General features: G+C 40.4%; 4 protein-coding genes across 6 annotated transcripts; 2 read left to right on the top strand and 2 right to left on the bottom strand.

Annotated features, from left to right (window-relative positions):
* The first annotated feature begins 40,723 nt into the window (after window positions 1-40,723).
* Window positions 40,724-96,333, top strand: LOC136878712 (aspartate aminotransferase, cytoplasmic). Its single transcript, XM_067152154.2, has 8 exons — window positions 40,724-41,104; window positions 45,241-45,422; window positions 45,567-45,675; window positions 62,989-63,206; window positions 74,807-74,957; window positions 82,393-82,558; window positions 89,878-90,020; window positions 96,134-96,333. The coding sequence occupies exons 1-8, from the start codon at window positions 40,993-40,995 to the stop codon at window positions 96,274-96,276; spliced, it is 1,224 nt and encodes a 407-aa protein (XP_067008255.2). The 5' UTR covers window positions 40,724-40,992; the 3' UTR covers window positions 96,277-96,333.
* Window positions 96,334-102,505: 6,172 nt separating this feature from the next.
* LOC136879369 (armadillo-like helical domain containing protein 1) lies at window positions 102,506-202,477 on the bottom strand. Its single transcript, XM_067153185.2, has 11 exons — window positions 202,382-202,477; window positions 177,932-178,093; window positions 170,374-170,582; window positions 161,644-161,810; window positions 149,374-149,471; window positions 145,981-146,157; window positions 121,586-121,670; window positions 119,556-119,638; window positions 111,615-111,694; window positions 104,431-104,602; window positions 102,506-102,841 (listed from the first exon to the last, which is right to left on the bottom strand). Exons 1-11 carry the CDS (start codon window positions 202,475-202,477, stop codon window positions 102,506-102,508), a joined length of 1,665 nt encoding a protein of 554 aa, XP_067009286.2.
* Window positions 202,478-225,310: 22,833 nt separating this feature from the next.
* On the top strand, window positions 225,311-241,202 carry LOC136878993 (facilitated trehalose transporter Tret1). The gene is made up of 2 exons (XM_067152663.2): window positions 225,311-225,386; window positions 239,413-241,202. The coding sequence occupies exons 1-2, from the start codon at window positions 225,332-225,334 to the stop codon at window positions 240,804-240,806; spliced, it is 1,449 nt and encodes a 482-aa protein (XP_067008764.2). The 5' UTR covers window positions 225,311-225,331; the 3' UTR covers window positions 240,807-241,202.
* A 45,866-nt stretch (window positions 241,203-287,068) lies between these two features.
* On the bottom strand, window positions 287,069-1,033,525 carry LOC136878711 (protein spitz). Of its 3 annotated transcripts, XM_067152153.2 has the most exons (9): window positions 1,032,928-1,033,525; window positions 826,409-826,506; window positions 557,275-557,340; window positions 364,228-364,350; window positions 310,337-310,508; window positions 299,844-299,905; window positions 297,780-297,912; window positions 297,570-297,669; window positions 287,069-289,656 (listed from the first exon to the last, which is right to left on the bottom strand). In XM_067152153.2, the coding sequence occupies exons 4-9, from the start codon at window positions 364,283-364,285 to the stop codon at window positions 289,585-289,587; spliced, it is 597 nt and encodes a 198-aa protein (XP_067008254.1). In that variant the 5' UTR covers window positions 364,286-364,350; window positions 557,275-557,340; window positions 826,409-826,506; window positions 1,032,928-1,033,525; the 3' UTR covers window positions 287,069-289,584. The 3 variants fall into 3 exon arrangements, with proteins under 3 accessions (XP_067008254.1, XP_067008253.1, XP_067008252.1); XM_067152152.2 differs by lacking the exon at window positions 557,275-557,340 and having other exon boundaries at window positions 1,032,928-1,033,524; XM_067152151.2 differs by lacking the exons at window positions 557,275-557,340; window positions 826,409-826,506; window positions 1,032,928-1,033,525 and adding an exon at window positions 399,037-399,308.
* Window positions 1,033,526-1,076,154: the final 42,629 nt, after the last annotated feature.

Here is a 1,076,154-nt window from a genome sequence, read left to right as displayed (position 1 = left end):
AGGATATGGAAAGAAGGAAGATAAAACTTGTGGTTCACATCCTGAGACATAATGACTTCCTAGTAAACGTCTTTGAAGGAAAAATACTAGGAATGAAAGGAAGAGGAAGACCAAGGAAGACCAGAAGTGCCAACCTATGGAGTGGGTTATCAGTAATCAATTCCTGCCCGTCAGAACTTCCCGAGTCATTTCCAAAGCATGCTCCTCCATTCTCGATATTGACACCCTGCTTTACCATTCCCGACAGCAATCTATTCTAAAATATATCATAGAATACAATAAAGTGTACACATCACCTGTTAGTTCAGTGATAAAAAAACATTTTTTGTAGTTTGTTTCGCACCTAGCAGCTCCTTTTCAGTGTAATATTTCTTGAAACATCCTTCCTCCTGTGTTGACATTTACGTCTTGTGAACCATACGCGATTCCAGTGCGTGCTTTAATATAAGCCTGCATTCTATCTGTTTTTTTTTTTTCTATCAACACTGAAAACTGTTTCTGAGGAAGAATTATTGTCAGGTATAATTAATACTGCAAATACAACATTACTTAAGGTTTTATAGTGGGAAAGAGTAGGGTAGAGCTCCTTCATTCACAATGAATTTCACAACACTTATGCGTAGCAAAATGAAGCGACGATCGAATAAGTATCATTACCAACTCATAAGTATTGAAACTGGGAGGGTTGTGGAGTAATGCTCGAAAGCACTGAAGTTATTTCCTTCTCTACTTTGTTTGTCAAAATATAGTTTTTCGTGATGATATCGCTTTTCCATAATAATTTCCTCTTTGACCGTAATACCGCAATCGTAGAGTGAAATCCGTAATAATTACGGACAATCCGTAATAGTTGGCACCTATGGAAGACATATTTCGAGGATGTGAGAAACTTGATGGGATGTACAAGCTACAGGGAAGTGAAGAGAACAGCACGATTGAGAGGAGAATGGTTGCAGCAACAAGGCTTAGCCTTTAGTGTATGCTATTTGCTTTACATCGCATGACACGGATAGCTCATATGGCGGTGATGGGATAGGAAAGGAAATAGGAAGAAATCTGAAAACTATAGAGGTATAGCCCTATTATCACATGGCTAAAAATAATGGAGAATGTCATAGACAAAAGACTGAGGGATATAACAGAAACACAGAGGAAGAACAATATGGCTTTAGACCGAATAGGTCAACAATAGACTTGATATTTACAGTGCGAACGGTAATGGAAACACACTTGGAAAGGAACAAGAAAAATCATCTTCATATTTTTGGATTTGGAAAAAGCTTATGATACAATTAAGAGAAAAGGAATGTACCAAAATCATTAATTAACAAAATAAAGATGTATCATGAGAGTAAAAGCAGTGTACAAGTGGGGAGTGGTGACTCTGAAACATTTTATACAAAAAAAGGTCTCAAGCAAGGAAGTGCACTGTCACCATTATTGTTTATTATATTGACGGATTAAATCATAAGACATGTAAAACAGAGTATCAGTACTGATGAAGTGAAGGCTTTGGTATTTGCAGATGATGTGGTGATTTGGGGAATGGGAGAAAAGGAAGTACAAAGGAGACTGGACATTTGGAATGAAAATCTGAAGGAGTTTGGAACGGTAATTAGAAAAAAAAAAATGTAGTCATGCACTGTGGGAAAGAGAAAAAGAGAAGCCAAGTGAACATAGACGGAGAACGGTTAGAAAATGTAGAACAGTTTACATATCTGGGTAGCATTATTAATGGAAGTAATGAAATTAATAACAGACTAAGTAAAGGTACAACATTTTATCATCAAGTCAGAGAGCTCTTATGGGATGACAAAGTACCCAAGAGAACGAAATTAACATTATATAAATAGTATTTCATACCAATTGAAACATACGGACTAGAAACGCTGGTAACTAATAAGAGACAAGATAGTAAGATCCATTTAAAGATAAAAATTTCATTGTTCCGTATTGAAATTATTGATGTTAAAAATTAAATAATTGAAAAGGAGGTTCAACCTATTCAATACTTAAAAGAAAGAAATGCAGTAATCACATTCCTATTTAAATGGGACCGGTTTCGACCTTAGTCCAGGTCATCATCAGCCGTAAAAACACGTACAATGTTTATGAATATTGGAGGTCAGTTTCACACTCTGATAGGCACAAAGACACGACACCACATTCTGTCATGCACAAAGTCACAACACTATCAACTAATATACGAAGATCAAAAATAACTTGAAGTCGTAGACGAATCTCCTGGTGATCAGCGCGGCACATTCAAGGTCATGCGCTGCGGTCGAACGCCAAAGTAGAGTGGAGAATGTTTTGAAGGTCCAGAATTTGTCACGGTTGCGTCGTATATTTTTATATACGTACTTAACTTCCCGCAACCGTGACAAATTCTGGACCTTCAAAACATTCTCCACTCTACTTTGGCGTTCGACCGCAGCGCATGACCTTGAATGTGCCGCGCTGATCACCAGGAGATTTGTCTGCGACTTCAAGTTATTTTTGATCTTCGTATATTAGTTGATAGTGTTGTGACTTTGTGCATGACAGAATGTGGTGTCATGTCTTTGTGCCTATCAGAGTGTGAAACTGACCTCCAATATTCATAAACATTGTACATGTTTTTACGGCTGATGATGACCTGGACTAAGGTCGAAACCGGTCCCATTTAAATAGGAATGCGATTACTGCATTTCTTTCTTTTAAGTATTGAATAGGTTGAACCTCCTTTTCAATTATTTAATTTTTAACATAGTAAGATCCAAGCAGTAGAAATGAAATTTTTAAGAACATTGGTTAAAAAGACACAAAGAGAGAGAATTCAAAATATTAAAATCAGAGAAGAGCTAAATATAGAACCGTTAGTACAGAAAATACAGAAAGCAAGACTGAGATGGGTCGGACATGTAAAAAGAATGGGAAAGGAACGGGTAGCAAGAAGGGAATTGGAAAAGAAGTTAAGGGAAAAAGACCAGTTGGAAGACCGAGAAGAAGGTGGATGGATCAGATTTGGAAGGACATTAGAGAAGCTGGATTGGATGTGACGGAAGTAATGGAGCAGAAAAAGTGGAAGGACAGAAAGGAGTGGAGGAGGCTCGTTAACCACACCCGGGCGACTCGAGTGGGACATTGATGATGATTATGATTATGATGATGATGACGACCAGTGATAAGTAGTAAGATTATATTGTTACATTGACAGTCGTGTAAAACCATCGGCCACCAGGCGCACAGGGTGCAGAATAGCGGGCTGAGGAAAGAGTGAGAAGGAAAATGGAGTAATGTCAGTGGTGCTACAACTACATATTAGCAGCGTCTTTAAAACATAAAATAAAAAGAACTGTATACTTAAATTCTTTAATAGTATGTAAGGAATGCATTACGGAGGAGACTGGGATACTGTTCACACAAAATCACTCTAAATAAATAATTAATCGTGTTGGATAAAGAAATAGATGAATGATATTGGCAATAGTTAAGTTTGTGCATTGAATTACATCTTATATAAAAGTTTGTATTAATAAAATTGTTGTTATTTGACCAATCGGTCCATAGACTGGTTTGATGCAGCTGTCCATGCCACCTTATCCTGTGCTAACTTTTCATTTCAACATAACTATTGCATCCTACATCTGCTCTAATCTGCTTGTCATATTCATACCTTGGTCTACCCCTACTGTTCTTACCGCCTACACTTCCTTCAAAAGCCAAATGAACAAGTCCTGGATGTCTTAAGATGTGTCCTATCATTTTATCTCTTCTTCTTGTCAAATTTTGCTAAATTGATCTCCTCTCACCAATTTGAATCAGTATCTCTTCATTCGTGATTCAATCTATCCATCTCACCTTCAGCATTATTCTGTAACACCACGTTTCAAAAGCTTCTATTCTCTTTCTTTCTGAGCTAGTTATCGTCCATGTATCACTTCCATACAATGCCACGCTCCACACGAAAGTCTTCTAAAACAACTTTTTAATTCCTATATCAATGTTTGAAGTGAGCAAATTTTTTTTTCTGAAGAAAGCTCTTCCTTGCTTGTGCTAGTCTGCATTTTATGTCCTCCTTACTTCTGCCATCGTTAGTTTACTACCCAAGTAACAATATTCATCTACTTCCATTTCCTAATCTAATATTCCCTGCATCACCTGCCTTCGTTCGACTGCACTCCATTACTTTTGTTTTGGACTTATATATTTTCATCTTGTACTCCTTACCCAAGACTTCGTCCATACCATTCAGCAGCTTCTCGAGATCTTCTGCAGTCTCAGATAAAATAACAATATCATCGGCAAATCTCAAGGTTTCGATTTCTTCTCCTTGGATTGTGATTCCGTTTCCAAATTCCTCTTTGATTTATTTTACTGCCTGTTCTATGTAAACATTGAAAAGGAGGGGGGGGGGGGGGGGGGGGGGCAACTGCAGCCTTGCATCACTCCTTTCTGGATTGCTGCTTCTTTTTCAAAGCCCTTGATTCTTATCACTGCAGACTGATTTGTATACAGATTGTAGATAATTCTTCATTCTCGGTATCTATCCAACCACCTTCAGAATCTTAAATAGCTTTGTCCAATCAACAGTATCGAATGCCTTTTCTAGATCAACGAATGCCAGGCACGTAGGCTTGTCCTTCTTGAATCGATCCTCTAAGATCAGACGTAAAGCCAGGATTGCTTCATGTGTTCCTACATTTCTTCTGAAGCAAATTGATCTTCTCCCAACTCAGCTTCTACTTGTTTTTCCATTCTTCTGTAAATAATAGGTGTTAACATTTTGCAGGCATGAGATACGAAACTAATGGTGCAGTAGGTTTCACACCTGTCAGCACTGGCTTTCTTGGGAATAAGCATAACAACATTCTGCTGAAAATCGGATGGGACTTCTCCTTAAGTTTTAAAATTATTAAATTTTCTTCAGATTGAAATAGGTATTTAATTTTGGGGATGCTCAAGTCGACCTAGTTCATTTTGGGTTTTGTCAGAAGTTAAAGCCAGATGGCTTTTGTGGCACCGCATGATTTGTCAGGCAAAAAATTCCGAACTAGAATCCATCGGAATTTGAAAGTTAGAAAGCCAATGAGGGTATCACTGTGCTAATCAAACTAATTACTGAAAAGTGAAGAAATAATAGTGCTTTCTTGACAAATAATATATTTAATATTTGGACTGAGCACAATTTAAGTTAGTAGGGACAAAGGTACAGTAAGTCAAAATGCTCTCGAAACAGAATGCCATTTGATAGTTGAAATTTGTTTGTTTGTTTGTTTGTTTGTTTGTTTGTTTGTTTGTTTGTTTGTTTGTTTGTTTGTTTGTTTGTTTGTTTGTTTGTTTGTTTGTTTGTTTGTTTGTTTGTTTGTACAGAAAGAGATTATGCAAAGCTGATGAGAAAGGAAAGTGAAGAGCTGATAACACACTCAAAAGAAATGAACAGAAGATGGAAGGATTATTTTGATAAGTTGCTAAATGTGAGAAATTGAGCAGAGGAGACTGTAGTAATACAGTGTGATGACTTAACAGTAGAAGATGATATAACAATTTTACAGATGGAATTAGCAATCCATAAAATAAAAATGAGTAAAGCACCAGGGATGGATGGAATTAGTGTGGAAATGATAAAGGCAAATTGTGAAATTACCTATGGTAATAGAAACGTGTACCAGTAGAGAAAGGGAATAATAATATCAGTCTTTATGAAGGGGGACAAAAAAGTGTGTGTGATAACTATAGAGGAATCACACTCTTTATCAAAGAGGCAAAAAAACTGGAAAGGATATTAGATAAGAGAATAAGAAGAAAGGTACAAGGATGGTTGCAAGAGGAACAGTATGGCTTTACAAGTGGAAGATCTACAGTGGACCCAATCTTCAGCATGTGATAATTAATGGAAAGGACCTGGTTGTGGCCCTCATAGATCTAACAAAGACATACGATAGTGTTCCCAGGGAGAAGGTTTGGGAAACCTTGATCAAAAAGAGACTGGGTACACAAACTGTATAAATTGGGCAAGTAATGTACGCGTACAACTGCGTGAGTAGTGTACAGACTCTGGTCAGAAAGACGGAATGGTTTAGAAATGAAACTGGACAAGACAGGGGAGTGTGGTGGCACCTCTTATTTTTCATGGTTATGGATGAAATTGTAAAGGAGAAAAAGGAAGCATATAGGAAAATGGAGACTAAGTTATTACTATTTGCAGACGACACGGTGATCTAGAGAACAGCAAAAAGTACAAGAACAACTTTTGTACTGAAGAAAAAAATTGAATGAACAATATGGTATGGAAGTCAGTGCAGAGAAAAGCAAGACCATGGTGATATCAAGAATAGAAGGACAAGGGAAAAGCACCGTGGAAACTGGTGGTCAAAGTCTTGAAATTGTGGACAGTTCCAATTCATAGGGAGTGAATTGATACAGAATACAAGGCTGGATATGAAGACTACCAGAAGGGTGCACCAGAGTGTAACAAACCTTGTCTGGAATAAGGACGTACCAAGGAAGTGTAAAGAGAATGTATGAAACTTATTATGCACCCATACTGACCTAAGCGGCTGAGACCTGGACAATGACAAATAGGGATCAGAGTAGAATTCAAACCAGTGAAATGAAATACCTTAAGGACTATAGGAAAGACAAGGAAAGACAGAATGAGAAACAAGGATGTTAGAAAGGAAGTTGGAATAGAAAACCTAAATGAAAGAATTGACAGGAATAAACTAAGATAGTTTGGACACGTATAAACAGGATGGATGAGGAAAAAATACCAAAACAGACGATGGAGACAAAATTCTAGGGAAGGAGAGCAAGAGGGAGACCTACAACAAGATAGATCGATTCAATAAAGAGGAGTGCAAGGAGAAGAAGAAGCCTGGACTGGAACAAAATTATGGAAGAAGAATGGTGGAAATACAGAGGAGGGTGAAGAAGTGCCATAAATGCCCCGACCCAGCAGGAGCTGGGTAAGGGGAGAGGAGGAGGAGGAGGGTTATTTATTTAATGATATGTTGCTAGTGATTCTGTTTCAAAGTGACATGAGCACGCACTTCATGTAACGGAAATGAGGATGATTTGCTTGACACCTATTTATGCATGTAAGTTTTGTTTTTTTTAATTTACTTTTTTATTTATTTCATTTTTAACTCCCAACATACTATACCTTTAGCCTCAAAGCTGCCTCTGTATCATAATCATTGTAAAGCAGTATGTTCTGCTTCATTCCAAAACTTTCACGAACACCAAGGTGATAGAAGAGAGAACTCTGCTGGAGCTGGATAGAGATGTCCACCATTGCCACATCAGCATTGTAGAAGGTGTCTAGGACATTCGTTTCACCAAAATCCAACTTCTCAAACTGGAAAGAAACAGATATGATACAAGAGATTTTCAAAAAAGGAGCACTTCAGATGAGTAAGACACAACTGTAAAAAGAGGGCAATGTAACGAAGTTATCTTGAATTTCAGAAACTCTAAATAATTTTGCCACAGCATCATAAACAAACATCAAGTCTACTAGTCAACATCCTTTCCAATCCTATTTTAAACACAAGTTAACTGCAACAATTTTAAGTGTTTATATGGTTGTGTTTATACAAACAGTGAATTATTCAAAGGTGAAATGAATGTTTTAATAAATAATTTGCGATGCTCACCTAAAGAAGACAATATTGAAGGAAGCACGAAGTACTGACTGCCAGAATTTAATATTTAACTCTCTTAACCCATTCACCATATGTAAAAGGCCACTCAGTTTACTATGAAACCAAATTTAAATCTCACACTCAGCAAGCTTAAAGCTCTGCCCTGTACTACAACACACATTAAAAAAAAAAAAAAAATTATCACAGATCATCACATAATAAGAATATTTTATGCTGTTCTACTGGAAACTATTTCCTAATGTACCGTAATATTTTTTTGTGTGTGTGCATGAGTGCAATAACTGAAAAAGTATTACCTAGAGAACGATCCTGATACTCATTCTGAAGCATTTCACAAACTTCACAGTTTCTAGTGAATGGATGAATAAGCAAATGAAAAGTGTGTTTTCCCTACCAATAATAACAACAACAACAACAATAATAATAATAATAATAATAATAATAATAATAATAATAATAATAATAATAATAATAATAATAATAATAATAATAATAATAATAATAAGTAATGGAGGCCAAAGGGGTAGTATGTGGTCCTGTGGGTTCACTTCTTCCTGCTGGAAGTGTATTAATAAAGCACAGGAAATGCCATTTATTCCTACCAAGTCCAATACAAGCATGTCCATGCCGTGGCCCCTGGGCAACGGGTACACTGCGTGTACAAGACTAAGTCATGTAAGGGCAAAAAAGCGCTTCAAAATGGGGACCCACCAGCTAAGGGAGACAACCCCAAAAGAAAACATCGGCCCTCCAGGATTGCTGAGAGTTGGCGTTGGGCTGACAACCCAACCTGTAAAAAACTCTCGTTACGAAATCTGAAGAAGAAATAGCCGCCTGACCTTTTTACGACGACCTCGCAAACATGTAAACGACTTGAGAATTGGTTCGTGGAATGTTTTAACTCTTTACTAAGCTGGAAACCTAAGAAAGTTGCTCGTTCAGCTGGATGAGTATCAACTAGATATTACTGCTATTCAAGAAGTGAGATGGATTGGTGAAGGAGTGATACAGAGAAAAAATCACATCGTATTCTATAGCTGCCACATGAAGGATCACATGTTTGGTACTGGTTTTATTGTCAATAAACAGATAAAACACCTTATCATGGATTTTCGGGCAAAATCGCATAGATTGTGCAGACTTAGAATTACAGGGAACTTCTTCAATTACAGTCTTATCTGTGCACATGCTCCTACTGAAGAGAAGAGTGACGAAGATAAAGATTCCTTTACGATGAATTGGATGAATTTATAATGAGTACCCAAGAGCAGACTGTAAAATAATCTTTGGGGATTTGAATGCGAAGATAGGAAAGAAATACGAATACAGACCTTGTATTGGAAAAGATAGCTTGCATGATATTTCTAATGATAATGGAATCAGGCTTATACATTTTGCAACCTCGAGAAATATGGTAGTGGGAAGTACAACTTTTAATCACAAGGACATACATAAAATGACATGGAAGTCTCCAGATGGAAGTACTTTTAACCAAACTGACCACCTTCTAATAGATGCAAGACACTTCTCTAATTTGATGGACGTTAGAAGTTATAGGGGGGGCCAATATTAACTCTGACCACTACCTTGTGGTAGCAGCTATTAGAAGCCAAATATCTAATGCAAGAAAGGTACATGGATCCAATAATGATGGGACATTTGATTCATTTTACTGAATCGATTCATTTGATTCCGTTCACGTTACTGAATTGATACAGTGATCCGATTCACGGCACATTAGAGTCACCGCTCCTACTGCATCTATGTAGTATATACTGGTAAAACAGCACCACCAGCATTCAGTGCTCGCTGCTGCCATCTGGTCTTCATACTATGAACTCCTTTCCTAGAAAAAAGTGCTAGTCCCTCTAATATATTCAATGTTTCCGGCGATGCAGGATGGGAAAGGTCTGGGATTAGGAAGGTAGCAGCCATGGACTTAATTAAGGTACAGTCCCAGGATTTCCTGGTGTGAAAATGGGGAAACTACGGAAAACCATCTTAACAGCTACCGACGGTTGACCCCGAATGTCAGCGCATAGCTACGCGATACTAACCATACATTCAACTAAGTCATTTTTTAAAATATGTATTTTTCTATCAGCAGAGGATTTTTTAAACCGTCATATTTTGTATAGGCTTCCCGAGATGTACAGTAGCCCACTGGTTTTCTGATTCAACATATGTTGGTTAAATTATTGCATCAGTCAGCTCACTTACTGTCCACGTATGATTGAAGTCTTGTGCAACGATGTGACATAAAAACTGAGAGAATACTGAGCCGTTCTTCCCAATATAAAACAGGTACTTTTGAGTTGTCATGAGCATGACTCATAGTCATAGGGCAGGCTAGAGTCGAGTTAATTAATTGTAAAATGTCAATTAAGTTTTAATACTAAGATTCATTAAACTAATAAATAGTATAACCTAACAGCCTAGCTACTTACTAACTACTTTAGAATTATGTTTTGACTACCGTTTTAACACTGCAAATCAATCCATCTATTATTTAAACCTCCCTGTAAGAAGAGGACAGTGAATGCAAGTGGGCATTATTTTTAAATGAGCTGAGTTCGAGAGTTCATTACAGCGTACGATTCTTTCAGTGTACCATGGCTCTGTATGTATTGCTTCAGAGGAAGTTCGGCTCCACGGCAGCGTCCAGTGTGCCGATAAGGAGCTGTGTGTACCTTGTGTCTCACTGAGCCGTGCTTGCTCCCACGATTCTTTTGGTGTGCCATGATTCACTGTCTCGCTGTAGCGGAAGCTCGGCTCCCCGCCAACGTCCAGTGTCCCGCTAGTAAGCCGTGAGCTTGCCGCTCCTGTGAATCGATTCACTCGGACACTTGAATGAATCGATACACTGCTTCGAATCATGCATTCAGTAGCCAACACTAGGATCCAATGCAAGACAGTTCAACAGTGCTCGGCTGAAGGAGCCCGAAACTGCTCTCAGATATGTTAGCTTGCTTAATGAGGTCCTGACCGATTTGCCTAATAGTGAGAGTATTGATGAAATCTGGAAGAATCTTAAAGATGCACTATTAAAATCTGCAAATGAAGTTTTAGGAAGGGAAGAGAAAGTCGGGTACAACAATTGGTTTGATGAAGAGTGTGCATGAGCAACAACCTTAAAAAATGAAGCATACAAGAGAATGCAACAGAGGAACCACACGCGAAAAGCAGAACTTCCAGAAGACAAGGGAAGAGATTGCACAAGAAGAAAAATAGACAGTATGAGAGGAAAGAATTAGAAGAAATGGAATTGTTGAAAGGGATGAATGATATGAGAGCTTTCTATCAGAAGTTAAATAAAAGTCATAAGCATTTCCAGCCTAGAACAAGTTTGTGTAGAGATAAAGATGGTATAATACTGGGCAGTGAGGAAGCAATACTAGAAAGATGGGCCCAATATTTTGATGAACTGTTGAATGAAAATCCAGGTGATAACCAAGTAACCTTACCTCCTGTAAATACAAGAAAATCAGACACAGAAGTACCGATACCTACTATTGAGGAAGTTGAGCTTGGCATTAAGAAGTTAAAGAATAACAAAGCCCCGGGAATGGATTTAATAAAATCAGAGCTTGTGAAAAATGCTGGAAAAGAACTTGTTAAACATTTTCACAAACTAGTGGCCAAGATATGGGTAGCTGAAACAATCCCTGATGAATGAAACGTAGGTATCATCTGCCCCATACATAAGAAAGGTGATTTATTATTTATTTATTTTTTTTTGCTAGGGGCTTTATGTCGCACCGACACAGATAGGTCTTATGGCGACGATGGGATAGGAAAGGCCTAGGAGTTGGAAGGAAGCGGCCGTGGCCTTAATTAAGGTACAGCCCCAGCATTTGCCTGGTGTGAAAATGGGAAACCACGGAAAACCATCTTCAGGGCTGCCGATAGTGGGATTCGAACCTACTATCTCCCGGATGCAAGCTCACAGCCGCGCGCCTCTACGCGCACGGCCAACTCGCCCGGTAAAGGTGATATCATGATGTGTTCTAACTATAGAGGTATCTGCTTATTATCCATTGCTTATAAAATATTTTCCAATATTCTCTTTAGCAGACTGGTGCCTTACGTGGAAAATGCGGTTGGTGACAATCAATGCGGATTTCGCCAAGGAAGATCTACTATTGATCAGATCTTCACAATTTGCCAGATACTTGAAAAATGTAAAGAATTTGGAATTGATACGCACCATTTCTTCATTGACTTCAGATCAGCCTATGACAGCATTGATAGAAGTAATCTCTACGTAGCAATGGAAGAGTTTGAGATCCCTAAGAAATTAATCGCCCTTGTGAAAGCTACCATGGAAAATACTCGGAATAAAATTAAGATCCAGAATATGTTATCAAGTGCTGTAACAAACAAGAACGGAGTTTTGAATTTTTGAGAATGAATGAAGGAAAAAACTAAGTACATGCCCGTAACCAAGAAAGACTACCCTAGTGTGTCTACATTCATAGAAAATAGGTTGTGTAAGTTTGATGTTGTGCGTAGCTTTAACTACCTTGGATCAGAAGTTAATTCCAAGAACAATGTTAGTTCTGAAATCCAAAAATGTATACTGTCTGCTAACAAGAGCTATCATGGCCTCAGAAAACATCTGAAGTCTAAGCTCCTGTTCAGGAAAACTAAAGTCCTGATGTATAAAGTTTTAGTAAAGCCTGTATTAACATATGGTGCTGAGACCCGGACACACTCAAAATCTGATGAAAGACAGCTCGGTATATTTGAAAGAAGGATTTTGAGGCAAATTTTTGGGCCAGTGGAAGAAAATGGTGTCCGGAGAAGAAGATATAATCATGAATTGTATAATTTATATAACGAACCACACATTGTCAACTGTATAAAGACCAGAAGGTTGGAGTGGGCAGGACATGTGCTGCTGCTAATGACAGAATGATAAAGAAGATATTTAATGCAATGCCAGAAGGAATCAGGAAAGTTGGCAGACCAAAGTTAAGGTGGGAAGAAGGGGTGAGAGAGGATATAAATCAATCAAGAATTGGAAGAACTCTACACTTAACGGGAAAGAATGGGGAAAACTTCTTCAGAAGGCCAAGGCCCACAAAGGGCTGTCGTCCCAGTGATGATGACGATGATGATGATGATTAATAACTAATATCATCATCATCATCAAGCACACACTCTCCATTATCACTTTTACTTACTTCTAATCCACCACCTAAAACACTTTCCAGCAGAGTCTACTCTTCCAAGCCATTGCAAACTGGAAGGTATGCAAACTAAGGCAACCATCTTCATCTTCATCATCATCATCATCATCATCATCATCATCATCATCACCATCATCATTGTTGTTGACTATTTCCAGTTGCCCGGGTGTGGCGTACGAGCCCCCTCGTGTCCATGAATCACTGTCTCTCATAACCTTCTCCCAATCTTGTCCTCTCACCTCAATATCTTTCTTTACTAGATTGGTCCATTTTTCTCTGGGTCTTCCCACTGGTCTTTTTCCTTTTACTTCTCTTTCATACTCCTTTCTTTAGTCCTCTTTCCACTCATCCTCTTCACCTTGCCAAACCACTTCAGTCTTGCCTTCTGAACTTTTGGTAGTAGTAGAGTCTCCTATCCCCACCTCCTCTCCGAGTTTTTTTGTTCTTGATTTTGTCCTTCCTAGTCTTCTGTAACAAGGTGCATAAGAACTTCATTTCTGCAGCCTGGAGTTTTGAGTCGTCTTAGCTTGTTAACATGGTAGTTTCCAGGCTATATGTGAGGATGGATGTATAATAGGATTTATATAATGTCATTTTAATCTTTCAATGGAACTTGTTTATCCCACAGCAGTTGTCTTACTTCATGGTAAAATTAAGTTGCTTTGCCAGTTCAATTGTGCACCTCCTCTTTTGCAAGGTTGTCATTTGATACTATACCACCCACTTCAGAACACTGTCCAGTTTGGTGTAATTTAGTCTGATTTGCAGTTTGTCAATCTCCCTTCTGAATCTTCATCACCACAGTCATACCCTTGTTGATATTTAAATCGTGTCTCAAATTCTCAACTCCATTCTTGTAGCCTTTCCTCCACATCTTCGGTTTCACCTCGGATCACCGCGTTGCCTGCAAAGATGAAAGCATAAGTCCTGCTACTCTTTCCTTTCTAGAGCCTTTATTATGGCATCCATCATGGTAATAAATAGGACGGGTGACAAAGCACTGCCTTGCTAAACTCCTCTCTTCATCTCAAACCATTTGGACAGACAGCTACCCATTTTACACAACGTCTGGTTTACAATCGTTCTTCTTCCAATAAAGGTTCTACAATTCCTCTTTATCTACTCTCTCTATGATTTTTTACAGAAGTTTTAGACCATGAGAGAGCAGCGTAATTCCACAGTACTTATTTCCGACCACTCACCTTCTTGAAAAGAGGTACGATTATATCCTTTTTCCAGTCTTCTCGGATAATGATTACCTGCTGTACTGGTATCAATCAATCAATCAATCAATCAATCAATCAATCAATCAATCAATCAATCAATCAATCAATCACTACTGATCTGCATTTAGGGCAGTCGCCGATGTGGCAGATTCCCTATCTGTTGTTTTCCGAGCCTTCTCTTAAATGATTGCAAAGAAATTCAAAATTTACTGAACATCTCCCTTGGTAAATTATTCCAATCCCTAACTCCCCTTCCTATAAACAAATATTTGCCCCAGTTTGTCCTCTTAAATTTCAACTTTATCTTCATATTGCAATCTTTCCTACTTGTACAAACACCACTCAAACTTCATCTAATAATGTAATTCCAGGCCATCTCTCCACTGGCAGCTCGGAACACCACTTACAATAAATAAGCTTCATTTCCCGTATCAAATCTTATTTGCATTAAATCAATAAAAGTAAACTTCCACCTGTTTAATATTATATTTGGTTTATACAAATTCATTATTTGTAGAATATGTTCCATTCCTCCTCCTCCCAACACAGTCAATGGTAAGCCCCTGCACAATATACAGGGTGTCCCCAAAGAACACCAACAAGGCTTAGTATGATGTGTGGGATAGCAGTCTGATCGGTTTTCAAGGAGGAGCCCCTGTCCGGAAATGCACAGTTTGGGCACTGGAGAGCATTGAAGTCTGAGAACGGTTGTGACAATTTCTTCAGATTTGGTGTCTTAATACGGAAGGTATGCAACCCTTTAGCCATCTGTGAAATGCGGATGGACGACTTCAGCCTAATAACATCACTGCGCATGCGCTACACTCCTTCACACAGTCGTTCATGCGCACCCTACTGCATTACTTGTGTACTGTAGTCTGCCAGAGCAGTATCATTAACAGCAGTGCGACATGTACCAGTACACAGCTGCAGAAATTACCAACATGGTTGCTGCATACGGCAAAGCTGCTGCAAGACTGTATGCGGAACTTTTCCAAACAGACGTACCCCACCATTCCACGTTTGTGGCCATCGAGAGAGGAATAAGAGAAGCCGGGCACTTCCACGTACGTAGTATGAAGAGTATGGTGTATGACACTCCTGAAACGTCAGCAGAGGACCTTATTGCTCGAGTCCATGAAGCCAAGGAAATTCTTCAAAGACAACTGCACATATTGGGTCATGTACATGAGGCTCAGCTCCGCAAATGTAGGCTCTACAATGATGTAGGAGATACACAGTTCAAACCCGTTTGTAATGAACTCGATGTGCTACTTATGTTGGGTTTATTGTTAACATGTGGAACGCACACCCATCTCACACTTTGAAGCGCTACAGCGTCCAAGCCATGTGTTTCTGAATATGGGTTCCATCCTGAAAACTGGATCAATTTGCCTTCCCGCACAACATACTACGCATTGTTGGTGTTTTTTGGGACACCCTGTATAACCCTTTCCTCACCTTGGCAGCCACCTCTTGACAAATAGTAAGAAACACTGAAACACAGTACCAGCTCAGATACACGAGTGCAGCATTTGATACTCTCCTTGCCAGGTCTTAAACAACAATGACGGGGGAGACAACGTTGCTCAACATCCATAGGTTTAACCTTAACCCCTCAGCGCCGACCTCTATACGTGGTATAGACCCCCTTTTCTTCCGTAGCCGCCGACCTCTATACGTGGTATAGACCCATACATGGTTTCGCATTTACGGCTGTAGCGCGAAGAGTTTTGGTGTTATGGATATGCAAATTGTTTTGTTTCCAAGAAGACATTTTCGGGTTTATCAGTGTTCTAAATAAGTATTGAAAATCGTTAAAGTGTAGCTGCTTTTGCAAGGATAAGTATATGTCAATTATGTCTGAGCACCAATCCCTGCTTTTTTAATAGTCCGTTTGCTTCATTCTTTCCCACAGAATAAAATAAAGAAATGATGATCTGAGAAGTTTGTCTTTTCGTGTGATGTTCTTTGCTCTAATTTTGTATTAAGAGTGCGGTTTATTTATTATATTTGTCTTTATTTCTCAGCTTGTAGTCTTTTCGTAACTCTCTACGTGTACTCTGTATAGGCATCAGTTAGTGCTGCTTTCTGTCATACGACACGAGAAGCAGTTGTGCATGGTATATATCTCGTTTGAAAGACGATGTATCGACCTTTTAATCTGAAATATGTATCGAGTTGTTTTGATTCGTCATAAATGTTATTCCCCTCATTCAGTTTCGTCCTGCCGCTTTCGGTCCCGCTGCAGCTTCATCAGCTTGTGTGACGCACCGCGCTCAATGGCTAGCTCCTGCTGAGTGTAGCATGCTTGAAATATTGTATAATTCAAATGAAAGTTTAGTCGGAAGTAGTAGTGGCAGTATTAGCAGTAGTGATAATGAAATAGATGATGTAGCAGTGGTAAATGATGAGAGTGACGATGAGGAGGAACCAGTACTTGGAAATTTCGTGTAGGAGGCTATAGATACGCATACAGGTCAAAGGGAAGCTTTCAACAGTGAATTATGATTCCTAGATTCTCCAATAATATTTAGACAAGTCACAGGGACAAACATTGAGCAGTTATATTATCAGTTTCAGCTGATGGAAGGTTTGTTTACGTAGTACAAAATACGCTTCTCGGGCGGGAAACGAAATATTCCAGGCCGGCGCGCATCAGATAATACAGTTCCAATGTTGCAGGAAATAGGTTTTATCAGGAAATTAGCACCCAAGAGTGAGAAATCCAAACCTCAGAGACGTTGTATCGCGTGTTCAAAACACGGTGAAAAGAAGACATCGGTGTACTGCTGCCAGGAGTGTGCCCTGGGTCTCTGTCTCGAAGAGTGCTTCGAACTCTATCACACGGAACTAAATTACTACGGAAATGTGAAACAATTATGTAATTATCTTCATGTACATAGTTCTACCATAAGGAATTCCAAATTTCGTGAATATCGGGCCACACTTATACTAGTAGTAACGCTTTAAGTGAATCAATGTATTTCAGTCGCGCGTAGTTGAAATCTCATCCGGCCGCGGGATAGGAAGCTATTTAAGCGGCTGCGACGCTGAGGGGTTAAAGTACCCTACACGTGTCCTCTGGGTGGTGCTAATAGAGCAATAACAACAATGCCATTGTACTGCCCTGCTGGGCCTCATGGCTATGACAATTGAAAAATCAACTTAAATAATAACAAAAACAGTCCTTCTGAGGACTCGCATTTCCATACCCAAATCTTCAGCTCTCGGTTAACAATCTGACAATCGGCTAACTAAACATTGACGGCATCAGTAACGCAAAAAGTGAATACTTATCCAAAATCCTTTTAAATCACTCCGTGGATGTAGTTTTGCTTCAGGAAACTCAAACAGAAGATGACCTTCAACTGAAATGTACGGGTAAAATTCCAGGAGAACCAATTAGTAACAGCAGTAAATCATCCTAAATATGGCATTGCCACTTTGGTCAGGAAAGATATAGTGAACTACGATGTACTTGAAAATGTTGTGAATCAAACTTTCTCCTACTCATCTACATAGTCTTACCATAAATGCTGTCCCAAACGTTTCAGTAAATTGACACAAAATGGTTAGAGAAATGTTAATATCCTAATAACAAGTGTTACATAGATGCATTATGAACCATAACCACAAATAATTATTCAAAATGGCCACCATTTGCACACACAGGCCTTAAGTCTTTGTGGCCACTCATCAATGGCATTACGCAACACATCAACTGGAAATTCTGCAACTGCCTTCCGAAGAGACTGCTTTAAGCTTTCAATATTGGAATGTCTTTTCTTGCAAGCCATCTCCTGAAGCTTGGACCACAATTTGTAGTCCAAAGGGTCTAAATCTGGACTTGCAGACGGCCAATCTGAAGTGGAAATGAAATCAGGAACATTTGCCTCCAACCACTGCTGGGCTGCACGTGCCTTGTGCGCTGGGGCTGAGTCCTGCTGGAAGCTCCAATTCCGTCCATGGAAGAGGGTGTTGAGATTCTTGACCAGTCCCTCAAGCACTGTCTCCTGGTACACTTTAGCTGAAGTTATGACTCCCTTTTCACAGAAACGGAGCTCCGTTGTGCCCTCGAAGCTCACACCCCACCACACCATAACTGATGAGGGATGATGAACCCTCTGGATCCTTGGAGCCTTTTCACCAGCTTCTCTAGAGGAATGGGCATATACCCTGTCGTTTTGGGCGTTGAAATTCTCCTCAACACTGAAAATCTTTTCATCCGTAAATGGGATTCGACGATAACCATTAGCCGCGTAACATTTAAGTGAGCGCTTTGATTTTAGGAGCCTCTGGCGCTTCAGTTCATTTGTCAGGAGATGTCCTTTGCGTCGTTTGAAAGCATGGAGTCCCAGGTCAATGCTTATCGTGCGAGACAGACATTTTTGATATCTCTAACTCACGAGCCATCACCGACTGTCTCCTTACTGGATTTCGTCGCACACGAGCCGCCACTACTTTGATGAGTTCTGGTGTTCGCACTGTGCGTGGTCTTCCATGCCGCGGGCGATCTCTCACAGTTCCAACCTCAACAAATCGATTTATAGTGTGGTAAACAAATTTCTTACTAATTTTCAGCTTCTGGAGGGTTTTGAAAATCTCCCCTGGTGATTGCCCTACCTTGTGTAACGCTATCATGGCCACACGATTCTCATACTCCCCCTATTCTATCTTGAAAACTTCAAACTGACAACTGTACACTTCTGCAGCTCAACCAACAATGATTCACGCCTCACGATACCGGTTTTGTAGCTGCTCCCTCGTTCGGGCGGAAGTACAGTAACCCTGAAAAGTTGGGACAGTATTTATGGTAAGACTGGGTATACAACTACAGAATGTTGTGATAACCCATGTATATAAGCCACCTAGTCAATTGGCCAGATCCCATAGTGCTGGTACCCACAGAAAATAATCATTGGAGACTTCAACAGCCACCACAATTTATGGGTATATGACGAGTGTGATGAGAATGGTGACAGACTGCTTGAATGGATGGACAAGGGAGACCTTAAGCTAGTCTACGATGCTAAGGACATAGGGACATTCCACTCTGGCATTTGGAATAAAGGCTATTCACCCGATTTCTGTTTTGTTTCTTCCAATCTCATGACAACTTCCCCAGTACACAGGCAGGTACTGAAAAATTTCCCTCGAAGTCAACATAGACCCATAATTTACAAAATTGGCCTGCAGATACCTGTTATTAGGTCTATACCTAAACCTTGCTGGAACTTTCAAAAAGCTGATTGGAATGCGTATGCATTGTACACAAGAGGCCAATATTAGATGGATAGCTCCAACACGACGTTTATTGGACTAATAAAATCTGCCACACAAAAGAACCATTCCTCGAGGCTATCGATAGGATTACATTCCAGGTTGAATGAGGAAACCAATCGCTTGTCCGCTGAATGTGAGGAAGAATGTAGTCAAGAGAAAGCAATCAAACTCCAGAAACCCCTAGATAATGCTAGAAGTGGGTAACAACTTCACACACTCCAACAGAAAAGCATGGTCTCTCATCGCAAGCTCAATCCATCTTCCACACCATCAAGAAATCACTCCTCAATTAATGTGGAAACCATAGCTAATCACCTCGCCTCAACATCACGGGTTTCAGGGGATAAGAAATTCACTAAGCAAGTTAAATCGGTAACTAAGACAGAAAACAAGGCACTCAGCCAAATGACAGTATTCGAGTCCATTTTCTTTTGAAGAGGTACGAAAAAGTTTGGACACATTCAGAAATTGAAAGTTGCAAGACTTGATAGCATATACCCAGAATTTATAAAGAACTGTGGTCCAGCAACCAAACATTGGCTTGCTTCTTTCCTCAGTGATTTTCTGCAATCAGGCGGCTTGCCTCCTCTATTCAAGACAGCTAAAATGATTGCTGTCTTGAAACCAGGCAAAGATCCCAAATCACCTCAAAGCTATAGACACACAGCTCTACTAAGTGTTACATATAAGCTTCTAACACGACTGATCTTCAATAGAATAGCTCCTGCAACTGAACATCTGATTCCACTTGAGCAAGCTGGTTTCCGGTATGGTCGAGACTGCGGTGAACAGGTTCTCGCTTTGACTTCCTTCCTCGAAACAGGATTCAAGAGGAAATGAAAAACCTATCTGTGTTCCTTGATCTCACCGCTGCTTATGACACTGTCTGGAAAGAAGGCCTTCTCTTGAAACACATCAGGGCTATACGATGTCTCAAAATTTTCACCCTGATAAAAAATATGCACATTAATAGATTTTTCCAAATTCATACAGAACATGCCCATAGCAGATTCCATAAACTTAATAATGGCTTGTCTCCCACTTTCTTCAACTTATACATCCATGATCTCCCAGAAACCATATCTTGCAAGTTCATCTACGTGGATGATACCAACCTCACCATACAAAGAACAGACTTCAAGGAGGTGGAAGACATTCAATGTTCTCCCTAGGACCTAGCCTTGCCGTTTTTATAGGCTGCCCGGCTAATATAACCTATATAGGTGCTAGTTACATAATATTCATACATAATAGAGTTATTTGGTGTTTCAAATTAACATTTAAATACTGTCAAACTGTTAGTTTAAATGATAAATCATTATTGTCAACATAATTGCATCAATTACATCGGAGATTAAATGTTTAGCTTGACCACCATACAGAGTTGTGCGCGAGCGGGTCTGGATTAGCGTAGAATCACATGCGAGCCCTCTATTCCGCATGACGTCACAAACCTGTATGGCAGTCCACATTTCCACAGCAACCGAGTGGTAAGCCTAAACCCGCTGTTACATGATTTGAAAGGAGTAGTAGAATACTAGAAGTTCAATGTTAATGTTTACCTGTCTGATGTTATTGTTAATGCTCTGAGGGGAATAAACTGAATTTTTTTCATATTGAAATTTTACGTAGTATTCCCCACCCGTCTACTCATTCCTGCCACCCGGCTGACTAAACTTCTGGGGAGAACACTGACATTCTATCCCAAGACCTTGACAAGATGGATGATTATTTCAAAAAATTGCGCCTGAAACCTAGTCCACCAAAGACAAAGGTAGCTACGTTCCACCTAAATACAGTAGAAGTCCACTATAGCGAGTACGTCATATAACGAGAACCCCGTTATAACGGCAACTTTTGTCCGTCCCTTCAAAATTCCTATATTAAACTGTGTATTATCCTTCGGTTACAGCGAGGGCCCAATCACAGACGCATCCGTTATTACGAGCGATTTTGCGCGCTCGATTTTTTCCGTTGCCGATATTTATGCACGCAATCATTATACTGCATGCAATCGATCATCTTCGGTACCGTATCGTTTTCTCGCTATGCCCACCAGCGAGCTCTCTCGTCGACATTCGAAGGCAATGTCGGAGTCTATTAGTAATACCCGTCGACTGCTCTCCCGCAAGGAAAATGAAAGAAGAGAACATGTTTTCGTAATAAATGTGTAAATAACGTGTCCAATAACCGTTGTTAACTCGTTAAAGATGAATGCTGAATAAACGATCGCTTAATTTTAATGTTAAATATCGCAATTAAGTAAGAATGAGATAGGCCTATACCTCAAGATATGGCAGAGTGCGTCGTTGATTACGACGTTAGTTTATATTTTCTCGCGTCCTTTAAATTTATAGCGAGGTTATAGTTTCTCTACTGGCGCCTGAAGTATGTTTTCATCATACATACAGTACAGGTGAGTTAGGATAGGTGACGCTATTTGAATAACAAAACTGAAATGTTTGCCACAAAATGTGATCGATCATCTTCGGTACGGTATAATTTTCACTCTATGTGCATTTGCCAGCTCTCTCGTCAATATTTTAAGGCGATATTGGAGTCAATTAGTAACACCCGTCGACTGCTGTTCTCTAAAGAAAATTCGAAATGAAAGAGGATAACACATTTTCGTAATAAATGCGTAAATAACGCGGCCGATAGCAGTTGTTAACTCGTTAAAAATTAAGGCTGAAGTAAACAATCTCTTAATTTTAATGGTATACCGTATACTGAAATTAAGTACGAATGTGATACACCACAAGATAAAGCAGAGTACATCACTGATTTTTTTTTTTTACATCGCGCCGACACAGATAAGTCTTACGGCGACGATGGGATAGGAAAGGCCTATGAATTGGAAGCGGCCGTGGCCTTAATTAAGGTTCAGCCCCGGCATTTGCCTGGTGTGAAAATGGGAAACCATGGAATAACAACAATTGTGAAATATACTGCATCATTTTTTTTTTTACCTCAAGATCAGCAAGAGTGCTCAAGAACCTCTACATGAACTTCTATTTTTAATTCAAGGAAAGTGTCATAAGTGTTACAATTGTGTTAACTTCTTGCCATTTTTGTGTAGGCTGATGATGACATGGACAGATGTCGAAACCGGTCCCTTAATAAATTAAATTTGTTGCTACATTGATTCGTGCAACAGTGTTATTGTACTGAAAAGGTGGAACATCTTTCTCTTTATAGCATTGTAGTTAAATTTCGGAAAGCTATTCCCATGTCAATTTTTAGCGAGAAGGTTATCATTTCTCCAAATCCAAGACGACTTTTTTTCTCAGAATCTCATGTGAAAAATCAAGCAAGGGTCGCTTTGCATTCGCGGCCTGATAGTAATGAACACCACTGCACACAAAACTCGTTGACAATAAACGACCGCCTCTTTATCATACATCGCTAGCCGCGGCGACCGGTTGTAGAGTGCCTTTGTGTAACGAAATAGTGAAGAGAATGACATTCTATAATCCTCTACCAAAAAAAAACAAAAAAAAGGTTCTCAAAACTGCAGAATGGTATCAAAACATGAGAGATTTTGAATTCTTAGAAAGGCCACGGCTACTCAGTAGCAGAGTTATAACGCGTCTGCTGTACCTGGTGCTTAGTAAAATTTAGTTTTATAGACAGCAGAATATTTTCGTGATGAATCGTCGTATTGTAAAGATACGTGGAACAGGTATTACCGGCAAATTTTCAACGGGTTCTCGTCGATGTTATGATGCTAATTTTAAGTTAATGGCTGTTAAACACTCGGAAATGTATAATAATTGTGCAGCCGCAAGAAAATACGGCATAGGCCTAATTAAAGCCAATATTTGGTGTTGCCGTGAAGACAAAGATAGCTAAAAAATGCGTACTGCACAAAAAATGCATTCAGTGGCCCGCAACAAGGACGCTTCAAAGAAGTCGAAGATGAAATTGTGAAGTATGTGCACAAAAATCCAAGGGCAGAATTGCCATACCACAGTTAAGACTATTTGTACATCGCTAGCCGCTGAAGTTGACCGAATCCGGCAAGCAAGACGTGCGTGTAGCGCCTGAGTGAAAGTAACAGTTTCATAGTAAGCAAGAACATTTTCCTGATGGATCATCGTATTGTAGAGACGCGTGGAATGTGTATTGCCGGCAAACTTTCAACGAGTTCCCTTTGATATTGTGCAAATTTTAAGTTAATGGTCATTAAACCCGCTGATATAAAGTATAATTGTACGGCCGCAAAAAAATACGGCATAACTAAAGCCAATGCTCGGCGTCTACAAATAGTCTAAAATGCATACTGTATCAGAAAGACATTCATATGATTTTACAAAGCACTTTTTAAGCCTGATTAAAAATTTTTGAAGGAAAAAGTGGGGGTCGTCTTGGATTTGGAGAAATGCAAGGATATATATTTTTCAGAATGAAATTAAACACACGCTTTCACGTAGTATCGGATTTCGAAAAACACACAAGTAAGCCGTAGTGTGGATATTATCTGCGAAAACGCAAGTTTTGTACAAACTGATTGCTATTTCATACTGATTTTAATGTGTATGGGGGTTTTCCCGACTTTTACAAAAATCGGATATAATGACAATCCGATACAGCGAGTAAATTTTTCGCCATTATGAATTCTCGCTATAACGGACTTCTACTGTAAAAGGATAGCAAATTATCAACCTACAATCAGGTTCAGAAACCACAAACTACATTGTAATACCAACCCAAAATACCTGGGTGTAACTTTAGACAGGTCCTTAACCTATTGACACCATCTTGAGAAGATGGCTGCTAAGCTTAAAAGCCGTAACAACTTGCTGGGTAGACGAGCTGGTACTTCATGGGGCGCATATGTGTGAACAGTACGAACAAGTGCTCTAGCATTAATATATTCACCACTTGAATAGTGCTCCTCTGTATGGCTCAACAGCTCCCACATTAGTCTGGCTGATGTCCAACTGCACCACACAATGAGAATTATATCTGGTACATTGCGCTCCACTCCTATTCAATGGTTACCATTACTGAGCAACATTCAGCCTCCTGACATCAGATGGCAAAGCGCCCTTGATAGACTGTGGACCAGGATACTGAAGAACAGTTACGTCCCAATACAGCAGGGTACAGATGAAAATGCCATAACGAGATTGAAATCATGGAAATCTGCCTGGAAGACGGCAAAGGAATTAGTTAATTCACATTTTAAACCTGATGAAACATGGAAACATGAAAGGTCTCAAATCACACCCTCACAGCATTGTCAACATCAGGGATCCAACTACAAAGTTGCCTGGGTTCAACCTTCCTCGCTCCACCTGGACCACACTTAACAGGATGCGCTCTGGAGTCAGAAGAAGTGCTTCTGCTCTGCATCAGTGGGGCTGGAAAGACTCTCCAGCTTGTGACTGTGGTGCTGAAGTACAAACCATCATGCACATTCTGAAGGACTGCCTTCTGCGAGCTTTTAGCTGGTTCCATCGAGGACATACATCATGTGACCATTGAGGCACTCTCTTGATTCGAAGAGCTGGATATTCATCTATAAGAGGCTGAAAGCCCTCCACAGTAACCCTTTTAATGTGGACTTTGCATATACAGTATAAATTTTTAAGGTGAATATAGAGTCAATTGTATATCTTTTTTGCGTATGTCAAGAACTTGTACATAGAGTTGATTGTCAACTGTAGCATCATATGCTAAGTAATAATAGAAAACAACAATGATGTCAGTGTCCAGACTAAACTGTATGTTTACAATGTCATTATGGATGCAAAATTTGACTACTTACAGAAGACACATAAAATGTCAAAAAGATACCACTAATGCTGTCTTACAGTATATTAATACTTAAGAGTAAAAATAAAAAGGCAGGACTGTTGAACCAAGTCATATCTTTGGAAGAGGCAAATACCAGGGTCCCTGAGGCAATCAAACATCAAATTTGATGGGTCTGACATGTCGATAACAGACACCTTCTAAAGCAAGTAACGTACTCCTAATTAAAAGATGGACAACACAATCAGAGAGAACAGCAAAAGCAATACCAAGACATTCATAAATCTAATATGAAGAAGTGCCATGCTGGCATCATTTTAATGTAATATTTAAAATTTGCCTTAGTTGGTGCATTTAAATGTTGTATACAGATACGCCTTATGTTTTACAAACCTCAAGCTGGGCTATTTTCTCGTGTATCATACCCTAACTATTGTCACCTTCTCTGTTTTGATTTCATTGTTTTAACTTTTGACAATTTAGCTTTCAACATTAATCCTTGTATTTGCTGTCATGGGTTTTATATTTCAACTAGTCATAGTTTAACATTTGTTTTGTAGGTGCTATCATGTGTTATATATTGCTATTCGATAAGTTGCATTTTGCTCAATTGATTTGTTGGCTGATGATGACGCGCAATGAGCATCGAAACTAGTATCAAACTTCTCTAGACGTTATATGATATATACTCACATCAATAAACATGCATGGTATTGAAAAGGTGGACCTTTAACATTTTCATTTTACTGTAATAGTGGAGTCACACAAAGAACCCTACCACCAGATAGGTCAAAAGCTGATGAAGAAGTAGATTAAAGACAATATAATGTGTATGTTAAAATTACCCACCTGAATATGGTGTGTGATGGCATTGACGAGGGAGCATGCCTGTCGCACTTCATCGAGAGCTCGTTTGCGATGAGCCAGGTGCTCAGGTTGCTGTAAGTCAATCACACACACAACATCCATGCGAGGTCTCTGCAAGTGCTGATGTGAAGTCACTGTTGTATGACCGGACGTATCACTGTGGCTTCCAATGCTCTCGCACACACTGCGGCATTCAGCTGTTTCACAATAACACAAATGAGCAATGTTAAACATGTTAAGAGAAGAATTCAAAATAATATTTTGACATATGTGAACATATTATATTTCAACAATACAATAGTTAGAGAAGGAAAATTAAGAGTCTAATATTCAAGCCTGCTGTTTTTTTTTTTTTTTCTAATAGTGCAATAGAGTTATATTCTGAGGTAAATTTCCTGTTTATGTGATAGTAGATTTAAAACACAAATTGTAGGCTGATTTACCTACCCTATTCAGCTAACACGAATTAGATCATTGTTCTATAGTTAGGCCCACAAGAGTTGAAATCTGACATTTAGTGCCACGGCGAGAAAAAGTTGACTAATGCTGCTTGAAAATCGTCTGTTGCTATGGCAACGATAACAGATCCTACATTTAAGGATGCTATCGCCACGTAGGCCGGCTTGCTCTCAGTCACTTTTGCGATATTATTCGGAGTAGTACTGTGTTAGCTGTGTTAGTTGTTGCTGCTTTATGTAATAATTTAAGACGTGTTTGTTTCCTGAATATTATTTTCGTAGTTAGTTTATTTTTTTGTAAGTTAGTCAGTGGCTAGTTGTACAGCTCTATTCTCTATTTAACATGTGCATTTGTTGAAGTTATTGTCAGTTTAGTGAATATGAAATCTCACATTATTCGGCAACGATATGTTCTGTCTTAAATGCCGGAATTATTAGCACAAGCTTCGGAACGGGTCAAGGTTTATTGACTTGCATTAGGCCAACATAGTTGATTAAATGTTCAGTCAGTATGAAAGGGTGATATACCGCAGAGTGAGGTAACTATGACAACGCAGTGTACTTCGTAGTTACTGCTTTCGTCGCTCAAATGTCAGACTTCAACTCTCGTGAACCCAACTATAGTCAGTCATTTACCATCAATTATTATTATTATTATTATTTATTATCGTTCAGGCCATCTATGGACCACGTTTTACAGTCTTTACGTTATTTTTCACCAGTCCTGACTTCACATTCTGCCAGTACTTCTTCATCCTTGCACTGACTTCTTTCTTCTGTTCTTCTGTGTAGGTTCTCTTCTTCTTCTTCTTCACAAGTTCTTCCCCAGTCTCCTGGAAACCCTTGAACTCCTTCACTTTTTGTCTAAATTTGTTTCTGTCCAGTACGTCCTCTTTTTCTACTCCTATCCTGGCCAGGTCGGTCCTTACTTCCCGAAACCATTTCGGTTCCGTCTTCCTTATTATTATTATTATTATTATTATTATAACAACAACAACCTAAGACTGTACACACAAATCTTAGGTACACAAATGTTTTAATTGATGTTCTTTCTATTTTGACCATTGGTGTCATTGATATACTAACAGCTGAAGGTGATCCATAACAGGATCGAAACTGGTACCGGTACTGTGATTGTAATGTATTTTTAGGTGTAAACAGATATACTTGATATTGTAATAGTATTGATTAGGTGGAGACTTCAATCCTATAATTGTGAACTCTAGTAATCATCAATACGGACATGAAACTAATAACTTATGATTATAATACTTGAAGTCAATGAAAAAGTGTTAGCCTCTAACTCAAAAACTAATATTCCTGAACCATGCATTTAGATTCATAATTACAAGTTGGATAAACATTGGAAAAATTTCCTTTGATCCTGAAGTAAGGTACACCTGCATAAAGAAAATCTGGCCCATTCCCAAATGCCACAGTAGTGTTTTCTCTTCCATAAGATTTTCCATATTTACCTAATGAACACTTGAACCCACTCAGTCCTTACTGCTTTCCTCTCTGGCTGTCATGAAGTACTGTAAAGCTGGAGCAACAACAAAAAATGAACCAATGAACGATGTTATGCCCTGGTGTCAAGTGAATAGAGGAGGGGTCAAAAGTAGTCTCTTTAATTAAATTTGCAATGACTGGATTAAATACACAAAGAATAATTGTTATTCCCACTAAATACTTTAACAGTTTTTAGAGATGCTGAGGTGTCGGAATATTGTCCTGCAGTTCTTTTACATACCCGTAAATCTACCGACACGAGGCTGACAAATATGAGCCCCTTTAAATATCACCAGACTAAGTCAGAAAAGAACCTGCCAACTTAGGCTCAGAAGTCCAGTGCCTCAACCATCTGAGTCACTCAGCCCAGCAATACAGAGAGATGAACTAGCCCAACGTAATATGATTTGAGACTCGACCTTGTAGATGGAGGGGTGTGAAGTGTTCATCCACTGGGAGGAAGTAAGAACTTGCTACAGGTATGCAAGAGGGGGAAGGAGATGGCAGATCTGTTAAGACACTGCATTACCTTCAATGGACCACATTTTCTGCACACAGGTGTACACACCAGCATTTCATAAAGTAAAGAGAGAAAAATCCATGGGGCTGATGACCTAGATGTTAGGCCCCTTTAAACAACAAGCATCAATCATCAGCATCATCAGAAAAATCCATCTCTAGGCCTACTTTCTTACTATAAGATGGGTGAAATATATACAAGCATATAGCTTCCTGTCTTTTATGTATAGTACATTTGTACAATCTTCAGTTCATTTCCCATATAGGCCTATGCATTAAAACCTGTCTGAATAGAAATTATTAAGAACAAATTCTTGTTTACATTTTACAGAGGTTTGTCATATCATCCCAAATTGATGGACTTTTATATATAACTGTGTTGCTACTTCATTTTTTAAGTATAAACATACATGTATAACTTCTCAGGAACTTAACGGCCCTTTGTGAACTCTTGAGATATTATTCACAGATATTTAAAAATCCCACCTAAAAATAATCCTACTACCACATACCCTTAAATAATAATAATCAATGAAAAATGTAACTGCACAAACCTGGTGCATCCGGATCAGTAGTTGTGATGGGCATACTGAAGCCTTAACACATATTATAACCAAGCGTCATACTAAAATAGCTCTTCAGATCCAATCCAAGCACCTTAAAAATAGTAGAAAGACAGTTTTACTAAAAGGATCATAGTATCTTCGCAACAAATAGTGAAGATACAAGCTATTTGCAACTACAACCTCCAAAGACAGAATATACCTCTGTATACCATACTGGGAGATTAAGATACATGTAAGTTAGTTAACATTCTCACTAACACAGCTGCAACTCAAATGCCCGGTGAAAAATTTACGATATTCATAGAGGAACATCACATCTCTGTCGGTCCTGATTTTTGTGTAAAATTGTGTGTCTGGAGCTTATAATTACAAAATTTAGGCTACAGCAACATAATAAAGCAAGCTTTCTACCTAGCTTGGTAACCAGTCTCTCAAAGTTCCCATATATACAGCTTTAGACCTAAATGGTTCTTTAACACTACACAATTTCAATCAAAACAAAAAAATAAGGGGTTTTTCTCTGAAAAAATGTGTGTCCTATAGTCATAGACCTCTAGGCTAGGGTTAAAAATTCTAGCACATCATGTTTAAATACAACAGTAGGCTTATGTATATTAAGGTATGTTTCCCTATCGTCATAGTAATGTTAGAAACAAGTGGACCACTATTTTTAAAAACATACTGCCAATGCACTACAGTGTCATTTAGAGGTTACTGACTGGACAAGAGTTGACAACAGTTAAAAGTAATTCGAGTTATTTGCCAAACAATCTCAAAATTGTGTTTATCCTTACCAATCCGATAAACACACCAAGTAAATATTTAAGAAGAAATTTGTAACCGATATCATGTTATTAACAGATCTTCATTCAAGGCCACAGACGATCTGTTACATTATTGTCTATTTACGACACAACCCCAACCTTTCCACTGAATTCCACATATCTTACCATAGACTATCAAAAAATTGTAACTAACGACTGCTGTAAGAATTAATGCTACTTCGAACGACAGATCCACGACAAGACATCCTTGTACAAATCTCAGAACACCTGTAAACATACGTCCATGTTTTTAACTACAATTTCATCTGAAGGATTACCAACTGACACTCAAGAACTCATTAAATAATTAAAATAATCTGTGAAACATCTTTCAAAATGAGGAGTCAAAATAATAAGAAAAATGTTTTAGCCGGGCAGATTATTAAAAATTAGGATGAAAAGAATTATACAAGTTCTAATCCATGCAATGCAATTTAATACTATTTACGTTTATTTTTAATGTAAGCCTACATCAACTGGATCAAAGAAAATACGAAAAGAAATAAATTATAATACCGTAATATTATAGCTGTAGCTATTGGAATATTAAAATTTAATAGAAAGACAGTATCCAATCGTGCGCAATGATCATGCCCCTTAATGTTACTTCTCTTATCTTTCTAAGTAATAAGAGAACTTGAGGCAGAGGTATTCCGAGTGAAATGTTATGGCATGCGAATATTTTGTTAACAAAATTTCCCAGCCATAGAAAGAGGCCATAGCCGTTTCATCCCCAAAATATTTACGGAATACTGTGGGCAATGTACACGAGAAATAACTTATGGTTTGATGTATATACAGACAGCAAAAGTGTCGGAGAATGGAAAAGCGAGACTGCTGAAACATATTGCACCGAGCTCGATAAGTGCGGCAACTATCCAGTATTCGGGAGACAATGGGTTCGAACCCCACTGTCAGCAGCCCTGAATATGGTCTCACCGACACACGTAGGTCTTATGGTGACGATGAGACAGGAAAATGCTAGGAGTGGGAAAGAATGATCCCGTCGCGTAATGAAAAATACCTGTAAAAACGAAGTAGTTAAACAGATTACCCCAAAATAAGCAGATTCACTAAACAAAAAGGACATTAGGTTTTTTAAATAATCCACCCGAACCATGGACAATGGTCTAGAAAGAAGGACATGTCCAGATAAAAAAGGACGCCTTGTCACCCTAGTAAGACCACAACTAGAGTATGGTTCCAACGAATGGGACCCTCGCCAGGATTACTTGATTCAAGAACTGGGAAAAATCCAAAGAAAATCAGCTCGGATTATTCCGAGTGATTCCCGACAAAAGAGTGGCGTTACGAAAATGTTGCCAAGTTTGGTCTAAGAAGACTTGTGGAGAAAGGAGGCGAGCTGCTCAATTAAGCGGTAGGCTATGTCCCGAGCTGTCAGCGGACTTTTTAAAAGTAGAAAAGATCACAATATGAAGATAAAGTTGGAGCTCAAGAGAACAAATTTGGGCAAATATTCGTGAGTAAGAAGAGGAGTTAGGAATTCTAATAATTTGATAAATTTCCAAATTCTTTGAAATTATTTAAGAAAAGACTAGGTAAACAACTGATAGGAATATGTTACCTCCACGACTGCCCTGAATATATTATTATTATTATTATTATTATTATTATTATTGTTGTTGTTGTTGTTATTTATTTATTTATTTATTTATTTATTTATTTATTTATTTATTTATTTATTTATTTATTTATTTATTTATTTATTTATTTGAAACAAACCCATTACGCATAATTTTTCATATCATTCTTGTACAAAAATTACTAATAATTAACTAAATAGAAATTAGACTTAAAAATATGTCACAGCAGGTAGGCACCGTAATATTTCCATCAGACGTTCGTATTTTGCATAAAACGCCAACATATTTAACAAATTTTAGTTAGCCCATTTGGCCTAAAATCTGAGGTCTAAATAATGCAATATTTGATTTGTACACTTATTACTAGTTGTATTCATCGTTGGTAGTTTCATTTCTGTACAATTGCAGGAGACGGAAGTACAGTGCTTCCTGTGAAACAACATTATTTGTGCTCCGTCTCTGAGAAGCAACATACAGATTTCTGGAGAGAATCTGCCGAACTGGTGGAACTGGCTCTGCAGCAAACTACTTGAAGCGGACCCTCCTCTAAAGTCCACACTAGTGGTAGAGAGGATCTGACCTTGCGACTTGTTAATAGTCATCCATTAGGAAGTAGACGCTGAGCGGGAATCGGAAGCACGTCAACTAGAATGGATTAACAGGCATGTTGGAGATGCGAGCAATGAAAACTGATCCTCCTTCACCTCTGCCTTCAGGCGGTAACGGCGTTTAATGTACGGTGTATAAACGGCAGTAGAAGAGACCGGAGGTGGTGGTGATTATTTTTTTAAGATATGCCGTTGCTGCTATTGGCTGTTAGGTACTCAGTTTTATGATACGAGGGACGACGGACGAATGAACACTGACCTCTCACAAAGCCGTCTCTTGTAGTTCGTGATTCGCAAATCAATAAATGCCCATGTATGTTTTAAGATAAAGTACAACTAGACAACTATATTCTTTCAAATAAAATCTGAGAGAAAATTGGAAGAGACCCGACCAGTAGCGGCCGGCCCAGAAGGACTCCCGGACGGTGTCCTCCCTAGAGAATTCAAAGTTTCTTTTATTTTCTCTCCAGATTTGAAGTCAAATACTGGACTCCAAAAATGCTAAGAAATTACATTAAATTCTCAGCAATAAGGAAGTCTGTTCGGCAATATCAAACTTTGGAGACTGATTTTCAGAGCGCAATTCACTGGTAAATGTTTTCAGGTTGAAGATAAGGCACGGAATCGCGAGCTTTTGTCCGAGGATATAGTCTTTGTGAGGAGGTTGAGATGTAAGGAAGAAGCGCGACTCTTTAAAAAAATTTAAAATTAGGATATCAACAGAGGGAAGATAAGGTAAGATTTCTGGGGATATACTAAAGACAATGGGTTGGGATATAGTACCATATCTGAAGTACTTATTTGATTTTTGTTTGGTTGAAGGAGCTATACCAAATGAAGGGAGAGTTGCTATAGTAGCCCTTGTATATAAAGGAAAGGGTGATAGATAAAAAGCTGAAAATTACAGGCCAGTAAGTTTGACATACGTTGCATGTAAGCTTTGGGAAGGCATTCTTTCTGATTACATTAGACATGTTTGCGAAATTAATAACTGGTTCGATAGAAGGCAATTCGGTTTTAGGAAAGGTTATTCCACTGAAGCTCAACTTGTAGGATTCCAGCAAGATATAGCAGATATTTTGGATTCTGGAGGTGAAATGGACTGTATCGCGATTGACCTGTCTAAAGCATTTGATAGGGTGGATCATGGGAGACTACTGGAAAAATGAGTGCAATTGGACTATTCTGAATGGGTTGCTATATTTCTAGAAAATAGATCTCAGAGAATTAGAGTAGGCGAAGCTTTATCTGACCCTTTAATAATTAAGAGGGGAATTCCTCAAGGCAGTATTATTTGACCTTCATGTTTTCTTATATATATATATAAATAAATGATATGAATAAAGGAGTGGAATCAGAGGTAAGACTGTTTGCGGATGATGTTATTCTCGATAGAGTAATAAACAAGTTACAAGATTATGAGCAACTGCAAAATGACCTCGATAATGTGAGATGGACAGTAGGCAATGGTATGATGATAAACGGGGTTAAAAGTCAAGTTGTGAGTTTCACAAATAGGAAAAGTCCTCTCATTTTTAATTACTGCGTTGATGGGGTGAAAGTTCCCTTTGGGGATCATTGTAAATACCTAGGTATTAATATAAGGAAAGATCTTCATTGGGGTAATCACATAAATGGGATTGTAAATAAAGGATACAGATCTCTGCACATGGTTATGAGGGTGTTTAGGGGTTGTAGTAAGGATGTAAAGGAGAGGGCTTATTAGTCTTTGGTAAGACCCCAACTAGAGTATGGTTCCAGTGTATGGGACCCTCACCAGGATTACTTGATTCAAGAACTGGAAACAAATAAAAGAAAAGCAGCTCGATTTGTTCCGTTGACTACGCTATAATACAAGGCCTTGAAATGCACTCGTAGAAACGGGTTGCTTCCTAGTTCACCATTCAGCCGCCAGGATCGCGTTCTTGCCCCCTTGTGTTCGCATGGCCATATGTCAATAAGTAAACTATATCCTAAATTAAAAGAACGGAATGTTTTTGCGAGTACTGACAGTACTTTATTTATAGAGCGGTGCTGCAATATATGCCATTGACGTTTCAAAACTTTCCTTTTAGGGGCTTCTTAAGTTTCAGAACTTTCTCTCTTCTACTTGAGTGGCTCAAAGCAATGTTGTCTAACAGAGGTCTCAGAAATTTTCACACTAGCAAAAGAGGTGGTTTGTTGCCTTTACACTTTCCACACTTAATTTCGCTGTTGAACATGTCTTTCGAAAAAATATACGTACACCGTTAAGTAACTCTCTTCGGGGCAAGTACTGCGTAGCGGAGGTGACAAATTCCGTCGTTCAGTGCAGAAGTGCCACAGACGATGATTTTCGGTATCTGAGGGCTCCCGATCTTGAAAACGAATAAGACACAATGTTGGACTTCGAGTAGCTGGAGAAGAGATATGTTCTATACAGCCTTTATAGTCTGTTCGTTCTTTTGCCACACGAACCATAATGTCATTTTATTCCGCTTGGCGTCTTAGGTAGCTGAAGAAGAGTTCGATGTCACAACTCGTTAGGTTCCTCGTCAATTCATAATGCAAATGTATACTTAGGAGGTATTTTACGCAGGCCACAGTGGATTGGGTAGTCAAGTTCTATGCCTGATACATTTCTCTCATTAATCTTTTTTACTTTCTCTGAATGCATTTGAAGTTTCATAATATATGACAGGAAATCATTAATTAACCAACTGAGGAGTTCATCTTCAGTACTAAAATATGCTTTTTTTTTTTTTTTTGCTGGTGGCTTTACGTCGCACCGACACAGGTAGGTATTATGGCGACGATGAGATAGGAAAGGCCTAGGAGTTGGAAGGAAGCGGCCGTGGCCTTAATTAAGGTACAGCCCCAGCATTTGCCTGGCGTCAAAATGGGGAAACCACGGAAAACTATCTTCAGGGCTGCCGGCAGTGGGATTCGAACCCACTATCTCCCGGATGCAAGTTCACAGCCGCGCGCCCCTAACCGTACGACCAACTCGCCCGGTTAAAAGATGCTCGTTTGTTCTCGTTCCTGGAATATGTCCCATGTGAGGTGATGCAGACGTCATGCGCATCGAACAATTTCATAAAATGCTCCATAAAACGAATGGCTTATTTTAAACTGTATGTAATGCTCTCGGGACAAACCACCTCCACACTTTTCAAACCAGAGATTGTTTCAGGGAAAAATACAATACCGTATTTTTAGCTCTTGCTACATTTATTTTCGCCAAATTTGTTGGGCAAATTATTCTCCTCGTTGGTTTTCTTATTTAAGATTTCTGAGTTTGAAAATGCCTCTCAAATGATCGCCGGTCACGGTAGCATTGTTTACAAAGAAAGTCAAGTGACAAATTTTGGGATCGCCCGATTCTTATGACATAACTCGGATCAAAACTTAGGAACAGAGGCCTACTTCGGTCAGCCTGAATTCGTATCTCATGCGTACTTCCTCTGCATAATGATTCGAACATTGAACATTCACTGGAAACTTGTAAAACGAAATTCCACTACCTTCAATTTCTCGTGAATAAACCATGAATGGAACTGCGAAAGCTTAACGTCAGACGAATACAGAATACATTCACAACCAACTCAGTTAATGAACACGTTTAAAGGCGCGAACCTGGTAGACAGGGGGCAAGAAAGCGATCCTAGCGGCCCGGTATTGAACTTCAGTGTAACCACTTCCATAGCGTTTTACTGGCTCTTTTTCCAGGCCTTGTATTATAACGTAGGCAACGATTTGTTCTGGGTGATTTCCGACAAAAGAGTAGCGTTACAAAAATGTTGCAAAGTTTGGGTTGGGAAGAACTTGGGAGAAAGGAGACGAGCTGCTCGGCTGAGTGGTATGTTCCGAGCTGTCAGCGGAGAAATGGCATGGGAGGACATCAGTACCCCGTCAGATAGCTCCTCAATTCTAATTACGTAGGCTGAGTGGACCTCGAACCAGCCCTCAGGTTCAGGTCGGGAATCGAACCCGGGGCCTCCGGGTAAGAGGCAGGCACGCTACCCCTACACCACGGGGCCGGCTATTAGTTATCCATGGGTGAGAGAATATTGTTTTCAAGTTATATTTGTTATCCCACTTGCGTCAAAATTTATGTAATTATATAATTGTTGCGGGCCAGACGCCACTTGCTACTCACCGGATAAGTTTGCATTCTAACCTTTTAGTGCTTTAAAATCCGACCATCGGCAGTTCACGTCTTACCACGACCGACGACCGATCAATATTTCCACATCGGAGGAGGTCGCGCTTCAATGAATAAATCCGTTATAATTGCTCTTACGGTAAAATGTGAGAGATATGGAAGTTTGGAAAATAATGTTTCTACGGTAGACATGTACAGCTTTCAGAGAGAACTATTAATTTTGGAGATGTTTGTATGTTTGCGAATGTTCCTTTAGAGAGGATGGTTACCCACCTGTACTTCACTTCAAGCACAGATTAGTGTAAAATCAAGCTATCCTTGAATTGAGTTTCGTTTTCCTGCGTTGTCTTAACAAACAAACAAACAAACAAACAAACAAACAAACAAACAAACAAACAAAGGGGTAAAAATTGAACCGGACCTGTATTTGAGATTTGTATACGGTACCTAACCCGGGGTGAAAACGAAGTATAAGGCAAAATATGAAGTTTATAAGCAAAATATTATTTTATAATAGATGTGTTAGGGAGCCTCCGTGGTTCAAGCCTGGTGTGAAAATGGGAAACCATGGAAACCCATCTTCAGTGCTGCCGACAGTGGTGTTCGAACCCACTATCTCCCGAATACTGGATACTGGCCGCACTTAAGCGACTGCAACTATCGAGCTCGGTGTGAGGAAATTGAACAAGGTCACATCCGGGGTGGGGGTGGGGGTGGGGGTGGGGAGAAGTTACAAGAGTTCACACCCTCCTCCACCCCTCCCTTCGAAATACAGACCAACTTGACATATTTAAGCAGCATATGCGGGTTTTTGAACATTCAATCCATTAAACCAAGATGATAATGAAATCAAGAATTTGCAAATTAAAGCGACTGAATTTAATCTACCGGTAATTAAAAACTGTGCTGTTTTATGCCACTCCTTTTTTACAGTTTGTTTTACATCGTACCGACTAAGACAGGTTTTACCGCGACGATGCAATAGGACAGTACTAGGTGACGGTGGTGGTGATTATTGTTTTAAGAGGAAATACAACTGGGCAACCATCCTCTATTAACACTAATCAGAGGGGGCGACATTTCGAAAAATGAAGGTATTGGCCAAAGAAAGACCAGGGCCACAAAGGACGTGAACATGAAAGACTACCTATGCCTCGCGAACTTAATACCGTCGGGGTCGGAAAAGAACAAGAACTGACCAAGAGGGGTCAGACAAGATGGATAAGTGAGGAACCTGACACAAGTAAGTGGAAGTATTGCAGTACTCAGCAAAAGGTTTCGCGGTTGACAATCCACGTTCCCAAGTTGAGAGAACCTTTGGTCCGTTTCAGTCACCTCTTACGACAGAAAGGGTATACCATGGACGTTATTCTACCGTGGACAGAGTGCTGGTATTTCAGTACCGTTTACTTCTACATCCTTGCAGGAAGACGCTGCTGTCATAGGAGCAATATAGTTTTCTTTTTATTGGTAAATCTGCTAAAATGTAATGCAATATTTCAGGTTTAGTGTTCTCTTTTGTTGCTTGGAATCGAACTCGTGATCATGGGTCGGACACCACCACATATCTCCCGAGGAAGCTAAATTAACCAGTGAACAATGGGCACGACCGCTGTAAAATTCAACACTTTTATTTTTCAATAATAATAATAATAATAATAATAATAATAATAATAATAATAATAATAATAATAATGCATGGCATCTGTATAGGCTTGATGGTGTCCTAATGAGGATAAAATGAATGGCGCAGTCGCCATAAACACCCAGTCCCCAGGCTGCTAAACTTTGGGCTACCATCTCCACTGATCAGGGGTTGAGCTTTGGCAGTAGCAGAGGCCAGGCCAGGGCAGTATGTTGTGAAGCAGCCTCGACAACACAGCAGGCTTTTCCGTAACTATTGACTGCAGCTCAAAACGCTGAAGGCTTGACGTTTACTAAACCAACCATCGAAAAGGGGTAATCTACATGGTAGCTCACGTCTTGATCCCAGCAGACGCCAGTGGTTTTTGGCGTCTGGATACTCATATCATTCACTGAAATGAAATGGCGTATGGCGTAAGGCTGTTAGTGCCGGGAGTGTCCGAGGACATGTTCATCTCGCCAGGTGCAGGTCTTTTGATTTGACTCCCGTAGGCGACCTGCGCGTCGTGATGAGGATGAAATGATGATGAAGAACGACACATATACCCAGCCCCCGTGCTAGAGAAATTAACCAATAATGGTTAACATTCCCGAGCCTGCCGGGAATCGAACCCAGGACTCCTGTGACCAAAGGCCAGCACTCTAACCATTTAGCCATGGAGCCGCTGATTCACTGATGTACCTACGGTGTTTGTTCAGAATATCTCATTCTTACCATATCAGTTTTCATCCCCAAGATCTTCATTTTCATTTTCACGGTAGGTATTCTTCAGTCTGAGGCTTTGTTTTATTTGAATCTTAACTCATCTTGCCGCTCGTGGCTGGACAATTATTGAACAGACCAAAGATGGATAAGCTTGCGGCTATGAGCAACCGACAATCTGGTGCCGCAAGTCACGCGCGCTTGTGTTGTCACCAACTGAAAACGCGCAACCTGCAGCATGTTATCCGGCCGCATGCGGCGTGATTGCCTTTAGATTTCCTGTTTTACCGACCAGTCTTTCTCCGGTAAAATTTTAAACCGAGATAATAACCGTTATTCGATATAATGTTTTTATTGAATACAAAATAATGTAATTGTTATCTCGGTTTCCTTAGCGTTAAACCAAGATAAAAGCTTTTACTCGCGTTGGTGAATACGGACCTCAGTGTAAAACCGCCTAAAGATATGTACTACGCAGCGTTCTTAAGCGCGATATCATAGATATTGAATAGATTTTACTCGGTCAATATAACTTACACCACAGGTTAATTGTTCGCATGTGATTCACGTTCAAGCTCCAGTGTGACGCTTATAGTTTGACCTTGAAGTGGGTACACAACATTTTTAAATATGCCCACTGTAGATTGAGATAAGATAGGCCTTCGTAACTTCTGTCTTGGTAGCACTTCGGTTCTTCCATAGGGCAACAAACGCAACTAACATCAGCAGACTGTGGCCTGTGAATGGAAACTGATGTGGCATTTGCCTGGAAGTGAAAATGGGAAACCACAGAAAACCATTCTAAGGACAGCCCACGGTGAGGTTCGAACCCACTCATCTCCGGAATGCAGAACTTGGCTCCACAGCCGTAGCTCGGTATTCTTGTCTAATCTGGTATCCAAGCCAACCAAATTCTCTTCCTCATTCTGATGACTTCAAATAATTTTTCCCAACTTTCTCCAACACCTCATCTCTTTCTCTGTCTACCCAGTTTATTTTTACCATACTTCCCCAATGGTCCGTTATCGCGACGTGGTGGTGAGGTTTGCGTGTCTCGGTGATACCGAAGAATTTTTAAAAATATTGTGAAGTTCTAAAACAGGGGACTACAGGAGAAAATAATTATTTTTTCTCTTGCGAATTCTTGTTTCACAAACAATAACCTCTCATAGACTAACTGCGTTGGTATATGTACCGACGGCGTGCCTGCATTTACTGGGACTACAAAGGGATTCAGAGCAAGAGTGACTGCTTTTAATTCTTCTGTGTCATTGACTTACTAAGACTTTTGCTTTCAAATGTTGAAAATAGGTATTGTAATTGAACGAATACGAAAGGAAACACAGATGTGAGTTTGTACACAGCTGCTTAGTGACGTTTCTGAAGTGAAATGGCCTGTTTTTCTTTTTTTCGTCCCCAGGTTAAACTAATTATATTTCCAAGTTGCAATAGTTGTGTCATCTTTACATAATTATAATACAGAATCATTTTCCACAAAGCTATTAACATTTCATATGCTTTAAGAATATTATTTAGTTTTATTGTAAGAGAATTTTCTGAATTTGTTCTTCTCTTCGGCGAGTGCTTTATTTTATTTTAAGATCACACATAAAAGTTCATTATTTAAGTTGCACTACATACATTTATTATCAATTTATTATTACCGGGCCAGTTGGCCGTGCGGTTAGGGGCGCGCAGCTGTGAGTTGCATCCGGGAGATAGTGGATTCGAAACCCCACTGTCGGCAGCCCTGAATATGGTCTTCCGCGGTTTCCCACTTTCACACCAGGCAAATGCTGGGGCTGTACCTTAATTAAGGCCACGACCGCTTCCTTCCCACTCCTAGGCCTTTCCTATCCCATCGTCGCTGTAAGACCTATCTGTGTCAGTGCGACCTAAAACAAACTTGTAAAAAAAATTAAAATGTTTTAACTAGCATCACTTGTTGACACAGGCCACTTATTATTATTATTATTATTATTATTATTATTATTATTATTAACTGAAGTTCTTGTGAGCCGGATATTCGTGCAATGTAATGAGTAGTGAGAGAGAGAGAGGGAGGGGAGAAAGGAAGACTGAACGAGGATGCGACATAAGATGTTTGTTGGGGACTACGTTAGACTGACGTTATCAACGAAAGCCCATGTGTCAGTGGACCCACCTTTACGTCAGGCGTACTGAGCCGTATCCGCGTTAATGTATTCTAACTAGAATGAGCGAGCAGTAGGTACCGGTGTCTGTGAGAGAGCACACCGTATGATGATGTGTGGTATTTCGTGAGACAAGGCCTTTCATGACATTTTATCAGTGACAGTCTGCAGACGGAAAAGATCTTCAGAAATTTGTGAGATTGTGCATTCTTTGAGACAAAGAGCTCCGTGAAATGATACAACGTAAATTCTGAAACTACGGACAGAGACCTCGACGAAGATGGAGTCTGTGTTTTCCTCTGCAGAGATAGCACGGCCTTTCGAGATGTTTTCTGTGAGGCACGAATACGATGAAGATGAAGATCCACGTAAAATCTATTTAGTTGTGGGAGGTAAGTTAGTTAAGACCGACTCACACTATAACACGTGTCTTACAGAGGCGTATTTAGATCTAGAAAGACTAGGCAGCTACCTTGGGAGGTGGATTTGAAGGGGTGATCACTGTTTATTTTTATTTAAAAATTTTTATTCACAGTTCTTAATAAGTTAACTTACAGCGAAATGGATACCGGTATGAATAACATTGGTAACAAGAGGACAGGTTTTGTTTTAGTAAGAACGTCACGTCGTCACAATGCGTTCATTAGCACTTTCTTCAGTGTAATGCCTTTGTATGTGATAACTAGAGCCCGGATTTCCATGCACTATCAAATCTCAAAATATGCATGCATTCATGCACTATCAAATGAAGGAACATGTACAATAAACTGATGATGATGATTGTTGTTTTAAGGGGCCTAACATCGAAGGTCATCGGCCCCCACAATAAACTGGAAAATATGCACTATCAACATTTAGTTAAAGATTGTTATAATTTCACTTGTTTTTGAAACATTGTACAAGAATACAACAAGTAATTTCTCCACATTTTCTTCATTTAAGTTCATTCGTTTATTTGACAAAACATTCCTGAACACAGAAAATGATCTATGTCACAAGAAGTGAAATGTTCATACTTAAATAAAGATATTTAGGGCGAAGTATATCTGAAGTTATCTCTTTTAAAACAAAATACTTAGAATTTCCTTTCCTCACTCCATTTAGACACGAGGTCTCTTCGTAGATTTTTAACGGGTGACATGACACCAACGCTTCACAGCACAGTCCGACACTAAATTACAATTTGAAGCGTATAAGCGTGCTACTTTCCAACTACCTTCTTTTTTCAATTATTTTGGCCTCAGACGTGTGAACAGTGAGAGTTCGGTGTTCGGGGTAGGAAATCCCAAGAAAAGAAAACAGGATTCAGTGCAAAACCAAGGTTTGTAAGCTGCTATTTCAGTAACGCGGTGACACAGTAGTGTGATTCAAGTTTTGAGTTCTTCGCCTGACACAGACGAAAATGTCTTAAGAAGAAGTAGACTGACTGAAGAACTGATTCGTCATCGCCAAAACTACTGGACATAAAGAAATGCAATTTTGAGGATACATTTATATTACTATGTAGGTGCTCACTAAGGGAGGATTTTCGGATATTCCATCGCTAAGGGGGTGAAAAGTGGGGGTGAGTTTTTAAAATGGGTGTATCTATATCTCAAGAACATAACAGTTTAAAGACGTGAAAATTGGTATCTGAAATCTCCTTAAAAAATAAGGAAACACATACTATTTGTTTTCGAAAAATTCTCTTACGGGTGGTGAAAAAAGGTGAAAAATGGGTTGAATACCTTTTTTTTTTTTTTTGCTAGTTGTTTTACGTCGCACCGACACAGATAGGTCTTACGGCGACGACGGGGCAGGAAAGGGCTAGGAGTTGGAAGAAAGCGGCCGTGGCCTTAATTAAGGTACATTTGCCTGGTGTGAAAATGGGAAACCCTTGAAAACCATTTTCAGGGCTGCCGACAGTGGGGTTCGAACCCACTATCTCCCGAATACTGGATACTGACCGCACTTAAGCTACTGCAGCTATCGAGCTCGGTTTGAATACCTTTTATGAGGATACTTAAATATAAAAAAAAAAAAAAAAAAACTGAATACATCACTGTCATGAAAATTGGTATTTGGAATATCCTTTAAAAATAAAGAAACACGTACCGTAATTTTATTTGTATTTTGGAAAGTCCACTTAAGAGGGGGTAAACAGGAATGAAAAAAGGGGGTGAATTTTTAAAATGAGTATATCTACAATATATCTCAGAAAATATTATGTTACAGACGTGAACATTGGTATTTAGAATCTCCTGTAAAAGTAGAGTAATATGCATAATTTGTTTTCTGAAAATCTACTTAAGGGGAAGTGTTAAAGGGGGTGAATTTTTAAAATGGGCATATCTACAGTATATCTAAAAAACTTAACATATTACAGACATGAAAATTTGTATTTTTAATCTTTTAAAAATAAAACTAACATGTATTTTTTTGTTTTCAGAAAAAACAATTAAGGTGGGTAAAAATAACTGTAAAATGGGGTTGAATTATTTTTATTAGGATACAGGTATCTCCAAAACTGAAGATATCACAGACATGAAAAATTAGTGTTTGGAATCTCCTTTAAAAATTATGAAACACATAATTTTTTCAGAAAATTCACTTAAGGGGGTTGTAAAAACGACTGAAAAAGGGGTTGAATTCTTTTTATGAGGATACTTATATCTCCAAAACTGAAGATGTTACAAACATGAAAATTTGTATTTGGAATCTTCTTTAAAAAATGAAATACATTTTTTGTTTTTGGAAAATCCACTTATAAGGGGTGGGTTGGGTGAAAAGAAGTGAAGAAAGTGAGGATAGGCTACTTATATATCAAATACTGAAGATGTTACAGACGTGAAAATTGTTATTTGGAATCTCCTGTGAAACACACACAAATTTGTTTCCTGAAAATGGAAAGTGTTAACGTTAGTGAATTTTTAAAATGAGCATATCTACAGTATATCTCAAAAACTTAAAACATTACAGATGTGAAAACTTGTATTTTAAATATCTTTTAAAAATAAAGTAACACATACATTTTTTGTTTCGGAAAAACGTTTAAGGGGTGGGGGTTGTAAAAATGACTGAAAAAGGGATTGAATTATCTTTATGAGGATACTTATATCCCAAAAACTGAAAATATTACAGACATGAAAATTTGTATTTGGAATCTCCTTTAAAAATAAAGGCACGCGTATTTTGTGGCATGGGAGGGAGGGGGAGGGGGTGGCAGTGTAAAAGGACTTGAATTCTTTTTATGTGGATACAAATAAGAAGTGGACTTAAAACAATAGGCCCCTAGGGGAATTTTGAGTGGCGGTGAGGAATGATAACAAAAATATGCATTTATATGAAACCGTTCGAATTATGAAGTTAAAATTTCAAATGATATCCTAGGTGTTAAATAACAGAAGGTTTGAAACAAATTTAACCATTCAGAGAGTTAAATGGGGGTTAAGACCCGAAAACAAATATATTCATTCCTTCCTCCGAAACAGTGTAACGCATGAAGACAAAATTACAAATAGCGGTATATATTTTAAATCGTAGGTGTGAAATTGGAAATATTTTTTTAACGTTCCACCCCTAACATGTTAAATGAGGTTAGCTCATCCCTTCAAAATCGCTTGACATACAAAGTTGTAATTTTACAAGAAGGGTGTTCTTTTATGTCCTAGGTGTAAAATATCGTATACTTCAACATACTTCTCCCCTAAGGGGTTTAGATGGTGGTTGACTCTCAAAAACACAATATCCATTCTTCAAAAACTGTTTCAGACAAAAATTTAATTTTTTTATGAAGGGTGGTCTTCTATATCCTAGTTGTTAATAAATATTTAAAAACATTCACCCCTTAAAAAGTATTCATTCCTCCAGCAGTGTTTGATGTACAAAATCAAAATTTCACAGGTTGGTCACTTTTACATCCTAGAAGTTAAATAAGATAGGGTTTAAAACATTCAGATTCTTCCATATGGGGTTAAATGAGTGTTAGATAAGAAAATAAAGAATCATTCCCCCAAAACCGTTTGGCATACAAACTGAGGGCGTATTTTACTTTGAATAATAACATTCAGTTTAAAACCGTACCGATGCACGGGTATCTTGCTAGTGATATCATATGGCCATAACACCACTGCATTCCTTGATACCAAATATGGAAAAATCAAACGTTGCATTCATTTTAAGTATCTTAGAGAGATTTCCTTTATTGCATAATAGAAAGAGGCCCTGAAATATCAGGCTAAACACATGGAAACAGATTTTCACCTCTGCAAACCCACTCATCAGTCCAGATCGATCTCACGGCAGACAGAACTCGAGAATTAGGAGAAACATTATGTGATCGTGTGATGATTAAGAGAGGGGTTGGAAGTTTTAAGAGTAATCTGCAGATGATTGAGCTGAGCAATAGTCATTTGGTAGTCCAAGGCCCCTGAGGACTGTTGTGCCATGGGGTTTTGTTTGATTTAGTTTAGAAGTTTTAAGACGAACATATGGATCTTAAAAACTTGCCCTTTATTTATTAAGTTGTAATTGATGTTATTGGTTGCAGCCTATAGGACAGAAGAGGGAGAACCATGGGTTCTTCCAGTAGTGCAGAAGACAGAGTTGGAGATGGCTTCTGACAAGTCCCTGAACCATGAATACCTCATGTATCTAGGAGATGACTCATTTCGCCAAGCTGCCACTCGCCTACTGTTAGGAGACAAAAATCCTGCCATTCTTGAAGGACGGGTAAGAGCAACTAGTGCAATATGTCCAAAAAAACATTATTATTATTATTATTATTATTATTATTATTATTATTATTATTATTATTATTATTATTATTATTATTATTATTATTATTATTATTATTTCTTGTTTGATATCCAACAGGCTATTGGAATTCAGAGTATAAGTGGTACAGGTGCCATTCGAGTGGGTGCTGAGTTCCTACGCAGGGTGCTTAAGTTCAAAACTGTCTACATCTGCAACCCCACTTGGGGTAAGTTCCTCTGCTTTGTTTAATGGATGTGAAATTAAGAAGACATTAGAAATTAGTACTTTCTATTACACAGTATGGAGCAAAAATTTACAACTGGAAACTGAAGGAAGTAATGTACAAAGCATGTTACATAACTATTAAGATATATGTGGCTAAGATCTGGTTGGTGACAGAACTCAAATGCAGGAGGCAGAAATAATATTTATAAGAAATATGTTACAGAAGGTGCCATACCCATAGCCCAAGTCCATTTACACTGGTTTATTGTGATGCTAAAACAAGCACTATCTGTCAGCTGAATGTAGACCGACTCTTCATGCCTGCCAGGTTTGTAGTGCTAGCAGTTGAAGATAAGTGAGTGAGGTTGTGTACATGCTTTCAAAATGGACACAAACAAGAGGATAGCTGTGGTTTTAGCATTTCCTGTTCCGGTCAGTTTGTTAACTTGTACTAGTTAAAAAAATATATAATAAAAAATAATAAAAATAAGCAACTTCAGGAAAGAAAGTGGATATCTTCAAGGAAGGATGGATAGGGACACATTTAATTTGTTACTGAGTTTGGTAGGCACTGAGACAGTGAAAGAAGATATAGGATTAAGGAAATATATTCTACCCGATTAAAAAAAAATTCTGCTACCTTGCAATATTTGGCAACAGTCGAGGTAGTATTTGGGAGAATTTCAGTTAAATATTGGTAAACTCTCTTCAAAGCATCACTCCTCTTTATTCTATTATTGTAGTCCCTCCTCCTAATATCATACAAGCTCCGACACTGCTCGTATAGTCCAATCACCTTCATCATTTGTCGCACTGTTTGGCTCTCGTTGCTGGTTCACATGTAACAGTAATGTAGCACAGAAATAGATGGCAATTTAAGTCTGCAGATGTAGAAGAGATACAAATGAAGTTTATATTGCACATGCTCTGGTACAAAAAGCTGCATCACGAAAAGCTAGTTATAATCATTATAAAATATGAAAGACATTACTTTATAAAACAGTGCTGATGGTTGTATTATTATTAAAATTTAACAGTTGTACCAGCACACAATTTTTTCTTAGAACCAATTTTCAGACTTTAAGGTCTATCACCAGTGATAAAAACTATTTAAAACATGTTAGTGCACGTAAGTGTGTTGTTGAGATAAAATAGAGCGAAGATGAAATTAACAGTAAAATAAATATGAGAAACAAATGACAGAGACTGTAAGAACCTAATGATAGACCTTCAAAATTTGTGGTATGATGTAACATACTATTAGTAAGGCTGGCTGGACATGTCATCTAAGCTTTTGAAAGGTTCAACTTCAAGCAGAAGCATGCTAGTAACGCGTGATGTTACGTTATTTCAAGGTTAAAAGCAGTATGTCCAGTGGTTTCATTCAAAATCTTATTAGGTTATTTTCGCTGCACCATAAATATTTCAATACATTTCATGGGCAGTGGCAAAGCGTGCTAGTATCCACTGTTACCACCGGTAACAGTTTGAAAATATAAAAATCTAGTACTCTTTACCGTTAATATTTAATATATTTGTTTCTTCGCCGGGACATGCCAAGAGAACTCTATTGCAGTAGATAGCCACCGTCAAAGCGGAGAGAGATTGTTACCAACTCCAGGCAGTAGATACACATTGAATCTCTTCTAACAGCTAGGCGAGTATGACTGCGCCAAGCAAAGCCCTTCTCCCCTGACACTGAGATGTACCGCTGTATGTTCTCTTGTCATGTTACCACAATGAAAAGTGGTAACGGATACTTAAAATGTTGGTGTTGAGCATTCTGTCCGTTCTTTCTGCAGTGCTCAAAAGTGCACTATTATAATTTATGTTAATTATTGTTTTTGACATAATACAATGTGACTTTTCTTGTTAAAGTGTGAATTTATATATAATTTGTCTTAAGTAAAAATAGCATATAGTACTGCACAACTTATTAAACGTTAAAATGAGTTCCGTCACTTCCACCTCGAGAATAAGCGTGTTGGTGGGTTCAGAATGCTCATGTATAATGGTAAGTTTAATGAACACGCCAATTTCCTTAGGAAACTTTGAAGATAAAGGAAAACATAAGTGAAAAGTTAGACACACGCTTTCTCTTAAAAATTTAATCAAGGAATTAAAAAGAGGAGTATGATATTTTCATGACTCGTGGTACAGAGATCTGCATTGGTTATTTGGTTTCTGTATGCAAAAATGAATAAACTGTATTGTTGGCCATGTGTACCACTTTCCTCAGGAATGAATGCTTGGAAAAACAACGGTATGGAGAATTTATATAGTTTCAGAGTTTTAAAGAGACGTCATGAGGTGTCTCAAGCACACATCAACACTGTTGCCGATATGATTCAGTTCGGAAGGTCCAGAATAGAGTACAGCTTACAGAAAGAAGGTGTGAGTGACAATCTATATACTGTATATAAAATAAGAGTTTTGTCTGTACATTGCTCAGAATTTGAAAAGAATGGTATTTCTGCATCAGTCATGTCCACAGTAACAAGGAACTGCACTTTTCACTTTTCCGTAATTTCTGCCTGACTGTCTGTCAGTCTGTATGTATGTATGTATGTATGTATGTATGTATGTATGTATGTATGTATGTATGTATGTATGTATGTATGTATGTACACGCATCACTAGAAAACGGCTAAAGAGAATTTAATAAAAATTGGTATGCAAAGTCGAGAAATAAGTTGCTACAATCTAAGTCATAAATAATTTTATTCACACTGATAGAAATGGTAGTTTAGGGGAAGGCCTAAAATTTAATTTTCAAAGGCGTCTAAAATTTAATTTTTAAATACCTATTTTTTGGCCCTATCGAAAAGTACTACATAACAAAAGTTACAGAGAATACAATTTCTGATCATTTATGTTTTATTCAGTCTTACCACACCAACTATGATGAGTGGTATTTCAGAGTCGGAAGAAAACTATATGTGAAGGCCTACAATATTGAAAGCGCATAATATTGAGCAACAATAACATTACATTGACCATTCTTTGTTGTGATGTTATTTGTCTTTTATGCTGCCTCGGAACTCCGATAGATGGGATTACTGCTGTGTACCGAGTATAATAGCCTGACTGAATATTGGCGAGAAATAGCCGGGGAGTTAGAAAACTTTCTTCTTTAGCATGCTATTCCTCTGGTTCATACATTTTCTGATACAGCTGGTACGTAACACACTGGTTCTTCATAGTATTCCAGTTATTCGATCTCTACTCTGACGCGCTGTTTTGAATGAGCAGTGTGCATACTTAAGACAGAGGCTGATTTCATAGTAGTAGTAGTAGTAGTAGTAGTAGTAGTAGTAGTAGTAGTAGTATGGCCTGGTCTAGGATAACAATTTAGACCTATTCCAAATTATAGCACAACAATTCACTAAATAACTCAAAATTCAACCCTGAAAAGAGCCGTTCCTTAAGAAAAGCTTCTTCCTCTTCACTTTTATTAAATTCCACATTCATTTTATTCCAAATTATCAGTGAAGAGGGGATTTCTCCTCTGGCGTGGAGGAAAAATTTGCCTCCGAGTCAGATAGACTTTTCCACTGCCAGTGTAGTGAATTTATATTTTCTGACTCATAGGGTACTCCTAGGAAACAGATTAGTAAGAAGGCATATTTTTTGCCCTGGGAGTCTACACTATTCGACCCTCTCCCCGCTGAAAAAACACGAAAAGTGTTCACGAATCACGGCTGTCTGCAGCTTGGCCATTCCAGCTCTGGAACTTTGGACTGTTAGATCGGCAGTGTAGTACTGTTCGTTAAAAGTGAGAAAATGTGTGGTGTTTCATTTGATCGAGTATTCCATATGAAAGTATTGCTTTTCATCGTGCCATTCCTACTGACGTCATTGTAGTATATGATGTAGATGTTGATTCCCATAGGGAACCTAAAATATTTGTCCTGAATGAGTAAATTTATAATACCAATATAATGGTCCGTTATTGGACATTATAAATTTTCCAGTTAACTCATTCTTGGTTGCCTGCGTTTCACCCTCGTGTGCTAAGTTAGGCTCGTCAGTTGGGACTTAGCACACCACCCAAGACGCAAGGCTAGTGCATACCGTGCAGGCCACTGCATAAGCTATTTGAAGCCACCAGCAGTGGGTGGTGTGCTAAGTCCCAACTCACGAGCCTAACTTAGCACACGAGGGCGAAACGCAGGCAACCAAGAATGAGTTAACTGGAAAATTTATAATGTCCAATAACGGACCATTATATTGGTATTATAAATTTACTCATTCAGGACAAATATTTTAGGTTCCCTATGGGAATCAACATCTACATCATTTGATGGCCAGGCAGGCATCTATTTTTGGAAATGAGACATAGCTGTCATAGTGCATCGGCACTGCTGGTGGCTTCAAATAGCTTATGCAGTGGCCTCCACGGTCACTACGCATGTCCACACATTTTTTCGACTGGGTGGCACTCTTCTCGGCTCTTTCTCAGTCGGCCCAAGAATAATCAAATGGGCAGACGCCTCGTTGGCTGTCGCCTTCCCTCACCATGATGTCTTCTTCTTTTCTCATTAAAAATGTGGACACTGCTCATACTCCTTCTGACATTCGCCAGTTTCTTGCTGCAGATGGCGTCGGTGTTCGACTGGTCCTTCGCCTCCAAGATGCTTCGTCCGGCCAGCCTTCCCCAGATGTTGTGGTTTTTCTTCATACTTCGAGTGAAGCGTCGCACCTTCTCTCCGTCGGTTTCCTTTTCTTATTTACTTCCACCCACCAACTTGCCCCTACTCCTCCACATATTTTACAACAATTGGCCTCTGACCCTGCTTTCCCTCTAAAAGTCATTCCCTCAGCTATTACTCCGGTCACTACCGTCGCCATAACCACCACTCCCACCACCACCGTCACCACTTCTATCCATTGCTCCCCTTCCTCCTCTATCTCTTCTCTTACATTTAGTCATTTCTCCTCTATCATGTCTACATCCGCTCCTTCCACATCTACGACTGTCACCTATCCCCCACTGCCCCCTGTTAACCTCCTGGATGATGTCGTCAGCTCCGCCCGTCTCCGAAGGCCGCGCAGCCTCTACCCCACCAGCTCATCACCAGTTCTCAACACCAAGCTGTGTCAACCATGGGATAGACCCTGCTGTACCCGAAGAAGATATCCTGCACGAACTGCACCAGATGGGCGTTCCCGTCCGTCGGGTGTTTCGGATCTTCAGCAACGATGGCCCGACCTTCATGGTCCGCCTTCGCCTTGCCTCACTTGTTGACGTAGACCATCTTACCACCCACGGCGTCCGTTTTCGAGGGCGAACCCATCGTGTGGAGCACTCTCGCTCCCCGCCGCGGCCTGAGCGATCCTCCCGTCTTCCACCCTCCCCTCCTCCTCCACCCCCTCCGCCACCCACCCCACCGTCGCCATATGTCACCTCTCCCGCCTTCCAACCAAATTTCTTCCATTCGCCGATTCCCACCTTCGACCTTCTCCGCTTACTTGCTACCTCTATCACGAACATTACCACTACCCTCTATTACCTTCTTCTTCAACACTACCCGACCCCTTCCTCACCCTTCCTACCGACCTCTAACTTTGTTCACACTTAATCTCTGTATTTTGCTTATGTAATTCTCTGTATCACTTTTCCGAAATGCGCGCCCGAGATACATTCCGTCATTGTAAATAAAGCGCTCTCCTTCTCCCTCTGGTATTGGTGGGGGTTTGCTTTTGCGGGGTGCTCTGCGGGCCTCCCCTGGGCCCCGCCTTGTTGTGACCGTGCCCTTATGCCCACTTCATGTACTCTTTTATGTATGTACGATACATACCTTCTGTGTGTTTTTGTTCTCTATTTCTATTTCCTACTCGCTGGCCAAAGAGCTGCTAGTTCAGCTGATGGCCCGCCTACCACTCCGTGGCAGGAATGAAATCACCTCCTGACGACGATGACGCCGCCTCCACGGTATGCACTAGCCTTGCGTCTTGGGTGGTGTGCTAAGTCCCAACTGACGAGCTTAACTTAGCATACGAGGGCGAAACGCAGGCAACCAAGAATGAGTTAACTGGAAAATTTATAATGTCCAATAACGGACCATTATATTGGTATTATTGTAATATATGTTCATTTCAGTTGGGAAAACCACTAAGACAGTCTTTCTGAGGATATAAAAAGGCAGATGGAGAGTGAGTGTCTACCATTATAATGGAAACTCCCCAACCTGATTGTGACTGATGGTATGCAAGCGGGTCCACCATTATAGTAAAAACTTCCTAACTCAGTCTTCATATGAGTAAAGATGTTTGGTGACTTCCCATCGCGTTTCTAGGGTAATGGTATGAGCTACGTAATTTAATAAAATATTGCTCACAACATGTACACTAGAATTCCGTATACAATCTAGAATTCTGTAGCGAAACACGGGTACATTGGCCAGTATTTAAATATGTCCGTTGGTAAAGACGGGCATCCAGTGCTTGGGATACCTGTGGCACCCACAGTTAAAGAGTTTTTCCCTTATAGTCCGTAAGCTTTAAGGTTTGAATTTTTCAATGCATTTTTCTTTGTAGAATATACTTTTCTTCTTAATCCTGGGGATTTTTTCTCTGCTACTCCAATATCATTTTCAATGAGTTTTCGGAATCACATGAACTTGTTATAGATGAGTGTAATGCTGATGTAGGCAAGTGATTGATTACAATATCTGAACAAAATTATAGTTTATTGTGGAAAACTGAATTCTTGAAGGGAGATGTTCTCTTATGCGATCCTTACAAATGATGATTACCGGTAATATCAGTGACTCATTGCATTGGGGATTACCTAGGACTGCTATCAGTGACAGCTGTGAAGTGGCCATGTCTATTGTGTGTGTCAATCTGCTTACTTGTGGTAGCTTATGTAAGTCGTGGCTGGACAAAAGTTAGACAACATTGACACAATTACATCGACCACTGATTAGAGATTGGTAAAACTAAAATAAGTCTACGTAAGGCCAGTTAGTTATTCTTTTATCGTGTAGGCATAAAATAACTGGCTTTCTACAAAGTTCCTTAAAATTAATTTCGAATGTAGATTACCTCGGTTTGCGCTTTCGTCTCCTCGTATTGTGATAGTACATATATCACACCCCCGAATTATATGTAGAAGGTAGAGATATTATTGTCAGTATTCAATTTATTATTATTATTATTATTATTATTATTATTATTATTATTATTATTATTATTATTATTATTATTATTATTATTATTATTATTATCGGTATTTCATTTGCATGTTTTGTCATTTATATTTATAAGCTGGAAGATATCCACATATGTTGGTATGAGTAATTTGTTTTGCATGAGTGGGAAAACATTGCTTTAATAACTCTGGTAATTTGAATGAGTCATATGGCTGCCCCAGTGTTTGTTGTGATGTACTTGTGTCGGGAAATTCATGAGTCATGTATATATCCCAGCCTGATGAGATGAGCTTGTTGTTGTATTAGGAAAGTTGGTGACTCATGGAATATACCCCAGAGTTTGTTATTGTCATGGGAGGAAGAAGTAGTTCAGGGCTTGGTCTTGACTTGAGATCACTCATGATTGGCTGGCAAGCACCAATCCAGACGTATCATCTGAGAGGAGGGGGATGTTGATGGCTATAAAGGTGGATCATACAGCGGCAACCGAGAAGATGGTAAGGGACATTGTAAGGGTGATTGTAGAGGGGATTGTAAAGGAACGAGAAGGAAGATAACTACAAGCAGTAACACTGTATGAAGGAACGACAACTGACACACTGTACAAGTAGGAAGTGGTGCTGATACACGGTACTGGAGTGACACGGCTGCAATGGACTGGACTTCAAACGTTCGTGGAGCGTAGTCTTGTTATGTTCGTGGAAAGTGGCTGATTGTGGAGAGTGCTTGCGCATTAAGTATTGTAGCACTTGTGGTGGCCTAGCATTATATGTTGGTGAAAGCTATCTCAGACTTTCCATAATTTATGTTGAGGTTCGACAGACGTGTGTATATATCTTTACAAGTGTTAAAATATGTGAACACAGTAGTACAAGGTACAGTATCTGTGTGATGTGATAACTGCCGATTATGAGAATCAGTAAGTCGAATTGATAAAGAGACAGTGAAGGATTTATCTACATACATGTACATTGTTCATCGGACCATCTACAAATGATAGCTTAGTTCTCACGTTTGTTTTCCCACGGTTTTCATTATTGTTGTTGTTATAAATATGGAGTCTTCCAGCAATATTTTATGTGTGTATTATATGTATAATATTGTATGTTGATGAGGTGCTCATGCACGGAATTTGTTCAGAATATAGTTAGCTATTTTATAATCAGTGTTATTGATGAACCTAGGTGCAGTTCCTACCTAATTAGTCATTTTCAGGAGGTTAGGTAAGGCCTGGAGCAGATGTACCAGTACGCAGCATTATGTACACGTCCTGGGATATAAAGTTTATCATGCTCTTATCTAAATTCGAGGGATCCATTATGGTGAACTCTGGCGCCTATACTACGGACATTTCGGTTAATTATGCTTATTAATTTTATTAAGTTTTTGAGTAATTTTATTTATATATTTTTATTTATGATTTTATTTATATTTATTAGTATTCATCAAAAGGAAGTTACAATTGGCTTCCCAACGTGTGGCTGAATGATTGGTACATCTGTTAGGCTTATAAGCGTAGGTGCACTTGTCAGGTGTGTTTGGAATTCTGCAAACTATGTCAGTGAAGTGTTTTATATGTATGTTGGAGTATGAAGAAATGTTGTAGCGAGTCCAGTATTATAAAATTGAGAAGTAGAGCGGTTGTTAAAGTTGTGGGTACTATGAATCAGGATAAGAGAAATCAAAAGAATTCCACCACATCGAGTTTATCTAATTTAAGTGAGAATAGCGAAATGGCTGATAGTAGGAAAGATCAATCGGTAACGATAAGTGAGGAACCGAGTAACCCGTCTCAAACTCAGAATGTAGGGGATCAAGGGGTGACCTTAACTCTTAGTATGCTTCAATCACTATTTAATCAGTTCAGTAAAGAGTTGAAGGGTGAATTTAACAGTAAGAGTGATGTATTGTCCAGTAAAATCGATAATAATAATGTTGAATTGTCCAGTAAAATTGATAATAATAATGTTGAATTGTCGAGTGAAATCGATAATCAGAGTGTTGAATTAAATTCAGTGAGTGTTGAACTGTCCAGTAAGATTGATAGTCAGAGTAAAGAGTTGAAGAGTGAATTGAGTTTTTTAAGTAATGAAATATACAGTATTAATAGTGAATTAAATTCAGTTAGTACGGAATTGTCCAGTAAGATTGAGAATTAAAGTAAGGAGTTAAATTTAGTGAGTGTTGAATTGTCTAGTAAAATTGATAGTTTAAGTAGTGCTGTGAATGGTAGAATAGATGAATTGAACCAGAAGTTTGACCATCAAAGCAGGGAAATTCAGGAAATCAATAATAAGGTTGAATCTCAACGCTTGGAATTGACTGAGAAAATCGAATGCCGATTTAATGTTGTTAGGAAGGAATTTGTTGAAAACAGCAAGGAAGGTGATAAGAGAATAAAAATAGTAGAAGATAAAGTCGAAGAAATAGATAGAATTAAAACCAACCAGAATGTTTTAGCGAAGCGAATAGATGAAAAGACTGAGAAATTGGAGAAAGACCTCAAGTCAGTAGAAGGAAATGCCAGAATGGTAGTTGAAGAAGGAATTAAAGCATGTCATGTAAAGTTAAGGCAGGAGATCAGTCAAATCCAAGTAGGTAGCAGCATATGTAATAGGTACGTATCTTGTACGAAGGACTCTGAATTACCCAAGTTTAATGGTCGGCAGTTTAATCCGATGGAATTCTTGAAAACTGTGGAGAAACGGTTTTCTAAGAATCTTGACGATGGTTTGATTGAGTGGAGTATGGTTGATGAGCTGTTGGATGTTGCATTTGTTGGAGAAGCGAGATCTTGGTTTCAAGTTTATAGACAGGGTATTTCGAGTTTGGAGGAATTTAGGGAGAAATTTAGTTCTAAATTTTGGAGTGATGCTATTCAGGGAAGGGAAAGAGATCGCATGCTATTTGGCAAATATAGACCTCAGGAAGGTGTGTCTATGACGGAATATTTCTTGGCGCATGTTCTGATCAGCCAGAATATTGAAGGTCTAGCATCGGGGAGAGATACAGTTCGCCAGATGTTGAGGCATTTTCCTGAGAAGGTCGGATTAGCTGCATGTATGCAGAATATTGTTACGATTAAGGAATTAGAGCAGCTGTTAGAGAGGTTTGATGCTTTGGAAAGGCAGGGGAGGACTAGGCAAAGTGAAGGTAGAAATTACGGGGATAATGGGAGACAAGGTAATCAGCTAGGGGGAGATAGGAATAATCAGAATTTCAGTCATTCTAGGCAAGGGAATCAGGGTGGTAATTCCGGAAGGGGAAACAGACAGTCTAATCAGGGAGTTAATCACCAGGAATATTTTGGCAGAAGACCTAATCAAGGGGAATGAGAAAGTAGGGGGCGTACGGTTCAAAGACCGCCAGATCAAGTGCCAAGACATGATAATAGTGAACAGTCCACGTCAAGTAATTTAAACCGGAATCGGACTTCTTAGTTGGGTCAGATAGGCAGTCCCATACCGAAATTCCTATTCACACGATGAAACAGGTAAGTTACGATTTAGACGTGAAAGAGGAATTATTGTGTTTTGTGTTCAGGGAGATTTTGAGAATAGGGGGCGTGATGAAAGTAAGAAAAATGTGTCGGATGACTTACTTTGTGCTAGTGGTGATGGTAATAGCGGTGCTGCGATCGATAATCTTGTAGAAGTTTCTGAAATTGAAAGTGAAGTTTTTTGTGAAGTTGATGAAGGTTGTTTAGTAAGTGAAGAGTGTTCACGGAGTATACATCATGAGGATGTTTTTGTTGATTTAAGTGTACGTTAGGAGAGTAAAGTTAGGTCCATTATGTGTGAAAATGGTGACTTTAAGATTAATGAAATTTCTGATAAGAGAGTCGAAAGTAGCAGTGTTGTTGGCATGAAGGTGGTGCAAGTAGTAGCTGATATGGAAGGTGGTGAAGATGGATTAATTGTTGGGTCATTAAGTGGTAATGATAGCAACATTATAGTGAATTATGGTAAGAATTACAATAATAGAGTGAGCGTGTGTGAGAATGGAAGTGTGCGTAAGATGAAAGAAAGTCCATTCAAGCGAGTGTGTAATGTTTTATTTAATTCTGAGACTTGTGTGAATGATTTGAATGACGTGCTGTGTGATAGCGATGTGGAATGTGTGAAAAAGTATGTGATCTGTTTGCTTGCATTAATTATGGTTTTGTGGAAGAGTAAACGTAGTGAAATTCCCGCGCATTTCAGAAAGAGGGATTTCCTTTTTATGAATGTTCCGAATGAAAGTTTGTATAATTCTTGTGGGACTGCATGGGATGAATGTTTGTGTGTGAGATAGAGTGTATTCTAGACGTAGTTAGTTTTATTGCGGTACGCATTCCTCGCTTATCGATGCCAATGTTAAGTTTATGTATAGTTTTTTTCATTATATCAGGGTCCGTATACTGTGGACAGTAGAATAGGCAAGTGTGCTTATAGGCTCCTAACCACTGACAAAAAGGTCCTTGGGACATTTAATATCTATAGCCTTCGCAGATATAAGAGATAGGATCTGCACCTTGGATGTATATATTATCAATTATGAGTTATGTGTACAGTAGCAAGAAGGGATTGTGTTCAATGGTATATGAAACTATCAGAGTTTTGTGTATATAGCCATATTATTATTATTGTTTGGACAAATTGTATTTCGTGTGTGCGAATACAATGCAGTAGACGCAATGTATATATCATTATTACAGTAAATTGTGTGTTCAGTTATGCCATTATAAGGTTATGTATGAAGTTCTGTTTTATGGTGAATCATAATATGTGATATCATCGATTCACCAAGGGGGCGTTATGTGACAGTACATATATCAAACCCCCGAATTATATGTAGAAGGTAGAGATATTATTGTCAGTATTCAATTTATTATTATTATTATTATTATTATTATTATTATTATTATTATTATTATTATTATTATTATTATTATTATCGGTATTTCATTTATATTTATAAGCTGGAAGATATCCACATATGTAGGTATGAGTAATTTGTTTTGCATGAGTGGGAAAACATTGCTTTAATAACTCTGGTAATTTGAATGAGTCATATGGCTGCCCCAGTGTTTGTTGTGATGTACTTGTGTCGGGAAATTCATGAGTCATGTATATATCCCAGCCTGATGAGATGAGCTTGTTGTTGTATTAGGAAAGTTGGTGACTCATGGAATATACCCCAGAGTTTGTTATTGTCTTGGGAGGAAGAAGTAGTTCAGGGCTTGGTCTTGACTTGAGATCACTCATGATTGGCTGGCAAGCACCAATCCAGACGTATCATCTGAGAGGAGGGGGATGTTGATGTCTATAAAGGTGGATCATACGGCGGCAACCGAGAAGATGGTAAGGGACATTGTAAGGGTGATTGTAGAGAGGATTGTAAAGGAACGAGAAGGAAGATAACTACAAGCAGTAACACTGTATGAAGGAACGACAACTGACACACTGTACAAGTAGGAAGTGGTGCTGATACACGGTACTGGAGTGACACGGCTGCAATGGACTGGACTTCAAACGTTCGTGGAGCGTAGTCTTGTTATGTTCGTGGAAAGTGGCTGATTGTGGAGAGTGCTTGCGCATTAAGTATTGTAGCACTTGTGGCGGCCTAGCATTATATGTTGGTGAAAGCTATCTCAGACTTTCCATAATTTATGTTGAGGATCGACAGACGTGTGTATATATCTTTACAAGTGTTAAAATATGTGAACACAGTAGTACAAGGTACAGTATCTGTGTGATGTGATAACTGCCGATTATGAGAATCGGTAAGTCGAATTGATAAAGAGACAGTGAAGGGTATTTATCTACATACATGTACATTGTTCATCGGACCATCTACAAATGATAGCTTAGTTCTCACGCTTGTTTTCCCACGGTTTTCATTATTGTTGTTGTTGTAAATATGGAGTCTTCCAGCAATATTTTATGTGTGTATTATATGTATAATGTTGTATGTTGATGAGGTGCTCATGCACGGAATTTGTTCAGAATATAGTTAGCTATTTTAGAATCTGTGTTATTGATGAACCTAGGTGCAGTTCCTACCTAATTAGTCGTTTTCAGGAGGTTAGGTAAGGCCTGCAGCAGATGTACCAGTACGCAGCATTATGTACACGCCCTGGGATATAAAGTTTATCATGCTCTTATCTAAATTCGAGGGATCCATTATGGTGAACTCTGGCGCCCATACTACGGACATTTCGGTTAATTATGCTTATTAATTTTATTAAGTTTTTGAGTAATTTTATTTATATATTTTTATTCATGATTTTATTTATCAGTAGTCATCAACTTATTACAGTATACTCTAAAATAGGAGTGTGGTAACACTTTTCAATACGTCACACATCGCCACTGTTCATGGGTATTGAATTCCAAACTGTATTTACCTTCAAAAATTAACTTCATGTCTTTTAATTAAATGGCTATTATTACTAAGTGAGACTAAACAAACTTTTAAAATAACTGCTCTGAAGCAAAGTTTGAATATCACATTCATGTTTCATTATTTTGAAGATAATTAATTCAAAATATTTGTTCAAATAGGAGAATGGAAATTCCTTAACCCCTGCACCGTCACAAGTTAATTCCGGTTCCATTAAGATGTACAATATTATAGGTTTACTTAAGTATTTTCGATTTTTGTGGAAGATTTCTTGGTTCCTCACTTGATCTCTTACGGTTTTCTTCCTTTTCCCCTGTTTAACTGTGTGTGTTTTCCGTTCGCTAATCTTTTAAACCCCTCGTAGTTTATTAATTGGGCTAGAGTTCCATGCTCCTGCGAAGCCTCCTCTTATTAAGAAAGTTCAATGAAACTCGTTAATAGAGTGGCTTTCCCTAGGTTTAATGCGTTAGTTTTAATTTAATTTTAGTAGTCTAACAAACGGGGCCCGTTTAAACCTTCTGTGAACAATTTAAGTTTTAATTCGAATCATTTTCTGTTATTATAGTAATGTTATCAAGGTGTACTGTTTCTGGTAATGATTTAGTGTCTTTAATTAGTACAACCTTCTGTTTTTAAGTTAATGATTTGCATCAGTATCATTTTCTGAAAAGGACTACGTTTTTCAGTTTCATCCGTGTATTTTCTATTATTCACTAATTGTTTTGAACTACTTAAAATACTTTTATTCCCTCAGATAGGACGATGTTCTTTTGGTTTCATGTTAAGTTTTCATTCTTTAATTAAAAGTTTATTTCATTGAAACCAGTGTCTCCTTTATTATCTGTGTGGTTCAGCGCCGAAACAAGGAATTTTCGATCCACGGACCTCTGGGTTATGGGCCCAGCACGCTTCCATTCTCGACAACGTAGTACATGATCGTCTAAATTTCAATATGTTACCAAAACAAGGTGCAAGTAAACAAACAAGTGCGCACTATCTTGGTGTGATGCCTTGCGAGTACAAGGGCTGTAAAGTTGCCAAACTCTCAATGTGATGTACGGTATGTTGGTTATTAAAATGTAACAATTACAATTTTATTTAAGGTAAATTATGAGTAAAAATTACATTTTGTGCAAAGTTATGATTACAAGGAAAAATCACTAAAAAGTAATCATTACAATTAATTCAATTACTTTTACTCAATTAATTCCCAAGTCTGGTAAAAACACATAGAATGCAAAAGATCGAAGACTATATTTTAAAAAAAATTGTAACATAAATGTTTTCAATATAGAAGAGAAAATTGGACATTTCCTGTGTCTGCCACTGTATAACCTAACGTACACCACAACTGCTGGTAGCAGGTAGGACCCCTCTTCGGAGGCAGCTCAACCCAGGTAGAGGCGCCCCTGCCTTCATGAGTCCCAGAGCACACTGACTCGGTGTGTAAGATCAGGTAAGGGTCCCAGCTCAGGGTTACGAGTGAAGACCTCAACAGTATCTATGACGGAGAAGGTGAACTTCAGTACAGTGGAGATGGCGGAAGAGGCAGCCCTGAATTCGGGGATAAATAAGAATATAATCTAAAGGGGCCAATGGTTTCAGGCAGATGAGGCTCTTTAGGAGGGCTGATGGTCCCTCAGTAGAGGAAATGCTACTCAAATACTATTACTCAACGATGAAATAGATGTTGATTCCCATAGGGAACCTGAAATAATGTCCAATAACAGCCCATTTATATTGGTATTACTCAATGGTTTACATGGTGGAGAAGACAGGCTTCAGTACAGTGAATGAAGCAGAAGAGAAAATGCCTGACAGACTGGCTATGAAGGCACAGCTCGTTTTTTCTCGAGTCAGCGGCAGTCCATTGCAGTTTCAATGTTTGACACTACGTCTCACACATATGTGCCATGGTGAATGATTCCGAAATCATAGTGTGTGGGCCACTTCCTGGCAAGCTGTGATCCACCTTAAACAAATCCATGTCAGTGGCACTTTCTTCAGCTGTCACTTTTCACTCCAAGTCCAATAGTGATGGGATAAGGTCAGTGGAGGCATTATTTAAAATTCAAAGATAAGCTAAAGCATACTGTGAAAGAGCTGGAATTAACACTCATTGCTGGGATATGCTTGCTGAGAATTGTACACTGTGGCACCACACTGTTTATACCTCAGTTACGGTGTTTGAAGAGGAATGACAACAACGTGAAGAGGATAAACGACAAGCACGGAAGCTGGGACATGTTTCGCTTAACTGTCGTAAGCATCATCAGCTGAAATAAATCTTAGCCTTAAGTTAGGTCAGGGCCCCGAACCTAGTGTCCTTAAAATATATGGTACCCTAAGATTCAACATTTACATTATAGAAAATCAAATAGGCTTAAACAAGTGTGAAAACATATAAGAATGTTCATCATGGCTAAGAGAAAAACACACAATCGTGTTGACAGAGGTTAAAAACATAAAGTACAATACAGAGCTGGTAGTGAAATAATTAAAATCATATAGAATATCATTGCTACCAGTCAGTCAATAAGAATGTTCATACATAAAACTAGTGTTCATCATGGCTAAGAGGAAAACATACAATCGTGTTGACAGAGGTTAAAAACATGATGATGAACATTCTTATATGTTTTCACACTCGTTTAAGCCTACTTGATTTTCTATAATGTAAATGTTGAATCTTAGGGTACCATATATTTTATGGACACTAGGTTCGGGGCCCTGGCCTAATTTTAGACAAAGATTTATTTCGGCTGATGATGCTTACGACAGTTAAGCGAAACATGTCCCAACTTACAACACCAGTTGTAATGTTTATATCGTAAATATAACAAAAGATAAGTATTGGAAAGGTGGTGTAAATTATTATTCTTATTTTAATGTTCATAATCTGATGTCCAATATGGTTTACAAAGAAATGAATTACTTGTAAAGCACGGAAGTTGCATCAAGCTCAGCCCCCACAGACTAGGTCTTTTGTGAAGTGCATTCTTCAAATTGGAAGAAAACTTTGAGAACTTACACAAGACGTGTGATATGATCATAATGAGTGTTTAACATTCAACTCTTTACTTGTCTTGCACCAAATATCAACAACACACACTTGCTTCATAAATTTTATCTATCTATAATTCATGTCTTGCCTTAACTTTAATGATTTTGATTGATGATGGTCTCTAGCAAGCCCGAAACTAGTTTCGTCAAATATATGTAACTATTTTTAGGTTACAATAAATACTATCGAATAGGTGGAAATCTTTTAGCTTTTGTTTTATGTTATTAAGTTCTGTTTAGCTATTTTCCTGTAATGTCATGGTAGAGAACAATTGAACTGAACCTATTTTCGACTATTGGATATCTCATGCATGAAGTACTGTACTGCATGAGGCAAAATTTGAAATCTACAGACAAAATTACAGTTGTATTGAAATAGACAAGGAATAAAGTAAATTGAAGGTCTCACAGTTTGAAGAATGGAAGTACAGGGAAAATATAGGGAAGAGCCAGATATGTGAAAATCAAAGACTCCTTAGTCTTTGCGAACCTAATTAATATAATCAGGATCAGGGAGACCAGAAAGAAAAGATGAAAGTAAGGAGCCTTGCACAAGTAGGACAATATAGTACTCCAAACAATAAAGTATGCTGTTTTGCTGTGAGTGAAGAAGTCTTAGTGTTTTTAAACCTGAAAAAAGTTTTAGTATTTTACTACTTAATTCTATGCTTCTAAAATAAACTATGCATTTCACTTTGTTGTTCTTGTAGATAACCACCATCGTATCTTTAATCTGACTGGATACTCCAGCATTCGAGAATACCGATACTGGGATGCTGCCAAGAAAGGTCTAGACCTGGCAGGTTTACTTGATGATCTACAACAAGCCCCACCACGTTCCGTGGTTATGCTGCATGCCTGCGCTCATAATCCTACAGGCTGCGACCCAACTCGTGAACAATGGGCCAAGATAGCTGATGTCATGGAGGTGAGTTCACTTATTCATCTCACAAAATCTTTCATCAGAGGATGTAGGAGGTTGTTCCTTCAAAAACACAAATGTTCACATTGTTATTCACAACTCTTATGTTGGATTTATTTATAAGTATACATCATCCATCCGACTTCTTTATAAACTATTAAGCCTTTCAGTTTTCAATCTGTAAGCCTCTGTGAATTAATTATGCACCTCTACAATCCTCTTGTTCAGTTCTATACCTGTGTCCAACCCTTGTCCTGTTTCTCTACAGGGCAGGTATGAAGTGAGAAGAATCTTTGTAGCAAGTTTTTACAACTGGATGCCCTTCCTGATGTCAACTACATCAGAGGAGTAAATGAAACGAAATGAATGACGTGACTTTAGTAGAGGGAAGGGAGAGCACATAGCCTGCTCCTGTCAAATAGAACGAAATGGTCTGCTCAAGGCTTAACATCCCGATCCAAAGGATGGATCACCATCAACAGCGTCTATGCCCTCACTCCATTTAAACACTGCGGAGAGGTTTGGAATTGAATCCAGGCTTTTGGCACGCAGTCTAGTGATTAGAAATGTATACCACCAACTGTCCTACCCTGTGGTCCAACATTCTGATAGTGACTTTTTTTTTTTTTGAACAACGGCACTCAAACCAGCTAACCATGGTGTCAGACCACAGAGCCTTGATACCTTAATGAAAATGGCCACCAGGAAGGCCTGTTCAGTTCTATACCTGTTGTCTTCAAATCATTTTTTTTTTTTAATTTAAATTTGCTTTACGTCGTACAGACGCAGATAGGTCTTATGACGAGAATGGGATAGGAAAGGACTAGGAGTGGGAAGGAAGCAGTCATGGCCTTAATTAAGGTACAGCCGCAGCATTTTGCATGGAGTGAAAATGGGAAACCATGGAAAAACATGAAAACCATTTTCAGGGCTGCCAACAGCAGGGTTTGAACCCACTATCTCCTGAATACAAGCTCACAGCTGTGTGAACCTAACCAGACAGCCAACTCGCTCAGTGAATTAAACCCAGTGTCATCTTGGTCTCAATCAATCAATCAATCAATCAATCAATCAATCAATCAATCAATCAATCAATCAATCAATCAATCAATCAATCAATCAATCAATCAATCCTTCTAATTCTCCTACCTTCCATGGCCACGTCCATTATTTTCTTCCATAATTTATCCTCCTCCATTTGTCTCACTTGACCCCACCACTGAAGCTGATATCTACACACAACTTCACTCCTTACTTGGTCTTTATTTCCTCATTACAAGTACCCTCCTGCCACTGTTGCTTCCTCCTTGTAACTGATAACATTTTTGCCAATTTGATGTCTGTTACATTCAACTTATGAATAAGATATCTTGTGTTACTCAACGTTCAGTCTCATCCAGCAAAGTTAGTCTGAAAGTATACTGATCAAAAAGGACAAGTTTGGTTCATCTTTTGATTTGACTCCCGTAGGCAACCTGCGTGTTGTGATGAGGATGAAATGATGATGAAGACAACACCTACACCCAGCCTCCAAGCCAGCGAAATTAACCAATTATGGTTAAAATTCCCGACGCTGCTGGGAATCAAATTCGGGACCCCTGTGACCAAAGGCCAGCATGCTAACCTTTTAGCCATGGAGCTTACAGAGTACCGAGCTCATAGCATTAGTCTTGTTACATTTTGACTCAATTTCATTTGGTATACTACATTCTTGGGAGAATAAATATCCTAAGAATTTGAAATGATACACCTGTTCTAACTTTGCATTCAGTCCTGTTCACTTTCTTCCCCACTGACATCCCTTTAGTCTGGAAATGTTCATTTCCACACCATGCTCGCTGTACCTCTTTTAAAGCTACAAGATATTACTGTAGACTGAAGGTTTTCAGCACAGTCTGCCGTTAGGACCAGGTCATTAGCATAAACCAAATTGCTTACCACATTTCCACCAAACTGAATCACTCCCTGCCATTTTATAAACTTTCAGTAAATGATCCATGTAAACTATGTACAATAAGATGAGTGAAAAAGGACAGCCTTCGCAAACTTCTTACTACTATAAAAGTCCATACGCTCAATCAATCGATCGATCAATCAATCAATCAATCAATCGATCAATCAATCAATCAATCAATCAATCAATCAATCAATCAATCAATCAGTCAATCACTGATCCGCATTTAGGGCTCCCAGGTTATAACGCACTACTTTCCCTCTCAATTGTTTACTTAGTTTTTCCTTAAATAACTTCAAAGAACTTGGAAATTTATCAAACTTTTCCGATGAGGTATTTTATCTTTAAATATAATATTAGGAACCTTCTCAGAATAATTTTTGAAAAAATAATACTTTTTGAAAATTAAAACTCTTAATATTGCATGCATAAGAAAACTGAAAACACAAATGAGAAATAAGAAAATGTAAACTATATTACATGGTTACAGTATACTGTAGGCCTCAGCAGGGTCGGAAAATTTCAACTATCATGCCAGAATTGATAAAAATCTCCACAATATCTTCGCTAGACAACATGCTGGCAGTCATTTTACTCATGGAGCTTTGCCTGACAGTGACCAATTGGCACATGTGGTTATGGGTGACACAAATAGTTTACAATAGGTGGTGCAAACTAACATCATTTTTTGTAAGTATATGAAACACTATGCCTCATGAATGAGAAACCTCCCATAATCAAAACAGTTAAATGTAAAAATGAACAGCACTCCAGCTTCGTATGCACAAGAGTGTTAGCTGACCCGAGCGGTGTTTGGTCAAAGAGGAGAAAGAGTTAATTGATACAGGATCAGATAATGCTTCATCTACTCTAATTCTCTAAGTTCTATTTTCTAAAAATTCAACCACTCTTTTGTCTAGTCCAATAGATCTCATTTTCGACCGCAGTCTACCATGATCTACACTATCAAAATACTTGGATAATTCAATAGCGATGGAGTCCATTTGACCTCCTGAACCTAAAATATCTGCTATATCTTGTTGGAATCCTACAAGTTGAGCTTCACTGGAATAAAATTTCCTAAACCCAAATTACCTATCAAACCAGCTAGTAATTTTACAAACATGTCTATAATAATCAGAAAGAATATTTTCCCATATATTAACAAACAACACATGTTGAGTTGACTGGCCTGTAATTATCTTCTTTATGTTTATCACCCTTTCATTTGTACACTGGGGCTACTAAAAAATCTTCCCATTCATTTGGCATATAACCTTCATACAAATAGAAATCAAATAAATATTTTAGATACAACACTATATCCCAATCTATTGCCTTAGTATATCCCCAGAAATCAAATCAAACGCAGCTGCTTTTCTGGCTTTCAAATTTTGTATCTTCTTGTAAATATGGTTATTATCATAGGTAAATCTTAGCACCTCACCAGTATTAGTCACCTCCTCTACTTGGACATCATCCTTAAATTCAACTAAGTTCACCAGATAAAAAATTAGTCACCATTGGAGAAATCATTACAAGCATAATTTAATACCGTGTAATTCCGTCTCTGGACTAGATAACACCTGGATTCAGTTAGTGAGTCCACAAGGTTGTGCAGGTATGTCACATCCAGGTTAAGCCACTCGCTGAGAATTTGATCGCGCAATTGTACCAAATGGCAGGGATGCTGCTGTCGGTGTTTTACCCAGTGTTCCAACATGTCCCACACATTTTCAATGGGATTAAAGTCAGATGATTTTGCAGGCCATTTGAGATTTAATAGGGTAGGGGTGTGTTCATAAAACCAATCACTTATCGTCCCCCAGAAGTCATGATATGTCAAATCAATTTTTATTTTTAATGATTGGTTTTATGTGTTAGCCATACAGAACAAGCTGCAGATGTGAGACTTTGTCAGAGGGTAGACATTATATAAATAATAAAATCGAGACCAAAACTTCAGAACTGCAGATTTCCTAGTTTGTCACTTTCGCTAGTTTGTCATAGTGGGAACGATATGTGTCCATCCTGATGAACTTTGCTGTTGTCATCTTGAAAAATCGGGGTATCAGTAGCATGCTCACCATGCAGATGTAGACACCTGATCATGCAGAATGTTTAAATAAACATGCTGGTTCATGTTAGGGCTCAACTCAGTGAGTGGGCCCAATCCATGATATGAAAAACATCACAGACCCACCTCTGGCTTGAACCTCACTTTGCACACATCCAGGATGAAATGCTTCATTTGGCCTTCGGTCCACTCGACGATGTGTGTCATTGGAATATAGGAAAAAATATGATTCGTCAGACCACATTACATTTTGCCAGCTAACTACTCTCCTTGTTTGATGATTTCTAGCCCATTGAAGACTCAGTCAGGATCCTTTTCCGACCACAATCATAACGTTGTGCTTTATGTGCCTGTGAGAGGAATGGCCTTTTGCGAGATGACCGACTCCAAATATTCATTGCATGCAGTTCCCGTTGCAATGTTCTCACACTAACAGATAGGGATGGACCTTCGTTCACTGGCTGCAGCAATTCCTGTCGGGTTTGGAAGCAATTCTAATTCACAAGCCGTGAAACGTGTCTCTGGTCCCTCTCAGTCAGGATCTTATTCTGACCACAATTCTAACGCCGTGTTTCGTGGCCACGTGTAGTACACCACTGCTGGTAGACCTGTTAACAGTCCACTGTGAAACTCCAAAATATCCAGCAACTTCACGCACCGTATGGGCACGGCCAAACACGATTGCCCCTTTTTGCTACCGTCGCATCCTTATGTCTACCCATGTTGACGTACACTGCCCGTTTGAAACATCGATGCCTCACTGATCGCTACTGCCTTATGTGCACGTAGCGGCAGTGTGCATGCGGTTGAGCATGGGACTCATTTGCTGCGTCTTCTGTACAGGTTTAATGATCCATCTCTGCATGCACACATACTGTGGATCAAATAATTCTGCCTTCTGTAAGTCCTCACATATACAATCCCCTTCTTCATTAATGATCCCTGGAATGTCCGCCTGGAGCCAGTTTCAGCCTTAAATTACCTATAGATACCTTTCCATTCATATGACTGCCAATTATATTTGCTAACCTTAGCTGACATTTTTTTTTTTGCTAAATTCAATTTACTAATAAGTTCTTTAATTCCACAACCAATCCTAACTCTATTTCTTGCTAACCTCCACCTCCTTCTTAATATCTTCATTTCTCTGTCATAATATACATATTCATTTTCATACTCCTCAAAAATCAGTCTCTGGTAAGACAACAATTAGAGTATGTTTCCAGTGTATGGACTCTCACCAGGATTACTTCATACAAAAAGTGGAAAAAATCCAAAGAAACACAGTTTGATTTGTTTTGGGTGATTTCTGACAAAAGAGTAATTTTATCAAAATGTTGTAAAGTTTGAGCTGGGAAGGCTTGGGAGGAAGGAGACGAGCTGCTCAACTAAATGGTATGTTCCGAGCTATCAGTGGAGAGATGGCGTTGAATGACATTAGTAGACAAATAAGTTTGAGTAGTGTTTTTAAAAGTAGGAAAGACCACAATATAAAGTTGAAGTTCAAGAGGACAAACTGAGGCAGATATTCATCTATACGAAGAGGAGTTTAGGGATTGGAGTAATTTACCAAGTGAGGTGTTTGATAAATTACCAAATTTTAAAAAATTATTTAAGAAAATATTATTTAAACAATTGATAGGAAATCTGCCACCTGAACAACTGCCCTAAATGCAGATGAGTGGTGATTGATTGATTGATTGATTGATTGATTGATTGATTGATTGATTGTTTTAAACCCATCTCATAACACTGTATCTATTTATATTTACCATTTTCCACTGATCATAATTACTTTTTAAAAACTCCCCCATGCCTCTCATATCAACCATATGGTATTGACCAATAGTCCTACTTTAATATCTTTGTTTCTATTGCATTTATTTTTAACTATGATAAAAGCAGTTAAATGATCACTTTTACATCTATCATTTCAGTTTCCCTCTAGAATTCATCTGGTTTTAGCAGCACCACATCCAGAATACTTTCCCCTCTAGTTGGTTCCAGACCGGCCCTGCGTCTTACCTGGAGGCCCCGGGTTCGATTCCCGGCCAGGTCAGGGATTTTTACCTGCATCTGAGGGCTAGTTCGAGGTCCACTCAGTCTACGTGATTACAATTGAGAAGCTATCTGACAGTGAGATGGCGGCCCCGGTCTAGAAAGCCAAGAATAACGGCCGAGAGGATACGTTGTGCTGACCACACGACACCTCATAATCTGCAGGCCTTTGGGCTGAGCAGCGGTCGTCTGGTAGGCCATGCCCCTTTGGGGCTGTTGCGCCTTTTTTTTTTTTCTAGTTGGTTCCATCACTTTCTGATTCAGCTGTCCTTGCCAGGTTAACTAATTTACCATTTGTTGGTCATGTTTTCCATCATTTGCCCCAGTTAACATTTGGTCAATTGAGATCAGCCACTACAATCATGGTCTTTTCTGTGTCATTCCCCACGTAACTGATTATCTTATCAAATAATTCTGCATCATTGTCATCCCTTCGTGGTCTGTGCATCTCAAAAATTTAGTTGCCTATTATCCTTAGAGATGTGCCTTACTCATAGAAAACCATGTTTCTCATCCTTAACTTTTTCGTAGATTAAAAATTTTTCTTTTACCAGTATGAATATTTCCCCAGTTACCATTCCCATCCTGTCTCTTTGTTAAACACTCCAGTTCTGTGAGATAATTTCTGCATCCATATCACTGCTCAGCCATGATTCAACACCTATTACAATGTCTAGTAATAATAATAATAATAATAATAATAATAATCGTATGGCCTCAGCTACCGTATGCAGACATTTTGATTTGACGCCATCTGGCTGTCTGCTCGTCAATTTCGACGTTCCGTTTTACTCTAGGTCCGCTAGATGGCAGACAGAGTAAACCGGTTCTCTCTTGGGCGTCTATGGCTGAGATTTAATTAATTTTGTCGGGTAAATACCAAATGTATCACCAGAGATCTTTTACATGCCGACATCGTACGACATGGAGTGTCGAATGGACTTTTTTCCGCCCTTCAAAAATCCGACTACCTCTGCCGGGTTTGAACCCGCTATCTTGGGATTCGGAGACCGACACTCTACCACGGATCGATTTGCTCATGACTGAGCATTGTGACCTCATACATATTGTGTCAATTAGTAAATATGGTAAATATATGTGACTTGTCGTGCAGAAAGGGATTCAAAGTCAGCAATGGAAATTTTACAGCAGAGCTGAACAAAAGTGTCTCTGGTGTAAAAATTGCATTTCTATATTTTGACTTCTTGAGCTACCTATGGGTCTTCTTAACAAACTAAGCTAAGCAGTTCTTCACTGCTTGATGTCATAAAAACTTTGTACAATTGGAAAGAAAATGAGTGAAAGCTATAATTGCATTTTTCTCAAAATACAGTTTTCTTAACAGCAACAGTCAGTAATTAATATCTTCTGGAGTATTACACCTAGAAGCATAATTTTTTTTTTAATGTGCAGAATCTTATGCCAATTTTTGAAATTTAAAAAATCTCAGAAATGAAAAATCTGACTTTAGGTCCCTTTTAGCACTATGGGCCACATATAGAGATGGTCTTAACCGATATTTAGAATATCGGTGACAGGCGTATCTGTGACACAAAAATATCTGTGACTTTTATCTGTGACTCAGTCACAGGAAGCACGAGCATATGATTATCGTCATGGGTCACAGTTAGAGATGAGCTTAAATGATATTTCAGAATATCGGTGACTGGTGTACCTTTGGTACAAAAATATCTGACTTGTCTGTGATTCAGTCACAGGAAGCACGAGCATATTTATGATTATCATCACGGTCACTCTTTTGTCGCGGGCGGCCTGTATTGAAATACTTCTAGTTGATATGATGACAAAGTCGGGTTGTATTTTCGGAAGATTCGTGACATTAGAAGTGGGAAAAATAATATTCACATGTATAATTTGAAGTTTTAATAATGCATAGGGAAAGCTTGTTAACATGATGCGCAATAAATTAACAAGCGGAATGTGATTACCCGTGTTGTGTCTCCGGGATACCAATTATTTACGGTACTTCATGTCAGTTTAAAAATAAAAATACTAAAAATAATACATTTATGAACTTAATACTGTACAAAGATTCCTCCCATACAGGGCTATTTAGCAAAGTTGTCCACCTCAAATAACTCATGAACGGTTAAAGATATTGACATTTTGTTTTCTCTTTCAATAATGGTACCAAAGGGCTAATAATTGAATTAAAGTAAGTACTGTGCCATGACGATAATATTTTCTGGGATCATGGTACTAACTTTTTTTTTCTTAACGGTACCACACTATTTTGTACACATAGCCTTAAATCTACAAACATTACAAATTCAGCACCGTGATTATTTTGAAACACGGACAGGCACTTCTCAAAAAAAATTATGTATTCAAACATGCCTCATTTGCCAGCTGAGGACTAATCTGTTCGATTCGTGCTACATATAAAACATGAGCTAGCTATTGACAAATAGAGTTGCCACACAGGTATTCTCTCTACTGTGCTCATAAATACACTATGATAAAATGTGTGATTTAACACCTTTAATATCGCCGTACACCACACCCGGTAAACTGGAGTTGCAAGTAATCAGCTTCATTTTATTTGTCAACAGTACATGTTTCATTCCTACTTAACAGCTGAGGATGTTCCTAAGTAGGAACGAAACATGTACTGTTGACAAATAAAATTTGCCAAAAGGCAAATAAAATAAAGTATCAAAATGGTGGAAGAATTTTAATATTGTAAATCTCAGTGAAACTGGAGTTGGGAAATGATGATGATGATGATGATGATGATGATGATGATGATGATGATGATGATGATGAATATCGCTGTAGGTAGCTGGTAAATGAAAAACGGATATAGACCTCGAATTACAGCGGATAATATAGCCCAGTGAGCAAGATCCAAGTAGACAACTTAAACAATATTTTGTCACAGATATTTCCGTGACAGCGTATCTGATACATCAGTGACAGAAAAATATTGGTGACAAAGTAACAGGCTGTGGTTTATCGACCATCTCTAGTCACATATATCTATTAAATTAATTCTATTCCTTTCTTTATATTACTTCTGCAGTTTAACACTAACAACTTTATGTCATCTTTACTAGACTTCTCATCACTGCTCCCTAGTCCCCCTGTTTCCCTGTATGTACTTCCCAATAATTCTTCTAAACAAACCCCCTAACTTATACATTCCATAGCATTTCAAGTGAAGGCCATCTGAGTGTAGATTCCTATCTTCTCTCAAACCATTAGGATCTATAAATTTCACACCTAATTTCTCTCATACCCCTTCCATAACCTCATATGAATCCCTCTACACTCTCCAGGGGGTATCCCTCCTACACATTATCCCACTGATAACAATCTGAATTTTCTTAAACTTCTTCTGCACTGTCATAACCACATTTTTGGATGTACTGTGCTTTAGTGTTTATTTTTGATATTTTACCAATAATGGTTTTAATGAAATGGCTGAGGATGACCTCACAATCAAGGTCGAAACGAGCCCCCAATGAATGTTCTATGAAAACATAATTACATCATTCTTATATGTGTATTAAATAGGTAGACCTGCTCATACCCCATTAATTGCCAAAATGATCAATGTGAAATTTATTACTTAAAATGATGCTGTCATAATTAGACGTGGCTTGGCATGTGTTTGGTCAGCAGTGACTGTTTGCCTTGCTTGTCCATTGTGCATAGCAGATGACTGATACACTGCATGTGCATGTTTGCTTTTTCAGGACTGTTTACAACATGCCATGTTTAGGTATTGTGCAAAGTTCTTCTCAAACTGCGTTCAATGTAGAACAGTCTAAAAGAACTATGTTAGCATCCCCAACATTCTTCTAAGCTTGGTTTGCTCTACTACCAACAGACATTTGTATATGCTGAGCAAGCATAAAGCAGTCCTGAAGCAGCAAGTTCTCTGCAGTATATAATGTGCACCATTATACACTTAAGAAAATTGAAATTTCAACACCATGAAGGCATTGGTCGTTTGTGTTGATTTTCAAGATATGGAGCGATGCCATGTAGGTATGTAAACGATCAAAGTTTCAGTCCCATTGGATTGTTGCTACAGGTCTCCCCATGTGATTGCTCGTGGAGGAATCAACTCCAGTATACGGACTCTGGTGTAGCGTAGTTGACTTGCAGTCTGTGCAGTGAAGTGTTCCCCGTCAAACATGCCTCGACAACAGAGAAGAGCATGCTATCTACAACTGCTGCCGTTTGAGAGGGCGCGAATAATTGGGCTGTGTGAGGCTGGATTATCGCAAAGCACTGTCGCTGCACGTGTTGGCCGACAGGCATCTACGGTACAACGTGTATGGCAGCTGTGGTCAGATGAAGGTACCCACACTCGTAGACCTGGCACAGGCCCACCACGACGGAGAACTGTGAGGAGGATCGCCGCATCATTTGGATGGCCCGGATGGAACCCCATGCAACAGCAGCGCAAATTCGAGCAGCTGTGGCACCCCACGTTACACAACAAACAATTGGTAATCACCTGCATGCAGCTGGCTTACAAGCGCGTGTCCCTGTAGAAGGTGTTCCATTGACCCCACAACTGTGACGTGTAATGCTGGCCTGGTGTCGAGAAAGATCAACGTGGGTCAACAAATGGCATAGAGTCATCTTTAGTGATGAATCGCGCTTCTGTCTTGCCCGCAGTGATCGCCGGAATCGTGTGCGCCGACGTACCGGGGAGAGGGGCCGCCCAGATCTTATTGTCAAGAGGCACACAGAGCCAGCACCAAGCATTATGGCCTGGGGAGCTATTGGCTTTAATGTGAAATCACAATTAGTGCTTGTTGAGGGCACTATGACTGCTCGACAGTACATTGATAGGGTACTCAATCCAGTGGTTGTCCCTATGATGGCGAACATTGCTAATGGGATGTTTCAGCAGGACAATGCCCGCGTTCACACTGCACGCATCTCCAGAGAAGCTCTCCATGACATCACAACCTTAGAATGGCCCATCAGATCCCCGGACCTCAGTCCTATTGAGCATGTGAGGGACATGATGGGTCGACAACTGGCATAAGTCCTCAGCCATCCACAACTCTGGAACAACTGACCCATGCAGTGCAGCAAGCATGGGCCACAATTCCTCAGAAAGCGATCCAGGGCCTTATTGACTCCATGCCTCGACGAATTCATCAATGTATTCCAGCTCATGGTGGGCACATCCTGTATTGATTGTTGTCGAAACTTGCAGTCAGAGGGACCTGAAAATGTAATCATCGAATCACAACCAAACACTCGTCCTGCATGTTTAATTGCAGCAATGTAGCACCACTCCTTCTGGGTGTTGCAATTTCCATTTTCTTCAGTGTATCACACCTCATAAACAGAGTTTTTAACAGCAGTATCCTCTAATTAACATACTATTACAGAAACGTCACCATCTCTGATCAAAATTTTTGTCAGCAACTGTTGTTGCCAATTTGTTATACACAATATGATGAGTGATTATTTCAAATTACAAGAGAGATGTGAAAAATAGTGTTCAGTATGTGCTTCTGGTTTTAGGAAAGGAAGTTGTTCCCATTCTTTGATGCAGCCTACCATGGTTTTGCTACTGGGGATCTAGAGAATGATGCCTGGACTGTGAGGTATTTTGTAGAGAGAGGCTTTGAGCTCTTCTGTGCGCAGTCATTTGCCAAGAATTTTGGGCTATATAGTAAGTATATGAAGCAGGCTTTAAGTCATATAAAGGGAGATAGGAACAAGAAAAGGAACACATAATAGGATAAACACAATGACAGTTCAGCATAGGAGGAGGGAGTAACAGAAAAAAAAGATGAGAAACATAGAAGGACAAGCATAATCTCCACATTTTCATACACTGCCATAATTTGGTCTGGGTAAACTGGCTTTAGTTTTTACATAGTCATAGGCAGGTATTATTGAATTATTTGAAACAAGCAAGATACCCGTGCTTTGCTACGGCTTTAAAATGAAAATTATTATTCAAAGTTTTTCATTTTGGAGAGTCCACTGTCAGCTAAGCCTGGAAAAAATGCCCTCAGTTCGTATGTCAAAACGTTTTTGGGGGAATGATTATTTATTTTCTGATCTAACACTCATTTGAACCCCTTATGGAATAATTTGAATGTTTAAAACCCTATCTTATTTAAAATCTGGAATGTAAAAGCAACCACCAACCTGTGAAATTTTTATTTTGTACATCGAATAGTAATGGAGGAATGAATGCTTCTTAAGGGGTGAATGTTTTTAAATATTTATTAACATCTAGAGTATAGAAGACCAACCTTCATAAAAAAAAAAATGTTACTGCCTGAAAGGGTTTCGGAAGAATGGATATTGTGTTGTTGAGGGTCAACCACCATCTAAAGCCCTTAGGGGAGAAATATTTTGAAGTATATGATATTTTACACCTAGGACATAAAAGAACAACCTGCTCGTAAAATTACAACTTTGTACGTCAAATAGTTTTGGAGGGATGAATAATTTTGTTTACGGAGCTAACACCGTTTAACACTTTAGGGCTGGAACATTAAAAAAACACTTCCTATTTCACACCTAGGATTTGGAATTGGAATTTTGTCTTCGTATGTTAAACCATTTTGGAGGAAGGAATGAATATATTTGTGTTCAGATCTTAACCCCCATATAACTCTCCGAGTGGTTAAATTTGTTTCAAACCTTATGTTATTTTACGCCTAGGATGTCATTTGAAATTGTAACTTCATAATTCAAACTGTTTCATATAAATGCATATTTTTGTCATCATTCCTCACCCCCCAGACAAAACCCCTTAGGGGTGTATTGTTTTAAGCCCACTTCTTAATTGTATCCTCATAAAAATAATTCAACTCATTTTACACCCCCTAAGTTGATTGACTCGCCTGCCACAAAATAAGTGTGTCTTTATTTTTAAAGGAGATTCCAAATACTAATTTTCTCTTCCATTTCATCCTTCGTTTTCGAGATGTAAGTATCCTCAAACAAAGAATTCAACTCATTTTTCAATTCATTTATCTCCGCCCTTAATTGGATTTTCCAAAAACAAAAAATACGTGTTTCCTTGTTTTAAAAGGAGATTCCAAATACCAATTTTCACATCTGCAATATCTTCATTTCTGGAGAAACCATCATCCTAATAAAAATAATTCAACCCATTTCCAGTCATTTTAGACCCCACTTAAGTGTTTTTCTGAAAACAAAAATATGTGCTCCTTTATTTTTAAAAGAGATTAAAAATAACAATTTTCATGTCTGTATTATGTGGCAAGTTATTTTTATATACTGTAGATATGTTCATTTTAAAAATTCACCCCCTTTGACACTTCCCCTTAAGTGGAATTTCCGAAAACAAAAGAATATGTGTTTCTTTATGTTTAAAGAAGATTCCAAATACAAACTTTAATGTCTGTAACAACTCCAGTTTTTGAGATATTAGTATCCTCATAAAAAGAGTTCAATTCACTTTTCAGTCCTTTTTACAACACTCTAAACCCTTTCAGACCTTAAAGAAAAAGGGCAGTGTGAATTTATGTTTGTACGTCAAAAACTGACTAAAATGCTCTTAAATACATATATTTTTAGTTTATTCTACAAAATAAAAGTTAACATCTGAGAAAAAGCACCGACACAATTGTGCGTGTCAAGACTTAATTCACTACTTACAAAAATGAAAAATTACCTCATTGCATGTGAATATACATATGTACATGATCAAATGTTGTATTTTACAGTGGGGGATAATTTAAAACAATTAAATCTTCCTTCAAACACAAGTAAATATTACATTTTCTACACTGAGGATGAGTTTTGCTTTTACTGCCCTTTTGGCAGCAGCACCTTGTCGTCGGATCTGAAAGAAAACTGGAGGTGTGAATTTTTGTTTGTACATCAAAAACTTACTAAAATGCTCTCAAATACATGTTTTTACAGTTTATTTTACAAAATGAGAATATACACATGTACATGATCAAATTTACTATTTTTTTGTGTGGAACAATGTATTTTAAACAATTAAAATCTTATACATTACATTTCTCATGTAGAGTACGAGTTCTGCTTGCACAGTCCTTTTGGTGGCAGCACCCAGCACTCCTGCATGCATTGCCTCTAGGGAAACTTAGCCTGCACACTTGTGTGTATCAACATTCAAAGCCTCATGGTATTAAGTACGATGTTGTAAGTTCACAATTTACATTTGCTAAACAATTTACACACTTCATTGATTATATTCTGATATTCAGTAGAGCTTCTAGATTAATATGAATGCAATAAATAAATACTTATTTTAGGTATTACTGCTTCCCGCCATCTTACCGATGAACCGTACTTTTAAATTCTTCTTCCTGCCCCCTGGTGGTCAAGCGCTAAATAAAAACAACTGAAGTACATGCTACATGTCCTGCACAAGCATTACAGTCCAGCCTAGCCCCAAGAAAACGTCAAATAAGCTCAGACATAAATAAAATATGAACCCGCACAATTGTGCGTACCGTAAAACGGGGTAACTTTGGCAACTTTTTGGTACTTAAAAAAAATAAAATGTGAAATATTCCCTCTAATTTTCTGAAAAATATAATATAAATTCTGCCATGTTTGTTCTTCATTATCGAAAGAGTGGCCGGAGTTACCCCATGTTTTGGGGTAACTTCGGCCGCCATAAAAATAACTCTTCAAAGTAGTGTTACTTCGGCCACCGTGAATGTTTTTTAAAAAACTGCAAAACGCCCAGTATCAACAATCACAAACATATTAAAATGATTTAAGGTGAAACAGATGTATAGTGATCATTTTCACTGTTTCCACAAAGAAGAAACTATTTTATTTAGCCTAAGCGTACAAGCATTGTATGATATTACAAATTACATGTTGCATTGCATAAATTTTTGTAATGGTACAAAAGATAATAAATAAAAGGTAGGGAAATCATAAAGCCCAATTGTATGGACAGGAAAGGCGGTCGGAAAAGAAGCAATTATGCAGACTGTTCTCATAATACACTGTCTTCTAAATTAGAAAACATCTGGGCCATCAATCAAGTTCTTAAATGTGTATCATCCATGTAAACTGATATTCGTCTATTTATCATTGAAAATGGAAACTGTCTTTCCCCTCCCTGTCAGGATAAACTTCCCCGTTTATTGTTATTGTGCCTTTATTAATCTCTTCTAAAGCATTCTTGAAGTAAACAGGATTGTAATTACAATATCGGCAGCCGCGTAATGTTTTCCTGTACGTTCTTGGCATGGCCGAAGTTATCCCGGAAGAGGATAACTTTTATCACAAAAATATTCCCTGAAAAACCTATTTGAATAAAATGCATCAAATTGTGTTGATTAGTTACCAGACGAACTTACATTTTGACCCCATAAACCACTGGAATGAAGAATCGAATGTTGGGGCTAGAGAACAGTTTGTTTTCTGCTGTTACCAGACAAGACAATAGTCGGGGCTGCAAAAAAATCGATTGACTCAACAGTGAGCCTGCCAATGTTATTTGGACTACCGAGTGTTGATAAAGCATTCTATTGTACGTGCATTTTAGTAGTTGCAAGTGATTCATCTTTATCAGTATAGGAGGCAAGAGAAAATAAGTGTTGCTATTCGTCAGTGGCCGAAGTTACCCCACTTTATGGTACACGGTCTGAAAGGGCTATGTGAATTTTCCGAAAATAAAAACTACGTGTTTCTTTATTTTTAATGGAGGTTCCAAATACCAATTTTCACGTCTGTAATATCTTCAGTTTTGGAGATACCAGCATCCTAATAAAAATAATTCTACCCTTTTTCAGTCATTTTAATCCCCACCACCACCTTAAGTGCTTTTTCCAAAAAAGTATATGTGTTACTTTACTTTGAAAGATTAAAAACACAAATTTTCACTTCTGTAATATATCAAGTTTTTGAGATATACTACATATTGCTCATTTGAAAAATTCACCCCCTTTAACACTTCCCATTAAGTGGATTTTCAGAAAACAAATTATGTGTGTTCCTTTACTTTTGCAGGAGATTTCAAATACCAATTTTCACATCTGTAACATGTTACATTTTTGAGATATATCATACAAACACGCATTTTAAAAATTCACCCCATTTATGCCTCCTGTTTACCCCCTCTTAAGAAGATTTTCCAACAACAAAAAATACGTGTTTCTTTATTTTTAAAGATGATTTCAAAACCAATTTTCAGACTGTAACATCTTCATATTTTGAGATATAAGTATCCTCATAAAAGGTACTCAACCCCTTTTTCACCTTTTTTTCACACCCCTTAAGAGGATTTTCCAAAAACAAAAAAATACGTGTTTCCTTATTTTTAAAGAAGATTCCAAATACCAATTTTCACATCTTTAAACTGTTAAGTTTTTCAGATACAGACACACTCATTTTAATAATTCACCCCCCATTTCACCCCTTTAGTGATAGAATATCCAAAAATCCTCCCTTAGTGAGCACTTACATTGTCATATAAACGTATCCACAAAATTTCATTTCTTTATGTTCAGTAGTTCTGGCTCGGCGATGATGAATTAGTCAGTCAGTCAGGACATGTTATTTTATATAGAGAGATTTGATTGATATTTTTGTCTAGCAACATTTCATTATATTATTATTATTTGCTGCCATTTTCATCATTATTATCAACAGTGGCCCATCCTAATGGCGCAGGGATGGCTCATGGCAGTTGTTTACAAATCTAATAAACTCTGTTATACAACCGGGTCAGCAAGTCAAGCAAGTGACTGAGGAGTGTTGGTCTCTCTTGCAGCCTGTCTCTCAACCTCTTATTATCAAATTCCTCCTCTCTTCAAGGAAGCAGATATATGAGACTTGAACATTAAAAAAAACCTTCCATTCTCAAATGCTGAGTTTTATGCTACTTTGCCAAGATAAATAAACCTGCTTTTCCTCAATGAGCAGATCAAAATTTAGTGGCAAATCTACATAACTCACATTTGTATGAAACTGCAACCATTCCAGTCTCAACTTGACTGCACTACCGCATCATCTAACTTCAGGGTTACCTGAGCACATGGCACCAAGAGATAATGCATAACAGTAGTAGTAGTAACAATAATGGTTCTTTAACATGTTGTTGGACATTATGCTAGATTGTATTTGTTTGTTTATTTTTACATTATATTTATATAGCAAAAAAAAAAAAAAAAAAAAAAAACCAAGTCACCTCCGTTCAGGCCATGAAGCCCTTGGAGGAGTGGAAGGTAAAGGGTTCCACCCTTGTTAACCTCGGCACGTGATGGGGTAGAGTGGTTAACTCTATGCCCGGCCGTCTTTGTCCCCAGGAATTAACCTGGTACTCATTTTTGGTGTAGGCTGAGTGAACCTCAGGGCCATATGCACCTCCGGAAGTGGAAATTTCGTTCCTTAAATTTTACGACTTCCTGACGGGGATTCGAACCCACGTCCTTCCGGGCGAACCGAGCACGCCTTTACTGCCTCGACCAGGCAGCCCCTTTATATTTATATAGTTCTTCTTTTTGTGAAGGGGTCTCCTAGAACCATGCGGAATCAACATCTGTTGGCTTACAATTTAGTCCAGTATTCTTTCATACGCAGTGAGTGGGGGTGTTTCCGTTGATCTGACCCTGTATGTCGTGCGATCCTTCTCTTTTCTTCTTTGAACCCTCGTGTTTGTGTAATGTTTCTGACTGCATCTTGGTCCTGCAGATTTGTTGATCCAAATTTTTTAAGGGCCTTTTCTATTTGCTAGTACCAGTTTGGTCAAGTAGTCTTGCTTTTCAGTGGATTTTGTTTAATAATATGATGGGGATGGTGGAACAATAGAAGAAAATGGAGAGGAATCATATTTGCCCCTACCTGGTTGTACCTGAAAAATGGGAATTGATGATTATGAGTCTGTTTGGGTCCATTTTTTCTAGGTGAATGACGAATTGAATTATTCATATGCACATTGTATCTTTGATTTTGGGGATTTATTTGTAGATTTATGCATTGGATTTAGGGTAACATATTCCATTTTTAGTTCTTCATCCTAGAATTTTTCTTATGAGTTTTGGTTCTGTAACTTCTAATTGCTTCTTCAGTGTTTTGTGTTGGAGATTATTTTTTGTTTCAGTTGACTCAGTCACAAAATCTCCTCCAATAATACACCATTGCTACTTTTCTCAAGTAGATGGACTCTTTCCTAAGTAAACCCAAATCTTCTTCATCTTTCTCGGACTCTGATGAGCTCATTTCTGTTTCCCAGTTTCATTAGGATGGCAGGTCTTGACAGATCTTTAGGCTTGATGTGGTAAGTGTAGGATAACAAGAAAGCCAAATAATGGACAGGAAAAGGGAAGAGACATAAAATAAAGATGAATATGTATGTATGTCCAAGCATTGTTCTATTCCTCTATGAGATAAGGCATGAATTGAGATGAATCTTCGTAGTGAGTTTTTACGACGAGATGCTTTTCCTCACTTCATCCTCACCAGAGGATTTTAATGTGATGAAATGAATTGACGTGATATATGATAGTACGAAGGGAGAGGGTGAAACTCAGTGCTGGTTAATAGCCTACTCCTGTCAAATAGCATCAAGTGGTCTGCTCAAGGCTTAACATTCCCATCCAAAAGATGAATCACCATCAACAGTGTTATATGCCCTCACTCCATATGAACACTGCAGAGAGGTTTGGTATGGAATCCAGGCTTTTGGCACATAATCTAGTGGTTAGAAATTCGATAGCTCCACCTTGCCTACCCTGCTGGCCAATGTTCTGATAGTGAAAATCTTTTTTGTCCAACGGGACTTAAACTGGCTAACCATGATGTCAGACCATATAGATTTGATGCCCTAATGATCATGGCCACTGGGCAGGCTTTTTAAAGATGAATATATATATATATATTTGCTAGTGGTTTCACACTATAGTTGATTTTCTCTCTTGTCATAGAATACATTCTGTGCTCAAACCTTCCTATATGTATATCTATGGCAGTTATTAATTTTGTAAGGCTTAATGTTTCAGCATAGTCAATGTAGCGCACTACATAACAGTAAGAACTAGGTGATATCACTTCAGATACTTTCAGTAAGAGTAAGTGTTAGAAATGATATCACTTGATTAGCATAGCAATAACTACTTCTTTCATATGTGCAGATGAACGCATCGGTAACTTAACAATAGTCCTGAACGATCCAAGTGTGATCACTAATTTGGAGAATCACATGATGATACTGATACGTGGTCTGTACTGCAGCCCACCTAACCATGGGATGAGAATCGTGGAGCGCATCCTCAATAATCCACAACTCTTCCAGGAATGGTGAGAGCTTATTCATTCACATGTTGTATAGTGCACATGTAATATATTTTAGCCTAATATGAGGTGTTGCAAATACCAAAGGTGAACTCAACAAATACATATTTTGAGGGAGAAAAACATTTGAAATTTTCTAATACAGACAATGAACAAAAAAAGCCTCTAATGGAGCTGTGTTAAGGTTATAGCTCCAAGTTTTGGCATAAAATACATACAGCATGGTACTGTTGAAATAAATTATCTAGTCAGTACAGGTTTGAAGTTTTACTGTTGACATTTTTGAGCAAGTTAGGTTATATGAGTGTATAAGCAAAATTTTTTTTTTCATATGTTATAGGCTAGGTTGTGTACATAGTTTTAATCATGTATATTTAGTTTATGCATTATACAGTGCATCCAAAAAAGTATTTGTCTATTCTAAGCGATAACAAATATAACAAAACATAAAACTGCATTTTTTCACTAGATCATAAAGTATTCATCCATACTGTACACAACAACAGAAATTAATACTTGGTAGGGTTTCCCTTTGCAGCAATGTGTGGTTGCAGTCTTCACAGCATAAAGTGGACCAAGGATAGTGGAGGATGGAATTTTGTCCCATTCGTCTTGCAGAGCTTGTTTCAAGTCATTCTTGTTAGAAATTCGCTGTTTCCTGACGTTATCTTCCAGCACTTTCCACAGTTGTACTATTGGATTCATATCGGGGCTCTGAGGGGGTGTATTGAGTTGTTTTGGGGTGTTATATAATAGACACAGCTTAGTATTTAGAGCTGTGTGCTTCAGATCGTTGTCCTGTTGGAAGATGTAAGTGCCTTGCAGACCCAATTTTTCAGCACTAGTGTTGTTCAAATTTTCCTTTAAAATATTTATATACATCTTGTGATCCATTGTTCCATCTATGACATGTAATTGTCCTACACCTGCTGCTCTCATGCACCCCAGCACCATGAGGGAACCCCCCACTGTGTTTCACTTTGGGCACAAGAGGCTGCATCAAAATATTTTTCTTCCACCAAACCATTCACCTGCCGTCTGACCCAAATATGTTGAATTTTCTTTTGTCCAAAAATATTACTTTATTCCTGAAGTCCTCGTCCTTAAATATATGTTCTTTGGTGAAAGCATGCCATTTCTTGCAATTCGTTGCATTCACCCAACATTTCTTATGAGCTACCCGGCCATTATACCCATTTTGCATGCAGGTATTCCTTACTATGAAACCTATTACGTATTAATCCTGACCTATGGTTGCAAAACGCTGGCCCCGTAGTGTTGGGGTGGTGTGCCTGCCTCTTACCCAGTGGCCCCGGGTTCGATTCCCGGCCAGGTCAGGGATTTTTACCTGGACCTGAGGGCTGGTTTGAGGTCCACTCAGCCTACATGATTAGAATTGAGGAGCTATCTGACAGTGAGATAGCGGCCCCGGTCTAGAAAGCCAAGAATAACGGCCGAGAGGATTCGTCATGCTGACCACACGACACCTCGTAATCTGCAGGCCTTCGGGCTGAGCAACGGTCGCTTGGTAGGCCAAGGTCCTTCAAGGGCTGTAGTGCCATGGGGTTTGGTTTTATGGTTGCAAAACATGGACCATGAAAAATAAAGATGTTAGTAGAATCCAGGCAGCGGAAATGAGATTTGTCCGTAGCATGATCAGTAAAACACAGAAGGACAGAGTACGTAATGAGGAAATCCGCAAGCAGGCTCAAGTTTTAAGAATGCAGGACAGAATAACAGTGCAGCGACTGAGATAGTATGGACATATGCAACGCATGGGAGATAGATTACCGAAACAAATGTATGATCTAAAACTTGAAGTCAAAAGACCAAGAGGGCGACAAGACTCAGGTACAAGGACATAGTGAAGATTGACATTGAACAGCGAGGACATACTCTGGAAAGCATTGAAGAAGGAGAGATGTTCAGAGACCAGAACTGGTGGAGAAGCCTTGTTCGCCGACCCATCGCTTAAGAAGGAACGACTTGGGATATGTATGTATGTATGTATGTATGTATGTATGAACACATACCTTTGTGCCTCTCCTCTCCAGCTCACCAGTCAACTTCGGTGCACTAAGTCTTGAATTTTTCTTAATTTCTCGCATCATAAATCTTTTGCCTTGATCGGTCAGCGTCCGACAACGACCACTCTGCAGCTTGTTTTGGAATGTTTTTTTTGTGCAGAAGCGATCCACCACTGACTGAACCGTTGATCGAGGTCTCGAGGTCTGCCCACTAGCTTTGCAATCGCATAGGACGATTTGCACTGATTATGCAAGCACAGGATGAGTTTCCTCTCCATTGTGTTCGTCTCTTTACCTTTCCGGCCCATTGTAAAACCTACATGTCTCCAGAGCCATTCACAACAACAACATGTTTGAGTGAGTTGCAGAAGGGTAACACCAGCGCGTGCATGAATCACGAGTGACATTTCACCCCGATCTCGCGTTTTATCCGAGCGTAGATGAATACTTTATGAACTAGCTAATAACGGAGCTTTTATGTTTTGCTATCCTTGTTATTGCTTTGAATATATTTTTTTGGTTTCGATTTTGTATAATAATGATGTACTGACCTATGCGCCATCCAAGTACATTTGTTGTTTGTTTATTTTTGGCTTTTCACTGTCTATAGACAGGTTTCATTCACAAAACAGCAAGTAGACGAATACGTTTTGGACTGACTGTAAGTTAGGCAATGTTTATTATGCATAAAAAAAACTTTTACGTGTTCTAAGTTGTTCAGAAAACTTCTAGTTGTGTATGTGTTAACACAGGAGAAGTCTAAAATGAGGTTATATGATGCTTGTCACTTGTAAATAATCTTTCGTGGGTTCCAAGTTGCTCAGCAAATTTCCAGTTGTAGCTACGTGTATTTACTTAAGCGAACTGTGGAACCTTGATGTACCAAGGACATCTATACAGTATTCTAGGTGTTTCTAGATATCCTTAGACAATATGCTGTAATGACAAACTTGTTTGAAGATAATTCTAGAACAGGAACTTGCCAAGGATTTCTGGATGTAATTGTGGAACCTTCCAGGTATCTTGATTAATACTATGTTGTAAGAAAGCAGAATTATCCAGAATCCTAGCCAGAATATATATAAAGAGTGTTGAAGTTCAGTCAGTAGTAGTTGTTATTATTCATATCAGTTTGAGTTGTAAGAGTTAGTTGGAGTTACAGTATTGTTACGTAGCGAGTAGTCATAGTATAGATAGTATAGATGATAGGATGGTCATAGTATAGTCGTAGATCAGCTATATTGTGGTCTCGTATGTAATGAGTTCAATTCAGTTAGTCAGTTGTAGTTGTAAGAGTTGTAGCAAGTTAAGTTGTTATGTTATATAGCAATTTGTAATAGTTAAGTTTTATCAATACCGCTCAATTATGGTGTACATATTTCTACATGTTATCATACTGTATTTGTGTTATATATACATACAGGAGTGGTTTTATTTTGCATGTTATTTAATAAATTATTTTTATTTTTAAACTTTCATGTTTTTGTAATGCTATTCTATGTCAGAAAGGACTTGCAAGTGTTATGTGTTCTTTTGATATAAAATTATTTATTCAGAAAACATACAAATGAATAATTTTCTATTTTCTGTTTAACATTTTTCAATACCGCATTGTCAAGGACTGATTATCTCTAATGACCAAATTAGGAAGCTACACACGGGTTGTCTCTGACCAAATCTGCTTCTACAGTATTACAAAAATTCAGATTACAGTAAAACATCCATTAACAAAAATAAAGAGGCAGTTTACGGTTTTGGATAATGACAATTTTGGATAAAAAAATGAATGAGGACTTTTGGTGTCAGAAGATAGAAAATGATTTATACAAAAATTTACTTTCAAATAATTGTTTTGGTTGACTGTATTTAAATTATAATACTGTACTACAGAATTAAGATGAAGAAGCAAAATCAGCATGTACACTAGAGGAAATACCAGACGAATGGAGGGAATCCACGATAAAAGTCATCTACAAAGGTAAAAGCGAAAGCAATGACCCAAACTCATACTGTGGTATTGCCCAGGAGAATAACATTTTCAAAGTCTTTACAAACCTAATCCTCAAGAGACTCACTCCGGCACTAGATCCAATGATCCCTGAACAGCAATTCAGGTTCAGGAAAGGAAGGTCCACCTTGCATGCCGTAAGCAATCTATTTAACGACATAGAGGAAGCACTCAGACATCCCAAAGTAATATTTCACACAGTATTCATAGACTTCACACAGGCCTTCGACTTATTGACCAGATCAAGGCTTGTTCAGAAACTAGAACATACGTTAATGGAGAACCACGGATTCACACAGGTAATAAGGAACATTTTGGCCTACAACAAAGTGGAAGTATGCTACGGAATATCAACCTCAAAAGAAATAATCCAGACAAATGGAGTTCTGCAAGGGGACCCAATGAGTCCCACTCTATTTAACATCATGACAGCAGATGTCACAATGATTCTAGAGGAAACAACTTCAGTTTCTCTGTATGTATACGCAGATGATATGGTCCTGGGTTCCCCAAACAGGTAAGAGCTACAGAAAGTACTAAACCACCTTCACAATTGGGCAGTTGATAACTGTCTCAGCATAAACCAGAGAAAGACAGTGTACATGGCTTTCTAAAAAGGGGGAAATCTAGCTGCGGAAAACAAAATGACCTTTGGCAAAGAAGAACTCACGTCGGTCAATACCTACAAATACCTCGGCATCACCCTGCTAACAATGTGCCACTATTTCAGACACCACATAAAGGAACAAGCAACAGCTGCCATCAGAGGAATATATGATCTGAAGAACATAACCAAACTCTCACTACGAACAGCAATGACACTCTTCCACGCCAAAATAACTCCCACTATCTCATACGGCCTAGAGCTAATATGGGAAAGGCTAACTACAATAGATCTCACCATGACATAAAAAGGGAAAGCATGATTCCTTAAGAGAGCACTGGGCGTGGCAAGAATGTCACCGTCCAGACTAATCTATGAATTAGCAAGGGAACCTTTCTATATCGAATACCTCTGATTCAAATCACATCTGCCATCTACCCTGCAAATGGAGAAGGTACTTGAGCAGAACAATCTGAAGCAACAGGACATACCACTGGATTTGTATGCAACAGAAGCAATGGCCGATAGACGATGGACACAGGAAAATCAGGAACTAAGGAACATAGTCACAAGACTCGCTGTACACGGCTTCCATCACAAAATTTGCAAAAACATAAAATATCATGAACCGAACAAAGAATGTATATGTTCTCTGTGTGAGAAGCCATGCGACAAATACCACATAACACTGTGTACTAACAGGTAAAAGGGCATAGTTGACTATAACAAAGACTAAACCGCCTCAAGCATCGGTAAATCGCAGTATGTTGTGTGACAATATTTCATGCTTGCTTTGTAATCTTGTAACCTATTGTTGTAACCCATTATATGGCCAATTGGCTGTAATCAATTCTTAATAAAAGTAGGCAACTATGAGAATTTCATAAAGGAATCAATGTACACAAATTATAATTCTCAAGTACAGTACTACTGATACTACTTTTTTCTTTTTTTCTTCTCAAAAACTGAACTTTACATTTTCTTGTGGCAATATCTTGCCATCAGATTATTAGAAGTATATCTGAAGGTCTGGTTTTAGTACTTTATTCAACAAGGTGTAAAGTTACCTGCAAAAATATAAAACATTTTTGTATAAAAATCCTAAATACAGCAAGAGGCAAAATACTTACCTCTATCACATTAAATCCATCAGCGGTGGCAGAGTTGTTCTCTACTAAGTTGTTTTCATGGCTATAACACCATATCCACTGAAATCTAGTTCAGGATCTTTGGCATTTAATCATTCACTAATCTCACTTTGTTCAGTATTTTCACAACTTGGATTTTTTCAATAATGTTCTCTCCTTCTTCAACCTTGCCACCAAACACAATTACATCAAAGATTTTGTTACAGTGTTTTTCTAGGGAAGAGCACTTTAGTGATTGATATCAACCACAGTATTTTTTAAACCAAATATCCCATACAATTGGATCCGAACAATAGACTTACAGAGTTCTGCAGCGTTTTCCCATTAAGTGCATTCTTATTTTATATTTTGGCCAATTTTACTGTGTATCTTTAAACGTTGGATTTATTGTTAACTTATCTTCAATGTCCCTCATGTAGGGACAAGAATGTACTGTAAATCTAAATGACTTTATAAATATATACTTTTCTCAATATTGATTGTATTGAAACGGTGGGCTCCTCTTCTAATTAACATCAATATTATTGTCAATATAGACCAAAAATTACATTTATTTCTTATCATAGGTACATCCCCTCAGTGACTCATCTTCATTGTCCTTGCTCTTTTCTCAATTTTGGAACAGAAAAAAGTTTTTCTCCAAAATCTGGACAAATATACTTTTAAAGAAGCAACCACCCACAACTTGCCGATACAGTTTGGGTTACATAGCTGTGAGGTTGCATTCAGGAGAGGATGAGTTCGAGCACCACTGCCAGCAGCCCTGAAGATGGTTTCACATTTTCACACCAGGCAAATGCTAGGCTGTACCTTAATTATGGTCACTGTCACTTTCTTCCCAATTCTAGCCCTTTCTTATCCCATCATTACCATAAGACCTGTCTGTGTTGGTGTGATGTGAAATAAATAGAAAAGAAGCAAAGGGCCATTTTGGTTAAATGCTGCTTTGATTAATAGGGTTTTGGTAAATGGAATTTTATTCTATGTCACTTATTCATAGTCAGTTATGTAGCCCTCCCTGCTGTCATTCTCTTCTTTTGTTCTTATTCCTGTGTTACCTGAGTATGGATGTCGACGATAACCCAAAACTTGCTCCATGGTAAAGGGAATACAACAATAACTAGTACATTTTCTTTAGTTTTGCAGGAGGTGTGGCGATTGAACAGTCATGGAAAAATGCAGCTTATTTTCTTTTGCAAGAGAGAAGTTTTAAGGGTCATAATTATTAGCCTTTCCTTAAAAGTCTGGTGTTTTATTTCAAAATTGTGATCATTAGGTGCACAGCTTAAGTAGCCGAAGAGGAATGGGTGGATGCACTTAGAAACACACACAGAACTCTTTTGAGTTTGTCTTTTGTATTCGCAGCCACATCGCTCAAAATCTTTACTGGTTTTCTTCAATGCTTGTTATAAAAAAAAAAGTGTGAATTCAAAAAATTTTACTCACATTATTGTTTGTTAAGGAAGAAGGCAAATTTTTCCCATGCTGAGTTTGCCTTTCATCTTCTCATATGCATTGTGACTTTTGTGTTGACTTAGGCAGGAGAACATTCGCACTATGGCAAATAGAGTCCTGACCGTGAGGAAAGCCCTCAGAGAACGCTTGGAAAAACTCAGTACTCCAGGATCATGGGAACATATCACCCAGCAGATCGGCATGTTTTCTTTCACCGGTCTTACTCGTAAGTCTCTTAGAGAGTCTAAGATCTTGATTTCTATTTTAAAAAATTTAACTAATGATTTTTATATACAGTACCTAGAGTACATAATTATGAAATTAATGTGAACTATTATTTATATAAAAAAAGTCCTAGGGCAGTGAATGTTAGATGTATTTCTCCAAATGAACCAACTAGAGTGATAACAGTTATTACAGCTGGATGCAGTTTTTGGAAGGCAGATTGTCCAATGAGGATTTGTGGTGTCTCCTGTGTATGAGAAACTGCATGTTAGTAAGATGGAGGATAGTGTTGTGTACAGTATGGGCGTTGCAAAAATTTTGGGAACAGTACAAACACTCAGTCCCCATGCAGAGGGATTTAACTGTTTATGATCAAATTACACGATCCAGCCAGTGATCAAATCCAGGACACTGAGATCCAAAAGCCAAGTCACTGAACACTCAGCCTTGGAGCTGATCACTAGAGTGATTAGGACCTGTGATATGAACAGAAAAGAGTTATCTAAGACACTTGACAACAGAGGGTAAAAGAAGTAGCAGACGCATCATGATCATTATAAGCAATGTAAAACCAAGCTTATAGATTTATGTGAATATTGGTGTTGTGATCATTACCATGGGGAGACTAATTATACCTGGTGTTGAAGGTACTGTAAAAATTGAAGAGTAAGACCTTAAAATTGTGGAAAGCTTCAAGGACTTAGGAAGCGAACTAATGCAGGATGCACAACTGGAAATGGAGATCAGTAAAAGGACACAGCAGAGAAATGTATTTTATCAGAGTATTAGGAACTTGGTCTGTAAAAATGAAGTACCGAGGAAGCATAAAGAAGTGATGTAAAAGATGTTGTTCCTGGACAGTGACAAAAAGACAAGAAAGTAAAATCCAGGACAGTGAAATGAGATTTTAAAAGTGTGATAGGAAAGATAAGAAAGGACACAGTAAGAAGTAGGGATGGCAGAAAGGAAATCGGAGAGGAAAAGATTTCCAGCACAATGGAGAGAGAGAGAGAACTGAGGTAGTTTGGACATGTTAAAACAATGGAAGAGGGAAGGATACCAAAGTGAATGACAGAGGCTAAGATAACAGGAAGAAGAAACGTATACCCAGACTAACATGTTTGGACTGGATCAAGAAGAACTACAGTAAATGCTTCATACAGACCAAAGTGGTTTTGAACTAGAGATGCACAAAGTGTGAACTCCAGAAAATAAAGTTGAAAACGAGTGCCAGCTCAAGCCATCAGTTTAAAAGCAACCACCCATTCGTGCACTATTCAGCCATTAATAAACTTGAATGTCAAATTAGTAGATAAACTTTGTATTATTCTTAAAGGGCCAGCAGGTAATTTCTCAAAGACACTAAAGGCAGGCATTAGTGAATTCATTAATGATCTTGGTAATGTGTACACAGCAGCTAGCAGCAGTGATAAAATGACATGTGAACTGTGGTATTCCTTTCTTTTTAACTGCTGTTGGCCTTCATGTGAACCAAGAAAAATGGAGAGTTGCTTTACTAGCCTCTGTATATAAAGGAAAGGGTGATAGACATAAAGCTGAAAATTACAGGCCAGTCAGTTTGACATGCATTGCATGTAGGGTTTGAAAAATAATTCTTCCTGATTATATTAGACATGTTTGTGAAATTAATAACTGGTTTGATAGAACGCAGTTCAGGTTTAGGAAAGGTTATTTCTTCAAGCTCAGCTTGTAGGACTCCAGCAAGATAAAGCAGATATCTTGGATTCAGGAGGTCAAACGGACTGTATCGTGATTGATTTGTCTAAGGCATTTGATAGGGTAGACCATGGGAGACTACTGGCAAAAAATGAGTGCAATAGGACTAGACAAAAGAGTGACTGAATGGATGGCTATATTTCTAGAAAATAGATCTCAGGGAATTAGAGTAGGTGAAGCTTTATCTGACCCTGTAATAATTAAGAGGGGAATTCCTCAAGGCAGTATTATTTGACCTTTATGTTTTCTTATATATATCTATATATTTGATATGAGTAAAGAAGTGGAATCAGAGATAAGGCTTTTTGCAGATGATGTTATTCTGTAAAGAGTAATAAATGAGTTACAAGATTGTGATCAACTGCAAAATGACCTTGATAATGTTGTGAGATGGACAGTACACAATGGTATGACGATAAATGGGGTTAAAAGTAAGGTTGTGAGTTTCACAAATAGGAAAAGTCCTCTCAGTTTTAATTACTGCATTGATGGGGTGAAAGTTCCTTATGGGAATCATTGCAAGTACGTTGGTGTTAATATAGGGAAAGATCTTCATTGGGGTAATCACATGAATGGGATTGTAAATAAAGGGTACAAATCTGCGCACATGGTTATGAGGGTGTTTGGCGATTGTAGTAAGGATGTAAAGGAGAGGCATATAAGACTCTGGTAAGACCCCAAATAGAGTATGGTTCCAGTGTATGGGACCCTCACCAGGATTACTTGATTCGAGAACTGGGAAAAAATCCGAAGAAAAGCAGCTCGATTTGTTCTGGGTGATCTCTGACAAAAGAGTAGCGTTACAAAAATGTTGCAAAGTTTGGGCCGGGAAGACTTGGGAGAAAGGAGATGAGCTACTCGACTAAGTGGTATGTGATATAGATGTTGATTCCCATAGGGAACCTGAAATATTTGTCCCAAATGAGTAAATTTATAATACCAATATAAATGGTCCGTTATTAGACATTATACATTTTCCAGCTAACTCATTTCTGGTTGCCAGCGTTTCGCCTCAATGTGCTAAGTTGGGCTCATCAGTTTGTAAATAGCACACCTACCAAGACGCATGGATAGTGCATGCATACATACATACATACGTACATACATACATACATACATACATACATACATACATACATACATACATACAGAAAATATGGAAAAGTAAGAAATGCATTTCCTTGTTACTGTGGACATGACGGATACAGAAATACTATTCTTTTCAAATTCTGAGCAATGTACAGTAGAACTCCCTTTATCCAAAATAAAGGGGACGCGCTTTTTTCGGATGATATGTCTATATATATAAAATAAGCGTTTTGTCTGTACAATGTTCAGAATTTTAAAAGAATGGTATTTCTGTATTGGTCATGCTCACAGTAACAAGGAAATACACTTTTTTTTACGTTTATGTAATGTCTGTCTGTCTGTCTGTCTGTCTGTCTGTACACTCATCATGAGAAAACGGCTGAAAAGAATTTAATGAAAATCAATATGTAAAGTTGGTGGATGAGCCACTACAATCTAAGTTATAAATAATGGTAGTTTAGGGGAAGGCCTAAAATCTAATTCTCAAATCTTTATTATTATTAATGGTCCTATAGATAAATACTACATAACTAAAGTTAAATAGAATTAAATTTCTGATCATTTATGTCTTATACATTTTTACTGTATCTGCTATTTAACAGAGATATTAATGAATTTGTGTTTTTGTTGCTTAAGTCCATATCAACAACGAGCCACGAGAAAATGGGTTGACAGAATTTAATGAAAATCGTTATATAGAGCCGGGGAATAAGAAACTACAGTGTAAGCTTTTAAAAAAAAATTTCACTCTGGATGAAATGGTAGTTTAGAGGAAGGCGCCTAAAATTTGGTCCTATCAAAAATTACTACATAACCAAAGTTATAGAGAATACAATTTCCTATCATTTATGTTTTATTCAGTTTTACCGTTCTGACTATGATAAGACCAGTATTTCAGAGTCGGAAGAAAACCAAATGTGAAGGCCTACAATATTGAAAGTGCACATAACAATGATCAACAATAGCAATACATTGACCACTGTTTTTTGTGATGTTCTTTGTCTCTTATGCTGCCGTTCAACTCCGATAGATGGGATTACTACTGCGTACCGAGTATAACAGCCTGACTGAATACTGGCGGAAAATAGCTGGGGAGTTAGAAAACTTTCTTCTTTAACATACCATTCACTGGTTCATACATTTTCTGATACTGCTGGTACGTAACACACTGGTTCATCATAGTATTCCAGCTATTCGATCCCTACTCTGACGCGCTGCTTTGAATGAGCAGTGTGCACACTTAAGGCAGAGGATCACTTAGCAGTAGTAGGAGTAGCAGTAAGACCTCGTCTAAAATTACAATTTAGGCCTATTTTAAATTATAGCACTACTGTTCACTAAACAACTCAAAATTCAACCCTGTTTCTTAAGAAAATCTTTTTCCTCTTCACTTTTATTAAATTCTACATTCATTTTATTCCAAATTAGCAGTGAAGGGGGGATTTTTCCTCTGGCTTGAAGGAAAAATTTGCCTCCAAGTCAGATAGATTATTCCGCCGCCAGTGTAGTGAATTGAGATTTTCCGACTCATCGGATACTCCTAGGAAAGAGATTAGTAAAAGGGCGTAGTTTTTGCCCTGGTACTCTCCACTATTCGACACACCCCTCCCCCCTCCGCCCGTCACCCACCCGCCGAAAAAAGACGAAGAGTGTTCACGGATCACTGCTGTCTGTGGCTTAGTCATTCCAGCTCTGAAACTTTGGACAGTTAGATTGGCAGCGTAGTATTCTTTGTTAAAAGTGAGAAAATGTGTGGGTTTTAATTTGATCAAGTGTTTCATATGAAAGCATTGCTTTTAATCGCGCCATTCCTACTGAAGTCATTGTAACGACCTATGTTTATTTCAAATGGGAAAACCACTTCGATAGTCTTTCTGAGGATGTAAAAAGGCAGGTGGTGAGTGTCTACCATTACAATGAAAACTCCCCAACCTGATTGTGACTGATGGCAGGTGAGCGGGCCTACCATTACAATGAAAATTCCCTAACCCAGTCTTCATATGAAAAAGGACGTTTGGTGAATTCACCATTGTGTTTCTAGTGTAACATTAAGAGCTATGTAATTTAACACAATCTTGCTCACAATGTGTACACAACCCAACCTAGAATTCTGTATACAACGTAAAATTCCATAGCGAAGCATGGGTACATAAGCTAGTACGAAGATAATAATGGGAATTCAAGAGGACAAATTGGGGCAAATGTTCATTTATAGGAAGTGGACTTAGAGATTGGAATAACTTAGCAAGGGAGATGTTCAATAAATTTCCAATTTCTTTGAAATTGTTTAAGAAAAGGTTGGGAAAACAACAGATAGGGAATCTGCCACCTGGGCAACTGTCCTAAATGCAGATCTGGTCAGTCGGTCGGTCAGTTGGTTGGAGAATCTTCTTCTTGTCAATTCATGGATTGGTTATAGAAATAGTTATTCTTTATTACAAGAAACAGAACATATGGGTTGTACAATGGACATGGCAATAATTTCACACAAAAAATGACAAGCAAACATCAACCTTTGGATGTGTTTTTCTTTAATCCTTATAAGAATTACTGTTGTATAACTTCTGATTCTCTTTTATATGATGACAAATTTAAATGCACTTTATACAACTGAATGACAGTTATAAAATTACACAGGTACATTTACCATCAATTTAAGTCTCTAAGATATGTAAATATGGTGAAGTATGCTTTCTACAAGTCAAGCTATTCGATTAATTTACCTGATTGGTTTGAAAACCCTGTTTCTTTCACATTCAGTGTGGAAGGAATATGTTATTGTGAACAAGATGACTGTGGCAAAACTTATTTCATTTGTTGTGCATAGTGTAAATGAAGATATTTTGATTATTTTCTAAGTGTACCAAACTGTGATTTTGCAAAATGTGATATTTACATTGCATGTAAGCAATTCCATCTTGTAGAGTACTTTCTTGATGAATTCATACCAAACATTTCACTGTTTACAAAATTACATTCTTGTACTTATCTATGGTAAATGCATAAATATATCATGAAAAAAATTCTTGCTATAATTTTTAAAATGATTTACTGCTTATTTCTTATGACTTTATTATTGCTTTCATACAAAACTCAACATAGATAACATGATTATGTTAAATATTCACATATTTGACACTTCCAAGGCAAGATATTCTTCCCTCCCTTCTTTGAAACTATTCGCTGAAAGCTCTCATCTCATTGTCTGGGAGTTTGATTATAAGAATTTCTTTCTTATAATAATTTTTAAAAAATTACCGCTTCTCATATCTGTGGGATTCTCTTCAGCTCATCAGGTGGAGTTCATGGTGAAAGAACGTCACATCTACATGCTGAAAAATGGACGAATCAATATGTGCGCCCTTAACTCTAGAAACCTGGACTATGTCGCACAGGCCATGCATGATGCTATTGTGCAGTGCCCTACCTGACTAAGTGGTGTATAGTGGTATTGTATTATCTCTGTAAATAAATTTGTTTTAACTGCATATGATGAAAAATATACTTTTTTTTACCTAAAATTCTTTCCATGTAACATTAAGATATCAGACACCACTGGTTCAATTAATGTATCTTTTTGTATGTATGTTGTTTGTTCAAGGATCATGTGAAAACGGTAGGGTATACATTTATAAAACTAGGGATATTATTACTTTACAACTGTGTTACCTTAGATGCTGTGCTAACGGACATTGCAATATTGAAAGGAGGAAGGCAGGAGGGGTGGGATAAAAGGGGTGGGGGTAAAATAATTTATTGCTGAAATTTTGAAAATGGTCATCAGTTTTGCTTAGAAATGTTTTAAATAAAATTTATTTCAAATTTAATTTTGAACTTTTAGCCCTCTATACGTGAATAATCCCTTCATATTTTTTTAAAAAATTAGGCTGCGAAAAGTTGGGGTGCAGGTATTGTTTACATTAAGGTAGGTACAGTGCTCCTGACATACAGAAATGTGGAAGCTAGTATTATTTCACCCACTCTGTTGGCAAATATGTTCCCTACATGGCATCATTTTAATTAGTATAATGTAGAACATTAAACAGAGATTGGGAGGACAGGCAACAAAAGCCATGTTGTTTGCAGATGATCAAGTGATATGGGGTGAGGATGAAATGAAAGTGTAAAAACAAGTAGATGTATGGAATCAAGAGATAGAAAAATTTGGGATGAAAGTAAGCACAGAAAAAAGTAAAACAATAGTGATGACAAGGGGAAGGAAGGAAGGAAGGAAGGAAGGAAGGAAGGAAGGAAGGAAGGAAGGAAGGAAGGAAGGAAGAGGAAAGATAAAACTAAATGATAAAATTCGGGAAGTGGTTAAAAGTTTCAAGTACTTGGGAAATGTGATCACAGAAAATGGAAAGATAACCGAGGAAATTGGGAAAAGAATACAACAAGCAAACAGCTTCTACCAGAGTGTAAGGGGTATTTTGTGGAACCAAGATGTCCCAAAGAAATGTAAGAAAGTATTAGTATATAGATCATGGGAGACTACTGGCAAAAATGAGTGCAATTGGACTTGACAAAGGAGTGACTGAATGGGTGGCTCTGTTTCTAGAAAATAGAACTCAGAGAATTAGAGTAGGTGAAGCTTCATCTATCCCTGTAATAATTAAGAGGTGAATTCCTCAAGGCAGTATTATTGGACCTTTTTGTTTTCTTGTATATATCAATGATATGTGTAAAGAAGTGGAACCAGAGATAAGGCTTTTTGCAGATGATGTTATTCTGTACAGAGTAATAAATGTTACAAGATTGTGAGCAACTGCAAAATGACCTCGATAATGTTGTGAGATGGACAGTAGGCAATGGCATGATGATAAACGGGGATAAAAGTCAGGTTGTGAGTTTCACAAATAGGAAAAGTCCTCTCAGTTTTAATTACTGCGTTGATGGGGTGAAAGTTCCCTTTGGGGATCATTGTAAATACCTAGGTGTTAATATAAGGAAAGATCTTCATTGGGGTAAACACATACATATCATTGTAAATAAAGGGTACAGATCTCTGCACATGGTTATGAGGGTATTTAGGGGTTGTAGTAAGGATGTAAAGGAGAGAGCATATTTGTCTCTGGTGAGACCCCAACTAGAGTATGGTTCTAGTGTATGGGACCCTCACCAGGAATACTTGATTCAGGAACTGGAAACAATCCAAAGGAAAGCAGCTCGATTTGTTCTGGGCGATTTCTGACAAAAGAGTAACGTTACAAAAATGTTGCAAAGTTTGGGCTGGGAAGACTTGGGAGAAAGGAGACGAGCTGCTCAACTAAGTGTTATGTAATACCAATATAAATGGTCCGTTATGGGACATTATAAATTTTCCAGCTAACTCATTCCTGGTTGTCAGCGTTTCGCCCCCGTGTGCTAGGCTGGGCTCATCAGTTGGTACCTAGCACACCTACCAAGAGGCTGGCTAGTACACACCGTGGAGGTAGTGGTAGTGGGACAGGGTCTCTCACAGTGCATTGGCACTGGCGGTGGCTACAATTAGCCTATGCAGTGGCCTCCACGGTATGCACTAGCCAGCGTCTTGGTAGGTGTGCTAGGTACCAACTGATGAGCCCAGCCTAGCACATGGGGGCGAAACGCTGACAACCAGGATTGAGTTAGCTGGAAAATTTATAATGTCCAATAACGGACCATTTATATTGGTATTATAAATTTACTCATTCGGAAAAAATATTTCAGATTCCCTATTGGAATCAACATCTGTAACATAAGTGGTATGTTCTGAGCTGTCAGTGGAGAGATGGCGTGGGAGGGCATCAGTAAATGATAAGTTTGAGTGGTGTCTTTAAAAGTACAAAAGATCACAATATGAAGATAAAGTTGGAATTCAAGAGGATGAATTGGGGCAAATATCCATTTATGGGAATGGGAGTTAGGGATTGGAATAACTTACCAAGGGAGATGTTCAATAAATTTCCAATTTCTTTGCAATCATTTAAGAAAAGGCTAGGAAAACAACAGCTAGGGAATCTGCCTCCTGGGCGACTGCCCTAAATGCAGATCAGGATTGATTGATTGATTGATTGATTGATTGATTGAAGCTAGCCCCCCACTCCAATAATTGATAATGGGCCCCTTGTTTCCTGATAAGGAAAGTTACAAGTTTATTTCATAGTACAGGGTTGTATATTATTACAATGAACAACAATGATGCAACGACGATGATGATGACAATAATAATAACAATAACAACATAATTTAGTTTTCAAATACAAAAGAATTAAAATATGGTATGAAAAACATATGCACGCATGCACAAAATGTATATTCCAATTATAGTAACCAAACTATGCTGACTGTCACAATATTAAGAAATAATCTTGTTTCTAGGACCAAATAATTTACTACTATTTACAACTCGACCATTCATTGTAAGCCTACTTAGCTACACTGACTGCCAAGAGTTATAAACGGGCTCGAAACTTCAGTATTTAGAGTTTAGATTAGAAGGATGTCTGTTATCACATCTTCTATGACTACTGGATTCTCAGAACTGGCTAATTACTTCAAAAGCCTTGTTGATTGTTGTGAGTGGCAGCAAGGGATGGTTATTATTGGAACAGGTTGGGAAACCCACATTCTTTCAGAAATAACTATCATACTCCTATTGACAAAAGAAGCTCTGCACTACGAGGGCCAAGTTTGGAATAACGCTCTGTAATACAAATAATACTATGCTGTGTGCTGTAGCTTTATCAATATGTAAAATCACTCTTCAGCTACTGAATTAAGAAACAGTCATGCGTCTCTCACAAGCCATGGGCACCCCACCGCCCCGCGGGGTCCTTTTCGCCACCACTGGATGACAGGCCAGTGTGGATAGAGCAAACAAGGACAAACTCAATGAAAACACAAAACGACAAGACCATTCTCTATATCTTCGTTCACTGCCATCTTCAAATACATGGGCTCTCTCATCATCAATCCTAGTTTTTCTATATGGTTCTTCTAGCCTCCAACGAGCTTGCTTCTACTTCCCAGCTTCATCCGGAGGGTGGACATCAACACTCACTGGATAAGAAGAAAGCTGGATAAGGACAGGAAAAATGAAGAGACTGAAAGTTAAACGTGAATACAGATGGTAAAAACCAGGAACACAGGACAAACATTGAAGGAGAGAAGAATCTCAATGGATCAACATAATAGAAGGGAACAAACAAGTGACAAATGAAGTTATATAGAGGGAGGCAGAAACATAGAAATTCATTCTAGTGTGTGTTCCTTTTCATTTTTTAATAATTTGCTTTATGTTGTACTGACAGAGATACATCTTATGGCAACGATGGGATGTGAAAGGGCTATTAAGAGTGGGAAGGAAGCAACCATGGACTTAATTAAGGTACAGCTCCAGAATTTTCCTGGTGTGAAAATGGGAAACCACAAAAAACCATTGTCAGGGCTGCCGACAGTGGGGTTTGAACCCACTATCTCCTGAATGCAAGCTGTGCTCCTTTTCATGTTCTTATCTTCCTATACAGAGGTGGACCCAAAAATAACCGGACGTAATTCACTGTGCATGTTGCTCTTCTACTTCAGGCTTCTTCCCCTAGGTGGATGTTAAGTAACCCCTCCTGAGTCAGTATGCCATGCGGCATGGCTTAAAACAGCTCTAGCGAGTCCCAGTGGGAGTTTGCGTGCAATATGTTTTTCAACCTCATAGATTTTTGTGATTTTGTGAAATGGCTGATATTTCAGAGCAGCGTGCGGTGTTGAAATTTTGTTTTCTACTCAGTGAAAGTGCGTTGGACGTGGTTGAAATGTTGTCTACAGTTTATAAAGAATATGCCTCGAAAAGAACTCAGGTGGTATTTGGGATTCAAATGTGGCAACATGTCAATCAAAGACATTCAATGCCTAGGCCAACCTTCAATGTCCAGAACTGATGAAAACGTGGCAAAAATTTGTGTATGAGGATAAAAGGTGTACTATTAATGAACTTGCTGAACTATCTGGTCTTTCATGGTGCTCAGTGCAATGCATTGAAGCTGAAGATTTGCAAATGATTGAATCACGGTGAAATTCATGCCCCACTTGTTGACTCCTGATACAAAGGTCACTGCTTGCCGTGACTTGTTGAACCACTAGGAAGTGGATAAGACCTTTTTTGACAAAATCATCACCGGGGATGAATTGTGGTATTATGGGTATGACCCCGAGACAAAGCAATAGTTGTCGCAGTGGGCGGCACCCAACTCTCTTTGCCGAAAAAAGGTCCAGCAAGTCAAATCGGCTGTGAAGAAAATTGTAATCTGTTTTTTTGATTTTGCGGCGTTGTTCACTCAGAATATGTCACTGAGCATCAAACGATGAACCAAGTCTTCTACCCGAGTGTTTTGAAGCGGTTGCACAAGAGTCTTCATTTGAAACATCCTGATTTGTGGCAGAGTGGGGACTGGTTCTTCAACCATGACAATGCTCCAGTTCACACAGCCATTTCTGTGCATGACTTTTTTGGTGAAAATCTGCATGACACTACTTCCTGACCCACCGTGGTGGTAGTGGTGGTGGTGGTGGTGATTTTTGTTTTAAGACGAAGTACAACTAGGTAATCATCCTATCTGAACAAATTAAGTGGAAAAGAAATTTTAAATAAAACAAAATAATTTATTCAAGGAAGGAATTTTGAAACGAAGTGAAAAATAAAACCAAAAAAAATATTGAATTAGGTAAAAAAATCACTAATGAATCAAAAGGGAACTGTGTTCCCTGAGTAAAGACCACTTGCAATTTACATACCCTTGATTAATTCACTGTCGCACACAAAGTAAATGACGAAATCAGCTGTAGTCGCGTCATTGGATAATGTGCATTCGAATGTTCCCTGGAGGTTGAGGCTCCATCTTAGGCCAGAGAGATTGGCGCACTCTGTGAGGATGTGGGCCACAGTGAAGTCGGCAACTCAAGAACACGCGGGGCGGGGGGGCGGTCTTCCCTCTTTAGTAGATAAGAGTGCGTAGAACGTCCATTACCTATCCTCGCTCACCAGATCTCACACCTTGTGATTTTTTTTTTTTTTTCCTGGATGAAAAGGAAACTGACAGGGAAATGTTTTGCAGATGTTCCGGAGTTGAAAGGAGAACCAAAGGCAGTGCTGCAAGGCATCCGAAAGGATGAGTATGAAAGGTGTTTCACGTACTGGAAAAAACATTTGAACAAATGTATTAGTGTTAATGGAGAGTACTTTGAAGGTGACTAATGTTTGTAACTTGAAAAAATAAATTCTGTACTTTTTAAAAATGGTGTCCGGTTAATGTTGGGTCCTCCATACACGACTTAATTTGCAAGAGAAAATGGTTGCCAGCACATGATTTGTTACTTGTTCTTTTCCCTTCTATTACTTACAGTATATAGTTTAAACATAAAACTGTGACCAGTACTCTTGCACATGAAACATATTTCTTTTCATATTCATATTTTCAGGAGAATATAACATTCTGCACTTAGTCATTCATACACATTTAAATATTTCTACTGTTTAGAACACTTGAAGTCTCCATGAATTGTCCCATTTAATGATCAGTTTATCTCTTGTTTATGTTAAAGATATTTTTTTTTCCTGTCACTTGAAGATAGAAGTTTCCACTACCTCTCACAAATCATTATAAGTATTATTACCATCTGCTAGAAATGATGGAAAGTTAAACATTCCTTTCAAATCTCAGATACACTTTTGGATTCATCCAGGTCCAAAGACAAATATTCAAAATCTTCTAAATCTTCAGGAAGATCCACTGCATCCTGATCTTCTAAATCTTCAGGAAGATCCACTGCATCCTGTTCATCCGATGATAAAACAAAGCTCTCATCCAGATTTTGAGATGGTTCCAGTGCTTGTTGCAAGTCTCCAGGTGGCTCCGCAATTTCTTCTATCTTCGTTATCTTCTTACTATGTTTATTTGTAAACATCTTGTCTCCAGATTCATCTACACGACTTGTAATTCCTGACGAAGTTTGTGAGTCATAGATATTATCTCCATTGCAAGCGTCCTGCTGAAAGAATTCAAGAAGCTTAGTGACCCTAATATAGTCCAAATGAAATGCTGTAAAGTTAAAGACAAGCTCAACATGGGATTAAAATTTTCTTATATCATTTTTTAATTCTGAGCTATGGAGAATAGCAATGTGAGTTAATTTCATTGAATTAACACTTATTTCCTTTTCATAATAAGTTTTGGAAAAAAAAAAAAAAAAAAACAAGTAAAGATTTTGAACAATGTGGCTGCAAGTACAAAAGTCAAACTCAACAGCTTTCCTTCTTGTGAAAATCTTAACAGCAAATGTTCCCCTTTACAATACCATAATCGTCTTTATTAATAAGACTACATTAAACTATACTGGTGATACCCATGTTTTGTCCCTCTTTTGGGACATCTTCAGTCACACATAAAATCATTGAAAAATATGGTAAGGACACAATAAAATCAGTGGATAAAAGATCTATGAATCTTGTGATGCGGCATATTGGCTTCTTGTCAATCTTGTCACAAGATTCATAGATCTTTTATCCACTGATTTTATTGTGTCCTTACCATATTTTCAATGATTTTATGTGTGACTGAAGATGTTCCAAAAGAGGGACGAAACATGTATCACCAATAAAGTTTAATGTACTCTTAATAATAAAGACGATTATGGTATTGTAAAGGTGGAACAGTTGTTGTTAAGATTTTCACAAGTTAATACTTTTTGACAATACAGGCCCAAATATGAAATTTATCATATGCAATGCTTTCCTTCTTGTTAAAATAAGCTTTCCAAGTGCTCCCACCACCTCCCGTTTAGATGCTCAAGCCAATATGTGTCAACAAATATAATTTGGTATTAAAAGCACCATTTAAATTTTTTTAAAGCAAAGGCCAAAAATCACAACTCTGAAAAATTGTGTCTTGCAAATGAAAGTAATCTGCAAAAACTGTACAACGGTCCAGTTGCTATAAGAACTACAAAACTAAAGGATTTACATGGCTTATTGTCTTAAGCCACTTCATTGTGGAGTAAGATTTTGGTCGATATCATAATCAACCATGAACAAGATCAAGAGAATGACAACATGACTCACTATGAATAAGTAAAGTAAACTTGTGACCTCGTCCTGAGGTGGTGCAGCTTTTTACAGGCACACCTTCAATGTAGGTGAGCTGCATGACCATTTTAAGCACATACCAGCTACCTTGCCACTCATAAATTTCTGGCAGTAACGAGAATCGGACCCAGGCCCCGGAGGATGGCAGCTAGTACTGCTAACCCTTATGCTATGGAGGTGGACCATGAATAAACAATATAATAGAGAAAAACTGCATTGTAGCTCCTTACTTTGTTCATTAAACATATGCAGGTCTTGATTTTTTTTTTAATGCGGTATAGAGGAAATAGAAAATAATATCAGTTGTATGTTCTCTAAACAAATATTCTTTACCCAAAAGTACATGATATTTGTAAGATATTTTTTGTTGAGTTTGCCCAAATGAAATCATTTCAAATGGTGTTTTTCCTCAAAAAAACTACTTTGTTGAGTTCAACATTTGCATTTGCAATGCTTCATATGTAATCAGAGGAAAACACTTTAAACCACTCACTTTGTCTGATGCTTTAACCAAAATAGCTGACCTCACCGTCCGTATTTTACTGAGGACCTGAGTTGAGAGTTGCTTTGTATCAGGTGATGAGGTGTCAGAGATATTCATTACAAGGGCGTTCTCAAGACCGGAGGACAAGAAGTGCTGCAGTGTGGAAGTGTCTAATAGATTTCTGGAAATAACAATTTCAATCAGATAAGAGTTCCTCTTTCAGAATTACACTGGTATATATATTGTATATATGTAAACAAAATTTACCATGCAAGCACATGTGGATAGAGTACACATATAAGAAAGATGCAGGTCTAAAATTTTTGGCTGCAGACTTCATTATTGGAGGATAGAATAAGAATGGTGGTGATTGTTGACAAGTTGACTCTGTTGTGAGGTAAAGGGAGGAGAGAGATAGGCAAGATAAGAAAAAGTAGAAAAAAGGAACAGTTATCTAATATCAAGGGTGGGTGCTTTCCTGGACCTGAGCACCAGTTGATGTCCAATTTCGGAATCTCTAAGGTCGAGAGAGAGAGAGGGAAGTTGGGGGTAAATGCGTGAGGACTTCAACTGTGAAACACTCATCAAACATTGTTTGATGGTGCATGGTGTGAATGAGGACAGGAAGATCCATGCTATTGGTTTTGAAAGTTTGGCTAGTGTGTTGGTAGTTACGCCAATGTAGAAAGCTGACCAGAGTCTGCATTGAAGCTGGTAGATGCTGCTGAAGCACAACAACCCAATATTTCCTCTCTCCTAAAAATTGCACAGGGGCCGATGACCTCGATGTTAGGCCCCTTTAAACAACAAGCATCATCATCATCATCAAAAATTGCACAACATACACAGAAAGGTATTTTTCTGACAATGGAATAGGACAGGGCTAGGTCTGAGAAAGAAGCAACCATGGCCTTTAAGGTACAGCCTCATCATTTTGTCTGGTTTGAAAATGGGAATCCACAGAAAACCACCTTCAGGGCTGTCGACAGTGAGATCTGAACTCTCCATCTCCTGACCCAAATCATATAGCCAACTCACTAGGCCGTAAAAAATTAATAAATATGTAATTATATGGTATATGTCTGTTGGCTTCTCTTTTGCTATTAGTGGCAGCAAGGTAATTCTGAGCCAGGGAAGAGGCATTATACTTTAGATTTATTACTTAGACATAAAAGTTCTTGATGCTTCATGAAAAGGACATTATACTGAACAGCCCCAACCATTAAAAAATATCAAGGATAAGAACATCAGAAAAGTGAGATAAGGAAAACAATGAAAACACAATGACCTGCCATTGTACTTATTCTTTGTTTGTGTTCCTATCCTATTCTTCCATTTCTTGTCTTTCATGTTTATTCATTCTCTTAGTTATTCCATTTCATACACATATATAGCCCCATAAACTTATATGAAGTTTGGATGATTACTGTACCTGTATGGTTCTGGTGTCTTTACTAATAAGAGTGTATGTGTGTTGATGCAAGTGTGTATGGACTAGTATAACTTGGAAACAATTCTCTAAAATATTGAGCTCGATTAGTAGGTATTATTATTATTATTATTATTATTATTATTATCGTCATCATCATCATCATCATCATCATCTATGTAATTATGTATGACAGGTTGTCAGTACAGACATTTTTGGTATGAATCATAGTCGTATCATTTTATTATTTGTGTGTTGTATGATCTGTCTTGTGTAACAGAACATGTGAAGCTATGTTACGGTAAGTCTGCTGTATGTTAATTCATATGATTTTATTTAATGTAAGAACAGATAATTAATAGTATATAACTTTTTATTACCTGTAAATATGATGTATAAATCTGATGTAATGTTGTGCAACACAGCGTAAGATTCTAGAACAACGCACCTTTGTCACTCGAGTTTTATAGAATGTTTTATTAATTTGTGTATACGTTACTGGAGACTCAAGAAGATACGAGAAAGCATGATGTGCCAAGCCTGGCCATGTAAGATATTAATGGACGGTCTTGAGTTGTTGAGTCGAGTTGTTAGTGAGAGATGTTAGTCGAGTTAAGTATGTGAACTCAGGTTCTGGTTTTGCCGGTGAAGTGGTTATGTTGTGTTGGTACCAAATGTTCCGTAGTTGGTTGACATGCTAATGTGGCAGTCTATTGAGTTCAACATGGAGGTTCATTTGATGTGCAACTATTCATATGTATATAATTTGTAAATAGAACAGTGTACACTATTGACAGCATCTGGTGTGTGCATCTTTGTGAATATGACAGCGTGTATATACAGTATATATACATATACCAGGTGGCTCTTGAACGCCGTACTTTCTAATTATAAATGTCCCGTATGCACAAATGATGAATGGAATGTCTACCAACTGATTTTCACAGGGGAACTATTGCCAGCGGGCAGGTTACGTCAGAATATGAAAACATAAGAAACGGAGCTTGTTACTCAGCGATACTGGTCTAATGCACCCCTTGCATTAGTAAACATCGTTTTCGACCGCATAGTTCTAGGCTGGTGTATGGTACAGCCGCACTATATTTGCTGTCTGCAGATCAGCAGCAACAAATACATAGACATTATTTTAATCTGGACAATCTGGTCAGAATTCAACAGAAGCTCCAAACATACGTATGCCTTCTACACACGTACTTCACCGAACAGCATTAGTTTTTGTTTCATACAAGCAACTCTTCCATCAAGTAGAATGTCTACACGTGTATAAATTAATAAGTTATTAGATTTCCTTTTCTGCATCTTTGGCGTGTCTACAAACAGTAGCGCCGATTAGGGTGTGGGGCGAGGAGGGGCAGTCGCCCCCCCACCACTTTGTGGAGCAAACATTACATTTTTATTCCACTTTAGCCAGCTGGAACTAGGAATTATTTTTAAAAAGCTGTTTTTACAAACCTTGTTATCTTATCTGCTAATTCCTTCGTTTATTTTCTTTAATTATTAACATAATTATTGATGGAATTACGTACAAAATGCTGTTCGTCGCGGCTAACCAATTTGTATAGCACTACAGCAAGTAGTGGAGACTTTGCATACACTGTGAGGAAGGGTAGTAGGGGTACATATTTTTCTTGCCGAGGTCGTGGCCACTGAATTATAATTCACCCACTTGCCGCGTGCATTCATCAGTCTGGCAGTCTCTTTAGTGTCTGTTAGATTCTTAGTGAGCATTCAAATACTAAATGCTTTTTAATTGCATAATCATGCCGTATTTCTATTTAATTATACCGGGCGAGGTGGCCGTGGGGTTACGGGCGCACAGCTCTGAGCTTACACTCGTTTCGAATCCCACCGTCAGCAGCCCTGAAGATGGTTTTCCGTGGTTTCCCATTTTCACACCAGGCAAGTGTAGCCCTTTCCTGTCTCATTGTCACCATAAATCCTATCTATGTCGGCGCGACGTAAAGCCAATTGTAAAACAAAAATATTCAGTAGTAATCGTATTTCAACGGGAGCTAATACCAATGTTCCTAAATTATTTCTTTGTGTTATGTTATTTATTAAGTAAATGTCCTGCTCCATGGCTAAATGGTTAGCGTACTGGCCTTTGGTCACAGGGGTCTCGGGTTCGATTCCCGGCAGGGTCGGGAATTTTAACCATCATTGGTTAATTTCCCTGGTACGGGGGCTGGGTGTATGTGTTGTCTTCATCATCATTTCATACTCATCACGACGCGCAGATTGCCTACGGGCGTCAAATCAAAAGACCTGTACCTGGCGAGCCGAACCCGTCCTGGGATCTTCCGGCATTAAAAGCCATACGCCATTTCATTTCATTTATTAAGTAAATGCCCTGTAGTATGTTTTTGAGACCTCATGAAAATTTTATTATACAGCATTGAATCAAATTCTAAAAAAAACTATTATTATGAATAATCCACAGGGCAGATTAATTATATTTAGATATAAAATAACATATTACAAACAAAATAATTTAGTCCAATGAAAGTAAAGTTGGTATTCCCTCACGCTGAAATTACAATTACAATCAAATATATCTTTTTTTTTTACAATTGGCTTTACGTCGCACCGACACAGATAGAACTCATGGGAAGGAAGCGGCAGTGGCCTTAATTAAGGTACAGCCTGAGCATTTGCCTGATATGAAAATGGGAAACCACGGAAAACCATCTTCAGGGCTGTCGACAGTGGGATTCGAAACCACTATCTCCCGAGTGCAAGCTCACAGCTGCACGCCCGTAACCCCATGGCCAGCTCGCCCGGTACAATTACATAGATGTACGGCATGATTATGTAATTATAAATAATTTAGTATTTGAATACACACTAAGAAACTAACAGACAATAAAGAGACTGCCAGACTGACGAATGCGCGCGGCAAGCGGGTGAATTATAACTCAGTGGCCACAACCTCAGCAAAAAAATATGTACCCCTACTACCCTTCCTCGCAGCACATGCAAAGTTTCCACTACTTGCCATAGTGCTATACAATAAAGGAAAGATTTAGCATATAAGATAACAAGGCTTGTACAGATAGCTTTTTAAACATAATTCCTAGTTCCAGCTGGCTAAAGTGGAATAGAATGTAATATTTACTCTACAGAGTGGTGGTTGGAGTGACTGTCCCTCCTCACCCCACTCCCTAACCGCCGCTACTGTTTGTAGACACGCCAAAGATGCAGTAAATTAAATCTAATAACTTATTAATTTATACACGTGTAGACATTCAACTCGATAAAAGAGTTGATTGTATGGAACAAAAACTAATACTGTTTGGCAAAATATGTGTGCAGAAGGCGTACATCTGTTTGGAAGTTCTGTTGCACTCTGACCAGGTTGTCCAGCTTAAAATAATGTCTGTGTATTCACCGCTGCTGATCACACTAGCCATTGCTGATATGCAAACAGCAAATACAGTGCAGCTGTACCATACACCAGCCTAGCACTATGCGGTCAAAAACGATGTTTACTAATGCAAGGGGTGCATTAGACCGGTATCGCTGAGTAACATGCTGCAAGCGACACTCCGTTTCTTATCTCTTCATATTCTGAAGTAACCTGCCCACTGGCAGTAGTTCCCCTGTGAAAATCAGTTGGTAGACATCCCATTCATCATTTGTGCATGCGGAACATTTATAAGTAGAAAGTACGGCGTTCGAGAGCCTCCTGGTATATATAATAAAAGCTGAAGCCCGCCTGGTGGCTATGATCATTGGTCTGATGGTCTGACACTGTGGTTAGCTAGTTCGAGTCCCGTTGGTCAAAAACGTTTCACCATCAGAATGTTGGCCGGCAGGGTAGGAGAGGCGGTGGTATACAATTTCAAACGACTAGATTGCACACCTAAAGCCTGGATTCAATTCTAAACCTCACCACAGAGTTCATATGGAGTGAGGGCATATGACGTTGTTGATGGCAATTTGTGATTCGTCCATCGGATTGGGACGTAAAGCTTTGATCAGATCCCTTAGTGTTATTTGACAGGAGCAGGCTACATGCTGACACCAGGTTTCATCCTCTCCCTACCTCATTGGTTTATTACAATCATCTCACATCCAGACATGCAAGTTGCTCATGAGCATCAAATACAAAGACCAGCACCAAGCGACCCGAACATGTCCTCGGATACTCCCGGTATGAAAAGGCATAGGATAAATAAATAAATAAATAAATAAATAAATAAATAAATATAAACAGGGTATTGATTATTAGGGCAAGGCCCAAAGAACAAGACCACAACAATGAGTACCAACACAATGGATTGGTGTGGTGAATAGTCCCACACAGTCACCACTATAGATGTCCGACTCGTTGGCTGAATGGTTAGCGTACTGGCCTTCGGTTCAGAGGTTCCCGGGTTCGATTCCCGGCCGGGTCGGGGATTTTAACCTTAATTGGTTAATTCCAACGGCACGGGGGCTGGGTGTATTTGTTGTCTTCATCATCATTTCATCCTCATCATGACGCACAGGTCGCCTACGGGCGTCAAATAGAAAGACCTGCATCTGGCGAGCTGAACCCGCCCTGGGATATCCCGGCACTAAAAGCCATACGACAAAAAAAACCCACTATAGATAGAGAAGAATGGTGGAGTAATGTCCATCAGCTAGCTGGCTGAGTTATGATAGCCACGACACCTCATGTGATGTACAATATAACTATTTATAATAGTTTATTTAAATCCGCCTTGATCAATACACTCATTAAATGAAAGAAACATTATTTATTAAACCATACATGTTTCGGGAAATCTCAACCATTCCCTTCAAATAGATTGAGCATGACAAGTATAACAACCTGAAACACTAGCAACCCATAATTTATCATTACCACTATAATAAAGCATAGAGCACTCTATAATATTGTAAAAACTTTGCACAGAAACAAATATAATGATAGTCACAACCAATTAAATCTCCAGTTTAAGTTCCATTAACTACTTTTAAGGTTGTCCCTCAGGAGTTCATTTACATGCCAGTAAATTTACTGACACGAGGCTGACATATTTGAGCACCTTCTAATACCACCGAACTGAGCCAGGATCAAATCTGCCAAATTGGGGTCAGAAGGCAAGTGCCTCACTTGTTTCCCTGGCCTGTTCTTGAATGTTTTCAAAAAACTTGGAAATTTATCAAAATTCATCATAACGATTGAAACAGAGGTTACTGCAAAAGTAATAAATATCAAACAGAGTCCCAATGCGATAGCAAAATGTATGCCAGTTACTGTACAAAATAGTTATAAAAATTTATACTTATAATAATTTACACGCACTAATTACATGCTAAAACTTGTCAGTCTGCTCACTGTCCGTCTCGCACTCTACTCATAGCTTTTGATCTGCTTATTCAACTGAAGCATTATGGCATGCAAGGGCACACCAAATAAATATACTTCATTTTGTCATGTAAACATGCTTCTTCTGCCGATTTGTGGCAAGATGATCATTGTCACTTGATTCAGCATATTTTGTTTGATTCAAATACCAAGTTTCACTGCAGTGATGATGGTTGTTTTATGGGGAAGTACAACTAGGTCCTTAAAAAGTTATTTTAGTGTGTAATTAGTGTGTGTAAATTATTAGATAAATCAATTTTTATTTTGTACAATAACTGGCATACATTTTCCTATCACATTGGTACTCTGCTTGATATTTATTATTTTATAGTAGTCAGGGTTCCCTTCTATGAATCAAAGAAGTTCTTTTTGCAGTATAATACTCACTCAATTGCAAGTAGAGCATCACATTGGCGCAGATGTTCCTGGGAACTATTAAGAGTAGTCACATTTGTTTCTGGAACACACTATGAATATAATATTATTATTATTATTATTATTATTATTATTATTATTATTATTATTATTATTATCTTGATAGGATATTCAAAGACAGAATACAGGTTGAATTATTAATAAACAAAGAGGAAGAAGAAGAATATTTATTTTTTTTTTAAATGTTTTTGCAAGTGGCTTTACATCACACCGACACAGATAGGTCTTATGGCGACGATGGGACAGGAAAGGCCTAGGAATTGGAAGGAAGCGGCCGTGGCCTTAAATAAGGTACAGCCCTTGCTGGTGTGAAAATGGGAAACCATGGAAAACCATCTTCAGGGCTGCCGACAGTGGGAATCGAACCCACTATCTCCCGGATGCAAGCTCACAGCTGCGCGCCCCTAACCGCACGGCCAATTCACCCGGTAGAAGAAGAAGAAGAATACATATCTGGTAATTAAAGGTATTGGCGAAGAAGAGAAAGGGCTGCAAAGGGGATAGAAATTAAGGACACCCTAGGCCTCACTAATCGAACATGGTCAGAGTCAGAATAGTACAAGAGCTGGATGAGGAAGGTCAGATAGGAAAGATGAACTTATTTACTTATTTATAATATATATGCCTGTAAAAGAGTTGTACTCCAATTACAACAAGCAATACATAGTTGATATTATAATAATACAATTCAGAAAAAAGTAATACAAAAATAAAGAATAGATTTAAAGAAATTGGCATACACAGACCAGGATGAGATTTTACTTTAGATTTACAAATTTTGAGTAATACATCTACAAGTTATACAGAATATATGTACAAATATGTACAGGCATGGAGGTTTAAATATGTAAGGTGCATAATTAATTCCTTAATGATTACATACTGTTGAAATTCATTTTGATGTCTCTCAATGAGTTTGCATAGTTAATTCTATTTTCTTTTTAAACTATGTTGCTTTTGTAATGAACTTTTATTTCTATTTTCTGACATTCTTTAGTAGGGACATTTTGAACTCTCATAGGAACGTTGAGAAAATCTAAATTGTCGTTCTTAACTAGCGTATTAAAAGCAGAACGCATTCTTACTAACAGGGAATTTTTGTGACTTAATATATTAGACAAGGGATTATAAAAGTATCACCAATGCCCATTCTGAATACCACTCTAGAGCAACCTTGTCATTTTCTACAGTCTGATCACCCAAGACTCTTCAAAAACTTCATGTACGAAAATTGTTCAATTACCCATGACTGCTTTTTTTACACAGATGGATCTCGCATACCAAGCACAGATGAATAGGACAAAGTTGGATACGCCTTCATTGTTCATGAAAACGATTCTGAGGTGTTCTCATCCCATGACAAACTCTCTTCCACATGTTCTATTTTCCAGGCTGAACTGTGGGCTATCAAATTTACGATCGAATGGTGCAAATCTAACAATAAGAAATCTCGGTTATTAAGTGATTCGCAAGCTGCATTGAATGAGATAAATAATAAATATAATCTGAATCCAATAGCTGTAGCTATTAGAACCACAGCTCAACAAAGTCCACACATCTGTTTTGACTGGATTCACGGTCATTGTGGAATATCTGGAAACGAGAAAGCTGATCTTCTGGCAAAAACAGTGGCTACATATAATTTGGAAATTTCTTATGACAAAACGTAAACTAGCTATGCTAGAAAAATCATAAAGAAGCACGAATCCATCAAAGGAACAACATTTGGACTTCTTCCACTAGAGGCCAAGTCACCAGAGAAATATTCTTCCCTGAGGTTTTCAACTGCCTGCAAAGTAACGTGTTGGTGCCAAGCTTTGAAATTATTAAATTTTTGACTGGTCATGGCAAATTTGCTTATTATTTTCATCGATTTGGAATCAATCGTCCTGATGGCTACGTGTGTGTTTGTGGATCCTCACAAACAGTGGACCACCTACTTTTTGAATGTGCTGCATTTGAAAGAAGAAGGCATGACTTGAACTCTCATTTGAGTCATTGCAACATTGCATTATCAAAACCCCTGTATCATTTGTTTAAGAAGCCATGCTGTTACAAATATTTTATAAACTTCATCCACTTCATTTTCCGTTGATTAGATACATGAATTCATTTTCATTGTAAAACTGAATATTTTTAAAAAACTGTAACCCTAGTATACTATGTAAAATAGGGTTCCAAACTGCTTTGGATATTCAATAATAATAATATAAAAGTATTTTTAGCTATAATAATAATAATAAGAAGGTGCGCTCAGTTGAGCATCTTAGTCCTTACTGTAATCTGTAATCGACTTCATTCTTTTCGTGCACTTTAGTATGTGGTATGTGTTACAATTTTTGCCGCACAGCACACACACGCAATCTACGTCTGGTTTGTGAAATCGCTTGTTAATACACAGCTTGTAGTGAAAGCCGTGTACTGAAAGTCTGGCTATCACATGTCTTTGCTTCTGGTTTTCTCTGGTCCAAGACTTTTCCACCATAGCAGGTGAACTGTAGAATTCCAGCTGTATTTCTTCCCTCTTCTTATTTCGGTTCCTTAGTAGCTCTTGATATGGTCCTGTTGATGGTAGGTGGTGTTGGGTCCTAATGTCCTCTTTGAAGTAGGTTTCTCCCATCATCTCGTATAGAAGTCGTGAGTGGGATGTCTTCCCTACTCCCATTGCTCTTTTCATGTATATCGCCTTCAACTTTTCAATTTTGGTTAATTCACCTATTTTTAACTTTTCCCAGATGATCCGTATTTGATTGTTGAATGTCAGTTTGGATTTAGGAAAGGCAGGAGTACATTACAAGCAATTTCCTACGTATTGGAGCAAGTAGAAGACTCCCTTAGACACCCCGGCGGGAAGTATTATGCTGTATTTGTAGACTACAGGAAAGCCGTTTATGATTTTATACAGAAAAAATTGTTGATATATTTCTTGATGAGTGTGTTTGATATATTCTTGAATTGTTCTAATAATTGACAATAAGAAATTCTCAGCTTATACGCTGACTGACGGTGTATTTTGTAGTATATAAATTTTAAGAATTTCCTTTGAACTTTCTCAGTTTAATTTATATATGATTTATAACATGGCAACCAAATGACAGAAGCATATTCTAATTTCAACCTCACAAAAAAATTACAGAGAACACAGAAAGTATTAATGTTATTTAGTTCCTTTCCATTTTGGATAACAAATCCTAATAGCTTAAATGCCACATTTACTATAATTTCAATATGTAGCCTAAATGATAGATTGATTATAACTCATTGTTACTCCTAAATCATTTACCGAGTCAACTCGTTTCAGTTTCTGTCCATTCATTAAGTAATCATATTGAAATGTATAATGTAGCATAGATTAGGTCATCACGAAGCATCTGTTGATATTAAATTTGATTTTGCTGATGACACTCCAACTGTAAATATTCTCAGTGTCCCTGTTCAAAGAAATATAGTCATTATTTTGTGATATCTCTTTGTACAATGTAACAAAATCAGCAAATAAGAGAAATTTGGAATCTATAACTACATGTAGTAAATCATTTAAAATAGAACCTATCACAAAGGAGACAATTTCTTTAAATAACCAATACAATACCGGCAGCATTGTAAATTTATTGAAGATAGATAGTGGTCTTTCATTGTGCTGTTTATTGCTGCTCTTCAAATTCAAATATTCTGCTGTTAGCATACGGTTGAGTAAATCAGTTGATTCATATAATTCAACATTAGTAGTTCAAGTCTCCAGCTTAGCCCATTTATGCCCAAGAATTTTTTTATCGAATTTTATGGTTTTGACTGCTGGAATCAGTTTATTTATGCCCAAAAACACCCCAAAAATTGTTTTTAAAATGTTTGTTGTTGTTGTTGTTTAAAAATTATAGCATGGGTCGTAAACGACCCACTGGGCATGGACCCCAGAGGCATGTCTCCAACATGGGCTTTGGCTATTTTCATGTTTGGGATCATCATGGCATATTTTTAATGATAAAAGAAGAACAACTGGTGTATTTTATGACTCATTATTATTGAAAAATGAAAATGACATGTCTACTACAGAGGTAAGTATTATAAAGCACATAGAAAATGCTAATAAGATGTCGCTCTTCACTAAATGCCATAAGAAGGAATATTTCCTAAAAATGTAAAGAGTATAAAAATTTAACATTAATATTTAACACTGAGAATATAAAATAGACTATGAGTCGAGTTTCCTAGTCAGTCTTACACATTTCTTTGAATACTCAGTACTGAAATGGCACAACAGGCTTTGGCATCATTATTATAAAACATTTTGTCTTGAATAAAAAAAATTGAATCAGTCAAAATTACTAAAACTACGAAGCTAAAAATACGTTCTCATTTACACAGTGCACTTTACTTCTTGTGGAATTCTCCAAAACAATAATGGTGCAAGGCAACACCACATCTTTGGCATGCTCGGACAGTTTTACTTTTGCTGACGCGACAACGTCGCCGGGCTGATTGTCCACCAGAAGATGACTACCGTGGCTTTCCTACATGGCTTCAGTCACTGGTGCACTCATGTTAACATTGCGAGGAGAGGTTTCATACTTTTCTAACAAGCTGGTCACAACGAATTGTTGGAACGCCAGGGCGTCAAGCTTTATGCCGTGAGATCTCGAAAAAATCCAAACATTGCTCATCACAATGTCTAGAAGCCAGAGCATAATTGGCATATATCATTTTTTGCCTCTTATGCTGCTGCGGAGAGTAGATTCATTGTTGTCTGTTTGATCTACTCCTCCATGTTCTTGTTGTACTTAGAAACAAAATGTGGTTGTGGTACATTCACAGGTTTTTTTCTGCGCGAATGAGTACCGTCCAGCTTCTTCAACAGGTTCTACGCCATGCTCGTTTGACATGATGTTCACAGCGTTGTTGTCTTTCCATGTCACAGCCACTATTTGGTCTTCTTTGTCAACTGCGCTTTCAAAGTATTCCCTTTCTTTTTTATTCATCCTCTTCTTATCTGGCAATGGGCAGCCCTCCATACGGTTAGCCCGAACCGTGCCAGTGCATCGCATTCCTCGCTTTTTTTAACTCTGACAACAACTTTGGGCAAGTAAAAAGTTTATCGCAGTAAAAAGAGAAGCATACACTGGGGTAAAACTTAGATAAAACAACGCTTTCGCCTAAGCCAACATCTTTAGAGAGTTTTTTGTTAGCTTTTGCACCTTGATAAATAGTCTTGTGCTTTATTCCCCAGTTGTGACTCACTCATTTTGTCTGGATTGCAGCAGTCATCTTCGTCGCCCAAATCGGCGTCTGATATAGGACCCGTATTATCCGGTTGAGTGATGAAAACATCCACTAATGTTCCAGGAATATGCTGGCAGTCAATACCTCAAGCTCGGACAGAATTTCAGCATTAGTTAAGTTTTTTTTGCCTAAAAAGACGAAATAAATATTTTGAAAACTGTAAATTGCTAATTAGTTAATGAATAAACGACTTAAATGTGCTCCGAATGGTTGATATTGTTTCAAAAACACTAATTTTAGAACATTTTCTGCCAATCTCTTGTGTTGTAACCATCTAAATGCAAAAATACGCTAAGGTACTATTGTTCTGTGGTTTGTGCCCAGCGGGTCGTTTGCGACCCACACTACGTTATTCGTGGTATATTGTAAGAACCAATTGACATATTGAAATAGTAAAGGCATCTAAAGATGCGTCAGATATCCCCGAACAACACACTGAACACTACATTTTAAAACTCTTAACCACTCTACTTATCAATAATGGCGAGAGCGCAATGCAGGTTCCACCATGACTCAACTAGCCGCCGCGCAGCATCTGTGTTGTGGCGGGAAAGCTGCTCCAACCAAGACACGACAGTGCGGGTAATATTACTACACACAGTGAATGTGCTACCAACGCGAAACAACAACAAATACGCTCGTCAGAAATTTTTCTTTTGGGTGGGTCGCAAACGACCCACTGGGCATAAATGGGTTAGTTATGAGGAAAGTTATTGAATCTCTGTTTTAGACATCTTTCCTTGTACTTTTGATATTTCAGCAATTAAGGGCAGTTTTAAGTTCTGTTAACATGTAGGTAGAAAAATAATAATAATCTATCTAATATTTAGTTTTAACTTCAGTTCTATTGTTTCAGTTAACCTGAATTAGGGTATGCCTAAGTCCAATTTAGAATTACAGTGTAGTTATTTTATTTAGATAGTATTTTGCTTGCTACATTGGTGTGTAATCCACGGAAAGTGATCATTTCTTCCACCAACGAGAAACAAAACAGTGTATTATGATGTTGATTCATAAAGACGTCTTAACAACTATGATCACCCAGCAGCCTAGAATATATACAGTGTTCTCATTTCACGACGAAACTTCAGATGATTCTTTCGCTGGCCAACTTCCAGCTCTCTCAACTGCGACATGTGCATGATTATCATGTTAGGGTGCATAATTCCACGTCAAATAAAAAATTGAAGTGCAATTACCTTAAATTTACACATCATAAGCAGAGCCTGAATCTGAATGTATAAGTTTAGCCAGTGACAATAATGGCCAGTGTGACATTGTCTGAGTGACTGTTGAAAATGTTGTTATTGAAAAGAAAAATTCTGTAACTTAAGGATGATGTTTGAAAGACTGGTTAAATTTTGATGAAAATTGTTTGGTGCATTTTATATGAACAGATTTCTAAAGTTGGAGTTTGTCGAGACAGGCTTGAAAAACGGAACTTGTTTTATTCAAGCCATATTAAAAAATGTTGGTTAACGCTGAAAAGAGTATTAATCTACATCGATCAATGCATAATGAAATAAACAAAATTTTATTAAGATTGCATAATGAGTTTGGTTTCTGTGAGGCATTAAACTTGAGTACCGTATCCAAAGTTTTGAAATTGATAGTACCGAATTTACTCGCCTATAACATCCCCTCAACTATAGCCTGTACCCCCTTTATTTTTGACTGCTACTGGGGAGAAAAGTAGTTGGGAAAAAATATTGGAAAAAATGCACAATTCTTTCAAGTGTGTAAGTAACAAATGCAGTTAAAGGTAAAATCCATGCTTCCAACATCTGTGCATTGGACTTGGCCTCAGGATTGGCAACTATCTCCCCGTACCCTAGGTACGCGTCCCATGTGGCTGTGCGTAGTGTGTAATTAGGAAGTGTCCAGTGCACAAGCAGGAATTAAAATGAGTATGAGAACAGGTTTTATGGCATCCTTTCAATTGAATGTGTTAGAATATGCTGCAGAAAGTGAAACAAGAGTGGCAAGTCGTAAATACGAAGTGCAGCTGTATATGATTCGTTATTGTGTACCCAGAGAGACAAATTATTGGGAGCAAAAAAAAAAACCATGTAATTCCTCTCATAGTGTGAAGAAATTAAAATACCTACTTAAATATGGACATAAAAATTCTGGAGGAGGTTAGAGAAGCAAGAGACCATGGCAACACTGTAAATCACGAAATGATGCAGTTTTAAGTGTGTGAAGGATTTTAAAGCAAGTAGAGGTTGGTCAGAATGGTGGCATATGATGTTGTTGATAGTGATTCGTCCGTCGGATGGAGACATAAAGCTTTACGCAGACCCCGTGGTGCTATTCAACAGGAGTAGCCTATGTGTCGGCACCGGGTTTCACCCTCTCCCTTCCTATTATCTTATATCACATCATTCATTTCATGTCATTAAATCCTCTGATGAGATTGACGTCAGGTAGGACATCCAGTCATAAAAACTTGTTACGAAGATTCATTTCACTTCACACCCAACCCCGTAGAGAAACAATATCACATGAAATGTTCACCTACAGTATTATACCCTCTCCGATTTTCGAAGTAGTAAATTAGGAAAAATGTGGGTGTTATAGGCTAGTAAATACAGTAAGTCATGAATAAACACTCACTCTTCTAGAAGCCAGCAGTATGAGGCTCTTTGACAGCCTCTCACCATGGTGTGATTTTATCACAAGCTTCATCAGTTGGAGACCTGATGTGGAAAATAAAACACAACTTTTGTGAGGGAGATATTGGGAAGACAGTAAGTACAAACAAGTTATTAGTTAATAAAATTCAACAAAAAATAACCATGAAACATCAAAAGAAAGAGTTCAAACAAAGACATAAACTCTTCTCATATGTTATAGACTAAATAGGGTAAATAATCTTAAATAAAATGGAGAGCAGCATCTTACCATATAAGCATGCAAGGACATAGTTCACATAAAAGAAAGGTGAGTACATTGAACCCTTGTCCTGTTTCTGTACAGGTCGGGTATGAGGTGAGATGAATCTACGCAATGGGACTTTACTACCGGGTGCCCTTGCTGACATCAATTTTAACCTCTTAACACTCATGCTTCTTTATGCCCTCTTTGGTTGGTGGCTACATATGTGGACACTTAGTCCACAAATATTTGACCATCTTTTACTTTCTGAATCTGGATGAATAGAGTTAAACATTTAGCCACACAATACCGGAACAACTGTGATAATAAGCAGTCGAAACATACTGGTCTGATCAAAATTACACCTATACAAACTGCACTAACACAAAATCTTGCAGGCTAGGGAGAAAAATTAAGTTGAGAGTACAGAGAAAAAAGCGGTGGCTACATATTTAGCAGCTAATCTATAAGGGGTTAAAGAAATAGAACCAAACATTTCAGCTGCAGCCTTCAATGCTGCTCTCCATTTGTTTCCTATATATATTTGTTTCCTATATATACTTTCTTACCTAAGCATAAATATTAAAGAAAGTTAACATTTAACCCTTTCACTCCGGCGTAACGAGTACGATGGCATGACCCTCTGGACGTGAGCAGCGAGTGGCTCACCGAGCCCGCTGTACGGGATACTTGTCTTGCTCCGCTCTCGAGTCCGCATACGGATCGTGACGTGAGGAGAGAACAGGAAGAGGTTAAATGTATTTTATTTTTAATGCAGAACTCCACCTGCAGCCACCTTCTGAGAAATGTATCTGTTAGTCTCCTCACACTTGTGTTAAAAAACAGCCAAAAGATACTTAACTTCTTAGTCCGGAATTAGCTGCATCGAAATTATGTTTCTTCAAATTCAGGTTCTTCTTTTTCCAATTTAGTTTTCCGCTCAGTGGTTTAGGCACCTGGTCTTCATCCTCATTATCTTCAACTTCATTCAAATCGTCAAAGTAGGCCAACCTTCTAGACGACGAAGTGGTAACTGAAGTAGAAAACGTGCCTGAAGTAGAACGTATGATTGAAATCTTTCCGTCACCAGAATCAGATTATAAATCACTATCATCGCCATCTTCTTCAAAGTCACTACCCAATATGAGGGCAAGAGCTTCCTCTGCAGTAAAACTATATATTTAAAAGCGAGTCAAAGCTAAATCGAGAAGCACGAGCACGTCAGCACGGCGGAGCAACTACGCACAAAGTGAGTAGCATACTGGACACATTGCTTTCATCTTTGAACTGGTTACTCCTGTCATCTGGTGATCATAGCCATAAGTAAAGACTCCCAAGTCAGCCAAGAGAGACCTCCAAAGCCAAACTTCCCCAGCAGTCTATCATAGCAAAATGGAGAACAGCCGAAAGACACGCTACTTCTACAGCAGTCGACTGTCTACGAGGCACAGCTCCAGCATGATTGCTACAGCAGTCCACCGGGTGTGCGGCACAGATCCCTCCTGACTGCTAGAGCAGTCGACCGGAGTGAAAGGGTTAATCAGCTTGTCAGTACTATCCATTACATATTAATTATGCATACATATTTTACCCTGTCTAAATGGCTTCTTCAGTGCATTGGATTACGTATGTTGGAGATAAAGCTGGATGATATTTTAAAAACCACACAAATTTTTTAAATTAGAATTCAAGAAACATGGTTACATAAGATCAGCCATTCACTATAGAGCAAAGCACACTTATTTTACTAGTACTAAAATAAACTTCACCTTTTGCAAGTAGCCACATGTCATCACATCCCAGTAGTCCAAGAAGAGGATCAATAGCAGCATTGCACATCGTCATAGTATGAGGCTATACAACAAATTAACAATTAAACAACAAAGTTGTCAGACAGAAAAGGCTTTCCAAGGCAAGGGTGAGATAGACAGACGCATACTGTTACATGCCTGCCCTTTTAATTTTCCCCGTGAGTGTGGGCAGTAGAATACATACACCGTTATGCCTGCCTGTCCTAAGAGGTGACAAAAAAGGCTCTTAACTTGGGAGCATGGGTTGGTGACCACGGGGTGCTTAGCTCAGTCGTGACTTTGCTTTCACTTACTTGATGTAGGCTTCTCACTTTCATATATCCTATCCAACTTCCCTTGGTCAATTCTTTGTTCTTTTCTGACCTCGATGGTATTAAGAGTATTAGAGGCCTAGGGAATCTTTCATTTCCACATCCTTCGTGGCCCTCGTCTTTCTTTCACCGATGCCTTCATTTTTCAAATTGTCGGATCTCTTCTATTTTTTCCCTCCGATTCGTGTTAATACAGGATAGTTGCCCAGTTGTACTTCCTCTTAAAACAACAATCACCACAACTACCACTTCTTTACGGTTAACGACCTTTCACAGTATCCTTCCATGATATTATATTCAGCCATGTCGTCTTCTTCCTCGGATAAGAAATAAATTGCCTTTTCAATACAGTATATTAAGTGAATAATATTACATTAATCTTGGGACTAGTTTCAGTTTCTCTAAAAGTACTGGAGAGTTTAGGAAATGCCATTATGGTCTTAAACTCGATGAAAGGAAATTCCTGATATTCGCCTCCCCGTGGTAGAGAGGGGGCAACATTTGAATATACATTTTTGCCATATTCAAGCGGCTAACGAATACAGGGACCGAATGTCTCCCGGAATAAGGAGATCACCATTACTAAGTGCCAACAGCCTCCTGAGAGGGCGGATGAGCGGGTAATGGTACAGGGCACTAGAGGTGAAGGCGGATGAGCCACTTTAGTGCTGGTCAACAGCATAGGATGGAGAAAGCAACGGGAAACTACTCCATTAATGATCTATGTATTAAGATTTCCCAAGTATCGGCGGTATGATGGAAGGCTCTGTAGTAAATTATTTCGGAATAGTCCTCCATTCGGATCTCCAGGTGAGGACAACTGAAGAGATGAAGTGAAGGAAATACAGTGGAGGAGAGAAAAGAATAGCAACATAGAATATGCAATCAATGATGGAAGTGTGGAAAGTTGGAAGATTTGAAACATGAAATGAAAAGAACGAAGATTGACATTTTAGGAGTGTCAGAAGTAAGGTAGCCAGATGCAGGAGACTTTTGGAGTGGCGATATTAGAATAATTCATTTAGGAACATCATCTGACAAACCAGCTCAAGCAGGAGAAGAAATAGTCCTAAATAAAGAAATGGGCTTAAGAGTGAAAAGATATGTCCGATTCAGTGAAAGATTAATACTGGTTAGACTAGAAACAGAACCAAGAGATACAATAATAGTACAAGTTTACATGCCAACAACTTGTCACGACCATCAGAAAATAGAACACATGTATGAAGAAATAGAAAAGACTATTGGTAGAGTAAAAGGTGAGGAAAACCTTAATATAGTAGGAAAATAGGGACTGGGGACGAGGAATGGAAGAGGAGAAAGACTATTAGAATTTTGTACTTGTAATCACCAATACATGGTTTAAACACCATAAAAGAAAAGGTACACTTGGAAAGCAGCAGGTGATATCAATAGATATAAAATTGATTATATAATAGTTAAAAAGAAATTTATGGACCAAGTAAAAGATATCAGAAGCTATCCGGGTGCTGATGTGGAAACAGACCATAATTGCATTATGATGAAGAGCAGGCTGAAATTTAAAAGAATACAGAAAATAAATACCAAATCTTGGCAAATAAGTAAATTGAAAGATGATAATATTGCTGTGGCATACCAGCAGGAAACTGATGAGATAACTAAAGCAGAAATAGAGAATACTATAGAAGATTCATGGACTCCAATTAAAAAAGATTTGATGGGGGCAGCTGATAAAATTTTGGGGAAAACAGAAATACCACCTAGGAATGAATGGATCACTAAAGAAATTTTAGATATGATAGATAAGAGATGGATACTCAAGAGCTCAATAAGATCGGAAGACAAAAAAGAAAGGAAAGCAAGAATAGCAAGAGAAAATTATTACAAGGGTATATGCTCAATGATAGAAGAAAAACTACTAAAGGACATGTAGATACTTCGTATCAGATGGTAAATATTTTCTTTGGAAAGAGGTGTAACAAAAGTAATGCCATAAGTAATGCAGAGGGAGTAATTCTTGATGATCATAGCGAGATTGCAAAGAGGTGAAAAAATTACATTGAAAGCCTATACGAGGATGTAAATCTACAAGAAAATGAAGTTCTTGAGGAAGAAGATGATTTAGGCTTCAACGTACTGAGAGAGGAATCTGAATTAGCTCTACGAAAATTGAAAGACAATAAGGCGCCAGGCATTGATAATCTCAAAGCTGAACTGAAAGCGGACCTCGTATGAAGGAGAGATCGCTTAAATTTGTATAAAACATCTACATGGAAGGAAAAGTATCTGCTGACTTTGAGAAAAGTGTCAAGATCCCTATACCAAAGAAAATGGCAGCAAAACAATGCGAACAATATCGCATTATCAGTTTAGTCGTTCATGCATCAAAAATTGTCACCAACATAATATTAAGAAGAACTGAAAAGCAAACTGAAGTGTATCTGACTGAAGACCAATTTGGGTTTGTTAAAGGTAAGGGTACAAGAGAAGCTATACGGGCATTGCCAAAAGCTTGAAAAAAGATTAGAAAAAGACAAAATAACTTATTTATGCTTATGGATATTGAAAAGGCTTTTGATAATGTACATTGGATAAAATTGTTTGAAATTCTTAGAAACACAGGAGTCCCGTACTGAGACAGAAGAATAATTTGGAATTTGTACAAAAATGAAATTGCAGTAATTAAAATTGGAAATGAACAAGAGGAAGCAAAGATAGGGAAAGGAGTTAGACAAGGTTGTGCTTTGTCCCCCATACTTTTTAATGCCTACATCCAGGATGCATTGAATAAGGTTCGAGAGGATTTGAAAATAGGAATAAGGATACAGGCTGAATAAATAAATATGATTAGATTTTGCAGATGACATTGCCATAGATGCAGACAGTAAAAACATATCAAACAAATAATAGTAAAAATGGAGGAAATCATAGGTAATGAATACTTGAAAATAAGTAAGACAAAGATGAAAGTTACGGTCTGCGATATAAAAAGCAGACTCAAGTATGAAAATACGGGTGGGTAACAAAACACTGGAAAAAGTTAAGATCATGTAATAACTAAAATATATGTATTTCTTATAATTGCACTTCAATACAGAACAAAATGAAATTTATAATTTATAATTTTTCCTTGGAACTGCCCGACCACACCGCACAAATTTTTTCATTGAGCTCAAATAATTGTTCCGCTTTGTCCTTGAAGATCTTGAATCCTGTGGTAACCTTTTCTCTTGTCGGTTTTCTGCATTTAGTTTTGGTTCCAAATCACTGCCAACACATTTGGATAATCAGCACAATTATGTTTGTACACTTTTCAACTAAGTAGTTTCTACCGTGTTTACGTGGAAACAGCCCTGTCATAGTAGCGAGATGTTAAAAGAAATGCTTTAAGTTACCTTTACACAATTAATCCTCTTTATTTATCAGTGGGATGCACTGAACCCTATTTTTTCATTTACATTTCATATTATTCCTTATAATGTTTTAAATCAAGTTTAAAAAACTGCAAACAGCTAAGTCAAGCAACAGTCCGGCTCTCTCCAGTGAGCTGGGTTTCCTTGCAGGTATGAAAGAGAGCTACTCTAGCTGAATTCAATTTGCTGAGTTAACACACATGCAATTTAAACTCATTAGAAACTATTTAAAATAGAATTCTGGTTAAAACTACCTTGTCAATACTATTTCTGTTAACGAACCCTACTTATTCATCGTACATGTTTCAAGAACAATAAACATTCTCTTCATCAGCGATCATGCAAACATATTTCAACTGCCAAAGTCAAACTTAAAACAGAAATTTTATCCAATTATGTCAATGAATAAAATCAATGTAACAATTTTCATTTCTTCAGCCTAAATTTAAAGAACTATTGCCGGTATATCACAATTTATAATATCAATGAATAAATGGTTATCAATGGTATAATAGAAAATTACTATCATATAAAACAGTCAACTCCAAAAATACTCAACCGATCATGGTTGATCTGCTACATCATGATATAAAAACAGCTGAACTAAGATAACATCAACAACTGACTTGCATTTCTGTACATCTACTCAACTTAACCCTCACTCTTCATTTATAGTAACTAGGATTCTGAACAATTCTGCTTTTCTTACAACACAGTATTACTACAAGACACCTGGAAGATTCTATAACAACATTGGGAAGTCCTTCATAAGTACCTGTTCTAGAACTGTCTTGAAACAAGTCTGCACTATGGAACAAAACCTACGATATCTAGAATATTATAGAACATGCCCCTTGGTATATGAAGATTACAGAGTTCACTAACATTAACATACACATAACTGGATGTTTTCCTGAGCAACATAGGAAACACAAACAGTTATTCACAGTGATAAACATGATGTCACGTTAACCTAACTTTCCTTGAGTAATATGCCTATGACCAGAAGTCTCCTGAATGACTGAACACATCAAGAATTATGGAAAAGATAGTTTAACCAATAATACATGAGCTAATTACAACATGGTCACCAACCCACGTTTGAAAGTTGACAACCCATGGGGGTTCAGTGGACTCTTGCAACAGGCAGGACATACCTTGGATGTATTCTACTAACCCCATCCACAGGTGTCCTATTTTGTCTGCTAAAATCTAACCGTTAACCCACACCTCTGAGGAAATGGAGTTATTCTGGAATTTAATTGATAGGGAAAACCAGAGATCCCTGAGTAAACCTGTTTTTCCTCTCTTCTAGACTTCACGGTCAGAAAATACGGGTAGTACAAGCAGGCCATGTAACACTGGAAAACAGATGGTTCCAGTTCAGTAACAACTTACATAATGTCAACCTATGAGTGAACACAATAATAAAGTCAACAGTGTACAGATACATTTGAACTGCATCAGGGAATGAAAATATTACAACAAAAAGACCTCCACAGCTCAAAAACTGTTTTAAGAAACAGCACCTCATATTTTTAATTTTCATCATGCTTTTTAAGGAAAGACCTAACAAGCACTTCATACTGTGCGTCAAATGTTTTTAGTTTATTATATATATTTTACTGAGGATGACCCAATGCTGGGTCAAAACATGTCTATCTGAAATTTCATCTTAATTGGATGTAATATTAAGTATTGACTAGGAGGATAATTAACACAATTTTGTACAATTTTTTTAAAAAATCTCCTCTGTTCAGCATGAATTTCTCATGCAATGACAGGTACTTAAATGACTCACATCAAACTGTCAGAACCATAAACAAATTTTGCATATTCAGAAAGAAAAAAATACTATAACCATCATCTTTGTGTTTTATAATTTACGTGGGGTCTGCCTTCTTGCAATGTTTTCTCCACTTCAATAGATTCATAGTGTCCCAGGGGCTGAGTTTGGTGAGCTGCATGTCATCTCTCACCCGTCCAGCCAGCGTGTCTGAAGTCACTCTTGAGGTCGGCGACCCTCCACATTTAGTTGAAGGGCAATCTTTGCAACTGGGGTTTCATTGCTAGGGAGTACACGCCCATACCATCACAGGTGTGATTCATGCATTTTCTCTGCGATTGAGCAATCTTGAATTTCTTCCACACAGCACCATTCCTGATATGGTCTAGTCGATCCAAGCCACTGGCCCACCGCAGCATCTTCATTTCCATTGCATGAAGTGCCTGTTCATGCTTCTATGTTGTACAGCAGCATTAAGCTCCATAAAGGGTTAGCGGTTTGTGTGGTAGACTTTAGATTTTAGAAGCAATGGAATTTTCTTATTGTACAGGACTCCAGTAACTTTGCGTTACTTCATCCATGTGGCACTGACTCTTGTCTTGACATTGGGAATCGTACTGCAGTCCAAAGTGGTGCATGACCCTAGGTATTTGATTCGGGTCACTTTATTAAGCTGAACCCCACACACAGTGATCGTGCCATCAGTTTGGTCACGGCATTCCAGGAACTCAGTCTTCTTCAGATTTAATTTCATCCCAAATTCTCTGAGACGCATCTTTCACTCTTGTGTTTGCTGTTAGAGGCCCTTATGTGTCTCGTTAGCTAGTATAACATTGTCAGCATATAATAATGTCCATTGGTGCCTCATCTGGATGCAATTTGTGATGGCATTCATGCAGAGTATGGGGAGCAATGGAGAAAAGGTCAATCCGTGAGACACACCAACATTGATTTGAAAGGTATCGGATATTCCTGCTACACACCGTACTGAACTTGTGGACTTTTGGTACAGAAGTTTCACCCATTCGACATAGGCTTCAAGTACATTGTGCAGTTTCATGGTCAGCCAAATGAGATCATGTGGTACCCTGTCGAACACCTTTCCCAAATCAAGAACGGCCAAGTAAACTGTCTTCGTTTACTCATAGTGTCTTTCTATCAACAGGCAAAGTGCATGGATGTTGTCTGCTGTTCCATTGCTTTTAACCAAGCCACACTGGTTAGATGAGACAGTGATGATGTTTTATATTCTCTCATAGAGAACATGTTAAAAAAAAATATAGTATGGCAGAAGAGGCCTATATTTGGAGCAATCATGTATGTCTTCTTTTCCTTTGCATGTTGGAATTGTGATACTGGTCTGCCAGACCTCAGGTACTGTGTCCTCCCTAATAATCTTGTTGAAGAAGTCAGGATACTACAAAAGACACACATAAGAAGCAATTTTTTTTTTTTTTTTTTGCTTTATGTCACACCAACACAATAGGTCTTATGGCAATGATGGGATGGGAAAGGCCTAGGAATGGGAAGGAAGTGGCCATGGCCTTAATTAAAGTACACACCAAGCTCGATAGCTGCAGTCGTTTAAGTGCGGCCAGTATCCAGTATTCGGGAGATAGTAGGTTTGAACCCCACTGTCGGCAGCCCTGAAGATGGTTTTCCGTGGTTTCCCATTTTCACACCAGGCAAATGCTGGGGCTGTACCTTAATTAAGGCCACAGCCGCTTCCTTCTCAGTCCTAGCCCTTTCCTGTCCCAACACCGCCATAAGACATATCTGTGTCAGTGCGATGTAAAGCCAATAGCAAAAAACAATTAAGGTACAGCCCAAGCATTTGCCTGGTATGAAAATGAGAAATCACGGAAAACTATCTTCAGGGCTGCCGACAGTGGGATTCGAACCCACTATCTCCCGGATGCAAGCTCACAGCTGCGCGCTCCTAACCACACGGCCAACTCACCCGGTAACAAGCATAATTTCTATAAAAAAGATATACAGCAATCAATAAAGACAAGGTCTTTTGCTTCAAATAATTGTTAATGTGATTCAAATGTTGAAGTGCATATCACAATAATTTACAAGCGTGAATAAATTTTATATATACAGAATGACCCAAAATTCCGTTAACATTAGACAAGGCAATACTTCACGGAATATTGGAGGTAGAGAGGTAATAATTGACACACATGATTGGCATGACATGGGGTTTTATTGACATCAAAATAAAATACACATAATGACCAACAGATGGTGCTGGACAGCAACATGTCAGGTACAATTGGCCATACATTCTTGACATGACATGTGGTTTTATTGACACCAACAACAAGTGCACAAACAGGTCGACAGATGGCGCAGGACAGCAACACATCAGTGAAGCCGCATGAGACCTGTGCACAGTATAAAAGGAGCTAGGCATAAAATCATAAGGATAATTTAATAAAACCACCTATTCAATACTTTCCACGTTTAACGTGGCTTGAATCTACATGGATTTATGTAGACTTATCAGGTACATGTTTCACTCATTATTTTGGGTACCTTCAGCCTGTATACAACCTTTAGGTCAAGGTTCGTGACCTTATTTAACCATATGTAGTATAATATATGAACGTTAATAATCTCTTAAGACTAACATGCCAGGATAATAATTTTTAAAATGTGAACAATACATAAATGTGAGTAACTTAAATGAATGGTGTTTTAACACAATTAAAACTTGTCAGTCCTATTCTGTCTAACTTAATATATGTCCCAAAACTAAAATGGATCTTCTTCCTCTAACGTAAGTCTTGGGTAAAGAGGATATTCAAACGGGGGCTCATTTGATCCACCTATATCATTTTCATGTTCTTGACGTAAATAATGTTGTTGAAATGTGTTGTCAACCACAAGTGGAGATTTATAACTGATTGTCATATGTAGACTGGTCAAGATTGTTGTGAATGAAAATATAAGTTAACGGTGTTTTTACACAGTTAAAACTTGTCAGGCCTATTCTATCTAACTTAAAAATATGTCCAAAACTAAAATGGATCTAGTTTCATTCACAATAACAGTCTTGACCAGTCTACATATAACAATCGATTTTAAATCTCCACACATTTCAACATTGGGTACGTCAAGAACATGAAAATGATACAGTATATGTGGGTCAAATAAGCCCCCGTATGACTATCCTCTTTACCCAAGACTTATGTTAGAGGAAGAAGATCCATTTTTAGTTTTGGACATATTTTTAAGTTAGATAGAATAGGACTGACAAGTTTTAATTGTGTTAAAATACCATTAATTTAGGTTACTCACATTTATGTATTGTTCACATTTTAAAAATTATTATCCTAGCATGTTAGTCTTAAAGACACTTTCTCTCAAGGCATTATAAACTTTGTCAATATATTAATTTTTTCATCTAAACAGTGTTATTATGTGGCTGAAGATGTTACAAAAATACAAAACATGTACCACTATTAACTAATAAGTTGCCTGGTGGATGGACAATGGAGATTATTGCCTAATGCAGTGGTTTATAGGGAAAGTGAATCTATAATAGATACGATGAGAAAAAGAAGAATTGCCTTTTTCTGTCATCTTTCTAGATTAAATGATAATAGGATAATAAAACAACTATTTAATTACTTTTGGAAAAGTAAAACAAAAAATAATTGGTATAAAGAAGTTCAGAATGATTTAGAAGAGCTGAATATTACAATGAAGCAAATTGAAAATAGAGAAGAAAAAAGGATTCTCAAGAACAAACAAATAAGATTGTCATTAAAAACTGTACAACACAAACAATATGTCATACCTGATGAAGAAAGGGCAGCCAGGTCAGCCAGAATGAAGAGGTTTTGAGAAAGGAAGAAGATGATCCAAGCTAAATCTTCAGTTAATTCTTTTAACGTAAATGTATTTGGATTTGATTTAAGTGCTCCAATGTGAGCGTAAACTATGTAAATAAATAAATAAATAAATAAATAAATAAATAAATAAATAAATAAATAAATAAATAAATAAATAAATAAATAAATAAATAAAAAGTTGCCTTAAGCAACTAATCTATCGACAAGGTGGATAATAAAAAATATTTAGTTTTGAATCTGTAAAAGTGCGATACGGACCATGAAGTTATTTTATGTATTGTTTAGCATGTGTTATATAGTACATGGTCTTTGCTAAACCTTGATTGTTATGCTAATTATTGCTTGTATATCGTATGAAACACCATCTTTACAGAAAAACAATATATATACAAATCTCCACCTTATCAATACAAATTTATTTTACATTAAGCAAGTAAATATAGTCAAATATTCAAGACTAGTTTCGACCCCTAGGGGGTCATCCTCAGTTGACATGCAATAAAAATTGTATTGTTCATAAAAACATCACGTATAGTGGTAAAAGTTTGGACTAATTTAGACTGATCATTAATGTTGGTATGTCTAATGCATGACTAGTGTGCATCGTTCATGAAGACACATATCACCTTACTGCTACTACCATCCAATTTCTAGGTTATATAATATGGAACACACATATGTTTGTGTAACTCAACAGTGGCAAGTTCAACTATGTACACAATTGGCTATTGATTAGTCACATGAAAGTACAGAACACTGGCTTGAACATATCTGATTGAGGTATCAATGCAACACCTTACTTGTATACATCCTAGAAGCTAAATTCAGTTTGTAAGGCCCATTACTTCTGATTGAAACTTAGTATGAAGTTAAAATTTGAATAAAAATATTTGCTAATGCAGACATTAAAATGTTGTTAAAATGGGCATATAGTCAAAAACAGTGGTATGTATGCCACACATGTCTAGTTAAAAATACATTACATTGATGTTGTTTATGTGCGGTACAACATGTACACTGATTAGGAATAAATGAGGTTTGTATATATAGTGTTCCAACAAAATGGATCCATAAAAATATTATATGTAAAGAGAATTGGTATTATAATGATCCGCTGCAGATCAGGTAATGCTGTTTATTTGTCTGGAGATATTATTGGCAGCTACAGATGTTGGAGTTATTAGAAAAGTTAATGGAGCATGTTTTCTTCCGTAGTCGCGATGTTTATAGTTGGTGGCATTAGTCAAATATGTTGAAAGTTATGCGTCTTGGTGCACGTTGATTTGTCCTGGGAGCTTATATGTTGTAAAAAACAAGGTGGAGTGTCTGGAAATAGAAATAATAGTGTGATAATGTTGTGGATAGAAAGTGTAATAGTGAATCGTATGTCGTTTTACTTACGTAAAATGTTGGAACCGTGCGTTCTTTGTAGCTGCCTGTTGGGTTGTTGTTGTTGTCAGAGAGGTTATGGGCTCTATTATTTCACCCAGCCACTACACTTATTATCGTGATATTACACTTATAATGTGAAATCACACGCAATTAGTCCACAACGAAGGTCACACGCAATGAATTTCACTACGAAGGTCTCAAGAACAGTTGAGCATCAGGTCTATGTGCACATCTTACGTAACGCGAAACAGAACAAAGGAAGTGCGTAGAAGCAAAAAAAAAAAAAAAAAAAAAAAAAAAAAAAAAAAAAAAAAAAAAAAAAAAAAAAACAGTGGAAGCAGGAGTATGTAACGGTGCAAACAAGAAACAGACAGTAATTTACAAATGAATATGAGAGTCATCCAAATATTGATTGATAGCATGTATTAGAGCAGGAGACATATCGGTAAGCAAGCAGGAGACATTGGTGGGGAGAGCTTTCTGAAGACTGAGAAGACGAGAAATAAAAGCCGGACGAAAAGAATCATACACAGGGCATTGGAATAATAAATGATTTACATCAGCACTCAGAGTACCACATAAACAGGAGGAGTGGGGGGAGAGGTTAAAACGATGTTTATACAGAGGAGTAAGAGCATGGTTAAAGCGAAGACGAATAATGTTGGTAATGTGACGGCGAGAATAGTTACCCTTCAAATACCAAGGATAGGGAGGAATACAAGGCTGAATATTGTAATAATAGCGACCTTTATAAGAAGCTGATCTGGTCCAATCTTCTTGCCACTGACTATAAGCATAATGTTTAAGAATTGGATAAAAATCGGGTAGAGGAACTGCAAGTTTAAGTAGGGATTTGCCATCACGAACAGCTCGCTTAGCGAATAAATCTGCCTGTTCATTCCCATAGATACCTACATGACTAGGGACCCAGACAAAAGTGAGAACCACCCCAGATTGATGCAAAGTATAAATGAGACTTTTAACATGATACAAATACCAGTTAAAAGAAAGATGAGATGACTTGAGCGACTGAACCGCACTGAGGGAATCCGTATAAATAGCTGCGTGAGGTATAGAATGATGCTTAATATACATGAGAGCTTGACGAATAGCAAAAATTTCCGCAGTGTAGATAGAAAAGTCACTGGGTAAACGATAGAGTTCAGCAACATTGGTATTGACAATATAGAACGCTGCTCCAACGCCAGAAGAGTTTTTTGAGCCGTCTGTATATATGTGGACGCCAGAATCACTTGGAGCAAAACGTAGCTTCTTAAAAGGAGGGCCAGTCAACGAAGAACCAGGAAGAGAAGAGGAAAAAGAAGATGTAGGGGAGATAATGATAGAAGGAACAAAAAATAAACAATCAAAATTTACTGAATAAACGGGGGAAGAAGCAGTGCGTAAGATAGTGTTTTTATAGGAAAGAAGAAATTGATATGCATATAACAAAGCAGGCATCTTACGACGGCGGGCCTGTGAAAGAAGAGAATATTCATCTAATAACTGCAATTTAGGAAGCAATGGGTGTTGAGCCAGAGCAAATCTTTTAAGTAAATATTTAGATGTGATCATTTTACGGCGAATGGGAAGAGGGAGTTCACCGGTCTCGACAAGGAGAGCATTAGTAGGGGTAGACAACAATGCTCCAACACAAGTTCTCAGGGCTTTAAATTGTAAAGTATTTAAGTGGTTAAGAACAGAATCCGACGCAGTATCTATAACATGCGCACAGTAGTCGAGTCTAGAGCGAATAGTAGCGGAATATAACAACTGAGCTGTGCCAGGGTCAGCACCCCATGATCGTCTAGTAACCACTTGGAGAATTTTAATATACATATCAGAAGAATGACGTAACTGAGTAATATGATGTTTCCAAGATAATGAGCGGTCTAGCATAACACCAAGGTATTTATGGGAGGAACAAAAAGGAATGACATGTGAATCGAAAACAAGTGGCTCAGAGTTAAACCTACGCTTAGAGGTAAAAAACATTGCACAGCATTTGGAGGTAGAAAGTTGAAGACCATGGAAAGTAAGCCATGTAATGACTTGCTCCATTAGCTGATATATATGGTGACGACACACATCGACATTACTATGAGAGTAATAAAGAACTATATCATCAGCATAAAAGAGAATGCGAGCTTTTTTGGGTAACCAATTGTTCAAGATTACTCATATACAGGGCGAAAAGCAGACCACTTAAAATGTCTCCCTGAGGAACACCGACAGATGACAGACGACAAGGAAGAGAAGAATAAGCAGATTTAAGTAAAAGTTTCCGATACGTAAACAAATTACTCAAGATGTGGAGAAAATGAGCAGGAAAACCTTTCTGTGCAAGATTAGTCCAGAGAAGATGAAGTGGTATGGAGTCAAAAGCTCCTCGTATGTCCAAAAAAATAGCAATAAGACAATCCTTACGAATTTGCGCTAATAAAATATCGATAAGTAAAATGTTAATAGCATCTTGAGCACAACGACCTTTAAAGTAGGCGAATTGATATTTGGGAACCAAATTATAATATTCAAGAGACCACAGGATTCGTTGAAGGAGAATTTTTAAAAACGTCTTGCGGATACACGAACCAAGGACAATCCCTCGAAAGCCGTTAGCGTCAGTTTGAAGGTGACCAGGTTTGGGGATAGGTACTAAAAAAAAATCATTCCAAGAAGTAGGGACAGAAGTAGTGAGAAGTATATTATTATAGAGAGCTAATAAAGCTTGTTTAGCACGTAGAGGGAGAATCCGAAGCATATCATATGATATATAATCAGGGCCCGGAGACGAACTCTTTGCATTACACAAGGTGGCCTCAAGTTCAGAAAGGTGTATAGGTTGGAGTAATACAGAAAAGCGGGAAGAGCATGGAGACAGGGGGATAGTAAAGTCAGGCACGACATAATCAGGAGTGAGGGAGTTGAGAAAAATAGATAGAATCTGAGGAGGGGTGACAGAGGGTGGAATGTATTGAGAAGCTCGGGTAAGGGAACGAATTGCACTCCATAAGTGAGAAGACGAAGTATGAGCGTTTAGGGAGGAAATAAAAGATCGCCATGCAGCACGGCGTTTAGAAAGAAAAACTCGTCGAGTATGAGCAATATGTTGTTTAAGACGGAAATAATGGTGGGGGGCTAATGTTTTCCTATATATCCGGAATAAACGGCGTCGTTTAAGAACCAGATTATGGCACTCCGAGTCCCACCATCGTAAAAAGGAAGAGGGGCGAGCAGAGTGGGAAGAAATAGGTTGATAGGGATGATAAAGGTCGAGATAATCTTGTATAAATTGAAAGAGAGTAGAAAAGGACAAAATATTATCCGAAATAAGCTCAATACGATGGGTAACATAAGAAATAAAAGATACTCTATCAAAGTGACGGAAGGAGCGAACATTACTGAGACATGTAGGAGCAGAAGAAGAACTAGGAAACCTACCAAGACCATACGTAAGAATAATAGGGAAATGGTCGCTAGAATGTGTATCAGTAAGACGGTGCCAAGTTACAATCGAAGCCATTGCAGGACGACATAATGATAAATCCACAGCGCTGGGAGGAGAGCCAGGGGGAGTGAGGCGCGTGGGAGAACCATCGTTTAAAATGACAAAGTCATGCAATTGGGAGGCGGTGAGGAAATAAGAACCCAGAGAAGTATCACTACTGCTTCCCCACATAGAATGATGAAGATTGAAGTCCCCTAAGAGGAGAAGCTCGTTATGAGAAGAAAATTGCTGCAAGAAGCGACACCATTGAATGTGAGAAATAGAAAGATCTGGAGGGCAATAAAGGTTAATAATGGAACAGCGATTATATGAGATACCAATAACAAATGTATGGGGTAGACAATACGAGATATGAAGACGTTGATAGGATAAACTATGGTGAATAAATAAAGCAACACCACCGTAACCAACACCATCACAGCGTTCAACATTAAAGCCATTTAAATAAAACTCAGAGGAGGGGGAAAACCAAGTCTCCTGTAATGCTATAATGAATGGGGAAATTTCATTTATCAAAAATTGTAACTCATACCGTTTAGAAGAAATACTCCTAGCATTCCACTGCAGGATACGTAGCATCTAAAGAGAACATAGTGTGCACACAGTCACGAAGCTTATAAAGTGTATGTGCGACATGCGGCTGGTCCCCTAATAATTGAATAAGTTGTAGAAATAGTTGATGAATACCACTTTGGAGATACGCCTTTTGGCGTAGTACAGGGGAACTAGATGATTGAGAAGGAGCTGAAGGTAAACACTGAGAATTACGGGACGTAGACGGAATCGGGGACGGGGAGGATGAAGATGAAGTGGATGGAAGGACCGAGGTATGTGAAGACTCTGGAGGGGGTCGGATGAGATTAAGATACCCAGACTTATCGAAACCAGGTGTTGGAATGGGACGGGGCTCTGTCATAACCACCTGAGTAAATTTACGTTTCCTCGGGGTTTCCACAGGTGAAGTGGAACTAGTAGAAGGAAGAGGTGGAAAAAGATGGGTATTATTGGACATGTCAAATTGGGTCGAGGGTATTCTAGCAGACGCCTCGGAAAAGGATAGATTTTCGGTACACATAAGCTTTTTAAGGGCAGTTTGCTGTTGATGAGTAGGGCAGTTTGATGAGCCAGTATAATGTTCCTGATGACAGTGAACACAGCGGCGAATATTTTCCTGACACTCTGATGTAAGGTGATGTAACGCGCAATGTCCACATCGGGGTGACTTAGCCTGGCAGTTTTTAATCGTGTGTCCATATCGCTGACATTTTGAACAGATAATCGGGGAAAATATGAAAGGGGAAACCTCTAAATGCACTTGAAACAAAGAGACATATTGAGGAAGAGTCTGAGAACGAAAAACAATCTTAACTGTGCCAGTAGGAACATAGTTCACTCCACTGGGCTCCACAACCTTGCGGTTAAGCCGCTTGACCGATTTGACCCGAACATCAGATTTGAGGTATTTAAGAATGTCAGCATCGGAAACATCCTTTTCCACACCGCGTATAAGTCCAACACGAAAGATATTAGAACTGGGAATATATGCTTTCAAGGAGTGAGTTGCAAGTATTGAATGACGTAGAAAGGAATTAGCTTGGATCGCGGAACTAAATTCCACCAATAATCTATTGCGTCCTTTGGGCGTTATACCTTTCACAAAAATATCATGATCGTAAAACAAGCGCCCAAGCGCCATGGGATGTAGCCCACCAATATTTTTCGACTTAGTTGATTCAACAAATACAATAAATGGGCCAAAATGAGCCTGTTGATAAACCTCCAACTCTTCAGGAGGTGGGGGAGGTGGAGGAGGCGGCTGAGCGGCATTAGACTGTTGAGGTTGTAAAGGCTGCTGTAATGAAGTCGTATTTGAAGTGAGATTAATCAAATCGGTTTGCATCGGCACAGTTTCTTCACGACCAACATTGGCATTAGATGAGGGATCCGGTGCCTCATCTCCTCCACTATCAGTATCCATCACCAAAGCGTACACAGACACACACTCGCCAAACGGTCACACACTACTTGTCACCGCAGGCAAACACCAGACTGCAACCAAAGAACGATCCGCACCGTACGAGACACACGAACGGACTGCTGCCTGTTGGGATCTGATACGTGTAGCTCTGAGATTGTAGTTAGCGGCGGTAGAGGGGAGGTTTGGGGGGATGGGTGGAGTGTTAGTGATGGGAGTGGGGTTGGAGGGGAGAGGGTTTTGGGGCGGTTGATTTGAACATATCGATTTTTGTTTACTTATTCTTTTGATATAGAAATCTTTTAATAAGGGAATTACTGCATGGAAAAGAATGTTGTTTCTGTCTATACTTTCATTTAGGTTGGAGTTTGGATTCACGTATTTGTCTAAATTTATGTAAAATTCTTCTATTATACTGAGCAAGGGACTTTTTGGATTCATGTTAAGGATTTGCATGTCGTTCTTAATGTCCGTGAAATTATGTTTTTGATCGTCAATATGTTGACCCATAGCTGAGAAATGTCTGTGTTTGACGGCGTTTACATGTTCATTATATCGTATTAAAAAACTTCTACCGGTAAGTCCTATATAGCTGGCTCGGCAGTCGTTGCATTTTAGGCGATAGACTCCTGAGTGATTGTATTTATTTATGTTATTAACTGATTTGGAATTGTATAGTATGTTGGTGTTATTGCGTGCCGTTTTATATGCTATTTTTAGGCCTTGTTTTTTGAAGATATTTGTTATGGGATGTATATGGTTATTGTTGTAGGTAAACAGTGCATATTCTTTTTTATTTTTGGTGATTCTGGTTAGCTTGGTTTTAGGTTGGTTTTTGACTTTATTGATGATCCGGTTTATCATTTCTCTTTTATATCCGTTTTGTTTTGCTATTTCATGGATTGTGTTTAGTTCTTTATTTAGATTTTCCTTTGAAAGTGGAATGTTGTAAGCTCTATGAATCATACTATAGTATGCAGCTCTTTTATGAGCATGTGGGTGGGTGGAGTCTATCTTTATTGTATTTGATGTGTGGGTAGGTTTTCTATATATATTGTATGTTATTTTGTTGGAACACTATATATACAAACCTCATTTATTCCTAATCAGTGTACATGTTGTACCGCACATAAACAACATCAATGTAATGTATTTTTAACTAGACATGTGTGGCATACATACCACTGTTTTTGACTATATGCCCATTTTAACAACATTTTAATGTCTGCATTAGCAAATATTTTTATTCAAATTTTAACTTCATACTAAGTTTCAATCAGAAGTAATGGGCCTTACAAACTGAATTTAGCTTCTAGGATGTATACAAGTAAGGTGTTGCATTGATACCTCAATCAGATATGTTCAAGCCAGTGTTCTGTACTTTCATGTGACTAATCAATAGCCAATTGTGTACATAGTTGAACTTGCCACTGTTGAGTTACACAAACATATGTGTGTTCCATATTATATAACCTAGAAATTGGATGGTAGTAGCAGTAAGGTGATATGTGTCTTCATGAACGATGCACACTAGTCATGCATTAGACATACCAACATTAATGATCAGTCTAAATTAGTCCAAACTTTTACCACTATACGTGATGTTTTTATGAACAATACAATTTTTATTGCATGTCAACTGAGGATGACCCCCTAGGGGTCGAAACTAGTCTTGAATATTTGACTATATTTACTTGCTTAATGTAAAATAAATTTGTATTGATAAGGTGGAGATTTGTATATATATTGTTTTTCTGTAAAGTAATATCCATCAATACGGAAATGAAACTTATAAATAACAGTAGAAAAGCCAACCAGGCAAGAAAAATGGCACACAGATACCAAAATCTGAAGATTAAGATCACAAATATTGTCAAAAACATCACTTTCTTAAAACAATGCCTACTTAATAATCTAACTCCTAAATTTCTTAGGAAATATAATAATAAACATAGAAGCACATATCAAACCCAAAATACCCAAAACAAAACCAATCGAATATGGCTTAAAGAAGAAATTAAATTCATGTATAGGAAAAAACAACACCTCAACATACAAATGTATGAAGCACACCTTAAAGCCTCACATGAGCTACCACACACATACTGGAGCAACTTCCAACAAATAACTAACGAAAAGATAGAAAACATAGCCATACAGAAGCAGAATACCTTAAACAAGAAACTTAACGCACTCAAGGCATCACTAAACCAAACCAACCATACACAGTATAGACAACATATTACTGTTTCTACAGATAACAACCAACATATTTTCCATCCCCCACTCCAAAACCTAACTAACACAACATTCAATGAAAAAGAAACAACTATACTGAGCAAAGGACCAAAACATAACTGGAAAAACAATTCAGTATTTGAAAACATAGCCACTATTATTACTGAAACAGAAGATGCTCTAAACAAAATACCCCAAGAAAAACAAAATGAAATCAGATATGAAATTAAAAAAACACTACCACAATATGTTGATAAGATCACTCAAAAACCTCAGAATCAAGATATCACAAACCAAACACAAATTAAGGTAATCAAAAATAAAATCCAGCAAAATAACCTAATAGTAACAAAGGCAGATAAAGGAAACACTACAGTTATTATGGATAAAGAGGAATATATAACAAAAACAAAAACCTGCTTTCAAGATGAAACTTTTCAAATCAAGACTAAAGATCCTACTAACAGTATCCAGAAAAACTTAAAAATTCTCCTAAAAAACACCAATTTTCTTTTGAACGAACAGGAAACTGCAAAATTAACCACCATGAATCCAGGGATACCTACAGCTAAAGCTTATCCTAAGATCCATAAAAACAATATTCCTATGAGACCCATAATAAATTATAGACCAAGCCCTATTTATAAATTATCCAAATACATACAAAAATTCCTTAAAAAACATTACGTTTTTCAAGCAAACAAAACCATAAAAAACTCAATAGATTTCTGCAACATTACTAAGAATATAAAAATAGAACACTTCTACAAGCTAGCAACATATGATATAACAAACATGTATCCCAATATACCCACACAAAAAACTATCACTATCATAGAATCCAACCTTTATAACCACAGTAAGCTAAGCAAATTGGAAATAGATGAATTTATTAAACTTTTACAATTCGCTATCAATAACAATTATTTCAAGTTCCATGACACTATCTATCAACAAAAAGGATTACCCATGGGATCACCAATATCAGGCATAATAGCTGATATATATATGGATTACTTAGAACACCAAGAAATTAAAAAAATAGAAAATATCATCTATTGGTGCAGGTTTGTCGATGATGCATTTATAATCATGGACAATAGACATACTAATGAAAACATAATCCTAGAACAACTAAATAGAATAGATCCCCACATTAAATTTACCATGGACACTGAACACAACAATACTATTAACTACTTAGATATATCCATAACCAGACATAACAACCACCTAACATACAATATATATAGAAAACCTACCCACACATCAAGTACAATAAAGATAGACTCCACCCACCCACATGCTCATAAAAGAGCTGCATACTATAGTATGATTCATAAAGCTTACAACATTCCACTTTCAAAGGAAAATCTAAATAAAGAACTAAACACAATCCATGAAATAGCAAAACAAAACGGATATAAAAGAGAAATGATAAACCGGATCATCAATAAAGTCAAAAACCAACCTAAAACCAAGCTAACCAGAATCACCAAAAATAAAAAAGAATATGCACTGTTTACCTACAACAATAACCATATACATCCCATAACAAATATCTTCAAAAAACAAGGCCTAAAAATAGCATATAAAACGGCACGCAATAACACCAACATACTATACAATTCCAAATCAGTTAATAACATAAATAAATACAATCACTCAGGAGTCTATCGCCTAAAATGCAACGACTGCCGAGCCAGCTATATAGGACTTACCGGTAGAAGTTTTTTAATACGATATAATGAACATGTAAACGCCGTCAAACACAGACATTTCTCAGCTATGGGTCAACATATTGACGATCAAAAACATAATTTCACGGACATTAAGAACGACATGCAAATCCTTAACATGAATCCAAAAAGTCCCTTGCTCAGTATAATAGAAGAATTTTACATAAATTTAGACAAATACGTGAATCCAAACTCCAACCTAAATGAAAGTATAGACAGAAACAACATTCTTTTCCATGCAGTAATTCCCTTATTAAAAGATTTCTATATCAAAAGAATAAGTAAACAAAAATCGATATGTTCAAATCAACCGCCCCAAAACCCTCTCCCCTCCAACCCCACTCCCATCACTAACACTCCACCCATCCCCCCAAACCTCCCCTCTACCGCCGCTAACTACAATCAAATACTTTAATACACCAATACCGGACAGCTGTGTCTCAACAGCATTGAGTGAACTGCGAACAGCGACGGTGGTGACATCTAGCGTGTTGGTGTGAACTGCATACTTGTCTGTGCTACAGCTGAGAGGAATGCACCACACTCATTGGAAATATTTTTGTTAAAATAATTGAATAATCACAATAATTAAGAATGAAATTATAAAATATGAAATTTCTCCTTCATAAACCTCCAAACGAGCATTATGTTAGCCGTGTCTTAAAAATTATAAAGCAGAATCTGTTTGAGGATCCATCTAGCCTCTGGGGAAATACTTAATAACTACACTCTCCTCTTCTTTCTGACTTTTACTCAATTACCTAGCGCAGGATTTTGTATGGACTTAGCCTAGTTTTCCGGCCGGATGCCTTTCATAACAGCAATCATATGTGGAGGGATATATACCGTACTCAGTAGTGTTTTTGTGGTTGTTTTTTGCATGATGTGTTGTATATACTTGAAGATGCGTATGAATACGAACTCGAACCCGTCGCCCTCGATCTACAGGGATTAACAGACGCGATTAAAATCTCCGACTTAGCCGGGAATCGTACCAGGGCCCTCCGGACCGAAGGTCAGTACGCTGACCATTCCGTGGAGGTACAACTGGCCAGCCATCCTCTATTAACACTAATCAGAAGGGAAATGGGCCGGCCCCGTGGTGTAGGGGTAGCGTGCCTGCCTCTAACCCGGAGGCCCCGGGTTCGATTCCCGGCCAGGTCAGGGATTTTTACCTGGACCTGAGGGCTGGTTCGAGGTCCACTCAGCCTACGTTATTAGAACTGAGGAGCTATCTGACGGTGAGATAGCGGCCCCGGTCTAGAAAGCCAAGAATAATGGCCGAGAGGATTCGTCGTGCTGACCACACGACACCTCGTAATCTGCAGGCCTTCGGGCTGAGCAACGGTCGCTTGGTAGGCCAAGGCCCTTCAAGGGCTGTAGTGCCAAGGGGTTTGGTTTTAGAAGGGAAATGGAAGAAGTCCAACACTCCAAAGAATGAAGGTATAATAAATGGGGGGGGGGGGTGTCACGAAGAGCTAACCAATCAGCCAAAGAGCCAACGGGGGCAGATAACCTAACAACATCCACGATTTATTAAGATTTTGGGAAATTAAGAAACAGTAGTTTGGTCCATTATGTTGACTTCTTTTTTTCTTCTTCTTATTCGGTACGGCCGATCTTCCCGAACTCTACAGAGCAACTCAACCTCACGCTTTTGCCGTTCTTTGAATTTTCTGTTTTACCTCTGAAGACAAAAATACATAATATATAACACATATTGGGGTTACGTGAGTGAACTACGATGTTCCTGACAAGGATGAAGGGTCCAGAATTTCCTAAAGCCTCTTTCACAACTTAATGCATGAAGAATTACCATACACACGTTTTAAATTAATTGGACTGGTGCTCAAGCCTATGCCAATGCCTATGCCAATAATGCACTGAAATATTTTTCTTACGCCGGGCTGAGTGGCTCAGACGGTTGATGCGATGGCCTTCTGATCCAATTTGGCAGGTTCGATCCTGGCTCAGTCTGGTGGTATTTGAAGGTGCACAAATACGTCAGCCTCGTGTAGGTAGATTTACTGGCATGTAAAAGAATTCCTGCGGGATTATATTCCGGCACCTCGGCGTCTCCGAAAACCGTAAAAGTACTTAGTGGGACATAAAGAAAATTATTATTATTTTCTTACAGTAACAGAAAAGGTGACTGGATTCGAAACTCATGGCTTTGAATTTTCAATTTCAAGACTACCACGATAACCATTACGCTACAGACCCACAAGTTTTCGATTGTGAAATTTATGGCATTGTTTAACAATATGGACCCTCAAGCTTGAGTATACTACAGTTCCATATTTGTTAATATTATTGGTTTTAAATCCTACTAACATTTCAGTAGGGTATTTGATTGCATTTCTTAATATAAGGGGCATAGAATGTAACCTCAACACAGATGCGAGGTCATTACTTTTTGTAATACTTGCGGTTCTTATCATTTCCCACGCCCATTATCTTGCTAGGTAATTTGTTCAGCGTATAACACTTTTCTTGGAATATAACTGCAATGTAAGATTATTTAGTGACACACACTGATACATTATAAACAACACGGCAGTGCGCCAAGAATCATGCAAATGGCAATATGTTTTTGAAGAGCTGGTCACACCAAGCCATGTAGGTAGCAGCACTATCGGCTTTCTCGCTGAAAACAGCAAGCTGTCCGGTATTATCATATTAAAGTATTTGCTACAATCTCAGAGCTACACGTATCAGATCCCAACAGGCAGCTACAAAGAACGCACGGTTCCAACATTTTACGTAAGTAAAACGACATACGATTCACTATTACACTTTCTATCCACAACATTATCACACTATTATTTCTATTTCCAGACACTCCACCTTGTTTTTTACAACATATAAGCTCCCAGGACAAATCAACGTGCACCAAGACGCATAACTTTCAACATATTTGACTAATGCCACCAACTATAAACATCGCGACTACGGAAGAAAACATGCTCCATTAACTTTTCTAATAACTCCAACATCTGTAGCTGCCAATAATATCTCCAGACAAATAAACAGCATTACCTGATCTGCAGCGGATCATTATAATACCAATTCTCTTTACATATAATATTTTTATGGATCCATTTTGTTGGAACACTATATATACAAACCTCATTTATTCCTAATCAGTGTACATGTTGTACCGCACATAAACAACATCAATGTAATGTATTTTTAACTAGACATGTGTGGCATACATACCACTGTTTTTGACTATATGCCCATTTTAACAACATTTTAATGTCTGCATTAGCAAATATTTTTATTCAAATTTTAACTTCATACTAAGTTTCAATCAGAAGTAATGGGCCTTACAAACTGAATTTAGCTTCTAGGATGTATACAAGTAAGGTGTTGCATTGATACCTCAATCAGATATGTTCAAGCCAGTGTTCTGTACTTTCATGTGACTAATCAATAGCCAATTGTGTACATAGTTGAACTTGCCACTGTTGAGTTACACAAACATATGTGTGTTCCATATTATATAACCTAGAAATTGGATGGTAGTAGCAGTAAGGTGATATGTGTCTTCATGAACGATGCACACTAGTCATGCATTAGACATACCAACATTAATGATCAGTCTAAATTAGTCCAAACTTTTACCACTATACGTGATGTTTTTATGAACAATACAATTTTTATTGCATGTCAACTGAGGATGACCCCCTAGGGGTCGAAACTAGTCTTGAATATTTGACTATATTTACTTGCTTAATGTAAAATAAATTTGTATTGATAAGGTGGAGATTTGTATATATATTGTTTTTCTGTAAAGTAATATCCATCAATACGGAAATGAAACTTATAAATAACAGTGAAACACCATCTGTCGGTCATTTTTTGTACTTCATTTGGGTGTCAATAAAACCCCATGTCATGCCAATCATGTTTATCAATTGTTATCTCTGTACCTCCAATATTCCGTGAAGTATTGCCTTGTCAAATGTTAACGGACTTTTGGAACATCCTGTATTTACAGCGAATAGAAGGAGAGCAGCAGCTTACTAGACAAACATGTATAGATGGAGCACACATAAAAAGAAAACACAAAACTCCTTCATTTTTTGTCTGCAACCTTCGGAAATGGAGAATGAATAGTTACAGTAAATATATCTCACTCACCAGAATCTTGATCAGCACCTGACAAGCGACAAGTTGTGCCTGAGGGTTGATACTTGTCAGGAGAACAAGAAGAGCCTGAATTATTTGCATCTTGTATTCAGGATTGCCACAGGATATGGTGATGAGAAGTTTCTGGGCTTTGTCCATCACAACTTGGTTATATTTTTTAGATTGTACCTGTATAAAACATACATCCTTCTGTAAAACAGGCAATCTATGTCTTGTGCTTCACTTCTGCATTAGCATGGGTGACAAGGACATGCTAATAGCTCTTATTTTATAACTGCATTGTAATTTACAAGTAGTACAGAAATCTTTTCATTCTCATATGTGTTAATGTGTTGGACAATAGATGCTATTTTTAAGGACACTTTCTCTCAACGCATTATAAACTTTGTCAATGCATTAAATTTTTTCATCTAAACAGTGTTATTATGTGGCTGAAGATGTTACAAAAATATGAAACATGTACCCTATTAATTAATTAATAAGTTGCCTTAAATTGTCTTTGAACTTTCCTATTCATAATTTTTGGACTACAGTAATTTATGGGACGTATTTCAGTGTTTTTGTATTTTGTATTGAATTACTGTATATTGTCCTTTTTTTTAGGGTTTTAAAGCTGAAATCTGTCGCTATTACTACATGCATTAGTTGTTTACTTACCTACTTATGGTTGCCACAGACAGTTAAATATTTATTAATAAATGGAATCCATTGCTAACATTCATCCTATTGAAATGTATCTCATATGATTGCATTGTGTGGTTAGCAGGTGTGCAGCCACTACCAAGCACAGTAATTTGTGGAGCTATCTAAAAATAATGAGATTTTGATTCACCTAACCTAGTAAATATAGAGATGTGTTATATACAGTATCTTCCAAATGTTCAGTACTGATATGTACCTTTATTTGACTCATAACATAAGTTTTAGCCATTTTTGAGTGATGCATTTATATATTATATTAGTGTCAAGGAAAGCTAAACTCAGACACTATAACACAGTGATCAAATACGAGTGTCTGTTCGCAAGTGAATGCCTCAGAATGATAGGAAAGGCTGGACTGAGAGAAGCAGAGAAGTATGAGCGCAAGATCCTTCGCAAAATAATGGGTCCTAAGATAATAGATGGACAGTATAGAGTACAAGGAAGAGAAGCTGTACAGGGATAATGAACGGCTGCTGGAGTCAATTAGAAAACGACGACTGAAGTTCTACGGACATCTGTTCAGGATGGATGAAACTCGACTAACGAAGCAGATTTTTAATGTGTTTGACAACAGACCTAACGTCTCGGATAAATGATTCAAGGAAGTAAGGAGGGACCTCAGGAGCGTGGGACTGAATCAGGAGGACATCTCTAACCGATCAAAATACAGATCAGCTATCAACAACTTTAAGGGCTTCCACGATGAGCAAAAGCAGAACAACGGCTGGACAGAAGAGATAAGACAGGCGGCCAGAGAAAGACTGCAACTTTTTGTGCTGCAAAAAAGGCTTCTAGAAATGCCTTATAGTTACTTGATGTGGTTTCTGATGGTCCTAAACGATGATAATAATAATAATAATTATACTTTTTGGAGATCTTGTTTCCAAGTCCGACCAAAGGAGGAGGGTTGGGCATAGGATTAGTACCTCTACCCCGTAAAAACTTATTCAGCTATAGAAACAGCAAGAGGAAGCCAAACATTCAATTGAGGCAGTGGTGGTGGTGGTGGTGGTGGTTATTGTTTTAAGAGGAAGTCATTCTCAATTAACACTAATGAGAGGGAAAGATGGAAGGGATCCAACACTGTGAAAAATGAAAGAATTGGCCAAAGAAAGACAAGGGCCATGAAGGGCATGAAAAATGAACGACTCCAAAAGTAATACCATCAGGGTCAGAAAAGAAAAGAGTTAACCAAGGGAAGTCCGACAGGATAGATAAAAGTGAGGAGTTTGGTATAAGTAAGTGGAAGTGATTCCAGGACTCGGCTAAGGGCCTCTTTTAGTTGCCTCTTATGACAGGCAGGGGATACTGTGGGTCTTATTCTACCAACCGCACCCATAGGGGACATATTTCATTGATCTTAAGGTAACCAGCATATTGATAATTGATAGTGTTTGACCCACTCCACATGCAGAGTCTGACGTTGAGCCCCAAAATCATCACATGAATTGGAACGTGGAATGTTCAAACCCTGGCTCAATTTGGTATATTGGTGCAAGTACTACATGAATTCAACAACTAACCCTCTGGATATTCTACACCTAATAAAAATTAGATGGATTGGGTGAGATAAGACTGGTTAGTGATGGGAAAGTCACTGTACACACTAGACACAAAAGTCAGCATATTCGTGGTGTTGGATTGATCCTGAAAAAGGAAGTGACAAATACGCTGATTGGATGGAAGCCCGTTAATGATTGTATCATCCCCACCCACTTCCGATTATTATAATTTTCAAAACTTACCATTGTTCAGGTCTACACATCAACAGAGGAAGCTGAAAAAGCTGGAGAGATAATTTCTATGATCAGCTTCAGGAGACCTTCAACAAAATCCCCATGTATGATATTATTAAATTATTTATTGGGGGCCTCAACGCCCAGATCAATGGACATAGGCATGGCTTCAAACATGTCATCGGACCGTATGGTTCGGCAGTGCAAACAAACGATGCAAACACCTGACCTTATTCTGTGGCATGAGCAGTTTATGCATTGGCAACACCTACTTTGCGCATAACCTCATTCACTGTATAGACAAGAAAAGTGTTCCACCGATCAATACTTATTTATTGTAAATGGATTTTACACTAGTACCGGTTTCGGCCTTTCATGGCCATGGCCATCCATTTACAATAAATATTGATCGGTGGAACACTTTTCTTGTCTATACATTGAATCCAATCAATACAGAAAATGAAACTTATAAATAATAATAACCTCATTCACAACGCAACATGGTGCTTGACCAACAGTTCAATGAGTAATGAAATGGATTATGTATGTGCGAGTAAGCATTGGTGTTCTACATCGCCAGATGTTTGTATCTACTGAGGAACAGATGTTCACTCAGACCATTATCTAGTAATGAATGAATGAATGAATAAGTAAATGAATTAATAGTCATTATATATTTTGGGATTTTGCTATATGAAAGAGAGAAACTTAACAGAACAGTCCCAGTCAACTTCGTACGAAGCTGAGCAAAGTTTCCCAGCAGTTATCTTTCCCAAAAAATCACAAGGTATGTCAATTGTTCTGGGCAAGGACAGCATAAATATAATTTTAAATTTTTTTTTTACATTTTTTATTCAAGGACAAAGATAATTTTTTAAGCTAAGGCAATCGTTAGTTCGCTTCTGTTGTGAATAACTAACAAGATTACCTACGTCAAGTTCCTCACCTGACACGTGGATGTTTTCTCTTCCTCAGAAGCTATGTGTGAATCCTTCTTTTCACCATACCCATAATGAGCGATGAACTCACACAACACCTTCACACCTGTAAACAGTCTTATTTCAGTTGATAGTGGTAAAACTTAAGGATTTGTTTCAAAAGTTTACTGGGAGTATTAGGAGCATTGAATGGTTTGAATGAAGTGATATGCCTCAGAGTCATAAACTTCAGGCTGATTCTGAGTTGGTACAGACTTTTGAATGTAAAGGACCTATATATCAGAGAACATTTCCAAGGATGGTCACTTCTCTAAGTTGTCTTTCCCATGCAGCATAGTGTGTCCAAAGATGTGTAAAAAAAATGTCTTCACCTTTTGAAGATAATCTGATTTTGAGGAAAAGATGTTTAACAATGGAAATCATTGGTGTGAAATGCTGTCCAAGGCATGAGTAACATTCTTTTCCAGCACCACATTTCAAAACTAATTTTCTTCAGGACTGTAACATGTTTCCAAATCTTGGCTCCATAGAGGAAACCTGTAAATATCAGACTTCATATAGCTCTCTTTAGTGATAATGAGATAGAATAATGCTTCCACAAACAGAACAAATTCATTATTACTTTTTTACTACAGTAGTATTTAAAATACAGAGCTAATTTCTTGCAGATGTCTTCTTTCTTTTATCTTATTTTCCCTGATCATTTACAGTACTGTATGTGCCCACAGTGAGGGTTGGTTCTTCTGATCTGAAGAGAGTATTCCCTTCACTTCTGATTGTAGGCAGCTGGGATGTTCTTCCCCCTCAAAGAGGTTTCAGGTGTTCATCACTGTATTGCTCTTGTTTCTAAAACAGCAAGAGCTTTCTGTACTGGATGATCTTCATCACACTGTTTCACATGGCTGTACCAGTGGAGTGGAGTTGTCTCTCCTTCAGCTTCTCACTGATAGCGGTGATATTGAAGGATACCTGCTACTGCTTAACACTGAGTAACACCTGCAAACCACTGTAGCATTCACATCTGTGAGGCATGCATTTTCTGATTGTGCTCCTCCTGTCTTGCCCAGCATTCAGACCCACACAGGACCATCTTGTTATCAATGAATTAAGAATCTACCATAGATTACAAAAGTTATCTGATGGTTTTGATAGGTGCTGTCAATAGTCTGTCAATATTGTTATACATTGAAATGGAAAATGAATCTAAAGGAATGTTCTGACTAAATGGTAAAGCTAAATTACTGTGACTCAAAATATTTGACACCTATATCAATATGGAATTATGTAGATCAGTAAAGTTGATCAAATATATCACAAAATATATCAAAAAAGCAGTGATCAAGTTATATTTAGCTTACAATCTGGAAATGAAGTGGAACAATTTTAGTCAGGTTGTTACATTTGTAGTTCAAAGACAGTTTGCCGTCTTTCTTCTTTTGACATACATGAGTGGGCACCTACCGTACTATTACTCTCACTTGACAATTCATTTAGAAAAGGGACAGAGTGTTTTCTTCACAGAAAATAACGCCAACAACAGTGTAAACAATGCACGTGACACCACATTGACTGCCTTTTTCAAGTTATGTGAAGATGAAGAAACTCTGACATATGACAAGGTCCCTGGGATTTATACTTGGAATCAGTCTACTAAAACTATAGACGAAGGCAATTCAGGAGTAAAACAAACAAATGCTCTTGGGAGGGTATATGTGGTTCACCCGAATAATAGCAAATACTTTCTCCTAAGGATGTTGGTCCACATAGTCAAAAGGTCTGACATCTTTTGCAAGCCTAATAACTCTCCAAGGAATAAGTTACGATAACTTTCAAGGAGCGTGCAAAGCGATGGGTCTGTTAGAAGATGATTCCCTATGGGAAAACATGTTATCTGAAGCTGGTGTTTCTAATACACCCCAATCACTGAGACATTTACTTGCCATTTTGATAACATTTTTCTACATTATGGACCCCCTTAGTCTTTGGAAAAATCATCGTGATAGTATGGCTGAAGAATGTTATACCGCAAGAGACACAAATGTTCTTCAGATGAGATTAATTATGATGACGATATTTTCAACAAAGCTTTGCTGGAGTTAAATAAAGTGGTAGAATGTACTTGTAGAAGAAACACCAAAGACTTTGGATTGTCTCTGTTAAACAATACAAGCCTGGATGTCAACAGAGACTATTTACGAGAGACGTCTTATGATAACTCCCGTCTGTTATAAACATTTGACAATAAGATTCGTGTAAACTTGGACTCAAAAACGGTTTACAATGCAGTATTGACCTCAGTTAACAATAAAAAAGTCAAAATTTTCTTCCTTGATGCCCCTGGAGGTACAGGCAAAACATTTTAATTAATTTACTGCTCGCCAAAATAAGGTCAGAGAAAAAAATTGCTCTCGCTATGGTTTCGTCCAGCATTGCATCTATGCTTTTGGAAGGTGGTCGCACTGCACACGCTACTTTAAAGATCTCACTTATGATTTGTCCTCACAATGCATCCAGTGCTCATAACATACCAAACGAAAGCAACACAACTACTGTAAATTAATATGGGATTACAAGTTGACTGTTTGGAATGAAGCTTCCATGTCACACAAAAGCTTTGTAGAGGTGATAGATAGAACACTGCAAGACTTACAAAATAACAACAAATTAATGGGTGGTTGCAGTGTGTTATCTTCTGAAGATTTTCACCAGTTGTAACAAGAGGGACAAGAGTTGATGAAGTCAACGCATCACTAAAGATGTCTTACCTTCGGCTAAATGTAACCAAACTGAAACTAAAAGCCAATATGAAGGTTTTCTCATCTGGACAAAATGGGAGGGCCTTTGCTGTTGTTTTACTTCAAATAGGTAATGGTGAATTACCAGCCAGAAATGGAAAAGTTGATTTCAGTGACCTATGTGCAGGACCCAGATATTTTTAAAATGCATATGTGCATATGCAAATGCATATTTTGAACGTTAGTGCATATAAAATTATATTCTTATGTGTGATCGATTATGTAAGATTTCTGAATGAAATGAAAAATCTAATGAACTCTGTATGTTTTACACCCCTTGGCAACACCAGAAGCCTTCCCCTGATCTAGGAAAGGGTTTTCAGTGTTGCAATATAAGCAGGTAGATGGATTATGACCCGTTGCATGACAGCTATTTCCTTCTGACATTCCTTTCTCCTTACAGTAGCCTCCCAGGGTTTGCTTAAACAAGTGTGTTCGATTTGTTAACTTGCTGGTCGTCTATTGCAGTCTTTTACCAGATTAAACTGCAAAAATGCCTAAAGATATAGCTCTAGGTTTTTCTTAATTAAAGAGTGGATATCAGGCAATAGTGACTATACATGTGACGGTGATGTAGTATACTGTCAAGTATGCAATAAGAATGTAAAATATGATTAAAAATTTCAAAATGACCGGGCGAGTTGGCCGTGCGCGTAGAGGCACGCAGCTGTGAGCTTGCATCCGGGAGATAGTAGGTTCGAGCCCCACTATCGGCAGCCCTGAAGATGGTTTTCCGTGGTTTCCCATTTTCACACCAGGCAAATGCTGGGGCTGTACCTTAATTAAGGCCACGGCCGCTTCCTTCCAACTCCTAGGCCTTTCCTATCCCATCATCGCCATAAGACCTATCTGTGTCGGTGTGACGTAAAGCCCCTAGCAAAAAAAAAAAAAAAAGTTTCAAAATGAACAGCAATCGAAAACAGCTTCACATCTCAGATCAAAAGAGCAGAGTAAGAATATGCAACAGCTACTTTTAACCGACGTGAAAACATAGTGTGAAGTTAGTACATTTTCTGCTGATATTTGTAAGGCTTTGTATGCAGCAACACTCAGCAGGAGCACAATTACTCATTCAATTATAGTGAATTGCATTGTATATATCTATATACACGTACTTAACTTCCCGCAACCGAGGCAAATACTGGATCTTCAGGATATTCTCCATTCTACTTTGGCGTTCGAGACCACAGCGCATGACCTTGAGTATACTGCGCTGATCATCGGGAGCTGGCAGTTTGCCTCTATAAATCTATTCGTCTTCGACTTCAACATATTTATGGATCTTCATATGTTGTTTGATAGTGTTGTGACTTTGTACCTGACGGTGTGTAAAAACTGACCCATTTGACCGTTCTCCACTGTTCATAAACATTGTGAGAGTTTACCTATCACTGCGTGTGCCGTACTACCATTCATAATATTACGTACTGTTTTCTTTTAAGTGACTCACAGTTTCTACCCCCATCATCATTTTATATTTCATCTTATACCGATCCAGAGTTCACTCAATCTTTTTCTTTTTCATATGCATTGTTTTTCATGTTTTTATGTTTTGAATGGCTGACGATGACCTGGACTAGGGTCGAAACTTGTCCCATTTCTAATTACTATTAAATAAGAATGTAAACACTACATTTCTTTCTCTTATGTATTGAATAGGTTGAACCTCTTTTTCAATTATTCAATTTTAACACTGCATAAACTGAATAATCCACATCTACGCTCGTTTCTTGAAAAGTATTGTGCTAATCAAAGAATACCAGATGAATCTACCCTTAGGAAGAACTATTTACTTTCACTGCACTCTTCTGTCATTGATTCGATGCGATCTGACATAGGAGGGAACTGTGTCTGGATATTGGTAGAGGAAACCAATTCGTGTGGTCGAAATATTGCGAACTTCATAGTGGGTAAGTTATGTCCGGAAGAACCTGGCAAACCTCATTTAATTTTGTGCAAAATGCTAGAAAAACCAACCACGTTACAGTTGCTAGATTTGTTAACAATTCCCTGCGACTTCTGTGCCTAGTGAATCGGAGAGGGATTGTTACAAAGTGCACCTTTTAGTCACAGCTTCGTATATGTTGAAAGCTGGTCAATCTCTTCGAGTATTTTTTCAAATCTCATCCATGTCACTTGTTTGGCCCATGAATTCCATTGTATTGCAGAAGAGATATGTACCATCTTTCCATCTGTCAACAAAGTAATTTCAAGTGGAAAAACAAATTGTTCCTAAAAGCACCAGCTCGTGTGCAGTTGTAAAAATACCCATCTACCTCAGGTTTCTCTTCCACTGAAACCTGTTCTCACAAGATGGGGAACTTGGTTATCCACAGTATCGTTCTACCTGGAGAACTTTAATCAAGTGAAAGATGTCCTTAAAAGTTTTGACGGTAGTCATACTGCGCATGTCCGTGAAGCAAAAGGCGCATTTCAATCATATATATAATGTATATAATGATATCAGTTTCATCCATGTACATTATTCATCACTTTTGAAGGCGATTAAGGGCTTAGAAACTCATAGTGCACTCCTGCATGAATCCCTTCAGTTAATTCAAAACACCATTAGTTCTTTAAATGGTGTCCCTGGTGAACTGGAGAAAAAGTTAAAAGGAAACTGAGTGCAGTGTTGGACTCTAAACCAGGACTGAAGAAGGTTCAATCCATAAGCAACTACATAAGTGGAATCAGGCAATCTTTGCCAGAAGAATGTTCCGAGCACTCAGTGACAGTGTATAAGTATTGCCCAGTTACATCCGTCGATGAAGAACGATCATTTTCAGTGCATAAATTCATTCTATCCACCATCATTTTGCAAGGAATGAAACATGTTTGTCAATTTAAGACTGAGTTAAAATGAAATAATACGTTTGGTAATTGTATTTTGTTTTATTTTTAGTGCATATTTTCAACATTTTAGTGCATATGTGCATGCATATTTTGGAGATTTTAGTGCATATGAATCTGGGCACTACCTATGTGTTTTGTCCCCAAATCTACAGGACTTGATAGGAGAGGTTTATCTATATCTTTCAAATATTTCTATCATAATGCAGAGTTTGTTTGAGGTGAGAGCTAAACTGTCTCCAACTAACGAGCAAGTCAATAAAGTAAATGACATGATAATGTCTAGGTTTGATCCACCATCTAAAATTTACCATTCAGTTCATACTGTCCTGGATATAGAACAAGCGGTACATTATCCAACTGAATTTTTAAATTCTTTGACTCCCCTGGAAGTCTTCCCCATAAACTGGTTTTATAGGTAGGTTCCCCTATTATATTACTTCACAACCTAAACATACCAAAATTGTGTAATGGCACAAGATTGCTAATAAAAGTGTTAAAATTATTTCTACTTGAGTGCACGATCCTCACTGGGTGTGAAGCCAGTGAAACTGTTTTAATCTCTTGAATACCAATGATACTCACCATCCTACCATTTCAGTTTAAAAGGCTTCAATTCCCAGTAAAAGGATGAGCATTAATAAAGCGCACGGTCAAACTCTACTTTACTTTACAAATTTAACAAATCCAGACCTGCTTTACAAAGGTGAAAAATGAGAGTATCCTCCTAATTCAATACAATAAATATTCCGTCATTAGACGGAGTAAACAAATTCAAACATGTTTCGGCTTGTTTGAGCCATCTTCAGTGAAAAATGAGGGGAGTTTGAAATAATTTACATAATATAAGTTGAAAAAATGCTAAAAAACATAATGAAGGAGCAAATGAAAAACAAACAAAAGAGAGCCTAGACGGAAACAAAATTAGCACAAATATACAATATTTACATCAATATGCAGAGCAAAAAACAACTCACTGCAACAAAATTCAGTGAAAAGGTGTTAATTTAAAATAATAATTGAAACTAAAAACTGTGTTAACCTAAGAAAACAAAGGAATGAAAAAACAAATGATGCAGATGGAACCAACAATAGACCAACAATAGACTCGATCATGCGAACGAGACCGTTACTTTGCTCAATCGCTTAATGGGAGTAGTAGACCAAGTCCTAATCCCTCAGCAATGTGGCTTCCGCCCAGGAAAGAGTTGCACAGCACAGGTTTTACATCTAACCCAGCATATCGAGGACGGGTTTGAAATGAAGAAGATTACTGGTGTGGCTTTTGTGGACCTCTCAGCTGCCTACGATACAGTAAATCACAGGATATTATTACACAAACTTTATAGAATGATTACAGACATCAAGGTAACCAAGATGATAGCTACTCTCCTGGAAAATCGTTGCTTTTTTGTCGAATTCCAAGGACGCCGAAGCAGATGGAGGAATCAAAGGAATGGACTACCTCAAGGCAGTGTACTGGCTCCTATTCTTTTCAACATCTACACTAACGACCAGCCATTACCAGAAAATACTAAAAGCTTTATATATGCCGATGACCTTGCACTTACTACTCAAACTGATACCTTTGATGAAGCAGAGATCTCTTTAACTGCTGCTTTAGAAGAGCTAGGTACCTATTATGAGAAAAACCAACTCAAACCAAATCCAGCTAAGACTCAAATCTGTGCATTCCATCTGCGGCATGCGCAGGCCTCTCAGAAACTCAAAGTACTATGGAAGGGGAACTTACTGGAACACTGCTTTACACCAAAGTACCTGGGAGTTATGTTGGATCGCACATTAACATATAAGAAAGATTGCCAAAACCTGAAACAAAAGATAGCTGCCAGAAACAACATTCTACGAAAGTTATCAGGAACAAGTTGGGGAACACAACCACAAACAATTAGAACATCAGCTCTAGCTCTATGCTATTCTGCAGGAGAATATGCCTCCCCGGTTTGGTACAGGTCAGCTCATACGAAGCAGGTCGACATCGCTTTAAACGAAAGCTGCAGGATCATCACTGGATGTTTGAAACCTACACCCATTGAGAAGGTCCAACTTTTAGCTGGTATTGCTCCTGGTGAGATTCGTAGGGAGGTAGCAGCTAACAAAGAACGGCTCCAGGCATCTTCTTCAGAAGCACATCCTCTCTATGGATACCAACCAGCCACACAGAGGCTAAAATCTAGGAAAAGTTTTCTCCGCACATCAGTTAACCTTGAGGGGAAAGCAGAGAATGCTAGAGTCACAATGTGGAAAGAAAGAATCCACCACCTTTCCAACTGGATAGAGCCAAAGGAAAGTCTTCCATGTGGACACCAGGAGAAGTGGACAGTATGGAAAGCCCTTAACAGACTCCGTACAGAAGTCGGCAGAACCAAAGTAAACTTGCGGAAGTGGGGCTTCTCAAGTGATTCATCACTTTGTGATTGCGGAGAGCAGCAGACGATCTAACATCTATGTCAGTGTGTTTTATGTCCTTCAATGTGTACTATGAAAGACTTGATTGCAGCCTCCCCCAACGCTATTGACGTCGCCCAATACTGGGCAAGCATCATCTAGCTCTCGAATATTGTTGCTCTATCTGTGATTGTATAATAGACTTGTATATTTGTATAGTAGGAATGTAGATATCTTGTTGCTTTTTGTTAAATATCTATAAGTAAAGTTGATACTTCTGACACGAATAAAGAAAGACTTTGAGAAGGCCAGGCCATTTGAGAGGACAACCACCTGCTAAACACCGTAAGTTTAAGCTTTCTTCACAGCCATTCTACACTTTTTACTTATCACCCCACGTTTCTCACACAACCTCATTTTTCCATTACAGATTAGAACTTCATTGACAGTTTCCACTAGAACACTTACAGTTTACTATGCATCTGTCTTTTACGTAACACAGCTTCTCAATTTTATATCGCGGCCCTTCCGACCCTTTATAATAAGGCAAGACACCAGCCAACATGATGAAACAATAATCAAGAAAGGGACCGCTAGATTGAGAAAATATTGAGAATGCTGCTGTTTCTAAAGCTTTAAATTTCATTGGCATTTTTTCCTTGTCACAGGCTTTTCGCCTGCACGTCATATCAGGCTTGGTTTCTAAAAAATGTTTGCTCCCGCTCCCCTCCTGACCAATTTAATGTGATGGGTTTCTACAAGGATGATTTTCGACAGTGATTTCAACCTGTTTTGTTATTGTTAATAAACAATATTTTGTATACTATGAGGTCCACAACCTCACCTTGTGCTACTATTGTTCATTTCCATCTGCATAACTTGTTTTTTCATTCCTTTGTTTTCTTAGGTTAACAGTTTTTAGTTTCTATTATTATTTTAAATTAACACCTTTTCACTGAATTTTGTCGCAGTGAGTTGTTTTTTGCTCCGCATATTGATGTAAATATTGTATATTTGTGCTAATTTTGTTTCTGTCTAGGCTCTCTTTTGTTTGTTTTTTCATTTGCTCCTTCATTACGTTTTTTTGCATTTTTTCAACTTATTTTATGTAAATTATTTCAAACTCCCCTCATTTTTCACTGAAGATGGCTCAAACGAGCCGAAACATGTTTGAATTTGTTTACTCCGTCTAATGACGGAATATTTATTGTATTGAATTAGGAGGATACTCTCATTTTTCACCTTTGTAAAGTGAAAACCGTCAATACGGAATGATTCTAATATCTTGTAATGTAAATCTAGACCTGAGCGTTGACTGTTTCTCTCATGATCAATTGGTCCCGTCACGTGTTACTTCCAAAGAAAATTTGTTTGTATTGGCCCCAGATGGACAGTCATGTAACATAGTACATATGGAGATATTTAATATGTAAGGCCAAGGGTGGGTCAGCTAGTATAAGATATATTCTATACATAAAGAGGCTCAGAAATCTGTGTCAGTATGCTCATAGCAATATATTTTTAAAATATCTTGTTAGAGGCTAGGTGATTATATAAGGTCCCAAACTCACTAATGATCCACATTTCTCTAGAAGAATAGGTTTCTTATGTATTTTACCCTGAATGTTGATATGTTCAAATCTGAATGTTTATTGCATTGGCATACTCTCATGGCTCCCAGCCATGAGATGGCATGCAGGACACAATGATACTTGATGGTGTTTTGCTATAATATGTTACATACATTTGAAAGTGGAAGAATTGCTCTTTCTAGCAAGAAAGGCTGTGTTCAATTATCTTGACTAGTTCACGTTCTATTCGACACTGAGTGTTAATCAATGTCATGGCTGTCTCCATACAAGGCCAGTAGTAGTAATCAATTCCATAGAAGGCAGTTAGCAAGCGGTGTTATTCCTGAAATTATGTTGAGAAGCGAGGGTGAAAATAAGTCAGAAATGACCAATTGTGAAGAATTGTTTAGTGAGTGTGACAGTGATACATCTGAAGAAAGCAACATGAATCAGAAAACTCTGATAATTGTGCAGCCAGGTTTGAGTAAAAAGATGTACAAATGAACGGTGAAAATGGCGGGGAGGAGGCGGCAAACTACAAAATATTTCATTTTCTGAGACTAGTGGTATAGCTTCAACATTACCCAGGCAACTCAGTGAGGAGTGATCCATGAAAGCTCCTTATTTAACCAATATGAGTGCAATAAATGTTTCATATCTTTGCACATCCCTAACTGCTTCAGAATTTTCCACTCCACAAAACCTCCAGAAATGCCCGAAAGTTTCCAAAGGTAAGATTTATGATTCCTTTTATAAATGAAAGTTTACTTAAGAATCTGCAAATAGCTGTAACTAATAAATTAAGGTTTGCATGAGATACCAACAAAGCACTTGAAGACAAAAATGGTGACATCAGAGAGGTCCTGAGGAACCATTTCATCCACCTGTTGAATGGATTAGAGGAGAAAACATAGAGCCAGATGTTAAATTCTGCTTAGGAAAGCCCCTATATGAACTGGACAGAAACAGAAGCAGCATTGAGAACTATTCCTAACAGAAAATCACCAGAAGTTGATGAAGGGAATGCAAACATGATCAGAGCAGCAGGAGTACAGGGTCTGCAATGGCTACACACAGTGCAAAGTACCTGCAGACTGGAACAACAGTGTTATCATTCCTCTGTTCAATCATCATCATCCTAAACCATCTCCAGTTTCCAGGGTGTGGTGTATGAGCCTCCTCCATCTCATCCTGTTCTTGTACCATTCTTCCTCCACCAACTTGTCCCAATCATGACCTCTCAGCAGTACATCGCTCTTAATTAAATCTATCCATTTCCTTCGTGGCCTTCCCACGGTTTGTCTTCCTTCCACCTTTCTGTCAAATTCCTTCCTTGCAGTTCTGTTTACTGGCATCCTTTCCATGTGACCAAACCACTTCAGTCTTGATATCTGAATCTCATTGAGGGGAGAATCAAGAAAGGCAAAAAGAACACCGTCTAAAGGGGATAACTCTCCCATCACATGGGCTGAAAATTCTGGAAAAGATCAAAGAGCGGAGGCATCGAACCATCATAGAACTACAGGTAGAAGTAAAGCGGTAAGGTTTCAGAAGTATGTAACAGGTCTACTATAAAACTTATATTCAGTACCAGAATGCTGATGGAAAAATATTGGGAGCAAGTAAAGAACTTGATCATGGTATTCATGCATATTGAAAAGGCATATGACAATGCTGCAAGAGAGAAGATCTGGCAGTGCTTGTGAAAGAGGAAGGTGCCTGAAGAACTTGTTAAAAAAAAAAAAGTCCGGACGGTGTGCAAGAACTGTTCCAACTGCGTGTGAGGTGGAGACGGACACTAATCAGGATTTATGACCAAGAGCGGAGAGTCCAGCAGGGCAGTTCACTGTCCCCACTACTGTTTATCAAAGTTACGAGTGTGGACAGTTTCACCCACCTTGGCAGTGGAGATTGCAAAGATGTTAAGATTGCAAAGAAAGCAAAATTAGCAATGTTCAATGGCTACTTCGTAATGATCTTCACCCAAGATATCAAAAAATGCACCCACAAAAAGAAACTCATCAAAACTACAGGCATCAAGGATGAATTTCCTTAGGTCCACTATTCAGAAAACGAGAATGGACAAGTTAAAAAATGAGGAAGCAAGGCAGGAAGGAAGCTGGAATGATGACATCCCTACCAGACAGAGTCGGCACATCCAAACTGCAGTGGTTCGGACACATGATGAGAATGGAGCCAACGAGAAAAGCCGAGTGCACTTGGAAAGACATATAGATGGAAAATACGTAGTTGTAAGACCTAGAACCTGCTGGATGGATATAGTCGAGACTGATGTTGCAGATAGGGGAAGGACACTGGATGATGTCATGAAGAATAGAATATTTATGAAGAAAGGAGAGTGGAAGAGGCTTATCAACAGTGTCCAAGAAACTGGAACTTTAAAGCGATGATGAAGATGACAATGAGAACCTATGAATAGCTGTGACTCACATAAATGAAATATTAATTTTGGGTATGCGAAGGGCTAGAAAACTGGTATGCCAATGTGTAAAGTCAAGAAGTAATATACCTTGGGAGCAATGGTCACTTGTGTAGATATTTTACAGTTAGTGCAGTATAATTGTATCTAGGATGAAATTGTAAACAGGATTTTAACACTGCTAACAAAAATATGTTTGATAACTAGACAAACCATGAGTCTGGCATATTTCTTCTTTGTACTGTCGGCCTCTGAAGGCAATTTTTGCCAGCAGTTCCATGGCATTGATCTTGTCTTGATTACTGAATGCAGGACACCTGATGATATCCAGAAGAACCATGAGCAGTCCTCCATGGACAATCTCGCTTGCGAACCGACAACTGCAGACAGGATAGGATTAGACTGTTTCAGTTATGGACACATACAATTTTTATGCTTCATCTATCAGCACTATCCTAAACCATGTATGAAAGAGAGACATCTGTATATAATATCACAACAGATTATTGAGAAGTATTTTTAAATTAATTTTTGAAGATTTTTAATAATGTGCTTAAAACAAAACAGCTTTCACCAAACTATGACATCAATTTTTCAACCAACAGCAAGTACTGGAAAGGAGCAACAAATGTCAAATCAAGTCATACAATATTTTACAGACTATAAGACACTTAAATTTTTCAGTAACTTTTTTGTATTAAACCTTCATCATTAGTTTACCAAGTCAGAGCAAAAATAAAAATGAGTTCATAAAACCAAACTGACCTTTAAAATCTCAGCAGATCATCCAAACTTTTTTTGTCCTATCTGCCACTTTGATTTTTTTTTCCTCCTCTTCATATATATATATATATATATATATATATATATATGTGACATACAGCATATATATGACATCCATATATGCCATATATATATATGTGACAGTGAAGACCATCATACATATACAGTATATATGAGGGTCTTCACTGCCATCAAGGGCATAACTTTTGCCACACTTCGTGAGAGATTAAACAATAATGTCATCACTCAGTCTAGACCATGACTGTTTTACCTACTGACACACCCTTTGACGTGATTCTGAGTTGGCTTTTACCCACCATCCATTTGCTCTAGTCCTCTACCTTCATAGGGTTTATTTATTGAGATATCAAGAGGTTGAAATTGCAAAGTAAGTCCTCCCAGAATAACAGAAAACTCTGTATTTTCCTGCCTTAACTTCTCTTTCACAGAATCTTTCAAACAACTACTAAACTGATCTAGTGCAAGCAATGAACTCTTTTTCAATAAAGCATTTTTCCTTCTCTCCCACACTCAGTCAATCCATAATTTCATGCCGTCCTCATCCATCCAGCCCTCGTCATGTATGTGAACATCTGGTGGTATCAGGGATTCTGGCATAGTCTTGCGCTTGAATTGAGCTTTGAAATAAGTTTAGCACCATTGATGCAACATGAAAAGACAACAGTGTAGTGATTTTTTTGTGACCACTTATCTTAGAGTTTTAACACCTTCCGTAGCAACAGTTCTGCTAATCTGCAAGTCAAATGTCAAAGGAGTTTCTTTTATATTTGCAATTTGTCCTAGTTCCATGCTGGTTTTCTTTCAATGTTGAATAACAAAGTGATGGAAAGATAAGATTTTTCTCTTCATACTCATCTAGCATTTTCTGTGATGTTTTGGTTTACATGCTAAACCCATAACAGTTCATATACCTAGTATTTTAGTAATTTTCATGGTGCCTGGGGAATTGCATGTTTGTAATTACATAAGAATCAGTTAAATCCAATGTAAATGGTACCAAATTTCCAGGGCATCAAAATAGGTCCCTTTTCAAGACTGGCAGAAAAATTGTAATTTGAATTCAAACACTAGAATTTTAAAAATAAAATCAGTTTTGAGTATAAGGCACACCAGAAATTAGGTCACTTTTTTAAGAAAGAAGTGTCTTGTTGTCCGTATAATGTATGCAAATAGTATCATGAAAAGGAGCATACAGTAGGATTAGCATAACAACAGGTTAGTGTGAGAAGAGCTTTCCTTTGAATGTTGAAGCAGAAAGTGTGGGATACAAAGAAAAACATGAAAAAAAGGGAAGAGACATAAGATCAAGATGGATACCAGTGGTTAAAGACTAGGAACACAGGAGTGAAGTACTGTGGGCAAAGTTTCAGTATATACTGTGGAATATCAGTACCATGAGTCACTGTTAGCGGTGCAAACATCTAGGAGCAATTTCACTGTCATTTGTTTCTTTCTCGTGGACTACATGATCATGCGGTGCACAAGGCTGCCAACTTGTGAACTTAGGAACTACGGAGAAGAGGAATGCATAAGCCCCAGGTTAGGGCCAAAAGCTAAATGACCTTCATTCTTGCCATGTGGACTGTATGCGCCGTGGCTATAGAAAAAATCCTCTTGAAGGGAGTGTGGCCCCAAAGGGGCTGCAGTTCTCATGACAGAGACTGAGAAATGCTAGTGCCTGCTTGAGTAATGGAGAATGGCACATGCTACATATCATTAGATTATAAAAGAAAATGTATTTCTGGGGGCTGGCAGGTCGTGAACACATCTCTCTTCTACAAGGTATTCCACATAAGATTTGCATCATTTCAACTCCATTAGAATTCTATAGAACTTTCGTAGTACATAGAGAATTTCTACTGATACTTCGAGATGGCCCCTCAATGAGTGTTGATGCCTGCGCTCCTGATAAAGATGGGAAGCAGAAACAAACATGTGGGAGGAGCGAGAAGAACTGGAATTGATGAGGAGAGAGCCAATCCACTTGAAGGCAGCAGTGTGTGAACATGTGGAGAATATCCTTGTCTTTCTGTGTTTTCATATTTGTTCAAGTTTCCTGTGTGCGTTGCTCCATCTCAGGAACTAGGGAGAAGAGGAATGCATAAGCCCCAGGTTAGGGCCAAAAGCTAAATGACCTTCATTCTTGCCATGTGGACTGTATGCGCCGTGGCTATAGAAAAAATCCTCTTGAAGGGAGTGTGGCACCAAAGGGGCTGCAGTTCTCATGACAGAGACTGAGAAATGCTAGTGTCTATCCTATTTTGAGTTTCTGTTCCTGTCTCTCTATATATGATTTTGTTTGATATTTGTTTGTTCCTTTCTGTCTGTTACTTGCAATTCCCTGTTTTGTTCCTGTCATCCTACCAACACTGTATGTTCTCACACATCCCTATGTCATTGTTACCATACGGAATGAAGCTGTAACATGGTAGCTCTTGCTCACTTTTCCTGAGGGAGAGTGACCTCTCTATAACTCTCTATGACTGAGCTTCATCTCAAAAAGGACGTGTTGACAAAGCCATTCAAAACTCATCATCTCAACTTCTCCATCTCACGTTCCCACACTGTTTCCCTAGGGCCATTTCAGTTCAAAAGTTTCAACCACTTACATGTCTGGTTAGATCACCATCAAGAAATACCTCCTGTTCTGATGTAAACTTCCTTCTACACAAAATGCCTGGTCTTTCACAGAAATCCTTCTCATCATTTAGGGCCAATCTTTATCATCAGAAGATCCTATCTGAGAATGTAAGTCACTAATATGATTGCTAAGAGTAAGTTTCTCACCAACTGATCTTCAAGATTACATATTTATGAACTATATGTATCTCACAGTCCCATGAAACCTATGCACCCTAGTCCGGCTCCATGGCGAAATTGTTAGCGTGCTGGGCTTTGGTCACAGGGGTCCTGGGTTTGATTCCCGGCAGGGTCAGGAATTTTAACCTTAATTGGTTAATTTCGCTGGCACGGGAACTGGGTTTATGTGTCGTCTTCATCATCATTTCATCCTCATCACGAAGCGCAGGTCTCCTAAGGGCGTTAAATCAAAAGACCTGCATCTGGCAAGCCGAACTTGTACTCGGACACTCCCGGCACTAAAAGCCATACGCCATTTCATTTCATTTATGCACCCTAAATTTGGAGAATTTCACTTTTAAGAAAGAAAATATTGTAACATCAAATAAATAAAAAGCATCTGATTTTCATAATTAATTTTAAAGACAAACAAAATGCACAGAATCTATATACAGGCTACTAGTTGTGCTATCTTTTGCTGATGAGTTAGTTTTTGTATAACTGCGGAGTAGTGCCATCTAGAGGTGATGAGTGGGAGCAAAAAAGACAAAACACACCTCAACTAACAATACTGGTTAGTGTAATGTTATTGTTGATCAGTTTTATCGACCTAAGGCTTTCAAATTTTGTTTTCTTCCGCCTCAGCAGGATTAAGGTATTACAAGTAATAAATTTCATCTTGATCCACGGTGGAGTTATTATATATAACAAATTCCAACTTGTACATTTGTGAAGTTCTATCTTTCCACTGCTTTAAAATCTTATGGTTTTCTTAGATTACAATAATATTAATTTTTTAAAAATAAATACAGATACAACACTAGGAGGAAAGCAGTACCGAGCGCAGTAGGAGGCCCGGCGTGAGTCAGCCGTGAGGGGAGTCAGATGATTCGGACGTAACCACAACACAAAGAGTTGCTTTTTATCTTGAACACAATTAGGCCTAGTCTACTTCATCTGGCAAGAAGATTCCCCTTTCCATCACATCAAGGTTGAATGCTATAAGAACTTCCATAGCTACATACCACTGTTTTAATTATTTATTAAGAAATGTTAAAATCCCTTATTTTAGGATAGTTTTTAAGTGGCTTTTCACAAACACATCTTTTACTTTCAGAGGTGCCAAACAGTGACAACAAAGAGAAAACATTGACTCTTTAGACATTTAAACCTTTCATGTAGTTAAGGACAAGTTGTTTTTAATATTGTACTTTACCTATGTTACTTGTGTTTTTATGTTTATTTCAAGTATCATTCAAGATCAGGGTTGAAGATGTTTTTCATGGAAAACAAAACATGTACCAACAAAAAAACTTTTTAAATTAATATTATTGTAATCTAAGAAAATTGTAAGATTTTAAAGTGGTGGAAAGGTGGAACTTCCCAAACGCACAAGCTGGAATTTGTTAAATATAAGGATTAGGGTATCCAAAGTCAAGATAGTCTTTAATTTCCCTTTTCCTTCACAATTCCTTTTTCTCTTTTTCTTCAAGTAATCATTCCTTCTGGTTTTCCTTCTCAATTCCATGGTTATCTTCATTATCTTCCTGACAAATATGGGCAGATAACCACATGGTTTAGGACTTTATAAAAACAATCACAACAACCACCTCCACCATCACCATGGTGATTCAACAATATTTCTATGTCATCGATGATGGAATTTGCAATAAAAATTTTAATTCATGAACATCTCTGTTACCATAGCCTGTACAGTGTTATGGTTCCGATGCACTTCCCCTTGCCAACCTCAGCTAAGGAGCTAATGAAGATGAAACAAATGAGGTTAAATTAAACTGGATAAGGAGGTAGAAGGAATTGGCTATGGTCTATGAATAGCAACAGTGTCAGCATTTGCCTGGAAGTGGAAATAGGAAACCACTGAAAACCATTCTTAGTACAACCAACGGTGGGATTCGAACCCACTCATCCCCTGAATGCAGAGCTTGGCTCCATAGCTGTAGCGTGTTAACACGTACAGGCACTCCGCCGGGTCCTGTCCAGTAAAATGTATGAATGATTGAAAATTGTAGTTTCTATAAATTTATGTACAGCACTTATATAGAAATAACATTTCTGGAGATATCTGGAAGTTTTTAAAAGATACAATAAACACAAATACTCTATTATTATTCCTTGTATGACAAAAACAAAAGTAACATAAAATATTGAAATTATACATTCTGCTGCACTTTTACTATGCAAACTGTCCGGCTCCATGGCTAAATGGTCAGCATGCTGGCCTTTGGTCCAGGGAGGCCAGGTCTGATTCCCAGCCAGGTCTGTGATTTTAATCTTAATTGGTTCATTCTGATGGCTTGGGGTGGGTGTGTGTATCATCTTCATGATAGGTAGGGCCCCATCCCCATAGATACTCAGGTCGCCTATCAACTTGAAAGACCTGCATCAGGCCTCGTCGGAGGCCATATGCCATTAATAAATTAAACTGTGCAAAGTTTACATTAATGGAGAACATGTCCTGTTTTGGACCCCTTAATATTGCTATGCCTTAACACGTCACATTTCACCAGGTTTTTTAAAGCATGGTTTCTAAATAGCAGTGTGTAAGTTTACACAGTAACTAACAGCATGTTTTAGGCACTAATTGTCATTATCGCAAAAAACCAAACCCCACAGCACTTAACGCCCTTGAAAGAGCTTTGGCCTGCCCAGCGACCGCTGCTCAGCCTGAAGGCCTGCAGATTACGAGGGAGCGTGTGGTCAGCGCAACGCATCCTCTCGGCCGTTATTCTGGGCTTTCGAGACCGGTCATGCCTAGTGCAGATCCCAGCTACCCTTTAACTTAAATACAGTATTGAGTTTTGAGCAATTCTGTCCAGCCGTTTTCCCATGATATCATAACAGACAGAGAGCCAAGTAAAAACAGAACTACCAGGCGAGTTGGCGGTGCGGTTAGGGCCGCATAGCTGAGAGCTTACATTCAGGAAATGGTGGGTACGAAGCCCTGAAAATGGTTTTCCATTTTCACACCAGGCAAATGTTTGGGCTGTACCTTAATTAAGGACATAGCCACTTCCTTCCCAATCCTAGCCTTTTCCCATTCTTTGATCACCAGAAACCTTCAATGTGTTAGTGTGACATTAAACCCCTAGCAAAACAAAGAAAAAAAATAGGACATTAACATCAAAACTTTTTTACCACTCTGAATGATGGTGGTGATTACTGTTTTAAGAGGAAGTACAACTAGCCAACCATCCTCTATATAACTCCAATCAGAGAGAAAAATGGAAGGGATCTGACAATTCGAAACATGAAGGTATCTGCCAAAGGAAGACAAGGGCCACAAAGGGCATTAAAAATGAAAGACTCCCTAGGCCTCGAGTGCACTAATACCATCAGCATCGGAAAAGAACAAGAGCTGACCAAGGGAGGTTGAATAGGATAAATGAAAGTGAGAAGCCAGGCATAAGTAAGTGGAAGCAATGCAAGGGCTCCGTGGTCACCAGCCCATGCTCCAAAGTTCAGAGCACCTAGGCTCCTTTTTAGTCACCTCTTACGGCAGGCAGGGAATACCATAGGTGTTATTCTACTGCCCCCACCCACTGAGGGTGGCCACTCCCTGCTCAGGATGGGTAAGCTGAAAAATCTAACAGACACTCTGAAACAACAACAGATATTGCTCACTGCAGTACAGAAGACTCAACATCATCATCTTGAGCCAGCTCCAGTTTCCTGGTTGCATAGAATGAATGCTCTCCATTTACTTCTCTCCATGTAGATGTCTCTTCCATAACCTGCTGCAAATTCAGATCGTTTCTAATCTGATCGATCCATCTCTTCATTGGCCAACCTCTTGATTTTTTGCTTTCGAGTTCCTTTTCAAACCACAGTCTAGTATTTTCTGCGGGTTCATTCTTTAGACACAACCAAACCATTTCAGCCTGGCTTCAACACAGACCGCACTAAGGGATTTTTTCACTTGGACAAGATGGCGTATCTAGTCGTTTCTTATTTTGTCCCTCCATGTTTTCTGAATTATACTTAAGAACTTCATTTCCACTGCTTGTAGTTTGCTGTTATTTCTGTTGGTTTTTTGGATGCAGGTTTCTAGACTGTATGTGGTAACTGGTACAAAGAAGCTCCTGTAGAGTATTCATTTTGATCTTAATGGAACTTGCTTATCCCAAAGAAGCTTTCTCATAAGAGGATAGACCTGCGCTCCATTCTGTACTCTACTAGTAATTTCTGCAGATGGTCAACTATCAATCAATACTGATCTGCATTTAGGGCAGTCGCCCAGGTGGCAGATTCCCTATCTGTTGTTTTTCTAGCCTTTTCTTAAATGATTTCAATGACATTGTATTGAACATCTCCCTTGGTAAGTTATTCCAGTCCCTAACTCCCCTTCCTATAAATGAATATTTGCCCCAATTTGTCCTCTTGTATTCCAACTTTATCTTCATATTGTGATCTTTCCTAATTTTAAAGACGCCACTCAAACTTATTCGCCTACTAATGTCATTCCACGCCATTTCTCCGCTGACAGCTCGGAGCATACCACTCATTCGAGCAGCTCGTCTCCTTTCTCCCAGTTTTTCCCAGCCCAAACTTTGCAACATTTTTGTAACGCTACTCTTTTGTCGGAAATCACCCACAACAAATCGAGCTGCTTTTCTTTAGATTTTTTCCAGTTCTTGAATCAAGTAATCCTGGTGAGGGTCCCATACACTAGAACCATACTCTAGTTGGGGTCTTACCAGAGACTTATAAGCCCTCTCCTTTCCATCCTTACTACAACCCCTAAATACCCTCATAACCATGTGCAGAGATCTGTATCCTTCATTTACAATCCCATTTATGTGATTACTAATAAACTGTTGTGACTGCACTGCCAAGAAAACAGAACTGATGTACTTGTTCCAACTTTAATCCATCTAGAATGATGTTAGTACAAATGTTCTGTCAACTAACAGACAACACTGCCATTTTGGATTTGCTCATCTTGAGACCAAATTGCGTGAATATAGCATTCCAGTCATTCAGCTTCTGTTGTACTTCAGCCTCACTATCACCCCATATCACCACATCGTCTGCTTTTAAACTCAGAGTTGTTGTTGTATCTCTTATCTCTTTTTGTTATTTCATCCATTACAGTGATGAATAAAAGTGGCGACTAGCTATACAGGAAAAAAAATAAAGGTGTGAACAAAAACAACTGATGGACACACTTTATTCCCTGTTGGCCTATAAAAGGCTTATGGACAAACTGCGTGACTCAGTTTTGTACAGAAGAGTATAAAATAATGAACAAAGAGTTTCCTTCCGATTGCCTCTTATTGTTCTACTCAAATCTATGAATAACTCCATTAAGATACTTACCCATCTACATTCTCAATAAAGAGACTAAGAACTTTAATAAGGAGTGTCACATGACGGCTATGTAAGTAGCTGACTTGCAGCCAAACCAAAAAGCGGGCAAGAAAAAGGCTTGCTCCATAGCCCAGCTTTCTGTCGAGATTTACTGATGGTTGGCCTTCAAACTCCGACAAGAAAGTGACCAAAAACTGTGCACGCTCCATGGAAGTACCCTGCAGTCAACAAAGAAATTAAAAGACTCAAAGAAATACGCATGATATGTTGTGTAGGCCTAACTGAAACAAATTATTTTCAATAATTATTAGTAAAGCACTGAAAGTTCTGCATTCCATCTCTTGATGGAATCGGTAATAACTGCATTAAATCAAATTTACATCAAATTAAATAAAATTATAGAAAACAGAAGGTGTGAGTGTGGAGAATTTTCTTAGACTACATAGTAATAGGGAGTGGTGTCCACAGGGTAGTGATTTGGAGCCTCTGTTGTTCTTATAGTGCATATACAAATGATATAAGAAAATACCTAGAATCACATATGCAATTCTTTACAGATAGTGCTACAATTTAGAAGAATGGTGAGTGGTGATTATTGTTTTAATAGGAAGTACAACTGGGCAACTATCCTCTATAAAACACTAATCAGAGAGAAAAAATGGAAGGGATCCAATCGAATAATTAAGGTATCGGCCAAAGAAAGGCAAGGGCCAGGAAGGGCGTGAAAACAAAAGACTCCTTAGGCCTTGAGTGCTCTAATACCATCGCAGTCGGAAAAGAACAAGAATTGACCGAGGGAGGTCGGATAGGATAGATGAAAGTGAGGAGCCTAACACAACTAAGTGTAAGCAATGCCAGGACTCAGCGAAGGGTCCTGTGGTCATCAACTCATGCTCCCAAGTTCAGAGCTCCTGGGGGAATTTAGAAGGAGTTTTGAGTCCTAATGGTTTGGTAGGAGATAGGGATCTGCGTTCAGATGGTCTTTGCTTCAACCGCAGTGGTACGCATAAGTTAGGTTTGTTCAGAAGGGTTATAGCGAGGTACATTCAGGGAAACAAGGTGGGCAAGAGAGCAGTGATAAGAGTACAGGGAGCTGGAAGTCAAGAAAGGATGACATAACAATGTTATTGTTAAAATGTAGAAGACCTGTAAAGAAAGGAATAAAATTAAGTAATTTAAGAGATATAAATAATGTAGTGGCAACGTAGACCAAATAGGATGTGGGAGCAGTCAGGTAGCGCTGTTGTCAATGAGTAGTGCACAACTGACTTGCATCCAGTGAGGAGTGTTGTTGCTTTGTGGCACTGAAATGAAGAGTGTCGATTTCACCACTCTAAAGCATGTTTACAAAAAGTGATCAGCATTCATGGATTAAAATCAAGATTGACCATGGCAAAAATGCATCAGAATGTTATCGAGGTTTACATGAAGCCTGTGGCGAGAATGCATTGCTGTATTGGACAGTTGCACGATGGGTCAAGGCATACTATAATCTATCAGCTTCATTGTCTGTATTGATAGTTTGAGCACACAAGTATAAAGAATGAGAGTTTTCCACCTAATCAATACTTTATTATATAAAGTGTCTAAAATATTTCAATCACATTAAAACACAGTACCGGTTTCGACCTGTTAATTAGGTCATCATAAGCAGGTTCATCACTAGCTGATGATGACTTAATTAACAGGTCGAAACCAGTACTGTGTTTTAATGTGATTGAAATATTTCAGACACTTTATATAATAAAGTATTAATTAGGTGGAAAACTCTCATTCTTTATACTTGTGGGTCAAGGCGTTTTGTGCAGGTCGGAATGAGACTGTGGATTTTCACCGCACGGGTCGTCCGTCCATTCCTCAACACCAGATTGACATCATGTGTGGTCTAATTTCCGTAAATAATTAACGGACTATCCAGGAATTATCCATAGAGGTTGGTTTCAGTCATCGAACGGTGTGGCACATACTGACAAAATGTCTTAACACGGGGAAAATTGCATCCCATTGGGTTCCACGTCAACTCACTGACGTAAAGAAATGGCACCGATATGCACTGGCTGGCATTCACCTGAACAGATACCGCAAAAAAGGAGATGCATTTCATTGTTGCCATTGATGACACGTGGGGATGAGCCTTCAAGCCTGAATTAAAGCGTCAGTCGAATGAATGGCGTCACCCAGGTTCGCCACATCCACATAAATTTCGACATGACCCAGTCGGATGAAGCATGTTCTGACTGTGGCATATGACTATGAGGGTGTTATTTGTATGTATGCTGTGCCTGAGGGGCAAACCATCAACAGTGACTACTATTGGCAATTAGAAATAGGAAAGGTTTTTCATCTATCAATACTTATTTATTGCACTTATTATGCTACAGGACCAGTTTCGACCCCTTACATAGGGTCATCTTCAGCTGAACCATACATTCACATCTATGTCATGAAGCTATGATTAAGATTACATTGTCTAGGGAATGCCATATGACAATAAACACTTGGTCACATCCAAATGGAGCATGTCGAAACGGGATCTGGCGTGTATGTCACTATGTGCGACAATGCAATTGTATGTCTAAAATGATATGTTTTAGGTCTTAAAATTAATTTATAAAACACATCTCTACTTAAAACTAACATATATATATATATGTATATATATATATATATATATAAGATGAATACAGTATATATAGGAACACTTCATGCACATGAACGTTCGTGTCTTGCGTGTTGTTCAATTCATCGGTTGACTTCTGTGTTCAAGTCTTATTTACATAGTTGTACACTTGGTTGCTATTCTTGAAGTTTAAATGATATGATTTGCTTGTAAAATTGTCACATTGTATGAATAAAAGATTTTATCTTCATGTATATACAAAGAATAAAACACTTTCCAATTTTAAAAAAGGTGCCAGACGTATGGATAGAATTAGGCTAAAATATGTTCAGCTCTGCTGTGTGTTGAATCTTGTTGCTTTATGTTAAAATCGAATCATGTTGTCCTGTGGCGTCCATAAAATTTGGGTGACATTGGGTTCAAAGTAGACAATGTAATCTTAATCATAGCTTCATGACATAGATGTGAATGTATGGTTCAGCTGAAGATGACCCTATGTAAGGGGTCGAAACCAGTCCTGTAGAATAATAAGTGCAATAAATAAGCATTGATAGGTGGAAATTCTTTCCTATTTCTAATTGTGTAATTCGTCAATACGAAAATGAAGATTATAGATTATGATACTATTGGCAAAACGCCCACATTTACGGCAAGGCGATCGTCCTATTGTGTTGCATGACAACACACGTCATGTCACAAACAATGCCAAGCTCTTATTGCTTCGATGACATTGGGAGGTCTTGGAACACCCTCTAAACCTATCAGACATGAGTCCTTGTGATTTCGACCTGTTTCTGAAGTTGAAGGAACCCCTCCGAGGCCACCAATTTCCTGACGTGGCATCTGTACTTCGCGCTGTAGGGCGCTCCATTGCTATCATCAACAGAGAACGCCTTGCCAAGGGTCCCCTGCACCTTTCTGACATTTGGAAAAAGGTAATATACTTTGCGAGTGACTACAGTGAAGGAATGTAATGCAACTGTACTGTTTGGTTAATTAAATATTGCATTCTATCAATATTGACACTACTTTATTTACAGCCCTCGTATATTTACCAGATACTGTAATAGGAATTGAATCACAGCTGAGAAGTGATATTATGGATGCAGACATTTTTTCACAGAACTGGAGTGTTTATCGCAGGGACAAGATAGGAAGTGAAGTATTCATACTGGTGAAAGAAGAATTGGTAAGCTAGAAAAAAAGTTGAGGATGAGAAAAATGAAATTCTAGGTGTAAGGCTCATCTCTAAAGATAATAGGCAACTTAATGTTTTTGGGGTGTACAGACCTGGAAAGGGTGGTGCTGACGCTGATGCAGAATTATTTGATAAGGTAATAAGCTACAGTATGTGGAAAAGGAATGTGACTGTAGTGGGTTATCTCAATTTACCAATTGGTAACTGAGAAAGTAATGCGAATGACAGAAAGCACAACCAACAAAAGGTAAGTAAGTTAATCTGGGAAGGATAGCTGCATTAGAAAGGGATGGAACCAACTAAAGTGAAGGGTATTCTGGATGTGGCACTGGTAAAACCAGATGAGCTCTATACAGAAACTGAAATGACAGATGTTGTAACTGATCATGAAGCTGTTTTTTGTCATAGTTAAAAATAAACATGCAAGAAAGAAAGGTTTTAAAAGTAGGATTATTAGGCATGACCAGAGCCTCAGTCCTTCCCATCTCATTAAATCACCTCCCTTCCTGGTCTCCCTTATCTTCCCTGATGCCTGCTGTACCTATTTCCTCCTCCCTCTTCCTAACTCCTACTCTAAGTTTCCCTTTCTTACCTCTCCTCTTACCTTCCTCCTCTTCTGAAACACTTCCCTGTTCCTCATGTTTCCCCTGCTGTTCTACCTGGAGTGACTCATACTGATTCCTCTCCTCACCAAAACTAGACCAATTGGCCCTCAATTTCCTTTCCATTAAAACATTAGCCCACCTGCATTCCACAACTTCTCCCCTTCCTTTCTCTCCTTCCTGTCTACCAACTGTAACCTGTATACTGTTGGAGGGAGACCTACTTTCATTCCTGTCCTTCGTTACAATCCTAATAATCTTTCTCAAACTTTCTGTCTTCCCTCATATTCTTTAATGCCCACTCACACCCACAGTCTCTGCACCTGCATTTCTCAGCCATTCTTTAATCTTCTTCAAAGAAATATGAGATATTTTGAAAAAAATCAACAAAAATAACATATCCTATGAGTTTAGAAAACTCAGATGAAAGTAGTTCTGTATACTAGACTTTAACCTACTATGCTCTAACAGAAATGAAAACTTGCCGTTAAGTTAAATGCTGAAATATCAATAGGATTACACACAAATAAACTGAGCAAGATACTTTCTCATAAAAGAACTACACTACATTATTCTAAACTGCACCTAGGCAAATCATAATTACAACAGGTTAACTGAAACAATAGAGCTGAAGTTAAAACTAAATACTTGATAGACAGACTTTTTATTCTATTGTATACTAACAGAAATTAAAACTGCCCTTAATTGCTGAAATATCGAAAGTACAAAGGAAGATGTCTAGAACAGTGATTCAACAACTTCTCTTGTAATTATACCGGACGCTGAAACTACAAACATTGAAATACAGTATACAAATCAGCTGATTTACTTGACCATATGCCAAAAACAGAAATTTTGAATATGAAGAACAGCAATAATCACCAACAATGTAAAGACTATCTTGTCAGTGAAATACTGGTACCGTATATTATTTCTGAAAACTTCTGCAGCACACACACATCTCCAAACAAAGAGCAAGCAAGCATCATAGGCACAAGAAGTGAACAGAATCCTTATGTATAAGAGGTCATATTATCAAGAATCTCTGTAAAATGAAATTGAAAAACTATTTTTTTCATATTGTTGCAAAGATTGAGGCAGGATGCACTATCTCACTACTGGAATCCATGCACTTGTGTCAGTCCTTTGGGACTCACACAAAGCATGAAAGAAATAGCTGATTATTAATCCTCTACTCGAAAGACCTCTCTAAATAACACTTTGAGTAAGATCGGTCTCAGAGACCGGGCTTATTTAACTACTGACACCACGTAAAATCCAGGTATGTTTAGTTGATGAATATATATTATAAACCATGAAAGCACATTTTACAATCAATTCGTACACTCTAAGGGTATTAACAAGTTTGCAAACTTCAAGCTTAACATTACTGGAAAAGTACAGTGTTATTTTACAAATTATTTTTATAGTGATATTATCCTTTCACTCTTACACAATTAGCACTGTAACTGACAACAGTTACCTAGGTCATATGAACAAGATTGGCAGATTTTGAAAGAACATTCCAAACATATTGCTTTTGCACATCTAATGCACTTGTACACCATTTTCCTCTTCTTCTGGTATGGACACGTGCTGCAAGTCTTCTCAAGTCTGTCAGTTATAGTGCCTTCTGCAATAGGCAGGTCATCTTCGAGGTTAAGGACTTCTCAAATACTGTTCCTCAATTTAAGTGGGAAGTTTGGTATGGAAACTCGTTCGGCAAGATGATATTTCACCATTTCCATCCCAAGTTCATGAACAAAGTCAAACCTCTTCACAATTTTGTTCCCTGAATAGCACAAGTATAGAATATAGCTATTGACCATAGCTATATTGAACAAAGAAAAGAATACTGCCATGGGCCATCGCCGGGTTCTTCTGTTAGATGAATAATTTGCGCACTTCATGTCAAGTGTATCCACACCAGATTTAGTTGCATTGTAGTAACTGTTGATTTCTTGCATTCCATTTTCATCTTCACGTCTGCTGTGATGCATTGATGAAATAAAGATTACAGCTCTATTCTTCTTTGGAACAATAGACAACAATGTGAAGTCCTTAGTAAATCCATACATAGCAGAATTAACCTTTCTTGAAGGTGATGGCTGGAATTCCTTAGGAATCTCTCTTTTGTTTTTCCTCACAGTCCCCGATTTTTTAAAACGTTTGCCAATTCCACAGATGAAAACCAATTGTCTCCTGTTATATTGTGATTGCTTTTCTGCACAACCTTTGTAACTCTCAAGACGGACTGCGTTGGCTTTCCTAATTTACGTTCATCACCTGTAAGACCTATCCCATCAGAATCTTTACCTGTATAAATATAGGATTATACAGGTACGAACACTTAGCATCTGTTAAGCACACTACCTTTATTCCATATTTTCCTGGTTTCTTTGGCATGTATACTTTAAATGGACATCTACCTCTGAATGGTATAAGCATCTCGTCGACGGAAACATTTTCTCCCAGGACGAACAACTTTTGGCAGTTGCCCAAAAATTTCTCGAAGAATGTAGAGATTGGAGCCGTGTGATCTGTCTTCCTCCTGCTTTCTCTGTTTCTAGAGTCGTCGAAACGCAGAGCGAGTAGAAGGATCTCAAACCTCTTCACTGACATTGTACACCGAAAAATTGGACGTCCTGATGGTCCAGTAGAAAACAATGAGTGCATATTCTCGCGGCCTGACTTGAAAATGGGAAAAAAATGCCAGTAATCCAAGAAGAGCTTTAATTTCAACAGAATTGGTGTCCCTGTAATTAGAAAGATTTGATGGATTTTGAATTTTACCCCGTACATTTGATAGTTTTAGGTTTGTCCATAGAAAAATTTCATTAATCATATAATCATCCAAAAGAAGGTTGCAGATATCTGTAGGAGCTGCTTTATTACCCAAGGCTTTAGCAGAGGCAGTAAGACCAGGCAGACCTCGAATAATATTGTGTGCAGGTGTTTTTGTAGATTGGGTGTGAGGCTGGCTGTATCAAACAAATTTATTTTTACCTAGATATACATCATTGGTTGTAGCAGTGTCAGGTGAAGCGGTTGTGGTTGTTATATTTTCACCTTCACGGCTGGCTTCGTCAGGGTTCAGCATTTCTTCTTCTAATACCTCGGTGTCCAAATCAGATGTTACACTCTCACCTGTATTGCTGATGATGAAATCTGGATCTTGGTCAGAATCATCAATCTCCAAATCTTCCACCTCATCGTTATCGTCTTCCAACCATTCTCCCAATCTTGCGCGAAAATCAACATCAGTTGGCCTAGTTGCCATTGCAACACGGCGAGAGACATTTTCCATGTCTGTGGAATATAATAAGTACAATTACCTAAGAGAAAGCTCCCTCAAATAGAACTTACAGCTATGTTGTATTTGATAAATACTACGTTATACGACATACCGGTCTGTAAGACTGACAAGTTTAACACGGAACAATGATACACTTGACAAATAACCCCGATAACAATGCACTAAACAGTTTTGAGACAACAAACATGCCGTAGCTTATTGAACAAAAGGTCAAAGAACACATAGCTCGAAGGACAATATAAAACATTTACCATTGTTGTCAATATCGTAGAAATAAAATTATCTAGTGGCCTGATAGACCGATCTTTCGGGTTGAGGGTTAACTAACCAATAAAAAATCACATCACAGTGTCTTAATCCAGTACATTCAAAGTTAGTCTAGTATCACAAGTGAGACCATAGAAATCCTGACACTACTGAGAACTATGTAACATCCAATCTTCTTCTTGGCTTTTATCCCAATTTCTTGGGGTTGGTACTGCATGAGGATTCAGCTCAGTTTTATGCCCAGGTTCCCTTCGTGACTACAACTCTATGTGGAGGGATATACAGGATGTATCTTAATTATACCGACAAAAGAATCCAGGATTCTCTTTGTGTTATACAAGGAACGATGGCGCAATCGGATTGGCGGAGAAAATTTTTATTTTCGAGAAAATGAGGTTACTTTGTGACTTCTGGGTGCCCGATTCACATTGATGAACTCACTGTATTTGATACACTGGAGTGCAAATTGCTGCGAACAAGTTTCTCGTTTGTTTAGCGGAGTCACTTCCCAGCCTCTGTTGGCAGTATACAGTTTGTTCTGTCTATATTGGCTACTACGTTTGCGGCATAAAATTGGTGAGAATGGCGTCTGGCACCCTAACCGCCGGCAACCTCATCGTTCAACCTGCTGGTAGCTATGATTCTTAAGGCAACAAGTCTATATGGTCTGTCAACACGGATAGCCGGTTTGAGTCCCACTATCGGAAAAATATATATATCACCATCAGAATGTTGACCGGCAGGATAGGGGAGTGGTGGTATATAATTTATAATCACTAGACTGTGTGCCAAAAGCCTGGATACAATTTCAAACCTCTCTGCAATGTTTATATAGAGTGAGTGCACTTGACGCTGTTGACGGTGATTCAACCATCAGATGGGAACATTAAGCTTTGAGCAGACCCCTTGGTGTTATTCAATAGGAGTAGGCTATGTGCTGACACTGAGTTTCACCCTCTCCCTACATCATCATCATCATCATCATAATCTCACAACCAGACATGCAGATCGCTTACATTGTGTTATTTTATCCCGTATTTTGTGTTGACAATTCACTTTTTTTTTTTACCAAGTGTTGAGTTGTGGTATATTACTTTTTTAGTTTAACAGCTGAAGATGACCTAATAATGGGTTGAAGCATGTACTGATATTTTAACTATTTTTGACAAGTATTTAGTAGGTGGACCTTTCAATAAATTCTGTTAACAGAATTGAAATTTTACATATGGTTATTACTAGCGTACAAGAATATTTGGTTTTATTTAATTATACAATTGGCTTTCTGTCACACTGACGCATATAGGTCTTATGGCGTCATTGGGACAGGCAAGAGCTATGAGTGAGAAGAAAGTGGTCATGGCCTTGATTAACATGTGAAAATGGGAAACGGAAAACCATCTTCACGACTGCCGAACATACTATCTCTCGAATGCAAGCTCACAGCCACTCACCCCTAACCACACACCCAACTCGCTTGGTAGGTTTTATTTAAGATCTTGATACTATGTCAACATCATCTCCATATGCTAATATTTGCACTGATTTATGGAAAAAACATCCCCTTATTCAACATATTTGCTTCCCTTATCACTGTCTCCAAAACAATATTAAATGGAAGACATGCCAGCATGTCTCCATGTTGCACATCCTTTCCAATATGCAATGGCTCTGAGAGCATTTGTTTCTTTATTTTTAAAGGAGAATTCAAATACTAATTTTCATGTCTGTAACATCTTTAGTTTTTTTTTAGATATAAGTATCCTCAGAAAAAGAATTCAACCCCTTTATCACTTCTCTTCACCACCCTTAAGTGGATTTTCCAAAAAACAAAAGATATATCTTTATTTTTAAAGGAGATTCCAAATAACAATTTTATGTCTGTAAACTGTTAAGTTTTTGAGATATAGATATACTCATTAAACAGTTCACCACCTTAGCAATGGAATATCCTCCCTGAGTGAGCCACCTACACTGTAATATAAATATATCCCCCAAAATTTCATTTCTTTATGTCCAGTAGTTTTGGCTCAGCAATGATGAATCAGTTAGTAAGGGAAGACATGTTATTTTATATATATAACGTATATAGATTTGTCCCAAAGTGAAAATTTGATTAATTGTTCACTTCCCTGGGAGAAATTCCCTTCAACAGCTGTGGCATTTTCTCCTTTTCCCAAACAGCAATAACTAATTTTAAGAGGGCTTGTTCTAATTGTTTCAGCATTTCAGTTGGAATTTTATCCATTCCAGGTGCCTTACTGTTCAATTTCTTCAGGGAAGTTCATGCATCTCATTTAATTTGCTCTCCTGTTGCTCTACAATTAAGGAGACTGTGATATTCTGGGGATGAGAAATGTCTGCACAATTTTTCATAAATCTCTTTAGCTTCACTTCTAATTTCCCCAGCTTCATTCTTGATCAGGCTACTTCTACCACAAAATGACTTTTGAGCATCATTTACTTCTCTAAGAAATATCCTTGCTTCATTTTGACTCTTTAATATCTGCATTTGTTTAACATTTATTTTCATCCACTCTCTTTTTCCTCCTACTGATGGATCCTTCTTTCAATTCTCCCCTTTTCTTTATAGGCTTTTTTTGTAATTCTTGTACAATTTCACTGTAACATTCGTCTATAATCCTCATTATTTTCTTCTGCAGCTGCCTTACAACCAGGGTCAAAACCTAGAGATCTTTCTCTTCTGTTTTCTCTTACAGTACCAGTACTTCATTAGATACAGCTTCAACTGCTGTTTGGATCATAGTCCATGCATCTTCATGTTGTTGCATCCATCACCCTCTTCATGGTTCTCTGTTAAACTTTCTAACTTCTGGTAATTCAACAGCAGGTGTGTTTTATCTCTGACTTTTTACCTCATTCCCTTCGGAAACATTGGAAATTCTTGCCATGATTCGAGCCCATACAAATAATGGTCTTAATCTATGTTGGAGCCCCTGAGGTTTCTCACATTGAGGAAATCAGATTTATGCATACCATCTGCCAGAATATGATCAGTTTGGCACATGGTGTTCCCATCCAGTGATTTCCAGGTCCCTTTGCAAATTTATTTTTGGTGCTGAAATAAGGTGAATCGCATGACCCTGTTTCAAGATGTTGTGAACAGGATAAGTCATATTCCATTTTCATTACTAATGATATGTTTGTTGTAGAATCCAATTGTTGGTCGAAATATTTTTTCATTTCCCATTTGATCATTCAGATCAACAGATGGGTATTAATTTAATGTCATGACGAGGACAGTTATGATGTATGGTACATACACTTTCTAAAGCGCCAAAATATGGTTCCTTTACTTTTGATTCCTTCAGCAGGGAATGAGCGTTATACTTGGTGACAAAACATGATGACATTACCTCGCACCACTTCTCTCCAGTGGCAGCCCAGTGTCTATTAGCGTCTTATAGGATTTACTATGTCTACCGTAGCAGGAGTTAACAAATCGTCTACTGTACTCGACACAAAGAAAGGGTAAAGACTGAACAAAGTGGTTTGGCAATCTCTCCACACCAAACAAGGATCACTTAGAACTCGTTAACTCAACAGTCCAAAAAAACAGTGTCAGAAAGGTTCTGATAGCTAAGGTACACCTTTGACAACAACTAACAAAACTTGGCAATGTCTTCCACAACAAAATATGCTGTTAATAGGGTGTATGGTTACCCCTAACAGCCACATATGCTTCGCAGCGACGTGGCATGCTCTCTATCAGATGGTTCAAGAGCTCTTGTGGCAGTCGATCCCATTCCTCCGCAAGGGCAATGCAAAGGTATTGGAGGTTCCTTGGTGGAGGCTGACGGGTTGCAATTCACCTTCCCAATGCATCCCAGGCATGTTCTATAAGATTCAGATCCACAGACCCCACTGGCCAGTCCATGCGATGAATGTCTTCCCCAGCCAGAAATTCATCCTCCAGAGCAGTGCGGTGCGGTCAAGCATTATCGTCCATTAAGAGGAAGTCTGGACCAACCGCACCTCTGAAGAGTCGAACATGTGATCTCAGTACCTCATCCCTGTATCTCCGAACGTTAACAGTGTTCCTCGGACCACTCATGAAGATGTGCAGGTCCGTACGGCCATTCAACATGATGCCGCTCCACACCATGATGCCACCACCACCATACTGGTTCCGTTCCACAATGTTTCTGTGGTTGTATTGGCTATCCGGTTCTCTCTAGATTAATGTGCGACGGGAATCGTTCTGCAAACTGAAGCGGAATTCATCTGTGAATAGCACATGCCTACATTCATTTATAGTCCAGTTTCCATGTTGACGGCTCCAGAGTAAACGGGCCCATCTCACCGGTTTACCCGCTCACTCTGTGCTGGAGTGAGCGGGACACACACCGCTGGACGTCGGGCAAACAGCCCTGCTGTTCTGAGCCTCTGGTATACAGTTTGCCGGGAAACGGCAACCCCTGAGACGGCTGCAAGCTCCACCAACAATTGTCTTGCAGCTGCACTCCAGATATCGGTCCTGCTGTGGGGTGGTTACCCTTGGTCGACCTGGTACTGGCCTACGACTAATATCTCCTGTATCTCGAAACCGTCTCCAAAGCCTGGAAATTATACTTTGTGGCACATTCAAGGAGTTTGGTCTGTGTATAGCCTGATTCATGGCAGCTGAGTATTCTACCCTGCAAAACGGGGTCCAAATGGAGTCGTTGTGCCATTATGTTGTCACGTTCACCATGAGGCTACACTCCGCACACTATAATAGGGCAAACACGACTGAGGGAATATGGGGTGCAGGCACTGGCTATGTTGAACTTGCGGTTACACCGCTAGTCAAAGCAGGGAACACTCCTTTCCTATATAGAGCGAATACGTAAGGTTGGCAGGTGCATATGCAGTGCGATTTGCGGTCTGTTTCCTGTTGCCCTGCTTACTTGTAACTTATGCTTAACTTTTGGACACTAGTGTACAATGAATCGGTAGTGGTTTGGTACCCTTCCTGCATGTTTGGAATCATAGAAAAATGATGTTATATGATACCTGATGTAGCATAGAGGAGAGATTCTTCCTTTATGCTTGCGAGGGACCCACCAACCTGCCCTGAGAAGTATTCTTACTTATATAGAGAAATTAAAAGGCTGACAGTGTAAATCTGCAAAATGTGGCCATTATCTGTTTGCTATTAGCTGTGATGAAGGTAATGTTTATACTGTCTCCGATACAACTTGCATCACGTATGGCCACAAGGCTTCCACATCCTGGGGGGGAAAAAAAAAATATATATATATATATATATGAAGTTTTAAACTGTCGGCCTAAACACCTTTACTTTTGGTGCACATGCCTGTCCAGACCAGTGGTTTTGTCATGCGAGTAGGTCTTGTCCAGGGGGTACTAGAGGCCTATATTCCAAACCTGGGGTATCATGCCCCCCAGAACCCTTTTGCTTTCCATGCAAATGTTCTCTGTCCAGTCCAATGGTCTTTTTCTGCACAGCAAGAAATTAATAGAAATGTAGTCTACTCTCAAACACTGACACTGAGACATGTCTCTAATGCACCAATGTTGACAAGTCTTGCATAGTGCATTGTGACATCATTCAGGCCACACTATGTTGGAATTGTAACCTATATTTTGCAAGAAGGGTACCAAAACTTTGCCTAATGAATTTTGTACTCTCTCTCGTTTTTTGATGATGATGATGATTGTTTGAAAAGGAAGTACAATTGGGCAACCAGAAGGAAAATGGAAGAAGTCCAAGACTTTGTTGAACAAAGGTAGGGCCTACCGATATCGGCAGAAGAAAGAAAAGAGCTATGAAGGGTGTAAAAATGAACGATTCCCTAGGCCTCGCAACCTAGTGCTGTTGGGGCTAGAAACGAACAAGAAATGACCAAGGATGGTCAGATAGGAAAGATGGTGAGGAGCCTGACAAGTGGAAGCTATGCCAGACTAAGCTACAGGAACCGTGGTATCCAACTCATGCTTCTAATTTGAGAGCCTCTGGTCCCCTTTTAGTCACCTCTTATAACAGGCAGGGGATAAGGATGTATTCTACTGCCCCCATCCACAAAGTGTATGGTTAGGTTAGTAAAATCAAAATGCTTGTGCGTAATATTATGTAAACGGAGGTGAAAACTGGCACGTTATTTGTTTTTCCGTTGCCTCCTCAGTGAACAGTCCAGATAGCCCACTTAGCCTACTGATCATCCATCTCAGGAGAAAGGAATATCTTTGTATTACGAAACCTATGTTTCAATAATAATAATAATAATAATAATGTTATTTGCTTTACACTCCACTAACTACTCTTTTACAGTTTTCGGAGACGCCGAGGTGCCGGAATTTTGTCCCGCAGGAGTTATTTTACGTGCCAGTAAATCTACCGACACGAGGCTGACGTATTTGAGCAACTTCAAATACCACCGGACTGAGCCAAAATCGAACCTGCCACGCTGGGGTCAGAAGGCCAGCGCCTCAACCGTCTGAACCACTCAGCCCGGCAAACCTATGTTTCGTTGAGATCCAAGTACTACGGACGAACAAGTAATAACGCTCAGTAAAATACAAAATCGTCTAGGCCTACACAGGTTAATAATAATAATAATTAGAAGAAGATACCCGCATGGTACCGTACACATTTTCGTTAAACTCAAGGTGTCTATTAATACTTACACGGTCCCATGTATCCAGTCGTTGTCGTATTTTTTTCGCCGACTGTGAGCTATCATCAGCATTCATCCTCGAACTTATATTACTAGTCTGGTACTTCAAATATATAATTTCTTTCCATAAGAAAAATTGCACTTCTCAATCCGATTTTTTCATTGCATTAAGCGGTGGCTAATCTACATGACTCGTGTTTGGTTATATCTCGAATTATTGCCGTCACTGTATTTCTTACGCATTTATATCTCTTATCTAAAACAAGTCAACCTAATAATTAGGTAGGTGTAAACACCGCTGTACATTGCAGAGGACATTGCTTTTTAAAAAAATCATATGGTTAAAAGACATGCCCGCGAAATCTCTCGATCTTTAGAAGGCTGTGAATACGTCTTCCTCGTCATTTCTCGCACACGTATTGCCTTCGTTCTCGATCCCTTGGAATTAATTCCATATCTCTGTAAGTTTGTTTGATATGTTTTGTCCTCAAAGTCCCATACAGAAAGAAGCTCTAGAAATAAACAGCCAAAGCCATCTCCCTACAGGTCATGAAGGTCCTTGGAGGAAAGTGGTAAGTACAATATTAAATACGGTACTGTAGGTAAGTGGGAGTCGTTTATTCAGCATTAAGCAGTTACCGTACGGTACAATAGCGTTCGGCCACAAGTTAAAAAAACACAATTTCACTACAATAACACTGCCTTCGTGATGTATATAGGCCTTTTAAGGCTCGGATAAAGAGGCGAACAATTTCCTCCGTCCGACCAGCGCAATGCAAGCTCATGATAAGTGTGTCTTGTAGTTCAGATATATTCACATGTTGCATCAATATAACAGGTTACCGGTATCTATCAGGGGCGGTGCGTGGTATTGTTGCAGGGTTGCACAACTCCCAATAATTTTGCACTCCATTTGACGTCTTTTCTTCTAATGTTTTAGCTTAAGAAAAGTAACAGGTATTCGAAAACATGTTAAAATCAACCGTCTTCAGTCGTTCGCTGTACTAATGCTTCGTAACGGACCAACAAACGCTGCTGGCTTCGAATCAAACTCAGGGGGTTTGCTTTTCCTACAGCAACTCCCTAGCGGACAGCGCGGCGCAATGTACCTCGGCAGGAACGAGCCTAAGCCTGCTTGGTCTTTCATCGACGTCTCACAAGTGGACTTCACAACTCATCGCAGAAGACACTCCTGCTATTTTTGATCGGCCGGGTGGCTACACATCTTTACTATCCCCTCGCATCGAGCCAACAAGCATATAGCATATAGGTCGACTCCTCGTTGGATGTCAGCCTCCCTGCAATCAACCACCATGACGACCACCACCATCACCACTACCTTTGCGACCCCTGCTCACACCTTTTCCTCCCTTTCCATCACAACTATTACGTCGTCCCATTCATCGCCGCTTCTATCCACCTCTCTCCCTGCGCTACCTCCTGTTGATCCACCTCGACAATTACGTATTCCCCCCCCCCCCCTCGCTACTTCACCCTCCCTTCTACGCTGTCTACATCTGCCTTGCCAACCACTACGTCACCACCATCACTGTCCGTCGTACCAGCAGCAGCCGCTCATCAACTTCCATCACCGTCAGACACATCAGCCACAAACGAAGTCTTCAGTTGCGTCGTCCGCGGCGTAAGCCCACTCATCCCGGCAACCGACATTCAAGAACAACTTCGCCTTCAAGCCATACCCGTCAAGAGGGCGTTCCGTATTTACAACTCCACCGGTCCGGCGTACTTAATCAGACTTCAGCTTCACAGCGCAGCACCCGTCGCCCACCTGATCTCCAACGGAGCACTTCTCTACGGCCGTCATCATCCCGTCGAACCCTCTCGCTCACCTCCCCGCCCTAGATATCATCAGTCCACATCTCATCGCCATACCCGGCCTGATCATCCTCCCTTTCAGCGCTCTAACAATGTCCGTCCACCTCCTTCTTCTGCTAATATCTCCATCCCACCACCACCGACCCTTCAACATCTCCGACACCTCATAACCGTCCTCTATCACATCGTTTCAACACTTCACCACCTTACACTTCCACACAACTTCCTTCTCGACACGCCTGTATAAATTCCATCCGTAGCCATCTCCCCCAGCCAAGACGCCCCAACATAACATCTTCCTTACTCTTCACTTCGTCTTTCCCCTCTTCTTCGTCCTACACATCTCCTGCTTCTCTCACTCCGCCCGGCCAGAGAGAAGGCGTAACCATGAGGTAGCATGCTCGCCAGTATCGGTCTCAGGGAGTTGCACGAGACTAGCAAGTCCCCTACCGAGAAACAGTTCCAAATGTCCCCGTTAGATTGCGCCACTCTGCGGAGATTACTTCATTCCTGCTTTCTCTCCTCTCGCAAAGGTAATGCATTTCCATTTTTAAATTTACAAATTTATTTACGTTGCAACGACGCAGATAGGTCTTACAGTGACGATGGGATAAGAAAGGGCTAGGAGATGGAATGAAGCGACAGTGTCTTTATTAAGGCACAGCCACAGCATTTGCCTGGTGTGGAAATGGGAAACTGCGGAAAACCATCTTCAGGGCTTCCGACGGTGGTGTTCGAACCCACTATATCCCGAATGCAAGCTCACAGGTACGCGACCTTCACCGCACGGCCAACTTGCCGGGTAATTTCTTTTCCACGCCATACCAGACCACCCACAATATTACCAGTATCTTGCTTCAATGAAAAACAGGACGGCAAATTTTCAGTTCAAGTGAGGCAAAAGTAACTGTGCCAGGCTGAGTGGCTCAGACGATTGTGGCGCTGGCCTTTGACCCCCAACGTGGCAGGTTCGATCCTGGCTCAGTCCGATGGTATTTGAAGGTGCTCAAATATGTCAGCCACGTGTCAGTAGATTCCGGAACCTCGGCGTCTCCAAAAACCGTAAAAAGTCGTTAGTAGGACGTAAAGCCAATAACATTATTATTAAAAGTACGGTAACTGTAGTTATAGTGTGTACTTAGCCTCTTATTTCCTGGGTTGTGATTGCCAGATATAGGCCTATTACAGTTTTAGTAGGAATGAAGGTCATTACTTAACTATAACGATAATAACGGTAATAGAGTTTCTTGTTATTTCTGTTAAGCTGTCCGACTCGTTGGCTGAATGGTCAGCGTACTGGCCTTCGGTTCAAAGAGTCCCGGGTTCGATTCCCGGCTGGGTCGGGGATTTTAACCTTCATTGGTTAATTCCAATGGCCCGGGGCTGGGTGTTTGTGCTGTCCCCAACATCCCTGCAACTCACATAACACATAACACTATCCTACACCACAATAACACGCAGTTACCTCCACATGGCAGACGCCGCCCACCCTCATCGGAGGGTCTGCCTTACAAGGGCTGCACTCGGGTAGAAATAGCCACATGAAATTATTATTATTATTATTTATTATTCTGTTAACCTATAAAAATGTGACACTGAAAATATTGGTGCAGCACCCAGTTTCAGATACCACCAGCCGCCACTGTTATCTATATAATTGTTTTTACGTCTCACTAAATACTTTTTCGGTTTATGAAGACACCGAGAGGTGTAGGAATTTTGTCCCACAGAAGATCTTTTACATGCCAGTAAATCTACCGACACGAGGCTAACGTATTTGAGCACCTTCAAATACCACCGGACTGAGCCAAGGATCGGAACTGCTTGTTGGGCTCAGAACAGTAGCGGCGATTAGGAGGTGGCGAGGTGGGCGCAGTCACACCCCCCCCCCCCCACACACACACACACACAAACACTTTGTAGAGAAAAATTCACTTTTTAATCCATTTCAGCCGCCTGAAACTGGGGATTACTAAAAAAAAAAAAAAGCAATTTGTGCAAACTGTGTTGTCTTTTCAACTAATTCTTTCCTTTAATTTATTTCATTATTAAGTGGCAGCGCGCCGGCCTATCACCGCTGAGTTCCGTGGTTCAATTCCCGGTCACTCCATGTGAGATTTGTAGTGGACAAAGCGGAGGCGGGACAGGCGGGACAGGTTTTTCTCCGGGTACTCCGTTTCCCCTGTCATCTTTCATTCCAGCAACATTCTCCAATATCATTTCATCTTTCATTCATTAATCATTGCCCCAGAGGAGTGCGACAGGCTCCGACAGCCGGCACAGTTCCTATCCTCGCCGCTAGATGGGGCTTCATTCATTTCATTCCTGACCCGGTCGAATGACTGGAAACAGGCTGTGGATTTTCATTAAGAAAAAAACTTAGCGCAAAAATGCACAAAATGATATTCGTCGCGGCTAACCGAATTGAATAGCGCCACAGCAAGTAGTAGAGACCCGCGGAGCAACGTATAGCATTTTTTTGCGTCGAAGGGTAGCAGGGGTATATTTTTGCCAAGATCACCTGCTTACCGCGCGCATTCGTCAGTCTAGCAGTCTCACTCAATGTGTCTGATCAGTTCTGCCTAGTTTCTGTTACTTAGTTTGTAGTCAAATACTAAATTACTTTTGAATTGTATAATCACGCCGTATTTCTATTTAATTATAATACATGTGCAATTATTTTTCCTTTTGAAATTCGCTCAGAGAATACCAAAACTTATCATTTTATAGCAATTTCTTTCAATTTTGATGTCTACCCTTTGTCTCTACCCACTCCCCCACCCCGCTATATCAATAGGACCCGAGGACTTTTTGTTGTCTATAAATTTTTGTGTCCCCCACCACCAACTTCTAATTCCCAATCGCGGCTAATGAGTACCGTACACATAGGCCTACTAAATAAAACTTATGTAGGGTAAAATTATTTATTATCGTGATATGTGGTATTATCGTGATATTTTATTTGAACTTCTATCACGGTAATACTAAGCGGAGCAGAGGGTTGTTTATAAGGAGAATAGTTTCCTTGTTCTGTGGCCCTGCAGTGAGCGTAATAGCGCCGGCCAAGAAGCCACAAACACAACGACAGAGAAAGTCCAACTGTGAATTGGTGAAAGAAACTAGGGAAGTACTATGTTAAATGTGTTGAAGAGTGTAAATTGTGTTGTATATTCTGTGTACATGGTAGGTAAACGATAATCGCATTATATATACTAGAAAGAAGGCTCGATTTGCCTGTGTGCTTTGATGTTATTCTCCGGACCACCTTTTGAGCAGACTAAAGCGGAAGTGAGTGTATTGACCAGGGGATGGTGCGGGCGACAGGGGTAGCGCCTACGGTGTTGTCACAAGGTAGGTGAGGGGGCAAGGGGGGGGGGGGGGGTGCGCTACTCGGAGCGAGTTTTGGCAATGATGCAGTCAATGCGGAGCTGCCATACTTAATCACTCGGTGGATGTCCTTAACACTTGGGTACAGTTCCAATCATAGTCTGTTTAAAACAGCAGTGAGAGAATTTTATCAGTGTGCTTCGCTTTTACAAAAACAGTGTATGTGCGTATTGTGTGCTAATTCATAATTATTGTTATGCCTTGTACGTTTGTAGGTTTCTTCTTACTCGTTATTGGATATTATTGTGCAATGGATCCGAACAAAAATTCACCAGACTGTTATCAGTTGAAGAAGAAACGCAAGATTTTTACGTCCGGCAAGAGAAATATGATTCTGTCTGTTTATAAGCATTTCCGATTGAATAGTATTGACGGCGGAATTAGTTTACCTCGTGTGCTGAACCCGGCTCTGATTCCTACTTGGGTGTGCAGCCACTCGATAGTGACACAGATTAATTACTGCGGCACAAGGTAAGCTAACGCTGAAATCTCCTGAATAATAATTGTACCGGGTGGTACACCACCATGACGCTAATTAAAACCTTGCGCCAGTTGAAACTCCCCTACTGGAGGAAGTCTGAACTTTATCTAATGTGTTAATTTTCAAGTTTCTCAGAAGATGTCCCTACTTGTAAATTTTGAAGTTTCTGAACTGTGTCGTTTTCGAGGTATTTTTGTTTTGCCTGTAGTAAGAAGTGTGAACATTCTCTTCTAGAGGACACTACTGAAGAACTACAATGGTGCACCCTAGTGCGAAGTGAAAGAACTGCTTTTTTTGGAGTAATATTGATTTCAAAAGTTTGTTTCTTGTTAAATTTCTTTCTGTTATTGTTTAAGTTGGCTGTATAACCCTTTCTTTCCCCTTGTTTTGAATTTAGCCAATCACGAATTTCTTTAATTAATTTATGACCAATCAGGTGTATCTTCTCCAAATTGGATATGTTGCTTAACCCCAGCCAATAAAATTCTTGTGGGAGGGTGTTCTCATTCCTCAAACGCCTCGAACTTTCCGCGAGAGTATATAAACTGCTGATTTTCGGGTCTCCGGGCCACTCCAGTAACATCTTTCAGTGTGTATAGTACGTAGCAGGGGGCGGGAAGCGCCTCTTTCTTCGGGCAGCAGTTCATCCACAAGGTAATGGCCGTTTAATAACTTCTTTTCTTGCTAGCTCAGCAGTTTAACTCTCGGGGCAGGTCCGAAGCCTTTTACCATGTAACTTTCCCTTAAAATGTAAAGACACTCGGTATCTATTCTATCTGTTTAACTATAAATTGGGATAGAGAGTGCTTAACCCTCTCGAGCTCCCACTAATATTGCATTGAGGTGAACTTATTTTCTCAACCGTTTCGTCCTTAACGTAATGTAAATTGTCTTCTCATATAAGTCACCTCTTTAGTATGGGATTAGCCCTTGCAGTAACGGCCTAGTGCCAAGTAGGTTTTATATAAAGTGTATTAGGAGTGCAGATCGCCTCCTCTCAAGTTGGTATTTTAGAGGCCATGTAATTAACCTTTCCTCACTTAATAGACCTCAGTAGGTTGGGTATTTTTACCCCTGTGTTTATGTCCTTAGAGGACAACTTGAAGGTGGAGTTTGGTGTGGCCTTTTATAGGCTTGAAACGTTGAGAGCGGTTTGCTCTTTTGAAATTTGGTTCTGCGTGCCTCGAGGAGGCTTTACTGTGTAATTTGGAGCAAGTGCTCCTGGGCATGAATGGGGATTTCTGCCCCTCTGTTGAAACTTGTTTTGGGGTAAAGCCGGGCTAATTGCTCAAGAATTGTGAGTTCGGGGCTCGAAGCCCAAATCCTGTAAATACTGTAATTGTACTTTTGTTGCCTTGCTACTCTGTACCTGGCATGCTTGTTATTTCTTGATTTTGAAAAGAAAATATAACCTTGTTAAATTTTATCTTAACTTTAATTTTGTATTTTGAGGCCCGTTCACCCCCGCACCTTCTTTCACCTCTGCTGTTCCACAGATACCTCGGAACAAGTGGTAGCAGAGCGTGATTGAATGGGTCTCAATTTAGCCCCTTTTGACGGCTAAACATTGCCTTATTGTCGAACTCTAACAATTTTCTCAGTTGCTGCAATTTTTTGATTTTTCCGTTTGTTTTCAAAATTGCTTTGTCATCATGCCCGGCCCTCGCGATGTTCTCCATCTTAACTATTTGCGCAAGGAGGAGTTGATCTATGAATTGACTATTAGAAATGTGCAATCTGGAGGCACGGTTGCGGTAGATACGAATAAGCTTAGAGAGTCCCTTGATTTGCCCATTTCCATCCCCACTTTGGGAGAGAAAGAAATTGACGACTCTCTTTCCACGATCACTGACAATACTACTGAGCTAGCATCTGTAGTTAGTTTTTTTGAAGAAAATGATCCTTCTCCTAATCAAATTAAACGTGTGCAAGCCAGGTTATTTCATTTTTGGAATAGAGTTAACGATCTGTTGTCTCTGAAGTTGAATGACGTTCAGAGGAAGGAAGCTAGTATGGTTCTTGAAAATCTTTCGGAATTGTCCAGTAAGGTTACCCAATTGTTAACTGGGGAAGTTCCTCCCAAAACTGATCAACCCACCACGGTGAATGTAGGTAGCGAGGAAGAGCCTCCTAAGGGAGACGCCAATAGGAAAACCGTTGGAGCTCAAACAACCTCTGCCCCATTGGACAACGAATCTGAACGCCGTACCTCGTTGAATAATGTACGTTCTGAATTAACATCTTTGCCACTTAAACCTTTACCTACTATGTCACCTGGGTTCAGCAGCTTGCCTCATCCATTAGCAATGTTGCTCAGAGGTATCTCTAAGTTTTCTGTTAACACTACCAGTGAAGCTATTTCTTTCTTAAGGTTTTTAGTTGAATTTCAGGATCATGCCCTTGTTTTTTCTCTTTCTCCATGTCAGATTTTGCAAATCATCTATCCCTATGCAATTGGTATTCTCTCAGACAAAATAGTAAGAGCCATTGCCGAGCAATCATCTATTGAGGACTTCCACGCCCACTTGCTAACTAACTTCATCCCGGCTAGGGCAAGGTCCTCCCTTATTCAGAAGTACTATTATCGTGTACAGCGCTTGGATGAAAACTTGGCAGGTTTCATCCAAGATATTAAGTTCTATACTAGGGTGTTTGCTCTTCACTTCCCTGAGGATCAGATTGTACAAGCTATTGTGGAAGGTATCTCACCATCCTATAGGTCATATTTGTGTTTCGCGGCGTGCCCGCAAACCTTCTCTGAACTTGAAGCATTGGCCGTCTCAGCGGAAGGAGTTAGATACGCCGATTCCTTGCGTGTCGCGAAAGAACCCCCTCCTTCTTTTGGTAATCCTCGGCCTCCACCTCGCCGACCAGTCACACCTCGTAAATGTTATGCTTGCGGGTCGCCTGACCATCTCCGGAACAAGTGCCCATTGATCAAATCTAGTAGGGCAAATAATGGAGCTGGCTCATCACAAGGCTGTTTTAAATGTGGGGCTTTCTCACATATCGCCAAGAATTGCCCAAATTCAAATAGCACCCCCTCCTGCTCAACTTCTAGTGCAACTTCCACTAATGTCAATAATAATAAGTGACTAGCGGCTTCGGCTGAGTCGTCTAATTCTGCTTCCCAAGGCTCAGCCCCTGGTAAACAGGTCGAAAATTCAGGGAAAATTCAGTCTTTCAAATTCATCTTTTGAATGCCCCAAAGAATGTCTTAGGATTGCGGCGGATGCCCCCGCACCTGTGCCTTTTCTCAAAATTGAGATAAAATAGTGAGCCTATAACAGCTCTATTAGATTCTGGCAGTGTTTGTTCTATTATTTCGGCTGAATGGTATTCAAAATTGAAATCTGTTTGTAAGCTTCCTGACTATTGTTCGTCTTCGGTCCAATATGTTTCGGCTAATTCATCTCCATTAGAAATTCTAGGTTCTTTAAATGTCAAAATTCGTATTTTTAAATTTACTTGGAAAATTAAATTGTTTGTAGCCAAGCACTTGTCTTGCCCCATTATATTGGGAGCTGACTTCATTTCTCACACCGGTCTAGTGCTCGACCTTCAGAGTAAGTCGTGCACATTCAAATGTGCTTCCAATTGTAAAATCCCCTTGTTAAAGTGTAATTCTGTATCATGTTCCTCTATTTCGCCTACCCAGGATGAGATGTTGTTAGACCTTAGACATCTACCTGAGGAGCAGGCTGATAGTATTCGTAAGTTGTGTCAGTCGTTTCCAGAGGTGTTCTCGGATACTCTTGGTGTTACTGACCTGATCGAAAACAAAATTGAGGTCACGGACTCGATTCCTGTCCGTTTTCCACCATATAGGCTGTCTCCACCTAAAATGAAGGCTCTGAAGGAAATCATTGATCAAATGTTGAAGGATGGTATTATTCGGCCCTCTAAGTTAGCGTATTCATCACCTATTTTTTTAGTCCCGAAACCCCAAGGGGGCTTCAGGCCTGTCATTGATTATAGGGCTCTCAATCGGAAGATAGTGTTACAATCTGTGCCCCTTCCTGACCTCCATTCTTGTTTTTCATGGTTTCGTAAGGCCAAGTTCTTCACCATCTTGGATTTGAATCAGGCTTATAATCAAATTCCCCTAGCCGAAGAGTCTAAACACCTTACAGCGTTTGCCACGGATTGGAATTTGTATGAATACAACCGCGTGCCTTTCGGGCTCCCCACGGGAGCAGCTGTACTCACTAGACTGCTAGATAGGGTCTTCTCCGACATCAAATTTGAGTACTTGTATCACTATCTTGGTGATGTCGTCGTATTTTCAGAGACTTTTGAAGAACATCTAGATCATCTGCGAGAAGTTCTCAATCGCCTTCGTAAGGCTGGGTTAACTGTTAAGTTGTCCAAGGTTGCATTCGCTAAGCCCTCCATGTCATTCCTAGGGCATATTGTGTCACCTGATGGTGTTGCAGTCGATCATTCTAGAACACAGGCCATCCGTGATTTTAAACCTCCCAAGGACATCAAAGATATCGCCAGGTTCATTGGTATGGTGAATGTCTTCAGGAAGTTTATTCCTAACTTCGCTAATAGAGCGGCGCCCTTAAACCTTCTTCGTAGGAAAGGCATCAAATTCGAGTGGGGACCTTCTCAACAAGCCGCTTTTGAAGATCTTAAATTAGCTCTCTGTAATGCCCCTGTCCTCGCTATGCCTGATTTCTCGAAGAAATTCATCGTCCAAACCGACGCGTCGTCGTCGGCGGTAGCTGCAGTCCTTCTCCAAGAGACTGAACTAGGGAGGCGACCCATCGCCTATGCATCTAGGACTCTATCGACTCAAGAAGCCAAGTATTCCATCTATGAGCTCGAAGGTTTGGCAGTCTTATTTGCCTTAGAAAAGTTCCATCTCTATCTGGAACATGTAAAATTCGACGTGGAGACAGATAATCAAGCCTTAAGCTGGGTGATAGGTAGGCCGCGTCGTACTGGTCTTATAGCCCGTTGGGCCATCCGTATTTCTGCCTTCCAATTCGATGTCAGGCATATCAGAGGTACCGAAAATGTCGTTGCAGACGGACTCAGCCGTATGTTTTCCAACGACGTCGAGACACATGAACCGGTCGATAGTTCATCACCTCCCGAGTCCATACTATCTGAGGTTAATGCCATCTTAACAGATGCTCCCATGCTCTTTAGGGATATCGAGAAATACCAACGTGAAGATCCGACGCTGGCTCCGATAATGGAAACCCTTTCTTCTGGGGAACATGTCGTCCCTTATGTACTGAGGAATGGTGTTTTATGTTGCCCATCGAGGCATGATAAGATGATGAAAGTTGTCGTTCCAGCTGTTCTTGTACCTATGATCTTTAAGTACTATCATGAGACCCCATTAGGGGGGCATCTAGGCATCTTTAAAACTCGTGAAAAGATTCGTGAAAGGTTCATCTGGAAAGGTATGGACGGTGAAATCCGTGAACTAGTAAAAGCTTGTAAATCCTGCTTGATTAGTAAACCAACCATGTCCACCAAGGTAGGCCTGTTGTCTTCTCATCAAGCGTCGCGCCCTATGGAACGCCTGTATATTGATTATGTAGGACCCTTCCCCCAGTCAAAGGGAAATGCCAACAAGTTCATCTTTGTGTGTGTAGATGGTTTTACTAGATTTTCCTGGTTATTTCCGACTAAGCTGGCTACCGCTCAGTCCACCATTACTTGTCTAAATTCTATCTTTGCTTCTTTTGGTCCGTGTCAATATATTGAGTCTGATAATGCTAAGGCTTTCACATCTAATTTATTTCGTAAATTCTGCTTTGACCTGTCCATCTCTCATGTGACAACATCTGCTTATTACCCTCAACCATCTCTGGCTGAACGGGTTAATCGTAATCTCAGGTCCGCGCTTATTTCCTATCATCATGAAGATCATTCTAGGTGGGACACGTCCCTGCATTGGTTAGCCTTTGCTTTGAACTCGGCGGTTCATGAATCTCATAAGTTTACGCCAGCTTCGCTGATGTTCAAATTTGTTCCCAACACGCCGCTCTCTAACCTCTGGTCTCTGAGTGACATTCTACCTGAGACAATAGACCCAGATAACATTAAAGATCTTTGGAAGAAGGCTAAAGCCAATCTTAAAGTGTCTCATGAAAAGGTTAGGGAAAGATATGATCGTGGACGGAGACCCACCCATTTGAAGGTAGGTGACCAGGTGATGGTCAAGAATTTTGTTCCCGCGGGCAAGCTTGCCCCCAAATTTCATGGGCCGTGTATCATTCTCGATTTCCTTACTCCCGTTACCTTATTGTTAAGCAATCCAGCCACCGAGAGGATATTTAGGGTTCACCTGTCACAGGTGAAACCGGTGTAATTTCTGTGTTAACTTGCTTCATATAATTTTGAAAGAAATAGGAAGGTTATATATTTTTTGAGGGGTTTCACTTTTAAGGCCTTCTGCCCTTGGAATCTGTTTCCTTTGTGTGTAATTATTTTTTGTAAACCTCCCCCGATCAGTTAAACTACCATCCTGTCCTTACCATGGCCATTACCACGCTCCCGTCTCCTGCTAACATAACACACAGTGGCTTATATATGCCATGAATATCTTCACGCCGCTGGCCCCTCAACCTCTCCACAAAGCCTGTGCCCTCAAAAAATGATGATGGTCCAACAAAATTCTGCCGCCGAGCTTTAATGTTTCAGTGCCCCCGCAGCAGCGCGGCGCCGTACCGCTCCTGAGGCAGGGTAAGGGCCCGCCCTTCTCCAGTGAGGCCAACCTGTGTACGGCGAGCCGGAGTCCTCCTCCCGGCCAAGGCTGATGTGCGGCGCACAACCTGTAACTGGCCCGCGACCTGCATGTTCGCCGCGGGCGCGGCGTGCTTCAACTCCACTACTCCTCTCGTAGTGCGGGCGAGCGGTATCTCAGGGTACTTGAGGGGTCCGAGCGGCCTCCTCTGAACTCAAGCAGCGGCGGCTGGTCTGGCCGTCAAACTTATCAACGTTTAAAGTACATATCCAGCTATATGGACATTCCAGTTCAACAATTACTACCTTTTTTTGGATTTTACTGCAATATCTGGTGGACTTAGAAAACATTTCCTCAACTTTAAAAACTAAAAGTTTCCTTCTGAATTCAACTTCTACAAACATAAAGACATTACATCAATAGTAATCAAAGAATTATGAAACTGGATCCAATCAGTTTAAGAAAATTTGTTGGTAAATACTTCTGCAATTAACTTCCATATCAACATCATAGCTTGGACCTTATGTTGAAATAAAAGTTTATGTTCTTCGGTGTTACCCCCTTGGAGGGACTTTGGGGGAGGGGAGGTCTGTACCGGGTGGTACACCACCATGCCGCTAATTCAAACCTTGCGCCAGTTGAAACTCCCCCTACTGGAGGAAGTCTGAACTTTATCTAATGTGTTAATTTTCAAGTTTCTCAGAAGATGTCCCTACTTTTAATTTTGAAGTTTCTGAACTGTGTCGTTTTCGAGGTATTTTTGTTTTGCCTGTAGTACGAAGTGTGAACATTCTCTTCTAGAGGACACTAATGAAGAACTACAATGGTGCACCCTAGTGCGAAGTGAAAGAACTGTTTTTTGGAGTAATTTTGATTTCAAAAGTTTGTTTCTTGTTAAATTTCTTTCTGTTATTGTTTAAGTTGGCTGTATAACCCTTTCTTTCCCCTTGTTTTGAATTTAGCCAATCACGAATTTCTTTAATTAATTTATGACCAATCAGGTGTATCTTCTCCAAATTGGATATGTTGCTTAACCCCAGCCAATAAAATTCTTGTGGGAGGGTGTTCTCACTCCTGCAACGCCTCGAACTTTCCGCGAGAGTATATAAACTGCTGATTTTCGGGTCTCCGGGCCACTCCAGTAACATCTTTCAGTGTGTATAGTACGTAGCAGGGGGCGGGAAGCGCCTCTTTCTTCGGGCAGCAGTTCATCCACAAGGTAATGGCCGTTTAATAACTTCTTTTCTTGCTAGCTCAGCAGTTTAACTCTCGGGGCAGGTCCGAAGCCTTTTACCATGTAACTTTCCCTTAAAATGTAAAGACACTCGGTATCTATTCTATCTGTTTAACTATAAATTGGGATAGAGAGTGCTTAACCCCTCGAGCTCCCACTCATACTGCATTGAGGTGAACTTAATTTTCTCAACCGTTTCGTCCTTAACGTAATGTAAATTGTCTTCTCATATAAGTCACCTCTTTAGTATGGGATTAGCCCTTGCAGTAACGGCCTAGTGCCAAGTAGGTTTTATATAAAGTGTATTAGGAGTGCAGATCGCCTTCTCTCAAGTTGGTATTTTAGAGGCCATGTAATTAACCTTTCCTCACTTAATAGGCCTCAGTAGGTTGGGTATTTTTACCCCTGTGTTTATGTCCTTAGAGGACAACTTGAAGGTGGAGTTTGGTGTGGCCTTTTATAGGCTTGAAACGTTGAGAGCGGTTTGCTCTTTTGAAATTTGGTTCTGCGTGCCTCGAGGAGGCTTTACTGTGTAATTTGGAGCAAGTGCTCCTGGGCATGAATGGGGATTTCTGCCCCTCTGTTGAAACTTGTTTTGGGGTAAAGCCGGGCTAATTGCTCAAGAATTGTGAGTTCGGGGCTCGAAGCCCAAATCCTGTAAATACTGTAATTGTACTTTTGTTGCCTTGCTACTCTGTACCTGGCATGCTTGTTATTTCTTGATTTTGGAAAGAAAATATAACCTTGTTAAATTTTATCTTAACTTTAATTTTGTATTTTGAGGCCCGTTCACTCCCGCACCTTCTTTCACCTCTGCTGTTCCACAGATACGTCGGAATAATAATAATAATAATAATAATAATAATAATAATAATAATATTTTTACAAAAATATATTTGCATTAATTAATTTATTTATTTATTGAAATTGTGCTGGACAAAGCGGAGGTGGGACAAGTTTTCGCCTGGATCCCCAACTTCATCTGTCAGTTTCAAGTTAATTCCAGTACGAGTACATAATCCTCACTTCTCTCGCTTATTCATAAATCGCCCGTGAGTAGCAGCTCATTTCAATCAGGAATCAGGCCATATATTTAGACAATAATAGTGAATAATAAATAATAAAATATTATATGTATACATATTGATAATAATAGTAATAATTTAATGAATGCAATGCTTACTGTTTATGTCAAAAAGAATTCGTTCGCAATGCTTTAAGCGTGAAATTGTGGTTAGTACATTAAAACTGTGAAAGCCCCCGTGGCTCAGGTGGCAGCGCGTCGGCCTTTCAAAACTGGGTTCCGTGGTTCAAATCCCGCCCACTCCATGTGAGATTTGTGCTGGACAAAGCGGAGGCGGGGCAGGTTTTTCTCCGGGTACTCCGGTTTTCCCTGTCATCTTTCATTCCAGCATCACTCTTCAGTATCATTTAATTTCATCTGTCAGTCATTAATCATTGCCCCGGAGGAGTGAGACAGGCTTCGGCAGCCGGCTCAGTTCCTATCCTCGCCGCAAGATAGGGCTTCATTTATTCCATCCCTGACCCGGTCATTGGCTGGAAAACTGATTGTAGGTTTTCACATTTAAAATGTAATTCAGTAAATTAATTGTTTAAAGATGTAAGCCGTTAAAAAAACTGTATGGGATTCTAGCACGCATACGTTAATGTATTAATTATTTTAAATTCATTCGAGGTTCAATCCGTGAGCTGTGCTGTATTATAGTGGTGGAGTACCACTTTGAATCGCGCGCCGGCTCATTTGGCAACCACGGCGAGTGTGACGAGACAATGACGTCACATCCACTTTAGTCTGCTCAAAAGGTGGTCCGGAGAATAGTTACCAGCAATGGAGGAAGCTTGGGAAACTTACCAATTCGGCCTTCTTTCTTACAGATCTCGAGTTGGTGGGCCTGGGAGAATGGGAGTACAAAAATTGCGGCGCGGCAGCTATACTTGTAATCAGCTTTTTAAGTGCTGTTAGAAAGGTTGTTAGTGAGAAATGGAAATTATATAAGGCTTCTAAAGAGTTTGGCGTACCATGCAGCACCCTGAAAGACCACGTGAGTCGTCATAATGACGAAGAATGTCATGAGGTACCAAAACTCGGAAGGCCTTTTGTTCTATCAAAAGACGTTGAAATGAAGCTGGTCAAACATGTCATAGAAATGCAGGAGTTGGGTTTCGGATTGAATGTCACCACCATTAAGCGACTAGCATTTCAGTTGGCAGAAATATCTACGAAAGTGTCCCCGTTAAATGAGGAAAACGGAAAAGCAGAATGGATTCGGTGTGGGTTTTGTTCAGACTGGTTTCACAAAAATTGTGCTGAAGTGGGTGAATCTCCGCAATTAATGTGCAGAAAATGTGACAATGTTGTGACGTCCGATGATGACAATTAAACATCTATAAATAGGTCCTGCATGTTATTAAACTATTTTTCGTACTGTCTAGTTTACATATGTTAATGTTATAAAATGTTTTCTTTTGCTTATTGAGTTGTATGTAGGTATATATGAAGTTTAAATCTATCACGGTATTACCGACACCATATCACGGTATTACCACACATATCACGGTATTGGTCTATAGGTGTAAGTGATTGTATTTTTATTTTTTTGGCCATTGATGTTATTCTTGCTCTGTTTTCATTATGGTTATATACGTGTATACATTCACGGAATCTTTTTTGTTAATTTTGCATTATTGTTGACTTTATTTCCAGAATAAACGATGATTTATTGAAATTTATCACGGTTTTACCTACCTTTACCCTAAAAACAAAAATAAATTATTATTATTATTATTATTATTATTATTATTATTATTATTATTATTATTATTATTATTATTAGAAAGGGCACCCAAATGGGCATTAGGATTTACAATATTCACTTATCGACATGATTATCTTGTTGCAAGTCTTGATGTGATACCTGTCACACTGTTTGCCACATAAAACGCATATACAGTTAGCATCTGGATTATGAAAAGACTTCACTGTGCATATCAAAGAGGATAGGTGCATATCTTGTGGTGAAAACCATGAATGGGAAGTCGTGTTATGATATGTCTTCGATCTTGATTTTCTTTGGTCCAGTTTCTCACCAACATGGCATCTGAGGTATAAAAGTCGGGGTCGATTTTTCTTTTCTTCCCTTCTGCGTAGTTCATTGTAAGCTCCAGTAGATGGCAGATGGAGTCTCATTCTGAGGTCCTGAATGTAAAAAGTCTCTTTGGCCATTTCATATACTAGACGTGATGGAGCCGATTTTCCAACTCGTAAAGTACATTTAAGAAAGCGTGCTTTTACTTTCTCTATCCTTTCTAGCTCTGAGTTTGAGATGGTCCCAAATTAGTTCCAATCCGTAAGACAAGACAGGTGATATTACTGTGTGGAATAACATTATCGCCGTGGATAAAGATGGTGCTGCGATATCTTTTATCTTGAAGATGGTCCTTATCGCTGCCGCAGTTCTTTCTTCTTTGTTGGTAACTAAAGGACAGAGCTGTGGTCTGAAGAGTTATTCCTAAGTACTTAAATTTGCTGACTACTGTTACATCGTTGTTACAGAGGGTAAGAGTGTCTTTTGTAGAAAGTCTCCCTCCTTTCCTGAAGGTCATTTGCACCGTCTTCTGAAGATTGATCGTGAGGTGATTTTCGTTAACCCACTTTTCTAACTCTAATAAGGAGGCTTGTCAGCTGTCTTTGTTTGATGACCCTTGTACCATGTCATCTGCGTAGAAGATGACTGTCGTGTCGGGTGAAGATTTTACTATATTCGTAATGTCGGCAGTGATGATGTTGAACAGTAAAGGACTCATCGGGTCACTCTACAGTACTCCATTCGTTTGTCTGATCGGGTCCGAAGTGTCGACTCCATTTCAATCTCTATGTAGTTCACTATCAAGATGTTATTTAGCAACTTAAAAGGGGGATGAGCATCGCTGATCATGTTTTTGATCTTGGTTAGGAGAATTTCTCGATTTATAGAGTCAAAAGCCTTCGTGAAATCCACCAAAACTGCATAGTATTTTTCTTTGGGTAATCTTAATGCTTCTTTTATTTCCTGTAGCAGGTATTTTACAGCGTGGATTGTGCTTCTTCGGGACATAAATCCGAATTGGCATTCCGGAATTGTTACAGAATCTTGCAATTTCTTTGTAAGGATCTTCATAAATATTTTGAGGATGTTGTTCTCCAATGCAATGCCTCTATAAGAATTGGGATCATTTTTCTGTCCTTTACCCTTGTATGGGATTTTCACTGATGATCTTCTCCATTCCTCAGATATAGTTCCAGATCTTAGACAGGCATTGAATAAGTTCGTCCAGAAAGGCAGTAACATTTCTTGAGTTTCTTTGAGATGTTCTGTATGAATACCATCTGGGCCTGGAGCTCTCTTGACTTTCGACTGATACACAGTTTCTCTGACTTCATCGGGTGTAACCTGGATTATTTCTCCATCTTGAGTCGTGTTGATTGCAGGGAACGCCTGGGTTTTGTTTTCCAGATTCAGGACGACTTTCAAGTGTTCTTCCCATTTATCCATAGGGATTTCTTGAGGTCTTGATACGATATTTTTTCGAAGGACTATAAATGGGCCATGTTTTGCAGCTGTAGATAATTTCTTTGCTTCGGCTTCCAAATATTTAGATCTCTTGGAATATAGAAGTTGTTTGTACTCTCTTCTGCCTTGTGCATAGAGATGAAGGTGATTGTCTGAGCCAACAGTACGGGCATTCTGTAGCTGTTCTAGAGTTTTCTTTCGTTTGAGGTAACACTCTTCGTCGAACCAGGGTTGAGCTGTTCGTTTTCTGTTTGGTAGTGATGCCTTATGTAGTTGGTCAGTTACAATTTATAGTGCTTCATCTATATGTCCTTCAGTTGCAAGCTGCCTTAAGAATGTCTTCATGGTTGATCATTCTTGTATCTATTCTTCTGGAATACTTTATCTTGTTGTTGGTTGATGGTGAGGTTTGTTGTGGGCAATGGAGAATTATATCTGTTGCGATTGGTATATGTTTTCTTATCGGAGCTGCACCTGTGGTCCACAGTCCTCCTTGATTTTTTATGGCGATTCTATCCCCTTTATAGAAAACGAGATCAATAGTGTTTGATCCATTGTAGGCAATGTAGGTCTTTTCTTCTCTCTTATTTATTAGATTATAACCTTCTTCTGTTAGCATTTCGAGCACCAGCTCGGAATTTCGAAGCGGTTTATCAACACGACAGTTTAGATCGCCTGCTATGATAATGTTGGTGTTGTTTGTTTTTGATATAGCTGTGGAAAGTTTCTCTATGACGTCCCCTGACGAACTTTCAGGACTGATATAAACGCCAATTATGTTGATGTCAGTTGTTTTTACTATTACCATATTGTCCTCTTTGTATATTTCTTTTAATTTACCTATCGTAGGTTTCAGAAAGCATGAAACTCCCCTTTCTGGTCTGCCTTCAGTTGGTTTTGCGAGGGCATGGATTCCATAAAAGTCTGGGATGTCTACTGATTGAAGTAGGAAGGTCTCTGTAATTATCAGTGCATCTGCTTGATTTATCGATTCTTGTGGTATCCGTCTGCCTGCAAACGAAAGTTTCCTTGGAATTAGAGCTAGGAATTTTAGGTGTTGCAACAACATTCTTTTTCGCTAACCCAAATTAGCTTGTCGTGCAAAGGAAACATAAAATGAATGCCCGTAACTGTGTTTTAGTTGCACATTTTTGCACCTTTTCTTAATGTCAGAAATATTTTCCCCACTTGTTTAACAAGTTACCTCATTTGGTTCCTTTGCCTCTTTTTATTCCTAAAGAAATTGAAGAAGAAAAACCGAACATTTCATCTGTAAAGCTTGGTTCTATGTAGTTCCTCGTTTCGTCACTAGAATCGTAGACTCCCTCTACTGTGCTAATCCTCAACTGCGCTAATCGGGAGCTAAGTACGAACCTGGTGATTGTTGAACTATATTAGCTTGCACCCTTCATCAGCTGCTTATCTGCCGGCATCGGTAGTATTACGTAGGTGACGGTTCACTGTCTGTGATGTCTGTCATTGTCCTATTACCAAATATGTTAGTATTAGGCACGTTATTTGCCATTACTCTAGTATCAGTATCAAGTGTACTAAAAGAGAGAATGCGTGATAGTGCTAAACAGTTTAATGCAGAAGGTATTCAGAGCGACGGATCGCTTCTGAGGTGTAATTTTCGTGGTATATCAATAACAATTATTGATACAAGAAACAACGTGATCATGTTATACGGCATATAGCTAGGGAAAAACATGTGAAGAATAAGCAAGCTATATGAAATTTCTTAAATGGCTGTTGTGATGAATGTAAAAGAACTACTGGATGGTATTGCAAAGCAGATACTAGAACAGAGCTTAGCCAAAAACCCTCATGTTGAGGATTTTACAACAAACAGGGATTTAATATCAACTACAAACAAAATATGCAGCACTGACGTTGAACATTCCTTTTCTATGTATAAGTATTTACTTAGTGACCGGAGATGCAACCTCACTGAAAATAACATTGAAATGTTAAATGTTATCTGTTTTGACAGTTTTCTGGACGTGTAATTTTAACAACACTGTGTTCTGGGACTTGTTTTAGGCAGATTTTTAATACATGATAACATGAGGGAATTTGATGTCCTTTTATATGATGTAAAATTGGTTTTGATGGTGTTTGTATTACATTTAAAATTTCCACCTCTTTTTTGCACCTTTTCTGCACCTTTTAAACCAACATTCTGCACCTAAAATTCCTAGTTCTATTCGTAACCTATTCCCCGCCCCACCACGATACCTGTTGTTTTTCCGCTCAGCTCGCTTGCATACGATCGTCCGGCCAAGACCGAAAACGAACCCACTGTACAGCACCCTAGATAGTGTACAGCACAGGTTTTCGATATGCGACCCGCACATCAATCCTAGATCTAGATTTACACCTCTCCAAAAATCGTAAATGTAGTTAGTGGGACGTAAAAAACATTATTAGATTTACACCTATTAATTTAACATGTTTTATATTTCCAGTAGGATTATTTTAGGCTGTCAATATGCGGGAGAGGGTGGGCTTGCCCGACTGGCCTCTGTCCCCAAAAATTGACATGGTATTCATTTCTAGTGTAATCTGAGTGAATCAGAGGGTCATATCCCTTTCTGAAAGCGGAAGTCTTGTTTCTAATATTTCCGACTTCCTGACGTGAAATCTAGCCCACGTTCTTCCAGGTAAACCGAGCATGCCTTTGATGCCTCGGCTAGGCAGCCCTCAGAAATAAATAAATAAATAAATAAATAAATAAATAAATAAATAAATAAATAAATAAATAAATAAATAAATAAATAAATAAAATATATGATTTAGAAGAGTTGAGTATTGCAATGCAACAAACTGCAAATAAAGAAGAGAAAAGGATTCTGAAGAACAAACATATAAGACTCAAACTACAAACTTTGCAACGAAAACAATATGCATATCCGATAAAGAAAGGGAAATCAGGTCGGAAAGAATGAAGGGGTTTTGGTCGAGGAAGAAGGTAATGAAAGCTAAATTTCCAGTTAATTCTTTGAAGGCTTAGATGTATATGGTTTGATTTAAGTGCTCTAATGTGGGCATAAAATATGTAAATAAATAAATGAAAGCGTCATGTTTCACGTCCTTAGTTCCAAAGGAAATGTCACAGCCAATAGGCATAATTTTCCTTTTCGAGATAAAGCTGTACAATGTGCTCTCCTTCTTATCAGCTCAAGCCCATAGCACACAATCGTATTTATTTACACAAGTTTTCAACTACCGTGCATAATCAGTCTGACGTAATGTCTTCACACGAAAAATGAACAGATGAGTACATTTAAAGTAAAGCAAAGATATTCTGCCAAGATTTGAAGTCAAACTCAGGACAATTTGATTCTTCGAGATGTATAACCTGGCGTAAGATTTCGATGAGCTGTTGTTGGCTGAAGTTCTGTTATTGTTTTCTTAATGGTCGGGGGCTTTGTCGCAGCTATGGCCGCAGAACTTCTGGGTTTAGAATACGTCGTGCTGTTATGGGTGTTAGAAAGTAAATACTCCGAATTTAGGTTCAGGAAGATTATTTTACTCGGCTCTTCCTTTGTGAATGTGGTTAAATCACATTATTTCCAATCTTCGTTGATTGTCTCCGAACTTATCTACGTCCACAGGCTAGATGTGAGCCTATACGGGCTCGGTTGCGGCTTACGGCGCATGATGGGGCAAAATATCCGTTTTGCGGAAAAATTCTCGACAACAGTGTACCGTAGATCCATAACTTACTATAGTACGTTCCCTTGTATTTTTTATGCTGAATCGAATGAATCCGTCCCCGGAAAGCTATGACCAACTGCACTCAAGACATCACGATATATTATATAAATAAAGCGTTACGTTTAACTGTGTGATCCTGTGATGCATATAACGGATGATTCTAGTCAGGAATCGAATATCTCAAAAGTCAGAATTTTAGAAATGTCCTCGTCTTCTTCCTCTTTCCTACCGGTTAGTCTCGCATTGGTGCAGGGTTCGCTTTTAAACATGCCATCCTCCACTTCCTACGGTCAAGGGCGTCGTCAGCTTCAGTGATGCCTGAAAGACGCATGATCCCGGTGAAAAATTAATGGGGCTTATGGTTCCAATCTGTAGCTAGCTTCAGGTAGTTCCCGTCCTAATTTTTAGATGGCCCTGGAGATCTTTCACAACGTGTAGATAGTTATAGACAGGTTCTGTAGATGGCAGGCAAGTAGACATGAAATGAGCGATATTAATAATTAAAGGCAGTTTGCCTCGAAGTGAAGTATTTCAAATATAACCTCAATCAGTGGGCCCTTCTGACAAGAATTAGTCGTATTGCTGGGTTACATTGAACCTGACTTTACCCAATCCATTAACCTTGTTTGAACTCATATAGATTTTAAGCAATAGTTACCATGATGCTACAGTATTTGTGTTGTTTGAATTCCAAGTGCCCGTGTGATTGTGCTGTAAATATTTGTTCCTTGTGCTTGTTTATTAGAAACATATCTTCGCCAGTCCTCCTGAAATGCTCTATTTCCTGTTTGAGTACAACACAGAGGCTGGAAGCTGAATGTATTAATGTATTTAGAAAAGACCATTCTGCAAGGCAAAATTGAAGGCACCAGACCAAGAGGTAGAACGAAGGAATTTCACCTAATGACACTTGTTTACCAAGTGCTCTCGACGAACACTCCTACTTACCTCTCTTCTAATTTTCGTTTCCTTTCCTCATTCCATGAAATTAGTACCCGTTCTGGTTCCCTACTTGAAATTCCACTAAGTCGAACGAATTCCTACAATCATTCTTTTTTAGTTACTGCATCGAGACTCTGGAATACACTCCCAATGGACATTCGGCACCTTACTTTAAATTCAATCTGCCTGCCGAAAGTTTTTCCTGAGAACATAGAAAAGTTGGGTCCATCGGACATAGGCTTTTGGAATATTATGAAATCGGAGGGCTTTCCAAATAAGCGTATGTGGGATCCGCTCAAAAGCTTCTCTAAGTCCAAAAAGGCTAGGTGTAGAGGTTTGTTTTTCTCTTTATGTTTTTCCACCAGGAGACGGGCTATACCGTTATGAATAGCGTCAGTTGTACTGATCCCTTTGGCAAAGCCGCACTGGTTTCTAGAAATTTGTACGATGTTACGTAGGCGACGATCAAGAATACGTTCAAATATATTCATCGTCTGACATCATAAACATATTGGTCGGTAGATGAAGCATTCACCAACATCACCTCTGCCTTTCCAGATAGGAACTGTAGTGCTGGTCAACCAAATTGCAGGTAGGCTACCATCATGGAGAATTCTGTTAAACAGCTTCATTGAGCTCAACGCTGTCCAAGGTGCTTTGTTATTTTTCATGTTTTGCATAGCCCATAGGAATTTAGACTTTGTTTAATAGAATAAGAAAATAGAACATATTTATTATGTAAAGAAAGCCCAAGGTGCTAAATCTGAGCAGTAATAAGGAATAAAAATATAGAAATGAGTGCCAAAAAACATTTTATTTTGTTTTCTTTTTAATTATGAACACAACAGATGTATATTCATACACACGATTCATTTGATGAAAGGAAAAGTGAAAGTGTGAAAGATAATGTTCATTCTATTAACACAGGTTTCAAATGTAAAATATTTTCTCCTTCTGTTTATGTGTTTCTTTAAATTATTCACAGAAGGAATTGAAATTAAAATTAAGTAAACTAAATTAATAGTTCCATGGCTTCATTTCTTAGAGCTAGACGTTTCTTCTTTGGTTCGGATCATAGGAACGCAGCTAGCCAGCTTGGTGGTGGTGATGATTAGGCCTACTGTTTTAAGAGGAAGTACAACTAGGCAGCCATCCTCTATATAACACTAATCAGAGAGGAAAAATGGAAGGGATCCGACACTTCAAAAAATGAAGGTATCTGCCAAAGAAAGACAAGGGCCACGAAGGGCAGGAAAATGAAAAACTCCCTAGGCCTCGAATGCTCTAATACCGTCGGGGTCGGAAAAGAACAAGAGCTAACCAAGAGAAGTGGGATAGAAATTATGGATGTGAGAAGCCTGGTACAAGTAAGTGGAAGCAATGGCAGGGCTCAGCTAAGGTCTCCGCGGTCGCCAACCCACACCCTCAAGTTAAGAGCCCTTGGGTTCTCTTTTAGTCACTTCTTACGACAGGCAGGGGATACCATGGGTGCTATTCTACTGCCTCAGCCCACAGGGGGTAGCTAGCCAGCTTAAAACGGAACCGTGCCTACTTTTTGTGGCATATTACGATGAAAATTGCAGGGAAAATATGTATTACTACAGTGCAAGCTGCATGGCACAACAACTTTTTTTTCTAGAGGCTTTACGTCGCACGGGCACAGATAGGTCTTATGGCGACGATGGGATAGGAAAGGGCTAGGAGATGGAAGGAAGCGGCCATGGCCTTAATTAAGGTACAGCCTCAGCATTTGCCTGGTGCGAAAATGAGAAACCACGGAAAAACATCTTCAGGGCTGCCGACAGTGGGATTCGAACCCACTATCTCCCGAATGCAAGCTCACAGACGCGCGCCTATAACCGCAAGGCCAACTCGCCCGGTGACACAACAGCACCGAAGAGCCATGGCCTACTAAACGACCACTGCTCAGCCCGAAAGCCTGCATATTACGAGACGACGTGTGGTCGGCACGACGATTCCTCTCGACCGGTGATCGTAGGCAGCTTGTGAGAAAAGGCAATGCGAAATATTTGAACTTATAACTGAGTTATTTTTCTCACTTTAAACCTAAGTTTTTGTTTGTTATCGTGTGCGCTATAGTATTATGAAAATAATACTCTTTTAGGGATTGAAACATGACTTTCAAAAGAACGCAGGACCGCTGCTAATTCTTGGCTTTCAAGACCTGGGCCGCTATCTCACCGTCAGATAGTTTCTCAATTGTAATCACGTAGGCTGAATGTATAGGTTTTTAAAGGCAGAAACAGCTTCCAAGAAGGACATTCCAGGAATCATTAATGAACAAGGGGAGTGTATATGCGAAGATCTTCAAAAGGCAGTAGTATTCAGTCAGCAGTATGTAAAGATTATTGGTTCCAAAGATAATGTCCAGACAGAGGAGGAGACTAATGCTAAAGAAGTATTACAATTTACATATGACAACAATGACATTTACAATAAGATACAAAAGTTAAAAACTAGATAAGCGGCTGGAAGGGGATATACTAAAGACTATGGGTTGGGATATAGTACCATATCTGAAGTACTTATTTGATTATTGTTTGGTTGAAGGAGCTATACCAAATGAAGGGAGAGTTGCTATAGTAGCCCCTGTGTATAAAGGAAAGGGTGATAGGCATAAAGCTGAAAATTACAGGCCAGTAAGTTTGACATGTGTTGCACGTAAACTTTGGGAAGGCATTCTTTCTGATTATATTAGACATGTTTGCGAAATTAATAACTGGTTCGATAGAAGGCAGTTCGGTTTTAGGAAAGGTTATTCCACTGAAGCTCAACTTGTAGGATTCCAACAAGATACAGCAGATATCGTGGATTCAGGAGGTGAAATGGACTGTGTCGCGATTGACCTGTCCAAAGCATTTGATAGGGTGGATCATGGGAGACTACTGATAAAAATGAGTGCAATTGGACTAAACAAAAGAGTGACTGAATGGGTTGCTATATTTCTAGAAAATAGATCTCAGAGAAGCTTTATCTGACCCAGTAATAATTAAGAGGGGAATTCCTCAAGGCAGTATTTTTGGACCTTTATGTTTTCTTATATACCATAAATGATATGAGTAAAGAAGTGGAATCATAGGTAAGGCTTTTTGCGGATGATGTTATTCTGTACAGAGTAATAAATAAGTTACAAGATTGTGAACAACTGCAACATGACCTCGATAATGTTGTGAGATGGACAGCAACCGTATGATGATAAACGGGGTTAAAAGTCAGGTTGTGAGTTTCACAAATAGGAAAAGTCCTCTCAGTTTTAATTACTGCGGAGATGTCCGGCTCCATGGCTAAATGGATAACGTGCTGACCTTTGGTCACAGGGGTCCCGGGTTCGAATTCCGGCAGGGTCGGGAATTTTAACCATAATTGGTTAAATTCGCTGGCACGGGGACTGGGTGTATGTGTCGTCTTCATCATCATTTCATCCTCATCACGACACGCAGGTCGCCTACGGGAGTCAAATAGAAAGACCTTAATCTGGCGAGCCGAACTTGTCCTCGGACACTCCCGGCACTAAAAGCCATACGCCATTTCATTTCACTGCGTTGATGGGGTGAAAGTATCTAGGTGTTAATGTAAGGAAAGATCTTCATTGAGGTAATCACCTAAATGGGATTGTAAATAAAGGGTACAGATCTCTGCACATGGTTATGAGTGTGTTGAGGGGTCGTAGTAAGGATGTAAAGGAGAGGGCATATAAGTCTCTGGTAAGACCCCAACTAGAGTATTGTTCCAGAATATGGGACCCCTCACCAGGATTACTTGATTCAAGAACTGGAAAAAATCCAAAGAAAAGCAGCTCGATTTATTCTGGGTGATTTTCGACAAAAGAATAGCGTTACAAAAATGTTGCAAAGTCTGGACTGTGAAGAACTGAGAGAAAGAAGACGAGCTGCTCGATTAAGGGGTATGTTTGGAGCTGTCAGCGGAGAGATGGCGTGGGAGGACATCAGTAGACGAGTAAGTTTGAGTGGCGTCTTTAAAAGTAGAAAAGATCACAATATGAAAATAAAGTTGGAATTCAAGAGGACAAATTGGGGCAAATATTCTTTTATAGGAAGGGGAGTTAGGGATTGGAATAAGTTACCAAGGGAGGTGTTCAATATATTTCCAATTTCTTTGAAATCATTTAAGGAAATGCTAGGAAAACAACAGATAGGGAATCTGCCACCTGGGCGACTGCCCTAATTGCAGATCAGTATTGATTGATTGATTGATTGATTGATTGATTGATTGATTGATTGATTGATTGATTGACCTAGAACCAGCCCTCAGATCCAGATATTCTTGACTGGACGCGACGCGCCTATTCTTGGCAACATTGTTTGGTGGTGTTCTTTTATTTTCTGTAGTTCAGCCAAATACAGTAGAGATCACAGTCTAATATACACAGTCGCGAAGCTCCTTATTGATATAACGGCATCGCTCGAAGCGGCCAGCAAGCTCTAACTGTCTGGAACAATTCTCTACCCAACAGCTGATTACACCTTCCCACGTAAATTATAAACTGTTACCACCTCAACAACTGTATTATTCGTAAATGTTAAGAAAACACATTGATACACAAGACTACTTATTGCTAGAGTGTGGTAATGATATCGAAGAAAGACAACAGTAGTTTATTTTCGAAGGAATAACTGACCACACCACTGTAGTTAAAGTCTTAGCCATTTTTTAAATCCTATTATTGAACTTAATTTGGTAATTTCACATAAATCATCAAAATAGTATTAAACTAAAAACACAATTCAAATAATATTCAAAGACTAGCTGATGTACCCGTGCTTCGCTACGGGATTCTCAGAAAGACTGACTTTGTGATTTTACTAACTGAAATCAACATAGGTCATTACAAAAACGTAAGTATGAATGTAGCGATTAAAAGCAATGCTATCATATAAAATACTCGATCAAATGGAAAGACGCACGTTTTATCACTTTTAACGAACAGTGCTGCGGTTAGATTGCGGTCCAAAGTTCCAGAGCTGGGATGACCAGGTCGCAGATTGCCATGAACACTCATCTGTCATTATTCCGCTAAATATGCACACTGTTCATTCCAATCAGTACTTCAGAGTAGGGATTGAATAGCCCGAATGCTATGATGATCCAGTGTGTTACGTACCAGTAGTATCAGAAAATTTATAAACCAGGGGAATGGCATGCTAAAGAAAAAAGTTATCTAACTCACCAGCTACTTCCCATCAATATTCAGGCAGGCTGTTACACTCTGTTCGACTGGGTGAGTTGACCGTGTGGTTAGCGGTGCGCAGCTGTGAGTTTGCATCCGAGAGATAGTGGATTCGAACCCCATTGTCGGCAGCGCTGAAGATGGTATTCTGTGGTTTCCCATTTTCACACCAGTCAAATGTTGGGCCTGTACCTTAATTAAGGCTTGAGTCACTCCTAGCTCTTTCCTATCCCATCGTCGCCATAAAACCTATCTATGTCGGTGCGACGGAAATCAAATAAAAAATACTCTGTACGCAGCAGTAATCCTATCTACCGGAGATGAGGGGCAACAGAAGACACAAAGCACATTACGACAAACAATGGTCAATGTAATGTTATTGTTGATCAGTATTATGAGCTTTCTATATTGTAGGCCTACACATTTAGTTTTCTTTCGACTCTGTGATTTATAAAATATTTTATACCGTAAACTGTAGTTTCTTATTCTCCGACTTTACATACCGATTTTCATTAAATACTGTTTACCCATTTTCTCGTTACTCGGCTCTGATATGGACTTAGTAACAAAAATTCAAATTCATGAATATCTTGGTGATCATAGCCAGTACGGTAACAATGTATAAGACATGAATAATAGGAAATTTAATACTATATAACCTTAGTTATCTAGCATTCATCGACTACACTTCTAATAAGAAATATTTGAGAATTACATTTTAGGCCTTCCCTAAACTACCATCTCACTCAGCGTGAATAAAATAATTTACAGCATAGACTACAGCGACTTATTTCCTGACTTTGCATACCGATTTTCATCAAGACAGGACTACTAACAACAACAATATTTGAGAATTAAATTTTTCTCAGCGTGAATACAATTATTGATAGCCTAGATTGTATCAATTTATTCTCCAACTTTGCATACCCATTTTCTTTAAAATACGACCACTAATAACATAAATAGTTGAGAATTCAATTTTAGGCCTTCCCCTAAACTACCATTTCTCTCAGCGTGAGTAAAATGATTTATAGCCTAGATTGTAGCGGCTTATCCTCCGACTTCACATACCGATTTTCAATAGACCACTAATAACATAAATAGTTGAGAATTCAATTTTAGGCTTTCCCCTAAACTACCATTTCACTCAGCGTGAGTAAAATGATTTATAGCCTAGATTGTAGAGGCTCATCCCCCGACTTCACATACCGATTTTCATTAAATTCTCTTCAACCGTTTTCTCGTGATGCGTGTACATACATACATACATACAGACAGACAGACAGACAGACAGACAGACAGACAGACAGACAGACAGACAGAAATTACGGAAAAGTAAAAAGTGCATTTTCTTGTTACTATGGACATGACCGATACAGAAATACCATTATTTTCAAATTCTGAGCAATGTACAGACAAAACTCTTGTTTTATATATATAGATAAGCGCAACCTAAACGACTTAATTTTTAAGTACTTTGAGTGTTTTGTTCTATGGCAGTGAAATCATTCATTGCAAAATTTCACAATGTATGTACCTTTACAGCATGAATGTAGATAATCAGGTATTTACATTAGGGAATTAACAGCACACCACATCCAAGCTCGTGAGCATTTTCCTTAAACATACAGGAGATTCCTAACAACAGCCCTTGTTCTCTCTATTCTCCTCGACTTCCTACAAGATAATTTCTGCTCCTCTGAAAATCGAGCAAGTAGCCGCGCTGTTACGGTTACGCTTACGCTTACATTCCGGAGGTAGTGGGTTCGAACCCCACTGTCGGCAGCCCTGGTTTCCCATTGTCACACCAGGCTTTACCTTAATTAAGGCCACGGTCGCTTCCTTCCCACTCCAAACCCTTTCCTATCCCACCGTTGTCAAAAGACCTATCTGTGTTGGTGCGACATATAACTGTGTGTTGTGCTCCTTTGACATGGATTGATCACCCCGTATCAATAACTTTCGTTTTGAAGAAATGTGCGGAGGTTTATTTGGAAGGGAACTGCATTCCGTAATAATTTATTCTTCTCTGCTTGCATAAACTGGCTGTCTTCAAAATGATTCGAACATAACTTTGTGTTATTGTACAAATAGTTCACACATTTTTCTTCAATAAATCAGCCCTCCTACTATTTACAAGCAATTTGTTTTCTTTCTTTCTTTCTTTCTGTCTTAATTCGTTTACCCTCCCGGGTTGGATTTTCCCTCAGATTCAGCGAGGGATCCTACCTCCACCACTTCAAGGGCAGTATCCTGAAGCGTGAGACTTTGGACCGGGGATAAAACTGGGCAGGAGGACCAGTACCTCACCCAGGCGAACTCATCTGCTATGCTGAAAAGGAGTCTTACGGGGGATGGGAAGATTGGAAGGGATAGACAAGGAAGAGAGAAGGAAGCAGCCGTGGTCTTAAGTTAGGTACCATCCCTGCATTTGCCTGGAGAGGTGGGAAACCACGGAAAACCACTTCGAGGATAGCTGAGGTGGAAATCGAACCTTCTTCTATTCAGTTGAGCTCCCCGACCTCCCGAGGCTGAGTGGACCTCGTTCCAGCCCTCGTACCACTTTTTCAAATTTCGTGGTAGAGCCGAGAATCAAATCGGGATCTCTGGGGGTGGCAGCTAATCACACTAACCACTACACCACAGAGCCGGACAAGCAATTTTCTACACATTGAAAATTAAAACACAGCTACGTGTTAGATGTTACGATTGCGTTAAAACGTTATTCAGTTGAATCATTGGATGGATTTCCCTTTGAGCTATATTCCTGAATCATTGATAAACGAAATACCCACTTATCTGAAGTTACTTTGCTGAATCTTCACAATATTGCTCTATTGTCCGAAAATGTAAACAGTAGTTCAGGCTACCGAGCTCGATAGCTGCAGTCGCTTAAGTGCGGCCATTAGCCAGTATTCGGGAGATAGTAGGTTCGAACCCCACTGTCGGCAGCCCTGAAAATGGTTTTCCGTGGTTTCCCATTTTTACACCAGGCAAATGCTGGGGCTGTATCTTAATTAAGGCCACGGCCATTTCCCTCCCACTTCTAGGCGTTTCCTATCCCATCGTCGCCATTAAGACCTATCTGTGTCGGTACAACGTAAAGCAAATTAAAAAAACTAATTGACAAATGATTGTGAACAAACTAATAGTAAGCTAATCATGAATAGCAAAAAACAATAACTGCGCGTGTTGAATCACGGCCGAGGTTGAATGAAATAAAACACTTGACCTATACTGACAATACAGAACAAATAAGCACACACAATGAAAAAATAGTGTAACACACAATAGTGTTGTGTGTGAGTAGCAGGAATGTTGCAGAGAGTACAAACACCCCGAGCCAGGGGGAAATAACAATTTAGGGTTAAAATCTCCCGGGGCCCTCTGAATCGAGTTTGGTGGGATTACAGACTCTGTGGTCATCTGTAGGCAAGGACTCCGACACGGGTACGGAACGAATCGAACCGCTGCTGGAAGACGACTTATGAGACTATGTAGGCCTACAATGAATGTACTGTGTAATGAGACATTTCTGTCTCTTCTTATTATTTATTGAGATTTTTATTCGCAACAGAATTTCAGTTACATGGCTCACTGCGGTTTGTTTCTATTAATGTAATATTGTAGGTTTGATCTCGATGTGGGCAAGTGTCGCTTTTACGAAGTTAGTTCGTTTTCATTTTGTATAAAATATAATACCGATAACCAGTTCGCAACTCAATGAGAATCACTACTGCAATGATAAGAAAGTAACCGAACCTATGACGGGGAACAGAATAATTCAGTGCAGGGAGTCACAAACCACAATTAAAAACATCCAACATAACCAGTTAGTAACTATCGTACCGGTATATATTATTCGTAAATAGCATCGTCGAGTGAATGCTATTCTTTTCTCACTCGGTACCCGGGCTGTACTTCAGATAACGAACTTAAAAGTGGTTAAGCGAGACATTTCTAACCAATCAGAGAATCTTCTCAGCGGCGAGGTCTTGGGCTTTGTTTACATCGGCAGGAGATAACACCGAACAGACCATAACAATACTACTGCGACTAAGATCTAAGCTAACACAGAATGGAAGAAGAAGAAGAAGAAGAAGAAGAAGAAGAAGAAGAAGAAGAAAACAAATAGAATAATGTACCGTAATGTACTCAAATGAAAAGATAAGGGTCGCTATGAGAAAACAACCAGATCTTGACGTATAGCCTACTACAACACCTACGGTACCGTACTCTACGTTCGCTCCCTGAAGCCGAGTTTGGCCTGTTAATTTCTCTGAGAATCAGTCATTCCAAAGGCGTTTCATTGTTGTTATTTGATCTTTTTACCAATCTGACGCAATACAAACGCATCTTAGCCGTAATGCACTCGACAGTCCAGAACACTTCTTAAATCGCGGTAGCTGAACGATTCGGAATTATGTGGTCAATTAGCCTGGTGTTATAATTAGCAAAGCAAAGTCACCTCCGTACAGGCCATGAAGGTCCTTGGAGGAGTGGAAGGTAAAGGCTTCCACCATTGTTAACCTCGGCACGTGATGGGGTAGAGTGGTTAGCTCTACGCCCGGCCGCCTTTGCCTCCAGGAATTAACCTGGTACTCATTTTTGGTGCAGGCTGAGTGAACCTCAGGGCCATATGCACCTCCGGAAGTGGAAATCTCGTTTCTTAAATTTTACGACTTCCTGACGGGGATTCGAACTCACGTCCTTCCGGGCGAACCGAGCACGCCTTTACCGCTTTGTGTTATAATTACCGTAACTTATTATTATTATTATTATTATTATTATCTAGGTCTTATTATTATTATTATTATTATTATTATTATTATTATTATTATTATTATCTAGGTCTAATTGTATTTAGCTCAAATGTTTTGCAGATTCCGGTCTAGAAAGCCAAGAATTACGGCCGAGAGAATTCGTCGTGCTGACCACACGACACCTCGTAATCTGCAGGCCTTCGGCCTGAGCAGCGGTCGCTTGGTAGGCTAAGGCCCTTCGAAGGCTGTAGTGCCATGGGGTTTGGTTTGTATTGCAGATTTGCAAGGCGAAGCTAAAAATAACGGAACATTTTCACAAAGACATAGATTACCTATATTAAATAAACAAAACAACATTGTGAGTGGTTCATGAGTATTTACAATATTATATAGGTACTGGTATTGTGTGGATAATCTTAACAGGCTACACAACAAAATATGCACAGAATGTATAAATAAGTAATTAAACAGCCAATAATGAACATTTCCCAAAAGAACAGTAAATATGTAATAATAATAATAATAATGCTATTTGTTTTACGTCCCACTAACTACTCTTTTACGGTTTTCGGAGACGCCGAGGTGCCGGAATTTAGTCCCGCAGGAGTTCTTTTACGTGCCAGTAAATCTACCGACACGAGGCTGACGTATTTGAGCACCTTCAAATACCACCGGACTGAGCCAGGATCGAACCTGCCAAGTTGGGGTCAGAAGGCCAGCGCCTTAACCGTCTGAGCCACTCAGCCCGGCCCAGTAAATATGAGGTAGACCATACATATGATTTAAAACAATTGTTGAACCAATACAAATAATACAGTAAATCATATAAATATAATATACGATATGGAGATATTTTGACATCAATCTATTTAATAAAATAAAATGTCTGGCTGCAGGGCTGAATGGTCAACATCTTAACCTCGGGGGCCCCGAGTTCGATTCCTGGTCGGATTGAGGCACTTAAATCATAAACAATTAATTTCCTTGGTTCACGGACAGAACTGGGTGTTTTGCTGTAGCCAACATTCCTGCAACTCATACCACACACAATGCTATCCTCCACGCCAACATGCTATACACGGCACATGCTGCCCACTTACACGGGGGGGGGGGGGGGGGGAGGTTGCATTACAAGGGTTGCGCGAGGCTAATCTTATAGGTAAATTTGAAATACAATGAAATGAAATGAAATGAAATCGTCAAAAGTGTTTCTCAAAAAATGAATAGTGGTATGCTTTTGGAGAAAGAAAGTGAAGTGTTATGGCACATTATTTTAAATTGTTGTCATAGAGCTTTTGCAGTTTGTTACCTGAAACCTGATATTTTTTGGTCGTTTAGAGAGACAGACCTATCTGACAAACCATTTTTAACATTATGCAGTACTTGTTATCTGCCAGCATCCTAAGTCGATCCCTTATAGTTCTTAATTAGCTACTGTTTTCTTCATTTGCCTTTTTTTCTAGTGAAATAATTTTCTTTTCTTTCTGTAAGCAATTCCTGTATTCTTCAATTGGTCTCTTTGGACGTTAACACAAATTTCTTCACTTTTGTTAAAGATAGAACCTTCCACATCAGGTATATCCTTGACTGCTGTAGAGGAGTCTAATGTAGCAACTTCCACAGTTTAGGGTGTAATTTTAAGGGAGCCCCTCTTCTACAAAATACATTTTTTAAATAGTACTATCTAAATAGGTACCTACTTCAATGTATTTATCACATTAAATGCCTAAGAGGAAGAGAAACTAACCTTTGATTTTGTCTGTAGATACTTGATGAAAGCAGTAAAGAATTAAAGCAGTGCTTTTGAGCTCTCGTGTTGGCAAAATCTCTCAAGAATACCATAGACTGCAAAATAAGGCCGTTTTATAGTGTGTCAATCCATATGTCACTGACTGGTATGATTATGAAGCTCAGACTAGCATACTTGTGCTATGTCAGACTCCTTGGGAAAAGCAATGCTTGGAATGATCAGCAGAACATGAAGACCTGGCCGCCAGAGGACGTGTTGGATAGATATCATTAAATCAGACACCACCCTCACCGTGGGACAACTAAGGAACAAGACAACTTGAGAGCTCTGATTATTAAAATTGCCGAAGGTCAGACGCAACTGAATGGATAATATCATCATCATCATCATCATCATCATCCATTAGAGGAGAGAAGCTTCATTCACCGAGCTCGATAGCTGCAATCGCTTAAGTGCGGCCAGTATCCAGTAATCGGGAGATAGTGGGTTCGAGCCCCGCTGTCGGCAGCCCTGAAGATGGTTTTCCGTGGTTTCCCATTTTCACACCAGGCAAATGCCGGGGCTGTACCTTAATTAAGGCCACGGCTGCTTCCTTCCATTTCCTAGACCTTTCCTATCCCATTGTCGCCATAAGACATATCTGTGTCGGTGCGACGTTAAAAAAAAAAAAAAAAAAAAGTTCATTCAGGTAGAAGGCAGAAGACAGTGAAGTAAAATGTGGAGCAAAGAAAACTGACATCTAGGACCATTCAGAAAGTAGACCCTATGGTTATGTTAATCGATGTTGAGGGAGACAGAGAGGTTGGAGTGTTCACTGATGTTATCAAAGGTGCTCAATCCTGATTTCTGATCTAGTGTTTACAGTGCACGCTGTCTTCCGGTATGGGCTACAACAACTTTGTTACTTTCCTTGACCTGTCTCAGTCTCATCCTAGCCTTCGACAATATGAAAGTGACTGAGGTATGAGCGATGCTAGTAATACCATTCCTTATGCATCCAGTCCCTGTTATGAAAGGTGTGAAACTGTCGATCATGAGGTCATTTGGTATATTTGAGTGGGCCTGGCAAACTGATATGTAATAGCAATTCTGATCCAGTGAGGAAAACAACGGGAAATTACATCACTCCTCATTTCCCTAGCATGCCTCTTCAGTGACACCTGGGGCCATCTATGAGGAACACTCAACATGCAAGCAGAGCTATTTGTCAGAAGAGTGGAATAAGAAGAAAACCAGATGAACACAGGAGAAGGGAAGAGACTAAGCAACCGTTGTTGGCGCCTGAAGGCCTTTAGACTAGGAGGTGTCATGTGGTCAGCACGACAAATCTTTTCGGCCGTTGTTCTGGGTATTCGTGGAAAGGAACCCAGCAGGGCAATATAAATCATGGAAACAGCGAGTTTCTAGGCCTTCGAAAGTGACGAATCATGCACATGGACGAAACTGATATATTTATATACAGTTTCAGATTCAAATGCGCATTTTGCTTCACGAACACACGCAGTATGACTATTATCAATACTACACACCTTTCACTTGATTATAAGTTCTCCTGCTAGAACGATATTGCGGATAACCAAGTTCCCCATCTTGTTAGAACAGGTTCCGGCGGAACAGAAACCTGATCCGATGAGTTTTGTGCAACTGTACATGAGCTGGTACTTTTAAGAACAGATTTTTCCACTTGAAAATACTTTGTTGACAGATGGAAAGAGAGTAACGGTACGTATCTTTTCTGCAATACCATGCCATCCATGGGCCAAACATATGACATTAATGCGATTTGGAAAAAATACTCGAAGAGACTGACGAGCTTTCGTCATATACGAAGCTGGATCTGTGACTAAAAGGCGCACTTTGTAACAATCACTCTCCGATTCACTAGGCCACAGAAGTCGCAGGGAATCGTTAACAAATCTTGCAACTGTAGCGTGGTTGGATTTTTCTAGCACTTTGCACGAAAGTAAATGAGATTTGCTGGATTCTTCTGGGCATAATTTACCCACTAATAAGTTCGCAATATATCGACCACACGAATCGGTTGTTTCGTCTACCGATATCCAGACACAGTTCTCTCCCATATCACATCGTATCGAATCCACGACAGAAGCGTGCATTGAAAGTAAATAGTTCTTCCTAAGGGTGGATTCATCTGGTGTCCTTTGATTGGCATAATACTTTTCAAGAAACGAACGTATATGTGGGTTATTCAACCTTCATACAAAAGTTTTACAAATATCAGCGGAAATGCGGAAAATGTACTAACTTCACGCTGTGTTTCCACGTGGTTAAAAGTAGCATTGCGTATTCTTAATCTTATTCTTTTGATCTGAGATGTGAAGTTGTTTTCGAATGTTGTTCAGTTTGACATTTTTTAATCGAATTTTATACTCTTGTCGCACACTTGGCAGTACCGGTACACTACATCACCCTCACTTGCCTGATATCCAAAGTTTAATTAAAAAAGACCTAGAGCTCTCATCTTTAGGCATTTTTACATTTTAATTTTGTAAAAACACTGCAATAGACGAAGAGCAAGTTAACAGATGAACGCACTTGTTTAAGCAAACCTTGGAAGGCTACCGTGAGGAGGAAGGAATGTCAGAAAGAAGAAATAGCTGTTGTGAAAAGGATCATTACCATGGGCGCCCGCAGGATCTTTTCCAGGGGGAGGGGGGACATTAACAATTTTCTTGAATATAAAAACCAATATAACGTCAGCAACATTAAATTGTTTACAGAAATTTCTGCTTATAACAGTTCATAGATGACTGTCAGTAAGTTCAGTTTATGAAATAATCTGGTATGATATTAAACAATTGAACATCAACCATTTTAGAATTCCAGGGAGGGGCAAGCGCCCCCCCCCTTGCCCCCCCCTTGCGGGCGCCCATGATCATTACCCATATATCTGCTTGTATTACGACACTGAAAGCATTTTCCTTCATCAGGGAAGGCTTCTCGTGCTGCCAAGGGATGTACAACATATATAGTTCATTAGATTTTCATTTCGTTCAGAAAACTTAGATAATCGATCACACATAAGAGAAAAAAATCTGTATATGTACTAACGTTCAAAAAATGCATTTGCGTATATGCATATGCATTTTTAAATAATCCGGGCCCTAACTATGATGAACCAGTGTGTTACGTACCAGCAATATCAGAAAATATATGAACCAGAGGAATGGCATGCTAAAGAAGAAAGTTTCCTAACTCCCCAACTATTTCCCGCCAGTCAGCCTGTTATACTCGGTACGCAGCAGTAATCCCATCTATCGGAGTCGAGTGTCAGCATAAGAGAGAAAGAATATCACAACAAACAATGGTCAATGTAATGTTATTGTTGATCAATGTTAATGCGCTTTCGATATTGTAGACCTTCACATTTAGTTTTCTTCCGAGTCTGAAATACCACTCTTATCATAGTCGGTACGCTAAAACTAAATAAAACATAAATGATCGGAAATTGCATTCTCTATAACTTTTGCTACGTAGCACTTTGCGATAGGACCAATAGGCTAACATGGGTATTTAAAAATTACATTTTAGGCGCATTCCCCTAAACTACAATTTCATCCAGGGTGAATAAAATTGTTTATAGCTGAGACTGTAGTTTATTATTTCCCGACTCTATATAATGATTTTCATTAAATTCTGTTAACCCATTTCTTCGTGGTTCGGCGTTGATATGGACTTGGCAACAAAAATACAAATTTATGAATACGTGTGTTATCATAGCCGGTGCGGTAAAAATGTATAAGATCGGAAATTTAATTCTATATAAATTTAGTAATGTAGTCCGTCTTATTGCCTAAATGGTCAGCGTACTGGCCTTCGGTTCAGAGGGTCCCGGGTTCGATTCCCGGCTGGGTCGGGGATTTTAATCGTTTCTGATTAATTCTTCTGGCAGGGGGACTGGGTGTTTGTGTCTGTCCCAACACTCTCCTCTTCACATTCACACAACACACTACACTACCTACCACCCCAGAAAACATGCAATAGTGATTTTGGTGTCAGGAAGGGCATCGGCTGTAAAACAGGGCCGAATCCACATGTGAGACGCAGTTCCCACAGTTGTGGGAAAAGCGGTAGGAAAAGCAGAAGAAGATAACTTTAGTCATGTAGTATTTATTGATAGGACCACTAATAATATAAATATTCAAAAATTAAATTTTAGGACTTTCACTAAAATACTATTTCACTCAACGTGAATAAAATGATTTATAGTGGATCACTCCTGACTTCACATAGGTACCCATTTTCATTAAATTCTCTTCAGCCGTTTTCTTGTGATGCATAGACAGACAGACAGACAGACAGACAGACAGACAGACAGACAGACAGACAGACAGACAGACAGACAGACATTACGGAAAAGTAAAAAGTGCATTTCCTTGTTAATATGGACATAACGAATACAGAAATGCCATTCTTTTCAAATTCTGAGCAATGTACAGATAAAACTCATATATATATATATATATATATATATATATAGATGAGGTATCTCTACTGACATGCGCAAACACTGCTGCTCAGCTGTCGATGCGTGGATGAAACTCGACTACAGACCAGGTAACAATGACATCGGCTACCTGCTCCAGTTCGCCTACAGTACAGTAGCTATTTTCAGCAGTTAATTGTAACACTAAATAAATCATCCCCTGGCACTATTGGCCCTGAGGAGCCTTCTGCCTACCAAGCGACCGTTGTTCAGCCTAAAAATCTACAGGTTACGAGGTGTCACATTGTCAGCACGGCGAATCCCTTTATTCTTGTCATTCGAGACTGGGGCCGCTACCTCATAACAGACAGCTCCTTACTTGTAATCACATAGGCTGAGTGGATCTCGAACTAGCCCTCATATGCAGGTAAGAATCCCTGACCTGGCTGGGAATCTACACGTTGGGCCCAGCTAAATATAACACTATCATTCATTTTTAGGCAAAATAATCATTTCCTTAATTTAGGATAACATGTTAATTGATCATTCACCAAAGTTTCATTGAAATATGTTTGATTAAAACCCAACAGTTCCTTTGTAAATTAAGATGTATGGTGCTCCACTTCTTTCTTAACTTTCCTCTCTTTCCTCCATCAATTAATAACACAGTCCTCTTGGTTTTATTCTTCTTCTTCTCCTTCATCTTTTTGGTCTTAATCCTTATTTATTGGGGTTGACATTTGATATTGAATTGGGATAGTTTTACAACCGTATGCCCTTCCTGATGCCAAATCTATCTGTAAGGAGGGATGTATTTGCTACCGTACTGCATGTTTTTTAGGTAATTAGTAATGCAGTGTGTTGTGTGAATGTGAAGGGAAGTGTACTGAGATGGACACGAACACCCAGTCCTCCAAACTAAATACTCAGTTAAAATCCTTGGCCCAGCTGGGAATCAAACCCAAGGTCCTCTGAACCAAAGACCAGAATGCTCACCATTGAGTCAAGGAGCCAAACTTAAGACAACAAATACCATCCTCACTATGTAGTGCAAAAGTAACTGTGTGACAGAGGGTCTGATCACTTACAACTTCTCCCCATTAGTATTTACAATGCATGCAAATATTGCAGTAGACATCTCATAAGCTCACATGAGCTGGAAGTCACATGGATGTTTCTTGAAGGTCATCAGAACAATTACAGCCAGAGCTTAACAAGACTTACATCCTCCTAAAATACAACAGTAGTGTAGGAAGCAGGTTAGTGAGTCACATATCATGGAGCAGGCCACAAGGAGGAGTGACATCAGGCAGTATGTTGCAGCCATCGCTGGTACGATACAATTGTGCCTTCATTATACTTCGTCAGCATATTACAGAATAATGTCAGACCACATTTATGACAGTTGTCTCAATTTCATAGGAAGGGAAATAACACAGGCTGTAATAAAATAAAACTTCAGGAATGAATTCCTGATAGTGAGAGAGGGAGAAAATATTATAACAACATGGGTCTGGAAATGCATAATTACTGAGTTATCACACTTCATTCGTAGTGCATTCCAACACATCTTACTGTTCAATTACATTTTTTAAGATGTTATGAATGATGTAGCACTAAATACATCTTTAACACCCACTGGAATACTCCGCTGACATGCCATATGAAATGTCTGGAATTCAAGCCTCTGTTCATCTTCACATCGAGTTCTCAATATGCTCAAAAAAGCCTGGTGTAGTATACACTATCTGACAGGCAGCCACAATTCAAGCAAAAAAAGTTGCTATACCATTCACATCTGTTAAATTTACCAAATACTTCAAATACCCACACAAGAAGAATTCCAGTAGGTTCAAACTAGGAGAGTGTGGGGGCCAAGCAATTAGTCCACCTCTACATATCCAGTGCTCATACTAAAATGCAGTAATGTACCTGTAGGACCTACAGTGTAGGTGCAAAGACTGAAATGTGTGGGAGCTCTGTCATGCATGGAACTTCAAACCAACCTATCAGATATGCTTACTTATAACTGGGACTACAAAAATCATTTGCAAGTGTTAAAGAATTATTCATGTGAATATTAATTTGTCCACAATACGGTTACAAATGTAAAAAAATGTAAGAAGTGTCTCGGATTGAATTCAAGATATTAAGACTCATGGGAGTGCACTACCATTAATACAAATGGTAACTCAGATATTATGAATTTTCAGACCCATTTTGTTATAGTATTACGTTTTCTTTCTATACGAGGCAGCCATTCGTGACATTTTGGCTAGGGGTTTCGTTACACCCTGTCTCACTTACTACATGCTAGCCTGTTCTCACAGGTGACCATTGCTCCTAAGATGATGCTTCTGCTGGCAAGTCCTTTGGTACAAGGGTACCTTGTCTGTTCTTCCCCTGTGAATGAGGGCAGAGAATACACCCACAGTTCACTTGCCTGTCGTAAGAGTTGATTAAAAAGGGCTCTCCTCTTAGGAGCATGGATTGTAAACCATAAAAATAATGTGTTTGGGTCATCAGTCCATAGATTGATTTGATGCAACTCTCCATATCACCCTATCCTGTACTAACTTTTTCATTTCTACCTAACTACTGCATCCCACTTCTACTCTAACATGTTTCTGATATTCATGCCTTGGTCTACCTCTACACTTCCCTTACGAATTTACTGAATAAGTCCTGGGTGTCACAGTACGTGTCTTATCAGTCTATCGCTTCTTCTGGTGAAATCTTTCTCCTCTCACCAACTCGATTCAATATATCTTCATTCATGATCTGATCTACCCATCTCACCTTCAGTATTCTTCTGCAATACCATATTTCAATAATAATAATAATAATAATAATAATAATAATAATAATAATAATAATAATAATATGGCCTCAGCTACCATGTGCAGACATTATAATATGGTGCCATTTGGCTGTCTGCTCATCAATTTTGATGTTCTGTTTTACTCCAGGCCTACCAGATGGCAGATATATCGAATCTCTCTTGGGTGTGTCGGGCTGAGTAATGAATTTTGTCAGGTAAAAACACTAAATGTGTCACCATAGATCTTTGACTTGCTGACATCTTACATATACCCATGGCAACTGGAATGACATGGGCCAATTATAAATTTCCTTGATCAATAACATTAAATCATATTAAATACTGCAAATACAACAAATTACCGTATCTAAATGGATCATAATTCACAAAAATGTACAGGTAAAAATATGGAAAAAAATAAACACTTGAGCAAGAATAATTCTTTGAAGCATCAAAAAGAAGCTCTCTAAATAAAAGACATAAATCCAATTTTAGTGTACTAAAATTTTGCACTAAATCCCACATAAATTATATCATATTATTGCTCTTATAAGCCTAATCAACATTTACACCAGAAATTGTTACACAGTAGTTTTAAAAAATGTAAGAAATACTTTTTAACAATCTCACAGAAAATAAATATGTAATAATTATGTGATTAATATGAAAGTTCGTATGTCTGTGGATCTACTATAATATGTAGTATGTATGTTTATTTTTAAATATGAGGGTTGGAGCATAAGCATACAGCAGATGTTGTACTATGGTACATTTTTTTGGCATTGCAAACCCGGCGAATGGCTAATTTTATATATCCACACTGTTCTTGCCTCGTCACATCCAATCTTCCTTGGAGACTGAGTCACTATATTTTTCACATGAATGCGGGATCTACCAGACAAATGGAAATGTGTAGATGGGAGTGGGGAGTGTAAGGAGATTTACCAGGTGTAGGATATAAAGCGAGGAAGTCCTTGTACTCCATTCTCAAAGAGTACAGTTACCTTTATCGTAAACCCTCACAGTAGTCCTCTAGATTGTGATGCAGGAGATGTTGGATACCAGTCCTCTCACCACATGTGAATTTTGCAGTCTCATGTTTCAAAGCGTTGGCATGGCCTCACGTGTTCCAAATATTCTCCTATGCTGTGGTTCTTTCACTTTGGGGATGAGATCAAAATCGCACGGAGGCAGGTCCACTGAGTATGGCGGGCGTTCCAGTATTTCCCACCCGCAGTGCTGAAGTTACCACCGTACAGCGTCTGCTGCATGCGGTCTGGCGTTGTCATGGAAAAGACGACATTGTTTTGACTTGTAAGTCAAGTAGTGTCCATCGTCTGCCCATGTACATGCACTGGATAATTACTGCACGTGACACATCAGTCTGGACACCAACAGTTCTCTCCAACTGTTGTAGATGGCTGCTTGTTCCACATCCATGCTGAAATGCTGCTGTCCATCTCGCTGTAATTCAGTATGGAAGAGTAGTATTCCCCACAGATTCCAAAAGTTCTCTATGACATTCGTTGGCATTGCAAACCTGGCAAATGGATAATTTTATACACCCACACGGTTCTTGTCTTGTCACATCCATTCTGCACAGAGGCTGACTCACTACTTCACTCCCATCACCCTGTATGTGATACCTGTCCAACGCCCTGCCATCTCGTGCAGTATCCATGTGTTAAGAGTGTTAAGCTTTCCATGACAAATGACCATTGTACGGTAGCACAACGTAAATGTGAAAGAAAAAATAATTGCCATGACTTATGCTCCAACCCTTGTAAATATTAATTAACTAACAAAAATAAATAGATAATAAATATTTGATGGTAACTTCACTGGTAACTCCAGTCCACATCATAACATCAGGTGGGTGTTGAACTTCTTCATAGTAATGAGGTTTATGTCTGGCCCAGATATAAACATTATGACAGTGGCAACTGAGATACACCACACATTCATCTGTTGTTATGATATTACAACAAGCAGCTAAGGTGGGAAAAATATCAAGTAATATTTTGCATGCATCACATCACACATCCATATTCCTGTCACTTAATTTATGCCAGTGGGCCAATATGCACGGTAACCTTGCTTTTTTCAATGAACGACACATCAAGGTTCTTGGAATATGATCACATCCTTGTTGATTTATTCAGGGAATGTACCAATGATTCATTCATATGGTCACCAAGGTCATTATAGATATATTTTTGAGGTCTTCCACTACATTTTCATCCAATACAGAACCAATTAAGAACGTCTTCCTCTCCAGTTTCTGCAAATGAGCTTCAGTTGGAGCTGCTTTATTAAAGTAATGTTTTCACTGATTTCTTCATAATTTTTTTAAAAATTCTTTTACATGAAATCTCTGAGTAAGATCTGTAGAAATCAATTTGTAGAGATTGTCAATGTATGTTTACTCACAGTGTAGCATACACAGTATAATTAATAGTTGTGTGGACTGAGGTTTTCTTAGTGCCATGTTACAAGATTTTCATGTACATGTACTGTACATTCTCTATCAAAACAGTTGCTGTTGAGCTGTTGGAAACATTGCCAAATGTTGTTGGTAGAAAGATCCTGTATGGCTTCCCTTGTGATAGACAATGGTTATTATCATTTTAAGAGGAAGTACAACTGGGCAACCATTAACACTAATAAAAGAGGTCACACCTGTAGAAGAATGAAGATATCTGGAAGGAAAAATAAAGGTGTGGAATTGCAGTGGCAAAGCTACTAGTTAATGAATAGGTAGGCAGGAAATCTTAATTTAAAGTTTCTTATAGAGTAGTTTCAAAGACGAGTTTTCTTGTTTGCAAAATGGTCAATCACACGGTCCTTCAGTAGTTGATCACTCATCAATTCCTTCAGAAGCTTTTTCTCTATAGAAATCATACTAAGACTGCCGAGTCTTTTACTGTTCATTACATTACTCAAGTATGTTTTTATCCTCTTCAGAGTGTGAGCAGGAAATGTTAATATTAAATGAATCACTTTTGACAATTCCACACAGACTGATTCGCGTTCATTAAGGACAATATAACATAAAAGTTTATGAGGTGGCAAATGTTTTTCTATATTGGATTAAATGTTAATCAATTGGTTTTCCAATCTTTCTCGATTAGAAAAAGAGGTTAATGTTCATAAGACTGTTCAGTTTAATAGCAGGGAAGTTCTCTTTGTAAACTATGAAGTGAGTTGGATCCACCAACTCAACAAACTGCATTCTTTCAAAATCGTCAAACCGTATTTACATTTGCATGATTAATGTGTCAAGAAATTCATATGTTAAAATTTTGAGAGTTTGGAATATCCTGTCATCTACATTTATCTCACTATTTATTTTGCGACATGGTTTAAGCGGTTCTTTAATACCAATTTAAATTCTGAGTTTCTGTTAGTTGTATAAGACAAGACTGACTTCATCTGGTTGAAACTCATGTTGAAATAATTAGTGAACTAGGCCCCTTTGGGAACTTAATGAGTCTTCTGAACTCTTTAAAATGTAAACCATCCTCATCTTAGACTTATGAAGAGAAGTGTGAAGCCAAAAACAAAAGATGTATGCCTAATTTAGATATTAAGTATTTTGACAGTAAAGTAGCAAGAAAATTTCAATTTTCTTGGTATACATGATATTCGTGGTTAACAGCCTAATCCAAAAGCAAGAAGCTTGTTTTTTGTACATGTGTTTTGTTTGGTGGTGAAAAGAAATGGACTTTAAATGGGGTAATTGTTGCAAAAACATTCTTAGAAAAGCATCAAAATTCAAATAAACATATTCAGAATGAAGAGACATTCCGTTTACTGGATGCGGGAGGATAGAACATTCATATATGAAGGTGCAAGAATTCAAGCCATTAAACATAACAAAGTCGTGAAACAAAATCGGCTTGTTGTTGAGAGACTTGTTGACATTGTGTGTTTCTTCAGAAACATGGAAATGTTCCATGTCTGAACTGTAACAAATAATGCCAATAATACATTGCCTACTAATTCAAAAGAATAGCATATAATTAACAATACGGTACTTAATTGTCACCTTCGTGCTGGGAATTTCTACACACTCAAAATAATAGCAGAGGGGGCATGCCTCACTGAGGCCTAGACCTTGTGGAGAGAGGAGCGCGGGCAGTAACCTAACGTCTCTCCACTGCCCTGCTCCCAATCCACATGCTCATGGAATGCAAACAAAACATAAACTCCTGAGTGAGTCAAGTTATGTCCTGCCTCCCTGTCAGAACAAGTAGTCTGCTGTCAACATCTAGCAGACGATCACCGAAGCATATCATCCGCTGTCATCATGTAGCACATATCAAATAGAGGTTATTGTAGTTTTAGCACAATAATGACAACAGATAAATTTGTTGCTATATTTATATTTACTTATATTTCTTAGGGTAGGCATTATGGAAAAATACTCCAGGATACAGGTTTGTAAAGGAACTGATAAAAGGACCAAACAAGAAACATACTAAAGAACTGTTGAAACTCAGCAGAGGAAATACAAGATGGGTAGTAGGACTGTTGACAGGACACTGCCATCTGAAAAAAGAATTGGAGTAATAAGTGACAACATATGTAGAAAATGCAATGAAGCAGAGGAATCAGCTGAACACATACTTTTCGAATGTGAGGTACTGGGTAGAATCAAACTCTCCACTCTAGGACTACCAGGTGAAGAGAGAAAAAATCCAAGAAGACCCAATAAGAACAACCTGTAGTTTTGTGAAGGGAGCAGGTATATCTAGGTGGGAATGAAGGAAAAACATGGTAGCAAAAGATCTTAGAGGTCAACGCTAATTAGGAATTAATATTTAGAGGCCCCAAGAAAAAGAAGAAGAAGAAGAAGAATGAGGAGGAGGAGGTAGGCATTGCCTCAAATGACTCCAAGTAGTTTCGCCACCGTGGAATTGAAAGACAGCCTAGGTCTTATGAACCTGGTAGCATTGGGGGAATAGAACAAGAATTGACTGAGGGGGGTCAGATAGTTATTGTTAGGGCTCAGAAGTTCATGCATTGGCATGTTTTTATTTAGGGGTTTAAAATGTATGCTTGTACATTATGTGCATGAATTATGGAATTTTCAGTCATTTGAACATGCTTTTATGGTGCATATAATTGCATACTTTCGTGATTTTGATAAATGCATCATATTTTAATATTTTAGCACCTACATGGAGTACTTTAATCAGTTTAATGGTCTTTTACAGTTTGTTTGTTTTTTGCTAGGGGCTTTACGTCGCACCGACACAGATAGGTCTTATGGCGACGATGGGATAGGAAAGGCCTAGGAGTTGGAAGGAAGGGGCCATGGCCTTAATTAAGGTACAGTCCCAGCATTTGCCTGGTGTGAAAATGGGAAACCACGGAAAAACATCTTCAGGGCTGCCGATAGTGGGATTCGAACCTACTATCTCCCGGATGCAAGCTTACAACCGCGCGCCTCTATGCGCATTTTACAGTATTAATCAGCTTTTTTCATCTGGTTGATGTTGGCAGTAAGGTTGCACATTATGATGCAACTTGTCATGTGGTGAGGAGTTATGATGTCATGCAGTGAATCCCATTTCATCATCTATCCTCACGTTGTGTGCTTAGCTGTCGACTGGCTATCCATTGAGTCGTGTAATGGTGTTGTGAACTGGTTGTGACCAAAATATGTTTCGCGTATAAAGTGTCCGTTAAAAAGTTCTTTAAATGCCAAACATAAGAGCAACCTCGAGTTGTAGATTAAGGAGTTTTCAGGTGACTTAATATCTACCAATAGTAGGGTACTGTTCTGTGGAGCGTGTGAGAAAACTACAGGGAGTGAGAAAAGATTTCAAATAGTTCAACACATAAACACAGCAAAAAATAAGGAGGATTTAACTGGCAAACTTGCAAATAAAGAGCCTGTTCAAAAACAACTATTAGAGTGTTTAAGAAGTAGGATTAGTGAATTTTCTTATGTCCTGTGCCAAGCATTTTTAGCTGCTGATATTCCCTTGTATAAAATTAATAACCCCACGTTAAAACATTTTCTTGCCAAATACACTCGACAACATGTGCCTGAAGCAAGTACATTGCGTACTTTGTTGACGTTGACTTGACGTTGTTACAATAACGTATTTTCAAATTTACAAATTGAATTAACGTATCAGTTTGTGTGGTTGTCTATTGATGAAACCATTGATTCTGAGGACCGATTTATTGCTAATGTAATTGTGGGCACCTTAAATAAGGCACAAAAGACGATACCTTATCTCGGTAATGTGTGTGAATTGCCGGCCACTAACAATATAACTGTAATGCAGTGTGTGATGGACACATTGAAATTATTATGGCCATCCGGAATCAAATGCAACCGGCTACTTTTATTTGTTACTGATGCAGGTACTTATATGGTAAAATCAGGATGAACACTGACAGGAATTTTTCCTAACTTAATTCATATAACTTGTTTGTCACATGCTCTTAATCACATTACTGAGACAATATGCAATTCTTTCCCATTGGTAGATTGATTTGTGGCCTGTTCAAAGAAAATTTTCGTTAAATCTCCTTCAAGAGTCATTTAGATCAACAGCACCCAATATCCCACTTCCTCCTGCGCCAGTGTTAACACGATGGGGAACATGCAGCTTTGTATTATGTTCAGCACATAGAAGTATTCAAAGAGGTTGTTAATTCATTGGACTCGAATGAAGCTGCATCAATACAAACAGTGCAAAATATTCTGTCAGGCATTGAGTTAGAAGAGAATCTTGTTTTTATAAATACCCATTTTTCTTCTTTTCCAACCGCCATAACGTCACTGGAACCTGTAGGATCTCCCTTAAAAGAAATACTTACTCTTTTCGAAAAAATGATATCCAATATAAATTCTGTTCCTGGTAGTATAGGACAAAAAGTGAAAGAAAAAATAAATTATGTACCTTCAAAAAATCCTGGTTATAAATAGTTGTGTGATATTCGAGACATTTTCGAAGGGAAACCGTCTGTCACACCAAGAGACTTGCCTCTGTCTGTGGAGCAGTTTATCATCATTTGAATATGCCCCAATAACATCTTGTGATGTGGAAAGAAGATTTTTACATTACTAAAGTGTTTTGCGAAACAATAGACAATGTTTTCAGTTGAAAATTTGTGTAAAGTGATGGTTGTGAACTGCAATTCATCACTCAGCATAGACAGTGGGACCATTTCTGCCTCAACCTCCAAGCAATAAATGTAAGTTTATTATTATCAATACTAACCTGACTTGTCTACTGCTACTTTTTCATTTTAATAGTACATATTTATTGGCATATTTTTAAGTTTTTAAGAGCACATTTGCATGCCTACTTCTTGGTTTTTTAGGGCATGAACTTCTGAGCCTTAGTTATTGTACTGTATTTCATCCAACTGACCATACAATGATGATGATAGCAAACACTCGTAATCGAGTAGGTTTGTCTTCCAGACAGGATGCCTCTTCATCTATGCGTTCAGACGTCACTATACAGTCCAATGCGGGAGTTACACAATTTTCCACAGAGATGACAGGTAGTCCCAGGTGGAGCAGTCATGTTGTTTCTATTTCTCCTCAGCACTTCTCTTTCTTTCCTACGTTGCCTCTTGCCATTCGCTGTACGTCGGCGGTTTTCTCCTAAAGATAGTGTGTCATGATGGACTAGTGATCTTCAGAATGAATGGTTAAGGCCTAAGTTCTCCCAGTTATCAACATCAATGTTACATCTCTTCAAGTTAGCCTTGATTACATCTTTAAATTGCTTCCTCTGACCACCTACACAGCATTTACCTACTGATAGCTCAGAGTAAAACACTTGTTTGGAAATGCGATTATTGGGCATGAAAACTACATGCCCTGTCCATCGTAGCTGGAGTCTTAAAACCATCAATTCTATACTGGTGGCGTGTGCCTGTTCAAGAACGCTGATATTTGTGCGCCTGTCTTCCTAAGTTATTTGCAGTATTCTCCTCAAGCAATGCTGATGATATTGTTCCAGCTTCTTAAGGTGTTGACTGTAGCATGTCCAGGATTCAGATCCGTAGAGTAAGGTTGGAACTACAACAGAATTGTACACGAGAATCTTTGTTGCAATATTGACATCATGATTGTCAAAAACTCGAGATCTTAACTTAGCAAAGGATGCTCCTGCACGGTTTATTCCATGTTGGATTTCTGAATCTATATTTGCGCTCGATGAGAGGGTGCTGCCAAGGTATGGGAAGGTGTTTACAACTTGAAGGCTCACTCCATCAATTTGACCTTCCCCAGGGGCTTGTTGGTATAGGATCTGTCTTTTTCTGGTATTCAGTTTGAGTCTGATCTTGTTGTACACAGCAGTTGAAGCATTCAGAATTATCACAAGCTCTTCTTGTATCTGAGCTACAACAGCATTATCATCAGCATACTGTAACTCAACTAATGCTGCAGAGAATGTTTGAGTTCCTATCTTTAAACAGCTCAAATTAAAAAGTTTACCATCCATCCTGTAAGTTATATATATTCCTGGAGGGAGATTATCTCTGACAAGTTTTATGACAGTTGCAACATACAAGGAAAACAAAGTGGGGGCTATCACACAGCCTTGTTTAACACTGGTATTGATATGGAATGGCTCTCCAATAGAGCCGTTGCCAATGACAGCTGCCATCATATCAGAGTAGAGCAATTTCAAGATGGCAATAAATTTTTGCGGAAAACCATATAGAGCTAAAATTTTCCACAAAGCTTCTTGGTTCACAGAGTCAAATGCCTTATCAATCAGTCAATACTGAACTGCATTTAGGGCAGTCACCCAGGTGGCAGATTCCCTATCTGTTGCTTTCCTAGCCTTTTCCTAAATGATTTCAAAGAAATTGGAAATTTATTGAACATCTCCCTTGGTAAGTTATCCAATCCCTAACTCCCCTTCCTATAAATGAATATTTGCCCCAGTTTGTCCTCTTGAATTCCAACTTTATCTTCATATTGTGATCTTTCCTACTTTTATAAACGCCATTCAAACTTATTCGTCTACTAATGTCATTCCACGCCATCTCTCCGCTGACAGCTCCAAATATACCACTTAGTCGAGCAGCTCTTCTTCTTTCTCTCAATTCTTCCCAACCCAAACATTGCAACATTTTTGTAACGCTACTCTTTTGTCGGAAATCACTCAGAACAAATCGAGCTGCTTTTCTTTGGATTTTTTCCAGTTCTTGAATCAGGTAATCCTGGTGAGGGTCCCATACACTGGAACCATACTCTAGTTGGGGTCTTACCAGAGACTTATATGCCCTCTCCTTTACATCCTTACTACAATCCCTAAACACCCTCATAACCATGTGCAGAGATCGGTACCCTTTATTTACAATCCCATTTAGGTGATTACCCCAATGAAGATCTTTCCTTATATTAACACCTAGATACTTACAATGATCCCCAAAAGGAACTTTCACCCCATCAATGCAATAATTAAAACTGAGAGGACTTTTCTTATTTGTGAAACTCACAACCTGACTTTTAACCCCGTTTATCAACATACCATTGCCTGCTGTCCATCTCACAACATTATCGAGGTCACGTTGCAGTTGCTCACAATCTTGTAACTTATTTTTCACTCTATAGAGAATAACGTCATCCGCAAAAAGCCTTACCTCCGACTCCACTCCTTTACTCATATCATTTATATATATATAAGGAAACATAAAGGTCCGATAACACTGCCCTGAGGAACTCCCCTCTCAACTATTACAGGGTCAGACAAAACTTCACCTACTCTAACTCTCTGAGATCTATTTTCTAGAAATATAGCAACCCATTCAGTCACTCTTTTGTCTAGTCCAATTGCACTCATTTTTGCCAGTAGTCTCCCATGATCCACCCTATCAAATGCTTTAGTAAGATCAATAAAGGAAATATAAAGAGGTCTATTTTGTTCTCTACATTTTTCCTGAAGTTGACGAGCTGTGAGTATCATATCTGTGGTTCCTCTAGAAGGCCTGAAGCCACACTGACTCTCTGGAAGTATTTTCTCCACCAAGGGTACAATACGATTTGCCAAGATTTGAGCAATAAGCTTTCCCAGGCACGGCAGTAAGAATATTCCCCGATAGTTATTGCAGGTTGTTCGATTCCCTTTCTTAAATACGGGAACTACCAGACTGTCTCTGAAATCAGGAGACATTTCTTCAGTGCTCCAAATCTGGACAATCAGTTCATGTATGTGTCTTATGACTTCCTCACCTTCTTCTTTGAGAGCTTCCACTGGTATACCATCAGGACCAGGGGCTTTGTGGCGCTTTGCTTGATTGACAGCATGTTAAACTTCATCTAGTGTTGGCAGGGAGCCAAGTTCTTCATTGATCGGAGCTTGTTTTAATATATCATACACAGGGGCGGTTATTCCATGGAATGAAGGGAATGAGTCATTCCCTTAAAAATTATAGAAAAATATATATTTAAGCATGTTATTGCAGCCAGTATTTATTTTAAGTTTTGTGTCATTTTATATAACATATAATTAACTTTATTTTAACGTGACAGTGACGCATGGACAGTTGAGAGTTGCAAACATACGTCTGTCTCCATGAGCTACGCAAGGATGTGCTATCAAAGCCGTTCGTCAGGCAAGTGGCGTACCAGACTCGACCTTGGCTTCACTCTGGTCCCTTCATAATTATTTGCTTGGGTTCGGGAAGCTCCGAGGGGCGAGCTAAGGGAATGCAACTGACTATTCATTCTGTTCGAGAGTATTTGTATGTGATAAAACTTGTGAGAAAAAGGTTTAATTGTGCTTGTGTTTTCAACTGAAGAAAAATATTGTAACGTGAGTTGTACCAATTAATATACTTTGTGTTATTTGTGAAAATTACACCAAATTTACGTGCATGCATATAAATTAAAGGAACTACTGGGATTCTGCCGGCTTAGAAGGGACTGCATTGACTGTGCTCATTCCCCGCTTTGACTCACTGAAGCATGGCAACTGACGGTGCGAGTGAGGAGAGCGGAGGGAATGTGTGGATGAGTTTATGTTTTGGTGGAGTTCTGTTTGCACTCATAATACAAGGAGTGCAAACAGAACAACAAGTAGTTCTCAAGAGGCTAGGAGTAACACTAGACAATTCTGTCTGTCTGTTAGGTCATTAGCCAAGAAAAGCCCATTCTGGAACATACAAGAACATTTTAAATCCTATATCACATTAGAAAGTGTTTCATCAACAAGTTTGTTCATGAACAATATTCAACATATATAATTAACTTTATTTATATATCAATATTCTCGTATCGACAATATAAAATTAATCCCAATACATTTGTATAAATGTTACTCCAGCAACAACGAGAACAAGTTAAATGTCCATAACACAGACAATTATCAACTGCAGAAAATTGTCAATATAGTTAACGAAGTTTTAACGACAATCATACAAGTTAAGCAACATTGAATCAATACAATTAGCCAGATCTCAATTTTTTTTAAAAATAATTTTAAAGGATGTTCACCAGATGAGTTTCGTCAATAAAATGTTAGACTTATAGATTTTAGACAAATATGTTTTAACTTAAAGACATAATTTTATTGTTATATGACTTGTAAAACATTACAAGATTTGTCAATCAGGTTTATAGGCATAATCTTAATCCAAAAGAATTGTTTCATGATCTTATATAACCTTAAGTAAATAATAATTGGCTGATGATGCTCATGAAAAAGGAGCGAAACATGTACCATATCAAAATCTTAATAAATATGTAAGTTTATATTATGTTTTTATTGTATTGAATAGGTGGTATTAACAAAATTATAGGAATTTGTATGTCACTATCAATTCAAAAAATCTTTTAGATGTTTGGAAAAAAGATAGAGTGGGTATAGTACCGTGTATTTCATTTAATAATGGGTGTGAAGTGATTCAGAAGTTTATTGCACTATTCTATTATAAACAAATGATAATGATAATAATAATAATAATAATAATAATAATAATAATAATAATAATAATAATAATAATAATAATAATAATAATAATACAGTATCATCATACAGGTAACAATAACATCAGTGATAATCAGCTTAACTGCAGTAAAATTCACCATGGTGGGGAAACCCTACAAACGCGTCTAACGACGTCCTAGTTTACGCGAGATCACCCGCAAGAAAATGAAATGGTAATTTTTATATGTTTTTCTCTATTATACTGTAATTAATTGAAAAAATATAGCAGGAACAATTTAAAACAATAACATCATGACACTTATCTAGAAAATATAAGGCAAGTATAGCTCCTAAAAGTAGACAAAATAAACAATTTATGCAAGATAAGGGAATCCCTGCCATTCGTGTGATTGCATTCTAATTTTTGAGCATGTAAGGAAGTGTTAAAACAAACCAACAAAAACAATATGAAGGTGAGATTTGATCTGTGGAACATGAGCTTGTGAAGCAGATAGTTTGCTCATTGTGCTGCATAATAATTATTATATAATAAATAATTTTAAAATAATTATATTATTATGCACAATAATATATATGTGTTATATGTGTGTGTCCACAGCTAACTTGTTGTCATTCATCTTTGGAATATTCATGGGTTGGACAGCCATGATGCTACCAGATCTTCTATCCTCGGATACTCCTCTTCAGGGCGGTCCAATCACCAAGGAGGATGTCTCGTGGCTAGCTTCCATCATGTGCCTTTCCTCCATACCTGCAGCACCACTTTTCAGCTGTATCTCGGAGAAGTTTGGACGTAAGCCTGTGGGGTATATGGTAGGACTCTTCTACCTTGTGACCGGTCTCATGGTGGCTCTCTCAGACACAGTGGAAATACTGTATGTGTCAAGAGTTATTCTAGGATGTGCCACATCTGGTACCTTCGTTTTCACTCCCCTGTACGTTAGCGAGATTGCTGAAGATAGAACACGAGGTCCACTGGGCACCATTCTTGCTACCATGGTCAATATTGGTACACTCTACGCTTTCGTCATCGGAGCCACGCTTCGTTACTACACAGTAGCGTGGCTCTGTGTTTTGCCTTCGATTATATTCTTACTCGTTCTTTTCTGGATCCCAGAGACCCCTGGCCACTTGCTACGACAGAATCGACACCAGGAAGCCAAGCAGGCACTACAGTGGCTTCGAGGAAAACGTGCTGATATTATACCAGAACTGGAAACGACAAAGAATATAATGAAGAAAATGGAATCATCAAAAGCTGCATCATTTAAGGACCTGGTGACTTCCAAAGGAGCATTTCGGGCGTTCTACATAATCCTCGCTCTTGCCACAAATCAGCAACTATGCGGTTTAACAGCCGTCACAAGTTATACTGTCCTCATATTCCAAGAGTCTGGCAGTAACTTGTCTCCAGACACATCAACAATTGTGGTTGGTCTAATGAGTCTTGTAGGCTCTGTCCTGGCTTCCATACTCTGCAGTCACTTTCGACGAAAGACACTATTACTGTTTGGCAATGTTTTTCTTGCTGTAAGTTTAGTGGCACTGGGTTTTTACTTTTATTTCAAACACTTAGGGCAAGATGTTTCTAGCATTGGTTGGGTTCCAGTCACCAGTTTGTCGGTGTATGTCTTAGTTTTCAACTTAAGTTTTAGCTCCTTACCATTAGTTATTACATCAGAAATATTCTCACCACATCTGCTGGGCAAGGCCCTCTCGATCAACGGGCCTTACACCGCTCTGTTAGCATTTCTAGTGGGAAAATTCTTTATTAATCTGTCTAGTGCTGTTGGGACACATGGGTCATTCTGGATATATGCAGTGTTTTGTGTGCTAGGATCAATATTTATCATTGTAGTTTTACCTGAGACAAAAGACTGTCCGCTGCAGACAACACTTGATAAACTGAGTGGTACAAAAAGTAAATTCTCTGCAGAAGCAGAAAGACTGACTTATGAGGCTGTTAGATCAAGTAAAAACTCTAGTGTGTAATATTAGTGCAACAATTACATTGTTTCCTTTATGGCAAATGAGTAGTTGGTTGTTGTAGTAATGCAGCTGGAATGTTCCAGGTTTCATAGATTGCTACAGATTACTGGTTAGCATACCAAAACCTGTGACTGCAGATCAAAGAATATGGATTTCAGTTTTTGTCATCTTAACTGTAATGGGTCGTATACCTTTAACTTGATGAAAAAACGTGAAAAATTCTGTAAGTGAAAAATAGGGACATCTTTTACAGCATTGGAAAAATAAGCAGGTGATCAATTTACTTCAGTTATGATTAACTTATTTGTTACTGAACTCCCAGTCCTAGACTAACTCTAAATGTACAGTTAAGAAAGGTAATAAGAGTGAAATATATACTACCTAAATATAGGCAACAGATTGAGAGCAACTACTTCTAAGGTAAGAAAATATTGATCGAATACACATAAACAGAAGGAAACATCACACGAGAGAGAATATTACTTTGATAGAGAATGGAGAATGAACCATTTTAATGCATTAAGTACAACACGTTAAACGGGGCGTGATATAGATGTTGATTCGCACAGGGAACCTGAAATATTTGTCCTGAATGAGTAAATTTATAATACCAATATAGTTGGTATTATAAAGGTATTATAAAGGGGGCATGATTAAAGCAATATTTCAACTTCTGGCTTTTCACCCATACATCAGAGATACAAATCCTGTGAAAATCACAATCTATCAGGCCTAACATTTTCAAAAAAATGAAAAAGCAGCTAGGGTGGGTTGAATGACCCAAGAGATGACTAGTAGAAGCTGAGGAAAGTTCGATTAATCACTTCAAACAAAAATTTGTTTGTTTTTTTACACAAATTTCCATGAAATAATTTTATCAGATAACTCCGCTAGCTGCTTCTGTGGATCAGTCTGGCAGAAGTAGTTGGATTTTTGTAGGAGAGGGAAAGTCTATTTGACATTTTATGTCTTATGTTATTGGGTTGTAAAAGATCTTTGGCGACACACTTGCTGCTTACTCACCCAGCAGAGTTGACATTTCTCAGTCGTCTGGTAGAGTAAAACAGCCTAAATGATGTCAAATTAAAATGCCTGCACTCAGTAGCCAAGGTTTTATTATTATTATTATTATTATTATTATTATTATTATTATTATTATTATTATTCCCAAGGCGTATCTTGTCAATTATTGTTGTACGAAGCTGTACTTATCAAGCCAATGAATGGCAAGACTTTTGCAGATGTTGTGAAGGATATCTGTAGCAAGGTGAAGCCGGAAGACAGTGGCACTGGTATTAGAATGGTCAGGAAAACTATATCTGGAGCGGTTCTTCTTGAATTGAATAAGGCCACGGAAAAGGAGAATAGATAAAATTTTAATAAATCACTTAGAGGTGCTCTTGGACATGACGGCGAAGTAAAAGATTTGACGCCTAGAACGACATTGGAAATTCGAGATATGGACAGTTCCACCACTAATACCGAAGTAGAGGAGGCTGTAAGACGAGGCTTAGAAAATCCTAATCAAGAACTGAAGGTGTCGATTTCAAACCCGAACAGCAGGGGGCAAAAACTCGCCACTGTGGAGACAGAAGATAGTGAGGCACAAAACTGTTAGAAATAGGCAAAATTAAAGTAGGGTGGCTATATTGCAGAGTAAGAAGGTGGGCGGTAGTTCCTCAGTGCTTTAGATGTTTGTCATATGGGCATCAAGCACAAAACTGCAAAGGAGTGGACAGAAGTAAACTCTGCTTTAAGTGCAGGGAGGCTGGTCACAAGGCAGTAGGATGCAAAATTAATCCACGATGCATAATTTGCACAGATATGGACATTGAAGAGTCAAAACGACATCATGCTCTTGGCTCAGGCAAGTGTATCGTGTTTTGCGAAGCACTAGAAAAGGCCAAAAAGCAGTGGTGAATGGTACAGATACTCGAAGTTACTGATCTGGTATCGGCACTTGGTTCTGTAAGCGATGTCTTCACGATTTAGATGCTTAGAAGTTATGCAGGGAGAACTGACACCAGAAGGCATCGTGTCAGTAATGCTGTGAAGTCAAGAGTCTTGGGATCAGGTGGCAGTCTACATAGAAAATACAGTATTCTGCATCAGAAGAAGAAGGATCTGGATGATTACGACAGACAGTAAAGCAGAAGAAGGAAGATGAAGCACAAGATGCATTAAGCGCAACATCCATCCTGAAGTAATGCGAAAGCGGTTTCCGGGGTGCAGATAAATGTCGTGGGAAAAGGGAGTGTGGTTTTTAGTGGGTAAGAATCTCCACACACTTGTTGAGTGCGGACCCTCACAAGCGTCTTATGAAAGATTTTCCACACTCCCTCGCAAAAAAATATTATTATTATCATTATTATTATTATTATTATTATTATTATTATTATATTATTATTATTATTATTATTATTATTATTATTATTATTCCCAAGGAGTATCTTGTCAAAGAGCTGTACTTCAGAACAGGCTTTGTGTTGCCCATGTGGCCTTTGGCCGACTATCACACAGTCTTCAGGAATATAAACCTTACAATTCGCACAAAACTAATGGTGTACCAGGCTGTAGTCACCTCTACACTTCCCTATGGCTGTGAAACGTGGACCTTATACCGCTGTGACATCAAAAAGCTGGAGCGCTTTCACCAGCAAAAACTATGCTCCATCATGAACATCAAGTGGGAAAACTACGTATCTAATGTTGAAGTTCTCGAGAAAGCATGTGCTAAGAGTGTAGAAGCATTGGTTGTTGGCCATCGCCTTAGATGGGTAGGACATGTACGCAGTACGAACAACACCAGACTACCACGCCAGATCCTCTATAGTGAACTCAGCTCCGGTTCAAGACCACGGGGTGGCTCCCTGAGACGTTTAAAAGATTAACTGAAACAAACATTAAAGATGGCAGAAATAAATCCACAAACCTGGGAAACACTTGCCAAGCAAAATGTCTGTGCCTCAGTTCAATACTTCAAACAAGAACGCCGCAGACATGAAGATATTAAGCGACAGGAACGCAAACTTCGCCAAACCCAGCAAAGATCTCCCCCGTCCCTCAGCTGCGCAATGTGTGGACGTATGTTCTACGCGAGAATTGGCCTGTACAGTCACCGAAAGTTTAAACACAAACTGCTATGAATTGAAGTGAGCTATTAGCCAGGAAATCTGTAAACTCGGAAACGAGTAACTGCTGCCGACAATTATTATTATTATTAATCATAAAGCCTGGCTCCATGGCTGAGTAGTCAGCATCTGGCATTTGGTCCTCAGGCAGCCGGATTGAGGGATTTTAAATATATATATCTATTGAACGAATCAACGATTTTCCGCAATTACGGGTCACCACAATGGACCTACATACATACATACATACATACATACATACATACTGTACGCGCAATTTTTAGTGATAGATTTTTGTACTCGGTGAGGAGTAAGAAGGAATCACTTCCGGTTCCGGTAAATACTGCCAACTGAATGGAAATGAAATCTGAATTGAATCGATAATATGATCGATCGATATGAATTTTCTAAACCTTTATTATCTTAACGCCAACAACTGTGTCACACACACAATATATAATACTATATAATATTTCCCGATGCGAATCTTGTTCCTAGCATGAATTCTATAGTTTGGCTTTGCTGTGTAAACAATAACAGTACGAGTACTTAAAGTGTACGCCAGATGTCGCACAGCGATGATAAGCGATTCTTAGTTTGTGTTTCAAAAGTTGCCAATACGAATCTCGAAGATAACCGAAGTCGATCGATTCAGCACTAGGGTGTAAATCTATCGCTAAAAAGTGTGCAGATAGTACATACATACATACATACATACATACATACATACATACATACATACATACATACATACATACATACATACATACATATATACATACATACATACATCAGTGTATCAGTATAAAGAATGTTTTATCATTTAGAAATATAGCAGTATTATGGATTTCTTTAAATTATGGAGGTCCGAACAAATGAGATCTTAATTCCCTTGTGCTGTCGCCAACTTACAACTAATACAACATACACATAATCATCCTCCCATACACAGCAGCTGTCACCCATGCTCGTCTGTCTTACCAGGCTATCAAAAGCCACGCAAAATCTATCTATATAATCCTCAGAATCAACAAAGAACAGTATTAAATTGTCTGTATCAGTCGTGTATACTCTTAAGAAGAATATGCAATTTTTAATTTTCCATCATATCTGTTTTTGTCTCTGTTTGTCTCTGTATGTATGTATGTATGTATGTATGTATGTATGTATGTGTGTGTGTGTGTGTGTGTGTGTGTGTGTGTGTGTGTGTATGTATGTATGTATGTATGTACGGTACGTATGTATTATCTGCGCACCTTTTCTGGATAGATTTACACCCTAGTGCTGAACTGGTCGATCTCGGCAATCTTCGAGATTCGTACTGGCAACCTTTGAAACACAAACTGTGAATCGCTTATGCATCGCTGTCCGACATCTGGCGTACACTTTACGTACTAGTACTGTTGTTTTTACACAGCAAAGCCGAACTATAGAATTCACTCTAGGAATAAGATTCGCATCGAGAAATGTTATATAATGATATAATGTGTGTGTGACACAGTTGTTGGCTTAAGATAATAAAGGTTTGGCAAAATGCATATCGATCAATCATATTACCGATTCAATTCAGATTTCATTTCCATTCAGTTGGCAGTACTACTGGAACCGGAATTGCTCCCTCCTTACTCCTCAAACCCATACACAAATCTATCGATGAAAAGTGCGCAGATAATATGTATGTATGTATGTATGTATGTATGTATGTATGTATGTATGTATGTATGTATGTATGTATGTATGTATGTATGTATGTATGTATGTATGTATGTTCACACATCACAAGAAAATGGCTGAACAAAATTTAATGAAAAATCAATACCGGTATTAAAGTTGGAGAATAAAGCTCTATGATTTAGACTATAAATAATTTTATTCACGCTTAGTTAAATGGTAGTTTAGGGGAAGGAGGACTTCCTTTACATTGGATGCCCTAATAACACAGAGTCTCTTCTGTTGCCACTAATCTCCGATAGATGGCATTACTGCTGCATACCACATAGCTAAGTACCTAATAGAATTCTTCCCGCTTTTAAATAATCCAATTTCCTCTGCCGGGTTTGAACCTGCGATCTTGGGACACACACTACTTGTCAGCTGCACTTAGTGGCTCAGATGTGGAGTGCTGATTTTTTAAGCTCACGTTGGAAGGTTTGAACGTTACTGTGTCCAGTAGTACCTGAAGGTGCTAAAATATACTGATGTGATAAGCAACTGAATTAGAGATAGCTCCCATTTTAGCAAAATGGCACTGTAATTGGCCCGATGAATGTAATAGTACACCATGACATACGGCTGTGATGTTGTGAGATATCACACTCACCATGCGAGTAACAATTATCTCCAATTCAATAGTTCATCACTGCATGTCAAGTTTTTGTTGATAGATTTAGAGGCATTATACAAGGGCTCCTGTATAATAAAATTAGATGATTTTTGCTTCTTCAAAACCCATAAAAGTGTTTAGTGGAACACAAAAACAATACATTAATGTAAGTGTTGATGTAAGTTGTAAACCAGCAGTATCACACAATGAGTGCAGGACACTGGAAATAGTTTATGCCAAGGAAAGTTATCAAACACTTTCTCATAATAGAAGATCTCATCTTGGTTTTAAGGAAGGAAATAAACAGGAAGCACATATGGCATTAAAAAGACAAAAAACATAATCATTAGCTTTTTCAAATCTTTATTACACCTGCAATTTCAGTCATATCCTGTTCATGGCTAAATGGTCAGTGAGCTGGCTTAGGTCACAGGGGTCCCGGGTTTGATTCTGGGCAGAGTCAGAAATTTTAACCATAATTGGTTAATTCCGCTGGCACGGGGGCTGGGTGTATATGTTGTCTTCATCATCATTTCATCCTCATCATGGCGCGCAGGTCGCCAACGGGCGTCAATTCTAAAGACCTGCACCTGGCAAGCCGAAGTCCTCAAACACTTCCGGCACTAAAAGCCATTTCAAACAATATGACTGTTCACAAAATGTGTTTGAAAATTATTTTTTAATTGTATATAATTTGTATTTGTACCAAATTATTCACATTGATAGTCCTCCTAGGGGCCTTGACCATCAAGGTGTCGAGTCTTTGTGGCCTGACACTGATTAGCTGGTTCGAGTCTCGCTGGTGGAAAATTTCACTGCCAGAATGTTGGCCAGCCAGGTAGGAGAGGCGGTGGTGTGGAATTTCTCATCACTAGATTGCTTGCCAAGACTCTGATTTCAGTGAGTGAGGACATATGATGTATATGAAATTAATTTAATTATGGTCTGTATTGATGATTTATCAAATAAAACTGTCAAATGAAATGTATAGACTTGTTATGTGTCATTCTGTTATCTTAGCCCCTATGGCCCCAGGGGCTCTAAACTTTGGAGCGAGGGTTGGCGACCACGGGGCCCTTAGCTGAGTCCTGGTATTGCTTCCACTTACTTGTGCCAGGCTCCTCACTTTCATCTATCCTATTGGACCTGTCTTGGTCAACTCTTGTTCTTTTCCTACCCCAACACTATTAGGTTTGCGAGGGCTAGTGAGTCTTTCATTTTCACGCCCTTCGTGGCCCTTTTCTTCCTTTGGCCGATATCTTCATTTTTCGAAGTGTCGGATCCCTTCCATTTTTCCTTCTGATTAGTGTTATATAGAGGATGGTTGCCTAGTTGCACTTCCTCTTAAAACAATAATCACCACCACCACTCTTAGCCCCTATAATGTTTACATCATATATCAAGACTATGTTAGTTAGAACTTTGTTATACATCTCTCACATTATGTTTCTGGAAGAAGGTTAAGCTACAGGAAAAGAAATCATAAAAACCATATATCATATCATAAATTCCAATTACTTTGCAATCATTTAAGAAAAGACTAGGAAAACAACAGATAGGGAATCTGCCACCTGGGTGACTGCCTTTAATGCAGATCAGGTTGGTTGGTTGGTTGGTTGGTTGGTTGGTTGGTTGGTTGGTTGGTTGGTTGGTTGGTTGGTTGAAGAATATATTTTCAATGTGTTAGTGTGTTCCCATAAATGTGTAATAACCAACGTCATCTATCAAGAGCATAGTTCTCTTACAAGAACAAGTAAGTGATTCACATGTGCAACTGATATAAGTTTAAACAGACTCATATTTAAACAGACTCATATATGATCACAGCATGTTTTATGAACGAGTCAAGACATACAAATATCATTGGTGATTGCAAATTACATATACACTCAATTCTTGATTAACTGGGACAATGGAGGGTTAAGGCTTTCCGGAAAAGTAGAATCACAGTTAACCTGCAAAAAGTTAAAAATAGAACAAGCATACTGAAAGTACATTAAAATGATAATAAATTACACTACTGTATTGTTTTTTGTATTAACTTACCCAATACATTGCAGTAAAAGTAGCACTTAGCACAATTAATAAATGGAAAAATAAACAGCATTTTTTGTTGAAACTAATAAGGCAAAGAAAAATTTTCAGACTATTTAACTTTACTGCTTCTGATAATAATCAGTCATGGTTTTCTGCTCTTGTACCGAGAGACACTTTTCATTCATTTTGCTTCTCAAGTTTCTCGAGGCAAGTTTTTGGTGATGAGAGAATCTTTTTGAAAGAGCGAGCTTTTTTTTTTCTTTCCAATGATAAGTAAAGGTAATTTATGAGTGCCCGTTGCGTTCGCGGAAGTCATAATCATCATCCTTTCTTTAGATGCTTTATAGCCTGGTGCACAACGCTCCTGTTTGGCATTTCCAATACAGGTCAGACTCATCCACATTGTAAATTTGTTCTGGGACCAAACCCTCATCCGGAACAAATTATCAAATCTGAATTGAATAGTTGAGCAGCTTCCGTATTTCCACTTAATAACTCTCTGTTTAAAGCATGTAAACCATCCAAGATGATGCACCCAAATCACCATTCATCCCAAGAGCTTCGAAGAAAAACTTCGCTTTAGCCATACAGATCGATCCCAATACTGGAGTCCCTTGAGCTCACTACTGTGAAAACCACTCCAACACGCATTGATCAAGCTCCTCAAGCATAGATTTTTTCATAATTTTTTGGTTTGCCATACCATCGGACGAACAAGCAAATGATAGAAGTTTGTTTTTGTTGTGTAATATCCTGCATGGTAGAATCACCAACGTTAGATTGGACACACACCAGTTTAACGGTAGAACCTCGTTCTATATTTTGTACAATATCCAACTTCTGTTGAATCGTCAAAATGATATGCTTTTGTTTGGTTGCAATTGTTTACGAACTGAAGTGCACTGAACAAAAACAAGACAATGACTGAGAGTGGGGCGGTGTGGAGTAGAGCAGGTGCTCTGCCGGTGAAACACCAGCTAAAAATAATTTCAAGGTCGTACCACCCCTGCTGCTATTACGACTCGGGAATACTATCCCGACCCTTTATAATTCTGTATTACTGTAACTCCTAACACTTGTGCTTTTTTAGTTTTCTTGATATCGCGGTTAAGCCGCAACAATGGTTGATCCGATTACAGTAAATCGAGAGTTCAGTTTAATGCCTTTTCCATGTGTGATGATGACCCAATAGAAGGTTATTATAATCTATTAACTTGTCCGACTCGTTGGCTGAACGGTTAGCGTACTGGCCTTCGGTTCCGAGGGTCCCGGGTTCGATTCCCGGCCGGGTTGGGGATTTTAACCTCAATTGGTTAATTCCTATGGCACGGGGGCTGGGTGTATGTGTTGTCTTCATCATCATTTCATCCTCATCATGACGCGCAGGTCGCCTACGGGTGTCAATTAGAAAGGCCTGCATCTGGCGAGCCGAACCCGTCCTGGGATATCCCGGCACTAAAAGCCATATGACATTTCATTTCATCCATTAACTTCATTGTCCGTATTGATGGTTAAAGTATTGAGTACTTTGTTGTTGATGTTATTTGAGTCATCAGTCCATAGACTGGTTTGATGCAGCCCTCCATGCCACCCTATCCCATGCTAACCTTTTCATTTCTACATAACTACTGCATCCTACATCTGCTCTAATATGTTTGCCATATTCATACCTTGGTCTACCCCTACTGTTCATACCACCTACACTTCCTTCAAAAACCAACTGCACAAGTCCTGGGTGTCTTAAGATGTGTCCTATCATTCTATCTCTTCTTCTTGTCAAATTTAGCCAAATCGATTTTCTCTCACCAATTCAATTCAGTATCTCTTCATTCGTGATTCAATCTATCCATCTCACCTTCAGCATTCTTCTGTAACACTACATTTCAAAAGCTTCTATTCTCTTTCTTTCTGTTTCACTTCCATACAATACCACGCTCCACACGAAAGTCTTCAAAAACATCTTTCTAATTCCTATATCAATGTTTGAATTGAGCAAATTTCTTTTCTTAAGAATGCTCTTCCTTGCTTGTGCTAGTCTGCATTTTATGTCCTCCTTACTTCTGCCATCGTTAGTTATTTTACTACCCAAGTAACAATATTCATCTACTTCCTTTAAGACTTTCCTGCATCACCTGCCTTCGTTCGACTGCACCACCATTACTTTTGTTTTGGACTTATTTTCATCTTGTACTCCTTACCCAAGACTTTGTCCATACCATTCAGCAGCTTCGAGATCTTCTGCAGTCTCAGATAAAATAACAATATCATCGGCAAATCTCAAGGTTTTGATTTCCTCTCCTTGGATTGTGATTCCCTTTCCAAGTTCCTCTTTGATTTCCTTTACTGCTTGTTCTATATAAACATTGAAAAGAAGGGGGGACAAACTGCAGCCTTGCCTCACTCCTTTCTGAATTGCTGCTTCTTTTTCAAAGCCCTCGATTCTTATCACTGCAGACTGATTTTTATACAGATTGTAGATAATTATTCGTTCTTGGTATCTGATCCCAATCACGTTCAGAATCGTAAATAGCTTGGTCCAATCAATATTTTCGAATGCCTTTTCTAGATCTACAAAAGTTATGTACATGGGCTTGCCCTTCTTAATTCGATCCTCTAAGATCAGACATAAAGTCAGGATTGCTTCACGTGTTCCTACATTTCTTCTGAAGCCAAATTGATCTTCTCCCAACTCAGCTTCAACTTGTTTTTCCATTCTTCTGTAAATAATACGTGTTAAAATTTTGCAGACATGAGATACTAAACTAATGGTGCGGTAGTTTTCACACCTGTCAGCACCGGCTTTCTTGGGAATAGGTATAACAACATTCTGATGAAAATCGGATGGGACTTCTCCTGTCTCGTACATCTTACACACTAAATGGAATAACCTTGCCATGCTGCTTTCTCCTAAAGCAGTCAGTAATTCAGAAGGAATGTCATCAATTCCAGGTGCCTTGTTCCTATTTAGGTCTCTCACAGCTCTGTCAAACTCTGACCTCAAAATCGGGTCTCCAATTTCATCAGCATCAACACCCTCTTCTTGTTCCAGAACCAAATTATCTACATCTTTACCTTGATACAACTGTTGGATATGTTCTTGCCATCTTTCTGCTTTGTCTTCTTTCCCTAGAAGTGGCTTTCCATCTGAGCTCTTAATATTCATACACTAGATTTCCTTTCTCCAAAGGTTTCCTTGATTTTCCTGTATGCAGCATCTACCTTTCCCAGGACCATACAGCCTTCAACATCCTTGCACTTCTCCTTCAGCCATTCTTCCTTAGCTTCCTTGCACTTTCTATCCACTTGATTCTTTAATCCCCTGTATTCTTTTCTGCCCTCTTCATTTCTAGCATTCTTGTATTTTCGTCGTTCATCAATCAGGTCTAGTATCTCTTGAGTTATCCACTGATTCTTAGTCGATTTTTTCTTCCTTCCTAACATCTCTTCAGCAGCCCTACTGATTTAATTTTTAATGACTATCCACTCTTCCTCTATTGTGTTTCCTTCAGCCTTTTCATTTAGCCCTTGTGCCAAATGTTCCTTGAAACAATCCCTCACTCTCTTTTCTTTCAACTTGTCTACATCCCATCTTTTTGCATTCTTTCCTTTCTTCAATTTCTTCAACTTCAGATGGCATTTCATGACCAACAAGTTGTGGTCAGAGTCCACGTCTGCTCCTGGGAAAGTTTTGCAATCCAACACCTGGTTTCTGAATCTCTGCCTAATCATAATGAAGTCTATTTGATACCTTCCAGTGTCTCCAGGTCTCGTCCACGTATACAGCCATCGTTTGTGGTGTTTGAACCAAGTATTGACGAGGACTAAATTATGGTCAGTGCAGAATTCAACCAGCCGACTTCCTCTTTCGTTCCTTTGTCCCAATCCAAATTCTCCTACTGTGCTACCTTCTCTTCCTTGGCCTACCACTGCGTTCCAGTCTCCCATCACAATTAGATTCTCATCACCTTTGACATATTGTATTAAATCGTCTATCCCTTCATATATTCTTTCGATTTCCTCATCATCCGCTGAACTAGTAGGCATATAGACCTGCACTATTTTGGTGGGCATTGGTTTGGTGTCTATCTTGACGACAATAATTCTTTCACTATGCTGGTCATAGTAGCTTACCCGCTGCCCTATTTTCTCATTAATTATTAAACCAACTCCTGCATTTCCCCTGTTTGATTTCGTGTTGATAATTCGGTAGTCGGGTGACCAAAAATCCTGTTCTTCCTGCCAACGTACTTCACTTATACCAACTACATCTAACTTTAGTCTATCCATCTCCCTTTTCAGATTCTCTAACCTACCACAACGATTCAAACTTCTAACATTCCACGCTCCGACTCGCAGAATGTCAGTATCCATCTTCCTGATGATCGCCCCCTCTTGTGTAGTCCCCACCCGGAGATCCGAATGGGGGACTAGTTTACCTCCGGATTATTTTACCTGGGAGGAAGCCATCATCAGTACATCATTCATACAGAGAGAGCTGCATGTCCTCGGGGGTTAGTTACGGCTGTATTTTCCCGTTGCTTTCAGCCGTGTAGCAGTATCAACACAGCTAAGCCATGTTGAGTATTATTACAAGGCCATAGCAGTCAATCATCTAGACTGCCACCCTTGCAACTTCCGAAAGGCTGCTACCCCTCCTTCAATGAACCATTCGTTATCCTGGTCTCTCAACAGATACCCATCCGATATGGTTGCACCTGCGGCTTGGCTATCTGCGTCATTGGGACACGCAAGCCTCCCCACCGCGGCAAGGTCACATGGTTCATAGAGGAGGTGAGTACTTTATAATAGAATAAATGTACTGATAAGGTGTAAAGTTCCTGTCTTTATATTTGCGAATACCCAATAGAAGGGTCGAAACTAGCCCTAATATATAATAAATAAATAATACTAACATATTATTTACGGTATTGAATAGGTGCAACTTCTGAAAGGCTGTTAACAGACATATGACGCAGTTGATGGTGATTTGTCTGTCGTATGGTGACGTTAAGCCTTGAGCAGACCCCTTGGTATTATTTGACAAGAGTAGGCTATATGCCGACACGGGTACCTACCTCATTATTATCATCATAACAACAAACACAAATGCCCAGGTCGCCCATGGGAGTCAAACAGAAAGATGTGCACCAGTCCTTTACGTCGACAAATTGATGTCTATAAAATTAACTTGACAAGTTTTATTTGAAGTACTATCACTTTACATTGACAAATTGAATTCTATAAATTTCATTTGACAGTTTTATTTGAAGTACTAACTATAATGTCTTAGGGGTCAATAACTAGTATGTTCAAAAATGTAAACAAGTATAAAAGTAACTGTGTAATCCAGTTTACACACAGTTCAGTAAGAGGAACATGTGATGGTCAAGTGAAGTATTTGAACATCATGACTGTATTGTAATAATTGCTAGAAATTTGTGTGTTGTAAATTTTGTATTTAGCCAATCGACTGGGAGAGGCTTGTTTGCAAAAACTTGTTAATGCATAATATATTCTTTGTTGAATTCTACATCGATTTTACCCAGTTTAACTGTAAACACAGTCATAGTTTGCAACACTGACAAGCCTAAACCTGGGAACTTCAGATGATGATTTCTGTGACAGGAAATGTTAAAATAGCCCATTGCATCAGTTATGTGACCAAGCTGTTAAACCAACAGTATCCAAATCGCTGGATAGGTCATGGAGACCTTAACGCTGTCACTCTAGATCTCCAGATCTCTCACCCGTAGATGTCACTTGAAAAGTATGAATACCGGTATGTGACCAATGTGAAGACTTGGTCACTCTTATTGGAATGAATTACCACAGCTGTGGAACACGTAAGGCATCATCTTATCACTTTAGAGGCCACCTGCGCTGAAGACATGAATATTATGCTGTTCCCCATGTTCTGTTTTCTCTTGTTTGTTGTCACTTGTATCTTTTCAAGTTCACTTTTTCAGATCATTGTGAACTTCCTAATAAAGTACGTTTGGCCTAGAATTATATATTCAAAGCCCTCCACTGAACAAAATTCCCAAACGCTTTCTAAATAATTTTGATAAGATTATCTGTTCAACTGTAAAAGATATGATTGGATTACCTCACAATTGTCTGAATGACTTGCTTTATGCTTCTGAGGCTTTCAACCAGAATTTCAACATATATTAATGTTTACATCAGAGACATGATGAACATCTTTTCCATTGTAGAGACACAGAAGCTGGAAAACAAGATGCTCTTCAACAACTAGATTTTTCAGTGAATTAGGAATCCTTTCAACATCTGGCCAATATTTGAGGTTGTGTCATCTTCCCCATAAAGGTAAAGGTGTAGAAACATACGAAGAGATCCCAATGCTACTTCATGGATGAGTGACAGGAGAGGTCTTTCATCTTCTGAGTGGACTAACGCAATTAAAATATACATCAGGAATTGTCCTACTGTTGACACATACCATCCAATGTTGCTATCCCAGTTGTGAAGAAGCAGAGACTCTTAGACATGTGTTGGCTCACTGTCCAAAGGGAGAATTACAGAGAAATAACCGACATCACAAGGTACGTTCACACATCACGAACTGCTGTACAGAAAGTGCAATGGGAAGTGTACAAAGTAGTCTACTGCAACACAGAAGATGGTTCAAATGAGTGTGCAGATATTGTTGCCATCAACACTGTAGGGAAGCTTTGAGAAAAACACACAGCAGGTGTCACTGGTGAGCAGAGAGAAGAAAGCTGCTTACTGTCCGAGTGTTCTTTAACAATACAATTGGATACACATGGGAAGTCAAGAGTCATCTCTTTGTAGCCAGAGGAACCTCCTTTAAGGGCACAAGTTTCTTCTTCAAGAAGCTAGGATTAACACTAAATAATCCACAACATGTATCCTGTATGGTTGTGAAGGATTCTTTATCCACTGCATCCACACATTTGTATTTTTGTTTGTTGTCTTTCAATTTATCTTTCTTATAATTTGTAATGTTCATTTTATTGTTTTATAAATTCAGGTATGGTACTTTATCATTGTTTTAGAACTACTTTTAATTAATTTCATTTATTTATTTATTTATTTATTTATTTATTTATGGAAATATGTATTTATTTTGTCATCCTAATCCATGTAGTCATATATATACCTCTGAAAAGGTCGAAACTGGTCCTGTACATTAATAAGACAAAATAAAGTATTGATTAGGTGGAAGCTTCCTATCCTTATATTTGTGAAGGAAATATTTCGAGAAAATGTTCGGAAGATGTTACCAAACGAATATCTTTTATTTATTTTTACAAGTTGCTTTACGTCGCATCAACACAGATAGGTCTTATGGCGACAATGGGACAGGAAGGGGTGTGTCTGGTGTGAAAATGGGAAACCACGGAAAACCATTTTCAGGGCTGTCGACAGTGGGGTTTGAACCCACTATCTCCCGAATACTGAATAATGGCCGCACTTAAGCGACTGCAGCTATCAAGCTCGGTCAAAAGAAGATCTGAGATCTACAAATGAGGAATGGGATAACCTGAGGAGAGTACTGGTGAAGACAGTTGAGAGAGTATGCGGAAGGCAGAGCCAAATAAGAAAATCCAAAGAAACAGCATGATGGAATGAGGATGTAAAAGCTGCTGTCAAAGCTAGAAATGGTGCAAGAAGAGCTTTGTACCATGCCAGAGTGTGAGGAAATCCAAGTGAAATTGAGGATAAACTATCATTTTACAGAGAAAAAAGATTACAGGTCAAAAGAATAGTTGACATTGAGAAACAGAAATGCGAAGAAGATCTTGCCAATAGAATAGGGCAAGACAAACACAAGAAGCTCCTGTATAGCATTGTTAAAAACAAAAGAAATGATAAAAGTACTATCAACACAGTAGAGCTTTCAAACAGAGAGGTAACTAGAAATGAAAATAAATATTACAGGAGTTCAGTAGATATTTTAATCACTTACCGGTACTGAACTGTAATACAACTGACGACACACAAGATGACCCTCTAAATCCTATAAATTGTAATGTAGAAATTTGACCTGGATGGAAGTGGAGATGGCAATATGTAAAATGAAAAACGAGTCTGCAGGATTAGATGAGTTCAGTGTGGACATGATGAAAGTACTTGGAGAACCTGGAATACAATGGTTGTACAGAATACTAAATAAAATTTGCAAAGAAAATGAAGTTCCCAGTGACTGGAGGCAAGGAGTGATTATTCCACTATTTATGAAAGGTGACCAAAAGAAGTGTAACAACTATAGAGGCGTAACCCTTCTATCTCATGGGTTAAAAATATATGAGACCATCCTGGAGAGAAAAATCAGAAAATTTGTTGAACCTAAACTTGAGGAAGAATAACATGGATTTAGAGCGAACAGATCAACGCTAGACCTCATTTTTTTGACAAGAATGCTTTTGATAAAGATGTTGATTCCCATAGGGAACCTGAAATATTTATTCCGAATTAGTAAATTTATAATACCAAAAATAGTTGGTCCATTATTGGACATTATAAATTTTCCAGCTAAATCATTCCCTATGGGAATCAACATCTTTATCATCTGATGGCCAGGCAGGCATCAATTTTTGAAAATGAGACAAAGTCTTTCATAGTGTATTGGCACTGCCGGTGGCTTCAAGTAGCCTACGCAGTGGCCTCCATGGTATGCACTATCCATGCGTCTTGGTAGGTGTGCTACTTACAAACTGATGAGCCCAAGTTCGCACACTGGGGCGAAACGCTGGCAACCAGGAATGATTTAGCTGGAAAATTTATAATGTCCCATAACAGACCAACTACAGTATATTGGTATTAAGAATGCTTTTTGAAAAATACTGGGACAAGAAAAGAATGGATATAGTTGTATTCTTGGATACTGAGAAATCATATGATCATGTACCACGTAAGCACATATGGGAATGTCTGAGATGTAAAGAAGTACCAGATGAGATTATAGCTTGAGTAAAACAACTATTACAAGTAATGAAAATCATTTTTTCCATATTGAAATAATCTTAATAATAAATGAAAGAACAAGACCTTCAAATTTTAAAAAGAATATATAAAGCCAGACTTATGACCGAGCTCGAAAATTTGTACATTTTCTTGAACCAAAAATACAACAGTAATAAAAACTTAAAAAATGATCCAATAGATAACCGAAGCCCTTTATGTGAACAATTAATAATTTTGTTTAATAAGTTAAATCTGAAAGACAAAAGACTTATTGATGTCCTCAAAACACCCTCTTTAAGCACCCCCACTAAGCCGTTCAACTTATCACGCCCCTGTTCTCCCTCCAATACACACAACTCCTTCCCAAGCGCCAATCACAAGGGCGCACAGCCCCACCTTCTCAAGTTCCACTCCCCTCCACCAAGACGTCACACGTACAACACGAGGAGTAAGACGTTAGTGGCAGCCAGTGCTTCAAAAACCTTTCTGCAATAAGTTAACAGCCCAGCAACATTAAGGTAAGCTTTAACTTCATTATTCCCTAACGCATTTCAGTCTTAGTTTTCCCCATCGTTATTTCACTCAACTAATTAAGACTTATCCTTCTTTTCAGATTTTCACATACGTAAGATAGCTCAACATTAATTACATCGCACAACGTTTTGACTGTCACCCATTCAAGTAATAATACCGACATCCCATACTCCGGCAACTGAAACACCGTTAAAACTTCAAAATAATAGTCAAATGGGAAGACATTAAAGACACTTCAACTGACCTCATTCAAGCCATTATTTCAACTGTTTCAACATAGGCTCAAGTTTGAATCAAATATCAACTGTTGTTTACATGCACTAGGCACTCCGTCTCATAGAGAGTGTCCAACGGAGTTGAATAGCCCAAGGATACTTCAACGAACTAACTTGTTTGGGTCTAAAATATAATTATGCAACTTAGACATCTAGGTTGAATTACGACGTAAAGCAATGTATTTCACAAGAGCTGGTCAAAAACCATATACAAACTTTCCACATCTTGATGCTAATTCCATTAGACCACATCATGAACATAATATTAAGACCAAATTTAAGTGAAATTAGTACAAATTTGGAATGCTTTTCGACATCATTTCACATGTAAATTACGTGTACAGTATTTTGTAATTGCATTGTATTCTGCATTCATTCTCAATATTTGTATATAAATATTAAACTGTCTTCGAACTTCGGCATCGCATAAGATTTTAGACTATCACTATTGTCATTTATTACACATATGACAGCCATTGTTTAAGTGAAAATTCACAAGCATATTCACCAGTGCAACATATTTTTAACCAATTTGATATTTTGTTAATAATAGTATATTGTAAAGTTTTTTAATGTAGGTATTCACTCATGTAACATGTTTTACAATTTTCCAACCAAACGTCTGGTAGAACTTTGAGGTACTGATATGACTGATGATGCTTCACAAAAGGGGCGAAACATGTCTCAACTATTTTAATGATGTTTAAATAACACGTTAACATCTTGCACTGTATTGAATAGGTTGAAGTTTAAATAAATTTCATATATTTATTATTAAAACAACTATATCGAGAGACAAAGAGCTGTGTGCAGATTCAAGAAGGCAGGTCAAACTTGTTGTATCCACAATGACGCTCACAAAATGCTGTCAACTTGCGTACACAAATTTATTCACAATTATTTACAAATTAAATACACATAACCTAAATCGCTGTCGTCGCAGACAAAACACTTCACTCCGAAAACACCAACAAAGTGCCATTTTAACAATTGCCTATCACAGCACATGGAGGTTGCAACCTTAAAACACAGTTGAAACAGTTGACTGCCTACAATGGCATGTCAGCCTAACCACAACACGTGTTCACCAGTGAAACTCCTGTTAAACCTTAACTCCAACTAAACAGCAACTCGTCTCTATCACCAAGACCACCTCTTTCTATATGTGCCTGGCCAGGCTTCTAGAAAGATACATTTTCTCGTAAATTCTAGAGTGCTTAAGGCCCAGATATAATGTATAGAATATTCCACCGAGTTCTGATCTACCCAGCACCATTCTGGATGCTACAGTGTGTTTCACAATTCTGTAATGGATTACAAATCATGAATACAGGTAATAATAAATTATATACAGGTTCTTGATACAAATAAGAGGATGTACATCACAAGTCATAATAATATTAATAATAATCATAATCATAAAATAATACTAATTTGAGCTCGATACTTGCATTATTTACCCATGGGTGAGAGAATGCTGTTTTAAAGTTATATAAGTTTATCACTCTTGCGTCAAGCTGTTTTGAAACCAAGAGCGGAGTCCTACAAGGAAGTTGTCTGTCACCACTTCTCTTCATTACTATAATGGAAGAGGTTATGAAAACAGTGAAAATGAAGGATCAGACAACAAACACACTTGTATTTGCTGATTATGTTATGCTATGGGGTGAGACAGAAGCAGAAGTTCAAGCTAAACTAGATCTTTGGCAAGAAGAATTTGAAAGAATGGGAATGATCATCAGCTGAACTAAAACTGTCGGTTTAGTGAGAAGTAGAGATTATCAATAACTTCAAATAATTAGGGAGCTTCGTTTCTTCTGACAATACCATAAACCAAGAAATAGGCAGTAGAATACAAGCTGCATCAAATTTCTACCACTCCGTTCGTCAATTACTTTGGGATGACTCATTTACCCAAGCTTGCAAGCTCACACTGTACAAAATATATCTTGTACCAATTGTAACATATGGACTGGAAGCAGCAACGTTGACTAGATCTGCACAAAGTCACCTACAGGCCACTGAAATGAAGTTCCTTTGGTCATGTGTCCAAAAGACAAGGAGAGACAAAATAAGGAATGAAAATATTCTGCAACAACTTGGATTGGACAGGAGCCTGTTGGAAACCTTAGAATTAAGCAGATTACAATGCTATAGACGTATGAGGAGGATGGCTCCAATCAGGACCCCAAGAGCATACTATGAAAGGAATGTTGTTGGTAAGAGGCCCAGAGGGAGGCCTCGTGATAGTTGGGAAAAGCAAATTTTCAAAGACCTTGCCAAACGTGATGTAAATTGGCAGCAAAAGGTAGAACATCAGCTGTGGATGGACAGGACGAACTGGAAAAGGCTTGTAAACACCTGCACCCGGCTTGCTGGAGCGGAAAATAGATGATGATATTTGTCATGTGTTGTGTATTATTATTGCCCAATTCTATGATAGGCAGTAACAACAGAACCAGTCAGTTTTTGGTAAAATCAGGATAAGTACATATTTGACTCATCAGCACGATATCTATTTGTGGACAGATGGGTACAAGTCAAAGCCTGCCATAACACACTGCATTGCATAGTGCACCTAGCCGTACAAATTTAAACTTTCAAATGACGAACGATCAGAACAGTACAAGTTGACTTCTACTCTTGTACTATTATTGCATCCCATCACAGAATTCTAACATATCATACTGTGTAAATCATCATCTGAAGTTCCCAACTTTACACATACATATATTGAAAACTCCTAGAATTTATACTAAGGTTAATTAAATTGATGTAGAATTCTACAACGAACATGACTGACAGTCACTTTAAATAAAGAAAGAGTGCATGGTTTTGTATAAGTTCTTTGCAGTCTAGCTTAAGCCAGTAAGGAGGACGGACGTATTGTGTGGCGTGCGCCTGCTAAGTGGAGTGGAGTAGGAGTGGGGAAGCGGTAGGGTCAAGTGGTCGGCAAGGAGATAGATAGGATGAGTTGGGTAGACGTAGAGGCTATGAGGAAAGTAGTAAAAGAAGTAATACAGGAGGTATGTCCGTTTGAGCAATTAAAGAAGATGCTCCAAGAACAAGTCCAGGAACAAGAGGAGACGAGACAGTGGATCCAGGATTGTATGAAAAATACGAAGGCGATGATAGAAGGCAGCGAGAAAGAACTGGTGTCACTAAGAGAGAAAATAAAAAATATGGAAGAAGAGATGGTAAACCTGAAGAAAGAAATTGAAGTCTGCAGACAGGAGCGTAAGAAGAAATCCATATTTATTTATGGGGTGGAGGAAGAAAAGGCAGAATCTAAAGTGAACATTATTTACAAAGTGGTAGATGTCATACAAAAAAAAAAAAATGAAAATAAATTTCAGTGAGGTAGATATAGACAATGTGGAGAGAGTTGGCAAGGTGGGAGGGCACAGGCCCATAAAAGTGTCGCTGCTATCTTCATTGATGGCAGATATAGTGACAAGGAACGCTGGTAATCTACAGTGTGAGAACATTAGAGTTAAGAGAGATTTCGGAAGAGAAGAGAGTAGGAATTTTAAAATTCTCAAGAAACATTTTGTGAAAGCAAAAATTCAGGGATTGAAAGCGTATATTAGTGGTCAGATACTTGTGGTGAGCGACAGGAATTGGACCCGAAAGTGGACAATATCGAAACTGAAATTAATGGATGAGAGTTTGAGGCAAGAAGAAACTAGCAGGGCTGAGAGTTCGAGGCAAAAGAGTTTGAGGCAAGAAGAAAAAAGCAGGGCTGAGAGCTCGAGGCAAGAAGAAACTACCAGGGATGATGTGAGGCAAGAAGAAAAAAGCAGGGCTGAGTGTTCGAGGCAAGAAGAAACTACCAGGGTTGATGTACATTCTGTAAAGGGAGGAACACTGAGTAGATGGGGTTCCTGGGAAGAGATCGTAAAAAGAGCTGAAGAAAAAGGAAATGCAAGGAGGATGGAAGTAGCCAGGAAATTAATGGACGAACTAGTGTCGGAGGTCTGCGCGAGGGAAGAAAGCAGAATGCAGGAAGAGATGATGGAAAAAGAATCACAGGGGAAGACAAGTGGACAGAATCGGAGCGAGAATAATGGTTTGAGGGAGGAAGCAGAAGTAAGAAGTGCCGTGATTAAAGGGAGAAGCTTGAGTTTGAAGGAGCTATGGGACAAAAAGGGAAAAATGGAAGGAGTAATTACGAGAAGTAAAAAGTCAAGTAACAGTAGTAAGTAACATTGTTTGCCTATGGATGGATGATAAGAGAGGTAGCATAGTTTATGGTGGTGTCTGTATGTGTATTGTAATTGTTGAAGTAAATGTGGCCTAGAAGGAGAGAGGTAGCGAAGTTCAGATGGTATTTACTCAAGTAATGGTGCCTGTATGTGTAGGATAATTGTTATTGAAGTGATGGTGTCTTTAGGTAAAAGATGGATGGATTAATTGTATGGTATTTATTCAAGTGATGATATGACGACTGGATTTGAAGTTTCACAATTAAGTATTTATTTTCCACCTAGTCGATACAATGATTGCTTAAGGCAATTTTTAATGGTCAAAAGTGGTACATGTTTCGTATATTATCAACATCTTCAGCCACATAACACTGTTTAGATGAAAAATGTATAAAATTGACAAAGTAATGCTTTAGAGGAAGTGTCCTTAAAATTAACATAAGATTGGTCAATTACTTTGTCAATTTTATACATTTTTCATCTAAACAGTGTTATGTGGCTGAAGATGTTGATAATATACGAAACATGTACCACTTTTGACCATTAAAAATTGCCTTAAGCAATCATTGTATCGACTAGGTGGAAAATAAATACTTAATTGTGAATCTATTGAAGTGCGATACGGACCATGAAGCTGATTTTATGTAATGGATTTGAAGTGTTAAGAATGGAAGGTGATGATGAGGGATGGATGATAAGAGAGGTAGCGAAGTTTAAATGGTATCGATGATAAGAGAGGTAGCGAAGTTTAGATGGTATTTATTCAAGTGATGGTGTCTGTATATATGGATGAAGGATAAGAGAGGTAACGAGGTGATAAGGTGTTTTTAAGTGTATTGTAATTGTATGGTATTTATTCAAGTGTCTTTAGGTATAAGATGGATGAATTGTGGAGTTCGATAGATGGATGATAAGAGAGGTAGTGAAGTTTAGATGATGGATGGAAATGAGGAGAGGTAACGAAGTTTAGATGGTATTTATTCAAGTGATGGTGTCTGTATGTGTATTCTAATTGTTGAAGTAAATGTGGCCTGGAATAAGATGGATGGTTTGTGGAGTTCGATAGATGGATGATAAGAAAGGTAGTGAAGTTTAGATGGAGGACTGGAATTGAAGTGTTAAGTATGAAAGGTGATGATGGATGGATGATAAGAGTTTAAAGATTGTTGGTTACAAGGATAATGTCGAGATAGAGGAGGAGACTAAGGCCAAAGAAGTAATAAAATTTACATATGATAACAATGACATTTACAATAAGATACAAAAGTTAAAAACTAGAAAAGCGACTGGAATTGATCAGATTTCTGGGGATATACTAAAGACAATGGGTTGGGATATAGTACCATATCTGAAGTACTTATTTGATTATTGTTTGGTCGGAGGAGCTATACCAGATGAATGGAGAGTTGCTATAGTTGCCCCTGTGTATAAAGGAAAGGGTGATAGACATAAAGCTGAAAATTACAGGCCAGTAAGTTTGACATGCATTGTATGTAAGCTTTGGGAAGGCATTCTTTCTGATTATATTAGACATGTTTGTGAAATTAATAACTGGTTCGATAGAAGGCAATTTGGTTTTAGGAAAGGTTATTCCACTGAAGCTCAACTTGTAGGATTCCAGCAAGATATAGCAGATATCTTGGATTCTGGAGGTCAAATGGACTGTATTGCGATTGACCTGTCTAAAGCATTTGATAGGGTGGATCATGGGAGACTACTGGCAAAAATGAGTGCAATTGGACTAGACAAAAGAGTGACTGAATGGGTTGCTATATTTCTAGAAAATAGATCTCAGAGAATTAGAGTAGGTGAAGCTTTATCTGACCCTGTAATAATTAAGAGTGGAATTCCTCAAGGCAGTATTATCGGACCTTTATGTTTTCTTATATATATAAATGATATGAGTAAAGGAGTGGAATCGGAGGTAAGGCTTTTTGCGGATGATGTTATTCTCTATAGAGTGATAAATAAGTTACAAGATTGTGAGCAACTGCAACGTGACCTCGAAAATGTTGTGAGATGGACAGCAGGCAATGGTATGTTGATAAACGGGGTTAAAAGTCAGGTTGTGAGTTTTACAAGTAGGAAAAGTCCTCTCAGTTTTAATTACTGCGTTGATGGGGTGAAAGTTCCTTTTGGGGATCATTGTAAGTATCTAGGTGTTAATACACTGACTGACAGAGCAAATGCAACACCAAGAAGGAGTGGTCAGAACTTTATGCCAATTGCAGGTTAGACTGACGTCACTGAGGTATGCTCATGATGTGAAATGCGCCGCTGTGCTGCGCACGTAGCGAACGATAAATGGGACACGGCGTTGGCGAATGGCCCACTTCGTACCGTGATTTCGCAGCCGACAGTCATTGTAGAACGTGTTGTCGTGTGCCACAGGACACGTGTATAGCTAAGAATGCCAGGCCGCCATCAACGGAGGCATTTCCAGCAGACAGACGACTTTACGAGGGGTATGGTGATCAGGCTGAGAAGGGCAGGTTGGTCGCTTCGTCAAATCGCAGCCGATACCCATAGGGATGTGTCCACGGTGCAGCGCCTGTGGCGAAGATGGTTGGCGCAGGGACATGTGGCACGTGCGAGGGGTCCAGGCGCAGCCCGAGTGACGTCAGCACGCGAGGATCGGCGCATCCGCCGCCAAGCGGTGGCAGCCCCGCATGCCACGTCAACCGCCATTCTTCAGCATGTGCAAGACACCCTGGCTGTTCCAATATCGACTAGAACAATTTCCCGTCGATTGGTTGAAGGAGGCCTGCACTCCTGGCGTCCGCTCAGAAGACTACCATTGACTCCACAGCATAGACGTGCACGCCTGGCATGGTGCCGGGCTAGAGCGACTTGGATGAGGGAATGGCGGAACGTCGTGTTCTCCGATGAGTCACGCTTCTGTTCTGTCAGTGATAGTCACCGCAGACGAGTGTGGCGTCGGCGTGGAGAAAGGTCAAATCCGGCAGTAACTGTGGAGCGCCCTACCGCTAGACAACGCGGCATCATGGTTTGGGGCGCTATTGCGTATGATTCCACGTCACCTCTAGTGCGTATTCAAGGCACGTTAAATGCCCACCGCTACGTGCAGCATGTGCTGCGGCCGGTGGCACTCCCGTACCTTCAGGGGTTGCCCAATGCTCTGTTTCAGCAGGATAATGCCCGCCCACACACTGCTCGCATCTCCCAACAGGCTCTATGAGGTGTACAGATGCTTCCGTGGCCAGCGTACTCTCCGGATCTCTCACCAATCGAACACGTGTGGGATCTCATTGGACGCCGTTTGCAAACTCTGCCCCAGCCTCGTACGGACGACCAACTGTGGCAAATGGTTGACAGAGAATGGAGAACCATCCCTCAGGACACCATCCACACTCTTATTGACTCTGTACCTCGACGTGTTTCTGCGTGCATCGCCGCTCGCGGTGGTCCTACATCCTACTGAGTCGATGCCGTGCGCATTGTATAACCTGCATATCGGTTTGAAATAAACATCAATTATTCGTCCGTGCCGTCTCTGTTTTTTCCCCAACTTTCATCCCTTTCGAACCACTCCTTCTTGGTGTTGCATTTGCTCTGTCAGTCAGTGTATAAGGAAAGATCTTCATTGGGGTAATCACATAAATGGGATTGTAAATAAAGGGTACAGATCTCTGCACATGGTTATGAGGGTGTTTAGGGGTTGTAGTAAGGATGTAAAGGAGAGGGCATGTAAGTCTCTGGTAAGACCCCAACTAGAGTATGGTTCCAGTGTATGGGACCCTCACCAGGATTACCTGATTCAAGAACTGGAAAAAATCCAAAGAAAAGCAGCTCGATTTGTTCTGGGCGATTTCCGACAAAAGAGTAGCGTTACAAAAATGTTGCAATGTTTGGGTTGGGAAGAATTGAGAGAAAGAAGAAGAGCTGCTCGACTAAGCGGTTTGTTCCGGGCTGTCAGCGGAGAGATGGCGTGGAATGACATTAGTAGACGAATAAGTTTGAATGGCGTTTATAAAAGTAGGAAAGATCACAATATGAAGATAAAGTTGGAATTCAAGAGGACAAACTGGGGCAAATATTCATTTATAGGAAGGGGAGTTAGGGATTGGAATAACTTACCAAGAGAGATGTTCAATAAATTTCCAATTTCTTTGAAATCATTTAGGAAAAGGCTAGGAAAACAACAAATAGGGAATCTGCCACCTGGGCGACTGCCCTAAATGCAGATCAGTATTGAGATTGATTGATTGATTGATTGATTGATTGATTGATTGATTGATTGATTGATTGATAAATGGTATTGGTAAGTGATTCATTAATTAATGGTAGATCGGTAAGCAAAGTTGGTTGTATATGATTATTTAAATTAGATTAAGAATGGTTGAATAAGACGAGCAGGAACAGATAAGTAGTGCAGTGATAAATTTGCAACGTGTGCAGAGTACGTTGTAGCAGAATGTGTGTGCAACGGAAGTATGGAATCAGCAACTCAGAGGGAGTCAAGTAGAGGAAATGTAGGAGGAATGGAATGTGCAAAGGTTCGCGTGTTTACTCAGCAGGGGCACGAAGGTCTGTGACATTTATAATACAGCTTAAATTGCATATTCTGGGAAAACAATAGAAATATTCAGGAGAGAAGTTGGACGTGACATGAAGAGGCCGGGGATGACTACCGTGGTGACCTTCATTTGGGGCGTCACGTGACCGGAGTATCCCAGGGGATTCATGCCATGTCCAAGAAGTATCATTATTTTACTAAATTGTTCTATTCATTTTCTGTTCATTCTGTACATTATTTTCTTTTCTTTTTCTGTAGAGCACATAGAGTGTGAAATGTATTTTCTTTTTTTTTTCTTTTTTTCTGTACAGTACATAGAATGTGAATTTTGGCTTAGGCTGGACATTGTTATTTTTCTCTTTAACGGATCAAATAGGTATTCTTACTGTAGATCTGGAGAAAAATAATAAATCAATTTACATTTTTTAAAATATATATATATATATAAGTTCTTTGCACATACACATTTCTCAGAAATAATTGAACCTATAGGTACAGTATAATGTTTGTTGTGGGGATTCACAGGGTTTGTACATACAAGGGAGGTGAATTATATTTTGATAGTAATTAAAATTGTGTGTGATAAAATATTAAATGTGAGGAACATACAATGTGCTCTATTTTTTTTTTTTTTGAGTCTATACATTAATTAAGTAATGAACATCCTGTGTATAAACATGGACTTACTCTTCTTTATTCAGTCTTTTAGGATCATATGTATGATCAGTGTAGATAAAAGTGTTCCAATATGTATCTCGGAAACATATTGCCATTCCCCAATTAATTTTTTTCTGGAACAAATCAATTTTGTAAAAAAAATGTTACTAAACGAACTGGGTACGAATTTTCACATTGGCCATTATTTATAACTTTTTTCTTCATTTCCTCCATTCTGTCTTCGATGCAATTAATTTAGTACTGCATTATTGTTAAAAATCAAGTGGCATTCCTCCTGTCTCATACCACCTTTTCACAGCTGCTTCTTCAAAGTCAGTCAGGAATTTGCATGATGTTCAATCAAATCCGGGGACCTTATTAATTCTTAGATCATACAGTGCTTCTCTTCTTCTTCTTCTTCTTCTTCTTCTTCTTCTTCTTCTTCTTCTTCTTCTTCTTCTTCTTCTTCTTCTTCTCCTTCTTCTTCTTCTTCTTCTTCTTCTTGACCTGTCTGCTCTTTTGTGGATTTGGCTTAATTTTATGGACAGATGTCCTTCCTAACCTCAACCCTATGTGGAGGAATGTGTTCACTATAGCATGTTTCTGTGGTGTTTGGTAGTTTGGTTACCAGTTACAAAGTGAGAGAAGTTAACCATACACAGTTAAAATCTACAGCCCAGCTGGGAATCGAACCTGGGGCCCTCTGAACTGACCATTCAGCCGAGGAACTAAGGTCCTACAATGCTCTATCATACTCTAATCTCAAAAGTGACTCACATTTTAAATGTCAGTAATTTCTTTTTCTGTATTCCATTATTTACCGGTAATTATCTAATTCCTATCCTTGATACAGCTGCTTCTAACTAACAGCCTTGACTTCCTTCCCTATTATTTAAACAATTTCCCATTCACACACCTATTTTTCTGCTCTTTCTTTCTTTCTTTCTTTCTTTCTTTCTTTCTTTCTTTCTTTCTTTCTTTCTTTCTTTCTTTCTTTGATATCCAAATATTTAGCATCTGCCTTTCCTAAAGCTACACAATCTTCAACAACACGGCATTTTTCATGGATTAGTGGTAAAATGTCATCTTCTATATCCCGAGATTACAGGTTCAAAATACACCAGAGGTAGTCTGATTTCGAAGGCCGGAGAGAGTCTTCGTGGCTCTGGTCAAATATTCATTGTTCACTCATTAAAATTAATAAAAACTCAGCAAAAAAATTGTTCAGTACCATTCTGGTAAAGTGAAACATCAAAATTGACATACTCATAGTTCAAATGGTATCAAATGGAAAAACCTGCATACAGGAGCAGAGGCCATATGATAGTCTATACAAGTAATATTGTAGGGCTTTTATATATATCTGTCAGTCAGTCTATGACATGCTGATACAAAAATGGCTGAATGAATTGGACTGAAATTTGGTTAGATACTGGATTCACACCATGGTCTATTTAAATTTTTATATCTTTAATGATTTTTCAAGCTGGCCCTGCAGTTTATGGGTTGCAAGCTTTCCTTTTACCTGGAGACTACGGGTTCAATTCCCAGTCAGGTCAGGATTTTTTCACCTGGATCTGACGGCTGGTTTGAAGCCTACATAACCCACATAAGAATAGTTGAGGAGCTACCTCATGGTGAAATAGTGGCCCCGGTCTAGAAAGTCCAGAATAACATCTGAGAAAATGTGTTACCCTGACCACATACACCTCATAATCTGCAGACATTCAGAGCAAGCAGCAGCTTGGTCAGCCAAGCCCCAACACAGCTGTAGCACAATGGGCAAGATAGGGTAAGGGTAATGGTTTTCCAGAAAACTCCACAAAGCACTACCGTACCATGAAAATACTGAGCCATAATTCCCGTCCATGCAAGTTCAAATCTCACTTCAGAGAAACTCAACATCATATTATTATTATTATTATTATTATTATTATTATTATTATTGGATTATCTTCTTCTTCTTTTATGACTGCACAGGATCACTTCAGTCAGTCCATCGTTCAGGTCTCTTTGAAGGGATTGTTCGGGCTTTGCGGTCCTCCCAGTATTTCTTCAGACACTCCGATCTTCGTGCCCTTTCCTCAGTTGAAAATATGCATGTTGTTGGTTTGTTTCATGTAAGGGTAAAGCGGAGGTTTGTATTCTTGAGTTCTGTATTCAATTTTATCTTATTTGTGGTGTCTTCTGTTGTAAGGCCTATTTCCTTCAGATCCTCTCTTACTTCTCTGATCCATTTACATCATGTTGTGGTATTTTTTGAGATGAGATTGTGTTGTACTAGTTTCAGAAGTCTCGAATCCTGCATACTATTATTATTAATATAATAATAATAATAATAATAATAATAATAATAATAATAATAATGGTGGTGTATGGCTTCCAGAGTGACCTGGTGTAAGTCTTTCAGCCCTACCTATGATGAATTCTAATGTCGAAGACAGAACACACACTCGATCCCCGAGCTAGAGATGGAGCTAACTAATTAAGGTTGAAATATGTTCAGACTGGAAATCGAACCCGGACCCTTGGACCAAATGCCAGCATGCTAACCAATTAGCCATGGGGCTGGACATTAAACTTATAATAAGTATAAATAAAGGCACATTTTTAAGAATATACATGAACAGCTAACTCTCTTATTATGTTAACTGCAAAATTTATTCAAATTTTATTAAGTACTAGCACGTAGCCGTGGCTTTACCTGTGTTTATATAAAACAAACTTGTTTTTCCTTATAGAACTTCTGGATAAACTATATTAAGTTTTCTATCATTTGGAGCTAAGATGTACTGCATAGTGTATTTGCCTTTCCAACTCTTGAACAGCCCACGTACAGTAAACCATGAGAGATCACCGTTTCGGAAAATGCGCGAGTCCTATAATTTTAAGCAATTGTCCTTATGCCTAGTGTGAAACTCAAGCAAATGGGGGAACTGCAGACATCTAAAATGAAACAGTATAGCTGAAGGAATCATTTGAATCTGAGGAGTAAATACTACTTCGCCTGCGGCATGTCAAATAATGATGGTGGCTTCAATATTATTTGGCGTAATTTTCTTGAGTGAGAGTTGTGTTCCGTAGCAGGGGAAAGGAGGATTCATATTCCTGAGAAGGCTGATCGGTGCCACAATTGTCCGCTCCAGGATGTTCGAGGGTACTCAGGGTGAGTTAAAATTGTTCAAAAGCTCTGTTGTGTATTTGACTGCCTCATCTATATTACATGTCGTGTCGATAGACTTTTAAATTTGCAGAACACTGGTAATGAAATGAAAATCCACAGCCTGTTTCCAGTCATTCGACCGGGTCAGGAATGAATTGAATGAAGGCCCCATCTAGCGGCGAGGATAGAAATTTTGCCAGCTGCCGAAGCCTGTCGCACTCCTCTGGGGCAATGATTAATGAATTATTAATGATGAAATGAAATGATATTGGAGAGTGTTGCTGCAATGAAATATGACACGGAAAACTGGAGTACCCGGAGAAAAACCTGTCCCGCTCCGCTCTGTCCAGCGCAAATCTCACATGGTGTGACCGGGATTTGAACCAGGGAACCCAGCAGTGAGAGGCCAGCGCGCTGCCGCCTGAGCCATAGAGACTACCAGAACATTGGTAATTTTTGTAAAAGTTGCTTTCTGGTGATGTTGACAGCTTCATTTCTTGGTGCAGGAATTGCTCTTTGACACAACAAAAATCGATTTTTGGTAATGAAACAAAGTCTCTCATAGTGCATTGGCACTGTTGGTGGCTCCAAGTAGCCTACGCAGTGGCCTCCACGGTATGCACTAGCCATGCGTCTTGGTGGGTGTACTATTTACCAACTGATGGGCCCAACTTAGCACACTGGGGCTAAATGCTGGCAATCAGAAATGAGTTAGCTGGACAATTTATAATGTCCAATAACGGACCATTTATATTGGCATTATAAATTTACTCATTCGGGACAAATATTTCAGGTTCCCTATGGGAATCAACATCTATATCATAAGTGGTATGTTCCGAGCTGTCAGTGGAGAGATGGCACAGAATATCAGTAGACAAATAAGTTTGAGTGGTGTCTTTAAAAGTAGGAAAGATCACAATACGAAGGCAAAGCTAGAATTCAAGGGGACAAATTGGGGCAAATACTCATTTATAGGAATGGGAGTTATGGATTGGAATAACTTACCAAGGGAGATGTTCAATAAATTTTTAATTTCTTTGAAATCATTTAGGAAAAGGCTAGGAAAACAACAGATAGGGAATCTGCCACCTAGCCGACTGCCCTATATGCAGATCAGTTGATTGGTTATTGGTTATATGGCCCAACTCACTCCTCCTTCCGGACACTAAAAGCTGCTGATAAAGCTACTACTATTACTGATAGTCAAGAAATCCTAGAGCATTGGAAAGAACATTTTTCCACTCTTCTCAAATGGAGTTCAAATTCTGCTGAAGATTTTCTCAATGACGAGCCCTCTACATCTCCAACAACCACGATGGCTCTCCCGCTAACATTCAAGGAATTAAATGCCGCTCTCAGTCAACTGAAACCTGGCAAGGCTCCTGATCTAGACAACATTCCTCTGGAATTGATTCAAAGAGGCCTGCTTCTAAAGACTAGACTTCTACTAATACTCTCTTAATATGGCTTAATATGGAAAACCTGCAAAGTAGCTGGTGACCTTAAAAATGTCACTATCATTACTCTACTTAAGAGAGGTGATCGTAGTGTTTGTGGCAACTATCGCAGTATATCACTACTATCTATAACATGTAAAATTCTTCCTAGAATTTTACTCAATAGCCTTTAGATTATTTACAAAAGCATCCTACTTGAGTCGCAGTGTGAGTTTCGAACCTCCAGAGGCACAACAGATATGATCCTCCATGCAAGACAAATCCAGGAAGAATGCAGAGAGCAACAGACTCATTTACACTTAGTGTTCTTTTTTTGCTATTTGTTTTTCGTCGCACCGACACAGATAGGTCTTATGCCGACGATAGGATAGAAAAGGCCTTAGGAATGGGAAGGAAGCGGCCGTGGCCTTAATTAAGGTACAGCCCCAGCATTTGCTGGTGTAAAAATGGGAAACCAAGGAAAGCCATCTTCAGGGCTACCAACAGTGGGGTTCGAACCCACTATCTCCTGGATGCACAGCTGCGTGCTCCTAACTGCATGGCCAACTCGCCCGGTACTTAGTGTTCTACGACCTGGAAAAGGCTATCGACTCAGACCCGAGACCAGCTACTGTGGACAAGGCTTCAACACTTCGGTTGTTCTCAACATTTTATATTTCTGGTCAAGGTCTTCATGATAACAAATCATTCATCAAAATAATACTATCTCTGATCCATTTCCTACCACCCATGCATTGAAACAAGGATGTGTGCTTGCTCCAACACTCTTTACCTAGCTGTCATGAACGTCTACAGACAACCAAGGCGTAAAAGTCAGATATCGCTTCGATGGGGGACTGTTTGATCTGGCTAGACTTCACTCCTGAAAGCTTACAAGAGTACCTCCGCTGTGGAATTGCAATATGCAGATGATGATGCAGAATCTTTAACCGTCAGCAAACTGTTACAAGAGAGCTTGCGATCGTTTTGATCTCTCCATTAATGTTTAGAAAGCCAAAGTCCTCACACAGCCTGCACCTGGATCGAACCTCTCAGCTTTCAATAACTCCACTGGAGCTGGTCGACCACTTTTTAATCTAGGAAGTAGTGATGGGCAGACTGAGACGAGGTCTCGAGATTTCTCGGGATTTCTCGAGACTAGCGCAGGCACTATTTCTCGCGAGAAATTTCGAGAGATCTCGAGAGCGTTGTCCCCGCATTGTGCGGCGAGCAGCGTGTCGTAGGCCTACAGGTAGCCGGAGCTGAATGTTGTTTGTGCCGAGTATGCGAATAGCCAACCACGGGCCTTCTCAACTTCGTAAATACGTGTCAACAAGCGACTAGGGCATTCACTTCTACCGAGGTCTATTTTGACGCAGTATAACATAATTATAAAGGATACGCAGTCTGGCATTGTATGCACTGGTAGATACACGAATGAGTGTTTAAGTACAGAACTGACGGCTACTGTAGGTACACGTACCTGGATACTAGATGCGTGCATTATTCGAACTCGAGACGAGGCAAGATGCGCCTTGCTGCATATGCAACCACCATTACGCATGAGTGAAATGTGTAATCTAAAATGCTTCAGTTTGCTCCAGTTCTTTCGACAGGTAGGTGTACATCGTTATCAGACCCCGCATTCAATAACATATGACCACTGCTTGTGTTTACCGATATTTTGGTGACGAAGGAAATAATTCCTTTCACTGTTATAGAGTATTCCCGTCATAATTAGGTACTTCGATATATGACGGTGCCATGTGAAATTGTCTATAGTTGTACGCGACAATTTGAAGATTACGTCCGAAACGCAACGTAAGTCGTGGATGTCGGTTATTTTAAAGAGATGTCACATAGCATAGCCCACTGTGTTGCTTATTCAAAAGAAGTAAATTACATCGGCGGAAATACTTCTGGGATGAGCCATCACTTACAAACGCATATCAATGAAGGGGAATCGTCACAGAACACCTCCGGCCCGATCTGAATCACAATAAGCTACCCTGCCGACAACGATTGTAAGGCATCCAGGTAGGTTTACATCCTAATAACAATTAAAAAATTATACAGGTTATTCAGCTAAGAAGTCCACCTGACATAACTCGTGAACAGTTTAAGATACTGGCATTCTGTATTCACTTTCGTTAATGGTATTAAGGAGCTCATAGTTCAACATGCAGTGCTTTCCTAGGCTTTTGACAAAATTTATCGTCACACACGTTTCCATATGAGAACTGATGATGATAACTTTCAAGTTTACACTCGTAGTTACTGGGACGTCGCACAGCTCGCAGCACACGAGAATCGGTCTCGAGAGCGTTGCCCATCACCCCTGCCGAACAAAGAAGGAAATATAAATCACTAATCAAGAAAACAAGAACGGAGTACATTGAGGAAGACGCTAGGAGATGTGCTACAAACGCCCAAAATGACCCATTCCTAGTGCTTAGGAAACCAAAAACTTCAGTAACAAATAATATCTCAATGGAGTCATGGGAAAACCATTTCAAAAGCATTCTCAACCTCCAACACCGATCAACAGCTTTTGAATTAACTCCAGTAACAATGACGGGAAATCACATCCCCATAACGAGGCAGGAAATATATAATACAATAACAGCAGCAAAAAATGGAAAGGCCCCCGGCCCAGACAGCATCTGCACAGAACACCTGAAAGAATCTCAACCTGTAATGCTAGACTACTGGGTAGAACTATTCAATACATGCATGCACACTGGGGAAATTCCAGAGCAATGGAGGTTGTCAACAATCAAAATGATGTTTAAGAAAGGAGAAACTGACAATCCTGATTCATATCGAGGTATAGCCCTCGAAAATACATCATTCAAAATCTTCATGAAAATCTTAACAATCAGGCTTGCAGAAGAAATAGACTCCCAGATACCAAAAAATCAATTCGGCTTCCGAAGGGGAAGAAGTACACTACATGCCGTAAAATACCTAACAGAACAAGTCCAAGATACATTGAGGCATCCAGTAAAGAAATATTTTGTAGTCTTCGTAGACTATCGTAAGGCTTTTAACCTTGTTGATAGAGCAACACTCGTCCGGAAACTCAATTACCTAATAGGGGTTAAACATCCGATAGCAATCATAATCTCGAATATCCTCAAATATCAAACAACATAACCCTATCCAAAAACGTAACCCAAACAAACGGAGTCCTACAAAGTGACCCAATCAGCCCAATTTTATTCAACATCATGACAGCAGACATCACAGAAATAATCACAGATACCTCAGCATTGCTTATACTTTACGCAGATGATATGGCAATAGGCTCAGAAAACATAGAAGAGCTCCAAGAGGTCCTCAATAGGCTCACATCATGGGCAGAAAGGAACGGTTTGCAAATAAACCATAACAAAACTAAACAAATGACCTTTAGGAAAGGAGGAAAACATGCACCTAAAAATACAATAACCATGCACAACAAACCTCTAGACGTAGTGCCGAAATTCAAGTACCTTGGAGTCACCCTCCAAACTACTCTAACATCCTACAATATCCACGTCAAAGAAAGAGCAGCCGCAGCAATAAAAGCCATCTACAACATTCAACAACCTCAACAAATATCATTGGGTACAACAATGCTACTGTTCAAGACAGCCATATCACCAATAGCAACCTATGGGATTAGCATCATCTGAGAAAAACTCACAATCAGCGATCTGATGACAATAGAAAAAGTCAAGGCCCGATATCTCAAGAGAATTCTAGGCATTGGGAAGTCAGCCCCTTCAAGGTTAACATATGTTCTAACCAAAGAGAACTACTTCATTGACGATATCAAAACACAGTTTTGTCTACCAAACACCAAGCCCTACGAGAATGCACTCCAAACTTTAAACGAAATGCTATTTGGTCCGACTTCTATTCCACGGACGCCATAATGACGGAAGAGTGGAAGTAAGCAAATTACGAGCTACGGCACGTAATTACACGTTACGCCACTCATGGGTTTCACCACAGATTCTGCCAAACAAAAAACTTCCACCAGCCGAACGAAGACTGTATATGTAACCTGTGCAACGACCGTTGTGAAAGATACCATGCACAAAACTGCAAAATGAGGACAACCTCAATAATAAGAATGGCATTAGCATAGTTGACCATCTGTAAAAAAAAACTGTTTTTGCACATTGTGCGCTTTTCATTTAATAATAATAATAAAGTAGGGCATTTTAGATTACACGTTCCACTCATATGTAATGGGGGTTGCATATGTAGCAAAGCACATTTTCCCCGTCTCAGGTTCGAATAATGCACGACTCTACTAGTATCCAAGTAAGTGTACATCCTATCTACAGTTATTCAGCTAAGATGTCCACCTCAAATAAGTCGTGAACAGTTTAAGATACTGACATTCTGTTTTAACTTTCGTTAATGGTATTAAGGGGTTCATAGTTAAACATGCAGTACTTTTCCTGGCTTTTGACAAAATGTATTGGCTCACACGTTTTCATATGAGAACGTTATTTCACGCAATAACTGCCAATGATATACTATCAAGTTTACAGTCGTAGTAACTGGTGCGTCGCACAGCTTGCACCACAGGAGAATCGGTCTCGAGATCTGCGACGTCAGTCTCGAGCGAGAGCGTTGCTCATCATTACTAGGAAGTACCCCCTCAAAAAATGATAACTGTTCACAAGATGTAGATAGGAGAATTGATGCTGCCCATTCAGCATTTAGACATTTATTTCATTGTGTCTTCATGAATAAGGACCTTACAGTCCATACCAAGATTAGGCTATGGTTTACCATACTATTGTCACATCGACAGTGCTTTACGGTTGTGAAACTTGGACCCTCTACCGTCGAAATATTAAAAAACTCAAGAGCTTCTACGTACAGACACTTAGGTCCACCTTGAACATCAAATGGGAGGAAAGCGTATACTGTAAGCAATGAGGCTACCATCACTGGCAATCGTCTCGGAAAGAGAGGGCGCGTCCATCGCACGAGTGATAACAGGCTTCCTCGGCAACTCCTGTATGGTGAACTCTGCTCCAGCACAAGACTTCATGGTGCCTCTGAGGCATTTCAAGGGCCAGCTAAAGAATACTATGAAGATGGCTGGAATCAACACTCAAACCTGGGACATACTGGCTGAGAATCGTAAATTTCGGCACCACACTATTTCTACATCAGTGTCTGCGTTTGAACAGGAATGATGTAGACAGGAAGATGCTAAACGACAAGCACAGAAGCTCGGTCAAGCTCAGCCCCGCCCTCCTCCAGCCATTCCATGTCATTTGTGTGGACGTATATTTCATAACAAGATTGGGCTAATAAGTCATATGAAACATATCAATGTAAACTGCTGAAGAATATGTATACTCTGATATGAGTTGCAGCCAACGACGATAGATCCGGAGATGAACCAAACGATACCTCACACAACGTGCGGTACCTCAACATAGCGGCGCTATTGCATCACTTGGTGATGTCATAGTGAAGTACAACGTTGCTTCCTCTTTACAATGATATACTGAACACTGTTGTTGCACGTGTTATGAAGAAATTGTTTTGATTTTAACATTTTGATATTTATATAAAGCTTATGATCCCAAGCACTATAGATATATTCTATGTCTAAATCACACAACGTGAACCTGTAAGATGCTGGAGCCCCCTCCCATCCATATCTCTCCATGACTAAGTCATGTGACTCCATTCAGCTCCTCCTTTGCACCAAAGTTCTTATGAATGGAATTTACCAATCAATTGGCATTTGTATACAGTTCATTTAAATCACCTTTTATGACAGGCTTTTTAGAACTAATTGGTGTAGAAAGCCAAGAATAATGGCCAACAGTGTTTGTCAAGCTGACCACAAGACGCCTTGTAATCTGCAAGCCTTCGGGCTGAACAGCAGTCGCCTCGTAGGCCATGGTCCTTTGGGGCTGTTGTGCCATGGTTTTTTTAAATAACTAAACAGTAAAATCTAATCATGTTTATTGGGAAATAAACTGCCTCTGTTCAGCATATTGTTTGCATTTACATACAGCTAATCTACATTTTCTTTCTTTTTTTTTGTTCTACTCCCCAAGCAAATCTTGGGTATTACGAGGGGGTGATCTTCTCACGGGCAGTGTTTGGAGTTAAGGACTCTTGAACTGGATTTAATCATCATACTGTATATATTCTTTCACGACCTATCACAAAAGGCTGCTAGGCATTTGTTTTTGGCAGACGTAAACCACTTTCTTTTTGATATTTGAGTTGACAGCTAAATGGAAAGAAAATTAGACTGCTGTTGTAATATTTCTGAACTGAACAGATCAGAGGGGCTGCTGAGGATTCTTATGCACATCCCCACAATGGTTGATTTTTCAAAGAAAATGCATATTATAAAATTTGTGGGAAAATATATTTAGAATATTTCATGTCTCTTTCATTTTCTAGAGGAACAAACCATTACCAGAATATTTGGAAAATAATCCTTGAAATAATATTAATGATGTGGCTGTACCAAGGTATGCCACACACTCCAGGAAATCACTGGAATAGTACCTTAATTTAAATCTTGCATAACCTAACAAAATCCAACTATAAAAGTTTACAACACACACCTTGCACCAGTTATCACACACTCAAGCACTATGTCCTAAACCCAAAAACTCATCATTACACCGACTATTGTTAATTGATGTGAGCTATCTCTTCTGCTGTCACTGACTCCCTCTAGGGCTGATATTGTATAAAAAGTTTAATGGAAGGATGTTTTCAATTGAAGAAAGAAAGGCAGCATCTCTCAAAATGAAGAAATATTGACCTGATAGAAATGCAAAAAATCCTCTGTATAATTTTCTAGAGTGGTCCAATGTAGGCTACGAAATGTAAAATAAATTAATTACATATCTCAGACACACCGTTTTCCTCCTTTACATTTCCTATCCACCTCATCTTTTAGTTATCACCTGTCAGACCCTTGCAACACTTCTCAACAACATGCTATGTAATAGAGTATTTATTTAAATGTCAGCATGAGCAAGCCTTATGTACTGAATGATGGCTAACCGCAAGGCTCAGTTCTTGCTCCATTACTGTTCAACATCTACATTGCAGATCTCCCAGAAACGTGCTTCCAGGACATTCATATATGCAGATGACATAACTCTGACTGCCCAATCCATTGACTTCAAAACATCAGAAATTGTACTTACGGAGGATCTCCATACATTGAACAAATATTTCAATACGTGGCAACTTAAACCTAACCTGAATATAGCTGAAGTTAGCTGTTTCCCTCTAGACAATCACCTGTCTAGACAACTAGACAACTACTACAACTACACACCTCAAGTGGAATTCAATCAATAAATTTCCAATTTCTTTGAAATCATTTAAGAAAAGGCTAGGAAAAAAACAGATAGGGAATCTGCCACCTGGGCAACTGCCCTAAATGCAGATTAATATTGATTGATTGATTGATTGATTGATAATCATTGCCCAAATTATATGGGCATCACAACAGAAAGGACACTGACATATAAACAACATCTTCATAATACCGCAGAAAAGATAAAAAACAAGAAACAACATCTTGCATAAGCTCAGTGGAATAGGTTCGGGGACAAACGCATCGGTTCTACGAACTTCAGCCCTTGCTTTATTTTATCCAGTGGCTGAATACTGCTGTCCTGTGTGGCTTAACAGCGCACATACTGAAAAGGTTGATATCCAACTAAATGACACAATAAGGATAATATCTGGGACTATCAAATCAACACCCCTACTATGGCTACCTGTGTTATCCAACATCCACCCCCCTCATATACGAAGGGAAGCAGCTCTGGTAAGGGAATGGAAGAAATGTCGCAGCAACCATCAACAAACCTTACATCAGGACAGCAAATTTCAGAAACCATTGAGACTGGAATCAAAGAACCCATCATGGAAATTAGGAGAAAGGCTTGCTAAATCACATTTTAATGCTGATCAGACCTGGAAAGAAGAATGGTCTTCTTCAAACCCTGATCATCTGGGTCTAATTAACAATCCATGTAAAGCTCTGCCTGGTTTCAATTTACCTAGAAAGGCATGGACATCTTTAAACAGAATTAGGACAAACCATGGAAGATGCAAATTCTGGCTTCACAAGTGGAGAAAAAGCTGGAAACTCATGCTGTGACTGCGACAATGTCCCCCAGACCATTCAACATGTCGGTACGGAGTGCCCAAGATGATGATTTGAAGGAACTATTCAAGATATACGCAGTGCCACCGATGAAGTTGTGAACTGGTTGAATACAATGATTTCAACATTTTCATGTATTCTTTTTTCCTCCCTTCATTTCTTGTATTTTTCTGCTGACATTTATCCAGTCCTAATAACTGCCAAGTTATTGTGTACAATAAAACTTTGTATTATTCCTAACTTCTCATCTGCTGACCTATTTAGGAATTGATAAAACCATCATTTGCCCCTTTAAACAACAATCATCACCAATATTGCCAAACTTATTTTATCCTTTAGGACTGTCCACGTCTCATCCATAGTGTTTCTCTTTCCATCTTCATGAAGTTTCTGGGCTTAACTTCCTCTGAGTGTTCATCCCTTCAAATTGTCAAACCTTCATTTTATTTTTAAAATTTTCCCTGGAGCTTATGACATTGATGGGGTCAGTCTCAACTCAAAATGAGGCATCTCATTCTCATCCAAAGCATGCATACTGGGCCCCAAGAAATAGTGAACTGTGCCAGGGCAGGACGAAGTATGGGAAAACCCAGATGAAGGTCTGTTGTGAATCGGATGAGCAAATCAATCATCAGGGAAAGACACACTGAATCACTTCTTTTTTGTTTTATAATTCATCCCACTGCCAGGTGGAGTCCATTACTTGGCTCTATCTGGTAATATAATGGGCTGCGTCAGGGTGTAGGCCTGCAATCCTGAGGTCGTCGTATAGGTTATGAAGCCAGTGATGCCTTGGAATTCCTACAGATCCTTTACCATCGACTTAACAGTGCAAAAGCCATCTTTGCAACAGTTATTCCTCTTTAAGTTCATGAGAATACCAGTGCAGACGGATTTCCCTCATCTTCTCTACGATTGGAGCCACTCCATATCGCCCGCATAATTCATCGTTAGTCACATGATCAAGAAGTCTCAGGTCAGATGTCTACCATAGCATCCTTGTTCCCATCACTGCAAATCATCGTTCCACTTCCTTGGTAACCAGCCAACATTTGGCACCATAGATTTCAATTTCAACCCATCTGCAAATTTCCTATCAAGAGGACAACAGCCATAGTCCATTATTTAAACCAAGCATTGCCTATGCGACTGGTTATTTCTTGGCTGAAGGGTCCGTTCCTTGGCAATTATTGAGCCGAGGTATTTAAAAGGCTTGGTTTTCGGTAACTCAATACCGTTGATGTTACCGGTATCTCTTTTGTTCAAGTCTGTGGCAGTATATTCTGATTTCTTTCAATTCAGCTGCAGGTCAAACTCATAGTTTCCACATTCATACTTTTAGATGAAGCTCTTCCTTGCTCTCAGTGGCCATCAACATATCATCAGCACAAAGTACAGCCAGGGAGATCTTCACTAATGGCATCCATAAGTATGATGAAAAGTAGAGGCGAGTGAACCAATACCGTGATGGACCCCAACCAAGATCGAGATCTCTCTTGATAAGCCAGCAGTTGATTCCATTGCACACAACTTTTGGGAACCTGATAAAAGAGACTGACCCATCTTATTATTATGCCATGTTTTCGTGGGGCATGCCAAATAATCTCATGGGACACACAATCACAAGTATTTTCCAGATCCAGGCAAGCAAGGTGTAAATACTTTCATTTTTTGAATTTTTTTCTATCAGAAAACTAGCAGCATGGGTAATGTCCTTAATATCCACAACCTTTTATTATTGTTTTTAATGCAGCCAATTTTCCTTCTCCTGCTTTTGATGAAACACTTGAATATCTTCATAGTATATGAGAGGTGGTGTTTCAGGCAATAGGTAGAACATTCAGCTGAACTGCCTTCTCTTATACCAAACTGGAACCATTGTGCTATACATCCATTCAAGTGGCACCCATCCATCTTCAATGATTTTGTTGAATAATTTGTCACCCATTCTGTGGGACCCTAGTGTTGAAGATTTTCACAATCCAAAGGGCAGGTGTCTGGTCCAGTTCTCTTCCCGTTTCATCTTGCCAAGGGCTCTCGTCACTTCTGCCTACATTATTTGCATAACAGGGCCATGAATGGGTGATGGCTACACAATTGGAGGATTTCCTGAAAATACAATGCTCCCTTTCTTGTCCTCAAGGAGCTTATCATTCTCATCGCAGATGTCATAGAACTTTGCAATGTCAGCTGTACTTCTAATGAATCCATCTAAATAATAAGCGCAGTCATAGTTTACCAGCGCGTAAAAGAACTCCTACTAGGGACAAAATTCCAGCACCCTGGCATCTCCAAAAACCATAAAATTAGTTGGTGGGACATAAAACCAATAACATTACTGTTCATCATCATCATCATCATCATCATCATCCTTTCTTCAGTCAAACTCATAACCACCACCATTTCTGATCACAGTTCAACATCTGCTCCTGCAAAAGTTTTGAAATCCAGGGGAACCTGTCATGGTCAGAATTGCAACATGCTCAGCCACATTGCTTCGGTTCTACAACTTGACTCGCTGCCTCTCATATCAGGTAGCTCCCAGTGGGTCTCCTGAAGCTGTGAACCTCATTCTAGCCCTCAGCACAGAATGAAAATCCTTGCACAAGAATTGAACCGAGGGCCTCTGACATGCTGGTCTTTTATTGAATTTCTACTAGATCATATTTGTCTACTTAAAACCTTCACGTGCATCCTTGCATTGTATCTGCACAGATTTCTACCAGCTGGCTTCTTCTATAGTTTCAAATTTTCCTTTCCCTTGTCTTACCACAAAGTGTATTCTCCTGTCACACATAGCTTTTCATTTCCTTTGATATCTTCCTATATTGAGATGATCTGCTCATTATATCGATCATAATAAGTTACACGTAGCCAAATTTTGTTTTTAGCAGGCCCACCCCTGAATTTTTCCTAAATTTTGTATTAACAGCTCTGAATCTACCTATTTCCCTACCAATACTCACTTAAACCAACTACCACCTTGCTTGAGTGGACATGCCGAGCAAGACTTCACTACCATGAAGGTTCATTGTTGTTTAAAAAAAAAGGTCATTTGCATTGTTTTATGAGTAAATTAACCTTGATTCTGAGAAGTGAACCACGGCCATCGGACCAAAGGCAAGTATTCTATCCATTTAGCCACAAAGCCGGACTTTAATTTGCTAAACCTTAGGATACGATCTCCACTGATCAGGTGTTGAGTATTGACAGTAGTAGAGGCCAGGACAGTAGCTTCTGAAACAACCTTGACAACGCAGCAGGCTACTCCATTGGCTATTGGCTGCAGCCAAAACTCTTAAAAGGCTCGACATTCACTAAACCAACCATCGAAAAGGGGTAACCTAAGTCTAGTGGTAGCCAACGTCTTTGACTCAGTATACGCCACTGTGTACAGTATATAACTAAACTCACTAAATGTTAGCTGTGCTTTGATGCATTGGTTACCCTCAACAAGGGAAATAATAATAATAATAATAATAATAATAATAATAATAATAATAATAATAATAATAATAATAATAATAATAATAAATGACAAAAAAGTGATGCACTGGTAAATCACATTTCTAAAACAGAAACAAACTTATGATGTAACAAGCAGTGGGAGAAAGACAAGAATCTCTTCATGGTGTTCCTGGATAATGAAAAGAGTGTCGTGCGAGAAAAGATATAGCAGTGCCTGATAAAAAGACACTGCTGAATGACTGATAAGTCCAGATGTTGTACAAGGACTGAAGCAGCTGTGTACAACTTTGAGAAGTGTACTCATCAAGGTTTACGACCAAGAGTGGAATCCTGAAGGACAGTGCAATGTTCCTGGTGCTGTTATAGATAAAATAATGTAAAGCGTCCTTAAGAAAACATCAGGTGAACTCAGCACAGTTGAATTTGCTGGTGACTTGACAATTTTGGGAGAAACAGAAGATGAGATGCAGGTAAGATTCAATGTGTGGAAGACCAAGTTCCACGAGTTCAACTTGAGATCAGCAAGACAGCAGTGAACGTCGACCAGCAAGCATCCAACTATCAGTATGTGTCAAACTAGTTAAGAGAGTGTAGACAGTTTCACCTACCTAGGCAGTATAGTCTCCAGGATGCAAAAAGAGTTCCACCTTCTACAAATAAGTGAGGATACCATCCTAAATGAAATGGCATATGGCTTTTAGTGCCAGGAATGTCCGAGGACAACTTCGGCTCACCAGATGCAGGTCTTTTGATTTGACTCCCATAGGCAACCTGCGCGTCATGATGAGGACGAAATGATGATGAAGACGACATGTACACCCAGCCCCCGTGCCAGCGAAATTAACCAATTATTGTTAAAAGTTCCTGACCATGCCGGGAATCGAACCCGGGACCCCTCTGGCCAAAGGCCAGCACGCTAACCATTTAGCCATGGAGCCGGACGATATCCTTCTTTGGTATGATAGGATTCCAAAGAGAGCAAAATCAGCAATGTTCAACAGCTACTTCATTCTAGTCTTGACCTATGGTAATTAATATGCACCCTCCCAAAAAGATACTTCTCAAGACTGCAGACATCAGAGATGAAGTTCCTGACATCGACGATCCAGAAGACCAGGATAGACAAGTCAGGAAGAGGAGGTGAAGTAGGAAGCTGTGATTAAGGCATCTACTAGCCAGCGTCAGCACATCAGGTTCAGACACATGATGAGGATGCAACCAACAAGAAGTCCAAATGCACTTTGAAAGAAAGGTAGAAATAGAATGCCTGGTTGGATATGATCAAGACTGACATTTCAGCTCGGGGAAAGACAATGATGTCCTGAAGAACAAAACATTCATGAATAGAGGAAAGCGGGAAGAGGCTTATTGACTGCTGTAAGCTAATGGTGTAAGAACTTGTCACAGTTTACAAAAACTGTAAACATTCAGCATTACACTGCAAATGCAGACACAGTATTACTATAGTTGTTTTCTGGTAAGAAACTTGAATATTCTACAACATGCTGAATAAATTCATGTTTGAAAAAATATTGCTTCATTGCTGATTCTCCTTTGGCATGACAGGACATATTCCTTGGCTTCTGTTCAGTATCTTTGAGTACCACAAACTATTCTGCAAATACTTTCCTATTTTTTTCTTGTTAATTTGAAATAAGTATACAAAGAAAACATTCCCCTCTAGAAATTGAGTCAAGAAACTAATGTGCTAACAAGAATTAATTTTTTTAATGATATGAGGAATATTACATTAATAATAAATTAAAATGAAGGTCCACCCATTCAATACCATTTAAATCCAAATGTTTGTTAATAGGGATCATGATGAAGTTTATATTGTACGATGAGGTATATTAGCTACTATTGGATCATACTGTACAGTATGAGGAAGAAAGAGAATCAATCAATTACAGAATTCTCTTTGCTGTTAAAATCTTACAATATAAACAAAACCTAATCACTGTATCAAAGAAGTACGATTTTCTTTTTAAGCTCAAAACAGCATTTATCTTCCCCAACTATGGTCACTATATGCAAGGAAGAAACAAAGTTATACTTGAACCTCTAGGTTGACTGGAAATCATCATTTACTTTGTTTTGATTTCAATAACCTTCATCTCAGCAAATAATCATCTTGTATTTGATGTCCCAAATATCAAAATAAAATTTTAATATGTTTCTACCTCCTGATAATCACCTAAGCATAATTATTATATTTCATACCTTTCTATAGTAGCAAGCAAGATAGTCTGAGAAATATGAGCTGTTTGATATATGGCTGCTGCCATGTCCAAATAGCCTTGAGAATGCTGTCAACATCCATCTAAATTCAGTACGTTCTTTTTAAACGTTGCACTTAATACATGAAAGGTTTTCAGCGACGCAAGAATAGGCAAGTGATAAGACGGGGATGATAGCATCCATGGCCTTAATTAAGGCACAGCCCTGGCATTTAGCTGATGTGAAAGTGAGAAATCACGGCAAGTCATCTTCGTGGCTGTTGATGGTGGGATTCAAACCCAAAGTCTCACATCAATCCTCCAGATCTTTAGTGTACAGCCCATGCAAGTATGATGGGCTTCATCACTAACATTCAAACAACTCTTCAGATATGAATGTATTTAACCTGGGTTACTTTAATTCCACAAGGACCCTCCAACATCCACAGCAGAGGAATACGCCATTGTCTTCACGATGCCTTCCAGCACTTGCGCTGCAGTAAGCGATGGCAAAAGAATAGCATCTGTTCCACCAGGCCTCTCCGGAAGCCACACGACATCAGTCACTCCCATAACTACATTCTGCTGTGCATGGTTCCAATACCAATAAATTTATAGCTGAAGAAGCATGACCATTATTCTGGGAGTACAATGTTATCAAAGAAAAGAATTCTGAGAATTACCTGTATGTACTGAGGCCTTGGACATGTGCTGTAACATGGAGAGATAAAATATCCTACTCCCAAGTTCTTTTCTCTTGTGAGGACATAGAGCAAAGTCTTTGAGTACTTGATGATTCCCAACAGTTCGCTTCTTTGACATAGCAAAAACCCACAAGATATCATGCCTATGAACCAAACTTCTTCAAGCTATATGATCCATTAGTTGCTGTTAGACCCTGAATCATCAGACAGAACTCCAACTGACTTCCATTGGTTTCTTGCCAACCTGATCTACAAGTAAGAATGTACCCTTAAGTCATTAAATATTATAAAGGAACGTGGATTTGAACTTCGCATTACAATCATTAATTTGTGAAACTTAGGCAACACACATCACTGCTATAAGCAAGTCCAGAATGTACTGTTCATCCACAGGAGGGCAGGATTAGGATCGGCAAAAGAAAAAGGAACACAACAATTGAAATAAATAAGAAAGTAGAAGTTCTTTCAATTTTATTATTGTAAACAAAAACTGTTTTTTTCTTTCTCTCTAAATTTTCAAAGACATAAACTCACCATTAAAATGATGGGAACAGGATTAACAAATGTGCCATTCCAATTCACTTGAACTAGTTGGAACTGCTGTTATGTTGGTACACTAGATTGTGCTGTGCGAGCTAGCAAAGCAAAGCTCAAGAAGGTGACATGTTTTGTACGTGAAAATAAGGTGAAGATTTTTTATCATGTAGCCATGTACCACTAGTACTCTGCTATTTCTGGTGCTGAGGTCTGAACGGAAATATCTAGTTCCTACCACTAACGACACTGTATCTCGAGACATCGCAGGATCTCGAGATGAAGTGCGGGGAGTATTGCGTGACTGCAGAGAGCTGCTCTTTGTGCTTTAGCAGACCAGATTCTAAATCACACATTCATAACAAACAACAACCACCCTAAGAAGAATTAACTTTCTAATATTACAAGCATTTCATGCTTTAACAATTATATATGCTGCCACACAAATTTCTACCAGCCTTAAAAATCATGTAAAACACAGGTGAAAGATGAACTGAAAAACTTGTTGGCCATTGCTAGTAATGAGTGCAGCATCCAGCCAGATAAGGCTGCACATCATCATAAAAAGATTTTTATATTTCTGTATGTTGCAATGCTTAACATAAGAATTCTACACTAATCATTAAAAATATATAAAAAAGATCAAAGTAATTTTAAGTGAAGGCAAGAAGAGCTGATAAGAAATATCAGCAAGTGATGCTAAACAAGAAAAATTTATCTAAAAACTTCATTTTTTAACAGCCTGAAGAAATATTATGGATGAGAAAGAAACATCTGCCGATACAAGTCTCTCCTTGTCATCTCATCGTACTGAGCAGTACACCTAACGTGTACGTGTACCACCTAGTCTGACATCATATCAAGCCACAACCCCTGCAGATCAATTTATCAAAGAAATTTCCAGCAAACGTTCAATATAAATATATGTATATATTCAATGAGAAAAATAACTTTGAAGTCCAGCATTTTAATGGTAACAGCTCGATAACATAACAGAATTACATTACAAATTAAAATGAAATGTAACTTGGAACCTGGTCGAAATAAGAACAATATATTAGACCATAAAGAACACTAAAACATCTTTTAGTGAATGGAAATTACAACTATATACAACAGTCGTTAGAGGAGAAGACATTTAAATTAAATATTAAAGTATTTAGAAATTATTATTATTACTATTATAATAACAAAGATCATGATGTGATGTACACACACAACTGACTAGTTCGTCAATGATAATGATGATAATGGTGGTCAAGTCACACGAGCAAGTTACGGCAGCTCCCTGCAGCCATGCCTTGATCAACGGAACTATTTGTTCTAGAGTAGTGTTTTATTCAATGCTTTGGTATGAATTATATGAAAAAAAAAAAAAAAAAACAATCTAATGGTGACCTCTCTCCATTTTTATTTCATTGTTAACTTCTTTGGTATTTCTCTGTCAATACTAGGGAAATGTTTGAGTGCACGAGTTAAAGAAGAACAAAGCTGGAATGAAACCGAGCAGCAAAGTCACCACCAGAGGCCACCACTGCACACACACGCACAAACACACTTAAGAATACAATTATAATAATAAATTAGGAACCAAGTACATATATAATAAAGAAATGGAAATAAGAGGGGGACTTTTTTCTGTATGATTATGGCAAAATTTGTACACAGGCAAATAAAAAAGACAGGATAACTTTTTTGAAATATCTACAAAATATACATGTTAGTGCTTAATAAACAATCGGATATGAAGTTCTTTCAAAGAAAAACAACATTGGCTCAATTTGTCTTCCCATGGCATGTTCGTACTATATACATATTAATACAAGACGCTCACACAGCTGCCTTCCTCGTCACTCCACAACACAGAATTTTGCTCGTGGTTCCAGAATTAAGTACAGTAATTTCATACTTCTTCCAACGGCTGTGCACTTTACTGGTTATATATGATACAGAACATGGTTGCACCTGAGGACATTTTGGTTTTGTGTGTATGTGTGTGTTATTTTTGGTAGTGTAGCTGCATATTATCATTATCATCATTATTATTATCATTATTATTAACATTAAAAAGTAGTATAAAAAGAAAGCTATGGTGAACCGGAATGTGTCGTCTCTCATAGGCAGAAACCTTGGCCACAAGACTAAACCGACAATACTGTACTGTCCTAGCATTCTCTTCTCTTCTCTTCTTCCTTGGCTCTTTAAAGCAGTTTTCAGCCACGTGGATGTGTAAAGCTCCTACTACATTACTTAAAAAGTTTCTTTCTTCTAACCGATTATACATTTCTCTGCGAGGCGTAAAAAGGCAATAATACGTAGTCACCACACAGATATACAACACCGTGTAAAAATATAATGCTCCACACTTGATCAGTCTTCACCAGGGAAATAAATAACACAGTTCGGGCTACAATAAATACAAACTAGAGGCAGGCGTCACTGCTGCAGCCGGAGGACGTGTGCCCCAACGACCGTACTGCCGGGGCTCAACGGGCTAGCAGGGAGGTCCTGAAACATAAACACACTTGTATATTTTACCTGCAAAATGTTCTCATTAAAAGAAGAATTCTCTCTTAATCAAGCAAATGCTTCACACAGGCAATTAATCAACAAAGGTATGGAAAAAATATACCAAGAAATAGAGACTCACTTAAAGACATGAGATATATACAGCAGAGTTCAGAATGAGGAGAAAAAGAATATAGAGAGAGAATAATTTTGAAACTACCAAGTTTTCATCAATCCTAGACCGAATGTTTCTATACAATGGGGAATATTCCATAAGGGACATATGGAAATGCGAGATTTTATTGACAGAATGAAGGATTGTTAATTTAAACACAGAATAGAAAAAGAACATGTAGAAACAACATTATATCAGAACAGTCATAGTTTACTTCAAAGGAAACAGAACAAGATCTTCAAGAAACAATGTTTTCTTACAGTTTGTCTTCTTTCGTGTGGCATAAAACCCAAAAGGCCATCATGACTAACAACTTTCCCACCTGCTTACCCACACAATGCTTTCCTGTTTCACAGCAAAAATCAACAAAACATTACAGGATATAGAAAAAGGAAGATCTATCCATACAATAGCATGTCATGGAGTTTTAATATTATTTATCATCATTCATTTATCAAGAGAGGAGGATGGAAGTGGTCAAAATGAGAACGCTAGGACGAATGTGTGCTGTGTGACAAGGAAAGGCAAAGTCAGAAATGACTATGTCAGAGGATCAGTTAGAGGTTAACACAGTTCGGGCTACAATAAATACAAACTAGAGGCAGGCGTCACAACTGCAGCCGGAGGACGTGTGCCCCAACGACCCAACGAAGATTCAGAAATGTAGGCAGGGATGGTTCGGCTACATAGAGAGTGTAAGGGAAAGAGAGTGAGTGTGATAACTGTTGCTAGAAAGAGAAACAGGAGAGGAACACCCAAGCTGAGGTGAGGATCTGAGAGGGAAAGGATGGACAAAAGAGGAAACCCAAGACAGGAAGACTAGAGGAGATGGATTACAGAAGAAAAAGCCAACCTTATATAAACATGAGAATTATGAGGAAGAAGACTATGCAAAATGCATACTGGAGATGGAGACAATAGCCATGACAATGAATCTGACTGAGGTTGATGGTACTTTTTGCTATACTAGTTGTATAGTTGTGTCGTCTAGTTGGTCTTCATTAATTTCCCATCTGACAGTAAGCTTAGGAGACAACAGGAGAGATGTCCTTACAAACTGAGACAGTTTCCTGTTGCTTTCCTCAGTGAGCCAGAAGATACCATTACATGCAAGTATGCTAAACCCACTGAAACATATACACCAGCCAAAACTACATGACATCCTTCATCACAAGGAATGGCATTACTAGCAGCACTCATACCTTGGTCACCTTCATACTGTCACAGCCAAAGATTTAACCAACCCAAGACTCAGTGCAATGTAAACACTATAACTCATCAGAGATGGGCGCATTTGATAGCTTTGTCCCAGTAAAGCAAAGGAAATGAAACTGATAACTTAATAAGCTGTTCAAACATGCTGAAAATTTGGGAACATCAATTGTATTTCATGAACTCATTTTTAGAACTTCTTATAATCATAAGCCTCTGTGGCTCAGGCAGCAGCACACCGGCCTCTCACCACTAGGTCCCGTGGTTCAAATCCTGGTCACTCCATGTGAAATTTGTGCTGGACAAAGTGGAGGTGGGACAGGTTTTCCTCCGAGTGCTCCAGTTTTCCTTGGCATCTTTCACTCCAGTGACACTCTACAATATCATTTCATCTGTCAGTCATTAATCATTGCCCCAGAGGAGTGTGATAGGCTTCGGCAGCCAGCACAATTCCTATCCTCATTGCTAGATGGGGGCTTCATTCATTCCATTACCGAGCCGGTCAAATTACTGGAAACGGGCTAAGGGTTTTCATTTTTATAATCATTACTTAATATGCAATGCAAACTGAAATGAAATATTAAGGTGCAGATACTATTCCCCTGATAATAATCTGTTACAAGCACGGGACTTGAAAGTGCCTCCCTTCAATACTACAGTTCATTTAAGTATTTAAAATATGATTATTGAATAGGTGGAAATTTCATACCTCAATATAGGCACTTCTGGTAGTGAAAGCCTCAGAGAAACGAGGTTCAAAATACACTATCGGTGTGCCTGTCAATTAATGAACAAAGCATTTTGACTTCTAGATTGTTAAAACAGAGCAGTAATATTGTATAATCTAAGAAAGGACTGCAAAATATAACGAGGATAGGGAGAACTTTTTTCACCCATTCAAGACAACACCAAACTAAGTGGATGAGAAGTAGCACAAAGAGGGATGGAAAGACTACGTTGTTGCTAGCTACTGTGAGGTGTAAGGATTGTTTCACAAGTGTCCAGTCATCTCAACTCGTTTGTCATTCTGAATGGAGGGATTTACAATATAAGGAATGTCAGCTAAGCATTACACTTATTCAGAAACAATAATAAGAAAGGAAATGCTCATGGCAGGAAACATCAGAAGCACAAAGAAAAATAAGGAAACTGCATGAGAAATTCATCCACTTGAACATTAATATGACAAACGAACCCAACTTGATCCATTAATAAAGACTGCAATAATTATCATCATAGTCATCATCAAGTTTACCAACAGAAAACACTACAGAGAAGATATTAAAGATGATTAAGTAGATAAGACATCTGATTACCAAATAAAAGGTTATCTTATGTGTGGAAAGGAGGAAATCAAACAGGAAAACATTGCAATAATAATGACTGGTGACAAAAAAGTAGGCTATATAACTGACTAATGCACAAAGATATATATTTGACAAAATGATAGACAAGAGAACAAGCCAGACTCAAAAATATATACTGATCCACAAATAAGAATTTTATGAGATTTTTCAATGGATTCAACAGTGGATATTTCAATAGATATCACATTAATAGTAAAGAAGTATTCATTGAACACAACGACATTCAAACTAAGTGTCCAAATTGATTGCGCGTAAACATTTTCTCACTAATGCAGTTGCAATTACCAATCAATAATATTTTGATGAAGATCTACAGCTCATTGAATCCTGTATGATTTCGATATTAAAGTTGAAAATACTTGTGTGAGAGAGAATGGAAGTCTTATGAACAAGAAATATAAAAGGCTATTCTGACAAAGAAATAATTGGAGGGGGCCGATGACCTTCGATGTTAGGCCCCTTAAAACAACAAGCAATAATTGGAGGATTGAGAGGACAGTCACATGGGTGAACGAAAGAACTGCATTGTGTTGAGAACCACTAAGAACTAACAATAAAATAGTCACCAATATTGAGATTTTCTGCTTTAATTTCAGGTAAATAACCATTCCACAATAGCTTCCCAACACATGAACGTGTTCTGCTCTGTTCACTCTTTGTATTCCAAATATTTGATGGTTCAAACAAGAAGCTGAATGTCGAAACCAAGACCAATCTTTCATCCTTAAACAGCTGCATGTGGTTTTGAAAATGCGTCAATTCCAGAGGATATTGGCCTGCTAGCTCTGTTTTCAGGTACAGTAGTGCATTAAATCTACGACTGCTCAGTAACTCGATCATCCCTTACAATGAAAGGAACTACTGCATCAGTAACTTTAAATGGATTTATATCAATTGCATTGTCCAGCTCCATGGCTAAATGGCCAGCGTGCTGCCCTTTAGTCACATGGGTCCCGGGTTCGATTCCAGGCAGGGTCGGGAATTTTAACCATAACTGGTTAATTTCGCTGGCACAGGGGCTGGGTGTATGCGTCGTCTTTATCATCATTTCATCCTCATCACGACGCGCAGATCGCCTACGGGTGTCAAATCAAAAGACCTGCATCTGGCAAGCCGGAGTTGTCCTCAAACACTCCCGACACTAAAAGCCATATGCCATTTCCATCAATTGCATTGTTCATTTATTCATCTTTATGTAGGTCTTTGCCCTATTGTTTTTGCTTTTGTAGGACTCACTAATTCTTCTCTAAAATTTATCTAGTCCTGTCTGTAATGTGAGGCTCACGTGATGAGTATTCTCGGCCTACTGACACACCCACTGCTCGTCCCTCTGTTGCTCAAGTGTAACCATATTTTGAATAAGTAGTGCATCAATGTCACCAAGTTACATTTACAGATCTCAACAAGCACGCACATTTCCTTCCTTCAGAAAGTATCTGGACCAGGAAATACTGCCTGTTTACATTTGGAGTTCTGTCATTCTCAAGTCTGTGCTCAGATACAGAAGTGTGTTAAATCTGTGATTGCTCAGTAAGTTGACTGGCCCTTAATGATACTGAAGTTCCTTTCACTCTAACTTGGCACGGATGTATATCAATTGCATTGTTTGCTTATTCTATACTAGAATACAGGACACCTGTGTTTATCAGTCGACAGAACAAAATCAGTACAACATAAAGGTCTTCCTTTGTATTTGTTTACAACATGGCTCCCAAGTGATAATGTTGAATAAACAGCCTTAAGTCTACATCATCTATCACAACATCCTGAATTTCTGGATACATTTTTCATTTTTAAACTATTCCACTCCTTGGCGAATTGCTCACAACTCCTAGAACAATGAAACTATGATGTTCCAGAAAAGTGCACAATTGTAGAACTATGCATTCCAAGGTCTGTTTGAAAGAATGGCAAGATTCTTAACTGAAGTGGATATAGATGCATTCAATTGCTCTTTGCCTAATTTGAAAAAACACACAATCTCTGTAACCGGTTTCCTTTTTCCTGTGCTTTCTTATACAGGGTGTTTACAAATGAATATCGGAGTTTTAACGCCTTATAATACTGAATACGTTAAACTTACAGTTATACATTATATGTCAAATGAAAGAGCAACTCAAACAGTTTTGTTTGTTGGCACCAGTGCGCATGTACGTGCAATGGTTTCGCCGCAATCCGCTAGACAGCTGTAGTAGTACGTCGTTATGCCAGTGAGGTGGCGCACCATCTTGATGGAAAATGAAGTTCTCTGGCTCATTTTCTTCCAACTGAGGGAAGAGCCATTGCTCTAGTGTATCGAGGTAAGAAGTACCAGTTACAGTACGTTCACCATAAAAGAAAGACCCATAAACCTTTCGCCGGGATACGGCACAAAAAACATTCACTTTAGGGGAATCTCGTTGCATTTGTACCAACTCGTGAGGATTTTCTGAGCCCCAGATGCGCACATTATGAGTGTTTACATGTCCACTAAGGTGAAAGACCAATTCATCACTGAAAACAACACGATTCATAAACTCATAATCATGTAACAACATGTCGTTTGCGAAGTTGGCACGTAATCTGTGGTCTGCCGGCTTTAGAGCCTGTAATAACTGTAAACGGTAAGGACGTAGCTGTAAGCGTTTTCTTACAACTTTCCAAACGATCGACGCAGGAAGTTGTAATTCACGACTAGCCTTCTGCACTGATTTCTTTGGGCTACGAGTGAATGACTCTCTCACTCGCTCAACAGTCTCTTCACTTAATCTTGGTCATCCCTTGCTCTTCCCTTTACAAAGGCAACCGGTGTCTTCAAACTTATGATACCATCTGCGAATGTTATTATCACTTGGAGGATCACAACCGAACTTAATGTGGAACGCACGTTGCACAGTAACTACAGATTCTGTCTTTGCAAACTGCAAAACACAAAAAGCTTTCTGTTCACTAGTCGCCATCTTTGCTACTACCGCTGTCTAGCGGATTGCGGCCAAACCATTGCACATACATGCGCACTGGTGCCAACAAACAAAACTGTTTGAGTTGCTCTTTCATTTGACATATAATGTATAACTGTAAGCTTAACGTATTCAATATTATAAGGCGCTAAAACTCCGATATTCATTTGTAAACACCCTGTACTATAATCTGTATAATTTCTTTAAAATTTCTCTCTTATGTTCCTGCCTTGCCCCTTGCTATTTCTTGATAGATATTTTAATTATACATCTGTCTCTGGCAAAGGCCACAGCTTAATGTAGCTTCCAATTAAATCTCAGCTCATTTATGACTGTGACAATATGGAAGCTGTTGAAGTATGAGCGGTGCTGAGGAATCGCATGCAGAGCGTGACTGGTGTGTATGGCTGTTATGAAAGCTTTGCAATTGCCTTCTCATGCTTCTCACACTGGATGTTCTGTCATGTTGAAATAGCACTTTCTGGCTCATTGAGAAAGTAATGGTTAACTACCTCACACCTCACCTTGCCTTGTATGCCTCTGCAGTATCACCGCATAATGTTCAGTGCTGTCATCTGAGGACCCAACCAGCCCCCTAGTCCTAACGGATACATCCTTTCTGATTCTTTCCTTTTAATTTCTCTTTGTTTCCTAATGTATAAAATGGTATTACTCCTAACAAAGTATTATTATTATTATTATTATTATTATTCTTCAATGAAAACAGACACTATGAAAACAAACATTCAACAATTAAGAATTGAAACAAAAAGTGTTCTTTGGACACAATACACGGTGTCATTTCACAATGTGTCAAAAATTGGTCCCTGGTCGTACACCAAAATGGCTACGTGGTAATTAAGCGTATTGCCACCCCTCACACGGATAACAGCTTTACAACACCTTCTCATGCTTCTGACAAGGCGCTACACATTCAGTTTAGAGAAACATCCCCACTCTTCCAAAAAGACGTCTTCAAGGGCGTTGAGTGTTTGGGAGAGTGTACATCTCACTCAGACGGATTGCTCTAGTTGGTCCCAGTCTTGTTCAATTGGATTCGAGTCGGCACATCTGGATGGTCACTCCACGTGGTGCTCTTGTAGGAATTTCTGAATGATGCTGGCATCATGCTCTCTAGCATTATTATGCTTAAACACCTTCTTTTCCATGTTCCCTCATGTAAGGAATCACATGAGGTGACCAAGATCTCATAAATGTACTGTCTAGTAGTTAAGGTTTTTTCCCCCCGCTTGTAACATTTAAGGATCTGTTGCAAATCATCAGGAGATTGATTTTCATGTGAACACTTGTGCCTGTCCACACCATAATGGATAGACCTCCATAAGCAATGGCAGATTGTACAGCTGTAGGATGAAATCGCTCCCCATATCTTCTCCAGATCTGCAGACGACCATCTGAAACGGGATTCATCCGAGAACAATACAGGATGCCAGTGTCTTGGCTGCAAGTGAAGATAATCTCCAGCAAACTGTAGCCTCCTGCCATGATGCTGTCTGTCCTGTGCAAGTACTTGAGTGGTGTAAGTCCACTCGTAGTGCTCATGCATTAACTTGGAGGTTGAGGAGATCTTGCAGATGCACAAAACAATCTTGCCCAGTGATTGTTTTCCTTTCCATGCAAGGATGTCTGGCAACACTTCCAGTCTCCTGCAAACGTTTCCACAGATACTAAGTTATATTCTGAGAAACTGCCAACATCCAGGCAAATACCTCAGCAGGTTAAGTCCACAAGTAGTTTCATTTGACAACAACTACTTCCCCTGTTGACTACCTCAATCTATACCATAAACTATTGCTTGTTAACACTCCACTCCACATAGACCAACCTTCGCACACACTTTGAATTTAGGCACATGTACCTTTCAACTGACACAGACACCTCTCAAACATCCCAAAGACAGTAGATCCTGCTGTTATGTAAACACAACATGTTATTGCCATAACAGTCCAATCCCCATCCCACTGTGCATTCATTCATACAATGCAGTTAGGAACATCTACAGACCTGACCTAATTTCTTTTCTCTTTTTTTTCAGTAGTATAGTAGCTAATTTCTCATTACATATGAAAATAATTTTCATAACTTACAATAGTGGTGAGGATGAAGCTATCACCTTGTTCATACAACTGCAAAAAATTAGTTAAACTCTACAGTCATACCAGAGCTGTATTCCTACAGGCTAAGAGAAGCAAGACTTACAGAGGAGTTCTGAAACTGAGCCGGTCTCCTCACCAGCACTTCTACGGGGTCTCTGCTGAAGGGTCGCTTTTCAAGATCGTGACTGCTACCGTCCGTGCAGCTGCAACATGAAAGATAAAGTGTGAGCAACAGGAACATGGTGTAAAGAAAGTGTGAGCAACAGGAACATGGTGTCGCTGAGGAAGGTATATAAGAGACTACACATCTTACCTGGCACGACTCTCCTTCAGTTTCCTCTGCAGACGGATGTACACGCATATACACACGATGACGACAAGGAATACAGCGATGGTGGCTCCACCTGCAATGCTGGCTGTCTCCAGCATCACTCGCTGCCGGGACGCTACAAGGACAATCGCTTATCATTAGAACTTGCTTGGCATAGATTTTTAAAATTTAACTTATCAGTACAATGTGAAATAATTCTCTTCCCTCAGACACACAATACAACATCCACCAGGACTAACACCTTGCACAGTAATACACACAGTTAACTTGCTAACTCTTAAGACCCAAAAAGATGCTTAAAGGAAAGGTTGACAGATTCACCATTTTGTTTACAGAAGAAGGAGAAGAAGAAGAAGAAGAAGAAGAAGAAGAAGAAGAAGAAGAAGAAGAAGAAGAAGAAGAGATCCAGGCTATTATATAAAAAGGGTATTATGGCAAGATAAAGGCCACAAAAGGGATTAAAAATAAAATCTCACAGACCTTATAAATCTAATACCATTTTGTTAGAAAAGAACAAGATTTAATTGAAGAGACCTAGACAGGAAAATGAGAACAGGAACCTGGTTCAAGTATGTGGACTAGGAAGAGTATCACAGTTGCCGCACGTCTCAAAAGACATGAAACCTTAGTGGGAAGGGGTATATTATATTGTACAACACAAGGATGATAACATTACACCTTCCAAACACATGAACTACAAAAACAAATTATTTATTTTAATATTGCCAGTGGGATGTGTGGAAGAAATATAGAAGAAATATAGCATGTTCTCACAAGAGAAGACAAAAGCTAATTGTGTTTGCTCAGTTTTGAGATCAGCTAAGGCACAGTACTGACATGGGTACTACCCAGAACAATAAACCTCACCTTACATGGTCACACCACCACTAAGAGTGAAAGCCTACTTTTACTGCTACTACCAAAAGTTGGGGACAGGGCTACAGAAATAAAAAGGAAATCTTACCTTCTCAAAACTGATAAAATGTATGAAACCAGAAGAAGCTGGCTCAAAACAAGATAGAGACTCTGTCAAAGTAACACAGCCTCTCCATTTTCTGGCCAATATAGAAGCTAGAGATTAGCTTAGCAGGAACACTCCATCAGTGAGAAACATCATTGAAGATCCACATTCTGGACTTTCTAAATGAAAGTTCAGAGCAGACTGAGATTGCAGAGTTATGGTGACCAAATCAAACAAAACAAACCCCTTGGCACTTGCACCCTCATGGTCCTTCGTCTATCAAGTGACCCCTGCTCAGTTTGAAGGTCTGCAGATTAAGGTGTGATGTGTGGTTAGCATGATAAATCCACTAGGCCGTTGTTCTAGGCTTTCTAGTCAGAACCGCTAGCTCACCGTAAGATAGTCCTCGACTGTTCTCACGTACACCGAGTGGACTTTGAACCAGTCCATAGGTCCTAGTAAAATTCTCCCATCTGGCCAAAAATTGCATCCCGGGCCTCCTGGTAAGAGGTAGACTCATTAACCCTAAACCGTGCAGTCAGCAATGATGGCCAAGCATGCTACATATATTACACAGCTATAACAGGTGGTGTCTTCCAGACTTTAACTTGAAGGAAGTGAAAGAGGAAAAAGATACTATAGGTATAGTCTCCACTCTCAGATTTAAAACTTTGAGCCTCAGTGTCTGAGCTTGAGAATAGGGCATGAAGAACAATGGTGTAAATTTAAAGAGTAAGAAAATCATGTTTAATGGGTCACTTAACAGGTTCTGTTTGAAGATAAATCTGATTGTGTTAACAATTTTCCTTTACTAGAATTAAAAGGAGACTGGGAAGAATGACAAGTTTTTATAAATATCATATTTTAAAAAAATGTGACAACATGATAAAGATAGAATTTCATGATCTACAAAAGAAATTGAATTTTATTTCTTCAGGGGAGCTATTAATTAAGAAAATATATTCTATTTGTATTATCCAGGGATCAACAGCAAAGTGTTCTAATTATAGCAAGGGATAGTTAAAGAGTTTTTGAGAAGCCAAAGAATTGATGATTTATAAGAATATGACTGGTTCTCAACTTACGTAAATAGGATCCATCCAGGTCTTTGAATTCGCATCTCTGACCCATGTATCCATCTGCACATCTGAAAAGAAAATAATATATATTACATCAATGGCATTACATCAATAACAATATTAAATTGTGGTAACCAGAAGATAACCACAGATATGGAGTTAACCGGATCATGTGAAAATGGAGACTAGCTTACTCAACCAAAATAATGGATTTCTATTGGACAAAGCCTCTCTAAAGAACCAGAGAAACAAGGAAATGCCATTTGGTCCTTGTTTCAATGACGGTGAAATCCTGACGTTCACCTCCCCGCAGTAGAGAGGGGGAAACGACTGCATATAAAAATAATATTTTATATACAGACGGCTAACGAATGAAGGGACCGATTATCTCCCGGTATGACAATGGGGTGGTACATAGTGCCTTATTTAAAATTTCTCTTTGACTATGTCATAAATAATAGTGTAATACCAAATGAATGGAAGGAATCTATAATAATACCAATTTATAAAGGAAAGAGTGATAAAAAGAAACCAGAGAACTACAGACCAATCAGCCTGACCAGTATAGTTTGTAAAATACTGGAGAGTTTAATATCAAAGTACCTCACAGGAATATGTGATGATAAAAACTGGTTCATGAGAAGCCAGTATGGATTTAGAAAGAAATTTTCTTGTGAGGCACAACTGGTAGGATTTCAGCAGGACATATCAGATCAATTAGATTCAGGAGGCCAGTTAGATGGCATAGCCATAGATCTTTCCAAAGCCTTTGATAGAGTAGAACATGGAATATTATTAAAGAAATTGGAGGGAATAGGATTGGACGTAAGGGTTATACGTTGGATAAAAACATTTCTAAATTCAAGGGTTCAGAAAGTCAAAGTAGGAAATAATGTATCGCAGGAAGAGAAAGTTTGTAAGGGAATTGTACAGGGTAGTATAATTGGTCCGTTACTTTTCTTAATATACGTAAATGATTTAGGGAATAATATAACATCAAAAATAAGATTGTATACAGATGACATAATTGTTTATAGGGAAATAAATAACATTGAGGATTGTTCAGAATTACAAAGGGACCTTGAGAGTATCTAACAATGGGAATAACAATGGGAATAGCAATGAGAATAATATGAAGGTTAATGGAGGCAAATCAACTGTTACAACATTTACAAACAGGAGCTTTAAAACTGAATTTGAATATACTTTGGATGAGGTAGTTATCCCAAAAGATGTCAAGTGCAAATACTTAGGTGTGAGATTTGAAAGTAATTTGCACTGGAAGGGTCATGTGGATGACATTGTTGGGAAAGCATACAGATCGTTACATGTCATAATGAGGCTACTTAAAGGATGCAACAAAAAATTAAAAGAGAAAAGTTACTTGAGTATGGTTCGTCCATTATTGGAATATGCAAACAGTGTTTGGGATCCTCACCAAGAATACCTAATAAAAGAAATAGATAGTGTGCAGAGGAAAGCAGCAAGATTTGTAACAGGGGATTTCAGGAGAAAGAGTAGTGTATCAGAAATATTAAAGGAACTTGGGTGGGAAACTTTAAGTAAGAGAAGGGAGAAAACTAGACTTATAGGATTATATAGAGCCTATACAGGAGCATGGGGAGATATCTGTGAGACGCTTCATTTGGAAAATTATTATATCGGCAGGACTGACCACAAACATAAAATTAGAAGGAATTTTATCAGAAGCGATTGGGGTAAATTTTCATTCATTGGGAAGGGTGTGAAGGAGTGGAACAGTTTACCAGGGGTAGTGTTTGATCCTTTTCCAAAATCTGTACAGATATTCAAGAAGAGAATAAACAGGAACAGAGAAAATAAAATGAAATGTTAGAGGGCATTCGACCAGTGCCGGTTAATGTAAATAAAAAATGTGTGTGAATAAATTAATCCCATCTCCTGGTCTAAGGAGTTTGGACAGCCAAAGTAGGGGACTGCCTGTAGGGGTGAAGTATAGTGGGGACTTCGAGGGCCCTGGGACCGCTACGGTAGCTGTGAAGGCCCTTCAGGAACTCTGAAAAGTGGTGGCAAAAGGGGCTCTGGTTAAGACACAGCAGGTCGTTATGCTACTTAGGTTCCAGAATGGGTTAAAAAAAAAAAAAAATCATAAATAAATAAATGCAATGTAAATTTTAATCTTATACCAGTTTTATAGTATCATTTGAAGTAATTCCACATACTGTATATCAGTTGACTATATTTGTAAGTAGTACAGGAGATATTATAAGCAGAATTTTGTAAACAATAAAAATTGATTAAGGATGAGCTGGGTGTTTAATAGAAAAATTTGTTACATAAATTGTATAATATTGTATTACAGGAAAATCTTCTTCTTGTTAATTTAATATTTAGTGCTTGACAATAATGTTAGTGTACCATTTGCCACCGAGGTAGACACCTCATTTGCAAATAAAGAGATTTTGATTTGATTTGAGATTTGATTTGATTTGATTTGATTTGATTTGATTTGATTTGATTTGATATAAGGAGATCCCCTATACCAAGTGCCAACAGTCTCTTTGAGAGTGGATGAGCGGGTATGGGTAAGGGCACTCTATTGTCCTGGGGACAAGAAATTGTTCCCAAAGGCGGAGGAACCAGTTTGGTCAACGGTATTAGGATGCAGAAGGCAACGGGAAACCACTGCATTAAAGGTCCTGAGAGATATTCCAATAAATCCACATGGCATGGCTGCAACGTTAAGATCGGAGCTGGCCGTGTGGATCGTCTACCTCCGTTTGGAGACGACGGCTTAAGAAGAAATTGGAGCAAGGTTCAATCAGTCATTCTTTCCCCACAATAATACACCCATTTTGATCAGATCAAAATGTCCTGTACTTTTCTTCTTTGGTGCGACTGGATAAGAAGTGGTACTGACAGGTTTTACCATTCCATCTTATTTATGAACCATCGATCAATGTTCTTAGACTTTTCATTTGCTGAAATGTCATGACAAACTGTGGTCATTCACTCGACTTTTAACATTGCCAGGAATTTAACCAAATTAATAGGTAGCAAACTATTATAACCGTTATATAAAAGGTGAATCCCTGCAGAACCCCATGGCGCTACAGCCCTGGCTGGCCTTGGCCCACCAAGCGACCGCTGCTCAGCCAGAAGGCTTGTGATGCGTGGTCAGCGCGACAAAACCTTTCGTTCCTTATTCTTCGGTTTCTAGACCGGGGCCGGTATATCACTGTCAGACAGCTACTCAACTGTAAGCTGACTGGACCTCGAACCAGCCCTCAGATCTAGTCCTGGCCGAGAATCGAACCTGGGGGCCTCTAGAAAACAGACAGCCTCGCGGGGACGGGTAAAAAAAGTATTCCAATATGAAGGTGGCTGCTTTTTGTTTTAAAATAATTGGCGGTAACTGCCTAGCCAAAGCTGTAAAGGTATGCTCCGCTCACCCAGAAAGACACGAGTTTTGATTCCCTGTCAGGAATTCGAATATATAACACACGAGATACCCAGAGGTTCACTAGGCGCGAGAACCAGGTTAATTTCTGGTGACAAAGGCGGCCGGGCATAGCTTAGAGCCCATATAATGGAACCTTAATTTTCCACTCCTCCAGGGGTCTTCATGGCCTGCTTTTCAAATAACTGTCATCTTAGACTTTAAGGGCATGTCAACACCTTGCCTTTGTCACCTGCATAGCCGGATTGAGTCCCGTTGATGAAAAATAGTCACGATCAGAATATTGGCCGGCAGGGCAGGAGAGGTGGTGGTATAGAATTCACTAAATTGCGTGTCAAAAGGGCATATGACGCTGCTGACGGTGATTCGTCCGGCGGATGGCCCCTTGGTGTTATTCGACAGGAGTAGGCTATATGCCGGCACAGGGTTTCACCCTTTCCCTTCCTACTATCACATATCACGTCATTAATTTCATCTCATTAACTCCTCCGATGAAGCTGACGCCAGGAAGGACACCCGGTCGTAAAAAACTGGCTACGAAGATTGATCTCACTTCATACGCAATGCCGTAGAGAAACGGACAAGGGTTGGACACACACATACATAGTAGTATTATCTAGTCCCATTCTGATCTCTGAATACAGCATGTATACTCTACTAATGTACAATATACTGTAGCAATACGACATTGTTGACAAGTTCTTTTGCCACCCGCAAGGGAAGGGAAATAAAGTACAACTAATGCCGCTACTATAATAATTCACGTTCCAACATATCACATGCAAGTCTGTCATTACAAACAGGCAATCTCTACAAGACGACCACGTTTCTGACCAGCACAGTCTTTTAGTGAACAGACCCTGTACAAAATGAACACCAACAGAGAGAGAAATTGTATTGCTTTTCAATATCCCGCCCCCTCCTCTTCCCTCTCTCTTTCTCTCCATAGGCTTTGAAACGTTAAACAGTTTAAGAAGTCGTATCGATAAATTCCTCTGGCTGGGACAGAGGGTAAGGGACAAGGTGTGCAGGCGCCAGGGGTTGCTAATCTGCTGAGAGTCACGTTCCGGCACGAACCCCGGTGGTAATTACTCTAGCACCAGTACATCAAGAAGCAATGATGAAAAGAATTGACAGCAGCAAGGTGGCGCTAATCCTCGGTGCTGCTGCCCGCCCACGGACTTACCTGCCAGGAATGTGGTGTTCTCACGGCTCCTGCCTCCTACCAATTAGTTCTGCTCGAGGACCAGCCCGCTCTGTTAACTACTCCAGTTTCACTCCACCTCCAACTATGACCTAATTTTAACTGTCCAGACAAGGGGTAGCTAGCTAACATTAACTGAATATAGGAGCGAAGTTCCCTTAAGACAAATCTAACGGACTAGTACATCCATGAACACTCACATACTACTACTAATAATAATAATACTGCCGTGTGCCGTCTTCCAGCAATTCAGTATCGCCTGTGACAAGGGGTAGTTTTGTCTGCTATCCATTTATAAAATTCCTGTAGTATTTTGGATCGGTGTGGTCATCTGTATTTTCAGGCAGACTAATGACAAAATGGACTGAATAATGTTACGTTACATACATGTATTATGTAGCAAATGAACCAACATTTCCTTCAGCATTTGAGTTTTAAAGTTTTAAATGGAACTTAAAAACCTACACTTTCTACTACTTCGAACTCTCTGTCTCTCACCTCGAATATTACTTTCTAGCAAGAGTCACCTGCAGTAATGAAAGGATGTTTCCGTCAGTAACCTCGGCAGTGACACTGACAAAGGTGAGCTCTGTGATCTGCCACATTGGTACTCATTTTATGCCCCCTCCCACTAGAAATGATATTGACTTTCCTTAATTCTTCGCTCTCAGAACGCGAAAACGAACACACGTTTTCGAGAGTGAACCGAGCATGCCTTTAGCACCTCGGCTAGACAGCCTTCATATTAACTTGGAGTGTCCATCAAATAACGTCTAGGCACGTTTAGGAACATTTTTCTAACGACGAAAGACAAACTCCCTCGTATCCCAGTCAGGAGAGCTTCTAGCCCCTGTTCAACGTTTGTCATAGAACTTGCCTTGGCAAATCTTTTGGGTCTGGAAAGCACAGATTATAAATGTATTAGAGCACATTTACACACGAAAGTTCAGCAGATAATTAGTTTTCAGAATAATTGCTGATGAATTAGGGACAAGTATGAGAACAGTATAGTTCGATTCCTTGGTTGAATAGTCAGCGGAGTGGTCTCCGCTCGATTGCAGACTGGGCAGGGATTTTAACCTCTCGCTCGGACACTGGGTTTCGTCTACACACAACAGACCAACCAACCACGGCATCCGGAAGTAAAACTGGGTCAAATCCGCATTAAATGACAACCACAATAAATTGGGAAAAGGCTAAGAAGATGATGTTTGTTGTTTAAAGGTGCCTAACATCTAGGTCATCGGCCCCTAATGGTACGAAATGTAATGACAAATTAAAAGTTCAAAATCATCCACTGACTAAAATAAAAAATGTCATGAACAATGAATGGAGGGATGTGAATTTAAAAACAATCAGTGGATCCGACTCAAAAACTATCATAAAAATAGTATTACTGACCAAGGGACCACTTCTAATGCACAATCCTGAATCGAGGAGGCTTGTTGGCTAAAGGGGTCCAAAATCCAGGACAACGGCCCCTCATAATACAGTAGAGATTATAGCTAGTAAAGTAGAACCATGGTATTTGTCATGTTGGGGTACTAATCAAAAGTAGCGTAGACTCACGGTGTTCCACACATGATGGTACAACTCACAAGTATTGTACGTCGCACAAGTAACGCAGACCTATGGTGTTTCTCACATAATGGCGCCACTCATAGGCATCGCAAACCCATGGTGTTCCTCACCTACGTGTACTAATCACGGACGCCGGTATTCCCGTGGTGTTCCTCATATAGTGGGTACTAATCACAGGCAACGCAGACCCACGGTGCCGTTCATATAGTGGTACTAATCACAGGCAACTCCCAGACCCGTGGTGTTTCTCACAATGATGCTAATCACGGGTACTGGAAACCCACAGTGAACCACTCTCTGCTACTACTAACCACAAACCTCTGGTGTACCTAATATAGTGGTACTACCCGCAAGTAAAGGCGACCCTTGGTGTTCCACGCGAGATGGTATTAAATCAAAAGTAGTTTCATGGTTCTAATACAATCTTCCCTTGGTCGCCCCTTTTAGTCGCCTCTCACGACAGGCAGGGGATACCGTGGGTGTATTTTTCGCTTGCAGCCCCCACCCACAGGGGGTAACAGAGAGAAACAGAAGAAAAAGAACGAATCCGTCACTTCGAAAAATGAAGTAACGGACGAAGAAAGGCAAGGGCCACGAAGGGCGTGAAAATGAAAGACTCCCTAGGCCTCGAATGCTCTAATACCGTCGGGGGTCAGAAAAGAACGAGAATTGACCAAGGGAGGTCGGACAGGATAGACGAAAGTGAGGAGCCTGGCACAAATAAGTGGAAGCAATGCCAGGACTCAGCTAAGGGGCCCGTGGTCGCCAACCCACACTCCCAAGTTGAGAGCACCTTGGGCGCCTTTTAGTCGCCTCTTACGACAGGTAGGAAATACCATGGGTGTATACTTCATCTGCGTCCCCCACCCACAAGGGGTAGGCTAAGAAGGAGAAGGAGGCGTGTACATTATAGACAATGGCTATATTTTTGCAGTAACTAACTAAATGAATATCTTCCACAACAAAACTATTACCTGAAAATGTGTGTTTCTCATTCTGCAATGAGAAGCGAGAAGAGGCAGGGAACTGCGGGACGAAAATGTTTGAAAAAATAGCTGTCGTAAATAGAGTGTACAGTGTATTTTAAGACAACAGCTTGAGGAAAAGATGGTCAAAAGGTCAAAGAAAATAATAAATATTACAGTGGCGCTTTGCCCTTCTTGGTTGGTGTGAGCCAAGCAGTTCTAAGTAGCAGTGGGAGGCAGAACAACGAGTGGGCTGCGCTCGACAATACCAACGAAACCGGAAATTAGATGCAGTGCCATCTGGCTGCGTGAGATGCGAGTTTAACTACAGGCTTCCTCAGTACATAGGACAGCTAAAGTTTAGATTCCTATCCTATTCCATCCCATCCTCCTAAACATTATTTTTCCGATCTATACTGATATGAAATGTATCTTGAAAGCCAACAGTACACTTACTGGTGACTCTGGATCTAGTCCTTTTAGTCCTTTCTCACTATTTATCACTTTTATTTTTTATTATATATATATATATATATATATATATATATATATATATATAATATTTGTTTTACGTCCCACTAACTACTTTTTAAGGTCTTCGGAGACGCCGAGGTGCCGGAATTTAGTCCAGCAGGAGTTCTTTTACGTGCCAGTAAATCTACCGACACGGGGCTGTCGTATTTGAGCACCTTCAAATACCACCGGACTGAGCCAGGATCGAACCTGCCAAGCTGGGGTTAGAAGGCCAGCGCCTTAACCGTCTGAGCCACTCAGCCCGGCATTTATCACTTTTAAGCCCGTCTGGATATGCTTTTCCTTGACATAGTAAATGAAACCTCTTCAAAGAGGAGAAAAACTGCCGTTCCGACAAAGGTAGATCCACACATTTGAAAGGTTTTCATTCGTTGGAGATGTTTAAGAATCGCAAGTGTATTTTGAAGATTAGCATATTCTGGAATACCACAAAACTTTTTCGAACACAAGAGAAAAGCTGGAATTGCTAAGATTCAGTAAATAATTGAGCAAACTATCTTTTATTCCTTTAACAATTTCCACTTTTCCTCTAGGAAATAAATAAAAACTCAAAGTAAAACAGCACAATGAAACCGTCAAAAGGTACGTCATTTCTGTAACACATTTAACTGTACCAAACCAATGCTCTTGAGACATTACTGTTTGTCGATGACGTTGTATCGATCAGGGACAACGTGGTATTGCTTCAGGAGGCATCCGAACAATGGTGTAAGTGCTACGAGATATTGGACTGAAAGTGAACCGCTCAAAACCGAGTATCTATACTGCACTTTCAAGGATCCCTTGGCTCCGTGGTAGAACATTTGGGCGGATTTGATGATGAAAGGAAAGCTGTACATGACAGTGGCTGGACTTGCATTCATTCCAAATGCCCAGCATTTGGTAAACGCCACGAAGATGAACGTGCTTAGAATATCAGGAGTTTAGAAGAAGGCCCACATCCGAAATGAAAGCATCAGAGGGACGTCACACGTGAAGTAGTCGATGGAAGAGAAGGTTCAGAGAAAAGGTTCGAAAAGGTGAAAGAACAGGACGTAAGCTATATAGCCAAAAGTACATTTGAACTTCAGCTACCCGGGGTACGAGGCATAAGAAGAAGGCCTAAGAACATCTGGGGCAACAACAATAACAACAGCACAAGCAGCTGCCAACAACAAAACGCAACTACTAATCCCGGAGGAACTGCAGCAGCAGCTTCACAACCAGGACGTCATCAACGAAGTACATCAACGGCAAAGCGGAGAACAAGAAGAAACAAAAGTGCTCCTTTATTTACACTCATGTGTTTCCGAGATCACTGTGCAGCACAAACTACAGATCGTCAGGAGTAGGAGGAATCTGTGACTCACCTCACTTTACCTCTCTAGTTTTACATGCCGGTTGATATTGTGATCACAGCCACGGGAACTCCACTTTTACGTGAAATCCGAACCACAGGGACGTGAATTTAATTTCAAAAGACTCAAATGCATTTGTCAATATTCAAACCGCGACCGCCTTGGTGTGAATTCAGCGACGATGTTCACTCCCTATCACGCCCGCGTAGGTATTTACACTGGCCAGTTGTTGCCTATTCTCAGACTCCGCAATCCCCACCATCATCATCATCATCATCTAGACATCATCCCGACAAACAAATTAATGAAACACTCCCTGTGCCAGAAGATAGAACATTTTCTCCAATGACTGATTAATTTTTATTTATTTCGAACCATTCACATTACATACTTTAAGCGAACGAAATATGCCACCCTACATTAATTCTGAATTGCGTACCTTCTAGGCCTTTCTTAGAGGAGACGCTAGACATTGTGCGTGAAAAACTGGAATTTAAAGTACTATGTCATGATGACCAAAGATTAGAATAATATCCTTAACCGTCCGATTCTGGCAGAAAGAATTCTCACCCTTGATCGAAGATACATTTTCTAAAATCTATATTAGCTGGTATTATCGCAATCACCAAAGTAGTCCTCACCAGCCCCACTGTCTTAAAATCATTCTCCAACAACGTATGTAGTGTGGTTTGTTAAAAGAAAGGTGAACCACATTGAAGATCACTGTTGCCAATGAGGGTGATTACGAGTAGTCCCGAGCTCAATGTAAGATTACGTTATTTTCCTAACCTTAAAACAGCAGACAGTCCTCCTGGAAGACGGTGCGGTAGAATTACGTCAAGTGCGGCCAGAGAGACTGTGTGTAAATTCAAACGTAGTTACTTGAAATTGTGGTGGCTGCGGAGTGCTTTGTCTTTCGTTTTGAAGATCTTTGTGAAACAAATGGCAACTTGCATGATGTTATGTAGCTACAGATGTAGAAGTAACTTCCGGAGGCTAACAAGCAACATGGGTGCTAACTTTATTGACGACTGAAAGTGAGCGCTTACTTTTCCAAGATTTGCGTGACAGTTTACTACCCACAGCGATTACTGCATGGAAACTGATGAAAAGGCAATCTGCGTTGATTTTTGTAAGGATCGTCTTCACAATACGGGAAGGAAACAAGAAAATTAAGAAATTAAAAAGACCATGCCTTAAATTTGTATACAAAAATAAGGGGGGGGGGGGGCTCTAACAGGAAATACTGAAAACTGTTGCAGGAGTAGGACAATACTTCTAAGTTATTTTATTTTTCGTTTTAGAAAAACGACATTAGCATTAAAAACTGACAAAAGGACAGGATGTGCAAAACACACCGCTCGTAAGTCATCTTCGTAAATCATCGAATCGCTGAACGGGCATCGTTATTTGTAGTATTTAATAAATCGGGTACTCACTCGCAGTTGTAGAGCAGCGACTCGCCGATGTTGACGGTGAAGCAGGTGGCTCCGTTGAGACAGTACCAGTTGGCATACGCCGGCGGGCACTCGTATGTGTGGAATGTGATGTTGGGTCGCGCCGTAGGGGACGGCGGCCGAGGCTTGGGCGTCGAGCGGCTGGAGCATGCCTCTGGAACAACAAGGTAGAGTTAGCGCACGTGGCTCGGCTCGGGTTACTGGCAAACCACCCGCCGGAAGGAAGTACACACACCGCCATTCAACACCACACAAGAAGAATATCTGCTGCACTGCTACGAACGAGAACAATCTGAATCCCTCATTTCAAAATTGCCGCAGACAAGAAGAGCAATAAAGAAAGGGTGAATTGTACAGTGGTTTAATTTATCACATCTCTCTCTCTCTCTCTCTCTCTCTCTACTACACAACCCAGCAACTTGAGAATTTGTAAGTAGCTTTCCATATATCATGATAACTCGAGTCTACAATACCAAAATATCCACAGACCTACCACGGTACAGTTTAATAGCGTGAGTGGAATCGAATTCCAGGGATATAAAGAAAACCAAAGATTCGGGTACACTTAAAACAGCTTGAGGGAGATCATGTGCGGCTAAATTTGTGAACGTACTAATTGGTTTTAGTAATCAAAGCATTTAATATTTGGCCGGCTCCGTGGCTAAGAGGTCCCGGGTGGGTCGGGGATTTTAACCTTCTCTGGCCATTTCCTCTAGCTCGGAAACTGGGAATTCGTCTTCAACATTCGATTTCATATTATTATTATTATTATTATTATTATTATTATTACATTTATGAAAATTCGCTCACTGACTCATGTCAAATTCATACATGAAAATAAATTAATAGAGTATATATCTTATGTACAGTATGCGCATCTTAATTATTTCACAGTTAATTATTTCTTAATTATTGTTTGTAGGCTAATGTTACAATAATACGCTTATAGTTAGCATAGTGTGGTACACGTTTAAACGCACTAACTACAATATCTATGAACAGTACATGCGTTTATCCTATGTGTAAATTATTTAGGCCTACATACTAGGCCTATTAATTACTTTTATGCCATCTTACTTATACATATATAGGCCTACATATTTATTTTGCTACTTGTTTAACATCGCACAAACACATCTAAGGTTTTCGGCGACGGGGGATGAGAAAGGGCCTTAAGGTACAATCCCAGCATTTACCTGGTATGGAAATGGGAAACCGTCTTCAGGGCTGTCGACGATGGTATTCGAACCTACTATCTCCCGAATGTAAGCTCACAACTGCGCGACCCTAACCACACGGCCAACTCACTCTGTGTTTTTCTGTGAATACAGTGCTTTTACGTACATATAATTTGTAACATAATCTGGCTGGATGACCTTAACTCTTACCGAATAAATGAAGCATTCCAGTAATCCATCATTTCACGAGGAAACAGTACTCGAGATTCAACGGACATACAGTGTGAAAGGAACTATCGGACTTTTTAAAGAATGAGGCAGTTGTTTTTCAGAAACATGTAAGTTTTTCAATCTGTCGGACACGAAAGTAACACTGAGAACACTATAGCATATTTGTAAAAAATAACAATTTTAAATGGAACATTATTACCGCCTAGTTCGACTTGCAATACGTACGCAATGTTGCGGAATTCCGTTATAATGCTATTCGCACCCCATAGGACGATCATCTACCAGGTGGCCCGTGCCATACGGTCTGCGGAGCACATCTGGTTGTCAGGGGTCACCTGTTCTCCTGCCACCCCTCAACAAAATTCGACAGGTGCTGCCTACCACCGTGCCGCGTATCAATACCGCGTCGCTAGCTTCAAACCAATTTCAGCTTAATGCCAACACAGGTCGGATACTGTTCCTCTTTGAGGCATTTTCAAGAATTAAATATGCAACAGGAAATACAAAACTGGAACAGGTAGTTCTTTTCAAGTATTTAGGATGTGTATTCTTCCAGGATGGTAGTATATTAGCGAATCGAATCAAGGGGAAGCAAAGGTAATGCATTGAGCTCGCAGTTGAACTCAACAGTATTCTGCAAGAAACGAAGTCAGCTCCCGGACGAAACTATCTTTACACAGGTCTGTTTTCACATGACTTTACTGTACGAGTTGGAAAGTTGGGTGCACTCAGCATATATTATTCATAAGTTAGAAGCAAGAGACATGAAAGGGATGAGAATGACTGCAGGTGCAAACAGGTGGGAACAATGGCAGGAGGGTACTCAAAATGAAAAGATAAAGGGGTAAGTTAGGAATGAACACGATGAAGCCGTACGTATAAAATTGGCTTTCGTTAAGGGGTCATGTGAGTCGAATGGAGAATAATGGACTCGGGTATGGAGGGTAAGATGAGTAAAGGGAGACCAAAGCGACGATGGTTAGACTCTGTTCTGAATGACTTAATAAGAGGAGTGGAACTAAACGAGGCCACAGAGCTGGGTTATAGAGACGCTAGGAAGTCAGAGACACTTGCAGTCTGAACGCTGAAAGGCATAACAATCTATAATGAAGATATATGTAAATTTAGTGAAAATAGGAATTAATTTCACAAGTGAAAATTATTTAGTTATTTATTATCTAATTACTATTAAAGGCAAATGAAAAATAAGCGGCACAGTTCACCATCTATACGTTGTATAAATACAAAGGAAACACAGTAATAGTTTAGCAAAGGAAGTGAATTAATAGAATTAGCTTCGGCTTCGTGCCACGTCCACTTCTGGACGACGGCATAGATTTCTGATTAGTGTCACATTAGTGTCCATTGTCCATACACGCTGAATGGGTTATCTCGACAGCACGCGATCACAACCCAAAGTCGCTTTTCTTCGAAGACCTGTCGGAAACGCGATACTCATATGAGTGTACATGAAGATAAGAGCAACTCAGCTAGTAACCGAGATCGTATGCTCAAAACTGCGAGGACGATCTTCGTATCTGCTGGCGGTTCGTAATGTGCTCCTCTCATTCACCCCATACACCACTTACCGTATAGTAAGTTACACGGTATTATCCGAACACCTGCACGCGAAGGTGAATAAGACAAATTCAAAAGCAAGCTAAAGAAATTATCGTCAGTTAAGGGATTTTTTTTTTTGCTGGTGGCTTTACGTCGCACCGACACAGATAGGTCTTATGGCGACAATGGGATAGGAAAGGCCTAGGAGTTGGAAAGAAGCGGCCATGGCCCCAGCATGTGCCTGGCGTGAAAATGGGAAACAACGGAAAACCATCTTCAGGACCGCCGATAGTGGGATTCGAACCCACTATACCCCGGATGCAAGCTCACAGCCGCACACCTCTAACCGCACGTCCGACTCGCCCGGTATTTAAGGGAACTAACTTGGTGATGGAACTGATTCTGTTACCTCTCATCGTGTGTCATTAGGAAATTTCTTGGAAATGAATCTCAGTCAAATGTCCCGAGGTCGTCGGCTAGCGTAACAGGGGCAAGAGTTCAAGATACGACACCGACCGACTAAATATGGGACCCGGAAGCCAATGATAGTTTAAGTCAAAGGAAAGTAGTAGATTATTAATTGGTAAATTATAAATTAATTATTAAACATAGTTTTGAGAAAGTACTCTGCACATATGCACAGAATTATTAATTTCAGCCATATTGAAATCCACTCAGTGCTATTGTCTGAGAGGATTCGTTAGGCTGACCACGCGCACCTCAATCAGCCGTCACTTGGTAGCGCAAGGCCCATCAGAGCGGTAGAGATACGTAAAATCTTGATCTCTGAATGGTCACCAACCATCGAGTAAAGTAGGGTAACTTGAACTCCCCCGAGTGGTCTCTTCCGCGCCATCACACCAGCTATCTCCATCAGCACACACGCACGTGCTCATCCCCGCCGAACACAGTCACGTATCTGCTATCAATGAAGACCACCCGTTACGATGTGCAGAGTTTGGGGACAACTGGCTCGATATTAAGCGTCAACATGCTAGATTAGTATTGAAACACTTACTGTCTACAGCTTTGAGAGGACTTGTTTACTACTAATACTATGAAACCCAGCCTCATGAGCATTTTAATACGTACTAAATTAAATACAATCTCGACATATTTCCTTTAATATTAAACGATCTGTGAATTTTCGTCAAGCACTATCAATTAGAACATTTTATTAGGTATTTAAACTTATTTATTGACAAAAGAACCAAGCGGGATGGCCGCTACGGCTATGGAGCCAAGCTCTGCATTAGGAAGACGCGTGGGTTCGAACCCCACCGACGGCTGTCCTGAGAATGGTTTTCTATGGTTTCCCATTTTCACTTTCAGGAAAATGCTGTGACAGTTCCTATTCACATGCCACAGCCAATTCTTTCCACTTTTTTCATCCACCATCCTTCATTTCGTCTTCTTTAGCTCCTCAACTGAGGATGGCATCAGGAAGGGCACCTGACCGTAAAAATATGCCACAAAATTCATCTCAGCTCATCCCCGATCCCGTAAATAAAAACGGGACTAAGGGGTAGACATATGGTTAAGTGATTTTTTCCTTAATAAGAAGGCGCCATGATTCGTAATTTTTCCTCTTGTTCAAACGCGAAAATGTCCCTATACTTGCAAAAGGAATTGAATTTTGAAGGCCTGAATTGATTTTATTGAAATATTAAAACACAAAAATAATATTTTACGAACAACACACCTGATATTGGAGCAAAGTGTGTTGCGTATTTGAAAATCTGCATGAAATATTGCTATAACAACAGGAGGAAAGAGAGATAGGCCTAGTGTGACAAAATATGCACAATGATCAAAATACCCTCTATATATTACAATGCGAGACTGAACTACGAAGTGAGAAGGGAATATGGGCAAAGCGAAGTTCAATCATAGAAAAATAAGGTTCTGTCTCGCCTGGCAAGACGCACCCCAGCGCTTACCGGGAGGGCCTGAGGAGATTAGCCATCTGCCTGTCCGTCAGGATTAGTGTTACACGATGAACAGGCTAGATACTTTGCCAGGGTGTGTTAACAGTTTAGCCGATTATGTACTGTGAATCTCCATTCAAGAACTAGCACAAAGTAATTCTACAGAGGCCGACTACTACCTACTTTACAGAATTAAACAAAAGAAAAACATCGCGTTTCTTCTGCAAACGATTGGAAAACAAGCAGTCAGTACTCATAGTCAACCAAGCAAGTCTTACTTTCTCACAACTAAAATTAATAACTAAATAGCTAAATAAAAACTAAATCAATCAATCAATCAATCAATCAATCAATCAATCAATCAATCAATCAATAAATACATACATACATACATACATACATACATACATACATACATACATAGAGTACGCGAACTTTTTTCTTGAGCCCTGAACTCCATAGTGATGAATGGGAACTAGGGTTCAAGAAAAAGTTCGCGTACTATAATAAATAAATAAATAAAGTTAACTGTGTGCTGAAAAAAGTTACATTAATTTCTCCAACAAAATCCAGTGAATTATATCGCTTACTTTTCACCCGTGTTCTTCCACAACAGAAAATTCCACGAGTTTCCTCTCCAAGATCCTACAGTACATCCAACGGACCCGAAGGAGACCGGAGTCTCCCGAGATTATTTACGCATTACTCCCACTCGTGCCACTTCATCCGTCCCTACTGGATCTATCTCAGTCAATTCGACCTTGTCGCTGTGAAGTGTCTGGGAATTTCTTTATGGCTCTCCATCTTTTTCTATTTTGATCCGACACACGAAGTAGTGGAGTGGTAAACAATGTCCATAATCTACTTCACACCATTAAGTCCCATTCTTCACAGGCGTAGTTATTTAAGTACAATATATGCATCAATTCATCCTTAGAGACTGTCTAGAAAAACGTGCTCTTAAAGATGAAGATTTTAAATTCGAAACGTTATATTCTCCGTAAGAGTTCTGCACAATTCTGAAGTCAATTTAAAGATTTTTCAATCAAGGACAAGCTAACACTTAATAAATACGACGCAATATCCGAGCATCATAAAAAAAATATTTTACGATGGGAACGGTGCGTCAGTTCCTTTCGCACGGTGTGCTACTTGCATGCAGTTGAGAGACATAGGGAAACTACCTATTTCTTAAGAACACTGACTAGATCTTTTCAGCAAACTATTTTAACGACAGAAGACAACGGTCGATTTAAAAAATGATAAGCTTCATTCTACCTTAAGCATACATCTTAATGTAAGTTACGATCTTGTATTAAAGTAAATCTTTGGACTCTCTTCGTTCGTATCGGCTGTAATGTTACAGAAGACGACTTTCAAAGCGTTTGTCATATAACAAGGATCTTATGTGTTGTGCTGAACTGTGTGCAAGCCCCTGGTTACATTATTACATCTCCATCTATTCTCACCTCAACCATCAAGCAGGTTGTTTCAATAACAACCGAAAACTGTTGTCATTTTCCTCTTGTCAAATGTGGTCACAAGGGAGGAAGAAGCGAGTGTGATAACCCCGTACCACATTCATTGTTTTTCTCTGAATGGTTTACCTCGCTATACTCGCACCTGACATGAGACAGACCAACGACAATACCGTTTGACTATGGTTACACCAAGGCCGAAGTTGCGTTGTAATCCAGCCATTTAAAATCTCTAAGATTTCAACACGAGCGTTTACTAAACCTGAAACACACATCACCGGTTTCTGCACTTAGATTTTAATGTCTGTTGTCTCCGAGGACCGAATTAAGAAGGACAAGCCCACGTACATGGCGTTCATAGATCTAGAAAAGGCATTCGATAATGCTGATTGGACCAAGCTGTTTGAGATTCTGAAGGTGATCGGGATCAGATATCGAGAAAGAAGAATTATCTACAATCTGTACAAAAATCAGTCTGTAGTGATAAGAATCGAGGGCTTTGAAAACGAGCAGCAATCCAGAAAGGAGTGAAGCAGTTTTTGCAGTGTTCTCTCTCTCTCTTTTTTTTTTTTTTTTTTACAAGTTGCTTTGCGTTGCACTGGCACAGATAGGTCTTATGGCGGCTATGGGACAGGAAATGGCTATAAGTGAGAAGGAAACGACAGTGGCCTTATTTAGAGTACAGACCCAGCATTTTCCTGGTGTAAAATGGGAAACCACGGAAAACCATCTTCAGGGCTGCCGACAGTGGAGTTCGAACCCACTATCTCCCGAATACTGGCCATACTTAAGCGACTGCAGCTATCGAGTTCGGTTTTTCAATGTCTATATAGAACAGGCAGTAAAGGAAATCAAACCGAGCTCGATAGCTGCAGTCGCTTAAGTGCGGGCAGTATCCAGTATTCGGGAGATAGTAGGTTCGAACCCCACTGTCGGCAGCCCTGAAAATTGTTTTCCGTGGTTTCCCATTTTCACACCAGGCAAATGCTGGGGCTATACCTTAATTAAGGCCACGGCCGCTTCCTTTCCAGTCCCATCGTCGCCATAAGATCTACCTGTGTCGATGCGACGTAAAGCAACTAGCAAATAGAAAAAAAAAAAAAAAGAAATCAAAGAGGAATATAAAAAGGGAATACAAATCCAAGGAGAGGAAATCAAAACCCTGAGATTTGCCGATGTTATTGTTATTTTATCTGAGCCGGCAGAAGATCGGGAGAAACTATTGCTGAATGGTATGAACAGTCTTAGGGAAGCAGTGCAAGATGAAAATAAACAAATCCAAAACAAAAGTAATGGAGTGCAGTCGATCGAAGTCGGGTGATGCAGGAAATAGATTAGGAAATGAAATCTTAAGAAGTAGATGAATATTGTTACTTGGGTAGTAAGATAACTATGGCAGAAGCAAGGACGACATAAGCAAGGAAGGCCTTTCTTAAGAAAATGCATTTGCTTGCCTCGAACATTGATATACGAATTAGAACTATGTATTTCGTTCGGAGCGTGGCATTGTATGGAAGTGAAACATGGACGATAACTACTGTAGCTCAGGAAGAAACAAAATAGAAGCTTTTGAAATGTGGTGTTACAGAAGAATGCTGACGGTGAGATGGTAGATCGAATCACGAATGAAGAGATACGGAATCGAATGGTGAGAGGAGAATGGTTTGGCAAAATTTAACGAGAAGAGATAGAGTGATAGGACACATCTAAAGACACCCAGGACTTGTGCATTTGGTTTTTTGATGAAAGTGTAGGCGGTAAGAACGGAAGGGTTAGACTAACGTATAAATATGACGAACAGACGTAGGATGTACTAGTTACGTAGAAATGAAAAGGTTAGCACATGGTAGGGTGGCGTGGAGAGCTGCATCAAACCAGTCTATGGACTGATGGCTAAAACAACAAACATCACAATAATTAGACAGCCGTTATTCGAGAGTTTCTAAACGTTCGCAAGAGGTAGGATCTGAAGACCTGAGGATGAAGTTCTTCAGCAACGATTGGCTAAATATGTTCAGTTCAACACAATATACAAGCTTCCCCCTATACGTTGGAAACACAACAAATTGCACGGTGGTTAGAAGGCATTAAATGACTCACGACACCACAGCACACCACGACGTGGGAGGGAGGGACTAGTTTACCTGTGGGACCCCCCGCGCTGGGCAATGAAGACGCCCCGCACCAGTCATTATCATAACAAGACGGTGAGTGCGGAATGGCCTCCAATTTTCCACTCTTTTCTCGCCGCTCTTCACAAAGTGCCGAAATATTTCCTTGAAGCACGCCCACCAAGGGAGCGTTTGTTTGCTCAAGTTAACCAACCGGCCGGACATTATAACCAATCACTCCCGCTGACAGCTGCAGCGGCACCGACTGACTTCTGGCAACTCTCCTCTCTTTTGCTGAGGTATTTCTGACCTGCCCACTAGCGTTATATGTGGCCACCGGCTGACTCGTCTACGTCAATGGCAACAGTGCTCTTATCTACGCCTTACGCAAGAACAAGGCCGAGCACGGATCACCAGTGAACCACTTGGAGAGTTTCAATATTATGACAACCACCACAATTTTCATTTCCAAAGTAGACTTCCCATGTCTCATTCCCGTTCAGGGTTCCACGAAACTGCATACAAAGTTATAAGATCAGCCGCGCTGTCTTTCTGTACACGAAGTGGCTGATTATTCGACATGTGAATTTGCTGCCATCGATGAAAAAAGAGCTTCCTATGTCCTCGTACTAAGCTCTATTACTTCAAATCTCCACACCTCATTAATATAGAACAAGCGCTTTCGTGTTTGATACACGTTAAAACCAAACAACGAAAAAAGGCTCTTATCCTTCGAAGAAGAATTTAGTGTTCAGCCTATCAAAGTTGCGGCTAAGAATAAAATTGTTATGCTCCAAGAGACTAGCCCAAATATCACACCGAACTGTCAGTGTCAACAGAACTATGCATCTGAAGAACCGTTTACCTTTAACAGAGCAAATATTAACATAAATCTATTTTACATGCTTTCGTATAAGTATTAAAATGGTGCTTCTGATACCAGTCTTTGCAAGTTATAAAATTAAAGTACATGCCTTTGTACGAAGAGTATTTATTTATTTATTTATTTATTTATTTATTTATTTAGTTATTTATTTGTTTGTTTATTCAATTCTCTCCGTAGAAAGGCATTCAACTTAATTTTCTGAAATTGTATTGAGAATATAAACGAATTGTGACATTTGACTCTCCTCCCGTAGAACACTATTTTATAAAGTCCTAGGTTAAAAAATGTGACCGGAGTTCTCCAATATTTCTAGGGTTCATCGAAACAAAAATGGTTGGGAAACACTAGCGTTGTGAACAGGGATCATAATTTAAGAATTAATTCTACCTCTCGCTTCGTGAATATTTCTGTAGGCTTCCCATGCTATCAATTTCCCAACCCAGCGTTCACTACAGTGCAACACTGGAGCTCTCCGACGTTCGTCGTTTTAAGCTTGGGAGGCCTACAACAGTCTCTCGATATTAAGCGGTGGAGGGATAGACCTGTGTATGGATGATAATCTTGTTTTCTCCTCAAAACATCAACCATCAACACTACTGAATTGTTCTCCTTGAAGAACGAAGATTATAAATCAAAGTCAGAATTCTCAGCTCCAATCTCCCTGCATCTAGATACCAATTCATTACGAAGTCATTCGAGTCTCAAATTATCTCATCAAGAGCACGGTGTGAGTTATTTACACCGAGTTGTGTGAGGGGGCTGAGTGCATTCTCTCCCCGACCCTTGAACCGTCTACTATTCGTAACACAAGGGGAATCAAACCCGAGCAAACTGCGCAGAAAGCTTCCACGGCGACAGCAATCTTCGCTAATGCGTAATTTTGAAGAAATATTAAAATGATCCTTATTTCAGTCTTCTACAGTAAAGTAGAGTTGAAAATATTAGACAATCGTAAATCAACGAAAAAAATTAGCTTAAAAGAACTGTCGTTGCCCCCCCCCCCTCCCCTCCGACCCAGCCACTTAACCAATACAAAGAAGAGAACATAATAAAGCCATCTGTCCAAAAGGATTGCGTGTTAGATCTTTCATGTATCGCGCAAATATAACATAATTGTCGGCACAGTCTAAACTCCTAACGAGCATCCCACGGGTTCGAAACTATAGAGGAGGGCTGAGACCCACCACATCCCTTGTCTTAGATTGAGGCGGCAGCGTTTGTAATGATGTGCTAAGAACAACTAGCTGCGGTCTACCCAGAGCTATCCACAGGTGTGGTCCTTATGCGAGGAAAATACAAGTATCATCAATAATCAGGAGTGACTACGACGTTCTTCTAATCACACTGCTACCAGTAACTTCGACTTCACTCACTTTGTAAACAACTGTATAGGCCCTACGTATTTGGTATTGATTGACCTGTCATTCGAAGATGTGTCATAATGTAGTAAGTTCTCACAAAAATTCCACCAACCAAAGCCATCGCTATCGTTAGTGATCCGAGAACACATTTGATTTGCAGAATGCGGTATCTGCTGCCTAGCGCGACTAAAAGGGGATCCCAGTGGCTCTCAACTTGGAGCTACGGAACCTATGGCCGAGTCTGGGATTGTTTCTACTTACTGTACTTGTGCCCGGTTTCCTTGGTCAACTCTTGTTCCTTACCGAGCCTGATGTATTAGGCTTGCTACCCCCTTCCCGGCCCTACGTTTTCTTTCGCCGATATCCTCATTCTTCTTCCATTTCTCTTCCGATTAGTGTTAAAAGCAGGGGCGGTTTCTCAATAAGGTTGCAGGTTTGCGCTACCCCCATTAATTTTTATGTTTATTTTAGGTAAAGTTTTATAATTTGGATTACTCAATTACGGTATTATCATTCAATAAGACAAATCTTTCAAGAGCTTGAAAGAGCAAATATTGACTACAGAAGACTACAAGCCGGTACTCTTGGATGTTCACTGCAGAAGCCGGAAAGTTTGCAGCAGAGAGTCAACCTGAGGTAGGATGAAACCTGGGTTGCCCAGAGGGGTGCACGGGGCTGATCGAGGGGTGCTTTTAGGCTGCTAGAGGGGTGCGCGGGAGAGGAAAAGATAGGCGTGGCTTTTTATACATTGCTTAAATGGAGGTTTATCAACCTGGCTCCTCCTACCACGGCCGACTTGATGCGTCGCTCTAGGTGGCTCCTCGCAGTGCAGCGAGGGATCCAGTCGGCCGTGCTCCTACGAAACCAACTACTAGCAAAGTCGCTAGAGACCGTTGGCGCTCAATGTGAGAGTCTGTTATAGAACAGGGATGTCATCTAGCGACATTGGATGGAAGTTCATCTGTTGGATCACGGCCGACTGGATACCTCGCTGCGCTCCTTAGCTAGAGCGACGCATCAAGTCGGCCGTGGTTGGATATATAACTAATGGCTTTAAATTGGAAAATAAAAACCGCCATTTCTTTTAGTATAGTTGTGAGCTTTGTTATATGCGTACAAGCTAAGTAGCTTATTGATTTCATTGTGTGAACATTCGTGTCAGCGTGTGTGTTTTCATTACTGTGCATTTTCACAGTTAGTGGTATTTTGCCAGATCGTGAATTCGGTGCAGTCATTAATGTCTGGGCCGTTTCCGCAGCGGATTGCCAAAGAAAAATCCGAGGTGAAACGAATGGGTAGGCCCACGCGACGTTTAATTTCGAAACCAGATACAATACCGGAATTAGGCTCAAAGTGTTTCATTTCAATATGGTAAAAGAGTTTTTAAATGAAAAAAATACTGGGTTTTAGTAATATTCCTGAAAATAGAAATGTAAAATGTTTGTTTTATTTTTAATAATAAAAAGTATTGTTGATGTATCTGGATTTGAAAATTAGCCTGTAATCATATTATATCAATGGTAAAAATTGTGCACCACTGAACTTTTAAACCACCAGCCGCCACTGGTTAAAAGAGGATGGTTGTCCACTTGCACTTCCTCTTAAAACAATCACCACCACCACCCTAATCTGGATGTAAGAACTAGAGGGAAAATACGACGGTGCGCTAGATTCAGATGAGCTCAAACTGCACCTGTTTCGATCAAGAACGATTTTTTGTACACTGATACATTATTTCACTTTTAAAATTACGTATACCGAAATGTTTCGATCAAGAACGACTTTTTGTACACTGATACATTATTTCACTTTTAAAATTACGTATACTGAAATGTATTTCAGAAAGGGAGCAATCTTCCTTGCAACCCCGTTTCCGAAAAAAATAAAGAGAACAATAAGTTTTTTAGTGTAGCGAGTTTCGACAGCCCTGTGGTCTGTGCCACATAAACCACGCCAGTTCTCCTTATCCAAACCGAGGGAGGAGAGACGAAGAATCGCAACCTGTTAATTAGAGGGCTGTGAGGGCCCGCGATAAATTAAGACGTAGCAATGAAGGACAAATGAGATTTTTAGAGGCCACAAATCACAGCAAGAGAGGAAAGGAGAGGAGGGGAAAACAGCGTGACAAATATTGGTGTCAGCGGAACCGTATCTCCACATCGGGCTAATGGTGGGCTAACACACCTGAGAGAAAGTTCGGCTCAGCATTGTCAGTCTCGGCTTCTACAACACATACATAGTGGGCAGTGTTCGAGAAATACGAGATGCCAACAAACTACAAATATGATGTACGGAGCATTTTAATATTCATCATTGTTGTTTTGGTACTAATTGTCACCCAAAATTAGGTCTTGGCCGGGCCATTAATTGATGCGGATATCTCCATGTCTGAAAGATCAATCACGAATAATTCCGTTGATTTGCCGCTTAAAATAACCACAAGCACTATCACCTTAAGAGTCGCTATGCTGCCTCATCCAGTGTTAACCGTCTACTCTTAGTATGAGAAGTCATAACACAACATAAACATAGACTAATTACAACGGCGAATGAAAGAACACACTTACAGTAAAATTCGATACGATAGAATATAATCAACAGCGTACTAAACATCAAATTCTAGCACAGCGCAATATGGCTCTACTAGAGGACAGTTATTTCGAAATAATCTCCCGACATCATAAGGGTGTATGGCCATTAGCAGTAGGGAAATTGTCAGTATTAGGCTCTTCTCAAGAAGAACATTAATCATTGTTATTGGAAACATACAGTGTATCTCTGCAGGTACACATTACACAAGATTTCAATAAAATTCGTAATCTATAACAGGGCGTGGGAAGTACAAGACTAGTACTACAGGACCTATCGCAGAGCCGTGAGGAGAACCAGTGGTACACAACAGCATCTCCGTCGCAGTCTGGTGCTCACGACCCAGCCATTGTTTCATTACTATTGTATACCGCGAGCAGCTTTATGGTCATGCAGTTGTAAAATGGTCTTTTTTTATTATTATTATTGTGGCGCTGATGAAAGCGCACTGCTTGGTGTCATCTCACGGGTCAAACAAAGGCTATAGAGACCTGTATTGGACTTAAGTTCGTGGTAATGACATTAAAATGGGAATAATTAAACAGAAAATCTATTTAAATTCTCACTGTAGTTGCTTAATTTAAGTAGCATAAATTACAGGCAATTACTATTTTAAAATAAACTGTTCGCCTGTTACATTGGCCTTTCTCTCGCTCTTGGGCTCTCCATAAAAATACTACACGCCATGAAAAATTTAAACTTTTTGGAATTTTTCCTTAGGTTGCAGCCTAATAGCTATCAGATTGACGAATTTCAAGTTCCTAGCTCACCTGGAAGTGGGCAAACATTAATGTCAGTCAGTCAGTCAGTCAGTCAGTCAATGAGTGAGTCAGCCTTGTGCCTTTATATAATAGGGATATTATCACTAAGCTACAGTGCAACAAGTGTTTGTTTTGTATATTCTCCGTACAAATTCAACTTTCAATATTTCTTTTTCTCAGTCTGAGAATCTTCTTTCACTCAGTTTTCCTCTTTTATTGAGATTTTTCTCGTATGCAATCTAGCGCTAAGATCTGGACAAAATGCTTGGTGTGCGTTAAAAATAACATCAGATAATTTTAATACGGAATCAAATATCAAGATGAAGCAATGGAATATATGTCCAACTTGGGTTTTGACTATTTCGAGTGTGCAAGGCTTTTACTTAACGCTATTTACTACTTAGATAATAATGAGAGACGGGAATATGATCACTCGTCGAAGACAGAAGAAATTCTTAATCCAACTTGCACCAATAACGCGAATAAGAAGATAGGACCTCGTTCATGTAAATATGGCGCATAATTTATGGCAAAAATAAGTTCTTAATAAAACTAAAGTGTTGACAGACACATGAGCTCCAGCATTACATATTCCTATTAATATTCTTTTTCCTATCACTATTTTGGAAATAGCTCATGTGACAATAGTTTAACTCAGGTTTATATTTATTAGATCGTAGACCTATTCCATACAGAGTTAAAATGGCATGGGACAATCGTGGATCGGAAACGCGACGCCTTTCTATCCGAGGAATTACTATGACCCCTGAGCTGCCATGTCCAACTATTCAACCTCGTTTCCAGGGAGCGATCAATTTTCGCGAGGTCGCTACATACTGACAAGGAGACTGCAAGATAACATTATAATCAGCATTATAAAGGACTCCGTAGCTATATTGAGAAATCATTTATACGCCTTTCGAGCCAACTATAAACAACAATATTTCCTAGAATAAGCTGAAAATCTACAATATAGTTATTCTCTCTCTCAATGACAAGCCAACCTCAGGTCAGATTAGTAAATAAATGTCCAGAAATCTCAGGTAATATACCAGAAGAAATTAGACATGATATATTAGAATAGTTCTAGAAGTGAAATACAAAAAATAGCCTCTAAACAAGATAAAGAACGAGTTCAAAACATTTCGAATATAATACGAATGCCATAAGCGAATATTCATCAATAATGAGAAAACTATGATGAATATTAAAATACGTAGCTTATTTCTTAACCTCAGTAAACTTCCGAGATCACAACGGCGTTTGATCTTCATGTCTGCATACCTTGAGATGAGTGCCCCACCTATCCTTGTTACAATCCATATACCCTTAAGCCAACAACAAGCGGAGTACTGTGTTTCAGTTGCAGATGTATCTAAGTCAGCATTCATCAGTCTGCATGTAGTCTATTAGAATATTATAATACCAACAAGAACGAGAGTGAAATGCAAATCGCAACCTAGATTCAAGAAAAGAATTCGCCGGAACTTCCGGCAAATCTGCGGCTAACTTTCTCCCCGCTGGCCTGGTAGCGTCCTTTTACGAATACTACTCAACCACATACATCATCAATCCCAGACGTGCACTGTCACTAGTTCTCATTAAGCGAAGTATTGGCGATGAGGCTGATGAGCTTTGTAAAGTGACGCACAAAACGTTCGGCTGTCATGAACATGAGCCACGGTTACAATGCTACCCTTTTTTTTTTTTCGCTCCGCGGGTTGAGACACTAGCCTTCTGACCCCAACTTGGCAGGTTCGATCCTGGCTCAGTCCGGTGGTATTTGAAGGTGCTCAAATACGTCAGCCTCGTGTTAGTAGATTTACTGGCACGTTTGAGAACGCCTGCGGGACTAAATTCCGGCACCTCGGCGTCTCCGAAAACCATAAAAGTAGTTAGTGGGACGTAAAGCAAATAACATTATTATTGTTGCCATTGATGGATCGGAAACGCGACGTCTTTCTATCCGAGGAATTACTATGACCCCTGAGCTGTCACGTCCAACTATTCAACCTCGTTTCCAGGGAGCGATCACTTTTCGCGAGGACGCTACAAACTCTTACCGTCTCTTCTCGTTCAGCAGCAGTGCCGAGTAATATACTGTAGCTGCTATCACTTGCTCCAAATATCCATTTGAATACAAGTAATTATAACCAGTAACAATACCAAATGTAGGATTTTACGAGTGCTGATGTTTTGTCTGCTCCACAGACAGCCTACTGTAGTGACACTCGTCAAAATGGGATCACAACCCGACAGCCCAGAAGGCATTTTTCTAATCTTTCTTTCATGGTTCTTCAGTAACGAACAGTCTCAGGAGATGTACAAGTGACGTTTAATTGTGCAGAAAAAATAATCCTCAACTTGACGGCAAATATACTGGCACATATTTCATCCAATTAAACATTCAGTACCAACCGACCGAAACGGGATTCAATCTTGCTACCTAGAGCACCGGGGCCTAATCAACTGGTAAGAAGTCTTCCTCCGTACTGCAACGGTTAGCATTATTAGCTGCTGTTCTCGGAGGCCCGGGTTTGATTGCGAGTACTGTCAAGGGATTTAAGAATGACAGAAGGGCTGGAACGTGGTTAAAAAGGTACATGCAGCTCACGTCCATCAGGGGTGTGCCTGAAAAGAGCTGCTCTACCCCCAGGATAAGATGAAACTTCTGCACAGTTTCCTAGGCTCTCATGGCTCACTTCTTAACCGAGATAAAAAATGTAATTGTTAGGTACCAAATTTAACAATGTCAATGAATGATATTTTCGTTCAGCCTACGTCGATAGTCACGTGTAACGCGTAGGAAGATAGAGTTGTCATTTTTTATTCTCCCTTCAAATACCACTGTAATTAAGCAACTTGTTGACCTTGTCACGCTACCTAATGATTTACTGGAAAACTCCAATATTCCAAAGAATTACATACAATCTACTAAAGGTGGCATATTACAATCATAAGGATAACCTATCTACTGACAATCGTTAGTTCATAAATAACATTTGAGTTAGAGACACGCAGTGCCAGCCAGAACGAGAAAATACCGTCAAAAATTTCCCTCCTACTATCTTACTCATGGCTGGACATGAAAGCTGGCAATTGGTAAGTAGACTACATGAAGTACAGACAGGCTCCTAGAAAACTTATTTTTTAAATGTCCACGAGTACAGGCACGGCGGAAAGGAAAGAGCAGATTAGCGGAGAGATTTCTCGGCTAACAAAAAGCTTGCACATTTAGAATCAGACCAACCCAAGACCAAAGTGAAACGAACCTTTTCGTGTTCTCCTACTGGTTTTCCGCCGCACCGACTCGGATAGGTCTTATGGCGGCGATGGGATAAGTCTGGGAAGGAAGCGACCGTGTCCTTAGTTGAGGTGCAGCCTCAGCATTTGGCTGGTGTGAAAACGAGAAAGCAGGGCTGCCTACAGCGAGGTTCGAACTCGCTATCTCCGGAATACAAGTCCATAGCTACGTGTCCAAACCGTGTGTCCAACTCGTTAGGTAAAAATGTCCATTACTTTATGTCTTAATATAAGATGGTCTACCGAGCTCGATAGCTGCAGTCGCTTAAGTGTGGCCAGTATCCAGTATTCGGGAGATAGTAGGTTCGAACCCCACTGTCGACAGCCCTGAAAATGGTTTTCCGTGGTTTCCCATTTTCACACCAGGCAAATGCTGGGGCTGTACCTTAATTAAGGCCACGGCCGCTTCCTTCCCACTCCCAGCCCTTCCCTGTCCCATCGTCGCCATAAGACCTATCTGTGTCGGCGCGACGTAAAGCAAATAAATAAATAAATAAATAAATAAATAAATAAATAAATAAATAAATAAATAAATAAATAAATAAATAAATAAATAAATATGGTCTAAATAACTCAAGATTAAGAACACAAGACCGTTGTGAAAAATATTGTGCACAGACCTACATGTACCCCGCAATATTTACATTGAATTACAATATTTTAAAAATATGATTGAAACAAGTGTAGTGAATGCAGTCATGACGCGCCAAAGTGTGTGAAAATACATTTGAAGGTAACGAGAATTAAAAAGCTTTAATAATGTTATTGGCTTTACGACCTACTAACTACTTTTTTCGATTTTCGGAGACACCAAGGTGCCGGAATTTAGTCCCGCAGGAGTTCTTTTACGTGCCAGTAAATCTACCAGCACGAGGCTGACGTATCTGAGCACCTTCAAATACCACCGGACTGAACCAGGATCGAAGCTGCCAAGTTGGGGTCAGAAGGCCAAGGCCTCAACCGTCTGAGCCACTAGGCCCGGCTAAAAAGCTTTAAAATATAAACTCATCCGAAGGCATTTTGTGTCTGTCTTTCATCTTTATACTACTGAATGTTTGTTCCCCTCCTGTATAGTGTTGCTGTATATAGAACTTAGGGGTTCACAAATTCACCTAACACTGACAAAATAATTAAAAGAGCGACGGTGGAGGGAGTTAGCAACAGGGCAAAAAAGCAACATTCACTGCAAATTGTCTTTATCGCCGCTAGCAACTTATCTAACATAATAGAACTATGGACGCCTATTGGTACAGTGCTTATTGGATGAAGGTATATTACAGAGTAAGACTAGAATATTTTATTACGAAAGATCTTGACACGGAACGAGGTACACAAGATTGATGCCGATACTTCCATAAAAGAGTCCGTGCAGTTTTTGTGTCAGTAAATGAATATATAAAACGAATGACAAGTTATCAGATGTGTATATAAATGTTATCATTAACAAATGTTCACATTTCAACCCTTCCAGTGCTTTCGAGAATATTTCCATTAAGTTACCAATAATTTGTCTCCGCAGGCACTTTACCCACCCCCCAAGAGTCACGTATCCTTCATGTAATATATACTGTATTTCCGACGGTCTGTTTGAACGCTCTTTAGCCTGCACCTAACTCCCATCTTCAGTATAATTCAGACTGCAGCTAAGTGGATTGCTGAACAGGCAGGCATTGGCGACGTTTACGAATCTTTGTTCACTGGATCCTAAGCTTTCCTCGCGTTGCGTGCACGACACAATGCATAAAATCTACATCCATGAAAAAACTGGTTGATGTTCAAGACCCGAAGTTGTACCATTACCTGAAAGAAGATAAGCTATTTTCATTTAATTAGCAATTAAGGAAATCTATTGTTTCAGAAGACTGATATACCACCGAATCCTCAACATGGGAGTACAGTGATATTTCACAATGTAGGTGAAAGCATACCAAGCAAAGTCGTTTTAAAACCAAGAAAATTAATCCTATTTAACGTATAGAGACCTACAACGGATCATAAAAGCATTTCTCGTCGAGTGAAAACAGGTAGCAGTTTAAGTGAATGCATATATGTGATCACAACAAATAAATTCAAAGGATTTGCCACCACTTATTTTTGGGATTGGTGCATTTTGAAATGTGTGTCTTTGTAGACTGCCAGAGATTTTCATCCTGAATAAGATATTGCAGTTAAAAAGCCATATTATTAGACTTACAGTGATTTCCATAAATTTGCTCTATGTTCATAAGACCAGAGGAAATCATCCATAAATTACGTTTTTCGTTATTAGGTCGTACCGTAGTATATAATGCCTTGACATTGTGATACTTAACTTCATACTAGATGGGGCCATTTACTCCTGAAAACCGAATGCTCAATGGAAAATGAAGTAGTTTAATCACAAGGTTATTTCAGAAAAGGAGGTCGGCAGTAGCCACAACCTCCTTCTTCTTCTTCTTCTTCTGCTGCTGCTGCTGCTGCTGCTTACCCTCCAGGGTTGGCTTTTCCCTTGGACTCAGCGAGGGATCCCACCTCTACCGCCTCAAGGGCAGTGTCCTGGAGCTTCAGACTCTGGGTCGGGAGGATACAACTGGAGAGGATGACCAGTACCCCACCCAGACGGCCTCACCTGCTATGCTGAACAGGGGCCTTGCGGGGGTATGGGAAGATTGGAAGGGATAGGCAAGGAAGAGGGAAGGAAGCGGCCGTGGCCTTAAGTTAGGTACCATCCCGGCGTTTGCCTGGAGGAGAAGTGGGAAACCACGGAAAACCACTTCCACGATGACCTCCCGAAGCTGAGTGGACCCCGTTCCAGCCCTCGTACCACTTTTCAAATTTCGTGGCAGAGCCGGGAATCGAACCCGGACCTCCGGGGATGGCAGCTAATCACACTAACCACTACACCACAGAGGCGGACAGCCACAAACTACCGTATGAAAATATATTCCAACATGACACTTCAGTAACCATGGCAACGTTAGGTCATGTTTATCAAAAAATCCCATCGCGTCTTCTCCGTTTCTGCCCGGCTCCATGGCTAAATGGTTAGCGTGCTGGCCTTTGGTCACAGGGGTCCCGGGTTATATTAACGGCAGGGTAGGAAATTTTAACCATCAATGGTTAATTTCGCTGGCACGGGGGCTGGGTGTCTGTTGTCTTCATCATCATTTCATCCTCATCACGACGCGAAGGTCGCTTACGGGAGTCAAATCAAAAGACCTGCACCTGGGGAGCCGAACATGTCCTCGGACACTCCCGGCACTAAAAGCCATACGCAATTTCCATTTATTCTCCGTTCCTTACCGCTTCCTATCAAATACGCTCTTTAGAAATTACTTCTGGTGGCAAAATTAAATTATAATTATTTAAAACCTATTCAACAACGTTTCAAGCCCACAGGAAAACCCCGGAAGGAGGCCCATGAAAGTTTAGCAAAAGGTATACCTATACAATCACAATTAATTACTGTCCTTTAATAGCCTGATCACAATGCTTTACCATTGTGATATTTAACTTTAGAATAGATTGGAACCTCGGGACCGCCATCAGAACTGTAAATATATTCACAATTTATTAGTCCTTAAATGCGCGCTCGATTTAACAATGCAAGATATTTTTGGAATCTCTGAAAGATTTCTAAAAAGGAAAACAATAATATAATGTTAGTATTCTTGGTATGACGTCCCAATAACTACTTTTACATTTTTTTGAAGCGGCTGATATTTCGGAAATTTTTCCTATGTAAGATGTGCAGCTATCGACATGAGGTTGGCGTATCTGAGCGCCTTCAAGAATCACCAGACTGAACCGGGATCGAACCGGTAAACCTGGACTTTGAAAGCCACATGAGTCTGGTGGGGAAGGAAGAATAATGAGAAATTAATGTCTGTAGTTCGAAAAATAATCCTAATTTCAAACTTAGTAAATATGCCTCTACACATCTTAGTTACCCCCTGCGGGTGGGGGACGCACATGTAGAATACACCCGCGGTATCCCCTGCCTGTCGTAAGAGGCGACTAAAAGGGGCGACAAAGGGCTGACTGAATTAGAACCATGAAACTAATTTTGAATCGTACCATCACGCGGGGAACACCATAGGTTGCCTGTACTTGCGAGTAGTACCACTAAATTCGGTACGAAATAGGTTTGTGATTAGTAGCAGTAAAAGCCTGGCCTGGTGGATTCCAGTACCCGTGCGTCGTACCCATGTGTGCAACACCGCGGGTCTGGGCGTAGCCTGTGAGTTGTAGCACTATATGAGCAGCACCGTGGGTCTGCGTTGCCTGTGATTAGTACCCACTATGTGAGGAACACCACGGGAATACCGGCGCCCGTGTTTAGTACACCTAGGTGGGGAACCTTCTCGGTTTGCGTTGACTCTGAGTTGGGCCATTGTGTGAGACACACCATAGGTCTGCGTTACTCGTACGTATTGCAATACTTGTGAGTAGTACCATCTTTTGTGGAACACCGTGAGTCTTCGCTACTTCTGATTAAAACCCCAACATGACACATACCATGGTTCTATTTTACTCGCGACATGTACCATTCTGTGGGGCCTTAGACGTGGATTTTGCACCCCCTTTAGACATCAAGCATCATTGTGCTTTATAAGTGGTTCCTTGGTCGGTAATAATGTTATTTTCGATCTGTATTGAGTCCGATCAACTGGTTTTTGTTTGTTTGTTTTGTGTTTTGTTGAGTTCCTGTCCATCCATTCATTCTTCATGCCATATTTTATTTTTATTTTGGTCAGTGGATGCCTTTGCAATTTTTGTTCTTTCATTTCGTACCATTAGGGGCCGATGACCTTTGATGTTAGGCCCCTTAAAACAACAAGCATCATCATCATCACACATCTTAGTTAGGACATACGATTTTTCCCCAACATAAATTAGCTTTGAATAATTCAAATCAAATTCTAAACTTCAACTCTATACAAAATTATGTATGTCTTCCCGGTCATTGTACGTAACACTAATTGGACGAAGGATATCAATTCCTCTCACCAAAAATATGCTATACGATGTATTTAGGTCACCGAGAAAAGTAAGCTTGTAGTTTTACGTGAATGCTGATATCGTAACCATGGCTACAGAACCCCCAGTTTTACGTGGAATCCGTATTTTTGGTTCATGTGATTCGAAAAGTCTCATATTTAATGGCGAAGACTGGAACCTTTGAACGCCATGATGAGAAACTGTGACGATGTCACTATCTTGACACTGACCAGTGACGCTGGACCAAGTTGAAGAACTGGAAACGTGCATCTCGTTCTCTCGTAAACAACGTTGAGCACCCAGTAAGTCTAAGGTCTAAAGCGCTTGTAACACAATGGAACTTGACTTCTATCTAAAACTTACTCGCTGATCTTCGCTCTGAATCAAACCTCACCCCCCCTCTCTCTCTCTCTCTCTCTCTCTCTCTCTCTCTCTCTCTCTCTCTCTCTCTCTCTCTCTCTCTCTCTCTCTCTCTCTCTCTCTCTCTCTCTTTCTCTCTCTCTCTCTCTCTCTCTCTCTCTCTCTCTTTAATTTTTTTTTTTAACAAGATTGAGTTCTGTTGACCTCCTTACAGAAATCGAGCCAAAATGTATACTCTGTAGCAGAGGATCCGGAGACACACAAATTACTCTCATGATACGAAAATAGTAGGAAATAATGGAGATGCTAGCCTCGCCATAAGAAAATTCAGGAAAATTGAATTAGTAACAATTGTATGTGGCTGTTATAGCCTGGTACAGCTCTTGTAACGCATACCCTCCGATGAGGGTGGGCGGCGTCTGCCACGAAGGTCTACGGGAAATTGCGTGTTCTTGTGGTGGAAGATAATGTGTGTAATGTGAGAGTTTCAGAAATGTTGAGTACGGCACAAAAACCCAGTCGTCGAGCCAAGGTAATTACGTATTTAACATTAAAATCCCACGACCCAACCAGTGATGGAACCAGAGGAGCGAGAACAGCTACTGCTAGTGAACCGGCGAAACTTACCAGTCGCCTTCAAAGGCTGTTTCAAAGAGAGACTCGTAATCTGACGTAACATAGTGAGAAAATTAAAACCCATTCAGACTCAAAGAGTGAACAGCACTAAGGCACTAAACGGTCCAACTTTCAACGGTACGAACAGGGAAAACAGGCACGGTGCTGACTCGATCGGAGCCACATCAATGAAATGTAATTGTCAATGACGCGCCTTCAATTAAATGAATGAGAGGCAGAGGAAGTGCATTGTGCCCCACATACTTGCACCTCGCTGACGTCATCAAGGTCGACTGAGTAAGATGTGGCAGTACATGTGAACCAGTCGGCGTGCTGGTCACCGGAACACAAGAGATGAGGGAATAAAGCGTCACGCTACCTTCTCACGCGTCACTTCCCCTTCCGCTCCCACCATCAACTCTCATTCCGAACAGTTTCGAAAGTGATCGGAAACCATCTCCTGAGGTTAATAATTCCATACAGTCTTCCCCGGAAACTGGTGCTCGTGATATCCTATGCAATAGTCAGGCTTGAGCACTCCGCACTGGGGTGCTTTTCCATAAAGACAACCTAACCGAGTGCTGCTGCGATGGGCACCATGAGCCGGTACCCGAATGCAACGAAAACGAATTTCCCATTACGTAAATTCAGTGTTATAACAATTATTATTGAAATTCCGTCTTTAAACGCGTTTAGGAAAATTCAATCGGACTGGACATGTTTGTTCTGACAAAATTCTGGACTTTATAACTGAAATGGACAGAAAATGGGTGAGGTGCCCCTCAAAACAGCTATGTGCTTTTATAAAGTGAATCATTTTCTTCCCCACAATTTTCTCAACTTCATCTGGTGAGTCTTCAGAATGCATTTAATGCATCTTATTTTACCTAGAGCTGTCAAAACCTGGCGAGATTTTGAGAGATTTATTGCTTTTGATGCACACTTTAGATTTTATGCTGTCCAGTAGACCTTGTGTCGAGCAGCAACCAAGTATGGACACTGCCGGGGATCCGGGTCTAGTTTCCAACGCGCAAGTACAGACCAGCCGCTCCGTCTTCTACTCGAGTCCATTACTCACGACGATGGTCAAGATTTTATACAGCAGCAAAGAACAGTAACTGGGTGAGTATAATCCTTACAATCGCTTAACAAATACAGACGTATGTTTCTTAAACTCATGGCTTTATACATAACAGACTCGTAAGAAAAGAAGTCTGATATTGTAGGTAGGCAATTCATATTTCATTGTCACAGTAAGACATTTACTATTGGACAGCTTACTATTATGGTCCACATTTCTTCTTCAGGCTTGTTAATGTTAAGTGCGATTATGTTGGTGTAACAAATAGAGTCCTTCGACAACTTCTTCTGAATACATTTTCTCTTTACCAACCATAATATCTTCAACAGAAATATTTTTTTTATTTTATTGATTGTCAGGTAAACGAGATGTGTGCCCCATCGTCACAGCAGTCACATACCAGCCATGTAGCGTTTTGTAATACTTCTGTCAGTGAAATCACTGTCATCAAGACACTGTCTCTGGGCTTTGTGTATTTATTTACTTTCTAACGACGGATGCTCTCTCTCTCTTCTTGGCAGAAATCCACAATAATTTACGATTCTCTATTATCAATCAAACGCTCTCCCACTACATCAATTTAGAAAGACAATAGGCTGGTAGCCTTTATTATTTCCAATCCCCCAGAATTTTTCCAAAGTATAATCCCAACATACTAAGGACATGTTTATTTATTTTAATTTATGATTATACAGAATACAGAGCAGATTCCAAATGTATGGAAATATTGTACACAAAAATATAATATAAAATAGCTCCTTGTTCACTGCTCAGTTCTAATCCAAAAGTTAAAAGCTAACACTGCACGATGACATGCGTTATCTTGCCATCTTATAAAATAATTGCACTGGTGTAATTTCTCTTTAAATTAAATTTTGTTAATGAAATGTTGACTATTCAGTGGCCAAACCTATCAACAGCTAGCGTAAGTCCCATTAAATGCGAGAGACCCAAGTCAGTCATTTCCCAGAATGTTAAAGAGGACAATATCCCGACCTTCAACAGACTTACCATAGCGCATTGCAAAATTCTACCCTGACGAACAACTGAATTGGGGATAGCTTAGCTTTGGCTGTGATGGGCCAGATGACCATTCACGTGGGATGAATTGGGGATAGCTTAGCTTTGGCTGTGATGGGCCAGATGACCATTCACGTGGGATGAAATGGGACCTCTGGTGCATCTACCAACGTCCCTCATCGGGAAGGATATAGGAACATGTCAACCCCGCACGACAATGCACCGGCCTGAGTCTAAGGACATGAGGATGCTTGCCTGACCCCCTAAAGTCACCCACCATTGCGCACATCTGGGATGTTGTTGATAGGTCGCACCCTGGACCGTGTTCCGACCAATCTCCGTACGTTATGAGAGGCTGTAAAGCGGTCGTGGTTCAGTGTGGTTCCCAACACTTCCGGCGTCTTGTGCAGTCCAACGCCACGCTGCATCACCGCCGTCACCAGGGAAAAAGGAAATGCTAGGTATCTCTTAATTACTCATCAGTGTATTTCCACTTGACTTCTTCGCAATATTACCTATGTAGGCCTACCACTTTATCTGCACACTGTTCGTCTCGTACGGTACATACAATGATCAGCTGAAGTAATAAATGGTGCACTGGCTGGTCAACAATAAATACTTGGGTTTGTTCCAAGGGCCAATCGAGAATTCACGGGCCGGTCAACCTCTGCAAATTGCTTTACGTCACACTTACACAGATAGGTCTTATGGTGACGATGGCATAGGAAAGGGCTAGGAGTTGGAAGGAAGCGGCCGTGGCCATAATTAAGGTACAGCCCCAGCATTTGCCTGGTGTGAAAATGGGAAACACGGGAAACCATCTTCAGGGCTGCCAACATTGGGATTCGAACCCACTATCTCCCGGATGCAAGCTCACAGCCACGCGCGCGTAACCGCACGGCCAACTCGCTCGGTGTCAACCTCTGCGTTGTGGGGTTTGTTTGCCTCTCTTCATAGACTTTCCTATCCAAAAAACACGCAAATATTCGGCAGTGACATGTAATTCCTCTTTCGGAGTCCCTTTTCCTCGCTTTATGAAAAAAAAAATATATTCCCTCACCTGTCACGTCAAGGAATCTTGAAAAAAAAGCATGTCCTTTGCTCTTTCGATGGGTTAATTCGAACCTAGGAAGAGTCAAAGGAAAAATACAGACGACTGGACTAAATAATCGAATAAAAAGTACAATAAAATGGCGATGTCAAGAAATTTTGGAAAATAACGTCCTGCATTCTTTAGATGGACTGCATCTCGTTAGAAAACTGTTAGGATTTGAAAAGCAGTTGTTCCTATTTATTATGTACAGACGCCCAAATATATATTTTTTTTAATGACAAACTGCTGATAGAATTAGGCTGGAAGAAAAGGCCGAGTACGGTTATCCATCCGGCTCCATCGCGTCCGTAAGTTTTACATTCCCTATTGTGAAGAATGGTGCGGAAACTTCGCCATAATTAGTATCCAATTTCAATAGGGCATGCACTCCTGGCAGGCGCTAACTCTGGACCTTTTCAAATTCAGCTGTCACATCCATCTGACCTTCAACTGGCTGGCGGGTGAACTATCCCCCTAGTCTGACCCTTCCCAGGTAGCTACTTGACCGTTCATGAACTAAGACACCCAGTCGTAAGTCCCAAACTGAAGCTTCCGATCTACGTAACCGAGAGGCTTTATTTTACAAACTCGCTGCACTGCTCAAATAATACCAGAATGTGGTAGGTATTCGAACCGAGGTCCTGGCACGATCGGTGGGCGCCGTCTGTCTCCCGCCAGCCGGCACTGACTCATCACCGGCTCCCAAAAGTAAAGCCATACAAGGGCAGAGCGAGAGAGAACGCCCTTCGCCCTTCACAATGTGTGTACCTTCGTCTGGGAACAGAGCGGCCAGAGGGCCAAAACACAATTGGAATGAATTACACCAGGACCTGTTGTGTGCCGTATTTATCGATGACGGAACACACACTAATGCTTCTATTACAAGACACCAAAAGAGATGTTATTCTACTTTGTAATCGTTGTGGTGTCAATTAAGTCTAGTTTCTTCTGAAGAGCTTGTTTCAGGTATCTTCTTTATTCGATAAAATATATTCTCATATTTTACTGTTACTATACATCAGTTCATAGAAGTTCAAAGAACTGAGGGATATGGTGTCTTGAAAAGAAACTTGCAAAAATAACTAGATGCAGCAAATTAGGGGCAATTAAAACGGCCTCAAATTAAAACTCGACAACCTCCATGTTTTAATGTAGGTATGAGGTGTTAACGTTGTCTGACAATAGTCAAATTCTATGGGAAATACATTTAAACATTTAAAAGTAACCTGTCAGAGGAAAATTACTGCAGGTGCATCATCTTTCGGGTTGGTATAAATAAATAAATAAATAAATAAATAAATAAATAAATAAATACTGTAAATACTTCTAAATTCATATTTTAATGTTTAATAGTAACCAGTTTGCCGTAAAAGGAATGCTACTAGGTCAGTTCTGGATAAGTCTAATCGACATACCACGGAATTACTGTGATCGATTCCGGATCAGTCCGGTGCTATCTGAAGGTAGATTTACCAGCATGCAAAGAACTTCAGCGGAACAAAATTCCGGAAAACTAGGCGTCTCCAAAAACTGCAGACCGTAAAACCAATAACAGTAGTATTACAACTACTGTACCGGTACTCAGAAAACATTTCAATCCAATAAATACTCAAGACTACTATATTATGTAATTTTCGAAAGGACCCAAGTAAGTGATCCTAAACCGTGTTCATGAAGCACCCTCGTCCTTGTGAAAGCGTGTCGCCCGACTCGTATGTACCAACTAATTAAAGGCACTATTTACTAACGAGAGAGCCAGTGCGCAGTGTTATCGCGATCCCGTTAGCTGGCACACGTTCCCACGTTAACAGTTATCAAGCTAGCACCGCACAACTTAAAACAAATTTCGTACGCCAAATCCCTAATGTGCAAGGCTTCTGAACAGGGTCCATTGGTACTCTACTCTGCTATCTGTCTTGTCTGTACTAGAGGTAGTTTTTCCCACGAACCGATACCCCTTGCGGTTTTCTTCCTTACTTCGCTTTCGCTATATTCTATTATCTACTTTGTTCTGACCTTTATCCCGTTCATATGCGGTCTGCTCTCCTAAGTGTGAATTCACCAACTGGTCCGGGTTGTAAATGGGCTTCCTGCAGGCAGTAGAGTAGCCAGGACTGGCCGATGAAGGGGGAGGAGGGGGGTTAGTTACAAAATGATGATAGAACATAATGAAGGTGCTTGTGCGAGTGTGGTACGCGCATACATGTCTTGAGCGAATTATGTTGATACCGGTATTCAGACTGCAACACAGAATATGATCACGGTCAACAGTTTTTCGGCAGATCTGTTGATTTTACAATTACGTCTTCGTGAATGTTTATTTATTGTCAGTTTCTGTTTATTTTATTTAAGTAAAAAATTCCATGGTAGGGGTTTTAACACCCTAATTCCCCCCACAAGCTACGCCCCTGCCTGCAGGTCTTTATAATGGACATCAAGTTCGATGAGATCTTCCTTGGTCTGTTGATTCAGTTCTTATTTCCAATACTGTCCGAATTCATGATCTGGGCATCTCAATGACCTTACCCTGCCCTAGGAAAGTCTGTCAGCAATGGACCTCACTTCGAAACTTTCATGAATGTTGTGGTGTTTCTAACTTCGTCCAACAGTGATTCAAGTGGCCCTTCTCAGTATTTTCATCTTGAAATATTACCGATATTACACCACAGCACAAATGGCAATGCACCGCGCAAGTTGTCTCACTCTGAATGCAATGGCTGCTTTGTCGCTGGTAGTGTTAATTTACACTTTTTCGGGGCGCTCAGATCTCTTGATTTTCGCAGTATGTCATTGTCTGCAAAATCAAACACTACATATATAAATCAAATAAGCAAAGTACGTATTATAGCGATCAGTTGACTCTCCAATTCCTCCAAACAGCAAAACAAGAAGTTTGAAATACTTCTCTTAATAAAAATCTCAGATGCGATGATTCATAAAACTGTGAGTACACTTAGATTGTTTGTTATTTGTTTTACGTAGCATCGACACAGGTAGGTCTTACGCTGATAACAGGATAGGAAAGGGCTAGAAATGGGAAGGAAGGGAACGTGATCTTCATTAAAGACAGCCCCAGCATTAGCCTGTGTGAAAATGGGGAAACCAGGAAAACCATCTTCAGGGTTGATGGCAGTGAGGTTGGAACCAACTATCTCCCGAATGCAAGCCGACAGCTACGCAGAAAATAATGTCAAACGTGAAAAATAACAACTGGCTCATAATTACATCACCTGGTGCGATGATAGTTTTTTTTTTTTGGCCGAAATAATCAATGAAGGTCTCTACAGGCTACGGATCTCCATGACATTTTTCAAACAGTATTAAAACGCTACTTCTGCAAATATAGAGAATGAATAACCGAAACGATCGACATCTTAAGATTCAAGTACAGCCTACTGTGTTTAAATTAGTAAATTCTTCACGCTACGAATTACTTTACGTTCTATTTATACAGGTATATTTTATATACGACGACGATAGACGATATCTGTCCAGTGTTTCAAAATGTGAAATATATTCCATGGGATACAGGACTGGTTAAATGTAGATGGTGACTTCGAGTTCGGAACGAAGTGTGGAATTTATTCCAATACGTCTGCACGTATCAGGCATATCTGATGATCAACTCGAGTTTAAGTCACGGAGTCCTCTTCACGGTGGATATCTGTACACTAGACAGTAAATACAGATCATGAGCAATCTTTTAGCCATAAGTTTCAAAAGCTCAACATTAGGTCATCTCCCTCAGTGGCAGGTTGACATATCGATAACCTTCGTCAATACTGTTCGGTGCCCTTCAGTCTATGTGAGGGCCTGTCGATTCCTTACCATCTTTTTTGATAATTTAAGAGTTTTAGCAACCCTCACAAAATTCCCCATATTAACATTATTAGTATCTTCCAACTAACACCAGATTTACGAATACGCAGGACATACGCTCATGAAGGTATTCAGTATAATAAGGACATCGACCAACTTGTGAAGAAAGCTGCATAATCAAACAGAAAACATTCCACATATCCTCGATTTTTAAGAAAACTTTACTGAAGAAATCAAGATACAAACATGTGTGAGAACACGTTGTATTTTCTCTCTAATACTTTTTAACTTATATTCTGAAGCCGTTTTGCGAACTGCCATTGATGAAGTTGATAAAGGAATCAGATCAAGGAGAAGCAGATGAATACCATCCGTCATGCAGATGATGCCGTGATACTCTCTGACAAATTCCTTCTGAAGTGCATCAGCAAAGTAAGGAGTTTGGCCTTGAAATAAACATTCCAAAAACAAAGTTCATGGCGATCAGGAAGCAGAAAATCACCAACGCTGTTATCAAATTGGACAAAATGCCATTGAAAGTATGCCACAAGCACCTTGGCAGCTGGTTAAAACAGGAATGGGATGGGAAGTGTGTTTCGGAAATTAAAATCGTGACCTCTGACTGGAAACTCTTTGGCGTGCCGTGTTACCAGTACTGCTTTACAGTCTAAGGATGAAAACTACAGGCTTTCTCAATGAGCCGACTACAGCCCTTCAAAGTGTGGATGTATCTCAGTATGTTTAAGATCTGATGGACAGTCTGAGGAGTGTAACGAGGAGGTGAATGGCGAAGATTATCCTGAACGCCAAACATCCGGCGGTGGTTCAACATACACGAACAAGGAAACATTAAATAGGAAGACTTTTTGCATGTTGGTCGCCAACCTTTTGTGAGAAGACGGTTCTAGAAGAAGAAGAACATGCAGAGAAATCAGAAATGGACAGCATCAAAAACATTCGAGGACGCTATTACTCTACTATACAATCGTACCTTCCATGCAAGCAATTGTTACCAAGGTGGAATGCCAACAGAAGATTCATCATAACTATTACCAGGATTCACTTCAATCTTGGAAGTGTTCCTAGCCATCTATACCGAATAAACGTTGTAACAGAAAGAAATGCCGTGTGGCCTCCGGAGAGGCCTGGTGCCTGTAGGTGACTAGCGCATCGTCATGAAATGATACACCCCGTGCCAGGAAAATTAACCAATTATGGTTAAAATTCCCGACCCTGCCGGGAATTGAACCCGGGATTCCTGTGACCAAAGGCCAGCACGCTAGCCACCTAGCCATGGAGCCGGGCAATAAACGTTGTGAACTCTCCGTATTGTGTATGTGATAGAAGTACTATTGCAGACAAACTGCTTGTTCTTCGCCTGCAGAAGGTAACAAGATTAAGAAGAGGCTTTCATGAAATCAATCGGCAATCAACAGCAGTTACCGTCATCCATATCTAGACGCCTTTCTTCACAAGCTGGAAATATATACCTTGCAATGGTTCAATATTTCTCTCTCTCTCTCTCTCTCTCTCTCTCTCTCTCTCTCATCTTCCCAATAATGTCATATTCTACAAGTCAAAACGACAATATGTAGTAACAAAGTTAGAAATATAATTGTAACATGAAGTAGCCCTGGCTGTATGATCTAAACACCAATTGCCAACAAATAAATGTACATATTTTAAAAATCATTTCGATAAGCTTATTCAGCTCACCTCTGTCCAATGCCCTACTTGTAGCTCAGTGGGCAGTGACCACCAGCTGACGGGGCGTTTTCAATATTTGCTCAGTCTCATTGTCTCTCTGGCGTGTGGGATCTCACCGCCTGCACACTTGAAGCTGTGCGACTACACACCGACATTCTTACGTATGTGATTCCTAGCATTATATTTGAAGCAAATATCATTGTCAACAGTTGGTACCAAGTCCACTGAATGAAGACAATGAACTACTACAACCATTCACTTGTGTTTGTTGGGGACATCGTTATTAGTAATTACGAGTACTTAATGATGGGATTATGGTGTCTATATAGCTGTGATGGGTTATTTCTCGCTGCCCGACAACTACATTACAATCATATATGAGACATGATGATGATGATGATGATGCTTGCTATTTAAAGGGGCCTAACATCGAGGTCATCGGCCCCTAATGGTACGAAATGAGACGAAATGGAATGACAAATTAAAAGTCCAAAATTCTCCACTGACCAGAATTCAAAACGTGAGGACGAAGAATGAATGGATGGAGATGAATTTAAAACCATCAGTGGATGCGACCCACAATGGCTTACATTCAGAGAAACTGACGTAAAACAATACGAGTACTGACCAAGGGACTGCTGCTATAGCATAACATTGAAACGATGATGCTTGCAGTATAAAGGGGGTCCAAAATCCAAGTTGTCGGCCCCTCATAACGGTACTTATCGCTAGGATTGTAGAACCATGATATTTGTCATGCTGCGGTACTAATCAAAAGTAGAAGAGACTAGCGGTATTCCACACATTATGGTACTACTCACAGGTTATGAAATTCGACGTGTACTACAGACCTATGGTTTTTCTCACATTGCGGCGCCATTTACAGGCAACGCAACCCTATGGTGTTCAGCACGTAAGAGTACTAACCACAGGGACCTTCCCCTATCCCATGGTGTTCTTCATATAGTGGGTACTAATCACAGGCAAGGCAGAGCCATGGTAGCTATCATCCCATGGTCCCGCTCCTATGGTGGTACTAATCACAGGTACTGCAAAAGCCGAGCGCACGGTGCTCCTGTGTGCTACTAATCACAAACCTAGTAGTAGTACTACGCGCAAGTAAAAGCGACCCATGATGTTCTCCGCGTGGTGGTACTAATCACAAGTAGTTTCATGGTTGCAAGACAATCATCCCTTGGTCGCCCCTTTTAGTCGCCTCTTACGACAGGCAGGGGATACCGTGGGTGTATTCTTCGTCTGCGTCCCCCACCCATGAACTCGAAAAACAATCCACTCAATTATTCTCCAGCTGTTTAAAATAAATGGCATCAACAGCACAAAGCCGTCACAAAAATACCATGGCATCTCTGCATCTCGTCAAAATGTTAAGGAATAATGAGATTCCGAAGGGGAGACACCTTCTCTTGACAAGAGATCCATCATCATGAAGTCAGTCATGAAAGCTCCTAGGAGTGGAAGGAGGCGGCTTTCAATAATAATAATAATAATAATAATAATAATAATAATAATAATAATAATAATAATAATAATAATAATAATAATAATAATAATAATAATAATAATAATTTTACGTTCAACTACCTACGCCAAAGTACTAGAATGATGTACCACGGGAGTTCTTTAATGTGCCGGTAAATCTCCCCACAGAACGCCAGCGTATTTGAACAGCATGAAATAGCATACCAGCGAACTAAGCCAGGATCGAACCTGCCAGTGCTTCTACCGTCTGAGGCGCTCAACTCGGCTAATCGTAACCTTGGTACTAAGGAGGACAGACAGGTTTACCTGTACGTTCTGTCGCTTTTACCAATAAAAATAACTTGCGCCCACTTTAGGTTGACCGAACCCCATAAACTCTCCAGAAGTAGAACTTACGTATTAAAAATTCTCGATTTCCTGCCGAAGACTCGAACTCTTATCCTTCCAAGTGAATCAAACATGCCTTGGCCGATTCAGTCAGGTAGCTTCTCATATTTCAAATATTAACAGGAATTAGACAAGCCAAGGGCTTCAATACACGTTCACGATAGCCAGACTCAAAGTGTTCGAGTCTGTATTTACGTTTTGTTATTCAACTGGGAAAAATAACTTGCACATCCGCTCCAAGTAAAGGTATAGAGAACTGTCTTTTTTGCGTATTAGTATGCTGTATTCTTGCCAGCTATTTTCATTTTAATTACTCGCACTTAGTTAAAATTACCATTACTTACACACAACTGAAACAACAAACACTAATTATTAAAGAAATGTACCTGAGCTTACTCATAGATTTTGTGAGAAACCACGCTAGCAGGCCACAGTAAGATTACAAGCTGTTTCCTCCTTGCTCTGCCATTGGTAAATGTGTATCAATTCACATAGTCCAATTTCACTGTGAGGAGACAAGACACTCAGTAGCAAGGAGAGAAGGCGATATTCTAACTGCGATGTTCTTAAATAGTTCTGTATCTGTTTCGATACAGAAAATTATATTTCTGTAGAGCACCTGCAAGCTGGAATACTCACGTAAATCCTTAAATCTATGTACAATTTAGGTACAGTTCAAAGACCTTTAAGTATAGTATAGCTGTGGAAGTGAATGTGATCGGTATACAACGCAAAACAACACTCAACAACACACTAACACATATTAACAAAGTGAAACATAGATTTTAAAGTTTACGATTCTACCAGATGTGACGTAGTCTGTTCGTTTCATTTCAATAAACTTTTCGTACGATATTTTAGAAATTTGCCGCCCGCTAAAGCATGCCTCCGCCCTGGGCAGCTGTCCATTTTGCCACCCTCTCCTCACAAACGTTACTGAAGATACAATCATATCACAGGGTACATTACAAGTTCTACACACAGAGAAATGACTGAGATGCGCTGAGACCAAAAAATTAATAAACACAGAAGATAGGAGGGACTGAGAATCAAAGATTTTTCACTTGGCCCAAGTGACCTAAATACGCGTGAGTCTTCAAAATCGACTGACAAGAGATATCTGGACGATTCAGAATGGGCTGTACAAAGATTGGGTTGTTACTGGCATCTTGTCGCTATCAGCAGAACATCAGCTGTGCGTATGTGATGTGGAATAAGAAGTTAGTGGGTCAAGTACCTACACTGTACCTGAACCTATCGACAGGCAGCGAGGCCAAGGGGCCCGGCCAGCCGTCTGGGGGGGGCACACATGGGCTAAATCCGTCGGTGACGTTTCCTTTAGTTTCGACAAAAAGCGGAGCCGCTTCGTTTTCAATAACCTCGTTGGCTTCAGGCGTTCCGAACAGAGCACACACACGTGGCTGAGCTGGCTATCGGGTGTCAGACGTCCTAACTCGCTCAAGGCCGGACAGCGACAAGATATCTAAATAATAATAATAATAATAATAATAATAATAATAATAATAATAATCAGAACCCAGACATTTAGACACTCGAAGTTATCAAAATAGGCAGGCAAAATATGTAAAATAGGCAGAAAAATGTTATTAAAAATGCAAAATTGTTTTAAGAAACTTACGTAAGAACATAATTTATGTATTATACACTAACACGTCATTTCTTCAAATTTCCGGTGTTCAAACTCACCCTCCTGTCAGATGCAATAATTACATTACTGCACTTTCAAATTTTCCGTGTTCAAACTCTGCCTCCTATCAGACACAATAGTTTTCAGTACTAAAAAAAAAAAAGATAGTTCCACATCAACTGATTTAATGGGAGCGTATTTAAAACAAGGCAGCGCAGACGGACTTCCTATACATCGAGGGTTACTTGAGAGATCACCTTCAAAATTTCGAAATTTGTCTTTCCTGGATTTTCAGACATGACTCATTTGGACTTCACTCACAGCACTTCCCATTTTACCTGGAACAGCTTCAATATCTTTCACCATTTCTTCTACAATATTCACTTTCGACACATCAGACCATCATCATTTTTTCCAAGTATTGTTACCATTTAGGCAATTCAGCATAATGAGTTGCTATGAACGTTAGACCGTTCCTGACACGCACGCAGACACACACGCGCGCGCGCGAACAGATCATCAGGCCACGAATTGGAGCAGCGTCATCTTGTCGGAATGTGGCAACTACTGCAGCGCTCCGGGTTCGATTGCAGGTCAAGCCGAGGATATTAGCTGCGTCGCTCTATGGTGAATACATCCCTACACATACGGTTGGCGTCAGGAAACGTCTCCGGTCGTAAAGTGAGCTTAACTCACATTAGCGCCGTATGTTGTCGAAATTCTCCATAAATTGGCAGAAATTACAGAAGACATCCAAATAGGGAGATTTTAGGTCCAACATTCACAAACAAGATGAACTAGAGATTTAATTCATTTATTTATCGTGTTTTTTTTTTAAGTGCTGGGAACATTCGGGGTCATATTCGGCTCGTCTTACGTAAGTCTTTCTACGTAGGTCTTTCTATTTGACGTCCATGGGCAAACTGCGCGACACAGTGCGAGATGATGATGATGATGATGATGATGATGATGAGGAGGAGGAGGAGGGGCTGAAACCCGGTACGGCACATAGCCTACCAATATCGAATAACACCAAGAGGTCTGCGAGTGTTTTAAAGTCCCCATACGATGGACGAATCACCATTTACAGTGTCGTATAGCCTCACTCCATACGAATATTGCGGAGATGTTTGGCTTTAGGAAAGCAATCAAGTGATTAGGAACTGTATAGAGCCACCTCTCCTATCCTGCCGGCCAACATTGTAATGGTGAAATGTTTTTCCACGGGATTGAACCGTTTAACCACGGTGTCAGACCATGCAGACCGGGCGAGTTGGCCGTGCGGTTAATGGCGCGCGGCTGTGAGCTTGCATCCGGGAGATAGTGGGTTCGAATCCCATTGTCGGCAGCCCTGAAGATGATTTTTCGTGGTTTCCTATTTTCACACCAGGGAAATGCTGGGGTTGTACTTTAATTAAGGCCACGGCCGCTCATGGTCACAAGGCAGATTAAGAAAAGAAAAAGCCGATGAAAATTCAAAACAGCAAGATGAACAAGGGAATACACCTAAGAAAATGATCGGAAAAACTTGGACCAAAGATAGTAAAGAACAAATTGGGCACAATGAAAGACAAACGCCTGAGGTACTTTGCGTAGTTATGAATGGATTTACTCGCATAATAATAATAAAAAAAACTAACTTCATGGCACTTCAGACCTGAAGGGCCGTGTCCTACCAAGCGATCGCCGAAGGCCTGCAGATTACGAGGTGTCGTGTAGTCAGCACGACGAATACTCTTGGCCGTTATTCTTGGCTTTCCAGACCGGGAATAATAATAACGAGTTTCCCCTTTCAACACTAAATATGCGAGTTATCTACAAAAGCTGCCGGCGAGTAAGAAGGGCAGTACAATATCGAGAGCGTATATAGCAAAATCTCTCTATCTATCTATATATATAAAATGAGAGTTTTGTCTGTACATTGCTCAGAATTTGAAAAGAATGGTATTTCTCTATCGGTCATGTCCATAGTAACAAGGAAATGCACTTGTTTACTTTTCCGTAATTTCTGTATGTATGTATGTATGTATGTATGTATGTATGTATGTACACGCATCATGAGACAACGGCTGAAGAGAATTTAATGAAAATCGGTATGTAAAGTCGGGGGATGAGCCACTACAATCTAGGCTAAACATAATTTTACTCACACTGAGTGAAATGGTAGTTTAGGGGAAGGCCTAAAATTTAATTCTCAAATATGTATGTTATTAGTGGTCCTATCGATAAATACTACATAACTAAAGCTATATAGAATTAAATTTCTGATCATTTATGTCATAAATTGTTACAGTACCGGCTTTGATAACACAGATATTCATGGATTTGTATTTTTGTTGCCAAGTCCATATCAACGCCGAGCCACGAGAAAATGGATTAACAGAATTTAATGAAAGTCGGCATATAAAGTCGGGGAATAAAAACCTACAGTCTAAATTATAAACAATTTTATTCGCCCTGTATGAAATTGTAGTTTAGGGGAAGGAGCCTAAAATTTAATTTTTCTTACCTATCTTATTGGACCTATCGAAATGTACTGCATGACAAAAGTTATAGAGAATACAATTTCCGACCATTTATGTTTTATTCAATTTTACCATACCGACGATGATAAGAGTGGTATTTCAGAGTCGGAAGAAAACTAAATGTGAAGGCCTACAATACTGAAAGCGCAGAACATTGATCAACAATAACATTACATTGACCATTGTTTGTGGTGATGTTCTTTGTCTCTTATGCTGCCGCTCAACTCCGATAGATGGGATTACTGCTGCGTACCGAGTATAACAGCCTGACTGAATGCTAGCTGGGGAGTTAGAAAACTTTCTTCTTTAGCATGTCATTCCTCTGGTTCATACATTTTCTGATACTGTACTGCTGGTACGTAACTCACAGGGTCATCATAGTATTCCAGTTATTCGATCCCTACTCTGACACGCTGTTTTGAATGAGCAGTGTCACTGCCTTCGTGATGTCCAGGCCGTATTGTAACTAGCGCGGGAAAGCAATCAGCTGATCGTTAGGGGGGAAGTTTAGCACATGAGTTAGTACAGTTAAACACAGTTTTTCGCAGTTTTATTGAAACTTTTAACGATGGCTGCATGTTCACTCAGATATATGTGAGAATGAGTCGTCATCGACTGCATTATTAAGTGGGAAGTCGTTAATTAGTGAAGAAAACTTAGTGTGAGCGTGTATTTATGTGAAGCTATAGGTTAAGAAGATCGTTCTTCGGTGTTTTAATTTTGTAGTTTATTTGTGTAAAGTTATATTTATAGTGTAAAATTAATTGAGTTTCTGCATTCTGTGTTTTATTATTAACCACGAATTGTATATACTTGAATTAAGATGATCAGTGAGGGAAATCACCATGCCTTAGAGTTGCTGTGTGCCTGGCTGCAAAGCCAATTATAAACAAGGAGAGTACACTCCGGCATTTGTGTTTCCTTTTGATGAAGAACTAGTTTGGTTATGGAAGAAGGCTATTCCCAGGGAGAATTTAATAGTTAATCAACACACAGTTGTGTGTATCAAGCACTTTCCTGAAAATCACATCCTGAGAGAAATAAGAGTGTCACGTCCAGATGGTGAGGTAAATTTTTTTATTATGTCATAAACATGGGTCCCATTAGGTAGGTCCTGTATTTTTATGTAATCAGACCTATGGCTTATCTGAATTCAGTGTATTTGAAAATGCAAGTCTTATTTATGAGTATCACCGAGCTCGATAGCTGCAGTCGCTTAAGTGCGGCCAGTATCCAGTATTCGGGAGACAGTGGGTTCGAACCCCACTGTCGGCAGCCCCGAAGATGGTTTTCCGTGGTTCCCCATTTTCACGCCAGGCGAATGCTGGGGCTGTACCTTAATTAAGGCCACGGCCACTTCCTTCCCATTCATAGACCTTTCCTGTCCTATCGTCGCCGTAAGACCTATCTGTGTCGGCGCGACGAGAAGCAAAAAAAAAAAAGAGTATCAAACAGCAGTGTGATTTATGTAAATGTTATCTTCTGACAGATTCAGATCTTATATATGAATTATCTCCAGAAGTAAGATATCTGAATTTCCTAAATCGAGGGGGCTTAAAGTATCCATCAGACATGTCAATAGAACTTAGAATTGAGGTGTACAAAGTATTTTGTGTGTTAGTGTCAGATACATATAAGATGGTATTTCTAAATTCAGACAATCCTTAGTGTGTCACAATATCCTTGGCTTTGGAGTCAATGCAGTTGGCAGATTCCCTAGTCATTTGTGACTGCGGGAAGAAATTGGAAGACCTGGCCGGACAGTGTATATATATTTGGGTGAATATGTTTTTAAATAATTTTTCCAAAATTCACACCGACTTGTGTATTCAACAAAGCGCTTCAAAGAGAGCAGACCTACTCCTTACTGGTGTAACTTCCTGTAAGAGGTCCAGGAAAGCTGCAGTGTTCATGAAGTGGAAACAGTGAGGTACAGAAATAATTTATATTTGTAATAAATAGTATGGTAATTGGCTGCATGTTTTCTGTCAGTGTGTATGATGTGAATGTTCCAGTTGACCAGAAAATGGATAAAATCGCAAGAATATGTCTCAAAATGTTAGGCTGTACTCACGCAAACGAACGTATATACGCGAGAAATAGAACGTTACGGAGAAGAATATGCATTGTATGTCAGAATTAACAAATATTTGACGGTAGGTTTTGGTTTTATAAGGTGTTAACAGTTCTTTAAGTAATTTAAACGAGTGTGTTATTCAAGCGGAGCGTATGCGTATCGCCTTCAAGTTCCCCCAAAGCGTGACGTCATCAGAGGTACAGTACGGCCTGGACATTACGAAGGCAGTGGCAGTGTGTACTCTTAAGACAGTAGTAGTAGTAGTAGTAGTAGTAGTAGTATGACCTGGTCTAGAATTACAATTTAGGCATATTCCAAATTATAGCACCACAATTCACTAAATAACTCAAAACTTCCTATTCACTTTTATTAAATTCTACATTAATTTTATTCAAAATTAGCAGTGAAGAGGGGGGTTTCTCCTCTGGTTAAGAGGAAAAAATTCCTCCAATTCAGATAGATTTTTCCGCCGCCAGTGTAGTGAATTGAGAGTTTGCGACTCAACGGGCACTCCCAGGAAACAGATTAGTAAAAGGACATAGTTTTTGACCTGAGACTCTCCACTATTTGACCCCCCGCCCCCCTCGAAAAAAGACGGTGTGTTCACGGATCACGGCTGTCTGCGGCCTGGGTCATTCGAGAAATGGAACTGTGGACTGTTAGATCGGCAGCGTAGTACTGTTCGTTAAAAGTGAGAAAGTGTGCGCTTTTTCATTTGATCGAGTATTTCATGTGAAATCATTGCTTTTACTCGCGCCATTCCTATTGACGTCATTGTAATGACCTATGTTGATTTCAGTTGGGAAAACCACTAAGACAATCTTTCTGAGGATGTAAAAAGGCAGGTGGAGAGTGAGCGAGTGCAACTATAATGCAATTCCCCAACATGTTTGTGACTGATGGTAGGCCTACTGATGGGCCTACCATCACAATGAAAATTCCCTAACGCAGTCTTCATATGAGAAAAGACGTTTGGTGATTTCTCCGTTTCGTTTCTACGGTAACGTTAAGAGCTATGCAATTTAATACAGTCTTGCACACATCGTGTACTCTACCTAACCTACAATTCTCTATACAATGTAGAATTCCGTAGCGAAGCACGGGTACATCAGCTAGTATATTAATATATTTGCAGTACAAATTTGAGATGACTGGTCTTGAAATAACTACACTACGGCCACACACACGGTCGTAAGTAGTAGAATATTATAGGATGTATAATTCACAGCCCGGTCTAGAAAGCCAAGAATAACGGCCGAGAGGATTCGTCATGCTGACCACACGACATCTCGTAATCTGTAGGCCCTCGGGTTGAGCAGCGGTAGCTTGGCAGGCCAGGGCTCCTCGGGGCTGTTACGCCATAGAGGGCACAGAGCATCAATAAGGGTATGGAAAGTGGTAATGCTTAAGAAATACTATAGAGCAGAGAATATGAAGGGAATTAATTTGCGATGATAATAATAATAATAATAATAATAATAATAATAATAATAATAATAATAATAATAATACGAGAAAAATGGAAATAGTTAAAACAATGAGACGTGGGATGCGAGAGGTGAACCAACTGACAATGACAAAGCCAAGAACAGTGACACACACATACACACACATACACAATCCTTATTAAGAGGCGGCTCGCAGTCAAAATACTGGGAGGTAGCTGCTTCAAGGTTGGCAGCAAGAGGCCCACTCCACCAGCGCGCAGGGAAGTGCTTCGAGTCCCTCCATAAGACCAGCAATTCTCTCATTTAACTGTTCGAAGTGGAACTTCCAAAAATCACAAATTTCATTGATTCAAAGCATAACGTAATGACCTGTACGAATACACCCTGGCCTCTTAGCTATCACTATTAAGCTACTATCGTTTGATTATTCTGCCTCTGTCATATGATCGATATGTTCACATTCACAATCACTTTCAATTTCTTCATCGACGCCGCCATTGTTGTTTTTGAAATCACCACGGAAGATATAAAATGAAATAGCAAATTAGTTTTAAACGGATCAAGTCGTGGATAAGAGTATGCAAGAAATTAAAAATATCATGTCAACTATCATGAATGTCTGCCAATGTTAAATGTAGAAACTAACCATGAACTTACCAGTGTTTTTGTTCCATTTGGCGTAATTTAAGAATTTTCCTTGCCCGGCTCATTTCGTATAAGGTACTCAATATATCAAATATTAATTTAAATCGCATAATAATAATGCTGAAGCAGGAAGGTAGTCACACCACAAGTAGCATTCTGAAGAAAAACTATTTACTTTTGAGACAACTCCTTTTAACAGGTAAAAAAAACACTACAGAACTCCGGCGGAGAGAAAGTCAAAGCTGTTACCTTCACCATTTGATTGAAAATGGGATTCCAATTTTATAGTAAGCGAAAATACTCGTAACTACGAACCACGGGTTAAATCGACGGCAAACAAAATGATACTAAGCGACTGTCCAAATTTAACTGCCATCATTTTGATCAGAACGGGGTTAGACAATGTTTAAACGAGGTATGTCCACGGTCTAAAGTTGACCAACTAATTGAGGTAACCAGCAGTCTTTAAAGTAGCACAAACTTGAGTCGTCCCCTTCCCCCAGATCTTTAGCAGTAGATGGTGTTCCCCTTGCGCGTGAATCACTGTGCTAGCAGCCAGACAGCCGTAGCACCATTCATTGATAATGATAAGGAAGAGCCAGCCGTGTACAGCAGGACGGCGCGCATCCTAGTCCTAGAGACGACCTTGGCTACAAATAGACGCCACAGACGCCGCCAGTCGGGCCGATGCAGGAAGTTACAATCCAAGTCGACTAAAGATACATTCCAGGGAGCAGTGGGAGACCCCCCTCGACTGGATGGGCCAACAACCTGATAACGGCGCCAAGGTCACGGCGCAGTGTTAGCGAAAACATCTGCTGTGACAAATAACTACTAAAAGAATCCTGACGTCCGAGATTAAAATCTCAGATCGTGTGAATGTTGCACCAGAACTGCTGACGTACGAGGGAACTCACAACGGACTGAAGCATAATCAAATGGGGCAATAGGGAGAGGAACTACAGTTTCTCAAACGTAAGTTTTAACTACCGCGAAAAGACTTGATAAGTTTTCCACACGAAAGGAGTAGTTCATGTTCTGAACTGATATTGCACCAAAGACTTAGTTACATTTCCTGCTGGTAAAATTCGAAATCAACATGTACAGGTAAACGTAAATTGCCGATCTAATATTGCTTATTAATATGTACTTAATAACAATGTTCCTTAAGATACAAGGAATTATTTAATCTCGTCCTCAGCAAATTTGTATTGTGTGAAGTTACAATATCGCTTTCAACGTAGCACAAAAAGAAAGAAAGAAAGAAACAGACTTACGCTCTACGACGTTCACTTTACAAGGGCATTTAAGAATTTCTGAAGAAAGAGGTGCATTTCAAATGTACGTGAATTCAGCTTTGACAATTATACATTGGGCAGTAATAACAGAATCTCGAATGTATTACCAAACAACTAGACTGACCGACGTCCAACTTCAGACCTGCGCACAGCCGGGTTTAAATCCTTCCGTCGGTAACCTCCCATAATTTCTCCAATGGAACATATTAGGGAAGAACTTTCCTCAAAGTCATAGCCGCTTCTTTCGTAATTCTAGCTCCAAATACAAAATACTGTAATGCCAAGTAGTTTGTGGGACGTACAGCCCATAACATTGTTATTATGTCCGGCTCTTTGGCTAAATGATCAACATCGTGGCCTTCGGTTAAGATGGCCCTGGGCCGGAGATTTTAACAGCGTATGGTTAATTTGTCTGGCTCGGGGACTGGGTGTATGTGAACGTCTTAATAACGTATCATCTATGCAGAACGCTAGCAACATTGAACATCCTTCTGTACAGAGCTGGCTATGAAAAGGACTACATCCACTCCAAGTGCCGATCCCAAAAATTTGGGAAAAGACCAAGAAGAAAGAAAGAAAGAAAGAAAGAAAGAAAGAAAGCCTCTATGGACTGCGTGATGACAAACACTTCCTTTCAGTGTTTAAATCTTGTTGTTCTTCCGGTTCTGACATTTGAGCCCATCAGCCAGCGTCTTCTTGTGCTCTTCGGGTAGAGGTTCTCTCCATCTTGAAGCCTTGGTATCTCTTTATCGTCTGTCTAAATTTAACCCTAGCCGATCTGTTTCAGATCATCCTGGAATCACCTCGACCTTGTGACTTTGGTTTGATAAATGTCAGTCGATCATCTGACATCCTGAGGACAGAGTAGCAGTTGTGTCTTGCTGCACACCTCTTCATTATTAGATCCCAGTCGCACCTGCCCATCGACCCATCTGTTACCTAGGATTATTTTTAACATCCTCCGTTCACTGTTTTCCAGTTGACTGAATTGTCCCCGTCTATCCATGGCCAAGGTTTCATGAAGCATGTAATCCCTCCGTTTTAGCAACTGTGTAGTAGTGCCTGAACTTGGCACCTCTACTAATTTCACGGCCGTGGCCTTAATTAAGGTACAGCCCCAGCATTTGCTTGGTGTGAAAATGGGAAACCACGGAAAACCGTATTCAGGGCTGCCGGTAGTGGGGTTCGAACCCACTATCTCCCGAATACTGGACACTGGCCGCACTTAAGCGACTGCATCTATAGAGATCGGTGCTGTTCTTCGTAAGACGGTATGTCCGGTCTAAGTTCCGTATTCTGATGTTAACAGCTTCCTCTTCTAACCCCTGCTGGATCACCACACCAAGCTATAGACAATTTTTGACTCGTCTAATCTTTGCATAGTGAGTGATCATCCAGTCTGGCCCATCACTGATGTTAGTCGGCCAGGCAGTCAATGTACACCCGTTTGAGTTTGGGACCAAGTCTGAACCGATCTTAGTTTGTTTCTTCTTGGCTCAATATTTTCCTCCGCTCTCGAATGACCTTTTCCAGAACACATCTGAAGAGTGGGGATAGTCCATCTCCTTGCCTGAGGCCTGTTTTGATCATAAACTGCTACGATATTATTATTATTATTATTATTATTATTATTATTATTATTATTATTGAACATGTTTCTGGCCATGCTGGTCACTTTACGACAAGATACCACTCGTTATTATACAGAGTGTACCAAAACTCGACGGCAACAATTTAGAAATTGATTCCTCACATAAAGAGAAGAAGAAAAATTTGTGACAACACGGGTCCGGAGACGTATACTTACAGATTTATTCAAACTTTTGTACATTTACACCGCACGTCTGTAACGGCGGCTGAAACACTGAGCATGTATCAGAGGAAATGTTCAAAGTGACGACCTTCAGCTTGAATACAAGCCTCCACTCGTCGTCGCATGGAGTTAAGCACGCGATCAAAAATGCCTGGCGTAGTGCGTACTGCCTGAGAGGTGGTCACAATTCGCTCACATAAAGTTGCTTCATCAGGAACAGGTGTCGCATACACGAGAGACTTATGTCCCCACAGGTAAAAGTCCAGGGGGTTCAAGTCAGGAGAGCATGGTGGTCGCCAAGCAATCGGTCCTCCTCTACCTACCCAGCGCTCAGGAAAATGGGTATTCAGGTACCCGCGGGCAGCAGACTAAAATGTGCGGGAGCACCATCATGCATGAAAAACATTTGTCGACGGGATGAAAGTGGCATGTCTTCCAAGTAATCAGGCAATGCAGTACGCAAAAAATTCGTGTACTTCTGTCCAGGAAGCCTATCGGAAGAACGTAGAGTCCCAACAAGGAATCACCAACAATGCCTGCCCAGATGTTAATGGTGAACCTCTGCTGATGAGACGACTGGATGACTGCATGAGGACATGTAAATTATTACTAAAATTAATTTGTGTCAGAAAGTTTGAATAAATATATATGTATACGTTTCCGGACCCATGTTGTCATAACCTTTTTTTTCTCTCTACGTGAGGAATCCATTCCCAATTTTTTGCCGTCGAGTTTTGGTACACCCTGCATAAACAATGTTTTAATCACAATAATGGAAGTAATTACAGTTTTACTGGTTTCTCCAAATGATTTTCAGTTTCTAAGGGTAGTATATGATTAATTCTGGTCCCTCTAAAACGTTGTACGTTAGAAAACTCACTGAATCCAGTTTAGATGCAACCTCTGCGAGTGAAGGTGAACGTGAGTTTGTAAGTTTTTATATGCGAAGGAGCAAAAAGGAATGTTTAAAAATGATAAATATAACTTGTAGTTGATTAGAATTCGTTTTTGTCGTAAATGTGATCAAATTAATACTCTCTGCAGCCAATGTAAATCAATTCCTAAACATTTTAATCTGCAGGCAAAATATACAAGGGTTTATACAGTAATATGAAAGTTGTATGAGTAAACGAGCACAGAAATATGCCACCTGCCTTTGAATTAAATTATCCTGAACGACTTCGTAGGGTCCGTAGTCTGAATCAAGAACTTTTCTTCTTATCTTCAACTACTGTACAAATGGTTTCGAATATATAACTCGCCCAACGATCTTATCAGTCCACTGTGAAAGGCAATAGCAGTAGCGCTCGCTTTGGAGCTAGATGGCAATACAAGCTTCAGCTTTAGCGGAAAAGCGTTCCAACAAACTACATCTAAGCACAACGAACTTGTAAGTTGGTTTCGACTATCAATGACATGTTCTCTAAAAAGGATATTTCATAAATCGATACGACGCAGAAGTTTAGCGGAAGATGTAGAAGTGCGGGCGGCGCCTTTCTCCCGGTCAGGGACGGTCGGCTGCTGCCTCTTCTTCTTGCTCTGATTGGCAGATCCAGCTTTCTACAACTGTGCGCGCACGCCATGTCATTCAGTACAACAGTAGCCGAGATTGCAACGTGAATGCTTCATCGAAGAGCACAAAGCTAGCGTCTCACGTATCAGGACAAACACCAACAACCGAATGGCTACACTCAGAGAAATGGTGAACTTGTCCATACACACGAATGTGTTAATAACCGGTACATGAATGAACATTTCATAGCTAGCAATTTCGAATTCTGCACGAGAAACTACACTCCTTAACAATGTAATTCACTTCATCGCGAGATGAATAACAACGCCCTCAGAATTTCCGAAGAAGCAATAAACGTTTCATTAATAAGTATAAAATGATTTCATGGTCAATAACCCGCTACTCGAAGTGCCTTGAGCCAGACTGAAGGCGTGGTCACATTTCAAGAAAACAGAACTTAGGGAATTAAGAGTAGGTGTAGCATTATGTGATCCTGTAGTGATTATGAAAGGGGTTCCGCACGCCAGTATTATTGGATCTTTATGTTTTATATCAGTAAAGTGTAATTACAGATACGGCTTTTTTCGGAAGAAGTTATGCTCTATAGAGTAATAAATAAGGTACAAGATTGTGAAAAGACCTCCACAATGTTGTGAGATGGACAGCAGATAATGGTATGACTGTAAACGAAGTGAAAAATCAGGTTGTAAGAGGAAAACCCCTCTCAGTTTTAATTACCCTATTGACGGGGTGAAAAGTACCTCATGGGTGTCTGTCTGTTAGGTCATCAGCCCAGAGGCTGGTTGGATCCTCAAATAGCACCACCAAAGGTTATGCGGTTATAAGGAAACCGCAAAAACCAATGGCAGCACCAAAATGAGGCGTACTAGGCAAGACGAGGAGTGAGGTCGTTTGCCATTGCTTTCCTCACTGGGTCAGAAAGTGCTATTGCAGCACGACTGACCCTATGAGCAACACCTTTCATAACACTCAGATGCACTAGTCGTGCTCTGAATGTCATTACTCAGCACCACCCATACCCCAGCAGCTTCCATATTGTCACAGCCATGGATGAGACTGGGACTTCGGTGGAAGCTACACTTTACTCTGGCCTGTGGGTATCAATGTAAATAATTAGGTGTTAATGTAAGGAAAGATGTTCATTGGGATAATCACATTAACGAGGTTACAGACCTCTTCATATGGTTATGAGGGTATTTAGGGGTTGCAGTAAGGATGGGAAGGAGTGGGCGTATAAGAGAGTAAGACCCCAATTAACGTATGGTTCCAGTGTATAGGATCCTCACCATGATAACTCGATTCTAGAACTGGCACAAAAAGACCCAAATGAAGGCAGTAAGATTTGTTCGGTGCGATTTTCGACAAAAGATAATTGTTACGAAAAACTTTGAGCTCTGGAGACTTGGAAGTAAGGAGACTAGCAGCTCAACTAAGCTGCATGTTCCGAACTATCAACGGAGAGATGGCATAGAATGACATTAAAAGACTAATAAGCTTGACTGGAGTTTCTGAAGATTAAGATGAAGATCAAGTTGGAATTCAAGAGGACAAATTGAGTCAAGCATTCACTTATAAGAAGAGGAATTAGGGATTGAAGTAATTTGCCAAGGGATATGTTCGTTAGGTTTCCAACTTCTTTGATGAAATTATTTACGAAATGACTAGGTAAACAACTGATGGGGAATCTACCACCTGGGCGATAGCTTTCAATGCAGGTCAATGGCGACTCACTGACCTAGTTCATACATCCTTTTAGTCAGTAGTCTGTCCTTACAGAATTGTAACCAGGCGCTTCCCGTTCGAGGACTGAAGAGGCAGAGGGTCACATTTGTAGACAATGAGCAAATTCTGTATAACTGACCAACTCCTAGGTAAGAGGTTTGTGAAGCTCTCATGAAAGGCCAGTTCCTTGGTTAGCTGTTAACGAAGCTTACAGCAAGTTTTCGTCATGACGATAGACTTGAAGGTTCACTCTGAAGGAGCCGGACAAATAGCGGACGAGGCAAAACCTGACCGTGACATTTAGAAGAGCGGTAAACCGAACTCGCGACGCTATTTCAAGTGCGCGACGCGTCGCCTTCCCTCTCCACTAGACGATAACGAAGATATTGGTGCTAACAGTCCCAGAGAAGGAACACCGCTTCTGCCTTACCTGGTGACAGGCATACTACTTCTAACCCTGATGAAAGAACGCACGCGTCAATACATTTTGACAGTATTTTTTAAGGGTGTTTTCAAAAGAGTTGGTATCTTTTAAATAATTTACAAGACTTTCTGATATTTAGGTTTTTTGGAACAAGGAACTTACATTTCCATCGTAAATTCTACAGTTGTTATATAAAACAACTGTTCGCAATTGACTAAAACACTTCACACTGAATAATTACTTTTTAATAAGTCTATTTTTTTAAACAGTATCACCAGAAAGAAGAAAATAATGTCTCTTCAAATAGTATTTACTGTCGCAACTATAACATAGAAAAGTCTTGTTCAGAGTGTATGGAATCAATACAATTTAATGAAGTTTCAGTCAATGACAAATTCAGAGGCTGCTTACAGAAACGTTTTTCTTCTAGTAACACAAAACTGTTTCAGGTATGACGGATGCATGTTAAAATGTTGGATTGATTGTAAAGCAAATGACGTAGGAACACTGACGAAAATAAAATCTTAACATTATAAAATTATACAGAAACCAAATTTACGTAGACAATGGGCACATAATTTTTTCACGACTGTAAAACTTATTTTGTTTACCTAAAGAAATATGTCATAGAAACTGTCCGACACATATTTAAGCATATTAGAAAATATATTTCTATGAATATAGCCATACCCTGTTTCATTGCGAATCAAATATCCAAGAAGGTCAGATCGGAGCAGTTCTGAACGGAGTAAGACAAGTACCACGCCCCTGAACACTAGCATCAGCGAGTGTTTTGTAACTGCAGGAAAACATAACTCAGATGGCAGCCATGACCCAATAAGACATTCTCAGCGCTGCCTGCATTATGCCACAGCAACGTCACTACAAAAATGCAGGACGACTCAAACAATATCTCGATTAGGTCGTGAGATCGTGGTTCTATCGCTCGTGCCAAGGCTGATTTCAAAGCGAACAGTACGAAGGCAATGGTCGTTATGGTTGTGTTTGGGATATCCTTGGTCATCAGCCCCATGGGTACAGCCTAATGCTTCGGGGTCAGCGTTAATGGGAAATAGCCATTAATTGGACAACGTTTTGAAATACGATCTTGGACAAGAGCATGGAGTCAGCACTCCGAGTTATACGGTGTCAGCATGTACAGTACAAGATCTCTGGTGACACATTTCGTGTTCACCCGAAAAATAATATTACAGCTCGGGCACAGATCATCCAACAGAGTCCCGGTTTCTCTCCCCTCTGGTTGAGTACATCGGAACATCGAATTTGACATGCAAGCAGATTTAAAATGTCTGCAATACTGTAGCCGATGCCATTCGATTCTTCTTTAAATTTATTATTATTATTATTATTATTATTATTATTATTATTATTATTATTATTATTATTATTATTGCCCGTCTGGTGGCCATGATCGTCAAGGAGTCAAGTCTGTATGGTGCGACACTGTGGTTAGCCGGTTCAGGACCCGTTGATCGAAAAACAAGATCACCATCAGAATGTTGGCCGGCAGGGTAAGAGAGGCGATGGTATACAATTTCTAACCACTAGATTTCGTGCCAAAAGCCTGGGTTCAATCACAAACCTCTCCTCAGTGTTCGTATGGAGTGAGGGCACATGACGCTGTTGATGGTGATTCGTCCGTTGGATGGCAACGTAAAGCACTGAGCAGACCGCTTGGTGTTATTCGACAGGAGTAGGCTACGTGCCGACACCGGGTTTCACCCTCTCCCTTCCTACGGTCATATATCATTCATTTGATTTCATTAACTCCTCTGATGAAGTTGACGTCAGGAAGAGCATCTGGTTGTAAAAACTCGCTACGAAAATTCATCTCACTTCACACCCGACCTTGTACAGAAATGGGACAATGGTTGGGCATATTATTATTATTATTATTATTATTATTATTATTATTATTATTATTATTATTATTATTATTATTATTATTATTATTAATCTTCGACCATATGGTCATTTCTTTCCATATGGGTAACTCCACGAAGAGCCGTTAATATGAGGAAAATGCATTCATAACCAAGTCCTGTCTCCATACTCGACAGCAGGTTAGCCAAGAAACCCCATGTTATGTTTGTATCCTCTAATCGCCTTCTATAACGGACCAGTACAAAACAAGAATAGTTTAAATCCACCAGCAAGGCGATTCATTATAGACAGGATTAAGATTATACTTCAGTGCCAGCCTAAGCAATGTGGAGGAGGTTGGACCACTTCTCATGCACTGAAAGATGAGGGACGGCGCTAACCTTGGCGCAAGGAGCACTGACCTACTTGATCTTGGCAGGTGCTCAAACCGTCGCGACGCTCCCGCCATTAGCGTCTACCCAACCATTCCCACGATCATCACGACGAGGATACGCAACCCATGCACCAAACTGAGGCACACGTGGAGACGAATGTACTCTCTGAACGAGGCGATATTCACGGTGAAGTACACTTTCAACTGTACCTTTTCACCGTTTGGCGGACAGGTACCACAGAACTGACTAATGGGCAGTGCCGCATGCTCGGGCAGCTGAATGGTCTATACAGTTAGGAGGCACTGAGCATCTAGCGGTCTACGAACAGAGTGCAGTACAATGATTAAATGCAGGCAGACTAGGCTCAGGACTGCGCACAATAACACAGATACGTCATTCCGGTGGCGGTGAGACACGACATACCGTTCAAAATCGTTAGCGTATATGTGGGTTACCATCCCTGTCCTGTAAGACCGCAGTACAAAGTGTGCGACAGATCTAAAAACATTAAGCTGGTACTGAGTGACTTTAGTGACTGCCGCACGAGCTTCACCATATTACGTTATGGAGATCTGAGATGCTACTGCCTGAACATCCACTAGACGAAGTAGTAGCGAACTCATTTCACTTCCATCCTAGAAACGGGGTATTTTACCAAGAATATACCCACCCCCTTCATCCCTAAAATGGACCCAAAAGGCGCCTGAAACCTTCACAGTTAAATACATAAATAAATAAATAAATAAACACCGTGAGGAAATGTCCCTTTAATAATTATCTAAGAGACACAAAGTAGTCTCATTCTACCGGGCGAGTTGACCATGCGGTTAGGGGCGAGCAGGCGTGAGCTGACATCCGGGGGAAAGTGGGTTCGGATCCCACTGCCGGCAGCCCTTCCCACTTCTAGGCTTTTCCCATCCCATCGTCGCCGTAAGACTATCTGTGTCGGTGCGACGTAAAGCAAATTGTGCAGTCTTAGTCTTTTTTCCCGGCCTTTTTCCTTTTTATCTGGAGTCGGAGTTAATGCTGATTAAGTCCAGTTTCACGACCGGTTGCCCTTCCTGACGCCAACCCTAATATTGGTATGCGTTTTGTGTAATTGAAGATTTGTATAAAGTCGATCACGAACACCAACACGAACTAGGTGGATTAACTAAATGCGGCTAAAATCCCCGGTCCAAAGGTCAATACGCTGACCTCATTAAGGAACGAATTATTTGACTGGCAAGAGTCATTCATACTTGAGCCTAGGATTGGGGAAGGTGCCATTTTCCAGGAGTAAGTAAACAACCGTCTACGATCGTGCTACTCAGGCGCCTGTTCCCAGTCCATCACTGAGCACACAGAGAAAGAAAGAAAAAAAAAAAAAAAGAAAAAAAACGAGACATTAATTCTTATATTGCATGAACATATATCTAGGTCTCACCAAGAATTTCAGAGGAGAAATGTAGTGTTACCACACCAGACAATGTATGTAGAAAATGTGAATGGCGCCGTTTTATTTTTAACCGTATTGTATATCACCTCGCCACCAATAGAACGAATTTCAGCTGGCAAGGTCTGCCAACCATGAGCACTCCAGACCAACCTTTCTTGGAAACTGGAACAGGCTGTTGGTTTCGTCTGCAAGTTATAGGAGTAACTTTCGCCACTAATGTGAGATATGAAGCTAAGAATATGTCTCAGGCGAAGAATTACGATTCACAATATGAACCAGTTAGCACTTATGACAGCCAATTTATTTTGATGATGATGATGATGATGATGATGATGCTTGTTTCAAGGGGCCTAACATCGCAGGTCATCGGCCCCTAATCCAATTTATTTTAAATATGATCCCAGTTTCTACAGTACTTTTAAATGCCATCTGGCAGCTCACTCACTAAGATATGACGATTCGTCTACGTAAGTATATCTAAAAAAAGTTCCATTCTTTTTTTTTTTTACGACCACGTATCTGATTCATATAACAAACATAGAAGCTGCTTTTGTAAATATAGACGAAACGAATTTGATATTTAAATTTGTTTATGTTTCCAAAAGTGTACTTTCATTTAGTTAAGTTTTGTTCTAATTTTGCTGGCCGATGATCCATGACGTCTTTGTACACTGCCAGGGCATCTGAAAACTTTCGCTTGTTCTACTTGTATCCGGATGTTTGTTTTGATTGGCTTACGATAATTTTCCCCTTTCTACCCTTATTCTATCTAGCATGTTCTCTCTCTGGTCAGCTCATCTAATCCGACATTTGTATCACCGTTTCTTCCAAAGTGCCACGTGCTAATTGATAAGAGAATCATCTAACTCCTCTTCTTTATTTTATGTCATCAGTTTTCTTATCTACAATACTCCCAAGTTAAACTATCACAAACTCCTGTGTCGTTTTGTTGCAGTGTATGTTGTCCAATACGTACAAAGCGAGTTCCTACACACTAATCTACATTTCAATTAAGGTCCAAATAGCGGGAGCTGATTGCCCCCAACCGAGAGCAGGAAGGTTAAGAGCACTTACCCGCGATGCCGAGGACGGTGGAGACGACTAGCACGATGGTGGCGAGCGGGGGCGGCATCCTGCAGCACGCAAGCCCACCCCCTACACCCGCCGGGGCCTGCAGCTCGCGCTCGCGTCTTCTGCCTGTAACACAAAAACGTACGTTATCACACGAGGCATTCAAATAAAATTCTCCCACATACATTCCAATTTGGGAAGTGTGCCTAGAAATAATGAAAAAAAAAATGTCAGTCAAAAACAACTAAATGTATTTCAACGATGGAATATAAAATAACTCACCCTTGTCAGAGTATTCAAATATTTAATGTACCTTATTTTTGCTAGTGGCTTTACGTCACGCCGACACAGATAGGTCTTCTGGCGACGATGGGATAGGAAAGGCCTAGGAGTTGGAAGGAAGCGGCCGTGGCAGCATTTGCCTGGTGTGAAAATGGGAAACAACGGAATACCATCTTCAGGGCTGCCGACAGTGGGATTCGAACCCACTGTCTCCCATATGCAAGCTCACAGCCGCGTGCCCCTGACCGCACGACCAACTCGCCCGGCATTTGAAGTACTAAAGTTTGTTTCCGGGAAAACACGTTTTCGTTATGCTATGCATTTCCTTGTAGCCAAAGTGTCATTCCAGCATAAACTTTGTCATCCGGAAATAAAATAAAGCAGCACAACAAATTTCTGCGAAGTCTCGGGGGGCTGCTTCCTCATCCACCCTTGTTTGCTTTCAAGTTTTACCATTACTTCCCTGTCTACAGATGCTCGATCACGTATTGAATAGCCACATCCTGTGGACACGAAACAATCTTGCCACATCAGTTTGGTTTTAATACACAAAAAGATCACAGTTCCAATATAAGACCTATATCGTGCAAGGTAATGATTTTCTCAACATTCAATGTGCATGCAAAATTAGCTTTCCTTATGAATAATGAAATTACTATATTATTATTATTATTATTATTATTATTATTATTATTATTATTATTATTATTATTATTATTATTATTGTTACCGAGTTTTGGTGGTAGGTAGAGGTGTAAGAAGGTGCGGGCGTGAATGGGTCTCAAACTACGGAATCAAAGTTAATGTAAAAGTTAACAAGGTTATATTTCCTTTTCAATATTAAGTAATAACAAAGAACAGGTACTTAGTAGCCGAAACACAATTTGAAATGTACAATTACAGGGATTACAGAGTTTGGACTTCGAGCCCTGAGTTCACAATTTTTGAGCAACTAGCCCAACTTTCCGATATACAAATTTTAACAAAGGGGCAGAAGACCCCAATCAAACCCTGGAGCACTTGCTCCAAATTACACAGAAAAGCCTCCTCGAGGCATACAACACTCCGTTTCCAAAAGAGCCACACACTCTTTAATTTAAGCCTCTCCTAGGCCACACCAAACTCCACCTTCAAGTTGTCCTCAACGGACATAAACACAGGGGTAAAATACCCAATCTACTGAGGTCTATTAAATGAAAAGCAGGTTAATTGAATGACCTCTAAAACAATTTGAGAGGAGGCGAACTTGCACTCCTAATACACTTTGATTTTAAAACCTACTTTGGCACTAGGCCGTTATTACAAGGGCTAATCCCATACTACAGAGGTGACTTAATAGCAATTTACATTACATTACGGAAGAATTGGTTGAGAGAATAAGTTCACCTCAAGACGATGTGAGTGGGAGCTCGAGAGGGTTAAGCACTCTCTATCCCGATATGTCGTTTTAAAATAGAATAGATACCAGTTGTTTTTACATTTTAGGAAAAGGTTACATGGTTGAACGCTTAGAACCCGCCCCGAAAGTTAAACTGCTGAACAAGAAAAGAAAAAAATTATTAATCGGCCATTACCTTATTGTTGACCGCCGCCGAGGAAAGAGGCGCTTCCCGCCTCCTGCTATGTACTTAATACACTGAAAGATGGAACAGAAGTGGCCCGGAGACCCTAAAATCAGCAGTTTATATACTCTCGCGGAAGTTTCTAGGCGTTAGGGGAATGAAAACACCCGCCCACAATGTTTTTATTGGATAGGACCCCGCAACAGATACAAGTTGGGGGAAGATACACCAGATTGGTCAGAAATTACTAAAAGAAATTCGGGATTGGATAAATCTAAAACAAGGGGAAAAAGAGGGGTATACAGCCAACTTAAACAATAACAGAAAGAAATTTAACAAGAAACAAACTTTTGAAATAAAATTTTCTCCAACAAAATAGTTCTTTGACTCCGCACTAGGGTGCGCTATTGTTGATCTTCAGTAGTGTCCTCTAGAAGAGAAAGTTCACACTTCTTACTTCAAGCGAAACAAAAACACATCAAAAGTGACACAGTTCAAAAACTCAAAATTTTCCACGTGGTGACATCTTCTGAGAAAGTAGAGAATTAATAGAGTAGATAAAGTTCAACCTTCCTCCAGAAGAGGAGTTTCAACTGGCGCAACTTTTAAATAAACGGTGTAGAGGTGTACCGCCCGGTACAATTATTATTATTATTATTATTATTATTATTATTCTGCTGACTACCTTCTCAATGAGGAGCAAGAGGTCAAGCACGTGCTGTATCCAGAGTTGGGAAGTAATTGAGTAAAACTGCAGTTTTTTCTGATTACATGTTGAAAAAGTAATTTGTAATTGTAACTGAGTAAAATATTTCTTCGGTAACTGTTATTCAGCCCAATGGGAGACAAGCGTTGCTTTACGTCCGTAGGTATAACCTTAAATTACCCTACACGTGTCTCCCGGGTGGTGCTAAGTAAGCAACGAAATTGGCTGTTGGACCTTAAGCTCTGCTTAACGGATATCCGAGCAAATAAGGGATACATTAAACTTCGACTATAATGACGGAAAATTATTCCAATTAAAACGGCTCTTTTCAGAGCCAAACAAAGGACATAGGGCCCACTTTGAACGTCTTACAACTGAATGTTGAGGGCATAAGCCGATCCAAAAGTGACTACCTCTTAAAACTGCTTAACGACAACCATGTAGATTACAAGTGATGAAAATAATTTTTTATCCGTATTGAAAGTTTTCGTAAAATATGTAGGAAAATATTTAAGATTTAACCATATTTAACCATGTAGATGTCGTTCTACTTCAAGAAACACATTGCGAGAATGAAAACCAACTTCACTCCAGGTGTAAACTACCAGGATTCAATCTTGTTGCAGCTACTTTCCAAAAAACCTATGGCATCTCTACGCACATTCGAAATAATATTGAGCAAGTAAAAATTCTTGACATCAGCTCTGATAACATTTTCACCACCAGGATTAAGGTTGCAGACTTGGATATAGTAAACATTTACAAACCACCATCTCAACCTTGGTGTAACGAAGCCATCAAGAATGTAAATCATCCGGCAGCCATCATGGGAGATTTCAACAGTAGGAGTACTTACTGGGGGTATGGAGATACTAATTCAGATGGTCTTGGTGTGTTAGACTGGTCTGAAACAGAAGATATTTTTCTTGTGTACGATGCAAAAGAGAGAGGCTCCTTTCACTCAGGAAGATGGAAGGACACCAACCCAGACCTCTGTTTTGTTTCAACGGACGAGCACGGAAGACCTTTACAGTGCAACAGGAAAGTACTGAACAATTTTCCCCGAAGTCAGCATAGACCAATTCTTCTAAAAATTGGCATTGAAGTCCCAATAATAAGATCAACTCCTGTACCTCGCTGGAATTTTGAAAGAGCAAACTGGGAAGCGTTTACTAAGGAGTTGGATCACAATATCCAGTGGATTCCACCCAAACTAAACAACTCTAAGCGATTTGTTAGTTTAGCATGCTCCATAGCAAAGAAACACATTCCCAGAGGATTTAGAAAAGAATATATCCCAGGATGGAATAGATGTGATGAGCTGTACGAAGAATACCAAATCAGCAACAGAACAGAAGTCACTGAGGAACTATTGCTCTGCCTAGATTCTGCCAGAAAAGATAAATGGAACTCAATGACAGCAAGTATGAATTTCCAACACTCAAGCAGAAAAGCATGGACTCTTCTTAGAAAACTTGGTAGCTGTACTCTCAAATATATTAAGAGCTCAGAGGTATCCCCAGTAGATGTAGCTAAAAGAATCATCAAACTATCCAAAATACCAGAAAATGTCAATAAAGATGAATTAAAAACTCAAGGAAGAGCTAAAAACTAAGCTATCCTCGACTGAATCAACCCCCCAGTTCTCAGGGGAATTCACAACTGCAGAAATCTCAACAGCTCTAAAAGAAATAAAACCGAGCAAAGCAGCAGGAGTGGATGGGATATATCCAGAATTCCTGAAACATTGTGGACCTAGAACTCTACACTGGTTACTTATGTTCTTTAATGACATCTTAAGAAGTGGTAGGCTTCCATCCTTGCTTAAGAGAACTAAAATAGTTGCCTAAAGCCCGGAAAAATGGAGATAGTCCTGAAGATTATAGGCCAATAGCACGCTTAAGTATTTGCTACAAGTTAATGGAGAGAATGATTTACAACAGAATCTCAACCACAGCCTTCCAACACATACCAACTGAACAAGCAGGATTCCGACCTAACCGAAGCTGCTGTGACCACGTCTTGACACTCACCAGCCACATTGAGAACGGATTTCAAGACAAGAAGAAGACCATTGCTGTTTTTGTGGACTTGACATCAGCTTATGACACAGTATGGCGACAAGGGATGATTTTGAAATTCTTGAAGATCATTCCCTTTAAGAACCTTGCAACACTGCTGAACAACATGCTATGCAATAGAGCGTTTGAAATACATTTAAACGGCAATAAGAGTAAGCCCTATATATTAAACGATGGTTTACCCCAAGGATCAGTTCTTGCTCCTCTACTGTTGAGCATCTATACTGCAGATCTTCCAGAAACTACTTCCAGGAAATTCATATATGCAGATGACATAGCTCTGGCTGCCCAGTCGAGTGACTTCAAAACAGCAGAAACTACACTCACAAAGGATCTCCATAACCTGAACAAATATGTCAGTACATGGCGACTCAAACCTAACTTGAACAAAACTGAAGTAAGCTGCTTCCACCTAGACAACCAAAAAGCCAACTATGTACCTCAAGTCGAATTCAAAAGCCAAAAACTTAAGTATAACCCATATTCAAAGTATCTTGGCGTCACAATGGATCGGACACTTTCATACAAGCAACACCTCTCTAACACTGCAGCCAAGACAAAAACAAGGAACAACATATTACACAAGCTCAGTGGAACAGGATGGGAAGCAAACGCGGCCAGTCTACGGACATCAGCTCTTGCCTTGATCTATCCAGTTGCAGAATACTGCTGCCCTGTGTGGCTTAACAGTGTATATCCTTCAAAAGTTGATACACAACTGAATGATACCATGAGGACAATATCAGACACAATCAAATCGACACCCCTAAAATGGTTACTCGTTTTATCCAACACCCATCCCCCTCACATACGAAGAGAACTGGCTCTTGTAAGAGAATGGCAGAAATGTCGCAGTAATCCTCAACTGCCCTTACATCAGGACTGCAATCCTCAGAAACCGAAGAGATTAAAGTCCAGAAACCCATCATGGAAGTTTGGCGAGAAGCTCCTGGAAACACATTTTGATGCTGATGAGATCTGGCACGAAGAATGGACCTCTTCAAATCCTGACCACCTGGGGTTTAATCCGCTATCCTTGTAGAGCTCCTCCTGGTTTCAACTTACCGAGAAGGGAATGGACATCTCTAAACAGAATCAGGACAAACCATGGAAGGTGTAAATTCTGGCTTCACAAGTGGGGAAAATCTGAAGACCCATTCTGCGACTGTGATAATGTGTCTCAGACCACCCAGCACGTTGTCATGGACTGCCCAAAAAGAAGATTCAATGGATCTGTTCAAGAATTACATAGTGCCTCTACAGAAGCAGTGGACTGGCTTGTTGTTAAGTTTTGAATGCTGATTTATAAATTACATATTTATATGTATTTATATGTATTTATAATGTATCCTTGTTTTGCCATACGTAATAATAATAATAATAATAATAATAATAATAATAATAATAATAATAATAATAATAATAATAATAATTCAGCCCAATTACTTTTATTTTACACTTTTCCCATCATTGGTTATATCATCAAGAATATAATAGGTTTTGCATTCTCAACCCACTTTTACTGCTTTCGGAGAAGCAGAGGTGCCGGGATATTTGTCCCGCGGGAATTTTTAAGCGCCGGTTAATCTACTTTCATGAGGCTGGTGCATTTGAGCACCTTCAACTACCGCCCCACTGAGTCCAGATCGAACCCGCTAACCTGGGCTCAGAAAGCCAGCAATCTACAATCTGAGCCATCCAAATGCGATAACGAGGTTTTTAAAAAAGAAGCGATTTCTTATTATAATTCTGTTCTCATACATTTGTATTAAAATTACGGGAACAGCAGCAAGGTACCCCGAGAAAATTGCGCGTATGCCTCAGTGAGTTTGTACTGCCAACATGACCTGCTGAATTGAACCGAGACGTTGAAGTTAGGACAAGCCATTTCCATAAAAAAGGGAAAGTGAAGACTTTGGAGGGAGAGAGTATGCAAGAAATCAGATAAAGATCTGATCCATTGTCTGCAAATTGCATTCGTAACAAGTGGATAGGCAAAGTAAATACCAGAGCGGGAAACGATATTCTGAAGACTCGCTTGTTCCTCGAGTTTGCTGTAAAGAATATTCCAAACGTACCAGGAGGGGGAAAATGTGAAAAGACACAGGCGCATCCGACGCTAAGAAGGGAAAGAGTACCTCAAAAGAGACCCAAATCTCGATAGGGACTACGATGTTACTAGACAAATTAACGAAAATTTTGTGGAAAAAGTGAACATTAAAGAGGTCATGAGCATTTATGTTATAAATGAATGCATAACATTATGCGAGGAAAAATGATATTCAACTTCAGCAAAACTATTACTCATAGTAAGCCATTACCAACTCTCATGCTGACACTACCCTACATAGTATTTTATTTCCACAAAAACAAAACAAATCGAAAGTCATTACTCCAACAGCTGTATAAAGTGGCTTCCAACCAGCGTCCTGCATATTCTACAACGGCACATCACTGACAGAGGCAACGGCAGCATGAAGTCGCTCAATTACGTTCCCCAAATGATTTAACATTTCTCTGTAAACTAAATTTTTAAGTACGATAGTGTGAAGTCTGGTGATCTTGAAGGTCATCTCGTCCAATCTACTTTTCTCAAAACTGACATCTAAATGTCTTGACGAAAAACTATAATGAAATAGCGCCCCATCCATATTACCAATTACGATGTCGCCATGTAGAAGATCTCTGGTGTCACATTTGGTGTTTACAAGACAAAATTAATTAAAACTCAGCCAGGGAAGCTCAAGAGAGATTCGGTTTACTCGGCCATCTGGTAGACCTAGTGTAAAACGGAACGTCGAAATTGATGAGCAGACAGCCAGATGGCGTCAAGTCAAAATGCTTGTACTCTATAGCGGGGGATATAATATTATTATTATTATTATTATTATTATTATTATTACTATTATTATTATTATTATTATTATTATTATTATTATTATTATTATTTATCGCCTGTCATACTCTGGAAAAAGTATGGCCCAACTACTAAGGTACTAATGATAACCAGGCGATTCATTTGATGTCCAAAGCTCTTGATGACTAGGTGCGTGCTTTACATAATGCTCTAACAACATGTTCCACCTCTGTAATACGATTTATACGTATTTGTTATATACCTCACTAACTACTTGTACGGTTTACAGAGACACCGATGTGTAGGAACGTTTCCCACGAGAGTTCCTCCATGTGACGGCAAAATTACCACCACAGGGCTGACGTATTTGAGCTTCTTTAAATACCACCGGGCTGAGCTGGGATCGAACCCACCTCCTTGGAGTCATGGATCCAACGTTCAACCGCCTGAGCCACCCAATCTTGGGTGAATTGCAAGAGGTTTACTTAACAGGAAAGTCTTCAGTACCCCTTCCAAATATAGAGAATTCAGGAGGCTGCCAAGAATAACGCCTTGCTCCGTATAAAAAATAAATAGGAATAATGTTCTCCTTGGATCAATGAAATTGAAAGTGCATATGCGATTAAAGAATACTGCCCTAACGTTTTAACTTTAAGAAAGCTGAGACAGAGGGTGACGATATGTGACTAAGATGACGAAGTCGGCTATAGATACCAACATATGCAAAGAAAGTCTAACATGAAACACAGCGAGTCCTTGAAGCTCTCCAGATGTCTCACTTCTTAAATTCATAGAGCTGGCGGCTTGTTTAGAAAAATACAAATATGTCAGCGGCTAAAGACGATAACATAATTCCTTCCCATAGAGAGGGGTGTCCACACGCAACTCAAGACATGAGACAAAGTTGTACATCCCTAGTGAGCCCGTGCCTACCACATAAATCTACGGCCCAAGTAATTGTCCAACATTAAGCCATGAAATATATCCCCCAAGGAATGCACTTACTTCTGTTATCCAGCCGACATCTCACAGAAAGAATGTAGGTAATTGATATTTGATTGAACCTGAGCCAATTCCAATCTTCGAAAATATTCAAGGAACACAAAGAAACGAGATATCGGGTAATGCCATTAGATTAGATCAAATAATCACATTTCAGTCGGAATGGAAAAGAGAAGCTGCTCGTTTATTCTTGAACCTGAGGTGCCATATTTAATATGTGAGCTCTCCTCTCCCCCCTGACTTTTCCAGGTCGCTGGCCACCCTTACCACCGCTTTGAACACGTTGCATGCGGCACGAAAACTTTTCAATGCAGATCGTAGGACGTACAGCACAACGCATCTACCTACTATAGCAGAAGCCCATTAATATGTAACCACATCAGACCGACGTATATACCAAGGAAATACATTCATACAGAGTAATAAACGGATAAATAAACAGTAATAGAACCACTGTGTGTACCGCAACAGAAGGAACAATAACCCAGTTGTAGGACTTTAATTCCAAGTCCACGTTTTGACATTACGTAATCATGAATCGCAGAGTCTTAAAATGCCGTTATAGTGGAGATAACGAAGTCTTTTATATGGAGAAGTAGTCTGGCTCCTTGGCTGAATGGTCAGCGTGGTGGTGGCCTTCCGTTCGATTCCCCACAGGGTCGGGGATTTTAACTTTGGTTAATCCCTCTAGCTCGGATGTTAATACACATCTTCAGTTACATACAACACATCACTCAACAAACTACCACAGAAACATGCAACAGTGAATACATCCCTCCACACAGGGTTGCCATCAGGAAGGGAACCCGGCCCTAAAATTGGGCTAAATCCATACGAAGTGTCGACTCGACGTAACTGAAAAAACCAGGAAGAAGACTTCATAAAACAAGAATGCGTGTTGAGTCAAATATTATCTTAAATGTTTTGATTTTTCACGATACCAGTCTTTTGATTGCTACACTGAGTTTTGTCCTCTGTTTACCTTTATACGAGCGAAAATCTAAGAGAGTTTCAACGACATTTTTGTTTAATAGCACGTCGAAATCGCTGAACATAATTTTACAAGATAAATTGAGAGAGAAAAGGACAGGAACTTAGGCTATACCGGTACCTCATTTTATTCGTGCAGGGTCGAGTGGTGGTTTAGTGGAAGGTCTAAAGCGAATTACCATTACAATTAGTCATATCAAATAACTGTTCGGGAAAAAAAGTTGAGCTGAAATTAATTTCCGTTCTTTTATGCCATATCTGTAGTTTTCGTACGTCGAATGGTTATACAGAGAATTAGTATTTGAGGATTTATTTCTCTCAAATAGAGGGGCTGATAAAAGCCTGTTTTACCCTCTAAAAGAACGAGCACTACAGCCAATCAGATTTCTTGCATAACTTACAGCCTCCTCTCTATCTTTCCTCCTCTTTACCAACATTCTTCGGCGAGAAGAGCTCATACTTGGCTTACTTCGCAGAATCGCTCTTAAATATTAAACCCTTATATTAATTGCCCTTTGTCTGACCAAGACTGCTTTAGGATTAAAGATATGATTGTCGAATTGGATTAAATTATGATTATAATTACGTATTACTTCATTGAGTATGAGCATCCTTCACCTCAGCAGCAAACTGGGACAAATATAATTTACAGGAAGAGGATTTAGGGGCTGGACTAATTTACTAAGGGAGATGTTTGTTAGACGGATTTCCAACTTGTTTGAAATCATTTAACAAAAAGACTAGGTAAACAACTGATGGGGAATCTGCCACCTGGACGATAGCCCTAAATGCAGATCATTAGTGATTGATTCATTGATTGATGATTGACTAATGCGTTTGGATGTTATTTTTCACCAAAAGTGAGCCACTGCGACCAAATCGCTCGTTTGTTCCCCTCGCTTAGTCCCGTAACAATACTTGAAAAAGTTCCCATTACACCGAGCCGGTTCTCAATACCACAAAATAATTATCCGCTATTTAAAAGGGCGTAAGGCAGATCTGAGGAAGAAAACAGCCTCCTGACTGCGGACCACTCCAAACGTACCCAGCAGAGTTCTTTGTGTCTTGGAAAGGGGGCAAGTCAGCTTTTGATATGGCCAAGAAGAAAAGAATTCACTTCATTGTTTGCCCTCCCAATGTTTGTTCCACAATGGAATACGGGACCTTTTCAGCAGCAATCACACACATTTAATCGCTGGCTACTGCGTGAGCACATTAATTGTACACAACACAGAGATCCGCCTACCTGGAAGCCCAAGTAACCACCCAATACGTAAGGAGTCTACTTGTGGACTGCTACTGCAACTCTATGGATCAGTTGTAGTGTCGACCTCCGGATCCCAATACCGCGGCAGAGGCATTTGAATTTTTTAAGGGCGGAACACAGTCCATCTGACACTCCATGTCGTATGAAACGGATCTCAGGTGACACGTTTGGTGTTTACCCGACAATCAGCCATAGATCGCCCAATACAGATTCTGTTTATTCTGCTATCTGGTAGAATAAAACGGAACGTCGAAATGTATGCGCAGGTAGCCTAGATGGCGTCAAATAACGTTTACGCACGGTAGCTGAGGCCATGCGATCATCATTACTGCACAGCAACTAGCCTGAGAAATGAAGAGAACTACACTCTTGTTGAGGCGAAATTATGGATGATATACTGATATCTAATTTCACGTGATTGTCCAGGAGAAATAAAGCGCTTTAAGCTGCAGGGTTTTACCTCCCTTCCCCCGCACGCATACACACACGAAATGGGACACATTAGATCATTCCATTCTTTCCAAGAACTTACGGCGTGCAGTGGCTTGGACTGTACAGGTACCACATCTTTACTGTCGTTGTGTGTGTGTGTTGCTCTAGTCCTGTGCTATCACACATGATTAGTGTTATCAAAACATCAATATGAGACTACGTCATGCAGTAGGAAAGATATATCTCCTAAATAAATTTACATTTTACCGCCGTCATTGTATCCCAACAAATGCTTCTTTGAAGTAAATATGAGTATATTGCAACTTAATGATTTAATTTTAGAGCTTTACAGTGGGGATATCAGTAATAATTACAGTAATTCATGCTAAACTTGACTAAGAAGCAAAATAAAGTACCTAAGATTACACTTAATAATAGTAAACGCTTATAAGAAAAGGGGCAATCCAATAAAAACGAGACATGAATCTATTAGAGTGTTACCTGGCTTACATACCAATCTTTTAATATTACATGTGGGAATCATTGATTCAATACACCCTGTCATGAGCATTTTAGCATTTTAGTAAAAATACCCCAGGTTTCTTGCCAGGACAGGAGAACTTCTTGGTACTCAAGAAAATGGTAATAAGAAAAACTTCAGTCAAAAATTGTGACAATATTTTACTATGTACATTAGAAGGGCTTACTTAATGAAGATTTCTTCTATCATCTGTACGAAACAACTCGCCTTTCGTACCTTTAGGTTACAAGGAGTGAGAGCGTGACGCGTGACACGCTCAATATAAAATAATTCATGGACGCTAGTTCCTTACACTTCATTTCTTATGTATGCCCTCGTGCTGTACCTCGCCACTGACCCTTGATCATTAACACTACTGCTTTAGCACGCACTACTGCTCTTAAGAGTTGACGAACAGCCACAGTGGATCCACTGAAGAGCAGCAGTTCAATCAGCAGAGACGAGTTCGTCCTCGCACGGTGTCATTACACCCGAGTTCTGGTGGTCACTAATAAGCTCTTGTACAATTCTCCACACCTGCCTGCACTCTGCCAACACGCAACATTATGCGTAGCTACCCTCACATATTCTCCTTCCTTCCACTGAAAAACCACAAATGAAAATCCACGGCCGTCATATAGTCGAAAGTTAACGATTGGTCCCTGGAGAAGTTTCAGCAAAATTGACAAATGAATTTCTCTCGTGTCAACGTGTCTCATGACGAATCAATCAACAGCCATTCTTTTAAATGACTTGCAACGCTTAATATTATCACCAACTTAACGTGATAGACCCTGTAAGATTTGCTTGAAGACTACAATCGTTTTCATCCTGATGCAAGTACGTTGCGCAGTCCAAAGTTTTTCCAAGGCCCTTACAGCCGCCGGCCTGTAAACTCGCTTCTTTGTCCCCAGATCTTTTCTGAGAGTTCACTACAAAGACGATAACTTTCTCAACCATTCATACAAATTATAGACAGTAAGGAGTATTTTATCGTAAGAGTGAGGTGAATAACCGTTTATAAGGATGATGTGATTAATTTCAAAGTATGGTTTCTAATTTTCAGGTTGATTGTTTACAATAAAATATAACATAAGAACACTTAGCGAGGGCTACCTTTTGTATGTACGTACACACTACCGGGGACATTTTTTGTGGAACAGCGGTTCAGCATCAGCCAAGAAAGTACTCGGATGACCGTTTTTCTTTGGCTTCCTTCACTAAATCGCCACTGTTCGACTCTTTTGTCGTGGATTAATAACATACACTTAATCATTCTTTGGTAAATGCTTTATGCAACGATGGAAATCTCATGGAAATCCTTCGACTGTTTTTGGAGATAAAACCGCACAAACACCAACCGGGGACTTAATTACATTGAGATCTGCGGGCCAGATCGTTTCGAACTACAAAGATACCTCCACCAAACACAGTCCGATCTCTCAGATGTCCTTCCCTTCCCTAACTTGACATCACTCTCCTTCACAACTGTTTCTTCCTTCCGTTTTCTTCGGGAAGATGATCAAGTTTCAACTCCTTAAACCAAAGCATTATTCATCATTAGCTCGAAGACAAGGGGACTCTCAATTTTGGGTAGCCGAGGAAGATGGGAGTGATGTGATGGTCAAGATTCCGACCTGAAGTAATTCGGAGTCACTAATCATCTGTGAAACCTTACTCTTCTGACGAAGAATGACGAGAACTCCACAGTGAAACAATGATGAAGAGCTCCGGGGAAAGTTTGCGGAAGGCTAGTCTGTTATCTTTCGCACACTGGGAAGGTTACACTACTTACGGACTGTTGACGAAAGGTTCTGTATGGAGGCGATTAACGGATACAATCTGTTAAGAGTAAGATACGTTGAACTCGTCACGGCTGGAGGGCGCCAAGCGAGTGCGTGAGTACAGCCGGCCACTGCCCCCTCCTCCTCGGCTCCGGAACATATTCGTATAAAGACAGGATTCTGTGATATCTGGCAAAACGTAATATTATTATCGAAAAGATCATAACATAACTAAAATATGAAGTACATTCCATCATGGCGGCAACAGAGACGGAAAAATTAAAGTTCTTCATACAAGGATTGTTATTTTCAACTATAGAAGCAAGTGAACGTCTAACATGTGTTAAGGTTTATATCCTGGCAAATTATTCCGCGAAGGAAAACGATAAGAGAAAACGAATGAAATTTAACTACAAACATTACATCGATATTATGATTAAATATATATAGTTTTAAAACATGAGTGTTCCATATATACTGTAATACCGGTAATGGATACACGCTCCTCTGATTACTTTTAATGTTTTCAGAGACGGCCAGGTGCCAGAATTTTGTCCCGAATGAGTTATTTCACGAGTTGGTAAATCTAACGGTAAGAGGCCACCGAACTGAGCCGGGATCGAACCCGCCAGCTTGAGCTCAGAAAGCCACTGTTCTACTACTGTCTGAGCTACTCAGGCCTGCGACGTAGATACATCAAGGATTACTACTAAACTAATTACGAAGTAGGCCTATATTTTGTTTGAAGTGAAAGCGCTAAAGCAACACTCGTCCGAGAGAGCTTTAAATCAACACAAAATAGTAATTTAACTGTTTAATAATGAGAAAGAATGACTTTATCTGTAGATAAATTCAGGATTACTGATACGAACTCGTCGGGTCTGTGGAAACATCAGACGAGATAAAAGTTTGACTACGAACTTAACGCAAAATTGCTTGTACTCAAGCCTGAATTTTAAATTTGATTGATCTGTTAGCCTGCGGGTAGCCTAATTGGTGAGCCAAGGTTACATACGGGACGCAATAAAGGTATAGTTAGTTAAACCAACCCCTTGTTGACACGAGATTTTACACACATACTGGGGAGACCGCGGCAAGATCTATGTATCAGACTACGGTTCTAATTATATTCAGAGTCGAATGTTGCCATCCACTATTGTGTTTTCTCACCTTCAGCGAGAGTAAAATTTACTGTGTAGTCTAAGAGTATCTGTTACATGTCTGCAGACCTCGTGGATCGGCCACGTTCAAAGGGTGCACTTTACAGAATAATATGACAAATAGAAAAAACGACATGCGTTAGCAAGGTCGAGTGTTGTGCTGAGAAATGGTTCAAATTGGCCCGTAGGGCAGATAACCCGAAGAGGGAGCGCAAGACTGCTGCAAACATACGACTTGCGATTATCAGCTCAGCAAAAATGTGCTTCCGTATCCTTCAAGCGAGAACTTAACTTACTCAGACCTCTATATAAACAATGACTTGTCCAAAACCTTGTTCTTAAGAAACCATACGGCGCCTTGTACTGATCCACCGAATCCAACCTCTCAAAAGGACCACTGTCCCATCAACTAAACAGGAAGGTAACTCTGGACGAAGGTTTGGTAGGGGGTATCGTTTCCCTGATTAGCACTGACAAGACCGAGTTAGCTTTGGCTTGCGATGAATCTAGAGATGCACGGTAAAGAGAGAACCTCCAAACTGAATGCGTCGTGGAATGAAATGTCACAGGAATCACCTCTATACAATAGGAGAGAACGAAATGCTAGTAGTTTACAACACGAGCGTTCACCAGTCCCAAGAATTTACTTGAACACTGCAAATAAACGTCTTTAGTTTTTCAAACGGAAACCCAAGTTGTGGCGAGGACAATCTACTTTTCCAAATTAAATCTAAGGAGAATTTTAAATTAAATGCGTTTAGTAACTGCACAATAGTATGGGTATGATAGTATTACTGACATTCTTCCAAGTTTTTAAAATTCGCCTTTGTTTATCTTCTATCCATTAATTGAATCACTATTTTTGATAAGTAAATAAATACATGTATATAGTCCGACTCCTTGGCTAAATGGTCCTTTACACTTGTATGAATGACCAGTGTTAAAGCCTTCGGTTTAAAGGGTCCCGGCTTCAATTCCTGGCCACGTCGGGGATTTTAATCACGTCTGATTAATTCTTCTGGGTTGGGAAATGGGTATTTGTGTTTGTCCAACACTCTTCTTCACATTCAGACAACACACCACACAACCAACCACCACAGAAACACGCAATATTAATTATATCCCTCTACATAGGGTTGACGTCAGGAAGGGCATCCGGCCGTAAAAGCAGGGTCAAATCCGTGTGCGTCTCAGTCGCACCCGCAACCCCACAGAAGCGGTAGAATGAGAATTAATGAATTAAATAATAATGATGACAATGACACTTTTCAATAATTGCACACACTACGATACAATGCGGGGTAAATGGGACATACAATAAACCTCTTACTCAAACCTCTATAAACAGTACATGCCAAGGTTAACTGTTTGTACCGAGGGATTGAAGTTTACACCTTGGAAACAAGATAAGATCGCTCGGTCAACAATATTTAAAGAGAAGTTACATAATATCTTTATCTAGATGTTCTTGTTCAACTTCATAACATAACGATTAAATAATAAAATAATTGCGTCACCACAATGACAGGGATGACAAGCTTATCGTCATTTCATTCCGCGTGGAAAGGAGGGTAGGGGGCGTGAAAGCCGAGTGGTATCATGCCTGACTTCTCACCAAGGCGATAGTGGTTCGAATCCCAGCCTAAGCATGCGAGATTTTTAAAATTAGTTAGGCCCTTCGGATCGTACTCCACGTAATACATTTTATCACATTATCCCCTCGCGTCACAGCGTTTGTGTCCTTCACTTAATCATTCAAGGTATGGTCACATGGAACACCTTGTTGCTACTTCATGCAAGGTCTACACTCGTGCGTCTGTGGTGTCTGCACCTGTGTATCCATTACTGTTGCCCGGATTGGAAAGAAACTGGCCGCAGCCTGTATTTCCGATGCTATTCACTTGGAACTGAAGAGGAGAAACTACGAAAAACCACTATTTAGGATGGCTTCAGACTGGTATCTACAGACTCTGACTTTTTATGTGACCCCTAACCTGAGCTGAACCTCTTTGAACACCTTTGCCGGTCAAGTCCTGTCACAATCAAGACTCGAACTCAACCTTATCGGGCGGACAGCTATTATGCTAACCCTCAGACCACCCCAGTGATACCTTAATGTACAAAATGAGGTGAAATCAGAATAGCGAACTACTGGTGGCTGTCCCTGTGTTTTTTCGACACAGCAAACTTACCCAATTCATTGTATTCGTTCAACAAGTGCAATTCTCAAACTAGTGTGAGTTCTGTAGTTTTAAAGACGTATCAGCAGACGACACTATGAACAATGCGACTTTAGAGAGATTACTAAATTAGAGGAGTTTACATTTTTTTTAAAAAATCAAGAGACACCGTCCTTATGAACTAGCAACGCAGCTGTAATTTCACACTTTTACTAGTTCTCTAGCAGAGAAATTGATGACAATAGGATCACTTCATAAATACAATGACGTAGTCAGTAGTCAAGGGACGTAGCTTAATATCAATATCCTCCTCATGCTTTCCTAGGCTATACATTTCCAATCAAAACAGACAACCGTAAATAATAATGAACTTTGTAGGAATAGTAGACCGAAAATATGTTAGCTATTTTAACGTATGGAATTATGTTTGTCCTGTATACATACGGATTTATCAATGTAACAGACAGTGCTGTAATGCAGCATAATGTTATCCACGAAAGGCACTGTAGAATTTGCATAAAATTCTCATTTACACCGAATACTTGGACATCGAATGAGTCATCAACCTGGTTTAACTACAGAAACAGCCGCATATTTTCGGATGATGATCATCATCAGGTCCTAATTGCAAGTTATTACAAGCAAGTATGTCTTGTTTGACTGACCACAACAGATGTAGTCATAGACAAATATTCGTTTGAAATGTGTCAGAGGAGTTTGTAGGGCTGCCGAACACTTCAGAGGATCCCAGTTGGCAATTCCAGCAAATAATGAAAAAAATCCTTCGTTATGAATCTTATGTTTTATGTATTTTATCCACATTTTTCTGAATAATTCACGTATCTTGAAATATGTTCCCAGGATCTTCGCCTTAATCAAGGGGAGCAAGCAAATGCACTCATATTTGTGAAATATAAACTAAGAAGAAGGAGCAGTACTGAGATACATCTGAGGACGCAGTGCGTGCTGTACGTCAACTTTCACATTCCGAGCAGCAGTTTTCTCTGGTGAGGCAGGCAACCGAAACGGCAAAGAACTCGACATTTCCGCGACGGAACACAATAGTACGTCGCTGTACTGTTATGATGTATACATACAATCATTTGCAGGACAACAGATCTCCTTCTGGTTAAAGCTAGTGTCTGGTTGGGACTTCACTGGTCAGAAGAAGCAATATTTGAGCACTTGTTTAACAGTTAACTTTGTGAACAAGCTCTTTAATCCAAACTGTGTTCCCGAAAGGAAGATTTGAATGACTGGCAGGGGATCTCCAAGGCGTAGGATATATACCCGCCGGTTTTTGCAAACTTTCATTCACAACTGTATTTCAGGCTAAAGGGTCGTAAGAGCTCTTCGAAGAAGTTATTTGTCGTCTTTTTTTGCTCTTTCCGAAGTGGTTTAACGTCACACTGTCACACCAAACGTTTTCGACGACGCAAGGATGGGAAAGACAGGATAATATGTTTTATTTACCCTAGAATTGGGAAGCTAGTGGCCGAGACCTTGAGTAAAGTACAGCCCCAGCGTTTGCCTAGTGTGAAAGTGGTAAATAACGACTGCCGACGGTGGGATTCGAAGCCACTATTTCCCTAATGCAAACTCACAGCTACACGGCTCAAACCGCGTAGCCAACTCGCTCTGTGAAGTCTAAACGTATCAGTGTCTAAAATTCCACTCTGCGTAATTGTGTACAAAACCAGTCTCTGTAACTGTGTGTAATTCTGGTGATCTAAGGCTACGATTCAGATTTGAAGCCACTACCTTAGAATCCATCGAGAGTGAGCGTACAGAGGTCCACCGAATAGGAGCGTGCTAAGAAGGCAATAAGAACGAACGGGGTTTTAACCTTAGGGAGGAGGAACAATTTCCAAACATAACATGAAGTCAAAATAGCGCCAACAGAAGAAAGAAATATGAATGCCATAAGTAATAACACAATAATTATTTTTCTGGATAAATAGTGAACAAGGGATCAGTCTGCTTTGTTCATGGAAGCTACTAGAATCTTTTTTGACTTCAGCTCCGGTGAGTTCTCGGCTCACAGAACAGTGTTCGAAATGTTACTTCTCTGCTGTTTTTTAGATTAGTTCTATGATGTTGTCTTGCCAAGACTTCATTCCTTTTCTTCACAAAACCGTGGTGTAGGAGAAGCTTGCCTGCCTCTTACCCGGAGACTTCGGGTTCAATTCCCGGCCAGATCTGGGATGAGCCATAGTCCGATATTGTTTTACATAGAAAAATAATCGAACCCCTCAACTGATCAACGCTGTTGTAGCTCCCTCTGGACCCGCGGTAGAATGGCGGTCTCCAGAACCCAATATCGCCGCTTCAAACCCGGTAAATGTTCGCATGTCAAGTATCTCTGGGGACACGTTTGGTGTTTACCCGATATGGTTAACTTAAATTCAGCCATGGATCACCCACTAGCGACTCAATTTCTCTGGCATCTGGTAAGTAAAGCGGAACGGCGAAATTACATAAATGGAGTCAAAAGTGTCCGCAAACCGATATTCAGGTTTTGATCAATGTTCAACCTGGGACTAACAGTGAGCCGGTAATATGACTGAAGCGCCAATAGCGGCATTTTTAACGTCTCTCTAACACATGGAAGGTTATCGGTGACGCAAAGTAGTGGTCATCGCCTGAATTAAAGTACAGCTCAAGCATTTGCTTGGTGTGAAAATGGGAAACCGCGGAAAACCACTTTAAAGGCTGCCGACGGTGAGATTCGAACCCATCATTTCCCGAATGCAAGCTCACAGATATGCGACCCTAACCGCACGGCCGCCTCGCTCAGTACACTGCCGGTATTCTCCGGTATTTAATCGGTCTCTCATCCTCAATCAGAGGTTTGACGGAGGTTCAGGAGCAGTTGACCGATTGATGCGTTATGGGCCACCTTAACTGGGTGGACGTAGTGGGATTATTTATGGAGATAATGAGATTTATTCTGTAATTCGAATTGAACTGTTTTTAGCTTCGTTTTCAATTATTTTTTCAATTTTCCGTTTTTCGTATTTTGTTCGTTCCTTGCATTTATTTTAATTAACTATTAAGCAACACGCCGATAAACTCTTCGGATGCCTGGAATTTTTTCGAAGTTGATGAGCGAAGGAAATCCGCAATTTTTGCGATGTCCAACATGTGCCACAGGTCGTGCTCAAATAAACTAACATAATGGATAAACCATAATTCCACTTGCAAAATTAATTTCTTGTTGTACCGTATATGTTCACGATTCATATAGATTTCACATCGGAAAATACTTCTTAACAATATTCGATTCTTTCTTTTGCAACAGTATTCGTTCTAATAATTTAAACGTTCAATTTCCATGAATACAGCTTTAACATATCCTGCACGAAATCATTAAGATAACCTGCACGTGGGTAATCAGGAGAGTATTGTGTTGAACACCTTTCGCAGACAAGAAAGTTGATGCAATAAAAGATCTGGCTATTTTAAATAACTCTTACATATCTCACATTTTGACGTGGAGCAATTAAAATCTTTGAAAACATACCGCACGCTATATGACATTAATATGACAGGGCCATGAAATTATATTTTAAGTTCTGAAAGAATACAATATACTTCTATACCGGTGCACATTGTCATGTTCATGAAAAGACTTGCATTTAAAACGAAGTGTTGTTAAAATAGCGTGTTTTGACAAATGCGGTCTCTATATACCTGTCATCATATCGTAAACTTTTATATTGAAATAATCAGTTCTACTTTTTATTTACTAGTTCATTTCATTGCCACACGCATTGTTGAAGGTAACAGCTGAAGGAGAATTTGTGTAGTAAAGGGTGTATTCAAAATATTTAATGTACCGTGAGCAGATGGTGTCATTTGAAGAAAGCGCCACTGAATTAAATCGGTGAATTAAGGTTTAGCAGAAATAACTGCTCTGCTCCGCTCTCACAGTTCTCAGCAGGTCAGGTCATTCTCCGACTGCCGTTACAGGGAGGTCTGAGCTGCAAATTCATTTGAGTTTGCTCCTGATAACAGGCTCAGATGATATATTTAACGATGTCCATGCAAGAGGTAAAAAATATGAATACCGCAGTACAACAGATGTATAACAGATATGAAAGCATAAACTAAAAATGAATTCAGCAAACTGGTAAAAGAATTAGCACCCTCCTCTACGTTACCTCCACAAACTGTGAGAGTGCGAAAACCTTCAAAACTGATGAGTGGACCTCGGATATTTAGGCACTCAAACGTTGTCAAAATAGGCAATTTGAAACGATATCAAGAATTATATATATCGACATAATGTGCATACACTGCCACAAGCCATATCTTGAAAATCTCAGTGTTCCAACTCACTCTCCTATCAGACGAAATAAATCAATGGTCCAACTCACAATATCACACATTATGTTCTTCAAAAACTCTGCGTTCAAACTCGTCCTATAAGACAAAACTGTTTTCATTGCAGGAAAAGATCGTGCCACATCAACTCATGCAATGAGAGTCCATTTAAAAGAAGAGAGTGATGGCAGAAATACGTCTACGGCTACCGAGAGATCACCTTGCAAAATTTCGAAAATTTGTCTCATTTTCCTCCATTTCTGGAATAATAGATTTCCAGAGTAAACACGTTTGCACTTCTACCGCGCAGCCAACTCGAATAGCAGATATAATCTAAGACATGTATCATACCAAGCTAACGGCGAAAAGCGAATCAATATGAAAATGTATAGCCTTTAAAGGCAAAATGAGGCACTACGTGATATAAAACGTAGCAAAGGCTGAAATAAGCAAAATAATTCGTCCTGCTATCACCAAACATGACAAAGCATGGTAATCTCTTTATGAGTCTTCATATCTCAACCCAGCAAGAGAAAACTACAATTTGCCAACTAACAATACAGCTCAAGCCAGAACAGGTCGACACAGTCGTAGCTATCAGCGAGTGACATATACTTAAGAGAAATGGCTTCATATCGTAGGATATATATATTTTACAAGTTGCTTTACGCCGCACCAACACAGATAGGTCTTATGGCAACGATAGCATATCAAAGGACTCGGGGTTGGAAAGAAAGCGGCCGTGCCCTTAATTAAGGTAAAGCCCCAGCATTTTTCTGGTGTGAAAATGGGAACCACGGAAAACCATCTTCAGGGCTGCTGACAGTGGGGTTCGAAGCTACTATCTCCCGAATGCAAGCTCACAGCTGCGCGTCTCTAACCGCACGGCTATCGTAGGACTAATGGTAGGACATTCACAATATGTTCGTAATTTTTTTTTTTTTGCTAGGGGCTTTACGTCGCGCCGACACAGATAGCTCTTATGGCGACGATGGGATAGGAAAGGCCTAGGAGTTGGAAGGAAGCGGCCGTGGCCTTAATTAAGGTACAGCCCCAGCATTTGCCTGGTGTGAAAATGGGAAACCACGGAAAACCATTTTCAGGGCTGCCGATAGTGGGATTCGAACCTACTATCTCCCGGATGCAAGCTCACAGCCGCGCGCCTCTATGCGCACGGCCAACTCGCCCGGTGTTCGTAATTTACTCCCAACTGCAGAATGGGGCGACTTCATTACTTCAAAGATGGCTACTTGCGACAGACAATCTGTAATTGTACAAAAAGTGTGGCATTGGAGTAGAAAATAAGTAGATGAATCTCTTCCCGTCGGAGGCAAGCACTGAAAGCTAGAAAGTGAAATGCTGGACAAAATGTGACGAACAAAAGGCCCAAGAAAGGACCCCTACTTCCTCAATCCAAAGCTGTCGCTGAAGACATAATTCTTCGGTAGACAACTGTTGCGGCGCGGCTGCCAGAAATGATCATCTCGCTAGAAATATATCTCACATTAATTTTACTATCCTACACATCTCCTGCAGATCCTCGGCATACTGACCAAGGGGTTCCCTTTTAGGGTCCCTTCTAAAAGAATCCTTTCTCTGAATTTGACCATTGTGCTAATAATGGCGTATGGCCTCCGGAGAGGCCTGGTGCAGGTCTTTTTCTAGTAGACGGCCTATTAGGCGACCTGCATGTCTGTGAAGATGAGGGCGCTACCTAGGATGATTTCTAATGTTAAATACGCCACACACACCCAGCCCCTGAGCTATTGGAATTAACCAATTAAGGTTAAAATCCCCGACCCCGCCGGGAATCGAACCCGGGACCCTCTGAACCCAGTGCGCTGACCATTCAGCCAACGAGTCGGACACCATTGTGCTGCTTTGTAAAGTTAAAGCAGGCATACGGTAATTCGGGTTATCTACAGCAAGCAATTAAGCGGTGGCACTTTTTACCTCTTTCATCTGGCAAGACTATGTTCCTATTCTTAGCGAACTAGTGATATTACCGCTGCGGTGGTGATGGTGATACAACAACAGTTGTTTAATGTCCCTTCAACTGCAATCAGTCTTAAACATGGGAGTATAGGTATTCTGTCCTGAAAAGGGCATCCTTCAAGTGCCAATAAATCTGTTAACAGGTTTTCTGCGTGACTTTAAAAAAACGACCACGCTACCCAGTCGGTCACAACGAAGAAAAGCCATCATACAAAGTTAGATACCAGAGTAATATAACTTCGACAGAATCCTTGTAGATGCCATCAATTATTATTATTCTTCAACGACCATACCTCTCAACAATTACTCAATCCATCCAATAACGAATCCACTAATGCTGGTGCTGCTGCAGCTGTTGTTTCTTTCCTTTCATCTTAAGAGACCTGAAACACCTTTTGGCATAAGACCTATGTTCGAGCTAAGATTGCTGATGTAGGGTTTATAACAATGTGCAGAGTTGTAAATAGACTATAAGAGAACAGAACTGAGATAGGTGAATATTAGAGTACTACTAAAATAAAAAATAAAATAGTGTAGAAACGCAGACAGCTTGCAGCCCCTTGGGATTGGGATCTCAAGGAAATACCAAAAGTTTCGGAGCACGTTCTCGCAAGTGACATAGTATTTGTGGACGCATGAAGTTGTGGGCGCAGCAGTGAGACCAAGCGGAACTCAATTAACAAACTAGAAGTTGCGAACTGGAACACACAATCTTCACATCTTCACACCCGAACCATCTACCTTCCGGGTACAGCGACACTCCGGTGTTCCGTCGAGCATTAAAGTACCTCGTTTACAGAATCAAGTCTATACATTTTCGTCTAGTCACTCATATGCGGAGATCTCGAATCTAGTGCCCCTTCAACAGACTCATATCACGAGTAAAACATCTTGTGTATAACCGTGACCATTGATTCGAAACTCGTTGGCATGTCTTGAAGTGATAGGCCTATGTGTTAATGGTGATGCAATGCGGTGTTGAAGAATGGGCACTAAAGGCTTCGTTAATGAATCCACTGCACGCGTAAACTACTCACCAACGGAGAAGTACTCCGTCGTGACGGGAAATCATGTGAAGTCTTCACCCTCGCAAAAAGCAGGAATGTAGCCTGATACAACTGATCATCAAATGCGAGATAAAAAAGAAACGTAGTCATGGGCGAAGAAGTGTACCCTTGGTGCAGAACATTTGACAGGATACTCACTAGGAAGATCACCAAGACGGTACCAGAAGATTATGCATTCCACGTTCGATGGATGAAGAGAGTTCCATCCAGTATCAAATTTGAATTTTCGAGTCCCACCGTCGGCAACCCTAAAGGTGGTTTTGCATGGTTTCCCATTTTCAACAGCTTAAGGCCACGTACGCTACCTTCTCAATCCTAGCCCTTTCCCAACCTTCCGTCACCTAAATCCTTCGATGTGTTACTGCGACGTTAAACCACTAAGAAAAAGAAGAAAATCGAATTTCAGTTCTGTCTCTCCGAAAGGATAGCCGTGAAACACCAGTGGGACTCGGGTGTCGGTATCAGTGTTGATGGATTATACGCTGACTGACAGAGCAAATGCAACACCAAGAAGGAGTGGTCAGAACTTTATGCCAATTGCAGGGTAGACTGACGTCACTGAGGTATGCTCATGATGTGAAATGCGCCGCTGTGCTGCGCACGTAGCGAACGATAAATGGGACACGGCGTTGGCGAATGGCCCACTTCGTACCGTGATTTCTTAGCCGACAGTCATTGTAGAACGTGTTGTCGTGTGCCACAGGACACGTGTATAGCTAAGAATGCCAGGCCGCCGTCAACGGAGGCATTTCCAGCAGACAGACGCCTTTACGAGGGGTATGGTGATCGGGCTGAGAAGGGCAGGTTGGTCGCTTCGTCAAATCGCAGCCGATACCCATAGGGATGTGTCCACGGTGCAGCGCCTGTGGCGAAGATGGTTGGCGCAGGGACATGTGGCACGTGCGAGGGGTCCAGGCGCAGCCCGAGTGACGTCAGCACGCGAGGATCGGCGCATCCGCCGCCAAGCGGTGGCAGCCCCGCACGCCACGTCAACCGCCATTCTTCAGCATGTGCAAGACACCCTGGCTGTTCCAATATCGACCAGAACAATTTCCCGTCGATTGGTTGAAGGAGGCCTGCACTCCCGGCGTCCGCTCAGAAGACTACCATTGACTCCACAGCATAGACGTGCACGCCTGGCATGGTGCCGGGCTAGAGCGACTTGGATGAGGGAATGGCGGAACGTCGTGTTCTCCGTTGAGTCACGCTTCTGTTCTGTCAGCGATAGTCACCGCAGACGAGTGTGGCGTCGGCGTGGAGAAAGGTCAAATCCGGCAGTAACTGTGGAGCGCCCTACCGCTAGACAACGCGGCATCATGGTTTGGGGCGCTATTGCGTATGATTCCACGTCACCTCTAGTGCGTATTCAAGGCACGTTAAATGCCCACCGCTACGTGCAGCATGTGCTGCGGCCGGTGGCACTCCCGTACCTTCAGGGGCTGCCCAATGCTCTGTTTCAGCACGATAATGCCCGCCCACACACTGCTCGCATCTCCCAACAGGCTCTACGAGGTGTACAGATGCTTCCGTGGCCAGCGTAATCTCCGGATCTCTCACCAATCGAACACGTGTGGGATCTCGTTGGACGCCGTTTGCAAACTCTGCCCCCGCCTCGTACGGATGACCAACTGTGGCAAATGGTTGACAGAGAATGGAGAACCATCCCTCAGGACACCATCCGCACTCTTATTGACTCTGTACCTCGACGTGTTTCTGCGTGCATCACCGCTCGCGGTGGTCCTACATCCTACTGAGTCGATGCCGTGCGCATTGTGTAACCTGCATATCGGTTTGAAATAAACATCAATTATTCGTCCGTGCCGTCTCTGTTTTTTCCCCAACTTTCATCCCTTTCGAACCACTCCTCCTTGGTGTTGCATTGTCACTGTCAGTCAGTGTATTACATCATATTCTTCTTCCTGGTATTTTCCCCAGTTTCTTGGAGTGGTTTTGCTCCTGTTTCACGGCCAGATGCCCTTCCTGGCGGCAACGCTATGTGGAGGGATGCCTTTGCTGGTTGGCAGTGCGGCGTGTTGTATGTAGATGTCGGGAAGTCTCCGATCCAGAGGAATTAATCATGGGCAGTTAACATCCTTGGTCCGGTAAGGAATAGCAAGCCAGTACATTAAGCTGGATGTCTACCCTGTTATACGCTGGCCTCTTCTTTTTTGCTTTTTTTTTTTTTTTTTTTTTTTTTTTTTTGCTAGTGGTTTTACGTCGCACCGACACAGATAGGTTTTATGGCGACGATGGGATAGGAAAGGCCTAGGAGTTGGAAGGAAGCGGCCGTGGCCTTAATTATGGTACAGCCCCAGCATTTACCTGGTGTGAAAATGGTAAACCACGGAAAACATCTTCAGCGCTGGCGACAGTGGGATTCGAACTCACTATCTCCCGGATGCAAGCTCACAGCCGCGCGCCCCTAACCGCACGGCCAACTCTCCCGTTACACTGGTCAATAAAGGGGCATGACAAACCAGAGTTGGTGGGACATTAAATCACTAGAAAAAAAAGGGCTAGGGGGTATAACCACCAAATTATTCTTACTAGGTCGCACAATACGAGCAGTAAGTCTTAGGTGATACACTCATCTTTTGTTACTAACCAACTTACCCATGCAATACTGCCTTATTTCTAGTCCAGGTGAACGCACAACCTTGGGCGCAGGGGGCGAGCACCGAGACAGCTGTGCTGCACTGGTGGGCCAAAACGTCGAACCACGTCACACACTCCCATGGACTAAAATGGTTTCTCCTAAAGTATGCTGATGTCACCATCGAAACGAGTTACGTGACTTAGTAACACTCCCCTTGCAGGCCGGAGGTGGACGTTTCATTCATTACAAACCGTCCCGCTTTCCTGCATTCTGTCAGCAACTGTCCGTGGACAAACAAAGCAACTCTGTAAGGCTATTTTCAAAGTAGTCTCTTCTGTTCCATTGCTGCTCATCTAGAAATTGTCCTTTACCAAGACTAACCACAGCGGATAACTTACCCGTCTCTATTCGCCTCATTTGGGACATATTCTGATACGCAAAGATTACTCGATACATCGGCAGTACCTTCCCTGTTAGAACTTGCATTCCTCAAAGCCCGATTATAATGTAATTCAGCAAAACGTCAGTGTGTAATCCACAAGAATTTTAGACAGTAAAGAAAGAAACAAAGAAGGTTTAAAAGTATAGACTTCCATGTACCTAACTGGGTTAGCTTACTAGTCACTTTTAAAAGACATGTAATTATCGGCAATAGGAATAGAGAATGTCAGATCTGAAGTACAAAAATGAAAAGTCTCCTACTTATAGAAATGGCAAAGGTGACAATTTCTTAAGGAGTTGATAGCGGTACGTAAAATAAGCTTGATAATTTGAGAGCCAGCATCGTACAGTATCGCTACGTCTTTAAGATAGGTATTCGCTTAAACCGAATAAGAATGAAATTGAAACAAACAAAACAGTACACTTTAAACATAGCCTAAGTGGTATAAGATCTGATATAAACTTCCGCCTAGTTCCCACGATCTTGCAGGAAAGGTGAGTGTTTCTGTAGTGGTTGGTGTCATGTAACGAATGTTCATGAAGTGACGAATACAAACAACCAGTCCCCGAGCCAGAGGAATTAACCAGGCGAAGTTAAAATAGAACCCGGGACCCTCTGAACCGAAGGCCAGAATGCAGGTCATTCAGCCGAGGAGCTGAACCAGGACATCTTTAAATCCTGGAATGACTGTTGGAGTCTCGCGAAAAATGGATTCGAATTCCTACACGCAGCAAATATTCGACCACAATTTTCACCTTACTACAACTCCAAGCAACTGACAAAACAGAAACCATGGCCCCTTCCTTCCCTAATTAATTACAATTACACGCATTAGTACAGACTCACACATTATTAGAACGGCAGTGGCAGTGGCAATTTTTTTTTGTTGCTATTTTGCTTTACGTCGCACCGACACAGACAGGTCTAATGGCGACGATGGGACAGGAAAGGCCTAGGAATGGGAAGGAAGTGGCCGTGGCCTTAATTAGGGTACAGCCCCAGCATTTGCCTGGTGTGAAAATGGGGAAACCACGGAAAACCATCTTCAGGGCAGCCGACAATGGGATTCGAACCCACTATCTCCCGGACGCAAGCTCACAGCTGCGCGCTCCTAACCGTACGGCCAACTCGCCCAGTGCTTATTGTTTTAAGGGGAAGTACTGTACAACTACAAAACCATCCTAAAATCCAGCCCTGTAAACAATAGAATGAAAATGCATAATGTAATTAGCCTACATCCTTCAGTACATCTGAAACTCGAACATCGAAATATTATGTCAAACACCTAAAAAAATCGCACATTGAACACAAAACTGTCAAAACTCCAAATGTGCGTTTATTCAATAATAACCTTTTATGTCTCGAACACTTATACGCGCGTGGAATTCGAGATTCAGGAGTTATTTCAGAAACGACAGTTTAAATCTAACAAATAATTCAATACCATGAGGCAAATCAGGGCTATAAGATACGACAGTTATGATTGGTATGCATTTTTCATAGAATTTTCTAAACTGTTATTTGTATTATAATTTCGTTAATTATTAAGTTAAGAATTACAGGAGGTTTAGAGGAAGACAGGAAGACAAATGTCTCAAAATTGTGTATGGAGGTGCCGGTAACTCAAACTTTTTTTAGCCTTGTACGTTTGCATCGCGATACGATATGCTATCACAAAAAGAGTACAAAATATGCACAATTTGAAGAAAACTACTTAAAACATTAATCGTATACGAGTGACTTTCTCAGTGTTCCTCCTTTAAAAAGAATAATCAATTTCCTTTCACAGAGCACATCGCGAGCCGCTGTGAGCCTGGAAGCTACAGCGAGGTCAGTCCCGTCTCACGAGGGAACTGGAGCTGAAACTATTAACGGTCGCGAACAACGTCGTCCCTGGTGAGCAAGACGCCACACACAACAGCGATATCACCCCCCTTCCCTATGGAAACCCGACACTTACAACAATTCCCACTGGTTACACACTAGTTTGATAGGAGGCTATCGACTGTCTATGAGAAGAGGGTCGCTTAAAAACAATGTACTATATTATAGACCTAGCCGGCCCCGCGGTGTAGGGGTAGCGTGCCTGCCTCTTACCCGGAGGCCCCGGGTTCGATTCCCGGTCAGGTCAGGAATCTTTATCGGATCTGAAAGTTGGTTCGAGATCCACTCAGCCTACATGATTACAACTGAGGAGCTATCTTACGGTGAGATAGCGGCCCCGGTCTAGGAAGCCAAGAATAACGGCCAAGAGGATTCGTCGTGCTGATCACACGACACTTCATAACCTGCAAGCCTTCCGGCTTGGTAGGCCATCCTTCGGGGCTGCTGCGCCATGGGGTTGGGTTTCGTTTGATATTATAGAACTACCCAGGAGTTCGCTCCTTATGCTAAGAGGACGCATATCAATCGTGGAAGAAACTGATGCATCACATTGTAATTAGCAGGGTTCGGATTTCTATTACTAAAAATCCTTGGAAATATTCATTCACTTATGCCCTAAAAATACCAAAATCTTGGAAATGTGATTCAAGAGACATAAAATACTGTCCAAGTATTGCTTAGAAGATCAGTAGAAAATGGGCCACGTTCCTAACATGATTTTGTCTTTATATTTTGACAACTTAGCCCACTGCATGTTTTTAAAAATTTCATTGAAGCAAAAAAATATTTATAAGGAAAGAAAATCCAAAATAAGCGAACACGAACAAAATCAATTGGCATAATTGGCACAAAACATATGAATAATACTTCGAAAACGGTTAAATACAATGAGATCAGTTAAAACTATTACAGAGCCTGGCTCAGTCCGGTGGTATTTGAAGGTGCTCAAATAAGTCAGCCTCGTGTCGGTAGATGTACTGACACGTAAAAGACAAAATTCCGAAAACTCGGCGTCTCCGAAAACCGTCTAAAAAGTAGTTAGTGGGACGTAAAAACATTGTTATTATTATTATTATTATTATTATTATTATTATTATTATTATTATTATTAAACCTATTACAATGTGCACATAAATATGTTTTTCTACCATTTTTCATCGAATATTATTTAATGATAAAGTATTAATTGACATGGCCAATACAAATTAAGTCATTGCGTTCACAAAAGCTAGGAATGTGTGTGACTGAACAAAAGTTTGTAAAAAGATAGACATCAAGCCTGTCATAGGAATCTGACTTCAGCCAACAGATGTGAAGGACGCAAATGAAATCAGATAATACAGTCAATTGAGGTGTTCTGTGATCAACGCAGATGTACACAATTAACCTATTTTCACAATGCATGTGAGATTTTTTTAAATGACAAGTTGGGGTCGTGGAGGCCCCGTGGCTATGATCACTATAATATCAACAGTAACAAAACTAGAAGCTTACTTCCTGTTCAGTCGCCAACTGTCCTTGCAGTTTAAGTATGCTTCTGTAACAATGACTCCACCATACAAGGCAGATGTCTTCTTCAAGGACTGCATTGAACTATAATAGCGACATGAAATAATTCTTATTCTTCTTCTTCTTATTATTATTATTATTATTAACTAACTGATTGAGAAGCATCAATTTTATTATGTTTTATAAGTGATGAGATGAGTTAAACGCGGGGAAACCTTTCTCTTAGCGGGCCGTTGACCTACCTGTTAGACGCCTTCCATTTTCTCAAAAAATTACAAGCTAGTCTGGAAACACTTCAGTTTAGCTCAGGGTAGACTCCAAAACTACCGACTTTTGTGGAGTTGACTGATTTCTAGTTACTACGTTAGCCAAAAAGACCGCAAAAGAAAAAAATGTAAAACATGCTGGACCTATACCTTAATTAAGGCCATGGTTGCATCCTTCCCACTCCTAATCCTTTCCTGTCCCATCGTCGCCATAAGACCTATCCGTGTCGGAGCGACGAAAGGAAAATTGCAATTTTAGAAAGAGTACACCGTTCTTCTACATTAAAATATGACTATGAAAAACAGCTATTGAAAGAATGCTACGAAGACATGTTTCAAGATAGCTTCGTTTATGAGTGGAAACTGATTGGTGATAGTCTGTTTTAAGTACGATGTAATAATAATCCATCTCCAATACCACATTTTCAGGAGAAAAATAGTTTCAAATCTCTGAAGTGCTAACCAGTATTTCCATGCAACGAATGCGGTCAATGACCCTCGATCGACAAAATGTTGTGTACTTTTTAGAGGCAATGGCAAAGTAGAACTGTCAGATTCAGTACCGTACTCAATTCTGATGTACGTTTAGAGAGAATTTGAGCAACCATTCAAAGTCTATGGAAGCAAAACTCCCACTCAAAATCGGTAAGTATGACAGAACAGTTTTCCTTCGTTACGAAAAGTTCCCCTATTTAAAACTGATGAGGGCACTCTAAATTTAATACAATGTTGATACAGTATTTTGTGATAATTTCCGGTACCGGTACGTTCAGACTTGATTTTATGTTCCAAGATAATCTGAGAGCCTCGGTCAAAATGAAGACCATAAAAGTATTTCAGTTCATGCGATACACGACTTGTTCGAAGAGAATGTCCGTCTTAAGGCAGCACCATTAAGGGGAAACCGTTAACAATTACAGGGCTAACTGGACCCTTAAAGCCCACCACCGTCACTACTATGACTACTGTATGTTGGCAGCACTTAAGATCACAGTATGCCTCCAGAATTACAGACTTCAATCAAAGAATTGAAGGCTGTGGGATCGCGCATCACCATTCGACTGAGTAACATTTGTATCTGGCAACAGATTATCATACTCAACGCAGAGAAAATACCAATTTTTACACGAAACTATTGACGAAATCAGTGCAGACGCGTAAGAGTAAATTTTAGCGACACTGCATCTACTACTCGTCGAGTCGACCGTTTATAATTGGCAGCACTGTACGAGACACACACTTAACATTAATACGAAAAGCAAATATTTATATCGTATCTGCCTATTTCTATAATACAATCAATTATTCAGTATTTATTCAAACCAAACTTTTAAAAATGTCAACTGCGCATTATTAGAGGTTAGTAGCCGAATGTCTAAAAAGTACAAAGTCTGTAATTCATCATTAATAATAATACATGGGCAACCCTTGTTTGTCTACGAGGTCGGGTGAGATGAAACTTCATAGCGATTTTTTACGACCTTCCTGACATCAACCTCATCAGAGGAATTAATGAGATGAAATGCATGACGTGACATATGATAGTAGGAAGGGAAAGGATAAAACCCGGTGTCGGCACATAGCCTACTCCTGTCGATTAGCATCAAGGGGTCTGCTCAAGGTTTTACGTCTCCATCCGCCGGGCGAATCACCAACAGCGTCATATACCCTCACTCCATATGAACAGTGCTGAGATGTTTTTTTACATGAACCCAGACTTATGGCACGCAATGTAGTGACTACAAATTGTATGCCACCACCTCTACTACCCTGCCGGCCAACATTCTGATAGTGAAAAGTGTCCCCACCAACGGGACTCGAACTGGCTAACAACGGGATCAGACCATATGCACTTCACGCCTTGGCGATCATAGCCAAAAGCCGGGCTGCTAATAATAATAATAATAATAATAATAATAATAATAATAATAATAATAATAATAAGTGTGCTGACGACGTCAACTTCCCGTACGAACAGGATGCCAAACTGGCAAAGTAATAATACATCACTCCTATATCTTTTAAAGAAAAACGGTATATTTATATCATGAAATCAAGCAGGTCCGTTTAAATGACATCGGATATATTCACATCCTCGAATCACAGCAGTGACAAATTTATCGACGCATTTCACACGCAACTAAAACTCTTTCCAGAAGTCGATAATTATGTTTATTTAGTGTACAAGAACGATGATGATGGTGGTAGGGATTTCTTCACTCATGCGAAGACTGATCGTGATAACGTACGTTTACCTATTACCATTTATCTACTGTTCGCTGAGTCATCATTTACCTCAGATAGCGCTAACTTTGAAAAACAAGACATAATATATATTTTATTTAGTAGGAGGTGTAGTTTCTTCCCTCGTTCGATTGAATACATTAAGGTTTTACATACTACTAAAGACTCTTCCAGGTCAAGAATATCGGTGCAGAATGCACACTAACCTGCTAATCTCTCACATGCGGTATATTTGAGTAATCCCTCGCGACTTCGGCATACATCTCGCCAGACGCTTGTCACCACGTGCGGTCTTGTATACACCTTAACGGGAGAGGGAGTGGTCAGGGGGTGACGTCATCAAGGAATCTGATCAAACGTCCCACTGTCGCTAACTTACTCCACTTAGCCCTGTCTTTACGTAATTCTCACATGACTGACGTCACGGATTCTTTAGGAGCGGTTACATATCATTTGTAAAGAACTGCATCGAGAATTTATGGTGCAATCCATACTGTACTTTCTCGTTACATCCGTAATCGGCAGCATTAATGATTTAAGTGAGAACAAAACTTCAACAGCAGATCGATTGTATGTTTACGTTTAGCACACATTTTTAAACCATCCCCGTATTTAGTTTCCTTTTTCCTCACATGCATTGAAAACTAGGTCAGGCAAATCAGGATCGAATAGTTTAGTCGTAACTTTCGTAGCACGAATAAAATCTCTTCCGCGAAGTTGACAGTAGAATTGTTCTATAATACGTGAGACTCCCTGTTTACAGAACAGTTCATAAAAAATGAGAATTTTGTCAAATGCCCGACACCTTTCCTATATTAATGTAGCAACTTCAAGGTAATACTGATGATTAATAACAGATTCCATTTTACTTTTACAAACACCTCAAGTTTTCTTTAACTCAAACATATCAAATAAATCAAGATATTTGACGCTTTCCTTCATAAAGTTAATAGTAGTGTAATTAAAGTACCTTCACGATACTGACGATCAAATGATTTCGACTGTCGATTAGGAGCCCCATCCTAAATTCTTCGTTCGTTAAGACGGAAACCGGAGGAACTGCAAGAGCTCGCGCATACCTTCATTCCTCACGGCAGAGCTAGCGACTGGGGATGTAGTGAGAGGGGACTCCAGTTGGTTTACCTCAAATAACGCCGAAAAATATAAAATCTACGCAGTCCACAGTAATACAGATCTAACAGCCGTTGTTTCAATCTCTACACGCAGTACTTATCAACGTCAAGAACATACTGTATTAACAAACCACAGTAAATAAAATGCCAGCACAGTGGCAAAAATGAACGTAAGAACTGTACTATTAAGCGCCTGCGCACCTCTGATTTCCTTGTCTTAACACGCGGAACCAAAGGTCTGGTAGTCTAACATTACATCCGACAATCACGGTATCTAAATATGTGGTTCGCAATGCCTGTCTGCCCTAAGGTATAGCAACGTGACAACGCTCCGTTTCTCGTAGACAGCTGAAATGTTTTATACATAGCCACCATTAAATGTATTTCTAAACAAGAATAATTAACAGCAATTTGTTTATATTTCGCAAATTCAAAGTTAAGTGTTTAAAAATCCCAGGGGAACACAGAGAAGTAAGTGATCTCAAGACAGCGCAGAGGCCGTGCGACCTTGAACTAATGACAAGTACCTGAGAATCTGGCGAGGAACCTGTAGAATCGAGAGGCGAGAGGGATGCAGAGTGTGGCGATGAGGACATCGCTAGGTCCCAAAAAATATTCAGAACTCCAATGTTCCATCACAGAGTACACCACTGCCTACAAGAAGCACTTAGCGAAGAACACTGGCACACGTGCATGGTAGCAACACACCAAGCTTTCTAGCCCACTGCTAAGCAACAAAACACAACACTGACCACTAACAGCTACCTCACACTTCGCGGCTCACAGAGCATCTGCCGGCACACGGCCTCTCTGTCGGCTGCCTGCCGCACATACGAACTAACACGAACAATGACGAGCACGCACGAAGTCACTGTTTCCTCCTCCCCTCCTCAAGTCTTCCTACATGGATTCCCTCCCACTTCCGTAGAGAACAGTCTCCGCGTCATCATGAGCGGAAGCAGCAGACTGAGCGCAGGTTACATACATTCCATCTTCGCTTGTTGCTTTGCCTCGCATAGGAGCACCACAGTGAACTGAACCTCCGTCCTTCCTGTTCAGAACTCCTACTGTGTCACTTGAAAACATGTCGGAAAAATGAAGTCAATAAAGAAATCCAGTTCTTAATAGCTCATTATTCTCCCCATCATCAGCCATTCCGGATCTCTCAAAATACCTCACAACATCCGTGGCGGACAACCTTGTAACGCGACCTCCAGATCCTAGTCTGATTTCCAACTCTAAAGCGACAACATTCGTTAGAATTTGTCACACCCTAACGTATGCCTTCGACGAAACTTCTTGACTTCCTATTATTTTATTGTTCACTCCTCAGACGGCCAAAAGCTGACGCATTACCAGAAGGTCCGATATCATACGTTACTGTGTAGTTTAATTTTAAACAAAAAATACGGTCTGATAAAAAGCCCGTATACGTGCTATTGTGGTGACAAGATGTGTGAAGTGTATGCAGAAGTTGGTATTTCAAGAATAAACGATGTATGATTGTGGGGAATAAACCACACTCACTGTAGTTACTGATGGCCAGGATCAAATCGTGCAATAACACTCATCTTGTGGAGGCAGGTGTTAAGAAAAATAACCTTACTTTCAACGAAACCTGGAAGCTATAACTGGGATAGATGCATTCTGCTTTCTACTGGCTTGTCACTGTGAAATATCGCAGGGCCAAGGTTCAGTGAAGTGTGGCGCTCTGATAAGGCCAGCATTCTGAGCATTACGTCACGATTTAACCCACATACACTCTCAAGTCCTCCTTGCTTGTTTGCATGAAAAAAAATATTATAAAAAAAATAATTATAATGCGAAGTTCCTTCTTCAAGGAAAGGCAGTTCCTACACAACGGGACAATAGCCAGCGAAGACTTGAAGTTTCCACGCTTCACAGTCACGTGTATCCCCACATGGGGTTATTTGATTATAGCTTTCTGTAACTCCCGTCCCAGGCGAGATGTATGCAACATACGTTAGTTACCTCAGTGATTCTCAGTAAGAAATTCTACAACAGTAAAATTTCTAAAAGGCATATTCAATATTCAATAATGTTGAATTTCCCAAACCTACTCCTTCGCTTACTTAAATCTCATCGTTCTTGGAAGCAAGCTTCTTGGTTTCCCGTTATTTTTCACAGATCGAAGGATGGCCAAAGCTGACGTTACTACCGGTAGGTCTGATGATTAAAAACACTGTGCAGCTTAAAAACATAAAAGTTAAGAAATCGCAGCGCAATCCGTATATAATAGACTTTCTTTTTCAGAAAAAAGATACAAGCCAGTTTAAAAGAAAAAGAAAAACTTTTGAGAGATATCCCGGTGACATAGTAATATAGTAGTGTATTTAAATTTAAACATAATACAAATACAGCATACACGAAAACCGAGTAATACGAAGAATCATATAAAGCATAAAACTGTATAACGAAATAAACATAAATACAATAAAACAAGAACGATGCATTCAAATTAACTAGTGTGACATAATTATTACCAGCAATCACATATAAATAACACGAAATTTACAGGAAATAAAGTCTTTCACTCAAAATTTACGAAAATATTCCATTGCGAGTGGTGAGGCTTTTTTACAATTTGCTTTACATCGCACCGACAAAGGTGATGGGATAGGAATAGTGGTAGGAATGGGAAGGAAGCAACCGTGGCCTTAATTCCGGTACAACTCCAGCATCTGCCCGGTATGAAAATGTTAACACGGAAAACCATCTTCAGGGCTGACGACAGTGGGATTTGAACCCACTAGCTCCCGAATGCAAGCCGACAGCTACCTGACCCAAACCGCATAGCCACTTGCTCTGTGTAGGACAATTACAACGCAATCACATAAAAATTCACAGATAACCTAAATATTTCCAATACTTAGCTTGACAGTAGATTGAGTGGTACAGTAAGTTACTACCAACTCACAATTGTAAATACAACACTTATGAAATAGAGACTGACGCTAAATATACAATATAGTGGAGGTTTTTCTTGAGGGTCCTTACAATTTTGGGAAAGTTGTCAATTCCCCGATTATACACTAATATTTGCCGTAATTTGAATTCTGCGGCCTACCTTAATAGACCTACCACAGCAATGTATGCATAAACCGGCTAAACGATTATATTTTATCATTTCTGGCATTTTTTAATAATTACTAAATGTGGATGGAATGACAAATTGACTTACATCGCACCGACACAGACAGGTTTTATGGCGACGATGGGATAAGAGAAGTGGTAGGAATGGGAAGGAAGCGGCCGTGGCCTTAAGGTGTATCACCAGCACTCGCCTGGTGTGAAAACAGCAAACAACGGAAAACCATTCTTCAGGGTTGCCGACAGTAGGGTTCGAACCCACTATCTTTCGAATGCAAGCTCACAGCTCTGCGACCCTAACCGCATGGCCAACTCACTCGGTAAGGATGGAATGAATAACGATTAGAAAATTACAACACTGTACTTACAAAGCAGGACATGTCAACAATGGCAGTCTGGCAACATATAAAGCTCTTGTGTTTGATCTTTCTCTTCATCTTGAAGAAAATCAGGTAAATCACCTTTTACTACCTATTTCGCGCATTCTCATCTGATGTGCGAACGGAGATATGGAAACGTCTCCTTTAGTACTGAACATGATCTCTTCTTCACCGAATAGCGAGCTCTACCTGAGCATCATATATGGAGGAACCCCTTGACAGCTAAAAATTGCTATTAGGATACCAATTACCGCCTATTCCACTGGATTGCAAATTTGAATCCTTCACGTAGCATCGATCTTACCCTACCACAACTATTCCACTCCTACCTCCTCTTGTTCCATTATCTATTCATGCTTACCACAAAGTCAAAGGGCCTTAAGACGAGAAGATGAACTCATCTTTCTTGCATCCCAATAATAATAATAATAATAATAATAATAATAATAATAATAATAATAGTGTATGGCCTCCGAAGAGGCTTGCTTCAGGTCTTTTTTTAAGTAGGAGGCCTATAGGCGATCTGCATGTCTGTGAGGATGAGAACCCACCTAAGATCATTTATAGTAATGAAGATGCCATACACACGCAGCCAGAAGAATTAACCAATTAAAGATAAAATCCCCGACCCGGCCGAGAATAGAACCCGGTCCTTCTGGACCAAAGGAAAGATCGCTAACCACTTAGCCATAGAGACGGTCACAAAATAAATAAATCAATCCTGAGCGGACTTTGCCCCGGATGCAAAAAAAAAAAAAAAAAAAAAAGTCACGTACAGGTAGCTGTGGAGCTTGCATTCAGGAGATAGGGGGTTCGAACTCCACTGTCGGCAGCCCTGAAGATGGTTTTCAATCGTTTCCCATTTTGGAGCTGTACCTTAATTAAAGCCACGATTCTTTCTTCCCAGCTCTTAACCATCCTATCGTCAGCATAAAAACTGTGTGTGTCGATGAGACGTAAAATTTAAAATAAGAAATAAGTAATAAGTAACCGTGAAAAGTTCGAATTGTAGACCTAATTACACCACTGTAGCCCATTCCACATGAACATTCACGATTTGTGCTAAGATTGGGTGGCCTTGAAAAATAGATCGTCCCTACAATCGCTGAAAGCTGAAATTGGAAAACACTCGAAGGATGGACGAAGCTGGGCACAGTGTATCCATTAGACAGGTCGGTGAAACACGTTACTTGGCGTACTAACGAGTAGAAATCATACCTCAACATTTTCAGCTCAAAACGAGACTGGAGCATGTCCTGTATGGTATCTGGTATTCGAGTGAACGTGCAACACCACTATATTCTATTTATACGAAAGTTATATATTATCGTCAGATATCAATCAAATGAGAAGTAGACGGGAGAAACTGTAAGGCTATCACGTTCAAAGCCTTCTGTATTTCAAGGACAGTCACCAATAGTGACGGCCAGACAGAACCATAGACATAAACCAGGTCAGCCAAAGACACACCTTGCACAATTTCAAGAGAAATTAACAGCACTTCTCGACACGAAGGTAAAGGAAGCTTCGTTATTGATTGAAGTATCGTGGCCAAACCGCAGGACCTCCCCAAGAGCAGGGCTTCTTCAGGCGATCGTGTTACTAACAGTAGGGGCCTGACATGGTCCGGAGTTCCACACGGAGTTGGGGTTTTCCTCCACATAACCTTCTTAAAACAGTGGGCGAGCTCACAGTCAGGAATGCCGGCGGAGCATCGACCTTCGATGTGACCTTCGAACAAGAGACAATTAATTAGGAGGCCAGACAGGGCATACTGATAGGAACAGGCAAACCTTTACTGTATCCCGGATGGAACACTTCCTTGTACTGCAGCGTCACGTCGAGCCGGTACGGCTCCAACACGATCGTCAAACTGGGCACAGATTCGCTCACAGTATTTTAATGAATGGCCACTTCTAGATAACTATTATTCAATCTAAAGCACAGTACAATCTGCCATCCTGATCCTGGAATGAAAATTCAGGCAGAAAAGCTATTGCTAAACTAAATAGAATGTTTCCTACAGGGGAGCAGGCAAGAAGACCTCAAAATTCTCTGGGCAGCTTAATGACCAGACCTTCAAACTGTGCCATAGCCGGAATGGTCGAGTAACGTCACACATATGTCTTGTAACTAGCTCTGTGACCTCGTTTAGTTCCATACTTCTTATCACAAAATCATAAAAAAACTGCGTCTAACCATCGTCGTCTTTGTCTCCCTCTACTTCTCTTACCCTCCACGGCCGAACCAATTATTCTCCTAGGTAACTTATCCTTCTCCAGTCGCCTCAGTTGACACCACCATCGACGCCGGTTTATGCGTACAGCTCCATCAATCGAGTTTATTCATAGCTTTTATCTCCTCATTGCCCACCTCCGTAGTGTAACGGTTCGAGTTATTAGCTGCCGTCGTCGGGGGCCCGGGTTCGATTCCCGGTACTGCCAGAAATTTAAGCATGGCAGGAGAGATGGTATGTGGTTGAAATGGTACATACAGCGCGCATCCATTGGGGGTGTGCCTGAAAAGAGCTGCAGCACCTCAGGATGAGGACACGAGTTTACTTTCTCTCTCCTCATTCAGAGTACCCTCCTGCTACAATTTCCGTCTCTTTATCCCAACAATCGTTCTCGTTACTTTTATGTCCGTTTCTTCCAGCTTATGAATAAGATATCCTGAGTCCACCCAGCTTTCACTCCCGTCGAGTAGCTTCCCGACAAATTGACGCAGAATTCGATTCCAAAATCTGACATAAATTAAAGAATGCTTTGAGAGAGACTCTCGCCAGTAACGTGGTAGCGTGTTTGCACCTTATCCAGAGGTGATGCGTTCCATTCCCAACCAGCCTAAGGAACGTGGTTCACTCACCCTCTTGAATTTAACCGAGGATCTGTCTGAAGCGGATTTGGTTAAGAAAGGTTTGAGGATTTTGCCACGCTGTCCACATGATACTGCAATATCTGCAGATCATCTGTCTGAAAAGGAGTTGTGTTGAACAAACTTAAGTAAAAACTGGCAATAGAAATGAGTTAAAAGCGTAAACCTACAAGTGGACTTCTATAGTTTCACATCAACACATGCTTCGCTACTAATTATGGCGTCAGTTAACGCTATGCTTGTATCTAGCCGGAAGATGAACCAATGAGCTAGTTTCTCCTAACCACTGAAGAGACCTTCCCATGTTGGACTACTACTCTATTGCGAGTTTGTTACAACATCGTTCGGGGAGCTATAATAGGACACTTATCTTCAATTTGTCTCCGCGGTAAAACATCAAACTGACAGAGGGTGGGCGAAGATAACAGTAATCAACACACAAACACTGTAACTACATGGGTCATCAGACGGACTACACACGTCAAAATACACCAACTATTGACGATGACGTCCAAAGCCCAACACACGAAAAAATAATAACCAACATAGAATCACCTCTTACAACTCATTTCCAATACCGGTGCAGTTCAAAACATTCTACAGAGATGAAGTCGATCATCTTCATATTATTGTAGTGTATGGTAAAAAGAAAAAAAAAATAACAAAACCATCTCCACAGAGGCCAAGAAGGCCTACGAAGGAGTGAAAGGAAAAGGCTTCCATTATTCGTGGAATTCGAGCAGAGTGGTTAGCTTTTTACCTAGCCCTCATTTGAATTGCAGGTTGAGTGAATCCCACGAGCATGATTGTGTTCCTCCATAAGAAGCTTCGTTTCATCTTATCGGGCGAGCTGACTGCGTGGCGTGCATTCGAGAGATGGTAGGTTCGAACCCCACTGTCGGCAGCCCTGAAGATAGTTTTCCATGATTTCCCATTTTCACACGAAGCGAATGGGCCTACTTGAGCTGAACCTTAGTTAAGGCCACGCTCGCTTCATTGCCTGTCCTATTCCATCGTCGCCATAAGACCTGAATCGCTCATGCGGGGTCGTCGTTTCTGGACAGTCGCTTCCTCGTAGCTCAGTCTCACACATCTTCCTTTCGTCCTTTTGTTGATGCAGCAGAGACCTCCTCTGGTTCGCTTGACATACCTTTTCCGTCTTGTTGGAAATTCCTCCTACCTCAGTACTTGCTCGTATAATCTCAAACTAGTGACGCCACACACCCGCCTCTGACACTTCCAGCCTCTTCTCTTAATTGCCCACGCCTTTGCGGCATACAACATTGCAGGGCTCAAAACTGATTTACAGACCTTTCCTTTCAATTTCATATTCATCATTCTATCGCAAAATACTCCCGGCAACTTTTTCTCAGTTCAGTGCGACGAGAAACCATCAGAAAAAAAAATAATGCAGGTTTTAAGAGAATTCGATATGCCAGGAATTTTATATCATAGGAGTTTTAACTCCACTGTCAAGATGGTCGGATTTGACCACCAGACTGAGCCGAGATCGAACCCACTACCGTAAGCTCAGGAAGCCAGCGCTCTACCTTTTAAGCTACTCAGCCTGGCTGTTCTCCCTATATTGATTAATTGTACATTCTACATCTAATAAATCCCAACGTACTCGTGTGTATAAGGACTACCTAATGATCTGTGGTGAGAGCGGGTCAGTAGAAGTGTATGAAACACTAATGAGGCCTTGAGCTACGTGAATCGAAACTTTAAACATGTACTTTTTAACACAGGCACGCTACCTATACGCCACAGGATTGGATGATGATGATAATAATAATAATAATAATAATAATAATAATAATAATAATAATAATAATAATTTATGTGGAGTTATTTCGAGGCGACACCATAAAAGCATATATGTAATAAACACAGCATAGTATTTGAAAACAATTTTGTAACTTAAGCAGCTACATTCGTTTACAAGTCATACGCCTCTTTAGAATAAGGGAATTATATCGTTAGCAGCATGTTGAAAGGGAGAGACCAAGATGGCCTACAGAGAAAATCACCTTCAACCTTGGCCTCTGATCCTCTTAATATTATCTGAGGATCTGAAATAATACTTCTTGGTTAGGAGAAGTTTAGTAGATCATGGGCCATGTGGCAAGTGGCCGGTCGTCAAGGTCGTGGTGCCTACGATCGCAGTAAACTCTGAGGCGAGGTACGGGAGGTAAGCCACGGCCAGTTTTTTCCATTGACTGGGAAACTAATTCTATCTGCAGTGAGCAATGAATGGGGAACGATTTCCATCTACTGTACGCCGCAACTGCAGCATTTTTTCTACGTAGAATAAGCTTGTAGTAAGCCTTGACGGCGACAATTACTACGTGCAGTTAATCTGTTGAAAGCCATGACTGGGGAATTATTACGATCTGTTGTAAGCCATGACTGGGAGAACTATTTCTACATGAAGTAAGCCACGACTAACACTGCGTAACTCTTGCTATCACTAACGCAGCTCATTAATCGTTAAATATGTCAGAAAAGATTGGTACCAGGTTTTCGAATAAGTACAAAGATAGGTCACAAACGGCAGCACGATGCGAATTAACATCATCAAATTCACGAACAAATGAATAAATCACATCCTGGATCCAACAGTTCTATCCGAGGTGCACTGAGGAAGACGAGAGGGGATGGATTTAGAGGAAAAGGCCCTATAATCTGCCTACAAAAGAGTTACGAAGAAAGGACATAACTGGGATTCATCCGAGCCCACGATACAACCGTTCATCATTCCGGCACGCTGCGGTATAACTCCGAACTACCGAAACGTCGTCTAAGGGAAGTAGTGATTTTAGTTTTAAGCTGTTCTACTCACCTGTTAAGAAATCAGCTTTTCCGGCACCTAAACTGAACTGTTAATTCCTTCTACAGCCATCCAGGCATTTTATAAATTGGCTTCCTCGGTAAGAGGACTTTCTTCATTAACGCTACGTCATTTTCAGTATAAAGGCGTGTCGATTTTTAATGAATAATAATAAAACACACAAAAAAGTTTTGCAACACCTCGGATTCACATCGAACGTGCGAGAAGCATCTTCACGCAGATGGGGAAATTGCTCACCAACTGCAAACTGCAAATGAACCTACGGTTCCGTTTGGTCCGCGCCTACATCTTTCCCACGTTATTGTATGGAATGGAAGGATGGGCACTTATTCGGATTGGGGGCATTCTAAATGTTGGTCGGATGGTCTGTATTTCGTGGAGGGATAAAATCCGGAATTCCGAGGTGTTGCATCGACTGGGAAAGAAAACTGAAGTAATATTGACCATCAAAAAGCTGAAGCTGGAATACTTTGGCCATATAATGCTGAATGATAAGTACAGAATCCTCCAACTTGTCATGAAAGAGGGACACACGAGATCTGGCAGCCGACGAACTCTGCAGCTGAATATCACGTGAACTGGTACGTTTGAACACTAGATCGCCACGTTGGTCGCCAACCTTCACTAAAAGATGGCGCACTGATAAGACGAAGAATAAGAAGAAAACCTCGGACCAAAGAGTTCCAGATACTCTAAAGTAAACGAAAGAGACATACAGGGGTAGCATATCTATTGACTGCCCATCAAAACAACAAATGAGAGCATCTACAACAATAACGCGTTGCTTTTGGAATTTCAGTCACCGAATACCACACACACCTATAATACAGGCTAACACGTCCCCTTGCATTAACTAATGCCTGAATTTATACCTGCATACTGCCCACTAGTTCATCAAGGTAATGTTGACCCAAATTCGGCGTAGATCTTGCAGTATTGTTGGTGGGCCGTGACGTCCATAAACAACATTCTTTAATTTAATCCCAGGCATGGTCGATGGTATGGGTATGTACTCCGCAGCAGTGAAACCTCAGTTGCAAAGACTGCCCTTCAACAAAGAGGGGGGTCCCCGACTCGAGGGCGACCGCAAACGCGCTGGCTGGACCGGGTAAGAGATGACATGCGGCTCACCAAACTCAGCCCTCGGGACGCTATGCATCGACTGAAGTAGAGGAAAAATTGCAAGAAGGCAGACCCCGTGTAAGTGAGAAAATGCAAAGATGTTCGAGAGGATTATTATCCCGATAACATGGCGGCCACTCTAGGCGAACGATATCGTGTTCGCGAAGGAAGTCATAAACAAGAACTGCAAGATGGATGAGATATTTTTAAAATGTAACCAGTAATAAAGCCGTTTATGTTTGCCAAAATGATTGAATTTGTATTAAATACTACACTGAAAAAATGCAGATATTTTACGAACTATTCTCACCAACTTCAGGAAGATCTTTGCTTATCTGAGCACCTTGATTTCGTATGCTGTTATGAACATTACGAATTTTTATAAACATTTTCTTCTCAAATGGTAAGATAGTCGTAGGTTAAATCGACAAACAGTTATTTAAAAACACATTCTTGACGTTTTGTACATGTGAATCATTTTGACACATTAAGCAGATATTCTGATGGAGTTATTCCAATCTTTTCTTTAATAAGAAAAGTATTTCAACTTCTTAATACACTTGATGACTATACTAAATTTTCTTAGAACATTGGCGTATTATTCATTAACAATTACTGTACCTACGTAACGACTTGTAATACTGAAAGCGGTTATTCCATAGAAAATTCTCCTTCCGAGATTTAGGTAGCGTTAATTATAGTATCTTTCTCATGATTCTAGAAAAAAACCTCAATTATTTATGCCCGGCTGTGAAACATAGTTTTCAAGCATCCACCTATTAATCTCAAGGTTACGGGATCGAATCACGCCAAGGTCGCTTTTTAAGAACGCCTTTTAATGCCAGAGCAAATTAGAATGGCTCAGCTTGAGAATGCAGTGTCTGTTTAATGAGCATCCCATATCTGAAGAAAAAAATATTCTTCTATACACAGAACAAAACCATAATTCTGCACTTTTGTAATATAGCACCGAGATGACTAGTGAACGCATAAATGATTTCTTTCTTGATTACATTTTTCTCACACAGCATTTCCCTGGCTATGTCGCTCCTTGACTAAATAGTCAGCGTAGTGACCCTCGATTCCCGGAGTGATCGGGAATTTTCCCCGAGTGTCAGTAAAGAACTGGAATCAGAGGTACGGATTTTCGCGGATGATGTTATTCTGTATAGAGCAATAAATAAGTTACAAGACTATGATCGACTGCAAAAAGGTATCGACAATGTTGTGAGATGGACAACAGGCAGGGTATGATGACAGACGTGGTTAACAGTCAGGTTGTGAGTTTCACGAATAGGAAAAGTCCTCTCAGTTTTAATTACTGCGTTGATGGGGTGAAAGTTCCCTATGGGGATCAATCTAAGTACTGCAGTAGGTGTTAATATAAGAAAAGATCTCCATTGCGGTAATCACATAAACGGGATTGTAAATACAGGGTACAGATCTCTTCATATTGTAGGAGGATATTTAGGGGTTGTAGTAAGGATGTAAAGGACAGGGCATATAACTCTCTGGTAAGACCCCAAGTAGAGAATGGTCCCAGTGCATTGAGCTCTCACCGGGGAAGATGGAATTCAAGAGCAAAAACTGAGGCAAATATTCGTTTATAGGAAGAGGAGTTGGGAACTGGAATACGAGGGGGGATCAAATATAAACGGGATTTTATTTTTTATTTAAATTCATTTACTGAAAAACACAAGACAATTACAATTTTTTTTCCACATCGTTTCCTGCCTTGGAAACGCATTTGTCCCAGCGTATGGGCAGCTTTTTCATTCCCTCATTGTGAAAAGGGCACGATCGGGTCACCAGCCAGTTGCGCACGAAGTCTTCCACAGTCTCGTCATCTTCAAGTCGTTGCTCTCCTAGAGCTTCTTTGAGCAACCCGAACAAATGGAAATCGCTGAGCGATAAGTCCGGAGTGTAAGAGGAATGATCAAGTGTAGTCCAGTGCATTTCCTCTAGCTTGGAAGCAGTTAGAGCTGCAGTATGGGGCTTCGCATTGTCGTGGAGGAGAATGACCTGTCGAATCGTTTGGTCTCGTCTCGCAGTAGTAAGCAGCATTGATTGTGCGTCGCTCATGCAAAAAATCAATCCGCAAAATGCCACGCTGATCGAAAAAAAAAAAAAGGTTGCAAGAACCTTGCCAGCTGACAGTCGAGTCTTGGCTTTCGCTGGTGCTGCCTTCCCTTCCCTCCGCCACTCCTTATACACACGTAACACGTATCCTTGACAATGTTTGATCACCGAACTGTGCAGTCAACCTCGGGCAAACTTCATGAGCCAGAAATGTTATAATTATGCGTTGCGGAGTGGAGGGATGCAGCTGTTGCTCCGACGTCGTGAGCGTTACTGACGAAACAGTGGGAAATATCTAATAGCACGCTGTCCCCACTCCCAACGGTCTCACCTAAGCATAGGAGAAGCGCGGGGCCAGTCCTACCAACTGTTGAATCTCAGGAACAAAAATCCCGTTTATATTTGGTCGACCTTCGTAATTTACCAAGGGAGATGTTCAATAAATTTCCAAATTCTTAGCAATTATTTGATAGAAGGTAAGCAGGTGATAGGGAATCTGCCACCCGGGCGTCTGACCTAAATGCAGAATGACTTACTGACTAAATGAATGAATGAATGGACGAATGAATGAATGAATTAATGAATTAATGAATGGTCTTCTCTCTCAGTTACGGATGACCACCACCTGGGGAGAGAGTATTCATACACAGTAATAACATAGTCGAACCTCGATATCTTGAACCTCCATTTCTCGAATTTTCAGTATTTCGAAGTAACTTCAATTTCCCGGCCGTTTGTCCTATTCTTCACGTGTACTTATTTCTCTATTACTCGAAATTCGGTTACAGCAAACGTTTCCTCCCTCCAAGCAATACTCTAACTCGAATTTTGTGCAACACTGAATGTGCAATACAGCATTTGTAGTTTGTGAGGAGCAGTTAACAAGTAAAGAAAGGGTTACAGTGATGCTGGGAGCTACTATGACGGGAACCAAAAAACAAACTTCTAGTGATCGGAAAATCGGCGATACCTCGTTGTTTTTCGGGTGTGAATTCGTTACCGATAACGTACGAAAGCAACCCCGGAAATCGTGGATGACAAGCTCCATTTACCAATCTTGGCTGCGTGCTTTCTAACCTACGTACAGAATCAGTCGAATATAAATGACAGCGTTTCTCACAGCAATAAATGTTGTTGGAAAGTATGTGGAAGAAAAGAAGGTTAACAGTAAAAAACAGAAGAGACTAACGAATTTTTCCAGAGGTGGTTTTTTTTTTTGCTATTTGTTTTACGTCGCACCGACACAGATAGGTCTTATGGCGACGATGGGACAGGAAAGGTCTAGGAATGGAAAGGAAATGGCCGTGGCCTTAATTAAGGGACAGCCCCAGCATTTGCCTGGTGTGAAAATGGGAAAGCACGGAAAACCATCTTCAGGCTGCCGACAGTTGGATTCGAACCCACTATCTCCCGGAGACAAGTTTCTTGTTTCACTACTGTATGTACTGGATTCTATCTTCTAACAAGTTACTTTAATAAGAGTCATAATTAAAGTGATACCGTAAAATACGAGTTTGTTAGTATATTTTTAAATACTGTAAAAAATACTGTATTCAGTATAAGCTCGTTGATACATATGATTCAATAATGCGCTATATATGCTCAAAACGGCATTCTCTATAATTCGAAATTTCGATAACTCGAAATAAAATTTAGCTCCCGAGGTGATTCGAGATATCGAGGTTCCATTGTAATGCATGAAGTTGGTTATTTTTGATAAGGGGCCGATGACCTAGATGTTAGGCCCTTTTAAACAACAAGCATCATCATCATCATCATCATCATCATCATCATCATCATCATCATCATCATCATCGTTCTGTTATTATAAAATATTTAAAAAATATTAATGTTATTGGCATACGTCCCACTAACTACTAATTTTACGGTTTTCGGAGACGCCGAGGTGTCGGAATTTAGTCCCGCAGGAGTTCTTTTACTTGCCAGTAAATTTATCGACACGAGGCTGCCGTATTTGAGCAACTTCAAATAACACCGGACTGGGCCAGGATCGAACCTGCCAAGGCCAGCGCCTCAACCGTCTGAACCACTCAGCCCCCCCCCCCCCAAATATATATTTATATTAACCCTTGTTACAACCTTAGCCTTCTGAGGTATTTCCTAGACCTTAACCATGTTATAATAAAGTCTAGGATACCTCATCTTATATATTCCTACTACATAGGAATGGACAGGCCGATTGATTGATTTTGGTAACACTACTATTTTACGCAGAACAATTCTCGTAACCAAGTAATCCTGATGTGTGTCCCGTACACCGGAACCGTACTCTAACTGGGGTATTGCAATTTGCTCTACGTCGCACGGACATTGATAGGTCTTATGGTGACGATGGGATAGGAAAGGCCTAGGATTGGGGAGGAAGCGGCCGTGGCCTTAATTAAGGCACAGTCCAGCTTTTGCCTGGTGTGAAAATGGGAAACCATGGAAAACTAAATACAGAGTTGCCGACAGTGGAGTTCGAACCCACTATATCCCTGATGCGCCCCTAACCGCACGGCCAACTCACCAGGTCCCTCTTCTTTACATTCTGACTTCAACCCCTAGTTACCCTCATGTAGCCTTTATTTACAACCTCATTAATGTGATTACCCGAACGAAGATCTCTCCTTATATTAACACCTAGGTACTTACAGTGGTCCCCATGAGGTACTATCATCCTCTCAACGCAGTAATTAAAAGAAAGGACTTTTTCTCTCCGTGAAACAACTTTAATGTTCATGCCATTAACTATCATATCATTGTCTGCTGGCTGTCCATCTCACAACATTGTCGAGGTCTTCTTGCAGTCGTCACCCAATCCTGTTTCTTACAAACATCATCCGCAAAACGTCTCATCTGTGATTCCAGTTCTTAGGTCTATATCATTTATATAAGAAAAAATGAAGGTCCATTAATGCTCTCCTGCGGGGTCCCCCTTCAAATCGTCACACGACTAAAGTTTCACCTACTTTAATTCTGCAAGTTGTCTTCTAGAAATGTAGCCACCGAGTCATTCAATCTATTGTCTAGTACAATAGCCGTCCTTTTCGTCAGCCATCTCACATGATCTACCCCATCAAAAGTCTTAGGTCAACAGCGACCCATTTGACATACTGAATCTAAAATATCAGCTATACCTCGTTTGGAATCCTTGAAGTTGAAAATCAATGGAAAAATATTTCCGAAACGCGAACTGACTCAAACCAGTTAGTAATTTCGCAAACGCCCCTAACATAATTAGAAAAATGCTTTCTCACTGTTTACATGCAACGCACATCAAGCTGACTGGCCTGTAATCATCCGTTTCCTGCTGATCACACTTTCCTTTGTACATTGTGGTTACTATAGCAACTTATTTGGTATAACATCACGCATTTCATCATACTGTTTGTACTTTGTCACCTCATTCACTCGTGAAAGTTTCGAACAAGAGGTAGACAAGCGAAGCCTCAGTAAGTTCAGCGTATCAACGCACTTGAGTTGCAGGATGACCATCCTGTGGTAGTTAAAAATAAATGTGAAAGAAATGAAGATATTAAAATTAGGACTATAAGACAGTACCATATGGCTGATAAAACAGGTAGGAGGGAGTTTTTGAAAAGTAACTATGATCGGTGGGAAACGGTATATAAAAATGTAAACAGACTCTGGGATGGGTTTAAAGCAGTGTCAAAATAGGTTTTTACCTTTAAAGGTGGTAGGAATGGTAAAGATCCACTATGTTATAACAGAGAAGTAAAGAGACTAAGAAGGAGGTGCAAGTTGGAAAGAAATAGAGTTAGAAATGGCTGTGGAAGTATGGAGAAATTGAAGGAACTTGCTAGGAAATTGAATCTAGCAAAGAAGTCGGCTAAGGATAACATGACCGAGCTCGATAGCTGCAGTCGCTTAAGTGCGGCCAGTATCCAGTAATCGGGAGATAGTGGGTTTGAGCTCCACTGTCGGCAGCCCTGAAGATGGTTTTCTGTGGTTTCCCATTTTCACACCAGGCAAATGCCGGGGCTGTACCTTAATTAAGGCCACGGCCGCTTCCTTCCACTTCCTAGGCCTTTCCTATCCCATCGTCGCCAAAGACCTATCTGTGTCGGTGCGACGTAAAACAAATAGCAAATAAAGGATAACATGATGGCAAGCATAATTGGCAGGCACGCAAATTTTAGTGAAAAATTGAAGAGTATGCATAGGCACTTTAAGGCAGAAACAGGTTTCAAGAAGGATATTCCAGGAATCATTAATGAACAAGGGGAGTGTGTATGCGAGGATCTTTAAAAGGCAGAAGTATTCAGCCAGCAGTATGTTAATAATGTTATTTGCTTTACGTCCCACTAACTACTATTTTAAGGTCTTCGGAGGCGCCGAGGTGCCGGAATTTAGTCCCGCGGGAGTTTTTTTACGTGCCAGTAAATCTACCGACACGAGGCTGACGTATTTGAGCACCTTCAAATACCACCGGACTGAGCCAGGATCGAACCTGCCAAGTTGGGTCAGAAGGCCATAGCCCGGCACCAGCAGTATGTAAAGATTGTTGGTTACAAGGATAATGTCCAGATAGAGGAGGTGACTAATACTAAAGAAGTATTAATATTTACCTATGACAACAATGACATTTACAGTAAGATGCAAAAGTTGAAAACTAGAAAAGCAATTGGAATTGATAAGGTTTCGGGGGATATGCTAAAGACTATGGGTTGGGATATAGTACCATATCTGAAATACTTCTTTGATTATTGTTTGCATGAAGGAGCTATACGAAATTAATGGAGTGTTGCTATAGTAGGCCCTGTGTATAAAGGAAAGGATGATACACATAAAGCTGAAAATTACAGGCCAGTCGGTATGACATGCATTGCATGTAAGCTTTGGGAAAGCATTCTTTCTGATTGCATTTGACATGTTTGCAAAATGAATAACTGGTTTGATAGAAGGCAGTTTGGGTTTAGGAAAAGTTATTCCACTGAAGCTCAACTTGTGGGATTCCAACAGGATATAGCATATATCCTGGATTCAGGAGGCCAAATGGACTGTATCGCGATTGACCTGTCTAAGGCATTTGATAGGGTAGATCATGGGAGATTACTGGCAAAAATGAGTGCAATTGGACTTGAAAAAAGAGTGAATGAATGAGTGGCTATGTTTCTAGAAAATAGAACTCAGAGAATTAGAGTAGGCGAAGCTTTATCTGTCCCTGTAATAATTAAGAGGGGAGTTCCTCAAGGCAGTATTATTGGACCTTTATGTTTTCTTACATATATTAATGATATGTGTAAAGAAGTGGAATCAGAGATAAGGATTTTTGCAGATGATGTTGTTCTGTACAGAGTAATAAATAAGTTACAAGAATGTGAACAACTGCAACATGACCTCAATAATGTTGTGTGATGGACAGTAGGCAATGGTGTGATGATAAACGGGATTAAAAGTCAGGTTGTGAGTTTCACAAATAGGAAACGTCCTCTCAGTTTTAATTACTGCGTTGATGGGGTGAAAGTTCCTTTTGGGGATCATTGTAAGTATTTGGGTGTTAATATAAGGAAAGATCTTCATTGGGGTAATCACATAAATATGACTGTAGATAAAGGGTATAGATCTCTGCACATGGTTATGAGGGGGTTTAGTAAGGATGTAAAGTAGAGGGCATATAAATCTTCGGCATCATGGCGTCTTCGTAAAGAGCTAAGTTAGTGGGATGCAAAACTAACATTTATTTATTTATTTACTTATAGGTAGGAGCACATGTAAAATTAGAAATTTCACTTTCATTTCGAGAACACTAACTCGCGGTCTATTAAGATTTGTACTGGATCGTACAAAAGATGCAATGATCTAGAAGACAAGCCCAGCACGTCATCCAATCACCACTTGTATCTAGATACGCTGAGGTGCTCCGGCCTTCGCGCGCTTCAGCTATTTTTACCTCCCGGATAATGCTGAATGAGTGTGGATGTTGCAAGTCCCTTTTGTAATGCAGTCACACAATGCCGAACATGCTACGGTATCATAGCTTGTTCCCATCAGCTGTTTGGTAACGTAACAATACCATACAAGGAAGTCTGTTCACCAACTGCTCAGCTTGACAGAACTCAGATATTGCATAATAAAGGGTGCAACAACGCCACGACGCATTAAACATTCTGATTTGTTAGTGCACTGCTTCGTTCTAGTCAGCATTGTCTCGTGCAGCAGTGGCCAACTTTCACACACACGAGTGCAAATGCATATAATGTGTTCCGGGCCAACAGAAGTTCGAGATCCCTGCAAGGCTCAAAAGAAACCCTACCAAAGTCAGTTTCCAAATATGGTGACGGTACTGATACCGACAAGGAAGATGGTCATTGGGAGTAAACTCTTTAGCAACCATTTCATTGATGCCATAAAGGAAAAAAAATAATTCTGTAAACCCTCTGTATTTGGACACACTTCCTACGCACCTTGGCTATTGTGTACTTACGCAACATTTTAGATTCTACAGTTTACAGCGATATTGTTTCACCTCCGTAGCGTAACGGTTAGCACTATGAGCTGTGTCCTTGGGGGTCCGGGCTGGAATCCCGGTACTGTCATAAATTTAAGAATGGCAGGAGGGCTGGTATGTGTTTGAAATGGTACATGCAGGTCTGAAAAGAGCTGCACGACCTCAGCAAGAGGACACGAGTTTACTTTATCGTTATTGTACTTTACAGTGAGTTATATTTCTGTCTGCGATAATTTTACAGTGCGTGTTGTGGTTGCAACGGGTTGTTCTTATCGCGGAAATAACCGCTGCTTAGTAGTGCGTAGTGACAAGGTTCAATGTCATGCGCCTGCGAAAACCCCCCATGTGGTAATGTTGTGAGCCGCACCACATAGCCTATATCACCAAGAGCGAGAACTGTTTGACACTACCCGCACAATATTGTTTGACATCTTAACATTCCAAATCTCCTTCTTACTCTTCCTTTTCTTCCATCTATTTTTCCAAGGGAGATGTTCAATAAATTTCCAAGTTCCTTGTAATTATTTAAGAAAAGACTAGGTAAACAACAGATAGGGAATCTGCCACCTGGGTGACTGCCCTAAATGCAGATTGCTAATACGTGGAATGCCAGAGGTATGCTCCTAGTGAGTCTCTGAAACACACTGGAAAGTTCAAGGTCATTTCCATGCAGTTCACCACCGGCCGAGTTGGCCGTGCGGTGAGCTTGCATCCGGGAGATAGTGGGTTCGAACCCCACTGTCGGCAGCCCTGAAGATGGTTTTCCGTGGTTTCCCATTTTCACACCAGACAAATGCTGGGGCAGTACCTTAATTAAGTCCACGGCCGCTTCCTTCCAACTCCTAGACCTTTCCTATCCCATCGTCTCCGTAAGACCTATCTGTGTCGGTGCGACGTAAAGCCGCTAGCAAAAAACATCAGATATACAGTACACATCAGGGGGCACAAAAACCGGTCAGGATGGAGTTGCACTTCTAGTCAGCAGGAGATCGCTCTGACTGTACACAGTTATGACCCATAAATGATGAGGTTAGAAAAGTCACTCTTGCAGTCAAGCTAAGGAAAGTACATCTAATACAAGTGTACTTACCAAGAACTAAGGCATCGGATACAGATGTGGAGGCAATCTATTGTACTGTAGAAATTCCACTGAAGGAACTTGCTTTGGTTATTGGCGACTGCAACGCAAAAGTAGAACATGCAGCAGATCATGCGAAGCGTTCGGATTAACATTAATGAAGGGAAGAACGGCTCATCCAGTTTGCAATACAAAACGACCTCGTCATAATGAATACTATGTTCCAACATCATCCTCGAAGACCGTGACCTGGATCAGTCCCAGTATGAAATATGTTGATTAGAAGATGTGAGCGACTTGAATGAAAATTGCTAAGGCTAGGCCTAGTGCGGACTGTGAATCCAACCACGAACTGCTCTTGGAAACAAGCTGCGGTTTCTGAAGAAGTGGGAAAGGCAGGTAATACCAGGAGTCCGGAATTAGAAGCTTTCCAGACAGACTTCATGGATAATGCCAACTAGGGATGGACTGATCGTGATATGAAGGTCTATTGGCAAAATATCAGACAAGATTGGAGAAGCGATTATGGTGAATGAAACGATTCAAGTTAATAAAATGAAGCACTGGACGACGGATGCTATTCTATAACTAGCACAACAAAAGCGGTGCATTGAAAACAATATGAGTGACGTAGACTGTGAGGATCGACCGCATCAGATCAATCAGAAGATTAAATAAGCCCGCAATCAGGACAAAAACACCTTTCTGAGAAACATTTGTTTCGAGCTTGAGCGCCATGCCATAAACGAAAAGAGCAATGCGGCATCATCGAAGGAAAAGTTACCCAGGAGCAATCAATATTTACACTGAGCACATCTCGAGGACTGGTAAGGAGGTATTTCTATCGGGGGGCAGAAGGATCAGCAACCTTAAGTATGCTGATGACACGCTGATTCTGGCAGCCTGTGCACAGGAACTACAGGCTTTGTGGAGAAGCTGATATTGATATTGACTTAGCAGGGAATATGGTATGAAAATTAACAAAGAAAAACAAAGGTGATGACTGTCGACTGTCGAAAGCCAACCAACCCAGTGCGAGGAAGATAGCTGGTCATTCAAAAATTTGTCTACGTGGGCTCTTTGAGGTCTCCTACAAAAGGGCGTTCCAATAAAATCAAGAAGAACGACCATGGCAGCCACCACAAAGCGAAGCAGAATATGGAAGGACCAACAGCTACAAAAAAAAAAAAAAAAAAAAAAAAAAAAAACTGCAATTGACTCACTCTCTCATATTTCCTATTGCCACCTATGCAGTTGAGACCTGGACAATGAAACAGGAAGGTAAAAGGAAAGTAGAGAGCTTCTAGACGTGGTTTTATCGATGACTTCTCCAATTTCTTGGACCGAACACTGAAGAAACACGTCCGTGCTGGAAGAACTAGGCATCCAGACTAGATATCTCGAGCGGATCAGCTAGGGCGGACTCATCGCCAGAAGAACAGGCACCTTGGATAAGAAAGGTTAATGACAAGAGACCGCAAGGAAGATACCCAATCAGATGACTGGCCAGGTGCAGCCTCTGCTCGGGAAATTTTTCCACGAGGCTATCTTTAGAACGACACACCGCCAGACTCGGAGCAATCAAATCAGGCCAGTAAAAAATCGTGAACGCCGCCATGTCCTGTCAAGTGTAACGGATTGAGGAGAAGGAGTATGTTAGAAACCTCATTATATTGGATATATTTCCTTGGAACCGGACAAACTTCCATGGTTTTACAAGCCCAATATATCCTATATGTTGACTAACCATGAAACATGGAAGCTAGACACCCTTCATGGTTCAATCTTGGACGAACTCCTTCCTGAAATTCCTCCCACCCGTCAACGAAACTAGGAGTGTAGTATCGAAGACTTGAAATACAGTATTCAGACGGTCAGCCACAAGAAGTTTTCCTAGGACTAAAAAGTGACACTGAAAAACAGTGGGCATTGTCAACAAATTTGAAAACCAAGCAGTGTCTTTGGGGACTTTTTCAATAAGCAGTTATCGTGAATTTCTATCTGATTTAACATGCAGAATAATACGGTATTTTTTGTACACTATTGTAGTAATCTTTATACAGTAATTTATTTTCCATTCGATGCTTAAAACATTCTACTTCCCTCTACCTTAGACACCCGGTTACTGTTAGATTGGACAATTATTTTATCGACCCACACATGTCCAGGTTAGAGAGATTTCACTGTATTTAACACATTTATACAGTACTTCTAGCCATTAATGCAGTTCCTCTGAGAAATTAATTTAAAACTGCATGTTCCTCCGGAGGAAAGAATTTCCGACAATTAACACATGCCCGTTGTTAAGACTGAGAAAAAAAGGTAACTCGAATTTTATTACACTCTCTGGTACGGTATCTTATTTTAGTTACGAGCCCGTTCAGAATATCCAGTTAGGACTGGTTTCGTCCCTGCAACTATCAGGTTAAGTTCGTATAGGAAGTGAGTGGTAGATTCTCCCTGAGCGATTGTGTTTGGTTTCAGATCTTCGGGAATGCATATTCAATTATTTCTACCGTAAGAGAAACTATATTTTCAGATCCCTCTGCAATACTTATGTCAATGCAAAATAACAAATTACGCAATATTAAAAGTTGTAACTCCTAAACAAACCATATTTCCGTGTTATTCGAAGACAGTCGATGGTGGTGGTGGTGGTGGTGGTGGTTTTAAGAGGAATTGCAACTAGGCAACCATCGTCTATTAACACTAATCAGAGGGGAAAAGGGATGGGATCCGATACTTCGAAAAAGTGAAGATATCGGTCAAAGAATGAAAAGGAACCCGAAGGACATTAAAATGAAAGACTTTCAAGGCATCGCGAACCTAATACCATTGGGGTCGGAAATGAACACGAGTTGATCAAGGGAGGTCGGATAGGCTACATGAGAGTGAGGAGCCTGGCACAAATACATGGAAGCAATGCTAGGGCTCAGCTAAAGTCCCCCATGGTCGACAACCCACGCTCCCAAGTTAAGAGTCCCAGGGGCCCCTTTTAGTCGCCTTTTACGACAGGCAAGGGTTATCCTGGGTGTTATTCTACCACCGCCACCCATAGGGGGAACAATCGAGTGTGTTGAAGGGACATTTAAATAGTACTTAAGTCATCTTATTCCGTGTCCACTTAATAATAATAATAATAATAATAATAATAATAATAATAATAATAATAATAATGTGTTCTGTACTTTCCAAACAACCCAATGCTGGTCCTAAAATAATTGGTTCTAATTATTCACCAGTTGTAGGGGCGACAAGTTCAAACTATGTGATTTATAAAGATCTGTAGATCTATTCTTAAGAGCAACGTACTCATTACAGTAACCAATTACCATGAAGTTTAAAACTACCGCTGAGACTGATGACTTGCTTAGAATATTTCCAAGTTAGAGCAACGATCCTCTGTTGTGCAATGGCTAAGACGGAAGGAATACGCCACGTGAGCTAAAATAAGGGAAGATCATATTTACAGAAGGACCACTTGAACAAATTATCCATGTTGAAGCTGTTCGTTGCTTTACGTAAGGAGTTTGGGAAGTTTCGCGGTGAACAGAGCGTGAAATTAATGTGCGTCAAGTCAGGCTGATAAATACGTGGCTGCGAGGTCTGTGCTGCTCTGTATGTAATCATGTTACTTTTACAGTTTTTTTTAAGACGCCGACGTGCCGGTGTTCCATAATATGCCTATCAATCTATCGACACAAGCTAGCGTATTTGGGCACTGGACAGAGACGAGATCGAACCCACCATTGGGCTGAGAAAGCCAACGTCACTCGGCCTGCTGGTGCGTCTGTAGCTAATCAGGTGTAGGATTGTGAAATTAGTGACATCTCTGCAATTACCTCAAAGAAAAAAGGGAGAACAACGGTAGGGTTTTAAACAGCTTCTCTTCTCAGTTGCATTCCCAATGCTAAGAGTAGACCGTCTCAGAAACTCCGGCCAATCAATCTTGACTGCATGATAAAGTTGGAAAACGTAGCTGGTCAAAGCGAGCAGGAAAAGTCTGCTAAAATCCAAAACTACAGCGGCTAATGTACTAAAGTAATACGTAGTGTCTCACTGTAGAAGCTTTAACGAAGCCCATCTTACTCCCACAGCTGAAACTGCGTTAAGTTTACCCATGACTTCGCACAGCTGATAGTCATCCACATGAGGCCGTTTAAAAGAATATGCCCCCAACCACTTAACAATGGCGGAAAGTGAGAAAATTAACATGTTTCTTCGCAGAGGATGCGGAAACTCATTCAGGCACAAAATCAAAAAATGTAAATTGCAGTTAAATTTCACTCATGGCTATCTCTGAAACCTGTCCGTGCGCTGCGGCACAGTATGTCTGGTGAAGGTTACGGTGGTTCTATAGCGACCGGACGAGTCACCTACTGTCTCGATTACTAATGAGCGTGGACCAATCAGAGAGAGATGGCAGGAGGAGACCATGTTCTACAAATTAGCGCGTGGAGAGAGGAGCTCATTCGGACCTGGTTTCTAAAAAGGACTTCATTCACGATTTGCCGGTCGAGTGCAGAAGTTTCCAATAGACGATTTCACGACACTAATAATAATAATAATAATAATAATAATAATAATAATAATAATAATAATAATAATAATAATAATAATAATCCCATGGCGCAAAACCCCCTGTAGGACCATTATTATTATTATTATTATTATTATTATTATTATTATTATTATTATTATTCAAATTCCTGGGAGAAGTCATCCAACCTCTATAACTGAATTGTGAGGTAAACAAAGAAAGGATATCTAAACTACAGAGAGCGTACAGACTCACTTGGAACATACATAATACAAAAATCCATATCCCGAAATGCAAAATTAAGGCATTATAACACTGAAACCAAGCCTGAAGAACTATATGCATCTCAAACACTGATCATTGGGGACAGATCATTGATTAAAGACGTAGAAAAGCAAGAAAGAAAAATATTAAGGAACATTTTTGGAATTGTCTGTACAAGGGCAACTGGATAATAAGGAAATCACACGACCTGTACAGCACTCAAAGAAAATCTCAGGCATTTTTTAGGAAAAGGCGTTGGAAATTTTACGGACATATTCTCAGAATGAGTAATAAGAGATTAACCAAAATAATTCTGAACCTTGTACTATCAATGAAAGTAAAAAACAATTGGATACTCAAAGTTGGAAAAGCAATAGGAATCACAGATGGCATTGTATTAGACAGATTTAAGTTCCGAAAATTGGTCGACAATTACCGCTTTACACACATTCCAAGTACTATCACCAACAAAACTTGGTCACAAGATCGCAAGAAAAGCCACAGCGAGAAGACCAAGAGATTGTGAGGGAAGAAAAAGGCAACGATATCAGCTAAATAAGTTCAATCGCGCTCCTTAGTTGGGCATAACGAAGAAAGAAAGAAAGAAAGAAAGAAAGAAAGAAAGAAAGAAAGAATAGTAACACTCCACGAATGTTAATTTTCAATGGGAATGCATTTGTTTTATGCAGTTAAGGTCTGCATCCAAGAAAACTTCCATGTCATATAAAATTATTCGTTCATTTTCTCCCAAAAAAGGCGGAAGGGCACGCTGCCAATCTTTCCCATACACAAAAGTAAAAATCAAATTGCGTAAGCGACGAAACGCAAGAAAGATACGAGGTAGTACACGAAAGATGAAGATAGCAAGTAAGGGAATCGCTGATCTGAGTAAACCTGTCCACACATCCTGTGCTGTCTCATCAAGTAGACCCAGACCGCAAAACAGCTGATAAGCAACAGACTCGCGCCGCCATATTAGGAGATCCATTGTTGGTGAAAACGGAAGTTAGGTGACAGGGTTTCCCGGCAAAGGCGTGGGCGGAGATCCTGATGAGCATCATCTCGATGGAAGATCCTTAGCGGATGCGTCACTACCCTTGTCCCGAAGAAATTCGTATCTATTGTTTCCACCATTTGTAGCTGGTCCGATGACTAAATATAATTTAACATTCAGGAGACGGTTGTTCCTCAAAAGAAATGTAAAGAGCAATGGAAAGAACTACTGAATTTTGTGAGGCCGAAATTTGAACATGAGATCTACTTTTCGTAAAGCCGGACAAATATGATAATTTTACCAAACTGTAGGGTTCTGTAAAGAACTGGGTTGTCATCTCAACAAGCTTATCGAGAATGTCTGACTCCATGGCTAAATAATTAGCCTTTGGCCCAGAGGGTCCAGGGTTCGATTACCGGCCGGGTCAGGGATTTTAACCTTAATTGGTTAATTCCAGTGGCTCGGGGGCTGTGTGTGTGTGTGAAGTATTCAGCATTAGAAATCATCCTAGGTAGGGCCCTCATCTTCACACACATTCAGGTCGCCTAATAGGCCGTCTACGAGAAAAAGACCCGCACCAGGCCTCTCCGGTTGCCATACGCCAATATTATTATCGAGAATGAAAAATAGAGCGACGTTAAATTTTCTAATTTTAAGACTGAGCCCGTTCGAATGTTTACAATTCTACATAGTTCACGATAAAACAGGTTCAGTGATTTATACATCAAGAAATTTGTACAAAGAAAACGGGTACATCAGGATGCAGACAGTAAACCAGTAACTTATTTTTCATCATAATTTCTCGCGACTGTAAACATTTCATAGATCGAATTCTTCGTCAGTATTATAGTGAAGTCCACGTGATCTTAATGAAACCTGTGTGCATTTTTATAAGTGAAAGTTACGGATTCTAGGAATATTTTTGAAGAATGATGACCAGATATGTGGTTAGTATGTTAGTTTCTTTTCTGTTCGATCTACAATTTCAAAACGCGGGTATTTCACCGTATCTAGACAGTAGGCTAAATGTCACCGAATAACGATTTGTCATACTGGGGAATTTGCAGCTTGGCTGTTATCTCCAACGAGACAAGGACATGAGACTATTCACCTTTAGCTCGAATTTAAAGGACAGAATAATGCAGAGTAACAATAAGGAACGGCCGAACTTCCAGCACGCATTCCTCACACTGGACATGGGTCTAGAAACGCTTTATTTCCACGTTAGAACTCACTTTCCAACTCTACAAAGTGCATTAATCAGGGGAAACACACAGGAACGGAACGTACCAGCATAGCACATGAAACTCATTCTTACATAAAATGTTCAACAGTTAGCTGTAACATTTTATATCTATGATATAAAAATGTATTATGATCTATGATCAAAATAACGAATTTTGCAATTTTCAACAAATGCTTGAGATGAGTTCACTAACAATGTAAACATGCCCGAAGTAAAAATACGCAGTGTGCGATACTGATTCGTTCTCAATCACAGTCTGTCTCCAAAAGAGAGAATACAAATATCCTGCAGTATTTTGTCTGTTCAGATCACTATAATCGCTGAATGTTAAGGGCTGTCTACACATAACGTTTTATTGTCAGCCTTGCATGACGTTACGTGTAGACGACAAATGTCACGTCTTACTTGAACTGAATGAGGTTTGAAGACTGAGCAAAAGACTGACGGACGATAAGTGCTGGAGCAAGCTGGAGAGAAATTACAACCTCTCCATTCTGAAAATGCATTTGATACTTATGTAGCACATAACGTACGTGGCCTTCAATGGAAAAATCACGTCTTTGCGCAAAAGCACAAACGATGTGCTTTTTGAGGCCGAAATAGAATCTTTGAATTAGGACGTTAAAATTATCGACTGCGCAAGGCATATTGAGTGACGCTCAGTACTGGCTGATAGTAGAGTTGTTCAGGAGCAAAGTGTTCCACACCACATGGATTTCCATATTACGTCTATCCAGACGACGCCAGTGGTTCGTACAAAGGTATTTCGAAAAGCGATGGAAAGTCCATGCTCGAATCTCGAGAATACAAGCTCTTCAGTGATTACATCGAGCTCTGCAAACATTTCGGATTTTTATTTTCTAAGTATGGGATGAGTATGTAGTGAAACAATGCATGCGAATCATTTAATTCATTATAATTTTCTACCAGCCGGCCCGAGTGGCTCAGACGGTCGAGGCAGTGGCTTTCTGACTCCAACTTGGTAGGTTCAGTCGGATGGTACGTCAGCCTTGTGTCGGCAGATTTTTACTGGTGCATAAAATAACTCATGCGGGACTAAAGTCCGGCACCTCAGCGTCTCCAAAAGCCGTAAGAGTAGTTACTGGGACATACAGCCAATAACATTAATTATGTACCACTTTTTTTACATCAAGAACTAGTTCCCCAAGTGACGCCTTACGATTCTTTTTTTTTTCAGGTGACAATTTTCAGAAATATTTCTCTTTTTTTAATTTTCTTCTTAGAAATTAGAATTGTCTATGGATCACATTCGTATTATTGTATTTCAGTAATTTTTCAATAAACCTCAAATAATAGGAAACACGTTATATAATTAATTCACGTATCTTTAAGTATTCCATCTTCAGAACTTTGTATATAACTCGACATAAATTATTTCCTGTATAAGTCGACTAAGAGCTCGTTTAGAAATTATTGTTGTAGCTCCGCCCCGTCGCTAAAAATCTTAATGTTGTTGTGTGTGCCTCGTGCTGAGTGATAGCTTTCCTCATAGCAATAATTTACAGGTAAGTCCCCATATCCTTATGTAGATAATTACGTCAGTCTTCTTGTTCCTGTCGTAACTCATATAGCAAATTGACATTCGAGAAGCTTCCTCTCTCGAGCAATCATCTACGAGACCACCGTGAGCGATGCACGACTTTCTTTTTCTCTCGATTCTCTCAGTTTCGTAGCAGGCAGCAACAACAGTATTTCACCCATGGTGATCGTCGTAAGACTGAACAGAAGTTTGAGCGGAAGACTGAGCAGTGTGGACGCATGTCTTGCATCAGTCTTACTTGATCATGCGAGATTGCCCATAAAACGTTACGTGTAGACGGGCCTTTAGTTTGAAACTCAGAGCGGGTAACGCCTGATCGGCAAGAGCTCCGTTCAATAACCCATCTCTGAAGAATCATCCACTGTTATGACAGATGCAGCTAAACTAAGTTGTCACCTGCGGTGCGGTCCGGTCGCGTGATGCAGCTCAAGGCCATGCTCTCCATGCTGTGCCTAATTGCCAGAGGACAGCTGGTTGCGCAATGCGCACTCCCAATGTCGCGGTGACAACTCCACGGGTATGCGATGCGGTGTGTCAGGAAGTTTTCTCGCAAAATATCCGCCCTGACCTACCCTGCCCTGCCTCTTGATTCACAAGGGGATTTCTCTCCACGCTGCCTTATTCATCAGTGACGACTCGCATTCCACGGGCGAGGTACGTAAGGTTCGCGGATATTGACATTCCGATAACAAGCTACGTCAGAGACACCCACCTCACATAATATCTTCTGAAATACCACGTATTTTGACGGCAAGGATATCTCAGAAGAAAGATATTCCGCACAGTGCCAATATTGAAGTGGACTGTAGCAGATCATGCAAGTTATTATTATTATTATTATTATTATTATTATTATTATTATTATTACGCGCGCGCGTGTGTGTGTGTGTGTGTGTGTGTGTGTGTGTGTGATTCCTTGGCTCAGTGGTCAGCGCAGCTGCCGTCAGTTGACATGGGCCCAGGTGCCGGGGATTTTCACAGCGTCAAGGTGTTAAGTATTCGTCTCATGTACTGTACATTTCTTCTTTTATTTACACATCAAACTTGCAACCACCAAAGAAATACTCAACAGTGAATGCACCTCTCAACATGGGACAGACGAGAGGAAGGGTATCCGGACGTAAAAGTGGGCCGAACCCACATGTAAAACCAACTCAAAGTGATTTGGAAAAGGTCAAGATTTGTTTACAAGTTGTTATACCGACCAGATAGGTCTGATGGCAACGATGGGACAGGAAAGGGCTAAGAGTAGGAAGAAAGCGGCCGTATACCTTAAGTATTTGCCTGATGTGAATTTGGGAAACTACGGAAAACCATCTTCAGGGCTGCCGACAGCGGGGTTCGATCCCACTATGTCCCGAATACTGGATACTGGCCGCACTTAAGCTCCGTGCTTCCAGAAATTAAAAATGATATGTATGTAGGTATGTGTCTCAATGTGGCGGCTGGTTGGATCCTGAAAAAGCAAGCGTTCTAATGATGTACAAAAGGAAAGGAAAGTATACCAATTATTGTTCTAGTTTCTACAGCTTTCCTCACTGAGCTAGACAGCGTTATTGCAGTGAAGAAACACTTTGCACAGATACAGGCTGCTTTTAATCGGCATTGTTTGCAAAGAACACGCGATTAGCGATAGTTATTGTTTTCTGAGAGGAAGTATGACAGGACAGTGCTGCTGAGGACGGAAACTGACATAACATAAACAATATTCTCCGTTTAATTCAGATCCTTGATTACGAGACCTAAAGAACAACTACAGAAAAGCAAGATTTATGTTCGTGAGAGTTAGATGATAAAACATTTGAATAATTTCCCTTTGATCGTTCTGTCTAGAAAAAAATAATATTGTAAGTTGAAGATTGTGTAATGGTGGTTGCAATCTACAAAACAACGTTTCCTCGCTTATAATTTCCACGCAAATATGCCATGCAAACACTTATTTACAACATTTGTTGCAATGCCATTTTAGTCACCACCTTTACGCTAGATAGGCGTAACAAACAACACTTTTAGGACAAGAATTACTTAATTCCACTTCACCGCAGTTCAATAACGTTAAGAAATTCAACGAAATAAAAATATGAACTGGGCAATAAAGCGAAAATTATCGATTTTAGAAACGTACTGAAATTAGAACTCAGATAAATCATTCTCATGTATGTACCAAAGTGAGCACATAGAATACATAATATAAGAATATAAAGACGTTTATGAAACATTTCGTCAATGTCGTATAAATGAACTAAGCGGTTATTACTGGTCTACAGCGGAAGGAAAGTAGGGATTCATGTTCTCAAGACAAAAGTCTAGGACTGAACGAGTACCTCAACAACGTGTTGCTATGTATTTTAAAAGAACCAAGCCAGGAGTCTATCTGTTAAGTCTTTATCCCGGAGGCCAGTTAAATCTTCAAATATCACCACGAAATATTGTGCAGTTATAGAGAAATTGAAAAAAAAAAAGCCACAAAACAATAGTGACATGATGAGGCGTACAAGACTGGTAGTTTGCTATTGCTTTCCACAGTGGATCATACAGCACGAGTAGCACCTTTCATAACACGGAGGCGCGCTAGTCGTGCTCCTCAGCAGCCTGCACAAACTGTATCCACAAACTGTACATATCAATAAACAAAAACAATCAAAGAGTACAGGAATAATCTGATTATATTATCTTTATGACCGAGCTTCAGTTTATAACATGGTACGGTTGACAACTGCCTTTACACAGATAGGTCTTATGATGACGATGGGATAGTAAAGGCCTAGGAATTGGAAGGGAGCGGCCGTGGCCTTAATTAAGGTACAGCCCCAGCATTTGCCTGGTGTGAAAATGGGAAACCACGGAAAACCATTTTCAGGGCTGCCGATAGTGGGATTCGAACCTACTATCTCCCGGATGCAAGCTCACAGCCGCGCGCCTCTACGCGCACGGCCAACTCGCCCGGTGACAACTGCCTTTACACAGATAGGTCTTATGATGACGATGGGATGGGAAAGGGCTAGGAATGGGAAGAAAGTGGCCGTGGCCTTAAGGTACAACCCGAACATATGATTGGTGTGAAAATGGTAAACCATGGAAAGCCATCTTCAGGGCTGTTGACAGCGGGGTTCGAACACATTACAGTACAATTGAAGTGACACGTTCGAATCTGTGGCGGTCAAATAACAGTAGTATCCTCAAATACAATCCATTACACACGATATACGGACCATTAAAATTTACTTCGCACCTATGTAAAATTCTTTGATGTCAAAGCCCACCTGTACATATTCACTGCATCATTTAGGTAAAATTTACCCAATGGGATAGAAATGTTGATAGTAGAAGCTTGTGAGCAGAGAGCGTTGAACTGGCTCGCGCCTTTGTTTGCTGCTCACACAAGTGTTGACTCAGTCCATTCTCGGTTGCTACTACCGAGCCTCAAGACCGCAACCATTCCATCTCGCTTAGACATCCGTATTTCTAGAAGGGTCATCTCTAAAGCACTGTTTGACCTGATGTGTATTAAATCTAAAACTAATACGGCACTAGTAGAAGCGTAATAATGTTCATTTATTTGTTCAACGTTCTTTCAAAAGTAAATGATTTTATGAGATGTCAAGATACCGGAGTTATGTCCCTCAGAAATTCTTTAAAATTCCAAAAACCAACGATACGTAGCTGTAGAGTTTAAATACTCTCAAACACCACCGACTTCAACCGAGCTCGGACTCACTATCTTGAGAACAGAAGAGCAACACCTAACCAATGACATTTCAGTATTTTAAGGTTTCTTGACGTTATCAGGGAAACTGTAAAATGGCTGTTATTTTCAATACTGCTCGCGCCAGACAACTTGTCGCGCGATTTAAGGGGGCGAGAGACAGAGCGTGCTACAACAAATGGCGGGAACATTCGGCCAGTCTTTCCTGAGTCAGCGCAAATGACGATGTACAAGAATGAATACCTTCATGCAGGAAAAAGCAACGTTGTGATTCGTAGCGGAGAAAGGGACATTATCACGAATGTTGTGAGGGATAAAGACCATAAAATGACTTCTGTAACCTTTAGGCCCATTCTACACGAGCTGTTCAAACGCCGATGTTTGGCCGCCAGCAACGCCCTTGTATGTATGTTCAGTCTTCAGCCCTAAGACTCGCTGGATCCTCAAGAGTTCTGCCATCAGCTGTCATAGATGGCCTAGGTATCACTGAAGAGCCATACCAAGGAAATGAGGTGTGAGGTAGTTTCCCGTTGCTTTCCTCACCGAACCAGACGTTATTACATATCAGTCTGCCAAGCCCACATGCATCAACAGACCCTATGAGCAACATGTTTACACCATTCATAGCAGGGACTGGCTGCAAAAGGAATGGCATTACTAGCATCGCTCATACCTCAGTCACTTTCATATTGTCAACGCCCTTAAAATTATACATGAATACTCAAGTCGTGGTATGGCGACGGTGGGATAGGAACGGCCTAGGAGTTGGAAGGAAGCGGCCGTGGCCTTAAGTTACAGCCCCATCATTTGCCTGGTGTGGAAATGGGAAACCACGGAAAACCATCTTCAGGGCTGCCAACAGTGGGATTCGAACCCACGATCTCCCGGATGCAAGCTCACAGCCGCACGCCTCTACGCGCACGGCCAACTCGCCCGGTACATGGCCTTTCAACAGGACAATTTCATGCCATGTTCGGTAAATATAGAATACATCGAGCCAAGTTCTTTCAGTTCTAAAAAAATGTCCGGCTCCATTGCTAAATGTTCAACATGCTGGCCTATGGTCCCAGGAGCCCCGGGTTCGATTCCCGGCCGGGACGGGGATTTTAACCTTCATTAATTCCAACGGTTCGGAGGCTCAGTGTGAGTGTCGTCTTCAATATTACAATATATCATAGGTGGGGCCCCATTCTCACAGACGCGCAGGTCACCCATCAGGCGTCAACTCGAAAGACCTGCATCAGGCATCTCCGGAGGCCACGCGCCACTATTTAGTTATACAGAATGTCAGTTTCCTCATCCGATGAACGATTTTATTTTGTAGGTGATAATGATAATGTTGCAAAACGTGGTACGGTCGTCATGAGAAAGAGTACTACGCCAGCATCTGATAGATAAAGTGCCTTTTACTTCCTCGTGTAGATCGGTTCGCGTTCCTACCGGCAGCAGTTACAACGCCTTCGAAGGCATTGTCAGCGCCTGTAGGTTTTTAAACGCCAACGAAGCCCGCCGTGAGAACGCTCGTGTAGACGCAATGGAAAGTTTCCATCTTATTAGCCAGGAGATGTTCGAAGGCGCGATTGCAGGAAGCGAAACAGTGGTGTTTCAACAGCTCGCGCAGAATGAGCCTAAATAAACCGGACATCATAGCAGTGAAGAACTTGAACTTGCCTAGAAGTGAGAAGTAATAACAAAAGATTCTGGTCTCTGATAAACAGCAGGAAAAATACAAAGCGTGTGCCAGACACAGTGACTTGGGGTGATAATTTAGCCAGTGGTAGTAATAGACCGGAAATTTTCAACGACTACTTTGAGTCTAATTTTGTTGCACCTGTTCAGTTCCCAGATTTTCCGTGTATTGATTCTGTTCCTTCTCATAGTTTCAGTAATCTTTCCACCTCTGAGTCAGAAGTCTATTCTTTACATTCCTCCCCGCCAGAAAATAAATCTACTGGTCCGGATGGTCTCAGTCCTGTCTTCCTTAGGAATACCGCTACGACTCCTGCCGATCCTATTGCTGTTATATTTAACCGTTGCTTCTTAGCCGGCTACTTTCCTGACGACTAGAAAATCGCTAACATCACTCCGGTTTTTAAAAGTGGAAAGAGGTCTGATGTCAGAAACTATCGTCTGATTTCTATATTACCCACTCTGTCACTCATCTGTGAAAAAATTATCCACCAGCGTCTTCTTTCTTTCACACTTTCTTATATATCGTCCCAGCAGCATGATCTGGCTGTTCTTCTCCATCGTGCAACATCTGCTCTTAACTCCGGTTCTCAACTGGACGTGTGCTACATTGATATTGCAAAGGCTTTTGATACCGTAGACCACACACTTCTTTCCTATAAATTCTCAGAACGTTTTAATATCCATGGTCGTTTCCTAACTCTCCTGCAGAGCTTCCTCAATACCAGAACTCAGCGTGTGGTTCTTGATGGGTTCAGTTCGACTCTTGTTATGGTGCATTCTGGCGTCCCACAGGGCAGTGTCCTAGGTCCGCTTCTTTTTGTCTTATTTATTGACGATCTCATTAATTCTATATCCTCCGTTTCTTGTGAAATTCTACTATTTGCAGATGACTGTAAAATATTCAAACAAATCGATTCTTTATCAGACGTAAAGTCCTTACAGAGTGGGCTTAATTCACTCTCTGAATGGTGCTCTACATGGCGTCTTAAGCCTAATCCTGCCAAGTGTTCTTCTATTTCGATCACGCTTCGTAAATCCCCTATTCTCAGTAAATACTCCCTCCTCGGTAACCCTTTCCCAACTCTAACAGAACAAAATGACTTAGGAGTGATGTTTGACAGTAAATTGTTATTTGTCCCCCATATACAAAAGATAACCTCACGAGCAATGTCACTTCTCGGTTTGTTGTATAGATTTTCTGACATCACCGATATCCACGCCCTCCGAGCCTACTATGTATCTTGCATCCTACCGAGTATTGAATTCGCGTCTCCTGTTTGGTCTACCTCTTCACCCACTAATCTGAATCATACTGACCGCATGCAGTCATTCTTCTGTGCCATTGTTAGAGCCAGAGTATCTGATTGTCGAAACTTGAGCAGTAATCAGATACTAGACAAGTTAAACCTTCACCCGTTATCTAGTCGCAGGAAAGTAGCCGACCTTAGATTCCTATATAACGCTGTTAACGGTTTATTTCGTTCTCCCGAACCTGTATCCTTCTTTTCCTTACATGTTCCAACTCGCAAAACCAGGATTAATCCGCCTCTTCATATTCCGTATTCTCGCCTCTCTCTCGTTCAAAGAAGTTTATTTATCCGCATACCAACCCTCCTTAACTCTTTATCTTCTGACAGGAACGTGGATGTTTTATCTTCGTATGCCTCCTTTAATCGATTCTTCCTTAACTTAGTTCATTTTCTTCATATTCCTTTTTTCTCTTCTCATTTCTGTCTTAGTCTTTTGTACATAATGTAATATTTATTTATTTATTTATTTATTTATTTTTTACTGTACTATACCATTACTTACGTGTTATATCTGTATTTATCTTACTGTGCCTAGCGATAAGTTCTTCTCTTCGTTTTACGCTCAATCTTCAGTTTTTCTCGTTGTTTCTTTAGCCTTTATGTTTTGTTGTTATTTGTTGTGTCTCTACAGTTATTTTGTTAGTTTTGAATTTTTGCCTCTATTTTTATCGTTAGATGTTTTTTCCTCATTGTTCTTCCACTTATTTTTTAGGTTTGCCTTGTGCTACTCTATTGTAAATGTTTTTCATTGCGGAGCTCTGTAATTCGGCTTCTCGCTGTTTTGGTTTCCCAAATACATAAATAAATAATAAAAAATTATTGATTTATTCTTGACCAGGATTTTGCGAGTTGCTTTACGTCGCACCGACACAGATAGGTCTTATGGCAACGATGGGACAGGAAGGGCTAGGAATGGGAAGGAAGTGGCCGTGGCCTTAATTAGGGTACAATCTCAGCATTTGCCCGGTGTGAAAATGGGAAACCGCGAAAAACCATTTTCAGGGCTGCCGACAGTGGGGTTCGAACCCACTATCTCCCGAATGCAAGCTCACAGCTGCGTGACCTTAACCGCACGGCCACTTGCTCGGTGAACTATTTTTTGTGTCTGATAAAGTCGTACTGCAGTGATTGTTCTACAACAGTTGTTGGAGACTTTTGATCGGAGTAATTAGCGTTCGTTGTTGCTTTTGGATCAAATTAAAGGCAATACCATGGATATAATGTTTATACACAATGGGCAGCTAATCTGCCGTCCAACTGAGCAGGCCGTAACGTTACGAGCCGAGCTAAACTTCAGCATTACGGTGTGTGTGTGTCTCCAGTTACCCGACGCGGGCTGTAGCAGTAACGATTAAGATTTTCCTTGTCGATTGAACTTGATGTTGGTAAAGTACGAGGGGCGTCCTTCTAGTAAGTACTATTTCCGTATATTTCCGGTGCAGCACTGCTCAAGGCTTCCTTCATATACTGACACGCCACAGGCAACGCCGGAGGCATTCACATTGTGGGACCATCTTGTAGCGAGTGTTAAAAATCTTCAAGACAACACATCAACCCACCGACTGAGAGATAAGGTCCGTGATCAGGTTCTTGAATGGGCGAAATATTCAACCAGGTGACATTCATCGCCAAGTGTGAGAGGTGTGTGGTGAAAGTGTAATGACTGATGGAGTGGTGAGGAAATGAGTTCGAATGTTCAATGAAGGTCATCATTCATCAATATGTGCATGACGTCCCGCGAAGCTGCGACCGCCGTCACAGATGATTTCGTGAATGCGGTTGAAGCAAAAGTTTGTCAGGACATACGGTACGCAGCTCCCTGTGCTTTGGGTGGCTTTCATCACAGGCGACGTCGTTCTATGACGAACGCACATGCCTCGTTATGACAAATGCCTTAATAATGGTGGTGACTATGTGGCGAAGTAATTCAACGTGTGTAGAATTCAAAGAAAATAACGTGTTTTAAACATTACGTTGTGTTTCTTTTGAAAAGATCGGTACTTGGAAAACGCGTCTCGTATAACATTCGTACTATGACATCCATGTTTCTAGAAAGGTAATTCTGTTTTATCCTATTTTGTAATCCCCAAAGGTGTAATTCTCTACCCCTGTTTATTAGTATTCTCTATATTGACAGACAATTTTACTGTCACCTGAATCACTCGTTAATTTGTCTGACGCTTTCTTCTCCAACCCCACGCCAAAAAATAACTCAAGCGCTTTCCAATAACCACCTAACCCGCAAACGGATACTGACGGTTAAGCTTTCAGATGAAGTACGTTACAGAGAGGCGTGTTCTAAATCACAATTTGCAACAAACATAAAGCAACACTGAAGATAGTGACACAAATTAATAGTTGTTTTTTCTTTTCATTTCCACATGGCACTAATAAATTAAGACGAGAGAATTAAGGGGTTCTTGCACGGACATCTACAGCATTCAATTACATAATTCCAAACAAATTTTTTTCACTACAAGTTTATTGGACATTGAAATTAAATGAAACAAATGTAATGAAGTAATTCTTACAAATTTAATGTTTGAAGGAAATGGCAAAGATGGTTCCACGCTAATAATTTACAAATATTTACAGAAAGTTACTTCAGATACTACTTTACGAATGACAATCTAACTTAATATTTTTAAAAAATGTCTACAATCTAATTTATATTTCAAATAGGCCCTAAATATAAAAAATGGCCCCAAGCTGCTTCAGCTAATATTGTACGTTATATTCTTGTCTCGCAAACTATTGAACGTAACTCGTCCTACCGGATGCATAGAATAATCCTCTAAATGATGGGTCACTATGTTTGATTCCGCTGTCTATATTATTGGTAGAACTGTATTATTTTGTGACGTGAAGCAATCAGGGTTACGGGGCCCTTGCAGCGAACTCCTCAATTACACAGTCTACCACAGACCTACACCAACACGAGATAGAGAGTTTCTACACCACGAAGCTCCCTCCACTTCCAAATATGAATCAACAACAATATTCAAAACATTCAGAAAATCACACAGATAAAGAGCAACATTCAACGCTACCTAGCACGAAATGAAGACGTAGCTAAAGAGGAGCCTGTAGCATGTTAAGACGTAGATCCCGGTTTGTTACGCAGTACGTTAATAGTCTCCAATTTCAAGTGCCGTTTAGCCCGTCCTCCACTTATTTAGACAGAACTGCATAAATTGTAGGGGTTATAATAGCCGCACCCCTAATGCTTAAACAAATCTCATTGCAGAATCGCTTTGCGAGCAGGATTTCTTTTTTTTTTTTTTTTTTTTTTTTACAAGTTGCTTTACGTCGTACCGACACAGATAGGCCTTATGACGACGATAGGACGCGAAAGGGCCAGGAGTCAGAAAGAAACCTACGTGGCCTTAATAAGGTACACCCCCAACATTTGGCGCAAAACCATCTCCAGGGCTGCCGACAGTGCGGTTCGAACACACTATCTCCCGAATGTTGGACACTTGTCGCACTAAAAGTGACTGCAGCTATCGAGCTCGGTCGAGCATGAAGATGCCTACTCCCTTTCTATTCGCTACAATTTATTATTTTGCATGCCAACCTTTTACTACTTAAAATCCGGATTCTAATTATGAACTATAATCGCATCTTATAAGTCCAGGACGTTGGTATTTCGTTTGTTTACATTGTCTGATGATGCAAGTCGCTCTTATCTGAAGAAGTGTTATCGGTTGTGCATCAGTGGATCTGAGCGTTCTTGTGACTTGTAAGTGCTCGGTGATCGCAGGAAAAGTGTCAAATACGTAAAAGTGGCGAGAGGAAAACGATATTAAGAGTATTTGGCTGCTGAAAGGAAAAGAATCTTGAACATGGTCAATCGTTCATTGTTTGTGAACCTTTTAAGGCGACTGGCGTTAAGTAGTCGAACATTATTTAGATTAAGAAAAAGGTGTTCTTCTGAAAGGTCGAGTTACGACACCGCTGAAATCAAATTGGACTTTGGTATAAATACAGTAGGGAAGGTAGTGACATACGGCGTAAACTTCACGTATGCTATTTCAAAATGTTTCCTTTACAAGTGAGGTTGCAATGATAAACATTTAAGTTTTTCCTTTTTTAACAATTTGGTTTAGGTTGCACAGATAGGTCTTCTGGCAACGGTGGGATAGGAAAGGGCTAGGAGCGGGAAGGAGGAAGCAATCGCGGCCATAATAAAGTAAAGCCTGGTGTCAAAATGGAAAACTATGGAAAACCATCTTCAGGGCTGTGTTCGAACCCACTATCTCCCGAATGCAAGTTGACAGCTACGTGACCTGAACCAAGCAGCCACTCGCTCAGTGCTAAGTTTTAACTATTCATCTTCTTATCATTCGGTGACAGATGAAAGTTGATTCGAATAAGCGCTTCGTATTGGGAACACCACTAGGATTATCCACGAGAGTCTTAATGCCTCACGATGTGACAAGCACTTTTTATTTTTTTGCTATTTCCTTTACGTCGCACCGACACACACATGTCTTATGGCGACGATGGGATAGGGATGGTCTAGGAGTAAGGTGGAAGCGATCGCGGCCTTAACTTACGTACAACCCCAGCATTTGCCTGGTATGAAGATGGGAAACCACGGAAAACCATCGTCAGGGCTGCCGACAGTGGGGCTCGAACCCACTATCTCCCGGATGCAAGCTCACAGCCACGCGCCCCTAACCACACGGTCAACTCGCCTGGTGTGGTAAGCACTATAGAATCCATATCTTCTAGGATGAACCAAGCATACCTTCACAGACTCTGTTGCGCAGCTCCCATACAGAACAATTGGTAAATGAAATGAAAGAGATCTAAACAAGAAATCACAGCTAAGGAGAAAATTAAAATTCTGAGCCGGGCTGGGAGGTTCAGATGGTTGAGGGGCTGGCCTTCTGACTCCAACTTGGCAGGTTCGATTCTGGTTCAGTCCGATGGTATTTGAAGGTGCTCAAATACGTCAGCCTCGTGTCGGAAGATTTACCGGCACGTAAAAACTCCTGCGGGACTAAATTTCGGCACATCGGCGTCTTCAAAATCATAATAGTAGTTAGTGGAACGTAAAGCGAATATCATCATTATTTTGAATTCTGACATTTGCCGACGATATTATAATTTTATCTGAGCCTGCACCGGATGCAGAAGTAGCTAAATGGTATGACATTGTCTTGGAGAAGGATAAATAAATCTCTGCGCTATACAGGAGACTATGTGTACGTGTGAGATACTTTCGAGAACTAACTAATATTTTGATGTAGTTTTTACCACAAAGGTAAAGGTTTACGTGCAACAAATAATCTGCAACAAAATGAAGCAGAGTAATGGTGAGTTTCGTACAAGAAGTCAAAGAAAAAAAAATGACCATTCGAGCGCATTCTCAGTTTGCGCTGCCGATCGTCAACGATAAACTCCAAGTGGAATAATTGTTAGTATTTTAAAGAACTGTACAAAAACCGTCCGCGACGGTGTATTTTTTTTTTCCTGATTCGTTCTGCCCCATGCTTGAGGCATCGTGACAATCATAATTCAACCATCTAGCTGATAAGCCATACTCCGCCATTCTTCTCTATCCAAAGTCTTCAGTGTGGTTACTCGGAAAGAACTCTCAGGTGCCATTCATCATGTCGATCCATCTTGGTACTCATCCTCGTGGTCTGCTTCCTTGGACTTTCCCCTCAACAATAAATTTCTGAAGACTACCTTCTTGCGCATTGTATCACCAAAGTAGCGTATGATCCGCTGAGAGATCTTGCATGATAGATGAACTTGGATCTGAAGTTCGTTTATGAACAACATGTTCGTGCAATGAGTTGTCCAAGAAATTCTCAGAATTTTCCTCCAGCACCACATTTCGCAATTTTCTATTCATGCACGATCGCGTTGTCTCTGCGTCATACAGGAGACTGAGAAGACTAGGAATTCAACGAGCTTCTTTTTTATTTTTATTTAGTACTGATGGTGACGTTATAATCTTCCGAAATCTTACGCAAGTGGATCACTGCACCTTCGCTGTTTCGATCACGAAACATGGTATTTATCGACAGAAATCGAAGGTCATGATTTTCGATGGTAACAACAACGGTCCACATATCCAGTAGATTGGAGGATGTCAGTTTGTAAATCAGTACGGTATATACTACCTATCTGTAAAATACAAGCTTCAGAATACGTTTTATGTAATAGTCTGCAGTAACAAATCTACCTTAAAATTAAAAACCGTATTTTGAAATCAATCATATAATCCTTATAAAGAAATTGTATTCACCCCAATAATCTCCTTAAAAAACCTTTGCAATATATATAATATTTGTATGAATGATTTAGGTGTTACTGTAGCCCTAGTGAAAGCGCAGGGAATGGTTTAAATATCGCACAGGCAGGCGGCCGGCCTTGGATAAACGTCACACTGAGTCTCGTACATACATATATACACACAGTCCGGCTCCATGGCTAAATGGTTAACGTGCTGGCCTTAGGTCACAGGGGTCCCGGGTTCGATTCCCGGCAGGGTCGGGAATTTTAACCTTAATTGGTAAATTTCGCTGGCATGGGGGCTGGGTGTATGTGTCGTCTTCATAATTTCATCCTCATCACGACGCGCAGGTCGCCTACGGAAGTCAAATCGAAAGACCTGCATCTGGCGAGCCGAACTTGTCCTCGGACACTCCCAGCACAAAAAGCCATACGCCATTTCATATACACACACATACATACATAAGCGGAAAACAAGTCATCTACAAGGAAATCTTGTAAAGCCTATCACCATAAAGTCAAACTTGCTCCATGTGAAGCCAGGGTGCATTGGTAGTACGTAAATAAATTATAAAATAAAAGTAATATAATAAAGTTAAGTGATGGCGGAAAATATCCGTTGAGGAAATTCTATGGTAAAGGAAGTAGATGAATATTTCTACTGACTGATAAAGGCAATGTAAGCAGAAACAAGGAGGAAATCCAATGTAGAGCAGCTCAAGCGAGGAATGTTTTTCCTGAAGATGGATATCTCAAACACAGTATGTGTACAGTATTAGTAAAATATTTCTGAAGACATGCGTGTGGAGCGTGGCATTGTGTTAGTGAAAGACGGGGCAGAAAGAAAGAGAAAGGAAATAGTTCGATCACAGACGTAACGGTACGTACTATTTCTTAACTGACCAGTCTGAGTTCAGTTTCAGCAAACAATTCCGTTTACACATTTTAAGAACTAATTTACAAAGACATCTGTTTTGAAATTTGGAACTGACACATCTTGTAGAATTACGCTTTTAAAAATCATGTAACTGATAAAACCACAAATGATAATATAATTAACTTTTATTAACGATGTATACAAATTCGTCTTCCTGACTGTAGTTTTTTAACACCAACCTGATGCTTGGTTTTTATAGCGGACAGGACAAATAGCAGCGTAGGTCGGCTTCAGTTAAATTTTTGTCCGTTTGTTACTGCATCACGGGAAAACCGATGGGAATTTTCATTAAACATTGCATTTAAGTTTAGGTAAGGGCGAGCAGCATCTTGGTATCTATGCTGTCCAAAATGATTCAACAGGAGGGAGCTTCAGAGAGGTCCTAAAAACATAATACTCGTTATAACTCACTTACGGTTGGTTTTACAGGAAAACTGCTCGTGACATAGATTTCAAACTTTTTGTTCTATGCGCTTTATGATAAATTATAGTGAAAATAATGAACATACTACGAGGAGGACACTAAACATTAAAACTAGAGATGGGTCGATACCAGTTTTGTCGATACTCTGTACCACTACATATTTTTGTCTCGATCCTCTGATACCTTCATTATTGAAGCAAAATACAACTTTCTAAAACAATATTTCAATTATTTTATAGGCATTTTTATGTTTAATACTTCAATATCAGTATAATAGTAAACATATCTTGCGGTATGCATACCTGCCAACTTTACAAAACCAAAAATCAGGAGATTTTGATATGAAAATCAGGAGAAATCAGGAGATACAAATGGTCAAACCTGCTTATTCTACATGTCTTGCGCAATACAGGAGTACTATGGTATATATAATAACAGTTATTGTCTCAAAACCCGACTGTTGCTATAAGAGGCTACAAGGCTAAAAATTACACATCTCTATTACCTCACAGGAAGTATGTTAGTGAGAAGATCGGTCTCTGATAAGCCTTCTGAAAATAGTATGAACTCATGCTCCATAGGTGTGAATTAGTCGTGCATTAAATGCCACTACTTAGCAAATGCATAGAGTAATATATTGCATCACGTGCCCGCGCGATTATGCGAAGCGCAATGTTATTTTTATCAAGTAATAAATTAAAATTCGCTAGAATTGTCTCCAAATGAATCTCTAGAAAAGTCACTAGTCACTATCTTTGAAATTCTCTCACTACATTACTGAAATAGACCCCAAATCTAGTGACTAGTCTCTAGAATCGACCAGACTGATGTGGATGGACACGAACATAGCGAGCGAGAACGAGAGATTTACAATCTATATACGCATCGCGATATACAGGTTTCAATAAACATCGCACATTCGCGCGCATTTCTCATATCAATATACGTCGATATTTCATTTGAAAGCGGGCAATGAGCGAACGACATTCAGCCACTGGCGTACAATGCTGAAATGGCCGAATTGGAAAACAAATGTTTGAAGTTCACCAAAAAATAAGCTAAAAACCGGAGGCGGGAAAAACTGTCGAAAATCGGGAGTCTCCCGCCTAAATCGGGAAAGTTGGCAGGTATGGGTATGTAATTCTAATTAGTCACGTATCTTTACAAAAACCAACCAAATGTTAAAAAAAAAATTATTAGGCACTATTTAAAAATACAAATCAAATGAATCATAACTCAGTAACTTAATAGTTTACACGTTTTTCTTGAAAAATGCAAGCTTTCTTAATCTGTCGGGGTCGAGCCTACTTCTTTTCCTGTCACATATGAGTCCCGCTGTGCTAAACAGTCTTTCAGATCATACTGTTGCTGGTGGAATACATAAATCTTTCACAGCTAGTGTTCGCAGCTTTGGAAACTTTGTATTTTTCCCCCCTATAATCGTAAACATTTGAAAGGGGGATAACTGGTCTTTCAGGTATATGGCGATTTCATCTTCAGAAGTGTTGACTGACATTGAATTTGTTGCGTCATTTTCTTACATAATCCAGCCATACAGGCAATTTTGCTAGCTCCGAAAAACGAGCCATGTGAAATTAAAGTAAATAAATAAATAAATAAATAAATAAATAAATAAATAAATAAATAAATAAATAAATAAATAAATATTTTTAGCGAGTATTTAAGTGCAACCTATAATTACGCCAAATATTTGAATATACAGCATATTAAAATGGAGTTACAAGCTTACTTCTTGAGCTGTAGATTCAGGACTAGAGGATTCGATCCCGGGATCCCGACCGCTTTTCAATCCCGTAGATTTCGGGATTACGTTTTCGGGATCCCGGGATTTTCGGGATTGACATTTTTTAAAATTTGTAAAATAGACTGCTTGAAGCGAAACTCTGAGTGCGTTATTTATGCGTCTTTTCGGTGTGTAAATGCCTGTTCTCGTTTTGCGCATGAGTTCATCCCCTATGTGCGTGAAAGTCTGACCACAATGCGTGCATTAGTACATTACCTCTCCAGTGTGAGTGAGATGAGTGGATGCCTTCTTGAAATTTAGCGTCAAAAAGGCGCTTATAGCTTTGAATAATCCAGTGCAGTTGGAAGAGTCCGATTTCGAGCTCATCGATGAAATCATTAGTCTTGGCTCCAGTCAAATCAACTATAGAAGCACTCTGTCGCATTGATGCGAATTTATACACAACTGGTGCTGCACTTAAGTTTCTTTTTAAGCAGTTAAATGACAATAGCTCCGAGTTGGCTTCCAAATTCAAGATACATTTACAAAAGCGCATGAAAGATCGCCGAAGAAATTAGTTGAATGGCGTATTATGCTACCTACAAAATCCTCATAGTGACAACGTGGCGTTGGCGTTCGATGATGAAATAAAGCGTACAGTTTCAAGTCTGAGCAAAGTTCTGATAAAAAAACACATTGTTTCTTTAATTGACAGATTAAATGGTAAAAAGAGACGAAGAGGAAGAACAAAATATGCAAGTCGAGCCTACAAATACAGAAAAAAGTGATTTGACGCTCAAAGAAAAACTTTAGCTGGAAATAGAAAAAAGCATGAAAATTATGTCTCCTGAAGCATTAAATGAAAATGAATTTTCAAGAATTGTTAAGAAAGAAATGAACCTACACGAGTCTTCAAATTCTACTCGGAGCTATAACCTAGAGCAGGCTTATAAGTACTTACTAACGATTCCCCCAGTGGCGTATACTGGGGGCTACCAAGGCTATCAGTGAAGCCCAAACTTCAAATGCGAGCGATGGAAATCTAAAGCACATTATATTGTAAGCATCTGACAGATTGTTCCATTTGCAAACCTTGAAAGCAATGAGAAAACACGCCGCACGTATTTCTGAGAACAAGGCTTCGGAGACTGATATTGCAGCCCAGACTCTCGTCCCTTCCCATCGACTCGCCTCACGCGGCTTGCTGCTGTCTGCCTACAGGTGCGGTGACCGGCGGAGGATAGCTGTGCTAGGCTTCGGTCCGTCAGATCGCCACTGCTAACTAGCACCATGCGTTACTCATCGTATATACTTCCTCGCCTCATCCTTCTGCCTTAAATATATAGATAACGGCGTGCTGGTATTTCACTCCCGTTTACTTCTACATCCTTGTAGGAAGACACTGCAGGGCTGCTGTTATAGGAGTAATATAGTTTTCTTTTTATTGGTAGATCTGCTAAAATTAAACGCAATATTTCAGGTTTAGTGTTCTCTTTTGTTGGTTGGAATCGAACCCGTGATCATGGGTCGGACACCACCAATGATCTTCCGAGGAAGATAATTAACCATTGAACGATGGGTACGACCGCTGTAAAATTCAACATTGTTATTTAACGATGATAATAATAATAATAATAATAATAATAATAATAATAATAATAATAATAATAATTGTTACGGAGTATCGTGGATTTGCAGAGGTGAAAGAAGGTGCGGGGGTGAAAAGGTCTCAAAATACGAAATTAAAGTTAAGATTAAATTTAACAAAGTTATATTTTCTTAGCAAAATCAAGAAATAACAAGAATGGCAGGTACAGAGTAGCAAGGCAACAAATGTACAATTACAGTATTCACAGGATTTGGGCTTCAAGCCCCGGACTCTCAATTCTTGAGCAATTAGCCCAACTTTACCCAAAAACAAGATTCGACAAAGGGGCAGAAGACCCCAATCATGTTCAGGAGCACTTGCTCCCAATTACAAAATAAAGCCTCCTCGAGGCACCCAAAATCAATTTCAAAAGAGCAATCCGCTCTCAAAGTTTAAGCCTATCAAAGGCCACACCAAACTCGACTTTCCAGCTGTCCTCCAAGGACATAGACACAGGGGTAAAAAGATACCCAACCTACTGAGGCCTATTAAGTGAAGAAACATAAATATTACATGGCCTCGACAATACCAATTTGAGAGGAGGCGAAGCTGCACACTCCTAATACATTTTGTTTAAAACCTACTTGGCACTAGGCCGTTAATGCAAGGGCTAATCCCATACTAAAGAGGTGACTTATATGAGAAGACAATTTACATTACGCTAAAAGAAACGGTTGAGAAAATAAGTTCACCTCGAAGCAATATGAGTGGGAGCTCGAGAGGGTTAAGCACTCTCTATCCCAATTTGTAGTTAAAACAGAAAGAACCGATACCGAGTGTCTTTACATTTTAAAGGAAAGTTACATGGAAAAGGCTTCGGACCTGCCCCGAGAGTTAAACTGCTGAGCTAGCAAGAAAAGAAGTTATTAAAAGGCCATTACCTTGTGGTTGAACTGCTGCCCGAAGAAAGAGGCGCTTCCCGCCCCCTGCTACGTAATTTACACACTGATAGCTGTTACTGAAGTGGCCCGGAGACCCGAAAATCAGCAGTTTATATACTCTCGCGGAAAGTTCGAGGCGTTTCAAGAATGAGAACACCCTCCTACAAGAATTTTATTGGCTAACCAAGAGAACCCCTACACAAGATGAAGAAGAAACACATTATTGGTGGAAAATTAATTCGAGAAATTCGGGATTGGTAAATCCAAAACAAGGGGAAAGAAAGGGTTAATATTGCCAACTTAAACAATGACTGAAAGAAATTTAACAAAGAACAAACTTAAGAATTCAAAATTTCTCCAAAAACACAGTTATTTCACTTCGCACTAGGGTGCACCATTGTAGTTCTCCAGTAGTGTCCTCTAGAAGAGAATGTTCACACTTCTTACTACAGGCAAAACAAAAATACATCGAAAACGACCCAGTTCAGAAACTTCGAAATTTACAAGTAGGGACATCTTCTGAGAAACTTGAAAATTAACACAGTAGATCAAGTTCAGGCTTCCTCCAGTAGGGGAGTTTCAACCGGCGCAAAGTTTGAATTAGCGACGTGGAGGTGTACCACCCGGTACAATAATAATAATAATAATAATAATAATAATAATAATAATAATAATAATAATAATAATAATAATAATAATTGTTACCGTTTTTTGTGGTAGGTAGAGGTGAAAGAAGGTGCGGGGGTGAACAGGTCTCAGGCTACGAAATTAAAGTTAATTTAAAATTTAACAAGGTTATATTTTCTTTCCAAAATTCAGAAATAACACGAATGGCAGGTACAGAGTAGCAAGGCAACAAAAGTACAATTACAGTATTTACAGGATTTGGGCTTCGAGCCCCGAACTCGCAATTCTTGGGCAACTAGCCCAACTTTACCTCAAAACAAGATTTAACAGAGGGGCAGAAAACCCCATTCATGCCCAGGAGCACTTGCTCTAAACTACACAGAAAAGCCTCCTCGAGGCATACAACACTCAATTTTCGAGAAAGAGCCACTCGCTCTCAACTTTAAGCCTATCAAAGGCCACACCAAACTCCACCTTCAAGTTGTCCTCTAAGGACATAGACACAGGAGTAAAAAACCCAACCTACTGAGGCCTATTAAGTGAGAAAAAGGTTAATTACATGACCTCTAAAATAACAATTTGAGAGGAGGCGATCTGCACTCCTAATACATTTTGTTTAAAACCTAATCTGGCTCTAGGCCGCTAATGCAAGGGCTAATCCCATACTACAGAGGTGACTTTAGAAAAGAACAATTTACATTACATTAAGGAAGAATCGGTTGTGAGAAATAAGTTCACCTCAAAACAATATGAGTGGGAGCTCGAGAGGGTTAAGCACTCTCTATCCCAATATGTAGCTTAAAAGAGAATAGATACAAAGAGTCTTTACATTTTAGGGAAAAGTTACATGGAGGAAAAGCTTCGGACCCGCCCCGAGAGTTAAACTGCTGAGCTAGCAAGAAAAGAAGTTATTAAACGGCCATTACCTTATTGTTGAACTGCTGCCCAAAGAAAGAGGCGCTTCCCGCCCCCTGCTATGTACTTTACACACTGAAAGATGGTACTGAAGTGGCCCGGAGACCCGAAAATCAGCAGTTTATATACTCTCGCGGAAAGTTCGAGGCGTTTGAGGAATGAGAACACCCTCCCACAATATTGGCTAGGGTTAAGCAATATATCCCCTCTGGGGAAGATACACCTGATTGGTTATAAATTAATTAAAGAAATTCGGGATTGGCTAAATTCAAAACAAGGGGAAAGAAAGGGTTATACAGACAACTTAAACAATAACAGAAAGAAATTTAACAAGAAACAAACTTTTGAAATAAAAATTTCTCCAAAAAAACAGTTCTTTCACTTCGCATTACGGTGCACTATTGTAGTTCTTCAGTAGTGTCCTCTAGAAGAGAAAGTTCACACTTCTTACTACAGGTAAAACAAAAATACATCGAAAACGATCCAGTTCAGAAACTTCAAAATTTCCAAGTAGTGACATCTTCTGAGAAACTTGAAAACTAACACCATAAATAAAGTTCAGGCTTTCTCCAGTAGGGGAGTTTCAACTGGCGCAAAATTTGAATTAGCGGCGTGGAGGTGTACCGCCCGGTACAATAATAATAATAATAATAATAATAATAATAATAATAATAATAATAATAATAATAACGGTGCATGGCATCTACAAAGGCTTGGTGGTCACCTAATAAGAATAGAATGAATGGCGAAGACGTCATAAACACCCAGTTCCCAAGCCAGGGGAAATTAACAGTATGAGGGGGTTGATTCTGAAAATTGAACCGGGGCCGTCGGACCAAAGGCAAGCATTCTATCCATTTAGCCTCAAAGCTGGACTTCAATTTGCTAAACCTTAGGCTACCAACTCGATTGATCAGGTGTTGAGTATTGGCGGTGGCAGAGGCCAGGGCAGTAGCTTGTGAAGCAGCCTAGACAACACAGCGGGCAGCTCCGTTGGTTGTTGGATACAGCTCAAAATGCTTATGGCTTGATGTTCCCTAAACCAACTATCGAAAAGGGGTAGTCTAAGTCTAGTGGTAGCCCGCGTCTTGATACCAGCATACGCCACTGGATTCCCCCAACTTCCATCGAACCTGAACGCGCTTTCTCTGCAGCTGCATATATGTGCAACAAATTGAGAAGCAGGTTTGGTGATGAGACACTGGACGCGTTGTTATTTTTCAGATCATATTTTCGCAATTCAAACTAGAATGTTGCTATTAAATTAGTTTTCTTTATATTTACAAGAAATGTGAAATGTGACTGGTTAATGTTATTTTTAAATACTTTTTGCTAAAAAACTTCCTACCTACTTATTATGTTGTTACATGAAAGTCGACTATTTAGTCTATGTTCAGAGAGATTAATGTTAATTTCCAAAGTTTATTTGCATAGTTTGTTACATAAGGGTTTTTTAAAACTTTATGTAAGTTTAAAGAGATCTCACTGATTCTTGGAAAAGAATAATTTTAACAGAGAGACTGAGTGGTTTTAAATCTGGTTAGTCTGACTAAGTCTGATTAGTTAGAGTGATTAGATTAGCTAGGTGTATACCGTAAAATATGTTTATTTTGTCTAAATTTCGGTTTACTAATGAAACAGCTGATTTCTGTGAGAATATATTACATTTTATTTGTAACTTTCAATTCCGGGATAATCCCGGGACTGACCAAGTTTAATCCCGAAATCCCGGGATTAGAAATAAGGGCCGGGGTGGAATTCCCTATTCAGGACCCTCCGTTGATTAACAAATTGCGACAGTCTGTCTGTAGCAACAGTGAGAGTACTCTAATTCGTCCTTTAAGCGGGGATCCAACAACGTTGCGATGGAACGTATTTCGTTCTCTTTGGTGTCTTTGTTTAGTTGCATCTTACAGTAACAATTCCTCATTCACTATGTGATAGCTTCTGAAGATAAGATATGATGATGTTGACAATGGGGATTATCTCAGACACCGTCGCTGTAGTACTTCCTTGTTGAATGATCAAACCTGTTTAATGTATTGATCAATTAATCAGTATGTTCGCATTGCGATACTGTTCGACTTACTGGAAGGGTGAGGTCCGCAGTAACGAATGCAATGGCTCTCTTCTATTCTTGAAGATTTTCTGGTATTTTTTTCTTCCACCGCCTGTTCCCACACCTGTGGGATCGCGAACTGTGTCACGCGTATGGATTTTGCCAAACCCTACGTGGAGGGATGTACAGGGCCTCTCTTACAAACCCAGACCGTCCAGCGGCGTTTTTTACTCTCCGAGACCTAGGCAGCAGTACGGGAGGCGCGCGCACAGTTCTTGACCTTGCAAGGAGCCTAGCATCAATAGCCAGTCTGAATATCAGCTGTTAACATGGTGACAGTATTCATTGTAACACTGTATTTTCGTATGTAAAAGTTATTTTATATATGAGGCGGCTCGACGGGTAAGCGATACATTTGTTCAGCAATTTCCAGGTGAAGTGCCACCTTCACGAGCACAGATTCACGTAGATGTTAATAAATTTGAAACTACTGGCTTAGAGCTCGATAAAAACAGACATGCACGCACACGTGCAGTTGGAAAAGCTAAATGACATTGGTGCGAATCTTGAACGGTCACCGAATACATCACTCACAAAATTAGCAGCACAACTAGGGGTTTCTGCACACAGAGCTACAAGGCTGTTACACATCAAATCGTACAGGTTTACACGGGCCTACTGTTTAAAACCTGCTGATCCAGCCACAAGAGTGAGATACTGTGAGTGGTATCTTGCATCATTGAATGGTCGTTTATTCGACCCACAGCTTGTGTTCTTTTCGGATGAAGCCTGGTTTCATCTTACTGGTCGTGTGAACAGTCATAACTCTCGCTATCGGTGCGCATAAAATCCTAATGATGCAAGGATGACACTTCCAGCATTTTTTATAAGGTAAGATTTCATATAAGACTGTATAGACGTTTAAAGCAGGGCGGCCGCGCACGTCGTAAGTTGGGCTGAGACAGCTGCCGTAGCGCAAAGTAAAAACACCGTAAGTTCGGTCTGGATTGATAAGAGAGACCCTGAAAATCACTATTGCATGTTTCTGTGGTGGTTGGTAGTGTGGGGTATTGTCTAAATATGAAGAGGAGAGGTTGGGACAAACGCAAACACCCAGTCTCCGAGCCATAAGAATTAATCACACGTGATTAAAATCCCCAATATTCCTGTTTCAGAATAAGTTGTTGTATATAAGCTTCGCACGGCAAATTCGGATTTTTTCAAATGTGATAACACTACGTCTATCTCTGTGGTGTAGTGGTTAGTGCGATTAGCTGCTATCCCCGTTCGATTCCCGGCTCTGCCATGAAATTTGAAAATTTGTACGAGGGCGAGAACGGTGTCCACTCAGTCTCGGTAGGTCAAGTAAGGAGAAGGGCGTTCGATTCCCACCTCAGCCATCCTCGAAGGGGTTTTCCGTGGTTTCCCTCTTCCTCTCCAGGCAAGTGTCTGGATAGTACCTAACTTAAGGCCATGGCCGCTTCCTTCCCTCTTCCTTGTCTATCCCTTCCAATCTCCCATCCCCCCACCTCCACAAGGTCCTGTTCAGCATAGCAGGTGAGGCCGCTCGGGCGAGGTATTAGTCCTCCTCCCCAGCTGTATCCCCCACTCAATGTTTCACGCTCCAGGAGGGACCTCTCGCTAAGTCCATGGGAAAAACCAACCCTGGACGGTAAACGGATTAAGAAAGGCATCACACTACGACCGTTGCCACGAATCACAGCTACTATTTTATCCATTATACCTCAAGTTCCGTATGTCCTCCAGAAATATTTTCACTTGTGTGTCTCACTTCTTCAGACAGCATGACTTCAACGCATATATGCTGAAGTTTGTAGCGCTGGTCTACAAAGTGAACGGGGATAGTTAGGTAGTCGTTGGTTGCTGTTAATGTCCACAAATCCGTCGTAACAGATATGCTATCTGCATTTCGGAGCTCATCTCTTACTCTTGTTTCTACTTGTTGATTCAGTTCTGGGAGGATGTAATTTGGTATGCGCTTACAAGTAGGCGAACTATACCTAGTTTTGAGGTACTGCATCAACTGATTACATCTTTTATCTCCTACACACTGGTTGTGTTTTCATATCATGCAAGCTATTTTGCTGGTAATTACCTTCGATCAATAATCTCCCACTTTTAATTGGGATTTGCCGTCCAGAAAAGATGTGAGTGTACGCTGGATAGTATTTGAGTACTGTGGATGTTCATGACGATGGTAACGAGGACAATGACTTCGAAATGAACTGAACGGGCAGAGGCTCTTCCAGTGTCATTTCTTGACTTCTTACGCTTTCACTGTATTGACTGTGTGCTTGTTTAATGTTTGTTTGTTTGTTTGTTTGTTTGTTGGTTGGTTGGTTGGTTGGTTTAATTTTCATGTTCAGTAAAAGTAATTTTATGAAATGATGTGATATGCTTTTTCAGGTTGCTAGTGTTGAGATTTTCTTCCTCGCGAGAATCTCTTTTTACAACCGCGGCAATTGGCATGGTTGTCACAGACAAGATCCAATTGGAAATACACTCATGTTATCCACAAGGGGTAGATTACGAAACGCACCGGTTTCTGTCACTTGAAATAAATAACTAACTTGAAACTTTAGAATAGTAATCCAAATCAAAATATGCTTCATTTTAAAGGTGCTGACATTTTTACAATAAGATGATGTGGTTCGGTAATTTAAACAAACCAGGTTTTTTGCCGGTGGTTTAATGTCGCACTAACAAATGAAAGGTTTTAGGCAACGGGAGGATGGGAAAGGGCTAGAATTGGGAAGGTAGTCTTTGGTGTGAAAATGGAAAACCACGGGAAACCATTATCAGGACTACCGACCACAGGATTTATTTACTGTAAGTCTCTGTTACTGGTTACACTAAGAACTAGATTATTCTGTAGGTAGCGCGTGGTTTTACCATAGCCATTCAAGCTGAAAATGAATAATACTACAAACTAGTGCAATAGCACTTCCGAAAATAGTTTCCTCAAACTACAATTCGGCACGTTTTATTGCCCTGTTACATGACTTTTAAATAACTTTGTCCTTCAGATATCTGCAGGAATTAGGAATGAAGATCCCTTTTGTTACGAGATCAGTAAAACAAATCCCAATTTCTTGTTATACCCGCTACATACTATTTTTGAAACTTATGAGCTGAAACAGATGATCCTTGCGAGTACTTTAATATCTGCTATTTCTGATAAGTGGGTAAGTCTCTGATAACATCCCAGGCCATACCAGAACTGAAGGGTCTCTGTCTTACTTTATGTGACCATACTGGATGATGATTGCACTTTGGTTTATAACATAGTGTTCAATTTCTGCTGGCCGAATCCAAGTGAGCAATGCGATATAAACAATCTGTGAAGATGTGAACTGTCTGGTAACGCGTAATATATCTATCACTGTACACCTAAATTCTAAAGTGTTCAAAATCTTGTCCCTCTAATATTTTGAGCAGTATAATTTAGTTATCTGCGAATTTGTATGTGACTGCATTGTAATTATTATACTTCAATACTTGTATTGGGATATTTTTGTAAATTATGGGTAAATCTCTGAGTAAATGCCTTGTAATTATGTCACGCTGTATGTAAGAGAATATTTTAAGTTATTTTCCCCAAATTTTGTATTAATTTATATGAGATTGCTTTTCATTAGTATGTTACATTATTGCACGAACATTTTAATTGTCGTGTACGTTTCGTTTCTTGTTTTAAAGTACTGTATTTGTTTGTTTTTAAAATTCTCCGCCTTTCGTTGCCATGAAATCTGTTGGTTTGAATAAATGCTGGCAATATTTTGTTTTCATGTAACTGTTTGTTATATAATTTTGTTACGGGATTTGTTTTTAATTTAATTGTTATACCTACTGCAAGCAAGCATTGCCATCGGAATATATCCAAATAACAACACATTTGTTTATAATAATACCACTACTACTTTTTAATTATAGCTAGAAATTCAGTTCTATCCACGCCAGTGGCGAATATAGAATACTTTTTTTTGGGGGGGGGGGGGCAAGATTAATGTAAGGTTATGTTAAGTAATTTTAAGAGGTCAGACGATTTCAAACACTTTAGAAAGGAAAAAGGAAACATTGATTTGGGCTGATTCATACATACATACAGTACACCAATGGTTACAAAACGAAGTCCAGGTTTCTTGGTATAGGTACTTAAAACTTATCAAGAACTTCTTCGTCACTGACTATAATGTCTCTGTGGATAGAGAGTAAAGCAAGCCTGTTAAGCCTACTTTCAGATGTGCTGTTCCTTAAATAAGTCTTCAGTCTTCTTAGGCTAGATAAAGTTCTTTCTACGATTGCGATAGAAACAGGAAGAACTGCGAGTCATTTGAGAAGGGTATAAATGTTGGGGAAGAAAGTCTTGTCACATTTTTCTAGAGAACTTACAGCCGTTTTTGGAAGATCTGAAGGATTTTCCTGACTCCACTTTTCTTTCCACAACAAAAACTCACTTTGCACAATCTCTTTATGTGACAGATCTTCGTAGAAACGAAAAGCAGCCTCCAGTGAAACTAAATCTGTTATGATACACAATTGTGGAAGGATGTTTTGTAAGGATGCAACTGTTTCCTTGTGAGATTCAAAGCGTTCTTTTAGTGAGTTACAAAAATCGTCCAGGTGTGGCACATAAACAGCTACTCGACAGTATTCTTATTCTGTGGTGTAGATGACGTTTCTACGTGCTGTTTGAAGGCGGCAAATTCTTGGAATCTCTTCTGTAATGTCAAGTTTGGCAGCAAATGACTTTACTTGATTATCAGGATTGAGTCATCAGCATTTGCCCTCTCCTTCGACAGAAGGTGGAAGACACTCGTGACGTTAGTTAAGGCCTGTGGTAGATCTATATTTTTGTTTTGAAACTGCTCAGATAAGTTATGCGTGGTTGATAGCATCCAGCTCAAAACAAAAAAATTAACAAGAAATGCAAATTGACTAATAGCACTACTTAGAGTGTGTGCCTTAGATGCTGAATCACTTAATTCCTCTTCTATATTGCAAAGGGAGAGCAAGATAGGCTCCAAAATGTCTTTAAATAAAATTACTGAGTCATGCCTTTCTACCCATCGGGTTTCGCACAGTAAAATAAGTTTCTTTTTCTTTTGTTCTGGACAACATTCAGAAATCATTGATTTCGGTTCTTTTGGCTGACATATGAAAGAATCCACAGAGTTGTTTTATGACACCCATACAGTTTCTTATAAAAGGTATTTTGTTCGCATCTGACACACATAAATTTAGATTGTGTGAAGAACAATGTGTATACAGGGCTAACGGTAGCTTTTCTCTGATGGAAGCTTGTACTCCTCTGAATTGCCCGCTCATCGTGGCAGCACCATCGTACCCTTGGCCTCTCATTTTGTTTAGGTCAAGCCCTAATGTTGACAAGGTCTCCAATATTGAGTTGGCCAAACCTGCTCCAGTGACGTCATAAACGGGGACGAATGTCAGAAAATCATCTCTGATTTTGAAGGTTTGGTCCTCTAGCTAACGTACACAGAGATAAAACTGTTCGATTTGGCTGATGTCAGTGGTTTCATCTGCTAAAACGGAATAAAAAACAGACTTTCTGACTTTTTCTACAGTTTTTGATTGCATTAAGTGACCGAATGTGTTAATAAGTTCGTTTTGAATGAAAGAACTTGTGTACATCGTCTTCCCACCACTGGTCGTTAATTGGTCTTTAAGAATATTATCTCCACTGTTGGCTCAGTATCTCAACAACAATCGAAAATTCCCATCATTTTGGTCCGGTTCTTCAAGGCTTATTCATTATTTCGGGCGGGGGGGGGGCACCCCCCTTCCCTTATATACACTCCTGATCCACGCTTTGCGTATACATTGTAATACTATTTAAACGTTACCAACGATCTGGTGTTATTACCTTTGGAGACTAGGGCAATGCTTGGTGTGTTATTGCACTCCACGAATTAGTAGCTAATGAAGTAATTGTTTTCATGAAGATGTTAAGGCCAGAACAATCACAGCAGATTTCTCAGGTGACAATCAAAAGACCAGGCTGAAGATGTGAAACTCAGTCTTGCCTCTACATAATAAACAGGAGTACATAAAAATAGGTTTTAATACTGTTCGAAGAAGTTCTCGCCAAACAGATTTGCATTTAATATTTGAATAATCAGTATTTCTCTTTCATTACAGTGTCAAATTTACAAAGAGCAATCATATAATGTAATAACTAAAGAAGTATGAACTCAAACCTGAATTTTCCCGCCTCTATAGTCTGACACGATGCCATTTCGCTGTAAAGTCGACCTTCTCGAATCATTACGTCTAGAATGTTTTAAACGGGTTGAACTATTTGTTCCTCTCTCACTGTGAATGAATACTGCGACGCTGAGCACTTCTTTGCATATTTGATGCATCACATGAAGTCCACAGGAGATCTATAATCCCTATCCCGAATACGTTGTGCTAGACTGATTCCTTCATTCATTTAAGGGGATGAGCACATTTCTTGGATCTATGAGGAGCGCTGAGCACAAGGCCATTGCAGAGGTGGACTCTCACAATGCTGTGACGTAACACAAGAATGAGGACGTTGTATGACTCAGTTAAGTAAGCTTTAAATTGAGACAACAAGCCAGCCTCGCGCCTCCTACATCAACTCTCACACCACAAGCTCCGAAGGTACGCAGGAAACACTGCCTGTACACGTTCAAAAAACGGGTCATGTCTGGGCCTTCTCAGATGGAACTAAGGATTAGACACTTCAAACTTGAATACATTTTTTTCTGAGACAAAAGTGTGATTTCACTATTGATAATTCTGTTGTCTCGCTACGTGCTAGGGATAACAAGTTATCGGTTTTATTGATAAATCGGTTATAGCCTGCTTATTCAAATAAGAGGAAATGATGAGTTCTTTAAAGATAATTGGTTATAAGATGATTTGCTTACGATGGTTTAAGAATGTTAATTCATGCAAATTCGAACAAAGTGATAGAAGCAGTGTAACGAATGTGCCAGGGATATTTCTCTATGCTGTTCGGTAAATTAAAAAAAAAAAAACCACACTCGTTTAATCCCTGCTTCCGTAGCGACTCGCTTTTGTAGGTTGTTCAGTTAATAATTAATAAAAAACTGAACTTTTAATAATGTTATTGGCTTTACGTCTCACTAATTTTTAACGGTTTTCGGAGACACCGGGGTGCGGGAATTTAGGCCCGCAGGAGTAAATCTACCAACACGAGGCTGACGTATTTGAGCACCTTAGAATTCCACCTGACTGAGCCAGAATCGAACCTGCCAAGTTGGGGTCAGAAGGCCAGCGCCTCAACCGTCTGAGCCACTCAGCCCGGATAATCGAACCTTTATCATCACGAATCTCATTAATATCATGTAAAGCACAACTTGTCTCCATGTGTTTACTTATTTAATCAACCAGTTATGTATTCCCTATTGGCAGTAGTACTGGCAGAGTGATAATAATAATAATAATAATAATAATAATAATAATAATAATAATAATCGTATGGCCTCAGCTACCGTGTGCAGACATTTCGATTTGACGCCATCTGGTTGTCTGCTCGTCAATTTCGACGTTCCGTTCTACTCTAGGTCCGCTAGATGGCAGAGTAAACCGGATCTCTCTTGGGCGTCTATGGCTGAGATTTAATTAATTTTGTCGGGTAAATACCAAATGTATCACCAGAGATCTTTTACATGCCGACATCGTACGACATGGAGTGTCGAATGGACTTTTTTCCGCCCTTCAAAAATCCGACCACCTCTGCCGGGTTTGAACCCGCTATCTTGGGATACGGAAGCCGACACTCTACCACGGATCCACAGAGATTAAGAGACCCGAATGAAAATATAAATAATGGTTAGCGTAACGACGCCAGTGAGGCTACGTCTATGGATGTATTCATCTCTGCATCCGCTATCTTCAGAATAAGTCCCATTTTCGCGGCTTTCAGAGAAGCGAGGGCCGAAATTGAGCCCTGCAGGAATTCTTGTACGTATCGGTAAATCTATCGACAAGAAGTAGGCGTATTTTATCACCTTCATATACTACCGGTCTGGGATCGAACCTAAGAATACGGGCCCAGAAATCCAGCGCTTTACCATCTGAGTCACTCATCCCGGCTCGAGTTTTGACGAGAAGATTATGATGATGATAGCAACCTAGGGCTCCTTACGAACAGACCTGAATGCAAACCCTCCTTTCACATTTCATCGTAATTGTAAGGAACGGGCGCTGCAGGGCAAGGGAAGCAGTTCCCACAGTACACTTACCATTTGTACAGGGATCTCAGTATTCCCAGTTTCGATTGGAAACCCAATCGGGAAACGTTAATCCTGATCCTTGCTCCAATTCTAGCGCCAATTACGCCAATTAATAACTAATTCCCACACCTACATATGTTACTAAGCAAACGTTGCTGACACAAAAGTGTACAATGTCAATAGCCCCTTATCAAACAGAAAAATTCGACTGTAGGATTATACGAATACTTTTTATACATAACATCCTGACGAGATTATCAGCCGAAACTCTGCGCATATGATCTATATTTTTTCATTGATCTTAAAAATATCAAAATGACGACTGCTATGTTACAAAAATATAATTTAACATTCACTATGATCCACTTCTTACGGAAAAACGGTTAACATTTCGAACGTTCTCTGTCATTGCTTGTTCCTGACGTCAGGCAGTGATTCATTCATGAAAGAAACCGTAATATAACATGTTTACACTGACGGGCAACAGAATACAAATTATTTTATGTCTCTTGCAATGTAATGTAAAATATTTTATACTGTATTATTTCTAAATAGATAAAATAGATCGCACGTAAAATGAGGAATGAACCCAATGTTTGTAGCCCCGTAAGCCTAATGCAGTACTTCTTCCCTGACTTGAAACGGGCCTACTTTCGGCTAACCACATTCAGGTCACTAATAATGAACTTTCCTATATCAACAGATTAATATACATAAGTGTTTATAGTCTTTCAAATCTGAAAGTTTAAGTTAAGAAGTCTTCTATATTATTGTTATCAATTTTAATGTCAATTTCTATTCCTAATTCTTTAAGGGTATCCTCCGAACGTCAGAACTGTCTGAGAATTGCAATTTACACTTCTCTTTACAGACATCTCTAGAACTAATATTTTTCGACGTTCGGCGAGAGTATGATGGAGACGGCAAAAACCTTCTAACAGGCAAACGAAATTAAATGCAACTCATCCTCTCCCCGATCCCGCTGTGGTACGACAGTGAAACCCAAGACAAAGTCTAAGCTTTAATTCTCAGTCCTGGTTTCTTTTTCACAACGCAGACCAAGTGGCTTACAGTGAGGATTACTAATGCATGAAGCCAAATAATAAACATCTGAAATATGGCCAATAGACTATGATTCGCTTCGAAGAAAGCTTGAATTCGTCACTGACAAGAACATATATGTTAGTCTATACCAGGGATGGCGAACCTTTTCCAACTAGTGTGCCATTTTAAGTCTGGTTTATTATTCTCAACTGTCTACTGTGCCATTTGTTATTTTCCTTTGGAATGGCTAGCCCCCCCCCCCCCCTCGACTTCCATCCATAATTCCAAATTATGTTTCATAATATGTTATTACATATATATATTGTAAAATATTACTTTTGATTGCACGTTCCGTGGTCGTATTTTGCCAATACCGCAGAAATACATTTTTAAATATGTAAGATTTAAAATACCTAACATAATTTATTTAAAAAAGGTATATTAAGTGCCCAATGTAACACACTTCTTTATTAAGTATTATTAGATATAGAAATCAAAATTACTAATATTGCTAAAGGACATCAAGTGAAATATCGTTCTCAACTTCAATGTGGAACTTGTTGCTGAATCTTAGTAGCCATGTCATTTATGTTAGGTTCATAACTTCTTGTCTTCAATAGCAAGCAAGAAGCACTTAGATCTGAACCAAGACGGTCTCTAACTGTTGGCGTTCATTGTAGAAAATAGTGTAAGTAGCTTAAGCAAGTTTCTTCATGGCCGAGGCTGTTCTTCTGTTCAAGCATTAAGTTCTCCGGTTTGTGGAGAGAGTATTCACCATCACGCTCGATTTTCACCAATGCTTTACCAAGTTGTACGAATTTTTTCCCTATGTACTGCTTTCTTGAAATTCAGTCAACTCCATTTCTAAACTGTCAATATCTAACCACTCAAAAAAATTGACCATCATATCACTGTGTAATATGAGGCCTTGAAATAAAATGCCATAGTTTTTCCAAATCTCAAAATTGGATAATCTTTTGGCAACTATTTCTCTTACAAATTTCAAAGCAGTAAACAGTTACACAACCACACACTCACTTAACTTCACTAATTGACAGATGTGGGTGAGTGAATGCCTCGCCGGCTGCATCTGACATTTATATCTATCAGTGTTGCCATAATGCACGTCCGAATGGAGCCTGAATTTAGATTTTCGGTACTTATTTCTTAAACCTGAAACATTCTGACTATACGATGCATGAGAAGTAGGCCTATAGTCTATAGAACAAGACGTGCATAAGAACGTTAATATGTGCATGTGGTGTGCCACCGAAATTGTGTTCGCCTGTCACCTAGTGACACGCGTGGCATAGGTTCGCCATCCCTGGTCTATACCAAATGACTGACAGATATGAGGAAGGGAACTCTTGGGAACACTAGCAAGTTATGAAAGTATCGCAGCATTGCGAATACCTAAAACTCTCACTCAAGGGTGGGCGAATATTGATTGATAAGCGATTAGACGTACTCTCACTGATCTTGAAGCAATCCCACGTTGAAACATTCCACCCCTTCCCTCCACAGTAAATGACTATAAATTAATGTGAGGGAAATAAATTTTTTTTTTTTTTTTTTTTTTTTTTTTGCTATTTGCTTTACGTCGCACTGACACAGATAGGTCTTATGGCGACGATGGGATAGGAAATGCCTAGGAGTTGGAAGGAAGCGGCCGTGGCCTTAATTATGGTACAGCCCCGGCATTTGCCTGGTGTGAAAATGGGAAACCACGGAAAACCATCTTCAAGGCTGCCGACAGTGGGACTATAAATATGTTTGTAGTACAGTACAAGAGTTTTAGTAAACTGCGTCACAAGCAATGCCTGCTAAAACCCCTGTCCCTCTTGCTCTGAATGCCTTGCGGTTTGCATACTACACGTGTAGCAGAACTGAGCTCATCGCTGCACTAACTGGACTGTGTACGAAGAGCTTCGTTCGTAGGCTTATGTAGGTGGTGTCGTTACCGGGTAATTTTGCTTCAGGTGTTGACCGCGCAAATCTGAGTGGCAGTTAAAGAGTTAAGATGTTCCACTCATACTTCGATATGACATTCAAGTCCAAGTTGGAGACATCATAAAATGGTGAAAACTTTAGACACTATCAATAAAAAAACCAAACCCCATGGCGCAAGAGCCCCGAAGGGCCATGGCCTACCAAGCGACCGCTGCTCAGCTCGAGGGCCTACAGATTACGAGGTGTCGTGTGGTCAGCACGACGGATCCTCTCGGCCGTTATTCTTGGCTTTCTAGACCGGGGCCGCCATCTCACCGTCAGATAGCTCCTCAATTGTAAACACGCAGGCCGAGTGGACCAGCCCTCAGATGCAGGTAAAAATCCCTGACCTGACAGGGAATCGAACCCAGGGCCTCCGAGTAAGAGGCAGGCACGCTACCCCTACACCGCGGGGCCGGCTAGACACTATCAATACTCCAATAAATTTCTTGTACTGCAACCTTGAGACGACTGGATACTTTTTCAAGAATGTATTTGTTAAGAGATGAATTATTTTATAATTACAACTTCTGAAATGGTGAGATACAGTGGGAAAGCAGGGACAAAAGGGCTTCATAGGTAACAGTTAACATGGAATGTTAGTTAAGTACCTTCTGATTGGACAAAACAGTAATTGCACCTATCTATAAGCATAGGAACAGGAATGATTGCAACAACTATCGAGATATTAGATTGATGAGGATACCAAGTAAGGTGTTCAATGGTATTTTGGAATGAAGGGTGAGATCAGTGGTTGAGGGTACGTTGAATGAAAACCAAGTGTGGTTTCAGACCACAGAGGGGCTGTCAGAATCAGATTTTACAGCATGCACCTGGTAACTGAAAAATGCTACGAGAGGAATAGAGAGTTATGTTTCATAGATCTAGAGAACGTATTGTAAGAGGAGTACCGAGGGAAAGAATGTTAGTCGTTCTGGGGGATTATGGGGTTAAGGGTATATTATTACAAGCAATCAAAGGTATTTAAGTTGACAATTCGACTGCAATGAGAATTGATGGTAGAATGAGTTCTTGGTTCCAGGTACTTACACGGCTTAGACAAGACTGCAATCTTTCACCTCTGTTGTTTATAGTTTATAATGGATCATCAACTGAAAGGTTTAAAGTGGCAGGAAGGGATTCAGCTAGGTACAAACCTACGACAATATTATCTCTAACTGCTTATCACGTTGCGATGTGCAGTTATTTTCTATACTACAGTAGTTGTCGAGTACCTGCGTAGAATAATCAATCAATCAATCAATCAATCAATCAATCAATCAATCAATCAATCAATCAATCAATCAATCAATCAATCAATCAATCAATCAATATCACCACTGATCTGCATTTAGGGCAGTTGCCCAGGTAGTGCATTCCCTGTCTATTGTTTTCCTAGTATTTTCTTAAATAATTGCAAATAATTTGGAAATTTATTGAACGTCTCCCTTGGTATTATACAAATCCCTAACTCCTCTACCTATAAACGAATATTTGCCACAATTTGTCTTCTTGAATTCCAACTTCATATTGTGATATTTCCTACTTTTAAAAATACCACCGAAACGTATTCATCTACTAATGTCATTCCACGCCGTCCCTCCACTGAAAGCTCGGAACATACCACTTATTCGAGCAGCTCGTCTCCTTTCTCCCGAGTCTTCTCAGCCCAAATTTGCCAACATTTTCGTAATGTTACTCTCTTGTCGGAAATCACCCAGAACAAATCGAGCTGCGTTTCTTAGGATTTTTTCTAATTCTTGAATGAAGTAATCCTGGTGAGGATCCCATACACTGGAACCATACTCCATTTAGGGTCTTGCTAGAGACTTGCATGCCCTCCCATTTACATCCTTACTATAGCCACTAAACACCCTCACAGCCATGTGCAGAGATCTGTAACCTTTATTTACAATCATATTTATGTGATTACCCCAATGAAGATCTTTCCTTACATTAACACTTACGTACTTACAATGATCCCCATAAGGTACTTTCACCCCATCAACGCTGTAATTAAAACTGACAGGACATTTCCTATTTGTGAAACTCACAAACTGATTCTTAACCCCGTTTATAATCATACCATTGCTTCTGTCCGTCTCAAAACATTATCGAGGTCATTTTGCAGTTGCTCACAACCTCGTAACTTATTTATTACTCTATACAGAATAACATCATCCGCAAAAAGCATTATCTCTGATTTCACTTCTTTATTCATATCATTTATATATATAAGAAAACAAAGGTCCCATAATACTGCCTTGATGAATTCCCCTTTTAAATTTTACAGGGTCAGATAAAGCTTCGCCTATTCTAATTCTCTAAGATTTATGTTCTAGAAATACAGCAACCCATTCAGTCACTTTTGTCTAGTCCAACTGCACTCATTTTTGCCAGTAGTCTCCCATGATCCGCCCTATCAAATTCCTTCGACAGGTCAATCGCGATACAGTCCTCTGAACCGAAGGCCTCAACGTTCACCATAACGACGATAAACCTCCTATGATTACATAGTCACAAATTATTTAGGAAGACAAGCGGGCAAAAATAAAATAAAATAAACTGTTTTATCTTATAGGTACAGTTGCTCATTTTTCAAATTCCCTAACAGCTTATTCCTCTTTCGAGAAAGTGATGAAACTTTGCTCATAAGAAAGAATCATTTGTCTTGACTACCGCAATTTATTTTGAATATTTCAGTGCTCGTATACATTTGAATGCCATTTTTACCTCCTTAAAAGACGACAAAATACGAAAGGCAAAACAACTCCCACAAGGGTATAATGACCTTTCCCTATCTTTAGGCCTTGTGTGGATTTTGCATCATATACTCAGGTAGGGCAATAAACAATACAGAATTACAGACAGAAAGATCAATAAATTACAGCCTCACCACCACCACCAAAACAATTAAGGACTAGTAGAGCGGCTTCAAGTTCCATTCCTCGTTCTATCGAGGAGAGACTGCGAAATTCTACTCTCTCCACCGTTCTAGACGTGGTTTCTCTTCAATTCCAGGTCACTACCGGGATGGGGCCCGGCATATAGACCACGGCTGCTTCTTTCCCAAACGGGGCCCCATAGTGACACACACCAGACGAACACCACAACCACGAAAGTTATCAAGCGTGTGAACAGCAACAATAGCAGAGACTAGTAAATATTATCTAATACCATTCATGAATACGGACTGACTTTAATTAGAAGTTGAGATTTCACCAGGTTACCCGTCTGTCAACTCGGAAACGAGGTCCCCGCCAAACGACTCGGCTGGTCAGTCAACTCTTCCTTCTCATTTTGCACAACGTTACTTCAACATTGCGTAAGACGGCAGCAGCTGGTTTTTTTAATGCCATCTCACTATTCATTTACATTACAATAAAGCGGATTATCGTTTGTTCGCCCTCATACTCTTTTCTACCCTTCTGGTCAACAGTTTGCAATTATTTAAAGTTAACAACGTTCAGACACCCATACTCTGTGTTTTTAGAGATTACCAAGCAATGGGCCAGATTACTACTAGAAACTGCAGCGAACAGTGGAAAATTATACTGAAAAAATAGCGGAAATTTATTATGTAAAATGCATTGCAAAGGGAAGAGTACCAAATGTGCACTGAGGAAACATGTTAATTTTTCCAAGAACTATACTTTTACATTGCACCCTCGAAACAAAGTTACTACATTTTCACTTCACTTCAGTATCATAAAAATATTTAACTGACCAGTCTTAACACACAGTGCAAACTGATCAATAAATGTCAGGTCGTTTTTCTTTCTTTTTTACTTTACTTTGAAAAATAGCAAGAGCTTTGAACAAATGCGAAGCGATCAATTTGGCCCTGTTCACAGGTTCTGAAGGTAGATTTGCTTTTCTTATTTAACCTGTAAGAATTATTTCCTGTGTAAACATTTTCGGCGATGTTCATTTTGACATATATCTCGATCTGGTAAGAGGTAAACTCTCCCGCGACAGGGTGACTGGATTGATTGATTGATGCTTGTTGTTTAAAGGGGCCTAACATCCAGGTCATCGGCCCCTAATGGTACGAAATGTAAGGACAAATTAAAAGTTCAAAATCATCCACTGACTAAAATAAAAAATGTCATGAAGAATGAATGGAGGGATATGAATATAAAACAATCAGTGGATCCGACGGAAAAACTAACATTAAAATAGTATTATTGGCCAAGGGACCACTTCTAATGCACAATCCTGAATCGAAGAGGCTTGTTGGCTAAAGGGGTCCAAAATCCAGGTAAACGGTCCCTCATAATAGTACTTATCGCTAATAAAGGAGAACCATGGTATTTGTCTTGTTGGGGTACTAATAAAAAGTAGCGTAGACTCACGGTGTTCCACACATGATGGTACTACTCACAAGTATTGTACGTCGCACAGGTAACGCAGACCTATGGTGTTTCTCACCTACGTGTACTAATGACGGACGCCGGTATTCCCATGGTGTTCCTCACATATTGGGTACTAATCACAGGCAACGCAGACCCACGCTGTCGCTCATATAGTGGTACTAATCACAGGCAACTCCCAGACCCGTGGTGTTTCTCACAATGATGTTAATCACGGGTACTGGAAACCCACAGTGAACCACTCTCTGCTACTACTCACCACAAACCTCTGGTGTACCTATTATAGTGGTACTACCCGCAAGAAAAGGCGACCCTTGGTGCACCCCGCGAGATGGTATTAAATCAAAAGTAGTTTCATGGTTCTAATACAATCTTCCCTTGGTCGCCCCTTTTAGTCGCCTCTCATGACAGGCAGGGAATACCGTGGGTGTATTTTTCGTTTGCATCCCCCACCCACAGGGGGTAGACAGAGAGAAAAATAAAAAAAGAAGGGATCCGTCACTTCGAAAAATGAAGTAACGGACGAAGAAAGGCAAGGGCTATGAAAGGCGTGAAAATTAAAGACTCCATAGGCCTCGAAGGCGCTAATACCGTCGCGGTCGGAAAAGAACAAGAGTTGACCAAGGGAGGTCGGACAGGATAGACGAAAGTGAGGAGCCTGGCACAAATGGAAGCAATCCAGGACTCAGCTAAGGGCCCCGTGGTCGCCAACCAACACTCCCAAGTTGAGAGCCTCTTGGGCCCCTTTTAGTCGCCTCTTACGACAGGCAGGGGATACCGTGGGTGTATTTCATCTGCGTCCCGCACCTACAGGGGGTAGGGTGACTGGAATTAAAGCTTCACTGTTATTCAAATTGAAAGTTTAATATAGATTCGTAGTTCGTGCATTTTCTACCGATTTGGCTGCTCACATATTCGGAGGAAAAGGGACACTCATCAATATAATTTTTAAGCAGGTAAGAACATCATTTTTCAGGTAATAGCGGCTGCATCTAATCATGAACAAATGAATCACTTATTTAATTTAGGTCCAAGTATAGTAGGCCTATGCCAAACACACAGTGTAAACCCAACGAATATGAAGCCTGTACTGAGGGCATTTCTATAGAATTACAGATGCTGATAGGCTACTATAATTCGGACACGTGTAAACTAAACTGAAGCAATTCTGGTGGAATAAAACTCACTCACGTAGACATAGCTCGATTTAGCGTTCACCAGTACCTATTTTTTTACATTTTTTATTGTGAGATCGCAGACAGGCAATGCTGACTTATGCATGGCACAATGTGGACGAAAGTTTTCATAAAATGCGTGGAAATAATAAACAGTGCAATTTCCATCCTCACGTGTTAGCGATGCAATGCAGTTTACGTTGCGGATTATAGACCTTTATTGCAGGTGACCTCAACCTGACTGCCAAAAACATTGAAGAGGCTTTCATAAATTTAATCACCTTACAAACAACTGATGCAAAAACAGACCTTAAAATGAATGAAAAAATGAATTTGTAACAAACATCGAAGATGTTCGAAACCACTAATAGGTTTCAAAATGTCCAAAATACCAATAACTTATATTTTACAAGTCGCTTTACGTCGCACTTGCCTGGTGCGAAAATGGGAAAACTGGAAAACCATCTCCAGGGCTGCCGATAGTGGAGTTCGAACAAATTATCTACCGAATGCAAGCTGACAGCTACGTGACCCAAACCGCGCGTCCACAACTTTAAATATCTGAAACAATGGATAAGTGCAACGAACAGAAAATGCGTATCACATGTGTAAGAACCTTTATAATACGTATTTATCACTATATTAAAGCGCAGTTGTAGACGCGTGTGAAAGCCTATACAATGAAGAACAAGGCCTCCTTTGAAAAAGGGCATTGATCAGAAAATCATGTGGAGGATATCAGGTCCAGTTAAGAGTCAATAATAGTATACGAGATGACACAATGGAGAATTTTACCAACATATAGAAAATCTAACCAAATCCATGATGAAGAGAAAGCTCTTCTAAGGTCACCCAAAAAGAATGGATCACCTAACTTATTGAATCCACAACACAGTCTCCCAAAGGTATTCTTACACCAAATAGGCCAAACAACTCAAACCCATACCGAACTAAAATCAGTTCGACTGTACAGGGTGCATTCAGGCGCATGGTGGACATCTGAGTACTTCTTGTATTAGAATGCAGTATGCCTGTGGTACACCGACAAGGCGACAGCTACTTGACGTGGGATGTGCTTTGTGTACATAATTGAAAAGTATGCAGCTCGTTAACGATCGACCATAGGGCATATGTTCATAGGGAGATTTCGTGTTTTGTTTTATATTATTTATTTACTTTATTGTGAACATAACAAGTCTTGAATCCCAATTGCAATGTTCACGACAATTGTTACTTAGACGTTAAAATACAAATTAAAAACAAGAACAATATATATATATATATATTGCTGGAATAATCTTAAAAATTAATTCCAGTGACACAAAGTCAAGTTACTAAAAAACAAAATCATTAAGGATAATTTAACTAATATTACAGTACAGTACTAATTAATTCTAATTAAAATTAGTGTAATATTTAATGCAATTATTTTAACAGGATTTCCACTTGCAATGTAATATATTTAATAACATGGTTTACAACAATTATACTAGTTTTCCTTTTTTAAATTTCTTCATAATCAGAATTATATTCAGAAGTACAGTGTTACACGTCGAAGTGAATGCAGCTTCGGTCATACTAAAATATCAGCATAGGGATGAATATTATTGTACAGTCTCATTGCTCTGTTAATTGGGGAGTTCTTATGGATTTCAGTCTTAGCCTTTGATAGAAAGAATATACAGTATTTCTAGAACAACTTAGTTTATGTTTAGGGTGTGCTATTCAACACCCACAACTCCACTCCGATTACTTCCCACATGTTTGTGAAAACCATATCTAGAAACCTCGTAACTTCTACAACCACACCATGCCTAACAAGTCGATACTCCAGAAAAAAAAGAGTATATACGAGACACGATGAAAAGCCCAAGAGAGTTGAAACCATGGGGAAAAATCATTCAGTGATTTCCCACATACTTCGGCAATATCCTATATTATGCGGTGAACAATTTTTACTTTTTAATGACGTGTGGGCTCCGGAGAGGCGTTAACGTCTGATAGGCGACCTGCGTGTCTGTGAGATTGGGATAATGAGAATGGCACGTACACCCAGACCCCGAACCATCGGAATTAAGCAATGATGGTTAAATACCTGACCCGGCCGGGAATCAACTCAGGACCAGCACGCTAACCATTTAGCCATGGAGCCGAACGGTGTTCAATTAATAACACTATTGTGTCATTAGGAATTTAAGAATTCGGTTAAAAACCAGTCGTTCTCATAGAAATGTTATCTTCTTAACTGTTTAACGTCTTACGAACACAGATTTTCGGTGACGCTGAGTGGCCTTACCAGAGGTAAAACCCCACTATGAAAGTGAGAAAGCACAGAAACTCATCTTGAGAGTATGAACCAATACAGAATACTCACTCACTACCTGCGTAACACCAATTAGCGGCTCACTTTATTCAAATTGCGAATGACGATTAACCAGGAAAGCCTTGACCACAATTTTGCCTTGGAGACTACTTGAACGCGTGTGGTTAAACACAACTTCGACGGTCATTCATGCTGTCGCCTCAAGCACATCAACATCACACACTGCAGCGCCAGAACGGAAAGAGAATAATATTGAATACGGTATAACTTTCACGTTTCCTTTCATCAGATTTCGACTACAACTGATCTTAGATGATCCAATACAGAAAACATCCGACCTCTCGTGCCTTTTGCCTCGACGAAAACTGAATTAAATTGAAATTCAAATAACTGATCACGGACGATCGAAAGTGTTCGGACGTATACAAAATATAACAGTTTATGCTTAAGTTTAACATAAACCGTGTTTATTTCAGCAAATAAACCTTATTAAATTACGACTCATACTTCAACAATTACAAGTAGAACTCTTAACCCACAGTCCATAGTTTCGTATAAAACCAACTACTACTTTTAATAAGAGCTAGTGCAGATTAGAATAGAACTAATATATTTTCACTATTAAGAGGCCAAGTACAAAGTGTGTCTAAAATGTACGGTGAATGGACCGATATTTCAAGAGCAGCGTGTGGTAACACTGCGTCCATGCGCATCTTAAATAGAGATATATCACGTAGTATTGACAGCACGGACCTGAAGCAGGTTAGTCTGCTGCTAGTGCGTGTGAAGACTCATGACATAGTGCAGTGGAGCAACACACGAACATCAAGTTTTGTTACAAATTAGGAAAAACGGCGACGGAGATACATGCGAGTTTGGTGCAAGTGTAGGGAAGAGAAGCCGTAAGTAGGACGTGGCGCATCATCACGAGTTTCCTGCCCGTCCCGAAAGCGTTTGAACCAGTCGTAAACACATGTGCTTACGGCGTAGAGTCTGTTACACGAGGCGCACTCGTCAACAGCCAGCCCGCAGACTGCAGTACGAAAATGTCTCGTGAACACCCACTGTGCTTAAACAGCGTGTTACCGAGGACTGACAGTGGTTCTAGGCCTGGATGCGCAATGGCTGCCTTACAGTGTTGCAATACACAAACAGTCAGTGGATTGAACTATTCATTTTGGCTTTATCATCTTCCTTATCGCCTCCCGAATCACCGCCTTGCTGTTGGTCACAGAGGAGAGACCATATCTTCATCACTACTTTTTATAGCATAGTAGTCATAGGTGACATTTAACAACTTTGAAACGTTGTTGAACACGTTTGAGGCACTGCAGTACGCCTTATTTTGTTTATGTATGTGCTGAATTACGATCGAGGTGGTGGTGGTAATTGTTTTAAGACGCAATACACTAAGCAACCCCCCCCCCCCCCCGAGCAGAATTCTCTTTAGTATATGATATGATACAGTCGTGTAATATTATGAATTTTGTGTATGACTGGCTATTTAAAGGACCATTCTTTAGTATGTGTGTGATTACATTTTTGTCGATCCCTCAAGTTGCTCCTGAGATTCTAAGAGCCGAATTTACAGACAGCACTTACACATAAGTGGACCCCTTACGTAATAAGGAATCACTTATAAATATTCACTTACATGAGTTTAAATTTCATACACAGCACTTACAGAGCACACTCATCACTGGAGATGTGGCACATGCTTCCTGGATGGTATGGTTCTGGCTACTGAATAGTGGTATGTTCAATTGTGTTTTGTTGTCATTTTGGGGGTTAGAAGATTGTCGATACTTCTCTGGTTATCAGAATGACTAAAGGAAAGTAATACAATCTGGTCTGTAGGAAATCTGATGTACCTTTTGATGTGGGATACCATGATTTCAGAAACTGCCGATGCAATCTAACAAGCGGTTGGTTGATTAACCTGTTGCCAATCGGTACAAACTCAGAAAAAAAATGACATGTTACAGTATTACGAGTTTAAGTTCATTTTTCAGTTAAGGCACTATTCTTCACTATTCTCTAGGCCTACAGTCTTGATAAATCAACTTGTAATAGGTTTCCAATTAAGCCAAATAATAATACTCGCCTGAAATGAAGAGGTGACATAAAACCTCAAGGCAATTAATATCTTCATAAATGGTGAGATAGGGAGGTTATGTTTTATCTTTTAGCCAAGGGAACAAGAATATTCTTAACTGTCACATTACTAAAACGGAACCTTCTTTCTAATTATTGGTCACAGTAAATTTCTGCAGGATGATTTTCCACTTCTCACCTTTTGGATGGACAGAAACCATTCTGTGTATGAAATGCAACAAATTCATCAACATCATTATCCTTCATCTAGCTATCAAACAACACAAGTGAGTCACTTGAGTGTACGAAGGAGATCCACTTAAAGGAATAACTGGGACACTTAAGTAAATAATATGAAATGAAACCTAGCTTATAAGGGGCAGTTACGTTAAGTGCTATCTGTGAATTCGGCCCTGCGGCACGTACAGTAGATGGACATGGCTGCTGTAATCGGCTTGTGGTGACGTAGGCTGCTTGCTTCTTGGTTCTCTGTGGCCCTTCGCAGTTCCCTTTTTTCATTACTGCTGCTCTTCATTTGATCTCTTCCATTAGGTATAAAAGGCAAGTATCAGGAGGTTAATATTCAAGCAGTAGATTACAAAACCATTAAACGTTACCTGGATGACTTTCATAGCAACTCCCCATAGAGTTAGTTATCGACTCTTGGACTTACATTTTAATATGACCGCCACTGATAGCCTATATCACTTACTTTTCAATTTAACGGTAAAAGGCATGGAACAACAAAGTTTGTAAAACAATCTAAATAAGTTTTGTTAGGAGCAATTTTCCTGTAAAACCGATACATAGATACATAGAGTTTTATGTTTAAGGCCTCCCTCTGAATTCTCCTTCCTCCTGGTGAACGAATTACAGCTCAAATCCTACGCACCCTTACCCGAAACTTAAAAAGTTAAATGAAAATCCACCAATCCATTCCCCGTGATGCTGTAACAAGACAGACAAAAATTAAACTGAACCCGACATATGCTATTATTTGTCCTGCCCGGTGTAAAAACCAGTCATTAAGTCAATATTCAAAAAGTACAGACAGAAAAACTAGTTTATACAGTTACCTCTTTGAGCAACGGTCCCACATTTTTATTTTGTAGACTTTTTTTTTTTTTTTTTTTACAAATTGCTTTACGTCGCACCGACACAGATAGGTCTTATGACGACGATGGGGCAGGAAAGGACTAGGAGTAGGAAGGAAGCGGCGTGGCCTTAATTAAGGCACAGCCCCAGCATTTGCCTGGTGTGAAAATGGGAAACCACGGAAAACCATCTTCAAGGCTGACGACAGTGGCATTCGAACCCACTATCTCCCGGATGCAAGCTCACAGCTGCGCGCCCCTAACCGCATGGCCAACTCACCAGGTAGCTAACCTTTGTTGACGTACGAAGTGTAAGTCTGAATGCTGATTACACTAATACATTCAGTGTATTTTAAAATTAAATATTAATTTACTACACATTAACTGATTTTTTAAAATAACTTAGTTTTTTTCAGTCTACTGAAACTAATTTTGAATAAGAAATTTGCAAACTACCTGGAAAAAGCAAACTTATGCCACCAGTTTTATACTTAAAAAAGAAACAACGAATGACATGTTTCGTTCTTGAAAGATCATCAGAATCTGTCAAATCACACCCAAAAACTTAGAAATCTATACAAATTTATGTTTATTTCTGTTTAAATACCTAGGAACTTGAAATGTGGAGCTTATCTTCATGAACCACACAATATACATTTCATGTTTCCATACTGACAGCTAAACTAACATTCCTTAATTCACTACAACAATGATTTGTTATTGAACAGTATCCTCCTTATTCAATACATTATGGTTAATCTGAATTTAAAACACGTAAATTTTAAAAAAACTTAAATTTCATATTTGTCACATCTATACATGTTTTGATCCCAATTGGATCATATTGAGTGATGATGATGATGATGATGATGATGCTTGTTTACTAACATCTAAGGTTATCGGCCCCTAATGGTACAAGATGGACGACATGATATGATAATTAACATTTTAGAATGTATCCACTGACTAGGCGGTAAGATGAAGATGAATAATGATTGTGAATTTACAATAATCGGTGGTTCTAATTCGCAATGGCTTATTTTCGGTAAAATGATAGATGATAGATTATGGTAGAATAAGACATTGCCTTAAAATGCAATAATATATTGTGCAAATTACTATTTTATAAAACACATTAAAATATACAAACACAAACTAAAACAGAGTCAAATCAATAAAACGTAGTGAAGAATAATACAATTAATACGAAACACTACATTTATACGCGATAAAACAAAACCACTATCCCTCATTAAACGAACGACGAGGTCTGCTGACTTTTCCTCATCTCGCAGGATGACTGAGATGGTACTCGGGAGTTTTAGACTACGGCGCAGACCGACCAGGTCCACGCACTCCGTAAGGATGTGTCCCACGGTAAGATGATCGCCGCAAGTACATAGCGGAGGGGGTTCTCCTTCCAGTAAATAGGAGTGCGTTATTATACCGTGGCCGATCCGAAGACGACATAATACCACTCCTCCTCTCCGAGAAGCCGAGATTATCTTCAGTAGATTGCTAAAATTGACATATACACATATCCAGTTAGAATCGAAACATTTATAGATGTGACAAATGTGAAATTGGAGTGTTTTAAATTTACATTAACCGTAATGTACTGAATAAGGAGGATACTGTTCAATAACAAATCATTGTTGTAGTGATTTAAGGAATATAATCTTAATGAAGTCCTCTTTTCTCTCCTCACGCTCCAGTGGAGAGAAAAGAGGACTTCCTTAAGATATTGAAAAGAGATGGCTTCAGATATAACAAAAAAAGATATACAGTTTTCTATAAATTTGCACAACTTATTTTTCAAATCTTGAAGGTTACTTCGCAGAAATTACCCTATTCTGAATTCAAAGTACGCACATTTTTTAAATTAAATTCTCGTTGATGTGATATGTTCGATGCAACTGGCGTTTTTAGACAAGTAATTTTTGTTCCATTCCATGTATCATCTTAGTGAATGGAGAGGTAATATTTGCAATCCCCGGTCATTTCCGCGAATATACATATTCTGCGGCGAAGTTACTTTCCTAAGAGTGAAAGGGCCAATGTCGATGAACGGAAACAAGTAATCGAGTTACTACATCCAGTAGAAACAATACGACCTCAAGCTATGGGAACTATGCAGGCGTCTTAAAATAGTATACATCCCCACGATTATATATACTCGTATGGGTGAAGGCACTTCCCCAACAACAGTGAAAGGGTCGATATCGAGTTTCAACATCTAGAAGGAACAATACGGCCTGCAACAATGGGAACTAAATATTTTACACAAGATCTGTACTTTCACAAACCATCAGATATGGCAACATGACGTTCGAAAATGAACTGTATAGGACAAGAGCTCTTCACACTCTGTAGTTCGGAGCTCCAAATGACACAGTGAGGGAACTGGGGCCTCTTACAACTCGCTTAGGTACGACAATACAAAACATCATGAACTACACATTAAGAGGCATGGACTGCCAAGACTACTGCTACCCAGCTTTAGAACTCCAGCTTTATATATATATATATAAAATAACTTGTCCTGACTGACTGACTGACTGACTCATCATCGGCGAGCCGAAACTACTGGACATAAAGAAATGAAATTTTTCGGGATACATTTATATTAGGGTGTAGGTGTTCACTACGGGAGGATTTTTGGATATTCCGCCGCTAAGGGGATGACAAGAGGGGTGAATTTAAAAATGAGGACATCTTTATCTCAAAAACTTAAACGTTTACAGCCGTAAAAATTTGTATTTGGGATCTTCTTTAAAAATAAAGAAACACGTATTTTTCTGTTTTTGGAAAATCCCATTAAGGGGGGTGAAAAATGGAGGAAAAAGGGTTGAACACCTTTTATGAGGAGACTTATATCTCACCAACTGAAGATGTTATAGACATGAAAATTGGTATTTGGAATCTCCCTTGAAAATTAAGAAACACGTATTTTCGTGTTTCTGGATAATCCGATGACTAGGGGGTGAACAGGAGTGAAAAACGGGGTGAAATATTAATAAGACTATATCTGCAAATTACCTCAGACAGGTAACATATTACAGATTTGGAAACTGGTTTTTGGAATTTCCTGTAAGGGTAAAGGAAGATAAATATTTTTTCGGAAAATCCCCTTAAGGGGAACAGAAAATGGGGTTATTTTTTAAATTAGCGTATCTACAGTACATCTCAAAAACCTAACATATTGCAGACGTGAAAATTGATATTTGGAATCTCCTTTAAAAATAAGGAAACACGTATTCATTGATTTTCGGTGAAACCTTTAACTGGGGGAGGGGGGGTGAAAAAATTGAAAAATTAGTTGAATTATTTGTATGAATATATATACAAAAAAAAATCTAAAGATGTTACAAACGTGAAAACTGGTATTTGGAATCTCCTTTAACTATTAAAAAACACACATTTTGAGGGGAATCAAATTGGTAGTTTAACATGTTAGAGACAAGAAACTTGGTATTTGGAACGTCCTTAAAAGTACAGGAACATGTACCTCTGTTTTCAGAAAAGGCACTAAACGGATGGGGGTTGAAAATAAGTGAAGTGAAAGATAGTTGAATTATTTTTTATGAGGATACTTGTATATTAAACGGAGATGTTACAGACGAGAAAATTGGTATTTGGAATCTCCTTTAAAAATAAAGACGTATTTATTTATTCTCACGTGTACATACAGTTCTATGTCGCCTGGTCGTCTTAGCCGAAAAAGGTAATACCACAAACTTTGGTTTGCAAGGACTTTCTGGGGCAAATGAAACTCAATTTTTGGGTGAGTTTTTATACTTTTGGAATTTTCAGATCATGTCTCAGTACAATGCCGAGTATCGATTACTTTGATCAAATTACGAAATCCACGCGAGCGAAGCCGCGGGCAATTGCTAGTAAAATACGTATATAAAACTGGGACACTTTGTATGCATGTACGCAAAATGTGTAACTACCACAGCAATACCACATGAGGCGGGTTTATATCTGTATGATATTTGGGGTTCAAAGGTGCAATGTGTTGGCTAGGCTTGTTATATATATATATATATATGCGTTAGGCCTTCTAAGGAGCACGTAGAACCATTAGTTAGCATTCTTCTTCTCGTTTCTCTTATCCTCCCAAAACTTCTTCATCCTCGCACTGTGAGTCTGTCGTCTTTCTTGAGTCCATGCCTCCTGGAGTTTCAAGTTTCTTGTACATTGTCTGGCTGCAAAGCTGTGCAAGTTAATTTTGTGTCTAAATGTAGCCCGTGTAGTTGTCAGTGGGTCAACGCCGACTTCTGCGAGATCTTTTTGGGTGTCAGCAAGCCACCGTACTTTATTTTGTCGGGTTCCGCTGATAATGAGGAAGATTTTCTTGGTCAGTCGCGAGTCGTCCATTCGTGCTAGATGTCCGTAGAATTGCATGTGTCTTTTCCGGGCGATTGAGGTGAATCTTTCGGTCAGCGAGTAGAGTTCTTCCGAGCTTTTTCGCATCCATATTCCATCTTGGAACTTTGGTCCAAATATTTTCCTAAGTATTTGCCGTTCCATTTTCTCGATGTCATTGATATTGATGGTCAGTGTTGATGTTTCAATCGCGTAGAGTGCTTCAGGAAGAACTACTGTATGGTAGTGACGCAGCTTGGCTTGGATGGAAAGGGATTTCTTATTGTAGATATTCCAGGTGACTGTGTAGGCTTTACGTAATTTTTTGGCACGGGTTTTGTTGGCTATCCTGTCGTTACCAGTGCTTCCGATAATTTCACCTAAGTACTTGAAATGTTTAACTCGTGTGATATTGCCATATTTGGTCCCAAGTGATTCCACACTGGTGTTCTTGGAGCCCATGTATTGTGTTTTCTCATATGATATTTGGAGGGCAGTCTTAATAGCAATCTCATGCAGATTCTCAAGAGCGGTTCTGGCTTCCTCGGGAATGCGGGTGATTATTGCTAGGTCGTCAGCAAAGGCAAGACACTTAATATTGATTCGCGTATCTCTCGTTGCCATATTTATCCCGTGTACTTCTTTCTCCCATGTTCTAACGATCTTACCTAGTACAAGATTGAACAGCAGTGGAGATAATCCATCACCCTGCCTCACGCCTGTTCTTTTCTCAAATGATTCGGAGATTTCGCCCATGAATTTCACTTTAGAAGTTGTATTAGTTAAAGTCTGTTGGATTAACTTCGTTGTTTTGTTGTCAACACCATATTCATGAAGTACATCTAATAGGGTGGCACGGTCAATCGAGTCGTAAGCTTTTTTAAATTCAACAAAAGTGACCACTGTTCGAATTGATTGGCGATGTTGGAGAATCATCTTGAGGTTCCAGATTTGTTCTGCACACGATCGGTGAGGTCTGAAGCCCGCCTGGTATTCTCCAATCTTCCATTCTATCTGTTTTTCTAATCTGGTACGGAGAGCACGAGAGAATACTTTGTAAGCAATTGAGAGGAGAGAGATACCTCGGTAATTGTTCGGATCTGTCTTGTCACCCTTTTTGTGTAGAGGATGAATCAAAGCAGCTGTCCACTCTGCAGGTATGATTTCGCTCTCCCATATATCCGCAATGATGGCTTGTAATCGGTCAATAATGACCTCACCTCCGATCCTGAGCATCTCGGCAGTTACACCATCTTCTCTGGTGCTTTGTTGTTTTCAGATTTAATACAATATTCTGTATCTCGTCGTGTGTTGGTGGAAGTGACTCATGGTTTGGGGTGGATATGCTGAATTGCGGTTTTTCGGCAGGAGGTTCACAGTTATGTAACGCCTCAAAGTACTGCTTTAAGATGTCACAGTTGGCTTTTGTATTCGGCTCAAGTGTTCCATCGATGCGACGAAAACAAATACTAGGGGGTTTGTAGTTAGTCAGTTCTTCTCTAAAAGTTCTATAGAAAGTTCGAGTGTTGTTCCTTTTGAAATCGTAATCGATTTCCGACAATATATTGAGGTGGTAGGTACGTTTAACTCGTCTAATAGTTTTGGCTGTTCGCTTCTATATTTCTATGAAGTTACTTCCATTTTCTGGTGTTTGGTGACTATGCCAATTCCTCCAGGCTTGCATGCGGGATTCCAGAGCTGTATCGCAATCGGCAGTCCACCACCTGTGTTTACGTTTTCGTGGAGGTTGGCCAAGTTTCTTCGCTGAGTTTTGAATGGTTGCAAGAAGGGTGTCCCACGTTTCTGTGTTAGTCTGCATTGATTCCATGAATTCCTGTGCGTGATCTTTTAAGTATTCTGGATCAATGCGTGGTATTTTAGGTTTCTAATAACTTTTCCGGTTAGGTCTGAAGCGGACTTTGATTTGTGAAAGATGGTGGTCGGACTCTACGCAACCCTTACGAACTCACACATTCATGATTTCAGGAGAGTATTTTCTTGTGATGGCTACGTGATCAATCTGGCATTCACCTATGTAGTTGATTGGCGATTTCCAAGTGGTCATTTTCCACGGAGGTTTCTTAAAGTGTGTGGACATTATTTGGAGGTTAGCCATTCTACATATGTTGATTAGGCGATGTCCATTGGCATTAGTCTTCTTGTGTGCTGAAAAGCACCCAATGATGCTTCTGTATTCTCGTTCCCTGCCGATTTGTGCATTAAAGTCCCCAAGGAGAATTTTAACGTGATGCTGAGGTATCTTGGCGAGTGCTCGTTCGAGTTGCAACCAGAACTTCTCAATTTTGTTTTTGTCAGTTTCACTGTTCACCGGAGCGTGTGCATTAACCAGTGTGTAGGCTTTGTTAGCACATTTAACCGTGAGTAGAGAGAGACGTTCCGAAGGTCATGTAAAATTTATCACCGAGTTCTGTATGCTGTTGTGTACTAGGAATGCAGTGCCCAAAATATGTAAATTACTATTTGCGAGTTTAGTTGCAGGCCTCCCCTTATATATTCGATATCCACCTGAATCAAAGTGATCGTAATCACGAAATCGCGTTTCTTGAACTGCAAGAATAAGAATTCTAAACTTGTCACAGGTATCAGTCACAATCTTGAGTTTGCCTGTTTTAGCCAGAGTCTGTACGTTGAGTGTCCCAATGAACTGCATTCTCTTGGGTTTCAGAAGTTTTGGGAAGCTCCGACTCTTCCCTGCATGATGTCCTGGTCCCCCAGAATCCGAACGACCAGGTTCGCCTTTACTTTTAGCAGTGCAGGCCTGAGGTAGTTGCTCTGTCACTTGTGTTTCCATCATGCTAAGTTCGTGGTTGATGTTAGCTGGTGGGCGTGAGCCCGGGACGGATGAATCATTCATTTTGATTCACCCTCATCGTAAGGGTTGTTAGTCCATACGGGTAGCTGATGTTCTGCTATGATGTTTATTATTATATTATCACAGACCACCAAGATGGCTCCCAGCAGTAGGCTAAGATCTGTTGCCTTAGAAACGCCTCAATGGAAGAGTGGAATTATATATCTAGTTGGTAGTATCTATGGAGACCAAGAAAATTTAGCGAGTGGGTGGTTGCTAGGGCAAGGTTAGTAACCAACATACACTCTTGGTAACTTATCTATGGAGCAATTGTAGTTAAATCCAACATGGAGGCATATAGGGCAATAAAATGAAACAAAACTATGCCTCAGATCAATCAAAACAAGCTCCAGACTCCCAAGACAACACGTTCACACAACCACCACACCAATCAAATGCTCAAATACTCCCTGATACCCACCGACACTACACAGAACGCGAGAAAAGATGTCAAGATCGCGGAGCTCCACTTCATGACTCCAGCTTGGCGGCCATGATGTTATCATTATAGACGTCCTATGAATGATAATGAATGAAATTAGCTCATTTTAAGTATTTTCAACATAAGTCAAGAATTTAAAAAATACATTAAATTTGACACTAAATATGTTTGTATGCCTTCGTGAAGTAAACCTGATGTTCTCATTTGCCCGTGCTCGTCATATACATTTGTTGATTGGAAGGCTGAGGGGCTAACACCGTTATCGGAAGTGAATAGATTTCAAGAGTTTGATATCAGAAGAAATCACATTAAAGAACTTAAGGCAAGTAAGATGTTGGTAAAATGTTTTTAACAACAAAACGGGGTGTTCATCTGTGTGAAAATCCCCTCAATGGGAGGAAGCAAATGAGCCAGTTATTATTGTTCAAGGTTACTGCCATCTTGCTGTAACAAGTTTATATGCACTGTCACACACTTCGATTTTTTCTTCCGTTACAAACACATTCCCAAGGATGATGATGATGATAATTTGTATGACCTCAGCTACCATGTGCAGACATTTCTATCTGACGTCATCTAGGTTGCCTCCGCATCAATTTCGACGTTCTCTTTTAGTCTACCGGATGGCAAAGTAAATTAGATATCTGCTGGACGATCTGTGGCTGAGTTTTCGCGGGTAAACACCAGACGTGGGAGCGTTGATCTAATGGACTAGTTTTCCGCACTTCAAAAATCCGATTACCTCCGCCGGGATTCGGAGGCCGACACACTGCCACTGATCCTCAGAGGGTGCAGTTATCAAAAAGCTTGTCTTCATTATGAGAGACTTGGCTGCAGTAATTACGTTCTTTAACAGACGGGCTTCTCTCACACTGTACCAATGCAAATCGCTGAGGCATTTAACACAAGCTCCAGTTCAATTTTGATTGGAGAAAAAGGGAACATTTTGCGTCGGACGTCTAATATCCCTAGTCGAGTCAGATGGCCTACGGGTAGGGAAAGTTCACGCGGTCAGCGTCACCAAATCTCCCACCCATATTGCTCATATTGCTAGGCTTTCATAACTGGGATTTATGTAGGTCTGCGACAACCAAGACCAGTTTCACAAAACTGTCAATAGGCAATCAATATTATGTGCTCATAGTTTCATGTAAGAATAAAAGGAAAACCCTACAGCAGGTACAAGCGTCATGTCAAACTGTAAAAATATGCAACAAACTTATCGAGGATAGCAAATATATGAGCTTACTGTAATCGGAAGTTTATGAAGAGCAGGTCGACATATTTGTAGTTGGTGAAGTATATGACATGACTTGGTCAGTAGATTTTGAGCTCCATTTCTTCAATTTATTCCCGAGACATCTCTATAAAAGTAATATTAAAAGAATAACTAATTTTATTGTAATAGCTTCTTATGATACACTTGTAGGTAGTTTTAATAACACTAATGTTATTTGTTTTACGTACCACTAACTACTTTTTAAGGTCTTCGGAGACGCCGAGGTGTCGGAATTTAGTCCCGCAGGAGTTCTTTTACGTGTCAGTAAATCTACCGACACGAGGCTGTCGTATTTGAGCACCTTCAAATACCACCGAACTGAGCCAGGATCGAACCTGCCAAGCCTCAACCGTCTGCGGCACTCAGGCCAGCTGGAAAACAAAAAACAACGACAGAGATGATTCATCAGCTCGTAATCTGCAGGCCTTCGGGCTGAGCAGCGATCGCTCAGTAGGCCACGGCCGAGCAGGACAGTGGAGCCAAACCTATTTATTCACTACGGCGCGTTTTAGTGTGGTGTGTTGCGTTTAGATGAAGAGAAGCGTACTGAGGCGAACACAAATCAAAAGTCCCCGAGCTAGAGAAAATAAGCATACGCCCTTAAAATCCTGTGCTCCGCCAGGAATCGAACACTGTTTTCTTGCACCGGAGACGTGACTATTCAGCCAAGAAGCCGAACATACGGAGGTAAAGAAACCTTACAGTTTTGCGTGACTGTAGATATCGTGATCATGATGTTTTACGTGGATTCCTAACTATAGGGTGTGACTTTTCATTGCAAATATCCCACATGCAATGGCCAGCTTCAAACTATACTACCCAGACACACACAATAAATATAATCTCACATGGTGAATGATGATTTCAGTGTTAATTTTACAAAACAGTACAAAAATAAATCAGGCCAAATATATGACGTATTAGGTTATTACATTAGGCCTACCATAGAGAGACTTAAAATTTTAGGAAGCTAATATTTGGCAGTTTGTTATGGCAATATGAAGTGTTCTAAGAAACACAAATTTGTCGCCCTCACAAACAGTGTAGTAAAAGCTGCGAGTTCTCTCTGTTCCAACTGCAACCGTTAAACCCAAAGTAAACTGTGAGGACATTATACGACAATCTTCAATTTTGCAAAGTGAAATTACATGTGTGTTCAGTTCTGAGTATCAATAATGTTTAGAGTAAAATGGATCTGAGAGAGGCGCTAAAGACTCAATTGCTTGTCGGCCTTGATGTTAAGGCCAGTCATTTACACCGTGCCCTCCCCATGAAAACCGCTCAACGAGGATTCAGTATTCTATAAATTAAAATAAAATGATGAAAATGTTATGTATGACTGTACGAAAACAGAGTAGAGTACATTTTTATGGTGGTGGTTCTTTTAAGGAAAAGTAAATTTTTATGTTGCCATCGATGCTTTCACGACCCTTACTTATAGACATTTACTACTCATAACGTATAACGTCTAAATTCAAACCTCATTGTTTGAGAAGCCGTCCTCGTGGACACTCGGAGATTTGCTTCTGAAGACGCAGAGTGAAGTTCTCTGCGAAACGTAAAGATTATTTTCTTGACGCAACATAAGCCTAAAAGCCTACATCATGTCTACAGATTTTTATGTTTTTTTACAACTTGCTTTACGTTGCACCGACACAGATAGGTCTTATGGCGACGGTGGGACAGGAAAGGCCTAGGAGTGGGAAAGATTCGGCCGTGGCCCTAATTAAGGTACATCACCAGCATTTGTCTGGTGAAAAGATGGGAAACCACGGAAAACCATCTTCAGGGCTGGCGACTGTGGGATTCGAACCCACTATCTCCCGGATGCAAGCTCATAGCTGCGCGCCCCTAACCGCACGGACAACTCGCCCAGTGAGAGAAGTAGAACCACATGCGGTCTATTAACTGAACAGGAGGAAAATGGCTGACCCTTCGCAGTAGCGACAATTGAGGATTAGAAGTGGGAGGGGGAGGGGGCACAGAAATTTATAGAAAACAAACAAGTACAGGAAGCCTGGGGAATATAGTGGGGGGGGGGGAGAAATAAAAACTGAAATAAAATAGCTACAAAATGGTAAGTTTTTTAATGCTTTCTGAGCGAATTTCCGAGAAGTAAAGGTTGAAAGTTTACCAACTTAAATGCGGCAATAACAGTTTGAGATTTTTATTCAATACTATACCGGTACAATAAAACTTTCAGCAACAGAACAATTGAGGAGTGTCTGCTCAAAAGGTACCATTTCTACTTTCAAAAAATAAATCAGTATTTCGTCCACGTGCAATACAGTAGTTGAATATTATCATTTATCATGAGCAATCCAGACCAAAAAGATATAATTCCTTAAAAGTTGAACCAAACCCGATAATGGGTACGTCCCATGTGCCTTTTATTTTAAGTTTCTTGCACTTTTCCCCACAACTTCCTTAAGGTGGAAACGCATACTCCTCAATTACACATGTGTGCAACTAAGATTTTTGCCATCAGATATTAATCTCGCTTCTACACGCTGCTGCGCGTGACTCCACTACTTGCTGTGGCGCTGAAAAATTGGTCAGCTGCGTCGAATGACATTTTGTGCTTATTTCCGTTAAGTATTCTTTTAATATTTAAAGAAATTAAAGGAAAGAATTAGGTATTAATAACAAGGTTTGTATAAATTATTCTTTTACAAAATAATTCCTAGTTTTAGGTGGCTAAAATTGAATAAAATTTAATTTGTTCTCTACAAAGTGGGGGCTACTGCACCCCCTCGCCCTCCCGCCCAATCGCCGCTAATGACCCTTCGAACAATAGCAATAAGCCTACTGGTCAAAGAAAGGAAATGGTATAAAATACTTCCCTCCAGATACCAGATGCTATGGATATCAAGAGGACAAGAGTTGATCACGATAGGAAAGATGAAAGGTGGAAGGCTCAACTAGGGGCCTCGTCGTCGCCACCCCATGTTCTCAAGTGAGTGGCCTCTTCGACAAGCATTGGATCCAATATAAACGGCTTTACGCATACTTCAATGGGAACGATTTGATTTGCTTATAATTAGGTAAATCTTCATACATTTTCATAAAATATTACAAAAGTTTTTCTTTAATGAAAATTGTAAACGTATATTTACACCTCTGACACTATAATGAATCTATGCTATTTCACAGTAATCATTTTCTACATGAAAATGTCTTTAAATAGAATTTAAAACAGTGTGAAAACCTTCGCAATAATTAGTCACAAAACTAAATGCACAATAAAATGAGACCAATCGCAATATTTTCTTTTGATTTTTGTGGGTTATCCTCCACTTCTCAAACAAATCTCACTTTTTCTTCTGGAGACATTTTCGTTTTCTGTCACTCATAGCTGATGACATACTGATCAATCATCTGCGTTGACAGGACAATGGATATATTTTTTATTCCCACGTTGTATAGTTTATCACGTAAGCGTACTGTAGTAAAAAAAAAAAGCAATTCACCATTTGTCATTCTCTTTGAAGTAGTTCTATTTTGCCGCGCTATAACACAGGCTGCGTTCAGCGAGTAAGCATGGAATACTCGAACAGTACGTACAACTCAACTTTGGGATAGAAAATATGCTCGCATAAATGAGAATTACTTTCGAATCAGTGACGTAACCAGTTTCAGCAGATGCCTCAACACAGTGGGTGAGGTGAGAGTGAGAATGAAATTCTAATTCAGAATTCCTACTCTGTGAAGATAACGCCGCAAGCCGTGCGCTTCGGTTAAGTAACGTCACTGAGAGGGCACCCTGCAGCAGATGTGTGTTGGTTTTACCGACTTGGATCCGGCTCCTTCCCCAGACACGAAACAGCTGATGCAGGCTCTGGGTCACCATGGAAACGAAGACGGAAGAGAGGTGAGGGGTTACGACGAGAAGTGGCAGGCTTATGACGTAACAAGCAGGCAAGGACAGCGAAAGTGACCGTGAATGAAACTTCAAGCTCATACATGTTCGCGGGTTATCACAGAGCGTGTTGCGGCATGTTACATCATCCACACCACCACCACCACCACCACCACCACCACCCGTGAGGGGCATAGCAACAAACCCACAATAATGAACACTCGGCAGAATATCCTGAACTAAACAATGTAACAACAAGCTTTGTACTATCCGTAGGGTTATCAGTTTGTCTTACAACCAGAACCAGACCTGTTTATTGCACGAAATCTATCCATCATTATTATTATTATTATTATTATTATTATTATTATTATTATTAGGCAATTATATGCCTATTTATCGATAGTACGTATTACACACAGAATATACGGCTTACACTTCAGTTAAAATAGTGTAAGCGGATCTGATACCACTTTAGCCGGACGTCTTCACTTTTTCCTCTGTTTTGAAGTTCTGAGAAATTATTTTCTTTCCACTGCTGGATTTGAGAAATTTAGCGAATTCCGCGAGTAGGCCGTGCGGTAAGGGCCGTGTAGCTGTGAACTTGCATTCGGGAGATTGTAGGTTCGAATCCCACCGTCGGCAGCCCTGAAAATGAATTGAAAATGGGAAACCACGAAAAGCCAGAAAAATGCTGGGGATGTACCTTAATTAAGGCCACGGCCGCTACGTTTCCAATCCTAGCCATTTCCTATCCTGGCGTCGCGACGTTAAAACAGTAGGAAAAACCAGTTCGTCACGATTTACATCGAACTTAAGATAATCCACCTAGTTGCACATTGATTTCATTTTAAGTTCTTCAAGGTAGAAGTGGAATCTGAAACTTCACGGACTTCAAACTACCTTTAAAATGTAGCTCAACATACTAGAATATATCTGAAGAACTCTTTTAATGAATTTCATGAACGGGAACATGCTTCAGTTCTTGCAATACCTTGAATTCAGAAAATGATTTTCTTTCCTGTTCCTCCACGAACATTAATAGGGCCTACTACGAAAGTTTATGTAATGAAATCTAAAAAAAGACATTTTCAGTCCGGTTGATATGTTTGACTGCATAAGCGAATATTAACAATACGAAAGTTTATGTAATTCGTGAGCTTATTTAATGAAATCTAAAAAACAGACATTTCCCGTCCGATTGACATGTTTGACTTGATAAGCGAAGTTTGACTCGAAACCTGGACTGTATGGTTCAAAACCGGACAGGTGGCAAACCCAGCTATCTGTGACTCCCTGTCTTTCCGCAGTAGACGCTAACCAGGGCAAAATTTTATTTATATATATAATAGGGCTTTCATCAATAATATAGCGAGAGGTTGCCAAACGACGACTGGACGAGAGAAAGAAGGTGCGAGTACGAAATCCTAAGTTGCGAACACTGGATTCAAAGTGACTTCACAGCTTGCAAACATTTGTATTGGGAATAATTACAGATGATTGAGAAAAAGAAACGAAAGTCTCAAGAACTGCAATGACCAATAGACCAGAAAGCCTGTCGAGCGAGTTAACTGCGCGGTCCGTGTAGCTATTACTTGCAGTCGGGAGAAGGTGGATTCGAACCCCACAGTCGGCAGCCCATGGTTGTCCATTTTCACACCAGGTAAATGCAGGAATTGTACCTTAATTAGGGCCACAGTATATCTTCCCAGCCCTGACCCCACAGACTGAGCTGTGCGACGTTAAACCACTAATACAACTAAAAAGCCTGATGTCCGCTAGATATCTTTGCTTTAAATCCAGGTAAAATGGCATTAAATTGCTCCGTTGCATGGGCTAGCACAGATGAACTCGCGAAGGAGGTCGAGGTCGAGTCATTTGAAATATATTCACACAGGCGCATGCTAGAAATGTCTTGAGTTAATAGAATCAAGAATAAAGAAATTCTCAAGAGAATGAAAATTCAACTGTAAATTTTAAATATAACTGGAAAGAAATTGGTTTAATTCAGTTATTTTATGTCAAATTAAAAGCATGGAATCTTGCACGTGGAATTCAATACAATACGGAAAAGAAAAAAAAACGGTATTCCCGAGCATGGTTTTTAGTCCGCGACGACTCTTGTGTCTGCTGTTCATTCTACAGACCGAATAAATTCTGGTCGTCAACTTTCGGTAAGATAACATTGAAAGAAGAAGACTAAACATCCGCAGTATAGAATAAAAGTAATATCTCGTATTAATTTCATTTTAGTGCCGGTACTGACCGGCATTCCTCGTTCCACGATCAATGTTCTAAACGAGCTCGGGCAAAAATTGGTTATCATATAAAATTCACCTCCGGCTCCTTGGCTTAATGAACATCTTAGTGGTCTCGCTTTCCGTGGGTCTTGGGTTCGATTCCTAGCCGGACCGGGGATTTAGCCGCGTTTGTGTCTTAATACACATCTTAATTTATACACAACACCCATTACCAACCACTATAGAATAGACCCTCCACATGGCGTGGGGGTCACGAAAGCATCCGGCCGTAGTAATCGGTCCAATCCGAATACAGTGTCCACCCCAAAAATTGCGAAAAGAACAAGAAGAAGAACATTCACAATTATTAATTTTCTTCTCTAATGTTTTTAAAAGAAGCAACGCGTAGTTTCAAATGATGTAATTATGGTCCACGGGACTAAAGGTGACTGGAGTCTAGTGTAGCTTCTCTACAATTCAATACGTGGCCTTCAAGCGGAAATAATGTCGGGCTCTCACGTTCCGCCGTAATTGTTAACGATATTTCAAATGACTACTGGTGATTAGGAAAATAATGATGATTTCATAAATGAACTTAAACGCCAGGGAAACAGTTGTAGCTCAGGTGTATTCAATCAGTTAACATATACACTAAGCAAATGTTATGGGATAGTCACCTAATAGCGTGTGGGACCTCCTCTGGCCCTGCAGTGAGACGCCGTGGAAGTGAGTCAACAAGCCCCTGGTAATCCTCTGGACGCAGCTGACACCAAATCGTTTGCAGAGCGGCCGTCAATGCTGGTCTGTTCGTGGGTGCAGGATCCATGGCACGGAGCCTGCGTTCCAGGACATCCCAGATATGCTCGATAGGGTTCATATCGGGGCTCCTGGGTGGCCATGGCAGTCGTTGGACCGACGCTGCATGTTCCTGGAACCATTCCCGGGCGACGTGGGAGCGATGTGGCGGCGCGTTATCATCTTGAAACACCGCAGAACCGTCTGGGCGCTGGAAGGCCAAAAATGGGTGGAGATGGTCTCCGAACAGCTCAACATACCGCGTACCATTCAAAGTATCTTCCAGAACAACTAGGGGGCCCATTCCATGCCAGGAAAATGCACCCCAGACCATAACAGAGACACCAGCGCCCTGGACCACACCTTCGAGGCAGGCGGGATCCATCGCTTCATGTGGTCTGGGCCATACACGGTGCCTCCCATCGGCATGGTGCAGTTGAAATCGTGATTCGTCCGACCGTATCACGTTACGCCATTGTTCCAGTGTCCATTCTTGGTGACTGGCGACAAATGCGCGTCGTTGTGCCCGATGACGTTGGGTTAACAGTGGCACCCGTGTGCGGCGCCGGCTCCCAAACTCCAAAGAACCCATGTTCTTACGGATTGTCCACTGGGAGACGTGTCTAGCACGGCCTGTGTTGAATCGAGTCGTGATTTGTTGCACGGTTGCCCGTATGTCACTATTGACAATCCGTCTCAGATGTCACCGGTCACGGTCATCGAGGCTGGCTGGACGGCCGGTCGTTCGTCTGTTGTGGACGGTGACACCCGCATTCAACCATTCACGATACACCCTGGACACGGTTGATCGTGTGAAGCCGAATTCCCGCACCACTTCCGAAATCGCACTTTCCATCCGTCGGGCACCGACCACCATACCCCGTTCGAACGGTGTCAGCTCACGACGACGTTCCATGTTACACCTGTCACATCCACAGTCACTGCTCACAAGGTCTCTTATACAACTGCCGCTGGCACAGGGGGCGTGTGGTGCGCAGACAACACACCTGCGCATCAGTGCTCCGCTATCCCATGACATTTGCTCAGTCAGTGTAGTTCTACATGGTCAAACCAAAGGTACAGTATTTATCAGTTTGAAATCCTGCACGAAATGGCTATGGTTTGAATTACTGTCGTTTTGGCCAGAAGGAGTGAAGATACACTAGCAGTGATTTGCCGACAATGACACTGTGAATAACTGTCCAGCACTTACTGAAAAAATGATGAATTACTGAGCATACTCTAATAAGATGCTTTTGATGGAAAGACCTAGTGTTCAGTGCACTATGTTTTCTGGTATGGGCTAGAGCAATTTTGTTACTTTCATTACCTTTCTCAGTCTCATCTTTGGCTTTGACAACATGAAAGTAACCGAGGTATGAGTGATGCTAGTAATGTCATTCCTAATGCAGCCAGTCCGTCATGGACGGCGTGAAAATACTGCTCATAGGGTCAATTGGGGCGTTCATTTTAGCGGGCTTGGCAGACTGATATGTAATAGCAACTTCTGGCTAAGTGAGGAAAGCAACGGGAAACGACCTCACTTCTGATTTCCCTAGTAAGCCTCTTCAGTGACACCTAGGCCACCTATGACAGCTGATGGCGGAACTACTGAGGATCAAACCAGCCTCCAGGATGAGCACTTAACATACATACACTCTTATTAGAGCTCCTGTCCAAACACTGACACAGGTAAGCGAAAAATGTAGCATTATATAGGTTGAAAAATGAAATACTATATATTACTTCCAACATTATTTACTATTCATTTGTTATTAAATGGATTCATTATCAACCCATGGTAAGTATGTCGCAGTTCTCAACTAATTCATATTCTTTTCATGGTTAACGTTTTAATTTTAATTTGCGTACAATAATGATGATGATTAATATTAGTAAAACAGCACATACATTTAGAGCGGCAGTAGAAAACGCAGATAAAAATTCTACGGACACATCAAACAAACATCAATAGACTCACAAAACAAAAGGTCAAATTCATGAAAACAGGTGCAGAGCAAAAGCAGACACTATGAAATGTATCGGCGGAATTAGAAAGGTCCTCAGATTGACAGGAATCACAGAGGAAGACAACCAACACAGGGAAATCATTGGATCCAAAATTCACAAATGGCAAGATCAGTTGAGAAGTAAGTATTTACTGTGTTACATTTACCCAGATATTCGCCATGGGGCTCAGTAAAGAAGCGGGCCTTCACCAGTTCGGGTACTAGAATTTTTTAACATATTGGGGCGAATTTCACTATCTCAAAAAAAAAAAAAACCCTCAACAACACATCTCCTGCTGTCATGGTATTTCGGTCATTTTTAATACAATGCATGGGACCGAACCTCTTTATGACACAAATTAATATAAACTGCGAACTTCTGAGTTTAAAAACATGTGTAAAGTAAAATGCTTGAAACGTCACGAAAGATGTATCGTTCCCAGTAAAGTGCCAATTAATAACATTCACCGTGTATACGCAAGTGCAAAAATTCGGACTTACTTTTTGGATATCAATAACCCTGTCTTAACACTATGACGTCATGAGTTTTTGGATATCAATACTCCTGTCGTAACACTTTGTGACGTCAGGTATGGCGTCATCACTCCTCGATGACCATGTACACATTGTTGACATGTGCTCTCGTAGTCATATATAGTGCAGTGTTTTAGATCTTGAGTATTAGTACAAGAACACAGTATTTTAGCACCTTATCTTGTTCCTTGCATCTCAATGAATATATCTAATAGCATTTAAGAGCGCATATAACAGAACTGACAGTGGTCCGATTCTTGACCGTAACCTCAATCACGAATATTTCTGTTATTGCGCCACATACACTACAGTGTTCACTTGTTGTATATTAATGAAGTAGTTTATAATGCATGACTAGTGTTTTAATGTACACGTCCAAATTATACAACTTCCCGGTTCAAGTTACTCGACAGTGCTCCAAATTGCACGTACTCATTTTACAATTAAAAATGTGCTCTGAATTATATGATCTCCCCCACTGAAAATGGATCAAATCGGTGGGGACGAATGGGCAAGGTCTCCTTGTTAGCCACTCGTTACACACTTCCAGTGCCGGGAAGAACACGTTTCGACGGGACTGGTGAATAGGCACGTTCAAGGTACACTTCTTCACACGAAGACTGATAGGCTGAAAATGTATATATACAACCACGACCGAAATGTAGCAGCACATCATCATAGAGATTTCTTGGCAAGATAATAAAGGGAAGTTTATTTACACAACAGAAGTCAAAGCAGAACAGCAGCCGGAAACAAAGCATACTTTGGCACCCTTCTGATGCTCAAGTCATCACTCCTATCGAGAAACTCGAAAATGAGTATCTACAGAACTGCTGGAAAGCCAGTAGTAACATACGACCCAGAAACCTGGCGTCTTTCAGGGTGAAAGACTACTACTTGTCTAGGAAAAAAGTTCCTAGGTAAAACATATGGCCCATGCATGGTGGTTCAGGGCCAATCAAGAAGTAAATGAACTGGGCAACCACCCTGACATCGTCTTCAGTACAAAGACGATAAGACAGATGAGTAGGACACTGGAATACATGGATAGTAGCTGGGAGTGCTCAAACATTCACAGGATCAACTCTGACGGACGAAGAAGGAAGTGCAGACCACAGATATATTGGATGGCTGATATGGAAGATGATCATCGCAGGCTGGAAGTTAGAAGATGGCAGGGAAAGAACAGCGGATGGGGAGAGTAGTGGAAGAAGGAGGTTTGGCAGGCTAGGACTTTGCAAGTTGTACCGTCATGGTTCCAGATAAGTTAAGTATTCAGAACATGGTTTCAGACTAGTTTAAGTGATGGTAATCCCTAGAAATTGTCCTCAACGCTAATTTCCACGTTCCTAACGTAACAAAACTACGCAAGTTTATTGGGAAGGTGTGTACTGGACAAACATGAATATTAAATAGTAAAACAGGACCATAGCAAGGGATGTGATAGCAAGTTTGATGCTGTTTCTTCTGTACCGCGCAGTTTTGGTGCCAGGATTTATATAATAGACAGGCACTATGATAACTATTCAAAGATCACCTAGAGGTAAGCTACAAGAGCGCTATGGTACCAAACTAGTGTAGTTACAGTCTCCGTATCGTTAAGAACCATGTATACCACAAAACAAACGAATACATTAACTACAAGAACATGTATAGACCTGCAAAACATAAAAAAATATATTATTCTCAGTTATAGCCCTCTCAACTACTCGGGCAATAAGCTACGGGAAGGCTTTCCAATTCTAGGGGTAGTAAAAATAAAGTTACACAACTACATAATTAGGTAACGTAATATGTTCTATATTATTATATAACAGATTATGAAGTTCCATTGTATACAAAAACAATAACAATCAAGGAATAAATAAATAAATAAATAAATAAAGCATAATTTGAAACAGACCTGATGATTTTACAGTACAAACTAACTGCGGAGTTACACCAAAATTTCCACTGATCATAAAACAAATTTAACATTTTACGCAACTGTTAATCTTGTCATTATAAGTCACCATATCTACAATTTACAAGGAATCCAAATCACTGGAACACGACTAACCATTTCGACAATCTTATATGGTTTGACTAGATTCAGATCGCAAATACTCTTTTTTTTGCTTTACGTCGCACCGACACAGATATGTCTTATGGCGACGATGGGGTAGGGAAGGCCTAGGAATTGGAAGGAAGCGGCCGTGGCCTTAATTAAGGTATAGCCCCGGCATTTGCCTGGTGTGAAAATGGGAAACCACGGAAAACCATCTTCAGGGCTGCCGACAGTGGGGCTCGAACCCACTATCTCCCGATTACTGGATACTGGCCGCACTTAAGCGACTGCAGCTATCGAGCTCGGTCGCAAATACTTTGGTGCGATGTTAGTCAAGATGCCCCGACCTACACATCCATAGCATATTTAAACAGAGTTTGCAAGAGAAATATTACACATTCTTATCCTCGCTATAAAGGTTCATACCATCAGGAACGAAAGCATTATACAGTCCAACACGATGAATTCAAAAGCCTACTCAATGGGCAAGGCATTAAGGAACTTAGGCAATGCTTCATAATAAAAATACTGATTCAGATATCTGAAAAACAGAACACAAACTCAATATTCTGGAAAGGAAAATACACAAGGATAGCCTATTTACGCCAAGATACAAATAAAGCAGAACGACTCAAAAATGAGCTCTGGATATTACCTCTTCACTCTCCTTTCGTGGCATCTACATTGAATACAATATACAGTAATTTCAAAACAAAGCGATTAGGAAAAACCAAATACACGAATACAGAGTGAAGCGTAATTCGCGCACTCGGGCGTCGCAGCGCGACTCCTCACATGCCAGCAATAAAAAAAATGTCTCTTACAAATTTTCGTCTTGCGAGTATATCCCGTAGAAAACGGACGTTGAAGAGTAACAATCTGGCAACACTGTAACCATATGTAGGGTAACTACCGCTGTCAGCACGTTCTCGTCGTCCTGTGCAGGTGGTGCAGTGGGTAGAGTTTTTGGTTGGCATGCAGGAGGTCAATGGTTCGATCCTGGGTTGAGGCGCATTTTTTATTTGCTAATTTCCATCTGACATTACCTACTGTAATACAGTAAAACACCGTTTCTGAGGTCACATGTATCCTACATTTACAACATTTTTTAACGCTGAAACAACAAATACCTGGTTAGACTAATAAGAAATAGACAGCTGAAACAAACGGGTTTCACATCTAGTAGATGAAGTGGTGCGAATTCACACCCACGACGTGGAAAGGGCGCCTTTTAAAGCTGACCAGTGAAAACGATTGTTCGTCCATTTCTAGGATCGTAGTATGTAAGTGCAAATGGTTTCTAGAGGACCCACTGCAATCGCTGGTGACGATTAAGATGCCAGATACCATACCACCCGACTACATTTACGAAATAAAAAACATACGCCTCAACCCAGGATCGACCACTCGACCTCCTGCATGCTAACCCAAAACTCTATCCACTGCACCAACTAAACCGTACGACTAACTTCTGCTAACAGAGGTAGTTACCCTACCTGTGGTTACAGTGTTGCCAGATTGGTACTCTTCAACGTCGTTTTTCTGCCGGATATACTCGCAAGACGAAATTTTGTAAGAGATATTTTTTTATTGCTGGCATGTGAGGAGTCGCGCTGCGACGCCCGAGTGCGCGAATTACGCTTCACCCTGTATACTGTAATTAACCACGATAAATCGAAATACAAAAATAAAAGAATACACAGTATTTTTTTTTTTTTTTGCTAGTTGCTTTACGTCGCACCGACACAGATAGGTCTTATGGCGACGATGGGACAGGGAAGGGCTAGGAGTTGGAAGGAAGCGGCCGTGGCCTTAATTAAGGTACAGCCCCAGCATTTTCCTGGTGTGAAAATGGGAAACCACGGAAAACAATTTTCAGGGCTGCCGACAGTGGGGTTCGAACCTACTATCTCCCGAATGCTGGATACTGGCCACACTTAAGCGACTGCAGCTATCGAGCCCTGTACACAGCATTTTGAGCTCAGCAAAGGTATATGCAGTATAAAGACGTATGGAATAATTCGCAGTTGGTTAATCTCAATGATACCGGGCGAGTTGGCCGTGCGGTTAGGGGCGCGCGGCTGTGGGCTTGCACTCGGGAGATAGTGGGTTCGAATCCCACTGTCGGCAGCCCTGAAGATGGTTTTCCTTGGTTTCCTACTTTCACACCAGGCAAATGCTGAGGCTGTACTATAATTAAGGCCACGGCCGCTTCCTTCCAACTCCTATGCCTTTCCTATCCTATAGTCGCCGTTAGACCTCTCTGTGTCAGTGCGACGTAAAGCCACTGTCAAAAAAATAAAAAAATCTCAATGATCAATATGAACTCGTTAATTCCAATGGATTAACTGGTTTGCTATACAGCGATAAGCCACTGCATTACGACCACCCCGACCCGGTAACATTTAGCGCGCCTGGAACGGGGGAGTAAAATGTGACATAATCGTAGCATAGGGTATATATAGGGCAGGTCAACTGGCTTGCTGCTGGTAGTGTCTCCAGCGTTCGGACAGGAAAAGCGGCCGATCCCTCCGCGTCTCACAGAGGGCAAATTGTCATGGCACGGCTTGTGGGCTACTCTCCTGCCGCTGTTACGTGCACGCATAGAAAGTGGTGCAGCGACGGGCAAACAACGTGTCGTCCAGCGGAGATTGTCCCGTGTTGCTCGGAGCGGCCGCTGGGCCGCAGTTCGACAAATCAACAGGTACAACAGTGATGACCAGGTTTATGTTTCCCAGCACACGGAACACTGCGGCACATGAGAATGGGAGTCGACGACCAATTGAATCCCAATGCTGACTGAACTCCAAAGAAAGCAGCGCATGCGGTGGGCACAAAATCATCGCCACTGGACTGTCGATGACTGGAGAAAGGTCGCCTGGTTCGATTAATCCAGATTCATGTTTCATCTCGTCATCGGCCAAGCGCGTGTATGCCCATTTCCATCGGAGGCTATGGCACGTGGTTGCACGGTCGGCCGAAGACAGGCTGGTGGAGGAGGTGTGATGATCTAGGCGATGGTTTTATGGGACACACTGAGGACCATTATTCCAGTACACCAATTCCTAACAGGTATTCAGTACCTGGACGTCATTGGGAACAAAGTCCATCCGTTGATGTCAACAGTGTTCCTTGATGGTGGCCACCACTTCCAACACGACAATGCACCATGCTATACTGCCAGGTTTGTGAAGGACTTGTTCGAGGGAGATAGTGAATGTGCTTTATGCTACATCACCAGTGTACGCCAACTGGAGGACCTGTTGTTGTGGTTTTGGTACCAGATACCCCAGCATACCTCCCGCAACCTCGTTGAACCAATGGCTCGCCAAGTGGCTGCGAGTCTGCGGTCCTACATCGTACTGGTCATAATCGAATGGATCATTGGTAGAAGCACCTGTTTTTCGCAAACCGCGAGATTTTACAAATTTGGCTCAAAACACGGAACTATTTGCCTCAAAGCAAAATCACGAAGTTACGTAGAATCAATCCCAGAAGCATAATGAAAACGTGATTTAGAAAAGGATGAAGTGTCTCGTTTAATAAAGCAAATTCCCATTCTACGAGAACTTTCAACATTCGAATATCTTGAACCAAACACAGTGTTTAAGGATCTAATTGGTAGTTCATGTAGAACAGATACAGATATTGATGTGATTGCGGCTGCCATTCTTCTTTCCCTGAAATTAGAATATGGGCACTTTGAGGAAGCTGCAGTGAAGGCTTTATGGAACCCAGTCAATAATGTTGATAGTGAGAGGCCATTTTCAACGTAGTGTAATATAATACCAGGGGCTGCCAAGCCGAGGCAGTAAAGACGTGTTCGGTTCGCCCGGAAGGACGTGGGCTCGAATCCCCGCCAGGAAGTCGCAACATTTAAGAAATGAGATTTCCACTTTCGGAGGTGCATGTGGCCCTGAGGTTCAATGTTTACCTCCTGCAATACATTTTAGGCATAGTTATACAGACAAAATTGGTTTAATTTTCATCAAGGGCTACATGCTGTGCAATTTTTGCACGCCAGAAATAACTGACAAGTAGAGCAATATTTGAGCAAGCGAACACCACATTTACAGGATTCCAGTGCCGCACTTCCCTTTCCAGAATATTTATTCTGCTGACACTAGCTACACACAAAGCAGTAATGTAGCATTAGCATTTACGATTAATTCTCCTATTTGACTTTGATGACATTTATCACACAGGTAGCTGAGATTCTCCTTGCAGGAAGATTACAGGAGAAGGAGCGCCAGTTAAAAATAGTGTCGTGCAGCTGGGATCGCACTGTGCAGGCCGGAAGCAAACCGAACTACCTACATCTCACTATCAACGGCAATACAATTAAAGGGTGGACCAGGATTACAGCCGTTAACATCTGGCAAGATAGATCATATATGGGCGCATAATTCCTAAAAATCCTCCAAGGAATCAGGATTACAAAGCAACAATGACAGCTAGTAACATGGACCATATAGAGGTAGATTCCCTCCGAAACCCACCAAGGGAAACTTTTTTTTACAATCTGCTTTACGTCGTACCAACGCAGATAGGTCTTATGGCAACGATGGGATAGGAAAGGGATAGGAGTGGGAAGGCAGCGACTGTGGCCTTAAGGCACAGCAGCAGCATTTGCCTGGTGTGAAAATGGGAAACCGCGAAAACAACGAAAAACAATCTTCAGCAGGGGTTCGAACCCATTAGCACCCGAATGCAAGCTGATAGCTACGGGCCCAAACCGCACAGCCACTTCCTCGGTCACAAAGAAGAGAAGGCCTCACAATTTTAATTACTGTGTTCTAAGTGCAATGCTTCAAGCTGTCATTGGAGAAATGAAATGGCGTATGACTTTTAGTACCGGGAGTGTTCGAGGACATGTTCGGTTCGCCAGATGAAGGTCTTTTGATTTGACTCCCCTAGGCGACCTGCACGTCGTGATGAGAATGAAATGATGACGAAGACGACACATACACCCAGTGCCCGTGCCAGAGAAATTAAACAATGATGCTTAAAATTCCCGACCCTGCCGGAAATCGAACCCGGGACCCCTGTGATCAAAGGCCAGCACGCTAACCATTTTGCCACGGAGCCAGACTGACATTGCAGATATGGCTTGGAATGAAATTAGTAAACGAATAAGCTTGAGTTGAGTTTTAAACGTAGGAAAGATCACAAAATGAAGTGAGGTTGGAATTCGAGATGACTAATCGGTGCAAATGCCCGTTTATAGGAAAAAGAGTTAGGTATTGGAATAATTTACCAAGGGTGAATGTTCGATAAATTTCCAACTATTTTAAAATCATTTAAGGAAAGAGTAGGCAAACAAGTGATAGGGAATCTGCCCCCCCCCCCCTACGGGACAGCCTTAAACACAGATCAATGGTAATTGACTGATTGATCGATCGGTCTACCAACACGAGGCTGACGTATGTGACACCTTAAAATGCAGGGATGGAACGCGTTCAAGCGTCTTGAGTTGCTGAGCTCGGCACCGCGGATACTAGTTGCCGGCTCTTGAGCTCAGAGCCGTACATACATTTCACAGACTATTTAGCTAATGGCACCAGTAATCAATCCGACATAAGAAAATCAGGAACTACAGTCAATCAACAGCTGTTTATCGCACCTACGTGCACTTGATTCTAAAAATATAAATTAATTAGAATAGCACACCGAAACATCTTCGCTAAATGCACTTGACCACAGACCGCAGAATGAACATGATGTAAGTGTGTTATTCTCATGAAGTCGACGTCCGAATAGGAAGTTCACTTCCTACAAGCGTGCCAGTTATACTTTCTCCTGTCAACCGCATTTCTTAGAAATAGTGACTAAAATATAATTTAGATTGTTTTTAAATTTTACTTCTCTTATTTAAACAAAAAAAAAACTGTATTGATTTTATGACATGAGAGAACACAAAATCATGTACTGTGAATGTCGGAGCATCCAGTGAATGTGTATTTTGAAAGTGTGTCTCAGGTGATACTTTCTTCAACGGTCTCATTATAGAATTCCTTTCTGTCAGGTGTCTGTAATATGTATATATGTAGTGGGACTTGTAAATATTTAACAGTTTGCTGGTTGTATGGCTTATACGGCTACAAGCCAAATAATACAAATTTTAAAAATTCACATCCGAAATAATGGTAGACTAGATGAAGCCCGAAAAGTTTAAACACTGCATTTCCCTGCTGAAAGTTCTGTTCCCTGCATAGGTTATATGTACCTACATATTTGATTTATTTATGCTCTTCTATTATCAGGACTTATTTCATTTCGTAGTTACTCGAGCTCCAGATTGTCTCTAGATAAATTCTAGAGTTCTCGTTACATTCCTGCAGATAACCCGCTCACTTTGTACATCTTCATAAAATGATACAGTTCCTGAGCGATTTTTAATTACTTTTCTAATCACTTCTGACTTTTTCTTATTGATTAGCATTCTTCCTCTGGAATGAACTTTATTTATTTCTAATTATCTCCCATCTTAGCATTCATCGGCACGTATCCGTGCGATTTCCTGGCTATAATATCGAACTGATATACATAAAACAGCTACCAACTGGGTTGGAAGGCTAACAACACATTCTCTTGTTAGTAATGCACCTAAATTTGCCAAGTTATACTCAGAGTATGAAAATTACTGTTTTCTAAGGGCATTTTTAAATGGTTAACTATATTACTGAAAGTACCTTCTGTAGGTAAACATTAGCTTTTTCTTTGAGGAAAATCATCAGGCTTTGATTTTTTCTAAACGTGAACTGCATCTGCCACATAAATAGCAAAGATTCCCTGAATGTGAGATGAAATTACTTCTGCATTTATTGAGGATAATTTCTGTACAATTTTGGAATTGTTCTCTTCCTTTCATTTGCTTGTCTATATGAAGGAAGATTATGAAGTCCTCTTACGGAAAAGTAACGATATCCTCCAACATCTGTTAGCGATAAATGTATTTTATCACTAACTGCCAGCTCAACTGTAAAGTTTAACTCAACTGCTGCACTGGCTCTTTTCAGAAGAACAGTCATCAATGGACCTTGTTTTCCAAATGATGTCACATTTAAACTCCGTGATACTAATCCTTCCAGCGCGGGACCTCACTCCAACACAAAGTTGTCATACTATCATTTTCTCACATTCGAAAGAAAACAGAAAAGCGACTTCACCCCTCTTTCAAATTCGTTATTGACTTATACCCAAGTAAGGAAGTAGGTCGTTGATTTCACATCAATAAGTTATTCAACTCCCTTGTTCCGAAACAAACTTTCTCCTCATCGAGTGTAATATCATGTTTTATTTCCAGAAATAATTCAGATATGGAAATAAACTTGCGCTAAACCTTATGCTGCAGTGAAGGAAAACTACACATAAAAGATTCCTGCTGTCTCCTGAAAGAGAAAGAAGACTGAGAACGTTCAGAGACATAACAGTTCATGGTGTGGCACAAGCTGCTCTTTATACTCAAGATCTTCTCAGTAGATAACAAGCATGAGAGCGCGCTGCAGCTTAACATAACTGAGACCTACATCTTGCAAAGAAACGTTTATAAGAAATGGACCAAACACTTGCTTAACCAAAATATTTTTCATAAAGCATGTTCAAGGCTTTTGATGGATTTAAGGAAAATATAGTTATTAGCAAACCATAAGTGTTGACGGACAGAGAATCCCACATCAAGCGAGATGAGACATCTTTACTTACTATTATTTCCTGTCACTCAGAACTTGTTGCAAGACCTTGTAAGTAGAAATGCGAAGCACTTTCCATGTATGGTCCCATTACGCTTTCTCAGTGTTCCTCTGCTGATCCCCCTTGTGTGTGCTTCTACAATTGTAGAGGGATAACCTCGGTTACCTTCTTCAATTGAAGATCCTCTGTGTGGTGAGGGGGACTAGTAGCTCCTTTCTTGCGATGCCGAATGGAGCCCTATTGGGTAACCATTCGGTATACAAGGAGGAGGAAGCTAAAGAACCACCCAACCCTAAGGTGTAACGCGACCCGTGCCGATGGGGTGCATGGCACATGAGAGATGTGTCTTGAACGGAGCCTTCGAGATACTTGGCGCCCTCTCGAAGTAAGTAGCCTTACCCGGGTATGCGGGGCTCTGCCTGGGCGGACATTATATTTCCCTAGCTACTCGTGGGAACTACATGAGTACCGTAGCCACCCAAAAACCGGAGAGCTCCTCTGGGGCCTCCGAAAGAAACACCAGTTCAACAATAACCGATGGGGACTCTTCGGAGATACCCTCGGATAGTACGACCTCGACAGTAAGAGGGCTCACTCTAGAGGTGGGCAATCTTCTAGTCCAGAAGAAGAATAAGAAACAGCGCTCCGGCGCTGAGAAGAGGAGGTATAAGAAGGCTTTAAAGGCCCGGGAGCAGGCCAAAGAGGGCCTAACTCCTGGAGCTGATAGGCCTTCTACTGCCACGACAGCGACGACTGTGGAGGGATCCAATGGGCACAAAAGGCGGGACCCTGAAAAGGGCTTTGCTTCTAGGGCACAGAGGACTCCACCCACCAAGACGCCAGTGGGTAAACGACTTCTGTCGGGGGCAACCCCAGAAGAAGATCGGCAGGCCCACAAAAAACCCAAGGTGGAGTATGCCAGGATAGCTAAAGCTGGGATCAGGATGGCCATAGTGCCTGTAGGATATCCTGACCAGCAGCTAACTGAGAAACAGGTGGAGTCTGGAGGAGGCTATCACCAATCTGATAGATGAGCTTCCGGAGCAGGGGCCAAGCCTCAGGTCCTGGACTGCTATCTGTCGAGAGGTGCGGCCATCATTATCGCAGAGAATGATGAGACTGTAGCATGGCTTTCTAGTCTTGTTACAGACATGCAACCGTGGGAAGGAGCCAGGCTCACAATTGTGGGCATGGATAAACTCCTTTCCTATAAGAGAGTCATGGTCTGGATACCAGGACAACCAAAGGACAACAACGTCCTTTTGGGAAGAATGGCACGCCAGAACCATGGCTTAAATCCCAACAGCTGGAGAGTCTACGATCGCAAGGAGAAGAAGAGAGGTGTCCGGCTTGTGGTCAGCATGGACTCCAGAGATGTGGAAAAAGTGGTGGGAAAGAAGATCTTCTGCGAGGTGCATGTTGCTACCTTCACCCTGGTGGAGGGCAAACGCGACAAGCAGAAGACCAACCCCACCACAGATAACACAGACTAGCAGGGGCGAAGAGCGGGAGCCTGGACAGGAGCCGGGGCCAGCCAAGCCTCAGGATTCATCGCGGAAGACGGAGCTGCACGTTCCGGAGACCGCATAAGGTAAAGTATTGCATGAAAGTAGGGAATGCTTACTTTCATAGAGCAAACATACAACATTGTATAGCGACCTCTAGGGTACTTATAAGAAGTATCCAGAAAGGCAGGTTTTCGGTCGCCCTGATACAAGAACCCTGGCTTAGACAGGGGCAAGTCATGGGACTAAAATGTGCAGGCTTCACTCTATTTAGTGGAGTAGCGAAGGAGAAGCCTAGAGCATGTATACTAGTTAGGGATCATAACGCTTGGGCTAGTTAAGGATCATAACGCTCGGGCTATACCGGGCTTCATTACTAGAGACCTTGTAGCAGTTCTAGTGAGATATGAAGAGGGCGGACAGCCAAGAGACCTGGTTGTCTGTTCTGCATATTTCCCAGGAGACTCTGAATCTCCACCCCCGCCGGAGGAGTTCAAGAGACTGGTGATATACTGTAGGAAACAAGGACTTAACCTCACAGGAAGTTGTGACGCCAATGCCCATCACAGCATTTGGAGAAGTAAATACACAAAACGAAGGGGAAAGCATTTCATAGAATTTCTATGTAAAACTGATCTTGAGATCATGAACATAGGTGATACCCCTACCTTCATCAACAATAGGAGTGAGGGGATCATATATCTTACCCTGGGTTCCATGGGAATCATACAGGAATTTAAAGACTGGAAAGTTTCGTTGGAGCCTTCCTTGTCAGATCATAGACACATTGTGTTTCATATAGAGGGCTCCTTCGGGATCCCATCTTACAGAAACCCTAGACGAACCAATTGGACGTCTTTTAGGGAGGACACGAGGAGGGGACTGGAAGGAGGACCCTCAAATATAATTAAGAACAAAGAGGAGCTGGAGCTCAGTGTGAGCTTTCTCACACAGACACTAGTTACCTCTTATGAATTTTTTTTTTTTTTGCTAGGGGCTTTACGTCGCACCGACACAGATAGGTCTTATGGCGACGATGGGATAGGAAAGGCCTAGGAATTGGAAGGAAGCGGCCGTGGCCTTAATTAAGGTACAGCCCCAGCATTTGCCTGGTGTGAAAATGGGAAACCACGGAAAACCATTTTCAGGGCTGCCGATAGTGGGATTCGAACCTACTATCTCCCGGATGCAAGCTCACAGCCACGCGCCTCTACACGCACGGCCAACTCGCCCGGTCTCTTATGAATTAAACTGCCCAGTCGTTAAGGCAAAATGAGTAACAGGAAGCTTCAAGTGGAACAGTTATCTTGAACACCTCAGAAGAAACACACGAAGGCTCTGGAATAAATACAGGGAACTTCAGGATTAAGAAAGTCTAGATTCTTATAAAGAATCACAAAGAAAGTACAAGTCAGAAGTCAAAAAGGCCTCCAAGAAATCTTGGAGACAGTTTTGTGACTTCATCGAGAGTCAACATGAAGCGGCAAGGCTTCATAAAATTCTAACCTTAGATGGAAGGGCAAGGCTGGGCTCATTGGAGCCACCTTCGGGTGGATATACACCCACAGAGAGGGGAGACCCTGAGCTTATTGCTTGATGCCCACTTTCTAGGTTCAGTAGTCACAAATAGTGAAGTAGAATCGAGCGGATCCTTCAGACCCGATAGAAGTGGCTGGAAGGAAGCCGCAGAGATTGGTACCCCAAGAAGGGTGAAGTGGGTATTAGAATCTTTCGCCCCTTATAAAAGCCCAGGAATGGATGGGATCTTCCCAGCACTTCTCCAGGAAGCGGGCGCGGTCCTTATACCATACCTGGTCAGAATTTTTAGAGCCTGTCTCACTATGGGTTACGTGTACTCCTTGTGGCGTCAGGCGAAGGTAGTGTATATACCTAAACCCGGAAGGTCTTCATATACTAGACCTAAGGATTATAGACCCATTAGTCAAACGTCTTTCTTAAGACTTTGGAAAGACTGGTGGATAGACATATCAGAGAGAAAGTATTAAGAGACTGTCCCCTGCATCCTCATCAACATGCATACCAACCAGGGAAGTCGGTAGAGACGGCACTACACCAACTACTTTCTAGGCTAGAGAGTGCCTTGGATCAGCAACAACTTGCTATGGTAGTATTCCTAGATATAGAAGGGGCATTGAACTACAAATCTTTGGGCTCCATAGAACTTAGTCTAGAGAGAAGAGGAGTGAGCAGAATGCTCATAAAATGGATTATGGCCTCACTGCAGGGCCGTCAAGTTCTGTTTACCCTCAACGCAGAAATGCTGAGAGCTAATATAGACAGGGGGTGTCCACAGGGAGGAGTTTTATCACCAACATTATGGTGTCTGGTAATTGGATGAACTACTTACCAGGTTAAATGTTGGAGGAATTTACGCCCAAGGCTATGCAGATGAAATTCGCCTGATGGCGGTGGGAAATTTCCCCAGTACGGTTTCAGAACTCTTACAGAGCTCCCTACGTAGGGTGGAAAGATGGTGCCACGACACGGACTTGTCGGTTAATTCCGACAAGACGGAGCTCGTGGTATTTACCAGGAGGAGGAGGCTAGACGGACAGTCAGAGCCTTTCCTATTTGGGAAAAAATGAGATAAGACAACCTCAGTTACGTACCTAGGGGTAATCCTTGAGGTAAGACTGAGTTGGAAGAAACATATAGACCATAAGGTGGATAAGGCTCGCAAGATTATGTGGGCCTGTCGCAACGCCGTCGGGAAGACTTGGGGCCTAGGACCTAAGGTGGTCCAGTGGCTCTATATTTCTATTGTACGGCCCACGATCACCTTTGCATCTTTAGTCTGGTGGCCAGGTTCGGAGAGTAAAACTGTGACCACCAAGTTAAACAGTGTCCAAAGACTTGCGTGTCTAGGAATAACAGGGGCACTGGATACCACACCATTATGTGCAATGGAGGCCATCCTAGGTCTTCCCCCCTTACATTTATATGTTAAGGAAATAGCGGGAATGAGTGCTTACCGCCTCTAGTCACTCGGAGGATGGTCCTTCAAGAATCCGAATAGAGGTCATGCTTCTATTCTTACAAGGCTTCACCAGACCTGCCCTATGACAATGATGATCGGAGACTTGATGAAGTCTTTAATCTGAATTATAAGTTCACAGTGGTGATACCCACAAGGGAGGAGTGGGCAGCGGATGCTGGGGCCCGTCTTAGGTCTGGGGGCTGTACATGGTACACAGATGTCTCGCGGACAGAGACGGGCACAGGCGCCGGGGTCTGGAGGCCTAAGACAAGGCTCTCCCTTCCCATGGGTAAATATGCTACTGTTTTGCAATACTGGCCTGTGCTGCATATATATGAACATGCCTGCACAAAGAAGATGATCACCATTTGCAGTGATAGCCAGGCAGCGTTAAAAGCACTATGCACAGTTAGATGGACAAACCAGTCTCACTTAGACATTTGGAAGAGGCTAACCATAGCAAGGCAGGCAAGTTAAGTTATCAAAGGGCCTAGCCAAAGTTATAAAAAGGTTCTGATAAATTTGAATAGGACCAGAATGCGAATGGTAGTTGGACTGTTGACAGGCCACAATACCTTACAGAGACAGCTGCACATTATGAAAATCAGTCAGGATCCGATGTGTAGAAGATGCGGTAGGGAGGAAGAGACCTCCGCGTATGTGTTAGTGCGAGGCTCTTGCAAGCACTAGACATCGATATTTTGGCTCACATTTTGTGAGCGTGGAGGACATCAGGAATGCCAACATCCGGACACAGGTATCCTTTATAGGAGCACTAGGGCTGGACTAGGCAAACCCGTTTAAGGGACACAAAGGGTCTTCACAGACCTACGTGTGGAGCCCTGCGAAGGCAGGACTCGCACATTCTTTATCTATCTCTATCCTCTGCTGATGTCGGAAGAGACACGACTAAATCCACAAACAACAATGGGGTTGTTATTCTTTTTCACACAACACCGTTAGCAATTGTCCGAATTATTTCTATTCCCCTTACTTCGGATACGTTGTAAGTATTCTTTGTTTTCTCAACTTTGATTGTTTTAACAGAAGAGTACGTCGGTTACAATTTTCACATTATGGCAAGGTACTATGTCAGGCCAGAATAAAACCTTCATTATGCCAAGACTGACTTACTCATTGATGACATTCGCCGAGAAGTCAAAATATATTCAAACGTTCCTGAACTGAAATTATTTGGGTACTTTGCAAACAGTATTATTCCAAACAAAGGAATAAGCCCAAGATTGTCGGTACAATCAGACGTGTCCAGTCCCACATCACAATACTGGAGAAGAGCAAGGAAAAAGCCTAATGGACTATTTTGTAACAATGAAATACCAAATGTTTCAGAAATCGAAAGGGTTGAAAATGTGTCCGCCGCCGGGGCTTGAGTCAGACCTCCCATCTCTGAATGCGATCGTTAATCTGTTTCAATGGGAAGGCCAGCTTTCTCCGTAAAATATGTATAATGCTCAGCGTGTCTTTTTTCCCTTTATTATCAGAAATTCGCTACATTCAGATCTGAGGCTTCCGCCTCACAATTGCCTTTTGAACATTAATTATTTGTGCGATTTTTTCTTCCATGTTCTTGGCTGAACACACGATTTGTTTTACATTTATATGTTGGCCGTTCTATTACAGTATTCACTACATTTACACGGAATGTTTAGCACTGTTCCACTCATTCCATATCTATATCCATGTGCTAATGTGTGCTTTATTTATTATATGGAATCTTTCCCGTATTTTCACGGATTTCTCATTTCCTCATTTCTCCAACATCTCCGCCTGCAAACAGATTGACTTCCAGATGTTTGGGTCTGATTGTACCTATTTGGCAGTAGACCAAGTTAGTCGTTTGTACAATCGAACATTTCCAGACGTTCTCGATAGTATCTTGGAATCAGAAATCGGTGATGATATAGTCTACTACTAAAGCGGTAGACCGCTCAATAGATTACGCTCAGGTGTTACTAAATGCAAGAATATCTTAATGAAATGGGGTTTCCGTACGGAGTCGCCGCTATGTGAATGTGGCGAAGTGCAGACGTCCTCCCACCTGCTCCAATGTAGTCAGTGCAATCGATGTTGCTAAATTCTGGGCGGCAATAGTGTAAACTAACTGTCAGTTCAATATTATATTGTTCATGTATCATGCACATAATTTATTATGCATTATTAGCACATTCACTTCAATTATTGTAAGTGCTTCTGACACGAATAAAAGAACCCAATGGGGTACCCTTACCATCGGAAGTGTTGCGGTTTGAGCTTGAAGGATCAATATGCATCAGCCAATCCTACATTAGGAAAGAAATCATTTTCTTGTTAACTTCTGTACCTTCTCCAACTTGCCCGCTGACGTCTCTTACTCGCCTGTTCTCACTTTTAAGCCATTCATCATTAACACTACACCAACTTTGCTATTCTGACTCACCGTTACATCATGTAACATCTCATAGACGTTACTGCTTCATCCAGGAGAAGCAGGCAATCAAGATATTTGGGATGCAGACCGAACAGTCTGGGATGTCATCAAACGAAAAGAGGCGAAAGAACAGTGCCATGGCGTAAAACCTCGCTGAAAAATCTGCTTACCTTATATTTCTTATACAGTAGGTACATGAGTCGGTTCCCCTGTAACTTTGATCGGCTTTTATATTTTAAACAAATTCACACAGACCCCATACGATGATGGCCATGCGCTGTCACACACAAACATAATACAGTTAAAACAATAGGCCTATAATTTATTTGAGAGCAGCCTGATAGCCAGGGATATCTCATATCTACCATGAACATTGAAATATATATATTTTGTCTCCCATCTATTATTTTAATATGTAGGTGTGGTGTTGGTCTCCTATCTTTGTACGCATATTTTGTTTAATACGTCCAAGAAGAGAACTGTTTCTACAGTACAGTACAAATAATCGCCTCACTGTTCTCTCAGCGTGTGTCATTTTACACAAAGTGGTATGTAACACACACACACACACACACACACACACACACACACACACACACACACACACACACACACACACACACACACACACACACACATATAAACTTTTGATGAAACTAACATAAAATGAAGTAAAAGCAAAGAACACCAATATTACTTGCGAGGCGCGACTGAGGCTAGCCATAACCTTGGCCGACTGGGTGTTAACTTTCTTCCAGCGGCCAGAGCACTGAGCTGATCGATAATCTCCACTCCACAGACCAAGCTGTGGCTAACGCAACAAGCCTCAGGCACTGGACTCTCGATACGGGCTGGAATGCCACAACAGTGAACTTAATGTGTGATCGAAAGGAGTGAAGTAAAATGTTATGATACATCATTATTAAGAAATAATACTGCTAATAGGTATAACAACTCAATTTTTTTTTGGGGGGGGGCAGGTTAAGGCTCTAAAGCCTCTTAAAATCTTCGAAACTGGTATACGTGAGGTAAGCTGGGAGTACTGTATCATAATGAGTTTGTATTTCGTGCTATTCAACCAGTTTACAAGGATTTATCTGAAAATGTGTCATCACATTCGTGACTGTGTCTGTTAGTGATCACGACCTCAGAACGAATTTTGATGTGGTTTGCACCGCTGCATATACCATTTAGGTGTATGAAACAATTTATAACGAAAATAAGTGGCAGTGAAGGAAGTCAAAGAAAAAATGGTCATCGGAGCGCTTTGTTGGCTTTCGCAGTCTGAGCAGTCATCGATAAACCCCAAGTACATGTGAAAGCACTGTTGACGATAAAAAGCTCTACAAAACGAAGGTCCGCGTCAGTATGAATACGACCGGCAGGTGGAGTATGTCATTTACAACGCAAGCATGCTACTGGCCAAGAGCCATCATCTACTGGTGGACAGTCGAGCCGACCCCAGACGGCCGTAAACCTACTTACCGTCGGCGGGTGGTACTGTTTAACGGATTGGGTCGCTGGTCGTTCACGATGTGCCTGCGAGAACTACACTTATCTGTGGAAGACAACTCTTAATAAGCATTTTTCTGCTGATGTTTGCAGTTTTAAAAAATCAGCCTTGAAATTAGAAACCACATTGAGATTAATTACGTAATCCTTATCGAAATTGTTTATTCACCTCAATAAATCTCGTTAACACTTCCAGTTTCAGGCCTATTCTGGGTGTTTTTCCCAGTGGACCAATTCATTTTATTTGTACCAATTTGTTTATGAATGGCCGTAGTGCATTGAAAGGTAGCGGTTAAAGGTCTGCATGATATATCGGAACAGATATTTTTTGCTGTGAGTCATATACGCGGACCATATAAAATGATTTGCGGCCATATGGTAGGTCTACTAAAACCTTTCGCAGTGGACGATGTGTATCATTATGACTCCCAGACAAATGCTATTTTTCAACTCCGTGTAATTGTACAAATTTAACGTGATGCGCATTTCGATATAATAGAGAAATGTAAATACAATCGATCATCATCATTAGGCTACATAGTTCCTTTCTTTGGTTACGCGCATATGCATAAGTCTCAAACAGTTTAGCGCCTATACTGTAGATCATGGTACGGAATTAATAAATTACATTTCCTTAGTTAAAAATATGCAAGAAAGTAAATGCACTGTTTAACATTATGAATCCATAATAGGGCAGTGCCTTAAACTGTAATGCAGCCTTTGCATCTTTTTCATCGGCATATGTGCTGTGAGAAAGCTTGTCACACATACATTGATGCCATATTCATCACCTACTGTAATTATGGATAGCAAAGTGAGCATCATCCTCTCTTTGTAGTTTCTTCCAAGCAATAGTAAATCAGATCACGGCCAACCAGATCTACGCTGCTTTCTTTGGAATAATAATGTTATTGGTTTTACGTCCTACTAACTACTTTGAAGGTTTTTGGAGACGCCAATGTGCCAGAAGTTTGTCCCACAGGAGTTCTTTTACATGCCGCTGTCTAACGACAGAGATTGACGTATTTGGGCACCTTCAAATACACTGGATTGAGCAAGGATCAAACCTGCCAAACTGGACTCAGAAGCCAGCACGGTAACCTCTGAGCCATACCGCTCGGCTACGCTCTTTGGAACGGTCTAGACAATCGCCTGTGAAGCCTATTATAATGCTGAAATTGAAAAGTGTCTCCGTAATGCCGCTAGGGCGCTGGCCGCCAAGAATACACGAAGAAGGTAACCGCCCGCCTCTTCAAGGGAAGAACAGAGTGAAAATACAAGTTACATTGACAACTTTTGCCGATATGCTAACAGTAACTGGTAGACAAAAACCTTGGTATATTATCAACACTATATAATAAGTCATAATGACTTTAATCATACTTAAGCCTACACAGTATTTGACAAGTTTTGCATCATTTTCAGCATCGCCACTGCCAACCGTGAAGACTCATCTTCTTTATACTGATGACTTACATTAGTGCGGACAGTTGAAGGAAGAGTTAATTATATGGAATATTTGGTGTGCATTTCCCAGGAATCGAACAGTTTTCTCTTAATAAGCCTTATTTCAAATCAATCCCCAGAACTGCAATAGTTCACCCTTAAGGAGCCTTATTTCAAATAAATTCTTAGGAAGTCTTCGTTATTCAAAACCTACGTATATTTTGTAGCAGTATTATCTATTCAATATTTTGTAGAAAAGGCAGTGCCGTATCTTTCAAGCAAAAATTAGTGGAATATTACATGTTCCCACATTGCCCGTGTGTTACTTATGCCCACTTCTATAGAGGCCAATTTGTGACATTTCAGACTGGAACGACTCGCCAGCATTACTGCTGAGAAATTTATCAGACCCTTTCTAACAACATAACAAAAACTGTCACTGAAAAGTTAGTTGCGTCAAAATACATTTCCTACAAACCACTTAGTGGAAAATATCACTTCCTGATAGAGAATAACAGTTCTTTTCATTACAGAGTAATGATAATAATAACAATAATAATAATAATAATAATAATAATAATAATAATAATAATAATTATCTACGGTCTCAGCAACTGTGCGCAGACACTCTGATGTGCCGTCATCTAGCTAGGTTACCTGCAGGATAATTTCGGCGTTCCTTTATACTCTACCTGATGCCAGAGTTAACCATATCCCTTTCGGGCTATCTCTGGCAAGAGTTTTAAATCATTTTGCCGGGTAAAAGCCAAATGTGTCACCTGAGATCTTTACATGCCGACATCGTAATATATAGAAAGTCGAATGGATACTTCTACGCCCTTCAAAACTTTGAATACCTCCGCTGGGTTTGAACCCACGATCTTCGGGTGCGAAGGCCAACCATCCTACCACTGACCCACAGAGGTAGCTGTTATAATTACAGTCGCATACTTGTAGCGGTATATCATTATGTTAGGAGATCATTACTTTATCCAGGTTCTCTGCAATGACTATGAAAAGGATTCAAAAACGTTTCATGAACTGCAGAACTCAAAGAATGTTGAAACTGAACAATGACGCTTAATCTCAAGGTCACCCCCTTCCGGACATCAGAAGACACAACGTATTGGACACTATCCTTGTGATAAATTATTCTATTTACCTAAAAACCTACCGCAGATAATACAAATATTTGCTACTACTGTATTCAAATGCAATGTCAGACTGCTGTAGTCCTGATCACTTAGCCATTTCACGCAACATTACTTTGGAATATATAAATTAAAGTAGCCCTTAGGATTCAACATTTTAAAATTTTAATATTTAAATAATATTAACCGATATACCAATCTTCATAGCACCAACATGAAATAAGTTGGCAATCAAAACAAACACGTCTTCCACAGAGGAGTGTTCGTTTCTATCGCACAATCCTTGGCACACAGCGCCGTGGATCATGCTATGAAACTAATCTTACAGAGCAGGCATCCATTTGTCAAGGCCGGTAAGGGAGGATGTTTTTTTTTATATTAGAGACCAGACCTGCCCCCACCCCCTCTAAAGAAAAAAAGGAAGAAACTTCAATAGAAACTGTGAGATTGCGTTACTGATCTTGCCATGGAATGTGAGTCAGTCAGCTTGAAGATGAACCTTTCCAAAACAAAAGTTATGTCCAACAAGTTCACAGCAGGATATGTGAACATCAACAACACGCCGTTAGAGAAGGTCAATGAATATATCTATCTGGGCCAGTTGATGAATATGAAAAGACCAGACATTTTTCGACGCATTAAGCTAGGATGGCAGGCGTATGGAAGAAACTCAACTGTCTTCAGATCAAATATGCCAGTAAATCTGAAGAAAATTGTTTATGATCAGTGCTAACTTGTGGCTGTGAGACCTGGACACTGACGAATTTGCGAAAGGGAAACTTAGGACAGCGCAGAGAGGCATGGAAAGTTCAATGCTGGGTTTTACAAGGAAAGATAACGAGAGAGCAGATGACATCAGACCAGTCACTAAAGTTAATGACATTCTTGAGAGAATAGCCACCTTGAAATGGCAATGGGCTGGATATATTGCTCTAAGGGAAGATGATAGATGGACGAAGCTAGTGTTAGAATGGAGTCCAAGAGATCATCAGAGGCCTAGAGGAAGACCGCCAGACAGATGGGACAAAGACATCAAGAGAATAGTTGGTGCTACCTGGCAGAGAACTGCTCAAGACCGTTCCACCTGGAGAGGAGAGTTCTGCTAAATACTTACCTGAGTTCACGACTTAAAGAGGCCACATCACGTAATGATAAAATTGGCTGATTATTATTATTATTATTATTATTATTATTATTATTATTATTATTATTATTATTATTATTATTATTATGCTTGCTGTTTAGAGCAACCTAACATCTAAGTCATCGGCCCCTAATGGTACGAATTGAGACGAAATGCAATGACAATTTAAAAGTCCAAAATTATCCACTGACTAGAATTCAAACCGTGATGAAGACTGAAAGGATAAATATGAATTTAAAATAACCAGGGAGCCAACTCACAATACTGAAAGTTAAACATAATTCCAAAATCGATCCACTGGCTACAATTCAAGAAGATGACGAACAACGATTATGAACTTAAAACAAACAGTGGATCCGACCCGCAATGCCTCACCTTCCCAGAAACTATCTTGAAAAATTAGTATTACTGAGCAAGGGACTGCATACAAAGCACAATTCTGAATCGATGATTCTTGTTGTCCAAATGGATCGAAGTCCAGGTCAACGGCCCCTCATAATAGTACATACTTATCGCTAGGAAAGTAGAAACATGGTATTTCTGAAGTTGCGGTACAAATGGAGAGTAGCGTAGACTCACGGTGTTCCAAATGTTATGATACTACTCACATGTATTGTACGTCGCACAGATAACGCAGACCTATGGTGTGGTCGTAGGCAACGCAAACGCACAGTGTTTCTGACATACGTGTATTAATCATAGGAACTCGAACTATCCCGTGGTGATCGTCACATAGTGGGTACTAAGCACAGGCAACGCAGACCCACAGTGTAGCTCATACAGTGCTACGAATCACAGGCAACGCCCAGACCCGTGGTGTTTCTCAGAACGGTACTAATCATAGCCAACGTAAGCCCGTGGGGTTCCGCATATAGTGGTACTAATTACGGGTACTGTAAACCTATAGTGACCCAGCCACTATTGCTACTAATAACAAACCTATTGTGTACCTAACATAGTGGCACTACTCGCAAGTAAAGGAGACCTATGGTCTTCCCCGCGTGATGGTACTAATAACAAGTAGTTTCGTGGTTCTAATTCAATCATCCCTTGATCGCCCCTTTTAGTCGCCTCTTACCACAGGCAGGGGATGCCGTGGGTGTATTCATCTGCGTCCCCCACCCACAGGGGAACATGCAAAAGCAAGTGAAAAACATATGTTTCAGGGTTTGGCCAGATCTAGAACTGACCGGTTCAGTCGTTTAGGCCGTCCTCATCAATGACGTCGGGCTCTGATCAAGTAACCACCGGATAGCGAGTGAACATTTACCTCTCGTTCCAAGAAGTTCTCGTGCACTCATGAATTTATGTAACCTAACTTCAAAGAAAGCGAGATAAGATTAAAGTGAACTCATTCTTTACACAAGACTTTCGCGATTCGCTCTGCATCGCGAGGTTCTTAACCTTCTTAACCTGCCGTGTCTCAAAGAACCGACGATCCCTCAGCACGCCATCTCAGACGATACTTGCGCTACATAAATGGCGACCTTTGATCTTGAGAGCGACATATTACTTCTAGTCGTCTTACGTTTTGGCACGGTTACACTGAAGGTAACGATACCACGCGGAACCCAGGAGAGTGGAGGAAGTGGAATCCATTTTGGTTGCTCTGTTGGAGAACTAAATGTGAAACGCTGTCTGAATCATCATATTTTCGGCCGCTAAGATTATTTTCTAATTATGTTCATTCGATGATATTTAATTATTCTTCTGGAGCTATGTCCTCACAGAAGGCTGGTGAACATGACTGAGAATGTTTTCCTATTTTGCCCTTCCACTATGAGAGTTTCCGTGTCGTGGATGTCGAACTATTCTCGAAAATTCAGGGTTGTTAGCAAAAGCAGTATTTAGACAATGTTTACGGTGGAACAATGTCTAAGTATGGCTGCCGCATTAAAAAAACGTTACTAATCACCCAGACACTGTCTAAAGCCAATGTTCAAGAGGCCATGTATAAATACCGGCAAGGACACACGTCACATTTTAGGAGTGAATCACAATCAGAGGTGGTTGCTGATTGGGTCACCAGTCGATAGACCTGTGTGATGCAGCTCTCTATGCCACCCTATTCTGTGCTAGTGGGCGAGTTGGTCGTGCGGTTAGGGGCGCGCAGCTGTGAGCTTGCATCCAGGAGAACCCCACTGTCTGCAGCCCTGAAGGTGGTTTTCTTTGATTTCCTATTTTCACGACAGGCAAATTCAGGCCACGGCCGCTTCCTTCCCATTCCTGGACCTTTACTATCCTATCGTCGCCGTGAGATCTATCTGTGCCAGTGCGACGGTAAAGCAAATTGCAAACATCTGTGCTAACTTTTCATTTTTACGTATCTACTATATCCTACATCTACTCTAATCTGTTTATCATATCCATACCTTGATCAACCTCTACTATTCTTACCGCCTACACTTCCCACAAAAACCAACTGAACAAGTGCTGGGTGTCTTAACATGTGTCCTATGATTCTATCTCCTTTTCTGGTGAAATTTCGCCAAATCGTTCTCCTCTCACCAACTGGATTCAGTACCTCTTCAGCTGTGATTTGACCCACCCATCTCACCTACAGCATTCTTCTGTAACACCACATTTCCCTTTCTTTCTGAGCTAGTTATCGTCCATGTTTAAGTTCCGTGCAATGCCACGCTGCACACGAAAGTCTTCTGTCTAATCCCTATATCAATGTTCGAAGTGAGCAAATTTATGTTCTTAAGAAAAGTCTTCCTTGCTTGTGCTAGTCTACATTTCATGTCCTCCTTCCTCCTGCCATCGTTAGTTATTCTACTACCTAAGCAACAGAGTTTATGTACCATGCATTTGTGTTATGTTGAAGCGATCCCCTAAGGCCACGGGAGAGTCGTCTGTTGTGAAATTGCCGTTTGAAATATAATTTCCCCCTTTTTAAATGCTATTTGTTCGGGGCGCCGATCCATGTGCCCCTCCATATTGTACGAACCTGCGTGTAATTGGAATGGGGTTAGTGCGGAATGTTGTGTGTGAGGAAAGGAAGATTAGGGACGTCACAAACACCCAGTCCCCAGTTCAGGGATATTAATCATTACAATTAAAAACCCTGGCCAGGCTGGGAATCGAACCCCGGGCCGCCGGGTAACAGGCGGACGCGCTGCCCCCTACACCGCGGGGCCGGACTGATTTCCCTTTAGCCGGGCTGAGTGCCTCAGACGGTTGAGGCGCTGGCCTTCTGACCCCAGCTTGGCAGGTTCGATTCTGGCTCCGTCCGGTGGTATTTGAAGGTGCTCAAATACGTCAGCCTCGTGTCGATATATTTACTGGCACGTAAAAGAAATGATGCGGAACCAAATTCCGGCACCTTGGCGTCTCCAAAAACCGTAAGAGTAGTTAGTGGGACGCAAAGCAAATAACTATTATTATTATTATTATTATTATTATTATTATTATTATTATTATTATTATTATTATTATTATTATTATTACTGATTTCCCTTTACAAGAGGACGACTTGTTTCTTGGGATAATTTCCCTGGAACAATAGGAGACATCGACTACATCCGTATCAGAATAACTCGTCCAGATCATCAGAGGACTGTCACATCAATCGGGAGGGATTCTGTTATATTTGCAGCCAAGTAGGCACAATAGTAACACTACAAAGTAGTTTGTGTGTATGTTTCTGTTTTTCGGATATTCACCGCGTTAATTCAGAAAAGATTTCGGCAACTATTGAGATGGGAAAGACATGGACTGGGAAGGAAGAGCTGTGGCCATAATAACAGCCCCAGTATTTGCCTGGTGTAAAAAAGGGAAAACAATGTTGAAGGCTACCGATGGTGTGTTTCAAACCTACGATCTCCACAATGCATCGCACTGCTCATTCGGTTACACAGTACTATCGAACACTCACTGTAACAAAGCTATGCCGTGTCGCTTACTTTCGATAATATTTACACCGAAAGCGACATTCTTATCTGTGGGCACTTCATGCTCATGTTATTTGTGTAACTTGTAGGAAGACAATCGCTGACTAACGATTGGCGCGCGCACCGACGAATTTCATTGTTTGCGACAAGGTTGCATTTCCTTTTTCGAACCAATATTGAAACTTAAACGATGTCTAGCTATACGCCGACTAAATATTGTTTATGCAATGGAACATCGTACGTAACTTAGACGTTGTTTAGGTAGACGTTCTCTAAGGCTAAAAAATAGTAATGGTTTCTGGGATCATCCTTCTCGGCGTCCAGGAATTCTTCCTTGGCTTCTACAATCCGCTGTATAAGAATCTCTGAAAGAGGCTGTTTTCCTGCGTTTTGCGAGGGTTAAGCCCTCTCATTATTTCCCAGCACGACGAAGTACGTCCTCGCTTGTGACATGATCTACGCATGGGATCTTCAACATTCTGCGATACGGTACATCGCATTTCAAAGGCCTACAACCTGTCAATCGACGAGGCCCTTCAGTGTCCATCCTTCGACGCCCTAAAGGAGCACCGATAACACAACACTTCACGACACACCAACGAGTTTCGAATTCGAGGTCTCGTATGCACACACTCCTTGCAATGTCGATTCTATTTCTGAATTCTACATCCTGATCTCATTCCTGTCTTAGGCAACATCCTAGGCACTTGAAATATGACACCTGTTATTTCCTGCTTGATTACTTTTTTATTAAATGTTTTGCCAGCAGTTTGACGTCCCATAACGACATCTGTCTAGTGTGAAAATGGGAAACCATAGCAAACACCTTCAGATCCACCGTCGGGCAGAGATCAAACTTACCATCTCCCAAATGAAAGCTTAAAACGATCACGGCGCGTACAGCGTAGCTCGCTCGATGAGACTTTACATTTATTTGAAACTGCTACGTAGCAAGCTGTCCAATATTAGTGTGTTCTGAGTTTTGCATAAAAACTACAATATCCAATCTCGAAACGTAAAATGGCCCGAAGTTTTATCAAACGAAGTGTTGTGGGAAATAATGGATCAATCTGGTACCGAATACGATTCAAACAGGGGAAGAAGTGAAGGATTGAACATTCGTTGTAAAAACTAGGTGGAGGAGTCGAAAAGGCGGGTCTAGACAAGAATCCTCAAGGGGCTTGCAGGCGAGGACGGTGGAGGTAAACTACTCAGGATGTGGCTTGAAAACGGAACCATGGGCCTAAGTGAAGAACATGGGCATGAACAGAGAAAGACGGAAGTCTGTACTCTGTACAGAGTCAAAGGAATTAAATTAGTCAACATGATTAAACCTCGCACTCACGGCTTATAACGAAAAAACCCCAAATACCAAGCGTTCATTAGTGGGGAAATAAGAGCCCAGGAAGGAGAAAATGATTTTTTATAAGAAATACAAGAATACTCGTATATATACGAATAACACGTTAAATCTTACATGTAACGTTCCACCGGGCGAAGTTCAAGAATGTACCAACATCCAGTACAGGAAACGGAGGTGAAGGAGAGGAAATGAACACCGTTATGCTAACTTGTCATCAATTAATTATGAAAAATCTAGACGTAATATATAGTAAAATTATCGATGTAACAGTGCATGCTTATGCTTGAATGATTAAATTTAAGTCCAGATGCGCCGGCTTATTCAGGCGGTAAATTCTTGCGATGGAAACATGCACACTTATCCAAGGGTCATCTAATGCAATTATAATTTCCGGAATATGGTTAAACATTCATGGTCGCTGCGCCTTGTAATACCGCTATGTGACAATGCTGAGGGGAGAAATACGGACCCACAGCACACGTATCAGAACCAAAATTCGTTGATACAGTTCGTGCAATATTGAACACTAGATGGCAGAACCTTTCTGGTTGGAATTCTAAGGTGAAATATTATCGCATAGCGGTTTTTCTAGACGCAACGACGATATTCGTTTTGCTTCCGATGACAATAATAATTAATAGTAATAAACCTGTGTGACACACACGCCTAATCATTGGCCATTTGTTCCGATGATAGTGGGTGGCTCCCGTCCAGTAGTAGTAGTAGTAGTAGTTCAACGTCCCAGTAACTACACGGAGGTCCTACAAATTGTGTTTCGAAAGAGTTTATCTATCGTATCCGCTATACTAAACCATCTGCAAATAGCACTGTACTGAGCCGGGATCGAAACTGCCAACTTGGGCTCATAAAGCCAGCTAGAAGCAGCCATCTGGGCCACTCAGCTGAGTGAAAACATACATTTGTCACTGACTTGGCAGGTTAGCTGGCTTTTGAAAAGCCGCTTTCAATATCAGTGGAACTTAGGGAAGGAAGAAAGAAAGAAAGAAAGAAAGTAGAATTGGCTGAGTCAGCAAACAGGATGCGCCTGGACGTGCAGGGAATTCTTGATATTCTGATAAAAGGCAAGAAGTAGGAGATTATGAGTGCTACTGCTCTTAACTGGTGTAAAATCATACACGGAAAGCGGTTTCTGCTAAACACGGTAGATACAGTACGTGGGTAGATTGATGATTACAAGAATTAGGACTGGCTCAAGTGTATTCAACATGTGAAGGCACAGATTACTATGACGTAATCAAGTTTTGCGGGACAATGGAGGAAGTGGTAATGAGGGAGTATAGTACGGGGGATAGTTAACTGCACTGGAGGTCGAGAATCAACGCTATAAACTGCACTGCATTACTAACACGAGATGAAATAAATTGCTCTGGTTATTACACTGTGAAAACAGTACGCCAGACTGTATCGCGGATAAATCAGCATTGACAGCAGCGACCTCGCTAGGTACTGTGTCGCACATGTATACTTGGCCGGATGCCCTTTCTGACGCCAGCCCTTACATGGAAGACTGCGAGTTTCTGTGGTGGTTCTTAGTCTGGTGTATTGTGTGAATGCGAAGATGAGTGTGTTGGGACAAACACCCAGTCCCGGAGTCAGATGAAGTAACCATATGCTATTCAAATTCCCGACTCAGAGCACTCTGTACCGAAGACATCGACGCTGATCATACAGCCAAGGAAACAGACGACCCCACTAGATACTAGTGGACGATAAACCAAGCAATATCTATACAAGCAAGCTTCGTTTCACCACGACTACAGCATGCTTCGGTTCAGTCTACACATATCTATGGTAATAGTCTATAATTCTACAGTAATGTCTTCAGGTGTGCATGGTGTACATGAACAGGGCAAATTATTATTATTTTAAATTTTATTACGATAGTAAACTGAAAAAACGGTGAAGTGAAATGAAGCTGTACGTTTCGAAAATGCAAAGTTTATACCGTGGGAAACAATAGCAATGTGGTTATCATGCCCATAAACATAAGGACGTCAGTAAGGCGCAAAGCCAAGTAAAGCTAGTGCGAAATGAAGAGTTGACGTCTGTTAAAACAGAGAAAGTTAAAATGAACAGCATCGAAAATACGCACACAGGAACTCTTACACACTAAAGAAAAAACCAGAACCAAATCGGTTCCTTATGAGCTACGTAAAATTGATCGCTTCGCAGTTGTTAAAAAGCACTTGCCTGTATATCACCAAGAACGGTAAAAAAGGAAATAAATAAAAAATGCGAGCATAAAGTTTATTAAGCAACTCGTAAAGCATGGACGTTTTTCAATATTTATATGGTACTTATGTGGAATTAAACGGAAGTTGCGTTTCGAGTTGGCCGTGCGGTTAGGGTCGCGCACCTATGAGCTTGCATTCGGCAGATAATGGGTTCGAATCCAACTACCGGGGGCCCTGAAGAGGGTTTTCCGTGATTTCCTATTTCCACACCAGGCAAATACTGGGGCTGTACCTTAATTAAGGCCGCGGCCACTTCCTTCCCACTCCCATCGTCGCCGTAACACTTATCTGTCTCGGTGTGGCGTAGCGCACATTGCAAATAAGTTTCGAAGACGCAATGTAAAAGTACAGTCCGTGGAAAAATAATTACCGACATGATTCCTCAGTGCATCAGGACTCTTTGCTCCCCAGTACAGTTTGCGTGGTAAGTAATTTCCCGCTTATTTTTCCAATGCTAATTCCCATTTTCCAGTGGAATTTACTGCTGTTTATGTAGTACTAGTGGGTCATTTCAGCGCAAGACCTGGAAAAGATTAGAAAGGTAAGAGAAAAGACGTGGACTAACAACAATGAGATCGCTAATAGCATTTCTGTGCTAGTAATGAATATCAATTCTTAACACACATGGCTATCCAATAGAAAACAGCCCATATGGATAGTTGCAATTGTTCCTCTTCCCTAACGTTTACATAACTGTAATTACCGTTCTTTTGTTTTGAAAACTTAGGAAATAACGTTCTACTATCTAGTTTTACGGTTTTCGGAGACACCACGATGCCGGAATTTTGTCTAAACTTCAAAGCCAACTGGTCGAGGCGAGACCTAACCTGTCAACTGGGATTCAGGCGCTTCTACCGTGTGAGCCACTCACCACTCCGAAACGAAACTATTTTCTACCTTCTACGAACTTTCCTGCACTTTACTAGTAGTTATTATGAAAGAAAAGGTTACGGCTCCCGTGCTGACCTTTGGGCCAAAGGGTGCCGGATTTGATTTTTGATTACCTGCCGGGTTAATTACGATGGCTCTGGGACTCTGTGTGTGTGTGTGTGTGTGTGTGTGTGTGTGTGTGTGTGTGTGTGTGTGTGTGTGTGTGTGTGTGTGTGTGTGTGTGTGTGCCGTCTTCAGCATTACATTTCTTCATAGGTAGGGTCCCATTCTCACCGACGCGCAGGTCGCTTATCAGGTGTGAACTCGAAAGACCTGCACCAGGCCTCTCCGGAGGCCATAGGCCGCCGCCACCACCACCACCACCACCACCACCACCACCACCATCATCCATCAAATAAAAGGCGAGGCTCCATACATTAACGCTTATTTCTAAGAGTTCTACCGAACCAAATTTAACCGTTTTTATATCATTCAAAAGCTCTGACTGAGTGGCAGATTTCTCGAAAAACCATCAAACTCCTTAACCGCTGAAGAGATCAAGTTGAGGCCTATTTTATTCGATCCCAGACCCACAAAACTTGAGATTTATGCTTTTTTCTTCACAATTTCAAAGGGCAAGACGCCGAAGTCACAGAGTTAGTCGGAAAGAGAATATGAGTATTACAGATGCACTAAAGTTAAACAGAGGCCTGCAGACTATCATTAAAATGCATAACAATCTACAACGACAATGCATGTATACAGTAAATGATGACGGAACCCGAAAACTATTTCAAGAATGGTCCCAGTTAAAAATGACTAGCACACCTAGCGTGCAGAAAAAGCTTTGCTAGTGGATGAACATTTCCGTCCGGGTTCTCAGACAATTTTAGTTAGGAACTAGTCTACAGTTACAGCTACTGGTATTTAAATCTCCTCTCACAACGGCACCGATCTGCCTGCGTCACCTACTGAGCATCTGGTAGCGATCTTTAGTAGACAGGCCTCAGATTCGACGACTCCTTCGGGAGCAGCAGGGGATGACTTGCACGTGTAAACCCTCTACTCCCCCACCACCTTCTCTCTGTCTCAACAACACAGCAGTGCTCTCCAATCTTAATTCAACGGAAAATTTCGATTGTGTTGTCTTAACCAACTAATGTACGTTGATACAAAGTATAGGTGCTAGGAAACCTCTCCAAACAGAACGTCAAGGAAGAGAGTCTCTTAATCAGTCCACGTCCAAATCTGTGGCTCCTAACCTATGTCTGGGTGCTTTATTCTCCTACCCTTGCCATTTACATCCCATATGCCACCATCTTCACTCTCTAATCCATGCCACTTCATCTCCTGTGTTCATGCCTACATTACCTTTACAAATACCGTCCTAGCATTGTTGCCACTGGAAATGTCCATTTTATCTGCAGTATGAAAAGTCGTATGGCTTTTAGTGCCGGGATATCCCAGGACGGGTACGGCTCGCCAGGTGTAGGTCTTTCTATTTGACGCCTGCGTGTCGTGATGAGGACGAAATGATGAAGGCAGCACATACACCCAGCCCCCGTGCCATTGGAATTAACCAATTAAGGTTAAAATCCCTGACCCGGCCGGGAATCGAACCGGGACCCTCTGAACCGAAGGCCAGTACGCTAACCATTCAGCGATTCGGACTTATCTGCAGTATAAGCATGAGATACATTGAAACCAACTAGATTCTCTTCGCGTACAGTCGAGTCGATGTAAAAACAGTTCAGTTGTTAACTAACCTTCTCTTTGCAAAACATAAGTCAAAATAGAACTGAAACAACTTTATATAAACCATAGCAATTGCGCCATAACAACACGCAAGGCATCACGTCCAGCTCCTTGGCTGAATGGTCAGCGTTCTGGCCCCAGGTTCGATACCCGGCTAAGTTGGGGATTTTAACTGCGCATGTTTGATTCGTCCCTTCATCTACAAACAACGCATCACACTACTCACAAACACACTACAGTGAATACCTTCAGACAGGAAGAGCATCCGGCCTTAGAACGAGGTCGAATGCATATCTAGTGGCCACCTCAATAAATTGGAAAAAAGCCCAGGAAGAAGAAGAGTATGCAAGGCATTTGGCGCTTTAGCCTTGTTTTGCCGCTGCTCCAGTAGCAACAATGGCGAGTGACAAACAAATAGTGTGATGTGTTGGACTCAGCGAAGGCCATTCCATCTCAGTGGTCATTTATATATAATATGTTTTGATAGTATTCCACCATCCTGGAAGAACATTTACAACTGGTACAGCAAATTCATATAGACTGGGCGTGTGTGCGTCCACCAAGAGAATTGAAAAAGCGTTGGAAGAAGCCCACAAAAATCCGCCCAACAAGCAACAAGCAACAGCAGCAGACCCCAGATAACCATATGGCGTGTTATCTGAAAACCTAATAAACTGTAGTTGTTAACAAGCCTTCACACCAAATACCGCGATTCTACGTGTAAATGAAAATGTATGTAGACAATGACAAAGTTAGAAACGGTTCCGTCTTAATGACGAAGCTATATTCCGTGTAGACGGTACGGTCAGTTATGGTGATTTGCGACTGTGGAGCACAGAACTCTCTCAATATTGAGCACATTCAAGACTAGCTGGAAGACGCTCAATGTGTTTTGCGCTAAATTCTAAAAGAAATTTTCTTCATGTAGGACTCCATTACCATGATTATCTTGATACGCTGATCCCGCAACCAGTTTTTTCTTCTGACGCACCAACATATCGAACATTTTCAACGACACAAGGGTGGTGAGGGTCTAGGATTGGGAAGGTGGCCTTAATTGCGAAACCACGGAAAACCATCTTCAGGGCTGCCGGCGGTGGGATTCGAACGCACCATCTCCTGAATACAAGATCACAGCTACGCGACCCTAACCGCGCAGCCAACTCACTCGGTCCCGCAACTAGTAGAGGATTTCACTAACTACTTGTTTAAACAAGATTGGGCATCTCTTCGTAACTACTATGGAGCGAGACGTTACCTTAATGCAGTATTCGCCGACCTTTTCCAACTTGTGTACTCCTTTTAAATCTATACATTATACCTCTTATTTTTACAATAATAGTTATTTTTGAAGCACTGGTGCTTTTGTTCTGTGCATATCTTACTGGAAAGCATTATAAATGAGGTAATAAGTTGGGAAAGAGAAATCACAACAATAAACGCACAAACACCACATTTTATTTTACAATATTCGTAACATATAAATGTGTTTAGTTTCGTGTTAAATATGAATAATCAAGTATTTAACAACCTCTTAATGTTATAAGAAACGTCTCTCATAATTATGTTAGACAGATCAATAGCTATTGGGAGCATTGCTAACGCGATCGTCGAGCTTGCCCTGATGCTATGTGGCCGGCTGTAGAGAATAAATTAGGCCTACACACTACTTACCTCTTCAAAGAAGATCCTGAAAATGTTCACCACTCGCTTCGAGGCAGGCACTGCAGCGTCGCTAAACATATTTTAACCCATATATCTATTGCCGAAATGTTGGGCATTTCTTCCCCATTGTTGCAGTGAAGTTCCTCTGATCTCGTGGATTTGGTTTGTACACTTCGTATTTTTCCACTATTGCTGATTACTCGCCAAAAGTTATTAATAATCCAAGTTGTTTAACGAACGTCAAACGACACAAGGGATATTCGAACGGGTACGACAGAACTTTATGTGACGACGCCATACCTGCATTAACGCAGGGGGACGCCATTTCCAACATTTATAGTAAATAGACCAGCTTGTAAAACTTCAGGTAAACGGGCTTAAATGAGTAGAATTTTGCTTTTGACTCGATCGTTTCCGTAATATGGTTCCTTATCTCAAAATGATTCATTTGGCGTCGTCCATCATCCCGGAAAGTTTGTAACATCGTCACCGATACACCCTGTATACGTACTTCAAGGCAAAAACAGGTTCCAAGGAGGGCATTCTAGGAACCGTGAATGCATAAAGGAAGTACTCAGGATTTATGGAAGACAGAAGTATTCAGTCAGCAGTAGGAGGTGACTAATATAGCGGAGTACTGGGGACGCAATGGTTTCTTACCCATGTAATTCAGTGCCGTTCATTTGAATCAGTTCTAATATAATTTCAACAGGCCACATTGTGTTCTTGCCAGACCGCTTAGAAATCTAAACGCCTCTATTCCTTCCCTACCATGACAGGCTCATGATCCCAAGTTCACAAGTTCGATCCCGGCTGAGATAGTCGATCATTCAAGGGCTATCAGAACTCATGGCACTCCATGTAACTGCTGTGGGCAAATTAAAAGACTCTGTGTCACCCGACAAAACTAAACTCAGCCATAGTATCTGTCCTGTAGAATTCCGCTTTCGTTGTTGGATAGCAACACAATCGGAATGTCGAAATTTATACGCAGGCCACCTACACGGACCCTCTTCGGAACGTCTGTAACTATGTAACTGCGGACATACGATTATTATAACTAGAAAAAATATAAAAGTGTAAAAACTCAAACCAAATCATTCTTCTTTCCGATCTTTCTTCAGTTATTTACAGACAGAGAAAAGCGCCACGAAGGACATTCCAGGAACCATAAATGAGTAAGGGGATTATGCCCAGCTGTAAAACAGAGTGCACTTCCTGATGCCAATACGGGTTTTTGAGGTGGTTAGTGGTCTCGTGTGTGATGCGTATATAAAGAACTGTGTATTAAGACGAACACTATCATCCAGGGTTTTAAACCACATGCGGCTAAACGTCCAGACTGAACGGAAATCGAACTGGGACCTCTGAAAAGGAAGACACTACGTTTACCATTCAGCCAAGGAGTTGGACACCAGAGATAAAGCAACGGGACCAGGAGAGTAATTTAAAAAGGGTACATCCTAACAGAAATGAGGCCTTAAAAATTAAATTGGTTAAAGAACAATCGCAGCATCAAGTCCCTACTCTATAAACGTATATAAAACGTAGAACAAAAACAAAGAACGAAACTTGCAGTTTTATTCCTGCCATCTCAGAGCCAGAAATGTAGGCAGAAAACCTCTTTTTGTTAATCTAAAGACGATATGACCGAGCTATCGCGTATCAGTGAAGAAGAGAATTAAGAAAAATCGAAAGTAATTTATTTTCAACTAGTTCTTGCAGCTGCTGAAAATTATCGAGAGGAAATAGTTCACAGAACGCACTGACAAACGCGCTTCCGTTAAATGGCCCACAGATCGCATAATGAGAATAATGACTGCTGGGCAGTAGTTTAGATATTTCACAGCAAAGATTGGTTCAAATCACACATCGATTACAAGAGTACAGTTTCGATCACTTTATTGCGCGATTGCGTGTAAATGGCTTTTAATTTCTCTTTTCTGCTGTTCGCGCCCTTTCTTCTTACCAGTTTTAGTAATTATTTTACATTAACAATCACAAGAATACAAAATATATTCCCTTTCAGGGACCAAATAACGCACATCATGAAACTCGAAGCATGTGTAAACCAAACGAATGCCGACTGATATAGCCGTATGGACGAACGCCTGCCAAACTATGCATCCCGTACTACGTCACTACAGAGCGGGCTGGCTAAAGTAGCAGGCGGTCTCGTTTGCTAGGGAAGGGTGTGGCTTTTCACGACGAGCGGCGCTGAGGGGGACAGCCATTTGGCAGGGATTCATGCACAGACTGCGAAAATTACACATTGCGTTGCTATAAACACAGCTCAAGGGCGACTGCCATACATTATCACTTTCATGTTGTACAACAGTGCTTTTGACATTTATCTGTGAGGCGGTTTGCTATGAACCATTTAACATTCATCATGATCAATCTTTGTGCGAAGGAAACAACATGCAATCTATTTCCATATTTTAAATGTTCATGGAACTATTTTACCCTTATTATTTTCGAAGTATGTAGTACTAAACGGGCGCTACTGTACGTCGATAATATAATGCTCAAAAAGTAGAGTTTAGGCTATACTAGAGATGTCATATCCGTCGCTGAGTGAGATGAAGATAATTTGTGGACCCTGTTGAAGCATGCTCGGGTAGAAAGTCAAAGTGAAGATTAAGCCTAAACAAGTAAGGTATGACTGCCTAATCGCTACCCCTCCACTAACCTTAACAAATGACAGAGAGAACCAACTCTACTTCGACAGCTTCTGATCCGGGTTTAGAAGCAGCGCACGCTACTTTCATCCATACTTACTTTTAAGTGATACTTTTAACTCTGGGAAAGAGATTAAGAGGAAAATAGCCATTGGACAAACCACAATGAAGGGAGTTGAAAGTAGTATGCCGCGACAGAAATATCTAAGTGTACGAACATTCACTTAATGCAGTTTCGTGAATTTTCCATCTGGTGGTGGTGGTGGTGATTACTGTTTTAAGAGGAAGTACAAGGCAACCATCTTCCATCTTCTTAAACGGTTGAGAAATCCGGACTATAAGCGCCAGAAACAGGAACTGTATCCATGAATTTGAAATGTGGCGCCGGAGAAGAATGTTAAGGATATCATGGACACAGAGGACAAAAATATGTCAGCAAAAACTGAAAAGGGCATGTTACATTACAAAAGGACAGTCCAATTCTTTGGGTCCACCACATCACCTTGAAAAATGGGTTAGTCCCCAGGAAAAGTAACATTAAAATGTCATATTTAACTTCACAGTTATTGCTCTACCCTCTAAGGTGGTGGCCCAAAAATTACACCCTTACGGGAGTCTAACAGTTCTGCACCAAATTTCTACCCAGATCTCTTGCTCACGAAGGCACATGAAGAATGCATTATCTTCCTCAGGGGTGCCAAAATACTGCTAGTGTAGCTGAGAATTCACCTTTTGAATTTCGTTTAAACTACCATTTAACCAAGCACTAATAAGATATATCAATGGCTTTGTTACAATCCCACTTTCCATTAACTTAAATATTGAATTACAAACAATCATTCTACGTGACATTATAATATATCCTAGACGATGAAAATGTGGATGTACCACGAAGTCCAACGAGTGCCTTGGACTGAGTACAGAAGATCTCCAAATCAAGGATAGGCTCATGAAGATATTTTATACATTGGTCCCAGAGCAAGGAGGATTGGAGCTATGGAGAAGCCGATCGTGGAGGGCAAGGTAAAAGGAAGAACTCCAACAAGGTTGATGGAGTTAGCTGGGAGGTTTCTTCATGAAGCGAAGGATCTAGCACAGAATAGGAAGAGTAGGTAGGCCTATTGCGAAAACTCTGTAACCACACGACATGTCGCCACACCCTGTCAAAGGTACATGGCTAGAAGAGGTAATATATAAAGATGTGACTGAATCAATTGTCCAGCTCCTTGGCTTAGTGGTCAGCGTACTGGCCTTCGGCTCAGAGTGTCCTAGCTTCGATTCCAGTCGATAGGATATTTTTAACCTTAAATGGTTAATTATCTTGGCTCGGGGACTCGATATTTAAGCTGCTCCTAATATCCCATAATTCGTACATCACACACAACACGATCTCTCCATCACAATACGAGTAAGGCGCGCTCTTTCCCATATATGGTAGACGCCGTTCACCCTCGTCCGAGGGTCTGACTTATAAGGGCTGTAATAGATTAGCAGTAGCTACCCAAAATTAGATTATTATTATTACTATATCAAAGTTCGTCTTTTGTACGCCGAATCTTCTCTTTCACCTTCTCCCTACAAAGTTGGCTTGTTTTTATCGCTCTCTTCCATTCCATCCTGTTGTCATCTTTTTGAAACTGCAGGCTTACTATCTTTCCTTACGCACTCTAGCCACTTCTTCCCTGAGCAGTCTCGATCACTCTTATCTTCGAGCTGAAGATTTACCATCCCTACAGCTACATGTTCTCGGAATCTCCTTTCGACAAATCTAAACCTGAAGTCGGTATTCTCTGAGTTTGCTGCTTATTTGGGTGACACCAACGCTCTTGTGGTTGGAATCATTCCATATTTTATTTTTCCCATTCATTCCACATATCCATCTTAGCATCGTGAGGACGGTTACCCAGTTATACTTCTTAAAACAACAATCATCATCACGACACTTCAGTATTCTCATTTACGCGAAATGCAGTTAGTGTTGCTGAATTTTCTTCGTTGCCTAACATTCCGCGCTGATTCGAATTAATGACCTTCCTGCCGCCACACGCCCGCCCTATTAACACAAACAGCTAAAATTCGAATCCGGGACATTAGGGTGGTTAGACTAATGAGTACGTGCAGTCCCATCACGGTAAATATGAAGTATAGGAAGAAATTTCAAAAATTACAGACCGGAAGTAATATCTAGTAGAGGCACTTTCTTTCACATTAGTTAACAACAACAACAACAACAACAACAACAACAACAACAACAACAATAATAATAATAATAATAATAATAATAATAATGTTATTGGTTCTACGTCCAACTTCTTTGGCGGTTTTTGTGAACATTAAGGTGAAAAATTACGTCCCGCACGAGTTCTATTTACGTACCGGTAAATCTAGACAGGAGGCTGGCGCGTTTGAATACCTTCAAATACCAGTGGACTGAGCCGGGATCGATCTCATCAACTTGGGTACAGCCCGGCACATATTTATACTACTGAGTAAAAACTAGCCGAAACTCCCCAAAACCATGACGATCAATGGGGGTAAATATTTAGCGAAGATTTTCCATGTATAAGATATTCTTTACACTATTACATTTCGGCAGTATTGCAACACATGCTATGGCTGAAAACTGGCTGAGGTAAACTGAAACCTGCAGTTCCACTGTTTCCCCTTCAGCTTTATTGATCGTGATACAAAATGCCAAGTGAATTGTTTCAGGCGTTCTCTCGAACTTGCGGTAGCAAAAATAAGCCTAGTGTTTTAAATATATAGACAAAGATTTATAGAGAGAGCTACAAAGAGACAGCAACATTGCGCTGAATAGCGTCTTTTCGACTACGCGACTCTCTGCAACACAGCACAGACTGGAACAACTGACCCGGAAGACGTTCAACCGCGTATGCGTGCTTACCCCCCCCCCTCCACCAGCCCTTTCACATCGGATGGCACAGCGCTCCGACAGTCCAGGTGGCCTTGAAAATACAGGCGAGCGCTTTGGCCAATCAGAACGCTACATTTTTGTTTAATAATTTAAAAATATACGGCAAGAAATGTTTATGCTTTAAAAGACACTCTGCAAATCTGCAGGTCAAGAGTTTCCGTCAGAATGCTTTACGATGTCTATCGGTTCAGCCGCTCTCTCAAACTCGCCGTAACAAAAATCAGCCTAGCGTTTTAAATATATAGAAGATGAGATGGTGTTTGTTTCGGATAGGCTCGAAAACTACTGGACCGATTGAGCTGGTATAGCACGATATCCCAAGTTACGCAAGGTCAATTTTTAAAATTTATATACTTCACCGTTTCGAACTAGTGTGGGATTTTACGGGGTTATATCCCACACTTGGGCCATTTCTGCCCCACATCAACTAACATAACGGGTAAGCGATTGGCCTTATCAAAAAATGAAGTGCACCGTGTGACCTTGAAACGACTCAACAGGAAACGTCATATGCAAGTTCTTCGTAATTCTAACGGTTTCCGAGAAAATTCCATTTTTCTTCTGTTTTCGTCTGTGGTCGCTTTCACTAATGAATAGGCCACTCATCCCAAACGTAAGTCCTTGTTTTTTGCTTGTTAACAGGCCAGCTGAAGAATGAGCGCGCCATCTACGGAAAGCGTTTGGAGACTACAGTTGTACTGTTAAGAGTGTTAAGCGTGTTTGTCCATATTTGAGAACTGCTGTGGTCTGTAGTTTATTTAATCAGCCATTTTAATCATCGTCGTCATCGTACATATATGTGTATTCCGTATTTCGGTCCTTTTAATATTGTTTAGGTTTACAATTCATATTTCATTTCGCGTCATTGTGTACAGAACCAGTGCCTGAGTCACGGCGTACTCACGAGGGGGCATATCCGATACATTTATGTACCCGATGAGAAGGTCGTCAGTATCGTCTACACGAGCGTGTTGTAGACCACCTTAATTTAACCACTTAATCCATGCTCATAAATACGTATGAAGATCGGTTACTTTAGTTAGTTAATGATATACCGAATTAGAATTATTTTAGAAGTGATTTTCTAGGATTTTAAAGATAGTGAATTAACGTCGCACTAATCCAGGTGGATTAGCACGAACAAAAAAGCCGAGTCCATGAGTGCCTAAGAGGTCGGACACAAAAATAATGTTACTCAGTATGAAATAAGTCTTCAAAATATTGACAACTTCAAACAAAACAAGTTCAAGATACGAAGAAACCAAAGCCGTAAAATATATAGAATATAGCTCCATTTCTTTTAACTGCCCGTCAAAACGTATTTCTGGTTGTCTAGACCTCTTATTTTAAGCTAAATGCCGAAGTCCTAACTAAAACTACATACATTTCTTCTTTTAGCAGGGCTTTTTGGGTGTCTTAAAATGCCTATTTTTCCCATTTTCACAAATTTTCATGCTTTAGTAACTAAAATCCCTATTTATATTTGTTAATGTGTTTTTCTTATTTCTTCGAGCAGCTATGAAATGGAAAGTTTTTAATATCATCGAGAGGATTAGTTTCAAAGACCTTGGAATGGTTTGGTTGTAGGAAATAAGAAGTCCCTGACAAGTGACAAAAAAGCGAGACAAGTTACATTTGCAAGCGTTTGTGAAAAATGTAAGTTCCTGTAGGCTTAGTATGGTACTTTCGCAGATATATTTATTCCACGTGCTTCCATACGTATCTCTTGTGTGTTCTACCATATGTTATCATATTTGGGTCAGAAATAGCATGTACGACACAGCTATCTTTCTTTGTTTTGTCACTTATACCACATTTTTACTCAGCCCTTCATCAGGATTAACTGCAAATTCATTGGTAAATCAACTAATACCAACATTAATGTATCTACAACCACACAGCAATGAAGCCGATGAATTCATTATCATTATTTAATTAATTACATATAATTTAAAACTAACACCGCTCATAACCACAATTATTGTTTTACCGTATTTGTCACTATATTCATTTAAATAAACCATGGCGCTACAGCCCTGACATACCTTAAACCTACCAAGAAACTGTTGATCAGCTGGAAGGCCTACAGATTACGAGGTGACATGCGATTAGCGCGACGAATCCTCTCGGTCGTTAATCTTGGCTTGCAAGACAGGAGTCACTATCGCACGTCTGGTACAGGAAACATCCCTCACCAGGCCGGGAATCGAACATAAGGCCTCCCAGTGAGAGAGTCTCGCTACTCATACAACGCAGCGCCAGTGATGCTATACACTGAACTAATAGCAGTATTACAAATATTGTAATCTGAGAAGGTAGAAGCACGTTTAGGTGTGTAGAACTCTACGTTTAGCTGCATAAAACTGTATTTCTAATTCCTATATCACAATTGAGGAGTTCGCTGCAAGAACCCAAAACCGTGATTATGTTTCCTTATTCCTTTTATTATCGACGTCCTTTTATGTGCAAGTACTGACCTGCTATACTCAATTGCGACAGCCGCATTAAACGGGTCTGTAGCAATCTTCAAAAACCACACCTGTAGACCTTAATAACCACATTAAAGCTTCCCTGTTTTCTTTTAACTGAAATAAAGTGAAATATCTATTGGTTACAATCTTGTGGCAGCCTGTAAATATAGGAAGATATCTAACAACATTTTTTTTTTTTGAAAACTCGACAATTACTACAGACCGCGGAATGGAACACTACAGTTGCAGATCATTTAGGGGGTAAGTGCAAGCAGCCAGTGGATGCGCTACGTTCAGCTGATAGTGAGACTAGGAGTTCGTCAAAGATAAGCTGAACTAGTTTGGAATCCTGTTATTTCTTTTAAACAATAAAATAAAATAAAATAAAGCAAAATAAAATATTAGCTACATCAGTTTGGAACCATTGTATTTATTTCCAATATTAAATTAATTTATGTTTGTAAAATATTCCTCGGAATGAGAAGGTAAAGGCTAAGTTAGGAATGAGCTCTATGAGTGAAGCAGCATGCATGATGGTGGGTTCATGTGGGGCGAATGGAGGAGCATAGGTTATCTAGGGGAAACTGGAGTCAGCCATGGAGGGTAAGAGAAGTAGAGGGAGGGCAAGATGACGATGGTTACACTCAGTTTCTAACGCTTTATACAGGTAACTAAACGAGGCCAGAGAACTAGATAAAAATAGAGGACTGTGGAGGCATGTAGTAAATTCACAGATGCTTGCAGATTGAACGCTGAAAGGCATAATAGTCCATAATGAAGATGTACGTATTGTTAAGACTAAAACACTATATGTTTCATCAATTTAATTCATTATGTATGACCCAATTCACGTGGCCACTCCACACAGTGAACTACTCAACACTGACTACCAAACAACAATCACACAACAGAAACAACACAACAATGCTAACGAGCACTACAATACTGCTCACAACAACAACAACAACAACAACAGTTGACATTGCTCCAACTCTTCTCACACTAACATTTTCACACACTGACCCCAAAGCCGTAGAATCACAGTACTCAGCTCAGTACACGACGATACTCTGACTCCGGTGGGACAACCAGCATTACTGCCATCCCTCTCCCATTACTCACTGGCTGTGTCCGCGGCTAGCCTCCTTTTTGTAATCAGATAACAGAGTGCTAGAACATTCGGGGCCCGGCCGGGATGGGAACATACTCCTTTCGTGTTCCAGAAGGCGCACGGGGAAACCAGAGAAGGTTGGGAGTTGACTCGCTAGTTCCTTCTAGAACATACCGAAGGGGGCTACAGACAGAGGGCTGGCACGCATCAGTACGCATGCAGTATACGTTTGTAAAATATTAGCTGAAGTAGTTTGGAACCATTTTATATAATTTCTTTTGAATGCTACATTAAATTTTCGTTCCTTAAATATTAACTGAAGTAGTACGGAACAATTTTATTAAATTTAAATACTAACTTTGTGTTCGTAAAATATTAATTGAAGTAACCACCTTATTTCTTTGTATTTATGTAAGAGCTTAATCACATCGTTACCTGCCATCATCAGAAATGATTAATGGTTATAGTAGTAGATTTGTTATCGTCCTGATATTATTGTAAGTTATAATGTATGTTTCTGACACTATTAAATAAATAAATAAATAAATAAATAAATAAATAAATAAATAAATAAATAAATAAATAAATACATCACATTAAATGTAAGAGCTATTTTAGTACATTTAATGTCGTTTCAGATAATTTCTACGTCCAATAAACCTTTAAAGATTTGCACGGAGTGAAAAATTCAATTCTACATATGTTTTTGGAAGAACCCCTTAAATCTCACGCCTCAATTCTTTGGGGTCTTTTAGGAAGAGACAACAACAATTAATTTGTGCCATTATTGTCTGTTACTTTATATACAAGATGTGTCTAAAATTGATGGTGAATGGACCAACACAGGTAACATGCGTGCATGCACATGTTGAATAGAGAGACATCACCAGAAGCACCACGTAGAGTTGAACACACAGAGTTGAGCAGGTTAGTCTGCTGCCAGTGCGTGTGAAGACTTGTGTCTTAGTGGAATGGAGCAACGGATAAACGTCAAGTATTGTTACAAACTGGGAAAAATGGCGACTGAGACGCATGCGATATTAATGCAAGTGTACGGAACAGAAACCGCAAGCAGAACTGACGTGGCGCGTAATCAAGAGTTTCAACCAGTCGTAAACACATTTTCTGCTAGGACTAGGATTGGGAAGGTAGCGTCGTGGCTCTAATTAAAATACAGCCCACAATTTTCCTGGTGTGAAAATGGGAAACTAGGGAAAACATCTTCAGGGCTGCCCACGGAGGAATTCGAATCCACCATCTCCTGAATGCTCACAGCTACGCGTCCATCTCGCTCAGTTTCTGTACGTTTATTAATTTGAGACCTTCGAGAGAGTATATGCTGAACCCCAGGAAATAGATCAATTTCCGCCTACGGATCTGTGGGGATGATCGCCGAGAAAGAAGCTGGTCCAGGTGGCGGTTATGGTCACAGCTGAGAGGTCAGACCGCAGGCAGGCAGCTGGCGAGACGAGATGTCCCGTGCAGCATCACTGAGCTGACACCTGTCTTACCTGGACCAAGTGCATGGTGGTCATGCACCGCGGAGCGCATTACTGCTGCACCTCACCTTCATACCCTGTCGACCTCCGAGATGATGCTGCTGTTAATGAGAACACGAGCGCGCCGTCAAGGCCGTGACACCAGCAAGTACTCGGTTATTGAGACCATGATGACTGAATAATATAAGGGTTTGTTCAAATGATAAATAGACCAGGCTAGCAACTTGTGGCGTGCGGAAGGGGAGGGGGGATTACCGGGATTAAGCCACATTTTTGAACATTTGAACTGCTCTTATTTTAATCAAAACATAAAACATATACTTCGTTAGTTTTTCACATAATCTCATAACGCTGAGCCCAACTAAGGAGCGCGATCGAACTTATTTAGCATATGAATTTCTTCTCTTCCCAGAATCTCAACATCCTCTCGCTATATTGCTTCCATTTTACCGTACAGGCAGTGTTGATTCTCATCTTGGGTTCTTCACCAGCGTTCCAACGCTAGGCTTGTCCCATATAATTTAGTCTGTTGTGCTAATTCCTTGAAGGTCTTTTTCAATTTCGATTATCCAGTTCTTCTGGACTTTTAGCAAGGAGGAATAAATAAATATCCTTTTAGTAAATCTTTCACTGTCCATATTTTGAATATGGCCATACAATTGCAATCGTCTTCTAATAGTGCCTGATATTTTTGTCGGAATGCTGCTATAACATAGGACGCGACCTTTTCATCCATACCGAGCAAAGATTTTCCCAAGGATTCTCCTTACTTGTTTTTCTAAATTTTTAGTTAGTGATCAACCTCCAATGATGAGGATTGCTGATGCTTTAGGCTTAATTACCGTGCTATAGTGTTTTAATTTAGCGTTCCGAGATACTGATCTTTTGTTGTGCCTGTTCCACGTGATTATATAGGCATTTTAATTTAAAAAATCTCCCTTACTTTGCTTCACGATTCAATCCGGGTGGTTGGATGATTTCCCCTAGGTATTCGAATTGATTTACCCGAGAGATTTTTGTCATACTGAGTTACCAGATATTGACTGTCTATGTATCGAGGTGATCGTTCCATGTATCGGGTTTTCTCACACGAGGTTTTGTGTCCAGTTTTAGATGCAATTTCATGAAGTTTTTCCAGGGACTGAATTGCTTCTTCCGTGTTGCTGGATAGAATTACCAGATCATCTGCGAAAGCCAAACATTTTATATGAATTTTATCTTTAACTTGCTTGGCGATATTAATCCAATTTGTTTCCTTTTTCCAGGCACGGGCTACTTTCTCTAGCACAGGACTGAACAGTAATGGAGATAAGCCATCTCAAATACGCAGAACAGGATACAAAAAACTGTCTATGAGGCGTCCATAAGATGTCTACGAATTCCACTAGCTGACGAGTGGAATACATCCACCATCCCGCTAATTTCATCCATCAATAATAATTAATAATAACAGTAAACATAATTAAAATACCCGTAAACTTTATCTGAATAACCAGTCTTAAAAGTAACCTTTAAAAGTGACTGACAAAAATACAACTGAACCCACTTTCAATTTCTGCATATCTAACGCGAGGAAAAAAATAACTAAGTACTGTATAAGATAAACATTTGAAGCGAAAAGGCTCGGAACAGCCACAAGCAGATGGCCGTGAGTACATGGACAGACAGCAGAATACTTTGGCTTAATGATCGGCAGCCGTGGAACTACTCAAAAGACATTTCTACATTTCTGCAAATAATTTTCAACTTCTAAACAATTAAGCCAACAAGTAGCCGCTCTGATATTGAAAAGATCAAATCAAATTCTGTGAAGCCATTCTTTATTGTATATGAATAATTACTGTGTGCATTAAGAAAATTTCAGTTTATTAAATTGTACATTTTCTTTATGTAAATAATGTGATAACGTCTTTTTATTGCAAGTAGCAAGTGGTAATCTGCAACGGCAGAAATAAATTTAAATACATAAAAACTGCCAGAACGATACCGGAAAGACCTCTGTCGACGGTGTCGCAGAGAGGTAGAATTACTTGAGCATGTCCTGGGATCCTCTCCACATTGCAAATTGCTGCGCCGACGGTCTAAGATTAAAAAGTTAAACAACCCATGACGAGGTGCATGGTCTCTCCACTGAGCCTTACACATCAGTAGGCTACATAATTAGCCCGGTTATCCGGCTCGAGATAAATTGAGACCAACCTCATAAAATTTAGCTTAAAAAAAGAAGGCGAATTTATAAAACCACAGTACCTTACTACAGAGACAAAGACAATATGGAGTTTATAAGCATCACTGACCTCATGATCTGTGCCCGAGGGACCACTACTCATGGACTTCTTCAAAAGATTTGGTCTAAGTATTGAGCTTCTCCACTCAACTGTGTCAGCCGCATTAAAAGTGTCTACAGCCATCTTCAGAAACCACGTCTATAGACCATAACTTTCGTGAAATAACAATGGTTATGGCACTCTATTATTGTGGCAGCCTACAAATGCTGAACAAAGATATCTAATACTATATATATATATAACATATAACATCAAAGTATACTTCCATGACATAGAACAACACAAGTCGATGGAGTAGTCGGTGTTACGGATTCACCTCTCATGGTCAAGGTTCTGGGCTCTAACCGTGACACAGTTGGCTGGAATTTTGAACGTGCTTAAATGCCAGAGTGTTAAACGCCACGACAGTAGAGAAACGTTAAGAAACCACTCTTTACGGCAAAATACCAGCACTTCTGCATACTAATTAACAGCGCTGATGCTGGCAAAAACGAATGGGATTCGAATCTAGAAATCGAAATCAGAATCAGCATTGCAGGAAGTGTGTTTCTGAAGTTGAAAGCACCCTGTGTGCAACTGTGGCCTTCTATTCGAAACTTAATAAAGTGTTATCGGCGTCGACGGATGGACACTAAAGGCTTCGTCAATGAAGGGACTGTAGACAAAGTATCTCTGAACGTTCAACATGCCATGGGTAGACCACGTCAGTGGGAACTCGCCATCAAATGAAGGCTTAAACCTTGCAAAACGCAAGAAAGCAGCCTATTTCGGTCACATCTTTCAAAATGACAAATACTGTCTGATACAACTGACCATACAAACCGCGCTACGGCTATGGAGCCAAGCGCTGCATTCTGGAGACTGGAGACGAGTAGGTTCAACTCCATCGTCGGCTGTCCTGAGAATGGCTTTCTGTAGTGTCACATTTTCACTACCAGGCATATGTCATAGGCCACAGACAATTCCTTCTACCTCCTCATTCAATTGCATTCATCATCATTCACTTCATCTTTATTAGCTTGTCGTCAGGAAGAACCATGCCATATCATTTCAACTCGCCTCATCCTCATCACGAAACGGGACGAAGTGGTAGATATACATACAACTGATCACAGAAGAGCAACGCTGAATGTCGGCGGGGAATCTCAACAACCAGAATACGGCAGCTCTGATATGGGAAAACACGTGAAACTACTCCATGGTGGTCGCCAGTCTCCTGCGATGAGACGGAACAACAACAACATTATTTTCAGCACTCTTAAAGCTACGAGTCCTTAATTTCGGAAATAATAATATGGCCTCAGCAACAGTGTGCAGGCATTCTGATCCGATGCCGTCTAGGCTGCCAGCGTTGGAATTTCTACGCTCCGTTTTGCTGTAGCAGATGGCAGAGAAACGAATCTCTGTTGGGCGAATTATGGCCGAGGTTAATTAATTTTGTCGGGTAAACACCAAATGTTTCACGAGATGTGCCGACGTCGTACGAGATGGAGTGGTGAATGGATTTCTTTCTGCCCAACAAAAATCAGATTATGTGTACCGGGTTTGGGATGCGGTGGCCGACGCTCTACCGCTGATTCATGAAGGAAGCTACTTCGGAAGAAATACTGGTCTGCAAACAGATTATGGTGAAAACAATACTGTTGAACAAGGAAACAGGACGAAAATACGAAAACACAAACATAATCCACAACAACAGATTATTAGCCTCTCTTACTACCTCTTCTCTTTACCTCCCTCTCATCACTTCTTAACCTAATACAAATACCGGACTATGATGAGACTCGATCCAATCCCTTACTTCAAGAGTCTTAATTCTATCAAGCATATCCTCCGTGCTGACTACCAAATCTATCATACTCCCCCTCCCTGTGGTGTTAATATGTCATTTTCCCTTCCCTATCTCCATCCCACCAACCGTTTAAGATATACAGATTAGCTGTCCCACATAATTCAAGCAATTTTAAACCATACCTATTGCACTCTTTATCTTCACTACACCTAGATATCCCTTCATCTTCCCACCTCCCTCTTTACTACAGGCAGCGCTTTAAGTCCCCTATTCTTGCATTCCAATCCCCAAACAAAAGCAATCCATCCTCTTCGTATTTCTCACCAATCACGTTTATTTCCGATAAACTATTAGCCGGGACACCTAGTTTTCGCAAATGACGGATTCGTGAATCATTGGCTATATTGTACAAAATGCAAGTATATTATGTTTCAAGCCTTCCTAGGTAGAAACGTTATCATTTCACTATCGCGAAATAATGCGAAAATTTGTGTCTTACACGATTTATTTATGTATTTATTTATTCTTTCTTTCTGGGGTTATATCTGGAAGTCATCGTCTTAGAACGCCGTCTCCCTACGAAACAGCGGCTCGAAAAATGTCAATGGAAGTTATCCATACTAACGGCGCAAGTCTTTAAGCCAGGGTCACATATAGTTTTCCTTCAATTGTCCCCTCGATGATGAGTTGGAAAAGTTGATATTGTTCACCTCTCATGATGACCTCGATATACGTGAGCTTTCATTTCTTGATGATTGTCAGACGCTAGTTTTTTCGTATTTAACAATTTGAGGACTTCCTCATTGGTCTCCTTTTCTACTCAGGATATTCGAAGTATTCTTCTGAATAAGTACATTTCGAAAGCTTCAATCCGTCTCTCCAGCAAAGGGCTGAGCGTCCAGCCTTCAAAACCGTACAGGACAGGGAAGGAAAAACATAGCATCGCAACATACAAACTCGAGGCTGAAGGTTGAGATCTCTACTGGTGAATAGAGCCCTCATACCCTTGGCTTACCCAATCCTGGGTAAGATTTCATTCTTGCGATCGCAATGCTCAGTCACTATAGACCCAAGATATTTGAAGATATTTGGAATTAAAGTCATCAATTTCCCCTACACCACTGTAACCATGACAACCGTTACACTAGCGTCATCATCTCACTGCGCGCTTTCCTCCTGTAACTAAGAGCTTGAGAAAAAATTAGTATCCGGTGAACTCCATTCTACTCCTCAGTCCAGAATGAAAAGCCTTGAACTGGCTTGAAAACGAACCCAGAAACTTGGAAGAAGAGACAGGCGGCTGGCCAATGATAAGAATTAGATTAGTATTATATTGTCCACCTCCGTAGCGTAACGGTTAGTGTTATTAGCTGCCGTCCTCGGGGCCCGGGTTCCATTCCCGCTACTGCCAGAAATTTAAGACGGTCAGGAGGGCTGGTATGTGGTAGAAATGGTACATGCAGCTCACCACCATTCGGAGTGTGCCTAAAAAAGAGCTGCATCACCTCGGGATGAGGACACGAGTTTACTTACTTACTAATTGTTTTAACTTAGTAATTATAACCCTCGTAACATTATTATATTACCTCCGATTAACATTTCTTGCATTAATATAAAGCTGCTATTGAATACTGAATTAAATTCATTTCTTGGAGAATCAGATATCTTAAAAACAGACTAATATTTCATTACAAACGTGTTATTTTTAATAATAATATTACACTAACCAACATAACAAATTAGCTCTTTTTAATTCGGGAAAAATAAATCTCTATTTCTCTGTTTCAAGAAGGTTGTTGGTTGTGTTTTACAAGTGCAAAATCATATAAGATTATATACAATATGATTTACAATCGAGTATTGAATATACATGTATGTATGTATGTATGTATGTATGTATGTATGTATGTATGTATGTATGTATGTTTGTTCAGTCTTCAGCCCTAAGGCTGGTTGGATCCTCAACAGCTCTGCTATCAGCTGTCATAGATGGCCTAGGCATTATTGAAAAGGCGTACTAGGGAAATGAGGAGTGAGGTAGTTTCCCGTTGCTTTCCTCACAGAGCCAGAAGTTGCTATTTCATATCAGTCTGCCAAGCCCACTGAAATGCATGCGCCAACCGATCCTATGAGCAACGTTTTCACACCATTCATAGCAGGGACTGGCTGCATAAGGAATGGCATTACTAGCATCGCTCATACCTCAGTCACTTTCATATTGTCAAAGCCAAGGATAAGACAGAGACAGATCAATGAAAGTAACAAAATTGCTCTAGCCCATACCAGAAGACATAGTGCACAGTAAACACTAGGTCCTGCCAGCAAAGGCATTGAACATACGTAACTGCTTATTAATAAACTCACTGGCGTTTTATATACCTTTTGTACCACAAACGTTTTACCAACAATGGACATTGTAAGTATTTTTATATTGGCCTAATTTATTGATAAAAGTGGTTATTGAATCTGTTAACTGTTTGACATTATTGAATTTTCAGACAGTATTGTATGTTAAAATCACAGGAATAGAACCAGCTTTTGGGTGGTTAGGCCGTGTGCATTATGCAGAGTTTCGTCCAGACGTGCCATTTGGACTCGTCAGCTGGAATGGCACGCCCCTCCAGGACTCTGCTTAGCAGTGGCAGACCAAACTGTGTGGCCCCGCCGTGTTAGCAAATCAAGTTTGCTAACCTGCTAAAGGAGAAATGACTTCTCCGTTTAAAAAATGCTCCCCCATTGGAGATACAATTTCAAAAAAGGCTTTCACAGCCGCAGAAAAAGTATTGTATGTTCTGTATTACTCAAAGCTTTGTTGTGCATTGTCTTTGTTGTGCATTATCGTATTATCCGTGTTTTCAGTTATCCGTGTGAATTTGTCCAATGATTAACTCGGATAATCCAGAGTTTGCTGTATTATGTGTCTCATGGCTGGGCATCACCTGAAAATTGTCCGGCTCCATGGCTAAATGGTTAACGTGCTGGCCTTTGGTCCAGAGGGTCCCGGGTTCGATTCCCGGCCGGGTCGGATATTTTTAACCTTAAATGGTTAATTCACTTGGCTCGGGAATCCCTGGAACTCACACACCACACAATACTATCCTCCACCACAATAACACGCATATCTTCATCGGAGGGTCTGCCTTACAAGGGCTGCACCCAGCTAGAAATAGCCACATGAAACTATACAGGTCTAGAATGTCTTTCATTTTCTCACAGTTCATGAACCTTACCATTCTTTCGTGGATACACCCATTTCTCTTTCGATTTATCTGTACCCACTGCATGTCTGAACAACCACAGAATCTCTACTCGCTCCCTTGATTCTATGCTTTTCCGTGTAGCGTAGAAAATGCAATTTAAAAAAATTATGGCGAAGTTCCGAAATTTTGCTTACTATTTAACCAAGATGCCTTTGCTGGCAGGACCTAATGTTCACAGTGCACTATGTCTTCTGGTATGGGCTAGAGCAATTGTGTTACTTTTATTGACCTGTCTCAGTCTCATCCTTGACTTTGACAATAATGAAAGTGACTGAGGTATGAGCAATGCTAGTAATGGCATTCCTTCTGCAGCCAGTCCCTGCTATGAATGGTGTGAAAATGTTGCTCATCGGGTCGGTTGGTCAATGCATTTCAGTGGGTTGGCAGAATGATATGTAATTGCAATTTCTGGCTCAGTGAAGAAAGCAACTGGATACTACCTCGTTCCTCTTTTCCCTAATACGCCTCTTCAGTAATGCCTAGGGCATCTATGACAGCTGATGGCGGAGCTGTTGAGGATCCAATCAGCCTTAGGGCTGAAGACTAAACATACATACATACATACATACATACATACATACATACATTTAACGAAGATTATTCAAATCAAAATTAAGTGGGGTGATCGAAGGTGAAACTAGCTGCTGAGTTGCCGGTTTAGCCGCGACGCCGCTCCCACTGCACCGTATGACGTAAAAAGCGCGCTTACTCCCTTCAAATAGGGACGGCAAATAATGCAAATAGTGAACATCTGAGTAAATGTGGTGCGAAGAAGTGCGAAAAATGTATTTCGTGAAATGTCACGACGTATGGATAATGAAGTGTATCAAAGTTATCAAAAAATCATTCAAGAGAATAGAGCCGCTTGTCAAAATTCTGAAAAGTCCAACGTCCTGCGTCAGAAAGCTTATCGGGAGCGTTTCAAAATTAAGGCGGTCGAGTGTTTTCGAGTACAGTTCCGTTCTACCGGAACATATTCACTGCCCCAGTGGTAGGAAAAGATATGAATGATGACAGAGATTAAACATTATACCGTGAAAGTAGTATAAGTGGACAGTTCTGGCGCCTCCTCTTCCTCGGGCCCTCTTCAGAGGGCTGCTCCTCCCGCGGGAATTTTTAATTTTGGCGGAAGATTTGAATTTTGGCGCGAGATTTGAATTTGTAAACAAAGCCACGTGCTTTTTGACAGCTGTCATCCGCCATCTTTAAACAACAACGCATCGCTAACATCAGTGCTGACATCTTGACGGGACTAAACCTCAGTGCTGCCATCTTTACGGCACTAAACCTCACGGGCGGGAAATTTGAATCTTAGCGCGAGATTTGAATTTGTAAGCAAAGGCACGTGCTTTTCTGACAGCCACGTGCTTTTTTGACAGCTGGCATCCGCCATCTTGCATCGATAACGTCAGTGCTGCCATCTTAACGGCACAAAACCTCAACAACAACGTATCGCTAACCTCAGTGCTGCTATCTTAACGGCACTAAACCTTATAGGCAGGATAGCCCCCCTTCAAGATGGTAGATGAGAGGTTAGGTTCGCAAATGCACTAAAGTTTTTCTGTTTAATTTATTTATTTATATCGTGTCAGAAGCATACATAAGTTTAAAATTAAAGATAAGGAAAAACATAAAACATAATATAAATACTCCAATGGCGAAGAGCCACATTAAACAATGTGAGCCCAAAACCTTGCAACATCAAGTGCATTTGGCTTCGCTTTAACCAGGTCTTCTGTTGTGCAGCTGAATGGGCATGAACTGCATTGCAGCAAATGGGCTGTGGTCTGCTCTTCTCCACATACACACAAGGTACTGTCCACTTCGAAACCCCATTTCTTCTGGTTTACCCTGCACCGCGTAACACCAGAGCGCAGTCTGTTCAGTGCTCTCCAATTCACTCAATCTGTAACATAGCCAGGAGGGAGTTCCTCTTTTGTTCTGTTTAATGATGATAGCTAACGGAACTTTGCCCGCTACCACGTGCTTAAGGTAGTAGCCGTAAAGATAGCAGCACGGTGCTCTGTTGGTTAAAGATGGCCGCTTGTCAGCTGTAAAAAAGCACATGTGTTTGTTTCCAAACAAGAGCACGTAGAATTTTTCAAATTGCCCTCTGCCACATTTCCAAAGTAGTAGCTAAGGATAGCAGCACTGAGGTAAGCGATGTAAGATGGCGGATGACAGCTATCAGAAAAGCACGTGGCTTTGTTTGCTCTGTTAATTAAAGATGGCGGATAACAGCTGTCAAAAAATCACGTGGAAATTGCCGCCACCACATTTCAAAGGTAGTAGCTAAAGATGGCAGCACGGCGCTCTGTTGATTAAAGATGGCTGCTGTCAAAAAAGCACTTAGAATTTTTCAAATTGCCCGCAGTGCCGTAAAGAGAGCAGCACTAAAGTTAGCGATGCAAGATGGCGGATGACAGCTGTCAAAAATCACGTGGCTTTATAAAGCGTGTAGAATTTTTCAAATTGCCCGCCACCACGTGCCTATAAGGTTTAATGCCGTTAAGATAGCAGCACTGAGGTTAGCGATGCGTTGTTGTTGAGGCTTTGTGCCGTTAAGATGGCAGCACTGAGGTTAGCAATGCAAGATGGCGGATGGCAGCTGTAAAAAAAAAAGCACGTGGCTTTGTTTACAAATTCAAATCTCGCGCTAAGATTCAAATTTCCCGCCCGAGAGGTTTAGTGCCGTAAAGATGGCAGCACTGAGGTTTATCCCCGTCAAGATGGCAGCACTGAGGTTAGCGATGCGTTGTTTAAAGATGGCGGATGACAGCTGTCAAAAAGCACGTGGCTTTGTTTATAAATTCAAATCTCGCGCCAAAATTCAAATTTCCCGCGGGAGGAGAAGGCCTCTGAGGAGGGCCTGAGGAGGAGGATGCGCCAGAACTGTCCACTTATACTACTCTTGAAATTTTCGAAATTATATTTTTCCATCATTTTTATTTTAGTTAATGAATTTTAGCGTTTGAAATGATTTTCGATTTACTTTGCAAATAAATTAATTGGCTCTTAAAATTATCATCACTAATCCTCGACGTCTTAAGGGTGAAGTACCTCTTTGCATTTATTGAAAAGACGCCTTACAGGGGCATTTGAAGGAATACTACTGTTTAATTTTAAGAACATCGTTGGAATGTCTTTGAAGGTACTGGAGATGTAAGAAAGTGCCTCATCCAGAACAGGTGAAGCTACTGATTCAGTTGTAATAGAACTGAAAAAATTATCTTCACAATTTATTTTTTCACGTTCCTGCTCCGAGCGATGTTATTATCAGTTGCTAGAATGTAACGATTAAAGTTTTATTTCAAGAAGTACATTACGAGTAAATATTACATTTTGTAAAAAGTAACTATCACAAGTAAAAAATACTAAGAATGTAATGGTTACACGTAATCCGATTAGTTTACCCAATTACTTCCCAAACCCTGATTTCTACACATACTGAGAGGGAGAAATGATGGCCTTAGATCAGCTAAGCCAATGATTTGAATAAATAACAGCAAATATAAGCGAGCTGACCGCTGGAATTTGAGAACGGCATTGACTTCCGCCGGCTTCGAATTGGTGATCTTAGGTAGAAGTGTTTCGGCGGTGATGCACTTCCTCTTTGGTGAAGACGTCTCTGCGTGTCACAGCTGGAGGAGGTAGAGCCGAGCCGCGCCGCGGATGTAAGCGGAATGCGGATGCAGCCAGGCTGTGCTGCACTTTTAACAGCTTTGAGTCATGACTCGCTTTTAGACCATTCACATAATTTAAGTGTAGCTATTTATTGCTTGCCTGCTCGCGACTCATTGTCTTGCGTGTATACAACGAGCATTGTTGTTCATGGGCACGTTCCTCCTTGCACTCTGCGGTACAGCGATGATCCAAGTTTGATATAGTAACCGAACACTATTCCTAATGTTTCGGGTCTCACAATCTGGGAATTTAAAAATATCTGGGTGCCACTAACGATGAAAATCCATTTCTTGCAGTGTCTACATGAGAATGAACACGAGATAAATGGATACTAAATAATTATAATATAAACTTAATTTAAATGTACCATGACGTTTAAAACTCATCTTCCCAATGTATCAGGGTCTTCTTGGCGGCAACCCTATGCACAGGGGTGTATTCACTATTACGTGGTTCGTAGTGAGGAGTGTTGTACGTAGAAGAGAAATGAAGTCTCCAAGTCCAAGGATTTAACCATACGCAGCTAAATCCCCAACCCGGGGCTCTCTGAACCGAAAGAGTTAGTACGGTCAACATTCAGCCAAGGAGCTGGAAAATCATACAAAACATTTTTTTTTGTTTTGTTTCCGAATTTGGCCAACTATAGAGCGCATACAACTTAAGGCTTCTTGACTTTTTTTTCCTTCTCTTACCTTCCCTTTCCTTCCCTTCCCTCCCCAGAATATCTTAATTTCGCTTCTCATCTTTCTCTACTCTTCCGAAACGATCCGTTTCGGTCACCGTTTTAGTGGTTTCTCTTCGAATGATTATATACTGTCGACTCTTCTTCTGAAAACCCCCTGTGGGTGGGGACGCAGACGAGAATACACCCACGGCATCCCCTGCCTGTCGTAAGAGATGACTAAAAGGGGCGACCAAGCGATGACTGAATTAGAACCATGAAACTACTTGTGATTAGTACCATCACACGGGGAAAGCCACGGGTCGCCTTTACTTGCGAGTACTACCACTAGGTTGGGTACACAATAGGTTTGTGATTTGTAGCAGCAGAGAGTGGTTCACTGTGGGGTTTCCAGAACCTGTGATTAGTACCACTATATGAGCGATACTGTGGGTCTGCGTTGACTGTGATTTGTACCCACTGTATGAACAACACCGCGGGATAGTACGAGTCACTGTGATTAGTACACCTATGTGAGGTGCACCATGGGTTTGCGTTGCCTACGAGTGGCGCCATTATGTGAAAAACACCATAGTCTGCGTTATCTGAGCGACGTACAATACTTGTGTGTAGTACCATAATGTTTGGAACACCGGGAGTTTACGCTACCTTTGATTAATACCTTGAGAAATACCATGGGTCTACTGTACTAGCGATAAGTACCATTATGAGGGACCGTCGACCTGGATATTGAACCTCCTTTAGACTACAAGTTCATCATCGATTCAGGATTGTGTCTTGGAAGCAGTCCCTTGATCAGTAATATCGTTTCTGGGAAGGTGAGGCATTGCGGGTCAGATCCACTGATTGTTTTAAATTCATATTTATCCATTCATTCTTCACCATCACATTCTGAATTCTGGTCAGTGGATAAATTTTGTAATTTTAAACTGTCATTGCATTTCGTCTCATTTCGTACCACTAGGGGCCGATGACCTAGATGTTAGGCCCCTTTAAACAAGCATCATCATCATCATCATCATATTCTTCTGAACTATCTTCTATTGTGGATCATCCCTAGTTGCGTAATTCCAACTTCCTCTGCACCCCGCTTGACCTCTTCTATCCGCTTGGCCATGTGGCCTTTACTCCCACGATGTAACTGAAGATCATTTTGCTCTTGCCATCCATTCTTACTAAGTGTGCGTAGAATTTCAGGCTTCGTTTCCGCAGTGTGTCCGTGATCTCAGTGAACTTGTAGAGCTCCTCATTTCTCCCTTTCCTTCCAAGTCCCATCTGCGATCTTCTGCGGTCCCAGAATTTTCCTCAGAATCTTCCTTTCCCTCTTCTCAAATTCTTGTAGCTCCCCATTAAAAGAAAAAAGACACTTTGAAGCGTACAATCCTTCCGGATTTATGATCGAGTTATAATGTTGAATGTTACCAGACTGTTATAGGCCTACCTGTTCTGAGTTAGTTTGTAGGCAGATCAACTTTTCTGGCTCCTGCCTCTTTATCCAGCCCGTTTGATTATTATTATTATTATTATTATTATTATTATTATTATTAATAAATACATCGCAACTGGGAAATATCCCGGTGGCAATAGTCACTTTCAGTAGTGTAATAATAAAGTTAAAACATAATTATCCAACAACAACAAAACCAAGAGTAAAACAAGCAATTCCATGGAAAGAAAATATTACAATAAATATTACTACGTTAACATTCTAAATCCAGCAACATCGTATACAAATTCGCACAAAACTTAAGTATTTCCAGTGCTTAACACTACAGCTTCCAATCCTATAGGTTGGATTCATTCTCCCAGGTATTTTGAACTTCTCTGTCCTTTTAATCTTCCCAAGTTTTACCTCCAATTACTTCTTCGGTGCTTGTACTCCATATATTCTGTCTTTTCATGAGAGACTTTAAGACCCACCATACAAAACAAATATTACAATAAATATTAGAAATGAAAAACTAAAATATTATATTCCTTGTTTTGAGGTACACGAACTGTTGGAAATAGGATTAAATTAGACTTCTTTCTTAGAATACAGCTAAAAAGATTTGAGAAGGAAGAAGGTAGTAGAGAGAGAAACAGGGGTAGAAAGAGGCGATGTAAACTGAAACAAACTTGAAATGGTTTTGGCCAAGGTGAGTAGCTCGGACGGTTGAGGCGCTGGCCTTCTGACCCCAACTGGCAGGTTCGGTCCCAGCTCGGTCCGGTGGTATTTGAAGGTGCTCAAATATGTCAGCCTCGTGCCTGTAGATTTACTGGCGCGTAAAAGAACTCCTGCAGGACAATATTCCGACACCTCGGCGTCTCCGAACACCATAAAATGTAGTTAGTGGGACGTAAAATAAATGTCATTATTATTGTTATTCCCGGCTCCACGACTAAATGGTTAGCGTGCTGGCCTTTGGTCACGGGTCCCGGGTTCAATCCCGGCAGGGTCGGTAATGTTAACTATAATTAGTTAATTCCCCTGGCACGGGGACTAGGAGTATGTGCCGTCTTCATCCTCATCATGACGCGCAGGTCGCCTACGGGTGTCAAATCAAGAGACCTGCACCAGGCTTCTCCGGAGGCCACACGCCATTTCATTATTATTATTATTATTATTATTATTATTATTATTAAAACGGCTGCATGATAAAAAGCAAGGGATGACGTGATGTGATGTCTAGTCTAGTTTATGCCCATGCGCGACCTGCGATTATTTATTTATTTATTTATTTATTTATTTATTTATTATTTAATTTGCGTTTAGGCCATCTGTGGACCACGGTGCTTGTGTTCTAGCTGTGTTTTTATCGTCGCCTGCCCCTTTTGACGTACTAGATAGTGTTCTTAGCGGCCTCTTGGCCCTTTCCTGTTGGCCCAGTATTCATTCATTTTCTCGCTGAATTCTTTCCTGCACTCCTCTGACCAATTCCCGGCTCCTTTGTGGCTAGCTGATGTAAGGGACGTTAGGAAAGGTTCAGTTTCGACCATTAAACGGTATGTAGCATTCCTGTCAGTTATGGAGGCTTGATTAATATTAAGGTCTGCAAGATCTTTGTCCACTTGCTAGGTCCAGGGTAATCTAGAAGCTTTGCCTTTGTTAGCAACCTTGAAGATCTTATAGGATAATCTATTAGAATCCATTCAGTGAAGGTGTTCATAGAAAGTCAGACCTTTTCTTCTGATGACATCTATGAGGTTTTCTTGATGGTAGTAGAGTTCATTGTTGGGGTTGTACCATCGCCTTCCATCTGGCAGGATCCTTGGCCCTATTATTCTTCTCAGGAATTTCCGTTCTTGCACTTCCAGGGCTCTCAGTGGGGGTCTTTTTAGTTAGGGATAGGCATTCTGCTGCGTAGAGGATTTATTTATTTATTATTATTATTATCGACTTGAGCCTCTATGGACTGCGTGGTAACAACCAACTTCATTTTAGTGTCTAGGTCTTGTTCTTGTTCCGGTTTTGACTTCCTGCCAGTATCTTCTGAGCCCAGCAACGAGTGCCTGTTTATGCTCTTCAGACAAAGGTCCTTTCCGTCTTCTGGAAGTTGATGGCATTTTGAAACCTTGATACTTGTTCACCAATCTTCGGAATGCGTTCCCGTCATGAATTTCTTGGTCTGAAATACCAATCTGCCTCAGATCTTTTTCGCTTTCCTGGAACCATCTCGGCCTTGTTGCCTTAAATTGAATAAAATTCCATATTCTATTCGTTAGTCGATCATCAGTCATCCTCAAGAGATGACCGTAAAATAATAGCCGCCTCTTCTTGATTGACGCTGTGAGAGGTTCTGTCTTGCTGTACAAATCCTCATTTGGTCTCATTCGCCACTGTCCATCAATCCACCTGTTACCTAGGATTTTTCTTAGTATCCTGCGCTCTCTTTTTTCCAGCCGGTCAGCTTGACCTTTACTACTTAAGGTCAAAGTTTCAGACGCATATAATCCCTCAGGTTTTACAACTGTGTTATAGTGTCGGAACTTGGCCCCTATACTCATAGACTTTTTATTATAGATATTTTTTGTCATTTGGTATGCCTGGTATAACTTCCTCATCCCGACATTGATTGCTTCCTCTTCTAATCCATTCTGCTGGATGACTTCACCAAGATATCTGAAATTCTTGACACGACCGATTTTTCCAAGATTAGTGTTCATCCATTCAGGTCCATCACAGATGTTTGTCATATATTTCGTCTTCGGAATAGAAATCTGGAGTCCTACCTTTTCAGCAACTACTGACAGCCTATTGATCTTGTTGACTGCTGAATCTATGTTGTTAGCAAAAATGGCCAGATCATCCGCAAAGACCAGGCAGTCAACGTACACCCCTTTGTGCTTAGGACCAAGTCTGAACTGATCTTCCTTTGTTTCTTCTTGGTGTAACAACTTCCTCCACTCTCGAATGACTTTTTCCAAAACACAGTTGAAGAGGAGTGAGGATAGTCCATCTCCCTGTCTTACACCCGTTCTGATTGTAAACGGCTGAGATCTCACCCATAAATTTTACTTTCGACACTGTGTTGGTTAGAGTTTGATCAAATTTCTTTACGTATCGTCCACTCCAAACTCTTCCAAAATATTCATGAATTACTCGCGGTCAATGGAGTCATAATATGCTTTCTGAAAGTCAACAAGTCAAAGTAGCTTCTGCAGCTATCAGGAAAGATAGGGCTGACAAGGAGGGGAGGGGAGGGGATCAAATGAGGTGGGTAGGGTTGAGGCTCTGGTCATGGGGGATTCCATCGTTAGACACGTGGGGAAAGTGTGTGGAGGAAAGGGAACCAGGGTAGAATGTCATCCAGGAATTAGGTTGAGGCAGATGTTGAGGAAAGTAGAAGAGAGGGAGGAGGGGAAGGAGAAGGTGGTAGTGTTTCACGTTGGTACCAACAACGTAAGGCAAGCTGATATAAGTACCAACATAGTTGGAGATGTGGGATCTGGTAAATGCAGCACGGGTGAAGTTTAAGAAAGCGGAGATTGTTATTAGTGGAATACTGTGTAGGAGGGATACTGACTGGAGGGTGATTGGGGATTTAAATGAGACTATGGAGAGGGTATGTGGGAAACTGGGAGTGAAATTTCTAGATCCTAATGGGTGGGTAGGAGATAGGGATCTGCGCTCGGATGGCCTTCATTTAAACCGCAGTGGTACGTATAAGGAAATTTGTTTGGAAGGATAATAGGGAGGTACATTCAGGGAAACGGGATGGCCTAGGGAGCGGTGATAAGGGAATAGGGAACTGGAAATCAAGTAGGGATGACATAAAATTGTTAGTGTTAAGCTGTAGAAGTATTGTAAAGAAAGGAATAGAATTAAGTAATTTAATAGATATATATTTGCCAGATATTGTATTAGGAGTTGAATCATGGCTGAGAAATGATATAATGGATGCAGAAATTTTCTCACGGCACTGGAGTGTGTATCGTAGAGATAGGATAGGAATGGAGAGAGGGGGAGTGTTCATTCTGGTGAAAGAAGAATTTGTAAGCTACGAAAAAGTTAAAGATGAGACACATGAAATTCTAGGTGTAAGGCTCATTTCTAAAGGTAATAGGCAACTTGATATATTTGGAGTGTACAGATCGGGAAAGGGTAGCACTGACGCGGATTCGTAATTATTTGATAGGATAGTCGGCTATGTGGGAAACGACATGGAAAGAAATGTGATTGTAGCGGGAGATCTGTATTTGCCAGATGTCAATTGGGAAAGAAATGCAAACGACAGGAAGCATGACCAACAAATAGCAAATAAGTTAATATGGGAAGGACAGCTGATTCAGAAAGTGATGGAACCAACCAGAGGGAACAATATACTGGATGTGGTGCCGATAAAACCAGATGAGCTCTATAGGGAAACTGAAGTAATAGATGGTATTAGTGATCATAAAGCTGTTTTTGTGGTAGTTAAAAATAAATGTGATAGAAAGGAAGGTCTTAAAAGTAGAACTATTAGGCAGTACCATATGGCTGATAAAACAGGCATGAGGCAGTTTCTAAAAAGTAACTATGATCGGTGGAAAACGGTAAATAAAAATGTAAACAGACTCTGGGATGGGTTTAAAGAAATTGTTGAGGAATGCGAAAACAGGTTTGTACCTTTAAGGGAGGTAAGGAATGGTAAAGACCCACCTTATTATAACAGAGAAATAAAGAGACTAAGAAGGAGGTGCAGACTGGAAAGAAATAGAGTTAGAAATGGCTGTGGAAGTAAGGAGAAATTAAAGGAACTTACTAGAAAATTGAATCTAGCAAAGAAGGCAGCTAAGGATAACATGATGGCAAGCATAATTGGCAGTCATACAAATTTTAGTGAAAAATGGAAGGGTATGAATAGGTATTTTAAGGCAGAAACAGGTTCCAAGAAGGACATTCCAGGAATAATTAATGAACAAGGGGAGTGTGTATGTGAGGATCTTCAACAGGCAGAAGTATTCAGTCAGCAGTATGTAAAGATTGTTGGTTACAAGGATAATGTCGAGATAGAGGAGGAGACTAAGGCCAAAGAAGTAATAAAATTTACATATGATAACAATGACATTTACAATAGGATACAAAAGTTGAAAACTAGAAAAGCGGCTGGAATTGATAAGATTTCTGGGGATATACTAAAGACAATGGGTTGGGATATAGTACTTATTTGATTATTGTTTGGTCGGAGGAGCTATACCAGATGAATGGAGAGTTGCTATGGAGACTCTCCATATCAAGGAAAGGGTGATAAACATAAAGCTGAAAATTACAGGCCAGTAAGTTTGACATGCATTGTATGTAAGCTTTGGGAAGGTATTCTTTCTGATTATATTAGACATGTTTGTGAAATTAATAACTGGTTCGATAGAAGGCAATTCGGTTTTAGGAAAGGTTATTCCACTGAAGCTCAACTTGTAGGATTCCAGCAAGATATAGCAGATATCTTGGATTCTGGAGGTCAAATGGACTGTATTGCGATTGACCTGTCTAAAGCATTTGATAGGGTGGATCATGGGAGACTACTGAAAAAATTTAGTTCAACTGGACTAGACAAAAGAGTGACTGAATGGGTTGCTATATTTCTAGAAAATAGATCTCAGAGAATTAGAGTAGGTGAAGCTTTATCTGACCCTATAATAATTAAGAGGGGAATTCCTCAAGGCAGTATTATCGGACCTTTATGTTTTCTTATATATATAAATGATATGAGTAAAGGAGTGGAATCGGAGGTAAGGCTTTTTGCGGATGATGTTATTCTCTAAAGAGTGATAAATAAGTAACAAGATTGTGAGCAACTGCAAAGTGACCTCGAAAATGTTGAGAGATGGTTAGCAGGCAATGGTACGTTGATAAACGGGGTTAAAAGTCAGGTTGTGAATTTCACAAATAGGAAAAGTCCTCTCAGTTTTAATTACTGCGTTGATGGGGTGAAAGTTCCTTTTGGGGACCATTGTAAGTATCTAGGTGTTAATATAAGAAAAGATCTTCACTGGGGTAATCACATAAATATGATTGTAAATAAAGAGTACAGATCTCTGCACATGGTTATGAGGGTGTTTAGGGGTTGTAGTAAGGATGTAAAGGAGAGGGCATATAAGTCTCTGGTAAGACCCCAACTAGAGTATGGTTCCAGTGTATGGGACCCTCACCAGGATTACCTGATTCAAGAACTGGAAAAATCCAAAGAAAAGCAGCTCGATTTGTTCTGGGTGATTTCCGACAAAAGACTAGCGTTACAAAAATGTTGCAAAGTTTGGCCTGGGAAGACTAGGGAGAAAAGAGACAAGCTGCTCGATTAAGTGGTATGTTCCGAGCTGTCAGCGGAGAGATGGCGTGGAATGACATTAGTAGACGAATAATTTTGAATGGCGTTTATAAAAGTAGGAAAGATCGCAATATGAAGATAACGTTGGAATTCAAGAGGACAAACTGGGACAAATATTCATTTATAGGAAGGAGAGTTAGGGATTGGAATAACTTACCAAAGGAGACGTTCAATAAATTTCCAATTTCTTCGAAATCATTTAGGAAAAGGCTAGGAAAGCAACAGATAGGGAATCTGCCATCTGTCCTAAATGCAGATCAGTATTGATTGATTGATTGATTGATTGATTGATTGATTGATTGATTGATTGATTGAACAAACACAACCACGTAGCTGTGTCCTCCTGTCTTCTTGTACCTGATGATGCTCTTCAGGTTAAAGATCTGTTCTGGGCACGAATGGCTTTTTCTGAAGCAAGCCTGATATTCCCCGATCTGTTGGTCAAGCTTCTATTCTGTTCTGAACTGCTTTGGAGAAAATCTTATAGGGAACAGATACTAATAAGATGCCCCTATAGTTGTTGACATTCTTTTTATCACCTTTCTTGTGTGGAGGGTGGATTAGTGCTGACAGCCATTCAGTTGGTATCATCCCAGTTCTCCAGATATCTTCAAAAAGCTTGACTAGTACATCCAGATTTTCATCATTTGCCACCTTCAGTAGTTCTGCCACTATCGAATTTTCACCAGCTGCATTATTATTCTTTAAGCTGTTTATAATCTGTTTGATCTCCTCTTTACAAGGAGGGAGTGAGTTGGGTAGTTTGTGGATCGGGTCGCACACAGGGAATCTTTCTTTTGGTCCCTCACAATTAAGAAGGTTTTCAAAGTAGCGAGATATGATCGTACAGTTTTCTTCGTTGGTCAAGCCCTGCTATCCATTTTCATTTCTAAAACAAAGGCTGGGGGCTTGGTACCCTTAGTCTTGAATGTTTGATAGACGTCTCTGGAATTGTTTTTCCGGAAATCCTGATCGAACATAGTCGAAAGTTCTGGCTGATTCTTTTCGAGCTTCACGGAACACATCGAAATCTTCAGATCTTCGGGTCAGCACTTCATCACAGACCTCATTCCACCATCTATGCTTTGTCTTCTTAGCTGTCAGGATTTATTTATTTATTTATTTATTTATTTATTTATTTATTTATTTATTTATTTATTTATTTATTTATACCTTTGTATGTGGTGAAGTTAGGGCTCACGACCCTCTCTTACACTTCACAACATACAATACACAGTGACGTAATTTGAAAAGTATCAAGACTGTATACATTATCCAGAAACTACTCAAGTAGTTTCTAATTAATATTCTCTATCTGCATTACCTGACAATAGCTCAACAACATTCTCTCCCTCCCTCTTTCACTCAAACATTCATACACGCTGTTCATATATTTAAAAGGAAATCTCGACAATATCGTTTTAAACGAGACTTCTGAAGTGATATTTCGCATATTATCGAGGAGATTGTGTGGTGGTGGTGGTGGTGGTGGTGATTTTTGTTTTAAGAGGAAGTACAACTAGGTAATCACCATCTCTGAACAAATTAGTGGAAAAGAAATATAAAATAAAATTATTTATTCAACGAAGGAATTTGTCCGGGAGAAAGTTCCACAGCCCTGCACCAGACATCTGGAAGGAGCGACTGTGTACTGATGAGTGATTAAAGGGTATCATAAGAGTAGAAGTCGATCTCGTAGCCTATATTTGCATGGATAGAGATAGGAGAGAAAGTTAATAATTGAGAATATGTATTCAGGCGTGGAATTCGTTCAAAAATCGAAATATTAATGTCGCAGTGTGTAGGTTTCTTAATTTATCAATTTTCAGCCAGAACAGATGAGATAGAAAGGAGGGCGAATATCTAAATACACTACTCTCATCGAACACCAAGGGGTTTACTAAAGGCTTAACGGCTCCATCCGACGGACGAATGCCTTTACTCCTTACGAACACTGCAGAGAGGTTTGGAAGTGAACTGAAAATTTGGCAGGCAATCTAATGATTACAAATTGTATACCATCGCATCTCGTTCTCCGAACAGAGGGACGAAAACGGAAACCAATCCGGCCGAGATGTTCGTCAGGCTGACCTAGCATTACCTCGTAACCTGAGTAGCAGTCGCCTGGTGGTCCAAGGCCAATCAGGGCTATAGCACCAAGGGTTTTGTTTTATAGTTCTTCACTGCCATCTTTCAATTCTTCAATATGAAATAATTTGAAACCTTATTTCAGACAAGAAGTGAAGTGGAATCGTTTATAGACACCTCCGGAACCAACTAGAAACTTTACAATATCGAAATTCCACGATAACTTAAAAAAAATGTATTCAATCGGCATTAAACAACCTGTCTCTCCAGGAGTACACTGCGGGGAGGTAATTATCTAAATTCGTTTAACAGCTTTAAAAAAGAAAGAGTTTATTTATCCTCAAAATTATTTTTCAGCTCACAACCAAATCGGTTTGATGCAGTTTATCGACATCGATCTACACGCATATTCATAAAAAAACAGAACACCTTGAAAGACTAGAGATAAGAAAGTTAATTTCACAGGACATGTTCATTAGTATGTTCTGCAGAAACGAGTAGCATTTCAGTCACCTAGGTTCAGCATGTGTCCTGTTGCCTAATAGGCACTGGGTCCTCCATGGGCACTGGTAATTTGTTCCATGCGTGATGGCATCGACGCGTATAAGGCGCGAACGGTGTCCTGGGGTATAGCCATCTACGCTGCATTCACCTGGTTCTACAGTTCATCTTTGGTGGTTGGCACTGGGTCACAGCGTCACACATCATATCCCACACATTTTCGATCGGCGACAAGTCCAGTGATCGAGTGGGCCAGGACAACAGTCTTCTGACATCCTGTGACAACAAGAAGGCACGTGTTCGCGCGGACGGTTCTCGTATACGTCTGCGAGGCATCCTACACGTCTGCTCAATTCATACTGATCCATTACCTTCTGTTTATAGCGACGAGAGCCGCAGGCACATCTTACCAATCGGTGGTGGTGCGCCGAAATGTCGATGCGGACCTTAAACTTGAGAGCCGACATGGTTCAAATGCTAATCAGAACACACTGTTGCACATGTCCTGTGAATATGAACTTCCTATCTCTAGTCTTTCAAGGTGTTCTGGTTTTTATGAACATGAGTGTAATTTGCAGCTTACAAGTGATTACATATTACAATATTTCATATTTACTGTAGTCAAATATAACAAACACTCGAGCTTCAAATTAAGGGCCAAAATTCAAGCACTGGCCTCTCAAGAGCTATAAAAGTCAAAGTGAGGAGTAAGCTAAGCTCACTTACCGGAGAGGCACGGTGACCAGCTAGTGAAATGAGGCGAACACGGCAGACGTCAGTCAACACAATTACCTGTAAGCACAAGAACAAGTTAGTGAGCCGCAAGTTTCCACTTCATTAACAGACAATGTACAACAAGCGAGGGATGGGATTTAGGGGAGAGAAGACGTTACGCTGGTTGACTTCAATCAGCACTTCATACATATTGGGTTCACTAAGAAGTACATGTTTTCTGTCGTGGAGAAGATAGGAAGGTAAAGAAGTTTCACAGTATTACCCTGCGCTTAACACCATTCAAAAGATGTACAGATGTAGATTTTTATAGCTACGATAAATTTCCCTCTATATTGAAAACAGATGTGTTGTTCTGAGGTGATATAAGGGATATTTGGATGTGAAAGGATGTGTATACAAATCTAATACCATAGAAATAATAATAATAATAATAATAATAATAATAATAATAATAATAATAATAATAATAATAATAATCAAGACTAGTAAAGGTAAAGATTAAGACACATTCAAACATCTTAATTATGAACTTCTGCGTTCAGTCTGCAGGCCCCCATTGTCTCTTGATCTCCCTCTACTTCTCTTACCCTCCATGGCAGTGTCCACTATTCTCCTACATAACCTATCCTCCATTATTCTCATCACACAACCCCACGACCGAAGCCGGTTTATACGCACAGCTTTATCCTATGAATTCATTCGTAACTTGGCCTTTATCTCTTCATTCAAAGTATAATCCCGCCATTGTTCTTTTTGTACCAGCAATAATTCTCGCTACATTCATATCTGTTACTTCCAACTCATGAATAAAATAGCCTAAGTCCGTCCAGCAAAGTGTAAAGATAATTTCTTCCACGAGTTGACGTTTTTCTTACAGAATTCCGTTGATCGCAACCGCGAGCTCACTGCAGTTGGTTTACTGTATCCACATCCCTAGTTCTTGAACCATAGAAACGGCCTAGAAGTGGTCCTGAGAGTCGGGATACCAGTTAGTATGGAGCAGGATTGGGTATCTAGGACATATTCCAAGTTGTGGCCCTCCTTGTGTTCAGGCGGCCAGGACTATCTAACCTATCGTCGTCCCTAAACCGTTAGGGACTAGGACTACTACATAGAAATTTATCAATTAACCTAGCTCAAAAGGTTTTTAGCTCCTACTAATGTCAAGTGAATTATGTTCTCAGTTGATAATAATGGCGCATGGCCTCCAGAGAGGCCCGGTGCGGGTCTTTTTCTCGTAGACGGCCTATTAGGCGACCTGCATGTCTGTGAAGGTGAAGGTCCTACCTAGGATGATTTCTAATGCTGAATACGCCACACACACCCAGCCCCCGAGCCATTGGAATTAACCAATTAACGTTAAAATCCCCGACCCGGGCGAGAATCGAACCCGCGACTCTCTGGACCAAAGGCCAAAACGATAACCATTTAGCCATGGAGCCGGACATGTTCTCAGTTGATATGAGGGAAAACTGTGTGTGCAATATTAAACATTTTTTACAATTTGCTTTACGTCGCACCGACACAGATATGTCTTATGGTGATGATGGGATAACAAAGGGCTACGAGCGGGAAGGAAGCGGCCGTAATCCTCATTAGCGTAAAGCCTGGTGTGAAAATGGGAAGTTGCTTAAAATCATCTTCAGGGCTGCCGACAATAGAGTTCGAACCCACTATCTTACGAATGCATGCTGACAGCTACGGGACCCAAACCAAGCAGCCAATAGCTCGGCGTGTGCAAATGGAATACGATAGGAAGAGAAATAATCAAAACTAGTCTTCTTATCTGGGGTCGGGACTAATGCAAAGGTCTAGTTTTACGGCCGTAAGCCCTTCTTGACGCCAAATTTGTCTGGAGGGATGTATTCACTATTGCACGATGTTGGTAGTTGCACATGTTGTGTGCATTAAGGCGATCGCAAGCACCCAGCCCCCAAGCAAGACAAATTATCCAAGCCTCGTTAAAATCCGCGACCCTACCAGGAATCGAACCCAGGGCCCTATGAACTGAAGGCCACTAAGATAACCACTCAGCCAGAGAGTCGGGCAGATAATCAAGGCTAGTAAAGGTAACGAAGAATAATCAAAACAAACTATGCGAGGAACTAAAGAAACAGCATGATGTTGTCTGGAAAGGCTCTGTGGATTCATTATACAAAAGAGTGTTGCAACATTGTTCCGTTTTGTTCAGTTCAGTTCAGAGAAGACATACACATTTATTTATACAGGACGCTGCAAAATACACGGTAAAATAAAATAAAAAAAAGGAATGCATTCGTCAAGGGTATGGAAGTAAAACAGGTTACGTCACTAAAGGTCGTGACACAATTTCTGAATTATCCGATTACCACAGTGAACTTAGTGACCAGCCAACATGATCAAAATGTATAACGTGCATAAAACAGAAGTGGTGAAATAATTCGAGTTTCCCGGATCTCTCATAAAATAACAATATAGACTGCAACAAAAATTGAAAAGTCACCTTCTTGTAAATAAAACTAAATGTAATCTATTTAAACATTGAGACCAGTTCTAATTTATGGTCCTGAGACACGGACATAGAGAGTGATGAAGGAAACTTACGCCCATTTCAGAGAAAAATATTAAGGAAAATCTTTGGACCTAAGTATGAAAATATGGAAGCCATCATGGAAGTGAATTAGAACAAATTAATTAAACAGTCTTATGTGGTCTCTTTTTATGAAGATAGGACAGGCAGGGCACATTGTCCAAATAGAAGACGTCGGACGACGAACTACACTGGTCTATCCTGAATGTGAGCGCCAGCGCGCCGAGCCACAACTACTCGACCGCAGCGTTACTGCACGTAACTCGCACAGCAGCATTCAAACACACTTTCAGGAAATCTCATAATTATGAATATCATTCCTCGCCTTTTCGAATACTGCTCTAAATACTGGGGTTTTACATTTCACAGTGCGGACAATATCACATCTCCTTTGCCCAAATCTCCTGGTGTACTGACGGTACGATCGTGATGTCAGAAGTATCTCAGTTTGTAAAAATAACAATGAAGCCACTACATTGTCCCTGTATGTTCACTGTCTGTGGTCATGGAGAACAAACTATTAGGTCGCGGAGCGTGAAAAATATATGAACCTATAATGTCTTTGAGAAGCAGAACACATCTAGTAATTGCTAAGTCATTCAAAGCCCATCATCAACCCCGCAAAAATAAACAACTAATTGTGTTGTGTACAATATATCGGTGAACTAATAATAATAATAATAATAATAATAATAATAATAATAATAATTTCATGAAATAGCGGCAAGAACAGGTCTGTAAATTTAATATGAAAAGACAAAGTATATGGAAGGTACAACATCAGAATTTATCAACCATCCTCTAATCACTAGATATGGGAAAATCTCGCAAGTAGATACATTCAAATACCTAGGCGAAATTATGCAACCGAACGGGATAAATCAGCAAGCAAACAAAGTAAGAATTACAAAATTACAAAAAGCATACAAACTTGTCAAGAGCAGATACACAACAAAAAATGTATATCCCAAAACGCAAAATTATTACACTACAACACAATTGTCAAATCAGAAGCCCTTTATGCATCAGAAACTATGATAATTGGTGGCAGATCATAAATAAAAACATCGAAAAACAAGAGAGGAAAATTGGGAAAATTCTAGGACCAAAATGCGAAAATGTTATTTGGATGAAAAGGAAGTAACAGGAAATCTATCAAGTAACAGAAAAAATCACAGACACCATTAGAAAAAGAAGATTAAAATTCTAGGGTCATCTGATCAGGATGGATAACAATAGGCTAACAAAGAAAATACTAAATCTCGCAGTATCTCTAAATAAATCACAACTGACTTACAGAAATAAACAAAGATCTTGTAGAAATTGGTGTAAATGAAGAAATCTTGCAAGACAGAAAAATATTCAGAAATCTCGTAAACAAACACAAATTTGCTGATCAACCTAAAAGACAAGTAACAGGATGGACGGAAGAACGCAAAAAGAAGCACAGCGAAAGGATGAAGAGGTTTCTGGAAGACAAGAAGAAACGTCGTGCTAAATAAGTTCACAAGCGTTCCTTAGTTGGTCATAAGGCATCAAAATAATATATATAGGGGGTATAAGTTATGGGCTCACGCTTGAACTTTCCTTTCCCAGCGAAATGCTGGAATAAACTGGACAAACATATCTGTGACCTGATGAACAAAAGCACTTTTAACATTATCTATGCACAGTGGGACTGACGACCGCCAGCTCGGATTTAGAAATACCGTTGGCACAAAAGAGACGTTATTCATCCGAATGCTCTTCTAACGATGCGGTGACATGAACCGTACCTACAGTAGTATGCCTGTCTTACTTGCTGCCAGAAAGCCTTTGATACAGTTGTGAAGAGTCTAATCGATCTCTCTCTCTAGTAAGTGGGAAATTTTTAACGAGTCTGATCAGAAAGGCTAAGGACTGATACGTTCAAGTAGCACGCGATAAGTCGATGGCACGGGCACTTTTCTTCATGGAAATGATAACAGTACTTGCTGAATTCAGATATCGAGTGTAGTTCGAAGTTTATGTACAGAATGTAACAATAAGGTAGGACATATTCCTCACATGTAGAAGAAAATATTGTATATGGACATGGGACAGCATGTTAGAAGTCATTTTCTACGACTCTACATATTACGTGAGTCTCTTTCTTACATGAAATATTCAAAATGTTCTCTATTAGCAGTGATACCTGCATATGTAATACGGAGCATCCGTGGCTCAGGCCTCTCACCGCTGATTTGCGTGGTTCAAATCCCGGTCACTCCATGTGAGATTTGTGCTGCACAAAGCGGAGGCGGGACAGGTTTTTCTCCGGGTACTCCGCTTTTCCCTGTCCTATTTCATTCCAGCGACACTCTCCAGTATAATCTGATTGCATCTTTCGTTCATTAATCATTGCCCGAGAGGAGTGCGACAGGCTCCGGGAGCCAGCACAATTCCTATCCTCGCCGCTAGATGGGGGCTTCATTCATCCCATCCCTGACATTGTCGAATGACTGGAAACAGGCTGTGGGTTTTCATTTTCATACGTAACACTCCAGGGATGCATCAGCACATCCGAGATTCAATGCGACGGCGGGTTTTAGTTTAGTTTTTACAAGTTTCTACGACTTAGTATTAATTAGTTTGTCATTTATATCTGATATTTCCTATCAGGGAGCCCAGCAAATGAACATTACTGGATATAAGAATGAACCCGGGAGCAAGCTTTTCAACACTCGGCGTAGCGATCAGTTTTTTCTGTACCAAATCAACGCCTTTGACTTCGGCGGAATATTTAGGATGCATTAACTCTCGGTGTAGTCCGACTCCTTGGCTGAATGGCCAACATTGAGACCTTCGATTCCCAGCCGGGTCGGGGATTTTAATCGCCCTTGATTAATTTTTCTGCCCCGGCCTCTGGGCGTTTGTGTTTGTCCCGACACTTTCCTCTTCATATTCAGACAACACACTATACTACCAACCACCACAGGGATACGCAATAGTGATTACATCTCTCCGTATAGGGTTGGCATCAGAAAGGGCATCCGGCCGTAAAACAGGGGCAAATCCACATGAGCGACACAGTTCGCACCCGCGACCCCACAGTGCAGGAAAATCAGTAGAAAAATAAGAAGAATAACTTACTGCACTACTCCGTGAAAAAAATATACCTCTTTTTCTTACAATTGGCGTTAGGTCGCACCAACACAAATAGGTCTTATGGCGACGATGGGATAGGAAAGGGCTAGGAGTACGAACGAAACGACCGTGACCTTAATTAAGGTACAGCCCCAGCATTTCCTTGGTGTGAAAATTGGAAACCACGGAAAACGATCTTCAGGGCTGCCGACAGAGGGGTTCGAACCCGCCATCTCCCGGATGCAAGCTCACAGCGGCGCGATCCTAACCGAAAGCCATGGGTTTGTAATAAGAGAAAACTGTTTAAAAACACATACATTTTTATAACAGATGTGGTGTATTTTCCGAGTACGCGAAATGATTAACAGCGTGTTTGTGAAGAGGTTTGAGAATAAAGATCAATATACATAAGCATTTATAAACACAAATATGCTGCAGTTTCTTTTTCATTAGAGTGGTGGTGATTATTGTTTTAGGGTAAGTACAACTAGGTACCTATCCTCTATTATTATTATTATTATTATGAGAAAAAATGAAGTCTGACCCTTCGAAAAATGAAAGTATCCGCAAAAGAAAAGAGCCATGGAGGGCTCCACAGTCCTCACAAAAATAAAAATGTCGGGGACGGAAGAGAACAACAGTTGGCCAAGGAAGGATAGATACGAAAGATGAAAATGGAAAGTCCAGCACTAGGAAATGAGCGCAATGCCAAACTCAGATAGTGGTCCCTGGTCGCCAAACCACGTTCCCAAGTTGAGAGCTCTTTTAGTCGCCTCTTACGACAGGCAGGAGCTTGCCCCCATTCACAGGGGAACGACTCTTAAACGTAATATAAAATGATTATACGCCACACAAGAACGACGGTGGTTTTCCCAGCTCATGACACGACTCTGTTCCTAGTATATATTTGTAGTAGCGGTATCGACTGCTATTACTGTTATAAGTGACAACACAAGGAGATTATCAATCATAGTACTCAGCTCCACTAAAATATAAAACAATTAATTTAAAGTAATCCCGAAGTTCCGCCAGTTGCAGTATCTTAGCATTTGTCTCTTGGTTCAGAAAATGTGACTGTGACACTAGGAATGCTAACAAATAGTACTTCTCAGTGCCATGAAAGGTGCTACTCTCAGGGTCAGTAGGGCTGTAATAGCACTTCCTAACCCAGTAAAGAAAGCAATGGCAAACTACCTTCATCATGGAGCCGCCACCGGTTTTTCTTGTAACCTTTGAGCATCGACCAGCCTCTGGGCCGAAGACACACTGGTAAAATACATACAAATTGGAATCCCACCAGTTTAACATTTTAACTTGTTTTGCGAACCGTAGCGGCTGATAGTGGCGACAGAGCAAACTAAGTTTCTTCAATATCTCGCAATCCTAGTCCGAATACGAAGTATGAGGAAGAGCATTTAAAACCGCAGAATGACGCAGTTCATACGCTACGAGGTGAGAACTGGCTACAAGAATAGTGGCTGGCTCATCGGGGTCCACGACCATGAAACAGTTGAGCCTGAAGCCAGCTTTGAAGATGACACGACTCAACCTTGATTTCCTTGATTGATACTTGCTGCTGCGTCGTTTGAGGCCTTGAGGTATCTCTGGTCATCCATCCCATTTACTGACAGAGTTATTTTAATGGCTGGCATTTTTAGACTCTAGTATTCAGACAGCAGTCCTGCGACTAGAAATAGTAACTATTCCGGCTTTTCCCCAGAGTATGGTGCGAAAGAGGTTTGGGAGATCACACTCGGAATAGTCGGATAACAGTCAAGATTCGAACACTCGACCTCCAACCGGTGCAGATTCTCTGTTCATTTGCCAAACTTCCTCGTTCAGTTCTTAGTTTCGTCCGAACGTGGCGGATTAAAAACATAATGGGGTTGCCAAGAAATTCGTGACAGACTGACAGAGATACATTTGATGAGAGTATTCAAGGAAAAGTACTTTGTCTTTAAGATTGTCGAAAAGTTTCTTACCCCACTGGTACAGCCCGGAGGACTTCTATGTGACACTAATGCCACGTTCGTCTACAAAAGAATTTTTAAAAACTTAAATCCTGCATTTCAGTCTCAACTGGCTTGTTTTCGACAGTGTCTGCCAATAGGCTACAACCAGGTTCTGCTTCCTGACTCTTCACTTAGTAGTATTTCACCTTGTTAATTCGTTTCATTCAACGGACGAAGCAAACGATTCGTATAAACAATATACAGTGAGATATTACAACCATATCCGACTACAGTAACTACTTAGCACGACGAACTCTCTCTACCATCAACTCTCGTCGCAAACGAGTATACGAGAATTATGTCGTATGGCTGCGACTCATCCGAAAATTTGTGTAACGTAACGGGACAAAATGTGTAACGGAAGTGTAACCATAGGAACCGTGCAGACAGACAATGTTACGTAGCACCTGTGCAGGCTATGTCTTATGGCTGGTTGCCATATGCAATTAGCAGCCGCTGACGGATGGTCATGACCGGGAGACACGTTTATGATCATCGATTTTCGCAAAGAGAAAAGCGATTTCCGTTTTATGTTTCACGTGAACGAATAATTCGTATTACGAAAAGTGAGACACTTCCTTTCACAACTGCAGGAATAGTTAAAGAGACGATAGTTACTAGGAAATAGGAAACTCCTGTACATGCGCAATACTTCTGATGGGGAATCTGACTACCAACATGCAGCACTGAATTTTATTTTAAAATACCCTAAAGACTACAATGAAGTCCTAGACATTCATTAATACCGGATAAAAACCATCACCCGAAAGCATGTTCTTTGTATTATGGTGCCGCCAGCCTCTGCACGGTTGGATTCCTCATGTGAAAGAGACAAAATGTTTATAAAAACGTAGATCTGGAAATGTGTAATTACCGAGATATCAGACTGAAGTATTGTAAACTGCAGGGTTATCTGCTAGAGTTTAGTTGAGTTTCCCGTAATGATGTCCCCTGCTGATTACCTCGTCGTCCCATTACGATACGAACACACAGTAGCTGGACTTGTACGTACCGTTTGACAAACCTGTACAATTATTCAACGAAGTGTTGCTTCATCCTCCACAGTAGTCTCATACACCGACCGTTAAACTCCAGTAAGTAACATTTGAGCTTACGATTTTTTAAAATATTTGTTCGTGGCGTCGACCTCTACAGATCTTTTGCCACTACTTTCACCATTTGATAGGGACCTGCGTGTAAATGTAATTGCGGAAGTGTAGAGTGTTGAATGTGAGGAAAGGAACGTTAAGGACGACACAAACACCCAGTCCCCATGCCAGGGATATTAATCATTTACAATTAAAAACCCCTGATCCGGGGCCACCGGGTGACAGGCGGACGCGTTGCCCCCAACACCGCGGGGCTGGACTCGCCTTACGATATTTAAAAGTCTGATATCTTAAAAATTATGAATTTTCGGACTCATGTTTATATAACCGTTCTGTCTGCACTAAATGTGAGGAATCCAATCAAATAATTTTGTTGTGTATTTTTAAACATTCTGTATAAACGGCAATGAAAGGAATTTTGTACCCCTTTCTACCTCATCTGAGAGAAAATGCCAGTGTACCAAGAAAGTTAACATTACACACTGGAAGACTGCATCTTAAAAGACTGCCACTTCTTTCAAGTGATGTGTGTTGGTGTTGCAATATCTTTATTTCCTGCATGTAACGTCTCCAATCATTTAAATGGGGTTCTATTTTCTAATACAGTATTTACTTCGTAAAGTTCTATCACATAATGTGTAATTTAAGTGATTACTTTAAATGCAAAAATATTCTACTCCAAAAATGTGTCATGCAAGTTCAATAAAACATGAACTAGTGCATAGAGATTATTTCCCACTATCGAGCCTGTAAACTATGCGGACTTATGTACACTTTCCATGACGTAATATGATCTCTGGTCAGCTCAAGATGATCTGTGAGTGCAACAGCCCCTTGCAGAACTCTCCCCCAGGAGGGATGCCACTTCCTGGAGGGTGTGCGTTAACAAAAACACACACGTAAAAAGGAAGCCACGCGCGCGCGCGCAATATTCTTCGTCTCGTCTTCGCGACAGCTGTTGGTCCCCTCTTCCGTGTCGCCCAGATAGCTCTTACCACACCAAATGATACGCTTTGCCCCTGTAAATAGATTCACACCGAAATTAACACGGGCCATTAGGAACTACTTAGCAATTCGCTGTTTCTCACAATAATGTACAAGCGGGCATATCCGCAACCAGCATTACAGAAAAAACATGCATCATTATCTTTCTTATGGGCTGTTATACCTGTCGGCGTTCAGTATGCAAGCCTCTGTGAAATAACTAAGCGCCTCCACAATCCTGTATTTGTAACTAGATCAGAGGCCTCGGTTAGCTCCAAACCTCTTATCTATAAATCAGGAACAACTGAGTCTAACCATTTGCAGTAACCGTCTCCGCCTACACCTCCCTCTCTCTTCCTGGCCGGGTCCATTGTCCTTCTAAGTAACCCATTCTCCATCATTCGCGTCACATAGCCTAACAACCTACAGAAATAAATTACACTAATGAAATGAAATGGCGGGAGTGTCCGAGGCATGATCGGCTCGCCAGGTGCAGGTCTTTTAATTTGACACCCATAGGTGACCTCGCGTCGTGATGAGGATGAAATGATGATGAAGACGACACATACACCCAGCCCCCGTGCCAGCGAAACTAACCAATTATGATTAAAATTCCCGACCCTGCCGGGAATCGAGCCCGGGACCCTGTGACCAAAGGCCAGCACGCTAACCATTTAGCCATGGAGCCGGACTAATTACACTAAAATCCTTTGGTATGTTTTTTCTTTTTCCTATGTGTATTACTGCTCATTAAGTTATAGTTAGCCTAACGATATCCTCAGTCTATTGTTCGGCTGTCGTGACCAGGTCCACTGGCTCTTACATCAGCCACCTCAAATGGTCACAAGACGCTGAAGAAACTGCATGAATCTTAGAATAAATATCCTCGAACTGACCGAGAATTGACGCCGGAGTATCAGAGCAAGAGGCAGGCAACCTACCCTTACATCACAGGACTGGCATTGGTTCATCAGACAGTCATTAATTCAATAAATTGAACACTCCATTATATCGAATGAAAAGTTCGTTTACAACTGAATTAGTGAGAAATGTCCCTTACTACGATTAGAAATTTCCTCTTCTCCGACCATATCCTTAAGCTATTCCTCCGCAAAACAACACTTTGGGACGGATTACCCTGTGGTTTTGACCTTTAAATGAATAATCACAAATCACCACCAAATCCTAAACTTAGAAGGTTTCCATTTCACCAACAACATGTCACCAACATTTAAAAAGAAAGTTACAATTTTATCAACTGAAGCAAAAGTAGAAAATTCTGCACATTATCAACAATGTAACTACGATCAAAAGACACCTTTAGATCTTTAGTTACACTCCCTCAATATTAACAAGGCAGAAAGTAAATAATCTTGACTTGACTAGACTTTCGCTTTCAGTGTGCATATCACGTTTGGTTTGGATTCAGTCAATGCTCTGAATAACACCCCGGCCAGTAACCAATCAAAATAGCATATACGGCATGAATGCAAGAACACAACTCCGTGTCGCCGGCTTAAATAATTCGTGTTCTATAGCGTTTTCAAGGAAGTTAAACAAGTAACATTTTCGACTACCGTAGTAACCAATGCGAAAGTAAACTTTATTGCCTCAGGGTTTTTGCTGCGTCAAAGGACGCAGACTGCTTGAGATGATTCCTTCTAAGTGAAGCAAGATTTTCGTATGAGTCAACTTTTCTTAGCAATTCGTCTCATTTCAAATGTCAAAAACCTAAAAAAGTTTAAGTTCTTCCTCCTCTTCTTTTCTTCGTTCTTCGTCTCCTCACTGAAGATTGGCGGCCATGCTGGAGGATTTATTCCTATTTTGCACTTCTCGTATCAAGTTGCCATACTGTGCATGTCGGTCAATCCACTGTCCCAGGTTTCTGCGCTGACTATAATCTTCTCCACCCACGTCCAGGTTTCCCTATATCTGTCTTCTATTATGAGTTGTATCAAGCTATATTTATCATTTCCAAACATGTGACCGAAATAAGCTGCTTTCCCGTCTTTTGCGAGGGTTAACACTTCACATAACTTCCCAGCAGGACGAAGTACCTCCTCGTTGGTGACGATACATGCACTGGTACGGGGTTGATGAGAACGTCCATTGTACGACCACCCAAAACACCACAAGTCTAGTCACTCATTTCGCCCTATCAGATGTTCTCAAAGTGAGAACTATTATAAGGTTTTAAAGTTTTATTCTTGCTTAGTTGTTTACTTTTTGTATATTTTACATATTTTGTTTGTGAATATAAATATATAATGCTTAAAAAGTGAAGTATGATTTGCTGTATTTAATATCATTTATCAAGGGGACTTAGAATTAGTAATATATGTGGCCGGCTCTATGATGTGTGTGGACCGTCCGAAGAGGAGACTGGGGTTCGACTCTTGAGAACGTTGGTATTTTTAACTCTTAGCAAAGGAAAAATAGCTTTGGAAAAATCCGCAGCCCAAGGTATGTTCTAAAAACTTTCACATCGAAGTTCAGTTCTGATTAATGACGATCAACTGGACATGTTTTCGACGACAAACTACAGACATAGGAATTAACATCAGAATGGATCTCGTAATGGATTTATTTAGAATAAAATTTCGAGACTACCTTACTGTCAAGCTTACCCTGCGCACACATCTTTAATAAAATTCTCGGGAAAGAAATCGAAATTATTACAGAATTTGTGCTCGCACTCGAAATCGAGGGTCAGAATGCATTAAGGGCTAGTGAACTTATGTCCAACATACATTTTACTGTAATATACATAAGAATGTATACATGTGGGCTAATATTTTTATAACGGAATTAAACTGCGTGCCATAGGAAGACAAGCATTCACAAGACAGACGAATTAAACGTGTTTGTACAGGCAAGGGTGCTCAAGACGAGGGGAAGTTTCCTAAATAGAAACCGGTAGGCCTACACACACTTTTTAAAGGAGAAGAAGCCATTGAGCGGTCATCAAACAAACACACTCACAATTGAAATGGAAATGTGCCGGAGACTTGAGTGAGAGGGAGGGTCCAGGCACTTCCGCTGTCTTCCTCCAGCTGCAGCAGGGGCTGTATGCTGGCACGAGCCAAGGGCGCACCACATGCCAACAAAAAGCGGAGAAGTTTACTCTCAGAGGTGGGTTCGGCAGTTTTCCGTGGATTCCCATTTTCAGACCAAGATGTATCTTAATTAAGGCCACGGCCGATTCCTTCCCAGCCCCACAATCGCCGAAAACCTGTAAGTTACTGCGACATTACGAGCCGCTTTTGCAAATTTCCGTGCATAATTTATCAAGCTAATTTACATGCAGAAATCTTAACCTTTTACAATAATCTGAAAAATACGAGTAATCTGTGTATCTCCTCGTTCTCTTCTTATTTTTAGGCTGCTAGACTGTTTTACGAACTTTCTTTTTAAGTAGCAAACATTTAAAAAAATCAAAATGGCGTTATTAACTTTTTTCAGCGTAAATAACGTTCAGCAGCAGTAGAGAAAGGTCCACCAAACCAAACCCCATGGCGCAACAGCTCCGAAGGATCTTATTCTACCGAGCGACCAGTGCTCAGTCTGAAGGCTTACAGATTACGAGGTGTTGTGTGGTCAGCATGACGAATCCTCTTGGCCGTTATTCTTGGCTTTCTAGACCGGCGTAGCGAAAAATACGTCGCGGAAAATATAGCCTATTGCACTAAACAACTAGCGGTATGAGATCAAATGAAAGCGCTTAAAATCTGACGATGGGCTGGCGGCATACATTTAGACTGCTCAGCGGCACGTCTTTGATTGATTGATTGATTGATTGATCTTGTTGTTTAAAGGGGCATAACATCGAGGTCATCGGCCCCTTATGATACGAAATGAAACGAAATGAAACGACAAATTAAAAACCCAAAATCCTCCACTGACCACAATTCAAAGCGTGAGGACGAAGAATGAATGGATGGATATGAATTTAAAACGATCAGTGGAACCGACCCACAGTGCCTCACATGCACAAAAGCTGGCGTAGAACAAGAGCATTACTGACCAAGGGACTGCCTCTACAGCACGATACTGAAACGATGATGCTTATATTCGAAAGGAGTCCAAAATGCAAGTCATAGGCCCCTCGTATTGATACTTATTGCTAGAAAAATAGAACCATGGTATTTGTCGTGTTGCGGTAGTAATCAAGAGTAGCGTAGACTCGCGGGTATTCCACACATTATGGTCCTACTCACAGGTAATGACAATCGCACATGTATTACAGACCTAATGTGTTTCGCACATTGCGGCGCCCTCGACAGGCAATGCAAACCTATGGTGTTCATCACCTAAGTGTACTAACCATAGGGACTCGTACTCTCCTGTGGTGTTCCTCATATAGTGGGTAATAATCATAGGCAAGCCAGCACCATGGGTTCCTTCATCCCATGGTGTCGCTCATATAGTGCTACTAATCACAGGTACTGTAAAAGCCGTCCAGCCCTCGTTTGCTACTAATCACAAACCTATTTGGTACCCAACGTAGTGGTACTACGCGCAAGTAAAAGCGACCCATGGTGGTCCCCGCGTGGTGGTACGAATCAGAAGTAGTTTCATGGTTCTAATTTGATCATCTCTTGGTCGCCCCTTTTAGTCGTCTCTTACGACAGGCAGAGAATACCGTGGGTGAATTCTTCGTCTGCATCCCCCACACACAGGCGGTAGACAGAGAGAAAAATATAAGATGATGCTTGTTGTTTAAAGGGGCCTAACATCGAGGTCATCGGCCCCTAATGGTGCGAAATGAGACGAAATGAAATGACAAATTAAAAACCCAAAATCCTTCACTGACCGCAATTCAGAACATGAGGACGATGGATGGAAGGACGGACGGACGGATATGAATTTAAAACGATCAGTGGAACCGACCCACAGAGCCTCACAAGCACAGAAGCTGGCGTAGAACAATAGTAGTACTGACCAAGGGACTGCTTCTATAGCACGATACTGAATCGATGATGCTTATATTCGAAAGGAGTCCAAAATCCAAGTCAACGACCCCTCACAATGGTGCTTATCGCTAGGAAAGTAGAACCATGGTATTTGTCCTGTTGCGGTACTAATCAAGAGTAGCGTAGACTCGCGGTATTCCATACATTTTGGTACTACACACAGGTAATGAAATTCGCACATGTATTACAGACACGCAGTTTCGCACATTACGGTGCCATTTAGAGTGGGTACTAATCATAGGCAAGCCAGAACCATGGGTTCCGTCATCCCATGGTGTCACTCATATAGTGCTACTAACCACAGGTACTGTAAAAGCCGTCGTGCCCTGGTTTGCTACTAATCACAAACCTATTTGAAACGTAGTGGTACTACGCGCAAGTAAAAGCGACCCATGGCGTTCCCCGCTTGGTGGTACTAATCAGAAGTAGTTTCATGGTTCTAATTTTACCATCCCTTGGTCGCCCCTTCTAGTCGCCTCTTACGACAGGCAGGGGATACCGTGGGTGTATTCATCTGCGTCCTCCACACACAGGGGGTCTGCACGTCTTTATTCTCTAAAACAGCGGTTCCTGAAACTATAGTAAGCATGCGATTTCTAGGGAGTTCACGTGCAGCTTTCACGGGAATATTTGAAAAAGAAAATAAACTTGAACTTTATCGTTCCTTAAGAAGCAACACCGCGTATCTGGTAATGCTCTTCCTAGCCATTATTTGCCTTAAGACTGGTCACGCCTCCCAGCCACATATTGATATGCAGTCCATCAGAACAATTTTCGTTGAGTTCATTTTCCTATGCGGGTGTGTAAAAGAAAATGAACCTTACTGTACCGTACTGCAGGAATGTATGTTTGCATAACATAACTCCCTCCTAGAGTATGGTGTTTTTAAGGTTCATTTTTCTTTACACAGCCGCATAGGAAAATGAACTCAACGAAAATTGTTCTGATGGACTGCATATCAATATGTAGTTGGGAGGCGTGACCAGACTTAAGGAAAATTTTGGACAGGAACAGCAGTGTCAGATACGCGGTATTTTTTCTTAAGGTGGTGGTGGGGGTGGTGATTATTGTTTTAAGAGGAAGTACAACTGGGCAACCATCCTCTATATAACACTAATCAGAGAGAAAATATGGAAGGGGTCCGACACTTCGAAAAATGAAGATGTCGGCCAAAGGAAGACAAGGGCCACGAAGGGCGTGAAAATGAAAGACTCCCTAGCCTTCGCAAACCTAATAGCGTCGGGGTCGGAAAAAAACAAGAGTTGACCAAGGGAGGTCGGATAGGATAGATGAAGGTGAGGAGCCTGGCACAAGTAAGTGGAAGTAATGCCAGGACTCGGCTAAGGGCCCCGTGGTCGCCAACCCACGCTTCAAAGTTCAGAGCCCCTGAGGCCCCTTTTAGTCGCCTCTTACGACAGGCAGGGGATACCGTGGGTGTTATTCTACCGCCTCTGCGATCAACGGCATCTGGGTATGATAAGATGACTTTGGTGAATATTTTCCTGAAGATTTAGACACGGAGTTTTGGACTCGAGGCCTTTTCTGTTGACTAACACCAGACTGCCCTATTTCTTATCAACAAAAACACCTCAAATCCAATTTCAAGAACACTCAGAGATTGAACGAGTTTCCTCATATCGCGGACCATGCCATCAAGTTTACAGATGCTTTCATCCACGGTGTACCTAACAGTGCCGCAATAAACTGAATTTGAAACCGGGACTCCGCTTGACAACCAAACATCAGAACAGTTCTCAAGCCATGCAGCGCATCCATCCCACTGAACTCCACGATTAGAATTTACACTATTAGTTCTTAGTTATTTCACACCGAGCTCGATAGCTGCAGTCGCTTAAGTGCGGCCAGTATCCAGTAATCGGGAGATAGTGGGTTCGAACCCCACTGTCGGCAGCCCTGAAGATGATTTTCCGTGGTTTCCCATTTTCACACCAGGCAAATGCCGGGGCTGTACCTTAATTAAGGCCACGGCCGCTTCCTTCCAATTCCTAGGCCTTTCCCATCCCTTCGTCGCCATAAGACATATTTGTGTCGGTGCGACGTAAAGCAATTAGCAAAAAAAAAAAAAGAAAGTTATTTCACATTGAGGTAAAAACCTTGTGTTTGACAAACTTTCATGCAAACAAGGAATGCTGTGTTATTTTATTATCATTACATAAAACCTGATACAGACACATTATGTCTATGCTAGCAAATTAGATTTCCTTTCACGATCTTATCTTATTAATTATAATGCGTGTTTAAACATTAATCAAATACAATTTGCCTTCAAAATGTGTCATGTACTTACATTTGTTAAACCTATCATTCAGCGGCATTTAATCATTGGGGAAGGGGAGTTGTAGAATCTTAAAGAAAACAAATCTGAGAACGTCTTCTCTAAAACATGTAGCCTATGAGACTGTAATCTCTTTTTTTACAAGCGGCTTTGCGTCGCACCGATACAGATAGGGCTTATGGCGACGATGGGATAGTAAAGGGGTAGGAGAGGAAATTAAGCGGCCGTGGCCTTAATTAAAATATAGCCGCAGCATTTGCCTGGTAGGAAAATGGGAAACTACGGAAAATCATCTTGAGGGCTGCCGACAGTGGGGTTCGAACCCACAATCTCCCGAATGCAAGCTCACCGCTGCGCGCCCCTAACCGCACGGCCAACTCGCTCGGTGATTTAATGTGATTCGAATGAGTGAAACGGTTAGAGCTCATCATCGATGTATCTTAGAAAAGCATGCTTTAGAAGAGATTGGGCATAACCCGAAATATATGATGAGCAACCTGCAAATCCAGTAATACCACGTAGTTCGGAACGAAGCGATAGTTGGCGGCACAAACAAACAATCCACTTGCTGATTATTAAACAAATACTGTTTAAAATCTACAGTATATGCACTCTAGACTACAGTAAACAAATAGTACATTACAAGATTTTACCTTTAATTACACTTTTTTACATTTGCAATTATTTCACTACAATCTGGGTTTCAGTTGTGCCATCAGTCAAACTGGATGTGCATTTTGACTTGTCATAGTTCATTTGTGAAAAGAGTTGCTCACGCAAGTAAGTAGAAAGAAATATAGCCGAATTTTAGCTGCAAATAATCTTAATTTCATGTGATTAGCAACTGAAAAATATTTGAATACATCTACGCCAACACAGATATTTAAAAATTAAGGTGCCATTTTTTATAAATATTACTGTAATTCGAGCTTAATCCAGTTTTAACTCTGCAGGTTGCACGTGCATAGAATTTACAAAAAAGGTCAAATTTAATTTCCAGGTTTCTATGAAGGGAATGTACTTAAATCCACTGTTCTCATTTGCAATTTGAGGGATTGCGAACAGGCTGTCCACCACTGTTAACGATACGAAGGAGTGCTCATACACGTTGTAAAATGTTTACCTAGGATACCACCGTACCCCTCCCAGACGATCAACTAGCAAACAGAGCCCGGTGAGGACACACGACGGTCTGCCACATGCGCCAGCTGATGCGCTCCCGATCTCCAACCTGCAGCACGAGCCACCCGGAACAGATGGGCAGTGAGAAACCTCTCAAATTAAAGATTACTATCATCTATTACCCTATTAAAGAAATATACAGAAAACATGCATTGGGAATTACAAACTGAATTTATGAGAGAAATTATCCTGTCATCAACCTGCCCAGCCATAGATCACCGCCTGCCTCAACCCGCCTACAATCTAACTAGCACACCTTGCACGCGCACCTCCAGCCAGGAGCTTCTGCAAAATCAATTGCCCATGTAGTGAGAACGAATATTTCCACATAACTAACTTAACGTATTCCTGCACTTTTCTGAGTTAGAACTCAACAGTTTAATGAATACTGCAAAAAATCATAGGGGCGGTGTCAGCTGACTTGAATCCCGGTCGATCCTGGGTTGGAAATCACGTGGCGTGAGGAAGGACATCTGAGCCACCGACTCCTGTAAAATCTGGGATAAGCAGAACAAAGTTGCCATTCTTCGTCAAAACACAAACGAAACCATTCACGCAGTTCTTTCTCCACCTTCTCAGGCATCTTACACTGTACAGCAGTAAACCAAAAGCTACAGATCATGGCAGTCGAAACATAACATTGACATTGGTATGAATAGGAGACAATAAGTTCTCTTGTACCTCAGCTGCTGATTATGCTTGCTTAAGAAGAAGGAATAACGGGCGATAAAAATCGTTCTCGACGATTTTCCGCTTCACAATTTGAGAGACCGCTCTCCGTTGCGCATAAAGGGTCCTAAGTCGGATAATGAAACTTTACAGTTCTTCTTCCAGGAGCTCTCAACGTGGCCACCAGAGAAACTCTGACCTATTCGACCCTCTAGTCCATGTTTGTTCTTTTCCAACCACATTAGTACTAAATTAGGGAATCTTCTAACTCCTCACGACATATTTCTCTTACGTCGCTCACTAACACTAATATTTGCTAACACATGCCCGTCATTTATCCACCTTCTCTCACCTGCGTGCATAGCTTCCTAAACTGAACAGGAATCATTATTAATTTCATTCTACTTTTACGGGTCTGGGACATCAAGGAGTCCGAATCTTTAGATCAAGTCCGTCTGATAACTTGGGCAGCTAAAATGTCTCATTAGGCCAAAAGCCTTTCTTTATATCCTCAAAATACATATTCCGAATTACAATCGGAATGCTGGGCAACAAAGAAAACGGACGAACAGAAATCCCATGCAGCTGAGATAAGGATATCAAGATGGACCCGTGGAGTGACACAGCTTGATAAAATTCGATATGACACCATCCGAAAATCTGATAGTAACGATAAATCGAGATAATACTGTTTAAGATGGTTTGGCCTCCATCAACGAACTGACTGGCTCACAGAGTGGAGAAGCTTACATCAGATGGCCAATCAGCAATAGCACAACCAAAAGCAAGATTCATAGAATATGTTAAAAATAACTCGAACACCACCAATGCTGACGAGAAGTGTATGTCACCGGACGAGTTGGCCCTGCGGTTAGAGGCGCGTAGCTGTGAGCTTGCATCCGGGATATAGTGGGTTCGAACCCCACTGACGGAAGCCCTGAAGATGGTTTTCCGTGGTTTCCCATTTTCACACCACGCAAATGCTGGGGCTGTGCCTTAATCGAGGCCACGGCCGTTTCCTTCCCACTCATAGACCTTTCCTATCCCATCGTCACTGTAAGACCTGTCTGTGTCGATGCGACGTAAAGCGAATTGTAAAAAAAAAAAAAAAAAGTGTATGATAAAAGCCTTTGGAGCCCACCCCAATTGAGTCAGAAAGGGTGAAGAAGATAATGATTATTGATTGATCACTGTCGGGAGTCGAGAGTGCCCGATGACATAGTCGGCTCGCCTGGTGCAGGCGCCCATGGGCGACCTGTGGGTCTGAAAGTGAGGTGATGTGATGGGATAATGAGGTAGGGAGAGGGTGAAATCTGGTGTTGGAACATATCCTTCTCGTGTCGAATAACACCTAGGGGTCTGCACAAGGCTTCACGTCCTCATCCGACGAATCACCATCAACAGTGCCATATGCCCTCACTCCATATTCACACAGTGGAGAGGTTTGAATGTAATCCAGGCTTTTGGCACGCAATCTAGTGATTATAAATGTTTCACCACCACCTCTCCTACCCTACCGGCCAACATTCTGATGTCACTAACGGTACTCGAACCTGCCAACCACAGCGTCAGACCATATATACTTTAAGCCTTAACGATCACGGCCACCAGGATGATGATATCAAATCACGCTCCCTACAATCTTCGCAACAGCCACAGACTATCACTCGCCACGAGAGACCAATCGAACCCAGACCCAGACCCATCCGAACGATGGTATGTTAAAATATTACTGGTGACGAATACAAAACCTGGTCAACCGGTAAGATGGGAATCACAGCATTAAATTCTGTCATTAGGGTACATAATATTAGGACAAGAGTGTACCCGATGACGAATGGGCGCCGGTACAGTCACCAGTTGCTGACCTGGGCCACGTGTTCTACACATGGAGGGTTAAAAATAGTGATATCAAGTGGTAGTGGTGGTAGTGGTAGTGGTGGTAAGCCCGCCAGCTGCAGGGGCACGCGACAACCCTGACAGCTGGGTTCCCGTCCCGTCCCGACAATCTTCCACTCAGTAATTAGATTGAAGAGACGAGACAAGACGTTCAATCATGGTAGTCAGGTGGTCTCCTGAAGTCTGCCTACCAACATAATACACAATTTACAATCACCTCATCTCCTCCACATCAAGGCCCAACTCAGCTTCGTGGGCTACAATCTGCTACTCACTACAACATCCCGCATCCTGGTCACTAGTAGCAGGCTGGATCTGAATGTCTACAACACTCGTGCCAATAGTCGCGTGAAGCAGCAAGCCATTATCTGTGCGCTTTCTGCACGCAGTAACTTGACTACATTCTAGACAGACTGTTGTTTAATTTGCTCTTCTCCTCCGCTGCCCAGAGCATTCAGCAACTCCTTTAGATCTTCTATACACTCAGAAAAACCGACAATAAGAAAAATTTTACTTATTTTTTTATGGGTAGGGCATACTTTTTATATTTTAGGGTATACAGTATAGATCATGGAGTCCGGCCCCGCGGTGTAGGGAGCAACGCGTCCGCCTGTCACCCAGCAGCCCCGGGTTCGATTCCCGGCCGGGTCAGGGTTTTAAAATTGTAAATGATTAATATCCCTGGTCTGGAGACTGGGTGTTTGTGCCACCTTTAACGTTTCTTTCCTTACATTCAACACTTTACACTTCCGCCATTTACAAAATACACGCAGGTTCCACACATATGGTGCAAGTAGGGGCAAAATATCTTTCTAGGTCGTCGCCCCGAACAAATAGCATTTAAAAAATAGATCATGGACGTAGAGGTCGCGGTTCAAGGAAACACACTCGGCTGAGGAACCTACGGGGTTGTGCAGGATTCGATTCCAGCAGACTGATGAGGACAGTGGCCAACCTTCAATAATGGAGAAGGCACAACAAGAAGAAGATGGTATTTAAGGTCGTAAGAGTATTTTTAATTATGAAAAAGTTGGTGATTCTTGGTTGTAAAAATCCTATTCGAACCGGTCAGTATACCTTAAAGAAGTCCACTGGAGTGGAGGGGAACAGCAGAAATGCATGCTTCTATGACACTTTCAAAATATTCTTACTTCCCCACAGTCCAAGTGTCAATTTTAGGGTTGGGGCAAAATAAAGGCTCTAAGTTGAACTTTTGTTTAACTTTTCCAAAATCACAGAGATTAGGTATAATAATAATAATAATAATAATAATAATAATAATAATAATAATATACCGGGAGGTACACCTCTACGCAGCACATTTAAATCTTGCGTCTAAAAGAACTCCCCTACAGGAGAAACACTGAACTTGAAACTAGACCTATTTAAAGCTTTTCTCAGAAGATGTCACTACCGTAATTTTGGGTTATTGTGAAATTTCCAGTACTGTGTGAATTTCAACTTGTTTTGTTTTCCGTTCATCAAGAAGTTTGGACTTTCAGCAACAGGCGTCACTACAAAACTATGATCATGCACCCTGGTGCGAAGTGAAAGAACTTTTTTGAGAAGTTTTGTATTCATAAGTTTTTTTTTTTTTTTTACTAACTGATGTTCATTTATTTTTGAGTTGGCAATATTTATCTTTTCTTTCCGCCAGTTTTGAATCCAGCCAATCCCTAATTTTTGTAATTAATTTTCAACCAATCCTGGATTTCTTCTTCGACTTTGAGTGTAAATTTTGAATCGTCCAATAAAATTGAGAGGGTGTGGCTTGATTATTCATGAAAGGTCTCGAACTTTCCCCGAGGGTTTATAAACTGCGGATTTTTACGTCTCTTGGCCATTTGATCGTCACCTAACTTAGTGTGTGCGTCAAGCAGCAGGCGGGAGGCGCCTCTTTCATCAGGCAGCAGTTCTTCAGCAAAGTAATGGCCGTTTAACATCTTTATTTCTTGCTAGCTCCGCAGTTTAACCCGAGGGATAGGTCCGAAACTTTAATATGTAACCAACTTCTCTAAAATGTAAGTTCTGTCGGCTAATGTTAAAATTTCATAAAATCTATAACTGTAAATCGGGGATAGAGAGTGACCTACCTTCTCGAGCTCCCCTTCACTTTGGTTTGAGGTGACTACGTTTTGTAACTGATTTTCTTTCTTTCCGTAATGTCTTAAAATTTCTTTATTATACGAATCACCTCCATAATTTGGGAATAGCCCCTGTTTTCATCGGCCTAGTGCCCTTTAGGTTTTAAGTGTTCATATCGAGGAGCGCAAGAATCTGCCTCCTTTCATTTTGTGTTCGGGCCATTTAGTTAACTGTTATTGCTTTTACACGAAGGCCCTATAGGTTGGGTATGATATACCCCTGTTTCAATTTGTAAGTTGGGCCATGGAAGGCCAAAAGGTGTAAGATATTTTTGGTGTCGCCTTGTATAGGCGTGGAAAACTGAGAGCACGTCAGCTCTTTTCTAGCGTTGTAAAAGTGCCTCTGGGAGGCTTGATATTGTGAGTACGGAGCTAGTGCTCCATTGCATTGAGGGATTTCTGCCCTTGTCTAAATTTGTGCCTTTGTAAATTTTGAGCTGTGTGCTCACGAATTGTGAAGCGAGGGTCTGGAAGCCCGGATTACGAAACATTCAATACATTTTGGATGTTCTTGCTTTGTATAAACTTTGTCATGGTACCTGAAATGTCACTGTTATTTCACTAAGTGGAAAGTTGTTAAAATTTTGTTGTCGATTTTTGAAATTATAAAGAAATATAACCTTTGTTAAAGTTTTAAATCACTTCATGAACTTGTAGTTCGACTCATTCACCCCGGCACCTTCTTTTTTCACCTCTGCTGGTCCACGGGTAGCCCCGTAATAATAATAATAATAATAATAATAATAATAATAATAATAATAATAATAATAAAGCTGTACTTTCATATTAACTGTTAAGCCCGTAACTTTGTGAATGCTGATTACGTAAGACGGATAGAATTTGAAGTCGTCAGTTCTAGATGGAATTCTTTGTCAGTATTGTTCTGAAATTCGAGCAACTGATTTGATTCGCTTCTAACCTCGAGAATAATAATCTTATGGCCTCATCATTCACAGACATTTTGATCAGACGCCATTTGGGCTGTCTGCGAGTAAATTTCGTCATTCCGTGTAACTCTGCCAGATGGCACACCTGTTGCTCAGTTTATTAATTTTATCAGGTGAACACCAAATGTATCACAACCGATCTTGTACAATGTACTATATAAAGTTCCGAAATGACTTTTCTACCCCTTCCACAACTACCTACTGGGTTTAAACTCGCGACCTTGGCATCCACAGGCCGATATTCTACCACTGGACAGACATCTTCAAGCGCTTCCCTAAATAAACTCGTTTCGAGGAGGATAAACGTATCCCTTTCTTCGTGTACCTGTGACTTTCAATATCTATGCTTGCACCGTCATAATCAAATGTAATATAAATATCTCTGGGCATCTGATCTTACATAATCCGCTAACTCAGTTGTTTACGCTCCAATTACAATATAACACGGTAAGCAGTTTCACGCATCATCAAATAAGTCCATGCATACAATCGGACCATATACGGGGGCAGTGTAATAGAGTGCTATATATGGCTCTACAATTAGACCACAACTGCCAATATTGGATGATGAATTTAATAGTGGGGCCAGCTGCCCCCTGGGGGATGATGTTTGAACAGGCCGGTGACCAGATGCTTCCTCGAGGGAGCGGCCACAACATGTCGCACTCCGCTGTGGACGACCAATCAAGGGATTAACCACCCACCCTTTTCAATATCCCGGGCCCATTCATGCGTTATGAATACACTTTCTTGTCATACAATACACTGTGCTATCATATTCCAGTGCACTGCACTAAACATAACATGTCATCCTATCTTTACTCAACATCTGGACTGTAACCATCAGCCAATTTCCAACATTTCTCTGAAATACAACAACTTGCTTACAAATAAGTTGACAACATCGTGAAGTGCTATCTGACAGATGCTTTATCAGATTTGGGAAATGGAATATTTGTGTCTTCAGCCGTTCACCTCTTGGTGGTAACTCTTGCTTCAAGTAGGAAAAAAAAAAAAAAAACAACTAGAAAGCAAGCAGTAGTATTACGTGAATGTTTAGAACGCCATCATAATCTAAACCTCCACGACGTGACTTTTTAGGTCACAAACTATGTTCAAAATTTAAACCAAGGATGCTTTAATGAGAAGCCAGTGACTAGTAGGTTATCGACCAACAAATCTGCAGAGAGTAAAATTAGGGGAGATGAGAGGCACTGCTACCAAGCAAACTGGCCGTGCGGTTAGGGGCGCGCACCTGTGAGCTTGCATTCGGGAGATAGTGGGTTCGAGCCCCACTGTTGGCAGCCCTGAAGATGGTTTTCCGTGTTTTCCTATTTTCACACGGGGCTGTATCTTAGTTAAGGCCACGGTCGCTTCCTCCCCACTCCTGGTCCTTTAACATCCCATCATCGCCGTAAGACCTATCTGTGTCGGTGCGATGTAAAACACATTATATACCGGTATTTAAAAAAGAGCAACAGCTAATTATGAAACAAATTTCAATCAATATCAGTTACACATCGTTCAAGATTTCCTGCATCATAATTTATGACAATTCATTCGGTTCCTTGGCTGAATGATCATAGTGGCCTTCAGTTCAGAGGGCCACGAGTTCGATTCCCGGCCGTCTCGGGAATTTTAACTTGATATGTTTAATTCCTCAAGCTTGGGGACTGGATGCTTGTGTTCGTCTTAATACACATGTTCATTTACAACAAACCACCACAGAAACATACAATAGTGAATACATTCCACCACACACGGCTGGCGTCAAGAAGAGCATTCGGCCGTAAAACCGGGCTGAATTTACACCATGTGCCGTCCCCAGGTAACCTGAGAAAAGGCCAGGAAGAAGATGACAATTCATAAAGTCAGTGTCAATTAGTATGTTGTTGATCTGGTTGTAGTTGAAGTTGAAAAGTTCAATAAGTACAGTACGAAAATTAGCACTTGTGATTCTAAGACATTTCAGTTGCGAGGAAACCTAAGACGACTTATAAAATACAAAACTGGAGGACAAGAAGACCACTTCAGGTGCTTAAGATGTGCATTCTTCCACAATGACAGATTAGCGAGATAAATCAAAGCAATGTGTACGACTACCACACTTTTTTTGGGGGGGGGGGGGGCTATTGGCTTTACGTCGCACCGACACAGATATGTCTTATGGCGACGATGGGACAGGAAAGGGGTAGGACTGGGAAGGAAGCGACCGTGGCCTTAATTAAGGTACAGCCCCAGCATTTGCCTGGTGTGAAAATGGGAAACCACGGAAAACCATATTCAGGGCTGCCGACAGTGGGGTTCGAACCTACTATTTCCCGAATACTTGATACTGGCCGCACTTAAGCGACTGCAGCTATCGAGCTCGGTGACTACCAAACTGTACGATTCGAATGGCGAGGATGACAATTATAATACCAACACAATGGAGACCCGTAAACGCACCTACTTCGGCCATGTCATGTGATAAGACACACTACTAATGGTCTGCTCCCACTCATCCTTCAGGGAAAGATACGTGGAAGACGCGGCCCGGGCGGAAGAAGGATCTCGTGGCTGAGAACCCTATGTCAGTGGTTCGGCCTTTCCAGAACAGTTCTCTTCAGATTAGCCATCAATAGCAAGACGCAGCCAACATGATTGCCAACGTCTGCTTATGGACATGGCACTTCAAGAAAAAGAAATGGGTGTGGTTTTCCTCGAGATCATCAGTGAAATTGTGATAGTGATCAGTGATATAGTCCTGGGATAGCTGTCCCAACTCTAGACCCAGGAAGATATACAAGTCCCATGATGTACCTAGTCGTGGTTGAAGGGGGTAAGCATAGTAGCTACTCAGAGCGATTTTCCGAGGTTCACTATTTCAAGTCTAGGTGTATACCCTAATAATATGTAGAATAATGCTCGAGCATTACTTCACAATCAAACTAAATTAATTCAAACTATAACATTAGTACAAACACAACACGCATACAAGTTATCCAATAGCGTCCACGCACACGAAGTACTCATGCCAACTGTGTTAGTATGTTCCGAGTCTTATGTATGAAGCAGTGATAACATTAAGCTAAATTATATGAACAGTTATATGTCTAGATTGATGTCTTCAGGACTTAGATTTATAGATTTAAAATGTCTAAAAGATAGATTTATATGTATCTATTTTACGGTACGAACCAAGCTTACAATAGGCAGATAGGAATTTGACTCCCTAAAACCTAACCTAACCCTGTGGCATTACAGCCCTGAAGGGCCTTGGCTTACCAAGCGACCACTGCTCAGCCCGAAGGCCTGCAGATCACGAGGTGTCATGTGGTCAGCACGACGAATCCTCTCGGCCGTTATTCTTGGCTTTCTAGACCGGGGCCGCTATCTCACCGTCAGATAGCTCCTCAATTCTAATTACGTACCGGTAGGCTGAGTGGACCTCGAAACCAGCCCTCAGATCCTGGTAAAAATCCCTGACCTGACCGGGAATCGAACCCGGGACCTCCAGGTAATAGGCAGGCACGCTACCCCTACACCACGGGGCGGCTTATTTGATTCTCTACAGATCATTTTCCATGGTTTTCTGCTTTCTTAAAGGAAAATTCTGAGGTTGCACCTTAATTCAAGTCATGGTCCTTTCCTATCTCAGCGTCGCCGAAAACCTGCCGGTGGGCAAAGGTCGTTAAACAGGTAGAATACAAAAAATAAAACACACAGCATTATATTTTAGCACTCGTATTGAACGGAGAAAGGTTATGATAGGAACGATCACACTGGAAGAATTTGTTTGTATGAACAGGCTTTGAGGTGCAGTCACATGAGACACATGCGAGGTTGGGTTACCACCTAAAGAGACGGCCAAGAATGGTGAGAGATGGCTACGTTGCGAGTGTATCCGTGAGTTTGTACTCAGAGTTCGGCACGTTCGAAACCCACAGCCCGCTAACCTAAACAGAGTCGTCCGTGGCTTCCTATTTACACACCATACCTAACTAACCTAGTTATCATCCTGATCATCGTATTTCCCTTTTACAATGTGCTTTACGGCGCACCGACACAGATAGGTCTTATGGCGACGATGGAATAAGGAAGGGCTACGAGTGGGAAGGAATCCGCCGTGGCCGTATTTAGGATAGTTGTTGGTCTATAATCCGACACATATCGGCAGCTTAGGTACTGCCACAACATTTGCCTGGTGTGAATATGGGAAACCACGGACAAACAGGAGGTAAAGCTACAGCATTTTTCTAGCATGAAAATCGAGACACCATGGGAAACCATCTTCAAGTTTGCCGATAGTGGAATTCGAAGCCACAATTTTTAGGCACGCGGTGCGTACCAAGCAACCAAGTCGTGTGGTATTTATAGCTACGGTTTTCGGAGAGGATGAGGTGTCGGATTTTTCTCCGGCAAGGGTTTTCTTAAACGCCGGTGAATCTACCGATATAAGACTACCGTATCCGAGCACCTTCGCTAGGATCGAACCCACCATCTTGGGCGGTCTGAGGCCCTCACCTCGGCTATAAAAGCTCCAGTTGCACGCAAAGACTGTCACAAGACTTTCAATGTAACTGGCCGTGAAACAAGAATTGCTACCGCATGTCTTATTTCACCGGGAGGAAACACCACGCTAATATTAAAAACACGTAGGCGCCATGGACGATCTGCTGGCAATGACACACATTTCTGCTGCCTACCCAACACGACAGAATTTCGATTTTTCCTTCAAAAAACGTACATTTACAGCCAGAATGTTCTCTAAAGAATGTTCCTCTATAAACTATCCATAAATAATATTAGTAACTGCTCCCATTTTCATTCATACAAAAATGAGCTTAGATGCCGAGGTATAACGAACACCATTCTCCTATCAATATTACGTCGCAAAAGCTAGAAAAAACAGCTAGTATCGCATATCGCAAAACGAAACCGATTAACAAGTATGTTTCTCAGCAGACCCCAGTGGCCGGTTAGTTGTCGCCTTCTTCTCAAGATAGCAGGTTCGATCCCGACTAACGCTAGCGGCATCTGAGCATCATTCATTGTCAGCACGTTAAAAGAACTCCTGCGGGACAATATTCCAGCACCCCTGATTCTCTCAAATTTGGTAGGGATTGAAGCTGTGATAAAGAGTATTATACCGTCTACAGACTACGAAGACGACAGGCTTTCATTCCTTCTTTAATATGTTCTTTGTTATTTCCTTTCCTGTCAGAGAACCACTAGTCTATTCAATTTTCTCCCTTTCCAATTCCTAGTGTACGTGTTCTTGAATCCCGAGAGGTAAATAATAATAATAATAACAAACATAAGAAAATGGAACTTGGATGAAAAAGAAGCCACAGGAAATTTATGAGTTCAGAGAAAAAAACCGGTTACAATGAAGCAAACACGATTACAATTTTGTGGACACGCACACAGAATGGATGCAACAGGCCGACAAAGCTAGCACTATCGCTGAAGTGTAACAAAGTTAAGTGAATAAACTCCCAGTTGCGATCAACGGTATTCTGTAAGAATAAACCGGTTAGTTGAAATAAGCGAAGATCTAGAAGAAATTGGTATTACCAAGGAAATCAATCAAGATAGAACAATATTTAGAAGTTTAGTAAGCAAATATAAACGTGCACGGGAACTTTGAAGAACACGTAAAGGATGGACAAAAGAACGCTGAAAGGAACTCTGTGAACGAATGAAGAGTTATTCGAAAGAAAGAAAAGAAGAAACATTGCACTAAATAACTTCAAACACGCTCTTTAGTTGGGTATAACGAATCAATAATAATATATTTTCTACTATAATTTAAATAAAAATGAAGTAACCATCCCTATCGTTTGTCACCGACATTGCTGTAAGGAAGTAACAGACATGACTGCTGATCAGGAGGCACTCGGAATGAGAAAGTAAACGCGACATAGGAATACACTCAATGAATTACACTGAGCGTACGAACAGGCTTCAATAGTGGAATCATGTGAGGCGAATGGAGGAGGATAGGTTATCTAGGAGAATAATGGAGTCGGCCAGGGAGGGTAAGTGAAGCAGAGGGGTCCATGAGAACGATAGTCTGTTACGTCCAACTTATCAATAAGACATTCTGAGTCCACTGAGCTTCCACTCCCGTAACAGCAAAGTTCGTGTGAAAATAGACCGATATAAAGACAGCTTCGTCTGACAGCTGATTTTTTCTAACAAAATACTGTTGATCGCAACTGGGAGCTCACTCCATTAACTTTATTACACTTCACTTCAGTTTCACTCAGTATACCACCATCCTGGAAGAACACATTATGAATACTTGAAATGATTCACCTGATATTCAATACTTTAAGGTTTCCTCCCAACGGACGTCACTTTCGTCTTGGAAATACTAATTTTCATATCACATTCGCTGCATCTCTCTTCCAGTTCCAGCACAGTCTGCTATTAAGACCAAGTAGTCAGCATAAGCCAAACTCCTTATCACAGTTCGAGCCAACTGAATCCTTCCGCACCATTGCACACCGTTTGGTAAATGCTCCAGAATATTTCATTTTTAGGAGTAGGCTATGTGCCGGCACCGGGTTTCACCCTCTCTATTCATACCATCATATCACGTCATTCATTTAATCTCGTTAACTCCTCTGATGCGGTTGAAGTTAGGAAGGGCATCCGGTCGTAAAAACTCGCTACGAAGATTCATCTCACTTTACACCCGACCTCGTACAGAAACTGACAACGGTTGGATATACACACAAGTTACAAATGTTTTAGTAATAAAATCAGTTTTTCGTAAAAATGAATGTCTTTCTCTATGCCTCTTGCATAAACACTATCGTCTTCAAAAGCATGCACTACGCTGTAATGGAAACCTCGCTCATTCAATGCGGTATACGAAACGTAAAACAAAATGTGCAAGAACTACACAATAAAAGGTAAAACAACAGATCGTTATGATCCTGGTCTCGTGTCCAGTCCGACTCTCGCCTGTTTTTACGGTCATCAGCAGCCTTCTTCACCGCCAAGAAGCTTTCCGCTCTACTATCTTCCAAGATCCGTTTGAGGATTTTTCTTGACCTTCCGGCAAGCCATTCCCTGTAACGAACGTAGGCTTCTAGAGGTATTTCGTTAAGAGAGTTAGCAAGCACTTAATTACACTTATCTCACGCTCATGAGCTGCGCGACCGAACGCTTTGCACAGTATCCAAACCACAAAGAAACAGCATCTCTTTTTGAACATTTCACAGATAGAATGAATTATTAGTATCTCGGCCAGATTGTATATTGTAATAAACTCCCGCAATGACCTACGTGTCGCTGAACTTGGAGTGTGTGTCGTCTTCTAATAAACAGTATTACCATTTTGGAAAGGTTTCTATCGCTGTTCAACTTCTTCAACCGTGGATCTTCTATTCCACAACCCAGGACCAGACTATGTGTGCAAACTTTGTGGTGTGACATCGATAAATACCAGTATTAAAACGTGAAAAGAGAGAACATTCTCCGTCAAAATTCCGCACAGAGGAATATCTTTATTACTGTACTTCTGTATCATTAATAATGGCCAATGACTGCAATTAATCTATATATATATAAAATAAGAGTTTTGTCTGTACATTGCTCAGAATTTGAAAAGAATGGCATTTCTGTATCGGTTATGTCCACAGTAACAAGAAAATGCATTTTTTACTTTTCCGTAATGTCTGTCTGTCTGTCTGTCTGTCTGTCTGTACACGCATCACGAGAAAACGGCTGAAGAGAATTTAATGAAAATCGGAATGTAAAGTCGGGTGATGAACCGCTACAATCTAGGCTATAAATTATTTTAATCACGCTGAGTGAAATGGTAGTTTAGGGGAAGGCCTGAAATTTTATTCTCAAACATTTATGTTCTTAGTGGCCGTGTCTTAATGAAAATCGCTAGACAAAGATGGAAAATAATTCGCTACATTATAGGCTATACACGCTGAGAAAAATGGTAGTTTAGGGGAAGGCCTAAAATGTAATTCTCAAATAAGTTATTTATGTTATTAGTGGTCGTATCGATAAATACTACATAACTAACATAACTTTAGTAATGTCGTAAGTTAGTAGTAGTTATGTAAGAAGTTATTAATTTTTCGATCACATGTCTTATACATTGTTACCGTACCGCATATAATCAGAGATATTCATGAATTTGGATTTTTGTTACTAAGTCCATATCAGCGCCGAGTCACGAGAAAATGGGTAAACAGAATTTAGTGAAAATCGGTATGTAAAATCTGAGAATAAGGAACTACAGTCTACGATATAAATAATTTTGTAAGACACCCTAATATCACAGAGTCGAAAGAAAACTAATGTGAAGGCCTGCAATATAGAAAGCTCATAAACTTTATCAACAATAACATTACATTGACCATTGTTTGTTGTGATGTGCTTTTTGTCTTCTGTTTCCTCTCCTCCCCGATAGATAGGTTTACGGCAGCGTACCGAGTTTTTTTTAAATTTGCTTGACGTCGCACCGACACAGGTAGGTCTTATGGCGACGATGGAATAGGAAATGAATAGTGGTGTGAAGGAAGCGGCCTTGGTTTTAAGGTACAGTCTGGTGTGACTGGTGTGAAAATGGGAAACCACGGAATACCATCTTCAGGGTTGCCGGCAGTAGGGTTCGAATCCACTATCTCCCGGATGCAAGTTCACAGCTGCGCGCCCCTAACCACACGGACAACTCGCCTGGTCGTTCCGACTGTAACAGCCTGCATGTATATTGGCGGGAAGTAGCTGGGGAGTAAGACAACTTTCTTCTTTAGCATGCCATTCCTCTGGTTCATACATTTTCTGATATATGTGGTACGTAACACACTGGTTCATCATAGCATTCGAGCTATTCAATCCCTACTCTGAGGTACTGATTGGAATGAGTAGTGTGCATATTTAACGGAATAATGACAGAGGAGTGTTCATGGCAGTCTGCAACCTGGTTATTCCAGCTTTGGAACTTTGGACTCTTAGATCGGCACCGAAGTACTGTTCGTTGAAAGTGATAAAGTGTGCGATTTTTCATTTGATCGAGTATTTTATATAACATTGCTTTCAATCGATACATCCCTACTGACGTTTTTGTAATGACCTATGTTGAATTCAGTAAGGAAAACCACCAAGTCAGTCTTTCTGAGAATCCCGTAGCGAAGCACGGGTACATCAGCTAGTCATTAAATAAAAGGAATACGAACATACCTACAGAAGGAGGAGGAGAATGCAAAGCTTCTGACAATGTGAGTACCGAGTGCTTTACAAGTCTATTGTTATTGGTAAAGCAATACCTGTTGCTATGCACAGGCAAAACAGACTCGGAAATGAATGATTAGAGATTCATATGGTTATGAGGATATTTAGAGGGTGCTACTAAAGATGTCAAAGTGAGGCCGTATTAGTCGCTGGTACGATCCCAAATTAAGGTTCCGGTATATGAGACCCTTATCAGGATTACTTTATTCGAGAACTGGAAACGGTCCAAAGAAAGCAGCATCATTTGTACTGGATAATTTCGTGCAAAAGAGTAGAGTTCGAAAATGTTGCAAACCTGGGCTGGGAAGACGTGGGAGTACGGAGACGAACTGCTCGACTAAGCAGTATCTTTCGATGTCAGATGAGAGATGGCGTGGAATGCTATTAGTAGATAATTAAAGAAGCCAAGCTCATAATATAAAGAGAAAGTTGGAAATCAAGAGGCAAATATTCGTTTATATGAAGAGGAATTAGGGATCGGAATTATTCACGAAAGGAGCTCGATAGATGTCCAATTTCTTTGAAATTGTTTCAGAAAATATTAGGTAAACACTTGATAGGGAATATGCCACCTGCGAGTACTTCTTCCTAATGGACGATATGACCTCAACTTCTGAAGACAGCCAGCTTCAATTCCAACGAAGATCTTCTATCACTACTGACTTTCTGACTAGGTGTATTCCTCTGCTAGCTTCTGATCACTCACTCTGTCCATCCAGAGAAGGACAGGCCTACGGTATCCGAGACGTTAAGAGGAAGAGTGGGCTAACCCTTCAGAAAATGTTTTAGTGACATTAAAATCTACAAAAATCTGGAAAGCACATATCACATATGTTTGTGCGAGTTTGGGGATAAATGTTCTTAGAATACAAATAATAAATTATACAGGACGGCTCAAATAACTACGATTTTTCACCGTCTGTTTGTCAAGTCGTCACTCAGAGGATGGTTGAATCCTGAAACACTATCATAAGAGGTTATGCGGTTATAAGGAAACCGGAAAAACCCGATGACGCTGCCATAATGAAGCGTACAAGGCAGGATAAGGAATGAGGTAGTTTGCCGTTGCTTTCCTCACTGAAGCAGAAAGTGCTACTGCAGCACGACTGGCCGTGTAAGTGGCAACTTTCATAACATCCAGATGCACTAGTCATGCTTCGTATGTCACTAGTCATCACTAGAGACGAGAATTATAGGCACTAAAAACAGTTAAAATAGGCAGGCATATAGGCTCTTAAATTAGCCAAAATAGGCACTTAAATAGGCACTAACGTGTGATATAGGCAACAAAATATGCACGAAAACATTACTTATAATTTAATAACACACTCAATTGCTACAAAAGGAATTTACAAGCAACGTTTCAATGTTTTCCGGTAACAATCTTGTTCTCCTCTCATACATAATGTTTTCGTACTGAGAGACAGATCTCAGAAAGAAGTTATTGGACAAAACTTCAGTGAAGTCACTTTATCTGGTTTTATTTCGTTGACAGCGGCTGCCTTCCCAGAGGTTCGGACAAAACTTCCCTTGACTTCTTCCACAATCCTAAATTACTCCACCAGGGGCATGCCACTGTTCTCCAACTTGGTGATTGCTCCCGGAAGCTTGTTGAAATTTGAAGATGCTCCGGGTTATGCAGGGCCATATTAGCTCCAAACATTGCAGTGCATAGGTCTGAAGAAAATTGTTGTTGGTCGCTGCCGAAAGTGGACTGGTAGAAAGGCTGCGTTGATACAGATTTCTGTACTCGTATCAGATACATCGCAGTATTTCTAAGTTGATCTATGTGGTATTTTTCTCACATTTGATCTGAAAAATAATAAAATTGACAAATTACATTGCCCCTATACCTTAAATTTCTACAGTTTCATAAATTAAAAAAAGACTATTAGAGATGATGTTTCTAAAAGAACAAAACTTTAAAGTAGGAACAAGGGAATTAGTAATTTATATGGAAATGTGTCTTTAAGGATTTTCAATTATAATTTGGTAGTATCGTGTCGAGTTCACCGGGTGAAAAATATAATAAAAAGACGTGAAATGATACCGGAGTAGCGTAGAGGAGAGATCCGTCCTTTATGCTTGCCAAGGACCCACCAAGCTGGCCCTAGCAGTATTCTTACTTATATAGAAGAATGAAAGCGAAACTTAGACACTACAGCACAGTAGTAAAGCCAGAGTGTCTCTACGCTTCAGAGAGCCTGAAAATGAATAAAAAGGGTGAGCTGGAAGATCTCGACAAAAAGGAAAGGAGAATGTTTAAGGAAAATTTTAGGACCACAGAAAATGCTGATGGGGAGGGGAGGAATAGAAAAAATTATGATCTCTACAAATACACCGAAAAAAATCACTGTCACCATGCGAAAGCGAAGACTAAAATCCTAATGGGCATCTAGAAAGTTTGGGCGAGAAACGACTAAGAAAATATTCAAGTACATGACTGGACTGAAAGCTTCGACGAAGTGGGTAGAAGAGGTAAAACGAGATGCAATAGAAAGTGGACTTACAATGGATATGATTCACAACAGAAAATAATTTAGAAGCCGAGTGTACAGCATCAAAACATTCCAGGAGAAACCACCAAAATTTAGACCCAAATTGGTCATATCTGAGAAAGAAAGGAAGATCAGAAGTGAAAGGATGAAGAGGTTCTGGGAGAAGAAGAAGAAGAAGAGAAAGCCTTAGGTTCAATGGGGTCCATAGGCGGCCAAATTCGGAAACAAGAAGAAGAAGAAAGAAAGAAAACGGAGGCACTTTAAATCTCAGATTTGTGAACATTTTGTTTCTATTCGCCACCTTTGGTCAGTCAGGTCAGCTGTCACAACGACTATTTTCTGTTGCCTGCAATAGATACTGCATCTTGTGTGCCCACCGCGTAATTTGAAATTGTGATATGCGCCCATAACCTTATTTTTGTCACAATTTAGTAAGACTCTAGAGGGGATGCTAGAGGCTTGTTAACCTGGGAGCTTATCCCCCTCCCCCACCCCAAGCACAACGGTTACTAACCGGACCCCACCAATCCAGACAACGGTCGTTTCGCTGGCCTGGTCTTGTAAAGATAGTCTTGGCAACCTTGTAAAAAAACGCTGTGGCCTCGTCGTAGCCGGGCTACATTGGATCTGCAACCTGTGTTTCGCGAAGGCTTAGCAGAAGTGTAATAGAATTCAAGACTTCTTTTGCAAGATGCTTTACGTCGCACCGACACAGATAGGTCTTATGGCGACGATGGGACAGGAAAGGGCTAGGTGTGGTTAGGAAGCGGCCGTGGCCTTAATTAAAGTACAGCCCCAGCTTCTGCCTTGTGTGAAAATGGGAAACCGGAAAACCATCTTCAGGGCTGCCGACAGTGGGGTTCGAACCCACTATCTTCCGAATACTGGATACTGGCCGCACTTAAGCAACTGCAGCTATCGAGCTCGGTTCACAATTGTTTAAAGGGAGTTATGAAAATTGCATTTCAGTTGTAAATCTCTATTTTCACAGGAATGAATGACACTTCAAAATACCGATTTAATTTTCATCCATTCTGTGACAAGAGACCACCGGCGTTCTAACTCCTCGTTCAGTAATTTAATGATTATTTACATTTTAGCAATCTATATATATATATATCTATATATATAAAATAACTTGTCCTGACTGACTGACTGACTGACTGATTCATCATCGCCGAGCCAAAACTACTGGACATAAAGAAATGAAATTTTGGGGATATATTCATATTAAAATGTAGGTGCTCGCTAAGAGAGGATTTTTGGATATTCCATCGCTAAGGGGGTGAAAAGGGGGGTGAAATATTAAAATGAGTGTATCTATATCTCAAAACTTTAAAAGTTTACAGGTGTAAAAATTGGTATTTAGATTCTTCTTTGAAAATAAGGAAACACGTATTTTTTTGTTTTCAGAAAATCCCCATAGGAGGGATGAAAAAGGGTGAAAATGGGGGAAAATGGGTTGAATGCCTTTAATCAGGATACCGGTACTTATATCTCAGAAACTGAAGATATTACAGACCTGAAAATTGGTACTTTGGATCTCTTTTAAAAATAAAGAAGCACGTATTTTTTTGTTTTTGTAAAATCCAATTAATGGGAGGGTGAAAAGGGGGTTAATTTTTAAAATGAGTGAATCTATATCTCCAAACTTTTAAAGTTTGCAGATGTAAAAATTGGTATTTAGAATCTTCATTAAAAATAAAGAAACACGTATTTTTTTGTTTTCGGAAAATCGCAATAGGAGGAGTGAAAAGGGGTGAAAAAGGGGTTGAATGCCTTTAATGAGGCTACTTATATCTCAGAAACTGAAGATATTATAGACCTGAAAATTGGTGTTTGGGATCTCCTTTAAAAATAAAGAAACACGTATTTTTTTGTTTCTGGAAAACCCAATTAAGGGGGGTGAAAAGGGGGGTAATATTTTAAAATGATTGTATCTATATCTCAAAACTTTTAAAAGTTATAGATGTAAAAATTGGTATTTAGAATCTCCATTAAAAATAAAGAAACACGTATATTCCGCTTTCGGAAAATCGTAATAGGAAGGGTGGTAAAGGTTGAAAAAGGGGTCGAATGCATTTCATGAGTCTACTTATATTTCACAACCTGAAGATATTACAGACCTGAAAATTGGTGTTTGGGATCTCCTTTTAAAATAAAGAAACACGTATTTTTGTCTGTGGAAAATATAATTAATGGGGGGGGGGTTGAAAAGGGGGTGATTTTTTAAAATGAGTGTATCTATATCTCAAAACTTTTTAAGTTTATACATGCAAAATTTGGTGTTTAGAATCTCCTTTAAAAATTAAAAAACACGTATTCTTTTGTTTTCGGAAAATCCCAATAGGAAGGGTTTAAAAGGGTGAATAATGGGTTGAATGCCTTTCATGAGGCTACTTATATTTCAGAACCTGAAGATATTACAGACCTGAAAATTGGTATTTTGGATCTACTTTAAAAGTAAAGAAACACGCATTTTTTCGTTTTTGGAAAATCCAAATATTGGGGGTGAAAAGAGGGGGTGAATTTTTTAAAATGAGTGTGTCTACATCTTAAAACTTTAAAATTTACAGATGTAAAAATTGGTAGTTAGAATCTCCTCTAAAAATAAAGGAACACGTATTTTTTTTGTTTCCCGTAAATCCTAATAGGAGGGGTGTAAAAGGGTGAAAAATGGGTTGAATGCCTTTAATGAGGATACACATATCTCATAAACGAAGGATATTACAGAACTGATAATTTGCATATGGGATCTCCTTTAAAAATAAAGAAACACGTATGTTTTAGTTTTTGGAAAAGCCAATTGGGAACATGCATCATTTTCAAAAATATTTTTTTTGAAAAGTACACCAATGAAATAGTACGTAAACGTATTACATTGTGGTATGTTGCCTTGTTTTCTACCATTAAAAAATATTTAATAGTGCCTTTCCGCACGGCGAGTGAAACGGCCTCTGACGTAAGCGGCGCGCTGTGACGTCACGATCCAGTACCGCATGGAGCTCTACCAGCCGTTGTGCATCAGCCGTTGCTAAAAGCCGATTGTTTATTATTCATGATCGCGAATAACTTCGAAATGACAGAAGAAAGGTTCAAAACAGCACAGTCAGACAATCTACCATGTGTAGATGTCATCATTCTTGAAAAATGTGACTTTTGTGGCCGCAGAAATTCGCGGATAACTAGCAAGTTTGTAAGTGGCGTCTTTTATGTACGTGCAATGTACTGTAATCCATAGTATTAGGATAACAACAAACCTGGATAGAAATAACATCACTTTCAAAATTTCCTTCTAGACTGATTCCCATATTAAAGAATAACATTACATTTTCGGGCTTTCAGCATTAGTAAAGTAAGAAATCGGATTTCAGCACTAACATAAACATATAGGTAGCATTATAGTACTAGTCCGCTTCTGTGGTGTAGTGGTTAATGTGTGCCACTCCCGGAGGCCCGGTTTCGATTCTCGGCTCTGCCATGAAAGTTGAAAACAAATAGTACGAGGGCTGGAACGGGGTCTACTCAGCCTCGGGAGGTCAACTGAGTAGAAGGGTTTCGAATCCCACCTCAGCCATCCTCGAAGTGGTTTTTCGTATTTTCCTACTTCTCCTCCAGGCACCTAAGGCCACGGCCGTTTCCTTCCCTCTTCCTTGTCTATCCCTTCCGATCCTCCCATCCTCCAACAAGGCCCCTGTTGAGCATAACAGGTGAGGCCGCCTGGGCGAGGTAATGGCCCTCCTCACCAGTTTCATCACCATACTGAAAGTCTCACGTTCCAGGACACTGCCCTTGAAGTGGTAGAGGTGAAATCCCTCGCTGAGTCCGAGAGAAAACCAACCCTGAAGGATAAACTGATTAAGAAAGAAAGAAAGATCATAGTACTATAGGACTATAATCTATCATTCCCAAAAAAATATATATTTATGGTTGGGACAACTGGCCTACCGACTACCGGGGCCCATGAAAGAGAATTAAATATCTTTGTGGAGGGAAAAAGTTAAACATGATAAAGGTAAATATGACTTCATCTAGTTTTCACAAGTCGGGCTGAGTGGTTCAGACTGTTGAGGTGCTGGCCTTCTGACCCCAACTTGGCTGTTCGATCCTGGTTCAGTCCGGTGGTAGTTAAAGGTGCTCAAATACGTCAGCCTCGTGTCGGTAGATTTACTGGCACGTAAAATAACTCCTGCAGGACTAAATTCCTGCACATCGGCGTCTCCGAAAATCGTAGAAGTAGTTGGCGGGGCGTGAAGCCAATAACATTAATTACATTTGGCTTTTAACAAGCGGAGCATATCAGGAAAGAAAAGTGTCCTGGTGATATTTTAGTCGCTCAATACAGAAATGTCTTTGGGTGCTGTGACTTTTACTTTTTTTTTTTTGCTGTTTGCTTTACGTCACACCGTCACATATAGGTCTTATGGCGACGATGGAACAGGAAAGGCCTAGGAATTGGAACAAAGCACCCGTGGCCTTAGGTACAGCCTCAGCATTTGCCTGGTGTGAAAATGGGAAACCACGGAAAACCATCTTCAGGGTTGCCGGCAATGGGGTTCAAAACGCACTATCTCCCGGATGCGAGCTCACAGCTGCGCGCTCCTAACCGCACGGCCAACTCGCGCGGTATTTTTACCCTTCGGTTTATTGACTTGGCTTGTATAACCTAAAACTTTGGCTAAGTAGGATAATATTTTAAACACCTACATCACTATTTTCACCTGTGTGCAATTATGTTATTTATTTCATTAATATTATGATAATTATTATAATTGAGCATTGTTAACTTATAAGACCCCAACAGACAAGCATTGGTTTTGTGTAGAGTTATACATTTGTTAAATTCACGTTGTTTCCTTTCATGATGTACACGCCTATTCTTTGTTACATTATAGAGTATTTAGACATAGCCTAAATTTCTTTACCAATTAAGCTCTTCAATAAAGACATACATAACTGTCCGATGCCAAGATATATTGGTAGAATTAGAGCTGTCAAAATGGTTCATAACCCCTTTGATTTATTATCTTGACATGGATCACCCAAAACATAGGTTAGGTTTGGAGAATACTTTAATAATCAGCATTATTTAATGCACTGTTTATTACTTTCATATTCCAAGATGTAATTGAAGCATTTAAATAAAGCATCATACATTAAAATTTAAAGTTTTACCACTAGAACAGCTGACATGGAAAAGTGATTTGAAAATTCAAACAAATTCATCTTACGTTAAAATCTTCAAAAAAATAAACTGTAGACTTTTCCGATATATCACCAGCATTTCTCCAGCTCGCCAAAATCCATTTCTCCCTAGTTTTAGCGTCTTTGGAACGTTTATAAACAATTTGTTTGGTATGGTATGCGATGTGCTATTGCACATCGGAACTCTACACCATTTATAAGTTTTCTGCCTCACTGTCTGCGCAGGATTCATTTTAAGTCTAAAATACACCACTGAGATTATTATCCAATGTATAGACCTCGAATTTAACCATACTAGACACTAACGTAAAGTAGAAATACGCGAAGTGTATCCTGCTTCTCATAGCACACTATGTGTTATTTCGTCTGCTAATTCAGTCAACCTGTACGATGACGTCAGGCCAATGAGATCGCGTACTTGCGTGACGTGACATTTTCGTAGATTTTTATCATGTTTGGAGTTATTATTTGTACATTCTGATCACATTTTTGAATTCTGCATGCAATTTTGAATCATATTAGCATATTTTTAATTAAAACCCCGGATCATGCATGTTCCCTATTAATGGCGGTTAAACAGGAGTGACAAATTGGGGTGAATTTTTTGAAAGACTATATCTACAGAATATCTTGGAAACGTAAAATGTTACAGACGTAAAGAGTGGGTGTAAATCTCCTGTAAATGTAAAGAAATATAGGTGATTTGTTTTTGGAAACTCCACTTAAAGGGAACTCAAAAGGGGTGAAATTTTAAAATGAGAATTTTTACAGTATATCTAAAAAAACTTAGCATGTTACAGAAGAGAAAAATGGTATTTTTTTATCTCTATTAAACATAAAGAAACGTGTACTTTTAGTTTTCGGAAATACCACTTGGTTGGAGGGTGGGGGGGGGGGGTAAAAGTGACTGAAAATGGTGATGAATTCTTTTAATTAGGCTACTAATATCTCAAAAATGAAGATGTTACAGACGTGAAATTTGATATTTGCAATCTGCTTTAAAAGTAAAGAAACACGTATTCTCGGAAAATCCAAAGAAGGGGGGGGGGGGTGAACGAATTGAAAAATTAATTGACTTAATTGTATGAGAATACATACATCTAATAAAAACTAAAGTTGTTACAGACGTGAAAATTCGTATTTGGACCTCCTTTAAAAACAAAGAAGAACGCGTTTTGGTGGGGAAACCATCTTGGAGGGCGGGAGTGTAAAGGAGTATCCTTTCATGAGGACACATAAATCAAAAACTGAAGAAGTCAGAGTCGTGATAATTGGTATTTAGAAGATCCTTTACTATTAAAGAAACAAGTACTTTTTGCGGGAAAATTCACTTAGGGGGGGGGGGGGGAAGGAGTGTGAAAGGAAGTGAAAGAAATTGAATTATTTTTATGGGGATATTTACATCTCAAAACCGAAGGTAATAGACGTGAACATTGGTGTCTGGAATCTCCCTTAAACATAAAGAAACAAGCATTCTTTTAAATTTGTTGGTGGGGTGGGGGGGGGGTGGCGGTAATTAAACTTAACGGCGGTGGGGGGTGGGGTGTAGAAGGAGGTGAGACCAATTGATTTTACTGTTATTAATGTACTTATCAGGATCCTCCGTTTCTCAGGCGGCAGCGCGCCGGCCTCTCACAGCTGGGTTCCGTGGTTCAAATCCCGGTCACTCCATGTGGCATTCATGCTGGACAAAACGGAGGCGGGACAGGTTTTTCTCCGGATACTCCGGTTTTCCCTGTCATCAGCCATTCCAGCAACACATAATAATAATAATAATAATAATAATAATAATAATAATAATAATAATAATATTCCGGACCGTCGTCAAATGCGCGGACCGCGCTGGAAACGGCTCCTGGACGGGTAATGACTAAGAATGCAGTCCGGACGCGGGTTCAGTGCCACCAAGGCACCCAATATGACACCACGCCGGATCTCCTGAAGGATTTTATCCATATTAAAAATATTATAGGAAAAGATGGCAAAGATTTACGAACCCAACTGACCGGGAGGAATACCTGAGTCTAGCCCGGGAAGTACGAAATCGATTGCTGGAAAGGAAGATTTAAAAATTGGAGGAAACGTGCCGTAAAATCATAGAAAACCAGTCAGATCGGGAATTTTGGTGGATTCTCGCAGAAAACGAGTCAGATCGCGAATTTCGGCGGATTATATATCTAAAACAATAAGCATTCAATTATAAATTTCAGTATAATACCGTAGCGAAGCACGGGTATCTTGCTAGTATATATATATATAAAAAATAACTTGTCCTGACTGACTGACTGATTCATCATCGCAGAGCCAAAACTACTGGACGTAAAGAAAAGAAATTTTGGGGATATATTCATATTAAGATGTAGGTGCTCGCTAAGAGAGGATTTTTGGATATTCCTTCGCTAAGGGGGTGAAAAGGGGGGTGAAATTTTAAAATGAGTATCTATATTTCAAAACTTAAAAAGTTTACAGATGTAAAAATTGGTATTTAGAATCTTCTTTAAAAATAAGGAAACACGTATTTTTTTGTTTTCAGAAAATCCCAATAGGAGGGGTGAAAAAGGGTGAAAATGGAGAAAAATGGGTTGAATGCCTTTAATCAGGATACCAGTACTTATATCTCAGAAAGTGAAGATTTTACAGACCTGAAAATTGGTACTTTCGATCTCTTTTAAAAATAAAGAAAGACGTATTTTTTGTTTTTGGAAAATCCAATTAATACGAGGGTGAAAAGGGGGTGAATTTTTAAAATGAGTGAATCTATATCTCCAAACTTTTAAAGTTTGCAGATGTAAAAATTGGTATTTAGAATCTCCATTAAAAATAAAGAAACACGTACTTTTTTGTTTTCGGAAAATCGCAGTAGGAGGGGTGAAAAGGGGTGAAGAAAGGGTTGAATGCCTTTAATAAGGCTACTTATATTTCAGAAACTGAAGATATTACAGACCTGAAAATTGGTGTTCGGGATCTCCTTTAAAAACAAAGAAACACGTATTTTTTGTTTCTGGAAAATCCAACTAACGGGGGGGGGGGGTGAAAAGTGGGTAATATTTTAAAATGAGTGTATCTATATCTCAAAACTTTTAAAGGTTATAGATGTGAAAATTGGTATTTAGAATCTCCTTTAAAAATAAATAAACGCGTATATTTTTTTCGGAAAATCCCAATAGGAAGGGTGGAAAAGGTTGAAAAATGGGTCGAATGCCTTTAATGAGTCTACTTATATTTCAGAACCTGAAGTTATTACAGACCTGAAAATTGGTATTTGGGATCTCCTTTAAAAATAAACCTAATTAAGGGGGGGGGTGAAAAGGGGGTGAATTTTTAAAATGAGTATATCTATCTCAAAACTGTTAAAGTTTATAGATGTAAAAATTGGTATTTAGAATCTCCTTTAAAAATAAAGGAACACGTATTCTTTTGTTTTCGAAAAATCCCAATAGGAAGGGTGTAAAAGGGTGAATAATTGGTTGAATGCCTTTAATGAGGCTACTTATATTTCAGAACCTGAAGATATTACAGACCTGAAAATTGGTATTTGGGATCTACTTTAGAAGTAAAGAAACACGTATATTTTCGTTTTTGGAAAATCCAAATATTGGGGGGGTGAAAAGGGGGGTAAATTTTTTAAAATGAGTGTGTCTACAGATGTAAAAATTGGTAGTTAGAATCTCCTCTAAAAGTAAAGCAACCCGTATGTTTTTGTTTCCTGTAAATCCCAACAGGAGGGGTGTAAAAGGGTGAAAAATGGGCTGAATGCCTTTAATGAGGATACATATATCTCAGAAATGGAAGATATTACAGAACTGAAAATTTGTATGTGGAGTCTTCTTTAAAAATAAAGAAACACGTATTTTTTAGTTTTTGGAAAATCCAATTAATGGCGGTTAAACAGAAGTGACAAATTGGGGTGAATTTTTTGAAAGACTATATCTCCAGAATATCTTGGAAACTTAAAATGTTACAGACGTAAAAAGTGGGTGTTTGGAATCTCCTGTTAATGTAAAGAAACATAGGTGATTTGTTTTTGGAAACTCCATTTAAGGGGAACTCAAAAGGGGTGAAATTTTAAAATGAGAATTTTTAATGTATGTCTAAAAAATCTTAACATGTTACAGAAGTGAAAAATGGTATTTTTTAATCTCTATTAAACATAAAGAAACGTGTATTTTTAGTTTTCGGAAATACCACTTGGGTGGAGGGGGGAGAAAAGGTTTCTAAAAATGGTGTTGAATTCTTTTAATTAGCCTACTGATATCTCAAAAATGAAGATGTAACAGACGTGAAATTTGATATTTGCAATCTGCTTTAAAAGTAAAGAAACACGTATTCTTGGAAAATCCAATGAAGGGGGGGGTGTGGTGAAGGAATTGAAAAATTAATTGACTTAATTGTATGAGAATACATACATCTAATAAAAACTAAAGTTGTTACAGATGTGAAAATTCGTATTTGGATCTCCTTTTAAAACAAAGAAAAACGCGTTTTGGGGGGGAAACCATCTTGGGGGCGGGAGTGTAAAGGAGTTGAAATCTTTTTATGAGGACACATAAATCAAAAAGTGAAGAAGTTAGAGTCGTGATAATTGGTATTTAGAAGATCCTTTACTATTAAAGAAACAAGTATTTTTTGCGGGAAAATTCACTTGGGGGGGGGGAAGTAGTGTGAAATGAAGTGAAAAAAGTAAATTATTTTTATAGGGATACTTAAATCTCAAAACTGAAGGTAATAGACGTGAACATTGGTGTTTGGAATCTCCTTTAAACATAAAGAAACACGCCTCCTTTTAATTTTTGTTGCGGGGGCGGGGGGTGGCGGTAGATAAACTTAACGGCGGAGGGGTGTAAAAGGAGGTGAGACCAATTGATTTTACTGTTCTTAATGTACTTACAAGGACCCTCCGTTGCTCAGGCGATAGCGCGCTGGCCTCTCATAGCTGGGTTCCGTGGTTCAAATCCCGGTCACTCCATGTGACATTCGTGCTGGACAAAACGGAGGCGGGACAGGTTTTTCTCCGCATACTCTGGTTTTACCTGTCATCATTCATCCCAGCAACATATAATAATAATAATAATAATAATAATAATAATAATAATAATAATAATGTTCCGGACCGTCGTCAAATGTGCGGACCACGCTGGAAACGGCTCCTGGACGGGTAATGACTAAGAATGCAGTCCGGTCGCGGGTTCAGTGCCGCCAAGGCACCAATATGACACCACGCCGGATCTCCTGAAGGATTTTATCCATATTAAAAATGATTATAGGAAAAGATTTACGGACCCAGCTGACCGGGAGGAATACCTGAGCCTAGCCCGGGTAGTACGAAATCGATTGCTGGAAATGAAGATTGAAAAATATGAGGAAACGTGCCGTATTCTAATAGAAAACGAGTCAGATCGGGAATGTTGGTTGATTCTCGCTGAAAACGAGTCAGATCGCGAATTTCGGCGGATTATATATCTAAAACAATAAGCATTCAATTATAAATTTCAGTAAAATACTGTAGCGAAGCACGGGTATCTTGCTAGTATAAAATAATAATTGAAAGTTCATGACTAATACCACTTTGCAACAGAATAACTTGCCACAATACATAAATTAATAGGCCTATATATGCTATAATGAAATGCGATCATAGTTCTCGATCACAAAAAAAGATAAAAAGAACAAAAGAACTTACCTCCTTACTGCAAGCTTGACAGACTACCCTTCCATCCGTAGTGAAATTGGGATCCTCTATGATCCACTACTTCAGCCAGTAGGACTTCGACGATTTTTCTTTGGGCATTGCCACAAACACACATTTCTTTTTCTTCTTCCACTTCACAATAAATCACAGCACGTTCTGAACATAAAGCTTACGCGTACAACAGTTCGCATCGAAAGGGAGGTACTACAGGGCATGTGGGTTGTGCAACACAGTTCGACGTTGACTGGTTCTCGCATATGTCTTAGGAGGTTGGAGGGGTTGAAGGCTTCGAGGTCAAATTATTCCTTGTTTCTCCTGATGAAAATTTCCCTATAACTATTTCCGGAGACTTCTGAGAATTCTCATTTTTGTTCGTGGGGTAAACAGATATTGAAAAACGAGAAGATGATTATATCGAGCACTCTAGCTACAATATAATGCACTGGAAGAAAATAGGTTTTATAAAAATACAGTCAAAAGGCATCAAATAGGCATTTATACTCCAAATAGGCACAAACTCCTGAAATAGGCATTTAAGGCACAATAAAACCAAATAAATATAGCTAAAAAGACTCTACAACTGATTTATATCTCAAAAGCCTACGTTTCTGAACACAGGAATAAAATACGCAAATAGGCAAATTCCCGTCTCTAGTCATCACTCAGCACCGTCCATACCTCAGCAACTTCCCCCTGTGGGTGGGGGCGGTAGAATAACACTCACCTGCCTGTCGCAAGAGGTCACCAAAAGAGGCCCCAGAGGCTTTCAACTTAGGAACTGAGGTTGTCGATCAAGGGGCCCTTAGCTGAGTCTTGGCATTGCTTCTACAAACTTGGGCCAGGTCCCTCACTTTCATCTATTCTATTCTACTTCCTGTATTAGGTTGCGAGGCCTAGGGAGTCTTTCATTTTGACATCCTTCGTAATCCTTGTCTTTCTTTGGCCGATGCCTTCATTTTTCGAACTGTCGGATCTCTTACAGTTTATCTCTCTGATTAGAGTTAATTGAGAATAGTTGCCCACTTATACTTCCTAAAACAATAATCACCACCACCATCGCCACCAGCACCCTATCAGAGGCGTCCATACTGTCACAGCCATAACCTAGATAAACTTAAGTGGAAGCTACATTTTGTACGGTTGGGCTTAACAGTTATTTTAGTTAACGGTTATCACTGGAATCGTTACCCAAAAATACCCGTTAACGATAACGGTTAAGAAATAACTATTAGTAACAGGTCGGTGTTTTAGTAAAGTATGTAATATTAGTTGTCCTAGGGAAATATTTTATCCGTAACGACTGCATGGTAGACGTGAGTAGCAGGAGCGGGCCGGTATTCACTGTACTAGGCGCAGTGTGCCTGGCTCTTACGCACACGCCCCGGGTTCGATTTCGGCCAGGTCAGTAACGTTTACTTAAACCTGAGGACTAGTTCGAAGTCAACGTGATATCATTTGGGTAGCTGCCTGGCTGTGAGATGGCGGTCTCAATTAAGAAAGCCAAGAATAACGGCCGAGAGGATTCGTCCCTCTGATCACGCGTCATCTCATAATCCACAGGCCTTCGGGCTGAGCAGTGGTCGCTTGGTACGCCGATAACGCCAGAGGACTAGGGAAATATATTATCAGGAACCACTCTACGGTAGATGTAACACGCCTAAGCTAAGCTTCATAATTCCTTGTTATGTAAAAACCACTCTACCGGCAGGTAGTTCACAACAGAAAAATACATGAAACCGATCGGTTTAAACTGTTACGAAAAATAAAACAAAACTATAAATAATGCACGCCTAAATAAATCTATAGAAATAAAACTGCAAATGCTTAACAGGAACATGAAGTTTTAACAAATAACGAGAAATGAAACAAAAATTAACCCTTTATAGTTAAGAATATAGGCTATACAAGCACCTCTTTCCAATTTGCAAACTCGATATCTACTGTATTGCGGAAAAATATAAGCGCAGAGAACTCCTGTAATGCTAAAAACACGCGTCAACGACTTACTACTGGTTAGTATCTTAGTAAAATAATGTTTACTAGTAGCGAGTAGGCCTACGGCCACGCGCCATCCTCGTTAGAGAGTATACTGTACTCGAGCTGTTATTTCAGTAACTGGATATCTCCTGTAATCGTTACAAGCACGTACTGGTTAAAAATACTTGTAACATTATTTACCAGATATCACTAACATTTTACTCTGGCCTGTGCCAAGGGACAGATGGAAATATAATGCATACATCAAGAACTATCATGCGGTGTTTATCTCAGCAACATGAAATAACTTTATTTGAAAACGACAGTTTGGTAAACAAGCACATATACGTGGTTCTTCCAATTTTAAACTCAAGTTCAAATTAGTTTAGTCTGGTGTAGGCTTGCTTAATTTGTTTTGCAAATACCGAGCTTATGTTGGTCCACTTCGGGACCTGGTACGTCACAATGGAAAGTGAAGGAGCCCTAGTCCATTCTACTCCTTTCATATTACGGATTGGTCCAAAAAGACTGCAATCTCTAAACGCCTCATTCAAGGTACGACATAGTAAGAGTAGTTATGTTTTGCAAATTAATTTTATTACTGAAGAGCTTATTCAGCAAATAAAATACCGTGATGTTTCCGGTTGAAGTGCGATGCGAGGGGAGCAGCCGTCAAATCCATCATTCAGCACGGTGGTACCACGCATGAGGTAGTTCGCCGAGTTAATTAAAAGGCACGTGGTGCATTGAACTTCGCGCCGCGTTCTCTTGCCGAGTTATGCTAATGATCAAACTCCACTTATGCAGCCGAGCTCTGAAAGCGATACAGTTGTTCTTCAGTCTGGGTTATGTTCTATCAGGTTCACTACTTAAGGCATGCTCTCATGGTTTGACACTCGATCTACTGAAAGGTGACATATAGGTGGATAAACGAATCGTGACGGCTCACTTGATAAACCAACCCTCACACAGAGAGGACAGAACAAGAGTGAAGGCATGGAAGAGGACACTGCCAAACATGCTTACAATACCAGAAAATGAATACTCGAACAGTGAAGCTGCTAACAACCGTTAGCCATTTTACGTAAGAAATAATAATAATAATCTGGCATTCCAAGCACAAGAGGGTGGGTTCGTTCTCAGCTCAGTTCGGTGGTATTTCAAGGCGCACAAATGCGTAAAACGCTTGTCAGTAGATTTACAGGCTTCTAAAAGAATTGCTGGGGGCAACAAAATTTCCGGTATCTCTCGGGATCTTCGAAAATTATAACAGTAGTTAGTGGGGTGTACAATCAACGTTATTATAATTAATTTATCCATCCGTGTCCAAAACACTTAAAGTTACACAATAAATTATTATTATTATTATTATTATTATTATTATTATCATCATCAAACTAGTTAGTTGCGTAGCAAGGGCCGAGCAGCTGCGAGCTTGCATTCGGGAGATGGTAGTTTTGAACACCCCGTCGGCAGCCGTGAAGATGGTTTTCCGTGGTTTCCCATGTTCACAACTGGCAGCTGCAGGGCTGTACTGTAAGTCCTAAACATCTCGTATCCCACCGTTATCGAAAACCAATCTGCGCTAGTATGACGCTAAACCACTAGCAAATTAAATAAAAATTAATTGTAGGCGTATTATTTTATTACCTTAAATTTTTCACCATCAGGCTCGTTATGAGTCTAGACCTTGAATTAAAGACCAGATGCCCTTCAGTGACCTGACTTTTCAAGTTAAACAGGTCTACTCCGAACATACACCGGGATTCGATCCAAGGTCATCAGGGAGAAAATACTGCATCTAAGCCACAGAATAAAGCCTTCCATGAGGTGCAGGGTGTCCAATGGGGTAAATGAAGAATAAATAGACTTCGTCAGCAGCTTCATTCGTAAGAACGAGTTACTATTAACATACCGGCTCCTTGGGGATGACCAGCGTAGTGGCCTACGCTTCAGAGGGCCCCGAGTTCGACCAAGTTTAAGCACGTCTGGTAAATTCCTCTAGCTCGGGGACTGGGTTTGTGTGTTCGTCTTAATACACATCTTAATTTCAATCAACACACCACACTACAAACAGGGGCGTAACGAATGTGGCCTGCCAAAATAAAAGTTCGGGTCCCCTAAATAAAATGTATAAGGCCTACGAATAACTAACAAATTTAATTACAGCAGGTAGAGGATGTGCAATATATTGTTAGTTTATATAAACAAATGGATTATTCACTATTGTACGATAATTAAAAAATAAGTTGAATATGTTTTATTTGGCTGCCTCCGCGGTTTAACGTCTAAGCTGCTGAACCATTCACCACTCGGTTGTTCGCACTCATTTTACAGTAACTACGGAACCACTGTACACTCTGTAACCGATACCAAAGTCTCAGTTGTAATAACTGATTCCGTAACAACACACACAAATATACGAACAAAATTAAACCAAAAACTGTTCAAGTAAAGTTTGGAAAATATAAAACAGCACAAGTGATTGAATTGACGAAGTGTTACTACACCTACTTCTTATTAGCGTTATATATTGTTGGCCGGACTGAGTGGCTCAGACGGTTGAGGCGTTGGCCTTCTGACCCCAGCTTGGCAAGTTCGATCCTAGCTCAGTCCGGTGGTATTTGAAGGTGCTCAAATACATCGGCCTCGTGTCGGTAGATTTACTGGCACGTAAAAGAACTCCTGTGGAACTAAATTCCGGCACCTCGGTGTCTCCGAAAATCGTAAAAGTAGTTAGAGGGACGTAAAGCAAATCACATTATTATATACATTGTCAAATAAATGTGCGATAAAAGTTAAATGTTCAGCAAATGTTCAGGGAGAGTACCCAGCCGGTGGTAAAATGCAAGGAAGAATAAGGAGAAGAAGAGTAATATACGAATGAACGTAGTGCAGTGTATAGTGTTTGGATACTCTACAGACCAGGGTTGTAACACACCTGAAATCAAAATACGGGACAGATGCGCGATCGAGGAAATCAACGGGCTCGTATTCTAAAAGTTATAAACTTCGTTTCAAGATGTTACGCTTATTATTGTGTTGACTTCATAGTGCAGTTTATTAATGCATGCCTTAATATTTATACACAGACTGGAACTTACAGTACCGCGCAAGTTGGCCACGCGGTTTGGGTCATGTAGCTATGAGCCTGTATTCGGGAGACGATGAATTCGAACCCCACTGCCGGCAGCCCTAAAGATGGTTTTCCGTGATTTCCCATTTTACACCAGGCAAATGCTGGGGTTGAAGCCTGTTTTAAGGTTACGGTCAATTCCAATCCTAGCCCTTTTCTATCCGATCGTCAAGACCTGCCTCTGTCGGTGCGACGTAAAACAAATAGGAAAAACATAGTTTATTTAATTATTCACACCAGTTCTTTCAGTTTCAATATATTTTCATGTCTCTGAAGTGCTGTTAACAGTTTTTTTGCCATTCTTAGCAATTTCATAAAAATCTCCGCACGACATTGAAGATTTAGAGAAACGAATACCTCAGACCTAATCAAGTCAACAGAACATAATATTTCTCACAGATGACAATTTCACACGAACATGCGGTGGACTCGGAGTACCTCAGGTAGCTGTCCACTATTATGCGTCTTATTTACTAGGTTGGACAACCCGCGAACATCAAACAATAAAATTTAAAAAAAAAACATTTTAATAATCTACGAACTCACACCAGATAAGGAAACCAAGGAGTGAAGAAAGAAGAAAAGCTCTTGGTACTTATCAGAAGTGGAAACACTGGCGTATATCTCTCGAGGTTCAAAATACGGGACAATTGCCGTCCCGGGAGGAACACGAATACGGTACTGTCCCATAAAATCCTGGACGTCTGCTACAGACTGATATATATGAATGTAAATTACCTGAGACCGGGACCTCGATAACGTTTTCAAACCTCCAAATGGAGATAAAACTAACAAAAGCACACTCGGGATGACCACATGTCAAACTGCAGGTCAGAGCGGAACGGCCCGGGCCACAAATGGACAGGTATACAACACGGAGGGGAATACAATGACGTCAAGATTGGGCATCACTACAACGCTTTTCACGGCCTCACATGGCTTAAAAGAGTATGTGTTACCACAAAACAACTCATGAGCCGTGAAAATGTAAGGTGGAGAGAAAGGTGAGTGAGGTAAGCTCACAAAAGTTTTAAAAGGAAACACAAAACGGTGTCGTTGGTGATTCATAGGAGAAGTTGTGACAGTTTTGGTAATCAATAACCCTACTCGGACATATAAGCTACCTGCTAAACTGCACGATTGAACGCTCCGAAGTAGTATCTGTAATTGTAATTATTTGGGAACAGGTGCCCTAGAATGAAAAACTTTCTGGGATAAACGCGGATATCATATATACAGTGGCACACGCAGAATTTCGTCAATAAGGAGGGGAGGTTCAGTTTAAAGATTAATTAATCAAATGCCATTTACCCGTAACTGTAAATAATGTTTGTTTGTCCAACACTTGTCCCGTTTTTCTACGGCGTCGGATATGAGGTGAGATGAATATTCGTAGAGAGCACTTATTACGACCTGATGCCCATTCCTGTCGTCAACCTCATCAGAGGAATTAATGAGATGATATGAATGATGCCTGCGCATCCCAACGTAGTGGGATCAAACCCGCCGGAGGTAGTTGGATTTTTAAAGGGTACTCCATGCCGATGTCGGCATGTGAAAGATGTCTGGTGTTTACCTAACAAAACTAATTATAACTCAGCCGCAGGTCGCCCAGCAGCGATCTGTATCTCTGACGACAGTGGGACGTTGACCGAGCGAGTGGCTACGTGGTTTGCGTCACGTAGATGTCAGCTTGCGTGAGGGAGACGGTGGGTTCGAATCCCACTGGTTAATTATTTTCATTTTGTTTTCAAGTTCGTGAATTTATCCCGGCTGAGGTTGGTGGCATTTACGGTGTGCTCTCGGTTCCCAGCATGTTATCGCCCAGTGGGTGGGGGCGGTATAATAACATCCACGGTATCCCCTGCCTGTCGTAAGATGAGACTAAAAGGGGCCCAAGGGGCTCTTAACTTGGGAGCGAGGGATGGCGACCACAGGGCCCTTAGCTGAGTCCTGGCACTGCTTCCACATACTTGTGCCAGGCTCATCCCTTTCCTCTATTCTATCCGATCTTCCTTGGTCAACTCTGGTTTTTTCCCCAACCGCGACAGGATCAGGTTAACGAGGCCTAGAGAGTCTTACATGTTCACGCCCTTCGTGACCCTTGTCCTTCTTTGACCGATATATTTTTTGAAGTGTCGGACCCCTTCCATTTTTTCTCCTCTGATTTATGTTATTCGAGGATGGTTATCTAGTTGTACTTCGTCTTAAAACAATAACCAACGAGCTAGATAGCTGCAATCGCTAATGCGGCCAGTATCCAGTATTCGGGATATCGTGGGTTCGAACCACATTGCAACCCTGAGGATGGTTTTCCATGGTTTCCCATTTTTACACCAGGCAAATGCTGGGGCTGTGTCTTCATTAAGGCCACGGCTGCTTCCTTCCCACTCCCAGCCCTTTCCTGTCCCATCGTCACCATATGACCTGTGTCGGTGCGACGTAAAGAAACTTGTAAAAAACAATAATCACCACCACCACCACCACCATTACTCCCACCATGATAAAGATCTTCTGCAGGACAAAATTCCAACACACTGGCAATTGAAGCAAGGTTAAAAAGATAACCTTCGACGTTACCAATAACATATTTTGAACGTAAAAGTCGAAGTATTTTGTAACCGTTCTAAAATGCATTCATACTGTTCTAATATGCATTCATAGACTTAGCTCGATGATTATATTTGTAAGATTCCATTTGATGTCGATCGGTACGCTACATTTGTTTCAAATGCTTTTTACGGGAGTCGCATGCTCTAGGCTTATCTGAAAAGTTCTTCCCCATACGTGAGCCATATGAAGAAGCGCTACGACCCCTGGCGATTAGTCTACTGCGTGACAGACCACAGTACACACCTCTTCAATGCTCCAATGCTTTGGGCTGTTTCGCTTGTATGCGAATCGGAAGTAAAGTTTCAGTCCCAGAATTCAAAGATCTCGGGTTCAACCTCCCAAAGGTAGTCTAATTTTTGAAGGGCGGTCGGTATCCACGTCGTACGATGCTGGCAGATAAAATATCTTTGGAGATACATTTGGTGTTCATCCGACGAAATTCATTAAAACTCAGTCACAGATCGCCCAACAGAGATTTGTTTCTCATCCATCTGGCAGAGTAAGACCGACCGAACGTCGAAATTAACACGAAGTCAAGCAAACTGGGCACCACTGGGATCCGAACTCGCAATCTTCCGGGTGAACCGAGGACGCCCTTAGCTCCTTGCCCACGTAGCCCCACAAAGTAATATCGTTCACAGACATTTCAGTTGCATTTTATAAAGAAAAGGTGATAAAACAGGTTTCCGTGACATCCAGAAGTTATTGATCTTCAAGGCAGTTCAGCAGTAAAAATAGCGGCGACAAAAGATCGAAATAAACCTAATAGCTGATATTATTTTTACGAAGTGGTCGAAATAAACCTTACAAAAATGGAAGGAGACAATTAAATTTACGGGGCATTAACATGAAAGTTTCAGCCTCAGGGCTGAAGAATACCGTTAAGAAAGGGTAGGCCATAAGACCGGAAAGAGTCCCTGGGCTTCGTAAAGATAATGCTTTCGGTGTCACGACAGGAACAGGCAAAAGGGATTTGGTGCGAGAATGGTAGGAACCTGCCACGGCAAATAAATGGAATAGAAACCTAACGCAGTTTAGGCCCTGTAGTCGCTGCAGTTGTCTGTGTCTGAAGGAAGGAGGTATGATCAAAGATTATATTAATCATGGGGGCTAAAGGTGTTGTGAACTTTACAAGAAGCTGAGAACGTGCTTTTAGAACATTTATGGCAGACTAAAATTGTCAGTGTTGTAACCAAGGTTGAAGTTTACAGAACACAACTTTTATTGCTTCACTTTATGATATTTACACAAATAACTGAAATTTATCTTGAAGCAAAAAGGAATATTGAATCTTGAGAAAAGTCTGTCTTTATACAATATGTACAGGTTTACAGTCTTTATATACACTTCTATCTTGAAAAGATAGTCTTTGTGAATTGACACGTTGATAGTCGAGAACTATCTGGCACACTAACATAAATGTCTTTGAGTGTCCTTGTTTGTTGAAGTGCCTGAATTCCTAAAAAGCAAGTTCAATTGATTGAAGAAATTCCACCTAGCGAAACTAAGGGAGCTTGCATAAATTAGGGAATGAAAATGGCTTGTAAAAGAATTACGGAACATAGGCAGCGGAAACAGGTAAGGGAGCGGTGACCAGAGGTGAAACCTCGTACTGCCAGAAATTCAGTCCACCTGGTCGAAGCACATTTTCAAGAGGAGTAGCCTCCGTGCTCGACGTAGGGTGTATTCTGGAGCTGGACACCGGGGCAAGTGGGCAAGTGAGCAGGCAGGGAGCTCCTATTTATAGTACACTCGATGGTCAGGCACGCGCACTGAGGGCTGCGCGTCGAAGCTAGCAGAATGATACACAGGCGCGCGTGCAGCTGGCTGGCGAAGCGAGAAGGGAGCGCCGGACATACAACAGTCAGTACCACGAAAAAGAAGAAACATTTCCGGTTTTACACAAGAGTCAACCACGGGACGTCCAGTTTTCTGTGCAATCCAATGCACAAGAATGTGGCATTCCACTAGTTATAAATATCGCGAATTTCTGATCACACTGTCCTAACAACGTAAAACCAAACTTACAGCAGTCACAAGCTGAGGACGAGAACAGTGGAAGGAACGTTTTGAGGAAAGAGCCCGGTATGGTTAGAGAAGAACGTGAGTCGATTAAGAAATGTCCGACAAGGACAAGTCCCCCAAGTAGAAACAACGACAAACACCTCAAGTCATCAAATCCCACAGTTTTGGGCATTCGGCAGTCGCGTCCCAGTAGATCATGCAAAATGAACTGAACACACTACATCAGTAGCTTCTGAAGCCAAAACCGACGGCTGCAGTCCGTACACTGCTTGTCCCCACCAATCTGTCAGCTTCATACTGGACTACAGCAGCCGACCGACTGACTGTATTTGTTTCTCTGCTCTCGTGCAACATGGACGTGAAACTAAACGTATTCGATACTGAAGCATTTATTGCTGAAACTGAGGAACATCCATGAACATAGGTAAAAAATACAATTATTAAAAATATGTCTTCGCATTACTTAAGTTCGGAGAATAATACATTGTAGAAATGACTAATCTTGACTTCAACTTTGTAGAATTGGATGCACCCAGAACGTTCTAATTTTCGTAAGCCTCTTCTTTCTCGAAAGAAGTAGCAATAAGAGTGCTTCTACTCCACACCCCATACTGATAAATGAACGAACAGCATTTCTGCAGTCGAAATGGACAGCACGACGCGGTCGTCAGAAATGCAAATGCAGTCACGATGCAGTCAAGAATGAGTCTGAAAAACTGCTCTCCGCATTTTGCTGTCTATTTTGATACGTCGCCAACGAATTTCAGGCGTAAAGCGAATGAACAGAACAGGTAGGGCTCTAGGCTCGACTATCTTGACCATGACCAAGATTTATAAACAGTGTTTCCTACATGATCTTGATATTTATGGACTCAAAAGTTCGGTACGATCTCTCATTTCTACCGTGTTAGTAAATGAAGTCTACGCAGTCGTATCTTTCTCGGAGCAGTGACCAGTTACATAGCTTTAGTTAGGGAAGACTGAATGTCTCGTATATGACTAACTGGGAGGTTGATCCTCACGTAATTCATAGAACGATGTGGAAATCGATATAGCGTCAAGTCGATATTTTTCTTCCTGTCTCCCGTGCACGGCACCTGTTGGAGTGGTCACGATCCGTGGCGACCACACCTCAGCTGTGATTTACAGTTCTGATATGTCGGCAGGATATTCAAGAGCTTTTAGCAGATTGGCGCGGCAAAAGAACCTCTGTATTCGTCTCCGGAAGAAGCACGTACCGTACAAATGAGATCCTAATCTTGAAATATTGTGGTTTCGTGCACGTAGCTATCAAGTATACACAGCATTTCGTTTGAAGCCAACTATTGAAAACAAATTTAACTACTCGCTGAACATTCGCGTTCAACTTAGAAATCGATTTCCGATTTCACAACATAAAGTTGTAATGATACGGTATCGCAAATCTGTCAGTAACATATCACATATAATATCGAAGACTGTATTTTGTATGTATGTTTTAATTTAGTATCTATACTGTAATATTGTCAATTACAACATAGTAATGTCAGGTAGCCTGACATGTTGCAAAGTAAAAAGGCAGGAAAGGTTCAGTAATACTGTTAATATTTTGTTAGTGGTGGAAACAACAAGTGAAAGGTAGTTGGAAGGTATAAGCATGTTATCTTCTGAGGAAATGAAATATATCAGGATTCTATGGAAATGTATATTTGGAAATTATGCGGCGTGGCTTCAGTGTATTTCTAATCAAGTTTTAGTTTATTAAAACTTCTCATGAATTGTGTTAAAGTGGAGAAATTCTTTCATTATTATCCTCAAAAGCATGTTGTGAGGTGTGAGTGAGAAGACCTACCTTCGGAATTGGATTCTCGAATCATCGGACAAGATCTGAGATCAATTAACTTCAATTGTGACGTATTACATTTCCATTTATGAATTTATAGTAGTTTGGAACTTCATCTCCCTGGAGTTCAACAAGTTTTAAAATGTACTTTGGGCGGTCAGAAAGTACAGTAATAAAATAATCTCCAGACCGTTCAATTTCTGTTTCCGAGGCTCTTCGTGTGGCAATTCAAATCGGGGGAAAATCCTCATTCAGAGTGCTTGGTGCTTAAAAATACAATAACTGCACTCTGTCGAAATGTCCTGCCATAGGTTCGAAGTTATCCAGTTGATAAGTTCCAAGTAAACCACAGATTGAGGAGCGTAGGAAATTTTACTGGTAGCGCCAGATAACGGAATTACGTGACCGTACGTGAAGGAGCCATGCTACTGTGAAACCATCAACCACCAGCATCGCAATTTAGCTACCTAAACCCCCATCTGAAAGTCCAGATCGTGGCGCTGAAAATCCAATCGCAATACGTGAAGCAGCATAAATTTCCAATACCCCTTTATCACACGCAGCAGACACAATAGCTGTAAGCGAAAGGTCCATCCCACCTCCCACACAGTAAACCTTCAACAGTCGGCCTTCTACAAAACTTTGTGCTCAAACATCGTATTCGTGACTGGTCATGTTATATTATATATTAAAATAATTCCCCAGGGCCACACACAACGTTTACGATCACGTCACCAACGAGGAGGTTCTCCGTCGTGCTGGAAAATCATGTGAAATCATGACAAATACAGCACATCCGGATACAAATGATCATAGAAGGAAAACGTGGATATGGGTGGAGAAGATTATCGTTGACGCGGAACCTCCGACAGTGGCCCGACATCACCATTAACCCAACGTCGATACAGGAAATATAAAATAGGAAAAGTTTCTCCAAGATGGTCGCCTACCGTCTGTGCGAAGAAAGAGAGGAGGAGAAGCACACAATCGATGAAGCGCGGAAGACGAACACGAGGTCCCGATCAGATAATAACATGCCGAGCAGGTGGCTGCGCGGTTTGGATCACGTAACTAACAGCTTGCACTCGGGAGATAGTGGGTTTGAACCCCACCGTCGCCAGCCCTGAGGGTAGTTTTCCGTGGTGTCCCATTTCCACACCAGGCAAGTGCTTGGGCTGTACCTTAATTAAGGCCACGGTCACTTCCTTCCCGCTCCTAGACCTTTCCTATCCCATCGTCGCCATAAGACTTATCTGTGTCGGTGTAACGTAAAGCAAATTTAAAAAAAATGATAACAGTATCTTCTCCATGTGAACTGAAAATATTTAGCCCAGTAAACTTGTTCTATAATTATTTAAACCGTCAAGACCCTCAAAATAATATTTTTTTATTACAATTTGTTTTAAGTTGCTGCTTCATGAAAGACACCGTGGCTAAGAACCCCATACTTAGCGCAGTGGTATGTAAACTCTTTGGGATAACCTGTCCTACTGTGGTGTCTACTGCTGTTATAAGTAATTCAGGCGGGGATCGGGATGTTGAGAACGATTCCAGCTTTACCCGAGTTGAAGTGGCCATACCATGACAACAAATCGCTTCTAGAGGAAGATTTCGGGGTGGTAAGTAATCTTAACGACATGCTCCTTCCCTCGGATGATGATTTCAGGTTGGACGATAGCAAATTAGACCCTACTGAGCGAGCTGGCTGCGCGGTTCAGGCCGTGAAGCTATTAGCTTGCATTCTATCTGCAGCCTCAAGATACTGGGCGCTGTACCTCAATGAAGAGCACGCTCGCTTTCTTTCCTTTCCACCTCGTTTATCTGAATTTCAATTAGCAATGTTCCAACCATCCTCGACGTATCAGGAGAAGATATTATTACAAACATTAAGTATGTTGGTTTATAGTAGTTTTCCTCACAGAAGGAAAACAAAACGTCTCCATACACGTTCTTACCTACACTAGAGGAAGCTCATGAAAAAAATTTCTCATATAAATCCACCTATTTAACACACTTTGTGATTTATTAAAAATCAAAATCGATGTTACATGTTAAAATAACGGGACATGTTTCGCCTATAATAGGCATCTTCAGCCGCATTTTCCTTGGAAGCCATTTTATGTAGCATTTTAAGTTTAGCCTGATGTCTACTGAAAGAAACCTACAACCTGTTTTCCAGTCTTTGACCGGGTCAGGGATGTAATGAATGAATCATATTTAGGCTAGTAGTACGATTGGGTCGCCACTCCCAAAGTGATTTAATAATGACGGATAGATGCCATGAAATGATCATGAAGAGTGTTGCTGGAATGAAAGATGACAGGGAAAAACCGGAGTACCCGGAGAAAAACCTGTCCCGCCTCCGCTTTGTCCAGCACAAATCTCACATGGAGTGACCGGGATTTGAACCACGGTATACAGCGGTGAGAGACCGACGCTCTGCCGTCTGAGCCATGGAGAATTCCTGATGTCTACTCCACCACTTTAATTTTAATGTTAATATTAAGAACAATACGGCCTATATCGTAATAAAACATCTCCAACACTACATTGCCAACGGCCGTAGCCGTGTTAAACACCAGATCCCGTGGGATCTCCGAAGTTAAGCAACACTGGGCGTGGTCAAGATTTGGATGGGTTGCCACGTGCTGTTGATGGGGGGTAAGGGAATGGAGGAGCGGAAAGGAACTGGCCACCCTACCGTGCGTAAACTCCGGCTCAGGCACACCTCTGCGGAGGTTCGGACCTGCCCTCGGGCAGAAAACACTACATTCGACCATAGAGTTGAAGTGCAAAAGTAAAAACAGTATGTTCTTTCAACAGTCTTTGGCCTCTTTGATCATGCGCAACACAAAAAATGCTTTCCAGCACAGTAAAAATTGTATTCATGCATTTGTCCGTGCACCACAGTGAGACTTTCCAACGAACCTTTGGCATCGATTGTTGAAGGTTGGAAGCAGTACGTTTCAGTGAAAAACTGTATCACTGCCTCATGACGTTGCCTGTTTCTTCCCTACGATGGATTTTAGTAGATAAATCAGGTCATTGACGTTATTATAGAAAGCGAAAGCGACTGTTTACAATCTTCATCGAATGAAGATGAAAAAGATTTGTTTTTCGTAAAAAAATCATTTTATTAATCGCATTACTCCAGTTCCATAAAGCAAGAAGGCATTCCTCCGTGCCAGTTCATTAAACAATACGAGAAAGCATTCCAACACATCCCATTCGTGTATCAATCCCCTAAGCGATAACTATTCAGTGAATGCGGATAGAGCTATACATGAAAGCGTACTGCGTATTGGAAAGAAGCCGTTATATTTTTGTGAATGAAGTTTTATTCTCTGTATAGGCTATGAATTCCGGGCTTGCGGTCTAGGGGTAGCGCGTCTGCCTCTCACTTGGAGGCTCCAGGGCAGATTCCCGGCCAGGTCAAGGATTTTTACCTGGATCTGAGGGTTGGCTCGATTACAACTGAGGAGCTATATGACGGTAAGATGAGGACACCGGTCTAAAAAACAGAGAGTAACGGGCGAGAGGATTCGTCACCTCGTGATCTGCAGTACTTCAGGCTGAGCAGCGGTCGCTTGGTAGTCCAAAGGCCATTTGGGCTGTAGTGCCATGGGATTTTATTTAATAGGCTGTGAATAACTACGTCATTATTTACTTAATTCCGTAGTTATTCCCTATTTGGTCAAAATAAATACAACTGGAACGTGAGATTCTCTCTAGCTCTCGTTCTATCACTAGAAAAAACTCTGTCTTCTTCCAGTTCTACAACTGGAGAAGTCCTTGAAGAGATATAAACTAATGTGAGAGACAGGCATGCCTTTTCCTTGCTGAGTTTTATTCAAATTCATACAGCTCAGCAACTAAAAAATGCTACTTACACGAAATACCGCATGCACAACACACAATCATTCAAGAAGTTATATTGTGATTTTTAAAATTGTAAGTTTCCTAACTGTCTGACTAACTTTTGAGACATATAAAACTGCATTTTAACTTGAAAAATCTGAAATATCTGCATTTAAAATGGAAATTATGAAAATTAACATTCATTAAATAAAATACACACTCGTCGAACCTTGTACTCACACTTACTTGTTACCTGCTTACTTACACATACGTTATTTGAAGGGCGCCAGCTGTCACTCAGTACAGCAATAATAGAATGAGACTCTTAACTATCTCTAGGGTGTGGGGTAATAAGCTTACTTTTGACAACATACCATATAAGTTCTGGGAAAAGGAGATTGGCGTTCGGTTTCCCCATTAATTTTGAGGTTAAGATATTTTACTGTCAATGAAATGAAACTATGAATTCGTTTGATAGAACAATATATATTCTTTAAATAATATATCAAAAAATAGTGAGTCTTGTTGCGATAAAACAGATGAGAATATGAAATTATGACATTGCAACTGAAAGAAACTAGGCATGAATTTGAATTCTTCTTGACCGGACATTTAACAATTTATACGAAATATTTCCCTCACTGATTCACTTGACTGTACCTTCAACACTTTTAGTGTAATTACGACGTATTCCTTTGATCTGGTGTTTACTGTAGATGTGTCACGCCTAACTTGGTGATACATGCTTGTGACTGCTTCTTCTCCATCTCATCTGACTTCTTTGTAAGTCAATATGGTATTACCTCTTGGTAGGTCCTGGGTTGCCCTCTCTGACTTCATGGTAAGCCCTTACGTCCGTGTCTTCCACTAAGTGACGGACCAACCATTTGGTCTCACTCTCTCAATGACCAATAATGGCTCACTGAGTCTTCATCATCTCTCGTTCACACTGGTTGACTGACCAACTAAGGCCTCTTGATCTAGTAGACTACTTCACTGTACTGCATCCGTATAACTAATGACTGACGCTACAATGTGCATCCACCTTATATAGACGTTGGTTGACACAGCTACGTAATCTCCAGAAATAACCATGACATACTCCCACAACGCGGCAAATATGACATACAGTGGTGAAATAGCCCGGAGGCAGCTGACTCTCTGAGCGCATATTCTAAATAAATACGATGACATAGCCATGGCGCGGCGATGACTTGGCAGAATCGCCACTAATCTTGCACAATGTCCCAACGTCACACCCAATCTCTGATATATACAACAATTCTCACTGTACAGGTATTGAGTGTTATACTACACATACGTATATATGCATACATCTAAGTACAATCTTGCAAGCAACAGGCAATTGCAAAATCGAATTAAATAAGACTGATAATTACAATAATAGTAACAATATCACAGATAACATAATAATAATACTGACATAATAATGATGATAATAATAATAATAATAATAATAATAATAATAATAATAATAATACAGAAAAATCATAAAATACAGATATCATCTTGTAACGGGATTTGAACCGTTACAATTCGCCTCCCTCATAAATAAATCGAAGAACAAAGAATCGATTGATTTATGAACGAAATTATATATATAACACTGACACATATAAACACTTTAAATGAGTATACAACAATAATTTTCTTTTTCAGCATCCATACATTATATAATACATCACATATGAGAATTTTTCTCGCACATTGCCATCGTAGATAACTCTTCAGTGTCCTATTCTCTTTTTCTCTCATACAAATCACAAGAGTACAGCACTCAATTTAACACATACAAATAATTTTAAATGATTACACTACATTCTTCTTTTTTTTAACATATCAAAACTTTTTGTGAAATATCACTTATATGAGAACTGTTCTCGCATATTGTTATCGCAGTTAACTGTCCAATGTCCTGTTCTCCGTTTTTTTGTCACACAGTACATGACAATGTAGCACTTATTCTTCCAATACACCAATACGACACTTGGTTCACACGCATATCGCAGATGTTAGTTTTATTTTGCCAGTTTCTTACAAAAATTAATCATCTTATTATTATCTCAACAAATCTCACGTGACGTACTTCTTTACATATATAATACTATAAACACCGACAATATCCCCTTCCTGATCTATTACAAAATATGCACACTTCCCGATACGGTTCACAATAGTGAAATACCCCTGATACAAAAGAATAACTTCAAGATATTTCCCGCCTCTGCAGATGATGAAATGGAACTCTGAGTAGCACTCTGACACTCAAACTGAATCAATTTTGCCCTTGTAAACTTACATATCTCAGAAAATCACATCCTTCTTGGCAACAATAATTAAAGGATTAATACTATGGCTACAAGATGGTTCAATTATTCCGTAATCCAGCATAATGTTTATCTGTTCTTCGACAACACTAGCATATTTGAGTGGAATGGGGTACTTAGGTCCCACAAATGATGAATGGTCATGTACAACAAACTTGTGTTCATATACATGTGTTCTTCCTGGCTTATCACTAAATACATCTCGATGCTCACCTAACATCGAACACAACTGTTCCTCCTGTAATTCACTCAAATTACTTCTCGCCACTGTCTCATACAGACTATCCCTTGGATCCTGTCTTATGCACAAGTGACACACGTCAAAACATCTCCTCTCACTAGGAACACCTTCACTCACCTCCCGAATACCTTTACCAGAACACATGTTATCAACACTTACCTCAGACCCTTCATAATTCACACATACTTGTTTGCTAGTTTTCCCCCCAGGACAAACACACACTACCCGAATCAAAGTCTAATCTAGCTCCATGATTTGTAAGCCAGTCAGCTCCTAAAATAACTGAATACACCAGATTTGGCACAACAAGGCATGGTTGAAAGTTGCATTCATTTTCAATCGTAATTGGTACCGCTATCATTTTATTTACTCTCTGTGACTTGCTACCCACCGCTGTTATAATGAAGGTTTGCCTCACAGGAATCTCTGTTATATTCTGACTTTCTTTCAGAATTTCCTCGTAAAGCTTGGAGCTAATACATGACCTTTCACTACCAGAGTCTAATAATACCTTCACTTTTCTTCTCCATATAATAATTTCTATCGTCGGAGTCACTACCTCACTAGTTATATCCTCAGTATTGTAACTACTTACATCACTTAATAGATCACTCCTTATATCTAGATTAATACTACTATTTCTTACTTTATTATCTATGACTACGTCATCACTTAAAATATTTGACTTATCACTACTTAGGTCACAATCACGTTGTTCTCTTAAATGTACTTTTACTACACAATTATCTACACTACCTACCTGTTTTTGACAACTTTTACCTTCGGACTGTTCACGTGACCTGTTTATGCAGTCCGCTGAGAGTTTAAAGTGCGCTGGCTCAATGATGGATCCTGAATAACACTCGTGTTAGGCCTATTTTCATCTCTATGACTCAAATCCCCACGCCTCCCATTGTCGGATTGTCTCGGGTAACTCTCCTGACCTCTATCACTATTAAAATTCCTATTAGCCCTCGTCTGATCATAATTGTTTACTCTCCTCTGATAATTATCTGACCTGTTTCCCGCTCCCTCTACATTTCTACTTTGTGGTCGATTGCCACCTATGCTACTATTCACAGCCTCAAAACTATCTAGCAATACCTCCATTTCTTTGATAGTACTGACTTTCTGCATACACGCAGCTTCCCTAATCCTATCAGAATAATGTTTTGACATAATCCTTACGATATCGACTTCAGAACCAATACTATTAAGATTTTTCCAGATAAGCACGTGTGCCAGAAAGTATTCTGTCATAGACATCCCCTCCTGTTGTCTATATTTACCAAACATAATCCGTTCTCTTTCACGACCCTGGACATTCTCATCCCAAAACTTATTAATAAACTTCTCTTTAAATTCTTCAAAATTAGACATATTATTACGGTACACTTGAAACCAGGTTTTACTTTCACCAATGAAGGAATTCGACAAGATCTCTAATACGTATTCCCATTCGATAATATTATCCCTCAACTTATTTGCAAATCTTTTCTCAACTAATGTTAGAAATTCCATAGGATTAAATTGTTTTCCAGTAAACTTAGGCAAATCTTGGTCCCTATTGTATAAACCACTCGTTACTACTATTTCTCTTGTAATCTGACCTTCTCTCATTTCTTGCCGTAGTACCCTCTGGCAATTCAAAACTTTTTCTTCCGCCACTTTCTCCGCATTCTCTTTCATCATTCTCAATTCTTCCTGTAATTTTTCCTCTTTCTCGGTAACCTTCTGCGACAAAGTTTCTTGTTTATTCTTTAGTTCTCTGACCTGCCCAAGCTCTTTTTCAAACGTCTCTACCTTACCGACACATTCCTTCATATCTTGCCCCACTGCATTATGGATCTTGTCTAGTCTTTTATCTATGATCTCGTGAATTTCTTCCTGATTACTAGAAATCTTATTACTTAACTCTTTGATATTCTTTGTACAAGTTCCTTTGACATGTTCAATTTGAGTATGAAGATCGCTCTGATTCAACTCCATTTCACCTCTAAGGTCAACACACTCTTTATTTACCTTATTTTCTAACTTAGATATTTGACTAGTTACCTCTACTATCTTAGTATCTATTTTAGAATTTAGTGATTCACTTAACCCATCTATTTTCTCATTGGTCACATTAAAATTTTCTTTATTACTGCCAATTAACTCTTCCATTTGCTTCTTATTAATTTCATTACTACTAATTACTTGTTTCATTTTACTACTTAGAGAGTTAATCTGTTTATTACAATTTTCATTATTGGTACAAAAAAATTCTTTCATCTCTTTCATTTCTTTCTTATTGTTTTCATTATTAGTACTAATTAATTCTTTCATCTCTTTATTATTTTCCTCCATGCGTTTCTGACTATTTTCACTACTACTACTACTAAAAAATTCTTACATTTCTTTCATCTCTATCTGACTATTTTCACTCAGTTTTTTACAGTTTTCATTACTGATCTCGGTAAATTTGGACATCATCAAATTTATAAAATCTTGGTTCATTCCCCCCGCGATCTCCTTTTGGGTTTCAGTGTGCTTCTCAATTTCTGCACTTTTCTGAATTACCCCAGAAGCTTCCATCGTCTTCACCTGCTCCCTATTCTGAATTTCACCTTGGATGTCCGCAGAAACAATGACCTCGTCGTCACATGAATTGTTATTGTCTTCCTTGTCCATCTTTGGTTCACTAGTGATAGTACGCGATCTCAAATTAATTTCCCTCTTCAAATCCCTTGACATATCCCCAAAATACAAATATATATCACAAAATTATAGTCCTGAAATTTACCGGTAATAATTCCGTTGGCTTAAATGTGCATACTCTTCCCATATGAACCTATGATATGCTGTCATTCAGAACAGATTCTGAATTTATTCGAGTCTCACGTTGCGTCGACACTTTGTAAGTTTTCTTAACTGTCTGACTAACTTTTGAGACATATAAAACTGCATTTTAACTTGAAAAATCTGAAATATCTGCATTTAAAATGGAAATTATGAAAATTAACATTCATTAAATAAAATACACACTCGTCGAACCTTGTACTCACACTTACTTGTTACCTGCTTACTTACACATACGTTATTTGAAGGGCGCCAGCTGTCACTCAGTACAGCAATAATAGAATGAGACTCTTGACTATCTCTAGGGTGTGGGGTAATAAGCTTACTTTTGACAACATACCATATAAGTTCTGGGAAAAGGAGATTGGCGTTCGGTTTCCCCATTAATTTTGAGGTTAAGATATTTTACTGTCAATGAAATGAAACTATGAATTCGTTTGATAGAACAATATATATTCTTTAAATAATATATCAAAAAAATAGTGAGTCTTGTTGCGATAAAACAGATGAGAATATGAAATTATGACATTGCAACTGAAAGAAACTAGGCATGAATTTGAATTCTTCTTGACCGGACATTTAACAATTTATACGAAATATTTCCCTCACTGATTCACTTGACTGTACCTTCAACACTTTTAGTGTAATTACGACGTATTCCTTTGATCTGGTGTTTACTGTAGATGTGTCACGCCTAACTTGGTGATACATGCTTGTGACTGCTTCTTCTCCATCTCATCTGACTTCTTTGTAAGTCAATATGGTATTACCTCTTGGTAGGTCCTGGGTTGCCCTCTCTGACTTCATGGTAAGCCCTTACGTCCGTGTCTTCCACTAAGTGACGGACCAACCATTTGGTCTCACTCTCTCAATGACCAATAATGGCTCACTGAGTCTTCATCATCTCTCGTTCACACTGGTTGACTGACCAACTAAGGCCTCTTGATCTAGTAGACTACTTCACTGTACTGCATCCGTATAACTAATGACTGACGCTACAATGTGCATCCACCTTATATAGACGTTGGTTGACACAGCTACGTAATCTCCAGAAATAACCATGACATACTCCCACAACGCGGCAAATATGACATACAGTGGTGAAATAGCCCGGAGGCAGCTGACTCTCTGAGCGCATATTCTAAATAAATACGATGACATAGCCATGGCGCGGCGATGACTTGGCAGAATCGCCACTAATCTTGCACAATGTCCCAACGTCACACCCAATCTCTGATATATACAACAATTCTCACTGTACAGGTATTGAGTGTTATACTACACATACGTATATATGCATACATCTAAGTACAATCTTGCAAGCAACAGGCAATTGCAAAATCGAATTAAATAAGACTGATAATTACAATAATAGTAACAATATCACAGATAACATAATAATAATACTGACATAATAATGATGATAATAATAATAATAATAATAATAATAATAATAATAATAATAATAATAATACAGATAAAATCATAAAATACAGATATCATCTTGTAACGGGATTTGAACCGTTACAAAATACAGAGCAATAATCTGTAATTTAAAAAAATCAAATTTACAAATTATTTTTTGCAGCTAAAGAGTTTTCACTGTATTTATTGAATATTCACTTGATTCTTTTGCCACATTATTTAGAAAACTTAAATCAACAACATTTCTAGAATTTCTTCTTCACCTCTCCAACCATCTTCGGCACTTTTCCTTGGAATTTCGCACTTTCACTGACCATATGATTCCAATCCATCCGGACGTCCCTTCCTTCCGGTTACCACAAGTCTAGCCTTAAACAATTGCTTATATTTCCTCTCAGCATCCACACGGACCAGGTGTTCAAACGAATTGAGTGACTTCTCATCAATGTCATCCACTACAGGTGTCACCCCAAGCTCTTCTCTTCCAGCTTTGCTCTGTATTCTCTCTCTCTCTCTCTCTCTCTCTCTCTCTCTCTCTCTTGTTCACAACTCAACGTAGGTATCCTTTGTTGCCATTCTTCTTACCCAAACTGGGATAATCGAAGGGGTCCGCAATAATAATACACTGACTGACAGAGCAAATGCAACACCAAGAAGGAGTGGTCAGAACTTTATGCCAATTCCAGGGTAGACTGACGTCACTGAGGTATGCTCATGATGTGAAATGCGCCGCTGTGCTGCGCACGTAGCGAACGATAAATGGAACACGGCGTTGGCGAATGGCCCACTTCGTACCGTGATTTCTCAGCCGACAGTCATTGTAGAACGTGTTGTGTGCCACAGGACACGTGTATAGCTAAGAATGCCAGGCCGCCGTCAACGGAGGCATTTCCAGCAGACAGACGACTTTACGAGGGGTATGGTGATCGGGCTGAGAAGGGCAGGTTGGTCGCTTCGTCAAATCGCAGCCGATACCCATAGGGATGTGTCCACGGTGCAGCGCCTGTGGCGAAGATGGTTGGCGCAGGGACATGTGGCACGTGCGAGGGGTCCAGGCGCAGCCCGAGTGACGTCAGCACGCGAGGATCGGCGCATCCGCCGCCAAGCGGTGGCAGCCCCGCACGCCACGTCAACCGCCATTCTTCAGCATGTGCAAGACACCCTGGCTGTTCCAATATCGACCAGAACAATTTCCCGTCGATTGGTTGAAGGAGGCCTGCACTCCCGGCGTCCGCTCAGAAGACTACCATTGACTCCACAGCATAGACGTGCACGCCTGGCATGGTGCCGGGCTAGAGCGACTTGGATGAGGGAATGGCGGAACGTTGTGTTCTCCGATGAGTCACGCTTCTGTTCTGCCAGTGATAGTCACCGCAGACGAGTGTGGCGTAGGCGTGGAGAAAGGTCAAATCCGGCAGTAACTGTGGAGCGCCCTACCGCTAGACAACGCGGCATCATGGTTTGGGGCGCTATTGCGTATGATTCCACGTCACCTCTAGTGCGTATTCAAGGCACGTTAAATGCCCACCGCTACGTGCAGCATGTGCTGCGGCCGGTGGCACTCCCGTACCTTCAGGGGCTGCCCAATGCTCTGTTTCAGCAGGATAATGCCCGCCCACACACTGCTCGCATCTCCCAACAGGCTCTACGAGGTGTACAGATGCTTCCGTGGCCAGCGTACTCTCCGGATCTCTCACCAATCGAACACGTGTGGGATCTCATTGGACGCCGTTTGCAACCTCTGCCCCAGCCTCGTACGGACGACCAACTGTGACAAATGGTTGACAGAGAATGGAGAACCATCCCTCAGGACACCATCCGCACTCTTATTGACTCTGTACCTCGACGTGTTTCTGCGTGCATCGCCGCTCGCGGTGGTCCTACATCCTACTGAGTCGATGCATTGCGCATTGTGTAACCTGCATATCGGTTTGAAATAAACATCAATTATTCGTCCGTGCCGTCTCTGTTTTTTCCCCAACTTGCATCCCTTTCGAACCACTCCTCCTTGGTGTTGCATTTGCTCTGTCAGTCAGTGTATAAGTAGTAAGTATTTGAAGAGTGAAATGTTATTGCACACACAATTCATAGACCAGTATACTAAATTTAGTAACCGTGTATTCACTGTTGTGTAAGTTACATGCAGTATATGTAACTCTTAAGTTGGCCGATAGATAGTAAAAGTCAGCAGCGGAAAAAGAAGAAATACTACAAGGCAGTGTAAGTACACTTGGAATTGCTAGTATCCACAATCAGACCATATTTCCGTCCTCTGGTTGAGAAAATCTTGTGGATCAGAAATCCCTTCTTTGAAACTGAATATGAACTGCCCTCCCTTGGGGAAGATCAACTAGCTGAAGTATCTCGGCAGAGAGAAAGTGAAAAATACATAGAAGTATGGTATGGCTGGAGAATCAAATGGAGTGGCATGTTTAGCTCCAGGAAGTTCCATGAATGTATAACAACTCCACGTCTCTGATCGACTTTTGTATCATGACATCCCCTATACCGCACAATTTCTAGAAAGGAAATACTGCATTTATTGACATATGACAACATACCTGTTAGAGTTTATCTTTTCTACTCTCAAACAAGGAAAAACGAAGTACAGAAACCGACCTAATGTAGAGGCTGATCTTCGATTCGAGTGACTATGCTTGTAAAATGCTTCGTCTTTGGAAAACACCACCATGCGTCCTATTGATCCAACAACCGCAACAAGTGGATTTTTTCAAGTAAGTTTCCAGATCCAGACCGTTGTAATTATCAGCCAAGTGTCACATTGTTTTATAATTTCTGTGGAAATATAAAGTATCTTTAGACTTTCAAAGAATCAAACATGGCATCATTACAAAATTATGTTTCTTGTTCTGTGGCTAATGGGTCCTAAGACATGCATGCGACATGTTCAGGGGACCTCAGAGACAAAATGTTTGGGAAACCCTGCATCTAGACCAAAGCAACATAGCCTTACAGATCTCAAGTTTGGTCTTTTGTGACACTTCTCTCTTGCCGATTCTAGTAATCTGTTAACAGGCTATATTCATTCAGGTTTCCCCAAACCCCCACACCCTAATCGTTAACTTTCATTTAATGTTTCTTATTTGTTTGCATTACTAATTAATTTATAATGATAAATTAGTTATCATACAAAATAGCAGCTGTGAGCTTGCATCTTGGGATATAGTGGGTTCGAACCCCACTGTCGGCAGCCCTGAAGATTGTTTTCCGTAGTTTTCCATTTTCACACCAAGCAAATGCTGGAGCTGTACCTAAATTAAGGCCACGACCGCTTCCTTTCCACTCCTATGCCTATGCCTTTCCTATCCCATCGCCTATCTGTTTCAGTGCGACGTAAAAAAATTCTAAAAAGTGTGTAAAAGTGCCTAAACACGTTGTTTACGCACCTAAAATGTAACACATGCAAAGCATCGTGCAAGTATCTTCAATATTTATTTATTTATTTATTTATTTATTTATGCCTTTACAAACGGCGAAGTTAAGGCTCGTAACCTCTCTTCATTTAACCACATTCTTTGTTATAAGTTAAACTGTCTATTCTTACAAATGAATTAGATGTTGATTGTGACAATGATGACGATGATAGTAGTGGAGCAACAGGCATTCCAGAAAATGGCCGCTGAATCATCATTTTCTCACGAGGTCATTGACCCCCAGTAGTGTACCTATGCAGGTTCTGATCCGAGGTCATTGACCCCTAGTTGAATAGTAGTGCAATGTTGATTCGCGGATTTTGCATAAGAGAGAAAGCCTAACCTCACAGACGCTCTTGGAGGGGCCTAACCTCACTTTTACGGCCAGACGCCCTTCCCGACGTGGATTTTGCATAACAGAGCAAGCATAACCGCACAGTCCCCATCTTGGCGGAGCCTAACCTCACTTTTACGGTCAGATGCCCTTCCCGACGCCAGCAGCCACCATGTAGAGGGTCCTGACCTCACTTTTACGGTCAGATGCCCTCCCCGAAGCTATCTTGAGTAGTAGGGCAATGGGAATTCTCGCGACGCCGTATTGAGTAGTACGGCAATGGAGATTGTCGTAAGAGAGCAAGCCTAACCTCATGGAGGGGCCTAACGGCACTTTTAAGGCCAGTTGCCCTTCCAGACGCCATCTTCAGTAGTAGGACAATGGGGATTCGGTGATTTTGCCGACGACATCTTGAGTAGTAGGGCAATGGGGATTAGCATAAGAGAGCATGCCTAACCTCCTGGAGGGGCCTAACTATACCGTCGCCATCTTGGGTCCAGCTTTACGGTCAGATGCTATTTCCGTCGCCATTTTGGACGGGACTATCTACACAGGGCCCAGTTTTACGGGCAGATGCCCTTCCCGTCGCCATTTATGAGGGGCCTAACTCCACAGTCGACATCTTTGGCTCAGTTTTACGGTCAGATGCCCTTTTCTCCTTACAGACGACATTTTAGAGGGGCCTAACTACACATTCGCCATCTTGGGCCCATTTTTACGGATAGATGCCCTTCCCTCCCCACATACGCCATTCTTGGAGGGGCCTAAATACACCGTCGCCATTTTGGGCTCATGTTTACGGTCAGACGCCCTTCTCTCCTCACAGACGACATTTTGGAGGGGCCTATCTACATAGTCGCCATCTTGGGTCCGCTTTAACGGTCAGATGTTCTTTCCTCCTCCTCATCTGGCCTAGTCCCCACCTTGGAGTAGTGACAGAGCTGTGACGTAATAAGTGCGGGCGATTTAGAAATTCCGTTTTAACATGCAGCGATTACGTCGACATGGTTATGCATAATAAGACTTGTTCGTTATCTAGATCACTCTCTAGTAAACTGATGCCTTTATAGATGGTTAAGTGTGAGTTTTTATTTAGTCTCTGAGATACAGTGATAGAGAGTAGAGCGCTGAAGTCCATCATGGCAAGATGACGATGATGATGCTTGTTGTTTAAAGGGGCCTAACATCGAGGTCATCGACCCCTAATGGTACGAAATGAGATGAAATGGAATGACAAATTAAAAGCCCAAAATTCTCCACTGATCAGAATTCAAAACACGAGGACGAAGAATGAATGGATGGATATGAATTTAAAACAATCAGTGGATGCCACCCGCAATAGCTTACATTCATAGAAACTGACGGAAAAACAATAGGATTACTGACCAAGGGACTGCTGCTAGAGCATAATACTGAATCGAGGCTGCTTGCAGTCTAAAGGGGGTCCAAAATCCAAGTTATCGGCCCCTCATAACGGTACTTATCGCCAGGAAAGTTGAGCCATGGTATTTGTCATGTTAAGGTACTAATTAAAAGTAGCAGAGACTCGCGGTATTCCACACATTATGGTACTACTCACAGATTATGAAGTTTGACATATAATACAGACCTATGGTTTTTCTCACACTGCGGCGCCATTTACAGGCAACGCAACCCTACGGTGTTCATCACATAAGAGTACTAACCAGAGGGACCTTCCCCTTTCCCGTGGTGTTCCTCATATAGTGGGTACTAATCATAGGCAAGGCAGAACCACGGTAGCTATCATCCCATGGTCCTGCTCATATGGTGGTACTAATCACAGGTACTGCAAAAGCCGACCGCACGGTGCTCCTGTGTGCTACTAATCACAAACCTATTGCGTACCTAATATAGTGGTACTACGCGCAAGTAAAAGCGACCCTTGGTGTTCTCCTCGTGGTGGTACTAATCACAAGTAGTTTCATAGTTCTAATACATTCATCCCTTGGTCTCCCCTTTTAGTCGCCTCTCACGACAGGCAGGGGATACCGTGGGTGTATTATTCGTCTGCCTCCCCCACCCACAGGGTGTAGTGTGTTTGGTCCGCGAGAGGTATTTTATTTCCTTCAAGTCCGCCAGCAAGCCGGTTAGGACCCACCCCCATCCGCCACGTGGGAGTATTACCTCTCCCCCCTGCTACGCCTGCGTAGCAGCTTCGTGGTTCATGACAAGAACATTCATACTTTACGTACAAGGCTTTAAAGTGAACGGCAACGAATGTGTGTTCAAGGAGGTGGCTGTGATGGATTGTACTGTGTTGTGGGCGCCAAAACTCGTCAGTTTAGTATATAGTCCACCTTTCCCTTACTGTTCGCAAACAGATGAAGACAAAAAGCAGACACAATGGATAGAAAAAATTTTACGTCTGCAGTGGGAAGAAAAAGGAATACCTTATCGCTTTCTATCTATGATTATGAACGCTCATTTGTCACGAGCAGATCTTGTATTTTAAAGGGTTATAAAAAGAAGGAATGGTTGCGGGAGTATCTAACATCAACATGTGAAATTATCGACATGCATGAATTAGAATGCCCATCATTTAAAACTCTTCACATGGAGCACAGTGGAGAAACAATTAAACAGTCTTTACAACATGTGTGCTTGCTCTTTGATTGGTTGTGTTGCAGTGCATGCCGGGAAGTGAACAACATATGTAAGTTGCAGTGTCGAAATTACGTCAGTGTGAAAGAAACATTTGTAGAGTAAAGACATCAGCTCATTTCTATCTTATACTAACAAGGGAACATCGGCAATGGGTAAGTCGCCGATCGCGATGAAACTTGGAAAACACATTAAGGTACACGTAAAAATGATGTCGGCATCAATTTTGGGTGCCAACAGTCATTAGGGCGTTAACCACGGGGCCTAAAAGTTGCGACTTTTCAAATTCCGAGCGATCAGCGATGAATACCTGCTGGCCAATGCTAAGCTGGCACACTGCGTATCTGGAGACACGCCTCTGCACCTCCTCCCCTCCCCGCTCCAAATGGTTCGCCAGCGCACGTTCCCCTTCTCACCGTGCTTGCCGGCTGCTTAGCTATTCAACGGGACCGACTGCTTTTTTTCGTACTGTAATTATTGAAATCCTTTAAATTACGTTCCGTTTCACACATAATGATAATAAATAACCTACACTAATATACCCATATTTAATTCAAATGTTATGTTTTCATTCCTGCTAATTCCGATGAGTTGTCACATTCGTGGCTACAACTCCGAGTTAAGTACCACGGAAACGTGGGATGGGGTACTACGTCCTACCTACGCTTAAATTATTATTTACTTCTAAAACTCCTTAAAGCTGTCGATAGTGTCCTTTAGAGTGGACATACATATGGAATTAATTAAATTAAATCACCCACTACTAAATATATCTCCCACCTTTAAACAACGTTAAATACCTTTTCATGTAAAGACATTACGTACCCGGGTAGAGGATCTCAATGAATGTAATGAGATTCGGTACCTCGGGATATCAAAACCTGGTTATAGGTCCAGATCATCTTTTTATGACCCCTTTCCCCCACCCATTTTGTGTACGCTACCAGTTGTGTCATAACGAAACGACATCGTGGACGACAACAACAACAATAATTATATACTCCGAGTTTGAAACTACTGGTATTTTCCGTATTGCGTACTCTGGTATAAGGAATAGGCCTATAGGTAGAATGTTTTTATTTGTGCTTGTACTGAACGATTTATTTATGTTTCGCAGTGACAGGCACAACACATTTCAATTGCAGCAATGGTTGTCGAATATAAATTAATTTAATGCATGGGCAACTTCGATATGAGTATGACATGGAATGTAGTAAAGTTTGACGTAATAAGAAAAGCCTTGAAACATAAAAAAGATGTGTATTTATATACGCAATAGATATACAGTAATCACAAGCACACCTGTAGTCTTACTGTATCGGTACTTTTGCGTTATAGCTGTCGAATGTCTATGTATTCAAGAAGTACCGATATTACAGAATCACACTACAGTCTTCTGGGTATAATGGCAGTTACATACGCAAAAAGTTAAATGGGTATTGTACGAACTGGTACAACAAAAAACAATTACAAGGCAGCACAATAAATGACTCCGTAACAATTACATCGGGCAAACTATCGAAACATTAAAAAATAAAAGAAAACCGAAACAAATCACAATTAACAACAGGCACCGTACTTTTTTTGCTAATTGCTTTACGACGCACGGACACAGATAGGTCTTATGGCGACGATGGGATAGGCCTAGGAGTTGGAAGGAAGCGGCCGTGGCCTTAATTAAAGTACAACCCCAGCATTTGCCTGGTGTGAAAATGGGAAACCACGGTAAACCATCTTCAGGGCTGCCGACAGTGGGATTCGAACTCTCTATCCCCCGGATGCAAGATCACAGCCGCGCGCCTCTAACCGCAAGGCCAACTCGCCCGGTGCAAACGTTTTCATAAACATTTCAGAAAACGTAAACTAATACAACGTGGAAATTACAAAAGAGAGATATGAGGAAGGCTGTTAGAGTACGCAAAGTGTAGCACCGGTTCTCTTCGACAGCTAAGCGGCCGGCAAGCGCGGAGAGAAGGGGAACGTGCGGTGGCGAACCAATTGGAGCGGGGAGGGGAGGAGGTGCAGAGGCGTGTCTCCAGATACGCAGTGTGCCAGCTTAGCATTGGCCAGCAGGTATTCATCGCTGATCGCTCGGAATTTGAAAAGTCGCAACTTTTAGGCCCCGTGGTTAACGCCCTAATGACTGTTGGCACCCAAAATTGATGCCGACATCATTTTTACGTGTACCTCAATGTGTTTTCCAAGTTTCATCGCGATCGGCGATTTACCCATTGCTGATGTTTCCTTGTAAGTGTAACGCAGTAAGGTAATCGTAAAGTTTTATGCTTGTAAAAAAACTAAACACCTTTAATGAAGAAGAGTTCAATGCAATACCAAAGGCATTTTTGGTCAATGTAGCTGCGAATGCTGTAAAGAAGATTTGGGATAAGGTGCCTCGTGAGTGGACTCAAGATCCTGTTTTGTCAGAGCTTCAAACATTTAGTTTACATCATGATCAACTAAGATTAGCTAGGAGAACTTCAGTGAGACAGTGCCAAACATGTCAACTCATTTAACTCTATTGCGGACCTAAAACTAACGAGTACGTGTTCGCTTATAAACACTTATCATAGCTGCGAAAAGAGTAAGCAAGTTGACGCAGAAAAAAGGTGAAGAAACGTACTGGGAGAAAGGTGAGGAAGCATGCTGAGCATAGACTCATCAATAAGGTGTTTGATCTTCTTCCTTTTGACCTTCATCTTCCTAGTTACCAGTACTGCGGCCAAGGAAAACGACTTGACGTCTGCTTAGCACGTGATAATCCTGGTATTAATATGTTAAATGCTGCCTGCAAATAGCATGACATTGTTTATCGTCAAAACAATCCTGAACTAAGACTTGTAGCTGATGAAAATCTACTTCGTAAAGCTATGCAGCGTGTGTCGTCACCTAATGCTACAGTTACTGAGAAAATAGCAGCACTTGTCGTTGCCGGTGCAATGAAAGGAAAACGGCGTGGTGGCATTAAACGGCGAAGACAGCAGAAATAATCGATGTAAGAAAGGAAAGAACAGATTTACTTCAAGAAAGAAAAATGTATACATTCTAAAATAAATACGAATTGTGAAACATATTACAGGCGTTGTTTAATTTTTTAATATTAATCCTACCCTACAGCATTTCCTAAATTAACTAGTAGTAATAATGTTGGCTTGCAAGTTTAATCTTGTCTTATGGCGTAGAAGAAAGGAGAGGTAGAGGTTCGAGAATAAAAACCTCAAGTTTTACAGTACATCCTCTTTATTAATCCAAAATAGAAGTTATTAAAACCAAGTTCTTTGACATACAGTTATTTCCACAACGTCGAATTACACGTTCGATTAAATAGTGATCACGTTATATTGTTTTCAGCAGTTCTTCGATGTAGAATCCTCCTTCAATTGGCTGTCCTGTGAGATCGCGAAGTTAATACGTGACTGGATTAGTAAGCTTAACACTCCTGATTTGAAAATTTTATGTTCTCCAGTTAGGGGTGTATCCTTTTGCAAAGACAGGCTTGTGTTTGCTGATGCGAACGAAATCACCTTTTTCAAAACGATGGCGGAGCGGATCAGCCGTTTTGATTACAAGACGAATAGCATCTAAGCGTGGTGTATTCTCAGTAACAAGACGTGGCTTTGTGCTGACAGTGCGATGAGGTGTTATCATTGAAGGTAGACACGAGTCTAGGTAGCAGTTCAATCCAACGATAAGAACCCTGACCTGTAAATTCTCGCCACATCGTTTTCGGTGTACGATTAAAGCGATCTACAACACTTGCCTTGAGATTGCTGTACGTAGAGTAGTGATGAATGTCAAGTAACTTGAGGTAAGAAGAAGAAACCTTGTGGTGAAACTCTTTACCTTGATCGGTTTGAAGAAGCCATGGGCAGCGTTTCGATTGTTCAACAATATGTTTAAGTGCGTCTTCAACTTGAGCTGCTGTCTTAGAACGCATAGGTTGTGCAAAAGCAAACTTAAGAGTACAAGCACGCACATTAATGGTGTCCCGACATAAACAATCAACACTGCCCCACTCCAGTACTGAAAAGGAGAGGAGAGAGTGAAGGGGTAGTGTTGAAGGCCACTCCAGTACTGAAAAGGAGGGGAAGGGAGTGAATAGGTAATGTTGAATACACAGTGTGTGTATTCCGGCGTTATACTGTAACATTGTAATAAGATGGCTCCTATCCTATCACAGGTGAATCGAGGACGTATTATTGGCATGTGGGAGGCTCACATGGTCCCCCAAGCAATAGCACAAGCAATACCATGCAGTCTTAAGACAGTTTGCAGATGGATAGAAATATGGCAAAAACGAGGTCAAGAATGATTGGTAGACCCGATATAACGCAGCTACAAAATATTCCTAACTAGTATAAAATACTTTTCGGTTAAAAACCTCCTTTACCTCTTAATACTGTAATTATCAGAGTAGGTTACTTTTTAATTTTTTTATGTTAAATGCTATTTGTTCGGGGCGTCTACCTATAGAGTTCTTTTGCCCCTACTTGCACAATATATGAACCCGCATGTAATTGGAATTGCGGAAGTGTTGAGTGTTGAATGTGATAAACGTTAAGGACGACACAAGCACGCAGTCCCCAGGCCAGGGATATAATCATTTACAATTAAAACCCCTGACCCGGCCGGGAATCGAACCCAGGGCGGCCGGACGCGTTGCCCCGTACACCGCGGGGCCGGACGAGTAGGTAACCTTATGCTGTACTTCAATACATCCGCCACTGTGCCCATTTCGATCACAACGAAGTCTTGTAGCGGGCTGTCTGCATGCAGTCCATGCAGCAATGCGTTAAGCGAGAAGGTGAGTCATTGTGCCTTCGACACCACCCCTTCACTCTCTCCCCTTCTTTTCAGTACTGGAGTGGGGCAGTGTTGATTGTTTATGTCGGGACACCATTAATGTGCACGTCTGTACACTTCCATGACAGTGAGTAGATACTTACGCCCCCTTATTGCTAGAGGCATATGGAATCATTTCTACTAAGTCTGCTTGCCAGAGATCATCTTTTTCGCGTGTAATAACGCGTCTGCGGCAGCAGGTGCGACGTGCTGGTTTATGTAACACGTGTGCGATGCTTATCTTTACAGGCGAGGTCTTATCTTGACGAGCCATTACTGAATAATACCCGCATAACTTAATTCACTCTCTATTTCTAGAATTTCTGATTCCTGATCTGTGTGACCAGCATCTTGCGAAGCTCCTAGAAGTTGTAATTGCTCAACGAATAAGTTATGGTCATTCCAGTATCTTACGTCTACATACGGCAACAAAGGTTTGTAGATAACATGAAGACCACGTGCAGTAGGTTGATGTGACGGAAACAGTTTAGAAATAAACTCTCGATACCTGTGACTCTTATTTGCATTTACAGCTTCTGTCCTCTTGTAATTACGTCGCGTTGCGTCAGTAGCAAAAAGTATTTTTAAATATTTTTTAAGATCTTATAAAATTATATCCTTATCAGGTATTCGTGAGAAAAGAAGTTCTAAGAGTCCTTTCGTAGGTTTATAGGTAACACCTTATACGATGAGTCTGTTGCTATTAATCTCAGCGTTTGCATTACCTATCCAGAAACAGTCGTCTTCATAGCGAATACCGTAGGATGTGTCAGTTTGTCCTGTAAAGAGTTTCTTCTATATAAGGAGCAAAGAGAGATCCATAGGTATTTCGAATAGAAGTCTAAACTTATTACGATACTCTGGCGTGATCATAACCTCAGACAAAGAAGGTAGATCTTGTGTTGATGTAGTGAGTGTTTCAGCAATAACATCTGTAGTTAAAAACTTAACACGCTTAGATGGTGAAGTTCTTCCTCATCTACTTCTTCATCCCTATCCTGCTTATCCGCTTCTTCATCCCGCTTTTCGTGTTCATGATCCTCTTTATTATAAGATGATCGCATAGAAACAAAACTTGTAGTAGACAGGAGTAATGAAGTAGAATTAAAATTTTCTTTCAGTGGTGTACCTAGTTGAGTTTTCAAAAATAAATTAGTGTCTGCTTGAATACGTTTAAGCTCTTTAAATTTTCGTCGAATACTGTTTCGAGCACGGATTATATGTTTTGTAATATCTTTGCTGGATGTTGATATCTGTGTTTACTAGTCTGTGTTAATGCATATAAAATGATCAAAACCCATGAGATATCGTCCATACTTAACATCACTTTCTTTACCAATAACTAAAAAGCCGTAACGATGTGATGACAAGCATGTAGCACACATACGTTTAAAGTCATTTAATGTCATAAGTATTAACATGATCATCATACACATGCCGAATGTTGCGCTCATCTTGCCGAAAAAGCACAACAATATTTGCGTTGTCGCGTATCAACTGCTTAGGCACACGAGGATAGGTTTGACATAAATAGATGCAATCTACATATTTATGTTGTCCCATATTAAAGTATTCACGAGTAACGTTTTGCTTTTTTGTTGCCACATCGTCAAAGATCATAAGAACATTGGGAAGCACATCATCCGGTGATGGTACTTGCTCATGTGAATTAAACTGAAAATATTTCAATCCATCATTAGCCAGATCGTGCATTACAATTTGTAGAATAGTATATAGCGGTTGATAGAGTATTTTTCGAAAACATAAATATTCTCTAAGCGTGTGCCATTTAGAGAGGCAATGGGTGTGAGTAAAAGATTTGTCTTCCCGCATCCCGATGGTCCAGATATAATACATCGACTAGTAAAAGGAAACAAGGTTCTATGTCGTCTTTTTGTAGTTGTATAGCCCTCTATCATGAACATTAGTGTGTGCTTCTACATCGTACACTATGGAATGTAAAGAAGAAAGACTATATGGTTACAGACAATCGTCTTGATAACAAAACTGTGAATGTGCATCCTGTTCGCCTACCAGTGTAACTAATAAGCAACATCTTATTTATCTCACACAAGTAAGCGAGGCTATTAAGATGTTCTATAAACATACAACCTTATATCAGATGCCAAAACATCTGATTCAATGTTTACCACCATGATTTTTATCTACGTACGCTGCTCCTTTCGTAGAGGATTTTTGGGACATCCTTGCTCTACATAGTAAGATGTCAATCGATGTACCATTATGCAGACCCTGTCGATGTCATTACAAGCATCGAGGTAAAAACTGTTCAGATGATTGGGATGGACCTAATCCGAAGATTGTAAACTGTACCCAGTGTACGGACGAACTCTTCCCCTTCGTTACAGTACCTGATAATTCAGAAAGGAACACTAGAATAACAACAGGGTGAGAACTGCATTAACTTCTTTGTAAAGCATAACATACATACTATATTATAAAATCTTAATTTCATAAACAATAAATGTTTTGTTAACTTTGGCACAGGTAGACACCTAAGTAGAAATACGTTTTAGGAGGAGGAGGGCAGTCATGTATGAGGTAAGGCAAAAGTTTGCGGCGGAAAGGCCAGCGTCTCAATCGTCTGTGCCATTCAGACTAGCAGGGTAAGGTAGGTCGTAGTATACAATTTCTAGATTGTGTGCCTAAAGAACCTTCTAATCCTCTCCACGGTGAGGGCATGTAACGCTGTTGTTGTTGTTGTTGGTTATTTGTCCGTCGGATGGAGACGTAAAGCCTTGAGCAGACCTCTAGATGCTATTCGACAGGAGAAGGCTATGAGACAGTACCGGGTTTTACCCTCTCTCCATATAACATGACATTCATTTTATCGTCCCTGAAGTTAGGCAGAGCATCCGGTAATCGATCTTAACAGATTCATCTAATTACAAAAAACCCGACACCGTAGAGAAACGAGACAAGGAATGAACACACGCCATGCACCCTTTGCCATCAGTCCGCATTTCAAATCACTCACGCTGTAACGTTACAGCTCTGTCAGGAAAAGGCCTGCGCGTTCGGTTGTGTGCATTTTAAAACGCCCGTGCTTATTACGTCACAGCTCTGTCACTACTCCACGGGTGGACTAGGCCAGATTAGAGGAGGGAAGGACATCTGACCGTAAAACTGGGCCAAAGATGGAGACACTGTAGTTAGGCCGCTCCACAATGTCGTGTGTGAGGAGAGAAGGGCATTTGACCTTAAAACTGAGCCCAAGATGGCGACGGTGTAATTAGGCCGCTCCAAAAATGGCGTATGTGGGGAGGGAAGGGTATTTATCCGTAAAACTGGGCCCAAGATGGCGACTGTGTAGTTAGGTCCTCCACAATGTCGTGTGTGAAGAGAGAAGGGCATCTGACCGTAAAACTGAGCCCGAGATGGTGACTGTGTAGTTGAGCCCCTCCAAAATGGCGGCGAGACGGGCATATGTCCGTAAAACTTGGTCCTGTGTAGTCAGGCGCCTCCAAAATGGCGACGAGAAGGACATCTGTCCGTAAAACTGGGCACTATGTAGTTGGGCCACTCCAAAATGGCGACGGGAATGGCATCTGAGGGCACCTGGCCATAAAAGTAGGTTAAGCCATACGTGCCCCCCTGTGGTGGGAGAATCAAAATGGCGACCGAAATTGCATCTGCCCGTAAAACTGGACCAAAGATGGCGACGGTGTAGTTAGGCCCCTCCAAAATGGCGCCGAGAAGGGCATCTGACCGTAAAATTAGGCTCTGTGTAGTTCAGCCCCTCCATGAGGTTAGGCATGCTCTCTTATGTGAATCGCCATTGCCCTACTACTCAATATGGCGTCAGCAAAATCACCGAATCCCCATTGTCCTACTAGTCAAGGTGGGGTCGCGAAGGACAACCGGCCGTAAAAGTGGGGTTAGTCCCCTCCATGAGGTTATGCTTGCTCTCTTAGGCGAATTCCCATTGCCCTACTACTGAAGATGGCATCGCGAGAATCTCCATTGCCCTGCTACTCAGGATAGCGTCGGGAAGGGCATCTGGGCGTGAAAATGAGGTTGGCCCCTCCAAGATGGCATCTGTGAGGTTAGGCTACCTCTCTTATGCAAAATCCGCGAATCGATTTTGCACTACTACTCAACTAGCGGTCAATGACCTCGGATCAGAACCCGCATTTGTACACTACTAGGGGTCAATGACCTCGTGAGAAAATACTGATTCAGCACCCATTGTTATCCCTGTTGCTCCACTACTGATGATGATGATGATGATGATGATGATGATGATGGTTGTTCGCGGTGGTGGTGGTGGTGGTGGTGGTGAAGAGGAGCTTTTAACATATAATTGCAATTGAAAAAGGGGCGAATATGATACCTTACTGATGATTATGTATGAAACTAGATAGTTGTGGGAAATGATTATTCTAAGAATAATTTAAAAACAAACAAGTAGGTTAACGACACGATTTGTTCAGATTTAGGTAGGATTTTTAAACAAATATTATGAAACTTACGTTTAAGAATCGAAGTTACAGGCAATGGGCAATAAACATAATTATGACAGAGAGGGCATTAGCATGTGACGTAGAAGGACATTTAGAATCGTATTATCTCTTGATGTAGTGGAGATAATTTCTTTCTCGCCAGTATAATGAGTAAAGTGGGAGCATGTTGTACCATTTGTTTCATTCACCGGTGATGGTTTATGCAATGAATGGCAACTTCGCCCACATGTTGCATACTGAGTGCAACAATACCTGGACAATGTTGGGATCCATGTAATGGTATGGCTTGATCGTAGTTGGGATCTGAATCCCACTGAGCATCTATGACATGAGTTTGGAAGAAGGTTCCGTCAGCATTATCCAGATTCCGTACAGGACTTGCGGGAGGCCCTTCAAGAAGAGCAGGAGAAGATTCCACAGAACAGGATTTTAACATTAAACAGGAGCATGTCTGAGAGGTTGAGGACGTGATTAAAGCAAGAGATGGCCTCTAAAGGTAGGACAAGTATCAGAAGTGTGGTACATGATAGGGAGGATACGAATAAGAAGGGGTTTAGTAGAAATAAGTGTCAATGAAATGTTACAGTAGGTAGACATGTGATTAGGTCTTCACATTCATTACGAGTTACTTCTGTCTTACATTAACAGTTCAATTACATTGTCTAGAAAAATAAACTATCGCTTTTTGTACATGTTCAGGTTTCGAAACTTCTAAATCACGATATAAGAATCATAAAATAATAATTCAGTCTCCTGAAGTTGATAATTTAAATCTCTAGTGCGGTTGCAGACCTATACAAAAAATATATAGCCATAAAAGGTGTATATGAAAACCTCAGAATGCTGCGGCCCGGCCTGAGCAATGAGAAATGCGATCAAGTAAGCTCTCCGTGTAGACAGATTGTGTAACATGGACCCCGGCCTGATGACAGGCTGCAGGCACGAGCCAAAGCGGAGCAGCTGTCAGACAAGCCAGCTGCCGACACATCTGCCGAGACCGCTCATGCCCCCAATATGTTCACACACTTTCACGGTCAATGTCAACAAGCAACGGGGAACAAGAAATCAGCACAAATATCATAGTTTCTTGATAATGTGTTCAATGTCCCATTATCAACTACAGGCGGCAAGCATAAGTATTTTTTACCGAAGAGGTTTTTTTTTTACATATCGGTAAATTTCTAAATACGACGTCGAATTTAGAGATCCATAACGATCAAGGACTACGTATCGAATCTTAGAAGCAGAACTGGTCAGGGCTGATGTAATGTTAACACTGCAGCCGCCGCGCTCGCCTTCTGAGCTCAAGTTGGCTGGTTCGACTCCAGTTCAGTTCGATGGTATTTGAAGGTTCTCATATACGTCAGCCTCGTGTAGGTAGATTCACCGGTACGTAAAAGAGAAAAAAAACCAGTGAGAAATTTCCAGCTATCCGGCTATTATTATTATTATTATTATTATTATTATTATTATTATTATTATTATTATTATTATTATTCGACTGCTTGACTGAATGGTCAGCGTTGAGGCCTTCGGTTCAGAGAGTCCCGGGTTCGATTCCCGGCCGGGTCGGGGATTTTAATCGTGTCTGATTAATGTGCGTTTGTTCCAACACTCTCATCTTCCTGTTCAGACAACACACCACACTACACCACCAACCACTACAGAAACACACAATAGTGGATACATCCCTCCATATAGGACTGCCGTCAGGAGGGCATTCCGGCCGTAAAACAGTTCGCACTCGCGACCACACAGATGTGGAAAAATCGGTAGAATATTATTATTATTATTATTACTATTATTATTATTATTATTATTATTATTATTAATGAAATGGCGTATGGCCTCCGGAGAGACCTGGTGCAGATCCTTCGATCTGAAGCCCGTAGGCGAACTGCACATCATGATGAGGATCAAATGATGATGAGGACGGCACACAAATCCAGTCCCCGTGCCAGGGGAATTAGCCAATTATGCTTAAAATTCTCGACCCTGCCGTGAATCGAACCAGGGACCTCTGTGACCAAAGGCCAGCACGCTAACCATTTAGCCATGTAGCCGGACATGGTAATAGTACGCTGACGATTTTCAGACTTGAGCAATGACAAAGATATTGACGTCTCTAACAATTAGTATTTGATATCGCGACAACAAGATCGGCCCTAAATTCGCTGTGTTAAAGCATCCTATTGAATTGCCACAAACCTGTAGAATTCCACGAAGGTCTAGCTTGACTCTCATTCGAGAGCGTATTCATGCTTCGAGAAGAGAAGTGGATTCTGTTTCAGGTGAGCTTCATAAGCTTCATATTTTCTTAGGTCGAACTTTGGAGGTGAACACTTTCAATCACCTAGATCTCACGGCTTCCCTATCGCTTTCGTCTTCTTCCACGGGGTAGACGCGTATCCGAATTTTCCCGTTTATCGCTGTGCCAGCGGAAGAATTCAGTTCCACACAGCTCCCCGTTCGATTTTTGTGTGTTCACAGCACATTTCGCAAACAGGACAATGAGCAATGTAACTGACTGAACGTTTTCTAGACAAAACACAATATTCTACATAGATGATTTTTTTCAGACGATGCATCTGGACGTCAGGGGGGTAAATATCGTAAATGCTAAAACGGCGATTTTGAGGTTTTTATCGTATGTATATTGTTTTGGTCGTGTCTTCTTATGGGTACACTATTATACGTTTCGCAGGAATGAAGACAAGGTATGTGATACCATCGTATGTGCAAGTAGAACTCGCCCATAAACAATGGTAAGTGATCAGACAACAGTTCCGGCGCACTCCTTATCGTATTGGCTCTTACGATAGTTTACCATGGTCAGAACTGTAGGTAGCAAAATATGCACCTCAGCAGCTTCTCTCTGCTCTCCTGTAAAATTACTGGAATGTTACTTAGGATAGTTTACCTCTGACGTCCGTCCGTCCACCCACCCACCCACCCACCCACCCACCCACAAACTGTTATCCGCGGCTTAGCTCGCGTGGATTTCATAATTTGATAAAAGTAATCGTTCCTTGGTACTGCACTAACAGTAAGACATTGCGTGAAAATCCCTAAAATATAAAAACTCGCCGAAAAACAGATCACCAGGCTACTGGCAGAGCAAACTCTAGAACATGCAACATGGAACTCTACAAGTGAGAAACAGAAACAGTCCTCTCTCAAGTCGTAAAAAAAAAGGAAAAACACATGTTTATTTTTAAAAGAGGTTCCAAATACCTCTTTACAAGTATGCAGCATCTTTAGTTTTTGAGATATACGTCTTCTCATAAACATTATTCAACTCCTCCTTCAGCTATCTTCACCATCGTTAAATGGTTTTTCCGAAAACGATATATGTTCCTTTATTTTCAAAGGAAATTCCACGTACCAATTTTCACGTCTGTAACATCTTCAGTTTTTGAGATCCAGTTATCCTCATAAAATGTATTCAACCCACTTTTCTTTTATTTTACCATCTTAAGTGGCTTTCCTAAAACAAAAAAAAATTAAAAAATTAAAAAAATTAAAAAATACGCGTTTCCTTATTTTTAAAGAAGATTCGAAATACCAATTTTCAAAGCTTTGAACTGTTCAGTTTTTGAGATATGGATAGTCATTTTTAAAAATTCACCCCCCTTTTCGCCCCCTTAGCTATGGAATATCCAAAATTCTTCCTTAGTGAGCGCCTACACTGTAATATAATCGTATCCCCAAAATTTCATTTCTTTATGTCCAATAGTTTCGACTCGGCGATGATGAGTCAGTCAGTCAGGACATATTATATATGTAATTGGCTTTACGTCGCAACGACCCAGATAGGTCTTATGGCGACGATGAGATAGGAAAGGCCTAGGAGTGGGAGGGAAGTGACCGTGGCCTTAATTAAGGTACAGCCCCAGCATGTTCTGGTGTGAAAATGGGAAACCAAGGAAAACCATTTTCAGGGCTGCCGACAGTGGGGTTCGAACCCAGACGTTTAGTAATTAATTATTCAAACTTGCTTCAACTGTACAGAAGGTAATTTACAAATAAAGCTTGTGAAACGTAGACACGTTCAGCATGTACGCAAGTCAACCTTCAGATTTCTATAACATCCCCTTAACTCGGGACACCTTCTGAATTCCAGCAATACATCTATATATATATAAAATTGGATGTTGGTATGTTTGAAGCTAATAGACTCAAAAACTACTGGACCGATTTCACTGAAATTTTCACAGTTTGTTCTTATTACATCTGAGAGGGATTATGAAGTAGTTTGAACGAAATCTGATTGGTAGTACGGCACTCAGGCGTAAAAAATAAAATAGGGGAAGATAAGCAAACCGCATGACAAGTCCGATCAGCGGATTGCCTACCCAACAGTATGTGAAGATTATGATGTGTTTTTAAAACTTATTTTTGCTTTTATCTGGAAATTACTGTAGGGGCAAGAAACCCCTAGCACCCCTAAAGGAAGGGGGTAAAACTTAAAAATCCGAAAATGAACATATCAGTGACGAATTCATAGTCTTTGGGGGTAGCTGAGATGAACTGTGACACTCTGAATGCCGTTTAAGTCAAAGTTCGTTCCCAATCGGTATGGTAAACATATTATGACTTACTGTTTGGGAAAGAAAACTGTAGGGTAAGACACACATACGGGCGGGATCGTACAACTGAAGATGTTACAGACGTTAAAATGTTAATGGGAAACCACGGAAAACCATTTTCAGGGCTGCCGAGAGTGGGGTTCGAACCTACTATCTCCCGAATACTGGATACTGGCCGCACTTAAGCGACTGCAGCTATCGAGCTCGGTAGTCGTGTGAGCTAAGCCGAAGAAGACTATTATGAGTGACCACTTACCACCACATTTACTTCATGGGGTTCGAGCTGGGAGCTGCCTAGCAGACAGTAACGGTGTGGCGGTTCATCGATTTGTCGACAGAAGTAGAACATTTGACTTCCGCGTCTGGAAATGCAGGCCGTAGAATTCAGGCTCCTGTCTACAATGCTCAAAGTTGCAAGCTGAAACCTGGTAGAGTTTCGTTTAAGTATGTTTAAGTTAATTATTCTCCTTTCACGACGAAGTTATGGCACTTTAGCATCTCTTAACATAAAATGTAGTAATGGGGGAGGGAGTTAAAATATATAGCGAGCTGTCGAAAGTCTTACTAACAAGGCAGATTTTCAATGACGTTGGTATAACTGGGAAGATAATGGCCATAGCCATAAGGTAAAGGTGTGACATTGGTCTGGTGTGAAAATGGGAGCTATGGAAAACCATATTCACGGTTTTGAACGGTGGAGTTCGAACTTCCATCACAACTTCGTAGTTAAAGATATCCTTGCGTCACGGTTAGCGCTATTAGTTGCAGACCAAGGAAGCTCGGGTTCGATTGCTGGTTCTATCAGAGATTTAATATTTATGAGGAGACTGATATGTGGTTGAATATGCACATACAACTCACTTCCATGTGAATGTGTACCTAGACAGAGTTGTACCACTTCGGGGAATGCAAGGAAAGAGTTAATAATAATAATAATAATAATAATAATAATAATTCCACAGTTAAATTCACGGGGGAGATCTCTGAACCATTCCCGATCAAAACTGGCGTCTGACAAGGTGACGGCTTATCTCCGCTTCTTTTCAACCTCGTCCTAGACAAAGTCATCCGCGAGTGGAAGAAGGCATTGAAGGACATGGGATACTGGCGCCCCATACGACTAGGACGACCCAAAGACGGTATTGAGATACCATGCCTCGCTTTTGCAGATGACCTTGCCATACTGACAGATGAGGTAGTCACAGCCGTTAAACAAATTGAAACCCTTAGTGAATGTGTTGGAAAGGTTGGCCTACAAATTTCCTTTGAAAAGACCAAGTTCTTCTGCTCAAAACTTGACATCCAAAATTTGAACACGACATATGGGCAAATCAACCGAGTACCACACTTCAAGTACGTGGGAGAAATACTTAAACCAACGGGAGGCGAGAAGGCTGCCCAAAAAATTCGCTTACAAAAATTTCGGAAAGCCTACGGTAGGGTTCACAACACATACAATAAAAAGTGCTTGTTCCGCCATGCAAAGATCAGACACTATAACACAGTAATAAAGCCCTAAGTCGTATATGCCAGTGAGACCCTTACACTAAATGGGAAAGCTGACCTAGAAAACATTTTAAAAGAAGAAAGAAGAACCCTGAAGAAAATTCTCGGCCCCCGAAAAACAGAAGATGGATATAGACTGAGGTCACGCAAAGTGACAGAAGAGCTTTTCAACATTGCAGAAGACATCCGCAAAAGACGTCTGAAATTTTATGGGCACGTTCGCAGACTGCCGGCAAGTAAGTAGACTGACACACAACATTCTCACCTACATAGAACATCTAAAAATATTCCATGGGTACTGGAAGTGAAGAAGGATCTGGAAAAAGCCCATATGAACTCAACTGACACCGCGGACAGAAGCCTCTACAGGAAAAAAAATTAATGGATTGAAAGTGCAACCAGAGAACGAAGTGAAAAAAAAGACTGGAGCAAAGTGGACAGAAGAACGAAAAAGGATCCACGGAGAAAGGATGAGCGCTGTTTGGCAACTCAGAAAACAGAATCGTTAGAGCTTTGCGTGATCCATTGGGTCCGTACGCATAATAATATGATAATACAGCTTTTGGGCTTTTGCCGTGTCAAGAAATAAGGTGAAATTCTTTACGTTTCGCACAGAACTTTGCTCCGCGTCTTTAGAAGAAAACCTCGACTGTTCACGGGGAAGACCTCTAATAATGACGGTTTGAATTTAATAATACTTCACGGTTGGTCCATCGTAAATTGTACTCACCAGATGGCTCACCGTGCTCTAGTTTTCCGAGTGGGAATTACAACGCCATCTCAGCTTTCATTAAGATGTTTCTGTTCAAACATATGTGTGTTTCGGGCCGTGAAGGCATAATTCTAAAAAGTATTAATAATATTGTCCGGACCGCGCGAGTTGGCCGTGGGGTTAGGAGCGCGCAGCTGTGAGCTCGCATCCGAGAGATAGTGGGTTCGAACCCCACTGTCGGCAGCCCTGAAGTTGGTTTTCCGTGGTTTCCCATTTTCACACCAGGCAAATGCTGGGGCTGTACCTTACTAAGGCCACGGCTGCTTCCTTCCCATTACCAGGCGTGTCCTGTCCCATCGTCGCCTATCTGTTTCGGTGCAACGTAAAGCAACTAGAAAAAAAAAAAATTGTCCGGGTATTTGGCTAAATGGTCAGCGTCTCGACCTTCGGTTAAGAGTCCCAGGGTTCTATTCCCGACCGGGTGGTGGATTTTTTAAGCAATGTGTAGTGAATTCCCCTAGTTTCGGACTAAGTGTTCGTATTTGTCTCAATACGCACATCTTCTTCATATACCCACACAACATACCACACGAGTACATACATACTTAATCATTACAGACTGTTATGCCTTCCAGCGTTCAGTCTGCAAGCCTCTGTGATTTTACTAAACGTCGCCACAACGCTCGATTTGCAACTAGTGCTGTGGCCTCATTTAGTTCTATACCTCTTATTTTTAAATCGTTAGAAACTGAGTCTAACCATCGTCGTGCCGGTCTCCCTCTATTTCTCTTACCCTCCATAACAGAGTCCATTATTCTCCTAGGTAACCTATCCCCCACCATTCGCCTCACTTGACCCCACCGCCGAAGCCGGTTTATGCGTACAGCTTCATCCATCGAGTTTATTCCTAAATTAGCCTTTATCTCCTCATTCCGAGTACCTCCTGCCATTGTTCCCACCTGTTTGTACCAGCAATCATTCTTGCTACTTTCATGTCTGTTACTTCTAACTTATGAATAAGATATCCTGAGTCCACCCAGTTTTCGCTCCCGTAAAGCAAAGTTGGTCTGAAAACAGACCGATGTAAATACTGCTTCGTCTGGAAGCTGACTTCCCTCTTACAGAATACTGTTGATCGGAACTGCGAGCTCACTGCATTAGCTTTACTATACCTCGATTTAATCTCACTATATTACCATCCTGGGAGAACACACAACCTAAATACTTGAAATTATCGACCTGTTCTAGCTTTGTACCACCAATCTGACATTCAATTCTATTGAATTTCTTACCTACTGACATCAATTTCGTCTTCGAGAGGCTAATTTTCATACCATACTCATTGCACCTATTTTCAAGTTCCAAGATGTTAGACTGCAGGCTTTCGGCACAGTCTGCCATTAAGACCAAGTCGTCAGCATAGGCCAAACTGCTTACTACATTTCCACCTAACTGAATCCCTCCCTGCCATTTTATACCTTTCAGCAGATAATCCATTTAAACTACGAACAGCAAAGGTGAAAGATTACGCCTTGTCTAACCCCTGTAAGCACCATGAACCAAGAAAATCTACCATCAATTGTCACGGAAGTACAATTGTCAACATTAATGCCTTTGATTGATTTTAATAATCCACCCTTAATTCCATAGCCCTCCAGTATGGCGAATATCTTTTCCTTCGGTACCATGTCAAATGCTTACTCTAGATCTACAAAACAAACACAACTGCCTATTCCTCTCGTAGTATTTTTCAATTACCTGGTGCACACTGAAAATCTGATTCAACAGCCCCTCTGTGGTCTGAAACCACACTGGTTTTCATCCAACTTCCTCTCAACTACTGATCGCACCCTCCCTTCCAAAATGCCAGTGAATACTTCGTCTGGTATACTAATTAATGAGATACCTCGATAGTTGTTGAAAATCCTTCCTGTTCCCTTGCTTATAGATAGGTGCAATTACTGCTTTTGTCCAATCTGAAGGTACCTTACCAACACTCCATGCTAATCTTACTACTCTATGAAGCCATTTCATCTCTGCCTTCCCACTATACTTCACCATTTCAGGTCTAATTTCATCTATTCCTGCTGCTTTATGACAATGGAGTTTATTTACCATCCTTTCCAATTCCTCAGCGTAATTTCACCAACATAATTTTCTTCCTCCCTATGAACTTGGCTGTTCGCAACACCACCAGGAAGATTTCCTTTTACATTGAGAAGATGTTCAAAATATTCCCTCCACCTCTCCAGTAATTCCCTGGGACCTATTATGAGTTCACCTGAATTACTCAAAAAACTGTTCATTTCCTTTTTCCCTCCCTTCCTAAGATTCTTTATTACTGTCCAGAAAGGTTTCCCAGCTGCTTGACCTACTAGCCTTTCCAGATTATTACCACAATCATCCCACGACTTCTTTTTGGATTCAACAACTATTTGTTTCGCTCTGTTTCTTTCATCTACGTACCAATCTCTGTCTGCCTCGGCCCTTGATTGGAGCCATTTCTGATAAACCTTCTTTTTACGTTTATATGCTGCTCTCACTTCATCATTCCACCAAGACGTACGCCTTTTCCCATCGTTACACACAGTTGATCCTAGGCATTCCCTTGCTGTTCCTACTACAGCATTCCTGTATGCCACCCATTCTCTTTCTATACCCTGAACCTGCTTACTGTCTACTGTTCGAAACTTCTCACTAATCGTATCCCATGTACTTCCGTCTAATTTCCTCGTCCTGGAAATTATCTACCCTTATTCGTTTGCAGACAGATTTCATTTTCTCTACCCTAGGCCTAGATATACTTAGTTCACTACAGATCAGATAGTGGTCTGTATCATCGAAAAATCCCCGAAAAACTCGTATATTCCTAACAGATTTCCTGAATTCGAAGTCGGTTAAGATATAGTCTATTATGGATCTGGTACCCCTAGTCTCCCATGTGTAGCGGTGAATAGACTTATGCTTGAAGAATGTATTCGTAACTGCTAAACCCACACAAGCACAGATGTCCGACAAACGCTTCCTATTTCCATTAGCTTCTATATCTTCCCCACATTTACCAATCACCCTTTCGTATCCTTCAGTTCTATTCCCAACTCTCGCATTGAAATCGCCCATTAGCACTATTCTATCCTTGCTGTTGACCCTAACCACGATGACACTCAATGCTTCAACTTCATCCTCATCAGCACCCTCACATGGTTAATAAATTGAGACAATTCTCGTCCTAATTCCTCCAACTGACAAATCTACCCACATCATTCGCTCATTTACATGCCTAACGGAAACTATGTTGCGTGCAATGGTATTCCTGTTAAACAGCCCTACCCCATACTCTGCCCTTCCCTTTCTAACACCCGTCAAGTACACTTTATAATCTCCTATCTCTTTCTCGTTATCTTCCCTTATCCGAATATCATTTACTCCTAGCACATCTAGATGCAACCTCTTTGCAGACTCAGCCAGTGCTACTTTCTTTCTTCCATTAGCCCCATTAATATTGATACATCCCCATCGAATTCCATTTCGTTCGCCAGGTTGTTTCCAAGGAGTCCCTCGCCTGTTAAATAGGAGTGGGACTCCGTTATTCCCATAGATGCGAGGCTTGCTTAAAATATTCTGAGCTCGGTAAATTCATGAAGCAGGATGCTACCCTACTTGCACATAGTCCAAGAGTGGATCTCTCCTCTAACGGGTTATGGACCACCGGTGAATTGTACAGTCCTAGCCGCCGGAGCACAAGGAGAGCCATGTCTCAGAATATGTCCGAGATGCCCACTCCCATTCCATAGCAACTGGTATCCCGACTCTCAGGACCACTTACTAGGCCACTCAGCCGTTGCCCATGGTTCACGAACTAGGACGTGACTACAGTAACCCACACCATAAACCATCCACACTAGTAACCTCCACGAAAACACACAGTAGTGAAAGCCTCCCTCCAAACAGGGTGGCGTCAGCAGGAACGTCCGATCGTGAAACAGAGCCTAGTCGACACCCGTGACCCCATTGCAATGTGGGAAAAGAGACGGATTATTATTATTATTATTATTATTATTATTATTATTATTATTATTATTATTATTCCACTACGCCAGGGATAACCAGGTTGAGTTCATGACTTTGAAACTATGACGTGAAGCGACCATCACGTAGTGCGCAGGAGTAACTGTCGGTATTTCGTTTGTGTTCTGATCCTCGGCGGCGGAACGTACTAGTCAACTTGGATCGCAGTAATTTTGTAAAAAAAAAAACGTAAAAGGGATCCGCGTTATATTGAGCGAATAGAATATTATTGACATTAGAACACGCAACGAAATATAAACAGGTACTCCGCGCGCTACGTGACCTTTGTTTTACATCATAGTTTCAAGGTCATTACCCCAATTTCACCATCCCTGTTCCACGTGCTTGTTAATTTAATTTCTCCTACCCAGCCTCATCTGAACAACTCTTCTTTTCCGAGCTCAGTGAAGCAGTCCTTCCGAAGATTCAGGATCCTATTTTTAAGATTTGAAAGTCTCTTCTTCCGAAGGCCCCTTAAAACCACTCCTCTTTTTTTTTTTTTTTTTTTTTTAAGTTATCTTGATATCTTGAGCCTTGTAAGGTGAAGGAGTTTCTTTTTCTTCGCCTGGTTGATATATCAGATGTTAAATTCTACCAAATCTCTAATCGTGTCCCAATCTTTCACTCCAGCTGTCTGACTGAAGTTTTGGGACAAGGTTACCAATCTCAACCACAACATCCACTACAATGGGACAACCTGAGTTCATACACGATGAAGCCGCTTCAACAGAAAGACATTACCGGTGCTCTAAAATCACAACATGAGCCGTGTCAGGTCAACGAGCAGCTGCGGCAGGTGTCACTGGTCGGTGTTTACCCACCGAGAACTAATGTGCACTGGCAATTCTTAACTAATTCAGGTGGAACAATCACAGCGCCGTGACCGCGCCTTCTGATATAGTGCACGGTCTTTCTTAATTGCAACCTGCTCGCAGACACCTGTGCCTACCACCGGAACTAGCCTCCAAATGAACTGCAGCAGGAATGTTATGAAAAGTTTAGAACTTCGGCATAGTAACACTGCAACTATTTATCTCCTCGAGTGTTAGGGTCAGCTCTTCTTTTCAGAGCCTCGAGGCTACTGCCGGTCAGGAAGTTAATGTCCTGAACTCAAATTCGAGGTTCTGGTTTAGAGATGAAATAATCTATATCTCCTCATGTTGTTCCTGTCAGCAGAGTTCAGAGTACTTAGTCTTTTTCTGGCGCCGTCTCCTCACAGAATGTTGGAGTCCATTTCTTTTTGTACTGTGCATTTTCCCGTATTGTGGACGCCGGAGGTATCCAATGAAAACCTGAGAACGCTGGATGACAATTTGTCAACTCCGCGTGGAATGACGCGCTGGGTTGCGACATATTGTCTTGATTCAGACTGTGCTAGTTCGGTTGAGAACATGCGTGGTGCTATTATTAGCTGCGCTGCAGAAAGAAGACTGCCAACTCCGCATCCTCCTCTTCCTATCCCGCTCACTTCCTAGCAGCCCTTTGATTTGCCGGTTCTTAACCTACCTCCTCGTCAGTGACGTGCTTTACCCATGAGACCTTGGTACATTCTGAGATACATGCACATTACAAAGGTCTGACGAAGCCTTCAGTGTTCAAGTTTCAACACCATAAAACAACACACCAACGAGTTTCGATTTTTTATTTTTTTAAATACAATTTGCTTTACGTCGCACCGACACAGGTAGGCCTTACGGCGACGATGGGATAGGAAAAGACCTAGGAATGGGAAGAAAGCGGTCATGGCCTTAATTAGGTAAAGCCCCTGCATTTGTCTCGTGTGAAAACGGGGAAACCACGCAAAACCAGCTTCAAGGCTGCCGACAATGGTGTTCGAACCCATTATCTCCGGGATGCAAGCTCAAAGCTGCCCTAACCGCATAACGAACCCGCCCGGTAGTTTCGAATCAGAGGTCACGGTTGCGCACAGGATGCTTTCAATGCAGAAACATACGTGTTGCGATGTCAACTTTAGTTTTGATTTCTACATCCGAATCCTATTTTTGTCAGCCGAAATCCTAAGGATCTACTTGAAATATGACACCTTCGTCCCGGGTGATCAAAGCGCTGGTGGAGACTATCATGATTTCTCTTTTCTGAATGTTTATTTTAAGCTCAAATTTCTTGGTTGCTTCTTTGATGTTGTTAACCAAATTGTCAGCAAAAGCCACGGTGCCCTCTGCACGGTGTTCATTTGCTACCCACCGATCGTGATTCCTTAATCAACATCAAAGCCAATTGTATTTCTCAGTGTTGTTATTCGACTTCATAGATTTCTTTGTTGGTACTGGGAGTGCTAATTGTCGTGTTAATCGAAGTGGTGCGAGACGACTACGTAGCCAGAATGTCATAATTAACGCCCGAGAGGCGTTAATTGAAGATACTTCATTCCTTTTTTTTTTCAAGTTGCTTTACGTCGCACTGACACAAATAGGTCTTATGGCGACGATAGGGTAGGAAAGGGCTAGGAGTGGGAAGGAAGCGGCCATGGCTGTAATTAAAGTACAGCCCCAGCATTTGTCTGGTGTGAAAATGGGAAACCACAGAAAACCATCTTCACGGCTGCCGACAGTGGGGTTCGAATCCACCGAATACTTGATACTGGCCGCAAAGCGACTGCAGCTATCGAGCTCGGTATGCTTCATTCTAGAGCCTTACTTAGGGCCTACATTGGTTTGATACTGCCTCAACTCTTTTTTTTTCACTTAAGATGACAAACTTCAAGGTTATACGAGCCGTAAAAGAACTAAAGACCGCCGCTTTTGATAAGTGAAAATGAAAGAAAAGGCGCCTTGAACCCGTCTTCTACCAGTATTAACTTATTTTTAATAGGACGAAAAGAATGGAGTATCGACGTTCAGAATGCCGACGTGAGCCAAAATCATTCCAACTTGTAAAGCGACAAAACCACGCATACGAAGGCCAAGTCAGTCATAAAAATGAAATGGAAATTACTGACCCAGAGTGACGTGAATTAAATATACTCTTCTTCATATTCTTGGCCTTTTCTCAAATTCTTGCGGTCGGCATTAAGATTGAACTCGGCCCAATTTTACGGCTGAATTCCTTTGCTGACCCCAACCCCATGAGGAAGGTTGCCTTCACTACTGCGTGTTTCTGTGGTGTCTTGGATGTAGATGAAGATGAACCCTCTAGCTGGAGAAAGTAGTCATATGGCCCGACCCAAGGGACCGGAGAATGTCAATGCTCTGTTGCGTGTTTTGGAAGCAACCCAATATCCAGAAAAGGGGTATCATTACAGCATGTTCTTGGAGTGAGGAATGAAGAGGGAAGTTCACGCCGCAGATGGCGCCAAAATTTGCTCTCCCAGTTACAGCAGCGAGTGGATCATTATCACCATTTACCACGATTTATTCCAAAAAGTGCATCATGTCCACGTAAATCCGGAGACCCCCGTGGCTGCGATCACGATATCAACAGCTACACTCCAGTTACCTTACCAGATACTGGTGACATGACCATCTTCTCAGTAGGTAAGAGCTGTTTTATTTCATTAGAGTGGATTCCGGCTCCTTGGCTGGCTGAATGATCAGGTTAGGGACCTTCTATTCAGAGAATCCTGGGTTCGATTCCCGGCCGGGTTGGAAGTTAGCCGCGGCTGGTAATTTCTCTATCTCGGCGTTTGACTTTATACTCGCCTCTTCCTTTACACACAACACATCATACTGCCAACGACCACTGAAACCCATCTTTCCAGATAGGATTGGCGTCAGGAAGGCCATCCAGCCGTAAAACCTAGCCGTGTCCAAATGTGCAACAAAAATCGCAACCGTGACCTCATGAGAGTTTGCAAAATCCGGCGGAGAATTCAGCTCAACAGTGCGTTTCGATTTAATTAGTTTTTTCTTTTTACAACTGGCTTTACGTCGCACCAACACAGATAAGTCTTACGGCGATGATGGGCTAGGAGCGGGAGGGAAGCGACCGTGGCCTTATAAAGGTACAGCCTCAGTATTTGCCTGGTGTGAAAATGGGAAATCACGGAAAACCATCTTCAGGGCTGCCGACAGTGGGGTTCGAACCGTTTTTTATTAGAAATTTATTCACTAGGCGGTTTTGATTTGCTACGTGAAGTCATGTACTTACGTACTTTTTACTCGTGGCAACTTTGAACGCAATTAAGAAATTACGAATTATATCAACAGGAGTATGCAATTGGAAAGGTTTAGAAATACTTCCTTACTTTCTAACGTAGTACCGCGAAGATAACGAATTCTCGACGAATATAAAAAAATAATTCAAGATCTCTGATCAAGCCATTAATTTAGAATCTAGGTTTCCAATTGGCACGTGTAAAAGGTGATAATCGTGAAAAGTGAAAAAGTGGAAGAACCAGCAGTTAACAGGAATGAACGTGATGCCTGTGTTATACCCCATGAAAATTCGAAGGAACACACCTGTGCGTGCTACTGCATTCTCAGTTTTAGATAGTAAAGCAATAGTCACGTAAGGGAATGGAAAGAGTTTATTTTAGGGGAGAAGTGAAATAACTCTACGTGCAACCAATGAACTCGGATTTCCGAGTCCTGTTCCTACTCCTGGCTAAATAGGTCAGGTCATGTCACCGAGAACTAACAGAAGCAACCTTCAACATTATCTGAGTAGATTCACAGCTATTAAGTCTCAAAATTTCCGATATTCTGTCACACACGCGAAGACGTTATAGGAGGGCAATAATGTATGGTTGCATGTCTCCTTCATTACAAACTCGGAACAGCGTGGGTTTTGTGACAAATTCCGAACGAAAATCAGTTACGAGCATGATTCCGGTGGTAGAATAATAATAAGAATCATCCATCATCATCATCATCATCATCATAACAGACAGATATACGCGAGACCTGGATCTAGGAATACACGACCATTCTCACGTCTTGCGTTAGAAATGCATGCTGACATTTAAGGAGGAGCGACCGCATGTTTTTGGCGATGTTACGATAGGAACAGAAAAAATCCAGGAATGTAGCGGCCATGAATTTTTTTTTTTTTTTTTTTTTTTTTTTTTTTTTTTTGCTAGTGGCTTTACGTCGCACCGACACAGACAGGTCTTACAGCGACGATGGGACAGGAATAGGCTAGGAATGGGAAGGAGGCGGCCGTGGCCTTAAGGTACAGCCCCAGCATTTGTCTGGTGTGAAAATGGGAAACCACGGAAAACCATTTTCAGGGCTGCCAACTATCTCTCGAATACTGGATACTGGCCGCACTTAAGCGACTGCAGCTATTGAGCTCGGTAAGTCGTATCTCTTTCATAACATAAAGCTTCGATTTCTTTTCAATATGGAGGAAGCTAATAAAGAAACTAAGTTTTGAAATGATGGTGATATTGTGAGAGTCATCAGACCATCGACTTGTTTGATGCAGTTTCCATGCCATCCAAACCTATGATCATATCACGATAAGTTTTGAACATACATACATACATACATACATACATACATACATACATACATACATTATCATTATAGACTGTTATGCCTTTCAGCGTTCAGTCTGCAAGACTCTGTGAATTTACTAAACGTCGCCACAATCCTCGATTTGCAACTAGTGTTGTGGCCTCATTTAGCTCTATACCTCTTACCCTTAAATCGTTAGAAACTGAGTATAACCATCGTCGCCTTGGTCTACCTCTACCTCTCTTACCCTCCATAACAGAGTCCATTATTCTCCTAGGTAACCTATCATCCTCCATTCGCCTCACATGATCCCACCACCGAAGCCGCTTTATGCGTACAGCTTCATCCATCGAGTTCATTCCTAAATTAGCCTTTATCTCCTCATTCCGAGTACCCTCCTGCCATTGTTCCCACCTGTTTGTTCCAGCAATCATTCTTCCTACTTTCATGTCTGATACTTCTAACTTATGAATAAGATATCCTGAGTCAACCCAGCTTACCGTCCCGTAAAGCAAAGTTGGTCTGAAAACAGACCGATGTAAAGATAGTTTCGTCTGGGAGCTGACTTCCTTCTCACAGAATACTGTTGATCGGAACTGCGAGCTCACTGCATTAGCTTTACTATACCTCTATTTAATCTCACTATATTACCATCCTGGGAGAACACACAACCTAAATACTTGAAATTATCGACCTGTTCTAGCTTTGTATCACCAATCTGACATTCAATTCTATTGAATTTCTTACCTACTGACATCAATTTCGTCTTCGAGAGGCTAATTTTCATACCATACTAATTGCACCTCTTTTTCAAGTTCCAAGATATTAGACTGCAGGCTTTCGGCACAATCTGCCATTAAGACCAATTCGTCAGAATAGGCCAGATTACTTACTACATTTCCACCTAATTGAATCCCTTCCTGCCATTTTATACCTTTCAGCAGATGATCCATGTAAACTACGAACAGCAAAGGTGAAAAATTACAGCCTTGTCTAACCCCTGTAAGTACCCTGAACCAAGAACTCATTCTACCATCAAATGTCACCGAAGCCCAATTGTCAACATAAATGTCTCTGATTGATTTTAACAATCTACCTTTAATTCCATAGTCCCCCAGTATAGCGAACATCTTTTCCCTCGGTACCATGTCAAATGCTTTCTCTAGATCTACGAAACAAACACAACTGCCTATTCCTCTCGTAGCATTTTCAATTATCTGGCGCATACTGAAAATCTGATCCTGACAGCCTCTTTGTGATCTGAAACCACACTGGTTTTAATCCAACTTCCTCTCAGCCACTGATCTCACCCTCCCTTCCGAGATGCCAGTGAATACTTTGCCTGGTATACTAATTAATGAGATACCTCGATAGTTGTTGCAATCCTTCCTGTTCCCTTGCTTATAGATAGGTGCAATTACTGCTTTTGTCCAATCTGAAGGTACCTTACCAACACTCCATGCTAATCTTACTACTCTATGAAGCCATTTCATATCTGCCTTCCCACTATACTTCACCATTTCAGGTCTAATTTCATCTATTCCTGCTGCTTTATGTCAATGGAGTTTATTTACCATCCTTTCCACTTCCTTAAGCGTATTTTCACGAACATCATTTTCCTCCTCCTCATGAGCTTGGCTGTTCGCAACACAACCAGGATGATTTCCTTTTACATTGAGAAGATGTTAAAAATATTCCCTCCACCTCTCCAGTGATTCCCTGGGATCTATTGTTAGTTCACCTGAATTACTCAAAACGCTGTTCATTTCCTTTTTCCCCTCCCTTCCTAAGATTCTTTATTACTGTCCAGAATGGTTTCCCTGCTGCTTGACCTAGCTTTTCCAGGTTATTACCAAAATCTTCCCACGAATTTTTTTTGGATTCAACAACTATTTGTTTCGCTCTGTTTCTTTCATTTACGTACAAATCCTTGTCTGCCTTGGCCCTTGATTGGAGCCATTTTTGATAAGCTTTCTTTTTACGTTTACAAGCTGCTCTCACTTCATCATTCCACCAAGATGTTCGCCTTTTCCCATCTTTACACACAGTTGTTCCTAGGCACTCCCTTACTGTTTCTACTACACCATCCCAGTATGCCACCCATTCACTTTCTATATCCTGAACCTGCTTACATCCACTGTTCGAAACTTCTCACTAATCGTATCCCATGTACTTCCGTCTAATTTCCTCGTCCTGGAAATTATCTACCCTTATTCGTTTGCAGACAGATTTCACTTTCTCTACCTTAGGCCTGGATATACTTAGGTCACTACAGATCAGATAATGGTCTGTATCATCGAAAAATCCCTGGAAAACTAGTACATTCCCAACAGATTTCCTGAATTCGATCTGGTACCCGTAGCCTCCCATGTGTAGCGGTGAATAGCCTTATGCTTGAAGAATGTATTCGTAACTGCTAAACCCATACTAGCACAGAAGTCCAGCAAACGCTTCCCATTCCCATTAGCTTCCATATCTTCCCCACATTTACCAATCACCCTTTCGTATCCTTCAGTTCTATTCCCAACTCTCGCATTGAAATCGCCCATTAGCACTATTCTATCCTTGCTGTTGACCCTAACCACGATGACACTCAATGCTTCAACTTCATCCTCATCAGCACCCTCACATGGTGAATACACTGAGACAATTCTAGTCCTAATTTCTCCAACTGACAAATCTACCCACATCATTCGCTCATTTACGTGCCTAAAAGAAACTACGTTGCGTGCAATGGTATTCCTGATGAAGAGCCCTACCCCAGACTCTGCCCTTCCCTTTCTAACACCCGTCAAGTACACTTTATAGTCTCCTATCTCTTCCTCGTTATCTCCCCTTACCCGAATATCACTTACTCCTAGCACATCCAGATGCATCCTCTTTGCAGACTCAGCCAGCGCTACTTTCTTTCTTCCATAAGCCCCATTAATATTGACAGCTCCCCATCGAATTCCATTTCGTTCGCCAAGTTGTTTCCAAGGAGTCCCTCGCCTGTCAAATGGGAGTGGGACTCCGTTACTCCCATAGATCCGAGGCTTGCTTAAAATGTTCTGAGCTCGGTAAATTCATGAAGCAGGATGCTACCCTACTTGCACATAGTCCAAGCGTGGATCTCTCCTCTAACGGGTTATGGACCACCGGTGAATTGTATAGTCCTAGCCGCCGGAGCACAAGGAAAGCCATGACTCAGATTATGTCCGAGATGCCCACTCCCATTCCATAGCAACTGGTATCCCGACTCTCAGGACGACTTACTAGGCCACTCAGCCGTTGCCCATGGTTCACGAACTAGGACGTGACTACAATAACCCACACCATGAATCACGAACAAGGAATATAATTAATGTGCGTGCTTTGTCTGTTTGATAACTTCTGTTATCTCTAATTTTAATTACGTGTATGACTGAAAGTATCGTAAACACACACTATTCGCTCTTACACTTAAATTAGAAATACACAGAACAGAGACGAAAGACCCAAATATACGAGACTGTTGATCAAAATATCCCCATACCTGGAATGAGCTAGTGCCAACCAAAACAAAGGCGTGGATACGAATAATTTATGAAGTAATTGAGAAATGCCTCGGGAGGAAGAAAAACATCAAGAAATTACGTCACACAGGTGTCGTAGTCGGGTGGCGGCACAAAGACACGAACCAAAGAGCTTCAGTACGATCCAAGTTACCTAATCTGGTAGTTCCACCAGCTGAGTAAGCCGTGCTCATGAAACATCAAACAAAATAAAGAACCTCTAATTTTATTCCGTCGATGTGGGCATATGTATGTCAGCTTTTTATATAGCAAAGCGACCTTCCAAGGCTGGCCGGCTCATTGCATGCAACCGCCCGCCGTAATATGGATTCTCCCATTTCCAGTTCGCTTTATTGAAACAGAATCTCTCCGTGTCTTACCCCGTCATTTGCTTCTTCAGCACACGAAGGTAATACAGCACAACGTTACATTACATAGTTCCATCAGTAAAATTGGGCTTGGATGACATTAATGAAAGCGGATAGTTCTGGGTTGTTATATCTGCTGTCTGGTATATTTAAAGTCACCAATGTTTCTTATTCGTCTGTGGAGCAATAGATGGAGTTTTAAGTGTACGAAACATCACAGATAATAACGCTGAGGTGCTGGTAAATCTACCGCCATGTGGCTGGCGTATTTGAGCATAAAAAACCGACAGACTACGCCAAGTTGGGGTCAGAATCGTCCAAGACAGTCAGCCCGATACAAAACCATCTCAGATTCCAGAGGAATACTGCTAATGCTCTGTGGAATATCAGATCAGATCAATTTTCCATTGAGGAAATTAGCAATCCGTAATTACATTTAAGTCAACTATTTTAACCTGTGCTTTGTAGCCTATAAACCGGGTGCTGGCGAGATGTGTAAATATACTTCTTTCTGGTGGTTACTGGTAAGACTCTGAAATACATATGACGTCAAACCTAATACCACCGGGGTCTGGAGAGAACAAGAGTTGGCCAAGGGAGGTCGAACAAGATAGATACGAAGAGCCTGGCACACGTAAGTGGAAGCCATACGAGACCCAAGTTTGACAGCCCCGGGTGACTTTCACGTAGTCAGAGGGTTTCGATATCTTCGAATCTTCGAATCTGATACATTAGGAGCTGTGCTAGTTTGGTTCAAAAGCGTACCTGAAGCTACAGATAACAGAACCTCTTCCAAAAATAGGTCATTTGATGAGTAGACCACGACTCATGTCATATCTCATTTAAAACATCTTCTTACACGTTTCGCGCTACCCAAACGTAAACTCTTCATTCTTTTCCTGGGACAACATGTTTCATGACCAGCAAATTGTAAGCAATATCAACAATATTGTGCTTTTGGGCTATGTTGCCCACATCTCTTTAATAAAAATAATAATTATACCATTGTTTTTGCATCCATCTTACTACTTCTGACGGTTTTCGGAGGTGCCAAGGTGCCATTAATATCGTCCCGCCGGAGTTCTTTTACGCCACTTCTATTTATGTGCACTTGCAAGGGCAGTGTCACAGCCTTATGCCGAAACCTACCCTGAATGGTGACATAACTAATGCACTATAAGAAGACCACATGCAAAATAATTAAGTGCCTGTTTCCCTTGTAAGATTCCGAAATACACCCCTGAGTTACGCCTTAAATACTGTAAGCAACAGGAAAGTAACACTTAGATTGTCGAGACCTCACTGTGAGCAAGCCAGCGGTAGAGCAGCGAGCAGTAAACCGTGAGTAATGTCGTCAATCGGTACATCTCCGGCATTGGATGTTGCACTTTATGAGGGCAAATGTCATTTTTAAAGTTATTTATATTTTACCAGTCTAATGTAATTGCCGCATGTACTTTATATGTATGATGTTTTTGACACAAGCAAATAAATAAACTGCGCTAATTACATTAACGAGGTTTAAAGGGTTGTAGATCTCTTCATATGGATATTGGGTTGGCGTCAGGAATGGCAGCGGCCGTTAAACAGGACCAAATACACAGGTGCGACAAAGTTCGCACCCACGACCCCACAGATGTAAGAAAAGAGGTAGTAGAAGAAGAAGAAGAAGAAGAAGAAGAAGAAGAAGAAGAAGAAGAAGACCCCAATCAGAATATGGTTTCCAGGTATGGGACCCAACCAGAACTACTTGATAAGAGAACTGGAAAAGATATAAAGGAAAGCAGCACGATTTGTTTTGGGTGATTTTTGACAAAGAGTAGTGTTACTAAAATGTTGCAAACTTTGGGCTGAGAAGACTTTGGGAGTAAAGAGACGAGCTACTTGACTAAGTAGGATGTTCTGAGCTAGCAGCAGAAAAATGGCGTAGAATTACATTAGTAAATAAATAAGCTGCAGTCGAGCTTTTAAAGGTAGACGATATCATAATATTAAGATAAAGTTTGAATTCAAGAGGACAAATTGGGGCAAATATTAATTTATGGGAAGAGGAATCAGGGAATGGAAAAGTTTATCAAGGGAAATGTTCCATAAATTTCCAAATTCTTAGTAATCATTTAAGGAAATGCTACGTCAACAAGTGATAGGGAATCTGGCACCTGGGCAACAGTCGTAAACGCAGATCACTGAGTAAATGAAATGATGCTGGAATGTCCAACTGCACCGCGTCTGGCCAGGAAGGATTCAAGTTTCGATTTCGGGGCCTTGCAGTAGAAACAGGCAAAATCTTTTCGCAGCACATCGGATATGCCATCAAAGTTTCAAGATAGGCTTCAGCATGAAGGGCACAACACTTCGCTTGTTAAATTCCTCTCCTCTTCCGACCCTCGCGGCATTACATAAGAAATATCACTTTTCTGCCTTTCACGACTCCTTCCTTTTCTTGTTCGATACAGATTCTCTTCGATATGTTGCAACTTTTCTGCTCCTCTCTTCAGCCTCATGATTGATGACCTCGATATTAATATCCCGTACGTTGAATCAACAACGACCACAAACCTTGCCGTTACTAAGTCCCATGTAGGCATATCACGGGGCTCATGTTCTCCGGATGTAAGAGGTCTTCTATTGTAGCACGTCGTTTACGCTTTTCTCACTGACGAATTCTGCTTCACGAATTATAGCGGAACCAGTGAAGAGATAATTAGCGGTGTATTTTTAACACCGTCTGGTTCAGTGAGCCGTAACAAGAAGCAAATCATCTCGTTCGTGGGAAGAAACAAGTCCCGTTACTATGTACTCTGTCTCAAGTCCCCCAAATGAAGCTCTCAACTCATATTTGTGTGTCAGATAACCAGAAATCTGTGCCCCTATGTCCATGATATAAATTTATTTTCTCCGCGATTTTGTGATATGTTGATGAAACATGTTAACGTAATTAATAAAACGCTGCTAATATGTTCGTTATTTTCAGACTGGAGTACAACTGACTTAACCCTCAAATGGTATCATATATTTTTGTAACGTAACTGGTATCATGGTGTGTCACAGACCCCAGACATTAACTACTAAATTAAACATTGGTTTATTGTTTCCGCTATTATTAATCAAACATAATTCCTTTAAAAATATGCCTTCAAACACGTCACAGCAAAACATTAGAGGAAAATAATACACTCACAAGAAAATACAAAATAGTACAAAAATGAAGTTCCGAAATAGTTGACCTCAATATGTTTCTGAAAAAAATCTGCTCCGTGGAATAGAAAGCACCTGGTTCGATTCCCCGGGCTGTCAGGGATTTTTACCGGCGTCTGAGAGTTGATTCGAAGTCCACTCAGCCTACGCGATTACAACTGAGGAGCAACCTGGAGGTGAGAAAGCAGCCCCGGTCTCGAATGCCAAGAATAATGGACGGCCGAGAGGATTCCTAGTGCTGACCACACGACACGTCGTACTCTTCAGGCCTTCGGGCCGAACAGCGGTCTCTTGTCGGAGGCGACAGCACCAGGGTATTTCTTTTATGTTTCTGGAAAGTCTCGAAAAAACTTTTGATGATCATTTCTCTACTATATCCGTCTTTCATGAATAACAAAGAAACACAATTATTGGAAAGTCAAAATCTCATAGAGGTAAGATTACAAAAATAGCAAAGTCGTCTCCGTACAAGCCATGAAGGCCCTTGGAGGAGTAGAAGGTAAAGGCTTCCACTATCCTTAACCTCGGCTCTTGATGGGGTAGTGTCGTTAGCTCTAGGCCCGACGCCTTCGCCCCCTGGTACTCATTTTTGGTATAGGCTAAATGAACCTCAGGAACATGTGCACCTCCGGATGTGAAAATTTCGTCCCTTGAATTTTTCGACTTCTTGACGGGGAATCGAACCCACGTGCGTCTGAGTGAACCGACCACGGCTTTACTGCCTCGGCCAGGCAGCCCTTCGTATGATACCAGTTGAGGTTTAATTCTTTGCAAGTGCGAACTTATTACGTACCGTACGCTGAAAATTACAAATATCGAATACTGTTCTGAATTTACACGTGAGGAAAGACACAGAAAGGAGAAATTTTCTAACTTAAGAAAATATACCGGCAAATTTTATGGATTAAATTTCCAGATAGGCTAATCTGTTAATGGCAGTCTTAAAAAGAGCTTACAAGGTGAGGCTATGGCGCATGGGTGACCAATTCGATTCATCTTTGGTACACGTGTAGGGCATGTCCAGGAGTATAACAGGTACAAGTAGTAAGGCGCAATTCTCAGCCGCTTCCGAAAAATGATGAAAAATTGCAGTGCGCTTATATGCAAGCTATGTTTGCGAAGAAGACAACGAGCTCGTGGCGCAGCGGCAAGCGCTCCGCTTCGTAAGCGCGGGATCGCTGGATTGAATCCCACCGATGTACGATTTCTTTTCAAATATTTCACATTTCCCACAAATTGTCTTCAATAATGTTCATTTTCAGATCAATTTCAATAAATTATTTTTTTATCGGGAAAAGGGTTCTGAAAAAGTCGTACAGGAATAAACGTTTTCTTTCAATCACGTTCTACGTTATCTGCATGGTAAATAAATTACGTATTATAATTATTATAATACAAGTTTGTGCGTATTCTATTATATGCACACTTTTATACGTAAAAGGCAATGTTTGTTCCTTTCATTACTTCTGTCAAATATCTATGATAGGACATTTTTTCATGAAGGTCAACGAAGTTTGCTTTGCCATAGGCGTATCAAAAAACCCTGCAAATGTAAAAATATGGCATTTACCACTTGCTCAAGATGCCGCAATAATTATTGTTTCAACTGCTTCTATGACCAGTATCAGCCTGCGTCGTGCAATAATTCGTCGCGCGAATAGCACGATAGTGAATAACTATTTGAAAAAGAATCGTCCATCGGCGGGATTCAATCCAGCGATTCCGCGCTTAAGAAGCGGAGCGCTTGCCGCTGCGCCACGAGCTCGCTGTTTTTTATTGTTTTTTTCTCGCAAATATAGCTTGCACATAAGCGTACTGGGATATTTGCGTCTTACTACTTGCACCTATTGTACACCTGGACATGCCCTACACGGGTACCAAAGGTGGATCGAATCTGTCACCCATGCGTCATAGCCTCCCCTTGTTAGTAGCAGTTATGAAGATTCACCGAACGGCTGACACGGATGCACGACAATGTTTAACAGTTTTTGTGTACAAGAGTAATATATAAAAGTACAGAGTGTTTGATGCCGTATCGAATGCGATAAAAGATGTATTAGAAGAATGAGACAAGAGTAGACTTAGAACACTGTTTAAAAACATGCACAACGATATTCAAGACGCGCTTCAGGACATACTGGATGTAAAGCATGCTTAAAGTAAAAGTTACGCGCAATTATTCTTGTAATTAATAATAATAATAATAATAATAATAATAATAATAATAATAATAATAATAATAATAATAATAATAATTCGTTTTTCGTGGCACAACCGTTACGAATGCGATTTCCGAAGATGCTGAGGTGTATAACTTCGCCCGTCCCAGCAGACGTAATTGCCTATAAATCTACTGATATGAGGCTAAGCCACCGAAGCCGGGGGGGGGGGGGGGATTGAATCTGCCACCGTGGACTTGCAAAGCCATCATCTGAGCTACTTGGCCTAGCCCTAGTACTCTTGAATCAAGCATTTTGTGCTAGAAAACACCTCAGAAGTCACTGTTACTGAGGACCTCAGCTCAATTGGACTGTTGACTTTGGGACGAATTCCGGATTTCTCTTCTTGTTCATCATCTATGAAGATTCACGACTTCAATGCTATTACTAATCTCTGCTTGTGGAATAATCATGAAGCTTTCAACTTCAAACATAATCAAAGCGAAAACAGAACTTGGGCCAAGTGAAGTAGAGGACAATCCCCACCCCCATCCCTACCCTTGTCGATGGGACTTGCAATAAGTCCACGCTATCCCTTATCAGTCGTCAGATAGGTTGAAAGTTGGTTCTACAACCTGGAAGCGTGGAGAGGTGATAATATGACGATATGGGCCAAAATCATAGACAGCACTTATACATAAGTGCCCCTTATAAGCCACGTCTCATTTCATATTACCTACTTAAGTGTCCCACTTATTGCTATAAGTGGACCTCCTACACACTTAAGTCACTCACTTATGTTTCAGCAAGATGGAGGATAATGATTTTGCAGAATGCTTTCCACGCACGCAGAAAAGATGGAAAATCCTGTCAAAATATATTTTGACCAACAATTTAAAGAAGGTTTCGTTTTAGTGATGTGACAGTTAGGAATATTCTTGTTCCTTTGGTTGAGAAAGTGAACATAACCTCTAGAGGACTCACTATTGTCACCATTAATGAAGATATAGTTTTGAGATGTTATGCCATCTCTTAATTTCAGGATGTTATTATCATCATTATTTCACTTAATTAATTGGAACTGTTTTACAAGTTGACAAGCTGTCAAGACTGTAGGCCTATAGGATAGTAAGGAACAATACTGTCTTATCAGAAAAATAAACTTGTTGCAGTACCACCATTATTTTACTTTTGATTTGTGCTAATTATATCAGGTTAATTAACCAGTCGTTTGTCAGATTATATCATAAGTTACTGAAATCATGGTATCGCATATAAAAACATACTACTGTTTTTTAATTGGGGAAGTAATTAGGCCTACTACAACGTAGCCTAAGGGCTGTGGGTATAATTGTCAAATCATTAAAAGCGTTGTAAGGCTAGATATTGTACAGTTGGAGGAACATTTGTATAGGTTCGAATACCTGGATAACTATACACATATTATATTAAGAAGAAAATTAGACTCGACATTTTCGTAGTTTGCATTATCCACAACACGTCTTTCCAAAGTCATTCATATTCTGCTGAGAAACTGCATCGGTCTGCTTGTTCTACATTATGTACTTCGACACAAGTTCTTGCAGGTACCATCTCAGCCCGCTGTATTGTTATCCTTGAGGCATTCTGATAACCAAATACAATATAGACGATCTTCTAACATCAAAAATGGAACAAATGACGCGCGATGTCCTTCGATAAACAAAATACAATAGATCATCTCACTATTCGGTAGCCAGAACTATACGATCCAGGAAACATGGGCTTAATATACAGCATTGCCACATCTCCAGTGAATACTTACTGTATCAATGTGTGTGCTCTGTAAGTGTTGTCTATTAAATGTAAACTCTTATAAGTGAATACTTATTATAAGTGATCCCTTATTACTTAAGAGTTCCACTTATGTATAAGTGCTGTCTATGTATTCGGCCCGATGACCCTACCTGTGTGTCTCATTGCTTCCGCCTACTTGTACCAGTCCCCTCACTGATCTGTAGCAACTGCTGTTCTCTTCCACCCTGCGAAGTCTACCACATTCACACTATTTATGGTCCCTCTCTTTCTTTCTTTCTTTCTTTCTTTCTTTCTTTCTTTCTTTCTTTCTTTCTTTCTTTCTTTCTTTCTTTCTTTTGCTGATACCTCTATTCTCAGAAGAGTCGGGCCTCTTCTTTCGTAATAATAATAATAATAATAATAATAATAATAATAATAATAATAATAATAATAATAATAATAATAATAATAATAATAATTGTACCAAGTGGTACACCCCAACGCCGCGCATTTAAATCTAGCGCCTAAATGAACTCCTCTATTGGTCAAACAGTGAAACTGATAGCACAACAAGTTGGAACTTTAATCAGAGGAGGTCTCCACTGAATTATTAAGTAATGTTGTTATTGTGCAGTTTCCTAAACTGTCTGAATTTCTCCTTGTTTTGTTTTGTTATGCATCAAGAAGTTTGGACATTTTTCTACAGATGACACTACTAAAAACTATGATCATGCACTCTGATGCAAAGGGAAAGAACTTATAACTTAAAGAAGATTTGTATTTCGAGGTTTTCTATAACTGATCTATATTCATTTATTTTTGGGTTGGCAACCCTCCTTTTTTCTTTCCGCCAGTTTTGAATCTGGTCAATCAAAAATTTCTGTAATTAATTTTCAACCTATCACAGGTTTCTTGTTCGATTCTGAGTGTAACTTTGACATTAACCAATTAAATTGAGAGGGTGCGGTTGGTTTATTCTTGAATTCTCTCGAACCTTCCCTGAGGGTATATAAGTTGCGTATTTTTGTATTTCCTTGCCAATTGATCGTCGTCTATCTGAGTGTGTATGTTTAAGCAGGAGGTAACGGCCACATAACTTCACTCTTTCTTGCTACCTCCGCAAATTATCCCTAGGGGAAGGTCCGAATCTTTACTATGTAACCTACCTTTTCTAAAATGTAACTTTTCTTTTGGCTAATGTAAAAACTTCATAAAATCTTTAATTGTAAATTGGGGATAGAGAGTGAGCCACCCTCTCGAGCTCCCTTTCATCTTGGTTTGAGGTGACTACGTTTTGTAACTGTTTTCTCCCTTTCGGTAATGCATTTATTCAATCTTTATTCATGTCACCTCAGTAGCTTGGGATTAGTCCCTGTATCTCTGGACCAAGAGTCCCGTTAGGATTTTATTCTTTATTATGCAGGAGTGCAAGTGTACGCCTCCATTCATTTTGTGTTTGGGCCAGTTATCTAACCTGTTCTTTTTCCTTGAAGGCCCAGTAGGTTGGGTTATGAATACCCCTATAAAAGTAAAGTCAATTGTAAATTGTGCCTGGAGAGGCCAGAGAGTGTAAGAGTTGTGTGTAACGTTGCCATGAGCGGGCAGTAAGAAACTGAGAGCCTGTTAGCTCTTTTTCAAGTTTTGTGATAGTAATGAGTGCTCTTGAACTAGGGGATTTCTGCCCTTAACTAAATACTACCTCTTCCATTTGTAAAACTAGGGGCTTGGAGCCCAGAATCTGTAAAAAATCACTAATCTTGGACTTTCTTAGTCTTTTTTCAAGATTGCTTTTGTACCTGACATGTTATTTTTTGAGTTGTTGTTTTTAAAGAAATATAAACTTCAGTTCAAGTTTTATATTAATTTTGATATTGTAGATAGACCCATTCACCCCGGCACCTTCTTTAACCTCTTTCTGCTCCACGGGTATCCCGGTAATAATAATAATAATAATAATAATAATAATAATAATAATGTTTTACGTCCCACTAACTACTTTTACGGTTTTCGGAGATGCCGAGTTGCCGGAATTTAGTCCCGCAGGAGTTCTTTTTACGTGCCAGTAAATCTACCGACACGAGGCTGTCGTATTTGAGCACCTTCAAATACCATCGGACTGAGCCAGGATCGAACCTGCCAAGTTGGGGTCAGAAGGCCAGCGCCTCAACCGTCTTGAGCCACTCAGCCCGGCCTCTTCTTCCTTACATTCTGTGTTACGAAAGGGGTGGGAATCGAGTTTTCTTTCCCTTAAAATAATAATCACCGAGCGAGTGTCTTCAGGTCGCGCAACTGTGAGCTTGCATTCGACAGATGATGGGTTCGAATCCCAACATCGGTTTCCTATTTCACCCCAGGCAAATGCTGAGGCTGTACCTCAATGCCATGGTTGCTACCTTCCCAATCGCTTCGTCGCAGAAAACCTTCCATGCGTTAGTCTGCTGGTATACCTCTAGCCACACACCAAAAGTAGGGGAAACCATGGAGGAATCATACTCCCTCTCGCTTTCCATCGTAGGACTATACAGAGAGGAAGATTATTTTCGTGTAGCGGTTGAGCACCGGTCAGATGAACTACACATCTGACAACAATGAGTTTGCGCTACAGCTGACAACCAGACGAAAGTTGCATGAATGGATATCCTTCAGTGGCGTTATCTGTATACCATGAACGAAGGGAACACAACAAAAGTTGTTAAAAATGCACTATTGTTTGCAGTCGGTAACAAACACAAAATAGTACAGCGAAGAGATGTGACAATTTGTGAGAATATCTCAATTGGACAAAGCTTTGGTGATGTTCGAGGAAGCATAGAAAAGCTATCCATCAAACCAGTCACAAAGTAGGGAAGTCATACAAGAAATATAACTATTACATGTTTTGTTGAACATGGCTTACTTCTTCCTAACTACATTGTACGAATGCATTGTGAGATGGGAATTGGATGACAATAATATGTCCTGTTTACATAAAAGAGGGCTCGACTACCATCCGAATGTTTAGGAGGTGACAGTGTCAGTCAAAACGTACAAGTGCCTCTATTCAAAATGTGTGCGAAGGCTGGTCTGTGTGGAGGTGTTTACAACTCATCGCTGATCGTGCAAACAGGGACAGGCAACGAGGAAGTAGTTGTCGTGCAATGAAGCCAGTTGTGCATTTACACTGCTTAAAGAAGGCTACCAGCAGAGGTACGTCATCAGAATGCTAAGGGTTGCTCAGAATTTGGTTTTTGTGGAAACGTTTCCAGGAGATCGGAAGTGTTGCCAAGCGCCCTGGAAAGACCACCAAGGGAAACGTCAGGGCAAGATCATTCTGTGCGTCTACACGCTCTCCGAAACCAAGAAGATACAGCAGAGGCACTACAGGTGGACTTCCAGCAGAGTTCTGGAGTACGACTTAGTGACCAAACAGTCAGAAACAAGATTTGAGAGGCAAATTTAAGACTCCGACGACCTGCTCTAGTACCCGCACAGGACAGACGACATCGCAGCAGTTTGCTAACGATTATCTGCACAGGCAGCTAACACAATTGCGTCCTGTGCCTTCCTCAGATGAATCCCGTTTCGCGTTATATAGTTCAGATAGTCTACTGCGAGTCTGGACGAGACGTGGGGAATAGTTTCATCCGATAGCTGTACCATCTACCGTTGCTTATGGAGGTGGATCTCTTCTGGTGTGGGCAGGCATAAGTCTTCGCACGGAAACCGATCTCCAGATCATTCGCAATAGATCCTTAACTGCTCCACGGAGATCTTAATGCCACGTGTGTTTCCTCACGCGAACCAACATGGAGAAAACGCAGTATTCGTGCATGATAATGCTAGAGCGCAGGATGCCAACATCTTTCGGAGATTCTTGCAAGAGCACCATGTGTAAGGAATGGAGAGGCTATCCCCAAGTTTTGACTTGAATCCGATCGAGGAAATCTGGACCAATTGGAGCTACACATCAGAGCGAGAAATATACAACCCCAAACACTTCACGCCGTTGAAGACGCCCTTTTGAAACATTGGGTACGTTCTTTAACTGAAGGTGTGGCGCCTTGTCAGAAGCATGAGAAGCTGTTATCCATGTGAGATGTGATAACACTCCTTATTAAGACGCGCAATTGCTACGTCGCCATTTCAGTGTATGGCCAAGGACTACAATGCTTATGACACGTTGTGCAATGACGTCGAGTAGTGAGCGTCCAAAGAACGCTTTTCATTGAAATTCTTAATTGTTGTAAAAAAAGGAAGTTTGTTTTAACTGTGACTTTTTATTTCAATATGTGGGCGAATCATGCAGGTATGAACATATTAAGAGTGACCATTTTTTAAATTTTTTGAGCAGTGTTTGTCATTGATAATGCATAACAAACGGTGCTTCCGCGTATAATTCAGTCAAAACATAGATGCATCACTGAACGCAAATAGGTTGTGAACAATAAAAATATCATATGCAATCGGAGCGTGTATTTCCATTTGAAAGAAGGGATCATTCATGAGTGAACTGAGAGTATCAAGGCAGACTAGAGGAAATGGAAAGTGCTGTCGGGAATCGTGTGTGACAGTAAATTGCCTTTGGAACTCCCGTATGATCGTGGTACAGCAGCACATTTCACTCTGTATCCAGTGCATATCAGTTCTAATGTAGGGGTAGAAGAAACCTGGGCAATAAGGAAAAGAAAACAGCAGATGTTAGAAATGGGAAGGTTAAAAAGGATGATACATGTATCACTGAGACAAAGAGCAAGAGAAGAAGACCATCGATAGTTGAGCTAGTCTGGCTATAACTACTGAGAAGACAGAGGAAAGTAGACTGAGGTGACATGAATAAATTTTAAGAAAGGCGGAAACAGAGGCCGCGAAGAGAGCATGGAATAAAACGGTGGCATGAAGGAGATCAAGGGGAAGTCATAAACTGATATGGGGGAGGGGGTTAAAAATCGTGCACAACCTGAAGGAGAAGGGCCTTTGGGAAGAGAATGCAAGGGACAGAAAGAAATTGAGGACTCAAAGGAGGAGGAGAAGAAGAAAAAGATGATCCGCGCGCGTGCGTGTGTGCGTCCACTCCCACTTATCTACCACGATCAGATCTCATAAAAACAAAAGTGATATTCGATCTAGAAAAGTGCTACCATTCGTACAATTTATTCATTACAACCACTCGCAGCAAGTGCCAAATCTTTCTACTTGTGTGTATGTTAAAATATGAAATAATCTTTCTCGCCATAATCTCAAAATAACTATGCAGTCATCAATTCAACATACTGAGATTCTGCCACAATATTAGTATACCACATTTAAATTACAAAAAATATGGCCTATCTAGAGTTAATCATCTTAATAAAAAATCTTACAACAATTTACCTAGAGAACTGAAATCACTAAAAACTCATCCATCTTTTTAACATATATTCAACAATTTCACCATTCTGAAGCAAAACCATACAAGTAAATAAAATTGCGTATTCATATTTAATCTTTTAGCCTAAGTTCATGTTCAATTTATACTGTGGCTAATGTGACAATCGCCAAATTAAGTGTAATGCCCTATAATGTGAGCATCTGTTCGCGAGTGATATTCATAAATCTGGGCGCGATCGTATTTCAAGGTCGTCAGCAGCAACCGCTGTAATCACGATGTCCAGTATTCTCCCAAGGATTTTTAGATGACAGTAAACTGTAGCTTATTATCCACGTCATCTCTCCAGAAGAAGCAGATATTAATCACGGCCTGATTTCAGTTAGTGACGTTGTAAGAGATCAAACGATGAAATGACTCATACGACATACTTCCAGTGCTCCACCTTAAGACTGCATGGTTTCTTCCGCTCGTCTCACAAGTGATGTCATTTAAATCAAATTGTTCCCATTCACTCACTGGTATTTAAGGTATTTCGGCAGACAAGGTTCTAGCAAATTAGACATCACTGGTTCTGTTACTCCAGGCACTAACTAGGCCTACTTCAAACTGCATCTTCAGACATGGATCCAAACATCTCCGAGAAAACTGTCTCTAATCCTCAACTTTTACCCAAAGTCCGTGTTGACATTTAAAAAATGCTATTTGTCTATGAAGATGTGAATATTAGGGTTCGTACATTAACGATCAATACACAATATCTTATTTCTGCAACAACAGAATCACTTCATTAATTCTTAAAAGTTGGGCATTTATTTTCATTTGATATCACATAAAATGCGGGAGTGGAAGCTGGGTAGACTCAGTTATCTTCAGCTCGAAGTAACGTTTATGAGAGAGAGAGAGAGAGAGTGTTTGCTGGAACAAAGAGGCGGAAAGGAGCGTATCGGAGTGAGGAGGTGAGGGATAGTTAGAATAAATTCGATGGAAGAAGCTGTACTTATGAACAGGTTTCGGTGGCGGGTCATGCGAGGTGAATGGAGGAGATAGATCACTAAGGAGAATGATGCACTCGGTCATGGAGGATAAGAAAAGTAGAGGCAGACCAAGACGACGATGGTTAGATCCAGTTTTTAATGATTTGATGGTAAGAGTTGTGGACATAAACGAAGCCACAGAGGTAGTTGCAAATAAAGGATTGTGGAGATGTGCAGTCAATTCACAGAGGGTTGGAGACTGAACGCTGAAAGGCACGTATGTTTGTACATCTACCTCTTTGTCCCGTTTTCTGACACGGAGTCGGGGACGAGTGAGATGGCGTGTTTTACATGTCTACTAATGCGAAGTGAACAAATGATTTCTTAAAATATGAACGGAGCCCTTCAGCGCCAATAGACGTACGGCCCGAACAACTTGTTTGCCAACTGCAAAGTAGCCATAAAGAATTTGGGGACTGTTCTCTTACAGCCCACCAGACACACTATAACTGCAACGTATTTAGGGTGAACATTATTTTGAAGTAATTTTACTGCGTTTAACATTTACATCCCAGAGTGTGGTACAGTACGAGCTGTGTCGCTTTCAGGGTCAAAACTGGAGAGGCACGGGTTTTTCGGAGCTCCCTACGACTTTCGTCCTGAAATCATTACGGGGAACAAATTACTCTGAAGTCCTGATACAAGTATCACGACGTGAAGATAGTTCAAGACCACGTTGCTATCACTGAGTGAACCGTGAATAAAGTGTATGTTGAAACATGGTGTCGTAGTGTAACTTTTCCTTCACTTTTAATTAATGAAGCTCTAAACTTCTTACTAATAACCACAGTTTCAAGTAGGTAAAACATAGCAATTTAAATACAATGGCTTGCTTTTGCACTGACACAGCAAGTATGCAAAATATTGTGTAAAACGTCAATTAAATATGACGATAAATAGTGTGGCATAGATTTTCTATTATGTAAGGTCATACAAATGTATTGGAATATTTGAACGTATGTTAAATTTTGTTTTCAGTTCATAAAACCCAAATTAATCGTTGTCTTCCCAACGGGAAACACTGGCGTTTAATGATATCAAAATTAAAAAAATTACAGATTCGTATTTATAATAAATAATTTTATTGTTGTACGTTTTGCTGCAACTGACACCCGCCTCAAATGCTCAACAATGGATATTTTTAACTTTGTCAGTATAAATCACTCCCGAGTCGGTATACTGTTAGTTTTATTTCTCAATTCAAAGAATAACGACGTCTAAGAAAGTTACACTAGATGAAGCTCTGGATTACTACTACGAAATGCTTTCCTTATCGATGATGGCATTAATATAAGCCAGTTCACTCCTGATGAAAATGAATATGTCACTGATGAAGAAATGACTAACAATAACGTATTAGACAAAGTTGTTCCGGCAGACGTCTATGGAAGCTTGATAGTTACTGCTGATACAAGAGAGAACACAAGGACATCTAGTTATCTTGGTCCCAGCGCATCCAAGAAGAGGGAAGGACGTAAGGACCAGATTCCATCACGAAAAAATACCTCTCATATCAAGAAAATTTTCCAACAAGATGATTCCATACCTCCTCTGTCAGACCAATATCCAGAACTTATTCCTTTCGATCCAATACGCTTGTTTTATAAACTACAACTGAAACGTATACTGAATTGCTAGCATCAATGACCAAAGGTGATGTTGCACTAAGCGGATACCACTCTGTGCCTACTGAAGACATGTACTGCCGTTGCTATAGTTCCAGCTGTCATGTCCAAGCGAAAATTTAGACAAAATAGTATTTTCATGTGATGGATAACTCAAAGCTGAAGAAGGGGGATACATTATAGGGAAAACAATTCCACTATCTGACAAAATTGATAAAAATCTGCAGCAGTTTGGAATTTTCCACAAGACGTTTAGCATCGACGAGTCTGCGGTCCCCTATTATCGTCACCACACCTGCAAAATGTTTATCAGGGAAAACCCGATCCAAAAATCACAGGAATAGAACCGTCCAAATTTTTTAAATCTGCGGCCGTGAAAGCCTTTTTTTTGGAAAACCGATCCGTTTCGGATATAAGATTTGGATGCTGTGTTCCACTGCCAGATAACCTTACAACATGGAAATTTGTGGCGGAAAGAATGCTAGTGACCCTAGCTTTCCCCTTGCTTCCCGCGAGGTCATGAATTTACTTTCTGTTGTGCCTGATCCTTTTCAAGGGGAAACATACTTCCATAACTTCTTTATTACATATGAATTGCTGATGAAACTCAAAGAAAATAACTTCAGAGCTTCAAGGACTGTGTGAGATCGTGGAAGTAGAAAATTTCCTCTGCCTCCACCCAACATCCCGAAACACAGGGGTATTTTCGATTATAGTTGAGATGGTGATATACAGGGTTATTCACCTAACATGTTACACGCAAATAACTTCTAAACGATTAAAGATATCGGCATTCTATTTTTATATTCGTAAATGGTACCCAGGGTCTTGTAAATTTTTTTTTTTTTGCTAGGGGCTTTACGTCGCACCGACACAGATAGGTCTTTTGGCGACGATGGGATAGGAAAGGCCTAGGAGTTGGAAGGAAGCGGCCGTGGCCTTAATTAAGGTACAGCCCCAGCATTTGCCTGGTGTGAAAATGGGAAACCACGGAAAACCATCTTCAGGGCTGCCGATAGTGGGATTCGAACCTACTATCTCCCGGATGCAAGCTCACAGCCACGCGCCTCTACGCGCACGGCCAACTCGCCCGGTGGTCTTGTAAAATAACGTGCCACTTAGTCTCATGGGGTGATTAATAACCGAGATATTGATACTAACTCCATATTTTTAAATGGAACGGCACAAATTCATACAGCTGGACTAAAAGTTCACCTGCGTACAAGTTCAAATATGTAAGTATTTTAAAAATCGGACAAGTATTTTTTGAGATATAAATAAGAACAACATGCGCGGTTTTGCATGCCGCATCAGACGGCGTGAAATCGGGCAAGGACATATTGACGCGCAAGCAGTTTCCTGGGAGTGAGTTCAGCCACAGAATGGATACCAGGCATGTAAGCACCTCGTACACATGTGATCGGTTTGCAAAGTGTGTATGACAGGCGAACTCATGACAGGACACGGAGGGTTGATATGTTTAGAGGAATAAAATAAGTACTTTGCCTTGAAAGGAACATAACGAAAGCTGTAACTGTCACTGGTTTTAGTGTACAGTACATACTACTGTATGAGTTGAGAAATAAGCATAACACAAAACACCAGAAGAGCTCCTTCTAGAAAAGCAAATGAGTAATATCCGAGGTAGACTTCATTGGAAATGATCCTAAGGGCGTAGGAATGGGAACATAACGTCTCGTCAGTGTAACTGTTATGCAGCGGGCATTTTGGGATTTTGTATGTAGAGACCATGTTGGCAACGAGTTCAGTACTTTATGTGGCAAAGCCATTCGTGGCCAATCGTTGACTGGCTGGAGACTGAATTTTCACAACAATAAAGATACGAGGTAGGTGATGTTTGAATACGTGCGTCTCAGTAAAAAAAATGAAATGGTGTATAGTTTTTAGTGCCGGGAGTATCCGAGGACAAAACTGGCTCGCCAGGTGCAGGTCATTTGATTTGACTCCCGTAGGTGACCTGCGCGTCGTGATGAGAATGAAATGATGATGAAGACGACACATACACCAAGCCCAGGGAAATTAACCAATTATGCTTAAAATTCACGACCCTGCCGGGAATCGAACTCGGGACATCTTTGACCAAAGGCAAGCACGCTAACCATTTAGCCATGCAGCCGGACTGCGTCTCAGTGATCCGCATACACAACGTGTCTATTTAATTATGTGCTCGAAATGTTGACCATCAACGGCAATGCACATTTGCAGTCGTGTCGCGAGGGATGATGTCAGAGACCGAAGAGTTTCCCTCGATATTGCAGCACATGTTGCGATGATATGTCGCTTGAGATCCTGTGGTGTTGTCGGAGCTTACGCGTAGACTATGTCCGTGCACGTACCCCTGAGGAAAAAGTGGTGTCAAATCAGGTGACCGTGCTGGCCACCTGATGGCGCCTCCAGGTCCGTTCCATCGACCGGGGAATATCTCGTTTAAGACTTGCCGGGCCACAAGCGAATGGTGGACAGAAGACCCGTCGTGTTGGAACCACATATCCTGGCGTATATTAAGGGGCACGTTTTCCAGGAGAACACTTCTGATAGAAATTCGGCATACATGTTCCCCGTTAAAGTACTTTCAAGAAAATATGGCCCTACTACATGGACACCGATTATCCCGCACCATACATTCACACTCCATTTCCGCTGATGGTCCACCTGCCTGAGCCAGTGTGAGTTCTCCCGAATACAATAGTGCATATTCCGTAGATTGATATGTCCATGGTTGCTGAAAGTCGCTTTATCAGTGAAGAGAAGTCTCTGCAGGAAGTTCCTGTCGTCCCGTGCTCGCGAAAGAACTACACGGCAGAAATCCACACGTTGTCCATAATCTCGCTCATCAAGTTGTTGCTGCAAAGATACGTGATAGGGATGAAACTTGGGTCGCTGTAGATTGCGAACGACACTTGCCTGGCTTATTCCGGCATCACGCGCAATTGCGTGTGAGGTAGTATGTGGATTATGGGCGACGGCCGCCAGAACATCTATTGCCTTCTCCTCCCCTGTCGCTGGTGTGCTCCTGTTTCTCTTCACATTATTATTCCAGTGTCCGTTCTGCAACAACTTGCGGCAAAGGCGTCGTATTGTCATACGTGACAGATGATCCCGGACGGTACACCTCTCAGCATTCAGTTGCGAAGCTCTCCTAGAACTCCTTCCACACTCTCCGTACCGGAGAAGCATGTCCATTTTCTCCAGACGTACTCCAAAACTGTAGTGTACGTATCATGAGGCCCGTGAGACACAGGACCGACAAGACCTTTCCCTCCTACGCCCTCTAATAGCAGCTACACTACCTTATCTTACTATTTCCATTTGTTTGCAGGACGTGTGTCATTCACACTGCGATTGGATGACAAAATCCACATTTTCAAACACTAAGACTACTCCAGAACAGTAATGCTTATACGGACGCACTTTCAGTAATGCATCTTATTGTACGGGTTCCTCTCCAGACGTACGTGATTACGACACTCGAAGGGGTACAGAGAATAGTTGTAGTGATTTCATTTCCGGGGCTTGGACATCGTGGTCGTGTAGCCCCATGTGCTTGGGTGTGTATGTACTGTATATTTGTTAGAATGTGTCTGATAACCTGTGTTATTGTGGTGTCTGTAGTAGTGTACTCTATTTGTAATTCAGGTGATGAATTGGGACGGAGGCGGCCGTTGTAGTAAGTAAGGAACCATCCCGAGATTTACCTGGAGTAGCGGTGGGAAACCACAGAAACACTTCCAGGATAGCTGAGATGGGTACCGAACCCACCTCTTCTCCGTCTTGCCTCACGAGGCTGAGTGTACCCCGTTCCAGCCCTCCAACCAGAATTAAATGGCCTATTAGAGCCAGGAATTGAGCCCGGTCGACCGTGGCGACAGCTACGAATGCTAGCCGCTACACGTGATTAAAAAAACTCGACAGACTGCTCTGCATTCGGGAGAGCGCAGGTTCGAGTCCTGCCTCGCCCAACATGAAAGTGATTTGCATGGAGTCCCATGTTCAACACCAGGCAAATACCGCATAGGTACCTTTGGGATGGGCCACGGCCGACGTCCTTTCCAAATCCTTTCCATTCACATCCGTGGGAAAAGACGCTAAACTGAGCGCAGCCTATTACACATGGATGTCAAAACGAAACCAAAAAAAAAAAAAAACTTTAAACTCCCTTCCCCGATGCGCGTTTGCCAGTCACACAATAACTTTGCACACTCAGGGTATGTTACGGTATCAATCAATCAATCAATCAATCAATCAATCAATCAATCAATCAATCAATCAATCAATCAATCAATCAATCAATCAATCAATCAATACATGCCTGGTATACGTTCCAAGGCTGAACTCACTCCCAGGAAACTGCTTGCGCGTCAGTATGTCCTTGACCGACTGCACGCCGTCTGATGCGGCATGCGAAACGCGCATGCTGTTCTTATTTATATCTCAAAAAGTACTTGTCCGATTTTGAAAATGCTTACATATTTGAACTTGTACGCAGTTGAACTTTTAGGCCAGCTGTATAAATTTGTAACGTTCTATTTAAAAATATGGAGTTAGTATCAATATCTCGGTTATTAATCACCCCATGAGACTACGTAGTACGTAATTTTACGTAATTTTACAAGACCCTAATTACCATTTACGAATATGAAAACAGAATGCCGATATCTTTAACGGTTTAGAAGTTATTTCCGTGTAACATGTTAGGTGAATAACCCTGTATACTGTACATGTGTAAGTGCAATGATAACGCTCCTGTCATGTTGGCATCTAACCACCAAACACATGTACCTGTGGGAAATAAAAAACGCTATTCTCGACATTGCAAGAAAACTGACGTTCCTGAACCGAGAATCATACGCAGTACCGATTTGAGAACGGGTGTGTGGATGTTCTTGACCACCTCGTATCAAGCTATCGACCTCAGCTTCGAAGTAAGAAGTGGTGGTGGAACCTATTTGCTTTGCAAATTTACAGTAACGTACATAATGGTGGTGGTGGTGGTGACTCTCGTGATGGTGGTAGTTGTTCTTGTTACTGTCTTAAGAGGAAGTACAACTGGACAACCATCCTCTATGACCTACATGGAAGGTGAGATCGAAGTCATCTGGATGTCAGGACAGAAGTGACTCTGGCCAGACTAGAACCCAAGCAAGATTAGGCAATCAATCAATCAATCAATCAATCAATCAATCAATCAATCAATCAATCAATCAATCAATCAATCGATCGATCAATCAATACCGATCTGCATTTAGGGCAGTCGCGCAGGTGGCAGATTCCATATCTGTTCTTTTCCTACCGTTTTCTTAAATGATCGCAAATAAATTGGAAATATATTGAACATCTCCCTTGGTAAGTTATTCCAATCCCTAACTCCCCTACCTATAAACGAATATTTGCCCCATTTTGTCCTCTTTGAATTCCATCTTTATCTTTTGAGTGATGTCTTTAAAAGTAGGAAAGTGATCTTTCCTACTTTTAAAGACATCACTCAAACATATTCGTTTACTGATGTCATTCCACGCCATTCCTCCACTGACAGCTCGGAACATACCACTTAGTCGAGCAGTTCGTCTTTCTCCCAAGTCTTCCCAGCCCAAACTTTGCAACATTTTTGTAACGCTACTCTTTTGTCGGAAATCACCCAGAACAAATCGAGCTGCTTTTCTTTGGATTTTTTCCAGTTCTTGAATCAAGTAATCCTGGTGAGGGTCCCATACACTGGAACTATACTCGAGTTGGGGTCTCCTTTACATCCTTACTACAACCCCTAAACACACTCATAACCATGTGCAGAGATCTGTACCCTTTATTAACAATCATATTTATGTGATCACCCGTCCGGCTCCATGGCTAAATGGTTAGCGTGCTGGCCTTTGGTCCAGAGGGTCCCGGGTTCGATTCCCGGCCGGGTCTGGGATTTTACCCTTCATTGGTTAATTCCAATGGCTCGGGGGCTGGGTGTTTGTGTCGTCTTCAGCATTAGAATTCATCATAGGTAGGGCCCCATTCTCATAGACGCGCAGGTCGCCTATGCGGAGTCAAATCGAAAGACCTGCACTCGGCCTCTTCGGAGGCCACACGCCATTAAATTAAATTAAATGTGATCACCCCAATGAAGATCTTTTCTTATATTAACACCTAGGTACTTACAATGATCCCCAACTTAAGAATTTTCCCACTCGATAAGAAAGGCTGATGGTCGTTATCTAATTGAATCCAAACAAGGCAGATGTGTAGAATGCAAGAGTAATGCTCGTCTGCAATGTCGTGAGTGTGGGAGAAACAAGCATATTCCTTCTTTCCTAAAATAGCAGAGACTGATATAAAGTTTCAAACAGTGCTTGAAATATACTAAGTTCCTTGTCATAACAAAATCATGTAGTTCAAAATGTGTCATTTCATCGCAACAATAACATGTCTATATAAGAGATTGACTTTCTCAGAAAAGGTTCCCTCCAACCGCCTATGTTATCAAAAGGAGACCAAAAAATTGTGGGTCACGAGATATTTTTAAACCTCAAAACTGCTATATGATTCTTCTTCTTCTGGTGATGATGATGATTATTGTTGTTTAAGGGGTCCTAACTTCTAGGTCATCGGCCCCTAATGGTACGAGGTGTAACGAAATGCAAATTAAGACTTCAAAATGTATCCACTGACTAGAATCTAAAACGAACAGTGATGAGAAAAATGATCGTGAAACAAAAACAATCAGTGGATCCAATACACAATGTCTTAATCATTGGGATGATGCTTCTTATCTAAAGGGGTCCAAAATCCAGGTCAACGGCCGGCCCCTCACAATGGTACTAATCACTAGTAAAGCAGAACCAGGGTGTTCCTTCTACACTGCTACTAATCACAGGTAATGTAGACCCATGCTATGTCACCCACAATGGCACCACTCACAGTTAACATAAATCCATGGTGTTTCGCACAACTCACAAGCAACGCAGACCCATAATGCTCCTCACATAGTAGGCAATGCAGACCCACGGTGTATCGCACATTATGGTAACGCCCACAGGCAACACAAGACCATGGAGTTCCTCACATAATGGTACTACTCTCAGGCAACGCAGACCAATGGTTTTCCTCAAATAGTGGTACTAATCACGGGGGTCAGCCAAACCCGTGGTGTTTCTCACATAGTAGTACCAACCACAGGCAACGTAAACCAATGATGTTTCTCATGAAGTGGCACTACTCATACGTAACAGACCCATTCTGAACACAGTGGAACCGACCAGTGGAACACACATGATGACCTCTATCACAAGCTACACTGAGACCCATACGTCCCTCACATAATGGTACTGCCTATATAACGTAAAGTTTTCTTCGCATAGTGGTATTAGTAGCAAGTAACGTCGACCCAGGGTGTTCCACACTAATCACACTTATTCTCATGGTTATAATTTCATCATCCCCTGATCGCCCCTTTTAGTCGCCTCTTACGACAGGCAGGGGATACCGTGGGTGCAGTCTTTGTCTGCGTCCCCCATCCACAGGGGATATATGATTCTTCTAATTGGTCAGAAAAACATAAGTTTCTCAAAATTTTGGAGGTAAAGTGAATTCGGCAGATTAAAGGTAGATTGTTAAAAGACCAGTCTATCACCGAGTGAATAAGCGTTGTTGGTAACGGAATATGCAGCGCTTGGTTTAATTGGGAGAAATATTTGAGAAAACCAGACTACATTTATCGCTCTTTGTTCAGTGATCCTTCTGCACGCTATCAGTTCTTGCACGGCGTGCATTCCTCTTATTCGCGGAAGAACACGAATACTTCACAGCGACATCTGTAGGTCTTTCGACTGGATATACACGTACATTCACCACTCCAACCACTCACAACACAATCGTACAGGTCAATTTTTGGTCAATAATGCTCATTTCGAAACGACGGAAACCAGATCGTCTGACCAACTTGAATACAAAACAATTATTTCATTGGGCCGGTGACCTCGATGTTAGGCCCCTTTAAACAACAAGCATCACCAATTATTTCATATTGTATGGGATAGGCCGAGTTATTGGACGATGTATAGAACATGTACCAACGTACTACGAAGAACATGGACCAGGTGCTGTAAAGAATGCCATTAAAATATATACATAATAACGTCCACTTTATTGTACTCATCGTATACTCTTATAAATGATGAACCGAGCGAATTTCTGATCAGTAGCACCTAAGAACAGAATTCATGGATTTCATTTAGGAACTGACCGTTCCTGACTCCTATTCATCTCAGATTCTTAATGCGGTAAACTCACTTGGGCAGATTTGAAAAACAGAATTAAACAAACGAATGCATTTCAGTTTTCGCGTTAAACAGATCCAGGTTTCCTTCTACAGCTTTAAGACTAGGTCGTTAGCTTCCAATCTCCCTGTAGCGGTTGAAAGGAAGAAAAGAACCATTGACGTCGCTATCATTTGTAAATGTCATGATTTATAATGTGGCAAAATGTCACGACCAGCTAGGAGCGATGACATTCCAAAAAGTACACAAGGTAAAGAAAGTACTACCGTTGGCACGAGAAGCGGGTTATCCAGGTTACCGAGGATCCCAAGCACACATGCAGAGGAAAAGTGTCATTTTGCCTTTGCCTGTGACTCACCGACGACACGCAATTCAAAGAAGTCCCAAGATTCTCTTAGGCCTACTTATTAAAAAAAAAGAGCGATATACTTCTAAACGAATGTGAGTTGAAAAGGCAGACGCACTTGTAACTGGAACCACAATCTTTGTAATTCTTTGTAATTTCTGAACGGGCAAGAGAAAATACTGAACACGAGTCCCTTGTCTTCGCAATCCAAGGCAGACGGTTGTGTTCGGAGCACTGCCCGCGAGTTGGTTTGGCTATGGGCTAAGGAAAAACGGAAATAAGACAAAAGTTATGGGAACTGGTGACAAGGAGAATATATAAAGGAGCTTCAAAAAATAAGCTAACAAGAAGTTGCAAAGAGAAACTTTACTTTACAAGCAGATATAAGAACACACACAGTTACAGGGCGCTGATACACATTACTATTCAACATGGTCACCATTCTTGTCCACGCACTTGTTCCACAGGCCCAGTTCCTGAAGACACCTTATTATGGCATGTTGACTAACGGCAGAATAACTTGGGATTAAGGAAACGGTTGGCTAAATGTCTAGAGTGTTCTGTTGAGAGGGAGGGCCTGGATCATCTAGGAAAATGAAATAGAAACCTTCGAGATGTGGGTATGAAGAAGGATATTTCAAGTACAGTGAACTGAAAAGGTCAAAATCAAGGAGATTCTAGCTCAAATGGGGAGGAGATGAATTTAAAAAAGAAAGTGATCGAAAGGAAGACGACCTGGAATGATCATAACTTGAGAGCAGATTTTGTTGAGGGTAACTGTTGAGACAGAGAAGGAAAGACGAAGGAGGACAAAATTCATAGACGATCTGAAAGAAGGAATTTAACCAGTAATTGTGTAGAAAACCTATGACGACGATGATGATGATGATGATTGACGACGAAGCCAGAACGCTCTGCCAGTCTGTGTTGGAACTTAAGTACGTAGATGTCTACTGAAAATACAAATGGCTATTTCTAATAAACAAAACAAAACCCCATGGCACCATAGCCCTTGAAGGGCATTGGCCTACCAAGCGACCGCTGCTCAGCCCGAAAGCCTGCAGATTACGAGGTGTCGTGTGGTCAGCACGACGAATTCTCTCGGCCGTTATTCTTGGCTTTCTAGACCGGGGCCGTTATCTCACCGTCAGATAGATCCTCAATTCTAATCACGTAGGCTGAGTGGACCTCGAACCAGCCCTCAGGTCCAGGTAAAACTCCCTGACCTGGCCGGGAATCGAACCCGCGGCCTTCGGATAAGCGGCAAACACGCTACCCCTACAACACGGGGCCGGCGCTATTTCTAATAAACTTACTGGATTTTTTAAGGTATTGCAGGTCTCAAAAGGTTCTGTTTCCCTAAAGAACAGAAAAACGTTAGAAAGTAGGCCTACCTGCCCAGTGTGAACAACCATTCTTACCGTGCGAGTTGGGCGTCCGGGAGATAGTGGATTCTAACCCTACTGTCAGCAACCCTGAGTATGGTTTTCCGTGGTTTCCCCCATTTTCACACCAGGCAAATGCTGTGGCCATACCCTAAGTAAGGCCACGGCGGCTTCCTTCCCACTCGTAGCTCCGTTCCTACCCCATCATTGCCATAAGACCAATCTGTGTCTGTGCGACATACAAAAACACACATTCGCTTACTTCATATACATACACACACACATCTTCATTATGGACATGCCTTTAGGCATTCAGTCCGCAAGGATCTGTAGATTACTAAACGTCTCAATAATCCTCTATTTGTAACTAGCTCTGTGGCCTCGTCTAGTTCTATACCTCTTATCTTTAAATTGTTAGAAACTCAGTCTAACCATCGTCGTCTCTGTCTCCCTCTACTTCTCTTGCCCTCCATGACCGAGTATTTATTCTCCTAATTAACCTATTCTCTTCAATTCCCCTCAAATGACTCCACAAACGAAACCGGTTTGTGTGTACAGTTTCATCCATCGAGTTCATTCCTAACCGACCCTTTTTCTCCTCATTCATAATACAGTACCCCCTACCACTTTTCCCACCAGTTTGTACCACTAATCATACTCGTTATTTTCATGTTTGTTACTCCTAACTTAGAAATAAGACATCCTTCAACTTCAGTTACTAGTAATAATACTGAATGTATAATGTCCAATTATTATATAATCTTTTAAATAATACTCTCCTGGTTCACAGTTTTACGCATAATATTCTAAAGTCATATGCAACGAATCAAACTGCTTATGACACTTCGACGAGACTTATGGGTCATCAGAAGAAATATATCCTTGGGCATTTTTAGACCAATCGTGATTTATTCTCAGCAAAATGTGAAGAATGTCAGCCGCTTCCGTTTCGTTTGGGGTAAACCTACACGACTATCACGACTAGAAGCAAATCGCGTTTAAGGACATTATTAGGTCTCTACAGAAAATAGATCTAATCCTCCCCGTCGTCTCTGAGAGTTTGGAATTGCCATCAAAGGGCCCTGATTTGAGTCTGGCATTAGCCCAACTTACTTTGCCAATCTCCACTGCATGTTTCCAATCCCACCTCCCTTAATCACCGTTCATTCACTGTTTGTCGATTTCAAGATTCTCACGGTCTTAATTTTTTATTTTTTTACAATCTGCTTTATGTCGCACCGATACAGCTTATGGCGACGTTGGGATATGGAAGGACTAGGAGAGGGTAGGAAGGACTAGGAGAGGGTATGAAGCGAACGTGGCCTTAATTAAGGCATAGTCCCAGCATTTGACTGGTGTGAAAATAGGAAACCACAGAAAACTATCTTCAGGGCTGCCGACAGGGTGGTTCGAACCCACTATCTCCCGAATGCAAGCTGAGAGCTACGTGACCCAAACCGCATAGTCACTTGTTTGGTATTTCCTTTCTTTTAACGATACCTCCATTCTCTGAAAGACTGGGATGCTTCTTTCTCGTATGATTATACACGGAGTTGTCCAAACAGATGTTACCACTTATATAGTACCATATTATCTTACATCTTATATATTTTTTTTCGTTTGTTGTAGACAAGATATGGCCACCCGACTTACTTTGGAAGAGAGAAGGAAGGTAGCAGCTTGGATGGAAGTGTTTCGATCGCCCTCAATAGTACGAAAAACATTTAAGAAATGGTTTGAGAAGGATTCTCCAAGCCGTCTAACTATCCGTCAACTGCACGAGAAATTTGTACGCACCGGGTCTGTGAGCAATGCCTGTAAAGGACAGAGTGGACGTCCAAGAAGTATTCGAACGGAAGGTAACATCATGAATGTTCAAGGCACACTGATTAGCAGCCCAGAAAAGTCAACTACGAGATTAGCACTGGAAACCGGCATCGGGCGGACAAGTGTCTTAAGAATTCGCCACCTCGATCTGGAAATTATTTATTTGGCGTATGATGAATAATGACAACCTATAAACTATTTACACAACCAGTGAAAGATGAGTACAAAGTAAATACAAATTATCATATCTATACAGTCAAAGAAAGCAATTTATAAAGTTTGAAAGTACAAGAAGAAAACAATATATTTACATCGCTATCCACCTATCAACTCTGACAGTTCATATATACACACACTGAGTGCGAGTGATGTACATGTCACTAAATGTGAATGTCCAAACCCGCCACCCACTTCACTGCTTCGGGTGTTGCTGAGTTGAGGTCTTCCATGGTGCCAGTGAAAGCACGGAGTGGACATTCCTGCACTACATGTTTCATTGTTTGTCGAACCTCCCCACAATCACAGTATGGAGAAACTGACCAGCCCCAGGTGTGTAAAGTAGATGCTGTTCTACCTACTCCACATCTCATACGGTTTAGTCTACTCCAGGTGCAACGTGGCAGATCAAAGCCTGCCAGCTTTGTGGATGGGTTATTAATATCCACTATTGCCCGAGGTGGGGATAAAGACCACTCTGTTAACCATTTAGAGGTGGGGTTGAATTCGCTAGATGTTATCTTCACGGCTGTCTTCCAAGCAGGCTGGCGAGACTTCAGGCGTGTGCATTTCTGTCTGATATCCTCATGAACAGGTAGACGTTCATTCTTTAGCATTCTGGTCCATAGCTGAAAAAGGGCCTTCTGTCTCCTGATACGTGGAGGTAGTATATTGCTGAGAACCGGTAACCATTGGGTCGGTGTAGCACGAAGTGTACCAGTTATGATTCGCATGGTTTGACGAAGTTGTGAATCTACTAGCTGTGTGTGAGCACTGTTAAGCCAGACACCAGAGCAGTATTCTGCTGCAGAATAGACTAAGGCCAGAGATGCTGTCCTTAATGTGTTTCCATCCGCTCCCCAGGAAGTTCCAGCCAATCGTTGGAGAATGTTATTACGACTTTTTAGTTTGTTGGCGGTTTTCTGCAGGTGATTTTTGTACGTAAGAGACCTGTCCAATGTTACTCCTAAGTAACTGGGATTGGCACAATATTGTAGTTCATGGCCCTTGAAGAATACCCTTGGATGGTGGTCTGCTTCTGCGTTGTTCAGATGGAATGTAGATGTCACTGTTTTCTGTGGATTGGGATGAAGGTACCATCTTTGAAAGTAGTCATCCAACAGTTCAAGGTCTCGGTTAAGAACTATTTCAGCTTCTGCGAAGTTGGGTCGTTGAATTGTAAGGCAAATATCGTCCGCATATATGAACTTTCGGGACACTGTTTCAGGCAGGTCGTGGATGTATAAGTTGAAGAGAGTAGGAGATAGAACCGACCCTTGAGGCAGACCATTGTTGACTTTGTGGAATTTGCTTCTGTTGTGTTCTGAGTGAACTTGAAATAGTCGGTTGCTTAATATTCTGTCAATTAGTGTCGTCATTTTTAAGCAAGGAACAGCTTTAATCAGTTTAAGCATAAGACCTTCCCTCCAGACTGTGTCATATGCAGCTGTAAGATCTAAGAAGACAGAGACGCTTTTCAATTTCTTCTCAAAACCAACCTCCAGATATGTGGTCAAGGACAGTACTTGGTCACTGCAGTCACGGCTGGGTCGAAATCCTGCTTGTTCAACTGGAAGGAATGCTTCAATGGCTGGTGCTATTCGGTTTAGTATCAGTCTTTCTAATAACTTGTAGGTGACGCAGAGTAGAGCTATAGGTCGATAGCTTTGTGGGAGAGTTGGATCCTTTCCTGGTTTCAGAAGGGCAATAATTTTTGACTTCTCGAAGATTGGGGGAAGTCTTCCTGACTGAAGTATGGAGCTGAAGAATGCAGCGAGCCATCTTCTTGTAGCTGGACCACAGTTTTTTAGTAGTTCTGGGTAGATTCCATCTAGTCCTGCAGCTTTGCCATTTCGGAGTGATTTTAATCCCTCATCGACCTCTTGTGATGTGAAAGGTTGTGAATAGGTTGCGTTCGGTTATGTTTCTCGTTTTGCCTGTTTAAGCTCAGTTTTAACCCATTTCGTGGTCAGTTTATTCCTTGTTGTTTTAGAGGTGGAAACGAGGTGATTTGCTATTGCTTCTACCTTGATTGGGGAATGTTGCTTTGGTGGTATGGATGTGGAATCTAATTTCCGAGTAAGTGACCATGCTTTTCTGCTGGAATGTGTGAAATTCATGTCTTTTACAGTTTATACCCACTTCTCTTTTCTAGCAAGATCAAGTGATTGTAGTAAATCTGTTGCTTTCTCGTGACTGCTATTTTCATCGAATTCCTTACTCAGTCTGCTGGACTCTTCACTCCATCCCGGTACATAGTCTTTACGGAATCCTCTAGGAATATAGGTTTTTGCTGCTGATTTTATTAAGCCAACAAAGCTCATGTAGTTCTCTGGGACAGGTTTAATCCATCTGATGTTGGCATCAGTAGACTTGGCATAAGCAACCCAGTCTGCTTTCTGAAAGTTCCAGCGAGGTCTGGGTGTAGATTGTATAACTGGGATCTGAATTCCTATTTGGTAGATTATGGGTCTGTGCTGGCTGTGCGGGAAGTTATTGAGCACTTGTCTCCTAACACGGCAAGATGGTGACATAAAACTGTGCGAGACAAAGCAAAGGTCTGGTGTGTAGTCACATTTCCAACGGCCAGAGTGAAACGTTCCCTTATCTTTGGGGCCATATATCAGTGCAAGGTTGTTTACTTCAGCCCATTCTGAGACCTTAGTTCCATTTTCATCATCTCGCTTATAGCCCCAAGATGTATGGTGGCTGTTGAAGTCTCCTAAAATGATATTATGAGAGGGTATTATGGGAATGGGATCAGGCCATGTTTCATTGGGTGGCTTGTACATATTCGTTACCATGATGTCTTCTATTTGTACTGAGGTGGAGAAATAGGTTGGATGATCGCTTACTGGTAGGGTACTGTAGTTGCAAATGTTATTTCTAATGTAAGTAGCAATTCCGTATTTAGCATGGTCGTGAGCTGCTATCATTTTAAATCCTGGTATCTTTCCCCTTGCCAATAACTGTTCAGTGTTCTCTGTATGCGTTTCCTGTAGTACGACAATGTCAACTGAGTGCTTCTGTAAAATGCTTGATACATACTCACTCTTGGCTCTACTAATGCCTTTGATGTTAAACTGGCAGATGTTGATCTGTGGGCCGATCTTCCGTGTTTGAAATTCATAGTCCTTAGAAGAAGTTCCTTTTGGGGATCATTGTAAGTATCTAGGTGTTAATATAAGGAAAGATCTTCACTGGGGTAATCACATAAATGGGATTGTAAATAAAGGGTACCGATCTCTGCACATGGTTATGAGGGTGTTTAGGGGTTGTAGTAAGGATGTAAAGGAGAGTGCATATAAGTCTCTGGTAAGACCCCAACTAGAGTATGGTTCCAGTGTATGGGACCCTCACCAGGATTACCTGATTCAAGAACTGGAAAAAATCCAAAGAAAAGCAGCTCGATTTGTTCTGGGTGATTTCCGACAAAAGAGTAGCGTTACAAAAATGTTGCAATGTTTGGGTTGGGAAGAAATGAGAGAAAGAAGAAGAGCTGCTCGACTAAGTGGTATGTTCCGAGCTGTCAGCGGAGAGATGGCGTGGAATGACATTAGTAGACGAATAGGTTTGAATGGCGTCTGCAAAAGTAGGAAAGATCACAATATGAAGATAAAGTTGGAATTCAAGAGGACAAACTGGGGCAAATATTCATTTATAGGAAGGGGAGTTAGGGATTGGAATAACTTACCAAGGGAGATGTTCAATAAATTTCCAATTTCTTTGAAATCATTTCGGAAAAGGCTAGGAAAGCAACAGATAGGGAATCTGCCACCTGGGCGACTGCCCTAAATGCAGATCAGTATTGATTGATTGATTGACTGACTGTTCGACGAATATAGGTTATCATGACCGAGAGGTCGTTTATGACAGTTCGGTCTCATCTTGATCGTAGTTGCTCGCTTAGCACCACCTGGGGGACACGTGCAGGGTAATGGTAGGTAATGGAAATGAAGCCGTACCACATTCAGATCACACAGGCTCTTTCTGACGCTGATAAAAGTGCTCGTGTACGAGCTGCAGAAGTTTTATTAGAGATGATGCACATAGACCCTAATGTTGTGTTCTTTATGTCAGTTGAAGCAACATTTCAAGACAGCGGCAACGTGAATAAGCACAATTGCGTTATTTCCAGTACTTTTTTAAATTTGCTTTACGCCGCACCGACACAGATAGGACTTATGGCGAAGATGGGATAGGTAAGGCCTAGGAGTGGGAAGAAAGCGGCCGTGGCCTTAACTAAGGCACAACCCCAGCATTTGCCTGGTGTGAAAATGGGAAACCAAAACCACGGAAAAACATCTTCAGGACTGCCGACTGTGGGGTTCGAACTCACTATCTACCGGATGCAAGCTCTCAGCTGAGCACCCCTAACCGCACGGCCAACTCGCCCGGTCATTTGGAATGCAGACAATCCCCACGCAGTAAGAGAGCACACTCGATCCTCTCCGAAAATTTAAGTATAGTGCGGTATTTGGAAGTTTGGAGTACTTGGTCCATATTTTTTTTTATTTTTTATGATCAGACTATAAGGGGAGATGCTTACCTAGATATGTTGCGCCAGTATGTTGTTGATAATCTTCCCCTCCGGATCTTAACATCAGGTTATTTCCAGCAAGATGGTACACCACCACATTTTTCCTGAACTGTTCGACATTTCCTGGATGTAACAATATTGGTGAACGCTGAACTGGAAGAGGTGGACCTGTGGCTTGGCCAGCACGGTCACCAAATTTAACGTCGTGTGATTTCTGGCCAAGGGGGAATGGTGAAAGAACGTGTGTATGCTACAAGGCCTACTGACATTAATGACCTTAAGGAGCGCATAACAACAGTTATCTCTTCAATACCTATGGCAATTTGTGAACGAGTTATGGACTGTATGGTGCAAAGACTTAACACATGCACTGAGAACAAAGAAATATAGGTTGAAGGAGTGTACTAACTTCATTTGGAATTGTGTACATAGTGTGTTATGTTATTCACATACAAGGCAATCCCATGTAAGTGGTAACATCTTTTTGGACAACCCTGTATAAGACTATTATATTATGGCACTTCTCCTTAAACAACTACTATCAACACCGCCACTTCCGGCTGGAGTTTTCATTTCAGCAGGGCATGGACTTACAGTACAGTTTGGTTTGATTTGCACTCGTCATATTACCGTCGCCTTCACTAGCCTAGGAAAACAAATCGTACCTATTCACTTAGAGATATAAGATAAGAGTAAGTTTACCTTGTGAGTCAACCTCAACGGCGGAATCGAACATTAATTATCCTTCACGATAGTGATTCGAATTCAACTCAGGTGCCGGGCTGAGTGGCTAAGACGATTAAGGCGCTGGTCTACTGACCCCAAATTGGCAGGCTCGATCCTGGCTCAGCCAGGTGCTCAAATACGTCGGCCTCGTATCGGTAGATTTAATGGCACTTAAAGGAAATCCTGCAGGACAAAACTCCGGCACCTCGGCGTTTCCGAAAACAGTCGAAAGTAGTTGGTGGGATGTAAAAATAGTATCATCATCATCATTATTATTATTATTATTATTACTACGTATTGTACCGCGAAGGTGCGTAGGTAAATAAACACAATCGGTAGCGTTTACTCTGGGATTTATTGACTAATTAATAACTGCCTACACAACTACACAGGACACACAATTACACCAGTTCGCGCTCTCTCACTCTGCTCTCACCACTCGGTTACACCAATCATTCGCTCTATTGCTTACACAGAAAAACCATCTTCGCATTCCTCTACAACTGTCATTTAGGCCCTAGGGGATTTTCACAATTACACTCACCGCACACTATCACGACCGCACAGTTCACAGCTTGCGCACACAATCCTGTACGTGGTACACTGTCCGTACACTCACGACAGACTTCGTTAACTGTCCGCCGCCATTCAGCTGCACTGTCCCATACTTAAAAAACACACACACACACACACACCCCTATCAGCACTCGTGGATCACTGTCCAATGACTGATCCGTTATTCCACAGATCTCTCTCTCTCTTTCTCTCTCTCTCTCTCTCTCTCTCTCTCTCTGACTAAACTCAATCGAACAACTGACGGAAATAAACCAGTGAAGCTCGTCCGGTTTGTCTTAAATAGGGAGGCCGACCATTTCAGATACTTCACAAAAGAAGAAGCCTGCAGAGTCCTCTCGATCGGAATACTCTGGGTTCCTTTTCCAGGCCTTTTTCGCGCTGTTGCGGAGGCCTGCAGTGAGATAAAGAGTGGTGGCAGAAGGGACTGACAGTGCACGCTTGGCTCGTTCCTGACTGGTTGCTGCAGCGGCGAGCGGGCAGGCCCTAACTTTACGATAAAATTGCGGACACCGTCAGAGTATTTTCTTAATTGCTACGTGGGTAGTGGTGTAGGGAAAGTGTCTCTTTCCCTGATGCTCGGAGTTCAATTCCCGACCAATCCAGCAATATTAATTCTGGACTGAAGGCTGGAACGGAATTCACTAAGTCTTGCGACACCAACTGAGGAGCTGTCTGATGCCAGAGGCAACGTACTCTGTCAAGAAAGCCAAACAACAGGGCTGAGGATGTCACCTTCACTACGAGGCAGTTCAGTATAACCAGGACATCTGGCTTGTCACCGAAAAGTAATACAAAATTTCACATGCTGGTTTGTCACTTTAAAAAAATAAAGCAAGCTTTCCTAATCCAGTAATAAATAATATGAATATGGTCCTGCAGCACAAGTGTATTTTAAATTGATGTATAGATATGGCAGCACCACTGCCAACTTGACCCTTCCCCCTTTCCCCTCAGCTGTCAGCAAACATTACATTTCCGAAGGTGAACCTTTTTTTTCTTTCTTCAGGAACCGCAAGAGCTAGAGCAATCAAACACAGTATACTTCGTCAACTGCCTAAAAGCTACCAGGAAAATTTGAGGAAAGTATATTCTACCTTAAAATGTATTCGAAGAAAATGGCAATACATTTCTAATTTTTTCAAGAGAAAAATGTGTTTTAGAGAGCCCATTTAATCGGGTAAAATACTTTTTTAATATATAGTAGGTACTAGTGTTCTCTTACACAAAAAAATAATAATTATGAGTCAAAAGTAATGTCTTCCGTGAAAATGGTACCATAAGGAAGGATTTATAAATGTGATTCCTGTACAAAGAGAGACATACAGTTCACATCAAGCAAGCATTTTGTCATAGTTGCTATTCTAGGTAATCAAAAGTCGATACGCTTGGAACACACAGTTTCTCCGAGTTCCAGTCGTTTAGGTGCGGCCAGTATTTGGGAGACAGTGGGTTCGAACCCCACTATCGGCAGCCCTGAAGATGGTTTTCCGTGGTTTTGGTTTCCCATTTTCACACCAGGCAAATGTTGGGACTGTACCTTAGTTAAGGCCACCGTAAGTTCCAACATATTAAATTCAAAGTTCTGCTATTGCAACCGGACATCGGCATACGCGAAACAGATGGCCAAAGCTAGCTCACAGAGGTCTAGGCTATGGAGCTGTACATACCTAACCGATATTCGAGAGGCAGACCGTGGAGCTTTGAAGGCGCTCAATAACCAAGCCGCACCGCCACGAGCCTCCCCTTTCATTTCCACAGCCATAAATCTTGTCTACCATTAGCCGCTGATATGCATCAGTCAAGATATTGGAATCCATTTTTATTCATAGCAAAGCAAACTTTTCCAATTGCTCCTTTCCTTGTGGCACGAGTCAATAGGTACCAGCAGCTTACATGTTCCACACGTAATAGTGTATAGTCTCCCTCCCGTATGAGCTGTGCCCCCTCGCCCTTGTGGACGAAGGGTGATCGAAAAGTATCGTGAGAGTCAGAAAATAATTCCCTGAAAACATAACAATGGTGGAGATCATTAACTTAAAGACAATCCTGGATCGCCATTGCCTTACAAATTATAACAGATATCTCGAGAATACGAAAGCAGTGAGATAAAACCAAAGGCTGAATGCAGCTAAAAACACACGAGAAGGAAGGCTCAACAGAAGTTGATTAGTGGTACAACACTACGTTTTCTTTTTCTTACAATCTGCTTTACGTCCCACCGACATAGATAAGTCTTATGGCGACGATGGAATAAAAAAAAGGGCTAGAAGTTGGAAGGAAGCGGCTAAGGCCTTAATTAAGGTACAGCGCCAGCATTTACTTTGTTTGAAAATTGGGCAACCACCACAGAAAACCATCTTAAGTGCTTCCGAGAGTGGCGTTCGAACCCACAATCTCCGAAATGCAAGCTCACCGCAAAATGACTCGAACCGCGTAGCCAATAAATCCTGCCTCTTACCCGGAGGCCCCGGGTTCGATTCCAGACGAGGTCAGGGATTTTTACCGGATCTGAGGACTGGTTCGAGGTCTACTCAGCCTACGTGATTACAAATGACGAGCTACCTGACGGTGAGACGGCGGCCCCGGTCTAGAGACCCAAGAATAACGGCCGAAAGGATTCGTCGTGCTCACCACATGACACCTCGTAATCTGCAGGCCTTAGGGCTGAGCAGCGGTTGCTTGATAGGCCAAGGCCTTTCGGGGCTGTTGCGCCATGGGGTTTTTATTCCTAAATGGATACTTTGAAAACTGGGGTAAAACATTTCCAAATGCTTATTAAAAAAATCCTAGTGAGCACAAATTAGCATCTTCCTTACATATATTTAATTTTTTACCGAAGATATATAACATAATATTCGTAGAGTAAAGAGAAAAACATGTATCAGGCATGCTACCCAATAGAAAAATGCACACACGCATTCCTTCGAACAACAAACTATAAATATCTAATTAATTCTTTCACGACCCTTATTAATAGACATCATGATTTTTTTAAAAGTTTTTTCCACGTGAAAGAAGTTTACTGTGGGATTTCTTTACGTTTCGCGAAGACTTTGCTCTGCATCCTTAGAAGAGGAACTCGTCCCATTATCACGCCTAGGCTATAAGCAATTGTAAGGTATCTGAATAACGTGATAAAAAGAAAATATTATCCCAGTGATTCCTGGGGACGAGTGGGTTACGCAAAGGTTTTAATGCACAAATAGGAGCAGTAAGAAGAAATTTTTAATGAAGTGTCAGCATTTAAACACCATTAGAGTTTAATTACAGCACGTAAGAGACTATATACGACTAGAACTGCACGCTCTACAAATCTATTTAATAACATGAACCGTGTATGAATATATCACAATATTAGGGTGTTCGTACTTCTGTATCGTTCATAATGGAAGCTAAAATATTATGTAGAATGGAACTTCAGTCATCTATACAAACATGTATGCTTGTAATATTTTATCGGCGTATTGGTCATGGGGTTACGGTCCCGTAGATATGAGCTTGCATTCGGGAGATAGTGGGTTAGAATCCCACTGTTGGCTGCCCTCAGATGGTTTCCCATTTTCACACCAGGCTAATCATGGGCCCTACCTTAATTAAGGCCACGGCCTCTACCTTCCCAGTCCTAGCTCTTTCCCGTCCTGGCACCACCGAAAAACATTCGACATTAAACCACTAACAAATTATCTAATATTTTATAGGCACGAACGATGAATCTGCCGGATTCCTGTTAAGAATCGCTCTTTTTTTTCATGAAGTGGTTAGCCTACGTAATAACGTCAACCATGGAGAGATGTCCTTAACAGATCATCCTACGAAGTTTCATTACAATCGATGCCTTTGATACAATAATGTCATTGGCTTACGGCCCACTAACTTCTTTTGCGGTTTTTCGGAGACGCCGAGGCACCGAAATTTAGTCCTGCAGGAGTTCTTTAAAGTGTCAGTAAATCTACCGACACGAGGTTGACGTATTTGACCACCTTCAAATACCACCGGACTGAGCCAGGATCGAACCTGCCAAGTTGGGGTCAGAAGGCCAGCGCCTCAACCGTCTGAGCCACTCAGCCCTGCCTTCGATGCAACACGTTCCATTTAAAACTGCAGCAACGAATAGCATTTAATTTTTTTTTTTTTGGTACGGTTAAGTTATTACTTTACGGGAGAATGATTAATACTAGGTGTATGTATAGCCTAAGTCTTTTCCGGTTTCACAAAGAGATGGCGCCTGCGAACAGTACGCAGCGTATGAATTTGACATATATGTCAGTTTGGTCGTCTGGCATTAACGTACCAACACACACAAGTTGAGTTCGCCAAACACTAGCGTCTGTGTTGTATCGTTCAGTGATCATGTCGACGTTTGTACCTGAAAAAGAACATTTGCGGCGCGCATTGCTTTTCTTATTTAATCGAAAGAAAAAAGGCTGTGGAAAGTCGTCGTTTGCTGGTAGAAACATATGGTGAACACGCTCCTTCGATTAGAACATGTGAGACATGTTTTCGACAATTTAAGGGGACACTATAGTGAAATTTCATGAATTTAAAGAAAATATCGAAATTGGGTTTAGAACTCTAAAAAATACCCTGATGTGTGTTCTTTCGAAAAATGCCGCCATTTTTAAAGCCCACAGCGCCTCCTTTAAATGGCGCTGCGCTAGCATTTAACTGTCCTATGCTCTACTGGACACGCCCTTCCAGTTGCTGCTGAGAAATCATCCCTTTCTTACGTCCCTCTCATTTGAATTTCAAATGTAATCTAAGAATTGAGTAGCAGATGTGGTATTCTGTATGATGTAGTTTTAGCAATAATGCCACCATATCAGAGACTTGCATCAAATGCACTTATACAATGGTGCACAAAAAGTGAGAGCCTTCAGTGTTCTTTGGAATAAATGTCCAAAAGAAGTATTTGTTACTAGGAATAAACTTCAGCTTGGTATTGTGAGTGCTGTGAGTTCATTATGGGATGTGTTAGAACACTTGAAGTCCTTCAGTCCATCAGAGGGAAGTCAGTACCAACTTCTGCTGTGGACATGTCACCAGCGAGACCAATGGCACATACAGCAAAGAGCTAAGGAAAAGGAATAAGGTGATGAAAATATCACTGGAGGAGAGAAGAAAGATGTCTGATGGGCATACTTATTGTGCAGGACAGTTCTAAAGTGAGTGAAGTTTGCATTTTATGAATTAGCAAAATCATGATTTATTTCAGAAAAATAATCCCTTATCATGCAACTTTTGTCTCATGTAGGTGAAATTTTACACAGTAGTAGTTAGATAGCTGATGCATAAATATCAGTGTGCATTTTGATGTTTAAGGTGATTCAATTCTTTTTTTGACCTACCAAATATTGTGTGTACATATATTTAAAAAATTTAAACATTACATTAAAAACATTATACAGGCCAATATATTTCTCAAATAACATACTCTGATATTGATGTTTGTTGGCGTAAGTATACAGCATATTTGTGCAAAATTTGGTGCCAAATGGAAAAATATTGTGATGCAAGGGACTTTATTTAACGATGCTGGTAAAAGGAAAGTAAAAAAATTCCTACTCGAAAAGTTATATAGGTACAATATTGAAAGTTGGTTGCGTTGCTATATCTGAGGAGTTACACATCAGAAAATAAATTGGTAAAAATTCATTGAAAAATATAGAAGTTAGAAATTTCACTATAGTGTCCTCTTAAACACAGGGATTTCAATGTGAAATACAGTATGCGCTCAGGTAGACCAGAGAAGTGCGAAGACGAGCAATTGCAGGTGAGACCGTTAATGCACAACGCTATCGCCAACAAATGATGAACTGAAATCACTCACTGATCGAAAGACGACCGGAATAGGCTAGAAGACATGGGAAAGTGATTTTGTTACACGACAATGCGCCGCCTCACATAGCAAAACCAGCGAAAGGCACCTTGAAATCGCTAAGATGTGACATCTTTCCGCACCCGCTGTACTCCTCCTCCGACCTGGGACACGCGCTGTCAGAGCAGCCAGCAATTTCGAGGACGTTGGAAGATGGCTCGATGAATGTTTTGCCGCAAAAGACAAGCAGTTTTTCTGGCACGGTATTCATAACTTACCTGAATGATGGGCGAAGTGTGTAGAAGCCGACGGCCAATATTTTAAATAAACAAAAAATGAATTTCTCTTGAAAATTACGCATTTTCTTTACCATAAAAACCGGCAAAAACGTATGCATACACCTGGTACCATGAAGTGCAAGATGTGGTAATTGATCATATTACCATGATTTATTGCAATCAGATTGGTCCAACCCAAAAGGTTCCCTGTGAGTAGCCGTAGAGCTACGGGGAAAACCATGGTAGGAATAACCCGAAGAGAGAGAGAGAGAGAGAGAGAGAGACAGACAGACAGACAGACAGACAGACAGACAGACAGACAGACAGACAGACAGACAGACAGACAGACGAATGCCTGATTAAATCGCAAACATGTATGAAAGATGTCATCACTAGTGTGAAAAAGAGAAAGTGGAGTTGGCAGGTCATATTGCAAGATAAACGAAAATGGATACAATGTTGTCAGATATTGGCTTCCTTTCTATTGTAAACAACTCCACAAGATGGATCAATGAGTTCAAGGAAGAAGTACTGTACACTGTGGAAGAGGTTGGGAGAAGCCTTCATTCAACAGCGTATTTTAGTGACAGCATGATGATGATGATGATGATGATGATGATGACGACGACGACGACGACCAACGATTGCGTGCTTCATACCAAAGTAAAGGAGAGTGATGTAAGGGTTATAGAGGCAATTTGCGGAATTTACACAGACTATGAGCTGTAACGACAATGGGTTCAAGGAATGAGAATATATTTCGTGACGTTTCCAGATATGACCCACAAATATTAGGTAATAGACGAATTTATATAGGCCTACGATATAAAACATACGAATTCTTACGAGCAATGATTAACGAGAAAATAAGGTCTGAACTTAGGACCTATCAGATCGAATGAGCTCAAGAGGTTAACGTATTGTACCTAATTAACCCGGCTTGTGTTTAATTAAATTACAAAATAAGGCACGTTACTAATCTTGTGAAGCCAACACCACATAAGGCAACCCTGTTATCTAATTGGAGCTGAGAAACGCCGGAGAATGGCGTCGGGACCCATATTTACTAATTTTTGTAGAAGCACCCTATACATGATTCTCGACCGACAGTGGCGATGACCCGAATGGTAAACTCACCATACTGTTTACAAAAGCAACCATATACGAGGGCTTTTCAAAGAATAATGTAACCTTGAAAATAACTCTATAAGGGCTTATCTGCAGACTAGTTAGCTTTGTACTCCCCTCCTATTACAACAACGCTCTCGATGCCCAAGCAGCGCTGAAAGGCAATTTGGGGAATCATGCGCAATTCCGCCTGCGATTCCAGTTTGAGCTCTTTAATTTGACTAAAACTGTCGTTATTTCTGGGTGAATTTCAATTTGGGGAATAGAAAAAATGTCTGCTGGGTGTAGGTCAGGTGAGTAGGATATATGGGGAAGCGTAGTATTCTCCGTGTTCGTCAACATTTCACGAATCAACAGCAATGCGCATTGTCGTGGTGGAGGCTCCATCTCCAAAAGTCTGGTGTTTTAATCTCAAACATCAAGACTTCGGGATACCAGCCATTCAACGTTTGACGCTCACGTAGGAGTCCATGGTGTTCGACACCGTTATGTAAAAAAAGAGAGAGAGAGACCTTCAACATCACAACAACACTTTCCCGTTCGACCTGACCTGCCGTATTTTCTTCGGTCTCCGTGAATCCCCATAGACGGTCTTCATCGTTTGGTAAGTTTCCGTGAACGTCTTCCCCAGTTTGATGTAGAAACGAATGTTAAAACGATGCTCGAATATTCAGGCATCGCAACAATGTTAACAATACTGTACACATTCGTACTGAGCGATACCACTACAGTACACAACGCCACTAACACTTCCTATTAGCGCGCTATTTGCTAAGTTAAGCTTCATATACGTGCAAATGAAACTTATTTTAAGTTCATGCTCCTAAATTAAGGTTACCAGGCGTCCCCGTTTTTTTAAGGGCAGCCCTCGAATTTTGCTTTCCCTCCCGTAAGAATATTCGTCCCTGGAATTCCCCAAGGTATAATTCACTTGTCCCCAGAAATCCCCGGATTATCAATGTTCATTGCTAATGTATTTTTACGGCATCAATAAGATACCGTGATTTTTAACTCGTTATTTTTATAAAATATACGAGTATTTCTCTTTGTTGAATTCTTTTTCGTCTTTTCCTTGCACCCACTGTTCTCTCTGCAAACAAGTGATTGTTCCGCAGCACGTAATTTCCGCTTAGTTAGCAGGAGTTCGGTTTGCGAAAACAGATTGTACACATTCATTTTAACGCCACCCCGCGGTTTGGGGAAAGCGAGTCTGGCTTCCAGAAAGTCAAGAATGACGGCAGAGAGTATTCATCGCGCAGACCACGTGTCACCTCGTAATCTGAGCAGTGGTCACTTGGTAGGCCAAGGCTTAACAGGGCTGTAGCGCCATGATCAGGTGGGGGGAGATAGAGATTGGTAGAACATTTGCAAATATCAAAAACACGAAAGTGTTCAGTAAGAGATTCGATGCTGAAGGAGTTACCTTTTCCCCGTCGAGGAGCAAATGAATCTGCTATCGTTTGTTATTTATGCTAAACGACATTTACTATCGGAAGAGGCGAGAAAACCTCTCCTGTTGAAACACGTGGGAACAAAAACGCACGAAAGTGCTTTGAGTCGTGAAAAGCGGCAATATGAAGTAAATACTTTAGTATGTGAGCAGAATTCATGTACACAGTTTTGGTCTATCCTCATTCATAGATTAGAATCATAAGCTCTCAAATCAGTTGTGGAGCATAAACTCGAAGCTTTTGAAGTGTGGATATATTCCTGTATGCTGAAAATACCTTTGACTCCATGGATGACAAACCAAACAGTCCTATTCAAAGTAGGTTCAAAGACAGAAATGTGCCTCACAGAATTGAAATATTTTAAAAATTACGATCTTGATTTTGACCTGGCATTAACTGCCTCGAGGAAAATCGAGGGAATGAGAAGAAATGACAGGAGACAGATTTTCTGGCTCTGTGATATACAACTGATAGGTCTAAATCCACAACAGCTCAGGACAGAATTGTTCAGGAGACGGCACGGTAGGAGGAAGTAGAATGGATATTTTCATCCTAAAATATGTATGAGTCAATGCCAAACTAAAATACAGCACATTACAAAAGTAGTTTTACTGATGTTTACATCCGTCCCCCGAAATCGTAAAAAAAGAAAGAAATAATAATCTGGTAAGCTTATCCTCAATTGGTACGTATTACCTCCAAGGTGATCCCATTTCCTGTCTCAGTATTTTTGTTTCTTTTACGGGATTTGAGGCGAGAAAAGCTCCTCCGGTGCTAAGGTCCAGGTCCACGCGGTGTGGGGCGCGCTCACAGGCAGGATGCGGGTGATGTCACGGCCAGAGAATTTCACTACCGCTGTCTGTCAGTCTATCCTCAAGGACAAGACCCAAATACTGTTCACTGCCACTGCGGTTGGGCACACGATGGACGGTCGAGCTACACACAGCTCAACCAGCAATTATGGAACAATAGGGGATACGTTGAATGAAAGTACGTCACTGCCTGTACAGTGATCGCCATAAAGATCTGCTACACCTTGATACCAGGTACAATAGGTATCGACTTGACTACAGACGTAAAAAACATCCGTAACCCGCACCATTCACAAAGCAGGAAGTCCGGAGATTGACAACCGAAGAATCTCGCATAATTCACAGAAACTCCCAACACTAAGATTTATTTACTTTATCAATCTGCACAAAGTACACCTTTCCATAAACACTATCAACTCCGCCCGCGTCGATTAAGTTTTGCAAAGCCAAGCGATTGTGTCGACCCATTTTTTGTATAACACAGAAGTGTACCAGTTTTTGTTACTCTAGCGAAATAGATTTGGGTAAACCTTGACTGTCAAAGGTTGGACGCAAACTTCTGAGAGCTAATACTTCCAGTGCTGACTCATTTTCAAAATATGTAGCTGTTTCTCTTGTGTAGAGTTAATTTGCTTCTCAATGACGAATTATTACATTGTCGAAAAATAATCAGCTGATGGTAGGAAAATAAAATGAAAGATCACACCATACTGGGTGTAACAGTACAGGACATTTTTCGCACACAGAAGAAGAAAATATGCTATATCAAACACCTGGGTTCGGAAACGCTTCATTTCCTTGTTAGAACTCATGTTCTACAACTCTACACAGTACATTAATCACGGGAAACACACAGTATACCACATGAACCCTTTCTTACATGAAACGTTCCAAATGCCCTCCGTTAACACTGATACAGCGTAACCTTGATATCTCGAATCACCACGGGAGCTAAATTTTATTTCGAGTTATCGAAATTTCGAGATATAGAGAATGTAGTTTTTGAGCATGTATAGCACAAAAGTGAACAGTATGTATCTACGGGCGTATACTGAAAACATGCCTGACTCGTTGGCTGAATGGTCAGCGTAATGGCCTTCGGTTCAGAGGGGCCTGGGTTCAATTCCAATGGCTCGGAGGCTGGTTGTTTGTGCTGTCCCCAACATCCTGCAACTCACACACCACACATAACACTATCCTCTACAACGCAGTTACTTACACATGGCAGATGCCGCCCACCCTCAACGGAGGGTCTGCCTTACAGGGGCTGCACTCGGCTAGAAATAGCCACACGAAATTATTATTACTGAATACATTATTTTTAACAGTACTTAAAATATACAGACTATTTTATGGCATTACTTTCATTATAACACTTACTATAGTAACATTTTAGACGGCAGGATAGTACAGTACATACAATAGTGAAACAAGAAATATACTTCCGTTAACACCTTTGGAAAAAAAATCCGTTAGTCTCTTCTGTTTGTTACTGTTAACCTTTCCTCCCTTCACGTTGAAGCTTCTCGTCAATATCACGCAGTCGAGATTTGTAACTGGAGCTTGTCTTCCGCGATCCGGACTTCGGGGGTTGCTTTCGTACGTGACTGGCAATTCATTCGCACTCCAAAAACAGTGAGGCTTCGCTTTTCGGTTTCCGTCATATTAGCTCCCAGCATCACTGTAAACCTTTCTGTACTGTTAACTGTTCCTCACAAACCACAAATGCCGTATTGCACAGTTAATGTTGCACAAAATTCGAGTTACAGAGTATTCTTTGCTTCAAGGGAAGAAATATTTGCTTCGAGCAATCGAGAAATTCGTGTAACCGAATTTCGAGTAATACAGAAATAAATACACGTGAAGAATAGGACAAAACGACCGGGAAATTTATTTAAGTTACTTCGAGATACTGAAAATTCAAGTAATGGAGGTTCGAGATATAAGAGGTTCGACGGTACATATAACATTATTATTATTATTATTATTATTATTATTATTATTATTATTATTATTATTTCCTTCTACGTGCGAGAAATGTGTCGCGAAAGTATGGCCGTTACACTCTGTTATTGTGGGCTACATTTTAAGAGAGTTCTTCCGCATATAGCACCTTTACCGGTTTAGGCAGCGGAAGTCGAGAAAGAGTGAGCGTGCGATCATTTTCTTTCAAATTGTTGTGCAGAAACCGCTATTGGCTTCCTTTCATCGCAGTTTAATATTTAATACACAGACACTTTACTCTAGAGATCCTCTGGGCAACAGTGAAAACCACATACAAATCTGTTCAGTGGTTCTCGAATTATAACCGAACACCGAAATACACAAGACAGGCACAGAGTTTTAATATGTAGCGAAGAGCCATTAAAAACGAGGGTGAACATTAATCTTACCAACAGTATTACGTCGAATTCGAAGCACAAGAAAGTAAATAATCGTTTCGGAATATCTGCAGTTATTGACCAAGATTCGAATCGCAGCTGATCTGATGAGAGGCGAGTAACGACACCAATGAGCCAGCACACATTCTCCTGTTGACAAGGGAATTGTTCGCGTTGGAGCAGACTTATTGCAATGCAATTTGGTAGGACGATAAGTTAAGACATAATGACCTTAATGGTGATCATTCTACCGTAAAATTAAACTTACGTACTAAAAGGATAGTAATTTTTTGTTGCAGTTTTAGAAGGAACGTGGTATATCGAAGGCACCGACTGCAACGAAACATGATACGAAGATCAATTTAGACTTAGAACATCGCTGCACGCCTGCTGTTGTTACATAGGCTGCCCGCAGCATGACGTAATGTGTTATTCAGAACAGAAACCCGGCAGTTTCCACTTCTTAACTAATACAAGATTACGTTAATAGCATGCATTTTATATAATATCTTAGCCTCTATTACAAACGATACAGAAGTATTAAAACACTAGTATTTTGATATATTCGTACACAATGCGCGTTATTAAAATAGGCTCGTATAGTTTGAAACTCGGTTCGTTTTAAAAATTTCATTTTTGGTATAAAGTGTTCGATGTAACTTAACGGTATATTTTTATATTGCATACGCAAGCTGCCCAGCCATTTTTCAACAAATAATGAGTATTATATCAAAATGAGTATTTCCATGACTAAAGTGACGCCGGTACGGAAGAAACCTAAGAAAGTTGAATGTCGGGTTGGGAATACACAGCTGGAACAGGTAGACCATTTTTTGTATTCAGGATGAGCCGGCCCCGCGGTGTAGGGGTAGCGTGCCTGCCTATTACATAGACGCCCCATGTTCAATACCCGGCCAGGTCAGGGATTTTTACCTGGATCTGAGGGCTGGTTCGAGGCCCACTCAGCCTACGTGATTACAATTGAGGATCTATCTGACGGTAAGATGGCGGCTCCGGTCTGGAAACTCAAGCATAACGGCCGAGAAGATCCATCGCGTTGACCACACGTCACCTCGTAATCTGCGGCCTTCCGGCTGAACAGCGGTCTCTTGGTAGGTCATGGCCCTTGGGGGCTGTTGCCCCATTGGGGAGGGGGTGTTACTTTCCCAGGATGGTAGTATGGGTATAGTATGCGAGACTGAATCGAGGTGCAGCAAAGCTAATGTAGTGAGCTCGAAGTTGTGATCGACAGTATTCTGTAAGAAAGAAGTCAGCTCCCAGTCAAAACCGATCTTAACATCGGTCTGTTTTCAGACCAAATTTTCAGTACGGGAGTGAAAACCGGATGGACTCTGAATATCTCATTCATAAGCTAGAAGCAACAGACATGAAAGCGGCGAGAATGATCGCTAGTACAAACCGGTGGAAATAATGGCAGGAGGGTACCTTACTCGGAAAGAGGAGATAAAGTCTAAGTTAAGAATGAACTCAACGGATGAAGCAGTACGCATAGATCGGACTAGTGGTGGGGTCATGTGAGACGAATGGAGGAGGATAGGTTACCTAGAAAAATATGATGGAAGGTAAGAGAAGTCCAAAGAGACCAGGACGACGATGATTAGACTCAGTCTAGTGATTTAAAGATACGAGGTATGGAAATAAACGAGGCCACAGAGCTAGTAGCGGATACTGGAGGCGCACAGTACATTTACCGAGGCTTCCAGACTGAACGCCGAAAGGCATAACAGTCTACAGTGAATATGTATATATGTATGTAATTTATAACACTACCGTTGATGGCTAAAGGGCCATGACCATTAAATTTAGAATATATTAATTGATCGTTCACCTGCGTTTCACTGAAACATGTGTCTGGTGCAATTCAGACATTTCTCTTGTGAGTAACCTGCACAGTGTGCGACACACCACGACATTTATACATATGCTACCTGAATACTTACCTCCAATATGTTTGTGAGTAGCCTCCTAGGCTCAGACGGCAGCGCGTCGGCCTCTCACCGCTGGATACCGAGGTTTAAATCCCGGTCACTCCATGTGAGATTTGTGCTGGACAAAGCGGAGGCGGGACAGGTTTTTCTCCGGGTACTCCGGTTTTCCCTGTCATCTTTCATTCCAGCAACACTCTCCATTATCATTTCATAATTTCATAATTTCATCAGTAATTAATAATCACCTTGGGAGTGGCGACCCCATTGTAATAACACTCTATATATTGTTCATTTATTACATCCCTGACCCGGCCGAAGACTGGAAAACAGGTTGTAGGTTTTCATTTTCATGTTTGTGAGTCGAGCAGTACAATTATCCATTTATCTCCCTATGAAAGCGACCGTGTTTTATGGCTTTCAAGGACGTCTGTAACAGTGGAACCTCGATATCTCGAATCACCTCGGGAGCTAAAATTTATTTCGAGTTATCAAAATTTCGCGATATAGAGAATACCGTCTTTGAGCATGTATAGCACATAACTGAATCATATGTATCGGCGAGCTTATACTGAATACATTATTTTGAACAGTATTTTAAAATATACAAGTAAACTGTACTTTACGGCATCACATTAATAATAATAATAATAATAATAATAATAATAATAATAATAATAATAATAATAATAATGTTATTGGCTTTACGTTCCACTAACTACTTTTCTGGTTTTCGGAGACGCCGACGTATTTGAGCACCTTCAACGACCACCGGACTGAGCCAGGATCGAACCTCCAATGTTGGGGTCAGAAGGCCAGCGCTTCAACCCTCTGAGCCACTCAGCCCGGCACCACTTTAATTATCACCCTTATTATAGCAACTTTTTAGAAGACACGATACAGTAGTGAAACAAGAAACAAACCTCTGTTAACACCTTTGGAAAAGAAATCCGTTAATCTCTTCTGTTTGTTATTGTTAACTTTTCCTCCCTTCACGTTGAAACTTCTCGTCAAATACCACGCAGCCGAGATTCATAAATGGAGCTTGTCATCCGCAACTTCGGGGGTTACTTTCGTACGTGACTGGTAATTAATTCACACCCGAGAAAGAGCGAGGCTTCGCCAATTTCTCGATCACTAGAAGTTTTAGTTTTTCAGTTCCTGTCATATTAGCTCATTGTAACACTTTCTTTACTTGTTACCTCTTCCCCAAGAAACACAAATATCGGATTGCACAGTTAATGTTACAAAAATTCGAGTTACAGAGAATTTCTTGCTTCAAGGGAGGAAACGTTTGCTTCGAGAAATCGAGACATTCCTGTAACCGAAATTCGAGTAATGGAGGTTCGAGATATCGAGGTTCGACTGTATCATGTTCAAAGTTATTTGACGTGCTTGCACCAGTGATAAAGACGACCGCGGTGTTCCCTATGCCATTACTTTTTTTTATCTAGTAGTGCGGTGAGGCTTTCACTACATAGGCCTAAGCCATAGATGCTCTATGTTGTTGTTTGACCTAGTCAGTTCATTTAATAGTTATTCGATTCAATATTTCACGAGACTTACGAGAATCAATACACGTCCGTGTGTCCACTCGCTAGTGACCTACAAGTGAAAGCTCGAAAGAGACCTAGTCTCTGGTATCAGTATACAAACTACAACCGTACAGAATCACAGTCCGGTACGAATACAGTCGTCTATTATTCCACGAACAGTACTTCATTGCATGCCAGAGAGCCAATGCTTCCAAGACATGATTTTTTTTTTCTCCCTCAAAACTTAAACCTCTTAAGGGGACAGTATAAGTTCCTATCGCGCAGACCTGATTTCAAGGGCCATTTTAGCATAATCTATTGTATATACTATATATAGTCTACTATATATGTACATCACTCCGAAATTTGAATATGTGCTTCAGTGCTTCAGCGTGCTATAGGAATTATACTGCATTAGAGTCACTGGTCATATCAATTTCGTTTAAAATACAAAAATAATTTTCTAACACCATAGGCGAAATATATTTGCCACAAAAAGGAGTGAATTAATGTACAGTACCCTTTTCTCAAAAGTTATGCATAATAAAGGACTGAAGTTCCTCATGCATGGCCTCAATATAGCATAGCTCCTTATTGCAACCACGTTAACCAATGTCAATGTTTGTAATGCCGAAGGTTAACCACTGTTATGTTATTTTTATGTAGTTTATGTTTATAATATTTAACTGTATGTTTTTGGGCTTTTCTCCTTTATCTTTCTGTAGTAATTGTTCTGTGTATTGTTTTCAATTAGATGCTACATAAAGGGGCTTATTAGCTTCGGTGGCAAATCCTAACCAATAAATTCAAACTACCCACATCTACCCTGTTCAGGACTTTTTTAAATTAGCTTCACGTCGCACCGACACAGGTAGGTCTCATGGCGACGATGGGATAGGAAAGGGCTAGTTGAAAGTAACCGGCTGTGGCTTTAATTAAGGTACAGCTCCCCCGCATCTGTTTGGTATGAATTTGACAAACCACGGAAAACCATCCTCAAACCTCCCCACAATGGGGTTCGAATAAATAATCATAATAAGAATAAGAAGAACAGTACTGGATTGACGTTTGGTTTTCGGAGTCGAAGTGATGGAATATTGTCCCACAGCATTTCTTCTGCGTCCCAGTAGATCTGTCGACACGAGGCTGATTGTCACGGACTGTGCCGGGATCGAACCACTCAAACTGACACAAAGGTTCTTTAAGCTGTTAGTAAAACTACTGAAAAGGCTGTCTTGCTTTTAAGTACTCTAACATGTCAACCGACTGCGATAAAAGGCGACGCCTAAACAACTGCGCTACACGGAAGTTGTGAAAAGTCCTGGAAGTCATATTTGTTCTAATGAACTTCAATACATTTTATCGCCGAACAGGATTTAGGAGAAAGAATTTTAAAAACTCCCGTATGTCGAATAGCAGAAATTACTCTTACGTCTTCAGCAATTTCTCAACACCACTTCCAACGGCATAGTCTATGGAAGAACGAGTCTTCGTGAAGGGAAACTAACGCTGACAATTCGGAATTTACGCGGGTCTCTTATCTTCATTCAATCGTCTTCCATATGTTCTGAGTACTTGAAGAGGAATATAACATAACTGTTACTAACCTGGAGTTACATGGGATATTATTATTATTATTATTATTATTATTATTATTATTATTATTATTATTATTATTATTATTCCGAGGATATTGTGGACCAGAGAGGTGTAAGAAGGTGCTGGTGTGAATGGGTGGACAGAGAAAAGATGAGAGCATAAGTTAAAACACTAAGGGCCTGTACTACGACTGTCAGGTAAACAGCCAGATACGTAGGCTGCAGTTTTGCAAATTAGAAATTAAATATTTTCTTGCGTACTACCAACGGATTTTAACGACGGTATTGTAATGCGGAAGATGTAGTAACATTTTTATTGGTTTGGTAATAAGGTTACTGAAAATATAGTGAAATTAAGCGCGGTGGTATACGTGTTCCCTGGCGTTTTCGTTTGTTTAGCTCTATTCCTTTCGAAATTGTATTACTAGAATCCAATATCAGACTCTTATTAAGCTATAATGTGGAAGTTCAGGTCAAAAACAGAATTAGGACTGAAATATACACATACGAAGAAATGTTAAAATTAATTAACTGTATAACGAAATTGAAACTGTTATAGAAAATAAAAACACTGAAAATGTAACCTGGACGCAAAAGATTAGATTCAGGTTATGCATCTTTTTTGTCTAGTACTATTTACGAGGATGCGCGTTACGGCGAAAGTAAAGTTTATCTTCGTAATTAATGCCACTGATCCAGCGTAGGATCATTAATTTTATTATTAATTCAATTTATTGTTTGCTCACTGAATAAGTAATTAGTTTCTTTCTTTTAAATACAATGTGAGAATAGTAACTGGCAAGCATTTATCTCACTTTAGCGTAATCACTTTTGTAGAAAGTTGTTATGAAGTAAAACAAATATAACCTCCTTAACATCCTCATTCGACGGACGAATCGCCATGAACAACGTCGTATACCTTTACTACTCCATATGTGCGTTGCGGATAGATTTGGAATAGAACCCACGCTTCTGACACGCATTCTAATGATCAGGAAATGTGTACTATCAGCTCTAGTACCTTACCGACTATCATTTAGAAGTAAAAAATGTTAGACTATTGGGACTCGAACCCACGAAAAACTGCATAGCAGCAAACGACGGTGCTCTAACGACGTTGCTGTAACGACCACGGCTACCCATGAAGCTTCACGTTGGCTGCTTGTTTACTACTGATATAGTCAGTCACAACTTGCTAGCTTGGGAAATCTTTAAGAATTCTGTGATAGCTGGACAGGAAGCATGACATACTTTATGAATATATACATAGATTACATTGTAACAACTTAATTTCGCACAGCATCATGCAGATGTAGATTCATCTTGATGTGTAGCCATCTTGATTCTTTACAGCAGCGTCCCTGACAGGAGCGAAGTCTCAGATAAGAGCGTTAACAGCCTCTCCAACTTCGGCATAGCTAACCTCGAGAATATTTTCCCACATTGCACATAAACGAAAGTCGTAGTACGCGTTTCCAACCGCACTTCCAGATAAATGTCCAAACTGCCAAATAAATTTATACCACACTTTTATCTGGCTGTCGTAGTACAGGCCCTTAAAGAGCTCGTCAGCTCGGATAACAAGGGTGGACTACAAGTCCAAAAATCAGGTACAATAAAGAAGATTTTCGACACAATAGTTTACAAAGGAACGAGCATTGTAGCTCTAAAGGTGCATTATGTCCAGAGCATATTTGCTCTACTCACATCGTATAGTAATTTGAGCTTCAAACTTTAATACAATCCCGCCTCTAAGAGGCACCAGTTTCTTAAACAAATTTACACTAGATAAACTTCCAAAACTATGTTTACTGTCACCTCAGCTAGACAGTCTATTACACACTCGTCTACAAATAATGATAATTTAAACAGGGGCAATCAGTGCCCATTCTAAATGGCTTTAATGTACAAGTCAAGGGTCTAAGACGATCGACCATGAACAAAATGCTAGGAGGCGAAACACTTGCACTCCTTTTGAAATACCCTTAAAATCCTACATGGGCTTATGGCCCTAAGATGCAGAGGCTAAGCCCATACTACAGGTAAAGGCCGTCACGTGCCCGAGGCCTAGCAGGTAGCTCCCTAGTCTGACTCGTTCATCCCTTCCAGGAAATACCGGAGGGGGCTTCACGAGGGTTACAGTCGCATTACCGCCTAACATTATTATTATTATTATTATTATTATTATTATTATTATTATTATTATTATTATTCATGAGGTTATAACTTACAAAAAAAAGTAATTTTACTACAAAAACGAAAATTTCGAAAATTTCACTTGCACTGACAGAATTCAAATGGCAACCACTTGGGAGAAGCTACTGACGATGTCCCAGAGCTCCTCAAGCACTAAGAGTCGTTGACACTGACTACAGAATTCAACCTCAGTCAAGCCTTGTTACTCCAATATTATCAGCTGTTTATCCTTTATCCTTCCTCGTCGAAACTTCCTGAGGCAACAACTCTTGTCCTAGACTGTGTTACTTAGTACGAAGAGTAGTTTTTATTTTTTGTCCGCTGGGCAAATATTCTTAACTATTCGAAGGATTGTGTTCCCTCTACCTCGAGGCTGATTAACTAACTACCTTTAAAACCTTCTACATTAAAACTCGAAACGCCATAATTGAAGCGTTACGTCCTTACGCGCCTCAGTGACAATTCCCATAACCGAACAGATTGCAGCCATGACCTTACCAAGGGCATAGCATCACCGACAGTCCGGAAGTAGCATACGAGTGTGGGAACCGGTAGTGATGTTGCAGCGCAAGTATGTTATCAAGGTGAAGTTCAGCCGTACTCACTGGCCCCTTCCTGTTGCTTTATATTTCCAATGAAACAAATAATAACGGTCAAACTATGACTAACTTCGCTACTTAGCGTACAGGCGACATCAGGACAACCTAATAAGTTAGAACCATGAAACGTCCCAGGGCGTATCTTCAACCGCGGACTACAGCATGGCTGCTGCACTGGCAGTGATGGTTGTCTGAAAAGGAAAGACAATGTGATTATTAAATCCGTTTATGAAGAAGAGACGAAACCCTCGAATAATGAATCTGTTTAAGACGGAAACGAGAGGTCGGAAAACTGTAAGAGTTTATCACGTAAGGCTGGACTGGGACAAGGAGTCTAATACAATGAGAGCAGGGTTGCCAAAGCAGAATACAAAAATATCGTACCGAGTCTTCAAAATGACGGATGTTTACCAACATTACCGTACGCATTACAAAAAATGCACTTTTTATTGAAGAGAAGTACTGAGACAATGAATGTTGAGCAAGGAACGGGCGGCGTGGTGGAGGATTTGCAGCTGAAGGCGACAATGCCAGCGCAGCGGCGGTAATATGGGTGTGGCCTTTGGCGAGTAAATAAACAGCCCTCGCAAAATCGTGGAGACTCGCAGAAGAAGAGGGAAGCTGACTGATAATGAAGGCGCCTAGAATGATCCGGAGGTGGAATCTGTGAAAATCTCCCGCTAGTGAGGAGTCAGTATCGAATCAAACCGCGAGTGAACGTTCGTGAGTTAAAAGACGATTGCGAGTTTTAGGGTCTGCAAGGAGCAAGATGACCTGGCGAGCTGCGAATTGAACTGCTCTAGGAACGAGAGTAAGATTTCGACGTGCCAGCGGACTGTGAGTGCAAACTGTGTAGAATGGAAAACTCAATCGCGAGTGAACTTGTGAATAAGCTGAAAAGAGCAGTAGTGATTTTGTTTTAAAGGACCCTCATACATGCCACAGCATTTTATCTGGAAAATGACGACGACGCGCATTCGATCAGCCAATGTCAAATCGTTTTCAGTGTCATCTTTCATTCTTACATACAAATTTAAATCATGTTATTTGCTCTACTAACTACTTTTACGGTTTCCGGAGACATACAAATTTGCTTTAATCATACAGTTTAATATTTCTTCAGTTAACTTGTAGCTCACAGATTCCTCTTGATCTTTTGTATGTTTTTTTTTTTTTAAATTTTGTGTGGCTATTTCCAGCCGAGTGCAACCCTTGTAAGGCAGACCCTCCGATGAGGGTGGGCGGCATCTGCCATGTGTAGGTAACTGCGTGTGATTGTGGTGGAGGATAGTGTTGTGTGGTGTGTGAGTTTTTGTATGTTTTGAAGATAACATCAAACCATTTAGGCCAGTATCTAGTGTCAGTCACTTCGAATTTTGATTTCCACTAAACCTAACTTAACAACCACGTGCTCACAAGATGCGTTGCGATGAAGCAATTACAATCAATGCAAAATCCATATGTTCCGTGAAGTATTTTTAATGGCGCTCCAGAATGTATCTGATTCCACAATGTTCTTTTAATTTCGTAGTGGTGATGATTACTGTTTTAAGAGGAAGTACAACTGGCTAATCATCCTCTCTGAACACTAATCAGAGAAAAAACAGAAGAGGCCTGACTATTCAAAAATGATGGTATCAGCAAGAGAAAGGGATGGGCCACGAAGGGCATGAAAATGAAATACTCCCTAGGCCTCGCAAGCCTAACAGCGTCGGGGTCACGAAAGAACAGGAACTGATTACGAGAAGTCGGATATAAAAGACGAAAGCGAGGAGCCAGACAAGTACGGGGAAGCAATGCCAGATTCAGTTTGGGGAACTGTGATTGCCAACCCACCCTCTTAAGTTGAGAACCCCTTACTACAGGCAGGGGATACCGTGGACATAACGTATACTATTATTTGTTTTACGTCGCACCGACACAGATAGGTCTTATGGCGACAATGGGATAGGACATGCCTAGGAGTGGGAAAGAAGAGGCCGTGGTCTTAATTATGGTACAGCCCCAGCATTTACCTGGTGTGAAAATGGGAAACCACGGAAAACCATCTTCAGGGCTGCCGACAGTGGGGTTCCAACCCACTATCTCCCGGATGCAAGCTCACAGTCGCGCGCCCCTAACCGCACGGCCAACTCGCCCGGTAAACGTATACTAGCAGTATGAGCGCTTCCGCTTCTACCAGTATGAAAGCTTGCTATAAACTCATATATGCTAATTTGGGCCCTAATTTATTCAAACAAATGAACGTTTTATTGGAGTTTCAGCTATTCAGTAGATCTGTCGCTAATGGGGTAAAAAACGTACTGTATTATTAGAGGGTTTAGAAGGTAGCAAAACAACTGAAAATTTCGCAAAGGATCCGAACTCTCTGACGCAATAAATTCATCAATTCCTACATAAGCATTGTATAAAGGATAAGAAGCATATGAAACTTCACTTTTCGTGGCAAAACCAACAAGTGTTGGGCAAAACTTCCTCAGAGATTATTTAAATACATTCGCTTCTTAAAAAACGCTGGAATCCTATATAGTGGCACTTTAGATTTGTCTGAATATTTGTACCCGATAAAGTACCTTCTTCAATAACACTAATTACAGCTCATGGTTATACCAAAAGCGATACACACTTTACCTATGCATCGGAAGTGTATGTTACGTACTGTTGCAACTGGAAATAGTAACAACTCTCGCGGAAAAATATCTTGTGCTACCAGTTTTTGGAGGGAGGGGGCATATTCTATATTCATCGAGTGTTTTGACGCTTTAAATGCAGTTACAGCGAAATAATCGCAATTAGGATGTTGTGATGATACTACACTTGTGTTCCATTGCCAGAAGTACCGATTCTTCTTCCGCATGAAGGAAATATGAAGGAAATTCTCTAACTCGACAAAAGCAAAATCATCTCGTAAATACTCCAAATTATCGAGTTCTATAAATGCGAGTACTGTATGTCCATATTGTAAGTAGGTAGCAGTAGTTCGTCGCAATAGGTCACATGTGTTACCAGCGCCAGCTGGGCGGCGGATCAAGGCAACTCGTGTAGTGCTCGCACTTATTCTATACACTATGCTGTGGCTGTATTTTACCGTCCCCAACCACAATGGGAATGCCTTTATTATTTATTCTGGAATTTCTCAGAGCCACAAATTTCTTCACTGATCTTCTTCTTCCTCCTGGTTTTATCCGAATTTCTTGAGGGTCGGCACTTAGTGAAGGTATGACATGGCTTTATGCCCGACATCCATCCTGACACCAACCGTTAGTGGAGGGATGTATTCGTTATTGTGTTTCTCTATGGTGTGGTGTCCGGCTCCATGGCTAAATGGTTAGCGAGCTGGCCTTTGGCCACAGGAGTCCCGGGTTCGAATCCTGGCGGGGTCGGAAATTTTAACCATAATTGGTTAATTTCGCTGATACGGGGGCTGAGTGTATGTGTTGTCTTCATCATCATTTCATCCTCATCACGACGCGCAGGTCGCCTACGGGGTCAAATCTAAAGACGAGCCGAACTTGTCCTCGGACACTCCCGGCACTAAAAGCCATACGCCATTTAATGTCATTTCTATGGTGTGGTGAGTTGTGTGTTGGTTGGGAGATATGCAGACGTGCCAAGAAAAATCAGAATATTTTGCGGCATATCCTGACATGTTACGACCACATCATTGAATACGTAATTTTGAAGGATGTTTAACATATTAAACTACTCAACTACGTAATTTCTCTTATTTATTTATTTATTTATTTATTTATTTACTTATAAATACTGAAATACTGCATGTATCAGAGCTTTAGAACACATGACTCTTCATTGTAACTGCCTTAGACACCTCTCATAAATTTCTGATCTACATTCATGCTCAAAGCACTGGCCTTGCTGAACGGGTTTTAAGGTTAATTTTTTTCCAGAATTTTTTTCCAGAAGCTTTGATCTGAATTGAGATTCTGTCCTTGAAAATATGCTAAAAATACTCTCAGTCGGCATTGCTATGTGGAAATGATAAAATAAAAAGCAGGACGTTATAGATTCTGTCACATTGAAGACCACCACCAGCTAATTGCATCTGTCTTGCCAATGCCCACTGAACATAAATTCTCTCCAGGTACCTAAAGCACGAGGGAAAACATCGGATTTAAACATAACACAGGAGTACCGGTACTAAATGTGCTCTCAAAATCGGGAGATACGTCTCTGAGATCAGGAGGGAGGAAGGAAGGACCAAGCATAGGGAGTCTCCCGCTTAAATCGTGGGAGTTGGCATGTCTGGATATGCATTAAGATGAGCAAAAACACCGAGGGCCCCAGCTAGAGGAACACGCAGCTAAACTCCCCAGCTCGGCCGGGAATCGAAGCTGGGACTCCCTGAAACGACGACCAGTACGCCGAGCATTGAGCCAAGGTTCTAAACCTTCTAAAACTAATTCGGTTAAGGAAACTAAGAAGTCATTAAAGATTCACAGGGAGACTGTTTGGGTAGGATATCACAACATCGCTGTCTGTCCACCGGATGACGAAGTGAGCGATTCTGAACAGGAATCCGGCAGCTTCCTCGTTCGTGCTAATCAAATATAGGCCTATTAATAGCATACACGTTTATATATAGATGCCCGAGATTTCGTGCTACATTTTAGCAGCCATTAAAACGACACAGAAGTATTAAAACCCTAGTAAACTACGTTTGTAGATGTGAAATTCTGTTCGTGTTATCAAAATATTTTCGGTATACATTATTTTACGTTACTTCAGAATAAAACTATCGGCATATTTTTTACATCGGATACGCACGGTCGTCATCAGCTAACAGCCACGAGCCACTAAACTACATTTTTAGCAATTAATTATAACTCTACCGTTGATTTTACGGCGAAATGAACATGAACATCCACAGCCTGTTTCCAGTCATTCGACCGTATCAGGAATGGAATGAGTGAATGAAGCCCCATCTAGCGGCAAGGATAGGCATTGTGCCAGCTGCCGAAGTCTGTCGCACTCCTTTAGGGCAATGATTAATGACTGACAGATGAAATGATATTGGAGAGTGTTGCTGGACTGAAAGATACAGGGAAAACCAGAGTACCCGGAGAAAAACCTGTCCCGCCTCCAATTTGTCCAGCACAAATCTCACACGGAGTGACCAGGATTTGAAGCATGGAACCCAGAGGTGAGAGGCCGGCGCGCTGCCGCCTGAGCACGGAGACAAACATTTTATGCGAAATTACAATTGATTGTTCACCTAAGAGTCATTGAAATCTCTGGTCCAACTCAAACAGTTCCTTGTCAGCCTGGTGTCGGCAGATTTAGGGGCACACAAACGAACTTCTGCAGAAAAACCGTGAAAGTAGTTAGTGGGACGTAAAACCAAGTATTATTATTATTATTATTATTATTATTATTATTATTATTAGCATATAAAAGTAATTTCGCGCGGCGCATGCATCAAACTACGCGACCTACAGTTTTACGGACAATCCAAACCAGCTGACGTGACATTCCATCTCAACTCATATACACTGACTAGGATTCCAAACTCGGCCTGCTACCACCCCTAAACCTTTGAAGGTGAAACTCAGGAGATATCATCAACGCCGATGAAATGAGCGGGCGATCCACCCAGTGGTTTCAAAACTGTGTGACACTGTTCCCAGGGCAGAGGATATTGCTGAAAACTGATATTATGATGTACCTGACAACATTATTACAGGTATATACCGAAAAGTACGTCTCTAAAGATGAAATCAATCCTCTGGAGTCGGTCAGCGACCTTTTTAAGGAAGACACTCTCCAGAATTTAAACAACAAGGAAACAGAGAAACTCGTCTATGTTTCTACTGACTCAACATTGAAAGCACAGTCATTGCTAAAGTTCTCAGGTAGTATTGTGAACCAGTATTCAGCAAGAAAACACTTCGTGCTTTGATATCGTTCTATACACGTTGCCTTTGTGAATGCGGTTTTTCTGTAATAGCTATTATTAAGTCGACGTACAGAGCCTAAGTTCAACATTGAAAAAGAAGTTCGTGTTGCAATGTCTAACCTAACATCAAGATAACCATGAACTAATTCAAAATAAACAGCCTCGTCCTTCTCATTACGGCAGTGAAATTGAGTACAAAATACCACGTGCTTGGGCCGATGATCTCGATGTTAGATCTCGCTAAACAACAATCATATCACGTGTTCGTAATAATAAAAACTGTTCTTTGTTTTTATAACAGGCATTATTTACTTTCTAAGAAGATGAAATGATTAGTGTTTGTGGAAAAGTGTGAAAACGAATTCAATAAAGTAATTTATAAACAAATATTAGGAAGGATGTTTTGCTACTACATTTAATCACCTTTATACCTTCATTGTTACTAAATTTATTTCTCCACCTAATATACTACCTGCAGAGAATACCAGACTAACACGAGGGAAAGGAGTCCTTGGTTACTCAACATGATAAATGTATACCTCATAATAGACTTTTTTTTTTTGCTGTTTGCTTTACGTCGCACCGACACAGATAGGTCTTATGGCGACGATGGGATAGGACAGGCCAAGAAATGGGAAGGAAGCGACCGTGGCCTTAATTAAGGTACAGCCTCTGTATTTGCCTGGTGTGAAAATAGGAAACCACGGAAAACCATCTTCAGGGCTGCCGACAGTGGGGTTCGAACCCACTATCTTCCCGATGCAAGCTCACAGCTGGGCACCCCTAACCGCACGGCCAACTCGCCCAGTACACTCGGATTTTTAGGCAGTAATAGGTTAGAATGCACTCTTATTGAAGCAGGCACATTCGAACTTCGATATCTCGAACCTCCATTACTTGAATTTTCAGTATCACGAAGTAACATCAATTTTTCGGTCGTTTGTCCTATTCTTCAGGTGTGTATTTCTCTATTACTCGAAATTAGGTTACATGAATTTCTCGATTTCTCCAACCAAACCAAACATTTCCTTCCTTGAAGCAAAAAAGACTAACTCGAATTTTGTTCAACATTAAATGTGCAATACGACATTTGTGGCTGGTGAGGGACAGTTAACAATTAAAGAAAGGGTTACAGTGATTCTGGAAGCTAATATGACGGGAACAGCGAAACTAAAACTTCTAATGATCGGAAAATTGGCGAAGCCTCGCTGTTCCTGGGGTATGAATTAATTACCGGTCACGTACGAAAGCAACCCCGAAGTCGCGGATGACAAGCTCCATTTACGAATCTCGGCTGCGTGGTATTGACGAGAAGTTCTAACGTGAAGGAAGGAAAGGTTAACAGTAACAAACAGAAGAGACTAACGGACTTTTTCGAAAAGGTGTTAATCGAGGTATGTTCCTTGTTTCACTATTTTATGTACTGTATCCTGCCTTCTAAAAACGTTACTACAATAAGGGTTATAATTAAAGTGATGCCGTAAAATAGAGTTTGTTTGTATAATTTAAAATACTGTTAAAATAATGCATTCAGTATAAGCACATAGATACATATGAATCAATTATGTGCTACAGATGTTCAAAAACGCTATTCTCAATATCTCCGGATGTGATTCGAGATATCGAGGTTCCACTGTATAGTGTACCCTACACAACGGTTATGTTATGAGCCTTGCATAAAGTTTAGGGGTACTGCCCTGCTACGTAACGAAAGAGCGGCCTAGACGACACTTCCTAATAACCAAATTAGTTTGCGTTCTAACTTATTACTGGCTGCAAATCCAGTCTACTAATAACTGGTGAGAACACAATTTCCCGTTACTAGCTACCATTCAATGAAATCCAGCGAGAATGGTTCTTGCATCTTCGAAAGCAGTTTCCCTATTCTTTGCTGCAGATCTAAAAACAAACTGACAAGTTACGTAACGTCGAGCCAAGGTCGACGGGGGTTGTTAGCAACTCTACTACACGTGCGACCAATGCACCTTACACTTTATTTTAAGGTGACACTCAGGTGCCAACAGTTCATTCGTCTGAACCCTGGAGAGCAGAGAAATCACCAGGCAGGAACAATTCGAAGTGGGTCAAGAGCACCTCGGGATCATCTACTTCGGAAACAGTACGACATAAATACCTAAGAATAGCTGTACAATTCAGAGGATGAGTAACAAGCAAGACAATTGGGCGACTCCGAAAAGCAACCAGACAGTTATCGTCCCGTTCCAGAATGTAGCTTGATCCCAACACCATGGTGCACTTCAGGGACTTCAAGAGGTCGATGACCTCGATGGTTAAAGTCTCTACAGTCCACAAATTATACAGGAATGTTTACCAAAAGAAATCCATACCAATCAATGCAAAACGGAGACGCTATAACACAGTAATTCAATCTGATGTTCTCCACGCGGCAGAAACCCTAACCGTCCAAGGAGTTGAACTGTTACAGAAAGGACGAACCATCCTAAAAGAGATACTAGGTTCAAGGATTATAAGAAGCAGAAGATACGACGGACCCAACGACAAACTATAACTCAAACGAGAATCTCTGGCACCATATCAAAAGACGTCGCAGTTTTTATCGATACCTAAATGGACGGGAGAATCAAGTCTAACCAGAATAATCGACACAGCCAACTCATGTAAGAAAACACTAGTTTCCACTATTTCACTAGGCAACATTGCTATCCTATACAATTCAGATGGCTCCGAGTGACTGGCAGATATCCAAACCAGTACCCAATGAATTTCTTCCATTGGCCTGTTCCCTCAAGACAAGACGCGAACCTTGACACAACGTCCTCATCCCCTATGCCTTTCACAACCTCAAGGGCTACTAGATCACAAGTAACACTTTACATGCCTTACCGTATAATAAATACGCTCCGAAACACTAACCTTCCGGAATTCATAATAGTCTCCATCGGTACTAGTACGGCCCAACTATAGCCCTGCCATCAGCAGAAGTCAATGCTAATCCAACACAAATTATAAGGAAAAGAAACGTATTGGGGCTCCGGCTACGGGACACATCCCACTGCAGTAGCAAGCTGATGGTCGGTGCGCGTGTGGCAAACAAACTTTTCGTCATACATATTCATGCACTGCAAATGTTTATTCATGGCTGATATGTTTTCCCAAATCTCGCAGGTGTTATTAATCTCTGTAGATGGCGTGATGAGTGTGATGGTTTCGCCCGCATATCGCTCGTACAGAGGATAACGGGACCAAGTTGTTCTACCTCCTCATGATGCAAAGCACAGCAAAGGAATGGGAAGTCTTGCAACATGACCAACACGTGCACAAAATTCGAGACATGTTATTACCAATTTGTGAAGAGTTACTTAATAAGCTATGAATGAATGTAAAGAAGTAATTAATTGACTGATTGAGTGATGTTTTGTGGTCTCCGGAGAGACCTGGTCCAGACAGGTCTTTCAAGTTGACGCCCATAAGCAACCTGCGCGTGTACGGCGGCGGCGGCGGCGGCGGCGGCGAAGTGGTAGGGAGAGCGTGAAACTCTGTGTCGCCACATAATCTACACCTGTCGAATACACCAAGCAGTCTGCTCGAGGCCTACCACCCCCATCCGACGGACGAATCATCGTCAACGACGTCATATGCCTTCACTCCGTATCATTATTAGCGTATGGTACAGTACACAAAACAGTAAGCACTAATATATATAAACTAGCAAGATACCCGTGCTTCGCTACGGTATTATACTGAAATTTATAATTGAATGCTTATTGTTTTAGATATATAATCCGCCGAAATTCGCGATCTGACTCGTTTTCTGCGAGAATCCACCAAAATTCCCGATCTGACTGGTTTTCTATGATTTTACGGCACGTTTCCTCCCATTTTTAAATCTTCCTTTCCAGCAATCGATTTCGTACTTCCCGGGCTAGGCTCAGGTATTCCTCCCGGTCAGTTGGGTTCGTAAATCTTTGCCATCTTTTCCTATAATATTTTTAATATGGATAAAATCCTTCAGGAGATCCGGCGTGGTGTCATATTGGGTGCCTTGGTGGCACTGAACCCGCGGCCGGACTGCATTCTTAGTCATTACCCGTCCAGGAGCCGTTTCCAGCGCGGTCCCCGCATTTGACGACGGTCCGTATTATTATTATTATTATTATTATTATTATTATTATTATTATGTGTTGCTGGAATGGCTGATGACAGGGAAAACCGGAGTATCCGGAGAAAAACCTGTCCCGCCTCCGTTTTGTCCAGCACGAATGCCACATGGAGTGACCGGGATTTGAACCACGGAACCCAGCTGTGAGAGGCCGGCGCGCTGCCGCCTGAGCAACGGAGGATCCTTATAAGTACATTAATAACAGTAAAATCAATTGGTCTCACCTCCTTCTACACCCCTCCGCCGTTAAGTTTATTTACCGCCACCCCCCACCAAAATTTTTTAAAAGAATGCTTGTTTCTTTATGTTTAAGGGAGATTCCAAACACCAATGTTCACGTCTATTACCTTCGGTTTTGAGATGTAACTATCCCCATAAAAATAATTCACTTTCTTTCACTTCCTTTCACACTCCTCCCCCCCCCCCCCCCACCCAAGTGAATTTTCCCGCAAAAAATACTTGTTTCTTTAATAGTAAAGGATCTTCTAAATACCAATTATCACGACTCTAACTTCTTCAGTTTTTGATTTATGTGTCCTCATGAAAGGAATTCAACTCCTTTACACTCCCGCCCTCCAAGATGGTTTCCCCACCAAAACGCGTTCTTCTTTGTTTTTAAAGGAGGTACAAATACGAATTTTCACGTCTGTAACAACTTTATTTTTTATTAGATGTATGTGTTCTCATACAATTAAGTCAATTAATTTTTCAAGTCTTTCACACCCCCCCCCCCCCCTTCATTGGATTTTCCGAGAATACGTGTTTCTTTACTTTTAAAGCAGATTGTAAATATCAAATTTCACGTCTGTAACATCTTCATTTTTGAGATATCAGTAGCCTAATTAAAAGAATTCATCACCATTTTCAGTCACTTTTACCCCCCCCCCTCCAACCAAGTGGATTTCCGAAAACTAAAAGTACACGTTTCTTTATGTTTAATAGAGATTAAAAAATACCATTTTTCACTTCTGTAACATGTTAAGTTTTTTTAGATACATTGTAAAAATTCTCATTTTAAAATTTCACCCCTTTTGAGTTCCCCTTAAGTGGAGTTTCCAAAAACAAATCACCTATATTTCTTTACATTTACAGGAGATTTACACCCAATCTTTACGTCTGTAACATTTTACGTTTCCAAGATATTCTGTAGATATAGTCTTTCAAAAAATTCACCCCAATTTGTCACTCCTGTTTAACCGCCATTAATTGGCTTTTCCAAAAACTAAAACATACGTGTTTCTTTATTTTTAAAGGAGATCCCATATGCAAATTATCAGTTCTGTAATTTATTTCGTTTATGAGATATGTCCTCATTAAAGGCATTCAACCCATTTTTCACCCTTTTACACCCCTCCTATTAGGATTTACAGGAAACAAAAAAAATACGTGTTCCTTTATTTTTAGAGGAGATTCTAACTACCAATTTTTACATCTGTAAATTTTAAAGTTTTAAGATGTAAACACACTCATTTTAAAAAATTCACCCCTCTTTTCACCCCCAATATTTGGATTTTCCAAAAACAAAAAAATACGTGTTTCTTTACTTTTAAAGTAGATCCAAAATACCAATTTTCAGGTCTGTAATATCTTCAGATTCTGAAATATAAGTAGCCTCATGAAAGGCATTCGACCCATTATTCACCCTTTTAAACCCTTCCTATTGGAATTTTCGGAAAACAAAATAATACGTGTTTTTTTTTATTTTTAAAGGAGATTCTAAACACCAATTTTTACATCTATAAACTTAAAAAGTTTTGAGATATAGATTCATTTTAAAAAATCACCCCCTTTTCAACCCCCCGCCATTAATTAGATTTTCCACAAACAAAAATACGTGTTTCTTTATTCTAAAAGGAGATCCCAAACACCAATTTATAGGTCTGTAATATCTTCAGGTTGTGAAATATAAGTAGACTCATGAAATGCATTCGACCCCCTTTTCAACCTTTACCACCCTTCCTATTACGATTTTCCGAAAACAAAATATACGTGTTTCTTTATTTTTAGTGGAGATTCTAAATACCAATTTTTACATCTATAACTTTTAAAAGTTTTGAGATATAGATACAATCATTTTAAAATATTACCCCCTTTTCAACCCCCCTTAATTGGGTTTTCCAGAAACAAAAAAATACGTGTTTCTTTATTTTTAAAAGAGATCCCAAACACCAATTTTCAGGTCTATAATATCTTCAGTTTCTGAGATATAAGTAGCCTCATTAAAGGCATTCAACCCATTTTTCACCCCTTTTCACTCCTCCTATTGCGATTTTCCGAAAACAAAGAAATACGTGTTTCTTTATTTTTAATGAAGATTCTAAATACCAATTTTTACATCTGCAAACTTTAAAAGTTTGGAGATATAGATTCACTCATTTTAAAAATTCACCCCCTTTTCACCCTCCCATTAATTGGATTTTACAAAAACAAAAAACTACGTGCTTCTTTATTTTTAAAAGAGATCAAAAGTACCAATTTTCAGATCTGTAATATCTTCAGTTTCTGAGATATAAGTACCGGTATCCTGATTAAAGGCATTCAACCCATTTTCCCCTATTTTCACCCTTTTTCATCCCTCCTATTGGGATTTTCTGAAAACAAAAAAATACGTGTTTCCTTATTTTTAAAGAAGATTCTAAATACCAATTATTACACCTGTAAACTTTTAAAGTTTTGAGATATAGATACACTCATTTTAAAATTTCACCCCCCCTTTTCACCCCCTTAGCGACGGAATATCCAAAAATCCTCTCTTAGCGAGCACCTACATCTTAATATGAATATATCCCCAAAATTTCATTTCTTTATGTCCAGTAGTTTTGGCTCGGCGATGATGAATCAGTCAGTCAGTCAGTCAGTCAGTCAGTCAGGACAAGTTATTTTATATATATAGATTATATGTACAGAATATACACATCAAAAGAGCTGAATCAATCATGTAAGCAAAAGGGTGTTCAAAGATTTAGATCTAAATTTACTAGCCATCGTATGGCCTCAGTACAAGCATCAGTAGAATCCCCTGCTAACACATTCGGTGACAATATGGTTGATTCTCTGCTCAACTGCACTACAGTCACAGGCTGGGGAAGATCTCATGCCTCACTTAAACATCACTGATCGGCATCTCCCATTGTTAGTACGGACTCTGTTGAGGGTTACACATGTCTTGAGGGGTAAATCAAAGGCAGCTGGAAGATTATTAAAGTTGAACAATGTCTACCAATGAGTCTGAGTTACACTGTTCCACTCTTGTTGTCAATCAATTTTTTGGTTGTAATTCCTCCTAACAGGCTCCTGTGCTGTTTTAATAGGATGAGATCTTGATTTGAAGTGTCTGAATCTGGCGTTAACATTTTCATGGATTGAGAGATCAGGATTGGTTAATATCTCGTATTCGCTAACCAAGTTACTCACTCTTCTAATTCTACGTGGTTCAATGTGGTTGAGCAAAAAAGAGGAGTAGATTTAACTGTGCCAATAATAACACGCACTGCTTCATTCAGGGCCATGTTCACCTTTTAACATGAGAGCCGTTTACCCAAACTGAAGAACAGTACTCAGCTGAAGAAAACACCATCGCCATAGCTGAACTACGCAAAGTAGATGCAGACGCTCCCCATGTGGAGCCAGCAAGTTTGTGGATGATATTGTTGCGTGTCCTTAATTTGGGTGATAGGTTGGTGAGATGTTCAGCGTTCGGTCGAGAGTAACTACAAGGTATTTGGGGTTGGGACTGTGAGGGAGACGACTTGCATTAAGTGGTACTTTCAAGGTGATGTCCGCGTGTTGGTTATTTAAATGGAAGAAGCAGGTTTCCATTTTACTATGGCTCGGTTTACAGCACCACGTTTTGAAGCATTTCACAGAACATCCAGGTCTGCATTTGAAGTTCTCTCTATCACATTAACATCCACAAACTGAGTAATTATTGCCAGATCGTCGGCATAAGCAAATTGACGAGAGCTCGTGACAGGTACGTCAGCAGTATACCGGTTAAACGGTAATGGAGAAAGAACAGATCCCTGAAGACCATTGTAACATACAAAGGTATGTTTGTATGCATGATTACCTGGATAATTCTATTTGAGAGCATACTTTAAATCAGACGTGACATGTGATTACACTTTGCCAGTTTAAAAGAGTTACACACAATACCTTCTCTCCACACCATATCGTAGGCAACAGTTAGATCAGTAAACACTGCTCCACTCTTCAATAGCTTTTCCGAAACACGCGTAAAAATGTGTTATTAGGGCAAGCACTTGATCGTCACAGCTACGTTGAGCTACAAAACTAGCCTGTTCGATAGGAATTAATTTAAAAATTAGAGGGCTTATTATATTGTAGATAAGCCGTTCCAAGAGCTTAAAACAGGCTCTCAATAAGGCAACTGGTCTATAGCTTTCAACAGAGTCCGCGGTTTTACCAGGTTTTAAGATAGCTAGAATCTTAGTTCGTTTAAGTTTATTTATTTATTTATTTATTTATTTATTTATTTATTTATTTATTTATTTATTTATTTATCTGGGAAACCAAAACAGTGAGAAGCCGAATTGCAGAGTTCCACAAAGGAAAAATATATTTACAGTGGAGTAGCACAAGGCAAACATAAAAATATAAGCGGAAGAACATTGAGGAAAAAAACGTCTAATGATAAAAACAGAGGAAAATTTTAAAAACAAACAAAATAACAATAGAGACACAACAATTAAGAACAAAATATAAAGGCAAAAGAAACAATGAGGAAAACTGAAGATTGAACGTAAAACGAAGAGAAGAACTTATAGCTAGGCACAGTAAGATAAATACAGATATAACACATAAGTAATAGTATAGTACAGTAAAAAATATATAAATAAATGAATATTACATTATGTACAAAAGAGAAGATAGCAATGAGAAGAGAAAAAAGGAATATGAAGAAAATCGAAGAATCGATTAAAGGAGGCAGACGAAGAAAAAACATCCACGTTCCTGTCAGAAGATAAAGAGTTAAGGAGGGTTGGTATGCGGATAAATAAACTTCTTTGAACGAGAGGCGGGAATACGGAATATGAAGAGGCGGATTAGTCCTGGTTTTGCGAGTTGGAACATGTAAGGAAAAGAAGGATGCAGGTTCAGGAAAACGAAATAAAACGTTAACAGCGTTATATAGGAATCTAAGGTCGGCTACTTTCCTGCGACTAGATAACGGGCGAAGGTTTAACTTATCTAGTATCTGATTACTGCTCAAGTTTCGACAATCAGATACTCTGGCTCTAACAATGGTACAGAAGAATGACTGCACACGGTCTATGTGATTCAGATTAGTGGGTGAAGAGGTAGACCAAATAGGAGACGCGAATTCAATAATCGGTAGGATGCAAGATACATAGTAGGCTCGGAAGGCATGGAAATCGGTGATGTCAGAAAACCTATACAACAAACCGAGAAGTGACCTTGCTCGTGAGGTTATCTTTTGTATATGGGGGACAAATAACAATTGGCTCTCAAACAACACTCCTAAGTTATGTTGTTGTGTTAGAGTTGGGAACGGGTTACCGAGGAGGGAGTATTTACTGAGAATCGGGGATTTACGAAGCGTGATCGAAATAGAGGAACACTTGGTAGGATTAGACTTAAGACGACATGTGGAGCACCATTCAGAGAGTGAGTTAAGCCCACTCTATAAGGAGTTTACGTCTGATAATGAATCTATTTGTTTGATTTTTTTTTTTGCTATTCGCTTTACGGCGCACCGACAAAGATATGTCTTATGGCGACGATGGGATAGGAAAGGCCTAGGAATTGGAAGGAAGCGGCCGTGGCCTTAATTAAGGTACAGCCCCGGCATTTGCCTGGTGTGAAAATGGTAAACCACGGAAAACCATCTTCAGGGCTGCCGACAGTGGAGCTCGAACCCACTATCTCCCGATTACTGGATACTGGCCGCACTTAAGCGACTGCAGCTATCGAGCTAGGTTTTGAATATTTTACAGTCATCTGCAAAGAGTAGAATTTCACAAGAAACGGAGGATATAGTATTAATGAGATCGTCAATAAATAAGACAATAAGAAGCGGACTTAGGACACTGCCCTGTGGGACGCCAGAATGTACCATAAGATTCGAACTGAACCCATCAAGAACCACACGCTGAGTTCTGGTATTGAGGAAGCTCTGCGGGAGAGTTAGGAAGCGACCATGGATATTAAAACATTCTGAGAGTTTATAGGAAAGAAGTGCGCGGTCTACGGTATCAAAAGCATTTGCAATATCAAAGTAGCACACGTCCAGCTGATAACCGGCATTAAGAGTAGATGTTGCACGATGGAGAAAAACAGCCAGATTAGTTAGGCAGGAGCTACCAGGAAGAAAACCATGCTGCTGGGACGATATATAAGGAAGAGTGAAAGAAAAAAAAAAAAACGCTGGTGGATAATCTTTTCACAGATGAGTGACAGGGTGGGTAATATAGAAATCGGACGATAGTTTCTGACATCAGACCTCTTTCCACTTTTAAAACTGTGAAGAAAGTTTACTTGTTCGGAGTATGTTTGAGAAAAAAAGCACTAGCCAGTTCCTTACATTATTTCCACAGTGCTTCAAAAATTGTGGGTGTATACGATCAAAAAACCAAGAGCTTTTCCATTTGTCAATTCGTTCAGGGCAAGCAAAAGCCCTTGATCAGTAAAAGGAGCAGAAATGTTGCAAGAAATAGTGTATTGCTTTCTCGAATGTGAACAGTTCGATTTTTAAAAACGTTTTGCTATATTTGTCGGGCTTCGATTTACACAAACTGGCAATGCGGCTGGTAACATGATTGGATGAAACCCCTGGTTTCAGCAGGGGACTATGCGGCATTCTTCTTAGCTGCTTTAGAAGGCTCCAACTTTTTCTACTTGAGCGCCTCAAGTCCAGTGTATCCATGGTTTCCTTCCATCTGTTTCGCCCAGATTCATCTAGTTTATGAAGGAGCCTGTCAGCTACATGTTTTCCACCATCCTCTGAAAATCCTCATAAAGTACTTCACAAGCCTCATCCCAACCTGGAATAAACTTCTTTCTTACTCCACGGGGAATATATCTTTTAGCACATGCTAGAACAGCTTTCACAAACCTAGAGTGGAATCCATTGTATGATACTGTTGAGATCAGCTGAGTAGCTTTCCCAGTTAGCTTTTATTAAAGTTCCAACGAGAGAGTGGTGATGGTCTTAAAATGGGACTCTGCAAATCAATTTACAGAAGGACACGTCGATGCTGACTATGTGAAAAGTTCTTAAGAACTGTACAAAACAAAGGTAAGCTGGATTCCTGATGATCATTTGAAACAAAGCACAAGACAGGATTGATTTCAGAGTCCCATTTTCCCGACTTGAATGTACGTTTGTCTTTTGGATTGAAAACAAGTTGCATTATTACAAAGCTCTGCCCACTCTGTAAGTTTTTCTCCACACTGATCACTATTCTTATACCCCCATACTATGGAAATCGCGCATCTAGAACTTTGGAATTGAACCCAGGCTTTGGGTGCGCAATTTAGTGGCTAGAAATACCATCACCTCTCCTACCCTCCAAGGCCAACATTCTGATGGCGGTTTTTTTTTCCACCAACACGATTAGAACCGGCTAACCACAGTGTCAGATCATAAAGACTTGACGCCTTGACGCTCACAGCCGAACAGGAAGGGATCAAAATCAATGGCGAGTGAATTAAAATGATTAGGTTTGCTTATGATATCGCAATCACTGAAGACAGCAAAGAATTACGACAGAAATCCTCGGAATATAGGTCTTAATTTTCAACACTAAATTCAACGCGAAGATTAACTTAAAAGAGACATAAGTGGTTACCAACTAAATGATGCCAAAAACAAGAGAAAACTTTTACAAATCTAGGGCACAAAATTACTGCAGAAGGACTAAGCACAACTGATATACAGAGCAGAATTGTCCAAACCAAGCTGGCATTCAACAAGAAAAGGACCATTCTTACCACTAAAAACTATCTAAACAAGTGAAATTGGAATATTGCTCTTTATGACTACGAAATATGGACCATTAGCAAAAATGAAAAGTGAACAATGGGCACCAAAAATTACTAATGAGGATGTGCTTAGTAGAGCTGGAGAAAGAGAAGTCTTTAAAAGTAGTTATTAAAACGAAGAATATTACTGTACACTTTTAATATAATAATGTTATTTGTTTTACGTCTCACTAACTACTTTTTAAGGTCTTCGGAGACGCCGAGGTGCCGGAATTTAGTCCCGCAGGAGTTCTTTTACGTGCCAGTAAAACTGTACACTTTTACGAGCACAACACTTTCATGGTTAATGTTCAGGTGGGGAAACGGAGGAAAAAGAGAGGAAGAGGCAGGCTAAAAAAAAACGCATTTCATTAATCAAATAATCGAAAATGTGAATGCAAAATTCTATGCTGGAATGAAACGATTAACAGAAGAAAGGAAGAAGTGAAGAATAAGAATCCCTCACCACCTATATTCGGATTGCGGAAGAAGTCCTTCAGCACAAGGGCAATATTCAAGAGATGACGTCGACAGAGCCGTAAGGAAGCGTTATAATTATGTAACCAATAATATTCCTCGCAATGACACACATCTCGGTTAAAAGTTTCCGAGATGAGCTTCAGTCTTATCTTAAAAAGTATACTCTCTTCAATAGGTCATCGGTCCAATCAGGGAATACTAACGATAAAAAGGGGTCCAGAAGTATAAAAGATCCGAAATAATAATAATAATAATAATAATAATAATAATAATAATAATAATAATAATAATAATGCAAGAGCATTTACACATCCAAATACCTTTCCAAGAATCTTGAAGTTAAACATTACAATTCAGTAATAAGACCCTCTGAGCTCTACACCTCTGAATGTCTCTTGATGACCGGGAAGTGTCCACTCAGGAAAGTAGAGCTCAAGGAACGGAAAATCTTAAGGAGAATATTAGGGCCCAGAAGAGAAGAGGATGGCACTTACAGTATCAAGCACAACAATGAGCTCAATGAACGTCAGGAAGACTTAAATCACATCCGTGAGGAAAAGGCGACTAACCTTCTACGGCCACTTGACCCGTATGAACCCCTCTGTAGGTTCACCAACAACATCTCCAGCACAACAGGTAGAAGGAAAGCCTCCAAGAACAAAAGGATTATCGCAGTGAAATCGGACCTTGAACAATTAAGACATTCCACTAAACACCCTACAGGACCGATCCCAGGGTGTCTTCCCAGTTTCCTTGTCCAGCAAGAGACCCCAGAGCGAAGTGGACAGAGGAGAGGAAGCTGGCACACAGCCTTCTGGGCCAAGAAGAAACAAAAGACCAATGTAAGAAGTCAAAACGCATCACGTGGTCCTAAGGCTGGTATTGCACTATCAAAGCAATTTATCAAAGATATTTTGTAAAACGTTTTGTGCAAGTTAACTTTTATAAAAGATTATAACATACATCCATTGCACCATTACAGTCCGGCTCCATGGCTAAATGGTTAGTGAGCTGGCCTTTGGTCACAGGGGATCCGGGTTCAATCCCCCGTCAGGGTCGGGAATTTTAACCATACTTGGTTAATTTCTCTGGCACGGGGACTGGGTGTGTGAGTTGTCTTCATCATTTCATCCTCATCACGACGCGCAGGTCGCCTACAGGTGTCAAATCAAAAGACCAGCACCTGGCGAGCCGAACTTGTCCTCGGACACTCCCGGCACTAAAAGCCATTCACCGAGCTCGATAGCTGCAGTCGCTTAAATGCGGCCAGTATCCAGTATTCGGGAGATAGTAGGATCGAACCCCACTATCGGTAGCCCTGAAAATGGTTTTCCGTGGTTTCCCATTTTCACACCTTAATTAAAGCCATCGTCGCCGTAAGACCTATCTGTGTCGGTGCGACGTAAAACAACTAGAAAAAAAAGCCATTCGCCATTTCATTTTTTTAATTGTACTTAAGTTGGTAGACTATCAACCTTTTCGTCTCCCTCTCTACCTCCCACCATATCCCTCAGACCCGGGTAATTATTATTTATAAATTACTGTGCTTCCCCACCACCACCCCCACGTCGAATTTCCAATCGTCGCTACTGATTATATTATCATCATCATCATCATCATCGTGTGAAATTCTCTTCCACATTCAACTCCGTGATCGATGATAACGTGTTCGCACAAGTGCTTGGCTCAACTGTGGTGGCGGTGGTGGTTCACATTCATCCGATCAATCGACCTGCATTGTGCGAATAATCAGCTTTTGAGCAGTGCCCTTATATGCGAAACACTGTTAAACCGCAAAGAGAGATTTGATTATGCGTAGTGTTGTGTTTTTGCAACAACAAGATTCAGGGCAAGGGTATGATGAAAGTTAATGATAAAGACTTTTGTGCAATATGAAGACTCTTCAAGCTGTCGCAGAACTATAAATAAAATACTCCAGAATAAATTATAAAAACATGTAGCATAATACATGACATACTTCATGCAAATCGATTATGATGTTGCTGCTGATGATGATGTTTGTTGTTTAAAGAGGCCTAACAGCTAGGTCATGAGCCCCTAATGGTAAGAGGTGTTTTTGTTGTTGAGTCATCAGTCCATAGACTGGTTTGATGCAGCTCTCCATGTCGCCCTATCCTGTGCTAACCTTTTCATTCCTACGTAACTGCTGCATCCTACATCTGCTCTAATCTGCTTGTCATATTCATACCTTGGTCTACCCTTACCGTTCTTACCACCTACACTTCTTTCAAAAACCAACTGAACAAGTCCTGGGTGCCTCAAGGTGTGTCCTATCATTCTCTCTCTTCTTCTTGTCAAATTTAGTCAAATCGATCTCCTCTCGCCAATTCCATTCAGTATCTCTTCACTCGTGATTCGATCTATCCATCTCATCTTCAGCATTCTTCTGTAACACCACATTTCAAAAGCTTCTGTTCTCTTTCTTTCCGAGCAAGTTATCGTCCATGTTTCACTTCCATACAATGCCACGCTCCACACGACAGTCTTCAAGAACGTTTTTCTAATTCCTATATCAATGTTCGAAGTGAGCAAATTTCTTTTCTTAAGAAAGGTCTTCCTTGCTTGTGCTAGCCTGCATTTTATGTCCTCCTTAATTCTGCCATCGTTAGTTATTTTACTACCCAAGTAACAATATTCATCCACTTCCTTTAAGACTTCATTTCCTACTCTAATATTTCCTGCATCACCTGACTTCGTACGACTGCACTCCATTACTTTTGTTTTGGACTTATTTATTTGGCAAGATGTGAACGAAATGAAAATTAAAACTTCAAAATATATTCACCCACTACAATCTAAAACGAATGATGAACAATGATCGTGAAACAAAACAATTAGCGGATCCAATTCATAATGCCGACATTACTGGGATGATACTCATTATCTAAAGAGGTCCAAGATCCATGTCATCGGCCCTCATAATGGTACTAATCACTAGTAGAGCAGAACCACGGTCTTCCTCTTATCCTGGTACTAATCACAGGTAATGTAGACCCATGGTATGTCACACAATGGCACCACTCACAGGCAACACAAACCTATGGTGTTTCGCACATTAGGGTACTACTCACTAGCAACGCAGACCCGTGATGTTTTTCACATAGTGAGACTAATTACGGACGACGGTATTTCTGTGGTGTTCCTCACTAACGGAATTAATCACAGGCCACGTACACTCATGGTGTTGCACACATGGTAGTACTAATCATAGGCAATCTAGACCCACGGTAGTTCACACATTATGGTAACGCCCACAGGCAACACAAACCCAGGGTGTTCCTCACATAATGGTACTACTCTCAGGAAATGTAGACCCATGGTTTTCATCACAGCGGTACTTATCACGGGCGCCAGCCAAACCCGAGGTGTTTCTCACTTAGTGGCACTAATCACAGGCACCGTAGACCCATTATGTTTCTCAAAGTGGTACTACTCTTAGGTGACGCATACCCATTTTGAGCACAGTGAAACCGACCGGTGGAATACACACGATGATCATTATCACAAACACCGCCCGGACCCGTAGTGTTTCTCGCATTATGGTACTGCTCCTATGTAACGTAGACCCATGTTTTTTCCTCGCAAGGTGGTACTAGTTGCAAGTAACGTAGACCCATGGGGTATATTCGTCTGCGTCCCCCACCCACAAGGGGTTTCACGTAAATCAGTGTATTTGCCAATGTCATGCAATATACAGTACAATAAAACAAAAATGTACGACTTCTTAAGCGAACAATTTTTTCACACAATAGCAGACACTACAGTCTATACCCTACTGTATTTTTTTAAATGAGAAGCAATATTTCATAAATGAAGACATACTGCTGCTTAGGAAAGTCAGAAAATTCGTAGATTAAAATTCTGATTAATAGAGACCAAAAAAATCATACAAAGAAACATCGGCTTCGGCAAGTAGTTTCTACTTCGCGTTCAGAACTGCAGCCACGCGAAGGAAACCAGAAAGGGAAATAAAATAAAATAAAAAAAGACGGGAGATTTGTGGAAATATTATACAGGAAGGCGTTGTCGTCCCCTTATGATTTAGTAGAGGGGTGAACTTGACATTCTTATCAGCCCATTCCATTTCTTGAAGTTTCTTTTGTGGACTGGCGAGGAATTTAATCCCACTTGGCGCTGTGCTCCCTAAATCTGATTTACTCAAACAAGTAGTATTAATTTTAGGACATATTGTCGCAGATGCCAAGTTGATAGAAGCTGTCCCATTCGTCACAATGGTATATGCTCTCGACTCATGCCATATTCAGCATCCATCTTCAACTATCACAGTTTCTTATGACTAAGAAACAACTGATGCCATAAAGATTGTGAAATCAAGTTCCGTTTGAAGCACGCTGAAGGGGTTAAAAGTAAGAATGCTAGAAAATAAACCTTCTTGAAAGAAGAATTATTTTCCCTCTTTCATGCATTATACTTCTAAACTTTGCTATCCTTACTATTTGCATTCAGTAGGTACGATAAAATGATACCCTTCGGTGGAGCAACACTGAATAAAATGTCTACTATGTCCACGGAGAAGTTCATTGAACACTTTATCACAGTCTGACGAAAAACAACAATCTAACATTCTGAAATATGAAAGAGAAAGGCTAAAGTCACTGTACTTCAGGTACTGCATTGCATCATTTTATTGAAGTTGATTTTTCTACACATGGTAGTATGATTATCTTAATCTTTAGATTTAAAAATATAAATTTGCAAAAATATTGCATGTACGTGCAGAATACCGGCAATCAGAATGATACCACTTCTTCTTCCTGGTCTTTTTCTCCCAATTTCATCAAGCGGCACTTATGGGGGTTAAGCCTAGTTTTAAGGCAGGATGCCCTTCCAGACGTCAACCTTATGGGGAGGATTATAGGCTTATTAGTTTCTGCATGTTTCTATCGTTATCTGTAGTCGGATATGTTGTTTGTATATGAAGAGGTTGTAATAATAACAAAAACATTCAGACCCGAAATTAACTAGATAGGACTAAAATTCCCTTCCCTACCGGGAATCGAACCTGAGATCACCTCAACCGAAGGCTGCCGCGCCGACCATTTAGAAAAAATAATATGCGTAATAAACCTGGACATTGTTGTAGACCAGGGGTGCTCACGCTGGGCATTCCGTCCCGCGGGCGCCCAGCACTGTAAGTGGGCGGACTGGCAGGCGATGAGCGTAGCGTATGCTGTTCAACCACAGTGACGTTGTGGCTACGTCACAGGTCGTGAAGGTTGGGCGAAGTTCTCGCTGTCACTCCCGATCACTGCGGCGATACCAGAGCTTGAAATGCTAGTGGCTTTACGTCGCACCGACACAGATAGGTCTTATGGCGACGATGGGATAGGAAAGGGCTAGGAGTTGGAAGGAAGCGGCCGTGGCTTTAATTAAGGTACAGCTCCAGCCAGCATTTGCCTGGAGCGAAAATGGGAAAACACGGAAAACCAACTTCAGGGCTGCCGACAGTGGCATTCGAACCCACTATCTCCCGGATGAAAGCTCACAGCTGAACTTGAAATGGAGCCAGAAATTAATGAAAGGCAGAAACCCATTTCATTTTCAATTGCCGTTGTAAGAAATAAGTTATATATGTCCATTGCGGTTTATGTAGTTTGACAGGATACAATGAAGAGTTAGGCCTACAATCTCAAATATTTTTTACAATGTAGGCTACGTAATGAATTACAATTTTCACTATTACATTTTCAGAGGTGCTTTAGAAACAGTTCTAATATAATACGAAGTTAAGGTGGAAAGGTGTGGCTTTTGGTTGTTTGGGTTTAAATTATCTGATAAACTCACCAACAATCCAATCATGTTTACGGGAAGAAAATCAGTGATGTTATTTGAAGACGTACTGAAAATGTATCTGGTAGATACATTTACATTGTTGTTGTACTTTAATCTTGGTTAGTAAATATCTGTGTCCTCACTCGTGATGAGACCTCCTCTCGCCATTTAGAGGCTAGCTATTATCACCGGACGCCTGTTGAATTTTAAATGCTATTTTAAGAAATTCAGTGAACAGGGAACGTCACACAACACTACAACACTGCAAAATCACTGTTGCATTATGTAATTATATTACTTTTTGCTTAATGAATAACAGGAATTTTACTTTAGTTTAAAATGAAAATACTGTCATTCCCATCCAAGGAATTGTAAACTGTAACTTGTAAGCTTAAACCCTGTACCTTTGTAAATTGTAACACAAAAATATAACGTTTCAGTTTTCTTTGAATGAATAAATAAATATAAGAAAATAAAACTGACTCTTTATATTTAGCGCAGGATAAATCAAACCGGAATATCTTGGAAAGGTCAGTTTTTCTGTTGCGATTATAGAGTTCTATTTCAAATAATGTATCCACATCAGCACTTCGCTAAGTAGTGGAGGACAGCTTCGTAATCACAATCGAACGTCAATGCTCCCTCGCTTTCCTGCAAAGTGTGTCCGCTCTCCCGCTTCACTGTGACGTATGCTTCCTACGTAAACTGCCCGCATCTGCGTCACGCCAGCCCGGCCGCACTGGGCTAGCCTCAACGGGCGCCCAGCTGAGCATCTCGGTTGTAAACGATTATTGTAAGTGACGAAAGTAAAAATAGTTGTAGCAGAGCTGTGGTATTTGCTCACTATGTGTTGACGTCAAAACTTCAAACTGAAGAAAGTTTGTCTAGCTGTTTCTTTATAATGTTTTATTTATAGTAAATGTATTTGAGTTTGTAAGACTACATATATGGAGGCTGTCCTTAGGTAACAACACTTAGCATGTTTTTCTTTTGTATTTTTAGGCTGATGACCTTGAATAAAGTTGAAACTTAAGTCCCCCGAAATGGAGTAATTTGTGGTATAAACTGTATTATTATTATTATTATTATTATTATTATTATTATTATTATTATTATTATTATTATTATTATTATTGTACCGGGCGGTACACCTCCACTCCGCTAATTTAAAATGTGCGCCTGTGGAAACTCCTCTGCTGGAGGAAGTCTGAACTTTATTTACCCTATTAATTTTCTAGTTTCTCAGAAGATGTCACCACCTGGAAATTTTTGAGTTTGTGAACTGTGTCATTTTCGACGTACTTTTGTTTTGCTTGAAGTAAGAAGTGTGAACATTCTCTTCTAGAGGACACCACTGAAAAACTACAATAGTGCACCCTAGTGGGAAGAAAAATAACTGTTCTTTGGAGAAAATTTTATTTCAAAAGTTTGTTCTTTGTTAAATTTCTTTCTGTTATTGTTTAAGTTGGCTGTATACCCCTCTCTTTCCCCTTGTTTTGCATTTGACCAATCCCGAATTTCTGTTATTAATTTCTGACCAATCATTGGTATCTTCCCCCAACTTGAATATGTTTCTATACCCTAGCCAATAAAAAGTTTGTGGGAGGGTGTTTTCTTTCCCCTAACACCTAGAACCTTCCGCGAGAGGATATAAACTGCTGATTTTTGGGTCTCCGGGCCACTTCTGTTCCATCTTTCAGTGTATTAAGTACATAGCAGGAGGCGGGAAGCGCCTCTTTCTCCGGCAGCGGTCAACTATAAGGTAATGGCCGATTAATATATTCTTTCTTTGCTAGCTCAGCAGTTTAACTCTCGGGGCGGGTGCGAAGCGTTCCACCATGTAACCTTTTCCTAAAATGTAAATGTAACTACTCTTTTCATCTATTCTCTTGGAAAGCTACATTCTGGGATAGAGAGTGCTAACCCTCTCGAGCTCCCACTCATATTGTTTTGAGGTGAACTTATTTTTCTCAACCTATTCTTCGTTAATGTAAAACAAATTGTTCTCTTCTTAAGTCACCTCTTTAGTATGGGATTAGCCCTTGTATTAACGGCCTAGCGCCAAGTAGGTCTTAATCTAGTGTATTAGGAGTGCAAGTTCGCCTCCTCTCAAATTGTTATTTTAGAGGTCATTTAATTAACATTCTTTTCGTTTAATAGACCTCAGTAGATTGGGTATTTTACCCCTGTGTTTATGTCCGTTGAGGACAGCTTGAAGGTGGAGTTTGGTGTGGCCTGGGAGAGGCTTAAATTTGAGAGCGAGTGGCTCTTTTGAAAATTGTATGTTGTATGCCTCGAGGAGGCTTTTCAGTGTAATTTGGAGCAAGTGCTCCTAGGTATGAATGGGGTTTTTTGCCCCTCTGTTAAAACTTGTGTTTGGGGTAAAACTGAGCTGATTGCCCAAGCATTGTGAACTCGGGGCGCGAAGCCCAAATTCTGTAAATATTGTAACTACCTTATTTTGACTTGCTATTCTGTACCTGCCATGCTTGTTACTTATTTATTTTGAAAAGAAAATATAACCGTATTAAATTTTAAATTTACTTTACAGGCACTATAATTTCGTAGCTTGAGATCCATTCACACCCGCACCTTCTTTCACCTCTACCTACCGCTAAAACACGGTAACAAGTGGTAGCAGAGCGTGGTTGAATGGGTCTCAATTTAGCCCCTTTTGACGGCTAAACATTGTTTGTTCCGAACTCTAACTATTTTCCCAGTTGCTGGAATTTTTTGAGTTTTTCAAAATTGTTCTGTCACCATGCCCGGCCCTCGCGATGTTCTCCATCTTAACTATTTGCGCAAGGAGGAGTTGATCTATGAATTAACTATCAGAAATGTGCAATCTGGAGGCACGGTTGCAGTAGACACTAACAAGCTTAGAGAGTCCCTTGATTTGCCCATTTCCATCCCCAATTTGGGAGAGAAAGAAATTGATGACTCTCTTTCCACGATCGTCGAGAATATTACTGGGCTAGCTTCTGTAGTTAGTTTTTTTGATGAAAATGATCCGTCTCCTAATCAAATTAAGCGTGTGCAAGGCAGGCTATATCATTTTTCGAATAGGGTTAACGATCTGTTGTCTCTAAAACTGAATGACGTTCAGAGGAAGGAAGCTAGTACGCTCCTGGAAAATATTTCCGAATTATCTAGTAAGGTCACTCAATTGTTAACTGGGGAAGTTCCTCCCAAATCTGATCAACCCACCATAGTGAATGCAGGTAGTGAGGAAGCGCCTCCCAAGGGAGAAGTTAATAGGATAACCGTTGCTGCTCAAACTATCCCTGCCCCATTGGACAACGAATCTGAACGTCGTGCATCTTTGAGTAACATCCGTTCTGAATTAACTTCCTTGCCATTGAAACCTTTACCTACTGTGTCACCCGGGTTTAGCAGCTTGCCTCATCCATTGGCAATGTTGCTCAGAGGTATCTCTAAGTTTTCCGTTAATACCACCAGTGATGTAATTTCTTTTTTAAGATTTCTAGTTGAATTTCAGGATCATGCCCTTGTGTTTTCTCTTTCTCCATGTCAAATTTTGCAAATTATCTATCCGTATGCTACTGGTATTCTCTCAGATAAAATCGTAAGAGCCATTGCCGAGCAATCATCTATTGAGGATTTCCATGCCCATTTGCTAGCTAACTTCATCCCGGCTAGGGCCAGGTCCTCCCTTATTCAGAAGTACTATTACCGTGTACAACGCTTGGATGAAAACTTGGCTGATTTCATACAGGACATTAAGTTTTATACTAGGGTGTTTGCTCTTCATTTCCCTGAGGATCAGATTGTACAAGCTATTGTGGAAGGGATTTCACCACCCTACAGGTCATATTTGTGTTTCGCGGCGTGCCCGCAAACTTTCTCTGAACTTGAAGCGTTGGCCGTCTCAGCGGAAGGAGTTAGATACGCCGATTCTTTGCGTGTCGCGAAAGAACCCCCGCCTTCCTTTAGTAATACTCGGCCTCCACCTCGCCGACCAGTCAATCCCCGTAAATGTTATGCTTGCGGGTCGCCTGACCATCTGCGCAACAAGTGTCCACTGATTAAGTCAAGTGGGACAAGGAATGGAGCCGGGTCATCACAAGGCTGTTTTAAGTGTGGGGCCTTCTCACATATCGCCAAGAATTGCCCAAACTCAAATAGCACCCCCTCCTGCTCAACTTCTGGTGCAAATTCCACCTATGCCAATACTAAAAAGTGACTAGTGGCTTCGGCTGAGTCGACTAATCCATCTTCCCGAGACTCAGCCCCTAGTAAACAGGTTGTAAATGCAGAGAACGATCAGCCTTCAAATTCATCTTTTGAATGCCCTAAAGAATGTCTTAGGATTGCGGCGGATACCCTCGCACCTGTTCCTTTTCTTAAGATTGAGTTAAATAACGAGCCTATAACAGCTCTCTTAGATTCAGGCAGTGTTTGTTCGATTATTTCGGCTGAATGGTATTCTAAATTGAAAACGGTTTGTAAACTTCCTGACTATGTCTCTTCTCCTGTTCAATACGTATCGGCTAATTCATCTCCATTAGAAATTCTAGGTTCCTTACTGGTCAAAATTCGTATTTTTAAGTTTACATGGAAAGTTAAATTGTTTGTGGCCAAGCAATTGTCTTGCCCCATTATATTGGGAGCTGACTTTATTTCTCACACTGGTCTTGTGCTCGATCTCCAGTCTAGGTCGTGCACATTCAAATTTGCTTCTAATTGTAAAATCCCACTATTAAAGTGTAATTCTGTGTCATGTTCTTCTATTTCGCCTACCCAGGATGAGATGTTGTTAGACCTTAGACATCTACCTGAGGAGCAGGCTGATAGTATTCGCAAACTGTGTCTGTCGTTTCCCGAGGTGTTCTCTGATACTCTTGGTGTTACTGACCTTATTGAATACAAAATTGAGGTCACGGATTCGATTCCTGTCCGTTTTCCACATTATAGGCTATCTCCACCTAAAATGAAGGCTCTGAAAGAAATTATCGATCAGATGTTGAAGGATGGTATTATTAGGCCCTCTAAGTCGGCGTATTCATCGCCTATTTTTCTAGTCCCGAAACCCCAAGGAGGCTTCAGGCCTGTCATTGATTACAGGGCTCTCAATCGGAAGGTGGTGTTGCAATCTGTGCCCCTTCCTGACCTACATTCTTGTTTTTCATGGTTTCGTAAGGCCAAGTTCTTCACCATCTTGGACTTGAATCAGGCCTATAATCAAATTCCCCTTGCCGAAGAGTCTAAACACCTTACAGCGTTTGCCACGGACTGGAATTTATATGAATACAACCGCGTACCTTTCGGGCTCCCCACGGGGGCAGCTGTGCTCACTAGGCTACTAGATAGGGTCTTCTCCGACATCAAATTCGAGTACTTATATCACTACTTAGATGATGTCGTTGTATTTTCAGAGACTTTTGAAGAACATCTAGATCATCTGCGAGAAGTTCTCGATCGCCTTCGTAAGGCTGGGTTAACTGTTAAGTTGTCCAAGGTTGCCTTTGCTAAGCCCTCTATGTCATTCCTAGGGCATATTGTGTCACCCGATGGTGTAGCAGTCGATCATTCTAGAACACAGGCCATCCGTGATTTTAAACCTCCCAAGGACATTAAAGGTATCGCCAGGTTCATTGGTATGGTGAATTTCTTCAGGAAGTTTATTCCTAACTTCGCTAATAGAGCGGCGCCCTTAAACCTTCTTCGTAGGAAAGGCATCAAATTCGAGTGGGGACCTTCTCAACAAGCCGCTTTTGAAGACCTTAAATTAGCACTTTGTAATGCCCCTGTACTTGCTATGCCTGATTTCTCGAAGAAATTCATTGTCCAAACCGACGCATCGTCGTCGGCGGTAGCTGCAGTCCTTGTCCAAGAGACTGAACTAGGGAGGCGCCCCATCGCCTATGCATCTAGGACTCTCTCGGCTCAAGAAGCAAAGTACTCCATATATGAGCTTGAAGGTTTGGCAGTCTTATTCGCCTTAGAAAAGTTCCGTCTCTATCTGGAACACGTCAAATTCGACCTGGAGACAGATAATCAAGCCTTAAGCTGGGTCTTAGGTAGACCGCGTCGTACTGGTCGTATAGCCCGTTGGGCCATCCGTATTTCTGCCTTCCAATTTGATGTTAGACATATCAGAGGTATCGAAAATGTTGTTGCTGATGGACTCAGCCGTATGTTTTCTAACGACGTCGAGACCCACGAACCGGTCGACAGTTCATCACCTTCCGAGTCCATACTATCTGAGGTTAATGCCATCCTAACAGATGCTCCCATGCTTTTTAGGGATATCGAGAAATACCAACGTGAAGATCCGACGCTGGCTCCGATAATGGAAACCCTTTCTTCTGGGGAACATGTTGTCCCTTATGTTCTGAGGAATGGGGTTCTATGTTGCCCTTCGAGGCATGATAAGATGATGAAAGTTGTTGTTCCAGCTGTTCTTGTACCTATGATCTTCAAGTATTATCATGAGACCCCATTAGGAGGGCATCTTGGTATCTTTAAAACTCGTGAAAAAATTCGTGATATGTTCATCTGGAAAGGTATGGACGGTGAAATCCGTGAACTAGTAAAGGCTTGTAAATCCGGTTTGCTTAGTAAACCGACCATGTCCACCAAGGTAGGCCTCTTGTCTTCTCAGCAAGCGTCGCGCCCCATGGAACGCCTGTATATTGATTATGTAGGACCCTTCCCCCAGTCAAAGGGTAATGCCAACAAGTTCATCTTTGTGTGTGTAGATGGTTTTACCAGATTTTCTTGGTTATTTCCGACTAAGCTGGCTACCGCTCAGTCCACCATTACTTGCTTAAATTCTATTTTTGCTTCTTTTGGTCCGTGCCAATATATGGTATCTGATAATGCTAAGGCTTTTACATCTAATTTATTTCGTAAATTCTGTTTTGACTTGTCCATCTCTCATGTAACTACTTCGGCTTATTACCCTCAACCATCTCTGGCTGAACGGGTTAACCGTAATCTCAGGTCCGCACTTATTGCCTATCATCATGAAGATCCTTCCAGGTGGGACACGTCCCTGCATTGGATAGCTTTTGCTTTGAATTCGGCGGTTCATGAATCTCACAAGTTTACTCCAGCTTCTTTGATGTTCAAGTTTGTTCCCAACACGCCGCTCTCTAACCTCTGGTCTCTGAGTGATATTCTACCCGAGACAATAGATCCGGACAACGTTAAAGATCTTTGGAAGAAGGCTAAAGCCAATCTTAAAGTGTCTCATGAAAAGGTTAGGGAAAGGTATGATCGTGGACGGAGACCCACCCCTTTGAAGGTAGGTGACCAGGTTATGGTCAAGAATTTTGTTCCCGCGGGCAAGCTTGCCCCCAGATTTCATGGGCCATGCATCATTCTCGATTTTCTTACTCCGGTTACATTGTTAGTAAGCAATCCAGCCACCGAGAGGATATCTAGGGTTCACCTGTCCCAGGTGAAACCGGTGTAAATTTGTTTCAACTTGCTTCATATAATTTGATAGGAATATGATGGTTATATTTTTTTTTGAGTTCCACTCTTAAGGCATTCTGCTCCTTCTATTTTATTTTATATGTAAGCATTTCTTGTAAACCTCCCCCGATTGTTAAACTGCCATCCTGTCCTTGTCACCGCCATTACCACGCTCCCGTCTCCTGCTCCACTACACACAGTGGCTGGCTTAGATGAAATGCCATGGATATCTGCACGCCGCTGGCCCCTCAATCTCTCTACATGCCTGTGCCCTCAAAAGAAAAATGATGGTCCAACACAATTCTGCCGCCTAGCTTTAATGTTTCAGTGCCCCCGCAGCCGCGCGGCGCTGTGCCGCGGCTGGGTTCGAGGACGGGCCCCCTCGGCCCCAGCGAGGACGACATGTGCACGGCGAGCCGGAGCTCTCCTCCCGGCCAAGGCTGATGTGCGGCGCACGACCTGCTACTTGCCCGCAGCCTGTATATGTTCACCGCGGGTGCGGCGTGCTTCAACACCTCTGCTCCCCTAGTGCGAGCAAGCGGTATCTCAGGGTACTTGAGGGGTCCGAGCGGCTTCCTTTGGACGCAAGCTGTAACGGCCGGTCTGGCCATCCAACTTAGCCTACATCAACTACATAGACATTCCTGTTCAACCTTAATACCGTTTCATGGGAATTCAACAGCAATATTTGGTGGACATTGCAAAATTTTTCTTCACTTTTAAGTATTAAAAGTTTATCCTCAGAATTCAACTACTACAAACAGAAAGACTTTACTTCACTTGCAACAACAAAATTTTGAAACTGAAACAAACCAAATTAAGAAAATCTCATAAATGCTTCTGCAATCTATCTTCATATTCACATCATAACTTGGAACTTGTTTCAAACTGACTTCATGTGTCATCCCTCGAGGAACTTTTGGGGGGGGGGAGGTCTGTACCGGGCGGTACACCTCCACTCCGCTAATTTAAAATGTGCGCCTGTGGAAACTCCTCTGCTGGAGGAAGTCTGAACTTTATTTACCCTATTAATTTTCTAGTTTCTCAGAAGATGTCACCACCTGGAAATTTTTGAGTTTGTGAACTGTGTCATTTTCGACGTACTTTTGTTTTGCTTGAAGTAAGAAGTGTGAACTTTCTCTTCTAGAGGACACCACTGAAAAACTACAATAGTGCACCCTAGTGGGAAGAAAAATAACTGTTCTTTGGAGAAAATTTTATTTCAAAAGTTTGTTCTTTGTTAAATTTCTTTCTGTTATTGTTTAAGTTGGCTGTATACCCCTCTCTTTCCCCTTGTTTTGCATTTGACCAATCCCGAATTTCTGTTATTAATTTCTGACCAATCATTGGTATCTTCCCCCAACTTGAATATGTTTCTATACCCTAGCCAATAAAAAGTTTGTGGGAGGGTGTTTTCTTTCCCCTAACACCTAGAACCTTCCGCGAGAGGATATAAACTGCTGATTTTTGGGTCTCCGGGCCACTTCTGTTCCATCTTTCAGTGTATTAAGTACATAGCAGGAGGCGGGAAGCGCCTCTTTCTCCGGCAGCGGTCAACTATAAGGTAATGGCCGATTAATATATTCTTTCTTTGCTAGCTCAGCAGTTTAACTCTCGGGGCGGGTGCGAAGCGTTCCACCATGTAACCTTTTCCTAAAATGTAAATGTAACTACTCTTTTCATCTATTCTCTTGGAAAGCTACATTCTGGGATAGAGAGTGCTAATCCTCTCGAGCTCCCACTCATATTGTTTTGAGGTGAACTTATTTTTCTCAACCTATTCTTCGTTAATGTAAAACAAATTGTTCTCTTCTTAAGTCACCTCTTTAGTATGGGATTAGCCCTTGTATTAACGGCCTAGCGCCAAGTAGGTCTTAATCTAGTGTATTAGGAGTGCAAGTTCGCCTCCTCTCAAATTGTTATTTTAGAGGTCATTTAATTAACATTCTTTTCGTTTAATAGACCTCAGTAGATTGGGTATTTTACCCCTGTGTTTATGTCCGTTGAGGACAGCTTGAAGGTGGAGTTTGGTGTGGCCTGGGAGAGGCTTAAATTTGAGAGCGAGTGGCTCTTTTGAAAATTGTATGTTGTATGCCTCGAGGAGGCTTTTCAGTGTAATTTGGAGCAAGGGCTCCTAGGTATGAATGGGGTTTTTTGCCCCTCTGTTAAAACTTGTGTTTGGGGTAAAACTGAGCTGATTGCCCAAGCATTGTGAACTCGGGGCGCGAAGCCCAAATTCTGTAAATATTGTAACTACCTTATTTTGACTTGCTATTCTGTACCTGCCATGCTTGTTACTTATTTATTTTGAAAAGAAAGTATAACCGTATTAAATTTTAAATTTACTTTACAGGCACTATAATTTCGTAGCTTGAGATCCATTCACACCCGCACCTTCTTTCACCTCTACCTACCGCTAAAACACGGTAACAATTATTATTATTATTATTATTATTATTATTATTATTATTATTATTATTATTATTATTATTGCATGCAATCTTGCGCATGAAAGTTTTGTGTTAAGAAATATTTCACGGTGAAGTCACATCATCACTCAAAAACATTCAGTGACTCCTTATACAAAACCAAAATCCTTTTTCCCTCCAGGGTTGGTTTTACCGCCGGAGTCAGCGAGGGATCCCACCTCCACCGTCTTAATGGCAATGTCTTAGAGCATGAGACATTCGGTCGAGGATATAACTGGGAAGGAGGACCAGTAACTCGCCCAGGCAGCCTCACCTGCTATGCTGAACAGAGACCTTGTAGGAGATGGGAAGATTGGAATGGATAGGCAAGGAAGAGGGAAGGAAGCGGCTGTGGCCTGGAGAAGAAGTGGAAAACCACGGAAGACCACTTCGAGGATGGTTGAGGTAGGAATCCAACCCCCCCCCCCCCTTTTTCTACTCAGTTGACTTCCCGAGGCTGCGTGGAGCCCGTTGCAGTCCTCGTACCACTTTTCAAATTTCGTGGCAGAACATGGAATCGAATCCGGGCTTCCAGGGGTGGCAGCTAATCACAAAATCCGCTACACCACAGAGGCGGACAGTAAAAATATGCTAGATTTAGTACTAAGCTAACATCAACATGGTAGTAAAATATGTATTATAATTCTGCTCACCCTACCACCACGATGTAGAGAAGATGTGGCTACCCTCGGGTAGCGTTGTAACGCGCCGTGTGAACTCTTGGATTCTCCTGACAGCAGTGGATGATTTGACGGACGAGAAATCTCACAGTGAAGTGCGTGTCACGGCGGCACAAATCGGAACATAGCATGGCCACCCACGTCTCGTTACGGATATAGAATAAATCTCGGTATCGCACGCACATTGAGTATCAAAGGAAGCGATCATTCACGCCGCCAACCTCCAGCAATACTATACTGTAGAGTGCCGAGTAATCGACAAGTACCTAGATTTTTATAACCTGCGGCATTATACATCTTATGCCCACCTCCGTGGCGTACCGGTTAGCATTATTAACTGCCGTCCTTGAGCTCCATGTTCGATTCCCGGTACTGCCAGACATTTAAGAGTGCGGGAGGGCTGGTATATGGTACAAGCAGTTCACCTCCATTGGAGCTGCACCACCTCGCGATGAGGACACGAGTTTACTCTATACCTTGTACACGAAGGCAATTTAATAAATATAACTTACTCTTATCTCTGTGTAAATTAAACTTCGTATGTGGATTAATGGAAGAATATCAGCCTCGGGATCACAAGATTGCGATTTCATACCCGACAGAGGTAGATGGACGGAGGAAGTCGGCACTTCATGTCGTACGGCGATAGCATGTAAACGATCTGCTGACACATTCGGTGTTTATGTGAAAATAGCAATTAAAACTCAGCCGTAAGTCACCCAACGATGTTCCCGTTTCTCTGCTATTTAGTATAGTAAGAACTGAAAGGCTGGCAGCCTAGCAGGTGTCAAAAATGTGTGCAAGGATGGAATTTCAAGCTTGATTTTTTGTGTCCCAATGTTTACTGAGGTGCTGCCTGGCCGAGGCGGTAAAGGCGTGCTCGGTTCGCCTGGAAGGACGTGGGTTCGAATCCCCGTCAGGAAGTCGTAAAATTTAAGAAACGAGATTTCCACTTCCGGAGGAGCATATGGCCCTGAGGTTCACTTAGCCTACACCAAAAATGAGTACCAGGTTAATTCCTGGGGGCAAAGGCAGCCGGGCGTAGATTTAACCACTCTACCCCATCACGTGCCGAGGTTAACAATGGTGGAAGCCTTTACATTCCACTCCTCCAAAGGCCTTCATGGCCTGTACGGAGGTGACTTCGCTTTGCTTTGCTCTGCAATGTTTACTGGGTTCCAGCTATTTTACGCTTTCAGTTCTTTTTCCCATTCCCTCATCACCTTATCCAGGAGGAGGTTCAAGATGAGGGGTGACAATCCATCTCCTTGCCGGCCACCAGTTTTTATCAGGAATTCGTCTGAGATTTCTCCCATGAATTTCACTCTTGACTTCGTGTCAGTGAGGGTCTGTTTGGTCGAAAGTTTAACGTTTTAGAGTCTAGTCCTTGTTCTTTCAGGATGCTGAACAAAGATTGACGATCAATTGAATCATGAATGGTGACATGAATGGTAGGTTTCTGAGAGTCCTGAATTTTAGAGCGGTTTTGAGGTTGAAGATCTGTTCAGTGCACGATCTGTGAGGGCGGAACCCAGCTTGATATTCACCAATCTTATACTCGAGTTGTTCTTGTATTCTTTTCAACAGGCATGCAGATAAACTTTGCAGCCGACTTCAAAGAGGGAGATTTCCCTATAGTTGTTGATATAAGTTTTGTCTTTTTTTTTTTTTTTTTTTTTTTTTTTTTGTGAAGAGGGCGAATCAAGGCATATTTCCAGTCTTTGGGGAGTTTTTCGTTTTTCCAAATCTTCTGTATGATTTCTTTAAGTTCTTTGAGTGATTCTGCAACAATCCTGTCTTTCTCTGAAGTTCTGTTGTTCTTTAGACGTTTAATGCGGCTCTGAATTTCTTCGTGATTTGATAGAAGTGATTCTGGGTAAGTGAAACTGGATGCTTCAAGAAATCTTTCAGTGGATTCGGGGCAGTTAAGAAGTTCTGGGAAGTATCATTTAAGTTCTTGGCAGTTTTCTTTATTAGTAAACGCCAATTTTTCGTCTTGTTTCCTGAAACATAAGTTCTGTGGAATGTATGCTCGTATTTTTTGTGAACATTCTGTAGATATCCCTTGTGTTCTGGTTTCTTAAGTTTTCTTCAACCGACTCCAGCTGTTCTTTCAGGTGCTTTCTTTTTTCTTGCTGGATGGTTCTGGATACTTGTTTTCTGGTCTCATAAAATTATTATTATTATTATTATTATTATTATTATTATTATTATTAATCATTTACGCAGCTCCTACCACCCTTCCCTGAAGCTGAGGGAAATAAAGGCCACCTTAGCCGCCATTTATACTCATTTATATTGCAGAATTAATGAATCCGAGAGCGATGCGCCTCTTCAGAAGGAGAAGGAGAAGAAGAAGATAAGAAGGCCTCGTTCCTAAACGTATATATTTTCAGACGGGGCAATGAACTCAAGTCATTTAAAGTTTACAATTTGCTTTACGTCGCACCGATAAAGACGAAATAGGAAAGAACTAGGAAGGAAGCGACTGTGAACTTAAGGTACAGTCCAGCATTTGCCTAGTGTGAAAATGGAAAACGACAGAAAACCATCTTCAGGGCTGTCCACAGTTGGGTTCGAACTCACAATCTCACAGCTGCGCGACCCTAACCGCACGGCCAATTCGCTCGGTCATCTCAAGTCTCAATGTAGTGCCACGATAAGGAATTCTCGCTCTTCATAACACATGTGCTGCGGGTGAGTATTCTTCATACAGCGATTTGCGCAGGCGCAACCACGTGTTAATTTCGTATGGCTAAGTCGGTCACCCTCCGATGAACACTGGCAGCGTCTGCTGTGAGTGTCATTTGTGATGTGTAAGATGAAGAAATGTTGGGGGCAGCAAAACACCTGGCCTCTGAGCAACAGGGAATTATCTGTTCAAGATTAGAATCCTACGATCCGTCCCAAGACGCTGTCCAGACGGAGCAATTCTTTGCTTTTAGAACTAGTTTAAATGGCAGAATTCACTACAAATTGCCCTAAACGGTGCACGTCACATAGCGGAACTACACAGGTTGACTGGGAAAAGTATGTTAGACTAATCTACGGAATTTTCAAAAGTAAGACAAATATTTTATTACAAAAGTCCATAGCACGGAACGGAGTATACAATCTTTGACGCTCATTCTTCCTTTCAGTTTTTTTTTCAGTGTAATAAAGGACAGAAAGAAGACGACTGTGGCTTATCAGTTAGGTATTACTCCTTTACTGTCATCTGGAGTTGAAGTGATGAAACCCATTAAAAGAACACCCAGAATGGTCGGGAGAAGTTTTGGAAATGAAAATGTATTTTGATAGAATGAGGAACGGCGCCATCCAGAGGTTGCTGAAAGAGGGAATATGGGTGTGAACTATATTCGAGTTACGCCGAAATTTACGGATTATTCTACAGGTTAAAAAAGTAAATGAGCTTTATACAAAGTGAATGGTCTCCTAGGGACTCTTATCTTCACATGTCTTTATGGAGTTAATCCAGTATAGCACTGACTTTACACGTCTAGTTACCTCTCGAACGAATCGTAGAAATAAAATCTCATTATGTACCAGATGTATACATAAGTTTTTGCAGGTTTTTGCGGTAAAACAAATCACGTAATTTTCAAGAGAAACTCATCTTTTGTTTATTCAAAATATTGGCCATCGGCTTCTACACACTTCGCCCATCTTTCAGGTTGAGTTATAAATACCTTGCCGGAATAAACTGCTTGTCTTTTCCGGAAAACATTCGTCGAAATTGCTGAAGTGCTGCTCTGCGAGCGCGTGCCCCATTGATGCGAAGGGGTGATAGTGAGATGGCGCCAGGTCGGGAGAGTACGGCGGGTGCAGAAGGATGTCCCATCCAAGCGATTTCAAGGTGCCTTTCACTGGTTTTCTGTGTAAGACAGCGCATTGTCGTGTAACAAAATCACTGCCATGCCTTCTGGCCCATTCCGGTCTTCTTTCGCCGGGCCTCAACAGTTCATAAAACACAATACCACTACCAGAGCGCGCACTGAAGTTCACACTGAAATAACCACGTTTAGATTGCCGAAACTACGTCTCACATGTTCTAATCGGTGGAGCATGTTCATCATATGTTTCCACCAGAAAACGATTACTTCCCATAACCTTTTTCTTATGATTAGATAAGAAAAGCAATGCGTGCCGCAAATTATCTTTTTCAGACACAAACGTCGACATGATCACTGAACGATACAACACAGACGCTAGTGTTTGGCGGACTCAACTTGCGTGTGTTGGTAGGTTAATGCCAGACGAACAAACTGGCGCATGTGTCAAATTCTTACGCTGCGTACTGTTCGCTGGCGCCATCTCTTAGTGAAACCGGAAAAGACTTATGCATACACCTGGTACCGTAGTCATTTCTTCCGTTAAAATTTCCATCTAAATATTGTTTTAGAAAGTCTGGAAGCATTGTAAACCACAAATCATTAGTTGAGATTAAAATTAACTTTGAAGAAAAATGAAAAGTCACTGCATTCCTGAGTTCAAACGTCGGATGGCACTTGGAGAAAAGCTGATAAGTTAAAAAATATCTGGAAAAGCAAGATGATCAGGGAGAGAACCACATTCAGATTGGTCAGAACCGTCGTTTAACTTATCGGTAATTATGGCTGCGAAACAAGAACGCTGAAGAAAGCTGACGGGCGAAGTTGTTGGCGACGTCTGCTGAAAATACCATGGACAGACAATAGTAATAAGACAATACTGACCGGGTCAAGCCACTCCTTGGAAGGGAGTGTGAGACAAAAGCCATTTTACTTTGGCCACATAATGGTAAGTACCTCCCTAGAAAAGGATGTCATGCTCGGAATTGTGGTTCGAAAAAGAGGAGTTGGGAAGACCACGATCATGTTGGTTAGATGCCGTCAAAGGAGATACTGGCATGGCGATCGCTGAAATGAAAAAAACTGCCCGGAATAGAGCTGCATGGAGAAGCATGGTCCATAGGACGACGATAAGCAGTACTCTACAGAGAGAGAGAGAGAGAGAGTGTGTGTAAACGAATTCATTACACATCATGAATAACTGCCGTTGGAGACCTGTAGAAATATTGTTTACGTCGGTTGCCCTTCCTCTTCCTATGGGTAGGTTGAACACTGAGCGATACCACTGCTGGGGTAAGGTGGTGGGGAGATGTTCGGATTTTTTTAAACTGCACATGAGCCCGGTGTGTGAATTACAGAATCTGTGCGAGTCTGGTGGTATCTTACACAACCTGCAAATTCACGCTGCTAACGCGTGCACTTTGTTATCACGAAGTGTTTCAGATAGAAATTTACGATCTCTTTAATGACGTGCGCGATCTACAGCAGCTCTGAACACGACCCATTGTGCCCTACTTAATGGTGCAGTACTGGTTTCGTTCTGCCGAGTTTTAATTCACTGTCTAATGAACGATGAGGACACCACCTCGGAGAAACGTCTTGAGGAGCATTATACAATCCCAAAGCAAGAAAATAATGTATAACGTGCTGAAGTTTTGTAGGAGGAGGGTTTAATTTTTCCTTTTAACAGAGTAAGTACACAGGCGGCAAAAGCTGTAAGAGTGACAGGATAATCCGAAATATTTCCGGAGAGCGTGATGACATCCTAATGATATGCGACACCACTGAAGGTCTTGAAGGACTGCTCAGTAGAATTCATCTCAGTGGATTAAGATAGGTCTAAACATCAACACCAAAAAAAAAAAAAAAAAAAACGAAGTTCACGGTATTTAGCAGAAGCAAACATGAAGGTGTCTACACGTTATTAAATAATCAACATATTGAACGAGTAAGTCAGTCACATATCTTGGGAGTACCGTCACAGACAATCTGGACCCTAAAGAAGAGATTTCACGCCGTATTGAGATTTTCAGATCATCTTTCCAAAAGATGAGGTTATTCGTTTGTGACGATAATCTAAACATCAAACTCACGCAAAAGCTGTTGAAATGTTACGTCTGATCAACACTGCTTTATGGAGTAGAGACCTGGACTGTCAAAGCTTCTTCCACGATCTGATCAGAGGCCTTTGAAATGTGGTTACATAGGAGAATTAAAAACTACACCGTTTCACAATTTGTGTGCCTTCGTTTCACCAGAAGCTCGTTCGCATATCGGTACATATCATGAATTAGTGGCAACGTAGTCCAGACACTCGCAGAGGATCGGGCATAGGAGCAGTCAGGTGGCGCTGTGCATCTGACGGGCATGCAGTTGAGAGTGTTGTTGCTGTGTAGCGTTGAAATGAAGAGTGTCCATTTCCCCGCTCTAAAGCATGCTTTCAGAAGGTGATCAGCATACATGGATTAAAATCGAGGCTGCCCGCGGCAAAAATGCATGTTATCGAGGATTATGTGAAGCCTGTGGTGAGAATGCATTACTGTATAGGACGGTTGCACGATGGGTCGTCAAGGCGTTTCGTGCGAGTCGGAAGGAGACCGGATTTGCACCGCACAAGATCAAACTGACTTCGTGAGTGGTCTCGTTTCCATAGACCATCAATGGACTGACCGGGAATTATCCGTAGAGGCATCTGTACTCCGCATAGCAGGCGCTCCGTCGCTGTCATCAAAGGAGAACGCTTTGCCAGCGGTCCCCAACGGCTTCCCGACATTTGCGGGTTGCTACATTGAAGGAATGTAATGCTATTGTACTTTTTAGTTCATTAAATATTGCATTTTATCAATGTTGCCTCTACTTTATTTACAACCCTCGTATTTTTTATCCCTGGCAGGACTAAATTTAGCTTTGCTCGCCAATAAGGGAACTGTTTGGGCTGGACCACAGCGATCGTAATGAACTTGGGAGGAAGATCAATTAAGAGATCAGAATGTCACTGCAGATCGTCCACAGCAGTGATTCTGACCACGAATCGACAGTTGCCTCGTTCGTGATGGCAACGCACTGAAAGCGCACAACCCTTCAGATGGGAAAACCGATCGTCAGGAGGCCTGGAACGTTTCAGTGCTGCACATTTCATTTGGAAAAACGCTGACACTGTAAACTTCGCAGTTTGGATTGACAAGCTTGTATTAGAGGAAGGGGGAGAGGGGTAAATGGATGGCTCAAGCTACTTAAAAAAAAAAAAAAAAATCAGAATATTTGACCGTGAAAGATACCGAAGAAATATTTGTGGAGCTGATCAGTGTTTCACTGCATGTGGACAAAGTTAGCAATTTTTACGATTACGGTATATTCTTCTAACATTCGTTGAGGAAGACAGCTCCTTTTCTTAAACGAGATTACACACTTGCCGAGTGCTTCCATAAGCATATTTCAAGTATAATTATTTTTACATCTAATCCATCAATCCGCATCGCCACTGGATGTACTATTAAAATTCACGTTGAAACTCGCTGATGATGGTGATGATGCTCGTTGTTTAAGGAGGCCTAACATCTAGGTCATCGGCCCCTAATGGTATGAAATGAGAAGAAATGTAATGACAATTTAAAAGTCCAAAATCATCCCCTGACCAAAATTCAAAACGTGGTGATGAAGAATGAATGTGAATTTAAAATATCGGTAGATCCGACCCTCAATATCCCACTTTCCCAGAAACTATATAAAAACAATAGTATTACTGACCAAGGGACTGCTTCTAAAGCACAATCCTGAACCGATGATGCTTGTTGTCTAAAGGGGACCAAAATCTAGGTCAATGGCCCCTCATAATGGTACTTATCGCTAGTAAAATAGAACCATGGTATTTCTCATGTAGCGGTACTAATCAAAGGCAGCGTAGACTCACAAAGTTCCACACATTACGGCACTACTACAGCACGTGTGATCATTCACTGAAATGTCTGACCCAACCAAAACAGTTCTCTTGTGTTATGTTGGCAAACACCCCTGAACCTGGCCGGGAATTGAACTCGGAGCCTCCTGGTAAGAGGCAGGTTCTACCTTTAGACTGTGAAGCCGGCATTCTCCACTCCTGGCAGATAAAAACTTCAGTTTGCTCTTTTTACGACGCTAAGAGCAGGATTCAAATCCCTCCTGAACCAGCCAGTAATGAGACTTAGGCGGCGGCTATAGAGTCCGTGGGTCACCTAGCTGGTGGCGCCTCTGCAGTAATTAAGCTCCTCTTAATTGAATTCGGAGAGAGTTGAGGTGCCTATCAAATGAGATCATGAGCTATTCTCAGAGAAGGTTTTAATTTACATCATGACAAATAGCGTTCACTCTGCTAAGCCGCATGTACGTTCACGATGAGAAACTGGAACATGGTCTGTTTGTGGGTTAAGGTACGGTAGTAATTCCGTAGGGCCATTCTACCCAATCAAAACAGCTTAGACGAAAACTGGAAAAATCACAGGCTAAAGAACAGACTTTTGTTTCTCCATTTAAACATCGACAAGACAGAGAGAGTCACTATCTAAATTGGTGGTAAATACCTTGATAAGTACATTAATTCCGATACCTGGGACGAAGAATCCAGGCGAACTGTTCGCTATAGGAAGAGATACGGAATAGATGGAGGGGCACATCGTCAAAATGGAAAGATCTCCTATGAGTAATTCGTGATACAAAAATGCCCATAAAAATCAAGTCCAACGTGTCGTGAGACCAGTAGTACAGTAGGCTACTCAACGTGAGCGAGTGCAGACCAGTCATGAAGAACGGAGATGAATATGTTGAGACTGACTAGACAAACTACGAAACGAAAGGATCAGAGAGATGATGAGAATGGCACAAATTAAAGAAAGGATGCTACAGACGAGACCTCGCCGGTATAGGCATGTTAAAAGAACACGAACCACCCTTTTTTTTTAAGATTTTCTTTACGTCGCACCGACACAGATAGGTCTTATGGCGGCGATGGGATAGGAAAGGCCTAGAAATGGGAAGGAAGCGGCCGTGGCCTTAAGGTACAGCCCCAATGTGTGTGTGGTGAGAAATGGGAAACCACAGCAAAAAAACCCACCTTCAGGGCTGCCGACAGTGGGGTTCGAACACACTATTTCCCGAATACTGGATACTGGCCGCACTTAAACGACTGCAGCTGTCAAGCTCGGTCAACCAACCTCAGTGGCAGCCGTTGCATCCAGGCTGGAAGTAAATAGACAAAGCAGCGATGAATGGACACTATTCACAGCGACATTAGCTCAGCAGGTCTTATGTCCTCCAATGTGAATGATAGATGAAAGTGGAGACAGAGCAGACCTTGATACCTGAGTGGAAAAACTGCTTTTTAGGTGTCTGAGATGCTGCCTAGCCCGACGCTGGAATTTTAAATTTGGAAGATATTAGTTAGAGGATGACAGCAGTAAAAATAGCAAAAATTTTATGAAGTAATGAAAGCGCACCAAAACTTACGAATGAGAAGCGCACAACACTATAGTCCATCTTCGTAGTAAGCGTCTTTCTGGACGACCGGAGGTGTGGCCTGGCCTCGTGTGCGAGGAACTATGGGAGCGTTCACGCTGGTGGTGGGGGAAGAACTTGAACCTTTCCTCCAGCTGACACAGTCGAGTTCAGGCAGCGGACGTAGCTCTGGGAACTGACTGAAATAGTGTGGAAAGCTTAGGCGCGATACGTTCCCGGGTCGGGGTGGTCATTATGCAATGGCTCATTGATGTACATACATCACACTAACTCAAAGGTGTAGGAATTACTTAATATGATAAACTAGTGAAAATAAAATAGTACCGTACATTGTACAAATCGAGTCTTATATTTCGATTGTCTGCCTTAAAACCTTGTCAATTAACTACACAGGCCTTTGAGCATAACATTCTAAAATTTCAGTTCTATTCCAGTACGGAAATACTTCGTAACTTTCGTCGTAAATGTTGGTGACGTCAAGAAATCAGAGGGTCATGCCTAAAAGAATTCATATCGGATGATGCTTTCGACACAACGTGAAATAAATCTCAGTGTATAGTAAAAGTGGAGGTCAATATTTTGGCACTCTGTAGCCTTTAATTTATTCTTATACATTCTTATTATACATTCTTACGAATATGAAATCTGTTATATAAAATTGAAAGGTTTGAACCATTTGGTAGAAAATCAATTGAAGATAAGACAGTAACTTGCAACTGGTAATACTGCGAATAAAGGAAGTTCGTTTGAAACTGTACTGTACTGTATACCAAGGAAAGGAGCATCGGAACGCGCTATCAGTTCATCAATCACCTAACGAATAGGAGGAAGTTGTTTCCACTGACAGCCTGGAGATATAATCTACTTAACGTGATTTCTAGTGAAATACGTATAAAAGAGATTAATTAATGCAAATTTGTCGGGAAAATGCTAAGAAGAAGCATTAGTAGAAATACTTCAGCTACTTTCATAATAACATTAACAATGTCTACTTTTCTTGTCCATCAGAAGAAATATAATAATATATAATACTCTTGAATAACCTGCTATTGTTACGACAGAGAACAGGTCTCCTACAGCAACAGCAGCAACAAAAAGAACGAAAACAGCAATAAAATGCTCCGGAACAATAGACAATATAAATCTGTCTCATAAAATCAGAGCAAAAATATTATCGGACTTCTTACGTGTTCTATGATCACTTTTGTTTAATATTCGGAGTTCGGGGATCTTATTTACAAATTATTCAGAATAATCTTCACTCTCGTCTGAATCAGTGTCATCTGAAGTTTCACCGAGGTTGATGTCGGACTGGTCTAATTCTAATTCCTTATGCATGGTGTTGTCACACTCCCAGTATTCCTGCTCAGTGTCTTTTACGTGGTCGCAACATTTTTTCCGTTTAGTCTTGCGAATACTGTGCAAGCAATATCCGCAAAGAGCTTCCTTTTTGTCGAGTGTGTCTGCTGTCAAGTCACGAGTGATCTATAAGACAGAGAAATATTTCGTACAGAATAAGCATTTTTATTTATATTGGGAATAGGAGCGCGTCATTTATGAACAGTGAAGGCATTAGAGATGCTATGGCACACATTTTATGCTAAAAACTAATTATGCTGTATTACTATTAATTACTATTAATTAGGGGCTTTACGTCGCACCGACGCAGATAAGTCTTATGGCGACGATGGGATAGGAAAGGCCTAGGAGTTGGAAGGAAGCGGCCGTGGCCTTAATTAAGGTACAGCCCCAGCATTTGCCTGGTGTGAAAATGGGAAACCACGGAAAACCATCTTCAGGGCTGCCGATAGTGGGATTCGAACCTACTATCTCCCGGATGGAAGCTCACAGCCGCGCGCCTCTACGCGCACGGCCAACTCGCCCGGTGAGTTGGCTTCTTATCACGGACCTCTCCTTTGATATCTCCCCAAACCGACTCAGTGTGACTGAGATCTGGATGATATGTTTCATATGTTCACTCATGGTATAAACACTTTCACGTGCGTAGCCTCGCAGTGGTCTCCCAGATTTAGAAGAGGACCTAGAAGCCATGCGCGTCACTTCAGTAATTTCAACTTAGCCCGCACGTAACAACACGCGCCGCTTGAGAGACGTTTTCACTTCAGCGCTAGCCTGGTGACTGGACCTGCTGTAGGAGTGGGGGGACGATAGCTCCCACCACTGCATGCGCAACCATTTCTCGCGCAGGACGCTTTCAACCAAAACGGACTATAGTACGGTAACCGATCCTTCGGCGGCGTGCAACATTTCAGTGCTGCAAACAGCAAGTAAGATGACCATTTTGCATGGTTGTTGATATAGAGTTCATATCCATGGGACCACCTGTTCTACGTGCATCCGAACCACAGAAAACTCATGTGCGTTGGTCGGGATTTGAATTCGAACGCTTTGGTGAGAAGGCAGTGACTATGGCACTCGGCAATCACGCCCTCCGTTTAATAAATTATAATTTAGGTCTTCAATTGACCTTAAATAAGACTGGGAATTCACTGCCGTTCGCAGTAAATAAAACTATCAATACACGTTTCGTGAACAAATAATTACACAATAATACTAATCAATTCTTCTAAACAAATACTTAGTCACATCGAATGAACAAGTATATTTATACATCTACTTTACTGCACTGAAGCAATCCGTTGTAAAAAAAGAAAGTGTAGGTACATTCCTGCATAAAATACCTTATTTTGTAAATCTGCTCTATTTCATAGACCTTTATAAAACCAGTATTTCATAGTCCTTCACAAAACCAGAAGAGATAAATATTAAATGTTAGGCAATACCAATACGTGGTATTGTGGTAGTATCCTCTCTCTCCTCACGCACCAAGCGCGTTCACTACATGATACGCTTCATATAGTTGTAGGCTTGCATTCGGGAGACTGCGAGTTCGAACTTTTTTTTTTGCACCGACACAAACAGGTCTTATGGCAACGATGGGATAGGAAAGGGAAGGAAGCAGTCGTGGCCTTAAGGCACAGCCCCAGTATTTGGTTGGTGTGAAAATAGGACTGTACACAGGAGTACTAGACGACCGAGCAAGTAGCCGCGCGGTTTAAGTCACGTTGCTAGCAGCTTGCATTCGGGAGATAGTGGGTTCGAATCCCACTGTCGGCAGCCCTGAAGATGGTGTTTCGTGGTTTCCCATTTTAAGGTCGGGCAGGATGTACTGTAATGTAGACATCAGCTGCTACTTTCCCAGACCTAGTCCTTCCTTGGTCCAACATCGAAGATCCCAGTTTGATGTTAGACTGCTTGTAAAAAAATAGCTGTGTACAATTCCCCAAGCACAACTTTACGGAACTCCTAGCTAAAGTATTTCCTGCAACTACACGAGAAAACAACAGATCTTAGTATAACTGGTCTATTTTTCTACGTTTTGTTTGCTAGTGGTTTAACGTTATACTAAGATACATTTATGGTGATGGTGTGTGGTGAACAGGTAGAATTGGAAAGGCCACACTTCGCGCACACACATTTTATGGACAACCTACGTACATCCGGCCATGCCGCTGTACACATAACTACGGATGTTACCGAGTACATTCCGCAGAGATTTGGCGACTTTATGGAGTGGATCTCAGAATAGTAGCGTTACTAAATGAACTCATGAACAGCAAATATAACCTTCATATACGTGAAGAGTACGCCAAGCGTACTGGATAAAGTGTAATCTTCCGGTGCCCACTCATGCCTTTCGTTACCTCAGTTAGAATCGGCAGTGTTTTTATAAGCAGTCAGATAAAGCGAGAGCTGATCCCAGGAAGTGCTATTTCCTGCTTTTTTTTACATTTCGCCTGTACATGTTGTCTCGCATATGTTTTCAGCGACTGGATGTTTATGTGGCCCAGAAAAGGGCCGTTTTATGATCAGGTCTGGACGGAAACAGTACTGTATGGGCGGTATAAGGGATCTGAGGTACGAGAACAAAAATTCCCTCACGTAGAATGTGGTCGAAATGGTGGCCTTAATTAATACATATTTTTGCACACCGTTGAATAGAGACTGACCTGCTAGAGCATGTAAGGTATTACGAATCTGCAGCCCTCCGTAATTACAGTACATTTCGAATGTCCTCAGGATCTTCTGGCTGTTGTGCGTAGACTACTTGTTTTAAAAAGTCCCACAGAAAGAAGTAAAATGGTGAACTGGCGGACCAAGGGACAGGTCCTCCCCTTCCACATTCCTATCACCTGATCGAAGGGTACATCATTCAGGTAAATGAAATGGCGTATGGCTTTTAGTGCCGGGAGTGTCCGAAGACATGTTCGGCTCGCCAGGTGCAGGTCTTTTGATTCGACTCCCGTAGGCAACCTGCGCGTTGTAATGAGGATGAAATGATGATTAGAACAACACATACATCCAGCCCCAGTGCCAGCGAAATTAATCAATCACGGTTAAAATTCCCGACCCTGCCGGGAATAGAACCCGGGACCCCCGTGACCAAAGGCCAGCACGCTAAACGTTTAGCCATGGAGCCGGACAGCATTCAGGTGGTTGCGGACAACTGCTGAATTGTGTGGTGGAGCTCCATGTTGAAACCACATGGTAACACGCAGTCCTAGAGGCACGTCCTTTAACAGCAGCGGGCAAAGTGTAATAAATTAATAATGTTATTGGTTTTACGTTCCCCTAACTATTTTTACGGTTCGGGGGGAGGGGACGCTGAGATGCCGGAATGTTATTTTACGTGCCGGTTAATCTACCGACACAGGGCTGACATATCTGAGCACCTTCAAATACCACCGGACTGAGCAACTCCGATCGAACCTGCCAACTTCGGCTCAGAAAGCCGTACGATCCACTCAGCCCGACCATACATGTTTTTACAACGATCTTGTTGTGATGACCTTAGAGCAGGGCCTCTCGAACGTCCAAAATCTCACGCGTGCAGACATCGGCGCAGAGTTCCTATGCACAATGCATCGGTCCCGCTCGGCTCGGACTAACGCTTCGTCTCTGGGCTACTCGGCTAAGCTCGGCTCAACTCGGCTCGGATTTGGAGCGCTACGGAGCAAGCGAGGAAGAGGGAGACAGGAGGAGCGAGGGAGACATGCGTGGGGAGTGAGAGACACACAGCGCTATTGCTCCCAATCGAGGAGTGGGCGTCTGCGCTCTGGTCAACCAAGCGAAGTCGTCTTTTGCACCGTGCACAGTGCATGCACCGGACGCATGCACCCTGAGAGGCCCTGCCTTAGAGGCTAGTTTCACTTGCAAGTTCTACTCAGCGCCATGGTATAATATCACAGGCAGAAAAAGGAACCTAGACCTTCCATGATCTTGAAGGTTGAAGGGGGGTCCAAGTTCTAAAATTCTAAAGAGCAGAAGACTCTCACTGTACATACAGTGTAGGAAAATGCCGTCCATACAACAGGCCGTGTTGAAGATCAGGACAATTAAAGTCACAACTCAAATGCCGCGAAAGGTGCCCCCCGAATTCCTTATATCACACTTACGTTGCGAAACCCACCTTTTCAGTATCGACGGTTCATGGAACGAAACTGTTAATAGCCGTTAAAATCGTGATGTCGATCTTCTGCGCGAATACAATACCTCCTTTACTCACACCGTAGTTCGAAAGCAAATAGGCTTGCCGAGATCAAGCAGAAAAACCGCGGCAAGTCGATTATATTACCTCCACCCCTATGGTTGACCTTTTTTTTTGCTTTACAGATAGGTCTTATGGCGACGATGGGATAGGAAAGGCCTAGGAATGGGAAGGAAGCGGACGTGGCCTTAAGTTACAGCCCCAGCATTTACCTGGCGAGACCATGGGAAACAACGGAAAACCATATTCGGGGCTGCCGACAGAGGGGTTCGAACCCACTATCTCCCGAATGCAAGCTCACAGCTGCGCGCCCCTAACTGCACGGCCAACTCGCCCGGTCCATGGTTGACTATTGAGGAAGTACAACTAGATAACCGTCCTCTCTGAACAAATTAAATGGAAACAAAAATTAAAATAATGTTCTCATTGGGAGAATTTTAAAATGATTTTAAGAAATATTTTATTCAGCCGAAATGGATGCAAACAGGAACAAAACGCGTGAAATTTAAATGAGCTTGATTAATTCACTCACACATATAAAGCTAATAACGAGATCAGCAGTATTCTCATCATCAACTGCTATGAGTTCGAGTGATTGGGCTGCAGGCCGAAGTTTCGTCAGATCAGCACACTCGGCGAGGAAGTGCGTCACGATGAATTCGGCACCGTTAAGAACATACGGTCTACCCTCTTTAGGAGAAAGAAGTGCGTATATCTTCCATGACCTATCCTCAGCCTACACAAAACTACGGCCTCTTTCCGTGAAGATCGGAAAGAGAACCGCCAAACGGCAGTTGTCTTAAATGCTCTCAGCTTGTTAGGAGTTCGGATAGCTAGCCACTTAGATTCCCAGTACGCCAAGATTGTTCAACGTAGCTGAGAAATATCCGTAGCAGGTACGTTCAAAGGTCTGCTCTGTAAGAAAACTGCCAGTAAAAATGTTGGCTTCTATCCTTATTTGAACTACCTTCATCTCCGCCGGTGATCTCTGGACCACGTTTTTTCTACATCCTATACAATACAGAAAACACAGGGTAGCGCACGAAATGTCATACACCGATAGGCCTCCTGTCCCCACATAAAATGGTCTCTCTCTCTCTCTCTCTCTCTCTCTCTCTCTCTCTCTCTGTGTGTGTGTGTACTATTTCTTTGTCAACCTGATACTTGTTTGTTTTTTGTTTTTTTTAATACCGGATTGGGCTGGTATATCACTCTGTTTGAAGGGAAAGTAGAAGGTGGAAGGATGAAAGGAAGACCTAGAGTGCAATTTATAGACAACATTAAAGGTAAGCACACCTACTGCCACTTGAAGCTGCTGACCAAAGAAGGGAAACGCTGGAAGACATGCATATTACCCTCCAACTTTGGTGTTCAGGAGAATGAAAAGAAAATAGGATAAATAACGTCTGTTTGTCACAGCATCACGGGATAGGCGGAGTTTCAAGAAACTTGCCATTTAAGTTTACGATAAGGGGAAGTGGATTCTTAGCTATACATTTTACAGGAACATTCACCAGGAGGAGAGCTTCAGAGGGAGACAAATATGAAACTCGCATCTGTTTTAAGGTTAGTTTTACAGGAAAACTGCTCATGACAAAATATTTAGAATCCTATTTATATACTTTTCTGTACATCATTTTTTTTCGATACAGTGGAAAATAAGGGAAAATTTGTATAAAATTTTAAAGTCCAAGGACCAATAAGTAACTTACACCCTATAAGACCCAAAGGTACAATTTAAAAAATGAATATCTTTTCTTAATCTAGAGAAGAATGGTAAAATACAAGAAAAATATCAAAACAAAATTAACACAATTTTAAACATATTTACCAAGTACACATTTGTATGATATGGGTCATAATTATTTTTCTGAACAATAGGTTAAATGTAATGGTAATCACACTACATTTTAAGAAGTAAATGTCACATATTGCTTAAGTCCTTCATTTTTAAGGGTAACACAACTTTGCTTCACGTCACTAAGTTTTCTATATCAATGTAAAATCTTTTAAGAGGCTGTGAAAATGAAAAATGAAAACCTACAACCTGTTTTCCAGTCACTGACCGGGTCAGGGATGTAATGAATGAAGCGGATATAGGCTGTTAGTACGATGGGGTCGCCACTCCTAAAGTGATTTATTAATGAATGATAGATGCTATGAAATGAGAAGGGAGAGTGTTGCTGGAATGAAAGATGACAGGGAAAACCGGAGTACCCGGAGAAAAACCTGGCCCGTCTCCGCTTTGTCCAGCACAAATCTCACATGGAGTGACCGGGATTTGAACCACGGTATCCAGTGGTGAGAGGCCGACGCGCTGCCGTCTGAGCCACGGAGGCTTCTGTAATGCACCCAAATTATACAGTATTTTAATCGGTTATAAAAGACACGAATTGCAGAGCGTACTCTACTTAACTTCACGAAATGTCTGAAAGCGTTTGCACGAGCAGCTCTTTGGCAATTAATAGGTTTGAAATGTCTGGCGGAAAACACGAAACCAAAAAGAAATATCTATACATACGTGTGATGATGGCGGTCGTAGTTGTAAGAGAAAGTACAACTAGATGATCATCTTCTCTTACCACTAATCAGAAATGATAAAAAAAAAGGGCACTTCGAAAAATGAAGGCATATATGGTCACGAAAGGCGGGAAAATGAGACTCTCTAGGCCTCGCAAACTTAATACTGTCGGGGTCAGAAAAGAACAAGCGTTGACCAAGAGAGGTATGATAGGAAAGCAAGCAGCCTGTCAAGTGGAAGCAATGAGTCAATGACAGACTAAGCTACGGGAACTGTTGAGAGTCCCCGGTCTCCTCTCTTAGTCGTGGATACCGTGGATGTACTGTACCCATACTGGGCAGGGTCTGAAAGGGCATTGGAGATCATTCCGGCCACGTTTGCAAGGCTACGTACATCTGTCTCCATTTTTTTTTAAATCGGTTTCTACAACGGAATTTAGTTATCCGTGCGAAACGGAAGGAGGGCAGAGAAGAAGACCGGAACAAAAAGAAAACTCAATATAGCCGTTTACAACACCAAATTATGACGCCAAATCGAGGTTAAATCTGACCATTAAGCATTTCTGAAATAGATCACTTGCATTGGGTTTATTTCGAGAAGTATTTTGCGGTCTTCACGTGGAAATATTACTCGCCATTTCGAAGATATTACCAGGAAACTACTGCAGTACTAGATAAGTTGAGGGACATATATTTTCTTTGTAAAATTACGAATCGTTTCCAATTAATTGCTGAAGACAACAACAGCTCAGATTTCACACCATGGACGGGCTCTTCGAAGTCGGACGTCAACACTCACTATCGACAGCCACCGGTTAGCGACTGAAGTGGTGTCTCAGTGACAGGAAATACGTTCAAGTGTCTGAATTTTCCCACGATACACATGAATCACCAGTCGCAAAGCATATGAGTGAAGAATGTATTTCAGGCACTAAGAGCTACCGTAATTTTACAAGAGTTCATAGAAGCTTACAGGGCGTCCTGTTGTGGTTCTTCGGTGACCCAGAGAACGGAGTTTAGACTTCGAATTCCGCAGCGTTCATATTTTAAACTCTTGCTCTGTGTGCTTTAGTTTCATACCATTCCATCCTGTCCAATGAAATATTTTTGAGAGTGATTTTAAAAGTAAGTTATTACGAATCTACCGTATACAGATATTTTCATTTGACGACATATGCCTGTCTGCCCGTCAATTTCGACGTTACCGAGCTCGATAGCTGCAGTCGCTTAATTGCGGCCAGAATCCAGTATTCGGAAGATACTGGGTTCGAACCCAACTGTTGGCAGCCCTGAAGATGGTTTTCCGTGGTTTCCCATTTCCACACCAGGCAAATGCTGGAGCTGTACCTTCCCACTCCTAGCTCCTTCCTGTCTCACCGTCGCGATAAGATCTGTCTGTGTCGGTGCGAAACAGTAAAATCCAACGATGGTGCTGTAATGAGGTGTTTTAGGCAAGATGAAGAGTGAGTTAGTTTGCCATTGCTTTCCTAACTGCGCCAGAAAGGGCCATTGAAGCAGAACACCTAGTAGTAGTAGTAGTAGTAGTAGTAGTAGTAGTCTACCGACGAACGCACGAGATTTCAGTTCATCCATGTTTTCCACGCAAAGAGTTGACAGCACTTGCACCCCGAAATAGAGGATAGTATTTCCGGTGGTTTGATTATGACATGCCTGTCGCTACAGTGTCCAAAGGCGTCCACTACAGGTCGATACAGGGTTCAGGACACATTCCTCGCACTTAGAAGATTAATTAATTAATTTAGTGAATTAATGTTATTGATTGTATGTCCCTATAACTACTTTTGACGGTTTTCGGATACACCGAGGTGCCGGAATTTTATCCCGCAGGAGTTCTTTAACGTGCAGGTAAATCACTGACACGAGACTGAGGTATTTGATGGTGGTGGTGGTGGTGATTATTGTTTTAAGACGAAGTACAACTAGGCAACCATCATCTATATAACACTAACCAGAGAGAAAATCTGGTCGAAAAAGAACAAGAGTTGACAAAGGGAGGTCGGAAAGAATAGATGAAAGTGAGGAGCCAGCCTGGCACAAGAAAGTGGAAGCAATGCCAGGACTCAGCTAAGAGCCGCCGGGGTCGCCAACCCACGGTCCCAAGTTGAGAGCCTCTGGGGCCCCTTTTAGTCGCCTCCTACGACAGGCACCACCAGACTGAGCCAGGATCGAACCTGCCATGTTGGGTTCAGAAGGCCAGCGCTCTACCGTCCCAGCTACTCAGCCCGCCACACGTAGAAGAAAATATTTATACAGACATGATTCAGGAAACGATTTAATTCCATGTTAGAACGCATTTTCTACATTTCAACATAGTGCATTAATCACGAGAAACACACAGGAACAGCATCATAACACATGAAACTCTTTCTTACTAGAAATATTCAAATTGCCTACGTTGGCATTAATACATGGATCAACACGCGTCGCGCTGAATCAGCGTAATCAGGAGTTTTTTTTTACAATTTTCTTTACGTCGCACCGACACATACGTGTAATGGTGACGATGGGATAGGAAAGGGCTAGGAGAGGGAAGGAAGCGATCGTGGCCTTAATGAAGGTACAGCCGCAGCATTTGCGTGGTGTGAAAACAGGAGACCACAGAGAACCATCTTCAGGACTGTCAGGAGTAGGGTTCAAACCCACTATCTTCCGAATGCAAGCTGATAGTTATGTAACCCAAACCAAGCAGCCACTTCAAAGCGACGGAGGGTCGCCTAATACGAATTTAGAGCGTAACTACGAGTGAACATGTGTTTGGTAAAATACTAAGGAGCACGTATTACAAGTCTCCTTTAAAAAGGGGCTTGGGATACCTTGGTTAACAGCCTCGTGTACATAAAGCTTTTAGGGATCTGGGGTACTGAAGTGTCTGCACTATACTGATCTGCAATTGATTATGACTGGACTTAGGAAAGAAGCTTCCCTGTCTATAAACTAGGTTCCACTGGAGCATTCCTTAACTGTCGATGCCGAATTACTATGTCATATGCAACTTACGGAGTGGAAGTAAAAATGTATATTACCAGCGTCCCTTTTGGCGGAGTTCACCGACCTGCCGGACGCCAACATCCTCGAATGCCATCTCAGTACGGTTCAAACCCACTATGCTGAGAAGGGAAGAACAATGAGAAACCGACTGAGCAACAGAGATCGACACGCACTTTCTCACCTCGAGAATAAATGTATTGCTTGGCCTTAGCCAGCACAGCGTATCGCCCTGCATAATGCGCACCGGCAAGCACATGCCCATAAACCAGGATTCCAACATCATTTCAAAACGAGGTATTATTTAAATTCTACACATAGAAATTGCATAAGAAACACTCAAAGTTACGTTTCGTTCACCTTCGTCCAACATTTCTCAAGTGAGCGTTTTTGTTCTGAAAATCATTTTGCTCATAAAATGAGACAGGATGAGAGTGGTTTATATTACCCAACACTCAAATGTATTCGCATTGTATCACTTAACTACCCAACTTTCAGATTCAATTTGCCTGATTATCAGTTTAATATTGTTCCTTTTTCAATTCGCTATACAACACAGATAGATCTTATGGAAACGATGGGATAGGAAAGGGCGAGGAGTGGGAAGGAAGCGACCATGACTTAATAAATTAATATACAGCCCTGACATTTGCCTGGTGTGAAAAATGGGAAACCACGGAAAACCATCTTTAGGGCTGCCGAGAGAGTTCGAACCCACTATCTCCGGAACGCAAGCTGGTTTGATCTTATCGTTAACAGGAACACAAGATATCCTAACGGTGAAGTTTTCCCAGATCATCTGTAATGTGGAGGATCCACACTGATGCGGTTGATGCTCTGGCCGCATGGATTCAGATAGGCAGAAGAAAACCAACAGCGTACAATCATGGGCAAGCTTTGGACATAGTAACGGTACGGTAAAGTGAAAGTTCAAACATGTTACATGTTTAGCGCTCCTTCAATTAAATCAGTCATTTGGAAAAGGGCACATGTCTACTTTTTTTTCAAATGAAAAACCACACATTTTCTCACTTTTAATGAACAGTACTACGCTGCCGATCTAACCGTCCAAAGTTCCAGAGCTGGAATGACCAAACCGCAGACAGCCGTGATCCGTGAACACTCTTCATCTCTTTTCGGCGGGTGGTGCGGGGGTCGAATAGTGAGGAGACCCAGGGCAAAAACTATACCCTTTTACTGATCTGTTTCCTAGGAGTACCCGATAAGTACAAAAATTTCAATTCACTACCTGGTGGCGGAAAAAATCTATCTGACTTGGAGGCAAATTTTTCCTCCTAGCCAGAGGAGAGACCCCTTCTTTTCAACTTATTTGGCATAAAATGAATGTACAATTTAATATAAAAGTGAAGAAAAAGATTTTCTTAAGAAACGGCTCTTTTCAGGGTTGAATTTTGAGTTATTTAGTGAACTGTCGTGCTATAAATTGGAATAGGCCTAAATTGTAATTCTAGACCAGGTCATACTACTACTACTACTACTACTACTACTACTACTACTACTACTACTACTACTACTACTACTACTACATAGTGAGCCTCTGCCTGAAGTCTGAACACTGCTCATTCAAAACAGCGCGTCAGAGTAGGGATCGAATAGCTGGAATACTATGTTGAACCAATGTGTTACGTGCCAGCAGTATCAGAAAACGTATGAACCAAATGGCTTGCTAAAGAAGAAAGTTCTCTAACTCTCCAGCTATTTCTCGCCAGTATTCAGGCAGGCTGTTATACTCGGTACGCAGCAGTAATCCAATCTATTGGAGCTGAGTGGCAGCATAAGAGACCAAGAACATCACAACAATGTAATGTTATTGTTGATCAATGTTATGCGCTTTCGATATTGTAGGCCTTCACATTTAGTTTCTTCCGACTACCACTGTTATCACAGTCGGTAGGTAAAACTGAATAAAACAAAGGATCGGAAATTTTATACTCTATAACCTTTGTTAAGTAGCACTTTCAGATAGGACCAATAACATAGGTACTTAAAAATTAAATTTTAGGTGCCTTCCCCTAAACTAAAATTTCGTCCAGGATGAATAAAATTATTTATAGCTTAGACTGTAATTTCTTATTCCCCAAGCCTATAGACCGACTTTCATTAAATTCTGTTAACCCATTTTGTCGTGGCTCGGCGTTGATATGGACTTGGCAACAAAAGTACTCAATTCATGAATATCTGCGTTATCATAGCCGATACGGTAAAAATGTATAAGGCGTCTCCGAAAACCGTAAAAGAGTAGTTAGTGGGACGTAAAAAAAACATTATTAAAAATGTATAAGACATAAATGATCGGAAATTTAATTCTATGTAACCTTAGTTTTCTCGTGATGCGTGTATATACAAACATATAGGCAGACAGACAGAAATTACGGAAAAGTAAAAAGTGCATTTCCTTCTTACTGTGGACATGACCGATACAGAAATACCATTCTCTTCAAATTCTGACCAATGTATAGAAATAACTCTTATTTTATTTAAAAAAATGGATGTACAGTTAGTGACTACAATCTATTCATTATAAAGATTATAAGGTTACTTCTCAAAGAGGTAATATAACATATGGTGAAAAATAGTATCTTATAAGATGAAATGAACAGTATTACTTATTTTGTTTATCGAAACGATGCATGTGCATTGTTTGCGATCTCTTCGTAATTGTCTGATTTCTAAATACTACATGTCGACTGAAAAGAGACGATGTAATGATGAAATATACCCGTAATTAAAAACAAAATTAAAATACAGGAATGAAAAATGTGTGTTTAATTTCCACGGAAATTCAATTCTCTGGAAAAAAGCACATCTCCAGAAAACAAAATTTGATTGTTTTGCCCTTTTGGAATGGAATCTGAAATCCATATTATGAGAATAAAAGACCCTTTACTAGTTATATGCATAGCAAAAATGCAGCTACGATAGCTTCACTAACTCACAATCTATTCATTTTTTGTCTCTCGTGTAAAATTTACTTTTGTGTACATGTGCTCTTTTCCAAATGACCGATTCAATTGCTGCTGATATTGAGAGGCCAGGGTGTAAGAGGTTTGTCCCACAAGAGTTCTTTAACTTATTGGAAACCAACGAGACGATGCAGTCATATTCACACGTCCTCAAATACAATCGACCTACCTTGGGGACAGAAGGGCATCGACTAACCGACTCCACCGTGAAGCTCAGCAATTCAATCATGCCTTACCTGAAGAAGGCGTTAAAAGAAAACCTAACATCATGACACCTCACCCGACTACATACAAGCTTTGGTACTAATAAAATGACAGTGAGGGAAATAGCTTCATGCGTTTCGACGAAAAAATGGAAGCCCTCGCTTCCTTCCTCCCCACTCGCCATGATAATTACAGTAATTCACTGATCATGCATATGCAAGCAACACCGCTTCGCCAGTTTTATTGGTCTAATAAACAGTCCTAGTGCCTTGGGAAACAGGAAGAGCAGACTACAACTCGTGGATCATTTCAAGTTCAAAAGACAGTTACAGTGAACGTCCATGCATCTCTTCCGACACTCATCGCAGCGTTTGATCAACGTAAATGATGCCCCATCAATTATGTACACAGCTATTACGAGTCGAAGAAAACTTTCAGGTGAACATTTTATAAGTCCATGACTGAAGTGAGAATGTTAATTTTCTTTTAATTTTTCCCGACAAAACATCCTACGGTTATATATAAAAGACAGAAGCACTTTCGATTCAAACACGCCTCTTCTATAAATATTTTCAATATATGTGTCAGTGAACAGGAAATCATATGACAAGTCGCCTGATATACCGGTACTGTAATTTTACAGGTTAGAGAATAAACGAATACTGAATCATCAGTTTTTATACTGCAGTGACAATGTTAGTAAGATCCTAGAATTACGTCTTAAACATGTCCGTAGAGTTGCCAGTAAAGAGAAAATACACGTCAAGTTTCGAATAAAGGGTCACAGAATAGAAGCAAGACCTTTGTATAGCAATAGGATTTTGAAGAGCACAAATTTTAAATATTAATTTTAAAATTTTCTCGGTCAAAATTCTGATTTTCTTTTTAAACTTCACAGAAAGTTGTTTACAAACTTCACAGGAAGTTGTTTTAATCCAGTTATGTGAAAAAACATAGATGAGTATTTCTGACTTTTGGTATGGTTTCCAATGTACAGCCACATATTCATATTATTCGACGTCGAGGTCTGATCCGTTAGCGTCAGGCACTGCTTCAGGTCCCATTTCCCCATTTGAAAGGCTCGTATTCACAACTATCACAACACACGAGCCAAGTTTCTTTACGAATGAACTGGATCGAAATATTACACCACAACGTTTAGAGCTCCCATTTGCATCAAACACAGGAAAGATCTGTATTCATCAGTGTTTATGGAAATCCCATTATAATTAAAGAACGAGGTGCTCTACAATCGATGTTTTTTTTTTTTTTTTTTTCCAGTGCTGTTCATAACCTGAGTCCTTCAACCTGTCTACAAGTTACAATTGTTTCATTTACTTTACCCAGATGATCACATTAAACAATATAATATCACTCATAATAAACAAAACACATTTTTTAAGGTTAAAATAACAATAATGAAAGATCGACAAGAACTGCAGAGAAAAACAACTGACACAAATCCTGGAAGGCATACATCTAAACTAATATATAAAAGACGAAGTATAGCAATGTATAAAGGTAGGCATAAAATAGTAGTAAAATAGTAATAGTTGTAGATAATTCTATAACATGAATGGGCAAACACCGAACCACTTGATAAGCATCTCCCAAAGCCTGCGAACACAGGTAGATGACAGCCACCAGCCGAAGAGATGATACTTGGAATTCTACCACCTGCACAATGTGTTCTGTTTCAAAGAAGACACTTTTGAAAGAAAGTAATCATCTGCGACGGCCCGTTTTGTGCGGTTGAGTGTATATACACATGTTATTGAATGAATTTGGACCCTTTAATTTGAAAAACCCAATGGGCTTTGTTCTGATGTGTATGTCCAGTCTTCAGCCCTAAGGCTGGTTGGATCCTCAATAGCTCTGCCATCAGCTGTCATAGATGGCCTAGGCATTACTGAAAAGGCGTACTAGGGAAATGAGGAGTGGGGTAGTTTCCCGTTGCTTTCCTCACCGAGCCAGAAGTTGCTATTACATATCAGTCTGCCAAGCCCACTGAAATGCACGCACCGACCGACCCTATGAGCAACACTTTCATACCATTCATAGCAGGGACTGGCTGCACAAGGAATGGCATTACTACCATCACTCATACCTCAGTCACTTTCATATTGTCAAAGCCAAGGATAAGACAGAGACAGATCAATGAAAGTAACAAAATTGCTCTAGCCCATACCAGAAGACAAAGTGCACTGTAAACACTAGGTCCTGCCAGCAAAGGCATGTTCTGATAATATGTAACACGATACGTTCGATTGTTATATGAATTTATGGTTGAATTTCTCTCCTAAAACTCATTGCGATCGTAAGTGCAGCCGGTAGGCTATGCCGGGTGACTCAAAAGGCAGAGCAGAATCTGAAGTAGCCCACAGCGGAGTGGGCCACAGTTCCAGCAACATCATCATTTAGTTTCAGTGTATAACTTCACTGCGTGAAAAAAAGGACTGTCATCTCATTGATTACCAGTTCTGAATTAAGGACTGTAGATCATTTTGAAAAAATAAATAAAATTTGTTCATTACGTCCTTGCTGACCTCCTCAAGCTCGCGCTGTCGCAGGGCTTCGTCTGAAGACTACATGTTCCTGTTCAAAAGTTGAATTTTGACCCCTCCGGAAACTATACTGGTATTGATACACTAATCTTACTGGATTACATATTTCAATTCCAGTCATCTCAAAATAAATTATGTAAACTTGTAATCTCATCAAAAAGTGAAATACTACACCACAACTTTGTGTCGTTCTTCGTAATGAGCCAAGGCGAACTGGTGTTTGAATTCAGTCGGTGACACACGGACAATGTTCCTGCCCTGACCGGAATTTCAAGACGCGTAATACATTTGGGCTTCACGAGTTTATTTGTTTACAGGAAACGCTAGCGCTACTAGCTGCTATCCTCTGGGACCCGCGTTCGATTCTCGGTACTGCCAGAAATTTAAAATTAGCAGGAGGGTTGTTCTGTGGTTAAGTACGTACATATAGCTCACCTCCATTGGGAGTGTACCTGAAAAAAGCTGCAACACCTCGGGACGATGACATGAATGTACATTTGTTTACAAAAAAACACGTTTAATACATAAACTACAAGTTCAATCTCGAAATTACCTTCTGTTTTTTACAACTTGCTTTACGTCGCACCGACATAGATAGGTTTTATGGCGACGATAAGATAGGGAAGGCCTAGGAATGGGAAGGAATCGGCCATGGCCTTAAGGAACAGCCTCAGCATTTGTCTAGTGTGAAAATCGAAACCACGGAAAACCATCTTAAGGGTTGTCGACAGTGGGGCTCGAACCCACTATCTCCGGAATGCAAGCTCACAGTTGCGCGCCCCTAATCGCACGGCCAATTCCCCCGGTAACCGCAACCGGACATACAATGTCGTAACTGGTGATGTGGAAAACCATGAATAAGAGATACTTTACTCGCAGAAGATAGAAATACGGGATACAGTATATCTACATCTGGTAAATTTCAAAACCAAAATAATGGATAGCCACTGCGAAAATCAAGATATTCTAAGATCAAATCTACAGTTCTGCAGATATGAATTAAGACAATCTACATACAATCTCCATCTACCCCTAGAAGACTGCATGAATGTGACATTCTCTTTCTGTGCTTTTCTGTCTTTCATTTTTCCTTACAAATACAGGTTAACAAAGTGATATGTGATTCTATTATGAGAAGGAAGCGAGTTATTGCTTTCATTTGCTGAAAGTAGGATTATGATACTTCACTTAGCAGGAAGTACAGAATGGCAGGAAAGAAGATTGACCTAAAAATTTACAAGTAAAACACGGAACATAACCGTTTGCTATTGTTACAGTTTATGGTGCAACTGCTGGCACAATGTGTGAATAGCTCTGCTAAAGGCTATGCGATCTGTCGAAGGCGAGTCTACAAATTTGCTCAACTTCAGCGTCTGCTCAGAGACGAAGAGTAAATTAAGTGCCCTAATGAGCCCAATCCTGATTCTTCTAGGTTACTTGACGATAATTACCATTATTAACAGAAAACGCCAAAAATAAATCCAGTCCAGGTTGGCATTTTTTTTTTTGCCTCAATATCCGGTCAGTTTAGATGACCCAAGTAGAGATAGGGAACCGGAAGTTCTTCACATTATCGTACGAAACAATCAAGTGGAAAAGGATTTGAATTATCTTCTTGATATTATAAACGTGTAAGAACCAAAACAAACCTTGTATCAAGTACCACCACGAGTACTCTAAGAAAGCCGGCTGATTGATACGAGAGACATTAACATCGAGGTCGTCGACCCCAGTGTAGGAGATTGTTATGCAAGTGATTTCAGGCCCTTTGAGGAACGGGAGTATAAAAAATATTCGGCGTAGGACATAAAACACGAAAAATGAGCCATAAACCTCCGGGACAGTAAATAATGCTCATTAATTAGATATAAAGAAATTACGTACTAGAGCCCGGCAGGAGTAAATGGAAGCAGTTAGTGTTTGATCACCACGTAGTTTGACTAGTAGGAAGATAAAGAATTGCGCTTTTTAAAATTTGCTTTATGTCCCACCGACCCAGTAGGTATTATGGCGACGATGAGATCGGAAAGAGGTAGGAGTGGGAACGAAACGACCGTGGTCTTAAGGTACGCCAGCATTTGCCTGGTATGAAAATGGGAAACCACGGAAAACCATCTTCATGGCGCCGACAGTGGGGTTCGTACCTACTATCTTCCGAATGCAATCTGACAACTGCATGAACCAAACCGAAAAGCATTACAAGGTGCTTCTAATATAGTGAACAAGAAAATGTTTGCATATTCCGATTCACTGCATTTTTCATGTTGCTATTTGTATGTATGAATGTACGTTATACAACATTACGAAAGGGTTGTGTGTGTGTGTGTGTGTGTGTGTGTACAGCATGCAGTCAACTATGCAACGCAGCAAAAGCACGAAGTTGGCAATGTGGGATTTCGAACATAAAATGACTGTTCATTGTTTGGCAGATCGATACCGTGTAGCATGCCCGAACACGACGAGGCATACTCAGCATGAAATAATCCAGCTTGTTTTGGGGTAGATTATTCTACTCTTGGGCACCAGCTTCAGGCACTTGTTGAATGGTACCAGGAGGATTAGGACGGCGGGTAATTGCTCTCTCCAGTTCAGTTCACGCCAGGAATATTCAACACAGGTCATGTCCACATAATATTCCGGTCACTGCATTCGCTGTATGCCGTACGTCTCAAGAAACTGATTGACCACTCTCACGAGCAATATAGAGTAAAGCCCTCGCCCACAGTGGCAGCAAAGGATGTGGCCTCTGTACACCAGACCAGTCATGTTAACCTGGATAGGAATTAGAGACGTATGTCGACCAAACAAGATCCCCACCCTTGCTGCTGCTGCTGCTGCTGCTGGTGGTGTTCCAGGACGAAGGGCTCGTTCCACCTAATCAGAAAAAAGTGTACGCTTCCACTGTTTCTGATGCCAAAGGCTACAAGTTATTGCCCACCTCACACGAGCTGCCCTATGGTGTGGTTTCGGGGGAGCTCATGGCATACGCCTCCTTGATATGCGTATTCCATCGTGCGGCTGATTCAACACTGTCGATCTAATATGTTCAATCCGTTGGCCCTCCGAAGATCTTGGCGGAATGAGGTGGCAGTGTGGGTCTACGACATGCTAAAAGCAACAAATATCGATCCTCCCTGCTAGTTGTTTTCGCGTGTGTCCCATCCGTTGCCGATTGTTTTTATGTCTGTCTGAACTTTTTTAAACTCTGGAGACATCACTCTGACTCACTGCAACACGAACGGCGACATCCACCTGCAATCACCCTCCTTGCATCAACGTCACAGTTCAATGCGATTAGTAGCAGAACTGGGTGGGTACTCAGCCCTACACGTGCTGTCTATACACCACCGATCCTACAAGCGATGTTGGTAATCTGATAGATACGACAAATTGGAAAAATATCGAACCTGATCTGGGTTTAGTGTCACTACGTGTCTCAGACACTGACCTACCGACACAGTTTGAAATCGTAATAAACAAAACATTTTTTGAGTACTAGAAATAATAGCCTGCAGGACTAACACTTACACATCTGTTGTTTATCCGACAAAATTAATCAAAATTCGGCCATCAACGTCCAAGAGACCTGGTTTACTCTGCCGTCTAATAGGCCACGAATGAAACGGAACATCCAAACTGACGGGCAGGCAGCCAGATGGTGTCAAATTAAAATGCCTGTACACGGGAGCCAAGGCAACACGATTAATTAATTAATTAGTTAATTTATTCATCTTCACAACAGTAATGCCGAGCTCCAAGTTTGCGCTGTCCCCAACATTCTTACAATTAAGAGATGAAAGTATATGATTTTCCACCTGTTCAATACAAATTCAAATGTGATATAGAATGAAATGTCACATTTTATTCATAAATATTCAACATTCTTGCATAATACACCATCAGTCGGTCAGTCGGTCAGTCAGTCTTTATTCGTGGCGAAACTGGGGCTCAAGGCTCTCCCTCACACTTAACTACATCAAAACCATACAGTTATGTCATAGAAATAGTACAACTCACAGCAAACCATGAAATAATAACTATTAATAGCAAATATGGAGAGAGTGGAATGACACTACTACTACTACTACTACTACTACTACTAGTAGTAGTGACTAGTAGTAGTGACTAGTAGTAGTAAAAAAATGTTGTCAGGCTCATTTACTCATGCATGGTATTTTTGCAATGCAAGGACTGTCTTAACATTTGACATCGAGACTTCAAAGTGACGAACATTCCAGAATATTCGTAGCGCGAAAAAAAAAAAATCTGATTATGACTGGCCAGTGACAAGACTGGAATCTCCGTAATAATACTGTGTGATGTAGCATCCTTTCAACTGATCTTACTCGTAATAGAAGCCTCCAGCGCCGTAATTTCACCCTGAACATGGGTTCTTTAATGTGACAGTAAATCTACTGGCACAAATCTCCGGCATTTAAACGCTCTTAAGTGGCCACCGACTGTGTCAGTGATTGATCACAAAGCTTGGGATATCTTGGTCATAGGGCAGGAAGTCAAGCTGACCTCAGTTATTACAATATCCCTGCACGTTTCACGGTACACACCAGAAATACTACAAGAGCACGAGAGCAGAGGACACAATCGTGTTATATTAACTTCGGAAACTTGATATTCCAACGAAGACACATTTGACAACTAGTACAAGCAGTTAGTCGTGAGCAGCAAGTACATAAATGTGTTCAGGACCAAGAACCCCACGCACAAACGATGAACTACCCACTGCCAATTGCTGAAGTCTGTTCTCTTTATAAGACGAAATTTTCCCCTTTAGCGGACTATAATATTCTCTACAGCAGAAATATTTCATTAACAACAGCATGATGTTTGATAAGGATGGTAAAAGAAAACGTTCGCGGAATAAACTCTACGGTTATATCCTAACAGTTGAAGTTCCCCCGGTCTGTTTTAGACGACTTGACTATGAATACTTACATTCTCATGGTTTTGTATTTGGACAATTGTTATTAGTAGGCTGTGTACCTGATCTTGTTATCTTTTGTTATGTTTGTGATATTTTATCACGAAAGTTTACTTTTATTAATTAGTCTGTTGACAGTACAAGTGAAATTTGCTCAGTGTAACTATATCTTGTGCTTCGTGAATAAATATATACACTATATATCCTCACAATAGTGAAACATCTGCCTGGTGTCCGATGTGACCATTCAGATCCAGAAAACGAATAAAAAGCTAATACAGTATGTAAACGTTTTCAGCACAAGAAATGAACAACAGTTAAACAAAATAGATTTAAAATAGTTAAGTCGGTACAAAATGTACTGTTTATTTTGGCAGTAAATGATAAACGAGACTCTTAGAACTTGAAGAAAAATTATTTTTGTATCGCATCCTGGAACGCCCAGAAGTGCCAAATGCCGGCTGGTGAATCTGAAGCAACTTTCGCGGGCTCCAAAAAGTACACCTCGCCATTTCACATGATAACAGCCTCGGGACCGGATGTGGAGTCCGATCCACAGGGATGTGACTTTTCATTTCAAAAATCTCACTTTCAGTGGCCGGGATTCGAACCGCATTCACCTTAGTGAGAAGGTAGCGGCAATTGCACTCATTTGTCACCCCCAGTCGCAGCGATCTTCCGATTTTCTGGGAGACCGACTGAGTTGGCTGCGTAGTTCGGGCGATGTATCTGTTAAATTGCTTTCGAGAGAATGTGGGTTCGAACCTCGCTGTGGGCAGCTACTTAATTTTCCTGGATAATTCTTGAATTCTTTCGAATTAATGGTTTACCTGCACATTTTTAATTTAAAAAGTGGAGCCGTAATTATGCTCCTTGGAAATCAGAACGTTTCTTAACGGCTCCCAAACGGAAACAGATTAGGGCCTAACTCGAAGAAGTATAGCGAAAATTATTAAGATATGGAAATAATAAGTGGGGATGAAGCTGGACAGAGAGCTCTAATCCCTGGAACTAACTTAACAACATCCGATAAAACACTTCCATTTTCTTTCAATAGACATGAATTTCCAATTCGTTTGGCATTTTGTATCACGATCAATAAATCTCAAGGGGCGTGTAGGTCTCCATTTACCTCAGCCAGTTTTCAGCCATGGCCAGTTAAATGCTGCAGTGTCATGAGAGATATATTTCAAAGTTCCAAAAGCACCAAAATAGCTGCATGGTTTGGGTCAGGTTGCATTCGGGAGATAGTGGGTTCGAACCCCACATTCGGCAGCTCTAAAGATGGTTTTCCGTGGTTTCCCTTTTTCACGCCAGGAAAATGCTGGGGCTGCACCTTAAACTACCACCACAGTCGCTTCCTTCCCACTTCTAACCATTTCCTATCCCACTGCCGCCGGAAGACCTATCTGTGTCGGTTCAACGTGCAGAAAATTGTAAAGAAAATAAATAATAATAATAATGTTATTTGTTTTACGTCCCACTAACTACTTTTTGAGGTCTTCGGAGACGCCGAGGTGCCGGAATTTAGTCCCGCAGGAGTTCTTTTACGTGCCAGTAAATCTACCGACACGGGGCTGTCGTATTTGAGCACCTTCAAATACCACCGGACTGAGCCAGGATCGAACCTGCCAAGTTGGGGTTAGAAGGCCAGCGCCTTAACCGTCTGAGCCACTCAGCCCGGCTAAAGAAAATAAAGTACCAGGAATGCCGTATATAAGGAAATCCTTCAACAAATATTTACCACGATTGGCCATCATGTATTTACGGGTTTAAGCCAATAATAATAATAATAATAATAATAATAATAATAATAATAATAATAATAATAATAATAATAATAATAATAATAATAATAATAATAATGAAACGATAGCCGATACAAGTCACACGAAGAACTCACAGACAGACATGTATATACGATATACAATGATTTGAATTTACTAATTCTGATACGCTGAGAGTAAAGTATGCACCATGGTCCAAGTGGAGGCAGGTACCTGCTGTTCTCTGCGACAAGATGCCTGAACAACTGGAAGCAAACGTTTCTACGACAATAATTCGATCTGTAGCTGTAGAGTAAAACATCTCCTCTGGCTAGGAAGCAACGAGAATTCTGATGATGATGATGATGATGCTTATTGTTTAAAGGGGCCTAACATGTAGGTCATCGGCACCTAATGGTACGAAATGAGACGAAATGGAATGACAAAAGTCCAAAATCCTCCACTGACCAGAATTCAAAACGCGAGGACGAAGAATGAATGGATGGATATGAATTTAAAACAATCAGTGGATCCGACCCGCAATGTTTCGCGTTCACAGAAACTGACGTAAAACACTAGTATTACTGACCAAGGGACTGCGTCTATAGCCATAATACTAAATCGATGATGCTTTTAGTCTAAATGAGTCCAAAATCCAAGCCATCGGCCCCTCATAATGGTACTTATCGCTAGGAAAGTAGAATCATGGTATTTATCATGTTGCGGTACTAATCAAAAGTAGCGTAGAGTAGACTCGCGGTATTCCACACACTATGGTACTACTCACAGGTAATGAAATTCGCACATGGAATACAGACCTATAGTGTTTCGCACATTGCGGCGCCATTTACAGGCAACGCAAACCTGTGGTGTTCATCACACACGTGTACTAACCAGAGGGACCGGCACTATCCCGTGGTGTTCCTCATATAGTGGGTACTAATCATAGGCAAGCCAGAACCATGGTGTCGCTCCAAAAATGGTACTAATCACAGGTACTGTAGAAGCCGGCAACGCACTCTGTTGCTACTAATCACAAACCTATTTGGTACCTAACATAGTGGTACTGCGCGCAAGTAAAAGCGACTCATGGTGCTCCCTGCGTGGTAGAACTAATCACAAGCAGTTTCATGGTTCTAATACAATCATCCTTTGGTCGCCCCTTTTGGTTGCCTCTTACGACAGGCAAGGGATACCGTGGGTGTATTTTTCGTCTGCATCCCCCACCCACAGGGGGTTGTGTGTTTGGTCCGCGAGAGGTGTTTTATTTCCCTCAAGTCCGCCGACAAACCGGTTAGAACCCCCTATCCGCCCCCTGCTGCGCCACGTAGTAGGTTCGTGGAACGAGAGTTCTTCCATGTTATAGAGATGAGAATTCTGCGAAGGACACGAGGATTGTATCGCGTGGACCATGTTAGAAATGAAAATAGGCGGGAAATCCTTGGCATGCCTAGTCGTAAAGTTGAGAGAGACTAGAATCTGGTGGAATGGTCAGGTAGTAGCGATACCTAAGAAAATAAAAGCAGCTCTCCGGCTAGATCAGGATGACGCCGGTCGCGAGGAAGGCCTTCAAAAAGAAGAGCGGATAATATCCTAGAAGACACGCAGGGCGTAGAGATCAACCCTGAATATGTCCAAGACCGGACCAAGTGGCGAAGATATGGCAATAGAAGGGATTACCGTTGGTCAGGATAAACGTTAGAGAAAAAAGGAGATATCTGGCTTACGTGTAGCACGACAGCGGACTACGTTTGTCAGTATAAACGAGGGTTAGAGAAAGAACTGGATTCATAAACAAGCGCTTGAGATACTGATAGCAATACAAACACTCCAGTACTAAAATTGCCAAGAGAGCTGTAATTCCGTTTCACACTGATGCATCGCGTGCTCAGATTTCGACTCATTCTGGATAACGCAGAGCTATCAATTGGTTTCCAGAACGAATGCGGATCCATGTGGACAAGGAAGAAATTGTTACACCGAAATCTCCGTCTCCGTAGCGTAACGGTTAGCACTATTAGCTGCCGTCCTCGGGGCCCCGGGTTCGATTGCCGGTACTACCAGAGATTTAAGCATAGCAGGAGGGCTCGTAGGTGTTAAAATTGTACATGCACTGGCGTGTGCCTAAGAGGAGCTGCACCACCTCAGGACGAGGACACGAGTTTACATTTCTGCCGAAATGGAAGGTTCCAGACTCCAAGCGTAATAAAATTATGCAAGAGCTATTTTCTTCAACTTGCTATATATTAGTTACTTCTCTTATATTCCTGGCCATTTTTTTTTTCAATTTCTCAGGGTCGGCACTTTCTGTGGATTAGGCCCAGTTTTTACGGCCGGATGCCAACTGAATGTAGAGCGATGTATCAATATTGCGTGTTTTTGTGTTGGTTGGTAGTGTGTTGCGTTGAGTTTGGATAAAAACGAACACAAACCTTCAGTCCCCGGCCCATATTGTCTGGGTCATCAGAGCATATATTGGCTTGATGTAGCTCTCCATCCTATCCTGTGCTAAGCTTTCCCTTTCTACGTAACTACTACGTCTACTCTCATCTGTCTGTCATATTCATACCTTGATATTTGCCGCCTACACCTCCCTCAAAAATTAACTGAAATAGTCCTGGGTTCTTAAGATGTGTTCAATCATTCTCTCTCTTCTTCTGGTCATATCTCGTCAAATCGTTGTCCTCTCAAATTCGACTCAGTGTCTCTTCATTAGTGATTCGACCTACGCACCCCACCTTCAGCATTCTTCTGTAACACCACATTTCAAAAGCTTCTATTCTTTTTTGTGAGCGAGTTATCGTCTCTAAAAACCTGAAAGTCTTAATTCAGGTGCTACAATGTCCTTTCCGTCTTTATTGAGGGGAGTTTCTGAAACTGATACTTCCCTGTTGTCTTCCTGTCATGGTTTTTCTTTCACGATTAATTGCTACATAATGTGATTTAAAATCAGTTCGACAATATAATTTGAGTGTCTCCTTCTTTCAAACCTAATATCTCAAATTTTTCGCCGGTTATCTTCGGCTTTTCTTTATTTTTTAATAATATTATTTTTACGTCCCACTAACTACTCTTTTGACGGTTTTCGGAGACACCTTTTTTTTCTTTCTATCGATCACTTTTTGTGACTTCAGTGTCCCCTAAAAATCAGCCAATGTCGGATAAACAAACGACTTCTTTTTCCTAGCAAATTTCATTACTTGAGTATATTCACCGAGTAGGTAAAATTTTTGCAAGTGTTGCAATTCCCCTTCAATGTCTCTGAAACCTGTATCGTTGTGTAAAAAGCTGTGTCCAAGAATCGGATATTTCAGAGTATTGAGGGATGGCTAGGGGGCTCCTTTGTGGTCCATTATTTTACAACGTTGAAAGCGGCTACAAACTGGTTCCTTTTTCCTGTTGCATTTCATATCAAGAAAATATCCTAAAAAGAATATTATGAAATAATGGATGGGTGCATTTAAGTGGTTCCTTTTCTGATGAAAATTGGTAATGGCAAATTGCACTCAAAAGTGCCAACAACTCGTTAAAAGAATTACTTTCGAGGGTTGCTTCCTCCCTGCTTAACGCCGTCCAGATATTCGTTGAATATTATGCCAAAATGAAAAGGAACGGGATGTTAATTATCGGTACTGATCTAACAATCTTAACAAAGTGGAAATCGAAGATTATTTTTTCAGAAGACAGCGGAACAACGGTCAGTAATTGTGATGAATGCTTACCCTTTTGATGCCAGCCAAAAACAAAATCTTTGTAAGAAACACCTGATCACGTAGCTCCTGTGCGAAGCAACTCGACAAAGGAGTGAGATATCCACTTCAGTTATATCCACTCCAATTTACTGGCTCTCTGGCCTCCGTAATATCAAGTTACTCCAACTTCGCCGAGCAAATTGCATTAATTCGCGAGTTCCGAGAAATTCACGAAAACTCTGGTCTGTTTATTCAAGATTATGTTCCAGATCTCAAAAGAAATGAGTTCGAGTTTAAAAAAATACCCTGATTCGTTACCTACAGAAACGACTTAAAAAAAAGAATGCCCAGCAGAAAGGCAGACGGATCTCACAACCCAAACATCCGTTTCCATCATTTCTGAACACCACCAGAAACATACCTCTACGTGGCTTCGACTTGCTATGGAAAATTTTGATTATGCTGGAGAGAGTCTAAACAAATCATGCAGTATCTACAAAATCTTATCAAGTTCCAGTTCCAAATACTATTGTTCAATGTGCAGGAAGAAATACATTTATTATGACTACTGAATACATAATATAATTAATGAAGCTGCTTGATTTTGTTCAAGTAGCCTTGCGACGCATCATACCCTTCCATTCATTTCGGGAGGTACAATCAATGTAAACTTTAGCATATAAACTTAAACCATTAGGTTTTTTAAATATGGTGATGGATTACAGCCCCAGAGTCTGCTATTATATTCTGTCAAAGTACTCCAAAAAGCCCTAACAAATAGAGGTCCTTTAAAGAGCTTGTAAGTCTAACGGCACAGGCATATCGGATTTAAGATCTTTTTTTTTTTTTTTTTTGCTAGCGGCTTTACGTCGCACCGACACAGATAGGTCTTATGGCGACGATGGGATAGAAAAGGCCTAGGAGTTGGAAGGAAGCGGCCGTGGCCTTAATTAAGGTACAGCCCCAGCATTTGCCTGGTGTGAAAATGGGAAACCACGGAAAACCATCTTCAGGGCTGCCGATAGTGGGATTCGAACCTACTATCTCCCGGATGCAAGCTCACAGCCGCGCGCCTCTACGCTCACGGCCAACTCGCCCGGTGATTTAAGATCTACTAAGTAGAATAACAATGATGACAATTAAGAACGACACAAAATGCAGACTAGCGTAAGCTGGAAAGCCTTTTTAAGAAAATAAATTTGCTCACTACAAACATAGATGTGCATATTAGAAATATGTCTTGGAAGAATTTTGTGTTGAGTATGACAATGTATGAAATTGAAACAAGGGCAATCACTATCCCTGAGAGAGATTTTGAAATGTGGTGTAACAGATTGATGCTGAAGGTGAGACTGGTGGATCACATCGCGACTTACGAGGTGCTGAATCGAACTGATGAGAGGAAAATGGTTTGGCGAAATTTGTCAAGAAGAGGAGAGACATTGGATAGATCTTGAGACACGCAGGACTTGTTTAGTGAAGTTTAGAGGGAAGAATACGGGCTAAGAACGAAAAGGATGAACCAAGGTATGAATATACGACCCGAAACAACAAAATGTCAACCGACTACCGGTACTGAGTACAGGAAGTGAGAAAATACAGCCTGAAATGCGCTACTCATCCGCCACACAAAGAAGAATGCTTAGATCTCCAGTTGGCAACACCAGTGAGATCTTCCCGTGAGATATGAGGTTATATTTAGCACAATACTGCAATGAACTACCGAATGGTCCAGAGAGTTTTGAACGTCTTCCTACGTAGAAAGAAACATGTTTTATGCTTTTTAAGTAAAATTTAAGTAATCAAAATACAGTATTCTATTTCCATGCTTTTAGTAGATCTTTCTCGAAATTTGAAAATTCGGTCCAAGTAGAACTAGCCGACTCGACAGTGCAAAATTTGCCATTAAAAGAAGTATTTACAGACAGCAACAACTCAAGGCTGATGGTTCAATATCTGCTAAAGCAAGATATCGCAGCCAAACTCGTACAACTTCATGTGGATGTTCAAAGATACAAAAGGCCTCATGGGGTCTTGGCATAAAATAAAACACCATTGCTTTGGTCTCTTTTAATGTATGACCTGGTATAATTACTATAACCAGCAATATCAGACATCTGAAATGCCCGTCTGATGGAGTTCAAGAACCTTATATTAAATTGAAATCCCAAGGAACAGAGACTAGAGCATTATTCGCCTATTTCCCAAACCACGTTCAGAATCGTTAATTACAGCAGTAAACTCTCCGTACACTTCAAAAGTGTGTTTACTGTACATGTATGAGCAACTTTCTTCTCGCACACTTTCAGAATTGTATCGCAAGCCAAAATTGCAACTTCATGTTCAAAATTCAAGAATATACAACGTCTACTGAAAGAGTTATTCAGAACCATTTTGTCATGCTAATCTACCGAACGAAAATATTGCTATCAGGATATATCCCAGTTAAAAATATACAAACACGCGCATATTCATTGCAGTGTGTGGTACCTTTCAACGACTAGTCTGCCAGCCTCTGTAAATGAATCTGTTCCCAACTAGCACTGTGGTTTCATCTACTGTAGTTCTACACATCTTACCTTGAAAATGTACTTTTAATCTCCTAAATTCCAACAGCCATGCATTATTATTATTATTATTATTATTATTATTATTATTATTATTATTATTATTATTATTATTATTATTAAAGGAAGTAGATGAATGTTGTTCCTTAGGTAGTAAAATAACTAAGGATGGCAGAAGTAAGGACGACATGAAATGCAGACTAGCACAAGCAAGGAAGAGCTTTCTTAAGAAAAGAAATTTGCTCACTTCAACCATTGATACAGGAATTAGGAAGATGTTTCTGAAGACTTTCATCTGGAGCATAGGATTGTATGGAAGTGAAACATGGATGATAACTAGCTCAGTAAGAAAGAGAATAGAAGCTTTTGAAATGTGGTGTTACAGAAGAATGCTGAAGGTGAGATTGATCGATCGAATCACAAATGTAGAGATACTGAAACGAATTGGTGAGAGGAGATCGATTTGGCTAAATTTGACGAGAAGAGACAGAATGATAGGACATCTTACGACACCCAGGACTTGTTCAGTTGGTTTTCGAAGGAAGTGTAGGTGGTAAGAACGGCAGGTGTACACCAATGTATGAATATGACAAGCAGCTTAGAGCAGATGTAGGATGCGATAGTTACGTAGAAATGAAAAGGTTAGCAAAAGATAGGGTGGCATGGAGAGCTGCATCTAACCAGTCTATGGAGTGTTGACTCATTATTATTATTATTATTATTATTATTATTATTATTATTATTATTATTATTATTATTATTATTATTATTATTACCGATATTTTCATATCAAAGGACGCCTTTGTAATGAAAGAATCAGCCGGTAATTTCAAAATATGACCACTGACCAGGGGCGCCCCATTGCATGGAATTCGTGCAATATTCTGGGAGGCTCCTTTGTTAAGAGCAACAGATAATATTGGTCAGCAGAAATCTTGTCGAATATCAATGTGGAAGATTAGATCTGAACACCAGTGGATGACACCATCAGAAAATCTAGCTACCGGTTTCACTGAAGAATGGCCTATGGTGGAAAACTCAATAGGCTCAGAACAGGGGTCGCACCACATCATGAACCTTTTGCGAATGTGGAGTTCAACAAACTGCGGAGCACTTACACCAATGTAGACTTTTTTTTTTTTTTTTTTTTTTTTTTTTTTGCTAGGGGCTTTACGTCGCACCGACGATGGGACGATGGGATAGGGAAGGCCTAGGAGTTGGAAGGAAGCGGCCGTGGCCTTAATTAAGGTACAACCCCAGCATTTGCCTGGTGTGAAAATGGGAAACCACGGAAAACCATCTTCAGGGCTGCCGATAGTGGGATTCGAACCTACTATCTCCCGGATGCAAGCTCACAGCCGCGCGCCTCTACGCGCACGGCCAACTCGCCCGGTCCAATGTAGACTATGTCTTGCAAGATGTAACATTGGTGATCTGATGTCCGCAAGCTCTGAAGCCATAGTGACTGCCAAATATTGGGCTAAAGTTATTTAGATTGTCATCTTTGTATTTTATCTCCTCTATCTTAGGCTAATTGTATATATGTGTCCGACTCGTTGGCTGAACGGTCAGAGTACTGGCCTTCGGTTCAGAGGGTCCCGGGTTCGATTCCCGGCCGGGTCGGGGATTTTAACTGTAATTGGTTAATTCCAATGGCACGGGGGCTGGGTGTATGTGTTGTCTTCACCATCATTTCATCCTCATCACGACGCGCAGGTCACCTACGGGTGTCAAATAGAAAGACCTGCACCTGGCGAGCCGAACCCGTCCTGGGATATCCCGGCACTAAAAGCCATACGTCATTTCATTTTGTATATATATATGTATTATTATATATTACATATACTGTATCATGTAATGCTTTTGACACGAATAAATAAATAAATAAGTAAATCACCGATTCAAAGCACCGCCGAGCAGAGTGGCTCAGATGATACAGCGGTGGGCTTCTGAACCCAAGTTAGCGGGTTCGATCCCGGCTCACAGTAGTATTTGAAGGTTCTCAAATACGTCAGCCTCATAGCTATAGATTTACCAGCACGTCAATAACCCCTGTGGAAGATAATTCCGGCACACTGGCGCCTTCAAAAAGCATACGTATTATAGGTATAATTTTCTCAACGTCTTAGCAATGACACGCAGTCCTGCTCGGTGCTCTTCAATAACCTGTCCTCACATTCAGAGAGCAGCCTCCAGACACAAGTTAAAACAAACACAATTTGGTTCGCTGTTGGGAGGCCAGTCACGCCGCTGAGGGTCAGCCCACGTTTGGGCGCCGTCACAGAGGATGTGTGCGTCATCGGTCCCCACACTTGCCAATTGTTCGTTGCTCATAATCTACAGTATTGGGGACTCCTTTAGCCTCTTTCATTCGATCTTGCGGAATCTTCCAGTTTTCAATATATATATATATGTACCATATTGTAATATACATTTTTAGTTTGTGCAGGATTCAAACCCCACTATCAGCAGCCCTGAAGATGGTTTTCCGTGGTTTCCCATTTTCACACCAGGTAAATGTTGGGGCTGTACCTTATCAAGGCCACGGCCCCTTCCTGTCCCATCGTCGTCATAAGACTAATATGTGTCGGTGCGACGTAAAGCCAATTGAGAAAAAAATGTGCAGGGGAAAATTTGAACGTGCTCTGTTGCTAAGGTGAGGAAATCGTTCGAACGTTCAAAATATTATTATTATTATTATTATTATTATTATTATTATTATTATTATTATTATTATTATTATTATTATTATTATTGTTGTTGTTGTTGTTATTATTATTATAGCTCTATGGTGCAAATGTGTCGGACATAAAAGATTAAAAATTAGATTTTCTGTTTTATGTAGACTTTTTAGACAGAACTAATATTTTCGGAGAGATATCTGGATATTTGTAAAAACTGAATAATCGCGAATATTTCCGTTATTATTCCTTGTAGGCTTCTATTTCTCGTTACCCTTTGAACTCTGTCAAAGTGTCCTGGAAAGCTTGAAGAGGAGAGTGCGTAACAATTGAACTGGCCCAAAATATCTATAACAAAAAATGTACGGTACCTCCAAGCACACCAAACTAAGATAGTGGTGGTGGTGATTTTTGTTTCAGGAGGAAGTACAACTAGGTAATCATCCTCATAAAACTAAGGCATTACAATACAGTCGTTGAACCAGAATGTTTTTAAGGGTTAGAAACGCTAATTTTGAACAGGAAAGCAGACATTGAAAACACTAAGGAAAAAGAACGCAAAATCATAACAAAAATTCAAGGCCCAAAACTCGCCGGAGGACAACACCGACTAACACCGACTCAGAGGCAGACATGAAATCAAAAAATACACAAATATTCAGAGTGACATTAGAGAAAGCAGGTTAATATTCTATGGAAATTTAAAATAATGCATCCAGACAGACTTACAAAACAAATAGTCGAATTCTGCTAAAACCGGAGTAAAGCTAAAACAGACACAATGAACTGGATTGGCGAAATCAAAACCGATTTGAAACAGGAAGGAATTACACCAGCAGATGTCCGAAACAGGGCAGTCCTTAGATCCAAAATCCACAAATGGCAAGTTGACCAAAAGGAAAGACCAAAGAAGGAGACGGGAACAAACTGGTCTGAAGATAGAAAGGAAGCCCACAGTAAAAGATTGAAAGAAATATGGGAACAATGGAAGGCAAATGCAAGCCTCTAAGTACTGCTTAGTCCTAATTGGATTATTCGCATATAATAATAATAATAATAATAATAATAATAATAATAATAATAACAACTAGAAGACCCGTGACGCTCCGCAGCATTAGGTATAAATAAGTCAGATAACTCGTCTTGATATGCCTGTCGTAGTCATATCGTTGTTTCAATGATTTTATGAACATTTGATAAGAAGCCCATTATGGTATGCCGCAGTTCGTAGACAGAGTTCATCCATTCTGACGTCATCATGCGCCTGTTTAGTAAAAGTCTATCCATATATTTGCCTTTTTGTCCTGAAGTTCTTGATGTAAAGCTTGGTATTGTGTCGTAGAAGGCAATGTATTTTTACTCGCAGTTCTATATAGAACGGTTTTCTTGTGAACTCATAGGTTAGTCTCGAAGGAGAGTTTTTTTCCAGGCAAATAACTTTAAGATACACGGCATTCACTCTTTCTAGTGTAGCTAGGTTATCCTTCGATAGGTGTTTCCAGATAAGGTTCAAGTCGTATGTCATGTGTCATGATGGGGTCTGTTTGTACGAAGACTTTTTTCCTCTTAGCAGCATGTAAGTTATTACGAACGCTCTGCCATCTATTGAATATATTTGGAAGCTGGGAAACGATAGAGAACCAAAGAGTATCTAGCAGGGAATAGAATTCTTCCATTGTCAGAGGAAGTATATACTGTCTGGCTTGACATTATTCAAATACGGCTGCATGCAATGACATTACTTAGGATCAGAATATTAATGAAAGTGTTAGTCGCTTAGTAAGTACAGATTGTACTGCGGGTTAGGGTAAGCCTTCGCCTGCGATTACTGGAGTGACCATTTAATGATTTGATTTTATGATTACACAAAGTTGACTGAACTTAAAGAGACCTATCGATGTCTCGTGATTCACCGACACCGAATTCCGGAGAAAATAAAATTAAAATGAAGCAAATCGGTCCAGTAGAACGGACGGACGGATCTGCCAAAACTGATTTAATAAACTCTTAATATACTGTATAGATAATATGGCCACATGTACCATGCGTAGGTATTTTGATTTTATGCCATGTAGGTTGCCTGAATGTCAATTTGGACGTTCTGTTTTACGGTCCCAGATGTCAGAGAAAGGGATCTATGTTGGGTGACCTGTGGCTGAGTTTTCATACATTGTCTCTCATCATAAGTTTACGATAAAAAGACATGAAACATTAAATGATCGGAGATTATACTTATTATGAGTAGTTTTCCGGTACACCTAAACCTTCGGCTCCCTTAATATTTCTATTTATTATTTGATTAGCAGGCCTATACAGTGACTTAGAAGTATACGTCTAGAGAGCACAACCTACCTATCTCTGAACTTAAGCATCCGGTTTTGGGAAATTCTGTAAAGCAGTTTTCCCGTGATCAAACAAACAAATAAACTCTGAACTGAGCCTACTTCTGTCTCGTGTATTCCTAGTCCGACATAAAAACGAAGTATAAAGCAACATGTTTGAAGCGTACACACTAAATTATAGCCTACATCGTGGAGAACTTACGTATGCTCCATAAATCTTTCACTCCTACAGACAAAAAGTATATGCTCTTTATACTTAGCCTATACAATCAGCGAAGTTGAAGGGCAAACATGGGAGAGATTTTCGAAACATCCATTTGTCATTGTGAAGATCTAACGAACTCAAGGTAACAGCTTCTGCAAGTCTCTCATCGGGTCGACCATACATACACAAACGTCCGTCACATGAAGTTAGACAAAAGGGAGACTCACGAAAGTATATTCTATCAGTGATAAAGGCTAAGGAGATGACATACGACTTGTCTAGTGACAAGGTCCTAATCTCCAACCTGGAACGGACCGTTTCGACCTTAAATTCACTTTCTTCTCTATTAGCATACCATTTGGTAATAATTCGATGGAGGTGATTATAATTTTAGATGAAGTTCAACTGAGCCGACGGTAGAGTGCTGGCTTTCTCGCCCCAAGTTGGCACGTTCGATCCAACCACATTCGTGTGGTATTTGGAAGTGCTGAACAGGCCAGTTCATGGCGGTAAATTTACAGACACGTAAATGAACTCCTGCGGGACTAAATTGTCCTATAGGTTTCTTTGAATAGGGCTGTATGCGCTGCCATTTCGAGGAAGTGGGGTCAGGGGAGGGAGGAGAGTTCAATGCCAACCAATGACAGGGAACAAATGAGATTTTTTTTTTTTTTAATTTTTTTTTTTTACAATTGGCTTGACGTCGCACCGACATGGATAAGTCTTGTGGTGACGATGGGCTTAATTTAGGTACAGCTACGACATTTGCCTGACGTGAAAAGTAATAAATCAAGCTCAGTCAGAACAATATTTACTCTATATACCTATGTTTACTTAATACACATAAGTTTTTAAAATCTGAATGAAAAGAAAAAGAACAAATTTGAAGTGTGGACTTTTCGATATCTGTGCCTGTCTTTACAGTCATGTGACAAAAGTGTACGCAAGTAATCATAATTCTGCACAGTAAATATAAAGTCTTTACGAATTAGGCGAATTAATTGATCTGTTTCAGGGTGCCATATTGTATCCTACGTTTACGAAAATGAAGCGGTTTCGATCTCATACTTCATTCTGCTACAAACCGTTCTTGCTGAATATCTAAGATTTTAAAATGACTTATTAGTAACGCCATTCCTTGTGCAGCCAGTCCCCGTTATGAATAATGTAAACATGTTGTTCTTAGGGACGACTGGTCCGTGCATTTCATTGCGTTTGGTAGGCCGATATTTAATGTAACTTCGGCTCGGCAAGGAAAGCAACGGGAATCTACCTCACTCCTCATTTCCCTAGTACTCCTCTTTTAGTGGCAGCTGTTGACGGAGCTGTTGGGGATCCAATCAGCCTTCGCGCTGAGTACTCGACATACATGTTAAAATAACTAATTATTTAAAAGATGTGAAAAAGCCTGAAATTAGACTTGAAAAATCTTCTCACACAAGTCCATTGCATTTACAGCTCTACTAAATGTCAATTGACTTCGCGGGGATTCAAAGCAGCAACCCTGAGCACAAGAGGCGAGCACCTAACAACTAACGCTAATTAGTCCGTCCATCATTACTGCGTTACTATAAGAAATAGGTCTAAGTTTGGGTGAAACCCGTCAGTCACCCCTTACCATTACTACGAATAGACATAGTGTAGTAACATTGGTGATAACTTCCACCTTAATCGATAAAACAACACGATTATTAGCCCAGGAGTTAGTTTGGTTTCAGTATTATTCCATGTCAATCATTAGCAACCATTTTCGAATTAATAGTACCCCCACCCAAAAGATGTGGTGCTGTAGGGCTTTTAAAAGTAGGTATGAAGATAAAGTTGGAACTCAAGAGGAAAAATTGGGACAAATTTCCATTTATAGACAGAGGAATTAGGGATTGGAATCATTTATCAGGGGAAATGTTCGATAAATATCCAAGTTCTTTGAGATCATTAAAAAAAATAAGACTAGATACCCAACTGCTACCTGGGCGACAGCACTAAATGCAGAGCAATGATGATCGTTACAAATTCACGACATTCCGACAGAAACATGTACACTCACCACATTAACTACTAAGGTGTGTTTACTAAGAAGCTCTTAAATTAAAATATCGAAGTACTTTATCATCTGTTTTAGGAATTCAGACTTAAAGTTCAATTGTTCGACTCATTGGCTGAATTGCCAGCGTTTCATAGGGTCCCGGTTTAGATTCCCGGCCAGGTCGGGCATTTTAATCGCGTCTGATTAATTCTTCTGGGCGTTTGTGTTTGTCTCAACACAATCCTTTTAATATTCAGGCAACACACCACACTACCAACTACTATAGATAACACAATTTTGATTACATACCGCCATATAGGGTTGGCGTTAAGAAAGACATCCGGCCGTAAAACAGGGCCAAATCCCCATGTGACCGAGCGAGTTGGCCGTGCGGTTAGCGGCGCGCAGTTGTGAGCTTGCATCCAGGAGATAGTGAGTTCGAACCCCACTGTCGGCAGTCCTGAAGATGATTTTCCGTGTTTTCTCATTATCACACCAACCAGGAAAATGGTGGGGCAGTACCTTAATTAAGGCCACGGACGCTTCCTTCTCACTCCTATCCCATTGTCGCCATAAGACCTATCTGTGTCGGTGCGACGTAAAGCAAATTTTAGAAAGTAAAATAAATTCCACATGTGCGCCACAGTTCACACCCGTGACCCCACATCTGTGGGAAAAGCGGTACAAGACGAAGAAGAAAAAGGAGAAGTCTTACAGTTCAATTGTCACTGTTACCTTGTCGATTATTTACGCACGCCTTTCAGCATAAGCATAACATTCTGAAATAACTTCAGTTTTTGTTCTAGCTTGGAAAGACCCCATCTTTCACAATAAATGCCGGTGAAACCAAAAATTGGTGAGAAATATAAACAATGCTACCAGATGCTGTTTACGATACTGTGTAGAGAGATCCGCCTGTTGCTAGTTCGTTGTCTTTAGGCACAGGGTAGCAAACTGGAGTCTGTCTCATTTATGGGTGGTGCTGACTAACGACATCCGGTGTTCGACTAATGCGTTTGTGCCGGTCGTGTTGCAATAGCACTTTCTGGCTCATTGAGGACAGCAATGGCAAACTAATTCACTAAGTCAGTCTCTCGGCTAAAGAGAAGGTTATTTTGAGGCATCCTTCAGCTAATTTATTCTCATGTCAATACCACAGACATGTCGAGTGTCACATAAAAATGATGTCTGGAACAAGTGAACATAAGACAGTACGTTGAGATTATAGGAGATACAGTTCAACAGAAAACCCGTGTTTAATAATAGACTACAGTGTAATTAGCATGGGCATTAACTCCATATCTTGTTTCACATTCCAGTATTTGTCCAACCCTTATCCCGTTTTCTTATGGGGTCGGTTACGAAGCTAGATGAATCTTCGTAGCGAATTTTACTACCAGATGCCCTTCGTGAGGTCAACCTCATCAGAGGCGTTAATGAAATGAAATTAACCACGTGATATATGATAGTAGGAAGGGAGGGGGTGAAACCCGGCCCCGGCACATAGCCTACTCCTGTCGAATAGCACCACGGGGACTGCTGAAGGCTTTACGTCTCCATCCGACGGACGAATCACAAACACCATCATACGTCCTCACTGCATATCAGCACTACGGAGAGGTTTGGAAACTAATCAAGGCTTTTGGCACACAATCTAGTGATATAAATAGTATACCAACCCATCTCCTTCCCTGCCGGCCAACATTCTGACTGAAAATTGTTCAAGCAACGGGACTGAACCGGCTAACCGCGGTGTCAGACGCCGTAACGACCATAGCCACCAAAGGGTCTACAGTAATTCTTTGTGGTACGCCTTCAGAAGTTTTCGATCCCAGAGGTCATTGCCGGGGCTCTACAGAACTCGAGTGTTGGTGAAGCACGGCCATTGTCTGTCCCCGTGAGAGCTTTGGTCAACAGGCAGAGAGGGCAAATGTCAACTGAGCACACGCGTGACGATATGCGAGACATGCCACGGTGTCCTCTACTTCTTGAAGAACTTGCAACCAAGAAGATCAGAGCTGCTTCCGAGTCCTTACCCTGGCTTTTACTCTCTTCCGACTGACTCTCTTGATTGCTGACAGCAACAGACTTGTCATTTTTTCATTCTTCATGGTTCTGCACACACCTGCATTGTTGTACAGTCTGCGCTAGCGAACTGGAATCAGAACTGGAGAATGGGACTTGAAATAACAAAAGAACTGTTTGACGTGCACCAGATTTCAATGAAACGTAGGTGAACGATCAATTAAGATATCCTAAATGTAGATGTAGTAACCATTTTTCTGTAAAATCAACAGCAGTGTTAAAACTAATTGCTGAAAAATAGCTGGATGGGTCGCAAAAGGTAGCCGATGATTAAGTAGAATGTAGAAATACTGTATACCGATAGTTCTATTTTAAAAAAGTTTCTTAAAATATTTACACCGAAGATGAAATTTTAACAAAATGAACAGAACTGCACGCTCTACGAATTTATTTTAGTCACAAGTACAGTGTATGAATCTAACAAAACATTATGTAGTATGCAGTCTGTCATCTATCTTCTATACCTACAAAAGGCAATGTCCTGACTGAAATGAAATGGCGTATGGCTTTTAGTACTGAGAGTATCCGAGGACAAGTTCAGCTTGCCAGGTGCATGTCTTTTGACATGACTCCCGTAGGCGACCTGAGCGGCGTGATGATGATATGATGAAGACGACATATACACCCAGCCTCCATACCAGCGAAATTAATCAATTATGGTTAAAATTCCTGACCCTGCCGAGAATCGAGCCCGGGACCCCTGTGACCAAAGACCAGCGCGCTAATCATTTAGCCATGGAGCTAGAATGTCCTGACTAATCGTCAATATACGCCCAGACGAAACTACTGGACATAAAGAAATGAAATTTTCGGGATGCATTTCTATAACAGTGTAGCTGTTCACCGACAAAGGATTTTTTCCGAAATTACCCTTGTAAAGAGTTAAAAACGGATTTTTTCTGGTTCTTTTCAAGATTTCTCGGCCGCAAATTAACATATCACATTTTAAAATCAAAACTTCCTGTAAAATGGACTCCCACTGAAACATATCATCTAGCTCATTAAAATTCACAGCCACCTATATGTTCAATTCATGTTTTAAAATATTTAACACTCCTTTCTAGAACAAAATATTTTCGGCTATTTGTGAACCCATTATTACTCTTTGCATTGATAGAATGTAGTGAAGTACTAGAACATGATAACAATACAATCTCTTACTAGCACAGACGACGAAACTACCGGATTCAACTGTTCAGAATCACACAATTTGTCACGTCGTTGACAGCCTATGTGCCAACGGGAGGCGTGCAGGGATGTTCTGGTACTCTTAACACTAAGTGCGATGTAATACTTTAGCAACAGATCACTGCTTTCAAGCACCGTACATAAATATTATGTTACAGCAGAACGACTATAAACATTCAGTTTATGACGTTTTAAAGGATCATGTAACTAAGGTTCACTGCAATCGGTCTGGTCCAACCGAAATAGTTCCCCTGTAAGACGAGCCACCAGTATCTCAGAAATACCCAGATTCCAAGTCCAATTATTTGGGAGCAGACTTCACCTATGTTGCAGAGACAAGAGAAATGGACTGTTTCCATTAACTAAAACAATACAATAAGAAGTAAAATGAAGTGTTATAATATTACAGGAGAAAATGTAGATGTGGTAGAAAATTTTGCAAAACCTCTCTTGAATAGAGAATTTGAATTTCATTGTTTTACACTGTTATTTTCTGCCGTTTACAGTTTTGGCTGAAACACAACATCTCACAAGTCATGCCGTATTAATATTGCTCGCAGTTTTGTAATCTCCATTTGGAAGCGCAATGTCTTGCATCATGCTGAACATGTCACAAACTTTCCGCTATCGTTCAGGAATGCAGGTTAATAAATACGATTTCGTATTATATCTGTCAATTTAGTTCAGAGTACACTGGTCCAAAAACCTGTTATTATTTAGTGATAGATTCAACAAAGATGCTTTGTATGGCTGTCTGTCTGTTAAGTCATCAGCCCAGAGGCTGGTTGGATCCTCAAATGGCACCACCAAAGGTTATGCGGTTATAAGGAAACCCCAAAAACCAATGGCGGCACCAAAATGAGGCGTACCAGGCAAGATGAGGAGTGAGGTAATTTGCCATTGCTTTCCTCACTGGGTCACAAAGTACTATTGCAGCACGACTGACCCTATGAGCAGCACCTTTCATAACACTCAGATGCACTAGTCATGCTCTGAATGTCATTACTCAGCACTGCCCATACCCCAGCAACTTCCATATTGTCACAGCCATGGATGTTGACTGGGACTTCGTGGAAGCTACACTTTACTCTGGCCTGTGCCAAGAGATGGATGCAACAGTACTGTATCCGTCAAGAAATGGCAGCAGGCAGTGTATAGCTATAACTTGAGTGTATTACCTACGTTGCATCGTATAGTTATACTGCGTGCGTAACCCAGGACGAGCTAGACGTTCCTTAGTTAGCAACTACAGCAGAGGTGTTCAGCTGGGCGCCCGTTGAAGCTAGCCCAGTGCAGCTGGGCTGGCGTGACGTAAATGCAGGCAGCTCACGTAGTAAGCAAACGTCACAGTGAAGCGAGAGAGCGGACACACATTGTTACAATCTACAAAGGCTTAAGCGTACAAGCTACGATTTACAATTCCTTGCAGGGCAATGACAGTATTTCCATTAGAAAAAATTGAAATACCTGTTGTTTTTCATTAAGCAAAAAGTAATATAATTACATAATTGAACAAGTTTACTGCTTGATTTTGCGTAGTGTTGTAGTGTATGTGACTTTCCATTTTCACTGAATTTCTGAAAATAGTATTTAAAATTTTAAAGGCGTCCTGTGATAATAGCCTAGCCTCTAAATGGCGAGAGGGAGTTTTCATCACGAGTGAGGACACAGATATTTATTAACCAAGATTAAAGTACAACAACAACGTAAATGTATCTACCAGATACATTTTCAGTACGTCTTCAAATAAATAACGTCAATGATTTTATTCCCAGTAAGCATGATTGTATTGTTGGTGAGTTTACCAGATAATTCAAACCCAAACAACCTTTCCACCTTAACTTCGTATTATATTAGAGCTGTTTCTAAAGCACCTCTGAAAATGTAATAGTGAAATTTGTAATTCATTACGTAGCCTACATTGTAAAAAATATTCGAGGTTGTAGGCCTAACTCTTTATTGTATCCGGTCAAAATACATAGCCTGAACTGCAATGAACATAATTAACTTATTCTTACAACGTAAATTGAAAAGACGTGGATTTCTGCCATCTTTCTTTCATTATTTTCTGCCTCCATTTCAAACTCTGGTATCGCAGTAGTGATCGAGAGTGACTGCGAGAACTTCGCCCAACCTTCACGGCCTGTGACGTAAGCACAACGTCACTGTGGTTGAACAGCATACGCTCACCGCCTGCCCGCCCGCCCGCCCGCCCGGGGTCTCTCAAATCTAACAAGGGAACATCGGCAATGGGTAAGTCGCCGATCGCGATGAAACTTGGAAAACACATTGAGGTACACGTAAAAATGATGTCGGCATCAATTTTGGGTGCCAACATTCATTAGAGCGTTAACTACGGGGCCTAAAAGTTGCGACATTTCAAATTCCGCGCGATCAGCGATGAATACCTGCTGGCCAATGCTAAGCCGGCACACTGCGTACTTGGAGACACGCCTCTGCACCTCCTCCCCTGCCCGCTCCAATTGGTTCGCCCCTGCACGTTTCCCTTCTCCCGGTGCTTGCCGGCTGCGGTGGTTTCCTTGCCGGTGCGAATTTAAGTCGCTTGGTTGACACATGCACTTGAAGCTTCTTGTCCTGGGAGCGGGACGGGGCTGTGGTCCTCCCCCGACAGCAATTTTCGGCGAGAGGCAAGCTAGCTTGGGAAAGGTATGTTAGTTTTAATACTTCACACTCGAAGTGTTCAGCACCATACACTAGAGACTACAAGAAAAATATCAATATGTGAACAGTACAGCCACTTGCACATCGTCCTGCTAATAAACATAGGGCCAGTTTATGAAATTAATTGTAATATGAAAGAACATATTTTATTCTTGGATTTCGGCACATATAAAGTTTTTTCAAGCAATTTATTGATGGCACAAGTAGAGTGTGTTTTCCGATAGCCGCAGAAAAATATTTAGGTTACCTAGCATGAACACAGAACTAAGCGCGAAATAAAATAATTTTGTATTTGGTTGTCTGTGATAGTGGTATATATAGTGAATTTGTTGGTGTTCCTCTTGGATTATAGGTGACGTTTCCGTGAGTTCGGTGCCATTTTTTCATTAACATAACGTGTTATTCGACGTGACAAATATTATTCCTTGTTTGTCGTTGATGCAGGTACTCATAAGCGAGTGAAGCTATAAAACTTCGGCGACGGTAAAATACCAGTTAAATGTTGCTGATTCAGTTTAGGTTAGGTTTTTAGGTTAAAACAAATAGTTAGTCCCAGTGTATTTTTGTGAAAACCATGACTGTACTGTGTTATCACGAAGTGTCACCGGATGAAACTGTAAGTACCAATATTGTTTAAAATCTGCTATAGATTAAGTTATGATGGTGTCATCACTGGCAGAATATCAATCTGGAAATATGTGCGAGTTTGTGGTTGAAAATATTCTTGAAAGACCTTTCTGAGGAAGACCTTTCCGTGAAAAATGCAGCCTTATAACATGGTAATGTTGACTGTAGAGAGTGTAGTGGGGCTACGATTGCTTATATTTCAAAAAAAACATTTTTGCCGCCGGGGTAACGAATGTGTTCACCACACGCCACTGGTTATGACTGTTCACAAGACCATTGAGACGAAACCAGAACTTTTACATACGAAAATACGGTGCTGCAATGATAACTGCCTCACCATGTTAACAGCTGAAATACAGACTGGCAACTGATGCTTGCGTAGTCGAACACGTGCAGGCTGCTTGCAAGGTCAAGAACGATGCGCGCGCCTCCTATTCTGCAGCATACGTATTGGAGAGTACAAACGCCGCTTCGACGGTCTTAGTTTATACTCATGTTCATAAAAACCAGAACATCTTGAAAGACTAGAGATAGGAAGTTCATATTCACAGGACATGTGCATTAGTACAGACATGGACAAAAGTAATCATACCCCCTACCCATTCAATACAAAAAGCTTTATCGCTGGACCAATACGGAGTACAGGTCAAAATTACAAACCCTAACGTAAGCCTTGTACAGCAGTGGTCATTACAAAACACAAAATAAACTGGAAGTAAATAACAGTACATAACGAAGCAACAAGTGCGTACTCCATGGCACTACTTGTCTGGACATAAGTATTCATACCTTACGTGTAGAATGGGTTTTGAACGAGTAAACAGAAACCTGTGTTGTTTCGTGGCATTAGTTGTGTAGTAGATGCAGACAGAGACGGACTGATCAGCCGGTCAGAGACGGTACTAGTCCAATTGCGAGGAAAACTAGGGAAACGTCTGTTAAAGAGAGACGACTTATTCTACGCCTTCACCATCAAGGAAAATCGTAATCCGAGATCAGAAACATCACTGGAAGAATTAAACCAACTGTGCAAAGCATCATACAAAGGTTAAAAGGACAGGATGTTCTTATGAGCAAGAAAAGAAGTGGACGTCCGAAGAAACTGATCGCACGAGAAGAAAGTTTCATAGTAAGCACAATTAAAAAACAAGCCACGCACTACATCTTCGGCAATAGCATCGCAGCTGGAAGAATATTTCCATCATGCAGTGTCACACAAAACAGTAAGGAGGGTCCTTCATCGCTTCATCGTGCTGGGTATCGATCTAGGGCCCCAAGAAAGAAACCGCACATAACGAAAGTGAATCGACGGAAGAGACTACAATTCGCAAAATAATATGTGGCGAAAGATAATGAGTTTTGGTCGACAGTGATGTTTACAGATGAGAGTAAATTTAATATTTTCCGAAGTGATGGACGCATTTTGGTATGGAGACGCCCTAACACAGACCTCGATGAACAGAACCTCGTTACCACTGTGAAGCACGGCGGGGGTGGGGTTATGGTGTGGGGCTCAATGGCCGCTTCAGGTGTCGGGGAGTTCTTATTTTTCGAGGGGACTATGGACAGATTTCAATATTTAAACATCCTGAAAGAAAACGTCCGCAAAAGCGCCGAAAAGCTTGGGACTGCTAATGGGTTTTACTTCCAACACAATGAACCCAAACATACGGCGAAAACTGTTCGTTTGTGGGTACTCCACAACACGCCACACACATTAAAAACACCTCCACAATCGCCGGATACCAACCCCATCGAACATCTATAGAATGAACTGGAGTCCAGACTAAGAAAACACCACAACAAGTAAACAGTTACTACAACAAGAATGGGGGAACATTTCATCTGAACTAACACGGAAACTGATGTTCTCAATGCCCAGCAGGTTAAAAGAAATAATATACAGGAAAGGCAAACAAACGCGCTACTGATCGAGTTGATATCTGTTTCTTCACTGAGTTGTTAACTCTTCTGGGATATGGTATGAATAATTATGTCCGGACAAGTAGTGTCATGGAGTAAGAATTTGTTGCTTTGTTATGTACTGTTATTTACTTCTAGTTTATTTTGTGCTTTTTAATGTATACTGCTGTACAAAGTATACGTTTGGGTTTGTAATTTTGACCTGTACTCCGTATCGGTCCAGCAATAAAGCATTTTGTTTTGGACGGGTTGGGGTATGAATACTTTTGTCCACTTCTGTATGTACTGAAGATATTATTAGCATTTAAACCATATCGGCCCACAGGTTCAAGGTCCACATCGATTTCTCGGCGTACCACCACCGACTGGTAAAATGTGCCTGCGGCTCTCGTTGTCGCTACAAATCGAAGGCAATGGATCAGTATGACTTGAGCAGACGTATGCGAGAACCGTACCCTCAAATGAGTTTGAAAGAGGGCGCATTATAGGCAAGAGAGAGCGTGAAGTATCCATCCGGGAAATTGCTGCTCGTGTGGGACGAAGTGTGTCGGTAGTGCAACGGGTGTGTACAGAATGTTTCACAGAAGGCCGTAGAACACGACGAGACGAGTCTGGTTGAACCACCCAGACCCCCTCGAGAAGAACGACACCTCATCCGAGTGGCATTGCAGAACAGATCTGCGTCCTCCTCGGCTCTGGCGCAACAGTGGAACAGTGGAACACATTGTACACTATCAGGAGTGACAGTCCGTCGCCGTTTATTACAGTCTGGGTTACCGGCGCGTCGTCCATTTCTCCGCCTACCTTTGACTAACTTCCATAAACATGTTAGATTGCAATGGTGTATGGAACGACGTCACTGGGGACAGGAATGGCAGCAGATAGTGTTTTCGGACGAATCCAGGTTCTGTTTGTTTGAAAATGATGGCCGCATTTTGATTGCCCGCAGACAGGAAGAGGGGCATCACACTGACTGCATTCACACAAGATATGCAGCGCCCACTCAAGGCCTTATGGTGTAGAGTGCTATTAGGTACATCCACAAATTACAGTTGGTGCGTGTCCAGGACACTGTGACCAGTTTAACCTACGTGAATGACATCCTGCGACCCGTAACCATACCCTTTCTGCACGACACCCCAGACGCCACATTTCAGCAGGACAAAGCGCGACCACATGTTGCTGCGCGAACACGTGCCTTCTTGTTGTCACAGGATGTCAGACTGTTGCCCTGGCCCGCCCGATCACCGGACTTGTCGCCAATCGAAAATGTGTAGGATGTGGTGAAACTACGGGTGCGGCGCTCTGACCCAATGCCAACCACCAAAGGTGAACTGTGGAACCAGGTGAATGCAGCATGGTTGGCTATATCCCAGGATGCCTATCGCGCCTTATACACGTCGATGCTATCACGCATGGAACAAGTTATCAGTGCCCATGCAGGATGCAGTGCCTACTAGGCAACAGGACTCGTGCTGAACAACCTATGTGACAAATGCTAATCGTCTCTGCAGAACATTCTATTGAAACATGTCCTGTGAATATGAACTTCCTATCTCTAGTCTTGCAAGGTGATCTGTTTTTTATGAACATGAGTGTATGAGAGAGACTGTAGATTATTTCTTACAGATGCGCCGGTCCCAAAACCATTAAGCCTTGCAAGAAGTACAAACTAGCGGAATGGATCATATAATATTCCATCATAGACTATTGTCGGTAATGACTGGAAAAGATTGATCGAGCTGAGGGAAACCTTTCTGGACAGTGATAAAGTTAGAAAGAGAAGGAAAAGGAATCATGTGAACTCATTGTAGATTTTAGGGAATCACTGGATAAATGGAAATAACATTTTTAAAACCTTCTCAATGTGAGAAGCAATCTTTCTGCTGAAGTGCTAACACAAGAGTTCATGGGAATAAGAACAATGATGACAATGAAATTTCGCTCGAAGTGGAAAGGATGTCAAATGAACTATATTGTCAAAAATCAGCAGGAATGGGCGGAATCAGATCTAGAAGGGTGAAATATAGTCGGAAGGACGGGATGGAATGACTACATAGTGTAACATGATTATCATGGAATGTGAGCGAGGTAACTTCAGATTGGCCGAAAGCAGTAATTGCACCTATCCATAAGCAAGGAAACAGGAATGACTGCAAGAGCTATCGGGCATACTCGGTGTGCTCAGTATACTAGGCATGGTGTTCGCAGATATTTTGGAAAGCGAGGTGAGGTCAAAGGTGGAGCATAAGTTGGATGAAAACCAGTGTGATTTCGGACCACAGAGAATCTCTCAGAGCCATATTTTCAGCATGCATCACGTAACCGAAAAATTCTGCGAAAGGAATAGAGAGTTAACTTTATGTTTCGCAGATCTAGAGAAGGCATAAATACTAGAACTCGGATTTTAGGCAAACACCTATTTTGTTCCTGAAGAGATAAATGAAATTGTATTTACACGTTTCGTATATCTATATAGTTTAAAAGGGTGCTCCTTTAGTGCCTAAAAATGCGTAAATTTACGTTAGAACCTGTATTTGCCTATATTACTAATAATTCCTATTTTTAAATTCCCTCAATCGATTAAAAATGCTTTCAGTTTATTCCGAGAAACAAATATTTGCCAACTCGTTTTCAGTGTCTTGTAACAATATAGCCTATTTTTGAAATACTTTTCAAACAAAATCTTAAATGTGGGAAGCTGTAAACCGTACTCCCCGGAATCGTTCAGAACCTGCTGCGGTAAACACGTCCACAGTCTGTGTCTCCTAGGCGGGGGGAGGTGATCCAGTGTCCTGCTGGAAACAAGGTCTTCATTTCATTCTCTGAGAACATTTCAGTGTCTCCGTTTGTTCAGTGTGTGCAGTATCAGCTTCCAAGTCGTCTTTAATTAAACAGTGGTTACGCACATTTCCTCACTTCACATCGAATGGTAAAATTATATTTTTATGACGTTTAAAGCAAAGAGGGTGATTTTTGTACACATTTCCCATTAAAGGGTTATCATGAATTTAGTAAAAATAAAAAATGGTATTTTAATTGATAAATGCTTATTAAAATACGTAAAACTGAATCTGCCTAAAAATATATATTTTTGGATCTATTTCCTAAATATTTGTCAGCCTAATTTAGGAACTTAAAATAATTTTAGCACCTAAAATCCGATCTAATAATGACCGAGTTCCAAGGGGAACTAAGAGATTAAGTAAACCTGTAATCTTTCACCTCTGTTGCTCATAGTGTTCATAGGTCATTTAGTGAAATGTATAAAATAACAGAGGGAATGTAATTTTTACGTCCCACCAACGAGGTGCCGGAATTCTGTTCCGCAGGAGTTCTTTTACGTGCCAGTAAATCTACCGACACGAGGTTGACGTATTTGAGCACCTTCAAATACCACCGGACTGAGCCAGGATCGAACCTGCCAAGTTGGGGTCAGAAGGCCAGCGCCTCAACCGTCCAGCCCGGCGGGGGAAATGTAGTAAGCAGTGTGGCCTACGCCGATGACTTATTCTTAGTGACTCGTTCTTAATATCTTGGAGCTAGAAAACACGTGCGGTGAGCATGATATAAAAATTACCATTTCCAAGACCAAAGTGACGTCAGTAGGTAAGAAACCTAAGAGGACTAAATGCCAGATTGGGAGTACAAAATTGGAACAGGAAGCTAATTTCAAGTACACAATATAGGATGGTACTCTTCCACGATAGCAGTATACTAAGGCCCGGTTTCATCAACACATGTTAAATATATACTAACAAGTAGTTAGTTAATACGGAGTTAGAAATTTAACATCTTGTTAGGTTTCTTGCGTTTCATCAAACTTTGTTTGTGAAATGTTAACTAACCGACTGTTAACTCTCCCAATATTGCGAACTGGTGCGAATCAAGGAGGCAGTGGTACGAAAATGCTGTTTTACAACGCGCTCCGATGCGCTTTTGTTTGAGCACAGCTGTAAAATATGGCGCGTGAAGTGAAACGGAATCGTACTTCTAATCTTTCCTCCTTCGAAAAAGAGTTGTTAATTGAATTAGTAAATATATATAAGTTATTGAGTGCAAGCGCACAGATGGCGCGGGAAAAGTCCGCGAGGGTTTCAATGGGGTAAACAGATACTTTTTTTTAGTGGGTATCCGCTGTCACCTAACAAAATCACTTCGTTAATTGTCCTACTTCAAACTGTGCTCCGATATGGGAGTTATTAAATATTGTATTGTCGTGTGCAGAACCAGACCACCTAGCAAGTATATCCCTGATTTGGAGGTTAGGCTCACTAATCACCTGAACATTAACATTAACTGAGAAATATCCCTTTCGATTACGATATATTTCGGCCCAATTGCCTCCAGGTGATTGGATTCTTACATGTGTGCAATATATTGCACGTAGAATAAACACCAGGAAAACGGCTTATTTCATAGAAGTCGCGGATAATTTGCTGACGCTCTTCTACTAAAGGGAATGTTATATACCTCCTCCTCATGGATGGTATTGCTGCAGACACTCGACAAACAACTCTATTAACAGTGGCTTTAGAAATTCCAGCATTGTCCCGGCCATTATGCGAAAATAACCAGTAGCAAAAACTCGTAATATTATCAGTACCTGCAACATTGGAGAAAGAGGTAAGTTTCTCTTCGTAGGATATTCTAACCTCACTTGAATTTCGTCAACAACCTTAGCAAGGACTGTTTTCGATAACGTATCTATGAAGAAATTTCGGATCCGTCAAATTTTCAAAGTCATTACGTCGCTGAACACTTCTTCGAACAGGATTGTTTTGTAAAAGATCTAAATAGAGCAATTCCGCCTCGAAAGCGAAATTCACAGCAGCCATTTTGGAACAGGTTGCTAAATGCTAATGTTAGCCATTTAACATTGGAAATGGCTGATGTTAACTTTAATACGCAGTTTAACATTTGTTAATGTTAACATTTGTTGATGAAACGCAAATTTTCTTAAATCGTATGTTAAAATGATTTAACACCTTGTTAAGTACTAACATGTGTTGATGAAACCGGGCCTAAGTGCAATTGATTCAAAGTACAGCAAAGCTGACGAGGTGAGCTCGCAGTTGTGATCAAAGGTATTCTGCAGAAAAGAAGTCAGCTCCCGGTCTATTTTCCGATCGACTTTGCTGTATGGGAGTGACAGCTGGGAGGACTCAGAATGTGTTAAATCATAGGTCAGTAGTAACATATATTAAAGTAGGGAGAATGATTGCTGGTGGGAACAATGGCAGGAAAGTACTCGGGATGAGGAGATGAAAGCTAAGTTAAGAATGAACACGATTAATCAAGCTGTACGCATAAACCGGCTTTGGTGGTGAGGTCATGTGAGGCGAATACGAGAATATGTTACCTAGGCGAATAATAGCGTCCGCCATGGAGCTTAAGAAGTCAAGCCACTAGCAATTTTTTTTTTTTTAAATGACGATGGTTAGACTATTTTTGATTTAAAAGTAAAAGGTGTGGAACTAAACAAGGCCACAGAACTAATTACAAATGGAGGATTGTGGCGGCGTTTAGTTAGTTCACATAGGTTTTCAGATTGAATGCTGAAAGGAACAACAGTCTACGATTATGTATGTATGTATGTATGTATGTATGTCATTTCGTACACGCAGAATTTTCGGTACCGTATGTGTGCTGAAAGCCAGTGAAGGAACTTATAAAGTAGTTCTTGTCACATCCTCAATCACGAAGTACAAAAATCTAATAAATAACAGGACCTACAGGAAGGAAGACTGGCATCTGCGCGATTAGCACTGAACTATAGCGCAGCATTGTCACTATACCGAACGAACGGCAGCTCATGAACTAAGGAAGGGTCTCATTCAGCGCACGTGTTCAGTCTTCCTTTCTCGCACGGACGTCCCGGCACGTGACCGGTTAAAAGCAGCGTAAAGAAGACACAGTACACAAATAAGACAAAGCATTTGTCACTTCTTACAGACACCATCCGAAGAGGATTAGACAGGCTTCGTTTTCTTGTCCATACAAGACCTTAAACGTTGCCCTTCCCCACTGTATCTTCTGTTTACAGTATTTCGTGGAAGTGATCCTGGTAACTTTTGTTTTCACGAGAAAGACAGTTAGGAACTATTCCCTCTAAACACTAATCAAAGGGAACGAGCGAGATGGCTGCGCGGCCCGCTTTGCTTGGCTGTGAGCTTCCATTCGGATGATGGTTGATTGGTTCCAACACCGTCGGCACCCATGAAGATAGTTTTCTGTGGTTTCCCCATTTTCACACCCGTTAAATGCTGGAACTGTAGGCTAGGACAGCTACCGTCCCAGCGGTAGCACTTTTCCATCCCTGCGTTGTGGAAAGTAATCTACATGTTAGTGCAACTTTAAACCACAAGCTAAAAAAGAAATTAATGGAAGAATTCTGACCCTTGGAAGAATGAAAGTTTCGGCAAAAACGAAAGGGAAGAGGGCGGCGCTTCCGTAACCGGTGGACATATTTAGGAAAGAGAAAAAAAAACTTAAAATATGATGTGCAGCAATACCGTAGGTAGAAGAAGAGAGATTCTTCCTTTATGCTTGCCAGGGACCCACCATTCTACGAGAATTAAAACAGAGACTGTGAATGCAACCATTTGCTGTATTCCTATTTGTCGGACAAATTTCGTATTATCTCCGATAAAGCTCGCATCGTGTCTACATACAGGGCTGCCACTTTCGATAAAAGTAAAACAACCGCCAATTTGGACATTGGCATTGTGTGTGTGTGAGGTGAAAGTGCTCAATCCGTGATATGATAACATTAAATACATATTGACGAGGTGAAATTCACCGTTTATAGTCTTTTGTCGCGTTGCTTTGTGTCACTGTCATCGCGTGTGTGGGATACGCGTGCTAATTAAGTCACGAGATAATTCAGCGATTTATTCCGTGTGGCATCTGTGAAAGAAGACCAATGGACATGTCACCAGCCGAGCCAAACCAACCCAGACCAATGGTCTTGTCACTAACTAGACCTATCCAATTCTGACCAATGGTTTTGTCACTAGGCGAGCCTAACCAAACCAAACCAAACCAATGGTTTTGTCACTAACCAGACCTAACCAATCCAGACCAATGGTCTTGTCACTAAACGGGCCTAACCAACCCAGACCAATGATCTTGTCACTAACCAGACCTAACCAATCCAGACCAATAGTGGTATCACAGGATACTAAGAGGATAGTGGGCCGCTTCGCGGCTCTAACTTGGGGGCTTACAGAGTGAACAACAGAAAGGTTGGACTGCTAATATCAGGAATTCAAGGATAACGGTGAAAATCCGTCTTTCCTCTAATACAGATCGTGTCAACATACCTCCCCCCATTCGAATCCACAGGGTAGAGAGATGATATCTGTTTAACACCCCTTCAATTGCTATAGATGTTAAAAGTTCAGCTCCTTGGCTGAACGGTCAGTAACATGGCCTTCGGATTCAGAGGGCACTGGGTTCGATTATTCCAAGCTTGGCTGCAGATTTTAGCTGTGTGCGGTTAATTCCTCTGGCTCGGAGATGGGGTGTTTCTGTTCGTCTGAATACCTGTCTTCATTTACACACACACACGCGCGCGCGCGCGCGCGCGAAATAGTAAATACATTCCTCCATACATTCAGCCGGAAAACTGGGCCTAAACCATATAAAGTGCCGATCCCAAGAAACTGAGAAGAAGAAGAATTGCTATAGATGTTAAAAGACGCCGGGAAGTTGAGATTGTTGTCCTTCATTTCTTCAACGTATAGGATGCCAATGCTATGGAGATGACGCGTTTAACTGAAATTGTCCCTACATCAACAGTGGGATCGAATACGCTATCTTCTAAACAGAACAAATAACCAGTAACCGAATTTGTCAAAGAGATCAACAGAGAAGGAAGAAATATTGCACTCACAATGAAACCGATAATAATTTTTCTGATTCACTTAACACAGACAAAACCAAACAGACCAACTGCAGATGCAAGCAGCTTAAGGCAGGCCTCCAGATTTCATTTGAGAAAACAGCAAGACAGCTCCCAGAAATCTACAGGCCAATCACGGCAAAATAAAACGGGTAGTGAAATTCAAATACCTATGCGAGTGACGGACCCTAATATTTCTGAGAAAGAGGCATTCAAATCAAGAATCAACATGATGGAAATGGCCTACCATCTCACCAAAGATATCTATAACAAACTTTCAAATCCAAGCTTAGACATTACTGTGCAGTAATTCGAACTCAAGCTGTGTATGCAGCAGAATGCCTCTCAATGAACAAGAAAGGTCTGGCAGAACAACTAGAAGGAAAGGAAAGAAGGAAAGAAAAATTCTAAGAAAGATCTTGGACCCAGTAAAGGAAAATGGAGAATATAGGAGAAGGCACTATCATGAACTATATCTGCATATGGAGAAAACAACAGACACTATTAGGAAAAGGATTTCTTTCTACGATCACTTAAGAATAAGACCAGAAAGACTGTCCACTTGAATCTTTGCCTACTTTATGAATAAGAAAATTAAAGGGGTCGGGTTCACCGAGGTGCAAAAGGATTTACAAGAATTGGGGATCTTACGTGATATCTTGCAACGTAACCCCTTAAGGAAGAAACTGGAAGGTCTACAAATTTTTCGAACAAAACCGAAAATGAAGACAGACAAGACGTGAACCGGAGAACGGAAGGAAGCTCACCGAAAAAGGATGCGGGAGTACTGGGCAAGAGTTAAAGCTGAAGACAGAACACGGTTGAAATAGCGTGATTCATAGCTGGCCGAAACGAAAGAATAATACTTGCGTAATTGTTCTGAGGAGTCCCGCCTATATATCGACCTTTTAGTTCAGTTTTTACAGCTACCTAGTGTGTATTACAGAATCTTAAACTGAACGGCCCGAAGACGCCAAACGAGCTGACATGGCGTGGTAAAATTAATGTGTTTCCCTACCCTTCATATATTTATCCAACCACCTGGGATATTTCATTTTGTTTTTACATCGCATCGACAGAGATATGTTTTATGGCGACTACGGGATAGGATGGGGCTAGGACTGGGAAGGAAGCGGCCGTGGCATTAATTAAGGTACACCCCTGCAATTGCCTGGTATGAAAATGGGAAAGCACGGAAAGCTGACAGTAGGTTTCGAACCCACTATCTCCCGAATGCACGCAAGGTGGCTCAAACCTCGCAGCCAGTCGCTCCCTCCGCCTGGCATCAAACCCATGAACTTGGAAAAAAGACACACTGAGTACAGTATACGAATACTGTAGGTGCGATCAAAGCGGAGGGGACACACGAGCGAGACATGTGCCGGGCATGTGACACGTCCCAGACAAGCAGCAGCTGTTGGAACTTGAGGATGTGCGCGCACGCAATCATATAGACCCATAAGGGCTGAAGGGCTACTGGGGTGGCACCCAGCCTTACTTCCGGAACAGGTGAAGGTACACAAGGTACACTCGCTGGATACCACAACCAGATACAGTCTGGATCTGGACCCTTCCATGCATTGCAATGTGCCAACTTCTACTACACTGCAATTTTCTTTCCAGTGCACTTATGTGGCCGAGGGTGGTAAGAGCTGGTCGCCCAGATTTTAACAGAACTAATTTATCTCTACTTTAGACTTTGGATCCAACCAACTTGCGAATGAGAAATGTCCTCTTCCTTCACTCATTCTTTTCGCTATTGGTTTAAGGTCGCACTAACACATCAAAGGTTTTGGGCGACGGAGGGATGGGAAATGGTTAGGATTGGGAAGGCAACGGCCATGGCCTTAAGATACAGCCCCAGCATTTTCCTGGCTTAACTCATTCTTAAACATCGTCAAAATCATCTCGGATAGAACGACAATATCAATAATGTAGGGAGTTCATAGCTTGTGACACGTATGTGGCGATCATGAGGTCTGGTACTGATTGCACTTACACGAATCAGGCTGTTCTCTTTCATCTTCCCCGTCCAAACTTCCAGGAAGAACTCTTTTTCTTCCCCCTCTGAATATTTCGAGGAAGTATTACAATTCTCAACTTGTTTTAATTGCAGCCTGTAAATACAGGAGGTTGGTTCATTTAAAAAATATGTAACACCAATATCCTCGGGTTGAACACTACTTTTTTTCGAACTCTCGTCACGCTGCTGCTGATCCTCAATGGAATCGTGGTCATTACTTCCCTGTGTGCGTCAGAGGCAGAGTGTTGGCCTCCGGACCCCATGATCGTCGCTTCAAACCTGGCAAGGTAGTCGGGTTTTTGAAGCGCGAAAGAGAATCAAATCGTCAATCGATGCCGGCATGTGACAGATTTCTGGTGACACATTTGGTGTTTACCCGACAAAATAAACACCTCATCCAATGGTGTTCTGGCTCATCTGGAACAATAAAACGGAACGCCGAAATTGACAAGCATGCAGAATAGATGACCTCATATCAAAAAGTCTGCACAGCGTGTTTGCCTTCCTTTATGCCCATAATCCTGGCTGTGGTCCAAGTTGTTCCGGTCAAAATCTTCGGCATATCATCTTTGTGAATTCACCATTCGTGAACTTTGGGAGTACCGATCGCTTGTTTTGGAGGTTTTCTTCTGTGAATCCTTCCCATATAGGAACATTTTTTTATTTCGCCAATCCATATTAATGAGTATCTGCTTTTGCTTTACTCCTAGTTTTCACAGAATTCGACTACGATATTTTTTGTGAGTGTCAGGGTTCGTTCGTACGTTCGATGTGCCCGAAAATTTTTAATCTGAGTCTTCTAATGCCACTTTGTACCTCTCTGCCTTGTTTAATTTCCTATTGGTCAGTTTTTTACTATTCGCCAGTGAGTTTTGAGCGTAGAATTTTCCTTATGTTGCGTTTTCCCCCCCCCAGTGATTTCACTGTCTACTTTCCTGATCACAATTGCTGCTTCCGATGTATAGACACATTGTGGTTTGTAATATCTTACTTTTGTTTGGAAATTAATAATAATAATAATAATAATAATAATAATAATAATAATAATGGATTAAGCCTAGTTTTACGGTCTGATATCCTTCCTGACGCCAAGGAGGGATGTACCTATTCGCAATTTCTAGTTCCTGTGGTGGTTGGAAGTGTGATGTGTTGTATGTAAATATCGATGTGTATTAAGACGATCCCGAACATCCAGCCTATGATCTAGAGGAATTAACCACACGCGACTAAAATCTCCAGTCCAGTCGGGAATCAAACCCAGGGCATCATGAACCTAAGAACACTACGCTGATCAATCACTCAAGGAGCCATATTATTATTATTATTATTATTACTGGCCGTGCGGTTAGGGGCGCGCAGCTGTGAGCTCGCATCCGGGAGATAGTGGGTTCGAACCCCAACGTCGGCAGCCCTGAAGATGATTTTCCGTGGTTTCCCATTTTCACACCAGGCAAATGTTGGGGCTGTACCTTAATTAAGGCCACGGCCGCTTCCTTCCCATTCCCAGGCCTTTCTTGTCCCATCGTCGCCATAAGACCTATCTGTGTCGGTGCGACGTAAAGCAAAAAAAAAGCGAAATGTTTCTTTCTGAGAATCATCCAAATATTTATTAGGAACTACCGGAAACATAGTAAGTTCTGCTGTTCTCTATTTCAATTCACAACTTGCTGTGCTGTTCGCTCCTGCAATGAGCTAGTTGACCGAGATGCATGCAAGGAGGCCAAGATATAACAGCCAAATAGGAGTATGTGGTGGATGTTGTTTTTCTAGTGTGCCAGGAGAGTTCGCTGTAAAGGAAAGGAAGAGTCCTAGAGTTCGCGTGCACGTGACGCGCTGCGGCCGAAACTCGGGTGGCGTTCCACCAAAATACTGCTGCACGGATGCAGACGCGACAACTATTTACCGAGTACCGGAAACAGTAGATTAACTCTTGACTCCTCCGTCTCAAGATACAACATTAGTAATTTTAACATTCAGTATTGAATGTAACGGAACACAATCTCAGATTCTCACTTGCTATAGGGAAACAACGGAGCTAATAATGTTATGGGCCGAATGGTGAAAGTCAATTCTTACTTGTTCATAAGCTGAAATACTAATAAAATGTACTGTATCTAGTATTCTCTGCTGTGTATCAGTGCTGCAGCTGACATTAGCAAACCCACAACGTAACCGTACAGGCACGTGGGAATTCACTTCCGGTCGTGGGCGACACCCCCAGACAAGGTAAGAGATGATCAAGAAACAGTCGTGAACGAAATTTTTGAGTCGCTAGGCTGCTATTTCAGTTTATTTCCTCTGTACTGACAAATGAAGAAATATCCATCGTAGTGTGTGTGAATGAACCTGCGGGTTACACAGCTGAACTAGTGCGCAGCCAGAACATTTAGTTTGTAACGAGAATGAGTGTTCCTTATCTTACACTCGACAGAGGTGAACTATTCCTTCTGCACAGGCGCGCCCCGTTCCGTATATCGAGTGATCTAGAACTAAAACACGCGTACGATCGATAGAACCGAGTTTGGGTCGTCTGGCAGTAGTTAAATTTCGTAAGAGATTGCAGAGGGTATTAATACACAGATTTTAATTTAAACCACGTTACGAAGTGAGCAACACCGTATAATATGAACTTATCTTAAAATTTCACTCATTTAAAAATAAACTGTAATGATAAATTATTTTACTAAGTCTGAATTTAATGATACATTAGACGATGATATTGGTTTACGTACCAGTAACGACTTTTACGGTTTTCCCAGACGCCAAAGTGCCGGAATGTTGTGACTCAGAAGTTCCAGGTGCCGGTAAATCTATCAATACGAGGCTAGCGTATTTGATTACTGTGCCGCGATCGAAACTGCCACCTTCAGTTCTTGAAGGCCACTGCTCTTTCGTCTGAGAGGTATTTTGCCATCTGCTGTTCAGCAAGATGACAATTAACTGAAATGTCTATACAAATATTTGTTGATTCTTTGTACTGATCCCGTAACTGCTAGAACCAATAAATCTGTACAGAAGCATTCTGTAAATTACAGTGTTCTGAAAATCTCGACAGCAAATTGCAACACAACTATGACTGTATGTGCAAAATGTAAATAAAAAATAAAACGATATAAACAGTAAAAACTCCAGGCCCTGGAGGGTAACTGTACTAGCACACGAAACCTACAACCCAAAAGTCCATGTTCACTTCCCACCAATGAAAACGACGCTGTATGTGTTAGCAAATCCAACAGATAATCGCATCAAGTATTAAAATGCGGATATTGCTAGGATCCAATATCGACATACAGGACACACAGGGTCTAAACCACTAATGTGGAAGCGGTCTAAAAAAAATCTATGCTAACACGTTATCAGTAGTATCACGAATAGGTTTGGGCCTGGAATTGTGAGAACCTATAGAGAAGTGGGATGAGTTTGAGTCTAGAACTGGACTGGGTATTTCAGAAAGTGATGTTAAATACTCTATAAAGTGCAGAAAACCAACCGGAAAATTATAGACATGATAACCACAGCGAACATCAGGAGTTGAACCTCGGATATCCGAGCAATGTTCCGATCGTGGAGCGGACTTCACCTCATGGTTACAGATGAGGGTAGTTCTTGGTCTGCGTGCAATTCCCCTTCTAATCAATCATAACAGTGAACACACGACCACACGATTGAGGAGCCCACTCTACTCGCAATTATACATGAAGTAATGGTGGGCTAAGACGCCTTGTTAACGATATTCCTGGTAAGGCACTGCACGCCATATGGTCCGCACACGCCGGGCACATGGCAGGTAACCCGAACTGACGATCTTTGTTTACTCAGGAGAACCCTCAAGTGACTGACTGCATCCTTCATACATAGCGTTACTTCCCCCTAAAGACGTCACACTATTTCCTCAGGGCAGCGACCCTCAATTGTGAAGACAAGGACAATTAATTAACCATCTAAATTGTGCCCGCAACCAAAAGGCAGTGAGTTTGTGGCCAATAAAATCCATATACACATCCTACAGCTTTTCACTTGAACCGCAGTTGTACGCATATGTTAGGGTTGTCTAGAAGGGTTTTAGAGAAGTACATTCTGGGAAGCGGTGTGGACTAGGGAGCGATGATAATAAGAGTACAGGGAGCTGGAAGTTAAGTAAGTGTGATATGAAAATGTTAGTGTTAAACTATAAACGCATTGTAAAGAAAGGAATAGAATTAAGTCATTTTACAGACATAATCCAACACAAAAAAACATCGTGACTGTAGCGAGTCATCTCAATTAATCAAATGTTAATTGAGAAGGTAATGCAAATGACAGGAAGCGTGACAAACAAATGGTAAATAAGTTCGTCTGAGAAAGACAACTCAATCAGACAGTGACAGAACCAACTAGGAAATAATATTTTGGACCTGAAACTGAAGTAATAGATGGTATAAAATGATCACGAAACTGTTTCCGTCGTAGCTAAAAATAACTTGATGGAAAGGAAGGTTGTAAAAGTAGGATAATTAGGCCGAACTATATGGTTGATAACAGAAGGATGAAGGACTATTCATGATGCATATTTTGGGTTTGTACCGTGTAATGAACTATAAAAACACTCTCAACCGTTTCACAACCTTTGATGCGTCATGTTTCATTTTCCTGTTTCTCCTGATGAAGAATGGCACGGTTCCTTCTGAAACGCGTTGAGTGTGTTTACACGGCACAAACCAAAAATATACATCATGAATTGTTTCATGAGCCGTGAAAGTCTGTATGATAAGGGATGAGGGAGTTTAAGAAAATAATTGTGATCGGTGGAAAATAAATAAAAATGTAAACAGCTTATGAGATGAGTTTAAAGCTATTTTTGAGGAAAGTGGAATAATTAAACAAGGGGAATATATATGTGAGGTTTTACAGATGGCAGAAGTATTCAGTCAGCAGTATTTTAAGATTGTGGGCTATATGGGTAATGTCCAGGAAGAGGAGCTGACTGATACTAATGAAGTATTTAAATTTACCTATGATAATATAAAAGCAGGTGGAAATAATATTTTTAGGGATATACTAGAGGCAATGGGATAGGATGCGATGTAGTACCATACTGAAGTACTTATTTTCATGAAGCAGCTCAATCGAATGATTCGAGAATTGCTCCAGTAGCCCCTGCGTACAAAAGAAAGGGTGATAAACATAAAGCCGATAATCACAGGCAAGTCAGCTTTAGATGAGTTACATGTAAACTGTGGGAAATCATTCATTCTAATTATATCAGACGTTTGTGAAATTAACTAGCTGGTTTGATACAAGGCAGTTTGGCTTTAAAACAGTTCTTCCTCTGAGACACAACATGAAGGATTCCAGCAAAATATAAGCAGATGTTTTGGATTCAGGACGTTAAATGGACTGTATCGTTATTGACCTCTCCAAGGGTTTTGATAGGGTACATCATGGAAGAGTACTGACAAAAATGAGGACAACTGAACTAGAGGACTAGACAAAAGAGTGAATGAATTGGTGGCTACATTTCTAGAAAACAGAATACAGGGAATTAGAGCAGATGAAGCATTATCCGATCCTATAATGATTATAAGGAGTTCCTCACGTTGTTATTATTATAGTAAATTTGTTTTCTTATGTACATAAAAGATATGAGAAAAAGAAATGGAATGATAGCTAAGGCTTTTTGCGTATGGTATTACACTCTATAGAGTAATAAACAAGTTAAAAATTGTGACAGACTGCAAAAAAACCTCGATGTAGTTGCGTGATGGACAACAGACAATCATATGATGGCAAACGGTGTGAAAAGTCAAGTTGTAAGCTTCCTCTCAGATTTAATGACTGTGTTGATGGAGTGAAAGCACCACATGGAGATCACTTTAAGTACCAAAGTGTTAATATAAGAAAAGATCTTCATTGGGGTAATTACATAAAGGGGATTATAAATAGAGCTTACAGATTTCTTCACATGGTTATGTGGGTATTCAGGGACTGCAATAAAGATGAAAAGGAAAGGGCATGTAAGTCACCGGCTCCATGGCTGAATGGTTAGCGTGCTGATTCCCGGCAGGGTCACGTTAATTCCACTGGCACGGGGGCTGGGTGTATGTGTCGTCTTCATCACCATTTCATCCTCATCACGACGCCTACGGGCGTCAAATCAAAAGACCTGGAACAGGTGAGCCGAACATGTCCTCGGACACTCCCAGCACTAAAAGCCATACGTCAATACAAATTACCAGAATGATTTGATTCGAGAACTTGGGAAAAAAAAAAAAAACCGACGGAAAGCAGCAACATTTGTTCTGTGTGATTTCCCACAAATGAGAAGTGTTTCAAACTTCGGGCTGAGAAAAATACCGAGTATGGAGACGAGCTGATGCGAATTATCAGTGGAGAGATGGCGTGGACTGATAGGCCTATTATTATAGGAATTCAGACGCGCAGGTCGCCCATGCGGCGTGAACTCGAAAGACCTGCGCCAGGCCTCATTATTATTATTATTATTATTATTATTATTATTATTATTATTATTATTAAAGGAATAAGGTTGAGTGGTGTTTTTAAAAGTAGGGAAGATACAATTTGAATTCAAGAGGGCAATCTGGGGCAAATACTTCGTACATATGAAGAGGAGTCAGGAATTGAAATAATTTACCAAAGGGGATGTTCGATAAATTTTCAACTTCGAAATTATTTAAGAAAAGACTACTTATATTATTCATAAGGAATCAATTTACCACTTGGGCGACTACCCTAAACGCAGATCAGTGGGTATACATTTATTGAAAGAACAATACTTTATTTCAGAAAGCCTACAAGAAATCTCTTGCCAGACAGAGTAAGTGAAACTTACCGTTAATTTCCGGTGTTCACCTTCTCTGACGAGGATTTTAAGGACATGAACTAAATTTTAACTAGATTAGATACCTAACTTCCTATACACAATTTAGTGCTGCCGCTCATTCTTTTACGAGGACAGAACAATTAGACAATCAGCCATTCTTAAAATTAACCGAAAAAGTTACGAACTTTCGAAAAGTGAGGGTATCGGCTACAGAGAGGGAAGGGCCTTGAGAGACCGGAAAAGTCAGAGAAAAGTGTAGCTGACCAAGGGAAATTACAGAGGAAGGACGACTGTAGAAGTGCCAGATTGAGCTGGGCTCGGTGATTTCCACATACACTACACAAGTTTTGTTTTGAGAAATACTGCAAAGAAACTTACTAATCAAAACCAAATTACAATTTTTCTTCAAACTGTATTCTCCAAATTATCAGATTAATCCGAAGCAAGTCTGCGCGCTCTATCTTTTGTTCCTATTAAGTTACTGTAATTCAGGTGAAAGCCAGCCCCGTGGTGTAGGGGTAGCGTGCCTGCCTCTTACCCGGAGGACCCGGGTTAGATTCCCGGCCAGGTCAGGGATTTTTACCTGGACCTGAGGGCTGGTTCGAGGCCCACTCAGCCTACGTGATTAGAATTGAGGAGCTATCTGACGGTGAGATAACGGTCTCGGTCTAGAAAGCCAATAATAACGCCCGAGAGGATTCGTCGTCCTGACCTCACGACACCTCGTAATCTGCAGGCCATCGGGATGAGCAGTGTTCGCTTGGTAGGCCATGGGGTTTGGTTTGGTAATTCAGGTAAAAAGCCGTTTTAATTTGAGCCTGACACTCTAATGAGCTTCATAACAAACCGATTTTGTTACTGCTATGATCACCCAGTAACGAGAAAATGTTTCACAAACTTGGTATACCGATCAACAATAAGTTAGTTTTGTACCGATCAGATCAATACTTTTAAAGTTATGAATTTTGAAAGGAAGCGCTCCGTTAGAAATGGAAAAAAAATACCGGCACTTTTTTTTTCAACCTGCGTTAAAATTTTAACTGCGTAAGATAAAAATTTCTACTCCACATAATTAAACATAGAATAAACTAAGCTAAATTTTGATATAGCTTGTTACTATGTGGGACAAAGCATAAACTTTCTATTAACGTATTAAATCTGGTGTTTATACTTTTTTCCACGCCAGTACATATTTCGGATGTCAACATCTCTACATTTTCTGAAGAACATTTGGTCTTTTACAAATTCCCAATGAAATAGATCACAAAGTTAAATCAGAGAACTCTAACGCCTCTCAAAGACCAGCCCACTCCTTAGAAGTAGCATTCAGATAAGAGACTGACTGCTGAGAACCTTCCACACGGCATGGAACCCCATAAAAAGAGTGTCTATTATTATGGGCCGTGAAAGCAACAATCTAAGCATTTGGTCCTGAAGTAAGGAGGAACATTTAATTGTTGATTATACAGTAAGATGGACACTAGTGAATCGATTGCAGACATCTGAAATGTGGATGTATCGCGCAATGTTCCGGATCCCATAGGTAGACCATGTCACCAACGAGGAAATACTTCTTAGTGCCGGGAAATCACGTGAAGTCTTCAGCATCGAAAAACATAGGAACGCAGCCTATTTCGGTAACATCTTACGAAATGAAATATCTAGCCTCATACAACTAATCACAGAAGGCAAGACGGAAGATAAATGTGGACGTGGGTGGAGAAGTGGACAGTGCTTCGACACCCACGATGCAACTCTGGTACAGGGAACGCAAAATAGGAAACATATTCCAGACATTCTGTGAGACGAAGATGATTATGACTGTAGCTTGCGCAGCATAACCTGTAGTACTTTATTTTTTGCTAGTGGTTTTACGTCACACCGACACAGATGGGTCTTATGGCGACTATGGGATAGGAAAGACCTACGAGTTGGAAGGAAGCGGCCGTGGCCTTAATTAAGGTACAGCCCCAGCATTTGCCTGATGTGAAAATGGGAAACCACGGAAAACCATCTTCAGGGCTGCCGACAGTGGGATTCGAACCCACTATCTCCCGGATGCAAGCTCACAGCCACGCTCACCTAACCGCACGGCTTGTAGTATTTCTAGTCACTTCTCTCACGTAACAGTTTCCACAAAGAAATGCGATGCAGTCTTTCCACCACTCGCTGTGAAATATACTCGGTACACTCGGTTCTTGTAGTAAACCTTCAACGGGTAACTTTGCATTGCAGTCATTTCAGTAAGCAGTCTGACATTTACTTTAAACTACACTATATTTCATCTGTACAGAATTTTTTTTTTTCCGGAAACTTGAAACCACTACCACTCAAAAATTCTATCCGACAGTTATTGTCAATCTCTATGGAAGAGTTTGGGCTAATCTATCTTGAGCACTCGGAACATGGGTCTTGCACTAGTTCTTGAAATTTTAACTTAATCCGATACCCTCTCATTTGATTTTTATGGGTGTTCAATTGTAGATAAAAATTTTTTCTTCATTTCCATTTACTGAAACAGGTCAAGCAACGTTCGGTGAACGGACTTAAGGCCCAATCTGTATACTTCTTTATACGACAGCCCTCTGTAACTATAGTTGTGTGCTAAGTGACAATATTCCTTTCTTCTTGAAAATATTTCCAACTTATGAGGTGTGCAACTGCGTGGCTAACTGGTTAGCATGCTCGCCTTTGACCCAAGCGATCCCGGGTTCGATTCCCGGGCGAGTCAGAGATTTTAACCTCCATTGGTTATTTTTTTTTTCTCTGGTGGGGTGTTTGCAAGGTAAGTAGACTATTATAGGGTGTTTGTGCCGAATTCAATATTATATATCATAGGCAGGGTCCCATTCTCACAAACGCGCATTGCACGCAAAAACGTCAACTCGCCGTTACCATTACCTTATTAGGCCGTGTCGAGTTCATTCTTGTTTAGTTAGTGGGAGTCTGAGATGTACGTACTCAACAGGACCTAATAAGCCGAAAGTCAGTTTCAAGTGCAATGCGTTCATGAAATTAAATATTCAATATTCCCTTCTGTTTGGTTAATGTTCTAATGATCAGGCTATGCTGGCCCAAACGGCTATCCCAGTAGGAGTTTCATGTACTATGCATCTTCAGAAATCCAGAATACTGGACACCGACTACTTATATAACTTTTTCTTCCTGGTCTTTTCCCAATGTAAAGGGATCCGGCAACGGATACGAATTTGGTCCAGTTTTACGGAAGGATGCTCTTCCTGACGCCAACCGTATGTGGAGGGATGAACTCACTATTGTGTGTTTTTATGGTGATGTGCCATATGCAGATGAAGATTACGAAGAACAAGAACACCCAGGCTCCGAGCTAGAGGAATTAACCACACGCAGGTAAATCCGATCAGCTAAACACGTAGCGAGACTGGACCAAAATCTATGGACTCACAAAATGACAATGTGGGATCCCAGAGAAGGAAAGCGGAACGTGGGAAGGCAAAGAACTAGGTGCGCAGAGTGGTTTGCGAGATGGGGAGGAATGCAATGGACAAGAACAGCAGAGATAAGGCAAGAGTGGAAAGACCTAGGAAAAACTGAGTGCAGAGATCACTAACCTTACAGGATACACATTTTCAAGCCATGTGATAAGCTAGGTCGATTAAGGCACATATTATAGAAATTGTGCAACAGTGAAATATACAACAGTGCGCTTCCACAAAGAGGGAAACCTGAAAGTCACCGTTCTGATCACCCTGGGATAAAACAGTAAAAGTGCCAAGAGTACAAAAAGAGGTTTTTATTAAGTGGTGAACATAAAAATATTATCCTCGGGTACACTGCGGAAAGAAGCCGCGCAGTATTTTGAAGTACGTTCTCAGGACAGGGGCGAAGTATACAACATACAATAGTACGCCTTCACGAAGAGGTCACCGTGATAGTCATCACCTGATCACTCGGGAAAGTAGCAAGACTGTTGTTAAACAGACATTAAGACGTTTGCATTAAGTAGTGATCTGATAACTCATCACGGAACAGATAGTGAAAGGAGGACATGCATATGCAAAGTATGCCATAGAGAATTTCCAACGGAGGATAAGCTCAAGAACTTAAAAGCAACGTCTGCAACATTCGGAGAAGATATGGAAGAACGAAGCGTGCAAGGGTACGCTTTCACCAAGAAGGAATCTCAACCCTCCCTGGGGCAAAGTGTACAAGTGTCAATAATGTAACAGTACGTTTTCGAGACTTGTTGATCTGGAAGAACACAACTGCATCCACTCAGAGGTGAGACTGCACAAGTGTACAACACGCAGAAACACGTTTTCACGAAACAAACCAGGAAATAACCACTATATTAATGCTCTTCAGGACCTGATCACTTGAGTTAAACTGAACATTGTCCCTGCATTGCAGGAGGCCATAGCCTTTAGGGGATTCACATTATTTATTAATTTATTTATTTAAATCCCGGCCCGGGACCCTCTGGACCGAAAGCCAATAGTGCACGCTGACCACTGAGTCAAGGAGCTGGACATATCGATTACGTAAGACATTAGGGAAATATTAAGAATATTCCGGCAGAAACAGTTTTCTAAATATATGAAGTTATCACATTGCAGTGCATTTGGTTTCATTTGATATGCCTAATGTAATGTCAACAAACTCGACGTCAGAAGAACCTTAACTGAAAATTATGCGCACAGAAACTATAGTATATAACCTCATATTGGTCCGATAATCTGTGTAACTGAGGCACTAGTGAAAACACATCTGTAATTAACCGGGCCCAGGATTGGGAAGTATGTTGAGGCAAACCACACATCAGAACTAAAAAGGCTCTCGATAGCCTTAGTAAGTATTCGTGGCAAGGTCGGAAATCGAAACAGACCTCCCTTGCTGGACAGTTACTACCCTCAACTCAGGACATGGTAGCGGGTATACTATTATATCACTCCTAAAATACTACTCTTTGGCGAATTTTCTCTGATATCCACAGCGGACATACCGATTCACAGCTAATTTTATAGGCTACGGTTGCTGCAGAAAAAGGACATGATCAAAATGTAGAGCTCACCTGGTCGTGCGGAGGAGAGGGTTGCCACATGTCCGGAGGTCGAAAGGCGGCGAGCCAACAGAGGCGGGGACCCGACCCGACTACCACTCATCCATACCCTGGAAAGAAAAGAACATCACATTATAGCATATCTAACTAATCAGTTTTTATTAACATCGCTGGGGAAAACACAGGTCCTGGAACTTTTTTAATGCTTTACGTACTAACACATGCAGGTTTCGAAGACGGCGGGATAGGATAGGGATGGGATAAGATTGGGAAGAAGCACCTGTGACCCTAATAAACTAACAGATCCAGCATGTTTATGGTGTGAAAAAATGAGAATTTGCGGATTATCAATCTAACGACTGCCGACAGTGGGTTTCGAATCCGAAAGCAAGCTCACAGCTACACGATCCATTTCGATTCTTGTTACTGACAAGTTATTCATGGTGACAATTCATTAACATTCAGAGAAACCTACACATCTTGAAAATATTTCCTTTCACTTCGCAATGTTTAGATGATAATTGTTGTTTAAAGGGGCCTAACAATAGGTCATCGGCCTCGAAATGTTTCTCATTATTTCCAAACATTGACTAGGTTGACGAGGCTGTTTTAAAGGGTAAAAAGACGGGTTAGCAGGCATAGAGTTGATCAAATCATCAATGTGTTGATCATCGTGACAAGCTAATTGCTCCAAATCTCAACGCCAGCCAGCATTCTTTGTGTAGTTTCCCATTTCAGCTCCAAGTAAATACTGGAATGGTTTCTTGATACAGGCCACGACCGCTTCCTTCCCAATCCAAGCCCCTAAAGGTATACTGTACTAGCCAGGAGACACTTCAGAGAAAGAGGCCAATACGCAAAATTCACAGATTCAATAACCGCACGAGGATATTGGCAACCAATGCCACAACGTTGAACTCAAGCGATTCATTGTCAAAGTTGGTCACGTATAAAAAGCTTTCATAACAATTATTATTATTATTATTATTATTATTATTATTATTATTATTATGATTATTATTATTATTATTATTATTATAGAATAACTCACTCTTTGTGTTAAAACAACAATGATCATTACCGACTGACGTCATAAAGATGATATGAAGCTACTATTACGTTTTTTAAATTAAAATTATTATTATTATTATTATTATTATTATTTGCTTTTACGTCGCACCGACACATGACGATGGGATAGGGAAGGACTAGCAGTGGGAAGGAAGCGACCGTGCCCTTAAGGTACAGTTCCAGCATTTGCCTGACGCGAAAATGGGAAAGCATGGAAAACCATTTTCAGGGCCGCCGTCAGTGGGGTTCGAACCCACTATCTCCTGGATGCAAACTCAAAGCTGCGCGCCCCAAACCGCAAGGCCAACTCGCCCGGTATATTACGTTCTTCGTCCGCGCTGTAACGTGCTACTGTCTAGTATATCTTATTTACAGGTTATAGACGTTTCGATTGATTACCAAGGATCGAGTAGGGGTATTCCAGTCGCCTTGATAAAGATTAATGAATTCGAACCTTCCACAACCTGTACATCAATAGTTCTCAATCGGCAGCCCGTGAACCATATCTGGTCCCTGAATGAAAATCATATGGCCCGCACATAGTCACAGGAATGTTAATACTGAATATTAAGAGCATGTGAAGGAAGATGTAAGTCTATTGGCCCCACCGTACACTTTCTGATTCTCACTTATGCCTTATTTAAGTTCGTGTGTTTAAGTGGCTTCTTTAATGAAATGTGAAATGTCCTATGGCTTTTAGTGCCGGGATATCCCAGGACGGGTTCGGCTCGCCAGATGCAGGTCTTTCTATTTGACACCCGTAGGTGACCTGCGCGTCGTGATGAGGATGAAATGATGAAGACAACACATACACCCAGCCCCCGTGTCACTGGAATTAACCAATTAAGGTTAAAATCCCCGACCCGGCCGGGAATCGAACCCGGGACCCTCTGAACCGAAGGCCAGTACGCTGACCGTTCAGCCAACGAGTCGGACGCTTCTTTAATAACTTGAATACATTAAATCTTCAGCAAGAAGGGAAAGCGGAAACTCTAATTAACCTAACTGAAAAAGGATCAAAGGGAAGTCATGAAAATTTTTGAACTTCTACCCTTTTCTAATTATCACCACCAAATTCAGATACCTAAGACAGTCTAATTAGGAATTATTGCACAATATTTTGAGAATATTGGTTCATCAATTTTCGACCTAAAGATGTTACTGCATTTTACCACGGAACTTGAAAAAAGTACTCTCCCGTCATATTAAAATAATGAAGTTGCGACTGGAAACAACTGGTGCTGAACACATCCATTGGTTATACTTCGTTTTCTTTTTAGGCAACAAATGTAGGAGATATAAATTTCCAATTTTTTCGTCCTTACAAAATTTGAAAAAAAATTCTTTAGTATTTTACGAGGGGAAAAAGATAGTAATATTTACTTGATCACAAAAATACATGGTAATTTTTTTTAATACACACTGAAAACTTTCATGAAACTTTCAAAGGAATACAACAGAAAATGTGATGCAAGGACTATTTTGTATATGACGAATGCTTAAAAATAAAAGAACTGAAGACGTGGATCGTCCACCGCCTGTTAAAATGACGCTTGGAGCTTTAAAAATGGTGGTAGATTGAAAGTAATTACATTATCTGAAAGACGGAAAACAGAATGATATTTTAAGCTCGAAATGGAAAAATTGATATTTTGAACGAAAATACCAGAAATTGCAGTCAGACTCCCCTAAATATCTGTTTGTTATAGGAAAATTTTACTACATAGAAACTTGTTCGTTTGAAGATATCTGCAAGGTTTCGGGAAAAGTAAGATCCAGAAAACGATCAAGGTAATTTAAATCAATGAAACTGTCTTTAAATTAATAGAAACTATTTAGGCAAGGTTATCAGAATTCACTATACCGAAGTCAGTGCAATAATTCTTTGTCAAGCTCGGATATGTCAATTATCAGAATGCCTAAAGGGTGGTTACCTGATACCAAACAACGTGATTTACAATATTAACTGATAGAATTCAGGGCAATGAAGAAAGGATAAGCAACTTTGAAACGAAATTAATGACAAATTGTCTATACAGTAAGAAACGGGCAATTTTTAACTGTAACAATATTCGGGCTCATTTATAATTGTGAGTCAGACTTTCCAGACACTGATATTATTAAAAGCAGTAGTCGAAATAAGAACACCAATGCTCATCTTGAAAAGTGCCTTAAGATAGTCCACTACTTCTTATACTCCTGATTTCGAACAGATTGCTTGAAGGATATCGCTTTCAGTTTCCTCATTAAATGAATATCTTGCAACCTTCATTTAGGTACAAATAGTTTGTGATTATGTTTATATCAGTGTAAATAAAATCTTATAAAATATTAATTCTGAAATATATATAAAATGTTTGTGTTACAATACTGTAATCCCATTTCTCCACCCTGGCCAGTGGAGCAAGATATAGATGCCATAGCGGCCCTCTGGGAAAATTAAATCAGAATCACTGCCGTACACAACGTACAGCCACTCAAAAACGACCAAGCGCATGGTACTGTATGTTCCTCACATTTAATATTTTATCAGACTTGGTGATTATTATTATTGTTTGTGCAACCCTTGTCCCGTTTCTCTACGAGGTCGGGTATGATGTAAGATGAATCTCTGGTGGCGGGTTTTCATGACCAGATGCCTTTCCTGACGTCAACCTCATCAGAGGAGTTAATGAGATGAAATTAATGACGTGATATATGATAGTAGGAAGGGAGAGGGTGAACCCGGTACCGGCACATAGCCTACTCCCGTCGAATAGCACCAAGGGGTCCGCTCAAGACTTAACGTCCCCATCCGACGGACGAGTCACCATCAACAGCGTCATATGCCCTCACTCCATATGAGCACTGCGGTGAGGTTTGGAATTTAATCCAGGCTTTAGGCACGCAATCTAGTACTTAGAAATTGTATATCACCACCTCCCCAACCCTGCCGGCCAACATTCTCATGATGAATTTTTTTTCGACGAACGGGACTCGAACCGGTGTCAGATCATGTAGACTTCAACGTCTTAACGATAATGGCCACCAGGCGGGCTGGTGTTTATTATTATTATTATTATTATTATTATTATTATTAAAATATAATTTACTTTCCATGTACATACAAACCCTGTAGATAACCACAATAAACATTATATTCTGAGAAAAGTCCTCCTGCGAGGAACTTATACCAACACCACGTGCTCATTCTTTTTCACCAACAGTACGCAGAGCAACGACACGGTATTGATTGATTGGTAAATGAACCAGGCCACATTCAATAGGCTTCATTAAAAAGATAACATTTTACCAGTAATATGCTACCTATAATTAAACAAAAAGGACGTAGAGCGTGCACGTCCATATGAACCGGATCACACTAAGGATAGCGCCGTCAGTGGGTCAGCTCTGCTGTGACGCATACATACACACATCCTGTCTCGGAGGAAGAGGTAACGGGAAAGCGCGTTGGGAATCTCATCTCGTATGGACATTCGCGATGCGCATCACGCACAGCTGACTCATCGCAGACCGCCACTTCGAGTCTACTCTCATCCGGACACCATTCATATAACTTAGACCAGCCTCCGCCGTCACTTGAAAGAACAATCTTCAAATTTAGCAGCGCGCTTCAGCTCCTTGTGGCATTATCACGTGTAGTGCAATGACCACAACAGTACAACTCTACATGATAGAACAACATTTTACGAAAGTATCGAAAGAATAAAACCCTGACAAACACAGTGTAGAATTCTGTAAAAACAGGAATAAAGCCAGAAAGAACACTACCAAAATGGATAGATGTAATCAAAAACAATCCTATATTAGCAAGAATCAGAGAAGAGGACATCCAAAATAGGAATGTCTTTAGAGTCAAAGTTCATAAATGGCAAGCTGACCAAAAGAACAAACAGAAGAAAATGACCGGAACAACTTGGACCAAAGAGAGAAACGAAGCCCAATACAAGAAAGAAAGAAAAGAGCACAAAGAAAGACCAACGTCCGCAAGTACTTTTTATAGTCCCGAAAATTGCTTATAATACTACTGCTAATACTACTATTCATAACAATAAGAAGGAAAAAGTAGATACCATGAAGGCCCTTGGAGGCGTGGAAGGTAAAGAAAGACTTCCACCATCCGTAACCTTGGCACTTGGTGGGGTACAGCGGTTAGCTTTACGGCAATGAGCTTTACGTCGCGTCGCGTCGCTTTACGTGGCGTCGATGCGATAGGAAAGGGCTAGAAGCGAGAATAAAGTGGCCGTGGCCTTAATTAACGTACAGCCCCAACATTTGCCTGGTGTGAAAATGGGAAACTACGGAATACCATCTTCAGGGCTGCTAGCAGTGGGGTAACTCACGAGGAATTAACCTCGTACTTATTCTTGGCGTAAGCTGATTGAGCCTGGGCCCAATGTGGAAATTTCGTTTCTAAACTTTTTCGACTTCCTGGCGGGAAATCGAACCCATGTCCTTCCGAGCACGCCGTACCGCCTCGGCCAGGCAGCTCCTAAATAACAATAATACTAACACTAATTGTTACGGGGTTACCCATGGAGCAGAAAGAGGTTAAAGAAGGTGCTAGGGTGAATGGGTCTAACTACAATGTTAAGAGTCTGGCTCCATGGCTAAATGGTTAACGTGCTGGCCTTTGGTCACAGGGGTCCCGGGTTCGATTCCCGGCAGGGACGGGAATTTTAACCTTAATTGGTTAATTTCGCTGGCACGGGGGCTGGGTGTATGTGTCGTCTTCATCATCATTGCATCCTCATCACGACGCGCAGGTCGCCTACGGGTGTCAAATCAAAAGACCTGCATCTGGCGAGCCGAAATTGTCCTCGGAGACTCCCGGCACTAAAAGCCATACGCCATGCCATTTCATTTCATTTTACAATGTTAAGAATTGAATTTAAAACTTAAACTGAAGGTTATATTTTTAGAACTTCAAACAATTTTTTCATGACAATATTACAGGTACAAGTAGCAATCATAAAACAAGTCTAGGAAAGGCAAGATTAGTGGTTTTAACAGATCCTGGGCTTCAAGCCCTCGCTTTACTTTTCCTGAGCTCCTAGCTCAACTTTACAAAAGAGCACAAATTTATACAAGGGCAGAAATCCCCTAATTCAAAGAGCACTTGCTCCCAAAATTACAACATCTAGCCTTCAAGAGGGATTCATTAATCTTACAAAAACTTTGAAAAAGAGCAAACAGGCTCTCAATTTTCCAAGCCTACCCAAGGCAACATCAACTTACAATTTCTGGCCTCTCAAGGCACAACTTACAATTGGAAAAGGATTATACAGGGGTATTTAGTACCCAACCTACTGGGCCTTCATGGAAAAAGAACAACGGTTAAATAAATGGCCCGAACACAAAATGAATGGAGGCGAAAACTTGCACTCCTAGATGTGAACACTTAAAACTTAAGGGGCACTAGGCCGATGAAACAGGGGCTATTCCCAAACTACTGAAGTGACTCGTATAGAATTTTTTTTTTTTTTGCTAGTTGCTTTACGTCGCACCAACACAGATAGGTCTTATGGCGACGATGGGACAGTAAATGGCTAGGAGTGGGAAGGAAGCGGCCGTGGCCTTAATTAAGGTACAGCCCCAGCATTTGCCTGGTGTGAAAATGGGAAACTACGGAAAACCATTTTCAGGGCTGCCGATAGTGGGATTCGAACCTACTATCTCCCGAATCGTATAAAAATTACATTACCACGTTACAGAATGAAAAACAGTTATGAAACGTAGTCACCTCAAACCAAGATGAAGGGGAGCTAGAGAGGGTACATCACTCTCTATCCCCGATTTTATGAAACTTTTTACATTAGCCGGCAGAAAGTTATATTTTTAGAAAAGTAGGTTACATAGTTAACGATTCGGACCTTTCCCTCGGGTTAAACAGCGAAGATAGCTACAACAAGAAAGATGGAATTATGTGGCCATTAACCTGAAGATGTACTGCTGACCGATCAAAGAGGCCGCCCACCTCCTGCTTTGACACACACACTTAGTAAGATGACGATCAATTGGCCAAGAGACGAGAAAAGCCGCAGTTTATAAACCTTAAGGAAAGGTTCGAGATCATTCACGTTTAATCAAGACACACCCACAGAATTTTATTGGTAGATTTCAAAAGTAACACTCAGAATCGGAGAAGAAGCCTGTGATAGGTGGAAAAATAATTACAGAAATCAGTGATTGGTTGGATCCAAAACTGGCGGAAAGAAAAGGTAAATATTGCCAACCCAAAAATAAATGAACATCAATTAGTTAAAACAGACCTAGAAATACAAAACTTCTTTAAATTATAGGTTCTTTCACTTCGCACCAGAGTGCATGATCATAGTTTTTACTGGTGTCATCTGTGGAAGAATGTCCAAACTTCTTGATGAATGTCAAACAAAACAAATAGAAATTCACTCAGGTTAGGAAACTGCACAATAACAAAATTGCATCATATTTCTGTGGTGACATCTTCTGTTTAAATTTCTAAGTTAGTGTAGTTTCAGTTTCACTGTTTTGCCACTAGAGGAGTTCGTTTAGGCGCTGAATTTAAATGCACGGCGTTGGGGTGTACCTCCTGGTACACTAATAACAACAACAATATCTGTCCGTCTCAGCTATTAGGTTGCAGGCATGCTGAAGTGCCGCAGTGCACCCAGACCTCGTTCAAGAGCAGCGTCGAACTTATGATGGAACCATTAATCGGCCAATGGGTCAGCTTAATATCAGCATGAGTATACTCTGTCACTTACATCAACAATGTAGGAAGGTATCGTGTTACAATTCTGCAAAGGATGAGATAGCAAGAAATAGCAAGGAAAAACAGGCAGATGCATAAAAGGATTTCCAAATTTCAGAATCATGTTAGGGCCATCGTCGAGATATTGGGAGTAGCAACACTTCCCCCAAAATAAGCTATTATTTATTATTTGTACTTGACATTAAATTTAACTTTCTAACCCATTTAGTAAAGAAAGCAAGAAGGGCATTAATACTACGCAAGAGATAAGTCAAACAAGAGCATTTACTACATAAGAGAAAAGTCAAACAATCAGGATTAGGAAAACACGAAATTACCAGAACAAAAGCTAATTAAATTAAATTATTTAACACTTTCGCCCAACAAATAGAGCAAACCGCATGAAACCTTTCTTTAAGAAGAGTGAAAGCAACAGCCCGATAATGAATACTACAGAATATGGAATTGGAGGATAAAATAAGCGTATCACCGAGAGAAGTGTAAATATGTAACCTTGTACTTTAAATACCATATTCATCTGAAAGGAGTCACTTCACAAGGTTATAGCGTAAACTTGAATGTATGTATAAGACAAATATAGCCTGATACAAATGATCATAAAAGGCAAGATACAGTAGAAGGGAAACACGTGCGTAGAGATTATCCCGGACATGAGAAACCTCAGCTAATGGATCAACATCCACGATATCGGGAACACAAAATAGGAAAACTTTCTCCACTAAGGTCACAAACCTTTCATCAGGAGACGGCATCGGAAGAAGGAAAAGAAAAAAATCAGTGTAGAAGGTTCACCTTCATCAAATCGTAATCGCTACGTAACATACGTCAATGCCGAAGAATGTACCATCCAGAAGGGTTTCAGCTACACACCTCAACATTTAGGAATTATGACGAAAATGTGTTATGGATCATCTGAAAATGTAACGAATGTTCAGTGTATTTTGGAAAAGTAAAACGCAATTATCTCTGCGCAGCTAAATATCCAACTGACTTATGCTGTGTAGGAGCAAAGGATTCCTGGATTCAGGATATTTTTCCCTACAGCAGGTATTCCACAGTTAAGTCGAGGTGCGTGTGTTTTACTGTGAGACCTACTTCGTCAATTTCAAGTGGAAATTTTTTCTACTTAATTCTATTCTTAACCAAAATATTGAATCTCCAGTAGAATTTCACAATTTTCTTTCGAAGGCCATACCTTTCACCGCAATACATCCGAAACCGCGGAATAACAGATTGTGGTATACATAGACTTTACTGCATATGGTTGTGTTGATCATTGATTTAAGAGGAAGTACCGTCCTCTCTTAACACAAATTAGAGGTTAAAAGGAAGTATCGGCAAGAGAAACGGAAGCGCCACGAAGGACACGAAAATGAAAGACTCCCTCCGTCTAGCAAATAACGTCGGGGTCGGAAGAGAACAAGAATTGACCAAGGGAGGTCGGATAGGAAGGATGAAACTGAGGAGCCTCGCACAGACAGAAGCAATGACACTTAGGTAGGAGCACCGTGATCGCCAATCCACAGTCCCAGGAGGAGAGACCTTCGGGTTAACCCTTTTAGTCGCCTCTTTTGACAGGCAGGGGACACCGTGGATGTATTCTACTATCACCAATCACAGGGAGTCTCGACTGCACAGGATGAACGGTAAGGAAGGTTCGATATTAATATAATATTATCAAGGTAAAGTATGGCCTAGTTTAGAGCCTTATGCAGTCTTGTTCCTTTCTCGCATTGGTGACTACTTATCAATTAGTCAGAGAACAAAGACTGTTTAAGCCAACTCTCTGTGGAGAACTTCGAGAGATGTAGAATTTTAATGAATGAATGAATTAATGAATGGGAAGTTTTAACCAAAATCGATTATGCCCCTTCTATCGAAAGGCGGTGTGTAAGGCACTTCAAATACTTGTAATGCCTAGTAAAAAGTACTTAATTCCTGTACCATCTAGGAGTTCCCCCACTCCGCCAACCCAGTATACCCTCATTTTGATGTTTTCACAATTATAAAGTAACGAGGTCCAGTTTTAAATAAAATGAAACTGTCGATCCGTTCAACGGCCAAACAATAGGAAAATAAACTGAACTTACCTCTCATTAGTTGATATTCTGTCGTAGTTTGTAGTATGTGAAACACGGAGGCCAAAATCTTCCTCCTGATAAACACATCAACAAACCCTAAGACGAGTCCAACTTTCTAGCTTGCCACAGAGTGTATAATCGAGCCACTCTACTAAAGCGTGTTAGGAGAATAGCTCAGGTATCCTCCATATGAATGACATTTGTAGATTTCTTTTGAATGACATACGAGTAGCGAACTAAGTCAGCGATGTCGAAATATTATATTGTTACGAACAAAATACCGACTTTTATTATACTCGATAATGAATAACCACATTTAACTAATTACTTGTTAATTACAAAAGACTCCCGGCTGGCAGTCTTTGCCTGGAACGGCCGATCCCTCGTAATCCTAATTGACAGGTCTGACCTTTCACTTCGCTACGCACACACCGATCACTTCACAGAGCGGTTCCATGTAGACATCGCACGGCTGCTGTACACTTGGTTCGACTCCAGACAAGGCCGGTAACTTGCACAAGCAACCCACGTGACCGCTCCACATCCTGAGCTCTTGGCTCATGACTCGTAATCAACACTCACCACAACGACGACACAATTCAACTACGATCCCCAGTTCACGGCAAGCCCGTGTTTATATATCTCGTGATGAAGTTCTAGTATCTTCGCGATGCGGCTCGAATAGGAGTATTGGAGATTATGGGTGCCGCCACTCTACTGATTGCTGCTTGGACTCGATAGTTACGTGGACACCCATGCCTCGTCCCCTGTAACGCTGTAGTCCGATAATCAATCAATCAATACTGATCTGCATTTAGGGCAGTCGCCCAGGTGGCAGATTCCCTATCTGTTGCTTTCCTAGCCTTTTCCGAAATGATTTCAAAGAAATTGGAAATTTATTGAACATCTCCCTTGGTAAGTTATTCCAATCCCTAACTCCCCTTCCTATAAATGAATATTTGCCCCAGTTTGTCCTCTTGAATTCCAACTTTATCTTCATATCGTGATCATTCCTACTTTTATAAACGCCATTCAAACCTATTCGTCTACTAATGTCATTCCACGCCATCTCTCCGCTGACAGCTCGGAACATACCACTTAGTCGAGCAGCTCTTCTTCTTTCTCTCAATTCTTCCCAACCCAAACATTGCAACATTTTTGTAACGCTACTCTTTTGTCGGAAATCATCCAGAACAAATCGAGCTGCTTTTCTTTGGATTTTTTCCAGTTCTTGAATCAGGTAATCCTGGTGAGGGTCCCATACACTGGAACCATACTCTAGTTGGGGTCTTACCAGAGACTTATATGCACTCTCCTTTACATCCTTACTACAACCCCTAAACACCCTCATAACCATGTGTAGAGATCGGTACCCTTTATTTACAATCCCATTTATGTGATTACCCCAGTGAAGATCTTTCCTTATATTAACACCTAGATACTTACAATGATCCCCAAATGGAACTTTCACCCCATCAACGCAGTAATTAAAACTGAGAGGACTTTTCCTATTTGTGAAACTCACAACCTGACTTTTAGCCCCGTTTATCAACATACCATTGCCTGCTGTCCATCTCACAACATTTTCGAGGTCACATTGCAGTTGCTCACAATCTTGTAACTTATTTATCACTCTATAGAGAATAACATCATCCGCAAAAAGCCTTACCTCCGATTCCACTCCTTTACTCATATCATTTATATATATAAGAAAACATAAAGGTCCGATAACACTGCCCTGAGGAACTCCCCTCTCAACTATTACAGGGTCAGACAAAGCTTCACCTACTCTAACTCTCTGAGATCTATTTTCTAGAAATATAGCAACCCATTAAGTCACTCTTTTGTCTAGTTCAATTGCACTCATTTTTGCCAGTAGTCTCCCATGATCCACCCTATCAAATGCTTTAGACATGTCAATCGCGATACAGTCCATTTGACCTCCTGAATCCAGGATATCTGCTATATCTTACTGGAATCCTACAAGTTGAGCTTCAGTGGAATAACCTTTCCTAAAACCGAATTGCCTTCTATCGAACCAGTTATTAATTTCACAAACATGTCTAATATAATCAGAAAGAATGCCTTCCCAAAGCTTACATACAATGCATGTCAAACTTACTGGCCTGTAATTTTCAGCTTTATGTTTATCACCCTTTCCTTTATACACAGGGGCTACTATAGCAACTCTCCATTCATCTGGTATAGCTCCTTCGACCAAACAATAATCAAATAAGTACTTCAGATATGGTACTACATTCCAACCCATTGTCTTTAGTATATCCCCAGAAATCTGATCAATTCCAGCCGCTTTTCTAGTTTTCAACTTTTGTATCTTATTGTAAATGTCATTGTTATCATATGTAAATTTTATTACTTCTTTGGCCTTAGTCTCTTCCTCTATCTCGACATTATCCTTGTAACCAACAATCTTTACATGGCATAACCTTCCTCATGGTACCGGGGCAAAAATGCCAAAGCACTGGTACACCTCGTCATTTTGTGTTCCACGGCCAACATTTTCGAAATTATTCCGTACATACATACATATATACATACATACATACATACATACATTATCATTATAGACTGTTATGCCTTTCAGCGTTCAGCCTGCAAGCTTCTGTGAATTTACTAAACGCCGCCACAATCCTCTACTTGCAACTAGTGCTGTGGCCTCATTTAGTTCAATACTTCTTATCTTTAAATCGTTAGAAACTGAGTCTAACCATCGTCGTCTTGGTCTCCCTCTACTTCTCATACCCACCATAACAGAGTCCATTATTGTCCTAGGTAACCTATCCTCCTCCATTCGCCTCACATGACCCCACCACCGAAGCCGGTTTATGCGTACAGCTTCATCCATCGAGTTCATTCCTAACTTAGCTTTTATCTCCTCATTCCGAACACTCTCCTGCCATTGTTCCCATCTGTTTGTACCAGCAATCATTCTCGCTACTTTCATGTCTGTTACTTCTAACTTATGAATAAGATATCCTGAGTCCACCCAGCTTTCGCTCCCGAAAAGCAAAGTTGGTCTGAAAACCGACCGATGTAAAGATAGTTTCGTCTGGGAGCTAACTTCCTTCTTTAAAAATACTGTTGATCGCAACTGCGAGTTCACTGCATTAGCTTTACTACACCTTGATTCAATCTCACCATATTACCGTCCTGCGAGAACACACAACCTAAATACTTGAAATTATCGACCTGTTCTAGCTTTGTATCACCCATCTGACATTCAATTCTGTTAAATTTCTTACCTGCTGCCATCAATTTAGTCTTCGAGAGGCTAATACTCATTGCACCTATTTTCAAGTTCCAAGATATTAGACTGCAGGCTTTCGGCACAATCTGCCATTAAGACCAAGTCGTCAGCATAGGCCAGACTGCTTACTACATTTCCACCTAACTGAATACCTCCCTGCCATTTTATACCTTTCAGCAGACGATCCATGTAAACTACAAACAGCAAAGGTGAAAGATTACAACCTTGTCTAACCCCTGTAAGTACCCTAAACCAAGAACTCATTTTACCATCAATTCTCACTGAAGCCCAACTGTCAACATAAATGCCTTTGATTGATTTTAATAATCTATCTTTAATTCCATAGTCCCCCAGTATGGCGAAGATCTTTTCCCTCGGTACCCTGTCATATGCTTTCTCTAGATCTACGAAACATAAACACAACTGCCTATTCCTCTCGTAGCATTTTTCAATTACCTGGCGCATACTGAAAATCTGATCCTGAGAGCCCCTCTGTGGTCTGAAACCGCACTGGTTTTCATCCAACTTCCTCTCAACGACTGATCGCACCCTCCCTTCCAAGATGCCAGTGAATACTTTGCCTGGTATACTAATCAATGAGATACCTCGATAGTTGTTGGAATCCTCCTGTTCCCTTGCTTATAGATAGGTGCAATTACTGCTTTTGTCCAATCTGAAGGTAACTTACGAAAACTCCATGCTAATCTTACTACTCTATGAAGCCATTTCATCCCTGCCTTCACACTATGCTTCACCATTTCAGGTCTAATTTCATCTATTCCTGTTGCTTTATGACAATGGAGTTTATTTACCATCCTTTCCACTTCCTCAAGCGTAATATCACCAGCATTTTCCTCCTCCCCATGAGCTTGGCTGTTCGCAACACCACCAGGAAGATTTCCTTTTACGTTGCGAAGATGTTCAAAATATTCCCTCCACCTCTCCAGCGATTCCCTGGGATGTATTATGAGTTCATCCGAATTACTTAAAACATTGTTCATTTCCTTTTTCCCTCCCTTCCTAAGATTATTTTTTACTGTCCAGAAAGGTTTCCCTGCTGCTTGACCTAGCCTTTCCAGGTTATTACCAAAATCTTCCCACGACTTATTTTGGATTCAACAACTGTTTTTTTCGCTCTGTTTCTTTCATCTACGTACAAATCCCTGTCTGCCTCAGCCCTTGTTATGAGTCATTTCTGATAAGCCTTCTCCTCTTGTTCCTAGCAGTATTTTCTAACTCCCTTCCAGCTCTTTTTTGCACCTCGAAACCTCTCCATGTGTCTTTTGAAATGCTCTCAAGCTTTCCTTCCAGATTCGATGCCCAGTACCCTCGGAGTTTTACATTTCACTATATATCCTTTATTGTAGGAATCTATAGCATGATAAACGCCAAAGTGAAAACTTTTAATGGCGACAAATACTTTTCTTTTTTTAAATACGGCTCCATATTACTGTAGATGATTCACGCTCTCACTGGGGTTTAGTGTTTTTCCATGCCTGCATATCTCAAAGAGAACGCAATCAGACAAATCTTTGAAAATCGAACTTGGTAAACTGTGTACATGATATACTGGATCTATTTGATCTATTTGAACCATGTGGTATTTGTTTGTTCAAAGTACAGCACTTCACGAACAGTAATGCTCTCAAAATTGATTAAAACTGGAACTCCATTTCCAACCAGTGTGCCCGTTCTTCTTTCTCTTGCCACCCAGAGAGTAAATGCCGCTTTAGCCGAAGTTCTCAAAAATAGTGATCTAAATATATTTGTGTCTTTTTTACCTCTCTTATTTAATCAGACATTTGTATTGATTTCAGTCATGTTAAAAAAGTGCAAATCATGAGTTGTGAATGTCAGAACATCCAGGGAGTTTGTTGTGTGAAAGACTGTTTCAGGTAATATTTTCCGTCTACCATTTCCGTCATTTCTTTCCTGTGTCTCATGTGTGTATATATACATTGTGTGTGATTTATACAGTTATGGCTTGCTGGCTGCATGGTTGATGAGGCCAGAAGCCAAATAAATTTAAAAATGTACATATATATGTTGGTTGATCTGTTCCTTTCTACAGTATATACTGTATTGAGCGGAGAGGCCCGTGGTTTGGTGTTTCATCTGTCAAACAAATCGTAGACCACTCACACACATCGGTTGCAATATGCAGTCAAACAATTTCGTATGTTTCCAAAAGAAAAGATATTTCCTACATATTATATATTAAATTAATCAGGAAATTCAGCACTACTTTCTTAAGCCAAAAACAGAAACTGACCATTTTTCAAATTTGCCGAGGCTGGCTCCCCTTAAAGACAATACATGGGTATATTCAGTTTCGTGTTGTATTAATCAGGAAGGAAAGAAAAAAAGAGTTCCAACCCCTCAAACTAGGACGGTATCGGTTAATGAAAGAGGGCTGGCAAGAAAGACGTAAAATGAAAGACACCCTACCCGTGATACGGCTGATACTAACCGAGTAGGAAGAGATCAGTAGTTGATTAAGTCAGGTCGGACGAGATAGATAAGAGAGGCACCTGACGTAAGCAGAAATAATGCGAGACTCACAAGGGAAATGTCTAGACTGGACCAGATCGATTAAAATAAACTGGCAGAATGATAAATTAAGCCATCATAAACTTACTGGTAAACTTACTAAAATGAGATGTTCTTGAAACATCAAATTGAGAGTGGTTTATCGAAGGCATCGATTGCAATGACACTTTGTAGGATGATCAGTTAAGACATCGGAACATCGCTGCACTGCTGTCGCCGTTACATAGGCTGTCCACAGCATGAGTGATTCTCAACACTAATCCCGTAGTTTCTTTCATTTAACAAAGGTGATTATACCAATAACAGCACGTTTAAATACAATGACCACGATTTCATACTACATAATATTTTAGCCTCTATTATAAACGATACAGACGTATTAAGACCCTAGTATTTTGATATTCACGTACTCTTCGTGTTGTCAAAATCTCATTTGCGGTATAAATTGCTTTATATTAATTTTAACTATAGGTATATTTTTACCGAGCATACACAAGGTCATTCATTTACGTCATCAGTTAACTGCTCCAAGCCACCAAACCTTTTAAATTTAAACCACTAACGTTGCTTTTAGGGCAAAATAATTATTACCACTAAATTTAGGACATTTTAATTGAACACAATAAAATTTTATTGAAATGTGATTGGTTCAACCGACACACTTCCCCTGTGAGTTGGATCCAATGGTTACCACGCACGTACTGTGACCCCTGGGAAGAAGGCATGTGACAGCGAATATCCACTAAAAAGAAAACGAGCACCATCTTTTGGTAATCGCAAGGCTGTTGCACAGGAAACCCGTGATGACGTAATCCGGTCTCTTGGACACCAGTGGGCGCAGAACCTTATTTGTTCACGTGGTACAGCTTGTAGTAAGGGTAGTCACAGCCTCACGCGAGCCCATTAACCACCAACTTCACTTACTCATTTATAAAAGATTGTAGCTTTTTCTGACCTGGCCAATAATATTCTCAGATGTGTACGGAGTTGAACCGCCACGAGTCACGCGATGTCACGGATAAACGTTACCTACGTTAATTGTTTCACATTTTCTCGAGTTCCACCGAAAGTAGTCGATAGTCAGTGTCGGCACGGCGCTGTGCAAGACGAACGAAGCGCATAAGCCCGACAACGAAAGATTTAAATCATTACTGGCGAGAGACAGCGATCACCCACGTCCTCACCAGGTGTTAAGAAGCCTGAACTGTTTCCACTTACGTAAGTCATGCTCTTCCACACTATCTATCGTAGTTAATGCAATGTCAACTCCGTACAAGCCATGAAGGGCCTTGGACGGATTCCACTACCCGTAACCTCGGCATTTGATGGAAAAGAATGGTTAGCTCTACGCCCAGTCGCCTTTGCCCCGCTGGTACTCATGTTTGGTGTAGGATGAGTGACAGTTGCGGCGCTAAGAAGCTCACCCCCACTCCCACCCCGCAATAATTCAAAATGGGCCCCTCGTTTCCTGATACGGAAAGTTGCAAGTTTATTTCGTAGTACAAGGTTGTATTATTATTACCATGAACAGCAACTACGATAATAAATAATAATAATAAGTTATACAATTTAGTTTACAAATCCAAAAGGAATAAAAAATATATGTGTATGGTACAGACACACACACACGAAATGCATATTCCAATTACAGTAACCAAAACACGCTGACCGTCACAATATTAAGAAATAATCTCGTTCCTAGGACCAAATAATTTACAACTCAACCGTCCATCGTAGGCCTACTTAGCTACACTGACTGCCGAAAGTTATAAACAGGCTCGAAAGGTCATTCCACTGAAGCTCAGCTTGTACGATTTCAGAAAGATATAGCAGATATCCTGGACTCAGGAGGCCAAATGGATTGTATTGTGATTGACCTATCTAAGGCATTTGATAGGGTAGATCATGGAAGACTACTGGCAAAAATGAGTGCTATTGGACTTGAAAAAAGAGTGACTGAATGGGTTGCTATATTTCTAGAAAATAGAACTCAGAGAATTAGAGTAGGCGAAGCTTTATCTGACCCTGTAATAATTAAGAGGGGAATTCCTCAAGGCAGTATTATTGGACCTTTATGTTTTCTTATACAGGGTGAAGCGTAATTCGCGCACTCGGGCGTCGCAGCGCGACTCCTCACATGCCAGCAATAAAAAAAAAAATGTCTCACAAAATTTCGTCTTGCGAGTATATCCGGCAGAAAACGGATGTTAAAGAGTAACAATCTGGCAACACTGTAACCATATGTAGGGTAACTACCGATGTCAGCACGTTCACGTCGTGCTGTACAGTTGGTGCAGTGGGTAGAGTTTTTGGTTGGCATGCAGGAGGTCGATGGTTCGATCCTGGGTTGAGGCGCATTTTTATTTGCTAATTTCCATCTGACATTACCTACTGTAATACAGTAAGACACCGTTTCTAAGGTCACATGTATCCTACATTTACAACATAATAATAATAATAATAATAATAATAATAATAATAATAATAATAATAATAATAATGCATTGAGATACGTACTAAACAGCATGCGGTTACCAGACACAATGTTGAAAGGCAGAATTATTGGGACCATGGTGATAACACATACAAATTGTAACCGAATTTGGACATTATTCGCAGAGCACGTTGCTAGGCCTACTGGTAACGTCAGGCCCTAACGAAATGTAATGGACCTGAACGAGGCAAGAATAATAGTTGGTACTAATCTATGGGACCATTGGAGGAGGGTACAAAGAAAACAGGTTTCACATTTAGTAGATGAAGTGGTGCGAATAAATTCACGCCCACGACGTGGAAAAGGCGCCTTTCAAAGCTGACCAGTGAAAACGATTGTTCGTCCATTTCTAGGATCGTAGTATGTAAGTGCAAATGGTTTCTAGAGGAAACGCTGCAGTCGCTGTTGACGATTAAGGTGCCAGATACCATACCACCTGGACTACATTTACGAAATAAAAAACATACGCCTCAACCCAGGATCGACCACTCGACCTCCTGCGTGCTAACCCAAAACGTTATCCATTGCACCAACTGTACAGTACGACTAAGTTCTGCTGACAGAGGTAGTTACCCTACATGTGGTTACAGTGTTGCCAGATTGCTACTCTTCAACGTCGTTTTTCTGCCGGATATACTCGCAAGATGCAATTTTGTATGAGACATTTTTTATTGCTGGCATGTGAGGAGTCGCGCTGCGACGCCCGAGTGCGCGAATTACGCTTCACCCTGTATATATCAATGATATGTGTAAAGAAGTGGAATCAGAGATAAGGCTGTTTGCAGATGATGTTATTCTGTACAGAGTAATAAATAAGTTACAAGATTGTGAGCGGCTGCAGGGTGACCTCGATAGTGTTGCGAGATGGACGGTGGACAATGGTATGATGATGAACGGGGTTAAAAGTCAGGTTGTGAGTTTCACAAATAGGAAAAGTCCTCTCAGTTTTAATTACTGCGTTGACGAGGTGAAAGTTCCTTTTGGGATCATTGTAAGTACCTAGGTGTTAATATAAGGAAAGATCTTCATTGGGGTAATCACATAAATATGATTGTTAATAAAGGGTACAGATCTCTGCACATGGTTATGAGGGTGTTTAGGGGTTGTAGTAAGGATGTAAAGGAGAGTGCATATAAGTCTCTGGTAAGACCCCAACTAGAGTATGGTTCCAGTGTATGGGACCCTCACCAGGATTACCTGATTCAAGAACTGGAAAAAATCCAAAGAAAAGCAGCTCGATTTGTTCTGGGTGATTTTCGACAAAAGAGTAGCGTTACAAAAATGTTGCAAAGTTTTGCCTGGGAAGACTAGGGAGAAAGGAGACGAGCTGCTCGATTAAGTGGTATGTTCTGAGCTGTCAGTGGAGAGATGGCGTGGGAGGACATCAGTAGACGAATAAGTTTGAGTGGTGTCTTTAAAAGTAGGAAATATCACAATATGAAGATAAAGTTAGAATTCAAGAGGACAAATTGGGGCAAATATTCATTTATAGGAAGGGGAGTTAGGGATTGAAATAACTTACCAAGTTGGTGTCGGGAAGGGCATTCGGGTCCAAAACCAGGGTGTGGTGAATGAGACTGAAGAAGCGCTGCAGTAAACGAAGTGGCAGTTCAAGTTAATTATGCACGGAGGAGGGTGGTGGTGGGGATGATACGGCATTAAAGGGAAGTGCCTGAATCGATCAAAGTTCTAGGGATAATACTACATAAACATCTTTCTTGGACGCAAACACTGCGAGTATTTGCAGAAACGTATTTTCAGCTCTAAACTCGATACGCAAATTCCGGAAGATTTTTTTTTTCTCGGGTGTTGAAAGAGTGGCTTGTCTGTACGTTAGTGTTGTCTTGTTTTGACTCTTATGATTTAGTTCACAATGACCTGACTGCCATGTTTGCTGATAAATTATAGCGTGCTCAAAACGCCCGTACACGCTATATAAGCGACCTTCGGTACTACGCCCATGTCACCTCGGTTTACCAACAACTTCGCTGGTTAAGACTTGAAACAACGTCGTAGCCTTCTTCACCGAATTTTCTCTATATCCTCTATACCTTGCATTCACTCTCAAGATAACTTATCATCCGACCACAATTTAGGAACGCGGTCAAAAAGAGGCACACATTTATCCATATCAACCCATCATACAACACGATACACGATACGACTTGGAATAAGCTACCTAGCTCTGTCAGAGAAGCCAGCCCTGCTAGTTTCAGGAAACACTGCCTCAATAACAATTGAATTCCCTACATTGTACACTGTTAGCAGTAGCAGTTCTAAATAGTTATTTTATTATTTGTAGCTACTATGTAATAAGGATTCAGTTGCATACATTAATATTTTTTGTACATATTTTACTGCTTCGTGGTTATCTTTCTCGTCCACAATCTCGTCCTCCTCCTCCTCCTCCTCCTCCTCATCATCATCACCATCACTTTATTACTATTATTATATGTATTGGCATTCCATTCAGTTAATAGTAAGTTGTAAGCATTTTTATTTTTAATTATTATTTTATATATGTCCGGCTCCTTGGCTAAATGGTTAGCGTGCTGGCCTTTGGTCACAGGGGTCGCGGGTTCGATTCCCGGCAGGGCCAGGAATTTTAACCATAATTGGTTAATTCCGCTGGCACGGGGGCTGGGTGTATGTGTCTTCATCATAATTTCATCCTCATCACGACGAGCAGGTCGCCTATGGGCGTCAAATCAGAAAGACCTGCATCTGGCGAGCCGAACTTGTCCTCGGACACTCCCGGCGCTAAAAGCCATACGCAATCACCACCATCATCATTGTATATACATTGTATCTCAATCTGTTTGGATGGAAGAGAGGGCCAAATGGCCCTAATCTTGCCAGAAAACAAAAATCTGATCTGATCCTAACTACAATTAGGTAGCCATCCCCACCTGGAAAACTGATGCTCCATTGACTGAAAGCTGAGAGGATGTATATAGTTGCAAAGCACTAGAATGCATACAGCTCCCTGAAGTCGTGGCCTTCGTTTCAGGCGGTCCCGGGGTTCGACTCCCGGCTGAACCGAGGATTGAACATTCTTGATGTTAATTCTTCTGGTTCGGGGGCAGTATTTCTGATCGTATTGATACACATCTCTTCACCTACACAATGCACCACACAACCAACCACCATAACATGCAATAGTGAACACATCCCTCCTCATAGGGTTGGCGTCAGGCAGGACATCCGACCGTAAACAGACACAAATCCACACGAAATACGACCCCAAGATATAGGGAAAACGCGAAAAATAAGAAGATACAACTAGAATGCAAAATGATCATCACAACTATGGGTAAGTAGGAAGATTTCATGAAATACCAAAAGAATAATTGAAAGGAAAGCAAACAACGACTAAGAAGAATTAAATCGCGGTGCGAATGAAGACATTGAGAAACAGCCTTGTGGAAGAGGTAAATATAACAGTTAAAATAACTACTTATGTTGAAGGTTTTCTCCATTTAGCACAGACGGCATCCTCCCAGAGAATACTGGGTAAAGACATCAAGAGCAGAATAGCAAATATGCTTGGAACATGTACTGATCGCTTAGCTTCATTGCAAAACAACAATTTTCAACTGAACACCACTAGGGAAGAAATGAACACACGTGTCTCAAATTAGGCGCTGTGATACAGTCTCCGACAAGGAAACATATGAACCAACTGCAAGTGAAGGATAGAAAGAAGCTTACTGGGGAGTAACAGAGATCACTTCTGAACGCAAAAAATATGGCAAAGAACTAGCAAAGGGGATGTCCAAGACGAGGTCTAGTCCAAGAAATGAAGCTGGGCTGGGCATCTAGGACAATCTGTTGTTCGAATTTGACGAATATGATTACAGAAGAGAGACGGGCAGCGAAGGAGAGGATTATCATTATCTAGATCAGTGGGTAAGCAACCTTGAAAGTATGAAGAGCTACTTTCCAAAATGTATTTTACTCTGGTGGCGCCAAACAATATGCCCTATTTTTTATATTTGAATTTTCATCATTTGTTTATGCACGTATTAAGCCCACCTGGTGGTCATGATCGTTAAGGCGTCAAGTCTATATGGTCTGACACCTGTGGTTAGCCAGTTCGAGTCCGTTGGTCGCAAAGAAATTCACCATCAGAATGTTGGCCGGCAAGGTGGTGGTATACAATTTCGCACCACTAGATTTCGTGCCTGGTTTCAATTCCAAACCTCTTCACATTGTTCTTATGAAGTGAGGGCATATGACGCTGTTGACGGTATTCGTCCGTTGGATGGAGGACGTAAAGCCTTGAGCAGACCCCTTGGTGTTATTCCGGCACTGGGTTCCCCTTCCCTATCATGTATCACGTCATTCAGTTCATCTCATTAACTCCTCTCACGAAGCTGAAATCAGGAAGAGCATCCGGTCGTAAAAACTCGCTACGAGGATCCATCTCACTTCATATCCGACCCCGTCGAGACACGGGACAAGGGATGGAAGGGAGTGAAAGCTGGGTGGAGTAAGGATATCTTACTCGTAAGTTAGAACAGATATGAAAGCAGCCGCAATGATCGCTGGTGCAAGACGATGGGAACAATGATAGGATGGTACTCTGAATGAGCGTACAAAGGCCAAGTTAGGAATTTACTTGACTGATGAAGCTTTACGTATAGACCAGCTTCGGTCGTGGGGTCATGTAAGAGCTAACATTCTTATAGCAATGTATATATGACGCTACTGACCTACATAGACGAACACTGGTTGCCATGGTTACAATAGCGTGGGGAAATTGATGACTAATTCCAGATAGACACCAGCAAAAGAACATACGCACGTCAAAAACTCGTACTCATTACATATAAACATATAAACGATACAACTGGTATTTTTCTACTATATAATATTATAGCTTTAATTGTAATGCAATGAGACTGATGTAGTGAAGGTGGTGGTGGTTTTTTTATTTTAAGAGGAAGTACAGCTAGGTAATCATCCTCTCTGAACAAATTAAATGAAGACAAAAAGAAGCCCAACTCCCACCCACTGACTTCCTGTGCTAAGTGTGGTGATGGTGATTATTGCTTTAAGAGGAATTACAACTACTAGTGTACTACTGTAAGTAACATCACACCACCTGTGCGCAAGTATACGAAACACAGCGACACATCTAATCTCACAAGGGGAGGCCACAGTGTCCAAACTTTCGGAGAATCATCTACATCAAACAGAAATGCGTCATTGGCCCTTTAATCAACGAGAAAACGGCCCTTTCTTTCACAGCTGCATACATGTTGGCAATTTGCTGGTGAATATCTGTGGCACTACTTGTCTAGTGATTAGCATCCCTGACTCCACGCGGACGTCTCGGTTCGAAGTAAGCCAGCGCCTCATCTCATTTTCATCCGCTTTTGTTAGTCGATGGGGACTGAGAAAAACGCAAATTAAATACAAGTTGTATGTTTAATTCGTTTACTATTGCCCTGTCTTGCCACTAGTCGCTCGACAAATATTCGCTTTTTTCTGTTATATTTATAACCACTGCTCCAATTATTATAAAAACTGAGTTGACGCTTTGTATATAAGACAGCACTCGCGAACTAGAGAGAGAGAGAGAGAGAGAGAGAGAGAGAGAGAGAGAGAGAGAGAGAGAGAGAGAGAGAGAGAGAGAGAGAGAGAGAGAGAGAGAGAGAGAGAGAGAGAGAGAGAGAGAGAGAGAGAGAGAGAGAGAGAGAGAGAGAGAGAGAGAGAGAGAGAGAGAGGAGAGAGAGAGAGAGAGAGAGAGAGAGAGAGAGAGAGAGAGAGAGAGAGAGAGAGAGAGAGAGAGAGAGAGAGAGAGAGAGAGAGAGAGAGAGAGAGAGAGAGAGAGAAGAGAGAGAGAGAAGAGAGAGAGAGAGAGAGAGAGAGAGAGAGAGTGAGAGAGAGAGAGAGAGAGAGAGAGAGAGAGAACAAACTGATGTAAAGCTGAATGCGCGAATTTAGGGACTACGATTTTGCTTTTTATATTATTGGCCAAAAAAGCGCACAGAAAATAGGAGCTGGGGAAATGACATGAACCTACGGCCTAAGACATCTGTAAACATGCTTGAAATGATACTATTTAATCTGTTCTTTTCCAGTTCCGCATCGACAAAGAATATACTTATTATCTATACATTAAATTACATTACATACATCAATACTGATGTATTTCAACGTTCAGTCTGCAAGTTCCTGTGAATTTACTAAACGCCACCATAATCCTCTATTTGTAACTAGCTCTGTGGCCTCGTTTAGTTCTAAACCTCTTATCTTATTAGAAACAGAGTCTAACCATCGACGTCTTGGTCACACTACTTCTCTTACCCTCCTTGAAAGAGCCATTACACTCATAGGTAAACTATTCTCCTCCATTCGCATCAGATGACCCCACCTTCGATGTCTGTTTATGAGTACCGCTTCATCAATCGAGTTCATTCCGACTACCCTCCTGCCATTGTTCCCACCTGTTTCGTAGCAGCGACAGTTCTTGCTACTTTGTTACTTCTAACTTATGAATAAGTTGTCCTGATTCCACCCAGCTTTCACTTCTGTAAAGCAAAGTTAGTTTGAGTACGGATCGGAGTAAAAAGAGCTTCGTCCGGGAGCTGGCGACTTCCTTCAGAATACTGTCGATCGCAGTTGCGAGCACCGAGCGAGTTAGCCGTACGGTTAGGGTCACAAAGCTGTGAGCTTGCATTCGGGATACTAGTGGGTTTGAACCCCACAGTCGGCAGTCCTGGAGATGGTTTTCCGTTGCTTTCCATTTTCACACCAGACAAATGCCGTGGTTGTACCTTAATTACGGCCACGGCGGCTTCCTTCCACTCCCAGCCCTTTCCTATCCAATGGTCGCCATAAGGCCTGTGTGTGTCGGTGCGATGTATTTAAAAAAAGCAACTGCGAGCCCACTGCATTAGCTCTGCTGCACCTTACTATACCACCATCCTGGGAGAATACGCATCCTAAATACTTAAAATGATTTACCTGTTCGATTTTTGTACTCCCCACCTGACATTTAATTCTCTTAGGTTTTTCACTACTTACATAACTTTAGTCTTGGAAATTCTAATTTTCATATCATACTCGTTGCACCTACTTTTAAGGTGCACGATATCAGATTGCAGGCTTTCAGCACAGTCTGCTATTAAGACCAAGGCGTTGGCACAGGCCAATTCGTCCTAAACGAATCACTCCCTGCCACTTTATACATTTCAGTAAATTATATATGTAAACTATGAAGAACAAATTTGCAAGGTAACAGCCATGCCCAATCCTTGTGACTACCTTGAACTAAGAACTCATTCTACCATCAACTCTCACTGCAGCCCAATTGTCAACATAAAATGCCTTTGATTGCTTTTTAATAATCTAAGCTCAATTCCAAAATCCCCCAGTACGGCTAACAACCCCCCCCCCCCTCTCCCTCTGTTCTCTATCTTGATGGTGATGATGATGATGATGATGAAGCTTGTTGTTTAAAGGACCTAACATTTAAGGTCATCGACCCCTGATGGTACGAGATGGACGACATAATTTGATAATTTTTTTAAAGGTATCCAATGACTAGAGAGTTTAAAATAAATGGTGATGAAAAATGATTGAGAGATTAAAACAATCAGTCGATCTAATTCGCAATGCCTTATTTTCTAATAAAATTATAGAAAATAGAGGTGATAATGGAATAAGGTATTGCCTGGTTTTTATGTTAGAAGTTAAAATAACACATTAAAATACGCAAACACGAACTAAAACAGAGTCAATGGGACAAAAGCTATTTTTTTTTGCTATTTTGCTTTACGTCGCACCGACACAGATAGGTCTTATGGCGACGATGGGATAGGAAAGGCCTAGGAGTTGGAAGGAAGCGGCCGTGGCCTTAATTAAGGTACAGCCCCAGCATTTGCCTGGTGTGAAAATGGGAAACCACGGAAAACCATCTTCAGGGCTGCCGATAGTGGGATTCGAACCTACTATCTCCCGGATGCAAGCTCACAGCCACGCGCCTCTACGCGCACGGCCAACTCGCCCGGTGGGGACAAAAGCGCAGTTAACACAAAGACAATGGACATTATTACACACGATAAAAAAAAGACCACTATCCCTCATAAAACGGATAACGAGGTCTGCTGACTGTTCGTCATCTCGCAGGATGACGGAGATGGTACTCGGGAGTGTTAGCCTACGGCGCAGATCGACCAGGTCCACGCATTCCGTACGGATGTGTACCACGGTAAGATGATCGCCACAAGTACTTACCGGAGCTCAAGGAGTCAGTACACAGAAGAAAGTTTCGGCGCTCATCGGACAGTGCGTAGCCTACCGCAGAGCTTCACAGATAGCATAGAGCTCTGCTGTGTACACATACATGTTTCCGGGAGAGCAATAAGAAACCTATCAGTGTCGACAACGAACGCACAGCCCATCGTGTCTGTTTTCGAACACATCCGTGTAAACGACGACTAAACTTGGACACCGGCCAACATCGGACAGGAAGAGCCTCCATTGAATCGGAGGGTCCGTGTTATCCTTCGGGCCAGTTTTTCTATCTTATGCCTTCTCTAGATCTACGAAATATAACGGCCTATTCTTCTCGTAGCATCGACAGAGAAAGAACAGCTCAAAGATAAGAGAAATGGTGAAGAAAGGAAACGCCCGCATGTAAATAAAGGGCTGACCATTTGACCAGCGAAGGTACAATGAATAATAATGAGAAGAATACAATCGCAAATAGATAATCCTGAGTTCCTTTCTGTCCTGAATTTCCATGCGCCGCCCCCTAATTCAAGATTTCATTGAACATTTTCAAATAAAAATATCTAAAACATCTGGCTATCAAAATTCACTACTTTACAGACTATGCAGTATCTATAACAATGCATCTCGGAAAAATAATGCTCTTGATTTCAGTACAAAGACAATGTATTTAAAATAATTCACGGCTAGTGTTAAAATATAACAGTTATGATAAAACACCGCATACTCAATATATTAAATCATATTGGAACAAAGAATTATTAGCCCAAGCCTACAATAACAGGAGAGAGAAGATTAAATTAGATTCGTTTTGATTAGATTTAATTAAGTTAGGTTACGTTATTTTAAGTAATAAATATTTGTAATTTAAATTTGTATCACAAGGAATGCTGCTGTAATTGGGTTGAAAATACAGTAGCAAGCAATAAATAAATTAAAATAATGATAATAAGAACAACCGTATGCCCAAAGCTACAGTGTGCAGACATTTTAATTTGACGCCACCTGGCTATCCGCTCGTCAATTTCAATGTTCCGTTTTACTTTAGGCCTACTAGATGTCAGAATAAACAATCTCTCTTGGGCGTCTATGGCGGAATTTTTAATCAATTTTATCGGGTAAATACCAAATGTGTCACCAGAGATCTTTCTTTCGCGCCTACATTGCACGACATGGATTGTCAAATCAAATTTTCCTTTTTTTCCCCCCTTTCAAAAATTCGACTACCTCTGCCGGGTTTGAACGCACTATCTTGGGATCCAGAGACCGATACTTTACCAGTGATCCTCAAAGGGAGCTAGCAAAGGTACAGATATACACAAACTGCCAACATGCATGCAGAATGTTCAATTCAACCGGCCATTTTATAGTTAAATAAGGGTAAATGGTACTATCTGTTTACTTCTGACGTACACCAACCTCCTAATGTTTGAACGAAATGGCTTCCCCTTGTAAGTCGGCTCTGGGAACTGTTTGGGTTGGACCGCACCGATTGCAATGGAACTTGGTAGGATCAGACATCAGAACATCGCCGCACCCGTACCCTTGTTTCATAAGCTGCCCACAGCATGAAAAAATGAGCGATTCTAAACAGGAATCCAGCAGTTTCCTCGATCGTGGTAATACGAGATATTGATGATGATGATGATGATTGTTGTTTTAAGGAGCCTAACATCGAAGGTCATCGGCCCGATACGAGATATTAATAGCACGGATGTTTATATACAGATGACCGAGATTCCATACTACAGTACATGACATTTTAGCTTCCAGTATAAACAGAACAGAAGAATTCTCAACCACTCGTGGAATCAGATTGATACATGCATACGCAATATTACAGGGATACATCAACACATTCGGGATTCAATGCTACGGGAGGTTGATGTGTATCAATGCTACCGCAGGGCAGTGTGTTCCTGGGTGTTGCCCTTTATTAATGCACTATGAAGAGTTGTAGAAAATTATTTCTAACATGGAAACGAGGAGTTTCCGGTTTCATGTGCACATTATGTTCTTCTACGCGTGAGGAGGAATGTGTCCTGAAAGTTTGGTCTTATCTAATTGTTACGCCCTGTATGCAAAGTCATTCTAAGTTGTCATCAGCTAACTGCTCCCAGCCACCAGCAAAATTATCACTGATTATACGACAGAATAATTATTACTATTAAATTTAGGACATGTTAATTGATAATTCTATAACTTACAGTTTCAGACCAATCGACGAGGTCCACCCCGAACAGTTCCCTTGATTGACAGAAATTCGTAACGCCTTTTCTACTCATTGGAAAAGACCTGTCATTAAAATCTGATCTTTAAGTCTGACTTTGCTCCTTCAAACAAAATGCTTCGATCTACCGAGAACAAGCTGGTCTATACTCAGTAGTACCCGATACACCTATGGAGTTAGTGATAAGTAAAGGAAGATCCAGGGCCGACAGTGGCACACCTAACGAGACAATTCATCGCACTGTCAGGAAATGTATAACGGCATAATTTCGCGTTAATAATTTCCTAAAATTACTCATAAAAAGTTTTATTCGTGATATTTGTAAATTATTTATGTTAAAGATAGATGAATAAAGATAAACTATATTGATAATCATTCATATCCTTATGTAGCCTAATCTAATCAAGATTACCTGGCAAATTACTTTTCACCCTACATGGCCATATCATTAAGGGATTTTGCAGAATATTAATCCGAAGAGATACTTCTGTCGACAGGAGAAATCCTTATTCTGTCTTCTCTTTTCCTCTACACACGTGAAATAGGAATACAATTTCGTCATTTTCCATGTATTTCCCTGCATTTTCGCACTTATCGTAGAATAAGTAAATGTTGCTTTAAACTGGCATTGTCGCTTTAATTCGCTGTAATTCGTGTAAACAAAATCATTAATTTCTTAAACAGATCATATGATTCGTTAAGGTATCTCAAAATCGTTTCAAAATATTTTTGTCGCGCTTATCGTTAATGCGAAAACAATCATGCCTCTAATCACGTGCAATGGCCGGGATTCGAATCGCAACCACTTCGATGAGATGCCAGTGACATTCTCTCGGCTATGAAGCTCCAGCCTTGATTTACGACGAAATGTGTACAATGGTGGTGATAGTTTTTGTTTTAAGAGGAAGTACAACTAGGTAACCTTCATCTCCGAAAAAATTAAGAGGAAACAAAAAAGAAAACAACGGGGGAATTTGAAAATTATTCCTTTTTATATATTAAGCCGAAATAGACGCAAACAGTAACTCCAAAGTAATATCCGCTTTATTAATCCACTCTCACACATAAAGGGAATGACGCTATCAGCAGTTTTCTCGTCATCGGCCAGTATGTTTTCAAATGTCTCCTGCAGCCCGAGGTTCCGACTTAGGCCAGAGAGATCAGCGCAATCTGTGAGGATGTGTACGATCAAATATTTAGTTTACGTGTTCATCTTTTGTTTACCTGTACGGCACGATAAATGCATGTGTATATATACCTATATTTATTCGCCTGTGTTTTTCAATCTTGTTTAATGAATTTCCTTATTCCTAACGAAAACTTTCCTCATTTTCTTAGCCTGATCACCATATTTTTAGTAGCACTAAACACTATTCTCCTAATTCACTGCCAAGGAAGAATTCGACATCTTGCAAATACGACACCAACAGCTATTACTCCTACGCATTCTGTGGCACATAGCGAGCCATCTAGTGTCGAATGAGGTGTACCTCCTCAACAGTGGCGCGAGAGAGAGGTTTAAATCAAACAATTCGCACCATCAGTCGTGGTTACAGTGTGCCCAGGTCCGTGCGACCACCGTAGTCCTCCCAACCACTCCAACATCTGACTGTATCACGGCGAAAACAATTAAATGTGAATCAATTAAAATTAAACACAATGCATTTCAATTTATAATTTACTCCGGTTTTCCTTGTCATCTGGCACTCCAGAAACACTCTCCAATATCATTTTCCTTCATCCGTCAGTCATTAATCAATGCCCCAGAAGAGTGCGACAGGCTTCGGCAGCCGGCACAATTCGTATCCTCACCGCTAGATGGGGGCTTCATTCACTCCATTCCCGGCCCAGTCAAATGACTGGAAACAGGTTTTAGATTTTTCATTTCATATCACACATTTATTACTTGACAAACCAGGAAAATTATGACACTAGCAGACACATGCAATAACATTCCAAGTTCTCTGTTAGGTTGACAGCATGTTGTTTACACAGATTGCATGCGCTTGTAACTGATTCTACTATAAGCCACATACAAACTACGCACGGGATATACACAAGTTATATGAGAAAATGTTTTATTTACAATAGATGACAGCGCTAACTCAAGTTATTCGATGCCAGATAAAGCTGAATAGAAAAAAAGTCTCTCGGACAGCTGACTTTTAAATCATTACTTTAATTACTTGCATGTACATACCATTAGATACGCAAAGTTAAGAAGGTACATTTGACAAAGTTCCCCACATTATTATTTTTCTTTGTGTAGTTGGTCAAAATAATTCTGGTCAGTTTAGTGTATCAAACAATTTAAATTACAGATGCATAGCTCCCACAGATTTGATGCATAAGAGATTTCTACTTTTCTTTCTTCTCGAAATAATACTTAGCCTAAATACAATATACCTCGTTATGAATGTGTTAAATAAATCATGATATTCAAGACAGTCAGGTACCTATCGGAATTATAGAAATTTAGTTCTTCACTTTAGATGCCAAAAACTTTATGTCAAGACTTTCTTTGTAACTTCAAATCTCCTGTATAAGTGTTGTAGGACTTTTCATCGGAGCAAGAGAAACCACATCAAAAATTTTAGTTGAGTTTTACAAAAAGTGTGGGCACCCCCAAGAATCTATACGTCAGACTCGTGTCGGTAGATTTACTGGCACGTACAAGATCTCCTGCGGGACTGCATTCTGGCACCTCGGTGTCTCCGAAAGCCGTGGGAAGTAAAAACAAACATTATTAGTCTACCTCTCGAAAGGTGATTTAAATTATTATTAGGTCGGCTTGGAGCCCAGGCGCTCACAGTTTAAGTATTGCGTCATAAATATCGTGGGCCGTAAAACCATCAATATATACACATACATCTTCATTATAAACTGTTATGCCTTTCAGCGTCCAGTCTGCAAGCCTCTGAATTCACTTTTTTTTTCAACATGCTTTACGTCGCACCGACACGGATAGGTCTTATGGCGACGATGGGATAGGAAAGTCCTAGGAGTGGGAAGAAAGCGGCCATGGCCTTAAGGTATAGCCCCAGCATTTGCATGGTGTGAAAATGGAAAACCACGGAAAACAATTTTAGAGCTGCCGGCAGTTGGGTTCGAACCAACTACCTCCTGCATGCAAGTTCACAGCTCCGCGGCCCTAACCGCACGGCCAGCTCGCCCGGTGTGAACGTACAACACACCTCCCCAAACCCTATTTGAAACTAGATCTGTGGCATCGTTTAGTACTATACCTCTTGTCTTTAAATAATTAGAAACAGTTTAACCATCGTAACATTGGTCTCCCTCTATTCTTACTCTACATTACAGAGTCCATTATTCACCTAGGTAGCCTATCCTCTTCAGTTCGCGTCACATACCCAACCACAGAAACCGATTTATACGTACGGCTTTATCTACAGAGTTTATTCCTAACTTGACCACTATCTCCTCTTTTCAAATACCCTACTTCATGGTTTACACCTGTTTGTACCAGAACCATTCTCGCTACTTTCACGTCTCCCACATTTAACTTACGGATCCTGAGTCTACCCAGCCTTCACTCACGATCTGAAAACCGACCGATAACTCACTTCATTCTTACAGAACACCGTTGATCACTGCATTAGCGTTGCTGCACCTAACTTCACTTACTATACTGCCACCCTGGGAGAGTAAGTATCCTAAATACTTGACACGATCCGCTTTTCTAGTTTATTTATTTATGTATTTATTTATTTATTTATTTATTTATTTATTTATTTATTTATTTATTTATTTTATGCTTTTCTACGTGGCGAAATTAGGGCTCACGGCCCTCTCTCGAATTCTCTACCTGGCGTTCAATCCTGTTATCGTAGTTTCATTTTCTACTGATATCACTTCAGTCTTGGAAATCTACTTTTCATATCATAGTCGCTGCACCTTTGTTCGTTCCAAGTTATCAGACAGCAGGTTTGCAGCACAGTCTTCCTTTAACCCCAAGTCATCGGCATAGGCCAAACTGCTTACTACCTTTCTACCTAACTGAATCCCTCCTGCCACTTTATAACTTTCAGCAAATGATCCATGTACACTTTGAACCAAGAATTCATTCTACCATCATTCTCGCTGCGGCCAAATTGTCAACATAAATTCCTTTGATTGCCTCTAACAAGCTACCCCTATACCCAAAGTACAGCTAACATATTTTTCCTTGATATTCTGTATACGCCTTCTCCAGATCTATGAAACATAAATATAACTCTATTCCTCTCGTAACAATTTTTCAATTACTTGGCGCATACTGACAATCTGGTCCTGACGACCCCTTGGCAGTCTGAAAACGCACTGCTTTTCATCCATCTTACAACCACTGACCGCCTGTCCAGTGATTCCCTGGGATCTACTATAAGTTCCCCTGATTTATCCAATACATTTTCCGTTTCCCTTCGTTTCTAATATTCTTTAGACCCTACTACAGTCCAGAAATGATTCCCTGCCCTTTAAAGAAGCCCTTCCAGGTTATCATCGAAATATTCTCAGGATTTCTCTTGGATCCTATACAATAATTTGTTTCGCTCAATTTCCTTCATTTACGTACAATTCACTATCTACGTCAGTTTCTATTTAGTGCCATTTTTGACACGCCTTCTTACGTTTACAAGCTGTCGTGACTTCTTCATTCCACCAAACGTGCGCTAATTCGCTTCTTTACACACAGCTGGTACTAGGTTCTCCCTTGCTGTTCTTATTATAGCATCCTTGTGCCACCCATTCTCTTTCTATCTATTCTTTGGGACTTTTCACTAATATCAAAGTACTTCTAAATTCCTCGTCCCGGAAATTTTCTACTCTTACCTGTCAGCAGACAGATGTATCGTTCTATATCCTAAGCCCAGCGATACTTAGTTCACTGTAGATCAGATAGTGGTATATATTATGGAAAAATCCTCAAAATACCAGTGCATTCCCAGCACTTTCCTGAATTCAAAGTCGGTTATGATATAGTCTACTACGGATCTGGTGCCCCTCCCATATGTAGCAGTGAATACCCTAATGCTTGAAGAATGTATTCGCAACTGTTAATCTCACATTAGTCTACAAGTTCAGTAAACGCTTCCCATTCCCATTAACTTCAATGTCTTCCACACCATTACTCATAACTTTCTCACATCCTTCAATTCTGTTTCCAATTTTCGCACAGAAATCGCCCATTATGACAATCCTGTTCTTGTTGTTGACCCAGACTATGATGTCACTCAATGTTTCATAAAACTTGTCTACTTCATCCTCATTTACTCCCTCACATGGTGAATACACTGTGACAATTCTCGTCCTAATTCCTGCCACCGGAAAATCTATCATCTATCAACATCATTCGCTCATTTACCTCATGGTTAGAGCCTAGCGTATCGATACGCTATGGTTAGAGTTTGTGATTTTTAGCATTTGCGATAAATGCGAAATGTGTCGAAACTTTGTCAGTGTAGCCTATGTGCCATCATCTTATATGACCCGTACGAGTGGTTTTTAGCGATTTCGAATTAGCGATAAAATGAGAAATTGGATCAAAATGAGAAATTATACAATTTATGCGAAATAGATGCGAAACTCTCAGTTTTATACGAAATAATCATATATCATTTTAAAAACGATGCATTTTTTCTTAAAAATAAGATATATGTTATTTATTTCAGGAGAAAGAATTATTACGGCGCCCATTGCGATCGTAAGGCGGTAACATACCTTGACGGACACTTCCGTCCTGGTGCACGGAACAAGTTCATTATCGCAGTTAGCTGGTCAGAGATATTTATTCTCTTCGTTTTGCAGCCTACCCGATTTATGTCAGATGATACCTGAAGCTATTTTCTCTGTGTACATAGTAACTCTGAGCTGAAATACGGACAATAAAAAGCACCTCATTTTTCCGCTCGTTGTAAACAATCATGGTGGCATCCAAGCGCGGCATGGATGAGTTTATTCGAAACTGGATTGAAAATAGTGATGTTGAAAGTGGAAATTATTATCTGGAGAGTGAAAATACTTCTTCAACGGACAGTGATGAAAGTGATTCCGATTTCAGTTCAGAGATGATAGTGCCAATTGAAACTACGTGACAAAACCAGAATGTAACAAGAGCGATTGAGAAGTCTAGTTTTTTAAATTTTTTTTTGCTAGTTGCTTTACGTCGCACCGACACAGATAGGTCTTACGGCGACGATGGGACAGGAAAGGCCTAGGAATGGGAAGGAAACGGCCGTGGCCTTAAGGTACAGTCCAAGCACTTGCCTGGTGTGAAAATGGGAAACCACGGAAAACCATCTTCAGGGCTGCCGACAGAGGGGTTCGAACCCACTATCTCCCGGATGCAAGCTCACAGCTGCGCGCTCCTAACCGCACGGCCAACTCGCCCGGTGAGAAGTCTAGTAAAATGATACTTGGAATTATGATCTTGTTGAAAATAAGCCTGTTTCTGTAACACGCAAACCAAATTCACTCTATAGTGAGGAGGGGGTTGGGTAATAATCCGAAAGTAACGGACGTAGGGAATGAATTTCTAACCCCACAGCTCTGGGATCACGTTACTAAGGAAACCAATTCCTATGCCTGTACATTTCTTGCTAATTTACCTGCTTCCCTTGAAACCAGTAATACTTAAGAAAGAAATCATTGGTTTCCTGTTACTATAGACGAGCTCAAAGCTTACTTTGCTTTGTGTATTGTTATGTAGCCTATGCGATTAGTCAAATTTATGTTAAAGTGACGAAAAAATAAATGATATGTAAGGGAATATTTCCTTTCACAAGTAATGGTAGCCCAAAGGGTTAAATCATTCAATGTGTGGAATATCTTTCACTGGCTAAAGAGCACTGCAAAGATCAATCAATCAAACAGCAAGTACACTTTCAAGCACACACGTTTATTCTCTTTGTGTGTTGACCCTTGATCATTGTAGGTTATTCTTGACATTGGTGTTGAGTAGTAGTTCTGTTTAAAAGTACGGTAGCGATTTATTTTATTGTCTGGTAGCCATAGGTAGAAGCGAAGTGACGATCAAACAGCATGCCGAAAGTCACAAATCGGGACATTTTTATGTAAGCGAAACTTGAAGGGAAAAAAAAAAATGCAGTCCTTCCTTTGCCGTGCATTTGGGTCTCTACGAACAGTGTTGATGTAGAGGTTTTTTTTTTAGCAAGTACAGCATAATTGTAACTGATAAGCGGTCTCAAATGAAGGACACCTTTTAAACAACTGGCATGTTGTATTTCAATCATCATTGAAATTCCTCTTCCTTGTAGGTGTGTTGTACTGTGATAAATAAATACGTTCAGAATAGTATTTTTCACTTTGAAATTGTGTTTGTAAATTTGTAAATAAGCATATTCCTGTGTGTGCGTTAATTCTTCTTGCAGTCTTATGTTGATGTCTGTCTTATTTTCCATAGTGAATTCAAAACTGCGTGACCCGCAATGGGCGATTAAACAGTATGATTTTACTCCCAACTGTTGTGTGTGCAATTTAGCAAATTATGCCTATTTTTAACCAAATTGCTACAAAACGCTAAATTTGAGAAGTTTAGATGCTACAAAACGCTAAATTTGAAAATCAAAACGCTAAATCTCTGATTTTTAAATGCTATAAACCACGAACTCTACTCATGGTGTTCGTGACGAACAGTTCTACCCCACACTCTTCCCTCCCGTAAGTTCAAGGCTTGCTTAAAATATTCTAAGCTCGGTCATTTCTATGAGGTAGGATGCTAGCTTACACACAGTCCCAGTGAGAATTTCTTCTCTGTCGGTTTGGTGGTTTATACAGCCCTAGCCACCTGAATACAAGGAGGGCCACGATTCATTGTATGTCCGAGATGCCCACTCCTATTCCACAACAACTGGCATCCCAACTCTCAGTTAGGACCACTCAGCCGTTGCCTAGGACGAGACTACAGTAACCCACACCATGAAACATACGCATTAATGATAACTTAAATACCGCAATCACGTGACTTATGGTACATGTTGCTTGTATGACATGAAATTAGCCGGTGCTAACACGATGTCACCCAGCTCATGACAATGTCTTCTGACCGTACATCAAGATAAGGTGGGCTCCTCGTGCGTGAACAAAACAATAAATTACACTCCAACCAACCACGTTTATTTACGACTCTCGCAAAAAGGTGGCGAAACGAAGAGGAAAGACATGGAATTAAATGCAATTATTTTATTTTAACTGTTGCACACAATAGCAGTTTCCAAGTTTCTTTACAATACACTGACCGCCCAGCCTCGCGCCTCCAGGTATCCTTGGAGGACCACAGGCAACAGAGTTAACGACCGACCAAAGCTACCTACTGCGAAATGAGCTTTATGGGCATATGAACAGACACTCGTTACAATGTTCTCATCCTCCCTGGGTGGGTTACCGGCGCCCACACCGCATATGATACCCTCGCTATTATACAAGGCAACTAGAACGTTGCGTACAGAAGGATGTTGATTCTTATTATTGCGTAATCAGTCTTTAGAGTGGTTTGACGAAGCGGTCAATGGCACCTTATTTTTACCAATCCTCGTAAATAACTACTTCAGCCATATTCACTCCAATCTATTTTTCTCGTGCATGCCTTCGCCTCCCCATAATAGTCTACGCATTTGCCTCTGTATGTGAACAAGTCCTCTCCGTCTTAAAATCAATCAATCTCTTCTGGTCAAATGTCGTTCTTTTATATCTACTCATCTAACCAACATTCTTCAGGCACACCACACAGTATTTCCAAGTTTTCTCTTTCCACAATATATTTATTATGTTTCACCTCCATACGATGGCACATTCTACATACACGTCTTCAGAACACTTTTCTAATATGCATATCTATGAGATGAGAAAATCTGTGTTCAGAAAAGTTTTCCTTACTAGGCTAGTCTAGTCTACAAGCTGCTTTACGTCTCACCGACAGAGATAGGGCTTATGGCGATTATGGGATGGCAAACGGCCAGTAGCGGCAAGGAAGCGTCCGCGGCCGTAACTAAGGTACAGACCCAGCATTTGCCTGGCGTGAACATGGGAAACGACGGAAAACCATCTTCAGGGCTTCCGACAGTAGGGTTCGAACCCACTATCCTCCGATTGCAGGCTGACAGCTAGTGACCCAAATCACGCAGAATTTATAATCTTCACCAATGACTAGGCAGACCCATATAACAGATTATTCCAAATCGCGCAGCCACCCACTCTCGGTCTAGTCTAGAGACTGGCTAGCCGAAGCAGTATAAAGGCGTGCTCGGTTCAACCTGTAGGGCGCGGGTTAGATTCTCAAGCAAGAAGTCGACAAATTCAGAAGAGGAATTTACTCTTCTGGAGAGGCACATAGCCCTGAAATTCACACGGCCTTTACCAAAAATGAGTGCCAAGTTCATTTCTGGGGTAAAGGTGGCCGGCCACAGAACTACAATATACCACTTACTGACGAGGTTGCGTAGAGTGGACCGCTTTACTTACGGGCCTTCAAAGCCTATACATACAGAGGTGGCTTCGCTTTGCTAGGCAAGTCCACATTGTATGTATTCGTAGGATCTGCCATCACTGATTATTTACAACCGAAATAGCAAAATTTCTTCTTTCAATGCCATATTAAACATCGCATCACGCGACTTTTCCACTGCTTAGGTTTTTAATTTATTCTCATCCTGTACTCTTCAAAGTCTTCAAATAATTCAGTAACTTCTACATACTGGAAGAAAACTCCGATAAAATGGCAGTATCAGAAGGTATTAATATCCGATTTCTTTTCCTTGAAGAGTGATTTTTCTACATTTCTCTACCATACAATAAAGCACAGCCCTGTCTCATTCCTTTTTCTGTAATTAGCTCACCATTGACATTCCTCGAGTTTTGTCACTGGAGTTTCAATTTACGAATAATAAGTGGCTTTCCTTACAAGCTTTTCAGTCTCGCTCTGTCCGTGTTCGACAGACTGAAAAACTTGTACGTTATGTTATAATTTAAAGTAGTTATCAGTTTCAAAAGACAATGTCAAGAAGAACTTTTGTGCAGAAAGATCAGAAACATAACTTCTTGCATTTAAGCACTTTAAATTTCAACAAAATGTGTTCGAAATTTGAACCCGCAACCTTAAGAACAGAAGGCGAGTGACCAACTATGCTATGTAACCAGTGATGCGGTTTGATTCTTGTACAGATTTTAAACAATACTTTTTCTTTTCAAGACCTGCATCCAGAATATACAAGCAACGTCATCAAATGTATTTCCCAGATCTACACTTCCTCACAAACGGTGATCGGTTGAAATTCTTTTAACATAGTATCGACACTGATAGTAAGAAACTCTCAAATCTGAAGTTTGCAGATGAAACTACCCTTTTCGCGCAGAATCCCCTACAACTTCAGGAGATGATTCAAGATCTAGATGAGTACAGCAAGCAAATTGGACTCGTGGATGCCCTTCAGTTTGGATTAGGACTGTACGTGACAGAAAAATTTTGAAGAAGATGGGGCATGCCTTTATTCTAGAAGATAACTAAATGGGTGAGAACAGATGCAGTGGGCATTGCACAGAGTGCTGTCTGACCTCCACAAGAGCAGGCCAGATACTCAAGCCTTGTTACAGTGAATCTATTCAGTTACCATGTGATCATTCTTAAAACTCTGAGTGGGCTTTTTTGATGTGATAAGATATCCTAGACAGTTAAACTATTATTAGTTCCTGAGAAATTTCAGTTATCCGTCTTCTTTCGCGATTTCATCCGTAAGCTGCATGATAAATTGTTCAACTATTTGGGGCACCTGCACAGCGGTTCAGCACTGAGATAAGACTTGGTCACGAACTGGCTTTATTTTTAACGTGCATTTGCATCAGACTGCAGTGTGAACCCGCTGCGGCAAGCGCCTTCAAGCGGCGGTGTTAGCACAAGGGTGGCATCATCACTGTTTGTTCACATTAAACAAAACAGTGAAACAGATAGACTAGATATGGTTACCTAGCTACTACGAGCAGTATTGACCCAAGAGAGTAGGCCAATGAGGAATATCACTCAGTAATGCAGAAGTATGACTTTGCTGGCAGGACCTAGTGTTTACAGTGCACTATGTCTTCTGGTATAGGCTAGAGCAATTTTGTTACTTTCATAGATCTGTCTCTGTCTTATCTTTTTCTTTTTTTGCTAGTTGTTTTACGTCGCACCGACACAGATAGGTCTTACGGCGACGATGGGACAGGAAAGGGCTAGGAGTGGGAAGGAAGCGGCCGTGGCCTTAATTAAGGTACAGTCCCAGCATTTGCTTGGTGTGAAAATGGGGAAACCACGGAAAACCATTTTCAGGGCTGCCGACAGTGGGGTTCGAACCTACTATCTCCCGAATACTGGATACTGGCCGCACTTAAGCGACTGCAGCTATCGAACTCGGTCTGTCTTATCCTTGGCTTTGACAATATAAAAGTGACTGAGGTATGAGCGATGCTAGTAATGCCAATCCTTATGCAGCCAGTCCCTGGTATGAATGGTGTAAAAATGTTGCTTATAGGGTCGGGTTGGTGCATGCATTTCAGTGGGCTTGGCAGACTGATATGTAATAGCAACACTGGCTCGGTGAGGAAAGCAACGGGAAACTACCTTACTCCTCATTTCCCTAGTACGTCTCTTCAGTGATGCCTAGGCCATTTATGGCAACTGATGGCAGAGCTGTTGAGGATCCCACCAGCGGCATCGCTGACGGACTGAACAAACATACATAATGCAAAAGTGGATCAGTCCAGATCCCAGGATCGCGGGTTCAGACCCAGCAGATGTAGTCGTATTTTTGAAAAGTTGAAATAGTTCTTTTACGTTACAAGGGCCAAAGGTGAGGTTTTACGTCACCTATGAGTTGAGATTCAAACAGCAATACGTGATATATACTTAGGCTCGAGTAACGTACAATATTTTATTTCTACTGTGTTAAACTATTTTGAATATTAAGGTAAACACATTATGCTCTGTTCCACGGCCCAGGATTCGAGCAGTCGACGCCACCCATATCATTCAAGACTCAGTCGACAGATGTATTGCCTCGTCAACTTAACGCATTGCAGCGATTTCGTAATTATCTCAGTAACTGTTTTAAACGTATTGAAAATCTTTTCTGGTGGTACTAGAGGACCCGTCCTGCTCCGCAGCATTCGTCATAAATAGATCAGCTAACTGATCTTGATACGCCTGTCAATCATATTGTTTCGCCTGCCCTTTTCAATGGTTTTATGAACATTTAATAAGAAGCGCGTTATGGTATGCCGCAGTTCGTAGTCAGAATTCATCCATTCTGATATCATCCCGCCTGTTTAGTATAAGTCTATCCACATACTCGCTTTTTTAAATCCTGAAATTCTTGATGTAAAGCTTGGCATTGTGTCGTAGAAGGCAATTATATTTTTACTCGCAGTTCTTCTATATAGAACGGTTGTCTTGTGAGCTCATAGGTTAGTCTCGAAGAAGCGTTTTCTGCCAGGCAGAGAACTTTTTAAAGATACGTACTCTTTCTAGTGTGGCTACGTTATCCTTCGATAGGTGTTCCCAGACAATATATGTCATGATGGGGTCTATCTATACGTAGATTTTTCTCTTAGCAGCATGTAAGTTATTAGGAACGCTCTGCCATCTGTTGAATATCTTTGGAAGCTGGGAAAGGTTAGAGAATCGAACAGTATCTACAAGGGAATAGCATTCTTCCGTGATCAGAGGAAGTGTATATTCTCTGGCTTGACAGGTAGTAATCAAACATGGTTCCATCAATGGCATTACTAAGGATGATAATCAGTAATCACATATATCAGAATGTCAATAAAAGTGTTAATCGCTTAACAACCTGTTAAGTAAAGAATGTCCTGCGGCTTAGGGTAAGCCTTCATCTGCAATTACTGAAGTGACCATTTAATGATTTGATTGTATGATTACTCAAATTTGGCTGAAATTAGAGACCAATGTCTCATGATTCACCGGCAAGTAATTCCGGAGAGAATAAAACTAAAATGAAGCAAATCGGTCCAGTAAAACGGACGGACGGATTTGCCAAAACTGTTTTTAGTAAACTCGTTTAATATACTATAGATGTTTGCGGTAAGTAACTATAGTATCGTAAAGTTCCACTTAGACATACCGTACTGTGAAGTGAAAGGGCACGCGTCACTCGTGTAAAAAATCTCTGGTGAAACATGTGATCTTTACCCGACAAAATTATAACTCACCTATGATTTGGTTCTAGATCTGCTGCTAGCACTGATCACAACTGGCGGTTGGAAAGATACTTTGGATTTGAATGGGAACCACACTTTGCTTCCTCTTACATATGCCAGGCTCCTCACCTTCTTTCCTACTCGACCTCCCTTGGTCGACTCTAGATCTTTTCCGAGCCCGAAGGTATTAGGTTAGCGAGACCTAAGGAGCCTTTCATTTTCTAAGAAACATTTAACGCAGATAATACTGACACAATACGAAGCAACTTGCTTAAAATCGATTTTTTTTTTTTTTTTTTTTTACAACTGCTCAACAGCTCGCTTAACTTCATCTTGCCAAGCACTTTGAATTCATATCATTCGTGTAGTGTGCTTTTCTTTTTTAAAGTCCATAGTAGAACCTACAATTTGGTGATTAAAAATGCTGCACCAATATTTAAATCTCCTTTTCTCCAGAATTCTCTAGTTCCTTCCCTTCTGGCCAGGTAAAAGTATCAAATACCCTGATGCACATTTCAATGCTATATTCGCTCTTGAGAAACTTTTCCTCGCGGTTTTTTAGTCCATCATACACAGAAACTTATTTTTCAGCTTGAAAAAAAAGAACTGGGACGACTAATCTACTCTTGTAATTCCACGCTCGTAACTCAACCGAGTTACGTACATTATCATTCAGATAAATGTGAAACTTCAAGCTTTTAACACGTATATGATTTATTACAATTAAAACTCAGTCATAGACGCCCAAGAGAGATTTGAGACTCGGTGGCCTAGAGTAAAACGCAACGTCCAAATTGACGAGCAGGCACCCAGATGGCGTCAAATTATATCTGCACGCGGTAGCTGAGGCAGTATGATTATCATATATATTACTTCAGTAGTATAGATCCCTTTTGCGGCGCTCACAAGTAACCGATCGTGACAAATGAGCATTCAAAAGAAAGAGAATAGACATTAGCAATGACGAATTGCACTCTCATTTCATAAATATAGATAATTTCTTCAAGAAATGAGTTAGAAAAAGGGGTCGAAGTCTGCGTTTTGCAAATACTGTTGCTATGGGAAAATACGCGCCATCATTGCTGTCCACTTCACATTTTGGCCGCTGGGACGCTGGTTTTATGTCACAATATGCTTTAATTATCAGTTAAGAAAAGAATGACAGTAAAACCAAAAAATTACTTCCGGAACATTCGTCAGTGGAATAATGCACTTGCATTTGCTTCCGTTCAAATGGATACCGCAAATGTGAAAAAATCAAAGATGACATTAAGTGGTAAGTAAGACTGTCTAATACCGTACTTTGTGTATTCTTTAAATCACCAGGGGGCTACTCCACCACACTTTATGAACATGCGAGATTTCTCGCACGGGTCCCCTAGTCCTGTCAAAGAAAATTTATAGTCTAGGAACAAACATAACCATACACGAAAAAGGAAAAGATCACTGACCGAATTCGGGAAAGGACGATTGTCTTTAAAGGCCACCTGATCGGAACGGGTTACACGGGGACTGACAACAGGATCTTCAAATATTTTCTAGATAAGGAAATCAAGGGAGCGTGGTGCATTATGGTAGAGTGGGACCTGCAAGCTGAAGTGGGAATTATTCACGACAACTTCTGAAGCGGAACACCGCACACACTCCGGAGTTTCCAAGGGGAAAAATAAGAAAGACAGGAAAAGCGTTGACTGAGAAGAGAACAGATGTGTACGGGTACCTGGCAAAATAAGATGGTTTGTTTAAGTTCCCTGTAATCGCTACAGATTTTAAGAGACTCCAAGGTGTCTGAATTTTTCTCACAGAGTTCTTGCGTGCTGGGAGCTAATGATACAGAGTTGTCAAATGTCACTAAACTCATCCAGATTTTTGAACCCGCTGTTCTAAACAAAAAGATAACGACCAACAGACTGCGTCACTGAGGTCGACTCGTTCACATAAGATTTGTCTTAGTGGAAGTATAAAACAACCCAAAGTGATACCAGTAATAGGAGCATAGAATGAAAGTAAATACTGTACTATTGTATAAGGAAACTGCTTATGTTCAGGTTTCTGCTAGAGGAACTAGTTTTTGTACGAACAATCGAGTATGCATAAACGTAATGTTCTGCATACCTTCGAGTTACAGGAAAATATTTTAGTTCTGGGTATAAAATACTTTTTGAGATATATCTGTTCTATAAATCGAATTTTTCGATATATGTGTAACACATAAAAGTATACGATTCCGCCGGGAAACGAAAATTTCTTCCAGATATCGAAAATTCGAGTTCTACACGTCCAGTTATAGAAGTTTCATTGTATTAAAACCAATTACATAAATTATTCATCCCGGGCCCAATCACAATACAACAGAAAGTGAGTAATACACAACCAACTTCACTCTGAAATGACATGATTGATTCAGAGCTGGGAAGGGAGTAAAAAAAATCATACAGACCGATATAAATAGCATTTATCTTTCTCTGCTGACGCAGCAATGCTACAGCCTGGCTTGTCTGGCTTCTAGTGTTTGAAACTCGTCCCATTTCCGGTTTATTTCCTAATATACTTGACTCCTTAAAGCTGAAAAATGTTGAATCATAGCCGAAAGTAGAAATCTTTTCCTAAAAGGACCTCATTTTGTTTGAAATAGTACACGTAGCTGTCAATGCTGTTCAACTAGCACACTGTTTACTGCCATGGACAGGGTAAAATTAAGCTGGACGAATACGATGTGGCTGATAATCACGTTGTTTAGCACCTTAAAACTATAACCACCACCATCACCAAGAATACGAATAGATTCAATGTTAAAAATGAAAATCAATCAAATGAATAATTATTATGCGGAAAGCAACGGAGAGTCCCAAATTCATAGATCATTTTGCTGTGTTTAACGTCGCAGTAACACAAAATCCTACGGGTTTTCAACAACGATAGGGAAGGAAATAGCTACAACTGGGAAGAAAGTAGCCTCACAGTCCCAATGTTTTACCTGGCGAGAAAACTGGAAACCTTAGGAAAACATCTTCAAGATGCCAACATTGGTGTTCGAACGCACTGCCTCCCTAAAACAAGCCGTACCCAGCAGCTAGCTCATTCAGTAGCTCATCTCTAATACTAACTACATCAACCTAGTGTCATGAATACGATACTTCTTATAAAGAAAACTTACGAATGAACGAACAGGCGTACTAACTGCGAACCTCTAGCTGGAGTGGTCATCAATACAGATTTTTGGGTCACACAGCTTGCATTTGGGAGAGGCGGTGGTGGTGATTTTTTGCTGTGTTTACAACTAAAAAAAAACTTCCCCTATTATATGACACTAATCAGAGAGAGACAGGAGGGGGGGGGGGAGGGACCCGACACTTCGAAAAATGAAGACATCGGCAAAAGAAAGACAAGACTCCTTAGGCCTCGAAAGCACTAACACCGTCGGGGTCGGAAAAGAACATGAGTTGACCAATGGACGTCGGATAGTATAGATGAAAATGAGGAGCCTGGCAAAAGTAAGTGGAAGCAATGCCAGGGCTCAGCTAAGGGCCCCGGGGTCGCTAACCCACACTTCCAAGTTGAGAGACCCTGGGACCCCTTTTAGTCGTCTCTTAGGACATGCAAAGGATACCGTGGGTTTCTATTGCTCCCACCCACAGGGGGCTTGCATTCGGGAGGTAGTGGGTTTGAATCCCACTGTGGCAGCCCTGAAGATGGTTTTTCCTGGTTTCCCATTTTCACACCAGAAAAGCTGGGGACTGTGCCTTAATTAAGGCCACGGTAGCTTCCTTCCCACTTCTAGCCCTTTCCTTCCTATCCCATCGTCGCCATAAGACCTGTGTGTGTCGCTGTGACGTAAAGCAAATTGAAAATATATAATAGATTTCCTTGCTAGACACAGTTGGTGATGATGGAAAATATCTCAGTACAACGGAGACCTGACCGAAGAACCTGAGGGAGTTCCGTGATGAGCACGATGTCTTTTTCATAGGGCAGACTCAAGATTGCAATAACCATGATGATCGCCAACCTTCGATAGAAAACGGCGAAGAACAGGACACACCCTTAAAAACACGTGCGTCTCCTCAGATTGAATTATACATAGACGAATTAAGTATTGCATTAATTAAAAAGTACGAGACGCAAGAACCTGTTTAAATAAAAGTTTAACCAAATTTTACATTACTCGGTTCTATAAGACTCACGACGACACGGGAGATATTTACCTTTTTAAGACTGAACGTTCAAAGCAAGAGATGAAGAGATACAGAAAACATGAAAGCAAACTTGTAATTTAACGTGGCTGTTGACAGCGTGATCACCCAGATGTTCTAGGACAAACCTGTATCTTATCCTTCATCAATTAAATTAGTGCTCGTTTTGTTTTCTGTAATTTTCTTGTGCACATATTTTAGAATACAGAAACAACTGCTGTTTTTCCCTGTGCAATCCACTCTTTATTCAATAAATTTAAAATTGTTGGAATTCTTCCTATTTTTACTTTATATTCATTACCCAGATATGTAACCCATCAGTCTCCCTACATGCACTCTATAGATGAGATGAGCCTCTAGCATTGATTCCCACAGAGTAAACAACGATTTTCGTCACGTTTCTATCCTGATAATGTTTGTTGTTTAAAGAGGTCTAACAGCTAGGTCATTGGCCCCTGGTGGTACGAGGTGCAATGAAATGACATAATTAAAAATTCGAAAAAAAAAAAGAACAACACCGAGTAGAATCTAAAGCGAATGATGAAAAAATGGCCATGAATCCGAGACAGTCAATGAATCCGATTCACAATTCCTTATTTTCATAGATGATGCTTGTTGCCCAAAGGGGTCCAAAATCCACGTCACCCGCTGGTAAAGCAGAACCATAGTGTTCCTCACATCAGGGTACTACTCTTAAGTAACGTAGATACGAGGTGTTCCTCACATGGTGGTACTAATCGCAAGTAACGTCGACCCAAGGTGTTCCTCGCGTAATGGTACTAATCACAAGCAGTCTCATGGTTCTAAAATAATCATCCCTTGGTCACCCGTTTTAGTCGCCTATTACGACAGGCAGGGAATACCGTTGATGTATTCTTTATCTGCGTCCTCCACCCACAGGGGGTGTTATATATTCTAGAACGAGCATGTATCCTACCAGTCATCAATTACATTAGTGCTAGTTTTTTATCTTTTTTGTCGCATATTATTTTAGAATGCAGACAAAACTTGGTGTTCTTCCCTGTGCAATCCACTTTTTATTCAATAAATTTACAATTGTTTACCTCTTACTTCTCTATTCGTAAGCCTTTATTTCTTTACTGACAACCTTTTGGATAATTTCGCAGAACTGTTCTTTAGGTCTTAAATTCTGCCATGATCATCTACTTCTCAATATCTCTCACTCTACTGTTACTTTCTTACTCATCTTTTTATCGTTCTGAATCTCCTTATTTCAACAGGCTCCCATGACTGTTTTTAGCCAATAATCATCTCTTAAAAGCTAAATGTTAAATTCAATATTTTCTTCCCCTTTTCTTTTCTTAATCTTAACCAATGTTTTATAACATCTCCAGCTATATCTGCTTGTATACTTATATCTTCTTCTAACTCCAACTATTAGCCTACATTCTGGTAGACCCATTATTATGTTTCAAAATGGATTACATATTACATCTAATCCTTTACTGCTTTCTTCACTACTTCTACCACATACAGTGCTCTGGGTTTTACAAGCGAATTTAAATATTTGCATGCAGGTTTTATTCGGTGTTTAGCATCTCTCTCTCTCTCTCTCTCTCTCTCTCTCTCTCTCTCTCCAAACATCTTGTGCTACACAGAGCTGCCTGCCTCTCATACTTGCACGTCTCATTTGTTCATTCCACTTAGCGTTAGATGCCAGTATAATTCCTAAATATTCTACTTTATTGACTGATTATACACCATCCAACCACCGCCACCTTTCTTTTTTTCTTTAATTTATTTTTCTTTTTGCATAGCATTACTTTAGTTTTATTAATGTTACTTTTTAGGTGGTGGGGTCATGTGAGACGGATGGAGGAGAATAGGTTACCTAGGAAAATAATGGACTCTGTTATGGAGGGTAAGAGAAGTAGAGGGAGACCAAGACGATGATGGTTAGGCTCATTTAAAGATAAGAGATACAGAACTAAACGAGGCCACAGAACTAGTTACAAACAGAGGATTGTGGCGGCGATTAGTAAATTCACAGAGGCTTGCAGACTGAACGCTGAAAGGCGTAACAGTCTATAATGAAGATGTATGTATGTACGTATGTATGTTTAAACTCAAAATAGAAATGAATACATTTCATTGTGTAAGCTTACTGGAGGCCTTTGCTCGCGGAACCTAGAGTTTACAGTGCACTATGTCTGCTGGTATGATCTAGAGCACTTTTGTTCCCTGTCTCAATCTTATCCTTCAATCCGAAAGTGACTGAGGTATGAGCTATGTTAGTAATACCATTCCTTATGCAGCTAGTCCCTGCCATGAATGGTGTGAATTTGTTGCTTATAGGGTTGGTTGGCGCATGCATTTCAGTGGGCTTGGCAGACTGATATGTAATAGCACCGGCTTTCTAGGTGAGGAAAGCAACGGGAAACTGCCTCACTCATTTTCCTAGTATGCTTCTTCAGTGATGGCTAGACCATCTATATATACATCAAAGAAAGGACAATAAGTTCCACCTTTTCAATACTATATATTGTGTGAAAGTTTTACATTACAGTTAAAACATCACAACTTTTGTACATTCGGTACCGGTTTCGACAGATTCCCTGTCATCATCAGCCGAGAATAATTAAACAAAGACAAACAAAGAAAAACAAAACAAAAACAAAAATAGACCATCTATGACAGCTGACGGCGGAGCTGTGGAGGATCCAACCAGCGTTAGAGATGAGGACTGAACATACAAACAAGCTTACTACGCGATTTAATTTGTTTCACTGAATTCGCCATGTATCTATTTGTGAATTTCTTGACTCTACTTCTGAGAGCTACTGTAGAAGTAAATTGCTAACGATCGAGTTCCTTACCAGGATCCATGCCTTTTGCATTGTCCACAGTTCCTATGTGATTTAACTTATTGGACATTAACATCTTCATTTAATTTTGCCTGAAATCCGCTGCCTTTCCTCTCACAATCAACAACTCAGTCCATCAGTCATCTAGAGGCGATCGCTCCTCATTCATTAATATCGTATGACCTCATTCAACATGTCTTCGCCTCTTCATCGGCGATCGTTCTTGTATGTTACCAACAGCATTCCTGCTTACCTACGCTTGTGAACAAGATATGCTAAACCCACAGTTCGTGTTCCCATACAGCTGTCCCAATACGGAATGATGTGGTCCGAGAAATAAATTCTCCGTAACAAATGGATCCACAAGACGAGCTGATATTGTTGTCATCGACCGGGCGAGAGGTACGAGTATGGTAACTGATCCCACTGTAAAATTCGAGGAAAATGCTATTTGTTTTACGTCGCACCGACACAGACAGGTTTTATGGCGACGATGGGAGAGGAAAGGCCTAGGAATGAGAAGGAAGCGGCCGTGCCCTTAATTAAGGTACAGCCCCAGCATCTGCCTGGTGTGAAAATGGGAAACCAAGGAAAAACCATCTTCAGGGCTGCCGACAGTGGGGTTCGAGCCCACTATCTCCCGGATGCCAGCTCACAGCTGCGCGCTCCTAACCGCACGGCCAACTCGCCCGCTCGAGGAAAAGTAACAGCAGCCTCGATTAGTGGGTGAGGAGAAATAGGCCATATATGAATCATGCCTTGATGATCTCAGAAGTACGAAATTACAAAATGGGAAGTCATTGGCCTTATGATTGAGGGACAATTCCTAAGGAGGTGCTGAACTTCTTAAGAATAAACAAAATACCGCACACTATTATCCAGACCACATCGCACTCAGCGTTGAAAAATTCATTGGCGATTGTTAAGGCACCACTTGTAGGCCTACTCCCTAACTTGAAGAAGCATGTACTGGATTTTCTTTCGCAAATAAAACATGAAAGAGGCAGTCTGCCTGATGGTGGCAATAGTAATCTTGAGTTATGACTCAAGCCCTGCTTAATCCAAACATCATAGAAAAATATTATTCATATGAATTGATTAGGAGGCCGATCTTTTGATTCTCTAATTGGGGTGGCTATCAGGTGGATTATATCTAATAATAATAATAATAATAATAATAATAATAATAATAATAATCGTATAGCCTCAGCTACAATGTTGCAGATGTTTTACTTTGACGCCAGTCATTTTCGACGTTCATCTACCTCTACCGGATGTTAGAGAAATCGGTACTCTGTTGCACGATTTATGGTTGAGGTGTGAATTAATTTTGTCGAGTTAACACCAGAAATATTTTACGTTCCGTCAACGTACAACATGGAGTGCCGAATGGACACTTTATCGTCCTTCAAAAATCCAACTAGTTCTGCCGAGTTGAAACTAAGTCCTTGGAATCCGGAGGCTGACACTCCACAACTGCTCCACAGAGGGAGATAAATAAATAAATAAATAAATAAATAAATAAATAAATAAATAAATAAATAAATAAATAAATAAATAAATAAATAAATAAATAAATAAATAAATAAATAAATAAATAAATAAATAAATAAATAAATAAATAAATAAATAAATAAATAAATAAATAAATAAATAAATAAATAAATAAATAAATAAATAAATAAATAAATAAATAAATAAATAAATAAATAAATAAATAAATAAATAAATAAATAAATAAATAAATAAATAAATAAATAAATAAATAAATAAATAAATAAATAAATAAATAAATAAATAAATAAATAAATAAATAAATAAATAAATAAATAAATAAATAAATAAATAAATAAATAAATAAATAAATAAATAAATAAATAAATAAATAAATAAATAAATAAATAAATAAATAAATAAATAAATAAATAAATAAATAAATAAATAAATAAATAAATAAATAAATAAATAAATAAATAAATAAATAAATAAATAAATAAATAAATAAATAAATAAATAAATAAATAAATAAATAAATAAATAAATAAATAAATAAATAAATAAATAAATAAATAAATAAATAAATAAATAAATAAATAAATAAATAAATAAATAAATAAATAAATAAATAAATAAATAAATAAATAAATAAATAAATAAATAAATAAATAAATAAATAAATAAATAAATAAATAAATAAATAAATAAATAAATAAATAAATAAATAAATAAATAAATAAATAAATAAATAAATAAATAAATAAATAAATAAATAAATAAATAAATAAATAAATAAATAAATAAATAAATAAATAAATAAATAAATAAATAAATAAATAAATAAATAAATAAATAAATAAATAAATAAATAAATAAATAAATAAATAAATAAATAAATAAATAAATAAATAAATAAATAAATAAATAAATAAATAAATAAATAAATAAATAAATAAATAAATAAATAAATAAATAAATAAATAAATAAATAAATAAATAAATAAATAAATAAATAAATAAATAAATAAATAAATAAATAAATAAATAAATAAATAAATAAATAAATAAATAAATAAATAAATAAATAAATAAATAAATAAATAAATAAATAAATAAATAAATAAATAAATAAATAAATAAATAAATAAATAAATAAATAAATAAATAAATAAATAAATAAATAAATAAATAAATAAATAAATAAATAAATAAATAAATAAATAAATAAATAAATAAATAAAAATCGCAGTGAAACCATGTTCAAAGGCATGTTTAATCAGATGAAATCTTACGTGGATTAATGAGGCACTTCTAAGTACCCTAGAAATGTAAAACTTTGTACCCTAGATTCTGATACTTTCAAGGTCCTCACAGAAAATCGAAAATTCCCAAATTACCTGGTGGAGCCGACCTTGTTGGAAGAGGAGTGTAGGAAAGGGCTTAGAAGCTAAAAGCAGAGTGGCTCAGACAGTAGGGCCCTGCCCTTCTGAGCTCAAGTTTGTGGGCTCCATTCCGGCTCAGTCCGGTGATACTTGAAGGTGCTCAGAAACTTGTGTCGTTAGATTTACCGGCCCGTAAAAGAATTCCTTCAGAACAAAAGTCCGGCATCTCGGCGTCTCAAACCACATTAGAGGAAGCTAGTGGGGTGCAAAACCAACAGCATTTTAACACAAGCAAAAGTAACCAAACATTTATTTCGCGCAGCGGGAAACTAACTTATTTTTGAAAGTGATCACCTATTACTTCTGTGGACTTCGAAGTTTTCATGAAGTCCGAATTATTTTTGACATTAAACCTTGAGAATGTATTTAGGAAACTATTTGAAATATTAAGGATGTAATCTATTCGATTAAATGGACGCCGAAGTGTAGTGATGTATTGTGACAGGTACAAAAATTAAAACAGGAAATGAGGCACTTTCAACAACCTAAGAATTTAAAACCTGGTAGAGTAAGGGCCAGTTTCATCGACCACTGTTAAAAATCCGGCAACGGAGCGTTAGTTAACACCCTATTAAGATGTTAACGTGACGTTTTGGAAATTGCGTTTCACAGAACATTATAAAAAGCTCGCTAACTAGAATGACGTTAACGTGAACGATCAAGTCTTCTGAACGGTGCCGAACATAATGTTATTCATGTTACCTTTCTCCTGTACTCTTTTGGCGCAGAATACGAGGTTCCATTTAAAAATACCTGTACGACAACCTAAAAAAGAAACGCAAAAGAAAAAATGATTAATCAAAGAACGAGTTGGAGCGGCCCAAAACCGGAGGTGGTATATTTATTCCAGCATTTAAATAGATGACTTCGAAGATTATTGCATTAATCGGCGACAAAGTTGAGCCTCTTCGTAATGACGACTTGTGATGCAAAATATCACGGGGGTTCTTAAGTTAAATTTTATTAACTGGACAGAGCATTAATAAGGGTGGTGATTGTTTTACGAGGAAGTACAACTATGCAACCATCCTCTATATAACACTAATCAGAGAGAGAGAAATGGAAGGGATCCGACATTTTGAAAAATGAAGGTATTGGCCAAAGAGAGACAAGGGCCACGAAGGGCGTGAAAAGGAAAGACTCCTTAGGCCTAAAGTGTTCTAATACCGTCGGGGTCGGAAAAGAACAAGAGTTGACCAAGGGGAGTTGGATAGGGTAGACGAAAGTGAGGAGCCTGGCACAAGTAAGTGGAAGCAATGCCAGGACTCAGCTAAGAGCCCCGTGTTCGCTAACCCACGCTACCAAGAGCCCCTGGAGCCCCTTTTAGTCGCCTCTTACAACAGGCAGGGGTTACCGTGGGTGTTATTCTACCGCCAACTACAGTAGCATAATCATATGCGAAATTAGGCCTACCAGTTTATACATGGTGTAGGCTGCATTGTGATTATGATCCCCCTTCCTCTGAATTGATATTTCAATACAAAACATAATGTTTGTTGTATGTTAATACCAGGTGTATGCACGAGTCTTTTCCGGTTTCACTAAGAGATGACGCCAGCGAACAGTACGCAGCGTATGAATCTGACACATGCGTCAGTTTGTTCGTCTGACATTAACCCAACAACACACACAAGCTGAGTCCGCCGAACACTAGCGTCTGTGTTGTATCGTTCAGTGATCATGACGTCTGTACCTGAAAAAGAACATTAGCAGCACGCGTTGCTTTTCTTATTTAATCAAAATAAAAAGGCTGTAAGTCATAGTTTGCTGGTAGAAACATATGGTGAACACGCCCCATCGATCAGAACATGTGGACATGGTTTCGATATTTTAAATGTGGTGATTTTAATGTGAAGACAGTGAGCGCTCTGGCAGACTACAAAAGTGCGAAGACGAGCAGAGCAATTGCAGGCGTTACTGGATGACCCAATTCAAACTCAAAAGCAATTGACACAAGCATTAAACGTGTCACAAGAAAATCAGCAGGCGTTTACGAGCAATAATGCCTTTGCTAGCGAGATGTGTTTACAGTGCACTGAGTCTTCTGGTATGGGCTATATCAAATTTGTTACTTTCATTGGCCTGTCTCAGTCTCATCCTTGGCTTTAACAATGTGAAAGTGACTGAGGTATGAGTGATTCTAGCAATACCATTCCTTATGCAGCCAGTCCCTGTTATGAATGGTGTGAAAGTATCGCTCATAGGGTCGGTTGGTGCATGCATTTCAGTGGGCTTGGCAGACTGATATATAATAGCAGTGGCTGGCTCGGTGAGGAAAGCAACGGGAAACTACCTCACTCCTCATTTCCCTAGTACGCCTCTTCAGTGACGCCTGGGCTATTTATGACAGCTGTTGGCGGAGTTGCAGAGGATCAAACCAGCCTTCGGGCTGAATACCCAACATACATACGGGGAAGATCAGTAAACTCGGTAAATGGATCCGACACGATTTGAATGAACGGCAAATGGAAAATCGCAAAGTCACTTGTGAAATGCTGTTTCAACGCCACGAAAGAAAATCATATCTGTACTGAATTGTGACGGGTGACAAACAATGGATTTATTTTGAAAACCCGATGCGGAGAAAATCGTGGATGTCACCTGGCGAAGCAGGTCCTTCAACACCAAGGCCAAATCGCTTCGGCAAGTCGACCATGCGTTGTGTCTGGTAGGACCAGAGCGGTATTGTGTGTTATGGACTCTTGAAGTCCGGTGAGACTGTTAATACACAACGCTATCGGCAACAAATGATTAATTTAAATTACGCATTTATCGAAAAACGACCAGAATGGGCCAGAAGACATGGCAAGCTTGTTTTGTTACAGGACAATGCGCCGTCTCGCACAGCAAAACCAGTGAAGGACATATTGAAATCGCTTGGATGGGACATCCTTCCGCATCCGCCGTATTCTCCCGACCTGGCCCCATCTGACTCACCTCTTCGCATCAATGGGGCACGCGCTCGCACAGCAGCACTTCAGTAATTTCGAGGAAGTTGGAAAATGGATCGACGAATGGTTTGCCGCAAAAGACAAGCAGTTTTTCTGGCTGGCATTCATAACTTAACTGAAAGATGGGAGAAATGTACAGAAGCCGATGCCCAATATTTTGAATAAACAAAAAATGAATTCCCCCTGAAAAGTATGTGTTTTCTTTGCCACAAAACCCGGCAAAAACTTATGCATACATCAGGTAAGTTAATGGAATATCAGTATAATACCTATCTCTCTTCTATGGAATGATGCTTTGGTTTTAAAGCATTCTTGTTCTTGTGTGAGATCTCTTTCATATTATCATTCAGAAGTTTTCAAACTAAATTTTATTTACTGGACAGATCATTAATAACTATAGTAGACAGTCATATTTGAAATTTGGCCTACCAGGTTATACACGATGTAGGCTGCATGTGATTATGATCCCCCTTCTTTTGGATTTATATTCCAACACAACATGTAATATTTGTTACATGTTAATAAGTTAATGGAATATCAGTATAATACCTATCTCTCTTCTATGAAATGATGCTTTGGTTTTAAAGCATTCTTGTTATTGTGAGACAGATCTCTTTCATATTGCCATTCAGAGGTTTTAAAGCTGAATTTTATTAATTGGACACATCATTAATAAAGGCTAGGAGAACAACAAATAGGGAATCTGCCACCTGAGCGACTGCCGTAAAAGCAGATCAATAGTGATTGAGTAATCTATTGCTTTATTGATTGAGCACTTTGAAAATAATCTAAATAGAGCACCTGAGAATCAAACACAAAATCTCTCCCAGCCATTTTTATGTTAACACGACGTTAAACAGCTTAACATGGTGGCGAGAGTGCTACGTTAAATTAACAGAGAGTTTAACGGCGCGTTAGTGTTAACGAAGGTTGATGAAACAGCCATTCTGTTAAATATCCCGTTAAAGCAATTTAACGTGGCGTTAAATCCTTAACGGAGTTTGCTGAAACCGGCCCTAAGTCGATTATGCGTCCAGGTTCCTTAAAGGTGATTAAGATGCATTAAGTGTTAATCCTATTTTTTTATGGAGTTCCTAATGTGCACTTACAATTTAATTTTGTACAAAAATATTCATAAACATTATCTTTCTAACCGAAATAATTTTCGTGGAAAAACACTTTTCAGTGTTTTGGTACAAGTGTCATCCGTATAAAAATAAAGGATAAACTATTAATCAACAACAAAAAAAGTAGCATGCATGCAAAATTTAAAATTAAAACTCCTATTTAAATATTCTTAAGCATTTTCTTCGTAACTATCAGTTTGCCAGAAACATTAGCTTTTACTACGATAAAAGAGGATTTCGAGCATGCGGCCCAGGGCGCTCGCGCGTCGAACAATGAACAAGTCGACGGTTAGGGCGAAAATAGTTATTTGTAGCCATTAGGTAGTACAAGTTCAAAAAAGTTATAAAGTGTGAAGCACTCAAAGAAAACGCAAAGCAAGCCAACGGTTCAGCAAAAATGTACCTGAGACCCTTAAACCACTCCAGCCCAGTGATACCACATTAGATCATTTTTCTAGGGGTGTTGGTCTATTTATAATCCACAATGAAGTCATGTGATATCAAGATAATTTACCTCTTGGTGTTGGAAGGTAGCTGGTAACACTGGAGAAGCTCAGCAATTGTTCAGCTGAAAATGTTTTAGTATTCTTCAGGACTTAACGCGGTGAACAATATACGCTATTCTTAAAACCTCACGATTTACATTACACTGATTTTATGTCCACTTCTTCTTAGTTTAACGCAGCACAAAAATCATTTTACGACTCTCATATTGAGTAGTTAGAGGGCAATTCCGCTTACATTTTTGGCTCCTTAATTTTACTCTGATTTATTGACATCTAGTATTATTTTGTCCTGTGTGTTTCCGCCAATCAAAAGAAAAAGAACATTTATGACGGGTGCATTCCTTTTGAGAAAGAAATATCGAGAACACTGCGGAAGTCGTAAGTTCGCTGTTCATGGCCTTCTGTTTGCCGCGCGAGAAACTGTGCATCAATCCGAGGCCCAAGTTCTCGCAACATTGGATGTAGGCAACAGTATTTACATCAAGACCTTAAGTTTATTATGGAGGTCATCATTGCCGACTCAGTAGCAGACTCCGACCCACCAGTCTGAACAACGTTATCCTTAGCTTACAATAGACACTATGAAGTAATTGAATGAATGAATGAACATTTATGTAAAGTAATAAGTTGGGAAAACATAATTTATAGAACAGAACACTCCCATTCTCCATTCCGGATCGCCAGGAATTGGGGAGAGAGTAATTATTTATTGCAATCCAAATTATTTTGATACATGCATGATTTTATTACAAATCGTTTATCTATTACTACTTTAAACATAAACAATTACGCGCACTCACTAGTTACACCTGATCTCTAAATTGTAGTTTCTAAGATTTTTTAAATGTTTGCTCTAGACGTTAACATTGCTATAGCCTATAGTCTAGGACAACATGTATCTTATCCCTATTAATTCGTGTTAGTGCAAGTGCAAGTATTTATTTGTGTCGCTAGTCTGAACAATTTTAACCTCAGCTTACAATAGACATTATGAATTAGGTGAATGACTGTATTAATGAATGGATGAACTGCCTGATCGGATTTCATGAAGGGATGAACACTCCTCTCTCCCAATCACGGATAGCCACCAACTAGGGAGAGAGCATTCGTTAAGAACGAGTGATTGAATGATTGAATGAATGAATGAATGAATGAATGAATGAATACGTGATTGGATGATTGAGTTGAATGCTCTCAGTCAACATCTACGGCACTCCGGTATATAAGGTGAGAACATTCCATGTGGATGAATGCATGACTGAATGAACGATTAATGCATGAATGCAGGAGTGAATGAATGAAATGAATTCATGGATGGATGAAAAAGGGTCTCTCTCTCCGTTACGGATAACCACCAACTGAGGAGAGAGCTTTTCTTATTGGATGAGTAAATGAATGAATGAATGAATGAATGAATGAATGAATGCTCTCAACCTACAGCTACGGAACTCGAGCAGCTGACGAAGGAACATTGCATCTACTGTAACTTAAGCAATTTCACGTGCAATTAACACAAAGTTACCTTAATGAAATGAACAATAACATCAACAACACAATCGTAATACTAAAAGTTAATTTTGTGCTTGGTTTCTTTGTTTCTCTTTTGCAACATAGTTTATACTAAGTATATAGCAAATGTTGCTGTTCTACCCCCAGCGATCCATTCTTTGTTTATCAATTGTTTAACTGCATAAAGTTATTCTCTTTTCTAATTTTTGCTTTACAATCACTGCCCATGTACTTGATTCTAAGCGATACCGTTTCCCTACAAACTCTCAACAAGTGTGCCTCCTCCATTAATTCTCCACATAACAGACAGCAATTTTCTTCATTTTTCTCTCTTAGACCCTTAATTCTTATGGACATCCATTAGCCACCACAATATACCTATTATTTCTATATTGGTAAATCTATCTTTATGGACAGATAAACAATTTACTATGCTTGGTTAAAATATAAATCAGAATGTGTTCACAACAGATTGCCAATGTTGTTCGAATTTCCGTACATTGTGTCTTGTGACAATTAAATGAAAATCTAGCAGTATATTTGTAAATAAATGTTTTTCTCTCTCCCTTGTTCTGTATTTCAGCAATGTTCTCTGCCTCCATAGCCCACGTGTTCTATAACCAATAATATCTCTTATCCATACCATAAATTAGAATAATACATTTTAAAATACCGGTACTCTTAGAAATGGAGAATTTTCTTAAGGTTGTAAAGCTGAATCTGCGTAAAGGTGATGAATGACGTCAGTAATATTTCAAGGTAATGAAGTCCGATTAAATATTTTTTAATTTCAAGACACCAACTTTAGTAATTTTCTTTCATGAAAAAATATTGAGTTGGAACGGGTTACAGGAGAACACAGTGCTTAATCTGTTAAAAGTTCAGGTTCTGGAAAAAGTAACATTTCCTCGTTGCGACCTTGGACACGCCGAGGGGAGCAAGGTTGATCAGGGGTAAATCATTGCTGGACTGTTCACTGCTGTTAATAGTATTCAAACCTAATTCTAATTAAGTCTGACTTACCGCGGACGAAACTTCGGGAACTGCTAGTATTAAATAAACCTACAGGAAACCAATCACGTGCAATCGCTCAAAACAGTTCCTTGCAGGTATACTTTTCTCAGAAACTATAACTGTTGTGTGTATCCACAGAGTATATATCTACATGAGAGGTAAATTGTATTTTGATGAAAATTAATATGTTTGAGTCGTCAGTCCATAGATTGGTTTGATGCAGCACTTCATGCCACCCTATCCTGTGCTAACCTTTTTATTTCTACATAACTGCTGCATCCTACATCTGCTCTAACCTGGTTGCCATATTGATGCCTTGCTCTAACCCTACCGTTTTTACCACCTACACTTCCCTCAAAAACCAACTGCACAAGTCCTGCCTGGGTATCTTAAGATGTGTCCTATCATTCTATCTCTTCTTCTGGTCAAATTTGGCCAAATCGATCTCCTCTCACCAATTCGATTCACTACCTCTTCATATGTGATTCGATCTATCCATCTTATCTTCAGCATTCTTTGGTAACACCACATTTCAAAAGCTTCTATTCTCTTTCTTTCTGAGCTAGGTATCGTGCATGGTTCATTTACATACAATGCCACGCTTCAGACGAAAGTCTTCAAAGACATCTTTCTAATTCCTATATCAATGTTCGAAGTGAACATTTTTATTATATGTTTTTTGGCCTTCATTGCTTGTACCAGTCTGCATTTAATGTCCTCCTTACTTCTGCCATCGTTAGTTATTTTACTACCAAGGCTGAATAGAATCGACTTGGATCACTTGTTTATTAATATTATTCTGTAAAAATGCATTTAATATTGACGTATTTTCTTAAAACGCATTGCGATTTTTTCGTGACACGAAGCGCGTGGTACCGCTAGTATTAATCACTCGAGATTTCGGAGAGTTTTCTCTTTGTCCCTAACTCTGACAGGCGAAAGAACATCTTCACATGCAAGCAGATACAATACGTGACAGAAGCGGCAGCGTGCTCGTAACAATAAGCTCATTAACCACAATTAACAGATAACACCGTGCTCCACTTTTCCTTAAACCAACACTCGCTCTTTACCTGAGTCAATAGGCCATTCTATCTAGATGAGTCTCGGACCGTTAAAGAGAAACGAGGTCCGCAGTTCTCACGACCGCGATATTAGCACTCCCCACCACCCGGCTACACGCGCTCAAACTGACCACGTGAATAGTGGTAACAGTTCTCTCTAATGTTTACTCTTTTTTTTTTTTTCGGTCAGGCATTTCTAAACAATAGAAGCAAGATACCACATTTTTTATTATCTAAACAGGGAGAGGTGTTAAGCGAACAGGGAACTGGAAATCAAGTAGGGATGACATAAAAATGATAGTGCTCAACTGTAGCAGCATTGTAAACAAAGGAATCGAATTAAGTAATTTAATAGATATATACTTACCAGATAATGTAATAGGAGTTGAATCATGGTTGAGAAGTGATATAATGGATGCAGAAATATTCTCACGGAACTGGAGTGTGTATCGTAGAGATAGGATACGAATGGTACGAGGGGAGTATTCATTCTGGTGAAAGAAGAATTTGTAAGCTACGAAAAAGTAAAGGATGAAAAACATGAAATTCTGGGTGTAAAGCTCTTCTCTAAAGATAATAGGCAACTTGATATCTTTGGAGTGTACAGACCGGGAAAGGGTGGCGCTGACGCTGATTCAGAATTATTTGATAAGATAATCTGCTATGTTGGAAATGGTATGGAAAGGAATGTTATAGTAGCAAGTGATCTCAATTTACCAAATGTCAATTGGGAAGGTAATGCGAACGACAGGAAGCATGGCCAACAAATGGCAAATAAGTTAATATGGGAAGGGCAGCTGATTCAGAAAGTGATGGAACCAAATAGAGGGAAGAATATTTTGCATGTGGTGCTGATAAAACCAGATGAGCTCTATAGAGAAACCTAATACATGGTATTGGTGATCACGAAGCAGTTTTTGTCGTAGTTAAAAATAAATGTGAAAGAAAGGAAGGTATAAAAACTAGGACTATTCGGCAGTACCATATGACTGATAAAACAGGCATGATGGAGTTTTTAAAAAGTAACTATGATCGCTGGAAAATGGTAAATAACATTGTAAACAGACTCTGGGATGGGTTTAAAGCAATTGTTGAGGAATGTGGAAATAGGTTTGTACCTTTAAAGGTGGTAAGGAATGGTAAAGATCCGCTATATTATAACAGAAGTAAAGAGACTAAGAAGGAGGTGCAGGTTGGAACGAAATAGTTAGAAATGGTTATGGAAGTAAGGAGAAATTGAAGGAACTTACTAGGAAACTGAATCTAGCAAAGAAATCAGCTAAGGATAACATGATGGCAAGCATAATTGGCCATACAAATTTTAGTGAAAAATGGAAGGGTATGTATAGGTACTTTAAGGCAGAAACAGGTTCAAAGAAGGACATTCCAGGAATCATTAATGAACAAGGGGAGTGTGTAAGCGAGGATCTTCAAAAGGCAGAAGTATTCAGTCAGCAGTATGTAAAGATTGTTGGTCACAAGGATGATGTCCAGATAGGGGAGGTGAGTAATACTAAAAAAGTATTAAAATTTGCCTATGATAACAATGACATTTACAGTAAGATACAAAAGTTGAAAACTAGAAAAGCAGTTGGAATTGATAAGATTTCTGGGGATATGCAAAAGGCAATGGATTGGGATATAGTACCATATCTGAAATACTTGATTATTGTTTGGTTGAAGGAGCTATACCAAATGAATGGAGAGTTGCTATAGTAGGCCCTGTGTATAAAGGAAAGGGTGATAGACATAAAGCTGAAAATTACAGGCCAGTCAGTTTGACATGCATTGTTTGGGAAAGGATTCTTTCTAATTATATTAGACATGTTTGCGAAATTAATAACTGATTTGACAGAAGGCAGTTTGGGTTTAGGAAACGTTATTCCACTGAAGCTCAGCTTGTAGGATTTCAGCAAGATATAGCAGATATCCTGGATTCAGGAGGCTAAATGGACTGTATTGCGATTGGCCTATCTAAGGCATTTGATAGGGTAGATCATAGAAGACTACTGGCAAAAATGAGTGGCATTGGACTGGAAAAAAGAGTGACTGAATGGGTGGCTATATTTCTAGAAAATAGAACTCAGAGAATTAGAGTAGGCGAAGCTTTATCTGACCCTGTAATAATTAAGAGGGGAATTCCTCAAGGCAGTATTATTGAACCTTTATGTTTTCTTATATATATATATATATATATATCAATGATATGTGTAAAGAAGTGGAATCAGAGATAAGGCTGTTTGCTGATGATGTTATTCTGTACAGGGTAAAAAATAAGTTACAAGATTGTGAGCGGCTGCAGGGAGACCTCGATAGTGTTGTGAGATGGACGGTGGGCAATGGTATGATGATAAACGGGGTTAAAAGTCAGGTTGTGAGTTTCACAAATAGGAAAAGTCCTCTCAGTTTTAATTACTGCGTTTGGGGATCATTGTAAGTACCTAGGTGTTAATATAAGAAAATACCTTCATTGGGGTAATCACATAAATATGATTGTTGATAAAGGGTACAGATCTCTGCACATGATTGTGAGGGTATTTAGGGGTTGTAGTAAGGATGTAAAGGAGTGGGCATATAAGTATCTGGTAAGACCCCAACTAGAGTATGGTTCCAGTGTATTAGAGCCTCACCAGGATTACTTGATTCAAGAACTGGAAACAATCCAAAGAAAAGCAGCTCGATTTGTTCTGTGTGATTTACGACAAAATAGTAGCGTTACAAAAATGTTGCAAAGCTTGGCCTGGGAAGACTTGAGAGAAAGGAGACTAGCTCGATTAAGTGGTATGTTCCGAGCTGTCAGCGGAGAGATGGCGTGGGAGGACATCAGTAGACGAATAAGTTTGAGTGGTGTCATTAAAAGTAGGAAAGATCACAATATGAAGATAAAGTTGGAATTCAAGAGGACAAATTGGGGCAAATATTCGTTTATAGGAAGGGGAGTTAGGGATTGGAATAACTTACCAAGGGAAATGTTCAATAATTTTCCAATTTCGTTGCGATCATTTAAGAAAAGGCTAGGAAAACAACAGATAGGGAATCTGCCATCTGGGCGACTGCCCTAAATGCAGACCAGTAGTGATTGATTGATACTAGTAAATAAAGTCTCCGGCAGATATATATGTTTCTGTGGGCTAATCTCGACAACCAACGAACGGATTTTGCTGCAGTCGTCACCGCTGTATGAAACATTTGCCGAAGAAGGTGTAGGTGTATGAAACAATCAATGACGAAAGCGAGCCAAGCAATGACGATTTTAGTAAAGGACAAAGAAGAAACGGCATTTTGAACGCTTTGTCTTACACAGTCTAAACCGTCAAAGACAGACCTCAAATACAGTACAGGAGAATTTATATTGGTATAACCTGTATCATCCATTGTTGACTGTTGAAAGTGAAAATCCACAGCCTGTTTCCAGTCATTAGATATGGTCAGGAATGGAATGAATGAAGCCCGATCTAGCGGCGAGGATAGGAATTGTGCCGGCTGCAGAAGCCTGTCGCACTGAATGACAGATGAAATTAAATGATACTGGGGAGTGTTGCTGGAATTGAAGATAACAGGGAAAACCGGAGTACCCGGAGAAAAACTTGCCCCGGCTCCGCTTTGTCCAACACAAATCTCACATGGAGTGACCGGGATTTGACCCGCAGAACCACTGCCTTCGCAATATACAGGCCGTACTGTAGAAAGCGCGCCGAGCAATCAGCTGATCAATTCAGGCGAACTAAGCGAATGTTACAAATTGTACTTGTGAATGTAATCCATAAGGATTGGTGACTGTTAAGAGACAGAAACTTATATTTAAGTATAATGCATCTTTTTTCTTTAAATTTATCACAAGAGTATTTACGTAAACAGCTGTTATTAAGATAATGAGACTTCATAGTTTAGGTTAGACATGGTATCTTCACGTGGTGAGTCATGTAAATTCAAGGGACGTAATACTTTTCGTGGAATTTATTCATTTAATTGTTGTCGTATAACAGGTTTTTGTGGAAACATATCTTAATGTGCTACAAATTTAAATACAGTGTGTGAAAGTTCAAATTTGTCACAATGCTAAGAACTTGTGCGTAGGAACCACGGCGAAAATACAACAATACAAGTAAATAGACATTAATATTTTCATTTTCTACGTGTGGGGGAAGGTTGCCTTTATGAAAAACGAAAACCCCAACCGAAAAAATACCTGTTACGAAGAATAAAGGTGTATGCTCATTTTACAGAGCTGATGATGATTTCTGCTTTTGACTTTCTTGTTATACAGATCTATAGCAGAGTGTTTTATTGTTGATACAGAACAAGTATAAAAGTGGACAGTAACCAGTGGAACTTACATATGGTTATTTCTTGGGTTCGTAATGTTGAGTACGCGCTGCCTTTTCTCCCCAAAATTAATGCGAGTAAAAACCATTCCTCGGCAGTTTCCGTGAATGTGGGAAGTGACTAATCAGTGCATTAATATTTGGGAAAGCATGGGCTATTCCTAAACAAAAAATGATACGAATATTTGTATAGAAGAAAGGGTATCAAGGCAGTCTTCGAAGGATAGTGCCGAAAGTGTCAACAACAACAACAACAACAACAACAAAAAACAAGAAAGCTACTGTATTTATGGCCATCTAGAGGCATGGAAGTAAAGTTTATTATTGCACGTTTGTTGTCTCCATGTGTGTATTAATCCATAATTATTTGTTGGGTACATTGACGAGTAAAACACTGAAGCTTTGACCGCGTAGATCGCACTTCAAACCTACTTCTCCTAAAATTACATAGACCTGACTTACGAGTTATGATGCGATTACAGGTTTTAGTGATCTCACGTGTAATACTAATACAACATTTGTAAATATTTCATAATTACAAAAGGTACAGACGCACCATGTCCTTGCATTACACGGGTCGGACGGAGGAAACAGTTCGCCTCTTTGTGTGACGTCATCGGAACCACAGTACGGCCTGTACATCACGAAGGCAGTGCGCAGAACCCAGCTGTGAGAGGCCGGCGCGTAGCCGCCTGAGCCACGGAGGCTCCACACCGTCGGTTATTGCTAGCTATTATTATTATTAATTAGTTCGCAGTCTAATTTTTACAGTTATAACACGGACATGCAGTACTCAGTTTGGCAGAGTGTTTTTCGTATGAAAATGCACTGGAAGACGAATTCCTTGATGGGAAACACAACGAGCATTACGAAGAGAATTCGGTGTGCGCGATGTTCCAATCAGGCCAACAATTTTATGGATGGCATGACAGTTAGGGACAACTGGCCCGCTCCTCAGCGAGAGTGGAACACACAGACCTGGAATGATTGAGGACGCTTACTGAATTCACTAAAGAAATCACTGCGCCGACTGAGTCAGAAGACTGGCTACTCGTATGGCACATCAGAGAGAGCTGCAAGGGAATCAGACTTACGAGCATATAGACAGCATGCAGTTGCAGGAGTTGAATTGAAAGAACCAGACACGGGGACAATAGCTCTGAGAAATCTCCCAGAGTGGCTCTGTAATTCAGAACAGATCGGACACGTTTACTCATATTGATTCAAAAGTTAAAAGTCACTAAATTTGTACGGGTTTATACGGATCATCTAGTATAAAGGTGTTCCTTGTTATGGCACTTGTTCTGTGATCACAATGGGATTAACATGTCAACAATGAATTCAATTTCATTATGAGAAGCAAAACAGTCTTGATTTTTTAAATTTTCACGACCACGTTCTACTTGAAACAGACATCTAGCTCATTGGGTCGTGTTCAGCACAGATAGTTTATGCCGGAGAGATGTTTCAAGTAGAGAACAAACATGGCCCATAAAACTGATGTTATATTAACTATTCACGAAAAATCAACCGCTCTGGAGACATGTGCAAAAATAAAGCCCTTAGGAGTCCTCTGAAACCCCTCCTTTACTCAGGAATATTGTAATTTGTAGTCTAGCTTTCTATCCAGTTATCCTTCTACCCGTGTTCAAAGTTTCAAGCCAGTCGTTCGAATAGATATCAGAGTGATACATACTCCACAGAAAAGAAAAAAAATCGAAAGAGGAATTAATTATAACACTGAGGATCAGAGGTAGTGTCGGCGTCTCGATCCCAAGATTACGGGTTCAAAAAGGATTTCTGAAGGGCAGAAGGACACTAAATGTCGTGTGATGGTGGTGGTGATTATTGTTTTAAAAGGAAGTACAACTAGGCAACCATCCTCTCTATAACACTAATCAGAGGGAAAAATGGAAGGGATCCGACACTTCGAAAAATGAAGACGTCCGTCAAAGAAAGACAAGGGCCACGAAGGGCGTGAAAATGAAAGACTCGATAGCCCTCGCAAACCTAATAGCGTCGGGGTCGGAAAAGAACAAGAGTTGACCAAGTGAGGTTGGATAGGATAGATGAAAGTGAGGAGCCTGGCATAAGTAAGTGGAAGCAATGCCAGGACTCGCCAACCCACGCTCCAAAGTTCAGAGCCCCTGGGGCCCCACGCTCCGAAGTACAGAGCCCCTGGGGCCCCTTTTGGTCGCCTCTTACGACAGGCATGGGATACCGTGGGTGTTATTCTACCGCCTCCACCCACAGGGGGAAATGTCGTGTGATGCCGGCATTTAAAAGATTTCTGGTGACACATTTGGTGTTTGCCCGACAAAATTGATTAAAACTCAGCGAATGGTCACCCAGAAAGTGTTCTGATCTACCTGCTATCTAGTAGTGGAAAGGGAATGTCAAAAGTGATACACAGGTAGTTTAAATGACATCAAACCAATATGTCTTCACACGGTTCCTAGACCATATTATTATTATTATTATTATTATTATTATTATTATTATTATTATTATTAATTTCGCCCGAGATAAAAACGACATAACCGAAAATTCGAAAAATACGGAAAGAATTACATTATACAGTATACAAGTGAGCTTTGGGTGAGAAACATCAGAAGTTTGTTCACTCTAGAAAATTTGCTAGGGTTCGTGAGTGCACCACTATTTCACTGAAGGTTTAATAGTATCTTAGCTAACGTGTTAAGACATCTTGAACAACAGAATTATTGGATTTGTTAAGCTAGATTAGCCTCTTTGCAGTGCTGTTCGACACCGCCAGGAGGGAATAGCGCAAGGCTACTCATTGTGCACAACTCCTTTGTCCATCAAGACGACCTTGCTTATTTTTGTTAAGGAAATGTTCCCGACATCCAACATGTTCAAATCCATGTTTCATTATTTCGCATAACCTAAAATGAAATCTAATTGGCCATTGTTAAGATTATTGGGTGAAATTAATTTATTTCTGTATCCGGAGTATAATTACTTTGTGTAAGCCATTAGCATGCACAACAGTCGGAAGTGCAAAGAGGGGAGATTGCACTATAAATATCTTGACCTTACTTTATCGCCCAGACATGCAAATTCCATATTCAGTGAATTTTAAATAAATTCATACGAGAGTCAGAGGTTAAGGGTACTGAGAAGCCTCAACGCCAAGTGATCCCGCGGAAGTAGTATTTCCGAAGTTTACTGTAAGCGTTAATTACACTCAGATGTTACACTTTCGCTTCATGTTGATTAGTCATAACTAGGTCACTGCAGTCGTTCCCAAATTCATTGTTTCGACGAACTATTTTCGAACAAACAAACAAACAAACAAGAAAGCTTGTAACTTTGAGCGTCAGTTCATATAGTGATCAAATCCACAGGATCTCAGCTTTCGTGGAATTCAAATCACTATGTAGGCCGTGACGTTTCATTTTTTAAATCCCACATCCACTGATCGAGACTCGAACTACAGACCCCTTGTGAGATATCCTCGGTTATCACCCTTTCCCTCTCTCTACGAATGTTAAATCCTTAGTACACTGGCATACTACTATAGCTAGTTCCGCGGTTCCCAAAATGGTACAAAATATTAAATTATTTTTCAGTTTCTAAAGCAATTTAGTACGATGCAACTCCAGACCAGGTGCAGCCCAGTGTCTCAACTAGTAACAAACTTCGCTAATGCCTCTACTAGACAGCGTTCTGCAATAATGCATCAGATGGAAGTCCCTCGCGAACATCGTTATATTCCTCATGCTCATGCTTTCCTTCTTTGTCCTTCAGAGTCTGATTCAATTCTTATACGGCCTTTTTTTGTTTGCCACGGTGTCCTCATACCAAACAATTCTCCCATAACCTGAAAATGAGCCATTACGCTATTTCTCGAAATAGAGCACACGGGCATATCTAATCAGAATGTACAGGAATTTTGAACAAAATATCTCGAATACTCTGATGGACCAGTGTGTCATGGTCTCAGCCAGTCTAAGATAAGCTAGCGTACAGCGTGACTGCTTCTCATATAACAGTAATTGATCGGATTTGTTGAACAGTGTATTTTCATGTGCCGTAGATTTTAAACCACGATTCTGCTGGGAGAGTGAGAAGAGATTTCTGCAAACATTTTCCTGAAGCGCGAGTGCCAACGAATTTCGGAATTAAGAAAATCGTGTATAAATTCAAAATCGTAGGTTCAGTGCTAAACAAAAAGGGCAGTTAACAATAGACTGTCTTAAATGACGAAAAAATCAGGATATTTGTGAAAGACTTGAACGAAAGCCCCGAAAATCTTTAAAGGAAGTGGTTCAGAGAGGTAAGGTTTCTATTCTTCTGCATGACGAGTGGCAAGAAAACTGAAATTTAAGCCTTACAACGTCACAGAAGTGCAAATTTTAAGCCCCAAGGATCCAGCTACAAGAAAATATTATTGCAAATTGGTTTCTTCAGTCTGTCAACAGTGGTGAATGAATCCATACAGTTTCCTGATGAGGCGTGGTTTCATTTGCATGAACGTGTAAGTTTACAAAATAATGTGGTCACGTGAGAATTCAAGAAACTCAATTTCATGACTTTAAAATAAGAGTTTGGTGCGCTATTAGTGTTGAAAGATTGGTATGACAATTTTCAACAACATTAATTCTAACCGATACATAAAACGAATACTGAATGAGTTTTTCCTGAACTACCTGAGAAGGAAAGGTAGCTCAAACATTTTCAGCAAGACGGGCCTACAACAAACACTGCTCGTGATGTTTTCGGAAACAGAATAATTAGTACAGGTTTATGGCCAACTCGCTTTCCCAATTTAACGCCTTGAGACTATCTGTATGGTAGTTTGAAAGACAGATTTTATAGAAGTAAACCCTTCATCACAGAAGAACTGAAAAATGCAATTCACACGGAAATGTCGAAGATTCATGAGGCTAAATTGTAGTGTGAACCGGAATATCATCACACGCTATAATACTTGTCTAAAGGCTAAGGGAGAGCATTTTCGACACTTACTGTACTGGGATAAATTTTATTGTTTTTCAATCTTACCATCCAGTCATGGAAGCAGATGGGTTTTCTACGGGCGTGGCAGTGACCGCGCTCTCGTTTACCAACACTCGGGATGCGAGAAGGACGTCAACCTTTGCGAGACAAACTGTCCAACGATAAAAATGTATGAGGCACGGAAGACCAGAATTTACTATTGCTCCTCTCTTTGATGCAAGGAAATCCTTGGTAGGATTAATATTAAAAATGTAAAGAGACACGAAATAAATAAGAAACCTAAATTCTAACCATGTTCATGTGAAAGATCGGGAATTTTATTTTCTACAACTTTTGTTATGTAACATTTAACAATAGGATCAGATTTAAAAAACATATTTAACTTTATTTTCAGACCTTCCCCTAAACTATTTCACCCATCGTGGATAAAATTATTTATAGCCTAGATTGTAGTGCATATCCCACCTGATCTTAAATACAAATGTTCATTAAAATCTGTTCAGCCGTTTTCTCGTGATACACATGCTCAGGGATGCACAAAATCCGGGTACCAGTCACCGCGGCGACTGTGTTTTTGCTACTGGCGCCTAAGTTTCGGCCCACCGAAACAATTCTTTCCCCGTTTTTTCATACTTCCTTTCTTCTCCTACCCATCAGTCTGCAACAAAAGCCAAATGACATATGACGTGATGTCACTGCACAAGCTTAAAACCACGCCACAATCTTCTCGAAAATAAATAACTGCGAGACCAAAGAGAATACATGTACTGTATTCTTCCATGCACAGGACCATCGAGAGACTTGGAGCCAACTATAGTGGATAGTAGACGTGCATAACGCAGTAGGCCCTCATCTGACACAGCAGCAGAGCCTTTGATGGAAAAACTGAGGATTAATTCATAGTCACATGTACTCAGAAGTACAATCAATCTGTGGTAATGTGTTACATTTCAGTGGTTCTACGCGTATACTTTTATTATTCAAGTTTTAATAAATGCAGATGAGAAAAAGTAATACCGAGGTCAACGCTAAGCAGCGCAACTCTATTATTTATAGGCATGAGTCCGGTGGGATTCTTGCCGGCTCCTTAACTGTTGGGCTGGCTCCTCAATTCAGAGAAACTTTCTGCACATCTGACATACATTACATACATTTCGGAAACTTAAAACTCGCATTTTCTTCGTATTCTGGACATCAGCAACAGACATATATGTGCACAAACAAAATGTTATTTATATAGATAAATAGCTGTCAGTTTCTTACGATGTGGAGTTAGCGTTTGGGACATATCTATGAACTGTTTTCTGACTAAACATGTTGTTAAGGATTTCTTGTTGTATTCTATTCTAAAAGTAGATAGGGCTTAATTGAACAGTAATATTTGTTGTGAGAATGAAATAACGAAGGCGTATACTCTGAAGCATCGTAAATGTGATGAGAATGATATGAACATCAATAACAGAGGAGTTTTCCTTTGTAACTAACCAAGATGAGTGAATATGAATTCCCTTTACCTTCTTATTTGTGCACAGTTGGAATTTTAAAGAGAAAGTACCAAGTGAAAACCAATGCAGAGAAGAAAATGAGGCTATGCACTAGCAAGGTGTAATTATTGGGCTTGTTTAGATCTACAGCGCCATGCGAAAACTTTTATTTACCAAGCGCACGGTGAAATGAAAAAAATTCGGGAACTACGGAGCTAGTTGATTTGCCGTTTATGGTTTTAATTATTGCAACAAAATGCATTTGAAGGTCTGAGAATTTGAAAAAATGTTTTCGAGTCGATCAAACACAATTTATAATACAAACGAAAGGTGATGACATAGGCTTAAATATAGTGCTATTTAACACAGAATTACATGTTTTGTCCAATCTAGCGAGAATCTTCAGATTCCTCAAATTATAAAAAATAAAATAAAAACATCGGTATTAGAATAAAAACACTCTTGCAGTTACTTAATAGTTACATAATAATCAAATCAGCAACGAGTTTTTTACAATTTAAATATTATCGACCGTAGTCTGGAACTGTAAATTTTAACTGCACGCAGAAATTATTCCGCGAGTAACAATATAACGTCATCTCTCGAAGCAACAATCTGTAAAATGAAAGCCTGTGGTTTGGGCATCCCTAAGCATGTTACTACATTCGTGACACAAACCGTTATGAAGTAAAATCAGAATTTCCCCCAATTTGGGCAAGAAGAGCAGCCATGTAATAGGATATTATCTATCGCAGAGCAAACAAGATCCCCGGGAGCCACGCACAATGCGTACGGGTGAGCAATTTAGTCATTAGCTCGAATGTCAACCGGCATATTAAGTAGACATAATAAGATAATTATATCACAAACCTTATCGGACGGCATCACCAATGGCTACTGACCAGTCTGCATTCAGGGTAGCATGACGCTTTTCACACAATAACCTCCTGAACATTACCAATAGATGAGGGGACCTCGGCATGTTTACGTACGCGATGTGCCACTGGAAACCATTACACGAAACTGGAATGGGTGAGATCTATTTTTCTGACAACTTCATTCGGTAAATAGAACATTTAACAAAATAAGTGCCACATGTTTAACTACTTACACCCATAATTTTGAAGATACCAGTTCTTCTGGATGCGAGAAAGTCTGAAGAAGACTTCCGACTAGTTCAAAAATATATAGCAATGTCGCCCTCCTAAATAAGGACATATACAGTGTGATGCCTCGCTAGTTAACTTGATGTGACAGTACTTCGATCAAGTCTACTTACTTCCAAGATTCTTTGCCGTATCCATCGAGACAAATCGTTGCCATCCTGGATGAGAATACCCAACCAGGGTTTCTAAAAAACAACCGACGCTTCTGACTTATTCAGTCCTCCTTGTTTCCGAATTTGGCCGCCTATGGACCGCATTGAATCTAAGGGCTTCTATCCTTCTCCTCCTCCTCATCCTCCTCCTCCTCCTCCTCCTCCTCCACCCAGAACTCTTCATCCTTTCATTTCTAATCTTCCTTTCTTTCCTTCTTTCTCAGATATGACCAATTTCGGTCTACATTTTGGTGGTTTCTCCTGGAATGTTTTGATGCTGTCCACTCAGCTTCTAAATTATTTTCTGTTATGAATCATATCCATTGTAAGTCCACTTTCTATTGCATCTCTTTTTACCTCTTTGACCCACTTCGTCGAAGCTTTCAGTCCAGTGATGTACTTGAATATTTTCTTAGTTAGCCGTTTTTCAGCCATTCTTTCTAGATACTCATAGAATTTTAGCCTTCGCTTTCGCATGGTGACAGTGATTTTTTCGGTGTATTTGTAGAGATCATCATTTCTTTCTATTTCTCCACTCCCGATCAGCATTTTTCTGTGGTGCTAAAATTCTCCTTAAGCTTCTCCTCTCCTTTTTCCGAGTTCTTGAAGCTCACCCATTTTATTCATTGTCAGGTTCTCTAAAGCGTAGAGACCCTCTGGTTTTACCACTGTGCTGTGGTGTCTAAGTTTCGCCTTGTAAGATATCAGCTCTTTTGTTCTATCTGTTCTAGGTTAATCTGTAAGCTAATTCTAGTTTTCTAATTCTTGCCCTATTCGCCTCGTTATCCAATCAGTTCAAGACTATGGGAAATTTCGAACCTTACCGTACCTCTCTGTGCTGATCTCAAACTACGAACCTCAAAGCAATATTAACCATGCTACCAATATACACATCAACTCGTGCCCAGCAGCGGAAGGGAAACATATGATTTATATATATATGTGTGTGTGTGTGTGTGTGTGTGTGTGTGTATAAAGGAAAAAATTATGGAGATAGCCGGAAATAAATGAAGGCGGACGTTCCTTTGCACAGAACATATTATAGGCACATATTCAATCCTACGCAACACTATCTTTAACGAAGAACAGCCATAGGATAAATGCGGCCACCAATTAAGTTTTCTTACTGTGTAAGGCGGTTTGATGCAGGTACCAATGCTAACGGAAGGCATTTTGAATATTTCATGTAAGAAAGAGTTTTTCATGTGCTATACTGTGTGTTTCCCGTGATTAATGTACTATGTAGAATTGTAGAAAAGTGCCCTGAAAGTTTGACCGTGCCTTATTGTTACAGCCTGTATAAAATCCCCATCCTTTCTTTCATTTTTAAATATTAACCAGATATTTCATTTTCAAACTGCCTCCGTGACACAGGCGGCAGCGCGTCACTCCATGTGAGGTTTGCGCTGGACAAAGCGGAGGCGGGACAGGTTTTTCTCCGGGTACTCCGGTTTTCCCCGTCATCTTACATTCCAGCAACACACACCAATATCATTTCATTTGTCAGTCATTAATCATTGCCCCAGAGGAGTGCGACAGGCTTCGGCAACCGGCACAATTACTAACCTCGCCGCTAGATGGGGGCTTCATTCATTCCATTCCTGACCCGGTCACTGACTGGAAAACAGGCTGTACATTTTCATTTCATTTCGGACAAGTAATGTCCAACGTGGGGTTCGGTTTTATTTTTGTCAGTTTGTCTATTACATACATTACACCTTAATTATAGACGGATTTTTCATACATGTAACGAAATGACGAAGCATAGCGCTGAGTGAGACGTACTGGAAAGGAGAGGAAGACAGCAGTTAGGTAGATGTGCCTTCCCATCAATCTGACTTCCCTGAGCGAATCTGATCTTCGAGGTCCTCGCGTACGGTCGCATCTAGCTGAGCGAACCTGCTGAAAGCTTTTTTTTTTTTTTTTTTTTTTTTAAATCTATTGCTTTTACGTCGCACTACTCATACAGGTCTTATAGCGACAATGGGACAGGACACGGCTAGGAATAGCAAGCAAGTAACCGTGGCCTTCAGCGATGCAGATCTCATGGTTTTATTTCTGCGTTACTAGGTGTTATTGTTGGGTGAATTGACTCAGGGTGTTTATTAGCCCTCTCCTTTGGCTAACACGGCGTCTAACAGTTAGTTACTTTTGCTGAGTAGCTGAAACATTTCCGCTTTCTGTTCACAAGTAAGTTGGAACCTCGAATATCCCAAGAGCCGATCTCTATACCGAAGAGTAAATGGTCGACAGAAATGTAATGATACTCGTGCGAAGTGATTATCCAGTCACCGGCGGGTGTAAGAGCTTGCACATAAATAATGTTAAACATACGAACTAGACCACCACTGCGCTGAGACATGAAGTGTCCATATGAAACGAGGATAAGCGAAGGTCAAAAGATATGCGCAAAGCCCTGTGCGTCAATACCGAGAACTGCTACCATGGTTGACCGTCACGACTTACCACGACAAATAGGCAGCACGGCCGTGAAAAGCACTGTATAGCACATGTAAATCACTAGTATTACAAAACCCAACATACAGCAGGCTACATAACCTCCTCCTCCTAATGTAACACGGGGCTTGTGCAGAGAAAGCTGCAAAAAGAACTTGGGCCCAAGGAATCTGGTCGATACTGCAGTCATCCTTGCGATCTAGCTGTTGTCCGTGAAACTCTCTGGGCTGTATTTCACTCAGACGAGTCTGGCCATGTCTGTAGGGACCGTACGTAAGTACGTAACAACAAATTTTCAAGGCACAGCTCGTAGTAACTTCACGCTGCCGTCTTAACAGTACACTAACAAGCTATTGCTTGAAACTGGCGATTCTCTCGTTATAACGCTAGTAGCGATGATACCAGCTGCCACTCGATACACGGCGGAGAGTCTTAGACCATGCCAGCTGCACATGCCACCTAGTGGAAGACCCCGGAACAATTTGAAGAAAATAATATAAGACAATCGGTAATCCTAAACAAACTAGCACTTTATTGAGGACCTTCAGATTGTACGCTTTAAAATGAGGGGTCGCTCGTTGAAATCTGTTCGGCCGTTTTCTCACAATCTCCACGATCGGAAGACGGCTTATCAAATTAATATATAGATCGGTTGTGAATATGACTTAATTTGATTAGGAATTACTTTTCGGATATCGCCAAAAATTCTCCGTCATGAGAGAGAATGAAATAAACTCTGGATCTTGTAATGCTAAATGCGTGAGGAAAATAGAGTACGAATCTGGACAGCAGCCTGCAGCGCTAACCGCATGTTCAGAAAGGTTTAATTAATTCTACCTACTACTACTACTACTACTACTACTACTTTTCCAACAACTGTCCGGTCGCGGGTGCAAGCTGTCTCTCACTCACATACTCACACAAACACGTATGTAGATATGATGTATATTTGGCCCTGTTTTACGGCTGGATACCCTTCCTGACGCCAACCCTATGCGGAGCGATATAATCACTAATGCGTGTTTCTGTGCTGGTTGGCAGCGTTGTGCGCTGTCTAAATATTAAGAGGAAAGTGTTGGGATAAACACAAATACCCAATCCCTAAGCCATTAGAATTCATCAGATGCGATTAAAATATACGACCCGCCCGGGAATCGAACTCGGGACCCTCTGACCCGAAGGCCGTAACGCTGATCATTCAGCCAAGAAGTAGGACTTCTTCAGTCCTACTATTAGTACATTTTTACAATTTGCTTCACGTCGCATCGACACAAATAGGTCTTATAGCGACGATGGGCTAAGAGCAGGAAGCAAGCGTCTGTAACATTTATCCTAAGGGGCAGAGAACTAAGTACAATAACTTTTTCAACGGAGATTACAGTAGCATGAGTACCTTGCCAACTCTGCTAGGCAGTCCGAGAACGACAAATTTCAAACAAAAACGAAAGAGTTATTAAAAAACGACAGACAACGCTGAGAACACATGGAAGCATAGCGCACGCACAGATACTGATGACTACTATGCCTTCCGAGAACAATATTAAAAAATTTAAAATTGAAGACTAATGCACGATGCATATCATTTATTGCTCGAAATCCTAACTTTGCCAAGTCACACTTTGATGCAAATTCTGTCCATGAACGCTTGGCTGTACGTAGAACGATTCACCCCATGCATACCGAAACACGTCATAAAGAACCTTAGGCCGATAATACACACAGCGGAAACCAGCAGCCACAACGGTTAACCATTCAAATATTTTAACAGAAAAATGGTTAAATTGTATCTACTGTAAATGTCTGCCATTTGGCTGGAGTATTTAACATACAAATGTGTAATTAAGGCCATACAATAATAGCAGCCGGGAGATGCTGCAACACGCGAGCCTCGTGATACCAATCTATTGAGAGTAGCGGGCACGCGACCCTCCCGGGCAGGGCGCTACGGGACCAGAGGGTTCTTTTTTTAACAGCTACTGATAGGTTTATTGCTTTACAAAAGAAATGAAAATGCGCGGATTAGGAATCAGCTATAAAATTATTATAGTACTTCAAAAGAGAAGTCACTTCACTAGTGTTTTAAAATCTTCTCCTTCTTCTCGCCGTTGTTGTTGTTGTTGTTGTTGTTGTTGTTGTTGTTGTTGTTGTGTCGTCTCCTCACAAAAGGATTGGTGACCATCATGGAGTAATTATCTATCCTGCGTTTCCCATATCAGAATTGTCGTATCGTGTCGTGGAGAATCCGCGCACAGGATAATTGGAAAATATTTATAAACCACTTTTCATCCAAAATAATTAATACTGCAGTTGTTTCATATAAAGAGCTTGGGAACCTGTAGTCAACAGTCTCGTGTACAGTGAGTGGTAAAACTGTGGCGATGTGGTGTGAGTATTTATAATGAAGTTAGCTGGGGACGAAGATTGGAATGTACGAGTTTGCCACTGAAGAAACGCTTTCAACATGACTCTGAGTGGGATTTATTGTGTGAACAGAGTCCAGCCCAGTCCAATACTGAATCCAGTCTTAAATTCGTGGCAGGAGCAAGCCGACCAAGCGAAAAGTTGACCCCGAAACCACAGCAGTATGAAATCGAGCGTTGGAAGGTTAAGTCCTCAATGAAACACAATTCACCAAGTGTAGACCTTACAAGTTTGTCGGGGGCAGAGATAACCCTTCTGTCTATTGTTTCTGAATAAAATATGTCCCATCGAACAGGTTAAGTTTGAACGGAAATAAAACGGGAGTCGTCCCACAGAGAGATCCAAAACATAGCACGCCATGCTCAACTAGTCAAGAGCTGGCAGGTAAAGCACCGTCCACAAGCGAAAGGACGATGCTTGAGACGGGGGCAGAGACATAATGGGAAATCTGATGTACAAGCGGGATCGAAAACTTCGATCAAGGAGGAGAGCAGGCATTTTAATTTGACACAATTTAAGTTGAATATGAGTCAATTTCGACATTCTGTTTTACTCTACCAGATGGCAGAAAACCGGATCCCTATTGGATGATCTATGATTGAGTGTCGAAGCCAAAGATGAGACCGACAGAGGAAGATGAAGCTGTCTACATACTAAAAGACAGGTGCACAGTAGATACCGCATCTCACCAGCATAACTGAGCGGATGATACACATCGAGATACCGTCAACGACCTAGTCCCTGCTACAACCATGTGGGGTGTACGTACGCATGCAAGGAGCATATTATATGTCCGAAAGCACAAGGATGCCAGGAATCATGTGGCATCTCTCCGCTCCCTTAAGGACAGAACAACTTGGAAGAAAGGAGTGGTGATCACAGGGCTACCATCGAGTCTGGCACTACTACCACTTAGTTGTGGCCAAGTTCCTCTCCATCTTCCATATCAAACCTCTCTTGGTCAACTTTGGTTTTCTTCCGACCCCGAAAGAATTAGACTTACGAGCTATAGAGTCTTCTCTCGTATTTTAGCGGATGTCTTCGTTCGCAGTCATTCGTTTTCGATTACTGAACGTTATCCCCTTCACACTCGCATGCAGACAAACTCATTTTTGCTTTCAAGATCTTACATTTCTTTACAATGTTCGGTAATCCACATTTCTTTTGCCTCTCTTATCTTTCTCCTGCAAGGATGTGGGTTTCATTCCCCGTCATGGAATGTACACATTTAGAAATGAAATGTACACTTACAGACAGGTTTACTCAACCTACATAAAAAAATGAGCACTAAGTTACGCACATAACTGCCTAGCAAAGCGTCGACTTCCCCATGAACCCCCTCAACTTTTCGAACAGTAAAGACGGGCATCAGAACTGACAAACAAAATACTAGAAAAGAGCGGGAACTCCCCAGGTTTGACTTTGATGATGATGATGATGATGATGATGATGTTTGTTATTTAAAGGGGCCTAACATCTCGGTCATCGGCCCCTAATGGTACGAAATGTTATGACAATTTAAAAATCCATAATCCTCCACTGACCAGAATTCGAAAACGTGAGGACGAAGAATGAATGGATGGATATGAAGTTAAAACAATCAATGGATCCGACCCATAATGCCCCACATTCCCAGAAACTAGCGTTAAACAACAGTATTACTGACCAAGGGACTGCTTCTAAAGCACAATACTGAATGGATGATGCTTGTAGTCGAAACGGGTCCAAAATCCAGGTCATCGGCCCCTCATAATGGTACTTATCATTAGGAAAGTAGAACCATGCTATTTGTCATGTTGCGGTACTAATCAAAATTAGCGTAGACTTGCGGTATTCCACACATTATGGTACTATTCACAGGTAATGTAATGTGTACAGGGTACTAAGCATAGGGAAGGCAGAACCATGGTGTCGCTCATATAGGGGGTACGAATCATAGGTACTGTAAAATTTATCCTGAGCCACCCACTGTCGCTACTAATCACAAAGCTATTTTGTACCTAACATAGTGGTACTACACGCAAGTAAAAGCGACCCATGGTGTTCCCTGCGTGATGGTACTAATTATAAGTAGTCTCATGGTTCTAATTGGATCATCCCTTGATCGCCCCTTTTAGTCGCCTCTTACGACAGGCAGGGGATACTATGGGTGTATTCTTCGTCTGCGTCCGCCACCCACAGGGGATAGGTTTGACTTTGACAATACGTATCACCAATTTAGAAAAGTTTGTGGTTGCAGACTAGGACTCCCGAGTCACTGAAGAAATCTCAAACACGACTGATTGTAACCGAGAAAGACAATAAAATTATACTCATCAGCGAGTGATAGCCGACCATCATCAGTGGAAGCTTTTTATCTTACACTCCTCCCTTTCATGGCCTGTGCGGAGATGGCTTCGGTTATCTTTCTTCCAACAGTACTTCAGATGTTCACATAAGCCACCTCGTCTCTGTTGTTCCAACGAATCTCGTTCATCGAATCGTTTCTTTTTTTTTTTTTTTTGTCTGACGTTAACATTCCTAATTAATCATAGGGTACGCAGTAATGGGCGTTAAACACCTTAAAATATACTGAACTGATTGTGGCAGGTGATTTCAATTTAGAAAAGAAGTTTGTTATACTGTATAGGACAATTTAGTACCATAGCCTACGTTTGACGAGAGTGACAAGTGAGTTAAAAAAAGATCTGTGGAAAATGGTACGGTAAATAGGTTCCAGAAATGACGCTCCAGGAATCGTGAATGGACACGGGGAGTATGTATGTGAGGATTTACAGAATGCTTAAGTACCCAATGGACAATAAGGAAGACGCCCAGGTAGAGTAGGTGACCAATACCAACAAAGCAGGCCTACTAAAATTTACCTATGATAATACAGATATTTACAGAAAAAAAATTGTCGGGCTGAGTGGCTCAGACTGTTGAGGCGCTGGCCTTCTGATTTCAACATGGAAGGTTCGACCCTGGCTCAGTTCGGTGATAACTGAAGGCGCTCAAATACGTCAGCCTCGTGTCGGTAGATTTACTGGCACGTAGAAGAACTTCAGCGGGACTAAATTGCGGCACCTCTGCGTCTCCGAAAACCGTAAAAAAGTAGTTAGTGGGACGTAAAGCAAATAACATTATTATTATTATTATTATTATTATTATTATTATCATAAAAACAAAATTTGAAATCCAAAAAAGCTATTGGGAGTGATAAGATTTCTAGGAATATGCTGAAGTCAATGGGTTGGGATAGAGTACCATATTTGAAGTACTATATGATTAGACTACTATTTGCATGAAGGGGCTATAGTATCCACACTGTACAAAGGCCAGTTAGCTTTACACGTGTTGTTTGTACGTTCTGGGAACGCACTCTTTCTTATTATATCAGCCGCATTTGCGAAATTACGGACTTGTTTGATAGAAGGCAGTTCGGGTTTAGGAAAGGTTATTCCAGTGAGGCTCAATTTGCAGAATTCCAGCAAGATATTTTGATTCAAGAGGTCAAATGGAATGCATGGCTACTGAACTATCCAAGGCCTTGTGACCGGGTAGATCATGGAATGAAAATGACGGCTATTGGACTAGGCTAAAGAGTGGTCTACCTAAACTGACACTTCGCGGACAGCCCATAATACTGATCCGTGGTGATTGATAGATTTATTGAATATACTAAATAACATATTTTCAGTTTTGTGATTCCTCAACGAAATCCCCATGCACTTTCAGATGATAGGTTATTGCTCTGTGGTACTGTTTAACATTGTCGTTTTGCTTATATTGTTCATATCTCCCTAACTATCACTTCAGTGTGCCTCTGATTGGTTTCGTAAACCATGTTAACAGGCGAACTGACGTTTCCATGATCAGCTTGTAGCATTACTGTCACAGGCAGGCGTCGAAGAAACTGTTTTCTGTAGACTTTAACCGAGGAGTTAAATTTGTTTCATATGGATTTTTCTTTCATTGGTATGGTCTGCAACAGACATATACAGAAGACCTTAAAAACCAGAATCCAAGATCTTCAGGTATTTGTGCGAGGTCGAACCACGATCACAAAATAACTCTTAGAATGTATCTAGCGTGCTGTTTGTGGTGCAGAAAAGTAAACTTCACCATTCTTCTTATAATTAATACCGTAGCTGCCCTTTACATGACTTGCAGATCATGTTTGCTCTTCGAAATTGTTGGATGGTCCAAGAAGGACGGCGAATGTTGACTGAACGGTAAGTTGCGGGGACAAAGGACGAGTTCGTAGCCCTCGTCTAATGTTCTTTAGATTTTGAGGAAGATGGTGAGCTCTACGCTTCTACACACGGGGAGTATACAGTGTAGTTTCGTCGACACCCATTTTATCGAACTTTTGCGAGGTTAAGCTACAAGGGTACAAAACCAATGCCTGTTCGGACATTCGAGATTTTGGAGTTTCAATTTAAGACATATAGGCTAGCATGTCAAGAAACGTTCTCGTCAAGTAGTGATCAAGGCACTGACATCATAATGTAATGTGCACGGGTTCGAATCACCATCAAACCGTCCTCTTAATTTTGCTTCTCTTTCACTTCTCTATTACATAGTGAAGTGTACGAAATTACAATGAAACGAACTGAAAAGAATGCTAGTCTAATAGCAAACCGCAGATAAATTATAAAGGCAAAGCAGCAGATAGTTTGTTGGTTAAATGTGAAGTAGCGTGTTGTTAAGTTTCGTCATCACTCATTCCCTTTATTATGACAATGTGTGTTTCACTCGACCTGAAATGAAGTTATCTGTATGACTTGAAGACTGTCTATCAGAAAAATACTTGGTGTATGTGTAAGTCATAGAGAATGATGTTAGGATTAAACTTTGGAATGAATTTGCTGTTTTCTTTACGTCGCACCGACACAGATAGGTCTTACGGCGACGATGGGACAGGAAAGGCCTGGGAATGGGAAGGAAGCGGCCGTGGCCTTAATTAAGGTACAGCCCTAACATTTGCCTGGTGAGAAAAGTGAAACCACGGAAAACCATCTTCAGGGCTGCCGACAGTGGGATTCGAACCCACTATCTGCCCGATGCGAGCTCACAGCTGCACGCCCCTAACCGCACGGCCAACTCGCCCGGTACTGGAATGAACTGTCAATGAATTAAGTGTGAAAGACATACAGTTAAAACAATTACCAGGAAGTAAGAATGATTTAAAAAAGGCTTTCTGGAGACTCGAACCTGTATGCCGTACATTACAGAGCCAGTGCCTTGATCGCTATGCTAGTTAAACACATCTCTGAATAAAGGCTTACGTGACGTCTTATCATTGGTATTTGGAAACTGAAACGCTAAAATCTCGAAAATTTAAGCTCATTCCAAACAGGTATTGATTTTGTACCCAGTTAGATTAACCTAGCCAAAACTCGACAGAATAGGTATCCATCACCCTGAAAGCTCCCCTTGAAAGTGAACCGAGGATCTCCCTTATGTTGGACGTGAATTAAAATATTTCATGGAGGTAGTGTAAAGAGGAATATTTCATAGATTTTTGTATTAACTGGTTGTCAGATGGAGGAGACGTTAGAATAAAGTTTTTAATGTTCGCGACGTATAGCAAAGATATTTGGATATGGAGTGGGCACTTTCAAGACTGGAAGTATGATGACGTCTTAAGGACGAACAATTCACGATTTCAAGACGATGATAAAAGTTTGTCTCGTTCTACCCAATTGAAATTAAGACGTCTGCTTGGAGTTTGAAGAGTGACTGGATGTGTGTTAAGTTCAGGGCAGGTTGAGGAGTTGTGTCACTTCGCACAGCTGATAGAAGAAGATATATTTATGAGGCTCACGTAAGCTTATGGCAGAAATATGGCGAGACTGAGCCAGTGGTTGACGAAGGTAGACTGTTCTGACTAAAATTTATTGTAACTATATCAGAATTACAGTACCTAGATGGAATTTACTATTTCCAATCTACGTAAATACGGTAAGCATATGACAAATTCAAACACAATTTATTCAGAGACAAAATTTAGCCACTCATAAAACTGAACATTCTGAATGTTAATAATGCCCACAATATCATGCCGTAAATAGTAACATACTCCCCTCCCCCAGTTCCGGATCGTCAGAAAATGAGACAGTAATAATAATAATAATAATAATAATAATAATAATAATAATAATAATAATAATAATAATAATAATAATATTGATTTTGCGTCCTACTAACTATTTTTATGGTTTTCGGAGAGACTGAGGTGCCGGAATTTTGTCCCGGAGGAGTTCTTTAGCATGCCAGTAAATTTACGGACACGAGGCTGGCGTATTTGAGCACCTTTAAATACCACCGAACTGAGCCAGGATCGAACCTGACAGAGTTGGTCTCAGAAGGCCAGCGCTCTATCGTCTGAGCGATTCAGTCTGGCGAAAAAGTGAGTATTCAGTATTTTGGCAATTAGGCACGTACCTATTACAGCCAAAACAAATAAACAAGCACAATTAGAAAGAAATACACTACGGAATACATACCAATGAACAGATACATACTACCAGCAAGGAAATATACAATATCTAAAAGAATAGATCAAAACTTGGCTAATATGAAAACAAAACAAGATATTAAATTTATCGACCTTAATCATTACTCTATACTGTTCCATACTTTTGAGTCATACTTTTATGCTATGCACATCCATGGTTACGGAACCTTGTTTTTATTTTCCCATACAGAGATGATACTTTAAAAAATAGCAAATTTCCGTAAATTTATTTTCAACACAAATATGGCCAATTTTTAACCGTTTATTTACTGTACAGATAGTTTTTGGACTCTCTCTCTCTCTCTCTCTCTCTCTCTCTCTCAACTTCGGATCATCGAGGAAGGAGAGACGAGACAAGACTGCATTTAAGCATGCGTACTCTTGTGACTGCACTCTTTTCAGATTGTTACTTTGCCAAGATTAAGTCCCTAATTATTCGCACTTTCGACTTCATGTACCATTTCCTCATTCATCCCTTTTTTTTTCTCCCACAAGATTTTTACTATTATCAATAATTTCCTGAGTTCCCTGGCGTTCTCCAATCCCTGTTTATGTTTTAACAATAGTATAATATTAATTTTACTTCTCTCTTCTTTTCTAAATTTTTAACCCCGTATTGCCCTTGTACTTTCATACTGTCTCAAGAAATGTGCATTTCCTATCTCCATCTTACACATTAAGCACAATTTTCTTTCCCATCTTCCTTAAATGCCGTATGTTTATAAACGCCCATCAGTCACCATATCATTCCCCCTATATTCTCATTTTTGTTCAATTATCATTTGTTATTCTCATTCCTGGATACTTATTAATGAATTCCTCCAATTTTTGCCATCAGCTTTTAGCATTTGTGTTCCTATATCTGCCACTTTCCTACAGACTTTTCTTTCTTCTATATTTCTGTCCCAATAGTTCCCCACTCCAATTTCTTCTAGTAATCGGTTTGTTACCCACCCAGTACCCGTCCTGGTACCTCATTTGGTGTCGGTAAGCTGTATCTAGAATGTCTTCTACTCCTCTTTTTAACCGAAACCAATATTGTATTAATCTCGTAATTATATTCACCTTTATACTAATATCCATATACAGTAATCTTACATCACTGTTTGCTACATGTCTTGGTAAGCTGTGATTTTTTAAATACATTTACTCGTGATTGCATTAAACAGTGCGGTATTATTTTCTGAACCCCATACTTCTGAACCGTATAACATTTTATATTTGACCACGGCACTGAATACATTTCTTTACCCCATAAAATCAATATTAAGCATTCTGTTGTCTAAAGTTAGTATATTAGAGCTGCTGCTGCACCAATCATTTTTGCTCTTTTGACGTGTTCCACGTATTTTCCATTTCTCGATATTATAATTCCTATGTTGTTAACTATATCCAGATTTACTCATAGATACAATTTTTCCTTTCCCTTCTCTTTGGTTTTTTGTGCACTTTTCTACATTTTACAGCGCTTCTCAATATCATCAATACTTTTCTTTATTGCAGCTGGCGTTAGTGTGAACAGAAATACGTCGTCAGCAAAGACAAAACTAGGAATATCCTAATTTTCTAAACATGGCAGTGATATCTTTTATCCCTCTTTTCTTACTCTATGCTCCAACTTATCTAAACCTAGTAACGATTACCCCACCCCCACCCTGTTCACAGAATAAAATGCTTTTTCTAAGTCTATTGATGTAATATGCTGCTTCCCTCCTTTTCTCTTTACATATTTGTTAACAAGAGATCACACAATGAAACATTATCTGGCGTTGTTCTCCCTCTTCTGAAATTTCGACAGGACTGAATGTTGAATGTCTCTCTGCCCGGTTCATTAATCTCCAAGTGCCTTCATGACTAATGTCTTTTCCTTTGCAAATTTTGTATTATACCAACCACATTTTATTTGCTTAACCTACAATTCTATTTTCTTCTATCAATTTTTCAATACCTATTTTCCAAACCTTAAAATTATCTCCACTGAAGTACTCTCTGAATTCATTCCCAAATTTCTCTCGCCAACGATACTTAGTTAAGATATCTTATTTCATCTTCTCAACTTTTATTTCTAGACTCATTTTTATAATCACTGGTATATGCTTTGCCTCCACCCAATCCCTTAACTTTTTCTCTTTGATAAGTTGATAACTTGCAGACTGTCCCTGCAACTAAGTCAACTGTACTGCCCATATTTTCTACCATACAGGTTAACATTTCAATCTCCTCTCTCAACCACCAGCTCCTCAACAGCACACAATTCTACTAGTTCTTCCCCTTTTCTGTTGCATTCTTTATCCCGGCTCTTCCTGTACCTGTTAATACCTCATCCTTATCTTGGCTGTAAACTGGCTTCCTGTCCCCTATCATTGTGTTAAGATCTCCCATAAGGACAATGCCTGCCTGTTCATATGTTGTTCTCATTCCCCTCATTTCTGTTGCTAAAAAAAAAACAAAAAAAAACAGCAATATAAAATATGCCCTAAAAATACAAGATCTGGATTAATAAAGACCTATCTGAACTAGGCCTAAACACTGAGCATATACTGGACAGAAACACATTCAGAAGGCTGCTCAACGCACACAGAGTTCCAGAAACCCAAGAAACAGCAGCTGACTCTTAACAGTTTGAAAGAGGGAGGCCAGAGGTCAAAACATGAAGACATTTTGAGAGCGGAAGAGATAGGAAGCTGAAAAACATCAGCTAAACGTGGTCCATAGATGGTCCACACAGATTTAATAATAATAATAATAATAATAATAATAATAATAATAATAATAATAATAATAATAATAATAATAATAATAATAATAATAATTGTACCAGGAGGTACACCTCTACGCTGCACATTTAAATCTTGCGCCAATTAAAACATCCTCTACAGGAGAAGTATTGAACTTGAACCTAGACCTACTTAAACTTTTACTCAGAAGATGTCACCACCTTAATTTTGTGATTGTGAAGTTTCCAGTACTGTATGAAATTTTTCGTGTTTTGCTTACCATTTATCAAGAAGTTTGGACTTTCTGCAACAGATGTCACTACAAAAACTATGATCATGTACCCTAGTGCGAAGTGAAGGAACTTTATTTGAAGAAATTTTGTATTCATAAGTTTGTTCTTTACTAAATTATGTTCATTCATTTTTGGGTTGCCAATATTGATCTTTTCTTTCCGCCAGTTTTGAATTCAGCCAATCCCTAATTTCTGTAATTAATTTTCGGCCTATCACAGGCTTTTTCTTCGATTTGGTGTGTAACTTTACGCTAGCCAATAAAAGTAAGAGGGTGTGGCTTGATTATTCATGAAAGGTCTCGAACTTTCCCCGAGGGTTTATAAACTGCGGATTTTCACGTCTCTTGGCCACTTGATCAACATCTAACTATGTGTGTGTATGTTAAGCAGGAGGCGGGAGGTGCCTCTTATCAGGCAATAGTTCTTCAGCAAGGTAACGGCCGTTTAACATCTTTATTTCTTGCTAGCTCAGCAGTTTAACCCGCGGGAAAGGTCCGAAACTTTTACCATGTAACCTACTTTTCTAAAAATGTAACTTTCTGCCGGCTTATGTAAAAACTTCATAAAATCTGCAACTGTAATTCGGGGATAGAGAGTGATTTACCCTCTCGAGCTCCCCTTCATATTGGTTTGAGGTGACTACGTTTTATAACTGGTTTTCTTCCTTTCTGTAATGTCTTAAATTATTCTTATACGAGTCACCTCCATAGTACGGGAATAGCCCCTGTTTCATCGGCCTAGTGCCTTTTAGGTTTTAAGAATGCATATTTAGGAGTGCAAGTACACGCCTCCATTCAACTTGGTGTTTCGGACCATTTACTTAACCTGTTCTTTTTCTGCTAAGGCCCAGTAGGTTCGGTACGAGATACCCCCGTTTCATTTGTGTAAGTTGTGCCTTGATGGCAAGTAATTGTAAAGTCTGATATTGCCTTGAATAGGCTTGAAAAGCTGAGAGCGTGTCAGCTCTTTTCTAGTGTTGTAAGAAGGCCACTAGGAGGCTTGACATTGTAAAGTGGGAGCAAGTGCTCCATGTTATTAGGGAATTTCTGCCCTTGAACAAATTTGTGTGTTGAGCTAGGAGCTCGAAATTGTGAAACTAGGGGCTTGTAGCCCAAGAGAGTTAAAATTATTGGATCCTTCTAAGTCTTGTTTTTAGATTACTATGTCTTTGTAATTTCCCTAGAGTGAAAAGCTATCATATTTCTATTGTTTTCTGGAAAATATAACCTTTGTTAAAATTTTAAATTAACTTTGACTCTGTAGTTAGACTCATTCATCCCGGCACCTTCTTTCACCTCTGCTGTTCCGCAGATATCCCGGAACAACAACAACAACAACAACAACAACAATAACAACAACAATAACAATAATAATAATAATAATAATAATAATAATAATAATAATAATAAGCCATCAAATTCAGGTAAGAAAATAACGGCATGCTTAATACCCGTATGTCTGAAGTTTATATTTCTTTCTGTACTGTTCACTTCCATCATTTAGACGGTATGATTGTAGTGTATCCTCTATGAGCTGGGATATCCCTGCAGCAGAGCTTAGGGTCCAGCGGCCAATACTGCTGCTTACTTGGCACCAGGAGACAAGTGTATAACTCTTTAAGGTTATACCTACGGACGTGAAGCAACCATGTCCACAATGGCTACCTGTGTTTTCCAACACCCAGCCCCCTCATATACTAAGGGAAACAGCTGTGATCAGAGAATGGAAGAAATGTCTCAGCTATCCTCAGCTACCCTTACATTAGGACTGCAAATTTCAGAAACCAGTGAGAATGAATTCAAGGAACCCATCATGGAAATGAGGAGAAAGGGCTTACTAAATCACACTTTAACGCTCATCAGACCTCCTTCAAATCCTGAAAACCCGGGTTTAATTAACGACCCATGTAAAGCTCCGCTGGTTTCAATTTACCTAGAAAGGCATGGACATCTTCAAACAGAATCAGGACAAACCACGGAAGATGCAAATTCTGGCTCCACAAGTGGGGAAAAGCTGAAAACTCATAATGCGACTGTGACAATGTCCCCCGAACCATCCAACACGTTGCTACGTAGTGCCCAAGAAGATTTCAAGGAACTATTCAAGATATACACAGTGCCACCGATGAAGTTGTGAACTGGTTGAAAACACTGGACATTACATTTTAATTTATCTGATCTGTAAATACTGTATATAGCTTATTGTAATATTTAAATTTCCAATGTATCCTTATTTTACCATATGTAATAATAATAATAATAATAATAATAATTGAAACATTTACCGTCACAAGATACATAGATGGGTAGTAAAGCCAGAGAATGAAGTCCCTAAAAGATCGGGGACTAAGTGGTCAGAAGAAAGAAAACAGGCACACAGCGAAAGAATGAAAGCAATATGGTCTGTTAGAAAGGCGAATCATAAATGTAATGCGTGATCCAACAGGGTCCATACGCTATTATTATTATTATTATTATTATTATTATTATTATTATTATTATTATTATTATTATTATTATTATTATTATTATTATTATTATTATTATTTATTATTATTATTATTATTATCATTATTATTATACAGTCAGGAAAAATAAAGCTGTACAGTGTTCTTACAAAATAATCCCTCTCCCCACTTGACATTATTATAGCCCTGTGGGCCTGCTCAGCCCCAAGGCTTGCAGATTATGAGGTGACGCCCGGTCAGCATGAAGAATCCTCTCGGTTACCTAGTTGAACTTCCTGTTAAAACAAAGATCACCACGTCCCGGCTGATAAACAAAATAATTACAACTTTCTTCAGCTTATCCCAGGTATTTCTGAGGTCGCTGGAGTCACCCGTCCTTTCCTGACGCCACGTAACTTTTCAGGTGAAAATTCCCTGGAATCGAACCTCGGTCCACCAGGTGGAAAGCCAGCAGAGGACAGTAGAGCGCTGGCTTTCTGAGCTTAAGTTGGCGGGTTCGATCCCAGCTCAGTCCAGTGGCATTTGCAGGTGCTCAAATATGGCACCCTCGTGTCAGTCTATTTACGGCACACAGGAGGACTCCTGCGGGACAAAATTCCGGCACCTCTGCTTTTCCGAAGACTGTAAAAGTTTTTGATGGGACGGAAAAACAATGACATTTATTTCTATTAATACAAATATTAACACTTATGTTTAACTTGTTTACATTTGCAGTGTTGCCAATTCTACGAGCATCATTAATTGTTAATTACAAACAGTGTTTGTGCTTACCGGCTTTATAAGAGATGTCCCTTCGAAGGGAAAGTTCTCTATCGTCAGGAAGCAGTGCTACACCATGATGCGGGGTTTCCCCTCTCACGTCCCCTCAGCTCCATTAAAAGCTCTCTCGTTGCGTGACGAGTCTGGCTGGAAGATTTTTTTGTAAGACGCCATGACAGTTTTCGATAATAACCGGGGTAATGCATACTACATCGTTCAGGCCAATAATAAGAGAGCTGGCCTTTTTTTCTGGTTCTCTGTGAGGTAATTTTGTGGTGAAGTATACAACATGTTGGCATTGCAACGGAATGAGAAAATGCAAATTGTGAGACATGGAATCCCAATTAAACTGTAAGTGCATTGTCCTGAGCATATACGGTTAAGATTTTAAATGATCACATGTTAACCTGATCTTTAAGAAGCGAGAAACGCTTCGTTCTGATAATGCCTAATGATCGGACGATAATTCAACTACCAGTCACCGTACAGAAATTTTCATCAGCCTGTTGTAGTTTTGAATGAATATTCTCAGGTATGACGTGAAGAGTTGTGTCACTGGTGCTGCTTTATGGTGTCGAAATATGAACCGACTGCAGGCCTTTGAAATATGGATGTATCACAGAAGGTAAGTAAGATCTCATGGGAAGACACCTATGAGGAGGTACTCTCTGTATAAACATGACGTATATAAATGTCTCTAAATTTAGTTTAATCATGGCAATTATTTAAGAAGATTCGTTTTTATTTATTTAAGATGTTGTAAATATGTGTATATTAATGTCTTTAGATTTAGTTTAAACTTTGTAATTATTTTAGGAAATTAGTTTTATTTATTTATTTATTTATTTAACGCATATTTTTTTTAATGTATCGTTTTATTGATTTATCTATTACTTGGGTAAATAACCTGTTTCTGATAAATAAATCTATGTATCTATATGTAGTCTTAAACCTCACTAAACATGCGTAAAAAGCCTATTTCGGTCACACCTTCAGAAATAGCAAATAGAGCTTGATACAAATGATCAAAGAAGGCAATCATCATCATCATCATCATTTTCCAACTTCACTTTCTCGGGTGTGGTGTACAAGTGTTCGCCATGTCCTGTCTTCATCTACCCATCGGAGACCTCTCTCCTCTACATCTGATCTTATTGTCTGTATGCAGCGTTCCCTTGGCTTTCCTCGTGGTCTTTTCCCTTGGACAGTAAAGTCAAAGGATTTTGCGGCAGGTCATTCGCCATTCATTCCCATAATTTGCCCATACCACTGAAGTTCAATCTTCTTTATTCTTTTCCAAAGAACGCGCTGTGGAATACAACTTTTAAAAAAGCACTGTGGCTAGAAACAGTATTATTTCATTGCGAATTAATTCAGTCACGGATAATGCCTACATTAAAACACGGTTATGTTAAATATTTTTATTTCTCGCTGCATTGCATTTTAAGTGCCAAGGAACCAGATTGCAAGTTTTCAACACAGTTTGCTGTTAAGAGCATTTTCATCAGCCTAATCCTATCCTGCCACTTTTATACTTTTAAGCAGATAGTCCATACATTAATAACCAAGTGCCTTACCCAAAAGTAGGAGTTGACGACCAACTGATCCGCCCCCCCCCCCCAGCTTGGTCAGAGGCCACTGACACTGCCTTCGTGATGTCCAGGCCGTACTGTAACGAGCGCGGGAAAGCAATCAGCTGATCGTTAGGGGGGAAGTTTAGCACATGAGTTAGTACAGTTAAACATAGATTTTCGCAGTTTTATTGAAATTTTTACCAGTGGCCGCATGTTCACTCAGACATATGTGAGAATGAGTCGTCATCGACTGCATTATTAAGTGGAAAGCCGTTAATTAGTGAAGAAAACTTAGTGTGAGCGTGTATTTATGTGAAGCTATAGGTTAAGAGGATCGTTCTTCAGTGTTTTAATTTTGTAGTTTATTTGTGTAAAGTTATATTTATGGTGTAAAATTAATTGAGTTAGTCCATTCTGTGTTTTATTATTAACCACGAATTGTATATACTTGAATTAAGATGATCAGTGAGGGAAATCTCCATGCCTAAGAGTTGCTGTGTGCCTGGCTGCAAAACCAATTATAAACAAGGAGAGTACACTCCGGTATTTGTGCTTCCTTCTGATGAAGAACGAGTTACGTTATGGAAGAAGGCTATTCCCAGGGAGAATTTAATAGTTAATCACAACACAGTTGTGTGTATCAAGCACTTTCCTGAAAATCGCATCCTGAGAGAAATAAGAGTGTCCCTTCCAGATGGTGAGTTAATTTTTTTTATTATATCATAAACATGGGTAACATTAGGTAGGCCCTATATTTTTATGTAATCAGACCTACGGCTTATCTGAATTCGGTGTATTTGAACATGCAAGTCATATTTATGAGTATCACCGAGCTCGATAGCTGCAGTCGCTTAAGTGCGGCCAATATCCAGTATTCGGGAGACAGTGGGTTCGAACCCCACTGTCGGCAGCCCTGAAGATGTTTTTCCTTGATTTCCCATTTTCACACCACGCAAATGCTGGGGCTGTACCTTAATTAGGGTCACGGCCGCTTGCCATTCCTAGACCTTTCCTGTCCCATTGTCGCCGTAAGACTTATCTGTGTCGGTGCGACGGAAAGTAAATAGCAAAATAATAATAATAATAATAATAATAATAATAATAATAATAATAATAATAATTTATGAGTATCAAACAGCAGTGTGATTTACGTAAATCTTATCTTCTGACAGATTCAGATCTTATTTATGAATTACCTCCAGAAGTAAGATATCTGAAAATCCTAAATCGAGGGGGCTTAAAGTATCCATCAGACATGTCAATAGAACTCGGAATTGAGGTGTACAGAGTATTTTGTGTTAGTGTCAGATACATATAAGATGGTATTTCTAAAATCAGACAATCCTAAGTGTGTCACAAAATCTTTGGCTTTGGAGTCAATGCAGTTGGCAGATTCCCTAGTCATTTGTGACTGCGGGAAAAAATTGGAAGACCTGGCCGGACAGTGTAGGCCTACATATATTTTGGTGAATATATTTTTAAAAAACTTTTCCAAAATTCACACCGACTTGTGTATTCAACAAAGTGCTTCAAAGAGAGCAGACCTACTCCATACTGGTGTAACTTCCTGCAAGAGGTCCAGGAAAGCTGCAATGTTCATGGAGTGGAAACAGTGAGGTACAGAAATAATTTATATTTGTAATAAATAAATAGGAATGGTAATTGGCTGTATGTTTTCTGTCAGTGTGTATGATGTGAATGTTCCAGTAGACCAGAAAATGGATAAAATCGCAACATGTCTCAGTGTTAGGCTGTACTCGCGCGAACGAACGTATATATGCGAGAAATAGAACGCTACGGAGAAGGATATGCATTGTATGTCTGAATTAACAAATATTTTAGGATAGGTTTTGGTTTTATAAGGTGTTAACAGTTCTTTAAGTAATTTAAACGAGTGTGTTATTCAAGCGGAGCGTATGCCTATCGCCTTCAAGTCCCCCCCCCCCAAAGCGTGACGTCATCAGAGGTACAGTATGGCCTGGACTTTACGAAGGCAGTGCCACTCGATCAGGCACCCTAAGCCGGAGTTAGTAGCGCTAAGGTGGCTCCTCAAGCCAACAACACGGAAGCTACCCATACGTGTGGTATCCATGTCCAATGTTGCTCAACTTTAAATGGCCTATATCCCATAGGACCAGGTGTTTCAGCATGGGTACACCACTGGCTAGGCCATGTAGACGATAATGAATAACACTGAAACTTACATCCTAGCCCTACACTTGTGACAGCTTTGAAGCAATAAGTCATTCTTCTCACTGCATCATGCGTGTCAAAAATATTCCTTGTTGATTTGACGTTTTTTCCTACATCCTCACGCTGCTTTCTGTCAAAATTTTCACTGACCACTGCCAAGTACGTCTAATTTCCTTATCCTGAAACTTCTTCACCCGTAGGCCCATCCAACTACAGATAGGCTTCACTTTCGGTGTCTTAGGCCTAGTTCACCACAGATTACATAGCGGTGTGTAACACTGAAGAATCATGCAAGCGAACGAGTTGGCTGTGTGGTAGAGACCGCGTAGGCCTCGGGAGATGGTGGGTTCGAACACCACAATCGGCAGCATTGAAACGAATTGTCCGTAGTTTCCCCATTTTCACACCAGGAAATGCCGAGGCTGTACCTTAATAAGGTCACCGCCACTTTCCTCCTAGCCTTAGCCCTTTTCAATCCTCTCGTTGCCAGAAATCTATTAGTGAAAAAAAAAATCCCAACAACTCATTCCTCACAGATTTTGTGCATTCAGAGTCAGTTATGATACAGTCTATTGTGGATCTGATACCGATGAATATCCTTACGGAGGTAAGGGGGCGTAATTAGCTCAGCGGCTTATATACTGGCTTCCCACCTGGAAGGCTGAGGTTCCAACCCCGGTCGACCCTGGGTCGAGATTTTCAGCTCATAAATCACGTGGCATCAGGAAGGACATCCGGCCTTAACTTTCCATCCTAGGCGAAACCAAACTGAGTCTGTGTGGCTCCAGCGACCAAAGAAAAAACTGGTATAAGCTGTACAGGGATTTAAAAAATCCTTATGCTTGAAGAATTAATTGGTACCAGATAGCCCCTTAGAATCTCAAAAAGCCACGTTCATATTCCTGTTATCTGTTAAACCTCACCTCATCACTTATTCTCGTACCCTAGAATTCTATTTCCAATTCTTTCATTCATATCACTATTTTTTAATAATTATTCTTCCTCAAATTCTTGAGGTCGCCAAAATGAGTAAGATCAATGGAGTGCTCCGATTAGCACCCTCCTATCCTTGCTGTCGACCCTAACTACTGCATCACTCAGCATTTCTACAAAACTTGTTTACCTCATATTTCAGATGATTATATGTTTCTAATCCAAAGTCTTGTAACCACCAAATCGATCAAAATCGTTCGTTTACGTGTCAAACAGAAACACTGTTGCTTGCAATGGTTTACCTAATGAACGATCCCACTCAATAGTGTGCCCTTTTTCTTTTAATACCTGTTTGGAACACCTTATAATATCCTACTCATGATCTTCGCTGAATGAGCCAGTCCTGCTTTCTTCCATAACCCCAATTACGTTGACACTGTACTTGGTCTGCCAAATGGAAGTGAGGTCTGGGGCCAAAAATAGTGAAAGCCTCAGACAATTTCCATGAAGCATATTGCCACTGTGGGAATTTTAGTCTAACTGTTTAAGGACCTCCGTAATTAGGTAGTCATAACTGCCTGAACATGAGAAAGGCCAATACTCAGAGAATATGTCAGATACCCACTCATATTCCACAGTGACTGGTATTCCGACTCTCAAGATAAGCCAAACGAGCGAGCTGGCTACGCGGTTTACGTCACGTAGCGGGTAGTGGCGGTGATTGTTTTTAGAGGAAGTACAACGAGGCAACCATCCTCTATTAACAATAATCAGAGAGAAAAAATCGCAGGCGTCCGACACTTCGAAAAATGAAGGTATCGGCCAAAGAAAGACAAGGGCCACGAAGGGCATGAAAACGAAGACGAAAGCCACAAACTTACGAAAAGCTGAAGCAAGCGTACGGTGAAAAATGCACTACTTCGCAAAATAGTGTTTAGGTGGTTCAAGGACCCAAAGAAGGCCGACTTGTCTGTGTTAAGCAAGGTGGGCCTGGTGTTTCGGCTTCTGATGTGACTGAAGTCAACATCAACACAGCTACTGTGATTGTCCGTGAAGATCGGCGGATAACATCACGTAACCTCAGTGATGTGTTGAGAACTTCATATGGCAGTGTCTTTCCGATTATGCACGATCATCTCCATATGACATGAGTTTGTGCCCGTTGGGTGCCACGTCTGTTGACTCCCGAACAAAAGATTGTGCGAATGGAGACAAGCCGTGACGTGCTGCGTCTCTTTGCTGATGGAGGAGATGCGGTCTTAAAATCGATTATTCACCTGTGATGAGTCATGGCTGCATCATTATGATCCTGAAGGAAAACAAGCCAGCACAGTGTGGAAATTACCAGGTTCTCCAACTCCAAAAAACGCAAAAGTTGTTCCATCTGCAGGGAAAGTGATGGTGACCACAGTTTTTGACTGTAATGGAATGATTCACCAGCATGCAGTTCCCCCTCACACTACTGTTACAGCAGCACACTACATGTCAGTATTGGAGGAAGCACATTGCAAGAAAACGGCCAGAGCTTTCTCGGACTGGGTGGCGACTTCATCATGGCAATGCGCGGACTCACGCCGCAATCGCGTCATGCAATTTCTGACTCGATTGAACATTACCTGTGTACCGTTTCCACCTTATAGCCCTGATCTTTCACCCTGTGGTTTCTTATTCCCATCACTAAAGGCAAAGTTTAGGAGCATTCGATTTGAGAACTCTGAAGCAGTGCTCAAGAAAAGTGAGGCGATTCTCAGGGACCTGACAAAAAATGGTCTGCAGCATGTGTTCAAGGACTGGCAGAGACGCTATAAAAAGTGCGTTCAAGTAGGAGGAGGCTACTTTGAAAAATATCATGTAAACATAGAAATGGAGTAATAAACATCCGTGAAAAATAATCAGTCTCAGTCTTTGTTGATCAGCCCTCGTATTTAACACCGGACGCGACTACCTTGAACTAATTTCACTTGAGCTGAAGGCGAAAGCAAAACGAAGGAGAGGAAGGTAAATACTTCTGCTATCCCTAACCTTGGCATTAGCTCCCTGTCCAATCGCCTTTGCACCTAAGAATTAACCTGGTACTGTACCCTTTCTTGGTTTAGACTGGGTGAACCCCAGGGCCTTCATTTTCTGCTTGTGACTGGAAATCGATCTCGTGCCACCCCGAGTTCTCAGTACGCTGGTTATCAGAAAGGACCTCGCTTATAGTGCAGCCGGTTCTCAAGCTGAAGCTACTTGACGTTTGAAATACAGCCACACACATACAGACTTGTACTTGTTGATGCGCACTGTGCTTCAGAGTAATCGTCAACAGATCTGAACTTGATCTTGTTTAATTATCTTGTTTACTCTGTAGACTCTAGTAATTACTGTAAGTTCTTTATTGTTTTAATCTCCTCCAATTATCACCATACAAAGTTCTTGCTGTAATTCTTTTTCGGAAAGACATTACAAAATGTTATAAACTGAGGAAGCGTGGTAGTGTGATGTTAAATAGCTAAATAGTGCAAGAGTAAAGCTTCCGCAAGTCGGAACAGACCGCTTAGTCGAGCAGTTCGTCTTCTTACTACCAAGTCTTCCTTGCCCAAACTTTGTAACACTTTCGTAACGCTACATTTTTGTCGGAAATCGCCCAGAACAAATCGAGCTGCTTGTCTTTGGATTTTTTCCAGTTCTCGAATCAAGTAATCCTGGCGAGGGTCCCATACGCTGGAACCATACTCTAGGTGGGTATTACCAGAGACTTATATACTCTCTCCTTTATATCCTTACTACAACCCCTAAAATATGTGCAGAGATCTGTAACATTTATTTCCAATCCCATTTATGTGATTACCCCGATGAAGATCTTTCCTTTTAACACGAGCTACGCCCGTTATAGTTATTAGCTGGATTGGGGGGATAGTTCACATGTAGAATTGAGTTTGGAGTCAGGCATAACTCTATGGACATTGCAGTACTTCGGCAGCGTGTGGAACATTGTTGCCATCGAGTACGTACAATGCCTGGAGTGTTCGAACAATCAATGAGGTGGTGTGTTCAGGCGTATGGTGGACATTTTGAGGAATTATTGTATTACAATGCAGTATCCCTGGTGGTACATAAACTAGGCGTGGCACACAAACTGGCGTAGTGTTTTGAAAGTAGGAAGGATCACAATATGAAGATGAAGTTGGAACTTTTTTTTTTTTTTTTGCCAGTGGCTTTCCGTCGCACCGACATAAATAGGTCTTATGGCGACGATGGGATAAGAAAGGCCTAGGAGTTGGAAGGAAGCGGCCGTGGCCTTAATTAAGGTACGGCCCAAGCATTTGCCCGGTGTGAAAATGGGAAAGCACGGAAAACCATCTTCAGCCTGCCGACAGTGGGATTCGAACCCACTATCTCCCGGATGCAAGCTCACAGCCACGTGCCCCTAACCGCACGGCCAACTCGCCCGGTAAGTTGGAATTCAATGGGGCAAGATAAGGCAAATATTCGTTTAGAGGAAGAGGAGTTAGGGACTGGAATAATTTACCACGGGAGATGTTAAATAAATTTCCAAATTCTTTGCAAATATTGAAGAAAAGTCTAGGTAAACAAAAGACAGGGAATCTGCCATCTAGGCGACTACCCTAAATGCAAATCAGTAGTGACATTGTCTTACAGTACCGATTTTGGTTTTGATTTCTACCTCACGGGTACAGTAGCCGACTTGAAATGTGACAACCCTTCAACGGTGTTTCCGCCCAGGGCGAAAACAGTGTTGGCATTTTCTCCTTGCTGATTGCTATGAATTTTGCCTTCTAAATGTTTATTTTAAAGCCAAACTCATTGCTCACTTCGCTGTTGCTGTTCAAAAGAAATTGAGTGTATTCTAAAATGTGAAAAAGTATTACGATGCCGTCTGCATAGCTCATTGGTGTTTACTTGTTTACTGTTAATCTTCATTCCTTTATCAACTTCATCAAGCGCAAAATCGAAGTATAGCTTCAGAGTAGCCTATACGTTAAAAAAGATTGGTGACAGAGGGTACAACCTAGTCTTACACTTAAGTATCTAGTAAGTCTCCAATGTTGATGTGAGCTGTCTGATTCCATTACAGCTTCTTGATGAAGTTCACATCTTTACTGTCAAGCCAACGTAGTCAAAAGCTTTATCAGAATGAATGAAGCAAATAAAGACAGTTTGTTGTTAGTTAGACTGCCTTTATTTAAAATCTGCAATGCTGGAGTATGCAAAAGACCAAACGGAAGACCGCGACTGAGGTGGATAGATTGGGGTCAGAGAGGATATGAGCAGAATGGGACTAACCGAAGAAGAATACACGGTTCGAAAAAGGCGGAGGAGGCTAATTGCGAGGCCAAAAAACCGACTACGGTTTGTGTGGCCAACCTAGTAAGTAAGTAAACAATGTTGGAGTACACATATAATCAAATTTATTTTCATAGTGTGATTAAGGAGTAGATATACGTGTTTAACGCAAACGATAAGGACTGACGGTACCCGCATATCGAGTTGTGTGGTCTCTTCCTCATGTAACTTCCGTATAGCTCCCATGCATCACCACGATATTAGATTTCTATAAGGAACAGTTGGTACTGAATGTTAGAAAAATTCGAACCACTTAACTGTATCACACAAGAACAATGTTCCACAGCAGCATGTTAACGAAACGCCGTAAGTGAAGTGAGAAGGATTGCAGTTCTTCAGAAATGAAGTTGGAATGTTATGTTCGTTCTTGTTTAACTATGGCATCAGTAAAAATACAATTTAATTTTTGGGACATTATTTGTTACAAGATAAAGAGAAAATTACAGCGGACGAGGCGTTGAGCGGAAAGTCCTTTGCAGCAGTAATGTCATCGAACGGAGCCTCGCCATTGACAGACACTAATCAAAATCTAAATTCGTGCATACCCCCTATTATTGTAACCCATGCAGTAAATGTGTGTCAAATATAAATGATTTGGAAATAACATTTTCTGTAAGTATTGCTATATAGTCAAAACCCTTTCTTGCGACATCGCTTTTAACGACGTATTGTACACTGACTGACAGTGACAATGCAACACCAAAGAGGAGTGGTTCGAAAGGGATGAAAGTTGGGGAAAAAACAGAGACGGCACGGATGAATAATTGATGTTTATTTCAAACCGATATGCAGGTTACACAATGCGCACGGCATCGACTCAGTAGGATGTAGGACCACCGCGAGCGGCGATGCACGCAGAAACACGTCGAGGTACAGAGTCAATAAGAGTGCGGATGGTGTCCTGAGGGTTGGTTCTCCATTCTCTGTCAACCATTTGCCACAGTTGGTCGTCCGTACGAGGCTGGGGCAGAGTTTGCAAACGGCGTCCAATGAGATCCCACACGTGTTCGATTGGTGAGAGATCCGGAGAGTATGCTGGCCACGGAAGCATCTGTACACCTCGTAGAGCCTGTTGGGAGATGCGAGCAGTGTGTGGGCGGGCATTATCCTGCTGAAACAGAGCATTGGGCAGCCCCTGAAGGTACGGGAGTGCCACCGGCCGCAGCACATGCTGCACGTAGCGGTGGGCATTTAACATGCCTTGAATACGCACTAGAGGTGACGTGGAATCATACGCAATAGCGCCCCAAACCATGATGCCGCGTTGTCTAGCGGTAGGGCGCTCCACAGTTACTGCCGGATTTGACCTTTCTCCACGCCGACGCCACACTCGTCTGCGGTGACTATCACTGACAGAACAGAAGCGTGACTCATCGGAGAACACGACGTTCCGCCATTCCCTCATCCAAGTCGCTCTAGCCCGGCACCATGCCAGGCGTGCACGTCTATGCTGTGGAGTCAATGGTAGTCTTCTGAGCGGACGCCGGGAGTGCAGGCCTCCTTCAACCAATCGACGGGAAATTGTTCTGGTCGATATTGGAACAGCCAGGGTGTCTTGCACATGCTGAAGAATGGCGGTTGACGTGGCGTGCGGGGCTGCCACCGCTTGGCGGCGGATGCGCCGATCCTCGCGTGCTGACGTCACTCGGGCTGCGCCTGGACCCCTCGCACGTGCCACATGTCCCTGCGCCAACCATCTTCGCCACAGGCGCTGCACCGTGGACACATCCCTATGGGTATCGGCTGCGATTTGACGAAGCGACCAACCTGCCCTTCTCAGCCCGATCACCATACCCCTCGTAAAGTCGTCTGTCTGCTGGAAATGCCTCCGTTGACGGCGGCCTGGCATTCTTAGCTATACACGTGTCCTGTGGCACACGACAACACGTTCTACAATGACTGTCGGCTGAGAAATCACGGTACGAAGTGGGCCATTCGCCAACGCCGTGTCCCATTTATCGTTCGCTACGTGCGCAGCACAGCGGCGCATTTCACATCATGAGCATACCTCAGTGACGTCAGTCTACCCTGCAATTGGCATAAAGTTCTGACCACTCCTTCTTGGTGTTGCATTTGCTCAGTCAGTGTATATAACGACGAAGTCTAACGGTCCCTATATAAACATGAATTTAAGAAATTGCTTAGTACGACGTCTCTTATTACGACATATCGTATAAAACGAAGTATTTTTCATCACATCTTCGGAAAAATGTAGCGGCTATAACGTCCATTTTTTTTTTTTTTTTTTTTTTACGTATTTCGTAATTGCTGAAAATATTGTAACGCTTATTATTGGAGACTTTAAATCAGTCTGTTAAATAATTAAGGCAAGCATCGCTATGAAGATGTCGCAAAACAAAAGGATAGTGCTTAATATTGGAGAAAAGTCGCATATAATTTGGCAATTGGAAAAAGGGGGAAACAAACGTCAACATCGCGAGGGAATAGGGTGTTTCACTCTAAACGATTTCTACAATTTGGAAGAACAGAGAGAAAATACAGTCTTCTAATATTTAAAAAATCAAGCGGGCAAGATCATCTAAGCACAAAGATAGTGAAGAATCCTTACTTAGATCGTTTAAATAGCAAGGAACAAATAACGTGGCAATCAATGGGCGTGTTCTTCAAGTGAAAGCCGGCGAAATTCCTCTCAGTCCCACTCCACAAATACAGCACTAATGTCCGTTACGTTTTTTTTATAGTTTTAACTTAATATTATGTTAATTAACCATGTAAGTGTGCATTTCTATCAACATCATAAAAAGCCGGATTGTCCGACTATCGGTTATAACGACCGCTGATTAGCGGTCCCTTCCGAGTCGTTATAACCGATTTCGACTGTATATTCTTTTTAAATAGAACTCTTATTATAATTCAAGGTTTGTGAAACATACAATAATCGCAAAATCTCCTTTATTATTCCTCTCGCGGCAAGAAAAAAAAAAAAGTTTGAAACATTAAAGATATTTCGTTAAGAAGGAAGACATATTTTCTTGTGTTGACTTAGTTAATGTAACTTTAAATATTTCCAGTCTGTGGAAAATACGAATTATAACACTATAAGTTACCTGTAAAAACAATACACACTACTGAACAAAGGAGGACACGTTTCGTTTTACAAGAACATCGTCGAATTCTATCAAATCACTTCAAATCATGCGAGCATATTTACGTTTCGCAAACTTCGCAATGATTGAACGTTTGTGATATTATGAACAAGTTATAATAAATGAGTCCGGAAGCAGTTGCTGAAGGTGACGGACGATTTATTAGCAGCATAGCTAAGTCCAGAAACATGTTTTCTGTAAGTTAACAAGGTGACAGTGGAGGACTACTACAATCATCATTTATTACTTGTTCATAATATCACAAACTCTCACTCACTGACAAGTTTACACAACGTAAACAACATTGTACATATATACGCATAGTTTCAAGTGATTTGACAGAATGTGAGAATGTTCTTGTAAAACGAAACGTGTCATTCTTTGTTTAATAATGAGTACTTTTTACAGATGTTACACGTGTTGTAATTAGTGTCTTCGACAGACTGTAAAGCTTTACAGTTACAGTACATTAAATATACGAAATTATATTTCATACAATTTTTATTACGTCAGTTTCACGATACAGCCAATATTAACAAGGAAATTTGACATTTCTTCTTTAAGTCCCTTTAATATTACTAGGCCACTGCACAGCCTAGTGCACACCCTCGCTCTCCCTCCACTCCACGATTACTTATTACTTCCCCATGTAGGCCCTAAGATGTATCGCAGAATGTTGAAGATCTCATGGATGGATCACCTCACCAACTGGGAGGTACTCAGACGTGCCGGGAGATCATCTGTGAAGTCTTATCACTCACAAAACACACAACACAAGAACACAGCCTATTTCGGTCATTTCTTCCGAAATGACAAATACAGTCTGACAGAATGGATCACAGAAGCGAATCGTGGATGTGGGCGGAGATTATCCTGGACGTGGAACCTCTGACAGTGGTTCGACATCTACGATAAGGCAACTTTGACATGGGCAGCGCAACAGGAAAACTTACGACATGATGGTGACCAAGAATGCAATAACTGAGTCAGTATTCAGCTCCGCCATCTCTGTAAAGTAGGCAGACGTCTATAAGCTTCTTGCTAGGATAAGTGTTCTAAAAGCTGACTGAGGCATTATGTGCATCATCGAGAAGAAGAAGAAGACGAAGAAGACGAAGTAGTAGAAGAAGACGAAGAAGACGAAACAGATTCTTCCTGACAAACGTGTTTTATCACTCTGACATCGCAGCGAACTAGCGAACCTTTGTACCACACTGGGCTAACTCATACACGCAAGGGGAGGGTTGATACCTCGCGTGGCATGTATAAGCTTATTGGAAAAGAACCATTCGAGAGCAAGGAAACAATTTTCAGTCTGTTGAGACAAAATATTTTATAAAACTGTGAACAAAATGTCGTCAATTTTACTGGATATTCTACCTTTGCCATGAACGTTCACAACAAACATTATTGAAATGAAAATCCACAGCCTGTTTCCAGTCATTTGACCGGGTCAGGAATGGAATGAATGAAGTCCTCTTCTAGCGGCGAGGATGGAAATTGTGCCGGCTGCCGCAGCCTGTCGCACTCCTCTGGGACAATGATTCATGAACGATTAATGAAATGAAATGATATTAGAGTGTTGCTGGGAGGAAAAAAAGAATGCCCGGAGAAAAACCTGTCCCGCCTCCGCTTTGTCCAGCACAAATCTCACATGGAGTGACCGGGATTTGAACCACGGAATCCAGCGGTGAGAAGCCGGCGCGCTGCCGCCTGAGCCCCGGAGGCTCTTAACAAACATTATTATACAAGCTTTATTTATCAATGAAAAAGGGCATTAACCACTTACATTCTGCTCCTGTTATTAGTAAATACAAGGGGCGTGATTAGCTCAGTGGTTTGGCTGCTGGCTTCCCACCCGGAAGGCTGCGGTTCGAATCCCGGTCGATTCTGGGTCGAAATTTTCATTTCAAGAATCACGTAACGTCAGGAAGGGCATACGGTCTTAAACCCCCGGCCAAAACCAAAATGAGTCTAGGTGACTCCAGCGACCCCAAAAATAACTGGGATAAGCTGAAGGAGGTTTTTTATTAGTAAATACAACTATTCTTGGAGGGCGGGCGTGATCAACTTACTAACTTAGCTGCTGCCTTTCAACACAGAATGCACAGTCGAATCTCAATTTCTTGTAAAGTTTCCTCAAAATCTACATTCTTCAACAAACACTTCTTCCGTGGTTTCCCATTTTCACGCCAGACAAATGCTGGGGCTGTACCTTAATCAAGGCCACGGCCGTCTTCCCACTCATAGCCCTTTCCTACCCAATCGTCGGTGCGACATAAAGCAAGTCGTAAAAGAAACTAAGTTAATATTATTCTAATTTTGTTACTAATACATTTTTTAATATTTACGTTACCAGTATTGTTTCGAGTAACTTCGATCTGTTGTCTAACACTGGGGAGTGCGAACCTTAGGTCCGCAGGTGCGTCGTGATGGCGAGGAGTTCGACAGCAAAGCCTACTCGCATATGGAAAGAAACCTCCATTACGCAACGACAAAACTTATGCTTTTGCGGACACTCATTTTTCCCATTGACACCAACGCAGCAGAAACCTGACCTTCAAGATGACAGACTGACGCAGGATGGACTCTCTTGGAAATGCGGTGCTGCAGAAGAATACACCGAACAAACGAGTCAGCCCTAAAATAGCTCGACATCAAAATAAGACTATCGACAATAATTAAACAACATCAACTCAGGTACTTCGGTCACACTGTTGGAAGAACCGGTGGACTGGAGAATAGTGTTGGCTACTGAATGCATGATTCGAAGCAGTGCATCGATTCATTCAAGTGTCCGAGTGAATCGATTCACAGGAACGGCGAGCTCACGACACGCGATTCAGTTTACTCCCAGCGAACAGTGCTGACGCTGACGGGGAGCCGAGCTTCCGCTGCAGCGGAAGCGAGACGCGGCGCGAAGGCGGAAAATATTTTTTCACTGCGTATTATATGCAGTGGCTCACACTTGCACAGACTGGAGGGGAAACGCGCCGCGCCGAAGACGAGGAAGTTGCTCGGCGAGAATATTTCTTCCGCTCCTCCAGCCGGAATATAACTTCGGTAATATTCGTAAAGTAGTCGGATGTTTTCGTCGAGTCCATGCGGTACACTGGCGGTACACAGCACAGTGCTTGCTTCCTCTACGGATATTCACATTCCTGAGAGACGCTTAAACTGTTAAGTTACTACTTTTAATAATAAATTACATTGTTATTCGTAATTATTTAAAATTATATGTATTAACAGAACCACTTGAGTACTAGTACATCGCTGATTTTAATATTTTAATATATATTATCATGTAGTTCTAGATGTGTTTATTATATGTATGCCACTAGAGTTTTGTAATAAATGGAACATTAAAAACTATTAAAAATGCAACATAATTAACTCATCTTAAACATACAACCTGCCGTAGGGTCGCTGATATAGGTTCACGAAATCACGTAAAATGCTTATTTAAATGTTCTTCAACAAGCTGAAATAGCTGTTGAAATTTCTCAATGCTCATTCGAAAATACACTTCGAATTTCTCATCGCGCAACAGCGATTGAAACAATGCAAAAAATTCACCATTTAAATTCCTGGATTAATTTATGTCGTGAACCCAAAATCTTTGATTTTGCCTTTGTTCTTCCCTTTCAGCATCTTCAGCCAACAGAGCAAGAGCCAACAAGAGATCCATTAGTTGCGATCGACTGAGTCACGCTTCATACACACTAGTGTGACAGAATGATGATAACAGCTATCCAAATGGCGAGACGCGCTTCCGGTAGGTATGAGCAAATACAGTAGAGACAATACACGACACTTACGGATTTCGCCTTGCTAAAATGGGAGACAATTCGATGGTGGCGCTCCTAGTGACTTGACCATCAGTCTAGCTCGAGCGGTCGAGGAGAGAGGTTGCGTTGCGAAGTGCGTGCTGTAAACATGGTCGGCATTGAACAGTACCGGGCCGCTATTGGGAAATGGCAGGCAAGGCAGAAGAAGGAGGCCAGGAGTGGATTGGTGACGGACGGATTGAAAATGAGTGAAGCGGTGCTGGTGGTGACAGTGATAGCAGTGTTACTGGTTATTGGGGGGGTGGAAGTAAACCCAGGCCCAAATACCAGTGGAAAATATAGTACGGAGGATTTGGCCGCACTCAGGGTGGTTGTTAGTGAAGTTATGCAGGAGAAGTGTCAATGGGATAAGGTGCAGGAAATAAAGGACATGATGGAGGAGCAGAGAAGGGAGATAGGGAACATGAAGAAATGGCTTGAAACGAAGACAGAGGAATCGAGCAGGAGAGTGGTCAATAACGAGAAAGAAATCGAGTTATTGAGAGGGGAAGTGAAACATCTGAAAGATGAGGTGATGAAGTTGAAGAAAGAAGCGGAGGGGTACAGGCAGGAGAGATTGAAAAAAGCCATATTTATATATGGAATTGAGGAAGGGGCGAGAGAGAGCAAGTTTGAGCTGATATTTAAGGTGGTGGAAGCTATACGTGATGTTATGAAGATAAACTTTAGTGAGGTAGACATTGATGATGTAGAGAGAGTTGGTAAAATCAAAGGTCGGAGGCCAATTAGGGTTAAATTGTTCTCAACCTTAATGGCAGATTCTGTGTTAAGGAACAGCAAGAATTTACAAGGGCGGAAAATAGGGGTGAAAGGAGACATGGGAAGAGAAGGAAGTGAAAACGCGAAGATCTTGAATAGGCACCTATGGAGAGCGAGGAACCAGGAGCTAAAGGCCCGAATAAGAGGTCTGAGGTTGGAGGTGACAAACGGGCGATGGGTCAGAGTTCATTCAGTGACTAAGCTAAAGGAAATGGACGAAAACGAGAGGGTTGAGAGTGATGAGAGGACAAGGCAAGATGGGAAGAAGAAAGAAGAAAAGAAGAGGAGGAGGGACGTGGCAGGAGAGCAGGGCATCTCGGAAGAGAATGGGCAGTGCAGCCGGGAGACAGAAGACCAAGATAGTGAAGTGGACGGTGAGAGTGGGCCGCAAGAAACTGGGAGAGGAGAGTGTAGAGGTGCAGTGAGCAAGAAAGGACAAAGGGAGGTGGATTCAGAAGTCCAAAATAGTGAGGGGGAGAGTGGGGGTGAGCAGCAAGAAAGGGTGAGTGCAGGGTGCAGTGGTGTAGTGAACAAGAAAGGTCAAGAGGAGACAGATCGACAAGAAGGTAAAAAAATTATGAGTAAAGTCAGGAGTAAGAGCTTAAAAGACATATGGGGAAAAGTACGTAAAGGGATGGAGGATACAGAGGGAGAGAGGTCGATAAATACTAGAAGTAAGAATAGAGGGGGAGACCTAGAAGGGAGGGAGGGAAAGTTATAACAATATTGGAAGATAGGATGTGTGAATATTGAAGGAGTAAGGAGCAAATTAGGAAACAAGAAAGTTAGGGAAGTAATTGAAAGTTTCGATGTTGTGGCACTCTTGGAGACGTGGTTGGAAACAGGGAGGGAGATTGCATGGAAGGGGTTTGAGATAAAATATAAATATAGAAGAAAAGAGAGGAATAAGGGACGAGCACCAGGAGGGATGATAGTTCTAATTAGGGAAGAAATTAGTGAAAGAGTAGAGGATATAGAGACCGATATGATGGAAACCATATGGCTGAGATTGAATTTGGGAGGGAGAGAGGGATGGAGGAAGAAAATAAATCTAGCGTTTGTTTACTGCCACCCTAGTAATTCAGAATATGCAAATAAATATTTTTTTGAAGAGTTATTGGTGGATATTGGTAGGATAAGGGGAATGTATCCAGGGGAGGAGGATATGTTGTTATTTGGGGATTGGAACGCGAGGATAGGAGAACAGAGCCCAGTTTATAGTAGGGAGGATGGAATGTGTTTGTTAGAAAGCAGAAGGAGTGAGGACAAAATTACAAATAGTTATGGAGAGAAGCTCCTAGAGATGTGTGCTGTGGGAAACTTGTATATTCTGAATGGGTGGATAGAGGGCGACAGGACGGGGAAATTGACATATGTTACGGAGAAAGGGGGTAGTGTGATAGATATGGTTTTGAGCTCGGAAGGGATGATTGAGGAAGTTGTAAGTATGGAAATAGGAGATTGGATTGAGTCACACCATTTCCCGGTGAGGGTTATGCTGAAAAGAGAGGAAGAGAAGTGTACAATGAAGGAAAATGAGACAAAGGATAAACGAGGGAGGGGTTATAATAAGTACAAATGGACAGAGAAGGTGGGCCGGGATTGGAATAGGGTAGTAAAGGAGGAGCTACATCTTCTGAAATATGGGTGGGAAGGGGCGTTAGAAGAGAATGATACTGATAAAGCCTTGGAATTGTTGCTACATCCAATAAAGATGATAGCGCAGAAGGTGAAAGCTAGAAAAGGAAATAAGAAAGAGGGAGAAGAATGGTTTAATAGGGAGTGTGAAGGATTGCGGAGAAAGGTGAAGGACGCGTTAGGAGAATATAGAAGGAAAGGTGGGAGCCAAGAAAGGGAGTTTTTCTGTAGATTGAGGAAGGAGTATAAAAAGAAAATCTCTGAGACAAAAAAGACGTGGTTAGAGGAACAAATGGAAGCCATAAATAATGACTGCAAGACTAACAATTTTGAGAGAGTCTGGGATAAGATTAATAGAATTATGAAGGGTGGAAGGAATATGGAGAGAACGAGTATTGAGGAAGTGCAATGGGTCAGGCACTTCGATGAATTACTAGGAAAAAAGGGGGGTGATAGATGGAGAGGTTCGGGAGAAGAAGTAATTTGGAGGAATAGGGGAGTGGCAATTTATGACTTGGATAAAGAAATCACAAGAGAGGAAATCCGGGGAGTGATAAGCAGAGCCAGAGCGAAGTCGGCCGGGGGGTGTAATGGTATAAATAATAAGTTTTGGAAGGAAATTAGTAAAAATGAGATAATGATAGAGGGCATGGTGAAACTATTCAATAGGATATTCGAGGGAGGAAATTACCCTAGGGAATGGGAAACAGGAATTATATGCCCTATATACAAGGGAAAGGGTAGTAGGAACAATGTGAACAGTTATAGAGGTATATCTCTGTTGGATTCTTTGAGTAAAATATATACTGGGGTGCTAGCGAACAGAATAAGCGGGTGGGCGGAAGAAAATGAAATTTTGACAGATTACCAAGGGGGATTTAGGAAAAAGAAAAGAACAGTGGATAATATAATGATAGTAAAGACTATTTTAGAAAAGTATAAGAATATGGATAGAAGTACGGTTTATGTAGCAGCAATAGATTTTGAGAAAGCTTTTGATAAGGTAAATAGAGAGGCCCTACTAGAGAAATTAGGTAGGTTAGGGATTTCGGAGAAGATGTTGAGGGCAGTGGAAGGAATATATAGGGACGTCAGGTTTTGTGTAAAATTGGGAGAAGGGAGAATGAGTGGACCATTAGAGTCCAAGGTGGGTTTAAAACAAGGATGCAAGTTATCGCCCATACTGTTTATTTTATTTATCAACGATATTTTAGAGGGGTTTGGGGCAGAAAATTGGGCTGTACCAGTAATTAATGGTTTGGAAGTGCCAGGACTGATATTTGCGGATGATGTGTTATTGATGACGTTAACTTCAGGGGCGATGAATAGGGCCTTAGAGTCAGTGATGCTATTTGCGAGGAAATGGGGATTAAAAATTAATGGAAATAAGTCTAAAATATTGGTAGTACAGGTGAACAAAAGAAGAAAGATAGAAGGGAATTGGGTAATTCAGGGAGAAAGATTGGAACAGGTAAGGAAGCTGGAATATCTAGGAGTTATTTTCAATGATAAAGGAACTTGGAGTGACCAGATCAAAAGAATGAAATATAGAGGATTGGCAGCCTTAGCCTCAGTCAGAAATTTGCTACTCAAGTACCCGGGGATCAGTTACAAAACACTGAGACTCGTGTTCAGGTCGGTAATCGTGGGGAGGGTATTATACGGAGCAGAAGTTTGGGGGCTGGATGAGAAAAGAGAGGAACTAAGAAGGATTGTTAGTAGTTTTGCCAAGTTAGGGATGGGCTTACCGAGGTGTACAGCAAATGTAGGGGCGGAATTAATGTGTGGGGAGGATTTGGAATCAGAGGGTGTGAAAAGAATAGATATTGGATGAATTTAAAAAGACAGGAAGGTGGGAGAGTTTTACAGGCAGCATATGTACAGCAATTTAAGAGCATGTATAAGGGTGGATGGTTAGAAAAAATAAAGGGATATTTGGAGAGGATAGGATTAGGACACCTGTGGGGGGAGGTTTGGTCAAAGACAGAAGTGAGAGGGATGAATATACTGGAAAGGAGAATTAGAGATATCCATAGGCAGAAATTATTGGGGGAAAGCAGACTAAGAAATTCGCTGACTGTTTTGACGAAAATAGAGGAGATAGCAGGGTTGAATATTAGATACGTCGATAGGTCAAAACGATATGGGATGATGTGGTGGCTTTTAGGTCTGCCAAGGAATAAAGGCTGGTTACAAGGCAGGGATAAGACAAGGTGTGTACTTTGTGGAGATGTAAATGATGAGTTTCACTTGCTAAGAGACTGTGAGGTAACGAGGGGGTTAAGACATGGATTATTGAGTGCCGAGCATCGGGAAATACTGGGGAGAGGAGATGAGAACGCAATACTGAGATGGATTATTAAACAATGGGAAAAAGGGGGTGAATTGAACAGGTATTTTTGTGCGACAAAAAAGGCCTGCGAGAGTAAAATGAAGGAGAGTGAGTTAGAGGGTGGGCAGGGGAATAGGGGGGTGGAATAGTTATCTGTATAAGGGAAGGGGATAGTATGTTAAAATTCTAATGGATTAGGGAAGATAGGGACTGAGTACTTAGTTAGGTGGAGTTGGGTAAGAGGGCAGGATTGCATGGTCTGTTTGTTTTATGATATGTTAGTAATTGTTATTCATTGTAATTTTATTAGGTTATGATGGTAATTATTTGTGAAGGCTGAAATGTGGCAATGGTGAAGTGGTATATGATATGTTAGTAATTGTTATTCATTGTAATTTTATTAGGTTATGATGGTAATTATTTGTGAAGGCTGAAATGTGGCAATGGTGAAGTGGTATATTTATTGTGGATATGTGGAGTTGGAGGAGTGGTGGTATAAATATGGTAATGGAGAAGTGGTATAGGAGGAAGAAATATGTTGGAAAGGTGTTGGTATATGCGTGATTGGTATTGGTTATTCATTGTAATTTCATTAGGTTATGATGGTAAATAATTGGTGAAGGCTGAGATGTGGTAATGGCGAAGTGATATATTTATTGTGATATTTGGAGTTGAAGGAGTGGTGGTAAATGTGGTGTTGGAAAAGTGTTATATCGTTGGAATGTAGTGTGGGAGAAGTGGTGATATAAGTAGAGGTGGTATATAAAGGTTTAGTATTTAGGTGATGTATGGTTTGGTACTGAGATGGTTTATTTATGGTTGACTTCGTGGGAGTTGGGAGGTGGTATTATTGTATTGATGTCTGGTATAAGTATTTAATTCCTGGAGCTGGATAGAGGTGAGTTTATTGTCATTTTGTAAATTTTGGTTTGTTTGTATGGAGAGGAGGAAGAAATATGATGTTGGAGAGGTGTTGGTATGTGTTGTATTGCTGAGATATGGTGTCGGAAGCATTGGAGGCTTAGTATGTATGATTGGGTGATGTATGGTATGGTATTGAGATGGTTTATTTACGGCCGAATTCGTGGAAGTTGGGAGAGAGTATTATTGTATTGGTGTCTGGTATGAGTATTGAATTTTTGGAGCTGGAGGAAGGTGATTTTATTACAAATTTGTAAATTGTGGTTTGTTTGTATGGAGAGGAGGAAGGAGTATGATGTTGGAGAGGTGTTGGTATAGGCGTGATTGGTATTTGTTATGCATGGTCGAAATTTTTGGGGAGATGGAGAGGTAATTTTATTATGGAGTGTTATGGCGGATTGAAATGATATGAAGCAATGTTAACGCTGATTGGTAAAAGCTGTGGTATGATGGATTGGAATGTTATGACGGAATATTGTTGTTATTATTTAGACTTGTACTATAGGAGGTGGAATCTGAAAGATTGAATGCAATGTTAGTGTCATGGCTGGTTTGGTATGCAATAGTGTAATGTTGCTGGTGTAGCTTATTTTGGAGTAGGTCAGGAAACAATAGAGGTGATGGAATTGCTGAAGCAAGAAGGTCGCGTGATGAGTGGGTACGTGTGAGTGATAACAAGCAGCAAGTTGCAACACCAGCAGCAGATTGTAAACATAGAACAGGCTGATGAGGTGTTCATTTCATTTTATTTTGTATGTGGTGGAGGGTGGTGGCTTGGGTTGGACTGCGTTTATTATTAGTTATTTATTTATTTATTATTATTGTGAACGTGTATTCGGGGCTGAAAGCCTGTTTTGTTCATTAATAAATACTAAATACTACTAAAAAAAAAAAAAATAGTGACTTGACCTGAACAAATCGCGCTAAATTCAAATATCAATGGAAATGTATATACGGAAATGGATAAATAAATTACGTCTAGATAGAAAGTGGTATTGCGATATTAACTTCGAAGTTGCTAAAGCAATTCTGGATAAATGAATGAAGAATTATTTAAAAGGTTATTATTCAAAGACTGAAATTAGACATATAAACAAGGTGTGAAATGGACTGCTGTGAAATGGCTTGATCTTTCATTTATGCATTACTTTTTTAGCTTTAGCATACCTGCCTGAAATCTTACGGTTGGATTTGTCTTTTTTCCTCATTTAAAAACAATGTATCATCACATTAAGACATTTGTCAATAAAAATATCGGCACATTCCTTACACATATGATGCAATGAATTAACATCTAATAGCTGGACAATTTTCCTCTTAACATGAAGCCTACTAACAGAAAGAAAATCTATAAAATCCCGGCTTTAATCGGAGAAGAGGGATAAAAGAAAGAAAAGTTTGAAAATGTTGTCGATAATGATGCTCTGAGGAATATTTACGTAGACTTAGAGTAAAAATGTAACATACCTGTATAGTCGAGGATTTTTAAAGTCGCTGGCCTGGAAATGATCTGAACAGATCTTATAATTCTTATACAAGCGTAACGTCCCTTCTTTCTTGTACACTTTATCCAAATCGCTTCTGTGACATTTCAAAACCCACAGATCACACCAACAACACATCGGTATTGAAGGTTAACTGCTGCACTATACAATAAAATATGCGTATTATATTTTAAGCCCGTTAAAACATGGGTCGAGCAGGTCTGAAGATTATGAAGTAGTATAAAAATCTCCGTCACTGGAAGAATATATATGCAAAAACAATATTACTTACATGTTCTTGTCACGAGGGAACCTGAAGAACGAGCGCGCATTTTTCTCTACTTCGTAATTACTGCAGCCAAACACAGCACATACCTTTCCCCTCATGTTGAGAGGAGATATCAAGGAATGACACACGCTAGTATTTAATTATGTCAGCTCACTGAAAACGCATAAATTACACCAAAAATTTCACACAAAAATATACGTGCTCTTATGACAGAATCAGTACCGTTCAGGTCTATCCGCTAGAGTGAGCTCCAATAGCTGTCCCTCGATATCTCGGTCAGTGTCGTGTATTGTCTCTACTGTATTTGGTATGAGTGCATACGAGAGAAATTCTTCTCGGAACTACTACTCTACGCGTCTCCCTTCCGCTAGATGTGAGCGGGCCTATACAGTGAGCCATGGCACACCGAAAGAATCGTGAACGACCACGGCTCAGTGAGACACAAGATACACACGGCTCCTTATCGGCACACTGAACAGTGGGCACTGGCGGAGAGCCGGGCTTCCTCTGAAGCAATACATACAAAGCCATGGTACACTGAAAGAATCGTACGCTAAATAGACTCCCGAGCTCAGCTCATTTGAAAATAATACCCACTTGCATTCACTGTCCTCTTCTTACAGGGAGGTTTAAATAATAGAAGGATTTATTTTCAGTGTTAAAAAGGTAGTCAAAACATAATTCTAAAGTAGCTAGTAAGTAGGTAGGCTATTAGGTTATACTATTTATTAGTTTAATGAATCTTAGTATTATAACTTAGTTGACATTTGACAATTAATTAAACTCGACTCTAGCCTGCCCTATGACTATGAGTCACGCTCATGACAACTCAAAAGTACTTGTTTTATATTGGGAAGAACGGCTTAGTATTGTCTCAGTTCGTATGTCACATCGTTGCACAAGACTTCAATAATATGTGGACAGTGAGTGAGCCGACTGACGCAATAACTTAACCAACAGTATGTTGAATCAGAAAACCAGTGGGCTACTGTACATCTCGGGTAGCCTATACAAAATATGACGATTTAAAAAAATCCTCTGCTGATAGAAAAATACAGTAAATATTTTCAAAAGTGACTTAGCGAGTTGGACGTGCTGTTAGTATCGCGTAGCTATGCGCTTGCATTCGGGGGATGGTGGGTTCGAATCCCACCGTCGGCAGCCGTTAATATGGTTTTCCGTAGTTTCCCCATTTTTACACCAGGAAATCCTGGGACTGTATCTTAATTAAGGCCATGGCTGCTACCTTCCTAATCCAGGACCTTTCCCATCCTGCGTCGCCGGAAACCTTCGATGTATTAGAGTGACTAGCAATTTTTTTCTAAGAAAGGAGTTGATAGTATGAAGACCAGATGGCAGCAGCGAACGATGAATGCTGTTACTGCTGTCTTAGCAGTACATACTACACAGATGCAGTAGGAGCGGTAACTCTTATGTGCCGTGAATCGGATCACTGTATCGATTCAGTAACGTGAACGGAATCAAATGAATCGATTCAGTAAAATGAATCGAATGTCCAATCACTACTGAAGAAGACTATAATTGAAGGGAAAGTTGTTGGCCGAAGGCCCAGAGGAGGTGCTCCATTGAGAAGGGTAGATGAACTCAAAGAGTCTAACTGGAGAGATCCTGCAACAAGCAATTCACCAAGCCCAGGACATGGAGACAGGTCATAATGTTACCAGTACACCGTTACGGAGGGTTAGAATAAGACACACACATTTCCAGAATTAAAAAAATAGTTACTAATAGAATTCGATTAGGATGTCTAAGAAGCAAGAAAAAAATCTGCAAGAATTCCTCCGAATAGAAAAGCAACATTAATTTCTTTATAAAGATCAGTTCAGTTGAAATGGATGGAAATTTCATAATCAACTTAACGAACATGTAATATATTTGCTTGTGTGTATTATTACAACGTGGTTTCTCTTCAGTCCGACAAATAACAGCAAATTTCTAAAAGGAAGCTGAATTATTTACACAAGGTAAACACCGAAGAATAAGGTTATAGTAATGCGTATATCAAAATAAAGACAGAAATATATACCATTAAATTGAGTGAGGGTGAGAGTGTGTGTGTTTCCTCAATTACTCATTGAGCTTGAAAACCGACTGAATTATGAATATGTTGATTGATCACTTACTATCATTTACTTGGGTAAGGGAACATCCATGATAGACACTTGCATTGAGGTTAGTTTGTTGATGGCTGTCTCTCGTGATTTCAATATGTAACTAGTCAAGTTGGCAGCAGTGATGAGCCATTAATAAAAGAGAAAAGGGTGGCGATATTTGCCTTTTAGTGTATAGCCCTACGGTGACGCGTACTATAGAAAGGATACCAAATGAAACCCGTTGAAGTTACCCTATTTAAAATGTACTTCTGTGTTGATCTTACCAGTATTATTTATTTATTTATTTATTTATTTATTTATTTATTTATTTATTTATTTATTTCGATAAATACAATTATAACTCTGCCCATACACTCAAAATTTTACTTCAATCTCGTGTTTATCTCAGGTTAAGAATAAAAAAGTCGAAAATGGGCCGAGTTCAATTTTTCTCTGTGCGTCTACCTTGTTTTTAATTTTTAATTTTCATTTTTTTTTTTGCTACGGTATTTGTTTTACGTCGCACCGATACCGACAAAGACAGGTTTTATTATGACGACGGGATAGGAAAGCGCTAGGACCAGGAAGGAAGCGACCGGGGTCTTAATTCCTGCTTGACGGGTGCATTCAGTACATGATTATTTCAATAATACGTCCCAAAATATTGTAATTTAAGTAAATATTAGGCTACACATCCCCAGCATTTTCCTGGAGTGAAATGAGCTGCCGACAGCGGCGTTCGAGCCCACAATCTCCCAAACGCACGGTTACAGCTTCGTGAGGCGGACCAACCAACTCGTTCGGTGCCTGTTATGACATCACGGGGAAACGGCAGAACATAATTTCTCGAAAATTTGTATTGAAGTTCAGGGACAGCCGCGATATTTCAATGGTTTTGACAGTAAGTCTCTGGTGCTTTGAGATCAATAGATCCTTATATAGAGAGAGATTCCACTCGACATCCACAAGAACCAATGGAGAATTTCTTGTCAGCAGTCAAAAAGGGAGTTCAGTCAAAGTTGCAAAGATTTCCACATATGGATTGTTCTTCGAATTTAATTCAAATTTGTCTTTAGCAAATCCACCAAGGTTCTCCGTAACACTCATTAAATTCTCCCAAACCCTGAATCACAACTTCTTCTTAACCTTCGGCACAACTGAGCGTTGTGAAAAATACGTTCAGGGTTAGACTAGTAGAACGCTAACACGGCCAACAAGAGAGTACACAGTTGATGGGTGGAACCGTTAAATTCATGCTACTACTAAGTGAACAGTTACAGCATCAATTGTTTAAATTTTAATTTGATTCATAGCTGCAGGTTGGCTATTCTTGCTGGGATATTCATATCTGGTGATTTCCATAAATTATATTTAATATTTATTTATTCATTGTTGTTGACTTCTGGTTAAACAAAATTTTAAAAATCTGCTCAAGAAGAGAAAAAAGATTCCGTATAGTCTTTTAAAAACACAGATAAAAGTGAGGGAAAAGGCGCTGATGCATGAAATAGAAGGGGAAAGGTGGCAAAATGTAGTAATCTCACGAAAAATGGGCAAAAGGTGCAACAAACTGTTTATTTCGCTTCATTTCATGTCCCCGAATACATATTTTGACCTATCTGTATGGAAATAGCTGTATTTTTTGGAAAGGTGATGCACCTTAAAATTCCTTCACTAGTAATGACATTGTTTCTCCAACCCTTGTCCCGTTTCCCTACGGGGTCGGGTATGAGGTGAGATGAATCTGTCGTGGCGGGTTTTTATAACCCTATGCCCTTCCTGACGCGAACCTCACCAGATGAGCTAATGAGATGAAATGAACGTCATGGTATATGATAGTAGGAAGGGAGAGGGTGAAACCCGGTGCCGGAACATAGTTTACTCATGTCGAATAGCACCAAGGGGTCTGCTCAAGACTTAACGTCCCCATCCGACGGACGAATCACCATCACCAGCGTCATATGCCCTCACTCCATATGAGCACTGCGGAGAGGTTTGGAATTCAAACCAGGCTTTTGGCACGCAATCTAGTGATTATAAGTGGTATACCACCACCTCCCCGACCCTGTCGGCCAACATTCTGATGGTGAAATTTTTTTCGACCAACGGGACTCGAACCGGTTAACCTCGGTGTCAGACCGTTCAGACTTCAACGATCGTGGCTACCAGGCGGGGCTCTTTCACTACAGGAGAAAACAGGAAATGTCACATTTCTTTGTTAATATTATGCTGTACTGAAAACTTCACACAACTTTGTAGAAAATGTAATTTCCGATGTCTCATACATTTTCGGCGTGCGAGCAAGGGTAACTGATATATTCACGAATTTACGAATTTAAATTTGTTATTGCGAAGTCCATCAACGGCGAGCATCGCTGATATGAAAATATTGTGCAGTCCTCATGGTGAAGAGATAACTTGGGGGGGGGGGGGGTGAGGAGTCATACAAAAGGAATGGAAGACTCCGATATTGTATAATCTCCGACCCAGAAGAAATCAGTTTGATGGCCTACTTAGCGTATGGCGATAAGTCACACATATATCTAAAATTGTATACATATGTACCTACATAAACAAGAAACACGAATCTTTGAATGTCCAGTTCCTTGATCCACTGTTGAACTTCCAAGATGTCGGTTCCAGAAAGTCACTCCAACTACCTGGATAGCACCGCAACTTGTATTCACTAACAATATGGAGAACTGTTTGCCGTGGGGCGCCACAGTCACATTCTGACGTTGAAGTATAACTCCACCTGTAAAGAGAGTCCGTGTATCTTCCACGTCTTGTCCTCACTCGATTCAGTGTTGTCCACATGTTACGTGGTAGATGATGCCCGCTGGGAACGTGCTCGCCAGAAAAGATGTTCAAAGAAGCGTCTGTGGTGGCTGTCCAGCGATCTCTCCTTTCCTCCAAAGGGTCAAAGTTGGTAGCAGCCATTATGGCACCATCACATAAGGGTGACGTGACTTGAGCCTCTGCTGTTCGAGTGCGGGAAGGTCTTCTAAAACTGGTACTTGAGAGTTCGTGCAGATCTTTTTGTACTCTCTAATTACAGCATTAATTCTTGTATCGCGTGGAATTATACCTAACAGAACTGGGAGCCAATAAAGGGGAGTGGATTGGATGGTGCCAGATATTAAACGCATACTAGAATTTGGCTGAGCGTCGATGAGTCGTGTGCAAGGACTATTTAACCACACTGGTGCACAGTACTCAGCAGAAAATCAATCTCATAGTAAAGTGAATGCAGATGTTCCCAAACTTGAACAACATAATTTCTGAATGATGATATGTGTCTTAAAGGATTACACTGAATGTAATGAATGGAGGGGATGAGGGGATGGAGGAGCGGAAAGGAACTGGCCGCCCTACCGCACGTAAACTCCGGCTCAGGAACACCTCTGCAGAGGTTCGGACCTGCCTTCGGGCAGAACCGTCTATGGCGGGTACAAAAGCTGGTTGTATAATCAATCTGTTCTGGCGCCTTTCTTGTAGGTGATCAACCAGCTATCAGCAAAACCTAGAAGCTTATTTCCTCCCTTCTTGCTATCCTCCTCTGTGCTGACATCTCATTATGGTTACGGTCATCATACTCGTGAATATTCGAATGCAGTGCGACACGTAACTGTAATTTTTGCACTAAAAATACAGTCGAGTCGGCTCGGACGTTCTATCAGTACAGATTATTACTGATCGAATATTGATCCCAATGAAGGCGTGAGAGGCTGCTGTTAACCTGCCCGTGCGTGTGGAATGCTGAGCCGTGTGCAGCAGATGATAGCAGCTCACCCTTCCTAATGGCGGCCAGTTAAATTGAGTGTAACCTTCAGAGGCGATCTGTAATTTTCTTGAAACATTTAAATTGGACTCAGTGGCATTGTAATGTTTAATCTCAAAGCGCGCACTACCTTGTTTCGTTAAGTGAGTAGTTGTGTGTGACCGTCCATGCGCAGCTAGATATGGCATTCCTAAGTCATGTCCTCCTTCAAAAAAGACGAGGCAAACTTTATGGACATCTTGCAGTAAAAAATGCTTGCCTAATTGTTATGAGAAACAGGTGCGGTCGATCCTTGTAGCATTCGAATGAGGTAGCATTTAAGTTCCATTAATTACAGTTCATATCTAACAATTCGCATCTAAGAAATTACGATGGGAATCACGTTAATTGTTCTCATGGGTCATGTCAATAAGGTCTCAGATTTTATCTTTCAGTTAAGCTGGGCTAAAGAATCACGTTATTTGTCTAATTCATAACTCCTTAAAGTTGGCTAATACAATGGTGAAGATTGTTAAGGGAACCATTCCAAACTAACAAGGTAAAAAATAAGACCTGAAAAGTAGCTCGCTATGTTATTAGAACTTGTATGATCAAAACAACATGCAATTTATTACGAAAATAGATTTCGATTCTTTCATTTTAGTTTTTAAAAATACAGCTGCATTCCAGTAAATTCCTTAAAGTGTGACGTGCCACGCTTTAAAACCAAATATTTTAGAATGGTTGTACATGTTTAACTGTGCTGTCAATTATAACAACTTCGAACTTTAACTCGCTTTCGTGAAATCTGACAATTTTCAAAACATCTCTGGTACAATAAGACTCAGGCATCTATAACTCATATAGCAGGTTAATAATGCCTCAATTCGCAAACCAAAGCTATAAATTTAGCAAAACATTGAAAATATAAAGAAAATCCACCGCCTGCTTCCAGTCATTCGACCGGGTCAAGAATAAAATTAATGAAGCCCGCATCTAGCGGCGAGGATAGGAATTGTGCCGGCTGCCGAAGCCTGTCGCACTCCTCTGGGGCAATGACTGATGAATGAGTCAACCGACACGAGGTTTGAGCATCTTCAAATACCACCGAACTGAGACAGGATCGAACCTGCCACGTTGGGGTCTGAAAGCCAGCGCCTCAACCGTCTGAGCCACTCAAGCCCGACTAGCAACATATCTCTTATTTTGCGAAGAGAAGGCAAACTACTACCCGAGTGCGGCAATAACAAGGGAGAGTTTGCGAAGGTGTCGACGAGAATCTCGACCAAACCGTCCGTAGCTCCTGACGGAGCGATCGGAAGCCGTGCCGCGGGCGTCTTTAACGTATACAGCCATCGAACAGACTAGTTACAATAGATTACTGACGAATGTTTGACAACTCGAAAGTGGCGTGTGCACACAAGAAACGTATACAATATATGGCTACTGGTTTGTGTAATTTTGAAGAAGTTTCCGTCTCACGTAGCGGCGAATGCATAATGTGGTAACAGAGCTAACATTTATGAACCCAGTTCCTTGTAAAGCATGCACAACCATCACAAGGAAGACATTTGTTTAACACATACTCGTGTAAACCCTTGACAATACTCTTTCTCGAGGTTGCACACAATCTTTGTACATACGAGCGCTTCACTGCTTCAGACAGTAACGCACGACAAACATCACGTACTACAGCGGCCGTGGCTGCCGTGGATGGCACAATTTGTAGCTGCGCGCTATCCGGATGTTTCGCCCCTGTTCGAGGGCTGCGGGCGGTTGCGAAACGTAAAAGTTTGCGCAAGTTGCTCATGTACCGTCTCCCCTGTAAGTTCGGCTGTTTGGAACTGAACCACGGTCTTTGGTACGCAACATGACCCAGTACGGTCAAGCCTTGTGAACGCCGGACTAAGAATGAAATAGCCCACGCCTCGGCCAACTGAATGCCACTCCACAAACATTTTCACATGCGTGCTGGCCGAACATAAGACACGCACAGGACGCATTGCACGGTGCTGGTTTTAACGGCTTCCGTCGCCAAACGCCACGATAAGCAAATGGTGGTGACCACACAGTGAGAGCTTGCGAAAATATTCCTTGGAAAACTGTAGGATTTTATCGTACTGTTGATTTAATGACGAGATGACCATATAATTATTGCAGAGTCACGCAGTCACTAATGCCGCAATAAATCCGCCGAAATTATGTCATGGGACAGTAGCCTGCCACAGAACAAAATAAATTGGTCAAATACATCTTGTTTCCGGAATTATTTTTTTCTCTGATAAAATTGGCTGTAGATCTCCCCGTCAAAATATGCAAATTTAAGTATGAGAATAGAAAATCTTCGACCAATTTGTCTTACACCTGGGTTAAGTCCCAGAAAACGTAATAAATTACTCGCATGTAAACCAAGATATCTTCTTGAAAAATTGATATAATGTATTTATAATAAATCAAAATAACACATTAACAACTTTATTGTGCATAAATCAATGTCTGATATATATTAGTGGCGAAGTTTGGGCTCCCAACCCTCTCTTTCACCAGCGATATGCTTCTGGATGTACAGGAAATGTTTGACTATTTCCACGTCACCGTTCCTGTTTATACACCAACCCTCCCTGCACAGATGTTAGTTACGTCAATAAAGTTGTTTTTCGGTGAACTGTTCCCGTCAGCGTAATCACTTTCGTCACAAAATTATCTTTAACATGGACCCATTAAGCAGTTTCTAAATCTCATTCGGTGTTCCGTTCCATACTGACATAAATGACATACAATAAACTCGAAAGGAAAGGAGGAAGCGGACCGTGGCCTTAAGGTACAGCCCCAGTATTTGCCTGGTGTGAAAATGGGAAACCATGGAAAATATCTTCAGGGCTGCCGACAATGAGGTTCGAACCCAGTATCTCCCGAATGTAAGCTCACGGCTACATGATCCGAACAGCGCAGCCAACACGCTCGCTATTTCGAAATATCCTTCTCAATATTATTTTTATTCACAACCTGATGGATGTCGATCGTTTTAAAGTTATTTTACAGTTAAAAAAGAAGTGTTCCATTCGGGAAGCTTTTTAAATCACTTGAAGAAAATTAGTTTAGGTGCGGGCGGCTGCGAAACCCTGTCCTGGTCCATGATAGCCGTACAGAGTTCTGCTTCGCAAGCGATGCCCAGTGAGTTGAGCAGTGAACAGTAGCGCCATGCGACTCCCACTACGTCTGTTTGTCGATATCACAAGGCAGAAAATCAAAAGTACGTTATTGAGAAAGGAAAACTATAATAAGGCGAGCCCCTTGAAAAAGTTTATTCTTCTGAAACCCGGTGCCGGCACACAGCCTACTCCTGTCGAATAGCGCCAAGGGCTCTGCTCAAAACTTTACGTCCCCATCCGACGGACGAATCTCCATCATCAGTGTCATATGCCCCCACTCCCTACGAACAATGCAGAGAGCTTTGAAATTGCATCCAAGCTTTTGGCACACAATTTAGTGATTGGAAATTGTATATCACCATCTGTCCTACTCTACCGGCCAACTTTCTGATTGTGGAAATGTTTTCGACCAACGGGACTCGAACCAGCTAACCACAGTGTCGGTCCATATAGACTTGACGCCTAAAACGATAATGGCCACCAGACGGGCATAGTGTACTTATTATCAATGACGAAATGAAAATAGCTGAGCTCATTTCTTGCGTCAAAAATGCAAGTGCTCGAATGAAATTACAAATTAACATGAAAATCACCAAAATTATGATTGTTGATAGAGCCGAGAAATTAGCCAGCACGGACATCTTCAAGGAATTGGAAAACGCCTCAGAAATGTTATACCGTGGTTCAGTCATTTTCAGTTCAGGTAGCCGTGCTCCAGAGATTAAGAGAAGAGCAGCTATGGCCAAAAATGGCGAATTTGGCCCATTTATGGAAAGATCGCTCTATCACTTTACGGCTGAAGATGAGTAGTATCCAGTCTGGTATTTTCAGTTTTCCTTTATAGAGCCGTTATGTGGACTCTTCGTGCTACAGACCTGAAGAAAAATAGATTCTTTTGAAATGTGGTGCTGGCGAAGAATGCTACGCATACCTTGAACAGCATTTCACACCAATGATTCCAATATAAACCAGCTCAGCCTCAGAATCAGATTACCATGAATAGGTGAACAAAGAGTTTTACAATTCTTTGGACACACTATGCGACGTGGGAATGACTGCGTAAAAAATCATCCTTGGACCTGTTTCCGGCAAGAGAGATCATGGACAAGTTCCCACTCGATGGTGGAACATTATCAAGAGTTTAAGTGGGTCGACCCTCAGAGACCACGATCCTCAGAATTGAGGGAACGATACGAGAGAGTGATGTATATACGCATTCTCATGCAGCAGACACGATACTGAGGAAACATTAAATACTGCCAACAATCAGGAAATATGTCTCAAAATAATGAATTTCCTTTCCGGAAGGACGTTAGAATAGTTTAGATTAATAAATACAGTAAATAAACAAAATGGGATTAAGGTTTACACGACGGAATTTTGACCACTTCTTTGTCAAAATGGCCTCTGTCAGCGTATGTACTCGAACCTCCGATCTTCGAGTAGTCCCAGTTTCGCAGTCTTATCAGAAAATTGAAAGTGCTAAGTCTACATGAACTATCTTCCCTTCTAGGAATTGAGAAGGTCGTTACCTACTCGTCTTAAAAGCATTGGAAGTTCAAATCATGGACTGTGACCAAAATGTCTTTGGTTAACATTGAAGATTATTATTTTAAGTCTCATATTTGGTGCAATTTACGACAGAACAACAGTTACATAAACATACAACAACATCTACAATTATTTCAGGTACACAGAGGTTAGCTGAAGGAAAACAATGCACTACTGATGTTGGCGGTGATAAGCGAGGTCGTGTCATCTCTGGAAATAGAATTCCGCAATAGTCTCCTCCATTCACACACAACCGCATTGTTACCCAACACAGCAGTACACCCTTTCACATGTTTCTTCCGCATATAATCCCCAATACATGTCTTCGTCTCTTCGAAAAGAAGTCATACTCAAGAACCGGCTCGATAGGACAACTTAACCCCTAGTCATTATACTGGGTTGTCCTGAAACATTCTTCAAGCTTTTGACAGATGTACATTTGAACCTCCACAAGCAGTTCTCCTTTTCAAAATGTACGGTAATTATTTCATACGCATTTTCAGGGTGATCTTTCACTGTATTTCTCGTTTCGGCTTTGAAAGGGAGCAATTTATTGTGATCGGCCGTATGTAGGCATTACTTGTTTTATCTCCTGATATCGCACAAAAATAAGCCGTCACAGAAGATGACTTTCTTTCAAATTCCTCTTATTTGAAATAGTATGAACATATTGTGCAGGTGGAAGGATACTTAGTATCATCTCTTCGGCCATCCACAGTTTACGAATATCTCGCGTTTTGAGAAAGTATAACATATTTCTTCGCAGGTCAATTTTCGTGCTGATGATGATGATGCTCGTTTTAAGGGGCCTAACATCGAAGGTCATCGGTCCCTAATGGTACGAAATGAAAGAACAAACATGTCAAAGGCATCCACTGACCAAAATAAAAATAAAATATGTCATGAAGAATGAATGGATGGACAGGAACCCAACAAAACACAAAACAAACAAAAACCAGTGGATCGGACTCAATACAGATCGAAAATAACATTATTACCGACCAAGGAACCACTTATAAAGCACAATGATGCTTGGTGTCTAAAGGGGGTGCAAAATCCACGTCTAAGGCCCCACAGAATGGTACATGTCGCGAGTAAAATAGAACCATGGTATGTGTCATGTTGGGGTATTAATCAGAAGTAGCGAAGACTCACGGTGTTCCACAAAAGATGGTACTACTCACAAGTATTGCAATACGTACAACGCAGACCTATGGTGTGTCTCACACAATGGCGCAACTCATAGCCAACGCAAACCGAGAAGGTTCCCCACCTAGGTGTACTAAACACGGGGGCCGGTATTCCCGTGGTGTTCCTCACATAGTGGGTACTAATCACAGGCAACGCAGACCCACGGTGCTGCTCATATAGTGGTACAACTCACAGGCTAAGCCCAGACTCGCGGTGTTGCTCACATGGGTACGACGCACGGGTACTGGAATCCACCAGGCCAGGCTTTTACTGCTACTAATCACAAACCTATTTCGTACCAAATTTAGTGGTACTACTCGCAAGTACAGGCAACCTATGGTGTTCCCCGCGTGATGGTACGATTCAAAATTAGTTTCATGGTTCTAATTCAGTCAACCCTTGGTCGCCCCTTTTAGTCGCCTCTTACGACAGGCAGGGGATACCGCGGGTGTATTCTACATGTGCGTCCCCCACCCGCAGGGGGTCAATTTTGGTGCGGTTCAGCGTACATAGCCCAGTGGGATATTATACCTAGATTCTTCCGTCACCTGCCTGTTAACTTGCTCCTTCCTCCCTAGATGATAATTTGTTTAAACCTTTCCCATGCTTTCACTACGACGACACTACCTAAACCATTCATGCAAACTCGACTGTAAAAGAGTATTTTATCTAATAATATTGAGGTGAAAGATCATCTTCATCTGATAAGGTTTACGGTATCAAAATATCTCAAAATATCAATACCAATCTAAGGGGTTTCGATAGAGTAGATCATGGGAGACTACTCACAAACATGAATGCAGTTGGGCAGTTAGACTAGACAAAAGTGTGTCTGAATGGGTTGCTATATTTTTAGAAAATACAACTGTGAGAATTAGAGTAGGTGAATCATTATCTGATCCTCTATATATTAAGAGGGGAATTCCTCAAGTCAATATTATTGGACCTTAATACTTTATATATATATCTGTCAATAAAGAAATGAAATCAGAGATAAGGCTTTTTGTGGATGACGTTATACTATGCAGAGTAATAAATATCTCAGTGAACGACTGCAAAAAGACCTCGACAATGATGTGACATGGACGGCAAACAATGGTATGAAGATAAACGGGGTGAAAAGGCAGGTTATAGTTTTACAAAGAGGAATAGTTCTTTCAATTTCAATTATTGTGTTAATGGGGTGAAAGTTTCTCACGGGGATCACTGTAGATACCTAGGTGTTAATATAAGGAAATATCTTAATTGGGGTAATCACATAAACGGGATTGTAAATAAAGGGTACATATCTCTTCACATGGTTATAAGGATATTTAGGGGGTTGTAGTACGGACTTAAAGGAGAGGTCATATATGTCACAGGAAAAAGACCACAATTAGAGTATGGCTCCAGTGTAAGGGACTCATCAGGCATAATTGATTCAAGAACTGGACAAAAATCCGAAGAAAAGCAGCTCGATTTGCCCTGGGTGATTTTCAACAAAGGAGACGAACTGCTCGACTAAGCGGTCTGTTCCATGCTATCAGTGAAGAGATGACGTGAAATGACATCAGAAGACGAATAAGTCTGAGTGGTGTTTTTAGAAGTAGGAAAGATCACAATATGAGGATAAAGTTGGAATTCAAAGGGACTAATTGGGGCAAATATTTGTTCATTGAAAGAGGAGTTAGGGATTGGGATAATTTACCAAGGGAGATGTTCGATACATTTCCTTATTTTATTTACTTTACGTCGCTCCGACACAGAGAGGTCTTATGGCGACGATGGGATAGGAAAGGTCTAGGAGTGGGAAGGAATCGGCCGTGGCCTTAATTAGGGTAGCCTCAGCATTTGCTTAGTGTAAAAATGGGAAACCACGAAAAACCATCTTCAGGGCTGCCGACAGTGGGGTTCCAATCCACTATCTCCTGGATATAAGCTCACTGCTGCGCGCCACTAACCGCACAGGAAACAACTCGCGCGGTGATACATTTCCTAATTCTATGAAATTACTTAAGAAAAGACTACGTAAACAACTGATAGAGAATCTGTGTCCAGGACCACTGCCCTAAATGCAGATCAGTGGTGACTGACTGACTGATTGAATATGGTCTTTAATTACAAGGTCAATTTTAATACTGCGAACTACAACATCAAAAAGCTTCTTGAGGGCTACCTATTACAATTATTATATACAGTCTGTAGACCTTTTTAAGCTAGACTCTTCTATACATATAGGGCGGTCAAAATCGACAAAAAATTAACAAAACATGATGTATCTCTGATTTTTTAGTATATTGTTTGGACCCATTATGAATATGTATATATGTGGCGTCAGGAAGGGCATCCGACCTTAAGAGCCCTGGGAAAAGCTAAATGAGCGTGAGGGGCTCCAGCGACCCCAGAAATAACTGAGATAAAGTGAATAAAGTTTTTATTTGTACTAAGTTGAATAATTTTTGGAGACCAATATGGACATCCTTATAAGAGAACGAATGACACATTCCTCAATTCTTGAGAGTATGCACCCATGAAGCAATTTACTGAATGAAATACGTGATGCTGTATTTCATTAACAAAATCCGCCAGCGTCAAATATGCCACATAGCCATAAGGAAGAAAGTACGCAGCATAGAAGAGTGAAAACATTCTGAAATAGAGTGGGTGATATTGGTGAATGAACTGTTCGGAGTGGTTCACGTAGTACAAAGCCCTAGATTTCAGCTATGAAGATCTGGACAACTGCTTGTCGAAGTGAACACGAAATTAACATTTCGGGAGTCAGCCAAGACTGATCATGAGCATTTAGTGAAGTTTGGGTTTCTGAAAAACTGCACGGATCAGAAGAAAACAAGAGCTGACACAAGGAGGTTGGATGAGAAGGATGAAAGTGAGGAGGCTAGCATAAGTAGGAACGAAGGCAGGTTTGTAGTCACCAACCCACGCCCACAAGCTGAGAGCTCCTGGACCCCCATTTAGTCTCCTCTTACGACAGACAGGGGATACAGTGGGTGTATTCTACCTCCCCCACTCACAGGGGCGTCAATTAGGATGTGGAGTATGGTGTAGTCTCTCTTACATACAAAGAAATACTCTGTGTTTCAAAAAGACATCATGGGATCTGGCAATAGCTTCTAAGGCGATTACGACACTAATTAAGTTAACGAAGTTGTCTGTTCAATATACAATTCAAAATTACAACCCGTTAAACCAAGAGACAAGACAGACACCATAGGAAAATCTGAAGATATTGTTAGCTACAATACTGGAAGAGCTTGGAAACTGGAAAACTTCTTCCGAAAAGGCTTGTTTAAATATAGTGCCATTTCTTGCGGAATTTCCAACTGAGACTTGTTTGCATTTTTATCTCGTTTTCCTTGTACAGCACGGTTGCCACCGCTTCCACATGTCATTGACTGACAGCAAATATAAGAATTTCGAACTTCGAGCTTTTCTGGAAAAGGGAATGTTCTAACTGAATACTGAATTTTCACAACCGCATTGTAGTCGAAATCGACTTTCAACCTATTAGGACGTGTTACGCACATATAGTACGCGTTGAAGAGATGTTAAGTACCGGATTGAACAAAAATGTCCAACCGGACATCAGTGGGATCCGAACCCACAACCTCCAGATTTCGCGTCGGTTGCTCTACCATTGAGCTATGGTGGCCTAGGTCATATTTGTTCTGTTGGGAAGGATCTAAGCTACAAGTCTGGCACTAACGCCACCACACTGATCTGTACTTTGAACTTCCCCACAACGGGCGACTTGCACGCACTCTACACTGTGATAGCAGTAGTATCAGACCTGTAGCTTATATCCTTTCCAAGAGAACAAATATGGCTTACCATAGCTTAATGGTAGAGCAACCAACGCGAAATCGGGAGGTTGTGGGTTCGGATCCCACTGGTGTCCGGTTGGCCATTTTTGTTCTGTACATAACATCTCTTCAACATGTACTGTATGTACGTAACACGACCTAATAGGCTGAAAGTCGATTTCGAATGTTCCAATTGCTGGAGCATTCCGCTCTTCTCCATATATACAGCAGTCAGATTATACGGGACTCGTGTGTATAATCTCGGAATGAGGTTATGCATCAGAGGTCCAAAAGTACCTAAGATTGCCAACTTGCAAGGAGGTTCATTGCCGGATGAAGAAGTCTAGTATGAACGCTGACTCATTCATCTCTACCCCTTAGGAGTATTACTGAAAGTGAACAAAGATTTATCAAACATCTTACTGTTATCCGATCTGTTGCACTGTACGGTTGCAGACGTCGGCGACGCATAATGGAGACGAAGATGCTGTGGTGAACAGATGGAGTCACTAAAATGGATCGTATCTCCAAATGAAAAGATCTGGGCGTTGCACCGATTCAAGATAAAATGCGCGAGAACTGTCTGCGATTGTTTGGACATGTACTGAGAATAGGAGCCAATACTATCGCGGAGCTTGGTTTCACTTTAGAAGACCAGGACAGAATTAATTGGGGACAACGAATTTATGCAGCAGACCCCACGATCAGGCAGGACAAACGCTGAAGAAAACCAAGAATATTATCTTTAATGACTCACTTTATATAGTACCAAAGAAAAATATTTTAAGAAAATGCGAGACTATCACCACTAAAGCTTCAAAATCCTCAGGAGACTGTAACAAAATAGGTATTACCACGAGGGCCATTCATCAGCCCCTTGGTACGGGATATAATAATTGCTAAACACACGGACAATGAGCACTATTAGCATAAGACAGTATCATTAATTCATTAGATGTGTTACTCAGGTGGAGGAATTAATTGTGTTTAACCTCTCCACTTGTCGCTCACTACAAGGAGCGGATATGAGCCGCCACATTCATTGTTTCCGTTCTGAGTTTTATTGTAGGAACAAGGCTTAATAGCCAAATATATTCATTGTGTGCTGCTATTTTATCTCTAATTACATACAACAGTCGTCATGTAAGCTAAATCGCATGAAACTAAGGAGCTTCATCAACCTTATTACACACAAAATAGCCCTCTTCTCCTTCCTAAAAGTTTGAACCATTCCGTATACGCTGGAGAGAGAAAACATGGACAATTCTCGGCTGTGAGCCGATATGCCTGTACACTTCAAATTTTAGCCTGCTTTCTCGTATTAGGTGCACAAAAGTTGGAGGTAGGTTCAAGTTTAATTTCTGCCTATGAACCTGTTACATCATGAGAAAACAGTGCAACAGAATTTCACGAAACTCGGTATTTAAGTTGTACCAGTATTAAGGGAGCCTGCACAAGAAATGTCAAATTAGTCCTTTAATATTAGCTGTGTCGAAAACTTGTACTGTACGTAATCACCTTTTATGTTTCAATGCGTTCTTACCGTACCAGGACTTGTCTCCTTAAATAATAGTTCTATTTAAAACACGTACATGACAAACTTTGTAGGCCTCATACGAGATACTCCGCCAATGACAAGCAGCGTGGAAATATTGTCCACTCGCCATGAAAACGAACTAAGTGGCGGTGATGATGGCTGTTAAAATGCAAAACCGCGTAGTCATCGGTCCCTATTGATGAGGGCGAGAATGAAAATGACTGTCGAAGCAATGATCACTCGAAGAATGAGGAGAGAGAAAGGAATCATAGCGGGAGGGAGGGGAAAGAGAATTTGAAAGCCAAGTCTCGAATATTCTATGTAATATAGAACAGCTAGTAAATCATCAGTAGACCTCGGAATTTTAGGTGCTCAACTTTTTATTTTAGGTGCCTAAAATATGCTCTCAAATGTAAAAAAAAAAAAAAAAAATTTAAAAAATAGGTTCCTAAATAAGTGTATATTTCAGGCAGTTTCAATTTTACGATTTTAATAAGCGTAGATCAATTGAAATGCCATTTTTATTTTACCAAATGGACAGTAACTATTTACGGGGAAATATAAAATACATATAACTCACCTCTTTGCTACAAACGTCATAGATTATAATTTTACCATCCGATGTGAAGTAGGAAACTCCTGTAAACTTTTAATTAAAGACGATTGGAAGCTGAAACTTTCTTGTTTTCACTCGTGACAGACTATGGGCGTGTACTGCGGGAGGTTCAGAAGGGGTTTCGATGAGTGTGGTTTACAGGTTCCCGATTTTAAATTTTTTATAAGTATTTCAACAATATACTATTCAAGAAAATTTTGTCGACAAATATACATTCGTTTCTAGCAATAAACTATCATTTTCGATTTAGGGATAAAATGTAAGAATTATAGGAAAATATGTTCTAACGGAAATTTAGGCATTATAGGACCACAATTTTTAACCTTATAAATACATGAAATGTGTAACTACAACTTCATTTTCAGGTATCTCTTCAGTCTACACATCACATCAAGCGCAAAGCAAGCTTGCGAAGAATTCCACCGTTACTACCTGTTCTATTATTATTATTATTATTATTATTATTATTATTATTATTATTATTATTATTATATATGGTAGTTCAATATCATAAGTCCGGCGCTTTGGCTGAATGGTCAGCGTACCGACCTTTCATTCCGCGTTCGAATTCCAGCCGGGATGGTTAATTCCTCTAGCTCGGAGCTTGGTTGTTTGAGCTTGTCTTCAAATACATACATCACAACACAACAAATTACCCCTCAAACACGCAACAGTGAATACATTCCCCCATATAGGGTTGACGTAAGGAAAACCATCCGATAGTAAAAAAACTAGGCTAAATCCATTTTAACCGTCGACCCTCGTAACTGGCAGAAAGGACAGGAAGAAGAGGTAGTAATCACAATATATTAATAACATTGTGTTCTGTAAGTATCACTTGCCCGACATCAATCTCCATGAAAAAGTATTTGTTTCAGAACAAGTAGTTTGAGCAAATACTGCATCTTGAACTATATCCCGATACGTATCATCATCATCTGGCTCTCTGAGGAAAGCAAAAGAAGCTATCTGTTCATTTTCCTAGCCCATACATGGAAGCTGGAAGGAAGCAGAGGAGAAATTGGGGCGAATACTCGTTTAACGGAAGGGTAATTAGGATTTGGAATAATTTATCAAGGAAGACGCTCGATAAACTTCCAACTTCTTTGAAATCATTTAAGGAAAGACTAGGTAAACAACTGATAGGAAATGTGCTACCTGGGCGAAAGCCCCCAAGATGCAGATCGATGGCGACAGATTGAATGATTGAAAGGCTCAGTGGGCCTTCTTAACACGATTCACTGGGGAAAGTGGAAGAGTTCTAACCCTCGGATGAAATAAAGTATTGGTTACATTGTGTAAGGGATATGGAAGATGAGAGAGTGAAGTTCCCCTAGCAGTTAATAGTGATTAACGAGAAGTTGAGAGCACAAGCAGAAAACACAGTCAAAATCAGTCGAAGCTTCGTGACAATGTGTGAATCGCTGGGAGAGCCCACGTTTCAAACCATGGTTTATCCAGTGGCTGAATATTATGCTCCGGTGTGGCAAAGTAGCGCTCATCGAGCTCGATAGCTGCAGTCGCTTAAGTGCGGCCAGTATCCAGTATTCGGGAGACAGTAGGTTCGAACCCCACTGTCGGCAGCCCTGAAAATGGTTTCCCGTGGTTTCCCATTTTCACACCAGGCAAATGCTGGGGTTGCACCTTAATTTAAGGCCACGGCCGCTTCCTTCCCACTCCTAGGCCTTCCCTGTCCCATCGTCGCCATAAGACCTATCTGTGTCGGTGCGACGTAAAGCAACTAGCAAAAAAGTAGCACTCATACAACAAAGATCGAACTCCATATGAATGAATGTATGAGAATCATAACAGCTACACTAAATTCACCCCAATCCCGTGCTTACGTACTATCAGTAACATAGCACCTACAGAACTGAGATGACAGAAAGCAACTAGACGTGGATGGAGAAAGTTACATCATCTTAATCATCTACAGGATCTCCCAATCCATGAGATCCGTAACGACCTACTCCCTTTCTTCTTAATTCAAGGAACCCAGTATAGCATGACGTAAGTGGCTTCAATATCCAGCGAAAAAAATGGCGTCAAAGCTGGAACACTGCACCCGTGAAACACCAAGGCGTCCATGACCCCACAACTGGACTCCCAGGATTTCACCCGAAGACACACCAATGGACTAAACTCAATCGTTTGAGAACAGGCCATGCTACATACGTGGGGATTTCGAGAATCCGCTGCCTGTGACCGTCAGTCAGTGAAACACATAGCTGAGGAGTGCAAGTACGATGGACCAACCCGAGATATCATCAATGCTACACCTCCCTTCTTAGACTGGCTGCAACAACTGGACATCGATTTATAGATTTGAATGCTACCGACTTCCTTGTCTTTATATATGAGGAGTGTCTGTTCAAAAGGTGCTATTTCCACGTCACAGATATCTGTAGTATTTCGTCCATACGAACTGCAGTAACTGAATATTATGAGCAATCCAGACCAGAAAGATGTAATTCTTTAAACGTATCATGGCTACGTTCCATGTGCCTTTTATTATACGTTTCTTTGTGTTTATCCACAACTTATTGGGACGATGCATAAGTTCGTGCGGTTCTCATATTTTAAATTATTTTATTTTACTGTCGCTGTCACGCACTGTAACTCACAATCGCAATCACTCAGTGATGTATTCACCTCCACTCTCTATGACCTTCTGCCAACGTTCAGATAGCAGGTAAATGCCTCGCCTGTGGAACTGTTTTGGTTTTAACTGGAAGAAATCTGTTAGTCATTGATCAAGAGAAGCTTCGTCAGGAAACACTTGCCCCTGAATGTGGTTAGAAAGAGAGCGGAAAAGATGGAAATCAAAGGGGGGCAAGGCCAGTGTAATACGGGGGATGAGGAAGAGGTTTCCACCCAAGTTCAGCAATCACACCTTTGGTCAATTGCGCTGTACGCGGACGAGCGTTAGCACAGAGTAATACGACTGGTTGTTGTTTTTGTCTTTTGTTGTCAATAGTAACGGCAAGCCGTCTTAGCTGGTCACTATACACAGCAGAGGTAATCGTTATGTTTTTCGGAAGCAGTTCATGGTGAAGAATGCCATATTTGTTCCACCAAACACACAACATGATTTTCTGTGGATGGGCATTATCCTTGGCACGGGGAGTTGCTTTTTTTGATGGGCTGAGCCACTCTTTCCTCTTATTCATGGTGACATACAGGCATCATTTCTAGTCACCGGTGACAATGTTCGAAAGGAATGCTTCTTACCTATTACAAGCCAACCGGTGCCGGGCAAGCAATGACGAACAGATGTTTATTCGTTAGATTTTTGTTACTGTCACTTAGCACATGTGGTACCCATATACCCATTTTCTGTACCTTACCCTCGAATGCAAATCGCGAACAATAGTCGACTGATCCCATTCAAAAACTTTCCCGCAGTGTCTGACGAGGATTCTCATGAAGCAACTCATTCAAGCGATTTTCGTCAAATTCTGAAGGTCTTCCTGAACGTGGAACATCAGAAAAGTCAAACCATCCTGCTCGAAAGCGGGGAAATCATTTTGTGCCGTTCTTTCAGCAATTGCTTCATTCCCGTACACTTCACAAATTGTTCTTTCAGCTCCTGCTGCACTAGATACTCGTTTAAACTCAAAGAGTAAAATGTGTCGAAAATGCTCACTTTTCTTAACTTGACATTCCATATCCGTTGGTCTGAAATATACACAAATAATACGTTCACAATCAAGAAATCTGTGTTTCACAACACACAAACTTCAAACTCAGTTAAAACAACGGAATAACGATAAGCAATCCCTTCACGCCGCACAGTTGCCAACCCAAAAGAATACCGCACGAACTTATGCATCGACCCAATACTTAGGGTGGGAGTAGCACCTTTTGAACACTTCTCATATATTGTATATTTTCGTTTTCTTCTGTATACTTGCCATACGACAAATGAAATAAACTGAAATAAGTACCTTCACAATTTAGCTCAGAAATTAGGACAGACACTAGAGACTTCGCCAATGGGCCGACTGCAGGCCTCTGAAATGTGAATACACTGCAGAATGTTGAAGATCCCACGGGTAGACCACGTCACGAACGAGGTGGTTTCCTCAACGTGCCGGAAAATCATACGAAGTCTTTATACTCGTAAATCGCAGAAAAACAGGATATATCGAACACATCTTCCGAAACGTCAAATACAGCCTGATACAAGTGATCAGAGAAGACAAGACAGAAGGGAAACTTGAACGTGGATGAAGAAGACAGGGCATTCCAGCGCGCGGAATATACGACAGTGGTTTCACATCTACAATACAGTAACTTTGATTTGGGAAACACAAAATAGAGGGAAAAAACTGTCACGAACCTTCTGTGAGAAGAAAATTAGGACGGACAGAAATATGTCCGCTTCGCGAGTGATGTTACCGCTTATGCTTGTTATCTGCAGAGTTCTGTTCCTGAATGAGGGGTAGAAAAAAATGAAATGTCGTGTGGCCTCCGGAGAAGCCTGGTGCATGACTTAATTTGACTCCCCTAGGCGACCTGCGCGTTGTGATGAGGATGAAATGATGAAAACGGCGCATATACCTAGTCCCCGTGCCAGGGGAATTAACCCATTATGGTTAAAATTTCCGACCCTGCCGGGAATCGAACCCGGGGCCCCTGTGACCATAGAGCCGGACAATGAGGGGGTGAAAAACGCTTTTGCTTATGTTATTTTTATTTAGACTCCTACATTCGATGGTGCTTGAATCTAGATCATTCTCAGTCGACCACATGAGATTTAGCATTCATTTTGCCCCTCCTCTTCCCCCTTGTGCTAAGAAAGCGCCTCATCCTAGCGCTTTATAAGTCGCAAGAAAATGGCCAAAATTTGTTACCAGTTATGTAAATTGATATATATGTTGATAAAATGTCATTCTCCAGTATTTTATGTTTCTAAATCGAAGCAATGTGAACGTTATTTAAATGAGGAGACTGGGCCTGTATTGGATCTCGTACCATCTAGACTAGGGCGGTGATTTCCATGCAAATTGTGGAAGGCTCGACAGATGTTCTGACATTCCTGCGTGCCCTTGTACTGCGGCCCATAAGGCGCTAATGTGTCTTCAATTTTAGAACACGAACGGCGTGTATCTACGAATACACAAGGACGTGTACACAGAAAGTGTACTTCTCTTTAAGAGCTAAGAACTGCAAATAATTACATTGTCAAGATAAAGCGTGAAGATAAAGAAAAGAAACTCGAGACTCTTGTAGTAGAGCCTTGAGTCGCACGTTCTTATCAGTACAGCGGTTCCCGTTATGATGAAGATTGAAGGTGTACGTACTATCCGAAGACTGGTAATTGGAATTTATTAATAATAACTGTTTAACGCTGGCTCCGCCCGCAATGTACAAAGTATGGTGTTGTTCGTTACTATCCTCACGCATATATTTACAAAGTTTAGAGTTAATGAAATAAAGCACATGATCTGCTGTGGTAATAGAATGTAATATTATGTCAACAAAACACTTCAAAATACATCACACAAATAAATTGAATTAAACGTTCCTTGGAACAACACTACGCGCCGAACTGTTAAAAAGTTCTTCAAAGATCTTCGTCAAAGAGACAAATGTACTCATAACTTTTCTCAGAATCTACCCATTTAAGTAGTTATTACCTCAAAAGAAAGCGCTTGATCCACTGAGTGTTTTTAGACCAAAACGAACTGCGTACCTCAATTAGAAAAAATGTTGAAGAAATGAGACGTCAAATTGAATGTTCACTCATAACTTTCCTCAGAATAAACCAATTTGAATAGTTAAGAGCTGAAATGAAAGAGCTTGATCCACTGAGTGTTCTTAGCACAAAACGAACTCCGCACCTCAATTAGAACCTAAGATATGATAGCTTCAAAGAGACAAAAAATTGAAAAAAATCGAATAATTTGAGGAAGGCGGAAGTTGAGTGATTTACAGTACCTGATGACAAATCTGTGCAAGAATGCCTTTCAGTTTAAAAAATGAAGGAAATCGACCGGATAGAATGGGCGGACTGACTGACTTTAGTTTTCATAATTTTGTTAAATACTGTATACAGGTAATGTTATTTGCTTTACGTCCCACTAACTTTTACGGTTTTCGGAGACGCCGAGGTGCCAGAATTTAGTCCCGCAGGAGTTCTTTTACGAGCCAAAAAATCTACCGACACGAGGCTGACGTATTTGAGCACCTTCAAATACCACCGAACTAATTGGAATTTATTTGTTCATGAACTACACGTCCGTCTGCTGCTACTTCATGGGATGCAGTAATTTTGTATCCGCCTCGTGGCACAGGCCAGAGTAAGATGTAGCTTCCACTGAAGTCTGGGACAGTTTGGAAGCTGCTGAGGTATGAGTGGTGCGCGAACAGTGCTGTGAAAGGTGCTATTCACATTATCAGATGAACGCAATGGCAAACTATCTCACTCCTCACCTTGTCAAGTACGCCTCATTTTGTTACTGAAAATCAGTTTTTGCGGGTTCCTTATAATTGCATAACCTTCGGTGGCATTAACTGAGGATCCATCTGATGACTGACAGCCACACGTACCAGCGAGTTGGCTGATTATCTGTGTTTGAGTGGTTAACTGCTGCCGTGCTAAGCAGAAAGAAATTAAAATTGAGTTTTTGGTATCTATGGAATCGTGTCGATGTTCTGCATCTTAATGTATGCCCAACCCTTGTCCCGTTTCTCTGCGGGATCGGGTATGAAGCGAGATGAATCTTCGTAGCGAATTTTTACGATCGGATGCCCTTCCTTACGTCAACCTCATCAGAGGAGTTAATGAGATGCAATGAATGATGCGATATATGATAACAGGAAGGGAGATGTTAAAACCCAGTGCCGGCATATAACCTGATCCTGTCGAATAGCACCAAGGGGTTTGCTCAATGCTTTACGACCCCATCCAACGGACGAGTCACTATCAACAGCGTCATATGCCCTCACTCCGTATGAACACTGCGAAGAGGTTTGGAATTTAATCCAGAATTTTGGTACGCAATCTAGTGATAGAGAGATCGTATACCACCACCTCTCTCTCCTATAGACTTCACGCCTTAATCATCAGGCTTACTCTGCGGGGATATTTTAAGCAAACGTAAGACGTGACTAACAAAGGGATACATCTGTAAGGCGGGTGATCCATTAAGATCCCAGCGAAAACAGCGTTCATTGACCATTGTTGCCTTGGAAACGCGTTGACGTGCTTTACTGCGGAGTACAAACACCTCCTAGATGTCCCATGCAGTGTTATCAGCTCTGCCCATGGCTAAATGGTTAACGTGCTGGCCTTGTCCCAGTGGGTCGCGGGTTCGATTCCCAGGCGGGTCGGGGATTTTAACCCTCACTACTTAATTCCAATGGCTCGGAAGCTGCGTGTGTCTACCGTCTTCAGCATAATTCGTCATAGGGAGGGATCCATACTCAGAGACGCGCAGGTCGCCTATAGAGCGTCAACTCGAAAGACCTGCAATAGGCTTCTTCGGAGACCACGCGCCATTATTATTATTATTATTATTATTATTATTATTATTATTATTATTATTATTATTACAGCTATGTCCATGCTTCAACTGAACAAACCTTAGTTTTACGCGCCCCAATTATAAAAGAAAGTACCAAACAAAAACACCCCCACAGTAGTTATTTCTTGGCCCGCAGAAAACTGGGATAGCAATACTCCAAACCATGTAAGGGCAAAATCCAAACCACTTTATGATAACTCGAGAAGCCATCAAATACCACATAGTTCGCAACTAACCGTAAGATAGAGGTACAAACCGATAATGAATCACTAGCAGTTTGTCTTTTCGACAAATCCTTATTACGGTTTATGCACATATTAGACATCAGTAAACAAGTAATAAATTGCACGATTTTACTTTAACTTACATTTCTTTTACATTTGCAATAATGCGGAAGAGTGAAGGCCGAATGAAGAATAACCACCCGCAGTGCAATCTCTTGAAGCTGGTGCGAAGGTCATGAACCACCTGTGGATCGTGAATCAGTATATGTCCATACGTGTTCTAAGCATTCTCTTTTCTTCTATAAAAATTAATTCATCCTAACCTTTATTTATTTCGTCCGAATTTCAGGAGTTGCATTACCAACGCAGTGAGGTGGAGTGCAGACCAGAGCCCTTATATTATTTAGCAGATATATTCACTGAAGAATTCTTCCACTTTCTACTATGAATGACGTTAAGAGGAGCTGATAATCCTCTGGTTATTCCTTTAAAATAACTATCACCATTCCCTTTCAAAAATTCGTTCATAAAGGGATATTTTTACACAACAGTTTTAAATTCGAATGAAGCAGTAGTAGAAAAACATTTTTATGAGATAGCAGTGCGTCAGAATTTTGCTCTAAAAACGATTTTATAATAAAATCTAACAACACGCGTTCCTTGCATTTAAGCACTCTAAAATGAAGAGTGAATAATATCAATCATCACTAATCTGCATTTAGGTCTGCCCCCATGTGGTAGATTTTCGTTCAATTGTTATGTAGTCTTTTCTTAAATGATTTCAAAGAACTTGGAATAAGATCGAACATTTTCCTCGACAAAGTATTCCAATCCCTAATTCCTCTTCCGATATAAATATTTGCACCAATTTGTCCTCTTGAAGTCCAACTAAATGATCTTTCTTATCCTTAAACAAAAAGAAATCCCGTTTCCCTTCCCGAAAATCAAATTATTATCAATATGTCCCGGTCATGGCCATCCATCAACGGCTGCTAGACTCAGATGGCAGCCAGCCATAAGACAGACTGCACGGTTGCTAAGTAACATAGTCTGACCATTCATCTATACCTTACATCACTGCTCTAAACGATACCTGTCGCATCATTACCGGCTGTCTAAAACCAACTCCGTTGAACAAATTGTATAGTCTTGCTGGTATTGCCCCTCCTGATATCCGTCGAGAGGTTGCAGCAAAAAACGAGAGGAAAAAGGCGGAAACTTCTGAAGCTCACCCTCTGTATGGATACAGGCCAGTTACTCCAAGACTCAAATCAAGGAAAAGTTTCCTCAGAACAACAGAGGCTCTTAATGGGACACCTCAGCAATCCCGAACTGCTATGTGGCGCGCAAGCTGCACTCGCTCCGAAGAATGGTTGACACCAAGTGAAGAATTACCACCTGGTCACATGGAGAAATGGAGTACCTGGAGATCACTGAACAGATTAAGGGCAGGCGTGACTAGATGTAAAAGCAACCTGCAGAAGTGGGGTTTCAACATCGAGTCATCATTGTGTGAGTGTGGTGCAATCCAGACGACGTCTCATTTGTTGCAGTGTAGTAAGTGCCCTAAAACATGCACACTACAAGATCTACTTCAGGCAACAGAAAATGCACTGGATGTCGCCAATTTCTGGTCAAAAGTAGTATAGACCTTTGTTTTTTGATAAGATTGACTTTGTATATAATGTATTTAATTCAGTAAGAGTATATATGTATATGTATTTATAGTATTAATGCTTCTGATACGAATAAATAAATAAATCACTGCTTGTACGGTTGCTATGGTTACACTTCCGTCACACATTGTTGCGTCACGTTACACACATTTTCGGATGAACCCCAGCCGTAAGACATACTTATGTTAAAACTCCACTCAAGCTTAGTGGTCTTCTCAATCACTACTGATCTGCATTTAGGGCAGTCGCCCAGGCGGCAGATTCCCTATCTGTTGTTTTCCTAGCCTTTTCTTAAATGATCGCAAAGAAATTGGAAAATTATTGAACATTTCCCTTGGTAAGTTATTCCAATCCCCAACTCCTCTTTCTATAAACGAATATATGCCCCAATGTGTCCTCTTGAATTCCAACTTTATCTTCATATTGTGATCTTTCCTACTTTTAAAGACACCACTCAAACTTATTCGTCTACTGATGTCCTCCCACGCCATCTCTCCACTGACAGCTCGGAACATACCACATACATGTCATTGTACGTCGTTTCTCCACTGACAGTTCGGAACATACCGCTTAGTCGATCAGCTTGTCTCTTTACTCACAAGTCTTCCCAGCCCTAAGTTTGTAACATTTTTGAGCACTACTCTTCTGTCGGAAATTACCCAGAACAAGACGTGCTGCTTTCCTTCGGATCTTTTCCTGTTCTCGTATCAAGTAATGAGTCCCACACACTGGAATCATACTCTACATTAATTGATGGTCTTACCAAAGACTTGTACGCCCTCCCCTTTACACCTTTACTGAAATCCCTAAATACTCTCGTAACTTCTCTCACATATGGGTGTGAAACATGGACTACCTACAGAATACACATACGATGTCTGGAAAAACACCACCAGCGCTACCTAAGAAGGTTCTTGAGAGCGAAATGGCAAGATGGGCGCACTAACATTAGTGTTCTACACTAAGCAAACTCTACTAGTATTGATGCCATGATCATCAAGCAACGACTCCGTTGGACACGCCACGTTGTTCGTATGCCTTAATTCCGTCTGCCAGAACGAATTCTGTATTCCTAGCAAAAGGATGGTCAAAGACGACACGGAGGACCACAGAAGCGGCATAAAGATACACTTTAGACCTACATGAAGAAATGTAAAGAACTGACAACTGGGAGGCTACTGTAGTTGATGGTGAAGTATGACGCCGTAATGACTTGGAAGTAACTCTGCGCTTTCAGCAACAAAGTCGGAAAATATAAACTGACAAGCACCATGCCGGGAAACAACGGGCACTTCTGAAGATAAACAACACTACGAGTACACAGCCAGCCCCCACAAGACCAAATATCTCACCAATGCGGTACAATCTGCGGCTCCAAGAATGTCCTCTACCGCCATCTAAAAACCCACCCAAAAAAATGAGTTCTGAGTAAGACAATCATACTCGTCAGCGAGTGATAGCCCATCATCATCACCCCTAAATACTCTTATAACCATATGAAGAGATTGGTAATCTTTACTTACGACCTAGTTAATGTGATTAACCCCATGCAGATCTCTTCTTATATTAACATCTAGGTACTTAAGGTAATCCCTATGAAGTACCATCATCCCATCAACACAGTAATTAAAGGTAAGAGGACTTTTCTTCTTGGTGAAACTTACAACCTGACTTTCTACTCCGTTTACCATCATACCACTGTCTGCTGTCCATCTCTCAACATTTTGGACGTCTATCTGCAGCCGCTCACAATCCTGTAATTTACAGTATAACACCATCCGCCAACAAGCCTTATCTGCGATTCCATTTCTTTACTCATATTATTCATATACAGTACACAAGAAAACGTAAAGGTCCAATAATACTGCCCTGCGCGACATCCCTCTTAATCGTTACAGTATCAGATAATGCTTCAACTACTTTAATTCTCTGAGTTCTACTTTCTACAAATTTAGTCACCCATTCAACCACTCTTGTGTCTAGTCCAATAGCCCTCATTTTCGTCAGCAGTCTCCCATGATCTACCCTATCAACAGCATTGGATAGATCAATAGTGATACAGTCCGTTTGACCTTCTCGATCTACACTATTTGCTATATCTTGCTAGAATCCTACATGTTAAGCCTCACTGGAATAACCTTTCCTAAACTCGAACTGCTTTCTATCAATCCAGTTAGTAATTTCGCAAACGCGTCTAATATAATCAGAAAGGATGACTACGAACGAGGAGATTCTGTCCACAATTTGAACATGGGTAAAGAGCGCTTAACGGGTGTGCCACAAAGCCAGCCACATCCGTTTATCAACACCACTTCTTATATCCTTACACCGAACACCTCCCTGCCATTGCTCCAATTCATACCACGAATCACTCTCGTTGTTTCATGCCTATCTCCAGCTTCTATGTATGTAGAGATTTCAGCCCGAAGGCTGTTAGGACCCCCCCCCCCCCCCCCACAATCAGCTGTAACAGACAGCTGTAACAAGAGGATAGCTAGGAGTGACGTACTCTCCCATTGCTTTCCTCACCGAGCCAGAAGGTGCTAGTCCGATAAGCACACCGAAATACACACCCACCGACCCTATGTCAGACTCTTTCACACCATTTATCACAGGGACTGGCTGCATAAGGAATATAATTATTAGCATCGCTCGTATCTCAGCCACTTTGATATTGCCAAAGTCAAGAATGAGGCCGAAAGAAGGCCAGTGACTGAAATATCACGAGTCCACCCAGCTTTAACTCAGTTTAGCAAAATCGGCTTAAAGCTGAGCATTCTTTGAGGAATTTGAAGCAGCGGGAGCAAAGAAATTCATGTCTTTTCTTTTTTTGTTGTTTTGTGTTTAACATCCCGGTAACTCATATAGGCCTAAGTTTTCAGCCACGATGAGAAAGAAAGGCTAGGCTGATTGGCAATGCGGCGCATAACCTTGAAATTATGTTTGTCCAGTTTATGTCAATATTCTTGGCCATATTAGGGGTGAACACTAATCCCAAAATCTTAATTATATCTTTAGTAGGTACCGGCCGTGACCTTAATTAAGGTACAAACTCGTCTCTACCTGGTGTCAAAATGGGAAAAAGTCGAACACCATCTTCAGGATGGCCGACGGTCGATTTTGCTATCATCGCTTCCACTTCCCTGAAACATGAATAATGAATGATCGATTTCTTCTTCCTCCTGGGGTCGGAATGTTACATGAATTTAGCCTAGTTTTACGGACGAATAAGCTTCCTGACTTCTACCATACGTAGATGATGTATTCGCTATTGCGTCTTTCTGTGATGTGTTGTATGAATATTAAGATAAACACCAATATCCAGACCCCGAGATAAAGCAATTAAGAGGCCCGGTCGGGAATTAAACCCTAGTCCTCTGAACCGGAAACCATTCAGTCAAGGAGCCATAACTACAGTGAGTTTTAACTAAAGTCGGTAAATGACACCGTGTATTCACTGAACGCAGTTTTCATAAAGACTTAATATGCTCGTTTTCATTACAGTTATCTAAAGCACATCACTGCTCCTCTGAATGCGCGTAAGTACCGAAGTATAACAAAGTATATTTTACTCAAGAGGATGCGCTGTTAGAGGCGGAAATAATTTTAAATGTGTATAATGTAAAAGATAATTTCATGGAAATGTGGCTGAGAAGCAAGACGCGGAGCGGAGCGGCGCGTGGCAGCTGGCGTCTCGTCTCGAATGGACTCACTCCGCGCCGGTCCATCGCCTCTCAACAGACACCTGACACTGGCTTCACGCCCTGCTGATCTTCAAGAGGCCAACTCCTCCCACAACCACTGATCATCACCGAAGCAGTGGCTGCCCGCTCAGTGTGTGGCAGAGAGATTTTTTTTTTTTTAAACTTACAATACAACCTCTCTTTGATCTTGGGCAATCAAGTAGTATCATAATTTACAGCCTATGAACATTATAGTCATCCATGCCCAAAACATGGTTAGTCACCTCTCTTGTCATATATCATAATAAGGTGCAAACGTATCTTATGAAATATTTAGCAAACAAACAAACAAACAAACAAAAAGTCGTTTGGGTCAACAGTGCATAGACTGGTTTGATACAGCTCTCCATGCCATCCTATCCTTACTATGTCCATAGCTACGTAAATACTACATCTACTCTAATCTGTATCATATTCATCGCTCAAAAACCAACTGAACAAGACACGGGTATCTCTTTCGCTGGTCAAATTTCGCCAAATCGTTGTCCTCGCACCAATTCGATTTAGAAGCTTTTCAATCGTGAACATTATATATATTATATATACATAACATATTATAAAGTTATAGGAGCTGTCTAGCCGGGGCGGTAAAGGCATGGTCTATTCACCCGGAAGGACGTCGGTTCGATTCGCCATCAGGATGTCGAAAAATTTAGAAACGAGATTTCCACTTGTAGAGAGGCACGTGGCTCTGAGGTTCGTTTAGTCGAATGAGTAGCATATTAATTCCTGAGGGCAAAGGCGGTCGGGCACAGAGCCCTGCGCGGATATACAAAATAACATCCGCATCCGCTCCGAACCGCACCCGCAAATGGTTACCTGCTTCCGCAAATGATTATCCGTGGATATTATAAATATTTACCTACAATATATTACACCCAAGATATTGAAACGGGTAGATCTGTTAACATTAATACAAGGCCTGACACCTGGCCCTACAACCCCTACAGTCAAGGGCTTATGAGGGATTTTCTCTTGCGACAACTACCGACGTATTGACCTTTTTTCCTTCCTTCCACTAAATACGGGCAGAAACCAATTAGACTTAGGTCAGATTTACGGCTTTATAATCTCAAGGCTCTATATATCACCATTCTCCCATACCAATGCCAAGGATCGCCTAACTACAAGCTGATGATGCTTGTTGTTTAAAGGGGCCTAACATCTAGGTCATCGGCCCCTAATGGTACGAAATGAAACGAAATGGAATGAAAAATTAAAAGTACAAAATCCTCCACTGACCAGAATTCAAAACGTGAGGACGAAGATTGGATGGATGGATGGATGGATGGATGGATGGATGGATGGATGGATGGATGGATGGATGGATGGATGGATGGATGGATGGATGGATGGATGTGAATTTCAAACGATCAGTGGAACCGACCCACAGTGCCCCACATGCACAGAAGCTGGCGTAAAACAATAGTATCACTGACCAAGGGACTGCTTCTATAGCACAATACTGAATCGATGATGCTTGTAGTCGGAAGGGGTCCAAAATCCAAGTTATCGGCCCCTCATAACGGTACTTATCGCTAGAAAAGTAGAACCATGGTATTTGGCATGTTGCGGTACTAATCAAAAGTAGCGTAGACTCGCGGTATTCCACACATTATGGTATTACTCACAGATAATGAAATTCGCACCTACGTTTTCGCACAATGCGGCGCCATTTACAGGCAACGCAAACCTATGGTGTACATCACATAAGTGTACTAACTACAGGGACGCCTACTATCCCGTGGCGTTCCTCATATAGTGGGTACTAATCACAGGCAAGTCAGAACCATGGGTTCCATCATCCCATGGTGTCGCTCATATAGTGCTACTAATCACACGTACTGTAAAAGCCGTCGCTCTCTCGTTTGCTACCAATCACATACCTAACATAGTGGTACTACGCGCAAGCAAAAGCGACCCATGGTGTTCCCTGCGTGGTGGTACTTATAACAAGTAGTTTCATGGTCCTAATATAATCATCCCTTGGTCGCCCCTTTTGGTCGCCTCTTACGACAGGCAGGGTATACCGTGGGTGTATTCTTCGTCTGCGACCCCCACCCACAGGGGGTCTAACTAAGTACAAGCAAAAGTAAGAGCATACCTGAGTAAAAATCAATAAACATCAATATTTAGAAATTATCAGCAAAATTATCCGCACCGGCACACAGTTTAGATCCGCCAAGACACTAACTTTGAGGATATCCGCATCCGTGCAGGGCTCTAGGGATAGGGCTAACCACGTACAGCCTACGTTACACCTTCCGCTAGTCTCAAGACCCTCATGACCTGTAGGGAGATGGTTTTGCTATTGCAAGGTAACATGAACTACACACCTCAAACAAAAGTTTTGCACCATCCGTATGTTTTGTGTTTGTGAAGGATGTTCGCTCTGAGAGCTGTTGCATGACAAACCAACATCCGAATGACGTGTAACGCTTACTGTTAGCGGACGTGCAGGTAATACACGCAGTTTCACAGCAGTCCAGAAGAGTTCGCCGTTACCGTACGCGCATGACAATGCGCCAGCCTCTGTGGAGGCCAATTGCTGGGCTGGTTGGTGTACAACATAATCACGTTGTCAGAACATACAGTCGCTATCGTGTGACAAATAGTTGAAGATCGTCCTCGCAGTGGTTGTCCGCAGTCAACAACAGCGGCTAACAACCGAAACGAACGAATCCTGACTCGCAGTAACCCGACAGACACTGTAACTGTATAATGCTTACGGCAAGCAACTGGTAGGGTTGTGTCTACGCAGGCAATCAGAAATCATCTACATAGGGACCACCTACACATACATCCCAACACCGTGGCGCCAGGTAGGCCTACAGATGAGCTAGTGAGCAATTGGACTGGACTCTGGAAGAATGGCGGCAGGTCCTTTTCACGGATGAATGTCTAATGTGTCTGAGGCAGGATAATCGTCGAGGGTTTGGAGAGAGCGAGGTAACGCCAGACGAATCATGTGCTAATCAGGGAGACGGATCCGTCATGTTTTGGGGCGGCATTATGTATGGACGTCGGACCACACTCATCTTCGTACAGGGCAATATCAATGGTACGCAATGCTGGAAGAGAATCCTCGGACCCATTGCTCAACCATACCGACAACATTTCGGCGACAGATTCGTTCTACAAGGTGACGAAGCGCACCCGCACCGCTTCAATCTTGTGAACCTGTTCCTCATGGAAGCCCACATCCGTCGGATGGGCTGGCCTGCGGTGTCTCCAGATATGAATTTCACCGAACATAACTGTGATATGCTTGAACAGGCAATATGACAACTCTGCCCGACCTCCGGATGGCTGCTGTCGAAGAGTGGGACAGATCGACCAGAACAGCCTCAACGGGCCCGATGATGCTTCACTGCACGGAATGGAGTAACGCCATACTGAGAGACAGAATCTGATTCCCACGTTCGATAGGCAGATGCACGTTGCCGAAAAATAGTGTTTGTGTTGCGCCTGTAGTTTATTTTTATTTACATCAATCGTTTTATGTTTTGACATAAAGTGTGTATTTGCATCCCATACATTCCTTAGCGGCATCAGCAACCTAGAAACGCGGAACTCCAGGTGAGCTGAACTTTTTTGAGTTGTGTACACAGAAGTCCATCATTTCTGCACAAGGGCCACTGAGGCATTTCATTACACGTGTAATTGTCCGAACAATATGAAGACGTTGTAAGAAGAAAATATCAAATTTAGTTTAGCAACTGAAAGGATGTAGAGTACGGTTGTCTACGAGGGCCCACTACATTTTAAACAACAGCGATGGAGATCGTAGAAAATGAGAAGAAATGACTGCCAGATTCTACAAAGAGGAGCTCTGGTGGAACTTGTGGTTCTAGAATCTGTCTCTTCAGGCATCCTAATACAGATGTACTTGGGGCACAAATGTTCGCGCCAGCGAGTGAATATCTGATGCAATTTCTAAGAATAAATTTGCCTTTTTATTCGTAACGTATGACTTTGATTCATACTCCGTGTCTGTCTCTGATTGGGCATACGAGAGTCGACAGGGGTATAATTTTGTCCGGTATTACAACATGTGGCTACTACTCCAAACACTTTCTAAAGATTTCGTTAATAGTGTACAGAACAGCACTTATGCCCTATTTCTCCCTTCTTTACTTATTATGAAAGTTTTCGTCGCTCAACAGTTAGGGGACACCTCTATGTATTAATTTCAGATTATACATACACGCCCATATTTAGAAAATTACGTCTAGTAACAGTCTAACTTTAATTTTTATTATACTGTAGTCTTCTCTTCTCCTGCCGTTATTGTGTACCCCGCACATCGTCGTTTTTGTATGTTAAAAGCAATGCGAGATTGCACTATTCATGGCTTTAGTCTTTCTCAAGTTATGTATGATGCTCGTCCTTTCCCCTTCATGCCTGGCTATGTATTATTTGCTAAGGTTGTTACGAGTACATCTGGAGTCTACCACAATTTTTCATATTCAGTCTTTTTATTCCACTCCAAACTGTGTTGTTAGGCTTCACTGCATTGTACTGAAGATATTTATTGTACTGTATAACATATCGTCGCTGCCGGGACAAAACCTCCTATGTGAAACATTTTAGCTTAGAACTTTGGCCAGTAAGGTTCTGTCCTTTAATGTGCAATACTGTGTGAATATTGTCAAGGCATTCTCGCTCTTCATAATGTATGTGCTGCGGGTCAGTATATCTCTAAAAATATCACATAGGAGGTTTTCTCCCGTCAACGACGATATGCATGTTGAGTACTCAGACCGAAGGCTAGTTTGATCCTCAACAGCTAGGCCACCAGCTGTCATAAATGGTCTAGGCGTCACTGAACAGACATACTATGGAAATGAGGAGTGAGGTGGTTTCCCGCTGCTTTCCTCACCGAGCCACAAGTGGCTATTATATATCAGTCTGCCAAGACTACTAAAATGTACGCACTAACCGCACCTATGAGAAACATTTTCACACTATTCATATCAGGGACTAGCTACATAAGGAATGGCATTACTATCTTCGCTCAAAGGATAGTCACTTTCATATAGTCATAGCCAAGGATGAGGCAGAGAAGTCAATGGAAGTATCACAACGCTCTAGCCCATAACAGAAGACAGAGTGCACTATAAACATTAGGAGGTGGTGTGGTGGTGGTGATGGTGATGATTATTGTTTTAAGACGAAGTACAACTCGACAACCATTCTCTCTTAACACCCATTAGTGCATGAAGTTTCCTGGTCGCATTTTAGTTAATTTTTTTGTGTTTTCCGAACCATATGTAAGTACATTAAATATACATTTAGCATAGAACACGGGATATTGCGTACTTTGGTAGGGCGGTGCGATCCGAAAAATCGGATCTCATGCAAGGATAAAATACACTGAGGAAGAGGGAGAGGTAGAGAAGACTCAATAATAGAAGACCAGTACAACACAACGATTGTTTCTTTATTGTTGATTTTGTCAGAATATCAGTTACATATACACTTACATACAAGAAACATGCTCAAATGTTGATACAAACATTTTTTTTTCTAAAAATTCTGTACTTCTATCACACTTCTGTAGAGTTCTTCAAAGAAACTGCCTAAGGCATAATACTGCAACTGTTTTCCTAGTATGAATGGTAGGCCTTGAAATATTTCGGGTGCAGGCCTACATCACATTTGTCGCACATGCATTTTGCTTTACCTGAACACTGGCGACATTTTTTTCCGTGCTCACGGAAATAATCCAGTGGTTCCTTCCGTCGAAGCGACTATCTATGTTGGGATCACACGGTTGTTTTCCCTTTCTAGAAACAGTTCCATGCGTCTTCAGCAAACTAACACATACATCCCTTCGATACTTCAGGAGACTTTGCGATTTATCATCATCCGGCAAGACTTTACGCATTATCAGCCATGCATTGACAATACAAACGTCCAGTAAGTAAACAAAGATTGGCCAGTACCATTTTTTTTTTACGTATTCTGGTTCTGTATGTCGCCACTAACTGATCCATTAGAGCTATACCCCCCATTCCTTTATTATAGGAGCCAAAAAGTGTAGGCTGTTTGATTGTCACTTTTCCTTTCTTTTCCTTGGACCATCTAGAGCAGGTTCCCTCTCTATTTTCACCGTGGTTTGTTGCTATGATAACAACATTGTTATCCTTCCACCTGACAGCTAGTATTTCACACGAAGAGCGGAAATCACCGGATCCACGCGGCAGTTTCTTCATTTCTGCTGTGCTGATGAGAGGGCATTTCTCAGTACGGCCTTCTCTAATAGTTCCCGTTGCACAGTAACCTTCATCAGACAGGTGTTTGAGCAATTTTATTGACGTGAAATAGTTATCAAAGTATAGCTTGAAACCTTTGTGTGGGGGTACACTGCAGATTTTATTAGTGAAATAACTGTATCACCACCTAAGCCAAACTGCTTCTCATCATTTTCTTCCTTCCCTGTATAAATTTTGAAGGACACCATATAACCAGATGAAGAACAAAGTGCCCAGTTCTTGAATCCAAATCGTATTGGTTTACCTCTTTTATATTGCTCAGCATAATGTTTCCCACAGTATGGAATCATACTTTCGTCTATAGACAAGTGCTCTTCAAGTCCACCATGGCTCCTGAAATTTTTGTTCAGTATATCGATGATAGGTCTCAGCTTGTACAGACGATCGTTCGGGTCAATGTTGTTATTATCATTGAAATGCAGGTAGTGCAAAATACTTTCAAATCTATTACAGCGGATGCTGTTGGCTAAAAGCTTGGGAACATCTTCATCTGCTGACCAGTACATCCTTCTGTTGGAATATTTAGCATACCCTGACAAAAGCAGGCCTCCTATCAGCACCCAAAATTCCGACTCTGTTAGGCCGAGAATAAAATTTTTCTGAGCTGCATATTTATTGCTTTCTTCTACAATGTTCTGTACCAAGTTCTTTGAAAAAACCAACTGAAAAAACTGCAATGGTGTTTGGCATGTTTCTGCAGTCTCAGACACAGGTATTGGTTCGCATTGAGTTTTCAAGACAGGATGAGGATCTGGTTTCTTCCACATAAAATTTTGTTTCTCCCTCACAGGAACACGTTTCTTCTTTCGCGGGAGTCCACCATTTTCATCTGTTTCAGATACCTGAACAACTTTTGAACCAGACGCAATAGGTTCTGGTGTAAATCCGAGAGAATTTTCGGTTTCTTCAAAGTCTGTGTCATTAGTCTGTATTTCACACGAGCTAATCATCATCCTCCAACCAAGGTGGTTAAGGTTACCCTCATGTTCATCATCAGTTTTATCACTGTCAATGTCTGTCTCCCTACCCACTGCTGGAACATCAGCGTATATTACATTCTCAGTGTCATCACTGTCTTCCTCGTCCTCTTCCTCAAGCATTTCAATTATCTTGGCCACAGGGAGGCTGAAACAAAATGAGAAACAAATATTGTATTCATTATGTTGAGATCAAAAACATCCTACAACGATTATAACATTTAGTTGGTATTGTATACGGAGAACAATGTAAGACTGCTTTGCATGTGATCCGATTTTTCGGATCCACGAAAATAAATCACGTTATTTCCAAAATATATGAACGTACTTGTCTAAAATACATATCAAACAAAAGCATGGATTCTCAACAATACTTCTATAACAAATAAGTGATCAGATATGTTATAAATAAGTGATATTTTTGCAAAATACTTACCACATGCTGTGAACAGTGCTCCTCTGAGACGCCATGTTGTCTTCTAATGAATACTGTATCAGTCTGGCCAACTGCACGCACTAACTAATGGTACTGACTTGTTTGGAAGGAATTACCGAACAGATATGAAATTGGAAAGAAAGGAAAATCACACAATTACAAAATTTAAATCCTGAAATACCAACATCCGATTTTTCGGATCATATGCACTAATGGGCTAATCAGACGGAAAATGGAAGAGATCCGACACTTCGAAGAATGAAGGAATCGCCCAAAGAAAGGAAAGGACCACAATAATAATGTTATTGTTTTTACGTCCCACTAACTACTACTTTACGGTTTTCGGAGACGCGAGGTGCCGGAATTTAGTCCCGCAAGAGTTCCTTAACGTGCTACTAAATCTACCGACACGCTGAGCCAGGATCGAGCCTGTCAAGTTGGGGTCAGAAGGTCAGCGACTCAACCGTCTGATCCACACATCCTGACAAATCCAATACCGTCGGAGTCGGAAAAGAACAACAGCTGACCAAAGGACGTCGAATAGGAAATATGAAAGTGAGGAGTTTGTCACAAGTAGTCACACTCAGCCAGATGAAATGTGGTCGCCAACCCACACTCTAAAGTTGGTGACCCCTTTAGGTCACCACTTATAGTCACATACGTTAGGCAGGAGGATATCGTGGATATATCTTTTTTTACAATAGGCTTTACGTCGAACCGACACAGATAGATCTTATGGCGACGATGGGATAGGTAAGTGCTAAGAGTGGGAACGAAGCGGCCGTGGCCTTAATTAAAATACAGCTCTGGCCTTTTCCTACTGAAAATGGGAAAACACGGAAACCCATCTTCACGGCTACCGACAGTGAGGTTCGAACCCACTATCTTCCCGAATGCAAGCTGAAAGCGTGCAGCCACTTGCTCGGTGTGAATACTTCCTACCACCCTCATCCACAGGGGGAGGGTTCCCAGTTTAGGAGTAGGTCATTTTCTGCCACTTGTCCCTCTCCTTGTTCTCTTATTCTTTTCCAATCCGACGTTTTCCAAGAACAGGGAGGATTTCCTTTTCCAGTCTATAAGGCCACTTCCTTCTCATTTTCCCGATTCATCCTTCTTTTAGTGTTTACGACGCTGACGATCTCTATGTTAACGTCCCTTACACAACAACAACAAAACAGTAGCCATTCCTCGTAATTGTTCGCAACTATCAGTTTATTGCATAAGAAATTTCGGATATGGCACTGAAAGGTAAAACAACGGAATTCCGTGAAAAATTCATTTTGTTACTAAAAATAATCAACATCAGAAGCATCACACTTCTCGCAACGAATACAAGTTAGTGCATTCAGGGTCGTTTCGTAGAAGCCTGGTTGTCTGGCGTGAGAAATTTCTCGAAGGTAATTTTGCACTGTTGAACTGTATCTCAGTCAAAAATGATCTGAAAGTTTTTAAAAAGTGGGCTGAGTATAGTAGATGAAGAAAAGTCGCATAGTGAAAGTTGTGTCATTTCTGGACTTTTTCTTGACACATGTGATCTCACGTTGCCAAAAAGGAGTACGAACTCCTCTCTCCTGACCAATCTAGACGGCTTACCGCGTAATTTTTATGCATCTAGGTGGTGCAGTACTTCTGAGCACGCCACCCAACAGTCACCTTGGACGAAGGGTCTGTTTCACAATGTGTTTTGGGGTGTCGTCCGAATTGTGCCGTTCTGAAGTCTAAGGCTGGTCGTCCGATGTAGACCTCGTACTCTGCAGCTGAAAGGCCAAAGAGTGCCGCTCCATCAGTGTCACGTCTACCGCAAAGTACATCGGTTGTTTTACAAATTGGTCACCAAGAAAAATAATGTAGCGAAGGGTGTATTGAGTCAATCCCTTAAGAGAAATAAGGTAGTCTAGGAGAATTTTATCACCTACATGAAGAATGAATGAGAAACAGGGAAAAGATTAAACTGTGTATGATAAGATTTGAAAATATATCGAAGAAAAATTCAAGATTTGCTTATTAGGGGAGCAACAGGTGTTTACCAATAGACCGATTACGTCCGACTAATCTCATTTCAGTACTATCCCAGTCCACCGTATTCGGCCGAGTAGGTCGTTTGCAACAGATTAGGGCTAGGCAAAACGACGTACATACTCGGTTAAACTAATTTATAAGAAATGAGACCTACTCGGTCTAGACTCGTCCAGAGCTTCCCCTGCTCTTTGGAAGGACCAAACTCGGAGAGGTGCTCAACTTCATTGAACAAATGAATCTACCAAACTGCCCATGCTGTCTGATCACAGACAGATCGAGCAGCTCGGAAACTCGAAGTTCAAGTGACTCACTCATTGGTACACTACGGCCATATGCATTGGTTCTCCCAACATCTTTCTTGTACGGCCACTGCATGTAACAATCGCAACGCACACACGTAAAGCAAAAAGAAGGCAACAACCCTCAGTTTGATTACTCACTGAGTGACTGGATAACTGAGTGGTCTGGTATACCACTCAGTTATCGAGTTTCGAGGTTAGATTGACTCACACACTGCTCAAATATCACCCATTTCGACTGAGCAGCAAGGAGTCTGAATCGAAGCTGTCCAGACTCGTTCACTTAGTATCTCTGATCGTTCTAGCAGCAGGCTCGTTCTCTGAACAACTGAGCTGAATACAAGTATAACCTGATGGAATTAGCTCACAGTCGCTCATTAAACGGCTCTACAATAGAAGCGTGCCCACGCCTTCATCTGACGTCGAATCAGTCGACCATATTCAGCCGTAGACTGGCGACCACTTTCTGGGACGATTAACATTCCAATCGACGACCAACCTATTATGAAGAAGTGCGAAACTGACGTCGGCAACTAAGAGGGGGTAGTGACTAATCGTACGACGTGTTGTCCACGAGAGCCTACAGCATTTTGAACAGCGACGAAGGGACGAGTCCGATAAGAAAGATAGTAGAAAAGAGCGAGAAATTCAAGGAAGAAAGGCCACGTGGTTCTAAAACAAGAAACTTGGGCAGTTTTTATGTGTTTTATATATATTTTTTCAGTGAGCACGTAGGGAATCTATTTTTTAAGCTTCTGATTTTTCCAAATGCTTACACTTTGCAAGTGTTCGCCGTTCGTCACTACTGGAGACTACGACGGTATGTTCACATGGCTCATTTTTAAGGGTCATATCGCCCGATTGGAATTTTTGTAACAATCGCTGAACGATTCGTTCTTATACAGCGGCGGTGGTGAATTTTCTTTATTGCTCGTTTACAGCGTCAGTTATAAATGCTCTGTTCAGGTTCCGGCTGCCTCCGTTGAGTAGTAGCTAAGTTTTAACACGCGAAGAAAAAGAAACTATGTGACTTCCTTCGATGTTCTATCTATCCGATCTCACCAGAAACTACAACTGAAATTAGTCCAAGCGCACATGCAGGAATTTCTTAACTGCACTTTACACTACTTTGGCACAGCATGGCGGTGACATGAAAAAAACCCAGAGAAGTAGAGAAAGAAAGGCTTCGACCTGAATTCGACATTTTATGTACAACCTGATATGTACGAAGTATATACCGGGAAGAATATTCTTATAGGCCGCCGCGTACTGTCGCTATTCTAATAATGTTGGGAATAAGAGCACGTAGCAGAACAGTTTTATCGAGATACTAACGGATCTTTCGCTGCTACTGATGCATTCGATTTTAAACAGAGGATGTTGCGTCACAACGAAGGCTCTTAAAAGAGCATTAACGGAATGGTTGCAAGTATTGCACACAATAATCGAAGAGATTTGTAGTTCCGCTGACCTTCAAGGACTAACACTGAAAGGAAACTAGATAGAACACCAGAACTTTCCTCTGGGTTTTTACATTCTCATTAGATATGTTCAGTATTCAATCCGAAGGCTGGTTGGGTCCTCAGCAGCTCCATCAACGGTCACAGATGGCCATAAAATCACTGAAGCGGCGTACAAGGGAAATGAGGAGTGAGGTAGTTTCCCGTTGTTTTCCTGACCCAACCAGACGTTATTTACATATCAGTATGCTAAGTCCACTGAATGCACGAACCAACCGACCCTCTGAGCAATATTTTCACGCCATTCGTAATAGCGACAGGCTGCGAAGGAAATGGTGTTATTAGCATCCCTCATACCAGAGTTATTTGATATTGTCAAAGCCAAAGATGAGATAGACAGGTCAATGAAAGTAACAAATTTGTTCTAGTTTATCCCAGAAGACAGAGTGCACTGGAACACTAGGTCTCGCCAGCAAAGGCAGATATCATAAGATACAACAAAACAAAACATGGCACAGGTTAACCTAAAAATGCGGGTTTTTTAGTACATGCTCTCTAAATAGTTGCTGATAGCAGTCCGAAAAAATACTTTAGACGTTATAACGAATATGAGAAAAAATGACAGACATTTTATTATACTATGTAAACAACTTTAAATTGCTCATATAATTTACTACGACACAATGAATTCGTTCCCTTACGTTCTGTTTTTCGTACTTGATACATACTGTAACTATAATGTTAAAGTAAAATTTCGCTATTGAAGGGTGACTGTGATTTCTAAGACTGTAAAGGAGACGAAGAGGGCGTATGAGTCTCTGATAAAAGCACAATTAGAGAATGTTTCCTGCCGGGCTGAGTGGCTCAGACGGTTGAGGTGTTGCCCTTCTGACCCCAACTTGGCAGGTTCGATCCTGGCTCAGTCCGGTGGTATTTGAAGGTGCTCAAATACGTCAGCCTCGTGTCAGTAGATTTACGGGCACGTAAAAGAACTCCTCCGGGACGAAATTCCGGCACCTCGGCTTCTCCGAAAACCGAAAAAATAGTTAGTGGGACGTAAAGCCGGGGGCCGAAGGGGTAGTATGTGGTCCTGTGGGTTCACTTCTTGCTGGTGGAAGTGTACTAATGAAGCACAGGAAATGCCATTTATTCCTACCAAGTCCGATAGATGCATGTCCATGCCGTGGCCCCTGGCAACGGGTACACTGCGTGTACACGGCTAAGTCATGTAAGGTCGAAAAAGCGAGTTCCCGACGCTTCAAAATGGGGACCCACCAGCTAAGGGAGACAACCCCGAAAGAAAACATCGGCCCTCCAGGATTGCTGGGGGTTGGCGTTGGGCTGACAACCCAATCTGTAAAAAACTCTCGTTACGAAATCTGAAGAAGAAATAGCCGACCTGACCTTTCTAACGTTTACACTTAACAGGAAAGAATGGGGAAAACTACTTCAGAAGGCCAAGGCCCACAACAAAGGGCTGTCGCGACAGTGGTGGTGGTGATGATGATGATGATGATGATGATGATGATGATGATTATGGGACGTAAAGCCAATAGCATTATTATTATTAGAATGTTTCCAATGTATGGGAGCCACGCCGGGATTGCTTGATATGAGAACTGGAAAAGGTCCAAAGGAAGGCAGCACGATTTGTTATGGGGGATTTCTAGCAGTAGCGTTACGAAAATGTTGCAAACTTTGGGCTGGGAGGACTTCGGAGTAAGCAGACGAGTTACTCGACCAAGCGGTATGCTCCGAGCTATTAGCGGCGAGATGGCGTGGAATTACATTACCACACGAATCATAATATGAAGATTATGTTGGAATTCCATGAGGACAAACTGGGGAAAATATTCATTTATAAGAAGAGGAGTTGAGGAATGGAATAATTTATACATTCCCAAGTTCTTTGAAACCATTTAAGAAAATACTAATTAAACAATTGATATGGAATCTGTCACCTGGGCAACAGCCGTGAATGCAGATCAGTGGCGACCGACTGATTAATTAATACATTAAATCATTACTACTTCAAGTACTCTCAAGCCACTGCATTAGTTTAAGGGTTAGTTCAGAAGCTTTCTGCCCGGTTGACCCCGGTTCCGTTACAAACTCTGCCAGAGAGAAATTAAATCCTGCTAGGATTAAATCCTCTTCACGAGGCCAACTGACAAGAGACGTGGGTTCGAATCATGTTCTCACATATCCCAGGTGTAGATTTATTTGGTTTCTAGCGTTGAGGCCTTCGGTTCAGAGGGTCCCGGGTTCGATTTCCGGACTGGTCGGGGATTTTAATAGCATCTGATTAATTTTTCCGGCTCGGGGACTGGGTGTTTGTGTTTGTCCCAACACTTTCCTCTTCATATTCACACAACACACTACACTAACAACCACCACAGAAAAACGCAATAGTGTTTACATCTCTCCATATAGGGTTGGCGTCAGGAAGGGCATCCGATCGTAAAACAGGGCAAATGCACATGTGCGACTCAGTTCGCACCCGCGACCCTACAAGTGTGGGAAAAGCGGTAGAAAAAGATGATTTCTTTCGTTTCTCTCCTCCTATGCAGGTGAATACTGGGAGGGTAACAGACCACGGAAAACCATATTTAGGGCTGCCGACAGTGGGGTTCGAACCCACTATATTCCAAATGCAAGCCGATGATGATGCTTGTTGTTTAAAGGGGCCGAACATCTAAGGTCATTGGCCCCTAATGGTACGAGATGGACGAGATTATATGATAATTCAAATTTTAAAATGTATCCACGTACTAGAAATTTAAAACAAATGATGATGAACAATGATTGTGAGTTTAAAATAATCAGTGGATCAATTCGCAATGCATTATTTTCTGTAAAATGATAGCTAGATTATGGTAAAATAAGACATTGCCTTAAAATGCAATAATATATCATGCAAATTGTATGTTTTAATGTGTTTTTAAAATAGTAAACAGAAACGAAAACACATAAAACGTAGTAAACAATAATATAAGATCTAATACAAACACTACGTTTATATGCGATAAAACAAAGCAGTATCCCACATAAAACGGATGACGAGGTCTGCTGACTGTCATCTCTCAGGATGAGGGAGATGGTACTCGCGAATGAAAGCACACAGCTGCGCGCCCCTAACCGCACGGCCAAATCGCTCGGTGCAATGAATTACAGATGCACACATCAGTGCAGACGCCACAGCCACAGTTATCGAGCAGACTTCGCAGGTAACCACGTTAAGTTTCCTTGAAACTTTTGTCGGCACATCCTCACAGAACTGAAAATCCACAGCCTGTTTCCAGTCATTCGACCGGGTCAGGAATGGAATGAATGGAATCTAGCGGGGAGGATAGGAATTGTGCCTGCTGCCGAAGCCTGTCGCACTCCTCTGGGGCAATGATTAATGAATGAGAGATAAAATGAAACGATATTGGAGAGTGTTGCTGAAATGATATATGACAGGGAAAACCGGAGTACGCGGAGAAAAACCTGTCCGCCTCCGCTTTGTCCAGCACAAATCTCACATGGAGTGACCGGGATTTGAACCACGGAACCCAGCTGTGAGAGGCCGGCGCGCTGCCGCCTGAGTCACGGAGGCTGCTCGGCACATCCACATAACGTGTTGATAATAGTGTTTTATTCCATGAAAATCACAACCGCTAGATTCAAACCAGATGCTCCCTGCATTTGATTTTATATTTTTAAAGATTTTTTTCGCAGAAAAAGAACGTTCTATTCGTAAGTTATCTTGTTTCAAACAACAGAGCTACAGGGCAAATCATCATTACATTAAAGAGTATCGTCCGACGTAACTTTCAATCCAACTTGTATTTCTCTCCTTTGCATTTCCCTGACATCTAAATTGTTCCATGACCTAACAGAAATGCCGTGAGCTTTCTCTCAATCTCCCTATATGAAAATGAAAGGACATCTAGTATCACATCTGGTAAGAATTTCATGAAATTTTGCACAAAAATTATTACAGGTAACTGCCACATGACTGACTACAGACCTGAAGATACATTATTTGTGAAATTATTTGCAAGAAATCGCTGATGAAGTGGCATCTGCTTCTTTGCTGCTCAATTACGCCCAAACCACAGAGAAATTCAACTGAAATTTAGATGGACAATACATCAGAGAGGCTGATTTTAATTTTTTAATAATTAACCATTTCAATGTCCAATGGAGTTTTTTGTTACTCGTTTAACGTCGCACTAACACATCGAAGGTTTTCGGCGACGGAAGGATGAGAATGGCTAGAACTGGGAAGGAAGCGGCCGTGGCTTAATTAGGGTGCAGACCAAGCATTTGCCTGATGTGAAAAGAGGAAACCACGGAAAGCCTTCTTCAGGGCTGCCGACGGTGGTATTTTTTTTGCTAGAGGCTTTACGTCGCACCGACACAGATAGGTCTTATGGCGACGATGGGATAGGAAAGGCCTAGGAGCTGGAAGGAAGCGGCCGTGGCCTTAATTAAGGTACAGCCCCAGCATTTTCCTGGTGTGAAAATGGGAAACCACGGAAAACCATCTTCGGGACTGCCGATAGTGGGATTCCAACCTACTATCTCCCGGATGCAAGCTCACAGCCGCGCGCCTCTACGCGCACGGCCAACTCGCTCGGTCCAAAGGAGTAATCTTTGGAGAGTGCTGATAGAGATGGAAGTCCCTAACCAAACTGTCTGGTTCAAAAAACTTTATTGTGGACAAAGTGGAACTTTCTGGATGGAAAATAATAAATCAAAATCCTTCAGCATCAAAAACAGCGTACGACAAGCTGCATTGTGTCACCAAGACTGTTTTATGCCTGTGGCGAATTATTATTAACAGCAAATGGCCATTCAGCTTCCCCTAGATAGACGTTGCCCAGTAGACAAAACATTCCGCTTGCTTGATGATGCTTATTGTTTAAAGGGGCCTAACATCTAGGTTATCGGCCCCTAATGGCACAAAATGAAACGAAATGAAATGGCAAATTAAAAGCCCCAAAACATCCACTGATCACAATTCAAAACGTGAGGACGAAGAATGAATAGATGGATGCATGGATATGAAATTAAAACGATCAGTGGAACCGACCCACAGTGCCTCACATGCACAGAAGCTGGCGTAGAACAATAGTATTACTGACCAAGGTGGTGGTGGTGGTGATGATTTTTGTTTTAAGAGGAAGTACGACGAGGTAATCATCCTCTGTGAACAAATCAGTAGAAAAGAAATTTAAAATAAAAAACAAAAATATTTATTCAACAAAGGCATTTGGAAACGCAGTACAAAATCAAACAAAAAGAAAAATTATTGAATTACGCCGAAAAAGTTAGTAACGAATCAAAAGGGAACCTGCGTTTCCTGAGTAACAGTACACTTGTAACTCAAATATCCTTGATTAGTCCACTGTCGCACATAAAGCGCATGACGAGATCAGCAGTAGTCGCTTCATCGGCTAGTATGCGTTCGAGCGTTTCCTGCAGGCCGAGGCTCCGTCTTAGGCCAGAGGGATCGGCGCACTCGGCGAGGATGTAGGCCGCGGTGAAGTTGACACCACAAGAACACACTGGGGGGTCTTCCCTCTTTAGGAGATAAGAGTGCGTAGATCGTCCATGACCTATCCTCAGCCTACAATACTATGACCTATCTCCGTGAAGGCCGGAAAGAGGACCGCCACACGGTAGTTGTCTTCTTAATTGCTCTCAGCTTGTTGGGAGTTCGGATAGCTAGCCACTCCGATTCCCAGGACGCAGAGATGGTACGACGTAGCTGAGAACAAATATCTTTAGGAGATACACTGACAGGTCTTGGAGGTAAAAGTACCACTTCCTTTGCAGCTTCATCCGCAAGTTCATTTCCCGCAATCCCAACGTGGCTTGGAAGCCACGCGAAAGTGATTCTGGTGCCAGCATCACTTAACCTGGCTAGAAGGTCATGAATCTGCTGCACCAGTGGGTGTTGCGAGAAACAGGTTTCAATAGACTGCAGAGAGCTTAACGAGTCGGTACACATAAGAAAGTGGCTTCTTTCGTCACGCAATGCAAACTGCAGAGCCTCTAAGATGGCGTAAAGCTCCGCAGTATATACGCTACATACACTAGGAAGCGAGATCTTTGTGCTCATGTCATCGGTGACGAAAGAGCAACCAACATTATCTCCGATTTTAGAACCATTCGTGAAGATACGTTTCGCGGCCGGATATTGGTGAACAAAGTCTTAGAAATACCTCCAATAAACAGAGGAATCCGTGTTCACCTTGGGTCCACGGAGTAGATCGAGACGTATATCCGGTCGCGGAACTAACCACGGAGATACCTCAGTGAAAGTTTGTTCAAGACAACCACCGATATCAATATTCAGATCACGGCAAAAGCTATCAATTCGAAACCGTGTGGCTTTCGGCCAGTTTTGGTACCTCTGGTGGTACTGGGTACTAAATATGCATTGATAGCTTGGATGTAGCGGCATTTCACGAATTTTGGCAGCGTATGTGAGGAGTAACTGCTGCCTCATTATCCGAAAAGGTGGAACTCCCGCTTCAGCGAGTAGGCTGGGAATGGGGCTAGTACGGAAAGCTCCCGTTGCCAGGCTAACTCCACTATGGTGAATACTGTCTCAAAGGCTCAACGTAGATTTTGATGCTGAGCCATAAGCCGCACTTCCATAGTCAATTCGGGAGAGGAGCGTGGCATGTAAAATCGTAGCAGCACCGGACGGTCAGTCCCCCATGAAGTGTCGCTGAGAAACTTAAGCATGTTAAGTCTCTTCATGCAGGCAACCTTCAACTGACGGATGTGGGGCTGCCACATTAGTCTCTTATCAAAATGGAGACCCGGGAATCTGCAGGTGTCTACCACTGGTAAGACACTGTTTCGCAAACGGAGCTCTGGTTCAGGAAGCACAAGCCGACGTCGACAGAAATGCACAACTGAGGTTTTCGCCGCTGAAAATCAAAAACCATGTTGCAGGGCCCATTTGTCGACTCTGTTAATAGCTTGCTATAGATGTCTCTCAGCAAACGGCACCCATCCGGAGCTGTAATGTAGAGCTAAGTCGCCTACATACAGCGATGGAACGACTGCGGGTCCAGCAGCGGCAACTATGCCGTTGACGGCGATTGCGAACAGCTTGACACTCAGTACCGATCCCTGAGGTACTCTATTTTCGAGAACGTAAAAATAAAAAATAAATTCCCTACTCGGACTCGAAAGAGCCGGAGGGACATGAAGTTCTCAATAAACGTTTGCAAATTTCCCCGAAATCTCCATTGGTGTAGCGTGGAGAGAATCCCATATCGCCAGGTAGTGTCATAAGCTTCCTCCAGGTCAAAAAACACGGCGACTAGGTGTTCCTTCCGGAGAAAGGCCTTCTGAATGGCGTTCTCCAGTCTGACCAGATGATCAATGGCAGACCGATGAGAGCGAAAACCAAACTGGTAGTTAGACAAGAGACCCTCCTTTTCCATGGCCCACATAAGATGCCAGTTAACCAGATTCCGTCAAATTTAAGACCACCACCAGCTGATTGCATATGATCTGCCAGTGCACACTGAACATCAGTTCTCTTCAGCTACTTAAATAATGGGGGAAAACGTGGGATTTTTAAACAAGGAATGCTAACGCTGCTCTCAAAATCGGGAGATAAGTCTCAGCGATCACGAGAGTGGAAGGAAGGATCATAAATCATCATAAATCGAGAATCTCCCGCTTAAATCTGGGAAGTCGTTCCATCTGCAGAAGTTGTTCATATCAAGAAACCCACTCTAGTTCGGATACCTGTATTAGGGCCCGCATGATTTGCACAGCCCCGACCGCAGCCGTCAAGAACGAAAGTTGACCTCGTTATACTCGCACATATCTAGCGAAATATACAATGTACAATTAGTAACCGATAAGCAGATCAGGTAAAAGCAAAGAACGATAGAAATGTTAAGGGTAAAACAGAACAAGAAGGAAATGATTAGGGTTTGTTTTTAATAGTTTATATATTTAATCGTATCACGAGCGACAATATAGTATGTACAAATCAATATGAAGATAATTTAGTCATTCATTTTAAATAATAAAACAATATACACAAATGCATATATAAAGTAGTAGGGGTACCTTAAAAAGCCGGCCCCGCGGTGTAGGGGTAGCGTGCCTGCCCCTTACCCGGAGGCCCCGGGTTCGATTCCCGGCCAGGCCAGGGATTTTTACCTGGACCTGAGGGCTGGTTCGAGGTCCACTCAGCCTACGTGATTAGAACTGAGGAGCTATCTGACGGTGAGATGGCGGCCCCGGTCTAGAAAGCCAAGAATAATGGCCGAGAGGATTCGTCGTGCTGACCACACGACACCTCGTAATCTGCAGGCCTTCGGGCTGAGCAGCGGTCGCTTGGTAGGCCAAGGCCCTTCAAGGGCTGTAGTGCCATGGTTTTTTTTTACCTTAAAAATATGAATATTCCCTCTAATCACAACGGAGCAGTATTTAGCACGGTTTCTGCCTTCACTAGGTCTTCTAGAGCACTGGAGTTTAGCACAATCACTCTAAACTTGAGACACGACTTTCTCACAATGAACGAAGAATTCTAAGAACCGAGTGTACGGAGTGTACTACGGGACGCTTCTACCGATGTATATGAAAGTTATTGCACACTGACCTGAGTGCAGTTACAGTTCTGGACATCGTTCTAGTACTGTAGAAATGGTCTGCAAGATAAATGAAATGAAATAAGTTTCACATCGCACAAACAAATTTACGGTTTTCGGGGATGCCGAGTTAACGCAGGAGTTCCTTACGTGTCCGTAAATTTACCTACATTTGAGCACCTTCAAAAACTACCCGGACTGAGCCGAGTTTGAACCCGCCAACTTGGGACCAAAAAGCAGACTTCTACTGTCTGAGCCCTCAAAGCTAAAACTACTGTACCTTGTAGTTTTACGAGGCTGATGATATCATGATCATAGCCGCGGGATCTCCCTTCTTTCGTAAGGCCGAACGACAGGGGTGCGAGATTTCATCTCCAAAAAACCACGTGTCTTGGCTATATCGGGAGAGTACACGACTAGGACGCGAAATCCGAAAGTAGTGGGTTCTGTACTTACCATCTCTTGGGCATGAGTTATATATACTCGACACGACCTAATACGCTCACAGCTATTTCATTTTTAGGATCCTGACTCCCGCTGAAACTTTTTTTTAAAATTTGCTTAAGTCGCAACGACACATCTTTTGGTTGATATCTGCGTGATCCAAACCGTGCAGTTCCTTGCTCGGTCCACTGCAACTTCATTGTGTTACATCCCTCATGGGCTTTGGCCTACCAGCGACCGTTGATGAACCAGAAGACCTGCAGATTACGAGGTGATTATGATCAGCGCAACGAATCCACTTAGCCGTTATTCTTGGCTTTCTGGAGCCTCTGTGGCTCAAGCAGCAGCGCGCCGGCCTCTCACCGCTGGGTTCCATGGTTCAAATCCCAGCCACTCCATGCGAGATTTGTGCTGGACAAAGCGGAGGCGGGACAGGTTTTTCTCCGGGTACTCCGGTTTTCCTTGTCATCTTTCATTCAAACAACACTCTCCAATATAATTTCATTTCATCTGACATTCATTAATAATTCCCCAGAGGAGTGCGACAAGCTTCGACAGCCGACACAATTCCTATCCTAGATAGGGGGCTTCATTCATTCCATTCCTCACCTGGTCAATGACTGGAAACCGTCTGTGGATTTTTTCTTTGCTTTCTAGACCGAGAGCGTTATCTCACCGTCAAACAGTACCTCAATTGTTCTCATGTAAGCTGATTGCACCTCGAAACAGCCCCTAGATCCGGGTAAAAATCTGACATGCCCTGAAATCGAACCCAGGGCCTCGGTATAAGAGGCCGGCTGGAGTTGTTAAAAATACCAATATATTGTACTCAGTAATTACACTAGGCTGAATACTGCGTTTTCCTTCTATTAGAACAAGTTGGAACGCCTTAAGACGACCTGTGGAAAACAAATGGGTCGTAAATATACAAATTCATGCTCGATTAAGATTCCTGACTAGTTTTCTGGCGTATGTTTTACTACTGCAGATCGTCATCCTATGGCTGTCACTGCACACTAGGGATCAGGTGAAAGAAACATCTATCATACACAATAATGCTGGCAGCGATGACAAGGGCAAAGCAGGGCGTAGCCTGCCGCGACGCGACTTTGAAAACATAACCTAATATCCGCTCTCGTACGTCAAAGTAATCCTTTCCATTTTTCACACAGACTTACAGAAAACAACATTTGTAAAGGTCGCGCTCACGAATTTCCGGACGACCACATTGTGTGAACACCATTTAACTTGTGAATTAAGCATGCAAAGGTCAGCTGTCAACAGAACAGCGTCGGCCGTTTGAAGTTCCACACACACAAGAATTAATTTGTAAAAACCCGGTTAGCAACATCACACTGACTCCTTATTGCAAATGGTTCGATTATTTCACACACAAGGCCGTACCGAGGTGATCCCGCACCCCAGGGAGAAACTGCCAAAGCTGCGCCCCCTCCCAATCCGAGCTACATCTTTTGTTCATTTTTTTATTATTATTGCGCTTTTACGGCCGCATTGGACCACCGTAGTCAATTTCTGTCTGGTCTCCTATGAAGTTTTATGGTTTCTTTCTTTCTGTTCTTCTGTTCTTCCCGTATTTCTTCATTCTATCCAATCTTCGTTTTCATTCTTCTGAAAATACTCTTAATTGTTTCTCTTTTATCATTTTTTGGTAGGAATCTAATTTTACTATTCTTCAATTTATTTACTTTGATTTATTCTTTAAATCCTCCAGTGTTATGTCTAATTCTTTCATGTCTTCGTTTATTTCTTTTATCCAGACAGGTTGTTTTTGTTTCCAAAGCTTCTCCAAAATTCTGCGTATTAACCTGTCTTGAGGTGTTCTCAACGGATGACCAAAGAATGATATTTATTATCTTCTTCCCTATGAAATCCGTTATAGGTTCTATTTCCTGATAAACTGCTGCATTTGGGATGATACGCCATTCTCCTTCTTTTTGGTACTTCTTTTTAATGCATGTTCTTACTATTCTTCCTTCTATTTTTTAAATTGTGTCTATCTTATTCTTTTGTCTTAATTTAAATAATGATTCACTTCCATAAGTTATTTCAGGATATAATGTTTCGATTTTATATTTATTGACAAACATTTCTTGTTGTATGTATTTCTGGTTACGTTTTGGGCTCTGGATCATTTATTCGTTCTCTCTGCCCAAGAATTATTTTTATTTTAATGTGTATTATACTTTCTCAAAGGTATTTAAATTGTTTTATAATTTCTATTTCATTCCCACATATCAGAACACTGCTTATAAAAAGGGGATCTATTGCCATCATTTTAGTTTTTTCAAATGAAATTGTTAATCATACTTTTCCACCAATAGTTTGGAAACTTGTGATTTGATTCCGAGCTTCATTAAGGTTATTAGCTAGTAGTGCCAGATCATCTGCAAATCCTAAACAGTTTAGGCTAATTTCTTCTTTAGTATATGCACATTTTATATTTTTGTTATTCTCTTTACACCATCCTCTCATCAAGTATTCCAGAGTACCTACAATTAAACAAAAGTGGTAACAATACATCACCTTGTCTTAGTCCTGTTCTGATTGTGAATGCTTCGGATGATTCTCCTATAAACTTCACCTTTGATTTACCATTTGTTAACGTTAATCTTATAATTTTAACTAATTTAGGATGTGATCCAAAATTTCGTAATATTTTTAATACTGACGGTCGGTGAATGCAATCATAAGCTTTCCGAAAGTCTACGAAAGTGATAATCATTTGATTATCTCGTCTTTTGCAGATGCCCATTAATTGTTCATTTATTATAATAATGTTATTGGCTTTACGTCACACTAACTACTTTTACGGTTTTGCATCCTCTGTGCGATACCCGTCTCCCCGAACACTACCATCCATCACTTTTTTGTACACAGATTTTAAAAATAATGTAATTTTGAAAGTCGGTTTAATAAAAAGTATGCATTTTCTTAATACTGTAACGAACTCTACTGATTAAAAAAATACACACACAATGAATCACTGCAGTAAATACATTACAAATTGTATATAATTCCCAAAAAACTGGGATTTTAAAAAACTACATCACCTTGTTTATGTCAGGTACTGAACATTGGTTTTTGTGTGATGTATAATAAAGAACAGATGCTATTTGCTTCACCCTACGTATAGTATACAAATTAATACAGCCGTAATCGGTAATACCGATCCCGAAGGAACCGCCAATCAATGGTCGTTACAGGCGATAGTCACACAAACTTTTTTCGTTTTGTTACTAAATTTGTCATATCTATAAGTTTTAGGCTTCACATTTACTTTAAAAAAAACGTACCGGTAACTGAAATAAGTACTGTATTTACAGTAGAGTACTTGTGGAGTGGGACAGAGACGAATATCAATGGCTTGCACTTGAACAGGTCCAATGATCGGCACAATATTTGTTCTTTGCTGCTTAAACAATCCAAGTAAAGTCTTCAATATCTTTGAGCTACGATGATCTGACCCGCTTCATTTTTTAAGAAATTTCTTCGAAAAGAGACTGTATTCTCTCTCCGTCCTTCCAAATTGTAGAAGAAGTTCAGTGCGAAACACTAGATTCCTTTCCCATGCTGAGATTTGTTTCCCCATTTTATAATCGCCATACTATGTGTGAATTTTCATCAGTATTAAGTACTTTCCTTTTCTCTCACGACATCTTCACAGCGATGCTTGCCTTGTCTATTTTACAGACAGAGTTCAAATCTGCAATAATAAGCTTTACAGTGTTGTCAGCAATCTCCAAATACGTAACTAACAGACTCAATATCGGACGTTATAACCGATACATTTATCCGAAAATGTGATCAAAATACGTCGTTGTATACGATATGTCGTACTAAGAGGTTTTTTTAAAATACAGTGTTCATATAAGATTTAGAGGGGCCCGTTAGATATCGCCGTTATATCTGATACGTCGTTAAAAGCGATGTAACAAAAACAGTCTCCGCTTTAATTGGAAATTAAAGAAAATCGGGCTATAATTAAGAGTTGAAAACATATGATCAGAATTACAATTATATTAATATCAAAAGATATTCTCTAATCTCTAAATGATTAATAATAATGTTAATAGTTTTTACGACCTACTCGTAGTAGGGCAAGGGGGGTTCTGAAACAAACAACCGTCAGCATTTTGTGCGCTGAGTCAGAACCCCAGGACATTGACCCCTGGCGAGGTCAATGATCCCATGACGTCACGGCCACGTGCTATTGTTTACAAACATGGCCACGTGCTCGTGACAGCTGTCATCTTGACAGACTAACCTCACTTTGTTGAGCACGTGGGCACGGCTAACCTCACTGCTGCCATCTTCACAGGTCCTAAACTTACGTTTAGTGAACAAGTGAACGTGGGTAACCTCACTGCTGTCATCTTGACAGGTCCTAACCCCCGTGCTCGTGTTCGGCGCGGAATTTTGAACGATCCTAACCTCACCGTTGTCATCTTGACAGGTCCTATCACCCCCAAAACCACAATTCCCTGGTTTAGAAATACCAACCACTTCACAAGAACACCTGCAAATGCTACTTATCTCAGCTGAAGATGCCCTTAACAGAGATCGCTTCCGCAAGAAAATATTGACGAACGGGCTAAACCGAGACGAGCAACCGAAGAGAAGACACTGTGCCCCTTGGACAGAGGAGCGTAAGCAGGTCCACTCACAAAGAATAAGGGAAATTTGGGCTCTAAAGTAGGCCAAAAATGGCCCCAGCGAATTATATATATATATATATAAAATAAAATTAAAAGCAACTACTAAATAGGTAGAAGAAACAAGAAAAGACATAAAACAAGTTGGCATCAATCCAAAGGAAATATTTAATAGAGGTACGTTTCGAGCCAAAATTGATAAATTCAAGGGGTTCCAGGAAAAGCAAAATGAAAAGTCCAAGAACATGTCAGATGAAAGGAAGAGGAACCACAGTGAAATGACGAAGACGTTCTGGGAGAAGATTTTGTACTAAAAAAATGCTTGACGTCGCAACGACACAGACAGGTCTTATGGCGACAATGGGATAGGAATGGCCTAGGAGTGGGAAGGAAATGGCCGTGGCCTTAAGGTACAGCCCCAGCAATCACCTGGTATGAAAATGGGTCACCACGGAAAACCACCTTCAGGGCTCAAAATTCCGTGCCGAACACGAGCACGTGGTTAGGACCTGTCAAGATGGCAGCAGTGAGGTTAACAATGTGCACCTATTCAAAATCCACGCCAAACAAGTGTACGAGATTAGTACCTATCAAGATGACAGCAGTGAGGTTAGGATCATTCAAAATTCCACGCCGAACACGATCATGTGGTTAGGATCTGTCAAGATGGCAGCAGTGAGGTTAGCCATGCACACTTATTCAAAATCCGCGCCAAACAAGTGCACGTTGTTAGGACTCTTAAGATGACAGCCGCTTCCAATCCTTTCGTTTATGATTCCTCTGCGACTGATAGTATCTTCATGTTTTTTATTCTCATTTCGATTGTCTACTTTATTATCTACCTATTCAATAAGGGATAAAATGATCACGCGGTTTTCCGGCTTACAAAAAATAATCACAGCAACTACCACCATCGCCGGCTAGTTCCTTATTATGACGACTGAACAACATTTTCACGTCAGCGATGCTCGCCGTTGATGTACTCGGCAATAATAATCTAAATTCATAAATTAAAAAAAATAAAATATAACAGGCCTACTGGTCTTCGGCTAAGCGATTTTTGTCTCCAGTCACAGAAGTGTACGTCAGTTGCTGTGGCTACAGTCTTATGTCTGTCCTGCTTCTAGATTCTAGTATGTGACAGGGAGTTCGTAAGTCGTACGTACACCACAAGGGCACAAGATGGGAATAGTCTTTCTGATCCTTTATCGTTTCTTGGGACATGTGTCGTTTAACATTCTATGACGACATTTACGCGGAAACTGGTCAAGATACGCCGTACATCTTGCTTGCTCAGCGATCCTACTGTTCCTTCCCTGTTTACACTTTCAAGTCTCTATTTTGCTTAATTGTTGAGTACCTTTTTTTTTTTTGCTAGTGGCTTTACGTCGCGCCGACACAGATATGTCTTATGGCGACGATAAGATAGGAAAGGCCTAGGAGTTGGAAGGAAACGGCCGAGGCCTTAAGGTACAGCCCCAGCATTTGCCTGGTGTGAAAATGGGGAACCACGGAAAAAAACCATCTTCAGGGCTGTCGACAGTGGGATTCGAACCCATTATCTCCCGGATGCAAGCTCACAGCCGCGCGTCCCTGACCGCACGGCCAACTCGCCCGGTAATTGTTGAGTACCCATGGTGTTTCTCAGTTCATAATTATGTCAAAAAATAACACCGTGGAATATGAGTTTGAGCTACTTGAACAACTGAACTTTTCGCGAATAAATTGCAGTTTTCACCAGCAACACTTGCAGCGAGGTATGCGAGAGCACGTCCATGTTTGAGACCAGACCATGGCTTCGCGTCGTAGAAGAACATAGGTGAGTGGTATAGCTACCGGCCCCTTGCCAAGGCAGACACGTTGTTCTAATACCGACCAGCGTGGACTTCTTAAAATGAAAAGTTAAATCCCTCTAGTTCGGATTTTACATGAAACTGCATATCTGCGGCTATGATCACCATGTGAAGTCGTGTAAAACTACAGATTTGCTTGCTTTTTCTTCAAAATCCGTACCATTATTATTTTGCTGTTTCTTTACGTCGTGGTTATGTAGTTCGTAAAACTAAAATTGTTTTTCGACAGTGAGTAAATATACTCTGCGTATAGCAGCGTGCGATGCATTGTTTATATTTCCGGTTGTTTTACTTTCATTTATCGTAACCTTGTCCATTGAGGTCTAACCTGCGCAGAATATTTTACGATTTTCTGGTAGTTTATTACCTTGCTGACGTACATAAGTACAGTCGCTCAAAAAAAGGCGTGCACTCTTGAAAACCGTTTTGGCCAAGTCCCAACGGCGGGTTTACATGAGAAACTTTACGACAGTGAGTGTCAGGGATTATAAGTATATATTACGACGTTACTTTATTCATTCCTTTGAGTTTTGGCTCTGTGCTCTAGTACTAAAGAAGAAAGAATGTAAAAATGTGCCCTGCGGCTTAACTTCAGTCTACAAATAAAAACAAATGGGAATACTTACGGAAGAAACAAAATGAGTCAGAGATCCGCGCGTTAGCTGTACGAACGAAGCGTGTATAGCTGTATGTGTAGAGGCAATGGATTGGACTGACAGTGTAGCAATTGGGAGTTGGCGTAGGTTTAGATCCTCCTAGCGGATAGTGTCATATTTATTTCAAATTCCCTGGAGTTTTGTCACTGCTCTCGACGACTAAGTAAGAAAGAAAAGAAAATGTGCCTTGGGTTTCAACGACTCTCTCTACGAATAAACCAGAAACAAACACAAGTGTCAGGTATGCCGACCCTGCTCGAAGTCGAGTAAACACAGCAGCAGCCGAGAGCCTGGAAGAACCTCTCCTTAAGGACTAATTCTTCCCAAAGGTTGAGCACCGTTGTCCACAACTCTTCCTTTGAGCTCGGGCGACGACGACGTAACCGCAGAGTCCTCTCCATTATATCTCAGACATTATCAACGGGGTTCAGCTCAGGACTGTTCGGAGGCCAAGGTATCGCCTTGTTCCTTGCCTGCGAAGAAAATCACCGCTGAACTTCCTTTGAGGTATCAACTGGATGATTATCCTGCTGGAGCTGGCCTTCGGGACAAATTATGTTCAATGAACAGTATCCCGGCACCGTGAGGTAAATCAACCCCAACAATGAACGCTTAAACAACCACTTCGATGAGAGGTGGCAAATTATTTATCATGATACCTGGCGTTGGTTTCATGGTATACGCGGAACGGCCTCACATCTCCCCAGACAAATTGCTTTCAGCTCTGAAAATTCAATCTTTCCACAAGAAGTTCAGTATTCCCATGGCATATACGAGGCGAATTGGCCTTTCTAGTAGTGCGTAATCTCGTAGTCCCACATCCCTATATTTGGTTGCGTGCAGTCTGCACAGCACCGGGAAAGGAAGGCAAAGCCCTCAGTGAAACAGCCGAGAGGAAGAGGTTCTCCCCTAGTGCTGCCTAGAGGGCTTAATCTTGCTCTCTAGTAGACATATGTGGGCGACTTTTAGAATGCCTCTTTGCATCTGAAGCATGTTCCCGATAAAGCTTGACCCATAGCCTAACAGGACCGGCTTCTACTGCCGAAAAAGCAGCCTTCACCAGCGCCAACATGGCTGACACACGGTCGACTAACTCAACTATTATAGGAATAACGGTTGTAAACACAGTACGGGGGCACGTGCAGACATGCAAGAATATCAGACTCTGGATAGTATAATGTATAGCTATTTTCCCTTTCAAAATTAACGAATAGGGGGAAAAAATGTCCTGGACGGAAATGGAACTCATGCCTCAGCCGTCTACGCCACCTGGCACAGGTACGAATCGGCCTGCCGTGCATCTAGTGGGTTCGAATCCTAAATATGGTTTTCCGTGGTTTCCCATTTTCACACCAAGCACATACTGGGGCTGTACCTTAATTAAGGCCACGGCCGCTTCCTTCCACTCCTAGCACTTTCGCATCCCATCGTCGCCAGAAGACCTACCTGTGTCAGTGCGACATAAAGCAAATCGTAAAAAAAAAAAAAAGAACTGCAAGTGACATGGGTATTTCCTAATTTACCTTATATGTACTCATTTCAATTTATTACACTCTGTCACTCCTTTACCTAGAATAATCCAATAAGGTTAACCAAGCAAGCCAACTAACAAGAGCCTATGAACCTTACTCGAACTACCGCATGCGCAGATGTGCCTGCGAGGAACGTGCACAATACCATGCACTCATACTTTTTTGAGCGATTGTACAGCTATTCGAAATAACTGTCTCTGTATATAATGATAATTGTCTGCACTATTTAAATAATGGCCTCATAGTTCGTATTTATCTCGAATTAAGTGTACGGAAGTTGAAAACAGCCTCAGTTCAATTTCGGTCTCTGGATGTTTGTATGAACCTTACGGGATAACGTCTTGACGGAAGGTGTTTTAAAGGTTCAGGGAGAGCGCGGATGTACACGAGGCTGTATTTTGATTAGTATACAGTGACGTAGTAGTATTCAGGTGACCAAATAGGAAATGTTAATTTTCTTCGTTAATATTACCTGCATCGAAAAACTATACATTGTACAGCTTGTGAAACATATAAGTTCCGATCTTATATGTTTTATGCGGAGTGAAAGGATGAAGGAGCACTGGACGAGGATTAAAGCCCAGAAACAGATGAAGCTCAATTCGAATTAACGTGGTCCATGGTCGGCCAAAACGAAAGAAGAACGATGTTCGAAATTGTAACAATTTTAACAAATTTCCAACATCACCGCAAACATTTGTACATAATTATAGAAAACATTTTATGTAGAGCCTATAGGTCGCCCGAGAGTCACTAGCGAACAGTAAGATGGATGTCTGACGACAATTGCAAAACAGAACAGGACTGCATCTTCAAAAGGAGCTGTCTTTTGATATTGCAGCCGCTTCAAGGACCCCAGTTCCCACACAAACTAATAGAAGACTCATTCACAGCCTAACTCGAAGCTAAGTACGTGTTTAAGTTTGCATCTAGACTACGATGATCGCGAAAAGGTCCTGAAGCGGTGGAGCAATGTTCTCTTCTTTCCCCACATTCCCTTCTTCTGATGCCGTCTCCGCAGAGAAGATTGGCGACCACCCGTGAATGTCGAGCCACTACCAGGGGCTCCATGTCCAGGATAATCATCTTTGCCCACGTCCACGATCTCCTATCTCACCTTCCATGATCAGTGGTATCAGGCTGTATTTGTCATTGACCGAAGTAAGCTTCCTCTGCGGAACAGTGGTAGAGTGTCGGCCTCCGAACCCCAATATCGCGTGTTCAAGCCTGGCAGAGGTAGGGAGAGTTTTGAAGGGGACTATAAACACACGTAAGCAGAGTCAACAGAGGTCCTAGCATGAAGCTATATGTTTGCAACTGACCCTGTATCAAGGCGAAATCAGGCAGAGCAGAACAAAATTAAGAAAACATCACATATTCAGTTTACTAGACATGTTTTTCTTGTTGTAGTTTTTTGTTTGAGTCAACAGACTGGTTTGATGGAGCCCTCCATGCCACCCTATTCAGTAGTAATCTTTTCATTCATACGTAACTACTACATTCTACAATTGTTCTAATCTGCTTGTCATATTCATATTTTGGTCTACCCCTACCGTTCTTACCGCCTACACTGACCTCAAAAACTAACTGAACAGGTCCTAGATGTCCTATCATTCTCTCTCTCCCTCTCGCCAAATTTATCCAAATCGTTCTCCTCTTACCAATTCGATTCATTATCTCTTCATTCATGATTCTATCTACCCATCTCACCTTCAGCATTCTTCTGTAACACCACATTTCAAGAAGCTTCTATTCTATTTCTTTCTGAGCTACTTATCGTCCATGTTTGACTTCCATACAATGCCACGCTCCAGGCGGCAGTCTTCAGAAACATATTTCTAATTCCAATATCAATGTTCGAAGTCAGCAAAAATATTTTTTCTTGGAAAGGACTTCCTTGCTTGTGTTAGTCTGCATTTTATGTCCTCCTTACTTCTGCCACCATTAGTTATTTTACTACCCAAGTAACAATATTCATCTACTTCCTTTAAGACTTCATTTACGAATCTAGTACCGGTAAGTTACATATACCGAAACCACATCGGACAGATACAATTGCATTCATCTTGTAGCAGGTGAACAGTCCCGAAGTGATGCACTGGAATTAAATGGTAACCGAGGTGGGTGCAACCTATTCAAAATTCTAAATCAATTAGAGAATAAAACACGTTCGGATTTATAACAAATTTAAAAACATCCACTATGGTTACCACATGGTGATCAACACATCTAGACTCCGTAACTTGTGAGGGAACTCCAGTCCTCACATAAGGTACATAATTATGTAAAGACAGTGAGTGGGGAAACCACATTCGATTACCTCACTCATACATATCGGGGCACGGTGAGAGCGTCTCCACACACTATCAAAGCACAGATACAGTATTGTGATCGGGTACTAACCCGCCCTACACACACACACACACACACACACACACACACACACACACACACCAAAGTCCGACATTCTAAATCAAAGATTTTAGGAACAATAATATTTAATAAATGAAAGCTTGCTGCACTCTTGTTCCTGTGGAAACAGCTGTTATTAAGTGCTGGACATGAAACTTACGACTCAATCAGTCAAACATAAGACCGGGAGCGAAGCCCATTGTGCACCGGGTCCGGTTAATTTACATTCACCACTAACTAACTGGGGAGAGTGCTCATATGGAGGGAGAGCATAAGACGCTGTTGATGATGATTCGTTTTGGACAGTTGTATGTAGCTTTCTCAAGATTACATAGATCTATAGACGTCAAAGTTCAACTCCGAGCTACAACTGCACTCAATAAGGTGTGTAAGGAAGTGCTATAATAGCTTTTTGACTCCATTCGAATGCCGTATAAAACCTGGAAAGTGTAACTTTATTCGTAAGATACAGTGCATAACAGTCTTGTTTGTACACCCCACTTAGGAGATATAGGCCCGGTTTCATCAACACATGTTAAATATATACTAACAAGTAGTCAGTTAATATGGGCCCGGTTTCATCAACACATGTTAGTACTTAACAAGGTGTTAAATCATTTTAACATACGATTTAAGAAAATTTGCGTTTCATCAACAAATGTTAACATTAACAAATGTTAAACTGCGTATTAAAGTTAACATCAGCCATTTCCAATGTTAAATGGCTAACATTAGCATTTAGCAACCTGTTCCAAAATGGCTGCTGTGAATCTCGCTTTCGAGGCGGAATTGCTCTATTTAGATCTTTTACAAAACAGTCCTGATCGAAGAAGAGTTCAGCGACGTAATGACTTTGAAAACTTGACGGATCCGAAATTTCTTCATAGATACAGGTTATCGAAAACAGTCGTTGCTAAGGTTGTTGACGAAATTCAAGTGAGGTTAGAATATCCTACGAAGAGAAACTTACCTCTTTCTCCAATGTTGCAGGTACTGATAATATTACGAGTTTTTGCTACTGGTTATTTTCACATAATGGCCGGAGACAATGCTGGAATTTCTAAAGCCACTGTTAATAGAGTTGTTTGTCGTGTGTCTGCAGCCATAGCATCCATGAGAAGGAGGTATATAACATTCCCTTCAGTAGAAGAGCGTCAGTAAATTATCCGCGACTTCTATGAAATAAGCCGTTTTCCTGGTGTTTGTTCTACGTGCAATAGATTGCACACATGTAAGAATCCAATCACCTGGAGGCAATTGGGCCGAAATATATCGTAAACGAAAGGGATATTTCTCTGTTAATATTAATGTTCAGGTGATTAGTGAGCCTAACCTCCAAATCAGGGATATACTTGCTAGGTAGTCTGGTTCTGCACACGACAATACAATATTTAATAACTCCCATATCGGAGCACAGTTTGAAGTGGGACAATTAACGAATTGATTTTGTTAGGTGACAGCGGATACCCGCTAAAAAAAGTATCTATTTACCCCATTGAAAACCTCGCGGACTTTTCCCGCGCCTCGTCGTTTTCTTTTATCGTCAAGCCATCTGTGCGCTTGCTCTCAATAACTTATATATATATTTACTAACTAATTCAATTAACAACTCTTCTTCGAAGGAGGAAAAATTAGAACTACGATTCCGTTTCACTTCACGCGCCATATTTTACAGCTGTGCTCAAACAAAAGCGCATCGGAGCGCGCTGTAAAACAGCATGTTCGTACCACTGCCTCATTGATTCGCACCAGTTCGCAATATTGGGAGAGTTAACAGTCGATTAGTTAACATTTCACAAGAAAAGTTTGATGAAACGCAAGAAACCTAACAAGATGTTAAATTTCTAACTCCGTATTAACTAACTACTTGTTAGTATATATTTAACATGTGTTGATGAAACCGGGCCATGGAGTAAGAAATTTAACATCTTGTTAGGTCTCTTGCGTTTCATCAAACTTATCTTGTGAAATGTTAACTAATCGACTGTTAACTCTCCCAATATTGCGAACTGGTGCGAATCAAGGAGGCAGTGGTACGAACATGCTGTTTTACAGCGCGCTCCCATGCGGCTTTTGTTTGAGCACAGCTGTAAAATATGGCGCGTGAAGTGAAACGGAATCGTAGTTCTAATTTTTCCTCCTTCGAAAAAGAGTTGTTAATTGAATTAGTTAGTAAATATATATATATATATATATAAGTTACTGAGTGCAAACGCAAAGATGGCTTGACGATAAAAGAAAAGGACGAAGCGCGGGAAAAGTCCGCAAGGGTTTCAATGGGGGTAAACAGATACTTTTTTTTAGCGGGTATCCGCTGTCACCTAACAAAATCACTTCGTTAATTGTCCCACTTCAAACTGTGCTCCGATATGGGAGTTATTAAATATTGTATTGTCGTGTGCAGAACCAGACCACCTAGCAAGTATATCCCTGATTTGGAGGTTAGGCTCACTAATCACCTGAACATTAACATTAACAGAGAAATATCCCTTTCGGTTACGATATATTTCGGCCCAATTGCCTCCGGGTGATTGGATTCTTACATGTGTGCTATCTATTGCACGTAGAACAAACACCAGGAAAACGGCTTATTTCATAGAAGTCGCGGATAATTTGCTGACGCTCTTCTACTGAAGGGAATGTTATATACCTCCTTCTCATGGATGCTATTGCTGCAGACACTCGACAAACAACTCTATTAACAGTGGCTTTAGAAATTCCAGCATTGTCTCCGGCCATTATGTGAAAATAACCAGTAGCAAAAACTCGTAATATTATCAGTACCTGCAACATTGGAGAAAGAGGTAAGTTTCACTTCGTAGGATATTCTAACCTCACTTGAATTTCGTCAACAACCTTAGCAACGACTGTTTCTGATAACCTGTATCTATGAAGAAATTTCGGATCCGTCAGATTTTCAAAGTCATTACGTCGCTGAACTCTTCTTCGATCAGGATTGTTTTATAAAATATCTAAATAGAGCAATTCCGCCTTGAAAGCGAGATTCACAGCAGCCATTTTGGAACAGGTTGATAAATGCTAATGTTAGCCATTTAACATTGGAAATGGCTGATGTTAACTTTAATACGCAGTTTAACATTTGTTAATGTTAACATTTGTTGATGAAACGCAAATTTTCTTAAATCGCATGTTAAAATGATTTAACACCTTGTTAAGTACTAACATGTGTTGATGAAACCGGGCCTTAATGTCCTCATCATTTCTAAATAGTACATAACCAATGAACGAGACTTTGACAAGATATTGCACAAGGTGTTGAGAACTTTATGTTGGCGATCAAAAGTCCCGGTACATCATTTTGAAAGAATAGGAGTGAAATATGTTGTGTAGTGGCCTATTTGCTTGCAACAGTCTCGTTTGTACACGTTCACTACCTCGTATTTGCTCGGGAACACTCCTAGTTAGCTGGTGTATATCTGTGTTGTGCTAGTGTTGTGTATAGTTTCGCAGTTAGTGCACCAGGCCATGTGTTACACAATGAGTAAAAAAGAACAGAGTTAAATGACGAACTAAAAATGTAATTGTATCTCTCGGATTGCAAGGGTATTATCTGCGTGAAATTGGACGCAAAGTAAATAAACCACATTCCACAATACACTATGTGTTGAACAAATTCAGATATAGTGTAACCATGTAGAATTTGCCAAGAAAAGCAAAAGAAAAGATACCGAATAAGCGAGATTTTTAATTTAATTTAATTTCGTGTGGCTATTTCTAGCCGAGTGCAGCCCTTGTAAGGCAGACCCTCCGATGAGGGTGGGCGGCATCTGCCATGTGTAGGTAACTGCGTGTTATTGTGGTGGAGGATAGTGTTGTGTGTGGTGTGAGAGTTGCAGGGATGTTGGGGACAGCACAAACACCCAGCTCCCGGGCCATTGGAATTAACCAATTAGGGTTAAAATCCCCGACCCAGCCGGGAATCGAACCCGGGACCCTCTGAACCGAAGGCCAGTACGCTGACCATTCAGCCAACGAGTCGGGCATAAGCGAGATGAACGTTATATTGTGAAACTAGTAAAACAGGATCTACAATTGCGTGCGCCTAAGATCCGCGTAATGCTGGAAGGAAGTACGAAGAAGAAAATATCAAGTCAGACAATTCGTAGGGTATTCTGGAAATACTGTATGAGTATCACGGTAGACGACCGCGGAAAAGGCCGTTTGTCACTAAGGAAAATCGACAAGCCAGAATTAAATTTTGCAGAGAGTATGAAAATAACGGTTGTATCTGGAACAAAGTTATTTGGTCAAATGAGTCCAAAATGTCTCTATACGGCTCGGATGAATAAACAGTTATGTATGGAGAAAAGTAAATACAGCCAATATACCTGAAAATATGCTACCCACCGTAAAACATGGAGGTGGATCAATTATGATTTGGGGGCACATGTCGGCTTGTGGAGTGGGGAATGTCGAAATCACCAATGGTATCATGGACAGATGGGGTTATTTAAACATTTTAAGGAACAATGTCAAACAGAGTGCAGTAAAAATGGGGCTGGGGTCTCGCTACATCTTTCAGAAAGACAACGACCCCAAGTACACAGCTGATATTTGCAAGCAGTGGCTGATATGGAACGTACCAACGCAACTGAGAACTCCTGCCTAATCCCTTGACTTAAACGCCATAGAACATTTGTGGGTCGATCTAAAAAGAAGGGTTCATGCAAGGAAACCTCAGTCATTAGAGCAGTTAACGAAGAATGGGGTAAAACCGACCCAAAAAGATGTGAGAAACTGGTTCATTCCATGCAGCAAAGGTGCAAGGCAGTTCTCAAGGCCAGAGGATACTTATCGGGGTATTAAAGCCAAGGTAACAAGTGTTTTTGAATGAAATTTTCATTTTCTTCTGTTAGTGTACAAACAAGATTGTTGCACGATGAAACGCCCGGATTTGGTATATTGCTTGTATTTGTGTTAAATTATAAGATCACAGATTTGTTTTCTATTATTATCTACATTGCTTATTAGTCTATCACGATATGGGCAATAAAATACAACAATTGTATACATAAGTTTAACCGTTAGTTCGTTACAATAAGTTGGTGTACTAACAAGACTGTTATGCACTGTATATTGATAGACCATTTAGAATTTCCAGTTACTTTATAGATAGTAGGGGCTGCCTGGCCGAGGCGGTAAAGGCGTGCTCAGTTCGCCCGGAAGGACGTGGGTTCGAATCCCCGTCCGGAAGGCGTAACATTTGAGAAACGAGATTTTCACTTCCGGAGGTGCATACGGCCCTGAGGTTCACTCAGCCTTCATCAAAAATGAGTACCAGGTTAATTCCTGGGGGCAAAGGCGGCCGGGCGTAGAGCTAACCACTCTACCCCATCTCGTGCCGCGGTTAACAATGGTGGAAGCCTTTAACTTCCACTCCTCCAAGGGCCTTCATGACCTGTACGGAGGTGACTTTGTCTTTATAGATAGTATTTTCGACTATCGAGGACAGGCTTATGTACTAGTGAGGATGATAGGACTCGGCTGGAATGACAAGGATCTAATTCTGAACTTATTTAAAGTCTAAATTGCAGAAGTAGAATTCACTGGAATCAGAAAGAAAATAAAAACAAGAGGAGGGGTCAGACAAGTTTGACAAAAATAATACCCAAAACAAAAGGTATCATATGTAAGGGTATGTTCGAAGTACCGATTTCGCAAATGGAACTGTTATGAACTGTAATGTTAAGGAAGACTGAAATGAAGAAGACGCTCAGAATACCTAAACGCTTAGAAAAGTTTGGATAAAGACATCAACACTAAAAAAAAACCCAACATCTAACTACAGCGAATATAGGCTAAGGTAAGGCTCTACAACAAGATTAGTTACTTGAAAAGTGTAATCGAGAGGTCTCCTCCTCTTACCACTCTTCCCATACTGCGGTGGGCCCACGAATGCGAATTTGGCACATTTTACAACCGGATGCCCTTCCGGACGCCAGCTCTATGTGGAGGGATGGAGTTTTTAATTTTTTTTTTTTTAAGATCTGCTTTACGTTTATGTCGCACCGACACAGATAGGTCTTATGGCGACGATGGGATAGGAAAGGGCTAGAAGTGGGAAGGAAGCGACCGTGGCCTTTAATAAAGTAGAGCCGCAGCATTTGCCCGGTGTGTAAATGGGAAACCACGGAAAAACCATCTTCAGGACTGCCAACAGTGCGGTTCGACCCAATACTCCCGAATGGTACGTGATCCAAACCACGCAGCCACTTGTTCGGTAAGGATGGATTCACTACGTGTTTCTGTGGTGTGCTGTGTGGTAAATGAAGAGGAGTGTACAAACAGAAAAACCAAGTCCTCGAGTCAGAGTTATTAACCAGTCGCAATTGGGATCTTCTGAACCAAAGGCTCGATGCCGATCATTGAGCCAGAGAGCACGAGACTAACAATAATCGCTTATGATAGCAAAACAAGTCTTCCAAACTAAGAGGAACGTTTTAGTTCTAGTGACCAGAAAGGAATCTTTCAAAGCATTCGTCTGGAGCATGGTCGTACATGATTATGATTCCCCAGAGACATCTGACTTGGAAGCGTGGATAAAAGACCACGGAGCCCTTGGCTGAGTATGGTAATATTTCCACAGACTTGTGCCAGGTTTCTCACAAATTTAAAAACCTTCCTTTGGCACTCTTATTCCTTTTACACAGACATCATTAGGTTTGAGGGGCCTAGCGAGTCTCATTTTCACGTTTGGCGATACCTTCAATCTTCGAAGAGTTGGACCCTTCTGCCAAAAGGAATATGATTCTCTCGTAACACCAATACCGCACTGTAAGGTATGGACTTAACCTGAGGCGCCGGTCTGAGTGACTGGCTTTCTGAACTCAATAAAAGGTTGTTGCCATTATTTACACTTCTCATAATCATGGATTTCCCATTATGATAAAGTATGCCAATTCCTATGTGTATATCTAGAACAAAAGATTAAGAGACAGTTCTAAATAAATGTATGCATGAGTAGGACTTATACAAATAAATTACAAGTGGAAATTGAATTCAAAAAGTCGTATGGACCTTTCTTTTTTACAATTTGTTTCACGTCGCACTGACACAGGTAGGTCTTATGGCGACGAGGGGATAGAAAAGGGCTAGGAGTGGGAAGGAAGCGACCGTGGCTTAATTGAGGTACAGAACCAGCATTTGCCTGGTGTGAAAATGGGAAACCACGGAAAACCATTTTCAGGACTGCCGACAATAGGGTTCGAACCCAGTAACTCCCGAATGCAAGCTCACAGCGGCCGCGACCCTAAGCACACGACCAACTCGCTCAGTGTTGCGTTCAAAGTGGGAATATTCAGTAAGTACCGTACAAATGGTTCCTGAGTGGTCGAACTGACCCCTTACTTATAGACAAAATACCTAAATCTAAGCAAACAGAGTTTGGTGTTCCTGAGTTTAAAAAGTTAGATACGAATTTTGGGACTGTTCCCCGAGCGCCTATTAACACTCCTATTACTTCTATATTATTAATGTGGTAAAGATTTTCGAAATATTAAACTGTAGGCTCATAAATTGCCTTCTTTTCTGAATCAACCTCCTCTGGTTGACCGGAGGATACAAAGGAAATCTAGAACACTTTTTTGGTTTAGTGCTGGATACAGTTAGGGTGATAAATAAAAACCTACGTGCAAGTATGAAGAAACGAGTTTATATTTGTACACGATTTAGCATAATGTACAAATATGATGAAATTAGTTTCGTATTCTTTACATGATTTAACATGTATGTTGTATGTATGTAGGGTATTCAGCCCGAAGGCTGGTTTGATCCTCTGCAGCTCCGCCAACAGCTGTCATAAATAGCCTAGGCGTCACTGAAGAGGCGTACTAGGGAAATGAGGAGTGAGGTAGTTTCCCATTGCTTTCCTCACCGAGCCAGCCGCTGCTATTACATATCAGTCTGCCGAGCCCACTGAAATGCATGCACCAACCGACCCTATGAGCAATATCTTCACACCATTCATAACAGGGACTGGCTGCGTAAGCAATGGTATTACTAGCATCACTCATACCTCAGTCACTTTCAAATTGTCAAAGCCAAGGATGAGTCAGACAGGTCAATGAAAGTAACAAATTTGATATAGCCCATACCAGAAGACATAGTGCACTGTAAACACTACATCTCGCCAGCAAAGGCGCATGATTTAACATACCAGTCATAATTTTCTGATTTTGGTGTGCATCCTCCTAGGTTATTTTTAAAAATATAATCATAAAATCCATGAAATACAGAAGTTGTTCATGTTATATTGTAATAACAAGATTACTTTAATAGATCGTACGCATGATATATTACCAGGAGCGTAGCCAGGATCGGCCGATTGAGGGTGGGGGGAGGTAAAGTAACAAAATCATGATACAACACAATGAAGGTGCCTGTGCGTGTGTGGTGCGCGCATAGCCTATATGACTTGCTCTTATAAGGACACCGATAAAAGTGAACCATGTTGATATTCAGACTGCAGTACACTACAAAATTTCATTTACATTAAAATACAGAACAAGAACGGTATGTTCAGTTTACGATCTAAAATACAACTTTCGAGGCTTCTTGGAAACTAGATTCGACATATCTGTTGGTTCTACAATTATGTTTCTGAATGTTTATGTACTTTTTTTCTTTTTGTAAAAGCTCCATGGGGGGGGGGGGGCTGCCTAACCTCCAGTAACCCATCCCCTGGCTACGCCCCTATGTACTACGCATGTAGCATGTTAATCACATATCAGACCCTCTGACATTCATGACGGAAAATATGCTCTCCACATTAGCACTATGGCTAGAAATGAAGGAATGTAAATAAGCAAATTTCAGTAGTACTGAAAACTGCTCTGAAGATTTACATGACTGAAAAGAATCTTTTACTTACAGTTATGAATTTCATTGGTTCCGTATTGAAGTGGGATTACAATAAAATTAAATTCTTTCCAGGTCCACCTATTCAATACAATGACGTTTTATTGTGATTTAATCACATGTCAAATAGTCAAATGGTACTAGTTTCGGCATCTATGTGCCATCATCAGCCTTGAGTACAAATTAAAACAAGATATATATTCCTAAAACATCTAAAACACATTTTAACTCATTATAAAATAACATACAATTAATGTGGTGATACATGAAATACGATAAAATTAAGATACAATTGGTGTGATATAAAATTCTTAAAATTCCGGCTGTTCGTTACATAATTCAGTCTGTGTGCATCCGGGATAAGTGAATTTTTGCAGTTGTATGCTGTCTATGTGAATGACATTTGTTCCTTTAGATATTAGGTGGTTCCAGGGAAGTTTACTTTGATCATATAAGATCGTGATGTAATTAAGGATGAATTCCCACTTCAATTTGAACCTGAAGGAGAAATAGCCAAGTTAGACATTGGAAGCAATGTGTGGAAGTTTATTGAAAATAATCTTTGCAATATTTTTTTATTGAAAAACAAGCAACATTGTAATATTTTACCCGATGTCATGCTTTTTTCTAATGATAAACGGTAAACTGGCAAATTTAATATCGTGCCAGTAAAATGCCCGGCACCTAAAAAGAACCTCCTGTTGTAAAACGTTTCAGACACGTCGGTTTCAAAAAACTGTAAACGTGCAATAGTTAGCGGGACGTAAACCACTACATTACATTTTACATAATAAACTCGAGGGGACGAAAATGTAATTTTGGAAAATATTGACAAGGGCAAACTGAACAGACAAGAAGAGGAGTAACCAAGTCCTACAAGAAAAGAAAAATCTCTGCACTCATGTATTCTATTACAGGCACTCGCACTCGTCCATTTTCTCCGCTACAAATAAAAGCATACAATCATGAATGTGTAACTGGGCTTAGCAGACGAGAGAGCGAGTTCATATCCACAATTCAATGCTTTTATTTGTAGCGGAGAAAATGTACGAGTGCCAGTGCCTGTAATAGAATGCAGGAGTGCAGAGGCTCAATCCAGTATTTTTCGCGAATAAAAAAAATACAATACTCATGGAATGAAAAAAAATGTATTTACAAATTAATATACAGATATAGGTTTGAGTACATTAGCTATACTCGGTAATGGACGATGATAAGAAAAGTACTGATGATGATGCTTGTTGTTTAGAGCGGCCTAACTTCTAGGTCATCGGCCCCTAATGGTACGAAATGAGACGAAATGAGACGAGAAATTAAAATCCCTAAATCCTCCACTGACCACAATTCAAAACGTGAGAACGATGGATGGATGGATGGATGGATGGATGGATGGATGGATGGATGGATGGATGGATGGATGGATGGATATGAATTTAAAACGACCCACAGTGTCCCACATGCACAGAAGCTGGCGTAAAACAATAGTATCACTGACCAAGGGACTGCTTCTAGAGCACAATACTGAATCGTCGATGCTTGTAGTCGGAAGGAGTTCAAAATCCAAGTCAGCGGCCCCTCATAATGGTACTTATCGCTAGAAAAGTAGAACCATGGTATTTGATGATGATGGTGCTTGTTGTTTAAAGAGGCCTAACATCGAGGTCATCGGCCCCTAATGGTACGAAATGAAATAACAAGAAGTTTAAAAAATCCACTGACCAAAATAAATAAGTCATGAAAATGAAAAAACAAACAAGAAACAAACAAAAAACAGTGGATCCGACTAAAACACGGTCATAAATAATAGTATTACTGACCAAGGGACCACTTATAAAGCACAGTCCTGAATCGATTATGCTTGATGTCTAAAGGGGTCCAAAACCAGGTCTAAGGCCCTTCAGTATGGTACATATCGCGAGTTAAGCAGAACCATGATATTTCTCAAGCTGCGGTAATAATCAAAGGTAGCGTAAACTCACGGTGTTCCAAATATTAAGGTACTACTCACCAGTATTGTACGTCGTAAAGGTAACTCAGACCTATGGTGTTTCTCACACAATGGCGCCACTCACAGCCAACGTAAACCGATGAGGTTCCTCACCTAGGTGTACTAAGCACGGGCACCGGCATTCCCGTGGTGTTCCTCATATAGTGGGTACTAATCATTGGCAACGCAGACCCATGGTGTCGCTCATATAGTGGTACTAATCACAGGCAACGCCCAGACCCGTGGTGTTGCTCACATGGGTACGACTCACGGGTACTGGAAAACCACACTGAACCCCGCTTGAGTGCTACGAATCACAAAACTATTCAGTACCTAACAGAGTGGTACTACTCGCAAGTAAAAGCGACCCATGGTGTTCCCCGCATGATGGTACGAATCAAGAGTAGTTTCATGGTTCTAATTCAATCATCCCTTGGTCGCCTCTTGTAGTCGCCTCTTACGACAGGCAGGACAGGCAGGGGATACCGCGGGTGTATTCTACATGTGCGTCCCCCACCCGCAGAGGGTAGTGTGTTTGGTCCGCGAGAGGTATTTTATTTCCATCAATCCGCCGGCAAGCCGGTTAGGACCCCACCCCCCCCATCCGCCACCTGGGAGTATCACCTCTCCCCCTGCTACGCCAGCGTAGTAGGCTCGTGGACCATGGTATTTGTCATGTTGCGGTACTAATCAAAAGTAGCGTAGACTCGCGGTATTCCACACATTATGGTACTACTCACAGGTAATTAAATTCGCACATGTATTACAGACCTACGTTTTCGCACAATGCGGCGCCATTTACAGGCAACGCAAACCTATGGTGTTCACCACATAAGTGTACTAACCACAGGGACGCCTACTATCCCGTGGCGTTCCTCATATAGTGGGTACTAATCATAGGCAAGTCAGAACCATGGGTTCCATCATCCCATGGTGTCGCTCATATAGTGCTACTAATCACACGTACTGTATAAGCCGTCGCGCTCTCGTTTGCTACTAATCACAAACCTATTTGGTACCTAACATAGTGGTACTACGCGCAAGTAAAAGCGACCCCGCGTGGTGGTACTAATCACAAGTAGTTTCATGGTTCTAATCATCCCTTGGTTGCCCCTTTTAGTCGCCTCTTACAACAGGCAGGGGATACCATGAGTGTATTCTTCGTCTGCGTCCCCCACCCACAGGGGTTTGTGTGTTTAGTCCGCGAGAGGTATTTTATTTCCCTTAAGTCCGCCGGCAAGCCGGTTAGGACGCCCCTATCCGCACCTGGGACGCGCCACGTAGGAGTATCACCTCTCCTCCTGATACGCCAGCGTAGTAGGTTCGTGCGTTGTTAGATGGTTTACGTGGCGACTGAACACGCGTACTACTCTCGTAGTGGAAGTGGCTGGGTCGTCGTTTAATTCGAAGGCGAACGTACCACGGATTAAGGAGAGAAACTCTTCACCAGCTGGTGGCTTCAGATCGATGTTCAAAACACCACCAAGTCCTGTACAATAATTGTATTTTAAATGGTACTGGTTCCCACGAAACTTGCGTTCTTATAGCAACGTGCAGATGACGTTACTGACATAGACGACGAACACTGGTTGCCATGGTTACAATGGTGTCGGGAAATAAAATAAAAATAAAAAAATCCACAGCCTGTTTCCAGTCATTCGACCGGGTCAGGAATGGAATGAATGAAACCCCCATCTAGCGGCGAGGATAGGAACTGTGCCGGCTGCCGAAGTCTGTCGCACTCCTCTGGGGCAATGATTAATGAATGACAGATGCAATTAAATAATATTGGAGACTGTTGCTGGAATGAAATACGGAAGGAAAAACAGGAGTACCCGGAAAAAAACCTGTCCCGCCTCCGCTTTGTCCAGCACAAATCTCAAATGGAGTGACCGCGATTTGAACCACGGAACCCAGTGATCAGTTAGACCACTAGTCCAAAAACATATCTATGTTAAAAATGATGAAACGAAGCTAAATAAAAACGATTAAGGAAAGGAAACTAAGTTCCTTCCACACAGCGGGACAACTTGTTTCTCCAAACCATTAGGTAAAAGAAAGAGGTGGTGATGGTGGTGATTATTGTTTTAAGAGGAACTACAACTAGGCAACCATCCTCTCTATAACACTAATCAGAGGGAAAAATGGAAGGGATCCGACACTTCGAAAAAATAAAGGTATCGGCCAAAGGAAGACAAGGGCCACGAAGGGCGTGAAAATGAAAGACTCCCTAGCCCTCGCAAACCTAATAGCGTCGGGGTCGGAAAATAACAAGAGTTGACCAAGAGAGGTCGGAAAAGGATAGATGAAAGAGAGGAGCCTGGCACAAGTAAGTGGAAGCAATGCTAGGACTGCTAAGGGCCCCGTGGTCGCCAACCCACGCTCCAAAGTTCAGAGCCCCTGGGGCCCCTTTTAGTCGCCTCTTACGACAGGCACGGGATACCGTGGGTGTTATTTTACCGCCCCCACCCACGGGAGGAGGTAAAAGAAAGATGACCATGAATATCCTACATTATAAATTCAGTCAATAACATGACATCTCACGTTGGTCTAAGAGTACCCCGACAGATCTGTTAAGTACGACTGCAACGACGAGTTTGTCCTTCAAGACCTGATGGTGACGAGCCGTTCGTAAAAGTTCAGTCCAATGAGACTAATTAACGAAATACCTATTCATTGCTTCTAGTATATTACTACACTGTGAGTAACCAATCACTTTGTTTTCTTTTTAAATATACGATTAGACAGTGAAATCAATAACGGCATATTTTAGCATGACTCTGTGACAAGACAGATCGCGTGTGTACAACTGAAAATTACGCTCCTTTTTCAGTAAGGAATTGGGGATGACCTCAAAGCCACCGACCTTGTTTTAAAATGCATGAGAGATACCGGATCGTTCCCGAGTTCCCCTACAAGTTCGATCCAATGCAACGCGAACACTCCGCGCCAGATACTGTGTAATCTATCTTCGGCATTCCGTTTCTAGAACTTTCACTATATAAGCACGTAATGCCTAAATAAGAAATGACATCGTGGAGAAGGAAAAATAAAACCAAGGTCAAAATATAGCTATTTTTTAATACTTGATGAGATCTGGACAGTACAATATGAGGACTACATTCATAACTTTTGTTGTGGAGAAACACAAATACCTGTAGAATCTTTATAACTGTAATAGAGCAACAGAATAAGTTTCCATTTAAAAAATTTCCCCGTGTTATAGCTCGCAACAGAACCAAAGAAAGAGGTCATAAAACAAACATTCCTTTACCATGGGTGGACGACGACTCCTCAAGCTACCGATATCATTTGTGTGTTACACTGTAGTGGGATATTATTCACACTGTAACGTAACACACTAACGATCTTGGTAATCTGAGTGGTCTTCTGTTCAACCAAGGTCAAGGAATGTTTATTTTATGACCTCTTCCTGTGGTTCTATAGCGAACTATAAAACGGAGAGGATTATTTTAATGGAAACGCATTCTGTTGCTCTATTACAATTATAAATATTCTACAGGTATCTTTGTTTCTCCAAAACAAAAATTATTAATGTAATCCTCATATTGTACAGTCCATATCTCCTCAAGTATTACAAAATAGCTATTTTTGTTCCCAATTAATATAAACAAAATTGTCATAACTTCAAAACAAATAGTGATATCTTAATGAAAACTTCAGGAAATGTTCCTCTAAACATTTAGTAGTTAACTGTAAAAAAAAAAAAAATTAAAAAAACGTATGCCTGAGACCCAAAAGTTTAAGGATAGGAATCATGTTAGTGAAATATGCAGGTGTCCTTAACATTTTTGTACGACCTGTATTGCCGATGTCAACAACTTCCCGCATGAACGTGTGATGGCAAACTGACAAGCTAATGCATTAGACATATTTTTTTTAAAAAAAAGAATGGTATATTTATATAATGAAATCAAGCAGGTCCGTATAAATTACATCGGAGTATGTTCACAGATCCTCGAATCGGAGCATAAATATGTACAGAATATGTACAGAATGACTCCAGATTTAAATCCAAATCTAGTCATTTAACCATAGATGAATTTGCGCATAAATATTGAATTTTCACGACCGCATTGTAATCGAAACAGACTTTCAACATATTAAGTCGTGTTACGTACATGTAGTACGTGTTGAAGAGATGTTAAGTACAGAACAAAAATGGCCAGCCGGACACCAGTGGGATCCGAACCCACAACCTCTCTACAGTGTGCTAGCAGCAGTGCCAGACCTGTAGCTCAGATCCTTTCAAACAGAACAACGATGGCCTAGGCCACCATAGCTCAATTAGTAGAGCAACCGACGCGAAATCGGGAGGTTGTGGGTTCGGATCCCACTGGTGTCCGGCTGGCCAATTTTGTTCTGTACTTAACATCTCTTCAACACGTACTACATGTACGTAACACGACCTAATATGTTGAAAGTCTGTTTCGAATTTGCGTATGTTCGAGTTTTTCCAGATCTGGGACCTCCTTATGTGTATCTGAATTATTAATGCTTATGATAATATAATTTACAGAAAATACACAGGTTATAATGAAATCATCCTTCTTTGACCTCAGGTCCTTTTAGGCATCAAGTTCCTTAGGACACTTCTTGTACAAAGTTCCGTCCGCTGCCAGTCTTTCCACTGACTGCTGTTTCCGCCCATTTTGGAATCATCGCATAAATGTACTGGTTCCGATTTAATTCTTCTGATCTCAGGCTTCAAAATTCTGTTTCGGCTTCCTCTGTTGATCCTTTCTATGATATTTTTCTTTTGCTACGTCTCTGGTAATACCCCAAATCAGAGTATGGTTCCATGATTGCTCGATACGAGAACTGAAAACGATCCGAAGGAAAACACCACAATTTGTTCTGGGCGATTTTCGACAAATCAGTAGTGTTACGAAAACGTTGCAAACTTTGGGTTGAGAAGATCTGGGAGTAACGAGACGAACTGTTCGACTAAGCTGTATGTTCAGAGCTGTCAGAGGAGAGGTGTTGTGGAATGATATTAGTACACGAATAAGTGTGAGTGGAGCCTTTAAAGACAGGAAAAATCACCATACAAGATAAAGCTGGAATTCAAGAGGATAAACTGAGGCAAATATTCATTGATACGAATAGGAATAATTAATCAATGGAACTGTTCGATAAATTCTTTAGTTATTTGAAATCGTTTAAGAAAAGACTACTTAAACAGTTGATAGAGAATCTGCCACCTAGGCGACAGCCGTAAATGCAGATCAGTGATGATTGATTTCACTGATTTTGATTTAATTAAATGTTATTTGTACTTTTCTTTCGTTGACCAATTCCACATCACTTGCATAATTCATCTACAAGAAGTTTACACACATACATCATAAGCTAAATAAATATTTTTGATTTGGTAAGATCGTACGAACACGTATACGTTTTCGGCGACGATAGGATAGGAATGTTGAGACTACAGCCTGAGTCAAGACACAGTTGCAGCGTTTGCCTAGTGCGAAAATGGGAAACCATCCAAACACCATCTTCCGGGCTGTCTACAGGGGGTTCAAACCCACGTAGGCAACTCACTTAGATAACCAATTAGTCAATATCGACCTATCCTCAGCAGTTTTCATTCGAGCCTCTGACCTGAACCAAGAGACAGTAGTAATCTTTTATTTTAAATACCAAAAGAACGAGATGAGTGGTCCCCAATAATTGTCAGACAAAACACTTAAATAATCCGTTTAATTGTGGAATGGTATAGACAAGGTTTAAAAAAAAAATCATACCAACACATGACGGGAAGTGTAAAGCATTAAGGGGAAACGTTTACATACACTGGGTAGCGGCTGTCGGCGTCAGAAGTTGAAACAAAATCTCAGAAAGGGGCAATTTCCTAGTCTGACTGTTGGGTGTATCTCATGTTCAGCTTCGAAGGTAGGCAAAGCAGGGAATAATGTTAACCTTATCATTAAAAGTACTACGAGAGGACTATATTTCGGCAATTGAATCAAAATAAGATAATTTATGAAAACACACACATATAAGCTAATGACTTATATGAAAATAAATTAGTACTAAGCCTATATGACGTGGTATAGACTCGAAAAAAAGAGAACTTCCAGATGCAAATATAGTATTTACTATCTATAGCACATTAAACTATTAAGAGAAATCCACAGATTAAGTGGTACAAACAGATATACACGAGTAATTGCGGAGGGCAGTCAATTTCCAGTCCAGATGTTAGCTTTATTGGTCACATGTCATGATGTAAGTTGGATAATTAAGATACGAGAGAGAATATGCATAAATAAATAAAAAAACAAAATGAGTCTAAATTCGATGGTTATAACTTATAACCTGTATTTTCTGGATAATGTAACTTTTCTAAAGAAGGCATTTACAAAATAAAGATTTTTCCTTTCACCAGTTTAACGCAGCATTAACACAGATAGGTTTTCGGCGAAGAAGGGAGAGGAAAGGGCTTGGAGTGGGACGGCAAAAGTCACAGAACGCCATCTCCAGGTCTGTCGACAGTGGGATTCGAAACCGTCTCCCAAATGCAAATTTACAGCTATATGACTTTGTGAAGACAGGTAGTGTTCGAGGTTCGTGGAGGGTGATATTATTCACATGTTAGCATAGTTGAAAGGCTGACCAAGTCCTCCCGGTGATCCTCGAAGCTCAGTGAAACAACGTATCAATGCTTCAACTCAGCAAATCTTAACTTTGCTTACCTCGATTTCCCATTAGTTTCTTCCCGCCCTTCAAAGATCAGAGGACTCAGAAACGAGCTCGGCGCATATCCCTTATTGCAATTGAAATCAACAGCCTCAAAAAATGATAGAAAATTTACTTTTAATTGTTTACCGAATGATCCCCCCTCCCCTAATAAAACGAAAATGTAATAACACAACAAGGAGCAAACTGAGAAGCTCTGTTCTTCCACTCATTTAGCCTGATCGTCATCGGGGTTTCAGGCGTCTAGTACCAGGTTGTCCCTCCTGGAGCATTCATGATGCCCCACACCCAACCGGCATACTCCGTAAACGACTGAGGAGGATGCAATGGGTACACTGCATGTTCCCATTCTTAGATCAGTGTGCGAGCGTCAGTCAACTACGTCCCATACGCGCTCGATACGGTTTTAAGTTGAGGCTCACCGATGGCCATCCCATTAATTCATTTCGATGTTCGCACAAAACGTTGCTGGGAAAGGCGTAGCAATGACATCTACGAGGATGAACTGAAAACCACTCAGTTTGCAGCAGTTACCACATACTCTTCCAGGATTAACTTTAATTATCAAAATATAATTCACCTCCAATATCGATACAAACCATGTGGACACAACAAACATATATACAGGGTCATTTTTGAGAGACTGTAGCTCACATTAGGTCAGGTACGCAAGTCTGATCAGGATCGAATAGGTGTCGCGAAAAGGCGAACGTCATGACTTGGAAACATCAAAGAATGGACTGGAATTCACAGCGTTGAAAGACTTTTTAATCTACAGCAAGAGATTGCACAACTTTCGCCGAAGTGATCGCCAACGCCAGTGGGACCTGATATGATACTTTGAAGTAGAAGAAGAACTGATAAAATATTAAATGCGAACATACAATACCACGCGCTTATTCTTTTTGAGCGACTATACAATCAAAATTAGGTCAGGCAAAATACTGCTCTGTCTATGAAAAAACAGTCCAGTTATCAAATGACGTGGCGATGGGCAAACTATGTCAAATGCGGCGCTCGAACAAGTCGTTTGGCTGTCATGCACCTCTCCATCAACCTATTCCTTAACGGTATGATCAAATACTACCATTCCAGGTGCCGCCCTGACGTGGTTTTTCAGATCCCTTGCTCTGACAGTACGTCACCCAAAGCGGAGTAACTAGATAACGGTCTTGATTTTGGATTGATTTCGAGTCAGACATGCTGACTTTTATCTCTGTAGTTAATCCAGAGTCGATGAAAACTGAAGGAGACACGTGTAAATTATCTGCGACAGAGCAGAATCAAGGTGATGGCCCGCCTCAGCTCGTTAAGATGTCTCACTGTGTGTGTGTGTGTGTGTGTGTGTGTGTGTGTTAGGACATACAATATTTCTTCCGTCACGAGGCACTCGTGGTACACGAAACATGCTGGAAGCTGAAGGGGTCTCCTGCAAACTACAATTTATTGCTAAGCCTACCAGAGAAAGCAGTAAACAGATGTTTGTTTCGAGCAGATGACATCGTAGACTTTGCAATGGCTACTGGGATTAATGAGGTCCAGAGTCTGCCACTGGGTGTACCGAATAATCTACAGGTAGTCTGAGAACAGTTCTGCCCTGCAATGTACGGCAATTACTGTCTCCACTAAGCTATGTTTTAAATTCATCAGCATACTACCCTACTTCCTGGGAGAATGCACAACTATAAGGTCATCGATCCCAATAATATGGGTTATCCTCTGTGATATACTGTAGTTGTCTACGGGAAGGAGAAAGAAGATACGCACTAGCCCATGACGTCCAAGAACTCAGGCGTAGCCGCAGCGTATACCTTGCCGCCGAGGTGGCATCAACACCGGAAGACTTCATATAATATTCATGGTTGGATTATTCTACTTTTATGACTAATGCTATATTTCGGACGTTAAATTTCGTGTTCGGAGAAAGCCCACTCTGATATAAGAAAAGCAACCTCTTTAAAATCAGCAACGACCTGAAAGAGAAAAAAATATATTTCCCTGAATGTACCTCCTTACAGCTCTTCTGCATAACCTAACTTATACGGTACAAATGCGATTCGAGTGAAGGACATCTGAGAGTGGATCCCTATCTCCTACTCACCCATTAGGGTCTACAAATCTCACTCCTAATTTCCTACATACCTACCCCAAAGCCACACTGAAATCCCCGATCACCCTATAGTCATTATCCCTTCTACACAATATCCCACTCATGATAATCTCCACTCCTTTAAACTACTTCCGTGCTGTCATAAGCAGATCCCATACATTCCTAACTATGTTAGTACATATTCCTGCTTGCCGGATGATGTTGAAACCAACGTAGAAAATTACCACCACCTCCTTCCCTTCTACTTTTCTCAACATCTGTCCTAATCTGATTCCCGGATATCATTCTACCCTGATACCCTTTCCTCTACACACTTTCCCCACATGTCTAACAATAAAGTCACCCAAGCCCAGAGCCTCAATCACACCCACCTCATTTGATACCGTCCTCTCCTGATCTCCCGTAACTCCCTTGACGCCTGCAAAACCTACATCATCCTACTTTCTCTCCCTCTCACGACCCTGTTCAACCTCCCTCTTCCAACCCTTTACTCACATTTCCATTTCCTCTTGCCTCGCCCCTCCTCTGTAATACTTCCCTGTTCCCCATTTTCACACTGATGTTCTACCTACAGTGATTCATACTGATTCGTTACCGATACTCCCTTGAACGTTCTCCCTGAAGAGTACCCGTAGCTCTAATTTTCCTTCCCCTTAAAACATTAGCCCATCTATACTCCACAATTTCTCCCCTTCTTTCCCCTACCATCTTGCCTATCTACCACATCCTGTATACTAACTGAAGGAGACATACCTTCATTTCTGTCCTTCGTTTAAAGCCGAGTTATCTCCGTCAAATTCATTATCTCTTCCATCATTTTCCTTAGTGTACGCTCACACCCATAGTACCTACACTTACCTCCCAGAACCATTATTTTATCTTCTTCACAGCAATATGAAATAAGACAAAAATATCAACAGAAATAAATTAGCGTATTCTGTGAGTAAAAATGTGTATGTCAGATGAAGGAAATACTATACACTACACAGAGATTTTACGACCATAAATCAAGATACTGATAAAATAACAATACTACAATTATTCTACTTAGGCGTGTCCTAATTAGAAGATATCAAGTCTAACTGCAACTACAGAAATGTATTATAGACAGATGATGATGGTGGTGGTGATGATAAGCTGAGATGGTTCCAATAGTGTGAGAAAGATCTGAGAAAGGTGGGCATTACGGAGGATGAAATCAATGACAGGGTTAGTTTCAGAAGAATGATTAAAAGCCATCAGTTTATTTATTTATTTATTTATTTACAATTTGCTTTACGTCGCACCGACACAGATAGGTCTTATGGCGACGATGGGTTAGGCCTGGGAGTGGGAAGGAAGCGGCCGTGGCCTTAATTAAGGTACAGTCCCAGCATTTGCCTGGTGTGAAAATGGGAAACCACGGAAAACCATCTTCAGGGCTGCCGACAGTGGGGTTCGAACCCACTATCTCCCGAAAACAAACTCACAGTTGCGCACCCCTAACCGCAGCGCCAACTCGCCCGGTATATCAGGGTTTTATGGTGGAGGCCGAAACCAGAAGACAAAGAGGCCCTTTACCAGAGCAGCGGAAGAAAGCGCTGATCGACGGGCTCAAGAAATACTGGCAGGATGTCAAAGCCGGCAGACGAACAAGACACAGATACTGAAAATGAGATTGGTTGTTAACACGCAGTCCGTAGAGGCTCAATCCGAAAGAAAAAAGGAAAAAACCTATTATGCTCTAAGAGATATGAAAACTGCCGTTGAGCTGAAATACCAATATAGCAAGCAATATACTATCTAATAAAATAACTGCACTACAACTATAAACTGCACTACGTATCCTAATTATAACAGGTAAACTGAAACAAGAGAAATTAAGTTAAAATAAATACGCCTATGTGAATAATAATTCTTTTTCTAGCTACGCACCAACAGAAATGGAAATTGCTATTAACTGCTGAAAAATCAAGAGTACCGTTAAACTTTTCTGGAAACTATGCCAAAGACTTGAACTACAAATATCGAATTATACTTATCAGCTGATTTACTCGACCGTGTGTCAACAACAGAATATTTGGATTGGAAGAGCAGCAATGATTACAAACAATGAAAGTCCGTTAACTATCTTGTCAGCGAAATACCTTTTATTCTCTCGAAGTATTTTCATATTATTTAACTAAATGCACAATGTTTCCGGTATTGTACTAATTATTTAAAGAAATTGTTTCCTTCGTAATAGGTTGAACGGATATGCTATACGAAGTATAGTGGCTACTACGGTATATGAATGCAACTGTACGAGAGGAAGTGCGGAAGGTACAACTCGGTAAAATAAACTGCTTTTATATGTATCGTACTAACTACAACAACACGTATATAATTATATACACGAATAAATATTATTTATTTTCCCGAACCCAGATATGAAACAAAGTAAACCTAAGCTACGTAATCTACCGAACACCAACGGAACTACTAAATGTAAAATTTAAATATCACTAATCTTAGTGGAGCCTCAATTGCTCAGGCGGCAGTGTGTCGGCCTCTCACCGCTGGGTTCCGTGGTTCAAATCCCGGTCACTCCATGTGAGATTTGAGCTGGACAAAGCGGAGGCGGGACAGGTTTTTCTCCGGGTACTTCGGTTTTCCCTGTCATAACTCATTCCAGCAACACTCCAATATAATTTCATTTCATCTGTCATTCATTAATCACTGCCCCAGAGGAGTGCGACAGGCTTCGGCAGCCGGCACGATTCCTATCCTCGCCGCTAGATTCATTCATTCATTCCATTCCTGACCCGGTCGAATGACTGGAAACAGGCTGTAGATTTTCATATTTTCATCGCTAATTTTAATTACTAAACAGAAACACTAAACACGAATATTTATAGCACTATAAATGGATCACATACAAAAAATAATCAAATTTCAATAGGTGTTACTACTATATCACTACGGTACGACACTTTCAACAGCCGACCATTCATCAGCGCGTCCGACAATGAGCCGGTATCAAACTCGCCAAATCGGGTTCAGAGCCTGAGCGACTCAGCCCGGTTGTAGATAAGAATAATTAATAGATAATAAATTAGATTCACGTTAAGTTTATGCAGGGAAAAACGTCGTATTAATATATGACATATTCTTCTATCCCCATCACCTATAACGTTTGTAAATAACTTACTAAGGAGTAAATTCCCACCACAAGGAATTTGTATTAACAAACGTAGCATTGTTTCAAATAAATTGCTGAATGTACGATATAGTTAACGAGATTTTTAACGTCGCACTAATACATCGAAGGTTTTCGGCGACGCAAGGATGGGGAAGTGATAGGATTGGGATGGTAACGCCCGTGGCCTTAATTAAGGTACAACCTGGTGTAAAAATGGGAAACCACGGAAAACCCTTCTTCAGGACTTCCGATGGTAGGATTCGAACCCACCATCTCCCGAATTCAAGACCACGGCCAACTCGCTCAGTGGCGATGTAGCTATCTAAAGGCGTACACGTGTCATGCGCACTGAATCTTTTCATTTATCTCGGTGATGGTCTCTGTATCTCCAAATTTGACCCGAATGGACTGATTTTGAGTTCATTATTTATGCATCTCCTACCCAAAGTTCACGTTTCAAACAATGAATTGTTCAAGAATGTGAAAAAATATTTAACATTCCAAGAAAATTCAAATAATAGGAAACTATTTTGAACAAATTCGGCAACATGTTAGTGGCATTTTCTCTATTTTTTGCCAAATTTCGTTTAACTATGTTTTACGAACACCATTACCCAAATAAGTCATTAATTCCTGGCAGGACTGTGAACTGGAAGTCCTACTGGGAAGGAAGGATCTATTGTTCATACTTCATTTAATTGCTAGCCACGATCTGATCACTGTCCTCGTGTACACGCAAAGATATTTGTATTATTTCAGTATTCGTATTGGCGTACCTAATTAATTGGGGCGATGATCAGGAGATATGTTCAGGGTACTTGAAATACCGTAGGCCTAGTATTTCAGCATTAACAAGAGACCTTTAGGATTCTTAATTTGTAGGCCTACCTATCTGAAAGTGTTGCTTCATTCATCCCTCCAAGCAAACACATAAGTGAAACCAAATATAAAATAACCGTTCGAATCCCACTGTCGGCAGCCCTGAAGATGGTTTTCCGCGGTTTCCCATTTTCGCACCAGGTAAATGCTGGGTATGTACCGTAATTAAAGCCACGGTCGCTTCCTTTCCACTCCTAGCCCTTTCCTATCCCATCGTCGCCATAAGACCTATCTGTGTCGGTGCGTCGTAAAGCACAAAAAATGACACACACGAAAAATAAAATATAAAATTATCAATGCTCCCATCAGCGTAACCATCTTAAATTGAAATTACAATGTAGTTTGTAATTTTAACTATAACAGACTCCGAACAATAATGACAGAATATAATCGCAATGCACACACCGAATACTTGACAGACTACCGAACGTTCGAGTGACGAAACGGTGCCAAATGTTTGTCAGCAACGTGGAAGGACCTCTTATCCTCCTTGCTGTGCTTTCGGATAACATCCATTCTTCTTCTATGCTCACTCAGCAAAACATATTTATTGCAAATGTTTGGCAGGAAGATACCCTGACCCAACAAACAGAGTATTGTACGTACAGTGAGTCACAGTGATACTCATATACCACTAAAACTGGTATGTGTTTATTTATGAATAGAAGTGGACAACATATGTTAGCATTTTGTGTGTGTGTGTGTAACAATAAAGGTATTCCTTGAATTATAATGTCAATGCAGGCTAGTTACCAAGATATAAAAGATTCTTTTTAGATATGTTACTGGGGCACGTCAAAATGAAACTCATACAATTATTCTAGATGGCAAGGTAAGAGGACAGTATAAACACGGTAAGTTCGTGCTTCGACACCGCATTCAGTTTGTTGTGGAGACCTGTAAAGTACAAAACGTTTCGGTGCTATCATGGGGCGTCAAAGAGGACAGTCTTCGAAAGAAGAGAACTGATGAATTTTCGTAAGAGGAAAATCACTCCGAGAAATTGGTAACATTATAAACAGGATTCAAGCAACTGTATAATGCGTTATAAATACAACAGATATAAATTTTTTTGCTAGGGGCTTTACGTCGCACCGACACAGATAGGTCTTATGGCGACGATGGGATAGGAAAGGCCTGGGAGTTGGAAGGAAGCGGCCGTGGCCTTAATTAAGGTACAGCCCCAGCATTTGCCTGGTGTGAAAATGGGAAACCACGGAAAACCATTTTCAGGGCTGCCGATAGTGGGATTCGAACCTACTATCTCCCGGATGCAAGCTCACAGCCGCGCGAACAGATATAAAAGTACACGTAGCATTAAGAATAAAGACAAAGCGAGTAGGAAGAAAATGTTAAAACTTCTGGGAGGAAAGCTGGAAAGTAAGACAGATGAAGAACAATCCAGCGATTAGTTCTCCGAAACTTGCTGTGATAGCTGAAGAAACTATTCGACTTATCTTAAGGAAAAGTAATAATGTTATTCGCTTTACGTCCCACTAACTACTTGTACGGTTTTGGGAGACGCCGAGGTGCCGTCATTTAGTCCCGCAGGAGGTCTTTTACGTGCACGAGGCTGACGTATTTGAGCACATTCAAATACCACCGGACTGAGCTAGGATCGAACCTGCCAAGTTGCGGTCAGAAAGCCAGCGCCTCAACCGCCTGAGCCACTCAGCCCGGCTTAAGGAAAAGTAACAGACATGAAGATTAGGTAGGGACAAACCATTTGTTAGCAAGATTCATGGGAAGGAAAGGTTGAGCTTTGTTAAGGAGCATACAGAAAAAATATTTCGACTTCAGGAAACTGTAATTTTTTCAGATGAAAGCAAGTACGGTACGAACAATCTCTTCGGAACACAAGGTAAGGTTATTGTCTGGAGGAAACCAAATGAAGTGATAAAACCTACCAATTTACGTCCAAGTGTCAAACATGATGGAGGAAGTGCAACTGTCTGAAGGTGCATGTAACGTAGTGGACTAGGGGAGTTAACTTTTACTGATGGAACAATGGATCTAAATGTGTATCTAAATATACTGAGGGAACATTTACAACCGAGTGCTCAAAAGCTTGAGTTATTTGATCGATTAAAGTATTTCCAAGATAACGATCCGAAACACAAAGCTCATGAAGGATGTGGCTGTTATAAAGATGCCCAAAATTAAGAGGCAACGTATTACTTTTCTTTGCAAGTATAAGGAGATAATTTATTTTGTACTTTAGCAGAGAAAAGTGAAAGTTATTTGTTAAACCAGGACCAAGACCAAAATTTTTAAAAAATTATATTTTTTGCTGAATGGAAATAAATAAGCTTTCCCCTAGCGTACGAGTTTCATTTTGACTCGATGTATACGTATTTAGGGCAGTTCCGGTGCTCCAAGCCTCTAACATGGAAGGAATGTCACATCCAACAAATTCGCCTATGTGCGACATTAAAATGAAATTAAAAATATCAGTATATTCATGAGGCTACTCCAATTTCAACATAACAATGAAGCTGCTACTGTTTATCTAAGAGGCACCGACACTAGTCCAAAAAATTGAAGATCCGCGCATAAGGATGACGGCGAGTTGTTATTAACGTTGTTTTGATGGGCCTAGCATTCAGATTATCGAAAACCGACGCACTAGGAATGCAGTTTGCTGGTTACACATGTTCCAGTACAGTGATCAATTAGTTGGTTTCTGGTCTCTTGCTAACAGAGTTTTTAAGTTACTGTAAAAGCACTATCAAAAACAAACCCTAGAGTTTTTAAGTTACTGTAGAAGTGCTATCAAAAACAAACCGTATTACGGACCTTGACCAGCCATGACGGCAGCTGCTAAGCCAGATATTGGCAGATAATGGAGAACCAGAGGTCAGGCGTATTGCTTGGCATTCGTGACCAGGCCACTACCTCTCGTAAGTCGTAACAGCAGCACCTCAGCTGCCCTCACGAAGATGTGTGAACATGAAATCGAACCTTCGGGTAAAAACCAGGGAACCGGGCGAGTTCGAATCTCATTGTTGGAATGGTTTTCCGTAATTTCCCATTTTCACCCCAGGCAAATGCTGGGGGTGTACCTTAAGGCCACGGCCGCTTCCTATTCTATCGTCGCCATAAGACCTATCTATGTCGCTGCGACGTAAAGCCACTAGCAAAAAAAAAAGCAAAAAAAAAAAAAGCCAAGGACACTACCCCCAACACTCTGGCTTTACTCTGAGTGTCTTTCATAATGTCGTCTGGCTGAGTGGCTCAGGCAGTTGAACGCTGGTTTTCTGACCAAAACCTTATCGGGTTCGATTCCGGCTCAGTCCGATGGTATTTTAAGGTGCTCAAATACGCCAGCCTAATGTAGGTAGATTCACGAGCACGTAAAAGCACTCCTAGGGAACTTTCACGTATCTAAAAACCGTAAAAGCAGTTAGTGGTACGTAAAACCAATAATACTGTTTTTTTAATGCCTGTCAGAATTTCCTTTAGTGATTTCAGAGAGAAAAAGATCTTCATTATTATTACAATCAGCAACATCGACATCCACGTCAACCTAATAGGCTTCTCCTTGCGGTCTGTTATCTCTGATCACTTATTTTTTTCTTTCTCCTCAGGTTTCTTCTACCTCTTACTTACTACCTACTTATTTGAAGTTTGTGTTAGGTACCGGCATGTAGGCTAGTTCCCACCGCAGTCTATGTCGTATTATATGCTGAACAACAGTGTAATTTGCGATTTTTTCAGGGTATCCTGAATTCTTTGATGATCAGGTAAGGAGAATCTATCAGTCTGCCAAATTAATCTTCATTTCTGCTATTTTCAAAATTCCAATTCCCTTCCTGATGCTCCAAACTTTGTCTCCATATGCAAGAACTAAGTAATCAAGCAGGAGACTAATATGTTGCTGCGTAGATGATTAGGTTGACTGTGTAATTTTCATATAACTTTCACACACCATCAAAAATGAGAAGAAATAGCGGACAGTTGAAAGAATTGAAACATTTGAATTACTTTTCACTAAGCTATCCTACCATTTATATAGAAAATGATGAAGTTCAATTATGACCTGTCTACAAACAACAGTATGTTGAAATATACATTATCTATTTAGAATACATGTAGCATTACAGTTTTATATTCACTGTTTGTTAATATAAATACAAATAATGAAGATTCAAAAAACGTTGTTGCCCTGCTTGGCTTATGAGACAAAGTTCAGTATTTGTTCTTTATAGTCCTTCCATTATGACAAACAGATGTATTTTATCTCCTCTACTTTTCAACTCATATTCCGAGGAAATCTTGTGATGTGTTTCAAGACATCAATGCAGAATTAAAGTGAACAACAGGCAATTCAATAACATACCATTCTGCTTGCTAACAGCATTCAAAAACTTAAGCTTCTTGCTGAAGAAACAGAACATGTCATAGTAGCATGGTCTTAATATAAACATTAAGACAAAATATATACAGAGTACCAAACAGAAATAAAAAATCTGCACAATGATACACAAGTTAAAGTTAATGGTACCGGTACCATTATCTAATAATGTTAGCTTTATGAAGATTGGGACTCTACTAAAGAAATTAAACATAGAAGTGAAATGGCTAGAAATTCCTTCTGCAAATATAAAATAGTTTTAAATTCCTGAAAAATTAATTTGAAATTAAGTACACATTATGTGTGATTTATGAAGAATCTCAAATATGAATGTTTCAACTAATTCTTCAAGGCAAGTTAGTTGTCAAAAGAAGCGCAGGAGAAGAAATATTTCTTTGCTCAAAAACATACAAGACTGGGCATCAATGAGAAGAGCTGGTGAACATCTTCATGCAGCCTCTGACTGAATTAAATTCTAATGTGATCGACATCCAGCAGTACAGCTGAAGTTTCCATCAAAATATAAAACCAGCTGGCATATAAACAAATTTCTGGTACTCCAAAATCATAAAAACAAAAAACCCTATAAAATTCGAGATGCAAGTTGTGATACTGACAGTAGCAGTGCTGTGATTATAGATAGACCTTCTGGATCTGAAAATAAAATGTAATTTATTATTGTCATTGTAGAGAAGTGTATTATAATTGATATTGATTTATTTACCGATAATTATAAAAGAAATGGTAATTATTTTTAATAAAAACATAATATTTTTTTCCATTATATCCTCAAAATGTTTTCATAAGTTATAACTTAAAATCATTCTTTTGAATACTGTTAAATAGAGTAAAATAGTGTTTATCTTCTGGTATGGGCTAGAGCAAGTTTGTTGCTTTCATAGGTCTATCTCAGGCTCATCTCTGGCTTTGGCAATATGAAAGTGGCTCAGGTATGAACAATGTTAACACCATTCCTTATGTAGCCAATCGCAGTGGTGAGGGGTGTGCAGGCATCGCTCATAGGGTCGGTTGATGGGGTTGGCAGACTGATATGTTTGTTAAGAAGGAAGTTATACTTTTCAGTGTTGACTCAGTTAATGTAACTTCGAAGTTTTTCAGTCTGTCGAACACTAATTATAATCCCCACCCCACTATAACATTGAAAAAATGTGGTTTGGTAGAATCTGATGATGTTCTTTCAAGAATGATTCTTTGCTTAATAGTTGTTGTTTTTTCCTTTTTATACAGGTATGTTATAGTTTGACAGAATAAAAACTTAAGTTACACAGACTGAAACGTAATAGTATCTTGTGGTTCAGTGAGGGAAGCAACAGGAAACCGACTCGCTTTCCATTTCTCAAGAAGCCCTCTTCAGTGACACTTAGGTTTTCTGTGACTGCAATGGTGGAGCGGTTGGGGATCCAGCCAGCCTTTGGGCTGAGGACTTGAAAATGTAACTCAAGCAACAAGACGAGATAACAGAACATGCTGTGATCAGTGTGTCTACCACCGTAAATCTGGGCTCGTATGGCAGTTAAGATAAACCATCAGAGAAAAACTAAGCTTCTGAATGATGTAATATTACAGACTACACTTTCAGTATTTGTCGAGATTAGTTACAGTGACAATCTCAAATTCATTGCAATAATTCAGTTGACAAGAATTTATACACTGTCTCCAACTTTAAGGAGTGATAGCATTAAGTTTCACAGCTGCAGCATTTCAATAAGGGAGAAAGGAAGTTAGCAATGATATTACATTCAGAATATACAAGTAAAGCGTGATAAGACTTAATTCTTTTGCAATGCACTAGCCAAAACTTTAAAAATTCCCAAGCACATATGCACTATTTACCCTACAGTATTTTATAATGCACTGAAATTGCATAAGAGGTAGAAAAACACCTCAAAATATTTTATTCTTAGTTATAAATCTGCAGGCTTAAATACTCTCTGCATGGCAAGGTGTGAATCTGAACTAACCATTTCTTCAACATTCTTGATCCTGTCCTTTGACATCCACTCTTATGAATACAAATGTGTATCAACATACAAAACTGAAAAGTAAACACGTACATAACCTTCAGCTTCCCATTAGCTGTAATCACTGTAGCAAGATGATATAAGCAGCCATTTCAAATAGTTTTAAATGTGGTTGATTAGAAAAGAAGTGTAAGTTAACACAAATAGCAAAAATTTATCTTTATGGTCTTTTACGGAAGAAAATTCAATATCGCAGACAACAGACAATTATGAGTGAACATACCAAAATCTTCATTACACAATACAGTTTGTACACTTTAGCAATAGAAAAGATCATTAACATCTTGAAATTAAAAAGAGGACGTCTAGCTAAAACTGCACTCTTTGTAGAGAACATACGTTCTTCATTCAGGTACGGACGGAACCTTTAAATTCGCCTATCGACCCAGTTAGCAATTAAATATGATGTGAAGCCCCGCCCCCTCAAAACGTCTTTATAATGAATTACACACCAATGAAACAAACTTCAAGTCCACGTAATGGACAAATAAATAATATTATTGTTAAAAGGATGGCTTTTACAACTGTCAAACGTGTACTTTAATTACTACAAGAATAACATGTGACATAACCTTAACCTAAAATGTGAGAGAGTATTGTGCAGTCTTTTGGTTAGATGTAACAACATTTAACTTAATCTAAATTAGCAAGTGATTAGTGACATACCTTTAATATTAGAGTGGAAATAGTCATCTGCTGTTGAATCACCACCAAAATGTCGATAAGAAATGGGTTTTAAAATCTCGTCCTGCGAGGCTAATCGTCAAATTCGTTCGATGTTCGAAATTCAATGAGCTTCCCGCTTCCAATTAGTAGTTAAGAGTGCCAGGTTATTCACATTCACGCTGTTAATCGGTAACACGAGATAGAGGAAGCTAAAATAAGGTTAAAGAACAGCACAATAAACAAAACATAACCCTACACATTTAACTTCTTACGGAAACGTCAGCGGTCGCCATATCAATGAATAAAGGAAGTCGTCCTGTCATTTACTATAACATACACAAACGATTGCAATAAGTGACTTACAAAACATGCGCTATCGGGCCGGTTAAAAATATCAAATTAAATTAGAAATCTGTTTTTAAATTTGTACTGCAAACTACAAAAAAGAAATTATTCACTCGATTAGATCGTTATATGATGCTAATTTTATACCCAAAATCGTAATTTTCATCCTCTGCCATCTAGAAGCATGCGTTTATAACTATCAATTTTAGGCGACTTCTAATTTCCTTCGTTGGCGGAAAATATCATTTGTTTGCAATGCTGTCAAAGCGTGTAATTTAGGAATGAATCTAAAATATCCGTTGTTCTTTAGCTACCGTTCCATTGAGTATCATTCTGGATATTCTGCGCATTTTTATGGAGCATCCGTCAACGGGGCTGTCATGTTATGATTTAGAATTTCGTTATTGTTGCAAACGTCATTTCCAAGAAGTAGAGGATGGTTGCCCAGTTGTACTTCCTCTTAAAACAATAATCACCACCACCACCACCACTACTTTCAAGACGTACTAACAGATAGTCTACTGTTGTTTCGTCTGGTACATTTTCGGAAAAGTTACAAGGTACCGGAATCCGCAACCTTAGGTAGAGTCCTGAATGCATATCAGCGGCTATTGATTAGATATCTGAGGTCAAATCGGGCGAAGTTGAGGATTATAGTTTTTTGACATATTGAAGAACCCAACAGTTACCGGTATAAATTAACTGAGTCATACTGAAAATAAATGGCTTCCATTACAATTAAAAAAACCTGGTTTTTGTGAATTTTTTTACACATTATCTATCGACTCAAATAACTGGGACTTCCGTATTCTGCCCTTCCCTGTAGGATAGGACTGTTCATCAGGTATACTATTGCATGCAACAGTTTCTGTTAGACATGTAAATGAACGGATGATGTTAGTAGATTTAAGAATTGGAAGAATTAGGGCGAGAATTGTCTCAATCTATTTCACCAACTGAGGGTGCAGATGAGGAAGAAATTAATTAGTTTTATGAAGCCCTGAGTGACATCGCAGTCAGGGTCGACAGCAAAGATAGAAAAAAATGCTAGTGGGCAATTTCACTGCGAGAGTTAGAAATAGAACTGAAGGATATGAGAAGGTGATGGGTAAATGTGGGGAAGATGTGGAAGCTAATAAGATTGGGGAGCATTGAGCATTTACTGGACTTCTATGCTAGTATGGATCAGCAGTTCTTCAGGCATAAGGCTATTCACTGCTGCACATGGGAGGGTAGGGGCACCAGATCCATAACAGGCTATATCAAAACGGACTTTGAATTCAGGAAATCTGTCAGAAATGTGTAGGTATTCTGAGGACTTTTTGATGATAGACACCATTACCTAATCTGTAATGAACTAGGTGTCTCTAGGCTTACAGACGAATACACGTAGAACAAGGAAATTACACCGAAGTACATGGATATGATTAATGAAAAATTTGAAACAGGTTCCAAGCAGGTTCAGGATATAGAAAGAGAATGGGTGGCATACAATGATGTAGTAGAAACAACAAGGGAATGCCTGGGAACAACTACTGTATGTGTAAAGATGAAGAAAAGCAAACATCTTGGTGGAATGATGAAATAAGGGTAGTTTGTAAATGTAGAAAAGAAGGCTTATCAGAAAATCACTCCAAGCAAGTACTGATGCAGACAGAAAATTTTATGTAGATGAAAGTAACAGAGTGAAACAAGTAATTGTTGATTATTAAAAGATTATTAAAAGACATCAGAGGCAATTTGGCTGTTGGGAGAATTGATGGAAGAATGAGTTCTTGGTTCAAGATCCTTATAGGTGTTAGACAAGGCTGTAATTCTTTTACCTTTGTTATTCATAGTTTACATGGATCATCTACTGAAAGGTATAAAGTAGCACAGAAAGATTCAATTAGGTGGAAATAAAGACAGCAGTTTGGCCTATGCTGATGACTTGGTTTTAATGGCTGACTGTGCTGAAAGCCTGCAATCTAATAGCAAGTCAGCTTCTGGGTGAAACTATCTTTACACAGGTCTGTTTTCAGGCCAGTTTTGTTGTCTGAGAGTAAGGTTGGTGGATTCAGCATATCTTATTCATAAGTTAGAAGTATAATAGGCATGAAAGTGGCAAGAATAATCTGTGGTAAAAACAAGTGGGATCAATGGTAGGAGGGTACTTGACACAAGGAGATAAAGGCATAAACTGGTATCAGTGGAGGGTTCATGTGAGGTGAATGGAAGAGAATAGGTTACCAAACAGAATAATGGATTTGGTCACAGAGGATAAGAGAAGTAGAGGAAGAACAGGAAAATGATGGTTAGACTCACATAAATAATAATAATAATAATAATAATAATAATAATAATAATAATAATAATAATAATAATAATAATAATAATAATTCACTGAAGACTTAATTTGAACATTTTAAGCCAACAAACATTTTATGCAATGTCATAAAAGTGGCTCAATATTTTAATTTGTACTTCTGTGTTTTTTAACGTGTATTTTTATTTATAATGTATTTCATTTTTAAGTGATCAAATAATTCCGATTTTAGCTGCAGATGGCCATAAAAGGGCCGAAACATGATATTTGAGATGATTTTAAAATATGATTATTTTGATTAAGTATTGAATGGGCGGGTGAAACTCTATGTCTGATGCAGTAGTGCATCAGCCTCTCACCGCAGCGCTCAGTGGTTCAAATATCGGTCAGTCCATGTGAGATTTGTGCTGGACAAAGCGTAAGCAGACAGGTTTTCTTCTGGGTACTCCAGTTTTTCCTGTCATCTTTCATTCCAGCAACACTCTCCAATATAATTTCATTTGATCTGTCAGTAATTAATCATTGCCCGAGGGGAGTGCGAGAGGCTTTGTAACAATTCCTACCCTAGATGGGGGCTTCATTCATTCCATTCCTGACCCAGTCAAATGACTGGAGACTGCTGTGGATTTTCATTTTCATTGAATAGCTGGAACTCTATCATAAATTCATTTTAAGAATTGAATTTATCACTTTCTAATGATTTAAACATAAGTGGTATGGAACTAAACAAGGCCACAGAGCTAGTTACGAATAGAGGGTTGTGAAGGCACTTAGTAATTCACAGAGGCTTGCAGACTGAACACTGAAATGCATAAGTTTATAATAACGATGTATGTATGTATGTAGCTACTAAGAAATCTTCTGATTAAAGTTAAATAACTGACTAGAAATTTGAAAACAAAGAGTCTGTCTAAAAACTTGAAAACATACACTGAGCAGCACAAAAAAATGCAACACCCAATAAATGATGTGTAATTATTGTGTAATCATCTATTTAATCAAAGTGGAGCATTTCAACCAATTTTTTAAGATGGGGTATGTTATTGGCATTGCTTTGCGAGCAAACATTGAAGTGTTGATTACTTATTGCACTAGCCTCAATTGTTTTATCCCCTGCGCAACGTGGAAAACATATCGCTGGATGTGAGCCAATATTGTTTTCTCGCTCTCGTAGTGCTTAAATTGTACATTTAATTGTTCCCCTTTCAATCACACATGTTTGTAGGATCTTTCTATGATTATCTTAATCAGCTTTCTGGAGTAAACGTGCCATTAAGCTCTGAACAAGCTGCGAAAGCTGTTGCTTTGGTAGAAGTTGGTAGCAGCGTGCATTACATTCCAGAAGTGTCGAGGATTACACCTTCTATGATTTCCAGAACCATATATGAAGGTATAGGGAAACTGGAGGCTTTGCAAGGAGACCAGGATCAGGCCCGAGAAGAGCAACATTGGAGAGAGATGACCACTTCTTACAACTTCAAACTACCTAAATCAGCATTTTACTGTTCAAAACTAATAAATTACAATAGCAAGCCTCAAAATGAATACCTGAAGCAGAATTCTAACGTATCCAAGATTTTAATCTTCGGACACCAATAAGTTTGAACAAAAATTACGACTCAAATTTTAACATAGAATTCAAATTACAATCGTTTTTAATAAACTAGAACTTTGGGAAAACAATTTTAGCCAAATTTTCAACATATTCAAGATACTGTGTTTTGGACGTCAATGTCTTTAGAATGAACGGATATTCCAATTTTAATATAGTCATTCATATTGTTAAATGATTAATGTGTTCACAAATTCCTATGCTTATGTATTTTATTACTTAATTTTAGAATTATAATTAAGCACAAATTTGTCAAAGCAAAATCAAATATGACAGGTCTTAACTTTGAGATGATTACATAGGCTGAAGATGCTTGAAATCAAGCAAAACATGTCCGTATAAAATAGTGTTGTAGCATTATCATGAGATTAGTTACATGTAACTTCAAATTCTCCGCAACCGTTACACCATCACCATTGAAGCACAAAATCGACTCCACCAAGTTCGAGGGGGCAATGTTAGTGAGAGAATTGTTTGAAGAAAACAAATATAAATGGTCCGTTATTGGACATTATAAATTTTCCAGCTAACTCATTCCTGGTTGCCAGCATTTCACCCCTGTGTGCTAGGTTGGGCTCATCAGTTGGTACCTAGCACACCTACCAAGACGCATGGCTAGTGCATACCGTGGAGGCCACTGCGTAGGCTATTTGAAGCCACCGGCAGTGCCAATGCACTATGAGAGACTTTGTTTCATTACCAAAAATTGATGCCTGCTTGGCCATCAGATGATATAGATGTTGGTTCCCATAGGGAATCTGAAATATTTGTCCCGAATGACTAAATATATAATACCAATATAAACGGTCTGTTATCGGACATTATATATTTTCCAGCCAACTCATTCCTGGTTGCCAGCGTTTTGCCCCCGTGTGCTAGGTTGGGCTCATCAGTTGGTACCTAGTACACCTACCAAGACGCACGGCTAGTGCATACCGTGGAGGCTTGCTTGCCCAAAATAATGTTTTCATTCCCCACCCTGAGGGGGTGGGGCGGGCTACCTGGAGGGTTATGTCCTCTCTCTGCCCAAGAGATGCAGTAGAGGTGATGGAAGAAGGAGGTGTGTAAAGGATGTGAAGAAGTAGGAGATGGGAGAGGAAGTGCGTCTATGCCTAAGTATGGGACAATTGCTTTATTTATTTCAGCGGTTAAGTTACAGTCTTGTATAAGATAGAAGATTTAAACTAGGGTTTGATGGGAAATGTGGAGTGCCAGGATGTGAAGAAAAAGTGGTGAGTTACACTAGGGCGTGAGGGGAAATGTGAAGTGCCAGGAGGTGGAATAAGGAGGAGATATTCACGAGCGATGTGAGGAGACGGAGGAGGTCAAAGTTAGGCGATGGGGATGAAAAGTAACCGGGAGGGGGTGGAGAAAAATGGGTATGTGGGCAAGGCGGGGCAGGAGGGGCTGGCTGGGGACGTCGTCGAGATGTGGGGGGTCGGTTTAGAGATTGAGGGGGAGAGTGGGAATATTCTACACGATGATGGCGGCCATATAGGTGCAGTCCACATTCAATGAGGCGCTCAGTGTCGGCGGAGGTCGGAAGGTGAAGACAAACCAAAAAGGTAGGGCCACCGGCATTGAAGATCCTGAACGCCCTGCTGATCGGTAGTCCTGCCCGGCGAAGTTCGTGGGCGATGTCTTCCGGTGGAATACTCGGGTCCACTCCACGGGCCACGCAGCTGAAGATGGTGGTGCTGTCGGGCGGTGGTGGGGACGATGGTGAACGTGCTGTATCAACTGGAGCTGTGGCAGTTTCCGCTGCAGGAGGTAGAAGGGGTGCGGGCTGGAAGCTAGGTTGTTCAGGGATGGGACAGACGGGGAAAGAAGAAATCATAAGTGAGGAAGGAAGAGATGTGAATGTTGTAGTGATGGGAACAGACGAAGTGAGGGTGGTGGAGGTGAAAGTGGAAGTGGTGGTAGTAGTCACTGGTGCGGTGTAAAGAGAGCTGGTGTGTTGTCTGGGAGCTGAGCCTAAATATTCGGAGGTGTAGAGTTGGTACGATGGTGGTTGTGATGGATAACCACTCCATTGTCAATGATGTATCGGAAGTCATCTGCATTAGGAATAAACAACAGTACATCCGACGAAAGTTCAAGGCCAGCGAGAAGTCCTGAAACATTATGAACGCCCAGTAGACGGAGTTTCATTTCAATGTCATATTCAGAGATAGTAGGGGGAATATCACCGGCGATGCAGGTGTACGTGATGGGAAGGCCGACTTCCTTCGTTGTGTCAGGCCGATGTGCTTGTTGGCGCTGGCGAGGTGCAAGTTAGAGATGATGTGGCACCCAGCCAGGCAAAAAAGTGAAGTGATCCTGTATTGTTCCTCCGCGTAATGGTGATGGATCTGTGATGATCTCTCTGTGATGTGTGATCTGCCGTGGAGGCCTCTGCGTAGGCTACTTGAAGCCACCGGCAGTGCCAATGCAATATGAGAGACTTTGTCTCATTACCAAAAATAGATGCCTGCTTGGCCATCAGATGATATAGATGTTGATTCCCATAGGGAATCTGAAATATTTGTCCTGAATGAATAAATTTATAATACCAATATAAATGGTCCATTATTGGACATTATAAATTTTCCAGCTAACTCATTCCTGGTTGCCAGCGTTTTGCCCCCATGTGCTAAGCTGGGCTCATCAGTTGGTACCTAGCACACCTACCAAGATGCATGGCTAGTGCATACCGCTGAGGCCAGGAATGCGTTAGCTGGAAAATTTATAATGTCCAATAACAGACCATTTATATTGGTATTATAAATTTACTCATTTGGGACAAATATTTCAGATTCCCTATGGGAATTAACATCAATTATATCATCTGATGGCCAAGCAGGCATCAATTTTTGGTAATGAGACAGTCTTTCATAGTGCATTGGCACTGCCGTTGGCTTCAAGTAGCCTACGCAGGGGCCTCAACGGTATGCACTAGCCATGCGTCTTGGTAGGTGTGCTAGGTACCAACTGATGAGCCCAACCTAGCACATGGGGGTGAAACGCTGGCAATCAGGAATGAGTTAACTGGAAAATTTATAATGTCCCATAACAGACCATTTATATTGGTATTATAAATTTACTAATTCGGGACAAATATTTCAGATTTCCTATGGGAATCAACATCTATATCATTGTTTGAAGAAGACTGGAAGAAGCCAATCTTAAGTCCAAACGACCTGCTACAGGTCTGGTACTCACCAGAGAGCATCGCACAGCTCGACTACGTTTTGCAAGGGAACATCTTGGCTGGACAGTACAACAATGGGATCAAGTGTTGTTCACCGATGAGTTTAGGGGCTGATGACCTTAGACGTTTGGCCCCTTTAAACAGCAAGCATCATCATCATCATCATCACTGGTGAGTTGCCATTTGGCCTCCAATCACCTGATGGAAGAGAGAGAATCTGGAGATGGCCAGGGGAAATGTATTCTACTTGCACATTCTCATTCAGGATGCGTTTTCAGGGTGGTTCGGTGATAGTGTAGGCAGAAATCAACACAGCTGCAAGGACGGATTTGGTCTTTATGGAGAATGGGAGCCTTATTACAAGTAACTATTCTCATTTTAGTTCCGTATTGAAGTTGACGTATGTCTCAAATATTATTACAATATTATAAGTCCACCTGTTCAATACAATACAATATAATCCACTATTTCATATGGTCAATTTTTTTTTTTTTTAACATAATACATAAAAGTCAATGGTACATGTTTCACCCTCCTTACGGGCATCATCAGCCTATATCAATCTTAAAAATAATACATATGGAGTCATTCTAACCTTATAAATTATAGGTTAAAATGTTGAAAAATGATTTCGTAAAACATTATACAATAACATCTAAAACAACTATAATGCACCAAAGTATGTTAAAAAAGAGTAAATTAACTGTTTTTGAAGATTAAAACGTGGTTAAACATGAATTTTGAGAGTTCAAAACTAAAATGGATCCTTTTTTTATAATATCATTAAGACTGTGATGGCGTTGAATGTAAACACAATCATCAAAGGGGGATGTTACTTCAATTCCCGTAGTTTGAATCCAAGGTGGTAAAATCACGGTCAGTTATTTAAAACGGAAGTGTGAACGTAATGAACATGTTAAAATGTATACGGTTGGTATATCTGAAAGTAGAAAAGAAAATGGAACTTCTTGTAGAGGCGTTGCTAATGATAAAACGTATGTCAAAGCTAGCGGATGTCAGTAATTATGTTGGTAGTCGATTGGGTTTAAAAGACAGTCAAGTTGATGTTAGAATTCCGTTGAAACATAAGTTGGAAAAAATGATCAAGTATTTCTGAAACAAAAAGTAGAAGAAAGTTGGTTAAATAATACCGTACTGTACAAGAGACTTCCCGTACGTCAAAAATGCCTAAGGCGGTACTTACTCGTACGGTGCCTATTAAGTACGTCGGGTTGTTTCAGCAACGCTAGCTTGACTGAGCTTTCTACTTCTAGTATTATAACGGTGTGGCTGATTAGATTTAGAACGACTCCATATGTATTATTTTTAAGATTGATATAGGCTGATGATGCCCTTAAGGAGGGTGAAACATGTACCATTGACTTTTATGTATTATGTTTAAAAAAAATTTTGACCATATGAAATAGTGGATCATATTGTATTGTATTGAACAGGTGGACTTATAATATTGTAATAATATTTGAGACAATGGGAGCCTTACCGCGCATCAGAATGTGGAGGAAATCCTTCTGGACCATGTTGTGCCTTTCGCTCCATTTATTCTTCTTCTTCATCTTGTTTTATGACCACATAGGATCGCTTTAGTCACTCCATCGTTCAGGGCTCTTTGAAGGGATTGTTCGAGCTTTGCGGTCCTCCCAGTACTTCTTCAGACGCTCCGATCTTCGTGCCCTTTCCTCAGTTGAGAATGTGCGTATTGTTGGCTTGTTTCACGTAAGGGTAAAGCAGGGGTTTATATCCATGAGTTTTGTATTCAATTTTATCTTATTTGTGGTGTCTTCTGTAGTAAGGCCTATTTCCTTCAGATCCTCTCTTACTTCTCTGATCCATTTTCATCCTGTTGTGGTATTTTTTGAGAGGAGATTGTGTTGTATTAGTTGTTTCAGAAGTCTTGAATCCTGAGTCCTCATGATATGTCTAAAGAATCACAGTCACCCCTTATGCATAGTATCTGTAATGGGTTCTAGCTCTTTGTACACAACTTTGTTAGGTATTATCTGCCACTGTCCATCTTTCTGGTGTTTTTTGTTGATGCAGGTTCTTCCAATCCTCCTTTCAACTTTCTGAAGTCTGTCAGTCTTTGATTGTTTATTCAGGTGAAAACGTGTTTCTGCTGCATATGTTAGCTTATGGTTTTATAACTGTGTTGTAGTGTTTTATTTTTGCATTTATTGATAGACATTTCTTTTTGTAGATGTTCCATGTAAATTTTTGTGCTTTAGCTAATCTATTTGTTCTTATTTGGATTGAGATTTTTTTAGGTTATGTGTTATTACTTCTTCAAGATATTTAAATTGAGTTATTCTTTTGATTTTATTACCATTTATGGCAACTTCTTTTAGTTGTGTTGGTTTTTAGGATTTAATTTCTGTTTTTCACTCCATTTATTGGAGATGATTTTACACGAATGCATGACAATGCACGCCCACATGTTGCGAGAATTGTGCAAGTGTTCTTGAATGAAACAGGGATTCGTGCGATGGCTTGGCCTGCTCGAAGCCCTGATTTGAATCCTATTGAGCACGTTTAGGACCAGCTGGGGAGAAGAGCCCGTCAGTACTATCCAGAAACGCTACAGGACTTACGAAATGCCCTCCTGGAAGAATGGCAGATGAAGAACAGGACATTACTGCATTAATCAGGAGCATGCCTGAAAGGTTGAGTACCGTTGTTGGTGCAAGAGGTGGCAATACATGCTTTTGAAGATGCGAACAGAGATTCCTGAGGTTGTCTCCGAGGTCACAAAGTGAAAGTGAGAAATGTATTTATAACAGAAGTGCATTACTTTTATGAGCTTACTTGATATTTCCTTAATATGTGCATCTCTGGCTTAATTTGTTCAATTTATTTATAATCGTCTTTTCTTTTCATTGTTAGACACTTAGATGGAACCGTACCAGAATATTCTATCATAAGATAGTGGACTAGTGTCATAAATTTAAAATAAATTTCAGTTAGAAAGAAATTGAAGTGTTGCATTTTTCATGCCGCTCAGTGTAGATAGCAGCTAAAGAGCAGTGAGGTGAATCTGGCACTGCTTAATTTCCTAGCTCCATAATTCAATTTCCATCTTTGTTGCATCTCTAGGACTTTTCTTTTTCTAGCTGTACACCTTCTTCTTCTCCCTCTTTTTCTTCTTATATCTGAAATGTTACTAGTTGCTGAACAGCAATATGTTTAATAATTTCTTCAAGTTGATGAGCATTTCAATTCTTTCTTTCTTTCTTAATCTGCTTACCCTCCAGGGTTGGTTTTTCTCTCGAACTCAGTGAGGGATCCCACCTCCACCGCCTCAAGGGCAGTGTCCTGGACCGCGAGACATTGGGTCGGGGGATACAACTGGAGAGTATGACCAGTACTTCGCCCAGGCGGCCTCAACAGCTATGCTGAACAGGGACCTTGGTAGGGGATGGGAAGAGTGGAAGGGATAGGCAAGGAAGAGGGAAGGAAGCGGCCGTGACTTTAAGTTAGGTACCATCCCGGCATTTGCCTGGAGGAGAAGTGAGAAACCACGGAAAACCACTTCCAGGATGGCTGAGGTGGGAATCGAACCCACCTCTACTCGGTTGGCTTCTCGAGGCTGAGTGGACCTCGTTCCAACCCTCGTACCACTTTTCAAATTTCGTGGCAGAGTCGGGAATTGAACCGGGGCCTCCAGGGGTGGCACCTAATCACACTAACCACTACACCACAGATGCGGACGAGCATTTCAATTACAGGGATTATAACTTTCTCACATTTTGCAAGTCAATTGGTCTGATCTCATCACAATTTATTGTCTGTCTTCCTAGTAGGACAACATAAATTTTACTTCAACTGGCCTATCCTGGGAGACGCCGCACTCTTGGCTGGAGAACCTGTGACAGTGGTTGGGCCAAACAACTGTTTAGTCATTCCGTGCAGCCACCAACAAAACTAAGATAGCCAATGTCCGATGACTAGAAGAAGAATAATTAGATGGGCGCTAGTGGTTTAACGTCACACCAAAATATCAATTATTTTCAGCGACGCAGGGATGGAAAAGTCTAAGAATGGGAAGGTAGTGGGCGTGGCCTTAATTAAGGTACAGTGCCAGCATTTGCCTGGTGAAAATGGGAAACCACGGAAAACCATCTTCAGGGCTGCTGAGTATGGGGTTCAAACCCACCATCTCCTAAATTCAAGTGGTCATTCTAGTCATTCAAGTGGTGGAGCCAGAGGTACAATAAGTGGCACAGGCTTCCTAGTGGATGGCAGATCTAAGTCAGCAGTTTTGAATTTTAAACCTGTAAATGAAAGAATATGCACTCTAAGGATGAAGGCCCATTTTTTCAATATCACCTCTGTGTGTGTGTGTGTGTGTGTGTGTGTGTGTGATCTATGGACAAATGAAACAAGAAATAGAATGCTTCCCAAGACAAGCTGTAAAAATGATACTTGGAGATTACAACGCTAAAGTGGGTAAAAGAGAAGCCTATAGGTAGACAGTTGGGAAGGAAAGTTTGCATGATGAGTCAAATGATAATGGATAGAGGCTAATTGATGTTTCCATGGGAAACTCGATGGTGGTGAAGAGTGCATGGTTTCAGAGAAAGAATTTACGGAAAGCCACTTGGTGTTCACCAGATGGTGTCACCTTGAATCAAACAGACCATGCAGTAATCGATAGGAGACATGCACCTGATATACTAAAGTTGACATTTGTAGGGAAGCTGATTGTGATTCGGACCATTACTTGGTACAGGTAAAATACAGGCAACGTATTGCAACTTACAGATCTGCTAAGAAAGTATATATTATATGCTAGGGGCTTTACGTCGCACCAATACAGATAGGTCTTATGGCAACGATTCCTAAGAAAGGGAAAGCTCCAAGGAGATATATGATCTCAAAATTGAAAGATAAAGAAACTGCGCAGCTATATGAATCCAGGATGGAGAAGAAATTGGAGGTTAAACAACAAAGCTGGGCAGTGGAAAACATCGAAGGAAAGTGGACTTCATTGAGGGATGCATTGCAGGAAACTGCGGATGAAGTACTAGGAGTGAAAGTAAAGACTGAAAGGCAAGGATGGTTTGATGATGATTGCAGCAGAGCAATTGAGGAGAGAAATGAAGCAAGGAAGAAGAGGAAAGAGGCAGACAGAATTTGAAGGAGAAAGAAGAGAGAGGCAGAGAGGAAATGGATTACAGATTTCGAGGGACCATATGATATGCAAGAAGTACGGAAGTTCTATGGGAAAATAAAGGACTTACAGAAATGTTTTTAACCACATGCTGTATTCTGTAGAGATAAAGAAGGAAACATGATTGGGGGAAGAGACCGGATTCTTGACCGATAGGTGGAATACTTTAGTGAACTGTTGAATATGGCTGCAGAGATGGTGAGGTTGGAAGAAGAGGATGACCTTGGCAAGATCCTAGCCTAGATTTAAAACCAGTGCCTGTACCATCTATAGAAGAAGTGAGGACAGCAATTAAGTACTTGAAGAATAATAAGGCTCCAGGAAGTGATAACATTTCAGCTGAGATGATTAAATATGGAGGTGAACAGTTGACACAACTTGTTCACCAACTAATTGTGAAAGTTTGGGAAACAGAACAAATGCCAGAGCATTGGAGCTTTGCGATTATTTGCCCAATCATAAGAAGAAAGATAAAGCAAATTGTGAAAATTATAGAGGTATATCTTTGCTTAGTGTGGTTTATAAGGTCTTAGCCAAGGTTTTGTCTATGAGACCCACTCCACTGGTTGAGCAGATACTAGGAGACTACCAAAGTGGCTTTCGACAGGGTAGATCAACAACAGATCACATCTTCACTATCAGGCAAATAATGGAGAAATGATATGAATATAATGTGGATGTGCATCAGCTGTTTGTGGATTTTTGGCAGGCTTATGATAGTGTGAAAAGGAGGAAACTGTATCAAACAATGATGGACATGGAGTTCCCAACTAAATTGATAAGACTGGTACAAATGACCCTAACGGGTACTAAATGCATGGTTAAAATAGAAGGAAATCTTACTAAAGAGTTTGAAGTAAACCAAGGTTTGCGGCAAGGCTATGTGTTATCTACCCGCTCTTCAATGTGGTTTTGGAGCGTGTGATGAGAAAGTCAGAGGTCAGTAATCGAGGCAGTATGCTGTTCAACCATGTAACACAGAATCTGGCTTATGCTGATGATGTTGATATGTTTCCTAGAAGATTGAAAGAACTAGAGGAAGGACTGGATAGATTAGAAAAGGAAGGAGGGGAAATGGGTCTAAGAGTGAATAACGCCAACACTCATTACCTGTTTGGATCTAGGAGGACCATAGTTAGGGAAGACAAGTGCATAAAATTGAATGGGATTTACTACGAGAGATGTGAAGATTATTTAGGAGTGCTGGAGACAAAAGATAATGACATGAAAGAGGAAATAGAAGCGAGGATTGCTGCAGGCAATAGGGCTTACTTTGCTTTACTGAAAGTGTTAGAAGATTAAAGTTGACAGTCTATCGAGCAGTATTACGACCAGCGGTAAACATAGACAATGACCAAAGTAGATGAAGAACTGTTGAACAGATGGGAGAGAAAAATACTGATAAAGATTTTTGGCCCAGTGAAGGAAGGGGAATTGTGGAGAATAAGGAAAAACTAGGATTTGGAAGAACTCTATGGACATTCAAGTATCGTAACCAAAATAAAAAGCAACAGATTAAGGTGGTTGAGACATGTGGAGAGAATGCCAGAAAATAGGGCTGTCAAGAAGATCTATAAAGGAAATCCAGGTGGTAGAAGATGGAAAGGAAGACCCCAGAAAAGATGGCTGGATGATGTGGAGGAGGATTTAAGAAAGATGGGAATAAGAAGATGGAGGAGGCATGCAGAAGATTGTGAAGATTGGGATACAATCTTCAGAGAGGCCAAGGCCCTACAAGGGCTGTAGAGCTGAGGAGTAAGTAAGAAAGTAAGTAAGTATTTAACTCGGGCGCTGAAGTCATCCTGTCAGAATTTGAGGTATTTATTGGCATGAGATGGAAATAGGGCTGAGCTTTTTTTTTTTTTTTTGAACCACTATAGGCATAAACAGATTTTAGTTTTTACTTTGGGCATTATGGTTTGAATATGTTACTGACAGAAGGAAAAAAACAGAGTCCTATAAATTAAAAGAAGGTTGAGCTTGTTTCTGAGTCACTTGCAGATTCAAGGATTTATCTTCTGGAGGGTGGTGAGGATTGGAAGTGTTCCTGTTTTAAGTCATTCTTATCAGAAGGCAGGAGCTTTGTAGAAGAGAAAATGGAAGATTTGAGGTGGTTATTGTTTTGTTTTGCTAGCGGTTTAACAGGTTTTCAGTGATGATGGGATAAGGCTCGGAAGGAAACAGCTATGGCCTTATTATTTATGCACAGCCCCAGCATTTGCTTGAACTGAATGCAGAAAGCCACGGATAACCACCTTCAGAGCTATTGATGGTTAGGTTTGAACCCACCATCTCCTGAAGGGAAGCTTACAGCTGCCTGGCCTGTACCATGCAACCAATTTGCTCAGTGATTATTGTTTTAAGGGGAATTACAATTAGATCACAATTCCCTCTTGACTACAATCAGAGTAGAAAAGTGAAGAGTGCTGACCCTTCAAAGAATGATGATATCGGCAATGAAAGATAAAGTCCATGAAGGGCATGAAAATAAAAAATGCCCTAGGCCTCAAAAATCTACTACCATCTGGGTTGGAAGAGAACAAGAGTCGACCAAGGAAGGTTGGATAGGAAACAAGCAACTGGTTATTCTATATTCTTTATAAATAACTAAATCTGTTACCAGTCACAATTTTTATTAAGTCTTCTTCACAAGGTATTTCAGTCTGGGCTCCATCGTGAGGTGGCGAAATGATGCTATTCAATTGTTGCTCTACCCGATACACAACTGTTTACAAACAGTATTAACCTATTTCACTTAAGAGTAGGGGCTATAGGCAATATAGGGGCTGCCTGTCCGAGGCGGTAAAGGCGTGCTCGGTTCGCCCGGAAGGACGTGGGTTCGAATCCCCGTCAGGAAGTCGTAAAATTTATGAAACGAGATTTCCACTTCCAGAGGTGCATATGGCCCTGAGATTCACTCAGCCTACACAAAAAATGAGTACCAAGTTAATTCCTGGGGGCAAAGGCGGCCGGGAGTAGAGCTAACCACTCTGCCCCATCACGTGCCACGGTTAATAATGGTGGAAGCCTTTACCTTCCACTCCTCCAAGGGCCTTCATGGCCTGTACGGAGGTGACTTTGTCTTTGTCTTTTGCTATAGGCAATATGAATTTATAACATTTATGCTGGGTCAGCTATGTGTGTATGTCATCTATTAAATGCTGCTAGCCCACATGGTGGCCATGATCGTTGAAGTTTAAAGTCTATACAGTCTGACCCCAAGGTTAGCTACTTCGAGTCCCGTTGTTCGAAAAAATGTTCACCATCAGAATGTTGGCTGTCAGGGTACGAGAGATGGTGGTATACAATTGAGGGGAGGTTTCACAAAACTTATCATCTACAAAATTATGAATTTTGAGATAGTGGAGTATCCTTATGTTGTAGCACCAGCTGAATTCATTGGTGTATTCAAAATTTAGCTAAACTTAACACCTGGTGACAAAAAAGTGGATGAAGTTGTGGATTTTTCACAAAGTTAACATCTACTGGCAACATTCTTTTTTTTTTTAAGTGAACATCTATACTGCACTTACTGAAACTTGGTATCTATATATTTAAAATGCAACGCATTTAAGGCGTTTTTTTCCAATTTTTGGCAAAGACTGGCAAATATTTTATTTTAAATCTAAATCTCAGGAAATTTTGAAGAAGAAGCTTCCATTCAAAATGACTGACATTCGTATGTTGCCATGTAAGAAGGGACAGATATCCGTGAAAACAACATATGCAGGGTCCAGTATTGGAAGTTCTTAAGCCGACAATAAGTAATGCAAAGACCATTGATACAGGTGTGAAACTTCCATTCATAAATCACGTTAGTGAAAAAAAAAAGAGTGTTGATATAAAGAAGTTACTGAAGTACTGCGATGCGTCTTCACAAGAAGTGTTAACATTTTATCAAGACATGTGCCAGGATCGTCAGAAGAATGGTGAGGATAAAGCAGCGTCTGCATGTTTGATGAAGAAACTCATGTTAGTTTATAATATTGGGCGTATCAGTAAGAGTAAACTCGTGTCCTCATGCCGAGGTGGTGTAGCTCTTTTCAGGCGAGTTGTAAGTACCATTTCAACCACATACCAGCTCTCGTGTTATTGTTAAATTTCTGACAGTACTGGGAATCAAACACGGGCCCCCGACGACGGTAGCTAATAACACTAACTGTTACGCTACAGAGGTGGATGTGTTTATCAGTGAAGTGCCCTGTTATTTTTAAGATTTTATCATTGACAATATTTTAGGTTTTTTTTTTTTTTTTTTTTTTTTTTTTTTTTTTTTTTTTTTTGTTGAAAATATTGATTAAGAAGTTTAGAAACTGATAACAGAAGTTCTTAAATGTTGACTTTTGTAAAAAAAAAAAAAATTTTTTTCAGGGTTGATTTAGTCAGTATTTAGTTATAAAAATACGTAAAATATCCACTATTTATTTCATTTATATCCTTTTTGTTAAACTGATATTAGCTGCAAAAATACTGTGTTTCATTTATGAGTTACTTAAAAAACATATCTCCTGAATATTTATATTTTTGTAAATGTCAAGTTTCTAATCACTAAATTGCGTGCCAAAAGTATGGATACAATTCCAAACTTCTTGGCAATGTTCACGTGGAGTGAGGGCATATGACGCTGTTGATGGTGATTCATCCGTCGGAAGGGGAAATAAAACTTTCACCAGACCCCTTGGTGTTATTCAATAGGAGTAGGCTACGTGCCAACACCGAGTTTCACCCTCTCCCTACCATTATCCCACATCCAGACGCGGAGCTTGTTCGTGGGCGTCAAATAGAAAGACCTGCACCAGGCGAGCCGAACATGTTCTCAGACACTTCCAGCACTTTGCCATACGATAAGTAAGTGAGTAGCTCCTAAAGATTAATATTGTTTTTAAATATTAATTTCCAATTAATAATAATAATAATAATAATAATAATAATAATAATAATAATAATAATAATAATAATAATAATAATAATAATAATCGTATGGCCTCAGCTACCGTGTGCAGACATTTCGATTTGACGCCATCTGGCTGTCTGCTTGATGGCAGACAGAGTAAACCGGATCTCTCTTGGGCGTATAGGGCTGAGATTTAATTAATTTTGTCGGGTAAATACCGAATGTATCACCAGAGATCTTTTAATGCCGACATTGTACGACATGGAGTGTCGAATGGACTTGTTTCCGCCCTTCAAAGATCCGACTACCTCTGCCGGATTTGAACCCGCTATCTTGGGATTCGGAGGTCGACACTCTACCATGGATCCACAGAGGCAGCTTATTTCCAATTATATCATTGAGAATGTGTTGGGTATTTATTAATTGGTGTCTATACATTTCTAGAGTTTCTGAAATATTTAATTTTATCCTTTTTGGATCTGTGTGTAAAATGGTGAGAGAATTTAGAATATTTTATACTTCGTGTTCTGTAGATGTGTAGCAACTGCTGATTGTTCATGCTTATGTAGACGAAGAGCCACCAGGTGTTCTTGAAGTCTTCATAGTCATGAATGAAGCCTAAACTAAACATGGTTATGATTACTTTATTATTAGGGGGCCGATGACCTTCGATGTTAGGCCCCTTAAAACAATAAGCATCATCATCATCACTTTATTATTAGAACCAAAATATTGTGAAAGCATCAATGTTAATATTTCATCAGTTTTCATCGTACTGAAAGGTCTCAGCGCACAGTATATTTTAACAGGTAGAGTTTAACTGTATGTGAAAAAGATGTAATCTTTTCTATTAATTCCGTGCCTTTAACTTGCTATTGTAGACACTGCATCTGCATCTGCATATTCGAATGCTTGAGCTTTGAATCATTTCCACTTACTAGTGCCAGTCTCCTCGCTTTCAGTTATCCTGCCCAAACTCCCTGACCCCAACGGTATTAGGTTTGCAAACTCTAGGGATTCTTTAATCCTCATGGTCTCCCCTTTATTTTGCTACCGTCATTCTCTGAACAGTTCTTTTTTTTTGTCTCTGATTAGTGTTAATAGACTAGTATTTGTAATGTGTTAACTGCTGTATTCTGAGTATTTTAGCCATATTTTGAGGCTTTGTAACTTTAATATATTTTTGAGGAAATAATAATGTTATTGGCTTTACATCCCACTAACTACTGTTACGGTTTTCGGAGATGCCGAACTGCTGGAATTTAGTCCCGCAGGAGTACTTTTACTTGACAGTAAATGTACAGACACAAGGCTGACATATTTGAGCACCTTCAAATATCTCCGGACCGAGCCAGGATCGAACCTGCCAAGTTGGGGTCAGAAGGCCAGCGCCTCAACCATCTGAGCCACTCAGCCCAGGCATATTTTTTGAGCTAAATAAATGATTCTCTTTGTATCCAAAACTATAATTATCTGTCTCAGCATTCGACTCATTTTGTTCCTTTATTTTTTACATTGAAATAGCGCGCCTGGTGGCCATGATTGATAAGGCATTGAAGTATAAATGGTCTGATACCATGGTTAGCCGCTTCGAGTCCTGTTGGTCGAAAAAAATTTCATCATCAAAATGTTGGCGGGTAGGGGAGGTGGTGGTATACAATTTCTAATCACTAGATTGCATGCCAAAAGCCTGGGTTAAATTCCAAACCTCTTTGCAGTGCTCATATGGAGTGAGGGCATATGACGCTGTTGATGTTGATTCGTTTGTTGGATGGAGACGTTAAGATTGAGCAGACCTCTTGGTGCTATTCGACAGGGGTAGGCTACGTGCCAGCACCGGGTTTGACCCTGTCCCTTTCTGGTATCATATATCATGTCATTCATTTCATCACATTAATTCCTCTGAGGAGGTTGACATCAGGAAGGGCATCCGGTCATAAAAAACTCACCATGACAGATTCATCTCACCTCACCTCTTACCCGACCCCGTAGAGAAACGGGACAAGGGCTGGACAAACAAACAAACAATTTTTGACATTGAAGTATGAAGGGGAACTAATATATTTTTCACATTCTTGAGGTTTTTCCTTCATTTATTTCAGATCATGTATGTAATTACCTTTTCTTCATGTTCATTTCTAATATTGTTACATTATTATTAATATGCTAACTGAAAAAATATGGTTGATATATTCTTTTAGTTATTTTAATTTGCTTGGTTTAATGTTCTTTGCACTAAGAACTTTATTATTACATATAACATACTGGGGCTTCACTATATTCCTTTTTTTTTTATAGTCCCATTTAAGAAAATTTTGCTTTTGTGTTAGTAAATTCGAAACATTTGGGTAAACAGAGAGGTGTATTGCATCTTTTGCAATACCATTATATCTCTTTCCTCAGTCGTTTTTCAGTCTCTTTTTAACGACTTTCTGAGTGAACTTCGCACACTCTTGTAGGTCTTGCCTTGTTACTATCACACTACCACTCCGAGAATCAAGACACTTGTGATGCCACTGTAGGAACGAGTGGAAAAACAAAATGCATGGAACACAAGCTTGCTAATCTTCAAAACAAATGTTGTAAGTAATCGTGTAGTTAATATTCTTAGTCTTGTAATTTTATCTTATTATGCATCATTTAAATTATTTTTCCAGTATATGTGGCGAGATATTTAATTTTAGTTCCTCATTCTGTAACAGCATTGGAGCGCCATTTTGTTGATTTTAATATTTCTTGGCGCATTATTGTGGCCTGCAATTTCAAATTTATTCCGTTTATCAAGATTTTACTTTTCTCACTTATTATCATTTCGGTTGTTTATTCGTGATTTTTTTGAATTATGTCGTTTTGGCTCTGGTTTTTCAATTATTTTACTTGTGTATTTTTTGGATAGGTATTCCTTGCCCTCATACCATTGGGTTTTTTAAACTTTCTTCCTACCCATTATGGTTTTGATGATTGTTATTATATTTTCATACCGTAATTTGCCTCGTGTTGACCTCATGCACTGTGCTTTTTTTTCTTACGTTTATAATTTACTATTATTATTTCATTTGATAAATTTTAATTTCTCTAGGATGTTTAATAATTTTAATTTTTCTTAAATTATGATTATTTAATGAGTTATTGGTGTTATTACATATAAGTCATTGAAAAATTTCTAAATATTATTCTTTAATCTTTGGGGTCATCTTAAATATTAAAACATTGTCATTCTATGTGAATATTTGAGCTATAACATTAAAAAAGGGTGACATTTTTTTAAAACTTGTAAATACGAGGGGATTTATCGTGTTTCTTGTGTTTAATTCCTTTCTTGATCTTGCATTGTTGTGTTCCCCCCCTCCATTCTGCTTGATAGCATAATTATTTCATTGTTACCTGACCTTGATCTTTTCTTTTTTTCTCGTGTGGGGACACTGATTTGTTTTTGTTTTTCTGGGGATTGGTTATTGTTGATACTCAGTGTATAGATGTATGGATCACTAAGTTTGGTACATGGATATTGCAAATTATTTCTCTATTCATGCGATTTTAATTTTGCCTGTTTTCTGATCCTTCCGATTTAATACTTGGTGTTCGTTTTTTATCTGTGATTGATTTTTTCTGGGGTTGGTTTTTTTGAGTTAATTTTTATCTTCAGGGTGGTCTTTTCTCTCTTATTTTATTGTGCTGCTTCATTTGACCTATGCTTAATGGTATGTTTTTCTTCGTGTATTTATCCCTCCACTGTGAATTACTATAAGTCCTTACGTTGATTCACCCAAGATTTTTCTTAGAGATTTCAAATTATGAAATCGTATAATCGTATAATATCATGAATACAAAACTTATTTAATTAAACTGAGTAAAATTTTACATTGAAATAGCGCGCCTGGTGGCCATGATTGTTAAGGCATTGAAGTGTAAATGGTCTGACACCATGGTTAGCCGCTTTGAGTCCCGTTGGTCGAAAAAATTTTCATTATCAAAATGTTGGCCGGCAGGGTAGGGGAGGTGGTGGTATACAATTTCTAATCGCTAGATTGCATGTCAAAAGCCTGGGTTAAATTCCAAACCTCTTTGCAGTGCTCATATGGAGCGAGGGCATATGACGCTGTTGATTCGTTTGTTGGATGGAGACGTTAAGCTTGAGCAGACCTCTTGGTGCTATTCGACAGGAGTAGGCTACGTGCCAGGTGTTTTATTCGGTAATTAGTACGGCATTATCCTGGGGATTCCGTTCCTTTCTTTTATGGGGTGGGTTTCCAGCTCTCTTCCCTAAAGGTATCTTAATTTCTGGTACTTGTTCTCAAATTTTTCTTGTTTACCCTGTCCTTTCCTTCTTGTAACCCTTATGGCGTTTGGTGAGTGTAGTGCCATGGCTGTTATATGGGGTTATGTTGCACTGGCAAGGGTCAGTGGTCCCATCTAGCAGCAGTATAAGGTACTGTAATGCTGCCATTTATGTTTATCAGAAGACACCTGGATGCATTTCCAGTTTGTGATGATTTATTAGTTAAGGAAACCAAGTCTCAGTGCTGCTCAGGCACTGTATATGGCAGTAAATAAGGGAGCTCGAACAACACTCGGGCACCTGTTCAACGTGTTAATACCTACGCTTTGATGATACCATTCTTCTTCCCAACGATGAAGCAGAACTTGCAGACAGGCTGGACAGAGTAAATTATGTAAGCCTAGAGTATGCTGCAGGTATCAATTTAGTTAAGTCTAAGTTTAGTTTATTGATCGAGCAAATGAAGTTCATTTCATAGGGCAGGTGAAGATATTCCAAGTTATTGATATTGTGGTAGGTTATCAGGGTCCTTAAAAATAAAAATACTACTCAGGCAGATCTGAACCTCCACAGAGGTGTGCCTGAGCCGGAGTTTACTTACGGTAGGGTAGCCAGTTCCTTTCCGCTCCTCCATACCCTTACCCCCCACCAACAGCGCGTGGCAACCCATCCAAATCCTGACCATGCTTAATGTTGCTTAACTTTGGAGATCTAACGGGATCCGGTGTTTCAATACGGCTGCGGCCGTTGGCACTCAGAGAGGTAGCGTGTTTCATTTTATCAACTAAACTTATTTAACTACCCTTTCCCTTATTTACAGGTTCACTTGAGTTTGAGTTTTCCACTCCACACAGTTTTTACTTACAGTTGTAATGGAATGATATAGATGTTGATTCCCTTAGGGAACCTGAAATATTTGTCCCGAATGAGTAAATTTATAATATAAATGGTCCATTATTGGACATTATAAATTTTCCAACTAACTCATTCCTGGTTGCCAGCATTTCGCCCCAGTGTGCTAAGTTGGGCTCATCAGTTGATAAATAGCACACCCTCCAAGATGCATGGCTAGTGCATACTGTGGAGACCACTGCCTAGGCTATTTGGAGCCACCGGCAGTGCCAATGCACTATGAGAGACTTTGTCTCATTATCAAAAATTGATGCCTGCCTGGCCATCAGATGATATAGATGTTGGTGCGTGTGCTATTTACCAACTGATGAACCCGACTTAGCACACTGGGGTGAAATGCTGGCAACCAGGAATGAGTTAGCTGAAAAATTTATAATGTCCAATAACGGACCATTTATATTGGTGTTGTAATGGAACACACAACTCTACGGTGCATTAAATTCCTGCTTTCCAACATGGCCTCCACATTCACAGAGCAGTTTACAACACAGGTCGTTACACTTCCTGTAGTCAAGGCCGTCTTACTCAATTCTGACGCATTCTCGCACGACTTGTCACAGCTTGCTAGTGCGTCGTAACTCACCCATGGCTGACTGAAGACTGACTCACTGAAGACTATCATTCACTGCCTCCATTCTTTAGATAGGCCTACAGAAGGAACTCATAGCTTTCACTTCCAGATCATTCTGGGTGCATTCTTCATCGTTAACCACTTTCCAGATTATGCTAAGGAACAACCTTATGATGAGCCTAAACTGTTGGTCGGTGATACTGTTTAGCTTGCTGCTGGCCCATATACATTGTCACCTCTAGCTGGCACTGGAGACTTCCACACTCTCAGCCTTCATTGTCACAATATCTTTATTTTCTTGGGATCGTTGATAAGCATTTCAGGTAGTCTGGAGAAAGAGGGGAGTAAGCTGTATAAAACATATATTTTGTTGCTTATTGAAAGCAGTGACCCAAGTACTGGAAGAAAAGTTATCTTGAAAAAGGATTGACTTGTAAAGGCAATGCTTTCCGGTATCGTCTGAAGAATAATAATGAACAGCTACATGTATGCAAGGTAATGTTGTTGGCTACTTTTCTGTTTTCAGATTATTCAACTAAAACAACTAATAAGAAGTTAAATGCTGACAATGCACACAAAGAGTATCTCAGAGAATTTCTTACCGGAGTTGCAAAAATAGAATCACATTATTGACGTGCAGATACGAGCAAGGAGTACTTGGAATCTGTGTGGGAATCAAAGCACCATCTTTTCAATGAATATAGATAGAAGACATCTGCACAGAATAATGAGGAGGTGCAATGAAGTACATTTCGAAGAGTTTTTCATGAAATGAATCTGAGCCTTTATGCAGCTATAGAAGGATCAATGTGACACATGTTTTCAATATAGTGTTGGGAACCTTTCACATTCTGAATATGATACACACACACACACACACACACACACACACACACACACACAAAAAAAAAAAAAAAACAAAAAAAAAAACTGAAACATAAAGAACAGGGAACGAAAGATTGTAGCATTGATGTTCAATGTATCCTTCTTGTGGCCTGTCTTCATGTATCTCCAACATACTACTAGACCGGACTCAAAGTATACAACTGTGCAATATATAACCAATTCGTATGGAATGAGTCGGAGGGAGGTGTTTTACCTGATGTTTGCATCCATACTGAATAACTTCCTAAGCAATGAAAATAATAAACACCCCAATATTAAAACTGTAATTATATGGACAGATGGGAGCACCTACCAAAACCAAAATGTGATGGGAAATACACTTGCCATCCATCATTCAGAAATTCTTAGGAAAGGGGCATGCCCAAATGGAGGTAGATACAAGTCATAGTTTGTTTGAAAGGAAGCTAGGGAAGAAGGTAAATAATGCGTGTTCCTTATACATCAAAATCTGTAGGGGCACGAGCTACACAATCTCCATTTCAAGTGGATACAATTAAATAATTTCAATGACTTCTCAAGTAATTTATACTACTTGATTATTTGCCCTGGAGTTCGTGTTGGAAACCCAATCTTTAATGAAGTAAAGGCTCTCTTGCATGAACCAAACAACACAATCCAGTACAAGTTCAACATGAATGGTGCCACTTGCCTAAAAGACCAAATGAAAAAGTAGAAATTCTCTTTTCTGCACAACCTCTTCTCTCTCTCTCTCGAATTCGCATTTCCTTAGAGAAATTGTTGAGAGAAGGGGTGGGTAATACAGAAGTATTTCCAGAAGGGTATACAGTCTATCGTAGAGACCGAGGAGATAAAAAAGGAGGAGGGGTATTTATTCTGGTGAAGGAAACTTATTGTTCGCATGAATGGTTTACTGATGAAAGGGATGAAATATTAGGGATAAAATTAGTTTGTGATAATATGAAGGAGGTGGGAATTATAGGAACATATAGGCCTGGAAGAGAGGAAAGAGATATGGAAATATTTGAGAAAATAATAGATTATACTCATAAAAACAATAATGATACGGTAATAATTGGGGGAGATCTAAACTTGCCTGAAGTTGAATGGAATGGGGCTGCAAGTGAAGCCCATGAACAGAAACTGGCAAATAAGTTAATTTGGGAGGGAGGATTTATACAAGTAGTACAAGAACCAACTCGTCTCAATAACTTGCTAGATGTATTCTTGGTTAAACCATGGGAAATTGTTGATAAAACTGAGGTAATTGTAGGAATAGGTGACCATAAGGCTGTAATAATGGATGTAGGACTCGTACCAAAAATGCTTAATAAGAGGGTCACAAAAGACAAGAAATTATACAGAAAAACTAAAGTTGATGAATTTGGGACTTACCTTAAATCACAATTCAGTTGTTGGATAAGTGAAGGGAATAATGTGGATACACTTTGGGCTAAATTTAAAGGAATAATTTGGGAAGGAGAGAAGAGATTTGTACCTGTTAAGAAGGGTAAAATGACCTCAGACCCTGTTTATTACACAAGGGAAATAAGAAAATTAAAAAGAAAATGTAGAATAGTAAACAGGAAAATCAAAGAAGGTAAGGAGAATAGAGAAACTAGAAAACAACTAATGAGGGAACTGAATAGAGTGAAAAAGGAAGCAAAAGAGAATTATATGAATGGCATTCTTCAAGAGGGTAATGACCACAAAGGGAAATGGAAAAAGCTGTATTCATATATTAGGAATCAAAAAGGAAAAGGAATCCAAATTCCTACAATGGTGGGAGAAGGGGGTGAACACTATTTAACAGATACTGAGAAAGCAAACCTCTTTAGTAGGGAATTCCGAGATTCAGTAGAAGATTGTCAGGACTTGGAAACCGTAACAGAAGATAGAGAGGGAGAGACACAGAGGGAAACAAGAAGCTTCTCATTCACAAATAAAGATATTTTCAGAGAAATCCAACTGCTTCAGCAAGGAAAAGCAGCAGGAAGTGATCAAATTACTGGGGAGGTACTAAAGACAATGGGGTGGTATATAGTGCCTTATTTAAAATTTTTCTTTGACTATGTCATAAATAATAGTGTGATACCAAAGGAATGGAAGGAATCTATAATAATACCAATTTATAAAGGAAAGGGTGATAAAAGGAAACCAGAGAACTACAGACCAATCAGCCTGACCAGTATAGTTTGTAAAATACTGGAGAGTTTAATAGCAAAGTACATCAGAGGGATATGTGATGATAAAAATTGGTTCATGAGGAGCCAGTATGGATTTAGAAAGAAATTTTCTTGCGAGGCACAACTGGTGGGATTTCAGCAGGACATATCAGATCAGTTAGATTCAGGAGGCCAGTTAGATTGCATAGCCATAGATCTTTCCAAAGCCTTTGATAGAGTGGAACATGGAATATTATTAAAGAAATTGGAGGGAATAGGATTGGACGTAAGGGTTATACGTTGGATAAGAACATTTCTAAATTCAAGGGTTCAGAAAGTCAAAGTAGGAAATAATATATCACAGGAAGAGAAAGTCTGGAAGGGAATTGCACAGGGTAGTATAATCGGTCCGTTACTTTTCTTAATATACGCAAATGACTTAGGGAACAATATAACATTGAAAATAAGATTGTATGCAGATGACATAATTGTTTATAGGGAAATAAATAACATTGAGGATTGTTCAGAATTACAAAGGGACCTTGACAGTATCCAGGAATGGGTTGAAGAAAATAATATGAAGATTAATGGAGGCAAATCAACTGTTACAACATTTACAAACAGGAGCTTTAAAACTGAATTTGAATATACTTTGGATGAGGTAGTTATCCCAAAAGATGGCAAGTGCAAATACTTAGGTGTGAGATTTGAAAGTAATTTGCACTGGAAGGGTCATGTTGATGACATTGTTGGGAAAGCATACAGATCGTTACATGTCATAATGAGGCTACTTAAAGGATGCAACAAAGAATTAAAAGAAAAAAGTTACTTAAGTATGGTTCGTCCATTATTGGAATATGCAAACAGTGTTTGGGATCCTCACCAAGAATACCTAATAAAAGAACTAGATGGTGTGCAGAGGAAAGCAGCAAGATTTGTAACAGGGGATTTCAGGAGAAAGAGTAGTGTATCAGAAATGTTAAAGGAACTTGGGTGGGAAACTTTAAGTAAGAGAAGGGAGAGAAGTAGACTTATAGGATTATATAGAGCCTATACAGGAGAAGAAGCATGGGGAGATATCCGTGAGAGGCTACGGTTGGAAAATAATTATATTGGTAGAACTGACCACAAGTACAAAATTAGAAGGAATTTTAGCAGAAGCGATTGGGGTAAATTTTCTTTCATTGGGAAGGGCGTGAAGGAGTGGAACAGTTTACCAAGGGTAGTGTTTGACCCTTTTCCAAAATCTGTACAGATATTCAAGAAGAGAATAAACAACAACAGAGATAATAAATTAAATGTTAGAGGGCATTCGACCAGTGCTGGATATTGTAAATAATAAATGTGTGTGATTAAATTAATTCCATCCCCTGGTCTAAGGTGTTTGAACAGCCCAAGTAGGGGACTGCCTGTAGGGGTGAAGTACAGTGGGGACTTCGAGGGCCCTGGGACCACTACGGTAGCTGTGAAGGCCCTTCAGGAACTCTGAAAAGTGGTGGCAAAAGGGGCTCTGGTTAAGACGCAGCAGGTCGTTATGCTACTTAGGTTCCAAAATGGGTAAAATATAAGTATGTAAATAAATTCAATGTTAATTTTAATCTTATACCAGTTGTATAGTATTATTAGAAGTAATTTCACATACCGTACTGTATATTTGACTATGTTTGTAAGATATTATAAGTAGAATTTTGTAAACAATATAAATTTATTAAGGATGATGTGTGTGTTTAATAGAAAAAATTATTAGCGTAAATTGTATAATATTGTATTCTAGGAAAATTTTCTTCGTCTCCTGTTAATTTAAAATTTAGTGCTTGACAATAATGTATTTTAGTGTACCATTTGCCACCGAGGTAGACACCTCATTTGCAAATAAAGAGATTTTGATTTGATTTTGAAAATATGCAGGAGCTTAAGTTGAATCGTTTAAAAGATTACATGTATTTTATGACCTCACTCATGTGTAGAACAGGATAAATGTTCACATATCATTAAATACAGGAATCATGAAGCACAGAAAGGTGTGATATAATTATTTTCCATGATCTTATTTTCTCTCATTGTAAACTGCCCAATTTCTTGCTTTATTCTTTGTGCTACCGGTAGCTAAAATAAATTTAATACTACATCCATAGCATTAGTTTATTTGTTAAGATGATTAACCACTTCTTTACCTCCAGACTTCACAAAAGAACTTTATTTGATAATATAGAAACAAAACCTCGTATCAAAGGCCAAAGGCAGACATTTATACAAGTGGAGGTACATCACCGTCACTGCATGAGGCTTGTAGTGGTGTCTCAACGGCACACTAGCGTCAGCCCTGCTACACTGGGGCGAAACGCTGGTAATTTCATGATTGAAAAAGCCTTTAAGACTTAAGAGCTTGAAAAACCTTGTATGTTGATGTGAAAAATTTAATTATAATACAAATTGTTGTATGTTACTAAAAGTAATTAAATACTGAGATTTCGTAATTAATTGTACTTTCATGGGTTTTTAAGGTGGTATTTTTTTTTTCTTCAGAAATCCTTAATTTATTCTATAAATGAAAAGCTTTTTTTGCTTTCCTGAAAAATAGCCATTTTCAACCAACTAGGTTTTCATAAAATGCCAACATCATGATAATCTTTCATAGTGCGCCACTCCACTGTTTGCGGGAGGATGTTCTTTAAATAAGACAATGCCGTTTCCTTTCTGAGGAAGCTGACACTATTTTTAGTATAGAATCCAGAAAACCATCTTTGGCATATGTTATGCAAAGTTTTTAGAGTCTTTTCATACAGGTGGTGGTGATTATTATTTTAAGAGGAAGTACCACTGGACAACTATCCTCCATTAACACTAATCAGAGGAAAAAGTTGGAAGAAGTCTGACACTTTGAAAAATAAAGGTATCAGCAAGAGAAAGGCAAGGGCCATGAAGGACGTAAAAATAAAAGACTCGGAGACCTTGCAAACCTAATACCGTCGGGGTCAGAAATGAACAGGAGCTGACCAAGGGAGGTTGGATAGAAAAGATGAAAGTGAGGAGCCTGACACAGGGGAAATGTGACTGCCAGCCAACCCACACTAAGTTCAATGCCCGCTGGTTCCCCTTTCAGTTGCATCTTACGACAGACAGGGGATACCGTGGATGTATTCTACCACCCCCACCCACAGGGGTTCTTCAGACGGGTGCCTGCTTACCAAAATATATGAGTTTTTCTTTGGTTGAAGGACCCTAAATGCAGTAATCTGTTGCAGGACAGCTTCTCACTGTGAACGGAAGTTTCCAAAAGCTTTCAACTTCCGGTGAGTGCATATCATACTGTCAGGTGGGAAGCTGCTGAATTTCCTTTGGGTTCATGTTGCGGCACCCGTTTTGAAACTGGCGCGCTGCGAAGAAAGATCCAGTTTGTGCAAGCTGGTTCGACCGGTGAGCAGTCAGCTGCGTTCACATCATTGCTGGGCCCAGTATACAAAGAAGAGGCACATCAGGAGAGACCAGATAGCTGTCCAGAGGTTGACTACACTGTACTGCAGATTCATAGGGTTAATCCCTATTCTAAAGTGTCTGGCACAGGTGAACGAAAGTCAACCGAGAGTTTTCACCTCAAGGCATGTTCATTGGCAACAAGAAATAACCTTACCTTTCTAGATTTAATCTTGATCTGCAAGCTATTTTCAAACATCTAACCAAATATTTCCTTTCAGAGACTTTACACTTTTCCTACAAAACTAGTTTTTGTTCTGGCAATATAGAATTGTGTACATTGTATATATATCTTTTGATAGAAGTATCACAAGACAGCAGTTTGTATCACATTCATAGAACCTTAATTTGTATATAGAAAATAAAATAATTGTTCATGTTGTACTTTGGACATTTGTATACAAGAGTACGTTTGATCATCTTGTTGCTGCCCTCAAGAAATTTGAGAGGGAAATTACTCAGAGCCATCACCTCAAAAGGATATACTCAAGATGGACATACAGAATAATTAAGGACAGTGAACTTCTTTACTTGAAGAGATGATGACCGTGACTCCAGTATTGTGCTTTGCGCATTAAACGTAATCACATTCCAGAAGTTCACTCCAAGGTATTTATGAACTTTTCTTTTGATATTGGTTTCATTCCATCATCAGATCACCCCTTCATGAAATTGACCTGTAGATATATTGATGACTATCGACTTAAGATGGATCTCTCTGATTAGAAGTATATTACATACATATTCATTACAGATTTATGCTTTCAGCATTCAGTTTGCAAGCGTCTGTGAATTAAGTCAATTCCTTCACAATACTATATTTTAACTAGCTTTGTGGCCTCATTTTGTTTCAGACTGCTTATCTTTAAAATCATCAGAAACTAAGTCTAACCATTGTTGCCTTGGAATCTGTCTACTCCTCTTATCCTTCATAACTGAGTCCATTATTCTCCTAGGTAACCTGTCCTCCTCCATTTACTTTGCATGACCCAACCACTGAAGCTGGTTTATGGGTACGGTACCACATCATCCATAACTTAGCCTTTACATCCTCATTCTCCATATCCTTCTGCCATTGTTCCCACCTATTTGTACCAACATTAATTCTTGCTATTTTCCCACCTGTTTTATTTCTAACTTATGAATAAGATATCCTGAGTCCACCTAGCTTTCACTCTAGTACAGCAGAGCCAGTCTGAAAACAGTCCAGTGTAAAGATAGTTTTGACTGGGAGCTGAATTCTTTCTTACAGAATACTGTTGATCGCAACTGCGAGCTCACTGCATTAGCTTTGCTGCACCTTGATTCAATCTCACTTACTATATACACTACCATCCTGGATAATACTGCACACATACTAAATACTTGAATTGATCTACATGTTCCAGTTTTGTATTCCCGACCTGACATTCAGTTCTCTTAGCTCTCTTCCCTATTCACATCACTTTAGTCTTGGAAATCAGTGGCGTATGCTGGTATCAAGACGTGGGCTACCACTAGACTTAGGCTACCCCTTTTCGATAGTTGGTTTAGGGAACATCAAGCCTTAAGCATTTTGAGCCGCATCCAACAGCCAACGAAGCTGCCCGCTATGTTGTCAAGTCTGCTTCACAAGCTACTGTCCTGGCCTCTGCCACTGCCAATACTCAACACCTGATCAATCGAGTTGGTAGCCTAAGGTTTAGAAAATTGAAGTTCAGCTTTGAGGCTAAATGGATAGAATGCTTGCCTTTGGTCCGACGGCTCTGGTTCAATTTTCAGAATCAACTCCCTCATACTGTTAATTCCCCTGGCTTGGGAACTGGGTTTTTATGACTTCTTCACCATTCATTTTATCCTTATTAGGCCACCACCAAGTCTATGTAGATGCCATGCACCATTATTATTATTATTATTAACATAATCATCATAATTGTTAAATAACAATGTTGAATTTTACAGCGGTCGTACCCATCGTTCAATGGTTACTTATCTTCCTCGGAAGATCAGTGGTGGTGTCCGACCCATGATCACGGGTTCAATTCCAACCAACAAAAGAGAACACTAAACCTGAAAGATCGTGTTTCATTTTAGCAGATCTACCAATAAAAAGAAAACTATATTACTCCTATAAGAGCAGTCCTGCAGTGTCTTCCTACAAGGATGTAGAAGTAAACAGGAGTGAAATGCCAGCACTCCGTTATCTAGATATTTAAGACAGAAGGATGAGGTGAGGAAGTATATACGATGAGTAACGCATGGCGACAGTTAGCAGTGGCGATCTGACGGACCGAAGCCTAGCACAGCTATCCTCTGCCGGTCCCCGCACCTGTAGGCAGACAGCAGCAAGCCGCGTGAGGCGAGTCGATGGGAAGGGACAAGAGTCTGGGCTGCAATATCGGTCTCCGAAGCCTTGTTCTCAGAAATACGTGCGACGTGTTTTCTCATTGCTTTCAAGGTTTGCAAATGGAACAATGTGTCAGATGCTTACAATATACAATATAATGTGCTTTAGATTTCCATCGCTCACATTTGAGCCTTGGGCTTCACTGATAGCCTTGGTAGCCCTCAGTATACGCCACTGTTGGAAATGCTGATTTTCATATCATAACTCACTGTTCCAAGATATTAGACTGCAGGCTTTCACCACAGACAACCACTGAGACCAAGTCGTCGGCATACGCCAAATTTGCTTACTATATTTCCACCTAACTAAATTCCTCCCTGGCGCTTGATACCTTTCAGCAGATGATCTATGCAAACTGTGAATAACAAAGGTGAAAGATTACAGCCTTGCCTAACCTCCTGTAAGTACTTTGAACCAAGAACTCATTCTACCATCAAATCTCGCAGCAGCCCAATTGCCGGCATAAATGTCTTTTATTACTTCTGATATTACACATTAATCCCATAATACTTCAGTATGGCTAATATCTTTTCCCTCGGTACTGTCATGACTTCTCTATATCTACAAAACATAACTGTCTACTCCTCTCGTAGCATTTTTCAATTACCTGGCGCATACTCAAAATCATGTCCTGACAGTCACTCTGTGGATTCAAACCGCTGGTTTTCATTCAACTTACTCTCAATCATTGACCGCACCCTCCTTTCCAAAATCCCATTGAACACCTTGCCTGGTTGAATACATCGATAGTTGTTCCAATCCTTCTTGTTCCCTTGCTTATAGATAACTGCAATTACTGCCTTCGTTCAATCAGAAGGTACCATTCCATACCATTTTAACTCTGCTTTCCCACTATATTTCATGTCTAATTTCACTTGTTCCTGCTGATTTATGAAAATGTACTTTATTTAACGTCTTTTCTACTTCCTAGAGCAGAATTCCACTGCCTTTTTTTTTACATTTTCCTCATAAATTCAGTTGTTCATGACTTCAACAGAAAGATTTGTTTATGTTGATAAGATTTTCAAAACACTGTATTCCTTTCATCTGTCCAGTGATTCCCTGGGAACTACTATGTGTTCTCTTGATTTACTCAAAAAGTACAGAAATCTTCCCACGACTTCTTCTTGGATTCAACAATGATTTGTTTTGTTCTGTTTCTCTCATCTATCTACAACTCCCTATCTGGGTCAGTCCATTTTTGGAGCCATTACTGATACACCTCCTTATTATGTTTACAAGCTTCCTCCCTTACTTCATCATTCCACCAAAATGTTTACTTTTCCCATTTTTAAACACTTTTTTTTTTCCAGTTTGATGCTTTCATGGCCCATAATTGTAGATTTTGCCGTACCAGAAAACAAGGTGAAATTTAAACACAGTTCTTTCTAGGCAGTCCCTTGCTGTTTCTACTATAGCATCCCTGTATGCCAGCCATTCTCTTTTTACATACTGAATCTGCTTACTGACTATTGTTTGTAATTTTCACTAATCATATCCATGTACTTCTAATTTCCTTGTCCTGGAGATTCTCTACCTATATTTGTCTGCAGACAAATTTCACCCTCTCTATCCTAGGTCTAGAGATATTTAGTTCACTACAGATCAGACCGTGGTCTGTATCATTGAAAAATCCTCAGAATACCTGCACATTTCTAACAGATTTCATAAAAAGTTGGTTATGATATAGTCTATTATGAATCTGGTGTTGTTGCTTCGCGTGTGTAATGGTGGATAATTTATTTTTCCTTTTTGCTAGTGTTTTAATTTAGCACTAACAAATTGAAGGTTTTCAGTGACATGAGAATGGCAAAGAGCTAGAACTGGGAAAGAAGCGGCCGTGGCCTTAATTAAGGTACAACCCCAGCATTTGCCTGGGGTGAAAATGGGAAACCACGGAAAACCATCTTCAGGGTTCCTGATGGTGGGATTCGAAACCGTGATTCCCCCAAATGTAAGCCCACAGCTATGCGACTCTAACCACTTATGCTTGAAGAATGTATTTGTAATTGCTAATCCCACACTAGAATGGAAGTCCAATAAACACTTCTCATGCCTATCAGCCTCCATACCTTCCCACATCTTTCAGTTCTATGTCCAATTCTCGCACTGAAATAGCTCATTATCACTATCCTATTCTTGCTGGAAGTTATTAAATCAAAATAAAAGTTGAAATTTAACTTAAAAACAGAAATGGCTTATGTCCTTCAGTTTTTTAGTCCATAATTGCATATATTTACTATTACTGTGTTATTAGCTTATGGCACTACGAAAGTATTACATACATACATTAAACATATTGAAATATCTAGATAGATACAAAAAATAATGATGAAACACTGAAAAAATCAACATTTCAAAAGAGAATTTCACAAAATAATGGCCAGATTGTTCAGCCACTGCATGGCCTGCACTGAAGCTGTCAAATTCTTGCACAGGTCCAGAACATGCTATTCTTTCATACTCCGTGACAATGTGATGAACTGCCTGCTCTACCTCATCACAATCACAGCTAGCGGAAGATCACAAGCCGCACTTGTGTAGGGATGAAGCACATCGTCCATGGTTGGTTCAAACCCAGTTGATAACAATTCAAGTTTTCCGTGCCAGATCCAAACCAGGATGGGCTGTCACTCATGAGAAACTTCACTGCACCAATTATTTGAAGCACTGAAGTTACTTGAAAAGAGCTCTCGAGCTATTTGAATCGTGGGGACCTAGAGACTTCGTTGTTGAAATCCACGAGTTGTATCACCATGGATAGGAAGATTCATTTTAATTTTTGAGAACTCTCGGACCAAGTTGTTCATTCTTAGTCTAGGAGGTTCAATGTGACTGACTACAAGCATAGATACTTGGTTTTGATCTGCCATGGAAAACTCGAGTTGTTATCAACTGGGTTTGAACCAACCATGGACGATATGCTTCATCCCTACACAAGTGCGGCTTGTTGATCTTCACAAGTAAACATGCATCTTTGTCCTGAGGTGGTGCAGCTGTTCTCAGGCATGCCCCCAACGGAAGTGAACTGTATGTCCTATTTAACCACATACCAGCCATCGTACCAATCTTAAATTTCTGGCAGTACTGAAAATCGAACTCAGACCCCCAAAGAAGGCAGCTACTAGTGCTAACCATTTTGTTACAGAGGAAGACAAAGTATTCATAAAATAGAGGAATGGACCTAGGTTAAGAAAGAATGACATGGTTCATAAGGAATAATCTGTATTTTCTTTTAGAGAACTGTGCTGTTTTCTTTATAAATAAAAACTACTTTTATGTCATCCAAGGTACCAAAATTCAATATTTGAAAACAAACTTTCATATTAAAAACAATAATAATTACACCTCTTATCACTATTGAAATAAAGTTACAGCGATTGTTCTTAAAAAGGAATAACTGGCAGGCATATAACAATCACATGTACTTCTTTAAAAGTACAATATTACAGTATTCATTCTCTGTTTAATTTACCCTTATCTGCACCTGATGAAAGAAAGCTAATAAGATAAATCAAAAGTGGAAAAGTGTGCCAAAAGAAAGAGCATTTGTGCAGTTGAAAATATTAACAAATGTGTGCTTGTACTTGCTTCCGCGTGCTTACCTATTAATTAAACAACGGAAGGTTTGAAATTCCTAAAGTGAACATATCTATAATTTGGACAATCACTAATTTTTATTTTTACCCAAATTTGTCCCAAAAAAATCTAAGAATATTAATTGTTTAATCAAAATTAATATTTCAAATATATCAACTAAAATTAATAATGTTATGGAATGTTGCTCTTAGAATGAATTATGGAAATAAAGAAATTAAAAGAAACAGTAACAGCAGTCGAGCGACTAATCTACATGGGATTTTGACCAATAAACAAACAAGTGTAAAAGCCAAAGACTTGAACAATCGGACCCACAGACTAGTGACTATCAGTGGTACAACAGAGTTTTCCAACGGTTCATACCACAGCAAATGATTCTATTTAATCATATCTTTCAACTCCATAAACACCAACAACTACACTATTCCAGAGACAATCACTTGTTGCTACTATACATTTAACACTCAAACTATGTAAAATGGAATAAGAAATTTTGTTACTTCAGTGTCATAAGCTTAAGACCACACATCATCTAGAATTTGCAGTTTTAAAAAATGCACTAAAATATGGGAAATTTATTTTATCAACTGATAACAGCACACCAGCTTCCCTTTAGCTAAAGAATGTTCTGATGCTTGGGCAAGTTCAGTGCACACAGGGAGTCTCATTGCTAGGTTTTCACTCCAGCAAGGAGTGCGAGACTGGAGAAGGATTTTAAGGACTACTTTTTATACCTCAGTAACATATACTTTTGCCTACCCTACACTTGTACTTGCCTCCCTCCTATGCAGTAAAATCTTCACAGAATCCAACTTAAACTTCACTGCATGTAAAAATCAATATTTTAAATATCTAACCTAGTTCAACATAATTATGAACATCAAAGACAGATGCAAAGTTCAGAAAATTTCTTGTAAATCACTGATGGAAAGTTCCTATGAATTTTTTTTTTTTTCACTCATGCACAGGAATGATGGACTAATTGCTTACATTTCCATAACCTTAGAAATTTTAGACAAACAATGACGGTGATGGTTCTAATAGTGGAACTTTCAGTGAGAATGACGACAGTGAAGAATCACTTCTCCCAGAAGAACAAGGAGGTAAATCTGGGCTAGAAGATCTTGCTACATAGTCTAATGTCAAGCAAACAGTGGATTTTATTTAATGTGCCAGGAGAGTTAGCTGCTGGGAATTTAAATCTCAGCTTGGAGACGTAAATTAAGCATTTTGTACCCAGAGATAGCTGAGAAAAGTCTAAGCTATGCACAAATTTGAATATGTTGTCCATGCCATTTTTAGATGAATATATATATAGTCACTTTTCTAGTAACTTAAATGAAAAAGCAACAATCAAATTACAACTGACTTACATTTACTGTTAAATGGGGGACAGTAAAAATTCTGCAAACAACAGAATTATAAACATTTTCCTCTAACGCATTTATAGACCTTTTAACCTATTTTACTTTCTACATTTCATTCAAGAATTTAATATCATCATCATCATCATCATCATCATCACAGTTGTAAACCCAGATGCACAGATCACCCATGGGCTTATCTGGAAGCTACTCATCTTCATAATTATTTTTAAATGAATGGCACTTACTTGCTTACAAATTTAGCAACTTTTCAGATCCTCGAGTTCTTGCGAATGTTAGAAGCACTATAATTGTGGGGATTTTGGGATTAAACTATAGGCTAATACAAGAACAGCATTAAAATGAGAAATGACATCCGAGTGCAACGAACTATGGCAGTGCGGCCTTGGGAAATGTGTTTAAGCCATACAGCAGAAATGGAAACAGTTCTCTGCTTTTTATGATATTATCCAGTAAGAATCTCCAATTTTATTCGCTTTAATTTTTATAGTTTTCTATAAAAGTATTGCCTTATACGAGCAGTTTAGTGACTGGGATCAATATTCAGGGTCCATGTAATCTGGATGCACCATATAGGTTTAAACACGGTGGTCGGAAGCAACGTGATCTAAATGTATGAGCATTAGACGGTTGGTCATACTGATAAATATCATGGAAAAATAAAATTCAATATCTTGCATCATTGTTATTTTATCAGCTCTGAAGTTAGTCAATCAGATCGCTTTGTAGATTAATCCTAATGCGCTTTGTGAGGTGGTGTTAAATCTGCATGTGGCTTGCATTGCAATGCGAGTCTAGTTCACTGTATGTGGGTGCTTGATAACATTTCCATAAATGACGATTACCTAACAGCTACTGACACCCAGGAATCAGCATAAAACACAACGTTTCAGCTGGTGTCACAATAGCCTACTTGTTATGGCACGATCAAGTCACCTCAGGAGCCCGTGTTCAAATTCTTCCCCCGGCAAAGTTTTTTTCTTCAGCCATGTGCAGATTTAGCAACACTGCCTTGCCAAGCCCATTTGAAATGACAATCTCACTACACTGAAAAACAAGAGATAATACGATCTGCGTTGTCAATACTGTACACAAAAAAATGAAATTGAAAGATTTTTCTGGTAGATAATTAAGAGTACATGATAGTGTAAAAGACATTTCTTATAAGAAATGTTTATTATAATAAGTTCTGAGATTTGTAATGGTAGTTTAAGCCGCCGAAGAAGAGAACTTTGGTTCTTGAAACATGTTCGGTGTATTGAAATTATAATAAATTTCATATTAGTGTTGACAAGGTGGACAGTCATATTTAATTAACCTTTTAATGTGATATATTGGTTGGCAATACAGATCAATTTACTATTGACCATTATAGTAAGATTATCAATTATTAAGTGGTATGTTATGAGCTGTCAGTGGAGGGATGGCGTGGAATAATATTGGTAGACAAGTAAGTTTGATGATGATGATATTTGTTTAAAGGGGCCTAACATCTAGGTCATCAGCCCCTAATGGTGCGAAATGAAATGATAAATTAAAAATCCCAAATCCTCCACTGACCATAATTCAAAATGTGAGGATGAAGAATGAATGGATGGATGGATATGAATTTAAAACAATCAGTGGAACCGACCCGCAGGGCCTAACATGCACAGAAGCTGGCGTAAAATAATAGCATTACTGACCAAGGGACTGCTTCTATAGCACGATACTGAATCGATGATGCTTGTAGTCGAAAAGAGTCCAAAATCCAAGTCATCGGCCCCTCATTTGTACTTATCTCTAGAAAAGTAGAACCATGGTATTTGTCATGTTGCGGTACTAATCAAAAGTAGCGTAGACTTGCGGTATGCCACACATTTTGGTACTACTCACAGGTAATGAAATTTGCACATGTATTACAGACCTATGGTGTGTTGCACATTGCGGCGCAAACCTATGGTGTTCATCACATAAGTGTACTAACCAGAGGGACTCGCGCTATGCCATGGTGTTCCTCATATAGTGGGTACTAATCATAGGCAAGCCCTAACCATGGGTTCCCTCATCTCATGGTATCGCTCATATAATACTACTAATCACAGGTACTGTAAAAGGAGTCGCACTCTTTTGCTACTAATCACAAACCTATTCGGTACCTAACACAGTGGTACTACGCGCAAGTAAAAGCGACCCATGGTGTTCCCTGCGTGGTGGTACTAATCACAAGAAGTTTTATGGTTCAAATACAGTCATCCCTTGGTCGCCCCTTTTAGTTGCCTCGTACGCGAGTAAGTTTGAGTGGTGCTTTTAAAAGAAAGGAAGATCACAATATGAAGATAAAGCTGGAATTCGAGAAGACAAATTGGGGCAAATATTCATTTATAGGAAGAGGAGTTCGGGATTGGAATAATTTGCTAAGGGAAATGTTCAATTCATTTTCAAATTCTTGCCACCTGGGTGACTGCCCTAAATGCAGATCAGTGTTGACTGATTTCGTACTTGGCATTCTTTGTAGCTGGTTATATTTGCACAAACAAACAATCGCTGATCTGTAGGTATAAACATGATTATCAATGGCAGGTTTTCTGTTCCAAGAAGTATGCAGTTTGTTACGTTCCTGTGAACACCCGAAAGAGTTGAAATAATGTTACGTGCTTGCTCTATTTAGATTTGTTCTGGCAGAAAATTAAGAATACATGACAGTAGAAAGGCCATCTTGATACACTTTTTATAACAATAATCTTTCACATAACTAACATAAATACAAACGCATCATCCATATCTTTGGAATCAATAACCACATTCTAAATGCCAATTGAACAGGTGATCAGAAAATGAGAACTGATAACAAAAATCAACAGGATACATTAAATGTCATGTTTTAAAATAACAAAATCAGAGACATTTCAGAATGCAATTACAATCCGAAATTTAATATTTTTTAATTTTACAGAGAGCACATCTGTAAGATGGATAAGTAGGATAACAGCACTATTATCTGCTGTCCTTAGAGGCCTGGGTTCGATTCCTTGAACCGGCAAATTTAAGATTGTCGGTAGGGCAGGTGTGGTTAAAAGGCTCATTGCATTGGAAGTAGGCCCAATTACTTCATCTGCATAACCTGTACTCAGTACACAGTCTAATAGCCAAAAAACTTGACATGAAGTTTATGAGACTGAAAAATATTCCGTGAAATGTTAATTATTGTTACTTCCATACAGTAGTCTGTAAATACACAGTGGCAAATTTTTATCATAAATTTGTTTTGCGGACATGTCCCATTTCGTACAACAAAAATTGTCACGAGTCATTTTTTAAAATTAAAATAATCTACGAAAATATTTGTAGTTAGAGATAGTTAGTTGGCATTTTCGGTGGAAGTAATACTGTATTTACGCAAATAATCCCCGCATATTAAAAAAAAAATTGAGGCCCGAAATTGCGGAGCGGGTTTTATTTGCGTCAAGGCTCCTGGTTCACGTAGTTTTCTATGTTGGATATACAGGTGTGCTTTGTGTAACTGCAGATGGAAGAAAACTGTCACATTTGTCATATTTAAATGGAAAACAATTCAGACTTTTATTTCAAAACTGCCTTTACATTAAAAAATGTAGTATTTTACAGAGTAGTTTAAATATGAATTTTCTCTGCGTCACGATAGAACGCGTCTTCCGGAACGTGTAGGGGTAGCTTTCTGCACTTTCACTGGCTTCGCTGTGTCTAGAATGTGTTTCATAGTTGCTAAGTTTGAGTGAAATCATAATTCGTTTGTATTCAGCACTTTAAGGAACGCCACAGCATCACGTACTAGGCAGTATGCGGAGAAGCAGAATCCGCAAACACTGGCGATGCCGACGGTTGGCAAAAATGCGTGGCTCATAATTATAATAAATTCGTACGCACCAAATAATATTGTCAATGCCGATGAAACTGCATTTTTTTAATGCCGAGATCAACAGAGTTACGGTTGGGGTGGTCAGTGTACTGTGTTGCAATGCAGACGGAAGCAAAAGACTTCCTCCCCTCATCATAGGAAAGTTCAATAAGCCACAATGTTTCCGTGCAAGTACAAGGCATCTAAAAATGCAAACATTACAGTAATCCAATAAAAAAACACTTGCACAGAGGAGTTGACAAAATTTGCCATTGCCTTTGAATATTGTTATTTTCCCTTCGTTGCTTGAGTTTATATGTTTGCCAGTGATTTATTCAAGTGCTTTATTTGAATAACGTAAATTCACCTTGTTGGATACATTTCGGAAATAGTCTTTTTCCATGGCATTTAAAAGTTTAAACTGTGAATCAAGGTGATTACATGCATTGATGGATCTTAGAATACTTTGTGACGCGGCAAGGTTTGGCATTTCTGAATTACATGAGAAATGCCATGGCGGGAAATCGTACAAGGATAGAGTCACCGTCCTGTGTTGCATCGCAGACGAAAGCAAGAGACTTATTACTTCCTTCCCTCGTCACAGGAATGTTCGATAATCCACGATGTTTTAAGGGCATCGAGTACTTTCCATGCAAGTACAAGGCATCTAAAATGCATACAGTACAATAATCCAATCGATAAAGCACTTGCACAGGGATGCCAGTATAGATTTCTCCTCGTCTCTGAATCAATTTTTCTTTTGTTGCGTGAGGTTATGTTTGCTAGCGAGTTATCCAATTGCATTATTTGAATACTGTAAATGTGCCTTGTTGGATACATTTTGGAAATAGCTTTTTCCATGGCATCTGAAAGGTTTGAATTGTGAATTAATGTTAACTGCTTGCAATAATGGGTCTTAGAATATTTTGTGACGTGGCAAGGGTTGGCATATCTTAATAACAAGTTGGCGGTTAATTCGAAATCATGCAATTCGAAGTCACACTTTTGTGTCCCTGCGACAAAGTTTTACTGTATCGCAAAACCAACAAACGGGTTCGCGGGTGTGTCTGTTTCAAGTGTTTACATTGCATGAAAAGAATTATCCAGCACTGGTCAGGTTACTATCCGAGTAAAAATAAACTGCGGGTGAGAAGTGTTTTACACATGGAGTGTGACAAATTTGTAATTTAGGAGAGGGGGCAAGAGACAAAGAATATTCCGATCTACAGCACATAGAACCTCTTGCAAGTTCAGATTAATGAAATAAACGTAAGAAGGCCTACTTCCTAATTTTCATGGCAAATATATTTTATAGCAGTGATAATGCATTTTTTTCATCTCAGATATGTTCAAGCAAGTAGCTATATCCATCATGTTCATTTTTGCGTAAATACCACGAGGTATTGATTATACCACGCGGAACACGAAGAGCGATATGAAATGTTTGTTTATTACGTTACTCTTTCGATGGAAGGAATTTTAGTTCATTAAATTTTTTCAAAAGGGTCCTTTGTAAAATTAGGGTGCGGGTATTATTCGTGTAAATACAGTATTTTTGAATGGAGAATCAGATGTTGAAATATCAACATAACTACTACATTTTTCCGATTTTCCGTTTCAAATTCCAGAAAGAAACTGAAAAAACATATAAAACCGAGTGAAACTGTGAACGTGTAAATTGATATGGACCTGCTTACTCATGAAATATATCTACTGTATTTTACTTTGTCATCTGAACAGAGCCCTTAAAATGTTAACATAAATTACAGTATTTCAACCTAACTTTCATTTAGTTCTTTAGCCTGATGTTCAGTTGAAACTTCACTATTCACGATAAAATTAAGGGGTGAGCAAACAACTTGAAGAAAGAACAGGAACCTCTGCAAGCCTTCTGTTTCAAAGTCAACTGATAGTACTGTATAATACAGAGAGTGAACTCACACATCATGGCTATTTTCTATTTTTACATGCGGATGACTCATAAAAATGTAATTTTGCTCTTATTTTGTGGAAAAGCATACATTTTGTACTCAATTTTGCACTTTATCACAAATTGAAAAATAACAATTACACACATAATTGTCTTCTAGCATCTCTATTTATAGTTCAATAACAAACATTATTTGGCCCCATCAAGGACAAGCAGTGTTCTTGCAATGAACTGAAGGATTTTGCAAATTTAAATCATGTCAACCTCTAGCTCA

The sequence above is a fragment of the Anabrus simplex genome, chromosome 8, assembly GCF_040414725.1.
Source record: "Anabrus simplex isolate iqAnaSimp1 chromosome 8, ASM4041472v1, whole genome shotgun sequence".
In the NCBI taxonomy this organism is placed as follows: Eukaryota; Metazoa; Arthropoda; class Insecta; order Orthoptera; family Tettigoniidae; genus Anabrus; species Anabrus simplex.
This window is presented reverse-complemented; position numbering and strand designations above follow the sequence as displayed.

What these genes read in the sequence shown, in the direction of transcription:
- LOC136879369 (XM_067153185.2), bottom strand. Translation starts at nt 202,477, where the DNA reads ATGAGTCCTTTACTGTTCAACATCATCACTGCCGACATTACGAATATA. An exon ending in AGGTGCTGATCAAGATTCTG is followed by an intron (nt 121,671 to 145,980) that starts GTGAGTGAGATA and finishes TTTGTTGTATAG; the next exon opens with CCTCATACTATGACGATGTG. An exon ending in GATGCTCTACTTGCAATTGA is followed by an intron (nt 104,603 to 111,614) that starts GTGAGTATTATA and finishes TGTTATTTCCAG; the next exon opens with AAATCTATTAGACACTTCCA.
- LOC136878712 (XM_067152154.2), top strand. Translation starts at nt 40,993, where the DNA reads ATGGAGTCTGTGTTTTCCTCTGCAGAGATAGCACGGCCTTTCGAGATG. An exon ending in CATCTGCAACCCCACTTGGG is followed by an intron (nt 45,676 to 62,988) that starts GTAAGTTCCTCT and finishes TTGTTCTTGTAG; the next exon opens with ATAACCACCATCGTATCTTT. An exon ending in CCACAACTCTTCCAGGAATG is followed by an intron (nt 82,559 to 89,877) that starts GTGAGAGCTTAT and finishes GTGTTGACTTAG; the next exon opens with GCAGGAGAACATTCGCACTA.
- LOC136878711 (XM_067152151.2), bottom strand. Translation starts at nt 399,145, where the DNA reads ATGGAACATTGGAGTTCTGAATATTTTTTGGGACCTAGCGATGTCCTC. An exon ending in TCGCTGCTCTACAACTGCGA is followed by an intron (nt 299,906 to 310,336) that starts GTGAGTACCCGA and finishes TTTTCTTTTCAG; the next exon opens with ATGTGCAGATGGATACATGG. An exon ending in CTCAGTTTCAGAACTCCTCT is followed by an intron (nt 289,657 to 297,569) that starts GTAAGTCTTGCT and finishes TTTATGTTTCAG; the next exon opens with GACCTCCCTGCTAGCCCGTT.
- LOC136878993 (XM_067152663.2), top strand. Translation starts at nt 225,332, where the DNA reads ATGGAGCAGGCCACAAGGAGGAGTGACATCAGGCAGTATGTTGCAGCC. An exon ending in GTATGTTGCAGCCATCGCTG is followed by an intron (nt 225,387 to 239,412) that starts GTACGATACAAT and finishes GTGTGTCCACAG; the next exon opens with CTAACTTGTTGTCATTCATC.